Source organism: Rhinolophus sinicus, linkage group LG12 (assembly GCF_036562045.2).
Source record: "Rhinolophus sinicus isolate RSC01 linkage group LG12, ASM3656204v1, whole genome shotgun sequence".
NCBI lineage: Eukaryota > Metazoa > Chordata > Mammalia > Chiroptera > Rhinolophidae > Rhinolophus > Rhinolophus sinicus.
The window spans coordinates 52,882,503-53,820,341 of record NC_133761.1 but is presented as its reverse complement, the minus strand read 5'-3'; the positions used below and the strand labels follow the sequence as shown (position 1 = coordinate 53,820,341).

The 937,839-nt window shown below is 40.2% G+C and overlaps 6 protein-coding genes and 1 non-coding gene across 13 annotated transcripts; 4 read left to right on the top strand and 3 right to left on the bottom strand.

Moving 5' to 3' along the window:
* The first annotated feature begins 92,551 nt into the window (after nt 1-92,551).
* AHCTF1 (AT-hook containing transcription factor 1) lies at nt 92,552-152,558 on the top strand. Its single transcript, XM_074316326.1, has 30 exons — nt 92,552-92,684; nt 103,001-103,128; nt 106,496-106,749; nt 110,033-110,213; nt 112,369-112,576; nt 114,121-114,237; nt 122,026-122,110; nt 123,094-123,244; nt 124,539-124,671; nt 124,845-125,026; nt 125,465-125,526; nt 126,357-126,485; nt 129,436-129,526; nt 130,960-131,049; nt 132,767-132,907; nt 133,558-133,662; nt 134,463-134,556; nt 136,215-136,338; nt 136,501-136,557; nt 137,392-137,538; nt 138,096-138,283; nt 142,206-142,350; nt 142,430-142,558; nt 143,292-143,442; nt 143,887-144,037; nt 144,355-144,459; nt 146,385-146,577; nt 148,135-148,338; nt 148,994-149,440; nt 150,670-152,558. The coding sequence occupies exons 2-30, from the start codon at nt 103,008-103,010 to the stop codon at nt 152,533-152,535; spliced, it is 6,051 nt and encodes a 2,016-aa protein (XP_074172427.1). The 5' UTR covers nt 92,552-92,684; nt 103,001-103,007; the 3' UTR covers nt 152,536-152,558.
* A 6,962-nt stretch (nt 152,559-159,520) lies between these two features.
* On the top strand, nt 159,521-209,990 carry LOC109446977 (kinesin-like protein KIF28P). Of its 4 annotated transcripts, none has more exons than XM_074316896.1 (23): nt 159,522-160,013; nt 160,722-160,916; nt 173,789-173,992; nt 178,519-178,554; nt 180,263-180,487; nt 182,277-182,431; nt 184,086-184,197; nt 186,431-186,498; nt 188,407-188,516; nt 190,399-190,628; nt 191,917-192,007; nt 192,996-193,050; nt 194,546-194,669; nt 195,636-195,780; nt 197,605-197,723; nt 198,323-198,430; nt 201,305-201,579; nt 203,041-203,175; nt 203,873-204,039; nt 204,279-204,385; nt 204,646-204,793; nt 205,058-205,236; nt 209,179-209,990. In XM_074316896.1, exons 2-23 carry the CDS (start codon nt 160,758-160,760, stop codon nt 209,329-209,331), a joined length of 3,105 nt encoding a protein of 1,034 aa, XP_074172997.1. In that variant the 5' UTR covers nt 159,522-160,013; nt 160,722-160,757; the 3' UTR covers nt 209,332-209,990. The 4 variants fall into 4 exon arrangements, with proteins under 4 accessions (XP_074172999.1, XP_074172997.1, XP_074172996.1 ...); XM_074316895.1 differs by having other exon boundaries at nt 159,522-160,101; XM_074316897.1 differs by having other exon boundaries at nt 159,525-160,101; nt 190,399-190,520.
* Nucleotides 209,991-211,786: 1,796 nt separating this feature from the next.
* Nucleotides 211,787-237,167, bottom strand: SCCPDH (saccharopine dehydrogenase (putative)). Its single transcript, XM_019730892.2, has 12 exons — nt 236,840-237,167; nt 235,195-235,307; nt 230,381-230,461; nt 228,152-228,281; nt 225,959-226,008; nt 219,872-220,002; nt 219,110-219,227; nt 218,201-218,320; nt 218,043-218,099; nt 214,758-214,869; nt 213,447-213,528; nt 211,787-212,398 (listed from the first exon to the last, which is right to left on the bottom strand). Exons 1-12 carry the CDS (start codon nt 237,027-237,029, stop codon nt 212,293-212,295), a joined length of 1,290 nt encoding a protein of 429 aa, XP_019586451.1. The 5' UTR covers nt 237,030-237,167; the 3' UTR covers nt 211,787-212,292.
* Nucleotides 237,168-260,257: 23,090 nt separating this feature from the next.
* On the bottom strand, nt 260,258-336,141 carry CNST (consortin, connexin sorting protein). Of its 3 annotated transcripts, none has more exons than XM_019730890.2 (11): nt 336,002-336,141; nt 307,505-307,933; nt 294,368-294,573; nt 288,016-288,046; nt 285,812-285,898; nt 285,237-285,351; nt 283,117-283,138; nt 282,836-282,932; nt 275,659-276,554; nt 265,764-265,899; nt 260,258-262,901 (listed from the first exon to the last, which is right to left on the bottom strand). In XM_019730890.2, the coding sequence occupies exons 2-11, from the start codon at nt 307,881-307,883 to the stop codon at nt 262,696-262,698; spliced, it is 2,175 nt and encodes a 724-aa protein (XP_019586449.2). In that variant the 5' UTR covers nt 307,884-307,933; nt 336,002-336,141; the 3' UTR covers nt 260,258-262,695. The 3 variants fall into 3 exon arrangements, with proteins under 3 accessions (XP_019586449.2, XP_019586450.2, XP_074172995.1); XM_019730891.2 differs by having other exon boundaries at nt 307,634-307,933; XM_074316894.1 differs by lacking the exon at nt 307,505-307,933 and having other exon boundaries at nt 336,002-336,139.
* Nucleotides 336,142-336,361: 220 nt separating this feature from the next.
* On the top strand, nt 336,362-351,167 carry TFB2M (transcription factor B2, mitochondrial). The gene is made up of 8 exons (XM_019730894.2): nt 336,362-336,802; nt 337,551-337,639; nt 339,932-340,085; nt 340,423-340,571; nt 343,442-343,531; nt 346,338-346,400; nt 348,828-348,988; nt 350,433-351,167. Exons 1-8 carry the CDS (start codon nt 336,493-336,495, stop codon nt 350,608-350,610), a joined length of 1,194 nt encoding a protein of 397 aa, XP_019586453.2. The 5' UTR covers nt 336,362-336,492; the 3' UTR covers nt 350,611-351,167.
* Nucleotides 351,168-357,760: 6,593 nt separating this feature from the next.
* SMYD3 (SET and MYND domain containing 3) lies at nt 357,761-913,450 on the top strand. Of its 2 annotated transcripts, XM_019730893.2 has the most exons (12): nt 357,761-358,023; nt 465,983-466,046; nt 478,179-478,286; nt 479,877-479,934; nt 482,401-482,537; nt 780,882-780,949; nt 782,417-782,519; nt 790,657-790,767; nt 820,512-820,599; nt 825,926-826,100; nt 898,723-898,831; nt 913,147-913,450. In XM_019730893.2, exons 1-12 carry the CDS (start codon nt 357,860-357,862, stop codon nt 913,246-913,248), a joined length of 1,287 nt encoding a protein of 428 aa, XP_019586452.1. In that variant the 5' UTR covers nt 357,761-357,859; the 3' UTR covers nt 913,249-913,450. The 2 variants fall into 2 exon arrangements, with proteins under 2 accessions (XP_019586452.1, XP_074172994.1); XM_074316893.1 differs by lacking the exons at nt 357,761-358,023; nt 465,983-466,046; nt 478,179-478,286; nt 479,877-479,934; nt 482,401-482,537 and adding an exon at nt 582,736-582,812.
* Nucleotides 765,421-765,527, bottom strand: LOC141567998 (U6 spliceosomal RNA). Its single transcript, XR_012491017.1, has one exon. It is a non-coding gene; the product is annotated as a U6 spliceosomal RNA (small nuclear RNA).
* Nucleotides 913,451-937,839: the final 24,389 nt, after the last annotated feature.

Genomic DNA, 937,839 nt, shown 5'->3' with positions numbered 1-937,839 from the left:
GGAGTCCCAGAAGAGCAAGTTCAGCACAGGGCCTCTAAAAGCCTAGGGCTGGAATTGGCACACATTATATTGGCCAAAGGGGAAAAAAAAAACCACAAGTTTAGCCTAGATTCAGGGAGCGGGAGCATGGACTTTGCCTCCGCATGGAAGAACACACATTTTAAAGGGTGTGGAATAGAGAAGTATGAAAAATTGTGACCATTTTGCCACCTATCACGTATGTCATAAAAAATGTTTAGGAGGTTATACTATTCTGGCATAAGAAAAGATGAAATAGTGCCATTTGCGACAACATGGATGGATCTTGAGATTATTGTGCTAAGTGAAATAAGTCAGACAGAAAAAGTCAAGAACCATATGATTTCACTGACATGTGGGATATAAAACTGAAAGCAACAAAGGAACAAGACAAACAAACAAAGATACAAAAACAGATAGACGTAGACAATAGTTTACTGGTCACTAGAGGGTAAGGGGGGAGGGGGGTGGTAGATGAGGGTAAAGGGGATCAAATATATGCTGATGGAAGGAGAACTGACCCTGGGTGGTGAACACACAATGTGATATATAGATGATATATTACAGAAGTGTACACTTGAAACCTATGTGATTTTACTAACCATTGTCAGCCCAATAAACTTTAATTTAAAAAAAATGTTTAGGAGGCATTGGGTATGATGTTAAGCATATAAGAGGTGATATTCAAAAAGGCAAAAGGACAACCAGGAAGGCATGAACGCTAACCATCTGAAACGGATGACAGCTGTAAACAATAGATAAGGCCACATTAATATGTACTGTCTGACATGAAGAAGGTGATATTAAGGATGATATTTGGAGAGAAAGCTAGGAATACCAAATTCTATACTTATTCATGAGATTCCAAAGATAAAATACATGCTCAAAAGATGCAAGACGCCTTACCGTTGGCTGGAGTTTTGGTCCCAATTTCCAGCAAAGAACTCAAGTTAAATCGGAATAGCCTCAGACCAAAGTGGGCCCAAAAACTTACTTTGTGTTTTTCCACAGGAACCCTCAACTTGAGTCTCCGATCATTTCACTCCTCTGCATGGACAGGTCACATCCACCCAGTGTGAGACAAAAGATCCAAAGGGACAGACAGCAAAAGAGATAGTTTGCCTCAAAGCTAAACTTGTCTACCTCAGGCCTTGTTGGATCAGGTCAGAAGCACAGGACCGCTCAGATTAGTCACAGAATGGGGTGGGGGAAAGGCATCTAAAGAAACAATGATGGTGTCACATTGGTGAGTGATGAGAGCGCCCTGGGGGAGTTTCTACTCTGAGGGAAGAAAGTCAGGCTTTACCTCACTTCTCCAGCTTTCTAGAAAGAAGAGTCTAAAAGGGAAACCATCCTTGTACACCAAACATTTCAGCTCACCACACTGATTCCATCTACGGGAATACATAGTAGCCGATAAATTGTCCTTCAACCTACATGTCTTTGGTGTAGAGTAGAGGGTGGGGTGAGGAAGAAGAGCAGAGAGAAGACTACAGGTCAATGCTATGTACCAATTAATATTTTACGAAATACTTTCATGCGCAAACTCTCTTAACACATTCTGAACTTCCAGAAACTCCAGTGAGTTTACTTCACAGTCAAGTTTGCATAAAGCGTCTCCAGTCACCATATTCATGAGTACGGGTTCTGCCAGGAAAGGCAGAACGACCAGGACAGCTGTAGGATCGAGGCATCAAGAACTAATAGTCCTTCACTTATTCTTCTCTTTAGATTCCGCATATAAGTGAGATCATATGGTATTTGTCTTTCTCTTTCTGACTTATTTCACTTAACATAATGTTCTCTAGGTCCATCCATGTTGTTGCAAATGGTAAGATTTCTTTCTTCTTTATGGCTGCGTAATACTCCATTGTATAAGTGAAGGAACTAATCAGAAACAGTTTTGGAAACATGGAGGAAAAAACAGAGGGTTGCTAGAGGGGCGGGGGGGTGGGGATAAGGGGAAGGTGAGAGGTTTTGGGAACGTACAGAGGGATAGTGGATGGGGGGAGGGGGGTTCACACAGTGTGAGGGATATAAATGATAAATGTCTAAGTTTTGCTTTGTCTTGTGCACCTGAAACTAATTAATAAAAAAAAAAAAAAAAAAGAACTAATAGTCATTTCTTCCAGGTTCCAATGACAGGATAAACCAGTGCCAACATTTTTGATCCTTTTATCAGATGATGCCAAAAGCAAATTGCAGGGAAACAATGCCTAACTGACCTAGTTTGATTGCATGCTCATCCACTGGACAGAGAAAGGCATGGTACCTAACAAAGGACTAGTTTGGGGAAGGAGAACTAATTTCTCAATTTTCAAAGGAATAGGAAAGGTTGTGGGCCATCCAGAAGTCTACTGTAATATCACAGTCACAGCATCACTGAAGTTCTGAGTGAAGATATGCAGGGAGGATAAGAGACCTAACTACTATAATGGCCTGGGAAGTATGGTTTGCATTTCAAAGGGATGTTTGCAGGCAAGTTTTTTGTTATCTCTAGGAATTAGTTAACCCTGGGAGCGGGAGGGGAGCAGCTCCCCAGGTCTTTAAGATATCCAATCTTATGCCAGAACATCAAGGATACAGAAAATAAGAAAACATCGTTAATACAACTATATTCTTTGGATGGATATAAAGATGGTAGGTAAGTGCTATAAAGTGTGGAAGGAAGCCTACAGAGTCCCATTCCAAGTTCCATTTTACCGACCATCCAATATGCTACAGGCACAGTCTGTTGAATCTCCTTCCACCTCTGCGATTCCTTTTCCTTTCCTCTAGCCTTGTTTGTCATGCCCAAACTCTAGGGTTTATAGAAACAGTTGCTATAGCTACAATTACTGTATGAATCTGTTTCTAAACATGGCAATATGTTATATCCAAGCATATTTTAATAATCTATTTTAAGATTTATAGGAGACTCTGGGTTATATTATAGATTTATGGATGTATGATCTTCCAAATTAATGCCAACATATAATAAATTCCCAGTCACTTAAAATGTTTAGTACATGAAACTCGTCTAATTTTTTTTCTTTGATGTTCTTCCATCTTCACATTTGTTTCAATTTCTCCACGAGAATCATATTCTTATTTATTTTCCCTCTGCGCATTCTTGGGATATTTCTGCTCAGTAGAAATGCAATATCAAGCTTCATTGTTTTATTAAATATATCAAACAGCAGACTCTCTGGATGGCGAGCCAAAAGTTGCCAAAGGATGTATTTCTTTTGTCTGCTGTGAATTATGCCAGCAGGCTCAACAGAGCGATAAAGATGCTGTGTTTTATATTATGAACTAAATATGTGAGAACTGATCCTTGCAAGGACTTGTTTGTCCTGTAGCCTTATGCCATCATCAGGAGAAAGTTAAGCATTTTCTATTTTCTCCACAGATAAAGTGTGTATTATCTTTGGCTTTTCTTCTATTGAGTTTGGTTAATCCCTTTCAAACCAGGAAATTCTAATTTAATATATAGAGACTCTCCTTTGCACAAAACCTTTAATATCTTGCATTTACTGACACACAGTCCATTCCTCATTTGAATTGTGCTCACACAAATTGTGCTGACATATACTGACCAATACCAAATATCACTTGCGATTCTGAGTTTGTTTCTTGGTTTTCAACAGCAGTTGAAAAGGAGTTGGCATAGTACTTTGGATGGTTCCTTTCGTAAATAGTGATGATGAAGTGTGACCTTTAAAGTTATTTAGTTTTCATGTTGAGGGAAAACAAAACTCGGCTAACGTTGACTCTGTACACTTTAAATCCGTAATACAGTATCTTCATCTGACCATCTCCCCCCTAAATCTCAAGCTTTTAAATCTGATTTTTACCCTTACTCCTTGCATAAGCCTGGAAACAATTACTCTCTTCCTTGATTTCCATTTCCCTATGTGTAACAGAATTAATGCAGCTACCACAGAGCATATTGTGAAATTCACTGAGAAATCCCAATGACATGCTGCTTTGGGGGAGGGGAGAACGTCTGTGAGTAATGGGTTATACCAGTCTGCCTCCTAACACTTCCACATGCCAACAATTCTGATACAGAGATTGCCTAGTTCCAGAGTTTCAAGTTTTCTCCTTTTATGAAATAACCTTTCCTTGTGAAGTTTAGTCATGGACTGCTCATTTTCTCAGTGTCGCTAGTTCCTAGATAAAGGCATGCAATGATTCAACTCCTGAATTCTAGGAACTTCAAAAAACTGTGATGTTTAAAGAAAACTGTTAATGAGTCATTATGCTACCCCACCACCATAAGACTACAATGTTATCTTTGAAAGGAATATAGAGAATATCCAAGCCCAATCTCCACATTTCACAGATGAGAAAACTGAGCTTTTGGGAGCTTGAGGAATCTTGAGATTTGCCCAAAGTGACAAGTCCCACAAGTGGCAGACAGACATAGTATGTGTTTGTTTGTATAATTTCAAAAGCATGCAATATTGATATTTATTTCATTTTCATTAGTTTCTTTTCTTTTTTTTTTTTAAGTACCTTAAGACCAATACAGCCTGGTTAAACTTTTGAAATCTCAAGACACAACTAAAATAACCTGTATTGTCTCATATCTTTATGAAAGAATTACTACGGAGGTTTGTGCCTTTAAGAATGGTTTCTAAAAAATGGTTACTCAGAGATGATATGCAACATATTTAACAATAGTACAGCACAGGCATTGCAACAATTGGTGTGTCTGTCCTGTTCTAACAACTGCATATGAATGTGGGTGTATTACTCAAACATAGACAATGGAAAATGCTATAGAAATCTTGGGAGGTAGTTGCAACAAAATGAAAATATAACAATACCCAGTAAAGCAAAACTATTTTCATTATCATGTTTGTTCAACACCATATTTTCTTTTTCAAAAATTAAAAGAGAAAACTAAGGTGTTTTTTTTTTCCTATGTGGTATTTCAATAGTGAACTAACCACTAGTTAGAGCTGTTGGCAATAGTATCAGAACTGAAATTCCAGAGCTGATAAAACTGATTGCCTCCTCAAGTTAAAATTGTTAGTATATTATGAAATAAACTCTGGCTATAGTCATCTACGTATATAATTTGTAGAGTTGTTGCATTGGATTTGGGGAGGACATAAAATATGCTTTAGTAGCAACCTTGAATAGGGTTAGTGTTTGCCGATTTACTATAAAACTTCATAAACAACGGCAATGTATTTTTCCGGAAATCAATATGGAAATGCACTATGGTGCTTGCTTTACCATACAAGTCTGAATTTGTGACAGGAATACATTCAGTTTTCTGTGTCTTTCTGTTATTTGGAAGAGTTCCTTTGTTGTCTTGCTCCCACCGGAAGAAATTAGGAAGAATCACAAAAGATTTCTATTAGAAGGGAACTTAGAAGTTTAATATAACTTTCCACACAATGCAAAATCTCTTCTGTAGCATCCCTGAAAATCTTCACCCAGCTGCTTCTTGAATATTTTCATTGCTTAATGAGGCAGGCTGTTCCTTACCCAAGAGTTGCGATTGTATAAACGTCTCATCAGTGTTTCTAAAAGTGGGGTCCCTGGGAACTTGTTAGAAATGCAAATTCTCAGGCCTCCACTCCCGATGGCCTGAATCAGAATATATAACCCCATACAGTAGATTTAACAAGAACACTGTATTATGACTCTTGGGGTTGCAGATATCAGAAATCTATAAATTTCGCTTTGCATAAAAGGGAATACCCTACTTCATGAGGCTCAAGATAATGGGGTACCTCATAGGACCAAAGGAATTGATCTGAACCTACAGGACCTGGGCTTCTGGGACTGGGAAGAAGACACGGAATGTCTCACTCTCTGTGCTCACTCACTAGTGCTCATGCTGGCTCCTCCCTGTCCCCCCCCCCTCCCCGCCAACCCCCTCAGCCCATGTGTTGCTTGTTTCTCTCAGTCTCTGCTTGATTTTCTCCTCTTCTACAGAAGACAGGTTTTGCTCATGGTGGAGGAGATGGCCACCTAGCCCACCCTCACATACACCTTCTTATCTCTTCAGCATGTCACCTTAGGGGCACGACTGTTCCTCCCCAGAAATCCCAAAGAAGGACTCCCAGGGCATGAAATGCTCACCAAAGAAAAGCATTGGGAAATCCTGGTAGGCAAACAAATAAGTTACTGTAGTCTATTTCACAAACTGTAGTCAATTTTACTTTGAAAATAGGAAGTTTAGAAAGACCAGTCACCTTGCCCAAATCATTCAAGTCAGTGAAAATCGAAACCAAAAAAGGTAATTATATTTAAGTAATTATATTAAAAGTAATATTTAAGACTATACTATAGTCACTCATTTACTAAAGACCTTCCTAGGAAAATTTAGTTTGGATTTTAACTCAACATATTTGTATTGAACTTTCTCCCCCCCGTGGAAAAAAAATAATATATAGCTTTATAAAAATAGCTTCATGAGCCTGCAGTAAAACAATGGTGAAAGAAATATAATTTTTCCTATTGCAGACAGACGGTTGAGATTTTTTTGCATTTATGTCATTCAAAAATGATTGTTAGAAACTTCCAACTTGGCAGGAATATACTCCCAACGGAGGAAGGGAAAAAAATCAAGCCAATCTAAAGTCATGAAGATTTAAATAATGTATTTAAGAACAAGCACAAAATAGAACATTTTATGGAGTTTTGCAAGAACTTTGACATAAGGCTTCCTGATTCAAAAAAACGTAATTTAGGGATTTGGCTTTAGCAAAATGATTACTTTTTCTTTTGATATACCTTCTACCCAAACCCTGAAAAAATATATAGTAATGAAGCATATGCATTAGGAACATATGTGATTAAAGCATAAGGAATTCCAAAGATTTGCATAGTGATATTAATTTGATCTTTTCAGCTATAAGTTGGTTCTTCCCATTTTCCCTTCGAATGTTTTACAGTATCATAACACATTATGGTTTATATTTTAAGGGCATATATTAACCATTTAAACATGCTATATAGCTATATAAACATAAGAACTTTAACTTTGGAATTTCCTGGTTCTTAAATGTCTAAATTCATAACACTGTTGGGTTACACCATTTATAGACAGTTTCATTAAAAAAAGCACCATTCTAGGCTCTGTCTTTTCAACTTTATGCTTCCTTCCACCAACTGGACCATGCTCGCTCTCCAAGACAGCCTGGGACAAGGGTTTATGTCTGTCAAAGCCGAGTCGAGCTAATGTGTCACTCAGTGGATTCTGAGATTCAAGCTTTTATTAATAGTCAAAGAAGATTCTATATGAAGTGATTGTTCTTTAATTCTTAAAATCATTATTTCCTCTTCCCACAGATTTCTGTCAAACAATGAAGGAGGACAGAAGGATGTTACAAAAGCAGAGAAACATTAGTGGCTCTTACACAAAGGTCAAATCTTGGGGAAACATGAACTCTTTTTCCACGACCTTTCGCGATAAATGTTAAACGTGAAGCTTTGTACTGCAGAGCGATTAGACTTGCGTTACTCTTAGTCACAATTCCATTGTAGAAGATAATTGTTAAAAATAAAATCAGGAGAGCCTCATTCTGTTCTCCATATGGACACTAAAGAAGCCCACCAATACCATTTTGCCGTAAGGAGATGACCCAGGAAGTGGTAAATTCCAAATCTCCACGTGGATATCCCCAAAGCCATCTGGTTTCACTCTCACTTGTTACTACCAACTGGAACTCAAAACTGCCGATATCCTAGAACCAGTTCTTGTTTTAGCAGGAATACACACATGCCTCTAGCTCAGATCAGAATCTTTAGTATCTTTGCTGTAGAATGAGTTTCCTCATGATCCCTTGAATGCTGGTTCGGTTTATTAACTTTGATGTTTACACGCTCACAAAACCTTTGGACAGTCAACATCAAAATACAAACGGCATTAATCTCTAAGTGGTAGAATTATAGGGTGTGTTTTTTTTTAACGAATTTATATTTTACAAAATGAACAAGTATAATTTTTCTAATTTGCATGAAATACATGAACTCTCTATTCTGAATTCCTGAGCAGTGATCATTTTGATGATAAGTATGATGATGATAATAATGATGCAGATGATTTCCCAATCATTTAAGAGCATTTACTGTGAGCCAACCACCACGCTAGGTACAGTCTGTTTTGCTACAGCGTCTCGGTATGTAATGCAAAGTTCATATATGGATGGCAAATCGGGGGCTATCAATAGAATCGATTGCTTTGATTCACATATGATTTCCCCCAGCATGTCAATATTTTGCAGCTCGATGCACACTAAATATTTTACTGCTCAATGCACACTGTTTAATAAGACTAAAACAAAAACAAAAAGCCACAGGAAGTCATGAAATAATCCGGTACTAAACATGGAGTCCCTTCCCCCCACTTCCTTTCTCTTGGACGTGCTCGCTGGAAAGTTGTCCTGGATGTCAGTGCATTTTACCCTCATCTTCATCACTGGGCAACATCTTCCCTTCCTCATACCCTCTTCCATCAAGTAGCCATCACATTTCTTAAGGTGGGTCTTACATTTATGTAGTATAATATTTCCTTTTTTAGGAGAAGTTGAACTGCGATAACGTGTTATTAGGATGGGTCCTCGTGTCATCGGTGCTTTGATTGCAAAGTTGCACAGGTTCTGAGCAACCTGCCCCAACCCTGTTTTTTCCACAAACCCTCTGACTTTCAGTGCGCAAGTTTGCAGAATGAGTGGTTTGTCGTTTCTGCACACAGTACAGAAATACCTGTTCTTTGCCTATTTAGTCTTATCCAGCCTTGCCACTATTTTCTGGCAAAGGTATTATTCCCATTAGCTGTGGAAAGGAAACCAAGGCGCAGAGAACTTAAGTAACTTGCCCCAAACCTTATGGTGAATGAGAAGGCAAGATGACTTCGAATCATTGTGCACACCCCATCTATCACCTGGCCTCATAAACTTCTATTCCGATCTTAAACAGGGCCAAAGTGAAGGTACAGGCAGTAAGTAAGACACAGACCCCACTGTGGGAGGGTCCTGGTGTGTGGGAGCAGTGATCTCCCATTCTTCGAGGCGAATAGCATTCATTTCTTGTGGAAGACATCCCAGAACACTTTTTTTTTTTATTGTTCCAGAAAAAGGCTCCATAAAAATAAATTAAATATGTGGGTCAGCTAGCTGTAGCAATCTACTTAGATGAGGGAAGCTGTGGAGTTTTGCAGAGGAAAAAACAAAAACCCAGGCTGAGCCCAACCTGGCCCTGGCTTCGTGGTACAGTGATATGGCACATTCCAGAAGACGAAAATAAGATGTTGAGGATTCAAATAAAAAAATAATCCCAGAAGAGATTTTCTATCGTGCATTGCATTCTTTTTAGAAATTGAACATGATTTGAGGGAAGCACTAGTATATTTCTTCTCACAGATTAAAATAATGCATTTTTTTCAAAGGAATTATCTTATGCAGCAAGATCCTATTTTTATCAAAATAAAATACACACTCACAAAACCTTTGGACAGTAAACATAAAAAATTAATGGTGTTAATTTCTGACTGGTAGAATTATGGGTGTGTTTTTTAAAACTAATTTATATTTTACAAAATGTCTAAAATAAAAAAGCATAATTTTTCCCAAAGGAAGTAATAAGTTACTTTTGACGACAATTTTTAGGAGAGCTTTGTGATTTTTCTTTCCTAAAAACGGTTGATTTTGTATTGGGGAAAGGCCTTAATAATTTTTTTTTTTTTTTTTTAAATAAGAAGGGCACTACTTACAGTGGCCCATGCAGGAATCGAACCAGCAACCTTGGTGTTATTAGCACCGCCCTCTAACCAACTGAGCTAATCGGCCACCTCAATAATTTTTTTGAGGTAGATCAGTCTTTTGGTATCACTCAGTTTTGCTGGCCTTCCTATAAATATCACAGATTCATTGATTTTTTCCCCCTATTTTTTCTTTTCAGGACTCTGTTTCTCCGTCTTTTCCATGCCTCTTATCTCATCCCCCCACACTCACTCGCTCCTGGTGTGCACCGGCACTGCCTTACTTTGTGTGGCTGCTTCTCCCTCCCTCAGGCATCACTGCTTCCTGGGATGCCCACGGCCCCTGTGCTGACTCAAGCATTCTCTTCCATCCTATGCTGCCAGTGGTCACACCGGATTACACTCCTAATGCATCTTTTTCTTTTTCTTTTTTTGCTTGTTTTCCCCAACAATCGCAGTGGCTATTTGTCTACTTCTAAGGAACCCGTCATTTGGATTTTCCTGGCAGTGCCAACAAGAAGACAAGATTCTTCTGAGAAAATTTTGCAGAAAAGAAAAACAATGACTCTCTATTCCTCAGGCTTTTCTGTTGCCTCTCACTCTTGTTCCTGAGTTGCAGCAACGATATGGTTTTTGCCTAAAAACCAGGAGGCACCTCAGTGAACACACAAAAGAGTGTAGACTACTCCTCAGAACCTTTTCCTTTTATTGTCTGTTAGGAGGGAATCACAATAATATCAGGACCTAACTTCTGTGGAAGATGGCTGCAAATTGTCAGAGCTTGTCTGCAACTATGTCTACTTCCACCCACGAATCCTTGTGGGTTTATCTCCCAACCCTTGACACACATGTTTTACTAGGGCATCTAGAGTACGCATCCATTCCTGCTCTCCGAATCAAAACGAGCATGATGTCATTAAGTCAATAGGTCTGCGTGATGTTCTGCTTCCACAGATGATGGAAATGGTCGAGATGCCCGTGGGCTCTGTTGTCACAGAAAGGCATGAACACAGCCCTGTGGCAAGACGGTGAGTGCACCCTGCTGCCTTGTAAAAGCAAACGGGTTTTTTATTTCCTTCACTGATGGCAATTAGAAAGATCACATTCACCACATCAATAGTTCCGCCCCAAGTGCCACAGACTGTGTTGATATATTCCAGCAAAGATGCAACATCTGGTACAACAGCTGTAGCTGGGTAGCCCAGGCACGACCAGACTGGATCCTTCTGGTTTTCACAAGGGCCATACAAGTGGATCAAATGGGGATAGGACGAAGCCACTACCCTTGCATCCCACTGCGTGTCTGTCTCCACAGCCCTTCTGGAGACACACTGTTGCTTCTGATTTACTATCTTGGCTGGAAGAGGGGAGTTTTAAGGACATCCACTGGGCCCTTCCTACCATCACAGCTCTTGCCCCATAAATCAGGTATCCCATGGAAGGCTTCTGCTTGCAGTTAAGTATATTCAGCCCCTGTAGGCACTTGGGGACCGAGACGATAACCACAGATGGGTTTGCAGACTCACTGGACCCACCATCAGATGGACTTGGGCAGGAATCCGTTTATCACCTTGCTTTCGTAAGTTTCTACTTTAACTGGGGGATAGTTATGGTGAGTCCCCTATATCCAATAGCCCTGGTCATTCCATTTTTCCCTTTATATATTTATTGTGGTACATGACCACAGATCCCTTTAGAAAAGGAATGGAGGAAATAATAACCGTAAATTCCTACAGTGACATTGTACAGTCCTTTCTCAAGTTGGCATTGCTTCCCTATTCTTCACCAATGGCCCCTGGGAGGAAGAACTGGCTCAGATCTGGAAACTAGGTGAGGGGCCATGATTTTCCACTTCTTCGGTAGATGTTTGCCTTGTGCTTACCAAGCTCTTGAGTTTTCTCTGGTTATGTAAGTGAAGTACCATCTGAGTTAGCTGCCCATCTAGCTTGCCTCCCTAGGATCACTATGGCCTATTTGTTCGCCATTGTCACAAAACTTTGTTGAAGAAGTCATCCTGTTTGAGATTCTTGCTGCCTGTTTCTGTTACATCGACCTGGCCCTTGTCTGTTAAGTGCTACCACTTGGGCTCTGCTATTCCAGAATTCTCGCACCCTCACTGATACTAGAGAGCCCAGTGCCATGGCAGAATCTCCTACCATTACCTCTGCTCTATGGAAGATAACCACAATTGGGCTTCTCCACCACCCCGGTGCCCCTCCTTAGTGCATCCTTATTCCTTCAATGGAGGGTATGTTCCTTGGACCGCAAGGTTGGGAATGGGTTCTCTGTATCGCATAATAAATCCATTCTTATATTTCTATCTCCTTCAGCCTTCTAACCTCCCCTCTCCCCTGCCCAATACTCTGAAAGACAGTTCTAGCATCTCTACCTCACTTACTGAAGTTCATCATGTTCAATTTTTATGGAGCAATCCCAGCACACATTAAGACTGATTCTGATGTCCTTGCCAGAACATGAAACTCCTATACATGGCACACTCTCATATCAATGAATTCTCATCCAGCCAGCCTTAGTTCCTGCCCCCACCCACTCAGCCCAACTCCCTCAAGATTTTGGCTGGATACGCCTTCCCATTTCCTGCCAGTACATATTAGCCAGGTCTGGCAGCAATAAAGGGAAGCAGGAGCAGATCTGGAAGAGGGCATTGCCTCAATCAAGAGCTTTGAAGGGCCTCTGGGAAAGCAGAGGCGCCTTTCCTCCAGCATGGGATAGTGAGCTACTACTGCAGCCCGCAGAGTTCAGGGGGGTTGGGGGCTCAAGATTCTCAGCTCAGCCATCCTGATTTCCCCTTTCCTTGTGCCAGGGTCTCACCCATTCCCAATCCGGGCTCTGAGTTTGGCACAGGAAACTGGTCAAGGCCAGGTACTCACTCTCTGCTGTAGCCCTTTATCCTTATAATTAAATCCTGGCCCTGAGGTACAAAAGATAAGAGGCTTTTAAAACGCTGCCATGAAGGTTTTCTGACATGCACAGCACGTCCTCAGTGATTTGATTAATCTGCCTGTCATTTTCTTTTTCACGACTTCTCATGCTGTTAACAAGACCCAGCCATCTCCACATCCATACAATACACACTGTTCCCTTACCACTCAGGTGTCATTACTGTGGCCTGAGACAATGTTCCACTGTTTACCTGCTTCCCACCCCCGCCCATCACTGGTGAGAATCTTCATGATAGGGATGCTGCTGGGGCCCAGAGGTTAGTACACCTCACTCAACAGTCACGGTCCCTGGCTGGTGAGAGACCAAGACTCCTCTCTGAAGGTTTCTTCTCTAGGGCACTCCTGGTTCCAACGGTCTTAGCCTGGATAGAGCCTAAGTAGAACCTAAGATAAGGGTTTGCACGCAGGTGATGTATTTGAGGAAGTGATCCCAGGGGACAGGAATGAGGCTAGGAAGAGAAAAACAGAGAAGGAGGAAAACAATCAAAGATGTCCTGCTAAGCTGGCCATTGGACTCCATCCCGCTGGGAGCTTTCTATGGGGCCATGTAAAATGTGTCTCAGAATCATCCACCTGAGTGTCTCCCATTGGTCAAGCGCTGCCCCAGGAAATGAAACTCTCTGCCTGGTCTGCACAGCCATTGTGTCACAGACATCCCACAGGGCAGAAAGTGAGAGAAATTGAGAGAAATGTGATATGGCAGAGGTCAGGTGCTGTCAGGTTCCCCCCCACAACCACATTGCTGGTAAAATTCTTACTGTTAGGACGCAAGCCTGCCCCATGGAACACCAGTCACATCTACGGCGAGAATGAAAAGATAGGCAAAAAGGATGTCAGGCGTGATACAAGACGTCTCTGACATGTCTCTGCTCCCAGAACATTGCCTCATATTACTCTCTTTGCCCAAACCTTCTATTTCATTTATCATCACTCGCATTCTCTTCTGGAAACAATCTCAATAGGGAGTCTTTCCCCACCTGTAAAGCTGAACACGACAATACTCTTATTCTCTAATAGCACTATTCCTCCAGTACCTCTTGTAATTTCCTTTGTGAATGATCAGATAATGACTCTTCTCAGGTTGTTTCTCATATTATTGACCTCTCCCTGGTCAAATATTATAATACATTTATGACAAAGGTTTCTTAGGTCATGTCCCCTAAGGCACAGGCTTTGAGACAGATTTGTGTGCAGGAAGTTTATGGGGGAGTGTCTTAGCGATCACCAGCCATTGCGAGGGCAGGAAGCAGGACTGGGCAGAGGGAGGAGGTGTACTGGGAGCCACAAAAGCCAGGCTGCTGTCAGAGGAGCTGAGCATAGCCTGTCTTGTCCCACCTTGACGCAAAGGCAGGTAGATCTTTGTATCCAGCACCCATCAGTCTTTAGTTGGAAACTGGCCCCAGGGAGGGTATGTTTTTGGGTGAGGGACAGAGAGCATTTCCTGGAGAGTGACTCAGCTGAAAGCCTGCAGCTGCCAACACTCCCAACAGCTGGGAAAATGGTATCTCCGTTCTGAAGGGAAGATCTGGGCAGCGTAGCAGCGCGTCAACTCCAGCCCACCCTCTCGGCTTGGATTATTTTCTTTGTAAGTTCAGTTCTGGAAACAGTTCCTCCAGGATTCTGGTTGGTGCTTTTTCTGGGAAATTTAAAAGAGGAAATTTGGCAGGAAAACCACAACTCAGTCACTGCATGGATCCTGAAGCTTCAACAGACCATCTTCCTCGTCTACTGTCTGTTCTCTATACTCTTCACACTTGCCAGTATCTCTGGTGGTCGTGAAGGCTTACTTGGAGTGGGGGACATAGATTCTCATCCCTGACAGGTCTGACACCCTGGTTGCCATGTTCTTCTCAGGCTGTGACTGTGGCAACTTGTCCATTTACCATCACAATTGAGAAAGGGCGTACCAGGAGACTCCCCTGGGGACACCTGTGTACCAAACCTATTTTTCTCTGGCACCATTGTGTATTAGTAGCCTCCCTTCCTCCTGGTGATATGAGTCAATTATACCTGCTGTGTCCCCAATATGATTCATCTCCAAGATAATGATTCATCTTCTTGTCTCTTAAACAAGGACCCTGACGTGACTGGGCAGCAGCTACAGCTGATCATTTAATGGAACGATTGCTGTGTCTCCTAGTAGGAATGGTTGCCCTCTAGGATACAAAATCTCTAAGGGTCCAGAGTTGCAAGGAGAGAAAGCACAAATTCCCAGCAGTCCCTGACAGTGATGACAAGCAAAGCCACTCCTAACCTACTTTCACCTCGTTTCCCGGACCCATGTAATCTTTCTACTGGGGACACGTACCACATAGTGGTGTCTGATTTAGGGTATATTCTGCGATCTGGATAGTGATGCCCCATCCTTGCAGGTTATCATCTCTAAGCTTGAGCCTCAGTGGTCCCTTCAAAGGCCATTCCAGCCCTTTAGTGGGCTGGCAGGTCCAGGCGATCCCATGATCACGTGTCTGCTTTTACTTTGCTGTAGAGTGGGTGTCTTGGACTGAAACAGCATCATATGGGATTCCATGTTTGTGTGTCAGACACTCTGTAATCCCTCAGAAGGTGGTGCTGGCTGAGACCCCACGGGCAGAAAAGGCAAATTCACATCTGTATGTGTTGATTCCTGTCAAGATTAATCACTGCCTCTTTCATTGTAGAAAGGGTCCAGTGTAATTAACTTGCCACCAAATGGTCAATGCGTCTCCTTGAGAGATGTTACCATATTAGGGACACTGATCACTATTGGTTTGTGTTGCTGGCAGGTTGGACATTTGGCAGGTGCAGTAGCTAGACGAGTCTTGGTAAGTGGGAGTCCATCCTCTAGCCCATGTACAGCCTCCATCCCTGCCACCATGACTACTCTGTTCATGTGCCAACACCAGGTGGGCTGATGACAGGGGCTGGCTGATGACTACCAGTTAAATCATTCTGTCTACTTCGTTCTAGTGCGCCTTCCATGGTGGATGTTCTCAGATGGGAATTAACAATGGGATTCGTGATCCTTTACACTTTGGGACATGCCCATAGGTTCATCAACATGACTCTTCCCAAATGTCTTTGTCCCCAGTCTTCTAATCTTTCACTCATAGCCTTCTGAGCACTCAGCAAAGCTAATCACCAAGGGTAGATGACGAGGTGCACTGCCCAGAAATCTGACAATTGGTAGGACTTCCTTTGCTGTCTCTCAGGGTCTCCACTGTGGGGCTAGAATGGAGCAGGACTGCAGACGCACTCCACTTTCATCTCGCGTCCACACACCAAACTAGATAACATGAATTCAATCTCTCCTGGAGCTCTCTTGCTCTGACAATTAAACCCTGGGCATGATCCTCAGCTTTTTCTGTGTTCCAGCTGTAGGAGAAGAGTATTTTTATATAATGCCAAAAAGAACTGGTTCTCTGATTGTTAATTAATCATCCTCAGCCTTTTTTTGTCTTTCTCCAGTGCATCAAATGTCCACAGCAACAGCCATCCACTTCCATAGGTCTTATAATTACTACTCCTAAACTTCTCGAATGCCTGAGATATTGCCCCTGCATTGCCTTCCACCAATTCACCACCAATAAAACTGTTAACAGCAGCACAACTATAGCATGCCAAGCACTATCCATGCTCTACCAACTACACTGTTGGTGTCACCACCAGTGACCTGTGGGTAATCAAGCTTCAAAAGCCATTTTGGAGTTGGCTATCCTAGACTATTCCTGGAACCAACTATCTTAGGTCAAGTTCCCTAAGAAGCAGACTCGGAGATGGGGATTAGCATAGATTAAATGTATGGGGGGAGGGATATCATCAGATCAATATGAATAGGAGATGAAGGAAGAGGGACTAAGCACAGGGAGAAGATGAACTATATTGTTAGAACATAAATCAATGCCATCAAGAAGAATGAAGTGAGGACCAAGGGGAAAGGGAGTGCTGGGGCTGCAGGCAAGGCAGTGCTGTTTTCTAAGGTTCTTGCTGATTAGGTGAAATTTGAGCAGAGACATCAAAGAAGTGAGAAAGCAGGTCATAAGATTTTTGGGGGGTGGGGGGTTATACATTCCAGCCAGGCACAGTGAACCCCAAATAACCCAAAGTCTAGAGGTGGAGACATACTTGGCTTCTTTGAGGGATAGCAAGGAGGCCAGTGTGGTTGGAGCACAATGCGCCAGAGGAGCTGCTAGGAAATGAGGCCAAAGGGGTGGGGGTGGGGCAGACTATTTCCAGCCTTTCCGCCATTGTGAGAGCTTTGGCATTTACTCTGGAGAGATGGAGCAGACACTTAACAGGAGCTCACATTTCAGACAGAGCAAATGTGCATTTAATAAATATTTGTTAAATAAATAGCTTCTACCGTATGTTGAGAATTGACTCTTCTTGTTGGGACAGGGAGGCAGGACAGAAACAAGAGGGTCAGTAATGAGGCCAATACAATGGTCCAGGAGAGAATTTGGACCACGCCTGCAGCAGTAGAGACGGTAAGTGGTGGGATTCTGAACATATTGTGCGGGTACATCTGCTAGGATTTGCTGATGGATTAGATGTGAGGTGTGAATAAAAGAGGAGAGTCAAGACTGAGGCTTGCATCTCTAGAGAGATGGAGTTGCCATTAACGGGGGTTCGGAACCCCACAGTGGGGGCAGTTTTGAGAGTACGCCGTGGAGGCAGATGTGGAAATCAGGACTTTAGCTTCAGACTTGTGAATTTTGATTTGCTTATTAGAAATCCAAGTGGAAACGTTGAGGCAGCAATTAGATGTTAAAGTCTAGAGTCCAAAAGGGAGAGCTGAGCTGTCTGGACATATAAATTTGGGAACAGTCAGCGTACCTAAAGCCACAGGTCTGGATGAGATCCCTGGGGAGTGGGTGTAGATAGAGAAGAGAGTTCCAAGGACTGAGTGAGCCCTGGGGTCTCTACTGTTTACGGGTTGGGGAGACAGGTGGAAACAGAACAAGCCAGACAGGAGGAGAGGCAAGAAAGTACACCCTGGAAGCCGAAGTGAAAAAAGTGTTTGAAGAAAGCAGGTGTGATCATTGTGTCAAATGTTTCTGAGAGGTGAAGTTAGGTGGGGCCTGACCACTGCGTTCAGCAACCTGGAATTAGTGACTCCTTGATAAGAGTTATTTCACAAAGATGGTGGGAAAGAAAACTTGACTGGAGTAGGCTCACGAGAGAATGGAAGGAGAGAAAGAAAACAGAAATAGCAAAAACAGGCAAGTCTTTCAAGGAGCTTTGCTGTAACAGGAGGATGAGTGAAATTCTGAAGGGAAAAATCATGACAGTGGGGATGAGAAAAACAATGCCAGGAGCAGTGTCGTTGAGCCGGGGAGAGAGAATGGGAACCAGTACAGAAACGCAGAAGCTAGTTTGAGACAGGAGCACAGGCAGTGTATCTAGAATCCAGAAGGGGAGTGAAAGAGCGTGTGTGGGGTTGAGGGGTAGAAATGCAGGGAGGTGGGTGGAAGAGGTGGGAGGACCATGTGGGAGGACCATGTGGGAGTCTCAGTGAAATCAGCAGCAAGGTGGGAGTGAAAGAGGCGAGGATATGTTGTTAGTTTGGGAGAGAGGGGGAGGTGGGAGTGCAGGAGTCACACAGGCCGGGCAGCACCAGGGCTCCTTGAGATTGGTAGTTGTGAGTTTCAGTTATGACCAACAGCATGGCTGGGTGTTTTTCTTCAGTCACATTCAGCTGTCCAATGGGGGCCAGGAGTAGGCAGAAAACTGGATGTAAACAGGGGTGGAATTTTGGCAAGCAGATACGTCAAAGTGAGCGAGAGGCAAGGAAGTCTAGAGTGTGGGCCAGGGAATGTTTAGAATGATTGTCCAAGAAATCTAAATCGGGTTAGGAGGGAAATAAGGACATCAGAGTACAAGGACAGTGAACAGGTGGTAGGGTCAGGGGACTGGAGGATCCAGTGGGGTTGAAGGATTGCTGGAATTAGGGCAATAAGAGAGCACTGGAGAAATAGGAAGTGGTGGTCAGAGTGAGATCCTTGAAAGTGAAAGTGACAAGAGGGCTTGCAGCTATTAGTAATATTAAGTCCAGGCTATGACCAAGACAGTGGAAGACCGAAGTAGGACAGAGATCCCTGAAAGAAGGAACATTGAGGGAAGGAGAGGCCTGAGAACTGGCTGAGTGCTCTACATGCACATTGAAATCACCAAGAGTTCCAAACCAGAGACAGTGACCATGAACCAGTGCATTCCTTTCCTAATGCTACTGTAACAAATTACCACAAACATAGTGACTTAAAACAATACAAATGTATTATCTTAGAGTTATGGAGCTCAGAAGTCTAAAATCAGCTTCATTAGTCTACAGACAAGGTGTCGGCAGGGCCAGTTCTTTCTAGAGGCTGCGTCGCCTAGCCTTTCCCAGCCCCTGGAGACCGCCCGCATCCCTCCAACCTCTGCTTCTCTCACATCTTCTGACTCGGATCCCCCTGCCTCTGTCATGTGGACCCTGTGATTACACTGGACCCATAGGGGTGATGTCCTCATCTCAAGATCTGTAACTTCATCCCATCTGCAATGTCCCTTTAACAGACTCACAGGTTCTGGCGATGAGGACATGGACATCTTTGGGGACATTATTCATCGTACCACACCAGCAATATATCTTTTCCTCTATGAAGACTTCTGATTCTGGCCTTCCCACCCCAGGCTGAGTTGATAAACATTACTTTTGGATCACCATTGTACCTTCTGAGGACATTCCTGTACTGGAGGACATGCCTTCTTCATTTGAGTATTTACTCTGTTAGGTTCCAGGTTAATCTGTTGATACAAATAGGACACAACATCTTAAACGTTCTTACCCCAACTGCCAATGTTTGCTCCTATGTCTGTCTCCCAGGTAGACTGTGGCTCACACGAGGACAGGAACTTCTCACAGTCACCTCCGGGTCTTTGGTGACCACCATGGCACCTGACATATAATATGCACTCAGAGGACCTTTTGAAATGAATAAGTGAACTCTGGTGGCATTTAATAACAGAAGCATCTTCCCTCAGTGATCACGTGCATATGAAAAGAAACTATTTTCATGATCCCAATCCAGCTTCCTGACAACACTAAATTAATATGCCTTAATGTACCCAGGTATCATTTTACTAATGTGCATACTAATCCCTCAGGTGTCTGGTCTTCTGAATATTCTGGATGTCTAAATATCTACCAGCTAAGGTCTTAATTTAGGAGCACTTGGACATCAAAGTTTGCAATGGTTCTGCCAAGGCAGCAGATTTTTGAGAAATTATTTAGGGAATTTAGATTGGGTCATATCTCCAGGGAAACTGCCTGAATTAAAAAGGAACATATTATCTATCTCTTGTTCAGTCACAATTAGAGACGGATAAAAACACATCAGAAATTATACAAAAAAAAAAACACACACAAAAAAAACTGAATCCCTCAAAAGCAACCTAGCAAAGTGATAAACATTGTCATGGCAAAGTAATAAATATTGGCATATACAAAAATTAACTGCTGACACATTAAATTCATGTTTTTATAATTACAACCTCAAGTAATTAGATGATAGACTGCCATGAAGATTTTGATACCAGAGTTACAGATAATGGGGAAATTAGGTTCTGGGACATTGAGTCTGTTATAAACCTTTTGTAAATAGAATTACCAAAGCATGAATCATGTTTTAACCAGAATAATATGTTTTAACCAGATAATCATGTCGCTGTCTTCAGCTGTGGCACCCTGCAACTGTGGGTACATCTTCTGTAGATTACCTAGAGACCGTCATTATAACGCTCTCCTAATAGCTGACCAGCTACCCAATTGGAAAAGTCCCGGAAGAGCTCTAGCTTCAGAATTACTTAGACTCTATCCTGGTTTTGAACCCCATTCCTGACCAAATTATTATCCCTAATTAACAGTAGGGGTATTTCCCCTCAGAATGTAGACAGAAGTCTGTCCATCCCATCTTCAGAAAATACTCCTCAGGTTATAAACTAGTATAGTGGAGATTTCTTCAAAACTCCAGGGTCTATTTCTTTTCAACAAATTACAGGGTCACAGTTTGTAAATGTAGACTTTATGTAAAGAACAACGATACTTCAGGCATGGGAGGGGCACTGATCACAGTTTTCTATTTTTGCGCAACAAGAAAGCAATGCAAAACAACCTAAGGCTATTAGCAGCATTTATCAATCATTCATCAGTCTTTGATTCCTTAGACAAAAGCCATCCAAAGACCAAACTGTACTGTCCTAATATAGACACATGGCACTCATGTTTCTATGGGGCACCATGCTACCATTAAAACCAGAATGGGGCTATGTATCTCCCCTAGTGAAATACATGCACACATGAATAAAGGGACGCGTGCAAGTGTGTTTATTGGAGTATTGTGGGTAACAGCTAAAGTGAAAGAGATCAGATTCCTTTTGGGGAAAAGTAGTGACTGGATGGGACACGAGGAGGGCTCCTAGGGTGCTTGGTAATGTTCTAATTTTTGATCTGGGGGCTAATTGATTACACACGTGTGTTCACTTTTTGGAAATACACTGAACTGTGCTGATTTGTTCACATTTCTGAACGTATGCCACACTTCAACAGCAAGTTTAAAAAAAAAAAAATGATCAAAAGATCTTTACCCAGCTATCAAGGAGTAGATAGTGCATTCCACAGGACCAGCAGCCTTAACTTCCCAGGAGCATTCCAGAAATATACTCGCAGGCCCCACCCCAAAGCTACTGAACCAGAATCTGGATTTTAACAAGATCCCCAGGTGATCTGAACGCACACTGAAGTTTGAGAAGCACTGATCTAAAGCATAAACGTATACACGGACAAGCACAATAGGAAAGGGTAATAGATGACGTGGTAAAGGGAAGCCCAAGACACTGTAGAGGCCAGAAGAGGCAGCCCTCCCTCGCCCAAACCAGCTCCACTGGGCCCATCGACTCCTCTCTCAAACTCACTGATACTGGGCGTATCCGATTGCCAGAAATATTGGCTGAGAACCTCAGCTTTGCTACCTCCTTTATTTATGGTTTAGCACTTTAGTGAGGAGCCGTAATTGGCTAGAATCACTACAAAAGAAGCCTGAATTTCAGGCCAAGAAAGTGCTGCTGTGATTCTGCAGTTGTTTAAAAAAAGATAAATGTCTCCACAGCTAGGGACGTAGAAAAGTAGGGCAAGCACGAGGGGAACCTGACAGAGGAGTGCTTCGCAAATAATTAGTGCCTAATTTTAGCCCATCAGCTTACCTATTTTTTCATTGTTCAGTAAAAGTGAGTTCCAAAGTTGTAAAATGTGGCCCTGCAAAGGAGACCCCAAAATAACACGGACGATGTAACCTCATGTAATGGACACTGAAAGCAGTATCTTAAATCTGAGTAGCTATTAGTTTCCTCTTTCTTCTGTTTGTCATTCTGTCATCACCACTATTGTATTTCTCTAGATTATTTGCTCTTTCTAAAGTGGTATTACAAACAAACAAACAAAAACAAAAAACAAAACAAAACAACAAAAAACTCCAAGGACTAATAAAGCTGAACACCACGCAGAAAGGATGTCTTGTCTTTGTATGGCGTGCTCCTTTTAATTTATCCTTGAGTCACAATAAGTTGTTGCAGTTACAAGAGGACATCGCTAACTCATTTAGTTGGTGATCCGCTCTGACATGGAAGCAGACCTTCCTGCATTTGTGACTCTAAAGAGTCACAAATGTCCCCTCCAGTCTATATGTCTGACTCCTAAAGATTTCCATATGCATCGGTCTCTGCTGAGATTGAAAGCCAATTTTGTTTTTTAATACACAAATGTTCTGATTTTTTTAAGTCATGTGGCATTCTATTCCTAATATTCAAGTTGGTAGCCTCCCCTCCCTGAAAACGGGGCCCCCGCTCCAAATTTAATAAGCACTTTCAATATCTTCATCTAAATTTCTGATAAAGAACTAACCCCTGAGGATGTCCTTGAGGAGTCACTGATAATCACTGTTCAGGAATTTTCAGTGGGGTAATAATATCACCAGTATCTCAGCTTCCGGCTTAGAATCAGATGTGACATAGGCTCAACTACCTTATTTACATAGTATGCTTCCTTCCACCACCGCCAGCTGCCACCATATATCCTGTCCCTTTAGCACAGAACAAAATAACAGTGGTCTGGCATAATCCTCTTTTACCAACCCGTGTCTTGGCATTAAAAATATAAGGAAATAAGACCGTTTTCTCTGCAGCAAACCCAGTGTGGTTTCTGAACAGCATTCAATACGTGGAACAGAGAACAGGCTGGATAGCCTGATGCCTGGAAGCACAATAGGGTCAGATATTTATTAGTAAAAGTGGCAGGAATCATCCAAGTTCTGAGGTCACCGAGGTCTAAGAACAACCGATCAGGGGGACAGGTAGCCACCCCGGATAAAATCTGACCTCCTGCCACAATCCCACTCAGCAGGCGGCTGCCTCTGAACAGGCTACAGCAGCAGGGAAGGTTCCCAATATTTTATCTAAAACAGAAATGCGGACAATCATGAAGCAAAGTCAACTAGATACTCTGTAACAAGAAAACATACGTTGTTCTGTGTTAAATTATATTTTAACCACGCACAGGCAGGCCCCACAGAGGTTCGATAATTCTTCTAGTCTGCTTTAACTTGTCCCGATAATTGACTTTTTGGATAAAAATCCCTACCATAAAAAAAAAAAAAAATCCCTGCCATTTTCATAGGACTCCCTGCAGAATTATTTTTACTCACTGGAACCACTTCCTTTTCAAGACGTAAACCTCATTCTTCTTTCTCCGGTTCTGACTTGATCATAACATACACAGAGTTTATTCAGGGTCAAATATCTGCTCTTTGCATATTGGGTTTCTTTTCAGGGTCAAAATCATTGTTTCAACTGTAAGCAGCTAGACAGCAGAGACTCTGTGTGTGTGTGTGTGTGTGTGTGTGTGTGTGTGCACACGCGCGTGTGTGTGTGTGTGTGTGTGTGTGTAGTCATGTAGTCTTTAATACAAGAACTCTGCATCCGATGGCAAAAGGAAAAAGTCTGCCAAATTTCAGCATTAGAAAATAAATAAAGCAGGGAATTAAATCCCTAATAATTGCCTGGAGATTCTCAATTTCAGGTTTAGAAATTCCTTTCTCATTAAATTCAGTGGATTGAAATTGCTGTGTTCAGTGTGGCAGGTGATGGCCGCCACTTGTCCTCCTCCTGGCTGCAAGAGCTACAGAGTGGCTGTAGCTCTGCACTACCTGGTGACAGCTGTGACAGTCCCCACGGGCACCAGTGCAAGTGCTTCCAGGCTACTTCCAGCGGTCCCTTAAACACTACTTCTTTTCCAATGACCTGACAAATGCCTGGGAACCATAAATCTCCAATCCAGAAGGCTCCCAGACCCCCTTCCCTCTGTCTTACCCTGCCTCCCATATTGCTTCCAAAGGCCTCAGACCCACTCTCTCAACCCCAGGTCTCAACCCCACTGGGTCAGAGACACAGTGTCCTCCCTGCTCTACCTGACACCCCTCTATTTGATGTCCTAACCCATCTTCCCGTCACTACACTTTCTCCAGAACTCATCTTCCCAAAATAGGATTCATGACACAGAATCTCACTTTATAACCAACTTAGCTGGTACGTCTATATTTCAAATTGAGTATCACATGCAATATAGGATCTAAATCACTTTCAACGCACACCCACAGCTGATAATTGGTTGCCCCTAGAGAGCGGAATTTTTAGCACCAAAACAGAACCACTAAAATCCACTGTATCTGGTGATGTATTTATCCTTGCATGATTCATTCATTCATTCATGTATTCAATCACTTATTTAAAAAGCATTCGTTGAACATTTGCCATGTGCCAAGCAAGAAAGAGATAAACAATAGAACATTGCTACCTTCAAGAAGCTCACAATCTAGTACTGAAGTCAGATGAATAAAGATAATTATGGTTATAAAACAATAAGGAAAAAGCAGTAGTAGTGAAATGCAAAAGGTATCTTGGGAGCTCTGAGAAGAGGTATCTTACCAGCTTGGAGGGGTTAGGGGAAGACTTTGGACAAGGCTGGGGTAAGACCCAACTTATTGCTTGCTGGGAGGCAAATCTAGAATTAAAGCAGCAAGTGAAACCAAATTACATCTCAGAAAATCAAATTATAGGCCCATAAAGGTTCAGCCAACATATGGAAAAAATTTATATTATGTCCTCGGCCAAATACAGCCAATCTTCAGTAGGCAGCTTCTTGCCATGAGCACAGTTAGATGGTATAAAGATGTTGGTTTGTGGTAGCTGTTATGTCCTTGGGGGATGTCTGCAGGATTCCAGGTCTACTTTCTCTGCCCCTGGCTCATTAACTATTTTCATAACAGGTCTTCTAAGAGACCAATAAGCGGGAGACTCAGCTGTTCCTAACGGATGACCTCTAAAGTCAGAAAAGTTGAACACAGACGCAGGGCAGGTTTGCATTTGTGCCCGCTGACAGAATTGCGTCCAGAATCTTTCATATCTAAACATGCCTTAGAAACATCAGCTATCCATATGTACCCATGCCGCAGTGCTGATCTACTTAGGCCTGCAGCTTCCTACAAATACAAAGAGAAGGAAAGAACAGCGTCTAGTCAAAATGAGATCAACTCATCTGACCCAAAAAAAAAAAAAAAAAAAAAAAGAAAAGAAAAAATCCAATTAATTTACAGTAAGACAATTATGGCAATTCCCATGGAATAAGCTAGCTTGGGCTTTTAACTAATCCTGGGTAAAAGTTTGGAGGCCACACTGATTTTAAATAGTGTCTAAACGTTTGTATGCTTCTTGGGAGTTTGGTTCTTTCAATTTCATAAGAAAGGTCCCCAATAGTTTCTTAGTGAAAAGTTCTTCTTGCATTTTCCCAAGTTTTTTCATTGCCAAGCCCTGCAAAGGCAAGGAGGTGTCTTATTTTGTGTGTCCCCAGTGTGTACCTCCTAGAAAATAGAAGAAACTTAATAAGGGTTTATGAATACATTTGAAATCCCAAATTTGGAGACAGGGAAATGGATAGCGAAGAAATAATCCAATCTCTGTTGGCACAGAGTAGTGAATCCTGTACCCCTGGACGGGCTCCAACCCTCTTAAGCCAGAACATAAGAACAAGTACCAACCCTTGTTCAGAATGTCAATATTTCCAATTATGTTAATTTGCTGGGCAGGGTCTCTGTTTATGTTTCTCCTGATGTTCTGTAGCTCTGTTTGTCTGCCCTTTGACATGTTTGATGGAAAGCTGAGACAGAGTGGAAATGATGCCTATTTTAATGGCTTCATGGCACTCAAGCGGGGACTTAAAGACGCTATTCTGAGTGGAGCCTTTGGGAGGCCCTAATGAGTGACACCATTCTAAATGAACTGAAATACCAAAAGAACAGCCTCTCTCTTTGGGAGAATACTGAATGACATCACTGGGTTTTCAAAGCACAACACCGTCATTTAGAATACATTGCTCATTCCTTCAGCAGTCTCTCCCCCCAGGCCACGGTGCCCATTTCCCCAAAGGGGCACGTCTGGGGTTAGCAAAGGAAGTGGAGATAAAAATGGAGGAGACACTGTTTTGTCACTTCTTCCTTAAGTCGAAGTGTCCTACATGCATATACATGGCCAGTATATGAATGGCACCCTTACCCATATTTCTACCCACCACCTCCCACAAACCTCCCAGCTGCGATGCGCAGGACAGTCTCAAGGTGAAACCCCAGTTCACTCAGGCTCCTCCCCCGATGTAAACCAGCATCACAGAAAGATAAAATCACAGAGCTGGGAGGGACTTTAGAGGGTGCTTATTAAACATACAGCTTCCTGGCTCGTCTCCCAAAGACTGAGCCAAGTGGGTCTGCGGTGGCGCCTAGAATTTATAGGTTTAAAAAGAACCTTTGGAGATGATTGTCATCAGGTAAGTTCCAGAAGCACTGATTCTTATCCAACCACTGAATTTGATAGATAAGGAGACGGAGACTAGAAAAGTTGCAACGACTCCGCCAAGGTCACACAGCCAATCTGTGTTTAAGCCTAAGGGAGGCCACAAAGAGCCACTTCTTCTACTCCATCCCCCAAAGAAGGCTACATTAATCCTGTAATTAATTAGTCTTCTGGAAATGAAGCTTTCTCATAAGCAAGTTGGTCACGTGGATCTTCAGGAAGCACATGAAGCAGTGTTGACACGTGTCATCTGGTGCGGTTTAGCCCCACATGTGTGGTTGCACAAGACAAAATACCTCCATGGGGAGCATCTGCTTCCGGGCTGCACACAATGAAAGGTAATAAAAGCCAGCCCCCCAAGTGCGGAGGGATCTGCAGGAAGAAAAAGACAGCAGAAAACGGAGTAAAGAAACAACTACATGAACGTTACCAACAAGAGAAAGGCTACTTGAACGTATTTCCATGTCTGCGTTAGAATTCTTAACCTAAATGAACTTTTTGGTTTGTACGTGGGCGACGTTCTATAAATGTTCAAAGGCATTTTTTTTTCTACAACCTTTGAAACACTTTTCAAAAGGTGACTGCTTGTTTATTATTAAGGATTCTTGTAACAAAAATTTCAAACCATGATTTTAGAAAGAGCAACGCGAGGCAAGGTGGTAGAGACAGCAGATGTGCTCTGATTTCTAGAGTCTGCGCTGGATACCCTTTTATCCCATCCTGGCAATGGCTCAGCCCCCCTATGGCTGGTGCCCTCCTGCTCCCAATCCCCGCCCCCATCCTGATCGATTCAATACCCATTTTTATGTATGTTTTCAGCTTCCTTCGTTTCTTCCTCCTTTCTCTCCTTAGGGATGGCTCCAAACCCTACTCATCACCCCTCCTCCTGTCTCAGACAGTTCCTCCTCTGTCTCTTTCACCAGCTCTTCTCAGCAACCTGCATTTTAAATGGGTCCCACACATGGGCCTCTCTTGTTTTGACTTTAAATATTTTCCCGGATGATTCAGCCACTTCAAGGCTTCAGTGTCCATCTAGAGGCTTAAGATCCTCAAATCTGTGTCTTAGGCCCAGATATCTCTCCTGAGATCCAGACACAGATTTCCAACCACCTGGACCCTCCATCTGGATTTCCAGCAGGGATCTGAAGCACAGCATGTTCAAAATCGAACATGTTATTCCCCCCCCCCACCCCCGCCAAACCTGCTCTCCCACCTACACATCATTCCAGAGTGAATTGTGTCTCCAGCCATTCTGCCTCTAGGGTTAGAAACTCCAGGGTCTTCTCAGACTCCTCCCTCTCTTCCAAATAAACCCACTGCACACATTCTGTAATCATGGCCAAGTCACCATGCCTGGTGGTACTGTCCTTGTCATCTCCTGCAAGAGCCTCTGAACTGGTTTCCCGCCCCCGGCCTCTCCTTGCTCAGCTCCATACTGCACTGTTTGCAGAGTTACCTTCCTTCAGAGAGGCTGATTATGTATCTCTTTTGCTTGGTTCTCCTTTGCCTGTAAGGTAAAGTTGGGATTTCAAGGTTTGCTCAACCTCGGTTTGCTTATCATTCTGATTAAACTCTCACCACCCCCAGTCAACGCACCCCCTTGACAAATGAATTTGCTATTCCCTGAATACTCCAAGCTCTCCTGTGACTCTGCGTCTTCACATACACTGTTGACTGAGCCTAGAATCCCCCATCCCCAATTCCTCTTTCATTGTCTAGCAAACTCCTACTTATCCATCCTATCTCAGTTTCAACATCACCTCCACTGAGAAGTCTTCCCCAAGACCTTGGGCATAGTACCCTGTCCTGCCTTCCTGTAGCACTTGGTTTGAATTTCAATTTCTCTGTTTAAGTGCTTGGGTGTTTTACTTAACTGTGAGTTAAGGTCTTCAAGGACAGCATTAGGTTTTCTCTCTCTTGGCATTTGTAGTGTGTAACACAGAGAAGTTGATCGGTAAATGGTGGAGGAATGTGATACCGAAACCAGGTATTTCTAATTAAAAACATTTTTTAAAATTAAAGTTTATTGGGGTGACAATGGTTAGCAAAGTTACATAGATTTCATGTATTCAGTTCTGTAATACATTATCTATATATCACATTGTGTGTTCACCACCCAGAGTCAGTTCTCTTTCTATCACCCTATGTTTGATCCCCTTCACCCTCATCTACCACCCACTTCCCCCCTTACCCTCTGGTAACCACTAAACTATTGTCTGTGTCTATGAGAGAAACATTTTTTAACAGCTTTACTGAGATATCATTCACATAACGTACAATTTGTCCACGTAAAGTATAAAATTCAATCGCTTTTAGTAAGTTCACAGGGTTGTGCTATCATCACCACAAACTAGTTTCAGACATTTTTTTGTCACCTCAGAAATAAACCCTATACCCTTTAGCTATCACCTCCCGAGCCCCCTCTTAACCCTTTCCTTGCCCTAGGCAACCACTAATCTGCTTTCTTGCTATACAAATTTGCCAATCCTGGACATTTCATATATATAGAATGATACAATGTATGGTCCTTTGTGACTGGCTTCTTTCACTTAGCATAATGTTTTCGAGACTCATCCATGTTGTAGTAGGTTATCAATATTTCATTCCTTTTTAATGGCTAAATAATATTCCATTGCTCACAAACAAAATATACCACATTTTGTTTACTCATTCATCAGTTGATGATTAACCAATGAATAAACAACTGATGAATGAATAAACCACTTTTCGGCTATTATGAAAAATGCTACTTTATTTTTTTATATTACAATTTTTTCTTTTCCTTTTTTTCTTATTAGTTTCAGGTGTACAAAACAACATAACGTTTAGACATTTACACACCTCACAAAGTGATAACACCACCAAGTCTACTACCCCCTGACACTGTACATAGCTATTACAATACCATTGACCATATTCCCTGTGCTGTACTTTATATCCCATTACTATATAGTTTTTTAAATTATAGTTGACATTCAATATTATTTTATATTAGTTTCAGGTGTACAGCACAGGGAAAATGCTACTTTAAATATTCACCTACAAGATTTTGTGTGGACATGTGTTTTCCTTTTCCTTGGGCACATATCTAGAAGTCAGATTGCTGGGTCATATGGTAACTCTATGTTTAACCTTTTAAGGTACTGTGAAACTGTTTTCCAGAGTATCTGCACTATTTTACATTCTCACAAGAAATGTATGAGGGTTCCAATTTCTCCCCATCTTCACTGACATTTGTATTGTCCTTCTTTTTTATTATAGCCATCCTGGGGGTGATTTGTATTTCCCTAATAACTAATCATTTTTAACATCTTGCTTGTTGGCCACTTGTTCTTTAGAGAAATCTCTGTTCAAATCCTCTGCCCATTTTCAAATTGAATTTTTTTTATTGTTAAGTTGTAAGAATTCCTTATGTATTCTAGATATAAGTTTCTTATCAGATATAAGGTTTATAAAAAATTTTTCCCACCTATGGGTTATCTTCTCACTTTCTGGATGGTGTCCCTTGAAGCACAAGGGTTTTCCATTTTGATGAAGTCTGATTTATATATATTTTCTTTTGTCACTTGTGCTTCGGTATAATATCAAGAAACCCAAGGTCATAAAGATTTACCACTATGCTTTTTTCTAAGAGTTGTACAGTATTAGATCTTACAGTTAGGTCTATGATCCATTTTAAATTCATTTTTTTGCATGGCTTGAGGTAGGGGTCCAACTTCATTTTTTTACATGTCAATATGCAGTTGTCCCAGCACCATTTGTTGAAAAAACTCTTCTTTCCCCCATTGAATTGTCTTGGTGCTCTTGTGAAATCAACTGACCATTAAGTGTAAGGGTTTATTTGTGGAGTCTCAATTTTATCTATTGAACTATATGTATATTCTTATGCCAATACTACTTAAAAACTTTTTACCTTTCATTGTGGATTGAAAGATGTTGTCCCTGTCAATAATTAAATTGGAGGCAATACAACTTGAAGTTCAGAAGGGCTCCTGAAATTACACTCAGCTCAAGGTCCTGAAAGAAATCTTGCCCTAGAAGAAAGCTATGGGCTTCAACTACAGAAGCTCTATTCCTGGATTCTGTTTAGGCGACGGAATCATGCACATGGAATCATGCACGGGTCACCATTCTTTGGAACTGGCTGTACCCCCGCTCAGCAGGCTCCCTCTCATCTAAATAATCCCACTGAAACCTTTCATTCTGCTTTTGCTTCAAAACAAGCCCTACCCTGTCCCAGTCTCACTCTCACCCTTATCCCAAGGTTCCTATTTTGAGCTTCCCAGTATATTAAATGTGGTTTTCAGTAATGTGTAATTCATTTTTTTCAACATATATTTATTGAGCATCTGCTCTGTGCCAAATATTGTCTTTGACTCGGGGAATACAGTAGTAAACAAAACAGAAAACCCCTTGCTTTTGAAGAACTTACATTTTAAAGGTGCAAATAAGCCCCCCCCCAAAAAAAATAAGGGGGGGCAGGGGGTGTCAAATAAATACCTAAAATAATCCAGATAGGATCACAAGTGCATGAGGGGTCCTATTTTAAATAGCTTGGCCAAATGGAGCCTCCTCAAGGAGGTAGTATTTGAACAGTGTCCTAAGGGTTGAGAAGCGAGTCGTGATCTAAGAGGGGAGTAATCCAGGCAGGGTAACAGCAAGTACAAGGCCTCCAGGGAAAGTGTAGGGAACAGCCGAGAAAGCAAATGTGCCTGGAAGCAGAGTGAATGAGGGAGAAAGGGGCAAGAGGTTCAGATCAAAGAAGCAGTAGAAGGCGAGATCGTGCAGGGCTTTGTAGACAAGGATTAGGAGTTTAGATTTTATTTTAAATGTGAGGGAAAACCCTTGGAGAGCTTTAAGCCAGGGAGTGATGTGGTTTGATTTACACATTAAAAAGATCACTCTGCTAGGGGAAAACAGATGAATATCTTTGTGACCTTGAGTTAGGCAAAGATTTCTTAGATACAACACACAAAAGCTTGATCCATAAAAGAAAACATTGAAAAATTGGACTTCATAAAAATTAAGAATTTCAGCTCGCTGAGAAACACTGCTTTGAGGATTAAAAGACAGCCCAACCAGGTCCCCACGTAAGGAGTGTGGAAGTCGCCCCTCCATCCCAGCCACAAGTAGAAAGCTGAGCCAACTGAAAAATCAACTAGTCTTCTTCGATCCATAAGAGAAGTGAGGTCACAGGGCAAACTGCTGCCCACAAAATCGGAGAGACAGAATGCCGAGAATCACCTCCGTGGGAACCAGTGCCCGGTAGAGACACCTGAACTGTAATTGTCAAATTACTGGAGGCTCAGTGTGAACAAGTCTGAGAGACAAAAACTCCAAGGCAACCCAATCATAGGGAGGCCCCCACATTTTCATGAATTTTGCCTTCAGGAGCTCAACAAGGTGCTCAGAGTGAATATCAGAGAAAAATTCCCTCGTGCTTCTGGCAGGGGGACGGGGAAAAGGAACCATTTTGTAATAGAACCAGAGCATTCAGTTCTTCTTAACAAGGTTTTTCCTCAGGAGAAACACTTGAATGAGAGCCTAACCTGCTGGGGTCCTATCAGAGCCTAACTCATCTTGGGGAAGGGAAATGCCCACCTCCAGCCCCTGCTAGGGGTCCTGTGTCACCTAAGGAGGGAGGAGGAAACTGACATGCCCTTATCAGCTCACAGTCCAGAGGCAGAAGCTCACCAAAAGCCTAAGGCCTAATCATGGGACTTCAGGAAGCTTCCCCTCCTCCGCCCCTCCCCAATACTTTAACACCATATTATTAAAGGACTATTTACAGCACTTTATTTTACTCAGTACATCATGACCAGCTATCAAGAAAAAAAAATTATAAGGCATAATACAAAGCAAAAAACCACAATTTGAAGAGACAGAGCAAGCATTGGAACCAAACTCTGGTATGGCAGGGATGTTGGAATCCCAGATTGGGAATTATAGCAACTATCATTAATATACTAAAGGATCCAATGATAAAGTAGACAGAATCCAGGAATAGGTGAGCAAAGGAAGCAGAGAAATGGAAATTCTAAGGAGGAGCCAAAAAGAAATACTAGAGATTTTAAAAAACAACAACACTGTAACAGAAAGGAAGAATGCCTTTGATAAGCTTATTAGTAGAGTGGACAGGCTGCGGAAAGTATCTCTGAACTTGAGGATATCTCAATAGAAAGAAATGCATGATGGGAAATTTATAGCAGTGAATGCATGTATTAGAAAAGAAGATCTAAAATCACAATGTAAGCTGCTTCCACCTTAGGAAAATAGAAAAAGAAGAGCCTATTAAATCCAAAGTAAGCAGATCTCACGGACATTAAAAGGATATCAAAGGAATACTAAGAATAATTCTATGCCCACAAATTTCATAATGTAGATAAAATGGACCAATTCCTTGAAGGACATAATGTGTCAAAACTCACACAAACACAAATAAATAATCCAAATAGATCTATATCGTTTAAAGAACTTGAGTCAATAATTAATAACTTTCCAAAGCGCCAGTTCCAGATGGGTTCACTGGTGAATTCTACTGAACAGTTAATGAAGAAATTTTATAAATTCTCTATAATCTCTGTCAAAAGAAAGAAGCAGAGGGAATACCCAATCCATAATACCAAAACCAGACAAAGACATTACCAAAAAAAGAGAGTTATAGACCAGTATCTCTCATGAACATAGATGTGAAAATCTTTAATGAAATATTAGCAAATCACATTCCACAATGTATAGAAAAAATTATACCCCAAGTGGGATTTATCCCAGGTATTCAAGGGTGATTCAACATTTGAAAATCAATTAAGGTAATGCATTACATCAACAAGACTAAAGAAGAAAAATCACATGATCACATCAATAGAGGCAGAAAAAGAATTTGACAAAATCCAGTACCCATTCATGATAAAAACTCTCAGTAAAGTATAATAGATTTGGAAGGGAACTTCTTCAACTTGATAAAAAAAAAAATCTACATAAAACCTACACATAACAAATACTTAAAATAGTGAGAAGTTCAAAGCTTTTCCATTAAGACCAGGAACAAGACAGGGATGTCATTATACCTTTGTCCAAACCCATGAATCCTAAAGTAAACTATGAACTTTCAGTGATCATGTTGTGTCTGGGTCGGTTCATCAATTTTAACAAACGTTCCACTCTGGTAGGAGGTATTGATAATGAGGTAGCCTACACATATGCTGGGGCTGGGAGTATATGGAAAATCTCTGTTCCTTCAGCTCAATTCTGCTATGAACCTAAAACTACTCTAAGAAATAAGATTTATTTAAATTAAAAAAAAGACAAGGCGTAGACTGGGAGAAAATATTTGCATATTACATATCCAACAAGGGACTTATACCCAGACTATGTAAAAGAAAAAAAACCTTTCTAAACTCAACAGTTAAAAAACAAACAATCCAATTAGAAAATAGCAAAAAGACTTGGACTCTTTGCTAAAGAAGTATATGGATGGAAAATAAAGATGTTTAACATCTTTAGCCATTAAGGAAATGCAAATTAAAACCACAACAGATATGATTACACATCAACTAGACCAACGAAAATTAAAAACGTCAATACAAATGCTGGTGAGATTAGAAAGAAACTGGATCTTTCATACACTGCTGGTGGGAATGTAAAATAATACAACCATGCTGGAAAAGTTTGGCAGCGTCTCATAAAGTTACACATATACTTACGATACAGCTTAGCAATGCCACTGCTGAGTATTACCCAAAGAGAAATGAAAATCTGTTCACTCAAAAGTACATAGATGAATACTTATCGCAGCTCTGTTTATAATCTCCCAAAACTGGAAACAACCTAAATGTCCTTCAGTGGGTGAATGGATACACAGACTACGGTACATCCATACCCTGGAATACTACTCAGCAATAAAGAGGAATGAAGTACTGAAATACACAGCAACATGAACGAATCTCAAATGCACTATAAGTGAAAGAACCAGAAAGACAACATATTGTGTGATTTTGTTTATATCACATGCTGGAAAAGACAAAACTATAGGGACAGAAAATAGACCAGTGATTGCCAGGGACTAGAGGTAGAAAGAAGGATTCACTACAGAGAAGTGCAGGGATATGTTTTAGGGTAATAGAACGACTCTATAACTTAATTGTGCCAGTTAGTGTTTACAGGGCGATAGACATTTGTCAAAACGTGCAGAATGACCAACCACTGAATGAGGATGCCATTAATTGAAATGGGGTGACTGAGGGAAGAACAAATTTCAGTGGTGCGGAGTCATGAATTCTTTTTCAGAGAGGTCAAGTTTGAGAAGACTATTAGATACTCAAGTAGAAATGATATGCATGACCTTGGAGTTAAGAGAAGTCAGACATGGAAGTATAATTTGAGTTTCATCAGCATTTTGATGGTATTTTTATACCATAACCACAAAGCCAACAGAGTCACCTTTGTTGTTTTATACAGGGCAGTGTAGGTCCAGACTACCAAGTGCCTTTTCATTATTAGTCCTGATATAAATGGGGCTGAGACAGAAGTTATTTTCTCCGTGTTACTCAGGACTAAATCTAGATATATCTGGTCGAGAGCCTGTAAACAGTACCTGGACCTTTGATCCACCTATTTTCTGAGCATGAAGTTGCAGCTTAAAACTGGGCTGAGGCCTTGAAAATTTGAACCCTAGTGCGAGCTACAAAAGAATGCGATGTGATTGGTCCCATAAAAGTGATTTATTGTACATATGCATGTGTGCATATGATTCATAAGTATTTTCAGCAAATTGAAAACATATTTTAAACGTATGGAAATTAATAGAAATAAAAACGAACAATAGATAGTAAGGGGGATAACATACTAGACTTGCAGCTTGAAGGGAAGTAAAAAAAAAAAAAAATTGCTCTAACAAATCCATCCTACAAAACTAAGAGGTTAAAAGGAAAAGTCAGATCTAATTTACTCTATGTTTGCACTTCAGTAGTCAGAAGCATTTTATTTTATTTTACTTTTTTTTTGTCTTGGAATTGGGCCCCTTATATAACACATGTCAAAATAGCTGGAAAAAATGGGATTAACATTTGCCAGCTAAAATTCTTGTCCCGTAAGGACAACTCCCTCTGGCGCCTTATTTTCTTTTCACAATTTGGGCACCGTGAGCTAGTGGTTGGAGTCTAGGCGGGCAGGCAATATGGCTCAGCAGGAGAAAGAATTCCAGGGCTGGGCCTTCTAACTTTGCAGCTATCATTAATTTACTCAGTCCTCTTGCCAGAACCCCTTAAAGACTCACTGTGGTCTCACACAGGGTGTGGTCAGCAGGAATTTTGCCATAAGCGAGATTCCTGCAGGAGCCCAGTCTTGCTGAAGTTGTAATTTGGGTACTTAGGGAAGAAGGAAAGGTGAAGCAAAGTACTTTCCTTGACTTGGGCACAGCACTAAGGCGTTGCCTTCATGCCCTCCATCAAAGAGGGATCACATTGTACACATTCCAGAGTCTACCTTCTAGAGGAGGTTTGAAACAAACCTACAGCCAAATTCTAACCCTGGCTCCACCAAATGTGCTGTTTTGGGCATCTAGCAACCTATCAACATTTCCCAGTAAATTCTCTACAATAAAGCTCATCAATGTGTTCAGCCAGTTCTTTTGATAGAAGACTCTATTAGGAAGGAAAGCATTCAAAATGGATAACGTAGTTTTTGCCACATAGGTACTCAAAAAAAGGTCTTGAATTGAGTTCCCTAGATGACTGGAAAATAATACTAAGGGGTATATGCAAAACCATTATGGGAAATAAGAGAAATAATTTCCAAAAGTCCTTTCGTTTTTAGGGTGCTAAATAAATCTTAAGATACTGACATGCCTCCTTCCCTATGTCTCAGATAACTGTCCTAGTTTGCTCATACTAGGTTCCTTTTCTCCACCCTCAATCAATCAACTGATCAGTATTTATGGAACATTTACAATGAAGCTGGCACCACATGTGGCTAGTGGTACTACATTGGGCAGTGCAAATATGAAACATTTTCATCATTACAGAATGTTTTCTTAAACAGTGCAGCCTAGAACCATGGAAGCGTAAAGAAAGAGGCAGGTGAGCCAAGCATGAAAGAATTTCCAAGCCAGTTGGTTTCTATAGTCTTTCTGTGGCCACAAGGTGTCCAAAATCCAAAAGGGGTTTAATTAATGTAATAAATACACATTGAGTTAATATACAAGTCTAGGTGATATGAGAGACACAAGAGTGAATAAAGCAGATTCCAGTACTCAGGGAGCTTAATACCTAGAGGGGAAAAAAGATGTGTACACAAATAACCACAGTACAAAATAAAAAGTGGTGAGCATCCTAACAAACAAGGCTACAATTAAAGCAGGTAGGAGTTCAAATAAGGGACAGATTATGTCTATTTGGAGATTTCAAGAAAGCTTCTGAAATCAGGCATTGAGTTGAACCTTGGAAAGGCAGTGCAGCATGACGGAAAAATCCCTGGGAACCAAGAATCCGGAGATAATCTTGTAGGCTCAATTATGTTGTAACTAACTGTGACCTTGAGTAAGTCAGACTCCCGGCCTCAGTTTATCAACTGAGTAAGAGGACCAAAGGAGAAATCAATTTCCAGATGGAGTGACCAATGCAAACAAAAGTACGGGGATAGACGGGTGTGTTTGTGTGTGCAGGAAATTGGATAGTCTAGTTAGTACAGAAGTGCAACCGCAACACAGCTATCTCATAACTTGTTCCTGGACCTTACATAATTTTACGACATCTCCAAAAATTTTGTTTTCAAAAATGAAAAGCCACCATCGCAGAAACAAAAGCTAAATTTTGGTAATGTCCTCCCCTCCCCACCCCACCCCAGCTTTTATTAACATACACCATTGTGTCAATTCAAGGTATACAATGTGTTGATGTAATACACTTCTATATTGTAAAATGATTACCACCACAGCATTAGCTAACACCTCCATCGCGTCACATGATTACCATTTCTTTTTTGTGGTGAGAGTACTTAAGATCTACTTTCTTAGCAACTTTCAAGTATACTGTATAGTGTCATTAACTATACTCACCATGCTGTCTATTATATCACCAGAACTTATTAATCTTATAACTGGAAGTATGGACCCTTTGACCAACATCTCCCCATTTCCCCACTACCCAGTGCCTGGTAGCCACCATTCTAGTCTCTGCTTTTGTGATTTCTTTGTTTCTCATGGCTGAATAATCTACATACACTGCATCTTCTTTATCCAGTCATCTGTTGACGGACACTTATGTTGTTTCCATGTCTTGCCTATTGTGACTAACGCTACAATGAACATGGGGGTGTGGATATCTCTTCGAGATTCTGTTTTCTTTTCCTTTGGATATACATCCAGAAGTGGAAATTGCCAGATCATATGGTAGTTCTATTTTTAATTTTTTAAGAAACCTCCAGTTTTCCATAGTGTCTGTACCAATTTACATTCCAATCAACAGTGGATAAGTTTCCCCTTTTCCCCACATTCTTGCCAACACTTGTTATTTCTTTTCTTTTTGAGGACAGCCATTCTAACAGGTGTGAGGTGATAGATCATTGTGGTTTTGACTTGCATTTCCCTGGTAATTAGTGATGATAACCATCTTTTCCTGTACCTGTTGGCCATCTGTATGTCTTCCTTGGGAAAAGGTCCATTCAGTTCCTCTGTCCATTTATTAATAGGATAATTTTTTTCTCTTGAGTTGTATGAGATCTCTATAAATTTTTTATATTAACCCTTTATCAGATACATAATTTGCAAATATTTTCTCCCATTTTATAGGTTATCTTTTCATGTTATTGCTTGTTTCTTTCACTGTGCAGAAGCTTTTAACCTTGATGTCTCACTTATTAATTTTTGCTTTTGTTGCTTGTGCTTTTGGTGTCATATTCAAAAAACATCATTGCCAAGACCAATGCCAAGGAGATTTTTCCCTATGTTTTCTTCTAGGAGTTTTATGGTTTATCCATTTGGAGTTCATTTTTGTGAATGGTATAAGATAGGGCTCCAGTTTCATTCTTCTGCATGTGGTTATCCAGTTTTCCCAACACCATTTATTGAAGAGACTCAGACCTTTCCCCACTGAGTATTCTTTGCTCCTTTGTCAAATGTTAGTTGACCATGTACACAAAGATTTATTTCTGAGCTTTCAATTCTGTTCCATTGGTCTATGAATTGTTTTTATGCCAGTACCATACTGTTTTGATTACTATAGCTTTGTAGGATATTTTGAAATCAGGAAGTGTGATGCCCCCTGCTTTGTTCTTTCTCTGGATTGCTTTGGCTATTCAGTTTTTTGTGGTTTCATTTGGTAACATCTTGCTAGATCAAATATGAGAAGCAAAGCAGAAAGAATGAAAGCAATTATATTTGCATTTAAATATGTTTTTTAAGTGGAGCTGGAGAATGACTCTACTAATTTGGTCCCCTATGGGGAAAGGCTATCATTCATGGAACATATGAATGAGAGCCACCCTTCAGGAAACAATAAATAAAATTACAGGACATCTCTGAGGGGGAAGAAAAGCAACTCAAAGTCTTAAGCTGAGAAATCACTATTAAACAGGCTGTTAAAAGCTAAAGCTGACAAGGAAAGAGCAAAGCCAAGAACATGGTAGTTAAAATGTAGATCATATGTGGAATGTGGAATCTCTTGTTAAGAAGCAGATAGAAAATAGTGCATAAGTGAAATACCAGCTCAGCAGGTTTGTAGATCTCTCTCTGGAGTGAATATGAACACATAGAGAGAAATATTTCCATTTTGCAGCTGCACCAAAGCATCTGTCAATAGTTCATTATCATTTTCATATAGATAGATATAGATATATAGACATATATTTCCACACAGAAAAATTAGAGTAGGTAAAAATATATGCTCTGTGTGTACAAATATCCTAAAGTATTTATTTAATGGTTAAAATTTAAAATCCCTAGAAATTGTTTTTCTAACCCCACAGTTCCCTACTGGCTAAGGACACATTTCTCAATCCCTCACTCTTCATCTAACAACCTGAAAATAGAGTTCAATATAAGCCAAGGGAAGAGACATAGCCATTATAAAAAGATATTATGTGATCATCTACCCATCCAAGTTTTTTAAATAGACTGAAGTGCTACTCTCTCCAAGATTTGTAGAATTTGCTTTAAAAATAAATGTGTATTAAATATATGGCTGAAATCCATGCCCATATTTGTACAGGAGCCCTGAAATCCAGACTGATGACACTCTTTCTATGCTGATTTATGGCTATAGACGACGGTCATTACTATATGAAATTAACCAGCTAAGGTTAATTGTTAGGTACCAAAATTGAGTGAGTGGAACTAGCTTTTGTTTGACAAAATTCAACTGCATGTTCAACTTTTGCTTTATTTTCTTTTTCTAAAACATGAACTCTAGAAGATAGAGTTTAACGTCTAGTCGGGATCAATTCAAAGTGAAAGACTGCTATAAGAACTCACATGTCAAATGGGGCTCTCAATTTTTGCATTAAATTATGTACTAATGTATATTTTAAAGAAAAATTATCCATGTTATCTAAGTTTTCCAACTGGTTGGCCTAAAGTTACTCACAGTCCTCTTTTTCGTAGTACAATGATGTATGATTCTGAAACTCACTTCTCTATTGTGGTTGTGTCCTCTTTACGATTCCAAATATTATTTGTGCTTTTTTGTTTCTTGATCAGCCTTGTTAAAGACTGCTATTCACATTCGATTTTTTTCCTAAGCACTAAAACTTTTGGTTCTATTTATTTACTCTATTATGACTTTGTTTCCTATTTCAGCCTTTTGTGCTCTTATTTTTATTAATGCTTTCTGTTAAGTGTCCAATGGTGGCCCCCTTCTCCCCCAAAAAAGATATTGAAGTCCTAACCCCCAGTACCTTAGAATGTGACTTTATTTGAAAATAGAGTCATTGCAGATGTAATTAGTTAAGTTGTTGTGAGATCATACTGGAGTAGGATGGTCCCCTCATCCAACACGACTAGTGTCCCTGTAAGAGTGAAATTTGGACACAAAGGGAAGGTGATGTGATGACACACTGGGAGAACGCCAGGTGAAGGCAGGACTCAAGTGATGCCTCTCCAAGGCAAGGAATGAATGCCTAAGGCTACCAGAAGCCAGGAGAGAGATCTGGAAGAGTTCCTTCCACTGCCTCTTCAGAGGGAGCTCGGCCCTGCCTACACTTTGATTTCCAGAACTATGAAACAATAAATTTCTATTGTTTTAAGTCAATAGAAATTGACTTTTGTTATGGCTACTCTAGAAAACAAATAACCCACCTTTCTCCACTTTTTAATGTAGTACTCTATTGCTTTTTCTCATTTCTTCCCCCCCCCCCCCTTTCTTCCGCTTCCCTGCCTCCCCCACTCTGGTTTAAGCCATTGTTTCTCAGTCTAGCTGTGTGGTCAGTGAACGGGCGACCTCTGAGTTAGGAGCATAGTGCTCCCACCACCTGAGCCACCGGGCCAGCCCCATTTAACCCTCTTATTTTTTCATTTTATATTTATCATCCTTTTACTTTTTCCACTTTTCTTGCCGTCTTTTGCATTAAAAATATTTTCTATGTTCCCTTTTTCCTCTTCCTGCTGGTTTAGACATAGTTTTTTAGTTATTATCTTAAAACTTTTAACATAATACTTAACTATTCCATTTTCTAAGAACATCTGAAGTTATTCAGTATTTTTATCCTTTTTCCTGACATGACACTGATCTTAGCACTTCCCATTGAATAATCCTCATTTTTTTTCTTAGCCTTTACCCCTTGCCGCTTTTTTTTGAAAGTCATTTTTAAAATTTGTTTATTTATATATTATTTTTTAAGGAGGGCGCAGCTCCCAGTAGCCCATGCGGGGATCGAACCGGCAACCTTGGTGTTATTAGCACCACGCTTTAACCAACTGAGCTAACCAGCCACCCTATCCCTTGCTTTTTTATTTTTGTCTAAAATTTTGTCTAGAGTTCATCCTTTTAATAAATGTCTTGGGTTTTGTAAGAAAATTAAATTTACTAATCTAGTGTATCAATTTCTGTGTTATTTTCAACCTGTTTCCTTTTGTTTTTCCAGAAACATATTCCTGCTGAGGGTCTATGAGTTGAAATACTTTAATCACTGTATTTTTTAAAATGTCTTTAACTGGCTCTCACTGTTGAATAATACTTGAAAGCGGTATAAGACTTTTAGGTTCTCAGCTATTTTCTCTCAGCCCTATAAAGACTTTACTTCATTGTCTTCTGGCATCAGTTTCTGCCCATGAGAAGTCAGCTTTCAGTCAAATTTTTGTTCCTTTGATGGTGATATGTCTTCTTTCTAATAACTTTTGTTTTCTATTTATCTCTGATGTTGTACAGTTGCACTAAGGTATGTGAATTTATGTTTATCCTGCTTGGAGCTCTATACGACCCATCAATCTCAGATCTCAGATCTTCCTTTAACTGTGGAAAATTCTTAGCTATTACCTCTTCCAAATTGCTTCTCCTGCATTCCTTTCATTCTCATTTTCTGCAACTCCTTGTAGATGTATGTTGAAGCTCTCTCACATTTCTTGTTATCTCTTGTCTCTCTCTGTTCTGTACCTGGGTGAAATCCTCAGTGTCCTTTTCAATTCTCTAATTTTCTCTTTAACTATTACCAATCTAGAGCTTATTTCAACTACTGGATTTTTACTTACTTGGGATTTTTCATTTCCAAGATTTCTAGTTGTTGTTTTTCAGTATCCATACATGCTGATTTCATTTATGCTGGCATTTCTCTCATAATGTCTTGCTCTTTTTACTTTCATGGAAGTTATTGCCTTTGTTTATCTCTTGGAGCATTCTACACACAGATCTTTTCTAAGAGGGTTCCATAAAATTAGTTTCAACAGGAAGAAATTTATGTTCTTATTTTGGTGGTTGTTATTTTGTTGGCTGTCTTTCCAGCCTTGGATTTTGGTTGAGAAGCTCATTTTGAGACTAGGCTTTCATTCCCTCTGTCTCTCTTTCTCTTCTTCCCACTACACCCAGCGTGCCTTCCCCTCCCCATCTGGTGGTTTTGTGATTGCCTTCACTCTGCACTTGGCTCCCTGGGCCCCTGAGAGCTTCAGAGATCCAGCCCACAGTAATATTGAGGACAACACAGATGCAGGCACCAACCCAGGCAATGGACTGCTCAAGGTGGACCTAGTCCCAAGGTTATGTCTGGGTCCTCCATCTCCCGTAAGTCCCCTAAGCTGTAGCCCCAGGCAGGAATAGGTTCTATTTCAGCTTCCTTTCAGGAGTAGGAGGAGTCTGTCTCTGACTCTGGCTTCAAGCAGTGAGCCTGGCTTCAGTCTCCCATCTCAGCACGGAACTCTTTTATTTTAATTTACCCTGGAAGAGCCAGGCTCTAGCTCATGTTGCCTGGTTCCAGACCTAGAGCCCAGTAAGCTTGCGGCTTCCACTTAGCTCTCAGCTTTGTATTTCTGTCCCAATTCTGGGCCACAGAAGTATTTATTTAGTTTTTAAGCTTGATAAGTTTCATTTATTAATGTTACGTGTTTGGAAGAAAGATATGTAAAAGAACAAACTTTTAGAACTATCTGAACTAAGTTCTTATGCCAACTTCTTTAGTGAATTGAAGGCTGCAATGCATTCAGTCCAATCTTTAGTTCACTTTTAGAGAAAAACAGGATTTAGTCTATGACTACATGTCACAACCAAAATAATAATAAAAGCATAGTTCTTTAAACGATTTTATCTTAACACCTGATAATCTAATAATTAGCTTTATTATCAAATGATTTAATTCAGTTGTCATGATGTTGAAAATTGCAAGCTTTTCACTTACTTTTCTTATCTACATTTTCATAGAATAACAAGGTTTTTTTGTTTTCGTTTTCTTTTTAATGAAAAAGGAAGATGGGGTAAATGTCATCTCTTAACCCCTGAATTCTGGAATCTTCTAATGATTTTTTTTTTTTAACCAAGTAAATAAACCCAGGAGTAAATGAAATGTGGTTTACTGCTTATGCTTCTTGGAATTTCTTGCAGCCAACTCAGAATTATAGCATCTCAGAGTTGGAAGAAATTATTCATATGACCACACTGAATATTTTTCCTGTTGGTCTGCATTAAATTGGGGAAGGTTGGTGACTAAAAGGCTAAGACGTTAGAAAGTCCTATGGCAAAGGTAGAAGCCCACTTCAAAGGAAGTTCAGAAACTCAGTTGCTTTCTTTGAAGATAATTCATTTCCATGAAAAAATGTTCTGAAAACTTTCTGATGGGACCACAGCGAGCAGAGAAGGCCATTTTCTCCTTCATCTTATTACAAATGGAGTCACAATGCCAGTGGCATGCTGGTTGGTACCTGTTTAACAATCAGCTCACCAAGAAAAGAAAAACAAATTCATAGTGTTTGCCAGCTTCCATGGTATAAATACTCCCACTGGCTGATTTCACACTGCCAACGTGTCAATCACTAAACACAGAATTGGGAGGAAATGCCCACAATAGGTTTTTATTGGGTGGATAGGAGTAAGCTTCAGCACACTACTGCAATAATGCAAAATCCAATAGATACTTAACAGACCTCAACTTGACCTCTCAGCAGCGTTCAGCACAGTTGCTTGCACTGTAATTGAAACAGTCTCCTCTCGGCCTCCCGGTCAGCCATGCTGTCCTCTCCTCTCTCCCAAGCTCAGGCTGATCTAAGTGTCACCGCCAGCTCTTCGTTCTCTCCTCTGCCTCTATTATTAGAGACTCTCAGCACTCTTTCTAGAGCCTGTTGCTTTTTTCTCTCTACATTTCCCCCCATGGTGATCTCATCCAGTCCCATCGCTTTAAATATCACCAAAAGGCTGTTAACTCCCATATTTTTATCTCCGGCCCAGACCTTTTTCCTGAGCTCCAGACTTGTATATCCAACTGCTTACTCAGATACCTCAGATGTAACTCAAACTTAACTTGTCTGAAACTGAACTCTTGATCCTCCTCCTCCCATCTTCCTTATCTAAATAAATGCAAGTACCATCTGTTCATTTGCCAAAGCCACAAACCTAGAGTCATTTTTGCAAACGAACCCGTCCCTTTGCTTATAACAGCCAACCCATTACCAAATACTACTGATTCCTCTTGCAAAATATTTCTCAAATCTGTCCATCGCTCTGCAGCCAGCTGAACTCCTAAACACCATCCCCGCCTCTCCTCTTGCCCCTTGCTCTTCTGCTCCCCACAGTGGCCAGAATACACTTTACAACTTTCATTGGCTTCCCGTTGCATTTAATAGAAAATAAAACATCTTTCCATGGCCCGCAACGGCTTACATGATCAACTTTCAGTTGAATTCTCCAACCTCATTTCTAAGCACTGTCTTCCTCATTTACTATACCCTCTGGCCACACAAGTTGTTTTAGGTTCTTAACACACAAACCCTCTTATTTCAGAATATTGTAATTCTAAGTATTGTTCTGTTTGCTTATTTGATGTCTATCTTCCCCCATTAGATGCTGAACTCCATGAGGGCAAGGACCATGTCTGTTATGTTCGTTGTATACCCAAGGCCTAGCCCATAGTAAGTGCTTAATGAATATTTGTTGAAAGAAATAATAAATGAATGAATGAACAAAACATCCAATTTTCATCCTCTTTAGGTTATACATTTTGGATGTGTACACAGGGAAGACACGAACGGCTGTTGACACTGAAACTTTTAGGATGCTGTGACAAAAAGAAAAAATTCACTTTTCTTTTGATGACAGTACTCTTAGAGCAATATAAAGTTGGGATATTTTATCCTGAACAGGAAGCCTAGAAATCCAAGGAAAAGGATGAACTTCCTTTTTATTGATTTAAGTTATTAATTATGATGAAAATTCAAAATAAAGGATCAAATAATACTACCACCAAATAAATTTATTTTCATGAAGTCAAGTGCTAAAGGAGGAAGTCTAGTATAGAGATTAGACCACATGCTCTGGAGTTGAGTTGATTCTGCCATTTAACTTGCTGTAGGAACCTGAGCAAATTTCTTAGCGTCTCATTTTCTTCAACTGCAAAGCAGGAAACTTAATATCACATTCTTCTTAAGGCATTTTGAGATGATACATTGCGAATGCATTCTATCACTAAACTCACTCTACCTTTAATTTCTTGAATTTCTCAGAGCCCCAGTATTTTCATTTGTAAAACAATGGGTTTATACTTAACTTCTTTTAAGACCATGCTGGTGCAAAGATGGTGTCGTTTTGTGTTTTGTTTTGTTTTTATAATTTTAATGCTCTCAAAGCCATCCCTAGTTATTTGATTTGAGGATCAAGGGTACTGCATTGTGAGAGCCCTGTCTGGTACACCTGGGCAGGGGTGGCTGTAGGTGGGCACCGTTCTGTAAGGAGATGCCTGTCTCGTCTTCCCACACCAAGCACAGCAAGTTTTAGAAACAACTTTAAAAAAAAGTTGTAAAAATAGTTATGGATTGTCCTCCTGCTTTTTAAGAGTAATGAATGCTAGTAAGTGTACTCCATTAGGGCAGGAGTTTTATCCATCTCTCTTTTCTTATTTCTTTTTAAGATGGACTTTAATTTTTAGATCAGTTTTAGGTTCACGACAAATTGAGCAGAAGGTAGAGAGCGTTCCCATATACTTCCCGAGCCCACACACGCACAGCCGACCCCACTATCAACACCCCCACCAGAATGGAATACTTGTTACAACAGATGAACCTACATGGACACATCATCATCACCCAAAGCCCACAGTTTATGTCAGTGTTCATTCTTGATGTTGTACACTCTTTGGGTTTTGACAAATGTATAATGACATGTGTCCATCACTGTAATATCATACAGAATAATTTTACTGCCCTAAAAATCCTTTGTGCTCCACCTATTCATCCCTCCCTCCTCCAACCTCTGGCAACCACTGGTCTTTTTCTTTTCTCCATAGTTTTGCCTTTTCCAGAACTGTCATATAGTTGGAGTCATACACCATGTATCCTTTTCAGATTGGCTTCTTTCACTTAGCAATGTGCATTTAATGTTCCTCCACATCTTTTCATGGCTTGATAGCTCATTTCTTTTTAGCGCCAAATAACATTCTATTGTCTGGCTGTACCACAGTTTATATAGCCATCCCTACTGAAGGACGTCTTGGTTGCTTTTGAGTTTTAACAATTATGAATAAAGGGACTAGAAACCTCCATGTGCAGGTTTTTGTGTGGACATAAGTTTTCAAGTCCTTCCGGTAAATACCAAGGAGCATGATTGCTGGATCCTATGGTAAGAGTATGTTTACTTTTGTAAGGAACCACCAAACTGTCTTCCAGAGCGGCTGCACCATTTTGCATCCCCACCAGCACTGAATGAGAGTTCCTGTTGCTCCACATCTTCATCAGCATTGGTGGTGTCAGTGTTCTGGATTTTGGTCCTTCGAATAGGTGCGTAGTGGTGTGTCATTGATGCTTTCATTTGCATTTCTCTGATGACATGATGGGGAGCATCTTTTCATGTGCTGATTTGCCACTTGCATACCTTCTCTGGTGAGGTCTCTGTTAAGGTCATTGGCCCATTTATTAACCCACTTTGTCACCTACTGATTCTTTGTCATCTAGTGATCCTTTATTGTATGCCACACTGACCCACGTCCCATGGCCTCCTCTACCGGTACATCTTCCTGGTATCAGAAACTTTCTGTACTAATTTCAGAGAATTCTCAGCCTCTCAGCTCCCATAAGTAGACTCTTCAACATATTCTCTGGTTCTAGCGAGCACATTCACAATTTCCTCCTGAATGGTTCTACGTGCCACTGACTCACAAGGAGATCAGCTTACCTCTAAGTTCCAGAAAAAATGAATTCTGCATGCGCCCTGGGAACAGCTTTTTCAGTAGCAACAGCTGCTATGTGACCTATATCTCTACAATGAGACTTCTACTACGTCTCATTCATATATCATATGTCACCTACTAAAAAACAAGACATGGAAAACAACAGGTTCAATGGTTTTTGTATAGTAGTGCTTCCTGAAAACATAGTTCCCCATGATACAATAATCACTGATTCTGTTATTTCCTGTGTCTTATTCTTAAGTAGGTGACATATGATACATGATATGAGACGTAGCCCCTGTAATATATTTTGTGTCTGGGATTAGGCTGAATAGTACCCTAGTCCTACTGGAATTATAATATGTTATACATTAGAATAATCCGTGGTAAAACAATTCTAAGTTATTACTCTGTCCCAGCAGGGGATAATTATTTTATTACAGTATTCCATATCTAGTCACTCTGCATAGTGCTGACTCCCACTTTGGAGTCTCACCGTATGTCTGTGGATCAACGTGCATCTGTGGGCCTCAACGTCTCAGAAAAACTTAGCTTGGTGGACCTGGTTTACAGACCTGGGGAGGACATGGAAATTCCAAGTTCCAATCCAGAATCTTCTTCCAACTTGCTGTGTGGCCTTTCACGAGTCATTTCATACTCACTTAGTCATTTCTTCATTTCAGTATGGAAACAGGGCTTATTAGCTTCTCAGGGGCATGGTGAGGAAGGGCAAAGTGGTGGTCAGAAAGAAAATGAACTGATAATATCAAGATCCACTCAGTACTTCTGACTTGTAGCAAGAAAAGAAACAAGGCGGTACTGGAAAACCCAGCACATGTATAGCCAAAACCAAAGACTTGTTGTTGTTAGAAAGAAAAGAGAACAATGTCTGATTTTAACATTCACACATTCCAAACCAGTCTTCCAAGCCGTTCTCCTGCAGCCAACCCTGCTGGTAGGAGCCAGGTCTAGAGGAAAGATTCCAGAAAGCAGATTTTGGCAAAGCTTGCCTTTAAACCTGCAGAGAATAAAGTTCGTTTTCTTTTTCTTTTTTTTTTTTTTTTAAGAACATTTTCATTCCTTTTTGCCACAGAATTTCATGGACTATGTTTATTTTTCCTTTTCAGGTTACAGTATATGGATTTTTCATAGTCAGATGGGAGGAACAGACACATTTCTTTCCTCTGCTTTCTTTCTTTACAAAATTCTTTCAACTTGTAGGTGGAGCCGAAGTGTAAGATTATATTTTAGAGGATTGATTGTCTTACATTATCACTACATTACTTCAGAGAATGAATGAGGTACTACAGTCCAGTTTCTGACTGCTTTGAGGACAGGCTAACACATGCCGAGTGAAAAGAATGATTATTGATTTCAGTTACAGTCCTTGGACAAATGGCTTATGTGCCCTCAGAGTCCTGGCACCCAGAGAGGGCAGTGGACCCTGGGTCTGTTTTGGATAGTTTTGTAAACGAAAACCAACCACTACAAGTACACTGGTTGTAGAGGAATATCCAAGAAAATTGCCCTCTTTCTCCTCACAATGTATCATTGCAGAAAAATAGAAGCATGTACATTCCAATCTGATGGTCATTTAATTCTGGAAGCCTATACATTTTGCCATGAGGTAAGGGTCTGATACAGAGGCCCAGAATCCTTTTGGGGCCACACACACTATTTAAAATGGATATTCCTTTGAGTTTCTCAATGTTACCCTGCCAGGGCCATGGAATCAATGGGGCTCTGTCTGATGAGAACTCCCAGTACTGGTAAACAAGAACTGGGATGCCTGGTGGCCAAAGTAGCTGCCTTGTATTTTAAAGGTTAGGAGTTCAAATCTTGTGGGTTTGCACTTGGGTTAAAGTATGCGTGTATCTTGGTTGGAGAAGCAATAACATTGCATGATGGCATCTGGCCTACCCACAGCTAAGTTCTGGCCACAATTAATTAAACAAATACTTCCTATGGAATTCTTTACCTCCTAGATCCTGAACAAAAGAGCCACATTCCAGAAGGCATAGGAAAGCTTTATTTTCCAAGTTTCCTGCCCCCTACCATGTATATATACTTGAATTCCACTATATAGACTAGAGTTCACACTTGACACATTCTTTAAGTTTTGATATATCTATAGCTCCGGGCCTCCTTTCCCCTCTTCATTTTCTTTTCTCCTGATTTTTCAGGGAGATAATAATTTACAGATTTAAAGCCATGCTCCTTGCACTGATGACCCATTGGAAATAGATCCCATTGGAAGAAAATATAACCTGTATTAGGACCTATAATTTTAGTGGTCCAATCTTCATAATACCTTGTTTTTCTACAGCATTTTACTATTTATAAAGCACTTTACATATATGATCTCTTTCATTCTCATAGCTACAGATTGAGGTAAATACTGTGCCAATTTTGCAGAGAGAGAGAGAGAGCCAGAGATATTAGGATTAGGAGACTGGCTCAAAAATCACTCAGCAAGTTAATGTCAGAACCAGTACTCCCATTCAGACCTAAGTGTTTACAACTCTAAATGTTTTCATCACTATAATAGAATTATCTCCAATAGCAAAAAACTGCTATAGAATCATATTTGTGTGCCAGATTTTGTTGCTGGCCCTACTTTATTGAGCTATGCTTGATGCCACTGCCATCATGGAAAGAAAATATATATGAATGTCCCTATAGATGCTGAACCCTTAAAAGCATCAACAGCTGAATTCATTTAATTAAATTATCTGCTATCCCATCCTTTCCTATATACCCCCAAATAAAGGGAAATAACACTTTATGTCCCTGAGCTCCAAGAATGCCTGAAATTAGAAATATCCCAGTATTGTGACCTGAAGTTGCCTCAACAGGAAGTTCTGTTTTTTAAATTAAGACTCCAGTCACTTTCTTCCCAGTTGCTCTTATTGCCAGTGGAGTTTTGGGCAAATAATTCTGAGAAAAGCTGTATACACACACACACACACACACACACACACACACACACACACAGAGGGTTCCAAAAAATGTTTACACATTTTAAGAAAGGAAAAAAACTGTATTAAAATTGTAACACTCAATATATACCAATAACAAAAGATGAATACAAGTCATGTGCATATATTTTACATTTTTGGCACCCCCGGTATATATATATATATGTATATATGTATAATGAAGACAATAACGAGTCCTGCTCCTTATCTACCTGACAAAATTGTTGGGGAAAACAGCCAGATAATGTCTATTGTGTGCTTTGAATGCCAAGAAGGAAAGATAAGTAAGGTTTACGTGCAAGGGTGTAATTATATTGGGTCTACAGTGATATCATCGTCTGTATTTTACACGTATGGTTGTTGCCTAAGACACTGCTGTATATAATTTGGCTCTCGTGTTTGATGTTTTAAGGACATGATGATGTTACAATAAATTAGCAGAAGAGGCTAAGTTGGGAAGGTAAGGCATCCTCTACTTGTAAAAATGCTTCTGCATGACCGAAATTTATTTTCGGCTATCTTCTCCATCTGGGACTGCCTCCAAGGTTCACAAAGCACTTCTTGTATTTCTTTATCAGTCCAGTGATTCCTACTCCAGAATGGGTCAGGATTGTGGCAAAGGATGACCTGAAGAGGAGGGAAATGTGTCCAATTCTACTGAGGAGCTACCAAAATGCGAAAGCCCAAATGGAGGACTGCCATGCTTCTAGAAAGTCTCTGCTTGTCAGGCCTGTCCCCACGGAGCAACGTCCTGTCCCAAGCCCAGCAGCACCACACCAGATGACGTTCCCCCAACCACCATTTGAATTTGTTTAAAAGACTAATTCTAAAAACTAAAACCATAGTTCATCATAGTATTGAGTGCCTTTTAGAGGGCCTGGCAACGAGCAAGGTACTGGACATACAGAGTTAAAACACTATTCCTCAGAGAAACGGCTGTCCAGTGAGGAGACTAGGATAGGACCAGCGCCCAGCACGGGGCCTGACACACAGTAGGACTCGCAACCTACTGGTTGAACAAATGAGCCATATGTGCTGCCAGGTGATGAGGACTAAACCAAAGGAAAGCACTTAGCACCATGGGAACACGGAAGAGGGCCCCTAAGCAAGATGGCAACAGATGGAAAGAGACTATAAGAAAGACCATGGCTGCACACAGGAAGGGTGGGAAAGCATGTGGTTTATAATGACAAGGGCATTAAGTGTCAGACTTTTTATTTTATCCTAAGTCATTAAAAAAAAAATGCTGTTCACAGCCCACTAAGGTCTCAACCCACAGTGTGAAAATGAATAATAGAAGAATTTTCTCTTCTCCGTATCTGGTGGCCTTGATGTCAAGGACTAGACAAGAGAATTGAAATGCTTGTTTGGGAGCTCTTACATGTCTGCCATGAGTACAACTCATTTCCAATCCATCTCCATATTACTCTGTCTTTACAGAGCCATGCCAACCATCTGTATTAGTTTCCTACTGCGGCTGTAACAAATCACCACAAACTTGGTGGCTCAAAGCAACAGAAATCTATTCTTTCACAGTTCCGGAGACAGGAAATATGAAATCAAGGTGTTGGCAGGGCGGCACTCCCTCCTGAGGCTCCAACAGAGAACCCATTCCTTCCTTCTTCCAGCTTCCGGTGGCGGCTGGTATTCACTAGCTTGTGGCAACATCACTCCAATCTCTGCTTCCCTAGTCCCACTGCCTTCTCCTCTTCTGCCTAGTCTCGAATCTCCCTCTGCCTCCGTCTTATGAGGAGCTCATAACTGCATTTAGGACCCACCTGGATAATCCGGGATAACCTGCCTGTCTCAACATCCGTACCTTAATCGCATCCGTAAAGCCCTTTTTTGTCATATGAGGTAATACTCACAGGTTCCAGGGATTAGGACATAGCTATCTTTTTTTGAAGGCAGGGATGACACACATATTCAGCCTGCCACACCATCACTGTCTGAATCACTGCGTCTCCAGTACAAAACCTGTTCAATATCTCAATGCAGTTTCTCCTTACTTTCCTTCAAGAAGGCAGAATAACTACTCTCTTTTTTCTTTAGGGAGAAGAAAAATGGGCAAAAGGATGGGAGGTAACTTTACAGAGCCTCCACTATGTATTGAATAATCTACATGCACTCTTCTTAACCAGGTGGTGGGTAGCTATTGTCACCATTTTACAGATGAGGCAAAGTGAGGCTCAGAGAGGCCAAGGAACTCGTCCAAGGTCTCCCAGCAAGAAATAGTAAAGACAGAATTTTCCATGGACCTATTTGATTTCAAAGCCCATGTCCTCTCCACTACACCAACATTCCTCAAATTTCATTAATACTCTGATACCTCAGGAAAAGAAAAAATTCTCACAGACCCTACTTTGAGAAACAACTGAATTAACAAACTAAAGTTATATTCCATGAAAATTGAATTAAAAAATTATTAAGTTCTCCCCAAATCCTGGGGACCTCTGTGTGAGAAACACTACAAGAAACAACAGCATTCCCCGTCTTGAGAAGTGCATTTTCCTTGAGAAGGATCTTAATAGAAAGACCCAGGATGGCTGCATTTCAACCACAATGTGCTGCTTAGAACAAGCTTTCATGAAACAAAGCATTTGCGGTGATTTTAACACTAACAATCTGTTAATATTATAGATGTAGGTTAATTATTTCCACCACAGAGATGCTTGATGAACTTCAGTCACATTAAAGGAAATGGCTGTGGCATTTCCTGAGCTTAATCTAAGTGAAAGTTTTACCTGGATGTCACACACAAGCCCTGTAGATTAAGAATTGTCACCTTCATTCTGGCGCACGCTGACCATCAATGATAATATGGAAGCCTAACGCGTACCTCACAATTGCCTGCTTACAGTTACTATGTGCCAGGCACTCTTCTAAGCACTTTATGTGCATTAACATATTTAATACTCGTGAGAATCCTGTGAGGCAGGTCATATTCCTTTCGCCCTTTTACAAACAATAAAACTGAGGCACCGATAGGGGAGGTAATTCCTCCAAAGTCACAGAGCTAGTAAAAGGTGCAGAGCTAGGATTAAACACAAATTGTCTGGTTACAGACACCACCTTCCAACGCAACTGAGAACAAAGAAATTCCTCGGGGTCTCCACTCATTTCTTGGGCCCAAGCCTGAGATCTGAAGTGCTGCACAGAGCATGAGCGCAGTCTCTGCCTCCAGCCTCTCTGGTCTCTAGCAGTTTTGCCCTATCAGGCCCTTCCTTGAGATCTTAGGCTCACTGTTCAATGTCTAGTCACCCAAGGACACAGTCAAATGTGAAATGACACTGTCCCTACATTGGATACTTAGAAATTCCAGTCTACTCCACCTACTACCCATTCCCAACGGTCTCTCCTATGAAGGGAAAGTGGGGCATCCCTCCACCATCCCTCACGGTCTCCACTCAAATCCCTCCATGTATCCTCTTTTGACCATTGTCCTCCAGAGAGTTCCTTGGCAAAATGCTGCAGTTACAGAAGGGGCACGATGGGGTTCATCTCAACATTCCTAGGAATGGATGTGACTCCAGTGCCAAGAGAGCCCTTGAGTTCTTAACCATGTCTTCAGTTTTCAGGACCCATTCGATGTTCTTGTATACTGACCATTAAATCTCCCCTGTATCAGTGAAATTCAGTTCTATGGGGGATTCAGTTCCAGGTGGCTGACTACCTGCATGCAGCTACCCTGTCTAAGGTGGAGCAGTTTCCCACTTTCCTAGAAATCTGCTCTTCTCCTAGCATGCACGCCTAGGGAGATTAAAACCCCAGTGTCAACATGCAAGAACGCAGTCTACCTCAAGAAATGAACTTGGCTGGTGTTCTTGTTTGCTGCATTTTTGGGAGGCATATTCCTGGTCCCTCTCTGAATGAAGAGTCTGATTATCTGAGCTTGGAAACTCCTTCCCTATGAACATACTGACAATCCTCAAAAGGACCCCGTCAACAACGGAAGCTGTTCAAGTGTCCTGACAATTGAGAAGCAAAAGAGGAGCAACTCGCTGTAGAAAATTATACTAACATATAGACCTTACATACGGTCAGCTCCTGAGGTTCTCAAAGTATACCTCACTTACTCTGAGGTGAGCATATTCGTATTAGTTCCAAACCAAAGGGTGCTCCTCAAGGTTTAATCACTGATTTCTAGTTCCTCTCCTAAAACTCTGCACTCTAAGGAGGTCAACCCCACCAATTTTCTCCTACACAGTCCAGTTCTGGGTCTGGCATCTAAGACAGCAGCCGCAGCAGCACTGACTCTCTCCTTGGATCTCACCTTTTGGTCTCTGGACTCAACCCCAACATTTGGACATTTGCAAGCAGAAAACTATGTTCCCGAATAAGAAAGTCAATAAAAGATCCATGTTTACACACGGGTCTTTCTCTGAGGTAACAGCAATCTATTTAATCATCTTCCTTAAACTGTAAGTTCTTCACAGAAAAAAATCTTTCTAATGTTTTGTTATTCTTTCATTTCTCTTGGTCAGTGCCCTACAGACAACCCAGGTGGCTGCCAGAGTAAGAAACAAACTCTAGCCTCACAGTCAGATGGGCATTCTGGTTCCTCTGAAAAATGGTAATTCTTATTTTATTATTTAGCGTGGTTTTCATTAGGAGAGATCAGTTATTCTGAGGGGAAGATTTTCTACAAATAGATCAAGAAATCTGGTAAAAGCCTTCCCATCTTAGGAGTCCAGGTGGAAGGAAAACCACGCATTATGCAGCTCCGACAGGGTGAGTTCACCCCTGAACATGGCTGCCCCCAATTCGCCCCTGACTCTCCAAGGTCCTAGCAGCCCTTTGACAGAATATCAAAATGTTGTGCATATTTGTCGTTTTGGCTACTGAGATTTTAAACATCTTTCCCATCTGGGGAGAACCCCAGAGCAGAGGGAAGGCAGGACTCCACTTCCAACGTTAGAAGCCAAAGAAGGCACAGTGTTTCTATCTTTGTCGCAGCAACGAGGAAACTAGCACATCAACTGGGTTCAGTCTATCAGAAGCCCCACCTGAGACCCGAGGCCTCTGGGGAGGCAGAAGTTGTTTGCAGCGGCTGTGGTGGACTTGGGTGGCCCGCAGCATGGCAATGAATGTTCAGGGGCGGCAGAGCCCAGCAGCCTTATGACAAGTGTCCAGCAGTGACAGCACCAGTGGCAGCATCCACAGCAGACAATCCTGGTGGCAAGATCTTGGCCCTGCCTTGTCTCCCTGGATTTGTATTCATTTCCATCGCCTGGTTCCCCAGTCTTCCCACTGATTCTGTGAGCTGCACAATACTCGTCCAATCAATTCATCTTCCGTTCAAGTCAACTAGAAGGAATTTTCATTGGTTGCAACCAAGGTTTCCATCAGGTATGCCCACCTTTCCTTTGTGGACAAGTGATCCAGTAACAACTTGGTGGGCTTGGTTGAGCCATTTCTTTCCCTCTGGATGACCCTCCCGTCAGGTGTGAATTGCTTTACTTTCTCTTAAATCTGAAGGAGTTGCATACTTCCAGGACAGACACAGAGGACCTTAGAACACAAGTGCCCCAGAACCCCAAGCAAATTAGGATAAATGACTGGAAGGAGGAGGATGCATCTGATGTCTTCTCTGTAGGGAGATGGATATGTTCACTTAAAAACAAATGGGGGCGGCCGGTTAGCTCAGTTGGTTAGAGCACGGTGCTCTTAACAACAAGGTTCCCGGTTCGATCCCCAAGTGGGCCACTGTGAGCTGTGCCCTCTTTAAAAAAAAAAAAAAAACTCTCCCTCAAAAACAAATAAAAAGATCCTTGTATACTGATTCTTTTTTAAAGATAAAGTTTATTTTGTTTCTTAACCCAAATATAGAAATAATTTATGTTTCTTGTGGAAAATATGTGGGAAAACAAAAGTAGAAAGAAGAAAAAAAATTGTCATTCTACCAGCCATCAATAGCCACAATTGAAATTTTGGTGTGCCTTTTCTAATATTTTTCTATAAAAAATTTTCATAGCTATGCTATTAAAATTCTGAAAAGAACAGAAACATTTCCATTACATGTGACAGATAGATAGATAGATAGATAGATAGATAGATAGATAGATAGATAGATAGATAAGAGTAGAGGTGTAGCTATAGCTATAGATAGATATAGGTATAGAGATAGAGAGGGAGATATACATAGATATAGATATATACTCAGCTGCTAAATATAGAATGGTGAACTCTTTCTGGCTGAAAGAAGAATTTCTCGAAATGTGTCCCACGGAACACTTAGTCCTCTATTTGTTAACAGCTGCTATAGATACAATATAAAAAGAGATTTTCTTAGATAAGTTTGGGAAATGCTGAGTTAAAGTTGAACGTGTTTCTTTACTGCATAAATTTTCAGCGCTTTTAACACATTAGAGGGCAATGTAACTCTCAAAGATGGCAGCGTTTCCAAACACATCTGACCATAGACTCCCCTTTGAAAACACATTTTCCAAGACCAGTGTCCTAAGGAAGCCTGACCCAGAAAACTTAGAACGTCACATGGTTTAATCTTCCCACTTCATTCTTGAGGAACCAGCTCAGGATCAGTTTGGGGGGTGGGGGGAGAATGTATTTAAGAAATATAAAAGCAAAATTTGGAAAATAAATAACAGAATGGGACCTGGCAAGTACTTTTTCCCTTCGCTGATTTATTTCCCTGTAAGAACATGTTTGAGGGAGTGAAGTTCCTAGACAAACTTCCCAATTCATACCTGAGAGAACTGAGAACTGAGCGATGCTGGATTCATAAGGGAGTAATCTTGTCTTGAGAAATGTTGCTGCATAAATGGGTTCATCCACATTCAAGTAGAAAATCCAATTAACCGACTAGAACAGACTAAGGAGATTAACTTCATGTTACTCAATATTCCTTTAGTACTTCCCCTGTAAAAAGGACAGTTCTACACGAAAAAAAAATTTTTAATGATGCAGACAAGGACAAATGAGAAAGTAGAAGAACACAGGAAGTATAGTTTAAGACAATGAGAATGTCCTCACTGGAACAAAGCATGGCTGACCAAGAAACTTTGGTAAGAAACCCTGTTCTTGCCCCATCACTTTCCCAGCTGCCCTGATGTCTGGTTAAACTCCAAGTGAAATCTGCCACAGAACTTTTGGGTCCAGTCACAGAACAAGTACGAAAACATGGCTTCTTCCATCAAGCCAACAAGTCAGAATGTCTATTTGATCATTCCTGGGTGATGGATTTTAGATAATTTTTATCCTTTATACTTTTCTGTTTTTTTCTCCCAATATTTCCATCATAAATAGATATTTTTTATAACCCAAAACGTTTTTTTTTCAGTAAAGTAACAAGGTTGTTGGGCCAAAATAGATAATTGAAGGAAACAGGAAGTAAAAAACAATCCGACGTGGGTGATGTCTCCTAACACACACTGCATTTACCACGTTGGGGTCAGCTCTGTGAATTTGCTTTGTGCCAAAAACCCAGCCACAAGACTCCCGCAATACTCCTGAGCCTGGTATCTGTCCTATTCGGAATAAACTACAGGTTTAGGAAAGTCTGGGAATTACCAGAGTTCAAAAGTACCTTCTTTCTATGAAGGAGCCGAAAAGACATTCTAGGGCAACTTCCTGTTTTTTGTCTGAAACTTTCCTCTTGCTTCTGTTTGGCGAGCTGCTCAGCAAACCCCCATCACTGAGCTGGACAGCACAAGCTCTGGGGGACCCTTGAGAGGGAAATGGAATCTGAGAACGTCAAAGCTGGAAGGGACCGTAATGATCATCTCCTCTCACCCAACCCCCTCTATTTACAGATCCAAAACCAGGAGGCCTGAAACCTACCCAGAATTCTGAGAGTGAATGCGCGCTCCTCCCTTCTTCTATTTTTGTGCAGTTTTCCCATGGCGTCCCGCCAGAGCATCTACATCAGTAGTGTCTAGAGGATTTATGAGGCCAAGCGAGCCTTTGGGTTTCTACGCAGACCTAAACAGGAAACCCACACAAGGAATTGCCCTTTCTATTTGCAGGCCGAATTCCCAGGATGCTTTCACCAGAGGACCCTGGTTGGAACAAAACAAAGGCCTGGCACAACAAACGCCCTTAGGTCCGAAGGCAGAGGTGCCGTCCCCACCCTTCCCTCCCCCTCCCCAGGCCTGTGCTAATTTAATGAGAACAGGACTTGTTTCACTCCGACCTGGACTTCAGATTGCTCCATTGGTCCAGAGACACCATTCCTCAGATCTCTGATTCGGTTCAACGCTTTGCTTCTCCTCACCTGTGTGAAATCAATTTACCTGGGGAAGCCAGGCACCCCATTCACCCCTCCCCTATTCTTTCTGCATGTTGCATTTGGCCTCCAGGGGATGTCTTAGGGCTGAAAAGATACGTGCATTTCCCAGCCAAGGGGCAGGCGGACACTACGTATTAAGCCACCATTGCATATTGTGACAGCCACTCAACCAACACAGCTCGACTTTGCTACGACCTCAACACACGGTGCTCTGCCAAATCTCTTCTCCCCATGTCATCAGTCCATCTGCCACAGTGTCGAGCCATTCCGGCCTGTGATGGCATTTTGAAATCAATTCGGCTCTCCATGACAGATCTGAAACTTAAGAATCCAGGGCTGGACAGGAAGGAAGCTGCGTTCCCGGCTCAAGAACAGCTTGCTGGTGACCCTTCTCCCCCTCCTCAAGGTGGCCCCTCGGGCTGACACCAAAAATAGACTCTGTCCTCCTTGGTTCAGCCCCCCTCCCTCGGGAAAGAAGACTCGGGCTTCTAGAGAGTCAACAGTATTATCAGGGCCTGACTCTTTCAGGAATTACCAGATGTTGGGAAGAGGATAATGTGTCATTTCCTTTAACAAACAGTCTGGGCATCTGGGCATTTCCTTTTGAGCCAGCTCTTTAGGAGAATGTGATGGGGTGACAGTGAGGACAGATCATTCTGGCTTCTACTCTCAGGGGTTCTGGGGGGCTTCTTCAAACCCTTTAATTCCAATCCTCCATTAAGAAAGCATTTCTGTCCTTTGTAGTGACACCAGGAGGACATATCATAAGTTGAAAACAAGGCTTTGGAGACGAGATAAGTGCCCTAAGGGAAAAGGACAAGGAGCCAAAGAATGCTAGGAAAGGGCTTAATCAAATTATATCCATTCCCCCGTATCAGTGGTCCCAGTAGTGAACCAACACAGGCCACATGAGCCGGGAACTTGCCCCGCCACCCAGCCATCCCCACTGAATCGAAAGAGGGTGCTGGGCTCCATCCCCACCCAGGGTTTCAACCTGAAAAGTACTAGGCTAACCTGAAACGAACCTGAGGTACTAACCTGAAACCCTGGGTGGGGATGGAGCCCAGCACCCTCTTTTGAGCCTTACAGCTGATTCCCATGCACCCTCAGCTTTGAGAACCCCTGACACAGATAGATGCACGTTGAGGATTCTCAGAAGGCAAACAAAGAAGAGATGGTGTGGGATGGGAGAAAATGCTTTACAGAACCTTGCAGAAGTGGGAGGAAGGGATGGGACCTGTGGATGAGGCTATCTGTGCAAGAGAAAGATCCTAGAAATCGAAAAGAAGTGACAGTAAATAAAATATATAGCCCTATCTGCTCACACTGTACTAATTTGTAGCACTTCTAGAATATTGTTTGGTGACCTAACGGTATATTCACAGAATATTCTTCAGTTTAAATAAAATGTAAAAACACATGCACATATCAATTGATACATAAAAATACTGGAAAAGTGTACATCAAAATGTTAACAGTGATCATTCCCGAGTGATGGATTATGGATAATTTTTATTTCCTTTAACAAACAGTCTGGGCATCTGGGCATTTCATTTTGAGCCAGCTCTTATTTTATCCTTTATGCTTTTCTGTTTTTTTCCCCCCAATTTTTCCATAATAATAGGTATTTTTATAACCAAAACCTTTTTTTTTCTCAATAAAATGACAAGCTTGTTGGGTCAGAATCATCATTTAAACAAATTTGCATGGCACTCTCCAAGAATGTATGTAACACAGATAATTAGCACCACCTGTTACATTTGGGCTAAAATGGGGCATGAAGAAGGTTGGATTCAGAATGTATAAAGAGATTGTTAAACTCCAGCTCCAGTTCAAACTAGCACAGCAGGGAGAGCTGCAGAAAAATGAGCCAGGGTCCACCCTGCAGCACCCTGGTCACCTCCTCTGTGTGCTGGGTGGGCGCCTCCCCAATGAGAATCTGAGGGGGCTGGGCGTTCTCAGCAGGGATGGTTGTCCCTCTGGAGAGCTTTGTTCAGACACCCCAGTGCCTCTTAGTTTTTATACCCCAATTTCCCAATGAGGAGAGGCCCGAGGGAAAAACAAAACAAAACAAAAACAATGAAAGAGTCCTTAAAAGCCTAGAAAGGAAGAAAGGACAATGGAACGTGATGTAAGGGCCACTGAACAGCCAGAGTGACTCAGCGCTTCTACACCATCAACACCAGCTGCAGCCCGTGGTGACAGCGGCCACACAGACACACACACACACACACACACACACACACACACACACAAGCACATACGCACGCACAAGTTCGCATGTGCAAACACTGTACCCCCTGGAGAGTGGCAAAAATTCTGGCTCTTGGACTGTGCTGCAGAATCAAAGATTTCCGAACCTCTGAACCTGGCGGAACATATGAGAATGTTGCATGTTAATGCAGCTTTCCATTAACAGCTTTTATCAGACTCTCTACAGAGAACATGTATCTCTGGGGGCAAGTGCTCCAAACTGGAACCAGTAGCCACCTGCAAGCACAGCTATATCTCATTCTAACCCTCTGAAATATCACACCATAAAATTTGATTAGTGTGGTAAATTTTAGTGTTGGCTTCTCAAGGAGACTAGGGGTGGGGTGGGGAGGCAACCCTCAAACTTCTGAGTCATGGAAGGGGCTGGGAAGATTTTGAGTAGACTACACATGACAGTGGGACTCTGTCCCATGGAATTTTGACTCAGGCAATAACTCCATCTGTAAAAGTATTGTCCTATTAAAAGATGCATTTATAAATTCAGCCTTAATTACAATTCAGTCCTTGAAGTAACCCTGCCCCAGAGAACCCTGCAGATCAGGCTGGTCCCAGAGGACTGCCACTCACCATTAACCACCAAATCCACACGTTGGACCAGCACCACTCATGGGATGTGATCCAAATGCAGCTCTGTTTTTGTTGCCCGCTGTGCCTTCAAAATTTACTCCACGAGGAAAGCTCTTTTCCTGCCATGACATGAAATGCCATGGACTCCAGAATTTTTCTGCTCCCTCTGGGGTATTAGATCATTCTATGGGCAGACGTTTAAATCACAAAGCACAGTCTCGTTTCAGAAATTGGGTGTCTGGACCAAGGATCCAGAATATTAACACTGTCATATTCACTTCAGCAGAAGCCAAGGGATAATATAATATGGTTCGTACCAGGCGAAGGGCCTGGCAGATGGTTAAAGGGACTCTCTTTCCTGGGTCTGTTTTTTTTTGTTGTTGTTTTCATCTCATTTAGGCCCCCTAATGCCATCCATCCTCCTCCTGGCTGCTCCCCCCACACACATTCTTCCTCTGATGATCCCCTCCTTTCCTCACCTTCTCAGGCCAACTCTTGGGTCAAATTTAGGGTGTTTCCTCACCTGCTCCCTCCATCATGAGGCCCACATGAGGTCCCTCCTCTATGGGAGGGCAGTTCTTTCCTAAATGAAGCCCTATTTTCTCTTTCTCTGCCTATTTCCTCTGCTAAGGCTGCCATAGCTTTCTCAGTTCCCCAAAGGCAGGCTCTTCTCTTGCAAGACTTTATGCCAAGGAGGTAACATTCTCCCAGCCCCACCCCTCTCAGGGAGGGCAGTGCAATCACAACTTTCCTCACAAATCCCCTTCTTTGTTTTCTTCATCCTTCTATATCCTTTCACGGATGAAAGCTTTTAAGGGCTGTGAAAACCAGTTTTCAGCTCTTTCCTTTGAAAATCTGCACATGGCCGGTGTTTCGACTCACATGCCTCAAATGAATACATAGTGAATCCTCCCTTAACGTTGATGGGTTCTGTGACTTTAAGTGAAATGACATATCACGAAGTGTCCATTTTACCCCAAGCTGATGGATAGAAACAAGAGTTAAGTTCCCACGGCGTCTCATCAATGTTATCACGAAAGGATGTTGAGCAAAACTACATTGAACTAAAGGACGTTGTTCGAGGAACTGCCCTGCGGTCCTACTGAACCCAGCACCTGTGTGGGACACATAAGAGTGGTCATCTACAGGATGAAAGTAATATCTGCCCTCCCCACCTCACAGAAGTCGGTTCAGGATTTGGACCAGACGAGCTGAGAAGTTGTGATAAAGTGCGCCATCGGTGGTATGTAGAGTCGGCTCGTGTCTGGGTGGCAAAGTTCTTTGTGTCCAATGTTTCCCAACACCCAAGTTCCGTGATATCACATTGGAAGCTTGAAATCGGCCATGGTGAGAGTAGCTACACCAAGGACATGAGCAACTGTTACAAGTTAGAGTCTGCTCCTCCTTCCCCACCCAAAGCTGGTTATTAAACATTTACCCGCATACCCACCACATGCGATTGTAAAATGCAATAAATCTTAACTGTTATATAGTTTTCTGTATCTGGAGACTTCATGTGACAGCGGACAGATAAGGCCGGCAGTTAGGGCCACAATAAAGAAGAGGGCAGAAGAGTGAAGCCTGCCCTTCACGTAGGAATATCCCTGGGAGTGGCCAGCAAAGATGTGCTGAAGGGCAGGACAATAGAGTTCTCAGGGCCTGAGGAAACACCTGTTTTCTAGGAAAAGTAATTTACCAACAGACGGGGGCGAGGAGTGGCCTGTAGTCCTTCCAGTGGGAACATAGTTGGGGTGGCTGGACAGTGGCCCTTCCAGGCAGGGATCCCCCACACTCCGGCCTAGAGAAGTCTCAGCTCCCACAGGTCTTCCCCAGGGACCAGAGCATGGAGGTGCACTCCAGCCCCACAGTGAGTGGCCTCGGTGGCACCACCGCTGTGCTCTACCCTCTGGCTTTGAAGGCTGCAGAATTTTGGACAGTGACGGCCACTACACGGGGAGGAAAGAGAGGGGGCTTCAGTATCCCCTGGGGACAGTGGAAACCTTCTTAGTAGGTGTTCGCTAGGTTTGGCTCATCTGGCTGGACAGCTTTCCCCCCACCCAGTTGCGAGGATGGGCCAAACTCAGAGGACATGCCAGGATTGGTGAGCACCCCAGGCTCAGGGTGTGGGGGGCCAGTTCTTGACTGTGACAATTGCGATGTTCCCCGGAGAAGGTAGGGGAACAGAGGGAAGCCTGTAACTAAACAGCGAAACAGCCCGTGGCCATGACCCACGAATTCCAGGTTCCTAAAGGAGTACTGACAGGATGGGGGCGCGAAACCCCCACACAGGTGAACTGCTGCAGGAGTCTACCACTCCTCAGGGCCGTTCGAGAATCCAGCACCTTGATTCGCAACGTAGGAACACTTACACATCAATTCCACTTTGTTTTCCCTTTCTCCAGGTTTGTTTTCTTCTTGGACTCATTACCTTCACTGAAACTAGGTCTAATTGTGTGTTTTTTTTTTCTCTTTTTCTACCCACCATGGATGGGTCCATTAACTTTTATAATACTGTTTGAGAGTCTTTCAATTATGTTAGAAATTAAGCCAAATGTGGCATTCTTAAAAATGTTTAAATTTCCATGCAAGTCCCCTTGACCTGATTTTCTTTTGTCCTCTGGGGCATAAAATCCCTGATAATGACACCGTATGACTCACTGCAGAAGACAGAAGGACACCAGTGTCAGAGGGCAGTGGACTCTTGAAACTGAAGAGGGACAGAACCCGAGAAGAGTCATTTCTTTCTTTCCCAGGTAACAAATGATGTGGGAGAGAAGTTGCCAAACAGCTTGCTTTTTAAATATCAACTTAGGAGAGTAGAAACACGAGGAAAGGTAAATTAAATTCTAATTTAAAGAAATGAATCTGATTTAAATGTTGGAAAAACAGCTGTTCTATTAGAGAGGAACGATGAATTACATATTCCAACATCCAAATTTAGAAAAGTAGTGAAACCAAAAGCTGTGCTGAGGAGTCTCAGAATAACACTTCCAACCCCATCCAAGCATTGTTAGGTTGAAATGATAATTATCCCAGATCTGGAGGTAGCAGGGCTTCCTGTAATCAAAAGTAAATTCTGTTTACAGCACTGCCCCCCCCTCCCCACCGCCCCAGCTCACTTTCCTTGGAGTCTCTCACTTAGGACAGAGGTCTCGGGCCTAATTCCACCCTGTGGGGCCTGAGAAGGGCCTGATGGTTGTACTAGATCAACTTAGATCTGAGTTTATTTAAATGAGTGAAGAAAGAGACCCTGTCTCTGCCCCCAAATTGTTATGTCTATTACTATACTACCATCTAATGGCAAGGTGCATTAAAACACAAATGTAACCCAGTCTGGGGACCACTCACTACTCTCAATTTTTTTTCACGGCAAATGTTATAATGTATCTGTTTCTCTAGATAAGTTACCAAATGGTCCCCATAGTTCAGAAGAAAAAAAAAATGGCCCCAGATCTAAGATCCCTGGTAGGGAGAAAGTAATGAAGTGTCTAATTGGACTACCTGAAAAAAGCACAAGGGAGGACAAAAAGGTTTCTAAAACACTCCCAAAGTGTGCAAATTAAGAGAAAACTATTTTTTAAGATAGATGCTGTTTGAACTTTCCAATATATGAGAATTTGGTAACCCCAGAAGTATTAGTAAAATACAGTACATATACAGCGAATTATACAGAGAGAATAAAAATTAAACCATAACTCTATGTAGAAACTAACTACTGCTCTAAAAATAAAGTCCCATAGCAAACACTAAATTTTATTGCTATATAAGAAAACTGTAGTATAGTAACAACCCTTTTGCCCTCTGCTCCTGCTGCTCAAGCTTTTAGATTATTAAAATGTACTTGGGGATTTTCCTCCCAGTGCTAAACGTTGGAAGTGGAGATTGTTTTGGGAATTTACTGAGCAATGAAAACAAAAACTGCCCCTTCCCACCCCCACGTTCTCCCCTTTCTCCAAACACACAGGACACACATATTAGGGATTTTTCCACTTCCTGGTTCCATTAGTGTCACCAATAACTCAACTCTAATCACAGCAGAAAACAGTCAGAACTCCAAGAATTCCCGGGACGCAGCTAGCTGGTCCACAGTGCATCGAGGCTTACTGCAGAACCCCAAGAAAGGGGTTCTCCATGGCAGTGGATGGCTGACATAGATAGATGACAACCAGATACTCAACCAATTTGTGGCGGACAAAAATGCCATGGGAACAGGAAGAGGGAACAGGAGGTAGAATCAGGATACCCTGAAACATGGCTTCAAACACCAGTTATGCTATGAAACATTTTGAGAAACATCTTGGTAAACTTGCAACACCCTGGAAATGCAAACTGCAAGTTCACTTCCAACGTGAGCAGGCGTCACCATAAGACCAGAGAAAATATCTTCTGGGTGGAGATCCACATGTAGCCCCTCTCAACCAGCCCCGCTCCCCAATGTTTGGAGCACAGAGAAGTGGAAATGGTGAGCTGCTAAGTTATAACCACACCGAGAAGCACAGACCTGTACCAAAGCACCACTTCCTTTGCTCACCTGACCTTTTTTTTCACCCCAGCACACAGATAAAACCACCAGCCGTCTCTTCTAAATCAGTAGTTCTCTAAGTGTTATCCCCAAACAGTGACATCAGCATCTGCTAGGGACCTCTTAGAAACGCAAATTCTCAGGCCCCGCTCCAATCCTACCGAATCAGGAACTCTGGGGGTGAGTACAGAAATCTGTATTTTCACAAATTCTCGGGTAATTCTGATGCATATATAAGTCAGCTTGAGAACCCCTGTTCTAAATGAAGACACAGAGATCCAGTCTGCCAGTTAACAGATGGCAAAGGAGGGTGTGACCAAGGTGAGTGAACCCTTGAAGCTCTGGAATCAAACACTTGTGTCATCCTGCACCCTCAGCTCCCTCAAGTGTGAAGCCCATGTCATCTTGGTCTGAACCATGCCAGTGGCATTAGTGGGTCTGTCCCCCTCCTGAGCCTGGGAACTGGAGCAAAGCTGGTAATCCACAGTAGAGTGAAGCAAAGCGGTCCCTGGGGACGCTATATCTCCCTATTTTGTTTTTTAATCTTTAGGATCAGTGGTTCACTTCCAGGTCCAGCAAGAATGGTTGGCAAGTGGCGGTTGTTAGGTGGGAGAAACACTGGCCTGGAACACTGAGATCTCCTTGTGCTCAAAGGAAACAGTGCGGCCCTGCTCACAGCTTGGGAACTGAGATAGCAACAGAACCACCAACCGCCACGGGAAAGAGCATGGAATGCAATTTATTGCAGGGGGTTTCTTTTTTTCTGGTAAATATAAAAGTTACTGAAAAGTCTAAATATTACTTGAAAAGCCATAGTTCCACCACCTAAAATTAATAACTGGTCACATTGTGTCCAATTACAAGGTAGGTGTTTTATGTTTAATGCTGGGAAATGATTACATATGGCAATGAGCTGGGAGAGGGTAGGAGAACAGAGGGGAGCAGTTAGCACAGAGAGAAGCAAGTATTTCTGAAACACTTTTTTTTTTTTAAACAAATAATGCCCTCGTTCTTTTATCAGAAAACATTGTGACTATGAGGTTTCCATGTAGCTACTAAGAATAACTTTGCCTAGCTGGAGGCTGGAGAGTTGGAACTTACAAATAACAAAGAGCAGAAAACTAGCTGAAGAGGAAGCCAGCTCCTTTCCTTGGGAATAAACACAACATGCTTTGGGACAACCCTCCTGAAGAGAGCAGGAAAGAAATCGAGTTAGTCCAAGAGAAATCAGGCTCTAGAGCATTCAAGCACAAGGCTTTCCCATCCCTGTTTATGGAATTGGAGCCAAAGGCAGGAAGTCCTAGAAGAGACAACCATCACCAAGGGCACTCCCCTCCCCCGATGACCTTGGACTGTACTTGGTGTGACCCATCAAAGCTGGGAGGCCTAAGGACACGTGCTGAAGTAAGGCTCAGGAGCCACTAGTGCTTGTTCCTAGGGTCGGGAAACCATGGAGGTGTCAAGGCTGTCATGGTGACAACGCCACGTGGTGGTGAGCTGGTCACGGAGCAGGCAGGAGGGGCGGACATCTTTGCTCTGATCCAGCCCCTGGGGCAACATTTAGATACTCCAAAATGAGATCACCTGTGGCACTGAAGACCTGCCTTCTCTTTTTGATAAGCTCCATCCATCAGTAAAGGAAAAATATAAAATACTCCCCTTTTAAGCCCACCTGAGAACCTCGTCTTTGCTGAGACAAACCCATTTCCCCTGCGGGCGGGACAAAGATGGAGGGGCACAGGGGAGCTCTTTGGGCTGCAGAAGAGGACCAGAAGAGGGGAATCTAGACTGGATACCCACTGGGCACCCTTTTGTGGACCTACTGGAGAATTTCATACACGTAAGCATGCAGCTTGGCTGGGCAGCCTCAGCTTACCTTCCTGCACCCCCACCTCCAGACGCAGAGCTGTGATGCAATATGGCGCCCACCCGCCACCACAGGCAGGTCTGTCTCAATACCGTAGGTGCCCCACCTCTCAGAGAAACGCTCACACACAAGCTTTATGAGGAGCAGGTGCACTAACTCCCCACCCACCACACTCACCCGTGCTGCTTCTTCCCAGATTCTCTATCGCAATGGAAGCCTGTCAGTTGCCGCCAACGCCAACTGCCAAGGAAACCTGCAGAAGCATTCAAGCCCATTAAAAACCAATAACAAGAAATGGATTTCTCACCTGTTTTCCTATGGAAAAACATAACATTGGGGACGGGAAAAACAGAGTGTCAAATACATGTGTGTGTGGGTGTGTGTGCCTCGCTCATATCTCGATTAGAAATCCTTTTAGCCAATAAACATGGTGATACCTACTATATGCAAAGCTCTGTGCTACATTCAGTTAACAAACAGGAGTGAGACACAGTCCATGACTTCCAGGAGCTCACAGTCTAGAGGAGGAAATCGCACATAAAAACTAGAAAGTCGTATTAGAAGTCCTGTAATAAAGGCTCATTCATCTACTCCACAAAGATTTATTGTGCACGATGTGCCACCCTCAAGTATGAACAAATAATTTGGAGAGCACAGAGGCCAAATATAACTACCATTCCTGTTTCGAACATGAAAGATATGCTTGTTACAAGGGCTCCCAGGCACACGCTTTGTAAGGATAAGGTCCCTACCTTGTCGTCTACCCATCATACCTGCCGTGCGCCCGGCAAACATTCAGTATGCACTGCTTTCTCAGAACGGGTTTCCTGTCCTGTTGCTCACCAGGCAACATCCACCTAGTCTTTCATTGCCATTTATCCATTCATTCTATAAACACTTGTTGTGTACCTACAATAAGCAGAGGCTACAAAAACAAGAAGCTCTCTGGCTGCTCACAGCTCGGTGCGGGGAACGAGCATATAGAACCACCATACAACGTGGCAAACACTCTTTCATGAGACGGGATCCCTGTGGCGGGTGCACAGATGAGGGGCCCGGCACCCACCACGGGCCAGAGAGGAAAGGCCTGGGGAGGCTTTCTGCAGTGAAACCCAAACTGCGTCTCAGAGAAGGATGCGTGAGACTGAAACCAAGTTGTGTGTGTCAGCGGGGACCACATTTCAGGCAGAGAGGACAATTTAAGGAAGACCCAGAGGGGCGATGTAGCATGGACACGTGGAGACCGCCATGCAGTCCAGTCTCCTGAGCTGGGCCCTCCTGAACACTTGATCTGGTCAGAGTTGTTTTGGAGACCAGCAAGCATCCTTCAGCTAAACAAATTCTGGAGAGGATGGCAGGCGTAGCAACTAGAGTGCCAATCTCTTACGTCAGAGTGACTCTGGCTGGTGGGCCAAGTGTTCCTGTGGGCATTGGAATCCGGATATATGCAGAGGGATGGTGCATGAGCATGAAATTAGAGCAAGGTGCAAAGCCAATGGTCTCGTTCTCGACTTACCGCATCCAAAGCCTGACCACCTTCTTTCCTCCTTCTGTAGCCAAGCTTCCAGGACGCTAAGCTCCTCTCTGCTTCCTCAGCCCACGTACTCCACACCCCACACCCACTGTCATCTGGATTCTCCTCCCACGTCTCCCCTGCAGCTGCCTTCACCTAGGTCACAAACACTCTTTGTTGTTGAACACAGGATTCCTTTCCATCCTTCTCATTCTTGGCAGGTCTGCGGCTTCTGACCCGGAGACCTGCTCCCCTCCCTCCACTTCCACATACCTCTCCTTCCTGTTGTCCCACCCGTGTTCTGGCTGCTACTTCTCAGGCCCCTTTGCATCTTCCTTTTTCTCTGCCAATCCCACAACGGATAGTTTTCCTCTCTATGAGAGTTTCGCCTCAGTGAGGTCATGGCTTCAATTGCCATCTATGTAGTCTAAAGATTCCCCAACCACTATCTGCGGCTCAAATGCCCTTTTAAAAAATGGTGGTAAAACACACATGACATAAATCTACCAGCATAACCATTTTTGGGTTCTTTTTTTATCACAACTGTTTTTAAGTGTACAGTTCAGTGGCATTAAGTACATTCACATTGTGCAACCATCACCGCTGCCCAGCTCCAGAACTCTTATTTATCTTGTGAAACTGAAACTGTCCCCGTTAAATAATAACTCCCCATTCCCTCTCCCCCCAGCCCCTGCAACACTATTCTATTTTCTGTCTCTATGAGTTTGACCACTCCGGGTACCTCATATAATTGGAAACATGTGGTATCTATCCTTTTGTGACTCGCTTATTTCACTTAGCATAAGGTCCTCAAGCTGCATCCATGATGTAGCGTGTATTAAAATTTCCTTCCTTCTTAAGGCTGAATTATATTGCACTGTGTGTATAGACCACATTGTGTTTTTTCATCCATCTGTCAAGGACGGTTGTGTTGCTTCCACCTCTTGGCTATTGTGAATAATGCTGCTATGGACATGGGCAGATAAGCAATCTCCTCAAGACCCTGCTTTCAATTCTTTGGGAAATATACCCAGAAGTGGGATTGCTGGATTGCATGATAGTCCTATTTTTAATTTTTTGAGGAACTGCCATACTGTTTTCCATAATGGCTGCACCATTTAATATTCCCACCAATGGTGCACAAGGGACCCAATTTCTCCACATCCTCCCCAACATACGTGTTAGCTTCTTGTGTTTCGATATTAGCCATCTTAATGGGTGTGAGATTCAAATGGATTTTCTCAGCTCTAGTCTTGCATAACCAACTGCCTACTGGACATCTCACTGTGACTATCCCAGAGAACCTTGATCTCAACTTGCCCCAAACAAATCTTTGCCCCCAGACCTGATCCCCTGGCGTTCCCTATCCCGGCAAATACCACCACCATCCATCCAATGGGAGACCTGCATGGCCTTATCAGTTCCAGCTTGACAATTCTAGCTCCTTCTGCTGTTTAAAATCCTTCAGGGGGCTCCCCAAGGCCTTCAGGATAAAGTCCAAAGTCTTCAGAGTAACAAATTCTTTGCCTGGCCCTTTATGATTTGGTCACAAGATCTTTCGGTTCAAGCCTTATCTCTTACCACTTCCTGGCTTTGTCTTTTGAGCTCATACGGAATGACTAGCAGTTGTCCAAATGTGTTAGCATTACAATTCCTCTCACCAGAAATTCTTGATCTGGTATATCCTCCCCCTACCCTGCGTCCTTGCTTGCCTAACTCTGTTGAAGTGTCATCTTCTCTAGGTCCCTTCCTCCCAAGCCTCCCATAGCAAACTGTGTTTTCCTCTACCATCGCACTCAGCACACTGCCCTCTCCCCTAGACTGTGCGCACTTTTAGGCTCCGGACTATGATTTACTTATCTTTGGATTCCCAGTGTCTAGCATAGAGCTTGGCCCATACTAGGTGGCTGGAGCACATGACATACCAATGACCAGATACAAGGCTGGGGACACATTTGCCAACAGACATGGAGGAGAGTCTAGCAGGCAGTTCTGGTCAGGGTACCCAAGTATGGAACTTATGCAAGACCAGTTAGGGGTGACCCGTAAGCACAAGCATTCAAAATGAAGGAACAAATGACTGATTACAGATACATATACTATCCTCTTAAAGTATGTATGTTTGAATTAAGTGATGGATGGGCCATTCACTGAGCAGATTCTGATCACTTATTTGTTGATTTGAACTGACTAAAGCATTAAGATAAAAATGATATTAATCATAATCACCAAATATATAATATACACTAAAATATAATACGATAATATTAATAAAGCTATGAAATGAAAGTCTGACACTTTAGGAAATGAGCCAGAGGTTGAGGGAGATAGGATGAAGTCAGGAGAGACTGGGGTTCCTGAAACTGGGAACCACTAGTTCTTTCTACGCTCTAAAGGTCAAGAAGTCAGAAGCGATAGGGAGCAGAAGTAGGAGGGTGGGGAACAAAAGGGGTTTAAAGCGGTCAGATTTTGAGCAGAGGAGAGTGCTAACGTGAATGGGGGTTCCTGTGATTTATCGTACAGAGTAAAACCCTTCACACGGTGTTCTGTCAGTGACCAAGAATCTGAGCAATGGAGACAAAGTCCTGAGCGTGTTGTCACATGTGGCCACAGACCTTTACACCGGTCTACAGAAACCAGACCCCGCCATTGGGGAGAAGGTTCTGGATTCTGCCTTGTGTTCCTCCTGGTAATGTGTCCCCTAAATTGACCTTCAGTTTGCTGTGTCCCTCACTGGGTTTTTGTTCTTGATACTTCATCTGAGTCGACACCCTTTGTCACCTGGCACTTAGGCCCTGTCTTTCTCTTGCCTTACCCAGACGGTTATATTTACTTGATAAATCAGTGCTTTCACTGGCGTATTTTCAACCTGTTTCCTTTCAGAAGGAGTCTTCCCCTCTCTGACCAGGCTCATCTTAACCCCCCTTTCCTAGATCCAAACCCACCTTCTAACTCTGGGGAGGGACATTCCCTGGGCTTTTCCCACCGTCCCCTGACATAACTGAGACGGGCTAGCTTAGATGACCTCGGTCGTTGCTGCCCAGGCTGGAGCAACAGGAAGAAAGAAGAAATGTCCTGCTTGGCCCTGACAGCTTTGCCTGAGTGCTCTGTGAAAGGCGGAGAGTGGTGACGACAGAAGCCTGTGTGCCCAACCACCGCAGCTGAAAATAAAGAGGCCCTAGCCACAGAATGACTGAGTCAATTCAGGCCTTGGCTCCCACATGAAAAGTTCCCTGGTTAAGTCACACCCTCCACTGAGGCAGCTTCAGAATGGCTGGAGAAAGAGCTCTTTTCTGGGAATTTGGAATGCGGGGAAAAACTCCCAAAGGGAGTCAAAAATCGCAGGCTGCGGGGAAACAAAGTTCAGGTCACAGAAAAAGTGCCCGGCTCGTTGTCACGTGCTGCCACCTTCTGGGTGACTTAGGAACTGCAGAACTGCCAGTCATGGGAGAGAGCTGATTCATCCATTTATTGTGTACCTAGATGTGGGAGGCCGGAGACCACGTCCCCGAACTTGATGAGGTTTGGGATGGAAGATGACAATGACAGGTAATTTGTTGTAAATGCAATAGAGAGAAGTGTGCAAGCCAGAATCCTGGGAGTACTCTCCACCTCCAATCCATTATCAAGTTCTCCCAAATCCAAAATACTCTTTCAATCCACCCACTTCTCTCCATCTCCACTTCCTTCTCCCCTAATCCAAACCACCCTTTCGCCTAGTTTCCTTCCTAACGATGTTTGTTTCCCTCCTGGCCTTTCCCTCAATCCATAGCAGCCTGCTTACGATCACGCAGGATTTTATGATTGCTCTTGGGATTAAGACCCCGCTCCCTACATCTCATCTGGGGTCCTCTCCACCTCATGCTCTCACACCCACACACGGGTCTTCTTTCAATCCCCCAAATAAGACAAGCTCTTTCTTGCATGCGGGACTTTGCTTCTCTGTGAATCACAGTCTTCCTGACCAAACCCCTTCAGAGGGCAGCTCAAACGTCACTTCTTCAGGGAAAGTTTCCCTGACCTCCTTCTGCTATTTACTCTAAAAATTTCTTGTGCTTTTCCCTCATGGCAAACATCACATATGTGCGCATATGAGAGACGAAAACAAGGCCAGTGAGATTGGAGCAGAGAAACCAAAGGCTTGCGGCACTAACTCGGGCTGTAGGAACAGAAGGAGCCCAGAGCGGGCTGTTTTTCAGTCTGGTTTTTGAAGGAACATGGCCTTCATCTTAACACAAAAGAAGCCCTGAAAGGTTTTCCCCTCATGGGAAAGGGGTGAAGTGACAGGATCCATCTGCATTTTGAAAGAGTCCTCTGGCTGGAATGTAGGGAATGGGTTTGCAAAGGGCCTACTCGGGAAGCCAGTGAGGGCCCATTGTAGAATGCAGAGAAAAAGAAGGGAGAGCTTGACGGGGGGACTTGAGGGATGGTGAACACAGGTGTAAAGAAGTCACACGGCCTCACCATTTTCCTATTACTGGACAACCAGGCCCCAGGGATGACGGGCACAGAGCCCAAGCCATTCATGTGCATTCACCGTATGTGTAAGCCCAGCTGGTGCAGGAAGTCTGACCTGAGCACCATTAGTCAGCTGCCTCCCTTCTGTCATGAAGACCAAGCCTATAATATAAGTGTTGCTTTAATTTGTAGACAGGGCTTTGTGGCTTCTTGCCCCACACTGATTGCCCTATGAAGTAAATGGAGAAGGAACTTAGGAAGGTCGGACAATTAAGTTCGCGAACTTTCCACCCTGCACTTACACGGTGGAAAGTTCACGAAATTAATTGTCTGACCTCGTATGCTTGAGTATCCCTAAAGAGAAGCCACTAAGGAAAACAGTATGGAGGAGCCTCAAAAAATTGAGAATATGACCTAGCCATCCCTCTTCTTTAAATCTACCCAAAAAATTTAAAAACATTTATTCATAAAGATATATGTACCCCAATGTCCACTGCAGCATTATTCACAGTGGCCAAGACATAGAAAGAACCAAAGTGTCTTTTGATGGATTATTGGATAAAAATGTGGTACATATACACAATGGAATATTACACAGCCATAAAAAAGATGAAATACTGCCATTTGCAACAACATAAATGGATCTTGAGACTATCATGCTAAGCAAAATAAGTCAGATGGTAAAAGTTAAGAACCATATGATTTCACTCATATGTGGGATATAAAACTGAAAGCAACAAACAAACAAGACAAACAAACAAAAATTCACCAGAGGGAAAGGGGGTTGGGGGAGAAGTAGAAAAGGGTGAAAGGGGTTGAATATATGAAAGGAGAACTGACTCTGGGTGGTGAGCACACACACAATACAATATACAGAGGATGTATTACAGATTTGTACACTTGAAACCTATATGATTATATTAACCAATACCACCCCAAAAATTTTAATAAAATTAGAGAGAAATTTAGCTTTGCCTGAGGTTACAAAGGTACAGGTATCAGGGATCCTCAATTCCACCATCTACCATGACAACCAATATTTATGCAAAGCAAAGTGCTAGAGACTAAACTAACCTCATGCGCCTTGAGGTGTTACTTTGTGCCTCTGCCTTCCTGAGAAGTTCTTTCCTCTTGAGTGGCAAGGGGAGTGGTGAGGTAGACACTTTGCTAACCAGGCTGGTCCACCTTGGTGTCTGTGGTCACAGTAGTCAGAGCCTTTACCACTAAATCCAAGCTGTCTGAAGTTCCCTCCCAACCTGGGACTGCACAGAGAAATGGGGCAGGCTGCAGGGTGTGGCACCCGGGGACAGTAGCCAAGAAGAGAGTCTGAGGCATCTTTCAACCTATCAGAGGAACCAGGACGATGGATGAAAATTGGGTCTGAAGCAAAGGGACCATAAGCAGAGTTACCAAGGGGGAATAAGTCCATTAGTAGAAGGGAAACATCTTGGAAAGATTCCCTCAGGGTCTGGAACAGAGAAGCAGAACCTGCCTGTGAGTATGGAGAGAGCTGTTAAAGCAACTCACTTGAACATAAATAGCTTATGCAACAATGGCCCTACATTTTATGGAATGGAAGTGGTAGAGAGCAGCAAAAATGTGGGTTGGGATTTAAAGGCATGCACACTATAGGAAGGTAGAATATTTGTACTCATTTATTTAAAGAGCTTTTATTAAGTACCTCCGTGCACATAAAACAATAGGTAGCAACACAAGATTGCCACATAAATGGACTAAAAAGATTATAGGCTGGCACAGTTGGAGGTGGCTTTTGACACATACATAACTTGTAATGTAGTGTTATGCCTAATTAGAAGAATGACATGTACATCATTTCTTTTTTAATGATACTACTAAAGATGGCAATTTTGAGTTAAGTATATACTCTTAAGAGTTTTCTTCCATGGTTTTGAAGTAGATCATTTTCTTGGCCATCAACTGACCCTACTATGAGTTTCAATAAGTGAATCAAGTCAGGAGACTCACCTTCATAATGAACATTTTGAAAACGATAAATGAAATAAAAATATTTGAGCCCAAAAGATCTTCATAGATCTTTTTTCTTTTGCAACTATTCATACTGTTCTTTGGAGGATAGATAGCTTTCTTGAACTATTGAAAATTGACCTGAACTAGTGGGCAGAAATGAAGAAACTAACTTGTCTTGCAATGGCCAAGCAGATGTTGTATAGATTTATCATTGAAAGGAAGTAAATTGTTCTCTGGGGCTTTTATAAACCCTTCATGAGTTGAGCAGAATGTATTTGGGTCACGGAGAAATTTTAGGGTGGCATTGTTGTTCACTCTCTAAATGTATTAGTGTTTCAGATAAAATCATGGTTCTTTTTTTGCTCATATGTTTACAATTTCTTTGTCTGAACAGAAAGGAGGAAGTATTACAATGTAATGATGTTTCCTTCAATAATGACATGGCAAAATGTGTGAAGTCTGACAGGAAAAGCAAACAATTACCAATGCTTCATGAAACTTCTTAAAGAAAGACTTCTGGGAAGAAAGGTGAAGACTGTTCAAAACTGGGCTTTTCGGTGCAGTTTGGTTGGTTCCATAGAGCCCATCTGTGAAATATATAATATACACTCATTAACAGGGATTGACTTGAGGTGAAATTGTTTATTTCATGAGGACAACAGCCTACCAAAACATCTAACCATAGCTGTAAAAACTGATTCAGTTGCCATGGAGCTAATGAATCAGAAACAACGGAGTATTTTTACTGCCCTGGAAAACACTGTACTTCTACGGCCTGTCTTCAGAACCATCCCTGAGAGGGAGAACTAAGAAAATCTACCATCTACCTTCCTGTGTTATTGGCACAGAGATGTGACAAAAAGGACAACCTCAGTAGTCTGAGTTCTAAAAATGTCCTTTTTAGGCTTCTCTGTTATTGGCACAGAGATGTGACAAAAAGGACAACCTCAGTAGTCTGAGTTCTAAAAATGTCCTTTTTAGGCTTCTCTGCAGTAACCAGACATTCATTTTCAACATTTAAATGATTTTTTCCTGAAGAGAGACTACATCTGATTAGGTGATGGCCAGGAAGATTAATGCAAGTACAAGGCATTTTGATCATTCTCCCGCAGAAGACATACTCAATTTTCTAAATCAATAACAAACACACTTCTACCTCAGAAGATTTCACAGTCCCTATGTGTTATTATGGCTGCATAACAATCATGCATTATATCATGCATCATATCCTGTGTTATTGCTTACTGTTTCCATGGTCAAAAATTCAAACCAGGCATGGAACAGATGGCTGATTTCGGATCCACAATGTCCAGAGCATCAACTGGAAGACTCAGAGGCTGGGGTCATTTGAAGGATCATCCACTCACATGATATGATAGCAATTGATGCTTGCTCATGGCGGGGCGCTGGCTGGGGCTGTCAGCAAGAATGTCCTCACTAGACCCCACTATGTGGCCTGGGTTTCCCCACAATGTGGTAGCTGAGTTCTAAGGCCAAGTATCCCGAGAGAGGGGGAAAGAGATAAAGGTTGCATCTCTTTTATGACCTAACCTTCAAAGTCGCATACTTTATGACTTACTCCCAAATTCTAGTGCTTGGGGCAGTCACAAGCCTGCCCAGAGTCAAAGGAAGGGAACATAGAGCTCACCCTTCTGCGGGAGAAGTGTCAGTCTCATTGTAAGAAAATCAACTGGATGGGATAAATATAGAGGGGCAGGTATCTTGGGAAAATATAGCCTGCCACACTGCGCTTCTAGAAAGGTATTGGAGATTCATCTCGAGATTTAAGTTTTAATATATTTTATTATAAATATAGTATCTGCTCATGTGGAAAGTACAGAAAACTATAAAGATAGTCCAAATTAACCACAGCTAAAGAGGATTAAAGTTTTCTTATAGTCATATATACTATTTTCCCCTGTGGCTTCTTCCATTGCTTTCCCTCCCCAACTTTAAATGAAAAACTTGAAAGAGTACGTCAAAGAACACCCAACTACTCTCCACATAGATTCAGTAAATATTAACATTTTGCAATATTTGCTTTACCTTTTTTCTTACTGAATCAATAGAAAGTTATTTTCAGATATCATGATACTGCCTCGAAATATTGCTATGGCAAGGTACATTTCCTAAGAATAAAGACATTGTCCTAAATAATCACACCACCATTATCGTCTGAGAAAAATAATAGTTTCATAATATTATGTAATACTCATTCTATATTAAAATGTCTCCAATTGTTTCAGGACCATCTTTTATAGCTTTTTCTTCTTTTGTTAAATCAGGATCTAATCAAGGTTAACGTTTGGCACCTGGGGGACTTTGAATAGTTTCCTGACCTGGCTTCTGTGCCTCAGTATCCAAGTCTGTCAAATAGGGCCTTAGTGACAAGATCCCTGTCTACCCACGGAGCTGTTCTGAGCATCACATTCATTCACTTCAGCTGATACTTATTGAACACCTACTACGTGCTGGACACTGCTCCAGAAGACAGTAGTGTCCTCATGAAACTTATACTCTAGAGAGATCATAGAAAAGAATGGGCACTGAAAGTTAACAGTGCTATGCAAATATAGGGAGTTATCATTTCAGATTAAAGGACTCAAGCAAATCATGAAAAAACACTCCTTTATACAAAATAAAATGGATCTGGATCAAAACGAAATTATTTCTGTTTTGTATAGGTGTTTGGCAAACTCAATGAAGAGATCAGTAGCACTGAACAGAATGACATTTTTGGAGTGTAGAGTCTATCAAAACATTGTATAAAGAGGATCTTCTGCTTCTAATTAAATTAAATTATGCATGTGCATTTTGTCACATAATACAGGCAGGCCTTGGAGATCCTGTGGGTTTGGTTCCAGACCCACCACAAGAAAGCAAGTGGTAATCTGTTTGCTGATAGAGAGTCTTGCCTTCAATTTGTAAAATATGCAACATCAGCGAAGCACAATGAAACAAGGTGTGCCTACTTTGGCTCATTTTGACTCTCAGTTATTATTTTTCTAAACATCTAATAAGCAGGAACCCATATTAGAATACAGAGATGATGAGACTTGCAGAGGTTAGAGCAGGAAGGGACGTTAGAGGTCATCCAATCCAAATTCCACGTTTTTACAGATGACCTCATCAGTGACCATCTCAGAGGCATTTTCATGAAACTTGAGACTCTAGACACACGTAGTTTCCTTATGGAGAAGCCCACTCTTGAAATCCTGCACATTAGCTAAGAACCTCATGTTAACTTGATCTTTATCCCTCATCTTGACTTTCTTGACCTGACTTTTTTGACTGTCCTGTGAGAGCTGAAGTAGTAAGATAACCTTTGTTGTAACAGTGATCGCCAGTCTGGGGGTCAATCTCTCGCCCGACATCTAAGAAGGGTAATGAATCTTCTCCAGCAATAGGGCTGAATACAGCAAAGCTAAAACTTAGATGGTTTTGGAGCATTTCCCCTGGAACAGCTGACAGGCCTTGCCCATTCCTGTCCTTGGCTTTACGCTGCTGGGCGGTGTGGTGGAGGAATGTGTGCCAACACGTGGGGGTTTTATTCTCCCAGTTGAACAGAGCTGTTGGCTCTCAGGGAAATTCAGGACAATCTCCTTCTGTGACTTTAGGGCTAGCCTGAGTGGCAAGGGGGTTTGGCCAGCTGAGGACAAATTGAAGTCATTTGTTCACTCATGTGCTAGTGTCCCTGTATTCAGAAACAGTTGTTCTAAGGATGGCAAATGGAAGACCATGATTTAGGATAATACTGAATGGCTATCTTCTTGGGACTGCTGACGGTCTTAGCAGAGCCCCGTGTGCTACACTTACCCTGAGCTAAAGGTTTCTTTGTTTTTATAACTGAGGATAGTCTGTAGGCTGCCTTAAAATAAGTAAGCAGCACCTAGGTCCAAATGCACCATTTTGATGAAGTTCTAGAACTCATCAATGAATGAAACAATAGCTAGGAATGTCACATTAACCCATTTGAAAATACTGGAATCTGCCAATGTTCCCTTTGCCTCTCTCTAAAGGAGGCCTGAGATTTGAGTATATGAGAAGGAAACATTTAGTGCAGTAGAGCAAACTCAGTATTGAACCAAGACTCTAGGAATGTGATAAAACCTGGCTATCAGGAACCCTTAGAGAATGGTGGTGGGGACAAACAACCCCTTGTAAAGTGTGGCCTGGACATGGTCAAATCCTCTTCCTAGATTTTCTTCAGCAGGGCTGAGAAACATAATAATTTCCCAAAAGAAGTTACTGAATACTGTGGGAAGACAAATGTGAATTGGACATAGAGAATAAAAGAAACATAACATCACTTATTCAATCATTCATTCAACAAGTATTCATTGAGTACCTAATATATGCCAGAGACACGAAAGAACAGCGAACAAAACTTTAGAAAAAGCTTGTTCTTTTTAGTACCCTTTGTCTGATTAAAAGGGCAAAAATGACTTGCACTATATACAGGGAAACACAAAAGAAGATTTTTTTTTTTTAAATCGCCTGTGCAAAAATAGAGGCGATGAAAAGAAAATCTGTATAATTTTACCTGTGGTCCTGGTTCTCACGAAGCTTCCGTTCTAGCGGTGCTTGGGGTAGCACTTGGGGAGCTAGACAATAAACAAACAAAGATAAAATATGTCAGCTGGTGCTGTGCGGAAAAAGCAGGTAAGAGGATAAAGAGTGACGGAAGGAAGGGTGCACTTTAGGTGGGTGCTCAGGGAAAGCCTCTCTGATGAGGCCCGTGGACCTCCTTCCATCCCTTTCTAGTCCCAAAGGGCCGGCTCAACTTTGCAGGCCCCTGGCTGATCAGATCCCACCATCCCCACATGAAGGACCCTCCACAGAGAAGCTGATTTTGCGGACAACTTGGATCCTTGCCGTTAAGGACCAGAGCTTCTCTGTGGTTGACCTGTGACTTGCCTCTCAGTTCTAGTTTCTGGTCTTGGAGCCTATCAGTTTCTTGGGCTGCGGTAACAAATGACCATCAACCGGGTGGCTTAAAACACTAGGAACATATCCTCCCACTGTCCTGGAGGCTCGATGTCTGAAATCAAGGTGTTAACAGGGCCATGCTTCTCCCAAATCCTCTTAACAGAAGATCCTTCCTGGTCTCTTATAGCTTCTGGTTTTCCTTGGCTAGTGGAAGCATAACTCCAATTTCTGCCTCTGTCTTCACATGGCAGCTTCCTTCTTTGTCTCTGTCTCTGTGACTCTTTGTACAAGGACTTCTTATTAAGAGCCCTCTCTACTCCAGTATGAAAATTTAATTACATCTGCGTGACCTTATTTCCAAATAAGGTCACATTCTAAAGTACTGGGCTTAGGACCTTTAGGGAGGACACAGAGCGACCCAGAACAAATACCAACAGTCCAGCCAATTGTTTCCAAAACAAGTGACTGGGCTGGGGCGACTGGTATCATGAATGAGCACATACACTGAGGAAGTTTTAGTGCCTCCATATGAGGCCAAATGTGTGAGAAGACTTTGTGTGAAAAACACAATGTTCCTACAATGAATTGCATCCATTCTGTAACAGGAGGATGATTAGGTCCAACTCGGTTTATTACGAACTACAAGTATATATTGTTTGGTAGTAAGCACGGGGATGTGGATTTGAGAAACTAGGGGCATCTTCTTAAATTTGAAGTGATCATAAGACTAATACTTTTTGAGCACTTGCTAGATGCCACTTGCTCTTCTAAAGTGTTTTATACATGTTAAGTCATTTAATTTTCATAATAACCCTACAAGATAAAACTGTTGTCTTCTTGCATTGTGGAAGTGAGGAAACTGAGGCATGGAGTAGGTAAGTCACTTACCCAAAGCTGCTCAAATGGAAGGGACAGAGCCATTTGAGCAATCAAATGTTGACAACCTTTGCAAATCCCTGTAACTTTTACCAGTTTCCGTATTGGAAGCATTATTTTTAAAGGATTATGTGTAATTGCAAAGGGTAGCAAATCTGACTCTCTTCAGTAATTATTTTTAAACCATTCAAGGGTCCATCTTAGTTACATATTCAAACACTGTCTTTGATTGGAAGCAAACACCAGTTTTGTCTTTCTCCTGAAAGATCACAATGAGGAAATTATGCAAAAGCAGGAGGCGACTGGATAAACGTGGTGAGTCATACTGAGCTCTTAACATAAAGAGCTTTTCATGTTGAGTCATGCCAACAGCTTCTTCGCTCATTTGGCTTCCAGTAACTGAAATCTAATCTAGAACTTTAGTACAATACGATTTTTTTTTTTTTTTTTTGTAAAATAGGGAATGCAGCCACTTAAAAAATAAACAGAAATGCCATCTCTTCTTGTGTCATGAGTTAAAGAAATATTAGTTAAGCAATAAATTCTGAAGCTGAATTGCTTAGCTTCCATATACATTTAACTGTTGTGAAATGTACCTTTTATACACTTACATTAATAGACATATACACAACTGTTAATATGTAATTGATGATTACATTATATAATAGAGTAGTAATTAGTCTTTTCCATGTGTCTGCAATGTGGAAAAGATACCCAAAGTCACACTGACCACGAACTCAATAGCCAGAAGGCCAGGGGAGGTGAGGGACTTTTGAGGAGGTGGGAAGGGTCAGTCACTTTGGGGAACATGACAGAATAAGAACATTCAGTCAAGAAGGAAGGAAAGCCCAAAGTTACTGTATCAGACCTTCAAGCGAGAACTCTTGAAGAGACACTAGTCCCTACTTCCAATATGACTGGATTGAGCCAAAGCTCAAATTCGCTTGCTTCTCACAGAATTCATTTAAAGGAAATACCATTAGATGGTATTCCTACTTTCATTTTTACCAGCAGAGTACTTCTTTATGACTCTCATCTTTATTTCCTGGAATTCTGGAGTTGCAAACGTTTACATTTAGTTGCCGTTTCCCTAAACACTATGCTAACATTCTCTCAAGTGTCCTCAAACCTGGTGAAAAGAAAGGAAGAAAACGAATATTGATTGGCCACCTACTATGTGTTTGGCACTGTTTTAGGTTGTGTTACATAGGGTATATAATTTAGTTCTCATAACAGCTCTATGAGGTAAACACTATTATTACGACAATTTACAGATAAGGAAATAGATGCTTAGAAGAGGTAAGGCTGGGAGTCTTCAGAATAACAAGGTGAATGGCAGGGTAAGAAACCCTCAGCCTCTTGCCTGTCTTGTCTTCTGTGAGACTTTTGGTGGTTTTATTTTGCTGGAAAAGTTTGCTGCTCATGCTAAATTGTGGGATTCAGACAGACAAAAATAACAACCAACAACGGTTTGTTGTACACCTAGCTAGCTAGGTACGTTACGTGCATCACCGTGATTGCTATAGGAACAGCCCTGTGAAATTGTTTCCAATCTTATTGCTAAGGAGGCTGGGCCACAATGTGGGTCAATGCACTGCTTCCTTCATCGAGAAAGTTTTCCTTTGAAAGGAAAAGTCCATGTGCTCAGTGGCACAGATGATTTTACATTCGGGTACCAGCTCCTCATCTCCTTGAAGACCTGCCCGGACAGTTTCAAGGTTACATTTGGAGTAGCACTGACTTAGAAAGGTCAAGTAAGTTACTCGTGGTCTCACAGGTAGTGAGGGGTGGAGGAGGTAGGATTCCAACCCAGAACTCTGTGCGCTTCCCGATACCACACTGTCTTCCCAGTGTCCAAGGACTGAGGTGATGGCTTCAGCAAACAACTCTGTACAATGCGCTCCCTCCACCGTGCTCTCTCTCATTCCTTACCATCGTGTGACATTACATCTGTTATATTAGAAAACCAACGGCTGTTGTACATGTTCTATTAAATTATAGAAGAGTGTGATATTGGTACATGGAGGTTAAAGCAAAGTATCTAAAATAAGATCGCCTTCTGAAAATAAGTTGAATGAAATCCACACACCTCATGGAAGACTTGACCATCTCTGAAAGTGAATCAAGAGATTGTGTGAACAAACATTTCGTTCAGCAGTAGGGAAACACCCAATACGTCACTCACAGTGACCTAGAAACAATTTCAGGGAGCCAACTCTGATGAGAGTTTCACCAGCAAAAACCCTCTGTCTGCACTGACCTTGTACTCAGATTGGCAGTGATAAACCTCGTGTGGAAAAGGGAGTTGGGACCCAGACTTGGCCATGTTTATCCAGCACACACTGTCCTCTGCTGTGAGGCAGTTGTGAGTCATTAGGTTTCCCAGGCCTGAGTGAAATATCTCTCACAATTCTCCCTTTTTAACTTTGATTTCATGTTCACCAAGCAATCTTTTGCTTGTTCAGTTTCCCAGGTACCTCACTGTCAGCAGAAGGGGTGCTCTGGAGAGGAGTTACAGGGATCTTAGTTAAGGCAAGGAAATTCCACTGTTGTAAGTCAATAAACTATAATCTGGGCTTGTATATATAAACTTAGGAATATGGTTCCTACAAGTCAGTCTCCTTGAGATAGATGAGTTCTAGGAGGCCTGGCAGGGCCAAGTTTCGGGACCACCAGGGCCAAGACTATAGCCAGATTCACGGTGCTGTCACCCTGAGAGGGCCTGCAGGGGCTGCCAGCTAGATGCCATCTCTCTCTCCCCTCCTTTCACCCTTCAAAAAGAAGCACAACGGTTGGCTATATAAATGCCAGGGAATAAGTAAAAGTCCAAGGGGTGAGAAAACTTTGCAGAAGGCGAAGAGTGGAGAAGGAATCAGATGGCGTAAGAATTGAGAAAATAATAGGAACCACATAATTTGGAAAAGTGACAAAAGGAAAGAACAAGCGTTGACAGAAAATGAAAGTAAAACCATGTTGTAGAGAGACGGGGGAAAATTACACGGTGTAGCTGGGAGATGCTATCACACAGTGAGATAGGTGGGCCCAGAAAAAAATCAGAAAGCAATCAATGTGGTCAGTATGAAAAATCCTAGGCTGGGGAGAGGAGAGCAGGAAAATCAAAAGGTAGAAATGCAGTCACATGGAGATGACGGCCTGGGCTGTCATCAGGTGGGAAGGGTTTAGCATTTTCATTGCTCAGTGTTTTAGGGGAAAGACAATGAGATGCAAAAAAACCAAACAAACAAACAAAAAAAAAACAGCGAAATACACTCATATTTATGGAACTATTGCATAGCTTTAGATTGTCATCTTTTTTGTTGTCTAAAACTTCTCAGGGCACTAAAAATTTGAAATGGCAACAGACAGGAAGGCTTCTCTAATTGAAACAAATCTATTAGAAAGTGTCAAGCACCCCGGCACCAACCATACCTGGGGAATTAGAACTGTGAGCTGCTTTGAAGAGAGTCTGGCAGAGGTTCTGGCTCTGCTTGAGAATGGCGTTCAGATTGCCTGTTTGGAGGTGGATCTCTACCAGGTCCAATGCAGCTGCATCAACGTGAGTTGTAAATTAAAACACATCCCTCACAGAATCTATTTCTAATTGATATTAAAGGGAGAATCCCCATGTTTGTTTTTATTGACAGATACCTCTATCTTTTTTTTTTTTCTGTTTTGGTTTCCTATCTCCATGAATAGAAAATACTGTATTCATTCATTCATTCAAAAAATAAAAGTGAATACCGTGTTTCCCCGAAAATAAGACCTAGCCGGACAATCAGCTCTAATGCGTCTTTTGGAACAAAAAATTAATACAAGACCTCATATTATGTTAGATAAGACCGGGTCTTATATTAATTTTTGCTCCAAAAGACGTATTAGAGCTGATTGTCCAGCTAGGTCTTCTTTTCGGGGAAACACGGTACCTACTAGATGCTAAGTACTTTGCTGAGCGTTATGGAAAAAAGATGACAAAGAAACTGTGTCTGCCTTAACAAAGTTCACAATGTAGTCAGGAAGGGAACTTATAAAAAGTAATCAGACCACAGTGTAATAGCCGCTGTAATAGATCCTTCAACCCTTTCCTATTTCAAAGCAGCAGGCTTCTCAACTGTGTGCAAATAGCAACATCGTCATTAACTTCCTTTGTCTGAAGTGCCCCTTCTACTAACTTGTTGCCAACACATCAGATAACAGCAGCAATTATGACACAATTTTTTTTTCTGGTTCATTAAGCTGGAAATGTTTTGTTTCTCTTTCATATCTCAACTGTGTATTGTTTCCTGTCTAATTATCTATGTTGATGTCTTAAAGTGGGAAGGAGAATAGATTTTATTTATTTTGTTTGCCGTTGTGTCATAAAGGGTAATTTATTTTCTTCCAGTTGAAAAAAAAGGGAGACAGGGACTTAGAAACCCTAGGGGTTTGTCTATCTAGGTTTGTTGAAACTATAACTTTGAGCGAACATCTTATTGAAACAAACTGGATTAGGTGATTTCTAAGGGCCCTCTGACTGCGATCATCTAGGACTTACACACAAAATTATATATTAGATGGGTTAACATTAAAAATCGATGACCAGCAACTTAAAAGAAAAATCTTAATACTGATGAAATATAGTCTGATATTTATGTAGAACTATTCATCCAAAAGAAGAAATATATTCCATACTATCACATATTGTGCTTATTTATATAGTTTAAATCAACCGTCTGATGTCCCACAAAGTGTTGGCAATAGTAAATATTTGGTAGAAGTTTGAAGTTTCCTAGGAATTTTCACACATAATCCTCATGACAGATGAGAAACTGAGGCTTGGACTGTTTTAAATCTTTACCCACGGATACTGCACAGAGGAAAGGGTCACAGCAGAATCGCATTTATGTCTTCTCGCTCTGAATTCACTACTTTTTATGTTTCAACACCCTGCTTCCCAAAATGTTTCACATACCGCAGGAAATTCTTAGGAGAATTTCCTTCTGCTTTAAACCACATGCTGGAGGGACGGCGGGGCGGGGGAGGGAGGGTGTAGGTTAGGGGGCTGGGGTGTGTGTGAGACCCTACTGTTGTGTGTTAAAGCTGATCTGGAAGGGGATGTGTCTCACTCAGGCCGTTCCTGGCCTGTGGGTCCCTGATGGTCTGGGGGAGGTCAAGGGTTACTTGAAGATGGCAGTTACTGTATCAGACCTTCTCTCCCCCAGGAAGTTGACAAAATGCAGGTTTGAAGTGTTCAGGCAAGAATGGCAAAGGAAAGCAATGATTCTAATTGAATTATGTTAACAAAAGCACTTGGTTCTTCAGGACTCGGCCTACAACTTGTTATTAAGTGGCTTGTTGAGACTTCTTCTATACAACAAGTGGTTTTCAAATCAGCTGGAATTAAACCCAAGTGTGCCAAAGCTGTTTCTCACACATCACTTTTTCTTTAATGTTTGTGCAACATACTCCATCTAAGTCTTATAGAATTAGTGGAACTGTACTTTACTCTCTGAAATCTTCTTGATCTACAAACTGAAAGATTCTGGATCATGTTTTCTAATGTTTGAACACTATAACTTCAAAAGACGGCAATTCTTACACTATATAGGTTCTGGTGTGTCACTTCCCACTCTTTTTTGGGAGGTTAAGGTTTTCTACTGCCCACCCCTCTGACAAGATACCTCCCCAGCCTTATTTACTAAAGATTTATCAAGTGTCTCCTTTCCAAAAGCTGCTCCACTGATGAGGCAATGTGTGTTTGTCTGAGATAAGATTAAAAGATTGCATAATTAATTACAGTGTCGATCACCAGAGAAAGTAAAAACCTCCCTAAGGAGACAAAAATTTAAGTGCTATGCAGAACATGTATAGCAAAGGTGTGCTTTGTTACCACTCTTTTAACCAAAACACTGTATTATATTTAATATCTGAAAGTTGCCAAGTGTATTCAACTTTCATACCCATTATCTGTGACAAAGGTGATGAAGAGTAGTCATCTAACTTTAAAATTAGACCCTTTAAAATAGGAGAACGCAGAATCAGAAGACCAAAAGAAATCGGAGAGATTATAGAGCTGTCATTCAAAACCACTCCAAACATAAAAGTGGCAGGCCCTCTTTAAAAGTGCCTTTGTCCAACTGGTGGGAAATAAGTCTGTGACTCAACCAATTGTAGTGAATAAATGTCTTGATCAAAACCAGAATGTGAAACGAGAATATTCCTATGACTGATTAGGACACTGAGTGTTATTACAATTACCGATAAGATACTTAAGAAAGAGCTGCAGCTCTCTTTGATTTTAAAGGAGCTTTTATAAAAACATTTCAAAAGAAAGTAATTTTTCATTTAATTATGATGACCTGAGTGTGTTGCTGAGGCACATATATTGGTCTTACTATCAAACTGTGTATCCCCAACGCCTTGAATAGTAAGTAGCTCATTAAAACCATTCAATAAATATTTAATGGATGAACAAACAGGTGAATAGGGAACTGAAACAAAATAAAACTGTACTGAAAAATACTACCTGAGAATTATGACTTAGAGTCTTAAGGATATGATTTTAGTTTCATTAAAGTTCTATATTGTTCTCATCACCAAATGGGAATTATGTGGTCTGCTAATAAATAATTCACTTGTAAACTCTAAAAAGCTTCTACATTTAAATTTATTTTCCGGAGAAGAATGTTCTAGGGTGTGCTAAACTTTATTCTGGACATTCTACTTAGGGCATCCTAGATAACATCTTATTTCAATTTTCAGACATTTCATGGTGAAAAATTGATACCACGTCACCTACGCTTTTCTCTAATCAAATTCAACAAATCTACCTGAAGTTTATTGAAAAATCATAAAGAGGACCCAAGAAAGAGTAAGGATCAGAAAAGGAAAAAGGAAAACATTCCCAGTTTATAATTTAAACCATGTAGAGATATTGTTTTGACTAATAATTTACGATGCTTTGAAAACTTAAAGCAGCATGCAAACCTCACAGCTAATACAGGTCGTGCAAACTCAATGGGATTAAAATATATTCACACACAAAAAAATAAGGCTGATAATCCATCTAACAGACTAGGCACAAAACGTTTATTGAAATGGTGACCTATTCCTTCACTGAAATATCAGACTTGACTGTTCTCATTTCTGTCACTTTCCAATTCTGCACAGACAACTTTTCTTATCTGGTTTCCTTAGAGGCAAGGCGCTTCAATTAAGGGAGAGATTTGTGACTCATGAGCAATAATACTTGCAACACCATAGATTAAAAGTAGCAAACTATTATTGGAGGCCTCTAGAAACTAGCATAACGATGTTCCAAGGCAAGCACGAATTTTGAGGAACTAAAGGTTCAAAATAAAAAATGCTATGATATGTGAGTATCATAGCCTAGCAGAATTTCAAGATCCATCATTAATGGTATTCTTTGGGGTGAAGGAACAGAGAAATCATAACTGACAGTTTTAGTTAAAATATGCAGATTTTTAAAAAATAACTTTGGAAGAGGAAGATGTAAAAGAAAGGGAGAGGCAGAAAGGGAAACAATTTTTAAGAAGAGATTAATTGTGGTACCATGTTTATGACAAGTATCACCAGTGTTCAGAGAAAGAAAGGATATCTATGGCTTTGTTTTTCTGTACCATTCATGAAAAACAATTTTTCAAGTGTATAAAGACTACTTTTAATGACAGAAAAATACTTACTTATACTACTTTTCTTTAAAAACTATAGATTTGATTTAATATCTATTTTTTAAAATCAAAACAAATAAAATCTATCTCAAAATATTTGTGGCAAATCATTTATTTGCCAATCTGTTTCCTCATCTATAAAATGAGGTGTGTAGCCTAGACTATCTCTAGGGTCCCTTTTAATATAATATTGTATATTTTGCTTTGGCTGGTGAAATCGATAAATATATACTTACTCACTGAACAATTATTTTAGCACTTGTTTTTATGTTGGCCACTATACCATCACTGGAAATGTAATGACTCTTCACTCACCAAATTTATTGTCAAGTGGAAAAATCAAGGGTGGGGCACTGCTAGCTATAACCAATAATTTCTACAGAAATGATGAAAATGTAGCTGTTAGGACAGAGGCATTGACTCCCTGAGACATATAAGCCCCATTTTGTTGTCGTTAAAATATCAAGTTTCCACCCCCCCCCATTATTTTGCAAAACAAATGAGATCTAATTCGGAACACTTCAATGAGGCTGTAAATTCTCTGTAATCAGATGGCTGTCCCTCACTCACAGGATGCTGGATTGATACTGAAATATTGCCCTTTGAATAAAACATTCCAGCTGGAAGCATGAGGGTCCACACTAATCATTCTTTTCTAGGCCTTTTACCAAAATACCTAGCGACCATATAGGTAGAAAAGGAATGAAGTTCTGAGCTGGGCACATACTTCCCTTTAATTTTTGCAACAGCTCTGTAAAAAAAATAAATAGTAGTGTCCTTTCTTATTCGATGAGAAAACAGGCTCAGAGAGTGAAATAATTTGATTAAAGTCCTGTTGCTACGTAGAAAGTAGTGAAAAGGATTAAAAGCCAAGTTTGTCTGGTTCCAAATGACCAAGTTTGTCTGGGTCTTTCCACTACACAATGCTTCTTCTAGTAAGGGAAAGCTTTGAAGCCGTGTTTACCAAGGTCCATTCTGTGGAACACTAATGAGGTAAGATGTTCCACAAGCCTAAATGGATTCATTCTGTGGTCAAGTAACTTTGGGAAATGCCAAGCATGTTAAATGCATTGAAGTATTACATAAAAGACATTTTTAATTTTATTTAATCAGCTTTCCCCCAAAGTTGTTTGACAACCAAACTCAGATTTTTTTTCATTTAACACTTATTAACCTCTCTTGAGACTAAAATAATTTGGCATAAGCTTAGTTAAATGAAAAGGAGAAAAAGAGCTGAACAAGAGCTTAAAAGTGGAAATTCAGCTTACAAAGCAATTAAAATGAAAAAACTACAAATTATGAAACAAGCATTTAAAAAAGTATAAGATACAGTCTGTGCTCTCAGTGTAGCTGGGAGATGGTGCTGGTAGGTGGATGGAGTCAGAGGCAAAAAGGAAAACAGACATAAAATAACAGACAGCATATTTTCGGTGCAAGTTCTTAGTGATTCATGTGGGCTGGAGCTGAAGGGAAGATTTGGGAGAGAAAAGAGGCTTGAGCTGGACCATGAGGGATACTAAGATTTAGATAAGCGGAGAAGAGACTGGGAGACACTGAAAGGCAAAAACACATTTGGAAGAGAGTGGAGAAATGATTCTCAGAAACTGCGTATGTAGGGAAATAAAATAGGACAGAGACAGGCAGTGCTCATCCGGATTATAGACGATCATAAGAAACCATTGTTGGTAATGATGGAGGAACAATTAAAATCTGTAAGATCATTTAGAAAGTCGATTAATCTGGATATTATGATGACATAGATTTTTTAATTTTACAACTGACAAGGCCCTTAGAGCAAAGTTAACAAATGTCTGTGTAATGAATCAGTAGATCCTCTAATCCAGTTACCCTTGCTCTACAGATCTGATAACTTTAGCCCAGAGAGGTCACTTAATTATCCTAACATCACACAGCTCATTAGCAGCCCACCTGAGTTGAAAACTCCGTATCTTTGGACTACCAAATACATACTCATGAATCGAACATAAAATGTTGCCAAAGAAAGTTTAGAATGGGAACCAAAGACATAGATCGGCTCATCTGATAGAGGAGTGGCTTCTATTTTAAGAGGTCTATTTAAAATAAGACAAACAACCTAAACCTCTTTTAACTACTCTCTGCCTCAATTTAGTCCAGTACCTTTTGCAAACAAATATGTTATGTTTAGAGGTTGTTGCCAATAAAGAAACAAAAATTAAAGAAAAAAAAGGAAATTACATTTCTAAAAGGCAGCATATCTCAAAAAACATATGGAAAGGATAACAGAAAAGGATAAACTTTCTTGATAAAAAGAAAAGGGGGGTGGGGTGCCTTCTACATTCCTCCCTCTACTTGACGTTATAATCCTTTTATTTGGTGTTTACTATTACGGACATATTCCACATCTATTTGTTTGAAACCAGTTTGGTACTGAGACTAGCTTCAAAGATACTACCTAACAACAAATAAAAGAAATTCTACAATGAAACCTCAGGGTGACCAAAAGGTAACAATGATTTGGGATAAAATTTTAACGAAAAAGACGACCAGTAACCAAAAGTAGGAGCACAGAAAACGAAAACCACCGAAAGCAAACGGGGTTGCCATGAGGACAAAGATTATCACTTGCCGCCAGCAAGCAGGGCCAGATGATAAAGTGGCGACTCTCTCCACAGGCGTCACCCCAAGGGATCCGGAGGCGGGAGGGGCCAGCCTGGCACGACCTCAGACAAAGACTACCATTCCCGACACCGCACCGGGCCCACGGGTCGGGGCGCCAGAGCAATTTAAGGCGCAAGGCACTGTGGGATTCGTAGTCTTTCTCCCATTCAGCGCGTTGGAAGAGGGGAGATCCCATTTTCTGTGAATGAAGGAGCCCGCTTCCCTTTCCTCCCTTTTCTTCCGCCACCTTCCTTCACGCGGAGTTTGAAAATTCCCGCGGCGCCAGCAGCCGAGGCCGGAACACTCGCGAGAACTGAGGTCCTCGCGCAGCCATCTCTTTTCCATCTCCCCTCCCTGTCCGCTTTCCCCCTTCCCTCCCCACCCCTCCCCAGCGCGTGGGACTCGGTCTGTCTGCCCAGGGTAATGCGCAAAGCAGGGCCGGCGCTGTCCGAGCGGCGGAGACGGAATCGCAGAGGGGAGGACCCGGAACCGCGGCGCGGGCAGCGTCTGCGTTTTAGTCGCTGAGCGGTCAGCCGGCCTGAAGCCGGCGTAGGCACTCTCGGGGGGTGTGGATTGGAGGTGGCCAGGGAGGTCGCGGGCGGAGGCCCGTAAGGCGTGAAACAGCTTCTGCGCGGCGGAGGTGTGTGCATTCCACCTCTGGCGACCGTGTCTCCCGGGAGATGCTGTGACGGACCTGTGCGGGAGGAGTTCGCGTTTGCCTAGCGCCCTACTGGACTCGGCGGTCGCGGCGGCTCGGGCACGCGCCCTGCTCCGGTAGGTCGGTTCGGGCAGGGAAGGAGGGGGTTGGGCCCGCACGGCCTGGGCCCCGAGCGGCGGCCCGGCTTCTCCCGCCGCGCTTCGCTCGCGGGGCCCTCGTGCCGGGCCTAAGCCGGCCTTATACCCGCCGGGTTAGCGGCGGTGCCCCGGCCCGCAGATCGGGCCGGAGGGGGCGAACGCGAGCGTTAGCGGTTACAGCATGCTCCAGGGCTCCGGGGAGAGTTATATAACCATTTCTGTGGAGCGGCGGCACATGGCGGCGGAGAAGCGCTTGGGGTCCACCCCCCGCCACTTCCGCGCTGGCAGTCGAGTCCTCTCCCTCCCGGGGCCGGCCTCGACCGCGGCGCCTCTTCCCTACTCCAGTATGGTTGAGAGCTTGGCGGGCCTTCCTCGGGAACCTGATGGTATTTTGAGTCGGTCTTAACGTTGTGGAGAGTGCTGCACATGCTCCTGGGCTTGGCTCGAGTGAGTCCAGGGCGGGGAAGAAGTTGGACTCGTGATTTGAAAGGTGCAGTGAATTGGTCGGAAAAAGGAGATTTAAAATAACCGTACATCTTGGAGTCGGTGTTAATTTGCCTTACTTTTCCCACCGGGAAACAGGAGGACGATTACGTTTGTTACTGGTTGACTTTTGGGGGGGGGGGGATTAGGGGTTAATTTGCTCTAAAAGATTGAGATAATTTGAAAGAACCTGGGTCTGGGTCCTTTGGGATAAAGTATAAGTCTTCTCGGAAACTCTAAACTTCATTTTATCCTCAAAATAGTCTAAGGAGCCAGGAGATTTTAAGAACCTTTTGTGAACTTTCACTGATTGGGTCTGTGAGGAGAGAAGAAATTAGGGTAGGTTTACTTATTTTGGAGGATTTGACCAGGAATGACAAGTCCAGCTCACGTGAATGCTTGAGAGATGCTCTGTGTTAAGCGCTAGGAGAAAAATCTACGTTCTCTCCGTACTGTAGTTTTTGATACTGATTTTTTAAATAACCTAGTACCAAAGTGTCACCAATTTGCAAAACAGCAAAAATTATTTTTAAGTTATGTTCTAGGATTGTTATACAGCAATTTTGCGATGGACACAAAACACTGTTTCTTTCTCTCCTAACCAAGAAAACGTTCAGGAACTCATTCTTTCTTCAGAATGAAGTCTCATTGCCCCAGATTAGATCAACAGTCTCTACAATAAGGCTGTTCTACTTTCCAGCCTTAACCACGTAGTCACAGATTTATGCTTCATCTAATCCAGAATTGTCCCCAGTCCTGGGCCCATTTTCTTGAAGACATACTTAGATGTTCCTTTGCTCATGTCCTTTCACCTGGAGTGCCTACTCTGCCTTTTTTTAAGTTCTCAAATTTCAAATCCTACTTTGCTTAAATGCCATCTTTTCTATGCAGCCTTTCATTTCCCTTTATCCCACTTCCCCGGGATCTCACAGGATACACGTCTGTTGTAGCATTTATTTGTGTGTGACAGCTATGTATCATCTCCAAAGAATGTAAACTCCTTGAGGTCAGGAAGTAAGTCATCTTTCTGCCTCTGCATTCCCTTCCCAATACAATGTTTTAAAAGTGGTTGGCGATTAATAAGTGTTTGAATTAAGATTGAAAGAACTGCTAAAAGGTTGAAAGTTTCTGGGTCCGCTGGTAGTTTACATGCTGGTAGTTTACATTTAAATCGTAATTCTTAGGTTTTTTGAGTCAAAAAGAAAAAGTAAAATGCGAACAAAATGTTTCGTAGAAATGTTTGCCTGGTATATGTTGCAGTATAATTATTGAACAACTAGATGAGAGCTTTATTTTCTGTAGTGGAATGCAGCTGCTTTTGAGGATGTGTGTATATCACACAACTGATTTATAATATTCTATGTTAGTATCTTTCCTAGTACTCTCGTGAATTTTGTTTGCTTCTTAATACTGAATCAGTGTAGTGCACTTAAAAATACGCTGAGCTCAATATTTTTTTCCTTTTCAATAGACTTTATTTTTTAGAGCAGTTTTAGGTTCACAGCAAAGTTGAGTGGAAGATACCAACATTTCCAGTACACACTTTCCCTACTTCCACTCGTGCATAGATAGCTTCCCCCATTATCACCATCCACCACCAGAGCAGAACAATTAATTGATGTACCTACATTATTATCATCCAAAGTCCATAGTATACATTACAGTTCACTCTTGGTAGTGTACCTTCTATGGGTTTGGACAAATGTATAATGGCATGTATCCACCTTTGGTGTCACTCAGAGCAGTTTCATTGCCCTAGAAATCCTCTGTGTTCTGCCTGTTCATCCCTGCCTCTCTGCTAACCTCTGGCAACCACTGATCTTTTTACTGTCTCCACAGTTTTGCCTTTTCCAGAATTGTCATATAGTTGGAATCATGCAGCATGTAGCCTTTTCAGATTGGCTTCTTTCACTTAGTCATATGCATTTGAGTTTCCTCCATGTCTTTTCATAGCTTGATAACTTTTTGTAAAGCACCCAATAATTGTCCATTATATGGATATATCACTGTTTATTTACCCATATACCTACTGAAGGATATCTTGGTTGTTTCCAGGTTTTGACAAATATGAGTAAAGCTGTTATATACATTCATGTGCAGGTTTTGGTGGAGACGTAAGTTTTCAGCTCCTTTGGATAAATGCCAAGGAGTGTGAGTCCTGGATTCTATGGTAAGAGTATGTTTAGTTTTGTAACAAATCGCTAAACCGTCTTCCAAAACGGCTGCGCCATTTTGCATCCCCACCAGCACTAAACGAGAGTTCCTGTTGCTCCACATCTGTATCAGCGTTGGGTCTTGTCAGTTTCTGGATTTGGGCCCTTTGAATCCGTGTGTAATTGATGTTTTCATTTGCATTTCCCTGAGGACATGATGGGGAGCATCTTTTCATGTGCTGATTTGCTATTTGTATGTCTTGTTTATTGAGGTATCTATTAAGGTCTTTGGCCATCTTTTTAATTTGGTTGTTTTGTTGGGTTTTAAGAATACTGATTTTTTTTTTAAAAAATGATTTTATTGTTTAACATGTCTGTCTCTGCCCCTGCTAGTATCTTGCTATCCTAATTTACCACATGTTGCAAGGCATTTTGATCCTCTAGAATTCACAGGAATAAGATACGAGTTTTGCCTGTTAGGAATTCATAGTATAGTGAGGAAGTCAGGCAACCCCAATTAAGGAGTTTCACAAACTTCATTTAGGGTTGCTAACACAAAGGTGGAAAGGAGTGAGGTCAGAGATGAAATGAAAATAGGAAAGGATGGATCTGCCGAGACCACACTGGGAATCTAGTCCTTGAATGATGGGCTTTGGTTATATGGAGATGGAACAAAGGAACAGCATAAAAGAATGAAAGTGCTAGGCAATAGCAAACTGATGAAGGAAGTGGTTTTGGGAGAAAACACTGTAAAGGTAGTCTGGGACTACCACATTGCCTGTGACTGAGGGTGATGATTTTAATATGCAGTAGGGAGTCATTGAAGGGTTTTTTATGAAGGAGAGTGACATAATCCATGTGCTTTATTAAGAAAATGAACAGTATATTCATTGACAGCCAGCACAGCGTTTTTGCTTGGCCTATCTCAAACTTGAGAAGGAGTTGAAACTTTGTAAATTACTTTTTACAGGTTGCCAATGGTGGCATGTCATAAAAGCTTAATTTCTTTCAGAACTTAAAGTATGTTGTTCCACTCTCTTATGGCTTGCATGGTTTTCAAATTTCCTGTCATTGTTATCTTTGTTCCTCTTTGCAGGGTGTTACTTTATGATTTTCTCTTTGTCCTTTGATTTTGATGTATTTTGGTGGAGTTTCTTCATGTTTCTTGTCCTTTGAGTTTTACTGCCATTTTTGGATTTGTCGGCTTATAGTTGTTATCAAATTTGAAACAATTTGGCCATTCGTTTTTCAAATATTTCTGTTTTCTCCTTTTGGAGATTTGTATTATAAATATTAGGGTATGAGAGGTTCTCCCATAGCTGCATCCTTCCCACCCCCACCCCCAGTCTCAGTCTTTTTTCTCTCTGCTTCATTTTAGATAGTTTCTATTGTGGGTGTTTACATTTACTAATATTTTCTGTATCTAATCTGTTTATCCCATTTAATGTATTTGTCATCTCTGAAAGTTCAATTTAGTCTTGTATCTTCTAAATCTCCTTAACATGCTCATGCTTTCCTCTATCTTCTTGGACATAGGGATTATAGCTAGAATAACTGATTTAATTTCTTCATCTAGTAATTCTAATGTCTGTGTCATTTGTAGGTCTGTTCCTTTCCCCCATATTATGGGTCATACCACCCTGCTGCTTTGTGTGCCTGACAATTTTTGATTGGGTGCCAGACATTGTGAATTTTACTTTCTTGAGGAGTGAATATTTTTGCATTTCTTTACATATTCTTGAGCTTTGTTTTGGGATGCAGTTAAGTTACTTGGAAACACTTTGATTCTTTGAGACTTGCTTTTTGAGCCTTTGTAGACTAGACCAGAGCAGTCTTTAGAGGAGGGCTATTTTTTCCTCGATACTACTGAAACAGTCAGTACCTTTCTGAGTACTCTACTCTGCGCCCCATGTATTATGAGGTTTTTCCACTATGGAGCTATTCCTGGCCCTGTGTATGCTCCGGGGATTTTCTCCTTCAATTTTCCAGTGATTCATTCCTTGGCCTCTTGGTAGTTTCCTTACATGCTTAGGCTGATCAGATGAAGATTCCGGGGAACCCACTGCCCATCTCTGGAGCCCCTTTGTAGGGCCTGTTGTACTGCAGTTCTCTGCCGGTGAATTCTAGCTGCCTTTGGCTGTGTGATCTCCTCAGCTCAGGGAGATCCTCGGGCTCCATTTGGGTTCCCCCTCTCTGCTCTGTGTCCTGGCCATTCTAGGTACAGTAAACTGGGACAGTCCTAGAAGTCATTTTGTTTTTACTTCCCTCAGGGACCACTGTCCTGTGCTACCTGTTGTCCATTGTCTGAACTCCTTGTTTCATATATTTTGTCCTGTTTTTAAAATGGTGGGTATATCTGGAGTGGAAATCACAATTCTCTTTTAAAATACTGTGACGGTTTGAGTTGGTATTTCCACAACATAATCTCTGTTTTATATTAAAAATAACAGAAAATACATCCAGCCTAAGAAATAGAACATTTATATTTCATATTCAAAAAGTTGATTATTGTGCATTATTCTTTCAGGTAAACTTTAGAATCACCTTATGAAAATCTTTAAAATTCTGTTGGGGTGATTGATCTTGATTGAATTGCAGTGATTGTGGAACTTTTTTGCTGAATGTCTCTGAACAATACACTGAGAAAAGCTACCACGTGGAATTCTGAAGGGTTTAGCTCTAGAGAAATTACTTTAGTTTTAAGTTAATACGAAAATGTATTAACTTCAGTTTACCATCACACTGGTCTTATCAAGACCACAGATAGGTATCAGAGAGGAAAATAACATAATATCAATGTGATTGAGGCTCTTCCTAAATTTGTCTAACATTTTCTTTAGTACTAAGATACTTAGGAGGAGACAAATGTGATCATTATGTGCAAATATAATGCTTTCAGGAGCTAAGAGTTTAGCCTCGGGCCATCATATAAATATAGAGGTTTTTGTATTGGAGCCAATAGTCATTACTTTCTATTGACCATATAGCAGAGTAATTACAATCTACTGTCTTTATAGTGTACTTTGGGATTTGTTTTGGATAATAAAAAGCAAACCTCCACTTTTAATGAGTAGGAAATCTCAAACATACCTTCCAAGTTTTTTGAGTTCATGGTGACCTATATCGTTTTTGAGTTGATCAGAATTTTATGTAGAAAATAGCCTTTGTAGACTTAACAGAAAATTAAAACTCATCTTTTGTTAACTTTTTGAGTGACCCTTTCGAGTTTATTATTTTTTTACATACATTTTTTTGGCAAGGATGGCCTAAGTCCTTGCCATTTATAGCTTTGGGTAAAGAATACGAATGGCAAGAACAAGTAACGATGTAAAAAGACCATCGGCAGTCTAGTTAGAGATCAGGCATTTGACAAAGGCAGAATCATTAGGAATAGAAATGACGGACTGGGATGCAGAATTTTTTTTTTTTTTTTAAGTGGGCTGTTTTTGGTTACTACTTATATTGCATGATAAGGGGAGGAAAAGGAAAGGGACACCATTTATTCATGTATTTAACCAATATTTTGTTCCACAGTATGGAATTAAAATGATAAAGTAAGGTATATATTTGTTCTCTAAGAACTTTCAGTCGAGTTGGGGATACAAAGAAGCAGTTACACAGTGTGATTAAGTGCCATACGTGATAGGAGAAGTACCAGGTTCATTAGGAACAAACAGGATAGTTATAACGTAACCCAGACAAGGGGATTGAGGGGAGGGGTAGTCGTCAGGGAAAGTTTCTTGAAGAATCATTGTTTTAGCTCAGTTCTTAAAGTTTCTGGGTAGGTAATGGAATCATTAACTGAAAGACAAAATAAAAGAAAGGGGATAAATTTCTAAGGAGGAGGGAGAAAGATCATTTCATTTTGGAAATACTGATTTGAAGTGCCTTGGTAGTATCCAAACAGAGAATGGTGAGTGCTGTCTGTCGCTTTGGAAGGAGTTGTGGTGTTGTGTCATGCAATATTTGAAGTTATGGAGTGACAGGGATTTCTTTCCCCGTGATCTTGCTGCAGGTGAGTGAGATAGAGGATATAAGTCTTTTGCCTATGGGAGATAAAAGTTCTAGAATTGCCAGGTCAAAAGATTTTTCCATGTACAATTATGAGGTGGCAAATTATCCTCCGAAAAGGCTGTTGGGGTTTATGCTCCCACAATAGTATATATGCACGTGTGTTTCCCTGTACCTTCCAACAGTAATTGGCAAAAATGGTATCATGACTTGGCATTTTCTTGATTGTTAGTGAATATTAATGTTGACTTGCACCTTCTTCCCATCCTAAGATTACATAAATACCTCCTGTATTTTCAAAGTTTTATTTTAATTTTGTTTGTTTTTTTTAAATTCTGTCATTGTTACTGATTTTATAAAAATGAAAAACGTTTTTAAAATCCAAGCCATACTGAAAAGCATAAAGAAACAAATCACCCCAAATTTGGATCACACAATAGTAAACAGTACTAACATTTTGAGAATATTTCACATATCTCTGTGTGCAGATATATAGAAGAATTCATACAGAGACTAATTTTATGAACTAGAATAAACTGTAAAATGCTAAAATGTTACAGTTGAGTGTAATCACTTGGGAAACCTTATACCTGGTGAAAACTTGTACCTGGGATCACTCTCCTGCCTGGTAGACTCCTTTGGATTTTCATGCCTTTCCCCCAAAAACGCATCACAGCACCCTGGAAGATGGCCCTCTGCTGAGGTCTGTGCTGTGTGTAATGAGAAGCTTCTAGAACTGAAGTTTTCCTGGAGTTTTCTTAGGAAAACTAGGGTTATCTATTCACTCCTTTAGTTTACTTCTCTCTGAAACATTTTATTCAATTTCTAGATATTAAGGAAGGGATGTGTAGTATGTGTATCGGTAATGTGTGTAACTTCTTTGCTGCACCAGTGTGTAACTTTGCTGAAAATGAGTAGCGAATTGTTCCAATAATGTCAATTGAATAGTCCATATTTCCTCTCTGATTTGAAATATCAAAATGTGTTTTTTATCATCTACTGGATTTTTGTGGCTCTATGTCTAGATTATCTGTTTGATCTGTTTGTCCATTATTAGTCTGTCTCAAATTGTTTTAATTATAATAGTGTGTTTTTACTATCTGATAAAGCAAATTCCACTTCATTCTCTTATTTGGATAGTTTTAGTATTTTACTATTAAGAAAACTACTGATAGGTACATTCTTGTGTATGTATCTCTTCCTGTACAGTTGACCCTTGAACAACATGAAGGAGTAGGGGCAAATTAAGCTAAAGAAAATGTTATTAAGAACACCATAAGGAGGAAGAAATACATTTACAGTATTTGGTGAAAAAAAATCCACATGTAAGTGGACCCTTGCAGTTCAAACTGTTGTTATTCAAGGGTTAACTGTATATATTTTCAACATGGATATGTAAAAAAGTGTAAATTGAACCACTGTGTCTTTATTCTCTCAGATGATAAAAGGACTATGGATGCTTTATTTAAATCCCATACATTAATCATTATCATTGTTAAGTGGTCTGTAGTTCGGATTTTTCCATTTATTTACAAGTACTTTCACATACAATTCTTTTTGTATCTCAGACCTCCTCTCTAATCACTATTCTACCTGAAGTCTTCTACCTTACAATCCTTTAGAATTCCCTTAAAGGGAAGGGTCTGTTTGTAGTAAACTCAATTTTTGTCTAAAAATGTGCTTCATATTTGTTCTTAAGGATAATTTCAGTGATACATAATTATGTGTTGACTGCTATTTTTGCTTCGAGTTTTGAAGATATTTCAGACTTCTGGCTTCCACTGTTGTTGAACTCATTTCCTTTTATTTATTCTACCTAGGATTCACTGGCCTTCCTGATTACCAAGAATTGGTGTGTCTATAAATATGGGAAATAATCTTTTAGAATATTGCCTCTCTTCCTGTTAGTGTTACATTTGGGGGGGTATTCTGAATAAACATGTTAGGTCTTCTCCCTCTGTTGTCTGTTATTTGTTGAGTGGGCACAAAAGAATATTTGTAAGTTATAAAGAATCATGATGCAGTGAATACCTATGTACTCACCACCAAAGTTTAGAAGAACTTTACCGTTACCGGAATCCTGTGTGTATTCTTTTCCATTCTAATCCCTTTTCCCTCCTCAAAGGTAACTACTATTGGGAATTTTGTGTTCATTATTTCCTTGTTTTGTTCATGGTTTTGCTACATATGTTTGTATCTTTAGGCAATATTTTGTTTAATTTTAGTCTTTTTAGCTTTATATAAATGTAATCGTTCTACATGTATTTTTTGCTACTTTTATTGTTTAATATTATATTCTGAACTTTGCCCATAATGTTGCATGTAGCTGCAATGTTCTCATGGCCCCATTATTTCCCATTGAGTTCTAAATTTTACTTATTTCATTTTTCAGTATAGAAGTTCTATTTTTTCAAATCTGCTTGACCATTTTTCATTTTAATTTTTAAAGTTTCTTCCTCATTAGCAAGCTAAATCTTGTTTTCTATTTTCTGATCATTTCGATATCTGAAGTCTTTGATAGACTGATTCTGCTGTCTGTTGATCATGATATCCTTGTTACATTTTGTTATTTTGACTGAGCTCATTTTCTTTGAACTTCCATCTTTTAGAACTCTGAGATTCCCAAGAATATATGGTGGTTTCTGTGGGTTGCTTAGAGCATTACCAACTTGAGAATACTTACTAATTAATTCTTCACCTGAGTATTTTCAGGTAACATAGTTTAGATTCCAGCCATTCATTTTGTGTGAAGGAAAATTTTCTTTTTTCGAGTAGAGTCTTACAGCCAAGGTCAAAACAGGCAGCTTTACTGCTCCCTTTCCTGCACAGTGGGTTTTTCTCTCATCTACCTTTATGCTGATGACACAGCCTTGTGGAGTTCAGTGGGTTGGTGGGGTGGGGAGGCTCTTCTTAGCTTTCATTGGCTCTGTTAGTACTAAGCTTTATCTTCTGTCTCTGGAGACTTCAGAGTACTGAAAACAAGATCAGGGTCACCAGGACTGGATTTGTTCACTAGCCCTCAGGGCCCAAGCCCGTTTGTCTAAATTCCTGCTGTTTCTTCACTTTTGGCTTTGCCAACTCAGTATCATTCAAAAAAATACATTTATGTTTTAACAATCATTTTTAATTGATTATAATGAGAGGGTCATTCAGGGAGTCTAGTCTTCTATATGTTGGAAATGAAAGGTAATTTTAGATTTTCTTCTACCTAGTTAAAGATTTGTGCCACACTTAATTCCTGAGGTTGCTGTGGATTTGGACATTTTTCATGGACTTTCTCCCTTTTTACTGTAGCAATAATTTTTCTACACTATATCATTTTTTTGTTTGTTTGTGAAGTGGAACTGTTGTTTGAGAGTTTGTGAGGCAGTAAGATTAACTGCATCGAACCAGTTTTCAAAGAATCTAGGTAATCATGTATATCCTTACAATATCTAGTTTAGTGAAACTTTCCTAAGGCTGTTTGGAAAATGTTTTCCTAGGAGAAAATATCTCCGGTCCAGAAGCACATAATATGTATTTTTTATAATCAGATTTTAGTTTATTTTTACGTGGTGGCTTTTTCTTTTTTTCTTCTGGTTAGAGATAATCAAGTTCACTATAGTAGAAATCTATCATAATAATGTTGTCTTTTAAAAATATTTTCAGGGGAAGTATGCACGACTTAACAGCCCAAGTGACTAGTGGTCTCCTGCAGTTCCCAGAGGTAACTGTGGAAGCCCTCGGAGAAGACGAAATATCAATAGAGTCTGTGCTTCGTGGAAAGTTTGCTGCAGGTAAAATCATGTTGCTGGAAATTTACTAATTTGATTGATTTGTAAGGTAAATAATAACATCTATTGCAATTTCTTTAATGTGAATGGGAAATAACGCAGAACCTGGTTAGAGTGGTCATATGTATATCCTGGGGGTGCCAAAAGAATGTATACACATTTTAAGAGCTGTTATCTATGTATTACTTTTCAAAGTTGAATTGAATTATGGTAGCAATGTGTAGTATGATGTTCGCTCAAAAGATGGCGTTAATCAAATGAATGCTAGTGTCACCATGCGACAGGCAGGACAAAGAAAATGGTGGAAGCATGGATGTCGTTTGAGGAATGTAACACCATTTTAAAGTGGTATTTGAAATTCGAGAACGTTCTCCTGACTTAACACCCGTTGACTTCTACCTATGGGGACCTTAAAGGACGCGGTGTACCGTAGAACACCGGCTACACTGGGGTAGTGCAGAAAGAAATTGACACAGCATGTGCAGCAGTACAAGCGGACACTTTGGTCAACGTTGCTCAAGCAGCAGTTCGCCATAATCAGAAGTGTCTGGACGCTGATGGGAACCACTTGGAGCACCTCTTGTAACTACAGAAGTCAATTGTGACTTGTATTCATCTTTTGTTGTTGGTATATATTGAGTATTACAATTTTAATACAGTTCCTTTTCTTAAAATATGTATACATTTTTTGGCATTGTGTGTGTGTGTGTGTACACATATATATATATATATATATATATACACACACACACAGACACATATATATATACACATATACATACACTTTAGAACACATTTTCACTGACTCTTTGAGAGGTATAGTTCATTTTTCCTTATTAAAAATACCATATGTTTTATATATTTTAGTATTGAGTACATTTAGAAAGTAGAAATCATACACAGCTGGTTTTTCTTTATAATCAGTAAGTTTTGGTCAGTTTGGATTAGAACCTAAACAGTCTTACGAGTAGAAAAATTCTGACATTAGGGCCTTGGGCAATACAAAATATTCAGAAAGTCTTACCTCTTTAATTCCATTAATCTGAACAAGATCTCAATATATAGTTTAAATTATATAATACAGTAGAAAACCATACCAAAGAAGCCGTTTGATTATGGTTTTCAGTCTAGTGAAAGATGTTGCAGAAGATTTTCCCGAAAGTGAATTTTACAGCCATCCATACTAGCAGAAAGATAGCAAAACATATATATATACGTATATATATATCAGTCATTTATCTATTTACAGTGTTATTCTCTTGAATATTAAAAGTAGTGGGGCCGGCGTGGTGGCTCAAGTGGTTAGAGCTCCGTGCTCCTAACTCCGAAGGCTGCCAGTTTGATTCCCACATAGGCCAGTGGGCTCTCAACCACAAGGTTGCCAGTTCGACTCCTGCAAGGCCCCTGCAGCTAAGATTGAACACGGCACCTTGAGCTGAGCTGCCACTGAGCTCCCAGATGGCTCAGTTTGTTGGAGCACATCCTCTCAACCACAAGGTTGCTTGTTCGACTCCCTCAAGGGATGGTGGGCAACTAACAACGGCAACTGGATCTGGAGCTGAACTGCGCCCTCTACAATTACGATTGAAAGGATAGCAACTTAACTTGGAAAAAATCCTGGAAGTAAACACTGTTCCCCAATAAAGTCCTGTTCCCCTTCCCCGATTAAAAAAAAAAATCTTAAAAAAAAAAATAGTAATAAAGTAGTAACTTACCGTATATGCCAGGCGCAGTAACAATTTTTCATTGGATAAGTATTAGACTTTTTTCAGTAGTCACTGTTGTATCTGAGAATCAAATAGGTAATTTCATCTTAGTTACACAGATAGCAAGTTACAAAAATGAGCTTTGAACCCATGCATTCTGGGTACCCACTGTGCCATGCTGTTTCTTTATATAGCCTTCTCTCAGCTATAATCTCATATTCAGCTGTCTACTTAGATGTGTGAGAGACATCACAAATTTAATAGTAAAAGTTAAACCACCATCCATCTACTCCTCAAGGGAAAATTCAGGGTCTCTTTTTGATTTTTCTGTTTTACTCACCTCCCTGTATGTCGTTCATCAGCAAACAGATCCTTTGAGTTCTGCCTCTAAGATGAATCTCGAGTCAATCCACTTTTCCCTATTAATGGCCACCAAGCTTAAGTGTCATCTCCCTACGTCTCCTCTGTGCTTTCCCCTTATTGTCCATTCTCTGCTTAGCAGCTGGAGTGACATTTAAAAACATAAATCAGATTGTCACTGTCCTGCTTGATACCCTCCAATTACTTTACATTGCATGCGGACTAAAACCCAAACACAACTAGTACGGGGCCAAAAAGCTTCTGAAATTTCTTACTGTTATGCTAGTTATGCCTTGTCTTCTCAGGTAGTTTTTGAACTCTTCAGGGATAGAATCATATGTTACTTTTTTTTTTTTAATTTATTGGGGTGACAATTGTTAGTAAAATTACATAGATTTCAGGTGCACAATTCTGTATTACATCATCTATAAATCCCATTGTTTGTTCACCACCCAGAGTCAGTTCTCCTTCCATCACCATATATTTGATCCCCCTTACCCTCATCGCCCACCCCCCACCCCCCATGTGTTACATTTTCTAATTCCCATATCACCCATGGGTATAGGTATAGTTAAAGGTATAATGACATATGGGTGTATATATATGTATAGGTGTAGTTTAAGGTATAATGTAGTTAAAGTATAAGCTTTGGAGTTAGATTTGAGATCCACTTCTGGCTCTGATACCCTGTTTCCCCGAAAATAAGACCTTGCGGAACAATCAGCTCTAATGCGTCTTTTGGAGCAAAAGTTAATATAAGACCCGGTATTATTATATTTTATTTTTATATTATATAATATTATATTATACTATACTTATATTATATTGTATTGATTATATTACATTATATTATTTAAGACCCGATCTTATAGTACAATAAGACCGGGTCTTATATTACCTTTTGCTCCAAAAGACGCGTTAGAGCTGACTGCCAGTCTAGGTCTTATTTTCGGGGAAACATGGTATTTGTAGCTGTGCGGCTTTGGGTGAGTTGTTTAGCTGTATGAAAGGTTAGCTGCCTTAGCTCAGTGTTGAGGTATGACAACGAGTAAATGAGATAATGTATTTAATCACATAGCAAGGTACCTTTATGGAATGGTCACTTTATTATTAGTTGTTCAACTTATTTGACTAATTTGAGGACCACTCTGTTTTATAAAATGGTTAGATTTCAATTTGGAGATAATATGTGAAGTTTTATATAATGAGCTATATAGTATATATGTAAAAGCTACCTGCTATTTAGTTTTGTGTATACATACAATGTTAAAATAAGCAACATTTTTGCTTTTTTTTTCTTCCAGGGAAAAATGGACTTGCTTGCTTGGCTTGTGGTCCACAACTTGAAGTAGTAAACTCTCTAACAGGAGAGCGGTTGTCAGCATATAGATTCAGTGGAGTGAATGGGCAGCCACCTGTAGTCCTAGCTGTGAAAGAATTCTCTTGGCAGAAGAGAACTGGATTGTTAATTGGATTGGAAGAAGCAGAAGGGAGCGTTCTCTGTCTTTATGACCTTGGTATATCAAGAGTGGTTAAAGCAGTTGTTCTTCCTGGAAGGGTAGGTACTGCTTAAGATAAGTGGACATTCTGCTGTCAAAACTGAATCCCTACTGGTTATACAAGTGTGTTCACTTTGTGAAAAATCATTGAGCTATACACTTATAATTAGATCATTTTTATGGAAATGTATTATTTTTCATTAAAAAGTTCAAAGTAAAAAAGGTTAAAAATGTTATATTATGAAAGGAACTTAAAATTTGAAATATAACTTTCTTATTCTTGGTTAGAAAATTACAAACTAAATTATAGTGATGACATGTTGTATTCTAATATCCTTTTGTATGAAAAGCACCATCTGAATCTTGTTCTTACCTCTAGTTGTGTTTTATGAGGACGCTGAAAGTATTAAACTATTCATTGCTATGGCATATTTTTCTCTCTTCTCTGTTTTTTCTCTTTTACTTTGAGACTATCATTGACCCTTGAACAATATGGGGGTTGGGGGTGCTGACACCCTTCCCACCCCTGTGCATTTGGAAATCTGCAGATAATTTTTTGGGGGGCATGTAATTTTTGACTTCTCAAAAGTTTAACTGCTAACAGCTTACTGTTGATGAAAGCCTTACCGATAATACAAACAGTTGATTAACACATATTTTGTGTGTTTTATGTATTACATACTGTATTCTTACAATAAAGTGAGCTAGAGGAAAAAAATGTTACTAAGAAAATCCTAAGGAAGACAATACATTTACAATACGGTATGTATTTATTGAAAAAAATCCACACATAAGCAGATCTATGCAGTTCAAACCCACGTTGTTCAAGGGTCAACTTATATAGCCTTGGAGCAATATGGAAAACATGTCTTCATTATTGTTTAAGATTTGAATAATATGTTTAAATAGCAGATGCATTTGTAATCACTATCTATTCTAATATATGTATGCCTTCCATATGCCAGACATGTTATCCAGTAGTAAATATAGAAGTACTTTGAATTCGGTTGTTTCTTCAGCAGGTTTATTGCTGTTCTTCCATGCTTGGTGAGAAAAAGTATACACTTACAAATACATATATGCACGTTCACACACACACAAATATAAAATCATGGAAGAGTAGGATTTTTTCTATATATGGTATGAAAAAGTATGCACTTAGATATACATAAAAATGTATGTATGTATGTATGTATAAAATGTATATAGTTCTAGAATAGAATTTTAAAATTAAAAGGGAGCTTAATGACAAAATAATATATTTTTACAGTTGAGGAAACTGACCCAGTGGGTTAATGTGGGGATCTGAAGTAATTTATAGCTTGCTCTCTTAATATGTACTCGCCAGTGGCAATGACTTTAAAGGCAGAATTAATTTAGCAATATATTGAGTGCTTACTATAAATCCAGCTATGTGCTAGAGTTTGAGAATTGTTTAATTGAACTTGGTCCATGCTATCAAAAAGCTTGTAGTCTAGTAGGAGAAGACAGGTAACAAGATTACAGCATAAGTATAGTAAGTACTTTCATAAGTTGAAGCATTTTAATTTGGCAAACACCTGGATAATTTTTACTCAAAAAGGTTGCACATTTCAGGCAAAGGGACTGGCATGTAAAAAGTTACAGTGTATGGAACATTTGGAAAACTAGGCTTATTTAGAACAGTTGTGGGGGGCAGGGGGAGTAGGAAGTGGGAGCCAGAAATGGTGAGGATTGAGATTGTGAATGGCCTTGTTTGCAATTAAAAGCCTTTAATTGCATGGTGAAGACTTTTTAGGTTTAGAGTGTAAAAAGCTAGATTAAGGTAGTTAGATAAATAATGATGATCTAAACCAAGGAAATGACAGTAGAAACTGAGAGGGGGGGGACAGCTTCAATATGTATTCAGGAGGTGCCATGGACAGGACTTGTTGATCAGTTAGGTAAGAGTACTTGAGAAGGGACTTCTCTGTGTTCTGATTGCCCACTTGGGTGGATGGCTGGTATCACACGGAAGAGGGAATATAGGAGAAGAAAAAGATGGGGAGGGTAGTGATAGATCACTTTAAAAGGAGTTCAGTTAACTAGTTGTTTTTTGACTAAGACACAATATATCCTCTTAAATTTGTTTGCTTTTAACTGTCTTATTTTAAAATTAAGGTAGCATTATCATTTACTTCACATAGTGTTAGTATGAGGAATGTAAGCTGTGACATTCATTACCCCTCACAGAGGAAACTGAGAATATGCTTTAGTATTTATAGACATTATTACTGTAATTTAGAAAAGGAAAACAATCCGTGAAATTACAGCTTTCAGAATTAGAATCACTATGGAATGTTTTTGTGTACTAATGAAACATAGAAAAGCCAAGCTTTTTGTCTATGATAATAAATTCATAGCCTGAAACAAACTTTAATCTTATATTAATACATAAACCATTGACCATAAATTTCTTCTTTTCTTTTAGAACGTTTATCTCAGTAGTATAGTAGAAATCACCAAATACTTATATATCGTACTTAATTTTTGTGAATTAATAGGAAACAGAAGGACAGCTAAATATACAATAAAATACGGACTATTAGTTACAGACATTTAAAATTTGACTCGAGATGAAGGGGGAAAATAACTGTATAATCTAGCTACAGTATGATTAACTAATTTCAATCCTTGTTAAATGTTTGATCCAGTCAGTGCTAAAGCTTTGTGTGAAGTCCATTATAATATAAGCCTTTTAAAGAAATGTTAGTTAGACCTCTTAAGGCTTTAAGACATAAATAAGACTCTTTTTTTTTTTTTTTTTTTTTTTTTAAGAATAAACTACATTTTTCTGGAATGATTTATTTTTACTGTTTCTTAAGGGAAGAGGCTATATAATCAGAGTAGCTGGTTAAGAGCTTTAAAGTGAGAAAAATCTAGGTTTGAGTTTTGTGCCTAATGATTATGTGACTTGAATAATTCAGCTAAACTTTCTAAGCCTCTGGGTATTTCATCTTTAAACAAGAATAATTACATAAAGTCCAATATCAAAAGATTATTGTTAACATTAAATGAACCAATTAGCACAATGCCTGGCTTACATTAAACTCTCAATAAACATCAATTATTATTCCAACTGCATGATTTTTTATATATTGAAATAATGCTGTAATTCCTATATTGGACGAATTTTATTATGTAATTCAGATTCACAAGTGTCAAATATGGATTTAGGATTTATATTAGAAAATGTTTAAATCTGTTATACCTAATAACCTGCTTTAACCTCAAAATTTATGTTTTTAATTGTTTTAATGTTAAAATTTATGTTTTTAATTTTCTCATTTGTATAAGAAGCAAATCATATATTTTACTTTCTAGGTAACAGCTGTTGAACCTATAATTAATCATGGAGGAGCCAGTGCAAGCACTCAGCATTTACACCCGAGTCTGAGATGGCTTTTTGGTGTGGCGGCTGTGGTAACTGATGTTGGACAGATCCTGCTTATTGACCTGTGTCTGGATGACTTGTCGTGCAGTCAGAATGAAGTAGAAGCATCAGGTAGTTTAGTCATTCTCTGCTCGAAACCAAAACTTGAGCACCTGAATATTCTGATGCAAGGGATTGCTTTTTAAAAATGGTACAAAAATTTTACATAGAAACTTCTTTCTGTTTCTTTGTTTCTTTTATTGTTTGGGTTTATTGCTTTATTGTTTTGGGCACTGTGGATATTTTTGCATGTTAGCCTATTTTATTAAGTGTTCATATACTAAAGTAGGCCTTGAAAGAGATAGGAATATTGATTTATTTGTTTTCAGATATATATTTGCATAATATCTATTATGTAAGTGCCAGAAGAAGGGCTAACGGTATAAAATTTTGATCGTTATCCGACAATATGAAATTACCCATCTGTGTAGGATCTGCCCTTCTGTTTTGGCATGTTATGTTCCTATGGTAAGAACCAAACAGAAATAAAGTAATTTATTAGGAAATAGCAGAGTAATTGAAAGTTTTTCCTTATAAAATAACATTCCAAAATAGAACTAATGCTACTCAAATTCAAAAAAAAGTGAAGACAATTTTTCCCATTTAATACTACTAATGCTTATGTTTATAAATTTATTGTTTATCAAGAGCTTTCAGTTTTTTGTTTTTTAATTTATGGGACTCGTATTTGATTGGCTTATATAGGGAGAGCTAACTTAAAAACTTTTTAAAAATGTATGTATTACTTACAAAGTTTCAGGAAAGAAACATTTCTCTTTGAGGACCTTCTTGATTTTTAAAGCAGTCCTGTAATATTGCATATCTGCTCAATTATGGATCAACTAAGGAATAGATATTGTCAGTAAATAACAAAACTGATTAAAGCTACAGTGGTGAACATTATATTGGACCAGAAATTGATTGAGGATCAATTTCTATAAATACTGTTTTGCAATTTTTCCAAACTTAATTGTATTTCTTATACATCCTGCCATATCAGTACATATGGAAACTACCTATTCTCTTGAATAAGTTTACAATATTCCATTGTATGAACTGTTTATTTTGGCAAAATTTAATCACTTACTATTCTCTGAAAAAATAATCAGAAGCAGAAAGATAACTGTTCAGGTACAATGTGATACGATTTTTTTCCCCTTCATAACATAATAGCATTGAATCTGCCTTTCACGAAGTTGTATCAATATACAGGCCTGAAAATTTTTCTTTGTTATTGAAGATTTTTGACATCTTCAAGTAGATAAAAGAAGATAAGAATTCCCACATACCCATTGCCTAAATTCAATTAGTTCTCAGGTTTTACCTTATGTGCACCTATTTTCTTTCATTTCCTTTTTCCCCCTTTCCCTCTTCATTAATTTAAAGCAATTAATGGTTATTTTTACTACAGAATCATTATGTCATTACCACTCCTAACAACATTAATACTAATTCCTTGGTATAGTTTAATAATCAAATTGCTGTGATTGTCTCTAAAGCACCTTTTTGCTATAGAGGTTTTATATACTTAATGTGTTTCATTCATTTATTTTCATTATTGTTTTTTGATGCTTAAAATGTTCTGTTTTTGCTAATAAGAGCTCCTTCATGTAGTCTGACAAATTCCCTTTAAATTTTGACAGCTTCCTAGAGTTCTGACACAAGATGTGTCTGGCTCATCTTACATATTTTCTGCCCCAAAGCTAAAGCCAGGCATTTCTCCAAGGGGAATATTTAGGTTGTTAATTCTAAATTTGAATGAAGAAACCATCAGCTTTATATATGATTGTTAAGGAATTGTTTAATTCTTTTTAAAAGAGTCTACTTTAAATAAAAATTTAAAAAAGTCTACTTTAGATATTTGATATATACTAAGATTTTTTTTTTTTTTTTAATTACATAAGGTTTTTTTTTGTTTTGTTTTGGTTTTGGTTTTTTTTTAAGGAAAGCACAGCTCACAGTGGCCCATGCTAGGATCGAACCGGCAACCTTGGTGTTATTAGCACCATGGTCTAACTGAGCTAAGCAGCTACCCCTACATAACGTATTTTGAAAATTAAGCATTTAATTACATAAGGGTGGCTATTTTTATACTTTAGCATACTTTATCACTAATCTTATTTTGATTGACCCCAGTAGTCTTCAGTTATGGCTTGAATAATGGGTGAAACATTTGCTTTTATGTGGTTCTTAGTTTGTTAATGCCCACCCCCCTCTTTTTTTAAAGACCTTGAAGTCATCACTGGCATCCCAGCTGAAGTACCACACATCAGAGAAAGTGTGATGGAAAAAGGGCGCCATCTGTGTTTCCAATTAATAAGCCCATCTGGAATAGCTGTTTCAACCCTTAGTTACATAAACAGGACAAATCAGCTTGCTGTAGGTTTTTCTGATGGCTATCTAGCACTGTGGAATATGAAAAGCATGAAAAGAGAGTAAGTATAACTTTTTTCTCTTGTTTGAATATTGGTAGTTTCTTTCTGAATATAACTTGTACTCAATTATTAATATTTAAAAATTAGCTTGAGGAGAAAAGGGTAGGATAGATTAATGATTGAATGAATGACTGAGTATGAATAATTTTTCATTGCATTAAATCATGACTTGATATAATAAGGAATGACAACACATGAATTTAGGTTGATTGTTTAGTGTATTTCTAGAAGGCATTTCAGTTATTGCATTCAGTTTGCTACTAAAGCATGACTAAAGATAAACCACATATTTGTATAGTATGAATTCTTTCAGAAATACTTTTCTTCATAACCATATGTGTCAATATATATGAAGTAGTACTCAGTTGACAGAAAAATAAAGGCTTTTTAAAAATCAAAGTTTATAAAATACTGTTTTGAAGTTTTTATGCTGTGAAAACCTTCCCTTAACTATAATTACATTGATACTTTTTATTAATATCTATGGTGTTAAAATTGCTGAGGAATTAACCCTTTATTGAGGAATTAACCCTGTTTTTGAGGGAGGTAGCAAATAGGCATTCTAGATTATTAATTTAATCTCTATTAAGACTTAAGTAGATTCCTATTTGTCTCTATTAAGGTGTCATATTTCTTTATTTTTTTCATGGTATATTAGATTTGTATCTTCAGTGATTTATCTTGCAGATGAGTCAACAAAATAGTCACTCTTCCAACTTTCTACTCAGTCTCGCCAACAAATTGGTACATACTTGTTTGAGTTTAGTAATAAGTGTTTGCCAAGTTTAAAGTGAAGGAAAAAGAGACATGGAAAATAACAAGAAGAGTCCCTCCTCTCAAACCAGGCCGATTCTTACTGTTGGTTTGTTTGATAATATTAGAGTATTATAAGCCCCTTAGGTAAACTCTGAATATCCTTGCACTTTCTCAGAGTCAAATTTTTCTGCAAAGTACCAGTGATGAAGGGTCAGTAGCTAGTCGCTCCCTATGGGAAGTCCATCTCAACTCTCTTTGCTGAAACCCGTTTACGCGCTCTTATCTTTGAATTTCTTCTAAGGGGGTACCTGGAAAACCTGACTTCTACAGTGTTTTTTCCTAGCACTATCATCTTTTCACTAATTATGCTTTTTAAGAGGTTTATGGGAACTCTTTGGATTCTAAATCATTCTGTCATAGTAATGAGGAAACTGACTTTCTAAAACCCAAGCAGCTAAAATGTAGTATTGGCACTATTTTATCTCTAGGGTACCTCTTACTGGGGAGTAGTACAGAGTGGTGTCAATATATTACTGGAAGGACTAGTTCACACATACGTATATACCTGTACATTAGTTATTTCAGCCCTTCCCACTTCTCCCTGGAGGATGGGTGCCATGCATATAGTCTTGATGTTTTATATCTTGTATCCAGTGTATTTTTGAAGGTAAGACTATTGTGTGAACAGTAGTTTGCTCTAACTCAGATTCTTACATTGATGCGTCTTCCTTTTTCGTGAAGTTTTAACTTAAAAGTATAAAGTGTACTAATTTTTATGCCTGTTTTAGATACTTCACACAATTGGAAGGTGGAAGAGTTCCTGTATATGCTGTTACTTTTCAAGAACCTGAAAATGACCCTCGTAATTGCTGTTATTTGTGGGCTGTTCAATCTACACAAGATAGGTAAGTGTGATACATGTGGTTTTAAAAAATATTTGTCAAAAATGGAGCAGCAGTTAATTTCTTTTGGAAAGCTTTATACTATGTTGTCTTTTTTAGTGAAAACAACATAATTCAGTGAATTAAGTTAAATATCAGTGAGACGAAATTGTGCTTTCTTGACTTGTTTCAAAGTTATTTCAAAGAATAAGCCAATACAGATGAGTAGGCAATCTCTTACTACCTTAGGCAATTTTTATGACCTTCTATGTTCTCTTATAAGAACATCTTTTCTCTTTTATAATCTTATTCCTTTTTTTTCCTATTTGTTTTGTATGCCTCTTTTATTTTTATTTATCCCCACTCTGTTTTTTAGTCCTTCTGCTTGCCTTTGGCAGTATATTTTTAGGATTAATTTGGTTACTTTTTCCCTGTGTCATAAGCTCTAATTTTGTTCCAACTACAACTAGTGAGAAATCTTTCTTTTCAGTTTAGTTTCTAACTGATTAGGCTTGTTCGTTTCTAGTGTGAGAACAGTGTAACAATTGATTTTCTTTTATTTTTCTGTGGTATTTAGTTATTTCTTTGATGATCAATGAAATAGTTAAAGTTGTGCTATAAATGTCATGATCTTGATAACTCATTGCTCCCAGTACTTTCTCTTCCCAAGTCCCATCCTACCTTAGATTTTAAGTACGTGAATTTTGGTCAGTTTGGGTTTTTGTGTTAGACGTTCCCACTTTGAATCTTTGTCTTAGCTCACACTAATAAATCAATGAACAAATAAATAATTTGCTACTTTTGATATTTGTCAATCCTGGAGAAAAAATGAAATAAAAATATAGAGACAGCTATTGGGATACCCCTCATTGAGTCAAATCCATATTTCCATCCATTTGAGTGTAATGTGGGCCAGCAGCATTGAAGAATGTGCCTTGTGAAGGCTGTGTGTGGTAGGGAATGACGGGGCATTTTTTATCTAAACAATTTTTGTATTGCACTTATTTTTCCTTCCAATACTGTAACTTGTGATGACAGATTCAATACATTTATTATTCTCTGTGTGGATATTTTTTCTTTCGCTTTTTCTAATGTCTAGAGGGGGTTCCCTTTTAAAACTGTTTTATAAGTGATGCTCACTCTGTCCTTATAATCGTAAAGCTATCTGAACTTTCTCTGCTCCTGATTTTTTCTAAAATCTTTGTGAACTATACACACTTACCTTGTTTTATTTATTTATTTTTAAAGTAGTTTTCAAAGCTACATACGCATTCTAAGCACAAATGAATCACAGTTTAAAATAAGGGCAGATTGCCAGTCAAGATGGCGGAGTAGGTAAACGCTGTGCTTACCTCCTCCCAGGACCACATCAAAATTACAAGTAAACTATAGAACAATCATTACTGAGAATTGCCTGAAGTCTAGCTGACTTGAAGCCCTACAACTAAGGACGTAAGAAGAAGCCACCTGGAGACTTTTAGGAGGGGCAGAAACGAAAAATAGGCTTGTCCAACACTCATGCTTGACCATTAAAAATCAGGAGGGCTATCTCAGCTGCAGAGGTCCCTCCTGGAGGAGTGAGGGGTCCCAGCCCCACACTAGGCTCCCCAACCCAGGGTTCCATTGCTGGGGAGAAAAGTCCCCCATAACTTCAGGCTGTGAAAACCAGCAGAGATTGTGGCTGAGAGAATAGGGCAGCTGCAATCCCAGGCACTCCCCTTAAAGGGCCCGCATACAGAGTCACTCACTGATGGACTCACTCGCTCTGAGCACTGGGGCAGCAGCTCGAAAGGCACCAGGGACATACAGGGAGGAATTGAATTGTCTGGCTTCAGGACAAGGGCTGGAGGAGCAGCTCTCTCTTGTAAGGAGGAGCTGGCAGAAGCCATTGTTCCTTTGTTGAGCCCTCCCCGTTCCTGGCAAGCAGATGCAGGTGGCCACCATATCTGAGTCTCCATCAACCTGGCTAACACCATTCCTTTGGCTTGCCCTGGTGATTCCCTGAGACCCCGCCCATCCAACCTTCAGGCCCACCCAAGCCACTTCCAGCGGTTTTTCCATACGAATAGTTAGTTGGTCTTGGGTCATGCATCAGACTTTTCTAAAAATCTTTCAAAGGTTCACAAAACCCAAACAAGCAACATCTGGCTTCGGCGTGTCCCATACATCTGGCTGAGCAAGCCTAAGCCCAGCACTAGTGATAGCCGGTCTCAGTTCACGGCTTGGTTTCTTCAGGTACCTCCAAGCCCAACACAGGTGGCAGCCATCTATGGGTTGCTTTGCAGTGGATCCCCTCCCAGGAAGCCCTGGGGCTGGCACTCCTAGTGGCCAGCTTCAGACTAAGCTGGAGTATCTCCCAGCCGCCTCCAAGGAGGACACACCCAAAGGGCAGACTAGGTAGGCACCAGAATCCTGCTAAAGTGAATCCTGCTCTATAGACTCAGCCCCTGCACAACAGTTCCCCCATGGCCAGTCCTCATAACCAATCAGCCCAAGGATGAATCCCTCCCATTAACGTGCAAACAGCAACCAAGACTACAGCACGGGGACACAATCTACACAGCTGGAACATTTGGCTCAGGTGAACAAGGGAGACTGCACCACTGAGTCCCACAGCACACCTACTACATAAGGCCACTCTACTAAGACCAGGAGACATAGTAGCTCTACCTAATACTTAGAAACAAACACAGGGAGGCAGCCAAAATGAGGAGACGAAGAACTATGTCCCAAATGAAAGAACAGAACAAAGCTTCAGAAAAAAAAACAACAGAAAATGGAGACAAGCAATCTACCAGATGCAGAATTCAAAACACTGCTTATAAGCACGCTCAGTGATCTCAGTGAGAACTCAACAAAGAGATAGGAAACATAAAAATGGAGATAGAAAACAAAAACAACCAGTCAGAAGTAAAGAATACAATAACTGAAATGAAGAATACGTTAGAGGGAATCAGCAGTACATGAGATGAAGCAGAGAATTGAATCAGGGATTTAAAAGATGAGGTAGCAGAAAACACCCAATCAGAACAGCAAAAAGAAAAAATAATCCAAAATAATGAGGATAGTTGAAGGGGCCTCTGGGACAACATCAAGTGTACCAACATTTGCATCAGGGGTACCAGAAGAAGAAAGATAGCAAGGGATTGAAAACCTATTTGAAGAAATAATAGCAGAAACTTCCCTAACCTGGCGAAGGAAATAAATATGCAAGCCCAGGAAATAGAGAATCCCAAACAGGATGAGCCCAGAGGCCCCATACCAAGACACATCATATCTTAAAAGTATTATGTTGGTGTAAAGGTAATTGCGGTTTAAAAAGTTAAATCAATTGCAAAAACCACAATTATTTTTGCACCAACCTAATAGCAAAAGAAAGGCAGTTAGTTACCTACAAGGGAGCTCCCACAAGACTGCCCGCTGATTTCTCAACAGAAACTTTGCAGGTCAGAAGGGATTGGCAGGAAATATTAAAAGTTATGAAAAGCAAGGACCTACAACCAAGATTACTCTACCCAGCAAAGCTATCATTTAGAATGGAAGGAAAGATAAAGGGCTTCTCAGACAAGAAAAAGCTAAAGGAGTTTATCACCATCAAAGCAGTATTACAAGAAATGTTAGAGAGACTTCTGTAAGATTTGGGAAAACAAGATAAAAATATGAATAATAAAATGGCAATAACTACATATCAATAATTAAATGGATTAAACGCTCTGATCAAAATAGGGTGGCTGAATTAATAAGAAAACAAGACCCTTATATATGCTGCCTACAAGAGACCAGATCAAATGAAACTAAAGGGATGGAAAAAGATACTTCATGAAAAAAAAAAAGCTCGGGTAGCAATGCTTATACCAGACAAAATAGAGTGCCAAAAAAAGTATACACATTTTAAGGAAGGAAGAAAACTATTAAAATTATAATATCCAATATGTACTGATAACAAAAGATGAATACAAGTCACATTTGAGCAATTACAAGAGTTGCTCAAAGTGGTTAACCGTCAGTGTCCAGACACTTCTGATTATGACAAACTACTAAGTAATACATAGATAAAATCTCGTAAAATGTGTATACATTTTTTTGGCACCCCTGGTAGACTTTAAAACGAAGGCTATAACAAGAAACAAAGAAGGACCGAGTAATCCCACTTAGTATTTATCAGAAGAAATCCAAAACACTACTCAAGGGGACATGTGCATCTGTATGTTCATTGCCGCATTATTTACAATGGCCAAGATGTGGAGGCAACCTGGGTGTCCGTCGATGGATGAATGGGTAAAGAGAATATGGTACACACTATATATATAATGGCATATTGCTTGGCTGTGGAAGGGAATGGGTTCTTGCCATCTGTGGTGGCATGGATGGACCTGGAGGGTATTGTGCTGAGTGGAGTATGTCAGACAGAAAAAGACAGATGCCATGTGATTTTGCTTTTATATGTGGAATCTAAAGAACAAAATAAACAAAACAGAGAACATTTTGATGGTTGCCAGATAGATGGGAGGGAGGTTCGGGGTGGGTGAAAAAGAGGAAGGGATTAAGTACAAATTGGTAGTTACACAGTAGTCATGGAGACGTAGGGTATAGTATAAGGACTGTAGTCAGTAATAGTGTAATGATTATGTATGGTGTCAGATGGGTACTAGATTTATCTGGGTGATAGGTGGTGGGGGGTGTTGAGGACAGGGTGAAAAAGATGAAGGGATTAAGTACAAATTGGTAGTTACGAAACCGTCATGGGGTAGTTACAAAATAGTAAAGTAAAACATATAGTCAATAATATGGTAATAACTATGTATAGTTGCCAGGTAGGTGCTAAACTAGTCAGGGAGGTCACTTCTTAAATTATAGAAATGTCTCACCACTATGCTGTACACCTGAAATTAATACAAAATAATACTGAATGTCAACTGTAATTGAAAATTAAAGCAGGGAAAAAGATAAAGGGGAATAAGAGGTTCAAATTTCCAGGTATAAAACAAGTCATGGGGATGTAATGTACAGCATGGGGAATATAGTCAGTAATATTGTGACAGCGTGGTATGTATGGTGTCAGATGGTTGCTGGACTTACGGTGATCACTTCTTTAGGTATATGAATGTTGAATACCTATGGTGTACATCTGAAACTAATACGGAATTATATGTTAGCTGTATTTTAATAAAAATATTTTTAAAAAGAAAAAAATAAAATATGGGCAGAATAGTGTTTTCTGTTTTTCTTATACTGAGACCCTATATTTAGTTATCTTTATTATCCACAAAACATTGAGTTAGTAACACATGGGAACATTTCTCTAATGATTTTTAAATCACTTTTTAGAACTCTATTCTTCTAATAGGACGAGTTTAATTTTTAATGTAGATTATTTATTCCTAAATAATTTTGCATTGCATTGTTGTATGATGTGAGATGTTTTTTTGCCAGTGGTATTTTTGTGGACTCTCGTCTTTGGTGAGTGGTAAGGACAATTAAATTAGGTTAGGCACCTCTCTGAGAATCTGATGAAGGCTATAGAGTATACTGGTATGTGTTTGTATGTAGTGATTTAAAGCAGGATTCCTGACATAGGGCATTCTGTGAGCTCCTGCACATTGTGTACAAGATTATTTACATTTGTTTATATATGTGTATAAATAACACATTCAAAACACATACATGTAATACACGTATGCATGTCAGGAACGGTGTTTTAAATCATCCTTAAATCAATCTCTTATCTTACAAAGGTGTGCAGTAAAACGGTCTCTTCTTCCAGCCCCCGGTCATTGAATCTCCCAGCACTTTAGTGTCATTATAAATAGATTCAAGTTACATAAATTTAGATTATAAGTCTTAATCAGAAAGATGGGTGATGTAGTCTTTTCCTCCATCCCCATCAGAGCAAGCGTTTGGGAAAAAGAATCACTGTAGAGTGACTGTGCCATTACAGAATTATATGGGTATAAATCTTAAATTGTTGCCATAGTACCCATCAATTAAAATTAAAGCCACATTTAGTTTTGTAATAATGGAAAAGTGGATGAAAAAACTCATTGCTATTCCCTTTAATATTGGTTGTATGCATTTTATCATGTTTAGTATTTGGTCGTTGAGAGGCTGTCTTTGCTTCATGTCCATATATTTATTCATTCAACAAAATTGTTCAGCATTTACCTGTGCTAGTAACTAACTGTTCTGGAGACTGTAGCAATGCATAAGACAGAGTTCTGTTCTAGATTTTATATTAGAGTGAGGAAGACAGGTGGTAAATAAATATACTAGAACATATAGCTAATATAATTTCAAATAGTGACACAGGAATAAAGCTGGGAAAGGAGATAAAGAGTGTGTATACTGTGTTTCCCCCAAAATAAGACCTAGTCGACCATCAGCTCTAATGTGTCTTTTGGAGCAAAAATTAATATAAGACCTGGTATTATGTTATGTTACATTATACCAGGTATTATATTATACCCAGTCTTATATTAAAATAAGACTGCGTATAATATATTAATTTTTGCTCCAAAAGATGCATTAGAGCTGATGGTCCAGCTAGGTCCTATTTTCAGGGAAACACAGTAGTAGGGAACTGCTATTTTAGATAGTATAGTTAGTTGAGATTTGATTGAATGAAGTTGGACTGGGCAGGTTGCAGGGAGAGTCATGGGAAGATCTGGGGCAAAGAATGCAAAAACCATAGTAAAATGTTTCAAGGAAGAGCAAGGCCAGCCAGGGTAGAGTGCAGAGTAATCATAGATGAAGCCAGAAAGTTTATGTAGGCCTGCGTAGGCCAGCATACGGTAGGTGTTTAAATTTGGTCTGGCTACTCTAGACCAATTAAGTCAATTTCTAGTGGTAGGACCTAAGCATTAGTAGTTTTTCAAAGCTCCTATGGTGATTTAAATAATAAGCAATCACAATTGAAAAACACTGGCCTCAGAGAGAATGAGACTAACTAGAGAAAAGAAGAGGGCAGAGAACTGAGCCTCGGAATTATGTCTATACTTAGACATAATTGGAGATTGAGAACAAGAGGGCAGAACATCCAGCCAAGGACTAAGGATAGTGTAGTATGAGGAATATTAGGAAGTGTGGCATCCTGGAAGCCAAGTAAAACAAATGTTTTAAGAAAGAGCAGCTAGAATAAGAATGCAAATTCAGACAATATGGCTTTGAAATCTGTGTTCTTAATACTTCCTGCACTCTGTGCTAGAGGAGTACAGAGTTGGTTTGGTATCTTTGCTTTATATCCCCATCCCTGTTGTATCCCCCTCATCTTCATGGTATGTGGCGACATGGTCATTTTAGGTAGAAGCCTCACAGTCTAGAGGAAGAGACCGGAAGAATGAGCTCAGGACAAGGAGCAAAGCAAAAAACCTTAAGGACCATTTTCTATAGTTGCCATGGGATAATTCTGTTTACATTCTAGTATTTCCCAGAACGTGGGCCCGCTGCACCTAGCTGCAAAGGAAGCTGGGAAATGTAGTATATTTTAGGCAGCCGTGTACCTACCTAATTAAAGCATACCTATTGAAGAAGGGGAAAAAGAATACTGGGCAAACAGTTATAGTCTCTGCTACATAAGGTATTACCTAATGTATGCAGACCCTATTAGCCTAATTAAAATCAATAAAAAATTAACAATCAGTTTTTGTTTCAAAGGACTGCATTTTGTGAAAACAGCCAAATAAAACAGAATTCTTAAACTGAGCTTAATTTCGTCAATATTGCATGGATACTAAATTTATTTGGACAGGAAAGAGATGCTTAATATATTAATATGATATTTAGTGTTTCTCCTCAGCTAATTTCTGCTTCTTTCAGTGAAGGGGATGTTTTGAGTTTGCATCTGCTTCAGCTGGCTTTTGGTGACAGAAAGTGTTTGGCATCGGGACAAATCTTATATGAGGTAAATGGTAATGGTAATACAGCTTATTACCATTTTGTTCATTGTTTATTTTAATTTCTGTTTTAGGATATTAAGATATTGAAAAGTTATTGTTATGTTTAAGTTAATGCTGTATGCATAATATAATGGAAAAAGTATTAGATTAGGGATTAGGAGTCTAACTCTTTTACCAAGGCAGCATTATTAACTTCTCCAGGTATTACTTTCCTCTAAAATGAGGGGATTGGACAGTACTGAAGCTTATGGCCTAATTGGTACCCAGGAAAAATAAACCCACTTTGTTGCTGTAATATATCAAGCAGTAAACCATGGGGTGACTTTATAAACAGTCTTGCCATTTAAAATTAATTGTAAAAGAGGGTAAATGCATCCAGCCTTTCAGATTATTATTTTTCTGGCTGAGTTCTTGAGGAAATAGTGGGGTGCTGCTGCTAATACCTATATTTGATGAACCCTCAGATTCCATTTTGTAGAACAGACTTTCTTAACCTAGTGTTTAAGGTGACAGGGATGGGAATCCATGAGTCCCTGAATTATTATGCCTTTTTGTGGGGAAAGTTTTCATATCTTTTGTCAGATTCTTAAAGGGATCAATGAGCAAAAATAATTTAAGAACTATTGTAGAGCAAGAATTTCAGTGAGAACACAGGAGTAGGTTTGCTGGCAGAGAAAGAGAGAGAATTTTGATGGTTAGTCCACTTTATAGTACAACTGGTAGTACATGAAGGTTCCCATGTTTGATATCAGCTTTGGAAGATTTAATAGTAATATTTTTGAGATACTAAATCTAACGTTTTATTTGTTTTATTCTGTGTAAAATTTTAGAGCCCTTTTCAGTGATATGTTCTCTTCAGGGTTTAACTTTTTTTTGTTTTCTTTGTATTGTGTGAAAAATCTTTAAACTTAGAGAACATTTAATTTTAGAATGACTTTTCCCTTAGAATCCTATTAAGATAAAGATTTTTGTACATCTTGTGTTTCAGGGGTTAGAGTACTGTGAAGAAAGATACACACTGGACCTCACAGATGGCATGTTTCCTTTGAGGGAACAGACTAGTAATACCAAACTGTTGGGATGCCAGAGTATAGAGAAATTTCGATCTCATGGTGACAGGGAAGAAGGCATGAATGAAGGTTAGTTGAAAGTACTCACATCACGTGAATGCTTGATTTAAGATTTATGACAGGTATTGGTTTCTAGAGTTTTCACACTCCTGGCAGTTAAAAACTTGAAATACGGAATATGGAAGTTATCCAGGTCTGTATGAGATAGTGGGTATTTCTTGTTTTTCAGATTACTGTGTAGAACTCAAGAATTGAACAGGTTAAGGAAATGAGAGATCCTTGTATTTTAATCCAGCTCTTAAAACAGACAAAAATAATTACTCGTTTTGACTAGTATAAATAGTCTCTGAATGTTTCTCTGTGTAGTTTTTGAGACACATATGGCAGACATGCCTTGGTTGCCGTGATCTTTTTCCGTCTCCTTTAGTATGATCCCTTCTTCCTGGTAAATATCCTGGCATAGTAAAAATTGCATAGATTTTAGAATCCAACATGGATTCAAATCCCAGCTGTCACTAGTTGTGACCTTTGACAAATTAGTTTATATTTTTGAGCCTCTGTTTCCCCATCTGGGGTGACATAATGCAGTTACATCTTTAGCAAAGTGTGGGTGTGAGGATTAAATGTGCTAATGTCATACGTTCATTCAGTTCTGGGAATGCTCACTAGAGCCTTGGTTGTGTTTGTGTTCTTACCGGGATTGATTCTCATGGTTAGCTCATTCACGCCAGAGATGTCTCTGTCCGAGTCCCCACACCTGTGTTAGTTTTCACACCCAGACATGTCAAAACCTCATCAAGTTCTTTTTATTCCCCACTTGCATCTTCCTTTTTCTATTTCCTGTCAGTTGTGTCTCTTATTTTTACTTTTCCTCTTTCCTTCTATTGATGTCTGTTACTTTGTTCCTATCTTTCAATTCCATATCCACTACCCAGGTTCTTGTCTTTTTTCCCCCTTTACCATATCTTGGTAGATCAGTCTTTCTCAACCACAGACCTTTAAAGAATTAAGCCTTAAGGCCTAAAGGCATACGTTTTAAGTATTGATATTCTCTGGTACTAGCTATGAGCCATTCTTGGGAGAATATTCATTCACTTTCTACTTCCTCCTTCCAGTACCTAAAAGTTGCCAAAATATTAACTGAAAACGAGCCAGGATAACTTTTCTGATGAGTGTTTTTTAATAAAGTCTTCTTGAAATAGAAATAGTCAAGATACAAGTGAATGAATCTTTTCTTATAGAATAAATAATAGAAATGTGTTTTGACAAATCAAATATGACTATGAGAAAATCTTGCTACAATTTTATTTAGCAGATTTTACTTTGAGATTATTCTATTTTTAAAATTACCGTTTCTCTTTAGTTCAGTCACCTGACACCAGTGTTTCAGTCTTTACCTGGCAAGTGAATATATATGGACAAGGAACGCCTTCTGTATATTTGGGGCTTTTTGACATAAATCGTTGGTATCATGCACAGATGCCTGATTCATTAAGGTATGATATATACTTCGTTTTCTCTCTCTCTCTCTCTCTCTCTCTGTCTCTCTCTCTCTCTCTCTCTCTCTCTCTCTCTCTCTCTCTCTCTCTCTCTCTCTCTCTCTCTCTCTCTCTTTCTCTGTATGTGTAGCAGTTCAGTGACTTAAAATTTTTGTAAAATTTTCTTTTAGATCAGGAGAGTATCTGCATAATTGCTCTTATTTTGCATTGTGGTCACTGGATCCTGTTGTAAGTACAACTTCTCCACATTACATCTTGGATGTATTGGTTCATGAGAGAAGTTTAAGTAGAGGAATTCCGCCTTCATATCCCCCTCCTGAGCAGTTTTTTAACCCAAGTACTTATAATTTTGGTATGTATTTTCTTAACGTTACTTTTTGAGAAAAATAACATGCAAGAGATTATGTACATGTGTGTATTGATGTGTAGTATATGTGTATATGAATGTACTGTTACCTTATCTCTTTGTCAGTTAATATATGGATAACTTAGGAAATTAATTTGATACACTGGTATATATGTGAGAAATTTAATACTGCTATGTTTTATAAAGAAATTACCACTATTTTGAATTTGCTAGGAAAGATTAAATATTTCACATTTAATGCATTTGTGATCAGGTTTCGTATCTTGTTAGGATAGAAATACCTAGAAAAATTATTTTAAAATGTATTATATGTAATAATTTGATACCTTGGCTAGCAATCTGTAATATGTAAATTTTGTTGTATTAATGCCATCTCAAATATAATATGTAAGTGGATTTGTTAAATTTTTTTGTTTTCTTTAGATGCCACTTGTTTGTTAAACTCAGGAGTTGTTCATATAACTTGTACTGGCTTTCAGAAGGAGGTAGGTAACGACCGACAATGTGAACAGCATTTCTTATTGAACTCAAGTCAGATCGTGGATTTAAACTTTATTTAATGTAATTATGTAAGCTATTGTTGCAGCTAAAATGGTAGCTTGTGCCAGGTTAATAGGAGGTATTGGGATGTTTTTCGCAGCTTTCTGTAGACGTTAGTTAGTTACTTGAAGAAAAAGAGGAAAAGAGCAAAGTAGGTCAGTGCTTTACCACATCCCTTTTTTATCTTTCCTCTTAATTCTCCTCTTTCTTCTCAGAAAGCTTATAAATAAATGAAGTAATGCAAAGAAGGTACCTACTAGCACAGTGGTACAGTGCCTGGCATAGAGTGGATTATATATTGAAAAGTACTTTTCCAGGAAAACGTGAAGTGACAAACTTTTTAATTGATAATCAACTAGATGTAGATGAATGCCATATTTATACTTCATATCAGATCTCTTTTATACTAGACCAAGAGGAATAAACTGCAGCGTTGTGTGTGTGTGTCAAGTTCATTAAGATCTGTCACCAAATCTATCAGCTTTAGAGAAGGTCACATGGTTACCTTTCATAAAAACAAGCTCCCTAATACTCTTTTATCAGTCCTACTACTGCTGCTAGTAGTGTTTATAACTAACAAACATTGTTTAGCTCAAGAACCTATAAACCCACTTCCTTGCAAGAAGTACAAAAATGTAGTCTTCCCCAGTTTCCATTTTAGTGTTTTTAGTTTTATTCAAAATGTTAAGTGTAAAGTAGGGTAGTTTGTTAAGCATTCTTAAATGTGGTTATTTGAACTGAGTAGTGATTGATATCTGTAATTGATCTGTTACAGACTTTGACTTTTTTAAAGAAATCAGGACCATCTCTCAATGAAGTCATCCCTGATGGTTATAATCGCTGTCTTGTGGCTGGCCTTCTCTCACCAAGACTTATTGATATTCAACCTTCTAGTTTAAGTCAGGTTAGACGAGTTTTAACTCCACTGTTTCTTTTGCATCGTGTGTTATCTTTCTGTTATAATAGAAATATCTTAGATCTGCAAAAGTAGGGTAAGTAGTATAATGCCCAGTCTGCATGATAGTAGCTATGGTCTTAGATTTGGCTTAAAATTCATACTCAAAGGACCCAATAGGCCATAACTTGGCACCAGCACCAGGCTCACTTAGCTGTGAAGAATGACATAGGACAGGAAAAATATGGCTGCATCAGGCATGTCATGAGTAGAAGTCGTTATAACAGTCTTGGGGCCGTTTTCCAGCCCCCAGAGAGAACAGCATAGATGCAAGAGAACAAGATCTCATGAGTGGAAACCATACTGACTTAGGTGAATTTCATGGTCTGTAGCAGCAAAGTGTGGTCCTTGGTATCGGCTTCGCTGGGAAATTGTTAGAAATGCAAGTTCTTGCATCCTATCCTAGAGCTACTGAACCGGAAACTCCAGGTATGGAGCCCAACAATCTGTGTTTTAATAAGCCCTGGATGTAATTCTGATGCAGTGTTTTGAAGAACATTGCTCTAAAGAAACAGGTATCTTATAAAAGCCTATTGTGATATTTCCAATTTCCTGCAAAACAAGAGTTATAGGACTCAGACTCAGTCATGGAAGCCAAAATCTTAACTTCCCAATGGATAGTTATAGTCCATTCACAATTTTCCTAGTCCTAATACATTATAACAATCAGGAGACATTCTCACAATAAATAGTGTTGCCTGGTGACAGCTCATAATTCACATTTATTTTAAATCAGTATTTGCTAGTAAAATATGCTGGAAGAAAGTAAATCAATGCTAGGGCATTTTCCCATGGATAAAGAAAAAATGTTTCTGCCCAAGTAGTATTTGAATTGAGTGATTTAAATAATTATAGATACAAAACATAATAAATTGAAGAAAGCCTTTTAAATATTAGATGAAATGTAAATATTGTTGCTCATGGTTTAACACCTACATTTGGCATTTAATACTTAATTTAATGGAAACAAAAAGAAACACTCCATACTATTATCATCAGGAGATTTTTTGCTGTTCCCTTTCCTCTCCTCTGTTTATATTATTGTATCTGTAAATATTACTTACTACATAGTCATGTTAACATTTTTTCCCTATATAACTTTTGTTTTTTCCTGGCTTTTTCAAGTGGCCTTTTTAAAAAAAACAAACAAACCTTGCCTAAGCTATCATTTACTCAACCTTAACTTTTTCTTCTTAGTTTTTGCTCTTTGTGGAATTCCATCAGGCAAATGTTGACTATCATTTGATCTTCTGTTAGCTTATCTTTACTTTCCCACTGTTTGTCTCTTTTGCCTCTGGTTCTACTTTCTCTGGGAGATTTCTTCTTCCCTTTTATTTTTTTCTATTAGATTTTTTAAAAATTTGGATCTAATTTCAAATTTCGATGAGCTATTATTCTTTGATCATTCTTTTTTCATAGTAATCTGTGCTGTTTTATGGATGAAATATCCTCTATATATATGTTTAAAGTTTCATTTTAGGTTCCTGCATTATTTCTGTTTTCTCTGAAGTCGTTTTTTATTACTTCAGTCTTTCTGATGCCAGTGGTTATCCTCAGATGTTTGGTGGTCCTTAGTCATCTGTTTATATATAAAGTGAGTTAGTAACAGATTTTATAAACTCTCTTTTGTGTGGGTAGAGTTCCTTCAGAAGCATCTTTTAGGATGATAGATTGGATGTGCACCATTTCTGTAGGGAAACCCCATATATTTTCCGGGGCCATTCAGTTTTTCCAAAGATCTGTCAGGCTGGCCTCCACAGTTCTTTGCTGCAGGGTAACAGACGGGTGGGACTCTCTGTTCCATATACCAAGTTTTAACCCCGTTGCCTGTTTGCAATCCCATGTTTGACCACCCTTTCCCCCAACTTTGCTCTGAACCTGGTTTCTCCAAGAATTCAGTCTAATCGGATTCTGAGAGCCAAACTGACTCTATTCTCATCTGTAGTTCCCCTCTGTGGGGACTTGAGGACATGGTTCCCTTCATACTGCTAAATAAGCCACCTTTTCTCTGTTCCTTAACTGCTTTTCAAAAATTCTGTTGAGCTATCTTATTTCATAATGCCTTCTCTTTTTCTTGTCTTTGTTGACTTATACCTTTTTTACTAATGATTTTTAAAATAACAGCTTTATTGATATAGTATAACTCATATATTATACAATTCACCTATTTAAGTGTAAAGTTCACTGGTATTTAGTGCACTCATGGAGTTGTGTACCTATAACCACATTTTCATCACCTCCCAAAAAACCCTGTACCCATTAGCAGTCACCCCTTTCCTTCCCTCCTCTCCCCAAGCCTTTCATAACCACTAATCTGCTTTGTCTTTATAGATTTACTGGTTCTAGACATTTCATATAAATGGAATCAAATAATATATGGCCTTTCTTTGACTTAGCTTAAGGTTTTTAAGGTTCATTCATGTTGTAGCGTATATCAGTACTTCATTCCATTTTATGGCTATATGATACTCCACTATATCAGTATACCACATTTTATTTATCCATTCTTCATTTGATGAGCAGTTTTGGGTTATTATGAATAATGCTGCTTCATAGAAGTTTTGTGTGGACGTGTGTTTTCATTTCTCTTAGATGTGTACCTGGGTGTAGAATTGCTGGGTCGTATGGTAATTTTGATTTTGAGGAACTACCAGACTGTTTTCCAAAGTGGGCTTTAACGTGTTACGTTCCCACCAGCACTGTATGAGGGTTCCAGTTTTTTCACATCGTCACCAATGCTCATTGTCTGTCTGCTTGTACATAGCCATCCTAACGAGTCAGTGATTTTTAAGCCTTTAAATTTTTGTATTCTGAACTAGAACTTGCTACCTCTGTGTCTGTGATCACATATCCTTTCTTATTTCATTTTTTTCCTTTTTTTTTTTCATACATGGATTAGGAAGAACAGTTAGAAGCTATATTGTCAGCAGCAATCCATACAAGTTCTCTGGGAGTTTTGACTGGATGTATCAGAAGGTGGATAACAGAAGGTAAGATTATGAGTTTTAACAAAAATTACTTTCGTATTTTTTAAATCATCAGTTCACTGTTTTAGGGTGTTTTTTAAGTTAAACTTCATTTGGAGATAGTACGTATTTGTAAATTCACATGCAGTTACAACACAGTTGTAAAGCATAATATACAGAATGATCCTGTGTACCCTTCACCCCATACCACCACCTTCACCCCGATGGTAAGATCTGGCCACTTTCTAATATAATAGCACATAACACAGCATCACAATCAGGGTCCCCCATGGTGCCCTTTTACAGCCACATCCTTAACCCTGGGCAGTCACCACCTCCTCCCCTTCCCCACCCCTAACCCATGCAATCACAACTCTATTCTGTATTTCTATGATTTTGTCATTTCAAAAATGTTCATAAATGGAATTGTACAGTATATAACCTTTTGGGATTGGCTCTTTTTCCTCAGCAAAATTCTCTAGGATTCATCCAAGTTGTGTATATCACTCTTGTTTTTTTACAAACACTACACACACACATTTTTGTTCTGAACCATTTGAGAAGAAGCTCAAGTGATCATGCTTCTTTACCCATAAATGTTTCAATATTATATCTGTCTAAAAACAAGAACATTCACTTATAAAACCACTTTGCAGGGGTGGCCGGATGGCTTAATTGGTTAGAGCTCAAGCTCTGAACAACAGGGTTGCCGGTTCGATTCCCACATGGGCCAGTGAGCTGCGTCCTTCACAACTAGATTGAAGACAAAGAGCTGCCATTCAGCTGACCCGCTGGAGGGGTGACTGGATGGCTCATTGGTTAGAGTGCATGCTCTCAACTCTCAACAAGGTTACCTTGAAGGACAGTGACTTGAAGCTGATGGACCCTGGAGAAACACACTGTTCCCCAATATTCCCCAATTAAAAAAAAACAAAAAACACTTTATACCTATAAAAATTAAGAAAATTAACATTGATAACATGCATGCAATTATCTAATCTGCAGACGTTACTGGAATCTCACTAATTGTCCTAATAATGTCCTTTGTGGTATTTTTAGGGAGGGGAAAGGGGAATCCAGAATTTAATCCAGGATATATATTCTATTTAGTTGTCATGTCTTTAATCTCTCTTAATTTGGTATAATTCCTAAGTCTTTGTCTTGCAAAAAATTGACATTTTAAAAGAATATAACCCTGTTATTTTGTAGACTGCCTTTCAATTTGTGTTTGCTGTTCTTTCCTCCTGGTTAGATTCAGATTCTGTGGTTTCATAGCAGTACAACGTGTGCTGCACTCAGGATACATGATGCCAATTTGTCTACATTGATACTGGTTTTTATGTTGCTCACTTGGTTAGGGTGGTTTCTGTCAGGTTTCTCCACAGAAAAGTTACTCATTTTTTTGTTTGTAATTAATAATCATTCTTTATTTTTTTTCTTTCATATTTACAAATAAGAACAACCAAATTCTGCTGCTAATTTGCGCTTTGTTCTTGAATGGACATGGAATAAAGTGATTCTCACAAAAGAGGAATTTGACAGACTGTGTAAGTATTGTATTAAACAACTAATCTTGATTTATTTTTTAAAGTAGATAACAATAATTTTTGATCATTTTGAAGTTGTAAACTCTTTAAAGAAGTCCCAGAAGAAAATTTTTTTTACATTACAGTGACAAAATTATTTTTGACCACGATTTTGCAGTAGATTATTAAATTGGCAACATGTCAGTATGTCCACAATAGCAAGTTTCAGAATTATACTTTACGTATCTTTTGATCTTAGGGGTTTAATTTACAAAAAATGCTAGTGATTGAGTAAGGGGACTATGCCAGTTAACGTCAGCAGCTCCTCTTCTTACTTATTTTTTATTTAAAATACTTATAAGCATAAAGAAGTTTAATAGCAGGGTAAAAACTCATCATCTCTGCCATCTAAGAGATGTCATTATCAGTCATTTTTCTTCTTGACAGTCTTGTTTATTAGTCTGTTGCACACTTTGAGTTTTGAGGTATCTAGTGAATATTAAAAACCCATTATGCCCAATTAGTGAAAAAATAATGTTAAAGGTAATACATAGTTGCCCTGTACATGAAAGTAAAATCTAAGTTTATTTAGAAGTATGTTTTTATTTTTATTATTGTGTCATTATGAATAAACAAATGGAGTTTTTCAAAGATTTATTCTTCATAGAGGATTTTTAAACCAACAAAATTGTATAGGAAGACATGGGATTCTACAGTATTTTTAGGGTATGCTTAATAAAATTACAAACATGAAGTAAATAATTTTAAATATTTCAATAATCAGAACTGTTGGAAGTCTGGAACACTTGCTAATTCAGAATCAGTAAAAACTGTATTTTTTTTTAAAGGAAAACGTTTTCAGGGCCAATTATATAAATTGTATAAAAAAGACAATTCAACTCAGTTTATAAAATTATATGCCTTTATTATTCTTTAAGCATAATAATGTGGTCTTTCAGGGTTGAACTTGGTAATAACTCAGCCATTATTACTGCCTTGAGATTTATTGGTTAATGGAGATTTTTTTTTTTAATGAGAAATAATTAAAATACAATATAAGTATTTTAAATGCATTGGAGGTAAAGCAAATAATTTGATTTGAGAAAGGATTTAGAAGATATTTGTTTTCAATTATACATTCAATATTAATGTAATTATACATTAAATATTAATGTAATCAATTCTTATCAAAAAACATGTAACCAATACCAACTTAAATACCCTTTCCCACATTTGTAAACTCAACCTTGAATTGGAAATGAAAGGACAACTGAGTCTACAGTGAATTATAACATGCCTATAATTCTATTGTAATAAGTCTTTATCTGAGTCTTGATTTTAATGTTTCACTTTTGAAGACTGGAAGTGTAAAAAAAAATTCTTAGAAAATATTAATTGCAAAACAACATGGTACATAAAAGATCTAATATAAAAGATTTATTTGAAAGAGAAGCATTTAATGACTATAACTGATTTCTAGTGAATCTGAAGTTGTATCTCTTATCACCTTCCTCTGTGCTCACACACTACTTACCTCAATCTACATTTTTTAAAAATAGTTATTTGTATCAGCGCTTTTAGTTTCCTTGAGGGTATTTGCTATTTCAATTTTGTCTTTGTAAATCTCATAATGTATGGAAGAATTTCTCAAATAGGAATTTGAGAAATTTTGCATTTGTGAATTTAATTAACTCAATTTTACTGTGTTGAAACTAATCATGTATTTTATCCTTGAAAGGTACGCCATTATTTGATGGTTCGTGTCGTTTCATTGATCCACAAACTATGCAGTCTGTCCAGCAGTGCCATTTGCTTCTCAGCAATCTTAATACAGTCTTAAGCTGTTTTGTAGCTATGGCCGAAGAGATCACTGAAAGAGGTGTGTGTACTGTTTGTCTTGTATAAATGATTGTTTTATTAAATTTCACTTCTTCAAGAAAGAAGAAATTGCCTATATCTTAGATGGATCGTTGTGCAAAGAGGCCATTATTTCTCAAATGCTGGGGTTTTTTTTATGAAAAGCCACAGAATGTTATTACATGTACTATGAGCCCATGCTCAAATAAGCTTGGGAAATTTGGAAGTTAAACTTAATGACTGTTAAAATAGTGTATTTCCAGCAGAATTTCAAATTTTAAATTACAAGTTTTTATTCACAGAGGTCATTGTAATTTTTTCCCTCTGTTTTACCATTTAAACAAAACCGTTAATTTCATTTAAAGACCTGGTGTGGAACAACCTATATTAATGATACTATGTAGTTTGTATAAATTTGACTTCTGAAATTAACTAAATGGAAGTGTAGCTAAGATAGAGCATGTTTACCTAAATTGTCTACTTTAATCAGTGAATTATTTATTTTTGCATTTTGAAGATTACTTGTTCAAGCAAAGTTTGTTAAAAAAATAACACACTCATAAAAAAATCACCAAGTGATTAGTTTTTTGAAAACTTTTGAGTGTCTTGATTTTTCATTTGTGGTTGATAAATTGAAAGTTAAACTACTGATGTTTAACTCTTTTTTTACAGATGTTATGGACTTAACCAATAAGTATATGGTTTCCCAGCTCATCTGTCAATATGCGCAAGTGGTTCTTTGGTTCTCTCATTCTGGGCTTTTACCAGAGGGCTTAGGTAAAATATTTATTTAATCTGTAAATATTAATTGAAACATTCTTGAATCTTTATAATTTTGTTGTTCTAATGTTTCGGGTTTCCTTTCTTCCACCACCTCACTTATGTTTTCTTCTTATCTTCTTTTCTTACATTCTTCCTTACTTTGTATCTTCAGTGCCTCACCCCCTACCTGATACACAGGTGTTCCATACATGTTTATTGGATTGACTAACATTTAGAAGGAAAGAATATTTGACAAAACATGGCTTCTGACAGTTCATTCAGTGATATCACCAGCTAAAATTTAGGTCCATGGAACGATGGGTTTTATAATCTAATTTTCCAGTCCTTTTTATCTGTATGGGTTCTTTTAGTATGGTTATTAACTAATTTTATTTGCCATCATTTAAATACCTCCTTTTATCTAATAATTCATGCCAATACCAAGAATTAGAGAATTTCACATTTACTGTATTTATTTAAGCACACTTTTAAAGCCTCTAACTTCTTGCATCTCCAGGAAATACATTAGATTTTATTTAAATGTGCTTCTGCCACTGTGCGTAATTTCTTTTAACCTTATTCTTTCATAATTCTCTTAGTAACCTTTTTACAGACATTCATGAGAGACTCGATTTCTCATGTGTGCATCTATTAATAAAGGGGTGTGTAGTACTCTTTTATTACTTAAATTTAGGAAGCCTGTAAATTAAACAAAAATATAAAATTAGTAAAATATCAGTATGTATAACCTAACTATTGTTGGGATATTTTGGAAACATTACTAGCTTTTTTTCCAACTCTTAAAATAAATCTAGATGATGCTGTGATGTTGTCACGGTTATGCTACAACTACCCTGTAATTCAGAACTACTACACCAGTCGTCGACAGAAGTGTGAGCATTTATCAAGGTATAGTACATCCCGAATCTTCAAAAAACATTGTAAAAATTTCTTCTGTAAGAAGTCAAAGCTTTCCGAGATACAACAGAATTCATCATGTTACAAAATGATTAAATGGTGGGGTTCTCAGAAAGTATCAGAATTTGTTACCAGCTTTACTATTTATAGTTGTAATGTTTGCCTTGACCTGATGGTTACACTTTTATTACAGAACTTGAGCATAGCTATTCATTATTTCCTATATAAAACTATTCATCTTGATTGATTTATTAGATTCTATAATTTAAGCATGTATTTTTTCTGAGAATTCTTATTCAAAAAGACTAGAAGGTACTATTTATCAAAAAAGCTTAAAACGGGCGGCCCAATGCCTCAGTTGGTTAGAGTGCGAACTCTCAACAAGGTTGCCGGTTCGATTCCTGCATGGGATGGTGGGCTGCGCCCTCCACAACTAGATTGAAGGACAACGACTTGGAGCTGATGGGCCCTGGAGAAACTCAGTGTTCCCCAATATTCCCCAATAAAAATTTAAAAAGAAAAAAAGCATAAAACATATCACTAGTTATTTTATATTCTTTCCATTAACGGTTGGATTTCAGCACTTGGACCACTTTCTACTGTTTTTTTTGTTGTTTTTTTCTCATTTCTTTTATCTGTCTCTCTTTTTTTAAATACATGAATGTTAGCCTAAGTTAGCTCCTTTGAAATAAAAAAATAGAAGAAGAAAAAGTAGTGTTTGGAGCCTTGGCCCTACCTCTGGTGTATATAGTCTTCTTCAAGTTGGAATGAAAGAATTGTAGAGCAACATACAACATTTAGAGCCATGAATCACAAACATTGATTGATTTCAGGATGCTTGTGTCAGAATCACCTAAAGACCGTATTGAAAATGCTGTGCCAGCTGTACTTTTGGTGCATGACAAGTTTTGGGATCCAGTGCTTTAGAATAACTAATTAGGATAGTGAGCATGGACCTTATTAAGTGTATGTCATTGAGCGGGTTTGCTAAACTTTCTAATCCTATTTGTCACAAATTATAAAGTCAGTATAAAGACTAAATAATAATATATGCAGAGCACCTCTTACAGTACTTGACTCATAGGAAAAGCTCAGTAAGTAATAACTGCTGTTGCTGTTAACACGTTGCGTACGGCGGGGTTTAAATCCTTCATGAAGATTCTCGTGATCCATATGCAACGTGTTAATATTAGACATTGAAATGGGGACAATATCTGCTTGGCACCTTGTAGTGCTCAGTAATATATTTTTGAAGGAATCACCGAGGTTAAGAGACTAACCAGGTGATGAAAATGAAACTATAGCTCTTTGACTTGAGCTGCAGTATTAACTATACTGGGCTTCCATGCCCTTTGGTAGTTTGCTCAAGATAGTAAAAAAATAGAATAACCTCAGGCATTTGGCTAGCTCGACCACATTCTTCCCTGGGACCTGACCTTCACTGACTGGCTTGCTGATAACCGAACTTGAGGCTTCAGGCTTTGTCTAACTAACTCCCCTTGATGTCTGGGGTTCTCATAATGCTAAATGCAGTCCTAGTCTCTTCTCCCTTTAATAGTTGGGATCATTACTTTAAGAGTTTAATGCTTATTGTTTTGATAATAATCACCACTAATATTAAATAATCCTTAATTTTGCTCTTATTGCAGAGGGAAGTGGAACCCTGATTGCTTGATGATTGATGAGATGGTTTCTCGGTTAGGAGATAGAGTTGAGAAATTGTGGAAACGGGAAGAAGGAAGCACAGGAAAATATCCTCCCACTAGTCTACATGTAGGTTTGCAATAGCATGATATCACTTAAGGACTCCACAAAGTTGGGGGAGAGGGGAGGTATGCTTAGCTATATTTTTAATACCTGGCACAGGCTTGGGAAAAACAAGGAGCATGAATGAATTGAGTATATAAAACACTGAATTTTTAATCTCTTTTATAGGCACTACTTGACATATATCTACTAGACAACATTACTGAAGCGGACAAACATGCTATTGTATCCTTCAATATTTTACCAAATAATTCATGTATTACCAAAATTTTTGAATTTCATAGTAAGAACCTTATACATCTAATCTAATCTTGATTTCACATTTGAATTCTTTTTAAAGGAAGGGTTCTTAACCTTGGATCTGTTGATTGTGTTTTGATGATCTATGCTTAACCAGAAACTATGCAAAGTTTTGTTTTATTTTTCTAGGACAGGGTCCATAGCTTTCATTAAATTTTCAGATGTGTCTGAGATACTCCCAAAGTTAAGAATAACTGTTCTAAAACATCGTTGGCAAGTAGTCATTCTCAATGAGGTTAACTTATGTGCTAAATCTGAATACATTATATTGCCTTAGACATTGTATTGAGCCCTGAGGTCTTTGCAGTAAGATTTTTTTTTTTACTAATGTCAGTTATTAATCTAAATGTGTATAGTTCCATTCATAATTTATAATATGCATGACATGTTTGCTTAAGATACCAGGTTTTGCTGAATAACTGGAATTTTGTCTGTAGCTTTGTTTATAAAATTTGCTGAGCTACTGAATTCATGAAGAAAGTGTGCTTTAGTTCACCTCCTTTGTGGTGGTACTTACTGCTGAGAATACATGAGGTTGGTTGTAGGGTTGGCAGTACCACAGGCAATAAAACTACTTCTATAGCTGGATAGTCATAATGATTTTCTGCACGCTAAAGTCTCTCAAGCCTCTTTTCTGCTATGTTCTGTTATAAAATATATATGTAGAAGTTTTATATATAAATATATGTATTTATATGTATAAATACATATGTAGAAGTTTTTCTTTTTGTTTATTGTCCTTAATCCTCTTTTTTAAAGACCATTTATTTGCTACTTGATATTATATATTCCTTCCCAAACAAAACAGATACTTGCATTGAATCATTTTCAACTGCCTTTGCCATTTCTTGGGACCAGGTTAAACTTACTCAAGGGTTTTGGCTGATAGATCATAATGACTCTGAGGTAAGTCTGCCCTTAGAATGTGAACTTTCATAAACTAGTAGGATTTGAGAAAACAGTACAGAATTGGATTACATTTCATATTAAAGATGACACAGTCTACATCTAGAGACACTTGAAGGAGTCAGGTTAATCAGTACTTTCACGAAGCACTATCTTAGGCAGTAAGAATACAAATATAAAACAACTCAGCACCTCAGGTTTCTTTTTTCTCAAGAAGAAAACAAACGGCAAACAGTTACTAATAGTACAAGTACGGTAACTGTTATGTGAGAGATAGGTTTGGTGTGTTGGGCCCATAGAAGGCAGGATTTGACATTGATAATTGATGATGGAAAGATTTTATATAATAGCTTAACAAGGTCTCAAAAGTATGAGGCTTTTGGTAAGGCTTGCATTTAAAATATACCACAGAATAAAGTAGATCTTTTCAGTTTATACTTAAACTGGTTTTAGTCTTGATTTTTGTGGCTTTATTATTCCCTGACTTAAAGGTTAGCTACTTGGTCTAAATGCAGAGCATTATATTTGTATTCACCAATTTTCTGTCAATTTTGCAGAGCGGTTTGGATATTCTGTTTCACCCAGCTACTGCAAAACCTGTGCTATGGCAACATTCAAAGATTATTCAAGCCTTCATGAGTCAGGGTGAGCACAGACAAGCCCTCAGATACATTCAGACCATGAAGCCAGCAGTGTCCAGTGATAGTGATATTATCCTTCACCTCACTGTTTTGCTTTTTAATAGGTAAGTACATATTTTGCAAGTACAAACTCTTAATCATATGTTAATAAGGTGGAATTGATGAAATAGACAGTAGTAATATATAATATTTTGCTTTTGTCGCGTTACATAATAGTCTTGGGATTCCTTATCTTTCAACCTTAAGAAAAAACGTAGAATAAACATTCATCTTATCTAGAATAAGATGAATAAGAAGCACCTTGAGTGAAAGGAAACCAAACTGAGGTTTGAAATTATATCTGTTGCTAATTGGTAGTATCAGTAGTCTCCTGCATAGATAATTGATGTTTGAGGATGCTGAAAAGGGGCCAGAAATATAGAGGAAGAATGAAGCTGTGTTGAGTTGATAATTATATTCTTTGAGGGTATATTCCAATGATGGTACGCTGATATTTTTTTAAATTTTTGTTGCTTGGGTTTTGCAATTCTTTGCATTTGATGGAGATTCAGAAAGAAATCTTGAAGCATCTGTTTAAATTAAGAAAATACCAGGTTTCATATCTTAATAATTTAACAAGATTTGAGCACGTGATATCTTTATATTGCTTCTTTCTTCCCTTTGCAATATTTTAGTATTCTCTAATCATATATTTGCCATTTATATTATAGCAATACATATATTGCTGTAATTATTATATTTGGCATCTATATTATCTGTGACAAGTTAAATGGCATGATTTAAAATGTAATGGTCTAGTTATTGGTCTCACTATAATAAGAGAATGCATCCTTCTTAAAGAGCTATTTCTTCTTTGTGACCTGCCCATAGTTTTTCTGTGTTGTTGGAATTATTCTTACTGATTTGTAAGTGTACTTTATATATTATGGATATTAACCCTTTGAAATATTTTTGTTTTAATTTGTCATTTGACTTTGCTTTATAATGTATTTTGATATGCTTAAAATTCTTTTTATGAAGTCAGAATTATCAATATTTTTATGATTTTTTGTCTTTTCACTTGAATATATATTTTTTTAATACTCAAGTTTTTTACTGTCACTTTTATGGTTTTTGCTTTACCATTTTTGATACATCTGAAATTTTGTCATAGCATTTTTAAAAGTAGATTTCTGTATATAAAAATAAAAGAACGTAATGAAGGTTCCATACACCCATCCTGAATCAAATTCACATACAAGATTTTGTTATACCTGCTTCATCTGTTCCTTTATATGGTTTTTATAATTAATGGTGAGGTAATCATTTATCCTGATTATTTATTTTTCTTTCTACAAAACATGCTCATTTTAATATGCCCAGATTTTTGACTTAGTTAAAAAATTACCCCCCGAGACACTTGGACTATAATTACCACACTGTCATGCCTTTTCCTGGTAGAAAAAAAAGTGCAAAGTAATTCAGATACAAATTTTTTAGGGAATACCACTGAATATTTTACTTATTTAGGTTCTTGGTCTGAGTCTATGCAATATAACAGATGGCCCCGACCTGCCCACAGTGGGTGCCATTTGCTTCCATGAGGAACTTTTTATCTACAGGAACTCTGGGACAGTGCTGCCAAAATTTCCTCAGATGCATTTCATTACACTAATTGTTGTAATTTTGTTCACATATTCTGTTTATTATACATGTCATTTATTTACCAGTCTTTATTTCAGTATTATTATTTAAAAAAAACACAAAACTATAGCTAAAGCTTTTTTACTAAGATTCCCATAAAAGCAAAATTACGTATTGACTTAGAATTAGGAATTTTTTTTTTTTTTTTTTTAAGAAAATTCATTCCCTGATATTCCTACCTACTTGCTATTTTTTAAAATATTGTTTTCATTTTTCACTTACAGTTAACATATTATATTAGTTTCAGGTGTACAACATAATGATTAGACATATGTAACTTAGGAAGTGATCACCCCAATAAATCTAGTACCCATCTGACACAATACATAGTTATTACAATATTATTGACTATATTCCCTATGCTATAGCGTATATCCCCATGACTATTTTATAACTACCAATTTGTACTTCTTAATTCCTTCCATCCTTTCACCCATCCCCCCAAACCTCCTAGTGTCTGGCAATCATCAAAATGTTCTTTGTAGCTATAAGTTTGTTTCTGTTTTGTTTGTTCATTTTGTTCTTTAAGATTCCACACATAAGTGAAATTGTGTGGCATTTTTCTTTCTGATTTATTCTACTCAGTTCTAGGTCCATCCATGTTGTTCCAGATGGCAAGCTTTCATTCTTTTTCATGGCTGAGTAATATTCCATTGTATGTACCACCTCTTCTTTATCCTTTATCCATTCATCCATATGTACACCCAGCTTGGCTCCACACCTTGACCGTTGTAAATAATGCAGCAGTGAACATATGGATGCACATGTTCCTTCCAAGTAGTGTTTTGGGTTTCTTCAGATACATACCCAGAGGTGGGATTACTGGGTCCTTTGTCTCTTGTTATATAGCCTTTGTTTTGAAGTCTATCCCAGCTTTTTTATTTTTTGTTTCCAATTTCATGAAATATCTTTTTCCATCCCTTTTTTATCTGTGTGTCTTTTGCTCTGAAGTGAGTCTCTTGTAGGCAGCATATGTAAAGGTCTTGTTTTCTTATCCATTCAGCCATCCTATGTCTATTGATTACATTTAACCCATTTACATTAAAAGTAATTGTTGATAGATACATAGTTATTGCCATTTTATTCATATTTTTCATATTTTTTTCACCTTAAAGAATTTCCTCTAAGATTCCTTGTACTATATTTCCCCGAAAATAAGACCTAGCTGGATAATCAGCTCTAATGCGTCTTTTGGAGCAAAAATTAGTGTAAGACCAGGTCTTATAGTAAAATAAGACCGGGTATCATATATCATATCATATCATATCATATCATATCATATCATATTATCCCAGTCTTATAGTAAAATAAGACCAGGTCTTATATTAATTTTTGCTCCAAAAGTTGCGTTAGAGCTGATTGTCTGGCTAAGTCTTATTTTCGGGGAAACACGGTAATACTGATTTGGTGGTGATGATCTCCTTTAGCCTTTTCTTGTCTGGGAAGCTCTTTATCTGTCCTTCGATTCTAAACGATAGCTTTGCTGGGTAGAGTAGTCCTGGTTGTAGGTCGTTCCTTTTCGTCACTTTGAATATTTGGTGCTAGTCCCTTCTGGCCTGCGTAGTTTCTGTTGAGAAATCAGCTGACAGTCTTATGGAAGCTCCCTTGTAGGTAACTAACTGCTTTTTCTTACTGCTTTGAAGATTCTTTCATTGTCTTTAAACTTTGACATTTTAATTATGATGTGTATTGGTGTGGGCCTGTTTGGGTTCATCTTAGTTTGGACTCTGCACTTCCTGAGATGTATGTCTTATTTCTTTCCTTCACTGGTTAGGGAAGTTTTCTGTTGTTATTTCTTCAAATAGGTTTTCAGTTTCTTGCTCTCCTCATTCTGGTACCCGAGTGATGCAAATGTTGGTACTTGATGTTATTCCAGAGTTCCTTTAAACTATCCTTATTTTTTGTTTTTTGGATTCTTTTTGCTGTTCTGATTGGGTGTTTTCTGCTACCATATCTTCTAAATAGCTGATTGCATCTTTGCATCATCTACTCTACCATTGATCTAATCTGCTGTCATTTCCTTAGGAGCCTGACTTTGTCACACCATACTAATCTTTCAGTTCTATCCAGACCACATTCATTTTTGTCTTCTTGAACTTTTGTGCACTCATTTTGATTGCCTGTTTTACACTTAAATAATGATAACAGAACAGCATAAAATCAAGTCTTTAAAGATGCCTAGTCTTCTTGTTGACATTAGCAAACTTCATTATGCAGTGATTAGTAGTCAATAAAAATTTAAATAATATTACATGTACAAAGTGTCTTTGAGATTTTTCAGATGGATTACTTGTTTTGAACATTTTAAATAGTTTTTCTAAAACTGATAAATATTGATTTCAGGTGCATTATTGAGGCCTGGTGTTTACTGCGACAACATTCTAATAGGTTGAATATAGAGGACTTACTAAAACACACGTATGAAGTCTGTCAGGAAATGGGCTTAATGGAGGATTTACTAAAGTTACCATTTACAGACACTGAGCAGGTAATAACTGATCCATGTGTAAACTTGTCAGAAATTCAGGATACGTTAGTAGCTTACAAATCTATTATGTTCTTCCTAGGAGTGTTTGGTGAGATTTTTGCAGTCCAGTACCAGTGTTCAGAATCACGAATTCCTTTTAGTTCACCATTTGCAGCGTGCCAATTACATCCCTGCCTTGAAGCTGAACCAAACACTGAAGACTGTTATGGTATAAACTCATTTCATCAAGGCGGGAGGAGGGTCAAGTGGCTAAGGAAAACTGATGACTTTGTTATGTTAGAGCTTGTAGTTTGGTAAACACTGGGCTTTATATAAATTTTAGCTAGGAGAATCCTCTTACCTTCTATAGCAGAATTAGAAACAGGATATTATTGCCTATCTAATTTTTCTATATATGCCATTTTTCTTTAGATATCTGCCTACAATCTTGCCAGACTAACCACTTTTCTCGGGTAAAATGAGAGGCAGAGGTAGCGGACAGCAGTAGAAATTATGTAATGCAAAGAGCATGGACTTCAGGGGTCAGACTGCTTCTTAATTTGCTCTGTGTGCTTGGGACATACTCTCAGAGCCCTTGTTTCCTCATGTGTGAAATGACAGTATGTCTTTGTGGGGATGCATAGAGCTGTGTGTGATGTCTCACGTAGGTGTTAAACTGACATACTTACATGTAGAACCATAGTACATGATAACCGTTGTTTTTATTAGTTGTGAAGAATCGAGGCTGGATAGGAGAGACTTGGAGTTTATTGATGGGTAAGGATTGAGTGGTAAGGCAATTAGGTGTGTGTATGAGGTCCTTGGTTTGGAAGAATGGATGGGTAGAGAGGAAGAAGATATTTTTGGCGTATTAATAATTATATTTTAAATGGTAAATATATAAACATAGTACCTAACATTTTTGAAGATTAAATTTTTACCAGTTATGATATGTTCAATAGAATAATTGTGATCCTCGTTTACGGGAGAGAGCAGTGGCTCGAAATTCTATATTAGACCAATATGGGAAAATCCTTCCTAGAGTCCAGCGAAAATTAGCCATTGAGCGAGCTAAGCCTTACCGTCTGCCAGCATCATCAGTTCTTCGAGAAGGTAAGATTTCATTGAAAAACATGTCATAAATTATTAGCTAGAGAAGAGATTGAATGATTACCTTCTGCAACCGTCGTTGTCTTATATTTTAGCTCACTTTTGCTTTGATTCATCACAGTAGTACTTTTTTTACTGGCCTCTCTACCCCAAGAAATGTAAGGCTTTCTTGGAAGTTTTTAGTTTAGTTAGTAATTTACTACAGAATGGAAGAACTTTTTTATTTCATTTGAAGACTCCTGTCCAACTTCTAGAGAAGATGTAGAATAATTTTTCATCATCTTCTAAAAGCCCAAATTGTTACATTTCTACATAGGTGGTGTTAAACCACGTATGATTTTAACTACTCTTATCTTGTGATGTGTGTTCCAGTCACTCTTATATTAATGTTCTATTAAAATCCTGGTGTTAGAGATGAAATTAAATCCTACATTTTTCATTTTATAGTTCCTCGGCCCAAACCATTATCAGCAGTTCCAAAGCAAGCTGTGATAGGGACTGTGTTAACAAGATCTACTTTCATCAGTAATGTGTTGTCTAAAATTGGAGAGGTTTGGTCAAGCAGTGAACCTAAAAATAGCATCTTAGCCTACAATAGGTACGTTTTCTTCTCCCTTTTATACTCCTACTACTTGTTCATCTCCTGGGTATTGGCAGCATTCAATAAACAGGACAGCCTTAGAGTATATTGGTGTCTGTAAAAAGGAAAAACTCTATGTTGGCTGCTTTTCTTACAAGAAGAATGTTTTGTTGTCTTTAAAAGTAAATGTGTTCATTGTTATTTGTAAATAAACAGAAATGTACAAAGTAAGAAAAGCCTGTCCTTTCCCATCTAAACCCATCTTTTTAAAGCAGTTTTAATTTAATGTTCCTTGTGACATATAATCAAAAGTTTCATTTTTATTTTCTTTGTAGTCCTAAAATAGAACCATCTTCTGTAGTATATTCTCTCCCTGATCCGGAGCTGCCTGGAGCATTTGTTGGAACACCAATTTCAAAAGCAGCACAAAAAGTTTCAAGGTAATAATTTATTACATCATTTTTTAAAGACACAATGATGGATATTACACTATAATTTTTAATTTATCTTTAAAATTTTACAAATACTGTTTTAACTTCTTAAATGAGTTTTTAATGCTTGCTTTTTAAAAATGTAGCAGTAGTAATTTTAGTAAATTTTACATTGGCTGGTAGACTACTTAGAATTTTTGCTTAATGATTTCAGACTGCTTAAAGAAAAAAACTTTGTTTTAAAATCATTAGCAAAATTAACTATTAAATTGAATTTAATGGATTGTGACTAGCATTTCTTTCAATGAAATAGAAGAGGATAATATCAGTCAGCACTTAACATAGTAAGGTTAAGTGCTGTTTTATGTAATTCATGTTTTGTGTATGATCTAAAACGCATCCTTATTTGGGTCATGGTCAAAAAGTTGATGAGGAAATCCTAAGACCTAATGCCATAATTAACATTTTCTTTAGAAAATGTCATAACTAGAAATTTTTTTCTTGATAGATTTTTTTTTTTTTTTAGTATAACTCTAACATATCAAGTTTTGTTAGTGTAAGAATTTGGCTTTTACTCCGTAAGTACCAGTGCCATTTGTTGCACAGGCCCTGCTTTTGAGAAACAATCATTCATAAATAGGCACCTTAATCATAAACGTTGGTACAATGCAAGGCATTTAACAAACTATCTATTTGGGATAGCTCGATATAAAAGTGAGCAAACAGTTTACATATACAAAATTTAAATACAAATGAGACAGAGAAGGAACAGAAGAATTAGCACAGACAAAAGAGAAAAAAATGTGTAGCAGCCTGATTGAATAACCTTGGTTTAATGAAAATCTCAAAGCTTTGCTTAGTACAGAATAACAAGTAAGGAAGACCCTGTATTAAGAAAATACTTCCTATAAATATGTCCCCAGTGGGTCACAGATTAGTTCTTAAAGCACCTATTGTCTCTGTTGGTCTCCCACCTCTAATTTCAAAAATCTCATCTGAACATAAAGGTCAGAATGACAGGGAAGGCACGGCAACTGGAAGTTTTTATTTCTGGGCACCAAAACACGCTGCACTTTTCTGGTTATTCTCACTTTGGGGTGGTAAAAAGGTGGTGTTTTTATCAGTAGACCATATAACCATAAAATAGACTATTTGTTAGGAAATTGGGAAAAGAGGAGTGACCCTGTGGTCCACGACAAACGTAACCTGAAATTTTCACTTTCAAGTTTAAATTATTTATTTGTAAATTAAGTTTTTATGCTATTTGGACTATGCCTGCTTAATGCAAGTCATCAGTGAGATCCTCTTATCATTTGATATGAACTTGGTCTAGGATATTACAGAAAACCATTTCGTAGAATCTTGAGATTCCATTTTTGTCACTAACCTCATTAATTTGAAAAAAAAACTTTTTTTTTTGTTGGTCAATCTAGTCTTTATTGTGATGAGAACCGTAAAGGTAAAATAAACCAGTATTCATTATGTACATCACATGTATTTGAAAGGAATTTTTACATGTTGATGAAAATAAATGGTAGCAAATGGATTACTGGGGAAATATTGCCATTTTTTTCTTTGTATTTTAGATCGTTAGCAGTTTATCTTTGAAAATAAATGCCTGGCACTTATTGGGGCTCAGTAAATATTGGTAAAAGGGAAGGAGGAAGACCAAAGCTCTTTATATACATACATATATAGTTATCTAGAATTCCTAATTCTTTTCTGCTACTGAATTAATTTTGACATTTTAAACGAATGCATTTCATTAATATACTTGACTGCATTCATATTTATATTCCATGTATTTATCATACTTACCAGTGAATATAGAAATCTGAGTAATTAAATGGGTATTAAATTCTTTTGTTTCTTTAGTATAATAACTCAAATAAGTTACCATCATTTTTCTATTCATATATATATTCTGATTACAGACTGCTGGATTTGGTTGTTCATCCTGTTCCCCAGCTTTCTCAGTGTTTGGGGTTTATTCAGCAAACCCCCACAAGTTCTCCTTCATACTTAACCTCCAGTTCATTGCCAGTAAGTTCACAATTAAAAGGATCACATCAAAACGCCTCCAGAGCTTCAGAATTACATTTACTTGAAACTCCTCTTGTGGTTAAGGTGAGTATTACGTAGCATTCATGTGAAGCTAGGAAGTTCTTATTTTTCCAGTAGCAGAGAGAAATAAGCTATTTATAATTGATACCTTAAATAGACTTGACTAAATTTACTCTTTATGGTTAACTGCCATTATTCTTAAAGTTCACAATTATATTGTCCTGAAAGTAATGCAAGACTCTGTGTGGTCATTATAAATTGGCCTGTATCCTGCTTTTATTTTTTAAATTCCATTTCTGATACCATTTCACTGTTACTGCTTCCATCAAATGCTTTTTAATTCTTAGGTTTGTTTATTTTAATTTTCTGACTCGTGTGATGGAACTATAAACTGATACTCCTTCCTACTATCAGCTATCTATCTGTCTTTAAATAGCCTCCACCATCTCTGATAAATTATCCTCTGAGAAACCACAAAACATGACTGGTGACAGTGGTCTTTTATCTTCCCATTGTCAAAATGTTTTTTACACATGTTATTCCCTAGCTCCTTGTCCAGTGTTCTAGCTTTAATCCTAGAGCTCTCTTCCCTTTTTTTTTGTTTGTGGATATCCAGCATTTATAGTGAGCCAAGGAATTTCTTTTTCCTTTCTTTTTGCATTTTATTTTATTTACTAAATTTTTTTTTTTTTTAAGGAGGGCGCAGCTCACACTGGTCCATGTGGGGATCGAACCGGCAACCTTGGTGTTATTAGCACCACACTCTAACCAACTGAGCTAACCAGCCACCCCCTCTTTTTTTCTTTTTCAAGTTGAATGAAAGATACTTCAGTAAATGCTAGTCCCAAAATAGTTATTAAAAGAAGTTTAAAAGAAGGTTGATAAGATTAAGTTCCTAACATTTAATATCAGTAATTTTAACTTTTTTCATCAAAAAACAATCAAATTTTATATTCTCTACAGCTAGATTCATGTGAAATTAAATCGGAATAATTTTATACCTGCTACCAAAAATAATCTGGTAAATAAATTTCATAACAGATTTAATGGAATTCTATAATTTAATGGGATAATTTGTTTACTAGTTCTTTAGAGAAGAAGTGAAAGGATTATTTCTAATAAATAGTTCCTATGCTATTTTTTATTCATTATAATAAATTTTCAGAGGATTCTTATAGGTAATGCAGTTACTATTGGATTCATGTGATGAAATTACATTTTTTCTAAAATATTGTTAAACTCAATGTCATTTAGATTAATTTGCTGTTATTAAGCTAGGTACTACTGTTTATCACACACTTATCTCTTTCACCTGACTGAAGTTTGCTAAGCAATAGTTAAATAATTTATCTCTGCAGTTTCTTTTTTAAGTTGAATATAAATTTGGAATATAAGGCCTTTAGAATGACTATGGATGCAATTTTGTTTTGTAGTTTTACATATAGAATGCTCAGAGTAGAATTTTGTATTTTCCAGTAATCGGTAGAACTTTTTATTGATGTGTTTAATTATTAGAGATAAGAATATAGCGACCATTGTGACTCAGTTGATCCTGTCTGTCCTTATGTATGTGCCTTTTACAAACACTAACAGTGGAATTCCCTTCACTCTTTGTCATAGAAAGCTAAAACTTTGGCCATGTCAGTTACTTCCTCTGGATTTGCCGAGTTCACTCCTCAATCCATCCTAAGGTCTGGTCTTCGATCAACACCTTTAGCATCTCCCTCTGTGTCACCTGGAACGTCTCTTACTCCTCCTTTACGACTTAAAGAAACTAGAATTTCATTCATGGAAGAAGGCATGACCACAAAATGGATTGCTGGAGTAAGTTTAATAATATTGGAATAAAAAAGACTTAATAAGAATATATTAGGTCCTATAAGTAAAACGATGTATCAATTTAAATATTATAGATTTTTATATACAATCTTGCAGATAATCGTGAAATCAGAAATTAGTTCAGAAGGGAAGTATAGGGTATTGGCTAAGCCAAACCCATCATTTACAGGTGAAGAAAGTTGGGCGCAGAAGCACCAAGTAAATTGCCTACAATTAAAGAGCTTTTTGGTGGCAGAAATGGAACTAGACAAGAGCTCTTAGTTTTTATTTTTAGTCCACGTCTTTTTTGTTTGTTTTTTAACCTATATTGATTTGCCTCTGTTACTAAATTCCTAATTGATTGTCTATTTATGAGGGTGCATGTTTCCAGAGGTCCACTGTAGGTTATTAAGAACCCATTTGGTTCTTGGTCATCTTGCCTATTCAGAGTCTTGGAAATACTGATTTATTAATTAGGAAAACGTTAACAATCATTAACTTTTAATCATGTATCTGAAGAGAATGGATTTAGAATGTGAATTTTGAGAAGAGAATTTGGAGAAATACTGAAAATGGATGGACAGTGTATATGAGTGGGATGATAGCTTAGACTTGACCAATATTTTACTCGTAATTTTTTTCAAAACCTTTTATTTAACAGTCTGCAGATGATAGCAAAACAAAAGAATTTGTTACCACACCTTTTTACAAATGTGGAGTTCCAGGAGAAACCGAATGGCTGAAGAACAGAGATAAGACATCTTTTTACCTGAATAGCCCTAAAATGGACCATCAAGAAATGAATGTGAGATCACAAGATACACCTTCACGAAGTTTGGAGAAACTGGATATGGGCAAAGATACTAGCACTGCTTCATCCAGATCGGACCAGACTACCTCTGAGTATCAGGATGCTCTATCGCCAGGAGACTTTGAAGATCCTTTCGTGGCTTCTAAGCCAGCAAGCTCTACCACGGAACTGATTACTAATTTAACTAAACAAACTCAGAAGGGCAGTGATAAAGGTGTGCTTGAATTAGAAGTAACTCCTCTAGACCTGGAGAAACAAATGGGTAAGAACTCATTCCCAGATTCTGAAAATGGCCATTGATGTCTCTCAAATTTATAATAGAATTTTTTCTACCATAAGAAAAGCATCAGGGTTAAATAAGTACATAACACAATACACATATCTTATTCTTTCCACTTACAAGTATGGCTTGCATTGTTCCATTCCTTATAAGTAGGTATAAGTTGTGAGGGGAGAAATTATGTGTTTTTAAAATTTGGAAATGAAATTTGGAAAAGAACAGTAGTGTTTAAGGAAGAAATGTCAGATGTCAGTGTGACTAAGACGTTCCTAGAACTGTGAGAAATAATACTATACAGACAAGAGTGAGATTATAATTTTTAACTTACCCAGCAGCCTCTACTTTCTAGAAAGCTGCTCTGAAACCAGGAAGTTTAACTCATAAAAATGTCATGATTGTCCATATTCATTTTCATGAGTATTCTCATTGTGAAATAGATGAATCAAGTCCCTATTCCTTCAGCTAGGAAGCTGAAACAATTGTGGGCATGTTGTAAGGGGGTGTCCTCATTGCTGGGTATCTCCTGTCTTTTCATCTCACTACATGCTTGGGGAGTGGGAAAATGTCATTGTCTAGGTTGGTGGTAATGTTCTACCTTCTTGGTCAGGAGATCTCTCTGTTACTTTCTACCTCCTCCTTTTTCTCCCCTTCCCTTACCAAAAGGTAAATGCAAGGACCATTCCTTCCTCCACCAAACCCTTGCAAGAGAGGTACTGAACTTGAAAGCCTTAGGAATTTCATGGTTTATGCAGCCCCAGCAAAGGGAAGAGGATTGAGTCTAGCCCAAGGGAGCTTATGTAGGTGAATTCTTCTTCATCCTTACGGGGATCGTGCTGTTTAGAAAAGTGTGGATAGTTAGGTGATTTGGGGGTTGTTTCTTTTTCTCTAGTTAATTTTTTTTTCTTGGGTGAGACTAAAGTCCTTAATTCTTCTCACAACTGTTAGCATCATAGTAATTTTCTTTTGTTAAGACTGTCTTTTTTAGCCAGGGAAATGTGGAATGTCTAATTCCATTCAGAATCTCAAAATCTTTTTCTGTCTAGTTATTTTGACTTGAGAAAGTCTAATTGCTTAAATGGATGTTTTATAAAGTAAACCCATAAGTATATGCCATATCAAATGTAGTTTATGTTTAACAATTCATATACCAAGGGTGAGATGGTCATTTGAAAACGTGATGCTTATGCTTTAGGTTTAAATAATATTAAAATTCTTTAACCAGACTCTTATCTTCAATTCATTTTAGGTGATTGAACATGAAAAGCTCGAAGTTGAAGATTCAGAACAAGAGGCTAGGAATCTTTCATTTAATGAGTATCCCTCAGGAACTCTTAAGCTTCAATATAATTTTGAGACCATAGAGCAGCAGTTCTGTGACTTGCCTGATACTAAAGACACTGCTGAGTGTGACGTTGCTGAAGTAGATGGAGAACTTTTTGTGGCTCAGAGCAACTTCACCTTGATATTGGAGGGTGAAGAAGGAGAAGTTGAGACGGGTGATTCTGCAGCGTCTAACGTGTTAGCTAAAGCAGCTTACATAGCACCTGAGGAAAAACACGTGTACACTGGGGAAAATGGAAATCATGGACATGTTACAAAATTGCCATCTATCATAACTAGTGATCAGGAGTCCCAAAAGGTCGAGACGTTACCATATGTGCCTGAACCAATCAAAGTAGCAATTGCAGAAAATTTACTAGATGTAATTAAAGACACAAGAAGTAAAGAAATTACTTCAGATACAATGGAACAGCCCATTCATGAAAACATACCTTTAATAAGCCAGAAGGTAATGTGTTCCACCAAGTCAGTCAAATCTAGGTTTAAGACTGTTGAGGAAACAAGTACAGTGACTCTCAATGTCAGCCAGGTTGGTGACACGATTTCATCCAGAACTCGCACAAGAGGACGTGTCCAAAACCTGGCTGTCAAATCAGTGCATCAGGAAGAGCCAGCACATGTTGCTGCTCCTGAGATGCTGCTGGGGCTGTCAGTTACAAAGAAAACTAGGAAAACGAAAGACATTTCGGAGGCTTCTACAGATACCTTTCCTGATGCCAAAGGAATACCTCCGAATCAGCAAGTAACTCAAAATGCTGTTACTCCTAGGAGAGGAAGGAGAAAGAAAGAAACTAATCAAGACACACTAGAAAGTATGAATTCTGTGGAACAAGAAGCACAGCTTACTCCAGGTAGGGAATTAAGAAGGTTGAGATCATCTCAGCTGTCGGAACCATCGCCTAAAGAAACTTCTTTTAGAAAAGAAGAAAAGCTTTCATCTGTTCGAAAAAGGACTCCCAAAAGAATTAAAAAATCTGTAGAAAATCAAGAATGTGTTGAAATTGTAAATGATCTAAAAGTTAATAAAGTAACAAATTCTAGCAGAAGTACCAGAAAATTGAGACGTGCTGATTTAGAAGCTTCTGAAGATACAGGACGAGAACAAGATGGGAAGCCCAGTGAACAGCAGCTGCCCATTCAGCGTAGGACAAGAGTTAAAAGGGGAGACGTTACTGCATCAGATGTTACAGAAGACTTGAAACTTGATTCATCCCAGTTGGCTCTCCAAGCAGAATCTGACATGCCTGCTACACCTAGGAAACGTGGTAGACCAAGAAAAATTCATCCATCACCAGATGTAGGATCTGAGGCTGTTAAGGAAGTGAGAAGTCCCAAGAAGAGCATAGTCCTGGACGTTGTCCAAAGGAGAGCTACAAGAAACACCCCAGCTCAACGTGGAAGTACTGGTGTTAGAAAACCAGCTTTAGAAACATCAGTTTTCGTGCCAAATGAGGAACTTGTTACAGTGGTGAGCTCTAAAAAAAAGCTTACAAAAAGGACTGAAAATCAAAGCCAAAAACGTTCATTACGCCCGGTGTCAGAAAAATCAGGAAAAGGCATAGATGAAGAAACGACAAACAAAGAACCAGGTGACCAGAAGGAAGCACTACTCGCCAAGGCCACTCTGACTTCATCGTCCCATAGCACGAGGACTAGATCTCGAAAGGCCGTCCTGTTGCCTGACCTTTCTGAACCAAAAAATGAGTCTGTGTTTTCTCCTCCTGTGTCAAAGGTTTCAAGGAAACAGAAAGGTACTTTTATTTCTATTTAAAACACAATTTTCATTTTATTCAGTCTTCAGTTTCAACATTGTTTTAAAATAAAGCATTATTTGATTTGATTTAAGGCACTATTTCTTTTAAAGATGATCTGTAGTTACAGGGCATTTCTCCCCCTCCAAAAAAGAAAGAACCAGCTTTGATCTTTTAATAGTAAAATCTGAAGAGTTTATATTTTAAAATTTATTTTGAGATTCAAGAATTTTCTGGTTCAGTATAACCTTTTAAATCCTATAATTCACTTGACTTAGGTTTAATTTTTTTACAACAGTATCATTTCTCTTCATTCTGCCCTTATATCCTAATGACTTAATTTTGGTTTCTCCCCAAATAGAACCAGCATTTTAAATCTAAGTACCACTGTGTTTTGCTCTTGCCCCAGGTGCTGTCCATAAATTCAGATTGTTTGAGGGAAAACAGAATTTTATTGATTAGGATATAGAAATTACTTAAATCCTTATTGCCCCAAAACTGGCCTGGCTACATGCCCAGCCTCCCTTAGAGCCACTGAGGAGCTAATGATTGTATTGTGTTGGTTGGCATAGCTCAGACCTTCTCGGCAGGAGAGCTGCCTCTCCCAAAAGGGTGACAATAACTCCGTTTGTGTTTAAAGCACAGATACACATAAAGCAGATATACATAAGAACACACACACACACACACACATATGCATGCTATTAAGATTTCTGGGAGGAGGGAATTTCACTGAGGGAGGCAATTTAAAAAGGCGATAATGCAGAAAACGCTAAACTGGTGTAGCTGAATGGATCCATCCTATTAGGGTAGTTCTTTGTAAAGGTGATGAAAATGGTTAGGTAAATAAAATGTAGTTGTTTATCTAAGTTACAGTTTAAGATGTAAATTTCAGCAGAGCAGCTGGAGGATTTGTAAGTAAAATAGGTGACTTTGTTGTTTTAAACTTTTAAAAACTGTTGCATATATTTTTTAATACATCCTACATAGTTATCTTCTGACTTGAGGAAGGCCAAGAGAAGATAAGCCATTTAAAAATCTTCAAATTGATATTTTCTCTCTTCAACATTCACTGTGCAAAAACCTCTTTAAATATTTGTTTTTGATAAATGATACTGCTTCCCATGCCACTTATTTCATGAGCATTTTCAGATACCTTTAAATAGTCTCAGAACCCTGGGTGTGCATGGTTTTTGTATTGTTTTTGTTTTAATAGAGTCCATATGTGGTATTTCATTTCACAGATGTGCCACAGACTGCTTTAACATGCTCCTGTTAGATACTTGATTTGTTTTCAGATTTTCTAATATTATAAATAGGCACCTTCTACAGTAAGAGATGAAATTAGAGATGAGAAATTTGGGGCTGGGATCTCTTGTTTGTGCCACCCACCCGGAAAGTTATTTAGCCTTTCTGAATCTTGTTTTCTCATCTTTTCAATGAAGGTAATAATTAATGCCTACCTTACAGGATTCTTGAGAGTATTCATTACTTTAACGAAGCAGTTACCACCATAGGATGCAGTTTCCTTTCTCCTTTTTCCCTGAGATTATAGTTTCTTCATTCTCCTTGGTGCCTATTTAAATTGTATTTTTATTTTATTTATATATATATATATATATACACACACACACATATATATATATATATATATATATATATATATATATATATATATATATATATATATATATGTTGTTTTTTTAAATTGGGGAATATTGGGGGAACAGAGTATTTTTCCAGGATGCCAAGTCGTTGTTTTTCAATACAATTGTGGAGGGCGCACCTCAGCTCCAAGTCAAGTCGTTGTTTTCAATCTGGTTGTGGAGGGCGCAGCTCACTGGGCCATGTGGGACTCGAACTGGCGAGCTTGGTGTTATGTGTACCATGCTCTAACCACTGAACCATCCGGCCACCTTTTAAAGCTCCTTTAAGGAGGTGTTGGCAGTACAGAGATGAGTGGATACAGAGAGATTAGAAATTAATGTAGATTACATTAGAAAGCTAGAGACTGTCCTTTAACTGAAACTTGTTAAAGGAATAGCTATCTTAGAATTTTATTTAGATGTGTTTTATAGCTAAAAAGAATGTGAAACTCGACCTCCCCCCCCCCTTCTTCTGCTCTTCTGCCTCCCCCTCCCCACTCTGGTTCAAGCCATTGTTTCTCAGTCTAGTTGTGTAGGACACAGCTCCGTGTCCCATACTGGTATTTATGAGCCTTGCGGGGGGGGGGTGGGGGGAGCAGCTGTTCACCATCGGCTGTCGCCGGCTGCCAGCCGCTCCTGGCAGCACACTGTAACCGTAACCCGCGGCAGCACACAGCAACCCACAGCAGCGCAGCTCCAGGGAGAGCCGTTGTTCACAATCTTAGCTGTAGAGGGCGCAGCTCACTGGCCCATGTGGGAATCGAACCGGCAACCTGGCAGCGTTAGGAGCACAGCACTCAGAGCACGGCGCTCCAACCACCTGAGCCACCAGGCTGGCCCAAAACTTGACATTTTAATAGATTTCTCTCATTTCCATTCCTCATCAGCAGATAATTAAAGGCCTGTAATGCCGGAGGCTATACATTTATCAATTCATTTGATTCTCACTGCAACCCAGTTAAGTATAGGTACTATTACTTCCTTCTTTCCACATTGAGGAAATTGAAGGTCAGTGAGACTGAGCAGCTCTGTCACCTGGGTAATAAGTAGTGGTGTCCTGGAGCCAACTCCTGCTGGCTGGTGAGAGCCAGTTTTTAAAATGTTCAGGAATTTGTCGAGCCTGCCATGGTGGGAGCATTTATACCACAGAGATCAGCAAATGCTATATAAATCAGAGCTCCTCTTTGTTTTTCCCAGAAAGCTGTTTACCAGTGCATTACTGGGTTTGAACCTGGGTCTTTCGAACTCCTTAGCTCTTAAGTCACAAGGCCATCAAAACTTAGACTCAGGAAAGTTACAAGAGATGGGTGAGGAACTTAACATACAAAGAAATATAATAAAGTCTTGTGTGGCTTGTAGAAGCATATGGAAGGAATGGCGGGTGCTGAACATGTTTGCCCTTGATAGTATATTTTTATATTTCCTTACTTACTCCTTTGAAGTTGAGGGGGAAATCACAGGTGAACAATATGAGGTAGTCTGAAAAGCCGAAGAAGCTGTTACTCCAGCTAGCCTCAAGAGAGAAAAATAGGATGTATCATCTTCATAGCTAGAATATTGATGTTTCGTTCTGACACCAAAAGTGGGAAGTTACCACCAGTAACCCCAACCATTTCTGCCACTTATCATCTGGGAGTAGAGATGACTTACTTCTGACCTCGTGCCTGTTTTTTCTTTTGTTAATAATCATATGCTTTACAAGCAGAATTTGACATCTTGATTGTCCCATTAGGCAAAGTAAAACTGAACTATAATTTGATCATTTCAAAGATTTGTTAATTCTTGAAATATAACAAAGGCAAACATCTAAAGCACTTACCGTATGCCACACATTGTTCTTGATCTTCACAATAACTTTATAATGCTATTATTAATCTCATTTTATAGAAACTGAGGCACCCAAAGGAAGATCAGATCTAGTTCTGCCTGGACAGATCTTGACAACTTCCTGGAGATAGAAGCATCTGAGGTGACCATAAAGGATAGTAAAGTTTGGATAAGGGTATGCTAGACCAAACACCACGCCCAGGCTTTTTTGACAGTAACTGATCCTGAATGGGATACAATGAAATGACCTGATAAGATGTCTTTCCCACTTGTACAACCTGCTGCCTTTTCTCTTATCCATCAATATTCAGTATTCGCACATTTTCAGTTCATATCAGTTCTGCCCTTTCCCTTAACATTCATTGATAGTGCACAAAATATTTCAGCAACCTAGCAGATATATAATTAGATAATTATATAAATGTCAAAGAATTAATTTGTGATCAGTAAATTAAATGTGGCCAAAAAAAGGAAAGACAACCTTTTTTATAACTTAGCCCTTCAACACACAAAGTAGCTATTCTGGGGATTATTTTTCATTGGCCTTAATATTGCTACAGTAACTAACTGCAAGTTTTAAACAGTAAGGATGTAGAAGTAGTTGCTAAAACAGTTACATATTTACACAACCTTTAGGCCCTTCTGCAAACATTGCCTTTGTCTGTCACCAAAGTTGATTAGCTTTTACCAGAACAGTAGCAAGGAGGAAAGAGGATGAACTTAAGCGCTGATCTGAGGATAGATGATTATGCCTCACACCTGAAGAACTAGAATAGCTCCTAGGTGACCTGGATTCTGCCGACTTTCTAACTTCATAGCCAGTTTTCAGTGTGGAATCAGAGAACCAACTTTAAGACTATCTTTGTTATAAGAGGCAGTGCATTCTCAGAAGCCTTTGAAGTCAGATGAATTGGGGTTCAAACTTGACTATTTCACTTACCCACTGTAGACTTGAGCAAGGGAAGTTTTAAGCTGAGCCTTGGTTTCCTTTGTAAAATGAAGAGACCAATACCCCACAGGGTTGCTGTTACGAGATGAATATATAAATCAGAGCACAATGCCTGACAAATACTCTTAATGCTGTTACAGTTTATTTTTTCATTATCTTCTAAATGGTTTGAGATAAAATCTACATTTTATACAATTCCCTCAAAGTGTACAATTCAGTGATTTTTAGTGTATTCACAGATAAATGCAGCCACTAAGTTTTAGGATGTTATTATCACTTAAAAAATAATCTGTGCCCTTCAGCTATCATCCTTATCCCGAGTCCTAGGCAACCATTGATCTCATCCCTGTTTCTGCGTATTTCCCTGCTCTGTGCATTTCATATAACGAACCATAAAGTATGTAGTCTAGTGACTGGCTTCTTTCACTCAGCATCATGTTTTCAAGGTCCATCCTTGTTGAAGCGTATGTCAAAACTTTATGGCTGGATAATACTCGCACTGTATTTAACTCTCGGTGAGGGGATGTTATGAATAATGCTGTTGGAAACATTCGTGTACAAGTTTTTGTCCGGACACGTTTTCATCTCTTGGTTATATACTTAGGCATAGAATTGCTTATTCATAGGGTAACTTGCTCTTCAACTGTCTGAGGAACTGCCAGACTTTCCAAGCAGCTGCGGCCTTATAGTCACTCCCACCAGCAGTATGTGAGGGGTCGAATGTCTCCAACCCTAGCAAACACTGGACTTCACTGTAGCAATTCTGGTGTGAAGTATCTCAAGGCTTTGGTTTGCATCTCCCTGATGACTAATGATGCCACCCATCTTCTCATGTGTATATCTTCCTTGGAGAAACATCTATTCAGATCCTTTGCGAATTTTTTAATTGAATTATCTTTATATATTGAGCTGTTCTTTACATATTCTGGATACAATCCCTTATTAGATGTAAGATTTGCAAAATTTCTCCCATTTCTTTGGGTTGTTTTTTCACTTTATTGATGGTGTCCTGTGAAGCACAAAAGTTTTTAATTTTACTACTTGCTTTTGGAGTCATATCAAAGAATCCTGTGCCCAATCCAAGGTCATGAAGATGTATTTACTCCTCTGCTTTCTTTTACACGTTAGCTCTTATATCTATGTCTTTCATCCACTCTGAGTTAATTTTTATGTATCTGTATGAGGTAAGGGTCCAAGTTTCCTCTTTTGCAAGTAGCTATCGAGTTTCCCCAGCACTATTTCTTGCAAAGACTGTTCTTCCCCCATTTGGCAGTCTTGTTGGAAAGCAGTTGACCATAGATGTCTGGGTTTATTTCCGGACTCTCAATTCCATTACGTTAATCTGTGTGTGTGTCATGCCAGTACCAAACTCTTGGTCACTGTTGGTTTGTATTAAAGGTTGTGAAATCTGGAACTGCATCCTCTTTTTTTTCAAGATTGTTTTGGCTATTCTAGGTACATTGCAATTACATATAGATTTTACAAATAGCTTGTCGATTTCAACAAAGAAGTCAAGTGGGGTTCTGATAGAAATAGCATTGAATTTATACATCAGTTTAGGGAGTATTACCATCTTAATGCAAAGTATTCTGATCTATGAACATGGGATATTTTTCCAATTTTTAGATCTTTAGTTTCAACAATGTTTTAGAGTAGTCAGAGTATGTTTTGCACTTTATTCTTAAGTATTTCTTTTTGATGCTATTAGAGATGGAATAATTTTCTTCAGTTTCAGATTGTTCATTTGGAGTGAATAGAAATACAATTGATTTTTGTGTATCAATCTTGTATCCTGCAACCTTACTGAACTCATTTATTCTAATAGGTTTTAGTGCATTCCTTAGGACTTTCTGTATTCCAGATCATGGCATCTGCAAATAGAGATCATTTTACTTCTTCCTTCTCTATCTGGATGCCTTTTACTTATTTTTCCAGTCTAATTGCCCTGGCTAGAACTTCCAATACCATATCGAATAGAATTGTCAAGAGTGAAAATCTTTGTCTTTTTCCTGATCTTAGACATTTAGTCTTGACCATTAAATATGATATTAGTTCTGGGTTTTTCATAGATGCCCTTTATCAGATTAAGTTTCATTCTAGTCCTAATTTGTTGAGTGCTTTTATCATGAAAGGATGTCAGATTTTGTCAAATACATTTTCTGCATCTATTGAGATGACAGGTAGTTTTTGGTTTTCAGTCTATTGATATGTTACAGTAAATCATTTTAACGCATACCCAAGATGCATTTTAATCAGATGTAGTAAGGTGACAGACACAGAGACAACTGCCTTACAATTCTCAAGAGAATGGAACTTGCCACACAGCCATCGGCGGAAATAACCACCGTCAGTCAGAGGCATAAGGAGCCAAGAATCCCCGGTCCACTGTCTTATTTTGGTTTCTGCAGGAGGGAATGGACAAGGCACGCGAGGCAAGTTTGAGCTGGGTTGTTTTACTGAAGTCTGTCCCTCCACCCCACCCCCCACCCGTTACTCCTCAGGAAGGCACAGCTTTCTTCCTCTCTCAGCCACACCCAAGCTGTTACACTGTGCTGACTGCCGGCTGGAAGCTGTTTTCGAAAATGTCCCGGGGGCATAAATTGCTCTACAAATACATTCAGTCAAACTGGTTCCTCTGAAAAGAACAGTTTCTGAGACCCGCGTTTGACATTGTTTCTGACCGCAGTGGGTTCCTGCCAGCCATCTTTTCCCCCCCAGTCCTTGCCCCACTGGACGCCAGAGGGCCTGTAATTTCACCTGTATCTCGAGTCTCTTCTGAGTTGCTTTTCATCACAGACTCCTCTCTTCTTGAGACTGCCATTCGGACTGAATTTCTCTAAGGGGGCAAATGAGTCAATTCCATGGGAAGAGATGAGGTACTGCTCCCTCAGGCAAGATCTGTAAACCAGGGCTCAGGATTTGGGGGTGGGGACAATGGCAAGCTGCTCCGAGTGACATCCCTGCTCCGGAAGCTCCGCACTTGGTGAATACAGCACAGCAGCCCGAGGTCCTCTCAGCCCGTCCCTCCTGGCACGGAACCTCAGGAGCAGGGACGGGAGCACCCAAGGATGCTGCGGTATGCCTCTTCCACGAGTGGGAACTGGGTAGCAGAAGAAACCGCCATTTCCCATCCACACGCTCCCAGGACTTAGCCTCAGCAACAGGTAGATGGGGGCAGGATGAAAAACGCTGACGTCCTGCGCCTCCCGGGAAGAAAGCCCTCTAGCTGGGATCTGGGGAGAGGGGAGCCCTGTGTTCTTGGCTCTGAGTCTGGAGTAGATTCCACTTTGCTGAGCTGGTAGGAGAGGGACAAAATGGCCTTGCTTCAAATACTACAAACTCTAGCTTCTTACTGAATTTTGATCGATTTTCTTGAATAGATGTTTCTTTATTGGCTGTTTGCCCTTACGACAATTTCCAGAGGCTTTAAATGGTTGCTTTTCATGAATTTTCACAGGTTCACTGGGGAGTGGGACAGGAGCTCCTTACATTGTCATACTAGAAGTGGATTTCTCCGCTGCTATAGTTATTGCTGTTAATATAGTTGGGCGTTAGATGGGCTGTTTCAGAAAGTTATGAGTAGAGACAAGCCTTTCAAAAATTCTGAGGGAACAGAAGAGCAACTGCTTTTCATAACAGCTGCTAGAATTATGTAAGTAGAGAATAGAAAGAATGAATGGTACATTCCTGGCTTAATTTCTTGCTAGGTATAAAGACTTGCAAAACAATTAGATGACAAAGAAAAGCTATAAAAATTGATCCTGATTTTGTAATTTGACTATAGAGAGAGAAGAATTCTGGGAGCAAATGTGTGATTTCCATGCATTCAAGGACCACCACCACTATACAAGACCCTAAGAATCCAGAACATATGAAGACATTTACATTTGACCTGGCATATTGGTCTCACAATGGATTTCAAGTGGATCAAGATGGTGTGTTTATTTCCGCTGATCCTAATAGTATATTTGCAAGCCAGGTAAATTGCTTTAAAACACAACTTGAGGTTTTTGGGTTTTTTTTAATGAAGTATTAACGGTATAACAGAACAATAATTTTTTATGCAAGTATGCTACAATATATGCTTCCATTTTGAGAGTTTGATTTTAAATTTATTCATACTAAACATGAGATCCAAAAGTGCAGCTGTTGCCTACATAATTTGCGGGCACTCAAAATGGTTGATTTCCCAATATATTGACATATTTTGAAAAAGGAATGTCAGTCAAGTCAATTATATTTTGCCTGTCTGAGATATGCAAAATAAGCAAAACTTGTAAGGCCCTCAGCGTTTGAAAACTTTTATCAAATATTTATCATGTGCCATGCACTCTTCCACCTTAAAGTTGCTATTTCACATGGGGAGACAGGCACATAAATGCATTCAAATGTTACAGGTTCTGTGATTAAGAATATAGATGGAATACAATGGGGTGTAAATGAGATGTCATTTCAATCTGGACGGAGCTCATTAAGCTTCTTGGATCTGTGTGTTTATAGTTTCTATCCAATCTGGAGACATTTCAGCCATCATTTCTTCAAGTCTTTTTTTGTCCTCCTCATTCCTCTGTGACTCTAGTTATATGTATGTGTGAGACTGTCCCATAGGTCACTGAGGCCCGTTCACTTCAACCCAGACTTTTCTCTGTTCTGTCCGCCTGCTCATCTTCCACAACTCGGCCCAAAGATTATAACCTTTATTAAACCACCCCTAAAAATACCCTCTGTCAAATAGTTTTTACTTCACAAACTCACGGAAAGGATTCTATGGACCCTGGAATGCACCATCGCACTAGAGCAATTAATAATAATAATAATAATGATAAAATCAAACAGAAGCAGAACTAATGAGTCAATTGTGGGGAGATGGAATTATGAAACAATCCAAAACATGGCAGGAAACTAGCAAGATGGTAGACTTAATGCCAGCCATATTGATTACTATACAAATGTAAATAAACATGCCAACTAAAAGGCAGAGATGATCAGATTTGATAGGAAAAGTAAGATCCAACTCTATCTGTTGTCAGAAACCCAATTTAAATAGATACCTAGCATGTAAGCATTAAGAAAAAGAAAATTAGAGGCTATATTTACATCATACAAAGTAGGCTTCAGAACAAGGAATATTTCATAAAGCTAAAGTAATTAATTCATTAAGAAGACATGCCATCCTAAATGGGCATGTACCCAATCACAGAACTTCAAAGTACATGAAGCAGAAACTGCTAGAGATTGAATGAGAAATAGACCAATCTACAATTATTTCATCACTCCTCTCTGAGTAGAACAAATAACAACAACAACAACAACAAAAATCAGTAATATAGAAGACGAGTACTACACTAGCAACCTAACTGACAATTCTAAAACACCTCTGCTACCCCCACCCAACCACAGCACTACACATCCTTTTTCAAGTGAACAGGGAACTTTCATTATGATTGCCTATATTCCGGATCATAAAACTAGTCTCAACAAATGTAAGATAACTGAAACCATACAAAGTATGTTCTCTGACCACATGGAATTAAACTAGAAAGAAATGAAAGATATTAGGAAAATCCACAAATATTTAGAAAATAACAGACTTCTAAATAATCCATAGATGAAGGAATAAATCATAAAGGGAAATTAGTAAATATTTTTAACTGAATGAAAATCAAAAGCATCTACCAAAATTTAGCAATGCAGCTAAAGCACGGCTTAGAGAAGTTTTGTAGCATTAACTGATTATATTAGAAAAGAACAATCTCAAATCAACATTCTAGGCTTCTGTCTAACAATTTAGAAAATGAAGAGCCAATTAAATACAAAATGAGCAGAGGAAGATATAAGAAAGATTAGAGCAGTAATTAATGTAAAACAGTAAAACTGAAAAAAAAAAAAAGAGAAAAAAAATTAATGAACCCAGAAGCTGGTTCTTTGAAAAGATCGATGAAATTGATAAACCTGTAGCCAAATGGATCAAGGAAAAAGACATAAATTACCAAGATGAGAAATGAAGGCGATATTACTGCAACTCTTAAACACATTTAAAAAGTAAAAGAGAATATTATGAACAACGTAATGCCAATAAATTCACCAAGACATAAAATGGACACAAACTACTTAAGTTCACACAAAAAGGGGTAACTCAAGTAGCTCTATACCCATTAAAGAAATTGAATTTAGAGTTAAAAACCTCACAGAGAAATCTCTAGGTCCAGATGCCTTTGCTATGAATTCTACCAGAGAAAGAAATAATGAGAACTCTCCAAAAATATAAAAAGAAAAGAAAAAAAAAGAAGGAAATCTTACAAATAATAGAAAAAGGAACATTCATTTTCTGAGGCCAGCACAAGAAAACTAGCCAAAGATATCACAAAAACACTACAGGCCAATTATCCTTCATGAACATAGACACAAAAATTATTAACAAAATTTTAGCAAATAGAATTGAATAATATACTTAAAAAGTAATACATCACTATTAAGTGGGCCTTTTCCTGGGTATGTAAGATTGGCTTAACATTTGAATAATAATGTAATTCATTATATGAATAGAATACAGGAGGAAAGAATACATGATCAGATGCCAAAAAAAAAAAAAATTTGACAAAATTCAACATCCAATCATAATTAAAACTCTAAGCAAACTGGAAATGGGAGGGAGCTTCCTAGAAATAGAACTTCCCTGAAATACATAGGTAACATCACATTTGATGGTGAAACACTGAATGCTTCCTCCTAAGATTGGGGATAGGGCAAGGAAGTCCAATCTCATCATTTCTACACATTTACTGCAGGTCCTAGCCAGGGCAATAAGGCAATTAATAGGAAATAAGTGACATAAGTGTAGATAAAAAAAGTCAAGCTATGTGCACATTACACGATTACCTATGCAAAAACTAAGGAATTGACAATGATGCAGAATAACATTTGACAAAACTCAACATCCATTTATGACAAACACTCTCAACAAAATGGGTCTAGGAAAGTACCTCAACATAATAAAGTCCATATATGACAAACCCTTAGCTAGTATCATAGTTAACAGTGAAAAACTGAAATCTTTTCCTATGAGGTCAGGAACAAGAGAAGAGTGCCCACACTTATTCAACTTAGTAGTGGAGCAATCAAGCAAGAAAAAGAAATGAAAGGCATTCAAATTGGAAAGAAGTAAAGCTGTAACTATTTGCAGATGCATGATTGTATATATAGAAAACCCTAAAGTTTCCACCAAAAAAAATATTAGAAATAATAAACACAGTAAAGTTGCAGAGTACAAAATCAATATACAAGTATCTGCTGTGTTTCTATACACTAACAATGAAAAACCAAAAGAGTGAAATTAGGAAAACAATCACATTTACAACTGTAACAACTACAACAAAAAAATACCTAGTAATAGATTTAACCAAGGAGGTAAAAGACCTATACACTGAAAACTGTAAGCATTGTTAAAAAAAAAAATTGAAGGGCAGCCAGTTAGTTCAGTTGGTTAGAGTGCAGTGCTCTTAACAACAAGGTTGCCGGTTCAATCCCCACATGGGCCACTGTGAGCTGCACCCTCCACAACTAGACCGAAATAACTACTTGACTTGGAGCTGACAGGTCCTGGAAAAACACACTTAAAATAAATAAAAGTTAAAAAAAAAAATACATTGAAGACGACACAAAGAAATAGAAAGATACTCAGTGCTCATGAATTGGAAGAATTAACATTTTTTAAATATCCAGATTACCAAAAGCAATCTACAGACTTAATGCAATCCCTATCAAAATCTCAACAGCATTTTTCACAGAAATAGAACAATCAAAACCCTAAAATTTTTTGGAACTACCGTGTTTCCCCGAAAATAAGACTGGGTCATATATTAATTTTTGCTCCACTAGGGCTTATTTTCAGGGAATGTCTTATTTTTTCATGTACAACAATCTACATTTATTCAGTTACAGTCATGTCATCTTCTGGAACATCATCATAAAGAACTAAATGTGTCCGTCTGGCTGAGGTCTTAACTGGGGCTTATTTTCAGGGAAACACGGTACAAAAGACCCCCACTAGCCAAAGCACCCTGAGAAAAAAAGAACAAAGCCAGAGGGATCACATTCCCTGAATTCAAATTATATTTCAAAGCTATAGTAACCAAAACAGTATGGTACCGACAGAAAGACACACGGAACAGAATCAAGAGCTGGAAATAAATGTATATGGACAACTAATTTATGACAAGGGAGCCAAGAACATACAATGGAGAAAGAAAATCTCTTCAATAAATGGTGCTGGGAAAATTGAACCACCACATGCAAAAGAATGAAACTAGACTAATATCTTATACCGTACAGAAAAATTATTTCAAAACAGATTAAAGACTTGAATGTGAGACCTGAAATCATGAAATACATAGAAGAAAATGTAGGTGGTAAGCTACTTGACATCCTTTTTAGTGATGTTTTTGTGGATTCAACTCCAATGGTAAGGGAAACAAAATAAAGAAAGAAATGGGACAACCTAAACTAAAAGGTTTCTGCACAGCAAAGGAAACTATCAACAAAGTGAAAAGGCAACCTACTGAATGGGAATAGATTTCTGTAAATCATACATTTGATACAGGTTTGATACACAAAATATATAAAGAACCCATCCATCTCAATAACAACAATAACAAAAAATGATTGAAAAATGGGCAGAGGATCTGAGTAGACATTTTTCCAAAGAAGACATAAAGATGGCCAGCAGGCACTTGAAAAGGAGTTCAAACATCACTAATTATTAGGGAAATGCAAATCGAGCCCACATGAGCTATCATGTCGCACCTGTTAGAATGGGTGTCATTAAAAAGACAAGAAACAACAAGTGTTGGAGAGAATGGGAAGAAAAGGAAACCCCTGAGCACTGGTGGTTGGCATGTAAATTAGTACAGCGACTATGGAAAACAGTATGGAGATTTCTCAAAAAAAAAATTAAGAATAGAACTACCATATGATCTAGCTACTGCTCTTATGGGTATCTATCTCAGAAATACAAAAAACACTAGTTCAAAAAGATATATGCACCCTTATGTTCATTGCCGCATTACTTACAATAGCCAAGAAATGGAAACGACCTAAGTGTCTAGCAACAGATGAATGGATAAATGTGAGACACATACACACACACACACAGAGGAATACTATTCAGTCATAAAAAGGTGAAATCCTGCCATTTGTGACAACATGGATCAACCTTGTGGGTATTACACTAAGTGAAATAAGTCAGGTGAAAAAAGACATACTGTATGATGCTGCTCATATGTGGAATGTAAAACAAAAACAATAAAACAAATGAACAAACAAAACAAACTTACAGGCAGACAACAGATTGGTGGTTACCAGAGTGGGGTCAACTGCATGGTGATGGGTAGAAACTAGACTTTTTGGTGAACATGATATAGTACATACTGATGACAATTTATGCACATGAGACATAAATGTTCTAGACCAGGGGTGTCCAAATTGCGGCCTGCGGGCCAACTGCAGCCTGCAATCCATTTTTAATTGGCCCACAGCAAATTCCAAAAATATATTTAGTTTACTTAAATAAACCAGGTGAGGCAATACGTACTTCACCTCAAGTGAGTGGCCCAGTTGTTTGTGTATTTTACTGCATATGGCCCTTGGTAAAAAACATTGAAAAAAGTTTGGATACCCCTGTTCTAGACCAATGCTACCTCAATAAAAAGTAAATGTTTTAAAAAGCTACTACAGTTAATAATTGTGTTTAGCAAGGTCAACACTCAAAAATCAATAGTCCTTCTCTATGCTAGCAGTGAAAAACTTAAAATTGAAATTTTAAAATATTTACAATATCAAAAGCATAACATACTTTAAGGATAAAATTTTAAAAATATGTGCACAAGCTGTACACTATAAAACATTACTGAAAGGAAAACTTAAATGAATCAGACGACAGTATTATTAAGAAGTCAAATTGATCAATAGATTTAAAGGAATCTCAATCACAATCCCAGCAGTAATTTTTTTGTAGAAATTGATATATTATTTCAGTAACTTACATGGAATTGTAAAGGACTTTGAAGAGCCAAAATTATTTAAAAGAGAATAAAGTTGAGTAACTGAAAACCCACAATAGAGCTGCAGTAATCAAGACAGCCTGGCATTGCCTTAAAAAAAAAAAAAAAAAAAAGATATACGAGTAGATCAAAGGAACAGAATATAGCGTCCAAAAATAGATCCTCATATATCTTCAATTGTTTTTTCTTTAAAAAAAAAAAAAAAAAAGATGCTATATGGGGTTGAATCGTGTTCCCCCCAAATTTATATCCACCCAGAACCTAAGAATGTGACCTCATTTAGAAACTGGATATTTGCAGATATCATTAGGTGAGATGAGGTCTTACTGGATTAGAGTGGGCCCCAAATCCAGTTCTTGTAAGATGGGGGAGATCTGGACATCCGGACCCACAGGGGAAGGCCATGTGGCAATGGAGGCTGAGATCGACGTGATGCAGCTATAAGCCAAGGACTGCTGGGAGCCAGACGTTAGGAAGAGGCAAGAAAGGATTTTTCCCTGGAAACTTAAAAAAGACTGTGGCCTCGCCCACACCTTGATTTTGGACTTCTAGCCCCAGATCTGTGAAAGAAAAAATTTCTGTTGTTTTTAGTAACCTAGTTTGTGTAATTTGTTATGGCAGTCCTAGGAAACTAGGTGACAAGATTCTTCAAAATCAAACAGATGTCAAAATTAAACATTTGTCGGGGTGGCCGGATGGCTCAGTTGGTTAGAGCGTGAGCTCTTAACAACAAGGTTGCCGGTTCAATTCCCGCATGGGATGGGGGGCTGCGCTCCCTGCAACTAAGATTGAACACGGTGACTGGACTTGGAGCTGAGCTGTGCCCTCCGCAACTAGATTGAAGGACAATAACTGATGGGTCCTGGAAAAGCACACTGTTCCCCAATATCCCCCAATTTAAAAAAAAAAAAAAAAAAGACAAGACCATGCCATAATAGCATTTGAACACAAATGTGAGCATTAAAAAAAAATTTAAACATTTGTCTTTCAACAAATGATGCTGGAGATATTACTGTTTCCCTGGAAATAAGACCTAGCCAATCAGCTCTAATGCGTCCTTTGGAGCAAAAATTAATGTATAGTAAGACCGGGTCTTAATTTTTGCTCCAAAAGACGCATTAGAGCTGATTGTCCAGCTAGGTCTTATTTTCGGGGAAACACGGTTATATCCATGTGGGAAAATATAAGCTTCAATTCTTTCCTCACACCATATACAAAATGAACGCAAAATTAATCATAGACCTAAAATTATAAAGCCTCTGAAAGAAGAAAAATGTCATGATCTCAGATTTGGCAAAGATGTGTGATAGGACACAGACCATAAACAAAAAATATTTGATAAATGAGACACATTAAAAAACAAACAAAAATCTTTGCTCTTTGAGAGCTACCAGAAAGAACATGAAAAGGCAAGCCACAAAGAAAAAAATATATATCTGATAAAGTATACAAAATATATAATGCATCCTTACAACTTAATATTTTTTAAAAAGTGTGTTTTTTAAATGGCAGAAGATTTGATCAGGTCTTCACCAAAGAAGACATATAAATTACCTAAAACCAATGAAAAAGTACCCAATTTCATTAGGGAAATGCAAATTAGTACCATCATTAGGTGATACTACAGATCGCTGAGAATGACAAAAATTAAAACCTGACGATACCAAGTGCTGACATGCATGTGAAACAACTGGAACCCGCACACAGTCCTCATGGCGATGCAAAAAGTCTCAATAATTTTGGAAAACTGGCAGTTTCTTTAAAATTTAAGCACATGCTTAACCATACAATCCAACAATACCTAGAGAAATAAAAATATGTATCCTCAAAACACCTGTAGGCAAACATCCATAGCAAATTTATACATATTATAGTCCTAAACTAGAAACGCAAATGTCCATCAGACTTGTGAAGGGATAAGAAAGCTGTGCTATATTTACAAAGCAGAATACAATTCAGCATAAAAGGAATTAATGAGTACATGCAACAACATGGATGAATCTCAAAGCGTTGTACTAAGTGCAAGAAGGCTCATACAAAAGACTACAAACTGTAATTTAATTCCACTTAAATGACAACTCTAGAGAACACAAAACTGTAGTTACACAAAGTAAATCATTGGTGGGGAGGGGCTGAAGTGGGGAGGCAGAGACTGAGGGCAAAGCAGCTGAAGGGGGAACTTGATGAAATGATTAAAAACTTTAAAAATCTTCATTGTAATGGTCATCACAGGGCCAAATACACATGTCAAAACTCATATACATACATGAAACTTGACACTTTAATGAAGTTAAGGAATATTAATTTTACTTCAATAAAGATAGCATTTTTCAAAAAGAATAAGATATCAAGGAATTAACTTAACCAAGGAGGTGAAAGACTTATACTCTGAAAACTATGACACTGATGAAAGAAACTGAAGAAAACACAAATAAATGGAAAGATATTTTATGCTCATGGATTGGAAGAATATTGTTAAAATGTCCATACTACCCAAAGAAATACAGTAAGTGTTCACTTAACATTGTTGTAGGTGCTTGGAAACTGGAATTTTATCTGAAGCAATGTATACCGAAACCAATTTTTCCTAAGGCTAATTCGTACAAACAAGGGTTAAGTTCCTACAGCATATTTCTAGTCACAAAAACAGCACCAAACTTTTAAACAGTCAAAACACTTCTAACATTAAACATTGAAATAAATGTGAGCCACACATACATTTAAGAAAGATTAATAAAAACAAATCACATAATTATTTTCCAACCGGCTGACTCTCATTTAGGGTGACAGGTGGCTGCAGCCTCTCCAGGCAGCTCAGGGTACCAGGCGGGACCCACCCTGGACATCACACCCTCCCATGGCAGGGCCACTCACACCCACACACATACTCACACTGGGGCAATGTAGACATGCCGATTCACTCAACTGCACATCGTTGGGGTGTGGGAGGAACCTGGAGTCCCCAGAGAAAACCCACGCAGACGTGGGAAGAATGTGAAAACCCACGCAGACAGTGGCCCCAATGGGAATCAATTTTTGTTTTTCTCATTAACATAATAACAAAACTACATTGAATGAAACAACAGTGCTCGAGGACCTGTTGTATACAGATTCAATGCAATTGCTATCAAAAATTCAAATGACGTTTTTCACAAAAGTAGAATCAACAATCCTAAAATTTGTTTGGAACCATAAAAGATCCTAAATAGCCAAAGCAACCTTGACAAAGAAAAACAAAGCTGGGGGCATCACACTTTCTGATTTCGAACTATATTACAAAGCTAAAGTAATCAAAACAGTATGATACTGGCATACAAATGGGCACATAATTCAATGGAACAGAATAGAGCGCCCAGAAATAAACCCACGCATATATGGTCAATTAATTTACAACAAAGAAGCCAAAAATATACAATGGGGAAAGTACAGTCTTTTCAATAAATGGTGTTGGAAAAACTAGACAGCCACATACAAGAGAATGAAAATGGACCCTTACCTTACATCACTCACAAAAATTAACTCAAAATGGATTAAATACTTGAACATAAGACCTGAAACCATAAGACTCCTAGAAGAAAACATAGACAGTAAATTACTAGCCAACAGTCTTGACGAATCATTTGGGTTTCACACCAAAAGCAAAAATAAATAAGTGGGACTACATCAAATAAAAAAATCTGTACATAAAGGAAACCGTCAACAAAATGAAAATGCAGTATATGGAATGGGAGAAAATATTTGCACGTCATATATCTGACAGCAGTTACTATCCAAAATTTATAAAGAACTCATACAACTCAATAGCAAAATCCCAAATACTCCAATTTAAAAGTGAGCAGAGGAACTGAATAGGCATTTTTCCAAAGACGACACACAAATAGCCAACAATTTGACATGAAAAGGTGCTCAACATCACTAATTATTAGGGAAATGAACATCAAAGCCACAATGAGGTATCATCTCATACTTCACATGGTTATCATCAAAAAGACAAGAAGTGAGTGTCGGCGAGAAGGGGGAGAAAAGGGGAACCTGGTGCACTGTTGGTGGGAATGAAAATTGGTGCAGGGTCCTCAAAAAATTAAAAATAGAACTACCATGTGATCCAGCAATTCCAGTTCTGGAAATATATTCAAAGGAAATGAAATCACTATCTTGAGAAAGATATCTGCACTCCCATGTTCATTATAACATTCTTTATAATAGCCAAGACATGAAAACAATCTAAATGTCCATCCACGGAGGAACGGATAAAGAAGATGTGACACTGACACACACACCCCCACACACCCATATATAATGGAATATTATTCAGTCATAAAAAGAAGGAAATCCTGCCATTTGTGTCAACATGGATGGACCTTGGGGGCATTCGACTAAGTGAAATAAGTCAGACAGAAAAGACAAATACTATATGTACTCATCTAAATATAAAATAAAAAAGCACTGAACTCATGAATACAGAGAATAGATTGATGGTTGTCAGAGGTGGAGGTTTGGGGGTGGGGAAAATGGATGAAGAGGGTCAAAAAGTACAAACTAACTTCTAGTTATAAGATAAATAATTCCTGGAGATTTAAAGTACAGCACGGTGACTGTAATTAATAACACTGTACTGTATATTTGAAAGTTATCAAGGGAGTAGATTTTAGAAGTTATCACAAGAAAAGAATTATAACTATGTGAGGTGAGGGATGTTAACTAAACTTATTCTGGTAATAATGATTTGATATATGTATATATTGTGAAATTCTGTTGTACACCTAAAACTAATCTAATGTTGTAGGTCAATTAGATCTCAATTTTTAAAAAGATAGTTTTAAAGATTGCAAGAACTGTGCTGTAAAGAAACCTGACTAACTTTGTCAACAGCTTTTCCTCATCCCCAAATGAGGGCGACTGTATTTTTTGTTAATCTCCTATTAAGATACAGCAGAATTATTGTTTCATGTGCTATAGTGGAGGAAAATGTCTCATCTAGTTGATTATGGGATGGTGAGTAGGAAGAAATTAGAACTGCAGAGCTATGACTTCTTGGCATATGTTAACATAAGCCAAATATATAAATAGCTGATACGCAAAATACAGAGGGTGCCAAAAAATGCATACACATTTTAAAAAATGAAAAAATGTATTAAAATTATGCTGATGGTAACCACTTTGAGCACCTGTTGTAATTGCAGAAGTCAAACATGACTTGTGTTCATCTTTTGTTATCGGTATATATTGAGCATTACAATTTAACACAGATTTTTTCCTTTCTTAAAATGTGTATACATTTTTTTGGCAGCCTCTGTATATTTCAATGGGAAACTATACAGCTAACAAAATTGATAGAATGATTTTGTTCTCTAAGATTTTTATTTCGTAAAACTCTGTATTACTTGGTTGAAGTTTTGAATCTATAAAAAGTGACAATAAAAACGTTTTTCCCAATCTCCACAGAGGGCAGAAGAGACAGAAACACTGGTTACTTTAGTAAGCTTACTCAGTCAGCACTCCTTAGGTTTAACTAATAGCTCCAAAAGTAGCCTAGATACCTACTACATAAATACATTTTCCCCCCCTGGTAAATGTATGGTCCCCCTGTTCTGAGAAACCACTGGTCAATTTCCACGTTTTAGGCCTGGAGCTTCCATAACCCTTCACTATAATAATGACCCTTCCATAACCCTTCACTACTCATTTCTCATGAGAAATGAATAGTATAAGAAAATTAGGTATGGTCTATTTTCCTTCTATAAAGCATGCTATGTTGCTATGTGCATCTTTCCCAGAAATAAAAATTATATAAATTAGACAAGGGTACACATTGGAACAAATGGAGCATATAATGCTTACTTTCTATTTCATTGATAGGAGAAAGCAGAGAGAATGTACTCTTTGAAGCAGTCTCAAGTTAGAGAATTAATCCAGGTGATGGGTATGGCCCAGAGAATAAGGGTCAGACCACGTCCTCTTTCAGGCAACCATGGGCATAGGACCTGTGTCTCCTACTTTTTAAAAAAGGGTGCACATGTAAATGTGTGTGTGCTGGAGAAATGCTTCAGAACCGCTAGGTCTTGAGAAAAAAGAACAGAGTTCATCAGCAGAGGGCTAAGATTAATGTGGGAATTTTGTGATGTTATTGTTTGGATGACACAATGAAGAGAAAGTAGAAAATGCTTCCACAGGCCTCAGTCCCTTGGGGCCTTGACATTTTTGTCTAATTGCTGAAAGTTGAAGACCCAGCCCAGGTACTGGCAAGGCTGTAGAATACACACATTTATTATTGATGGATACCAGCTACCCTGTTTCCCAGAAAATAAGAACTAGCCGGACAATTAGCTCTAATGCATCTTTTGGAGCAAAAACTAATATAAGACCCTGTCTTTTGTTATATTATATAAGATCGGGTCTTATGTTATAGTAAAATAAGACTGGCTCTTCTATTAATTTTTGCTCCAAAAGATGCATTAGAGCTGATTGTACAGCTAGGTCTTATTTTCGGGGAAACAGTATTAGGTTGGTGCAAAAGGTTATTTTTGCTTAAAAGGTTATTTTCAACCTTTTAAGCCGCAATTACTTTTACACCAACCTCCTAGTTGGAGATCCGTGGTGATCAGTGTTTTCCAAACTGACAGATCCTGGATTTTGGTTTCCAGCTTTCTTCCGTTGGTTCTAAGATAACATACAGTTCAAGCAGGTCCTAGGATGCTAAGTAAGGCGGAAGTCATCAAGACCAGAATATTCAGGTTTTAAGGCTATTGTGAAAAGCCTGTGTTGAGTGTGATGCCTGCCATCTTCTTTCCAGAGAGATGTTTTCCACGACCTTGGCCGGGGGATTCTGGACAGTGCCTGGCAAGGCTACAATGCCACGCTCCTGGCCTACGGCCAAACTGGCTCTGGAAAAAGCTACTCCATGATCGGGTTTGGTGCAAACAAGGGGATCATTCCCAATGTGTGCGAAGAGCTCTTTCAAGCAGTTGAGAACCGGGAGAGAAATCAAGAATGCCAGGTAGTATTCTGAAAGCCCTTCTTTACGAGTTTCTTTCGTTTCTTTTTTTTTTTTTTTTTTTTTTTCTGTTTTGGAAATCCTCCGCCCCAAATGGAAGTTATCAGCATCTCTAATTTAGGCTAATGCTAATTTTTCATGCCAAAATCCTTATGACATGATTACAAAATCAAGTAGCAGCTAAACAAAATGTTGAATTTTTCTGGTTCTAGGGAGACAAACCCAAGGAAATACAGAGAGTGCCAAACAAATGTATACACATTTTAAGAAAGGAAAAACACTATTAAAATTGTAATACTCATTATATACCGATAATAAAAGATAAATACAAATCACATTTGGCTTCTGCAATTACAAGAGGTGCTTACAGTGGTTACCATCAGTGTCCAGACACTTCTGATTACGGCGAACTACTGCTTGAGCAACGTTGACCAAAGTGTCCACTTGTATACATTTATTTGGCACCCCCAGTATTTTTAAGAAGTGTTCTGAGCATCATGGAAGCAGACAGCTTCAATATTAGCACTAATGAGGTATTATTGTTGAAACTTATATAACAAAACCTCAGCTGACTCAAATCAGTGTTTTCCTTTGCTCCCCTTCTTCTACCAAGGTTGTGTTCTCATCTGAATTTATTGATTTATTTCTAAGTAAAGACGTTATTTTGTTTCCTAGTTGTCACAGCATAGTTTCTTACTTGCCCTAGCACAGAAGGCCCAAGACTGAATTTTAGATTCACCTGACGGTTGGTGACATTTTCAAGGGGAAGCGTCACCATTAACGTAAACAGCTTTAAACCATGACAGTACAATGTCAGCAAATCCGTGTAAGCATAGTCTATGTTTCTGCTTCTTCTAAATGGCAAAAGAGATTAAATTTGTTTTTTGAAAATTCAATAATGCATCATTTTTTATCTTAATTTTTTCCCCGATTTTCAAAGTAATGTGTCTAACTTAGTAGAAAAATTACTCATAATCTTATCACCCAATCAAATACTCTTAGCATTTCAGTATATTTCTAATTTTTCAATTGAAATGTTTTCAAAGAAGTACATGTATAGTTTAAAAACTCAAATGCCCAACAGAAAGGAAAGCCTATGTCCACACAAAAACTTATACATGAATATTGCAGAGCAACATATTCACAATGGCCCAAACTGGAAACAACCCAAATGTCCATCGATTGATAAATGGATGAATAAAACATGGCATATCTGGGGGCCGGCCCGGTGGCTCAGGCGGTTAGAGCTCCGTGCTCCTAACTCCGAAGGCTGCCGGTTCGATTCCCACATGGGCCAGTGGGCTCTCAACCACAAGGTTGCCAGTTCAATTCCTCGAGTCCCGCAAGGGATGGTGGGCTCTGCCCCCTGCAACTAAGATTGAACACGGCACCTTGAGCTGAGCTGCCTCCCGGATGGCTCAGTTGTTGGTTGAACCACAAGGTTGCCAGTTCAATTCCTTGAGTAACTAAAATTGAACACGGCACCTTGAGCTGAGCTGCCGCTGAGCTCCCGGATGGCTCAGTTGGTTGGAGCCTGTCCTCTCAACCACAAGGTTGCTGCAACTAGCAACGGTAACTGGACCTGGAGCTGAGCTGCGCCCTCCACAACTAAGACTGAAAGAACAACAACTTGAAGCTGAACAGAACCCCCCACAACTAAGACTGAAAGGACAACAATTTGACCATTGTTCCCCAATAAAGTCCTGTTCCCCTTCCCCCAATAAAATCTTTAAAAAAAAAAAAACAAAAAACAAAAAAAAAACATGGCATATCTGTACAATGGAACATTATTCAGCAATAAAAAGGGACAGAACATCTGGTACATACTACAACATGGATGAACTTTGAAAACATCATGCTAAGTGGAAGAAGCCAGACACAAAAGATCATATATTGTTGGATTCTGTTTATATAAAATGGCCAGAACAGGAAATCTACAGAGGCAGAAAGTAAATTGGTTATTGCCAAGGGCTGGCGGACAGAGGAAGGGAGAAGGTAGAGATTGGGGAGTGACTGCTAATAGGGGTGACTGCGGAATTGCAGGGACACAATTTGCTAAATAAAAGTTGTGGAGATGGTTGCACTGTTCTGTAATGCACTAAAGACCACTAAATTGTATACTTCAAATGAGTGAACTGTATGGTATATGAGTGATCTCTCAATAAAGCTGTTTTAAAATGGTACCACAAGGCCTGTAATGGAAGCCACCTGTCTTCTGCTTAGCCCTCTTCCCCTCCCCTATGACTTCCCACAGGTTACCATCTTCAGCTCTTCAGCAGATTTCCCTAGGATCTATTCCATATTTTCAAATAATGTGTTTCTCTTCTTAAGCAATTTTAGACATTGTCTACTATCTTCCCACCATGGTAGAAGACAATTTATCTGTCACACTCACAACCCCCTCACATTACTTTATCCCCACATACCCCCTACAGTATTATAAAATTTGTTTTAATCAATAGTGTTTAACATTTTAGCTGTGGAAATACTGTTCACTACTGAACCGCTGTTTTTGCACTTTGTTTTCCTTTGAGTTTTGAATTGCTTTTCGTGTGTATCTAGTTTTCTATAAATCTCTGTGTTTTTCTAAATGCTCCAAATCACTCTCACCTGCCTATTAATAATACTTTCCATATACTCAAACTTATCAGTTCCACTATTTTTCTTGGGTCACCTTCAGCAAGAGTCTTCTATTCTCCTGCTACTATTTGGAGCAGTGTTTTTCCACGGCTGCTGCAAAACTGTCCTTGCGGAACTTTAGTTCAACATTCTTTGTTGGCTCCTTGGGTTACAAGAGCCAATATATTCCTCACAGTAGTTGGTTAACTCTCTCCTTTTCTGCACCTTCCTCAGAAAAGGTACATGAAGGGTACATTACTGTGTCCTTGCATACCTGACAATATCTTTTCTAACTTTCTCACTTGAAGTTTTTCTGGAATAGAATTCTAGGTCACTGCAACTACTGAAGACACTATTCCATTATCTTTTAACTTCAATATTGCAGTTGAGAAGTCTGGTACCATTCTGGTTCCCGATTCCTGGTACGTGAACTTCTTTACTGTAAGTTCCTCTTTCAGAGCTTTTAGAATCTTTTATCATTGATGCTCTGATGTGCCTTAGTATGAGCCATTTTTTCATGCATCAAGCTGGACACTCAGTGGACATTTTTTTTTTAATTGGGGATATTGGGGAACAGTGTGTTTTTCCAGGACCCATCAGCTCCAAGTCAAGTCATTGTTTTCACTCTGGTTGTGGAGGGCGCAGCTCACTGGCTGGCCCATGTGGGAATCAAACCGGTGACCTGGGTGTTATGGGCACTGCGCTCTAACCAACTGAGCCAACTGGCCACCCTCAGTGGACATTTTTCAATCTGGAGGTTCCTGTTCTTCAAATCTGGAAAACATTTCTTATATTATTTCTTTTTATCATTTTCTCCCCTCGGTTTCCCCTTTTTGTAACTAGTATTAATTGGATTTAAGACCTCTAGTACTAATGTTCTAATTTTATTATTTTTTACTTTCTATTTTCTATTTCTCAGTCTTTTTTCTGCATTCTAGAACATTCCCTCAACTATATTTTATAACCCCTCTAGTACAATTTTTTTTTTTTTGGCTATCATTCATAAGTTTAATTTATACTTCTATTCTCCGATTGTTCCTTTTTAATATCATCCTGCTTTTTCATGGATATGATTCCTCCTCTCTCTGAAGCAATTAGTTATAGGGCTTTATAAAGTGTTTTCTTCTACTCTATGTATTTGTTTTCTCTGAGCTCTTTTTTTCTATTGTTTGTTTTGATCTCTCTTTCATATTGGAGGCTTTGTCTGCTAAGCCTTGGCCCTTTGTTCATTTTAAAATGTAAGATACTCTGACGCTGGTTGGAAGCTCTGTGGATGCGAGGTTTCACTGGCAGGACTCACCAAAGGGTGTCTGACACACAAGCCAGCTTTTCATGGGTGGGAGGTGATGTTGGCAAAATGTCAGTATCTCAGGGCCTTTTCTCGAGGTCAGAGCCACTCAGATTCCTCCAATATTTTGTTTAAGATGTGTAAGCTTGGTTAGTAATATTCCAAGACCATGGTAGGGTAAAGACCAGTCTTTTTCTCTACCTGTGCTCAGATTGGAGGGTGAGCCATAAAAAAAAACCACACCTTTTTCTGTTACCAGTTGAGACACACACACACACACACACACACACACACACACGCACACAACGGTTTTGCATCTATATATATATATATATATTATTAGTTTCAGGTGCACAAGACAAAGTAGTTTATCATTTATGTCCCTCACACTGTGTGAGCCCCCCTCCCCCCATTGCATCTGTTTTTAATTTATATTAAGAACTTCTTCCATATATCATTAAAAGTATTTGCAAATCTCATATTGCATGTGAAATGGAGCTTTACTGCATTCAATCTTGGTTTTTCTCTCTACTGAACATTTATATTGTTTCCATATTACTGTTTTTCAAAGATGACAGTTTCAAGAGAATCTTAAATTTACTTTATGGTCTTTTCTATGCAGGTTACATTCAGTATGCTGGAAATTTACAACGAACAGGTAACAGTGATTCTACTTTCTGACACACATCTGAGAGACTCTGCAGCTTAATAAACGTCATCTGTCGTAGAAATAGTCAAACCTCTGTAGCCGGCCTTTGACTTCCCGGCCCTAACTCGCTCTCCAGCTTCATTTCATGCCCTTTATCTCCACGCACTCTGTGCTTCAGCCACATAGGACTCTGCTTCCTTTACAGAACTGTCCTTTTTCCTACATCGGTTCTTTCTGTGCCTGGAATACCTTCCCTGCTGTCTCTGCCCGTAAAGAAACCCCTCAACTGTCCAGATCCAGCTCAAGTGTCAGCTCCTCTATTCATCCTGAGACAGTTGACCTCAGCTGGCATGGTGTTGTACAGGGGGGGCCACATTTTATCGCCAAAGCACCAGATGCTCAATATTTTAGGCTTTGAGGGCTATACCGTCTCTGCTGCAACTCCTCACCTCTGCCCTTGCAGCACAAAAGTAGCCACAGACAATATGAAAATGAATGGGCGTGGCTGGGTACCCATGCAACTTTCTTTATGGACACGGGAGCTTGACTTTCACAAAACTTTCATGTCACCATATATTTTTCTTTTAATTTTTCTTCAGTCATTTAAAAATGTGGAATGACATTCGTACCTCAAGGGTCATACACAAACAGGCATGGGTTGAATTTGGCCTGTAGGCCACAGATTGCATAGTCCTCCAGTAGTTAGAAAGATTGCGTGGTTTCAAATCCCAGCTTCCTCATTTACTACTATTGTGTTTCCCCGAAAATAAGACCTAGCCTGGACCATGAGCTCTAATACATCTTTTGGAGCAAAACTTAATATAAGCACCAGTATGGTATGGTATGATATAAGATGATATGATATGATAAAGACCCAGTCTTATATTAAAATAAGACCAGGTCTTATATTAATTTTTGCTCCAAAAAACGCATTAGAGCGGATGGTCCAGCTTGGTCTTATTTTCAGGGAAACACGATAGCTTGTGACTTTGGCAAATCACTATCTCAGAGCTCAGTCTGTTCATTTATAAAGTAGAGAATTTAAAATAAGACACTACACATTGAAATGTACTAAATTTCACACTTCTAACACAGTAACTCGCAAATATTAGATACTTAGCAAGTGTTTTTTCATTCTACGCCCTCCCTTTGTACTTATTACATTATCATGTCAAATGTTACGTACATATTTGTATCTCCAAAACAGATAATGTTTTCCTTGTGATTACCTTTCTGTTTGCAGCACTTGGTACAGCATTTGGTTTAAAATGGGTGCTCCCTAGTGTTTGCCAAATGGATGAATTGACGCAGGGATGTAGAATTGTAAGCTTCGTGTGGGCAGAGACTATATCCCAATAATTTTGGTGAACCACAAGCACCATGCAAAGCCTTGCAGTTAATCATCACTAAATAAATATTATCGATGAAATAAATGTCAGTGTTTTTCTCTTTACATTAAGAAATTATCCATTTTGATTCTGACTTCATTAATTACCACTGGTTTCCTTATTTTCTTGATTGCCATTTCCCTGTTTCTTATTTAGCTATATGATGAGGTTTTCTGGTACTGCCAGAAAATTTAACATTCATTTATTCGTCCAATAAATGTTCGTTGAGCACCTAATATAGTCTAGGCAGAGCTCTAACTGAAATAGACAAAAATCTCTGCCTTCCTGAAGTGTACAATTTTTATTCTTCCCCCTCGCCCCCCACCCAGGTAAGAGATTTGCTCTCTAGAACCAAGAAGCCTGGAGGGCTAAAAGTAAGGGAAGATCAACAGCTGGGCTTTTATGTGGAGGGTCTGAAGTCAGTGCCTTGTGAGAACTATGCACAGATTGAAAGGCTGATGGAACAAGGGACAAAAATAAGGACCACAGCTTCAACCAACATGAACGTCAGCAGCAGCCGATCTCATATGGTCATCACCATTCAGTTCAAGCAGGTGAGTTGAGTGAATGCCGTTGTTCCCCTCTCCCACCAAGGGTGACCTTTGGGAAGGATTTCCAGTAGCACAGTGAGCTGGTGACTATTACAGAACCCTTTCAGATTGGACCTCTGGATTCGGTGCCTACCTCCAACCACAGACTGTAGGGTCAGAAGCAAGAGAAAGGGAGACACTTGCTCTTTTCCTACCTCCTCCCACATCCACGCTCCCCGCTGGCTCCCAGCTTTCAGATCCATGAGCCTAGGGGACCATCAGAGCCCATCGACATTCGGAAGTACCAAAATACAGTCTTTGAAGCCAGATAATCCATGCAACTCTTTACTAATTTGAATCTTTGATCAACTAGAACATACTTATCTCTTTCAAACTCCTTGGTGGATATCAGAGAGTGACCTCTACAATGTCACCAGTTTGATTCAGAAATGGTTACAGTTGGCCCTCCATATCCACAGGTTCTGTATCCATGGATTCAACCAACCACGGATCAAAAATTCAAAAATAAAATGCTACGTCATTGCTGATGTGTGCCTACCATGACTGTATCTGTGCTAGACATGTACAGATTTTTTTTCATGTCATCATTCCCTAAACAATACAGGATAACAACTACTTACATAGCATGTACATTGTATTAACTGTTATAAGTAATCTAGAGACGTTTTAAAGTATATGTGAGGATATGTGAAGGTTATATGCAAATACTGCACCACTTTATATCAGAGGCTCGAACATCCACAGATATTGGTATCCATGGGGGGTCCTGGAACCAATCCCCCATGGTTCCTGAGGGATAACTGAATTCCCAAAGCCTGGGCAAACATTACAGTTCATACGATTTACCACCTCTGTCCTGTAAGCCACAGCACTAGCCAACAGACTATAGTAAATGAAGGTTGTCCTACTCTGGCCAAGAACAGTGGAAAAACACTGGGCCGTGTCTGACTGTCTACCAGCTCTGAAACTTTGGGAGATAGCTTATGCTTCTGATGTCTGTTTCCTGTTCTGCAGAATGAGATAAATAGCTCTCCTTACAGGAATGCTGGGGGACTTAAACAAGATACTGCATTTTAAAGAACTTTGTAACTTTTAAGCACCAGTCACTTGATACAATGGTATTAAAATTCACAGACTTTATATATGGTTTGCCCTATTTTTTTAACTTGATACTTTAAAGGCAAGAGAAGAAAGAAGGTGAAAAAAAAGATGAGTATGGAGGTCTAACAGCATACTCTATTGGCGTCAGTAAGAACACCTATTATCATATGCCAGGCCTGGTTAGAACCATTCATTACATCTATCATTTACCCTCATAACATCCCAGGAGTGGGCTAGTATCCCTGGCATTAAATACAACTGAGAAAGCTGAAACTCTGAAGTCATTTGCTCACAGTTATATAACCAGCGAGGGAAGCTGCCACGTTGTAAAATCCATGTTCTTCCCACTACCTGACCACGCCACCCTGAATTGTCACTCATTTTGCAGATTTCTCGGTATTTTATATTTACAGTGTCTACTGTCCATAGAAATACTAGAGCAATGACCAGTATCGAATATATCATTGGAAATAACCTTGCAGAATTGGGAAGGGGCAACTGACATTGGGGCCTGGTAATGGAATACTGTAAAATGTCATGGAAAAGAAAACACTTTAATTTGTGAATTTCATTACATCTTTTTTTAAGTGTGAAATACAATTAGAAAATGCATTTTAAAATGTAAACTAGATTGACTTCACGTGCACCCTGCTACCACTCTAAGAGCATGACCTGTGGTGCTTTCCTACAGGTTTTCCTAGACAGAGACCTCACCAAACAATCCAGTATTAATCTGGTGGATTTAGCAGGAAGTGAAAGGCAGAAATCTTCAGGATCCGAAGGAGACAGACTTAAGGAAGGATCGCGAGTTAACTTAAGTTTGACCAATTTAGGAAATGTTATCAGGTAAATAATCAGTAGACAGGTATTTATTTGTACCATAAAACTGACTTCTGATATCAAAAATTAGATTAATCCTGACTCTTGGTTCATGACTCTCTGTCATCATTGGCTCATGCTTGGTCCTTTTATTACTTTATTTTAAACTAATTAATTGCTTTTTAATGAGATGAACACTAAGAAAACCACCACCCAACCCAACAAATAGTTGGTCTTCCTTTCCTGTATTTTCCTTGCACGTAACTAGCATCTTGAATTTTAGGTTTTTCTGATCTCGTTCTCTCCCCTTCTCATCTTTCTCTCATCCTTTCTTGTTTTATCACATGTGAATATTATTATTTAGTGGCACTCATTTTTGAACTTTATAAAAAGGGTAAAGTATTATATTTTCTTCTGGATCTTACTTTTTGAAGTTATTAAGGTATAAATTACATACGGCAAAGTACAAAAATTTTAAGTGTTCAGCTTAATGAATTGTTACGTATGTATGTATTGATGTAATTAACATCCATACCAAGATATAGAACATTTCCCAAACTCAGAAAGCTCCCTTACACCCCCGCCTAGCTTTCACTCCCACCAAAAAAAAAAAAAAAAAAAAAGACCTTTGTCACCAAAGATTAGTTTTGCCTAACTGATATTATGCTTATGGTTTACATTTTGCATTTTTTGTGTCTTGTTTTAAGAAAATTAGAGTCAGAATGAGATCTGCCTATATTATACTTAAGTTCCTATCCATCTAGAGTTGATTTCAGTGTGTAGTGTTAGGTAAGCATCTTTACATTATTTTTTCCTGACAGAATACCAATTTTTCCAGTTACATTTGTTGAATAATAGTCCCTCCTTTCCCCACTGATCTGATATGCTATCTATCATACAGTAAAGTTCAATGTATGCTTAACTGTTTCTTGGCTCTTTAATCTGCTCAGTTGGTTAAAGTCTAAATATAATAAATACTTTATCTTCTTCCTGGATAATACACAGATCCTCGTCCTACATATTCAATTAATATGTAATTTAATTACATTATTTTTTAACCCCAAAAGACATTATTATTACTATTTTGTAGTGTTCATTCACATTTACCCCCCACACACACACTTTTTAAAAACTACTCATTCCTTATTAAAGCTCAGCTACTATCTGAGATCAATTTCCTTCTGGGTGAGTATACTCTTCCGAATTTCCGTTAGTGATCGTCTGATGGCAAACTCCCAGTTTGGTTTCTGTTCCAAATCTGTGAGATTAATTCCTTTTCTCTGTGATTACGATTTCTCACAGGCGGGACTGCCTCCTCCTGTCCCCCACTCTCTTCATCCCAGCACTGCTTTCTCTGTAGTCCCCCAGGGCGGGTGGGGGCTGAGGCGTTCAGTGTCATTCACTCTTCCTCTGGTTTTTCCAGGTTGATCTGGGAGAGAGAGCCAGTGGCCTTGCTGGTTAACTAACTTGCTTCAGCAACTTTGCACACAAGGTGTCTCAATGATCAGATATGATTCAGGGTCCCCTCTCAGATCTATGGGGTCACACAGGGGCTGTGAGCCGTGCTGCTGACACACGCCCAGGGAGGCAGAGCTCTTCCTGATACATTCTAATTTTAATTTGTTGTTCTGTATTTTTATTTATTTATTTATTTATTTATTTATTTATTTATTGCTTTCAGTGCTCTGGCTGATGCAGCCGTGGGGAAGAAAGTCTTGCACATTCCCTACAGAGATTCTGTTCTGACCAAACTGCTCCAGTCAGCTCTGGGCGGGAACAGCAGAACCGCTTTGGTAAAATGACTTTCTTGCAACCTGTTACACCAGCTCAGCCATTGTTAAAATTATTCTCCGTGTGCCACTAATCTAGATAGCACTCTGCACTGACATAGCACATTCTTACAGATTATCACATGACTCCTGGAGCGCTTTCTACTACGGTGTTCAAAGAAATTTTCTACATTGCTAATTATCATTTATTTATTTTTTTCTGTAGTTTGCAGGTTCTCTACAAGGAACATATATTCCTTTTATTATCAGGAAAAAAAACTAATACAATTTAAAAACTAACACGGTCGTGTTATTCTAATCAGCAGTCATTTCATGGCAAGACTGGAAATCAATTTGACCATGTTAGACACAGGCAGACATCCACCGTGGAGAGTATCTGCATCACGGCATCTCACAAAGACTCCAGACTCTCATTACTAAATGTTGGCCAAGTGGGTACAATGTGGCATGTTAAAATTAGAACTCTCTGTTCTTCAGCTTTGGGTACAGGAAGGGACAAAACTGGGCAAACTCTGCCTCCAGCCTCGTCTGGGCCTGCTGTCCTGGAGAGACCTGTTCTATATGCTCCTCTCTCTAGACGGCACTGGAAAACACATCCCTACTCTTGACTGTTTAACGATGCCTATTTAAAAATATTTCATGTTCGAGTTTTTCCGGTTGTCAGTACCTGTGGGCCTCAATGGGACATTCCCTAAGCATCTGGGCTAAAAGGTGACCGTAAGATGCCCTCTGAACTGTAGACTGCAAAAGTGAATCTAACGGGTCTCGGCAGATGTGTGCAAAGTCACCTGGGAGAGAGGATGACTTCTAGACCTGAGACACAGCTCTGACTGAGGCATCACTGTGCTTAACATGTTGCGTACGGATCACGAGAATCTTCACGAGGGATTTAAACCCCGCAGTACGCAACGTGTTAACAAAAAATGTGTGCTGGGTAGGAGGTTGGGCGTGGTCACTGGTCATCTCAGGAGGCAAATAAAAAAGAGAATTTGCAAAACCAATGTGCAAGCTCTAGAATCTCTGTGGCTCCCATCGAAAAGTTCATGTTCTTTATCACCAAAGTGGAGGTAATAGCATTCAGTTGAAAATACAGATGGTCCCTGACTTAACAATAGTTCAACTTAGAATTTTTTGACTTTAGGACGGTGCAAACGCCTTACGCATTCAGTAGAAACCGTACTTCACATTAGGAATTGTGACCTTTTCCTGCACTAGCCATATGCCCTCTGATCCTCTCTCGTGATGCTGGGCAGTGAGCCACCGCTCCCGGTCAGCTCGGCCCTCACCAGAGTAAATGACCGGCCCTCTGCAGTGTATTGTGTGCCAGTGTTGTTTTTGGATATTGTGCTTTGTGTGTTCGCATCCCCTCATGTCTACGAAACACCCATGTGTGTCTCCTGCTTCTGGTGAGAAGAGGAGGAAGGAAGGCAATTGCTCTTGAGATGAAACTCAAGGTCACTGGCCAACCGCAGGCTGATGGAAGCGTCTGAGCACGTTTAAGGTGGGCTAGGCTGAGCTATGGTGTTGGGAAAGTTAGGTGTATTAAATGCACTTTCAACTTAAGATGTGTTCAACTTATGACAGTGTATCGGGATGTGACCCCATCCTAAGTGGAAGAGCATCTGTATTGCTGTGGTGATTAAATGAGGTGATATAAATGAACGAGCTTTAAAAGCTGCAAAGCTAAATGAAGGTTAATGATGATTCGCCAGGCTCCTGAGCTCTGGATCACAGTCGGGGCTATTGGTTACACACAGCTACATGGGCCGTCACATTCCCTCCTGCCCAGACTCAGGGACCCTGCCCATCTCCACTGCACCCAAAAGCGTGTTTTCTCATTTGAATTCTAGGACAATTAATTCGAAGCTGATAGAGAGACTTGAAACCATGCAAGTGGCTAGTCATGAGCAGCTTTCATTTGGTCTCTGCGATGCTAACATTCAACTGTCATAAAACCCTGAGTAAATCTGCTGGGGACTCAATGATGATGGCAGTGGAGTGAGGGGTCCACAGCACAGGAGTTTGAATGACTCAGGGCTGGTCCCAGTCCCAGCTCCGCCCCCTATCTGGGTGGCCTTGGGCATATTAGTTTTCTCTAAGCCTCAGTTTTCAGAGTTGCAAAGTTTGAACAATACTGTAAATTACAAGATGGTCTCTGAATGATAGCTGTAGAAGATCAACAGTAGCAACAAACTCGCACGTAAAAAACCAAATCTGAAAGAGATATTTCTTACAGATAGCAGCCATAAGCCCAGCTGACATCTGCTATGAGGAGACATTATCAACATTAAGATATGCTGAAAGGTACGTTTATGAATATTTGTTACCCATATGGTTCTAAGTTCTACATCTGGCAAACTCCCCTAGCGCCCTTGAGGGGGACAGTTCCAGGAGAAGGCACAACAAAATGATTCGTGAGAGAAGAGTGGGAGGAAATAAAGAGGAGAGAGAAGTGGGACTCAGGGCTCCGGTGAGCCTGGCAGTTCTGGATGGGGGAGGAGCCGTGGGCGCAAATCAATGGGAGGGGCACTGATGCTATTCCTAAAGAGGGTAGATCTGTCTCCCTATAGTTTCCTGCCACACAGCATGGCCATTCACAGGTTTGTCCTTTTGTCACATGGGACACATAGAGAATGGCTGGCAGGGCATTTTTTTTGCTAATACTAGACGAGTGTGTAAGAGGCAAACTCCCAAGGTTGGCAACCAGCCACCAAGTCTGCAGCTTTCCCTGTATTGGTTCTCACGTCTCCAGGCCCCAAACACACACTGTAATCAGTATCCCTTCCCAGGGCAGGGCTACCATTGCCAGGTCCCTTCCCAGCTGACTGACTGGCCTGGGAAACAAGTCCACACAGTCAGTCCTGGCAGGAGGCTGTGACTGAACCATGTTCCTACTTTCCAAGGCAGGCACCTGGATCCTGCTTCTCCTGACCCTTTTGAGAAAGGGGAGGGTGTGGGGGAGGGAGCCTCTAGCCCGAGGTTGAAACCACTTGCAGCCACCACTCCTCCTTCCCATTTGCACAGCGGACATTGACAATCCACCACTGGGAGTCTCAGGCCCGCGTGCCACGCTGCTGGAGCTGGCCTGTGAAATAAGAAACCTATTTGTCTGCTCTAATGCCACTGTCAGGTCTCCAGGCTTGCACGTCAGACAGACTCTGGCGCCACCAGCTATGGGACCTGAACCTCCCGACCCATTTCCTCACACATTGAAGCGGGGAGAGACCACATGTGAACCATTGCTGGCAAACATCTAACTGCCGTGAGGTTGCTGCTCAAACATTATAGTTATTGTGCCTCCAAGTAATCGCCTCTCCTGGTTTTCCCTCTGGCCCTCTCTCCGGGAAGGAGCCCCTTGCATTTTAATGATAAATACTTGCATTCTCATTCTTTACTGTGCAGCTTCACTAGTGTTTTCCACTAATTCTTCCCGCATCTACACCACAAACTTCAAATTTTTAGCTCAAATTTTGTCTTTAGTAATATCTAGAAATTTCATTTTTTCTCTGCTTATCAGATGCAAATCTGTGGCTGGCAGTTTTTATGGGATTGTGTGATGTCAAGAGACAATGGTACACAGGGGTCCTGAGCTCTGGTCCCGGATCTGTCACGAACTATGTAACTTGGGGCAAACCATGTAAACCCTCTGTTCCTCAGTGAAAGGAGTAAGGCTGCCAGATTTGCAAGTAAATATACAGGATCCCCAGTTAAACTTGAATTTCAGATAAGGAGCAAGGAATGTCTGAGCATAGGTATGGCCCATGCAATATTTGGGGGCATCCCCTATTTTCTCTGGCTACACTAGACAGGAGTAAGTGAACCTGATAACCTCTAAGACCCCTCCTAACCTGGGGCACCAGGCAGAACAGTTGCTGACAGCTCCAGGGGTTGAGTTATTACAGTAGCAACAGTGTTTGAACAGATTTTTTCATTAACTGAATCAGCCCAACTGGCTGAGTGTGTTGAGGGTCCTGGCTGAGCTGCTTGTGTTTATTTGAACCATGGAAGGCACTCAAGTCCCTTTTGGTCTTAATGGTTTACTGGAACCTGACAGGGTGGAATCTGGAATCACCTGGGGGGGAGGGTGAAAAGCCCCCACTTTGACCGTTTGCGATCAAAGCATGGCCAGCTTCTGGCCAGAGCTCTGGAGGAGCTGCCCCAGCTGCAAAGGGGTCCGTGGCCTGAGAGTGTGCTCCTCTTTGCACATGACAGGGCTAAAAAGATCCGGAACAAAGCCGTGGTCAACACCTCGACGCTGATGAGAGAGTCGAGGGCAGAGAACAGTAAACTGCTGCTCAGATGTGGAAACTCCAGAATTACAGGTAAACTGAGTCAGGAGTCAAGGCTGAGTCCAAGCCAGCAGCCAGAGAGCGGGGAGTGAGAAGACGGGCCAGCACAGGCTTAGCCTGGATAGTCTGAGCAGAGCCCACCTAGGGGCTCTTTGTCCAGGACATTTTGGCCCTGACCTCAGGGGAAAAAAAACATCACTTCATTTTGAGATAAATATATTCACATGCAGTTGTAAGAAATGATGTCCCTGCCCTTTTAAAATGGTCACTGTAGTCTCATTTTATTGCTATTTTATTATTGATTTATTTTTGCCCTTAATCACTTTTAATACTTTAGTGTTTTTTTCTGATGTGTATTATCTCATGTTTTCAGTTTGCTTATACTGTTATTTCTTGATTTTTTCCCATTTTTAGATATTATCTAGTGAATTTCTACTATGAAAGACGACGTTTGCATTCTTATACTTGTACCCACCCTCAACCCTTCCTGCTATCCACACGCCTAACACAGAAATATCACAATCTTGATTAAATATTTTGTATGTTTTTATATCATAGATCAGGATTCAATGAGAAAACAAACTATTCTTGATATTTCAAAAGAGGATATTAGATGTTTACAAAACCATCGACAGGCCATGGGAGGACGGGTCAGGGAAAGTCATGTTACAGGGATTTGTGAAAAACCGCTACCATTAACAACTTTGGCTGCCTTAATGCCATTTTTATTTTGAGGCCACTATTTCTACTGGAATTACTGTTTCCTCACCAGAGTTTGATGGTGACCATTTGACGTTGATTCTGCTGATGGCCTCATACAGTTAAGTGATGTTTGAAGCTCAAGAAGCGTTAGTAGCAGCTCCTGTTGCTAAGACCACGCAGCCCTGGCTGCACATTAGCGCCATCTGCTGACCGGGCACCACTGAGACCCATGAATCAATCGCTGGGGGCAACAGTGGTTTGGAAAGTCCTCCAGGAGACCTCACTCTGCAATTAGTGAGAACCATGGCTTCCAGTTAAGGCCTCAGATTTCAGTTTGTCAGCATGAGGTAGATGTAATCTTATGCCCATTAATAAGTTAGAATGAGATGGATTTTAAAAGGCAAAATATAAAACAAAGTAAAATTGGTAAAAATGTTCAGCATCAAAACAGCGATACCAGAAGGTCCAAAACCTCTCGTGTCCAGCGCTCAGGCTCCACAGCCAGCATCCTGCCCTTGTGTACCGTTCCCCTCCCCCAGTGGAGCTCCCTCGATCCATGGGGACCCTGGTAGTGTCAGCACCCCCGAGCCGAACGCTGTCCTGCACCCACACACACAGGCTGCCTCCATGTCCAGCTCAGAGGGCAGGTCGCCCCCCGCCCCGGCACACCTCTGGGTCCCCACGTCCTGACTCCCTAAGATTTCAGCTTCAAATAAGCACTGCCTACATTAGAGTCCGTGCCTAGCCTGGTCCAGGAGTGGCTCTGCCTGGTCACAGATCTCTGTACCATCAAAAACTGGACATGCTTGACCTAAGGGCAGCATCTAATTCCCATCGTTCACAAAAGCACAGACACAGAACACGAGAAAAACAATGCAGGAGAATTCTCCCTGAATCCCCGGCCTCAGAGGAATCCCCTGTAACCACCGTATAAAGCAAATCACTCTCACCTGCCCACAGGAATAAAAACATCGAGCGTGGAGCTTCACGCCTCCTCCTGGGAGGACCTCCTCGCTCTAGTGTCCTAGTTACTAAAAGGAGAGCGTGTCTCCGTGGAGCTCACCGAGTGACTCCGTCCCACGTCAGTGCTGCTCAATCCTCCTCCTCCCCTGCTGGGTGTCCCGTGTTTTCACCGAGAACGGAGTCAACCGCCCACCCGTAGCCTCGCCTCTGACACGGCCAACCTGTTGCTTAAATACCTCCCTCCTTCCAGAGCAGCCAGCCTATTCGCTGGCAGAACACGGGCTCGGGCCGCGTGCTCGTCAGCTGACCTGGGCGCACCTGCGCGCGCAGGCCCGGAAGGAATGGCGGCGGCTCTACGCGGCCGTTGCCCAGGTGAGCGGCGCCGCCTGCACGTGCGGAGGCCCCGGCGGGGGAGGGCGCGCACCACGGCCCCGGCGCCGCTCTCTGGGCTGCTGTCGGGCAGGTGGATGGACGATGGGGGTGAGGCTTTTGTCAGCAAATGTGTGCAATGTGACATAGGACACAAGAATACTCTTGGCAGAATTAGGGGAGAGAGGGCAGGGCGGGAAAGTGAAGGAAACGGAGAGGCCTTGGTGCACAGGGATAATGAGGCTGAGGATAAAGTTCAAGGCTGTTGATAGAGTTTGGGGAGAATATGAGGGGTCTGAGTTGTCTTGTGGGGACCGTATGTTGTGCCCCGGAACCATGGTGGCATTTACTACGGGTGCCAGATTATAAGTGGGCTGGGATGTGAATTTCATACATGGGTCGGGAGATTCCCTCTCTGCCTCCCATCAACACCACACCCCCACCATGACCTTACCCCCCAGAGCCACTCGGCTCGGGGCAAACCCCAAAATCACGAACACTTTGGGAGTGGTGGGACGGGTCCAGTCTGGCTTCGAAAGGCTCGTGAACCCTAGAACAGATGTGAGCCTCAGGAGAGGGGTGGGGTGGGCCGTGCTGCATCGGGAGGCCAGGTCAAGTTAGGGTCCAAGGATTGTAGAGGTACTGGCGCAATGTGGGGGGCACGGAGTGCTATTAAAGTAACAGTCTGCCTAAGGGGTAGCTGGGCTAAGTACGATTCCGAGTTCGGGTACACAAGAGTTGGTGTTCTGGGTGGACAGTAAAATGGGAAGGATTTTTATCTTCTTTATTCTTTACCAGAATGTCAAGATTTAAAAGCTTTCCTTGTGCTTGGATAGTTTATTCCAGTTCTGTTTGACATCTGTCCTCCTTGACTGCAATACCAATCGATGCTTAGGTTACTAGGAGAGGACAGTGACACCTGCATTTCCATCAACACTGGCTCATCAGGGGGCTAGCCAGCAGGATGGAGGAAATGGGAATCCCGCAGAAGTTACCTGGAAACCTGGGGAGGAATCACCCAGGGAGGACAGCAGAGTGGGGACTCCTGCTGGGGACACCAGGGGCCTAAAGAAAACAGTGGGGTTAGCAGTCAACGTCAAGGGGCCAAGGTGAGGGCTGCTGGGAATGGGGACAGAGTTAGACGCCAGCTATGCTTGGGAACAGCCCTGTCCCGGTGAACTCAGGCCACTGGCCACTGACCTGCCGAGGGTCTCACCTGCTGTCCTGTCAGCAAAGCCTGGAGCCCCACTCGGCTTTCCTCTCTGGGTTTGCTTTACCAGTTGATTTGGCAGGATGCCCACACAAGTGGTTTTGATGAGAACCGATATGAAAAGAACACAGTTCTCCTGAGTGTGCTGGTCCTGTTTGGTGACAGGAACCCTCTCTGTTTCTCCTCCAGGAGCGACAGATGGTGAAGACCTTCCCTCACCTCCTCAACGTCAATGAGGACCCACAGCTCACTGGGGTCCTCAAGTACTTCATTCAGGCTGGTACTCACCTCTTTGATTTACTCTGCTCCTGCTCAAGCTTCTTGCCCCAGGAGCATGTTTTATTATCATCATTATTATTATTATAAAATATATGTAACATAAAATTCACCATCTTAACCATTTTTAAGTGTACAGGTCAGTGGCATTATGTGCATTCACCTTGTTGTGGAACCATCACCCCCATCCATCTCCAGAACTTTCTCATCTTCCCAAACTGAAAGTCCTGTATCCATTAAATAATAACAATCCATTTCCCCTCCTCCCAGCCCCTGGAAACCACCATTTCTCTTCCTGTCTTTATGATTTTGACTATTCCAGGTACCTCACATAAGTGGAGGCATACAGTATTTGTCCTTTTGTGACTGGCATATTTTACTTAGCACATGTTCTCAAGGTTCTTCCATGTGGTGGCCTGTGTCAGAATTTCCTTCCTTTTTAAGGCTGAATCATATTCCCTCGTGTGTGTATACCATCATCCACTGGAAAATGGCACCAGTATTGTACTAACATCTAACCTTCCCTGCCCTAGCCCTGTGGGCACCCAGGACAGGAGAGGGCTCATGCAGGGTGGCACCGGGCACCGGGCACCGGGAGGAGGGGCCGGCCCTCAGGAGGTGCGGGGGTGGGGGTGCTCTGGGCACTGTCCTCCGGGTCAGTTACTGACAGAAACAGAGCTTCCCAGACCAGGACCTTCCTGTGGGCCGGCTTCAGTGAGCGCATCACCTAAGGCGCAGACTCCACAGCTTCCTCCAGAATTCCTACGGGGAAGGTGAAACTTTAAAAAGGTTAAGAATTCCACACAAAAAGGGTTGAAAGGTAAACAATAATCCATAAAGCAAAGTGGTATCCAAGTACATTTGATTTAAAATTCCCGTGGGAAAATCCCTTTATTTGATCCTATTGGAGAGAAAATGGCACTTCCCAAACATCAGACACATTCAAGTCAAATCCTGAAAACTTTGGAAAATGTTATCCTAATTCTTTTCAGGTTCATGTGACGCTGGTCAATCTGCTTCAAATGCCATCACTCTTCAAGGTCTGGGGTAAGTTTACACGAACCATCTTTGTCCAGTGGTAGAGAACTGTGACCACTCAGTCCAGAGAGAGTCTCAAAATTCATCTCTCCCTCGTCAGGCCAGGCCACAAGTGCTGGGCAGCCCAGAACAAGAAGCGACCCCCTCTAGTGCTCATAGAAGCAAGCTTCGGGAAGGCGTCCTTTCTCTGAAATGCCTCCTGCCCCGCTCACTTTATTTTTTGGCTCTGATCTTGGGAGAAAAGGGAAAGTCAGTTGCTAGACTCTGTAATTTTTCACAAATAGACAACAGTAGGTCTGGTCAGGAAATGAGGAAAGTTAAAAGGACAGGCCTACTACAGGTCTCTCAGGGTCACTGCCAAAAGCAAAAGCATCCTCAGATCTCCATGCTTGGAGCTCTCAACTGGACTAATGGAAAGTCCAGACTTTGAGGTGATCTTTTCCCCAGGGACTCCCTCAGGACCCTGTCGGAGCCCCTGGGGAGCTCTGTGGTGGGTTTTATAAGCTCAGAGCTGTCTCCCACTTTTGTGGCCTCTCTCCCTGGGGGGCCTCCCCTCTAGGGCTCCCTTCCAGGACCACTGTGTCCTGACTGCCTGCAGATTTTCAGCCAATAGGCTTGATCAGCTCTTACTGACCATTCCCCCACCCTCAGCCCTCCCCTCCCTCCAGAGCCAAAGAACATGGGCCCTGGGGGAGGTGGGATCAGGTGGGGTACAGTGCTGACTGAGGGGCCAGTTGGCACCACCTCACCCTGCACAGCTGGCTCCCAGCCCCTTCTCCTGATTCTTCCTGAGGACTGCCCTCACCTCCCTTTTCAGACCACTTCCTGTGGGGACCCCTCGTCCAACACACAGGTCTGCAAGTAGCTAAACTCCTTTCCCACAGGATCCCCGGGACCCAAGCAAACAGGGATATGGATGAACAAGTGTCCCAGCATCCAGAACATTCCATGACAGCCAAGGAGTCCAGGGACATTCTAGAACAGTTAGGAAGCTGGTCATTCAGGGCACACAAATAATATCTAAAGGCACCAATCTGACACCTCTGATAGCCAGCCCCAAATCTTGTAACATGTAGTCTGGATTTGTATAAGACCCAGAAACAGATCTAAACTTCCCAGTAATAGGTAAGGCTCATTATTAGTCACCTTCCCCAGCGTCTCTTCTGGAACATCTTGGATTTCTTTGCATTTCTGCTCCACTCAATCTCACCGGCTGGGGAGTTTTTGTGGACTCTGGCTATGTATGACCCCCTGCCTCTGTCTCCTGTCTCCTTGCACCCATCAGCACTCAGCTGGTGTTGGTCCTATTAATAAAAGGATCGTTTTGCTATCTGCCAACCCCGTGTTCAAGGCCCCTCTGCACCCAGTTCCCCATCTCCTCCCACTGTGAACCCCACAAATGCTTCATGCCAGGGAACTTAAGTACAAAGGCGAAGGAACGACCTAAACTGGTCACTAAAATCATAATTCTCACTGTCACTTAGACAAGCTCTTTTCTTTCTAGAATTTCCGATAAACACGCTTCCTTCACTAATTTGGATGGTCAGGTGGCAGTCACGCCACACAGCAAGTGCAAGGTTGTGGTTAACGGCGTGCCCATCACCACCAAGACGAGGCTGCAGCATTTGGTAAACTTCTGTGCCAGGCCACAGATTTTCCTAAGTCCCAAGAGCGTGCCGGAGGGGGGGCTGGGCGCTAACCAGCTCGCCTCCCTCTGCTGTGGGATCACGATGATGAGTGACAGCTGTGGAGCTGGGCGATGTGAGAGGAACTCCCTGGACTTTATCTACAAAACAGGGAAGGGTGAACTAGTTGATAACCCAGCGCTAACATTTTGTGACATCTCAGATTTTTTTAGAAACCTGCCATCCTCTCCCCACCAGCCCACCCCAAGCGACCCGCACCACAGGGGCTGGGACCGGCTTCCCTGCAGCCCAGTCCGCTCTCCATGCATTTTCCACAGTGGAGCCACAGAGAGCCTTTTAGACAAGCAAATTGGATTAGGCCACCCGCTTCTGGAAGTCCTCTGGTGACCTCCCTTTTAGGAGACTCGTGTGAGCTGCCCCATCTCCCCACTGCATCCGGCCTCACTGAGCTGCATGCGCTTGCCCTGGTCACACTGACCTTTCGGGTGCTCCAAACAGCCCAGGCTCCATCCCTCCCTCGCTGCAACTTCCCACCCTTGAAGTCCCACCTTAAACTGTACACCTCGGAAGAGGACTTCTCTGATCCCCACGGTGAATCGGGCCTCCTTGCGCACTCTGTGGAGGCACCGCCCTTTTTCAAGGGCCTCTCACAGGATATTACATCCGTAGCCTATACAGTCCTGCAGCCGCTGGGCCTGTTTGGTCCCCACTGATTCCCAGAGCCTGAAGGAGAGTCGACGCTCTGTGTGGAGTCAAGGAAGAAATAAATGAAAGTGCGCACACAAAAGCAACATGCCACCCCTTACCTCCTCACTTATGGGCCTCTTCCCACCGCGGGCTGGGCGCGGGGCCTTGACCCTCCGGGAGTGAGCGGACCTCACCCCCTCTGGCCCCTGGAGGGTTGTGTGAGGTCAGCACCCTCCCTCTGAGCCCACGTCTCCTCCCTAGGACCGCATTATTTTGGGATCCAACAGCGCCTACCTCTACATCGGGTTTCCTTCAGAGCGAGGCAATGAGGACTTGGGCAGGTTTGACTATGACTTTTTCCAGCTGGAGAGAGCAGCTGCGGAGGGAGTGAGTGTGGACAAGCTCGGTGAGCAGCCCCGGCCCCGATTTCTGGCATTTTCCATGGGCTGATCTGAAAGCAACTGCTTTCACTGTGTGCTCTCCTGTTTTCCTTAAGAAAACATCTTTTACTGTGTCAAGGTACGATGTTTAGAAAGTTAAAATATGATTTATGTCTCAAAGATTTAATTCATTGAATTGTCTCCCACATCAGTGGAGTAGAGAAGAAAGAATGCTGAAAATGAAACTGCTGTTAGACAAAGCTAATTAATAGCCTTCAGGGTGATGACCTACTGCAGAAAAATCATTTTAATTTGCTAATCTGCTACAAATTAACATCTAATGGCTCAGAATCTGGTCCCTGGTCAATAGTAAGTACAGCAGCCCCCACTTTATCCACATTCCAAGACCCCCAGTGGCTGCCTGAAACTTTTGTTAGTACCCAACCTTAGATACACTATGTTTTTTCCTACACATACATACCTATGGTACCGTTTCATTGATAAATTAGGTATAGTAAGAGATTAACAAAAATAACTAATAAAATAGAATTATAACAATGTATTGTAATAAAAGTTATGTGAATATGGTCTCACTCTTAAAATATTGTACTCACCCTTTTCTTGTGATGATGTGAGATGACAGAATGTCTACGTGATGAGATGTGGTAAAGTGAGTCATGTAGGCATTGTGACGTAGCTACTGTCAGGTGACTTGAGCACAAACACTGTGATACTATGACCGTCGATCTGATCACCAAAATGGCTACTAAGTGACTAAGGGGCAGGTAGTGTATACAGTGTCCTGTGCCAGCTGTGCTTTTTCTCAAGGACACGACCTCTGCCTGAACTTGCCTTACAACCCCCTGGGTGGAGAGCAGTGCGATGCTCCCACATATGTCATAAACAGTTCCTCCCTTTCCCTACACCAGAGGTTTTGTTCTCACAGTTTTAGCAAAATAAATTGATTTGAACTTCACCTCCCTAAGAACAAAGAGAGAGAGAGAGAGAGAGAGAGAGAGAGAGAGAGAGAGAGAGAGAGAGAAATTCACCTCCGTACTGTCCTCTAATACTCTTGACCAAAAACAAGTAAAGTTGCACAGTGTTGAGCCTGGATCCTCCATCTACTCATTTACTGATTCCCAGGGCTGACTGCACACCTGCCTCCCAGCCCACAGCTGGCGGCACATGGAGGCTGAACAAGCCCCAGACTCTGGGCTGAAGGTGCTCAGCGCCTAGTGGAGACTGGGTCCTGAACACGGCAGCTGGTGGGCAGCCCTGGGGAGTGAGACCTCAGGGCCAAGGGCATGATGTGAACCCACAGGCAGGGAATCCCTCAAGAGCCGAGAGTCCCAGAAAAAGGCAGCACCAAGCTAGGTCTGGCAGGGCGTCTGCTTCTCCCATAATCTCCACGATCACCTCCGCCAAGCCTCCCCGCATCCAGTAGAAGTGAGAACAGGTTGTTTGCGGGGCCAGCCGCAGCTTCAGGATGTGTCCCCAGACCTTCCTTCCAGGCAACCTCCCCCACCCTGCTCCCTGGACAGTCTGGAGCCACCTTGGGTCAAGGACCCTGAGACGGAGAATGGCAACCAGGGTTCAGAGAGCCTCCTGTCACGAGGCTGCCAACATGCATGGGCTGAGATGAGCAACTATTTGAGTAAAAGCCAGGCAGCTTATTTACGTTTCTTTCTTTTTTTAAATTACATGCTTGTCATTTTAAAATGTAGACATTTGATGAACAACTGAATGAGTGACTATATGAATGAATCAATGGATATATCAATTTCTTCAAGGCTGAAAAGTATCCCGGAACAAAATGGCTGCCTTTCACTTCCATGCTGACTTTTTCCTAGGTGCTGGAAACAGCGGAGATGGAAAAGCAGACCCCAGTGTCCTGGCTGTGTTCCAGGACTACATCAAACTGATGCCACTGGTGGCAGAAGCAAATCAAATGAGTGAAGAGCTGAAGAAGGTAAGAGCTAGAAAATGGTCTGATGTCAGGTCTGGAAAGGACCTTGAAGAACAGGGTCAACCCCACTCACTCCCACTGCCCCAAGCTGGCTTCATGGTACAGATGGAGGCACAGAGGCCTGGAAAGGGGAGGTGCTTTGCCTGAGACCCCCCAGTGAGCCTGTGACAGAATCTAGGCCAACATGCAGGCCTTCCCAGGATGCCATTCCTGCTGCTTCTGGCCCACAACAGCCACCAGTACCACAGACCAACACCCCACCCCAGACTGTCCCCCCAGGGGGACCTCTCTGGGTGCAGGCACCTCAATGGCTTCTATACCCCAGAGAAGACCTGGGTTGGGGTTAGTTCCCTGGTGACACAGGACCCCCATCACCAGGAAACTCGTAAGAGACTTCATCGCTTTGGTAAGGCCTGCAAGTGTGAGTTCCAGGATATTGGTGAGGAATTCTAGTGCTTCATCATTTCTCTTGGTGGGAATTCCAAGAGTTGCCCCACCCTCTTTTAGAAAGCCTGAGCGTGGAGAGAATGAAAAAGAAATGGCAAAGATAGTATTGGCTGATAAATGTAGGATTATTTCATGAGAAGTGTTTCTCTTACCAGGAGCTTAAAATGGAATTGAAAGTGAAGAATTTAGCATCGTCAGACTCCAGGGGCTATGACCTCCAAAAAGAGGTCATGGTGAAGGTGACCAACCAAAGGACTCACGAGGTGAGGCGGCTTTTGGGGGCGGGCGTGAGCCTCCACAGGGGTTTCTGAGGAGCGTTCCTGGGGACAAGGTTAGTTTTACCAGCTACAGCCTGTGCAGACCCAGTGAAGGGGTGAGATGTGTTCCAAGGATGAGCTGGCGTTTGGGGGACAGACTTGGGAAAGGAGGACCCTCCTCCATGTTTCCCCTCCTGGGTCCCTCTGTCACACGGCACCACGTCTGGGGATCTAACCAGCAGCATCGAGCATTGTCTGCTATTGTTAACAAGACTCAAAGGCTTTAGTACGAGAAGAGAGCCTGAATGTGTACGTGCACGCGCAACAGAGAAATCTGCCATTCTGAAGCAATCAGCAAGTCCACACTTCCATTAAGAATCCAGAAAAGGCCGTCGCACAACTCTGCTGGCTGGTCCTTTCCCATGTTTCCTATTACCCACAGTCAGGAAGGTCCTTTTTAGGAACTTAAGATCGTTTTCCTCTCCCTCTGCCTGTCTTTTGCTGTCCCTTACATCCCGTATGTCTGAATACTCACTCCTTAGCCCATCTTCAGAGGATGTGCCCCCAATTCCCAGGTGACCTTTGGGCGTTGCCCCCTCCCAAATTCTCAGTGCACACGCCCCTCCTTAGCGGCAGGTCTTGTAGCAAAGGTGCCACTGGAGAGGGGCTGGCCATGGCTGGGACTCCCTGGTCACTGGATGATGTGCTGTACTGAGCAACTCACTGAGGTTTCTCTGGGTTCAACTTTTCTGCTCATTGCCCTAAAGTTGCTAAAATTTTCTGGGTCAAGATCAATTTTTAAAAAGCTTTTAAAACAGGAATTTGGGGGACACAGACATTCAGCCTGTAGCAGCATGCTTGATGCTGGCTCACCTCACACTCCCAGTGTAGTTCTCAGGGGTCTCAGTGTGATGTGGGAAGGTCTCCTGTAAGACCCCCGCCCTGGGGAGTCAGCCTTGACTTCTATGCCATGTCCCCTGAGGTCTTCAGAGCTGAACCGTCAGTGTATGTGGTTTTTGTGCTTTTTCCGGCAAATGCCATCAGGGCAAAGAAGCTTTGGTGATCCAATAGTCCACGTCTCTCTGGAACAAGGTGTTCCCCCAGAATTTGGTTTGGCGGTTTCCTACTGTCTTGTCACATCTTGTTTTAAGGAGATTTTTCATTTTTAAAAACTTTTCTCCATGTTATTATTTTTTACTGTTTCTTTCCTATTACAGTTTAAGGTGATTTAAAAAACATTTTATTCAGCCCTTTATATTGTTAGCAGGAGGGTTACCTGAAGAACACAAGCTGCCATTCCCAGAAATAGAATGCAAGACAGTGTTTTCACATTTTAGTGTTAAGCGTGTCAAGTGGCAAAGCTGAGGGCTGGGGAGGTTTTCTCAACAGGAAATGCCGCCAGCTTGCAGTTGCTTTTCGGCAGTACCTGTGGTCTCAGGCGCAAAGCACTTCCAGCCAGGGAGTCCCTGTGCCAGGCCTGCAGGCCCGCAGATACCCCAGCCTGTCCCCGAGCCTCGCTGGCTTACCGTTATCTTAGTTCCCAGCCTACAGGTCTTAACACACCTCAGACTAGAACCCCTGTTGTAGTCTGCCCCCCATAGCATGTGCCACAGCCTGATTCTCATTTAGTCTTTTTTTGAAATATGCTCCATTTCTTTTCTCATTTAGTCTTTCCAATGCCTCTGCGAGAGGGGTACTATGTTCTTCTTCACTTTGAGGCAAACAGAGAATGATGAAGTTTTTTACCACGTTTTCCCGAAAATAAGACCTACCCGGAAAAATAAGCCCTAGCGTGATTTTTCAGGATGACATCCCCTGAACATAAGCCCTAATGCGTCTTTTGGAGCAAAAATGAATGTAAAACCCAGTCTTATTTTCAAGGAAACATGGTAGCATCTGGAGGAGGTCCTTTTTATGAAGATGCATAGTACCTGAAAGAATGACTTATCTGTTCGTTTTTTGGATTATTTCCCCGGTTGCTCAGAGAAGGGGTTGCTGGTTGTACCTGGTAACCACTTCTGACATGACATTTATGGTCAACAAATCTTCTATTGAAGTAGAACCCCTTTTACTGTGGCTTATGGTCTCGTCCTCTCAGTAGCCAGTGTTGGGAATAGTGCCCCTCACCTAGTGAAGGGACAGTGGCAGGTTCTTGTCTCGGACTTTCTGCTCAGTGGGTGTGAGTACACACTCATTACTCATAGTTCATAGGTTAGAGGTGCAACATGGATCTCACTGGGCTAAAAGCAAGGGGTTGGCTGGGTGGTTTTGCTTTCTGGAGGCTCGAGGGAGAATCTGTTTCCTTGCCTTTCCGAGCTTCTAGAGGCCGCCTGTACTGCTCGGCTCACGGACACCTTCCTCCATCTTCAATCAGCCACCTAGCTCTCTCGGACCCTGCTTCTGTCACCTTTCTCGGAGCCTCTTTTCTCCCTCCCTCTTCCCCATTTAAGGCCCATGTGATTACACTGGACCCATCTGGAGAATCCAAGCTCATCTGTCAAGGCAGCTGATAAGCAACCTCTAGTCCCCTTTACCACGTAACATATTCACGGGTTCTGGAGACTGGGACATGGACGTCTTTGAGGACCATTATTCTGTATACCACAAGCCCTAAACCTTCATTTGTCCTGGGAGAGTTCTAACTCCTCCATCATTCCCTCTGAGTCATCTCCGGGGCGCCAGCAATTCAGGCAGGGGGTCAGGGATGGATTACGGTGCTCTCGAAGGACCTCACCACAGCTAAGTTTGAGGAGAGTGTTCTGTGGTCGTGGGTACCCAAAACCCAGCCCTTGGAGGGAGCAGGCTGGGAAAAATAATAGAAATGAATGGTTGGGGCGGCCGATGAAATAAAATATCGGCGACCGACCTTTGTGTTTCCAGGTGTGGATGTGGTCAAAAGCCAAGTTTATCAATAGGAAATTCCTCATGGAGGAACTTTACCAGCGCTTCCTAGATGGAGAGGACAGGCACGTGGCTCAGGAAGACGACCCCTTCTGGGATCCCGCTGAGGCCGTCCACCTGGGCTCTGCTCACATCTGGCTGCAGTCGCTTGCTTACTGCATGGAGTTGGAGGAACAGGTGGAGTTTCTGAACTGCGATGGGCTGGAGGAGGCACTGCTGCACGTGCACGTGACGCCCTGCTCCCCGGCAGGACAGTGGGTATCTCCTTGCCTCCCTTGCCTAGTTCTGGGTCTGTCACACACAGAAAACAGAGCTGGCCTGAGTCCTCCCAGAAGGGGAGGTCAAGTTGGTACCCTGAAGAGGTCACTCATGAGACAAATGAATGAGCTCATTCGTTCATGATTTGGCCTCATCAAATCTGATTTTTACCATGGCAACCAAATTAGCTGACCTGAATATTTAAAATCCAGTCCCAGCAGCATCCAAGCAGCTCAGCACTGCCCTGGGGAACCAGAGGCATGAGGAGGGCATCCTGAAAGAGGCAGGAGTAGGAACCTTGGACAAGAAGCAAAGACCTAGGTAGATAACAGGCCCTGAGCAGAGTAGCCAAGTGTGCTGTAGGACCTTCCGCCCACAGCCCTCCCTGGCACCCATGGGGTCTGGCAACCACGACAGGCGGTCTGCTCGTTCCCACGCTGAGGAGAGCGCTCACCCCTTCATCCCTGGCACAGGCTCGGATCATTTCTTTGTTTCTTTTCTCAAGGTAGGGACTGAGGTGTCTTTGTTTCCTTCTGTGGCCTCATTCTATGCTGTTATCTAACCTTTCTGTGGGTACAGGTTTTGTTTTAACTCTACTCCATTACATTTACCCTCCATTCAGCATATCTAACCTGTTTTCTCTTTAGGCTGTAAGCAGTTTTTATAAAAGCTAAAGTCTTCTTAGCAATTCTAAGCAGAGGCTGACGGGGGTGGGGGTCTAGTCTGGGTGCCAGGCTCCTCATACATCTAATGAAATCTTACTTTGTGAAGAGGAAATGGGCTCGAGAGGGGAGCAAGAGAACTGCCAGGTCCTGTGGCTGAGAAACCACGGTGACCACTGACTCACTGTCTTTACTGGGACTCGAAGCAACTTTCCGGTCATTTGGATTCCTCAAGCCTCTGGGCTGCCTGATGGTTTTCTTTCCCATTGCAAACTGATACGGTGACATTTGAGATTACAGGTGTCAGTCTTTGTGAGCTTGGTTGTGAGAGAGAGGTCCCCTGTTGGGAAGCTGTCTGAATTGGTTTCTGAGCTTGTGGGCTTGGAGTCGACTCTGGACTGTGAAGAGTTCCCCAAGGAAAACGATACCTTGAGAGGCTGTATCTGGGCCCCGTTGGCCTCCCCTGGGGAGCAGCCCCTCTGTCCCACGGGGAACCTACCTAGATCTTCACTCTGAGTGCAGCTCCCACATCTGGGCACATACCGCATGAAGCTGCTATAGTCCTGTCTCCTCCTCGAGAAGGTCCATATCCTACCATCAAGTACCGGCGTAGAGTGGGCTCCTGTTAAGTGTCTCTGGAATGAACGAGTTCTACAGCTGGTAATTTTACCTGTTCTTCCTTCAGTGAACTTGGCCATCTCTTAAGGAGCCTATATAATTCCCTTTGACATCATAATCCTGAATTGCTTGGGTCCCGGCTACGCTGTGACCAATGTTCACCTCTTCTGTTTCTAGAGCATGTGGTGAGGAACACGTGGTTACTGACCCCTGGGAGCTGCTCGGCAAGAGGATGGATTTCCAGATTCACATTGTGCGGTGCCTCGGCGCCCAGTGGCTAAAGGAAGACGCAGAGCGGGGCATCCAGATGGGGTACCAGCCTGCCCCGCAGAGCTGCACGGCACAAACCGCCCACCTTGTGGGCCCTGTGAGAGGGAGTCTTTCCTCAAGTTTATTGTGAAATTTTCTTAAGTTTCTCTGCTTGCTCAACCCCAAAATGACTACTTCCCCCTTCTGCTTAATAGAAAGAGAAGCCACATGTCCCTCCAGGTCGTTGACTGTGATCAATGTGTACTGATCCTTCTAAGTGACTGAAGCAGGAATTTTAATTATCAGAAAGAATATCCAGGAACACTATATTATCTGAGTAGCATGGTTGTTTTGTTTTTTACTTGGAAACAAAAGTACTGTATTACAGTATGTCAGAAGCACCAGGTATGCTTAAATTAATTAGGCTAAAAGGATATTATTAAAAGATAAAGCAATAAAAAAAGGGAGACTGATGGACAAAAACCCAACAACCTCAAATGGAAAATGAATTTCAATTTTAGATTAGCTAAGTAGAATCAAAATCCTTTTCCGTTTTCTTGTTAGACATGTAATATTATCCCTGTAGTGATGATATTCATGTTGAATAGCTGAGACATTGGAGGCGGCAATCACAAGAATCAATTATAGGTCATCTTTTATCAACTCCTCAATGCAAGCTGTAATTCTTTGGCTCATCTGATCCTTTTCTTTACAAATGTGCCCCTTCTGGTTTTATACTATGTTTATGTTCTTTCCTCAGGTACAGAATTTACGATCTTCCACACACTTTATATACCAAGCCTGTATGGAAAGTCATGAATCCCCAAATCGAAGAGTCTGTTCAATTTACAGCCCTAAATGCGTCTCAGGACTTTCTGAATTATTTACAGACAAACGCTCTCATTGTTGACTTATGGGGTCTTCAAGGTACCATGTTAACTTCCTCTTCTGCACGGCACATCCTTCATTCAGGGTCATGTCAGTGTACCAGGGCTGCAGAGGAGAGCGAGGGAGATGGGCAGGGTCTTGCCTCAACAGCCAAGAGCCATCGTCCCCTGGGTCCCTGGGGTCTAGTCCACAGGGGATTATGTGGTTTAACATCTCACACAACTCCGGGGCTGGAAAACTGAGGCGCTTCTTTCCTGGATGGTGTCTCCCCACTACAGAAGGCTGTACCGCCCTGAGCTGCTCTCAGCCGGGCCTCATGGTCACAGGTGAAGGCCACATCCTGGTGGACACCAAGAAAACTGCCACTGTGATGGATATGGGCCAGGTGTGTATGTGTATGTGACACTGACATGGATGTCACGAATGACTAGGACATCTCAGACGACAATTACTTGGGGAGCATCACTCAATGTTCCCTTCCCGTAACAAACATGTTCTTGATTTACTCCTGTGTACCTTGAGGGGTTTAAATCCTGCTCACCACACCCCCCACCCCACTCCATCGAGCTGTCACGTGGTAGTAAAAATTGCCAGCTTCAAAGGACATGCAAATATCCAAAGGCTAAAGTGACATGTGTTTTGTAGACGACACCAACACAGACATCAGAGCTTTACCTGAAGCTGCTCAAGTTAGAGCGGGAGACGGAGCTGCTCAGAAACATTAACCGAGCCCTCAGAGAGGAAAATGTGTTGCTCAGAGAATCACTTGAGAAAACTGGTCCTAGTCAACAAGGTGAGAGGCCGCTCAAGAGTTGCTTATTTAGCTTCTCTCTAAATGCCTACATTTGGGGTGTGTATTTGTCTAAGAAATGAGCTTTTTAATGAGTTAATCCATTATCTTGTTTCATAAAAAAACTAAAAAAACAACAAAAAGCAGTCCAAATCAGTGCCTGAAAAATGCTGATGTACTAGAATGCCACCCAGGTAAAGAAACATCTAAGTACCTGGATAAACAAATACATGAGTAAATAAATGTCATCTTTTCTTTCTCCCTCAGCACACATGCCTCCTGATACCCTGAAGATAAGTGGGATGAGCACAGACAGAGAGATGAATCAGATATGCCCTCAGCGAGCCAGCTATGACGGAGAATTTGCCAAAGCTCTGAAAGTGTTCTACCAAAGCATGAACGTGGCCAGAGGGCAGTTCCTCAAACTGAGACACCATAAGCCTCCTGTAAGTAAGCAGAGGCCGGGGAAGAAAAGGAATCTCTTTGCATGACATCTACGTATTTGACAGAACTGCGTTTCCTGAGCTTGGGGATGGGTGTGTGTTTAAGCAGAATAGCAAGAGGAAGCCGGAAACAAATAGAATGAGGGTACTGTACCACCCATCTTTGCTCCTGCTTCTTTGATTTCGTGTACGTGGCTGGTTCCAGGCAGCCATGGCTACTGCAGGATTGATGTTCATTCCCTTCATGAAATACAGAATATCCCAGAGAAGCAAGTTTGGTTCATCGTTATAAAACCAAATAAATCACAAATAAACCAAATAATTAATCACATTAAGATGTTATAGGAGAAAAATCATGATTACTTCAATAGACGCAGAAAAAACACATGATAAAATCCAGCCTCCTGCCACAAAAAAACTCTAAGCAAACCAGGAATAAAATGGACATTCCTTAATAGGATAAAACCAATCTTAAATGAACACACTTAGCAGGCATCACACTTAATGGTGAATCCTTGAAAGCCTTCCTTTTCACATCAAGAAGTCAGGGACACCAGCTATCATCACTTCTGTTGAATGCTGTCCTTGAGGTTCTAGCCAGTGCAGCAAGGCAAGAAATACAAGATAGGAAGATTGGAAAAGGCAAAAAAGACAGCAGCAGTAATCACATATATTTGTATAATTCTCTCTAAGAGCTTTACAGCCACTGACTCAATTCTCACAACCACACTGAGGTAGGTAGGTACTGTTATTAGCCGTATTTTCCAGTCAATGGGTCCATGGTACAGCAGCTTAAGCAACCTGTGTAGCGATATCCAACCAGAAGTAGCAGGGCCAACCTCCAAACTCAGACAGGGTTGCTCTACAGTCTATACTCTTTTCCACTACACTGGGCTGCCTGTTATTATCCCCAGATGACATATTTATGTGAATAGAAAATCCAGAAGAAATTACAAGTAAATAGAATTACAAAGTTGCTGGATACAAAATCAATGTGTAAAAAATTAACTGCAGTTGAAAATAACAGCACCAAGTAGAAAACATGTTAATAAAAGCAAGCATTTATAATTGCCTCAAATCTATGAAGTACAGTAAGTCCTCACTTAATGTTGTCACTAGGTTCTGTGACTTGAAGCGAAACAACGTATGTAACAAAACCAATTTTACCCCAGGCTGATTGATATAAACAAGAGTTAAGTTTCTACAGCAGCTCATCAATGTTATAATGAAGTGACAGTAAATGAAAATGACATTTTTTGAGGACCTGCTGTACTGAGGCCTATAACTAACATAAAACTATGTATTTCTATGGAGAAAAAATTTAAACTTGTTTGAGAGATGTTAAAGATCTAAATAAATGGAGAAACATGCCATGTCTCCATAGTTTGGAAGGCTTGCTATTGTAAGTCTGTCAAGTCTCCCCAAGATTCAACATAATCCCGATCAAATGTAATGGAACTTGACAAGATGATTCCGTAATTTCGATGGAATTGCAAAAAGCAAAGACAAGACAAGCCAATACCAAGACTCAAAAACAAGGTCGGAAGACTTGGCTGAATTGATATCAAGGCTTATTTTAATGCTATTATAGACAGTAAGGTGTTGGCCCAAATATAGAACAGAAGGCCGAGAAACAGATTCACTCAGGAACAGAGATTTGATATATGACAGAGGTGGAACTGCAGATGAGTGTGGCAAGAATGGATTTTTCAATAATTGGTACTAGGAGAATTAAGAATACAATATGAGGAAAAATGAAATAGGAATCTTATCTAAAACTATTCCCAGAAATCAATTTTAGCAAGAATTAAAGACTTAAATGTGAAAGGTAAAAACCCTAATGGTGTTAGAAGTTACTTTAGGAGACTGTCCTCATGACCTCACAGTGGAAAAAGATTTCATAAACATGACACAAGAAATACCTAACTTTAAAGAAAAGATTGATAAATTCACCTACATTAAAATTGTCAGCTTTGGTTCAGATACCAAAATGAAGTCAAAATGGATGGGGATAGTCAGTTATCTACAACACATTTAACATATAATGAACTAATATCCAAAATAAAGAACTACACACCAAAAAAAAAAAAAAAAGATACTCCTCACCCCACCCCCCCACCCCCCCGCCACTAAAATGGTCAAAAGACTTGAACAGGAACTTCACAAAAGGGGAAATCAAAAAGGTCAATAAATATATGAAAAAGTGCTTAACCATTAACAGTTTGGGAAACACTCATTGAAACCACAATGAAATAATATTATAAACCCACCATACTGGCAAAAATTAAAAAGTCTGAAAATGTCATGTTTGGGTGGAAATGAAAAGAAACTCTCACGCACTGTGGAAAGGAGTATAAATTGGTACAACCATGTAAAAAATGGTTTGCCGTTTACCTAACATGAGTTGAGGACGCGTCAGGTCTGGAAGGTGCAATTCATTCTTCACTAGAGTGAACTAGTTCTGCAGAGGATTTAGCCATAACGCCCTGACACACAGGTTCTCAAAGTGTGGTTCCCCTACTAGCTGCTTATAAATGCAAATTCCGGGGCTCATCCCAGCCCTCCAGAGGATTCTACTCCAAACTGAATCTTGCAAACCACCTCACTAAGGCACCCAATGTATACGTAATGCATTCATTTCTTCCTTATGTATCTAGAATGGTGCTAGTTATTCACCATTTTTGAGAGAGTTGAGAAGACGGTCACTCAAATCATTTTCTGTCCTGAGGTTCAGATGAGGGAGCAGCTGAAAAACTGCAAAAGCCTTTGCCTATCTCTGTGCACCAGTTGTTCTTACCACCACCTTCCATAATAGCCCCAACCTGGACACATCCTAATGTCCATCCACAGAAGCCAGGTCAATTGCGGCGCCTGCTATGCTGTGAAACTCGGCACTGCCGTGCGGACTACAGCCACAGGCAACGGGGAATCTCACCACCAATACTGCTGACTGAAACCTGCCAATCACAAAGATGCCAGCCAGTATGATGCCACAAACAGTCAAAAGATAGGCAAAACATACTGTTTCAGGCTGCATTCTAGGTGGCAAGAAAATGATTGTCCCACAAGTCAGGCTAGTGGTTGCTTCCGGGGGAAGGGGAGAGGGGGAGGCAGTGAGTGGGAGGAGCTCAAGGGCAGAGTTCTTTCTTGACCAGGTGTGTTCACTGTAACACACGAATGTCGCTTGGCATACGTTTCGGGTACTCTTCTGTATGCATGTCTCACAATAGAAAAGAAAGAAAACCTGGTTTGATAAGACCCTCTAAACAAAGTTAAAAATAAGCCATAGCCTGGGAAAATCTATTTGTATTATTTATCATCAAAAATTAGTATCCAGAATCTATAAACAACCACTTTTAAAATAAGAAAAAGACATGTTGGAAAATACTTTGGAAAAAATGGCCAAAGTTCCTGAGCAGGCATTTCACCAATAATCAGGGAAAAAGAAACCCAAACAAGACCCCATGACCCACGATCTGCCCTCTGCCTGTTCCCACGTCGGTGAACACTTGTCACCATCTCCTCCACCCTTGGTCCCAGGCACTCTGGCCCCCAGGTGTCCCTGCAATCCCTTCTCAGGGAGCTTCCGTGAGGCAGGAGGTGCATCAGCCACGCCTACTAATGGGGGAGCCCCCACCCCACACGGTCCTCTGCAAACCCCAGGACTTCTGCAGGATTACAGGAACATAACCATTTCAAGCAGAAATGTTTGGATTATTCCCAGTCTTCCCCACTGGCAGCAACTCAAGGGCTGGCCATGTACACAGCCCTCCTGAAACCAAACACGCTCCCAGGTGACTTACTCCTTTGCTGGCAGCTTTCAAATGCAGCCTTCTAGCCCAAAGGAAAAACTTACTGGGCACCCACCTCAGGCACACACAGTGTTTTTACTCTAACAATGTGAGTCTACTACTACTGTGTTTTTTTCTTTCATTTATTTTTTAGGAAGACGATCGCATGCTTCGACCGTTTGTACACCAACAGTCACAAATGTTAAGGGACTTTGGAGACCTACTGGAATCCAGCTTGTGGAAACTGAAAAATGATGTAGCTCTTATAGTGAAGAAGAAGAGAGAATGTTTATTGCATAGCGAATAATGAGGGTATACAACTGAAAACACTGAGCTTGGAGCCATGACGATTACCTGGGCCGCTAATGAGAGTAACGAATTTGGCTGTCAGAACTGAGCTGTGGACTCAGCCCATTTCTCAATTACTCAGTCTATTTCCTCTACCATTTTTAAGCAAATGTAAAAATGAATCCATATCCAGGATGAAGGTGACGTGGGAGGTATGTGAGGTGAACGGCTAGCACTCTGAGCTCTGGGTTCAGACTGCCTGGGGTTAAACCCTGATTAAATCCATCACTTCTGAACTGTGCAGTTTGAAACAAATGACTTTCCCTCTCTAAGCTTCTCTTTCCTTGTCTGTTATCTGGGAATGGGAACAGTACTTACTGCAGATGGATAAGGAATATAAAGTAATATAAAGCCCTCAGAACAGTGCTTGGCACACAGAAGCAACTGATAAGCATTTGCCATTAATATTTGCATGGTAAACTGCTTGAAATACAGCTCTCTCAATAACTTGTTTGCTGTCAGACCTAGAGACAGTGGTTGTTTCATGCCCTCATTTTGTATCCTTGCTGGGTACAAATTTGATCTTCTTCCTTCACTGATTTCCCGTCTTCGTAGGTTTATGTGAGATGTGTTCAGTTCGCTAGGCAGCGTTACCACCTGTGCTGTGGGACCTGTTGGGTGCAGGGTCTGGCGTGGCAGAGGTTCAGATGGGGGTGAGGTCTGCTCGGAGTGAGTCGTCTCCAAGTGAGCTTGATTCCACACAGAGCTGACTGATGGGACTTAGTTATGGACTGACAGGCGCTTAGTGCTCTGGGAGAGGCTGTCAAATGAACCTTTTGTGGCCGAACCCTGACTCCTAATGACCGCACAGCAGCCATCACAGGGAGATGCAGAGTGCTTCCTGTGTGCCAGGCTCTGATCTAAGTGCTAACTATGTGACAGCTCATTTAAGTCTCACCATGATTCTAAGCCTGGCACTATTACTCCCCCCATTTTGAGGCTTTAAAGGTTAAATGAACGAGGTTTGTCCAGGCCACTGAGAGTAAGTAGTGGGCTGAGTCTAGACCCTGCATCCTAACCACATGGCCTGCTGCCTTGAAATGCAGGACTGTCCCAGGGACTGGTTACACTGATTTGCAAAAGAAACCAGTAAAGAGGAAATAGAGGTGACAACCCCAATCCTTATTCCCTAAAAGATAGTTAGGGAAATCAAATGGGATGACACTGAAACTCTCCTGGCAGGAGAGCTCTCAAGCGCTCCAAAAAGGAGTCTCCCTGGAAGGCAGGGAGATCTGGGCTGCTGACTTCTGCTTCATACCAGGGGCCCAGGGCTTCTGGGAAAGGCTAGGGTTTTCCTGCAGCTTAACTCCTGACTGAATATACACACGAGGCAAAAACTAACATGTACCCTTGGAGCCCAAGTACGGAGCTCCTAGTGGTGATGGCAGGGCCAGGGGTGAGCAAAGCGTCACGGAATCGTGTGGCCAAACAGCAGTGAGGCTATGAGAAGGAAGCAGGAAGACCTTCTCTTCTCCCTCTTGGATGGAGCCTCAAAGTTCTTGGACTATTTGCAGAAAGTATACTGCTGGCTTCAAGTGAGTAATACACTGCCTGCAAATGAGAGCAGGTGAAACCTTGAGGGGGGCAGTTAAAAAGGAAATTAGGATCAGCTACACTTGTATCTCAAGCTGAAGTACGGGGTCACACAGGTCGTCGTACATCTGTGTCAATGCAAAGAAGGCTTGCGCACATGCAGTCTCACCCAGTAGTTCCCAAATGCAGAGCTCAAGTACACATTCCTCGGCCCCCAACCCCCAGACCTCCGAATGCAAACTGCTGGGGTCCGCTGGGGAACCCACTTTGTACTGTGATTGGGATATGCAGCTCGGCAGCAGATCTGTGGCTCTGGCACATCTTCCTGATTTTGGAGGTGATAAAAACTTTTCTAAGGCCCCACAAATAGGGCACAGCTGAGACAAGATCCCAACGAGCCCGGGCAGAGGGAGCAAAGTTAGGACGAACAGGACTACCGCCAAGAACCTCCCTCTACAAGTTAGGGACGCTCTCGCTTCTGTACAGGCAGTGCAGGAGGCTCTCCCAACACGAATGCTATTCCTATCTGCAGTGCTTCTCACTGCAGGGTAGAAATTCTGTAGAGGTAGTGGCGTCCTCTATGCAATGAAAAGCACCAAACACTATGTATGTGTTTATTAGACGCTTATTACAAAAGGAAAAGTCCTTTGCCTTATTTGGGGGCTTTAGTGGCAAACCTAGTTAAAATAAAATAAATAAATTAGAAAAAAATTCTGCTTCGGCAGTGAAAACCAATAGAAGCTTAGCAGCTGTCTCCTTAAAACTAATCACGGATACAGAACCAGGGAAAGTAAGTGGCAAGCCCAATTACTGGCAGTACCCAGAAAGCACATCTCTACCACGATTCAAATACCTAGCTAGGTCCAAACACAAAACCACCATTCAATTGACAATCCTTTAATGTTCAACATAGGTAAGTTCCGCATCAGTATAGATAGGTGAAAAACGAAGCTAAAATAGCAAACAGTGTAGTTTTATTTGGCGAATACCCACATATCTGTAGAGCAACTCATTGGAAAGTAAGATCCCATTTAACAGCAGAACAGGGAAAGCAGCAGTTATGAGCTGATACGAACACCAGCCTGGTGCCTCATCAAGGAATCTGTCAGCAGCCCGAATAGAGACACCCACCCATCCTCTGAGCCCTGACCATGAGTTCTTCAATGAAAAAGTCAATCAAATATTAGTTCTCTCTCACAAGCAATAAAATCACAAAAGCAGCTAAGATTTGAAAGGGCAAGCTAGTATAATTTCCTGCTTTTAATGTGTACATATTTAAGGTTTGGTAATGTTTTCTACATAGTCAGGCTTAGAGAAGAATTTCAAATATCAAATAAAAAAGCTGTTAATTCATGTATTGCATGACTTCAGTTAATTCTTCAACTGTTTAGACTTCAGAGCTGCTAATGACACTAAACTCAATGCCACGACGGTTGAGTCTGTCAATCAACTTTGTTCTGGAGAAAGCTGCTCCAGGTGTGAAGACCCCGCCCCTGTAAGACAATAAGAAGATAAAACTGCGAAAAGCTGATCTCTCACCCTTTCCTCTGCTAGTGTGATTTGCTGGAGGACTAGCTATCAAATCACTACAGAGCTCATGAAAACCTGATCCCTTGATTCTATCATGCACTAGTTTTGGTTCCATTCCTAAAATCAGCCAAATGAGCAAGCAGCTAATATTCAGGGGAAACTAGTGCCCCTGCAAACCCGTCTAGATTGGTTCAGTGACTTGTGCGACTGTCCCTACAATATGGCTGTTCAACGGGCACGCCATGGGTCACCAACTCGAGTCAGTGCTGCTCTTTATAAACAGAGCCCTCAGGATCAGGAGGATTAAATAACGACCTGAGTGAAATAAATTTAAGTCATCAATTATTAATAAAGCATAAATTAAGATTTAAATTGGATGGAAAAAAGTTTCTTTAAATGTAATGGCTGACATTTATAAACTGCTATTTTCAAAGGGTATACAAAATTTGAAAAAATTTAAGGTTCACTTTATACAACTTTTATGTTTATTACCTAATATTGTTTCAGTGCATACACACATTTATTTATTTCTAAGCCTGAGGGCCTATGCTCATTTGTGGAGTTGGCCTACTTTTAGGGTAACAGACAAAAGCCCCAGTAAGCCAGTCCCCTTGATAATAATCTAGCCAGGATGCCATGAGTCACTTACGCTGCTGTCAGGCTTCCCACTGCCAGCTGGGAATCACTCAGCACTATCAGACCCGCCTGCTAATCCTGTTTAACAACAGGGACCTTTTTTGAGTAGCTGACTATGGACTCTGACTATTTTTACAAGGAACTGAAGCCAACTTACAGGGCTCTCAAGTTTTTCTGTCTCCTCTCATTTACCTCTGCACTGTTTCCAGAGGCCAATAAGGAATTGTCCTCACAATTTTAATTTACCTCTATCTTTGTATCAAAGGAAGTGTAAATGCTGATGTGCAGACCCAATGCCTGAAAATCCAATCAAAATAAGCTAAACATAACACAGATGAAAAAGAGATCTTCAAATTACAAGAAAGTCAGACTTACGCCTTAGGAAGATCAGAAGCATCATTTAGAAGAGTCATGGCTGCCTGGACCATGGCTATGGGGGTAGCTACATAGCCAGGCTCTGCAGAAAACATTGATCAAAGAACAAGGAAGTATTCATGAAGTATGCATTCAACAACACCCAAAAATCAAATGGTAAATTTTATATCTAACGCTAGGTATACAGAATATTCTTATAAACAATCTGTTCACTTAATAACAAAAATAACAGTCAACATTTATATGGTATTTATGAAGTGTTAGGAACTGTATTAAGCGCTTTGAATTTACTAACCTCATTTAATTCTTCTAACAATTACATGAGGTTAACACTATTTTTATCTCCACTTTACAGAGGAGGAGACTGAGGCATAGGGAGGTTAAGCGACTAGTCAAACTCACAGTTAGGCAGTGGCTGCGTCAGAATCATACCTAGGCAGCTGGCTCGAATCCAAGCTCTTACCCACTACACTGCTCTGCCTCTTTACAATAATCAAAGCCAATGATCCTAGGTTTCTTGCTGCTCTATTAATACACTAAATTTCACTTTTTAAAAAAGATTCAACTTTTTAAAAACAACTGAGTAACTTTAAAAGAAGTCTAACTTTAAGAAGTAACTTTAAAAGAACTCTGTAAGCAAGTGGGACATTAGTGTTTATATTTCTGTCAAATAATAACCCAGGTGGGAATTTGAAAAGAAGGCATAATGCAAAGATATCTTTGCCATCTTGCTCGATTAAAACTGCAAGACAGACCCCCTGTGACCTATCAGGGATGACGGTGACTAAAGTTATACTATAATTCACAAGTGGATTGTCTCTGTATAGTTCTCTATAATTTACAGAAGTTTTTGAACTTTTCTGGGTGACAGTTCCCCTTAATCACCTATATCTAAGACTTTTATCCTGCCCAGAAAAATGCACATGTACACACTCATTTTATAAACAATGTCAGGGTGAGCAGACTCCAAAGCAACCTTGGATCAGAGCTCTGATTTATGCTATAATTATACTGCTTTAAAGTGACCCCTGAATATGAGAGTAAAACAGATAAATATCAACCAACTCCCTGTCTTATTAATATCAAAATTCACGATTCAGAATTTTTGAATCACATTGAAAAAGAAAAATGGGGAGGGCCACTCATAAAACTGCATTATACTAATAACCTCAGTCCTCCTTTTGACTTAATTTACGCAAATGTATTTCTACAACAATTAAGCTTTAAAAAGAATGCATTGTATTAGCACACCACTTTATAGCTTAAAACAATGTAAAACGCCCAAGCATTCTTAAGTCATATGTAAAATACCTGGTCCTTTTACTTGGGTACAAATTCTGATATTTGGTTTGTTCTTATCGGGACAAAAGTCTGGGCTGTATCCTTGACCAAAGAATGTCATTGTAAATGATGATGCATCCATCTGAGAAAAAGAAAGCAAAAGACTTATTTAAGAAATATGTCATTTCCTCCCTGAATAATCTAACGTACTATTCTACTTCATCTGAAACATTTTCAATAGATAAAAACATCAATCTTCCATCTGCCAGAAAATCCTGTTATCCTTTAAGCATGGAGCAGAAATGAATTCTGTGAAGACACCAGTTTTATGACTGGCGTGATGTGGGGGGAGGGAGATGGTGAGGAACGGGGAGGAAATAAGGAGGATTTTCACATTGTGGCTTAAAGAGGGGCAGCACCATTAAAATAGTGTTTCAGGGGAAAAGCTGGAGGTAGTTTGTATTTTAGGGTGACAAAATGTGATACTCTGATTTTAGGTATCTGTTTGAGGTGACAAGACAAAAATAGTCAGCAAGTAATGACAATATGGGATCAAGGAAAAGATATGTAATTGCTCCACGTGTAGGTGTAAAAATTCAATTCAAAATATTAAATTTTAGAAGGACTCATCCAAGCATCTCTCACAATCACTAAATAGAGAAATGAGGTAACAAAGAATTTAGTCCTGGTCAATAAATTTTTATTAACTATTAACTAAGGGTCAGACACTATGTTAGGCCCTTAGACATAAATAAAATATGGTCTCTGCCTTTCCTGGAGCTTACATACACACACACACTCTCTCTCTCTGTCTCTCTCTAATAGAAATTTATTGCACAGAAAAGTAGGGCAGGTACCAGAAAAAAGAAAACGTTATTTAAAGGTGAAACCAAAAAATATGTCTGGTTATCAGTTTTGGCTTCTCTCTCTCTGGCTGCACTCTACACCTACTAAACCAGATACACAGTCAGGAGATACCTTTGAAAAAAGCTCTCTGGGTGATTCTGATATAGAAAGTCTCGGGTAAGAATCACAGCCATAGCAGTAAATCAGGGAAGCATTTGAAAAAAGGTGGTAACAGGGCCAGATTTGTGTCATAGGTCTCTTGGAGAGCAGTGGGAAGACGGATTAGAAAAAAATCATAGGAAGGCTATGAACAGTTCAGTCAAGAGATAAGGGTCTGCACTACCTACAGAGTGAAAAAAGATGACCCACAGAATGGGAGAAAATATCTGCACATCACACATCTGATTAATATCCAGAATATATAAAGAACTCATAAAACTCAACAGCAAAAATGGGCAAAGGACTTGAATAGACATTTCTCTAAAGAAGCTATACAAATGGTCAATGAGCACATGAAAAGATGTTCAATGTCACTAGTCATGAGCAAAATGCAAATCAAAATCATAATGAGATACCAACTCACATCTATTAGCATGGCTCTTATAAAAACTTGAAAAAAAAAAAAAAGGATGTTGGCAAGGATTTGGAGAAACTGGAATCCTTTTGCACAGTTGATGGAAATGTAAAACGGTGCAGCCAGAGTGGAAAATAGTGTAATGGTTCCTCAAAAAATTAAAAATAGAATTACTATGAAATCCAATAATTGCACTTCTGGGTTTATACCTAAAAGAACTGAAAGTAGGGACTTAAAGAGATATTTGCACACCAATGTTCACAGCAGCCTTTTTCACAACAGCCAAAACGTGAAAGTGACCTGTGTCCATGGACAGCTGAATGGACAAGCAAAATATTAAGAGCACTGCTGAGATCACTTAGCGGGGTGGGTGAGAAGTGGGCCAAGGACAGAGCCCTGGGAATGATCAACATTCAAGGAGGAGAAAAAAGTGAAGATACTGCAAAAGAAGAGAAGAAGCAGAGCAGAAAGTTGGAGAGCAATGATCTCAGAATCCAAGGGAAGTGAGAGTTTCAAGGACAATACCGTCAAAGATAAAAGAGAAAATAAAGACTCAAAGCATTCAATGCAATTATAGCAGTTACCAGGCCACTGGTGACTTTAGCAGGCAGACAAGGGAGGGTGAAGGAAGGGGTGAGGACTCTTTTAGGTGGGGAAGGACACTGGCATGTTTACAGGATGAGGAGAAAGAATCTGTAGAGAGGCAGGAGGAGAATTCACAGGCGAGAAAAGGGATGATCAGCTGCCAAAGTCAGGAGGGAATCTAATCACAAGCAGCAGTCGCCGTAAAGACTCAGGCTGGTGTGACTTTTGGAACCACCAGACGCTACTTATGTGAATTGAGACAACACCCTCTCTTTTTACAATTTAGAGAATAAGCTCATTCTTTAAATTGTAAAAAGTGGATAGTAATAATACTTTTACCTAAGTGGTTGTTGGAGGACTAAATGTAAAGCACTTAGCCCTGTGCCTGCAACACAAGAAATGCTGTGCTTTAAAGAGCAGAGGTGGCGGGATTAGTCTTATACAGGAGAAGACTTCTTTGAGTCAGAAGAAGGTGAAGATGGGAGCAATGATGACAGGTCTGAGAACAGGAATGTGAGGGGGCGCATAAAACATGTTCTCAATTCCATTAGCGAAGGAAGAGTTGTGATAACTGCAAGTAGGGAAGAGAGTGGGGTTGGGCTGATTTTGAAAAATGCCCCTGAGAGGAGATGGAAAGATGACTAATGAAAATAAAATGATCACCAAACGATGCTAAAAGTTCTACTGAGAGGGGAAGCATGAAATTTGGGGTGCTACCATCCTCTCAGCGGTGGAATTTCCCCCCCAGCAGTGCTTGTTGTAAAGGAGATGAAGGATAAATGACCCAAGGCCTGACTCAGGATTTGTATGTAAAGTGAGCGGTTGAAAATGAAGTCCTATTGTTGAGGATACTAGATAGATGGTAATTCAATCTACAGTGGAGATCCAGGGTATATGGAGGAGGGAGGGGAAGGGAAGCTTGGTGGAGGAGCAGAGGGGAGGTGAAAAGGAGGAAATAACGGAGGGGAAAAATGAAAGAGTGAAAATATTTGTACTCTGTGAAGTAAAGAGAATACAATTTCTGGAGCCAGGTGGCTGGGTTCTCATTCCAACCTGGCCATTTACTTGCTATAGGATCTTGGACAAGTTTCTTAACCTCGCAGTGCCTTTGTAACAGGGAGATAAGACCTACCATGAGGGGTGTTTGAAAAGATTAAATAACCTTATTTATGTAAAGAATGTAAGAGGGTCTGAAACATAGTAAGTGTTCCATCCAGTCTTAGCTGTTACTGTCTCTGCACTCAGGAAAAGTAAAAACCAAATACAGAAAAACATTATTTTAGAGACCTAGGTACAAAAGAAAGGGTTACCTGTTTTTGTGTTGGACCTTGTTTTGAAAAATAACCAAAGGAGAAGAGCCATGGGAACTACAGGGAAAAAACAAACAAACAAACAAACCCTCAGTGATATTTTGTAAAACACATGGAAAATACTTGTAAAGCTCTACTTTCACTAAAACATTACTCACTTTGATGAGAAGCTGCCTTCCAATGCCGAACCTCACAAAGAAGAGAAAGAAAAGTCCTGCGAACATCAGCTTAATGACAGACGTGATGCCTCCCACAGCGACGTAAGCAGCATACTGCACCTGGATGAGGAATCAGAGTCAGGATGCGGCTCCCTGCTCTTCCAGGCCAGGCAGCACAAGAACGGCAGCTACTTATAACTTATTCTGCAGTCGTCAGCATCAAACAAAAGCAGTTTCCACTTTATGAGTATGTTCTGAAAGCTTGTTCACAAACCAGATATTGGGAGCACATTTTTAAAAGAAATTGTGGCAAATGGTAATCAGCTTCCCCTACTTGAACACAAAAGTCCATATAATCCTACATGGATTAGAAAGTCCAATAATACACCTGATTTAGGAATTAATTACACAGCACAGAATGTAGACTCCACTCACAGCCTCTTCTATGAGAAAATACTCTCTTATCTTTTAACTTGAGATAGTTTCCTTTTCAAGTCTCAGCAAGTGGAGCAATGATGTACTTCCCTCAGGATGACAGTCCAGAGGTAGCAAGGAGAGGAGAGAAGAACCCAGACATCTCCACAAGCAATAGAAAGAGTATTCCAGCAGCTAAACAGGGATTGTCGAGTGTTTATGAACCAGGATTTTCTGTACTGAACTTGCTGCTGTTGTGTTATATTACAAAGGTATTCATCAGACCAGATTTGAATTATGGGGAGAGGTTATCACCATCCCATAAAATGCTCTGCACTACTAATTCTGTATACTTCCCAAAACTGAAACATGCATTATTTAGCTACCTTTTTTGTTGTTGTTTTGTTTTTGCTTTACAAACACAAACATCCTACACTAAACTGTAGGGGAACTGTAACAAACAGAACACTCTTTATTAAAAAATAATATACTTACAGGTGATTGCTCTAAATTTTCATACAAATAACGCTGAGTCCGCTTCACAACAGACACATCCGATCCCAAGAAAGGAATAGAGTAACTGCTGAGTTCTCTGCAGTAAGAAACTGGCCACCTGCCAAGACAGACCCAGGTTGCAGTTTCTCCCTCCATTTACAGTGGCCACACTTTAACTGGTAAATTTCTGAATAAAAATTCTAACTTTTGTTGAGGAAGTAAGATCTGTTCTTAACTAAAATCTATTTCAGTATTTGTCTTTTGTTCTTTACACCTACACCCAAACAAGTGATAAATGAACACAGTATTCTTCACATCCCGGGCACTTACTACATGTAGTTTAACTGTTTTACCCCATCAATTTCACTGGACAATGATGAAAAGAACACTCATTCAATAGTCAAACTCTGAGGTTAGAGTTCTCACATATTGAGGCTATTAACATATTGGTTGATTAATCTACATAAGATCATTACACTTTAAGATGGTGGTTTTACTAAATAAAATTTAATTGATGTTTAATTTTGATACTGATAGTGAAAAGCCATAAAATTCATTTTTTTCAGGATCCAAATATATTATTACCAATGAGGTACTAAGCTTGGGGTAACATTAAGTTATATTTTATTTACCTTTGAAAACAATCCTGAACTTAACTACAAAATAGTCTCCAGGCTTCTCTTAGTAGCATACTTTATTAATAGATCAGCAACAACATATGTAGATTAGATATACTAAAGGATAGATTTGGAGTCAATATACCTTCTTTTCAACTTTGGACCAACAATTGGGATAGGTTTCAGATTTGACTCTTTTCTTAGTTTTTTCAAATTACTCTGATCTCCAAAACCACAAACTGCTGACTTCCAGGTACCATCATGAATGCACATCCCCTAATAAAATAATTCAAGAGTTAAAGAAACATGTGTTAAGGGATAACTACTAAAATGTAAAACCAAGTAAGTTTTAATGGATACAAAGATCATTTTATCTCTATTTAAGCAAGGCATAATCCCTTAAATCATCTTGTTTATTAAATGTATTGGTGTGACATTGGTTAGTAAAATGATATAGGTTTCAAGTGTACATTTCTATAATACATCATCTATATGTCGCATTGTGTGTTCACCACCCAGAGTCAGCTCTCCTTCCATCATCATATATTTGACCCCCTTTACCCTCTTATACCACCTCCAAACGCCCGGCCTCCTTACCCTCTGGAAACCACTAAACTGTTGTCTGTGTCTATGAGTTTTTGTTTCTTTGTTTGTTTGTCTTGTTCCTTTGTTGCTTTCAGTTTTATATCCCACATATCAGTGAAGTCATATGGTTCTCGACTTTTTCTATCTGACTCATTTTGCTTAGCAGTATTTAATCTTTTCTTATGGTCAAGTAGTGTTCGACTGTGACCTTATTTAATAATCTTGAGATGAATTTCCATGAACATTCAGGCAGCAATAACACTCATCAGTTTGGTCATACTACTCACACCAACACATGCCCTTTCTTCTTCCCTCCCACCATTACTTTTGCTCTTTTTGGTAAGCCACTGAATTTCATCATTTTCACTCACCCAACTGACCACATTCCTTCAAAATCAGCCTCTCTAATCCCTAGCCCTATGTTGATTTCTCAAAATTTCCAGGTATGTTCACCAGCACATTCAAGCATAAACACACAACGTACTGTCCATTCGTTCCTTCCCTGTAGTATTCAGTGCCCACTGCCCTCAACATAGCTTATTCTAGCCCCAAGTTATATAAATGTCTTCCATAGAAGTGTGCTAATTTTTAACAAATTTTTAAGTCTCATTAACCTGATTTATATTTTAATTTTTCCCCCCAATTCCTCAATTTTTTTCTCATACTGTACCCAACACAGAATTCTTGGTTGGTCTCACATTCTTGCTTATTAGTGCACTTACTTTTTATCTCTTTCATGAGACTCTGAGCTCTCAGTGCCTTCCATTCTTCCAACATAATTATACCTTCCACACCCCTTGCCTCTGACTCCCATTAGAAATGAGTGGCAGAAAGGAGAGCACAGGTGAGGACGCAACCCTAGTAGTTACTATCTTAGTGCCAACCCTTCTTTATCTGACTACTAGGTAGGCCTTTTAATTCTCTATTATGTAAATATTTTAAACTTCATTTATAATTTTGATTGCACATAAGTGTATTATGCCATGCCTTATATGTTGTTTACCCTGTTTGAATGAACAAAGTCATTTAGAAAGATTCAAACCAAGTCTTTTGAACGAGGAATATCATAAAGCAAAAAATATTGTGGATTGATAATAAGCAGAATAAGAGAAAACAAAATCAGAAGATTCTGGTTTTTATGTCATAGCTTTGATGACACTGAACAGCAGAGAGAGAGACCAAACTTAATTTCTATTTTGGAACAGATTAATCTCGCCTCTTCTGTTAAAACTAAAACAGAGCTAAAAGTCTTAAGGATTTGATTTGTGAAACGATGCCAAATCTGGTCCAAGCCAATTTGACCTATTTGCAAATGTAAAGATTTCCAAACACAGGAGAAAACAGCTTTTTAAAAATCTAAGAATATTTTCTATAAAAACAAGCCATCAAAAAGGAAAAATTACATTCCATTTAAAAAATCTTTTACCTTGTTTCATTGAAAACATATAACATAAAGAAGGTGAACAAAACATAAACATACAATTTAATGAAACTGTAAAGCAAACGTCCACATAGCCCAGAAGGTCCTCCTTCTGTCCTGTCTTTACGGTAATCAAGTGAAATCCTTGCTTTTCTTTAGAATCTTACCACCTAAGTATTCACTCCTAAACAGTACAGTGGTTTTGCCTATTTCTAAGCTTTATAGAAATGGAATCATCCAGTATATAAACCTTTAAGTTCAGCTTCTTTTGTTCAAAACTGTAATGCTAGGCTTCATCATGTGTTAGGAGTAACTGCTACTCTGCAGACCTTCCCATTTTCTTAATGGTGTCTTTCAATCAACAGACATTCTCGATAGTAAATGTACACAGATGTATATCCCTCTTTATATTTAACGCCGCCCATGTCTCCTTTAAGAAGTCATTCCCTGTGCAGCATGCTGACTGCACTGCCCTAGTTAATGCTGTACTGCACATCTGAAGTTCTTCAAAGGTCTCATCACAAGAAAACAACCCTAACTATGTATGGTGACTGATGTTAACTAGACTTATTATGGTGATCATTTTGCAATATATACATTATGTTGTACACCGGAAACTAATATATCAATTATACTTTAATAAAAATAAACAAATTTCTGGAGGAAAAAGAAGTCATTACTGACTTGAAGCCATGAAATATGTCACCTTCTAAAAACTTTATTGTTTTGCCTTTGGTATTTGGGTCTATCATCCACCTAAACTTGGTTTTCATACACAGCAAAGTGTGAGTCCAATTTCATGTTTTTCCATATACATATCCAATTGTCCCAGCATCATCTCCTGAAAAGCCCCTGTACCATAAATCAAGTGTCTGTATATGCACAAACTACTCTGAGCTTTTTATCATTCCACTAGCCTCCTGATATCCCTCTGCCAATGTAATAATACACTGACTAAGTAACAAATCTTGATATCCGAGAGCATCTTTCTCTCTCATTTTCCTTTAAGAATGGCTTGGCTATTTTCAGCTCTCTGCATTTCCATGTATGTTTTAGAATTCACTTGTCAAGTTGCACACCAAAACAAAACAAATCAACAAACAAAAACCTGTTTGAGATTTTGATTGGAATTCTGTGGGATTATAAGTCAATTTAATGGAAACTGACATCTTAACAAAATTAAGTCTTCCAATCCATGAATGTGGTGAATTCCTCCATTTCTTTGATTTCTTTAAGGTCTCGCAATAACGTTTTATAATTTTCTTCATAGAAATCTTGCATATGTTCTATTACTTATTCTTAGGTGCTTAATTTTTAAATGCCATTCTAAATGGTGTTTTTTTAAAATTCATTTTCTAACTGTAGGTAGTATACAGAAATGTAACTAATTTTTATATTAATTGTATTCAGCAACAATGACGACTAGAGTAGAAATAAGTGAAACAGAGAATAGAAAAATAGAGAAAAACCAACAAAACCAAAAATTGATTCTTTGAAGATATCAAGCAAATTGACAAACTAGACGAGAGAGCGAGAAAGAGAGAAAATTCAAATTACTAAAATCAGGAATGAAAAAAGGGACCTTAGTACCAATCTTACAGAAATAAAAAGGAATATGATGCAATACTATGAACAGACGTATGCCAACAAATTAGATAACCTTGATGAAATGGAAAAATGCCCAGAAAAACACAGTTATGGCCTGGACTGTGTCACCCATAACTTATGTGCTGATGGCATAACCCTCAGTACCTCTGAATGTGATCCTTGGCAATTGGGTGGCTGTTTTTGTGGTAGGTCCTGCACTAATTCCTTGCAACCTCCAAGCCCATACTCAGCGTATAAACTCTCTTTTGTATGTGGAACTTGTGCCCTGTTGTTTAGGTGGGCCTGACCCTGTGATCCCCCCTTCAGCGGCCCATGATGCAGACCTGGGCAATCTGATTATTCCATTATTCTGGGTCACAATGATTGGCTCAAGAATGGCCAAATGACCCAATACTTGACTACTATCCCCTATCATTTGATCTATAAACTGGTAGCTGTTCACGGGAAATCAGGAATTTTAAGGACAACGTACACCTGGGGCTGCCAGCACCTTCCCTGCCATGTTGAGCCTACACAGAGGAATGCAGAAGAAATGCAAGAAACAGAAAAGGTGACGAGAAAGGAAAGAGCTCTGATACCATTTGACCTCTGGGTCCAGCCACACTATTCACTTGCAGATGTTTGGGTATATGTATCAATGAATTCTTTTCAATTTTGTTGGGTGAAACCAAGTTGAGTTGGGTTTCTAACACATGCTACCCAGAGTTCCAAGCACGTCTTTCATTCTTGTTTCGGAGCCTTTCTAAGCCTTTGTTCAGGTTGCTGCCTCTGACCTTCCAAAGGCTACACTTAGAAAGGCCTTATGAGGCTTTCCCAGGACCCTCAGGTCCACTACCACTTCCCATCATCCAGACTCTAGTGGGTACTCTGGAACCACACATTTCAGCATGTTTTATACAGTTCTTTGTGTTACTAATCGGAATCTATAATCCAGGCGAACAGAGCCATTACTCTTCCTTAAACATGCTCCACACCATCCCAGTGACGTCTTTATCACACTGTTTCCTCTCCCTTACCCACATCTCTGCAGCACCAACCTATAAAGTTCAACCCATATCCCAGCTCTCCAAAACGTTCCTGATTGCTGGCCTCCCAGCCACAGGGACTCCATCCTCAGGATCCTACAGTATTTCATCTGACCTCTTCATAACAAACACTGTCTATCTCCTGCCACCCTAAATTATTTCTTCAAGGGCACGGTTTACATCTTAATCCATTTATGTTGCACAACTATATATACTTGCACTGCTACAAAATATTTGTTGAACGAATATTTTTCTCAATTAGTTTTTTCACTTACAGTTGACATTCAATATTATTTTATATGAGTTTCAGATGTACAGCATAGTGGTTAGACACTTATATAATTTATGCAGTGATTCCTTCTGATTAGTTTAGTATGCCCCTGGGACTTAAATGAATATTTTTCCCCCCTTCTTCCACCTCGCCCCCCACTCCAACTCCGCTTCAAGCTATTATTTCTCAATCTAGTTGTGCAGGACACAGCTCACTGGCCCATGTTGGTATTATGAGCCTTGTGTTCCCCCCCTGGCTGAGGCAGCCAGTCGGCCGCTCACAGCAGCTCTCGCCGGCTGCCAGCTGATTGTGATGGCTGCTGGCCACCGGCCGCTGCTGGCAGCACACGGCAGCCATGCCGATCACCGGCTGCTCACCGCAGCCCAGCTCCAGGGAGAGCTGTTGTCCACAATCTTAGCTGTAGAGCGCGCAGCTCACTGGCCCATGTGGGGATTGAACTAGCGACCTTGGCATTAGGAGCACGATGCTCCAACCATCTGAGCCACCAAGCCAGCCCATGAATATTTTTTTAAAGAGAACAAATACTTGGGGCGGCCGGATGACTCAGTTGGTTAGAGCGCGAGCTCTGAACAACAGGGTTGCTGGTTTGATTCCAACATGGGATGGTGGGCTGCGCCCCCTGCAACTAAGATTGAAAATGGCATCTGGACTTGGAGCTGAGCTGCACCCTCCACAACTAGATTGAAGGAAAACGACTTGATTTGGAGCTGATGGGCCCTGGAAAAACACACCCCTGGAATGTTCCCCAACATTCCCCAATGAAAAAACAAATAGAGAGAACACTTACGAAGCCTCAAGTATAAACACAGAATTGGGTTAGACACTACCAGCAATAAAAGTACTATCATAAACATGGTCCTTTCTTATGTTCTCAAATAGAATATAAATGCAATAAGAGTATACTTACATCATATACTTCTTCTCTGGCCAGCCATGACGGCATCTAACTCCAAGTTAGGCACATAATAAAAATGCACTTACTTTGCACTAAGGTGATAACTGTCTTGGCCGGCAACATTTATTACATAACAATGATGGAAACTTTACTGTTAGGATCATCGTCATTCATTCTAATACAATGAACTGTGCAGTTGTTTTAAAATAAATTCTATTCTTAAGTCAAAATAATTCTGGGCAATCTAGTATCTTTACTTTCTAAAATTAAACACAGGGACTTTCATACACTAAAAATTACAAATACATAAATTTTAATCAATCTAAATCTTTTTTAAGAGGCATGTATAATTTCCAAAATGTTTTTAATATTAACTTAGAAAACACTTGACAAACAGAAAAACCAACCTCAGATCCTGAATGTACAGTTAGGTAACTTTCCACGGCAGTCAAAGTACCTAAAAGAGTAGGAAAAAGTAAAATCAAATAAAATCTATTTATCTAGGACAAGTAATAATAAACTATTCCTATCAATTTAGGGACTGCTTTTATTAAGCCTACAGCTGATACAGTCAGAAGATCTGTTGTTATATTATTGTAAGCAGATTTAAGGAGCAGCAGAATCCAGGCAAATTGTCAGAAAGAGTAGTTTAGCATAAACTCTAACTGCTAGTACTGACACTAAATCTTTTCTAGTATTCAAACTGACAACGCTAAAAATCTCTTCCAATAAGGCAACAATTTAGCTCACTCATTCTGGAAGGCCAGCAGGACACAGTTCTCAAAATTACATCACTGGGGGGCGGCCGGATAGTTCAGTTGGTTAGAGCACGAGCTCTCAACAACAAGGTTGCCGGTTCAATTCCTGCATGGGATGGTGGGCTGCGCCCCTTGCAACCAAAGACTGAAAACTGCGACTGGACTTGGAGCTGAGCTGCACTGTCCACAACTAGATTGAAGGACAACTACTGTGAGCTGATGGGCCCTGGAGAAACACACTATTCCCCAATAAAACTTATTAAAAAAAAAAAGTTACATCTATGGGAATTATTCTGTTTTCCAATACCGCAGCTTTCAAGAAGACTTATTAATAGTGACTTACAAAAAATGTACAGAAATCCTATCAAAATGGCCTTTGTGATGGCTTGTAAAATACGTAAAATAAGGCTGTTAAATTGAAATAAAAATATAATAAGTATAAAATTAAAAACCAAAGCCAAAAAAAGGGGGAGAGATCAAGTATATTAACCACGAGGACTAATAAATATAATAGGCTTAGCGGTTAAGTTTTAATTAATCTTTGTCTTTTTCCAGAGCAGTAAAACAAAAGAAAAACATAATGGGCTGGCTAATTCTCAAAATCTGATGAATGAAATATATCACTTTCATAAGAGACAGTATTCCTAGTTTTAATTCCAAAAGAAAATTAAAACATGGCTGCTCAGAAAGTTGACATCAAGCAAAACAATGAGTAATTATGTCACCAACAATGATGCTACAGCCTAAGAGAACCATAGCCACACAAATGTTGCTAGTCTGACCACTGACAAAAACCACAAATAGATCATTCAAGTGTATCTCACTGGAAATAATTCAGAGGTTGTTAAGAGAATGTGGCCTGGATACATGGCTCTGTGCTCTCTCTAACCCTTTCCACAGAAAGAACATGGACTACTAAAGTAGTGTGTAGTAAAATATGGACCACTTGCATCAAAAATCAGCTAGGATAATTGTTAAATGTTCACTCCTAAATTTCAGTATCTGAAAAAAAATTTTTAAACAAATTTTAAAGTAATATTTCTCCCAAAAAAGAAAAAAAAGACATTCAAAATAACAAAAACTATTAAATACCGGGGTGCCAAAAAAAATGTATAACATGACTTGTTATTGGCATATATTGTTATATATTGTTATATATTGTTATCTTTTGTTATTGGTATATATTGAGTATTACAATTTTAATGCAGTTCTTTTCCTTTCTTAAAATATGTATACATTTTTTTGGCACCCTCTGTAGTTAGGAATAATCTCACTAAGAAATATGTAGGACTATCATGAAGAAAACGTCTATACTTTACAAACTTAAAAGAATTTTAAAAAAATAAATGGAGACATACCAGATCTATGGATTAAAAGACTAAATATTTTAAAGATGTTCAATTCATGTTTTTTTTAATTGGGAATAGTTCCAGTTTCATCATTAAGTATGATATTGGCTATGCTTTCTGTCATTTATTATGTTTAGAAAGTATTCTATTCCTCAATTTCTAAAAATCTGAAACCAGTAAATGACATGAATTTTCAAATAATTTACTGAGATGGGCATACAGTTTTTTGCCTTTGATATTTTGATGTGATTATGTAACTTCCTAATAAACCATAATTGAATTGAGACAATAAATAATTTTTTACTTTAGAACACTTACTGTACTATCCGTATCTCAAAAAATAGTGTCAATAGCATTTTATAACAAGTGTAGCTATATTAAAAGCAAAGCATATGTTTTAACATTACCTTTACAGATTTTAATTCATTACAATTACAAACATGAAGCCTTTCTAACTGCTAAATTCAATCATTGCTTACTGGCCAATAATTACCTTTCATTTTATTTCTGGTATATATTACTCCCAGATCTGCTGGAATGGAGTCAAAGCCACTACTTCCAATGATATAAACCCCTTTTTCTGCGGCTTTCTCATGATACTTCCAATACATTAGTTCCAGAAACTACAAAATTCAGGAAAAAGATCTGAATCAGAACTATATAGAAATATCACGACTGATATTAAATGATTTACCTTTAAAGACAAAGCAATGAAACTTGAATATGCTAATCAATACGGCTCTGCAGCAAAACATTAACTGGCGAAATGTTTTTCACTTATTCAGCAAACATTTCCCACCTGTGCCAGGTGGTGTAGGAGGCATGCTGATCTGACTTAATGATACTATTAATGCTTTAGAATGACTTTTAAAGGCAAAAGTAATACCACTTTTCTCTATTACCTATTGATACAGAAAAATACAAAGAAAGCAAAAAAAGTTACTCCCAATCACATTAATCCGGATGAACATCATTAGACATATAGCTATGCATTTATATAAATAGAAAAATAGGAGTCATAGGAAACGAAGGGTTATGAGAGGGGAATAATGTCTATTCAAATCCTTCATCTGTTTTTGAAAATTACTTAACTTCTTTAGAATAGTTTTAGATGTACAGAAAATTTAGTAGGGTTCTCAAGTATACCCCACCCAGTTTCCCCTATTATCACATCTTTTACATTAATGTGTTGTAATTAATAAAACAATACTGATACATTATCATTAACTAAAGTCCACACTTTATTCAGGTTTCCTTAGCTTTTACCTAATGTCCTTTTTCTGTTCCAGGACCCCATCCATGATAACATATTACATTTAGTTGTCATGTGTCCTTAGGCTCCTTTTAACTGTGACAGTTTCTCAGACTCTCCTTTTTTTTGATGACCTTGACAGTTTTGAGGAGTACTGGTCAGGTATTTTGTAGAAGGCCCCTCTATTAGAATTTACCTCCAATTTTTCTCATGACAAGACTGGGGTTATAGGATTGGGGGAGGAAGACCACAGGCCTATAAAGTGCCAATTCATGATATCATATCAAGAGTACATGCTATCAACATGATCTATCACTGTTGATGTTGACCTTGAATACCCGGCTGAGGAAGCGTTTGTCAAGTTTCTCCACTGTAAAGTTATTCTTTTTCCCTCTCCTTCCTATACTGTACTCTTTGGAAGGAAGTGACCATGTGGAGCCCACACATAGGAGTGGGGAGTTATGTTCCCAATCCTTGAGGGCAGAATAGCTACATACATTATTGGACTTCTTCACAGGAGATTTGTCTCTTCTCATCCCTTTGCGCATTTTTTAATTGGGTAATTTGAATTTGTATTATTGACTTATATAAGAGTTCTTTATACATTTTGGATCTTTATTAGGTTTTGATATCACTTTTATGGCAGTTTATAAGATAACTTAGAAGTTTTTCACCATTTTCTCTGCTCTGAAATATTTTAAATAAGATTGGAATTGGTTTTAATTTCATTCATGTTACCTACCTCTTCTTGAACTAATTTTGGTAATTTATACTTTCCCAGTATTTTCCAATATACATTACCAATTAATAAACTCTAAGTACATACTGTATTGCCAGACTGATGATGGCAAGCAGCAGAGACCATGGAGACATATGAGATTACAGTTTCAAAGGAGGTAGTGTAACTTAGTGCTATTAATACACCACTTCCTGCAGTCAGGAAAACCTCAATTCAAGTCCTATAAAATAGGGGAAAAAAATGGTATCTATTTTATAGGAATGTTGAAAAAGTTACACAAAATATTTACATGGCACACTGTCAGGCATGTGGTAAGCATTCAATAAATGTGAACACTTAAAATTTTTAGGTTAAAGGGATTTTACATTTATTTTTCTGTAATGTAAAGGTGTCTGATTTTAAAAATGGAATTCATAATGAACGTTACAAAAATGAGATTGTGAGAATTACTCAGACCACACTATTTTAATTAATTCAGTTTACAGCATGCCGTAGCTGTAAATATCAGCATATCCTATACACAAAGGACTTGAAGGAAAAAATTCAAGAAAACTGAAGCTAAGACCTTACCATTACACTCTCCTTCAAGCTATCAATGGAATTCCATCTCTAAACATGAGGGAGAACTCATCACCTTCTAAAATGTGTCTGCAAACTTGTACTAAATATTTTCAGCTTCAACAGAAAATTGTGCTGTTAATTTTCTGTTCTCTCTTTTTCATTTTACATACCTGAGGTTCTCCAGAGATGTCAATACAGCTAGTGCCATTTTCAACACATGCTTTTACTACAGGTTCTCCATAAAATCGATACTGGGGGAATAAAGAAAACCAATCGTTTACCCTTACTTAGCAAGCTCACATGAGTAAAATACCATTCCGTTTTGAAAGTCAAGTTTTGGTTATTAACAAATCAAATATTAATAAAGTGCCTAAAAATAAATTGAGGAAATAATATAACTGTAATATACCAACTCTTACAGGATGGAATTACAGAGGAATGTGTGCTTACCTCCAACTGAAGACAAAATGGGAAGTTTTATAGAAGTGATTCATTTGAGTTGAACTCTGAAGAGTAAGGATTTGTCAGGAAAAAAAAAATCCAGATGAGGGACAAAGTATATGTAAAGGTGTGAGCAGCACACCTTTACCTGAAGCACAGAGTGGTAAGCGATAAGTCTAAAAAGAAACACTTGGGTCAATCAGGGAGGACCCTGAGTACCATACTGTCAGCACTGAACTTAATCTTTTCTGGATTACTAGGCTCTCTTGGAAGATTTTAAACAGGACGATGGTGTAAGACTTATAGTAAAGACATATCACTCTGCCTGTGGTATTGGAAGACAAATCTTGTGGCAGGTAGGACATGATGAAGGACAAAAACTAAGAAAAGGAAAAGATGTACTAAGAATGAGATATATTATACTAAAAAGGCAGCAATGACTGGACTTCCTAGTTAGCTGAATATAGGGGCCAACAGCTATGGTACTATTAGCCAAAATAAAAACAGGAAGAAAACGTTTAGGGGCAGTAAGTTTAAAATTAGACAGAGAAGATATTCTGAGCCTACATGATTTTGGATCGCCCAAATTATTTGTTGCTCAAACTCAAGGAATTAAAATTTAATAATTTTAATACATTAGAATTAGTCCCATTTCAAAGGAAGTATGACAAATGTTTCCTTTCGTGAGGGTAGGGTGGGGAGAAGCACAAACTCTTCTGCTTTTCTCATTCCTAGCAGCAAGAAAATGGAGAATAGAGACTGTCTTTTTCTTTCAGCCTTCAAGAAAGAGGGGAAGGGACACTTAAAAGAAAAGACAGGGGCCAGCCCGGTGGCTCAGGCAGTTAGAGCTCCATGCTCCTAACTCCGAAGGCTGCCGGTTCGATTCCCACATGGGCCAGTAGGCTCTCAACCACAGGGTTGCCAGTTCAATGCTTCGAGTCCCACAAGAGATGGTGGGCAGCGCCCCCTGCAACTAAGATTGAACACGGCACCTTGAGCTGAGCTGCCACTGAGCTCCTGAATGGCTCAGTTGGTTGGAGCCTCTCAACCACAAGGTTGCCGGTTCGACTCCCACAAGGGATGGTGGGCTGCACCCCCTGCAACTAGCAACTAGCAACTAGCAAGGCAACTGGACCTGGAGCTGAGCTGTGCCCTCCACAACTAAGACTGAAAGGACAACAACTTGAAGCTGAACGGCACCCTCCACACTAAGATTGAAAGGACAACAACTTGACTTGGAAAAAAGTCCTGTTCCCCAATAAAGTCCTGAAAAAAAAAAAAAAGTAAAATAAAATAATACAGCTAGTCACTAAAAAATAAACATGAAAATAACAATAACAAGCCCAGATGGGGAGGGGGAAGAAATACCCAGAGTTGCTGCAATACAGTATCGAAAATGTCCAGTTTCCAATACAAATTTATGATGTGGAAAAAAAAAAAAACCAACAAAGAAAAACTAACAAACAAAAAAAAACCAGGAAAGTATAACCTATACATCAGAAAAAAAAGCAGGCAACAAAACCTGCCTGAGAGAGTAACCAGATGTCAGATTTAACAAAGACTTCAAACTAGCCACTATAAATGTGATCACAGAAATAAAGGAAACCATGATTAAAGAAGTAAAGGTAGATGTGACAACAATGTGAAATCAAATACAGACTATCAATAAAGACAAATTATTAAAAAAAAAAGAAAGAAAAGGCAGGGCGATGCAAGAACTTTTCAAGTAGGACAAATCAGCTGTCCTGTTTATCTAACTCCATAGCCTCATCTCCACAGCCTCCTTAAGATTAGCAAGTGACACTGGAATTACAGGACTGGGAAAGTATTAAGTTCCAGTTCCTCCTCTGCCATTAACCAACCACTTAAAATTACTGAAGCACTTAATTTCTGAAGCAACATAGTATAATCACACAAACAAGGGCTTTCAAGGCAAGATCCAACTTCACACCCTATATCTATCATCTACTAGCTACATGAATTTATTTACAAATCACTCCCATGGACTACTCCTATACTAATAGTGTAGTTTTTATACATAAAATAGAAATAATGGTGAGATGAAAATGAATAGAAGTCAAAGCTCTATTTTCTTTCTGCACCTAATGGATCATCTTGGGGAACTTTTAAAATTTACACATATACACTTTGAAACTCATTGAGAGATGTCTTTGGCCTTTCTCTTGGTTATTTTACCTCAAAGTTTTTCAAGTTGGCCAGTAGTCCACCTGCGTTAGAATCAGCTGGGCCACTTGTTAAACATGCTGCTGACTCAGTTCCACCCCAGACCACCCCAGCCTCTCGAATCAGGTTTTCTGGGGTAGACTCCAGTAATCAGCATTTTAGATCAGCCTCCCAGTAGAGGTGGAGAATCACCTCCTTAGACATTCTCCCTGGAAAATCTCATCTATTCCCGACTTGAACTACAAGTTCAAGTATGCTAACGACTTCATGTATGCTGATGACTTTTTAAAATAACAGCTCCTTTTAGAAAGAGGATGCATTCTCCTATCTGCCACAGTCCCCCCACTCCTTACAATGCATTCTGTCATGCCTGGCCCACTTCTCCTTCGGGTAATCTGAGGTTGAGACTTCTGCACTAATATCCCCAAATTACTGAGTTGCTTTACTGCAGCTCACCAATACTTACTTGTAGATAAACCAAAAACTGAAAGGCTGTAGGCGTGAGAAATGAACCCGAGGCTTGGAATCTGAGAGTGGAGGAGTTGGGAGTTAGGCAAGTGGGGGGAGGATGTTACAGACAGCGGAAGCCAAAACACGTTGGTGTGAAGAAGCAGCATGTCCTTACAGAAATTACATGGAATTTAGGACTGCTGGAGCATGTGGTGGGGTGTGACATGCTAAGAAGCTGGGATTTTAAACTGTACTATGTTATATGGGCACTGAGAGCTATTGAAGGATTTTAAGAGTGTATGAAACACAGTAATTTGGGGATATTAGTGCAGAAGTCTCAACCTCAGATTACCCAAAGGAGAAGTGGGCCAGGCGTGACAGAATCGCTTGTAAGGAGTGGGGGGACTGTGGCACATAGGAAAATGCATCCTCTTTCTGACGGGAGCTGTTATTTAAAAAATGCTGTGTTTTCAGATTTTTTTCTACTTAATACCTTTGTGCTTTTATGGGATAAGTGGACAGGGTCAGGGTAGCAATCCTTGGTCTCAGAGGTGACATTTCTCCCCATTGTAGCCTATTAGCTTACAGGTCAAAATTGCAATCCTATTCTCAACGCTCAATGTTCTAACTGAGTGGTCTCCCAAGTGGTTGTGCTTACCTCAAGGGATACACAAAACAATCCCTTGAGTGTAAAAGTAAGTATTAGCACTTTTATTTGTGCTCATTTTTGTAGGAAACACAAAGAAAAAAAAAAGGACTACATTATGTCCCCAGGCCATGTTAAGTGGTCATGTGTTGAATACAGGATACCAACGGTATTCTGAGGGCAGCCATGGAGAATCCCACAATACAGAGAAGGCCACAGTGACACACACACTCACTCATTTGGTCACTCTCAGAAGCCAAAGAATTTCAAAACTGTAAATCAGATCATGCCTTTGTTTTCAACCATCCAATGACTGTCATATTTAGAAGAAAATCCAAACCATGACCTTGACCTGTCAGACCCTATGACCCCTGGATACTTCTCTAACTTCCTACCTCTCTGACCTCTCTGCCCCTCCTGACCCAACCAGACACACTCGCCTCTCTCACATTCCTCAGTCTTGCCAAGCAAATGCTTGTCCCAGGACCTTTGTATTTGCTCTCTTCCCTGGAATGCCCTTCTGCTCAAATACTCACATGGTTTACTCCCTCGATTCATTCAGGTCTCCAGGCAAACGTCAATTCCTCAGAGACCTTCCCTGACCATTCATCTAATAGAGACAGATGTGTCCATCTCTTTATTTTCTTTCTCTGCTTTATTTGTCTTCAAAGCATTTATCATTACCTACTATTATAACCTTGCTTTTCTGTCTCTCCCACTAGACTGTAAGCACCATGTGGGACTTTGTTTTGTTCACCATTATGTCCCAGGTGCCTAGACTAATGCAGTTTACATAAAACAGATATTCAATAAACACTGAATAAATGAATGAGTCATTTTAAAATCTCTACTTTTGTACATGTTTTTAACATATATTTGTACAACAATACAGAAATCTAATTTATAAATAAATAAAAAGTATACTAGGGGTACATGCTCAAACATTTTTTCACCTAAGGGGCATACAATTAAAAAAAAAAAAAAAGCCTGGCAATTACAGCTATAAATAATAAATAAACCAAACAAACCAGCACACATTCCTGGAGTAGGTGTTACAGAGAGTCTCGGGCTCTCTCTCTCAGGAGATTTTGTTCATATTCATTTGCTAGTCACAAGAAGTGAAAACTCCCCATGTGGGGTTAAGGCCATGAACCAACTCTTCTGTCTCCTGCCCTTATGTTTCCTTCTGGAATATAAAATACCAGATTTTGCAAGAAATGAATAGTTTGTTTGTTCTGATACAAAGAAGGGCTGATTACTTACGGGTCCTACACAATTGAGGACAAGTGTTGCCTGTTTAGCCATTTCATCAAGCGAGGCTGGATTAGCGATATCACAAATTATTATTCCAACTTCAGATGGTAATGTAGGTCTTCCTGAAATAAGAAATATATTGTTTTAAGTGAAATCTGATACGGTATTAGATCTTCCAGATCTTTTTATAGTAATCAGTGACGGCAAATTTACTAAATATACTGAAAGCTAACTTTTATCCAAAAAATAACTGTTTTTAACCAAGTAATAAAAAAAAGGCTAGGAGGAAAATGAAGTTAATACTAAGGGTGACGAATAACACTAATAACCTTTAAAAAAAAATCTGACAATAAGCAATGTGTAAATAACATTCCTGTGTAAAATGACAATATTACAATCACTTTGATACGAAGTAGATGATTGTCCTGACTTCCTCTTTGACAAGAATTATATTATAAAAATAGTTTCTTATCAATTGCTAAACAATTACATGATAGAATTATTGGGATAGAGGGGAATCCTTAATATCAACATAATGAGAACAAAAGAGGACTCAGGTGAAAAGCACAGTCTAGGTAAGAACACTCAGGCTCATAATAAGGAAATACTGTGTTTCCCCCAAAATAAGACCTAACTGGAAAATAAGTCCCAGCATGAGTTTTCAGGATGACATCCCCTGCACATAAGCCTTAATGCATCTTTTGGAGCAAAAATTAATATAAGACCCGGTCTTATTTTCAGGGAAACATGGTAATTGGAATTAACTGAATCAATAGAACAAGGCAGGTTTTGATAGGTCAAGATGTATTCCCCACAATAACTTAATCTGTGGGCACTACAAATGGTAGGCAACGAGGCCGTACTTGTAGTCTTATTGAGCAGGAAAAAGAAATGGAAGAATATATTTTAATCGTAAAATTATTTCTTTTGGGAAAGTAAAGAAAGACCAAAAAGCTCTTCAATCAAGATCCTGCATTGGGTAGTGGCAGCAGGAAGAGTTGTACTTCAGTCCAGGTTACATGGTATCTTCTGTACATCACCGCAAACAAAATAGATGCTATATTCCCACCATAAACCGGGTTCTGGGTGGAATTATAAGCAAGTGAGATGGGAGACTGAACAGAAGAATAATTCTAACAAGCGAAAAATAAATTGAAAATTGAAAGCCACTACAACGTTACCAGTAAAACTCTTAAGCTTTCTCTCCCACCTCCAAAACACAAGGCGAGGGGAGAGTACAATCTTGAGGAAACCAATGCTCTACTTTTTTCCCCGGACCAAATATCGGGAAATCTCCTGCCCCACGAAGTACCCCTGATACAGAGGCGGACGGACCAGATAAACGCACAACTAAAGTTCTTGACTATTTCGTCAGGGGGTCTCCCCAAACTAAAGGAGACATTCAAAAGAGGAGAAATAAATTATTGTTTTTAATGTAGGGAGAACAAATCCATGACACTATTGGAAGCACTGCTCCCCGCCTCCTGTCCTCAAGCAAGACATGGGGAACGCTAGGGGGGCACGCAGGGAGGAACGCTCCTTTCGGGCGTCCTGAACCCTCAGCCAGGAGAAGGGGCCGGAGCTCTGGGGTGAGAGCAGCGGCGACGGGCCGAGCCCGGGGTCCTGGAGCGCAGTCCCACCCCGCCCCCTTTACCCAGCTTCAGGGCAGCCCTCTCCAGCACTCCCTGCAGCTTCTCCCGGGAACGGCCTGCCACGGCCCAGGGCAGGCGGCAGTTCCCCTCCGGGTCCACCTGCTCCCGGGCCACCTCCTCGGTCACAAACTGGCCCGTAAAGCCAGACGCGCCGAACACCACCAGGTGGAAAGGCCTCTGCGCGGTAGCCATGACGAGCCCACAGCGAGCAGAGGCCCGGCGGGGGTGAAGTCCACGGCGCCTGCGCCTCACGCAGCGACCCTAGTACCCGGCGCAGCAACCGCCTCCGTCTCGGCCGCAGCCTGCGCGCCGCGCTCCCGAAACTCCGCGCGCGCGGCCGCGCACAGGCCACGCCCACGCCCACGCCCACCGCCCGCTCCGCAGGGTCTGCTCCTTCCCTGGCGGCAGCGGTGGCGCGGCTGCTCTGAGCTGTGGCTCGGGCGGCGGACCCGCTTTCGGGGCTGGCAGGCGTGGGCTGCGGCCCGTCCTCCGTCCCGCCGTTGGTCCCGCACAGCTCTGACCGCCCAGGGCCTTGCATCTTCGCGCCCTCCCCGAGGCTGGAGGCGGCGGCTGTGGCGACCAGTCATTCTTGTTGCAGCAGTGGGATGCGCAAAGGAGGAGTTCGCGAAAACCTTCTGATGACTGGAGGGGACGGCCCACCCCAAGGCCTCCTTTAGTTTTCGAAGCACGTTTGCCAGGTGATCTCTGCGAAGCCGGGTGTAGGTGCAGAGTGAACGCGGGTTCTGGGGTCTCCACGGATCATCTCAGCCCTGCCCACGGAGCAACTCTGTCCCCAACTCCACCGCCTTGGTACCCGACCCCTCGGGGACGCCGCTTCACGGTCGGTGACACAGTTGTTACGGTTGAAGATCCGTGGGGGAAAAACTCCCAGAGTTATCCTGCCGTTTGAGCTGTGAATTAAAGTGTTGGTTTAGGAAATCCTCGAAATGCAAATCAAAAGTTTCTTGAACAGTGTTATTCATATATTCAAAAATATTGATGTAAATAAATGACTGAATACTAAATGCATAAATAAATGGGGAGCAGAGAAAAATCTTCCAGTACAGAGGCATTCCAAATAATTTGTGGACTTACTACCTCTATATCTGAATCATTTGCAAGTTGCATAGTGAAATTCACCCCTAAATTTTCCAGCATTTCAGCATTTATTTCCTGAGAACAAAGCCATTCTCCTACATAACCATAACACCATTACCACAGTCAAGAAACTTAACATTGTTACAGTAGCTAGTATTTGGGACATATTCAAACTTCAAATTGTCTCCAAAATGTCACATAAGACTTTTAAAACTCCAGGATCTAATTGAGGACCATGCATTGTATTTGGCTGTCATATCTCTTTAACCTCCCTGAGTCTAGAAGAGCCACTTAAGCCTTTTTTTTTTTTTAATTCTTTCATGAGATTCACATTTTTGAAGAGTTCAGGCCTTTTGTCATGTAGAATGCCACACAATTTGGATTTGTCTGATTATATTCTCAAGATTGGATTCAGATTAAACAAGTCTACTACCCCTGTGATTTGGGTAGGCAGGATTCTAGGATGACCCTTGCCCTTGTATACTCTCCTCCCCTTGAGTGTAAACAGAGCCTGTGAATATGATGAGCTACCAGTCCTGTGACTATGTTACCCTGTGTGGTAGGAGGGATTTTGCAGATGGAATTAAGATCCAAGTCGACTTTCAGACAGAGATCATCCAAGTGGGCCTGACCTAATCACAGGAGACCTTTATATCAGAGGTGGGAGAAGCCAAAGATTCAAATCACGAAAAGATCCAATGTGTGGGTGCTGGCTGGAAGACAGAGGAGCTAAAAGCAGTCCCCAGCTGACAGCCAAGGAAACAGGGAGACCTCAGTACTACAACCGTTAAGAACTGAATGCTGCCAACAGGAAAAATGAATGTCCCCAGAGCCTCCAGACAAAAATTCAGCCTGGTCCACAGATTGATTTCAGCTATGTGATGTCCTGAGCAGAGCACCCAGGCACACCCTGCCAGACTTCTGACCTATCATCTTAAATTGTTTTGTCTTGGTGTGAAACAGGGTGTCAAGATTCGTTTTTGGGAGGTGGGGGGTTATCATTTTGTGAGGGGGGTAAATGTCTAACTAGTATGTTGTTTTGTACACCTGAAACTAATTAAAAAAATCATTTAAAAATATCCAATGATTCCATCAACATTTATTGAAATAGATATATTTTAAAATTTATTTTAAAAAGTGACATCTCAAAAAAATTGACGAGCCAATTGTGGAAATTTGAACACTGAATATTTGGTGCTGTTAAAGTGTCAATGTTATTTTTCTTAGGTGTGATATGGTATTTGGTTAAATTTTTTAAATTCTTATCTTAGAGATACACAGTTAAGTTTTTACAGATAAAGTGATATGATGTGTGGGATGGTTTCAAAACCATCCAGGATACATATTGACATCAAAAGTTAAAACATCTTTGCACCCCAACTATAATAGTTATTTCTTCGAATCGGGATAAATTGCTTATGGAAATTAAAATATTCCCAAACCGAGTAAGGAGGATCAATATGTTACATCTAATAACATACTTATTTTGCCATGTATTGACTCACTAATTACACACCCACATCTAGCTGCCAGACACACTCTTTCTGGTGTTGCCATCTGTTTTCTGCACGTGTGGATTGCCTATTTCCATACAGGAGGTGACTCAGAGTCATCAGGGAGACTTGTTTTGGTTGCTTGATGATGACTCTCATCTCTGTTTTCCAAAAATATAAGCAGACATATGAGGAATCCAGGTTTGGTCCCATCCAGAGCCAGGTTTGCCATTGTCCCCGGGACATACTTTTAGACTAACATTTATGAATATTTCAGGAAATGGTGGATTTTGCTAATATTTAGGCCTTGCTTTGTCCTATTTCTTGTATCTTTGATCTCTCTCTCTCTCTCTCTCTGACACACACACACACACACACACACACACACACAGGTGTACATGCACAAATGTAAAGTTCACTTCCAAAATAGTTTTTATTAGGTTGGTGCAAAAGTAATTGAGGTTTAAAAGGTTAAAAATTATTGCAAAACCTGCAATTACTTTTGCACCAACCAATATTAATTTGTTCTATAGTTTACATTTCCTCTGAACCCAATAACACTGTTTTCTACAGGATCTTTCTAGTAAAAAAAAACTCTACTATTACTGTAAACTGGAACATTTCAAATAATAAACATTCTATGTATAGTCACAAATAAAGATGATACAACTTATCACACAAAGTGATAAATACATTTGCACATAATATGCCTATAACAAGGTCTGGGATTCCTAAATTAGTGACAATGATGTAGTTGCCACTTGTTTTATGAACACAAAACATTTCCTATAAAAAGGAAATACCTCATTTAATTATCAAACAACCTTCTGGGATGCATACTTTGTCCTCTCTTTACACACATCTAAGCCCCATTCACTGTCCTTTGGCACTTGGTATTTTATTTCCAAGGCTTTGGGCCTCCTTCTGGCTCTTGCCTTCTGTGAGAACTGGGTCTCGATTCCTCATTACAGTGCAGTTTCCTCAAAAACAACCCGTGGGGAGCCGCTAGGTGGTGCTCTTTGTTTCCTCTTGCCCAAAGTCTCCATGTTTTGATTGGCATGTGTGCTCCCTGGATGAGAGCTCTCTGTGCATTCTCCTAACGCTTCCCACTGTTGAGACTATAAATAGTGTTTCAGCACACCACAGCCTTAGCCTAAGCCATGTTGGAATCCTATGGGAGCCACTCAGGAGATAGACCCAATGTGTGTTTCACTCTCTTCCTGAAAGCATTCTCATAAACATAAAAATAAGTATTTTTATACCAGCAGAAACATTTACCAAATATAAGAGTTCTCTCTTGTCTTTCCCTTGTCTTTAAATGTCTACCGGGTAAAGGACATGTATGGCACATAGGAATATAGCGAAAACACTGGCGCCACAGTTGTCATTTTTTGTTACAGTTGCTTCTCCCTTGTTTGTCCACATATAATTTTAGGTGTGTAAGTGGCAGAAGGAGCATAGGTGGCCTGCCCTGTCCTCACTCCAGTGGGAACAGGGTCTCCTCACATTGTAAAACCTTGTAAAAACACTTATTCATATATAGCCATCAATGCTAACACAAAAGAGCTTTGTTTGTCCTTTTGGTGCTCCTGTCTGAAGTACCGAGGGCAGGGAAGTGTCTGGAATGTAGAAGGCCGCAGGCCGTGAAGCTGGAAGGGTGGCGAGGAGACAGTACGAAAGGAAGAGGGGGCTTCAAGGCGCCCACCATGGTGGCCTGAGCACAGGGTGGAAGGTTATATAAAAGGAAGAGTTGAGAAATATTTGCACCATCATCTAGCCCTTGAGCGTGCCCTTGGTCATCAGTGGGTACGAATGAGTTCTGACTGCCTTGCCAGGAGCATACGGGCTTAATAATGAGGAGTAACTGCCATTGTCCTTGGCTGACACAATCCCACAAGCCCTGTGTCCTGCAAATTGTCCAGCCACACTCTTCAGAATCAAGGCAGAGAAACTGATGTTATTGACAAGATCCAGGTGAGTCACCATCAAACACATTTACTAGTTATCTTGAGACCCAAGTCATCCACATTAGACTGAAAACATCTATTTGTATATAGGAACTAAGGAAGGATAAGAATAAACATGAGGAGGAGTGACGTCAGCAAGACAGAGACATAGTTTGTTCACCAATTCAGACGTCCCCCTCGCAAGAATAACTAACATCCATCCCATTTTTCCAAGACACCATTGTGAAAATCCCAGAACACGGGCGTGAGGCTGAGGCACCCCCTGGACCCCAGAGACCGAGAAGGACCATATGAGAAGAGGAAGAGGAGCAGCTACACTTGCCCCTCCGCAAGGCCAGCACAACGCTGCACCCAGAGGGACCCTGGGCCTATGGTTTCTCCCGTGGGAAAAAAAGAGATCAAGGTGAACATCTAGCCCTCCCAGTGTCGTGGGACACTTCCTTTCACTCAGGCCTGACTTCGTGGGGAGTCACTGGGGGAACCTGTGCAGCTCAACCAGCAGGGATCAGACAGAGATAGAGAAAGAATGCAGGGCTTGCAGTGTCTCTCTGCAGAAGCACCTAAGCAGAGATCGCAGCCAGCAGCTCTGCCCACTTGCAGAGCCAAGCCAGTGGCCCCTCTGGTCAGGGAGTTTGGTTGGAAGTTCTGCCTGGTTTGGGTCCCCTACCAACAGGCCATACCAGCTCTGGAGTATGTTCCAGGGCCTTACTCAGACAGGGAAGCGAATTCCTAGCCCCCCTCCAACTGCTCAGCATAGCCCCCATTCGCGCCCCTCTGGGAAGTATGGCCACCAACACCCATCAGCCACAGAGCCCCACCATCCACCGCCCTTGCAGGATGCCCAGCCAGCAGCCCTGACCAGCTGTCGAGGGCAGCCTCTGGTCCCACCTGACCAGGGAGCCCAGGTAGTGACCTGTCTGACCGCTGAGTACAGTCTCCAGCCCCACCCAATTGTGGGATACAGGTAGAGGCCCCGCCGGACTCCAAAGCCCAGCCAGAAACCTTGCCCAGCAGGAGAGCAGGCCAATCTGATTGCAAAGCCCAGCCTGTGGCCCCACCCGATTTGGGGGCACAGTCTGTGCACCAGCACCATCACCCTGTCAGGCCGCGCAGTTTGAGACCCTACCTATCTAGGTGCGATCGCGGAACATGGCCCACAGCCCTGCCCTATGGTGGAGTCCAGCCAGAGCCACTGCCATGCCTGTGACGTCACTGCCCTACCAGAGGTGATTGCAGAGCTCAGGCAGTGGGTCCACGTGACCCCAGAGCCCAGCCAACACCCCACCCAGTCAGGGAGCCTACCTAGTAGTCCCACCTGAACACTGAGCCCAGCCAGCAGCACTCAGAGCACAGGCAATGGCCTTGCCCAAGTAGATACCCCTATAATAAGCCCCACCCACCTGTGGACGCTACCAGCTGACCCATCCAGTACACCAAGCTGAAGGTCTTCCATCTGGAAGAGGAGATTATGTATTCAAACCTACAGGTACAGTGCAAAGCTACAAGGATCATGAAGAGTCAGGTAAACATGACAGCATCAAAAGAAACTAACCAAGCTCCCATAACTGACCCTAAAGAAATGGAGACCTATGAACTGTCTGACAAAGAGATCAAAATAATTCTCTTAAAGAAGGCCAGCAAACTACAAGAACACACAGACAGCTAAACAAACTTAGGAAAACAAGATATGAACAAAATGAGATGTTCAACAAAGAAATAGAAACCATTGGAAAAAAATCCCCAAACCAAAAATCCTAGAGTTGAAGAATACAGTGACCAAAGGAAGAATTCAATAGAGAGAAGGACTCTGGGGTGGGGTCAGAAACGGACGTCTCCGTGAAACATCTACGTTCCTCAGTGTCCCCGGTACAAGGTGGCTTATTTCTGCTCAGCCGAGTCCTCACCTCTTATTTCCAGGGTCATGTTCTGCCTGTACTTGAGCCCTTAGTCCTCACCCTGGCCTGCCTCCTCCGAATTCCTGAAGCAAGTGGAGCAGGTGAGGTGGGCAGGTTCATGGGTCAGGGGACCATCCCTGTGGATGTGTCTGGATCCACCTTTACTCATCTCAGGTGACAAACGTGGGGGTTCTGTCTCGGTTTCATAGGATCTGCTAATGAAACGGGGTCCAAAGGATCTCATCTGTTTCTCTAATGGCAGTAAGATTTCCTGGTTCTATGGCTTCCGTGTGATTTGTCACAGGATTCTCCACATCCCAGGTAGGCAGGCGGAAATCCTTTTTATTCGCTCATCCACTGGGAGGCAGGGCACCTCCATAAAGTAGATGGGAAAACAGACCAGATGCTAAGACCGGAGGAGAGGTTTGCAAAGCCTCTGGCTCTGCTGCTCTCTCCTCTTTCCCCGCCCTCCCCAGTCACTCTAGGACTAGCACTCCTGAGCCCAGCCTGATGAACTTCCTTTGGAACCCACCAGGTGGCGCTTCTGAGAGGCGACCCACCTCATCTAAGTACCCAGCACATCGTCACTCAGCTGGTTGGTAGTTGCTCTGGTTTATTCATCGATTTTCCTATCTCTTCTAAACAAACATTTGCCAAGTGTTACCAGGAGCCAAGAAATGGAAGCTGATAATAGTTAATAATATAGCCTGACCACTTACAAATGCTTTCTCAGTAACCACCAGGCCCACAAGTGGAGCTGGGAGGTTGGGAAGGTCTTGAGGAATGAGTAGGTTTTACAGGCAGGAGGGAATACAGGGATGCTTGTGGGTGGGGAGCAGCCAAACCAAGGCAAAAGAGTGGGACTGGCAGTGAGGAGAGTGACCTGGAATGAACTGCTCCGGGCCTCACTTTCCTCATCTGTAAAATGAGGGCCTGGCTCTCCTAAGAGGCCCAGCAGGTACCTCTGTGTAGACCCCACAACCTTCACCAAACTGAGGGCAACAGCCAAGAGGCCCAGTTCTTCAGCTGCGTCATGGGTGCTGGCCCTCCTGTGGGGTGTGGAAGGTGCCCAGGACAGGGTGTAAGGTGTGAAGGGAATGCCTGAGGTGAGGAGATGGACAGACTCCCATTTACATCCACACTCAGCCATCTGCTACTCCAGTGACCTTGGACAAGTCACTTACCTTCTCTGACCTCGTTTCCCCTTCTAGATGATGGAGTTGAGGATATTTGCTCTTATTTGGGAGGAGGTATTCTATAGCGTTTAGAAGCCAGGAGGCCTGGATTCAAGTCTGGCTCAGTCACTTACTAATTGTGTATCCTTGGATGTCAGCGAGTCTCACTGAGTCAGAGTTTCTTCATCTCTAATGTGGAGATATAAGATCTATCTCACTGGATGAATGAAAACCTAAGGTGATGTTTTTAACTCTGGGCCTAGACAGAGTAGGTGCTCAATTAATGTTACTTTCCCCCTCTTAACACACTTTTGCAGCACTTCTGCTAGACATGCAGTTTAACAATGCATCCTGTCTTGTACTGCTCACAGGTGTTCTATTAATATTGGTTGGTCTTGTCTCCACAACAACTTCATAATTCATGGATCACACTGCCTGGCACATGGATCTGTGCCCATCACACAGTAAGCACAGAATAAACAAGTCTCTGGGCCAATTACCAAGCTGGTACTTTCATCAATCCAGCCAATATCCGAGGAGCTCCTAGGTTCAGGCTTATAAATTCTGGAATTTTTCTTTCCAGGACTTAAACTTTCTCTCTAACAACGTTCTACCCTAGAAGATATTCCCAGGATCACAGAGTAATTCTGTAGCTACTATTACTATGACTACTAACAAAAACAACAACAATAATAATAGCTAACCTTTACTGAATGTCTCCCGAGTACCAGACAATGGGTTTTATGTGGATTACCTTATTTAATCCTCATAACAACCTTCGGAGGGGATTTGTTATTATTCCCATTGTATAGGTAAGGAAACTGAGGCTCAGGGAAACCCCACAGCTAATAAGTGGGAAAACTGGGATTTATGCCCAGGTCTGGAGCTCTTGCCCATGGCTACTCTGCCATCCTGCCTCCCAAGTCGTTTGACACGCACGCAAGTATGCCCAGAGTGCTTGGCACATGATAGGTACTCAATAAAGGTTGGCACTCTTCCTTCAATCAAAAAGTGTATACATTGAGTCCAGGACGAAACAGGTCCTGTGGTGTATAGGGTGGATATAAACCTTATCCCTGCCCTCAGTCACAGTTCTAACGTGCTGTACAAGAACCTCAGGTACTTGGGAATTTTCCAGCTGAGCCTCTAGAAGGCTTGTTTCAGGCAAGATGTGAGAAGGGGACACTGCAGGTCCTCATCTAAGTGTGCATCCTGTCTTGTGCTTCGTGCGATGATGCCATCATTAAGTACAACGTTCTCAGATGGTCTTCCCAGGAAGCAGATAGGAAAGCAAGGAGAAGGCAGAAGGGTCACCCAAGGATTTGGGAGCTAAACGTGGTATTCCTGAGAGACAGATGCCTCTGTGTCCTGTGTTCCAACCCTGAAACCGACAGCCTGTTACCCATATGCTGGTTTTAGGAACCAGTTCTTTGGGAAAAAAGAATGTGAGCCTGCCACAGAGCTTATTTACAAAACAAATACACAGAGCTATTTTGAGTGACTATCCCCAGGAACCACTATAGCCCAATTTGTGTCAGTGGAACTGAGTTACCAAGTAATCTCAGCAGTCAGAAGGAATGCATCTGGGAGGGCAAAGGCAAACTCAAACTTTGCCTCTTGTTAATCCATCCACGTCATTAGGGAAAACTGAAGACCTAAGAGAAACAGGAATTAAGTGGACTAAACATTGTATTCTAAAATTGGCGATAATGTGGCCACAAAATAAAAGTAAATCACCACGTCCTCTGGCTTTTGTTTTGGTATTATCATAGCTGCTGAGGGTAGTCATGGAAACTAGCCTGAGAGTGCTCAAAGCTAGCACTCCCAGCTTTGAGAACAGAACCTGAAGTTACTCTGATGTGAGCTTTTTAAAAATAGAAACTATCTTGAACTTGGATGAACAGGCCTCAAAGTTTTGCCTTTGCCTAGTTTGAAAATGTTGCTGTTTCTCTTCTCTGGCTTCATAGAGTCTAATAATGCTTCAAGAATTGGTTCCGGTCTATAAAATGTTACATTTGGGCTCTTTTCTGTTGTCAGAGACAGAAACCTAAGCCAGTGGAGGTCAGGTACGAAAAAAAGTGGGGGATTCATTAGCTTATAGAGGGGGAAAGGATTAAAGCTGTCCTGAAATATCCACAGACTTAAAGATGGCATTAGGAGTCTCTCTGTTTTGTCACCTCTCATCTTGGTGACCATCTGTGGACAGATCTCACACTCTAAGGCTCCTTCTTGGCAAGAGATGTGACAAGTAACAGTTCTGAAGTCACACCCTTACATTCTTTCTATTTCAGTTCAAGGGAGAGATATTGCTTCTGGTAAACACATCCCAGTTGCTTTGGCTGGCTCAATTGCCATGAGGGAAACATGTGAGGAGGGACCACTTGTGTCCTGACATGAGAAAAAGGGACAGACCTGCAAAACTATGCAAGTGGAGTGGGAAAGGGCTACTCCCTGCTCATGGCTCATCAACAATTTCATCAATATTTGCTCTCAGGCAACCAGGTGTTATACTTGTAAAGATCCACTAATTCTGTTTAAGGTGTGGGATACAGGTGATAGGTATATATGCTCTTCCTTCTAAAGAAGCATCCTTATATCCTGCAGTAATGAGGGATTGGCTAGTAAGAAATAAAGAGAACTCTAACGGATATGGAAACAGCAGATTAAATACCAGCCACGCCGCGTAGGAAGAGAGAGGGCACCCAAGGAAGAGCCCCCAGCCCCACGGGGCTGAGCTCCAGATCTGCGCAGTGGTGACTCACTGAATAGTGAAGTCATTGTGGTCCCATGCGTGGAAGTTTCTGGAAATCTGCCCTCTGAGGTGTGGAGGAAAGCTGTTCAGGGGTAGTTGTCACTAGAGTCACTCTGCTGTAAAGCTGCACCGGGTTCTATATAACATACCTGGGACAGGGCAGGAGAGGTGCCCTCTGCTGGGTGCTGCTGGCTGCCATGCATGGCAGGTGCCAGGCTCCGGAGAAGCTGTGAGCGCTGGAGGAGCCTTCACAACAGGATCCCCACTCGCTGCGGGACCCTCAGAGCCAGCACACTGGAACCCAGAAGCAAAAAACCTCTTGTCCTTCAGCAATGTCCCTCTGACGCCCTCTATTGGCAAAACTTCAGTGCCCGCTCCATAAGCAAAAATAATTCAAAGGCCCAGATCCATTTTCACGCAGTAGTACAGAAGGGTAAATAAATCCATTAGGGGCACAATAGCTAAGATAATGACTCTCTATTGGAGAAATATTTACTTAGATTTAGATCTAGAAGCCATAAAGCAGCCAATTGCTACTTAACATCTATTACGTGCTATGTTTAGATTTGAATCAAATGGAATTAAGGCTCTGGAAGCCATCTTTGAGCGGTAGTGTGAGATGCTGAAGGCAGTTCTACCACCTGAAGACACTTCTTAGCTACTTAAAATCATTGTGTAGGAAAGTTTTCTTCCTCCTTAGTAATTAAAAGAATGAAATGTAAAACTACATTGTTGTACCACTTTACACCTGCTGGTGAAAATAAATAAAATGATGAAACTCAGTGCTGCTCAGGTATTGAATATAGACACATGCAAACATTGTTGGCGTCTTCAGTTTATTTCAGGGGTTCAGTCTTTTTGGAGGAAAATAATAAAAGAAACTTCAAATCATCACATCCCTCTATTTAGTAACCAAAAACCTCTGAATATGATATACTCCTAAGGAAATTATTCGAAATAAAGATTTATCCGTACAATGTTTATGGTAGTATTAATTATTATAATTAATATGACATACAAAATATGTCATATTTAATCATTGATGTTTTAATTGAATAATTTATAGTAGATTATAAATGATTTATATACATTATGTTTAATAATTTAATAATAATTTTAATAACATAGTCATAAATTAATTCATATTATAATTATTGCTATACTCATGTTATCTTAATAATTGTTATATGTATTACAAATTAATATGATTAATAATTATAATAATTTTAAAAGTAGAAAGTCCAAATGCCTAATGAATAGAGAATGCTTATATAGCAAAGGCATATTTACATAATAGACTATTACCTCCCTGATTTAAAATGATAAATGTGATAACTATAGGGAAATAGAAACATGAGGATGAGATTAGGCAAAATAAAGAAAATAGAGCAGAAAAATGTTTACGTACCATGATAAGAACTATGGGTGAAAATTTTAAACACAAGACTAAATAAATGTACTAAAAACACTGAATGGTACACTTGAAAATGGTGAATTTTATGATATGTGAATTATATATCAGTATTAAAAAATATGCTGAATGAGGCTGCAGAGATATGTAAAACATTTCTGTGGCAAGGTAAGGAGATATTTTTGCTTATGTTTTTCTTCACAGTTGTTTAAACATGGATGTTTTTAAAGTCAGGCTGCGAACATTGAGCCCAGATCCCAGCTGGTGAGAAGTGTTGCCTGAGCCTGAGTCAGGCACTCAGATGGGCAGTGGCCCTTTGAACCTCTAAGGGTTCATTTCATTCCTGGGTCTGTCCATTGGGTGCATGCAGTGAGGAGCCTGGAACACACATACATGCAGTACTAGTCGCTACACTCAGAGAAGTCAGCAGGCAGAACCCCAACCCACTCAGAATGTCCCAGCCCTCATGAGCACACACCATACCTACAAACATGTTTACATGGACCTCTCCTGGAGACTGGACACCTTTTGCTGGGTTGTACCGTTCCCCAGAAGAGCTCCAGGGTTTCCATCTGCACAATCGGACACCCTGAAAACCCCTAACTGCAATGCCCTTGCTTCCCAGCCAGGGACGGCATGAGCAGATGAGATGGTAAACATGAAGAGCTGTGAATTCCTCTGAGAAAAGCTACAGCACACATTCAATATTTACAGACAACATCCTTCCTCTTATTTCAGGCCCCCAGGCAATTGTGAGCTATTCGCAAGGCCTTCAGAAGTCACTCTTGGGCAAATGAACTGTCCTAATCACAGATGTACAAGGTTTCCACCTCCCTCCAACACATCCCTTTTCTCTCTTCCAGACTCTTGGACTCATTCGTAGGGTGAGCATATGTCCCACTTTTCCTGGGACAACCCCGTTTGCATCTGTCCTGGCATAATTATACCAGCTGCGAAGTGTCCTTGTTTGTAAGATAAATAGATCATGCGATCCATTAGTTGTATCTGTTTCAAGCTAAGCACACTCTCTTGTGGTTAGAGAGGCACATTACATGTATCTCAGCTACAGATGGCCCTGGAGGAGGACTATCTAGGGCCCCCAAGCTTTGGGGGGTGCTGATGGAAATTACAGAAGAGCAGAAGCTTCTCCAACCCATCACGTGTGGATGGGAACCGGTAAGGCAGGTATTATTATTATTCTCCATTGCATGAATGAGGGACAGATACTCAGAGAGGTTGAGTGACTTGCCCCAGATCACACAGCTGGCACAGGATACAGCTGGGCTGGAGCCCAATCCTTGTGATGACAAAGCCCGTGCTTTGTGGTGTCATTACTGCAGCACAGCTTAGTCTTACCAACGTGTTCCTTCTTTGAGGGTGAGATTTTGAGTTATTACAAGGTTGTTTTTCCCAGATCAATGGTCACAATGCTTTCCATGTAATTGGAACCCCCTGACAATTGTTTGAATGGATGAATAAAGGAACACCGAGTGTATATAAGAGGCAAAACCATCATAGTAGGCTTTTGCTTTCAGTACTCAGATACTATCCCCAGAAAATCCAGTTCTCCTGTTATCTCTAGAAAGTCCCCTTGTCCCTTCTTGGGTATAGAGTCTGTGTTGGTGTGTGAACACACATTGGTATAAATGTGTGTGTGTGTGTGTGTGTGTGTATGTGTGTGTACGTGCGCTCTGGCTATCCTAACCAGTGTTATGATGACCTGAATTAAGTAGAGTGGATTTGACAGTCATACAGTATCTAATACACTTAGGAAGACAGCATTAAGATGCTACTAACAGACCAATTATTTAGCAGTTAACTTTCTCTAATTGTATAAATGCTCCTTCAAATATCACCCTGGCCAGCCCTGTCTTGTGTCATTAAATACTGAATTTAATCTTTTATAATTATAGTGGGCTGGATGTGTGTTAACAGGTGCTGGATATCTGGGATACATGAAAACCTTGGGATACGATTATGGGCTGAATTGTGGCTCCCTTCAAATTTATATACTGATGTCCTAACCACCCTCCCCTTCCTCGGAATGTAACTGTATTTGGAAAGAGGACCTTTAAAGAGGTAATTAAGGTAAAATGAGGTTATGTGGGAGAGCTCTCATCTATTATGACTGGATTACGACACTGACACAGAGGGATGGCTATCTAAAGACAGGGAGGTGTGGCCATCTGCAAGGAGAGAGGCCTTAGAAGAAACCAAACTGCATGACACCTGGAACTTGGACTTCTAGCCTTCAAAACGGTGAGAAAAAAAAAAAAGTCTATTGTCTAAGCCACCCAGTGTGTGGCATTTTGTTATGGAAGCTCTAGCAAACTGATACAGATATTGATGTAGGAAGGGACCCCGGAGGACCTCCACTCCATCCACCCTTAAGATTCTTGACTTCATCCATTCGTAGGTGAACAGCCTTCATCTTTCCAATAGACTGTTTTTCTGTGAACATTTCCTCTTTGAAGATCACCTCCCCTTTACAGGATGCCTATTTCATTTCCGGCAGCTTTGACTCATAGAAAGCTTTGTAGATTGAACAAAATCTTTGTCCAAATTCTGAAGGCAGCTCTGTGAGTGTGATATAACTTGCCCGAATCAGAGAACTGGCATGATTTCTCTGCAGGCTGGGTTCCCTGGACAGCAGACCCTGAAGAGGAGTTTGGCATACAGGATATTTACAAAGGAGAATCTTTGAGATCAATACCGGTAGAAAACAGGCGTGGGCAGAGGGAGACGTGGAGCTGCAGTCCAGGCAGCCTGGGCCAACCCCCAGGGGTCACTGGAGCTAGAATGCTTTCCAGAGTTGTCCTGATTTGGGCTGAGATGGCCAGGTCTTCATCCCCTGGGTTTGATCCTTAGATGGATGTGGGCTGCACTGGGTAGGAGTGAGAGGCAGCTCTCAGAAGCTGAGACAACTCCTGAAGCCGATAACCAGTACGCAGAAGAGCAAGCTCTCGGTCAGAGGCTAGTGTGTGGAATCTCTTATTTGAGGAAAAACAATGCGAGCCAGCCATGGAGCTTATTTATGAAGCAAACTCACAGAGCTATCTTGAGTGACTGTCCCCAGGAATCACTATGCCCAACTGGAACTGGAGCTAGGTCACCAAGTAATGTCCCCGGAGTCAGCATGCCCAGCAGTTGAGGCAACAAGACTTTCCTTGAAGGAGGTTCTGATAGCACCTTTCTGTGTTCACTTATAACCCTGGTTTTATAAAGTATATTTTTACTAATGCAGCCACATATCACTACTGGCTTTTGATGACCATCCTCTAAGCCACTTTATTCTTCACATAGTATTCCTGAGCAGGGGTCCTGGAAGCCAAACAGCTACAAGACTGATTTTCTTAGAATAAAAATTTTTGTTTGTTTGTTACCTGTGCATGATTCTCCTTTTGTCCTCACCAAGGGCCCCCCCCCCCCCATAACAGTCTATTTGCACAAGAATATTATTAGGCAATGACTTGGGGCCTTTGCATGGGGGACTGCAGTAGATTGATTTTTTTTAAATAAGAGATTTGTATTTGAAATAAATTTATTTATTTGAAATAAATTCCACTCGTGGAATGGGATTAGAAAGAATTTTCTTTCCCTGCAACATCAGGAGCCCTGTAAACATCTGCGTGAAAGTGGCACGTTTTCAATGTATTCTGATGATGGTCTAAACCCTTCCTGACAGGTGAAGTGGTTAGCTGTCTGGAGGGCCCCCCATTAATCTGGTTTTATGGGAGCAAAAGGGACTGTGAAAGACAACATTCCTGCAGAAGTACCGTGTTTCCCCGAAAATAAGACCTAGCCGGACCATCAGCTCTAATGCATCTTTTGGAGCAAAAATTAATATAAGAGCCGGTCTTATATTATGTTAGGTAAGACCCAATCTTACAGTAAAATTAGACTGGGTCTACATTAATTTTTGCTCCAAAAGACGCATTAGAGCTGATGGTCTGGCTAGGTCTTATTTTCGGGGAAACAGTGTGGCATTGGAGCCAAACCAAAGGCTCCTAAACAGCATCAACCAACGGGATGGAAGGAGAACACAGAAGGAATAAGACCGTGGACCTGGCGGCCCAGTGCCAGGGAGGCAAAGCCAAGGGAATCTGGGCCTTCTGATGCTGTGAGCTCCAAGCCTCATTCACCAGAGGGGGGCGTGGGGTCCCACCTGCCTCTGTCCTCTACCCTGCACTTGGAGTTCAAGATACAGGGGTCTTTAAAAAACAAAACAACCCTATTCTAAATTTAAATCCTAAAGATTGCCCTACCTTGCCTCCCCCTGCCCTCTTTTTCTTCTTTAAACAATAAGATGAAATGAATCTAAGTGGGCTTCGACGCTAAGATCATTTTCTCCTTGTCTGCAACCTTGATTGGTGGATAGGAGTGCAAACCACAGGTGAGTGTTTGGCAGTGCCCCTGCAGGGTGGGGCAGGACTGCCACCTAGGCAGCTTCCCAGGTGGACCCCAGGCTGGAGGGAGAGGGAGCCAGAGAGACGAGGCTAGGAATAGAAAACGAGAATTCTCACTCAAGAGGCACAGAGGTGAACCTGGCTTACACAATTGGAATAAGCAATCTTTTCCTTTTGACCCTAGTATTCCACAGAAGAACTGAAAAATCCTGTTGAAAATAATGTAGGGAACGGCAATACCATTAGAAGTGGGACCTGGAAGAGTTAAGGAGGGAAGGTCTGTGTTCCATAGCAACAGGGGAGGGTCTGTGTTCCATAGCAACCCCAGAACGCACATGGGGGCGGACTGCAGTCAACTCCTGCAGCTAAGACGACGCTCAGCGCAGTGAGGTCACAGAAAGGCTGCTGCGGAAGGGTCCCCAGGAGCGCCACCTCTGGGCCTCTGGGGAAAGGAAATACAGGTGCTGACCAAAGGCCTGCATGAAGTTTCTGCAGACAGGTATTCCACCCCCTCACCGCCGCCCCCACCATACTGTCGCTCAGGCCTGCATTTTGTGATTTTTGTTCTTTTACCATTTCAATGTTTTCCATTAGCATTTACTGTTATTTAAATTATTGATCCCTGAAGTGTTTATGCCTTCCCATGCTAGACTGAGTTGCAACTAGCTAGATGGGGGAAAAAAAATGTACACATGCACCGTCATCCACATGCATGATTTCTAAAATTCCATTATCTTGGAGTGCTGTTCCCTCTATTCTTACTTGCATTTTCCTCTGACAGATTCAGGACGCTTTGCAGACGTGTAGGCAAACATGGCATTTCCGGTGCCCTGTATTTGGGTGTGCAGTGGCCAAGGGAGCTCTGGGGAGGGCACTTCCCAGCACATAGACACTCACCATCCACAAGGAGTCTGACATCTGTGCACACAGGCTGTGGCTCTGCAGGGACCGGCCTCATCTGCTCCCTGACCCTCCTCTTCCCGCCCTTTTGCCAATTTATCACTCTACACAGACAGGAAGACACCAGATGGATTTGGCCCACAGCTAATACTAATGCACTTCTATTTACGAGGAATCATTTTTAACAGAAAATAGGGTTTGCTGTCCTGAAGAGAAGGTCAGACCAAGAAGACGAAAGCTCTCATCACGAGACACTGGTCTCACGGATTGAAAACACAAAGGCGGAGGGGCTACCAGTTGTTGGTGAAAAGCAGTGGCAATCGAGAGCTAAGCCTAGCAACACACCAAACTAAAAAGCCATCTTTTTATCACAAGAGGAGGAAATGAATAATTTAGTTTCCGCTAGGTGCAGCCAGCAATCTACTATCTGGAACAAGGCCTGAATAAAAACAAGATGACGTCAGAGCTAATGCAAAATGGATCTTATAGGCCAGATTTCCTATTTGAGTTATGAGCTGGTGTGATCTGAAAACCATGAGTGAAATACAGGTCTGTGACTTTGAGTGTGATGGGAGCTATAGGTCATACAGCACACAGGTGAAGTAATCAATTAATTTTTTGTATGACATGCTCAGCTCTCATTCAAGTCTCACTTTTGTAAAAGATTAAAACTAAGTTTAAATTCTAGAGATGCAGAGGTTTGAGCACCACAAAGGCCAACAAATTCTGGCCCCATTCTGCCCCTTTGCAGACGCATGGCTCTCACAGCCGTGCTGATGCCGTGTCTTCTGTTCACAGACCCAAAGCAGTGCATGTGCTTAGGAAATCCGGAAAGGGGAGCCAAAAGCTGCTCCCCAGAGCTCCTCGTCTCTAATCTTTGCTTCTCTCCCCCTGATGAGCCTCTCCCTTTGGTCCTCAGCATCTGTGCCACAAGACTGCCAGGTTTAGCAAGGAAAATAGAGGATATCCAATTAAATTCCAATTACATTTGAATTTCAGGTAGAGAAGTTCTTTTTTAGTATTAGTATGTCTCATGCAATAACTGGGCAGGGTGCACGTGATCTGCTCTCCCTAGGCACGGAGTGTGTACATAGGGTCTGCCAGGGAGTCCCTCTGCCCTCTTACTGGGATCCCGCAGAATCCCTCACACAAGTACAGGTGCCTACACACCAACTGCCCCCGTACCTGTGGCTGACTGATCCAGGGTACTAAGCTGTAGGTAACAAAAGATCAGTAGGAGGAGGATGCAACGGCAACCCCAGGAGAAACAGATATTTCCAGCTTCTTGTTTGAAGTGGAAAATCTTTCACTAGCTCTGTTTATCTTGACCTTAAGGAAACTACTGAAACGCCTTGGATCCCAGCTTCATTTCTGCCACACAGAGCCAACTAGACAGTGCCTACACCGCCTCCTGGTAATTCTAAAAGCACATGATTTTAAACAGCCAGGAAATGCTTACACACATCTGTTGTGTGGCTGGTCTCTCTTGATTTGCAGGGAATAGTACCTTCCCCAGTGGCAGAAGTGGCAGTACACAGTGGCAGTCTCTTCCTTTAAAAAGGGGCTTTGGGCACAGTGGGCACGTCAAAGTCTATGGATCCATCAGTCGATTCCACCTCTTACTTCCATGTACAGCTTCAAAGAAACCGCATCCAACATAATCCAACTCTTACATGGACCCGCCAAGCACAGTCATGCACGTCGTCTTTTCTCAGTGATGGAAAGTAGAATACTTTTGGATAGTCAAAGAATCAGAGGATTCTAAAGTTATCTTAGAAATTACATGGACGAGGATACTGAAGTCTGAGAAGGGGGTGGGCAGCTAGTTAGTGTGATCTCATTCACCATCGGGATTCCCACTCCAGGGACTGCCTCCCGTCTTTGGCTTTACGTACCTCCAAACTAACCTATATCCCGAGTCTTCTCTCCAGGGTTGACCACACTATTTCTATCCCAGTAACTTTGTTTTTCCAATCAACAAAAAATGTGTGTGTGTGTGTGTGTGTGTGAAAAAAGCAGACTGGCTAGATTTACAGTCCCTATTGGACCGAATCTTATCCAGACCAAAAGCTTAGGCAAAGATTTTTTTCTTCTTTGGTTTGTACTGATATTATCAACCCCCTTGGAAAATAAGAAGCAACCATTTATGGGCTGTCGTCATTCCAGGGAATGATGTGAGCCTTCTCTGCTCCCTAAGTGCATATCTCCTTCCTGACCCTTGATCCAAGGCAATTAAGAAAAGCAATCAAATCACAAAACCTCACTTTTGATCAATGCATTCTGGCCAGAGAGAGATCGGGTTGTCCGTACAGAATATCTATAATTAGATTTGGTTTGGATTTTGGAGTGCTGCATCGTTTTAAATCACCATCTCAATTTTTCACAAGGAACTAGAGGGCATCAAAAAGCTGTGAACAGAACTAGGACTGCAATCAAGGCATTTTGAATGAATGACCTTATTACAACACTTATTACAAGTAGCTAGTTGAGTACTTAGATCTTGTACAAATGAGAAGTGGTAGTTGGAGGTTACCACACTTTTTTTTCTGGACCAATTAAACCACCACAGTGAAATAAGGTATTCTGATACACATCAGGAATGTGTATCATATCATGAGATAATACCTTGAGATGCCATGAAGCTATGATTTTTAAAAGAACAATTTATTGAGGTGTAATTTATGTACATAACTGCATCTATGTAAAGTGTACGACTCAATGCATTTTGAATGACGTACATAGCCATGAAATTATGACTACAATCAAGATACATAATACTTCTATTAATCCCAAAAGTGGCCCCATGACTTTTGCATACCATCCTCTCACCATCCTTTGCCCCTCGGGGAGCTGATCTGTTTCTGTCACTAGGAATGAGTTTGCATTTTCTAACGTTTTATAGAAATGGAAATATACACTATGTACTCTTTTGTTTCTGGCTTCTTCCCCTCAGAATAATTATTTTGAGATTCATTCATGTCACTGTGTATCCATAGTTGTTTTTTTATCACTGAATAGGATTCTATTGTAATAGTGAGGGGCCCTGGGGTGTTTCCCAGGGATCAATCTGGGAGAACTGACAATATTAACAATACTAAATCTTCCAATCCCTGAACAAATTACATCTCTCTATTTAGTTTTTTTTTTTTTTTTAGCAATGTTTTATAGATTTCATTGTACAGGTTTTGCACATATTTTGCTAAATTTGTATTTTATGTTTTTGATGCTATTGTAAGTGAAATGAATTTTTATTCATTTATTCATGAATTTTTAATTTCATGTTTCAACTATTCATTACTAGTTTACAGGAAAACAGATTTTTCTGTATATTTTTTCAGTTTTATTGGGGAAGGGGAACAAGACTTTATTGGGGAACAGTGTGTACTTTCAGATATTTTTCCAAGTCAAGTTGTCCTTTCAATCTTCGTTGGGGAGGGCGCAGCTCAGATCCAGGTCCAGTTGCCGTTGTTAGTTGCAGGGGGTACAGCCCACCATCCCTTGAGGGAGTTGAGGAGTCGAACCAGCAACCTTGTGGTTGAGAGCCAACTGGCCCATGTGGGAATCGAACCAGTAGCTTTCGGCATTAGGGGCACGGAGCTCCAACCACCTGAGCCACCGGGCCAGTCCGATTTTTCTGTATATTGACCTTGCATCTTGTGACCTTGCTAAACTCACGTCTAATAGCATTTTATATAGATTCCCTAGGATTTTCTTTATACACAATCCTGTCATTTGCAGAAAGGTTTATTTCTTCCTTTCTATTCTGTATATCTCCATTTGTTTTCCTTCTTATACGACATCCAGTATTGAGTAGAAGTGATTAGAGTGGACATTCTTGCCTTTTTCCTGACCTCAGGAAGTAGTATTGGGTCTTTCTCCATTAAGTATTTGATATTAGCTGTGGGTTTTCCAGAAATGCCCTTGATCAAGGTGAGGATGTTCACATCTAGTCCTGGTTTGCTTTGCTTTTAAAATGAATGGTGTATGAATTTTACGCATTCATTGGTATAATGTTTTTTGTTTGTTAAAATGGTGAATTACAGTGAGTGATTTTTGAGTGTTAAACTAACGTTGTATTCCTGGGAATAAATCTCACTGAGGGTTTATTATCCTGTGTGCACATTGTTTGGTTGGACCTACTAATATTTGTTAAGGATTTTTGTGGCTAAGTTCATGAGTGATATGGGTCATTTGTTATCTTTTCTTATTGTCTTTGTCTGGTTTTGGTATGAGTAATATTGGTTTCATGAAATGAATTGGCAGGTATACTCTCCTTTCTGAAAGCGTGTTTTGTAGGATGGGAATTATTTCTTACTTAAATGATTGATAGCATTTACTGGGGAAGCATCTAGACCTGGAGAGTTGAGATGGGTTTTCAATTGTGCTATTCAGACTTTCAATTTTGAAGAAGGTTCTTGCTGAGCTCACCCCTGCTGGAAAGCCCACAAACTATTAACGCCACAAATGCTAACTAGACGTGAAAAGCAATAATTACTAGAATTTTAGCTGTGAGAAAAGATTGCTGTCTATCACGTTGCTATGCAGGTGGCCTAGATAGAATTTTACTTGTATTTGTAATAGTGCGTGACACCTCGTAGGAAAGGATGCGCTCAAGCTCCCACCCCACAAGGATCATGAGCCTCGATTTCTTCACTTTTATTTCCCTTCACAGACACATTTACCTCGCCAGACGCTAACTTCTTTAAGCCAGTACCATTTCTTGTTTTTGGGGCCCTGGAACCCAGCTCAGTGCTATGAACGCTGCAGGGATTCAAACATTTGTCAAAGTGCTGACAGTGACAAACCCTGATCATTGTTCTGAATGGACCTCAGGGCAGCAGACAAAAAGTTGAATTCTGGAGTAACTCTTAGAACCAGGGAGAAAAGATGCGCTTTGGTTAGCATACCTTTTCTCGCACAGCCTAAATTCAGGAAGATTTAAATTGTACTAGAAGTCCTGAAGGAAAGTTTTACCTCACTGTAACTTTGACAGGGTTAGTACATGAGGCTCAATAACATGTATCTTTGAGGTCGTTAAAATAGCAGACAGCGGGCCGGCCCGGTGGCTCAGGCGGTTAGAGCTCCATGCTCCTAACTCTGAAGGCTGCCGGTTCGATTCCCACATGGGCCAGTGGGCTCTCAACCACAAGGTTGCCAGTTCAATTCCTCGAGTCCCGCAAGGGATGGTGGGCAGCGCCCCCTGCAACTAAGATTGAACACAGCACCTTTAGCTGAGCTGCCGCTGAGCTCCCGGATGGCTCAGTTTGTTGGAGTGCGTCCTCTCAACCACAAGGTTGCTGGTTCAACTCCCACAAGCGATGGTGGTCTGTGCCCCCTGCAACTAGCAACAGCAACTGGACCTGGAGCTGAGTTGCGCCCTCCACAACTAAGACTGAAAGGACAACACCTTGAAGGTGAACAGCACCCTCCACAACTAAGATTGAAAGGACAACAACTTGATTTGGACAAAAGGCCTGGAAGTACACACTGTTCCCCAATAAAGTCCTGTTCCCCTTCCCCAATAAAATTTAAAAAAAAAAAAAAAATAGCGGACAGCACTAGAATTTGTGCCATGAACACTAGATCACTTCTACTCTTTTTGAGGATGGAGGCCACATGTGAGACTGGAAAGTATACTACCGTATTTGGGAGCTAAAAGATCCGGACTTGAGGGACTGTGTGTTTACTGATTTAAGCATCAAATAAATAAATGTGAAAACACTATTACACTGCAGAAAGAAGTATACAAGGAAGGACTAATATTAGTATTCATTGAGCCCACAGAAATGAGCAGTTATATGGGTCATGTCAGTAGGAACACAAAAAATTCACTGTCCCTGGATTTGGAGTAAATGCCACAAAGCCAGCTTCGGCAAAACAGGTTAATAGCTAAAGGATTTCTTTGTTTTCTTCTCACTTTCCTTCTCATTTCTCAGTTTCTACCGCTTCTCCATCCTCCCATCTCCCATCCTCCTACCACTCCAGCAAGACCCAATCTACGCCTGTCCTTTCAAAATAAGGCCTACCTTCAAATTTCCAATCCTCTCGGCAGAATACATAAATTCACAGTTCAATAAACCTCCCAGAGGATTCTGATTTTTAAATCTAAAGGAATTTTTAGAGCAAATGCCAGTTCCTGTGTCAGGCAGGTAGGGGAGGTGTTTTAGGAACAGAGGGAGCCTTTACCAAGGTACCTATTAGACGTCCCCAAATAGAGAGCCATCTGCTTGTGGGGCCAGACCAGCTTCTGAAGGTATTTTACTTTCACTGTAAAGCAATTTTTTTTCACAGCACCCTAGGTTCAAATAAACTCTCTGAGACACTTTGTTGGTGTAGACTTTAAATTACAAGCTTGGTCTGTTACCCTCAAATACAGTTCTTATGGAAGATTAGTTACAAACAGTTGTCAGTACTTTCAAATGACAGAAAGAATTACAGTATAGTAAAACTGGACGAATTTTTATGCGTGAGATAACAATTCTTTCATTACCAGATGTAATTACTCCAATTCATGCAATAAACGACGATTACATTTTTTTTAAGTTGCCCTAATTTTTCTAGTTGAGATTTTCATGCCTATTTTAAGTCAAGACATCAGTATGCTCCTGAATTCCCCTCACCCTCCCTGGGAAGTGGTGAGAACACACATGATTCTCCTGAGACTCAACTGGGCCCTTGAAGACCCAGGTATTATTTCACCCCTTTCATCTCAGTGTGAAGTTCCCTAGGAAATCTTCAGTTTCAGAAATAATGGCCCTGGTGGCCTTTAGAGAAATGTGACACTACAGATTATTTAGGGCTTCGAAAGTGACCTAAAAGAGAACAGGAGGGAAGTTTTGACTTATCTTGACCATAAAACTGGCAAAAATCAGCATCACCAAATCAAGAGGGTAAAACAGAAGAGGGTTACCTGTGGTGGGGATGCCCTCACAGTAGTTTGTGAATGTCTTTTATAGAACCACATAAGATAGTACGGTCGACATTTTACATATTTTACATACAATTTGAATACAAATTCTTAAAATTTATAATAGAACATTAAAATAATCTTCTAATAAAATCAGCCTTAAGTATAAGGAATCTAAATTTCAGTATTTGTACACTTCTAAATAAATAGCTTTGATCTATAATCCTTGAAAATATTAGTTTATGGTGACATGATAGAGACAAGTCAAACAGTATTATAAGTGAAAATAAAACATCAATTTAAAAATAAACAAATCTAAAAACACAAGAACTGAAATTATAGACAAATCAATAGAATACTAAGTACATGGTAATTAAATATCTACATTGGGATAACCGAATGCATGCTCAACGACACCTTTCAACTTATATAAAAGCCCTTTAAAATTCATATAATCTAAATAAATAAGCAGCAACACAAAGAGGCACTGTACCAGCAGTAACAACAGAAAGTAATTTCTCCCTTTTTCTTTAAAATGATCCTAACAGAAAAACATGAAATAATGATCACTTGCTAAAAAAACTGTAATTCATATGTTTTTTTTCTTTTTTCTTTTTTAAATGCTGCCTATGATATAAAAAGTGAAAGCAAGGCTTCCTAAATGTTAGGCCTTAGAAGAGGAAATGCCATCTAACTGACAGATTTAAACAAAAACAGACATTTGCCTATTTAAGACATGAATGAATTTTCGCTCAATGACCCATAATAGGTCTAAATCAGTCCATGATATGAACACACCTTCAAACATCTGAATGCATGATCTGTTAATACTGAACCATATATGATGATTTAATTTTATTCGCCAAAGTATTTTTTTTTTCTTTTTTACATAAGACCAAAATTAAAACATCTAGAGCAGGAACTGATATTTATGTGTGTTCTTAGATTCTCAGAACATAATAGGTGCTCAACGAGTGTTCGCTGAATTGTGTTGAGTCCAGTGTTCATCATGCTTCAGGAAGCACTGAATCCACGATGAAACTGGTTGCCTGAGACTCAGAGGGAGCTCTTTAATTTTACCTCTAGTCAGGACTATGATTAATTTCTGGCTAGTTAATCAAGTTATTTGTCACAGATCTGTCATAGTTTCTCACTTCAGGGCCAAGGTTTCTATCATTCACCTGTTCCACAGTTAAGCCTTCTTTGAAGATTTGTGCCTGCACATCTATAGTCAAGTTAAAAGAATAAAAATAATTTTTGTTATTCTGCGTTGGGTATTTGCTTATGATTAACTGTCTAAAAACACAGGTGCAGTCACACACACACACACAACCGTTTCACAAACGGAGAACAGAATCTGGAAATAACGCACAAAGTCTGAATCATGTATTCCCAAGGTTAACTAAAAAAAGACACTGAAACCATAGGTAACTCCTTTTGGTTTACACACAAACTTATTGCGTGATGGCTGGAAGCAACGTCTTTGGACAAACAAGTGTGAACCGAAAGTGACCTTTAACCGTCAGCTTGCCAAGGAAGCTAAAATGGTGCTGCTCCGACACTGCCCTGTTTAATTCTGCTCAGTGTAAGAGGCAGCGAGGAGGCTATGGACCCGCTCCCCAAAGACCATTCCTTCCATCTACAATGTTCAGCTCAACATCTGCTTCATGGCATGGATTATTCTAAGAGTTCCTCTGGACTGCCATTTAAAGTTGCTGTGTTCGATGTCCATGGTTCCTCACTGGGGCTGTCCCTTTTGGGACACAACCATTACACAACTCCTAAAATAAAAGCTGTTTATGAGTTTCACTCTTTGATTCTCACTGCCAGCAGACCTGTCCCTCTTGAATGCTGCTAGGAGAGGTAGATCCAGTGTTTAAGTTCTGCCATTCCCTGCAGTAACTTGGAGTAATAGAAGTCCACGTTGTCTGCAAAGTCCATACAAACAGGGGACTCCATGTCACCAAAAGTGCAGTATAATGCAGTTCCTCCAACACTAAGGAAAACCGTAGCTATGCACAGCAAGACCAATAAAATACAGGAACCACCTCCAACTTCATCTGCAAACATGAGAACAGAGGAAAGTTATATTGACACAAAAGGGAAATCCTAGAATCCGCAGTCTTCCCATTGATGATAACTAGGCGTTTCTATGTTAGTCCTCTAGGAACAGGAGTCATTGACAGAAAGTTAGTGCACTGACCGAATGGTTCTACAAGGACCTACTTTTTAGAGTCACAAAGATACACGCTTGGAGACTCTGTCAGTGCTCAATTTAAAACAATCTCATTTAGACAACAAATATGACCACTTTCATAAGAAAAGAGGATGAAAGGCAGTACTTGTTTGATGTGCTCATGGCATTGTTTTAGAATATAAGTTATAACCTCACTGTTACAATATCTTTGGAGTTCACATCATGGGACCACCTTAGATCAAAGTCAATTTGATATTAAACTAAAATTTGATATTAAAATAAAAAAAATGACTGTAGGATCACGCTCGTATCTTAATAATTCTCCTTTTTATTCTCATTTTCTTAGTGGAATAGTGAAGTTGTAGCTGGAACAGTAATTTCTTATTTTGCTTAATAACTCTGGCAGGTTTGTTTTCAATACAAATGTCTACATCGGTCTTTTATATTGAAAAAATATAGAAAGTCTTGATCATTCACAGTTAAATAAGAAATATTTGGGAAAGACTAAAAAGTTTTAGCATCAGCATGATGAGGGTATATCAAAACCTTCATGGAAGGTAATTTAGCAGTATCTATCAAAATTTTAAATTAATTTATCCTGCAGACTGGCACACTTTTGAGAATGAAAGTGTTAACTAAATAGAATGCTAGGACAACAGGTGTAAACCAGCGCTGCCTCAGGCCAGACTGGTCCCTATCATTTAGCCCAGCAAATCCACTTTTAGGAATGAGCCCACAGATTCACACAACACACGATATCATATTTATAAGCATGTTCACTGCAGCAAAGCTTGCTATAACAAAAAGTTGTGAATAACTCAGTTATTGCAGTTACAATGGAATAGTTAAATAATGATGGAACATTCATATAATGGAATACCATGCAACTGTTTAACAGAATGAAGTAAATTTATTATGTTCTCTCATAGGAAAATGTCCACGATTGACGGTTAAATGAAAAAGAAGTGACACTAACAGTATGTAATGAACCCATTTGTGTAAAAAAAAAGACATGTGTATGTGTCAGAGTGTATACACACACATATACATACATACTCGTATATACAGACTGTGTCTTGAAAGGATATTAAGAAAGACCCTTCAATCAGTACTTGGGGGAAACCCTCAAGGAAGGTTGAAGAACCTACACTTTTTCATTTGATTATTGTTTGAGTTTTCTCATGACTAGCATATATTACTTTGATGATAAAAAAAATTTTTATATAACCTAATATAAGCCAAATAGACTTTAGTTGGAAGATTTTACAGTAATGTGAATATATTCTTCCTGTGAAAATTCAAACACAAAAGTATCTAAAAGATTCTCCCTTTTTCTTCTACCCAATCATATTCCCCTCCCACCCCAGAGAGACACTATTAAATTTGGTGTTTCTGTCCTTATTAAACACATATGGTTTCAGGATTTTTATATAAAAATGGTTATGTAATCCTATTGTTCTGTGATTTGTAAATTCATAGTTTAATAGATTTTAATAGTTTATATGTATATATGCAAATCTATTTTTATACAAATGAATAAATACGATCATATTCATGTTGTGTCTTTTGGGGTTTTTTACGTCAGTTTAGTATTTTCACCATCTTTCCTTTTCTTTGGCACTGATTCCCTACCACCCCCTTATCTATGTTAACAATCTAGTTTATGTAGCTTTCCATACTTTTCTTCATAATCACATACTTATATACAAAAATTTAAATACAGTTTATTTAAAAACATCAAGTTTGTTTGTCTCATCTGTATGTGTTGAAACGGCTTAGAGCTGCGCTGTTCGATGCGGAAGCCACGAGGCATGTGTGTCTATTGAGCACACGTTAAGTGATTGGTTTAAGATGAGATGGCTACTAAGTGAAATAGGATTGTCAGTTCTAAATCCAGGGCTCCCCCTGGCAAGCACGATCCAGCGCCTATTAGTGCAAACAAAGAATTAAGCTCTTTATCCAGAGAAGACTGTGATAGTTCCAAGCAAGGAGCAGAGGTAACAGGAGGAGTGGGAAAAGATTATTTCCAAGGCTCCTATCAGCTTTGTAATTGTGACAATTTGGAAACCTCTACACTTTATGTCATACTTAGAAAGCATATCTACATGTTTACACTGTTACTTGAACAATGCAGTTCTATAAGCATGGGAAGCATCCTGATAGGTTCTTGGCTCTATTTCCACTCACCCTTATTTACCTAGGCCTTAGGTAAACCTAGCAACCGCTTTAATTAAACAGAGGCCCAGGAGGAAAAAGTCAAACCACAGCAAGAGTGTCAAATTGCTGCTCTTAAGAGACACTTCTTACTACAGAGTCAAAAAGAAATCACTGAAGAGGATACACTTGTAATTCATAATTATTTTCCACGCTTATAAAACAGGAGTATGAACTACCGCTGAAAAGACTAAAATAGCAGACTCACTAAAAACACCCTAAAAACAAACAAAACAAAACAACTCAAAAGGAAACTGAAATGAGCTCTGAACACTGAGGACTTATCTGTGGGAAAGGAGGTCAAAAGCTGTGTTGTTTTGCAACTTGCTCACTTATTTGAGCAAACAAAATGCTTAGGAAATATGTAAGAACCAATGATAGTTCAATTCTCTGTTTCTTTATAGAAGATAAAACAAGTAAATGCACATATTCTTTTACAAATCCTGCGTTGTTATACATTCATTCATTCATTCAGCAAATACTGAGAGTCAGTCACGAGCAGTTTCTTTACCTTGATCTAAGGTATCGTCTATTTCTTGGAATCGTACTCTTCGCTTAGATGGTTTCTGTTGCATCTGGGCAGGGTGATCTCCTCCAGTATCGTTCCTCTTCTTTAATATAGAGACCAACCCTTCAGCAGGAGCAACCTGTCAGAGGTGATAAGAACCATTTTTAAAATTATGGTGGGAAACATCAATGATACTTTACACACAATAGTAATAAGGTGAATTCAACTCAACGGGGAATTGAATTTCTATTATAGGTTTGTTCAATTCCTGTTAAAAAAAAATCACAGTCATCAGTATTTAACAGAATAATTCTTTCACTTCTGTGCAGATGACTGCCAAATACACACGTCTAAAACTCTGAGTTTCTAAAACCCTGACTTGACTCCACGGCCACAGACGTTGACACAGCGTGACGCAGCGTGCCATGAACCGGAAACCAGGCCTCCCGTAATTATTCTTCTTTTAGCCCCACTTCCCTGTTAAGTAATCTGCGAGAGGCTTAATTATTAGTGCTGAGTTTTGCTTTATAACAGAGGCTGATAATCTACGACTGCTTTTTTCATTCACCAAGAATTTTAAAGAAATGAACATGTCAGACTGAAAATACATTTGATACCAACTTGTAACATCAAAATGAGTGTTGTCCGCAGTTTCTCTGAGAAACTATGCATTTATTAAAGAATGTTCTACTGCTCAGAATATTTTCAGGACTTCTCCTCTAGAATCTCTCTCAGAGCCAGTCTAGTAGGGTCATATTCCTTGGTGGTTTGCAGAGGTTGGCAGACCATGGTCAGTAGAACGAAGGTCCTCTGCCTATTTTTGTAAATAAAATTTAATTGGAACACAGCCAATTGTGTATATGGCTGCTTTGGGGCTACAATGGCAGAACTGAATAGTTGCAACAGACCATAAAGTCTAAAATACTATTTGGCCCTTCCTAGAAAAAATTTGCTGTCTAGTATCTCTTCAGTCCCCCACCTCCTGCCCTTCCTATGCTACCCTCTGGTTCTCACTTAGGACCCCTCTCTCTTGCCTTTGCCCCACCCCTTATTTAGGAACAAAGACAAAACCAAAAGCCCTTGCCATTTCGGAGTTAAGATTCCCAAGTATAGGGACAAAGTGAAGAGGATCTGTTGTTAGAGCCAGGCTGGGAAGCAGGAGGCCTGTTAAAGCGCCCCCTATGCAGCTGATTCATAGAAGTTAACCTGTGTGTTGCCGGCCTGGGCAAGCTGTAGGTGATGACACAGGTGGGCATTGTGGGCCTAACACTGCAGGTGTCAGTGGCTTGCTGCTATCAGATCACTGTCAGCTGAGGACTGCTTGTAAGGTCATTTAGCTAATCAATGGCAGAAAATACTTAATATAATTTCCAGTTCCAGCCAGTTAGCTTATCTCTGATAATGTGCTATGTATAAATATTACAGACGCTATTAGTTCCTTTTATAACTCAAGGCTTTTAGGGCCAAATAACTCCATAGAGTCTTCTACTGGTCTTCCTTAATCATAGAAACCATTATCTCAGGGAAAAAAAAATCAATATGGTAGCAATTTATTCTTTTTATAGAAAAAATGTATTTCAGATGAGGTCCTTCTGAGAAAACTAAAGTACTTTAGTGACATTAAAATGGAAAGTACAAATATGCAAAGGGACAGCCTTTCAAATCTTGCTTTAGAAAGCAACATTAAAAATCCCCTTCACACAATAAACAGAAATGATTTTACAAGCATTCTGCTGAAACTGAGAAGGAAAGAATTCCTAATAACTTCCTTAAGAGCAAGAGATGGAAAATCCAACTTAATTTACTGAATATACTATTACTATAGATATTTTTTATTTTTAGCAAATGTAAAAAAATGAGGTTTTCATAAACTATTTCTCCATAAAATAAAGTTGTACATTTACTAACAGTGAATTCACATACCACAGCTATTTTCAAATTGCTTTAACTACTTAGAATAAACAATCCTATTAAGAATAGCTCCAAGGATAAGCTCCAGAGTGGCGTTACTGTCAACTATGTATCTTGGTGATATGAACTTTGAATCTACACAGACAGACCCAAGTCTTAAATCAAAAGACATTGCAAACATGAATAAATGGATGTCGAAAGACTGAGAACCGCTTTGGAAATCATCTAGTAAGATACAGAATGTGCTTCCAAGACCTAAAGCCAGTTCTAGCGCAGCAGCTGTGAGGCCCCTACCTTAGCTCCTGGGGTGTTTGGCTCTCAGTGTTATGCAGTTAAGGGATACAGGTTTTCCCAAGTGGCCCCACTTTATTTGCTGTGGGTGGCAATAAACTTTGGCAACTTTTTGAAAGAGGGACAAAGAATACGAGAAATTACAGTTAGGTGGGATGGGCCAACATTCTGATATCCTCTCCCACCAACCCTTAATGGTTGGCTAATAATCTAACCATGCCCTCTATTTTCTTCTTTATCTCCCACCAAAAACCTTTTGTTTCATCAGGTCCTGCCCCAGCGTCTGAAGTAAAGTATGCTCCTTTCCATTATTTCCTTTCAGTCTTGCTCAGGGATCTTTTCCTGGTTTCTCAGTTTCTTTTCTAACTGCCCTGCTCCTATAGTCTACAGATGGAGAAGAGGGATGCTTTGACCAAGCTTACGCATAGGAGATGCAAGCCAAGGCAGAAACTCTTAGAAGACAAGTGGAAAGGGGCCTTTTTGTTCTGGCAAGGGTTTTGGACAGAGGCCTTAGCACCTACTCCCAGGACAGAAATTCCTCTTTACCACACCAAGGCAGTCAAACAGAAAGTTTAAGAAATGACTTTGGTAGAGTTTTCCTTGATTCTACAGTAGAAGGGGAGTAAGCCCAAACAAGGTCACAGTCTTAGTTTGGGATTTCACTCAAAAGACTGAGTGTTTCAGAGTAGGTTGGGGAGTTAATTTAGGGAACACAGAAACGTGTCTCCTCCAAATTACTCTAAAAAAACATTTCTATTCCCCCCCTTTTAACCGTAATGTTGATGTTAAATGGTTAAGAATGTTAAAATCTCAAAAGCAAAATAGATTTAAAAACTGAATTTGGTTTCCCATGTCAATTACCGAATTCCTTTGCTACCCAAACAAAATATACCAAGCCCTTGTATCATAAACTAAATAAAAGAATGTCTAAGCTGTAATTAATGTAATTGTTACTGGTGGCACTCTATGAAAAGGGCAGAATTCAACAACAACAAAACATCCATCTGGCCTAGTCCTCTATGTTTGCAAATAATCAGTTCTTCTGCCCTTTCTCTCAAACAACAACAATCATCTTAAATAGCAATTTAAGAATGAACTAGTTGTAACAACAAAATTATTTTGCAATTCTACAGTAAATCCTATTGTGACAAGGAAAACATTCAGAGGTCTTATTGTTAGAACTGCCTCCTCACGAAATTAAAGAAAATAGATACCAAATAATATTCTTTGAAAGATGTAGGCTTTGCTCAATCCAGAACCTCAAGGCTGGTACATTTTGAACACGAACACATGCTTGGTTTCCAATTAACTTGAGAATTAACATTCATAAATCATAGTAGCATATTACAGACGGTGTAAGAGCCAGCAATCTCATTCTGGAAAAGCACATGTCAAATTCACCACTACTATTCTTCACTGAAAAACCAGCTGATGTTCGCTGCCTACTCCTTTAGATTTGGGTTCCATAATAAAAACCATAACGTAGTGAATCTATACACTTTCGGTAAAGACATTTACATAATGTCATATTTAACCTTGACGACTCTCTTACAGAGGCATTATCCATTTTACAGATGAAGAAGGCAAGCTTAGCGAGCTTAAATAACATGCTTAAACTTGCAGCCCCAGTTACTGGCAGAGCTTGAATATGAACTCAAGATTAAACCTCCTGCCATTTCCCTAATGTGAAAAGATCTTATTTTCTATGACTATTAATATTTTGCTTATTCTGTCTGACTTATTTTGCTCAGCATGATACTCTCAAGATCCATCCATGTGGTCGCAAATGGCAGTATTTCATCTGTGATGGAAAAGGACAGAATCATATGACTTCACCCATATGTGGGATACAAAACAGAAAGCAACAACTGAAAGCAAAACAAACAAACAAACAAACAAACAAAAAAACCTCACTGACATAGACAACAGGATAGTGGGTACCAGAGGGGAATGGGGTTGGGGGAGGGACACGAGGGTAAAATGGGGTCAAATATATGGAGATGGAAGGAGACTAAACTTTAGGTGATGAGCACAATGCAATATTCAGATGATGTATTATAATATTGTATACTTGAAACTTACATAATCTTATTCACCAATGTCACCCCAATAAATTTAATAAAAAATTTTTGCTTAGTGTCATGTTATACTATATTAAACCTAATAAGTTTCTTTTGTCTTTCCAAAGTAGTATATACCTCTAGCAACAAATCCTTATCTTACACATCACCTCAACTAAAAGACACTTAAACTAATGGCTAAATCTGTCAATAGAGAGTCATGGGGGAGGAGATGGTTAGAGGAAATATCTTTCGTGTCATTCACTTAATCTGGAAGGGGATTAATGTCATGGCTGCCAGTACAGCAAATTAATAGAACAAGTCACAGCTGGAGCAGGCGGAGGCATATAAGGAGGAAAGCCATCTTCCAGAAAGAAGATGACGGTGGATCTCCACAGTGCTGCCTCTTAGAACGCTGCGATATGGAGAGAGTGAAAAAGAAAAGAAAAGAAAACAAAACAAATGATGATGAAGTACGTTAATGCTGACATTTTATAAGATTCATTTAAAAAGCAAAAAGGATATTTTAAACATAAAAATAGGACTTTTATAACGTATTGAAGTTTCTCGATTAGGCACTACCTCGTGGTTTTGTAATTTGTTTTGGTTTGCTTGAAAGGACAAGCTAATAAGTATAAAATAGGAAAAGAAATGGTAAGAATGTGAAGATACTGTTCCACTTTTCAACCCCCAGTAAAGTGTGTAAATAGGAAGATTTACTACTACCTGAATGCTTTCCTTCAGTACTTCTCACCCGAATAACTGCAATACCCTGATTGGCCTCCTCTCTTTGGCCCCTTCCTGCCTACATTTCTGTCTCCACAGAGCAGCCAGGAAGCGAATCAGGTCCCATCTGCTCAGCCTCCACCACCGTGTGAATATCATTCCAGTTCCTTAGCCTGGTCTAACGAGGCCCTATTGGAAGTAGCTCCAGCTTGCCTTTTCCACCTGGACCTCCCCCCGTTGTCCCCCTTCTTCACTGTGGAACGTTCCCTCTGTGCTGGGCATCCCGCTGGCCCTCCCACTGTCGTCCCCGACACCCTGGTGAAAGGAGCCTGTTCCTCCACCCCACCCACCCGTTCAGTCTCTCTACATCCCCTCCCTGAGAGGTCTTCATAGCTTTGCCAATCTCTGAACCGTTCTGCTTGTTTTCACGTGGCTTGTTCATTATGTGCCTCTCCCACTAGAGCACGAGCCTCACGAGAACAGAGACTGGATCTGGGTTCACTAGTGTCTCCCCAGTTTCCAGACTATAGCAGGTGCTCAGTAAACACGCCAAAGAGTACGGATGAGCGATGTGCATATAGACAGCACCTAACCTATACTTATTTGAGTGACACAGCTTTTCCCCTTAAATAATAAACACTAAATCTGTCTTTAAAGGTAATTTATTTTTCAAAGTCAACTCAGTAAAAAGAAAAAAAGTCTTACTGTGTAGAGGTGGCTGTATAGCTTGTGTTGGCTTTATAGAGACTACAAAACTGCATTCAACCGGATCCCTACGCGTAAGGAGTTTGCAATTTAGTGCAGAAAGCATGTGTGTGTGCTCGTGCGCGTCCTGTAATAACAAGGGAAGGTTACAGCTAGAGGACTGTGGGAGGCATGATGCTCAACCCCTCCCTCATTTGCAGTTCAGAGGAGCAGTCTGAAAGGAATAAACATTACAGACTTCAGCGACCAAAGAATAATGGCAGCAGTTAGCATTTACTAGATATTGACCAGGAGCCAGGCACTGCATTTGGCACTCTACATGCTGAAAAGGCACGACCTACATCTGCAGGATTGGGAGAAATAAATGTGTGCAAAGGAGGTTCCTCACTCCAGAGCGGAGTAACAGAGATGCTAAAGATCAGAAGAGATAATATGCAAGGTGTCTTTGGGGGACAGCGAGGAAGCCAGTCTGACTACAGTACAGGCTGAGAACAAAGGAAGGCAGGAGACGAGGTTGGAACGGCGAGTGGGCCAGATTACCAAGTGTCCTGAATACCAAGCCATGATACAGCCTTTACCCTGGAGCCAAAAAGAGTCATGGGAAGAGATTGAGAAGGCAAGAAGTATTTTATAGCAGAAGTTTAAACTAACAGTCTATGTGTTAGCCCTAGGTCTGCAGGTGGGTTTGCTTTCATCTGTAGTGTAAAATGCTGGGTCCCTCTAGACATGGCAATGGGGACCTTCTCCTTATCACTCTATAGCAAGGTCATCTCATTTACTTTTATTACCTGACTGGCCCCTTTGGCTATCAGTTTGAGATCCCAAGTTTACCCAGGGCTAATGGAAGACCATTTGGAGGGGGAGAGGATTATATGACGATAGGAAAACTTATTAGGCAGCTGTTGCAAAAGTCCAGGAAGAGGCAGTAAAGGTGTAAATTAATAGAATAATTAAAATGGAAAAGGAACTGGGTGCAAGAGACATGACAGTACAGAGAAGATTTAATTAATTAGGAAATTGAGAGGGAAGGATAAAGAAAGGCAAAGATGAGACCATTTGGCACAAAGAAAAGATAGCTAATCCGTGGATTATCCTATGGGGCTCTTTAGACACTTACGTAAATCTCGGGTCAACTGTTTTCCATGAACCCTCTTGTGTTACTGGAAGACTGCATTTCCTCTATTGGAAAATGGACTTCGGCTCCCCACCAAAGAGCCATTCTGGGCAGAACAGTCATGACTGCTGTTTCTACGACCATCCTTTGTCTGACATTCCTAGAACAGCTACTTACATGATGCTATAAAACACTACTGTTTATTCCTAGCCTGCCATCTTGGTAAGGGCATCCCATGGCGGCAGGTCTTAACGTAACTTAACTTCCCCGATCTCAGAGATCTAGCTAAGAGATAGAGACGAAGACTCCACAGAAGTCACTTCGAATTAGACAGCTTCTGTGAAGACAAACCGAACAGTGATTCTGGGTTGTCATCTTTCTCCATCAGAAAGTTCTGGGTTATGTCCACCCCTATTTTGTTTCCTGTGAAAGAGGGAGACCTGAAGATATATCCAAGTAAATGTTGCCAATTTAGACTGATGGCAGGGAACATATTTTGCCCTCTTTTAGATTAAAAGCTTTCTAAAGACCCAAGCAGTAATAAAGTCAGCTATTACTCTATAAATTATTTCTAAAAATGGAAAAATTACTTGAACCTGAAGCATATAATATAGTTTTCTGAACATGACATGTCTGCAAATAGATTACACGTGTGCACATTAATGAAGAAAATGAGTGGTTTATCTCCATATGGCATATCATGTGTCCAGAATCTGCTCACAAGGGCTCTCTGAATTACATGATTGACACTTTGAATTTGTATAGCATATTTCTTCTCTCAGGTTTTGAAGCTAGGAACAGCTAAAGAGTTTAAAAAGAAGACAGTTCAACCCATCCAGGTTCTAGAACCCAGCAAGTCAATGATTTATCAGCATTACCAGGTTCCTGGGTAAAAGGGGGTTGGGTTCTGACATCAAAAACAATTCCAGTAAAACGAGTGGTGTGGCAGCAGAGCGCCCCCAGAGGCCAGGAACTTATTCAGCTCCCTCCCTGTGTCCTCAGCACCTGACACAGGGAGGGTCTCTCCAGGAAGGAAACAATGTTTGCATTAAAAAAAAAAAAAAGGTTCACACTTACAAGCAAGCCTATGATTACATGGACATTTTCCTTAGCCCCACACCTCATTCGTAAGGTATAAATATATTTCTCAGGATGGAGAGGGAAGTATTCAGAAACAGTCTGTTTAGCATTATTATAGGAAAGTAAATTAATTTCGTAAATCATATGTAGCTTTTGGAGGTTCTTAAAACAGCACATCTTAACAGACTAACAGAATTATAGGAAAGGGGACTATCACGTATAAAAAGTACCTTCACAGAAAAGACAACTTTAAAATGCAAATACGCATGGTTTCCACCACGAGGTGTTATCTAGTATGAAAAAGTGAAATTATGAGTTTGAGGAAGGGCTATTCCATTTAGTTGTCGTACAGCGTTAGTTCAACAGTAATGCCTCCCCATGAAATGTTCTGTAAGACAAGGAGACTCAACAGCAGCACTGATGCATCTTCACAGTTTACATTTAAAAAGCTAAATCTAGACCATGGTTTTTTTCCAGAAGGTCAAGTGAATTACTGGTGTGAAAAGAAGCAGTCAGATAATGGTAATCCTTTTAGTAATACAGCTAGATTTGAATACGACTGTGGCCCTGGTTTCGATAACTTCCTGCACCAGAGGTCTGGTAAAAATGAACAAGAGGAGGCACACTGGGTGCAGTGCTGTACCATTAGCTTTATTTATTTTAATTTTTTACTATTTTTAAAAGTTGTGGTAAAATATATATAACATAAAATTGCCACTTCAACCATTCTTAAATGTACCATTCAGTGGCATTAATTACCTTCAGAGGGCTGTACTATCATTACCCATATCTATTTCTAGAACGTTCATTACCCAAACAGAAACTCTGCACTTATTAAGCACTATTAAATAATCTTAAGAAAAATTAAGAAGAAAAGTCATGGGTGATGGACAGTTGACTATAAGTCAATTCCTTCAATAAAGGAAACTAGTAATCCAACAGTTACAATTATCTTAGAAAGCTTTCACAGGGTTCTATTTTTATGTTTATTTTTTTGTCTACTTTGGCTTTGTTACTTTTCCACTTGAAGTTTTTTTCAGTGATTTTACAGAATCTGAAAACATTGGGTATAAATAGGACTTAAAAGCTAACTTGGAAAAAAGTAAGATAAAGAAGAAAGGTAGGTGGTATCCTCAATTTCAGAGGAGAACACAGGAAACAGACTGAGAGGTAAATAGTAACTCCATAAGGCTGGCAACTGGTGGGGTCCGTCTTTGAACTAAGGCTCCCAGACGCTGCTCCTTCTACTATATCAGGCTGCCTCCCTGAGGGGCTATCGTTTTGGTACGGCTTTTATCTTTTCTTAAGGAACTTTAAAAAATTGTATTATCAAACAAAGGAGAGTGGTCATCTTGATCCTCTCCTCCTCACTTTTTTCTTTTTTTGGTTTTTGTTAGCCTCATTACTGATTACAGAAACTTTGAAACTTTGAATTATTTATGTTTGCTTTAGTGAAGTAGTTAAGTATTGTTTGTTCAAATCTAGAGCTTATAAATTAATACTGTAAGAAAGAGAATCCCCCCATACACAATTTAATGGCTTAAAAATCCACCCAGTATCTCCTAGTCTTATTGTGTTTTAAAATGTTTCCTTCTTTCTGTTATACTGTTTTAAAGAATTAAAAACATATTAAGAGGAAGAAACAGAGAGTATATATTATATTTTATCTTCTAGATGGATGAGAAGAAAAATGAGATTTCCTTATAAGAATGTGACTAATCTTGTCTTGATCGTAACCCCTAAGACTTCCAAATGAAAGTCACAGGAATATAAAAACTGGTGTTCACAACGCAAACTGTACCTGGAGGCATGCAATATAACTTTTGGAAGCATAAACATAATGATAAAAATAAATACAACTACTACTGATTAAAAGTATACATTAAAATTTTCCCTCATGTTTGAGACCAGGGAAAATTTATAAAAACAAGGCGATACTTAACATACTTGTACATGTACTTTTTTCCCCCATTTTACTCTTAATAGTACTTATATCAAATCTCAAATTTACCTCTGCAATCTCTATCCTTTTTGCAAGATCATCGAGAGAGAGACAGCTGTCATCGGAAGGCAGGTTCTCCTGGAGAGTATAGGATGCTTCATCAGGAGAAAGATCCTGAAGGAGATCTGAGTCTTCCTCTTCACATGAAAGGGACTCTTCAGTATCTTTTAAGCATCCTTCTAAAAGGCTGTGCAAATAGTCTTCTGTTTCTTTATTGACGCGTTCCTCCTTACCTCCCTTTTCCTCTGGGGCCATAGACACTTCGGGAAGCGCTGTACTTAAGTCAGAGACTTTATTATTTTCACAAAGTACACTCGCAGAGCCCTTGGGGTCAGCCTGCCCCTGCGGTGATTTTCCATCAGTGCCCGTGAGATCAGGTTGCTGCAGCTCATCTAATTCATTGTTCTCACGTTGGTATGTGGGCAACGCCTCAGCAGCATCCTGAAGTGGCAGCTGGAGTTCCTTTCTTTGAGTCTGTGAACATTTACCCTCAGAAATCAAGGCAGGAGGTATATGATCGGGGCCCGGTAAAATCAATGGCTCAGTCGTTGACTCGCTGGAAAATAACACCTCAGGGTCCTGTGCAGCGCCCTCTAACTCGGTCACACCTTGGCAGACCCCTGTGTGAGCCAGCTGCAGGCAGCCGCCACCCTCACAAGCATTCTCTGAAGAGTGTGGCTCCCCAGACCTGCTGCTCCCCGCAGCCTCGGAGGGCTGGGCGTGGAGCTCCCTGGTGGCTTCAGCGCTGCCGAGTGGCTCCGCCGTGTGGCCCCTCCCTGCAGTTACCAGAAGGCTCGGGGGGTCGGCCTGGCCGGCCATCTGATGACAGCAGGGATTGCTCTCCGGAGTCTCCTCTTTACGTTGGCTCTCTTTACTTGGTTCCAGGCCAAGACAAGTTTCGCTCTCTGAAGACAAAGAAAAACAAGTTGTTTTAAGATTCAGAACAACACTTTGTACAGGAGGGAATGGAAAGGACACAAGAATGATGTGTGTGACACAATAACCTAACCCTCTGAAATGATGTATTATTTCTCCTCCTCTAGCTGCCAATTACAATGCAACACACTTCTGGGGCAATTCAATATGCAAATGTTTACCTTACTCTGGCTTTGTAAATATTATTCACACTGACCTACACTATTACTGAGACATTTTCCTTTCTCACTTACACTTTATTGTCCTTAGTACTAACAGTTCACTTATTACTTCATTAAAAAATATCTCTGCTTATGTATCTCTAAACTCTGACCGATGTACAAGTATGGCATATGCACCAACAGATAATTTATCCATTTGAAACCATACCCTTCTTGAGCTCTCCAGGCTTGCCACACAGATACTGTCCTAGAATGTTCCTTTCTGATGAGCCTAGGAATTCCCTTTGCCTATGTTTGGAAACCTTGTTTTCTGAATCCCAGGTTTCCTCTTTGGTTATTCTCTCTTGGTGGAACATTTTTAAAGAGAAGGTACATGGAAAGTGAACTTTTTAAGATTGTTCACATCTGAAAGTCTTTATTCTTTCACCCCTAAAAATCAAGTATGGTTTTCTAGGTTAGAAATCCTTTTTCTCTCACAATTTTGAAGGAACTGCTGTATTGTGTCCTAACTCCCAGTAGGGATGTAAAGTCTCTTACCATTCTGAATACCAACTCCTTGTAACCTACAGTTTCTTCCTGGAAGAGTTACATTCTTTTCTTTTCATCTGGTGTCCAGAAACTTCAAGTTTCTCATTCTTTGTGTTGGGTACTTGGTGGGACTTTCAATCTGGAAACTCAGGACCATCAATTCTGGGGAATTTTCTTAGGGCTCATGGACTGACCATCTATACCTTTTCATCTTGTTAGAGATAGACTCTATTTTATCTTTCAATTATTCTATTTTTTTTTATTTTGGCCATCACATTTTTTAATTTCTATGAACTTTTTCTTTAATTCTCTGAATGTGCCTTTATCAGCATCTTAGTCTTCTTTTCATACATATGATATTTTCTCTAAGCTCTGTGATAATATTCATTAATTTCTAAACAGTTTTCATCTGTCCTCTGCACTGTTTCCTTTGAATTTCTTCTGGTTTGTGTGTCTGATCTGGTCTACATCTTTTTTACCTGAGGTTTTCTTAAATGAGGAAACAAGCAGCTCTGTGGTGAAAAGCAAGCCTTCTCCAGGAGTAATTCTCAGTGTGGGTCAAAGAGGGGCTGGGCCTTTTGTTGAAAGGCCTTTAATGTGGTATCTGGAGGTTTGAGACCGGTAGCTGGTTTCCCAAAGAGGAAGAAAGAGATGTAGCTGCCACAGTTCTAGATGCTAAATGCAGAGCAGGCTCAGGTCTCACCATTCAGTCGATAATATTTTCATTTAATCCTCATTTTCTATATAATACTTCTTTCTTCAGTTGTGCCAGATCCCTGAGTCCACAATTCCTCTAGCTCATGTTCTCTAAAAAATAAACCTTCAGCCTCCTGCTTGGTAGAGAGGGAATATAAAGCCCTCTTGAATACTATTCCAATCTCCTTTCTAGTCCAACCTTATGTCCTTGACTTTAGACATACCCTCTGGGCCTCCAATTCCCAAACCTTTCCAGTGCAGGAGCCAACATTTTCCCTGTAGACACTAGATTTCAGCTTTCTCCGGTGTGCTAAGCCAGTTGCCACCTATCCATCTGCTTTCCAGCTTCCAAATTTTTCTGGATGTCACATCTGTTGCTGTTTCCTTGCCAGGTCTGTCCTTGTGGGTTTCTGCCTTTTAAGAATCCCTTTCTGATGTTTTAATGGTGTTTCAGGAAAAAGTGGAGGTAAATGTTTGGTCTACTATGTTTAACCAAAAATATTTTCTGAATTTTCGACAACTATGTATTATAATATAAAACTTATTCTTGTTAAGGCTTCTGTTAATAGTAACAAAAATTTCTGTTAATTGGCTCTCCTGGATCCCAAAATCTAGTGATGTGTGTTACTTTCTATTGCATTAACTTCACACATACTAAAAATAACACTCCTCTGATGAAATAAAAATGGAATAAGAGCCAAGTGCATAACAGATACTTGGTAAACACTGAATTAAAGAAGTAGTTCTAAAATGAGAAGCTAGATTTAACCTTAGTTATAACACATACTCTTCAGAAATGTACATGCCTTTGAGTTATTTTTTCTTCTCTATCCCCCCATGTTCTATTTAGGGGAAAATCCCCTGCACAATTCATGATATGGGACTAAAGAATTCATGAATTAACACTTATTTCTTATAATTTCTGAATATCTCATAAATTAACATTAAGTACAAACATATGAGTAGTATCAAGCTTCAAAAGGAAATTTTCACAATAAATATTTATTTTAGCAGACTAAAAACCATACTCAAACTTTAAGTCTGAAATGTTGATAATGGTATAAATTAGTACATCTTCTACAGAAGTTAATTCAAAACTTAAAATTTACATACCCAGTCATCAGGAAAAAGCAAGTTAAAAGCACAATGGACATACCATTTCATAAGTGCTAAAATAACTAAAAGAGACTGACAACATTAAATGTCAGCAAAGATCTGAAGCAACTGGAATTCTCATATATTGCTGATGGGGCATAAAATGGTACAACCACAGTAAAGAACTGTTTGGCAATTTCTTATAAAGTTAGATATGAATATTCCCTATGACACAGCAATTCCACCCTCAATTATTTACCCAAGAGAAATGAAAACATACATCCAAAAACTGCCTTTCTACTTTGTTTCCTTGAAAATAAGACCTAGCCAATCGGCTCTAATGCGACTTTTGGAGCAAAAATTAATATACCATGTTTTCCCCCAAAATAAGACCTAGCCGGATCATCAGCTCTAATGCGTCTTTTGGAGCAAAAGTTAATATAAGACCCGGTATTGTATTATATATTATATATTATAACCGGTTCTATATTAAAATAAGACCCGGTCTTATATTAATTTTTGCTCCCAAAGACACCTTAGAGCTGATGGTTGGGGTAAGTCTTATTTTCAGGGAAACATGGTAAGACCCAGTCATTATATTATTATATTATATTATATTATATTATATTATATTATATTATATTATATTATATTATATTAATTATATTATATTATATTATATTATATTATATTATATTATATTATATTAATTATATTATATTATATTATATTATATTATATTATATTATATTATATTATATTAATTATAAGACCCTGTCTTATATTATAACAAAATGAGATCAGATCTTATATTAATATTTGCTCCAAAAGACGCCTTAGAGCTGATTGTCCCGCTAGGTCTGACTTTCAGGGAAACAGTAGCAGATTTATTCATGATATCCCCAAACTGGAACCAATCCAAATGTCTATCAAAAGGCGAATGGATAAACAAAGTGTGGTATGGTAAAAAAATGGAATCGAACTCAGCAACGAAAAGGAATGAACTAATGATACACACAATCATATGGATGCCTCTCAAAAACATATGCTGAGCAATCCTATTTACATTAAATTCTAAAACAGGGAAAACTCATCTATGACAGAAAAGCACTGGGTGGCCTGGGGCTGGACGTGGGAAGGATTGGCTGTAAATGGGATTGGGAGGAAGATTATGGAGTGATGAATATGTTCTCTATCTTGACTGGGGTAGTGGTTACATGAGTGTATACATTTGTCAAAACTCATCTAATTACACACTTAAAATGGGTACATTTTACTGTATGGAAATTGTATGTCAATAAAGTTGATAAAAAATGGGAAGGGAATGATAAATATAACACTCAGGATAATGGTTACTGCATGTTGGAGTGAAAGCAAGGGACAGAATTGACAATAATTTAATCCTTAGTTGGGTCTTAGGTTCATAGGTCTTCATTTTGTTATCATTTGTTATAATGTATGTGTATAACATTATTTTTACATATTAAATATTACTTATGAATAAATAAAAATACAAATTAATAAAAATGCGTGAACTTCAGGATCAGAAAACTAAAGTTTGGCTTTGAGTTCTAACTAGTTCTGTTCCTGGATAAGTCACTTAGCTTCCTTGAATTACTTCAAATGATTCATACTTCCTTACACTGGTTGTTAAGAGGAACATATGAAATAATATACATAAAAGTATTTTGAAAATATAAAATACTATGTAAATTACTTGAAGACTTTAATAATGGGAGCTTAATTAGAAAAGTGGAAATGAATTATATGTAGAGAACACTGATAGAACGCTAGTATTACGGGGTCATGATAACATGGGCAGAAGAAGAGAAGTAATGAGAGCAGTGAACATATATTGCGTATCTTACCTAGGGCCAGGTACTGTTCTAAACTTTTAACATGAAATTACTAATATAATCCCCACAAGAATCCTACTAATTTTGGAGCTGTGGAAGGGAGGCTCAGAGAAGTTAGGTAACTTGCCTCAGGTCATACAGCTTTAAGTGGTAGAGACAGAATTTAAACCAGATTAATTTTGGCTCCAGAAACAATGTCTTTAACCATCACACAAAAAATAGCAAGTAACATATTATAGAAGGAGCTTAGGATCAAAGAATGTAGAGAGAGAAAGAAAAGGAAAGGAAAGTCTTGCTTGTACTACATGTCATACATTATTAGAAATGAGGAATACGAGGGAAAACATGAACAATGTATTAAACACAAATCATTTAAAGTAATATTTTCATATCTCTTTTTCTCATATTTTTACATTTCTAAGTACGTATTTATTCACAGAATAACCACTCTGAGGAGACTAATTCTGGGAGATTTGAAATTTTCTTTAAAAGATACTGTTTTATCAGACTTGGGCAAGATTTCTTGCCCTAGGATTTAGTCCACACCCTCCCCATAAGACAGTTATTAGTGAGATGTCAGCACTGTGGAAATCTTTGATAATCCATACAATTTACTTAGGAGAAGCGTGCTGCATTCAATTAGAAACCAGAAGACCCAGATTCTAGTTGTGAATCAAAGGATCAATCAAGTGACGTAAATGAGGTGTTTCAGTTTCCTCACCTGTACCACATATTTTGTAGCAGAGGCCAAGGCAGAAGTAGAGCCAAGCTCATGCTAGACAGCAGCCAATGCTAAGCACCAAATGTAATCAATCAGCCCACAGCCCTCTTCTCAATGTGCGAATGTAACGTGGAGTCACACCCATGCCCAAGCTAGGTGGTCATTTTGTGACTTTTTCCCTCCCTTAAGATTTTTATGAGGCTCATTTTACTCTGATTTCCAATATAAAAATGACCAGAAAAGGAGAGATGGGAAGAATAGAATATAGTAGGATTGACCTACGGCAACATCTTAAATTTGCCTCATAAGAATACAGGGGATAAAGTGAGAGTTAGTGGGGAAAAAAGGACTTTATGAAGAGAAAAAAGAAAATTAAATTGCAGGCATGCTCATCATCATCTTATGTTATGGGCAACTCAGTAAAAACACTGGATGCTGCCTGTTTAATATCAGGAACATAAAGCCCAGGAATGCAAATTAGTACTAAAACAATACATGAGGAAAAATAAACACCTTAAAATATATTTATTTATCTTTATTTTCTAAAATTTTTATAATGAACACACATTACTAATATAAAAAAAAGTTTCTAAAAATCTTTAACTTTTGACATGATACAAAGTGGTATAAAATATATCATTAATGCTTTAGAAACGTATACACGCAAATTAAAGTACACCATATGTTAGGCAACAGAAAAGCGAAGAAAATAAATTGCTATACATAAATTATCAAGATATAGAGCTTCTAGATATCTAGATAGAACAAATTTCTGGTAAAGTCCATACAATAATTGTTGGTTTTTAAACAGGAAAGGATGTCTGAAGATACCGAAACCAAGCCTATTTCACAGTATTTTTGTACAGTCTTGTCATTTTGTGTTAGATACATACAACCATCTACTGAAAACAATGAAACAACTTTATGTTTTTGTAAGAATTTAGATTTACATTTGGTCTTAGCCAAAAGGCCGAGAAGCAATAGAATTTAGATTTTATAATGTCTACTACTAGATAGCTAAAAATAGTTATGCAATATAAAAAAAAATGTTGCTTTGCTATTTGTCTAGGAAAGGTATATGCCCAAACAAAAAGTAAATACAAAAAAAATTCCTTCGCAGCAATTCAAATGTAACACTTAAACAGTACAAGAAGCAGGTATCGCTTACATTCCTCTCTAACTTCAAAACATACCCAGATCTTTGTCTGTAACTCCACTTTCCTTCAGCTCTTCAGATGCTATTAACTGCGTAAAACATTTCCTCCCCAGGGATTTTTCTACAGCAGCTATCTAAAAAGTTAAAAACAAACAAACAACAACAAAAAAACACTTTTGGGGAAACTATTGTATTAAAGTAGAAAATTGAAAATAATTTGAGAAAGGTTTCTTTTATTTTCTAAAAGATCCCATGCTATAGACATATGACATTTAACATTTTTTTCTGTAAATAACTTTCAAAGATACAATCTCTTACCTTATGTTTAGATAAAAGAGGACTGTGGAAAAAAAGAGAAAAAAAGAATTAAAAATAAAAATTACAGCAGCAATATGCTTCCAAACAAATGTCACTGAAAAAAGACTGTAAAAAAATATTACAGCTTCCCTGGACTCTAATATTAGCACACATTTCCACTGTTGGAACATTACCACTGGTTCACATAGTTCAAAGTGCAGCTATATCATGTGTTAATCTCCTTAGATAGCCAGTTACTATTGAAAACCCCCAAGTAAACTTACAAATGCTGCGATCCAGAAAAAAAATGTTAACCTTTTGCTAATAATGTATTTGAAGAATATTTCACACGCATATATATTGAAAATTTTAGTTTGTTGTTATAATCTAAAATAGATTATGGCAGAAGACAATTTCATTGGCATTATCCATGGAAACAGACAACAAAAAAATTATTTTTAAATATTATATTTTAGGAAATACCCACTTTTAACAGAATGCATATATCCACCAAAAGGCATGCACAAAAATGTTCACAGCCATTTTATTTATAATATTCAAAAACCAGAAACAATCCAAATGTCTATTCACAATAGAATGAATAAATAAATTGCTACACAGTCACATGAGGACTCCACAGAAGAATAAAACAGAGCATATTACCATTACACACAACGGCATTTAACAGACATAATGATGGGCAAGAGAAGTTAGATACAGAAATCTACATTCTGTGTGATTACATTGATATGAAATTACAGAACAGAGGAATACATACTGTTACAGAACTCAGATAGTGGTTACTGTGGGGTGAGTGGGTACTGACGTGGCACATGCACGAGGGAGCTTTCGGAGGGGCTGGACTGTTGTATATGTTGGTCAGAGTGGTAGTTACACAGACATATATGTTTATGTAAACATTCATCAAGCTTGTGCATTTCACTGTATGTATAACTCAAACACATTTTTATATTACAATTTTAAGAGTAATGATTTGGGAGTAATTATCCAAATTCAAAGCATAAAAATGCCAAGCTCAGGTTATGTTCAATAAATATTTGTTTTTAAATAATAAAACATTTGTATCACATTAAAAAATTATTAGTTCCACGGGAAGGGCAGAGAAAAGTATCTATACTGAATATTCTGAAAGTAAAACAATTCCCTTTACTTATTTTAAAAGATCCCATTATTTTAAAACTCTATGAAGTTGAAAGTGAACCTATTTCACAGGCTAAGAAATTAGGTTATCATGTGGAATCCCTAAAAGTACTGTTTAAAAGGTTCTAAATGTCTAACACAAGAAAACCGTCATCACAAAAATTGAACGAGCATCACTTCTGAATCTAGAATCATTCAAAGGCTGGTTCTCCAAAACAATCGGATGCAAAAGCAATTCTCTACTGCATCAGCTAAGCAACAATTACTTGTGCCTGTTCCATGATTAACAAATAGAGTTTTAGTTTAGTCATTGTGATTCTGAGCAAAAGGCAGACAAGGTTAGCAACAGAATGGCGTCTCAGCATTCCTGAGGGCTTAGGATGTTCACCTCGGATCTGCCCGTGTAATTATTCTCATGCCCCCTCACCTTCAGAATTCTAAGTTTTCAAACAATGACTTAAAAGAAAAAACATTTAAGTGTTTTATTATTACTGTAATTTAGTTTTAAAGACCTAGCTCTTTGATATACATAAAGCAATTTAAAATTATTTGGTAAATGAGGTTCATTTTGGTTAATTACTGTGCTGCATGCATTTGTTTTCTATTATTAGGCACACTTAAAGATGTGTTTTTACTACAACATACAAACATTAACAAACAAGTGCAACAAAAAATCCTAATACACAATTTTTTCCATTTGAATCATCTAATTTCTTCACCACAAAGAGTCACTATTAGGAGTTATATTTAAAATTTTCTAATTAGAAGGTACTTTGAACCTATACAAAGTTGACCTTTTACTGAGTTTAGTTTAAGAAACAGATAAAAGCTGAGAAAGGAACCTAATCATTTTATCTGATTTAATTTCTTCAGTTGAAAACATTAACAAAACAAATGAAATGGATTGTGTATTTTATTCAATGCCACAATGCTTCAATATTCTATTGCAACTCATTCAAACAAAATACTGAAATACTTACTCTTGATGTGTTGTGCAAAATTTAGTAAGCTGTTCAAAATCTTCACCATTAAATCCTTTTTCTGAATTCCTTACAGACGTAACTGTATGTGGTTGTACAGTTTTCCATTTTGTTTCTAAATTTAAAATATTTGTTACTCACTGAATATTGCAAATCATATTTAGGAGTGAAAAATAGTTAACTGGCACCACTGATTAAGATTAGCATGTAAAATTACCTTCTCAAACAACCCAGAAGTTAACAGTTAGAAATAGCTAAGTGATGACTTTTCAGTGTTAAGTAAATATTACCCCCGAGACTAAATTAGCCAGTAGGGCAGGCAAAGGGATCAGAAGAAATGCAAATAGTTGCAAGAGTTCTCTTCTTGGCATTGATATGAAGAACAAAATACAAAGAGAAAGATTTTCTCACAATGACACGGACTTGTGGTAGAAATGCTACTTTCTTTGCAACATTAACTTAGCTGTAGAAACATTTAGTTTCTGATTTACAAAATCCAGGCAAATATGTTAACTGTTTAGATAGCAACCTGTTAATTTCTGATAATTCCACATTCTCTGTTAGTCTGTACTCACCCCACTGTTCTTGAATGGAAGAAAGATTTGCGAGCAATTGCTCGTGATACAGTCGTTCAAGCTGAATGAACTTCATTGCTTTCTCATCTGAATAGAAAATTTGAGGAAAATAGAAATCCAGGCTATTTACACTTAGCCCCATATTTGAAGAATAATGTCCTATATAAATTGAGAAATTTGAAGCTTACCAAAAAATGAGAGGACTCTAAACATTTTTAAGTTTAAACAAATCTTAAGTAAGGTTTCTTGATTTTGAAGTAGGTACATTTTAATACAGCATATTATGCAGTAGCTATCTGGGTTCCATTCTATAAGCAAACAGTAGAAACTAAAAGAAAGTTTTAACATTCAAGGAATGCCTGCTTGCTAATACTGTTTCCCCGAAAATAAAACCTAGCCGGACCATCAGCTGTAATGTGTCTTTTGGAACAAAAATTAACGTGAGGCCGGGTCTTATTTTTAATATAAGACCCGGTTTTATATTATGGTAAAATAAAATAAGACCGGGTCTTATATTAATTTTTGCTCCAAAAGACGCATTAGAGCTGATGGTCCGGCTAGGTCTTATTTTTGGGGAAACATGGTAATATGTCTCTAGCAGCCAATTAATCGTAATTTAATTGGAAATAGGACCGACATAAAATCCTGGAATCTAAGTGTTTCCCCTTTTTTCTTCTTTCCTTAAATTACTTTCTGTGAAGCAACTATGCTACCCTCTTGTCAAACTGTTTCTGATTTCAACTTACCTTGATCCTTTACTTATTTCTCACTGAATGCTTTTCTCCCACAAAACCAAAGGATTACATGCCTAAACAAGGACAGAGCAAAACATTATATGGATCTTTTGTAAAAAATTTAATTAACTTGCCACAGTAATCTTCATAATTATGTGATTCTCCCTTTGTGTAGATTTTCTTATAAACTTCTGTGTTCTCCATCTGTTGCACACACTTAGCACCATATGAGGTTGGGATAAATTGTCCAACTGTCTACCTTCCTTTGGGCCATGTTCTAAATGTTGACCCAGAAAGAAGGGAGAGGAAAACTCACTGTTTAGCTTTTTTTCCTTCCCAAGGTCACCCAGACGTTCAGTTCTCTCTCTCATTTGTCGTCTTAAAGGTATACCAGGAATCATAAAATTGTCCAGGGAGAAGCAGGGACAATCAATTCCGCTTTCCTCTGCCCATTACTTAAAGTATACCAATGTTTCTCACTTGATTGAACATAAAAATTATCTAAAAAACTTGCTAACATGCAGATTCACGGGTCTGATCTCCAGAAGCTCTGATTCTAGGGCCCATGAATTCGCATTTCTAAGAAGCGCCCAGGGATGTTGATGGCTGGTCTGCACGGTACTACGCCATACTGATAATTTGGTTTAAAAAATAAATAAATAAATAAATACATAAAGAGAGTTCTAGCTTCATTTCCACCAGAATTAGATTTTCCACATACTTAGTAATAAACTGCCATTGTCTGAGGTTGTTACCAGTGTGCTCGGTTGGGTTCATGTCGGTAACTGCTTATCCCTCAATCTGCGTAGAGGTGTGTGAAAGTTAACAAGGTAGAAGGAAAAGAAATCACACGAATGGGGAAAAACAGATGCTTCTGTAGAGAGCATATAGTGGGCCATCCCTCAAAAAGAGAAGCAAGTTTTTAAAAGGGGAAACTGAAAAACTGAGGGAAGAAATCTTTCCTACACAAGAGTTTGCAGACAGTCTCATTGGACAACATTTATTTTGTTTATTACGAGTCAAGAATTCAATCTCCTTTGAAGATGTATATACAACTGGAATAAGACAGTCCTAGATCTGCTATGTGCAATATGCTTGGCAGCCCTTACCATACGAATACTACTTGACTTGCACTTCTGTTAAGAAAAAAAACAAAGAAACTCCAATGGATTTTTTAATTGTAATTTTCAGTAACATGATATCCCCCCTCCTAAACACACAAATATTTAGATTTTGGTAAAATTGGGGCTTATTTATGGAAGGTCGAATTAGGGTGGTTCCAGAGAATTTTTGGAGTGCTAGAAATGCCCTACATCTTGCTTTCTGAGGTGATTACATCGGTGCACAAAACTGTTAAAACCCGTTGAAAACGACAGATCTATACATTTCATGTAAATCTCAATTTTCGAAATGGGCAGTTTTTTCCTTAAGAGGTCTAAGAATTTCTTCCTGTAATTCAGAAAAGGATACAGTCCTCCTCCTGGAAATAGGACTCTGCTATCTGTTGAAAACAAACAAACAAAAAACCCCAGGAAATTAACATTTGGATAAGAAGTCAAATTTGGGAGAAATCAAGACCTTGACACTCTGAAAGTCTCTAATACCAAACTAAGAAAACTCTTTATTTAACTACATTTACCAGTTCAGAAGAAATCTGACTATAGGCACAGGACACATTTGTGAAGTCACTTTTATTAAGTAAAGCAAACAGAGACATTCTTTGGTCTTAATACAACCTCATTCTGCCTATTCTCTTCCAAGTCAAAGCAAACTTCACGGATGCATTAGAGTTTAGAAGTAAAAACTCTAAAGAATGAGGAAAATACTACAGAGACTTATAAAAGTACAACACAGGTAAGAGAATGACTTTGTTTATAGTCAATTAAAAAGTTGAACTATGTCACATGACAGGAGACCTTAAAACACTACTCATTTCATTTCTGTTTCACAAACTACCTCATGGGACTCTGACTTTTGGTTCTGTTTTGATATTACAGAAAAGGCTGGGTCAAGTGCTAAACGTTGAGCAATGATGCTTGGAATATACCAAAGTGCTGCAGAGTCTAAAGGGCACTGGCCGGGGTGAGACGGGGCACAGTGTCGGGATCTGGTCCCAGTTGCGGCTTATCACTTACCAGATTCATTCTAGGGCACCTTCAAATTTAAAAAAATTCTTTGGTTCTAAAAACTTTGGGATCTTTTATTTAGGTCTTTATTTAATGCAGCATTTATAAATAGAACCATAAAACAGAAATTATCTTTTTTGAGAGATATCTGCATAAACTGACCATATTTACAATATTTCATATACGTTCTTGACACCCTTAAAACAGTTTCCACTGACTCTTACTAAATTTCTAGTTAAAAAAAACAACAAAAAGAAAACCCAGGTGTTCCACTTATAGATTAGTGTCTCCGTTTTCTAGGTAGCTGCCAATGCAAAAAGCAGTAAGTTCTTTGTCAAAGCTATAAACGAGCAATAAAAGAGGAATAGCTTTTCCAAATCCCAAAGTGGAAACAGCATATGTTTAAAGGAAAATATAATGCCTAGTTTAAATTTATTGTACAGATATAACACTCTTCCATGAGCAAGATAGACAACTGGACTCAATCACCTTTCTTGTACATTTTTAAAGTTTGATTCCGTACTTGTCTTCTACTGTGAGGACTTTACAAAGGATAAATTGCTTTTCAAGACTCTGTTTGTCTTTTATCAGCTCTTTGTTCTAATATCACAGCACTAGTTTGAACCAAATCAAAATGTCACTATTCAACCTTTTTTTTTTTAACCTACAAAATGAGAATTCCATATACTACAGTAACCAGTAGTGTGCTGATACATGTTTAACAATCAGCTCTAGAGTGTTGGGGAGAGCCTTGATTTGTAGCATTTGCTCATTTTTGTGGTGTCAATACCACCATCATGGCTGATTTCAAGCTATTAATAACATGGACATCACTGAAAATGGTTCTCACGCGCTGGTATACTCGCAGGCTAGAGCACACCACTGGGTTACATCTAATAGACATCAGTGATCACATTTCACCCACAAACTTCCAGTGAAAAATCTATGGCATGGCATAGATTTCTCTGCCATACATGATACATAGTTTTACATTGCCCATCACGACAATTGCCTAGCTCTTCAAAGCCACTGTCCTTTCCCTTTTGTGTTCGTGCATCACAGACACAAAGTTATTAATAAGTAGCTCTCACTTAAGAAGTTATTTTTGGGGGTCCATACCTATTCGGAACCAGATTATCTGGCACTACAGAAATATAAATTTCAATTAGAATTCAGTTCTGTGGCAGTTCCAATACCATAAAAGAACGGGTCGTGAAACCCAATGCCTCAAAAGCAAAAGGCATTTCCAGGTGAAAGGACAGCTTGAAAAATAAACATACAGGGCATTTCCCCTAAAAAAACCTAACCCTGGGAAGTCGTGCAGGACGAGAGAAGATGTGATTTTCTTTGATGTCTCATGTGTCTAAATCTGGAGGTAGCCTGGTAGAGCAGAAAGAAGGTGGGTTTGAAGGTCAATAACCTGAAACCACGTTCTAGTCCAAGCTCTGACATTACCAGCTGTGTGATCTTGGATGTGTCATTTCATGACTCAAAACAGGGACAATAATACCTACAGCCCCATGAGACAAAGCTGCTGTAAGGATTAAGTGAGAATATGTACTCAACATAGTGCCCAGAACATAGCAGTAGGTGCCAGAAATGGTTTTTGTATCTGAACCGAAAGTGCAAGATGCAAAGTTAGAACTCATCCCTCTCCATTTCCACTGTCACCACCTTAACCTGGATGCTTTCTCACCTGATGCTTGAATTATAAATGTCTTCTTTTAGTTCTTATTTTTATCAAAATTATGAATATATATGGTTTAAGGAGTCAAATAGTTCTCTAAGGTGAGTATAGGGCCCCTCTTGTCCTATACCTCTTTCTTCAGGAGCAAGCACTTAGATTTATTCACCTGTTGTTGTTTTTTTAACCTTCTACATCTCTAAACATTATGCACATATTTGCTATTTCTTGATTTTTTTTCAGTTTTAGTAGACGATGAAGATTGAGTCCTTTGATTCTTCTCTACCCCAATCCTACAAACACAAACACCTTCTCTCAGATACTTACCCATTCCACAGTGTTACATTGTAGTCATGGGTAGATAAATATTTAATGTTTACTTTACTATGAGCCAAACATTTTTTTCCTTTTGTGAAAACTCTGTGTGTTCCCTGGAGTTACTTTTTCCCTTTTTTTTTTTTTTTTGCAGTTTTCCGTGCATTTCTCACTTGTATAATTCCAAACACTCCATCAAGAGCCTAAATCTCTCAATATATTCAGACACATCAAGTATTCAGTAACAGAAAAAGGATAGAATAGTCTCTCTTCAGACTCTCTGGTCTGCTCTAAACAGGACTGTCTACACTCTTTTTGGTGCACAGCTGTCATCTTAGACTCTCCCTTTACCTGGGAATTCCCTTCACCTCTCTCCTGGGTAACAGTCCCAGTTTCCTGTATCGCATATCTTCCTATTTCTTGGTTTACTCCCTTGTTTGGATGGACTGTATCCTCTAGTAGTTTTATGAGAAAGAGTAGAAGGGAGATACCAAAGTCCCTGAATGTCCTGGGCATATCTGAGGAAGTGACAGGAGGCCAGCATACCTGGGAAGGAAGGAATGAATAAGGAGAGTTGTAGGAATTAAGGTCTAAGAGGTAACAGCCAGATCACGTAGAGCTCATAGGCCACGGTGAGGATTTTGGTTTCTATTATGAATGACAAGAGAAGCCACTAGAGAGATTTGAGCAGAGAAATGACATGACCTGAGTTCAATTTCATTTGGATCCCAGAGACTGCTGTGTAGAAGGAAAAAATGCAATGGAAGTCAGAGTGAAGGCAGGGAGGTGTCCATAATGAGGACTTTACTGCAAGAACCCAGGCGAGATTCGATGGTGCCTTGTACTGAGATGGTAGCAATGAAGGAGGGAGAAGAGAGCAGATTCTGGACATATTTTGAAGTGGATCTGCAGGACTTGCTGATCGGATTTGGATGTGGGGGAAGTGAGTAAAGGATGACTTCCAGGTATCCGGTCTCAGCAACCGGACGGATGGAGCTGCCATTTAACAAAGGGAAGGCTAGGAAAGCTGCCGTTTTAGGAGAAAAAGAAAAGTTTAATTTTAAACGTCGTAAATTTCAAATCCCCGTTAGACATTTGAGGAAGCTGCATATTTAATTCAGAACTGAATTTGGAAGCACTCCAATGTTTAAATATTACTAACATTTGGAGGACTCAACAAATAAGCCAGAGAAGGCATGGCCAGTGAGTTAAGAGGTAAAAACCAAGAATGCGGGGTCCCAAAAGGCCAATAAAGAAAAAGCTTCAAAATGGAGTAGGTGATCAACTGGTCAATGCTTCTAATGGCTCCGGTAAGATGAAAATTCAGGACTGAATTTTCATCTTACCGGAGCCATTAGAAGCACTGGATTTGACAACACTGTGGTCTCTCGTGGCCTTTACAGTACAATTTTGGTGGAGCACTGGGGACAAAAGCCAGACTACAACGAGTTCAAGAAAGAACTGGGTATGGAATATTACTTAAATAGAATTCTTTCCCCAAATGTTTTAACGTGAATCAAATCATGGAGAAATAACCAGACAAATCCTAATTATAGGACATTCTACTAGAATTCCTGGGCTCTTCGTAAGTGTCAATGATATGAAAGTAAAAAAAAAAAAAAATTTTTTTTTTTAAATTTAAAAAGCTTCAGGATTGCTCTGGATTATGAAAGACTAAAGAATCTTGACAACCAAAGGCAGTATGTGCTCCTTCACTGGATCCTGGATTGGGGGAAAACTAGTTACAATGAACATTTGTGGAACAACTTGAGGTTAACCTAACTGTAGGCTGTATATTAAATAATACTGTATGGATGTCAAATTTCTTGGGGTTGATAATGGCATTGCAGGCTATGTTCTTGGGAAATACACATGCAAGTATTTAGGGATGAAGTGACACAATGCCTGAAAATTACTTAAAAATGTTTCCGGAGAAAATATGTGTGCATACGTGTTGGTGGGGGTGTGTGTGTGCAAATTTGTGGCAAAACTTCAACAACTGGAGAATCCAGGTGGAAGACACAGTGTGAGGTGCTACGAATTACTGAAATGAATAAAACATCATTGCATTTCTCCCTGATTTGTCTCCCTTGGGAGGTGAGAGAATATTTTGTATTCCTGGGCCGAGGGGGAAAGCCATGAGCTGGCTCTGCGGCCCCGATGCCTCAGTTTACTGCAGGCTTCACCATGTTTTTGCTGAGCCCCCCGCCTTCATGTCTAACAAGCAATCTCTGACTTAGTGACAGTGAGAGTATAGTGATAATGTGTAACATTTATTTGGTTTTTCCTGTGTACCCAGCACTATGTTAAATGTTGTTACCTGCATTTATCTCATTTAATCCTCTGCAACTTTACAGAAGAAGAAACTGAAAGCCACTTAGCTTGTCAGTGGTAGAACCAAAGCACATACTTTTAAACCACCGCTATACTCTCTAGATTGTTTGGAGGCTGAAATAACAATAAGTGTGAATACACTTTGCAAAGTCAAGCCACTAAACAAATACAAGGAGGGTTGAAAGATTAGAAAGCTGCCTTCGTGTTGGTGCTTCTCAACTCTGGCAAGTTAGGAACACGTTAGATAGAGGTCAAAAAGCAGCACCTATTTTCTCAAAGGCATCCTTCAAGTTCACAAAGGAGGTAAATATAAATCTGTAAGAATCTACATTTTCCTGCCTTGCCACAAGTTATTTTACTTTCTAAAAATTAAAAATTACTCACTACTCATTGCAAAAGTTAAAATGAAACAGAAGTAAGTGAAATAAAAAGTAAAGCTTTTTCCATTCCCATATGCCAGTTATTTTCATTTTTAGGAAAAGCAAAACACAGCTCATAAATATCTTCATTTTTCCTGACTTGGCTCTTGTACAAAAAAGCTTCCTTGTCACTGTCCTAAGGGCCTCCCACTCTCTCCATCTTCTAAGTTACCCGCCCAATGATCAGAAGAGCTATTTTTCTAAAATTCAAATTTGAGTGTGCACTCCCATAATTAAAAACTCTCAGCCCTTGAAAGGAAGGCCTTAATATCCCCAGCTATCCGATCTCATTTCCAAAATCTTTTCCATCGTAATCTCCACCAATATCCCAGCCAGGCCTTCGCACAGGCTGATCTCTCTTCCGGTGCCAGCTCGCTGTGTTCATCTAACGAGTGCAGGCACCTCCTGCAGGATCCCAGCCCGAGAGTCGTCCTCTTTGGACCTACTACAGACAGGACCAAATTGAGGAAGCATTTTGTTCTTCTGCTGCACCTTAAACATGCCTACTGTTACACTTAATACAGACTTCTACAATCATTAATCTATGTAACTGTTTCTCCCATTCCATAGGGGCTCTTAAGGACAGATCCTGCTACGTAATTGTTGCTTCCCTCGCGTTCAGCATTGTTTTTAGCACCTAGGTGGTGCTTACTAAGCACGTGCTACACTGACTCTTATTTGCACACAGCTTATTCACTAAATAAAAGAAGTCAGCAACAATTTGAATGAGAGAGTACGATCCAAGGCCAGAGTGTGGCCAGTGAGTACAGTGCTGACTGTACTCCGCACATTTCCCATCAGCCACTGATCCAGGGGCATCGTCTCCTGGGCTCATCAGTGACAGATGGGGTAGAATCAATGACAGAGAATTGGGATTTCGGGTTATTGCCAACTCTGGTCCCAGAATGTGAGTGAGGCTGGAAGTGAAAGATTTCATGTCCTACCTGATGCAGGCAAAGGGGAAGGGCTGTTGAGTCCAACTCCTCCACTTCACCTCGGATCAGTGAGAACAGCGACTGCAGAGCCAGCTTCGGGGCTCCTGGAGGGTCGTTGGCGTTCACTTCGGCAGACGCTCCATCACCAACAGCACGTGCGGCTGCACTTACTACATTTTCTTGCATTGAAGGTGGGGAATCTCCTGAAGAAAGCCCTTTAAGAAGTAAACAAAATGTCTATGTTAGAACAAATTTCCATCATGGTGAATACCTTAAAACAATTATTCCTGATAATCATAAAATTTTCAAATAAAACTAGTTATACAAAAAACAAAACAAAACAAAAAACAAAGCAGAAACCACAAGTTATTGTCCTGCTTAACATTATGATGATACCTGAATGCTCCTATTAGCACACACATAAACCATTTTTGTGTGTGTGCAGAATTAAGAATATTAAAAAAGATCTAAAGAAAAGTAGACAGGTTAAAACCTGACCAAAAACTTGATTCTCCCCAAGGAAAAAAGGATTAGCTACAATTTGAAGTCCTGGCTTGCCCCAAATGCGAACTGAATAGGAAGATAAATGTGTTTATCATATGAAATGGCTAAAGAAGTTAAACGTTCCTCTTTAAACTCTGGTCTGATAACTTTAGAACTACTTCTGGGTCCCAGAAGAGCAGGAATTCAGATGCCAGACTGAAAATTTTTTTCCTAATAAAAAGTTAAGTAACACAAACTTCTGAAAAAAGAAAATATCCCAAATGAATAACTGCTTGGCCCACAGCTCCTGAAATGATGCACAAAATTTAAAACATTTAATCATTATATATTATAACTTCACCCTTCACTGAAACCTCAGTATCAGTTCTAATTTTCATATCTGAAGTGAATAGACTGCCTGTGTGCGTGTGTACGTCCCTTCAGCTGGTCTGCCTCTGAGGCTCTTTCTCAGTAGTGTGTGTGCACCGTGACTGAGGCTGCCTTCCCAGCCCTTTAGAGTGTGTCCGGAAGCCTGTCTTCTACCGCCTTCCAAATAAACCCACTGCTCTGGCCACACCGGTCAATTCTTCATCTCTCTAATACACACTCTGTGCCTTTCTGGGCAATTACAGATTCTAACAGTTGGAATATGTTCCTCTCATCTATGCCTATTTATGTTCTACCCTAACGAAATCCATGTATTTCCCTATAACATGGGCCTGAAGTAAATTTATTTCCCTCCAATTATGGCCTTACATTATGTTGTGTTGCACTATAGTAATTGGTGTAATGTCTCATCTTTATTAGATCATAACTCCTGAAGCAGAGGGATTAATTTATCTACCATGTATCCCAATTATATCCAGCAGTGTCTTCAGCATTAAAATTCCAAGTCCTGTGCTTTAAAAAAAAAAAAGAAAAGAAAAAGAAAAATCACCTATCGTGATTCCTTACATTTTCCTACTAAATCCATTTTCTAAGTTATTTTAATAATTAATGTTATGCATAAGCACAATTTATAAACAAGCAATGTGCTAGTAAATATAATTATGTAGCCAACAAAAAATTTCAATATAAAACATAACCAACAGAAGTTCCAAAACCCTACACAGAAGCCTAAGGATTCCAAAAGCAACAGAAGGCTAATGCAACAATCAGAAAGAATATAGTACTTTAACCACCAAGGGTGGGGAGGGGATGGAAAATATGAACTAGGCTCAGATGGGTCATTCCAGATGGGTTAAGGGGTCAGGGAAACTTGCAAGACTCATACTACAAAAGGATTATCTCTTGGGGCTTGTAGATCATGAGCTTCAGAGACAACTTAAATAAAAAAACTGGCTTACCTCTCGAGATAACATTCCTTGCTAGGACAAGCAGTATGAAACAAAGAGCACTGGAATAGGAGCAAGAGAGTTCAGTTCTGTCATTTTCTAAATGACCTTGGATTAGACATTTTATTCTCTGTACTAGAGTTTCCTCACCTTTAAGATGAAGGGATTGGCTAGATCTCAAGTCCCTCCCAGATCTGATCACCTCAAACATTCAAAATCTCCAGAGCAATTCTGGTATTTAAGAAATGTAGACAGGATGGCCCCAGCCTCCAGGGCAGTTCTGATGGACGCAGGCTCCTGGCCTTCCCCAGAGCCAGGCCAAACCTTGCAGACCCAGCCTCCAGATCGGTGGCACTCATGGCCCCAGGCTCCAAGTTCACTCCAGCTCAGGCCACCCCTGCTGACCCAGGCTCCAGGCTCATGGGTTCATCAGGTCCACCCCAGTGGTTCCAAAAACCTGGCTGGCCCCCAAGGACCCAAGCACCACACTGGCCCCTGTGGACCAAAGCACCAGGCCGAACCACCTACTGACCCAGGCTCTAGACTTACCTGTCTAAGGAGTCCAGCACCAAGCCTGTCCACGTACACCACCAGATAAAACACTCAGATAGGCAGACTGGTGAAACTTTCCCTTTCCATGCCATTCTGTAAACACTACCTCAAATACGCAAACACCAATGCAAGGCCACGTGGATCACAAATGATCAAGGAAACATAACACCTCTAAAGGAAACTAATGAAACTCTAAAAACGACCCTAAAGACATGGAGCTCTATGAACTCTTTAAAAAAGATTTCAGAATAATCCTCTTTAAAAAATTCAGTGAACTAAGAAAACAAATAAATGAAATTAGGAAAACAATACATGAACAAAGTGAAAAGTTCAACAAAGAAATTAAACTGCTAAAAAAAAAAAAAAAAAAAAAAGAACGAACAGAAATCCTAGACTTGCAGAATATACTGACTGAACTGAAGAATTCAATAGTCAACAGCAGACTCAATCAAGCAAAAGAAAGAATCAGTGAACTCAAAGACAGATCATTTGAAATTATCCAATCAGAAGGCCAAAAAGAAAAAAAGAATGAAAAGGTGCAGAGAAAGCTCATGGAACTATGGGGTTCAATTAAGAGAAACAACTTACATATTACTGGAGTCCCAGAAGGAGAAAAGAGAAAGGGGCAGAAAGCAAACTTACAAAAATAAAAACTGAGAAATATCTAGATCTGGAGAGAGATTTTGACATCCAAGTTCATGAAGCTTATAGTTCCCCCAAAGCTTCAACCTAAAAGATACATTATAATAAAGCTGTTTAAAATCAAAGAAATAGAGAAAATTTTAAAAGTAGCAAGAGGGAAAGAATTCCTCCCATACAAGAAAACTCCCATAAAGCTACCAATGGATTTCTCAGCAGAAATTTTGCAGGCAGGAGAGAGTGGGATAATGTGTTCAAAGTGCTAGAAGGAAAAAACTGCCAACCAAGAACACTTTACCCAGCAAAGTTGTCCAAAAAACAAAAACAAAACAAAACAAAACAAAAAAACCCCAAAATACCCCACAGCACTACAAAGGTAAGAATATAATCAAATTCAGAAAACTCTAATACAGTAATGGTAGTATGTAAATAACTTTTAACTCTGGCATAAAAATTAAAAGACAAAAGTATTAAAAATAAGTATGGCTACAATAAAGTACACCCTGATAGCAGAGCCAAAGACACTATTAAAGAAGAAAACTGTAGACCAATATTTCTTATAAATATAAATGCAAAAATGCTCACCAAAATACTAGCAAACCACATTCAGCAGCATATTAAAATGATCATACACTACGACCAAGTTGGATTTATCCCAGGAACTCAAGGGTGGTTCAACATAAGAAAATCAATCAATATAATACACTGCATTAACAGAATGAAGAAAAATCTTACACCATCACCTCAGTTAATACATAAAAAACATTTGATAAAATCCAACACCCTAGATAACTGACCCTTTGATTGTTTGCCTTTCCCTTACCAAGCTTTAATTCCCACTCTAATGTTCTAAATTCACCAATAAACAGTGAACCTGTAAAACCTAAGGCACTCTACCCTCGACCCCAATAAAGGCAGAACCACCCCCCTCCTCAAGACCTTGCCGTGTGGTCCCAGGTATGTCGTGTATCCTCCAAGACCTGTGAGTAATAAACCTTTTTATTTCAAAGATCACTGATGGTTACTGCTGAGATGTGCTTTGCCGTCTTAACAAGAACCACAAGGGCTGGCCCATCACACCTGCTGGCTGTGGTCCAAGAAACATCCGTGTGGGCTCGCCTCAAGCAGTACGGGCCCAGGTGAGAGCCCCCAGTCACTTCTAGCCCATAGCATCACCATAGGCTGAAACTGACCCCAAACAATGGCGATTATCAAAAAAACAGAAAATAAGTGGCAGTGAGGATGTGGAGAAGTTGGAACCCTTGTGCATTGCTCATGGGAATATTACAGCTGCTAATGCAAAACAGTTTGGTGGTTCCTCAAGAAATTAAACACTGAATCACGACAGTGATCCAGCAACTCCATTTCTGGGTATATACACAAAATATGTGTATTTCTAGGTATACAGACACTTAAGTAGATACATGTATGCCAATGTTCACAGCAGAATTATTCACAATAGCTGAAAGGTGGAGACAACCCAAATGGCCATCAACAGATGAACGGATACACAGGAGGTGGTACATACATAAGGAATGCATGCCGTAACACGGATGAACCTTGAAGACACTATGCTAAGTGAAAAAAGCCAGTCACAGAAGGAAAAATCTCATGTGATTCCACTTATATGAAGTCCCTAGAACAGGCAAATTCAGAGAGACAGAAAGTAGAACAGAGGTTCCTAGGGCCTGGGGGAGGAAGGATGGGGAGTTATTGCTTAATGCTGAGTCTCTGGGGTGATAAAAATTTTGAAAAGTGTGGTGATGGTTACACAACATGTGATTAATATCACTAAATTGTACACTCAAAATGGCAAATTGATGTTATAAGTATGTGTCTTACTGCAATAAAAAAAATAGAAGAAAATGCCTTCATGTCTGTGATTTCATGTTACGATTCTTTGAGCGACGGCATAACTGAGTTCCTTAAACTGTCTTACTCGTTTATGCTGACGCATATCTTGGCCATAATTGTGGAAGATGGACCAGAACTAAATTTGAATACATGGTTATGCAGTTCCTCTGCTAGACTCTCTGTGCTTTGCTCCTTTCTTTCCTCCCACATTTCATCATGTTAAGGTTCTAATTAGTACCATGAAAACAGAGAGGCGAGTACTCACCATTTAAATATTTTCAATCCGTGGCTAAACATATTTAAGTGGTAAAAAGGAAATAGTCCTTCCTTTTTCAACCAGTATTATGAGTGAGATAAATCTGAAAATGAGCCAACTGCCTTCTGAACTGACCCGGGATCAAAGGTGTCTGATGTAATTATGGCCCAATTACCATTTGCTCCACGTGGCACGTTGTTCTTCTGTGCCCTTGGGCAGAACAGGGCTGTGGGCAGGAGTGCTGGCTGCAGTCAAGCTTCTCTGTGACCTGACTTCTCTCAATCTGGTCCCTCAGAAATCAATGGCTAAAAACTAAATTAAGTGACATACAAAGAGCACTCAGCACTCAAAAGTGGTAACACTGTTCTCTCGACTGAGTGTTGGGTAAGTGACTTCAATGTCAACACAGGGATGGAAAGAATTAAAAACAGCCCCTGGATTTTATTTTAGGCGGCATCCTGAAAATGGCTTTTAATACTTCAGGGCTGATTGAAGGGAAAGGACTCAAACGAGGCTGAAAGACCACTCCTTCACCAGCTAAATCACTTGTTTCAAGTGTTTTCGTAGGAATGTGCCATCACAGCAGACTCCGAAAGACAGCAACATATAAACCTACAAAAAATAGTCTTATTTTCTTCTCAAGTAGATGCCACAAAAGGTAGTTGTCTTGAGTGGAAGGAGCAGCCCTTTTTATAGCTTGTTTGCTTTGCTGAGCTCTTAAAGAAGCAGAGCTCTAATTATTCATTAAAATTGTAATGAGTCCCACATTTTAAATGGAGCAGTCTGTTGGAAAAAGCTAGAGGATGGCAGAGCACACAGCTCTCCCACTCCAGCTATGAGGTGAGTGTCGTCCAACGAAGTATGTGATGTGTTACTCCAATCTAGTAACTCCTAACTGAGCTTTCCGCTGCAGGTTTTGTTTTTTTTCCATTAGCAGTCAGAAAACGCAGGGGATTATACTTCAAGGTCATCTTCTACCGTCCTTCCAATTGCTCTCTCCATTCAACACATGTTGAACTTGTCCCGTCAGCGAGGAGTGCTCCCTGCTGCCCTAAGGCACAGCTCCCAGAATGGACTTTAAACACGATGCACTCGTGTAATAATTTTATTATTTAACACCCGCCTTCCTGCTAACTCCATGAGGAATCCAAGAGAGTAAGGGCAAGATCTGTCTTGTCAAGACTGCAGGCACTGCTAGCACAGGGCAAATATTTACACAGAAGAAAATCAATGAAAGGCGGTGAACTACCATTACTAGCATGAACCCTATCAAAAGGGCATCACTGTTTGGCAAGAGAAGTGAAACACCTTATCACTCGTTAGGAGCCCTGGAGTCACATACTAATTCTTACTTTCTCTCCTGTAAAGACGGACAAGGTACTTACTGGATTAAACCGTAACTTTCTCATTTGTAAAAATGAAAAGGTTATAGTAGGTCATTTTCAGGATCCTTTCTCGCTCTCCCAAATCTATATATCTCAGGTCTAGACCTCAGGGCCAAGATGATAGCCCTAAGGTCTAGACAAATGCCCACCTAGAGGTCTACAGAACCCCCATCACCATATCGCCTTTGCCCTCTTTTCCCCAGGCTGCTCCTTGGCTCCCTGTATCCCCACCCTCAGGAAGAGGCGTTTTCATGCACCTGGTGTCTAAGCCAGAAAACGGGGGATTAGCCTGGGCTCTTTTTTCATACTTAACCTGTGATCCAGTCAATTTCACTCCCTTAGGAACTTTGAATCCACTTACTTCTTTCCCACCCCACAGTGACTGGACAGGTCACCAGCACCCCTTGCGTAAGTTACTGCCAATGCCCCTGCATTGGTTGCACCACCTGTAATCTTACACAGGTCTAACCCATCCTCCACACTACAGACTGAGCATCTTTCTAAAAAATGCAACTTATATCACATCACTCTCTTGTTCAAACCTATGGGAAGGCCCAAACTGGTTATTATAACACAAAAAATCCTTTATCATCTGCACCTTGCTAATCTTTTGAAACTCAATCTATTTCCCCTAGATTCATTCTTCCCTTTTATTCTGCTTCAGCCAAACTGACACTGAAAGCTGCCAAGACACTGTCTTCCTGTCTTCTGGGCGTTGGTGCGCCCTGCTACGTCTGATGTCCTTCCTCTCTGCCTTCTCCCCATCTTCTTTACTTGGCCGGCACTTATTTGTCCTCACTCAGCTGAGGTACCAATTCCTCCCGGAAGCCTTCCATAACCCTCCTAGGACAGCGTATTTCCCCAGCCATGTGCTTACTTAGCACCAATCACGCCTCCTGTCTTGTTAGACTGCACTTGTTAGTTACTTGGCTCCTGCACTTGAACATAAAAAACTCAAAGGCAGGTTCACCAAGTTTTATAATGCCTGGCATATAACGCTTAGGAAGTATATGTTGACTAAGTAACCTTGTATGGTTCTACAAAATAATGTAAGAAACATTTTTATAAAGGGAATAATTCTTCTGTTATGTAAAATCCTGATCTAGTCTATCTTAATTAAAATCTTTTTGTGGTAGGCAGAATAACGGCCGCCAAGAAATCTATGTCCCAATCCCCAGAACCTATAAATATATTACATTACATTGCAAAGGGAACGTAAGGTAGTGGATGTGATTAAGGCTGCTAATCAGTTGACGTGAAAAAAGGGAGCTTATCCTGAATCTTCTCGGTGGTTCCAATATAATCACGTGGGTCCTTAAACGTGGACGAGGAAGACTGGACATCCCACATGTGTTGCTAGATTTGCAGATGGAGGAAAAGCACCACAAGCTGAGGAACACAGGAAGCTTCTAGCAGCTGGAAAAGGCAAGGAAGCTGATTCTTCCCTGGAGCTTCCGCAAAGGAACGCAGCCCTGTGACACCTTGATTTTAACCCAGCGAGACCTGTGTCCGATTCCTGACCTACAAACTGTAAGATAATAAAACTGTGTTGGTTTTAAGCCACTAAGTTTGTAGTCATTTGTTATAGCAGCAATAGGAAACCAATACATTTTTAATATCGGGGCTTTTTTTTTTAAATTAAGGGAAGTTTGGCTAGTAAGCTTAAAGTCCCTAAAATTATTTAAATCTTATAAATCAGGAACTCTTCTATTCTTACATAGGGAACAGCTACCTTTCAGAAGAGTTATGATCTGTCTTCACTGATCAACCCTTAATGAGGGAAGGGTAAAAACAGTTCTGCAGGTCACTTTTTAAAAAAATTTTAGTTTTAAAGAGCTGGAATATCTACTAGGAGCAGAGATAAGGTAAATCAGGACATCAGAATTATAGAAGTTCTGAGTATAGTCTGTAAGAGTTAAATTGCCCATTTGCCCACCTAATGATCAGAATGGGTTACGATCCCAAAATATCAATCCCAGCATCTATCACTCTTCTTATAGTAATTCAGCCAATTAAAACCTTTTAATTTGGATGCACAATCCTGTTCACCACAGTCCACATCAATCCCAGTGATCTCAATCCTGGCCAGAACGCCCGGCATATAGATTCTCTGACTGAGCTCATTGGATACTCGAGTTTGGAGGCCAGCTACTGTATAAAGGTTCTACTATGGTCGAAGGCAGGTAAGTACAATGCAAATATGCCCCGAGGATTCATACTTCATGGCATTACAAGTTATTACTTCAGTTATCAGTTAACAGGTTATATGTTAGGCATGTTATATCTGACATTAGTAGGCATGTTATATCTGACATTAAACTAGGATGTCACTGGAAATATGTTTTTAGGAACACACATTCAAGGAGAAAGGGGCAGGGATAGATAGGTAAAGCTAAAAAGAGAATTAAAAAGATCCTAGAAGATACTGACAAAAATAAGAGGGATTTAGCATCAAGTTAAACCAATTTTTTCATTTGGCTCAATGTTGCTCCTAGTCACGCCACTCAAAATTCATCTTGTGACATAAAGACAACAACTACCATTTAGAAGCACCTATTTTATGCTGGGTACTTGACGGAGTGCTTTACATTCAGGATTGCTCATTGCAAGGATAATCCTGTAAGGCACGTAGGATCAGCCCTCCCATAGCCAAGGAAAGAGGTTCAGAGAAAGAGTTAGTACTTTTCTAGGGTCATGGAAGTAGGAAGAGGCAGAGCCTATATTCAGATCCAAAGTCTTTGTTCTTCTCACTACACAAGCTTGACTTCAGGCCACAGATTCATTTCCAAGGGCTGTTTTCCTTCCTCCTTGTCACCTCGCAGCTGGCCACTTTGTGAGGGCCTCCAGTGGGACACGTCAGGGCACTGCATAGTGGCAAGTCAGTCTAGAAGGGTCTTCCTTTCTCAAGTTCCATCTGCTGACTATCTCTGGCTTCCTGCCATTTGCTCAACTGGTTTGTCAAATGTTTAGATACTATGGTGACAGAGTAAATAACTAAAGTATGTTGCTATGGCAACCATCAGGCACTTTATCTGAATTTGGATCTTACAACCATGCAAAATTTATGCCACCAGGGGCTGGGTTGGGGTGGGGGGGAGGGGAGGAATGGGAAGTGACTGTTAATGGGTACATGGTTTCTTTTGGGGGAGGGATAAAACATTCTAGAATTAGATGGTTGTACAATTTTGTGAATATACAACCACTACCCACTTTATAAAAGTGTTTTTTATGGCATGTAAATTACATCTCAATAAAAAACTGTGGCTATAACCAAAAGAGTCAGATATCACCAAATATTAGAGAAGATGTAGGGAAATTATAATCCTCATATATGGCTGGAGGGAATGTAAAATGGTACAGCCACTTTGGAAAACAGTTTGGCGGGTCCTAAAAACGTTAAAAAGAGTTACTTTATGATCCAGCAATTCTACTCCTATGCATACATAACCCCCCAAAATGAAAACATATGTCTACACAAAACTTGTATGCAAATGTTCACTGGAGCCTTATTTATAATAGCCAAAAGTAGAAATAGCCCCAAACACCGAGCAGCTGACAAATAAATGAAATGTGATGTATCCATACAATGGAATATTATTTGATCATTAGAAGGAATAAAGTACTGATACATGCTACAACCTGGGTGAATCTTGAAAACATTACGCTAAGTAGAAAGATGCCAGTCATAAAGACGATCTGTCGTATGATTCCCATTTATACGAAATGTCCAGAATAGGCAAATCTATAGGGACAGAAAGTAGATTAGTGGTTGCCTAGAATTGGGATGGCTAAGGGGGGAAATGGAGAGTGACTGCTAAAAGATATAGGGTTTCTATGTGTGGTGATGAAAATGTTCTAAAATTGACTGTGGTTATGGTTGCAAAGCTTTTTGACTATATTAAACGTCACTGAAATGTGCAGTTTCAGTGGGTGAATTACATGGTATGTGAATTCTAGCTCAATAAAGCTGTTGAAATTTATAGAACATTATTTACCTAATTTTTAGACTATTATTTGCCTAAAACAATGCTAGTGAAAACTTGATGCAGTGCAACTTGTAACCCTGCTTAGTTGACTATATTGAGGGGATTCAATTCTATTAAGGAAAGAATAAGCCCATAATATAATGACAACTGGACTTATGTGAGGCCAAGTTCAAGATTTTAGCAGGTCTATAGAAATGCTGCCTTCAGAAAACCTGTAAGTATTGACATGTCTTCTAATACTATTGCTCTGTCTCTTTTTTTCACAATAGTAGTTTTGGGATACATGAAAAATTACTATAAATTAACCTAGGTAAGAAAACAGAAGAGTGAATAAATTTACCTTAATGTATGTTTCCACAACAAGTGTTGAAAGAGCACCTAACTACAATAAACTTATTTCTGGTTTGGAATTGAATATTACATTTTATATATCATTTCACGTTTGAGAAGCTATTTTATTATGAGAAAAATACTCATTTGCAAAATTTTGAAACTTTATTTCCTTAGGATCTTAAAATTTCACAGTAAAAAGAACAGTCAATACACCCATGTCTAGCATAAACTGTCCGCATTCTTAGTTTTGACATAGAGAATGGATTATGGAGAAACAGGACAGGAGACATCTTTAGGGGGTTTCACAGCACTCGGGCTAAAAATCTTGATGCTGAACCAGGGCAGTGTAGATGGAGAGTAACAGACCAACTACAGAGACCACAGGGAGATACAATCACTTGGAATTGGTGATTGGATATGTACTGAGAGCGGACAGGCTTCCGTGATTTCTTAGGGTAAACTGAGGAAAGCTCCCAGGCAATCCTAAAGCTTCCCATTCTAGGTCCCTTCCAGGTTAGAAAGACATAATTCTATCCTCAAAAAAATCCTTCCATTCAGTTGAAAATTCTTTTGCCCACCCAAACTTATCTTCTTTTAGTTTAATAAAACTTACAAAGTACAAATAAAAATGTATCCCTTAATGTGCAAAAAAATCTAGAGGTACCCTAGAGGTGAATCACCAAGTTTTAATTAATTGAGCTTAGGCTCCACCATTTCTGTTCAGAAATCTAAGAAACTCCCTCAGGAAGGAATCTGATAGACACATGTAGATGAACATCATCATTATACAGACAAGGAAACTGAGGGGCAGGATGATTAAGTTCCATGAAGTAAGCTAGAACCAGAAGTAGGATTTGAACTTAGTTTTTACAACTCTTAATTCAGTTTTCTTATACTCTTAAACTTATCTTATATAAGATATAAAATAAATTTTAAAAATAATCTGTATAAAGACTATCCCTAAGTTTTATAAATCAGATTATTTCAAATGCATTAGGGGATAGTCATTCTACATATATCTGCTCACTGGGTCATAAGTACTAAAAAACTTTAAATTGCACAGTTACACTTAGGGGAACTGCACTGAAGTCATGGAAGGAAGGAGTAAAAGGAGCCGGGATTCTGAAGCTACGACTGACCTTTACACATATGCAACTAAGTCTCAGTTCTTAAAAATGTCACAAGATCAGATTTGAGAGACACAGTCAAATTGCCCTTGAATAATATATAGAATAAATCAATTTATATACAAATAGTATTGCATATCATCTGCTTATCCTTTCTTTTAAGAAAATGCTTTCATATCCCTTGTCAAAATTATTTTAACTTGCTTTAAGTCCACTAGGGAAAAGCAAAGACAACGGGCTCAGTCAACTGGAAAGCCAACTTAGGAGTTACATTTAAAAGTTACCAAATCACCTTACAGAATAAATAAGAATTTGTAGAAACTGGAAAGTCTCATCTTTTACTCCAAATAAAAAATACAAATAAAAAACAGGACATGGATAGACTGATGATGTTTGTAATCAGCCAAAGAAGCAGAAAAGAGCAGATGAGAGGAGACACTGCACTTCATCCACTGGAGCCTTATACAAATCTGGGTGAAGTGGTGCTAACCAGAGTCCCAGTCTGGGATGTACCAGAACTCTCCAGTCCCATGATTCTGATCAAAAATTTCCAGAAGCTGCCTTTTTCAAGGCTGCCCTGTGGTTCAGGCAAAAATTCCATAATTTCCAACTTTAAGGGCCAAACCACATACCCAATTACAAATGCCCTAAATTACTTTGTAACCAAAGTGATTATAGATAATTAAAGCTAGATGTCCCATTCAATACTGGTATACGATGTATATTAATATATGTTCATGTATATTATTTGCCTACTGAGTATAATGGAAAGATTCTATAAACAGGTTGCGTAAGACTGTAGCAGCACATAAGCTCATAGGTTAGAGATCAAAGCCACAGTGATGACAGAAGGCTGAAAATGGTAGAAAATGTTCTAATTTATAAAGAAAGGGCTATATGTACATTTAAAGTACCTAGTGTGAAAACATGTACAAAGAATACCAGGTTTAGCATTTCTGATAGCATAAATAAAGAGCCATAAAGAAGTGGGTAAATGATGGAACACCCGTACGCTGGAACACTGTGGAGACATGTGACATGCATAGCATTCCACACAGCTGAATCTGTACATGTGAGCGTAGAACTAGCTCCGGAACATATTAAGAGAAGAAAACCAAGATGTAGGACAGAATAAACAGTATGGGGTGGGAAGATGATTTATTTTCGAGGAACAGCAGAAATAATTTTTTAAAATACCTTGTGGTATCTTCTTAGCAGTGCCTCTTTTGCATCTAGAACTTCTTTTTCCAGGTATTCTTCTGTCCTTTCCCAAGAAGTCTTGTTCACCCCGGGGGTCTGCACAAGGAGTGTTTTCTAGGTTCTCACCTGCGGCCACCTCGCAGCTCAGCGTGCAGCTTTCATTATTGTTGAGACTGTCCTGCTCAGACACTTCAGGCTTGCCCATGGCACGGCCACTGCTGGTCAGATGCTCACGCCCATCCCCTTCAAGCTGGTTTTCATTTTCGTCGGAGGCAGAAGGCAAGCATGTTACCATACTTTCCACACAGTCGCCAGGATGACACCCATCTTGTGGTTCTATCTGCGGATGACATGTAGGAGTCTCACTGCCATCCATTAGAGCATCTTTTGTTGAACCATGTAAGTTTCATTAAAGTCCTTCCATGTCTGCAATGACAAAAAGAGAAAAGCTGCTTCGTTTTCTAAACTCGGGATTCTCAGTGATCGTTTATTTTCTGCTTCTCTTGGGTTGTCTGACTGGAACCAGGGAAGGAAAAGAAAGGACTGAAGCTCCTTCCTGCGACCTCTTCCTCACTCACAACCCCACCCCGTCTCACCTCATCTAGTTCTCACTTGACTACAATGGCTGCACGTATATTAGCTGAGAGCTTGTCAAATTCGGATGTAGGCCTATTAAATCAGAATCTCTGAGGATCTGAGCCCAGGGACTGATAGGTATTTTTAAGTTCTCTAGGTGATTCTAATGGGCATCGTGTAGGGATCACTGCCTTAATGAAAGAAATTACTGGTTAAACAACGTTGTCTGCTAAAATCAATCACTCATCTTATCGCCGGACACTTAACTATACAAGTAAAAGTTATTTGTATTCAGTTTTTGTCTGGCCAACAGCAGTATTTGCAAATGAAAACATTTAAACATGTTTTTAAAATAGATTGGAAAAAGGCAAGTGAGGGAAATTCAGGTAGCATATATTTACACCATATTCTCATTACATTGTTTACTTCCAGAAAATAAACCCTGGAAAAGTACCTTAGAATTGTTAGCAAATTCCTTTTATAAAATTAAAAAAAAAAAAAAAAAAGGACGTGATTAACTCTAGGCTATCTAGTTGAGACCTGGAAAAATCTAAATCTATTCCAAGGAGCCTGCTAACATTTTAAAGATCCAAAATGGATTATAAGTCCTTTATCAGTCATGTTTTATCCCTTCTAAAAGCACATTACATTTTAAGGAAAATGATGCTAGCTAGATTTAGATTTACTTTTATGTTGGCCAAGCATTATTTTGGGCTTGAATCAAATACAATATTCCAATAATTTTGGAAAAACCTCAACGATAGGACTTTTAAAAATTATTCTAATTAATAAACACATGCTTACTCTTTAGAAAAATGTAAAGTAAAATTCTTTACAAACATGAAAAGGAAATATAAAATATAACATTAACTCTACACTGATTGTATCATATGTTTTCAACATATTTTGTAACTGGAATACTTTATTTGATTCAGATATTAAAGTACTGCTTGGCAAAAATAATCTAAATCTGGCTGGTACCATTTCCCTTAAAATATATACTACATATCTCCACTGATAGGTACGCAATATAAAGAAGTGAAATGATTTAATCTGACTAGAATAACTTAGTGTAGACCTCAAAGAAATTCTAAACAGAGTATAATTTTTAATTTAAGAATAGTTATTATTTTAATGGAGTATCTTCAAGATCACACTATCATGAGAGAATTCAAACCCAAATGACTTTTAAAGCGTATGTGGCTCAAACAGTGGAAACAACTAAAAGTCTATTAATGAATGAACTGAAAAACAAAATGTGGTATAATCATACATATTACGTTATTAAGAAAATTATTCAGCCATTAAAAATAAATGAAGTTTTGATACATGCCACAACATGAATGAAGCTTGAAAACATTATGCTAAAGTGAAATAAGCCAAGACACACAAGGAAAAATATGGCCCAAGTCCATTTACCCAAAATACCTAAAACAGGCAAATTCATAGAAAGTGGATTAGAGGTTCCAGGGGCTGAGGGTAGGTGGAAAAGGGAGTTACTGCTTCATGGTTATAGAAATTTTGCTTAGGGTGATAGAAAAAACGTGGAAACAGTGATGATGGTTGCACGGTGAATGTAATTAATGTCACTGAATTGTACACTTAAAAGTGATTGAAATGGAATATTTCGTGTTATACATATTTTATTACAATGAAAATATTAAAGAAATTTATGGCTAGATAGGACAAACGTCAGCCCTTAAAACCGGTAACAGTCTCAGTTGTTTACTAATTTAAATAATCAAGTCACATTCTGACATGTATTTGCAGTTGAAAGTACAAAGGTTTTACTTTTACTTGAGAGACGCAGAGGTCACGTGCCAAGGGCGATGGTGGGAAGTAGAAAGCAGGCTGGAGAGCCCCAAACAATTACAACCATTTCTTGTTGAGTCTCTATCACGTGTTAGATACTGGGCCAGGTGCTTCCCATGCCTTATTTCTCATTTTCCAAACAAGCCTACGTGGACGTGTTCACTGTGTGTTTTAGATGGAGAATCGGAAGCTCAGAGACCAAAAACAATGTGTTTAAGATCATTTTCCTGGAAAGAGTGAAACTGCATCTGAAACCAGGTCTTCCTGGTTTGCGCCTTGTGCAGCGCAGCACAATGGCTGACAGCTGAGGCAGACCACGGCTCCAATTCTGGCTCGGCCACTCAACAACCTGCGTGACCCTGGGAAGTGACCTACCGCGTTTCCCCGACAATAAGACATCACCGGAAAAGAAGCCCTAGCAGGATTTCTCAGGATGACATCCTCTGAACATAAGCCCTAATGTGTCTTTTGGAGCAAAAATTAATATAAGACCCGGTCTTATTTTCAGAGAAACACGGTAGCATCTCCAAGCTTCAATTTTCTCATTTGTAAAACGGGAGACCTTTAAGACCTACCTTGAAAAGTCATTTTTGAGGCTTAGACAACATGGCCAGTAAAGCACTTAGCAGAATGCTTGGCCTGTGGTAAATGCTCAGTGAAAGTTAGCCATTGTTACATTCCAAGATATCTCCCAGGTCGGCATTAAATGCCGCTGGGTTTACTCTGCAGGTCCGTAGCCTCACTGCAGGTACAGAAACAGCGCTTTTCCAACCCCCCATGAATGATTAGGTTCTCGACAGACTAATGTTAGCCAGCGTCATTTGAGAATGCTGGGAAGTATTAATTTATGGTGGGGATATCTCATCTAGTTCCTGCAATGCTTCAGCATCTGTTCTGCACACCTGTTTCAGATGATTCCGATATCTAGATATTAGTGATTAAGGCTCCTTGGTGAGTATAAAATTACAGCTCACATTCGCAGCTTTGTTGAGTGCCATGTCCCAGACCCTGAGTAAAACTCTTCAGACCAATACTTTTATTCAATTCTCATGATTACCGTAGCAGACAGGTCATTTTAGTCCCATTATACTAATGAAGAGACCAAGTATCGTATCTTGTCAAGAGTCACTCAGCTAGCAAGTTTAGAAATGCGACTCGGATGGGTTATGATCGTGAGGCCATACTCTTAATCATGCTCTGTGGACAAGGGGAGAAAGTGGCTGATAGAATTTTTCGCTCCAGCTGAGGTATACCCCAGTGAAGAATCTCCACACTACAGCAGAGGACACATCCTTCATGACCAAGAAGTTCAAGTTCCTGGAAGTTCTCTCTTTTCCTGGAAAGTGCTGGATCCACACAATACACCATTTCCTATGTTAGACTACTTTTTGTTGAGAATTTTTCATTTTAAAGATGTACTAATACACTATTTAAGTAGCTATTACCAGCAAAGTAGGTACTCCTTCCTTTGGGCTTCAAGACATTTTGTCTCCTATTATTTTGTGATGATATAATTAGTTTAATTCTCAGAAGACAACTTTGTAAACTACTTTTCAGCAATAACTCTTATGGTCTTTCCAAGGTGTCAATGTCCTATAGTATTTCTTATAAGACACCTACCAATTCTTCAAGCCCTGGCTCAAGTCACCCCAATTTGCCTACCCTGACTTCTCTATTCCAAAAGACCCATACAGTAAGATAGTCCTCCCTAATAAGAAAAGTGCCCATCTGATACCCTACAAAATCTTTAAAACATTATTGATTTTATTCCCTAAACTGTCTTTCGTATCCCTGTGGAAATCTTGTGGTGGGTTATCACTTTGTGAGGGGTGTAAATGTCTAACTATTACATTGTTTTGTACAACTGAAACGAATAAAAAAAGATAATATAGTGGGATTTCTATAATAACATAATGGGACTTCCATAGCAGTCTATCACCTCACCGAGTCCTTCCCAAACACCGCCCTACACTGTGTATTTTTGCATATGTGTCCTACTAGATTTAAGCATTTGAATACCCAACGCATAGATAATTTTTATTCTTTACAACGTCTAGCCTTGTACTTACTAGATACATGAAGGAGGAAGGGAACAAATTTTCTACAGCCCCTCTCTGGAAAGGAGAAAGTCCGGCACATGGATTCCCATCCATTGCAGCCCCTACTGACAGGTAAAGGGACCTGTTACACAATATTTGGCTTCTGTCTGCATTCCTAACACATTCCAATTGGGATATTTTAATTCAAGTAATGTGATAACTTGTTAATGGGATTTCTAATCAATAGAGTCCTACGGCCTTGAAACTGATTGTGTCATTTTTATCTCATTTTCCTCCTCTTTCCTCTCCCTCGATGCTACACCACCAGCATTTTGATCAGCATTAAAAAAAGAAAAAAAGAAATAGTATGAAAACTATGGAATAGTCAAAAGGTTGCTGTTCCGGTAAGCCTGCATCTCACTATAAGAAAGCACATGGGGAAGGGAAAATCCCCAGGAGAAAGCGACCCCGCTGATGAGACACAATATTTTAAAATATGTGCTAACATTCACTGCATGGGACCTGGAGGTTAGGAGTACTCTTGAGTGGCATTCAAGGTTATTTGCTGTATCCAAACAGTATGTCTGTTCTGTAAGAGTCCCCATGTCTACAACCAATTCTCACAAAAGAACCAGCGACACACTACGCTGACTGCACAGCACTGACTCTGGCATATTTTGCCTTTAAAAGAACGACAGTGAGTGCTGCTCAAGTTTCCAGCCTCTTGTGGCCAAATAGCATTCCAAATATGTCCATTGTGTAAAAGTTATGTGACATGTTGACTGTACAGCTGAAGAATTTCAAGCAAACGTATTCAAGTGAAGCTTCTACAGAACTTGAAAAACCACAAAGCTTCGAAGAAGCGTTAAATAAACAAATGATATAGAATAACAGACTAATCAAAAAAAAAAATCTGCATTTTGTCAAAATTATAATCTTAATCCCAGGGATGATTTGGCTTCTTTTGATACATCTTAATGGATATCTGATGAGCTTAAACATCAGGTGTTACTAAAATGTAAAAATTATAGGAATAGTTAAATATGTAATATTTTTTATTTTACACTCAATCATTTTATTTAAATGCTTTAAGGAGATTACGAGTACCATTTTTTGGTAATCCACAACAAATTAAGCCTAAATACTGTTATTTTTACTTTTGAAAGAAGCCAAGATTCTTAAGAATCCACAACAAATTAAGTCTAAATACTGTATTTTTACTTTTGAAAGAAGCCAAGATTCTTAAGAATTAAGATGCAACCCCGAGTTTAAATTTGATGATTTCTAGTCAAACCAAAGTTTAGAGGAAGGAAGTTACCTAACACCAAATTCAAAATCGGCTCCTCATAGTCAACTCAGAATTGAGGAAGAAAGTCACCACACCCATACATAAGTGGGTTTATATTTATTGATACTGCATTTATTATGGTGATCACACATCACTTTACATTTTCCCATTTTACTCACTCGGCATGTTCCAGTTCCACTTCTCTCTCATTGATAAATAGTTTTCTGTGATTAATACTTTACTTGGTTTAGACATATGTACCGTATGTGAGAATATGCAATATTCAGTATACCGGTAATCAAAGTATGCCTCAGAGGAATGATTCTCCAAAATTTTGCGACCAACAATCAATTCATTTTTTCACTGAGATCTTATATACACAAAATAGGTACCTTGAAACCTAACACACATGAAGCACTCTGATACATTCTCCATTCTATTTAATACTAGTTCATATTTTAAAAAAAATGCTGGTCAAGATCCACTAGGTTGATTTCATATCCCACACTGACCACAACAATATAAGGCAATTTCAAGGAACTAGTACTAGTATCTAATATTAGATCCTAATACTGTGTTTCCCTGAAAATAAGACCTAAATGGACAATCAGCTCTAATGTGTCTTTTGGAGTAAAAATTAATATGACCTGGTCTTAGATTATATCACGTTAGCTAAGACCTGGTTTTATATTGTAGTAAAATAAGACCGGGTCTTATATTAATTTTTGCTCCAAAAGACACATTAGAGCCGATTGTCCAGCTAGGTCTTATTTTCGGGGAAACGCGGTAATAGTATCTCAACCTGAGCATCACCATCTGAGGACCAAAGGAGTCTGCAATTACCTCCAGATTGTTTAGTGAAAATGATGCAGACCATATGAAATTCAGATATAAACTTCACTTAAAATGTTGTCCCCATAATTCTAATAATTTTTACTAATTTACAACATTCCCCTTATACTAAAAATTAGCTAATCTATTAACCTGGATTCGAGGTCCCTTTGCTGACATATTCCACGCCTCCGATATCCATTATAGTAGCCACTAACCACATATGGCTACTGAATACTTGATATATGAACAGTCAGACTGGAGAACCAACTTGTTCCTTTTATTAAATTGTAATTAATAAATTTAAAAACAGGTATTGATTCAGTTATTGAAAAATAAATATGTTTGGAACAAATTGTGTGAACCTGTCTTTTTCATTTGTAAATTTTAGGAAATATAAATACAGACCAAGCATTTCCAGTGAAAAATGCATCCGAATGGAGATGTGCTATTTTTGTAAAATACACACCATATTTCAGATACTTACTATGAACACCAAGAATGTAAAATGGTTCATTAATAATTTCATATATTGATTACATATTGAAATTATAATAGTTTGATCTACTGGGTTAAGTAAACTCTTGTTAAAATTAATTCTACCTTCTAAAAAGCTTTTATAATGTGGTTACTAGAAAACAAAATTCTACAGATGGCTCCCATTATATTTCTATTGGGTAACGTTGTTCTCCATGATATTGCCTTGACGTTGCCACAGTAGCTAAAGTCATGGCTTATGGTGAATCACTTCATTCTGGATTCTTTCTTGCTAATACAAGTTATACTGTAAGCATTTCCTGGCTATAGACATTAGCATTCTTATAACTAAACATGGTAAATACCTACTGAAGGAAATAAATGCTACATGCTTTTACAATTAGTTTTAAGTACTTGTTTATATCTTCTTTTCAGGATGTAAACTCCAGGAGCATGGCAGCCCATTTTTTTGGTACTTCCCCATATTCAAAACATTCCTGGCACTTCATAAATACTGAATAGCAAGTATAAGTATTAAGAGTATAAGTATTAAGACAGCCTTAGACTAGTCTTTCTAACTACTTTAATTTCTATATAACAGTACAGTATAAAAATAAACCAGATTATTTTAATATTTAATAAGAATAAAAAACATAATTTTATAATAAGGAATTTGTTTTTAATATAGAAAAAAGAAAGGTCATAGGAAAGGTATGTCATGAGTGAGACAGAAGTGTGATAAAATATATTATTACAAAACTGCGAGACCCTAAAAGTCAAATGTGAAGGTAATGAATCTAAGGGGAAAAAATAACAAACATGAATTTTTATTTATGCAGAGAAGGCATTCTTAAAAATATGAAAAAATTAAGTGAAACTATGTGACTCATAAGCCCAAAACGACCTTGCGGTAGATAAGTTGAGTGAAAAGGAAGCATAATTTGTTTCGTTTCCCTCGGTCCTCCCTTTCATAATGGGGCTCAGTTCAAATAGCTGACATATCCACAGAGCTCTCGAGTTCAAAATCTATTATGTACATGGAAATAACAGGTGAAAAGCTTCACTGTGGGTACATCCAAGCAATGAAAAAATAGGGTCATTTCCCTGTCTCTTATACCTAGACATACACAAGGAACAAAATAGAAGCAACTCTCTAAAACAGTCAGATCATGGGCATCTTTGGACATCCAGAATCAAGTATTTTGGGCAATAATTTCTGACTGTTTTTTCATTTAACAACCATTGATTAGAAATTTTGCCTACTGTGGTAGGCAATTCATGATTCAAAATGTTCCTAGAAATTGACTTTTATATTTGTTGAAGATAAAAGGGTGGGTAGCAAATCAGAGCACATGAAATTGAGTTAGCAATACAAGCATTTTCTTTAGTTTGTTTCACAGAGCTAATACCACATGCATAGAAGGAATCACAGTTTAGAGGAAGGAGTCCCATCCCGAGTTTTACACATAAGTTGTGTTTAGTTTTAAATGCTTCTTTGCTGTAAAACATATTGCACCCACACTGAAGCCACAACCAACAGAATCTAAGAACTTGAAAATACTTTTTGGTTTAGAGCATAACCATGCCCTTTAAAACAAAAGTTATGTTTATTGCTTCATATCTATATATCTTCCTGAAAACTGTCTTACTAATTTTTAAACTTTGAGCACTTTGTTACACAACTAGTGATACAAAGCTGTATATCTACACTTTAATCATTAAGTACACATAAAACTACATATTTTGTTTTAAAACGGTAATTCTTGCTAAGACAGGCAAGAGCAAACAGTTCATTAGAACTTTACCTTAAGAGGCCTAACAAAATAGTTAGCATTGTCTGAATAAACCACTAATTATTAACAGCAATCTACAGTTATTGAATACTTTCTAAGTGTCCAGCAGCATTTGTATTTGTGTGTGTGTGTGTGTGTGTGTGTGTGTGTACACATATAAAATTTAATCCTCCCACAGGTCCTATAAAGTTGTTTTGTAACTATATCCGTGTTACAGAGAAGGAATTAGCAACGGAAAGATTAAATAAATAGACCAAGGTCACATAGCAAGTATGTGGCAAAGTCAGAATTCAAACTCAAAGAATCTGACTTCAGAGCCTATATATCCTTACCCACCATAATAATTTTTATATTAATTAAAAAATTCAACTATTCTCAAATGTGTATTTTGCAAACACCAAATTGCTAGCTTTCAGGAGACAGCAACACATACAATTTCTAGCATCCTGAAATGTCTTCAGATGTACAGAGTCTAGAAAATAGGTTGAGGCAAAATAAAATAAAATCCACCAATAAGACTATTTATTAGCTGTACTGCTTAAAAGTGAACTCTTTCTTTGGGCTTACACATTAATCGATATAATCTATATACCCTGTTATGTATCATCATCAAAAACTGCACATGTACCCTTATTCACACAGAATAATTTCTACTAAGTAGATCACAGGAATTTACTGAACCAACATCACAGCTACATAAAGGGAAATAAAGTGCAAGTCTGCAAACTTGGATAGTGTACCCCTAATGAGCAAAGAAATCGATCACACATATACCCATTGTATGGATATGTGTTCATAAATTAAAGGCACTTATACTTTACTAATATATGCGTATATGTCCATTTTTAAACATGCAAAAAATAAACGTTAAGAAAGGCTGAAAGAGTTCTCCCGGGAAACATGGACTACCTCATTTCAGGCAGACCTTCCTGATGATAACGACTAGAAAAGCTGGCGGGAAACTTCAATCTGGAGGCCAGAAAAGCAGAGCAGAGCTTTTAGGAGACTTAGAGTTGGCGGAAACACTAGAGTTCAGGGTCTGCCAGGAAGAGGGAAGCCTGAGGCTTTCAGGTGGGACCTGAAAGGGCTACTTACTCCCTAGAAGGAGCAGACCAGGCCTCGCAGGGACAAAAGCCCAGCAGAGTCATTTCAGCTGTGGCTGCCTGCTGGCAACGTAAATAAATTCTCTCTGGAAGAAGAAATCCAATATGGCTAATTATCCCCACAAGTTTTCATCTATAATGCCCACTATACAATACAAAATAACCAGGCATACAAGAAATCGAGATTTGACAAAAGAACCGGGAGGAAAAGCGGTTAGCAGAAACAGGCTCACAGGAGAGTCACATATTGGAGAACTTTAAAATAACTATTATTAAAATGTTTAAGGACTTAAATAGATAGGAGAGAAAATTTCAGAAGACAACTAGAATTGATAATACAGTGGCAAAAGCAAATAGCTTATTTTGCTCTTTAATCAAATCACTAGACTTTTAAAAAATCAAATGGATATTTTAGATCTAAAAAAGATACAATAACTGAAAGTACTCCAGATATGGAACCCAAGGGTGGCATTTATTAATTTCTAAAATATTTTAGAACGAAGAAATGAGTGCTTAACTTTTGAATTCATTCAAAATGGTGTCTAATAACTCTTTAATCCATTGCAGAAAACATCATTTAAATGAGTTGCTAAGGGAAAGACAAAAAGAGTTACTTTGCTCAATTTTGTTTTCTACTTTTTAAATCCAGTTACCGCTATGCAATAGGCCTGGCTGAGCACACTTTCTTATCATGACCAAGTCTTCACCTACAATGCCTACTTGTCTTACACTGATTTTTGAATGTTTTCTCTCTGTGATAGTTTTAGAATAAATATTAGACTGAATGAGAACCTATATTCCTAAACTTCTAAGCTATAACTAAATTAATGTGAGTGTCAGGTAATAATAAAATACTGTCTTATACACAAGCACACCAACAGAGGGTGTGCCAAAAAAAATGTACAGAGGGTGCCAAAAAAAATGTATACACATTTTAAGAAAGGAAAATTGCATTAAAATTGTAATACTCAATAGAGACCGATAACAAAAGATGAATACAAGTCACATTTGACTTCCGTAATGACAAGAGGTGCTCAAAGTGGTTCCCATCAGCGTCCAGACACTTCTGACGACGGTGAACTACAGTTGAGCAATGTTGACCGAAGTGTCCACTTGTATACATTCTTTTGGCACCCCCATCAACAGTTATGGGTAACTTAAGAACCGATATGTTACTAAAAGGACCAGCTGTTTACCTCTTGTTTGTCGCAAATCTCTTCGATGTTTAGTAAGTGCTATCGTTCATTGCCATATTTCATTTTGAAGACAAAAAACAGAGCTAACACTGAATCTGATGACAGCAATGGATCACATGGAATGATATTCAAAATATCTGAGAAAATTTTTCACTGCATAGCTCCAAGTCATTAATCAGCAGTGGGAATCATTAAATGTACCAGCTGGGATTCTCTGAAAGATTCTTAACCAGAGTGACACGATGAGGTTTACATATTAGAAAAATCACTTGTGTTGATCTCTAACAATATGACGAGAGACGGGATGCTGATAGGAAAGGAAAGGGCCAATGGAGCGGGAGAAGGTCAGGATAACAGGAGACAGAGTGCTAAACAAACGACACAAAGACGGAGGAAGTGGGGCGGTATTCAGGATACAGGCAGAGGGACCACCCTTAAACAAGGGAAGGGGCCTGTTTACGTTGTAACAGGATTGGGGGGAAGAGCATGACATTGGACTTGAGTTAGAGGCATGTCCACTTCCTGATGTATCTTTCTCAGGGAAACAGGGAGTAGGTATCTGCTGAAGGCGGGTGGAGGGTTGATGGGAGCCAGGAGCTTCGGAAGCATAGGTTTGAAATAGCCAGTGGACCGCTGCTGTGAGCCCACTGAAATTAGTTCCACTACAAATCCAGTCTCCATTCTACCTGGTTATATCCTCTAGTTCCAAATCATTCTCATGGTGCAGAAGGCCCAGCACAACAGCAGCTAAAAGGAGACTCTTTTACCCTAACCTTCTACATGAGTACAAAGCATCGATAGGAAAGCTGGAATTTTCTCATTGTAATGGAGAGAGAGTTCTTCATTCTGATAGGGAACGTAGAGAGACGAGCAGGAGAAGGAGAGACTTAGCCCTGGTTAGAAAGCCCCCTGCTGCAGCTCCTACCTGGGGCAAGACCTCTGGCAGCTGCCCTCCGTCAGGGCACCAATGCCCTACTAGCCCAGCAGGATTCCAGGCTCACACGAGCCCCTAAATCAAAGGGATGTGTTGTTAACAGCCAGATAAGGAAGGAAGACATCCTGGTTATGAAAGTCCACACATTTTAGTGAGCTGCTCAAACAAATCATAAAGAGAAAATTGACAGAAACAACATTGAGAACCAAAAGGGAGGACCAGGCATCTCAGGAGGAGAGAAAGCGATAAGGAGAAGGGAGAGGGGCAGGCATAACAGTCACCACACAATGTAAGGAAACGTCTTTCCCGTCGTGGGATTGGTCCACTCCACATCTCGGAGTGTATCTGCCTTTACTAATAAACTTCGGACTATCCTATATTTGCACAAAACTCTGTCTCTCACCTGAATTCTTTCCCTCGAGAAGATGAGCTGAGGAAAATCATCAGGACCCAGTAACAACTCCAGGCACCTGCAGTCTGCCTGGCCCATCCTCAACTCTGATGCACACCCTCAGGTGGGAGGGCTGAGAGCAGAGGACGGGACATACGAACGTTGTCACCTAGCTCTCAGGTGGTGTGGCCCTTCTACTCTACTTGCACCCTATCTTAAGTGCTTACAGAAGCAATTTCATGAGGCCAAATTTATTAATATTATTGTGTGAAGGCTAATATGAACAAAATAACAAGGGGAGCACACACAGGGTGTGTTTTCAGAGCAGCAAATGGCTGGACTTTAGAACAGGAGTGTTGTGGGAAAGGAGTGAGTGGTGAGGCAGACACATTGAGGCGGGGTTATCTCCTGATGACAAAGGAATTTAAACCGGTGCTTCTCACACTACCTGTTGTGGAGACCGACTCCCTTTCTTCTAGTAGGCCATGAATCATTTACTAGAAAAAAGGAGAGGAAGGGAACAACATTCAACACAAAACCCATTCTTAAAATTATTGCAGAAAAAATGGACCCTGTTGAAATGCCCTGGAAGTTCCTGAATGCTCTGCATTTCTGGAGTGCTCTCACGGCAGACTGGCAACCCATGACCTGATGGCCAGTCACCAGACCAAAGACCACCATCTGAGCAGCACTGGTGTAGACTGTGGACGGGACTGAGAAGCCATTGAAGGCTTCTGAGAAAGGGGGCCAAGGCATCAGGACTGTGCTTTATGCAGACTGATCTAACAGTGATACCTATGGTGGGTCTGAGAAGGAGACGCTGGGTTGCACATGAGAAATGAGATACTGTGTTGGGATGACAGTAGGTGGAATATGAACAACACAGACTCTGGAAGTAGAATGAACAGTGTGGACGACTGTCTCGACGTGGAAGGTAAGACACGGTCAGGAATCCAGGATTCCTCTCCAACGTGGGTCCCAGAAGCCTGAGAGACAGCAGTGTACTAAAGAGAGAAGAGCGGAAGAGGAACGGTTCCATTTAGCAGGCACCTTCCTCCCCGTCACAGCTTCTCTAGCTGCCCAGCCCATCGCCTCTTGATACAGGTCTTCCTTTCCACAAGTGGTCAGTAGTAGATGGTGAAAGACAAACAGCAACAGAAAAGTTGTACTAACTTAAGCTTTTGATTTTCTCTGTGGAAAGTCAGTAAGTTTAATAATTCTTAGCACATGTATCTAAAAGTTTTATCTCACTAAAAATAAGGAGTGCTTATGAGATATACATACTTGACTGATATGTATAAGAATTTACAATCATCAATTAAATTTTAACCAAAAAACACCTCTACAAATTCAAAAGGTATACTGGGTGCCATTAAAATTATGAGAAATAATACACATCGAAAAAATGCTTTTGCTTATATTAACTGACATCTCATAACATTTTACCTGCAAAATATTTCTCTTTTATCCCTAAAGAACTGGTTCAGACACATGAAGGAAAGTAACATAAAGTGGGCTGCTATTAAAAGGAACCAGCTAATAGCTAAGGAACTCACAAAGAAAAGCTTATCATCTAACAGAACTAAAGGCCAAATTTATTAATATTATTTTGTGAAGGCTAATAAGAAATGTAAACCTGTAAAATACAATGTTCTCTTGGGACGGCCACAGAAAAACAGCTCTTGAAAACTGAAGCAATTTGTAAACGGTGAAATGCTGTTTTATGAGGCTTTCCGTGGATAATCCAAATTAGGTCAGTTTTCTTGCATTGCTATTTTTTATTTAGCCCTCACATATTTCTGCCTTTAGGCCCTTTTGCACTTTATGTGCTTTTTTTTTTTTTTTTTTCCTGGATAGGTTTTTTACTATTTTACACTTTTACCATAATGCAAAAATAGTATTTAACATTTGCTTCATAATCTGCCCCCAACGAAATCTAAAATGAGTTTATTCACGTTAATTATACTATCTCTTGTTTGATAACAAATTTCGATCAAAATGAAATCATCACGATTCTTGATTATTTTTATTATCCTTCATCCTATTCCTCTATTATGTCTTTTCTCTCCCATTATCTTTATTATTCTATTAGTTGGTAAGTTAAGAATTTTCTAACTTCTAAAAGGTTAGAGAAAAACATATTATAAAATATTAAACTATAATTTACACCTAAGACCCAAAGCCTCCATCTTAATATGAAATGCTATTTATAACTGACATGGTGTCTACAATTAACCTCTAAGGGGAACAAATCTGTGTTTATTATGGACTGTGAAGCAGAAAGATATTTTGTTGTGAAAAGAGTATTCAACAAAAAGGAAAGAAAAGGGTGTGCTACAGCTATTTCACACTTAGTATCTTTACACGCTGAGCTGTACCACTTAGCTAAATACTAACAGCTAATACTTACCAGGCAATTAGATGTGCCAGGAACTGTAGTTTATATGCTTAGCACTGTACTTTTTATCTTTAGCTCCTTTAATCCTCAGAATTGCTCTATGAAGAACATAAAATTATTCTCATGTTGCAGATGCAGCAACAGGCAAACAAGCATAAGTAACTCGATGAAGCCCACAGAGCTAGCAAGTGGCTAAGCCAGGGTTCAAACCCAGGTTTCAGAGCTCATGTTCAATCTCTACCCTACAGCTTCCAAACAGGAGAAATTGTGCAGGGACAGTATATTGTACAGGGTTGTGTGTTCTGGTTAAATAAAAAATTCTTTACCTTATAAATTAAGCAAAGTAGTAAAGGAATTCATTAACTATTACCACTGATAAGTGATAGAATTACCTTGGCTTTTTTGGCTCTGATTTCTATTTAAGGATAGCCCTGATGTCTACCTAAGGATAGAGTGAAAAGTTAGTAATAATCTTCAACTGTATCCGTATACCATCTGTACGCATTAACTACCCATTGACAAGCTCAATGCATAGATTTTCATTTTATAATAATTTCAATTTGCATTAAAGAAATCATTCAACTATTAAGATTCTAAAAAATTCAAGTATATTTTATTAACAATAATTATTAAAAAGCTATCTTTATAAGTAGCCTTCAATGAGTTAAATAAAGTCACAGCTATAATTAATATAGGAAAAAAAACAACCCCTCCATATTAAGGGTGGAGACTAGAATAAATCCTGTGATCTTAGATTGGAATTCGAGGTGTCAGTGTGAACTCATGGTTTTTAAGATAAATAGGTTTAGAAATAGATATATGTGTCTATCATATGCACCTGTATATTTCCTAGCTCTGTACACTGAGAAAATCTAGGAGCAATGACATAGTACCATTGGGCATATCTAACACCTAGATCTTGGTTTCTAATGAGAATCCTCCATGAAAAGGAACTGTTGGTCCTTTGAGAAGTGGCTGATTCCACGACTGGGAGGAAACCAAAGTTCCAGATGGACTTACAGAAAGTGAAGAAGGGTGCAAAGATGTGGAAAGGTCTAAAGGACGGAGGAAATAGCCTGAAGGGGCTCCCACTGGGAAAATACGCAACAATTTGAGCATCGAGATAGTAACAGATGCTAACCCACTGATAAAATAGGAATCCATGAGTTTATGATATAAATAAAAAAGATTAAATAAGGGAGAAGGGAAAATTCTTCCTTCACTAGAATGTCAACTAATAAAAGTAGAAAGAATAATGGTTATAGAAAAATTGCCAGTTTGCCACCGTCACAGAAATAACTGGTTCAGGCAAGAATCCGTAATGGGTATCAAAACTAGTGGGTACAGATTTAATCTGACAAGCTCCACCTTAAGCAAGTGATTAAAGGCCTGCTCCACCAATAACAGGACAGACTGACATGTGCCTCCTGATGTGATTCACTAACGAGAATGTAATTCCACTTCTTTGGTGTTCCTGCCAAAGATGCGTAACCTAAATCTAACCTTTGGGGGACATTCTTCAAAATTACTGCCCTGTCTTCAAACATACCAAGATCAATAAAAAAGAAAGACTGAGGAATGTCCTAAGTTAAAGAAGGCTAGGAAAACATGACATCTAAATGCAATATGCGATCTTGTACTGGATGGTTGACTGAGTAAAATAGAGCTATAAAGGATAGTATTAAGACAATTGTCAAAATTTGAATATGAACTACAGGGTAACAGTATTATATCAACATTCAATTTCCTGATTTTTATAACTGCACTGTGGTTATGTAAGAGAATGTCCTCATTCTTAGAAAATTCACCTTCTGATAGATTTAAAAGACACATCTGCAATGTACTCTGAAATGGTTCAGAAAAAAAGTCCACGCGTATGTGTGCAACAGATGACTTAATAAAATGTGTAAGTTTGTCGTTAGGAATAACTGTAATAACAGGCTATGAGAATAACAACAAATATTTGTTCAACGCTTACTCTGTGCCATGCATACATTAACTCATTTATCCTCACAACAATCCTATTAGGTAGCTATTATTAGCACCTTCATTTTATGGGTAAGCAAACTGAGGCACTGAGAGGTGAAGCAACTCATCCACAGTCAAACAGCTGTTGGATTGGGTCTCCAGCCTAGGCCAGCTGGCTCCAGAGGCTGTGCTGTCTCTGATGGCCAAACACAAGGTGGAATTTGAGCTAGTAATGAAGATGAAGAGTCTGGACAAGTTGGGAGGAGGAGGAAAGGAAATTGGCAAGAATCTTTATTATTTGGCCGAAGAAAAGTCCCATCCAAGTTTGAGGCAATGGCTAATACAGAAGTGACACTAAAACATTTCAAAGACTTGTTTTTTAAAATGAAATAAGCACTGTAATTTTTAAGGTATCTAGTGGACACTGCCTCGAGCTTGCTTGCTTATTTATTGCTGTAGTCTTTCTCACAAGTTATTTCATGTGTGCAAATTATTTGCCATCTAGAATTCAAGTGCCTGAAGCAAAAGAACGTGTTATTTCTTTTGCAACCCTTACCACAACAGAGCCCTAAGCACATAACAGCGCTTAATAAATCCATGTTCAATTCAACTAAAGCCTATTTTTCACTACCTAAGGGAATAGATTTCGAAAAATGGTTACGTGACTTAAGATGATATTTAAAATTTACTTAACAACAAAACCCCACAAATATTATCTGGTAGGAAACAGAAATAGAGGGGAAACTCCAAAGCAGAGAGTATTTTTGTCATTGAAAGATTAAATATAAGGACAAGTCAGCAAATTCCAAAAAAGAAGCATGAATGCGTAAAAAAAAGTGAAAAAAAAAAAAAGCAAACGAATTAAATGAAATGGGTCCATGGCCCACTCTACTTTCTGATCTAGAAAATTTTGAGTCTGTAATTACAAATCCTTATTGTTCATGCTACGAAAATTAAAGGATAAAGTTTAAGTACACAAAGAAAATATAGAACTGTTTTAAGTTCTTTTGGAAAAGAGATGAGACAAAAGGAATTAGACCAAGGTCAAATTTATTTTAATCTAGCCATTCTGTTTTCTGTTTTCTTCAAGTACAATTTTACTTGAATAGCTCACCTTCTCACTCTCTGGGCTGGATTTCTCCACTGTAGAAAAACATGAACGATAATTCCATGACCATTTAAAAGGCAAAATAAAAACCTATGAAAGAAATGGAATAAAACTGGTTCCAATGACTTCTGTGATCACTCTTAACTGAAATTAAGAAAATACTTCTTATTTTGTAAAGTATCTTACAAATAATTTGTAAATTATTTTACAAATAGGATCTCCTGAAACATGAAGGGTAAAAGACGAAAACTTAATAGTAGAGCCACCTCAGGGGTCCAAGTGAAAGCAGAGATGCACTTGGAGAATTTGAATAGTGGGCATAAAATAGTGGCTGGAGTACAGGATATCACCGGATTGCTGAGTTTCAAGGTAACCTCTTAGCCCAAAGTTCAATGCAAAAACAGACCCAGAGGATGCTTATTGGGTCTAGAAAGAGAATTGGAATAAAGAAGTAAAAGTAGGAGAGGGAAGAGCTTATAAAGGGAGTAACATGGGTGGAGAGGGGTATAAGGGTTGTGTTGAACAGCCAAGTCTAGTAAGAGTATGACAGGATTTAATTGTACTACTTGAACTTCTATTTTGTAAGAATTACCAATTTTGAAGCTGTTTTAACCACAAAAACACTTGCATCCAAATGATTTCCTTACGAAAAGAAAGCTGTCCACCTCAGCAATCTTCAGAAACGCTATAGCCTGGCATGTCCCATCAAAAAAACAGGTCAGGATAGTTTCTAAAAAGGTAAAAACATAAATCACTATTTAAAACTTTTTAAAGTAAAGATGTTGCCTGTTCCATGTTAGAACAAGACTTGTAAATGTTTCCTCTCTGGGGCTTGCCTGATATTTGAAGGTCAAGTCTCCATGGTTAAATAAAGGCAAAATCAATGTCCTTCATTAGCATTTACGGAGAACCTACTAAGCGCCTATCTCCAGACTCAGTACAGTGTATATCGGGAGGCAAGAGGGGGAAGCGGAATAGGATACAAAGTACTAAGAGGTGTGATCAGTGTCCAAGAGTACTCTATCTGAGGAGACAAAGCAAATGTACAATGAATAAATAAAGTAAAAGGAAAGCTATTAGCAATGATTGAGAATTAGTGAAATGAAAAAAATAGATAAGCATAAGAGAAAAAAACATTGGGCTGCAAAAACTGAAATCTGCATTCTAATATAAGCCCACTAACAACTTGTCTGAAAAGCTTGGGCAAGACACCCCTGTGAGCCTTAACTCCTTCACCAATAAAATCATGGGATTGGATCGATATCTTTATTTCAATTCTAACCACTTATGCCACGATTTCTCTTGAATGGCTGTACTAAAATTATGATAGTCCTTAAGTGTGACACATTATTTTCACTTTTAATCTCACTTAACGATATAAAAACAGAACTTTTAATGTGCTTATAACTCCTACACAACTATTAAACTGAAATAAATTTAAAAATTAATACAATAAAACACCAATAAGGATTAAAATAATATTAATGTAATATGATGCATGCTGTTGCTCTATAAAAATTAAATTTCTGTTCATAATTATGGTATCAATTATGATGACACAGGTTCTTTCAAGTTTAGCACCTCTCCTAATCATGGGCACCTAAGGACTCAACTGTCCCACCACTTTTCTCTGCTAACTGCCAAGAACCTTTGTTCTTACAAGACAGGAGGTTGCCCCAAAGGCATACTGGTTAATTTTACCCCCATGGTTATAAACAGAAATGCAAATCTGGGCATTGAAATCCCATATTAGAATGCTGTTTTAAGGTGTTGGTCATGATGACCTTGAATAAGCTTATATTATTTTCTTTTAATTTATTAGCAAAATGAAAATAGGGAATTTAAAAATCCTAATTCATTACTTATTTTCCTTTTTGCACTTCTTTGTAGTTTATACATCTTCTATGCTAAACATGCATTTGTAATTGAGTGTTAAATGATAGTTTTATTGAGATGTAATTACGTCTATATATTTGGGACTTGTAGTTTTCATCGAATGTTTTGATGAAAGGGCTCATTTCCCAGCGTTCTTAGTACCACGCTGACCACCTATGAGCTCAAACAACCATTCAGCTGACAGGAACTATTGCTCGGTTCAGAGTCATTCACAAGCCACCATTATTTCAAAAGAGTCCCCAAAATGTATATGGATATAGTAATATGTAGAGATACACATATACTGCAATCTGGAGGTTTATATGGCTTCTCAGTAAATTAAAATTACGAATTCAACTAGGACAAAGAACATAATGATCCACATGGCATCAAACCCAACTTTATTTTTAAATTATAAAACTGAGGCCCAAAGCTCTCTCTAGCTGACTCTCTACTCTTCTTTTGAATGAGGAGCAAAAACTCATTAATTCTATCATTTCAGAAGTTATGAAATTTCAAAATGAGTTTAGGCTGATGTTCACTTTTAATTAAGGCTCTCATCTCACATAGCCCTTTAATCCATCTTGAATAGCAGAGGCAGATTACTCTTCGGAAAACACTACCTTTGTGTTTTACAGAAAAACAGTGACTTGATATACTTGTTGAATAAATATTTCTTCATGTCTCCAAGCTCAGTGGTGACAGCTCACTGTCTGGTCAATTTAGCTAGTACCACCCCAATCTTATGTTACTACTGGGCACCAAAACAATCTACTCATCTCAGGTGAGTATCAATATCTCTAATATCCCACTACCAACATCCCATGACCTAAATTCCTTTTTTTTTCTTTCTTTACTTTCAGTTCCTTACTGTTATTCCTCTGCTGCTATTACCCAGTTCAACCACATCAAGAGCTCCAGACGCCTGCCTTTTTTCCCTCCATCAGTCAGCCTCCTCCTGGTATTACTTTCTTTCCTATCTTGCACTGAATCGATGCATTATCTTTAGCTACCTCCTTAGTCCTCTTACACTTCTACTGCACCCAGCCTATAAAACCCCAGGGCTGAACAACCCAACCGCTTTCTCCGCGCTTAAACCCAAATGGCTTTCTATTCTATTACTAAAGAAAATCACAACTACACAGATTGGTAACTCTATAAAAGCGGTAGCCATCCATCCTCACTGCTGGGCAGACAGCCTTCCTCATAGAGCGTCCAGGGACACACCCTCCACAGCCACACAAAACCTTTCCCACCAGCCTCCAGTCCTCTCCCCATCCCTAGCTCAGCAGACAGTCTCACCTGGACCACAGGTAAACCTAGATTACCAGATGTTAGTTGGTACCCGGTGTTTCCCCTTATTTCAGTAGACAAATGTCTCTATCTGCTGTTCAAGGCTAATCTTTCTACTTGTACCCACTTTCTCACCCTCTTCTACTTCGTCAGGGAGCGCGTATACGATATTATCAACCTAACTATGGAGCCACCCCTTTCACTGGGTACGGAATCCTTATAAAACGCAGGTCTCCTTTACCCTAATCCCAAACTGTGAACAACTCTTTGGACTTTCAGGGAAAATTCAACCGTAAGAATTAATCATCTTTCTGTAAAACACAAAAAGGGCAAACAAATGATAAAAAACAAAGCATTCTGCAAGATACTAGAGAAGTATGAAGAGTAATTTCTAAAGGTATTAATGGTATAAAGTAACATATTTGAGGAAAATTTATTTTTTAAAAGAATGACTATGCCTTTTATTATCAAATAATTTATTAAATTATGTTGGTTTTAAGTAAAACATTACTAAAAACGAAGCTTATATATAGGAATCTTTACAAAAGTACAACTGCTTATCATAGGTAGAGATTTATAACTAACTAAATCCAAATTAATTCTGTGATTCCTATCCTTTTTTGGGTCATGGACCCTTTGAAGAATCTGATGAGAACTAAAAATTCCCTCCCCAGAAAAATACACATATACTACCACTGTGCTATAAATTTTTTTTCAGGAGGATTCAGATCCCTTGAAGCGTATTCTTGAGTCCCAGATTAAAAACTCTGATTGTTCCCAAGAAATTATATTTTATCCACGTCAAATAGGTAGCTACTATTCTCCATCCCTATGATAACTATCTAAATGAATATATGACATTAATCCTTCTTCTGATATTTGAAAAAACAGTGACATACTGATTTATATCTCTACCACACAGAAAAACAGGAAAGGAGATAGGTGTAAAAGTGAATATGCTTTCTTGTAATGAGTCATTCAAGAAATGAATTTTGATGGGGCTTGGGGAAAAGAAAAAAATTCCCGAGTAAGGCAGTTTATGTTAGGTTAGAAATTCTAACAAAAGCATAAACCAATAAAGAAAAAAAATTGTCCCAGAGGAGACTAACTTCCCATGCTTTGGAAGATTGCTGGCAGATGACTTTTCCCCAAAGATGTTTTATTTCAGTGGAGAATATTCCCTAAAGAAAACATATATGCGAAAAAGACACGCTACTAACTATGGGCTCGTATAGTCTAGCACCTGTGCATTCAGAGGTTCTGTGTAAAGTTTGTTCCCAGCCAATTCATCAGACAGCTAAGTGGGCAGGGAGAGATCATGAATTCTGACTGTTACATTAAAGTTTCTGTTCAACTTTCATTATTCAAAAAACACTAATCAGGAATAAACACATTTTCCTTAAGCCAAAATTTATTTACCTTTTTTTCTCTTTGGAGCAGTTTACTTTTGTAACAGAAAAGGAAGGAAAGAGGGAAGGAATAAGAGTGGTACTTGTACTGCTCGCTCCTTCAAGTTGATAATAAACCATGACCTGTTCTGACTTTTTAGCTTTTCGTGGAAGACAGAACAGGGGAAAAAAAGAAGGTTGGTGGAAAGCAGAACAAGAGATAGGGACATTCTGGATATCCTTTCACATACTATGATGAACTAGGGCAAAACGGACACTCCAGCAAAGGTTCTACAAAACATACGGTTCTATACAAAGTATTATACAAAAGTACACGGACGCTGTAGTTACAGGTACTATGTAACTGACATATGAAACAGACAGGTTTCTATGAGACTGTCTGTTTCTTCAGCCTAGATACATGTGCCCGGAGCAGAGTTTTTGTTCATGAGTTTTCTGCACACACAGGTAAACTCTGAGGCTGTCAGTAAAGGCAAACCATATACACACGGGTGAGAGCCCTGTGGGGTTCACTGGGAAATCCCGAGGTTTTCCCCAGGTACATGCCAAAAAAGGACAAAGAGCCTGTAGGCATCAAAGTCCATAAAATTATAATTAACCAAGAGGCCACTTAATATAATCAAAACTACCTCCTGAATGATTTTTTTTTTTTTTTTTTAATACTTTAGGTTCATTTAAATAGCTTTTTCTCTGGCTGGTAAAAGTATGAGCTCTGGTGAATATAAGACCTATCAGATCAATTGTAAAACTAAAGTTCAAAGGTAAGACTAATAAGACAAACCATATTGTCTCTCCTTAGTCACAAAACATTTATCATATGATTAAAATAAGGAAGTCCAATAACATTGTCTCCAATTGTGGCTCTTCCCCGTACTTACCCAACACTAGAGGTAGAACACTAATTAGCATGGCAAAGAACTCCACAACAAATTTATTAAAAACTACTGGGGCAAAAGGAACCTAGAGATCATTTTGTAAATTGTTGAAGAAAATAAAGCCTGATGACTAAATTTGGCTTAAGAAATCATAATGGGTATAAATAAAATCTTTTCCAGGAAACTAAATTTCACAAATTTCTAATTAGCAGTTTCTACAGACTTCCACTTCTCTTTTCATCGGAATTGAACCTGAGGGAGGAAATCATGTCATTTACTTGGTATGAATCCTTTTCAGAACTGAATTAGGTGAAACTTTTTCATTTTCCACAAATGGAAAAAACAAACAAACAAAAGAAACCCTAAGGTAATCTTTGGTGCTTTGTAAGGTAAAAATAACTCCTCTAGGCTTCAATAAATTAAACACATTTTCAAAAATATGTATTCATTGAAAAATCTTAAGTAATTTTTTTTCAGTTCATCCAATAATTCTTTAGATTTAGTTATAAAGTGCCATACATACAGAAAATAGTGAACAAGAAAAACAATGCACGCATAAATCAAAATATAAGTGATATGCTCTCAGCTACTCAGGAACAACAGCATTCTTTATCTTACTATAAAGCTCACATATTTTAAAGAAATCATTTCAAAATCTGTAATATAAAAAGTGTTTAAAAATGTTAGTTTGTCTTCATTCAAATTAGGAAACCACAGCCACCTACTACACTGGGTTTTCAAAAGACAGCTAACATAGTAAAAAAATGTAATTATTTAATTAGGTAGTAGTTTTCCAGGAAAAACAGGCTAAGTATTCTCATGAAAGAATTTAATAGATATGACAATTACAAAATATTGTTAATTCCTAAAATCTTCTAGGTACCATCAATTAAAATGTCAAATGCCCAAATGTCACATTTGTCATTCACTGCTTCAGAATTCTTCCTACAGATAAAAGGGAAAAATAATCATGATTTGTCAGTATTTTGACAGACACACACTATGTTTCCTTTTCACATGGCTAATGATGATGAAAAACTGGAAATCCTAAGGGATGGCAGGGAGGAGTGGGATAATGGCAAGAAGTTTCCATCTCCAAATATGTTAAAGAGCGGAATCTCAAAACTGTAACAAAACAATTTAAGAAATCTCAAGCTCTTATAGGACTCAGAATTTTTAAATGATGTATTTAGTTTTAGATTGGTCAGACATGATTTTTATTTTTCATTTTCACTTTTTATTGAGGTATAATTGACTAATGATGTATCCCTATACTTGATCTTAGCCAAAAGGCCGAGAAGTGATAATGATGTATTTCTAAAAGAATATTACAAGTGAATTATTTCAAATGCATGAAAAACAAAAGTATCCCTTGGGTAAAAGGAAATATAATTTCCCCCAAGGGATGATTCCTAAATGAAAAGCCTATATTCATGTGAGTCTTAAAGGCCCTGAACTGGAGAGAAAGTTTCATAATAGAATCAAGACATACACATATTGAGTGTACAATTTCTCAAGAAAAATATCCTTGTAGAGGCCATTTAAGTCGTATTGGTGCTCTTTTTAAAAATCGAAAAATTGCCCGACTATCAATTATTCTTCCTCAAATAACAAAAAAAAATTGCCAAGACTAATTTGTAGGAAGAAAACAATGCACTCGCTTTTTCATCCAACTAGAATGGTATCAATGAATAGCCATTTAGATTTAAATACAAATAAAAACACCATATTCTTCTACATAACATGCATGTATCTCTTGTGGAACAAGAAACATCCAGTAACTAGCCCCTTCCCCAATTCTATCTTTGATCCTTGATTCTCCAACACACTGTGCGAGGTGTATAACGACTAGATTTTACAGAGGGAGTCTGTTTACTGACCAGGTAATTTAAGATTCCTTTATGCCATAAAGGTGTATTAACTTACACTGAATACTAATTAGGCCTTCAGATGAATTTTGACATTAAATGTAGATGTAAAGCAGTGTAGCTAAAGCAATATTCAGGGAAGTTTATTAAAGAGGTCAAGGTACGCATAAGAACGATTTTATTAATCCCCATCATCAGGGTTACCTTTCCAACAGGCTATCTTTCAGTTGTAACAGCTCTGAACAAGAGAAGGTTCCATGCAAATCACCTCTGTTGCAAAAACAACTTAAGGCACATACCTTGACAATATGTCAGTCGCTTTCTATAAAGAGTGCCATATTTCCTTTAAAATTTATTGACAACACCAAACACGTGTTATTCTTTTGCTACTACTCAGGCTCCCATTGTTTTAAAGCCCCAAATATACCCTCTTCCTAAGTTGCGCTAAAAAGATTTTCTTTCGATATGAAACACCATCATCGAGAGTAGAGAAGCACATTAAAACTCTTAGCTACACCTGAAACTGATTCAGAAAATAAGTCTATTCTTCCTGTTCACAGTGAGGTTCAATCTTTCCGTAGGTCCTTAAGTTCTTCTACTTAGTAATACCAAGAGCCAGTGGTAGCCTAAGACTCATTCACCGCCTTGATACATTGTTGACATGCAGAGTAAATAACTGTAGCAATGACACCTCAGGAAATGACTGCGCACTCTATCATCTTATGACCCTCACTAAACCAGCACTGGATACCTGTTTACCCTCCTCAGTGCTAACACAGACAACACCAACAGGAAGAAGACTTCTTGGAACCTTCTTACTGCATAAAAATGTCTCAGTTTGAATGTGGTAGCACTTTAGGAAAAGAATTTTTTTAAATGTACCTGGTAACATAGACTTTACTCCAGACTCTGAGGGTAAGAAGACTTCTTAGGATTCACACAGCAATTCTAGTCAACACGCAATCATCATCCAATGAGTTCCTAGCCATTAGCTAGCTACATGTAGCTACTGAGCACTCGAAATGTGGCTAGCCTGGATTCAGAAGTACTCTAAGTGTAAAATACACAGATTTTGAGGATTCAGTATGAAAGAATGTAAAATATCTCATTATTAACTCTTAAAATTGATTACCTGTTGAAATGATATAGAGGATTAAATAAATTAGTAAAAATTCATTTCACTTGTTTCTTTTTTTTACTTCGTTAATGTAACTGGAAAACTTTAAATTGCTTATGTTGCATGCATTATCTTTCCATTAATTAAGACAGTATGCCTGCAGACCTACTGCCTTAGTTATAACAGCAAACAAGAATTATCACTTGGCATTCCCCATTATAACTGCCTTTTAAAAGCCAAAAGAAAAAGTGGTAGTTTCCCTTCTCTACCAATTTGATTAAGATAGTAATAAAAATAACTTAAGAAGAGTGTAAAAATAATCACCAGAATCACTTTGCCCCGACACCATTTTAAAGAAAGATTACCTCAAAAAGGCAAAAATAGCAGAGGATGTAAAAACCACACCTCTTAAAGAAAGTAAGATGGAAATACACAAACCAAGTTTTTCTAATAGAATAGGCCTAAAAGCTAATTATCAGGTTCATCTTTAAAGTGACAAGGACATGTCTTTCATTTCTAGCACCTGGGGCCTTAGAAACAAAACATATAAGATTCTGTCTCTATTATTCAAGCACCTCAACCACAAACAAGTCATTGACACTATAAAAAGGGAAATAATTGTGACAAGTAGTTCTCTTTTCCAAAACCCAAAGAAAATAACACCACTCAAAAGCAAAACAAAAAAACTATATCAGTTTCTCTGAGGCTTAGTACGCTACCTTTGGTCCACAAATATTATGAACTAAGAAAGCATATTTTAAAATAAGTATTTTTAAGCCACCAGCTTGTAAAGTATATTTTTAAAGTGAGAAATTCAACAACACATCATTATGAGTGAATCCTCTTTTCCTCTACCATAAGAAATCATTCTGCTTTATGTGATTTAAAAATATTTAGGCCTTCCAGGGCTTTTGGGGGAAACAAATGCACGTATTTCTGAATCTATGAAAATATTTTCTTTTAAGGGGAGAGGGGGGAACAGCTCAGTAAAAGATGGGGATTTAAGCTTTTTCAGGTGTTTAGAGGATGCAAAAGTTACTTCTAGAAACTTGTCAGTAGGGATAATGTATTAAAAAAAAAATTCAAGGAAATTTATATCAATGAGTCCCCAGGGCTTGCACAACAGTTTATTAGATACTTTCCATGGTATCCTAACAAATTTATAGTCCAAAAAAGACCATCTTTGACTGTCAATTCTTTATGCATTTGAGATTCATCAGCTGAGTATAATCTTCAGACTTCTATATGCTAGATGATACATTCCTTAGATACCTTTTCCTTGTGCATTTACATGCTAGCTCAATTACACCCTCAACAGAGAGTAAGCAGAAAGGATCGTACATATTTTTAAATAGGGAGTAGACCAGGCTGCAGTTTCCTGCCTTGGTGGAGAGGGTAATGGCTAAAGCTCTTTCTGAGTGTAATCCTTAAACACTGAAATCACTCGCAGAGAATCAAGTCTTCTAACATTGCCCAGGAGGTAAAAAGACTGCCAAAATTTCCATTAGAGCATCCTATTTTTAGTCTTTGGAACTGGCCTTTTAAATTGCATTCCACAGTACTAAGTTTATACAGGGGACAGAACAAGCTTCCTAAGGTCTTAATCTTTTTAAGCTTAGAAAGGAATTTTAAGCTTTTAAATCTTAATTTTTTTTAAAAAAAATCTTAACTTTAAGTCTCTTAAACACACAGATTAAAAATTATTGGCCCGGAGGGAGGAACGGAGGAGAGATACCAGTTGGTTCTTGACAATCTAAGTGGTGGGGGGATAAAACAGGTAGGAGGAAAATAGAAACCCTCCACCAGGGTGGAGAGCCAGGGCTGTGGGCAGCAGGATGGAAAGGAATAGAGGCACAGTGCAAGCCGCAGGCTCCTGGGGGAGCTGGGAGAGGAACGACTTCTGGCGACGGTCCCTTAAGGGAGAAATTGGCGCGATACGCAGGAACAGACCACACAGAGGCTAGAAAACACAGAGGAAAACAGGGGTGCGGAGACGGGGGAACCGGGATGCACCTCACCCAAAGGGCAGAGGCGGCGCAGGCGGAGGAGGACAGCGCAGGGGGAGGAGCGAGGGGTTCCAAGACGCTTTGCACCCCAGCCGCAAGCCGGCGGGTCCCCTGCATCCCGCTCTTCCTCTCCTCACCTGGGAATTGCAGGCGAAAGGAGGGCTACCGCTGGGCGCCGAGGCTGTTCCCAGCCCCACTCGCTGACATGGCGGCCGACGAGCTGTCACGGAGCTTGCTCGGGTCTCCCGCGGCTCGTGTGGAGCAGACACCTCTGCCTTCCCGCCCCGCCTCTCTCTGCGCACCCCTCCCGGCTGGACAGCCCGCGACCGCGGAGCATAGAGCGAGAGCGGCTAGAGAGGAAGCGCAGAGGGCGGACAACCATAGAGTACGCAGCCTGGATGATCTATCTCCTCATCAAGCCACTCACAGTCCTCCAGCGTCAGCACCGGGCCGGAAGCGGAAGTGAGGGAGAAGCAAAGGGCGGTTGTTCGCATGCGCAGTGTGTAGTGTTTACTTCCGCCCGGCCTAGTCGGGTGTTAGGGTTATGTTGCACGTGGGGTTCCCAGTGTGGAGTTCGCTGAAGATGTAATGACTCGGGGTGACATTGGGACAGACCCTAAGGGTGAGGATGTGGGTTCCAGTGGCGGGGGTTCCTCGGCGGCTGACGCTGTCAGCCTTTTCCGGTGCAGGTTGCTTTTGCGTTTTGAGGTACGGAGCGGCGAGGTGGAAGGACGTCCCAGCGAGGAACAGCCGCGGTTTGTCTGACTTCCAACCGCAGCTGTTGCCCAGTCAGGGTTTCGGAGAATCGCCCTCTTGGCTGTCCAAATGCCGTCTAGAGTCCAGGCATTACATAACCAACCCGAGACTAGCTGAGACCGTGGTGCGGATCCTGTGGGCAAAACAAGACGCTTGCAAACTATTCCTGGAATGCAATCCAGGTGAGTCCGTCGGGAACTGCATTTTCTTGGATGTTCATCACTTCTGCAGACTCTTACTGACCACCCGTGGGTTGCTGCATAAGACATGACCCCGTCCTTTAAGCAGCTTTTACGGTCTGTGTTAATTATGACACCACAAAATACTTCTATAGCAGTTTGTACTTGACACAACATTGTGATAGAACGTGCTCTTAGAGTTCACCGTCTCCCCAAGAGAGCTGCAACTCACCCCCCCACCCCTAAAAGAACTTTTTGTCTTAACCCTTCCGTGCATCTCCTATAGACCATTAGCAGGATGCTGAGAACACAAGAATTTACAGACTTTTCGAAAAATAACTTTTTAAAGCACCCTTTACTATCATGAGTCATTTCTGTTTAGCTTAGACAATATCTTTGATGGTAAAAGTATCCGGATATCCACGAGTAAATGGTAGGCTAGAGGCAACCTTTCTGTTTGCTTTTTTTCTTGAGATGTAGTGAAGCATTGTGATTCAGAGTGCAGGTTTTGCAGTCTTCCACACGATGGATTCAATGCCAAGCAGAACCAGTTACCAGTTGTGGAGTTAGAGTCAAGTGGCTGTAACTAATCCCCCAGTTTCCTTTTATGTAAATAAAGAGTGTAATATCTACTTTGGGTATATTGTAAGAATTAAAATTAGGTAATACAGGTGAAATATCTAATTTATTTGATATTAAAAGAAATGTTGTTTCTTTTCTAAATAATCTTTTCGTTCTGTTACTGTACTAGGTCCTGGAATCCTGACTCAAGCATTACTTGAAAGAGGTGCCAGAGTGATTGCCCTTGAAAGTGACAGAACTTTTATTCCACACTTGGAGGTATATTTTTAGTTTCTAAAAATAACTTATTGTTGAGTCAGCTCTCTGCAGGGGTTTAGTGAAGTAAAATTAAGCACACGATTTAATTTGTAGAATTACTTTTAGGGGCCATGCCTTAAATGTCTATCATCCCCAACAGCTAGAGCATAGTAAGTATCAATACTTGATGAATGACTAAAAGATTGGAGTTCTGAGATTTGTTTTTTGCTTCTAGCTCTACTACAGACTAGTTGGATGACTTTGAACAAAGTATATAGATGGTATTTCTAGGCTTATTTCTTTGTCTCTAGTAGGCTATGTTGTGCCCTTGCTTTCTGTGAGCTTAGAAGCTAATTGGAGTATAAGATCAGGTTATTGACCTATATTAACTCTGGACTTAGGGTTCTGGGGGCAAGAAAGGTTTGGTATGATCAGATACAGTGGCATGGAGTGAAGGCATTATCCAAATGGATTTTTCAGTGAATTCTGCTTCTATGTAGCAGACACGTTCACATAACCATGAAGTGGAAATTCCTTCTATTGTTGACAGCCTCTTCCTCTTCCTCTTTCCCTCCTTTATAAATCTCTAGATTCGGTTCAGGAATCTTATACTTCTCAATTATACCAACTTGCTGGAACCATGTAAAAGTGTATTATCTAAAAGTGCAGGATGGCAACATAAAATTGTGGAAAAGTCTACGAAATTCAGCTGTTTGTTTGCTTATTAATAAAACTATGTGCATTAGATTGTTATGTTCTACAACTGACTGCTTTGAAAAGAATTCAAGGTTTTAGCCAGGTTATTTAATTGATGCAAAAATCTGCTGGAATGCCAGAATCATGAAGAGAAAAAGAACACACATTGTTCAGAGATTCAAGGTCATGAAATGTCATTTAGTAAACATAGCCATCTGTAATTTCAACTTGGAATTAAAAATAAGATAGCTTTCATCTTGATCTTTTTAAAAAAGGCCTACTTTTGAAAATTAATCTTCATGTTCACAAAATAATTAAGATGGCATTACAATGTCTTTCTGTTTACAGTTTGTTGTCCTGTAACACAATAGTTGCTTTTCTATACTGTCAAGGTAACAGTTTAATTTTAAAATAATTGATTCAATGAAAAAAGGAGGGTTAGGGGCTAGAGAATTCTTGACACACAGTGTTTCTTACAGGAATATAAGTCATAAAATGCTTCTGGAGCTATAATTGTAAGCACAAAATCTAAACATCATTGATTAGAACCAATTTTTGTTCCAGTTAAGGTTTTAATTTTTTTTTCTAGCTCCCCATTCCCACCTCCCTTTAGCACTAACTTGAGCTTAGTCTTTAGTACATGTTCATTCACTTACTAACTGTCTTATGACGAAGTGAAAAGCCATTCAAATTATGTTTTGTATGAATTCATGTATTTGCCAGAATAAAAGAGAAGAAACCATTTAAATAGAACCTTTGCAGCCCTGAATTTGGGTCTTAAAGTGTTGCTCTTAGCAGACAATGCTTCTAGCCTCCCGAAAGCTCTCAAGTTTGCTCCTAAAAACTGCAAGGATTTTCAGGGGTGATGCTTGACTCTGGATGTTTGTCTGACTTTTGAGCCCCCTCCACCCCATTTTCCCTGATACAATTTTTGGGACTCCACATTAATAGTGTTTCAAGCAGGAACAGTTTGTATCTGGATGTACTAGAGAGACAAGTTACAAATTGTGTTCTATAGTAGTAAATCATGGAATTGTGAAACATTGTTGCAGAAATACTTAAATGTTATATGTTCAGTTGAAGAGACATCAGCATTTGTGGTAAACTGCATCTTACTTCAGCAAGGAAAAAGCAATGTTTTCAAATCAGGCTGAATCTCAGCCCTAGCACTTACCACCTTTAAGACCCTTGGCCAAGTAAGTAATTTGACCTGTGTGAGCCTTGGTTTTTCCGAGCCTAGATGTGGCCTCAGAATCTTTGCCCAGGGCTCCAGGCAGCCATTGCTAAGGAATTAGAGATTAGTGTGCAGAAGCTTTTCGAACAACTGAGGGATGCCAATGACAAAGAAAGTAAAAGAATAAGTGAAAATTTGTTGAAGGTTTTTTGTTCTGGGGGCTTTTTCTTGGTCAGATTGTTTGTTCTTTCATTATTTTTCAGACATTAATTGATTTGTATTAACTCTGTTACATTTTAGGGTATATCAGTAATGTTTTGTTTACATCTTTATTGAGGTACTAACAGTTTTTATAAGAAGTCATTTTTGAAGTAAATGTTTGAATTGCTACAAAGTCTGCATAACACTAAAATTTCTTAACGTGTTATCTTCCCTCTCTTTAGTCCCTAGGAAAAAATCTGGGTGGAAAACTAGACGTGGTCCACTGTGACTTCTTCAAACTGGATCCTAGAAATCATGGCATAGTAAAACCTCCTAGTCTGACTTCACAAGTACTTTTCCAGAATTTGGGAATAGAAGCACTTCCTTGGACAAAAGGTAATTTTTGTCATTCACTAAAGCAAATACTTTATAATTTGCCAGTTTTCTGTATCAGTGTGCCTGGTTTGTGGAAGAGATTTGTGTACAATTTATATTATATAATTTATGGGAAGATGCTCTTAAGTTGAATATTGCTTTCCCTCCACCTAGACACAAATAATCAGAGCAGTTGTGCGGAGACCAAGTTCCATATCAAGGAAACATGCTGAGGCTTAGTTTTAATTGAAATAAAATTAATATAGTTCATTAACGTCATTTGACTCAATAAAATGTGGTCACAGGAAAAAGTGGCAAGAATTTATTCAAATATATTTTTTGCTTGTATTCTTAACAGGTATCCCTTTAAAAGTAGTTGGAATCTTCCCAACTAAAAATGAGAGAAAGACACTTTGGAAACTTTTACATGACATATATTCCTGTACTTCTATATATAGATATGGACGAGTAGAATTAAATTTGTTTGTTAATGAAAAGGAATGCAAGGTAGGTTATTAACAAGTACTTGATTAATATTTTGTTTTGAAAGAGATCTTCAGTTTTTCTCTGAGTAGTCTTAATCTATGTAATTTTAATTTGGGCTCATGGCATTTGAAAGTGCTAAGATTGTCTTTACATTTCTGTAGAGCAATCTTTCGTTTCAAAGTTTTTCAGTTTTTTTTTCTTTTTAATTGTGGCATATTATCCACTACATAACGTTTGCCATTTTAACTATTTTTCAGTATACAGTTCAGTGGCTTTTTCTTGGTCAGATTGTTCGTTCTTTCATTAATTTTCAGACATTAATTGATTTACTTTGTGGTACAACTGTTACTACCACCTGTCTCTTCTCAGAACTTGTTCATCATTCCATACTGAAACTGTACCCATTAAACACTGACTCCCCACTTTCCTCTCCCATGAGCCGCTGGTAACTATTGTTCTACTTTCTGTCTCTATGAATTTGGCTATTCTAGGTACTTCTTATGAATGGAATTATACAATATTTCACTTTGTTTCTGGCTTATTTCACTTAGCATAATGACTTTAGCATTCATCTAAGTTGCAGCATGTTTCAGAATTTTATTCCTTTTTAAAGCTGAATAATATTCCATCGTATATATACACTACCTTTTATCTGTTCATCTGTCAGTGGACACTTGAGTTGCTTCCACCTTTCGGCTGTTGTGAATAATGCTATGAACTTGGGTGTGCAAATATCTCTTTGAGTCCCTGCTTTCAATTCTGTTGGGTATATACCCAGAAGTGGAATTACTGGGTCATGTGGTAATCCTATTTTTTAATTTTTTGAGGAACCACTGTACTGTTTTTCATAGTGGCTGTGCCAATTTACATTCCCACCAGCAATGCTCCAGATTTCCATGTTCTCCAGCACTTGTTTTGTGTTTTTTTGATAATATCCATCCTCATGGTGTGAAGTGATATCTCACTGTCATTTTGAATTTCATTTTCCTAATGATTAGTGATGTTGAGCATCTTTTTATGTGGCTATAGACATAAAAAGATACATTTGTGTATCTTCTTTGGAGGAATTAATCTGGTTGTCTGTTCTTTTGTTGTTGAGTTTTAGGAGTTGTTACATGTTGTCCATATTAATCCCTTCTCAGGTATGCGATTTGCAAGTGTTTTCTCCCCTTTTGTGGGTTGCCTTTTTACATTGTTGATGGTGTTCTTTGATTCCCAGAGTTTTTAATTTTGATGATGTCCAGTTTGTCTTTTCTTTTTATTGCCTGTGCCTTGGTGTCATATGTCCCCTATATTTTCTTCTAGGAGTTCTATAGTTTCAGCTCTTATGTTCAAGTCTTTGATCCATCTGATCCATCTTCAGTTACTTTTTTATGTGGTGTTAGGTAAGGGTCCAACTTAATTTTTTTTGTGTGGGTATGCAGTTTTCCCAACACCTTTGTTGAAACACTGTCCTTTCCCCATTGGCACCTTTGTCAAAAAAATCACTTGACCATATACATGAGGGTCTGTTTTTGGGCTCTCTGTTTTGTTTTGTACATTTGTTTTTATGCTAGTACCACACTATTTTGATTACTGTAACTTTGTAGTCAATTTTGAAAACAGGAATTGTGAGTTCTTCAGTTTTGTTCTTTTTGAAGATTATTTAGGCTATTTGGTATCTCTTGAGATTCCAAAGGAATTTTAGGGTGAATGTTTTTATTTCTGAAAAAAAACAAAATTTGGATTTTGATAGGAATTGCATTGAATTTGTTGATCACTTGGGCAATATTGACATCTTAACAATATTAAGTCTTTCAATTCATGAACATAGTATATGTTTTCATTTATTTGTGTTTAATTTCTTTCAGCAGTGTTTCATAGTTTTCAGTGTACAAGTCTTTCACTTTGGTTAAGTTGATTCCTAATATTTTATTATTTTTGATGCTGTTGTAAATGGAATTGTTTTCTTAATTTCCTTTTCAGATTTTCATTGTTAGTATATAGAAATAGAACTGATTTCTGTGTATGTTGATTTTTGTATCCTGCAACTTTGCTGAATTCCTTTGTTCTAACAGTTTTTGTGTGGAACCTTTGTAGTTTCAGACTCTACTTTTAATTCCCTGATATGGAGGGCCCTCCTGACTCCCTGATGCTGCCCTGAGTGTAATGTTTCTTTTCTGCCCAGAATGCCCCATGTATTAATCTTTTACTCCAATATAACAGGGGAAGCTTATTTGTATATAATAGGGTGATGGGTCAGATAGTGGGGCAAGAAAAGAAGGGATGATTTGGTCACCAGGACCCAGATAGTAAGTAAATAGTGACTATCTGGGGAAGGAGAGCTGGGGGCTCAGAACCCTGAGACTGCACATACCGTAAATACATGAAAGACAAACAGGAAATGCTGTATCAAGTTTCATCTTGCTCCTAGGAAAGTGTCTAATGCTTCTTTGCACCACAGATCTTTTCACATATGGTTTCTTCTGTCCGTACTGCCCTCTCATTCACAAAGTTAAAGAGGTAAACCTCTTGTCTTTCACGGGTCAGCCTAAATAATCCTCAACTCAAAACTTAACAGCCCACCTGGCACATATTTCTAACCTGTCATTCTCCACAGCAATTACACATTTTTGTGTCATTTTTTCTTAATGAGATTTTCGCCCTGATAGGTTACATATGGTTAAAGGAAATCAATGTTAAGTACATTCTATTTTAAATGTACATAATGATATATTTCAATCTAAAAGTTTAAAAGGCCTCTCTTCTTTGAAATGCTTACAGTTAGATTTTTCATTTAATTTTATTTATTTTTTTACTTTCTAAATACTAAGATATTACTGTTAAGATCCAACATTCAATTTTGATTGATTATAGTTTTGTATAACATAGACCTATTTTCATTTTACCAGAAGCTAATGGCAAATCCTCAGAATCCACACCTGTACCAAGCATTAAGTGTGCTCTGGCAAGTAGCTTGTGAGATTGAACTTCTGCATATGGTGAGTAAAACCCTTCTAAATTTCAGCAGAGAACTTGATTGTTTCAGAGAGGCTGCCTTTCTGTGACCAATAAAGGGAGAAACATTCAAAATTAATTTTACTGTTTTTCCCAACTATTGAAGATGATAGAGCCAGGTAACTTTGTGCTGCTGTTTTTATCCCAAATATTTATGTTTTTCTCTGATTATAAAACTAGCATATGCTCATTGTAAAAATGTACGACATGTTAGAGAAAGAAAAGAATGAAAAAAAAAAAATCAACACTACAATTCTTCTACTCAGAAGTCACTTGACATTTGTGGCGTATTTTCAGTCCTATTTTTCCTATGCTTTTTTTTTCTTTATATAGTGAAGACTATATTCTTTTGTATCTTATTTTTTTCACTTGATAGCTAATAGTTAATTATAAGCCTTCCTTGGTCACTGAACATTTTTCTTAAGTTTTTAATGGCTACTTAATACTTCATTATAGAACATTTCCCATTTTAAGTTTATTTCCTTAGGTAAGATCAGAGTTGTCTGATAGAAATACAATGCAAGCCACATAGGCAAATTTACATTATTTTTAGTAGCCACCTTATAAAAAATAAAAAAAAAACAGGTGAAATTGATTTTAATGTTTTATTTAACTATCTCAATTGAAAATACGGCCATTTCAGTGTATAATTAATATTTTAGAACCAGTTATTACATAATTTACATTCTGTTTTTGTGTACTATGCCTTTGAAATCCACTGTGTATATTGCAACCTATATCAGTTTAGACTGGACATATTTCAAGTATCAATAGCCATTTGTGATTAGTGGCTGCTGTGTTTAATAGCAGTAGGCCAGAGTGTAAGAAAAAAATGATAGATACCATTTTCTTCAGATCATAATTGGCACTTTCTTTTTTTTAATTTTAGTAGGTAGAGTGTATATCTAGTTTTTATAGGGAATGTGTTTATCTATTTTATGAGCCCTTGTTCTTCCAAGGATGTATTGGTTTAATTTTTAAATTTTGCGATGTATCTTTGTGGAGTCTTTTTATTGCTTTTGTCCAGGAACCCATTAAGCCCTGTAATGTGTATATTTAATTGTTAGAATATTGTCTAATGTGATTTTAGCTTTGGTTCCAATTGTTTTTTTTTCCTCCAGCACATACGAGGTTCTTAGGTTGGGTCTCATGCTTGTCTTTCATATCTGCATGCTCTCATCGTTTTCCTGTATTCTTAGAAATCTTTTCACACGTAACCTTCGCAGCACTGACCCTGCTTTCTTCCTGCACTGCATGTTGTCATCTTGGTATATAGTTCTCGATGTCCCTAAAATCCTTTCTTACTCTACGGATCTCCTTTCATTCTGTAGGCTTTTCATCTCAGCCTCTTCTGTCCTCGTGGCTTTCATCTAGTTTCATAGAGGCCCCCCGAGGACTTCAGCTTTCAGGATCGTTTTCTTGTTCTACAGTATTTGTTTTCAAAGGCCCTGTGTTGAGTTTTGCCATTTTTAACCTACAGAAAGGAGAGGTCTCTGTGGACCCAACACTTTTAACGTTTGTCTGTTCTGTATCTTCAGCTGGAAGGTCAGTGTGGAACTCAATTCCCAGGCTCTTACAGGCTCTCCTCTTCTGTGATTTTGGTAGACGGGAGTGAGGTCTCCTCTGTACCCACTGCTGTGCCCTCACTGCTCTGAACAGACCCGCGTGCGGGGAGCTGCAGGGCCCACTGCAGGCTGCCGCTGCTGTTGCTGCTGCTTTGCCTTCCCCCACTTAGTGACTTCCTGGGACTGCTAGGAATTTCACAGATGGGCAACAGTTGCATTTCTCATGCCACTTTAATTGCTACTATAGTAATAAATTACAATTTTTGACCATTCAAGCCTACATTCAGTATTGTAGGTTTTAGTCTTTTAAGTCTGTGTCAGATACTGTTTTAACCACTCATATTTTGGAATTTGTGTGTGTGTGTGTGTGTGTGTGTGTGTGTGTGTGTATACTTTTTTATATTTTTCAGTTGGGTCATCTTTTCAAATTGCTTCACATAAAATTGTACTGGCAAAAGTTAGATACAAATTGACACAGGTGTATTTTTGTGTATCTCCTTACATGTCCTAACATAGTCAAATCTGTTTGACTACTAGTCTTTTCCACTAAAATAAGGCAAAAATATCCTCAGTAGTGAATGACAGCCCCTAAACTCATTGTGATTCTATTATGGAAATGTTGGCTGTTAAACATTGTAACTTGAGAATCTGTTTGTGTTAATAGTATTAAAGGTAATTTTTTTTACATTTTGCCAGATGGGAGGGGGTTTAGGGGATAGGTGGAAGAGGGGAAGGGATTAAGAAGTACAAATCGGTAGTTACAGAGTAGTCATGGGGATGTAAGGTACTGCCTAGGAAATATAGTAAGTAATATTGTAATAACTATGTATGGTGCCAGGTGAGCACTTCGTATGTTATATAAATGTCTAACCACTATGCTGTACACCTGAAACTAATATAATATTGTATGTCACCTGTAATTGAAAAATAAAAAAATAGTTTAAAAAAAGGGTAACTTTCTTTTATCTAAGTAAGTAAGAGTTACCAGTATTGGGATAGACCTTTGATTCTCCTGTCCTTTATCCAACAACAATAAGAACAACAAAACAAGAAGAGAGGAGAGATGTGTATAATTTATCACATATTGTTTTTCTTTAATCTAATTAGACTGGTGACTTGGGTTCATTCTGTTGTTTAGGCAAGTTATTTTCCAAGGCAGCACTAATTTCGGGGCACTTTGACCAAGGAGAACTAAAAGAAATGTTTCTGTTTATCTTCCCTCAAGGAGCCTTGGTCGTCATTTGACATATACACGCAAAATGGGCAACTGGAAAAGCCAAAGTGTAGGGTAAGAATGAATGAATACCTTTATACCTTTCCCTTTTCCTCTAAGTAGAACATCCTTTTGTTTTTTTTAGGATTATCTGGTACTCATTATTTATTTAAATTTTTTAATTTTAAAATACCGAGAAATGTTCTTTAAATACAGCTTACTGCTATTAATAAATTCATATTATTTTGGAAATAATTGTGTTTTTCAGCTATTTATACAGTAGATGCTAGCATAATAATAGGCTTAAACATAGAATTTTACTTCTATTTTTATTTCTTTTGAAATGAAGATAAATCTCAAATTTGTAAAATGTAATCATTTTGAATATTCATCTAATTTGGTAAACTAAAAACAAAATTTTATACCTTATTAATAAATCAGAAATTTGTAATATTACTATGGTTGCATTCACCAACAGGGGCATCTGTTGCTTTCTCAGGGCGTGGGGTTTGTTTTTTTCCCCTCCCTTTCTAAAGAACCAAAGTGATGATGTTATAAAGTTTATATCAGGGTACTCGCAGAGGTTATAATAAAGTAGTTGAAGTTTCAAAAATAATTTTTGAACTGAACTCAGAAGTTCCCCTTCAGGATCAAATGCTCATGATACCCTAGTCCCATCATATCAGCTTAATCTGAAGTTCCCATTTGCTTACTTGTTTTTTTGGTCACTTTGCCACTAAAGGAAAAAGAAGAAAATTATCAATTTAGAAATGTCTTGATTTTAGAGTGATCAGTCATCATTGTGATCATTTTGACTTTAGTTCTCTTTCACTCTTCATAAGCATAATTTTACAGCCTCACAAACTAGAATAGGAGTAATGCGTTTTGGCTGGATACCATTAGGAACTTAACCAAGCGTACCCAAAATGAACAACTCTGTATATAAGACACTTTCTCCTTTTCTCTATGACAAGATCAAACACTACAAATATTTTTTGGCCAACTTAAATATATAAACTCTTAGGGATGATGATGCAATAACCAAATACAATGTTTCATGAGAAAATTTTATTCAGCTATTTCACATGTATCTTCACATGGTATCAGTGTGTTCATAATTGCTACAGAAGCACTTTGAGATATTTAATGGCTTTTTAGAACACATCATCTTTATTTCCATCCAAGTTGTTTGAGATTCACACTTTTTTGAAGCCATGTTTTTATGTTGTCATTGGAACTTTTTCTAAGTTACAAATAACCACGCATTTAACATCAGGAAAGTTTTTTTCTTCCTCTTTTATCAAGTAAATGTGTATCTGTAACTCCAAAGCTATTTACCAGGTTGTTTTTCAAAGTCACCTTCAAAAGACTTGTTAACAACAAACATAATATTTTGAACTGTGAGTTATCCCTCTTTGTAATGAATAATTACTATTTTTTAATTTAATTGTCTTCCTTTTTACCAATTCCTTAAGCTATAGCCATCTAAAACTAGAAACTAGAATTGATTATAATTTTTTTTCAGGCTAATATGTCTTCCAGAAATAGTATTTTCCATTTATGTATGTTTAAAAATAAAGTAAATAAGGGATCACTACCTAATATGTGAGATTTCCTAAGGAAACATAAGGCTCCCTCTTTTATGAGGAATAATTTTAGGGGAAAAATAACATCTTAACCTTACATCAAGTAATATACAGTTTCTGTTTTAATCTGTATAGTATTATATACTGGAGCAGGTTGGCAAATATTTTCTGTAAAGGGTCAGATAGTAAATATTTTATGTTTTGCAGGCTGCATACACTCTATCATGTAGTCTTTGGTTTTTGCGCTCTCTCTTTTTAAACAGTCCTTTACAAATGTGAAAAGCATTCTTAGCTCTATACTACAAAAACAGGCAAGCAATGGACCATAGCTTTCTAACCCCATATTTTAAAAAATTATCCAATTAAAAATTTTAAGTCTCTTTTATCATCCTTGGGATCTGCTGTTGTGCCTCAAATAGAGAAGAGGCTCAGTACATGTTAGTGTCGTGTTTGGGGTTTGATTTTACCCTGATTACAAGTTGATAAGCTGTTACTCTTTCACGGGTGGTGGTCAGAGACACAGCCTCCTGGATCAGACAAAGTGTCTCGTTTGCCTCCACGTCCCCCGGAGTGACATGACGTGGCTCAGGTGGATGGAGTGCATGCAGTGGGTTTGCAGTGCTGCTGAGGAACAGACAGAGCTGGAGGGTCCACTCCTTTCATAGCAAACATTGAGCAAGCCTTCTTTTTATCCTAGAGAGAGACATTACCTCATCCCTCCAGGTGGCTCACAGCAAATACCCCTGAGAGGGCCCAGGTAAAAAGCAGTTAGGGGCCTGCCTTCTTGGCACACCCGCCAAGGACGGACAGGACGTTCAGGCTCTATGGTGATTGCTGCTTCCAACATGGAGCTGGAATGAGCAAGTGAACTGAAAATATCTTAGGACTAACACCATTTATTTTCCCTTCTTTACAGGAGTCATTGGGAGAAATACAACAAAAACTGTGTTTTATTCGACTGACTCCCCGTAGAAATTTATTTACAGAAAACTTAACTCCTGTTAACTATGATGTATTTTTTCACATGTTAAAGCAGTGTTTTATGAAGCGCAATGCCAAGCTAATAGACCACTTACAGTAAGTAAGACGAATAAAAGCCAAGTATAAAAGTAGCAATTCAATATGAGAATTATACTTTCATGTTAAAGGTCAGTTTTTTCTATATTGTCTATCTTAATTAACAGAGTGAGGTACCATGTTTTCACTCATCAATTTCTTCAAAATACTTCCTTCTCGCTGTTGCACACTTTGACACAAATATAATTGTTTTTTCCACATAATACCCTGAGCTTAATTTTTTGTTTCCTTTGATAAAACCAGTTGTTTTATCTTTGTCAGAGTACATGCCCACGATTAACCTTCCTGAAGAACGAGCTGCTTACCATTGGCCAGACTGGAAAAAGTCAGCATAAGTGGTGTCATACCTACCATCTACCTCTTGTCATTGCCTGTCCTCACTGGTTCATTTTCTTCCTGAACAAAGTAGGGATGGATCATTACACCACCCTAGTTTTCCTGCCCTGGGCCAGACTTTTTGTTTTTACCTAAAGCTTTATAAGATTTAGAGCTGTTACTACCTACTTCGTGCTGTGAATTCTGCATCGCACCTTGTAGTTAGTCCACAGTCATTCATAGTGTTGTCAGACAAGGGCAAAATATTAAAGTAATCATTGTAATTAATTTGATCATCATTAAATATATTAACTGAATGAGTGGTTGGTTGGACAATGTTTATTTAAAAATAAATGTTAAAAGTGACAATAGACTAGTAAAAGAAATCCATTATTTTTTATCTCGTCCCATTGTGGTAGTGGCTATTTGTAATGAAAATATCAAGAATATAGGAAATTAAGGGATAAATATGGTAAACTGTGGTACAAAATGTTAAAAATTCCCTTTGAAATGTCTGTGAATTGAAAGCATGTTTACACTTGTGACCAGGATTCCATTCAGAATCAGTGTTGGAAGTCTTTTCTACCAAAATATTTTGTTGCAGTTGTTCACTTGTTATTGTCAGAGACTTGCTGATGGTTTCTTGCTAGGCTAATATATAAGGCAGTTTTCTGTTTTATAATTTATTCACCAGTAATTGTTACAAATAAAGTGCAAGATTATTCCCTCTTTGAAAACTGCCAGACCGCAGTTTCTGCATTTTGAACTTACTGAACTTTTGCATGAACCTAAATGGAGTTAAGAATATTTTTGCAAAGTGAGTTAAAAGAAGAAAGAAGTAGGCAGAAGGATATTTTTAAAGAGCAATGTTAAACTAAAATTTTGTGTAGACATTGATTAGAACACATTAAAGTCTAAGTCTGCTCTTTTCATTATAGGTAAGCCACAAAAGTGTAGGAATAATTATAGTTAAAGCCGTATGTTATATGCAAGCTCTTAAACTAAATAAGATAATTATATATAATAAGTTAGACATTTTCAATTGGGCTTAGAAGCCATCTCTATCAGTATTAACTGACAGCTGTTACAAAAAAAAATTAAACAAATTTGCTTTGTATTTCTTTTGCAGTTCATTGAGTCCAGTTGATGCAATGGATATATTGAAGCAAACAAGAAAAAAGGAAAAAACAAAAATAACAAATATGTATCCTCGAGACTTTAAACGACTTTTTGAAACTATAGAGTGTTCCAAAGGTTATACCTGTAAATGGCTATATGATGACTTCATGGAAGACATAGTCATATAGGGAACTGGACTGCTGAGACAGTAGCTGGCGCCGTTTATTTTATGTGGAAATTATGACACACATGAAAAAGAACGAAGCTTGAAAAGCTCACATCCATCCAACAAAAGGTAATGTTCTTGTTTTGCATGAACTAGACCTTTTCTTCTGAAGTTTGTACCATGAGTACATTGGATAAAACAGCCGCTATTTTATTCACAACTGAAGAAAATGAAAATTTCAGTTAATTGTGGATTTGATCAGATTGGATTCGTTTTGTTTTAAATCCCTATCTACTGTCAACATACTGGTCGTTGTAGGGTATTACCAGATGAAATTCAGTTTTAAAAATCCTTTTGGCTGAATACAGTGTATTAATTTAAATATTCCACTTCTACTGTTCATTTTTGCAGCCTCCTGGGGGGCAAACGTTTGTACATTTTTAAGTTTAGAAAGTAAACTGATATAAGTGGTTTGTTTCACTTGTCAGTTTGTTGAAATGTATTTATTCTGTGCAATGAAATTATTCAAATTTTAATATGGTTTAAACCATTTTAGAAATTAAAATATTTTAAATAAAATTTTGTGGGTTTTTTTTGGGGTGGTCTCCATCTAATGAAACAAAAAATGGACCTTCACTTGCATACTTTAAATTCTGTCATGTATGGTCAATATACTTTCAATAGACTTTCAATATACTTTGAATAATTCAGTCTGTTATTCAAGTCTCTTCCATTTTTGTTCCATCAAGAAAGTTTTCTGAAGTTAGACCTTTACATGAACCTAAGTGAAAATAAGGATATTTTCTTAGATTATTGAAGAAGCTAGTGGAGTTTAGCTGAGACTTATCTCCTCGATAGATTTGTTTGCTGTTAAACTTCTTAATACCTAAGGCATATTATTAGTAACTTTGTAGGGCGTGTTCTTAATAACGCTTAGTCCAACCAGTTCTTTGCCATTTCCCTACATTGGTTTATAAGTCAGTCTGGCTAGAAACTCTGAATCCTCATCTTTCTCTTGTAATTCCTCTCCTGCTGGGACACAATCCACCTAATAATAACGCCATTCAGTTTTCCTCCTCCTGTTTCTTTCCCAGTCCTAGGCCTTCAGCCTAAGTTTCTCCTGGAGCTTCTTAAATAGCTCTCTTTTACCTGGAGTCCGTCGTGTTTATTATTGTCATCTTTCTAAAATATCTACTTTACCATAAACTTTTCTAAGGCCTTGGTTTCCGAATGGGTAATGGTGACATCTAACTCTAAGGGTTATTGTCAGGAATAAATGAGTTAAGAAAGGGCTCAGCAGAGAAGCTGACAGAATGGTGGCTATAAAAGTTAGTATAATTATCTTCCCCCATTCCCTCCTGTGCAGGTAGCCAGAGGCCTCTGTGCCCTCTTCATTCTGCATTCAAAAAACTAGAATTAGAAAAGAATTGTCTATTCAGTAGAAGATGTAAATAATTAATGAAGCTTAATATGCGGAGGTGGCTGCTCACAGTAGCACTAAGGTGTCCCAAGAATTTGGAATTAAGATTAGCCTTCTCGTTACCAGGAAAAACCCAGAGGAGTCAGTAGTGTCCAAAGCCTCTGGAGAGATCAGCCAAGTTCACTAAAAGCTGACAGTCCCTTAGAGGTAGTAGCAATTAGGAGATCAGGCCAGTTTCAGAGATGTGCTGGAGACAGAACCCCGATGGCTGTGTGCGACTTCTCTCATGATAGGTAACCTTGGCTGTGCAGGAAAAGAACAAGGAGACTGCAGGGTTTGAGGTGGGTTCCTGTGTTTCTTAGTTTAACTTCTTACAGATAAGACATTTAAGCATGTTACTAGGTTACAAGAATGTCAGCTGAGAAACATTTTAAATATAGCTCAGAGAGAACTGATGGTTTTTAGGGAAGGGAATGGGGTTGAAAGAGCAGAGAAGCACCTTTTGCTCTTAGCTTAGATAAAAGGAGTATGGATGCTAATATAAATATATGTAGGGGTCAAAAGATGAATGAATGCCTTACAAGTGGATATGCTCTGAGAAATAGCAGGCAGTGTCACTTCAGACAAAATGGAAGCAGGGACTTGAGAAACACAAAGATTATTAACGGCTGTGGGCGATCAGAAAGGGAGGTAAAGAGGGACAGTAAATAATACAGAGGTTCTAGCTGAGGATGGAAACCAAATTTATAGTGGTATCATTCTGTACTAGTGTGCCATTTTAGGACTGGAGCAATGGAGAATGTGGGCGATTAGATGAATGAAAGTTGTGTATTGAGATTAGCCTTTAGGTCTGTGCGTGAGTGATTTCTATTACGTGTAGAGTGATAAATTAGTCTGATACTCAGTGTCTTTGTGGTGGGATGATGCTTCTGAAAGGCAGGGTGGGTATGGCCAGATCTCCTTTTGGGGAGAACAGTTGACTGATATCCCGAGCTTCTTCCCCCCTGAATCCATCACTGTGTTTATGCCAACGCTGCACTTCCTGCATGCTGTTCCCAGGCAGTGCCTGAGCAGGGTGGAGGTATGAAGGCAGGCCCCTCTAGTGACACAACTCAAGCGGGCAGGTGTGGCTCAATGACTCCTTGGTGGCCTGGCTGAACTGGTCTTGGAATTCTGCTGTGGTCCAGGAGTGGGGACCCAGTCTGCCTTCTCTGTCTCGTTCCACAGTCGGCCCTGCAGTCACAGCCTGAAGCAGGTGATGCCTTCTGCTCCCTTCTCTAGAAACCTTTTACATGTCTAATCTTGTCTTACCATCTGCTTCTCTGCAGACCCAAACTAACACAGGAGTCAAGGGATATGAAAGTGACAGGAAGAAAGTGGCTGAAATAATGAGGCATGTGTTAGAAAGCCAGTTTTGTCATTTGAATTCTGATCTTAAGATACCAGAGATGATGTTGATTCCTGGTGATGACAGGTCCGTTGATTCCTGGTGATGACAGGTCCTGTTGTCATAGAGAAAGCAGAGTTAACATCTGGAATGAGGGAGACATCATTCTGATAACATTTGAGCCCCTGGCTCCAACCATACCTGCAGCCATATACATGTCCAAAGCCAAACAAATGCCTGAAGCCAGTCAGTTTCCTTTTTTGTTTAAACTAGTTTGGGATGGAATTCTATCACTTTCAACCAAGAGTCCTTATATAAATACTATCAGGTCAGGTACAAGCAAATCAGGATTAAGCACTTACAAAGACATTTTGCCAAAGGAGCTTTTATTGTTGCTAGTGGCTGATGATCAACGATGGTCGTTTAGTCTGTTGGAATCCCCCAAAGCTGATGAGTTTAGCAGCATGTTCAAATGGGAGGACATGACTAGGTATCTCTGGAGAAAAGTTTTCACTAGAAGAGTGAAGTCGCTGCCCATAAAATTAGCTCTAGATAAGATCACGGTGACTAAAGATGGCCAGGACAACTAAGAGCTGGAGTTCTTGCAATAGGAGACTCAATGGTATTTAAGGGTTTTTTTTTTTTGTGTGTGTGTGTGTGTTTGGACTATTGATAATTTTCCAATAAGAAAATATTGTAGATGTTTTTCTCTAGAATTTATAAGAATGTAGTCAGTATAAATTCAGGAGGTGATTGGGACCACACAGTCATGTTCTATATTGGAAGGGTGAAAAAAAAGTTGGGTGTTTTTGTGGAATATTACCATTTGTTCTCTCATCACTAAATTGTAGAGGGCCATTTAGCGGGTTATTTATCTGGGTCTTGGTGTTGCAAGTGCAAAATGAAAAGGGTTTAACTGGGGCCTTATCTGTGATATTCTATAATTATCTGAAAATACATTATCAAAAGTGTATCTCCTGTAGGGGGCAAATTTTCTCCTTTGCTCATCACATATGGAAAATCTTCTGGAGAATGAAGGCAATATAGAGAAAGCAGAGTTAACATCTGGAATGAGGGAGACATCATTCTGATAACATTTGAGCCCCTGGCTCCAACCATACCTGCAGCCATGTACATGTCCAAAGCCAAACAAATGCCTGAAATCAGTCAATTTCCTTTTTTGTTTAAACTAGTTTGGGATGGAATTCTATCACTTTCAACCAAGAGTCCTAATATAAATACTATCTTAATGGCACTTACCAGTAGCATCCCATTCCTACTTTATTACGGGGACTCCTCTTGAGTCTTAAGTATTAAAAGTTAGCACATTCCTGAAGGATGACTATGGTAGGTGACCTCCAAGCCACAAGCCTGGACCTCTGCATGAATAAAGAAGGAAGCATTGTTTTAGTTCCATACCCTGTCGGTATATTATTTGTATCATTCTAAGGCTGGAAATAGGAATTCTAGTTACCTGAGAAAACTTGTAATAATAGACTTATAAAATAATCCATTAATTCTTGGTTAAATGTTCATTTGGTTTATTAATAAAACTGCTGGGTAATTCTGTATTAAAATATTTATAGCTAGTAATTTATCTCTTGCTAATAAAATAGTGTGTTAAACTTACAATTAGAGTTTATGGGGAATTAAGGTACAACATTCTGTGCTCTTGGTTTTTATCTGCTCATTAAAAGCAAGAATGTAAAAATGATTGAACAAATAGGGTGAGAAAGCACTGATTTGTATGTTTTTAAAATTCAATTTAGATTTTGGTGAAAGCTACTTGTAAAGCCAGTTAGTAAGGATGTTCATTGGAAACATTAACTCTCCAAGACTCGGAGAAAGATGGTCAGTTTCAGGATCTTTCCCAGGATTTCCTTATTATTTATGGTACAGAAAACCTCTACTCAGTACATCATGAACTCTCTTAACATCCTCCAGTTCTCTTTAAAATAAACTTTTTTTACTGTTTTCATACAAAAGAAGCCTCCATGAAATTTTGTTAAGTGCACGACAGGACTGAGAACCTAGGGATTCTGGGCTTCTGTTTCTGTAAAACATCTAAACCATAACGTGGTCCCTCCCAGGCAACTTCAAAAAATTTAAGTAAGAGTAAGCCATTTTTACAGTTTCTGAGTGGTTTTTGTATAGGAAATCTGGAACCTGATGCTTGTGATTTGTCACTTAAGAATTCTGGAAAGCAGAACCAACCATTTTACAATAGTTAAAGGAATCTCTTTTATTAAGGAAAAAACAACCCTTCTGATTCTCATGATAGGGTATTATGAACATTGTATTATTATGTGATTGTTTATTCCATTGGTAGGAGCAGATCCAAGCTTGTGGGCCTAAGGCTAATACAACTTTAGGGAACCCCCTTTTAAAACTGTGGAAACACACACACACACACACACACACACAGTTGACCTTTGAAGAATGCGGGGATTAGGGGTGCCGACACCTCCCCACCCTTCATTAAAAATCTGAATATAACTCTTTTGACTCTATAGTTGGCCCTTCGCATCCGTGGGTTGCCACCAACTGCAGATTGAAAACCGTATTTCTGATCTGCAGTTTGGAATCTGAAAATATTATTTTTTATCTATTTATGTGGTTGGTTGAATCCATGAACACAAAACCTACAGATACAAAGAGCTAACTATTTATTTTTAAAAATCTACATAGAAACATCTTATTTTTTGGTACGTTTCAAAATAGCTGCTAGCAACCAGAACTGCCAGAGCTCAAGGCCTCCACAACTCTGCAATGGGTGGGTCTGGCGGGCAGAGCCCAGGTCTGGTACCCTAACTGCAAAAGAGGCTGGAAAATGACGACATTGGTTCTGTCTCTTTAACACGTTGCGTATGGCGGGGTTTAAATCCCTCATAAAAACCCGCTCAGAAAAAACAAAGATTCTCGTGATCCGTACGCAACTTAACACAGACTAAAATAGGGTGATTTAAACAAGATGTCTTTCGTGGAAATATCCAACCAAGTGAACAATCAGAGGTGTCGGGCTCTTCCTTTCTAATTTTCTGGAATATTGCTTTTTTCTTCATTATGGGAGATGGCACACCAGCCCTCCAAGTTCCAACTGGTGGAAGATGAAAAGCATGTATATATAGGCTAAGAGAAAGTTAGACTCAAGGAATGGGACATCCTCTAAGATTTGGGGCAGTTGGCTTTCTGGATTGGGGAGGAGGTACAAGACATACATTAGGGAACTGGATCGTGTCTGGGTAGCTGGAACCACAGCCTAGAATAGGAAAGACTGGATCATCCTATCTCAGTATGGAGTGCAGCTTATTCTCTGCGAACTCTTCTCACCCTCTTTAGTAATTGGGAATATGTATTCTATTGGAGAATTAGCCCCTGGTTCTCTGAAGTCTTTTTGACATGCTATTTTGTTCAGTAAACAATTTTTGAGCTCCTTGTATGTAATATGCTTAATGCTAAGCACTAGTATGAAATGATTATACTAATAGTGCTGATAGAATGCTGTCTGAAGGCGTTATCCTATACTTAACAGATTTAAAAGTTTAAAAACATAATATCGATTTCTTACATTTCTATGGTGCTTTAAAGATTTTTCAAAATACTTTTGAATAGGACTTATTCTCATCACTCTTCATTGTAAAGTCTGGCCTTAGGCTTGGAAAAATTACCTAAGGTCACATGGCAGAACTGGGCCTCAAATCCATATCTTTGAAATTCTCATCCACTGCTCATTTCAGTACACCACAGCCACTTCTAGACTACTTCAGGAAGTGTGGAGAGTCTGCCTCTCCAGGTTATGGGAGTCATGCTATTACAATACTAGCGTATGCCCCCATCGATTACTTACTGATTGCAAAGGTAAAAATGTACCTTTATAATGAGCTCCAGCAGCCACCAGTTTAACTAATGAATGAAATTTAATTTTATTAATAGTGGGATCACCTGACATTATGCACATTCAAATGTGATGTGATGCAATGTGAAATGGTGAACAACATAATTTGTAGTGTTTTTGCAAAAAAAAAAAAAAAATCAAGCCTCTAGACCAGTGTCTACTCGTACATGCACACGTACGGAGAGAATGAGCAGAAATGGCAAAATGCTACGAATTGTTTTATCTAGGTTTAGGATATACAGGTGTTCACTGCGTTGTTTTCTCAACTTTCCATTTGCATTGAATCATAATACAATATTGGAGGGGAAAATTACCGCCTCTCCCCGCGCAGTCCCCCTGGACGTCAGCGGCCCAGCGATCCAGGAGGTGTAGGTACCGTCCCACACGCTCCACTCCCGCCCCGCTCGCCTCCGGACCGGGCCTGGGCATGCGCAGAGGGCCCACCGCGTCCGCCCCGCCCCTCGGCGACGTGCGCGCGCGGGGCGCAGGCGCGCGGCTCCTGCTGCCCGCAAGAAGCCAGCCAGCTGCGGGACGCGGTTGGCGTCTGACGTGCGGAGACTGTGAAAAGGATGGAGCCGCTGAAGGTGGAAAAGTTCAGCACCGCCGACCGGGGAAACGGGCTGCGCGCGTTGGCGCCCCTGCGCCCTGGAGAGCTGCTCTTCCGCTCCGATCCCTTGGCGTACACGGTGTGCAAGGGGAGTCGTGGCGTTGTCTGCGACCGCTGCCTTCTCGGGTACGTACGGAGCGCGCTCGCCCACCGGAGTCCTGTCAGCGCGGGGTCCGCGGTACTGGGGGTGTGTGTGTGGGGCGGCCGCCCCGGGACTCCGTCTGGCCGGGGCTGCCCAGGTGCCCAGCCCCGCGCTCTCCTCACGTGCGGCTCCCCGGGGCTCGCGGCGGCTGACAGACTCCGCGCGGCCGCCCCGGGGCTGCCGTGCCGGGGGTCGGGGGTGTCCCAGGCTCAGCCCCTGCAGTTGTGTAGGGCTCTGCTGGACCTGCTAACTCCTGCCCCCCTTGGGCTCCGGTAGGAACTGGGGGCAGCCGGTGGGGAAGGCAGAAGGGGAAGCGTTGGGCCGGGGGTAATCTCGCTGGGGAGCAAAAAGTCCGTGCCCCGTGCGATGATTAGCTTCACCGGTGCGGAAATCACAGCTGGCGGAGGTGGGGGCAGGTGGGAGCAGGGATGGTATAAATCAGGCTCACAGCTTCTGCTCCGTGAGGAAAGGACTGAGCTTGCAGGAGGCGGAAGGATCTGGGTGTGTAGGAGACACTTTCTGTGGTCCAGGTGACACTGTCTGTGTCCGGGTGACACGTTCTGTGTCCAGGTTCCGTTTGACCAGGGGATACGAAGCTGAACGGGACATCCTTGGGATTTCTTAAGGAGCAGTAAGTGAGAAAGATACGAGTAATTGCAAGGTATAGCAGTGCTGAAATAGACATGAAACTCTGTGTGTGGAAGCTTAAGTTACTGAGGTTCCATGGCGTGCTCTGCATTTAATGTCTGTGCAGGCAAGTCTGACTCTTAACCACCTATCTCGAACTGAGAATTCGGGTGAATGTGTTATAAGCCTGAAAGCACTGGGCTAACGCAAAGTGCTATGCAAAAGCAATTTATGGAAAAATGTAATATATATGCACAGTCATAGGATTTGTATTCAAGCAAGAAACGTTATTGAGCTCCTGTTTTTTTTCCGTGACTGCTCTTCCAGACCTATTAGCCTGGGATTTGGGCGAGTGGAGGTGAGGTGGTAAGTTCAAAACTCAAACCAGTAGCTTGACCGTTAATTGTAATACATCCTTATTAGATTCATAATTGAGGAATTTATTTAATTTTGTATTTTAAAGTTACCAAATAATAATTGTATCTGTTATTTACTGAAGCAACCATAACAGCAAGAATGGCAGTAAAAAAATCTGTTGAGAACGCCTTGAAGTTTTTGTAAACTGTGTGGTTGAAAACCATTCAAGACTTGACTTTTTGCTGAAGGCCCCACATTGAAAGCCATAGAACTTTGAGTCTCATTCAAGTAAATTAGAGAAAGCTGGGCTCTTCATCCTGTTAAATCCTTTGGGGGTGTATCTAGAGTTTGAATGTAGTCCAAAGTAGAGATCTTGCTGTTTCTTAAGTCCTGTAATATTAATTGATGGAGAAGATGTGGGTCATCTTGCAGATAAAATCTGACTGCCAAGTGATTTAACAGTTGGAAAAGTTTTGGAATGACTACACAATGACAAATTATTCATTGAATTATCAGAACTGGACTTGAGTCATATGACGCATGGAATTGTCCAGTTTCCAAAATTGACTACGCAAACCCAGCCCTTTGTGGATGGGATGCTTCTTGATTTACCATGTTATTTCATGACTGCTTTTTAATCATTCATTTTTCTTAGTATCAAGAACTACAGTGATTTAAGGAGAAAAAAATATCATGAAAGACTATTGGGGCATTGTCAGCATTGCTTTAAACTAAAGTATGAAGGAAACCCAACTCTGAAAATGGGTAGGAACCAAGGACAGTTCCACGTCTGGTGCTGCACTTTTGCTGAGGTTGGGACCTGGAGAGGACGTCATTTCTCATGCTGCCCGGTAATACTGGGTACAGCGTGTATCACCAGCACTGTGACGTTGGGCCCTGCCGCTGCTACTCTTGCTGTCACTGCCACCACTTGGGAAACTAGTTATTGCTGGAAAGTTGCTGTCTTACGTGTGCGTCTTTGTAACATTAGCTGGTGATTCAAAGTCCTCAGTAGTGCCCTGGTTTGGTTGAGCTTAGGTAACTGCCTGTACCCTAGCTGCAGGGGGAGTGAGTATTTGGCCTTTTTGGCTTGTAAGAGAGGAGGCAGGTTCTAATTCCCACCGATATTCACATAGTGGGGAAATCAGCAAACATAAACACAGGGAAAGGGACAGAAGGAAATGCCAAACATCCAAACAAAACAAACTCAAACTACTAAATGGATTTTTCATACTGATTAACACGTGTTTATTAGTACTTTACACAAAAAATATATTTGTACTTCTTTTGCGTTGCTAGGCTATGGCTCCCTTGTGTTGCAGTCATAGATGTTCTGTTGAATACGTCCACTCCATTGGTTGTAGTGTGTCTGAAGTGCCCTGTTGGGAATCACTGCAGTCTGAAAATCGTGTTAGAGAAATCAAGGTTTGGTGCATTGTTTTATGCAGTTTTTTCTACTGCTATTGAAGTCTGTCATTATGGGATACAGTTTCTGTATTCCTTATCACCTTGTAAGTAAAATTTGTGTTTTTTTATCCATCATCAATTGTGAAATCCTTGAGAGGAGATACTACATGTTTCAATTTTTGTAGCCGTGGCACCTCGTAAGCGAGTAGTCTGTAGTGTCAACGTGGCAGAATTGCCCTTTAGCTGTCCTTGCCTTCTGCTGTCTTGCCTTCTGCTGCCTTCCGTTTGAATTAAGAAATGGAATGAAAATATTAGTTTGTAACAAACATAGCGGGGAAGCGGGGAACCAAGTACATACTATTTAAGAACAGGTATTTATTATAATTACTTTATCAGTCTCCAAGTGATTTATTGTCATAAGATTCTACCTGATCTCCTTTGGCTTTGGGCTGGTTTGATTTCTGCTTTAGTTCTTGCATGTTTATTTTTATTAAGGAGAAACTTGAACCTGCTTCGTGGCTTTTTTTGCTTTTTTCCTGTCGTTAAGGATTAGCTTCTTGTTTTTCATGTTGTGAGTGGAGAAGAAAATGAAATATGTAAGTTGGAGAAAGATTACATGACAGTTAAATTATTACCTAAAATAATTTATATTATCCTTTTTCTGCTCTTGCACACATTTTTAGTTTGAAGGAGCTGAAAAGATTGACCGAGGGGTTGTGTTATCTGTTTGCGTTGGTAAGTGTAGCACATACTATTCCATTGAAATGGTTCTGTTTATAGGTGTCCCTACTCCCCGAGGTAGTGACCTAAGTCTGATTCTCTTCTGTCCCTGCCTGGGGCCGAGCAGACAGGAGACACTAACTGTTGAAGTTGTAAGAGGATAATATTTTGGGGAATTTTAAGTTGCTGTATATTATGTTTGTTCTTGGTTTTCTAAACTTCTAAATTGCCTGTAGCTCCCATATCAAGAGCTTCCCCTGGAAAACTCAAATTATAGCTTCTTCTGTAGGGTAAAGAGGACACGTCTTCCATCCTTAAAGCTGCGATTGAGGCTTAGTGCCTCCCTGGAGGAAGGAGGAGGATTTGGAAGTGGAAAGCCCACCTTTTTCAGCTCTGGTGGGTTGTGGGAAGAAGGGGGGCAGAAGTAGGGAAAACAGACTGGGAAATATATGATCTGACCTACCCTGTCTGGGCCAAACTTCTGGGATTGGGGTGAGTGTGTTAAATGGGTTGAGGGGACAGCAAAAGTAGAAGGCCTTCGGTTCTGCTTCTTATTTGGAATCTTGGGCGGTCAGTGCTGGACCAACGTTGGGGTCTGTAGCACAGCAGTAGTAGAAGGAAATGGTAGAAGGATAGATGAGCCTCTGGTAGCAGGGGATTCCGAAATGCTGTCACACCACTGTGAAGCACGTGGAGGAGCTCAGCGGCATGGTGGGACAGCAGGCGTCAGGGCAACAGACTGTGTGACTCCAGACTAAAGGTCAGGGTCATGGATACTAGAGAGAGGAGGCAGCATGCCATCCCAGAAGGTGGGATGGCACCAGTCCAGCCATGGGACCTCATCACCTCCTTGCAGCAAAGACCGGTGAGGATCCATGGACACTCCAAGATCCAAGGTCTTCTTGCCACTGTAAGGGAGAAGGAAGTTGAAGTTGTAGGCAAGGGAGGGTGTAATCATGGACCGTGAGTTCTAGGCTAAGACAGATCATGAAGAGGTGATGGACAGGGAAATGGGGTAGAATCAATGGATTAGAGGACCTGAGGTGGTCAAAGAAATGGTGGCATGATCTAGAATGGGATGGCTTGACATATATATACTTTAGAAGTGTGTATGTTGGTACAACAAGGTTTAGGGTATGGCAGAAAGTGGCGGAGGTAGGGAATAAGAAAGACTGTTGAAATGATCAGGAAACTGAGGGGCCGAGGTGTTAGATGGATTTTTCTGGATAAGTGACGTGACCAAGAATGTTAGGCATTGGAATGGATGGTTTCAACAAAGGCAGAATTCTCACGTTGGCTTCCCAACCCAAGGTTTAAGGACTGAGTAGAAAGAGCCAACTGGAGACAGGACTCTCTATGGATATGACTTCCATTTTTCTTTTTTAAGCCAGAGTGATAATGCCTGTTCTTTTTGCTTCTCCTTTTTCTTCTGCAAAGAGGTTTGGGAAAGGGTTGTATAGAAAGAGAACTGATCCTGAAAACATTCGGACCATGTCAACACCACAGCAGAGGATGTTGTTCGAGAGGATGGCCTGCTTTGTATGGATCGCATGAGTCGTTCTTTAGAAACCTGGTGCTTATTCAAAGGGCTCAAGAACAGAGCACGCAGGGGACAGGGATGGAGGCTGGCGCCTGGAACTCCTAGGACGGGAGGCTGGGTCACAGGGACTACCTCTGTGGGGCTGGCAATGTGTCAGAGTGCTTGTTTCCCTCAGCTTTGCACACTGACTGTATCGCCAGGCTTTTGAATATTTGCCAATCTGATGATGAGGAGTGGTATGTCAGCTTAGTTTTCATTTGTATTTCAGTTGCTTGATGAATAAAGTTAAACATCTTTTCATATGTTTAAAGGCCATATTCATTTCTTTTTGTGAACTGTCTGTATCTATTTTTGCCCTTTTTTTTTTTCTAAAAGATTTTGGCCTTCCCCCCCTCGCCAAATTTTAAACATTTTGTTGTATATTAGAGACATTAGCCATTTGCATTTGATAAATATTGCAAATATTTTCTCTCAGGTTGTCATTTGTCTTTTTTTTTTTTTTGATGGGCGCAGCTCACACTGGCCCATGTGGGGCTCGAACCGGCAGTCTTGGTGGTGTTAGCACCAAGCTCTCACCAACTGAGTCTTTTAACTTTGCATATGATGGAGTAATTCCTCCATGTTTTCTTCGAGAATTTGAATTCTTTAAATCTGTATGTTTGGCACTCTGATTCGTTTAGAGTATATTCTAATGCATGGCATAAGGAATGGATCTAATTTTATCTATTGTCCCATCACCATTTGTTAAAAAGATTATTTCTGTCCTACTGGTTTGCTCCTGTGATCGTATTCTAGGTCACACACTAGCTGGGTCTAACTGGACTTGCTATTCTATTCCATTGGCCTGTCTATTCGAGCGCCAGTACCACACTGTTTTAATGACAGAGAAATAGAGAATTTAATTACTAGGAATACTCTTACGTCATCTTCAAATATGTAGTTTTGTTTTTTTCTTTTTCCATTTTTATGCCTCTAAGTGGTTTTTTGTAGGCTGATGACTTGGAGGAATGCCTCCAGAACAACGCTAAATAGTAGTGGAGATAGTAGATATTCTTGTCTTGTTCCTGGTCTCTAGGGTTTCCTTATTAAGATGTTAATTTGGAGAGTCATAGGATTGTTTTCCTGGTAGGCTTTTTTTTTTTTTTTTTAAAGATTTTATTGGGGAAGGGGAACAGGACTTTATTGGGGAACAGTGTGTACTTCCAGGACTTTTTTCCAAGTCAAGTTGTCCTTTCAATCTTAGTTGTGGAGGGTGCTGTTCAGCTTCAAGTTGTCCTTTTAGTCTTAGTTGTGGAGGGCGCAGCTCAGCTCCAGGTCCAGTTGCCGTTGCTAGTTGCAGGGGGCACAGCCCACCATCCCTTGTGGGAATTGAAACCGGCAACCTTGTGGTTGAGAGCCCGCGCTCCAACCAACTGAGCCATCCGGGAGCTCAGCGGCAGCTCAGCTCAAGGTGCTGTGTTCAATCTTAGTTGCAGGGGGCGGAGCCCACCATCCCTTGCGGGACTCGAGGAATTGAACTGGCACCCTTGTGGTTGAGAGCCCATTGGCCCATGTGGGAATAGAACTGGCAGCCTTTGGAGTTAGGAGCACGGAGCTCTAACTGCCTGAGCCACCGGGCCGGCCCTCCCGCTAGGCTTTTTAATATCCCATCATAAATTTACAAGAGACTATAGAACCAAGTTTATACGTCTTATATTTCAGGTTGCTTGCTTAGGTAAAGAAAATCGTTAAAACAAATGTGTTTCCATGTTGTGAAATGTTCATCCGTGCGACTGGATGAGTTAGGGTTTGCTCAGAGAAGCAGAATCACTGAGTGACAAAGGATAAGGACTCCAGAGATGAGACCTTGCTTAATCATGGGATTTGGTGAAGATGCTGTTGGCTCTGCATCGTGTGGGGGCCTGAAGATACTGCAAGTCAGCAGAGCTGCCAGAACGATAAGCTGACTGTCAAGTGGGGCAAGCGAGAACAAGCTGGAATCCAGCTGGAATCAATAAGGACAATTTGGAACCTGCGTCTGTCTCCCGTCTCGATGGCACTCTTGTCCCCTTTGCCACAGAACTGTTCATGTAATGTGCTCTACAACTTGGAGGAACTTCAGGAAGATACAGCAGGAGCTGGAAGAACAGAGCCTGGCTGCTGCTGCAGGCCAACCGTGACGGTGTCCACAGACCTTCAGAACATAATTGTGGTTGCCTCACCTCTGCCTTCCAAATCTCACAGGTATCATTTGTGGCCAACCTTAACCTAGCATCATACGGAGAGGGAATTCTGGGAAATGTAGTTCCAGCCTGATATGTTGCTCTACTACATAAGCCACCACAGTTCGTCCCTTGTCAACTACATGCAACACATTCAACCATATGTAACTATACATAAGAACAATAGCAAACTCATTCTCCCACCGAGCCTTACAACCAAAAACACACTGACCCTTTCCCGAAAGTGTATACAAAATCTCTTTGTCCATCTTTGGGTGATTTCATTCTAACAGCTGAATCACATGCTCCCTTTCATGTTCCATACCTTTGATATAATCCACTGTCATTGTCCAAGAGCCACCTGTCTTCTGTGTTGGCCAAATAGGCAAGTTAAAAGGGGATATAGGAGGGATAACTACCCCTGCATCAAATCATTGATTGTGGCATGAAGGCCTTCAGAAATGTAGGGTTAGTTTTGGTTTGCTGTTTAGGCGGGTAAAGGCAGTTCTAGTGGCTTCACTTGGACTTTTATACCATAATAGCCATTACTCTGTGGGTAAGGGAACAAGAGAGGGGATTCTGACAGCTGCTGAGCAGGATTTGGGGTGGGTGTGGGGACCTACTGGACCCACGATGAGATGAATCTGAACCCAGACCCCCTCGATCTCCTGACTTCCATAAGCTCCTGTTCCTGAGAGTTTGGAAGACAATGCTATTTTGGTCTTTAGGAATTAACGTCGGTTCAGCACCGATATCCAGTAATTGCCCCCCAAAGTTTGGTTATGTCCTTTATCTACCCCAGTGCAAAGTCATCCGTGTAAATGGCTGTAGGTCTCTTTTGGGAAGCTAGGAGGAAGGTTTATAGTCACATTTGGCTCTGTGGTTTTTCCTCCAGGGGACCTGACTTTCCCTTCATTCAGTAGGCTCTGGATCTGTGAAGTGGCCTAAATGTGGGAATTGGTAGAGAGGCCACAACTCTTGATTTTTTGGTGATTTAAATCATACTTCTGTTTGCCATACTGAGAGCTTTCCCACCAATACTTATCAGGTAAGACTTTAGTAGACGCTCCCCCATTTCAGTTCTAGTGGCACTGTGGTTCATTAGCCACTGTCAGCAATCTCTGCTATTCACACCTGGGTACTATTTGGGCTGCCATTAGGGTCTGCTTCCACCTTGTCTTTGGTGATTAAGTGCTACCACCCGGTCCCTGCATCGTGGGAATCCTTCACCCCCTCACTATATTCATCCCCCACTAAAGGAAAGTCACCACTTTCCTTTGTGGTCTGTGGAGAACAGCCACCACAGAGCACTCAAGAGGGCCGGGGCCCTCTCGTGAATGTCCTTCTCAGCTCGGGGAACAGACGTTTTCTGGATCTTCCCAGGGATGTGGTTAAGGGCGGGTAAACAGTCTTACATATGAAATCCACTCAGCATGCTGACCTCACTGAGCCATCAGATACCTTCTTCCTCAGTATACCCAAGAAGTTCTGATGTTTCAACTTCCTTGAGTGTAGGTCCCCTTTAGGTCCAGCTATCAGTCCACTAACCAAGCAAACTGTTAGGGCTGTTCCCAGCTGCTTGAGCCAACCTGTTGAAACCATAATCCCTGCTTAGTGCACCGATATCAATACATTCAGCTCAATCCAGCATTATCCTCCACCCTAATCCAACACTCCAACACTCTTAGGGTCCTTTTCCATATGTGTTCCCCAAGTTTTGTTTTACTATAAATTGGCGAAATCTTGCAGTTCTTTTGGTGTGTAATGTACCTCCTCATTGGTAGTACTTTTTAGCTTTATCCTTTGGGGCCGCCCAGGACTTGAGTTTGATCACAGATCTAGAAACACTGAGAGGGGGTGAGGGTAGTTCCCAAGAAGGCTCAGTAGTCCTCCATGTATAGGGGAGCCCATTGCAGCTTCTTCAGGCACAGGGAGACCAACCTTTTCAGTGCTTTTACTGGGAAAGGCAGTTCAACAGAATTGAGGAGTTCAGGGTACCCCGTTTCATGAACATCTGCCTAAATGCTGGCACCCCTAATTTAGGGTGCTTCTCCTTACCAGTTTCCTAACTGATGTACGAGTTCCACGTGTGAGTTTGGGAATTCGGCGAATGTCATTCAGTTCTTGTTCCTCTTAAGTGTGGTCTGGGGATCAGCAGTGTCACTTTCAACTGGGAGCTTGTTAGTAATGCAGAGTTTTCTGTTGCACCCCAGACTTACTGAATCAGAATGTACATTTCCTGTGTATGGTTTCAAGATAGTTGCATAACTTGTGTTTATGTTAAACCAATTTCTGTAAGAACTTTTAAACTTCAAGTTCTCAGTAGCCCAGTTATTTGATAAGTTTCCTTTGAGATTCTTCTGGGGGACTCTATGATTTTATTTTACATTTAATTCTATATATGCGACATCTACAGTTTTTGCAGATCAGATTTTACATGATTTCCCGTTTGCAGTGTGGGAGTTCCCCATGAAGTCTTAATTATTAATATGGTAGATATGAAGCTCCCTCTGGTGGGCAATGGGGTGAAAAGCTCTTTCAGAATAGTCACTTGGTTTTTAGCTATTAAAACTTAATACCCTTGGGTGAACCTCCTTCCCAAACATTTATCACAACTTTTGCTTTGAATGCCACCAATAAAGACAAACTAGCCAAATTTTTTCATAAACATCTATATAAAACTCACCGTAATGAAAGAATACTGTTTACATTGATATGGTAACAGTGCCTTATTAATAATGACTGTGTTATTCATACTAAGAATCAAAACTCATGTCTGAAACTGGTAGTCACATTGGAATTTGTGACGATCTGGGGGAGAAATTGTGCCTGTTCATCTACTTATCATGGTATTTATTATTGTGGAAGATTTTGTGCAAATGATTCCCCCCCTTCTCCCCTAGTTTTTGCTATAATAATTGGTAGGATGGAAATGATAAATGTGACTGTGTGGAGTAATCTTATTTTTTTTATCTCATTCTAATCTTAGAATTCATATGGTTGCTCTCCAGCAACACAGTTATATTTCTGAACAGTTCCTGAAAAGGCTCATAACCTATGTGATAAAAACCTTAGTGGTTTTATTTTGAAAGTAAAAATCAACAACTAAAGCCATTATTTTACTTGTTTAAACATAGTAAAGTCAAGAAACTTTCCTTTTTACACTTAACTTGTTGCCAGAGTACTGTTTTAACATGGCCTATTCATGTTTAATTTTAAGCATTTAAGAGATTTATAATTCTAAGTTGATACTGATTTTTTTAATTCATTATTTGCTTGAGAATTAATGTCAGGAAGTCCTCTGTTCTTGTTGTTAGACTTTGAGGCAAAAATAAAAAGAGAAACCACATAAGGAGGAAAAGATAGATTGATAAATTGGCAGTTTTAACTTCATAAAAGTTAAAAACATCTGTGTGTCAGAGAACTGTGTTATAAGGGAAAAGCCATGAAACTGAGGAAAATATTTGCAACATAAAGCACATATCTTTAATATACACAAATCATTCATAAATTAATAAGAGAAAGCAACTTACCTGTTTCCTGGGGCATTTTTTTTCTCTTTGTCTCTGCTTCTGAACAGTCCTGATCTTTAGATTTCTCGGTGAGAAATTCTCTCTTGATTCGTTGGTTCTCAGCATTGGCTACACATTGGAAGCATCTGGGCAGCTTTAAAAAATACTCATGGGTCCCACCCCAGAGATTCTTATTTAATTGGTTTAGAGTGTGGCTCGAGCATGGAAATTTTAAAAGCTCCCCAGGTTATTGCAACGTGCAGTCTGGCTTTACAACTACTGTCTCTCTTTTTCATTGTAAGTGACTCCCCTCTTTGCATATTTATATTCAAGGATTAAGGTGAAATTGCCACAGTTGGGTTCAGTCAAGCTACTTATGAGAGCCATAAATAATTCTGCAAGTTGAATTTCAAACTGGGCATTTATATTAGCATGTTCTGTTCACATTTTAATTTTTGTCATACATAGGACAAGCATGTATTAAACTGAATTATTAATTTGAACGTTGTGATGTTTCGCACAAATGAATTTGATGAGTATATTAAAATTTAATTGTTAGCATTTTTCCGCTACTGTGTTTACTTCTTGTTCGGAAGATGTTAATTAGAAAGATTTATGTTGTACAGGTGATCAGGGAAAGAGTGCTTGGTTATTTAGGTAACAGTTTCTCCAGGCAGTTTATTTTTTTATTTTTTGACTGTATAATATTAGATACTCAGTTTAAATGCTGAAAACTTAAGCCTCTTATGAAAGGCTTTCTTAAAGTCTATGAATCATTGGTTTTTATTCGTATAAATTTGCCTGTAGAATTTTGAAAATATTCTGATGTCTGGGTCACATCCTTAAAGATCCTTTTAAAGCTCCACGGTTAATACTGATACATAGCTTGAGTTGAGAATCTTTTGGGGCGGGGGAAGACAAAACAGGATACTAGTAAAAAGAAGTGGCATAGATAATAACTATGGAGGAATAACTAACAGGGAAATGCATGTAGACCATTTTGACTGCATCAGAGTGTTGTTTGTGTAGGAGGTTACGGGGGGGGATAAGATTGGAATAGATTCTGGAATACAGAAGGCCTTGGCAGTCAGGCTCAAGAATTTGAACTAGACTTTGTGGGTATTGAGGAGCCCATAAATAATTTTGACTACCAGTATGAAATGCAAACATTTTCTGATGCACAAAAATACTGATTTAGGTGAATTTTGTCATTGGGGAGAGATGTGGGAAAACGAGAAGAGGATTCCACTTAAGAGAAAATTTGCTTTACTCTGAGTGTGAAGTAATGAAGGCCTGAGTTGGGAGGTGGTGGAGGGCCTAGATGTAAAACAAGTCCTTTTGAGAGAAGAATTGACCTTGTCATTTGCTGACTTGATTATACGGCGAGGAAGGAGTGAAGGGTGAGTGCAGTTTGTTGGGATAATGGTAATAGGACTGCTCATTGAAGTCGGTGGGGGTGAGATCACCAGCTAATAACTTATGCAGCAAAAGACAGTGCAGCTAAGGACCGAGCTTAAGAAAAACTACTTCTCAGGATTGGGAGACAAGAGAAGGCTTTTAAATAACTTAGTAATTCCCCCTTTTTTTGGCCTACGTTTCACTGTCGAGGTGAATAGGTAAGTAATTCAGACCCTGAGCCTCAATTTTACCTTTTTTGAAGTGAAGACATGGAATGATTTCTGATATCCTTTTGAAACTTTCTACAAATCTTGAAATCATTTTTGTATTTTCTGCCACTCTTTTCTTGTAATGGTTTTATTGACATAGAATTTGTATATAGTCAGTGCCGCGTAACGCCAGTTTGGAGTTTTGGTCAGCGATGGGCCACACACAGCGGTGGTCCCATAAGGTTATAATAGAGCGGAAAGATTCTACTGCCTCATGTCCTCGTAGCCGGCAGAATGTCACGCATTAGTCACGTGTCTGTGGTGAGGCTGCTGTAAACAGACCCACTGAGCTGCCAGTCGTGTAAATGGACACCACATGCGATTTTGTACAGTCCATATACTTGATCATGATACTAAATGGCTACGTAACTGGTTTATGGATTTACCATACTTTTTGTTGTTGTTTTAGCATATACTCTTTCTGCTTATAAAATAAAAAAGTTTGCTGTAAACAGTCCGCCGTGTGATGCTGACAGCAGCCTCATATACCTCGTGTTTACTGTGTCTCTTGATGGCATCATTTTCTCTTGTGCTTGGTTTAATCTCGTGCTGTTCTGCAGTAACATGCTGTACAGGCTTGTCGCCTAGAGTTAATAGACTAGGTGTGGGTGGCTGTATCACCTAGGCTTGTGTAAGTGCACACTGGGATGTTTGCACAACAATGAAATCGCCTGTTGATGCATTTCTCTGTCACGTGCCACATGACTGTACTGTACCATTCATCTATTTAAAGTGATACGAAGTAACAACATTTATCATTTTATCCATTTTGAAGTGTCTAATTCAGTGGCATTAAATACACTGAAAATGTTATGCAAATAGTACCACAACCAATTTTAGAACATTTTCATCATCCCTCAGAAAACCCCTGTACCTTAAACGTATCTTCTACTCTAACTAGAAGAAAACCTTAGGGTTAAACCCTTGAATTTAGGCTCTTTATCACCTGCTGTGTAACCAAATGACTTCACACCCACCTAGAAATCACTTCCAGTTCAAATCAGCTCCTTGCCACCCTGACCCACTAGATGGCAGTGTGGGAACACCAGGTAGGAAAGTGACTTGGAGGAATCCACCTCTATTTGTGCTCAATTCCAGCAGGCTGTACACCATGACATCTACTTGTAGCAGTAAATGTAGTGGTTATGAAGGCAGCCTCTGAGGACTGAGAGTCTCCTCTTGAAGATTTTGCTAACGCAGAATATTGTATTTACAATGGTCAACTCCTGGGCTTGTTTCCTTATTCATAAAATAAGGGTACTGGGTACCTCACGTGGTCTTCGTGAGGATTCAATGAAAGAACACACATGAGAGTGGCTAGTCTAGTGCCTGAAATATTGCATTGTTTCTCAAAGCATGATCACCCTGTTAAAATTAGCTGGGGGTGGGGCTTACACATCTGTTGGCCTGGGCCTCTCAGAATATCTACTATTTTAAGCACAGGAATCTACATTCTTACCAAACTATCTGAGTGGTGCTGGCACCTACCAAATTTTGACACCTGCTTACCTATAGGACAGAGGCATATTCCATTTGGAATCTAGTCTTTGCCTACTTTTTGGTGTTATTGGCAATACAGTTTGAGACCACTAGGGCCAAATAATTACAACTTGAATGTGAATAGTATAGCAGTTCTCAGTAGCAGGCTAGTTAAAGCTTTACTATTTTTTTCTGAACTTAGCTCATTCTTTTTCTTAGCCACCTTCACTTTCTTCTGTCTTGACTTTGCTTTTTGACTGATTTTCCTGAAGTTGACCTTTTTATATCAAAGATCTATAATAAGATCTTTCCTTTGTTGGGTTTAGTTAAGATGTACAGCTCAAGCTGGCAGATGATTTTAGAAGTCTATCTTAAAATGCCCAGACTTATTTTGAATGAAGTTATTCATGTAATAACTGTCTTTAATCATTAATTATAAGTCACAGGTCAAATAAATTGATTTAATTATAATTTGGAGCCCAACCCTTCATGAGCAGGATTTAATGAGCAGTGCACTTGTGGAAGATTGATTTATTGAGAGGTCAAATAATTCTTGTAGCTACTGTGCATAGGAAATGGTAAAAAATGAGTAAATGGAGCCTAAGTTAGAAACTGATCATGATTTTCTAACAGCAGCCTGCTATCTCCTGTAACTGCTTTTTTGTATTTGGATCCATCTCCTGTTTTTTCCTTTTTCTGTCTATAGATGAACAAATTATTCTGTTATTTCTGTTTAGAGTGGTGCTCTCTCCTCCATGCGCTCATAACATATATCATTTATCCCTTGTACTACATCATATTTTAATTAATTATTTGAACCAATATTAAATAATTTTCCATCTCCACAGGAGGCTCTGGGTGCAGGAACGGTGTCTTGTAGGGTATAAACCAATATACACCCATTTTGAGTTTTCTTCCTTATGTCATTTAAATCCCTCAGTATAGTTTTTAGCCATATTTTCTTCATTTTTCTTTTGGTACAGGTAGATGATTTAATTTATTTTGTTATCTTGGAGACCGATTCTCTGCCTTCCTACACGTCTAGTAGCCCTTCTTTGAAAACAGTATTACACTCCTCTAAATCTAGTCTCCTTTCTCTAAATGTTATAGTTTGGGGAACTGCAACATTGCTTTGTCTCTAAGGCTTTGATCACTGATAAGAATGAGGATTGTGTGCCATTACATTTTTTTGTGGTGGGAGATTACTTTTTAAAGATTCCTTTTACTTCGTATATATCTAGTCATCTGTTTGTCTGCATGGTGTAGTGGAAAAATAGCTCTGTCCTTGGACAAGAAGAGTTAGGTTTGTGTCCTTGTTGCATTATTTGCCAGATTTGTGACCTTTCATTTTCCTCATCTATAAAATGGGGATGACAATTGCTACATGTATCCATGGGATTGTAGTGAAGAACAAATTAGTCAATATGCTGAAGCCTTACATGAATGGGATGTATTATCATAATCATCAACCTCATCCCTGAAATAAAATATTTAGAAATGAAAGACCAATTAATGAAAGTTGGAGTTGGGTTTTGATTTTTCTCTTTTTGGCTGAAATATTTAGAAGTTAGTATCGTTACCTGTAGATGAATATCACCCATAATATCTTCTGGGTAATGAATCTGCTATTCCCTATTCTAGAGGAATTTCAACCCATTAAAACTTATGTCATATCTGTTAAGGAGCTTTGTTGTCTGGTTATGCCATTTACTATTTGTATGAACCTGGAAAATTACTAGCTGAACCTAGTTTCTTCATTGATAAGATGTGGATAATAATAATAATAATAATAATACACCTACCTTCCTGGGTTCTGAAAGGAATAAACGAGAACATGTATGACACAGTCTCCAGCAGCCAGTCCAATGCCTGGAGTAGTGTTTGTTGCTATAAGTAAGCAGTAATGATAATAGTGGTCAGTACGGGAGGCGAGAGTTAACACTTATGGAATACTCGCTATGTGTCAGGAACAATGGAAAGGGCTTGAATGTGCAGTATTTCATATCATCTTCCAAAACCTCGTGAAGTCTCTACAGGTATTCTTATTCTTCCCATTTTATAGTTAATGAAACTGAAATTCAGATAAGTTATAACTTGCCCAAGCTTTATTATAGTTAATGCTACCTGAATTCAGAGCCCACTGTCTTTATTACTAATTAACTCTTTCTTACTAATTAATTTTTCATTCCTGTTGGAAACTTATCAGATGTTAACAGTAATTATACATATTGTGCTACAGTAAAGTTGATAATAAAATGACATCTCTTTCAGATTAGAAAATATGTTGAGACAAGATTAAATAGATATAACCCTCTGGTAATATGTAGCTAGTCCAATAATTGAGAGATTTGGGTTAAAGTTATATATATTTTTGTTCTTCAGTATCTTTAAAACATTTTTGTGAATGGGCATCTGTTAAAGGTGTGAAAAAACAATGGTAGACTTACTAAAATATGACACATTTGGAATTAACCATAAAACTACTTGGGCTGTGTTGAGATTTTCTTTCCTTTAATGAGAAAGGCCCAAAACAGCAGAGAGGAAGAAAGGCGGAGAGAGACAGAGAGAGAGGTACCGATTGCTAAGTTTTCTGTGAATGCTCATTGCCTTCCCCCCCCTACTTGGTGCCATCTTAGTTGCTCCATGCCCTGGTAAGAAGCTGATGTGAGAGTCCCAGTTGTATGAGAGAACACAATTACAGAATTACGCAACCTCCTTTCTCCTAAATGGTCCCGTAAGCCTTTGGGTCAGCAGTAGAGGTGACTTAGTGACTGCTCTTCCAAAGAAGTTCTCTGGTTTCATTTTTAGAGAAAGAATTCTTTGTATTTGCATACAACGGTGCTTTGGTAAATGTGTATTTAAGAAGAAGAATAGGGTACCTTTGGGGGCTCTGGTAAGTATTTTGATGTGAGTCTGAAAACGTATTTTCATGCTGTGAATGATAACTTGGGATACACGGGTTCTCTGGGTGTCTTAATGGCTGTTCTTTCATTGCCATTTTAGTATGAGTCATTAGGTAATGTTCTGTAATGTTTTGCTTGAATTAATGTGAATGTTTTATGAGAATACCAGATTTCAAGGACTTATCAACAGCTTAATTCTTAGTTTAATGTTAAAGCACATCAACTGAGGTACACATATCATCAAGAGGGAAATCCACCCTTAATTGCCTTAACTTTGGTAACTTAAAAAGGAACATTTAAAAAAAAGTCATTTGGATGCAGTCGAAAATCAGTTCTGTTGCTCTGGACAGTAAATCCTTTCTAAGTGTGCAACTGGGTTGTGTTTAGGTTCAAGAGCGGGGCAATGAGATCAACCTGGTAGTAGTAATAGAAGAACATGTGGCCTAAGTCAGAAGAAACCTGAAATTTGGGATGACGGGTTCATCCCTTGGGGAAATCTACTTATAACCATAAACTCTTGGGAATCTTAGAAGTTCCCTGGTCCATCCCTGCTTGTGGTGCACTGTGCTCTTCTCTTTGTCCCTGTCCCTGGCTATTTCCCCTACTGGGACATAGATAGCTCTAATTTCCCTGCACTTGAATTTGGATCAATACTTGTTTCTCACTGTATCCTAAGTTGTTGTGTTTATAAAATATATGGGACGTGTTACTTTAATTTTATTGGCTAAAGTTATGTGTCCATTAGTGCAGAGTTGGCCACTTCTTTGGAGAAAAGTGCTGTACTTAGACTGAGTAGCTGTTTATCCCCTGATTTGCGAGAGGATGGGCTCTTGTGCCTCTGAGTGAGAGTTGTGGAGAGCCCATCGTGGCTGCTAATCTGAGGGTGGGGAGACGGCTTGTACTTGGCCTGCTCTGGGCCAGATAAGGGGATGGGGTGGCTTCCATTGGCCATTGTAGCTGTGAAAAAAATCTGAGGGATAAAATACCAGCTTGTACCACTTCAATGCTCATGTATGTGATGGATATAGGAGGTCAGACAATGAAGTTTGTGAACTTGTTGCAATGATGTCACTAACCTTTTTTGATATCTGTGGGATTATTCATTGTGAATTTGTCTCAACTGGACAAACAGTTAACCAAGTTTACTATTTGGAAATGCTGAAAAGGCTGCATGAAAAAGTTAGACGACCTGAACTTTTCACCAATAACTCATCACGATAATGCACCAGTTCACACTTCCTGTCTGTGAGGGAGTTTTTAGCCAGTAAACAAAGAACTGTATTGGAACACCCTCCCTACTCACCTGATCTGGCCCCCAGTGACTTCTTTCTTTACCCGAAGACAAAGGAAATATTGAAGACATTTTGATGACATTCAGGACATCTAGGGTAATATGATGACAGCTCTGATGGCCATTCCAGAAAAAGAGTTCCAAAATTGCTTTAAAGCGTGGACTAGGCACTGGCATTGCTGCACAGCTTCCTAGGGGAGTACTTGGAAGGTGACCATAGTGATACTCAGAAAGGAGGTATGTAGCACTTTTTCTCGGATGAGCTCACGAACTTAATTGTCAGACCTCGTAGATATAGGATGAGTCCATTTATAAAGTGTGATAAGAAGCATCTAATATGCATCTGTAACATTAAGGATTGGATCAGTGAGGAGACTGCCATGGCTTTACACACAACACCCTCGAATGGGCCCATCAGTGTAAAGAGTAAATGCCCTGGCCTGACCCAGAACGTCATAGCACCTCTCATGGCAAACTGAGAATCACTGTGACGATAGAAGTTTTGGAAGTTTTTGAGCTCCTCAGAAAGAGCATAGTATATTGACCTGAAGGCATTTGGAAGAGATTTATTAAATCCGTAATCTATCTGTAGCACTATTTTTCTGTTGGTTATTTAAAAAATTGAGATCTAAAGAGATCTTAAAAAAAAGATTACATGGATTGCATTAGGATTTGCTTTCATTTTATCAGAAAGGCCTAAGTTAGCCGAGTGGAAGGGGACAGTGGAAGATTACTACATATGTTTTCTGTGAATGCTCATGCTAGTAAAATTGAATTTTGCTGTGCAGTGCCACCCTGTAAGAGCTGATGTGAGAACCACAGTTGTGTCAGAGAACATAAATACCTGCATCCCCGCCCGCCTTTTTCCTCTTAGACTAGGAACTAATAGGTACGTGTGATTAGTTTTAACTTGCTAAGGTTTTTGAAACATTTTAATACAGTAAAAGATGTGTTGATAATTGTTGAAGCTGGGTGATGTGTACATGAGGGTGCATTATGCTCCTTTGTATGTTATAATGTTTTATTGTACAGAATGTTCAACTAAAAATACTTTAAACACATGTGACAGAAAATCTAACATGGAGTCCCAGGAGCTAGACTTTTCTTGTTAAAAATAAGAGACTTGAACTTTCAGCCATGCTTACAAATGTATATGCTGAAGAAAGCCGAATCCAAACAAGGGTCGTGGGGGAGGGGATAGTTTCTGACCCACCTGACACTAAACAATTTATTCAACATTTATTGCAGACCTTCTACATGCCACGTACTGAGGACATAGCAGGAAACCAAACGCAAAATCCCTGCTTTGTTCTTGACACATGCCGAGCATGTGCCATGCATTTTTATACCTAACCCACTGTGCCGACCACAGTGTCAGATGGAAAGGTGCTCCTTCAGTAAAAGTGTGTTAAATGAATAATAGCCTTGTAAAGTAAGTGCTGTTTTTATCTCCATATGACAGTTGAGGTGATGGAGGCTTGAAGAGGTTTCTTGACCAAAGTCACACAGCTGTAAGTGACAGAGCTGGACATTTGCGTTCAGGTTGTTGTGGTCTCAAGCCCCAGGTAGGAACCATGACCCTGGACCGCCTTCAGGATAGGGGACAGGTGTGTACTTGCACGTGCATGGACACGTACACTGACACTTGTGTACACAGTATTCTTTGTATTTAGCTATGTTTTTCTCGTAGTCGGTCTTCGATAGATGTTTGTTAGAATGAACAACGGAGTGAAAAACTGGGACGGTCAGTAGCTAATTTTCTCAATTGTCCTTAGCTACACGTATATGTATTAAGATACTTGAGATTGAGCTGTACATTCTTTTCTGCAACTACTCGATATTTAATAATTGGGTTGTCTTAGTACCAGTAGTGTAGATGTAGGTGGCTTTTGTGCTACAGTGCAGGTATAGGCTTTTTAAAATTAAAGATCCATTCTTAGTGTGTGAGAAATACTTATCTCGGTTAAGCAATCAATAACTCCACATTAGAAATGCAATACTCTGTGGGTCAGAGGAGAAATCCTGGGCTTTGGAGTCAAACAGAGCCGGACATATTGTAGCTTTTTCAGTTATTATGCGTCCTTCAACAAGCTGCATACATTCCAGGAGCTTGAATTTTCTCTTTTATATAAAGACTGCTGTAATAGCCATTGTGATAATAACTATGCAGTTGAGCATTCAGTATACGCGCAACGAAGAATCGTAAGTTCAGAGAAACTTGCCTGTCGGTTATTCAGTCTCTAAGGTTGAATGTAAACCCAGAATGTAAACCCACGTCTGCCTTATTGCCATGCTTGGGCTTACTTTTTGGTAGGTATGCCATAAATAAATAGTTCCCATCTACCCTGTTTTCAAGTAGTTTGTACAGGTTTCAAAAAGAGAAGGTATTCTTTTTCAAATATATTCACGTTAAGGGGTGATTTTAGAATATGGGATTTTTAAAAAGTATGGTACCTGTTGGATAAAGCTATTACAATTAATTTGGCCAATAAGACCAAATTTTAATTTCCAAATCTAATAAATTCCTTGATTGCATTTATTCAGCGATCACATAAGGAGGAAAAATAGACTGCATGAACAAACAAAACTGACTAGTCCTTAAAAGAGACTCTATAAGATCACTTTTACAAATAGATGGATTTTGAGAAAGAGAATGAGATTTAAGTACATTAGGAAGTAACCATATTTTAATGTTGCTCTAGATTCAAACAAGCAAATGGATTTCAGCTCACGTCAGAGATGTCTTTAAATGCAAGGGCCCAAAGCATGTTGTTTTTTAATAGAGAAGCATAACTAGTTGGAACAATTTCTTTGTGTAATCCCTCCTTTAAAAACTCGCTGAGCTGGAGTAATCCAGAGACAAGCTTTCTTTTGTAGCTTTTTGTGGCATATTTGAGAATTGAATAGTCAAAGAGTTTTGTGTCTTAATGATGTGTCTGTTTTTACATGTAATGTTCAGTCAGATGCCAAGTTGAAAAGCCTGTCTGCTCCCCCCACCCCCAAGAAAAAGGAGTTGTTTTTTTTCTGTATATTTGCATGGGTATAGGGAGAAATAGGTCCTGAGAGTAGAAGAAAGGACGATGCACAAATCAGGTTTATTTTAGGTGGATCTTGAATTTCATTGCAAATTGACAGTCTAAACATAGAATGAAAACAGCACCTTGGTCCTACAGTACGTGAATTTAGACTTGAATTTGGGACATAAATGCCTTTTCGCTTTGGTCACTAGGTCCTTAGTTAAATACCACCCTCTTTTAGTGCTAGTTGGGCAGCATTGGTGTAACTACGTGCTTTTTGGAAATATAAAACCTCAGGCTCAACCCTAGGCCAATGCATTGTGTACGAAAACAAGATCTCCAGGTGATTTGTCTGCATATTAAAGTCTGAAAAGCACTGATTGAACATGAGCTATGGAGCCAGACTACCTGAGTTTAAATCCTGAATCTGACACCTTCTAACTTTGTGTCATTGGGGAAATAATGTAATCCCCTGTGACTCAGTTTCCTTATCTGTAAAACAGAGATAATAATAGTATATGTAGAATGCTTAGAGCAGTATAGTTCATAGGAAGTGCTCCATTAGAATTAGCAAGATATTTTTTTTTTTCAGGTTTCATTGCCAAATAACTTTATTCCAAACTTTACAAGATCCTTTGGTTTTCAGAATTTTGTGGATTTTAAATTGGTGGTTAAGGGATTGTAGACTTGAAAGTTTACATAAACTTTTGTTATCAGTGCACTTGCTGTGAGTAAATCAGTGGTCTTTTTACTATTAGTAGCTCTATTTTTATTTATTTATTTATTTATTAGTTTCAGGTGCACAAGACAAAGCAAAACTTAGACGTTTATCATTTATATCCCTCACACTGTGTGAACCCCCCTCCCCCCATCCACTATCCCTCTGTACGTTCCCCAAATTAATTTTCAAACCCCCATGACCATCTTGTGGTTACCGACTATTTTCTAAACCTCTTACCTTCCCCTTATCCCCACCTCCCTGCCCATCTAGCAACCCTCTGTTTTTCCTCCATGTTTCCAAAACTGTCTCTGATTAGTTCATTCACTTATTCTTTTCTTTAGATTCCGCATATAAGTGAGATCATATGGTATTTGTCTTTCTCTTTCTGACTTATTTCACTTAACATAATGTTCTCTAGGTCCATCAATGTTGTTGCAAATGGTAAGATTTCTTTCTTTATGGCTGCGTAATACTCCATTGTATAAATGTACCACAGTTTCTTAATCCAGTCATCTACCGATGGGCATTTCGGTTGTTTCCATGTGTTGGCTATTGTGTATAGTAGCAAGATATTTTTAAAATGTAGGGTATACTGTATACAGTGGGTCTATAATTACAGAATAAAATGCCCACATTCAGCTTTAGGATCATGTAGTAGTATTATATTTCTGTATCACACTTCTTTATTACTTGTCATAGAATAACAGAGTGAAATCTAGATAACTTACAACTTTTGAGCATGAATGAAATCAATTTAAGCTATTGCTTCAAAGTAAAAACTTTTAGTGCACCATAAATTACTGTAAGGTTGATAGTTGAGGATTTGACTATCTGATATTGCCCCAAACACCAAAGGTAGCACCTTAATTCTTCTGATAGCACAGACAGGACCAGTTTTCTGTTCCCGTACCAGTCCTAGCTCCAAGGCTCATTCAGCACCTTGGAGACACTTCACTGAATTGCCTCACACAGCAGCACCTTCTTGGGAAGGGAATGGGGGCAGGGAGCAGGGAGGGACAGCGGGAAGGGAGGGGGAGAATGACCTGCAGACAACACCCCCCCACCTGTCACCTCTCCCTGTCTCTCCTTTTCCCTCCATTAACCTTGAAGGGTTCCGGGCCTCTGCTCTAAATGTTGGCATTCTGTATACATATTAGAGATTTAAAAACACCCAGTGCCTACGTTTTATAATTCTATACATACAATTAAGTTTTGCTGTTAGTAAATGTTTAGTATTCGTTTTTAAAGAGTAATCAAACCTCATTACTCCTGAGTTTCTATAGGAACTGTATAAAACCAAATATCTTTCTTATTTGTGGGGGAAAACTACAGACTTCATAGTTTGGGTAAAAGCTGAAAACACCCTAATGTAGAGTTAGATATTTTGTATTCTATTCCAGTTAGTTTATGTAGGTGTTAATTACAATTAACTATATATAGGATTAGGTTAAAAATAAGTCTTTGGTAACTTTCGGTAGGCTTAAGGTTTAGTGAGTTTGAGTGGCCATATGGATTTGTTTTGTTTTATTTTAAAGATCAAAATTTCAGCTTTGTTAGTGATAGAGCGTTTGGCCAACATGGCTTTGATGGATGACAACAATTGGCCTCCACGGGATTGGGCAACTAAAGCAGACTTACTCAGTCTCTAGCCAGTGCTGGACAACCACAGGCTTTCTGCTGAGAGGCAGAACCTACCTCTCAAACTGATGACATGGAGGAGTTGCCCCAAACAGAACTGTGAAGGGATCGAGCCATGTGTGTCCAGCTTCCCAAAGTCACCCGTCATGTAAGTCATAAATAACTTGTGCATTGCCAATGCGTAGTGTCTGCCTGTGATGGGAGGGGGTGATTGTAGTACATAACAAATGCTTTTCAAACCCTATAAGGCCTGTTAGAAAGTCAGTAATATTCCTAGCTAGAAGCAACTGAACTGGTGAAACAATGTTCCTAGAAAAATGGTTCTGAAATAGCCTAGAGCGGTAATTTATAGGGCTAGTCATAAAAGACATTTCTCTCTGAGACGAACAGAATGCCCATCAGCAAAAGTAATAAGGAGCCAAGGTACTTTTCCCAGTTTAAAACATTACATATACATAATATATATATATAAATAATAATGCCATAATAAATCAGATTTGCTCTAAATATATTCTGGACCTAAACTGCTAAATTACTATTTATCTCCAAGATATAAAACAAGTTAGACTTAGTTTACTGGTTTTCCTTATTATCAGAACCTAAGCCGTGTAAAAAGATTAAAAAAATAAGATACATACTAAATAAGGGAATGAAAAAGATTCATCAGAGAACACCAGATTGACCAGAAAGCCTTGTATAAATCTTTAAAAATAATGAAGCTGTTGAAAGCATGAAAAATCTTTAAAGGGAACTGTCTCACTCTCTATATTCAATTAAACATCAAATCTTGTCTGCTATTCCTTTAACTATAACTTGAATTTATACATTTCTCTCTATTTTCACTGTGGCTAATCTCATCCAAGCAGATACATGAACATGCATATAGTCATATAAGAGGTGTGATCAAACAATATGGTGAATGTTTAAATAAACATTATTACAGTAAAAGACACATCACCATTAATCCCTCTCAAATACTCCCCCTCGCTTCTAACACACTTATCCCATTGTTCTGGCCACTTTCTGAAGCAGTTCTGGAAGTCCTCTTCCATGAGTTGCACTGTCCTGGCTGCCTCAATGTCCTGAATCATTTTGACTTTGGGGAAGAGCCAGAAGTCACATGGTGCCAGATCCAGTGAATAAGGTGGATGAGGACACACTGTGATGGTTTTATTTGACAGAAATTGCCATATACCGGAAGCGATGTGTGACACGGAACATTGTCATGATGGAGGATGATTTATAGCACGCTTGAAAACACCTCTCATCCGTAGTTCACATCCGACTGACTGCACTGAACAAGTTGAAACTTGTCACACACTGTTACTAAGGTTCATAGTGCCGCTTCCTGTATTGAAGACCCCTGCCTTTCTGTTGGATGGCACTCGGCAGCAGCGTTCACCATATTTTTGATCACAACGAAAAAGCTGCATGTCACGCATTGCTTCTGGTCCAGCAATTTCTGTATATGCACACACACCAATGTATCCACATGCGGCGCGCACGTGCATGTGTGCATACAGGTATTTTAAGAGAAGAAATGGTCCAACAAAACTACATGCACTATATTTGAGAACTTGTTAGAAATGCAAAGTCTCAGGCCATACCCCAGCACTACTGAGTCAGAAACTCGCTGGGGAGGCCCACTAGTCTGTGCTTGAACAAGTTCCCCAGGTGATTCTGATACGTATTGCAATTCAAGAACCACTGCTACAGACAATGCACGGAAGACTTATTTAATCATGGCTATATCATGGAATGTGAATCTTAAATCTTGACAATGTGGAAAAAAAGTACAGCTGACAGAAATTGGGAGGAGATGTAGGAGAATGAGTACAGGTTCTGATAGCCTTATTTTGTGAAGGAGGAATCAAGGTATTTTGTAGTTGATAGGAAAAAAAAATTAAATTGGAAGTATGTCCTAAAAGTAACCAACAGAAGAACTAAAGTTAGTGATAACATTGAGAGGAAGGGACAGGGGTATACATGGGAAGTGTGCGTTAGCTAAAGCATCATGTCCTGACAGGTAATGGCTCATAGATATCTATAGGTGATAAACGAAAAACGAGTGGAAAAAGTTGTAGAAAATGGAGAGTAACCGTCAGATGAAATGGTTAAATATGATTGCCTTTGGGGGAGCTGGACAAGGGGTCCCTTTTGTACTCTTTGACTTTTTAACCATATGTTATATATTACTTTGATTAAAAGTTGAAAAACAAAATAAAATGTGCTTCAATGTACTGTTGAGGAATATTTACTTATTAAATTGCAGAAAGAGCTGCCTGTCACTTTTCTGGGTTCTTTTTTATAAGATTATTGGAATTACATGTGGCGCTTTCCGTATGAGTTCTAGGTGAGTGGATTTGTAGAAATGTGGTTTTTGGAGTCTCTTTGTGGCTTATTCTGGGTAATTAACCTTTAGTTTGTATTCTTCCCATATTTTTATTGCTTAACATTGGAAAACTAAAATCAAGTATGTTGGTTGAATGCTTACCATATTTTTTTGTAGAATCATTCATGGGTTAAGACATCATAACTAACACCTTCTTTAGATTTTTGTTTCCCAAGATTGGTCTGAATATCCTCCATTTCTTTTATTTGAATTGTACTTCTGGCTAATTAGCTTTTAAAAGCTAATGAAATTAGGAACCAAATTTGGTACCTGTGCAGTTCTTAACCAAGTTGACCATAGGAGCAGTCTTCCTTCATTTTTATAGAACTTTTTAAATTCAAATGTAATAATCTATTTATAGATAAGAGATAAAGTGTTTTAATCTTACTCAGGGGATCCCTGATGAGCCCAAAATGAAATCCAAGTGGAACAATAAGCTGAGCACCAGTCTGTAATTGCTGTGCTAGCTAATGTTTTAATCTTCTCATGAAATATTTATCTTTGCTTCATATCACGTTTTTAGATCTTTTCCATTGGAAAGTATATTTTGTTGGCTTGCTAATTATTGTTAAAATTAAAGATGAAGTGTAAATGCATTCTTATTTTTAAATATGTTTTAAAATTGGTCAAACCACTTAAAATGCTTTATTTTGGAATAATTTCAAATTATAGAAAAGTTGAAGGAATAGTACAGAGAACTCATATATGCCTTTTACCCAAATTCAGCAAACTTTAACATTCTGCCATATTAGCTTTATCATATTTATTTTTTTCTTCCTACACACACACACACACACACACACACACACACACTTTATTTTTTCTAAACCATTTGAGAGCAGACTGTGTACATACGAGTCATGTCCCTTTACTTAATACCATAGTGGGTGTTTGCTAAGAACAAGGATATTTTCCGCATAACCATTGTACACCAACTCAAATCCAGGAAATCAAATAGTCACATAATACTTACATCTATCGTCCATATTTCCAGTTTTGTCAATTGTTCCAATAATGTCCTTTGTTGCCTTTTTAAATTTCCAGTCCAGCATCCAGTGTAGGGTCACATGTTACTTGTCGTTGTCATGACTCAGTCTCCTTTAATCTGGAATAGTTCCTCCACCTGTCTTAGTCTTTTATGACATTGATACTTTTATGATGTTAGTATTTTGGAAGAATGCAAGCCGGTTACTTTAGAGGATGTTCCCGATGAGGGTTTCTCTGATGTTTCCTCATGAGGAGAGTTGGATTACTCATCCTCGCTAGAGCATAAGTGATGCTGTGTCCTCCTCAGGGCGTCACATCAGGAGGCACGCGATGTCCGTCAGCTGCTCGCTGGTGAAATTGTGTTCACCTGGTGAAGGTGCCGCCTAGGCTGAGGAATTAATCTGTTTTCCCTTGTAACTAATAAGCCAGTCTGTGGAGAGACACTTGGAGACCGTGCCAATATCTATTCCTCATCATTTTCTCTCTGTAGTGAGCATCTATTCATGATTGGTTTGTGCCTGAATTCATATTTACTGTGATAGTTGTAAAATAGTACTTTTCTCACTCCTCCAAATTTATAAATGTTGATTCTCTTCAAAGGAAGAGTTCCCCCCGCCCCCCACCTTTCACTTGTTTGTCTGTTTTTATCAGTAGGGACTCATACTGATAGGTTTAAAGAATAAAAACCTATTTTATTCATTGGGTTACAATCCATTATTGTTTGATTTATTTTGATGCTGAAATTGTCACAGATTTGACTCATTGGAGCCCCTTCAAGCTGGCTCCTATAATTTTTGATCTGCCTCCATAGTTTTTTGGAACACTTTATTACTCTCTGGCGCAATAAAATGTTCCAGGTTTACCGTGTTTCTGCGAAAATAAGACCTAGCTGGGCCATCAGCTCTAATGCGTCTTTTGAAGCAAAAATTAATATAAGACCCGGTCTTATTTTAATTTCTTATAAGACCGGGTATAATATAATATAATGTAATATAATACTGGGTCTTATATTAATTTTTGCTGCAAATGATGCATTAGAGCTGCTGGTCCGGCTAGGTCTTATTTTGGGGGAAACACGGTATCTTGTATCTTCCCTCCCCAGCTGTGACATCAGCCATTTTTCTAAATTCCTTTAGCATCTGTTGATATACTGACACCCAAGCTTGGACTACGAGACAGTGAAATTTACAATAATTTAGGGCTTTTTCCAACCAAGGGAAACTGTGGGAAGAGGAAAAAGACCTGGATTAAAGAAGTAGTTGGTGAGACGTCATGTGTTTGGGGGGTGTGTTAGATACCTCGGGGGTGGTGGTGATGGTGGAGAGCAGAGGGCCAGCGGCAGAGGCCACTCCAGTGAGTGGCCAAGGAAATCGGCACGTATGACACACTCCTGGTCCTTCATAGCATGTTCTTGTCAGGCTGGGATTCCCAAAGTCCCCGTCTGCTGTAGTGACGGACGGTGGGGAGGCCGGAGCTGAGGTTTAGGATGAAAAGGCTACTGTGTAAGAGACTTAATGACCAAAGGCAAATGACTGTGGTTGGGACCCCAGTAATGTGTGCTAGCATGTGGCCATGTGGCAGGGATGAGGGTGGAGAGAGACTGACTACAAAGCAGTACCACCAGGGAACTTGGGGGATGACGGCACAGTGCTGTATCTGTGCATTTATGAAAAATGATAGAATTGTGTATCAAAAATGTGAATTTAACTGTAAGTAAATTTAAAAATGAGGCATATTGTATTGTTTTTGACAGGGCAAAGAAGAGCCATCCTCTAGTGTATGGAAACGCAGTCTTATCAAGGGTTGTGTCACTCTTGTCCTAAATAATGGAATGATACCAATTTCCCATTGTTTTAGTGACAGATGTTATTTCAGTACTTCTTCCAAACTTTTGAACTTCCTTCATTAATTTATGTTTTATTATTAGCATTGATTCCCTATGCCATAGGAGGAGTTATTAGCATGTATTTGTCACAGTTCCTAAGGTAGATGCTGTCACGATTTGGTAGTCTACAGAGTGATGGCGGTTTATAGTTCCTCCTATAAGTGCATCACTACCAGGTTTGTGAGGTAGTCCATTTTTCCTGAAACAGCCCAAGTAGTTAGAGAATCCAAATTATTTGGTAGAATACCATCCTGTCATATCCATTGATTTGATGACACAGATTTTGACAAGAAACCATCAGTTGGTGTTTGGGCATTTTTCCCTCCCAGATTTATTGATATGTAATTGACATATTGTGACGTAATCATTTACTTAGTATTGCAAAATGTTTACCACAATACGGTTAGTTAACGTGTCATTCACTTCCTATAATTACCATTTTTTGGTGGTTGTTGAGGGTATATTTCCATCTTCTCCTTATTACTGTCTTAGAAGATAGTAGAATCTGGACAACAAAATAAGAGGTTTAGCAGAGAGGCTTTTGTTTATATTTTGTCCCTGTATTTTGTGTTCCTCAGTGTCGAGGAATTTATTTTCTAAAGCAAGATGTACCAAATGACAATCTCAGATCCCTCAAATCAAGCTAAAAAAAGATTATATAACAAAATTATTGTCTGTCTTTTTTTTTGCTTTAACATACAGGACTAAGTAAGATATTACTAATAATAAACATTTACAGTTCCCTAAATAAAAAAGTTCACACAGGACCATTTATATCACATTGTGACCATTTATATCACAATTTAGTGATAAGTCCAGATTGGCCTCAATACAATGGGGTGGAAAAACTGAGAATCTAGAGGACACTGTGTGACTCTAAGACTGCTTCCTCACCCACTGCCTGAAGTCACACAACTGTTATTTAACCAGATGCCATCTTGGAGAGGAGGGGCTAATCCCACCACGTGGATGCTGGATCCCAGAGTTTTCAGCCTTCTTGGAATTCATGCTATTGAGTATCATATCTCTCTCATACCTGTAACCTTTCTTTCTATACTGACTCATTCCTATCAGCATTTAAACATGTTATATTGTCTTCCATCAAAAATAAATAAAACAGCACCTTAGCCTCACGTTTCCTCTTACGGCTGCTTACTGTATTAGCCCCTCTGCTTCACAACCAAATTTCTCAAAAGCTTTGTTTACAATTGAAGACTCCCCTTCAGTTTCCTTAGGCTCATCCTCCCTTAAACGAAGTGTAGATTTTCAGTGCCTGTTCCCAGGCCATCTTCTCAGTCCATATTGTTTCTCTTCCTCTGGTGATCTCATGCATAGTTACGATGAACTATATACTAGTGATTCCCCAAATTATATTTTCAGTGTAAACAGGCCTCTCTTTTTTCAAGCACCTCTCAGAGGTGCTTGAAATACATGTTTAAACACTATATTCTCAATCTTGCTTCTTAAATGTGCTTCTCCCACTTTCTTTATTTCAGTAATCGGTACCAGCATTTTGCCCTTGTGAGAAATCTCGGAGGCATCCTTGACATCTTCTCTCCCTCTCTCTACCCGCTCAGCCTGAGAATCAGCAGATCCTATTGATGTTAGCAATGAAATGTTTCTCAAGTAAATGCATAGTTCAGTGTCTCCGCCATCATAACCTTAGTCAAACCATCATACCATTGTGCCGTAACCTCTTGCCTCAATTTCTGTAACCTTGTACCTCGTCATCTGGCACCCATTCTCATTCCCCTCCTAGCTGCTGTTCTTAGTTTAGGGCTTAAAATTTTTATCTACATGTCCCTCCGTGCCTGATTGTGAACCACTTCTTTTGACCATTTCCTTTTCTCTCCTCTCATTCCGATCAGTCAACAAGTCCAGCAAACTTGACTTTGTATGTTACTGAATTTTTCTTGAAGTCTCCTTCTTTCCATGCCTACCAACACTGTCACAGTTCAGGCTTCCTGGATGTCACCTGGATGTCATCCCTACCCCAGCCTCTTAAAAGTGGTGTTGCTGCCTTCTGATGTCTCATTCACCAGCCCCGCCTCCGTTAGCTGCCGGAACGAGCTATCAGAAATTTCTATGGATCCCGATTTCTTACAACATCAAATCCAAACTCCTTAGTGTTTGTATAGCCTGCAGTTCTGACCTTTCCCTCAACTCCGGGCGGATCTCTGCCCTGAACTTGTTTCAGCTACACCGGCTTGTCTGAAGGTGATTCCCCTGCCCTCCTCCATGCCAGCAGGCTGGTTCTTCTCTCCGTGGCTGTACTCAATGCCAGGCTTCTGACGTCTCCGTACGCACCTTTACCTGGATACCTCCTACCCTCTGTGTTAGATTCACATCTGTCATGGAAGCTTCCTTGCTCTCCCTGCTTTACCATATTGTATCAGGTCCCCTGCTCTGTCACAACTTCCAAATTAAATTGCGGTTAGGTTTATATGTTTGCTCCTTTTTCTGAATTGTGCATACTGTCATCTTTATGTGCCTTCAATGAGGGAGACACGCAATTAATTTAGAACAGATGAGAATGAGTGAATGAACACGGGTGTTCTGTGAGCTAGGAGTATGTGCCACGCCACTCTGAAACTCAAATAAAGGCAGTACTTATCTTGTGTCATAAAAAAATATGTTTATAAATACATTTTCTCAATTTTAATTTTTTTTACACATGTTGTTTTTAACCTTCAGTTACAAACGTCTCCCTAACAAAATGAATGAAGCTATAGCAGATGATCAAGTGTGGTTTTGAAAAAACATGGACATAGACTGCCGTGCTTTGTTTGATAAGTTTTTGTTTTTCTACAGAAACATGCTTGTAACATGTCATTTTTTGCCACTAAAATTGTCCTAAGTTTTTGTGATTTTCACACATCATCCTTTCACGACAGTCCACATTATTTATGGTGCTCTGTATAATCCTGGGAGCGGCATGTACTAATGGGTGTTCCGTAAACATTTTTGTTCACTAAGCAAGGGTATTGTAACTTCTGCTATCTGATGAAGATTGGCACCCTTTAAACTAGAGAATAAATAGGTTTGAATTCATTTTCCTTGAAATGAAATCAGATTCTTAGCCATGAGAAATACCAGAAAATGCCCAAGGCTTATATTCTCTTCAGTTAATGTTTTTCAGAAGTTACCTTAAACAATTTAGAGTCATTGTATGCCTTTGATAGATTTGAACACAGCTGTTTTCTGCCTCATGGTCTTCTTTTCTCTAGGCTAACTTGTAATCTCTTGTGCTTGATAGCTACCCTGGTGATGAGTGGGGTTTCGCCTGGTCAGCATTCATTTTAAGTATGGCAGAAACTTACTAAATTTATACTTGGCTAATTAAGAGTTTATAATAAGTCTGACATGCTGATTTGGACTTTTTTTTGTACTGTTTAAGGCAAAGAGAAAAGGATTTGCTTAGCTAATTAAAACTAAACAAGAAAGAATGTTTAATCTACTTGAGACAAACCAGTAACTGTTTTCAAGCGCTTGTAAAATCAACACAAACTGAGGATATGCCAATTAAAATTATTTTTTATTAATTAAAGGGCTAATGAGTTCTCTAGGCATAACTTTTGACCATCCTCTTCCTTGGCATTTGTTGAGATTTTTAGGAACTAGGGACTCACTGGTATTTTTCAAACTCTGTTCATGTCTCACAGTAAGAAACACATACTTTATAGCTATATAATACGAACACACATGTAACTGAAACAAAAGTTATAGGAAACAATATTTAACCTTATCTCTTCTATTTCAAATTTTAGAAAGTACTTCTTGGGACGAACTGCATTGATTTTCCAAATTGACGAAGGTTCCGATTTTGAAAAAACTAGATTTTGAACTTGAGTATAGAGACCACGGCTTCATTGTCTTTCTGTTGCCAGGTGCTAGCCGTGCCTGGCACCTAGTAGGTGCTCAGTAGATGTTACTGAATGAATTGGTGATTGGAAAGAGGAGTGAGACATGAAATGGTTATCAGAGGGGTAGACGCTTTTGGTAATGAGGTTCTTGGATGTCAAGGCAGCAGAGGCCCAGCACTCCTAGTGTTTATGTTTGGTATAAGATTTTTGTTTTCTGGTAACAGAAACCAGCCTGAGCTAGCGTAAGCCAAGAAGAATATACTAAGAGGATTCAGAGTGTCTCACAGAACTGAAGGGCAGGGCTGCATCTTAGAACTTGGGAAGGGGTTGAAACCAGGGACTGGAAAGCCTTCAAGAGCCCAGGCATGTTGTCCTGTGTTTTTTCCATCTCTGCTTCCCTCTGCTTGGCTGCTTTTCCCCTTCTCCTGCAGAATGGTTTCCTTTCTTGCTCAGTCCACATGACAGACAATTTATGTCCAAAGTTCAGTCCAGCCTTTAGTATTGCTCGTGACTTGTACATGGTAGAATAAATTAGTCTTTTGGTATGTACTGTATGGTGGGCGTTATCTCAACTCACTAGTTTTAGATGAGATCTCCTTTAATATCCTTCTCTAAAATTTAGAGTTTCCAATGGCTTTGTTTTACGTTCTGGGTCATATGAACACACATTGTACACGTGCATGTATGTATCATTGCTTGAAAAAACGTTAACTAATTCAGCACACTTTCACAGCATTCATTCCCAGTAGTAGGGTAGGCCGTGGGATTGTTGTGAAGATAAATGTAATGCATTTAGAATGGTTTTACCCCTTGAAGATTATGGCCCTGTTCCAGCAAAGGGTATCAAGTCACACACAGATGAGCTGTGTTCGTGATATTCTTCCAAAATTAGTCTTCAATTTTTCCACACCTCAAATACATCGCTGCCTCTCCTGGTTGTTACTTTTACCTCTGTCTTCCTCAATTGGCATGAAGACTTGTTTTGACCCTTTTTCACTTTTCGGTTTGCTAGTTGTGCTCTCCATGTGGGCTCAGGCCTTTATTCCAGTATCAGCCCTTGTAGCCTGATGCAGGGGCACCCACAGCTTGACCTGCCCTCAAGGGAGTCTCTACCAGGCACAGGCTGGCATCCTGTGCCCCTTTTGGACTCAAATCAGAAAAATGAGAGAGCTGGACCAGAAAATGTGGTTCAAGAAATAGACAGATGAAGAAGATACATTCACAAATGGTTTTAAATACGTTATAACTGTCACAACTAAAGTTTGAACAAAGCACTATAGGAGTGATTATGCCAATTGCTGTCCCATAGTAGGGCTTCCAGAGAAGCTTTTGGAAAGAACAGTAAATGAATGGGGGGGGGGGGGGGTCCATCTGCTCTTGCCTCACTGAAGAGGTAACATCCTAGTTGATTTTTATAGGATCTGTAACATTTGCATAATGGGCGTTTTTACTGTAAGACCAGTGTTTGTATAGCACCTAATTTGTGGACTGATGGAGAAGTTGAGTGTGACTGTGGTATTGGGTGAATAGCAGATGGAATTGGTTAGGATGAGGTGGAGGCCTCAGCGGCCATGGTAGAGAATTTAGACTTCCTTTTCTAAGAGCTACGTGAGAATTTCCAATGAAGGGATAAAGGGGAGAGGTTTGTTCTTTCCGAGGTAACCCTATGGTCTGTCCTAGCCTGGAGTGGCAAGAAACGGGCAGTAGGGACATGAATCGAGAAGCTGTTTTACAAGTGTGGCCAAAGGATGGTGAAGGCTGCACTCCAAAGCCTTAGCAATGAGGGTAGAAAGAACTTACGTTTGATATACTTGGGGGCGATAGACTTTTCTGGACTGTTTGCTCCAATGCAAGGTCAGATTTAGTCAGTGAGCTTTTTCAGTGTACAGGGTGGAGCCCACTAGGGCTGGGCCTCCAGGACACGATCCTCTCCCCGTCCTCCGTCATGACTGAGCCTGTGTCTGCCTGGTTCATCCTCCCTTAGCCCTGTCTCCAGCTTTGCAGTCTTCTTAGACCCGCCTGTGGAAATGTGCTTCGTCTCCTTGGCTGTTGGCTGTCACTCATGCTGTGGAGCCACCCACTTGTGGATGCTTTGGATACTAAATGAAAAAACAAACAAACCCCGTCTTATGGGGGAGATAGACATATACACATCAGTTACAATAAGTGGTAACAAATACTTTTGTGGAGGCATGGACAGAATACTGTGGGAGCTGGGAGGAAGGACTCCTAACGGGGCTGGGTCAGGTAAGGAAGAGGCGAGAAGATGCTGGGAGGTGAGTCTGTCAGGTAGGAGAGGTGCCTGGGGAATGCTCGGGGAGATGAGCGGGAGAGGCTCGGAGACGTGGGCCTAGAAGAGCAGCAGGCTGGACCTTGACTGCTTGTCAGGAAACCTAACCATCAGCAAGACCATGCCCTGGGGCTCCTCGTGGAGATTCTGATGCAATGAATCGGGGAGAGATTGGCATGTTTTAAAGCGGCTGAGGTGACGTTGATATACAGCAATGGTTGACAATCACTAATTCAAGAGAGGCGTTTTCTGAGAGACAGTGGAGTATAGGTGACAGCTGAAGCCTTATACAGATCAATTGGGGAACTGGGAGAATTAGAGGAAACCAGAGCCAGACAAAAACGCTAGTTAGGGAACACCAACTTTGTGGTAGAGGGCAAGAAGGTGTCAGCCAAGGAGAACCTGCAAACACAGCCCCTAAGTCTTCATTGCACCCTGTTTTTATTTTGGTTTTTAATGTATATTTTGCATAATTCTTCCTTCCTATGACCTAGAGTGGATTGTATATCAGGATATACCTTAAATGCCTGATTCGCATATATATTGTTGATTGACAGATGCAATGGATAAACATTAATCCTTTTATCACTGATGTGGAAAGTCATGGCCTTTTAATTCTTATCAGCAGCAAATACCTATATCTGCCTTGAAGTTTATTTAAAAGAATGTATGAAAGTAACAGTTTCCAAGAATCCATTTTATTTTCTGAATTCAAAGTCACCTGTCATTATTGCCATAAATTCTTTGAGGCATGAAATAGCCTGCCAGTTGTCTATTGCTCTCAAAGTTAATGAATGGTTATCAATTTATCATGGGTAATAACCTAGCTGCAAATTGTAAAGAAGGCATTCTGTCAGTTCCTGGCATTTTTGCCTCAAGGCTGTATCTGCCTTTCTACCTATATGCTTTACCATATATGTTTTAGGACTAAGAATCTGCCTTTTCTACAGGATTTGGAGGCTCAGTGTCCCTAAAGCTTTTAACAGAGCACATTTCTTGGAACCCTTATTATATTTCGTAATAGCTCAATGAAATATTAGCTGGTTATATCTTGCTTTGTGTAACAGATTTTGTATAAATAACATTTCTTGATGTAGGATGTCATAGTTTTACATTGAACCAGTTCTACATATAATTTTAGAGACATTTAATTTTTATTTTCAATTCATATTCCATTCTGTTCTCACAAGTAAAGTGTAGTGGTTTTCCAGCTCTCTAGCCTCATGGTTAGGTAGTTAATGATGGGAAAAACAGGACTATTTCAAGGAACCTTACTTTTTAAAGGTATATACCTTTCCCCCCCAACTAAGTGAAGAACTCTGTAACATCAGCTTTCAGATCAAGGAGTTGGACTTGATTCTATCTATATTTGAAAACAGCAACCACAACAAACAGGGTCCACGACTTGTACAACTTCACATTTCTGGCACTGTGCGTAGTATTATAACTCAGTAAATATTTGTTGAATTAATATGAACTACCACCTGCACTCCCTCAGTTACAAGTGTGTGGGATTGTAAAGTGGGTTGTCTTAGGGATGGGAGGACCTCGGCTTAACCCCACGTGTGGCCTTTATTTTAGCATCACAGAGGTGACTACACAGCTAAATGTGCTCGTTTTAAGTCACAAACAAGAATTTCAGTCCCAGTTCTTTCATTGTTAAAGAGCTCCCCTAGAAGTTGTTTCCAGTCCTGTTTTATGGAGAATTTTTTGAGTATTTTTGTGTTTCATTTTGTTTTTCACCCAATAGATGCCTACCTAGCACAGCGTATAGCAGTGGTCAGTCAACTTAGTGAATGTGCCTTAGTGAAGTAGGAGAATAAACATGCCTGAGATTTCTTTGAGGTTTTAGTGTGTTTTCAATAATCTCTGATGGGTTATTTCCATTGCTCTAGATTATTTACCTGTGTCTACTTAAAAAGCTTCAAATCCTTTCAGCTTCTAAAAGTTGGAGGAAATAGAATTCTGTTCTGATTGACTGCTTCTTGTTCTTACTCCTAATGTACATATGACAAAGCAGAGAAAGAAATTTCTTCCATTATTAATTTGCCTTATTTATTTAATGTATTGCTTTGTGTTCTCATGTGCTTGTTCTGTTTCCTCAACCATATAATAAATATTTCTCTCAATGGAACCATATCTTACATTTTATTATAACTGCTGCAGTGTTGTGCACATAGTAGGAACTTTATAAATTGTTGATTGGTTGCTTGGCTGACTGATTAGCTATGGGGCTAACCTTGACAATGGAAGCATTTCCCCCTTTCAATGCATAACAGTTCTTTATGGATGCATATCTGTCCCATACAAATATGTCCTAGAGAGAATTCCAGTTTCCCTCCTTTCCTTATTTCATACTTGAATGATCATTACTTTTCAGGAGGCATATCTCTGTATTTCCAGGATTTCTCTTTTTGCAATGTGAGCAATTTCCTCATGAGGAATAGAGTGAAGGAATAAAATGGAATTGCTCTAGTTAAGCTCTAAATTACCAAAAACAAGTAGGTTGGGACATGAGGAAACGATTGTATTCTTGTTTTAACTAGCCTGGGAACTTCAACTTTTGAACTTTCCAGTCTTGCGTTGATGCCTGGATGTACATCAAACCTCCAGATAAGCCTCTGATGACTCACGAAGCACTAAGGAAAGAATGTTCATCTATGTAGACCACCTGCCTTCCATCATCCAGACCACTGGTCATCTAGAGGATTACCGTCTCAGACCCATCCAGAGGCGAATCAAAGTGCAGGATGGCTTCTTCGCAAGCATGTACATTTTACTATAAGAAGTCTTAGCTTTTCTTTTTTCTTCGGGACACTCTCGGTATTGCCTAGTTGTGTTTCCAGTTTGCAAGCCCTAGGACCCTTGAAGAAATCTGTATCATTTATTTCCAGCCAAAGCCTCCAGACTCTTTTGGAGTTCGTGGACACTCACACATGACCTAATAGCCCTGACAGCACACAGGTACCCACCACCTACCTTGCTTCTTGTGGTTCTGGGAAAGCAAGGTACTGGTTCTGTGTTGTCCATGTTCCTGACTGACACAGTCAAAACAAATTCTTGTTAAGCCTATATGTTTTGCCTACTTGCTTCCCTCCATTGTGTTGGTGTGACACCAAATTTAACATTGACCTTCAAGTGGGAAAAAAAAAGGGTCTAAAGCTTTAGTTATATGCTCACTGTCAGTCAGTCAAGGCTTTTAACTGGAATAGGGGCCAATGAGAAGAGCCACTTATTCTATCAGATTCCCTCCTCCTTCTAGTTCAGAAAGTTGGTGCTTGTTTAGATCATAAAATCGTGGAGTGTTGTACCAGCACAGTTGAGGTTTTCTAATACTTTGCTGAAAAGCTACTCTGTAACCTGTTTACGCTCTTGGGAAGGTAACGTGGGATTACATTTGTTGACAATTGGCCTAAGAGTTTGGGCATCAGTAGGTTACTTGACAAAGCTCACTTGCTCACCTGATCCAGGTAGGTAGGGGAGGTCTGGGCCTTTTTCAGAGTTTGTTTTCTTCCTACTCTGACAACTTGACTTAGGTGCTTGAAGAGCCCTTTGAGGTGGTCCTTTGAATACCTCACTTCCTATAAATTTAGAGTTCTTATTCACTGATAAACTAGCAGAGTTGTCAATTTTCATTCAAATAGGAATTGTAGTCTATTCACTGATAACCCAACAGAGTTGTAGATTTTTATTCAGGTTTACTCTTTTTATTTCCAGTTAGCTTTTTTTGGGTCACTAATATAAATGGCATCTTGGTTAAAAAATATATTTTCTACGTTTTTATCATTAACATGTAGAAATACTACTGATTTTTTTTATAATCAACCACTGGTTTTATAATCAACCACTCCACTAAATTCTCATGTCTAATAGCATTTCAGCTTTTTCAAAACCCTTGGGTTTTCTAGCTACAGTCATATCTATATGGATACTTTTACCTTCTTTCCAATGTGGAGTTTTTTTTTTAAAGATTTTATTGGGGAAGGGGAATAGGACTTTATTGGGGAACAGTGTGTACTTCCAGGACTTTTTTCCAAGTCAAGTTGTTGTCCTTTCAATCTTAGTTGTGGCAGCTCCAGGTCCAGTTGCCGTTGCCGTTGCTAGTTGCAGTGGGCGCAGCCCACCATCCCTTGCAGGACTCAAGGAATTGAACCGGCAACCTTGTGGTTGAGAGCCCACTGGCCCATGTGGGAATCAAACAGCAGCCTTTGGAGTACACGGAGCTCTAACCGCCTGAGCCACCGGGCCAGCCCCCAACCCGGAGTTTTATATAGCATAGTGGTGAAGGGCATAGGCTCTGGAAACACTACTTTTTGGGTTTCATCCCGTCTCCACTAACTTGCTAGCTGTGTGAGTTTGGGCAAGTTACTTATGTTCTCTGTGCCTCAATCTCCCCATTTATAAAGTGGGATAATAACAGTGCTACTTCATTGGATTGTTATGAAGATTGTATGAATTAAAAATTTAATATTTATAAAGTCCTAAACCAGTGTCTGACACATAGTAAACACCATATAAATGTTTGATAAGTAAAACACATAACTTTTTTTTCCTTGTATCGGCTAGTACTTCCAGATTAATCTTAAAAAATAATGGTGAGCTTTCTTTATTATGCCTTCTAGATTTTAACAGAAATGCTTCTAGTATTTCATTGTTTTAGTGTTTCACTAATGTTTCTAACAGAACATTAGAAGTTATGGACTGACATAAAATTTTGCATTTTTTTCAATTAAGGAAATAGTTATCTGTTGCTATTTTGCTAAGGTTTAAAGATCCGGCATGGTTTTAAAATTTTGTTATATCTTTTTTGGCGTATACTCAGATGGTCATTAGCCTTTCTTTTTTGACCTATTTGTATGGTTATTTATATGAACACATTTCCTAATATTTACCCTTGCACCACTGGAATGAACACTTTGCTCACAGCTTATGAAAGCATTTAGAGCACGCCTGAGTTCTGGTATAACTTAAAGTTTTTGCATTAATATTCGTTAGTGAGATCTGGCAGTAATTTTTAGTGTGTTCTTTGTCAGGTTTTGGTGGCAGTGTGATGCTGCAAATATCTGACAGTTTTCCTTTTTTCTTGATACCCTAGAAAAGTTTAAATTGTATTATTTCTTTTAAAATTAAAAGAATGTTAAATTAGGAAGGGAACTGAGAGGTTTAGTCTAGCTGTCTTAATTTTACAGATGAAGAAAGAATGGCTTGTTTATAGCTATTTAATGGTAGCTACCCAGATTGGGGTTGTGCCGTGGAAGTGAGGAAAAAACATTTATTGAGCATTTACATATGGTAGGTGTTTTTTGACAACAGTATCAGACTTTTGAAGTACTCGTTAGGTGTGGGTTTGCTATTTGAATACCTAAAGTCAGAATAAAAAATTCTATTGATTTTTTAAAAAAACAGACTTTAAAGAGCAGTTTCAGATTCATAGCAAAATTGAGTGGAGAGTACAGAATTCCCATATGCCCCCCGGCACGTGAACAGGTTCACCACTAACCATCCCCCACCACAGGGGTACTTGTGTTTCAATTGGTGAACCTACCTTGACACCTCACTGTCACCCAGAGTCTATAATTTCCATTAGGATTAATCATGGTGCTGCACAGTCTATAGGTTTTGACAAATGTACAATGACAAGTACCTACCAATATAGTATCTTAGAGCATGGTTTCACGGCCCTAAAAGTTCTGTGCTCTGCCTGTTCATCTGTTCCTTCCCCCAACCCCTGGCAACCACTGATCTTTTTACAGTCTCCATAGCTGCCTTTTCTATAATGTCTTAGAGTTGGAATCATATGGTATGTACCTTTTCAGATTGGCTTCTTTCGCTTAGTAATATGCATTTAAGGTTCCTCCATGTCTTTTTATGTCTTGATAGCTCATTTTCTTTAAGTGCCGAATAATATTCCATCGTCTGAATGAAATTCTGTTGGCTTTGGATGGCTGAATGTCTTTCCTGAAGGTCACGTCTCGGTCTCCTTTAACCCCAGAATCTAGCATTCATTAATCAGCTAACACCTATTTATTGAAAGCCAACAAAGTGCTATGTCACTCTAGTGATACAGCGGTGATCAAAACAGACATGAACGATGCCTGTCTTCATGGCACCTGGCATGATTTCTAGAACCTAACAGGTGCCTGGTGAATGTATTTGAAATGGGTTTGCTCAGGGTCCGTTTGGAGACTCTTTGTCTTAAGGAGTTTCCGAACATGGTAATATGCATTTATTTCCACTAGGTGGCGGTAGAATCACGTACCCAGAACAGTTTGCACCATAATTAAGACAATTTTTTTGCTTGTATAGTTCTCTTTATAAGTAAAATTTAAATGTTTATATTAATTATAGAATGTGATCACTAATTAAAATGAGAACTTTTAACACATCTTTCAGAGTGAATCTTAAGTAAAATTGCCCAAATTCTTAAGTTTGTCTCCCTTTGTTTAATACTGTGTTTCCCTGAAAAATAAGACCGGGTCTTATTTTAAGGTTGGCTCCAAAAGACGCATTAGGGCTTATGTTCAGGGGATGTCATCCTGAGAAATCATACTAGGGCTTATTTTTCAGTTAGGTCTTATTTTCGGGGAAACACGGTAATGAAACATTTATTGATATTTGGCTACATGCTAGGCATTGTGCTAGCATTGGGGATTCACAGTTGAATATGATTCCTTTTTTTGTCTTTAATCTGTCACAATTGAATGAGAGAGACAGACGTGATAAGAGATCCGATACATACAGTGAAATGTATATGTCTTAAGACTTAAGTGTATCATTGGATGAGTTTTGAAAAATGTATACACCTCTGTAACCTAAATCTCCATCAAATTATAGATCATTGCCCTCTTGGGTGGCTGTTTTTAGGGGTCATGTGCAGGCTGAGTAAGCAGAGGAAGCCAGTTGAGGAGAGAAAAAAGCAGATGATCAAACCAAGCGTTTCCTGAGAGAATAATCTGGTATCTTGAGCTACATTTATCAGTTCAGATTTAGACCTTGTGAGTCCTGGATGCACTTCGGTTCTGTTCCTGAGATTTTACATGAATTGGTTTTGGTGGTTTTCTGTCACTTGTACATCTATGCTGGAATGCCCATCCTAAGATGAGGGACTTGGCTCTGAATTCCTAGTAACGTATCTTAAAAACAAGCAAGACAAAAAAATAACTCCCAAACCTAAAAGCAATAGGTTATTGAATTGTAGGATTGAATATTTCAAGGCCAGATCAAAGTAGCTCACTTCAATAAGCACCTTCTCTGTGCCAGGCCCTGTGCGCCTGTGTGTTCATCATGTTTTTAGGGCAGCCCTGAGCAGTAGGTGGTGGTGGTTCCCTTGGAGAGAACAACAAAGAGATTATAGGATGTGCATAAGATCACAGCTCGAGGAATCGGATTTTGAAGCCCAGGTCTCTGGTTCCAAAGCAGTCTTGCTACCCCACAGTATTCAAGCTGTTTTAGAAGAAGGAATTTTTAAGTTCCATAACAAAAAACACTACAAAAATAAAGTGAGGATTTTAACTTACTGTATGGGGAAGTAAATGAAGACCACCCAAATGAGACTAGCCAATGGCTATTTATTCAGAGCTGACCTATAGGGTAAGGGAGTCAGCCATCATCACTTGCATTTGGCAGAGATGGAAAGGCAGGCAGTAGAGTGGGAAGCTTTATGGTAGCAAACAGGGAAGGCTCAGGTGTGCCTGTTTGGTGGCTGTTTGTGTGGGGAAGCTGTAGGCAGGCTACTCAAAAGCAGGACATGCTATGAGATTGGTTAGGAGTGCATTGGTTTTCTCTGTTGGTTCTAAGTTGAAGTAGAGGCAAAATAAGGAAAGCTGTCTGTTATTAATCAGATCCTGGCCATTTGGGGCCAATTGTTACAGAAGTTATTTAATTTCCGGGATTGGTTGTTAGAGATTGCAGTTGGACTTCCTGGACTGGTTATTGTGGATAATGGGCTGATTTTCTAGGCTTATTGTTGCAGGTTGTGGGTCAGAGTTATATGTTTATGTATGGCCTGGCCATTGTCTATTTATGTTTATTTTCTCATAGTAGTTGTGTTGGGGATGAGTATTTCTTTCTAAAGGATTAACTGTTTAATATACAACAATTAAGTTCTGACAATTAAGTTTGCGAACTCGTTCTAGAAAAAGTGCTACATACCTCATTGCTGAATATCACTATGGTCACCTTCGAAGTACTCCCTTTGGGAAGCTGTGCACCAACGCCAGCGCCTAGTCCACCCTTCAAAGTAATTTTGGAACTCTTTTTCTAGAATGGCCATTAGAGTTGTAGTAGTATTACCCTTGATGTCCTGAATGTCATCAAAATGTTTTCCTTTCAATATTTCCTTTATCTTTGGGTAAAGAAAGAAGTCATTGGGGGCCAGATCAGGTGAGTAGGGAGGGTATTCCAATATAGTTATTTGTTTACGGGCTAAAAACTCCCTCACAGACAGGACGTATGAGCTGGTGCATTGTCGTGATGCAAGAGCCATGAATTGTTGGTGAAAAGTTCAGGTTGTTTTCGTCTAACTTTTTCACGCAGCCTTTTCAGCACTTTCAAATAGTAAACTTGGTTAACTGTCCAGTTGGTACAAATTCATAATGAATAATCCCTCTGATATCAAAAAAGGTTAGTGACATCACTGCAACAAGTTCATGAACTTAATTGTGCGACCTCATATGTATGATGTATGATCCAGGTTGAAGGGAGAAGTTATAACAAACATTCTTTCACCAGTTGGAGAAATTTGAACACAGACTGCATACTAGATAATAGTATGTACTTATTGTTTATTTTCTTGGGTGGGATAATAGTATGTGATCATATAAGAGATGTTACTCTTAGGAATGACATGCTGAAGATTTTAGGGATGAGTTATGATTTCTGCAACTTTCAAAAGGGTGAGCAAACAAACACACACATTTATTCATATCTAGAGAGAGACAGCAGACATGGCAGATTGGTAACAAATATAGAATCTGGGGAAAAAGGTATTTGAAAAGGGTATTTTTATTGGGAAAAAATGGGAGGAAAACAAGGAAAACAGTTCTCTTAAAAAGTTGGGTGTGAAAGAGTAGAGCTCAATAATCAAGTGATGATTACATGTCAATTAATTCCCTAGAGGAGATGAGGCGGCCTCGAACTGGGAAAGGATGTTGAATGAAGAATCGACTAAGCATGAAGTTAACCTGCCCACGGTGATTTATGATGTATGCACGTCCTCCTGGTCCTCCTTCGGGGGGGATTTCTGTAGACTGTGAGGTTGGAAAAGAAATATTGGGAAGAATCATCTTTGTATTGAGAGAATCAATCTTAAAGGACAGGTGAAATAACTTTAGGTATGTGGCCTGGGAGTCTCAGTCTCTCTCTCTCTCTCTCTCTCTCTCTCTCTCTCTCTCTCTCTTTCTCTCTATCTTCCTCCCCTATTTTTGAGAGAAACTACAGGGGGTTAGTTTTGTTTTGAAATAGCAAATATTTTTCGGATTTTCCTCTTGTCATAAGACTGAAATTTTCCTCTGGCTTTTATAGCCAATAATCAATTTTTCTGTCTTGAAGCAGTCAATGTTTGTGTTACAGTATTGATTTTATAAGTATTTTTTTTCATACTGCATTTTGTTACTGGACATTAAGAAGGTTGATGGGACCAAAAAAGCATAGTGCACACTCTTATTCACGTATTTAGTCACGCACTCAATTTCTCAGAAAAAGGCAAAACATCACAGATTACCTTACAATTAAATCTAGTTTCCAAGGGAAACGTTATAATGATAACAATGCATTTAATACTTTAATTTTCATTTATAGGATTTGGAATTGCGTCTTGAAAGCTACATAGCTTAAAATATAGACCTTGTTTTAAGTTATGGTGTAATGAAATTAGCGAGGATGCTATGTCTAAATTACTGTTACTGCAGAAATAGAAAATTCCTTTTAATAATGCAGTGTCATCAGATGCCTCAACTTATTGAGGTTCATAAAATTTATCCCCATATGGTACCAATATAAATCATAGATAAGTTTTAATTGAGTTTTTAGAAATGAAGCCTCTCACAGCCAGAGATCCTGTTACAAGCTCAAAGAGCTAACTTGATTGGGTTGAGAAGATCAACACCTCATAGATAGAATCTCTCATGCGAAAGTTCCATTTACTAAAGATTAGGACATGTTATCTCCCAGTTCACAGAATTTATTGGATAATATAGCCTTTTTATTTTTGATATTCTTTGAAGGATTATGTTGTTTATATATAATAAATTGTCACAGTTTTTTTTATTTGATAAATGGAATTAATTCTAGAGTTTTCTTTTGGACAAATGAGATAACACATCTTACGGGTGTAGTGGCGTTGCGATGCCTTGGTTCTCTGCTTACTTACTATTTGTAGCGATCAACTCTGTGTCATAGTTTGTTCAAAGCTGTGGTTTTGGGCACTGCTTCCACAAAAGCATTGGGAGACTATGCAGTATCCTCTTCACTGTTTCAATATTTGGTCTTTGCTTGTAGAGGCAATTGATACAATTATATCCTGGATCTTCTGATTTACCTTAGTAGTTAGGGAGGTAAAGATAAATAAGTAAACTGGTTCTAGCCATGTTTTAAAAGTATGAAATGGGATGAACTGCTTATGACCTTGAATGAACTTGATCTGTGGGACAATTCATTGGCTATGTGTTCATATGTTGTTCCATCTTAACAGATGGCTAGTAATGCCTTACTTTTTATGATTCACTAAGTTAATTCCTTCATCTCCAAAGTCTTTTTTTTTTTTTTGGCTGTCCACTCAAAGGCAAAGCTCCAGGCCCATTTCAAAAGTGAGAATGTTTGTGGAATTAAGTCTAGGTCATTCCGGCATATTAAGTTCTTATCTGCACTAAGCTCTTCCAGACAAATGACTGCAAGTCCCCGCCATACTTGCACAAATTAAATTCCTAATCTCCTGGTTTGCAAAAGTCTATGTCTTAACACCTGTAGGGCTTTTCTAACTAAGCTCTCTTCAGTTCATTTTCTTTGTTGTTAACTGTGTCATATGCTCTGAGACTCGGGGCACCTTAAACACAATTTGAAATTCAGATAAAAATTTGAGAGTGGCTTAAAAAACAGCAGAATCATATTAGTGCTGTTTATCCCTTAGGTCAATAGTAAGAAGGGAAATTTCTTTTGTTCTCCCTAAACTGTTCTCTGACTGAGGTTAGATTCATGGAAGGTAGTTTCAGACACACAGGACAGGCCTGTAATTGGAAATAATGTCTCCATTTTGTCTGAGTTGACTCGATGCTGTCAACAGCCCTCTTACCCATAGCCTGAACCACTAGCTGTTAGCATGTATTCAGTGTTAACTGCAGGCTAGGCTTTGGGCTCAGTGCCGGATGTTGTGTCATGTCATCCGCACAACAATTCAGTGAAGGACAGTTACTTATAACATCGTTACCATCGTCACCACCATCATCCTCATGACATCATCGCCATCACTCCTGTTTTATAGACGAGGACACTGAGCCTTACGGAGATAAAGGACTTGTCATATATGCGCACTCCCCCCCCCTGCTTTTTTTATCTTGAGGAACCTTCCTTCTTTACCCAATTGTTGAGAGTTTTTATCTTGAGTCTTGATGTTGAATCTTGTCGAATGCTTTTTCTGTATCTATTGAGGTGATCATATGATTTTTATCTTTTATTCTGTTAATGTGATGCATCACATTTATTGATATGTGTATGTTGAATATCATACTCAATGATGAAATGTTGAAAGCTTTTCCTCTTAGGTCAGGAACAAGACAAGTGTGTCCCCTCTCACCACTGCTTTACAACATAGGATTGCAAGTCCTAGCCAGAGCAATCAGGCACGAAAAGAAAGAAACAGCGTATGAACCAGAAAGAAGGAAGTACAATTGTCTCTGTTTGCAGATGATCTTATCTACATAAAACCCTAAAGACTCCACTGAAAAACTGTTAGAATAAACAAATTCGGTACTGATTTGCCGGACACAAAATCTAATCTATTGTACAGCAGGGCGACTATAGTTAATAATGCTCTATTGTATATTTGAAAGTTGCTAAGAGGGTAGATCTTAAAAGTTCTTACCACACACCCAAAATTATAACTATGTGAGACTTATTGTGGTGATGATTTCACAATATCTACATGTTAAATCATTATGTTGCACACCTGAAACTATGAGTTATATGAGTATGTCAGTTGTATCTCAATAAAGCTGACAAAAAGGAGATAAAGGACTTGTTTTCAAAGTCACATGGCTCGTAAGTGGTAGAGCCCGAATCTAAACCCTGGGCTTCATGATTCCAGAGTCCGAGCTCTGCACCCCCATGTTGAGCTTCCATATCCTAGAGCTTTCACCACGTTGCCCTGTATGTTGATTCTGCTTCTATGCTTAGGACGTTACGATTAACAGGTTTTGCATTTTGTGTGCCTGGCTTTCAGTTTTGAGTTCAGCTCTAGAGATGTTTCTTAGATTAGTAGTCTTCATCCTGGAGTATATGTATGACTGGGGTTTCATGGAAACTTTCCAGGGGTTTTGCAGGCAAAAATAGTTTTATTGGTGTTCAGATGGTTAATGTCGTATTTGCTTGCCAGAAATTGGTTGTCTGAGAGCACTTGTGGCTGACTGATTCTCCTTTCCTACCTTTCCATTCACAGATTGCTTTTCTCCCCCTTGACAAAGACAGTCAGTCATGGTTCTTTGAATAGTTGATTGAATAGAAAGATTCAATAGCATGAATCTTTCAATAGTTGATTGCTTCAGGGAGTAAAAACCTCTGGTTCGCCACTGAAGAATTCTTAGCTCCTGAGTGAGAATTTGTAAATAGCAAAGCACAGAGAGCTTTGGTCAGAATCATAGATGGGGCAGAGCCTTTTTTAATCTTGGTAACAAATGCATGGCAAGATTCTATGCCTTATTTCTTTTAGAATTGGACTTGATTGTTGTGTGTGTAGTGGGAGTTATAGGGAAGGCAGATTAGCACATTGATTTGAATTGAAAAATGAAATCAGACTTTTTTGACAGAAACTAAGTTTGATTTGGTTTATTGATTTGATGATGAGGACAGGCTTAGCAATTACATTGTTTGGTGGATATATTTCATTAAGTAAATGAGTGAAATCTACAGCTCCCAGGTTGCAACAATATTATTATGTAAAATACATATAGAGTGTGGTATTTATATGTGTGTGTGTGTGTGTGTGTGTGTGTGTACACTAAAATATTATTCAACCATAAAAAAGTAAGGAAAGCCTACCTTTTGGGACAATGTTGATAAACCTAGAGGACATTATGCTAAGTGAAATAAGCCAGACACAGAAAGACAAATACTGTATGGTGTTATTCATATAGGAAATCTGAAACAGTCCAACTCATAGAACAAGGGAGTAAAATGGTGGTTTCCAAGGGTTGAGGTATAGGGGAAGTGGGGAGATGTTGCTCAAAGGGTACCAGTCATAAGGTGAATTAGTTCTGGGTACCTAATGGACAGTATGGTGACTTTGGTTAATAATATTGTATTGTATACTTGGTATTTGCTAAGAAAAAAAAGATAACTATGTGAGGTGCCATTTTAATTAGCTTGATTGTGGTAATCGTTTCACAGTGCATACAGCTATTAAATTATGTTGTATATCCTGCATATGTAATTTTTATTTGTCAATTATACCTTGATAAAGCTGAAAAAATACATATATACTATGCTGAAACTATATCCTCTGCCTCCAATAAAATTTATGATAAAAATTTAAAATGTCAACCTAAAAGTGTCAGAGGAGTACCAGATTCTTTCAGGAGGTGCAAAAGCAGTGTTAAATCACTGTGTCCACCTTACAGTCCCCCACACCAGCCTAACCTCCCCTTACCCAAGGCTGGCTGGAACCCCTGTTTGAGAAAGGAGTCAGGACTTACTTCTCCCAAGTGTTTCAAAATTAGATTATCTGCTTGAAGCACTGTAATTCCATTAATCTTAGTTGCCGAGTCTCTTTCCTTAGAGGCTGGCTCTTAATGTTACATGTGTGCTGATTCTGTAGGAGACTTGCAGTTTGAGGAGTTACGTTCTGGAGCTTTCTGAATAGACTCTGAGCCAATAACCTTTGTCAATGTCCAACTATGTGTTCTGTTAGAGCAGCTGGTGAGCATCATGCTGTCCTTGTAGTAGATGGAGAAATGTCCAATTTGAGGAGCAAACTCAAGGGTATTCAAAAGAGCTTAGCATTTATTATCATCTTATTCCTTGATGAAACCACTAGGACTGATGGGTAGGAGGAAGTTGAGCAAATTGGCAAGAAGAATTTATGCCAAACTATGTGTAGGCGAACCAAAATGTTAATGCAAGGAGTAAGAGAGTGAAAAGCAGAAACAACTACAAGGAAAACACAAACCCCAACGCAGACAGAGCTACCACAGAGTTTTCATTTAAATAAGAACATTGTGAACGCATTAGAGCTTCAAGTCTGAATCGGGTACTTGGAGCACTTTGTATGGGAAGGGGGTAGGCAAGCTTCCTGGAAGGTAGAGAAGGTAGGCTGAGGTGAGGGGGGCGCAGCGGTCAGGTGCAGAGCGTGGGGAGCTTCCCCAGGGGCCGGATTCCCACCTGAGTTTCCCTCTCACGGTCATCTATCCATTCCCTTTCAGCCGCGCTTCATCTCACAAGAGCTTTGACGGAGTTGAACCAGTGTTTGCCTTAATGGTTCTACTTCACCAGTGAGCTATAACATGTATTCATTTGGAAGCTATAAATCTTTGGCTTAGTTCAAGACCCAGGCCAAAAAAAACACACAAAACACTTTTTTTTTTTTAACTTAACCTCCCGCTGGTCTCCAGTTCCACATCAGTGCATTTCTTTATCATAAGATTTCCTTTTCTCATTTTCTATTTGACTACTTTTACTCTTTTTATATCTTCTCACTAAACCTTTTCAGTCTTTTAAGGAGAAATTTTCCTTGAGGGTCCATTATTTTTGTTCCCTTTGCTCTAGCTCTAATGGATTACTCCTTCCTTGCCTGAAAGTCATGCTATGACTCAAATACCACCTCCACTGTGCTCCCATAGCACTTATATATTATAGTCCTTATAACATAGTACATGGTGGTGTAGAAATTGGATTCCTCAGCTAAGTTGTGAGAACTTGTGTTACCTGGGCTTTTTCAGTGTTTTCCCTAGAGCCTGACACATGGTAGGCTTATTGACTGAATGAATGGATATATGAACATGAAAGACATTAAAAGAAGTGAAAAAAGACTAGTTGTAGTATTAGCCCGCATTTATAGTGTGTTTATTATGTGCTACAATAAGTGCTTTGTGTGTGCTACCTCATGGAATCCTCCCAACCACTCGAATTATTTTTCATTTTTATTTCATGGGTTAAAATCAAGTGACAGTGGTTTGGAACCTCAGCTTTAATTCATTCATAAGTGAAAATGTGAAGTAAGCTTTTGTAGTCTATTTGACCCACTCTAGGCGACATTGGCACAGTGGTTAAGATTGGGCTCCAGAATCAGACTAGCTGGATTCAAATTCTGGCTCTGACTTGAATTAGCTGTGCAAGTTATTGGGCAAGTGTGCCTTAATTTTCTCATCTGCAAAAAGGGGATAACAATAAAATGTACCTTATATGACTTTTGTGGACACTTAATAAATTAGCTGTGCAACATGCTTAGGGAGTACCTAGTGCAGGTAAACCACTGCACATTAAGTATTATTAGTTCCTAAATGACTATATTAACACTTAACACAATTAGATGTCTTGAGTGGCAGACTTTAGGCTATCTTCTTCATTTGCTTTTTCAGATGAGAGAGTTTTAGGGGAGTATATTCTCTGTACGATTTAAAAATTACTTAGACCCTAAGACGTCAGTGTTGTGAATTTAGGGAAAATGAGAACCCATTCTTTGTCCTCATCTCAGTGCTTCTCCTGAGCCATTAAAATGCTTTCCAGTTTCTTGAAGATTTTAAAGTTCTAATGATACTGGAAAAGGAGTGACCGGGTCAACTCTTGCATAAAGATCATTAGTAGGCAGCAGTATCAGCTTACTGAGTTTAAATTAGCTTCTGTTGCTCGTCGGTGTTGTGGACTGGTAGTGCTTTTCTCACAGGATTCTTTGGAGGGTGAAATGACATAAGTTGGAGCCACCGTAATCATAAATTCTGTTGCATCGTTACAACCACGACTTCGCCCTGTAGGTGAAGTGACCTTGAAACAAAGGTATTTTGGTACTTTAAGAAGCACCATTTAAGAAAGAACCATCTTAGAATGAACCACTGTGGGGATCTTCCTGTGAGCTTCTTAGTCAGCTCTTGCAAAGTCTTGGGGAAAAGTTTCTCCTCATGTAGATGGAATATGGACATGGTTATGAATGGCAGGCCAAGGAGAGAGGCACAAAACTGTTACCTGTAATTTGCTTCTGCATAATGTGACCAGATTGGTGGACCAGGTTGCTCCCCACTAACGGGTGTGCGTAATTCCCAAAGGCCTTAAACCAGGCAACAGTCGTAGATAGCCTTACAACACATGGCACCAAGTATTGTTCCATTCCCAGAGGGATTTCTTCCTCTCTCGGGAAAATACAAAGGAAAGGGGCTACCAGGACAGTCCAATAGATGGTCACACCTGAGAAAGCTCCAACCCTGTAATGATGAAAGGGATTTTGTGAACTCTTTCTCTGACAGCTCGTGAAGCTGCTGTGGCTTGTTTGAACTACCCTTCTCCTATACAGTAGTCAGTCACGAGGCTTTCCATTTTAGTCACATCAAAGTCAAGAGTTTTGACTTCACATTAAATATGTTTGTGCACTAATTTAGATTTTTGTACCCCCAAACTCTTTTTTTTCCAGAGACATGTACTTGTTGATTTGAGGAGGAAGTTCCCACATCACTAGGTTCTGCCTGAAAAGACTTCTATAAATTTGATTTTGTAATTGGCTGTGACCCTAAATATCATTAAATAGTAACACTAGTTTGTTCACTGGTATAATGAGCATGAGGATACTTTCCTCACAGGTGTTTTGTGAGCATGAAAGAACTTACGGTAAATATTAAGTCTAGTGTTTGGTAAAGGGAAGTACTCAGTATGCAGTAGGTGTCTTATTGTTCATTTTTAATGACATTTGGTGACATGGGGCAAACAGTCCTATTGAGAGATAAAAGTATATTGCGAAATGGTATCCCAGGTCTTGAAAAATGAAATTGTATCTATATTTTGTGTGTGTATTGATTGTCTTTTTTTGTGATGGCATAATTTTCTTCTGTTTTCCTCATTATTTTACAATTAAAATACCCCTCACAATAGGACGGTTTATCTGAGTGAAACTCTTTTTTTTTTTTTAAAGAATGTTGTTTGAAACTGTCATAACTGGCTGGAGAAAAAAATGTTTAACTTTTTTCAGCCAGAGAATAGCGAGGATACTCATTCGCCTTCCTTTTGGGGTAGGATCTTTTGTAGGACATATGGGGGACATTCGGTGTGTGGGGCACTGATGGTTTTGGTGGAGAAAAAAATGCAAAATTATAAGATCATAAACCTCTCCCAAAATCTGTTTGAGTTTTTGAGAATTTTTTAAATTAGATTTTTACCTGTCTGAGGTAATATTAGATGATATGCCAATCAAATTTTTATTTCTTATGTTATTACATTTGGGTTAAAGGAAGATAAAACCCTGACTGTGATCCTATGGTGATAAAATTTCTATCAGAGTTTAATACAAAAAGCAGAAAGTAGTAACACCATCTTCATGTAAAGATATTAAACATATTAGAATATATACATAGCCACTTCATTTTCAGCATTTGTTAGTGTATCTTCAATAAAATGCAAATTGGACTCAATAGTAACAGTGGGAAACTGCCTTGTTGCTAGAATAACTTAAAAAATGTGTGGAGATACTAAATTTAAGATAAAGGTCAGCCTATTCTTTTTACTTCCGTAATATAATGCAACAAATGGTAGTGTAGACTCTGAGACAAACATAAATAATGTGCTGGAAGTATTTAAGAAGTTTGATTTTTTTAACTAGGTGATATATATTCTCTGTGTTCTGAGTAAACACTTTCTTCATAGTTAGATAATTTGGACAGACTGAAGTTTTTCCTTGAGTTATTATAAATTGTACATGAGCAGAACTGGAGAACATGAAATCTTAGACCTAGGATATGTGCTGGACCTGTGACTTTATATTCAGACTCTGACCTGGCTGTCTCTCCTTCGTGGCAGGGTGTGGTGTGAGGACAAAGGCCAGGCCATCAGGAAGCCCTACGCTGCCTCTACTACTGGTCTCAGCTGTAATGTCTTTTATAATTGTGGTAAAACACACATAACATCAAATTTATTATCTTAACCATTTTAAGCATATAGTTTGGTGACATTAGTACATTCACATTGTTGTGCAACAATTACTACCATCTATTTCTAGAATTATTTTCCTATTGGAAATCTGAGACTGTATCCATTAACAGTAACTCTCCCCACCCCCACCTCTCTGTCTCTGAATGACTATTTTAGGTACCTCATGTAAGTGGAATCATGGAATTTGTCCTTTTGTGACTGGCTTATTTCACTTAGCATAATGTCCTCAAGTTAGTAGGTTGGTGCAAAAGTAATTGCGGTTTAAAAAGTTAAAAATAATTGCAAAAACTACAATTACTTTTGCACCAACCTAATATATCTATGATGTACCATGTGTCAGAATTTCCTTCCTTCTTAAGGCTGAATTATATTGCACTGTGTATATAGATCACATTGTGTTTTTTCATCCATCTGTTGAGGACGGTTGTGTTGCTTCCACCTCTTGGCTATTGTGAATAATGCTGCTATGGACATGGGCAGATAAGCAATCTCCTCAAGACCCTGCTTTCAATTCTTTGGGAAATATACCCAGAAGTGGGATTGCTGGATTGCATGATAGTCCTATTTTTAATTTTTTGAGGAACTGCCATACTGTTTTCCATAATGGCTGCACCATTTAACATTCCCACCAATGGTGCACAAGGGACCCAATTTCTACACATCCTCACCAACATATGTGTTAACTTCTAGTGTTTCGATATTAGCCATCTTAATGGGTGTGAGATTCAAATGGATTTTCTCAACTCTAGTCTTGCATAGTCAACTGCCTACTGGACATCTCCTCCTGAATATCTCAGAGAATCTTGAACTCAACTTGCCCCAAACAAATCTTTCCCCCAGACCTGATCCCCCTGACATTCCATACCTCGGCAAATACCACCACCATCCATCCAATTGGAGACCTGCATGGCCTTCTTGCCAGTTCCAGCTTGACGATTCTAGCTCAAATAATCTTTCCCATTTTATGGGTTGTCCTTTCACTTTCTTGATAGTGTCCTTTGATGCATAAAAGTTTTCAATTTTGATGAAGTACAGCTTATCTTTTTTTCTTTTGGTATTTGTGTGTTTGGTGTCATAGTTAAGAAACTGTTGACTAATGCAGGGTTGCTAAGATTTATATCTACATTCCTTCTAAGAGTTTTATCTCTTCCATTTAGTTCTTTGATCCATTTTGAGTTAATTTTCATATACGGGTTGAGGTAGTGGTTCAAACTGATTGTTTTGCATGTGGATATCCAGTTGTCCCAGTACCATCTGTTTAAAAGACTATTCTCCCCTTTTCTCCATATTTTTTGAGGCCTATCTATATCTTTGTATATAGGAAGGAGAATAGGCATTACTTGTAGATTATTTATTGATTAATTATTTGTGGATTACTTGTTGATTCAACACAGGATCCAGTAATATTTCTTTTCTTTTTTCTTAAACATCTTTATTAAAGTATCATTTAAATATCACAGCATCCACCCGTTTTCGGTGTACAATTTAATGCTTGTGAGAGGAGAGAGCGATAAAGGCAAACTAAGGAAAGAGTCAGACCCCATGCTAGAACGCTTTGATGAATGTTAAAGGCCATAATTGTTGGTATGCCTATGAACATTTGTCTCAGGAGATAAAAAGTGCTTCTGTTCTAAAAAATGTGTCATATCATTTGTCTTCTGGGAACTTCTTGATTGTTTCCAAGGTGAAGATATAGGACAGGGCTTCTAGGTTTTTACGTAAAGGAAAGTGTGGGGAAATTTGCTAATTGTTGGCCCGTACCGGGAAGGTAATTTCTCTGGGCCCGAGTTAACTGCATTTTTCCGTGTCTTGCTCCAGCTGTCTCTCATCATTCACTCATAAGCATGTGCTTATAAAGTTCTCTTGATGGTTGAAAATTCATTTACCATGTGTGGTTTTATAATAGAAATCTGATCATGTGATATACTTACGGGAAGAAAGATATAAATAAAAGACAGCATTTTACTGACTCAATTTTATTTTCCTGTTGTTGACATTGTTTATATTTTGGCAAAAGGGAGTTGGGTCTCATATGAAAAATTCCCTCTGGATGTTTGCCAGAATCAGTGTACTGTCATTTTTAGTTAAAAAGGTTTTCTTTTTTCAAACTTAACATACACCTCCTTTTTGCATAGCAGATGGGAAAGATCAATGAGCTGCTATAGAGAATTACAGGATTTTTTTCTCTGTTTGATCTTTGATCTTAAGACAGCTTTTAACTCTATGGTAATCGCCCAAGAGATTTGAGGAAATATTTTGTAAAACAAAATTATGGGGACTATGAACACGTAATTGATGTTCTCAAAGCATTCTGTCAAATGTAAATGCTTTTAAGAAATCATTATCAGCTGTTATGTGTTTTTATTAGGCTGAATTCTCAATGTAGTTTATGTCTAAATGCATTATTGCAATTTAGTTTTGAATTCATTTTATTGTTAGGAAATAATGAGACTTTTCTTGATATATCAACAGCTGCAAAATATCACGTCAACGAACAGCCAAAACTCTCTAATTAGGTTTTAAGACTGAAAATTATATTAGAGTCTTTTAATTTGGAATTTGGAATGTTGCTTTTAAGTTGACTTTTCAAAAAGTTTTAAATTTGTTTTCATAGTCTTACCTTTTAGTGAACTATTTCAGGCATTGATAACAACAAAATCATGGCACAGAGAGACCATTGCTTCTACCCTTAAAACATGGCAAAACAAACAAACTAAAATAAATGGAAAACTGCAAATTTATGACTTTGTTTTGAACTCATCTGAGAGCTTAGGTTATAGGACAGCCAACTAGTTTGAGGAGTAAGGAGAAACAGGTGCCTGCAGAGAGAGACATGAGCACTTGCTTACATGGGGCAGACGCTGCTGGGTACAGGTGAGACTGGAGCTAGAAAAGTTACATAAATTGATGGATGTGGAATGTGGCTGGCAGGAGAATATAAAATCCCTGGAGGCCACATATATAAAGGGAGTTTATATCTACTTGCAGCCTTTTTCTCCACAAACTCTACAAGGTATTCCCCAAAAAGGCAGATGAGATTCCTGAGAAAGTGTCCTTCGGTGGTGTAAGATTTGGGAGAAGAGCAACTGCTATAGATGGAGCAAGAAATTCTGCCGGGACCCGTCTTTATTTTTTCCTCTCCTGACTGCAAGCCGGGGAAGGGCAGAAAGATCACTGTTGCCTTTAGGGCGCTGGTAAGAACCCATCACCCCTGGGGCTGGGGAACAGGAACGCAGCCTTGGGTGGCATGTGAGTCCAGAACCACAGTTGGATGAGGGGCAGGAGCACTGAGAAGGTCACGTCCCTGAGACCCAGGGATACAGTGACTGTCTAAGATGATGCTTAATCACAACAACAGAAAATCCCAATTCTTGTCTCCTCCCCCCAGGGTGGTAGGCATCATAACACAAGTAACCGTAAAATACTGCAGGGAGAGCGGCCAGACCATGCCGACACACCTTCTCTGAGGGGCAGCCCAGTGGGAAGACCTAAAGCTGAGAGTACAGCAGACATTGAGAAGAAACCTTGGTAAACCAGTCCCACTCTAAACACAACTTACAGTAGAAGAATTTGAAGACTGATGCGCTGAGGGTCACCATATCCATAGTAAACATCAAGCCCAGCCTGACTTCTGACTAGATGAATTTAAACCCCTGCTCTAAAGGCATAACAAAAGAAAAAAGGCATGCTCATTTCTAGATATAAAAACTTACCTGTTTCTGCTGTCCTTCACATGATGTTCAACTTTCAGCAAAAAATTAGGCATACAAAAAGGCAACAAAAAACCCACTCATTGCTAAGAGACAAAACAATCAACAGCAGATTAAGAAGTGATACAGACGTTGGAACTATCTGATAGAGAATTTAAAGTAACTCTGATTACTCTATTGAAAGCTCTAATGAAAAAGGTTAACGGTATGATAAATTAGATGGGTAGTTTTAGTGGAAGGATAGAAGCTACAAGAAAGAGTTAAATAGAAATACTAGACGTGAGAAAAAGAGGCCAAAATGAAGCATACCTTTGGTGGGCTTATCAGTAGTTCTGACACAGCCAAGGAAAGAATCAGTGACCTTGAGAATAGGTCAGCAGAAATTACTGACAGAGAAAAAAATTGCAAAAGAGAAAAAAGAGTAGGGGAAGAAACAGAACAGAGCATGCTGTGGAACATTATCAACAGATCTAACACAAGCACAATTGGAATACTGTAAACCACTAAAATATTAACATGGAAAAGGCAAAATTATAGAGAAGGAAAACAGGTCGGGGGTTGCCAGGGTTGCCAGGGCTTGGGGATGGAGAAGGGATTGATTCCAAGGGGCAACCTGAGGGAATCTGAGGAGTAAGGAAGCTATTTATTCTGTATCATGAATGTGATGGTGAACGCATGACTCTGCATTTATCAAAACCCGTGGAACTATATATCTCAAAGAGTGAAATTCACTCTATGTAAATTAAAAAACAAAAACAAAGCAAAACTAGGATGTGAGGGGAAACCAAAATGGAATACAAACTGTTACTAGTGAACCTAACCGTATTACAAATGAATAACATAGCTTCACCAAGGGGAGTGGGGACACATAGAACTGGCCCAATTAATGTTAGAAAATGGTATTTTGACTAGATACTGTGAGGCTAAAGACAAAAAAGAGCTGCACGTAAATACTGTACTCTAGTTAGCATATTTGGTTTTCACAGAAGTATGGATTCTTCTGAAACTATATGTATACTCTGTGGAAAAAATAGGTACAGTAGATAATGAGAGCCAGGTTTCTGACTGTGAGAGAAATTCCAAATAAGGAAAGATGGCAGGTTAGAATGAACCCTGGGATGTTGGATAGCAATCAGAAATATCAGTACCAATTCCTACTGCGTATTTTAGCTATGTATGTAAATAGATACAGAAATAAATACAGATGTATATATATTCCTGGTTAGTATACGTACACATATTTCCTATTTCTGTCCTCTCAGAGGGTCTGGAAGCAGAGATACCCCAGTGTCAATGAGCACACCTGGTTTCCATGTCTTGTTTTCTAAATACAGTTCTCCAGTAAAAGGAACCAGGATTCCTTGGAGAAGTGGTTGATTCCAGGACTGGGTTAGAGAAAACATAAGATGTGCCTGGAACACATTGTGGTCCCAGAACTGAGGAAGTTCTTAACAATTTTATTTAAAACAAAAAGTTAAAGGGAAATGATGGTAGGCTTTTTTTTGTGTTTTTTTTTTTAACCGCTGCTGCCTGATGCCTGAGATAGTCTATAAAAACAAAGCCCCTGCCCCCAATTACTGGAGATTTAAATCTGTGAATTTTAGTTTATTTTAGGAAGATTAGTTATTTTTCAGTCTCTACTATTGTTATGTAGTTTTATTAAAACTAGGGAGGAGGTTTCATAAATACATTTTCTCCTGAAATATTTTAGGGCCTTTATGTTTTCTCCCTCAAGCGGGTGTGAAGGAAATTTGAACATGTAGCTATTACTAAAAGCTTCAGGCTTAAACTTTTTAAAAACTTGGCACCTACTTCCAACTTTTAATTGATTCATGAAATGTTGAGTAACAACTCTGTGACAGGTGCCGAGCTGGGATCCATGGTACAAAGACTGTTAAGGTAGGTCTCTCCCCTTTATGAACTTGCAGTTATTTGGAGAATGTAGAAAAAAAATGGTAGTAAAAGGAAAATTCAGTGTCGTCTGGGACTTCCCAATTGATGTGCTTTTATTGGGCACGTTTTCTCCACTTTCCTTGTACCGTCTGCTTGGAAATCTTCTGTCATTTAGGAGGAGCTCAACATTATTACTCTTCCTCTTCCCTCAGCCCCCCATTAAAGCCATTTGGGAATTCTCACCGGTTCCTGATGGTTTTCCTAATTTAGAGAAGAAGAGTGATAATTCTGTCCTGGCTGGACCTTATCTAGCATTGCAGTTACTCAGAATACCTCTTTGCTTAACTCATTACTCAAAGAAACTTTGGAATATAAATAAAACACCTTCCTTTAAAATCCTTTATTTTATTTATTCCATGGTCTATTCATGGGGTCAGAAAATATTAAATGTGTGGCCTCTATTTGTAGAAAAAGTTATGTACACATTTTGCAATAATTTCAGATAATCAAATTTCACCAAAGCTTATCCATGTGACCCTATGTAAAGAACCATGTTTTGGGGCAAAAATGAGCTATCAATTTATTTTGATACTCGTTTGGTTCTTACACATTAGTTAGTAATTTTTTTTTTGGGGGGGGTGATTATGATAACTCAGTGAAAAATTAATCTCCCCCCCAAAAAAAAAGACTGGAATGTTTTGTAATGAAGACTGAGGCATACAGTAGGACCATGTAAAACAGCAGGCTTCCTTCAGAGCAGGAATATGATTTAGAAAAGAGTCTGCCATCATTTAGGCAGCCAAGACCACGCAAGTGAGTACCCTTCTCGTTTTCCTTCGGTGGAACGAGCAAGGAATATAGAGCTGGGAACCTTTCATTACTCTTGTGTCTCACCTGCAGTTGTGCAGTGAGGTCCAATTCTTTTGCTGCTTCCTTCTCTGCATTCTTGACGCGTTCCATTTGCCCTTATGCTGTTGCTATGACATTGGTCTAATTCGATTTTAAATACGAACCTTCTAGTTCTTAATGTTTTGTTGTCAGAGAGGTTGTGCTGCATTCAGATTCCAAGTGTGTATCAAATGTCTACTAGGTGGCAGAGAGCAAAATCCACTTTCATAAATCCTCCTTCATTTGATCTAATTAATGAGGCTTTGAAATATAGCTGAGACATAATACCATTTTATTGTGTGGGCTGCATTGTCTTGAGAGAAATATGTGGGAAACCCTAAATTGGTATTTTAAGAGTTACTAATGGGATTATGGAAGGTAGTGGAAGAATGGCACAACATTTGTATAAAGTAACGTAATAGAGTCAGGCCAGTAAGACTATGGAAGGTAAAATTGTGTGTGTGTGTGTGTGTTTTGAAAGTCACCTCTAATACTAAATGCTAGTGATAATGCATTTGCCTACATAAAACTATAATGAGTTTACATTTTAAGATGGAGTAGTCATTCACAGAAATAAATTGCTTTATTATTAATGCATTGAGGAGGAGGGAAATGTGTGCTACAGCTGTACACATGATTTACTTACTGATTGGTAATAGCGTGTATTCTATTATATGAAACTTTCTTATTTACAGCTTAATTTGTAACGTACTTGTGCTAATTTTGAGCTTTGTTAGTCATAGATTTTGATTTTATTTACCTTTTGTCTCTTAGAAATAGTCTAAGAAGAATTCTAGAGTAGTCATTTTATCATGTAAGTGAAGTCTCACAGCCTTGGGAAAACTCACCCTGACACAGTGAAGGGTAGTTTTTCTTCTCAAGTGAACATGAATAAACTCATTAAAGAGAATCTCTTGCTGTTTCTTGACTCTATGCAGATGACATATTTTGAGTTTTTGATAAACTTTATTTCCTGGATGATCTGTCTTACTGAGTGCCCTCTAATTAACTGTTTTAGAAAGCACCAAACACTACCAGCTCCCCACCTTTAAAATCTTTTTGTGAGAACGAGAATGATTAACTTTCTAATTGATGTATGGTGGCATAGGTATCTAAAATACTTCCATTAAAGCAACTTAATTTTTTAAAGATAGCCAAGTTAAATATGTAATCCCTCTCCAGAGTAATTAAAACGAATGAATCGATGTAATTAGAAATTGTATCTGTCTTTTATAGGGTGTCACATAACTGATGGTTCTCCTGTATACATGCAACTGATAATAAATGGTCTGACAGTTTCTGTGGAGAAAGTGCTCCAGGACGTAGTACTTTCACACTTATAGTTCAGTCTGAGTTTGTCATAACTTTTGCCTTATTCTTGTGCTACATCTGCAATTATGCAGTAAGGGAAAAAACCATACACTTCTGTTGTACTGTGTTTTCTTCTCCCATAGTATAGCCCAAAATGTGCATCTTTAGGAACTGACTGACTTGTTTTCAGTTCCATTAAGTAAAGGACATTTTTAAATGGCTTATTCTGTTATAAAATATGAAGTCCTTTTTTAAGATAAGAGGAACTGAGTAAAAATTAAGTTTAAGATTGAAGTTTGGTTGCCTAGAGTCAGCTGGCACAGATTGTGGTAAAACTGGGAGTCATTTATGTAGCAGATATACATAAATTGGCTTCTTTTAGAAAGCAGTCATACAAAAGGTGTGGCCTCATTTACATCACATCCAATTTTGCTGAGCGTGTATTTGCCACATTTTTGATTGGTTTCTTTTTCTCAAAAAGTTATCATTGTAATTAAAAGATTAGTTTGCTCAAAATAATCAGTTAGTTATGCTTGTTAAACTTGAAAATCCCTTTTATGTGTGCTTTATAGCTTTTTTGTTTAGGATAAACATCTTGGAATTGGATCCAGCCCATCCTTTGCAGGTAGTATTTCCTTTCCTTCCACCTGATGACTTTCCCTGTCCATCTGGGTAACTTCAGCTCGGCTCAAGGGCAATCTCTTCCGACCTTCCTGTGTGTACTCCCTGTGCTGTATTCCTGCCACTCCACTGACACGGCTCTCAGCCTTGCCAGCAACTACCTAAATCCCAGGGGATATGTTTTGGTTCTTATTCCATCTTGCTGTGAAATTTGTCAGAACTGAGTTTTCTCCTTTTCTTAAACACTGTGTTTCTATCTCCTGATTTTCTTTCCGCTTACATGGTTGCTGCTGCTTATTCTTTTCGAGTCCCTCTTCTACCCATTCCACTAGTATGATATTCCTTGGGTTATTTCTCTGGGTTTCTTACCTATGTGTCAGATCCTCTCACCGAAATGTCTTTTATTTCATGGCTTCAGCTATCATCTGGTTCTGATGACTCTCAAATAAAAATCCCAAGCTAGATCTTTCTTCTGGATTCCTGACTAGCTGGCTTCTGGGTAGTTCCAATAAGTGAGAAAAATCACTTAAGATGTCTCATAAGTCCCAGTTAGACCCAGTGTCTCCAAACAACTCTTTAGGGATTCCCAGCCCCCTTCCCTTACTCCCCCACCTCTTTCTGGTGATGTCATTTTTCCTGCTTGAAAATGTTCAGTGCCTCTTCTTGCCTACCAAATGCTCTGACCCCAAACTATATGTCTAGCTTCATTTTCCATTGTGGCACAAATATTTGCTTTAGTGAAACTATTAATAAAATATTTGGCTTTTACTGTTATGCTTCAAACCTGCCCATATCCCTGTTTTGTTCTCGTTTCATGTCTCCCTTTCTTAAATGGATTCTCATTTCTTACAGATGCTCAGACAGTCTGATGCCAGCTTAATACAGAAACTTTCCCTGATCCAGTTACTCTTATGTTAGTCTTTCCTTTTTGTGAACTCCTATATTTTGTTGACATCCATTTAATGACATTACCTTATGCAGCTAGTTATATAATTACTTAGTACGTACTTGCCTTTTCCCTCCAACTAGTCTGTCATCTCCTTCAGGCTGGAATTAAGACATCTTCCCTTATAGGACCCAAACATTGGGCCTGGAATATGGTGAGCTTGTCCTGGCTTGACGTGGTATTTGATTGAGGAGTTGAAGAGTGATATTTCTGACAACTCCTTTAGTTATTATTCATGTTAAGTTTTGGGCACACAGCAGGATTTATTTCTGTCTGTTTCTCAGCCTGTGGAGAGTCAGACTGGACTCATGCTAGATATCCGTGGGAAAGCAGTTGTGGATTTCAGCACCCTGGCTGGTGGCATTTTATTTGACTCTTAGATGAACTCCACCCCCCCACCCCCCATTTTAACATCTCTGAAATTAGGGTACATTTACAGTTGATGTACAGATGACAATGATAATTGGCAATGTTACACTGTAGTTAATATTATTAAAGATAGTGGGATGTCATACAATCCATAGCATCTTAGAGTTGATGAATTTTAGTAAATTATAGTGTGAGGTTGTATCACCCAGGGGTGTTATGGGTTGCAGTGGACATTGTAGTTTGTACTCAATATTCTTTACAGCTGAGCCACAGTACTTAGCAGTTGTGCAGTTAGGCAGGGTGGACTCCCGCTGCCAGTGGTGAGTTCTGACTGGTGTAGATAACTCAGGGCAACCTCATCCTCTGTCTGCAGAGGTTAGTTCTGTGGTGGGAGCAACACCGAGACATGTGCAATTAAAGTGAGACTCAGGGCTTTTGTTTGGTGGGGAGAAGTACTTGCTCATTCTCCTTTTACACGAGAACAAGGAGCTGTTGGCAGCCATAATACCACCGAGGGGAGCCAGTCTGAGCTTCAAGCCAGCTGTGGAAGAGGGCAGAGCCAAGAGAATGGGAGAGAAAGAGCTGCAGCCTGAGATACTGTGAAGAGGCAGCAGCGCCCCAGTAGTTCAGGGGCCACTCGAGACTATTCTAAATAGGCTCGAATGCCACCTCTGCCACTCACTAACTGTGGTACTCCAAGCACGTATAGTATCTGTTGTATCACGGCCTCTCTGTACCTCAGTTTCTTTGTCTGTTCAATGGACATAACAACTCTCAGAGGGTTGTGGCAAGGATTAGATGGGTTACTACATGAAAAAGGGAGAGAGCAGTACCAGGCACACGTGTTTGCCATCGCTACTGTTATTGTTACTAACCAGCTCAGAAACCTACCCTCTCTCCGGCCTTTCATTTAGTGTTCATTTAGGTTTGATTGGGGCTTTTTGTTATTTGCAACTGACAGATACTCTAACTGGTGTATAGTGGTTAAGCTCAGAATTCTGAGAGTAATTTAAATTTAGCTTAAATGTCAATGTTTAGTAAGTAGTTTGACTTCTTTACCACTCACTAAATACTGTACATAATAGGGTAAAGGAACAATAAAAATGTGAGAATTCTTATTTTATAGACTAATTTTGTCTAGGACTGAAAAAATCAGTCTTAGGGCTTTTAGAAGAGCTAACTGAAGTAGTTCTTTCTCTTCCTCACTTGAACAAATAAGTTAATAATGATACTGGCTTTAATACCTAGGCCATAAAGAGGTTGAATTCATATATATAAAACGTTTCCTTGCGTAGAAAAGCAGGTATTTTCAATTACTTCCTGTGTCATACTGTTACACCCATCTCCATGTTTGTATTGGGAATCCCTATATAATAAGGACTGAAGAATCTTTTAACCTTTCAGATACATCTCTAAATTTTAACTCCTTGAAAATGGGAACTTCTTTTCTTTTAAACTATATTTGGTTGTAATAATGTTCAACACATTATAGGTACTAAATATAACCCTTGCTATGCTTATGATGTAGTCACATCTCATATGTCAAGCTCTCTCATGACATGGCGATTGATTTACTTTTCTCCTGGGTTTTATTGGAATATAATTGACGTATGTGGTATTAGTTTTAGGTATACAACATGATTGACTTACTTTTGAAAACATTCCTTTGAAAAACAACCTTCCCTATTGCATTTTTAAAAATTTCATTTTAGAAAAATTTGATCTAAAGGTATGTTTTGGGGAAAACATACCTATTATAAGTTGTCTTTTATTTTGTTCTTTGGTTTAGATAAGAATGCAAGGAAAAGAGACTCTACTGAGGAAGACTTAGAAAAGCTAACGTATTCCGATGTGCCATTTGCTGTCTGTAGCTAGCTTCCTTCTTACACAGAATCGCAAGGCTGAAGAATCTAGTTTCCTTGTTTCTTGTTCTACTAACCTCTCTCTCTGTCCTTGGCAAGTTGCTAAAAACATACTTTCAAAGGACTTCAGTCATTTCTAAAATTATTTTTTTATGGCTGTTATAAAACAGGCTCTTAATGTATACCGTGTTTCCCCGAAAATAAGACCTAGCCGGACCATCAGCTCTAATGCGACTTTTGGAGCAAAAATTAATATAAGACCCGGTCTCATTTTGCAAGGTCTTATATAATATAATGTAATATAATATAATACCAGGTCTTATATTAATTTTTGCTCCAAAAGTCGCATTAGAGCTGATGGTGTGGCTGGGTCTTATTTTCAGGGAAACAGGGTAGAAAGTTTTACTGTTTGCAAAGCATTTCATATCAATTTTATTTTTAGGATCTCTGAGGCATAGATGGGGAGATGTTATCTTACCCTGTTGTAGGTGAAGAAACAGTGGCTTCTAGTTAACAGAAGTGTGCATGTGACATCCATAGAAATATGTATGCATAGAGTTAAACTATCAAATAATCAGCATTTTACTTTAATATGAAGATACTAGAGGTATTCCTGCCATTGTGCTGGAGGTATTAACATATCAGTTGAGGAGAGAAAATAATTAGAGGCATCATAATTGGAAAACTGTTTCTATTTGCAGTTGATGGCATTTTACTTGGGAAATCATAGTTTCCATAAATTGAATTAAAAGTAAACAGTCAAAAGCTTTCATTTACATAAGCAATAACCAATTAGAAGATATAATGGAATAAGAAAACCCCATTTACAATAGCAGCAAAAAATATAAAATACTCAGGAATCAAACTTTAAAAACGTGCAAAACTTGTATGAAGAAAACTTTAAAACGCTCCTGAAAGGCTTCAGGTAGAACCGAATCTAATTAAAGTGATGCCATGTTCTAGGATAGGATGACAGCACTGTCAAAGTTGTAATCAGGGATTTGAGTGCAAGTGGTTTATTTGGGAGACGATCCCAGGAAGCACCTGTGAGGGGATGGGAGTGGGGAAGTAATATGGGATGGAACGAAAGCAGTATAGGGTGTGTTGTGAACAGGCCACCACCTTTGGGAGCGAAGCTCCACCCTGCTGGGGACTTTTGTGAAGCTGTTTAGAACCCACCCAAGAGTTATCTCACCTGAGGGCAAAGAAGCCAAGTATTTATTCACCAAGTCCTGTCCAGCGTGGTGGCTGGTTTCTCCCTGATATTGTGGCCTGCAGTAGGAAGCCATGTAAGCATGTAAGTGCTGAGTAGATCAGCAGCTTATGCTGCAGCGGTGTTCCGTGTCTGTGCGGCTGAGATGTACCAGTTTCAAACCAAACTGAGGAGATGGATGTACTCTCGGTCTTTGTTGTCTGTTTGGCGTCGTATCTCTCTAGTACCCGGAGAGCTCTGATCTCTGAATGAGATCATTCATGCGTCAGGGCGCAGTTTTGCATTTTGTGTTGAAATGAATTAGTGGGCTCTGAACTTTCTTCCATGTGCTTACACTGTGGAAAATTTGTGAACTTGATTGACCTTTCATATGCTCTGTCCACGCCCGCTCAGAAGTCTGGACTGGCTCTTGGAAGGGATGCTGAGCTATTCCTGCTATATCCAATTTTACATCGAAAACAGGTTTTCTGCCGATTAAATTTAATCAAATAGAATAAATTGTAACATTAACAAGGCAATTATTTATTTTTGAAAAGCAAACGAATTTTTTTTGCTCCATTAAACTCTGCCAATATGAATTCTAATATATTTGGTACTTGATCCCTATTTTCACAGTATGAAATAACAAAAGCATAATTGCTTTCTTTGCAAACAGATGTTGATGTGGCAACTTTTCGAATGTTGATCAAGAAACCAGTGTATAAGTTAACATAATGGTTCGATGAATCAAAGAGTCAGGATTTTACAAATAACTATCTCAATTCTGTAATTTACTTGATTTTTTTTCTTACAAATCCTCAACTGCAATTTTTATTTGTTGATGCCTAGTATTTCAAAAAGCTCATTTGAATGAAAAGCTCTCAGTTGGCTAATTTGAAATATTCTTACCATGCACAGATATTTTGTGACTGATTGAAAGGGAAGCAGTGCAAAATGACTATATTATTGTAAGTTATCTGTGAAACCTACAGGCAGACATTTATACCCATCAGTAAAGATGTTGGTTTTCAGCTTTATTCCCAACACATACACCAAGTCACATGAGCCTAAATATGTTGCTTGGTAGGCATGTTCTTGCCAAATTTCATTATGTATACTAATTTTCTGTTTGTTGTCTCTCTTTTTCCACCTATCTTTGAATTGAGTATTTTTTAATATTTCCTTTTATCTCTTCTATTGGCCTATTAGGTATACATTATTTTTTGTTGTTATTGCTGTAGGATTTAAAATATTTATCTCTAACATATCATATCTACTGTTAAAATAATATTATACACTTAACACATAATGTAAGGACCTTATCGTAGTATACTTCCATTTTTCTCCTCCCATTTTTGGTGCTATTCAGTAAATTTTACTTGTACGTATTCTAAACACCACAGTATATTGTCATTTTTCCTTTAAACAGTAAATTATCTTTAGAGTAAAAATTTTAAATGTGAAACAAAGTTTTTTACATTTGCCCACGTATGTGACATTTTTAGTGCTCTTCACTTCTGGGTGTTTATCTGAAATTTTATCTGGTATTCTTTTCCTTCAGCTTCCTTGAAAATTTTTAGTGTCAGGTCTACTGGTACCAAAATCTCTTTGCATTTGTCTGACATTTTTATTTTGCCTTCATTTTTAATGATATATTTTCTAGTTATGGAATTTCTAGTTACGGAGTTATGGGCTTGACATTTTTTTGCCCTTTCAGCACTTTAAAGATGTTCCATTGTCTTCTGGTTTGCATTGTTTCTGGGGCAGTTTCAGTGGCAAAGCCTTTACAGTGGCCTGTCAGGTCTACATGATCTGAAATTTGGTGACTTTTTGACCTCATTTCCTCCTCCTTTCTTCCTCCCTCATTCAAACAGGCTAAGTGCTTACTTGGTCTAGGTTTTTGCATTTATTGTTTTATCTTTGGGGACCACTCTTCTCTCAGATATTCTTATAATTCAGGCTCTCACCTCATGCAGGTCATCTTATGAAAAGGGCATTCTGTGTTTACACATGCTACTGTGTTTCCCCGAAAATAATGGACCATCAGCTGTAATGCATCTTTTGGAGCAAAAATTAATATAAGACCCTGTTTTATTTTAATATAATATTAGACTGGGTCTTATATAATATAATATAATGTAATGTAATATAAGACCGGGTCTTATATTAATTTTTGCTCCAAAAGATGCATTAGAGCTGATGGTCCGGCTAGGTCTTATTTTCGGGGAAACATGGTAGTAATACCTTCCAGTCTGTACTTGTTTTTCCTCTGACCCTTCTTTATTTTACCCCATAATGTTTACCATTGTGTGACATTTTATGTGTTGATTTATTGTCTTGTTTCTTCTATTGAATTTTAGATAAAACCAGGGAGCTTATTAATTTTGTTTTTATCTTCTAAAACAGTTCCTGACACATAGTAAGGATTCAGTAAAAATTTATAGACAGAGTGAATGAATGAATGAATGAATGAATGAAAGACTTCAGTTCATTAAGTAAGTGATGGTATAAATTTGGGGATTTAAAAAAGCTGTCTTTATTCTTAAAATCATATTAAACATAAGGTGCTATGAGTTCATCGTGTGGAAACCTTGGAGCCTCTGTTACTAATTCTCCAGCAGACCATGAGCAGATTATATTCTGATATAATCCGAACCTGATAAATGAAGGAATAAGGTCAGGCGATGTCTAAAGTCTCTTCCAGTGACTATATATATAATTTTTTGAATTTTTAAATTATTTTATTCTAAACAAGTTCCTAATGAGTTCTCCCTCTTAGACTTCTCTGCAAAAGTCTATTGCAATTAGGTTAAATATACAGAAGGGAGATGATGTCATTTTCCTGTGCAGAAAACCTTAGTTGGTTTTCCATCGCGGTAGAATTCTCTGATCTTTGGTCCATGATGAAATGGCCTTCGCAGTGTCGTTCTGTCTTACCTCTACTATTCTGTATCACCACCCCTTACTGTATTTCCTACTCTAGATCCCATACATATTCTACATTTGCTTTTAGTTGTTTCTTTTATTTCCACTAGGAATTCCTGCCTCCCATTCCTATTTGGCAATATTTTGTATTGTCTTTCATGTCTAACATAAAATGCTATCGTCTTCATGATAGCTTTCCCAGTACTCAGAATTAAGTGTGATTGTTACTTAATCTAAACTTCTTTTATACTTGGTTGAAATGAAATACTACATTGGAATGTGCCTAAAAGATAACAGGACTTGAAAAACCTTCTTACTGAATTTAAAACATTAAATAATCTCCTTGTTCTTGACATAGGTGAGTATACTGGTATAGTGCAATCACACTGACGCTAGGAAAAATTGTGACGCCTGCGAAGTTTATTTTTTAAGCTCCTCCCCCCGCCCCCATTTACTTTGGAGGAGCCTTGACTTCTCCCCAGTGTTGTGTTCTGTTTCTCATTGGACTTGATGGTTGTTGGGGCTTTTCATTCTAGCTTTCCTCTCCCTAAGTGGTGGCCTCAGCTGTAGGCCTTTTCTGACTCCTTTCTAGACTTAAAAATCCCTTTTCTATATTATTGGTTTTAATCATTCTCTGTTATTTTCAGGTAACTCTAAATTTTTTTTATAGTTGTTTTTAGTATTTTTTACTTAGTATTTTAAGTCCTATAAGATTTCCCATAATATAGACCCTGGAGCTCTATGACTTTCAGTAAAGTAAATGAACATTAGAACTTTAGTTTAAGGTCATCTAACTTTTTCCCCCCCATTTCTCTCCTGGATTTGAAGGTTGCCTTTTTGATTTTATCATTTTATTACACTTTATTGCCTTTAGTGTTTTTATACAAAGGACCTCTCGTGATATCCTTTTATTCGAGGTCTTTTGATATCTTTTACTGGTTTTCAGATATCAGTAAAGGAATCTTTAAAATAGAAAAGGAATTTATCAAGCCATTTACTATTCTTTATTGTAAGGTAAATAAAAATGTACATCTAGATTGGCCTTATTAGTTTTATTTTTTCAATACAGTGAAATATTGAATATAATCTTGATATAAATTAAAGACGCTTCTTCCTATAGTTAATAATTTAGACTACTCCTTGTCAGTTAATGATGCAAACAGAGGTGACCCTTACCTATAAGATATAACCATGTAACATTGAAGAGTTTATAGAGTTTATTTCAACATATGGTATCATACTTTTAGAAGACTATGTGTTAATAAGTAATAACTGGACTGTCTGAAAATATCTACCATGTAAAAAATGGGCATATTTTAGAACCTAGGCAAAGACAATTGTAAAGTTCATCAATTAATTCATTCCCCCCAAATTTAGCTGGTTGTTTTTCCAAAGTTAACCAGTTTTGGTGTTCTCCATGACAGCTTCTCTTCCCTAATCTATGCTAAAATTTTAGTGGGCACTACCCTTCCCGTTAGCATTGTGTTTCCCTGAAAATAAGACCTAGCTGGACAATCAGCTCTAACGCGTCTTTTGGAGCAAAAATTAATATAAGACTGGGTCGTATAATATAATATGATAATATAAAATATAATATAAGACTGGGTCTTATATTAATTTTTACTCCAAAAGATGTGTTAGAGCTGATTGTCTGGCTAGGTCTTATTTTTGGTGAAACATGACATTTCCATTTTAATATACTTTCTGAAGACTTATTGTCTTGAAAGCTTTCTGTTAGTGGGAATTTGATATATTAGAGCAAGCCAATGGATCAGGTATTTTTGGGCAGCTGAATCTTTTAGCTCCCTGGGAAATCATGCCAAGTACGTGAGTACCTTCTCTGCCTGTTCATAAAGACCAGCTCTGGATAGGGTCATGGATTCCTGGAAATAAAACTATCCTTCCAACTTGTTAAAATACATTATTTAGGAATGAAGCTTATATGATGGTTACTCCAAATTGACTATAGTCTGAATCATCACAGACCACAGTGCAGTGTAGGCAGTAGGTGCTTAATACATGTTTTGATTGACTGTGAGGTCCCTGTGCCATATGGGTCTGTTTCCTTTTAGTCCCAAGCTATAGGAGCAGCCTCTTGCATTCTGGAGTCAGAGGTCCTTTTGTTGGACTTTCTGAGAAACTTTTTCAACTTAATCTTCTAACCTTTTTATTGAGTTGTTCATATGTTGGTTTCTTAGTGCTGTTATCACAAATTACCACAAGTTTATTAATTTTAAGCACCACACATTTATTATTTGGCTCTCAGTGAGCAGATGCCTTCATTCTGGAGGCTCCAGGGGAGAATCTGCTTCTCCCCCTTTTTTTTTAGCTCATACAGGCTGCCTGCATTGCTTGGCTTGTAGCCCCTTCCCTCATCTTCAAATCTAATGGTACAGCATCTTCAAATCTCTGATTCTGACCATCTGCCTCCCTCTTCTATCTTTAAAGGACTCTTCTGATTACACTGGGCACACAGGAATAATCCAGGAATAATCTCCTTATTTTAAGATCAAATAATCATCAACCTTAATTTCCTCTGCATTCTTCATTGCCTTTTGCCACATGAGGTTAACATATTCACAGGTTGTAGGATTAGGACCTGGGCCTCTGGAGGGGTGTTATTCTGCCTTTTACTGTTCATTTCTGCTTTTGTGTTTTAGTTTCCAAGAATGTTTGTATTCTCAGTGGTTTAAGAACAAGGTTGCAGTAATTTCTCCCTAAGGATAACAGGATAGTTTTTTGTTGTTATGTTTTCAGTTTTCTTCCTCTTGCAACACAGAGCCTGTTGAATGGAAGTCTTCACTTTGTAGCAGCAGTGTCCGAGAGTAATATTAAGTTTTCTGGTAGCAACACTAAAAAGAGATGGTTACATGAATTTTAATAAGAGTTTATTTAACCTAATATATGAAAATGTTATTTCAGCATGTATTCAGTATAACAGTTATTGAGATGTTTTATATTTTTTTCTTGCTAAGTTTTAACAATATAGAGTGAATTTCATACTTACTGAATTTTATACTCAATTCAGATTCTCTATATTTCAATACTGAGTAGCCACATGATGCTAAGTGGCTACCATATTGGACAATGCAAGCCTGGAGTGATTTGGGGAAAGCCTTACTGTTGGTTTGGGGCAGAGAAGTACCTTCCCATCTTATGCTGTGGGAGTGTAAACCTGTCTGCCTTTGTTCCGGATTCAAGTGTGGGGGGCTGGGGCCCAGGATAGACTCTCCCTTACGCTACCTGTTTTCAGCATGGTGTCCTTATCTGCAGCAATGGCTGATGACTACTCCCTCACCCCCGCTTCCCATATCTGCTCTGTTCTCAGGCTATGGAGCTTCAAGGATTGCTCTGGCAGTCCAATTGAGTCTTTGTTATTCTTTCAACAGATGGATGGTTAGCATTCTTTCAAGGTTCTTTTAACATTCCTTTTTTTCTCACGTTCATAGGTTCAGGATGCTACTAACTGTACATTTTCGTTTCTGTAGTCTCAGTTTAGGTTTCACCTTTTTTTTTCTCCTTCAGAGTTTTGGCTTTTTAAGCCGACTTCTACAATTCTGTTATCTTCTTTCCTATTTTTTAAGTTGCTGTCTGTTTATGCACATTCTCCCCTTTCCTTTTAAAAAATATTTTATTTATTATTTTAGAGGAATTTTTTTGGGAGAGAGCTGAAGTAGAGGCAGGTGTTTACTTGACCATTTTAAATTGTAAATCCTTTTCACTGCAATTTCAAATGTCTCTTGGTGGTCATTGGGATGGCTGAGTCTGTGCCAGCCAGAACTCTGTGGTATCAACCAGAACTGCCTGATTAACCTTTCCTTGCTTAGCCCTGGACAATTAACCCTTATTTACTCGTATACTGGATCTCTTTTATGTTCCAACCTCTGAGAAAACAGAGATGGATAGGACCCAGTGTTTGTCTTTCAAGGGTTTCTAGGTCTAGCAGAAAAAAAGTTTTACAAAGACAAAAAGGAATCCACAGCTGTAGGTGCTTTCAGAGCACAGAGGAGAAAGCAACAGGTCAAGCTTTCCAAGGCAAGTTGTCTTCCATTGCACACCTACTCTATTTATTTTTTTTTTAGCATTGCTTGTCTCATTTTCTTTTTCTTCCCTCTTTTCATCCTTGTAGTACTTTACGTTTTCAAATTTTTATCTCAAATCTCCTACTAGGGGTCAGCTTTATCCTTTCCTGACACACAGTGTCTGAGAAGCTCTTCACTTTTAGATTCCTCTGCCCAGTTGATCCACCTCACAAATCTCCAGTATCATGCATACCCTGAGGTGTTCCCTGCAAGGTTTACTCATGGACGAAGAGCATGCCCTGGACTAGTGATGTGACCTTTCCACTGTCTGTGAAATCAGTACTTTCTTAATTCAAAAACACTGAAAAAAAGTTTAAATTTTCATCCCAATTTATGCTTTTTTTAAATTGAGGTAAGATACATATAATGTAAAAATTTGCCATTTCAACCATTTTTAAGTATAAATCAGTGTTTTTAATTATAGTCACAATGTTGTGCAATCATCACTACTGTCTATTTTTAAAATTTTTTCATCACCCCAAACAAAAATTCTATTACCGGTAAGCAATAAGTTCCCATTGTCTCTTCCCTTCTGACCCTAGTAACCTCTAATGGACTTTTCTGTGTCTGAACATGCCTATTCCAGATACTTCATGTAAGGGGAATCATACCATGTTCTCCTTTTGTGTCTCGCTTATTTTACTTAGCCTAAAGTTTTCAAGGTTCATCCATGTTGTGATATAATCAGAACTTCATCTATTGGTGTTTGATCTTGGATCATCATACTAATTTTCTCTTGAAACATTTGTTGATTTTCAATGCACAGATGAATCCCGAATTCTTTAGTTTCCTCCTTTTTCTTTCGTATTATATGACCTCAGTAACAGCTTTTTTTTTTTTTTTTTTTTTTTTTTACTTTTCCCAGTGGATATTATTATAATGTGGGCTTGTTGATTCATGCTGATGAATAGTAATTTCTTTTAAGTTATACTGGAATGTGAGGTTCATTTTCATGTGATCTGCATAAAAATAGTGGTAGTGAATGTTAATCAAGTAAGAATGCAGATTTGAACGCTAAGTCAAAAAATCAATTGGAATATACAAGTCATAATTAATGAAACAAAGAGCTGGTTCTTTGAAAAGATTAATGAAATTGACAAACCTCGGCAAGACTTGCTAAGGAAAAGAAAGAAAAGATGCAAATACGAAATCAGAAATGAAAGAGAAGTTATGATGGACACCACAGAAATACAAAGGATCATACAAGAATACTATGAAAGACTGTATGCCACCTAATTCAATAATAGAATAAATGGACAAGTTCTTAGAAATATATAACTTTCATAGACTGAATCACGAAGAACTGGAAAATTTAAACAGACTGATCAACAGTAAAGAAACTGAAACAATCATCAATAACCTCCCAAAAGTGAAAGTCCAGGACCAGGTGGCTTCACTAGTGAATTCTACCAGACATTCGAAGGAGATTATTTAATACCTATCCTTCTCAAGCTCTTCTAAAAAACTGAAGAAGAAGCAATACTTCCTAACTCATTTTATGAGGCCAACATTACCCTGATACCAAAACCTGGCAAGGATAACACACAAAAATTGAAAGCTATAGATCAGTATCTTTGATAAACACAAATTCAAAAAACCCTTAATAAAATACTAGCAAATTGAATACAATAATACATTAAAAAGATTATACATCATGATAAATCAAGTGGGGTTCATTCCAGGGGCACAAAGATGGTTTAGTGTAAGCAAATCGATCAATGTGATATACCACATTAACAAAATAAAGGGTAAAAATTATACAATGATATAAATAGGTGCAGAAAAAGCATTTGACAAGGCACAACATCTATTTATGATTAAAACACTTAATAAAATGGGTATAGAAAGAAATCTAATCTATTTAATAAAGTCCATATATGACATACCCTCAGCTAATGTCACACTCAGTGGTGAAAAACAAAGCTTTTCCTCTAAGATCAGGAACAAAGCCAGGAGGCCCCCTCTCACCACTGTTACTCAACATAGTATTGGAAGTCCTCACCGGAGCAGTCAGGCAAGGGAAAGAAAAGGCATCCATATTAGGAATGAAGAAATAAAACTGTCACTTTTTGCAGATGACATGATTCTTTATATAGAAAATCCCAAGACTCCACAAAATACTATTAGAAAAAATAAACAAATACAATAAAGTTACAAAATACAAAAATCAATGTACAAAAATCCATTGGTTTCCTTTATACTAACAATGACACTTCAGAAAAAATGAAAAACAATTCTTTTTGTAATTGCAACAAAATATAATGCCTAGAAATAAACTTAACAAAGGATGTGGACGACCTATACACTGAAAATTACACTAGTAAAAGAAATTGAAGAAGACACACAAAGAAATAGAAAGATATTCTGTGTTCAGGGATTGGAAGAATCAACATAGTTAAAATGGCCATATTACCCAAAGCAATATATAGATTTAATGCAATCCCATCAAAATCCCAATGATATTTTTAAAAGAAATAGAACAAAAAATCATCAGGTTTGTATGGAAACACACACACACACACAAAACCTGAATAGCCAAAGCAATCCCGAGAAAAAGAATAAAGCCAGAGGTATCACACGCCCTGACTTCAAATTATACTACAAAGCAACAATAATCAAAACAATATGTTATTATCAGAGAACAGACACCAATGGAACAGAATTGAGAACCCAGAAATAAACCCACATATATGTGGACAATTTTCAACAAAGGAGCCAAAACCATACAATGGAAAAAAGAAAGCCTCTTCAATAAATGGCGCTGGGAGAATTGGAAAGCCACATGCAAAAGAGTGAAACTATACCATACACAAAAATTAACTCAAAATGGATCAAAGACCTAAATATAAGACTTGAAACAATAAAATACATAGAAGAAAAGATATGTACTAAACTTATGGACCTTGGCCTTAGAGAGGATCTTATGGATTTGACCCCAAAGACAGGGAAGTAAAAGCACAAATAAATGAATGGGACCATATCAAACTAAAGAACTTCTGCATAGCAAAAGAAACCATGAACAAAAAAAGGGCAACCAACTGAATGGGAGAAGGTATTTGCAAACAACTCCAATAAGGGGTTAATAACCAAAAAAGATAAAGAACTCATACAACTCAACAATAAAAAACAGTTCAATTAAAAAATGGGCAGAAGACCTGAACAGACACTTCTCCCAAGAAGACATACAGACAGCCAGCAGATATATGAAAAGATGCTCAACTTCACTAGCTATTAGGGAACTGCAAATCAAAACCACAGTGAGATATCACCTCACACCTGTTAACAATGGCTATTATCAACAAAACAAGTCATAACAAGTGTTGGAGAGGTTGTGGGGAAAAAGGAACTCTCATACACTGCTGGTGGGAATGTAAATTGGTACAGCCACTATGGAAAATAGTATGGAGGTTCCTCAGAAAATTAAGAATAGAATTACCCTGTGACCCAGCAATCCCTATTCTGTGTATCTACCTGAAAAATTTGAAAACAGTCATTTGTAAAGATATATGTACCCCTATGTTCATTGTAGCACCATTCATGGTGCCCAAGACGTGGAAACAACTAAAGTGTCCTTCGATAGGTGATTGGATACAGAAGATGTGGTATATATATACAATGGAATATTACTTGTCCATAAGAAAAGATGAAATAGTACCATTTGCAACAACATGGATAGATCTTGAGATTATCATCTACAAAATAAGTCAGAAGGAAAAAGTTGAGAACCATATGATTTCACTCACATGTGGAATTTACATGATATCACACATGAATCTTTTGGGTCTTCTCTTAGCAAACTTGTGCTAAAACCTTAACCTCGGTGGAGAAGAGAATGGATCTCTTCTTCTTTTTAACAACAATTACCAATATGTTTTTATTTTTTATATTTATTTCTAAATTATAGTTGACATGGCTCTATTCTTGTCTGGATTCTTCTCTGTCCTACCTGGCGGAGTTGGGATATCTGCTCCTTGCTTCATGGCTTTGGTAACTTATCAGATAATGTTGTCAGTTTTCATTTATATATTCTCCGAGAGTGATCTTTCAATGTCATTATAAAACCTGACTTATTTAGAACTTTTGCTTTCCTCTAATGTATCGATATATCCTTCATGTATCTCATTGCTGGCTTTATTTGTAAATAAGTATGTGATACCTCGGCCTTGGTGTTCTCTCTCAAAAGACTGTCTACTCTGTTTTTCATTTGGTAGCCACTTCTCACTGAGTATTCTAGAGGTAGGCGCGGCCCGGAAGTCCAAGGAGAAAAATGGATTTCCAACTGGGCAGATATAGGGAGAAATTTTTTTTTTGCACTATTAAATATCCCTCCTCCTTTTCCACCCATAAGTAGCAATTATAGGGAATTATTCTTTAATTGTTCAATGTTCAGTGTTTACACTAACACATCAAAAGAGGATATTTAATTCTTAAGGTTAATGGTTATGTATTTTATGAGTTTTCATAATTGTGGACTAAAAAATCCCACTTTGATTTGTAACGCATCTTTATGAAAGTAGCTCTGTTGGGAACAGAACTGTTGTAATTTCATCAGTAATCTTTACTGATGAAAATTAGCATTTTACTCAGTTTTTGCCCAGTGCATAGTGGTCCTGGCAGAGAGGATGGCCCAGTGATCATGAGCATGGGTTCTGGAGTCCGACTGCCTGGGTCTGAATATAAACGACAGTATTTACTATGCAACTTTGGGAAACCTAACTTATTTTCTCTAGCCTCCGTTTTCTTATTTGTAAGATGGGGCTAAATTTGTTCCCTACCTCAGAGTGTTATTATGAAGATTAAGTGAGATAATTGGCACAGTTTTTGGTATGTTAGCATTTGCTGTAATAATTATAATAATATAATTATTGTCGGGGGCAACATGGTATAATGGAATTAGACATGGTTTATAATCCTAGCGCTGGGGTGGGGGTGGGGGTGAAGGTATATTTATACATGATCTTGAACAAACTGTCTAACCTCTCTGTATCGATTTCTTCAACTATGAATTGTGGGTAACCTTCCTTATCAGGTAATTGGGAAGATATGGTACAAAGCGAAAATTTAAGACTGCCACTGTATTAGTCTCTTCTCCCTTTCTTTCTAGTTCTTAGATTAGTTTAGGAATGCTGCAAATTCAGAAAACCTATTAGTTCCCCCCCTAAAAAAAATCAGCTAATATTCTTTCTATAACGCATGGTAAGTAGCTATTATTCAGTATGTTTTGTTTAGTTTTATTGGAATCTGATTTTTTAATCTGCCCGATTTTCTGGCTGAAATAGAAGGCATTAAAAAGAGATTAAGTATTAAAGAGCTTTAAAGTTTTATATCTAAAGAATAATTAGAAAGTGAAAGAATTGGCAATGCAGTTTTGTTTTCATTGAAGCTATAAGGGTAAGAAACTAGAGCTATGCCACCGAGGTCAGGGAGATTTGATGATGGAAATATCAGCAACATTAGAAAACTATATTCAAACTGGAAGAGCTGTAGGAACTACGCAAGGGATTATGAAAGTCATTCTTATTTACTGGTGGGTAAAGATGCTGAGAGGTTGGAGATGACCTGAGATCATGGGCTTTTTCTGTAGCCTCTTGGGGGATGTGATGAGAATGGTAGTTAACACAAACCAGTTGACTCAGAAGGGGGCTGGGGAGTGGGGGGGACAGTAATAATAGAAAGAAGAGGGAGAATGGCTTCTGTTCCTCAAAGACTAGCTTCAGGGTGAGGAATTAGGATTGGGAAAGCCTGGGACTCTGCGAAGAACTCACAAGTTTCATTTTCCCCTGTGTGTATCAATTCCGGGCACTCAGAAAGCTGGTGCTGGAATATTGAGCTCTGATTTCCATGTATAGCAAAATGTTGATAAGAAACAGCAAGGTGGTATCACGTGAGTTCATGCTGTGGGCCACCAGTTTTGTTGTTTTCACAGATCATCATCACTATAAGGCACAGTGTCCCCTTTTTATAAACATGTAATTTGCAACACACACACACACACACACACACACGCACACACACACACACACACACACACACACTTATCCTGAAGAAAAAATCTTAGCTGATATAGCTACTTATGCACACAGTTTCAAAATACCAATATAATCCCTTAGTGGTAACATAAAGAAGAAATACATGGAAAGCTATCATAAAAGAGTGCATGTTGCCATATATAAATGTTTAGGTGCTAATACAATTCATGGTGAAGATTTATTATAAGTGTGCAGCTCTAATGGAGACTGATGGACGTGTGTGGTGTTGATGATTCAAATAGCGTGATATTATCATCTGAAATGATGAACAACTCCGGTCAACTTTTGATGAAAAGAGTACCATTTCCTTCGATTTACTTGCAATCCTGGAAAATCCAGCCTGTGTTAAATATACTAAAACAACCCAAGCGTTAGTTCTGCTTATATGTACAAAGGGATCTGGTTCCAGACCTCCACGCCCTAGTTGGACTGGAAAGCTGGGTGGGATTGTGACATGTATTGTAGGATGTGAGCCTCCTGGTCTCCTTCAGAGTGAATGCCTGTGGTAACCCCCTCCCTGAAGCCCTGCAAAACCCAAAGCACCCTCACAACTTGCTACCAAACCTCCCAGGAGTCAACACCAACCCTTCTGAGAAACAGAGCTTGGTTCTGTCCACATTTGCCAGGGGATTTAGAAGACAGTCCCCCTTCCCTGTCTTGCCAGGCCCACTCAATAAACTGTTTCTGATACTATTAACGAACAGATAGCTTGGGGATGTTTTGTTTGTTTTGGAAGGGAGACATCAACATCAGCATGGTGTAATGGCTGTGAGCAGGAACTCTGGATCCAGACTGCCTGCATTGCAATGCAGTCACTGCCACTTCCTGCGTGCCTTTCCACACGCACTGCATGCGTGACTGAACCCTCTCAGTGTCTGTTGTCTCGTCGAGAATGGCTGGGGCACGCTGAGTTACTACCTCCCGAGTGGGATGGTGAGGATTCTTGGCACACCACCACTGTGCGGAAGGGACTTGTGAGAACAGTGAACAGGCGAGAACAGGCTTTGCAAAGGTGAGGAAGGAAGTTACTAAATTATAAATATACAGTGCAGAAAATTAAAAAGATCATGTATTTTGATTTCCTCTCATAGCAGATCTTCACCAGGGCTCTAAATAGATTTTAATGGATGCAATTCATCATCATTGTTTCCTTTACCTCGCTCTTGACAGGGATAAAAATAGTTAATAGCTGACAATTATAGACCTCTTCACAGGTGCCAAGCTCAGTACTAACAGGTTTACCAGTATTGGATCATTTAATTTAAACAAACCTTTGAAGTTGTTAACTATTATTCTCCCCATTTTTACATATAGAAAAATGAGCCAGGTTGAACAATTAACTTAAGAGTATCACAGGTTAGAGTCACACTCAAATCACCTAACTCCAGGGTCCATTCTTTTCATCACTGGGCAACACTAAACAATGAAATGGGCAAGTCAAGACACCACTTGTGAGAAGCCTCAACCATCCTATGACAAATCTCAGATTAATTGTGCTGGTCCCTTATCCTTAGCATTTTTTTGTTGACTCTAGGATTTTTATGTTGAGCATGCTGGTGGAGGATTTGGTTTTTGTGTTAAAAGTGGGTTGATGTCTAGATCAGGACGGTCCAAAAGTATTTCCTGTAATGATGGAACTCTTACATGTTTGCCCTGTCCCATGCTGTACCCACCCACTAGCCGTATGTCACTGTGGAGCATTTGACATGTGGCTACTGTGACTGAGGAAGTTAATTTAAAAATTTTATTGACATTTAATTAGTTTAAATCTAAATAGCCACGTGTGGCTATTGGATAGCACAGGTCTAAATAAGTAAAGGGGATGCAAAAAGCAAATGCTTGCAGGGGCATTTGAAATGCCACTGTGCATTTGAACAGGAGCCAGAGTCCGCTCTAAGGTATAGAAATAATACACGTAGGTAGTGGGACTTAGCTCTGCCTCTTTGGAGGTGGAGACCTCAGCGCCGTTTCTTCAGAAGCATTCTTGGTCTAGCAGGTGGGTGCCCTTGTGAAGTCCTCTGGTGTGCTCACAGGTCACCGGCTGCAGCAGTCCTGGCACTGCGGAACTGGCTCAGGAAAACCTTTCATTATTGCAGCATATGTTTCAGGTTTCAGGCTGGAGGCAAACTGAGTCCCTCCCGCCTGAAGTCAGCACAGATGGGAGCTGGAGCTGAGGCCGCAACACTAGAGAACTAAATTGCTACCTCTTCGCAGCTGCCGTGCTGCTGCTGCCTTCAACAGCTGCGGTTGCCACGGTGTGTGGAAAACTTTTATCATAAAAAGCAAAAAATTTCCATTTGTAGCCATCACCGTGATTTGAATTTAAGGTAGAGAAATGAGGGTAGCATATGTTTCTGGCTTTATTTATTTTAAAAAAATCAACAGCATTAGGACAGAAGCAGATTGATTGTGTTTGGTGTGTCCATGTATATAGCAGTATACATTCCAGGTCAGGTGTGTGTCCAAACATGAATGAATTTCTGTGAAAATGTTGACGTTGCATCAGGGCATCTGAGATGTGTCAGCGCTTCGTTTTATCACAAATGTATATATGCTTAAACATAGATATTTATTTCTTACATTTTGAGCTTTATAAAATGGTATCGTTGCTGAATATGGTCTTGTGAGATTTTTTTAAACTCAACATTACATTTTGAAGATGCACCTGTGTTATTGCACATAGCGATAGTTCCTCACATTCACGGCTATATTCTATACAGTGGAGTAGAACTCACCATACCTCATTTATTCATTCTCCTCTCGGTGGGCTTCTGGGTTGTTTCCTAGTTAAATTTAAATGTTTTTTTTTTTTTTTTTCAGTTGATTATACTTTCTGTTGCATGATTGTTTGAAGGTAGTGAGAATAGGGCATAGATTATCCACATCTCAGAAGGAGGGACCAGTAGGGAGAGGGATCAGGAATATAGGATACATTTAAAATAGGGAGAAGAGAAGGAACTGGCAAATTGTTTTCTGGGTACGTGGAACTGTCACATGTGCCCTCTCATGTAGTTCTCAGAACAGTCATGTGAGAGCTTTTATGATCCCCATTTACTAGTGAAGAAATGGACCCATCGAGAGGAAAGGTACCTTTTCTAAGATCCTGCACCTAGCAAGAGATGGAGCTAACTGTTCAACCTGAGTTTTTCTGACCCAGGTCCTTGGTGCTTGCTCTACATGGGGCTGACCAGGACAGTCAGGGTTATGTGACCATCAGGGGAGACAAAGCATAAATGGAAAGAGGTTACAGTTGGGCTCTGTCACTTAAAACCACAAGGTAAACATAGCAGCAGGGTAATTTGAGTTCAAGATAAACCAGTGCAGGAAATCAAACAAAAGGTGCTGTACGTTCAAGGCCTCGGCATATTGCTTCTCCGACACAACTCATTCTGGTCACACGTTCCGACTTGGACTGTGCCTTACCAACTCGCTCTGTAGTCCTTAGTCTTCTAGTAATTTTCCTTCTGTCAGGGATACATTAAAAACCATAAATACAATAAGTTTACCCCGATTTATCAGAAGTTTGTGATTTTTTTTTAATAATGGTGAATCTTTTTGGAGAATTAGGATAGAATGGGGTGCCAGCCTAGCAAATGAGGGAACTTCATTGTTGTTTTTTTTTCAGTCTATAACACTTTTGACTGCTATACTCCATAATAGACTGTAAGCATATATTCAAAATATATTTCCATGATTTTAAATTATTGACTGCTACCGCTAGCCCAGAGCTCATAAAGCCTGAGTAATTGTGCAGCCAAATAGACAAAAAAAAATCTCTTTAGCATAGGTACTAAACTTATGGACCTTGGGTTCAAAGAGCGTTTTATGAATTTGACTCCAAAGACAAGGGAAGTAAAAGCTAAAATAAATGAATGGGACTATATCAAACTTAGAAGCTTCTGCACAGCAAAAGAAACCATTGACAAAATAAAGAGGCAACCAACTGAATGGGAGAAGATTTTTGTAAACAGTGCCTCCGATAAGGGCTAATATCCAAAATATACAAGGAACTCATGCAACTCAACAACAAAAAAAACAAACGACCCAATTGAAAAATGGGCAGAGGACCTGAAGAGACATTTCTCCAAAGAGGACGTACAAATGGCAAATAGACATATGAAAAAAATGCTCAACATCACTAATCATCAGAGAAATGCAAATCAAAACCACAATGAGATATCATCTTACCCCAGTCAGAATGGCTATCATCAACAAGACAAATAGTAACAAGTGTTGGAGAGGCTGTGGAGAAAAAGGAACCCTCATACACTGTTGGTGGGAATGCAGACTGGTGCAGCCGTTATGGAAGGCAGTGTGGAGGTCCCTCAAAAAATTACGAATAGAATTACCATATGACCCAGCAATCCCTCTCCTGGGTATCGACCCAAAAAATCTGAAAACATTTATCCATAAAGACACATGTGCTCCAATGTTCATTGCAGCTTTGTTTACGGTGGCCAAGACATGGAAACAACCACAATGTCCTTCGATAGATGAATGGATAAAGAAGTTGTGGTGTATATACACAATGGAATACTATTCGGCGGTTAGAAATGATTAAATAGGACCATTTGTGACAACATGGGTGGATCTTGGGATTATCATGCTAAGCTAAATAAGTCAGACAGAAAAAGCAGAGAACCATATGATTTCACTGATATGTGGTATATAAACCAAAAACAACAAAAGAACAAGACAAACAAATGAGAAACAAAAACTCATAGACACAGACAATAGTTTAGTGGTTGCCAGAGGGTAAGGGAGGTGGGGGGTGGGGGGTGGGAGCTGAGGGTAAGGGGGATCAAATATATGGTGATGGAAGGAGAACTGACTCTGGGTGGTGAACACACAATGGGATTTATAGATGATATATTACAGAATTGTACACCTGAAATCTATGTAACTTTACTAATAATTGTCACCCCAATAAACTTTAATTTTAAAAAAAAATCTCTTTTGGTCCACAGGGGCTGGAAATTGGAATTGCTCTTTGCAGGTGGTTATTGCACTTGTTCATGGTTTATTTAGGTGTGTAGCAGTGCCGTTTGAGTTTCTAATTAAAGTTGTGCCTGCACTTTAATTGTTTCTGAAGCCTCACATAGACTTACTCATCAGATCGGCTTGATGAGGATTCGCAGAGGTAAGCTTTATTGCTTCCTACAGTGGCTTCTCCCCTCTCTCCTGAATGTGAAGGCAGCATTGATTCATAAGAACATTACAAACAGCTCAGCGATCATTGGAGTATATTGAGTAGAGAATGAAATGCAGAAGTCTATTACAGATACTCTGTCTCTATTAACCTCCCTAACCTTTCCATTTAGTTTGATGGATAGAGGGACTTGCGTCCTGAAATCACAGAGGTATCACGTGCTCAGGTGTGGGATCAGCTTTAAGATGGTGTTCTTAATCATTTTAGCAAATCAAGACTCAGTTTAACTGGTTTTGAACACTTTTGCCTTTAATTTTATTATAGTATTTAATAAATCTGGAAAATAAATAATCAGCAAATCAAATCTTGAATTTACCCATTAGGATAAATAAATATCTGTATTTTGATATATGTATATATCTCTGTAAAATTAATGTTCCTATGATTATAATAAAAATATTGCAATTCTGGTTTTTGACATTCTGTTGGAAAAAGGAATGATGAAGGTAGTATGTGCTGTTTAGAGGGGGTTATTCTTAGGCTAGAATATATTATAAGAGTAATCTTAAAATAGCATTTGAATTACTGGGCTTGAAAAACATCATTACTGTGATGTTTTAAAACTTTACTTGATTATCACATACCTTTTTTTAGAGTTTAATGTTTGCAGTGTTTTCCTGATTTTAATTACTCTTCTTGGTTACTTCAAAATAATTCTTTTAGCTTTCAAAGAAAGCTTCACTTGGAAAATGATTAAATTACTAAGGAAGTGGGAGTCTTAAGATGCTGTGATGATGTTTAGTTGCCCCACTTTTTAAAATGTTAATATTGTATCCACGCACCAATTTATTTTGATTTATCAATTTCAGATTTTGTGAAATTTGTGAATTTCAAGTGTTTTTGAAAAAAAGACAGTGGAAGAAATAAATTTCTTCCGATGTGAATGATTTTTGTTTTCAGTGTTTTCCAAAGAATACATGCTCAGATGCCATGTATTCACAGTCTTTGTTTTGGGGGGGAGGCCTAGGATAATTAAAGAAAGTGCATTGGGTCTCTTATCACATGGCTAACTAATACTGTTTTCTGCGGCTGTTTTTTCTTTGTTTTAAAACTATCTTAAGTTTTCAATCTCAACTGCAGTAGCCTGAGAGGGGCAAGAATTAATTTTTTGAAAATGGCTAGGAAACTATACTGTATCCAACGATTAGAAGTCACGAAATAGCACAATTAATGACTGATGCCAACCGTGTTATTGTTTCTTAAGTTGTCTGAATACCTCAAGTATCTGAACTGAAATGTTGAAATACAAGTGGCTGCTGGTGTAGCTACAAGGATTGTTTGTAGAAAGCTCTTAACATACTATGTTGTAGTTTCTTGTTAAATTATTTTCCTGCTAGACTAAGCTTTGTGAAGGCAGGTACTATTGTTCTGTTTATTCCCTACTGCCTGTTGTGGGATCTGGCTTAATAAATAATTGTTAGATGAATAAATGAACGAATGACTTCTTAAACTGTAATGGTATCTTAAAATTAGTCACCAAGCAATTGAACATTTTTTTTAGGATTATGTATCTTAAATATATAGCTTTTGATCTTAGAGGGTTTTTTCCCTTTTATTTTCTTTTTGAAAAGCAGTCTAAGGAAAAATAAGGGAAAGATAAAAATTTAGCATAAAATACGATTATAATCTTAGTGGTCTGTTCAGTGGCTTCATGTCAGAGTTTTGAATACTTGGATGGATGCCATACATTCGTAAATACAGTGTACTGATGTTTAGATCAGAATCATTTCTATATTTGACTTTTATGTTTGTTTACACAAGTAGTTGTAAAGTTGATGTTAATGCATCTTATTTATGGACATTGAATGTCTCATGTATAGCCACTGTAATAACGTTTATAGGATGACATCTTACTATAAATCCATAAATGACTTTATAACCTGGTAGGGTATAGGTCCTTGGGGGTAGGCATGTGTCTTTCGCATCTTTGTTTCTCTTTTGCAGTACCATTTTTATAGTAGTTGAAAATATTGAAAATATATTAAAAATGTATGTATAATGGAAATCCAAGAGAAAATCTACAACTAACTCAAGATTACCCTTTATGGTGTGACTGGCTATATGAGGCAGTTGGCCATGGATGAGTCCGTTTTTTCACTAATAGTAGGAAGAAAGCTGGTATCAGATCTAGTTTGATTCCGTCTATTTTATACAGCTGTGTCCAGACTGGATTCCCTGTTTCCTTGGCCTCCATGAGGGATCGTCCCTGTTCTTCTTCCTCCCTGTGCATATCTCATTCTCGATTGTTCTTGCCTGTTCTCCTCCTTTTGGCTTCTGCCTATCTAACCGTCCTCAGCACCCAGCGTTTCCCTGTTCATGCTCTGTTGCAGTCGCTCTAGACTGCTTACAGTTCCCTGAATGGACTGTGCTCTTGTGTGCCTCAGCACCTTTGCACATGCTTTTCCTTCCGCCTGGAATAAACTTCCTTTCTCTTCAACCTGGTGGAGAACTCATACATACTGTTTAAGAACCACCCCAAGTATTTCATGTGTGAAGATTTTCTTAAGTAGAGTTAGTTCATCACCACTGCATCTTGTACGTATCTCTTATAGCTTTACCACACCTTATTATAGTTGTTTATGTATAGGTATGTTTTTCTTACTAGATCATGAACTCCTTGAGGACCTGGCAATAATAAACATTTTTGATACTGCATCAGTGAAGGAATTAAGGCTTGTTTTAGAATAGCTGCTATCATCTGAGACCGTTTTTCCACCCCAGACCACAAAAAATACCACCGTCTCCAGTAGTTACGAAGACCACAAAGCTAGTATATGCTGTGGACTGTGTCCACAGAGATCAAACAGTTTTCCCAACACAGCAGAAATTCTAAGGATTCCTAATGAATGTCTGGAAGATTGTGATCACAGCAACGCACATCTCACCTCGTCTTCATCCACGCTTTGTAAAGCAGTGTTGTTGCTATATCTACCCGCTTGGCTAAGCATGGTTTTTATACTACTTGCTGAATATATGGAAAGCTCTGGTTATCTTATAAGTATCAGAATAGACTAAGATTGCATAATAGTTTGTTCTTTTTTAATGAAACTTATCCTGAACTAGTCCAATATGCAGAAAATGGGGTGCTCGTATGTGTTATGAGATTTATCCCTCAGATGGGGTGGTAAGGAGAAGCAGAAGCTCAGAGAGCTTTGTGTTCAGATGTAATTCGAGATGTAAGTGAGCCGGTGGGAACAATGACCTTTGGACAGTGGATAATTAGCTAGCTGAGACGGTGAAACTAAAAGTCCTGAGAAGTATAGGATCGAGAAAGATGGAGGCATGTTGTCACAGTGATGCATGGATGTCGAGATGCCTATACAGCCTGATCTGCAGAAGCCAGTATGTCTATCAATTAGGTACACGTTCATCCCAATCCTAAGTAGTATTTTCCCAAAGATTCTCTTATATTTTGGGGGTATTCCTCAGGCCCCTACATGGTGAGATACAGTAATCCTCCCACACAGGCTCTTCACCAAGTTCTTCCTTGCTCCCAGTGTCTTCCTTTTTCCTGGTAGACTACCTCATAGCTTTTACTTTTATTTTTACAATCAGGTTTTAAAAGCTACCTCTCCCCTATCATGTACCTGACATCCGTGTCTTGACATCTGTAGGCCCTTGACGTTTGCCATCCTTGCTCATATTCTTCAGGTGGTGGCAGAACGTAGAGCCAGTGACTTGGGTCCCCATTGTCCATTTGTGAAAATGGGGGAATTTTTCAGAGGCACACTGACAGCCCGTGTTTGGCCCTGTCTACTTTTAGAGAACTCCTTAGGGCAATTCAAATGACTCTTTGAAAAGGCTCTTTGTCTCAGGGTAACGGGAAATAGAAAAGAATATTTCCCCAAAGGACTGCACATGTACTGTTGGTATTGAGATAGCTATTGGGCCGACGTTGAACATTTCAGGGATGGGGCAAAATGACGTATTTCTCTGATCGTACTTCGCCCATATGTATGGATTTGTTTTTGATAACTTGTCTGAATTGAAACTGTCAAATTTATCTCCTCTGTGGTCTTTTGCTGCCAATGTCTCTCATTCCTTTTGTTTTCATTTTTAGTGTTTAGACTGGCTTCTTAGGGGTCAACCCTGTGTCTGCATAGCTCAGTGATCAACCAGGGATGTGGATAGAGGTGCTGTGTGTCCCCGAAAATAAGACCTAACTGGAAAATAAGGCGTAGCATGATTTTTCAGGATGCTCTTAATATAAAATAAGCCCTACCATATTTCCCTGAAAGTAAGACCGGGTCTTGTATTCACTTGTATTCAAAAGACGCATTAGGGCTTATTTTACGAGCATCCTGAAAAATCATGCTAGGGCTTATTTTCCAGTTAGGTCTTATTTTGAGAGAAACGCAGTATTTTGAGCCTCTGCACCTTCTACCCTCTGCTACTGGATCTCTGTGTGGGTTAGGGAGCACATTTGAGACTTACAGCCAGTTCTCAAGTCTCCCTGGGGTTTTATTTTATGTGGGGCTCTCTTGGGTTTTCCCATTACACAGACACAATTTCCTAGTCAGCCAGGGATGTGTGATGAGCTATCTCAGCCCTTTTGTGAGTCTCTGATATCTAGGATCTCTTCATTAAATTTCTTGCAGGTGTCCACTTGTCCTAGATGGGACCACAGCCGTCCGCTAGCAAACGTGTAGATTTTCCCTCAAACCGTGTTTGCTGCGTTAGCCTGCAAAGACCTCGAGTTCCACCCTCCTTCCCAAATCAAGTCTGCCCTTTCTGATAGCATAGCTGTTGGTTTCTGCAGGCAGCCTCACGCTCGTCAGACATGGTTCTCATCGTGCCAGCTGAGGTGGTGAGGGTGGCAGTCGCCCAAGGCAAGAAGGCCAGACTTCTGCTCTTCTTCCTTAAGAGTTTTAAGAAGAAATGCTTTTCAGTGTGTTTTCTGCTTTTGATCTAGTTCTAGTCCTCTAAAATGTTGCTGTTGATATTATTAATATAATTTTGTCCAATCTTATACTTGTTTTATGCAGCGGTGAATTACTGACTTCTTTATGTAGCCGTTACTAGAAGTTTCTCCAGAAATGATACTTTTCCTTCAGGTTTTTATTCTCCAAGGTGCCTCCCCTATCCTGTACCTCTTCTCTGCTTTGGGTCTCTCTGCATCTGTGGTCTGGTAACGTCCACGACTTCTTTTTATGGTGAGATTCATTGTTTGGCTTTATTCTAGACTGTAAACTCCAGGAAGGCAGGTATTTCTTTTGTAAACAGTGCCTGGCACATAGTGACAAATATTTGTTGAATGGATGTATGTGAAATTGGCATTTTGAATGTTTTGATACCATGTTAACTTTAAATGCTATTAAAAGTAACTTGGAAGATACTAAGAACTACCCTATGTGGAGGGCCAGCTCTGGGGCTACTTGCTCCTTTAAGGGTTTGCCTCTATTATTTAATTGGCTCCTTCACATAATGTTAGCAGTACTGCCTCCGTGTTACAGGGAAGGAGTCTGAAGCCTGAAAAGTTAACTCCCTTGTCCTGAATCGTATTGATATTAAGTGTGGATCAGAATTTTAATCGTGAGTCTAAAGCCCTTGCTATGTACTGTGTACGACAATACATTGCCGGACACAGTGTTTACAAGAGATACTTACCCAGAGTTCTTTGCATTTAAAGACAGCCTCTAAATGCTGTTGGTATTTCTTGATCAGGCTGTTTCTGAGCCCTGTTCTGTAGCCATATGGCAGTCAGCTTGCTTGCTGTGCGGTGCACCTGCCTTTCTAATGGCGCCTTCAGGAGAGTCATGTGCGTAGGGGTCCCCTCTCCTCCTAAAAGATAGTAATTTGCTAGCCGGTACCTCAAAAACTCTTGCTCAGGGTTGGTACTGCTATCCATGTCCTGCCCACAAAAGGCTGATCTTTCTGATACCAGACCGTTCCAGTACATCGGATTCACATCCTACACCGGGGGAAGGGGAATTAGGTAGTAATATGGCCAATTCTTCCTACCGTTTCTCTCATTGAGCCTCGTGTACATCCTCACTAGTGCCTATCACTCCTTTTTCAACTCTAGCCCCTTTGTTTCTTCTGCTTCCCAGAAAAAATTATGAAGATGTTCAGCCAACAAATTATTTTTGATCCTTAACAACATCCAGAACAGACTTCCATTTTCTTAACCCTCTCCCAGTCACCCAGCACAAGCCTAAGTCCCACAGCTAGTTCATTGTCATTCTCACGTACAGAGACGGCCAGGCTCCCATGGTGTGCACTCCCCCTTGTGGCAGCAAGCCAGGCAACGAACTGGGGGTCTTTGGGCGTGATTTCGCACCCTGGAATGAGATGTGGATATTTTCCTCCCTTGCTGCTCAAAGAGTGGTCCACAGATAGGAGACAGCAGCATCGCTTAGAACCCTGTGAGAAGTACGGAAAAGCCCCCAACTAATCTAGACATAACTAAATTAGAACCTGCATTTCTCATCCGGTTCCCAAGTGATTTGTTTGAAAAGTCTGCTCTGCTGGATTCCCATTTCTACTGGTCCATGTCTGTTTCATTACTTGTGTATGGACAATATTGTACAGAGTTTGGAAGGGGACTGCTGCTCGTACAGGGCTTTTCATCGACGTTTTCCACCCAGGTTATTCTTTTTCTTTCCTTTTTTTGGGGAGCAACATTTCTAGTGTTTAAGTGACTTAAACATATTCTTGAACAGTTATCTTTTTTAAGTCCGATCTTTCTCTTGCTGTTTTTTCACTGAGGAAGTCTTTTTACCTTCTCTACTGACGGGGAAGTATTCACTTTGTGGCACACATTCTAAAGCATTTCTGATTTGATCATTTTTGTACATTTTTTAAAATTAATTATTGAACATTCCCTTCTAGCATGGAAAAAAAGCCTGGCTCCTTTCTTTTTTAGGAACATGACTTAATTCATTATGTCAGGATTTGAGGTCTAAGCAGAAACGTAATAAGTTGTTTGCTCTTAATATATATAAGATACTTTACAGCTTATAAAACCATCTGGGTTTTAAGTACTAAGGATAAATGGACATATTTAGGAAATATGCATATTTTGTTTCTCTGTCTCAAATGTTTTATGCTTATCATTTACTCAGAATTTGCAGTTCTAAGCTCTTCTATTATGCACATAGAGTTTAAATAGTTTAGCTATTTAAGTTCAGTTTGAAAGAATTTTGGAGACTAAAGATAAATTTTCAATATTTGAGCACATAAGAAAAATTAGTCTTGTAAGATTTTGTTCAATAAAATGCCCATACAGAAAATAATTAAGCTTTGCCCTCCAGGATCTTAACAAACACCTTTCTTTTTTTTTAAATGAGTGAATGAAAGGTTTCTTTATTAGAAATTTGGTTAGGTTTTCATCACCTTGTAAGTCTTGGGCAATATTATGTAATGTCCCATGGGTGAAATATTTCTAAGGTAGAAAAAAAATCAGCCAAATTCAGTTACTACACATAATGTCTTTTGGCAGATAGTAAATAGGAAGATCAATTAACACCCTTAGTTTTCTATTACTGAGCTGTCCAAGTGTGCTTTTCATTATAATTTCTTTTCCAAACCACGGCTTTTTAAGGACAGTGACTGGTGATAATTTTGTTAATATACACACAGACACGTATGTTATACATATAATTTCTGTCTTTCAGTATGTCCTTATCTTGTTCATTGGTTATATTTTCTTCCTTTTATATCAACTCTGCTTAGAACATTATGGGAATGAATTATTCTATACTTAGTCTCAACTATAAATAGAATGGGAAGTTGAAAGGTGTAGGAGACCTGACGTTAGAGAAAGATGAAAAAACACATTATACTTTCGGTTTCTAGTTCTGCATGTACGGAGCTTGGAAGTCCTCACTCCATCCTAACAGAAAGTAAAAAGCTAAACAGACTGAAAAAAATCAATAACTCTCCGTAGATCCATAAGAGCAGTGAGGATACAGGGCAAACTAGTGACCCTAAAATTGAAAAGACAGACAAGTGAATATAGGGAGTCATGGCTTACTAGAGCGGATACTCATGAGTGGCATCCAGTGTTGGAGCAGGAAAACCTGAACTGTAAGTGATGAATGCTGGAGGCTCAGTGTGGACAAATCTGAGTGTTAAAAACTCTGGGAGGACCCAATTATAGGGGGTCCCCCACTTTTGTGAGTTTTACCTCCAGAAACTTGGCCAGGTTCACACAGTAAACACTGGGAAAAATCCCCTCATGCTTCTGGCAGGGGAGGGGAAAACGAACCATTTTTTAATGTGCCAGAACATTCTGTACTTCTTAACAAGGCCTGCCCTTAGGAGCAACTCGTTCAACATATCCCAACCTGCTGGGGTATTACTGGAGCCTAACTGAGCCGAGGGAAGGGAAATACCAACTCTAGTCAGCTCTAGCTTCCCGTATGGGAGAAGGGACATAACCTTCATACTAAATGGAGAGATAGTCTATGTCCATGAATAGGAAGACTCAATATTGTGAAGATGTCAGTTCTTCCCAACTTGACTTATGGATTCAATGCAATCCCAGGCAAAATCCCAGCAAGTTATTTTGTGGATATTGACAAACTGATTCTGAAGTTTATATAGAGAGGCAAAAGACCCATAATGCATAGTCAATGCATTATGGAAGAAAACCAAAGCTAGAGGACTGACATTATCCATCTTCAAGACTTACTATAAAGCTATAGTGATTGAGGCAGTGTGCTGTTGGCAAAATAACAGAGAAATGGATCACATGAACAGAGTAGAGAGCCCAGAAATAGACTCAGATAAATATAGTTAACTGATCTTTGACAAAGGAGCAAAGGCAATACAATGGGGCAAAACCATAGGTTTCAACATGGTATTGGAACAGGCAAAGTAAAAAAAAAAAAAAAAAGGTCTAGATACAGACCTTACACCCTCCATAAAAATTAACTCAAAATGGGCAATAGACTTAAATATAAAATGCAAAACAATATAAAACTCCTAGAAGACAAAATAGGAGTAAACTTACAACACTAAAGGTATCCATGTATCCATGAAAGATACACTTGATAAGTTGGACTTTATTAAAAATTAAAAACTTCTACTTTGCAAAAGATGATGTCAGGAGAATGAGAAGGTAAACCACAGATTGGGAGAAAATATTTGCAAAAGATACTTGTGATAAAGGACTGTTATCCAAAATATACAAATAATTCTTTTTTTAAAAATGATTTTTTATTTTTTAATTAGAGTTGACATACAACATTATATTAGTTTCAGGTGTTCAACATAGTGATCAGACATTTATATAGCTTATGAGGTGATCACCCCGATAAACTAGTACCCTTTTGACACCATACAAAGTTATTATAATATTGTTGACTGTATTCCATATACTGTAATTACATCCCTATGACTATTTTGTAACTACCAATTTGTACTTCTTAATCCCTTCCCCTTTTTTACCATTTCCCGAAACACCCATCCCATCTGGCAACCATCAGAATGTTCTCTGTATTTATGAGTGTGTTTCTGTTTTGTTTGTTCATGTATTTTGTTCTTTAGATTCTACATATATGTGAAATCATACTGCATTTGTCTTTCTCTGATGTACTCAGTACAACATGCTCTAGGTCCCTCCATGTTGGTGCAGATGGCAAGATTTCATTCCTTTTTAATGGCTGAGTAATATTGCATTGTACATATGAACCACCTCTTTTTTATCCATTCATCCACTGATGGACACCCAGGTTGCTTCCATATTTTGGTTGTTGTAAATAATGCTGCAATGAGCACATGGAATGCACATGTCCATTCGAAGTACCAAGTGTTTTGGGTTTCTCCGGATAAATATCTAGAAGTGGGATTATTGGTCCCTTCTTTCTCTCTTGTTATATTTAAAGTGTATTTTGTCTGGTGTAAGTATTGGTACCCCATTTTTTGTTGTTGTTTGTTTCCATTTTCATGAAATATGTTTTTCTTTACTTTCAGTTTGTTTGTGTGTTTTGATGTGAAGTGCGTCCCTTGTAGACAGCATATGTAAGGGTCTTGTTTTATTATCCATTCAGCCACCCTGTGTCTTTAGTTAGGAGCATTTAGTCCATTTACATTTAAAGTAATTGTATATAGATATGTAGTTATTGCCATTTTATTGTTCATATTTTTGATCTTTTAAAATAATTTTCTTCTTAAATAAGCCCCTTTAACCCTTCTTGTAATACTGGTTTGGTGGTGATGAACCCCTTTAGCTTTTTCTTCTTTGGGAAATTCATTATCTGTACTTTGATTCTAAATGATAGCTTTGCTGGGTAATCTTGGTTGTCAGTCCTTGCTTTTTATTCTTTGACTATTTCATGCCAGTCCATTCTGGCCTGTGAAGTTTCTGTTGAGAAATCAGCTGATAGTCTTATGGAAGCTCCCTTGTAGGTAACTAACTGCTTTTCTCTTACTGCTTTTACGATTCTCTCTTTGTCTTTAACCTTTGGCATTTTAATTATTATGTGTCTTGATGTGGGCCTGTTTGGGTTCATCTTGTTTGGGACTCTGTACTTTCTGGACTTGTATGTCTTATTTCTTCACCAGGTTAGGGAAATTTTCCATCATTATTTCTTCAAATAGGTTCTAAATTCCTTGCTGTCTCTCTTGTTTTGGTACCCCTGTGATGTGAATGATGTCCCAGAGACCCCTTAAACTATCCTCATTTTCTGGATTTATTGTTCTTTTTGCTGTTCTGATTGGGTATTTTCTGCTACCTATTTTCCAAATTGCTGATTTGATCTTCTGCTTCATCTGTTGATTCCCTCTAATATATTATTTATTTCATTATTGTAGTCTTCATTTCTGACTGGTTGTTTTGTATGTTTTCTATTTCCATATTTATGTTTCCTATCTCTTTGTTGAAGTTCTCATTGAGATCACTGAGCATCCTTATAAACAGTGTTTTGAACTTTGCATCTGTTAGATTGCTTGTCTCCATTTTATTTAGTTCTTTTTTTCTGGATCTTTGTTCTTTTATTTGGGACAAGTTTCTTTGTCTCCCCATTTTGGCTGTCTCTCTGTTTTTGTTTCTATGTGTTAGGTAGGGCTGCTATGTCTCCTGGTCTTATTAGAGTGGCCTTATGTAGTCGGTGTGCTATGGGGCCCAGGGGCACAGTCTCCCTGGTCACCTGAGCCGGGTGCTCCAGGTGTGTCCCTTATGTGGGTTGTGTGTGCCCTCCTGTTGTAGTTGAGCCTGATTGCTGTTTTCACATCAGTGGGAGGGATAGACCCTTGGGCCAATAGGTTGTGAGGACCGGCTGTGACTACAGTGGAGGAGCTGTTGTGCAGGGCTGACCCTACAGAGCAGGATTTGCTTTAGGAGGTTGGTGGTGCCTTCCCAGTCTGCCTTTTAGGTATGTCATTTGTAAAGGTGGTTGGGTGGTGCTCCAGTGTGGTCTGAAGCTGGCCATCAGGCTCTGCTGCAGGCCAAGGCCAGCTGCTTCCTGTGCCCTGCCCAGGGCCACTTGATATGAGTTACAAAGTGATCTGCTGCTGGTTGCTTCTTGTGCTGGGCTTGGAGGTGCTTGTAGAGGCTAAGCTGCTAAGTGGGGCTGGCTGCCTCTAGTGCCAGGCTTGGGGCTGCTTAGCAAGAGGTATGGGGCACGCCAAGGTCAGATGCTGCTTGTTTGGGGCTTGTGAACCTTTGAGAGGTTTTAGGAAAGTCCACAGCATGAGCCCAGGCAGGCCATTTGTATGCAGAAGCCACTGGAAGTGGCTTAGGTGGGCCATCAAGTTGGGTTGGGTGGGGTGCCAAGGAATCACCGGGGCTAGTGTTAGCCAGGTTGATGGAGACTCAGATATGGCAGCCACCTGCATGTGCAGGATGGGTGGTGGTGGTGGTGGTGGGGGCTCAACAAAGGAACAATGGCTTCTGCCAGCACTTCTGTGCGGGAGGAAGCTGCCCTAAAATTCTCTGTTCGAGACTATAATGATTGTTGATACCATTATACATTTGTCCAAATCCATTGAATGTGTACCACCAAGAGTGAACTCTAATGTAAATGATGGACTTTGGGTGATTATGATGTTTAAATGTTGGTTCATCGATTGTAACAAATATACCACTCTGGTGGTGGGGGCATGTTGATAATGGGGGAGACTATGTATGTGCAGGGGCAGGGAGTATATGGGCAGTCTCTGTACCTTTCTCTCAACTTTGCTGTGAACCTAAAACTGCTCTAAAGAAAGATTATAAAAAATAAAATCAAAATCAAAACAAGACAGTATATATAGCCTGGGAGAAAAAAAATCTGAAAGATAATAATCTCTCAGGATATTTTTCCTGAATATTTCCATATTATAATATTGCTCTAGAGTACAGTAGATATATTTTATTTTCCATTTTACCCAGAAGAATATATGTTACATGAGATACATGTATAGTGAGAGCAAGCCATACATTTTCCATTCTCCATCATCAACTTTTGACCCCACCTTCTTCATCAGATTCTCCTATTAAACGCCTGAAGACACCTCCAGGTGTTTACTTTCAGACAGTAATCACACCCACTTTTCCAGATAATTTATTTTGTTTAATGCCTTCATCATGTCCTTAACCTAGTTTTTTTCCCCCTGCCATAACTTTCACATGTCTCTTTGTGTACTGTGAATATCTAGAGTGGAACAAAAGGTAACATATTTGTAATGCGTAGGACAGGGCAGTAGAAGCAAAGGTGTTGGGATTTGCTGTGGCCTAAGAAGAAGAGCAGGGTTTTGCTGAAAGGAGTTACTTGTCAATTTGGGTGTATTAACCAAGCAGGGATACATGGGCAGGGGGGCAGGAAGAAAGATGAGGGGAATGAGATGCTTATCCATAATGGGTGTGGAGCGGCAACTGGTGTGCATGTGTAAGGGCCTTTTCTTGGATTGAACGGAACAGTGATCTCTCAGGTACCCCTGAACTTGAATGATTTGTCCTGTGAGGAGGCAAAAATGCACTGGGATAGTGTCATTTTACATATTAAGATAATATGCCTCAAGTTTGGCAACTGTTTCTTATAGTCACTCTCTCCTGTGTCTAGTGATACGTGTTTGCAAGATACTCAGTGCTGAATGAAGGTTGGCTGTGTGTGGGCTGGCAGTTTTTTCTATTTACAAATTTTTTTTCCATAAATGTTAGAATAAGCTGTATGAATCATTCATCCATTTACTAAATATTCATCGAGCACTTATTATGTGTTTAGCCCTGTGCTGATGAAATAAACACACGGAGGGGGATGAGATAAAGAACACACAAGTAAGCCACAAAATATAACTGAGTGCAGTAGTCACCCAGTGAGTGGAGGATTTCATAATGACTGACTTTAGTGTAGTATATAAGTTTAAATATTCAGGGATGCCAGACTTTACGGCAGCCATGTGTTGGGAAAGACAGATGTGCTTTGGAAAGTTCACTGTAAAACACAGTTTAAAAGCATTTTCTATTTGTACTTGTCACTTTCATTTCAAAACTGCTCCATTGAAGGAAAAATGTCACCTTAAAAACCATTTTAAAGTTTTTAGGAGTAGCAAGGTATTAAGAAAATCATAATCATTTTGCATGCTGTCTGTAGTCTTGGGAGCACTGTTGTACTATTTTCAAAACTTTTTAACTCATTTTCGCTTTTATACTTGCTTGTTTTTGCCCTGGTCATGAATCTTTCTTTTATACTTGGTAGCATCTTTCTACCTCTCTTCTTTAAGTCTGGGTACCTTTAATAGCTACTATTTCTGGGCTGACTTTACTATCACCTTTTACGAGCGATTATTTTCCCATATTGCATGCTTCATGAAAACCTTAGATATTTTAAATTTGAAGCTTAATCTTGGTGAAATTAATTAGATCTTTTTTTTTTACCACCGGTTTTTTTCAAACAAATTTATGTAAAATGATGGAAGAAAAACTGACTCTGGGTGGTGAGCACACAATGTGATATATAGATGATGTATTATAGAAATGCACACTTGAAACCTATGTAATTTTACTAACCATTGTGGTAATTTGTCGGGGTAACCGTTGTCACCCCATTAACTTTAATTTAAAAAATGACTATGAATTAAAATTTTTCAATTGGTGAGCAATTGGATTGATTACAGTTGTGTATTTCTTGTGATTAGCTTCTTTGTGATTCAGTTTGATGTAACATAATATTGTATGTATATGTGTGTGTATTTGTGTGTGTGTGGTATTCTGTCCTAAATTTTACAGACCAGGGCTAAATCATCTTGATATTTTGATCATCTTCTAAAAAGCAGCTTCTATTTCATGTGATTTGTTAGATTTTGCTGCCTACTGTTTCAAGGATAATACATATTTAAACCAAAGAGGCTTCATATACAAAGTAATTGTCTATAATTTTATTTATAGACAGGCTCAATAGTTTTCTACCTTTAATGCAACATGAATTAGCTAGAGATCTTATTCAGATGTATATTCTGGGTTCAATAGGTCTGGGGTGTTGTCAGACTCCTAAATGAAACCAGGCTGCTGGTAGCAGTAGTTGTTGCCTTCTGTCATTTTGGGGGAGGATATTCTCAGGAACTCTCCTTTCAGTAACTGAAGAGATTTCCTGTCTCAAATGCCCTCCCAGCTGGTAGGTCTTGCGGTGAAGTCAGAGCAGGTTGGTGATTCCTTTGGCATTTTTCATGCCTGTAAGGTACTTGGTTTATTTTATTTGTATTTGTTAGGTTGTTAGAATAATTTAAATGAATTATTTAGTATCTCCTCTGTTGCATGTAAGAATATCCTGGGTTCACTAACTCTTCCAATATTTTCATCCCTAACAAATTTAAGAAATTGACAAATTCAGTTTACTTTTAAACCCTTTATTTTGAGAGCCTTTCCTGGGACTCCCTAAACTGGTATCTATTTTATGAATGTCCATTATGTCAGATAAAGTCCACAGTAGCTGTGGAGGGAGAAGGTGAGAGAAATGTCTCGGGGAATGTGAAGGGTAGAACAGGCTTTACCTCCATTTCTAAAACAAGGTGAGCCTGGGGTATGGGAAGGTTAGAATCTGTCCAGGCTCGATTTAGCCATTGTGTGAGGTTCTACTGCTCTCCCTTTGTAAAGGAAGCAAAGGGCTACATTGACCTTAGAAGCAGAGTTTTCTTTGCCCCCAAACTCTCTTTCCTTCTCAGACATAGAATAAAATTGAACTAAGTAGAGGAATCTAGCTAATTATGTCATCTCTTTATTGTCATTTTTTTTTCTTTTTTGGTAACAGCTTTCTTGAGATGTAATTCACATACTGTACCATTTACCCATTTAAAGTATAGTTTATGGACTTCTGGCAGCTGGTTCTGCTCTTGAGTTTTTCTGGTTCTTCATTACATATTTTGACTAAAATGTTTGTCATGTTGCATTAAGGATGTTTTAGGAGCAGCACTGAGTGGAATGAGCATGGCTTCTGAAGTCTGAAAATGTCCTAAGTTATCCATCAATACGAGACTCGTAACTCCATATGGCTCGGTGTCTACCTAATCTGACTCATTTCCTTACCCTTTCTCAACACCGCCACCCCCCATCCTTTCTCCTACATCACCCGGAACATGCTCTATCTTGTTCAGAACCTCTGTATCCTGAAGATCTCTGAATGTTTCCTTCATCTTCTTGCTCTAACTCATATCTGACTGCCCCCTGAGGACAATGCTTCCTATTCTCCCAAGGAGTGACTGTTTTTTCTCGTATCTTAAGTATCTTAGGGTCTGGAGAAACAGAGTGTATCTTTTTTTCTTGCTCCCCTTGCTCCTTTAGACCGTTTCTCCTCTCAAAATTGCCAGCTCCTTTGAAGCATTTGTCATTACACCTCCCATTACCTTACTTTCCAGTTGTTCCTTTATATTCATGGCTCACTTTTTCTTTCTTCATCATTACTCCTGATGTCATTCTTGGTGAAGGAACATCCTTCTGCCCAACACCTGGCCTCTTCAATCCTGCTTCTAATTACCTTTATTTTTACCTCAATTTAGCTAGCTCTTCCCCTGGCCATATCCTTGAACGTGTAATGACCAGTAACTAACATTTCTGATATCTCAATTTTAGGGTTCCCACTCTCCACCTGCTATAATCTTATGGGTATGGAACACAGTACCTGACAACACATAATAGGTGCTTAGTAAGCATTCTTGCTTCTGTTGTAGCATCAACAATCCTGGAAAGCACAAACTATGTCTTATTGATCCCTATTTCTCCAGAACCTATTACAGTTCATGGTACAAAAAGGTCTTTAGTGATTTTATGGGCCCAAGTAAAATAAAGAGCAGCAATAGGGAGGATGTGGCATTCAAAAGATCTTTATATTAGAAAAAAGATAATTAAAATTTACTGTTTAAAATATCATGTAATTAAAAAAAAAACCATTTGAGTAATGACATTTCAAAAATGTTTCCTTTCTCATTTTCTCTGGAGGAAAATAGATGTTATAATTTATTGCCACTGGGATTCTTTTAGTTTAGTCAAGGTTGATCAGTTACAAATTTTCATCTTCTAAAGATTATTGTAAATGAGCTATAAACAGGAAGATTGCTTTTTAGTAAAATGGGTTAGCTTACCTGGAAAGAGTTAATTATCTTTTCTTTTCTGTGTTGAAAAACTTCACTACCAGCCTGATGATTAGAGGGGAGTAGGAAGTTGATGCATTAAGATTTTCTCAGCCTTTCCTAGGATCTACATAGAAAAATAAACTATTCAATGCCAGTGTATTAGCTCTGATTCTTTTTTTCTTTTGAGATAAGAGAAAACATAGGAAAGTTCCCTATTTAGTTGGGTGGGAGTGGTAACTTTCTAAGAACATTTAAAACTCATGTTGACCAACCAATAGTGTTTTCCAAAGTACTAGTTTCATTGTTATTGTATTCATGTTTGCTTACTTTTAAGCTAAGAAGTAATTACCATGTAATTATATCCATGAATATTTCAGTAAATAATTTGTATTGTTACTGTACTTTTGATCCAATAATTTTTCATAGTTATATATATGAAGAACTTGAAAATAACTGGGAAAAATTAATAAAATTCTGAATTTCTAGAATATTTCTACCCAGCACTGAAGTATTTCAAATGATATCTAGAAACATTTTTTCAGAGTTTACCATTAAAAAAATCTCAGAAAGGAATGACAATCAACTGATGGTAATAAGAGTAATATTTACTGAGCACTTCTTATGAACTAAGCACGATGTTAAGTGTTTTACATGTTTTATTCTCATTACAGCCAAATAATGTTAGTACTATTATTATTTTCACTTTAGTTCAGTGGCTTGGAGAGATTAAATTGCTTTAGTATTATATAGCTTCTAAGTGATAAACTAGAATTCAGTTCCAGGCCATATGGCTCCAGGGTTAATGGTTTAACAACTGTATTATATTCTCTTATAGCGCCTAGTTGAGGAACACATATAGACACAGTCTGTGAGAATTAAATTTACAAAGCACACTTCCAACAAGAGATTAAATGATAAGTGCAATCTCTTAAAAAGACAACCCAGTAGAAAAGGGACAAATGATATGAACAGGTAATTCATATAAGAGAAACCATGAATAGTCAATGAACTTGAAAAGACGCTCAAACTCTATTAGAAGAATGCCCAATAAAAGCACAGTAAGATAGCATTTCACACACATCAGATGGGCAGAAAGTAAAATGACTGACAATGTCAAAGGTTACAAGAATGGATTTAAGGGAATTCTCATTATACTGCTGTGGAAGTGTATATTTCCACGTTTCCACCCACTTTGGAGAGCCATTTGTCAATACGCAAAATAGTTCACGATGCACATTCTTATAACTCAGCCATTTCACTTGTAGGAATTTGTGCTCTATAGCAGTGGAAGTAAAAGTGGGGGTCCCCAAGGTCCTTTCAGGCGATTTACAATGTGAAAGCTTTTTAAATAACAATATTAAGACATTGTTTTTAGACTCTAATTCCCTCACTAGTATTCAATGGAGTTTTCCAGAAGCTACATGATATCTGATTATTAAGCAGATTGAAATTGGAAACATAAATGAGAATCTAGCTGCCTTCTATTAAGCCAGACATTAAAGAGATTTGAAAGAATGTAAAACAGTGCCATTCTCCTCACTAACTTATTTTTGTTTCAGAAAATATAGTTATTGTTTATAAAAACATATTATATATGTCAACATGTAATGGATTATGATTTTAAATGAATGAATAGATGGTCAAAAAAATTATTGGTTTTAATCTCTAATACAGTAAATATTGATAGCTATAACCCACATAAATAAAAACCTCTTTGGGGTCTTTCTGTGATTTTTAAGTTCTGACTGAAACCAAATAGTTTTGCAAATCACTATACAATGCAAGCATTCACTGTAGCAGTGTTTATAATATATAGTAAAACATTGTAATCAACCCAAATGCTCATCAATATGGACGTAATGTCAGTTCTATCAATATGGAATGATAAAGTAGAAGTAGTGATCTCTTTATGTACACATCGATACATAATTATGTGTGAAGCAGATGGTATATATGTGTCAGATGTTCCTTACCTCCTACTTGTATATCAAATAAAATGATTTTTTGGAGAATGTATATTCCTCTTCATAAGTACATAATAAAATTAAGTGTGAACTTCATTAAGAATTAGATGTTAGTTCATATTATTGCAGATCGGTTGACCTTACCCATGGAAGCGACTCTGTTTGGCCAGAATGCCTACTTAGCAGCAGTCATAGGACTTGGTATGCTAGAGTGCAGAGCACCGTCAGTGTTTTGTTTCATTGAGAACTCTCCTGTGTGTTTGTTGAGAAGGAGGAAACACCATTCTGTTATATCTTCGTATATACACTTCCACTGTCCTGGCTCAAACAAATAGGAACTTATTTTTCTCATCCCCAAACTGGACGTTGGTAGCTGCTGGCTATTGGATGTTCGCAGGGTCTTTCAATATGGTGGCATTTATTCTCATGTTGCCTCTTGTGACGAGAAAGTTGAAACAGGCAAAAAGCCTTATTAGAAATACAGTTGATTTTTGTTATTCACCGTAGTTATGTTTATAAAGGTGTCATGAATGCTGCATTAGCCAATGGTGAACCGTTGCTCTTGGGGACATTGGGACATGCAGGGTTATGTTCCTGGGAGCCTCCGGTCACAACATTTTTGTCACCCAATCAATACATAACCTGGTCTATGTGTGTTTCTGTTTCAAGCCACCTAATTTAATCAGCATTGTTGCTTCATGGACACTGAACTCAAGGCCAGCAGCACTGTATCTCACGCCTGAACGAAGCTTAGCTAACACACTTGCTTCCTCTGTAAAGCACAGCACAGCCTTTTGTGCTCAGGAACCCTCGATAGCACTGCAGCATGCCACTTGCGGGATATTTCAAAGAGCGTAATCACCAGTGAAAAAGCACAAAAAGGAGAAAAACACAGCACTAAATAGATCATGAAAGGGACACTTGTTTACAGTATGAGAGCTGAGACAAGAAAGCAAGTGTCACTTTCTTTGACCTCAGCTGGCAACATGTCCTTTGGATGACAAATTTTTCCCTCTCCACACGTATCCGTGAATGACTGCAGAAATGCTCAGGGTATTGACTTGGGCTTACAAATAAATTTTAGTGGGTAGACAAATTTGCAAGTAAGGAATCCATGAATTATGAGGATGAACTGTATCTCTTTGTAAGTCCTTAGCCAGAACTGGGTTCCATGGCTTGTTCTTAGAGCAATCAGTGGCCATGGGGCATGAGATTTAGACCAGTTTAGACTAGTCATGATTTGTGCTTCTGGAATCGGCAAACTATCCTCCCTGAAACCAAGGGCTCTCTGCTATCTCCCCAAGTACTAGGTCTCCTCGCAGGGAGGAGGGAAGTGGCTGTTGGGTGAGTAATGGACAGTGCCTGCCATATGCCCAGACGTTCAGCATTTGGAAGGTGACCAGTACATGGCGTGTTGAAAGACTGAATCAGTGAAGGAATGACAGGGTCATTTCTTGAACCGGCTTTTGATTTTTCTCATATCTCACTTAAAGATGTTTCCATCTCCACCTGAATTTTTAAAGTAATGTTTTGACTGGCTAACTCCAAATCCAAGTAAAAATTAATGTAAAAGAATAAAGAAATTTTACTTTATCTGGGTGAACTTAAGTTAAATAAATCAAAATGATAAAAAAGGAAACCACGGATGAAGTTGAAACCTGTGCAGAAAGAGGTTGAGTAACCCATGTTCCATGTGGCACAAGGTTTTCTTTTAATATCAGTTCCTTTTCTGAAGTGATTGATTTATGTATTTCGGAAGATAATTAACTCTAGAATTTTTTTGTGTGTGATATGATAGTGATTTCATTATTTTAAGTTGTCATGTTCTCATATCATATCAAAAAGTGAGAAATATTTCATAGTACCACCATTTGTAGTGAATGCCAGTTAAAATAATTTAAATTAAGAAGAATAATTTCATTTAAAGTTTGTTTAAACAAAGCACATATTTGTGTGTGCTGTTCCAAACATTGGAATCAATTGGCATTAACCTTTATTTGTCTGTCTGAGTCTCTTACCCTGTGCCCTATCTTAGACCAAAAACAATTTAGGCTATTATAATAATATACGTATTGCCTTTTCGTTAAAGTTTATGTTTATTTGATTATGGAAATAAAATAATCTTATTATATAAAATTGGAAAAGAGAAAAAAGGGGGAAATCATCCCAATTCATATCACTCAAAGAAAAATTTCAACATTTTGGTCTATTTCTTTTCAGTCTTCACACATTCAAAAAGCTTAATTTTGAAAAGTATGTGTAAGATGAAAAACTCATTCAACATTCTACGTAGTTTTTATTATTATTTCAGATTAGAATAATTTTAGGGACAGCGAAGTATATTTTCTCTCTTTAGTTGCAGAGCAATAAAGGAAGGAGTCAGGATTATAGTGCCGTTCTCTTACTGGTAGTTCTCTTACTGGTAGTCTTAAACAGTTTCGTCAACAGCCTAGGCAACTGAAATATGGAAAGAAAATAACAACAGAGCAAAATTACTTGTTCTTCCAGTACGTAATTTTAGAGATTATAGATGGCTTAGGGGGAACCACTGTCTCTAAGAAATGAAAGAGGAAAAAAGATTAATTGGCTGCCTCAAATCCCAGCAATTGGTGTGCTATTTCAGGGAATCTCTCTCTGTCCTTCTTGTGGCGTGGGGGTAGTAGCCTACTGTTTCAAACTCTGCCCTAAAATAATATGGCTAGTTAACAGGCAGAGGAAAAGGAGTTCTCTAGAAAGGATACAGAAAACGAACAAATCCCAGTGACTCAAATTTCCCCCAGCTCTGGCACCTGCAGAATCCATTTTAAATTTTCTATAGAGAAAAAAATGCATCTACAACACGTTCATATATAGTACACTTATTACACAGGGCTCTTTCCTAGTCCTGTGTCCTGACCCCGCTAGAAGTCTCCCCGTGTGCCTCGCAGTAGAGTCTCGCCTTCGACAGCCATCCACACACTCACTGTTCACCAATTAGGCCCAGGCCAAGGCTCAGACACCACAGGGAAACCCAGCAGCCCTCCCACCCTCTGAAGCCCATTTTTCCGAATAGAGCAGGACCCTCCGTGTACAACAGAAGGAACCCCGGGGCCCCACATGTGTCTTTGCATCGTCCTCCTTCAAGCTGAAAATCTCTGCTTGCGCACTCTGTCCTTTTCTCCAGGACTGAAATTTAGTTTCTGGCTGATCACAGTGATGTTTTGGAAAGAAACTTGAGCTGAGAAAAAGACCAGACTACATCAGGTAGAGCCTGCACCACTTACACTCAGTCTTATATTAATTTTTGCTCTAAAAGATGCATTAGAGCTGATGGTCCGGCTAGGTCTTATTTTCGGTGAAACATGGTAGACAGATTCTCCTCGAACATGGCACATGACTGACTGGGAGCGCCATGCTTCTTAGAGCTTGTCACTTGATTTTTGAACTGTGGCTGTCACCAGAAAGATCTTTACTGTTAGACACAATCCGCCCCTCTCTAACTTCCATTCAACATTTGTTGTTTTAGCCTCTGGAGCTACCTAAAATACGTGGTCCTTTTTCTGTAAGAACGCTGACTAAGTCTGCTTTTTATTTGGCAGGTACATTTCTGATGGTTTTTATTTTTTTATTTTAAAGAAAAATGTGGGGTTGTCTTTCAATTGGAAATGATGTGCTGATTTTTCTTTTTTTTTTTTTTTTTTTTTTTTTTAAGAGAAAAAAGGAAGGATGTTTTCACTGTCTGGTAGCTCTGTTTCTGCTACTTCCTTTCTTCTCTCCCTGCTGCTGCCCAAGTTTTTTTTTCACTTCAGGGAAACCTTACCAAGATGCGATTACCCCAAAGAGAAAAACAGTCAAGTTCCGAATACTCAGTGGTTGGTCTCATCAAATACACACAATTTTTCTCCTGGATTCAGTTCACCATATATACATATGTGTGTGTGTATGTATATGTCTATATATATGTACACATATGTATATTTGAAACTAGAGAACTTCAGTTTATTTGCCCAGTTATTTGATATGTAAAAATAACCCCAAACATTTAAATAACTCATGTTAAGGGATTTCGTTCACTTAATAGCAACTAAATTACTCAAGCACTTAGAATTATTTCTCTATTTACTTTGCCAGAATTCAGTGTTAGAATTCATTAAAGCCTGTGGTTAGTAACTTTGGTTTATTTATATGTTTAACCTCTCCCTCTGTTTTATGCCTCATATCTTACCCCTCCTCTCCCAGGGGTGAGGTACCTGGTGTATTTAAGTTTTGATTCTCCCTCTATAGGATTCTGTTTGTACCCTTTCAGTATCACCTGCCATGTGTACTTTCTGGTGTGTTTCCTTAGTCAGTTTGCTCCATCTACTTTTTGTCTCTTGAACCTGTATTGAAGTATCTCCAAAGTGGGTATAATAAAACTGCTTACTTATAGGACTGTTTGAAGTTAAACGTGAGTCAATATATGTAAAGAACTTTGAACAGTAACTGGGACATCAGAGGTGCTTCGAAAGATTCGTTCTTGTTTTGTCATTGATGTTAATGTTATAGTTTGACTTGCAATGCTCTTCACCAGCCTAAAAGTATCCACAATCCTGTTTGTGGTCACGATTCATTTTGTCATCAGATGTAGTTTTATAACTCAAGTTTTTCTTTATTTCTGCATTTTTCTCACTTGGGTGATTTGGGGAGATATAACTATGGAGCATCTCAATTCAGCATGTCTGAAGAAGTATATGAATGTACTGGAATTTAAAAATCATTTCCCAGAAGTATATTCATAATTAAATTATACGTTTTTTATATGACAATTTTTATATTTGAAAGCTATAGAATACTTTCAACTAGTTGATGGATTGGATTCTGAATTTCATGTGGAGAGATTTAAATCCCAGTGAAGTGAAAGTTTTTGTCTAAATGGGAATTTCTGTATTTTAATTAAATTTACGTGAAAAAGAACCTTAGTGGCAATAACGATTGCATGATAATCTGAATGTTACTTAATTCACTTGAAAACAAAATTCAACTGAATAAAATATAAAGATCTCACTGGCTTTATTTAGCAACTCATGAACTGGGCAGCATCCAATCTAATAGATAGAAAAGAGTTACAAGGAATTGTAAAATCAAAGGCTTCTATAGGCAGAAGGGAGCAGGAACAGGAAGGTATCCCAGGTGGAAAAGCGGGCTGGTTATTTCAGGGTCCCTTTCCTTTTGGCGATGGCAGGCAGAGGACCTAACAAGTGCCGATCAGGCAATTTCTGATTGACTGGTTTAAGAATCCATTTCTGGGAGAGCCGTGACTGTAACTAAGTTTTCGTTTGATGGTGTGGGGCTTAGCTTAAATGATTGCATTTTAGCCCTGGAATTGTGTTTTTAACACCCTGAACTATACACTTAAAAATGGTTAAAGTGGTAAATTTTATGTTATGTATACTTTATTACAATTTAAAAAAGAACATTAGTTATTGTGTACATGTCTCATATGGAAGGTGCAAGAAGATATTCATCAATGTGAAAATCTAAATCTCCAGCGACCCTGCAGATACAGCGGGCAGCGCATGATGGTGTCAACATATTGATCTATGTTTCTTTCTTCAACCATATATGGTTCTCATTTCCTAATGCAAAATTTATTTATTTTTTAATAGGAAGGAAAAGCTGATGCGATGCTCTCAATGTCGAGTTGCCAAATACTGTAGCGCTAAGTGTCAGGTAAGAATGTGCAGCGATCTGTAAGCGAAACCTTCAAGTTCTCTAACTCTTAAGCTTCATGCCTGTTGGCCTATTTCTGTTTCTTCGCAATCTTTGATTTATTTTAACTTGTTACTTTCCTTCAGTTTTAAAATAATGTATGTATATGGTAAAATTTATATATAATACATATGAAAAATTATATGTAATATATATATATATATCACAAAAGAAAAGTAAATGTTTGCTCCTCTCCAACTTCCTGTCCTGCTGACCTCAATCCTATTTCCCAGAGATAACCACTGTTAAATTTCTTGAGCCGTCTTCACAGCATTTTCTATTTTCTTGTGCAAACATATTCATACATCTATATTCTTTATTTTAAGAAAACAGATAAAAGTTATTCTGGCACAAATTCTTGTATACTTGATTTTGTTTTTCATGTACTAATCTATTGAGAGGAACTTCTTTGTATCATCTCACTTATTCCATTATTTGACTGCACCACAAACATACTTTCCCCATTACTGAATGCTTCAATATTTTCTCATGTTTTGTATTGCCATTAATGCACTAACCATCCTTTTGTGCATGTTTTTGCATACTTTTGGAAATTAATTGTATGATAATTTCTTTCCTGTTGTATCGATTACTAAAAGGATATACACATTTTGAATTTTTAAAGATAATGCCAAGTTGCCTTCTAGAGTTTGAGTTAATTTACAACTGATAGTCTGTGAGAGTACTGCTGTTAACAGGCTTGAAATTCTTTAAAAGATGTATAATTAACATTCAACATGACCTTTTCTTCTAACCTTCTGATTAATCATCTAATAAATGTAATTATGTTCTAATGAATTGTGTCATAATAAAAAGTCTAATTGGAGGTTTTCTGTCTCTGTCACTTGCCCCCACCCTCCTTCCTTTCTGTTTCTAATGCTGGTGTGTGTGTGTGTGTGTGTGTGTGTGTGTGTGTGTGTATGTATGTGTATGTTCACCCAGAGTCGTTTTCCTTCTTTGCGATCTAGACCATGCTTATCTGAGGGATTTTGTGCTGTCTCACTTTCTCTCTCAAAAGTAATTTCTCCAGGCTACAAATAAAGTGATCTTAATAGAAAAGAAACCAAAACATACCAAACAGTCAGAGGACGCAAGTTTTAATGACATTTCTGCCATTAGCTAAATTGTCCCAGAGAAAACCCTTAAACTCTCTGGGCTTCGGTTTTCTAATCTGTATTACTAGTAAGAGCTAATATTTATTAGACATCTACTGTGTACCAGGCACTGTTTTATTCTATTCACTCTTACAGAAATCTTGAGAGGGTTAGGCACTATTATGCTCATTTTGCTAACGAGGGAACTGAAGTATAGAATGACAAGCAACTTGCCAAACATCCTATAGTTACTAGGCACTGCAGTTTGGAAATGAACCCAGGTAGTCAGAATTAAGACTTTTAATTTCTTTTCTAACCCTAGATTTTATTCTTGCTCCAACATTCTGATTAGGTGTAGTTTTCCTTTTTGTATTGCATTCTCCTTTTTTCCCATCTGGATTTTTTTTTTTTTTTAATAAGGATGCACTCTATTCCCGAGGAACACAAAACAAAAAATACGAAAATAGAAGGTTAGAAATAACACTTTCCTAATAAAATGGGGAATGTGAAAAATAATTTAATTATTTTTTACCTCATTTTTTAAAACAAAAATTCAGTCAAAGTTAGAAAGATACCAGATTTATGTAAGATCGTTAGCAATAATAACAAAAAGAAAACAATGAAAACAAACCTATACTTTTGCTACAAGAGACATTCTAGAAAGACTGTTTTATGGTGATGTTTTAGCTGTTTTATTCATATGAAACAGAGCTGTGTGTTCCAGGGAATGTTAAGTTAAGAAGACTACATATAGAGTCAACAAATTAGCATGTTACTTGACACAAAGCTTTTAGATGGACGTCATTTCTATTCTCAGTGACCTGAACGTATACTTTGATTTTCCCCTGTTGGTATGATTTTTCCCCCCATGTTACTTCCTCCTTTGGCAGTACAAGGGGAAAAAACCCTCCATTATCTGATTAGAAGGAGCAGAGGGAGTGTGGTGAGTGGATATGTCATTTTGATTCATTATAGTGCATGTGTTTTTACCACTTATATTAGCTGTTTATTGTAGCATCAATAATAATGTCACCGTCAGATATTTTGTAGAAGGTAATGGGAAAATACCTGGTACAATGAAAGGTACCATAACACCAGCTAGTGCATTTGCTTATGTGTGTGTAGGGGTTGGGGCTGTGTGTAGAGGTGGGCTGGGCGTCACAGACTGGCCAGAACATATGCATTTAAACTGCTCTGTTTAACTCGACCTTAAGTTATACCATTAAATATTGTAATTATTGTGGATACCTACAAAGCAGCACAAAATGAAACTGACAGACTGAACTATGAACAGTAATGAACAGGAGGCAAAAGCACTTGGAATGGAAATTGATATAGAGGATGTGAATTTGTAGCATAAAATCTATAATATGTTTACCCTCGGGGGTCCTAACTTTGGTTCACCAGCTTGACATTTGACGTGTGGTGCCCTGCCATCAACGAGTTGTTTATGAGAGGCTACTGAAGTGTTACAGGGAGTAATGTCGCTTTTGCCCCGAAGGATGGCATCAGTGCCATCGGTTTTCACATTTCATTTTTAAACATAAGCAATGCAAGGATCCGTTTTCATTATAAATATCAGCACAACATACACTAATACAGAGGAAAAAGTAAAAGTCTTCCTCCAGCTTCCTTCCCCCATCCCTGCTGTTGTTTTCCATAGGTAATCTCTGTGTGTTGGTTTTGTGAGTGGAGGATACACACCAAACTGTCAGTCTGTGCTTCGTATATGGTGTACACTTATGTGGATGCTTTTCTTGCCATGTACACTATTGTTTCTGATATTGGCCAAAATATTTTCTCATCAGTGGCTTTGTAGTCCTCTGTGTATACCTGATTATGAGGTGTCATATACTGTAATAGAGGGGGTTATATGTGGGGACCAGTCTTATTTCTATAATGGCATAATCAGCTCGCCACAGATAATTATGAGATCAAAGGGGAGGAATAAGCTAAGATTCCTTATTAAAAAAAAGCATTCTTAAAGTTTCCAGTATTGATAGCAAGGAAATTAATTTCAAGTAAATTCACCAGTTATTAATTCACCTCTGTTTGATTTAATGTGATTTATAATGTGCACATTTCTAATTGAATTAATTGCTGAGCAAAATCAGCAGCTGGATATTGCATCAAGTTGCAGTTTATATACTTTTAAAAAGTACTGTATTATCAGAGAGAGGCTCTTTCATGTTGATAATTATAGGCCTGTTTAAAAATGTGAATCATGTTTTTGGGTTTGTATATTACGCTTAGTTGATTTGATTCACTTTTGATGAATCCCACACTAGTAAGCACTTCACAGGGTGATTTAATAAGATGGTTTCTAGAATATCGTACCCAAAGTGATGACCCTGAAAATGCCGAGCCCTTTGTTTATTTTATAAACAGCTCTGTGCCAGGCTTCAGACTGAGGCCATGCAGAGTGTTCTGTGGCGAAGATGGTTTCCTATCTACCAGGTTGGTGCACAAGTAATTGTGGTTTAAAAGGTTAAAAATAACTGCAAAAACCGCAATTACTTGTGCACCAAACTAATCTTTGTAAACAAAAAGGGAATACTATATAAAGGTTAAAATTATTTGATCATCTTTAAAATTTTGACTTCTAAAAATGTCTGGGGGCCTGAGATTTTGTTTTCTCACTTTCCGTTTGCCTGGTGAGTGATCCCATCTACTCCCACGTGTTCAGTTGGCACCTGTATATTTCTCATTCCGGAGACTCCATCGCCAGCCTCCTCCTTCCTGAGCACCAGACTCCTGTCTTGCAGGGCACCTCCACCTGGGTGGTCACAGGTATCTCAAATGTTTAAACCTGAGTGCATTATCGCCTCCCCCCCCAACCCCACACACTTGTTTTCCTTCATGTTTTTCAACCTCATTGAATAATTTCACCAACCTCTCAGCACTCTGAGTTGCCAGGCTGTCGTTATTTCTGATTTACATCCTTTTTTGGCTCCACATGCAGTTGGTCACTGTGTCTTACTGATTTTACCACCTAAAGATCTGAACTGGGTCACTGCTTTCTAGCTTCCTCCATCACTACTCTTGTGCATGTTACCGTGATGTCTTTCCTAGATTAACTGCAGTCTTCGCACTCTGGCCAGCTTCTGTTCAGTTTTCTACACAGGAGCCAGAGTGATTATTTTATTTTAGGATGTAAGCATGCTCTGTCACTCACCAGGTAAACACTCTGGCCCACTTTTCCATCAGGATGAAATTCAACAAATTCAACTCCATGGTGTTTGCCAGGTTTTTACTTCTGGGCCATTGGCTGTGTAAATCCTTGGGCCTGGACCCAGACTTCTCCCCTTAATTTCTGAACTCCTCCGTATCCTTCAGAACTCAGATTAAGTGTCACTTCCTTTTTTCCTAAGCCCCTGAGACTAGTTTGTGTTCCTCCTTTATCATACAGAAATTTAACTATTTTAACTGTTGGTTAATTGCCTGTTTCTGCAGTTCGATGGTCAACCTCCTTGAGGGTTGCTCTGTGCATTGTTCGCTGCTGCAGCCGGAGCATAATTTGTTGCATGAATGAATGTATTCATTAGTGATACTTGCTGGTTTGAATTAGATTGTAAAAAATTACACTGTCTCTAAGTAATATGTCCTTAGTAATAGTCATTTTTATTTTTTTTAATTGAAATATAATTGACATGCAACATTGTATTAGTTTTAGGAGTACAACATAATAATTTCATGTATGTATACCATATTACAACATCATTGCCACAATAAGTTAACATCCATCACCACAAATAATCACATTTTTTTTTCTTGTAATGAGAACTTATAAAAACTGCTCTTTTAGCAACTTACAAATGTAAATACAGTATTGTCAACTATAATCATGATCCTGTACATTACATTCCCAGGACTTATTTGTCTTATAACTGGAAGTTTGTACCTTTTGACCATTGCACAGTTTGCCCCACCACTTATCCCCTGCCTCTGGCAACAACTAGTCTGTTCTCTGTATCTATGAGTTTGGTTTTTTTTTCGTTTTTTTTTTTTCAGGTTTCGCATATAAGTGAGACATAGTAGTATTTCATGATGCATCAGTGTAGGCATTATCTACTGACTTCCTGCTCTGATAGATAGGGTATTTTAGCTCACTTACATCAGCCTCTAGTATCTTTCCCTCTTCTTAACATACTTATACGTGAATCCTCTGTTTATCCCAAGTTTATCCAACAGATATTGAGTACCTTCTAGCTAGTCACTATTCTAAGCTATTCTGTGGATTGGGATGGTGGGTAGTTAGCAGTAAACAAGGAAACAAGATCCTGACTTCCATAAAACTTATAGAGTGGGGAGACAGACAATGAGAAATGTCTATGATTATATGAATGAATGTGATTTGCGTGAGTACAAGCTCGCCTTTGAATAGGAGGAGACAGAAAGCCTTCCCATCAAGGTGACATTTGACCTGGGATCTAAGTGACAAAAATGGACAGCCATGGAAAGATCTGAGAACACATTGTTTACACAAATGGAACAGCAAATGTAAAGGCACTGAAGTAGGAGCAAGTTTGTCATGTTAGAGGAATAAAAAGGAGTTGGAGAATGGTGGGTACATGTAATTCATTACACATTTGTCCAAACCCATAGACTATTCAACACCAAGAGTGAACCCTGGTGGTAACTACAGACTTCTGGTGATGGTGATGTGTCCATGGAGGTTCATCAGTTGTTACAAGTGTCCCACTCTGCTGGGGAATGTTGATAATAGACGAGGCTGTGTCTTTGTGGGGGCCGGAGGTGTATTTCCCCTATATCTGTGTTCCTTCCTCTCAATTCTCTGTGAACTTAAAACTGACCTAAAAAATTAAAATCTTAAAAGAATAAATACAAGAAATAAAAGGAGTTGGGTGAGGCCATTGAGTTAAGACCGGAAGGACTTAATTTCAGATTCAACCATCCGTTAATTTACTCTGCAAATATAATATTAGTTCCAATTCCAGGACTTCCCTAAGTTCTCGCACGGTATTAGTGAACAAGACACAGAAAGCCCTTGCCCTTATGGAGCTTACATTTTCCAGGTTAGCAGATAATAGACAAAAAACAAACAAACAAGCAAAAACAATATATGATGCTATCTTATTTTTATGCCTAAAATAAAGGGGGCAAGAGAAAATGGAGGGATGGAGGGCTTCACTGTAACAGAGCACAAAGGAACTTTTGGGAGGAATGACATTCTGTATCTTAATTTTGGTGTTGGTTACAAGTGTATATATACATTTGTCAGAACTCATCAAACTATGCTCTTAAATGGGTCCATTTTATTACAGTGTAAATTATATCTCGATAAATTGTGTAAAAATCTTGCTCACTGTGGAGCCATTGAGTGTGCATAGCTTGCATTTCTTTCTCTGTTCTAAAGTGATCACAGTAGTTAAGCCACTGAAAGAATGAGAGAGATGATTGTGGAAACCATTATAGGAGGGTAAGAACAAGGGCAGGAAGACCAAATTGAAGGCTAAAGTAGTGGTCTAAATCAGAACTATTCTTAGCATCAAATTAAACTAGATTGTCCATTTTAACGCTCCACCGCTTACTCCAAATTATGCCAAAGTAAGGAGGTGTTTTGAGACTCTTTGCGCTATAGACTTTTGGCTAATTCTCTCTTTCAGCCATTTTTCAATCCCATTCTCTGTCTGACATGTAGTCTTCGATTCTAGATCCTTGGAGTTCTGCTTGGCAAGTTGGTTCCCTTCTCAGGAAAGACTTTGAAGGGACTGGCCTTAGAGATGGCCACCTCTGTTCTGTGTCCGTAGTCCGTCCTCTTGCCCAAACTTCCTGATTTACAGAAATGAGGTTAAACTCCTCATCCATTGATGGCCCTTCTAGCTTACTTTAGAAGTTAAAACCTTGATAATTACTTGTGTTGGGGAGATTATGTGTCTCACCTGCCATGTGTCTCACTTGCCATGTTCAACTAGAACCTGACGTTGATACTTTGACTAACTTAGTGTGGAAATTGCTTTCAAAGAAGATTGGAAGTCTGTAGAGGTGAAGGATTTATTTTGCCTTTCCAGCTAAAATATATCAGTTACATCATTTCCTCTTGATATGATCTTTCATAGATCAGAGAGATTGGCAAACTTTCTGTAGGGGGCTGGATAATAAATATTTTAGGCTTTGTGGACCATAGGATTCATTGTCATAACTTCTCAACTGTGTTGTCAGAGAATGAAATGAGTGAGTGCACACTGTGAATGTGGCTGTGTTTGGATAAAACTTGGCAAAAACAAGTGGCAGAATGGGTTTGACCTGCTCCCTCCACTGGGTGATGATTGACTGACTTTGGGGCACTAACGTTATTTCTTATATGGTTCCTCAATGAACAGGAGACTCTAGTTCCCATTTTCCTAAGAGGCAATCCTTTAGTCTTGTTCCTTCTGTTAACTTCATTTCTGTGACTGTCCTCCTGCTTCCCTCCGGCTTTATATTTGGCTCTATTGTCTAATTTGATGAGGCGAGTGGGAAGGCGCTCTTGTTCTCCATGTGATACAGCATTCGGGAAGCTTTTAAAGTGATACGTCTAACGTGTATCGCTAGGTTTCTAGCATGCTCGAAGGGGAGTTTATGCAAGATTTTAATCAACACCTGTCAGTCACCTGCAGCTTGTTAGACAACCCGCTTAGCTTTCCAGTTTTCTTTTCTCAGATTCCAACTTTTCAGATCTTCATCTGTCAACCTGTAATTCAATACTGGGTTACAGTTGAAGCATAAGAAGGAGATATGTATTTGCTATTCAGTAGCCTGTGATTGGATGGGAAACTGTGGGGTCTCTTTTCTTTCCTGCAAGTTGCATGGCAACTCAGCTCTCCTAACTTTTGCCCATAGGAAACCTCTACAGATGATTGATTGTGGTTAGAGTGAGTCATGCATATGTGGTAAAAATAAATCATGACAGTATTTCACATAGAAGATGTTCAGTTAATGGTAATTATTAATCACAAATGCAATTGTTGAACAAGCTGGCTTAACAGAATTCTTGTTTCTTTATTATTATTTTTTTTAACATTTCAAGTCAATTTCTTCATCCTTAGTCACCCAAAATCTGAGGAAAATACTGTTCCAAATTTTCAGTTCTATGAAAGCCTGACATGGGCAGTTTTCAAACCTATTTTGACATAATTCAGATATTTGTTGGGAATGGATATTACAAAATCATAGATTTTGTCATTGAGAGAGGCTGCCTTAGAGATCACTGAATCCACTTCTCTTACTGAATAAATGTCTTCTGAGCCCAGGTCACGTTTGTAGAATGTCTGATTGGACATTTAAAAGCCATGATGGATTTGGGGCAACTCTTCATTGCATGGAACTATCCTACACAAGATGTTCGGTCAGAGTACCCATAGTGCTCTCCAAATATTGTGACAAGCAAAAATGCCATCGTAAATGTACTAAAAAACACTCCAGATTGGAAACCATTGGTTTAGGTAATTAGTTTATGCTCTGAATCAATATTAATAAACATAGGAAAACTTATAGATTGTGAAGTTGTTTTTTGAGTCATGCATGTACTGAGAATGGAATTGAGTCGTCGACATCTTCATTTTATTTTTTTCCATCTAAACTCTTGTCTCCCATTGTCTTTGTTTCGTAACACAATATTTTAATCTCCTCTGTCTTTCTTGCTAATTTGTGCTTATTGTACATCATTGTTAATTTTCAACTATGAGAACAGAAAACATTACAGCCAGTATTGTGAACAAAATCTTAATTACATCCTGTATTTGCAGTAATGGAAGAAAATAGGAAGAAGTAAATCAAGACAGTTTGTGTTTGAGAAATTGGCAGATACACAGAGGGTGCCAAAAATGTATGCACATTTTAAGAAAGGAAACAACTGTATTAATTGTAATACTCAATATATACCGATAACAAAAGATGAATACAAGTCACGTCTGACTTCTGCAATGACAAGTGGTTCTCAAAGTGGTTCCCATTGGCGTCCAGACACTTCTGATTACGGCGAACTACTGCTTGAGCATAGATAACATCTCTTAAAATGTGTACACATGTTTTTGGCACCCCTGGTATAATGTGCCGTTGAGGTCTAGTCCAAGGTTCAAGTTTGTAGAGTGAAGATAATGCGTAATGTTTTTGTATGATTGTGGGGTTTTACGTTAAAGGCAAATGCAGTTACTGATGCAGTGATCTAGGAAGAGCCTTAAGAAACATATTGTCTGGTTTCTAATTACTGTCAAGAAATGAGAGCTTATTATTATGTTCAAGTCCTAAAATCGTTTTTGGCACGAATTCTCTAAAATTCAGTTGTTTAAATAATATCATCTAACAGATCAATTGGTTCATTACCTAGGGGTACATTTGGTGGTTGCTTCACCCTGGTAATCTACCAGGAGGCTGAGCTGCTCAATATGGAGGTTTGAACAAAGGAATAATAGATGTTCTTTTGTAGTTGAGATAAGTATTAAAATCTGCTCTTAATACCTTTTGGCCCAAATGATCTCAGCCTTATTTTACTAGGTGCAACGGTTTTTCAGCCGGACACTTACTCAGGCTTTGAAAAGAGCCTCAGAAGCTTTCTCAGCGACCCACTGGCACTGGGAGTTGCATTCCTGCTCACACCGCCCGTCCATTGAGGGCACCTATGGGGCTTCTCAACTTCTAATACCCAGTGAACACTCTTCTACCACAGTTAGGGTTCTCCCTTCAATCAGTAATCAAAAGTATCAGCACTCTAGTTTCCCGTCAGTATGAATGACTATGAATTTGTCTGCTTAACCCATTCTCATTCAAAGACCAGAGGAAGGAAGGAGAGTGTACTGGCATATCTGAGTCAGCATATACCACCCTAACTTCCCAAAGGATGGCAGGTACCGTCATGTGTAGCTCTGTGTTAAATAATCTATACATGTTTCTTTAATGCAGAGCTTCTTAGAACTTCCAGTGAAGCTAAATATATTTCGAATTGCTAAGCAGGGTCCATGTTAGGTAGTGTTTTTCAAACTTATTTGACAATGGAACCATATTTTTTTAGGGATCTTACACATGTTGCTAATTGCTAATTGCTATTCCAAGACTGGTCCCTGAACAATAGAAACATTTTTCCCCACTGTGTTATTTTTAATATTATGCCTTTTAGTGAGTACTGCAGTGGCCGTATGAAAGGCAGTCGTAGTTGTAAACTGTTGTCGAGACATTGTCCAGCATGTTGATTAACATTCTCAGAAGAATTTCCTCCTGTGATTTAATGCTTGGTAAAGCTATGTGTTTTTCTTTTCTGTCAGATGAGAATTATGTAAGCCATTATGCCTTTTTTTTTTTTTTTTGCCTTGCCTGTAAGGCAACTCAAATAAATGTTGCGCAGAACATAGTAATTATTTAGCTCTCATAGTTAGCATACTAAATATTTCCACTCTCCCTTTTATATTTATGTAGCTTAGTAGTTAGATCTCAGCTCTCTAACCTTACTTTCTTAATCTTTAAGGACAATGTCTACCTTTTGGATTATTGTGAAAATCAAATGAAATATCCTTTTTAAATTGCTTAGTCCATCTGACACACTGTAGAATAGCATGTTAAGTAAATGCTAGAGGACTTCGTTTTTCATAATTTTAGCATTTTCTCATGTTTCTAATTTTACAACCTTATTTCATGCACACTTCGACTTTGAAGCAGCTCAGACTTGTTCAGAAGGGAGTGAAGTAGAAGTACTAAAAAACAAAAACAATTGCAAACATCATATTAAGAACATTGCCATAGTGGATAGGAAGTTATGAAGTGAGGTAACCATGAGTAGAGTTGATAAAAGAAGTGATGTTGTTACCCCTTGTAAACAATGTCTCTAGGATTTGGGTTATTAGAAATTATCAGCAAATAAACCACGCCTTCTCCCAACAGCTCCATACAGGCACGTCTTTCTGAACAAAATGCTGGCTTGAACTTAAATCTCCAGTCATGGTTTCAAAAGTCACTGTAGCTCTTTGGAAATGTTTGCTTGTGCAGCATGTTGGTATTTTTCCACGACAAAGTTCTTCCTATAGGCCCAGAAGGTGGGGAGCAGATTTACAGTTTTTGGAATAAGAAGTGGTGGAACTTCCACCTCCCAGTTGGACTAGAACATATTAGACATTTGCTCTAGTGGTCTCCCACTCACCAGGGCTAAATATTAGCTACTCTGGGTTTTATCTTTATGTAGAAGTAATCCCATATGAAGGGAGCCATAGTGTTTCTGACCCAAGACTCAGGGAGAGAATGTCTTTCCCTTTAGTCCTCTTATCCCTCGTGTTGCAAAATTGGTGACTGGCTCACGGGTCTCTTCAGCCACACCTGCACATGGCTGGGCTCGTGGGTTTAGTGACCATATATTTTATCATCCAAACTACACTTTCTGAATGGAAAGGAGCACTATTGGTAATTAGGCCAGGACAATATAAATAATAAGACACTCTTGGGCAAACTGGACATTTGGTCCTTTTAGCTCAGTAACCCCTTTCTGTGTTATCTTCAAAAAGAAAACAATTTATATTTTTTGCTATGTTAGCTCTTCTGATATTTCTGTGTTCACTACAGCAGCAGAGACGTTCAGGAGTCTACCTGCCTTGTTTTGATTTTCCTGAACCATGTGTTTTATTTTCTAATTTGGAGCATATTTTCTTTTTGATATTCAAAATCATTGTCTATTATTGAATCCTATTGAATCAGCTAAAAGACTATCTTACAAGATATTACATAAGCATCATGATTCTTTCTGAGGACTCCACCCACCAGCTAATAACTAGGGGGCAAATTAAAGGACAGAGGTGAAGCGAAGCTCTTAATGTCCACACCTGGTAATTGCATCCTTGGCAAAGCCTGAATCCTGGGTCTTTAATGGTATTAGAGTATTGCTTTCATTTTCTGTTTTTCAGCTATATTTGGGCTGTTGAATTAAGTTAGTGTTGATAGCTCTCAACATTCACAGCCTGTGTAAATGAAAGTTAAAGCTTTTTTGTCTTGCATGCCTTCCCCACTCCTGTCTTCACAGAAAAAAGGTTGGCCGGACCACAAGCGGGAATGCAAATGCCTGAAAAGCTGCAAACCCAGATATCCTCCGGATTCTGTCCGACTTCTTGGCAGAGTTGTTGTCAAACTTGTGAGTATAAAACTCGTGACATAAGCTTGGGTTTTAATTTAACAAAAGCACATGCAGTTGCATGTAGTATTCTTCTTTAAGGTTGAAATTAAACTCGCGTTAAGGCAGAAGGTGGACTATTCCAGGGAGTATCTTAAGACAAAAACGTGCCGTTTTCCTGCTAATCATGGCATCAGAGGCAGCGATGAAGCACAAGGCCCCTTTTTGAAGGCTCTGTATGTGACTTCCTGGGAATAGAGACATAAGGGCCTGTGTTTGGGGCATGAGATGTTAATGATGTCGATACCTTACCTTTATTACTTTTCTACTGTGAACTAATGCACAGGGCAAGTATATCCTTTTTTTGGTTGCTTCTCCAACTGAGATTTTAATTAGATGATTATTAATCTTATATTGAAGAGTGCTTATCTTTTTTTAAAATTTATTTACAGCCAGAATTCGGTGAAATTATTTCTCCAGTTCTTTTTCTTACCCTGCCAAAACAGCTAGTAGATTCTGTGAAACTCCCATCTAGTGACATCTTCCAGAGTCTTTTGTGTCAGGCTTTATTTGGCCTGCATATCTCTCAAATTATTGCAGGGTCCAGCTGTGTTCCGTCCCGTCGTTTATTGACTTTGTTGGCTATAAAATTTTATCCATACTTTTACATTTAAGAATGTAAAATATCTAAAACTAAGATATTGTTATATTTTAATTCCATCTAAATTTTAAACAATGGATTTGGAATACCAAATGGGTATTGTCTTTGGACTGAATATACAACAAGGTACACTATTTTCAAACATGTGCGTTGTGTTGAACTAAAAAGTGCACATTCATTTCAAAGCATTAATAAATTCAGAGCAACTTTGTCATTATGCATTTCTGTAATCAGTGGATATTTAAAGTATAATCACTATTATATGTGAGTCTGAACTTTCTTTGTACTTTCTTAATATTGAAAAGATAGAGAACCACTGTTAGAGCAGAATCACCCACAGTACCAGGTCTCAGTGTCCACCCCTGATCTACGGAATCAAAATCTAATAGAAAGCAATTCTAGCAGTCGTTACCTTATATTGAACACTTACTATTTCCAGGCCCAGTGGTAATTGCTTTACATGGTTACCTAATTTCGTCCCCACAACAACCCAGTGAATCAGATGCTAATATTACTCTTATTTCAAATAAGGAAATTGATTCCTCTTAGCTCAGTGTCAAGTAACTTACCTAAGGTTGTGCAGTTTGTAATAAAGTATTATTTTTATTCATCCATCTGCTTTTTAAATGATAATTAGTACTAAAATCCATACAATATTACAAGTGTGTGGTTAGAGCTGGGGGAAAAAATAAACGTATTAAAACTTGTAAAAGAGATTTGCATTTGGATATTAAATGGGTGGTTAAGTCACAACTTTTATTTTAACATTGTTATTGATTGAACAATATAACTCTAAGAAAAGTGATGAAGAGAAGGAATATACTGTATAGAAAATTGCCTTTGTAATAAAAAGACTGTCATTTAAATATCTAAAGATACTCAACCATATTCATTTATATATTGGAGCACTTGAACTTGTTTTTGGTGTTTTTCCCCCCTTTCCTTTATAGATGGAAGAAACCCCCTCTGAATCGGAGAAACTTTACTCATTTTATGATCTGGAGTCAAGTAAGTGATTGCCTATCAGCATTTAAAAAAATAAATTCCTATTATTTACATGCTGAGCTGCTGAATGGCTGAATGGCTTCATTTTTTAACTTTTTTTTTTTTTTTTTAATCTCTTTGTTATATGAGGAAATCTAACATTACTTATTTAATTTATTCTAGGGTAGCTCTGGCCATACAGGAATTTGTGAAGTGCCAGGTTAGGCAGCCAGGGGAGTGTAACCCTTAGTCCTGTAGACAAAATAATTTTTCTTTTGTTTCTCCCTCCCTCATTCTCTTCTTCCCACTCTTGGTTTCTTTTTGATGTCAGGAAACACTGATATGAATAGGAGTGGTGGGGGGTATGGGGAGTGTGTTCCAGGGAACATTTGGGCTCACGGGTCCTTAGGATGGTCAGGAAAGTAAAAGGTACCGATGACTTAGGCTCTCGAGAGGACAGCAGAGAGCATTGTTCTTCTCCTGAACCACCATGGCAGTGGCCAAACTACTTGGGAATAATGAACGGCTTTCCAATCTGAGTGTTAAGTCAATGAAGGGTTTATTTTCCTTGCATTTGGCTCCGATCCTCTTCACTGAGGCTTGAATGACTTCTGCCCCAAAGTAGCCAGAGCTCAGAGGATATTTGCTACACAGTTTAATATTTCTGGATGGAGACAAAGAATAAGCTCTAGTGCAGGGTTTCTGGTTGTGTCACCGGTAAGTTATTGTTTAAGAGTCACCAGTCATTAGAGAAATGCAAATCACAGCTACAGTGAGATACCACCTCACATCCATTAGGAGGGCAACCATCAAAATAAAAAAACACCAGGTGTTGGTGGGAATGTGGAGAAATTGGAACCCTTGTGCACTGTTGGTAGGAATGTAAAATGGTGCGGCTGCTATGGAAAATGGTATGGGGATGTCTCAAAATATTAAAAATAGATTTGCGATGTGACCCTGGATTCTGGTTACATACTCAAAAGAATTGAAAGCAAGATCTTAAAGAGATATTTATTCATCCATAGTCATAGCAGTATTACTCACAATAGCTAAAACATGGAAGCAACCCAAGTGTTCATCCATGGGTGAATGGATAAGCAAAATGTGGTGTGTATATATGTACATATACATATACATGTACACACATACATATATATATTATTCAGCTTTAAAATGGAAGGAAATTCTGACACATGCTACAACATGGATGAACCTTGAGGCCATTATGCTAAGTGAAATAAGCCAGTCACAAAGACAAATTACCGTATAATTCCACTTATATGAGGTACCTAGAGTGGTGAAAATCATAGAGACAGAAAGTAAAATGGTGGTTGGGTGAGGCATGAATGGAAAGTTGTTGTTTAATGGGCATACAGTTTCAATTCTACATGATGAAAAGAGCTGTGGAGATGGATGATGGTGATGATTGCGTAACAGTGTGAGTGTATTTAATACCACTGAACTGTACCATTAAAAATGGTTAAGACGGTAAATTTTGTGTTATGTGTATTGTACTGCAATTTAAAAAACAAACAGATAAGAAAAAAACAATTGGGTTAATTGTTCTGTTGAACAAGTAATTTAAAGAAAATGTGTAGACGTGACCTGAGCAACAGAGTTATGCTGTAGTTCAACTTGAGGTATTATTTCAAGTTTTAATAGAGAACTAATTATGTTTTCTTGTTCTATTCCTGCTCAGTAATTAGCATCTCTTGCAGTGAGAGTCACTATTAATGTTAGCCCTGCTCAGCAGTGGTGTCTGTCAGACACTTTGCCTTAAGTGCTCGCAAACGTTATTAATTGAATTGTGTACTCTTAGCTTTAATGCCCCTTTATGGTGAAAATTTTAAACTGAGTTTTTCAAAAGGTGATACGTCTTTGGAACTTTTCTCCTTCTGTTTGGGTTGAAGCAGCACCATAGCTTGTTTATTCAACCAGGAAACAAGTTGAAGTTGAGCTTTCTTTGGTTGATCCATGTTTTATCCCTGATGTACTGTCTAAATGACAAATTTCACCCATTTGAATGTTAGCAAAACTTTTTAGTTATCACTTTTTTTTTTTGCTTTTGAGATGATTCTGTTTATCAGTTAATCATGACCTGATTGTAAATTGTTTCATGAAAAAGTCTGCTTATATTCATTGATTTAATAATAATAAGCATTTATTATGGTTTGAACACGTGTACAGGATGATGTAGAATGTCTGGTAACACACGTCTTTACTGATTTTATTTTTAATGTTATTTCATCTGTATGTGTATTTTGTTGGCAGGTGTTTGATCTTACATTGTAGATAAACTTTTGCAGAATTTAATTGATAATGTACGTATGCTTTGTAGCTGTCAAAAAATAAAAAGGTATGTATTTACTCTCTGTCAGAATGAAATCTAGGGCAGGAAATATCTAGTTTAATAGCTATCATTGAACACCTGAAAATTATCCATTAAAAATTCACTGTGTGATTGTGCTATTTATTTTCTCTTTAAAAAAGATATTAACAAGCTGACTGAAGATAAGAAAGAGGGCCTCAGGCAACTGGCAATGACATTTCAACATTTCATGAGAGAAGAAATACAGGATGCTTCTCAGCTGCCACCTTCCTTTGACATTTTTGAAGCGTTTGCAAAAGTAAGTGTTAAGTTTGGTATCTTTACTAATGCCGTAAATCAATCCTTTACTTTTGTTTTGTTGTCAATCCATGAAAATCCAGGACACTTCATGTCTTCTATCATTCCTCTGCCTTAATGAGAATGAGAGAATATATTGCTCATATTGGAAAATGTATTACTTTTTCTGTTTTATCAGTATTCATTGGGGTGACATTGGTTAATACAATTATATAGTTTTCAAGTGTACAATTCTATAATATATCTTCTGTATATTGCATTACGTGTTCACTACCCAAAGTCAAATCTCCTTCCATCTCCATGTATTTGACCCCCTTTACCCTTTTCAATCCCCACCCCCCACCTTTTCCCTCTGGTAACTCTTGTCTGTCTATGCGTATTTGTTTGTTTGTCCTGTTCATTTGTTACTTTCAATTTTATATCCCATATATGAGAGAAATCATATGGTTCCCGACTTTTTCCGTCTAACTTATTTCATTTAGCACGATATTCTCAAGATCCATCCATGTTGTCGCAAATGGCGGACATAAGAAAAAGATGAAATACTACCATTTGCAATTGCAGTATTCTTATTAAAGGACCAAGTATATTCATTGTCAGTTCTTAAAGCATACTCAGAAAGAGTCTGTTTTATTTTCTGAAAAGAAAAAAAAGCACATTCCATTATTTCTTACTAATGGAGTTAAATTTGCCTTTGATTCATTTAGTTTTGTGGTGGTGTTTCCACCATAGAGCCTGTCTTTTTGAAGTGAAAAATTTACTGGAATGCGTTTCTTGATTAAGTGAATTCTAAATAATATGAAAATTTAACCATTTCTGATTTAAAGATAACTACCTAAAAATCTGTGTAAATGTGCCAGGTCACTGAAATCCTAGATTAGGGGTGGAACATAGGTTTACTTTAATATTTGATTTGTGGTCTCTTGATAGTGATTACTGGAAGTGCTCATTTTGGAAATGATTCTGAGGGTTTTTTGGGGATCAGGGAGAAGAATGCACCAACTGACTCTCAATCTATATCTTGATGTCCCTGGGATAGGGACAAAGGATCAGATATGCCCGCGTGACTACTGTTTGCTGTCCTTGCTTTCTTACGTATTGTGTGTTTGGATTTAAGTATCGATCACATTTTAATAAGAAGGAAAATTGTATATTTGAGGTTGATTTTGGCCCTTCTGTTAGAGTTTGTAAGGGCACATTTAATGACATATCTATCCCAGGAATATTTTTAAGGTATGTTTTGTAATCTACCTATTTTCTAAGAATTACAATGTGATTTGTGTGGTTGCTGAAAATTTATTTTTGTTTTTTCCAAATATACTTTTTATTCTGTAGGGTATGTTTTTATGATTTTCTGATAATATCATCTTAGCATTAAATTCTGATTTGACTACAATTTAAAACTGACTTTAAAATATAATCGTTACTTATAACGCATCTGAGAAATTTCTCATGTTTATTTCATATTCTTCTGGAAATTATAACCTGTAGTGGTACCATGTGTACAGTGCACACAGGCTCTTTTGATGTTAAATACTATACAAAGTAACACCTACGGAAAGTTAAAAATATACTTTATGATAACTGTAATTTCATTCGTAGTGTTAAGTCTATGGCTCTTCTGTGATAGCTGTTTCTATTGTTGGAAAATTTTCAAGTGCTAATTACTGCTGTTATTAGTATTCATGAAAAATATTGAAAAATGCTTTCTATTGCTCAGTGTCAAATGTGAATTACTCTCTTATTTCTCGTTTTTTTAAAATAATTTTACTTTCACGTATCTTACCCTGAAATTCTCTCCATGTTGTGTAGGGGGAACATTCCTTAGTATGATTAAGTGGACACATTTTTAGTAATATGCTATTCTTCTCCCCACATACTTGTGTTTGTTATTGCTACAAAAGGAGAACATATACATCTTTGGGATGTTTGGGGGTATTAGACTCATGTTTGTGATTTCTGCTTTAAAGTATAGGTTAATCCTCAGAGGAAAGCAACATTAACCTATGGCTCCTGTGCTTCCTTGTAAACGTTTCCTTAAGCTCTTATGTAAATTGTAGTTACTTTCCTGCTTATAAATTTGTCTTGAAAAGAGATCACTCCCTTCTCCTCCTTCTTGCCCCTACCTCCTTCCCTTCCTCCTTCTCCTCCTTCTCTTTCTTTTCTTTTTTCTCTTTTTTCCTCCTTCCTTCCCTCCTCTTTTTCTTTCTTTCAGAATAGAATAGTCTTAAATTAAGCTAATTGGTGTCCTGCAAACCTCAGGGAAGAGCCACTGAACTCATAACATCGCAAGTGTGTGATGATGCAGCTCATGACAAATGCGTTGGAATTGGGTGGAGAACACGGGGCAGAAAATGGCACCCTTATCTCTCCCCGTCTTCCTGGCATAGGGTTGATTAATCAGAGAGGAGAAGTGGGCATCGAAGAGTGTACCTTTTTTAAGTGCAAATTGTCAGGAGGAGTTCCATGCTGACCTGCCTTTCTCAACCTAATGAACTAACTTTTGAATTTATGGTTTGAAGAAGGTTGGCTTTCCCTGGTCTCGATAAAGAAAATCCTGTTTTATGTTTTGATTGTGGTCCTACTCAGTTATATTCATTCAGGTTCCATGAAGGTATTCGACGTGCTAAGCTTGTGTTTTAGCTTCTCTCATTGTCATTTAAGGCACAAGGAATTCTAAGAGCTTTAGTAAATTTATTTATGTCTTAATTTTAATTTTTATTTTTTGATTATGAACTTTTCAAACATACACAGAAATATAGTATAACGAACCATCATTTCACCATCACCTGGTTTCAGTGATTTTCACACTTGTTTTATATCTGCTATTTTTAATATTTAGATTTCACACAGATATTCTTTTCTTTATTTGGATTTCAAAATCTTCCTTACAATTAGTCTTTTACTCTCAAGTGTCTCTTTTGGCCATCTGAGAGGTGTTTGTTACTGAATTCCCTTTTTGAATTAAGCAGACCTATTTTTTATTTTTTTTTCAGGCTTATTGTGTGCAAAGCACTCATGATACAGGGTTATACAAATATGTGGCTAATTCTAAATCTGAAAAGTATCTGCCAAGGGAGAAAACCTTAGTGAGTCAAAAGTTCTTACTTGAGGATATCCGTATATTTATCAAACTTGCACCTGCCTGGAAAGGAAAGGGGTCAGTGGAAGATGAGAAGGTTCTTAATCCTGAGAGCATATTTCATTCCCTGCTGAGCCGATGGCTTCTTTTTTTTTCAATAGAAGGCAATGATTAATTCCTCAAAAATGGCAGTTTATATTTTGAACACTCTGGGATTTTCTATTGAAAAATAGTGTGTATCTCCTGTTGAAGTAGGTTTTCAGCACCAACCATGCTTCTGCAGCTTAAGACTTGGTTTTACTTGGAAAACTTTTCTCCCATTCCTCCAAAGACGTTAGTGTGTAGTCATGTTTTGGGGTCATAATTCCAAGTGTTCCTCTTTTCCCCCCACTTATCATCAGTATTAATCTCCCACTCCCCCCACTCCCACACGAATAGCTATTGGCAATTGGGGATTAGATTATAGGAGTTTGCTGTATAAATATATCCTATCCACTTATGAATTTGTTGCCTGGCTGTAAAAATTAAGTAGCATGAGATATGAGAAAGAGACATTTTTTCTAGAGGAGGGTATCGAAGGAGACTTCACATAGGAAGTAGAAATGAATGTCGTGCTTTTAAGAAGAGAGGATGGCGCTGAGGCACAGTTATAGACAGTGGTCTAGACATGTGGCTGGGGAATCAGGGGTGCCGACACCTCTAACCCCTGAGCTGAGGAAAATGTATTGACCTCCTCTGAAGATGTGAAAAGGTAGTTTTTACCTGTGGGCTACATATCTTAGTTACATTTAGTGATTACAATACGAGTTTGAATAAAAGGTTGATGTTTAAAATGTTTGTTGTGCATTTGGGTCATAGAAAATTTATGAGGGTAATAGCACCTCCAAGTTTTCTATAGAAGAGGGCTGCAGAGTCATGATGTGGTTGGATGGAGAGGTTGGAGGGATTTGCTTGAAGGTTTATTTGCATAGCACTTTGTTTGGTGTTGTAGCACTTAGACAGTAGTGTGTTGCTTGGGAGTATGTGGCTGTATGGAAATAAAAGTATGAGGTATGAGGAAAATGATGGCTGCCACTGACAGCAGTGAAGGTGGCCAAAGGGCGGGCGGTGCATTGGGTGTATCAGTGAGAACACAAGAGACGTGCAATTATTTATATGTTCATGAAAAAACAGAGGCCAAATTCATCTCTGCTGGCTCTTTGTCAGATTGTTTAGAGAAGACATGTGTCTCCATCTCCTACAATCCCCTCCTCCTTCCCATCCCCCACTTTTTTCCTTCTACTTCTATCTTCAAACAAAATTTCCAGATAGGTTTTGAAATGGATTTATCTTGTCATGTCAACTGCAGTAGTTTGATTGGTTTCTAAACACTTACTACACATATGAAAGGTGTATATATGAAAAATAATAAGTTTTAAAAGCTGAGAAAATTACAATTAGGAAAAATTTAAATGGGGCACTATATTTAAATACCCCTTTTCCCTGAAAATAAGACCTAGACGGACAATCAGGTCTAATGAGTCTTTTGTATCAAAATTTAATATAAGACCCAGTATTATATTATTATATTATGTTATATTATATTATATATATTTTTTTATTTTTATTTTTTATTTATTTTTTATATTATATTATTTTATAAAGATCTGGTCTTATAGTAAAACAAGATCGGATCTTATATTAATTTTTGCTCCAAAAGACGCATTAGGGCTGATTGTCGGCTAGGTCTTATTTTCGGGGAAACACGGTAGTATGATGGTTAAATGACTTTCTCAGACAAGTCAATGAAGTTCTCCCAACCTCAATTTCCTCATCTGGAGGAATAGGAATAATAATAATAATGTTAACTTCACAGATAAACGTGAGGATTACCTTTAAAGTACTTAGAGTGTCTGACACATACTATTTCTACCACTGCTGGCCTCACCTCCCAGCTTTAGTCCTATCCGAATATAAGGCTTCAGTGTTTGATGTCTCCTTGTGCTGTCATGTAGCCAAAAGTGCAGTCGACTGCTGATTGTAAACCAGAGTCTCCCATGATTGCTCTCAGTTGTGCCCTGCGCTGGTGTCTCTTGAGATGCTGAGAATTATCTGTCATGTTGAAAAGAAGTTTTGCAAATAGGAAATAGTACCTTTCCCCTAGTAACTGATTTGGTTTCAACTCATAACTTAAGTGACTTGATTTCAGCCAGTAATGATTGTGGACAGAAATAAGATACTATTTCCTGTATTCATAAGAACTGCATGATTTGAGTACTTCCTTGGGATATCACGTAGGATATGTAAAAGTAAGCTTCCTGTGACGACTGAAATGCATCTTGAAAGGATGAAATTATAAGAGTTCTTCACTTGTTATAATTCACTGAAATGGGATGGAATGTGTAGTATTTCTCTAATCCATCCCTCCAAACATACACTGATAATTATTGGTAATGGTTATTAATACTCTAAACTTAATGTCCATAGACATGGTTTTGAGCTTATTTTCTATGCACACAATAGATTTTGAAGAGATTATTATAGAAGGTTCTAGGAAAAATATATTCGTTTTTTTCCTGAACTTATATCTTCCATTTATGCATTTGGTAGACTGGACTGAGTAGAACAATGAAGTAGAAAATGGAGTAGTTGCATAAAATGTTTTAAAAAACAGACAGTAAATTGGAAGCAGCAAGAAAAAGTGACCTTGCTGACCACAAAACATATGTTACTGTTCGTGTTTCCAGAGCTCTGCAAAGTATTTTTTGACTTCATAAAATTGTACAGCTGCTACAGAATTTTTTGATTAGAAATTCCACATCTGTTTGAGATGTTCCCTCCCTTTTCCTTTCAAACAAAATAATAACTCTTCTGGTAGCATGTCATTTTTATTCTTTAGGGCACATGTGTGACCTCCAGAACTTGCCTTTCCAAACTCTAATTTTTAATGCTATTAGTGGCAGCTGGTTTTGCAATATACACTATGATTCTATAGATTTGAAAGTGAGGATTTTAGAAGGCATTTTTTTTGAACTATGATCAATTTTACATTCAGTATCATTCTTAGTAAATTCTTTTTTATTGGAGAATTCATTTTTATTAGAAAAACAACAGAGAATGTGTTAAAAGAAGACTCTTCCTAATTCATAATATGGAAAGAAATAGTAATTTAATAGTTTTGATTGAGATATGTTAGAAATAAGACAAATAAAAACAATAGTGATAGTATATTCAAGATTACATACTTGCATTTGGCTGGTATATGCCATTAGACTTAAGAGTATTAACAAATAATCTGTTTGATATTCGGCCATAACCTCATAATTTTAGTTGAGTGTATAAATCAACATGGAGAAAAAAATTACTAAATAACTGTTTTTTGGCCTTTTATTTGCTGAAGAATGGCATACCTCAGTAAAAAGCAAGAACTAAGTTGTTCATGCTATATTCAGTTTTCAATTGTAAATTTTCAGTTCTGTTGGCCCTCTCTTTCTGCATGTGCTGGTGCTTTATTACTTCAGTGTTACTGGTAGGCTAATTTGCAGGAAGGATATTACCTCCATTGTTTTGAAAGGTCAGGGGTGTATGTGTCTTTGCCACTTGGGGGTTTGAAGTTCATATAGGACCGAATTTTAGAGCTCTTTTTGTTGATCAGCACAGTAGGGTTTCAGCACCATAGCATGCTATAAAGTAGTAAAGGAAGCAATCTTTTGAATTAATAAAATGATGAATTATCTAATTACAAATTTGATGTGAAATGGCAGTATGATGACTTTCACTGCATTACTAAATGATCCCAGTGACTGATCAGACGTGCCTGGGTTCCATTAAGGAAAAATATGCCATTAAATATTTAGAGCTAAAAGCAAGCAGACACACCAGGATTGCTAACCTCCAATCACTGGGGTGCATATAGCTATATATTTTGAGGTCGTTGCTAGATGAGCATTTCTCTTGTCTGCTTGGAGTAGCTGCTGGAAGACTTAGTTATTGGGATCTGGTGTTAGTAAAACAGGAAAATAGCAAAGATGCTTAACTAACTGCATGCAGACCCTGGCATTCTAATTATGAAATGCTGATGTGTTTATGATTTATATGTTTTTTCTTTATTACAATAGATTGAATCTCCGAGTAGATTCAAGAGACAATTATTCTCACAGATATTCTTCTAAGTAAAGTGACATTTGTAGGGCACTTGGGCTTTCTAAACAAAACTAGTCATGTGTTTTTAATGATGATATTTATTTATCATGTTCTTCATTTTTAGCCATTCAGTTAGTATTTCTCTTCATTTGTGTATAAATAACCTATGCTGGGGTGTAGTATATGTTTATTGTAGTTAAAGACCAGATGCCAGCTAACTTCTGAAGTAGAGAAGGATAATTAGTAAATTCTTCATCAGCATTTTTATTTATACCTGTGTTGGTCAAGGTTAATCACTTACATAAGGCTAATGCTTCGATTAAAACTATTGATGGGTAAACATCATAGTTTGGCCACGCCTTGTTGCCTTATCTATTTGAGTGTATAACTTGTCTTTAATTCAGATAGAGGTGATAGTTTTAAAATGACAGTATGTCATTGTGAAATGGTAGAGATTCCTTTCATTGCTTTGGCCTGCCCTTTAGTGACAAAAATCCCTACTAGAGTACTGGTTCTCCCTACTAGACTGTGACTTTCTTAGAGTCAGGAATTACATTTTATTTATTTTGAATCCCGAGCAGTCTTCACGGTACTCAGTAGGTGTTTAATTGTTACCTGCATGAAAGAATGAATGAAAACTCTTTTCAGTTTTATGGAGTATGCTTTGTTAAATACATTTAAAAATCAACACATTACTGTAACTATACATTACTGTAAATAAAAAGAAATCTTTATCATGGTAAAATTCAAGAACTTCAGTAATTGGTTGATAGACTCACAGAAGCTGCCATTATCCTAAATTCTTAGGAAGCGATGAATCATTCCATTAATCATTCCAGAGTTCAGCCAACCTTTTCTGTAAAAGCCCGCATAGTCAATATTTTAGGCTTTGTGAGTCAAGAGGCAAAAGTGAATTATTACTGCATCAGGGTGATTTGTAGCGCACAATGAGAGGGCAAGTCAGGCTGTGTGTGCCATCTCCTTAACTCTGCCATTGTAGCCGAAAGCTTCCATGGAGAATATATAAGTGAGCCGGGATGGCTGTGTTCCAATAAAACTGTGTGTATGGACACTGAACATTGATGTTCATACAATTTTCACTAATCCTTAAATATTCTTCCTTTCATTTTCCCCTGTTTAAAAATGTAAGAAGACATTCTTAGCTTGCAGGCAAAAACAGGTGGTCGATAAGGCTGTAAGCCAGAAGCTTTCTTATGCTCGGTAGGAAATAGAATATGGTAGCAGAAAATTCTCTAATTAAAAAAAAGGATAGGAAATATTTATCTGTTATCTTTTAACCATTAGTTCTACAGTTTTACTTTGCCAAGCACATTTGTAAGCACACTATGGGTACAGTAATTGTTTTTTGAGTATTCTTTTTACCCCAAGAAAATTTAATTCAATAACTATAAAAAAGTTTTTATTCAGTAATATAGTAGAAGACATATGTTATAGTATTTCATTAAGGCTTAGGAAGAAATAAAATAGCTAAATGGAAGAAAATGTGTACTTTATTAATAGCTTACAGAAATTCTCATTCTTTGTTTTTTCGTTTTGTTTTAACTACAGATGTTATTTATTATTATTTTGCCGTGAAATAAAATGTAAAGATAAAATGTTTTAGTAGAATTATTTTGACTATATAACTCAGGTTCAGAAAGTTTTTGTTTGATTCTTCAAATCTTTTTCTTAGATTATGGATATTGCCCTCAAACTTTACATTGTAGTTTGACTATTTCTATTATGAATGAAAAGAACCTCTCATGGGAGAAAAAAGTATTTTAGGGGTATAATATTAATAGTACTAAAAAATTGTGATCTGCTCTGTTAAATTTTGTAGCAGGCAGAAACAGTGATATTTTTGATGGTAGAAATTGAACATTGCTACTTGATGTTGAAAATAGGGTGACTTGGTATAATATAAAGGTAAACAGTTGAGTTTGAAGATGGCTTCCCTAAGCCAGATAAAAAAGTGTCCTGATCAAGAGAGAAAATAGTCTCACTACTGTCAGCAAGGGTCAATTTTCATTTTTCAATTTTCAGTACCGAGTGTTACATGTTTTAAAAGGCATATTCTGATAATTGTTCATTTATAAAGCATGATGAAGAAAGGACAGAAAGCCTTGTCATATTAGGCAAATTGATTATGGCTCAGTATTGGGAAGAACTTTATCATTACAGTGTTTCAATGATGGATTAGGCTGCCCTGGAACAGTTTGGAGCTACCTGTTCCTGCGAGTTTCATTCAGAGGTAGAATCCCATGCCAGGAGGAGTTAGCCCCATGAGTGTAAGGTCGGGCTAGATGATACGTAAAGTGCACTTTGAGTTTGTGGTGTTCACTGTACATCATGGAAGTCTGTAGTGTATTCTCCCCCATCCTGTCTATCCAAGTCCTGCTTATTCTTAAAGTTTTAGCATAAATCTTTGGTGAAATCCTCCTAACGAGGATTCATCTTTCCCTGTTGTAAAATCAGTAGTGACTGGTATTTTTCATGCCAATCATTTGGCAATTGTGAACATTCTCTGTTTTTATTACCGGGTTTCCCTGAAAATAATACCAGGTCTTATACCATATTTCCCCGAAAACAAGACCGGGTCTTATATTGATTTTTGCTCCAAAAGACGCATTAGGGCATATTTTCAGGGGATGTCATGTACAACAATCTACATTTATTCAAATTACAGTCATGTCATCTTCTTCTGGAATATCGTCATAATGTACTAAATGCGTCCGTCTGGCTGACGATTTTAATTGGGGCTTATTTTTGGGGTAGGTCTTATTTTCGGGGAAACATGGTAGTTATGTCTTCATTTCCTATGCGCCCACTTAGATTGTAAACTTTGTGAGAACAGGAGTCCTGTTGTCCAATTCCTTCCTTAAGCATTGTAGAACCATACGATTTTAGGGCTGAAAAGATCACAGAAACTATCCACTTCCATAGCCTGCCCACTCCTGCTCCTCTTCCTCTTCCCATGATGCATCAGTTGTGGCTCAGAGAAGCCACAACTAAGTTATGTAGTCACCTAGTGACAAGACAGACACTAAAATTTAGGTCTTTAGAGCTCATTCTAATGCTCTGTCTTCCAATTCATGCCCAGCTATTGAAGACCTATCTTCTAAGTTGAAGTAAAAATGTGATACAGCAAACAGAACTTAACATTATAGATGACTTTCAGCAATATCTGTGTACGTTAAAGGTGTACAGTGGTTGATTTAATATACTTACATATTGCAAAATGATTCTGATTGTAGGCTTAGCTAACACCTCCAACAGTCATACAATTATCGTTTCTTTTTTTTGTGGTGAGAGCATTTAAGATCTATTTACTTAGCAACATTTAACTATATAATACAGTATTATTAGCTGTAATCACCGTGCTGTCCAATGGATTCCCAGAACTTCCTCACATTGTAGCTGGAAGTATGTACCCTTTAACCAATACCTCCTCATGTCTCAAGCCCCCTCTATTTCTTATATTGAAGGTTATCGGTATAAAGCCAGAACATTAAGAGTGGGTTACACCATAGGATTACTCTTATCAGCATTTCAAGCTATAAATTACATTGTCTCTATAGTGATGAGTTTAAATCTCGAAGATTCTGTATGGTTGTGTTTAAATCATTGTGGCTTTCCAAACCGGCTGTATACCCTCCCTTCAGATAACTCAGTTATAAACAGAACTGCTGTAGTGTATATTTGACAGTAAGTAGATTTGTCTTGTATTCCTCATTTTTTTGGTTCCATACTCATCCAGGAAGCCAATGGGAATTAGACACTGGCATTTGTCTTCTAGCATGAGATCAAGGGACAATTGAGGGATTTATCACAAGTTTCCTGGTGCGGCATGACCCCAATTTTATTTTTTACTTTAATTTTTTTCACTCTACAAAATACTTGAACAAACATAACCGCATTTATGTCCTGCAGTAGCCCTCTGAGTTATTATTCCTTCTGCGGTTGAGGAAATCACACTCTTTGTAAATAAAGGCACCAGAGCTTTAACTTGGCTGTCTCGATTTCAGATTGTCCCTCGTCCCATTCTACTGCATTCTGTCAGTTCTGCATTGGAGCTCTAATTATGAACGATTATAAGCCGTAGGAGGAAAATCCAGAGTGAGAGTAATGAGAATATTTGCTAAGATTTCTATCACTAATACTAAAGTATAGCTAGAGGCAAGCTTTAACTTACTTAATTAGGATTCCTGTTATTTTTCAAATAGGTGGTGCGTCACGTCTTAACACAACTCGCTCCCTTATGTATTCAAATCTAAATACGTGCTGCTAGGGTGGTTGGGAGGAGGTTTTTCAGATCAAATGATTCTGAACTGATGCTGCAAAATTGTATGTGAAAATAAAAGTGATTGAAATGGAATTTGCATGGAGCCAACTACTTTTTGAAATCTGGATTCCACAACCTTGAAGTACGGAGTATTAAAACAGTAATTATTCTGGAGACTTCAGCTTGGGTCTGTCTTATTTTTAAGCCATTATTGGACATGTTTTTTCCCCTATGATTCTATAAATATTGTATTTACAGATTAAGACGTTTTATAATGTAATAGAATATATATGCAATATAGAAGAAAATCCTCTTTGGCCTCATACCGTTTTTTCTTTTAGGGGTATTTATTTGACCTTAAAATTTATACCCAATATTAATGGCTTAGGCAAATAATTTAGAAAAGTTATTTTAGAACAAATACTTGTCAAGTAACAGAAAAGAGTATTTGAACTTCATGTGACCGAACTTGGCAATTGTGGGCCCTATTTCAAGTTTTAGTAAATATTTGGTTTTACTTTTGATGCTTATAAGAAAAAAATTATCAAGACACTATTAATGCAGAACTGTTGCATTAGGATCAGCTGACTTAGGATCAGGATTAAAAATACCCATTATTGCACTTTGTTTCCTACCCTCTTATCCCCATGGGTGGCAGGCAGCATTTTGTTGAAAGAGCTGAGCCAACTCAGCATCTTTGCAGGCCCATGTGACCTGCTGGTTGATGTTCTGGCACCTGTTGTATCCTTTACAGCCTTTCAGGGGCTCTTGGTGTTTCAGGTTTAGAGCAGAAACTGGTACATTGTCTCGGTGCCTCAGAAGTCCCTCATAATAGTGGGTGACTGAGGGTTTTCTTGTTTTCCATTTGTCCAAGTTTCCATAGAGCAGTACCCACTTACACCTCAAGTATACAGATTTGCAGGGCTGAAATTGCCCAACTTTAAGAAATCTTTTAATTGGTTTTGGTGGCATGACCTGTCCCTGATTCTCCTTCTACCTTTATTACCATTTTGTTTAAAAATGATCCTTTGCTGGCTCTTTTCTTTTACCTGCCACTGCCATGGCTTGACCTGCCTGCCTGTGCTGAGAGTACTCAGAGCTTCATCTCCAGCCTTGCCCTTTCTTCTCATCCCCAATCCCATTCTTCTGCTTACTAATAAAAATCGCCACTGGCATGACCTGTGTTAACTTCAGGTTCATCATGACCAATACTTAAAGTCTACGTTTTCCTCAATAAGACGTGTTGCTTCTCCATGTTTCTCTCCCTTCTCTTGGCATCGCGGACTCCTGCGTCAGCCACACCAGAAACCTCAGGCTGCCTCTGACGCTCCCTCTCTCTTTCCTTCTCTGCCCTGCTTCTGCTGCTTTTGCAACATTTCTTAACTCTGTTCTTTTCTTTTTATATTTTTTTGCCACTGACCTAATGCAGGCCCTTTTTATCTTGCCGAAGTGGCTTTAACTAATCTCTTTGCCTCTCATTCTTTCCCTGGATCACAACCCATTTTCATATATCACCAGTAGCGATGTCTACATTTAAAAAGCATATCTGATCATGTGAATCCCCTGACTAAAAATGTCTGTTGACTCCCACTGCCTGTTGGATAAAATCAAGATTTTAAAATACGGCATTTGAGGACTCTGCAAGCCTTGTCCCATGCCACTTTCCTGGAGCTGGATGATTGCCTGGATAGACTGTAAGTAACTTGAGGGGTGTGACAGTTTTCCCAGCACCTGGCATAGTGACCAGTAAGTTGCAGGGACTCAATCAAATGTGTGCTTTTACTGTGTCACATTGTTGCATTGTCGCTTGTGTTACGTTTTTACTGCTTCACATTATTGCATTGTCAATGTGTTTTTCTTCCAACTACCAAAGCTTCATGGTACCTGAAGCGCCTTTGCTATGGCAGTAGTCATAAATGTAGGCAGCCAAGTACATTTGCTGGATGGGGAATAATTTTTGACAGGGCGAGGTATTTTTTTAGTCAATTTGTAAAATTGACCATGTACATGGAACACACAAGAAGAGTGAGAAGTCAGCAAGGCCTGGTTATGGCTGCTGCTGCTCCAAGAGTGTGTGTGTGTAAGCAACGAGGTGGAAATCATGGTGTTCCTTTGTCTCCTAAGATAGTGAGCTTCTGTGTGTCATTCTGATTTGACAGAAGTTTAGCTTCAGATAATAATCCTCAGCAGTGATTGAGTGGGCTTCTGCTTTGTCAACACTGCTGGGTTTGATAAGCAAACAGTTACAAGGATGTGATCAGATTTTGGAAATCCATTCCTGGAAGATATCCATGTGTGTTTGCTCATGGTTGTCAGGCAGGCGTCTAGCCGTTCTTTAGAGCAATGATGATTGCTACCAAGATAATATTTTTTTGTGCTGACAATGTTTTTCTCACATCAGTGAGATTTGGATGATCTTTGTCACTTCTTACCTCCTCAAAGGCAGCAAAGAGAAGCTTGCAAAGTTCTTTGCATTTTGTGGAATAAGGCCTTCTGCTTTATAGTTAAAAATGATCATTTAGTTTGTTGGAGTAGAAGGGTATTTTCCACATGACAAAGAATGTTTAGACTTGAATGATTTTGGTGTTTAAAAATTCTTTTGAAAACGACTTCATGTTTTCAGTTACAAAATAGTGTCTCAGGGAGTGTGATCTTTCATGTATTTACTGGTAGTTATCAGCATTAGTTTGGGTAGGATTCAAAGTACTCTCGCTACAGACTTGCCATTTGTCATTTCCCCTGGTGGTCAAAATGCCTTTCCTGATTCCGACTTTTGCATAAATAGTTCTTCCAGTCTTCCTGGCAAATTTTTTTTTTAAATCTTTTAAAAGATTTTATTATTGCTCTTTTTAAATTTTTCAGCTACACCTGACATTCAATATTATTTTAGGTGTACAATGTAGTGGTTAGACATTTAGAAATTTAGAAAGTGATCCCCCCGAGAGGTCTAGTACCCACGTGACACCACACATAGTTATTACAATATTGCTGACTATATTCCCTGTGCTGTACTTTGCATCCCCATGACTGTTGTATGGCAAATTCTTTTTCATCAAGATTCACTTCAAATGTCCCCTTTTCTAGGAAGCCTTTGTCAACTCCCTTAGATGTGTTCCATTATGACAGCCATGGGAAAGCAGTAGTATAAAATATAGGCAGTTAAAAAAAAAAAAAACCACGAGAGCAGGCACTTCTATTAGTTTATCCCTCCAGCCAGGTGCTGGTATCATGAGCTGGCCAGTTATGACAAAGGGAATATCTGAGAGCTCCAACCCATCAGAATTGAGCAGCTGCCGGGGGTGAATGCCAGCATCTTGCATCTAGATATTTTGGAAATCTTTCCTTGCAGTCCATTCATGTCATTCTCTGTTGTTCAGTACTTTTGTCTCCGATCATTATAGTCCTCTGTGAAGAATCAAAGGATTCACGGTTTTTGAAAAAGCAGTCCTGAAAAAGCTGCCAAGTTACTAATTACTTCTAATTATCTGTATAGCAAAATAATAGACATAGGGATTAAATGGTGTTTTCTACTGTATATAGTTTTTCCTAAAAGTCTTGCTTGTGAATTGAACTTGTATAAATAATATGTCAGGTTGCATGAACTAGGAAAATTTGGAGATTAGCAGGGTCCTATTATGAATCTTTTTCTGGAGGAGGATTTATTTTGTAAGCTCATTGCTTTGTGTTTTAAAAACCTGAATTTCCACCTATCATGTCTAGTTTTTCCCAAAACTCGTATACTCGTATTTGTGATGAGTTAAGGTGAGTTAAATCTGCCTTTTTTTTCTCTCTCTCTTTTGCGGAGCCAATCATTTCTTTAATGGACTTCACCAAGTTCTTGGGGCCCACTGGCACCTACACTTCTAGAATTGGGTGGGCTCTGCCTCGCTAAATTGCAATTCATGGCAAGAGCGCTATGTGGTTGCTTTAAAGCCTCTTGGCCATGAAGCCACTCAGCAAATGGCTCCCTCTTTTCCAAAACCTAATTAGTGCCCATTTCTATGGGAAATACCTATTCCACAGTCCAGCTTGCTCTTTTCTAAGTGGAATTTAAAAGCCCAATGACGTCAGCAGATTTTTAAATTGTCCACAGTAGACACAGATTGTGAGAAACAAAGTAGTATCCTGAAAATTTCTCCCTGGTAGGTTGAGGAAGTACAGATGTTATTCACACTGCGCTTTATCTCCAGGCAGCCATGCCGTTCAATTCTGCTGTATTTGACCTACTAGAGCTTTGGGCTGTTTTATTTCCTTTTGTGATAAACTGGCCAGTTCACTGCACTGATGCCTCACTGTAGCAGTATAACAATCCAAGCACCAGTTCTTGTGTTTTTATCTGCATATATTTTGTACCTTTTCATTCATGTCATGATGTGATAACATGTTTTGATAAGTACATTCTTTTACTAGAACGTGAGCTTATTCTGTGAAATGGGAAGCCCAGATGAAGAGTTTAGGCCAATATACTTGTTAACATTAAATATTTTTGAACAATTTAAAAATATTTACTGATTTCAGAAACAGCTTTGATTTTATACTAATTATATAAATAAGAATGAATGCTTTAAAAACTTTGTAGTGAAATTAAGCTTTGAAAATCGTAGTCAAATAAGTAAGTTTTCTAGAGGACTACTAGTTTGGGTGCTCATTTTTATCTTGCTTTTTAGAATGTTGACATTATTATAGTCCTTTCCATTTTTATTTTATTTTTCAAGTGACAGAATCCCAAGTATAAGAAAATGTGATTAATTCTGTCATACTGAAGTCATTTAATTGTTGTTTGCCTAACAGCTGCTTTCTGTTCAGTACATTGAACATAAAATTCTAGAGTGCCTTTCTGCTATCATAAATTTTAAATGTGAACCATTCTGCCTTTTCAGTGTCATATGCTGTTGTTTTGAATTTGTCAGTTTGGTGAGCAGGTTTTCTAGAACTTGCTCTTGTATTTGGCTAGGAGGGCATTCTTTCTCCAGCTCTGTATGTCACTATGATATTTAGTATTATGTACTGGCAATAAAGAAGTGAGGGAAAAATGGATCTGAGTTGTCATTCCTAAGCTCCCTTTAGTCCTAGACCATGTTAGAGACGTGGGGAAATTGGGTCAAAACAAAGCAGTGAGACTCTTACTTGGATATTTTAGGTCAGAAAGAACCAGCTAAATAAATTGCAGCTCAACAAATTTGTATTGACGCTAGCCACAGCACTACGTGGAAAAAGAAGGGTGGCTTCTACCCTGTCTGGTAGGAGACATAACAGAAATACATAATTCACTTAAATATAGCTACAGTGACAGTTCCTTGAAAGCAGCCTGTGCTTCTTTTTCTTTTAATTTTGCATGCCACACTCAATACATTATAGGTGCCCAGGACATTCTCCAGCAGAATATGATAACTATGATAATAGTCTCGTGATGGAGGTTTGGGGTGGGGACCTCATTTGATTTGGGCCTTTAACGAAAGGCCTTCTAGGTAGAAGGAAGAGTCAGTGCTCACTTCCTAGAATTGAGCAGCCGCTGTTCCAAATAGGCCACCGGGGACCCTAGAACTAAGAAGCAGGTCATTATGACTCTGGATGCCAAAGGAAGAAGCAATCTTCCTTTTTTTGTTCCTGGTTTATGCTTAATGAATGTGACTGTTTCCGCTTAGGAGCAGTTGATTAACGATTTTCCGTGAAGCCTATGCTTGAGGCCGTTCCAGCGAGTCTCCCTTCCCTCTGTGGGCCCTCCACGTGCCGCTTTCTCCTGATCCTGCTGGGAATCCCCTAACTCACGAGAGAAAGGTTTTCAAGAGGGAAACTGGACTCTAGGCTTTGTTTCTTTATTTCACTTTTTGTATTCTGTTTTTCAAAATAAAACTGAGAAGGATTTATAAAAAGACATGAAGAGAAAAAGTCAGAGCTGTGGCCTCAGGTGGTTTGGGATCCATGAAAGAAGAGAGTTTCAAAAAGGAGATGGCCAACATCACAAAAGTTCAGAAATGTTAAGGGGAAGCAAATTTAGCTGAGAATTTTAGCAGTTAGGGATTCATTGGTGCTATTTTCATGTTTAATGTAGACTAAAAGTGTGAGCTCTTTTTTCACCTTCTGAATAGAAATTGAGTTATTAGGCTTTTGGTGTTTTTACCAAAATGATAAGTTGTTTCTCAGAATGTATTGCTTCTAATGAAAAGCTCAGTTATTCTGTTTCATTCTTAGGATATGTCCCCTGCCCCCGTATTTGAACTTGAAATTACTTCTGTCTGAATTGGTATGTTAGTCCACTGGTATGCAAATCAGCCAGTACAATGTGAAGTATTTTGTGAGAAGCTACAAAGTCATGGTGATTTAGGATTTAGCAAACTTGGTGACTGTGTTGTGTTCTATAATGAAAACATTCAGAATGATGTAGACACATAGTCAAAATGGTCTTATCTTAGTAATCATTTGCTTCAAGCAATCCTTTGTAAAGCCCAGTTTTACAATATTGACCTTAAAAGTGCTGTACAAATTTAACTTGGGGATTACTTATCCCTTAATAAATTGGAAGTATACGTTTATTTTCAGGTATGTTGTGTGATCTTTTAAATATTGTACTTAAGTGTTGGATAATCAAGTGATTATCCAATAAGAAGACCTATCTGTTAGTGGTTCCATCATGCTGTTAAAACATTCCCTCATCAGCAGGTGATGTGTAGGGGATAGAAATGAAATTGTGCTATTTTGAATAGACAGCTGCTTGAATGACCAGAAATGTTCATATTTGTACATAGGGAATATAGTTATGTTTATGAGCATTAAACCAGTAAAATGTGTCTGTCTCAGTTGAAGATTTAAAAAAAAATGTTTTAAAGGAAAATAATGGCACAGGTAAAGTAAAGCTTGAAGATATGTTCTGTTGAATGTTTTTAACTCAACTCAGAAATGTGTATGGACCTTCAATTTTGATCTGTAATGAAGGCAGGAGCAGAAATATGTTTTGTGATGCCACTAGGAGGGTTCCCCAAATTAGTCGTTTGAGTACCTGGCTCTCCCCTCATATCTAGCTCTTTACAAGCTTGAAGGGAAAGAGAACTTCAGTAATTTGGTTTGTCATGATAACCATCTAATTGAACGATGCCATTAGATGTCAGGAGCACACTAAGGAGGAGAGCTGGGCTGTTGAATATCCTACTCATTTACTAAGACAAGGTCATGCAGATATTCCTTGGCTTACGATGGGGTTACATCCTGATAAACGCATCATAAGTTGAAAATATCAGAAGTTGAAAATGTGGTCGATACACCTAACCTACCGAACATCATACTTTAGCCTAGCGTACGGTAAGTGTGTTTAGAACACTTACATTAGCCTACATTTGGGCAAAATCATCTTATTGCCACTGCTCAGCATCATAAGAGAATATAGAACCACGTATCGCTAGCTTCGGAAAAGATCAAAATTCAAAGTAGGGTTTCTACTGAATGCATACTGATTTCACACCACTGTGAAGTCAAAAATTGTAAACTGACCATGGTAAGCTGGGGACTATCTGTACTTGAAAAATGATAGGACAAGCTAACTTCATATACTTTCTAAAGAAAGAGACCTTAAAATAGTGGTGATCCTTCATGTAAGATTTTCTAATCAGAAATTCTGTGGTAATTAATAAAAGGTCAAACTTCAGTCAGAATTTTTCTTCTTAATAGCTTATCTGTTGTTTTCAAGTTATCTTCTTCAAATGGCTTTATTTCCTTTATCTTCCTCTTTAATATTCATTTCCTAACATATTTATGAGAAAGTAGTCCTTATCTGCATATTATAAAATGGGAGCAGTCTGACTTGACCATTAAATTTTTTTCTAATGTAATAAAGCTGTGAAATTACCGTGACCCATAATATTTTATGTTAAAAATATAATTTGTGTCATATTGAAGATAACAAGCTCCTATGCTGAGATGGGTGCTGAAATGAAATTTTCTATAATTCTGTTAAATTGTTTGAGTTTAACGTTTTTTTTGAGGCAGTTTTGTATCTTGTAAGATTTTGGAATCAAATGGGAAACAGAATCCTTAATCATTGTTTCACTAAATGAAGTCTGCACTCCTCAAAATGTGAATTTGGAACCCTTTTAGACTCAGCAATTATTGTGAGAGATTTAAGATACCTTCTCTTATAAGCTGGAGGCAACCTCAGGAAAAGAGAGTTACTATGTCGGCAATAGCTATTTCTGTAAAGTTGCGCATGTTTTTTACCCCAAATAATTGTATCAAAATCCATCCTGCATCTTATGTGCCTGTTGTAGGGATTCCAGACCAAGTAGATCTATGCTAGCAGTTCTGGGGGGAGTAGAAACAGGGCTGCTTGCTGCACGTGGTGGAGCCCAGCAGTATAATCATTTTCAACGAAGACGAAAGTTTCATATCTCATTGGTAGTTTTGAAACAAACAAGCCTCAACTCACAGGGCTGTTCATCTGTTACTTCAGATATAAACTTATTAACGTGTAGCCTATGGCTTAAAAGCAACAGAGGTATGCGCTGAACATTGAGGTTGAGCTTAACGTCACAGATTTTTCTACAGTAACCATGCTGTAAAGTAGTATAGGCATCCCCCACTTTTCGAAAGTGCATTACACCACTTTGCTTTTACAAAAGACCTACTCGTACATTAGTACTTGTTTTCGCTTCCTGAAAGAAATCCAAAGATTTTCGCTTTTATGGGGACAAGAAGGTGAAAAGCAAAATAGCATTCAGCATTTGTTTTGCAGTGAGCCGTTGGTTATTCCTGCAGCAGCCACCCTGAGCAGGGACAGTGGCAGCAGTGACAGTGGCCCTGCCAAGCTCCTTCCCTGAGAATTATGCTCAGCGTCTCAGCATGAAGCTCCCATAACTCTGAATTGTGTCTGTGAGCGTCTGTGCTTCTTCTCATTTTATTTTGTGCATCCGTTAGTAGGATGCGTCCTCAGGTATCAGATAAGCCTGAGAGAGCTAAGGGTTCTATGCTTAGGATAACACTGGGCACAGTGAAGGGTTTCGAGCGTGGTGAATAAAATAAAGACTTTGTGCATGCATTGAATTTGGGTCTGAGAACACTCAAAACATTTTCCATATAAATTCATGGTAATTGCATCTTTGTTTTACTCCATTTCGGCTTATGAAAGGTTTCATGAGAATGCTCTAATTTCAGATAGTGGGGAAAACCTGTATTTTCCAGGTAATGATGATTATTGCTGGGGATGAAGAGAATACTATCAGTACCAGCAGTGTAGGTGAGTGAGTTTTCAGGCGTTGGGCCGTGATTTATTTTGTTTTGAGGGTGATGATAAAAAATCTTTATGGTACTTTTTTTCTCACTTTTTTTTCTGCTTCTGTGTTCATCGAAATCGGTTTTTATCATGTTTTCAGGTACTTGTCAATGCTAATATTCAGAAAAATATGTGTTTTTATGGCATGTATACATATTACAGTGGAATTTTTTTCAAATTCATTATTTTTCGGTATGCTTTGAACTAGTTTTTTTTTTTTTAAGACAAATATATTTCTACACGTATTATGGCTACCTCCATAGGAATATTTTCAAATTTATTTTGTTGTCTGCTTAGTACAGATTTTTACTATAGTGTTTTTTTTTTTTTATACTCTAGGAATTTATTCAAACGTATTTTATCTTATGGCTTTTCTTAGTTACTAATAATATCATCTGAAATATAGCAGTACCATTATTTAATACTATGTGTGTGATATGGGATTTCATTTACCAGTAAAATTATTATGCTTTGTTCCATACTACGTATTTGTTGATCCAATATGCTATAAAATATTTGTGGTGTGACATATTTAGATAAGTAGACAGCCATTACGTGTCCTGAACTTGTTATTTCCAACTGGATTCCAGTCTATAGTACATGAACATAATAATTAGTTTCCTTGTACAAAGTCACTTAAAAATCACTATTAATAGCTGTATTATATAAAAAAAAGTATTTTTATAAATTGCCCTAGTTCCTTATATCATTGGGATGTGTATTAGTCAGGGTTCTCCAGAAAAAAGAGAACCAATAGGATATATAGATACAGATACATAGGAAGAGATTTATTATAAGAATTGGCTTATGCAATTATAGAAGCTGAGAATTCCTGCCATGTATAAGCTGGAGAACCAGGAAAGCCAGTGCTGTAATTCAGTCTGAGTCTGAAGGCCTGAGAAACAGGGGAGCTGATGGTGTAAGTCCAAGCTCAGAGGCCTGAAAATGGGGGGGTCAATTGCATAAGTCCTGGTCTGAGTCCGCAGACCCAAGAACTAGGAGCACAGACAGCTGGGGGTAGAAGTGGATGACTGAACTCCAGCAGAGAGCAAATTCGCCCTTCCTCTGCCTTCCTTTTCCTACTCAGGCCCCCGACCCTTTGGATGATGCCCACCCGTCCCCATGAGGGTGATCTTTACTCAACCTACTGATTCAAATGTGAATTTCTTCTGCAGACACCTTCACAGATACACCCAGATATACTGTTTGATTGGCTCTCCGGGCATCCCTTAGCCCAGCCAAGTTTACACATAAAATTAACCGTTCCTGGATGCATCTTATATACCTGTGTATCTTCTGTACCAGCAAATGTGGTATAGGCAAACTGAATTGTTACAATCAAAATGTCCTTTTTTAAATATGCCAGACAATATAGTTTCATAAAATCCTGTAATAATAAGAGCTAATATTTATTGCGGAGTTCCTCTGTGTCTGGCTGTGTTCTGAGTGTATTAGTTTTCTATTGCTGCATAACAAATTACTATAAACTTAGTGGCTTAAAACAGCAGTGTGTGTTTATTAAACGGCAGTGTGTATCCCAGTGGGCAGGAATCTTAGAATTCTGCCGGTCATAACAAGTATCCACTCACTCACTCCTCACAACAACCCTACAAAGTAGGCACTGTTATTGCTGGTATCTTATAGATGAGGAGACACTTGGTCCAGAGTCACAGAGGAAGAATGTAGGCGACCCTGGATAGCAACTTGGGTCCCTGACATGACAGCACAGACACTTAATTATTTTCATCTACTCAACAACTATTTCCGTGCTAGGAGCTCAGCATCATAGCAATTCATTCTGTCACTTCTGCGTATCCACAATTCTCGCTTCCATTCTTTTTCGTACAGCAGTCCTTAGAAGACACACATACTTGTGTTGTTTAGAAAACTTTTACCTGGGTCCAGTGCCTTTGATATGGATTTGAATGTACTTTCTTGGCCATTTGAGTAACCTCTGAGTCACAAACACAACCAACTGCTGGATCCTTTCCACAGATTGGTTTATTTGGTCTCTAAATTGCTATCAATTCATTTTTTGATATTCTTGCCAGCACTTTAAAAATCTAGATTGAGCTTTTTGTTGAAAAATTGGGAGATGTGGCTCCACTGGGTTTGTTCCCCCATGGCAATAATTTATGTGAGCAGCGGCTACTCCTTTTAGTGAGGTAGGTGTGAGCAGTCCAGTTTGCTATACCCAGTCCATTTAGCTAACCCTAACCCATACTTTCAGACTCAATCTAAACTTAAACTTGAGCTACAGATTTTTTTTTAATCATTATAACTGAAGTAGCTTCTGCTTCTTTACTCCACCTTATTGTTATGCAATTCTTTTTACCTGGAATCTCCTCCCTATTGAAAACCTACCACATTCTTTCTTTCTTTCTTTCTTTATTTATTTATTTATTTATTTTATTTTTATTTATTTACTTTTTTCCCCCAAGTCAAGTTGTTGTCCTTTCGATCTTAGTTGTGGAGGATGCTGTTCAGCTTCAAGTTGTTGAACTTTCAGTCTTAGTTGTGGAGGGCGCAGCTCAGCTCCAGATCCAGTTGCCGTTTCTAGTTGCATGGGGCGCAGCCCACCATCCCTTGTGGGAGTCGAACCGGCAACCTTGTGGTTGAGAGGATGTGCTCCAACCAACTGAGCCATCCGGGAGCTCAGCAGCAGCTCAGCTCAAGGTGCCATGTTCAATCTTAGTTGCAGGGGCGCTGCCCACCATCCCTTGCAGGACTCGAGGAATTGAACTGGCAACCTTGTGGTTGAGAGCCCGCGCTCCAACCAACTGAGCCATCTGGGAGGCAGCTCAGCTCAAGGTGCTGTGTTCAATCTTAGTTGCAGGGGACAGAGCCCACCATCCCTTGCGGGACTCGAGGAATTGAACTGGCAACCTTGTGGTTGAGAGCCCACTGGCCCATGTGGGAATTGAACCAGCAACCTTCGGAATTAGGAGCACGGAGCTCTAACCCCCTGAGCCATCGGGCCGGCCCCCTTACCACATTCTTTAGTGATTAATTCTAGTTCCATCTTTGCATGAAAACTTGTAGAATTTCACACGCCAGAAAATCTAGCTTGATACTGAATGAGCAAAAAAGAGATTTATTGCTATGAACTAAATAATGACTCCTTTTAGCATTGCTAGATCCAATGGGTCAGACGATGTCATTAGGACGTGATATTTCTCCATTGCTAGACTCTTTCAATGAGGTGTCTTCATTCCCAGACAAGCTCTCCCCATATGGTGGCAAGATGAAAGACAGTGGTCAGAATCTCTGTTTTCATCCTTTCAGTTCCAAATTGAGCATGAAAAAAAAAAAGAAAAAATGAAAATAAGAAAGAACTTGTCTTTTTGGTTGCTTATGCAAAATTCTCAAGAGTAGCTGTGATTGTATCTAATTAGCATGTCTTAGGTCTGGTATGCACATTTGAACCATTTGCTGTAACCAGAGGGATACAGTATTTCTATTTGCTCAGCCTCGGTCACATGTCCACCCTCCATGGGAGCTGGAAGACAGATAATGGGGAAGAGATGGTTACAGGCTGGATGACCAACATAGCATATACCTCCATCTTCCTTTCTTACCCTGTTGGAAATGCTGTGTTCCTCTGCTAAACTTCTCTAGTACTGATTATCAGGGGCACATCTAATCTTCTACTTTGTATTATAGTCATTTGTTTACTCCCTTCTTTGCCAGACCTTGTTTTAGTGCCAGTGGTCTTGCAGCATTGTGCACGGGGATGGGAACTCAGAGATAAAAATGGCACATCAGTTGCCCTCGGGGAATTCACAATACAGTATGTATGATTTGCTCCCCCAACTGGATTGTGCAGCTTAGGAGATGTCAGAGATATTGTTGTGTTCCCTTACAGCACATAACAATATTTTCCACAAAGTAGGGTCTTGATACATAGTATAAAGTTTGTACACACAGCTTATTAAAACATAGGTTTTCTTTACTTTAAACTTGCTAGATGAATGAATGTCAGTTTATGACCGTCTTGTTTGTTTTCGTACCTGAAAAGCAGGAAGTTGACTATCTTTTTGTCAGGCTCCTGTGGTGCTTGGCAATTCTTCTCTCACAGTTATCTGTTGGTTTACCTTGGCACCTGTAGTAGAATTGGATATTCTGGAGGGCAATGAATTGCTTAATACATATTTGTTGGCTTGAATCTGTTGAATGGTGGAAATGTATGTGCTTTGATCAAGGGGAGCAGTTTCAGTTCTTTTTTCACTATCTCTTTGTAGTTCATTTGTTCATAAGACTCTGTTTAGATTTTCCAGGCTCTCATTTAGGTTCAATAGGCAGGTTTAGGTTTTGTTCTTCATTAAGTTTTCCATGTGTACGTTTTGGAACTGGTATTATTTTAATACCTATCGCAAAGTCGGGATTGGTTGATAATCAGAGAGGACTTATGTCTCTGGAAAGCTAAAACTATCCTTAGAATGGATAGCATTGTTATAGAAAGAAAATGAACTCCACTGACAAGCGGGGTGTTTTCTATTATCCAATCTGAAGTTAATATCCCTTGTTCCTATTTGTTTGCAATAAAATTCAGGCTTTGATTTCCTGAGGTCTTTGTAATCACTAATGAAAAAAACAACTCGGTGTGCTTTGAGAAGGACGAGAGCCAGCATCAAATACTGGCCATGTGCCACACACTGTGCTTTGCATGTATTATCTTTTAAATCTTCTCAACAATTCTATGGGATACGTACTACTATTTTCCCTGTATTGCAGGAGATAAAACTGAGGCGTTGGAAGGTGAAGGAACCTGCCCAAGGTCGCATAACTAGTCAGTAGCAGAAATGGGCCCCTAACCCAGGTATCTATGACTCCAGAGCCCAGGGTCTTAACACCTAGAAGCACAGAGACGTTAGAAAGTCCTAAATTCATACCTTCCCACCCACACCCCACCTCAGTGCTCTCCTCCAAACAGCGTCATCGTTCTGACAATTTCTTAACATTTGCTGGACTAATTTCCTCACCCAGATTCCCAAGAAGACACTTTTGTTTATTGTTTTCATCTCTTCTGTAATAACAACAATAGACTATATGTAGATAGCCGACCTATTACTTTTCATATGTCTAATTAATCTTCAATCCCTTAATACAAACAAAAACTATTGTTTATAATATATGCAAATCTCTATTTTTAAACTGTGCTAATACATTCCATCACTTATTTTAAACATGTATTCAGGTGTTTAAAAATTTATGTGCATTATAAGACATTAAAAAAATGGGCTTACACAGCAGAAATTCAAGTACCGCAGAAACTCCACCTCTTAAGAAGAGACCACCACTATTCACGGGTGGGTCTCCACCCATATCTATATTTAATATACATGCTCCCACATGCACATCACATATATCAAAAGCATAATTTCCTTTTAATGGTTGTATACTATTCCATTGTATGAAACATGTTAACATGTAATTAACCAGTGCCCTATTGGATTATTCCCAGTTTTTTTCCATTGTTGGGAACATCAATATACATATATTTTTACGTAATAAGTATTTGTTTACATTGGATAAATTAATAGAAATGAAATTGCTGTGGCAGATTTTGAATTTTTATATATGTTGCTCTAATTGTGCTCTAATATATATTAATTTACACTCCACCACCGCCGTCTGAGTGCAGTTATCTTACAGCCTTGTTAGCATGAGATGTTATTCTTCTTTTTAATTCTCATCAATCTTATAAGTGCTATTAGTAATGTCTCTTGGTAATTTTAATTTCTTCAGTTGTTATTTTCTGGTTTTAAATAACACATGTACACATGTTATTTTCTGGTTTTAAAAGTAGTTGTTTTTCTGGGTTTTAAATCTTGAAATTTTGCCTGATCAAACCTTGAGACTTTGACTCTTTTTCCATGTGAAATTTTGGAGGCTATGACAATTCTAAGCAGGCCTAGACATTTTCTCTGGTCTTTTAAAAGTAGAGCGGTTTCTGCCTTCTTTCTATGACTGAGTATAACATACAGGGAATATTGTATACTCTTGATGGTCTAGTCATCATAACTCCATAACGATAACTTTTTGTACAGCCGTGTTTTTAAAGCCATTAGGTCTAGAAAGTTTTAACCTTGTGGAGATGTGTATCTTTTACTTTTAGAGCAAAGCCATGTGGAATACCTGGAACCACAGGTGGCAGCTCCTGTAAATCTGAAATTGTATTGCAAACTCAGGATAGGCCCCTATACTGTAAACTGCTTTCTTTTTCACATTCAAATACTTGGAATTTGTTAGCCCATTAGGCATTAGTTGAGTTTGTAAGCTTGACTATGCTCTTTTGGTTATAGAAAAAATATTAATATTCAATGGTTAGATTTGTTTCAGCTGACTACCTTTGTGTAGTGCTTGATATTACTATGCAGTTATATTTTATTCTCCACCCCACTTTTTTTTTGCCCATTGTAATAGCTGCTAATTATATTTTTACCTCAGTAAGCATGTTCTGGCTTTTTATGAGTACTTCTCCTCCCAGCAGTGCCTTTCTGTCCCTTTTTGGCTGTTGACTAAACTCTCCGAACCTGCAAGTTTAAATAGACAAAGGAAAAAGCCCATGTTGTTTATTGTCTTTGCAGGAGAGGGAAAAGCAAGAGAGAAAAAGAGCTACTATGCTGTCCCATCCCTCTTCATGTTAAACATCTGTTAAAAATGAAAGATGATGGAGTATTCATCATACTGAAAAACATGCCTACAGTTGTAATTCATAAATAATACTGGCAATTAAATTCAAGATGTCCTGTTACCAGGAACCAAAAAGTAAAGCTGTGTACCTCTAAAATATGGAGATCATTGTCCTGTGAGACAAGGATGAATGGAGACAAGATGTAGTTAGGACTGAAATGGAAGCCTTGGAAGGAAAAATCTTTTAATTTAATTAAAAAGCATTTCTGATTCACTGTAGATTCATAGCATCCTCTGATCGATGCAGTGGATCTATGGTATTTACACATCAGAAAAAAATGAATGACTTTTTCGCATTTAATGCATGAGAAAATATTTTTGCCAAGAAAGTTATTTATGCTGCTAGTAAAAAAAAAAAGAAAAAGATGTATCACTGCTTCTCAGTGCAAGTCAGTAATTTCAAGCTCTGACTTTGAAAACAAATGCTGCTATTGTTTCTTTCACATAAGAAGGGTTTTTATGTAAGTTAAATGTAAAATGTTTGATTTTATGACATTTGCTGTCATCTTAACTGTGATTAAAAAAAAAAAGTCTTCAGCCAATCCTTTTCAGGGGTTGGGGGACATTTCTATAATTTTTATATTGAAAATAGAAGGAAAGCTTTATTGTTATATAGAAAATTTGGTTAAATATAGTTTTCAGGAATGTATTTCAGAAAATAAACTATATATATAAATTTGTAAAATAATATACATTATAATATATTGACATATGTGTATATTACATATCATATAAATATATATTATCAAAACAAAGTTATTTGCACATAAATCTGCGCTGACTGTGTAAGTTAAAGAAAGAGCTGGCCAGTGAGGAAAAAGGTTTCTTCTCTCATGAATGTTGCTATTTTATTACAAAGGCAATTTATTGTTTAAGTAGAGGGAGTGCAACTTTTATTCTGGTTGCCTGAGGACTTGGAGCATGCATCTGATGTTATGTAAAATCATTACAAATAGAATTGATTTGTTCACAGCTAAAATTATGGGGAAAATGTTGACAAGTCCAGGAGAGAAAATCTGCATGATTTTCATCGTCACGACTGAGGCTTTGTTGGTTGTGTGGAAATTGTATCTGTCAACATGAGCAGTCTGCGGTCCGGTTTCCAGAATGGTCTAATTAATAACAATAACTTCCTTTTTTTATTTAGAATTAGTTTATATTAAATATGTACTTCTGAAATTTTCTAGGTAAAAGCACAAGGTCAAGTCATCCAAGGATGTCCTAGAGGTTAACCCTCCACCCCCGCACATACACACAGAACAAAACACTGAAACAAAACCTTTGAGCTTTCTGTGGGAAATTTAGTCTTTATAATTCATTCTTCCTTTGAGGATTGATTTTGTTCTCCTTTTGATGAATTCTGACTTTCTTGTTCCATGGCTGTCATCCTAGTTGTTTAACAATTTATTTTTCTTGCTCAGAGAATTGAGTTTTCCAGATCATATGGCTATACCTTGTATTGGTGTCAAGGTCAGAATGTTTTAATTTTATTGATGGAACTGGTATCATAACCGGAGGGTCTCCTGCTGTATATTTAAATCCTGTCATATTGTCTAAAAGTGGTCATATCTTGGCTTTTGGTCCAGCAGATACTTTTATTAAATTCCTTGGCTACATCTAGTTTACTTTTCCTTGAGAGAAATAGAACACCACCAGTATCGTGATCACAAATAGATTGTTACCGTGGCAACCCAACAGTTTTTTTAATATTAGAAATTTCTTGTTCAAGCAAAACTTATGACACTGGGGATCTTTCCCTGACTGTGAAAACTTAATCTGTCTCTTACAGTTGGCATCACCCTGTGTCCAGTGGCAAAACTGTTATTCTTTAGTAAGAAAACAATTAATGTGAATACTTTGCTCATCAACCCTTCATCTACTATGTTACAAAGACTTATGCTTTCTCAACTGTAGTCCCTCTCTTCGGTGTAGGGTCTTTTACAGTTAGGTGCCAGCGAGATTTGTAACAGACACTAAGAGAATCACCATTGTATTTGACCCCAAAGAAGCTTGCCATCTACCAACTCATGAGTGGTCTTAGGAAAATTGTTTAGGTTCCCCTCGGCTGGTTTCAAAAATTGTAAGTGGAAGTATCAGTCCTGGTCTTGGATATGCAAATGAGAAAAAGTCTCTGCAGCCAATGGCTAGTGGACACATTGGGTAGTCAGGTCCTTTTGAAGCCACAGGAATTCCTTCAAGTGTATATAATATTTTATTAAACATTTACGTCCTTAAGACAACTTTGTTATTAAGGCCTAGAGAATATTCCATTCTTTGACCCTTTATTAGTATTTAAAACCAGCAAGAAATATATTATCCTGAAGTTCTGAATAAGTACAGTTCGACATAGACACTTTCAGTGCTACAGGCATTATGCCAGATGCAAACCTCAAGTCAGATTATTATCTGTTCATCTTATATTCTTTGATTGCAAGTTGTTGAGTGCCTGTTCTGCTATCCACTTGTATTTGGTTACAATCTTCATAGAAAGATTATTAACTATTGGTTCATTTCCTCAAATGTGGCAGGCAGTCATGGTACATTAGTCATGGGGGGAGGGGCTCCTGCCTGTAGAGCACATGAGGAAGACGTCACACTCAAACTGGGGGTATCTGGGAAGGCTCCAGGCAGGACCCACCTCTCAGCCAAGTCTCAAGCCTTTGCATCTGGACAGAGTTGGGAGAAGGGTCGTCAGGCGGAGGCGGCAGCATGTGCCAAGGCACAGACAGAGAAGGTGCTGCTTCGGGGAAATTGCGAAGCAATTCGGTATGGCCAGACCATTGCTAGTGGGCAGAAAGTTAGTCAGAAATAAGACTCCAGCTAAGCAGGAGCCAAGGAATTGGACCGTATCTTGAAGGAGACAGATTTTTAATTGTACAAAGAGACATGGGATTCGGTGAGTGAGATGTGTACTTTAGAAACCTCTTTCTAAAAGGTGGTTGGGAGGAGAGTAAAACCTAGGCCAGGTTACTACTGCAGCAATCAACTCAGGAGATGTCGTGGTCCTGTACTGTGGCAGTGGTGTACGTGGACAGCAGGAAGGGAGGAAGGAAGGAATGAGAAAATATGTTCTAAGGTGGAATTGCTAGGCTTGGAGCCTGCCCACCGTAGGTGGAGGTGGTGGAAAGAAAGGAGTTCTAAGAGGACACCTGTGGTTCTAACTTGGCAAACTTGGCAAGTGATTGGTAGTACCTTTCAGAAAGACAGTGAAGAGGATACAGGAGGGTTGACAGTAGGGGGAAGAGAGGAAAGAGAGAGTTGCATGTATACATCATGGATTCTCTTTTGTTGAGATACTTGTGGGATGTTCAAGGGAATGTATTTAGAAGGGAGCTGGGTACATAGGACTGAATCTCAAGTTAGATTTGGATAGGAAGCGGAGACTTGAGAATTCAAAAGTATGTAGGTGATAGCTGATTCTGTAGGGGTAGAAATAATTTAGGGAGAGGGTGGAAATGAAGACAGCAGATGGAACCTTGTGGAACAGAAATATTTAAGAGGCTAGCCGAGAAAAAGAGAAGCCAGCAAAGGTGATTGAGAGCAAGAGGAGTCAGAGGAAATGAAAGATGTCATAGAAACCAAGGGAGAAAAACACATTTCAAGAAGGAAGTCAACAGTTTTAATCTATAAATGGGTCGATTAAGATGTGGACTGAAAAGTGTTCATTGATTTCAGTAATAAAGAATTCTTGAGTGAGCTTTCCTAAAGCACCTTAGTTAGAGGGATGAGTGCTGGATCTTTCAAGAAATTTGCCACGAATAGGAGGAGAAGACAAGCATGGCAGTTAGAAGGGGAATGGACTTTTTTGGTTGGTTGATTGTGTTAAAGAGATTTCAGCTTGGGGCTAGTAAAGATTCAAATTTAAAGCTAAGTGGGGAGAGAGTGTTATTAATAATGAAGTGAGATTTCTGAGAAGGTGAGAGCAAAGGAATTAACCTTGAGTCCTGGAGTAGGCACTTCCCCTCTGACACCATTGTGGGTTGTTAGAAATGTCCCTGGAGAGGTATCACCAATAGGAGGGCTTCAACGAGCCCCATACCCTCAAAAATGGAAGCACATGAGTGTGTGCCAGTGTGTGCGTTGTACTACTTTGAGATCACAGTCCCCTGATTTTTAAACTTACCTTCTGTTAATGGCTTGAAATAAATCACAGTATAGTGAAAAGTATGCATTGGCCACACTTATATTAAGGCAGCTTTCTGTAAGTTCCAGGGGCTTCAGGGTGGGTACATAAGTACACATAGATGAGGCAGAAGAAGTGAGTGATTTGTTGTGAAAGCTGCACAACCAACCCAGCTCAGAAGTAGCCTGCCAGCGCTGGGCCCTTCTGATGAGGCCTGTGACATCATGGACCCATCATGAACCCGTGACATCGTGAAAGGGTGATATGCTATAACGGTCATCTGCTGACCTTGTTCCTTAGGTTTTGCCAACAGCCATGGTACTCCTGGGCTGCTTTCCCTCTGCCATTTGCTCAGCAGCTTATGTTGCTTTGTGTTACAAAGACTTCTGTTTCAGCAGGACCTTTGTACCCGGAATCCTGTCAAGTCATAGTTGACAATACCTGCTCATAGTCCTTTGTTTATGGAAAACTTGTTGTCTGTCATGCCTCTTACTGTGTCACATGGTTTACTATAGCATATACCTATAATTATGCAGGGCTATGCTGGAGTGACTAGCATGTTAGAATGGATTTTTATTAGCAGTGTCGTTGCCCATTCAGTGATCGTGTCTGCTTTCGGACGTGACAGTTATATATAGTAAGGTGAAGATACAGACACACTGGATTGGTCGTGGGGTGTAGTATTGACTCCTTTACTGCCTACCTCGCTGTATGATGATCAAATTCATTTTCCCCAAGACCAATATCTTCTTCTTTCTATTGTAATTAGGTTTCTCATTCTGCAAGTGAACTATGATAATAAATACTGCATGTTTGGCATGTTTTCTCAAGTATGAAAATAAAAGCCGATACTTAATGTGTAAATTACAGCTGAACATAGGTCCAGACATATGGTTATTAGTGTTGTTTAAATCACTGGGACTTCTTGTCACCACTGTTACAAATGTCCTCAAAGGGCCTTCAAATTGCTTCCTTGTCTGTCCCCTGGATAAAAAGAAATGTGGTTTTAAATGCATGGATTTCAAATTTATTTGGCCCTTTACTTGGTGGTCCACATAAAACAGCAACAGTCAGAACTGAGAAGTCCAGATGCACTGGGCTTGCTCAGACGCCTCGTGGTCTCTAAACATTTGGTCTAGTGTTTCTGGCTGAAAGCCAGCCATGAATTATACTTTCCATGCAACTGTTAGCTCGCTGCCTTCTCAGAGCGTGATCTGCAAGATGTACTCATAAGACACCGAATTTGAATTGCAAATTTGTGTGTGAATATTATTTTACAAGTAGTCAGAAAAGAAACCAAAGGGGAATATTTCCCTAATTGTTAGCAAGCTGTACACATAATTTGTAGCTGACGCTCATCTTGACCATCTCGTCGTCGGGGTTGCAATGGAAATGCCAACATTCTCGAATCTTTTTCTTTTTTAACCTTATTAACCTTTGTATTTTCTGTTGTGCTTAAAGTAAAAGCTTGTTGAATCACCATGTGTAACAAATAGTCTTAGTTTTTAAACAGGGGACATTATGTATTATTTTAACATGTGGAAAATTGCCCCTTTTAAATTGCCGGAGGAATGTCCTCAGAAATGTGTTTATTAATGATTACTTTTCCTTCAACCACTTTGTATTTGGTGACAGAGTCATTGATGATGACGATATTAGTGTGGTAAATGATGAAGGTTGTATGTCTCATTTTGTGTGTTTGCTTCAGAGTCAAGCTAGATTTGCTTTCCTCGCCTGGGCAAGGGAAAAAGAGAGAAAGTGAGAACAAAGAATCTGGAGTTTCTTCTTCTCATTTTGTGAGGCTTATGTGCTTTTGTTCTTCTGTCTCGCCAGTATTGCTTATTGATATTAGGACAACTAAACTCTAGGTACTTGAAAGGAAAGCAGCGAAATGAAAGATCACCAAATGGCTGCGGCCTTGACAGTGTGTTGATGTGGCCAAAACTCTCACCCTGTAAGTTGCAGTCCGGGTCAAGCCTTGAAGTTTCTTCAAAGCCTGATTTTAAGTGTAGACAAGTTATTGTTTTCGCAGGTGCACTTCACTGGTGAAAAAAACTTCCTCTAGAGAAATGACACCTACGGAATTTATAATTTCAGAAATTAGAGTCTGAATTAGAGCCGTAGAGTCTCTTTCTTGATAGCTTTTGCTCCGTTCCTTGACCGGTTTCCTCTCTGTTCACACGCTAATATAGGTAAGTTTACTCTATCACTTTTTCTCCTTTAGCCAGAGCAATAACATAGTTTGGAATATCATCCAAACATCCCTTGTAAGTATGGCATAGCCCACTCGGTCACCAAGGGGATGGCTTCTTTCAGATCAGTGTACTTGCTTTGGCTCGGTTCTGGTTGTTTTCTCCTCATAGGCCCACAGAGGTACTGTGAAAAATATACAAGGGATTTTCACCATCTGCACTGATAGTTTGGAAATTATTTTAAGCAGGGTAGCTCCCTATATTCAAAGCATTTGCAAATGGCTCCTACCGAGGGAGCCTCCATGTTACTCCTGACCTGGGTTGAGCTCCATCACGTCTGTGGTGCTCTGTTGGTAAGTCCATGACCACTGCTGGGGGGCCAGGTAAAACCCCCTCCAGCGCTAACAGCGATGAATAATCACAAGCTTACTGAGCATTTGCTGTGTATATGCACTGTGCTGAGCACTTTGTTTGAATTATCTTGTAAAACAGCCACTCTTGGTAGTAGATTTACATACACCATTAGATCTGCAAAGAAAATATGGTATCAAAGGATACTTTTCAAACTGTTAGTACCTGACCCTCATAGAAATACAGAATGAGATGTGTTGGTGATTTTATTCACTTACGAATGAGGGAACCATTGAGAGTTAGTGCTGGTTCCAAGAGGCTTTAGGCATTAAAAACAAACAAGTTAGAATGCGATGGCTCGGTGGGAGACAAAAGTGATGACGTTCTGCGGTAACAGCACCACTTTCAGGACCATCGTTTCTCTTACACAGACATCTGCACGTTAACATGTGATTCCACAGTGTCTGCACGCTAACGGCATGATGAAGTCAAACGAGGGCATTCTCCTCGCGAATTCAATAAGCCCTGGGCAGGCCTGCTAAATGGTACCCCAGTTTGACACTGACCGGGCCCGTGGTTCTCTCACCTTTTCCTTTGTTCATGTTTTGGATCATTTTAATAACAACTTCTTTATATTCTATAACTTTACATTCTCGAGCTACTTTTCCTCACAAGCCTCCACCCCCAGGGTAAGGTGAGGAACAACGTGACTAGGACACACTTGCCGTTTTAGGTGCCTCTGCTTCTTCTAGTTGAAGCAGTTTTTCTTGGGCAGCTCAGCTTCTTTCAGGTCAATGCCCAACCCTTTGCATTTTCTCCTTCATTTGGTTTCTGTGGCAGTGGGAGCAAGGCTGGCCCCAGGTCCGTTCTCGTCTCTGCCCCAGGTGGTTTATCTAGTCCGCTCCCTGGGCTGGCCTTCGCCTCTGCTCTTGTGATCTGTCCGCCCTGGCCTGTCTTCTCCTTCCCCATCCTGTCGGTGTCTCCCCATCACCCTGCTGGGTTACAGGGAAGTTCAGGACCCCCTGCACACCATACACACCCGGCTATGGGGTCCCAGAGGCCATGGCTGGGTTTTGCTTCCTATTCTGTGTTGGTTATAGTTTTTGAATCAAATGGAGGCTTCTCTTAAAAGCTGTTGTTCTAAATCCATGCTACACATTAGAATCAGCACTTTAGAAAATTACCAATGCCCGAGTACCTCACCCCAGACCAATGAAAATGTCCGGGGGTTCAGTCAGGCACTAGAATGTTCCAGAGGCTTCCAGGTGATTCTAATGTGCCACTGTGCCCTGGCAAGCAGGTCACCACCAGTGAGGTTCTCAAGTCTTCCTCATCCCTAATTGTTAAAACTGATGTTTACGGGATTTAGAAAACATGTTTTCTCCTGACAAGACATGGGTTTCAAAAATGTTTTCTTGCTGTTGACTTAAAATAATGATTTCCAGGTGTCAGAACTGAACATTGAACCTTTCTCTTTGTAGTCCTGTTTCCAGAAACTTAAATATCCCTTAGGCAAATGGATGCCTCTGGCGAAATCACAGGCAGGGTCAGGGAGAAGGAAACACAAAAAGCAAAGCTAATTAATACGTATATTTCAGGAATAATACTCCCATAAGTTAGTGTTATCTCCAGAGGTATGAAACTGCGGTTAGAGGTGTGAAAACTGCGGCAAAGAAAGTTCAGTAAGACTTGCCCAAGATCACTTAGCAAATGATGAAACTGGACTTTAAACCAAATCTGTTTCACTTCAGCCCTGCGTGAACTTGGAGGTAAGTTCTTCCGGTGTCCTAACTTAACAGATAAAGTATGCCAAATACATTTTTAGAAAAGATCAGCTATGAAGTAGTGACTAGATTCACGAGCTTCTACTACAAAAGCTTTTAAACGTGTAATGAAACTGTAAGTTGACATCTTTAGCTCATCTGACCTAGTCATTATTCAAAACACCATTTATAGGAGAAAATATATTCTCCTAAGCTCAGAACCGCTTTGGACTTGAAACGTCAGACCTTTGGGACTTTTCTTTATTAATGTTTTCTTATCAATTAATATTCAGGAAGTTCTCAAATGATTGTTGGTTTTTAAAATGTGATTTTATTATATCTTGGGGTCAAATATTTTCCCAAGATACACAACTCCACTTTTATAATGAAAATCAATGGGAGAAAAGTTTTCCATTTGAATTTGGAATTCAAAAAATCTGATAATCAAACATTTGTGAGGCAACAACAGACCTATTCTTTAGTCAACACCTATTGAGTGTCGGGTATGTTCCAGGCCTTGTGCCAGGCGCTGAATATACAAAGATGAACAAAAACAATGTCTTTTGTATTCACAGTTATATTGTAAATTATTACTACATACCAACCTCTAAGATCAAGATTTTTTTCCAGGTATTCAGGGAGTTGGTAGAAAACAAGCGCTCATTTTCTCAGGATCTGAGTACAAAACCTATGTCCGTCTTGTGTCATTCTCAAAAGTGTACATTGAGTGAAAAGTTGGGGAAATAATTTGTATGGCAAATTTCAAATAAATATGGACTTCCCAAGGCTGTGGAAAATGTTTGCTTATAAGAGGCAACGATGGGGGGCAAGTTTTTGATTACTAGATTAAGGAACAAGTGCTGGGACCAGAAGGCAAGGTTTTGTTAATTATCCTTCGTGACGCTTTTTGTGGGGTGAATGAAGGCTTTGCTTCAGAGTCAAGAACCTCAGAGGATGGAAATTTTGCTCATGTTTGCCCAGGTGACCCTGGGAAGCTAAGTGCGGGAGTCCTGCAGAGAGTGAAAGGACAGCTGACAGGCGTCCCAGTCAGCTGGGGTCTTTGTTATGTGCATGCCACATGATTCCAGATGCTGGAGGCAGAAGTGCTACAGCCATGTCTGTGGGGAAATCTTAATCTAACAGCTCATGTCGCCTGATACGCAGCCTCTGACAGCCTGTATGTCAGATAACACTCTCGATATTGGCTTAAGACTGCAGGTGGCCTGGAATGCACCTCTCGTGCAAGATTTCATTTCTAAGAATTGTTTGTAGAGAGCAATTTACTTTCATTTGTCTCCTGGCTGGTGTGCTATTTTACTTACATATTGATGTGTAAAATGTAAACACTTAAGAATAATCTGATGCAAACATCTCTTACGATTTCTTTATCAATTATTGGAAGCTGGACTGAGCTGAATGGTGTATGTGAAGGTTGTGTGAAGGTCATTGTTGACATGGGGTCTGAAATCTGGACTGTTCTATGGTCTTTGATTATGACTGAATAGAGTGATGCATGGGAGATATAAATTCTAAAGACACAGTAAGCAGGGATCCGGGTAGATTTCTGTGAGTTCTATAAGTTCTGTGCACAAATGGTCCTGTGCTTTCAATGTTATAGTTGTGGCAATTATATTTTTTCTGGTCTCACAGAAGCAAGTGCCAATGAGGGATTCATGGAGCAGAAAATTTGAAATTTGGGCCATATTGGTTGATTTGAGACCTCTAGTTACAAAAATAACACACACACAAGTACACAAGTGCATATAAATGGGAGTTTCATTTATATATGAGCAAAGGAAGCTTTCCTGTGGGGCCAAATACTGACAGGAAAGGGAAAGGGTGGAAGGAAGGCAGGATGGACTCATGTAACACATTTACAACCCACTTTATCCGGGTAAGGATGCTGAGGTCCTATCTCTGCTCAGATTGAGAGTCCAGGGCAAGACTTCGGGGAGAAGTCATGGAGAGGTTATAATAATGGTGGTCGCTCATGTTTATTGGGCACTTATGTCCCACGTAGTACACTAAGCTCGTTGCGTTCAATAGCTCGCTTTTATAATCGAGGTAATCTTACTCTATTTGATTTGCAAGGTGACTTGCCCAAGATTACAGGTGCTCAACTTCATTCTGAACCCAGAGACCAGATGCCTGACCACTGCTTTGTTCTTTGTGGGCCCCACATGTCCTCAGTGAACTTGAGATTTTTAAGGTGGCTATTGCTGAGCAGCAGACCCTACTTCCCCCGCCTCCTACCTTTCCTCTAGCAGGGAAGGTGCGGGAAGGGGAGGGTCAAGTCCAGTCCCTCTGAAGGCATGGTTTTGTAGCTGTGGTGTGGCGTAGGGTGGGACCACATGGAAAGTACTGGGCTTATTCATTCCTGTTTGGCGAGAGAGGGCGGATCTCAGTGTTACCATAGGTAGTTAGCGACCACAGCAAACCAGTTTCATTTATACTCTTCGCTCGGCAGTTTTTGTTGACTGTTTAGTTATTTTAGTCATGAATACATTTTAATCATTTTTTTCCATAACATATGTTGAAGCAGAAGTCTCATCTGTTAGAAGCGATATTAAAAATGCTTACATAACAATAATGTTGACACCACAGATCATTTGTATCCAAACAAAGAAGTTTAACTACTGTACTTCATTTATCTTCATCTGTCTGAAGTGTCAAGAAAAGAGATGTTGAAAAATAAGGGGAAGTAAGGAAAAAGAAAAATACATTAGCTTTTTCGGAATGTAACAGAAATTATGGATCTCTACATTGTACGTGTTTTCACTATTTTCTTTTTTCTTTCCATGATTTCTTTTCATGAGTCCTTCTTCCTTTTCATAAATTTCTTTTTCTTTTTTCTTTCCCTCCCTTAATAGCTTCCTGGTTCCAATAAAGTCCATCTTCTGATGTAGGACCTGACTAGTGTTTCGCTGGAGCGTTCTGCTTACTCATGTTCAGGGACACCTTTTCTTGCATAGTTAAGTATGGATATCTGTGTTCAGGAATCAAACTTTTCCTCTTGTTTCTTCCACTACTTACTCAGTACTTAGGCACAGGTCATGCATATAGCATACATTTTATAAGGCACATTTGTTCAATAATATATTCATTTATATATTCTGCAGCCAGTTTTTGAGTGCCTCCTACTATGTGCCAGGTTATTGGGGATGTACTAGGTTCTGGGGCTACAAAGACGACAATGACATCATCTCCTATGTTTAAGATGCCCACTCTTGTAGTGTGGTGTGATCAGTATTAGAACAGATCTTTCCTCATCCATAAAATAAGCATAAAAATACATATCTCACAAAGTTACAAGTCAGGTAAACATGACAGTATCTGGAAATCACCAAACTACAGTCCCTGACACATAATAGATCATCAGTAAATGGCAGCCATTATTGTTCATGAAGTACCGTGGTTTCGTAAGGAAGGGAGAGATCAGTGTTTCCTGGGTTGGTTCAGTGAAGAATCTCAAGTGAACCGAGGTCCATGAGGCAGGATATCCCACTAACTTTATGGTAGCCTTGCTTCCTTCTCACCTTTGCAATAGCCAATCATATGCTATTTTAATTCTCCAATGTGTCTTTTTCAGTGACTTGTCAGTGTCTGGAGGGCAGGTGCTATAATTCTGAGCATCTTTGCTTCTCTGTGGCCTTTTAGAAATCTGTAAATGTTTGTTGAATGAATTAACTTGTAGAATAAAAGGCTAGGTTCCAGGAAATACTTCAGTGGAATACAGAATGTAATTGCTAGGTCTTTGCAAGTATTAATAGCCAACGTTCTGAGGCTGGAAGGCATCTTTCCTCTTGCAGTGGTGGGGCTAACCATCTTTTTCCTGCGTCATGTTTTTGATATGGCAGACTGATCAAATGCAAGTTCCAACTGTAGGATGCAGTTAGGTATTGTAGCATCTGATAAACGCAGAAACAGAAAGGAGGAGACCAGCAGGGGTCAGCTGGATACCAGCTTAGGTTCCAAGGACAGTAGTTTTCACTTCTCTGTAAAGTGGAGTGAGAATAGAAGCTGAATGATAGCCAAATATAAGCTTTTCAATTTCAAGCTATAGCAGGGAATTGCCAAAAATTTAGGTAGAAATCTTGAACCCTTTTTAAAGGATGATAAAGACTATCAGTGACAGAAGATAAATTGTGACAGTAGGTGATTTAGCTTTCTGTTCTCTGACGTGGAAGCAGAGGAATTTCAGCTGAACTTCCTTTCCTCACTGACTACTTTGCGTTGACAGATGCTAAGAGGGGCCTGGAAATATGATTGATGTGCATTTCTTTGATCTGATTTGCTTGATAAGCTTTATAACATAATACTTTAATTTATACCTATATTTCTGTTAGCTGGCTATACCGATAAACTAGGGTTTGTCATAGCTTACATATGACATGTCAATCTTTCAGAGTTATAATAAGAAACTGGACGTGAAATGATATAGTTCTGGGCACTAAACTTCAAGTAAAATAGCATACATATTTATTAGGTTGGTACAAAAGTAATTGTGGTTTTTGCAATTGTTTTTAACCACTGCAATTACTTTTGCACCAACCTAATATATATTTATATATTTTATACATGTTATTTTATGTTTTATATATAAACATATATTTTTATGTAAACATTTTATATATAAACATATGTAATATATATAAAGCATATAAATACATAAATACACACACACACATACACACACATACATACAGGGTACGAAAAAAAGTATGCATATTTTAAGAAAGGAAAAAAACCCATTAAAATTGTAATACTCAATATATACTGATAACAAAGGATGAACACAAGTCACATTTGACTCCTGCAATGACAAGAGGTGCTCAACGTGGTTCCCATCAGCGTCCAGAAACTTCTGATTACGGCGAACTACTGCTCCATAGATAACATCTCTTAAAATGCATGTACATGTTTTTGGCACCCTCAGTGTTAGCTGGATGTTATCTTAGAGGATTTGAATGGCCTTTTCTTTGCAACCTAGATGTATGGGGTTGACATTTATAAGACCAGCTCCCAAATGCTAAGAGTACAATGTGTGCTAAAACTTGGTTCCTGCATGCTTATCTTAGCAACTGAAAATAAGTATGTACTCTTAGCAGGTAGAATAATTGTTTTCTTAATGCCTTAGTTTACCTTTTTTTTCAAGATAGTAGCTCCTTGTTACTTACTATAGTTATTGAACTAAAGGTTCTTACGTTAAGATTGGAGGATGATAGACTCTTAGACCTGGAAGATACCCCAAGGGTCATAAGGCCCTTGTTTTGTAGGAGGCGGTGCGATGTGTCATGGGTGGCAGAGTACTTTAGATTTCTTTATCGTTCTTTTTCCATGACACCACATTATTTTATTCTTTCCATACTGTTCACTATTCTGCATATTCGACTTTAATGCTAAATGTGTTACGGAAGCTGAAACCCTGCCTTTGTTTTGCACCCCACTTCTTTAGTTATAGACTAGACCCCCAGGCACCTGAGGATTGGGGACAGCAGTCTCCCCTCCTTGTGTTAGGGGCTCTTTGGGGTTGTGTGAGCCTTGTCCACGGGGGCCACTTGGAGCCAAGGGAGTGTGTCTCCCCAGAAGGGAACAGGGTGCGGGCCAGAAAAGGCACAGGGTAACATGCTTCCTGCAGCACGCTTAGGGGTGCTTGGGAGGTCTGAGATCCACGTGTGGTAACACTGTAGGTCCTGGAGATGATCGGCTAACGTGATATCGGGAAGGAACATAGGGCGACATTGCTTACTCAACTAAGTGACGACATGGTCCGGACAGCAGGTAGGCAGCCCGGCCTAGCACTTGTGTTCTGAAAAAGCCCGCTTTATTGGGTATGTTTTTTTCTTTTTAACCATTTAACTATCTCCTTCTCTGTCTATATCAGTTTTCTGTTGTGAGTGACAAATTTACATTTAAGTATCTCCTTCTCTGTCTATATCAGTTTTCTGTTGTGAGTGACAAATTTGCTACAAACTGCGTGGCTTAAAACAATATATATTTATTTTATTTTATAGTTTCTCTGATTCCAATAGTTACTTCTGTATCATCTAAATTTTACAATCCTCTGATACATTCTTCCTTCAGTTTTGTTATTCTATGTTTCACATCTGGGCTTCTTCAATGCCTGACTTCTCTAGAAAGAAGGTAGTCATATAATAAAAATAATCTGATGTGAACCCATCGACATTCAGCCTCATGTTTCATCTGGGGCTCTTGCTTCAAGCCACTGTTGCTGCTTTCTCTGGACTCCATTCTCCAAAGGTGCATGTTTAAAAGAGCTAAGTTGCTATACATAATTGAAAGCATTATAGTGACTTTTAAAGCATTCTTTCTTGAACTCAGGGTTTTCACTAATTCAGGCTGAGAGTCCTTCGAAACAATCCAAATCCATCCAAGTTTTACTGACTAGCTCATAAACCCTGTGAAATAAAGTGTGTTACCACAGATATAGGCAGTCAGAGAGCCAATCAGATCCCACGGGAACACGACATACGGCATCTCTCTCTCAGAGTACAAAGAGCCAGTAGCTACCGTCCCAGCCTTGCTCTCCTGCTGTCCGCTATATCAGAATTCAGTTTTACAAGTAATGTACTCGAAATGTTAAGCCAGCACTATTAAGGTTATTCAAGACTACTTGGTAGAATAAATTCAAGAGGCATACTGGAGTATGCGAAAAAGATACGAGTTTTAAATTAGCCAGATCTAGATTCTTATTCTGGCTCCATCACTTATTACCAAGTATTTAACTTCTGAGCTTGTTTCCTCATCTAGAAAATGAGAATATAACATCAACATCACAATGTTAAGTGGATTAAATTCTTATGGTGATAACATAGAAGTCATTCAATTTAGTATTTATTGAGTTGTTAGTATAGGCTGTTATATTATGAAGTATATCTACTGAGTTAGTGTTTAGTGGGATACAGTGGAATTACTGGCGTTTAGTGTGGTGGACAAAAGGAACATTTTATTTATTAATTCGGTTCAGACACAGATGCTTGTTGGTCTTCACTGATCCTAATTTAGTAAAGAAAACTTGTACATTTTTATTCTTCAGCTACTTCAGATTAACCAAGTTATCAGGTTAACGGTGATGTTAATTCGAGTTTGGACCATTTTATTAACAGTGATATGATTCCCAACTGATACTTGATAAATTATGTGAGAAATGATAGAGAAACAGAAGCTTCCTAAATCCAAAAGTTACCTGGAGAGAAATCTGAGTGTGTACCATGCCACACAGCCCCACACCTGGGAATGGTGACATGCGTGAGGCCCGCCCACTGATACTCATAGAGCAAGACAAAGGGCCTTGCTGCTTTAGCGACCAACAGAATAAAGATGAAGGACCTTAGGCGTGGTCTGAGAACAGAAGTCTGCTGAAACGAGGAGCTGGAAGTGAAGTGGACTAAAAGCCATCTTTCAATTCAGCAAGTATTGTTGAGCTGGCAATTCTGCCCAGATCCCTAAGGTGCAGTCTCTGCCTTTGGGTTACATTCCAGGAAGAATATGTCAAGAGTCGTAAGAGAAATACAGAAAAAGTGGTCTGAGGGTTTACCAGCATGTCCAGCTGGATAGTGAGGAGAATTATGGATGGCTTCAAAGCCTGTGACATTGGATCTGGGTCTTCAAAATAAGTGAGATTTCAACAGACCGCGGAGGAGGAGACGACATTCTCACGTAAACAGTGAGTTGTCTGATAAGGTCTCTCTGCTGCTATACACACACCAGGCACAGTTTGCTGGCATTTGAGAAGTATAAGTACTATGTTCCAATGACAATTTGAAAATGTTTCCCCAAAGCGTAATTCATATGAAATTTTTGGGACTTGCCTGTGGACTGGGAATAATCAAATAACATACACCATGTTTTCAATTTTTTAAAAGTGAACCCAGAATATAGATTTACAGGTGTTTTATCAGCTTATAAAACTTCAATTGTTCAACTTCAATTCATATGTTAACACATGATTATCAGCTTCATAGATCATCTAGGCTGGTTTGTATTTGGGCTATGCAGATTTGTTTGAATATTGCTCTAGTCTGCCTTTAAAAGGCAGGCAAGTATTCTGATAAAAACTTGCAAAGTGAATTTTATATTATTTAGTATTCTGTAACTTTGGGGCAAGACATTTGTAAGATTCATAAAACTAGATATTACTATTCATAAATAAAACTGCCCCAAGAGACGTTGATGGAAGAGAATTAAGAAACCATGGAAAATGAATGAGAAAAGAAAAATGTTTTTGGCAATTTATATTTTTTACTTGGGATTATATTGCCTTTTGAGTTTTTACTTCAAAAGAGAATTTATTTTTCCCATTACCCTTTTAAAGACTAACAATATAGTATTTTCCCTAAATAAAGTAAAATTATTACTAAAGATTTTGAGTTGCATTAATAAAATTATTGAACAAAAACTTATCGACTTTCTACTCTGTGTCAGGTTCTTTTTGGACATATAAAGATGAATAAGTGATCTCTGTCTTCATAGACTTTATTATATGGCATATGAACAACTTACTGTAATAAATGTACTAGCACTCTAATAGTATGAACAAAACAGTGTGGGAATGCAGAGAAACTGTTGATTCTTTTAGGGCGGTCTGGAAATGACATTTGGACTGGTCCTTGCAGAAAGAAGATAAAGTTGCCCAGTGAAAAAAAGAAGGCGGGGTAGGAAGGTGAAACCATGGCATTTCTGGTAGTTCTCTTCCTGCCCTTTGAAAGAGTGCTGAGCTTTTTAAGGATCATAAGCGTTGCTATATGGTGAGCAAAAATGTTTATTAGCTGACTATTAAGGATGGACTAAAAGAGAACGGTTGTGAAAGAGGATTTGTGTGATTCTCTTTGGAAATCAGATTTTCAGCACACAGAAGAACTGAAAAAGTTAGTGGTCTCTTGAACAAGCTGAAAATTCTAAGAAGGTGAGTCAGCTGCATCTGCTTTTTTTTTTTTTTTTTTTTTAATAAAGAGGAAATATGTGGACCTTAAGTGTTGAAAACATTTGTGAAAGATTAGCTAATGAAGAACAGAAGATTCTCAAACCCAGTACCTTGGGGGGAAAAATCCATTATTTCATTAAGCTGAAGATTGTCCATGTCAGGGGATGGAAGTAATTCTCACTTCCTTTCACATAATCCTACTTTAAAAAGCAAACACTGGGGGAGTATTTTCCGTTGATCCTTTGCTTCATCAAGATGCCCCCACAGGAGGAGGCTTATAAGTGCTGGACAGTGATCTCATTTATTTATTAAGATATGTGATGGGCACTGAATGCCACCATGTTTCTGACATATTTAGTCCTCCTGCTGATTTGCTGGCTTTTCATCGTTGGTTCATGTTTATATTGAGACTAGCTGACATGCAAATATCCTAAGACCTATCATCTCTGAAAGATGTGTTCTTTAACTGAGAAATGCAGGCTCTCTGGAGTCTCTCTGGTGTTTCTTTCTGCTGGCTCACATTCATGAAACGAGTTCATTCTAAAAAAAGAAAAATATGTCAGTACTATATGCTGACCAGAAGGCTCAGTGTGATCTATTGTCAATAAAGAAGAACTATATGAAAGAAATTAGCTGGTGTTGTGTTAATGTTTCACAAAATCCAGAAAAACAAAATCCAGCAGGATTATTTCCTAGCCGTATTTCCCATCACAGGCACCTTTGATTTGAAAGTCACTCTCCTCTAGGATTTTACTTCTTCAAAATTGTCAGCCGGAAACTGACTTCCTCCATCCAGTAGTAAGATTGCTGGTACTTTATTCTCCCATCACAGAATTGTGAGAATTAAGCAAAAAACTCCATGTAAGGTGTTGAGAACACAGTAAACACTCAGTAAATACTAGTTATCATTTATTTTTTGGTAAATGCTTACTTTCACTTTTGCTTTGACAGCAGAATCACTAACAGGTAAGTAGAAGAATAGTCAGGTCTCAGATCTCAGGAATTGCAGGATTCCTTCAAGTTTCAGACAGGGAAAGCTTTGGTCCAGACTGTCTGCTCTCCGCCTGTGAAGATGGTGCATGCGGGCCTCACAGAATGGTCATGTGTGAACCACTGCATTGTATCAGAGGTCTTGGCATCAATAAACGACTCCTTGAAAGACGTGGTCTAAGAACCTTGTTGAGGTGTGAGAATAAAATCATATTGAAAAAATATAGAAAAGTCACTGTACTTCATCAATTCTAAGATGCAGATTTTTTTCCACATTTTTTTTAATGTCTGAAATCAATATGCATTTTAAAGTCAGTGACATAAGTTAATTGACAGCATGTTTTCTTTCCTACTGGTACATAGATAAGAATGCATCTTAAAATCAATGGCATTTTAGATTTGATGAAGTCTGGTGCTTAACCATGTGGCGCTCACAGGAAGGGTAGCGAGAGTCTAGACAAAGAAGGGGCAGGACAAGATTTCTGAGGAAGTAATGAGAGTTGCATAAAATTTGTCTATTGAGTCGGGTCAAACCCTCTGGTGTCATTTCTACCATGTGGCTCATGTTCACATTCACCTCTGCTTCTGCTTTATTTCAGGTCCAGACTTCTTATCTGGATTACTTTGGTAACCTGCTGTCTTTCTTCTCTCACCCATCCTTTGTAATGCTCTAAGAGTCCCTTTTAAAAATAGTTCATATCTTGTTAGTGCTCTCCTCAAAAACTTCTAAAAATTGCTGCCCCTCTTTATTCCCCCCCCACAATAAAATGGACACTGTTTTGTCATAGCACAGAATGATTTGGGAGCATGATCTGGTCCCAGTCCGGAATCTACCACCTACTAGTCACAAGTCTAAAAAAGGTTCTCAACCTATTATGAGACTGAGATGATAATAATTCTTCACCTCGGAAGGTTATAATGTTTGCCAGTCACCTTGCAAAGGGCTAGGCACATAGTGGATGTTTGATAAATATTAATGTTCCTGCCTACCTCAATTTTCTCATCTGTAAAATGGGGTTGATAATTATTGCCCTACTAGCTTGGTAGTGTTACTCTGATTATCAATGGAAATAATTTACGTGAAAGCATAAATTACTTATTATGATTTAAAATGATTATATTTTTATGCTTTATATTACTACTGAGTAAACTCTGAAGTGCTCTGTCCAATTAGAGCTTATTTTTATTGAAGTATCATAGGGCTTTAATGAACTGATTCCAAGGTATCTTACAATTCTTCACTGTACTTCAGGCATATACCTGCCTCTGTGTCGCCAGAATATGTCAGGTACTTTGACATTTGTTTACTTTTATATGTTTATGGTATAAACATATAAAAGGGAGTTTACGATTCACTATATTTTGTATTCATGTTCATGAAGATCTGGTTCTGGTATTCTTGCCTGTTGTGATTTCACTACAAAAATTTGTATTCTGATTTATATTGTGTTAATTGTTTTGTCTGTTTTCTTATGCACCTGACTGAAAGTGACTGAAAGGTAGGGACATGTCTAATTTAACAAAGCACTTTGTCCCCAGAAGTTGTATAGAACAAGTACATGAGGGCAAGCAAAATGGCCTTCTTGACAGTGGGGGTAATGGCTGAAAAGGTAATGCACATGGAATGTGTACAGCCTAGCTATATTGACCAGCATGGCCAGAGTATTTGGGAAAGCTTTCAGGAGTAAGTATTAAATGGTAGAGTTACTGATTATGGAAATCCCTGTCACCAGCCAGAGAAATTGGGACCCATTATATCAGGACAGCCATTTTTAATTCTTACCCGCAGAATTTTCTTCTCACGTTTTCTTACCAAAACCGCCATGTGTAAGAAAGATAAACATGGAGTTGCTTTGGGTGATAAAGATGTTGGATTCCCAGTCTTCCTGGATGCTCGCTCTCCCCCCATTAATGTCATCTTGGCACCTCAGCAGAATAATTGGGGTTTCATGAAGCAAGTTTTAAAAACCAGTGTATTACAAACTAGGTGTGACCTTCTGGTACAGGAGAATAGCATGATGGGGATTGTGCTTCTCATCTGGTAGCAATGGGAGAGGTCAGTAGGAGAAGGGAGTGTTTGATTTCTTGTTTAATTGCCTCGTGTTCTTTCTGTACCACCTCGGGCCAATGGCCAGTCTTCAGGATGATCCTGTTGAACAGTTTTTGTGGGCAACAATATTAGTTTTCAGCCTGCTGTAAGTTATACTTTGTTCCAGTCTACTGATGATTCAAAGAGATACTTAAAATAGGCCCTTGGGAAGGTGGTTGTATTGAATTATTATACCCAGAACAACTGATAAATAGGAAATGAATACCCAAGTGATAGAATACAACAAGAACTATTGATTAAGATACAATTGGTTTTGCTTCTAAAAGGCAATGTTTTTATTGCTTTGGCTTCCCTCAGAAGCCTGTTTTCTACACCTCAGTTTCCTTGTACCTATAGGAAGGCCGTAAATTTATAAAACAAAACAAAACATTTATTTGTTTTCTACTGTGGTAATATGGTCTTTTGGCTAAGAATCAGAAATTAAAAGTTTGATAGATCTGTTGGTTATATAGGCATCTTACATCTAAGTAATTAAGTTGGCTTAAAGAAATTTGGAGATAAAAGATTAATTGTATACCACCTAATGAGGAGGAATATAATTATTTAAGCCAGTTACAGTCTTATACACTTTTCATTTAAGATATAAATAAGTGATTAATATAATTTCTTTTTTTCTGAGATACATTCTTTTAAGTGTTGAGATTTATCACTATTCTTTGAGTTAGATCATGCCTTTGGAAAGAATGGCTTTTTTTTTTAAGAATGAAAAAGCAAAATTTATTGAGAGAGGATGACTCATACAGAAGGAAATCAGTAGTTTTCCCATTTTTACTATTAAGTTATGTCATAAGCAGTTATTTTGAACGGTAGTATGGAGACGTGTGTGTGTTTTAAGCAGGATGTTGTTAAATAAAGAAAAACAAATAAGGTGATTTTTCTGGAATCTTACACTATGAAGATCCGCTGGTTCAGAAGCAGACATTTTCTGTATACTAGGAAGGTTTAAAGGTTAGAGAGTAGAAGGAAGGTGATCAGTGTCTAGTATGCTCAGCCCCAATGCCTGCCAGAGAATTTATTTCTCAGCCTCCTTGATTTCTATGCCAATATAAAGCCAACGTTTATGAGCCTTGGGCATGTACTAAATGGAATGACCTGGGCAGGTGCTAAAAGTTTTACGTATGTCATGTCCTCACAATAATCTCTGGAGTGGAGGCCAGGTGTGATTATAATCATCTGCATTTGACAACATAGAAACTGAGGCTCAGAGAAGTGAAGTCACTTGCTCAAGATGAGGTAGCTTGTAGATGGCATGGGTGCGTCCAAACTCATCCGCATGTGGTTGCAAAGTAGTCCAAGCACTGATCTTTACATCGCATGGCTTTCTTAGGTCGCTTTTTTGGCCAACACTATGCATTGTGCCTTGAGTCTATGAAGATGCTTTAGGAGACCATGCCCATGCGATGTTTGTCATTGAATCTGGTAATCAAATCACAGACTCCTGAAATAACTAGATACCGTGTAGCGGTTTATCTACATACTGGGTTGAGGGAATGTGCACTAGACTTCTTCTCTCTGATTGTGTTAATTTGATGTGCAGGTATTTGCCACTTGGCATAGGCTTTCTGGATGCTCAGTGAAATAATTTCCATTTCTAAATACGTATTTTACTGTTGAATTGTGAGATGCTTTAAGATAACATAAACCTAGAAACAGATATCTATTTAAATGTTTATTTTGTAGAGACGAGTAACTTAACCTGCTAGTTCAAGGAACCTTGATGGAGAACCTAATATGATCAAGGCCCTGGTGCTGGGTGTCGGGTATCGGCTCTGTGGGGCAGTAAGAGAAATGGACTCGTTGGCAAGATGCTGTGCTGAGCATATGGCCTGGGCCATACAGAAAGGACTTCAGAAACATTTACTGCTGAAAGGCAGAGGCCAGAGTTGAAGTGGTCTGTCTGGACTGGGAAAATTAGTTAATGTCTCTAAGTTTGTTTCTTCATCTGAAATAAAGGGTAATAAAATCCACATCAGAGGGATTGTTGTCAAGATTAAATGAGTTAGAATACGAGAATAAGCCCAGGATCGTGCCTGGCACATGTTAGATGGTGAATAATTGTTAGTCAAATAGTGAAAAATAAAGAACACATGATCCCTATTCTCTAGGAGTGTCAAGGTTTAGAACCGGGGATTCTCATGCCCTGTGAAGTTGGACTTTTGTTGTGAAATCTCTGTATTTGCTTTAAAATTCTGTCTGAGCTTCACTAATAATCCAAAGGGCTTTTAAGTCTAAGAAGAAAACACACATACACAAACATGCACATGCTCCCCTGCTCCTGCACTCACATTTAATTCTTTTCTTCTTGTTCTATGAGAAGACAATCTTCACAAAGTTACTGCTTAATACCAGCAAATATTTTTACATGTTGCCATCCTCTGTAATAACGAGATCCTGGGAAATGAGCAGAAGCAGCAGAATGATCTTACTGGGTAAAACTTTGGACACAGGGATGTGTAGGTATTGAAATTTCAACAGCTTATTTCTTCAGTCACTTTTTCTACACACACTATGGTTCTTATAAACAGATTTATTGCATTTTTTTTCTCCTAATTGAAAATCGACTGAGCTTCAGAAATAGAGATGAGCGACACCACAGGGATGAGATGTACATGTGACACAGGCTGCTGCTTTTGCCCATCTGTACAGAATGCCACTCATGTTAAAGAGCGTTTTCCTCTCTTTCCAAACAGGAAGACAAAATGATCTGCTTTTCCTGCCAGACAGAGGTGAACTGATTTGTTATAGTCCCCGTTGCTCTTTTTGTGAAAAATTGCAAGTGTGAAATATCTTAGATACAAAGCTGGGTTTTTGCTTGTTAGGGTTAATTCACATTTTAATAATGTGGTTTGTGCTTTGTCTACCGTTAGCCATTTTAAAAAATTTGAGCTCTAAACCGATTGTTTCATATATAATTGTCTAAATCCCATAGGTCATAATGATGACCTTTCTGTATTTTTGAATGTCTTTGTTTGAAGGTTATCGTATCTTTAATGCGAAAACCTCCCATATTTTCTGAAATTGTATCATCATTAAAGGGTTGAATAATATGACTACAAGGTGGTCTTAAAAAGCCAGAACATTTGTTAAATTTAAACTACTACTTTCAGGCACACATTTTCAACCCTTTTGTGTTAAAATTGAAATGTCAAATAACATGAAATTTAAAATACACATTAGATTTAGTATTGCCGTCACACAGTATTAAATATTAAACATTAATGTATTTCGTGCTGCTGGCAGGTTACAATGATTCAGTGTTTAATGAAAAAAACATTGTCTGCTTGATGACTTCTACGTATCGTAATAGAACTGTGTGTGTTTATTTACTATAGATTAATAGGCTTTGTTCTGCTAGTGCATACTTAAATATGATTTATGTTGTGTCTGAATATACCTGTTTCAGACACAGTCTATAACTGAAATCCACAAATTCTGTAACTTTTGGGAAATATGTCTTTGTTTCTGCTGTGAAGGGAATATTTATGAAAAGTTGCCTATGTCTCTTACACTGCACTCCTTGCAGTAACCAAGGCAGGCCTCGTTAGATCCAGGTGCTTTGTACCTAGTGATACGCTTAATATATGTCGTAAAATCTTGCTCTCAGCATAAAGCTGCTCTAAGTAAAGGGAATGAATCTAAAACAATAGAATGTACTGCTTGGAGCAGAATGAAAGAGAAATCTCTCATAGAGAATACATTTACTTCATTATATTTTAGATGCAGTTATATGTATGATTTGATCATGTCACTAGTTGTGTGACCTTTGGCAAGTTACTAATCTCTTTGCTTCAGTTTCTTTATCTGAAATTTCAAATGGGTATAATAATAGTTCCTACCTGATATCATAGTATACCTGGAATTGGGCCTGGTGCTTTGCAAATACTATATGTAGGTTATTTTTTGTTACCATTTTATGAGTATATGATATGTGTGAGCAATACCACAGTAGTGCAGAGACACAGAAACAGAAGGATGAACCATTCCGGATCAACTGAACTAGCACATTGTTTGACGGACCTGCTAGGATGCAGACTGGATGTTGTTACACTTGAGATGAAACCCAGTCACAAAAGGATACCATTCTGTGGAAGTATTTTATACCTACAACTTACTCGTAAACATCCCAAGGAAGACGCTACCATTTGACGTCAGCTCAGTTCCTTTCCATTATGAGAGAAAATTGTTAGCCTGGGAAGCCCCCTACCCTACCCCTAAAACCCAAATCCAGTAACACAGTTCCCACCTCCAGCTCAAATAGGCTACTGGCCCAAATCCCACTCCAGTTTCTGTTGGTTCTACAACAGAAATCAGATCTGAAACCAATTTCCAAACCTCTACGTAGGGTGTATTTTTACAAGCGCTAAAGGTAGTTGGCTTTCAGTTTTCATTTTAGTTTATTGATCTCTTAAAGCTATTAACTTGAAAAACTGCTGCTTTTTAAAAAGTGGAGGTATAACTGACATATAACATTGTATTAGTTTCAGGTGTACAACATAACGATTTGATATTTCTATATATTGTGAAATGAGCACCATAATAAGTCTAGGTAACATCCATCACCACACATAGTTAAAAAATTTTTTTCTTGTGATGAGAACTTTTAAGATTTACTCTCTTAGCAACTTTCAAATATGCAATACAGTATTATTAACTATAGTCACTATGCTGTACATTACATCCTTTTGGCTTATCTTATAACTGGAAGTTTGTACGTTTTGACCCCTCCTTTATCCATTTGCCTTCCCCCAACCCCCTCCTCTGGCAGCCACCAATGTCTTCTCTTTTTATCCATGAGCTTTTTTTTTTTTTTTTAATTTCACATATAAGTGAGATCATACAGTATTTGCCTTTCTCTGAATTATTTCACTTAGTGTGATGCCCTCAGAGTTCATCCATGTTGTTACACATGACGAGAGTTCCTTCTTTTTATGGCTGAATAATATTCCATTGTATGTGAGCATAGGGTCTGGTGCATCCGGAATGTACTTAAGAAATATTTCTTAATGGGAGGGAAGGCCAGAGTGGAAATTGTGGTCTATTTAACCTGGGAACATTAGTTAATGTGTCTGCCACATTTTTGTTACCCATTCATCAGTCAGAGGACAGTGGGGTTGCTTCTTCCTCTGGGCTGTGGTGACTCATGCTGCCGTGCGCACGCAGGTACAGATAACTTGTCAAATGAGTGTTTTTGTTGTCTTCAGATAAATGCCTAGAAGTGGAATTGCTGGATCGTATGGTAATTTTATTTTTAATGTTTAGGAACCTTTATGCTGTTTTCCATAATGGCAGCACCAGTTTACATTCCCAATGACAGTGCACAAAGGTTCCCTTTTCTCTACATCCTCGCCAACACTTATGTCTTGTCTTTTTGATAACAGCCATTGTAACAGGTGTGAAGTGATGTCTCCTTGTGGGTCTGATTTGCCTTTCCCTGATGACGGGTGATGTGAGCACCTTTTTATGTACATCTTGGCCATCTCTATGTCTTCTTTGGTAGAGCGTCTATTCAGATCCTCTGCCCATTTTTAAAATCAGATTGTTTTTTGGTATTGAGTTGTATGTGTTCTTTGTATATTTTGGATGTTAACCCCTTACAGATACATGATTTGCATATATTTTTCCATTCAGCAGGTTGTCTTTTCATTTTCTTGATAGTTTACTGTACAGAAGTTTTTAAGTTTGATGTTGTTCCACTTACTTATTTTCGCTTCTGTTACCTTTGCTTTTGGTATTAGATGGCTGCCTTTTTAAAGTTTGATTTAGGAGAATTGTATTTACAGTCTGAAGTTTTGTAGTCATCTTTAAAAATGTACATTAAGCTTAGTTTTTTTCTTGTTTTGTTTAGGAGAATTCTAAACACATGAAAATAGCTTTAAGAAATGGAACTTGAATTATAATTTAATTTCCATGTATTAATAGACACATCATTCTTTGCTGTCATTTTGGCAGTGTTATAAGCCGATGGACTATTTCTGATGTTTTTAGTGGGCTACTTTTGGATTATTCAAGGTGCTATATAATATAATGATGTCTAGTTTTGTGTGAACGTATGTGTTTGGTCTGGTGAAGATTTCCATTTTGAAATAAAATATTCTCTTATGAAGTGTGAATATTATCTGTCTTTGTACCTAGCTTATGTGAAAAACTGTCTGCGTTGTGTGCTATAGTTTTGTATTCACTAAAAATAGTGTTTTGAGCTTGGTTGTTTTTCTTTAAATAGATATACCATGACAACCAAATTTGTCAAGAAACAGTTGAAGATGTGAGTATTGCACTATGAAAATGAGATTTCAGAAGAGTTGCAGGAGACACAGGGTGAGAATAGATTAGATAATTTTGCCAAATTTGTAGAGAAGAGAGTGTTACGTGTAGACTGGAGAATCAGCAAGGAAGAACATCTGAATACAGAGAAGTAATTTTTTAAATTTTTATATTTTTCTTTTCAAAAAATGACTTTTGAGATAATTTTGCAGGTATGTATGAAGAGAGAAATGGGAAAGTGGAGTTGGGGGGACGATGAAGAAAAAGAGGAGGGAAAGGATTACACTTGAATTTACCCTATAAGCTCTTGAACTTACTAATGGGCTCAATAATGGTATCATGCCAAAGATGACTCAGTTTAAAGCAAGCTCGCATAGAACAGACTTGATGACCTGAGGGAATGCTCTCAGCAGAAAAGAGGCAAAACTTCATCTAAAAAGGACAAGATCAGTTATCCGAGGGGAAATAACTTGAGAGTTCATAGAACATCGAATCTAAGAAACAGTTGCCAAAGCAGATATTACAATGAAAGGTAAGGGTAATAGACTTAATGTGACCTTATCTTATTAACTGATATGAAAAACTAGTTTTGGAAATACATAAATACACATCATAAAATTTTTTTAAAGGGGAAAGAGAAGCTGTGTTTTTGATGTTGCTTTAGGTAAAACTTTTATTATACAGCACCATGATGTTCAAATGTGACTTTTAAATGAAGACTTTTATATAACTTATTTTTTCAGAAATATTTTCCCCAGTGCATTGAGAAGATTAAAAAATAAAACAGTAATTATGTAAGGTTCGTGCGGGCACTTTTTAATAAATTAAAACCTAGAAAAAGTTCATGTTAATTTTATGTCTTCTCTACGTTTTGTGTGGAATATGGAATAACAAGAATACCATTATCATCCTATGTTTTTATTGTACTTTATCATTTTCACATCTTGTTCGTGATCTCAGTGGATCCTCTGCACAGCACTGTGAACCAGGTGGGTGGTTTCCCCATTCTTTTGATGAGGAAATTGAGGCCAGATTGGTTACATGATGTGCCCAGAGGAAGTAGTAGATGTGGGTCTACAATCCAGGCTTTCAGAGCCCGACTGCAAAGCAGTAATGTATGTACGAGAACATAAGCACAAGGGAACTCGGGAGTGTCTTAGGTTCAGGAAAAGAAGTATTTAAATACTGAGCAGTAATGGATGGTGGGACAGACGGCTCAGGCGAAGCCTTATCAGGAAAACTGTGCAGTCTTTGTGAACTAGAGAAAGCATGCACTTAGATCTGAATTGAAGTGTCCAGACTTAGATAAATTCGTTTATGTATACTGATTTGGCCAAAGTTACTTTCCAATACAACATCATGTCTGTGTTTGAAAAAGTTTCTTGTTGGAAAGAAGAGCAATTTTGGGATGAGACAGGAAGATTTTGAAATCTTTTCAAAATCCAAAGATCAGTGTTTCAGAGCCCAGCATCTGTTTTGTGACCAGACTTTTCCTGTATATATTGCATTGGTTAGAGGGCATGATTTGATTATGCGGTCAGAAACAATCTGGGTAAAAGTGTTAAATCATCAATTTTTGTCTTATTGGGCCCCGCCTCACTTTCTTGTGGTTGTTTTTCAGTTCTGTGAAACAGCTTACCGCCGAACACCTCATCAGTGACGCAGTGTCTTAATCTTTTACTTCATTATCTATTCTCAGAAGAAATACCCCTGCTCCCCATTAACTATTTCAATTGAGACCTAAACCTTATGTCAACAGAATGACTCTCTTCCTGCAACTTAGGGTTTCAGCAAGTTAGTGGGAGGGATTTTGGGGATGAGGGACAGGAAAAGCAAGAAAGGGTATATTCCCGTTCGTCATGAAAACAGTGTAGTTCTGAGGTAGCTACCCAATCCTGGCAATAGTTATCTAGATTCTAGTACTGCCTAGATTCTTTTAGGAGGAAAAGACTAAAATTTTCAAAGCAAACATTGTTAAACCAGTAGGAGAATTTATTTTTGTGAAGAAAATAGGTGACAGCTAGAAAATAAAAAGTGGTACTATAGTTTTTTGTTGGGTTTAAGAACATTTTGTTAAACAAAAGGTGTGTTTAATCAAAAGAAATGAACCTGGAGTTTCTAGCAGTTGTGCTGGTAACACGTGAAGTTTGTGATCTGGGGCTGGCGATATTTCCTCCCAAGTTGCACTTGTACCTTGAAATGCCATTAGCTGCTCGCATCCAGTGTCTGGCAATTTGTTACACTGAGCAGCTAATTTTTCAGTGAGGTTCCTCTGGGGCTCGGTGCAAAGTCATACAACACAACTGACAACGGAGTAGCAGCCTGAATTCAGATCAGAGGCCAAGTGAGTTTACAGCTCTGTAACCTTCAGGCCTAATAAGGAAGTTGTCTACAAAATAGCATTTGGTCTATTAATTATTTAATCTGAGTATTTTACCATCTGTAACCAACCAACACGTATGCTGAATATTACTTTCCCCTTAGAAACATTTTAATTCTCTGAAGAATTGGAATTTAGATGTCTTTACCCTTGTTTGAGATAATGGAATCATATTTAACAGTGTAAATGTTGGAATCAGGCAAATTCGGTTTGAATTTTGGCAGAAACACTGTGTCATTTGGGCATTTTCTCTGTGCCTCAGTTTCTACATCTGTGAAATGAGGATGCTAAAAATAGAAACTTCCTAGGGATGGTATGGGGATTAAATAAAATAATAAATATTCTATTAAGGCACATTATAAAGTGCCTGATTCGTACTGTATTTCATATAATTCAATTATGAATATGAAGCTTCCAGCTTCCTTGGTCAAAACAAATGCATACCTAACACATACACGAGCATTTCACTCTTCATAAGTTATAGTTGCTCTGAAAGAATATGGAACGTCTCCACTTAGAATAATGACTCCCCTTTAGAAACCTCGGTCCTTGGGATCGGAACCCTTTCTGCTGTGACAGGAACCCAAGCTACTCAAATAGATTCAATTGGACTGTCCAGTAGAAAAATGAGGTAGAATCTCATTTGAATAACTAGAGCAATGTCCAGTTGAATATCATAAGCTCGTTTCCATGGCTACAGTGTATATTAATAAGCTGTGTTCAATGTAAGGAATACCACTGAACAAGAAATTCTATAGAACATGCTTTAAATTCTCTATTTCCCTTTATTTGTATATTGTATATGATACGTGCAATTGACCCTTGAACAACATGAGTTTCAACTGTGTGGGCCCACTTATACACGGATTTGTTTTTCAGTAAATGGGTAGTCAGCTCTCCGTATCTTTGGGTTCTGCTTCCTTAGATTCAACCAACTGCGTATGGAAAACAGTATTTTTGATCCCTGGTTGGAAATCTGTGTTTGCAGAGGGCTGGCTTCAGTTATGCACAGATTTCCCACTGCATCGGGGTCCGTATCTGTAACCCCTACATTGTGCAAGGGTCACCTGTCTGCATATCTTTATGATGTTAAGTATTTTTTTATATAGAAAGGGCTGCTAATCATAATTGTAGGCTGGGGAATGTGAACTGGAGATGCACCTTTTTGGACTAAGTGCCATGTGATCAAGGAATCAGCTTTTCCTTAATCAATGGGGCTCCTTCAAGTTCCACCCCCCTAGCTAATCATAGTCTTGGACTTTGCCCCCTCTCCTCCTTTGTGGTGGCTACTGGCCGTTGGCATGTTTCTTGTGGTTATACTACTCTGAGCCTGATCACCCTGGGTGCCAACATCAAGAAGGTAATTTTATCAGAAAGAATTAAAAGTATCTATTTACCCAATCTCGTCCCCACCCAAACTCCATCTCAGGTATCGCACCCTGATCCGTTGTCTTTAAAAAAAAAAAAAATTAATATTTTTATGCTATTGGGAAATGCGTTAGTTACTTTGATGTCATGTCACATTTCTCTTTTGGGTCAGAACATCTCATCAATATTACTGCTCCAACTCGCCTGAGATTGCTGGGCTAGTGTGTAATTCATACTGGGCATAGGTGATGACACACTCTTAGGAAGGTGAAGGCCCTGAATCCCTTAGGTTATTAAACCTAAACCCTCCCCTTCTCTAACTATTTAGCTGTTTGTTACCTATGTAGTGAAAAGATTGTTCTTCAATTCAGTCTGGTCCCTAACGTTTGATCAAAAGCTCATCACCCAGTTATCTTGTCATGGATGAAGCTGCCCCTTGGCTCTTTTCTCATTTGGGTACTAAATTAGTAAGTGAAGCATAGCAACGTGGCTGTCACCTCCCACTCCCCGATTTCAGTTTTTGAATTGCTTGTTCTTTTTCTGTGCCTTATCCGTGGTTGGTTCCCATGTGACCTGGGTCAGCCAGGCTTCATGGCCACAGACGTCCCTGGAGTAAACTTCTGTTACAAATTATAGAGTTTATGATCACCAAACATAATTAGAGGGAGAGAGGGCCATTATTCCTCTCTTTTTACAATGCGGTCCCAATACTGAGTTCATTAGGTAGGACCTTGGTGTCTATAAATTTCCATATGTATGTCTGGCTAGAGAAGAGTCTCATTTACAAAAATCCTTGGCTTAGAACATAAATTAAGGAAGTGACTATTTGTGCTAGAGGAGGCTGCAGCATAGTATTCCTTTAAATCAGAAACCCTACTGAAACTTTGGAGATGTTTCAAGCCCTGAACAGATCTAGCCCACAGCGCTCTGACCTGGACCATCCCAGGGCTGCGAAGCTCTCGTCTCACACACTTGAATTTCACTTAAGCAGAGATGCAAGGCAGATGCCCGAGGCTTAGCGAAACCAAATGCCCTGCGTCTGTGGATCCATCGTACATGAACACTCAGCTCATAAAGCCCGAGCCCTGTTCTGCCCGTTGGGCTGTGATGGCTCATCTTGACCTCACATTCAAGGCCTCAGGCAGTTCTGCATGGCTTCACTCGCCTTCCAATCCAGCCACCAACACTTCTCCAACGTAGTACGTTACTGAAGACACTTTGTGTTGAAAGTGATAGAAACCAACTCAGCACAGCTTAAGTAGACGGGGAAGAGCTGGCTGGACCCTGACTATTTTATAAGGTCAAAGAAATTCCTTGGTAGCCAAGCCAGGGCTGGTGGACCCACACATTCTCTAGAACGCTCGCTGCCTTGGATGTGACTGCGCCACCGTTTCCTGTCTCCAAGTGTCTCCGCTTCAGTGTTTGTCCCCTAGAGTGGGATGCGTGTGGACCAGTTTGGGTTAGGCATCTGTCAGCAGGCCCACGGAGCTCAGAAATCAGCCCTGCTAAGCATCTCCAGAAACAGGGAAGTAGTGAAGCTACGGCAGTTGTCTCATGTCCCGGCTGCTCCGTGGGCCAGGCGCGCCCAGCCTGCATCCCTGTCATCTTCCTTCTGCTGTGGCCCATCAGACTCTTCTGGAATCAGCTCCTCGCCTCCTCCTGGTGCCTTTCCTGACCATCCAGTCAGACCTGCAGCGTTCTGCTGCTTTCCTGCAGCACATCAGTCCTTCAGTCAGCATTCTCTATTCTGCCTTCTGTACTGAGCCTCATCCATTGGTGTTTTCTCTTCACTCCAGCCTACCTACCCCACCCGACCTATATAATGCGCTGCTCGGAAGAGATGACAATGAATGGGGGGTTGAACTAAGAATTGAATTATTCTGTCAATGACCAGTTATTGATTTGGTTGTGCCCTAGCATTCTCAAGGGCTACATGTGGGCTGCCCATATGCTTGCTGTAAGACAACTCTCAGATGACTTTAAAACTGCGAGCGCTGTAAAAGTGAAAAGAGTAATACCAGTGTGGGGGCGTTTGCGTTACTTGTTTCAGGATAAGGGAGCTATCGAGAGGCGGGTCCCTGGAGTGGGATTAGGGATGAAGGCATTGATTGGCACCTGGGTTTAGGAGCTTTTCATTGTCTCAGCCGCTGCCGGCCTCTGTCAGATACTGAGCATCTCCCACCAGGCTGTGCACCAGAGATGTGCAGCAGCTCACAGCTACGGTGTGACCCTGGAATCGCGAGTGCTGAGTTCAGACCCTCCTTTCTAACCTACAGTAAAGCTGCAGGTACGGTAAGGTTAAGGATCGGACCACAAAGACAAAAGCCAGGTAGTAAAGGAGAAGGGAAGAGAAAAGCTTGGTGAAACATTATTATTATTATTTTTTTTTTTGACTAAGGGAAGTCATAATAATTGAATGTGTAAGCCTTAGCCTTGATTTTCCTAATAGCCAGAAAGGATGTGGAATCATTGTCTGGTACCAGTCAACATCGCGGTTTATCAGAACAAAACACTTGATGAGCTTAAGATCCGAAGTCTTTGAGATTTGGGTTTTCTTCTGGTCTTGGTTTCCTATGTAAATTCTATTTTCTTGTCTTGGATATTTTTAATGCATCACATGTGATTTTATATATGTAAGCTTTCTAAAACCCTTGATGGAACTAACTGGAGCACAAATACGATTACGTAAGCAAATGAAAAACAAATAAATGAATAAATAAAAAACAACTTCATTATTACCATCACCCCAAATGAATGCATGTCCCGGAAAACATGGCTAAATTAGCAGTTGACTGAGAACTTGGCCTTCTCGGTTATGTATGGTTGCATTCTTATTATATTTGCACTTACAAAGTTGAAAAAAAATGTAGCTGTAACTTTTCATACAGTTTGGAATATTCATAGCAAAGAATGAGCATGAAAAACTCACCTTTGCAGTCCTGAGGGTCAGTGGCTCGTTGGTGTGGAATGAATGTTAATTTAGGGAAATAAGCCCAGAGTGATGCAAAAATATCATAGCCTTCTTCAGAATCAACATTTCCAAACACTTTCTACTTTAAATCTGAAGTTTTAATTTTTTATATAAAAGTCTACATTATTTGGATGAGGTATTTTAACTTTCCTTTTTATTTGTTTAATGTCCGCTCCTTTCTTAATATAGTAGAAAGTATACATTCCAGCACGTTCCAAAATATTTTTCTTCCCACTTTTTCTTCTTTAAACCTCACTTGGTTGGGAGATGAAAGTAAAAGGTAAAATAAAAGCTAGTCGCTGCTTCATTCCATCAGGACCTCTACAGAGTCCAGGTTCTTTGTCTGTTTGGCCATAGCAGAATTTATGAAAAATCGGAAACATTAGTGGTGCCTGACAGGCAGCCTGTCACACAGAGAACGCATTGCCTGTCCTAATGGCAAAATTATAGAAACTTGAAACCTCAGCATTTTGAAGATCACTGAGATATCATTTTTGTATGTGTACAGAATATTTCATGAATTATGTTTAGATGGAGTCCATACAAACTCACTTCGTATCAAAACTGAAATATTGTTTTCTGGACAGAAAACTTGTCATTAGACAATAAAAGAAGACACATTTAAGTGTTGATAGTAGGCAACAGAAAACACTGTGGAAAACTCCAGTAAAAGCAGAATTACAGGTGCTTTCTGCCCCTTTTCATAGTACCGAAAAATGTGCAGCAACAAGAATTTTGATGATACATGCAGAAGTTCTGCTCTTATGGTGTATATTTTACATCTGCCACCATAGCCCAACATAGCATCTCTCACTGTCAAATTGAGTTAGCTGTGGTACATATCATGGATGTCTTTAAAGCTATTTTGTCATTAATAATGAGGCATTCAAAAATATGAAAATAGATGATTATCGTACATACACCACTGGTGCTTTCGGTTTGCTGTTTTGCATGAATTTAATCCTAGTTATAAGGTGGCATTATCCAAAATGAATGGGGGAGAATGATCCAGAAAGTCAGGACTTCTTTCACATTCACAAGTACCAGCTTCATTCTCTCCCATGAAGTGAGTCAGCACCTCAAAATTAAAAATTCTAACATGTAGATAGACAGTCTCAAGACGTATTTTAAAATGAGGTTACTCAAGAAAGTGAAAAGTGCAACGAATTTGCATACAAGTGTCCTTGGACCCTTTCAGATATTGAACATGAGTGATAAGTAGCTGGTTCATGAACTGTAGCCTTCATAGTATGTTTTAGAGTCCAATAAAAAAAAAGAGGAAAGTGTTTTGTGTTAGTGTTTCTCATGTGTAAGAGATGAAATTGAAATAAGATTTTTTTTAACATGGAAATTAAGTTAGCAAGGACTCGTTTAATGTGTATTTTTCTGTTTTATTTTTTTCTCTATTTATCCTTCTCCTAAACCACAGGGCTAGGCAAAATTTGTCACAGTGGTTGGTTGGATATATGGTTGCTTGGATGCGCATTTAAATTTGACTATTCAAAAGTATGCATGTACGGAGTATGGAGTTTTTATTGATGATAGGCTACATTTTAGGTTATATTTCACATTAGATGGGGAGATGGGTTGGCTTCATACTTTAAAAAAATAGTCTTTTACCTCCAAATAAAAGGAATAAAAGTATTCAAAAACCTCTAAAATGTTATTTCTTTCTGATATAACTCTCAATCTGTTGTGTTCTCTTTCCATGAACTAAGAATTTTTTTCTTCACCAACCTTTTAAAGTAGGAATCCAGATAATATTGAAATAGTTTTAAAAAATTGTTCCAAGAATTGCAGTATGATTTCAAAAATAAAAAATAAAAAACGAATGCATAGATCAACTAATGCAATAAATATAGCCAAAGACTGATTTTGAAAGTAAACTTCAGGAGAACTCCCAGAATAAGTAGGGGAAAAAAAAAAAAGACTAAGTAATAGACAATTTGGGAAATAAAAGGTTAATATCTAAGAAGATCAACATCTTTAGGATTTTCATAAGCAAATAATTGTCAAAACAGAGGGGAGGAAATATTCAATGAAACCATAGAATAATTCTTCAAAAAGCTGAAAAAGCCATATCAGCTTCAGATTGAAAAGACTCACTATGTGTTGAGGCAGATAAAAAGAAATCTAATACTTAGTTTTCCCTGGTCTCAGAACTTCATGAATTAAAAATACATTTATACCTACATACTTCATAGAGAAAAAATAAGTTACAAAAGTTACAAGAACTAGACTGAAATCATATTTCTCATAAACTGCATTGGATTCTAATAGATAATTGAGCAATACTTTCAAAGTTTGGAGACAAAATAACTTTGAATAAAAATCTCATGCAGTCAAAATTATTTGTTAAGTAAGAAGGCAACGATAAAAATATATTCAAATATGCATGGATATAAGGTATTTATTATCCAAGCTTCCTATATGAAAAATAAATATTTTGGAAGTTACTTCAGTGAAATGATAAGGGAATCCAATAAAAAAAATAACCTCTGGTGTAAGATAGTTGCTGGTAAAATGAAGCAACACAGCAACAACAAGAAGAAATTGAATCCATTTGACCTTGGTTCTTGGGACATTTTCCTTCAAACAGGAAGGGCTTAATGACACAGGATTGCATTTCCTCTTTGGTGGGTCTATCCACAATACTTAGTTCTATGGTTAATAATATTTATATAATTATAATATTGTAAATGCTGTTGGTTTTTAGTCTCCTAAAATCAATTATTGAGAAAGAACAGAGGACTGAGACCTAATAATGATAAAGAATTTAATGGTTTACAAATAAACCCTGACAAAGTAAAGTTATACTATAACAAAAATCAAGAAATCTTAGAATATGTTATTTAAAACTAGTGGTATCCATCAGAAGAACAACAACAAAAAAACATACTCTTTAGACGTTTTTTCTTTCAGAGAGAGTTATTGGAAAAAGGAAACTTTTCATCAATAGAAGGTTGTTAAATTGCAGTTTTTTTTCTCATAATGCAGCAGAAGAAACTAATGAAGGACATTTATATCTGTACTGAAATCAAGCTTTGCAGTGAATAAAACTAAGTCGCACTATGGGATCGATGGCATCATGTAATTTAGGTTAAAATGCTGTTATGTTTAGGTGTATACCTTTATTCATGTGAGAAAACGTCTAGAAGGCTACATAATTACTACGTCTTAAAGGTTTAAAAGTTTACAGGGGCTTTTAAAAATCGCTTTTGCAGTTGTAACACTCAGTAAAGATATTTCGAAGAATGAGATTGTTGGAAGCCCAGAGAAGGGGACCGCTTTCCCAGGGTCAGCCGGGAAGCACATGGCAGCGTCAGGACTGGAGTCCAGGCAGTCACGGTGTGGCCACGGCTCGGGGGGTTTTAGCCCCCCCTCCACATTTCTGTCAGCCCTCCTAAGCCACACCTAATAATAATAGTAACAACAGCGATAATAACGGCAAACATATGTGTCAAATTTTATGTAAAGTGTGAATAAAAAGGTCTTTGGGGGAAGAGCCTGTGTGGCTGACGTCTCTGTCGGGGGCGGGATGATCAAGAGGGGTTTTGACAGAGAAGAGGGTGATCGAGCCAGGCCTTGAGCAGTGAGCATGGTTTCTGCCAAACCACGTGTGAATGGCACTATGGCCACATACCCCAGCCAGTGCAGGGGCACCAAGAAGGAACTTGGATGACAAATGCAGTCTCTTCTGTTACTATTCGTGTTTCTACCACAAGAATTAATTCATACACACTTGATAAATAGGGAAATGATACTGAATGGATGGGACAGTCTCTGGTTTATAAGTGATTTTTCTTGGCCGGTTAGTGATTTTTGTCACCAAATTAGTAGCCAAAAAATAACCTCTGATCATAGCCCAGCCTGCATGGAGGAGGAACTCAGTCGTGAGCCTGAGGCCTCGAACCCGTCACCTCCTGGCTTCCTGCCCTGGTTTTGGTCACAGTTCTGTCCACTCTTCGTGCATTTCCATTACTATCTCCGTCTCACAAGCTACTTGCTTGCAAGCTACCTTAACCTTTCCTTTGAAAGTTCTGTTTGTGTATTTACTGTCTTATTTCTCTATTCACAATTTCATGTCTTGTTTTACCAGTGCTAGCATGTTTTCTTCGGTGTTTTTAGAGCCCAGTTACAATATTATATAGGCTTTGAGTGTTCTGCCTGATGTTTCCTCATAGAGCAAGATTTTACACACCTTGAGATTTCTCAGGACTGCATCTATCCACGTACCATAAACCTCTAGTTTAGCTTATAGAGCAGGGCTGTCCAATAAAACTTTCTGTGATGATGGAAATGTTTTATGTCTTGCTTGTAATATTGTAGTCACTAGCCACATGTGGCTATTTAATTTGAATTTCATTAAATTAGATACAAAGTTCAGTCCCTCGGTGGTACCAGCCGTACTTCAAATGCTCAGCAGCCACTCAGCGGCTTCCAGCTCCCACGATGGACAGTGTAGCTGTATTATATGGAGAGAGTTTGGAGCACCTAAGAATATTCGAACCCCTTGTCATGACTCCAAACACTCTTCCCTCAGCATTTCCCTGCCTAGAGGTTAGGGATTTGCTCTAGGAGAGAAATTCAAGTAGAGGTTCTATGATAATAGTGTGAGGAACCTGGAACCCTTGGGAAGGGAAGCTCTGATACGCGTGGCGCTGCCATGAGCCGGATGTTGTCCCTGGGCTGGAGATGGCTGCCTCTCCCTGTCTGTCTCCCGCGGAGCCTGGCTGTTGCCCAGCTGGGGACCACAACTGTATTGAATTGGCCTGTAGAGTTATGTATGGTTTTGTATCCCTCACCAGATCATAAGTAACTAGAGAGTAGGGATTGTAGTTTTTCATTCTGTATCCTCCTCAGTGAGTAACACTTCTTAGTAACATGTATTGGAATGGCATCATTATCTAGCTTGAAGACAATGTATTATGCATATTCCAGGAGCAATTGAGTATATTCTTCAATTTTAGTGAGCTGAAAAGGACTTAAATACGGGTTGATTAGGACAGAAACTAGTGAAGGGCTTATGACACTTTCCAGTTACAATGCAGAAAACAGTGTTAAGTCCTATTTTTTCTTCTGGGATTGTGTATTTTCGGCCTCAGCCTTATACTGAAGAGCTGGTCTGTTAAGGAGATGTGTGACTTAATGTATTTCCAAGTTAGCAGTTCAAAAGACCCACTATTTTTGGAACTAGGAGAATAGGAACCTAATGCAGAGTGAAATATGTCTGGGTTGTAAGATCACGTTTTATGTCACATTTCACTTTGTAGTACTCTGCATCTCTGTAGCACCCTACTTTTCTCTTTTGGAACCGAAATAGTCTCATAGGGAATGTAACCTGTTTTTCTTTCCATTGTATGAGTTTTAGTCATTCATTATGTTACTTTTGCATCTGTTTAAATAGACACATAACTTCAACAGAATTCTAACTCCACACTGTGTCCTTACAAAGGTTTCTTGCCCAAATTTTAACTGATGTACAGAATTCTGTCATTTTAAATGGACATTTGCAGTGCAGCATCGTTCACTGTGGCAGCTACTTAGCATTTATCAGCTTGCAAGTTCAATGCAATATGCTGTTAGGTGAGCTCTTTTTAAGGCACTAACATTTAAAACACACAGTGGTGTGGAGACCAGTAAGCGTCCCCATGTCAGTTGAGGGAGGGCGTCCCCTCTGTGTAGTGTGTGCTCTTTAAAAGGAGCAGCCATGGCTCTCTGCCTCATTGTAATTCACACTGCATCCAGCGCGACTGGAGAACTAATGAAAATACTGGGACTACACGGCTTTATTTTACTGTTGAGAATTCAGAGTGGTTACAGTGTTAGGTAGTGCCTCATTCTCTTGGTGCTGCGTTTTTTAAATGGTGATTTTTATTTTCAGTCCAGTGGTCCATTTCATTCATTAACCCTATAACCACTGTGTAAGCTTTATGGCACAAAAGAGCTTCCAAAGGAGAAGGCATGGGTTGGGTTTATTATAAATGCAATTGTCCGAATCATTCCTAAATCTCAATGTGTGTATTCTCATTGGCATTGAAACTATGGATCTTAAGTCAGACTGCGAGAAGATCAAAGTGCTGGAAATAGAGTAAATACTGTGTTTCTCCTAGAGTATGATCTCAAGTGATACAACTGTTGCCATAGCAAAATTGGGTTAAATTTAATAAAATCTGCTCATTGCTTCCAAGGAAAAACTAAACGAGGGCATAAGAATTTTAATGTCACTTGTTCCCCTTTCATTTGATTTTCCATCCTTAACACAAACTAAACATTGAGTGTACCCTTCATTTTGAAAAATTGATTTGCTATGGCAAGTTGACTGGTATTGAATTTTGTGTGTGATCTGTACAGATTTGTACCCAAAACAGTAATTGTCATTCATGCCATGCTTTTGTGTGTCAAGTGCTGTATCTGATGAATAACTGGCACCTCAGATGACTAAGGCGGTTTTGAAATGTAAGGGATATTATCTCTAGGATATTCTGAAATGTCTTATGATCTTATTTTGATGTCCTACCCTTGCAATTTAAAGCTGTGCTCTCTTAAAGCAGTACTGTATATCAATGTAAGTGTGTGTGTGTGTGTGTGTGTGTGTGTGTGCACGCACGCCTGTGTATTTTAGAACACCAAAATCCAGTGATTTTTTTTTTTTTTTATAAGATGGGCACAGCTCACAGTGGCCCATGCGGGGATTGAACTGGCAACCTTGGTGTTATCAGCACCATGCTCTAACCAACTGAGCTAAGCGGCCACCCCCAAAATCTAGTTTTTAATGTAGAACTTAGAATATTATATTGATGCTTGTCTGAGCACTGTAAAAATACTACAGCTACATTTTGAGTGTTACACTGTTTCCTGTAATAGAGATATGTATTTACTTATTAAATCTTTGTATTGTTGATGACGCTGATGTCACCTGCCCAATGACTTCAGAAGCATCTTTGTTGCATTCTGCATGTGTTTACAAGCCGTATCACAAAAGCAGGAGAGAAAACATACCTCTTTGGAAGTGGAATGTCAGCTGGAGTGAGAAAAGGCTAAGAATGACTGCCAGCTTCAGAGAATGAAAGACCACTTTGAGGAAAGAATGAAAACCAGACTCCGAGTACATCGGGTATCGTGCTTAGCAGCAGCCCAGGGAACTCACGGGGCGAGAGAAGACCCTGAATTCGTAACCTGAAAAATTACTTTGAATAAAACACGTAAGTTAGAAACTTAACTAAATTAAATTATTTAAGTGAAACTATATCTCATGAAAAATAGTTCTGTCTGAGTTAGGAAGCTGAGTAACTGAGAAAGATACCGCTGTGAGAAATTTGTATGTACACACGTATGCATCAGAACTACGTAAATGTAATTAAAATCAAATCAAATCCCAAGCTAGTTTTGCCAGTTGTACTAGTCATGTTTCAAGTGTTCAGTAGCCACGTGTGGCCGTGGCTGCTGTATTTAATGGTGCAGATAGAAAACATTGCTGTCATTGCAGGGAGTTATATAGGCGAGTGCTGCTCTGGAAGAATTCCTTCTTAATCGAGTGGTCCAAGGATTTTGATACTATAGTTTAATGATAAAAATAAACCGAATAGTGTAATAGTGAGGGAAGATTGTGCAGCTTGATTTGCGTGGAGACATCATGGTAACCTGAGAGCCATAAACGCTGACGCAATCCCCAGCTTTGCTGTAAACCTTCCCTGTGCCATCTTGGACCTGTGGTCGGATCTCTCCAAACATGTTTTATAAACCAGCCTTCCTCCTGGTTCCCTGCTCCCGTTCTGATGTTCCTTAGGTCATGATTTCTTTACGTACCTTTGTAAAAATTGTTCGCTTATTGTGTTGAGTGTGTTTATGCAAACTAAACCTTTCTGGGAGGGTGTGTGTGTGTGTGTGTGTGTGTGTTTGTGTATATTAGAAACCTTGGTTTTCCTACTTGTAAAAAGAAAAAAAAAAGATTGCTATTACGAACCCACAGATCATAGGCAGTGTGAGAATTAATGATCATTGGGAACAATTGGAAAAATGTAAAACATTATATACAGAGTGGCATAATATGTGGGTAAGACCATGTAGGAAAAGCAGTGGTTCTGAAAGGCTTGGTGAATTATCAAATCCTAAGGATTCTTTAAATTAGTATTTAAATACTATTATATTAAATTTTTAAAAAATGTGTTTGGACAATGATTGAATTTAATGCCTCATTTTTGGCATTTATCTGTTTGAACACCTGGAAAAACTTACAAGGCCCATATTTTTAAGGCTGAAGAAATACATATATATATTATATATGTATATATATATACACATACATATATACATATATATATATACACATATGTAATAACATATGTAACATATTCCAATTATATATATTTCTTGTTAGGTAGTCATAGATGTTGAAAAAAATTGCAATAATATGTCATTTTCTGAAAAGCTGAAACTTGAAAGCTGTGTTATTTAACTTTGCAACATTTCAACGAAAGGGATAAGGGGCAATTATAATAATTTCCCTTCTATAAAGACAGTTAAAATTTCAAAAAAATTGTCTTAGGCTTAAGTAAATTACTGGTATTTTTTTGTTCTGTGTCAGGTAGACTGAAGCACCCATTATTAACACCAAATGCCTTATTCAACAGGTCATTGCTAATTATTTTATTTAAATTGACATTAATCCCTTTTATTTTTAATTAGCAAGACAAATTGATGTCAAAGAATTTTAGCAGGATGATAAGACGAAGAACAAAAACCAAATGTAGAGTTTCTCAGGAGAAAGATAGTGAAGAATTTTTGTATATAATTTGTTAGAAGATGCTCTAACATCATTTGATTCCTATAATGAATTTAACTTTTAAATTAATGAACTACTAATTGAAGATCTAGAATAATAGTCATTATTAATAGATGTAAAGAGAATATGGAGCTTTAGTTGTGGAAATTGTTTCAGGCCACTAAATTGCTATTCTTGGTCTAAATGATATTAACATCATTTCTAAAGTTATCTGAAAAAATTTAAAAATCTGGCTCAGAAATCCCACTTCAATAATTCATCCATTTTAGGTTTTATTATGGATATTTCCAAGGAAAGTATCCAAAATAAATATACATGGTTAAAAAGAGGCCTTATTTCTTTTAGAAGGAACATTGAATCTAGATGATAGAGTTTTAATTTGTTTTATAAAAAAAGGTGAGTGACTGTGCTGCTAGAAAACACACATCGTGTTTCTCTCTCTCTGAGAAAGTCCTACATACAGGACTGTCAGCAGAATAGAGGCTTGTGAACACTGTGACCACTGGATCCGAAATGGCCACTTCAGCTACTATTTAAAAATGTGATCTGATGCTAAGATTTATTGCCATTTGGGATTTTTTTGCTGTCATTCAGCTGGAACTGCAGGGAGGCCGTACGGATGAGCGCAGGTCAAATATCACCAGCTAATACTAAATATGCAAGAAAAGATGTGCAGACTCGGAACAAGAGCTGATTTTCATGTGCCTCACAATGGTGCAAGTTAGGGTGGAAAGAGTACCTCCCAGTCCAGTATTCTATGAACTTTGCCTTCCGTTCAAAATGATATAAACCTGAGAGTTCTATAAGACAAACTATTTAATGGTAGTTAAACCTGGAAACCAGTCGAATTGCCCTGCTTTAGGATCTTCTGAAATAAACTTTGAAATAGGAAACATATTATGTAAATCACAGCATATGATGCCAAATCTAGTTTATCAAGATGTTTATCATAGATTTTTAGAGGTAGATAGGACCTTAGAAAATTATTTGAATGATTATGTGTAAATTAGTATTATTTTCATTTTATGCATGGCAGTAAATGGGCTAGGGATGTTATCTTCTTAAGTACAAACTTTTTCCCCCCCCGGGGATTGAACCAGCAACCTTGGTGCTACCAGCACCAGGCTCTAACCGACTGAGCTAACCGGCCACCCCAGTTCAAACTTTTAATAACGTGCCAGAGGGTACCAGTTCTTCAGCCTGGCATCTTAGCGCAGAGTTTTCTCTACCACCAAAGTTGTTTTATTTAGTCTTTTCAAGGGCTCTTGAGTATATGAGCTGAAAAGGAAGCAGAGAAGGGTAAAAATCAACATTTCCTAAAAGAGAAACTTTGTCCTTCAGTAATAGAAAAAGTGAAAAGTGCATTTAGTCATGCATTGTGATGTGTTCCAATGAAAGTGTTACCCCGTTTTTCCTGAGGGGCTACAATTTAACAAGAGGTGTATGGGAAATAGGACTTGGTTAATATTCCCCACAAGCTAGGATTAATTGAATTGTTGGGGTATGGAATGTAATATGTCAATCATCATCATGAGCAGTTATTAAGTATTAATGGTTCATATTAAAGAAAATTAGAGACAACACATAACTTCACCTAATCATTTGCCAAACAAATTCAAGAATGCATTTTGAAACCAAGAAAGACTGAATTATATGGTTTATAAGGTCTTCTTGAGCTATAAAATTCAGCGATGATGGTTACTAGACATTTTTGTTTTGCTATTTTTCATATAAAGTGTATTAATTTTGTTGCCTTTGTAATATTTACATGTGTCCAGTTTAAAAAGTTTAGTTTGACATTCTTATAACAGTGTTTCTATTTTTTATTCCAAATGTGGGTTAAAAATTCAGAATGGTGGTGTTGTAGGACTAGAAATCACTCTGCTTCCCAACTCCGCTCTAAATAACTCATAGTTGAAAGCAATTGGACACATCAAAGGTATCAATGTGATACGAATGGGGACTGGTAGGTGCTGAAGCCTATGACTGGAGTAAAAAACTTCTAGTAGGTGAGTGAGATGTACAATCAGCATCAAAAGATGGAATCGAAGCAATCTGTACTACCCACTGAATGTTTTATTTTCATATAATTTATAATATTCCTTGCAACAATTATTGATGAAAATATACCCGAAGTCCCTTGTAGACTAAATAAATCTGTGGCACATGGAGCCATCATTAAGTTGTCTTTATGTAAGTTTAAATTTTTTTAAAAAAAATTTATGCAAAGTATGCTTGGTAGAAAAGAAGGTCCTCCAGCAAATTAACAGAAAGGCTATGAAATTGCCTTTATGAAACATTTAGGAGTCAGTATGAGACAAATAACAGGGGCTTTCACAGTCATTTAGTTTCTCTACTTTCTCTGTGAGGACCCCATTATGGATATACAAATGCAGCACTTCCAGTTCAGTTTAATAGGGCAGACATATGAAAGCTCATTTCAGGTAACTTTTCTAGAACAAAGTGGGATCCAGAGAGAGTAAAAAAGAGTAAATATATTGTGGATATTTATCTTGTTGTGAAAGGTAACTGGAACATAGATTGGCTTTCATTTTTGGAAACAGAAAATCCGATTGATAATGAAATTTCTCCCATTTCCAGGTAGAAGAGAATCTTAAAATTTTTTTATTGTGTCCTATGAGATGTTTGTTTATCCTGCATCCTTACAATATTTTAATACAAAATGCTGTTGATTTGCACATGTTTATGAAAATGAAGATTGTAGTTTATCCTAATCCATCCTCAAAGCTCCTGATTAGATTTGGAAGAAAAAAAATTGGACAATAGAGCAAATAGATTTGGAATGAATATATTATGGATAGAGAGATTATATAAAAGAGATATTGGGCCCGACAGGTGTATGTGTTCTGGGTCCACATAGTTTATGCATGAAAGATTTATTTTAGAATTCAACTTCAGCAGGTTATTTGAATAGGAAAACAAAGGGAGAGGATTACATATGTTTCATTTCTTCCAGTAACTTTTATTGTTACCTGTTTTGAGCACGCACACACATATATATCTACACACACACACACACACACACACACACACACACACACACGTCTTTTGACTTACGTTCTTTGGAGTTACTGCTGTGTTTTTATGTACAGTGGAAAAAAATTGGTTTTCTGATGTGGTTAGAGTTTACCGAGTGGTTTGCACTGGCCCCTTTTTCTAGCACCTGCCACTGGTTCTGTTTTCTCCAAGCACATCTTTAGGCAGGTGCAGCTTTAGGTGCAGTGAGAAAACATGTTTCAGGAAACAAAAGCTAGTATTCATTAGTTCAATCACTTCGAAAAATAAATAATTCGAACAATATCTGATTTTTAAAAAGGGACTAAAAGTAACATTGTGTCTAGGTGGAATTCTCTGCATGGACCCTGCTTTGGCTAATGTTTTCAGTGGAGAATGTCCCAGCTCTGAAATCGCGCATTAATCCTTTATTGCTCCTAACAAGGTAACAACGAAGTGTGTGTATAAAGATGGTGAGAGCAGCCTCCCATCGCACTGATGTTGGTGCAAAGAAAGATATATTTTGCTGCAACAGACCTTGCCTTTGAAAAGAGCCACAAATGCCTTTATTTCATCATGTTTCTTCCCCGATTTTCAGAGTAGCTAGGTCTCTTTTTTCTCTCTGCCTTCTTCTGTCAAAAGCATGACGTGAAGATTCATGGAGCCCTAAAGCTAGCTCTTTTGTTTTCAGATCACTCTTTTGGAGAAACTTAGGATGAATAAATTCAAATATCTCAACAACTTACTCAAAGAGAGAGAGAGAGAGCTGCTCTAAACTTGGTCTGAAGTGAACAATATTTGGGGCCAATATAGTGAAACTTTTCAAAAGGCTTGTATATAATTACTGTCCTTCCTTCTCACCTCTTCCTCCTCGACTTCCATTCTCTTATTTGCCCATCCTAATGGACTTTCTTCACCCGTATTTCATTGAAACTGTATGAATAAGATCGCCAAAGACCTTTGATCTTGCCAAGTCCAGTGTCTTATGTTTGTCCTCTTGACCTTTCAGCAGCCTTCCTTTAATAGACTCTCCTGTCTTGGCTCCCAGCACCCTACACTCGCGTTGATTTTCTGTTACTGGACAGCCATTTCTGTCCTTCTTTTGATGGCTTTTGCTTCTTTTATTAACCTTTAAATATCGGAATTGCCAAAGGCTCAATCATAGGCATTCTTCTCTTGTCTTGTAATTAAACTGTCTCCTTAAAGGATTTTTATTTAGTTCCATGGCTTTAAATACCCTCTTTTATGCCTATTTACTCCAAAATTTTTACCTCCAGTCCTGAGCTCCCCACTGAACTCGAGTTGGGTGTCCAGCTTCCTACTGGCTATCTGGAAGCATCTCAGACTCAACATAGCCAGAGCTGGTTCCCAACCTCGTCTCCCACCTACCTGTCCTTGCCTCTGTCTTTCTCACCTCAGTACTTAGCATTACCTAGTCGTCACTTTTGATTAATTGTTTCTACCACTACGCTCCACCCCCAATCTATCAATCAGGCCTGTTAGCACGTCCTCCAGATATGTCTAAAATCTGTTTTCCTCCCTTTCTCTGCTACCACTGTAGTCCAAAGTAGCACTGTATCTTGCCTGAACAATTATGGTATCTTCCCCACCCATCTTCCTCCTTCCTTTCCCTGCTCCTCAGTAAACTCTCCACACAGCAACCAGAGTGATCTTTTAAAAATGTAAATTAGTCCTCCCCCACCCCCCAACCAGCCTTTCACTGATTCCCATTATACTTAGAATGAAACGTGAATTCCTTATGGTGTTTCAGTACTAACACATCCACCCTCTTGTGCTGGTTTCTCTGCTGTACTGAGGCTTGAGAGTTTCAGTACAGATGTCACCCCCTCAGAAAGGCCTTCCTTGAGTCTGCAGGCTAAACGGGCTTCCCATTAAATCCACTGTAGTATATTCTCTTCGGAGCATTTAGCATTGTCTGAAATGTTGTTCACATATCTGTTTACGTGTTATTGTCTCTTTACTGCATGAGGACATTCCTTGCCGCTCTTGTTCGCTACAGTAGCAGTATAACAACAAAACAAAACAAACAAACCCTCCTGTGTTAAGTGAAAGATGCTTGAATGAATGCTCTGGAAATAAAAGGATTAAAATCCTCTTATAAACGAGAGGCCTTTACAGCCAAAATTAAATTTCAGTTCTATTCAGGTTAGAATCAAAACTGATTTTTGGAACCGAGTCAAACTGAATGTTTTGATGTGATTAAGTTCATGGGAAGGAAATTATAGAATTTAGCGATTCCAGTGTATAATAATTACTGAAGTTTTCTATATCCTAAAGTGCCATTCAAAATGCACGATTCCAACCAACTGTGCTTCTCAGATAAGAGGAAGCTGTATGCTGTATGGAGAAGGAGAGCATAGAAGGGACAGTCTTCCCAAAGTGACCAAAGTGACACTAAGTGTTGGTCGGATCTCCAAGTGCTTTCAATCGTTGCAGCATAATGAGAAGTAAGGAGTACTGGTCGTCCATGGAGGAATCTACAAATCACCAATATCAGAAATCGGGGATCTGGGAACGAATGTCAAGGGCTGTCTAACTGCATAGAAAAGATACGCGTGCATTAGATGTCAAATAGCAACATTGTCACCTGAGACTTCATTAATTATGGAAAGATAACATTTATTGGGAACCTACTCTCTGGCAGGTACTCTTGCCAGGAACTTTTACAAATTGCGTGTAATTCTCATAGGAACTTGGTGAGTCCGGCGTTATTGTGCCTGTTTACAAATGAGGAGATGGAGGCTCTGAGAAATTAAGTTACTTCCTCAAGGTTTAGCAGCTGATAAGGCCCAGAGGAACTCAAATCCCTGGTGTGATTTCTGAGATCAGCCCGTTTTCTGTGATAACATGGGTGTGTCTCTGTGCTCTATTCCTTGTCTTATAAAGTCAGAGTAATAATACGCAATGTCTGTCTCGTACACAATACCGATACCAATTGCAAGCTCTAATGTGATTATCAGTAGCATTAATTTAACATTACAAGTGTGTTCTTTTAATTCGCTGTCATTTTACACCAAGATTTCTGAGTCTATGTTATGATTCTGTGAAGACTTCTATCCGCAACAGTGGATATTTTAGTTATTTGTTAGGCTCCTCGTGGTGATGTTTGGGTTTCTTTGAGAATGAGTTTTACACCCTTCCAATTGTTGGCAAATATTCATACTGGAGAAAAACTATCCATCTGTTCAGCTGGTAGCCAAAACATCAGAGTCAAAACAGCAGATTCGCTGTAACATGAGTCAGGATGAGCCAGTGGAACAGAATAGAAGTCAGGTCCTCGTAACAGATGTGGGAAGAGGTGGTATGAGTCTGGGAAAACTTACGATTTGTCATTATATAAAGTTAAGGCTGCGTTTAGAAGAATATAAGAAATGCCCCAAATTGCACTTAACAGATATTAGAACTGGAATCGAATGAACAGAAATGGGAGGAAAAAAAAATCACTGATTAGTTAGCTGAAGCCCAGCCTGTTTTGCAGACAGGCTTGGCAGCGCTGTCCGCACTCAGGGAAGGCTGTTGGCACTCCGCGGGGTGGAGGTCTACTTGAGAAGATTTGTCACGAATGCTTTGTCACGAATCCTGAATGTCACTAGTTTCCTTCTTTCCTAAAGCATGTTTCTTGCTTGCAGAACTAGTATCCCCTCTGTGCTTTGGGCTGGGATACCCATGCATATTACTGCTTTTCCGTTTTGCTGAATAATTTTTATCATTGAACACATAGGAAAATCGTTTGTAATGTAAGTACAAGGCACAGATAACAGTAAACAAAGACTTGTGTAGCAGTCTGTCAGCCTAAGGAAGAGAACAGTGCGTTGCTATGACCTTTGAGGATCCCTTTATCTTACCTCCCTCTCTACCCCATGAAATCCACACCGTCTCGAATCTTGTGTCATCATTCACTGGCTTTTGCTTATACTTTTTCACATCCGTGTTGCAATCAAGATTTGGTTTAGTTTTTCTGTGTTTTTAACTTTATTTAAATGAAGTCAGATTATGCTTATTCTTTTTCTACTTCCTTTTTTGGCCCAGCATTCTGAGATTTAGCCATGATAATTTGTGTAGCTGTTAGCTCTTTCAGTTTCACTGCTTCATAGGTGTCTAGTATGTGAAAGAATCAGAGTTTATTTGCTTTCCGTTTTTAACTATGACACACTTCATTAACATGAACATTTTTGAAATTATCTCCTGTTGAACATGCACAGGAGTTTTCCTAGGGTATATAACTTGTAATGGAATTATTGGGCCGTGACTATGCTTATCTCAGCTTCACTAGATAATGTCAAATTGTTTTCCAAGGGGACTGTATATTCATACTGAACCATTTGTGTGTCAGAGTTTGCATTGTTTCAAACCTTGGCCAACATTTGACACTGCAGGATTTAAGGATTGTTGCCAATTTTTAAATTAGCATTTTTAATTATAATTATATTCTACAGTTCCAGAAATTTTTTTTGCCTTAGACTTTAAAAAATTTTTCAGTATTTTTCTCATATTTACAATCTCTTATTACTTTAAACCTATTAAACATTTACTTTAAATTCTGACAGTCTTGATTTTGAGATCTATGTGAGTTTGATTCAGCTCTATGCTATTTCTGCCAAGTATTGCTCACTCGTCTTTGTTTCCTAGTTTTATTTATGATATTTTAAAAAAAGTGTCAGCTCCTGCTCTTTTGACATTCTTTGAGGTGTGAATTGAAGGTCTTTTTATCCAGAGTGAATTTGCTTTTTGTTCTGGTGACTAACTAGTGCTGCATCAACCACCCCGGGTGCCTCTAGGGTTAATTTCTGTGCCTGAGGCTTCTTGGACCAGAAAGGTAGTGTGAATTTAGATAGTAAGCTGGTTAATTGCCAAGTTTTGCTTATGAGTTCTCGGGAAAAAAAGGATCCCACTCTATCAGTGCTGGGGTCTAGATTGGCAACTTTTCTTTGCTGTCCGTCCTGTGGAATAGGCTTATTCCAATTCACTCTAAGGGTATAAGCCTTTGGAATTCATGTATATTCAGGAGTTTGGTTTGGTTTTAGATTTCCCACTCTGGGCACAGCTCAGGCCCAGGTAGCTGTGAAAATGCAAGTTCAGGGTCCCCAGGTAAGCTAGCTTGAGAGTTTACTCACCTCTTTGGTTTGCTGCTTTTGCTTCAGTGTAACCATCTAAGGATATTTTTCTTTCTTGTTATCCAAATGATAAATTTTATTTTATTTTTCATTTTTTCTCTTTTTAAATAGAACTTCTTATATGCCTTAATTTTTCTTAGCATCTTTTTATTATAAAAATTTCCAAATCATGCAGAAAAGATGGAGGGATAGGATAGGAAGTGTATCACCTAGATTCCTTAATTGTTAGTACTTTGCAATATTTGCTCTCTCTCTCTCTCTCTCTCTCTCTCTCTCTCTCTCTCTCTGTATCTGTATCTGTATCTGTATCTGTGTGTTTCTTGAACCATTTGGAAGTCACTTGCTGATATCATGACACTTGACCATGGAGGTTTTGTTGTTCATCTTCTAAAAATAAGGACATTCTCCTTTATAACAATACCATATCACACCTTGGACAATGAATAAGAATTCTCTAATATTTTATCTATTACCTCGTCAATATTCAAATTTGCTAGTTGTCCCTAAATATCTTTAATATGTCCTCCCCCAAATGAGAAAACAAACTATGTAGTGATGCATTTTAAAAGATATTTGTCAGGAGGGCTGTTTGGCTTATTAGGTTCACCATACTTTCGCCTTTTGCTCTCAATTCACTTTCCTTGTGAGTTGCCGATTATTTTGGTATGCAATTAAAAGACGATACAACAGTTCCTGTAAAAGATGAAACAATGTTATTGTTTTGTTATAATGTTGATAAGATGCCTTAGGAACTTAACTCTTGTTTATATCCATGAGCCTGTGGGAAAATTGATTTCATTAGATGTGGTTTCTCTTCAAGTCGCAGAATCTGTCGGCTGCGTTAAGTGAGGACTGACTGTAATTTAGTTGAAAAAATATTTTATGTTCTTTTTAAAGAATTGTACCTCTCAAGTGGAAGATCCAAAGGTGTTTAGCTCATTGAGTTTCATCCAGACAGTTACACATTTTAAGTTTTGTCAGGTGAGTGGACTGACCTCCCCCAGGCTTCCACCCCTGGGTATTCTTTTTTAAAAAAAAGTTTGGCTTTTACAGAACAAAACCAGGTCATCCTTCGACACTACTTGGGGCTGCTGAAGTCTGCGCACCCCTGCTGTGTTCTGCTATTGGTCACCCCGACTGCAGGGAGCTAGGAAAGAGGATGAGGAAGAAAAACTAAAAGGGATCCTAGTTGCTTTATGGGGAGAAGACAAATGGATAAGGATTTCTTCTTCAATGCACAGCTCACCTAACATTGCTGCTCATTACCCGTAACTTTCTTTAGGGCTTAGGACTTGATAAAGTTAGTGTTGTTGGATGTATTTTTAAAATGGCTCCGGATTACAAAAGTGCATTGGTGTTGACTAATAGTAAGCACCAAGGACGAAATATGGATGTGCTGCTGCTTTTCGACGATTTCATAGTTATTTATCTATTTAACTACACACGTGAAGCCCCCATGTTTGTAGTTTTCTTTGTCACGGACCGCACAGCAGCTCAGTAGGCTTTTAAATATTTATCTGTTATATTTTCCTGCACCTGCCCCATGACAGTACACATAGAACATGCAAACAAAGATGAATGTAGTAAAGAGATTGTGAAACTATTTTATTGCTGTCCTGATCTCCAGCGGAAATGAAGCTGCTTTCTCAAACATTGTTTAGGCAGCTATCTATCCGTCAGTAATTGTGCAGATTATAATCAAGAGCTTCTCTTCAACATGTGTATGGCTATTGTACTAACTGATGAAACATTGCATTTTAATTTGAATGAGTGAAAAATAGAAAGCTCAGCAGGAGCATTCTTTAGAGGGTAAAGTCTCAAAACAAGAGAAAGAAAATAAGTTATAGCTGTGAATTTTAACTTACTAGATAATAGAATATATATATGCTTTTATAGTACTGCTAACACAAACATAGGCATATAATTTTGGGGCTTTAGCTAGTTTAGCTGCAAAATGACTTTTTTCCATCTCTCTTTGTTTTTTTAATTTCATTTCTCAGTCAACTGAAGGTTCTATTTCTTGATTTTTTGACCAAAATCTCCCAGTAGCTGTCTTTGGGGGGTTTCCGAAACATTTTCAATGACCATTATGGAAAATGTTGGCTAGAATGGGACCTTCTCTTTGCATGTCAGGACCCAATGATCTAAAACAGTTTCTATCTTAGCCCACTTACTGGGGCAAGTTTTTGTATGTATATTTATATTTATTTATTTCAGCATGCTAATTTTTAAAATTTCTTCATGTTTATCCTCAACAACTTCTTAATGTATTTCAACCATTTTATAATAAATAAGTGGATATTATGAACTTTAACATAGTGGTTTCAAACCTCATCTGTTTGTCTTTTCCCTTTGTTTTCCCCCATATACAATGAATTGAGAGCTCTGCCTGTTTTCCCTTTGAGATATCTTGCCATGCTTGGTTTAATGTTCTATCTAGCACAGAATGGATATTTTCTAGCTAGATTGCTATGACATTTGACACGTGTCTCTTTCTTCTTCAGTCCATTTTGCATGCTAGTGCGGACGAAATCTTTTAAAAATACATCACCTCTATACTGAGCAGTGACCTAGGATGCGACATGTAATCTCTGACTGGGTTTCAGGACCCCTCCCTCATTTTTCCCAATGCTGTTATTCACAACGTGGAATTACGAAGACCGCGTTCCCAGTTTTGCCCATGTTGTTCCGTTGAATCGAATACCTTCCCGGATATCTTCCTCCTGTCCGTTTACCCAAATGCCACATGTGCTGTAATGGAAGGAGCATGGACTTAGGAGGTAAACTTACCGAAGCTTGAGTTTTATCTTTTTGCTGATTAGCTGGGAACCCTAGCAAGTTTCTCCATCACTCAAACTCCACTTTCGTCCTTTGATAATATGTTCTCTGTTGGTGTAAGGGCTGAAGAGTCTGCCCTTCTGTACTGGGGCGTAGAAAACGGCTTTGGTCAGCTCCCTCAGTCACTGAGAAAAAGGATTTATGAAATCTTGTGTATCTGGATATACATATAATAGGAAATGTAGAGGAAGACTTAAAGAAATACTAATTTCCATTGATAAGGATCTCTTAATTTTATTTATTCTCTTTATCCTCGACCCTTCAGCGTCTCCAGTGGGGGAGGGTAAGCACTTGTAGATAGCCTGATCACCTGCCCAGGTGGTACTGGAAACTCCTTTTGTGGACAGTACATTCCAATACAAGAGAAACACTATACCTGGAGGCCCTATAACTTCTGGAAGATTATCAAAGGAAAGCAAGTTACTGAAATCTATCCCTAACATTCCAAGAGTATCCTGTCCACATTTGTATGCCCTGTGATTGATGCATATTTGTTGAGTTGTTACATAAAGAATAATTTTCTTTAGATTACATTAAATTATATGGTTTTATAATAACTGTCCTTTGTGAAAATATTGACTAAATTTATCAGTTATTTATGGAAATGCAAAACTGTTGATCTAAAAAGACTTGTGAAACTTAGCTGCTTTATCTTTCAACTTGTTAGTACTTAGGTAACCAGTGAGGGCCGAAATTCTGAGTTGAAATGTAAAAATCTGTTTATAGAGGTTCACATAAGATTCTGATACACTTTATTTGTTAGGACATTTATTTTTCTGATTAAAAAATATGTAATAGTCAATATGAAAAAACTAGGAAGGTGTAGAAAAAGTAAAGAAAGGAAATAAAAATCACCCTAATTACTAATATTTTGATGTTTTCTATACATTTATTATTGGTTGTTTTGTTTCATTGTTTTTCCTCTCAGCATTGTAAGACCTATAAAATATTCTTCAAAAATACTTAAGCATTACTCATCATATAGTTATATCATTATTCATTTCATCATTTTTCTAATATTGGTTATTTAAGCATTTATTATTTTAATATAGCTGAACTAAATCTTCGATTATTTCCTTAAAATAGTTTCTAGATATAAATTACTATATCAGAATTTCAAATATGTGTATCTTAAAATTTTTTGTTGCGTATTGCCAGTGTTCTTCAGAAAGGTTGATTCAGTTTACCCGCCCTCTGACTTTTGTAGTGCATGATTGTTGCGTCCTGCACAACAAGATATGTGGGAAGCAAGAAGGGCGGCGCAGGGTTAAGAAAGACCGTAGCCAAGAGTAAAATGCAAGCGGAGCCAAGGGACTCAAGCCTCAAGGACAGAGCCCCGAATAGGGCCAACGCATAGCTTTTATTAGTAAACATATGAGGAAGTAAAGCTTGTTTTTTCCAACATCTATGAGTTTTGTTCCTGCTGGCTGTTTTCCCGAAAGCCCCCATTGTGCTCCAGCGCGTACTGTGCCTCCACACACACGCACAGCCCCAGTATGGCGTCATTGTTCTGAAACCATCCATTAAGGGGGAGTGACCGATGTCGTCCCATAGGGTCTCAGTTTGCCAAGACACTTCCTTGTGATATCATGGGAAAGGCGCAGGGAACAGACGGTTCAACCGGCAGCTGTAAGGCAACACATGATGGTATTTTTACCTCATTACCGATCCTTCCCATCACTGAGTGTTGTAATAAAAAATAAAGGCTTTGGGCTCGGACTTACTCCTCTAGTCTGTGTTGCAGATATAATCCATATTAACTGGGACGTTTGTTGTAACTAAACAAATTCCTAAGGTAGTATCTGTATTCTTCTATTTTACTTATTGGTGTGACTGTTTCTACCACAAAGTTGTACAGGGATCACATTTTACTCACCTTTATGCTGTTCACAGAGATTTGTACGTAGTAGGTGCTTAATAAATGTGGAAAATAATCATCACATAATATCCACCCAGTTGTATTCCACCACTTACTCAAATAATCTGTGTATATCATTTAAGCAAATATCAACTCTCTTTATTGGAAAGCATCACATAAAGTTCCTGGGTCTCATTCTTGTTTTTGTATGAAGATTCTGTGCACTGGTAGGACGTGTTGCTGTATTTAAAACAAGAATTTTTATCCCCTCCCCCCAAATGTTATCATGGTGTGTATGTACTTTACCTTGTAAAATACATCAGCATCACTAACTAATTTAGTTTGTGAGTCTTGCCCATCTGGAAGAATCCTACCTTGTACTATTAGTGGAGAGATGCTGGCAAATGTTGCTAGTGGTTAGTAAGAATGTAACGAAGACATGAGCTTTAGCAGAGATGTGAGATGTGTCAAACCAGTTTCTGAAGATCATTTGCTTTTTGTGTTTTATGGCAGTACCTTGTGGATTTGCATTTAGAATGATAATTCATGCTAATGGCTTTCATCTCCCATGAGGTAGCAGAAATCAATTCTAAAATGGCAGAATGAAAGGGTATAGCAAATAAAGTCAATGAACTGTCAAAAAAATTTTTCTTCATCAAATAAGTCCCAAAGCACCCTGTTCTACTGACCTTCTCTCACTCTTCTGTCTTGGATTCTTATGTTGATATGGTTCATGGCATTTATGTTTTTCTTCATCATAGAAAAATTAACAAACAAATGTGATCAGGGAAACAGAAGGTATTTTAAAATAATATGTCGGAGCAGTGTCTCAATCTTCAGGAAAATGGGGAAGAGGAAATACAGCATTGATTGCTGTTGCTAAGCAACAGCTTTCACAGCAGATGTGCATGGGGCAGTGGTGGCGTTTGCCAGCACACTGCAGGGTAGGGAGCCATGCAGCCTGGTGTTTCCAAGAAATCAGAGTCAGAGCCCTGCATGGCCCTCTGTCCTCCCAGTGTCCTGCGATCAGTAGTGGAGAAGTTAAGTTCACCTCGTCACCTATATCAACTGAAAAATTGGGAGTACTTTGGGGATTTTCAGAGCCATGCATGGCTTTGTAGAGCCAACTCTAAAGGCATCAGAATTCCTATTTTGTTTCAGAAATACTGTCCATTTCCCATTCATGCATTTACCCATCCATTCATGCATGTGTTCACACGTTTATGTAGCCAATATTCAATGCATCGCGCTGCTCTTAGCGTCTGCGACCTCCCGTTGTTGCTGACGTGTGCGCTGTAGGCGCGAGTGTAGGAAGTTAGAGGTGCCATCCCTGCAGGGCAGGTGTGGTGTCATGAAGAGCCTGTTGGGCCTTTCTCCCAGGACTGGGGCGCTCCGGCTTTAGGGCCCCCGAGAATCTCCTGGGCAGCTTGTTAAGACTTGTTGGCTTCACTGCTGATGATCCCCTTCCAGAGGTCTGGATGGGAATTTAGGAAAATTCATTACACACAAGCTCCCTTGGTGATTCTGAGGCTGGTGGTAGGAGGGCCACTCTTGGAAAATACTGAAGTAGACGGATAGTGAAGATTTCATCCCCGTTACCAGGCAAGGTGTCACTTGCCGGTTTTCATTCAGTGAGAGGGAAGCCGCTCGTTGTGGTTTTGTTTGTTCAGTCTGTGCCTCTTCGAGCTTGATCCTTAAGTTTCTCTACATTAGAATGGCTTTTGATTCAGTGCAGTTAGACTGGTTTGGGTTCCTTCCAGAATTTGCTTTATGGATATCCTTCAGGAGGATTTTGAGGGACAGTCCCCCATCATTGCTTGTGCCTCACCCAAGAGCAAGAAATGGGTGTGCACACATAAAGCACACAAGCACTGACCCCAATACTCTGCAGCACAGACCCCGAACACTACATTCTAAAGCCGCCTGTCCTTGAAAGCATAAACAATTGAACAAGCACATTCCTGAGCCCACTGGAAGCGGGCCACCTGTCAGTGTTCTGTCAGTCGTGAACCTGGCCAATCCTTTATAAAACCTGTTGTGCTTATAACTTGTTTGCATAAATCAATGAGTAATTATTGCTTATGGGGTCTTTTAATCAGATAATTATTTTTCTTTCTCCAGTTCTATAGGCTCCAAATCCTAGTTTCAGTCTTACTTAGACCATGTTTGAAATCTTGCCCTCATGCCATGTAGTAGTACAAACTAACACGTAGTTCTTATTAGTTGATGTTCGTTACCTGTCCATCTGTCAAGCTAAATGACTTGTAGATGACTTGGCCATTTAAAACTGTTCAAAAGTTGTTAAGGTCTGTAATTGATCATCACTAACACTTCTGACCTCATTCTCGGTCCCTCAGCAGAACGATTCTCATTGACTGTGTGTGACACAATAGGAAGAAAATTCAGTTGCGGTAAAGGCGTTACCGGTGTGAGCAGGGAGGTTTAAAATGTTGGCAATAATCAGTAGTAGAACTTAATTTATATACTTTATAATGGAGACATTTTTCATTACATTCATATTTTCTAAATTGCTTCCATTGTTAAATTAGTTGCCCTCATTTCCAGACCATACTCCGCAATGAAAAATATATTTTCCGAATCTAAACCATCATATATGGTTTGACCTTTAGCTGAATCAAGTGGTAGAGATCAAAATGAATTATGCTTGAGTGGAAAGGTATTTTAATGTTGCCGTGCACTGTGTTTTCCCTCATCCCACATGCTGTTTAATAGTATTAATTCAGCTTGAATGATGATGAGTCAAAAAAAAAAAAAAAAAACCGCGACTTTAGTTGGTTTAGGCTAATGCATTCTTGGATGTTACAGAAGTGCCTGTACCACCTGAATGGTTTCACATAAATAGCAATGCATTTTTATTTTGTCCACCAGAGAAACATGCAGTATGATTGCCTGTAAGCAGCAGAGAACAGGTTTCTAGACGTATGCTCTTTACTGGTGCAAATATACAACTTCCATTAGCAGTAATAGGGCATGCGTCTTTGCATCCAGGGATTCAGTATTTCAAAGATGACAAGCAACAAATATTTGAGGAGTTATTACTAAACCTTTCAAATGAGTTGAGAGACATAAACAACTCTGAGTACTAGGGAAGTGTGTAGTAATCCCTGGGAAATGAACTAGTGAGAATATTTCACTCTATTATCAATGAAGTGTTAGTAAACAGGGAACTGTCCATGAGTTTAGGTTCATTTCAGCTTAATAGTCTCTGTACATTGTATAGTTATATCAGCTCCTTGGTAATGCACTTATCACCTGAAGTCCGAGGAATAGTCTCAGCCTCATTCCCAGTGCCTGATCCTCTCCAACTCCCCTTGTCTCATTTACTGGTATTATAATGGCTCTTGCAGCAGCTCTGTTGCAGAAACAAAAAGTGCACACAGGGAGATAGCTGTGTTTTCTTTCGATTAGCCGATGAGGTAACGATAACCATCATTCTAGAATTTATGTCATAGTGATACAAAGCAAAAAATGTGTAATCTTACTTTATAGAGTAGATGCTTGTAAAAAGTTCCTCGTCACTTGAATTTTTGTGTACTGAATTGATTTTCCTTTATATTTTCTTGCTGGAGAGATATTCTTCTAGATAAAAAGCCATTATACCAAGATATTGGTATTATTACATTTAAGAATGTTTTAAGTCTCTTAGGACTTTAGAAGTCACAGATTTATAGGGAAATAGTAATTTTTCTAATAAAATGCGACAGCTCCCAAATAGCTGGGCTTATTTTTACACTTGGCATCCTGAAGGAAAAAACGACTCAATGAGCTGCATTGGAGACTCACCTGGGAAGTCTTGACTGCATATCTCTTTGTGAGAGCCTATGTCACGGAGGGATGTACAGGCTTAACTGGGCTTAAGTGAGACAGTGGCTTGAAATGTAGCATTGACTTCACAAATAGGTGCAGGACAGTTATCAATCACTCATCTCAGGAAACTTGAAAATGACATGTTTCTTGTTCGGTAAATTATTCAATTTCAGTTTTCTGTTTTTAATACTGTGCTTGTGTAATTTAAAAAACATGCCTCAATTTTCCCATAAATGTACAAGCATAATTAATAGTACTCAAAACAGAAATTTGAACTTGGATGCAGTTAATATGAAATGTGACAGCTGCATGCTAGTACTGGGCACTGAATCAGTTTAAAAATATTGTGATTTTTCTCCTTGATTATAAAAGTAATGTGCACCTATTTTAGAAAATGGGTAAGAGTCTAGAAAAATGTTTAAAAATGTTATCAATGTTTTATCCTCTAGAAATAACTGCAGTTGTTTTCTATGTTTATGCATTTTTCTTTTTGTTATTACATAGTTGGTATCACATCATTTGTAAAAATTTTATATGCTGCCTTTTCATTTATCATTGTCTTAAAGATATTGTCACATGTTATTAAAATTTTTTATATATGTGGTTTTTAATAGCAAAAGAAATCTTATTGAAAATATATGCTAAAATTAATATAGTTCTCTCTGTGGTTTAGGTTATATCTGCATTTTTGCTAATATAATTACCATTGCAATAGTAATTTTTTTTTATGCCTCCGGTTCCATTCTTTAATGAACATTTTTTTTCCTTACTCATGGTTTCCTTATGGCGCCCTCCTCTTGATAACTTGAATGTTTAGGATATTTCTTTTCTTCTTTTTTTTTATTTAAATAATGAAAGTCTCTAAGAGTATGAATTTAGATATAAGCACAGTGTTGATGGCAAACTATACTATGAGTTCTTTTTCTTATTTTCTAGGAAATATGTTATTGTAGATCTACTTTTTGAGTTTTCAGATGGGTGGAATTTTATGTTTACATTCAGTAATTTCTAGTGTTCAGAGTATGTTCAATATATTTCTGCTGTTTTGTTTTATAGATGATCAGTTCAGACTCTTTCATGGACATTTTTTAAAAGAACGCAATATTGTTTGGCGGATATAGAATTGGTGTAGTTATAATAATCCAACCTTGGAGGTGAAATCTTCCATAGCCATGTTTGTGGAAGATTGCTTGTCATGTTTCAGTCTTCCCCTACAATTTTCTGTTTAGTCTTACTCATTTCTAAAAGCTTTTGCTTTTCATATTTTGTTGTTATATTACTGATTGATGAACGATTCACTATTGTTACATTATAGGGTTGGTATCAATATAAATTGACCTATGGTCTTGGTTTTTGCAAATTTTCTGGTAGATATTAATGTTTTTAGATTTTAATGTTTTATGTTTAATGTCCTAGATTTTATGTTTAATTTTAATTTGTTAATCCTGCTTTTTTTCTGATTATGTTTGCATGCCTTGGTCTGCTGTTTAATTTTTAAGCTTTCTGTTTCATTTTGTTTTCTTGATCCCATTTTAAGTTTTTTTGTCCTGGTCAAGGAGAGTTAAAAAAAATTAATTTATTTTAGCAACTGATAGGTGTTCTTTATTTTCTGTAGTCAATGTTTCCTTGCTATTTTGCATCATGAACTTTGTTTTCTTTGCTTTTATCTTCTTCTGTGATTGGAAGTGAAATCTAATTTTGAAATCTAAGATCTAAATTTATATGTTCAATTTATATTTAAAAACAATGTATTTTGACTTTTCTGCCCCCAGTTTCTAAACTCTAGTCATCTAAAACTAGATCATTAGTGAATTTTAATTTTTTGTTATATATTTTTTCCTTCAGAAATCGGTTTTTACTTTACCACATTTATGATCATTCTCTAGATTTAAGTGTTTAACTATCTTGTTGATCATCAGTGCTATACTACTTAAAATTCCCAATTTTTTTGTTTCTTAATTTCTTTTCATCTGGCAGTCAGCAGGACAGTAAGAGCAACAACAGCCGCCAACATTTTTCAAGTATTTACTAAGTACCATAAGCACTGTGCTCAGCCTGTGATATGGGCTAACTTACATTCAATCTTCTTCATGTTGTCCTGCGGTAGATTCCATTAATATCTCCACTGTCCAGATGAAGAAATGGCGGCACCAAGAGCTGTAATAGTTTGTCCATGGTCACAAATCTTCTGAGGCCAGGACTCCGGATAAATTCATGTCTCTCCAGAGTCCATACTGTGAAACACTGCACTCCTACCTCGTCACCTTGGTTGCCTGGAAAATATACACCCTCACACATACTTAAGAAACTTTGGGGTGGATGGTAAATTTTCTGAACGTTTGCATGTCTGAGAGAGTATCTTTATGGCTTCTAGACATAAAACGTCAAGTTAGTTCAATATGAAATTCTTGAGTCACAACTTTTTTTCTTTAAGAGAAAAGTGAGGCTGTCTCCATTGTGTCATTATTTTACTGTTGTGGAGGGAACATCTAGGCCAGCCTGACTTCTGTTTCTTCACAGGTATCCTGTACCCTCCTCTCCACCCCAACCCTGCTTGTAGGTTTAGAATTTTTGTTTTTTCACCTTAAATTTTAAAAATTTTGCTAAGGTTTGTCCAGGTGTGAGTCACTTTGAATTACTTTTGCCTAAAATTCTGAAATCCCCTGTGATGTCACATTTAGATATTCCTTTAGATCGGACAAGGTTCTTGAATTATCTCTTTGCTTTTATGACTTCCATTCGCTTTGTTTCTTTTTTGGAAATACCCATCATTCATTAATTGGAGATCTTCTCCCAGACCCATAGCTGTTCTCTTTTTCCTAGCCTATAGATCTTTCTCTCCTCTAAAGCAGAAGTCGTAAAACTTTCTGTAAGGAGCCAGATAGTAAAGCTTTTATGCTTTGTGAACCAAGAGGCAAAATGGAGGCTAGTAGTTAGCTACTTATGTATAAGAGGGAAAGCAAATTCCTACAAATTTTTTATTAATGAAATTCAAAATATAATACTACTAATTGAGTAGAAGTTTTTTTTTATAATATAGATTTATTAATGGGAACATTACACTTCTTTTTGGGAGAGAGAACTTTTTGCTTAATTTGGTCCAAAGTTCCTTATTATTAATTAATTGCAAATGTTCCTCTGTAAAAACCATTATTACCTTGCAGACATAAAAACAAAACAAAACAAACACACCCCAAACAACAGGTAGCAGGCCAAATCTGGCTTTCTTATTGACAATAGCCTGTAATTTGCTGACCTCTGTTCTAATATCTTAGAGAATTTCTCAGATTAGTCTTCTGTTCTTCAGAATTGATTTTCTATACTCGCTATTTTGCTTTTTATTGCCTTGGATGTGATTTTAAATTTACATTTATTCTTTTTAAAATCTTAGCCCTCTTCCTTTATATCTCAACCTCTTGACTTTCTTATATTGTATTCATCCCTGTTTTGTGCTGTTTTCAGAGCCATGTTTTTTATGTTTCATTGAGAATACAAAGCAGAAGTCTTCTTAAAATAGTCACTATAAGTCATTTTCAGATCATTTCCTATGTACCTCCAGAGGAATGTGCATCTTCCTCTAAAGCTTTTCATAGGTCATGGGATGCTTTCTGCTTTATCTTCATCTTTCCATAAGGACAAATTGAAGCACCGTCTCTCTCAAAATTTAAACAAACAGATATGCGACTTGCCATTTATCCCCTCACTGTTGACATATCCTTCTCATATTTTAAGCCGGGAATGTTGTTGCACCCAGCTTCTCACTCATTTTCCCAGCTCTTTCGCTTAGTATGACTTCGTGAGAATGAGGCATATGCTTTCCTGTCACTCCTCATTTTCACAATTTTGTGAATGCAAATGTACTTCTTTATCATCAGAGGTTGTTTGCATGTCCTACTTAACTTGAGCAGTTGGTACAAAACAGTCACTGCCCAAGTATACTACTTCCTAGGCAATTCGCTGTCCAATCCTTGTTTCTGTCTTCTTCATATAATGCCTGTGAGACCTCAAGATCGAATAATAGATATAGTCAAAAAGTGCCTGCCAACCCCACAGAGCAAATCTCAAATGAGAAGCTTTCTTAAGTGCGTCCTCCCCACCGGAGCCACGTGATGTATTTTTCTTTCTTCCACTTAGAAATGAAAAGCATTTTTCATATCCCATAGTTTTCAATTTGTAGACTTCAGAGTTTCTTCCTTTTTTCCTTTCTTTTTAAATTTTTTATAGTCTTCAACCTTTCTTTGGATGTTCTCTCAACTTTTACTCTTCAACAAGTGTCCTTGATAAAGATGACCATCATGGGTCACAGTCCTATGATGGGGTTTGTTTTACCGTCAGCTTTATATACCAGCACCCAATCCAGCATCCTGTTCCATTCCTCATTCTGTATCTCAGATGGAAATGAGAGGACACATGCTTAGGTTTTCCGTCTTCGAGCTCTAGGCGATCTTAAGGTTTACAAAATGAGATTAACATACCAACATGCGCCAAAGAGAAACATGAAAGCATGAAAGAAGGTACAATGTAAATTAGAAAGAGAAACATGCATCCAGATGATAGGTAATGAGAAGTGGATGGTGGTGAAGAATAATTTAAAAGAGAGGAATAAATATACAAATGGCTTAAACCCAGGAATTCAGATTTTGTGATGTTTCACATAAAACATTTATTCATATAGCCTAGGTATGGCAAATAATTTCCATCTAATTTTTATGTTAAGTGTCCATTATCTGTATAGAAGTGACTTCTCGTTATGCTCATTTTAGGTAGCCTGAAGTCTTAATACCTGCCTTACGGGTGTGGCATCAAATAGCATTTCCTGCTGATGACCAGAATGAAATGTTTGGGAAACTCAATCTGATTTCTTTAGAAAGTTTCTGTGTCTGCCAGCACTTTTGGCAAATCACGGTTTCTGAAAATTGAATTGAAAAATTTATATGGATTGTATTACTATGATTTTGGCTTTTTATAGTTGTTAAAGTCAGCTGAACGATACAGTTTCTCAAACTATATTAAAACTTAACATGCTTTTTTTGAAGCAACTATTGTTTTAAGATTTTCCCAACTTTTTCTGAGTTTTAGTAAAGCATTAAATAGAAAGTGCTCCCTTAGCTGCTGTATGAATAGTTATGTATTGATCAGAATGACAAATTTACTTGTCTGTGAAGATGCTGAGTTAGGAGGTCTGTTCAGGTGGTGCCGAAATTACCTTTTTGCACTACAGTGGATAAAAATCTAGAAATAAAATTGGTTATTGATTTTGTTTGTTTTGCATTTGTAGCAAGAGAAAAATAATACTTGCAATCTTTCTTTTAAGTGTGTAAGTTCTGTGCAGAGTTTTTCTCTGTTGATTTTGTGTGGCTTTTTGTACCACTGGAACTTTCTGTATGATGCTAACTCAATTTGTTTCTTGTATGTGGCATTCAGCATGCCCAAATACCTATTTAATTTATTCAGCTACTTCATTTACCCACAGAATTCATGTGCTTTTACTTAAGAGATAATTCAGAATTCTTATTTTATTTTTACAAGAAAATTTCATGTTGGTTTATGATGGAATATTGACTTCAATATAGATCCCCCCATTTTGATGTTTAGTTATGTATCATCTGACCTAATTTTTTGTTTTTTAATTTAAGATAGTTGTTTTATAATAGTTTTGGTCAACAATAGTTTTCTGAATTTTTTGAGTGTATCTAAACATTAGAGGACAACATAATTTTAGGTTTAAATTGTTCCCATTTTTTTATAAAATATATTTTCAAAGTGTTCTATTTTCCCCCCTATTATTTCCACACGTAGCTGGAATTATCCTAAGAATTGCTCATTGAAATTGCTTTAAGAAGAGTTAAAGAATATTATTTCATGCAGAATTTTCAGTAGCTAATCTGATTTTTACCATGAATGTCACACCAGGGATTAATGGGGGCAATTTTCTGAGTCTGATGTGAAAACCAGAGCTGAAACGGTATTTCTAATATGTCAGAGCCTTGGTTATTCTTCTGACATTCAAGTGAGGATAAGAAGTTAGGTGATTTATCATATCACTTCAATTGAATATTGTCTCAACCTTTATAGGTCTTAATTTAACATTATGATCCCCATTTTATAGTTGAGGAAACTGAGACAGAAACATTAAGTAATTTAGCTCAGCACAGTAGTGGAGCTGCGGGTATTTTATTCCATTTTTGTCGGATTTCTGTTATGCCCGAAATGATCAAAAGCAGAGCTGTATGCAAATATATAGTATCATTCACAGTCTTCTTTTCCTACAGGCTGGACAATAGTGGACAATGTCCGTTAATGTCACCGTCTCCTTTGAAGTACAGAACCCTCCTTATTGTAATCTTCATAGGTCCCTGGAGTACGTAGACAGTTCACAAGCAAAGAGGCAGATGAGAGGGGGGTAAGGTCAGTCTAATTCAGAGGAGGCTCAAAAGATACCCCCCAGAACAACAAGCTGATATCGGAGGAATTAAGTCTGGCTTTCAGGCTAATCTAGTAGAAGATAGTTCTGGCCAGATATGGTTCTCCTCCAAATAAAATTATGTTTGAAAATTAAAAGCCAGTAGATTCTGATGAAGGCCCAAAGGGTTCGCTTACGAGTGAAATTAGTGAACGTTAACCACCTATTTTGAAACTCATTAAATTTTTTAACTCCTGATGCTTGACTGTGTCCTGAAAAGTTAAGCATGTAGTAGATAAACCTTTTGAATAAACAAGATAGAATTATATCATAACTTCCCTTTTAAGAGACTAAATGTTGCCATTTGGAAGAAAAGTGGGGGTTTAAGTTCTGGGGCCGTGGAAGAGCATATCCATGACAGGAATCTTGCTGAAACAGTGAAGCAGATAAGGAAATTAGAGAAGCGGGAGCCTTTACAGAATTACTGAAGGGAGGATTCTTGGATGTACAGCTCCTCCCATGCCTTTGGGTCCTTCTAAAGAGAGAAGCCCGTTATTTATTCGGCCCTCATTCATTGAGTCCAGGCTCAGTGCTGGACACAGTATGTTATATCCAGATATAACACACGCTCTCTGTCCTCAAGCAGTTTGTATTTCAGATGGGGAGGGTGGCAGGTAAGCCGTGGGGACTAGCCATAGCTGACTCATTGGGGTGTGGGGAAAGGAAGTGGTGCAGAGAAACCCAATTTCAAAAGCATAAGAAATGAATGACATGTAGGAAATGGGCAAAGTGAGAGATTGTAGGAAAAGAAATAGAAAAAATTAGGAGGAAAAAAGAGATGATAGGCCTATGTTATTTGACCCACTTAAAGTTTTTTGTTTGTTTTTGTCACTGGCATATAAAACTTGGGACATTTTACATAAATATATTTCCAGGTTCTGTCGAAAGTCAGAAGAGCAGATACCCTAGGCTCTGTTTTCACACATGACTGACACGAGCTGGTGGCAGGGCCTGGTTTCCACGTTGAGATGGGATTGGCGCTCTGTGGTTTTCTACCTGGCCCACCAATGATGTGCCATCTAATTTGGGTCGGAGACTCCTAATTCAGGGTGTTTTCACACCTTGATAGTTCAGGGAAGCAGCTGGATGCAACAGGGGGAAGATGTGGGCGAGGAGGCAGCTTGTCGGTGTGTAACTGTGAAACGTCGATTTGAGAATGTAATTGACTGAGGGAGAAGAACCAAGACTACATGAGAGCCTGGAGGGGGTGGGGTGAGAGGGGTCCTGCATGGGCTAGACTGTGTGTCTCCAACATTCCTATGCTGAAGTCTCGAGCCCCAGTTACCCCAGAATGAAAACTTATTTGGAGATAAGGTCTTTAAAGAGACGATTGAGTTAAAATGAGGTCTTTAGGGGGGATCCCAGTCCAGTATGACTGGTGTCCTTATAAACGATGGAGGGCACCAGGATGGGCCCATGCGCAGGGACGGCCATGGGAGGCCACCGCGAGAAGACAGCATCTATTAGCCAAGAAGAGAGGGGCCTCAGGGGAAACCAACCCTGCAAACACCTTGGTCTCAGGCTTCCAGCCTCTAGCACTGAGAGAAAACAAATTTCTGCTGTTGAACCCACCCCGTCGGTGGTACTTTGTTATGGCAGCCTGGGCTGATTCATACAGGGCGTCCCAAGCGGGGGAAGGACGGGATAACAGATAGCAGAGACGGTCGGGTCTGGGCGGGTAGGCACCTCTGACTGTTGTCTAGGAAACTCCCCAGTACTTTGTACACATCTGGCTCAAAGCTCAATGAAGGTTTGTTGAATTATTTTAACTGAATTATAAGTAACAGGGAAATAGCCCCAGGCTCAGAGGATTCTCTCTGGAAAAGGGAAGGAAAATTGAGGGAGTTCTCAGTTTCCGCTCTTTATTTTCTTGGCAAAGAGATTGAGAAGCAAATGGATTGGATTTGTTACCTGGTATCAACATATCGTGTCGTTGGCCACGGAGGCTTTAGGTTTATGTATAAGTAAGTATCATACATTTATTGGATGGAAAAGGCTTTGGACTATATTTTGTTAGATATCTGAGGGCAAGAAGTTCTTGTTATCAAGGTTGTTTTCCAGGAGGACTTGCATTTCTGAGACTATACATGGGTTTAATGCTTCCCATCTTGATAATTTGATTGAAGAGAGATGATGGGTTAGAGGAATTGAGAAAAGGGGGACGTTTTCAGAAAAGCCTCAGAGGGAAAGGGGGAGGAGTTGAGTTGGTTCCAGCAGAACTCTTGCAGGCAGGGCCAAGGCCAGCCTGGGATTTACAACAATGGGTGTCTTCTGACTGGGCTGGCAGAAGAACTTAGCACTGAGATACTAGAAGGCTTCACAGGCCAATCAGGGAGGTCAGATACGAAAAAAGAAAAAAAGAAAAATTGCTTAAATTTTGTAAAAGGATAGAATTTTTTAATTTATAAGAAAAAATGCATTTAAAAAGCAGCATTTCAGGAACTCAGATACTATACAAAAAGACTTATATGTGCCTAAATCATTGGGGTTTTTTTTTTTTTTAATTAAAATTCTTCAAATCAGAAATACATTGTAGAAAATACTGGTAAGAAAATAAAAATTACTCTTAAGCTCACCATCTAGAAGTAACAATTAATGAATGTTTTGAAGTATATATTTTCAGAGGTTTTCCTTTGTATATATCAATATAAATCGTTTAAAAATAGTTTTTAATAAACCCAGAGTGCTTGAAGGTGAGTGACATGAGCCAGCTTACTATGCTTAGGCTGACGTTTCTTAGCTTGCAGTGTGGCAAAGTTACAGCTGCCGATATTTCCCTAAACAGGGTCCATTTCTGGGTTTCGTCTGAACACTGTCGTTATCGTTTTGCTGATCTCTCCTCCTTTCCCAAGGTCAGCAGGCCACAACAGCTGGTGCCGCCACATTCCTGGTGGCCTAATTAAATATTTCACGTAAATCGGGTATACCGTCTGCTTAGGTTACAGGTATAGTGACCCAAATAATAAACTGAATTGCATGTGTGAGCTGAAGTTGATCTAGAGAGGAACCCACATTTTCCAATAGTGGAAAAACTCTGGGCTTGCACCGGTTTAAAAAATGCTCCTGCTTCTGACCCACTGTTAATAGGGCTGGTTGTGTGCCTCTCGGGATTAGTGATGTTTGTTTATGCGTGTATGTTCTCACCTGGTATCCCTCTGCCAGCAGCATATATAAGACCTGATAGAATTAGTTAGAAGGGCATTCTGAGCTCGTAGAGGTGAGCAAATTCATTAACTTGTTTCTAAGAATTGTATTTGTTACCTTGGTTTCGCCATATTCTGTCATTAACCATGGAAACTGCAGGTTTATATATATAAGTAAGTAACATTTTTTTGAATGAAGAGAATTCTGTATATATTTATGTGGGAAAAAACCCCACAAAAAACCCGAACAATAAGAGGGCAAGAAGTCCTTATCCTCAGGAACTGTTGTTTCCAAGAAGGACTTGCATTTCTGAGACTGTAAATAAATGTAATGCTTCACATCTTGACATCTTGATAAGAAACTTCCATTTCCTTTGGGAGATAGAAGAGAATGGAAATACCTTAGTTTGAAGTCACGTGACTTTAGCTAAATAACTTAAACTGCCAACTTCAGTTTCAACCCGAGTGAAATGGGGTTGATAATACCCACCTCACAAGGCTGTTTGGAGAAGTGAATCAGGTGTGTGAATAGCAAAATGCCTACGCACTTCCCGGAGACTGGTCGGTTAGTCCCACCCCCCTCCCGGCTCCTCTTCCATCATCATGGACGGCTGCGCTCCCAGCAGCCATACTCCCTCTACTGGAGGAGCATGTCCAGGTTTGCTTTGAATAACCTTCTCCCCCTTTGGATAAAGGCTTGTCAATCAAGAGCCCCTGGTGAGCATATAACCTGGCCAGCCCATCAGATATGCTCTTCTGAATCTCTAGCTTTGTGACGTACTGCTAATGTGTAGACTAGTCTCCTGCAACTAGAGCCGTGCCACTGCTGTGGTCCCTTAGAATACATTAAAACAAAACAAAAAAACTTGAATTAGCTGTATAGATTGTATTGCTTACACCCCAAGTCCCCTGACTCAGACACTTGATGGGGAATAATTTCACAAGCAGATACATTTATTTGTTTACTGATAACCTTCCTCTTTGCACATCCAGTGCCAGGTGCTGGAGTGCATTCAGAGAAGAGATGGAAGGGTTTCCTGCCCCCTCCATGCTGTGCTGTCAGCATCACAGTGGGTATGTGGTCCCAGCACAAGAAGCACAGCCTGAGGCATAATCCCAAATTAAACTTGGTGTCAGGCGTCATGATGGTTAATCTAACTCTAAAAACGTTAAGATGTTTTAAGTTACAAAGAAACCTCCTCTGCCCACTAGGTAATTATAGTCTTTTAAAAGAGTAGCTATTGCTCAGAGCCTTTTCATTTTGTTTCATTTGTTTCACTTAATATCATCTTTTTATTTTTTCAGGCTGGTCAAGGAAAAAAGTCTTAATAGTTTTATATTAAAAAGTAGGTGACACTAGAAAATTTTGAGCTTTTGCTGAAAACTGTGACCTTTGATTATTCATACTGGTAATTTATTTCTCTACTTTATGTTGCTATTACAGCGTTCAAAGCTATAGAGTAAGATCTAATAATTTAGAAGTGCCAGAGGTATTGTTGGATGAAGATGACAAGCCTTTAATGACTATCTCAGATGGCAAAAGCCACGGCAATTGCTGCATGAATATTCATTTGCGATGCATTCATTGGTAGGAGAGAAGTTGTAAATCTTATAGACTTTACATGTAAGCTTTAAAAAAAAAATAACACTAGACACTCTGGCCATTTGTTATTAAAGTAGCTTCAGATATTTTCGTCAAATTCTTTTTGTTCCTTTTTCTTACAATACGCTTTGCTTGTGGAAAGAAAATAGGACTTCATTAGTCTCATCTGAATATTAGAGGTAAACAGGTAGTGTTCACATCATGTGAAACTGCTGACAGCTCTTAAATTTGGTCCTGCACTTCGCTCAGAGGCATTAATCACATTGCTGGTTACATCTGTTCTGGGGCCAGAGAACCCTCCTCGACTGTGAATGGGGACCAGGTTGCCAAAGGCTTATTCCCAGTTTTATTCATAGCAACACGTTGGCCAGTGCATTGCTAGACATGGCTACCCTGTGGGAAGAAGGCCTTTGCTGATTGGGCCTTATTTGTCTTCTTTTCTCTTGTGGGAAAAGCAGGGGTTGTGCCGAACATAACTGAAGTCATGTTGTGCCCCCGTCAGCTGAATTCTGCGTGTAGGGCAAGCACGTAGCTGGTAAAATCAACGTAGATAGTTGAGCTGGATTCACCTCCAAGCAGTTTGATCCCAGTCCACAAGCTTCTATGTTAAACAAATATTTTAAAAACAAATGAAAAATGGCATGCAATAGGATTTAGTGTTAGAAAGATTGTATACATTTTTAAAATAAACTTTTAATTTTAGAACAGTTTAGGTTTACAATAAAATTGTGAAGATAGCACAGAATTGCCCCATATATCTTGAACAGAGTTTCGCCTGGTCAGTTTTCCTCAGTATGGTACCCTTGTTACAATCAGTGAACCAGTACTGACGCACTGTTGTTAACTGAGATCCACACTTTATTCAGATCTCCGTACTTTGTATCTATTGTGCTTTCTCTGTACCAGAATCCCAGCCAGGGAACCACATTCCCTTACTCCTCGTGTTGCCTTAGGCTCCTCTGTGACAGTTTCTCAAGCTTTGTTTTTGAGGATCTTGATAGTTTTCAGGAGTACTGATCAGGTGTCTTACAGAATGTCCCTTACGTGGGAGGAAAAAAAGATTTGTGTGATGTTTTCTCATGATTAGTGAGTGTGGAGTTTTGGGCTCTGGAGAAGAAGACCACAGAGGTGAAGTGGCATTTTCATCACATCATATGAAGGACACGTGCTAACAGGTCTTATTGTTGATGTGGACCTTGCTCACCTGGCTGAAGCAATGTTCGTGAAGTTTCTCTGCTGCATCCTTATTCGTTTCCCTTCCTACTCCTGGCCCCCTTTGAAAGGGGGTTGCTGTGTGCAGCCTGCACTTACAGCGAGCAGTTAGGGTCCATCTCCTTGGAGTAGGAGTATTTATGTAAACTGTTGGGGATTCTTCTGCATAGAGGACTTGTCTCCTCTCCCTAACATGAATAATTGTTTAATTTGGTCATTTATTTATATCAGTATGACTCTTGGCTATTGATTTTACACTTTGGGTTATAATCCAATGATGCTTTCTTTATGTTGCTCAAAGTGCTCTAGCTTTGGCCATTGGGAGCTCCTTCGGTGGGCTTTTGTGTCCCTTTGACATATCCCCATCTTTGTGGGGTGTTTTTTGTTTGTTTTTAGCACATCCTTGCCATGTTTGCTCGAAAATAAGACTTAGCCAGACAATCAGCTTTAATGCGTGTTTTGGAGCAAAAATTAATATAAGACCTGGTCTTATTTTACTAAAATAAGACCGGGTAATATAATATAATATAATTTAATGTAATATAATATAATATATAATAAATGTAATATAATATACATATAAAATATACTGGGTCTTCTATTAATTTTTGCTCCAAAAGACGCGTTAGAGCTGATTGTCCGGCTAGGTCTTATTTCCGGGGAAACATGGTATAACTTCTGGCAGTACAAAATGCTCCAGGCTTATCTGGGTATTTCCTGCTCCAGTCTGAGAATCAGCCATTTCTGCAATGAGCCCTGGTTTCTTTCATTAGACAGTGATACAGGAACCAAGAGCTGGGTGCTGGTTGTGCTTGCGGCTAGTTGGGTGTCTTTGCTGCTCAGCCTTGTATAAAAGTTTTAACTCTAATTTTTCAAGCTGCCTGAGCTTTTATGAGAAATGGTACTGAGCAGTACCATTTCTTTTAAAGATTGGTCACCAAAGTGTTAAATAAATAGTTTTTAATTTGTTTTTCCTTGGAGAAAGAATAGTCAACTGTAGCTATAGTTAGGAATGGCCAAAAATAAAATTTAAAAACAGCACATACTTTATAAGAACTTGCAGCCTTGTCTTAGAATTGCTTTATTGTCTTTGTAAATTTGCCTTTATAATTTTTCGAGATAACTTCTAATGATCTTGCACAAAGCAACGAGTCCCAGGGTAGTAACTGTAAAGAGCACCATTGTGCTTTTTCTCTTACAGTGGACTTTCCATTTACTTAACTTGGATTAGAATTAGAAATGCAAACAGGTTAGTAATAGAATTGAGCCCTTGGATGCTGGACATCTACTCTCTTCATTACACAACGGAAAAAAAATAGACAAATTCAGTATGGGTGCCCAGGAGTGATTTTGAGAATCGTTACTACGGAGCTGGCGCTGCTCAAGCGTTTATCAGCGGAGCAGGTTGCCAGGTCACGTCAGCATTCAGGCCACGCCTCACGCCAGCCCAGGCCTAAGGAACTGCAGAGACCTGAGACCTTGGAGCTTATAAACAATAGGAAGTAAGTATCTTTTTTGTGATAAAGTGACATTTCAGGGAAGTTTCTTATTTTTTTTAAATACAGAAGTGACCATAAAATTTATTTTTGCTAGTTTTTAAGACTGTGTTGTCCTATGTATGGTAGTTTATTATTTTGAGAAAACCTTCCCCGTTCTTTCCAGGTAAAAAGCAGCCGATTGTCGCAGGCAGCCAACCCCTGCCACAGCTGGTATCAACAAAGGCTCTGAGTGCTTGGGTTAAATTTTCCTAGAGCTTCCCGACCTGCTGTTGAGCTACACAGGAGAACCATTCCCCCATCGTAATAATCCAGGCATGTGATGACGTAGCCCTGTGACCTGCAGGGTAATAATTTAGTGAGAGGCATTCTTTGTCAGAATAGGAAGAGTCTGAAGCACAGAAGGTAAAATTTAGAAGAAAGGAGAACTATTATAATACTGTTATAGTTTTGATTTCTGTGTGTGTGTTTTCTTGAGTTATGTGTCTTGGAATCTAGGAATTTCAGGGCCATGTTGGGATTTGGAGGGTAGGATGTAAATATGCCTGTGCAACTGACAGAATGATGTATTACCTTGTAAGTCACTGGAATAGAGTCCAGATGTGCTTAAACGTTCATGAAAATTTACCTATTGTCACAGAACCCCTTGTGGGCAAGTGCTATAGCACTGCTGTTGGACTTGAAAGGAAATCTAACTAAAATTGAACTCTATTTCTGATATCGCTTTTTTTGTTTGATAATAATACTCATTTTGTACATTCATTTTTAAAACCATTAAATTATTTCCTGTTTTCTTACTTCACAGTCACACAAGTCCTTCCTATCTCCTGGGCTGAAGCAAAGCTTCAGTAGCATAAACTTTACTTCTGCCACTGCCCTGGGACTCACACTTCATACAGGCCAACAAATTTACAGGAAACTACAGTATTAGTTCATATGTGCAACAATTTTATGTCTCTTTTGATCCAAACCTTTGCCAGACATTCAGGAGAGGTAAGGATATAGTCAGAGGTGAAAGATTTGAGTCCCCTGCAGGCAGGATATAGTGTAGAAAATTGCAGTGGTGAAAATGAGATAGCTGCAAGAGAGCTCATGCAAAAGGCTGCAGGGTTCTAGCTTCAGCTTTAGTACGAGAATTCATCTTCATTGTGCCAGAGGGACCAAGTGTAATTCTACAGATATTTTTGTGGAAAATCTTCAATGAGGAGAAAGGACAATGGTTTTGTCTAACAGAACTTTCTGTGGTGATGAAGGTGTGGTAGTCACCAGCTACATGCATCTATTGAGCCCTTGAAATTGGAATGAATGTGATTGATGAACTACCTTTTTCATTTAATTTTACATTTAAATAGAACAGCTCTAGACATCTGTGTTCGCCACATCTATTCATGAGGTAATGTCTGAAAAACTGTGGCATAGTAGATGCTCAAAGAATGTTTATTTTTCCCTTCAGGAAATGTGTAGACCCACATGATACTTTGTTGAAATACCAGTCTAGAGGAGAATAAATCTTTTGTTTTAACTCTCGCATTCTAGCACCATTGCACACACATCTCTTACATTTCCAGATGGAATCAGGAACCCTTAGCACTCTAAGAAGTACGGAAACAATACACCTCTCTTAATCATGTGTGCCCCAAAGTGAGAAGGAACACAGATGATAAATTTGTACCCATTTTTTCCTCCAGCACAGGATTTGGTGAGCATGATTTATAATGCTCTGCTCCTTTTGCCATTTTGGTATATATTTCCCTCCTTGAATATAAGGGTAAGCTTGAAAGGGTGCACAGGGAAGAAAAGAAGTCCTAGCGTTAAGGAAGGAGAAGCATAAAGAGAAGCCCATAGAGCCAAGTTGGGAAGAACTGGTTGGGGACCTGGCAGGACATTTGCTGCCCTGCTGCTGGTGGCTCCTTCTGGAGGCTCTTTGTGAAATAGAGACGGCGACCAGGGATGTGTCTAATGTCAGTGTAGGTCCTCCCTGCTTTTTTTGTTGACTGTGATTAGGAGTCTTGGGTCCAAACCAGTCTTGGATCTGGTTTGTACTTTGGGAAGGAAGCCTGGAGAGAAATGTGGAGAGGACAAATGTGACAGTGATGGGCTGGTGTGTGGGGTGGCTTTGCTGTCTCTATACATCCGGTCAGTTCACAAGGTCATGCCCTCCTTTCCAGGCACCTGATCCAGTACATTGCATAGCCCAGATTTTTCCCTGAAGGAGCATTAAAATTATCTTATGTTCTGAAGTTATGTAAATCAGTATGGTCCCATTTTAAGCTCCAAATAGTCGGTAATTTAACTTTTTAGGACAAATCTTCTCATTAGATACTCCTATTCCTATGTGATCTTATTGTTTTAAATGTTCATTTATTCTCCATGTCTAGCCTTCCTCACCTTTCTGTTCCATATTGTGAACAATGTGACTTCCAAGTCGTCTTCAATTTGTTAGGGGTGGCAGTGGTGGATTCCCTCAACAAGAGGTAATAAATAAGATATGAAGATCAATATATGGTAAGAATATTCCTAATAAGGGAAACTTTTGTTTAACATCTTTTATTGGGCTTAACTAGAATGTAGAATGAAAAAATAATCTTAATACCACCTTAGTTTTCTTAGCATATTTTGTTCTTAACTTACTTCTTCTGATTCGAACTCCTCGAAGACACCCTATAATTATTACATTAAAAGTCTCCACTGTCAGTTGAAAAGCACCCTTTGTAACCACGTTCTTTTTGACTTCACATTTCACTTTTTAAAAAGCAATGAATGCATTACTCTTGCCAATAAAATGTAAAGATCCCAATAAGATTTATTTTCCTCCTTTCCCCCGAGAGATCTCATCTCAAATTCGTTCCTTAATATATTAATAACTGGATTTAAATCAGTTTAATCTAATATTTACTCTTTTAAAGAATGTGCCATGATTATTAATCTGATTTATTTTCCCCCAGTCCTTTTGAAATTATGAATAAATGATAGTACACCTTAACATTGATAGATGATAAAATTTCAGATTTCATTTTATTGTATCGTAACATTTACTAAAGAAACTGATGGAATGTGAAGCTAGTCATTAAATACACATACAGACTTAGATATATTCAATTGTGTGTAAATGAAAATTCTTAAAATCTTCAAAAATTGTAATGTTCTTAATTTTTTCATAATAACAATAACAATTTTATATTTAACATTTTGAGATTTAAAAAAGATTATATATGTTTTTGCAGTAGTTCTCAAACTTTGGGGTGCATCAGAATTATGGATGGTTGGAGTTTTTGATTTAGTAGGTCCAGGGGTGGAGCTGGAGACTTTCCATTTCCAAGTTCCCAGGTTGCTGACGCTGCTGGTATGGGGACCAAACTTCAGGAATGACTGTGTTATTATATTAGATCCTCACAAGAACCCAGTGTGGTCTTGAGCAGATAGAAGTGAGGAAACCGAGGCTTGAAGAAATTCATGATTTTCCCAGCGGCACATAATGAATTAATGTTTGAACAGAGTCTAGAATCCGTGAAAGATCTTTCAGGTTTTTTCCTGCTCAGGGCAAGAGTTCATTTCCCCAAAAAAGTCTCTCTTGATTTCAAATGATTGATATTTTTGTCTCATTCTTTGCATAATCATTTTTGTATTTAGATACACCCTCCTCCGTTATTCACATTTAATAAACATGTGTTTAAAATTTTCTTCCCTTTTAAAGATACATCTGATTTTTGTGCTGCATGATGTTCTAAAAATCCTTCTGTAGAAACCAAAAAGCTTGCACAACTTGTTAAGACCACCCAAGGTTAATCATGAGGAAAGATGTTGATTTTTTTCTTTTTTCCCCCACTAGCCTAGTGCCCTGGCATTTTTTCACACTAACTTGTGATGGTTTTAGGCAGAACCGTTATTTGTGGGTTCAGCAAATGAGGATGGATCGTGAATGATCCAGACCAAGGAATCTGAAAACCACAACAGCAGACCATGCAGAGGTCCTGCCCTGATTTCAAGGATATTATCTGTTGCAGCTTCCAAGGGAGATGGATGGTTTGTCTCTCTTTAGTTGGTACCAAGCCACTGAAACTCTTGTGTGCAAAACAGTGGCATCCAGAATGAACGATGACGTGTGCTTTCTCCCCCTTCTCCACAATTTCTACCACCCGTTCAGGGTATTATACAATGTGTCAGGTGTGTGTGGGTATCTCAAACCCAGCGTCACCCAGTACTCAGAGCTTACCTTTTTTGACTATTGAATACGATCTTTGCTAACATTCTGAGGAAAATGTTGCCCTTCTCTGAGATTGTTTTTCCTAGCTCCCACCTTCTGTTTTCTCTTGCCTTCTTCCTTCACTTCTGCTTTGACCTTGGACCTTTGAAATACCTTAATCTCAAAAAATAGTAGTTAGAGACAAATAATGGCTGCAGAACAAGTTGAAAATTATGACCTTGACTATGTTCTATTATTCTTTATTTATTTTTGTTGTCTTTCTTTTTTTTGGGGGGGGGGTTGGGGGGGGACAAAAAGCCTTGACAGGTTTTAAGTAACCTTTTTGAGTTAATTAAATTTAATCAATGTGTTTCCACACTTGAAACGAATTCTGTGCTTCAACTACTCCTCCCTTCTTCCCACCCTTTTAAATGTTTATATTAAGCGTTTAATAACTGTGCTAGGCTCTGTGTGGTGCTTTACGTGCACTATTTAATTTAGTCCTCACATCAGCCTTCTGACGTGTTATTTTGAGGAAACCAATTCAGAGAGGTTATGTAAGTTGGTCAAGGCCTCACATTTAGTACGGGGTGGCAGTGGGACTTGCATTCAAGGTCTTTTGGACTCCAAAACTCATGCATTTAAGAACTAGTCTGTATTACCTCTTTTCTGAGGCGTTTACTCAGATGGGAGTTGTATTTCATGTAGCTTTCTTGAAATAAATGAGGCTCCGCGGAAAACCAGATTCTAACTTTAAACTTGGCTCCACATTTCCGTTGTCTGTCACCTTGTCAGTTCTGTTAAAATCATTGTAAAGAGAAGAAGGAAAGAATTCTACTGTTTTCAGAGCTATGTGCCGCTGCCGAGCACACACAACTGTCAGTGTGTTGCCTTTGCTGTTAGTTGCTGCCTGGGAGTTTCGATCCTAGCCATTTGGTCTTTTTTTTTTTTTTTAATTTATCGGGGTGACAATTGTTAGTAAAATTACATAGATTTCAGGTGTCTTTAAAAAACAGCGTGTGAGGGAGTTTCAATTTGTCTCAAAACCACAAAGTGCCGCCCTGGTACAAACACCCATAACCTGCTGGGTGTACGTCAGGTTCCTTCTCTTCGTTTTGCTCTTGAGATACACTGGCAGCTTTCAGAAAAAGGCAGCCACCCAAAGTGACCGAGGTGACCCGTTTGTAGAGAGGTAATTGAGAATACCTCCCAAAGCACATCCATTTAAAATCACTTCCTTAGCCTCGCCTGTGTCTGTAAAATTTTCCTCTCCTGTTTTTTTCTTGTGTCTCTTCTTGTTGTATGAATATGTATTTTAAAACAGTTAATGCAGTACTTTGAGATTCATTTTACCTTTAAAAGTTATTCCTTAACATTACGGTAGAAAAACACAATTCTGGGAATTAAGAGATCTTATTTGTTGTACCTCAAGTAGGGCACTCGTATTACTGAGCTATGCTTTCCTCATTTAAAATAAAAGTGAGGTTGACTCAGTGATCTCACTTGTAGTTTTTCCGCCTAACTGCCTTTGCTGGTTTGATGCAGTGGAGACTCTCCATGTTAGGGAATAATAAAACATGATCTTTCATGGATCTTGGGGTGGCTTACATGGTTTAAAATAATTTAGTGTGTGCATAGATGGAGTTATTTCAAGTCCTCTGGCTTTACTTCTACACCCCTAATACCTTCTCTCATCATTTTTTAAAACTAGCCTTTTTGACTTTGATATATGTCATGTTGGCACCTTGTAAATCCCTCTAGTGATACCTTTCAATTACTAAGGTGTAAACAATGTTTCTACCCTATTCTCTCTCTCTCTCTCTCTCTCTCTCTCTCTCTCTCTCTCTCTCTCTCTCTCTCTCTCTCTCTCTCTCTCTCTCTCTCTCTCTCTCTCATGTTTGTAGGGCTCTTTAACCTGCTAATGTTCCAGGTTATTACTTTAAAACAGCCAGCAAGATAATACAAGCTTCCTCCTTGCCTGTGATGAGCTGACCTCTTTTTACCTGTTTCCTTTTCAAAGTCAGTTTGGAAAGCTCATTTTTCATAATCTCTTGAGCTAATACTTCACTTCCCTGATGCTTGAAATTTAGCAGCCTTATTATTTTCAGGACTTTGTACCAAGAGCACACATCCAACTACTATTGTTGTGTTTTTTTTTCCTGAACATATTCCTCTAGCTCAGTCAGGATTTTAATTTTTTTTTACCTTGTAGGAAATGGAATTCCTATTTGCATTTTTCCTTATTCACGTACCTTGCTTCTGAAGTTTGTTCTGTCAGTATTTAAGGGATTTAGCCTGGCTATTTCTGGCTTTTATCTCTCATGTATACTTTAGGCCAGTCTTTTCTTGTTTATCTACATGGTTAGGGTCTAGAGCTGCCAAATTAAATGATGTCTAGTGAACTCTACTTCAGTTTGTGCTTCAAACTTTTAAAGACCTTCCTGATGTTTTCTCCGTAGTTTCTGGTTATTCCTCAAGTTTCCAAGTTCGTCTGTCTGAAAAGTATTGTTGTATTGAATGTGGCCTCTTTTGCACAGAGGTTTCATCGACTGCCTTGGACTTATATTGACTTTCTAATACTTTGTTTGGTGGTGTTTCTTTTATTTTAGGGGCTTCATCTATCTGTCCTTGGTTCTAGACTCTGGCTTTCAAACAGCAATATGGACAATTTAAAGGGGTTGAGATTTGTACAAAAGCCCAAAATATAATTGGAAGATTAATGAGAATAGAGGGGCAAAGATTATTTAACCAGCTAAAGGTCAGGCTGTGGACGAAGTGAGCCATGTGCTTCTATAAAAGCACCTTGCACACTCTGTGTGAGTCATGCCCTCTGACACACTCAGGGGCCACCAACCAGAGCTCAGAAACCTTGTATTGTGTTTGTGCTTCAATCGCAATTAGGAATCCAGGGCTGTTTCTTCCGTTAGGAAGGATTTAGGTTTGACCCATTTAGATTTTTCTCCAGTGATGTTGAATGCTGGAGTGAACGACTGGGAGAGGGGCATTATGGAACCGGCCTCTTGAATCTTCCTCCCTGAATGATGTGGATTAAGGGTGAAGGAAGTTGAACTTGGGAGGCCTCTTCCAGGTACTGGATCCCAATTTGATTGCTGTGTTTACTTTTATCTCTTCTAATTGTGACTTGCAAGCACTTCATATGGCGGGAGAATGATGACATACATCCACTCGCCCCCCAAACCCAGGTCTGGGGTCAGATTGGTGAAGAGGCCCAGGGGGAAGGTGGTGTGGTGCAGTGGGAAGAGCACTGTACTGGGAGTCAGAGGTCTGGATGGGGACCCAGTTTTGCAAATGCTGTCCTTGGCTACGTGACCCCTAGCCTGTTACTTCATCACCTCAGGTCTCAGCTTTCCCTTTTTACTATGCAGCAGCTGGATTAGAAACATTCTAAGGTCCCGCTTCAGATCAGTCTTACTGGTGACAGTGGGAGGGAGGTTATCACGGTACAGGGGAGAGAGACTACAATAAGGAGGTGAAAATGATCCCAGAGCCGAGAGGTCGGAGGTGTACGTGGGAGAAGGCTGTGGTGATGGGAGAAAGGGGGAGGGAGGAAATGCAAGGGAGAGGTGCGGAGGGTTTAATTTCAGTGAGAACTGCTAAGAAAGACATGTTTGTGGCATCCATAGTGGATGCTCCCCAGTCTTCCAGAGAAGTTCATCTCCTCCTCGCTTTTTCAAAATTGAATTATTGGCCAGGATTTGCGGCAGTTTGCTCAAGTTTCTCTTTCTGGTTTCTTTCTAATTAGGTTAAAATTGTGCTCTTTTCTTGGAAGATTGCAGAGAATTCTTTTTGTTATTTAAAAAAGACCCTGCAAAATAAGCAGAGGTAATTCTCTCTACCTTGTAAAGTGAAGAAATGAAGATTCAAGGTAGTTAAACAGTTTATTCAGGAAATCAGTATGCTGGTGTTGGATTCTAGTTTTTCAAGTCTTTCTATTAGGCTTCTCTGCTTTCAGGTATGTGTGGGTATCTGGTGGGTATATTATTTAGACCACTGGAGCGTGGCACACAGGTAGCAGAAGCAGTCATATATCTCAGAGGCAGGTGTCTTCCAGCCTTTTGAACTGAGGTAGGCAAATGGATCCTAAATCAGACTATCCTAATCTGTGCGCCTGTTGCAGAATTCAGTAACTTGAATTCTGTCTCCTAGAAATAAAATGATAGAAAGTAGGAAAATAGCCATACCTCTGGGGAACAGAAATTCTGAGATGTCCTATGTTTGTGTGTAGAGGGGGTCTTTGGTGGCCCAAAGTGCCATTCAGGCAGTGACATAATTCATAATATATTCTTTGAATTTCCTGAGTTCTGTATGTGACAAACAGGAAGTCAGATGCATTGCTATTACTGAGCAGTCTTAGCTTTGGGGTGTGGAGAGCATGTCAATTGATAGTCTGAAATGCTTTTTATTACTTTTGTAAGGAGACAGATTTCTTACATCGCTGCTGCATGTAATTTCAGGGATACCTCTCCTTTTCACTGAAGTGGAGGCTGCAGTATCTGTTTGCAGGAGGCGTGTAGGGAGAGGACAGGAGAAACTTCTTCCTCCACTGCCTTGTATTATAATCTTGTATAGTACACCGTGGCGAGGCATTCATTCGCCTTGCTCTCTTGACGCGTTGTTTTGCATACCGTTCCTCTCAGTGGAATAAAACCTCTAGGAACTCTAGTGCCTTTGTTCATAAGTTCATTTGTTTGCACACCATGTAGGCCCATAGTTCCTACCGCTTTTGAAGGATGGGAACGCATGTGGAGAGATGGATGATAGTAATTTTCATAGCGTAGGTGATCATTTTATCTCTAGGAAAAAATAGAACCCACATGATGTACATACCACAGTAGACATGTTCCTTGCATGGTGTGCGGTTGCTTTTAAAGCCTGTCACATCTCTTTATGGCTCCTTCCATCTCATGCTCTGTTCATGTCACTTCTGGGAATGCAAAGGGAAGCGTCTAGTGCTGGACATGAGTTATAGTGGTTGCTGCCCATTCTCTTCTGCTCCCTGGGGTTCTAAAATCAGTTGACGTTCATCTGTAGTGTGTCTTTGAGAGGAAGGTGCTAGACATTTAGTAATATTCTTAAATAAAGACACAGCATTTTTTGTTTATTGAACTGTCCCTAATGAGAGAGAAGGAATGGTTCTAAAGTACATTATATCTACTTACTTCCGACCCCAAACATGTTTGGACAATGGACAGTTTTGAATTTCTGACACAGATTTAGGAATGTTTTCCTCAAGGAAATTTCAGAGTTAAAAATAAAACCCTCATCGGTCATTTTTTAAGATGATATGAGAATATCAGCTCATTATTTTGAAAACTGGTACACAGAGGGAAAGAATCAAGTATTTAACTTGCTTTCCTTTATGAATTATACCTCAGATTAACCAAATAGTTGATGAGGGTGTCTCTCATTAGAGAAATAGTCTAGGATTCAGAAAGTCAGAATTCATTACTTCACAGCCCCTGAGGAGTTAATGGATCCAAGTGGTGAGCCTCACTGGCTGCCGACGTCACACATTCAAACCCCGAGCTGGTGTCTCCTGATGATGTGCACAACCTATGACGTATTCTTGCCAAAATGTCAAACTATTATCTGTTCTGGCCTCTTTCTCTGATGACCAGATAACAGGAAGTACAGAAGATAGGAACAGCGTGAATGAAACATCGTAGAGATACAATAGAAAAATCTAGCCTGGGCAACTCTCTGGAACAAATGACTTTGTTACATGAACAACAACAACAAAAATGCAACTGAAGGAAAAAGAGATGGAGCAAGAAATCCACAGACTAAAAGGATTTAAGAGATATGTCAATTAATCCTAATGTCTGAACATTTTTTGGATACTAATTTACACAAAGTGTAAAAAATTAGAATGCGATTGGGGGAAAGATTTATTACCAGAATATTTGATGATATTAAGGAATTCTTGTTAATATGCTTAAGGAATTAGAACAGTGAGGTTTTACAAAATGAGTCCTGTAAGTATTGATGGATACAATAATGTGGCATCTGGGATTTGCTTCAAGATAATGCAGGAAGGCTAATAACACAGGTGCGAGTGAAGAAAGATTGGCCACATCGTCACTGAAGCTGGAAGATGAAGACCTGGGGCTATTCTCTCTACTTGTGTAATTTTTGAAATAATCTGTCATAGAATGTTTTCAAGAGAATTTTAGGTAAAGCTATGTAATAAGATTTTTGGTGCAATGAAGTGGAATTGGGAGAGGAGGAAAAATGATATAAAGTAGTTAGTACCATAGCTAATGTGTTCTATATATTGACTACTTATTGGCTATATGTATTGCCAAGCAATGCATATACCCATTCATTTATTCATTTACTCATTTTAGTAAATGTTTATTGGGCACATATGAGGTGGCAAGCACCGAAATACGTCCATAAATCAACCAACACAAATAGAGCCCATCACACCCAGTGATATTTTTGGCCTGTACTCTTTCTGTAGAGTCTCTGAACTGTGTGTGAGTAGCTCCCAGACTGGGGTGGGGGTGGGGGCTTAAAATGTCACTTTGTCGTATCATCCCTGGACCCATTCAAGTTTAGTCTTTAATATTCTTCTCAGAGTAGCTCTAATCATCTACTGGGGCTCTACCTTCCTTTTGAATCATCCAACTCTAAACGGTCATGGGTGTCACTTATCTGGTTTCAGAAGGACTATCTCTGGTCCCTGGCATGGTTCATCCAAGTGACCACCAGCTCAACAGCCACCCCAACCATCACCATTTCACCTTCAGAACTGTTGTTACACTCTGGAAGATTTTCCAATTACTACACCTAATTACAAGGAAGAATAAATTACTGAAGCAAGTTAAATTATCTTGTGTGTCATAACAGTAATTAACATTCAAATAGGAAACTGCTGCCATTTTTATAAACATCACTAAGTGGAGGCAGCATCCCTTTCGAAAGCAGGAAGCAAGAGGGTATTCTCTTCCTGAGGCCTGATATATAAGGATGGTCTGAGTGTTTTGAAAATCGGTCTGGGTGAGATTGATGCCATTGGAGAGATTGATTTTTACATTGTCTCATTTTAATATAAATCTATATAAATAGCTACTTTTCTGTGCATTTATCATCATCTACTTTCTCTTCCTGGCCCTACATGATTTTCTTACCTTTCCTCCCTATTTTAAGTAGGTATGGGCACCGATCTGGTCACAAGACATTTTGTGGACTAGACTTTACTTGGAAAGCAGCTCACAGTTTTTTCAGATCCCATTTTTCAAGAATTGCACGCTCATTGCTTGCCCATTCAATGCTCTTCTGCCATGAAAATGTTTCTTCCTCGCCCATGTGTCTCTTGATTTTATGCTGTGCCTTTGAGATCCTTTATAGACTGAGCACGCTTTTCTTGCTCCCTATAGCTCCTAGCCTAGCACTAGCACATATGGTATTTAGTAATTTCTAATGGCAGTACTGAAGCAATAAACACAAAGCGTATAGTAGAAAGACCTTAAAAATATACAGTAATGACATACAGAACTGATAAACCATGGTAGGTAGCTACTTTTATCCTCATTTGGTGAGTAGCGTGTGGGCAGTTAAAACTCAGCTAGGTTTGGGAAGATCATTTTAGTCTACCATTGGTAGTTGGGATTATGAATTGTTTTTATTTATTTAGTAGACTACTACTATGTCTAGAATTTATTTAGACAGTTGACGTGGTTACTCTGGATACAACTCTGCCTTTGATAATAATGAGTTATGATTTTTGTTCTTGTACTTCTTTGAAATTTACAAACTCAAGTGTTGTAAGTATTGTGAGTGATGGGATCTAATTTAAGAAAGCAATGAAGTTGTAAATTTGCTCAGAACCTGGAAGCTCCCCTTAATATGTCCTTACACTTTTCTGTTGAAGAGAACAGCACATTAGCAAAGTGTGTAAGGTTTCAATCACCTTTCTTCTTAGTGTCGTATGTAGGTGGCTCTGGTGTTATGAAAAGATTTGGCCAAGTCATGAATATAAGCATAGATCTTTGTACCCTCAGGCCAAATATGAGTAGCAGCAGTTCCTATAATATTCAAATCACAATCCTAAAAAAAAATTATCTTCTTTTTACTTTCCATTTAAATAGAAACATATGGCCACCAATTTGGTTAAATTTGGGAGATTCATAAATTATGTTTGTCCGATATGTTTGTGTTCTTTTAGCTCAAGAGTGGCTAACCTCACCCTCTAAGGGGAAGAGCCAGCATTTACAGCGTCGATGACAAAAGGCCAGTATAAGTGTTGTTCTCCTTGCTGGATGTGCATATCATTTCTGTATTGAACAAAATATTTCATTATAGTCACAGTATCAGGTTAATTTTAAATGGTGCTTTTTTTTTTTTTTTTTTTTTTTTTTTACTTTTTCTGCCAAGGACTCTAAAGAGCCAAAGTTGGCCCCCAAATTTGGTCCCCTTTTGAGATCTGGACAGCAATGGGGAGAAATAGGAATGGCCTTCATACGCTGGTACTCACCACTATCATTGAGGGAGGCTAATTTTGTTTACTATCTCCCATTTTGCAACTCCACACTTTGTATCTGAGACTTAGTATCATGTGAACAATAGAATTATATTGCGGTCACATGTGACAGGCTTGTGTTGGGGTCTGGAGGAGGCAATGCAAGGAAAGGAGGAAACTGGAATGGAATAAAAGATTACACCCTTAGCGATGTTGTGTAACATTAGCTTAGACTAGAAGACTTGTTTCCCGTCACTTGCTGCTTTGGCATAAATATCTATTCTGAAAGAACTGGGCAATGTGTAGGAACTTGGGTCAATACAAATTGCTTTTCATGGAGAATGAATTTAAGCTAGGAAGCTCTTTTGAATAAATTACATTGTTTTGAAAAAGGGTTTATTCTGTGTTTTATAAAGTACACTGCATTTGTAATTCATGGCTAATTTACACGTTTCATTTACAATGTATTTAAAAGCCCTCCTCAATGAGTAGTTGGTAATTAGGTGATTGATATATTCTCCCACTTCACAATTACACACACCAATAAATTGCCTTCTATTTTCCAAGAGTGTCTCCAATAAATATTTGAAACTTTCCCTACAAATGTTGTTCAGCAAAATTGTCAGTGACTGAAGGATACTTTTATTTCCCCAAATTGAGTAAATGCTCACATTAGAATGCCCTTGTCTTCCGGGATGGTTTATGATGGAAAGTGTGGTTCACCTTAAGTAGTTAGATATGAATTTTTAAAGAGTTTTAACCCTCAGGTAGTGAAAGAATTTTAAAGTTTAGGGTACCTGTACCCTGCAAAGATTACTTACGTAGAAACGTAACCATTTTTGGTTTGTTTATTACGTGGGTAATTATTATTCTAAATCTCAAAGACTAAAGCAATTATTTTACTTGAATGGTAAACTTCTCTCAGGTATACATTTTGTTTCGTTTTATCTCACATATCAGTAGGAAAATACTAACTTTATTATCATAATTTATGTAAGCCTCATCTTGAAACCTAACTTCAATTTTTGGTTCAATAAAGGGGTAGTTACCATGTCACAAAATACTATAACATAGTATAACATACTATAACAAATATGTTTTTATAAGTAAAATTAACATTTATATCTATATCACTAGTATCCCTTCTACATGGGCCATAGGTAAAGCTATTCTTTGAGCCATACTTATACTTACATTTTTCCCTGTAACACTCTTTTTTTTTTCAATTGAGTTATAATTTATACGCAATAAAATGTATACGAGTAGATTTAGGTATAATCTGACAAGATTTGAATGTTGGTAGATATTCATGTAACACACAGTTCCACAGTACATAAAATAGTTCCATGACCTTAGAAAGTACTACAGTATTTAAAATTTTTAATTTTAAAAATAGCAGAGATACATGGTGTAGTGATCAGAGAAAACCTCATTTTGGTTTATCAGGTGCTTACAAAATGAAAGTATGGAGAAAGGCAGATATAATTACCAATTTGATAATTGTTGAGAATATGTTTCGTTCCACGTACTATTTTAGCCCTTAGAATAGATGCACTATTAGGAAACAAATACTCTAAAATAAGCTACTTACAAGTTCCAATACCCTCTCTTCACCAAAAAAGAAAGTGATTCAAAGATTGTGATTAAAGTAAAATGACAGGCAAAGTGAATCAGGCAAATTAAAAGTCAAAAAAAGGGATTGCAGTATCAGTGTCCGATAAATAGAATTCAAGATAAAAGCATTAAATGGAATAAACTTTGTATCTTTCACAAAGGAAATATACCTTTGTTTCAGTTATTCTTGAAACATTTACCAAGACTGATTCTTGATTGGACACAAGGAATGTTAATTCAGCTCCACCGATGGCTTGGGAACTAAGAAGCTGTAAATACTGGACCAATGTGGAAATCAAAACTTTTTAGAAAATAAGAATAGAGAAGCACAAAACTTATAGAAAGCAAGCACAATTGCACTTAAACATTTATAATTTTAAAACAATGAGTCCTATGCCATGACCTTAGAAATTTTTCTGGTTTAAAAAAAAGGATTGGAAGTTGATTTGGAAAATACCATGTATTTTGCATATAAAAAATTCTGAGCTGTCTTATAAAGTGGAGGCCACCAGTACCACAAAGAAATCTACAAACTTTAAGAAATATAGAAGATCATTTGGTGAGCTATACTATGTTTCTAGATGATAAGACTAAGCATTAAAAAGATGGTAGTCTTTCCAAACTAAATGTTTTTGAGGCATTTTTCCAGATAATTCTTTAGTGTTTATTTGGAACAATGGATAAACAAGATATTGTACCACAAAATAGCACAGAGGAGCCACAAAAAAATTACAGTTTGCCTACACATATATGAAAAAATTAATAGTCAAAGAAAGGCAAATTGGCAGAAATTAACAAGAAATGTTAATGCTCAGTGTTAACAAGAATTTAGTAAGGCAGGCACCCTCATACTATAATGGTTGTTGTGTAAAGAGACATATTTGGGGACAGAGAAAATTTAGAAATATTGATCAAGTAAAATTACTAATTCATAATGATCCTTGTTTGGTGAAACTAGTAAATGTACTTTTGTTTAGTAGCCAAAAAAAAAAAAAAAGTCCAGAAATATGGAAGTGGTTAAATAAATTACGAATAAAAGTGAAGTTACAAAGAACCATTAAGCATATTTAATAATATGGGAAATAACTATGGTGAAATATTAGTTGAACAATACATGTGCAACATAATTCAGATATTATTCAATTGCACATATTTCTGTGAGGGAGGAAATCACAGTGTGTTAAATTCTTAATTTTAGAGTAATGCAAAATATTTAATTCTTGCCATTGATAATTAGGAAATATATACCAAAAATATTTCTTTTCTCAAGTCCCTTTTTTTGTCCTTTGTATAATCCTGCAATTTCTGTATTTTCTATAATAATCAGAAAACAAAAAAAGGGTGCAGTACTTGAGAAGCAAACTGCAACAAATTCTCGTTGTCGCCAAAGTTGAAAATCAAAATCATTTCCATAAGCTGTGAAAAATGAATTTGTAGGTACATTTTAAACCTAACATTTCTTGCCATATCTTTAGAGCTGAACGTGCTGTGTATTATAGTATTCTTTCTCTTAAATGTTCTTCTTTAACTGTGATCTGGAACAAGTAAGAGCATTTTGATGACAAATCCGAGACTTATTTCTATGTATTTGCTTTTCCAGGAACATGATTGTTTTTAGAGCAAGTTCATCTGTTAAGCTTGCCCATTTCATATATAATATTACTGGAGGTTTTTCAGAGCAAAAAAGTGGTTTTGCTTCGTACAGACATTTCACTAATTTTCCCTCTCTCTGCTTGGTAAATTAACTGTGGCATTTTCCCTTTAGATTTGTTCATTTCTGACCACCTCTTTCATCCTGTCCATTTGTTCCAGTATTGAGAATAAACATGAACTTATCCATGACTCCAGTTCCTTGGCAGCTGTCCTCCGCAGAGCTCAAGGACTGCTCTCCATGTCAATTAGTATGTCAAGGTTTAAATTTGCTGGGTGGAGGGGGTGTGGAGAAGGACACATCGCTTTTAGAAAACCCAAGCTCCCTAAGGAATATGAGTGAAGAGAGGACTTCATTCTTTATTAAAGCAGTGCATGATGACAGGGTAAATTACAGGTATTAAATGGTGTATTACCAATTGAATTACAGGTATGAAATTATATATTACCAATTGGACCAGAGTATGCAGTAGGTGATATTGACCCTCCTCCCCCCCCCCCCCACGAGCCTTTATCAACTAGAGGACAGAATTGGAGCACAGAGGACTTTGTACATTGACGCTGGATTGGTGTCACGTTATACCGCACACTCCTTTCTAAAGACTGTGTGAAGTGTAATGGCAGCAACGTAGACTTGGAAGGACAATGTGTGTGACTTTTGGATCTGAGCAGGGGAATTGCTTGACATTTTTCTTCCAGGTGCAATGAAATTTTTCTGTGTATAGAAAGGAGACCATAGACTGTGGTTTATTGTCCTTACCTTAATAGATAGGCTTTTCAAAGAAATCACAATTATAAAATATAACAGCCTGCAACCGTTCTCCATCCTTTTTCATGGCCAAGAATATGTGATGGGGCGGTAGTTTTGCTCCCTATTTAGCGTTTGTATCACCAAACTTTCTTCACAAATGTGGGCTCGACCTTCTGTGCCACAGTGTAAGATTGCTTTTCATATGTTGTTAAAAAGATATAAAGAACAGTATTTTGTGTAGTGCTTTTCATTATTTTGAGACCATCTTGGTCTTCACACGGAGGCAAGATACTGGGACTTGTTCCCTGAAGTTCTTCCTCTTACGTGGCTGATTCTGGCAGAGATCCATGCATTCCCCCATCTCTATGGGGGTACTTATGGAATTACATGGAGGTGCTGTATCTACAAACTTGACTGATTTGTGAAACATGCTGTACCTCTCACTTTGTGTCAGACACTATTGTAAGCGTATTAGGTTGATTAAGTTGTTTAATACCCCACATTCATGAAGTTCACTATTACAGATGAAGATCTTGGTGCAGAGGAAGCTTTGTCAAGGTCACATCGCTATTAAGTTACAGAATGAACCCAAGCAGTCTGTGTGGTGTCAGAGCATAACCTCTTAAGCACTACTGCTGTTTTCCTTTGCTTTGCATCTTGTCTCCCTGAAGTGGTGTGTTTAGAAAGGAGTGTTGGAATGCCTTGCTCAAAAGTGACTAGAAGGCAAACAGTCCAACTTAAAAGATGGGCAAAGGGCTTGAATAGACATTTTTTCCAGAGAAGATAAATGGCCCACAAACACGTGGAAAGATGCTCAATATCATTAGTCATCAAGGAAATGAAAATGAAAACCACAGGGAGGTACCACTTAACATTCACCAGGATGATTATAATAAAAAAGAAAAAAAGAAAAAAAGAAAAGTAACAAGTGTTGGCAAGAATGTGGAGAAATTAGAATCCTTGTACATTGCTGGTGGGAATGGAAAATGGTGCAGCCACTGTGGAAAACAGTTCCTTAAAAAATTAAACATAGAATTACCATATGACTCAGTAATTTCAGTCTTAGGTAGACACCCAAAAGAATTGAAAACCTGTACATAACAAATACACATACACATAATAAGTTCATAGCCCTATTCACAGTAGTCAAAGGGTAGAAACAGCTCAAATGTTCATTAATGGATACATGGATAAGCTAACTGTGTTATATCCATGCAATGGAATCTCATCCAGCCACAAAAAGGAATGAAGGACTGATAAATGCCACAACATGGCAGAATCTCAAAATCATTATGCTGAGTGAAAGAAGCCAGACACGGAAGCTGTTACAATTTGTATGGTTCCATTTATATGAAATATTCAAAATAGATAAATCCATGAAGACAGGACTCAAATTGGAGGTTGCCAGGGGTGTGGGAAGGGGGAATGAGGAGCAAATGCTTAATGGCTACAGGGTTTCCTTCTGGGGCGATGAAAAGGTTTTAGAACCAGATGGAGGTGGTGGGTGTACGAGGTTACGAAGACAGTGATACTGAATTGTTCATTTTAAAATGGTGAATTTGTTTGTAGTGTGGATTTCCCCTCATTAAAAAATAAAATAACCAAGAGATCCTATGTCACCTAGGCTACAGTTATTGCCTCAGTCGCCGCATAACAGAGTCAGGTGTCACGTGGCAGAGAGCAAGCCAGGTGAGCGCTGTCACAGCCTAGCTGGGTACGTCACATGTGCAGGGCGCAACGACTGACGCGGTTCCCAGACTCGAGCAACCCACTGCCTCCGGGAACTAACAAAGGGACAGACAACATCTGAAGGCTCTGTGTTGACTGAGCAGACTCTCAGTAAATAAAGGGCTTGCATTTGGGGTAAGCACAGGGATAATATGCCTTTTCACACAGTGAACAGTGAGAAGGGAGTTCCCCGACTTCCACGCATGTTCGGGCAGCATGGTGTTGTCTTTCTTCTGATTTGGATGGGTTTCAGTCATGCATACTGGAACGTGATTCAGGGGAGAGACGTGCTGGTGGAGGCACCCGACAAAATTCCGTGCCTTTCTTTCTTCATGAATGTGAAGGGACCATACCAGCGTGTAGCCCTGTGCAGCTGGTTTCTAGAAGCTTCCTCCAGTTAAGTATGGCCCTTTGATGTTTTCAGGCTCTTTTCTGAGTTGGCCAGATGCTTTAAATACACACTGCGTTCATCTCCACAGTATCCCCGAGGAGTTGAAAGAAAAGAGTTCTTTTCTTTAAAACAAATTAATAAAGGAAGCCTTGGCATGGTGTGAGGTGAAGCGGTTTGCCTGAGGTTAGGTAGCTGGCGTGGGTCGCAGAGGCTGAGCCGTGATGCCCGGAATCCTTGACCTCAGACGTCCAGGTGGAGATAGGTGTGCTTCTCTGCAGGCCTCTGAGGTTACTGAACTAGTCGTTGGCTGAGTATTACCTACATTCCAGATTTTCCCCCCCAGACTCAGAGTCATGCATGGAAACGATTACTTAAAAATATGGGAATCATCGTGTTACCCAAGTATTTCTTTATTGTGTAGTTTGACACATTTTCTGTATTTCTTTGTGAAGTAAATTTAATAACCAAACATAACCCACTTCTCCCCTCCCAAGCCCCTCTTTGACTTTTACCAACTGTCAACTAAAATATGTAAAATACCAGGGCCCTCTTCCATTTACACTGACTCTTGCCTGAGAACTTTCCTGGCCCGAGGTCATTACATAGGAGAGTCTTCAACTTTTAACCCTCCCCTTCTCCTCACCCCACCCCTGTCCTCATCAGCATCTTTCCTCCAGCGGAGAGGACATCTCCTCCTGCTTTCTAGATCCCATGCTTGTTCCTTCAGGGACCTCACTCCACCACTTATCTAGTCTCCATTATTTTCTCTTTTCCAGTCTTTAAATGTGGTTAAGTCTCTTCTATTTTAGGAAGGGAGGAAAAAAGGAAGGAAGGAAGGAAGGAAAGGAGGGAAAAAATGTAAAAACGTCTCTGCCCCCCGCCCCCCTTCCTCTTCCTCTGCTTATCTTGAACGGATTTCTTCTTTCACAGTCCAAACTGTGAAATTGTCTGCATTCTCAGTCTTCACTTCTTTGCTTCTCATTGGCTCACCTGCCCAATGTGGTCTGGTGTTCAGGTCCATACTCGATGGAAACTGCTCTGGTTGAAGTCGCCTTCATTTCTAAATCCAGTGAGTCCGGGGCCCTCTCTGTACTTGACTGTATAGCTGCATGTGTCCTCTGGGTGACCCTCTTCTCCAAACACTTTCCTTGGCTTCAGCGACACCACCGTCTCCTGGGCTCCTTCCTACATCACCACATTTATGGGCTCCACATTTTTGGGCTCCTTTCGCCTCTTCCGTTGTTCTCTACACACTCTCTCTGGGCGACCTCATTAATTCCTGTAGATTCACTTAGAGGCTACGTGGGGCTGATCCCCACATTTAGCCTGTGTCTTCATTACCAGTGTGTCCTCCCAGCAGCTAGCGTAGAGCCTGGCATGGCGTGCATTCAGTCTCTGTTGAGTGAATGGAGGGACCAATGGGCAGATGTCCTGATAGCACTCAACCCTCCCCCAAAGACCTTTAAAAATCATTGTTAATATTATTGTTATTAGTCACCCATTACTGTAAACTCTGTGTGAGCAGAGACGTGGTCAGTCTTGCTCCCTGTGAGGACAGAATGCCTGGTGCCGGGTAGGCACTCATTCCATATGAACAACTGAATGAGTGGGTCCCCAGGAAGATTTCCGTGCTGGGACCACCTCCTCTGTGAGCCCGGCTTCCTCAGTTACTAACTTGCTCCCCACTCTTGTGCGCTCCTCTTGAAATCACTGAGAACCATAGGTTTTGAACTCTTTTTTTCATACCAGTCCCATGAATGCTGCTGCTGCCTATGTTAAGTAGAAAGTTAGAATATTTCGGAAGAAATGTTCCACGCTTCTCCTCTCCTTTTCTCTCCCCTCCCCTTCCCTCCCTTCCCCTCGCTTCCCCTTCTCTTTAGGCATAGAAAGAAGAAAGGATTAAGCGTAAAGAATTCCGCTCACTGAGGCTGGGCTGGGTGGACCTTGGAGACTTCAGATCTCTAGAGCGTTCCTTCACCTCATGAGAGCAGCCTTGTTTTTATACCAACCTCCTTCAAGCCCTTTGCAAAGGGACCTGTTGAGAGAAACCATCTCAATACTTGGTGCCCATGTAAACTTGGTGATATGAATGGACTCTGCTAGGGTGGGAGTAGGAGACTCAGCAGAGAACTTGAACTAAATTCTGATTAGTGCCTTCTTCCCTAAGTATTCTTTTATTAGGGGGGACTCTCTTCTTTAGATCGCTGAATATTTGCTCTTCCATTCTTGGAGATTCTGATTTTTGGAGGCCCTTTGATGGTATTCTGCCCTGAGGTCCTAAGGGGTATCTGAAGTGACTTCCCTGAGCCCTTGCCAACACGCAGGGACCACACTCAGGTGTACCCCATGGGCCGAAGAGCATCCAGGTTTAATAAGTATTTTCTTTCCATCTCATTTTCTACTTTTTTTTTTAGTTGCCATTGCTCTGTTTATAAAATGACAACAGCGAAATTTATTTACCAAGATGCTTACACGTTCCCTTTTAAAGAGCATCTAAATTAAAAAACATTGAGCAGAGACAGCTAATCTACATTTGTGTTTTTACTGAGAGCACTCGAATTAAACACAGGTTGAAAAAAAGAGTCAGCTGGACCCTTATACCTCTTGCGAAATCTGATCTTTTTCTCTGTCTGGTAGGCTGAGACTTGATGCCTCTAATTCCATGTTCAGAGGGATAGAGGTAAACAAAGATTAGAATGGCCTTGTAGTGAATATGCTATATTCATAGTGAATAAGCCTGTAAAATACAAATTGGTTAAAGAGCAATAACATTTTTCTCTTTCATGAATGCTTAGCAGTGTTATAAAGCCATAAACATATTGCCATATTTCAGTGAGCTGCAGCCTTACCACTTGATATGCTTAAGTATTGTCAAGGTCATTTCTTTTTATAAAATCAGGGCAAGCTGGAAAATGTCAAGCAGCCTGCAAGTATAGAATGAAATCCTATTTTCATTGTCATTTATAGTCACATATGGTTGTGGTTTTGAGTTTCTAAGTTACAACCAGTCATTGAATGTAAAAGTCACATTGATTTATACTATTAGGAACATGGCACCCATAATCTCTCTAACCATTAATGTTCCAAGGATCTTTCCAAATGAAAGAATGGCAAAAAAATAATTAATGCGTTGTGGGCGTATGAATATTTAAAGCATCGGGTTAACAATACAGATGAAGGTGATTACCTGTGCAATAGGTAGCTACACTAAGATAAATGTAATTGAGGCATCCAGCTGAAGGGATTATGCACTTAGCCCGTAAGCCTCTTAGGATATATCTTAAGTAAGCTGCTTGCACCCTACCATTTCAGCTAAAACTATTTTTTCCTCGCATAAAACAAATACTAGTAACATAGATCTTCAGTATTGTAATTATACACTTAACGAGCTAGTCTAAGTAGTTCATTATGGAAGTATATGGTATAGTTCAGACCCTCTTATGGGAATCCTGACATGCCAATAATCTCTGTACACCTGGAATAACCCTCATATTTTACTGTGCTGAGCGTTGGAGGAGATTCTTAGCCAGGCGTCATAACTAAGAAATCTGATCTCAAGATTCTGATTTTTGCTGCCACCAGCTGTTAGGAAATGCTAGTTATTTTTTAATGCTGCCTGAAAACCAGGGACTCCTTGGCATTGTGTAAATTTGGATTCATAGGTAACGCAAACTAAAATTCCACGTCCTTATAAGCAGGAGATAAGAATTAAAAATGACCCAACTGCATTCACACCCATTCTATTAGTTTAAAAAGAATTAATGTGCCTTGTGTGGCAGCAGCGTTCAGATCAGTTGGGTACGATCTCCAGAAATACTTCTGTGTGGCTTCAGCCCAGGCTCTTTCTCAGGCACATTCCAGCTGTCACTTGTGCCAGGCTCTGACCGACTTCTTTTACCAGCCCCCCCACCCCATATGCCTATTCTTATTAGCTTAACCTAGTTCTGGAATGTTCTCTCGCAGTAAGAATCTCTCTTCATTTAGCCAACTTGGAGATGTCGCCTTTTCAATTGAAGATAATTTCTGTCTAATGTTATCGTCTATAATGCGTCTTCCTTCACTTTAGAGACATCGTTCCAGCGGATGTGGCCTGTACAGTTAGTCCGTCCTTCTCTAACAGATTCACCAAGGAAAACTAACTTAGCTTAGCTCGCCGGATGCAAGGCAGCTGGGTTCACCCTCACTCACTGGTGCTGGGAACTCACAGCGCCGGCCACACTCTCCTGTTACCTGCTCCTGAAACTCTCCAGGCTCCTTCCGGCTGCACACAGGCTTTTATCTCTGTAATACTCATCTTGTCACACTCCCCTAACCAACACAGACTCCCTCTCTCTCTCACTCGCTCGCTTGCTCCCTGGCAAACTCCTGCTTCCAAAAGGAAGCACCCTAATCTGCATGCACTCATCCTGGCAAACCTCCCATTCCTGACCCAGACTGCCTTAGGCCCCCATTAACTATTAGTCTCCATAATACTCAGCCCTTTTTCATCATCAGCGCTTACCACAATGATAACATAATAACTTAGATACTTGTTCACTGGTTTAATTCCCCTACTGTAGCTGTAATGTCACTTTAGTCCCTTTAGTGTATCCCCACAGCTTAGCACACACTTCATGTCTGAAACCCATGGTGCATATTTGGTGAATGAAAGAATATTAGCATTTCACAATCAGCGTTCAGATTTTTGGTCTGAAGGCTGCTGTTGGCCTCACTGGGGAGGAGCAATGTGAGGGTCTGGATAGAGGCCAGAGGACCACAGCTATGTGCTGAAGGGAAAATCAGGGTTTGGGACGACAGATTCCTCCCTGACAGTCATTTGAAATATACTCTTCTTGGGCAGATCTGTATTTGATTATCTTCCCAGGCTTTGGAATAAAAGCTTTCAGGTCATGCACTTACTGTCAAGAGTTTGTTGAACAATTACTGTGTTACAGGCTCAGTGCTCGGCTCTGTGGAGGCACCATGGTACTGGGATGCCATAGAAATAAGTGAATGGTTCCAACAGAGGATGGGTGCGGGGGCGGGCTACGTCAGGGTGACAGGGGGCCATGCAGGAGGCTAGGGAAGGCTCGCTGGAGGCAGTGCTGCCTGAATTGCTGTTGGAAGTCCTCAGAGAAGATAGTTTTATGAAAACAGGTGCAACGTAAAATGGCTGGAACAGCACGTGTGCAGGCGGGGACGATCTGACAGCATGGCACCGGGAGGAAACCCGCTCAGTCTCACTGGTGCGCAGAGGGCACAAGGTGAGACTGGAGCACAGGCAGGGGCCAGTCAGGAGCACTGCACCACGTGATTAGATGAACTTGAAGTTTACACTGGAAGCCCCTGGGCCCCAGAGAAGAAGAGGCTGTTTTAACCACAGTGAAAGCCGTCTGTCACGCTTGGCAGCCTGCAGTGAACTGTGCCAGGTGTGCCCTGCCAGCTGCATTTGCATTCGCACAGCTGAGTCTGCTTTGAGGTGCTGGGGAATGAGGGCAGGGAATGGGGTTCCCCTAAAGCAACTGCTGGAACACCAGGCTTGTCTGATGTTACCGTCTTGGGTCTCGGCACGCCTGGCAGTACCTTTCAGGGTGAGAGGAGTAAGCAAACAGTCCCACCTTTCGTCTGTCTCTGTCCTGGAGAATACCAGGGGGGATTTGCCTGCCTCCTGGGTCCTTTTAGACTCACCCTCTCCCTTTAATCTTCCTAGATTTCTAAATACTGCCTTGTCTTGGGCGTGATCTGAAGTACTTCCCCAGAGCCTGCCCGTAGGAGTCACCCGCAGAATCCCTCAGGTGGGGACGTGTGCCCTGCTGGGGCACAGGCGAGATGGGATGTGAGCATCATCAACAGCCGCTTTCCAAGCTCCCTGCTCTCTCCATTTTCCTAGACCCCTCTATTCTCTGACTCCTCGGGAAACTCAATTACCTTTACTTCATTATGCAGAGCAGTTGAACTCTCAAACATCCTTCGGCTCTGGGCCCACCTTGCAAATCCAGGAGCTCATGAATGTTTCACAGTGCCCAAGAGCTGGCAGGAGCTTGGAAATTTCAGTCTTCTCTTTCTCCCTCCCCAGGTAGCTCAGAGCAGTACAGGATTTATTTTCCCACTAATACGAGTTTCACACCCCGAAATTTCAACGGCAGAAAGAGATACATCAGTTTTGATTGTAAGAATTATTTTTCTTTCCGTACATATCAGATAGGTAAAAAAATCACGTGGAAATCTCTCTCTCTCTCTCTCTGGAATTCCAAATAAATGAAAAAATTAGAACAAATAAGGAAGGACTTCTCATAAATGTGAGGGAATAGGACAGTAGGTAATAACCAGAATGGATGTGGAAGAACGAGCTCTGTCAGTTCAATGTTCAGAGACATATAGTTAGAGCAGGGGAAGGAGGCCGCAGAGAGGACAGAGGTTATGAGCGTAGATCTAGGAGTCAGACCAGCCTAGGCTGTAACTGGCTCTCCTCTCCTTCCTTCCTTGGTGAGCTGAGGTGAGTTGCTTAATCTAAGTTTGCTCCCTTATTTGTAAAATAAAGGTAATTCCCACCTCATGGAGTTGTGGGGAGATTTAAATGACGTGATATAGGAAAAACGCTTCTCCAGCTGAACAGCTCTGGACCTGGGCGCCCCCACTGCCGGTGGCTCTCATTCCATGAACTGTGTTTCTGGGCTGTGCCCTCTGTGTCCCCACACTCCCACGTCTTTCTCTTTCAGAAGCCAAGCCTGTGGTATGTCAGGGACTTCGCACTTGCCATTGCCCTGCCTGGAATGCTTGTCAGAGGCCAACAGCCACTCACCCTTTCTTCTCACTTGCGGAGTTCTGGGTTTGGGGGCTACAAAAGGCCCAGGCCCGTTAAACGTATGCAGCTTCCCAAGCTGTTTCACAGTAGCTGTGGGACAGTGCTCAGAGCAGGTGTCACTTGAGGTTTATGGGCAGGAGGTTTGGGAAAGCGCTGATATGATTTGATCGGATATGAAGGGACCGGCGAGGCCGGCAGGGCCTTTGCCGTCTTCCTTGCCGTCCTCCATATTTTACCAGGATTCTCATTTGCTGCTCAGCAGTAGAATAGCCCGTTGGGGGAGCAGAATGAAGGAAGCTACACACCAGGGGTGGCAAATGGAACATTCTAAGGAGCTCGTGCCTCCAATGGGAAACCGACCCCCTTTGGGTAAGCCATTTTATTTGGTATTCTGTTGTAAGCAGCTGAATTTACTCTGACTGTTATATGTGTTCTTCCCCACCCTTAAAATGAAAACAAAAAAACTGTATGGTTGGCTCCGTCTCATCATTTGGGATTCAGTTGAAAATGTCCCCCACGAAGAGGTCTTCCCTGGCCATCCATCTAAAGCAGCTCTTCGTTTCACGTTCCCGGGACATCACTGTTTCACTGCCATCATCACATCAGTACCATTACCTGAAATTACCTTGTTCATTTATTTACTTCTTGGTACTGTCCGTCTCACTTTCTACAGAATTAAGCTCCCTTAGAATAAGCACCTAGTGTGTTTTGTTCACTGTTCTGTGTTCACGGAGAACTGTGTCTGACACAAAGTAGGTAGCTGCTCAGTAAATATTTCCTCAGTGAATTATGAAGTGTATTATCTGGATTAAAGAGAAACTTTTTTGATTTAGTCAGTCATTTGTTGGGGAGAGGGAAAATAAACTGGAATTAATGGTATTGGACTGATTTTATGTCTATGTATTTACATAGACTGTGCTTGTATATATATTTATATAATTCAGATCAGTAAATGGAGTGCCTGTGTGCTAGGAATTCTAAGTGCCTTCTCGTTTTTCATATTTTTCAATAAGTTTGTATGTATATATATATATATATATATATATATATATATATATATATATATATATATGAATATATATAAATGTATACCTTACCCTGCCTTTACTGGGTATTTGTAAAAAAACAAAGGTAAAGCCAATTTCCTCTTTTAACCATCGTATATTTGTTTATCGTAAAGGGTTTGCTCAATGTGAAATTTGAAATGTGTGGTAAACTTTCAAACAGAACTGCCTTTCTGTTTCAGCGGAAAATGCTCTTTCACACCTATCTCAATAGCTGTGTGGCAGAACGTGCTACTTTGCATGTCAAGACTCTTCTTCCTTTACTGTGCATTTCAAAAGACGGCAGTACATGCAGTAGGATGAAATTTTGGTGTCAGATGCATCAGTTACAAACCAACAGAGCTCTTTCATTTTCCACCAATGATGGAGAAAGAAAGTCGGGGGAATACCGAGTGTATTTTTACCTTTAAAGTGGCAGCATTCAGGATAAGATGTCTTAGCTTACAAACCAGTCCTACCCGCAACTGCAGACCAGTGCAGTCTTTAATAATTTACTCTGGAAGCGGTGCCTGCCTGGGCAGTCCTCCCTGGCTCTTTACTTATTTAGAGGTCTGTCTACCTCTCGGTTTGCACCTGCAGCTGACCGTTCAGCACAGCCTTTGGAGAGTGAGCCGCTTAACTAGAATCACTTAAGCATCTCGGTTTTCTGCACTCTTCAGTCTGTCGGGATCTCACTGGCAACGCCTTTCTTTGTAAGGCTCATCTTCATCTGAACCATGGGCCCCGGTCCTTAATGCAGTGATCAAAGCATGTGGCTCTGTGACACTTGAGAAGTTAGAAGCCCCATAATATATGGCCTGGTTTACAGGTTCTCCAAGCAGTTTCACTGGGATTGATATAGTCACCCTAGCCTCCTGTGTAATTAACCACAAGGACAGATTGTAGCGCAATACACGGAAAGGAAACAAGACCTGTGAAAAGAAGGCAAAGCTTACTGCTGTGGCAAGGGGAGACTCCACCTCTTTAGGATGAGCTAGCCAGGTGACCCTATAACAGCGACAGAGGAATCCCAGGATAGTAAATCTCAATGTAAATATTGCATGCCTTTTGCATGTAACAAAGAATGTGACTGAAAGGCACAACTTGAGATGGAATGCCTCTTAGCATCTGTTTCCTGGATGAGCTGCACATGACATCTTAATGACTGAGAGCCTGCCTTCAGAACGCACGAGTTTGTGAGAAAAGGCATTGCTGCTGTTTCTGAAACCAGGCTGTATTGTGCTGTGGGGAAGAGTGTGGGCCCTGGGGCAAGATGGCCGTTTGCCTGTTGTCTGTTGTTGGGCAAGGTATTGACTGCCTCTCTGCCTCAGTTTTCTCATCTGTATACCGTGGCTAAGCAGAGCTTCCTGAGGTGCACTTCGCTGATGAGGCTGAAGCACAAGCTGCAAACAGAGGCAAAAATGAGGAGACAGGGATTCTGTAGGGTGGGGGGCGGATGAGCTCTATAGGTACAACACCTGTGCGGTGTTACTGCAGGGGTGCCTGGGCGGCATTGGTCCTGTCTCACACCGTGTGGCTCCTCAGGTTTGCTGACATAAGCCCTGAGTAGAAACCCGTGACCATTCCAAATAGATATAGGCTAAGGTTTAGACTGTGCGTGGTCTACATGTGCACATTTCATCTTTGCCCTCATGTTACCTCTGATTCCTTTCTCTGTGAATGGTGCCCACATTGAATCAGTTACCCAAACCAGATAGATGCCTGAGTGGTTCTAGGCTCTTTCGTGCCACACACTTCCATCATCCAAGCAGCCATCAAATCTGGTTTGTTCTGCCTTGTTACCTTTTTAGCGTAGCCACTTCCTACTGGACCTCCAAATTCAGCTCAAAATGACCCCCTACTCATATGTGGAGGTGTCCTGTACCTCCCCCTTTATCTGTCTGATTCAGGTGCCCCTTTGCTCCCCCAAACACCTCATGAATATTCTAGAAAACTCTTAAAGCACTATGTTGTAAATTATTTTCTCCACTAGACTCTAAGCTACTTACGGCAGAGATTGGGTCTTATTTGACTTTAGATCCTTAACTCTTTGCACAGTGCCTCATGGGTGTGTGCTGTTTATTGAAGGGATCAAAGAAATAGGTCTTTATGAGTTAACCTTGGGTCTTAACCATGATATATAGACCCTATTTTCATGGGAAAATATGTTCTCAACTTCCAAATAACTTAGAGTTATAAGATATCCAAAACTTGTCATTCCAAAAGTTCCTTTGTTAAGTTTAGAGCCTAAACTTTTTAAACAATTGAATTCCGTGTTGTGGTAAATTGCTTTTCCTCTGTCCTCAACAACGTCCCAGTGGCCAGCTTTTCTAAGTCCTTTTCATGTCGTTATTTTATTTCCTTTCACTATTTTATTGCCTATTTCTCAGATTTCTGGGACGAGAGGCTGTCTGATGAAAGGGTATTAGCTAAGTTTACTTGAAATGACGAGCAGGCCTAAGAAAGTCTTTTTGCATGTAGTAAACACATAATAATCAAATTTGGTATTTGAAGTTAAAAGCCATGGCAACCCTCCCAGACCTTAGCAGTAATTTAAAAAATTCTGCCCTTAGAACAGCCAAAGCTGAGGATAGTTAAGTTTTTGTTATATTGTAATTTGGGTTCTGCCTCTCCTGCTGACTCTGAAAATCTTGATAGCAGGAAGTGGATCTTATTTACTACTATAGAATCTGGCACAGTAATTGTTTGGTGAGATGGATCAGTGAATGAATGACTATATTTCTTATCTTTGATGTGAAATTATTTCATCAAATTTTTGGTTGTATAACTTTTTTCTTTATAGTGAGCATAGTTTTTAATTACTGTATACAAGAGCTTATTGATGGTTTTGAGCTTTATATTTTTATTTAATCAAAGTTTATAGAAACAATCAGTGGACTATTTCTACTGGGTTGCTGTTGTGAAACAAGACAACTATGGAATGAGAGGAATGAAAATTATCTTCATCTTTTTATGTCCTAAATGAATTGGAATTTGCAGTGGAGGGAAAGCTAAAGAGCAAACAATAATCTTTTCCTTTTAAAAATAATACCAGACTAATTGCCAGAATTATTATTGAATTTCTCAGTTCTTTTCAATCTCTTAATTGGGTGCATGGCTTGTTTGGAGTAAAGGAGTTTGGGCGTGCAGAAAACTAATTCATTAATTCATCATCGTCATAAATCAATTATGTGTAGCAACAATAAAGCAAGAGGTCTTTCTGTGTTGTGCTTCTTGTTGCAAAATTTGTGGAGCTTTCAGATTCAGGAAATCTTCTTGCATAACCACTTTGATTATTATAAAATGTTCCATACATTTCTATTGTTAAAAGAAAGGAGAGGAGAAAACTTTGGGTCCTAGACTGTATTAATAGAAAGATTAAGTAGGAGGGCTGTTGGCTTTAGCTTCCAAGACCATTGTAACACCACCGATGACGCTATCTAGCCTTGACGTGTGTACTGGACGTCCTGCTGTGAGCTGGGGTTGAGTAAGCCCTGAGTCACTTTACCAATATAAACAGATTCCCCTCTGGAGCAACACCTGGAGCTGAACGGAGTGGCATCGGGTAGAACCTTAGTTCCTTGACATCTCATTTTGCCAAAGAATTTGTTTACTGAGTAACTTTGAAGTTGTTGGTGGGTATGGAATTAGAGTGGATATGGAACCAGGCTAAATCTCAATAATTACAGTGCAAAAACCCAGAAGTGAATAGCAAAATGATAGCTCCTCCCCACATCTAAATACTTGTTAATTTTGAAAATGCTTTCTATATAACTCCAAAAGAAACACAACTTGGTTGGGAAGAGCAAAAGAAGAGACTTGAGTTCCTTGATTTTTGTAGAAAATTGGATTTCAAATCATCCCAGGCAAGGTCTCCATGACTTTGACTTGAGTCGTACCATTTCTTGGTGTCCTTCCTGCAGTCAGGACTGGGGGAAGAAAGATAAACTATGCTTTATACTAATGGTTCTCCCGCTTTTTTGTTTCAAGATCTCTTTATACTCTTCAAAATTATTGGCGACCCCAAAAATACATTTTTATATAGATTCTATCAGTCATTTACCATGTTACCATTAAAACTGAGAATCGTAAAGTATTTATTTAAAATAATAAATCCACCATAATTTAATATAAATATGTTTATGAGAAAACTTTTCAAAAACAATAAAAATGAGTGAGAAAAGTGGCATTGTTTTATAGTTTGGCAAGTCTCTTTAAAGTCTGGCTAATAGTCAACTGAGGTCTGTTATGTACTTGTGCATTCAGTCTCTTGTGATGTCACATAACATGTAGCCTCTGGAAAAATCCTCTGTCCACTCATGAGAAGATGAGAGTGAAAACGACAAAAAATACATCTATGTTATTATGAGAATAGGTTTGACTTCTCAGTTCCCCTGAATGGGTCTTTGAGAACCCCTGGTGTACACAGTAATCTTTTCCAAATAAATCAATGGAAATACTTGCTGTGAATCAATACTTGAGGTGAGGGTAATTTATCTCTTGAATATAGCCTGATCACCAAAATTAAATCTGCCTTCATTCAGAACCCTTTATTGAGGAAGTACATCTAATCACATAAAATTCTTAATCTGTTCTTTAGAATGAAATTACATGGAATCCAACGAGGAAAAGCCTCACTCGTTGCCTAAAACATAGTACATGCACATAACACATTGGCTCTCTTCCTCATCTCCCTCCTTCCCTCTTAATGATCATCCAGTCAGGGGTGACGTTAGTCTGAAGGCACGTCACTCTTGCTTCACCGGGTTACACTAGTTTAGTGTGAAAATAGAAACAAAACGGTACTCCCCATGCTGTGTCCACACACCCAGTTGTAAGCTCCTCCAGGTCAGCTCTGAATCCTGTGGCTGTCCTGTCACGTGCACCACTGTCCACAGACACCCTTCCCTCCACTTCTCTAGCATCATTGTCCTGCTGTCCAGGGGCAAGGCAGCCATAGCTGCCTTTTCTCTGTTCCAGCTGTGACGTGCATGCTGGGAGTTCCTCCCATTCCATCGCCCTGGTTCTCTCTCTCCTTTTCTTGTCTGATCCAGTAGGCATTAGGCTGATCCTTCACGTCAGGCGAGTGTATTTTGCTTCCTAAACTCCAGAGGAAGTAGTGCTGCCTTATGCTTCCAGAAGCAGCAGTTGTAGAAAAGCAGCTCTTCAGTTATTGTCGTTTTAGCCCTGCACGCAGGGATGCTGACCTCAGACCTGGGAGTCAGGGCGACCTGCTTGAATCGCACCTCTTTACTCCTCCAGTGTCCCGTGACCAGCTTTGCAAGCACCCACTCCTTCCCTTAGGGTCACTGCTTTCTCTGGATGACTCTTGGTTCCTCCCACAGGAGGATTGTCACTGGGCACATCCCCTAGAATACCAGACATGCTTAGATGTGTCTCAGGCCCTGGGTGTACACGACCTACTGTCTTCCCATGCCTCCGTGTGGTACTGAAAATAATCCCGGGGTTGAAATGAACCTTCAAGATAATTGTTCTTAAGTAACCAAGTGTTTGCTGACCTAATCAAGTGACGTTTGAACCCATCTACTGGTGGAATAGGGGGGATTGTAGGAAAAAGATGAGCAAATTATTTGTTGAGTGTCTACTGAATGCTAGGCCCTAGTCTAGGTCCTTTTTAAGTCTTACATTTTCATTCTTCCAATAGTTGTTCAAGGTGGTTTTTTAATCTCTGTTTCACAGATGGGAAAACCAAAAGTCAAAAGTTAAAGTTACTTGTCCATTGTACTATGTTTAATAAGTAGCAGAGCCAGGATTTTAAACTGCTTGGCCACAAACCCCACACTTCTGCGGTGTCAGAAAGACTCACTGCCCAGTAGAAACCCCATCCTGCGTGTAGGAGGACATTTGGAATGTGGGGGTCATGGGGCTGTTTTTTCTCCTCAATGCATATTTTATAAATATTAACTTCTGTAGAATATCGTTTCAACCTGGAGCCACGCTTTTGCATAAGACTTCTCCCTCCAGTATGTCTCAGGATGGTAAACGGGGGCATGATTTTTTAAAAGTCTTTGTTTACTTGGCAGGGCTCTAGGTGGGGAAGTAAGACATTGGGGTATTACCATGGTAACGTGGATAGGTTGTTTTGGTTCTGTCTCTCTGTGGCCTCTTCCCGTGTCTCCACCTCTGCTATCTTTCATGGTTGGGTGAGGTCTTTACCTTCTTGGACAAAGAGACTCAGTCTGCCCCTTCCATGGCTGCAGAGGGGAAATCTTTGGTTTGGGTCCTGGTTTTTCCACATGGGTCATTCCTGTACTTTATGCTGACAGAAACATTAGTATGTCCAGAATTAGCAATAAAGTAGTAAATGATTTTCATCCATAGATGCAAAGCAGGTTTCATCAGACCTTCTTACTAGAGCCACTTACAGGATGAGGATGATGTGTTTCCTGTATTCCAGGGGCAACTTGACGAGACAGTCAGCTGCTAACGGGAGGATCTAGGAAAGGACACACCGGGTAGTCGATGCCTAATTACAAAAGGCTTCGTTGCCAGTTCACTCATTCATTTCATAGTCATATTAATTTTGAAATTTATGCTGTATTCTGTTACAGGTTTAGGGTATAAAAAATTTTGACTAACTGACGTTCTGTATTCTATACTGGATTTTTGGTGCAATTTTGGGGGTTGTTAAGCTTGGCATAATCATTTTATGATAGTAGGAGCAAGAGTTTAGAATAATTCGGAATGAGTGGTCTTAATCACAAATCTGTAGGAGGATGAATTGAACTCTTCTTCCAAGTTTAATTGTAACTAGTGCTGTTCTCTCGCTGAAATTAAAGCTGAACCTGAGATTGGTGACTTACTTTTCTTGTTGAAATGATGTGTTCAGCGTGAGTGAGCTATAGGAACGTGTGTATGTATAGATAGATATATATATCTAAAGATATCTACATATATATATAAAACGTCAAAGTAAATGAAATGCAATTAACTTCACTTTATCAAAGTATTACTACTAGTATTTAAGCTTGATGTGTCAAGATTATAGCAAAATGGTGATGAGAACCTAATTGCCAAGAAATGTGATATATTTTGAGAAAGAAGGGAGTGTTATTATAGGTGTCTTACGTGTTATGCTTTTCTTTGGGTAGCATTCACGTTTGGGAAATATTTTATTTTTTTGGAAAGAAAAGATTTTGATGTTTTCTTCTGAGACTTAAAAGATTTAACATTTGTGTAGCAAACTTATGTTTATGCTAAAAGTTACTCTGGGGTTTTCTTCTTTAGAATCAACCCCAGTGAAGTGAGTCAGAAACGGAATTTCTTTTTCTATAGCTGTGGGTACAAAAGAACAGACAGGTTAAATGGGCTTCCTTATACACAGAAGTAAATGGTTGATTCAGATTAAAAAATGCAGAGAATCATAAATTTGGTAGGCCAGAGAAATCCTTGGGTTAAATTATAGCCAGAAGGACCATCAACTTTGCATGTCAGGAAGCTTCCTGTGTTAGAAATGCTGCTGTCAAAGGTGCTCTTAGAATATTGATCTCTGTTTTGAAGGCACTCGGGATTTGAAGTTAATTTTAATATTCTATCTACTTGGCACATTTTGGATTTTGTCTGATGTAGCAGAAAAATTCCTAAACAGGATAATTTTAAAAACATGATTACATTGGATTAAGGCAGGGAACACATTGCTCATCTCAATAATGCTTCCAGCTCTGGAATTCATTAAAATAATAAAAGCTTTTCTTTATCTGCCTCATTATTTTTAATGCAGTTCTGTCATAAAACAGCCTTAATCCCTTTGTTGGTGAAAGTAGTTAAAATTTCCCTCTGAAATTAAAAAAAAACACAACGAATTCCCTCCTTCTAGTTAATCTGATACGTTCATCTTTAAGTCACATCTTAGTGAAAACAGTAGTGAAGCTGAAATTGCCTACAGGGGGCGAGGGGCGTGGCTTGGTGTGGCGGCAGCTGGAAGGGGGCTCAGCGGTGTTGCCATGACTCCTGAATCCGAAATCCAGCCCTGCTCTTCATTAACTCTGTGTTTTGGACAAGAAGTCTCCTAACCTCTCCAAGTCTCAGTTTCTTCATATAGCGGGTTCCGATTCATATCGCGGGTTCCGATTCATATCGCGGGTTCCGATTCATATCGCGGGTTCCGATTCATATCGCGGGTTCCGATTCGTGTCGCGGGTTCCGATTCGTGTCGCGGGTTCCGATTCATGTAGCGGGTTCCGATTCATGTAGCGGGTTCCGATTTAGATGTCCAGGGTTCTTTTCAGTGCTGATTGTTTTTATCATTTAATCAAAATGCAGCAGGAGGCAATTTTTCAATCAGATGTTGCTTATTTTTCATACCTCTCTCCGACCCCATCTCCTCGTCCAGCTACTGCCCCATCTCTCTAGTTTCTTTTACAGAAACACTTCTCAACGGAGGTGTTTGCCCTCCTTGACTCTACTTCTTGTCTTCCCGTTTTTTCTTAAACTCATTCCCTGACCCTTTAGTCCCCACCACTCTACTCAGACTCGCTGTCAAGGTAACCACGTTGCTAAACCCATGCGTTTTCCCCAGGAGCTGCCACGGGGCGCAGAGTTGCTTCGCTACCCACCCGAGAGCACTAGACGAGGCTGTCCTGTGTCCTTGGCGGGAGAGGTGGTGCAGGGACTCTACTGTAGCTTCATCCTGATGGCACCGCGGTGACAGCTGCCTTCTCCCCTCACTTATTACACAAGTAAAGGGCTGATCCCTCGAGGTTGTTGGGGTGGGTTTGGAGCGCTAGGAATGGGAATTGTGCTTTTAGTTTCAGATGTCACTAAGTAACCCGATTTTTCAGGAACCTGAATAACCTGCCCAGTGCGTGCGTGTTAAGTGGCACGCACTCCGCACCTGTAAGATTTTTCTCCATCTTTTCTGCCTCCTTCCATCTTTCCTCCACCCTTCGTCTTGGCCTCTAAAATCTTAGCCCGGAATTATAACCACAGAGCACGTCCCGATTCACCTTGTTTTCAACATGTGATAAAGGCATATTCTTCGCGGAGGCTGTTTCCCAGGTCTCTCTCCTTTCTCACTCGGTGGGGGCTGCTCCCCTGGCTGTACCTGCAGCTCATGGTATGAATCCTCTGAGGCATGGCCTTTCTCCAGCAATAAATCATCGGAGCTGCTGCTATATCTGAAAGCGAGCCTTTCCTCGGCCTGGGAAATTAAGAGAGCAGGATCCGCCTCCCCCCCATTCCCTTAGGGTTTGCCAAGCAGAGTTTGTTTACTGTGAAAAATGTGCCATGCAGCTCGGGCTTTAACCTGATCAGCAAGTATATGGATTCGGATGGAAGTCAAATGGAATATTGCAAATACATTGGGCACTTCTGCCACCAAGGAAGAAGTGAGGGAGAATCTAATTATTCTTGAACTGATTGTCCTCTGCCACGCACCATCATCCCTGTTTGCAGCTTAACAAGGAAACGGCCTGAGTCTAACTCCAGAAACCACCCAGAACCATCGGTGGGCTCTTTGTCAGTTTCCTTCAGCGAGTAGATGGACAGCTGTCAGGCTTCATTAGGTCAGGAGCAGTTTGGAGGATGCTTGGAATTTTAAGCTGCTTCTTTCTTTTTCCTCTCCCACCCCCAGTCCTTCTCCCGCCTCCTCTCAGAATGAGTTTTTCTGTCTTGCTAATTACAGGTTGATTATATATAGACAGAGGGTGCCAAAAAATGTATACACATTTTAAGAAAGGAAAACTGTGTTAAAACTGTAATAATATCTACCGATAACAAAAGATGAATACAAGTCACGTTTGACTTCTGCAGTTACAAGAGGTGCTCGAAGTGGTTACCGTCAGCGTCCAGATACTTCTGATGACGGCGAACTACTGCTTGAGCAACGCTGGCCAAAGTGTCCACTTGTATATGTGTTTTTGGCACCCTCGCTATATGTGGCTCTGGACAGTCGGGGTGTATAGGCCCCATTATCTAGATTCCTCAGCTAGTTTACCTTCTTTCTATTCACCCTGCTTCCTAGTCCAGTTCTCCATGCCCCTGTTATTCTGTTCCCCTCAGGAAAGTCTGTCAGTCATTCACGCCTTAACTTGCCTCAAGTCCACGTGCTTGCAGAAGAAAAAGTTTTGACCCTTGTTTGAAAAAGTTGGCACCTGGTGGGGAAGATGAGGGTTTGTTTGGACAGGGGTCTTTTTCCCAAACTCTTGATATGACGACACTGCATAGACTTGCTCTACTGAGTTCAATCCATAAGCACTTTCTTCCTTTTTGGTGCATTTATACTCCTACCACTTGAATCCTTGATACTCAAAAGTCCTGAGCTGCTTACTGGACATTTCTAGAAACTTTAATTTTAGGAAAAGATCAAGTGTGAGCTAATGTAAGCAGTTTTGTTACCTGTGTTCTAAAAAGTCCCGTGTTTCTTCCCTTCCCTGGTCCTCCTGCGTGAGGCTTCCTTGCCCTAAGTGTTTTTCTGGTCGGATCCCACGGTATCCTACCTTGTAATGTCCTGCCGCTTGTCTGTTTCTCCCAGCTATGGAAGCTCCCAGAGGCCAGGGGCCCCCTCTATCTTGTATATTATTATATCCTCAACACCTAGCACTTTGCTTAATACGTTGTAAATACTCAGTGACTATAGTTAACAAATGATTGAGCCTCGTTTATGAGTACTTTATGAACTTCGAAGTCAGTCAGACCTGGGATAAAATTCCCACCACCTCTATTCCTGAATAGCAGCAAGACTTCAACATTTCTGAGCCTCAGTTTCTCATGTGTGACAGATACGATCCTGTAGCGTCCCTAACTAGATAATAACAGTTAACATATACTGAGTACTAACTATGTGCCAGGCATTGTGCTAAGAAGTCTACATGAATTATTTCATTTAACCCTCACGATTTCTTTGAGGTGAGTACTATTATTATTACCTGCTTTTTTCAGATAAAAATCCAGCCTTTAAAAAGTTTAAACTGCTTACTCAAGGTTACAGCTGGGAAATGGCTGAGCTAGGAGTTAACAGTCAGTCATCTGACTCAAGAACCTGTGCTTTTTAGCTGTGGGTTCCCTGAAGGTGGGAACATTTGGCGGCAGCATAGCAGTTGTTTAGTGACCACACTTTGATAATCAGAACAAACGAAGGGCAGGAACTGCACTTTGAAAATTGTCTTTAATCCAGTGGACTACACTGTCTTTTAACTGCGTTAGCTCTTGGTCACATTGGTTTAACCGATCCCAACGACTCAGTGAGTGTTAACCCAAGTTAAAGTGTAATAATTGTGAAAAATAAAAGTTGCTATTTATTGAGCAGTTACTCACTGCTGAGCACTTTACATACTTTATAACTATTCCACGACAGCCTTGTGAGTTAGGTATTAATATCCTGCCTTCATTTTACCAATAAGAACCTGAAGCTCTGAGAAGTTCATGAATTTGGTGAAGGTCAGCTTGTCGTGACAGTTGCGGAGCTCAGATTGAAACTCAGATCCGATTCTCAAGCCCATGTTCAGAGAACCCAGGCTGTTTGGCTGTTTGATGCTTTGTCTGTGAAACCGCCATGATGCTGGTATCCCATGAAGCAAAACAAACCTGCTGCTCAGAGTAAGTCCATTTTAACTGCATCCAGTTCCTAAAAGTTGTGCATGGATGAAAATGTTGTGACTTGAGAATGAAGTCACATTTCAAATAATTATTTTATTGTGATTTCTATTTAAAAACTTGACTTCCAAGGAGCCTGAACTTCTATGAAAGGAGTGAGCCTACCTAAAAATTATTTTGTAATTTTTTTCAGTTCCATGGGCTTTGTTTCCTAAAAGACAATACGTACTTGTGCAATTTTCAAGCATCACACATCCACATACATACCATACACACACAGTTTCCTATCTCCATTTACGAGAATAATTGTGTTCTAGAGACTGACTCCAGACTATTTTCAGGCAGATTAAGTATTTATTTTATCTTAAAGCCGTGAAAATAAAATTTGGCTATAACCACACTTCCCATCATGTTTTTAAGAAGCACTTGTTCCCTCTTTAAATAGATTTGATGTGTTGGTGAAGTTTCAGTCCCTGCAACTACAGTGGTACCTCGGTTTTCGAACGTAATTGTTCCGGAAGACCGTTTGAGTTCTGAAACGTTTGAAAACAGCTGACAGCTAGGTCTCAGGGTCTTGCACTCAGCGGAAGTCACATGACATATTCGACTTCCGAGGCATGTTTGAAAACCGAAGCATTTACTTCCAGGTTTATGGCATTCGTAAACCAAAATGTCCGTCAATAGAGACGTTCGAAAACTGAGGTGGTATTGTACAATTCATGTCATTCACACACAGGGCCCCACCTCTGAGTCACTATATACCACTGAGCGATGCTTGCGTGAGGTGGTGGCCGAGTTGACTTTTTGGCAGTTTTGTGCTACGTAGGGCACCTGTTTCACGCTTTCAGAGTGAGCCATATATGTATACTGCAGGGTACAGTCTGTGTCCGAGTCTTCAGTGGAATGGGAACTTAGTGACTTTGTCTAACGTTTTACATCTTTCTAGAAGTTTTCCAAGGGTCTTATTTAGGAAGGTTATTAGTTATGCAAAGTCTGCCTTTCTGGGTGGTTCTATGAAATGGTCCCAATTAAAAAGAAGTGGATAGATTGATTGGCAGTTGGTCTCACCTAAGTAAATTATGATCTGCTCCTTAGCAGCAACTCTGGAGAAAAGAAAAAGATAAAAGCAGATTCTTGAAATTTGCTCGGCTAGCCCTAAGGTTGGTCCATTCTTATATAATCGGAAGAATAAAACAGCAGCTTCCCATTATGTATTTGAAAGAGGGAAGTCTGTTTTTACTTTCTTCTAGGGTATAATTAATCAATTTCAGACACAGTATTTTAGATGTTATGGTGAAATAGAGTTTCATTAAAACCTGTAGTTTACTAATAGTGGGTCAATCAAGCTGACACTGTTGCAAATCTAAAAATGAGCTTCACATACTAAGAACACATGGTTTCTTTAATGTTGCCCAGAGAAGAAATTGAATTGAGAAGGGGTTAGGCTAGAATTTTAAGGCTGGTTCCATCTCAGGGTTTTGCTGCATCTGAGGGGACACTTGCAGGTCAGGGCTTGCACCGAGGAATGGCCAGGATGTGGGAGCTGCATGCAGCCTCTCAAACCTTCAGTAGTGCTCTGGTACGTGTATCCATCACCCCTTGTCAGCTCTGCGGGGAGGCCGTGGAGCCGGGCGAGGAAGAGAGCCCTGCTGGGCTCTGGGAAGAAGCTCAGAAGGACAATCAGGGAATGGAAAAGAAAAGCACCAGTTTTTCTTCCAGTTGAAGTTATAAATCGTTCAGGAGCTTCTAGAACCATGCTCCTGCTCTGTGAGGAAGGTAATACCTGACTGGAAAGTGCAAAAAAACCTTTGGCAAAGTTACCTTTGCTGCATTCAATCAACATTGCGATACCTTGATCCGTGCCCTTCTGTGGAGTTGTTTGTCGGACGTTCCTCCAGACACGTAGATAAATGATGTTGACTCACTCACCAGATTTGGGGGGATGGGGTCCAGGCAACTTTGAGAACTATAGTTGGCCAAGGTTTCTTATGGGGTCCCAACCATAAACGAGCAAAATCTTGAGAATTTAGACCTGACTCATTTGACATTTATGACGATGCACGTAGGGCTGCTGTGACTTTTTCTCTTTGAAAATGTATTATAGAGGGATCTTACTTGTTGGAATGCCGTCATATAACCAAGACTGCAAAGAGACTGTTTAAACATACTAAGACAGGCAACTATTTTTAAGCCTTTTGGGAGGATGTAGTTCATGCAATTACTTACAAATAGTCTCTGTCCTTTAAGCAGGTCCCAAGTCCCTCTACACTGTTAGTCTAATTTAAGGGTATGTGTGTGTGTACACGCGTGCACGCGTATGCATGTGTGTGTATTAAACCTACTACCACTATATTTCCTTTAAAAAGTACACTATAGCCCAGGCTTACTTTTTGCCTGTTAATACACATTAGTGAGATATTTTTATACTTTGCAGTGGCAATTATTCCTTATATGACGATTCCATGTGGGTCTTATATGATTGAGAGAAGCTAGTTGCACAGCCTGTGTTAGTTGCTCAGAACGTCCTGTCCTCCTGTTTATTTCCATGAAGGAGCCACCAAAGATTAGAACTAAGATCACTAAACTCCTCTTACTTTGTCTTCACTTTCAACAGTCTTCCTGATGTTCTGGCCAATGTGTGTTTGCAGATGTTCAGAAAAGAAGAAAATATTTACAAGGACTCTCTACTGAGGGTAGATTTCTGCTGATTGCTCACTGAATCCTAGGCGTGCAGGCCTTGACAGAAGTGTGAATAGATTTGGTCTGAGTGTTGAGAATAGTGAGGGCTATGCTTCTGGTGCCAAAAGAAAGAAGGAAAAAGAATATGGCTGCACTTAGGTCTGATGGTAGCAATACCTGGGCACTCCCAGCTACTACCTTCCAAGCATTTCTTTCTTTGCTTAAAAGTAAATTCTTGCCAACTATAATTTTTATATATATATGTATATATATATATATATATATATATATATATATATATATATACACACACACACACACACACACACACGTATATATATGTATGTATATACTTACAAGAAGTGGAGTACAGCATTAGGAATAGAGACAGCGGAAATGTAATGGCTCTGTGCGATGTCAGAGGGATAGTGGATGGGGGGAAGGGGGTTCACACAGTGTGAGGGATATAAATGATAAAGGTCTATTACTTTGTTTTGTGCACCTGAAACTAATAAAAAAAAAGGTATACAAAAAAAAAGTAAATTCTTTAATGAGAGAGTAAGGAGGAAAGAAAACTTTGAAAAAGAGAAAGAATAGACATAAGCATAATTTTTATTCTTATAAGAAACTTAACTTTGTTCCAAAATAAGTCCTCCATGGCTTCCATCTAAACCGCCTCCACTGAATGTAGGATTCGATAAGCAGGATTTAAACAGAAACCAGTACTGGATTCTTTGCCACTGAACCCAGGCGGTATATTTACTAAACGTAAATGAAAATTTTGAATATTTTAAAATTGGTTCACAAATTCTGAATCGTTTAATAAATTTAAGCAAGACTTTTAAAAAACCATATATTGATGTTGGCATGTGAATCATTCACTTTGTAAATTCTGGGTACATTCAGGAGCGCTGTAATCGTCTAAAGGACTTTCCACAGCTTCTAGCAAACTGCATGTGCTTAATAAACATAAGCCTCTGTCGCTGTTAGCTCCCTCACTATGAACGAGAACTGAGGACAGTAAAATGACAGCAAGTGGTTACAGAAGTAGCCCAGCTGGTAGGCTCCTTTCTGATGTACAGCAGGCTTCCAGGGTGCCTCTGTCAAGGTGCTTAAGAGATTCCAATTCCTCTGAATATCAAGTACGAACAAGATTGGATAAATAAGTATTTGTCTTCATTTTAATATTAGGCTTTTTTATAGCTGTGGCCTGTGACCTTGTCACACATTGAGTCAAATGGAATTCAAATCCCAGTAGCTGTTTTGCAGAGTTTCCAGGGCTGTAGTCTGAACACAGCAACAAGTGAGCGCAGAGTGGAGTACACGAGCGAGCACTGAGTCCCAGGCCAGACTCTTCCGGGTTCCAGTCACTGTTCCCTGATGTATTAGCTACATGTGACCCGGGAGATTGAGCTTCCTGTGAACGTTTCTGAGACTGAGATTTCCTTCACACGCAAAAAGCCTCGCAGTTGTAGGGATAGGCCACCTGAAGCCTTCTCGCTTTGGTAGTCCCCAGCAGTACCTCCCTAGTGTCACACGTCACACACAGGGCGGCGCTGTGGATCTTAAAGGTGGTCGTGAATTGCCACCGAAGGTACTCTCCACCCTGTGACATCCAGCCGCCATGACGCAGATTTAAAAAGCATTTTCTTCCAAATGGTTGGGATTTTTAAAAATTGACGCATACAGGCATGAACTTTAGCTAACACAGCCTGTGTAGGTTGCACAGAACTTCCTGTCCTCGTGTTCATCTCTGGGAAGGAGCCACCAAAATTAGAAGACCACTAAGCTCCTCTTAGGAAAAGAATCCACCGGGGAGCAGCGTGTCCATTGAAGGCCATGGATCCCTGCGGGGTCCTCTTCCCACTTCTCAGTTCTCTGTTGCAGGAGCTGCTCGTGGTACGACTACTGTGGGTACAGCACTAATAACAGCAGCTAACATTTGTTGAACTTATACTGTTTGCTAGAAAATGTGGTAAGTCTTTTTCACGGGTTATATTCTTTCTTAGTCTCACAGAACAATTGTATAAGACGAGTCCCATAAATACTTTTCCAGATGAGGTAACCGAAGCTTAGAGAACAGTTTCTTGCCCAAGATGATACATATCAAAAGCAGTGGAGCTGGGATTTTAAACAGGTAAGGGGTGGGTTCTGGGGACCAAGAGCCTGGTCTCCAGAACCCACCCCTTACCTGTTTTACTGAGCATTTTAGGAAGAATCTGATTCTTGTATCTCATGAGCCCTTGTTCGCATATCGTCTTATTTGGTACCTATGTGCATTCTTCATTCAGCCTCTTGAAAAGAGAGGCTTTAGATCTTGGCTTTAGATATTATTCTTCTGTGATTAAAGAATGATTTATCTATTCTTATATTTTATTTGTTTTCTGACCAACCAATAAATAATGAAAAAGTTGTCAGGGCTTAATGAAAGGGAGAGTTGCTTCACTGAGTAATGAATACAGGTAATTCTTCCATATTTTTGTGAGAATTATTCCCCGTGGCATCTTTAAAAGGCTTGATCAGCTCATCTTCACTTTCCAGCGAGATGCCTGCCTGCTTCTCCCCTCAGGAATTTGGATAATTCCAATTCGCTTGACCATAAGCTTGAACAAAACGAAACTGGGGAAATAAACCTGTTTTTGCGGTCTTCTGTAATCCACCATTGTCAACCATTTCAGATTTTCCATGCCGCCACTGGTACACAGCAAGAATTTTGAATTTGAAGTCATAGATGGGTGATCATAAAATCAGAATTTATTACTTTTGTTTGGCAAATATGTTTCAAGTTCTTACGGCATGCAGCTTGATTGTTTTGCTGTTAATGAACAAGAGAATTACTAGAAAAGGAGAAAAAGGGTGCAGAGTACTCCCAATTAATTTTCTTGAATATAGAGAATTGGCAGTTTAAAAATAAGAATATGTTTCAAAGGCCCTCTAACACAGTCTTGAAAATAATCATTAAAGGTGTGAGAAATAATCTAATTAAGAATGTTTTAGGTAAGTGTGAGGTAAACTGAGTTCTAATTCTGTTTTTCTGATCTTGAGCCAATCTCCTAGGTGTTGAAATAGTCCTTTAAATCTCCTTGCTTTCATTAAAAATGTTTTTCAGACATTTTTTGTTCCCTTGGAAAAGGTCCTTCATAAACATTAGGTTAAAGGGTTAATTTTAGGTCTGTGGTCTGTGAAAAAGTAAATTGTCCCGGGAAGTTTAATCAGATATGAATGTAATACCCAGTCAGTCCTCTGGAACCCACTGTGAGTTTTGACAGTACTCCTTCCTTATTGATTAGAGCATGTGCTTTTTGCTGCTCGGGAAATGTTGATGGCAGAGCCCCTCAGGGTATTCAGGCATTGTAAGGGGAGAAGAAAATACCTCTTCCTCTGAAGGGCGCAGGCTGGAGGCTCCTAGCTGCTGAGCCCCAGAAAGCCACGTCCCCTGGGTCCCTCTTGTCTCCCCCCACCCACCCTCCCGCAGCCCTGCAAAGCCCTGGGTTGCTGAGAGGAGATACAAAGGGATGAGTGTGTGCCCAGCAAACTGGATGGGCCCGAACACATGAGAAAAGATGTCTGTAGAGAGCCCTTCAAAGAAATGGAGGCACTATAGGAGGTATTTGAGCTCTTACAAAAGAAAGTAGATTTTTAATAGTTGTTGGCATAAGGGAAACTGCCCAAAACACATTCTTTATATTTTTTTTAGTTTGGGCTTCATTTTTTGAATCCCAGAAGCTGAATATCATTAAAACAATTGTTTTAATACTAATGTCTTCTGTAAGTGGTGTGTGAATATGTGTTGGTCTTCAGAGAGCAGCTGTTGGGGGCGGAATGGGGATGGGACAGATGAGAACTGTGTACAACATGTGTCCTAATTGTAAATTCAGTCTCTTGGGCCTTATTCATAGAATGGGGAAAGTAAGTAAGACTCCCATGTCATTTTTGTTCCACCTGATTTCGTTAATTTGATAAATATCTTTTTAAAACAAAGGTATTTTTGCATTTTTTAAAGAACACAGAAAAAGAATGAATACGTGCGGGGGTGGGGTTAGGAAGAGGCATATAAAACCAAATATGATTTTTTTCCCCTAAAATTTATGTTAATAATCATTTATGAGAGAAATTTGGAGATTCACTTATTTTAAAATGTGCTGCCAGATACCAAAGAACAATCCTCAAACCCAACAGTAGAATTATATACAAAATTTAATGGAGGTGCATTCTTAGTTGACCTTAAAATTGTAAAAAAAAAATCAACTAAACTTACAACCACTGCTTTCATCTCAAGACTTAACAGAGAAATTCTGTAAATAAATGTGCTTTCTTGGACAGACTTCAGTTTCATTCTGTGGCTTGGAGGAAAAGTCAATTATGATCTAAGGCTGTGGTTGCTGAAGTAAGTGAATAATTATGCCCCATGTACTTTAACCATCTTTTGATCTGGCCACTATATTTAGGTTGTTATGATATCCAAGGGTGGGGCTTAAATTTTTGCAATTGGGAAACCAAGTGATACTTTAAAAAACTTAATGAACCTTGAAAATTGCTACTTACCTAATGAAAGTAAAAACACTACATCAGGGTAGAAAAATTGTCTTCTTTGATACTTCCTGAGTTTGGCAGTATTTCTGTAGTAAATCATCATTTATCTTCTACTGGGACTCTGCTGTGTTCAAATCTCCATATATGCGCTTTGAGGAGACAAAAAACCCAGAAATTCATATTAAGATTAAAGCGTGTTAATTTCATGCGTGGGAGGGAGGGAGAATGAGGAGTGACGGCTAATATGGCACACGGGTTTCTTTTGGGGTGATGAAAATGTTCTGTAATTAAATAGTAGTGATGGTCATACAACTTTGTGACTATTACTAAAAACCACTGAATCATACACTTTAACAGCCTGCATGTCATGGTATGTGAATTAATTATATCTCAATTTTTAAAAAGATCATTAATTCCCAAATTTTAGTTATTGTGCATATCTCTGTTGGTGTTCTGTACTAAAAAATAATGGCTTGTCTTGTAACATCTGTTGTAAAGCTTCAAAAATATAATTTCTTATATTAGATTGGTGCATAAGTAATTGCGGTTTAAAAGGTTAAAAAATAATTGCAAAAACCGCAATTACTTTTGCACCGACCTAATATTTTAGCTACTACTCTGCCTCAATCACTTACTTCATAACGATAAAACCTTTGAGGCAACCTTGATGGCTTTGAGGCAAGTCTGTGCGTACGGTTGGGCAGACTGTGCACTGCACAGCTCTAAGGAATGCTTTCCTCCTAGTGCTGTTCAGGGGTGGATTCAAACTCATTGTTTGGCTTTTAGGACTGTCTGCGTCTGAGCTCCAACCTGCCATTACTCAACCTTTCATTTACAGGCTTATTCATGCACATACTTTAGTATTTTATTTGTTTATTTGTTCTTTTGTCGGTTCATCCACTCACTCAATCACTCACCCTCTCACTCACACATTCACTCACTGAACCACATTCCTTATCTTGAAATTGCGCACGGGTTGCTCTATTCAGTATGCCCCAATCTGCAAAGCCTGTGCTCTTCTTCCCATCTTCTTCATCTAACTCTTAGATGTTCTCAAGCCCTCTTGAAACATCCCCCCTCTTCCTCTCTGCGTGCCCAACAAACACAAGAGGAATTTACTGAGAGCAACAGGAGATTCATTCTTTGTGACTGTCTCTGGGCTCCTCCATGAGGTGTCTCAAGGGTCTGTCATTCTTTCAACTTCCAGATCTGAGCACGAGGGACCTATGCTTTTGGAACTGATAATGGATATCAAACTGAAAAATGAAGAGCAACTCCTCACGTGGATAGCTAGATTTTATGCTGTTGCAGGAAAGTAACTACAGATCCAGGAAGATCTACATACTAGAGTTGGCCTGAGCTTAAACTCTATGGAGCGTGCTGTGTATGGTTGTTAACTCCAGTCTGTTGGGACTGTTGAAGTGGTAACTTGGGAACATGTGCAACTCCTCACACGTCTGAGAGGAGTTCACGGTGTGAATGAGAGAGAAACTGTCCCGGTGACTCGTACCTGACAATCTCAAGTGCTGTTTTTTGTGGTCACAGCTGGATTTGAGAACTATTTTCTTTCCTCTCATCCAGGTCTCCTTCCTGTTAGCATAAGTGAACAAAGGGTGATTTGGGAAAGCTTTATATGTAATAATACAATTCTAGAGGCCTTTAAAAACATGACAAAAAACCTTCCTTTGAATGATAAATGGCCGCATTGGAATTGGGACTGGATGACTCCTAGCAATTCCTTCTACTTGTATGATCTCATATGCTTCTCTTTTATTTAAAGTGTTATTTTGGTTTGAACATGAAAAGAATTTCAACTGTGTATTTCTACTCTGTTTCCACACAATATGTGACAATCGCCATATTCACTTTAATCAAGAAGCTTTAGGGTGATTGATGTCGGGATCACTTATTGTCTGTATTTTAGGCAAGTTGATGCTCTTTGCCCAGTTACTTCTCTGTTGATTAGCATTGTCTCGCCATGGAATGACACAAGGCATGTTGCTGGAAGTTCTGTGGGAGTGTTTGACACGTGTCTCCTAAGATGGCTTATTTTATTTATGACCCTCTATTGTTTTAGAGCATACGGAAACTGTCCAAATTGGAATAGCTGTCCTATAATATGAACTTCCAATAGTTCATATTAGGATTTAGTCAGGTCATGCAGTATTAATTAATCAAAAACTATATGAATGGCCACGTGTTAGCAGGTACTGTGTCTGATACTAGATATGGAAGGAAGAATGGAACAAAGGTTCCTACTGGAAGCAGCAGACAGAGGAGTTGGGTAGACAGACCTATTTAAAAAGTTTGAATTGAGAAACTTTCAGATAGATGACCAACCCATTGTTGTTCTTCAAATCATAAGGCAGAAGGAAGATTTCCGTTCTGAGTTTCTATGAATGCAATAAAGTTTTAAATGATAGTAATTTTCCTGCACTAAAATATTGGTGTAGTTTTAAGTCAGAAAAGCTCTTTTCTGTTTCTAGCTTTTACTGCCTACTGTAACAGTAACCAAGGGATCCTCCAGCAGCCCTTCCAGCATGTGTGCCCAATTTTCTTTGTGGTTTTACTATGAACATTTTCTAGGGGACATGGTTTTTAATTGGCATAACGTGCAAACAAACATCCTTTGAAAGTAGCTATTATTTAGTCTTTGAGTGGGAATTAGAAATGTGTCATTGAGAGTAGGAAAAAAGAAGATTTGAGAAACCTATTTTGATTGCATATATGTGTAGAAGTAAATGGAAAGCAACATGGTGGTTACTTAAACCCTCTAAAAATCAGAGTGTTTCCTGTTCTGAGATGCTACTTATCAGTAAATAAAATAATGGCCATTTGGGAATAAACCAGTGGTTCTTAACTTTTTTGGTTCACAGATTCTTCTGAGAAACTGTTAAAAGCTAAGCACATATACATACACATACAGAATTTGCATATAATTTTAAAGGGTTCATGGATCCTGAAGCACCTTAGCACGTAGACCTACTAGGATCCATCATTTTTATAAATAGTATGTGTTAATTTATCTTATGAAAATTATATAGATAAATAATTTAAATGTTGCCTATAAAATTTATAAATTAGCTAGGTTATTTATAAATTCTATAAATGATGCAGTTAAGCTGACCACATATATGTTTATTAAAAGCTTTATATGAAAAGCCCCAATTTAAATTATGTGTTAATAGAATTTAGGTTGGAATTTATTTTTGGAGTACTATTTCTAAAAGAAAACATTTCCAAGTGAAGGCTATTCCTCTTGAGATGTCAGTCATAGCCACTTCTAGAAGGAAAGGTGAGAAAATAAAAACATTTTTCTTAATGTAACACGGCAAGTGACAAAGTGAGCTGACATGCTTAAGAAACTAGACAGGAGATGGGGTTTGTAAAGGAAGATTAAAATGTCATTTTATCTGAAAATTTTAGTCATTTCCCCAGGCTGTCTTTGCCTGTGTATGGAAATGGGTTCTTCCAGTCCAAATATCATGCATTTAAATGGTTTATCATAACAATAATACCTTCCTTTTGAAGTACTTTCAGTGGATGGATGGCACAGGTTTAATTACAGAGTTTCAAAGGAAAACTTAAGTTAGGGCATAATTTTAATTATAGTAATAACCACATCCGTGTCAAGTGCTAACTTAGCTGTGGCTGTTGTTACAATAGTGAAATATTTTCAAGCATTATTTTGATAGTAGTTGAGTTTTTTGAAAATGTTTGAAAGAAAGTTTTAATTCCCTAAAGAGGTGGTTGCTCCTGCTGCTTTCAGTAGACAGCACACTCCTCTCCCCATTCGTAGTTGCCAATAGTGATGACGTGAATCAAGAATCATGGTTTTTAGGTGAAGTAAACAATTGTAGGTGATGGGCTTTAAGAGGCCCTTCTTTTCATATGAATTCTCAACTAAGCAAAACAAAACTAAAACTATGGAAGCGCCAATGAGATATTCTCATTAGATAGCAAGTTTAATAACATCCAGTCCACTTGAAGGTATTTATTTTGCTTTTTTAAAAAAATACACTTTCTGTCTTCTTCCTTTATAAAAGTACAGTAGCCCCCCCCCCCCCCACGGTTTTAGTTTCCATAGTTTCAGTTACCCGCGGTCCAAAAATATTAAATGGAAAATTCAGGAAATAAATAATTCATAAGTTTTAAATTGTGTGTTGTTCTGAGTAGTGTGATGAAATGCCATGCCGTGTCCTCCTTCGTCACACCAGGGACAAGAATCAGGCCTTTGTTCAGTGTCTCCAAGCTCCGTGTAGCCATCCACTGTCATAATACCACGGTGCTGGTGTTCAGGTCACCCTTATTTTACTTTATAATGGCCCCAAAGTGCAAGAGTAGAGATGCTGGTAATTCAGATAAACCAAAGAGAAGCTGGAAAGTGCTAAGTGAAAAGGCATGTACAGGAAAAGCCATAGTATATAGAGGTGCAGTACCTTCTGAGGTTTTAGGCATCTACTAGGGGTCTTGGAGTGTATCTCCCGTGGATAAAGGAGAACTGTATGGAGGTTTGCTGTGGAAAACATTCTCACCCTTCCTGACTTGGTGGGAATTGGACCAATTAACATTTTCAACAACTCCAAGTGTCTAGGATTACAATGGTCGTGATGTTCTGTTTTTCCCTCAGTCATGACACATGCGTAGGTTTAAATGACATGCTTTCGGAAAGTCACCTTTGTGCGCTAAATCAGTGTTCAGTTGTTCATACTGTTGAGTTTTGAGAGTTCTTTATGCATTCTAGATTCTAGTCCTTTATCAGATGTATGGATGGTTTGCAAATAGTTTTTCCTGGTCTGTAATTTGTCTTTACATCCTCTTAACAAGTTTTTGCAGAGCAAAAGTGTTTAATTTTGAAGAGGTCCAGTTTATCGATATTTTCTTTTGTTGGATAGTGCTTTCAGTTGTGAGTCGAAGGGCTCTTTACCTCGTCCCAGATTCCGAAGATTTTATCATTATTTCTGGACTGTCTAGTCTATTTCATTGATCTATATCCCTTTACTAATATCACAAAGTCTTGAGCACTGTAGCTTAAAATCAGGGAGACTGATAATTCTTTTATTCTTTTTCATAATCGCTTTAGTTATTCTAGTTCCTTTGCCTTTCCAAATAAATTTTCGAATAATCTTGTGTATATCTACAAAAATTCTTGCTGGGAATTTGATGGTAATTACATTAAATTTGTATATGAATCTGGGGAGAATTTACATTTTCACTATGTTGAGTCTTCCAATCCATGAACATGATATGTCTTTTCATTTCTTTAGATCTTCTATGATTTCCGTCATCAGCGTTTTGTAGTTTGTATCACACAAGTCCCATCCATGTTTTGTTAGATTTGTGACTAAGTGTTTCATTTTTGAGCAATTATAAGTAATATTAAATGTAAACTTTGATGTGTCCATGTGTTCTTGCACACACACGCACACACTTACTTGAGTTTGGTATGCTTATCTCGTGTCCTGAGAAACCTTCCGATAATGGTATGTGTGAGAGCAGGTGTCCAGAGCCCCAGCTTCGATTCAAAGCTTCATCGTTTTCCCTTCTTACTGATTGAGAGATTGGGTAATGGCATGATTTATTTATTCTGTTATCCAGCAAACGTTCACTGTACATAGTTGTTGTCTGTTAGCTATTTCTGGTAACCTGGAGCTAAAGAAGACAGGATCTTTGCTCTCGTACGGTAGCAGGCAAGCAAGTAGGACAGGCAGCCAGCCTCCTGTACTACCCATCATGATGAAATCAGCATCATTCTAGAGATAAAACCTGTATGTGCGGGAATGCAAAGGAAGGAACAAGGAATTAGGACTACGAGGATCAGGAACATCTTCATGGAAACAGTAGGGTATGTGGGGCGTAAGGTTGATGTTAACTTTCAGTGGCTGACGAGCAGAGAAACTGAGGACGTCCTACAAGTAAAGTTCCAAATGCACGGAAGGAACTCGGCGAGCTCCCTGTGCTCGGAGCCCAGGGCTTGGTGAGGGGACTGGAAAGGTGAGATGAGCTCTGATTGCGGGGCGTCTTGAATGCTCTGGTAGGAAGTTTGGGCTTTATTCTGTAGTAAATAGGGAGCCATTTGAAGTTTCTAAGCAGGGGAAAACTGTGACTATGATGATTTGGGAAGAGAAATCTGCTAACAGTCTCAAACCTAGATTAGAAAGTCATGGGACTCAAGGGAAGGAGTCCAGCTCTCAGGCCATTGCAATAAGTTAGGCGGGAGCTCTGGAAATGCAAAATCAGTCTCTTTAAAAAGGTCAGAACCATCTGAAGTGCAGTGAGTGGCAGGTAACTGTGGCTTTTAATCCAAAGAGCATTTTCTTTCTGTGATTAGGATGAGATTAAAAGTCTCAGTTATATAGGAGAGTAACAACTGGATTTTTAAAAACAAAAATGCACTGTTTGCACTTAAGGTTCCTAGCCTCTTTTTAAATAATAAATGTAGGTTGGAATTATCTTTGAGTGATGCACTTTTGAATTTTAAAAGGGCAGTCACTCTATAAGAGTCAGTACAATTTAGCATAAATGGGTTTATCTACAGGAGGCGGTCATTCTGAATAATCTGTTTTGTAATTTAAAATTTTCAGATTTGGGGGGGTATCGAATGAGCACAGTCCTTGTGAAGGGGAGCTCAATTTGAGAAAATTCTGCCTCTGTTCATAACCCTGAAGATGTGGAGGTGTGGGCACTAAGTACATGAAAGGGCAGAGAAGCCTAAGTACTTTCGGTGACAATTTGTGTATCAAGCAGCAAAGCCTCAATCCTACATCGTGGCCTCCCAAGGTGATGAGCTCCATCCATTCATAAGTATGAGGAATGCTACGGCGCCAGGGAAACCAAAGGACACACAACTCACTCTGCAGGTGACTTGCTGTGGTCACCTGTTTCTGCAGAACTTATTTTCCTGGGGACACTCTTCGTTTTTTGCACTTTAACTTGTACTGGAATTATGGCATCGCTTCATGTTCTTAGTTTTCTAGTCTCTGTGCCTTTAAATAGGAAGTAGACAGAGCTACAATTGTACACTTGACTTACCAGAACTTTAAGTTTTAAAAATACTTGCGATAACTCAGTGAAGGGCATGCCAAAGAAGTATTTTCTGCTATGGGATCATGATTATTTATATGTCAAGAATTTAATTAGTACATTCTTTGCCTTCCCAGTTAACATGTGCTGTGAAATTATCTCCATTTTCAGTCTTAAAAAAAGAAAGAAATGTGTTCAGAACTTGCTCAACTCTGGTGGAGAAATTACTCATGTGAACAGATGAGCCCTTTCCTGGCAGCCTCTTCTCGTCACCTCCAGTGAGTCCCTTGACACGTTTCCCTTTCTTTATGTGCACAGACCCTCCATTCAGGTTTGATTAAACAGCAAAATCATAGCTGCAGACTGTCGTTCCCTTTGGTCTAGTTTGAATAGTGAACAAGCAGCAGAAGACTCTGTGGGTTGAAAGGTAATAGCACTGCCTGTCCAAAGGTTAGTCGCTCAAAGATAGTTACGAGAAAATATTAAACGTCACCTTTGGAAGTTGACATCATCCGTGCTCTACTTTCATCTTAATTTCCAATTTTACTGCATTTGATGCATACATTTCCTTTTGTCTCAAAGAATGTCTATGTGCCAGTCTTCCTTTGTTTTAATGATGTTAAGTCAGCAGTTTCCTACTAACGCTTTCATGACCGCTTAATTGAGGTGTATAGAAACACAGGTGCATTAAGACATTAGTTTTCACCTTGCGTATTGTGCAGAGGGTCCCAGGGAGCAAAAATGTGATCAAGTTTGGGGCTGACTAATCTAGACATCTTTTTCATAGCCTGAGGGGAGAAGGATCGTGTGTGAGCCCTATTAAGCTTCCCTGTGATGATTATGGGATGGGAAAGGCTTTCAAGTCAGACCTGGACTGGACTTCAGGGCTGGCTCCACTGCTCACTGGACCGTATTGAACGACTTTCTTCATTTCTCTAAATTCCGGTTTGCTCATCTGTAAAATGGAGATTAATAATATTTGCCTCACAGCCTTTTTTTTCTAAGTATGGAGCAAATAAGATCTTCGATGTAAAGCACTTAACAATGTGTCTGGCACATAGAAAACGTTGAGTATTAATAAATGGTAATAGGTGCTAGTATTCATTCTGTCCACAGATCTGGGTTGCCCACCTGCTGTGCTCCAGATGCTGTGCTCTAGATGCTGGGATAGAAAGGGAACCAAGCCCCTCATGGGACTTATATGCAAGTAACAAGGGGCACCAATAACAATAATAAATAAACAAATTATGCAGCATGCCAGAAGTTGACCACAGTTAGGAGACAAAAGTGAGCATCATTGTAAGGATTGTGAGTGCAGGATTCTGGAGTAAATTACAGTTTCAAATAGGGCGTCACTTTAGGCCTCACTGAGAAGATGATATCTAAACAAAGACTGAAAGGTATTTAATTGCTAAAATTAATTCTACCAAAAAGGATGTTGCTTTGTGTCTACATTTCTGCCCTTACCACATGTGGTACAACTTGATAATACTAACAGATTAATACTTAATCGTAATAAAATTTAACCTTAATAATGTAAAGTATAATAAACTATATATTCACCCACTTTATCTACCTCTTCTCCCCCGTTGCGTGTTGCCCCTCTTCATGTCTCTGACCCACTGTAGTCAATTTACAGATTAGACTAGTTTAGAAATTACTTCTGTAGAAACAAAATAAAGCAGTAAATAGGGAATTGTTCGGTAGATTCAGGATTTCCCTGCTGTCTTTTGTCAAATGCTTTCCGGTAAAGTCAGATGGCGCTGAAACAGCAGTATTTCTGAAAATACTTGGGCTCATCTCACTTGCAGTTGTCGGTGGCAAAGCTCACGCCTTTTCTGTGAATGAATGAGAAGCAGTCAGCTCTTCATTCGGACAGACTGGTTCCCTCTGTGCCTCAGAGGACAGGAAAGCTGCCCTTTCAGATCCTGGTAGCTCCCCTACCTGTTAGGATCTCCCTGTTCTAGTCGCGATCAGGTGATGTTTTCTTTTTCAGTGACAGCGTCAATTTTTGGTGCTTTTTCCCCTTGCCTTTCTCTGTGGGAATATCAAAACCCACTCTGCAGCTCTCTCTGAGGTAGTGAAGTAGCAGTTACCAGCCCTGTCGGATTTAGGACCTCCATCTTCATAACGTATTTTGGGATGTCCCTCTTTATTTCTGAACTTAAATGTATCGATATTATAACCATGTGTACATGTAATTTTAAAGTGAAAATAACACTAGGGGTGGCTGGTTAGCTCAGTTGGTTAGAGTGTGGTGCTAATAACACCAAGGTTGCCGGTTCAATCCCCACATGGGCCACTGTGAGCTGTGCCCTCCTAAATAAATAACTAAATAGATAAATCGATAAATAGATAAATAGATAAATAAATAAATAAGAAAAGAACACTATCGTAATATAAATAAAAAAGAAAGATAATGTTTAATGCATTTTATTATGTGAGTCCTTGCTTGTGACTGTTCTGGGAGATGTAATGAAGTCGTCAGTTACTTGAACTTTCTTGTAATGAGTAAATATGGATTGAAGAAAAGTAGAACAACATTCCACTGAGTATTGGCAAAAATTCTTCTTTATGTTTGAAACTTTGAAATGAAGACTAAATAAGTACACACAAACACAGAATCACCATAAATATGACATCTACAAATGTTGTTTGATGCAGGTATGCTATATCAGTAACTTAAACACCATGAGTCGGTGACATGATTTCCAAACTGGCGAACCATTCTTGGTACACTTCCAAACGAAGCTAAGGAGAATGCTTCCTCAATTTACATTCAACGAAGTTGCGAACTTTGAAAATTCAGTACATATTAAAATGTGCAAGAACTATTTTGTGTCTTTAAGTGGAGTTGGGCCCTAAATTTAGATAATTAGAAAATTTTCATCTATAAGAAAGTACGATGGTGCATTCGAAAGTCTTGCAGGATGCAGAATAATTGTTTGTTATCCACGATTTTCCTGTCTGGCATGCCCGGCCCCATACTACTGAGGGCCACTGAGACGATGTAAAACACCCCACGTGGCCCCTGGGAGGAGTGCCACTCCCACTGAGAACGTCTGGTCCGCAGCTCCTGTGCTGCTCACGCCCACAGGGGTCCTGCCCAAGCTGCAGGGCTCTGTTGCTCAGTGGCTTCGCTTGGCACCTCACTGCCCCACTTGTGAGTGCCCCTTTGTGCTCTGGATTGTTCTGCTTCAAGCACTTCCCAGATGGGTGGCTGAGAGCTTCTGGGGATACTGCAGTGTTTCCTGGTGGCTTCTAATTCTCCAAATTCCCAGTCCCTTTCTTCAGATACGTCTTATATTCTTCAAAGGTTATTGTGTGTAAAAGGGGTCTCATGGATAGTAGCTATCACTCATTTTTTATGTCTTTTGTGATTACAGAACTGTTTTTTTGTTGTTGGGGATTTATTGATTGATTGGCTGTTTTCCTTTCTTTTATCATCTAAGTTTCATGGCCAGATAGGACATGTGTCTATTCTTCAAGATCCCTGTCACTCACCACTTCTGATCATGATCATTGTCGCCGTTGCTGTTCTCTTTCTTTTATTCCTCTTACCTTTGCCAAAGTATCTTTTTATGGTAGATCCCCACTCCATCAGAATATGTGTCCTTCTAACTCATCAGTCAATCGTCGTCTTCAGCTGTACTTTTAAAATTGTTGTGTACTCAGTGATTGCTTCCTTAATATTAGTTTTTAAATAAAGCTGTTTTGTTTTTCGTTTACTCCTTCTTTGGTCTATCTGTACCGAAGCAAAAGATATCTGAAAGGTTCTGGAGAGCCCTAGTTTCTTTGTCACACAAACCTATCATATATAGTGTGGTTAGCACATTTACCACATAGGAGCGTTGGGACTTTGTCTCTAATTTGATATGAAGAGTCAGTACATATTCTTAAGGTAAGAATGAATAAATGATTAAAGTTGTAATTTGATGGCTTAAATTGTATTTATTATACAAGGATTTTTTTTGAGAGGAATTCGATGCGGATTCTACTTAAATATATGGAGTACTAAGGGAAATTATCAAAGATTTTAAATATTTTTGTCATCAGTATATTTACCAACTAGAATATAATTCCATAATTATTGACACATCAGCAAACCATTAAGGGAAATATGATCAGATTTTGTTGTAAGTAGCTCACATTCCATTGCAATACCACGGGTGGCCTGGGGAGAGGCCTATCTAGTCTCTGTGCATGACCATAAGGTATATTGTAGCCTGAGACATCACATCCAATTGTTTTCTTTTTAAAATTATGCTATCTCCATCTCTCTCTAGCACTTATGTCATCTGCCTTATATTATAGGTAGTCTTTTACGCATCCATCTACCCCATTAGATTGAAAGCCTTAGGGATCGTCTTACGCATTTTTGTGCACTTACATGGCCTTGCAGAGTGTAGTACACTTAATAGGGAATCAATACATGTTAGGAACTTGGCTCTACTCAAACTTGACATTCTGGTTTGTGCACAGCATTTTTGAATTTTATGCCATGTCTTTAATTACCTTCAAAAACTTTTAGACACTGATTCAGTTGACATAATAGCCTTTTTAAAACACTCAGAGAAAAAAAATATTTAAAAACTTTTTAAAAATAAAAAAGAAGGCAAGGAAAAAAGTTATAGAATTACAGATAGAAGGTGGGAAGAATGTTTTTTTAAAGTCACCTTTGCCAATCTCACAGTTAACAGATGGGGAAGCAGAAACCGAGGGATGTTAGTGACTTGCCCCAAATCAATAGCTAGTCCGTGACAGTACTAAGACAAGAATACAGGTGAAAGTACCTTAGAAAAAGATTATTTTTTGTTTATGAAAACTGCTTTCACAATGATAGTAGTAGGATAATTGGTCATTAATTCAACACATGTTTATTGACTATTTGTTATGCAGAAAGTATGATAATATCAAGGCTTAGCAGTGAGGTATATACAAAGGCAAATAAAAATTTTATTCTGAAAAGGATCTTAAATGGAAAGAATTTAAAAAGTAAAGAAAAGGTAACATTTGTAGACATACAGAGGGCCAGAGGATAGTGATGTGTGGCCGAGCTGACTGAATGAAGCCTTGCTAGGAAGAAAGGCTGACGGCAGCGTGGAAAACTACTTACAGGCTTCCGTGCTGAGGTTGCTATTACTTTGATAGTTCCTTTGATACTTGATAGTTCCTATATATAAAATTAAACATTTCTCAGAAAAAAAAAAGGGAAAACTTGACAGCATGCATTTCAGTATGATGGTTTCATTAGGTCTTTTGGACTTAGTATACTACCTATATAAAACAAAAAAAACGTAATAACATTTTAATAGCTTCAGTTTTTTTTTAAACAGGCTTAATTCACTTTATTTTTCTTGTGTAAAATTATGTAGCTTCAGTTTAATTAGGAACAAAAATATAAAGATGCAAACCAAGCATTGCCACCATAAGGAAAAGTATAATTTTATAACACAGAAGGACTTGGGCTACTGCATCAGATGGTTCTTCCTCTGTTCGGGCCCTCAAATGCCTGCATCATGAAATTCTCTTTAATTTGGGATTGCTTTGAACATATTCAGCTCCAATTATCCTCTGACAGGTGTTCTGGTACTTCAAAATTTTAGATTTCTCTGGTTCTGATCTCCATCGTTGACTAAAGTTACTCATTCAGTTTTTGGTGAGAGAACAGGGCCAGAAAGGAGAATTCATTGTAAAGGACAGCCTCTTACCTCCCCTTTCATCTTTCTCTTTAACTGCACTTTACTGAGTTTTATAGAGATGACGTTCCCTAGAAATCAAAGTAAAAGCCCCAAAACGCAAAATATGTTTTTCCTTACCAGGAACTTCCTGTGAATAAATTCCACGGTGTATAGATGTTAAATTAAGCCTCCTTACAGAACCATAGGATTTGCCTAAAATTAATAATTGCTATCCTCCACATTGTGTTTTTTTTCGGTACAGATATAAAAATGGTCCTGTATAGCAAGGGGCATGTTTGCTTGATTTCCTTGGTTGGGGTTTCAGCTGAGTTTGGCCTCATCCCCACACATACTGGTATCTTGCATTTGATGACTCAGCTCCAGCTGTGTTATCAAGTTGGACTTGTAAGACTAACAACCTCAAGTTCAATGAAAAGTTTCAGCTGAGAGTTAAATGAAACATGCCCTCTAGCCAAGTATGTGATTTTTTTTAATGAGTTGGTGCATTTTTGAAAATTACTTGGCAACTGGGGATATTTCATTAACATGTAATAGGATTAATATTTAGTGAATCATTTTTTGAAATAGGTGACAGATGTTTGGAGCCTTAGCAATTTATCATTTGGCAGGCAGAAAGGAGTAGTTTTCAAAATTCTTAGTGCCATCATGTATGAATATACCTCCATCAGGATGTATAGATACGTGGGGTTGAGGTGTACCTGTCTGTAGTAGTCATATTGTGTCTGCTTGGTTCAATAAAATATTGGAAATTCTTTTTCTTCCTTTCAATCTTTCCTTCCTTAACATTCCACAAAGTAGGTTTTATTTTTTGAAATTTGAGAAAATAAAAGGGGATTTTTCCCTTGAAATTGGAAATATTTTTGAATATCACCGTAGCTCATTGGAGGTGGTACATGTTCCTATTAAAAAGGATTTGGAGTTTTATTCCGAACATGGAAAATTTTAATTAGCTTGTGATATTTTGTCTCTTTAGAAATCTTTGAGCTCTTGCCCCGGGTGATATTCCCAGATACTGTCATTAACACTGTTTTCTTTATCCCAGAATGACATCATTGGTTACTCACTTTAGAGCCAGTTTCCAGAGTACGTTCTTCGTACTTCCTATAGCACTCACTTTGTAGTTACTGCCCCAAAGGCAAGTTTTTATCCTTTATTAAAAGAGTCTGGGGTTCGCTGCTGTTAATTTTAAGACAAAAATAATCAACCATGTCATTTGTTTGGGAATAAACTGAAAATTAAACATTGCGACCCAAAAGTACATTGTATCTCAAGTCAACCTCTATTTATTTTAACAGACATATCTTGATGAATTCTATGCTCTTCCGTTTTTTAATAGATTGCAATTAATATGAACAATACTTTGGCAAACAATTGTCCTTGGCAAAGTGGAGGGGGTTCAGAATTCATGGTAATCTGCCATGTGGATGTCACAGGAGACAAATGTGTAAACAGCTCCCCCAGTACATTATTCAGTGGGATGTACAGAGTTCTGCAGGCATACAGAGGGAGAGGCTGGGTTGAGGATAGCGATTTCACAGGAGTCACATTCAAGCTTGGCTGGCCCGTGACCCATTATTTATAAATCAAAATATTGGCCATCTAGTCAAGGTCATGAGCCAGGCACTATGCCAAATGCTAAGGAAATAGAGATGAACATGACATACTCCCTGCTCCTAAGACAGTCTCATATACAGACATTTAAAATCCAACAAGTAGAGCTGCAAAGGGCATACTGGTGGAGGAAGAGAGAGTAAGAAGAGAAGACCCTCGCTTAGGCTGGGAAGAAGGGCTAGCAAAGACCACGCAAGATTGACCTTTGAGTTTAGGATGTGGGACTGGGAATTTAGTGAGCCAGTGGTGGGTGGGTTGGGGTCTGGTTTCAGGCTGTGGAACATGATCTGTAAAAGTTTAGGGCATGCTAGGACTAACATTCAGGAAAAAGTGGTGTCGTATGTGACAGGAGATGCCGCTGGAAAGGCAGCCGTGTTTGGAACATCCGATGGGTGAGGGAGAGTCATCAAGCGTGAGTGTCTTGGTTAGAATTATTATTTAGCTGCAAGAAACAGAGACCCAACTACATTGGTGTACGATACAGGAGTTTATACTCATATAAAAGAAGCCTGGAGGTAAGTGATTCGAGGCTGGATTAGCAGTTTCAGAAAGTCCTTACAGGTCCCGGCTCGGCTTGGTTTTTGGCTGTGCTGCACATGGCTTTCATCTTTAAGGTCCTTATGGTTCAAGGCGGCTGTTGGAGCATCAGCCATTATTTCGACATTGAGGAAGGAGGGAGAAGGTAGAAAAGCCAAAGAGGCCTTATGCTTCATGACTTTTAAGTAAGATCCCCTAAAGTTTCACACAGCACTTCTCATTAACACACATTAAAAGAAAATAATGTCTCTTCTTAAAAGAAAAAGGGAGAATGGGTGTGGAGCGTAACTGGCGTTCTCTGTCCCCCGGAGGAGGGTCATTAGATTTGGATTTATAAGGATTTCTTTGGCAGAAGATGGAAGATTTGTTGGAGGGGGTGTGAAACCAGCCTGAAATGAACAGAAACGCGTGCTCCACATTTAGTTTGATGTTTTCCGTCACCGACGTCATTGGCTCGGCGTCGGGGATCGTTCTCGCCTGATTCACGTGATCAGCAGGTGAAGCAGGTCTTTACTCCCTGTGATACCTGCACGTATAGCTCCCCAGTGGGGTCTAATGTGGGCGTGAGGGTGGCTCTGAGTCTCCAGTGCATTTGAGATGAAGGATGGAGTTGAATAGCACCTCCTGTGATTTCATTTTTTGGAAGATCATCTTGGGAAAAAAATCTCATCATTTACTTTTAAGGTAATTTTTTCCCTTTGAATGGCCTTCAAGGTAGCACTTATGATGTCTTCTGCTTTTTTTTTTTTTTTTGTCTAACATTTGAATTTTGGAAAAACAAACTAGAAGGAAGAGCTCTGTTCAGCTACTCCCCCCCCCCCTTAAATTTCTCCTCTATTGAATATTTAAAATATTTGTAAACTTTTGTAGTGCTTTGGATTTATATACTTGGTTACTGATCATATATAAGCATTTTCAGAACCACTTACTGTTCTTGTACTCCCTTTTCTTTAAAAGTTCATTATTAGAATGACACAGTTCTTTACCTCCTAGGAATTTATATTGTTTGTAATACTTTGTGATGATAGTGAGATGTATATGTCAGCAATCATACCATTATCACTACTGTATTAGCTTATAAATTCTTAGCAGAAAGTAATCTTGTCAGGGAGAGAATATGCACATTTATTTGACCAGTGGTGAGAAATATTATTATTCCTTTTTTTTAGGAATAAAGGAACTCAGTATTTAAAGTAGTAATGTCTTGCCTATAAATGTGAATGCAGCTGCATACATGACAAAATGGATTCCTAAGTTGCTTCCCACTTAGCTGCATAAGTATGAGGGTGGGGGAGCCTTCCCTTGTCATCACGGGATTTGCATAGCCTGACACATGGATCAGATTTCAGGATGCACATGAAATGATTTCTGTTGCAAAATGAAAAAGTCCTTTAAAAAAAACACGAGGTAATCAAGTCTCGATGCCAGTCTGGATTTTGCAGTCTGTTAACCTGGTTTTGAAATATTTTTTGACATCTGGAGAACCTGCCTCCTATGTCCTGTTTAAGCAGAAGGGGGCAGCAGAGAAATCAGTTGGAAAGCCAGCATCCTGGTTTACTTCCTTCTGGTAGAAGCAGCGGTGCAATATAAACACAGTAAAAGGAAATGAAAATCGAAAATAATGACTTTTATTTAAACCTAAAATTATTAGAAAAAATAAAATAACATGATTTGGTAAAGTAAAATAACTAGTCAGTTTTAGCTTAATTTTACAGATGTTGCAAAGATGTTCAATTATAATATTTGTGGGTGTTTTTTTTTCTAAGATCTGACAAGCAAATGTACAGTGGATTATTTAATATAGTTCAATGGGGTAGTTCTCCCCAAGACGTCTTGTGTGTTTATGGAAAAGCAGATTCTCCAATTGGTTTTTGCAGCTTATTTTAATGTTTATCCATTGGAGTTAGAGTTTCTAAGGAAAACCATTTCCTTTCCTGTTAAAACAAAGGGATCTTAATGCCTTTTGACTGAATTTTGGGTTTGGAATCAATTAGTGGCCTGATTTTTTATTTTTTATTTTATTTTTTAAATATTGCCTATGTAATTTTTTTTTTCTTTATTTGTTGAAAGGAATGAGGTCGGAGCAGGCTGATTGGTTTTATGCTTTTGACCTTTGAAAAAGTATTACCTAATTAATTGAAGCAGTATTATTTTGCTGTAAAGGATTTCTAAAATCATGTTGATGGGACTGGCTAACTAGTTTTATTTACTAAGGCTATGCTGTTTCTTACTGGTATTCTACATTCCTCTATGATTAAGGATAGCAAAATAACATAGGTAAGGGCTTCTCTCTGAAAACCAGTCTGGTGTTTAAGATAAAGAACAATGTTAGTGCTTAACAGGTAACTAGTACTTCTTTTCACTGGTTTACAAGGGGAAAAAAGGAATCATAAAGTTACAAGGTGTCTTTCTCTGCAAGGGAACCCACGAAGCTAAAGCTAAGCTGCAGTTCTGTTCTAAACCCGTTATGTGTGTTATTTTTATATGTGGTAAAATTAACCTATTGATTTCTTTGTTGTAGCCCTATTTTCTAAGATATACTGGGAAATGAATGACCTCAATGTGATTCAGAGTGAGATGTGAAGTGTTAGTTGTACTCTATTGGTAAGGATAATGGTAGCAGAAAGAGTGTGTATCTGTGTGTGTGTGTGTGTGTGTGTGTGTGTGTGTGTTAATATCAAGGTGCTTTACACACAGGATTACAGTTATTCTTACTTAAACGAGCACGTAATGGCTCATCTCGCCCATTGCTTCTTTCTCCTGGTCCTTTTCCTCCTCTCCCTGTCTGGTAGGTGTTATTTGATAAGCACTAATTGTGCGGAAGCAATGGGTTTGATGTCATCTGTGACTCCAGACCACATCCCTGCCCACGTGATGGGACAACTATCCATTGACAGTGTGCTAAAACCATACTGCTCTTTCTCCTCAGGTGGATCTTGCCTCTAGAAGTTGTGCCGCAGATCACTGAGGCTCTCTCTTTTTTATAATTGTTTTTCTGTTTTATTTTGGACATTTTCCATTGCTATGTCTTCAAGTTCACTAATCTTCTTCTACACCATTTTATTTGCCATGAATCCCATCCAGTGCATTTTTCATCTTAGATATTGTGGTTTTCATGTCTAGAAGTTTGATTTGTGTCTTTTTAATATCTTCCATGCCTCTAACTTTTAAACATATGGAATACTTTTATCATAACTTTTAATGTCCTTGTTGGTTCATTTTAGCATCTACGTCAGTTCTAGGTCAGTTTCAGTTGATTGATTTTTCTCTTCATCATGTATTGTATTTTTCTGCTTTTTGTTTATGCCTAATAATATTTGATTGAATGCTAGACATTGTTATTTTATCTTTTTGGGTGCTGGATATTTTCGTATTGCCTAAAATTATTCTTGAGCCTTTTTAGTTTCCTGAAACATAATTAAGTTATTCGGAAACAGTTTGATTGTAGGGACTCTTGCTTTTCAGAATTGCTAGGTGGGACCAGAGCAGTATTTAGTCTAGAGTAAGTTACTGAGGCAAGACTCTCTGAGTCCTCCATCCACTGCCCTATGAATCTTGAGGTTTTCTACTCTGGCTGATGGGGAACAGGCACGACTCCTGTCCTTGTTTGAGCATCTGGCACTGTTACCTCAAATCCTTCCCGTTGGTTCTGTCCTCAGGCTCCGGTAGTGTCCTCATGTGTGTGCTGATCAGGTGCTTGGTGAATACTTAAGGATGACCATTGGCAGGTTTTTAGAGTTCTCTGTGCAGTTCTTTCCTCTCTGGCATTCTCACCCATGAACTCTACCTTCTTGGTCTTCCTGTACTCTCAACTTCATCTGCTTAACTCCATCCGGTTTTACTTGGTTTCCTCCTCCCTGTGTCGTGATTTGGAAACTCTCCTGAGTCAGTCACTGGGACAGTCTTTTTGTCCATTTTCCATCTCTCAGTTATCACTGGTTTTTGTTTCCTGATATTCGGTGGCATGAAAATGGGTTTTTTATATATTTTGTCCAGGTTTTTTATTGTTTCATGTGGAAGGGTAAATCTAATGCCATTACTCCACCTTGGGTGGTAACTGAAGTGTCTCTGTCTGAGCTCTCAAAGCTGGCCTTGTCAGAGCCCACCTAAACCTAGTGCTTTCCCTCCTCTCCATGTTGGAGTTCTGCTGTAATGGTGTGAGTTTAGGCTGTAGGTCCCACCATGAGAAACCACCCAGCATCCCCAAGAAAAACCATCACTGTACTGCCGAGTGGACTTCTCCCTTTTATAGATTCCTGAACAGTTTACAGGGAGTGCTAAGAGGACGTCCACGTCAATGCCTGTTGATGGTGACTCAGCAGAGTGGGCAGTCTAAAAAGAGGAGAAGGAGGGGCTCATGTCTAAGCAAATAGTGTATTGTTCCCCACACCCTCCTTTTAAAAAAGGTTCAAGTATGAACAGTCTCTGTGTGCCGGTCGTGTCCATATAAATGTTGAAGATACAAGACGAGTCAGAAGCAGTGGTTCCCTGTCCATAGGAAGCTCCCCACCTATGGGGCTAACAAATGTGCAATAGGAAATTGTAATGCTACGTGATAAGCTATGGCTTTCCTATTTAAAAACTTCTAGGCACCAGAGACATTCTCTTTCACTCCTTGTACCATTTTAACAGAAGCAGAACAATATCATTCTGGTGCTTTTTTGTACTTTGAATTGTTTGGTGAAAGCAAAGTTATGGATTGTATCATCTATCAACAAACCATCAAAGAGAAAAAAACACACACAAAAAACTTTAAACATTTTTTTTTACCGAGACTGACTCTATCTCCCTAGTGACACTTTTTATTAATTTATCTAGGTTATAGCCGCCTAAATAGAATTTGCTGTTTGTTTATATAATTTTTCAGATTTGTGATGGCCTTTATTTTGTTTAACATGTGGGGAGCAATTCCAAGCCTTGAATTTTAAGATACATATTCCCTTTAGCAGCAATTCTAATGGAAAATAGGATTGTCTCTTTTTATTAAATTTCTTCTATTATAAAAAACAAACTGAAAATGTTTGGTCTTCAGTAGCACTTTTACCTATGCTTTAAAAAGTAGAATTGTTTCTGTAAAAATTTATTATTGAGGCATTGCTTCAATAATGCTTCTCCAAGATAGCATTAAATGAAATCGTTTCTTTTATAAGTATATTTGAAAAAGTGCATTAGTATACCCAGTTTTTAATTTTCTTTGTTTTGTCTTTTAGTATCAAAGCAAAATATTCCCAGTGCTTGAGTGTTCAAATCACACATAATTCACAGTATAAAATTTTCAGTAGCTCTCTCTTCTGTAGCATGTGAAGGAAGAAAAACTTGACCCGTCTGGCTCTCATCCCTGTTTTGGCAGCAGTCTATGTGTATTATTTTTGCCTTCTTTTAAAGAGACCTAATTATTAAACTAACTTAGGAGACTGTAGTAAAGAATTGGTTTGAGGGAAATCAAAGTAATCCAAATACAATCATAATAGCACCAGAATTTAACATAGATTTGTTAGAACATTTGGCCACTTCTAATTTCTTCCAAAATTGACAAATATTGATTTTTTTTTTATAATAGTCAATAGAAATCTTAGAGAAAAGAGCTCAAATTTTGGCAACAACAAGAAACTGAGAGTTGGCTCCTCTTGTTTCCTGGTAATTTGTCTTATCTTTTGAAGAATTAACTCCTAAGTATAAATTTGGGGTGCAGTCTCGATTCTACAATGACTTAGCAGTGAGCAATTTTAAGTGTGCAGACCCCTCAATCCAGAGTAAACACCCCTTGTTGAGAACAGAATCCTTTGCAAGTTTAAGCATAGTGTAATACAGGTGATATTCCCCCCAAACTAATTGGTGTGCAGTTTGTATAAATGAACTGATCAACACGAGCTGGTTAATAAGCAGCTCCTGAAGGCCTTTCATAAGCAGGTCTTGTATAACCAGACACCTGAGCAGACCTATTGCTAATCTAACTCTACTGTTCACCCCACCTGGTAAAGTAATGTGGGAAAAAGTGCCGTCATTGGTCCACTCCAGATAGATGGCAGTGACTGTGGTTTTGCATAAGGAGCAGAAAGCTGTGGGCTGCAAAGAGGTTGCCCACTGTTTGGGTGAATATTGGGCACTCCTTGTCAAGAAGAGCCCAGAAGGAAGGATCAGACAATTTGGTCATGAGCTCTGTAGAGACATTACCACATGAGTGATACCAATCCTCTCGATGGAGAGGGGCTTCTATCGAGGAACGATAGATATGCACCTTGATGAAACTTCTTTTTGAGCAAAGATATCCAGAAGAAGAGTGCTTGGCAAAGCAAAAGATTCTTGAGGCTGCACTGAATTCTGTTACCATAGTCATTTCTTGGTTGTGTAGCTTAGAAAGGACCCCTGCCTGCCCAGGGTGGCTTTTTTCAGCCACTCTGGCCCATGTGGGTTGCCTCTAAGATAATTTGATCCTGAGTCAAACCAAGAGGGCATTCAATTTAGTAGACCTTGCTATAGGGTTAAGACTGGTAGAACTGGGGTCCCTTACAGGGCATCCGTGGTCAAACACCTGGCTTCCCTTCACTAAGGAAAACATAAGTACGTGAGTTGTCTTCTTTAGAGGATGAGGTATTAAGGGGAGAATTGAAAGCCTCAGGCATATTGCCATCATATGAATACCGTGCTGTGCGTGGGTCAGGGTCCTTGCTAAGGCTTAAATGTCGTTTCTCTTATATTTTCTGTATGTTTCTCTTTGTGAGAGGATTAGTGATTTATTTCATGGGAAGTGAAAGAGGAAACAACCTAATGAAGGGTTCTTCTTACATTTATATTTGAAAAATATCTAAAACCCTAACAACTTGATTTTCACAATTTAAACCCTTATGTGGAATTATAGTAGGTTAGAACTAGAAGGGACCTAAGAGATGATCTGATTGCATCTTACCTTTCAGATGAAGAGAGTGAGTCCCAAAATGGTTAACTGACTGGTCCGAGGCCACACATCTAACTAGAGACTAAGCTGGGACAGAACCTGGCCTTGTGATTTCTAGACCCGCGGCCCTTACTCCTGGCATGTAATTTGTAGTTTCCATTCACTTGTTGCCAAGGTCTGCCACTTCGGAGAGTTCGTCTACCCTGGAGTTGGTGAACGTTGCTGAATGAGAAATAGCTTGGATGTGTGGCCTGTTGTGGCTGCAGCTAAAGCTCCAACTGTATTAACCAGCTCCTTCTCCAGTGCGAAGAATTCTGCTTTCCTGAAGCATGGGGTCGGGAGTCCTGGGCAAGAAAAGCACGCACTCCTGAGCCCTTGCTCGAGCCTCTGCTCCTTTCTCCATTCTCCCAGATGGCACATTGACATCCTCAGTAAGGCCAGGCCTCTGCTTTCCACCCGAACAGCCCTCGCTGTGCGCCTGCAGCCTCAGGAGGCGGTTATTTTAGTGAAACCAACAAACTTGTAGACCAGGAGCTCTACAATCAGGACTTTGGTAGTGAGAGCTCAGTGAGGGGCTTCTGTGTATTTTCTGATCAGCTGGATGTGGGAGGCTGTTGGTGAAAACTGAATTCTTCAATGTAGGTTGATAACTTTCCTGAAGCAAACCAGCAAGTAAGGTTTTCTTGACCATACAGAGATTTCAGCAGCAGAGAGATTAAAAAAAAAAAAAAAATTCTCTGATTCTTAGGACACATTGTGTTTCTTTTTTTCTAATAAAATCTGACCTTAATGTTAAAAATAAGTTTGTGAGGTACCAGTCTTATTTTCCTGTGAGCTAACTTTGAACCTCAAATAAATTGTACACTGTAGAGTGACTGTTGTGTGTGTCCCCCTTACAAGACCGGTACAGTTGACTGGAAAATAATCCATTTATAAAAAGCTTTCCATTCAGGCTGTTTCCAGGACTCTAACAGTATTTCTTTATCAGGCTCAGAATAATTTTATCTTTGTAGTAATGTACAATCCCAGCCTAATAGGCAATACTTTCCTTTATTAGACTTGTATTTAGGATAGATTGGTAATTCTCCTAGTTCATTCATCAGATTTTTATTGAATATATTTTTTGTGTCATGCACTATATATTAGGTTCTGGGAGATGATTAAGAAATGGTCCTTTTCTAGGAAGAGAAAGACAACTAAAATTACATCAATACAGTGAACACAGTTTTATGACATGTGCAGAGTGTTACAGCCACACAAGACCAACATGTAAATCTTCCTGGAGCCAAAGAAAACTACACAGAAGACAGTACATTAGAAGAAAGAGAAAGAACTGACTGGGCTAGGCCTAGAGGAAAGGGCCTTCTAAGGTGGGGGGAGAGCGAAAACAGATACCGTGTCTGTCAGCAGACAATAACGTTCCCAGTCCTTTCTGTTCATGCTGCTTTCTTGATTCTTTTCTCCACGTCATCAAGAGGTTGGGTGACTTATTTCTAAGGTCCAACTTCAACATGGTGGCATCTTAATGTTTTCAACACAGACCTCACACAGTTGCCCCTGAGTAAGTGGCATGATCCTAAAGGAGTTGCTGGCATCAGGCAGTCGCATCAGTTTGGTTTCTGAAGAGCCAGTCTTCACACGTCTCTATTCCCAGCACTCGCCTGAACTGAACAGATGGGGAGTGGTCTTGACTGACAAAAGATAAACTGGTAAGGAAAGCTAAAGGCTGAGACTGAACAGCAATTGTTGTGTTTAAGCTTAGCTGGGTCCTTTCGAGTTTGTTTTACAGCTTACCAAATATAGTCGTTTGCACTGTTTTTGCAATAAATTCATAGAAAACCTAACAGTTATTTGTTTTGTTTCTTACTGTGTGTATATAAATTAGTACTAAAAGTTTGGCATAGTGTTTTTTCACCTCCTTACATAACCCCTTTAACATGCACAGAATGCTGGAAATCTGATAAAATATGATGTGAATGATATTTTATAAAGTTATTTTGTATGGTGTCAATTTTGTCTTGCCCCATAGTATGTCAACAAAAAGTAAAATAAAATTCCTAGTGTTAAAAAAAAAAAGAGAAGAAGCAGGCAGTGACTGGTGTCGGAGCCAATTGGGGTGAAATTTTAGAGGTTGGTCGAGAACTCAGTAAAGCAGGGATTTTACAAGAGGGTGAACATTAGAGAGTGGTGAGTGTTGTTAGCATTAGTTATGTGAGGGCACAATCTCTCCTTCAGATTGTTGACTGGGGTTATTTTCCTGGATACATGCGTTCATAGCTAACCTGTGTCCTCTCTAGCATAGCTCTTATACTTTTTTATTGTAATTGTCAGTTGCTTTTCTGAACTATAAGCTACTTGAGGTCAGGGACTAATTTATTTTGTTATTATTCTAGCACCTGGCACAGTGTTTGTAGTAGGTACTACCGCGTTTCCCTGAAAATAAGACCTAGCCGGACCATCAGCTCTCATGCGTCTTTTGGAGCAAAAATTAATATAAAACCCAGTATTATATTATATCATATCATATCATGTATCATATCATATCATATTATGACCCAATCTTATAGTAAAATAAGACCAGGTCTTATATTAATTTTTTCTCCAAAAGACGCATAAGAGCTGATGGTCCAGTTAGGTCTTATTTTCGGGGAAACACGGTACCTGGTATAATAAATACTTGGATGTTTGGATGGATACATACACAAGGATTTTCTTTATTGAATCTTTTTTTGCCCAAGAAGGTTTTTGTTTCTTGTCAGAAACAAGACTAGCTAGTTCTAAAAGTCAATTACAATTTTCGTTGGATGGGCAAGTTTCTCTGGACTTTCGTTTTTCCAGAAACTAACTACCCAGGTTTTGATGTGACTGTTTCCTCGGTGACAGCTCTTTCAAGTTCTTATTGTGTAGAGATTACACGATGAAGTGGATACATTCTTTTTTTCTTCTTTAACTTTGGCTCTTTGAATCTATGGCTCTGTGATATAAATAGTAATTCCTTCCTAGATGTATTTATTTGGGAGATTTTTATTTTTATTTTTTTATTTTTATTTATTTATTTATTTATTTTATTTTTATTTTTTTTATTTTTTTTAAATTAAATTTATTGGGGTGACAATTGTTAGTAAAATTACATAGATTTCAGGTGTACAATTCTGTATTACATCATCTATAAATCCCATTGTATGTTCATCACCCAGAGTCAGTTCTTCCATCACCATATATTCGATCCCCCTTACCCTCACCTCCCCCCCCACCCCCCTAGATTTTTAAAAATACTCTTGGGTTTCTAGTCTTGAGTTAAATACACTGAAAATTGCCATAGGGGGTTCCCTGGGCCGGGTCACAGCTGGAGGTCTGGTGGGCTTTTGTGAATGGCATTTGGAAGTATGGTTTGTTTGCCAAAGCATTAGCAATCTTTTGTATTGTTTCCATCTGCTTTTTGTCTAACAAGACAAGTGTTGGGATTTTATTTATTTAATGGACTTTGTGTGAATGAGCTAATTTTCCCCCTGTCCTGTCCAAAAGTACTGAGGGAAGAGATGCGTTTGTATTGTAAGGATTTACGCTACCCGTTTCTTGCTTGGTGGGGCAGCGGCAGGGGGATCATGTTTGTGACCAGCAAACACCTGGCATTCTGATCGTTGCTGTGATTAAGTTATAAAAAGAATCTCTTGGTGACCTTGCTTGGTTCTGGTAAGAGGCCATATATTTAAAGAGCAAGCAGCAGGGGATATGTTGACTCTATTTTATGGTTTGTTTTCTAAACAAGGGAAAGATGGCTATCTTCACATTTCCAAAGTTGTTTCACTGAGGTGCCCAGCTCTTGCCGTACTTTCTTCTATTTCCCATTCACATCCATGCGCCTTTGATGTCCTCACTCCACTGCTGTGAACACTGTTTCAGAGAGTTTAAGAAACCTAACAAGCTCCCTCAGCAGTTAGTAAGAGAGGTTGTTTCAAACCCAGGTCTTCTGAGACAAGCCTCTGCCCTCACATCTCCAGACCAGCTAGAGGGCGTCCACATGCTGATAAAACGCATAGACTTGACCTCATTTGAAAAGGGGGGCAGTTGTGCTGTGAAAACCAGCCAGAGAGGGGACATTTCAGTTCTTCCTGGTGGCCATGGATCTCATCAATGAATCATGACATCTGAATATATTAGGACTTCTCACTTTGAAAGATTGTTACCGTAGTCTTGTTTTCTCTCAGTGTGATGTTGGGTCATGTGACCACTGATTAGCTGACTCACTTGGTACAGTTGACAGATGTGGGAGCAATCAGTTTGACTCCCCTTGCTGTTTCAGAAATCATGCTTATTTTTACTCTCTCATTGTGAAATGGATGAGTTCAGAAAACTGTTTTGGGAATATCTGTACTAAACCAAAGCATAAGCAATTTCACCTTCAGTAAATTTAATTCCTGGCTCTGGCTTTAGACCACAGAAATCTTAAATGAGGTATTTTGTTGCATGCGAGTAACCTCAGGGATTGTATCTGCTGCTGTTGTGTTCTTTTGTGGAGGCTTCTCCCATTGCAGAGGGTGCCTAAGTATAATGAATGGCACGAATTAGCAGGGATATTTCTGAGTGCTGAAACCCACCTGCGGTTTATTAATTTTCCAGATATGGGTGAACGCAGTGCCATGAATAGGCACAGGGCCGAGAGAGTAGGATTAGGAAGGTTTCCAGGGGTTCTGAACTCACGTCAGGCAAAACTGGTGCGCTAGGCAGCTTAGTCAACTGCACAGGGAAAAGATTTTGAAAGTGCTTTATCTCTCTGCATAATGTTTGCAAATTTTATTCAATTAATTTACAGCTGCAGGGCTCATGAGGCTGAAATTAAAGTTTTGTAAAGTTTCAATAGGGAGGCAGCCAAACACGTTTGATTAGCGGTGGGTATTTTGGAAGTGAGTTGGCATTAATGCAAGAATAGGTTTGAATTTCAGGGGGCATGTTGGCGTTGCAGTGCCCATTTGATTAATCAGGAAAGCCCATATTTTCCACCTGTCATTTCGGACATTTTCTCTCTCTCTCTCTCTCTCTCTCTCTCTCTGTGTGTCCTCGAAGCTAACCTCTAACATGGAAATAATCATTTTTTATAGTTTAAGTCCCATCAGCCCAGGGTTCTTAGAAAGCTTGTTTTATTAGCAGAGGTCAGTGGAAATCTTTGTCTACACCTTTACAACACGCTCTTTAATTTTTCTTTTCAAGTTGTGGGCGTTTTAAGGTTGAGGTAGCAGATGTCCCTTTACTTATAGTTCAGGTCTGTCAGTCCTGACAGAAAGGTCACAGATAGGGCCCACAACACAGGTTTTCACATCATATTAAATAGACAGGAGTCTTCTAAATAGCATCAAATTTATCACTGTTAAATTTTACTACCTTTTGGTGATAGGAGACATTGCCCTTAACCTCAGCAGGAAAATTTCACACTACTGAACAGGATTTAGTAGCCTATTTAAAAAGCCATATTGGAGGCTGTCTCTGCAGAGGGGAGGAGGACCCAAAGATTGGGGAAAGACACAGAGGTGGCTTCAATTGTGTCTGTAATGTTTCATGTCATGGGGTAAAATGTCTCAAGCAAATATGGAAGGTAAATATGGAGTAATTGGTTGTGTACGTGGGAGTTTGTTATATTATTCTCTTTGCTAGTGTTTTTCAGACTGTCTCTGGTGAAAGACACTTTTTTCCTTTCATTTCCAACCCATCACAGACTGATATGTGGTCCTGTTGAGCAACAACTGGCCTGCAGCTCTGACCCCATGTGTCACTTACCACATACATTCAGTGAGACCCAAACCAGCCAGTATGTTCTTCAGTGAGACCAGCCCATCGATGGTGCATTTGGATGTCTAAGTCTTGTCAAGTTGCTTTAAAAGTTCCTAAATTCTTTGAGTTCTTATCTGACCATGGACCCGTAACAGAATTCCTGGGCAATGATATACTGTGAGGAATCTTGCTTTAGTCTTTGTATGCCAGGAATAATGAAAGGGTTTAAATCGTTTTGGAAATATTTATATTTTTAGACTGTTTCACATTAGCTCATTTACCCATTCAGCATTTTTACTCCCGAAGTAGGTCATTCTTTTATGCCATTGATACGTCTTGATCTTAGTGCTGTGCTACGTACTCCAAAAAAACACAGCCGTGAATAAGGTATTGTTTCTTCCTTTCAGAGTTTGTTACATAATGAAGACAGCTCAAGCCAGGAAACTTTTTTTTTTTTTTTTTGGCACTGGTTTTGCCTTAGGCTTTATCTTAGAGAGTGAATATTCAAAGATGTGCAATTTACAGACTTCTTTCAAGGAATTTCTATTTCATAGAGGAGATAGAGCCAATATTTTGTGTGCCAGACCAGAAAATAAACTAAATGCTATGGAAACCCTTGAAAATAGACATGATTTGTAATTGGTCAGGTTCAAAGGTTTTGTAGAGGAGAAGCTTATTTGAACTGGGTCTTCTTGAAGGATGAAGGGGTTTTTCAGATTGACAAAGGGATAAAGTCAAAGGAACAGCATGAGCAGAACTGGAGAGATTTGGCAGACTATAGCTTGATAAGACCTGATCAGTGACGGCATTGATTGGTGTGATTCTTGAATGCACGAAAGAAGGTGAGGTTAGAAAGATAGGATGGGGCAAGATATTATAGGGCCTTGAATTTCAGGCTAAGAAGCTTGAAGTTTTTCTTGTTCACATGAGAAGATTTTAAGGCATGATCAGATTTGTGGTTAGGACTCAGGTACTATAAAGAGTGGATTATTAAGGAGAGAGGCTGGAGGAGGGCAGACTAGTAAGTAGGCTGTTAAAATAGTCTGAGTGAGAGGATATAGATCTGGCTCTGGGAATTTAGAGGAGGGAATAACTCTAAGGAACATTACTGAGGTGAGTGAAGGAGACCAATGCAGGAAGAGAGAGAGGCTACATGAGGGTCAGATGCTCGTCATCATGGATGAGCTGAATCACAGAGGGACATGCTTTCCTGTGGATGAAGATACAAATAATTTTTATATCAAGGAGGAGAGCAGATAGAAGGATCACTTTCATGGTCTTGATATTCTCAAAATCATCAAAGTTATTTCAGGAATGTTAGAAATACATTCAGTGTCAAAATTGATATTGAAGACAATGAAAAAATAAATTTGCCTTGGGGAGTGCAGTAGGCTTTCTTTGTTTGAGCAGCTAGGATCTTTGACTTACCATTTTCTGATACAGACCTTTAGCTCTCACTTTTGAACCCCACATAGTCGTTCTTTCTTCAGTATTTATTGAAGGCTTACCATGTGAGAAGAATTGGATTATGAACTGGGATAGAAATGTAAGGTAAGTCTTGCCCTCAGGGAGCTCACAGATTAAATATGGAGGACAGACAATTTGACACAGCAACATGGTCTGGTCGTGGTTAGGTGGGCGCACAGGAGAACTGGCTCGACTGTGGAGCCGTGAAAGGTATTGGAGAAGACAAGTTCTGAGAGTAGTCTTAAGAGATGAGTACATGCTAAGTGAAAAGAAGTAAGAGAGACCTTCCAAGACGGAGGGAGTGTAGAGGTTAGAGGGAGAGGTAAGCTGGGGCTAGATTCTTGAAGTTGCAATATTACATGTGAGAATTTATGGTTGGCAGAGGAAGGACTTTTGAAAAGTTTAAGTGAAGAATTAAACCAATTAAATTAGATTTAGGTCGATGGCCCTGCCCACCATGTGGAGAATGGGTGTAAGTTCTACCCTGAAAGGGCAGCGTTAGGGAGACCAGCTGGGAGACACTTGAGTGGTTCAAGTTAGAATTGATTGGGATCTGAACTAGATACTTAATATTGAGGATATACTGAGGAGTTAATGCTACACATAATTAGAAAGAAAATGGACAGGATATGGAGATGGATTCAGGTCAGAAAGTGAGAGAGAGGGAAGGAGTATGAGATGACATAGGTTGGAACTTGAGCTGCTTAAATGGTGGGACCACCACCATGGTTGCTTGGGGCAACCACGTTGGGGAGAAAGATGATGAGTTCAGCTTTAGACACCATACGAGGCACCTGGAGATATCTGACAGGTTGTTATATGTATGTATGTATGTATGTATGTATGTATGTATGTATGTAGTTCAGTATTCGTGTGCAAAGACCATGGAGAAGTTGAAGCCAGAGAGGACGTTTGGAAGTCATCACCATGTAGGAATAGATAGTTTAAACTGACAATTGAGAAGTTTTCACAGGCTGAGCTAAGAGAATTGCAAACAACTTCATTCCTGTTTCGTTCTGTACTTAAAATTTACTAGCAACCATAAAATGTAGGAAGTAGGGCTGACTTTAGGGAATTGACCTCAAAAGACAAAGGAAGCCAGTTTAAGTGTCAGTGGTTGGTTGGTGTTTATCTTTTGCTTCTCTTCTAGGAAGAGTAAAAATATACTAAAGGAGAAAAAGGGGACACCTTTCCTTTCCTTGAACAGTTTAGTTGAAGAAATTTTTAAAACTGTGAACATGAAATAATTTAAGCACAGGAACAATATGTTAACATCATTTGCACATAAAATACCATTTTAATTGTACAATTAAATACTTTATAAAAAGTTTATATAAGCCATATTTTTTTAAAGTATGAAAACATATGATTATAAACTAAACTTTTAAGTACTGTGATGATTTAGAGAAAGGTGAAAATCCTGCATGTAGCATTTAATCAAGGAATTCCCTGCTGGTTTGAAGGATGTGTGGATGGGGATTGGCCGAGATTTAAGGAGCGCCATTTTGTTCCATTTGTGCTGGAAGAGGTGGAGAGATAGAGTCTGGTAACATGTTTAAGTTTATAAAGGATAATACCCTGTCTTCACTAAACCGTTGATGTGAATGTGATACTTAGCCTTTAAGGGGAAGATAGAGTTATACTAACATTGGAAGTATTTTTGTTTCACAAATATTTCAGTTGGCTTCCTCTGACTAGAGGTATAATTCTAATCAGAACCAACCCTAGCATCTCAAGAAATAGTTAACAGTACTTCATATATTATTACATAATAATATTACATAATATGTGATACATACTACATAATACAAGCTTCTTAATCCATAAAAAACATCAAAATATTACTAGTAAGTTATTCATTGAAATACGTTTTAACAGTTTATCTGGTTTCTGGAAGAGATTGAAATGTAATCATTCTTTTGGTTCAGCATAATGATGTATAGTACAAGTGAAATGGTAGCTTGCATTGATCTGGTTTTATTTTATTTTGTTTTCTATGCTCAAAGCCTGTTTCCCCCCTTGGTAATACCTATACGACTGCATGAAAAGAAAAAGGTGTATGGGGACTATTCATTTTCACGGAAGTCCCTGTCAGCAGAGAAGGTGTGACATGCATTGTGGATCTTCCTCGGAGGGTTCCTGTTCACTTCCTCAGAGGGTCCATCTGAGGATACTCACGAATGCAGGGAAAAAAATCCAGAGAAAGGATGTGGCAGAGCTGACCTGTTCCCAGCTCAGTGGGTGGGTGTCCTCTGTCTTGGCGAGGTGGGGACAACCCCGAACTTTGAACCAGACCCCCGGGGATGCTTATCGGTCTCTTGAGACAGGCTTGTCCAGTCCCTGAGGGCGGCAAGCAGCCTGGGAGGTGGGAGAGCGAAGGTAACAGGCTGACCTGTGAAACTGTTAGTGTGGGACTGACATGGGCGGCGCCAGTTCATGTGGTACATGCTGCACGGAGAAGTCGGCATGCATTTATCTGAGTGACTTGTGAGTGGGCTGATTTCACTCATCACACTGGCAGGCAGTGGCAGCTCACGGTTGATGCTTCCTGATTTCTTCAGCAGCAACTTGGCTTTTTCACGTAAATGAACTCTCTTGTAATCAACATTTCTACCATATCATACTATTGAGGGTCTACAAAAAGGTTATGCTAATCTAAATATTAAACCCGGTTAAACAATTAGGAAGGGTGATGTGTTAGGTAAACATAACCTAATGCATCCCCCCAGATGAATAGAATTTATTATTATTATTTTTAATTACCCACTGCACTTTTTCTTTTCTATTGGCATGGAGAATAGCGAGCTGCTTACCGGTGCTGGACTGTCCATAAATACTTACTAGGCATTGTGCTGTTAATGGTTAGTTAATGATTTAATCAGAAAAGGCTGGCTATAGATTGCTGATGAGGTAATGAGAATTGGCATCGAACAAGTTAATTGGAATTGGAAAGAGCTATTAAAAGGCCATGAAAAGGTCTTTCATGAAACTCTTGAACATGCTTCAGTCTGAAGATCTTATTAAATTATGCTAAGGGTGTTTTTTCCTTTCACTTTAAATCACCCATTAGGATCATCTAATCAACTTCCTGAATGTTGCTGCAGATGAAATTATTATTAACATCATAATTGTTGGAATTTGTTCTTTTCCCTCCAATTGTCAGTGATTCAGTGTTTAATAGACAGTAGTTTTTCTTAGCCCCACTGGGACCAAACCAGAATCAGTTTTAGATTTTGTTTACATCTTTTTGAGTTTAAAACTTTATTATTCTGGATATTGGTGATGGTTTTCAGTGCTCAGTTTCAGTAATTGGTCTATTGCCTCTTGAAGGCATGGTTGCCCATAAATCAGTTTATTGCCACAGAGAAGCAGATGGGTAGATGATGACGTGGTCAAATTTTGCTGTCTCTTGACTAATAACTTAGAGAAAGCTGTATTTCATGACTAGCCATGGGACAGAATATGTGTTTGTGTCAAAATATCAAATTGAATATTATTTTGAGGAAATAGTTTGCCTGTTAGGTCCAAGGATGTTAATTATAAGACCTACTTTTTGTTGAAGTCTTAAGTATTTGTGTTTTTCGTTTTTTGGTTTTTTTTGGTTAAGTATTTGTTTTGGACCTAGATTCACAATTTAAGGCTCCGTCAACACTTTTCCAAGACTCTTTACCAAGCATGGTAAATATGGATTCTCTTGCAAATCAAAGAAGAGTTTGAAAAGTAGTTGATCAGACATTTTGGTAAGCACAGACTTGGTGCCACCATGTTTAATTCAAGGATTGTTGGCCAATGAAGGTTTGACAACAGTCTCCAATAGCATTAAATCATGTGCACTGTTTGGCTTTTGTTCTCAACCAGTCCCACAAAACCAAATAGATTAAATCTATTAGGTGAAAATTGTTGTAGAGCTCTCATAGTATTTAAAGATTGAGAATGATCGGAAGAGGTTGGCTGAAATTCCACTTTTCTTTGTTCAGAGACAGACTGAAAATAGTTTGTCAGGTGCTATTTTAATTATTTTGGGAACTTCTTTTAAATATTTTAACATGTGTGTATGTGTGAGGTTTATGTGTATGTATATGTTTTAATCAAAGGATTAAAGTGTGTGAGTGTGTGTACAGCCATATAAACACACCTATATTTATATAATAATGTTTCTGAAAGGTTGAACATAATTAGATTTTTACAAGTTACAAACCAGTTTAAAAGGACAAGGGGACTTGACTATCTATGGTTGGTGCTTTTGGACCTTCATGAACTCTCATAATGTGTTGGGTTCTTGAATATGCAGGATGCCTACTAAAGTCATTCATACAGGACTTTTAACTTAGGACTTTCTTAGGATGACGTTGACCAAATATTTGAGATATTCTTTTGGCCTGGCAGATGAATGTGAAGATCAGTAGTTTGAGAACTAATTCCATCCTCTTCTTGTTCTTGATTTACACCTTCACAATGAGTTACACCTTCACAATGAGTTACACCTTCACAATGAATTACAGTGTCTTCTTGGGTGCATGTGTAGATATAGTTTTCTCCCAGTTGCTTATTATTTTTGAGGGCATGTATTTGTATCTTATTCATATTTTTGGTGAAAATGAAATATAAAAACAAGTCTAATGGTAATTTAGAAATAAGTAGACACAGGCAGGAAAAAAAAAAAGATTGCAATGAAAAAGAAAAGTGCTACAACAAAACTATAAGGATGATGGAAAAGCAAATAGGTACAATTTAGTGCCAGCTGGTACCTGTAAAATGCAATAGAAACTGAATGTCTGACTTCACCTAATTTATTTTTTCCCCCCATGATCCCGGTTTTTTAAGCCATTGTTTCTCAGCTTCACCTAATTTCAATCACAGAAGCATACTTGAAAAAGGAATAAATTCTTGAAGAAAACAAACTAGACTTAGGCTTTTCACTAGGAAGCTCAATGCAGGTGGCTGACAAGTGATCTAGGTCTCGGATACCACATATTTGCCTAAATCACATTGATACGATAGGTCAGGAGGTAGATGGTCCCGTCTGACTTGGAAGTAGGAGGGACGTGTAACTGCCGAGAGTGTGGTACAGCCCTCCTGGCGGGAAGTACTGTCTGGGAAGTGGAGCAGAGGTGTGGAGCTAGAATTGATGGTTGGAACAAAGGAATGGGGGTTTGGGGACATGTCTGTCTGAGAACACAAAAGACCTGTTGCTCTTCCAGTTAACTCCGGTCAGGCTAGTGTAGTTTGCATCTGCACATTGGCAGCCCTGGGGACCCTGTGTTACATGGAGAGAACCCTTTGCTACATGGCCTGAGGAAAGTGGAGAGATGGCCTGCGCTTGCCGTACGCACGTTCTGCTTTTACCACCCCTTTAGACGCTGGCCTCACCCAGTGAGGCTGCAATAGGGAAGCCACCTCATTTATAACCCACCCCTACTTGTGCTCAGTGCTTTGCACAAATTAGGAAAACGGCACATTTAAAGGAAATGGGCTGAAGTGAATTCTGTTCCTGGGGAGAAAATATAAGGAGATTTAAGTGATGTTTTCTTTGTTTGAAAAACTATCTTTTGCGTATGGTTTATATACTTCCCAAATATTTAAGAACTCCAGCAACGAATACTTTGTAATGGAAGAACATTTAACTGGCCCTTGGGGCAACTTTAAATTATATAAATCTGCCTAGTATTTATGAAACTCCTCAGATTCCTGGATCATGTATGAGAAAATGGATTGAACACACACAAGTGAAAGACTCGGACAGAGAGTGTTCATGCACCAGCACAGAGCCCATTGTTTCCTTGCCTTTGATAAGATGGACGGATCATTTGGCAGTTATTATAAGTGTCCCTTCTCATAAACTACTTGTCATATCATTGGAAGTAGAATTAAAATGATAAACACTTGCAAGAGCCGTGAATCATTTTGTTCAACAAAAGCTGGTTCTCGTATCTTTTTCATATATGTTGTTTACTTAGGCCCGTCGACTCTTATTAAGTCATTTGGAGATGGAGGTTCATGATTGCAGTGTATTCTGGTTGGGTCTTTCTGGTCCTGCTCCAGAGTACTTGAATTAATCAAAGCAGCTAAAAAGCATACTCATAAAAACAGTGGACTGAGGCTGCCAGATTTCTCATGTGGAGCAAAGGTTATTGCTGTGTAAAGGATACAGACTCAGATCATCACTCTTCCCACTGTCGTCATTTTCTAAGTGCTGAGGCATTGCAGATCTTGTCTCTCAGTTTATTCAGTTACACTTTTTGCCAGCAAAACGGCCTGGTCAAGGGGATAGATAATAAGAGTCTGTCTACACAGGGCTTCTGCTAAGCCTTCAGGTGCCCCCGGCCAGGGCAGTGAAGGGTCTTGTTTCTGATTGTCCATTGTGCTTGCTCAGAGTTTGCTGATTAAAGAAAGCAAGCTCTGGACACTGGAGCTAAGAGAAATAAGTGAGAATGCATATGCAGAGGGTGACAAAAAAAACACGTGTACACATTTTAAGAAAGGAAACAACTGGATTAAAGTTATAATACTCAATATATACCGATAACGAAAGATGTATACAAGTCACGTTTGACTTCTGCAATGACAAGAGGTACTCAAAGTGGTTACCATCAGTGTCATTTTAATACGCTTTTTTCCTTTCTTAAAATGCATATGCATTTCTTGGGCACCCTTTATATATACGCATACACTCAGCAGCAAGCTATTCTATGTTCTTTCTAAACTTTTTTTGCATTATGTTTAAGTTTACATTCTTCCATATAAGAATTTTGAAGCTATTTCAGCATTTCTCTTTGGGGAAAAATAAGTATTCAAAATGACCTCAACCCCCTCTCCCCCCAAAAGTAAGATTAATCCCACAGCTGCACATTTTAATTAATCACATTTTATCATAAGGGTAGAACCACACATGGCCTGTAATCGAAATTGACTTTTTATGCTTAAAGTAATACTTGATTGAATAACATGCATAATTAGGACAGAATTTTCTATAACAGATGAGTAAAAGCTATGTAGGCTTTAAGACAATTTTTTTATTAAGTGTCCTGTAATTTTTAATAAATTAGAGTTCTGTGATTTTTACCAGCTTTGCAGGTGATGAACAGTGATAGCTTGGTTAAGACACCTGTTTTCTGCTCTGTTTTATCTTCCACGCCCAATAGGACAGTTACAGGAATTATGAAGATTAATGTTTATATAAATATCTTTTGAGATTAAAGATGAAAGTAACATTTGAAGCACCAAATTAATATTCCTGATGCCGTTGCAGAGTTACCACGAAGCTAATTATTCATGCCTGTGGGCGCTATATCTTACGCAGTGAGCACATGCTTTTCCAAGAACTATGAGGGCTTCTCGTGAAGCTACAGTCATTACAGAACTTTGTTGAAACCACTCAAGTATGTGTTTAAAAGGAGCTGCCTGTCATGTGCACTGGAGATGCCAAAGCACCAATCAGCACCATAGTCCCCTGACCATTGGGGAAACAACCGCAGCCAAAATTTAAAGCACATTTTCCCTGTGTGAGACCAGAACTGATTTTAGCTCTTGGCTGATGTCAGGGTTTTGTTCAGAAAGAGCACACCATTCTCTCTGTTTCCCCAATGTCCACTTAATGACCAACTTTTAGCTGTCACTGAGGGACTAGAAGAGAACTCTTGTATGTGATTATATGCACTTTTTTCCCCTAGACCTAGTTTCTCTCCCTTTTAGAACACAGCGAGTGCTCATGCAAAAGCTTGTATGTTGGTCAGTTTTGCCATTCATATACATCTGTGTAGAATTTTTCTACGTTTTTTTTTTTTTTTTTTTTTTTACTGAAATATTTTATTAGTCTGCAGTTTATGCTTGGATTTGAAACAGTTTCACTTTTTATTTGATGGGAAAATAATTTCTTATTCAATGATAGTAGATTGAAAAATGGACTCTATGAAGGCAACTCCTACAGGATTGAGGGAGAAAAAGAGCAGGAAAAAAACTGATTAGATTTCTAAAGTCTCGGCCCCTGGGAATTGGACAGACATTCTCTCCCCAGTCGCATCTCCACTCATCTCCTTCTACAAACACCCTCTACTCACCCCACCCTCAGACGTGCTGGTTCCATAATAGGGTCATGGAAACCGAGCAATTTAGAGGATGAGACAGTGTCTGCCTGTGTGGCTGGCATGTGGAGTGGGAGCAGGTGGTACAGGTCTGTCATTGTGTCTGCTCATCTCCTTCATTACTCATAACACTATACGATGAAGGGGCAATTTTCTCCCCCAGGCCCTGGTTCAATAGTCAGAAACTTGTTTTGGTGAGTGTATAAAAGATATGTAAGATAAAAATCGTGATCAGGTGAAATGGAAATACTTTAGGAAGCTGATAACTTCAACGAGCTTCTGTGAAGGTTTTATGAAGATTGGAAATGTTCCTAAAGGAACAGTGTATGTGCCTTGGGGCAGTTTAAGTGATTCTGGCTAGAAATATGGATGAGCTGGATGCACATCCTTTCTAAAATAGTAATTCTCTGCATCTGAAATTTATAATTAAATAGATATTAGGAAATATAGGATCATAAGCTATTATTGTGGACACGGAGAATGTAACTGAGTTCCGATGCCTAATGTTTTAGCTGTAGGAGAAACAATGTATGAGGGAAATGTAACCTTTATGCAATGAAATTTCAAATCAGGTCAAGTATAAGCACATAGTTTTCAAAGGATTTAAAGCCACTAAAAACGTGGTTAAAACCCTTCCGGATAGAGCATATATGTGTATACACACACACGTAAAATAAGCAAACATGTGACTTCATGTAGAAGTTACAAGCTTTTCTGAAATTATTAAAGGGAAACTCAATGTAGGAAGTGTATTATGGCCTAAACAAAGCTAATTTTTCAAAACATTTTGTGATGCACTGAAAACAAAAATGAGCAATTTTCCATCTCCTCAGACTTACTTCTTGGATAAAATATAATTTTAATTAGACAACTTTGTGGAACGTCTCTCATTCCTCTCAATCTGAGCAAGAAGGAACAAGAAGTTGAGAACTCCTGAAGAGCGTGTGTGCGTATATGTGCTTTATACAAACATCACATTTCTGTGGCAATTCTGGACTCTGTCAGCTGTGTATTCCCTGCTGAGAATTTGCATGTCCCCTCCCTTAGATAGGGACAATCTATATTGATGTTTTCGGAAATTAAGTAAACTCATGTGTCAAAGGGATCCCTATAGGAACAAGAGCATGGAATTTATTGTTTTAAACCATTAGTTGTCCTAACTTTTAAAAATTTTTTTCATTAAAAGCTTAGTTAGAAAGTTGGTGTACAAAACAGATTAGAAATGATACTTTACTTTCTAAGTTCAAATTTTAAACATTTACTTGCTCTAAGTCTAGTTAGAATTGGGAGACTGTTTTGATTGACACTTGGCGAGTGCTGAGCAATAGGCTTCAGTTTAAATCTTCGTGTGGACCTTATCATTGGCACTTCATCTAATCTTGTAATTGCAGCACGGTTGGAGCCCTGCTTGGCCAAATTGAGGTGTTAACATTTTTCATGTGTTAAAAATTAAAACCAAAACGCACAAACAGATGCAGCCCTGTTATAATGGTAGGTAGAGTTGCTCTGTCACTGAGTAAACGTATTTCATGTAAAACGCATTGCTCGTTTAGACAAAAGTGTCATGGATGCCACAGAAAACAGATACTTAAACTTTTTCCCCTGTAGCTTTTATGAAAGCCTTTACTTCTGAAATTTTTTTCTTGCCATTTTCCCCATTGTTTCAAGAGGAGAAAAGCAGCTGTTGAAATCCAGAGGAGAAACCAGGAACTCTTTCTTTTCTTTACTCATTCAGCAAGTGCTGACTGGCCAACTAGTATGTGCCCGATGTACGAGACACCAGGAATACAGAGAAAATTAAGAAAGACAGTGTTCCCGACATCATGGAGCTTATAGTGTTGGAAGAAAGATACTGGGCGAGTAATAAAAAGTAGCAAGCGATACTTTTTCCCTTCTAACCAGAGTGACAGGAGGGGTTTGGAAATAGGCACATGGACTTGTAGGTTTGATGGCAAGAATCTGAGGGCACTTCTGGCTCAAAGCTCTACTTGCTCTAAGATTCAGGAAGAGCCTTCCCCAGCTGGGAACTGTAGGGTAAGCGGGAAATTTTGATGTGAGGAGAGGCAGGGATGCCTGAATAGTCATTAGAGAATGAGGAGGCTAGAACTGCAAGACAGTGTTTAGGGCTAGTTGAGAGTGGCGTCCATGAAGGTATGGTGTAGGCTTCTCAGTCACGTGGGTTTTCCCTCGCATCACTCAGCAGTCTGGTCGTAGGCAGAGATGGCACATATTCTGAGAAATTCTTGCTCTTCAATCATATGAGGGTATTGATATTGAGTATCTCTCCATTTTCCTTCAGTTACTATTTATTCTGACAAATATGCAGAGGATGTAGTCCTTTGTTAAAGATTTTTGAGTCACAAGAAATTTTAAGGGCCTATATGATCAAGTAAGTTGGCAAAAATAGTTCAAATTAACATTATGTGTAATATAGAAAGTACTCAGTGTGAAGAAAAAGACACCTTTTTGAGGAATATTGGATAATGATCCCTTCTTTGGGAGCTGGAGACAATGATATTTGCTTGTTTGAGAAAGTAGTTATAAAAATAGATAATTTAAAAAATGAGATTAAATGAAAAAAGACATTTTAAAGATACGTGTACATGCTCAATAACGTTTTCTTTCTTCCCTTCCTTTGCTTTTCTTGATCCTTCTTTCCCTGTCACATATGAGCTATTTAATATAAAGTGTGTTAGGTTAAGCTGTGCTATTTTGTACTGAGCAGGTATTCCTAAGCGAGAGCTTGAAAATGTTCAATTTTTCTTTTCAAACAGGAGAATGTATAGGAAGTATTTTGCCACTGAGGACCTTATACATGACCTCACCCCAGTCCCCTTTAGTTTTAGTTCCACATGATTTATTAGTTTTGTCTGGGTGCACACAGACCCTCGATCCCTTGGGGGCTGCTCCCAGGCTCGGGGGGGAGGTGGCACGCAGCTCTGGTATGCTACGCTTGGGGTTCTGACCAGAAAGAGGTTGTCAACGCTTGTCGGAACTTGTCATTATTGCCTAAGCCCCTCATAAATGAATGCAAAATTCACCTGTAGACATCGGTATGTCAAAAGGAATTTTAAGTTGTGTTTAGTTGTTCCTATAGGTTGACATCTACTTACAAGAAAAATCAGCGATAATGCCTCTTAGACTGTATCTATGATAATATTTTATATTTTTAAAAAGTAAGTTACATTTATATCACTCCTCTTTTTGTATTCTCCGATCGCCATACCGATTTTATACACACACATGCATATGTATTTATGTAAAATTAAACCTTGTATCAACACACAGATTAATATACCTGCCATAATGAAATATGATTTTAAAAAGTTGATGACACTGAGGAATGTTTGGATGCATTTTTATTTTCGACGTATTGTTGCAAAGGCATCACAGTATTGAATTACCTTTGCCTTTCAAACACATCCATGCAAACTGCCTGATGTATGTAGGGCATAACAATAAAGAGGGGAAAAGAGGTGAGCCAGCGTGCTGTTGGCACTGCCAGTGTCACGTTCCTCAGCTGTACGGGGTGGGGAGGTGGGAGGGGCCGAAAACCTCAGCATCTGTATGGACGAAAACCACATTTCCTCTGAAGAGCTTTTATAAACATTCTTCCCACTTCTGCTCCATTTCATTTTCGCTATATTTGAGTTTGTTATTATCCAGCTCAAGATTTCCAACTCAGAGGTTGATTTGCTTCCCAGAGCTGGAGTTCTCTAAGATATTTCATTCGTTTTGGTTGTGCCTGTCTTATAGCTGTCTCAGACAGAAGCATTTTACTGTCTTCCTCACTGTGCTTTGTTGTAAATGTACAGTCTCCTTGTGTCACTATTTCTGACGTTCAGTGCTGTTTCCGTGGCTTTCAGATGTATGTGCATAATGACAAACTTCATGATGTCCTTAAAGTGTATCCTGTCATGAAGTGATGTAGCCAATTTGTTATTGATTATTTGGAAATATGTCTGTAGCCTCTAATAGTTAGAGGTAAATGAGAATGGAAGATCTTGTCACCTGCAAGTTCAGTTCCAGACAGAGTGTTACAATGAAAACAAGTCTCAGACTGGCTCATGGACAAATAACAGACATTTGTTATCAAGCAGGTACAAAGCTGTCACACAACCCGTTCTGTAAACTTTTGAAGCCCCCAGCTCTTTGTCCTTTTAGGTCCTCTAACAAGCGTCTCACAAGGACTCATTCCCTTGAAGCAGATGCGATGGTATTTTAGCTGCAGGATTCAGCTATAACTTAGTTGCAGTTGGTTGACAAAAATCCATACAGGGTTCCATCATACTAATAAATATAGGGGCCTTTAAGAAGGACATATTATTGTAGGGTGTTCATATAATTTACTGTCCAAAGAATTCTTTTGAAAACCAAAGAGGTAGCTATTATATTATTAAGTATGTTGGGACAAGTGGTGTAAACTGGAACTATACCAGATAAACCATGACCTATGGTGATCCTAGCACTGGCCATGGTAGATTTTCATACCCAGTTCATGCAAACCAAAGATATCCATGTACTCTCTTTATCCCGTATCTTAAACACTCATTGTTTCACCAGGGAATAAAAACCATTTTTATCATCCGTAATGCAAATTGTGATTTAAATTTGACTAGAGACAAAGATATTTGAAGTATTTTTGTAGCTACTTCTGGCTTGATGGCATGTGATTAGAGCATTTCAGATAATAACTAACCACTCCTGGAATAATTCCTTGTTAGGAGGAATTAATACTTGAGATGTTAACTAATGCCATTGGGATGTGCACTGAAATTCACTAAAACACATAGATTACCCTGTAGTACTTTTATACTGAAGTATTTAAAAGTTACTCCAGACAGTATAATAGTAACCTTTGCTGGAGGATAAAATCCAGTGGTTTTTTTTTTAAAGAGAAAATGCAGTATTCTTTAGTATGCACAGATTTAAAGCAACATTAAGAGGAGAACACAGGTAGATGCAGCATTTAGCAACAATTTGTACTCTTTTATGTATTCTGCTGGGTACTCTAATCATAAAATATTAATGTACATCATTACGGGTAAAATAATATGCTCTAACGAATACATGTAGTCACTGATAATTTGTAATTAATTACTAGATTTTTTAAGGATTTAAATAATTCAACAGTTGCAGTATAGGATCGATAATCAGCCTGCTGAATAAATAATGTAGTCGATTAACATTCTTTTGTTGCCACTGACAGAGCAATGACAATGTAGCTTTCCCATATTCTGTAAGCACCTAAGAAGAAAATATATCAAAACGTTAACGTACCAAATGACATTTTTTCAAAAATATATATATATAAAAATATACAAATGCAAAGTGAGCGCTTGTCAAAATTTCTTTTGCCTGGTGACTGTCGGAATCCACAGGATGGCAAAGCTGATTCCCCCCAAATTGCAGAGATCAAGTATACATAGGCGCTTACAGAATGCTGGAATAAGGATGTAAGATTAGTAAATGGCTTATTATCTTAAAACCCTGCAATCCTTGAGGTTATCTTTCTACCACAGAAAAATCATTTGCATCTGTATGGCAGAAATCTACAAGTTGACAAGTAATTTAACAGTCTGGACCCTGATAGATAATAAATAGTAAGCTAAACAACGGTACATCATCCTAAACTGTTAAACAGGCCTTGGCTGGGTCTATTAGACGGTGATCCAGTCTGACATTGAAAGGATGTGAAGTTATCCTTTTGACTTATTTCCAAGTTTTTCATAATTTTTCCCAATGTAGGTTTTAGTTAGTTTGGCTTTGGTTTATATTGAATTATATCATTCTTAAGCAGATACCAAATTGTGACCTGTATATACTGTGTTTCCCTGAAAATAAGACCTAGCCGGAAAATAAGCCCTAGCATGATTTTTCAGGATGATATCCCCTGAACATAAGCCCTAATGCGTCTTTTGGAGCGGAAATTAATGTAAGACCCCTTCTTATTTTTGGGGAAACATGGTATTTTGTGAGAGGGGTGTGTGTGTGTGTGTGTGTGTGTGTGTATGTGTTTGGATCAAGGAGTGGTACTCAGGACCCAGCAAGGAAAGAGGCTAATAGTTTTAACGTACCTGAAATGTAAGTAAGTCTAGCTGTGTTATGGGTTTGGAGCTTTTACTCTGTGTGAGAAGGGAGCTCTTCAAAAACCCAGGAGTCCAATTTGGCCCTTAGGCCAACTTGAGAGAATTATATCTATTTTAAAGTTTTTCTGGCAAAGGGAAAGATTTTTCAATTCTGACTTGGCACAGTAGTAATTAAAAGATAGAAGGTAGGAACAAAAGAAAATTGTCCTATATTCAGCTGTGCTTATAGCTTATGAGTAATATGATCTTATTTTGTGGCTCAAGTAGATACCCACAGAGTGGGGGGTGGGGGGAAGCCTGCTTAAATGCAGAAAGGTCCTTAAGATCTTAGGTTTTAGATTTTGACTTCAGATTCTAAGGATAATCACACTCTTCCCAGGTGGAAACCGATTTAGAATACTTAGATAGCATTTTTTCCTTCATCAGAGCTAGGGGAGTTAAATGTCTCACATTTTCCTTTCAGCGGACTCCATTGTTTTATAGTGGTTCTAATCAAACAAATTGTCAACTTATTTGCATTGGTGATGGACTTCTTTCAGAGTGATTTTGTTTCTGATTGACACAAACTAATTAGCTTTCTGAAGATAGAAATGCGGTACACTAATGGGCTGTTTAGCCCTCCAAGCTTTGATTCTTTTATCCATTCAGCAGCTACTGTTGACCATCTATTATTTGTCTGGCATTATTCTAGATATTGGGGAGATCGCAGTGAACAACACAGAAAAAAAAAAAAAGTCCTGCTCTTATAGAATTCGCATTCTAGTTGGGGAGATAAACAACAAATAAAGTTTCCCTAGGGCATTGACTTTAAGAGTTGATGAAAAAAGTAAAAGATCAATTTAGGGATCATGGCAATTGAGTTTTTATGTGCAACACTAATTTCAAATTGCCTCAAAGGGTCTGAAATGAAGGCCTTTCCCCCCCTACAGACTGTGTATTTCCGTACTTGACCTTCTCTCTCCTCGTTCTACCTCTCCCATTCTTTCATAATCATTTGGGCCCCTCAGTGAGTCATTACATTCATTCTATGGCTGACAAAGGTCATTTACAATTAATTACATTGTCTGTGGTTTTGTGTGAATGTTTATTAAATTCTGGTCTTTTATGAGATAGACTTAATCTGACTGCTTTATTGCTAACATCTCCTAGTTTGTTTTTGGTTGTGGGTTTTTGTTTATTTGGCACCGGAGAACAGAATTTGCAGTAAGGTTATACACTGAACCTCATCGGTTTCCACTCAGCCATTCCTATGTGCCTGGAACTCTGCCAGTGGCCATGGTGAGGGTGAAACATGCAAGGCACAGTTTTTGTCTTCCATGAGTCTAAAACTACTTGGAAACTTCCGTAGTGGTTTTGCAGACTTAGCCTTATGAAACAAATAGAGAAACGTAACAAAGAATACAGTGTAGTCTACTTGGGAAGTGGGGATGGGAAATAAATGCTGTTTTAAATTTATCACATAATGGGAAGAAAAAAAAAGTGCTATCAAAATTCTCTTGAAAACTCCTTAAATTGTCCAAAAAGTACAAACAATATTTTTACTTCTTGGCCAGAAGCCAGAAAAGTTCTTAAAATCATTCAGACATTCTTTCCACACAAACGGCCTCTTTCCGACTTGCTCAGCACCATTGTCGCTTTTAATGTAAGTATCACAGGATTCCCAGCCGAGCTCAGTAATCGTCAGTGTGTCTGTGATGTGAGTTCTCGGTGTGGTGTCCTCGCGCACGCCTAAGAAGACAGAAACCATTGTTGTCCAGAACGATCAAGATGGTTTGTGGAGGGCTTTATGTCTTTATTGTCTGTTTTCTCTTGCTAGATTATAACCTCCATGATCCCATGATACTGTTTGCTCATGGGTGTATCTCTGGTACCTAGAACCATGTTACATACTAGGTGCTTAGAAAACAATTGAGTGACTGAATAGAGGAAACCTGAAAGTTGTCACTGGTTCTTCCCTCTTGCTTATCTTCAGATCCAGTCAGCCAACGCGTCGTGTCGTTTCTACCTACTTATTCTCGTTGAATCTGTGTGCTTCTCTCCATCCCTACTCCCAGCACCTTAGTTCAGGCCACGATTATATGGGTCATGAAATCAGCCTCCTAACTGGTTCCCATGCTTCCAGTTTTGCCTTTCTTCCTTCAGCTAAGGCTCCTTCTAAAGCAAGTGGATTAAAAAACTACCCTTCTTTTAACCTTTGATGACTCCCCATTGGCTTCTAAAGCCAAACTCCTTAACTTGGCATAAATATAAAACCCTTTATAATCTGTCCCCCGCTTACCTCTCCAGTCTTTTTTACTATATCTCTTCACATTGCATTCTGTGCTCCTGCCATACTGAAGTTCTCCAATCCTGCCATGTTTCCTGTCCTCAGGGTACAGTAGTCCCTGCTTATATGTGGGGAATATGTTCCAAGACCCCCAGTGGAGGCCTGAAACCATGGATAGTACCATACCCTGTATACACTATGTTTTCCCTGTACATACACACCTATGCTAAAGTTTCATTTATATATTAGTCACAGTAAGAGAATAACAGCAATAACTAATAATAAAATAGAAGAATTGTAAAAATATAGTGTAGTAAAAGGTTTGAGTTACTTGCGCATAAGCCCTGCGGTGTTGACAGTTGATCTTATAACCGAGACAGCTACTAAGTAACCAGTGGGCTGGTAGCGTTTACATTGTAGAGACGCTGGACAAAGGATGATTCACTCCCTGATGGGACAGGGCGAGATTTCATCATGCTCCTCAGAAGCAATTAGTGTGCAATTTAAGAAACTTATGAATTGTTTGTTTCTGGAATTTTCCATTTAATATTTTTGAACCAGAGTTGACTGTGAATAATTGAAACTGCTGAAAGCAAAACCATGGATGAGGGGGGACTACCGTAAACCTTGTAAGCCCTGCACCATGTCTGCACCGTCTTCCTTTCATCCTCCAGCCTCCTCCTTGTTTGCGCAGCTTTCTGTGGACTCCCTAGTCTAGATAAGGTGCCACACCTTTATGCTCCTGATTCTCCGTCCCCGTAATTAGGTTCCTTATCCCATGGTGTTCAAATTGCTTTTTTACTTATCTGCCTTCTCTGGTGTTCTGTTATCTTTTTGAGGCCAGGAACTCACATGAATTTTTTGTAACTCTAGAAACTAACTGACGTAGGTCTGACATATAGGCTACGTGTGCAGTTAATACTGAATGAATGAGTGAGGGGCTAATTCAGTGGGACTTGAAAGTGACCTTGAAAGATAGATGGACTTCACATACTCTCAACACTACAGTGAACTGAATATTATTAAAGGCAAGAGAGCCTATTTGCAGGGTAGAGGGGAACCAGGTAAGAAAGAGTTCATTTTGTTGTTAGAAATGAACTATGGTGGTCGGACAATTAAATTCGCGAACTCATCCTAGAAAAAGTGCTACATACTTCATTGCTGAATATCACTACTATCACCTTCAAAGTACTCCCCTTGGGAAGCTATGCACTGATACCAGTACCTAGTCCACCCTTCAAAGCATTTTTGGGACTCTTTCTGGAATGGCCATCAGAGCTGTCGTCGTACTACCCTTGATGTCCTAAACGTCATCAAAATGTCTTCCCTTTATCTTTGGGTAAAGAAAGAAGTCACTGGGGGCCAGATCAGGTGAGTAGGGAAGGTGTTCCAATAGTTATTTGTTTACTGGCTAAAAACCCCCTCACAGACAATGCCGTGTGAGCTGGTGCCTTGTCGTGATGCAAGAGCCATGAATTGTTGGTGAAAAGTTCAGGTCGTCTAACTTTTTCACGCAGCCTTTTCAGCGCTTCCAAATAGTAAACTTGGTTAACTGTTTGTTGGTACAAATACGTAATAAATAATCCCTCCGATATAAAAAAAAAGGTTAGCAACATCATTGCAAAAATTCACGAGCTTAATTGTCCGACCGCTAATGACTGTCTTAGGGAACAACGGCAACTGCAGGCATCTAGGACTTAGGTGGTAAGGGAGTCATTGAGTCACTTCATTCCTTCTTTTCTTATGTCTTCTAAGAGTGATATTGGGATAATGACAGTCCAATAAGGAGTATTTTGGGGGAAGGATGTTTGAATGGCTCAGATAAATGTCACCCAATTGTTTTACAGTAAGAAAATGTACATTATCTCAAAGCTTAAAAGAAAAATGTATGTGTGTGTTTGTGTGTGTATCTCCTGCTTGTTTTATGGAGGACACTTGAAAAGAAACTTGCTGAGATGTACTTTTATTGAAGATTGGCTGTAATAGAGGTTTATTTGAGCTAATTTTAAAAATTTAAAGGAAGATATTAATTTTTGCTTTCATTTGACAAATCATTATTTTATTTTTAAAAAATGAGATTATCACCATATCAGGAAAGGGATACAACAGCACTTGCAAAAGAGGTTCTGCATTAATTTTTGCCACACATACACACACACACACACACACACACACACACACACACACAAATCTCTTTGTTTCTTCAGACCATGGTGTTATATTGTATTGCTTTATGATCTTACTAGATGATGGGTATTCTGATTACAGCAAAAACTGATTTCTCCATTCTCTCTCTTTTATTATTTTAAATTATTTATTCTTCCATCCATGTATGTGTCACATGTAGATTGAGAGTTAGGATTTTGTAAGACAGTGTAGTTTGGATGTCTTTGCTAGACACCACAGTATAATCTGCTGTCCACACTGCTGCTTTGGAAATTTATCTCTACACAGGTATTTCCCATACTAGATTCCAGGCTCCTTGAGGTGGGATTCTGTGGGATTGACTTTTGTATCCCTACCTGTAGCACAGTTTTTGGTACTCACACCAAAGATTCTCAAAGAATACTGTTGGTAAATAATAAAGCATGTTGATTCAGAGTTTAAAAAAAAAAAATCTTCAGTGAACACTGCTGCCTATTAAATAAGATCCAAGCTCTTTAGCTGGGCATTAAGACCCAAAACTAGATATTTAGCATTTTCTCTCACCTACGTCACCTGTGTGCTCCACCCGTACTGGGCTACCCACCCACCTTTCCCCCAAATGTCCTACACTTCCCTGGTCTCCTAGGTCTACTTTTGGTCCCCACTCTCCTCACCTCTGAAATACTCACCCTTCAAAGACCAACTGCTCCTGATTTCTCCAACTGAAAAAGCGTTTCCTTCTTTTTTTCCAGTATGACAGTCAGCCTTGTTTTCTATTTGTGTATGTAGCTTATATGTTTTACTTAAGTCTTAAAGGGTAAGGGCTATCTTATTCATCTTTATATTCATTTATATCTGCTAAATTAGTCTTTCAGTAAATAGTGTGTTTCAATAAATGCAGACTTATGCAGCCAAGCATTTTTCTTTTTTTTCACCTTATCCAAAGGGAAGACAATCGAATAATTATCTAGCTTGACCATGGCAAAATTATAGGATACTAGTGGAAGCAGTGCAAATAAATGAGCCAAAAAGGGCAAGTGACTGACATAACTTCAACTTATTTTTAATGTTTTTGACCAACATCATTAATGTTCTTAAATTATTGGTTTTTATGTTAGTTAATCAACCATACAATAAAGTATAATGGCCCCATTTGAATTTTTTTTTTTAAGACCCGGAAGAGTTACTTACACTGAATCAAATTTGATTCTGCCCTGAATAAAATGGAGTGTATTAGAAAGACACTGAAACCTAACGGAGCATTTCTCTGCCGTGGGTGTTTCCATTGGCAGCACGTTGCCATGTGGGTGAATGGGTGGGTAACACTGAGCGTCATTGCTTGGCTGAATCTGTCGGAAATGAAGTCCCACCTCTGTTGTTTCTTTTCTCTGGCTTTTTCTTTCCTCAGTGGGAATTGTGAATGGAGCAGACAGCAGAACCAGAGATACATTTGTTAGTTTGCTTTTGGGCGTCTTTTTTCTGTGGTGGCATTCTTCTTTCATTGAATGAAAAGTAGAAAACTAAAACATTATAATCAATGTGTGTGTTTGTGTTCATGTTTAAATCTGCCAGTGTATCTCCTACCACTTCTTCTGCAAATGATCATATTGGTCAATAGATGGGATGATTGCTGGCTGAGACTCTATTTATAGCAGCATTTCCAAAAGTAGTTTCCATGAAAACCTAATGCTGCGTGTGATGGTAGGAAGTAAAGGGTTTGGGACGTGCTGTGTGGTGTAAGCTTTGGAGTGTCCCAGTGCACATTTGTGTATTAAAGGATGAGAAGTTCTGCTCTACAAAACTTGTTTAACTCCTTTCATCCCAATGTTTCTTAAACTTACATAATTGGAGAATACTTTTTTCACTTAGTCAGCTTGGGCTACTATAATGAATTACCCAAGCCTAGGTGGCTTAAACAACAAATATTAATTTCTCATAGTTCTGGAGACTGAAAGGTCCAAAATCTAGGTGCTGGTAGATTCAGTGTCAGGTGAGGGCTCTCTTCCTGGGTTGCAGATGGCGGCCTTCTTGCTATGTGCTCACAAGGTGGAGACAGAGATCGTCTTTGTCCTGTGTCTTATAAGGGCACTAATCTCATTCATGAAGGCTTCACCCTCATGACCTAATCACCGCCCCAAAGTCCCACCTCCTAGCACCTTGCGAATTAGGTCTTTGACAGATTTTCCAGAGTCACAGACATGTAGTCCATGGAAACTGACTTTAGGAAATGTTGCTTTATTCTAATTTTTAGGTCTAACATTTTACTATTTATTTTCTGTTTGTCCTGTCTTATTTTTTGTTCCTCTGTTCCTCCTTTCTTGCCTTTTTTGGGTTAAGTGAAAATATTTCTTATTGGGTGTTATCTTTTGGCTCTCTGGCTATACCTCTTTGTATTCATTTTACGTGGTTTCTCAGGGGATTACAATACACATACTTCAAGAGTTACAGTTTACTTAAGAGTTAATATTTTACCATTTTATATAAAATACATAGTATCATATGTAGTCATTTACATACTTCAAAAACCTCACAATGCAATGTTTTACTTTTTTGTTTAAATAGTCATATGTGTTTTTGAAGAAATGCGGAGGAGAAATAAGTCTTATATTTACACACACAGTTACCATTTCCATTTCCAATGCTCTTCATTCTTTCATGAAATTCCAGGTTTCCATCTGGTCTCATTCTCCTTCAGCCTGAGGAACTTTCTTCAGCACTTTTTGGAGTGTGCAGGTCTACTGGCACTGAATTTTCTTAGTTCTCTTTTAGTAATTTTAAGTATGAAAATGTGTATTTTGCTTTCATTCATGATGAATATTCTTGCTAGATATACTTATGTATGGGTTGACAGGTTTTATTTTCCCCCCTTTTCAGCATGTTTTAGTTTTCTGTTGTTGCTGTACCAAATTTAATGGCACAAACACAAACTTAATGGCATAAAACTATAGATGTTTTATGTCCAGTTCTGGAAGTCACAGTTCAAAATTGATCTCAGCAGGCTAAAATCAAGGTGCCAGCAGGGCTGTGTTTCTTCTGGAGTTTCTAGGGGAGAATCTGCTTTCTTGCTTCTCGAGCTTCTAGAGGCCACATGCATTTCTTGACTCATGGCTTCATCAGCAAAGCCAGCAGTGTGAGGCTGAGTCTTTATCATGACATTTCTCTTGTTTTTACTCTTCTGCCATCTTTTTCCACGTGTAAAGACCCTTGTGGTGATATTGGGACCAGCTGGATAATCCATGACAGTCTCCCTCACTCAAAGTCAGCTATTAGCACCCTTAATTTTATCTGCAACCTTAATTCCCTTTTGCCAGATAATATAGTGGTTTTGGAGATTAAGACTTGACATCTTTGGGGGACCATTATTTATTGTTCCAGTGTCTGCCTACACAGTTTCTGAGAACTCAAAAATAATTTTTGTCAGTATTTCCTTGTGTGTAGGTAATATGATAATATTCTCTGGCTGCTTTTAAGATTTTCTCGGTGTATTTGTTTTTTACCGCCTTATGATACCTAAATGTGGTTTTCTTTGGATTTACCCTATTTGTGGTTTGTTGAACTTCTTGAATGTGTATGTTTTTGTCTTTTGCCAAATTTATAAAAGTGTTGGTCATTACATTTTCAAGTAATTATTTTCTTTCTTTTTGCTCTTTTCCCCCCAACTACACATATGTTGGACCTTTTGATATTTTCTTATAAGGCTCTGAGGCTAAACTTTTTAAAATCTTAATGTCTGTGTTCTATAGATTGGATGATTTCACTGACTTTTTTCTGTTGTTTTTTTCAATCTGCTGTTAAACCATCCAATGAATATTTTATTGCAGATATTGCAATTTTTTAATTTCCATTTGATTCTCGTTTTTTTTCTTTAAGTAATTTTTTTGGTGATATTTCCTATTTGTTTATTTATTACAAGCATATTATAATAGATTTCCCTTTCTTAGGGGCATAGTTATGAAACCTGACTAAAAACACCCTTATGTAGTTATTGTAACATCTGGAGCATTGTAGGTTGGTCTCTATTGATTGCATTTTTTCTTGAGAATAGATCACCTTTGTCTTTCTTCATATGTCTAGTAATTGGATTTTATGTAACACATTTTAAGTATGTTATAGGATTCTGGATTCTGTTATATTCCTCTGAAGAATATTGAGTTTTGTTTGTTTTGTTTTAGGAAGCTATCAGCATGGCTGAACTCATGCTCCAAAGTTTGTTAAACCTGTGAAGGGCAGCCTTTTAATTCCTTTAGCCTTAGCTGGGCTGCTCGGCATCTGCCTGATACATGTGCCCCAACTGGCACAGAACATTCTTCAGCCAAAAAGCCTTACCAACAAGAAATTCATCTAATGGTGTTCAGTTATTTCAAGTGTGATTTCCCTCCAATTTCTGTCTACTTTTTACCACTCTCCTATGCCTTCAGATAGTTGTTTTTTATGTTTTATCCAGAGTTTATACTTGTTATATGTGGCTGTGTTGGTATGGTAGGTGCTACTTCACCATTACCAGAAGCCTTATTACAATCTTTAATAACTTTTGTTTCTAGTATATGTATACAGCTTTTTTTGGTAAGCCAATAAAAAAAGGATGATTTTTTTCTTTCTGTTTTTGTTTTTAAAAAGTATTTTACTCAAAATTAACCTGACTCTCAGAAGTATCAAAGTAAATTTTTTGGAACTGCAGACCACTTCTTAATTTAGTGTGATCCTATCTAGATATCCCTCTGGTATTAATGACCTAGGCCACGATCTATTTGCCAATATTACACTTGATTTCTTCTTGGGAAATTGTGCCTGAGACATGGATCTGTAAGGTTGAACACTAATGGAGTCTTATGCTTTAGGAATTTCTACAGCATCTATCATAGTGCTTTCCTGGAACCTTTAGGTACCAGGCTTCTTCGATGCTAAGTACTAACTACTTGTGATTGGTTACAGTGGGTTATAAATAATCAGAAATTTTAAATTTAACTTTTTGTGTGAAAAATGATGTATTGACACAATCACTTTTTAAAGAAAAACATTCCATTTGAAGCTAAAATTTCTCTTCATCATGGTCCTCAGTCCCCATTTCCTCTCCCCTAACTGCCCTGCCCCCCTTCCCAGTGGTAACCATTGCTAACATTTTTCATAACATAATTAAAGCTTACACACACACACACACATACAGACACACACACAAACAACATAAGAAAAATAATCGTTTTGTGCAGCTTTGATAAGTAGCGTTATATTGTCAGTAGCATCCTGTTGTATGTGTATCTATAACATTCTTATTTTTATTTACTAATATGCCTTAGGTATCTTTCCATGTTTACTTCTTTTAGATCAACTACATTTGATATTCTCTATTCCAGTGTTTCTGCAGATAGAGTTAATTTGTCCAATTGTAATCTCCTAGGAAACCCTTCAACTAATATTCTTCATTTAAGCAATAAAACCTCATTGTTTTGGAGTGTACTTACTTGAAGTCTGTGATAATTAGACCAAGAATAAAATTAAAATTTATGGTTGCCGATTAATGACTTAAAAGACTATTTTTTCTAACTAAAAGATAAATAGCGTTTAAACACTAGTTTAAAATGTACCAATCACACATAAATTTTTATCTATTTTTCATTATCTAACAAAGCAGTCGCTTCTTCTGCTCACTGTATGCATTTGAAGGCAATAAAAGGTACATGCCATGAAAATAATTCCACAGTCAGCTTTGTCACTAATTAAGACTCTGCCTTCGTAAATTTAAACACAGTCATTATCGTCCCATTTCATCCCGTCCCTTCGCTTGGTTCTGTTACTTTCTGGTTAGAGTTCTGACAGATCCCTGGGAAGGACTTTGCCTCTTGGTGAGAAGGTATCCCCTTGGCGCCCATCCCTGGGCAGTTAGGCAAAGGGAATACAGAGACTTGCTCTTCTGGTGCTCTAATAGCCTGAAGCTTTTTGTCATTTTAGATGTCGTTTGCAAAAGATAAAGTGGGAATGGATAAAGGGTGTGTCAGAGAACCTACAACTTAAAACCCATTATTTTGAGATGGATGCCTTTGTAAAGTCTGTTACAGACTGGTACAGCAATGCCCAGATGTATTTCCGGTTAAACACCAAGAAAGTATAATGGGACCTAATAAATATTAAATACTGCTTTCTCTTTCTTCCTTGAGAATTGAACTCACTTATGGCATCTTTCGTTATCTTACACAAAGAGGTAAGCTAAATGTGATCAATTCAGCCCTCAGGACAGAAGGGGAAGCAAAGGACGAGCACCTGAGAGATTCCCTGTTACCATGGCCTTAGGAATTGCCAGCTCCCATTTCGCTAGTTTTCTGTGCCTGTTTGGGTATCTTTATGACTCTAAGTCCCTCTTGACTTGCAGGCTTAGAAATAGGTTAGGAAGGAAGGGTGAGTATCTCTCAAAGCATCTCCCTCTGAGCACAGATACAGGCGGCCACATCCATGGGCATGCTTCACTGACAGAGGGGAGCAGGGGTGTTGAGATTCCCGTGTCCTCACAACGGAGGCTGTGTGGTGAGGATGGATGGTGCCCACAGCGGGACCACAGCCCACTGCCCTCCTGCACATCCTTGGGAAGAATTATACTGGTTCCTGCCCAGCGCTGACTCCAAGTGGCGTTCAGCCTTCACAGGTGGCTGGAGTAGAGAGAGTATTGCCATCTCTGACTGGGAATGAGCTTGTGGAGAAGGTTAATTCTTGTTCAGAAGAAGCAAGCAAGCATATCCTTTGGGGTTGGGTAGATATGAGTTTGAAAGCAGCCTGAAGAAGAGCTTGAGGTGTTGTCTTTGGGGATTAAAATTGGCATCTTTCTCTTTTAGGTTGACTTTGTTTCTTGATTTGAGATTGTATTTGTTTGGCTTATTAACAATGAAATAATTATGAAAATAATACATGCATTTAGGAACTTGCCTTATGTTGAATTTCTGGCAACATTTTTGTTCTTAAATGCTTTGCATGGTTTATTTGCAAAAACAAATACTGTGCATCATTATAGTTTAGCAGATTAACATCTGTAGATACACCTGCTTTCAAGGTTTTTATCTAATTTTAGGAACATAATTACTGTGACAGCGTGCTTTTATTTTATGTGAAAGGTGGTAGACATTAATGTTGAGTGGAAGGTATCTATCTGGCATGACACTTGCCTTAAACAGAAGAAAATTTTCACAACTCTGGCAAATTCTCATAGGTTGTTTTCTTTTGTTACAAATTAAAACATTTTGATTTTGACTTTTCTGTTTCATAACTTTTCCTTTCATGGCAGAACGAGAGTAAGAACCCAGGTCCAGAGCCAGACTGGCTTGTTGTGTGACTTTGGGCAAGTTACTTACCATCTCTGTGCCTCAGCTGCAGTATCTAAAAACATGGGCATAGGAATCCCAATGTGTTCTGCGTAGTTGATTGCCGCCATTTTATTTTCAGGAGGTAACTTGTTTCCTGTTCAAACATATCGCAGTCAGTGATTCTTCTTCTTCCCATGTTGGTTTTGTTTTTGATCACCTTTCCATTGGCTTTTTAGGCAGATGCAGTGGGAGCAACCAGAGATGTCAGGCATTGGCCCCCTGCCCTGCTGGCGTGATATGTGGCAATTCTGGATGGATGACTGCAAATGTATGGCTTTATGCCAGCAACACCTGCTCCCCAGCAAGAGCCATTTACACTGATTCCATATAAGAATTTCTTTGACTTGTTGCTATTAAGAGTGGCATTTATTATTGTGGTTTTTATCAGTGTACCAGTAACAAATCCTTGTGTAGTTCATTACTATTGGTGAAGTCCTTACACACATTATTACACTTTGGGTAGAGATAGGAAACTGTGGCTTGGGATTTGATTGACTGAAGGGTACTCAGGGAACAAGTAGCTGACACACTGGGCTCTGTCTCTTCCATCACCTTTCAGCTCCCTTCCCAGTCATCTCCTCCTCCTGAGCGTTGCAATGATCAGCAAGCATTTCACGCTGTGTTATTATTACGTTTGACATTTCTTTTTCAATTGTTTGTATCGTCAGAATAGATCTTATTATGAAAAAAATAATTATAAAACAAATGTGAAGGAAGCAAATTGTATCCCTTTAATAAAGGCGAGGTGACACGAGTTTTTACCACTTGGGTGTTCTTTTTCTGCTGACCTGTAGTTTCAGTTCCAGTGTCTAGACTTAATAGTCTGGATTTAAGCACAAGACATATAAACAGAATCATCTGGAACTGATTTTTTCACACTAAACACTCTGTGATTCTGGTTTCCAGGAGGCTCCTTCCTCCAACCACACCTCCAGATGAAAATCACTTAATTAACCAAGAAAGATTGGACTGTCCTTAATTGGCTTTCTAAACAGTCACCCATATTGGATTCACTTATGTTGAAAATTGACTAGCCAGTGGCAAACCACAAATTCCTTCTCACAGACCCTCCACACCAGCTCTTGTTCCCCACAAATAGGGTCTTGTTAAGGACCATTTGCTCCTCTTCCAGCAGCACCAGCTCAGTTGCCACCGGAGTGTGTGGCCGTTAGAATTTTTGTGGTTTTCTGACACACAAGATGCTGACTAAGCTTGATCTCTCTTGGGCGCAGTGCGCATAGAATAGCACGCATCTCAAAGCTCCAGTTTCTCTTCCAGGCTGTCTTACGCATATGCTTTTCATTCAGACGAAATAATAGAACAGATTGAAATCAAATTATTTATACAATGATGTGTCTAATGCAAATTATGCCTCTTACTAGATTCATGTCCTGGAGCAATTTGGCCTTAGTTATGGTACTGAGCTCTGCTTTCTTTAGAGACCCCCAAGGCTGGGGGCCACGGGAGGGCACTAGGAGTGAGGAGTAGCTACTCTTTGTACCAGGAAGCACAAGTCTGCAGAGCAACATTAGGATTTAGAATGTGAAGAAACTGCAAATCCTGATAAGCCAGGTGATAAGGCCCACATGTTCCCCTCTGCCCATACCCTTCCCTCCCCAGCCTCCACTCCGACTAAACTTTTTACTTTTAGTCCAGGACACAGGGGAAGCGAAGCATGGTAGGAGGAGTGGGGGGGAGGGAATGCTTGGCTTATGTGCCAGTCAGATAATTCCAGCTCAAAGTCGTGTGCTAATTAAGAACAAAACCGTCCACCCCACCGGCTGTCTGGTACATACACAGATATGGAGGTATAGAAATACAGTTGCTGGGTTGGAGCTCAGTGTATTTTCGCAGGGATGATAGGGTTTAGTTCATTTTATCACTGATGATAATCGTGACCTTCGTGACATACACAGTTGCCCTCATTCTTCTAGCTTTAGCTTAACTGAACGATGCTGTCTTCAGGTGGCTGTTATAGTGATTTCAGAAGGACTCTGCCAGCTCTTATTCACCAGAACTTTTACTCTTATTGACTCTCTCTCTCTCTCTCCAAAAGTTTACCAATTCAAAGAAAGATTACTCCTACTAAAGCACGAAATGCTTCCATTCTACCCTCCCATCTCAGACTTTAATTATAAAACCACTATCACACCAGATAGTAAACCTTAAATATTTTAACATTCTTTCCCAGCAGGGAGACAACAGCACAAAAAGCAACATGTAATTATACTAAAAGATTTATTTGTCTCTGACCCAGGAAGCCATGCATCAGTGCTTTGAGATGATACAATCTGCCCTTCCCACCCTGTGGGAGCTAATGAATTAGCATAAATACCTGTAAGGAGGTTAAATACACATAGTGTGACAGATAACAAAGCAAGGGAAACTTTAAACAATTAACAAGGATTTTAAAACTTGGATCTGTCAGATGTTCTAGAAAATTTTTGCTTGTGAATTTGGAGTTCACCTCACATTTTATTGAGCAGCTTTAGCAGAACCGTATTTTTCCTTTATGTCAATGGCATGTTGTCAAAATCATTGATAAGGCAGTTTCAATCTGATCATGCTTATTTACAAGTTGTGATAATTTTGGACATACATTGGCTAAAATTGACCTTTTTACTGTTTGTAAAAAAAAACGATTTTAAAGAAAAAAATAGTAATGTAAAACAGACTGCATGACTATCTCTTAACCTGCATGAGAGAAAAGTTTTCAGATGCTTTCCAAACTGTTCTGTTTATATCCAAGTTGTTGAGAATCAAATTACAAATCAATTAATTCATTAAAATTAAATCTCCTAGGATGTCCACAAAACCACCTTTGATTAGCCCAGTTTCCCTTACCGTCTTTGTAGTTGAGATAAACTGAATTGCTTTAAAAATACAAATCCAGTTTTGATCCAGTAATTCAAATTAATAATAATTATCATGAAATTTAGATATTTATGTGATGATGAGCTTTATCTTCGTCAGGGTTTTTTCCATCTCTGCATATACTATCTTCCCTCTTTATTCCCTTTTCTTTGTTGTTATTAGGAATTTTATTAAGCAAATTAATGAAAATTATCTCCTGTCCAGGAGTTTATAAAACAAAAGCAGATAGAAAGGAGAAACAAATAATACAAAAACTTGGATTAAACAAGGAAAAAAAAGTAATAGGAGTATATATTCTTGGAGAAAGGGAAACGGAACAGAAGGAAGTTGCTCACGAAAGAAGCAGTCAGTTCCTTGAGGTCAAGAACTGCTTTAATTAAGTACATTGAATCCCGTTTGACACCTAGCACAGTGTTTTACTTATGATGTTGTCAAGGAAAGTTTGTCAGAAGTGGGGAACAGGCTTTGAGAATATTCTCACATTTGAGGTGCTAATAATTTCTGGTGTGAATTTAGTGATAACAGTGTTTCAGTATTTAACATTAATTTGATTTTCTTGGCTGATTTTGAACTTGAGTTCCGTTCCGAGGTGATGAAACAAATGAAGAGGAACGTGTGTTTATAACAGTAGAATCTGAGAAGGGTTTTCTAACAGTACCCGTTTAAATAGCCTCAGTATATAAATCTGGGATTACAAAGTATATAAATTTGGGGGTGATTAGTCCCCCCAAATTACTTCTTACCCAAATTACTTCTTCCCCAAATTACTTCATTTATTTGCCACAGCATTCTTTTAAATAGTGAGCATCTCAAGTAAATGTAAGGTTTGGTTCTTTTTACCTAACTCATTTTACACATACCGTGTTTCCCTGAAAATAAGACCGAGCCGGACAATCAGCTCTAATGCATCTTTTGGAGCAAAAATTAATTTAAGACTGGGTCTTATATTATAGTAAAATAAGACCCGGTCTTATGTTATATAACATAAGACCGGGTCTTATAGTAAAATAAGCCGGGTCTTATATTAATTTTTGCTCCAAAAGATGCATTAGAGCTGATTGTCTGGCTCTCCAGGTAGAGGGGGCACATAGCCTGTAGAAAGTGACAAAGGCAAGAAAGTGTGATGCCTCCTGAGAATTGTATGTAATCGTCCCACATGGCTGGAATAGAGAGTACAGGAGGAGAACATGTGGAGAAATGAGACAGGGAGAGGACTTGGGCCCACGAGAAAAGTCTCCCTGATGTGCTCAGATTGAGGACAGCAGGATGAAGTCATTACCCTCTTCATCGAGGAAGAACCTGTGGAGAACGGGGTGGGGCACACGCCGGGCGGCTAGACGGGCGTTGCTGCAGTGACGCAAGTCAGAGATGGCAGAGGCCTGGACTAAGGTAGTGGGGGGATGGAGAGAAGAGGGTCCATGCGAGTGACAAGGAGCAAAATGACGGGTTTGGCCTTGAATAGATGGAGCACAGTGAGGAAGAAGTAGGAACTGAGATTACGCTTTGGGTTTGGCATGGCCACTCGCAGAACAGGTGACATAGCGGGTCTAACTGCTCTCCTGAAAAGGGCCCGCGGGCAAGGTTGGTCCTTGGCTGACAACATCCAGGAACTTAGATTTTGGGAGGTTTTCCCCCCGTATCTAATAATCGTGGCTCACTGTGCCCAAGCTGTTTGTACAAACGCTGTGGTTTGTGCTGAACACCTGCTGATTTCCTAGGAGTCGGAAATTAGACAGGCAGCCCGTGTGACCAGCCCCCAGTGAAAACCGTGGGCCCTGGAGCTCTCTAAGCTTCCCTGGTTGGTAACAGTTCACACATGTTCTCGCAACTCCTTGCTGGAGGAATGAAGCACCTCCGGCACCTTGCAGACTTGCCCTCGGTTGGTTTTCCCCAGACTATACCCCTTCGTCTTTCCCCTTGGTGGATTTTGCTTGGTATCTTTTCACTGTAATCCGTCATCGGTGGCCATGAGTACGACGGTACACTGAGGCCTGCAAATCCTTCCTGTGGATCATCAGAGGTGGGGGTGGTCTTGGGTTCCTGCTGACACCATCATTTCTTGATGTCATGGTACCTCGCAAAGAACGCAGGAGTAGCAGGTGTGGGGGTGGAAGTAGTGGGGGAAGGAAACACCGTACGTTTTCCAATTTAGTTCTTGTATTGCTTCATTAGAGTTATTTTGAGCTAGCGTTTAGTTATTGACTGTATGTTGCCTATTCCAAAATTAATTTACCAGGAAAATCTAATTTTTTTCAACATACCTTCATTAATTAACTCATCAAACACTTGTTGAAAACCTTGCTGAATGTTTGGAACTGGTTAAACCCTTCACAGGCCATAATAATGCTTAGGAATATAGGTCAGTGTTCATAGAGGTTATCATTTCACTGGGGGAAATAAGATACTCTCCTTTAAAAAATAAAATAGCAATCATTTCAGAAATGAAATAGTTCAATATGTATATATTTTTGTCATTGAGAAAAAACACGACCCTAAGTGTTTCTGTGTTAGTTCATGGGCAGGAGGGCTAGTGTATGAAACCGGGAAAATTGTATTTAATTCAAAATGGACACGCCACCTGTCGGGTTCACCATTGCTTGGGCAGGCTTTTCTCCTCTTCTGATGTCACAGTGTATTTAAAACTGAGACTCAGAGTTTTCACTGGTCTAGGAGTTATGTACTGGTCGTCACTTTGGAGAGCTGGCCTACATTCAGCACCATGTTTCCAAGCTTCTCCTGATGAATATTTTTTCTTGTAAAGGAGTCAAGTCACCCTAACATAGTGGACTAAAAGGACCCCTAAATCAGTGACCAACGTCTTTATTGTCTAGGGGAATATTCTTCAGATGGGTTTTTCCACGTTGACTGGTGAATGATGATTTAGGGATCCTGTTAGTCTTGTTATCACTAAATCAATGATGTGAAACACGCATATGTGAACGCAGAGTCTTTCCTGACTCTCAGCCCCAATGAGCACTTCCTGATTTCACCGACAGGATTCATCTTTGCTGCATTGAGAAAGCTAGGAGGCGTTTTAGCTTGTAGTTGTTGAAATCCTAAAGAAATATCAGCCACATAAGCCAATTTCCCAAATAGAAGAAAAGTCAACTCACTTTCCTCATTCAGATTTTTAGAGGTCTAATATTACGACCTTTTTCTTCCATCTATAAAGAAAAATAATTCAGTCTTTGGTTTAAAAACTGTGGGCAGCACGACCCCTCATTCAGGCAGGGCCCATCTTTCTGGCAGGCACTATGTCAGTCAGTTCGTTACATAGGGATCAAACGGTAATATTCAAACCACTATGTCGGGTTTTTATTAGTCTCGTTGGTTTTGTATATTTCACTACATTTGACTTTTTTTTACTACCTTCTTGACCTTGATGTGGACTATCATACCACAAATTTGATCCTAAAAGACAATGAATCAACATATTTTTTTTCCAATTGATACATATTTGCTTAAACACTCATAGGGCACCCAACCTCCCCCTTACATATCTTGTAGCAACTGTCTTTCCCTGTTATTTTATCATTAAGCATTTAAAAGAATTTAAAACATCTATTTCTAATGAGGGTAGATACCTGAATAAAATCAGGTCTATGTTAGGAATGAAAAAGAGGGAATGGATGCTGAGTAGGTGACCTGTAGTCAGTGGTGTGGATGTGTGACTGCCATCGCAGGCCTCTGATTGTCTAGTTTAGCAAAGTAACAAGAAGATAAAGTGGATCTCAGATGTCTTTCCTGGTGGGAGCTGACGGATTATGTCAGAGCTTAGGTCTAGGACTCATTCTCCACATGGAAACAACAACAAAACAACTAACAATTCGCCAATAGAAATGATGCCTAAAAGAGAAATTGTCATGTGCTCCAACCTAGGAAGGAGTGAGGGACCATAAAAATTTATTAAAAGTGAAGCAAGAGTCAGTTTGTTTCTTTTCTGCTTTCTCTTAGTTCTTACGTTGTTATCTCCAGAAACCAAGAAAGCTATTCTGCTCCTTTGGGAATGTCATGTCATTGTCATTGTGAAAGAAAAGTGTTGGGGCTCAAGATAAGATTGGGACAGGGTACAACTTTATGAGCTATTCTCTCACATAAATGTAAAGTACACTTTCACACGAAATATTTCCATTTGGCAGGTCACGCCAGGTATATGGTGTTCAAGAACTTTTTTAAAAATGCAATATATTTAGTGGTCTCTGGAGTAGCTCTATTTGTTAACACTGCCAAATTTGAAATGATAACTTTAGTATTCTGTACTGTCTTCTCTATTTTAACTTTCATATTAATGCTTAAATGCCTTCTGTTTCAAATTAATGGGTTTTGCTTAACAAACATTGCTAGTAATTAGGCTCTTGCCAGTTTAAGTGGCTTTTGCAAGCAAGGGACACATTTCTTCTCCATTAGTTCTCCTAATTGAGTTATAGCAAATGAAATATTATGCCACAGAATAATTGTCTGATGTGCCTTTTTCTGCAAGCTTGTTATAAAAGTTTAAGACCTTTTAAAAGGATAGGAATAATTTTGTTTTTCTTAAATCCGTCTAGTCTGTGGCTTCAAGTCTAAAATTCTTAAAAACCTGTGGAAGATATTGCTTTTAGTTTTGGTTCTCAAGACTGCAACAGTCTGATGTGACAAAGGTCAGCTCCACATACCTGCCAATCAAATAGGAATAAAAGTGTCCTGATGCCAGTGAAGTAGCAGGAGATGAAACACCTCCAGTTAGTCAAATATCTCTTTACTTTTAAGAACAATGAATTTAATCACTTCTAATTTAAAAGTTCTATAATATTTATAATATTTTATAGTGACTGTCTTTTATTATCTCTGACTCTGCTAGTGTGGGAAACTAGCAACAGTATACTAGGTTTGGATAGGACATCAGACCCAAAAGAGCCGTCCCTTTCCTCGCTCTCTTTTACCACTAGTAAATTTGGAGTCCATTAGCGATGTGGAGTTGAGTAGGAAATGGCCACCTTTGTTAACTATAAGAAACATCTATACATTAATTTTATTACACTAAAAGTCCTTTTCTATACCATATGATGTTGAAAATGTCCAACAATTTTTTATTGTTTCCTCAATAAAGATGGTTTTGCTTTTGTGAGTTGCTGCAATTGAAGTTCTGTAGAATAGCAAAAATTTTTAAAGGGCCCTTCCGACAACCAACTGTTATACTATAAAAAGCTTCCTCATACTGGCTTTTCAAAAGTAATCTTCCAAGTTTTTGAGAAAGAGTAAAATTTTTATTTCCCTAGAAAGAGAAAGGCAGGGAAAAGACCTAATTCTGCCAAAGAGAGATGAATCATTTATTTTTTCATAAGATAATGTGTTACTTCAGGTTATTGACTGAGGTTTGCTTTTATCATTCCTTGTTTCCATCATACATTTTTAATGTAGAAATTCTATTTGAAGAGCAGTTGTGCATTAGACAGGATGGAGGAAAGAAAAGAGGAGGGACAGAGGGAGGGAAGGAGGAAGGAAGGAAGGAAGGAAGGAAGGAAGGAAGGAAGGAAGGAAGGAAGGAAGGAAGGAAGGAATGGAGGGAAGAAGGGAAAGAGGCAGGAAGACAATGAATCCAAACCACCGCCTGAGAAGCTACCTTGTTCTTTTTCATTTTTGCGTGCAACTCTATACTTTCTGTGCCTAGCTATTACCGTTGGGGTTCATGGAAGAAGAAGGCAGCTAATATTTATTGAGGATTTATTATGTTCCCAACATTATATTACGTTCATTACATCCAGTGTTTCATTTAATCATCACAAAAGCCCTGTGAGGTAGATATTATTATAATCTCCACTTTGTAGTTGAGAAAATCAAGGTGAGAAGAGAGGTGACTGCTTGTGTTCTTAACCTCCATGTACAACTGTTAAGTAAGGAGAAATTGCCAAAGATGGGAGTGTCGAACTCTTTACAAGAGGTCCTTAAATGTGAACGGGGGTACCTGTTATTCACACATTTTGTTTTGATCGATAATACACGGTTGTCATGGCTTTGCATCTTATCCCTTCCCCACCTGTATGTAGGATCTTGCCCATGTATCATTACCCCTCATGTATGTAGCCCTGGTGAGATCACAGATAAGGAGAATGTTTATGCAGCACACATCTGTGAAGACTTTGACAGTGGTTGCATATTGAGCTCTACCGTTTACTTTCTGTGTGACCTAGATAAATTACTTTACCATGCCAAACTTTAGTTTCCTCACCCATAAACGTGCAATACTCAGTGTTACTGCAGTAACAGATGAAATAGATGCTCCCAAAATATTTGTTGAAGAAATGAATTTTTTCCTCTTTACTCCCTTTTAAAAAAAAACAGCAACTATTTTCTGGGGAACTAAAAATGGGTTGTCTGGATCAGCATACTTCATTGCTCATCAAAACATCATTTGGACAAGAGACTTAAATTCTATACAGATTGTTTCTCTAATTGGTAGCACAAAAGCGCAGTGGACTCTTGAACAACAAGAGTTTGAAATGTGCGGGTTCACTTACATGTGGATTTTTTTCAGTAAATACCTGTACTGTTTTATCTGTGGTTGGAAGTCCCTGGACGTGAAGGGCTGACGGTATGAATTGACAAGGGCCTTCCGTATTGTAGCATCTATCAGAGAGCTTCACTCCTTTTTATGGCCAAATAATATTTCATTGTATGTATATATCACAGTTTGTTTATTCATTTATCTGTTGATGAATAATTTGAGTTATTTCCACTTTTTGGCTATTGTGAATAATGCTGCTATGAACTTTGGTGTACAAATAGCTCTTTGAGTCTCTGCTTTCAGTTCTTTTGGTTATATACCCAGAAATGGAATTCCTGGACCATATAGTAATTCTGTGTTTAATTTTTTGAGGAACCACCCTGCTCTTTTCCATAGCAGCTCCCCCATTTTACACTTTCACTAACAATACACAAGTATTCCAATTTCTCCACATCCTACCAACTCTTGTTATTATTTGTTTTATAATAGTTATCCTAATGGATGTGAAGTGGTATCTTGCTGTGGTTTTGATTTGCATTTCTATGGAATGATTAGTGACAGTGAGTGTCTTTTCATGTGCATAATAGTGGCCATCTGTGTATCTTCTTTATACCTGTAGGCTTTTTCAGTCCATCCCTGCTTTTCTCTTTCCCACCTCGAGGCAACCACCAATCTCCTTTATGTTACTATACACGAATTTGCATTTTGTACATGTGAAATCATTCAGTGTTGGTATGTACCCTTATGTCTGTCTTCTTTCACTTAGCATAATTGTCTTGAGATACACCCATTGTTGGGCTTATCAGTAATTTACTACTTTTAATTGCTAAATAGCACTCCATTGGGTAGATATACCACCTTTTGTTTACCCATTCACCTATTGATAGACATTTAGTTTGAATAAATCTATGAACATTCATGTACAAATCTTTGTATGGACATATGTTTTCATTTCTCTTAGGTAAATACCTAGGGGCATAGTGGGAAGGTTATATGGTAAGTGCTTATGTTTAACTGTACAAAAAACTGCCAAACCCCTTTCAGAAGTATTTATATCATTTTCGGTTCTTACTAACAGTATCTGAGAGTTCCAGTTGCTCTACTTCTTTGTCAACACTTGGTATTGCCAATCTTCTCAATTTTAATCATTATAATGGGTGTGGTGGTATCTCATTGTGGTTTTAATTTGCATTTCTTTCACTAGCTAATGATGTTAATTATCTTTTCATGAGCTTTTTCTCTTGTGATTTGTGTATTTTCTTTTGAGAAATATTTGCTCATATCTTTTGCCTATTTTATATTGTGTTATTTGTCTTCATATTATTGAATTATAAGAGTTCTTTATATAGCATATATACAAGTCTTTGTCAGATGTGCATTGCAAACATTTTCTTCCTGTGATTTGTCTTTTTGTTTGGGTGTCTTTGTAAGACCAAAATATTTTAATTTTGATAAAGTTCAATTTATCAATTTTTTTCTTTTATGGTTCATGTTTTTCATGTGTCTTATTTAAGAAATCTTTATCTATGGAAAGTCACAAAGATTTTCTTCTAGAAATTTTATAATTTAGCTTTGACATTTAGATTTATAATCCATTTTTAATCAGTTTTTGCATAAGGCATGAAATAAAATTTGTCAATTTCCATACAGATAGCCAGTTGTTCTAACATAATTTGTTGAAGAGACTCTCCTTTTCCCATTGAATTACTTTGTCATCTTTGTTGGAAAGCACTTGATCATATTTGTATGGCTCTATTTCTAGATTCTCTGTTCTGTCTATCTTCTCTCTAGTACCCCGCCATCTTGATTAGTGTAGTTTTTTAGTAAGTCTTGAAATCAGGTAGAGTATAGTGTCTACTATTTGTTTAAATTGATTTGGCTCTTCTAGGTTGTTTACCTTGCCATATAAATTTTAGAATCAGTTTGTAAAGATTTTTTAAGCCTGCTGCTATTTTAATTAAAATGGTATTAAATACAGATCATGTGGGGGAGATTTGACATTTTAATATTGAATTTTCCAATGTATGAACATGGCATATCTCTTCGTTTATTTAATGGTCTTCTTTAATTTCTCTCCAATGTGCTTTTCTCTTTTGGTTGTGATTTAATTTAGTGAACAGCTACTCTGGGCCAGGCAAAGTACAAAGTGGTTTATGCTTAATCCCCCATAGTTAGCTGCATGTGTTGTTCCCATCATGTTCAGTGGGTAACTGCAACTGAGAAAGGTTAAGTCACTTGCCCAGAGTCACGGGGCTAAAAAGTATTGAAACTGGGATTTAAAGAGGTCTGCTGACTCCTGGGGCCATGCTCTTCGATGTTAGTAGTCAAGATAACATATTTAGGGACGATAGATATTTATTTAAAGAAATTCTTAGCAATTGTTGCATGCCTGTTTCCCACCTCCTGTCTTCCCCAACCGGAAATAAATATACAAACCATATGAGAGGATAGATAGATCCATGGAAGGATCGATAGATCTTTAGTCCACCATCTCAAACTGAGCGTAGCCTTGCTTATCGTTAGCAAGTCATGTCAGGATTATTTCTGAAGTGCATTGTAGTTAGCCTGGATTTTTTTCTCTCTTGACTGTCTCATCTAGACACCATCAAGCATAAAGTCAGCCTTGTACTATCAGAATCACATAGGAAATCCTTAAAAGTCCCCGAAGTTGTCTATCCCAGGGCTGTGTTGGTCGCCTTACACCATTATCATACCCTGCGTGTGAGGTCTCAGAATATGGCAGATTAGGATTTCACTTGTTAAAAGTTGTCTGGAACTTTAGTTGTGCCTAATGGTTCTTTCTTCCCTCTTTAAAAAGACAAGAAAAATGATTGGGCTGTTTTATAGCTCCTTTTCAATCCTCTGATCTTGAGGAGAGGAAAATGTTGAAAGGCATGGTACAGCTGTTTTATGTTGCAGGTTATAATCTAATTAAATGTATTTTATCCAGATCATTATGGACTTCATTAGAGCTGGACTTCTTAAAAAGATGATGGGTTGGATTTATGCAGATTTATCTGGGTCTTTTAAATTTTGTGATCATGCCGGCAGTGCCTGATGAAAAAAAAATTCAAATCTGCCTATCTGATTTACTTGGTCATTTATTTTTGGAAAGTTCTTGCTTCTAATTTAGCTCGCTTTTTAGTGAGCATACAGTTTTCAGAATGATTAATAAGTGAAGTTTGTTGTTTCAGGGAGAGTACCATTTGGGAATGATGCATAGTCTTCTTAGAAGCCTATGTATCATTTGAACATCCTGGTACATGTGGGAAATAAAACATCTAAAGTAATTGGCATAATCTAGGTCAAAGAGAGATGAAATTACATTTTGCTTGCTGTGTTTTTTGTACTGGAGAAGAAATTAGTTTTATGGTCTTCAATTTAATTGCTAAATTTTTCCAGTGTCAGGGAGAAGTATGTAAGCTAGAAATTGATTTGAAAAGGGAAAGTGACTCATGTTTGTCTTAGTTACATAATTTTTACGTAAAGATTTGAGAGCATTTTTCCTCTCAGTTTGTTTTAGATTATGGTGCCCAACCTCTGTGTGACCACCTAATCTGTCCTATTAAAAAAGGACTTAATATTAAACTGTGCTTTTACAAAAATCTCATCTTTCCAAAGAATTGTACTTGGGATGTCTTCACCTTCATAACTTTATGTGTTCTGAGCCAACGTGTGTTTGTGGCCTTGAACTTGCCTATCCTTTTGGCTCTAATCATATGACCCTAATATCATTCATAGCCTTTCCCCACCAGGATAATTTATCAGTTTAACTGTGGGCGCTCCCACGCAATCCTGAATTGTTATTCAGTCAGGGACAGTATTAAAGTATAATTTGATGTTTAATATTCAGTCGGAACATTGACCTTTCCCAACATCGTTAAGCCATGAAACCTGCACTTCTCTCGCTGTCTCCCAGCGTGGTTGTACACATGTGTGGCCCTGCATGGTCAGGCAAACGCGCCACGCAGCTGGGACAGTATCACAGAAACCCTCCAGCAGCCTCTCAGTCTTCCCAGTTTCAGTTCTGAACGGCTTACAAAGACCCAACTTCCTTTCTCCGTGCCCTGTGACCCCTGATCCCACTCACACCTGGCCCGGGAATCCCTTTTGCTTGTTACGGCATCACCACGCACATGGGACTTGACCCCCAGAACCGCATCTTCATGTGTGTGCTTTGGCTTCCTTCCACAGCAGATGGTTCCTCCAGGCAGGCGCCCTTTGGCTATTCCAGGCGAATGTCATCCCCAGCCTGGCTCGGCCTTGAGACCCTCGTGGTTCGCGTAGCCTCTGTGTTCGCTGGTCTCCTCTTAGTTTATCTGGAAGCTGCCGCTTAACAAATGTGTCCATTGAGGCTCTTGGAATTTGTAGTTGGCTAAGATTATATCTATGAAATGCTGTGTGTGTGTTGGATTGGGCCTACCTGGCCAGAGACCAGCCTGGGGCTAGGACTTTTTGATAATCCTCTAAATTGGAGAAAGATGTAAAAATTCTGGACATACCTAACAATGGTCTAATGACAGCCTACAGCAAACCTCTAATGTTTCATTTTGAAGCGAAAAGAACATTGGCTTGTAGTTTCTGGCCCTAATCTCCATGCATTTTGTGCAAGGATGCCGATTGTTGTATTAATACACTCATTATTTCCTCTCTAATATGAAGTGTAGTCCTTATTGATATTTCTTCATATAGGTCTTATTTTTGTTGTTAAATGTATCCTTGTATCACATGATGTGTATTGCTACTTTTTGTATAATGTTTTTCATTAAATTTCTAGCTACTTATTTCTAGTGTAGTGAAAAATGAATGATTTTTTTTTTTGGTTTATTTATCTTGCATTCTTTTATGAGTTTAAGTATTTTTTTATTAGAGTTGGATTTTAAAGTATGTAATCTTATCGTCTGCAAGTAAAAAGACTATTTGCTTCATCATCAGCCAGAACCTTTAAAGCAATATTTTAAGAGTTAATGACAACCATCCTTGTCAGATTTCTCATTTTAATAAAAATGGCTATAACATTTCACCATTTAGCATTAAGCTTGCTATTGAATTTTGCTCAATTGTCTTTATCATGTTTAAGTAATTTTCATCTTTCTTGCCAAAGTATTTTGAACACACTTATTTGTTAACCTAATTTGCTGTATGCATACTGTATGTATACTCCATAACAGGTCTCATTACCTGTTCTGAACCCTCGATTAGAATAGAGAATTCTTCATCATAAAATTGTATGCCTGGTGAAGAGGGCTGGAAATCAGTTTACTTGATGTATTTTTCCAGCGACCTCTGATGTCTTGCCTGTCTGCCAAACGTGAGACAGAGCCTGCATCGTCTCTACATTAGTTCTATTTTTATGTAACGATGTAATGTTTACCGCAAATAATTCATTTATATGAGATTCTTTATCCTGACATAATCATGAACAGGTGTATGCACATTTCTCTAAAGGTAAAATGGACATCATGTAATATCTCCGTTTTATACAGAGTTCTAATTTTTACTGTGAAATGAATACTTAAGTATTCATTCAGAACATGTTGTTTTAGTGTGTGTGGACATGGACTTATTTAAGCTATTTCCTATAAATTGAGCCATGAATCATTATAATTTGTACTAAGAACTGAACCCAAGCAATGAATTTTTATTGCACAATGAACTCCCCCTAAATTAGAAAAATATACTGTGAATCAATTCAAGTTAGATCTGTGTTTAATTATTTACAAAACCATTGAATTAAAAGAACATTAGAATACATATTATTTTGTGGAATGATTTATTTCCGTTTTTTAAACACAAGGCATGGAGGGGAAAGGCTGCAGGAGAACTTCATTGAGATCTGTGAGGGAAAAAGAAAATGAACAAACACGAGAGTCTGCCCTTTCTCCCCGGGAACCACCCAAGGACACTGCAGCAGTTAATTAGCCCTGAATGCTCCTGAATGGAGTGTTCCAGCAGGTTTTCCTTTCCCTGGAGATCTCAGAAATCGTTGGTGAGAATCATCCCTCAGCCCACTCTCTGTGTTCGGGATTTTTGCCTTTGGCAGAGCTCTAACCCCAGCGTTTCTGAGAAAGGGAGAACCACACTGTGGTAGCTTTGGGAAGCTGCCAGGGAAAACGACCCTCTCAGACAATTATTTTATGTTATCCTTTGCTGTACATGTGATACATTATTCATCAATTTCTAAGCATGTTCATTATAAATGCTGTTTAATCACATTTTAAAGGTAAACAGTGTTTATCAAATTATCATCCGGTAACCCGCTCCAAGACAGCACTGATTCTCCACCACAAACCTATACCTCGCAGGTGAACATGTGTGTTTATTTTTTGTCCCATTACCACGTCCTATGGAGTTAGGCCTTGTGTTTCAGACCATCCTACATATTAAAATATTCCCCTTGGTTTGGTAGTGTTGGTTTTGTCCTAAGTTATATTTTAATTATACACAGTAGTTACTTTTGCTTTTCTGGACGTCGTTCAAGCCTTTTGTGTTCAGAATACGTGAGTGTCTTGACTGATTTGCATTTAGTGCTGTACATAGTCGTGTGTGCTCAGTGCATATTTGTTGAGTTGAATGCAGCAAAGCGTGGTGAGACTGGGTCATCATGTAATTTTGTGTGGATTATCGGAAATTCTTAGATGTCTTGATTCCTCTTGGCCTATTTTTGATATTGATGGCCGTGGGTGAGGCAGTTGGTCCGTGGGGAAGATAGAAGGGGTAGTGATGATGATGATGATGAGTATTTTTGCCAGTGTCTGTGTACCTGTGTGTATATGTTGGCATATATTTATTTATATATAGTAAGAGTGAGGATAAAGAAATAGTGAGAATGGCTGAAAAGATTGACTGAAAAAATTTCCACTGTGTTCTGGAAATTGTTTTAGGCCATTCGGGCCATTTGATTTTGTATTTATCCCTCAGGATACATTTTTGTATTCAGCATCTACTAAGAGCAGGTACTATACAGAGCCCCGAGATTGCCTGAAAGAATTTAGTCCAAGAAGAGACAATGGGGAACTATGTAGTCAAGGCTTGATAAAGGTAAATATAGGGTTTCTGGGTAGGGGGACAAAATAGGGCATCCATACTAAAATGGAGTTCTAGAAGGCTTTCGAGAAGTAAGTCTTGAGCTTAACCTTGAAGATTAAGAAGGAGGTAACTTGCTAGAGAAAAAAGGGAGGGATGCTCTATTGAAAGGAAACACGGGAATGAAGAATACAGCTTTAATTTTTCTTGAGGGGTGAGGGAGAGACTTTTCTGAACTTCAGACGGCACACCACATGCCTGTTTTAGTGTTGGTTCATTAATCAATGTTAAATCATTTCACATGGATAAATAATCAAACAATACCTGCAAAAAGCAAACTGTTGCCATTGGATGTTCTGTGGTTTGGAGTATGTGTCACCAGAAGCTGCCATGCTCCTCGTTGCTTAATTTGCAATTAGGAGTTTATAGACAGTCTGAATATATCGTTCTTGAATTATGATTATTTTTCAATAAATTTCCCATGGATCCTCCTCCAATATTTTCTTGTATTAATTTCTTATCTTAAACAGACTTGGGAACTACTGGTTTAAAACAACCCAGCTGAGAGCTTTGAGACCTGGGAGGACACAGCCCAATATGGCTAAACTCAGATTGTTTCTGTCTTTGGGAAGCTGCATTTGGAATATTTGGCAAATTCTCATAAGAAAGCAATGTTCAGAGGGCAGTATCGACTTTATTGGGGTGTTTCATCTGAAAGAAGCAAAACATTGTGTCAGAGCATTCCAGGCCAAAGTTCATGTTTGTGTAAGAGACAAGATAAGCAGCAACATTTCTTAGATCTGCGATCACAAAGCATGAGCAGTTGGCTTATGAATAAGCTGGGATGGTGGCTGTCAGTGCCAAGAAGTTTCAATGCTGGTGGGTTTGCTATTTAGCCTATCAACCGGACCTAAATAAATCCTCTTCCATTTTAATCTTTGCATGTTAATAATACTTAGATTGTATGTGTGATGCAGCGATGTCCAAAGCAGCCCCAAAGTAATTGTAAACCAAAAATATTAGACTGCTTCCATTTCCTGACCCGCTCCAAATGAATGTAACTTAAGTTTCCTAGTACTGGGAATGAATTGGGGCTCAACCACTCTCTTTTCTCCTCAAATCTCTTTTTCATCTTGTGGTAAGATGTTGAGAACTCTCAGGCCTGGTCTGTGCCTTTGAAATACAATAAAGGTAATTGGCAAAGAGAGGATAAACCCCGTGACCTTGCCTCCATTGTAGCACGACCTAATCAATGGAGAACGCTCCTGTCCACAGCCTTTCTTTTGATGATTTCTCCTCCCTTTGTTGCTCTATAACTGATGTTGGTCATCTTTGACTCAACTAAACTGTCACCAATTACTCTCACCATTTTAATCCCACATGGTGTTGCTGCACTTCGGGCGCTTAGTACAATGTATTGAGTCAATCAGTAAATGGAAATGCGAGGTTTCTAACCAGTTGCTAGGCGTCAGTTATTCCTCTGAGGAATATGACGATTTTATGGTCACATTTCAAAGGCTGCCTCAGCTCATCCTGGGTATCGCACTTCTAATTGAGTCGTATCTTTCCTGCTCCCCAAAGCCTGTATTTACCTTGGACACTTTGGTTTTTATATGTCGGCCTTTGTAAATAGACATTTTCTAATATATATTTTGTAGGCAATATAATGAGAGGTGGTGGGTATATGGCTGTATGTATCTATGTTTACATCGGGATGAGCATACACATAAAACATACTTCTGCATACATGCATGCATGTAGAGAAAAGCACCTAAATATGAAGAAAGTTGTTCTGCCACAGACAGAGCAACCGATTACAATTTCAAGGATTATATTTATAAGTCAACTCAGAAATTTTAAATTATTATTATGTGTGGCCAGTATTGTTATCCAGGATGCAAATCCGTGTTGAAATTTCCAAATTTCCACGGGCTGTATTTTGTTCTTTCACCTATAACTGTGCTTGTTTCTTCATGGTAAGAGAAAGTAAGCAAGGCTAATTGTGGCTTTAAAATATTAATAAACCCCAGTGGAGACTAAATGTCCAATATTTTTTCCTAAGAGAAAAACCTAGCTTAGTTTATGTAAATAACAAGCACTTAAATGGGCAATGTTTTACTTTCCCTCTGTTTCTACTTACAAAATTTCCCTAAAGATACTTGTTTTTTAATTTGTAGAACACAAAAACTAAATTCACCGCAAATTAAGGCTAAGAGCCTTTGTACCTAGAGCAGAATTGTCTAGGAACAAAAGTGTGGGTCTGAAATGGAAACACAGATCCCTTAATGATGAGACCTGTACAGCTGTCACCGTATCCCTGCTGATGGAAGGCTGTCGGGGAGGGCAAGTCGGTCTGGCTCTCTACCTGATGAAATGGAAAATTCTTGGAATTTTGACATAGATAAGATGTAGAAAAGTCTTTTCTGATTTCTAGAGTTTTTACGATTCATGTGGAGAAGTGGTTTGGAAGGTCTAAAATCCAGTGGCCTGGGAAGTACCTCAGGCACTTGGGGGAGGTACCTTTGCCCCCACCAGGATGCTCCCTCTGTTACATGTTTCAGTCTGCCATGACGATTTTATGTGAGAAATAGGTCCCACTACTTTAGATACGTTGGAAGCACCACTGGTCTCAGAAGGCTGGGTGCTGGTCTCATTAGTAAGACTCTTCTTGATAGCAGCGTAGGCTACCCAATTCAGCGTAGGGTACAGTCTTTCTGCCTTGCGTTTCTGTGGTTTTACTAACTCTTTGTTGTGTAAGTGTAACACAAACACCTGAAGCCATAAATAGCAGATAAATTCCACTACATTAAAATAAGATTTAAAAAAATTCTGAATGGTGAAACCCCTATAAGAAAAGTGAAAAACCAAACGGGGAGAAAGACAGTTGCAGCTCCTATCCCAGAGAAGGGCTAATTTCCCTAACACTGGGTCAGCAGCGACAGCCCCAGAGCCACTTCTGGCCTGCTGCCCTGTTTTTATAAATCAGATTCTATTAGAACACAACCACCCTCATTCGTCTGCATATTGTTTGTGGCTGCCTTCACCTTATGGTGACAGAATCCAGTAGGTGCAACAAAGACCCTAGGACTTGCAAAGCTGAAAAGATTTCCTGTCCGGCCCTCTACAGAAAAAGTTTGCTCTGATGACTAATGAGCTTCTATAGCTACAGTTCAACATGAAAAAGACCAACAACCCAACAGAAAAGGAGCAAGAGGTATGTATGTTTGTGTCTCAGCAAAACAAAACAGCAAACAGATTGCTCCCAAGTGGTTCAGATGAAGAGACATAAATGAAGGGACGGGGGCAATGAAGGAGACCAACAAGGGATGTGGATACACTCAGAAACCAGCCAGAGCAGGAAGCCTTTACCATCCGTGGGACTGAAGGCGTAAAGAGACAAAACAGTGTTACTGGAGCTGAGTGAGAGCTGGAGCCTGGGAGGACGCAGTGTCCAAAGGGAGCCATCATCCTGGAGGGATGGAACCTCTGTGAGAAATGTGACATTGGAACGAGGCAGAAATAGGAAAGAAATACCCTGATGTCTCTCTCCTGGCACCTGCCAATCTCCTGCTGGTGCCTCCCAGAGACTGGCCCTCACCAGAGGCTCCCAGGCAGGGAGAGCAGAGGATCTTGTCCCCGGTGGTCAGCCTCCTAGGACACAGATGGAAAGACCCTCAATCTCATTGATAAGAAAAGCAGTGCAAATGAAAACTATATCAAAGTGTCATTTTTACCAATCATATTGAAAAAGAACAACGTGTTTGATAGCACCTTGTATTAGCAAGAGTATAGGGAAGCAGTGTGTGTGTGTGTGTGTGTGTGTGTGTGTGTGCAAAAATCATAATGCATGTACCCTGTGACTTAGCAATTACACTTATAAGCATTTATCCTACAGATATTTTAGTAAATATGTGAAGTTACATATGAGTATGGCTAGTCACTGCAGCCTTATTTGTAATATGAAAAGAATAGGAATAATATAAATATCCATCAATAGGGGACTGATTATATAAATTATGTTACATCCAGTCAGTGGAATACTATGAGGGCATAAAAAAGAGGGAAGCTCTTTATGTCCTCATAGGAAATGAACTCTTAAGTTATATTGTTAAGAGTACAGAGAAAATAAAAATAAGTGTATAGTACACAGCCATTTGTGTAAAAACATAGGGAAAAGAATGTATAAACATATTTTCTTGTATATGCCTAAAATAGAAAACCCATGATGTGATAAAATTGGACATCTCTGGAGATGGGGGTTGGGGCAGGGAGAATTTTTTATCTTTTTGAATCTTTTAAATTTTAATTCATGTAGGTGGTTTACTCATTTAAAAATAAAGTAGGAATAGTTTTGTGGACCAGTTAGTTGTAGTCTTAAACAGACAGCTTTCATCTGAAAACTTAATTAGAAGAATCTCAAAATTCTAGTCCCTGCCTTCCAACTTCTAATAATTTTACAGACAAGGTGTGAGAGGCTGATTGGCAGGTCCAGTGTGACGTGTGGCTCTGATGGCTTCAGTGGGGTAGCTCTGTCTTCTCAACCCGGTTTCTCCTTAGCCAGTGGTGTTGGTCCCAGGTATCGGTCCCTCTTAAATCTGTTTTCCTCAACATACTTGAAATCAGTAACACCTTTTTTATATGTTCTCTTATCATTTGGGTTTTCAGCTAATTCAGCCTGCCCCCATCTATTGGTCTGACTGATTGAAACTTATCTATACGTGAGTCATTCTCCTTTTCACTTCAGGTAGATATATGCTGCAGTTATTTGGAGCTGTGTCTTTTGAATATTTATTTTGATATGGAGCAAATTGTGGATTATCAACAAGTAAACGATTGGATAATCAGAGGATCAAAATATAGGAACAAATCTGGATTTCTCAAGTCTGTCTCCTTTTATTTTTTTCTGGGCAATATCGGCCTGAAGTGGAAAGAACTGAATATGGATGAGCGCATGTTGCAAACTGATTTTTCAATCGTAATTGCTTTGCAGAACGGAAATAAGCAGCGAAAGTAGACTGGGAATATAGGCAATCAGAGATGAGATTCTTACACCTGCCAGATACCGTGTGTAGCACACATGCATCCACAGAGAAATTGAAATGCCTCTATCGGGTGACAAGAGGTGCCAATTAATGTGATTCGAATGCATCTGTCTGCCAATAGGTCACCTCATGAAATGACAATACTGTCCGGATGTGGGAGTCAGTCACAAGGTTGAGTGAGTGAGTGGCTCAGGAGTCATCCCGTGCCCTTCGCTGTGAGGCCGGGACCTTCATTTCCTTCCATTTCCTTCCACTCAGGAACGCAGCTGCCAGGGAACTCTCCGAGCTGGGAGGCTTGTCATAAGACGGCGTATAAGTGCCATCCCAAAAGCACGCGTTCCCTCAGATCCATCGCTGTGAAGGGGGGGTTTCTTGTAGCAAATTGCCAGGTTCTCATCACTGAAATAAAGATATATTTGCTTTCTTAATTTTGGCATGAAAACGATTTGGCTAGTGTGTGGACCATTTCAGGCCCTAATTTATAACTGAAGAGTTTCCATGGGGCCACTTGGTAATTGGTTCTGTGCCCTGAGGCCGTGACCTGGAGGAGAAGGATGTTAGTGTTTGCACTGCCAATGCCTTTGCTCCTAATTTTATTTTTGAGGCCAGAACGCTGTGATGCTTCATCCTCTGTGTGTGTGTGTGTGTGTGTGTGTGTGTGTGTGTGTGTGTGTGTATTTTCATTTGCTTGTGTTGTAACCAGGAACTGCACACAAGCTAATTTGTGCAGCAAGGATCAGGCAGCAGAGGATAGAGACCCCTGGGAACTATGGGATTAGTTTGCAGGATCGGCGGAGTACTAAGGATTGCTATAGTCCTTCAGGTCAAGGTCAGGTACCAGCCAACAGTACCAGGAGTGGTGCTACGTGAAGTCAGCACCTGCTTAGACACGCTCCCCTGCCCCCACCCCTATCTCATGCCCAGATCCACAGCCCACGTTCACCTCTGCAGGTTTGTGACACCGACAAGATTTTTCTCCTTTCTTAACTAGGTGTGAACTTTCGAGCACGTGACACCAGGCTTTATCCTTTTCATTTTCTTTCTTCAGTGTCTATCACAGAACATACTAACTCATTTTGTGGCCATGCTTTTCTCTTTGGATTATGGCTCTTGGCCACCTGAATCACCACTCACTACCGCCTGCCACCTATTCACATTTTTGCTGAAGAAATGGGGTGGCATCTGAATCGCACAGTTTTGCCATAAGAATTGGACTGATGCTATTTAGTATGAAATAATACAAATCTCCCCAAAAGTTCAGATTTACTTGGGGGAAAAAAAAGGCTACCTGGACCAAGACGTCTTTGTATTATCATCAAACGTTTCTCATGGAAATACATTTCCATTTGATCCACACACAAAAATCCAGCAGAACACATTCTATCTGTGTATGACTTCCTAGAGGAAAGAAATGAACATCTGGTGAGCCACTGTGATTGCCAAGAACTGACTGCTAGGTGATTTTCCACATACTATTTAATAATCATTTAATTATTGCTCAGTTCCATAGATTAACCCTTCTAGTGATCCTCTGAAATATGCATTATTTCTTCTTTATTTTAATTAAACCTTTTTTTTTGAGATAATTATAGATTCTCATGCATTTGGAATGAATCACAGAGATCTCTGTACCCTTTACCCAGTTTCCTCCGATAATGACATCTTGCAAAAACAGAGTACAGTGTCACATCCAGAACTTACATTGACACAGTCGAGAAACCAAGCATTTCCATCACAACAAACCCTCAGGTTGCCCTTTTATGGCTACATTCCACTTTCTTTCCACCCCACCTCCTCCTTACCCCATACAACCACTAATCTGTCCTCCGTTTCTTTAATTTTAGCATTTCAAGAATATTGTGTAAATAGAAGCATACAGTATGTAACCTTTTGCATTGGCTTTTTTCACTTAGCATAATTCGCTGGATATTCATCCAGGTTGCTGCATGTATCAATAGTTTTTTCCTTGTCTATTACTAAGTGCTGTTCAATGGTCCATGGGATATATCACAGGTTAACCTTTCCCCCATTGAAGGACGTCTGGGTTGCTTCCAGTTTTGGGCTATTCCAAATAAAGTTGCTAAGAACATTCATGTATAGGTGTTTTATGGGAACATACATTTTTGTTTTAAAGTGGTGAAAGAGTAGTTTATTATAAGAGATAGTACACTCTAAAGAAATAGGAGCGGCCCCAAGCAACAGAGAATGGCTCAAAGGCCATTATTAGAAGAGAAAGTACACTCCGAAGGGTTTGGAGCGGGCCCCAAGCAAAGGCAAGCTCAAGAGGCTCAAAAGGGCTGGGAACATATGTTTTCATTTCTCTGGGATAAATGCTCAGATGTGCAAGTGCTGGGTTGTGTGGTCGTTGCACATTTAACATGCAACTTGCAGTGATCTCTCAAGTCTGTATTATTAATAGTATCACTATTTATAGATGAGGAAACTGACGCTCAGAGTAGTGAGTTGACTTGCTCAAGGTTACATAGCTTGTATGTAGCAGAGCTACTACTTGGGCTCAGGTCTGTCTGACTCCCCACAGCCATAGCTTTTCTAGTCAAGGACTCTGATACAGCACATAGCCCATTCGTGTAACGGTGTTTGGAATGGAAAACCGAGGCCACTGTTTCCACCTGACCTTGGATCACTGAAAATGCGGTGGTGATTTCGTGATCATCTACTATATGTGTTTTTATCTCAGAGCAGAAAGCAATTATCAGTACAGAAGGCACCAGCGTCCATGATAGACATGATTAAAAGAGGACTCCTGGCAGCTTAATACCAAGGCAGCAAGTTGTAGGATCCCTCTTTGCTGAGATATGGAAGGACTAGCACTGTTTGCCCAGTGGTGAGTCACAGGCAGAGCCAGGACTACGTGCTTATAACGCTCCACCCCCTTCCATCTGGTTGCCATTTACCCTTCAGCTTGGACAGCCTTCAGTGGTGGGGCAGGCAGCTGGTGACTGACGCTCCTTAGAGCAGACACCATCAATTATTGCTGTGTTTCTGCAAAAGATGGTGGGGAGGGGGAGTCCCAGGTGTTGGATCATGGCAGGTACTGCAACTCTGCTGGTGTTTATGATTATTAGATGCACTGCGGGGAATTGTAGCCCCTTCCTGTAAGCTGCAGGGTTATTTCTGGGTGACATCTTGACAGGAAGCTGTCCTTTGGGACAAGAGTGCTCACTCAGTGTGCCTGACCAGCAGTTAATTATTGATACTTCATGCCCGGATAAGGAGAGTGATGTTACTTGGACGTCTATGATGGAGCTATTGGTTTTTTGCTTTTTTTTTTTTCCAATTAAAAGGAGGAGGTTTTATAAGCTGTTTGAGAAATTGCGCCCACAAAATTGTACATTGCTGCAAGAGCAAAAGGTTCTTTTCCACATAACTTTAGAGCCTGTGTAATTTATGCCATTACAGAAAATATCCATTCTGTTTCAGAGATTTTCAACAAAGGCAGAGTGGTTATCGCTGCTTTCTACAGCCTAAATATTGTTTCTGAATTAAAATGACTGATGTGAGTTTAGTCCCAGCAGACTGTGATAAAGCTAGAATGAAAATGACCTAATTTTATGCTCATAGCATTAAAGCCTTTTGAAATCAGCTTCTTCCATAACGTAACATCTTTTTAACCTGAAATAATGTTTATTTCCAGAGGTCAATATGATTTCTATTATAGTAACGGATTTTTCCAGTTAACGTATCACTCAGTTTCTGATCTCAGTATTTAATATATAATAAATACATAACGAAAAATATTCCAGAACTTGGTCTGGTGAAGTTTTCACTCCCTCTTTTCTTGGCAGATAGGCAATTTACAATCAGGATTGTTTAGTATGATCTATTGCAATGATTATCATCCCAAAGATCTTTTCCTTGTTTATGTGAATATATATATATATATATATATATATATATATATATATGTTATTCCATATATGAGGGCCCTAATAATAGAGCCATAAAATACTATTGCTAGAAGCATATAGGAAAACAAAGGTCAGTCCAAACCCCATATTTTATGTATAAGGACGTTCCTTACCTGATACCCTGTTTAGTTTTTTTCTGGGACTGAGGCACTTACTCTGCACCAGTGATTTTCAAGCAGCATCTGGGGAACAGCCCCATCCTCTCCCCACAATCCCAGACATGCTCACGTCCCCCCTTAAAACATAGACACATGTCTTGCTTCTGTCACATCAGATCACTTTTACTTAGGGATTCTATATTTTGGGGTTTATATAACATACTGTTTGATCTAAAGATTTCACTGCAAAAAAAGTTGGAAAACTAAGTCAAGGTGCTTAATACGGCTTCTGAGAGCTCTGTCATCAATGATGCAAGTAAATGATAAATAATTTGTGTGTGGGTTTGTAGTTCCTATGTTTCCCTGAAAATAAGACCTAGCCGGACAATCAGCTCTAATGTGTCTTTTGCAGCAAAAATTAATATAAGACTCGGCCTTATTTTACTATAATATAAAATTGGGTCTTATATAATGTAATGTAATGTAATATAATACCGGGTCTTTCACCCTCCTTCTCTCTCCTTTTCTCTCTCCCCCTAAATACCTACCTATAATTTAATTATAAATCTACTCCAGGCAAAATCTACTCACTGTCTTTATCAAGATGGTATGTTGCTAAGCTTAACACGTTGCGTACGGCGGGGTTTAAATCCCTCGTGAAGATTCTCGTGATCCATACGCAACGTGTTAAGGCCCAAGTCCCTCTCTCTCCGAATGCGCTGAGTCTTAGAAAGTCTGTGTCCTCTGTGTGGTTTAGGGTAGCAGGCGTAGGGTTAGGATTAGGGTTAGGGTCAGGGTGTACAGGCTACCTAGCCAGCTTGAGCCATCAGCACCTTGATCTAACTTATTCTCTTCATGATTCAATCAGTTAATTCCAGACACCTGACTTTCGCAATCACGGGTACCTCTTTTTTTGTTTTTTTTTCGTTTTGTTTTTAGAGGGACATTTGCTGTCTCTTTGTTTGGCAATATTTGTACAGAGGGGACAAATTCTTTATGGTGGTCACTGTTATAATCAGGGTGATCTTTTGTTATTTCTATTTTTGTTTTCCTCCTGGATCAGATATGTCATATTTCCTTTCTAGATGTTCTCCACCAATATAGTCTTTAACATTTTGTTGTTCAGAGATTATATTGGAGTTCTCCTTTTTCTGGAAAAAGATAAAATGTGAACTATATTGCATATCTGTGACTGTGTCCTAGAATTCCTCTCGTGTCTCCTCCATATCCTATTGCAGAAAGCAGGATCTGACGTAGGATGTTTGAAAAAATTACTGGACGGTGATATGAGACCTGATTTTTGTCCCTTTCTCTCCTACATGACCTGGCCCAGACATTTGACTGTAGATTTGCTGATCTCTGTAGTTGCTTATTTTATCCTTCCCCCTAATAGTGATAGTTATGTAATCTGTCATTATCCTCTGTTTATTTTCACTAAGTGGTCAGTATTTACCATCCACACAAGTCTGTCTGAAGAAATAGCTAACAGTTACTAGGTGTGTACTAAGAACCAGGCACTGTTTTTAAGCATTTTGTATGTATTAAATCACATGATCTTTAGCACCGTCCTATGAAGGGGAATTCTAGGTGTGTTCTCCTTTACATGATGAAATAACTTGCCCAACAGACTCATATGTAGCTAAAAAGTGGAGGGCCAGGATTTGAACTTATGAGTTTAGCTCCCGAGCACAGTCTCCCTTTCCTCCTGTATTATCTGCCTCTCTTTGTCAAAGCCAAAAGCCGTAGCTTCATTTTCTAAAAAGACCAGGAGCAAAAGTGAAGCAGCTCGTTCTCAGCATTGTCCTCAACACTGAAAAGAAAAAAACATGTATCCTTTTTTTCTTGACAATTCTAAAGTAGTAATGACTTCGGAAAATGACAAAGAATGACTTTTTTCTAGTGAAAACTGGGGGAAAATGATTCAGGCAGCTTCCATTGGTCCTTTTCAGACCTTTAGTTGTCTGTATCATACCTTTGAATTCCATAATCGAGTAACAAGACACGTCTGATTCATCAGCCAGAGCTTGCTGTAGCATCTGATCTTCTGTTTTCTAATTGCTCGTGTTAAATGACCACAGTTACCCATAGACAAACATTCCAACAAAACTTTCCATCAGTGCCTTCAGCATACCATTTCTTGATACTCTTCTCACTGATTAATAAGAGTTTGCTTTTTAAGCAGCTGCTCCTTTAATTCCCAGCACTTGTGCCTCTTAGCAGCTTTCAGTCACCAATGACACTCAAGCCAGGACAATTTCCCAGGGAGTCTGAGAGGAACAAAACCCCGTCTGGGTCCTAAACGGAGAAGCACCCGTGGTTGGGAGGGTTAGACAGGGGGCGAATGTATGCCAATAACAGTGGCATACGTTATTGCTACTCTAAAAATTCACAGGCTAACACGTGACTCCCCTCTTCCTAAATTATATCCTGCCATGCTGATGTGACAAAGGCAAACAGAAAGTTATTCACAGAATTAAAATTTAGATGAGACAATTTAAAGTTGTTCTTATTATTTACTGTTGGGGTGTGGGGTTGCCCTGGCACTGTGGAAAGTGTACAAGTGAACGCCTCTGGTCCTTCAGGCACTCACTACTCGTTTTCCAAGGGGATCCACTGTAACAATCCAGTATGTATGCCTGCAAACCTTCGACGTGTGTGTGTGCACATGTGTGCACGTGCACACACACACACAGGCGTGTGCGCACATGCAGAGTTATTTGCACTCATCTACAGCTTGCAGCTTACATTGTTTTCTTCAACAATGATTCAAGGTCATCTTTCTACACTAACAGGTACAGATCCTTCTTACCTTTTTTTGATTGTTGTGTACGTAGCATAAAAGTAACGTAGATAATAATATTGCTAAAATTTATTGAGCTCTTATTCTATGTCAGGCATTGTACTAAACCCCTTTCTACAGATGAAGAACCAAGGGTCAGAGAGGTTAAGTAACTTGCCCAAGGTCACACAGCCAGTATGTAGCAGAACCAGAATTTAAACTAGGGCCGTGCGACACCAGAGCCCACGTGTGCACTGTAAGTCATGTAACCGATCCCCTGCTAAAGGACACTGGCCTCTCGTTTTTCACCATAACAGATATTTCCATAATGAACATCTCTGTACACAGATGTTGTGGAAAATAATTCTCTTCGATATGTGCCTTTTAATATTTGAGAGCCAAACTATTTTTTAAAAATGATTTTACTTTGTGTTGACGCATGCACAGAGGTTACAGCCTTCCTATAAGAGGGGCTGGAGTCTTAAGCACAGCAATGTATCATCTTGGTAATGACTATGAATTTCAAATCTTTTGTCATTTTATTGGACTTTTATTTATTTAACATAAGACCTCTTTGTCTTTGGCTGCGTTCAGCAGTGACTTGCTCTCAGTTGCTGGAGTCCATGTTTTCAACTGTCAGTGTCGTTCAAGGCCCAGGAGAGGACACCCTAATTAGGTAACAATTTGGGATGGTCTCCAGGAGTCCTACCTTCCAAGAGGTCACAAACAATATCAAAGTAATCTGGCACTTACAAATTGAGGGGCTGTTATCTTACGCTCAGTATCACACTGAAATGTGCAGTTTCATTGTTCCATTTGAGTGAGTTTAGGTTTGCTAAAAAATGAATAAAACATGGACAAACAAAAACCTCAGTCTGTGAAATTTTTACCTGTATTGCTGAGGAAGCAACAGAACTGGAAAGCTGAGATGGCTTTTCATCAATAAAGTGATTAATTACTACATCAGAACGTGTGGAGGCTAATCAATAATATGATTGATGAGTGAATTATCTGCCTTCCAAGAAGCGTCTCCTGTCCCGCTTTGCTTCCTCATACCTACATGACAGATCCTTATACTAGGTTGGGTGGCTGGTTGTCCGGACAGGTGTCTCTGTGGTGGGAGGAACCCAAATCCATGGCCCTTCACTCTCCTGGGTACACAGCCAGCTCACACTCCCCCCGCCTCGTCTGACCACAGACTGCTCTTGTGGGGCATTGCGGGTGGAGGAGGAATCCGAATATTCCATTTCCAACACAGAAGATTAACTCTGAGCATCTCTCATCACAGAAAGACAGGGGAATTCTGCACCCATGTTGTGAGGCTTGAAAGCTCCTCTGTGTCCCCTGAACTCTGCTGGTGGCAGCAAGGAGAGCCACAGCATCCTCCCAACCTTCACCGGAGGTGAAGAGACAAGATGAGACAAGAAGAGAGAGGCGTTTTCATCTGAGGTTGGAGGGACACCCTCCAGTTTTTCTTTTTCCTCAGATAATCTGGTGATGACCTTTTGACAGTCACATGTGATTGCCATGGCATTAATGGTTACCCATCACCTTTAACACAGCAAAGGATGTAGTCTCTCATGGTCTCTTTTTGCAACCAAATTTGCCACTGACCGAGACAGACCTACAAGGATTTGTACTGACTACTGTATAAACGTGAGTCAGGTTAGGCCTTGTGCAGTTAGGCTTTGTAGAAACAGGGCTATAGGGATTTCATACTGTAATGAATGTTGATATTTGATTCAATCAGATATAAAAGTTGAAGTAAGTTTTTCCCCCCCTTAAAAAGTAACATTTCTGTTAGCATATAACTTAACCTGAAAGAGAAACTATTATACTTCGAGGAAGGTGGAAATGAGAGAGGATGTGTTAGGAACATGCGTTTTATAATCAGGCTTTATGATTGCAATCCAGATTCTGACCTAGAAAAAGTCACTTAAACCCCTGGGTTTCATTTTTCTTATCTATAAAATGGGGCTAATTACAATAATACTACAATTGTGATTAATTACAATATTTATTATATAACATTACCTGATATAATATAATGAAATTACAACAATAGTATCTGTTTTGTAGGTTGTCATAGGATTGAGTTAACACACGTAAAGCATTTAGAATAGTATGTAGCAAATAGTAAGCCCTAAGTTCAATAAATGTTCGCTACAATCATGATTATTGTTATTATTAATGTTCCTATTATTTAATAATTATTTTGTCAGGCTACTTTCTTGTAATGAGTCAGGAAAGATACAAAAGCATTTAAAATAGAATAGTTAAAAATTTGAATGCAAAGCTAGGTTTAGTGCTTACAGGAGGGGAAGCAAAATTGACAGAACGTGTCGGCTTTGGAAACCTAAGCAGTGCAGGAGCAGTTCTCTTCATTCTGTAAGTTCCTGTAGCTCATTAGGGACTCGAGACCCCAGACAGTCTGCCTAATGAGTTTAGTAGTTTCTCACTGAAAAAAAATCACAGTTCTGAGAATACTTTTTACCTACAGTGCTTTTTAACAGGTACTGTGCTGAAAACAAGGGAGCCAGCATGGAGTTTTTGTCTGGCCATTAGCCTCTAGATAAATCTCACTGGATTGAGTACTCTGCTCTATTCCTGTGCAGTGGTGACGGGAAGTAGATGTCAAAGCTGTCACTGGTATAGGATTATGTTCACATGGGTCTGGGGCAGGGACATCGCTCTGATTGGTGGAGAAGCCTCTGAAATCCCTTGGTTCTAAGAACTGAACACTTGTGAAAATGATCGTAAGCTATTCTGGCAGGCCAGTGACGATTCTATAAGCAAGAAGACGCAGGCAGTGTGTGTAAAGAGAAAAGTGTTCTAAAATCTCTTTTGTTTCTGATATGTCTTGTTAAACTTCTTTTTCTCCCCCAGCTTTCCTGAGGTATAATTGACCCTTGTTACATTTCTTCATGTTATTCTGCTATATAAATATTTTCTTTGAAAGATCTGAAAGCCAAGAAAGCCAAGATTTTATTTTTAATACTGTCCTTTCTTTTTTAAAATACATATTTATTAGTAGTTTAGTATTAAAATATGTTTGTTAATATTTTTAGTGCTAGTATATATTTGAAATCTATATACTTAAATATATATATTTATTTATTACTATTTTTTTTAGTCAGTACCTTGATACTAACATTATAGGACTTGAAAAAATTAAACCATTCATTGCCTTCCTCTTTTGTTGGCCTTTAAGATGTAGCAAATATGCCCAGGTAATCTAGATATGAATTCTTGACAACACAATTAAACATAGGTGGATGACTTTCTGAAACAGGTATCTTTATGTCAAGACCTCAGCTAAGAGAATCCTTTGTGGAAATAACAATGGCAGCTTTTTTTTTTTTCTCCAATAACTGGATTATAGAAGATTCTGTGACCAATATTTGTACATCAAACCTAGCATTTGGAGAAAGCCATCATTTCCATTAGGGATATTTTCCTGTTTAGCCTTTCTGCTCCAATATCTTGTTTTGGTGAAATCAAAAGACTACGTATAAGGCCGTGACAGAGCATACAGCAGGGTTTTTCAGCCTTGGCACTGCTGACAAAATTTTCTTGTTGTGGGGTCCGTGCTGTGCATTGTAGGATGTTTAGCAGCAGCTCTCGCTTCTACCCACTAGATGCCATTCGCATTCCGCCCACCTCCCCACACGTACAGTCACACAATCAAAAACCTCTCCAGACATTTCCAAATGTCTGCTGGGGCAAAATTACTCCTGACTGAGAACCACTGGAGTAGGGAATAACAGAGAAATACCAAAAGCTCAGAAAAAAGTGGAGCTCAGAGGCAGTAGAAAAGCAACATGGGGTTCAGATGTTCTAAGTCAACAAAATAAAAGTTTCTATTAAAAAATACAAGAAATTAAGAACCAAAGAGGACATTGGGAAATTATTTGTAACACTTAAGCCAAAGTATTAATACCTTGATTGTACAAAGATCATTAACTAATCAATAAGAAATGGACAGAGATCCATAGAGCTAAATAGGCAAAGCACATGAAGTAATTTTCACACAGAAATATAACGGCAAGCATAAAATGTTCAAACTCGTATATAAAATTGATAATGTCTCTTATTCTTATTTTTCTCTACAATTCAGTCCAAAAGTCATTAGATGAGGCCGAGCAGATTAGGTGCTCGGTTGGGAAGGGGATCTGGGAGAGAGGAGAGCCCCAGTGACCCAGAGCAGAGTGTCAGAACTCAGGGGTAGCGAATAGAAAATTCCTAATTTCATGTTGGAGCAGAGCAGAGGGAGAGCAGCAGAGACTTGGCTTGTTGTTTTGGAAAGGGAGGAAGGTAGAATGCACTCTTTTCATTGGAGATATTGGTGTGAGCTCTTGATAGGAGAGAGAGCGAGAGAGAGAGAGCGAGAGAGCGAGAGCGAGAGCGAGAGAGAGGTAGAATTAAACATAGATGTAAAGCTCTGTTATACCTCCTGACTTCGTCCACTGAGAGCCTGGGAGCAGTGATATCTATGCACACCTAGTCCTACACCTTGGTTTGTAGATACCGTATTACCTCCACTTAAACGCACTCCTTGGAGAAATGGCTGATTCTACAGCTGGGACAGAGAAAGCAGATGAACCTGGAATATCTCTTGTTGTTTCATAAAGTAAAGGAGTGCTCTAAGAAACATGGGGGATACAGCAAAAGGATATAGGAGCCAACTTTAACGGGGCTCCCACTAGCCAAATCTGGGGCAATTTGAGCATCAGAATAATAATAAAGATTATAACTCACTGACTAACAGAAATTCCCGAGTCCCTACTGATCCAAATAAATCACTGCTGGAAGTCTAAATTTGATGAGGAATGGGGTATTTGCATGGTCTCAAAGTAACTTCCCCCACGTCCACATACTTATTAATTACAAAGGGAAAATGAGTCACTTCATAGTGGAGAAGCCGGGCACACACCGACTTAGCCAGGTGATCAAAGTAAAGAGCATCAATAATATGACCGATTGAAATCATGTGCCACCTGATAGGACGTAATGAGAAGAACACAGCATCATCAGTATGATATTCCTGCCAAAGATGCATAATCTCCATCTAATTATAAGGAAACATCAAGGAAACCCAAATTGAGGGACATTATACAAAATAACTGGCCTCTAACCTTCAAAAGTGTCACAGTCATGAAAGTTAAGGAAACATAAGCTTTGAACTGGATCCATTGGCTGTGAAAGTGATTATGAAATGATTGGCAAACCTTAAATAGAGTCTGAGGATTAGATGGCAGTAATGTGTCAGTGTTAATTTCCGAATTTTCTTGGTTGTCTTGTAGGGCAATGTCATTGTGTATGGGAAATATACAATTTGGAGAAGATGGTTCCGAATGGTTCCGAAAAAACAAATTTTACTGTTCTTGCAACTTTTCTCTAAGTTTGAGATACTTTCCAAATTAAAAAAAAATAAGTAATTAATAACAGAAGTGCTGGTAGTCTTATACCTTGTTGATAAGACCTTTGGATAGAAGATGAAAGATAAGCATCAAAAACTTTAAAAATGTTCATATTCTGACTGACACCTGATAGTCTCTGTAAACAAAGAAAAAAACTGTGGAAAAATACTTGTATTATAGCGTTAATTGGAAAAGTCATATTAATAAAATGTGCATACAGTAGGTTCCTAACTATTTACAAAAATACCATGAAAAGACTGGACATCTTCCTCCCCCACCATCCCTCGTGTCAGCCTGTCAAGGTAGGATGGCCCTGGTCGGCCACTGGCTACAGTGTTTTCCCGAGCTTTCTTTTCAGGATATAGCTTATTTCTGTTAAGGTACTTTCAGTTCCCTGCATTGTTCATTCTTTTGCCTTCCGGGCTCACTGTACACCCTTGCTCCACCTCCATCTCAGCGGGTCCCCGCCCCACGTCCACAGAGGCTCCGCCTTCTCGCATCTCACCGAGGACAGGATTTCTTCCGTTTCCGGTGTTGAACTGTTTTCAAACGTGTGCTTCTGTTGTGACTTTAGCATTATGTTCCCTCTTCCTTATGCTGTATAGGCCCCGTCTTACTGCGTTTCTGTCTCCAATCTGTGTCTGCCAGCGGACAGACGGGGCAGCCTGGCGTAAGCTGCTCAGGATGCCCAGTTAGCAGGATGTGGGGCTTCTGGATCCTGCATTTCAGAGAGCTAGCCACTGGTTAGAAGCTACAACACTTCCTTCATCAGTGCTGCACCTGCAGGAAACTCTCCTCAGATTGTCACCTGTGGGATCTTCTCTGTAGTTTCTAGTAATGTGGCTAGATTCTGTATTTTAATGGGAAATTAGAAGCTATATCTGCTGGATGCTGAAGTCCACAAGGCCTGAAAGCAGCTTTTATTGAACATCCATTATAAGTAAATAATCCTCTTAAAATATTCACAGTAGCCTTCCGAAGGATTTGTTATGCTATCATTAACCAGTGAGTAAGTGATAGAGTCAGCAGTAAGCCCACTGCTCTTGATTTAAAGCTCATGCTGTTTCATGAAACCCCAGTTCCTCTAGGAAGCACAAAAGCAATGTTTTCTGATTGCCAAGAAGTCATCCTGGCTCTACTCCCTATTTTTTTTTGCTTAAGACACATACTTTCTCTTAATTATAAAAAGGCTAATGAAAGCCAAATTTATCCGATGTCTTTCTATTCTAGGTATTGTATTGATTTATTTTTCTGTTTTTCTCTCTTTTGTTTTTCTATTTATGATATAAATCAGATAGTATAAACTGTACACCCGAAGGCCTCTTGGGTAGAATTTTCCATCTCAGAAAGCAAGTGTGTGGTCATTTCATGCTATACAACAAACACGGACAGTGTAAGAAAAGCACCTCATCTCTTTGTAGTACAACCTATGATTTTCGGTGTAATTTTCCTCATACCCACTCATCCACTTTTACACAAATATTTTTTGAGGACTTCTGCAACTAAACAGACGCAACACCCAGCAGTCTCATGCCTGGCACGTCCCTCTAGCTTTGTGACTTGCCCCTCGTTCATTTTGATCTCAGCCTTGGTGCATTGCTGAGCTTTCCACTGTTAAATTGTCCTAGTGGAAAAAACAAAACAAAACAAAACACCCACAAATTCAAAGTGAAATAAGGTTAATATATCAAACCAATAACTGCTATATGGTAGTTTAGAAATCGTATAGTAACTACTGCTTCCTAATAAAATTACGTATTTGAATCAAAAGTTGAGCTCTAGGTGTTGAATGAGAGATTCTTGACATGGCAGTTTTCTTGTATTTAAAGCACACACTGGAAGTCTGAAATGTAATCTGTCTTCTTGGCACATTTGAAAATAGTCCTGAATTCTATGGTTTCCTTGTGGAAATGTAATTCCGGGACCTGTGTGTTCCTTCCAGATATTAAGCGTGCTCTTTTGGTGCAGAAGAGTGAAGGCAGTGCTTATGAGAAATGGACGGCAGAGTGTTTGTTCTTGATGTGAATGAAAACACGTAGGAGACAGCTCATGTTCTGAATCTCTCAGTCATGGACCTGAAATGGACCCCAGGACCTTGTGGTGGTGCCCTTCTGTCACACATGTCCTGGGTGGGTGGGGGACAATCCATGTGTATTGTGATCAAGGATGAGAACAAATGTGACAGAATCTATTTTCCTTCTGCATCTTCCCTGCTGTGGCGTTTTCTTGCAGGAAATAACTCCCGTGCATAGATGATTGTGTGGGGAGAGGCAGGGGTATAGGGAGGGTGGCAATTGGTAAAACTGTCTTTCCACAGATTCCAACGTTTCCCGACTGGAGTTTGCATTTACCACGTAGGAACATATGTGCGTGTTATGGAGAGAGACAGAGGTGATTACTAAAGCTGTTAATGCCTCCTGGAAGGTGGAATGACAAACTGCAAAGGTTTCTTGCCAGGGAAAATGTGGAAATGGCTGTGCCACCTATTGTTTAAACCAGAGAATAGCCTCAGGTTCTGTGGGACAAACCTGAGGAGTAAGTACCGGTGAGCTTTTGTCTTCTTCTCCCCTCACAGGCGAGCTCCAGCTCCTTGTTTATAATCTCATACACTTGTTATTAAGTGGGCTATCCAATGTGGGTTTTCGCAGTGTAGAGGAAGATAATTTACATGGAAAACACACAATGGGTCCTTGTTTACATTGCGTGTGATTTTCAATACTTTCTTACACACTGTGGGGCTTAGGACCCTCCATTTGGGTGCTTTCCCCCTCAACAAAACAAAACAAGAACAAAAGAGAGATTTGTCTTCCTTATAGCTGTTAATGCTGTATGAAAAAGTAGGCAAGTGCTTGCAACTAGTGTCATTGTCACGTTCTGTTACCCAGTAGGCAATTCATTCACTGTTGGCGACAGCCAACACCAGTTGTTTTTATTGCTGTCCCTACATGGACTCGTTTGAGGATCAGATGAGTTGCTCTGTTACTGGATGTTCAGTCCTTCAGCAGGGAGAGGGCTTGAAGAGCTGGTGTTAAGTTTATGTAGTGGAGCACACGTGAACTTGGCAGGAGGAGATTCTCACAGGTGATATGTGCTCGTGTAGGTTGCAGTGAGTCTTGGGAGTTGCCAAACCACTTTAATTGCTAGAGACCAATGCCCCTGAAGGAATTACCATGGCTTCATTCCATGGCTTTCACAGTTAAATCTGCATTTAGAAGGCAACATGGCGCCATGTGAAGGGCATAACTTTAGTGGGTTCCAGTCTTGGGAGCTGTTGCTGTTTTTCAGACCAGTTCTCAACAGTCTCAGTTCTAGGAAGCTTGCACTAGGGCCTCGCACCCACAGCACAGACAGTGGCCTAGGTGGCTTTCTCAGCCCTCCCCCTTCCTTACATTCCTTTTTAACATTTCCCTGGCTTTCAGACGTTTAACATACACCTGGGCCAAACCTGTGGCGCTCACTTTCTGACCCTGCTAAGCCAACTACAGGTAAGCTTTCAGTTGTCACATTGAGGATTGGCACCAACCAGTGGTTTTTTTACTGGCATTATCAAGTTCAAGAAATCCCAAGTTCAGGCAGAGCAGTACATGCAGAAATGGTGTGAAGTAATAGATTGGGGCCAGAAGACATATGAGGGCTGGTTCTCAGCCATGGGCAAGCTCTTAAGGTCTTTTCCCCTCATCTATAAAATGGGAAATTCAGGTCAGATCAGATCAAAAGGTTTTGAGGTTTCTTCTTCCTCTAAATATGTGTATGTATATGGAATTTATCTTGCTAATATGCCCTTCGATATCTAAATTTATAATCCTACTTAAATGCAGATTTCTAGTCCAAATGCAGTACTAGACTTTCTTTCCCCTGGGTCAAATGTGATGACGAGATGACTTCTCCAGTCTTCTTCTAGCCTCATGATTCTGGGAGAAAGTGACATGTTCTTTCCGTGACAGAAATTCTTCAAAGTTTTCCTAGAAGACTCACAGATAAACTAGGATAAACATATCTTTCCTTGGGGAAGCGCCATCTTTCCGGAACCCTCTCCAGCCTCGTATTTTTGATCGTCAAGACATAATATCTAAATAGATGACACAAATTTCATATCCATAAAGAACAATCATATCATAGTTAATATTGGGTGCCTTCTAACGGCTATGTTTTGGAACACTTATTTTTAGACCTCCAAACCTTCAGCGTGGATAAATTTTGTTTTTAATCTAAGAAAATTTTATGATAGGTATTTAAAGAGGGGGATATTATTAGCTTTCCTCTATCTCCCGTTCTCTTCCCTGTTTGGATTTTCTGTGTCATAACTACTACACCTATGAATCGACAGAAATAGTTCAGTTAAATGATTGCCAAAAACACACTCAGAGTTCTACAAGAACTAATTTTTAAGCAAATCAAAATATTAGGAAATAAAGAAAACAGAAAGGGAGTTTACTAATTATGTGTAGGCTCTCTTCCTGATGTTACTGGGTGCTCTCTCTGACTTCAGTGGACATTTCTATCCAGGGGCAAGAGCTAAGCACAACTCTTCTTGGTGAGAACCTCACGCTGGAGTTTCAGGTCCTCACTTCTCTGTATGGAAAAACTTCATCAGTGGTGTGAGTGATGGCAGTAAACTGGTGAAGGGGAGGAGAGAACAAGAGCAGGGTTCAATTTCTAAAAGTCCATTTTTATACATTTTACGCATTTTTACTACAACCGCGTTGTTGCTCCAAACGGAAAATAGGATTCTGTATTTTGTTTCCCATCAGAAATCCAGAAAAAAGACAGAAGCGTCTTATCATACCCACAGATACCACTTGCATTGTTATTTTAAAAATTCTTCTTGTTAGTTCAAGTTCTTATTTTTACTGGAGATGATACCAAGGGAGCTTTATAATATGCATGGTCTCAAATGAGACACCACCACCTCCCAATAGCTTCTGTCCCTTCGTTCTAGTTATTTTTCTTGGGGTCACAGCAATATTCTGAAGGTATTCTTAATGTTTCTTTCCTTTTTTAGATAATAAAAATACTAAGACCTGATCAGAGAGGTTGAGACTCCTGCTGTCTTCAGAATTGGCAGTAGTGATCTCACTTGGAATCTAATATTTTTTAATCCACTATATTATTATATACAAAGCAGTATGATTTTTCTGCTTTGTTACCCTTTCATATATGTGTGTGTTTGTTACTCTGTAACCCGTATACATGTTACCGAGTAATCAAGGTTCCAATTAAAAATATGTATTCATAAATATTTTTATGACTCAAAAAGTACGAAAACTTTTGAGTTTAGATGAAAATGCATCAAACTTCGGATTGTAGAATTTCCCCAGAAATGGAAAGGACACTTAAGAGTATGTTAATTAAATCCTTCAACTTCTACAGTCTGGAGCGTTGTGATCGTTATGACAATGCTCTGTTTAAGTGTGATATCACATTGCAGCCCAAAGTCACATTTCCCTGTAGATTTTGTTAGTTTTGCCACTGTTTTATATAGTTAATATTTATTCAGTGTTCAGTAGACTATGAAAGCTCAGGCATTTCACAGCAACCCTACTTGCCTTAGTTTTCGTTTCAGCTAAGAAGCAGGAACTAAATCACTTGCCCAAAATGGCAGTGGCATCAAGTGCCTTCACCGGTACTTGAACTTGGGTCTCTAACTTCAGAGTCTAAACGCTTGCCCACTGCTCCACCAGCTCAACTGGTAAAGGTGCTAGCGTGTCTCAGCGGACTTGCCCACGCTCTGCAGGTCCAAACAGAATCAGTCTTGTGGTTTAATTTCTTAACAGGGATGCTGAGGGCAAAGGAGAGTCTCTTATTTTCAAAACAAATGACTTTGGCATTCATAAGAAAAGAAACCTAGAAAATTGGCAGCACTTGGCTTTGTGTGCAAACACTGCTGCTTTGTTTCCCTGCGTCGCAGCTCCTCATTAAACAGCTCCCTCCCTGTGGTGCTGGAGAAAGGAAAGGAAAACTTCAGAGGTACAGCCACTCCCCAAGCTCCATCATTGCCAGAGCTGCTAGTATTTACTGTTCCAAATTTGAAAAATAGTGGTGGCATTCATACAGCCCTTACACCCTCCGGGATCCCAGTAGATTTCCCAGCACAGAAACATTAATGGGAGAGGAAGGGGGAGGCTGGGGGCAGCTCCTTCCCGGAAACTCAGGCCAGCCAGGTCCTCAGCTCAGAGGAGTGCAGGCGGGGGGTCACTGAGGCCCATCTTCACTTCTTATTTACGTGGTGTTCTAGAATGCGTGAAGGGCCCTTAGATATCACACAGGCAAGGGAACTGTTGTTTCCCCAGCACAGGCTCCCAGCGTATGTGGGTGACGGGTGGTTTCCGCTCTTCCGCTGACACTCACTCAGACAAGCTGCTAAGCAGACCCTGGGGTTCTTCTCTACCAGCAGCATTGAGAAGCTCTGAATATTTCCACCTTCCTCTCTTGTCCTATTTATACATAAGGAAAGACTGAGAGACGTGTGGGGACTCAATTACTGTCACAGCTGCAGTACCGTTGATACCCGCTCTGGGTTCCCGTCACCCCAGAACAGCAGTTATTCAGGGGCGTCACTTGGTTGTAAGCTCCTTTTCTCATGATGCTGTAAGAAGCTCTGCCGTCACTGTTATAACTCATGGCAGCGACCATGGCTTGCACTTTTTTTTTTTTTGCTATAAAATCACCCCCTTGTACATGGGGAATAACTTGTTAATTGACTGATTACTCATTTTTCAAAAATTTAGTTTATTTCTTTTCTAATGAATTTAATCCTAGTTCTCACTTCTGAGTACAAATTGCCCTGGAGTTTATTTCTTGTCTTACCCTTCTTCCATTCTTTCTTTAAAAATGTATTGTGCAGAAAACACTTGACGTGAGATTTATCTACCCTCCTAACAGAATTTTAAGCCACAATATAGCACTGTTATCTACAGGCACAATGTTGTGCAGCAGATTGCTAGAATCTTCTTTTTCATAACTGGAATTTTATATCCATTGATTAGCAAGCCCCCTTTTCCCCTTTCCCCAGTCTCTGACGGCCACCTTGCTGTCAGTTCTTTGCTGTGATGAGTTTGACTGCTTTAGACACCTCATGTAACTGCAGTCTTATTCTGCTTAGCATAATGTCCTCACAGGTCTTCTAGTTGTTGCATATTGCGTGATTTCCTTCCTTTTAAAGGCCAAATAATATTCCATTGTGTGTACATACCATATCTTTGTAATCCAGTCACCCTGCCATGGACATTTAGGTGGTTTCCACATCTTGGCTCCTGTCAGTAATGCCACAGTGAACATGGAAGGCGAGCTATTATCTCCTCAGGATCTAGATTTCAGTTCTTTGGGATAAATACCCGGAAGTGGAATCTTCCATTCTTTTCTTATCTCTTTTTCGTCCCCTAACTCTTCCACCTCTTCCCCCATGGAAATCCCAAAGTGCTAGATACATGTATCTGGTTTATGAAAGAGTTTCAGTTCCTTAAGGTATTTCTTTGTTTATTCAGGTGTTTATTGCTACCAGTTGTTCTGTGTTTAATCCCTCTTTTGTGAACCTTAATGAGATTTTGGACAGCCATCTGGTTTTCCCATCATAATTTGGTTATTAAAATTAGTCTAGTCCAGTTTAAAACTTCAATTTTATGTATGATACAAATCTCTTTCTCCCCATCACAGATAAGACTTAAAACTGAAGGCGCTTAGAGGGAGGGGATATGGTGTGTCTGTTCCATACTTCGTGCTCCCTCTAATTGTAGACTCTGGCACCTGTGTGATGGTGGACCAGTAGGATGGATGGTTCAGGGCAAATGACTTTTTCTTTCATGGGTAAGATGCTACTTTTCTGTGTTGCTTCTACCAAGGTCTTTGTGGGAGGTATCCAAATGCTGACTCTTACAACACGCACATGTGGGCAATTTGGAGGGCCCTGTTCCCCTTCTTCCGCCCACTATTGTGGAGGTGCTGGATGTGGCAGCTTTGGTCCTAGCTCCCTTTGCCACCTCTGCAGTGGCAAGATGGCGGAAGCGGAACCACCTTCTGTGGTGTCTACTGTCCCATGAGATCACATGTATTTATGACAGAACCATGATGGCAGATAGGCTATGCCACTGCATCCTTATCTGCTCCCCGATTCTCGTATTATTGTTGGCAGCTTCTCCAACAGTCTTTTCAGACTCTGGAGAATTTAACGCTCTGTCCTCAGCTATGGGCCTTAACCTCAGTTCTGGACCAGTAGGGAAAGCCCCTCACAGTCGCGCCTCAGCACGCAGCTGTGCTAGGAGGAAGGGAGGGGACAAAGGAAAGGCCTCGTGGTTCTGCTCTGGATCGGGAAAGAGTGATTCCGTTCTCCCTCAGCCCTTTTTTCCTCAAGCGTTTGGATGTTTCTGTTCTGGAATTTCATGATGTTCACGGCTTCTGTGTTCTAGAGGTTCTGGATGTCCTTCATCCTGCTCATTGTCAAGTCATCAGTAGCCCTGCCGTGTGTTAATTTTGCTCATGTGGGTCTGCATGGAGGGCTCCTTCCTCGGTAACTCGCGTCTGTATTCTCCGTGCTCCATCCGTGTTCTCAGGGGGCAGGAAAGACGGGTGCTTTGTTATGTGAGACAGGTCAGTGTTTGGCACCTGTTGCCTATTTTAGTGTCTCCTGAGTCACTTCGGGAAGGCTGTAGCTGAATTCAGTTTACTTTTGATTCTTTTTTTTTTTTTTTTTTTTTAAGATACTTTGAAAACAGATCTCAGTGACAACCTGTTGTCTTTTGGCAACGACCACACTTTCACAGCCCTCAAGAACGACAGAAACTAGTTAATTTTCCCTGGTTCTCTAACTCTTTTACTCACAGGAAATCCTTTAAGAGTAAATCAGAAGTATGAGTGGGTTGCTGCTCATGTTCCAGTTTTCCCACACAGTTCATAAAAATGTGGGGAAAAGCAGATGTGAGGGAAGGACTTTTTACATTATCTGGGAGTGGGGGAGCAGCCTTCAGCTCCCCTTGGCTGGAAGAGGCACAAAGGTGGGTCTGCGGGCACATCCCTGAGCTGCCCCTCTCCTGCCCAGCCCCACCCCCAGCAACACCCCCTCCGCCCTCCTCCCTTTCTAGTCACTTAGAAGGTAGACTGGCAAGGCTTGCTTGTCTTACAAGGTATATTTTTACTCCAACAACTTTAACATTTACCTCAGGAAACCACTGCCTGTACTGAGATTTATTTTTCCCAACCAGAGCATGTTTGTGCTTTTAATACAAACATCCAAAACGCAATCTTTATTTTTTAAGGTAGTGTTTAAACACTTAGAGAATCGATTCCCAAATGTACATTCAATATCCCCCTTTTCTCTTTTTCCTTCACCCTCTAAATAGCTAGCTGTCTTCAGAGCACACACTCCCTACTCAGAGAGCTTGGGAATAGTTAGGTTCTCAACTGCCACATCCAGCGTGGAGGCCAGCTCAGCATGGCGGCGAACTGAGAGAAACATCTTTAAACACCAAGAGACGTGTGCTCTGCTCTCTAACCAGGGCTGCGGCCTTGTGCTGTTTCTGACCGAAACCCCAAATTCAATGCCAACATCAGGAATGGTCAGGAACGACCCCTGATTGGAGTTTTGAAGGACTTGGCTTCCCCCACCTCTCCTTTCTTTGGAGTTTTCATAGGATTCTCTGTTTGTGTAAGAATTCTGTTGTAAGCAGATACTTATGTTATACTTTTGCAATATCATTTTAAACGTGCCTCTTTACATCTTTAAACCGTGGCCATATTAACCATTTGCAGAAAACTGGACCTGTTGCCCAAGCCCCACTTTATGCCATTGAGATGAGGAGCAGAGCCCACCAGGCCGTGTTCTCACGGCTTCTAACCTTCATCTTCAGGGCCCCTCAGAGAGATGGGTGACGACCCCTATTTTAGATGAGTAAACCAAAGTTGTCCAAGGCCAGACAGCTAGTTGGTTGAGAAACCTGGATTCACATCCAGTTCCAAGGGTAGCCTTCTCTCTACCATATATGATTGCTTCCCAGCTATAAACATTTGCTTCACTGCCGAAAGAACGATTTATACTTTATCAAGTCTCAGGGCAGTGGGACTATTCTGGGCCTGCCCGCTCCGGCTAATTAAGAAATGGTAAAAAGATAGGAAGAGCTTACATGTATGAAGCCTTTTTGCCTTTCTTTGCTCACATTCTTAATACATCTCTCCTCCCTTTGAATGTTTTAATTATTCTCCCCTTCTTTTATTTCTGTTAACATCTGTCACCATCTGAGTCTCCTCAGGGAATAGTGTTTACTTGCTCCTTATTTTATGGGTTGTCCCCACCTCAACTCAACTCTATGGTCCACCCTGTTCCAGGCCCCAAGCCCCTCAGAACCCTTTGTGTGCACGTGTATTCTTGCGCTCCCAAGGATAGAGTCTCCTGCATGAGAAAGCTGGATGAAAGCCTGGAAAGGTTATTTTGTTTAAATTCTTTCCTTGAAGTTCCTTTGGTGAAAGAGCCAGGCTGGAAATCATACTAGAACAGTTGTGTTTCATAGTTACAGTGTAATCGGGAGATTGTAATTCATGGCCGTTAAATTGCTTTCTTTGAAGTATAAGAAAAACCAGAACAACTTTTATGGCCCCTTAACCCGCAGGATTATAGTACACATGAATTAAAGGCAAGTGTATTGCGAACTCTCCCAGGTAACGTGGCTGGCAGAATTCCACCTTCATCCTCGTGCTCATTCATTGGTTGACTTTCAACTGAAAACTAGGCTGGGAAGGGTGGGTATGATAATCTCGGAAGGCTTTTTCTTTTCTCTCATCTTTGCATTTTTGTAAAACAGATCAGGGATAAAGAGACATTCTGGTGGCTGAACTAAGAACGAGAATCGTTCTTTCTCTGCGGGATCTCATCAGGAAAGGGCAGCAGAACAAGAATGACTAGCCACCTCGCACTTCCCACATGCCAGCGCTATGCTGGCCTCAGGCTTACCCGTATTCATAGAAGCTTCACAGCAATCCTGCGTAGTTAATATCAGCATTCCCACTTTACCCGTAGGAATGAGACGGGCTAGAGAAATTCAAGTAAGTCCCAGATCACTTGAGGTAGGTGGTAGTACCTGAATTCCATCCCAGATCTGAGCCAAGGCACGTGCTACTGTCCCCACCTTGTGTTGCCTCCAGAACTGATACCTAATGCTGTGGAAAAATCAGGAATCCTGCAGGAACCCCTTGGCCTTGGTCCTAATACCCCTGGGATAATCCATTGCTCAATAAGTCACTGAGATTTACACTGTTGTAACTGTTCTTAAGGGAATTTCATGGGAAAACTGTGGAGAACGAAAAGAAAAAATGTATGTTAGTATTTAGTGATTATATATGTGATATTTATATTATATAATAAACATATAAATGTTTCATATCTCTTTGTCTAATGTTAAGAGGTGCTTAAAAATAGATATCATCAGAAAAGCAGGAAAGTTTGTTTTTTGTTGCTAGAAAAGGTACTTTTCTTAAAGGGCAATGGTTTTTTCATTAAAAATTTTGTTGATAGCTGAGCTGATTTAAAAAATGGCAGGGGTCATGGATCTTTCAGAGTGGAATGTAAAGTTACGCTCCACTTGTTCTGAGAGGAGGTAACACATAGGAAATAAAAATTTGTGAACTTACATTGTACATATTTCTTAGTAATACATTCTGTCACCTGTATTTATTGCCTGGAATATTTTCAATATGGTCTTAGTCCTAGACAATTCTGGCGAGGTCATTGCAGGTTCCACCACTCCACTAGATGGCGCTGTTGTAGCATGGATATGCTTGATGCCCCCACCATGGGTTTGAGAAGCACGTAAGAACTTGGTGTTCTGTTGGGATACCCCAACGCCTAATGCAGTGTGAATTAGAGCCCCAGAATGTAATAGAGTTTGTTCATATTTCTGGTTCTGGCACCAGTTCTTCTTCTGTGTGTCTGCCCCTTCACCATCTTTCCCTCTGTCTCTTCCAGCATATCTCTTCCTAAGGCTTGTCCACCAACCCTTCTCACTATAACTCCACTCTTCTCTCCCTTACTCTTCACACATCTTCTCTCTTTGGTGAGTGTACAACACCCTTACGGTGTGTAATGGTAAACTGAGGTGTTTCTGTGTGAGCCATGCAATGGGAGCAACTATGGGGGGGCTTACTTTGCAAGAAGATGATCCTCTTGGTCTTCAGAGTGGATGGAGTCTTCCCTCACACCTGGCCTGGTCTCAGGGGGCTCACCTTGCTATTTCCCTCAGATTAATGTGGTGCTTTCTCAAAAATGATGAGTTTGGTCCTAGTAAATACAATCAGGAGAATAGGGACGCTGGCAGGGGTGTAGCACTGGGGAGGTGTACAAAATATCTGATCTTTTGGGCATCATCCAGAACCAGGGCTAAAGGGAGCTGCCAGAGCCTCTGTCGAAATCGCTCATGTTGAAGTGAGGCGAGAGAGATCCAGAGAATCCAGGTCTCCTCCTGGCCGATTTAGTCCTCTGTTCTGAATAGCTGCCAGCTCCAAAGAGGGAGAGCCTTGATACAAAGAAAGGAACCATCTGTGGATATTATTTATTGTAGGGTCTGCAATTCTGAAGATTACCAGTTCTGAGAAGTGACCTCTGTTTGACTATCATTTGTAGTTCAAAAGAGGATCATGAAAAACATTTAAAACATTTAAACTATTTTCAATCTTTCCCATAAAGTATTTGTCATTGCTATGTGGGATTATTAAGTATTGTTTCCGTCTTCAAGCCACATGTTTCAAACCAGGCGTGTTTCCTGGATTCTTGACAAGAGTGGTTAATGTGAAAACTCCACATCTTCAAAACATGACTTCCTCATATCCTTTGGTTTCTAGAGTGAAGTTAGACACTGCCCCTTCATTGTACCTAGAGCAAGTAGAAACTTTCAAAACATCTCCACCTGATAAGGTTGAAGATGGGTTGGCAAGAGGAGGAGGTGCTTATGGGAATCAAATTTGTAGGTGGGCAGACATGTTTGGATTTGCCTGGCATATTTTTCTCTGTGGTGTAATTCATCTTCTATTGTAATAAAACTTCCTCACCAGTCAGAAGCAACACTTTCCAAGATGTCATTTAATTCATGCTAACACTTTAAGTTGAAGTCAGGTGACTAGATTGGAAGGCAGTGTTTGGAACTGGCCAAGGACGATCCGACATGTGGTTCTGTGTTATGACTTCAGGAGTATCATTCGCATCAACCTTGCTCTCTGTCAAAGGTGCAGGACCGTGGCCTCGTTCCGTAAGACATGGGGGAAGCAGTGTAAATATTGTGTTTCTTGGTGGGCTTTTCCTTCATACCACACGACCTCAAAGGCTAAATAAAATCTTACTCAGGTGAAATAAATTACTCTCTAAATTTTCTAGACCTTTAATATGTATAGGATAGTTTTTCAAAGAAATGTGATCCTTTTGTTTTCTAACACTGCATAAACCAATTAGAAAATTAACAAATCCTCACTGATATTGTCCATCAGACATGTTGTCTGCCTTCCAGAATCTTCCAGTTTACTAGACGGGATGAAGTCAGTAAATGACCAAAGATCGATGTAAGGCCTGTAGGATTTGTTATCTTTATTAGTGAATACTCTAGAAATGAAACTCCTTAATAACTGTTTCAGCCATATCGCAAACTAAAGGATTGTAATTTAAATGTGTGCATGGTGGTGTCCAGGGGAGCGGGAAACAGGGAGGAGTCCTTGGGACCTAACCTGGGTCCAAAGTAGGTTTTGAGAAGTTTTCTGTCATTTTCAGCTTGGGAGCATGGTTGATGCTATGGGACATTCTAGAGAGAAATGGAACGTGGGAGCCCCCTACAGACCACAGCCTCTCCTGCCCCGCAGGGAGGGAGGGAAAAGAAGTAATATCCCATCTCTAGCTTCACGTCCAGGTTCCTTTACTTCTTCCAGGTTCTTTTTACTCCACTCCCTTATTTCTCCTTTCACTCGTCTTGTCTTCCCACCTCTTCTGGGAAGAATAGGAAAGAACTGACACTTATCAGTGCCCCACCAAGTGTCACCATCTGGCTGGCTCGAGGGTAGGAAACAGGGAGGGGCAGAAGAGACAAGGTATCTGTTTGTGTATTTGTCTACAGCCCGGCAGGCACAATGTCTTCATTAGGAAAACAAGCACCGAGATTTATGTATCTGATCGTTATCAAGAATCTTTATTCTGAAGAATTAAGCAAGAGAAAATGTCTTCAGTCAACTATTACAGAGTAAATGGAAGTCAAGGACAGTCACAGCTTATCTTAGGAGTATTTAACTTTCTTAACAGCCTTATGAGGTAGGTGTAATTATTTCCATTTTAGAGCAGAGGAGCTAGGATTCAAAACATGAAGTGAACTAGTGTGCACTTTCCCTGGTGCCTCCCGTGTTTCCCCAAAAATAAGCCCCAGTTAAGATCGTCAGCCAGACGGATGCATTTAGTATGTTATAACGACGTTCCAGAAGAAGATGACATGACTGTATTTGAATAAATGTAGATTGTTGTTCGTGAAAAAATAAGACTTCCCCTGAAAATACACCCTAATGTGCCTTTTGGAGCAAAAATTAATATAAGACCTGGTCTTAGTTTCCAGGAAATGCGGTATAAGGCCTGGTCTTATTTTCGGGCGAACACAGTAGCAGATAGTGGACAAATACTTGCTAAATGAAAAGTAAGGGACATATGTGACAGAGCCAGGATTTAAATCCAGGTTGTATAACCTCAACTCCAGGGCTCTTCCTGCTTTGTGGTTCCTGTTCTTCTTGGAAGGAACTTCAGTGAACCTGAGCTATCAGTGGTATCACCTCTGCTCCTTAATAGTTAACGTCTGATTATGAAAGAAGAAAAGTATGTCAGTTTCATGACCCTTTATCTGTCTTTTTTACTTTAGTTAGCTTGTAATTGTTTATGCATCCCTCTCTTTACCCTCTTGTCTCTTATCTGGCAAGGGGCTTAGTTGTTAAAAATGTAGATTCTGGGTCCAGATTTCCTGAGTGTAAATCTAGGCTCTGCCACTTATTAGCTGTGTGACCTTGGGCAAGTTATTTAACCTCTAGATGTCTCGGAATCATTAACTTGAAAAAAATGGCGATAATAAGAGAGCCTACATCAAAGGGTTATTATGAAGATCATATGAGCATGTATGTGTAACACGTAAAGCAATTCCTGGTGGAGAGGAAGTGCTCCGTACATGTAGCCAACACAGCACGGCTGTGTATGTTGTCTTCAACCCATGTTTTCCTACCTTTAGAAAGAAACTTTCTGACAACAGAGTGTGTCATTATCATGGTCTCTCTCTCTCTCTCTCTCTTTTAGATTTCTTGAGTAAGCTCTGTATATTGTTATTTTTTAAAATTTTCATACTGTTTTCTCCCGTTTGTTTTGGTTTCATGTTTGATTGCTTATTTGTTTTTATTGTGGTAAAATATACATTACATGAAATGTACCATTTTGACTATTTTTAAATGTACATTCAGTGGCATTAATTACATTCATAATGTAGTGTAACCATCACCACTGTTTATTTCCCAAACTTTTTCATTGTCCTCAGGAGAGCTACCCCATTAAGCAATAATCCTTCATTCCCGTCTCCTCTCAGCCCTGGTAACCTCTAATCTACTTTCTGTCTCTGAATTTCACTATTCTAAGGACCTCAGATAAGTGGAATCCAAGTATTTATTTTTTTGTGTCTGGCTTTTGCACTTGACATGTCTTCAAGGTTCATCCATATTGTAGCATATGTCAGAACGTCATTTCTTTTTATGGCTGAATAACAGTCCATCCTATGTATAGACCACGTTTTGTTTTTCCCTTTATTTATGCATAGCCTTTGGGTTGTTTCCCCAATAGAGATGCCCAGTAGACCTCTTGGCTGTTGTGAGTAATGCTGCTGTGAACAGGGGGGAACAAGCATGTGTTTGAGTCCCTGCTTTCAATCCCTTTAGGTGTACACCCAGGAGTGGAATTGTTGGATCATATGGTAATTGTATGTTTAGTTCTTTGAGGAACTGCTAAGCTGTTCCCACAGCAGCTGCGCCATTTTGCTTTCCTACCAGCAGTGCACAAGGTTCCAGTTGCTCCACGTCCTTGCCCACGCTTGGTATTTTTCATTTCTTTGGTGATAGCCATCCTAAAGGATGTGAAGTGCTATCACGTTGTGGTTGTCACGTAGTCCCTTACTAGAAACATAGCTATTCAATAAAATGAAGCAAATGTACAATAAAAATTGAAGACATCAAACTGTATTTCAGACATGAGTCCCTAGTTAGGTCACTGACTTAGAATCATTTATTCAAGAAGAATCATGTCTTGATAGGAGCTGTCAGGTTTCCAAACCCTGGGAGCTGGAAAATGAAGTTTCATTGTATTTTTTTTACCAAGGATTAATGATCTCCACGCCCTCCCAAATGGCGGCTAAGAGATGGGTGGGAGGTCACCCCAGCGGGCTGTTAGCAGGAAGATAGCTCCTTGTCTTCGTGTCTTTTTGGATGAAATGCTGGGAGCTGAGCCTGTGACTGTACATTTCGGAATTCACTTGCTCACAGGTGTTGGCAGCCCTGGCCCAGCTCCAGCACAACGTTTTCCCTGGAGGAACGCCACGCTTTGCATTTCCTTGTCTACACACTGTGTTATTGTCAAACCTTTCAGCCAGGATCAGAGAGAGGTTGGTTTGTCTGGGCATTGCCACAATGGTGCCTACGCATGACCTGTCATCTGAGCGCCTGCCAGAGAAAGCTGTCACCCCTTCAGGGCACTTGGGGCTGGAAGACGCACCTGATAGTGGCTGGTCCCACTCCCAGCCATTCTGATCACCCCCTGACTTCCAAGGCCTCCACCCCCACCTTACCTTGTACTTCCTCCTGTCCTCACATACTCCCAGCTGCCTTGAGTTGGGTCTTGTTTCCTCATGCTGCTGTATGGTCTGAGGTCAGAGGGCAGGTGGGGCCCACGACTGGGGGTCGCAGCCCTTGTTCCTGCAGTGCCATTTGCAGAGCCCGGCAACCTGGCTGGAGTCCCTTGCCACACAGCACGGCCTGCACCAGCCCACACCTCATTGTTTCTCAGGGAAAGTAATCCGGTCACTGCTGATTTCTCAGCCAAGGTTAAAGGCGATCACACGAGAGGGAAGTGCATTGCCAACCAAAAATATTAGTTGTTGATATCTATCCAAAGCTGCTTAAGGAGAGAGGGGGTCTTCTGTGTCTTACAGCACAAAGTGTGCTCAGAGAAGAGGCTCATTAAGTTCCAGCCAAAAGAAAGAGGCTCCGAGTCCTGATTTCACAGGAAGTCAGTTCTCCAGGGACCCATCCCCCCGCCACATTCCCTGCTGCCTTTGATTAGCACTCACGTGACTCAGTTGCCCAGAGCTGTCTGTTAACAAATCAGTCTGTCTTTCCCATTCTGTTCCTTTTGCTTCTCCATGTTTGGCATTGTTACATAAGTGCATTAAGTGTCTCATTATGTCGGGTCAATGTGTCATTTGTTTGATTAAAGTCTGTGCCCTGAACTGAGTTCAGAAGCCCTCAGAGAACCGTGTGCTGACCGTGACACACCCATGGAAAAGCACTCCATGTGCACGTCCCCCAGAAACAGACGCCGGTGTGGTCTCAGTGCCAATTCATAAACGAGAACTTCTCTGGAATGTAGGTCATGTCAGGCCTTCAGAATCCAGGGATAGACTCCTTCATCCAAAGCACAGAGGCGTCTTGCTAAACAGTAAGGAAGGAGTGGGAGGCAGTTTAAACCTGGGGCTGATACATCGCCCTTTTCTCTCCGCTCCGTCCCCCTCCCACAGGCTTGGAGCTTTTTGTGTCTCTGGAGGTACCCCAACTTGGATGAGGACACTGGAAAGCCAGCTAGCCCTAGTTCTGTGTGCTGTCTTCATTTGGTTGGGTTCTTGCATCCTGGGCGTGGCTGTATTTGTTGAAGCTACCCCTACTTTATATTTCATACTTGGAGGAGAGGTCTTGTGTCTTCTGATTGTCTGTCAGTATTTGTCAGACATGGACTGAATTCCTACTATGTGCCTAGCACTGTTCTCAGCTCTGAGAATGCATTAGGTAACCAGGTAGACAAGGCCCTGACCTCATGGGTGTGTCTGTTTGTTCCATTTTCTAGTGGTTAGATCACCGTGTTGAAAGTAATGCCCATATCATGAAATTCTATTCTATGCAAACGTGTTAATATTGCATATGGAAGAGGCCCATTCATCACAATACACTGCACCTCGAATCCCAGCCAGCTGGTTGGCAGGTGTGTGCCATTGATCGTGAGGGTCTGGGAAAGTTGGGAGCTGCTCTGAAGAGTTGGTTCTCAGTCAGCCACCAGGTTTCCCTGAGCATCCTCTCTCTGCAGAGCAGCATGTAGAACCTCACTTTGGGATTTAGGCGCGACCAGTGCTCTTTGTTAGGAGTCCACAATGCGTGTGTTCTGTTCCGTCAGAGAAGATGGCGTGTATGTATGTATTTGTAGAGTAAAACAAGAAAAGCGATGAAACATTCATTGCATTGAGCATTGTTAACTGCCAGAAAGATATTAGGTGTTGGAAAATTAGACATTGTAATGGGTACAAATCTCAGTCCAAAAACTACAGTGTGCAAGAAATAATACTTAAAACTTGTTCTATAAATCTGCCCAATTTCTGGCTCTGGTTCTTCTTTCCACCAGTGGGGGGGAGAATTTAATCTCTCTCTCGGGGTTCCGAGGCCATCCCCAGGACCAAGCTGGCTGGGACTTGGTCTCTCAGCCACTCACCTCTGGGAGCCTGGCTCTTCCCTGGCGCTTCCTTGCCACTCGGTGGACTCGGGAGTCCCACGTGAGGTTGCAAGGTTGCATGTGGCTCTGTCTACCCAGTTCCTCCGCCTGGGGACGTTGTCTGCCGGGGGGGGGGGGGGGGTGTCCTAGCAGGAATCAGGGGCCAGGCCCCTGCTCCTTCAGACCCCTAGGCCTCCCTGGTCTCCCTACCACCTCTCCTGAGACACAGCGGAGTCTGATCCATGTGAGAGAAACAAGGGGCAATGCAGAGAGAAGAATACAAATTAATGTCTCAAAATATCATCCACCCTACAGTTCGTATTTGTACAGTCTGTTAATATTTCCCACACCTATTGGCATAAGTGATCTATTTAGTCCTCATCACAGCCATGACTTCGTTACCATTCTCTCCATTGTTCAGGTTAAACGCGTGTCATACGTGCAGAAGCCTTAGAGACAATACATGAATTAATGGCAGAGTCAGAGTTTGGACCTTGTTGTTTTTACTCCATTGCAGTGACCACAGTGCTTTGCAGATTGTTCTGAGATTTATGAAGTCACCTCTGATATGTAGTATTAATAAGCGTAACAGTTTGTTTAGAAAGTGGGCGTTAGAAACGTCCAGGTAAATGTTGTGTCTTATTTTATTTATCTATTTGCATTTTAAAAGAATTTATTTTTTGTGAAGGACAGATTTTACCTGTGTCCATTTTACAGTATCTTTTTCCTTTTTTTAAAAAGTGTCTGCATCTTTTCTTAATCGCACTCCTCATCACCTAGTATTATGAGCTGCTTATGGATAAAAGGAAGTGACTGGTGAATTAAACAACATGTGTTCTTACCTGAGGGCATAACACCTACTTTATGACCACAACTCAGGTCTTCCCTGTTTCTGAAATGAGGCCAGAAGTATAACTTCTGTCCCAAATGAGGAAGTAGCTAAAGTCCTGGGCTGTGAGCCCCTGGCTCCAAGATGACAGAGAAAGAGCGTTCATCCACGGTGACCTTGAGAGAGCGTACCCTTCCCACACGCCTCTCTCATCAGCCACAACATTAGCTAAATGAGAAGCCCCACCTGCCAGGTGCCCATCCACTGCTGTGCACTGTACCCCCGAGTCCCAGCTCCCTCTCAGCAGTTTGTTGGGCCCATCTGTGACTCCTGAAATACCCAGGAGACATCTGGGGAAGGGTGTAAATAATGATAATCACAGAGCAATTCCGAAAGTATAGGCTTAGTGGGGGCAGATTGTCCCCGGGCTTAGGATTGGGCTGCAATTTCCACTTTCAAATTGCTACTTATGCAACTGGAGAGATATAAGTGTAAAGAAAACAATTCTAATAGTTTTATTTTTTGTAATGACAAGAACAGCCAGGAGAAGTTGAGAGAGGGAGATGATGGACCAACCAGAAGAGACAAATCCCTTTGGATTCCTTTCCACGCTTTAAAACTAAACTGTTTTTTAAGTATCTAAAGTGATTAAATATGTGGGATATTTTTTTCATTCTTAGTGAGCCTCTGGCAGGAATATCAGATACTGACTTTAATGTCTGTTCTTTTTTTGTTGTGGTAAAATATACATAACCTAGAATTTCCCATTTTAACAGTTTTTAAACATATAAATCCTGTGGCGTTAAGGACATTCACACTGTCGGGCAGCCATCACCCCCATCCATCTCCAGGACTGTTTCAATTTCCCGAACTGAAACTCTGTCCCCATGAAATAGGGACTCCCTACTTCCCGCGTCATCCCAGCCCTGGCAGCCACCATTCTTCTTTCTGTCTTTCTGAATTTGACTCCTCTAGGTCTCGCATATAAATGGAACTTACTGTTTTTGGACCAACTTTTAAAATGTGCTTTCTTCTTTTAAATGTTAGTATTGCTCATGCTTTTATAGTGTATTTACTTGCATTCTTTCTATATTGTCTGTGAGAGAGGCAGCAGAGCCCATGTTCTAAGGTAGCTTAGAACATGGAGTCAGGGGCTAACCCACCCAGGTTCAAAGCCTGACTGCCTCTTGCTGGGTGATGCAGCTTTGGGTAAGTGGTTGAACTTCTCTGTGCTTCAGTTTCCTCCGCTCTCATATGGGGGTGGAAGTTGTACCCATCTCATCAGGTTGTGGTGAGAAGAGAGTGAGTTAACAAGAGTGTGATGTGTCAGACACTGTGCGGCCTGGGATAAGCACTCAGAGGTGAAGTAGCAGTTGCAGCCAATGTTATTCATCACGACGTTACGGGAACTGCGGCCGCGATATATACAGATGAGAGAGTAGCTCATGACGACTCCAGACCTCACGGCCACCGTTCTAGAACCATGCTTAAATTACGCTACGTGGCTTCCCTTGTTGGAAGGTTTTGGAAGAACACGGCGTTAGCGCCAGCCAGTCGCCAACATGGCCGCCAGTGATTCCCACTTGGATCCTCACGTGCTTGTGTAGTCCTCTGCCTGCCGGGACCAGAGCTGGTGTGTGTGACCGTGGGATATGGCAGAAGTGATGGTATGTCATTTCTGAGATTATGCTATAAAAGACATTGGCTTCTCTTTTGGCTGCTCTCTCTCTTTCTTGGGTCACTCAATTGGAGGGAAGCCACCTACCTATTGTAGCAGAGCTCTGGTGAGGCCACATAGTGTGTGACTGACGCCTCTGGTTAACAGCCAGTGAGAAACTGAGGTTTGCCCACAACCACACCAGCGAGCTTGGGAAAAGATCTTCCAGCCCTCGCCATCCTTGAATTGACTGTGGCCCCTGCTGATGGTTTGACTGCAACCTCACGGGGCACCCTGGGCCAGCACCAACCAGCTAAGTCAATTGCAGATTCCACAGCCTCAAAACTGTGTGAAATAACATTGGTTGCTTTAAGCAGCTAATGTGTCAGTAGATAACAGATATACATGACTTACCTCTTAATCTATCTGTAGATCTATCATGACATAACTTAGCACTCCTACTTCCTCTTTTGCTGTTGATGAGCTAAGATGTGAAGAAGTCATTTTGGTGCTTGCCCTTTCTCACGTAGATTGTAAGCGTCTTGAAGGCAGGGTCATCCTCAGAACTCTTCACAATGCCTGGCATGTGCATGGAAGGGACTCTAAATTATGTGAGGAGTGAATACATTTATCCACATAAAGAAAAGACAAGAAGCCATTTTCATTAAAGCATCTACATATTCAGGTCTGTTTTGTGAGTGTGAGAGGAATGTTTGGTACTCATATATGGCTTGTTATCTGAATTTTTCTCTTGTTTGGCTCTTTGATAAATATTTAAATAATATTTGATTTTTCCTACCTGGACATTGACTTATGATCATGACTTATTGTACTTCATGTTCAATCAGCCTAATAATTTCTTTTAAATAGCACTATTCAATTTGGAAAGGGGCTGCTGTCAATACCAAAGAGTTAGCAGTCACCTGTAAAGGAAAGTCAGTATGTTAGTTTTCTATTACTGTCATAACAGGTTACCGCAAACTCAGTGGTTTTAAAAACCACAACATTATTTTCTCATGGTTCTGGAACTCAGAAATTCGATACAAATCCTAGTGGGCTGAAAATCAGGGTGTTAGCAGGGTTGTGTTTCTCTGTGATGACTTCAGAGAAGAATCTGTTTTCTTGCCTTTTCCAGCTTCTAAAGGCCACTCTCATTCCTTGGTTTATGGCCCCATTCCTCCATATCAATGAAGAATGTGAGTTTCAGGAAGTATTCTACTTACTGAGAATGTGATGTAGTGTTGGAATGTGAATAACAAATCTACTCCCAGCTTGTGTTGCATATTTTCTTAGAGGAAAGGTTTCATTTGAAACCATGACAGATCCAGAAATTTCATTTACAATCCAGGTAGCTAGATGACCAAATCAAATTAGGACTGGGAAAGAGTTCTTCTTTCTTACTACTTTCCTTACTAAAATAAAATAAAATAATTTTTTTTTAAAATGGCAAAATACAACAAATATAGGGAAAACACCTCCCAACACAGGTCATAATTTAAAGTTGTGATGTATTACAGAAGAGGGGATGTTTCCTTACCTCTTTTCAGAGATCACTGAATAGATGTCTTTTATTTGGCATGTATAATTTTTTTAATTTGAGTCTACCTTGAGGCAGAGTATCTGTAGAACTTGAGTTTTCTACCTTTATTGTACATGTTCAGCTCCGAGTAAGTTTAATAAGGTAGGGAAAGAAGACTATAAACCACTTGCATCACCACAAACTCTATCACACCAAAATTGACCTATAAGGATCGAGAGGGAAAAAAGAAAACACTTGTAATTGGAAATCAGCCATGCAAGATGGAGAATATGTTTCTCCTCGATCTCTTCAAGGCACGAGTCAAGACATCCAGGAGGCTAAGGCAGTGTTATTTTCCTCCCAGTCATCTGGAATTTCAGGAGTCAGTAGTAGTTCCCGGCATGTCTATTGCACATCCAGCCCCATATTAGCCATTGGGTGTGCTCAATAAGCTAGATTTGTGCTATTTGCTGTACAGTTTGCCTGTAAGCAAATAATGCATTGAGATCAGGATGGTGTCCTCAAGGCGTGAGAAAAATTCACGGTGAAATTAGGGATGAAAGAGGAGCAGTCAAGTGCTTGCGGAAGTGCAGAGAAGGACGGATTAAACGGTTCTCCTGAAAGGCCTTGCAGCAGTGACGGCATTTAACTTGGGTCCTAAAAGGTGAAAAGAATTTTGTTTTTTTTTAAGGAGATGGGGAACAGGACATTTCAGGCTGAAGAAACCAGTCATCGTAAGTGTTTTGTGAATTTTAAGACAGGTACTAATTACATAAATTGTCTAAGAAGTCATGGAATCCTAAAGTTAGAAATGATCTAAGTGGTTATAATTCACCACTCCCATCCAGGCTGTTCTACATAAGTTAGAATGTTTTCAGGCCTCAGTAAGAGAAAAACAAACTCAAAACAGTTTAAATTGTAAAATAAAGGGAATTTATTAGTGCACAAATCTCAAAAATATAGAGTTAGTTCAGGCTTCAGATATAGTTGGATAAAGGCTGTTGGTAGCAAAATGGTTGCTGAGTTGTCAGTCTCACGTTGACATACCCCTCAATCTGGAGAAGGAAGTGCTTCCTACCCCACCCCCCCAACTCTCAAATAAAAGTCTGAGTTCATTCTGATCGGCCCAACTTAGGGCACATACCCAGCCTCCCTTCCCAAGTGGCCAGAGGAACACCATTTGCTGCTTGGTTCAGGCTCTGGTTATTGCCTATCTCTGTGGCAAGGGGGGCAGGTATTGGCTGGTTGGATTAGGCCAGTCAGGGCCCATTGCTAAATTGGGGCTTAAAACCTATTTTTCATATCACATGAGCACTTCTGTGGGAAGCGTGATGGTGGGTGTAAGGGGAAATGGATGCTACAGCGGCAGCCCACACCATCCACTTACAGAATCCTGGGTGGATGGTTACATTTCAAGTGGGCGGGTACCACTTGCTCATGAGAGGGTCCCTATTGCACCTCCCTCATGCCAACCACAGTGCTTTGGAATTTTACTTAATTGTCTGTAAGTATAAACAAGAGTTTTTTTGAGGTAAGTAAGCTTTCGTGATTTATAGTTGGAAAAAACAGGGACTCGGGGAGCAAATGACTAGACCAAGGCCCCATGCCTAGAAAATGGCCGAACCAGGGGTGGAACCAGCAACCTCTGTTTCTAGAGGCTGAGCTCTTTCCTGTTATATCATGATACTGTATTTGGGAGGAAGTGATTGTTAGGGCTGGTGTGTGTGTGCGTGTGTGTAATTTGGTTTAGTATATTATGTCTATTTAATAATGTAAAGCCAAACCTACCTGCTAGTAACCCCTCTGCATTATTCTAGCTTTGGAGCAGTGGTTGTCAGACCCAGCTGAGCACTAGAGTGCGTGGAGGACCATTATAAAAATACAGTCTGACCTCCTGGCCAGCTCGACTGAGTCAGAATCTGCTGGGGGCATCTTGGAAATTGTATATATATATTTGAAAGTTCCAGAAGTGATTCTCTAGCACAAATGTGTTTGGGCACCTCTATATTAGAACATAACCAATCTCTTCTTTCTTCCCTATTTCAAGTCTGCACATATTTATGATGACGGTTATATTTCCCTTGGCCATTTTCTCCTTTAGGTTTGTGTATGGTGGTTAAGAGCTGGGGTTTTGGAATCAGAAAAACTGACTTTAGATTCCCTCTCCATTGTTTATAAGTCACACACCTTGGGCAAGTTTCTTAATAAGTCTAAGGCTTAGTTTCCTCATTTGTAAAGTGAGAATAATAATGCAATCTATGTTTTAAAAAAACTGTCGTGAGGCATGAGTTAAGAAAATATACGGGACGTTCTTCACATGATGCTGACACACACAGAGGATTCAGTAGATACTATTTATTATTAATAATTGTTAAACTTCCCTGATTCCTTCAGCTCTTTTTAATAATGTGTTTTCTGGATTCCTGCCTTTTGCCCCTAATTTTTGGTGCATCGTAATTTTTTTAAAAAAGTGTGATTCCCTCCACTTCTGACAGGGTGGCAGGGTGGGAGGGTGTACGGTATAAGTGCATGGTGGAAAGTTCATGAACTTAATTGTCTGACTTTCGGATGTCAGCATGGAAATCTAGATGTCCGACCACATCGGTGCGCAGCAGGACTGTCACCTCCTGTGGTCTGCGTGCAAAGTTTCTCTGGATATTAAACTTCTTAGAATTCCTCCTCCTTGTTTTGAGTTCTTTTCTCTTGGGAAATGTATCAGTGGATGATTCCGGGAACATCTGGATTCTTCAAGATTTTGTTGGACATTCTTCAACTTGGTTTCAGGCCCATGCTGTGTTTGGAGGCATGGATACGAGAGTTGGTTTCCTCCTAAAAGTGGGCTGTTTCCAAGACTGCGGCGCTCCGTGTTACCTAGCCTGGATCTGTCAGCATGTCCCTGTTCAGCTCCAAGTGATGACTGATTTGAAACGAGGCATACATTCCAGCAGGATCAACTTGCCCCACAACGTGTGCCCTGACATTTACATAAAAGGCAAACGTGTTCATTTATTTCTGTTTGTTTTTGTTTCCTGATCCCCACATACATGTTTATTGGCTGGGTCCATCTGAGCCAGTTGTCTTTAAAATACCCGCAGACAAGGCCATGACTATTTTAAGCTCGATAAGGTAGTCGATGCTTGCAAGGCGTTTAGGTATTCTGTTTGATGGAGATGCTTTCCTGCCAGCCTCGCTGGTGGGTATGGGTGGGTCACCTTTATGCTGGAAGAACCGAGAGCGGAGAGTTTCTGATTTCCTTTGATAGTGTACAGGGTGGGCTTTTCAGGGGCAGTAAAGCTTTCACTGAAGACCATGAAAATGCCCAAATGCTAGCTGTTTCAGGCAGCTAATTGAGGCATTTACTGCTGGCCTTAACATTTCATGTAATTTTGTTTATGGTATCATAATAGTATAAAAGCAGTCGGGCTCACTAAGGGGCTGTGTAAGGAGTCTATAAAACTTGGCCCAGCTACAGGAATAATAGCACAGTTTCATGTAGCAGAAATGTATTTTGAGGTGGCCATCTTTGATTAAAATGCCCGAAAACAAACTGAGGTATTTACAGAAAATGGAACATTTCCAAGCTCCAGCTTCCCCTAGCTCCCTTCATTCCTTTAATGACTAGAGGAGAAAAACTATTATAATGAGAAAATTTCTTCACAATATCTGCTAACAGACTCCTAACCACCCCCAAATTCAGTTTCAAAGAAAATGATCAGTCCGACCTGAGATCTACGGAATTAGAAACTCTGGGTTTAATAAACCTTCCAGGTGGTTCTGATACACACTCAGGTTTGAGAACTTCTGTCCTTGAGGGGCGGAGGGGTGGGACCCAGAGCGCAGGTGGGTGAACACACCTTGCATGGTGGTGGGGGGCACTTCTGCAGGGTCCAAGCACAAATAGGTTCATGGTGGATGGTTGTGAACTTGATGGAGTTTGTTCCTGATTGCATAATTTTTCTTTTAGAAATTGGAAGCAGCTTTGTCTACTGAAAGACCCTAGGGGTTAAGAGTCGGATAGATTGATTCCTTTCGAAATTAATACACATTTGGATTTTGGAAACGTTGCTTTCTAGTTGAACTAAATGTGATGAGTTTGAAGCTGAAATATACCTTTATTCTTTCTCATTCCGTTCTTTTCTTCTTCTGACCCTTCTCACCAGGAGCAAGCAGTTTTACTTACTGGTCTCTGATTGCTTCGAACCCAAACTGTCCCATCATCCCATGTGTGTGTGTTTTGGGCTTTTGGTTTGTGATTCCAGTGGGGCTTTTATGTCATTGTCTTAGTCACTGGATACTTTGGGGAGGTTGCTGAAATCACATCGTTCAAAACCAGAACAAAGAAGAAAATTAGAGCAAGGATCCACCATACCCATATGAGAGATTTACAGATGATAGATTTTATTAACACTCCCACACAGAAGGTTTGAAACCAATAAGAAAGGCGGCACATATATTTTAAGAAGAAAAATTAAACAATCTAAAAATCTGCTGTACGCATCTGGTCCTGGGTCCCAGCGGCCCATTTTTGCTGGACTTTTGGTCTCTTCAGATGTGTTTCTTAGCTGGTCCTGAAAAGGTGGTTGTCATTTCATTGTATGATTTCAGTATCGTGAAGGGTTCTGATCCAGGAGCAGCTTTGTGTCACGTCTGGTTCTTATAGAAAAATAATGCATCTGCTGTAATTAGCCGTGGATTTTCTTTTCCTGTTTTCTTTCCTTTTGATGAAAATGCATTTATATTCATTCTAAATATAGGCACACAATCCCCTGAGGGTGAAAGAGTCTGAAAAATTACAACTGGGGACAGTGTCCTGTGGGCTGTGGCAACATAATAAGTAACGGAGGAGGGACAGGTCGTGCCTGTTAGTCCCTCAGTGTTGCCATTCTCTGCTGGTAGCAGGGCAACGAGGCTGAGCTCGGACATCGTCTGCCATCCAGCAGAGCCCCAGCGCTTTAAAGATCCTTCTAAAAAATGCTTGACCACTTCTGTCACGGCAGAAGGGAGATCCTGCTTCTAAATCCTGTAACACTCCTCAGAGCAAGTCCGCTGAGTCGATCCTCGTCTGAGCTTCGGCTCATCCTTTGGAATAAATATATTTTCTTAATATTGTGACAGCAGTTTATATGGACCATGCACATTTTTCTGTAGTACCTGGAGTTTTTTGTTACAGGGGATATGAATGAAATATGAATTCAGTGGGCTTAGGAGGGAATTAATTTTAAAAAGTTGTTATATTGAGGTTTCTGTGATACCGTATTTAGCTTCTAACATGACAGTGAAAGTATTTATGTCAGCCTTCAGACTGCCACTTTGTTTCATATTTGATCAGAAACTGAGACAACAAATGCCACTTTTATTTAAATCTAAATGTGATCTTATCATAACTGTAATTAAAACTCCCACTGCCTTTAAAGATGGTAATTCAGTATTACCCCCCGGCCCCCAAGCAAATGTTAAGGGAGAATATGCCTGGATTCTGAAGGAGAGTCCCAGCTCTGCAAACCTCCCACAAAGAAGACACCTCAGTGCTCAGGGTCCCAGCGACCATGGATGTGTCCAAAGCCAGAGCCGAGGGAGACCGCCTGCCTGGAAGACATGTGCATGGAAGCAATAGATCTTTTCAGTGGGAGGAACAAATAAAGAGAGAAAATTAATATCAAATTCTTTCTTGATGCAACACGTTCTATGTGATCATTTTCCGTGTTAAAGGACCCATTCTTACTTTCAATCGAGCCCTAAACAATTTTATTAGAGCCAATATGTGCACATGCTTTTAATATTAACGCTAAAGGGTATTTCTCAGAAATGTCTGGCTTTTCCATTTCTTTCTTTGCTTTTGTTATGGCAGGATAGATTGGGCTTTTCCTTTCAGATCTGAAAATCTTTTTTTTATCTTTTTCTTTTTTTTTGCTCAGTACCTTGAGCATTTGTGTTTATAAATGTTTGGCTTCTGACAGCTGTTTGAGGTTGAACTGTGTAAGAAAACCCTTAAATTAGAGCTGCCTTGCAAGTGTTTATTCCCTTAAAACATTTCTAATGTAAATGTATATATATAGAAAAAGGATTTTGAAAGGTTCTTCTTGTTGAGGTTTAATCTGTCCTGACAGATGACTGAATTCTTGTGATGATTATGTCCTGCTTGTTTGTCCAGCTCTGTGCTCCTAGGGCACCTAGGTGGGTAGTTAACCAAGGGACATCTGGTGGTAACACCAGGACATGGGTGGTTTGGCTTCCAGAGCAGGCAGTGCCTCTGGACCCTGGCCCGGCGCAGTGGGCATCCCATCCCCTACCACCGTGTGTGCCGTTGGTACTACCTGTCATAGAATCTCAACATTTATTTGGCTACATATTCATTCTGTACTCAAAGGTTTATCGAGCACCTGCTATAAACCAGGTAGTGTAGGTGTCAGAGATGGAGGTATGAGCCAGACAGATAAGATTGTTGCCCGCTTAGAGCTTAATTTTTAGTGTAATCACAATGGGATGGTTCTGATTAGACTTTTCGGCTTGTCAGACTTTTTGCTGAAGGACTAGACGGTAAATATCTTAGGCTTTCTGGGCCTTTCTGGTCGTTGTCATAACTATTCTACTCTACCCTTGAGCACAAAAGCAGCCATAGACAATATGTAATTGAATGGGCAGGGCTGAGTGTTAATAAAACTTTATTTACAAAGCAGGTGGCTGATGTACCACGGGCTGTAGTTTGGCCAGGTAATGCCAGCAGTCCTGTAGGGCAGCGTGCATGTCACACAGTCTGGACTGAGATTTTGTTTTCCAGACTGTAAGGCTTCTGTCCAGTGAGCATCTGGCAGCCATAGAGAAGAAGTGCATTTCTCAGCATTTGCTGCGTGTTGCAAAATTATTGGCTGCTGCATTTGTCATGTTCTTGGAATTGTTTTCTCTGCCTTGGGTTTAGTGGGTTTTCCCAGAATCCTCAGTGAGGAAATATCACCCTTTAAAACATGTCATGTCTGTATGATAAACAGAAAGGAAACGGACAAACCAGGTCTAAATCCTGAACTTGGAATGAAGCATTTCATTTCTGCTCCCCTTCCAGCTTGGTAGAGTGGAACAACATAGCCACAGATATTCCTCCCGTGGAAAGACTTGAATTTACTCCGTGCGTAACATTTTAGCAAATGCTGGACAGTGTGGGTGATACGAGACTTGGGCCTTGCCCAAGTTCACAATCATAGGAGTCAAATAGATGAAGTAAACTCCTGCCTTCTCCCCCAGCTGTGTCTGCCTACCTGTCACGTGTCTGCAGGGGCGGTGAGAATGACCGAGACCCAGGCCCTATCCTGGAGGAGTTCACAAAAAAGCAAATAGAAAACAATGCACAGTCAAAAGCAATCAAACGATACAGCTGCTTGGACCGCTGAGTTCTCCTTCCTCTGTGGAATTCACAAGGCTCTCCAGCAGGCCGTGTGTATTCATCTGTGAGGCCAGTTATATTAGCATTCCCATTTACAGATGAGGAAACTGAGGCACAGGGAGCCCACCCCCACAGCTGATGAGCGCGACAGGGTTCGCCTACGAACCCAGGCAGCCCAAGGCCTGCTAACCTCCAGGCTCTGGGAGGTCATTCTGCCCTTTATAAGTGTGTGTGCTGATACATAACATCCGGGAGGTAGCATTTTTTGGCCAAAAAAAACAAAACAATTTTGTAACAGCATTTTCGTTTTCAAGCAAAAACGTGACTACCCTCTGGGTAGTGAGCATTGCTGAATGCAGCCCGCAGATGTGTTGTTTGGCCAACACACGTTTTTCAGATCCCAGAATTTGGACACTATTAGTTTCCTAGGCTTGCTGTCACAACGTACCACAGACTGGGTGGCTTAACATAACAAATGTATTGCCTCAGAGTTCTGGAGAAAAGAAGTCTGAAATCGGGGTGTCAGCAGGGTTCGCTCCTTCTGAGGGGCATGAGGGAGTCTTCCATCCTCTCTCTTGCTACTTACTGGTCATGGCTGGCAGTCAGGGGGCACCTTGGCTTGTAGCTGCCTCACTCTAATCTCTGCGTCCACCTTCGCATGGAGTTCTCTTTGTGTCTCTTTTCACACTTCGCTCTTATGGGCCCCCCAGTCCTGTTGCATGAGGGGCCCACACTACTCCAGGGTGATCTCATCTTAACTCATCACATCTGCGATGAGCCAATTTCCAAGTCAGGGCGCATTCTGAGGTCGGGTACTGGGGGGTTGGAATGTCAACATGTCTTTTTGGAGGGGGACATCGTTCCACATCTAACGGACACCTTTAGACAGGACAGAATTTCCCTGTTCACCCCTCCCCCAATCCCATTATTTTAACCTAGAACAGACTCAGCAATCTCTGTTTGCTGCTGGCCTCCGTGGACCTGCAGGAGTCGAATGTTCCTGTTTGGTGGTGTGGCGGTGCCTGACTTTTCTGTAAAGCACCAGACGGTAAATATTTTAGGCTTTCTAGCCTTTCTGGTCTCTGTTATAACTAGTCTACTCTGCCCTTAGAGCACAGACACAACCAGGGACAATATATGATTGAATGGTCAGGGCTGGTATTATCAATAAAATGTTGTTCACAACATAGGTGACTGATGTACCAGGGGCTATAGTTTGTCCAGCTAATGCCAGCAGCCGGGTGGGGCAGCAGAGAGAGAGGGATTGAATGACAAATCTCCAGTCATCTAGAGTTCCTTCAGTATGAAGCTGAGCTGATTGTTTCCACTAAAGACAATCTCTACCCACCCACGGAGCAGAAAGCCACATTCCAAAGAGGCTGCTCTGGTTTATTACAACAGTCACATACTTTAAAAAATACAAACCCTTTGTGAGAGGATGGCAACTTCAGACTAAGCTGCACTGCCCTGAATTTTGAGTCCCTTTTTCAAGTGTTGCCCAGGAAAGGAGTTCTTATGAATGTGGGCGAAAGGGCTTTTCCACCCTGTGCCCTATCCTGTGGTTTAGCAAAGGCTGGGGGTAACAAGAGGAAGTGGCAGAAGAAAGGCAGCATGGGCGGGAATGGGCTGAGATGAGGCTCTGACTGCTCCCAAAAGCTTGCGGTGGACCAGCCACGCTCTGAAATGCTGGACGACACTCACTCCTGCCCAGAGGATTTACAATAGACAGAAAAAAAGTTTCTGAACTAGTTCCCCATCCCCTCCCCACCACTTAATGTCTTCTAACAAAGATGATTCCTGGTTACTCAGGGAGTAGAAAGCACCACTCCATAAAATGTCTCTTTAATTTTAGAAACTCAGAAAACCTGTAGGATTAAATCAACTCTATAAGCCACTGACTTGATAAATGGTAACTGTTGTACGAATGTGCTATAGAACCATTTAGTCAACTTTTAGTTTATTGCAATTCTGCTTAATTTCTAGTAACTTTTAAATGCCAGCACACATTAGGCCAACTTTTTTGAACACCTACCGTTACATCGGCTATCATGAGAGACACGAAGATGGATAATTAGTAAGGGAGAGAAAATGCATGCTGACATAAATAATGAAACTGGAAATGGGTAAGGGAACATATAAAGGTACCAAATTTCTCCGGATGTTCGGACTTACAAGAGTTCACTTCATTGTTCACTGAACCAGTGTGTTTGAGCTCCGGCCGTGAGCCAGTCCCTCTGCCGTCTGATGGGTCTAAATGGTTTGGTGATAAAGAGCACAGACGCTGGGGCAGGACTGCCTGGGCTTGGACTTGCTCTGCTTCTTACTGGCTGTGTGACACGAGGGAGGTGCTTGACAGCTCTGCCTCAGATTTCCTCATCTGTACAATGGGGATAATATTAGTATGTGCCTCATAGGGTTTTGGTGAGGATTAAATGAACATCTATAAAGAGAGAGTGTGAGAACGAGCCCACACTATAAAAGTGGTGTGATCTCTGAGCTTCCCTTCAGAAATGGTCATAACAAGGGAACAAAGAAATAAAGGAATCAATACAAATGATTCTAAGTGGAGGGCAAATGAAAGAAAATGTTATTCAATGGGGAGAAAATTGGAAAGGGAACTACTGTACATTTGGGGGTTAGGGATGGACTCCCTACAAGGTGGCGTTTCAGTTGCTGTGAGGGAGTGAGCCTGCAGAAGGGGTGGGGCGGCCATGAGCCCTGGGTGGCAGATGGGGTGGGTCAAGCAGAGCCTCCTGGGCCCTTTGAAGAAGTTTGGATTGTATTCCAAAGCAGTGGGAAGCCATTGAGGGGTTTGAAATATGAACGTGGCCAAATCTAATTCGTGTTTTTAAAAAGACGACTCTGATCCTATGTAGAGAATGGATCCAAGTGGTCAGGAGAATAAACTGAGTACAGGCTGTCAGAACAGCACAGGAGATAGACAGCGGCTCTAAGTAGGAGGTTAGAAGGAAGCTGGAAGGAAGTGAGTAGATTCAAGATACTTTCTGGAGGCAGAACCATCAAGACTGATGGACTGGATGTCACGGGTGAGAAAGAGAAAGAGGAAGGTTTGAGGGCTCAGGTTTCTGGCCTGGGCATTTGGTTGATAGGATGGAAATGAGCGAGGGAAGAATAGGTTTGGGGGCAGAACTTTGTCATGTTAAATTTGAAAAATGTCATCTAAAGGGAGGTCTATGCTCACTGAGAAACAATTCTAGAGTAATTCTAGTGTGGAGCCACTCAACCTGTGTGGGCAGTGAGGTGCTTTGCGTGACGGTTGTGGTGGCAGTGGTGTCATCATTTATTTATCGAGTGCCTACTATGTGCCAGGCATTATGACAGGTGGGAATACACTCCGTTGGTTAAGGTAAGGCCAGGCTCTTGTAACAAATGGACGTAACCATAAGTCAACGGCTTGAAGGAGATAGATGTTTCTTTCTCACCAGTGGTCCAGTGTGAGTGTTTCGGGTTGTCAGGTGGTTCTCCATGCTGTTATCAGGGCCAGATTCCTGCCTCAGTGTTTCTCCATCACCTCTTAGGGGCTTGTCATCTTAGACTCTATCTAAGGAGAAGGGGAACAGAGCCCAGGGGCCCAGCCCACAGTCTCACAGCCCAGAAGTAGCTCCCCATGCTTTCCCTTACATCCCATGGGTGAGAACTCAGTCATGTAGCCAAGACTGATCCAAGGGTGGGGAGGTGCCTGGATATTTAGTTCCGATGTTGGTGAACAACCAGCAATCTCCAGCACATCTGTGAGCGGAGGTAGTATTCCGTACATTCGCAAGTGAGGAAATTGAACTTTGAGAGGTTAATTAACTGGATTTGCCCACGATCACCAGGTTGTCAGCGCGAGGTCTCACATTCTAACTCTGTTGTATCTGATTCCAAAATCTGTGCTCTTTTCACCACCATGGCCAAGGATGAAGTCATTCTTGGCGTAGAACCCTTTGGTGTTGATGGTGGGGCTTCATGGACGTTAACTTGCTTATGGCTTCAGAAGCTCTTTTCCAACCACCAGACTTACCTCGCCAGCTCAGTGTCTTCATGACCTGGTGTCAGAATGAAAATATAGCATCATCCCAATGAACCAAAATCTGATCTCCTTGACCACTGCTTGGCAGAGATGGGGGGGGGGACAATAAAACAATCTGGTGTCTGGTACTGATTAAAACCTTTGCGGACACAGCCCAAGGTCCGACCTGAGGCCCTTGCTCACTTGGTACAATGGAAGTGAGGGGTCAGTGCAACCTTGAGGCATCTGGAGATCCGCAGTTGTGAAGGAGAAGGGAGGTCAGTGACTGCAGGCAACTACGCTGAGAGAGAGAGCAGCGTGTTCACTCAGACGTTCCTGCAGCTGGCCTTTGGAGTTCGAATCGCTTTTAATCACATACTGGCTATGGCACCGTGGCTAAGTTTCTTAATCTTCCTAAGCTTGAGATTTCTCACCTGTAAAGTGGGTTTCATTAAACCTGCTTCACAGCATTGTTTGAAGTGGTGGTGGTCGTGTAACAACGGGCCTAGCACAACAGAGGGGCAGGTTGTCGTCCCTCCGGAAGAGTAATGCGGGCTCATCGAACTAGGCAGAGTGTGTGCCCTGTTACTCGACTGTGTAAACTAAAATTGTACCAGAGTCAGTTTGGGCGCAGCTAGGCGTCCAAATGGAACGTTGGCATTTTCGTGTGTTGTTTTAACAGTCCTTATGATCAATGCCAACAAAATAATGCTTTTTAGAGACACTTGGTTTTCACACGCCCTTTGAGAGGTACCATGTTTCCCCAAAAATAAGACCGGGTCATGTATTAATTTTGGCTCCAGAAGACGCAGTAGGGCTTATGTTCAGGGGATGTCATCCTGAAAAATCATGCTAGGGCTTATTTTCCAGTTAGGTCTAATTTTCGGTGGGAACATGGTAGTAAAATCTCCCCTTAATGCTAACAGCATTCTGATGGAGTGGGGACTTAGAGGGGTGACAAAAAGTAAGTCACCTTGCTCTTTCCTTCAACTAATCTGAATTTTAGAAAAAAACAACACAAACACAAAGGAATGCTGTTGGTATGTATTCAGGGGTTTCTGTGTGCATCAGTTTGTCTCCAAGAGAGGAAGCAATCCATACTGCTGGCCGCCCCTCCACTCACTTAGTTTGGATTTCCTCGAAACCCTTTGCCCTTTGAAGGGTTGTGTGTTATTAGGTAAATGAATGTGGTAGGTTTCTGGGTTCACGCTGACTGATATACAACAAGAAGGCAAATTCAGCATGAAAAACAGGGTCCGACAAATACCCTGGCTGAGCGACTCAGCTGAGTCAGACAAGAGAGCATTTGCTTAGTGTTTTCTCCCCCCACAGGACAGAGGGGCCTTGGCCGAGGCCTGCAAAGCACTGTCCCCTCAGCGCTGGCAGACTCGGTCATCATCACTGCTATTGCAGGAAAAAGTGGCTGCAGTCTTTATACTGTTAATGATGATCGCATTAATACTGGCTACCTTTTGTTATGTTCCGTCCACTAGGTAGTCATTAATTTTATTTGTGATTCATTCTCACCGTGACTCTATGTTCATTTTAATTCAACTAAGAAATTCACCGATTTCTCAGTTTAAAGAAGATGTCTGCCAGCATTATTTTTATGTTATTTTGCCTCCCCTTCTGACTTAGCAAAGAGAATTCACAAGTACTTATCTTTTGGACAACATAGAGTGATCAGTTTCAATAGTATTCCCAGGGTAATACCTTATTCACTGAGAAAACAATCAGAATTGTACACATTTTAGAGGTTGCTTTCCCAGACACAGTAGTGATCCCTGAAGCCTGGAAGTCTCACAGTTTGACGATACAGAGTATTGTCAGCTTCTCGCGTGATCAGGGATAGGAAGAGGGAATATGTCCTCCACAGTCTGGAGGCATCTTCCTCCCGCACTGGGAACTAAGCCTCCATTCGTGAATAGTGGGAGAAAGCGACAGACCTGAGAAGGCCAGAATTTACAACCCAGGAAGGACATGGGCCGTACAGAATTATTCATTGGCATATAAGAAATGTGTGTTTTGTGTCCACCATCTACACTTGTGACATAGGTATTGTCATGTCTGTTTCAGGGGAGAAAACCCAGTTTCAAAAGGGTTGAATAACTTGAATAAGGTTACAAGATTAAAAGATGTCAGAGCCAGGATGTAAACCCACACGTGTCCGACTTCAAAGCCCATGCCCTCTGCTTTGCCTCCCAGTGGTTTATATAACACGTATTGGTAACAAAATTTATTGGGCCGTGAACGTCTTTAACTTCCTGCTTTGGATAGTGTCCTTTTTCAATGTAATGCAAATTCTGAATCATTTCGTTGAAATGAAAATTTCTAACCACTCCTTCTTAAAGGAAGGAGCTTGGGCCTGGAAAGATGATTGCCATTTCAACTGTCCGATAGAGGGCCTTTTAGGCAGAAGACACAGGCTGGGCAAAGGCACAGAGGACAGAAAGTTGCAGGTTTAGTCACGGAATGAAGAGTAGTTCAATTTGACCAGACCTGAGCATATCAGAAGGTGAGGGTTTTATCATGACAAGACTGTGAAAACCTAGACCAAGAGCTGGTAAGCAGAGGGAGGCCATTTTTGAAGAGGGGAATTAAAGTGCTCAGAGCTGTTTTCTAAGATTGTTCTGACAGTAGATTGAAGTCGTGTTGAGATAAACTGAGGGAGAGATAGGTAACGTCATCCATGTAAGCTGTCAGGGAGCCAGCGCAATCTGGGTTTTCATTTATTCGGTTCAGGAGCCATTAACTTTGTCACAGGTATTACTCAGAGCTATAAACACTGCCCTAGAGCGGTCAGGGAGGCAAGGCTTGGGGAAGTGAAGGAAAACCTGTAAGCCACAGGTAGTAATAAATGCTCAAAAATCAAATATTCCCTCCAAGTGGTGAGTAAGCCGTGGAAATGTGACAACATTAATTGATGCCACTCTCCTGCCTGTTGTCTTACACCAACCATTCCACTGAAACTTAATTTCTCTGACGCTATTTGGGTCAATTAGTCACAAATGGAATTATTCAAGGAATGATGAATTTACTTTGCATTCCCCGCTCTGTTTAGGCCTTTGATCTCTGTTGCTTTAATTAAGAAGAAATCCTTAAGTCATGCCTGCCCCCGCTCTGAGGGCCCCAGGAAGTCTGTCACACAGTACGCAGCCCAGTCTTGAGCCCTCCAGATGAACCAAGTGTGTGTTCCAGATGCTTCCTTTTTTATGGCCCAACACACATTGCATTCTGTATAGAGACACCAGATGTGGTCACGGACCAACCTCCCTTGCTTCTCAGAATGAAACAAATCCACAGTACAACAGGTACTCAGGGGCAACTCCAGGTTTCCAGAAATGCCCGGGCTATTGACGTTTCCCAGGCAGCTTGTTCCTAATCACTCAACAGGTATTGGTCACCCGGATGTGCCTGGCATTACCTCAGGAGTTGCTGGAGAAAGTTCTGCTTGTACAAATGGTGTTTGGAATATGGAACTTCTTTCTAGTTTATTTATCTGGTAACTTGTTCATAATTTTAAAGACAAACAAACAAATAAAAAAAGACTTTCAGAAACAGTCGTATTTGAGATGGATATATTCCAACCAGGTGGTGAAATACATTAAAAAAAAACAACCAAAAAACAAACTATAATAATACAAATAATATAGTAGTAGAATACTGAATAAGAATTATGGTGGGATAGAGACCTTTCAGCCTCTTTCTTCTCTCAAAAAATCAGCCGTCACCCTACACTGACTAGGAGAATGAGCACTAGAAACACAAATTCTCCTTTTGATGGGACCAGGAGTCACCTGCCACATTGGTCCAACCATGAAGACAGACAGCCACTGGGGGTCTGATGGCTGTGTGACCAGGGCAGAGCTAGGTGAGATCTCTGTGCCGATAGCAGTGGCTGTGGAGAAGCAAGCAAATTTCCTGCAGAACTCTGGAAGAGCTCAGAAAGGAAAGAAGCCAGGAGGATGGGTTGGTGTGGGGACCACATAAGGTCCTCCCCTCTCCTTCCGGAGGCTGGGGGGGGGGGTGCTCCCTCGTAGTCACCGTTAGTTTCTGGAACAAGGCCCCAGACCTCAGGCGTAGCAGAGGCTGAGGGTGAGGAGGAAAAAGAGGCTATAGATTTTCTGAAAGTCTGTCTCCCCCAGGGCCCAATCTCTAGCAGCCAGGTTCACACTCTCATTGATTAAAACAGAATTTAAAAAGAAATCTATGCCTAGAAAAAAGATTGGAAGGAAATACTCCCAGCATTTTGGTCCCAATTGGAGATCTCTTGGTGATTTGTTTCTCTTTTTTCCCCTCTGTTTCACATTTGATTTAATGTGTGCATATTATTTTGATGCTAAAAATGGCAAAATAATGCAGAAAAATAATCATAGTGATGACGAAAGAAGAGGAGAAAAGTGGTTGGTTATGAAGGGTTAGTTAATATGCTCCTGAAAATCATTTTTGTTTACAATGAATAAACTTTCTTCTTTGGAGCACTTTTAGGTTCACAGCAAAATTGCATGGAAAGTACAGAGAGTTCCCATGTATCCCCCGTCCCCACACAAGCACAGCCTCTCCCCCACGACTGACGTCCCACGCCACACTCATACACTTGCTACAATCAGTGAACACGCTCAGGGGTCACTCGGGGTGGGGTGCATTCTGTGGGTTTGGACAGATGTATAATGACACGTATCCATCATAATGGCACCATTCAGAGTAGGCTCACTGTCCTAAACATCCTCTGTGCTCTGCCTACCCATCCTTCCCTCCCCGCTCACCCTAGCTAATCACTGATGTTTTTGCTGTCTCCATAGTTTTATCATACAGTTGAAATCATAAAGTATGTAGCCTTTTCAAATTGGTCTCTTCACTTTGTAAATAATATGCATTTAAGCCTCCTCCATGTCTTTTCATGGCTTGATAGCTCATTTCTTTTTAGCGCTGATTAATATTTTATTGTCTGATGAACCACAGCTTATTTATCCATTCACCTACAGAGTGACATCTTGGTTGTTTCCAGGTTTGGGCAGTTATGAATAAAGCTGCATTTTATGATTCCATTTTCTCTTTTTTCGTAGCATATCGATTATACTTCTTTTAAAACTTTTTTCTGGTGGGTGCCCTAGCGTTTGCAATATACATTTGCAACTAATAATTTTCAAATAACTCTATACTACTTCATGGGTAGTGCAAGTATCTTATAATAACAAAATAATCCTAATTTCTTTGTCTTGTTCCTTTTATAATTGCTGTCTTTCACTTATATGTAAGCATACATTATTGAATACATTGTTGCTATTTTTATTTTGAACAAACTTTTGTCTGTTTGATCAAATAAAAATAAGAAAAGTGAAAGTTTTTCTTTTACTTTCACTTGTTCCTTCTCTGATACTCTTCCTTTCTTTATGTTGATCCAAGTTTTTGACCCATATCATTTTCCTTTTCTCTGAAGACCTTCTTTTAGCATTTCTTGTGAGACAGATCTAACAGGCAATAAATTTCCCCAAGTTTTGTCTGAGAGTCTTTATTTTTCCTTCACTTTTGAAGGACAGTTTCACAGGGTACAGAATTCCACATTGGTGATATTTTTTCTCACAACACTTTAAATATTTCACTCTATGCTCTTCCTCCTTACATGGTTTTAGAAGAAGTTGGATGTAATTCTTATCCTTGCTCCTTTATAGATAAGAAAGCTTCCACCCCCCACCCCCCACCCCCGGCTTTGCTTATGATTTTTATTTATCTTTGATTTTTTGAAGTTTAAATCTGATATGTCTAGGTGTAGTTTTGAGGTTTTTTTGTAGTTTTTTTGTGGGGTTTTGTTTTCTTTCGCATTTATCCTGTTGAATGTTCTCTGTGTTTCCTGGAGCTGTGATTTAGTGTCTGGCATTAATTTGGGGGAAATTCTCAATCATGATTGCTTCAAATTTTGATTCTGTTTCTTTTTTTTCCTTCTGATATTCCAGTTACACATGTGCTGTATCTTTTATAGTTGTCAACAGTTTTTGGATATTCTGTTTTTTTCCAGTCTTTTTTCTCTTTCCTTTTTCATTTTGGAAATATCAACTATCATATTCTCAAGGTCAGAGACTTTTTTTCCTCAGCTGTGTTCAGTCTATTAATGAGTCCATCAAAGTCATTCTTCATTTCTGCTACATTGTTTTTCCATCATTAGCATTTCTGTTTGATTCTTTCTTAGAATTTTCATCTCTCTGCTTATATTATATGTCTCTTCTTGCATGTTGTCTACTTTTGTTACATTAAAGCCCTTACCATATTAATCAGTATTTTTAAGTTCCTGGTCTGGTAATTCCAATGTTGCTGCTATATCTGACTCTCATTCTGATGCTTGTTCAATCTTTTTTGTCTTTTTGTATGCCTTGTTCTTTTTTGTTGAAAAGTGGACATGATGTAGTAGGTAAAAGGAACTGCCATAAATAGGCCTTTAATAACACACTGGTAAGGTGTGAGTACTGAGAAGTGTTCAGTATTCCTACGCTTAGGCCTCAGTCTTTTGGTGAGCATGTGCCTGGACTGTGGACTTCACCCGTGCTTCTCAGTACTTTCCTCCTCTTAGAGGGGACAAGATGGCTGAAGAGGGCTGGAGTTGGGTATTTCCCTTCCCCCAGGTCACTTAGGCTGTGGTAAAACCCCAGCAGGGTAGGTTCTGGTAAAATAGTTTCTCCTAGGAGCAGGCCTTGTTAGGAAGAATAAATTCTCTGACATTTTTTTGAAATGGTTCTTTTTGCTCTCCCTTTGCTGAAAGCATGAGAGGATTTTTCTCTAGTATTTATTGTGAGGGTCTGGTAGAGCTCTTAGAGGTAAAGCTCACAGAGGGGGAGAGGGGATTGACCCGGTCCCCTGGAGTTTTTAACTCTCAGATTTGCCCACACTGAGTCTCCAGCAAGTCTTAAATTACAGTTCAGGTTTTCCTCGCTGTTCCTGTAAGTTGTGATTCTCAGTATTTCTCTCTCTAACTGGGGAGCAGCAGTCTGCCCTGTGATGTCACTTCTCTGATGGTTCTAAGAAAAATTGTTGGCTTTTCAGTTTGTTCAGCTTCTTACTTGTTGTTAGGTCGGAGCTACATCTTCTAAACTCCTTACATGCTGGACTAGAAACTGGGCATCTCATCCTGTTTTAAAAACAGGGCTTTGGACATTTTTCTTTTTCTGAACATAATGCCAGCAGCAGAAACTGCATGGCAGTCCAGTGGTTTCTAGTTTCATAAGAATTTATAAAGAGGGACCTCACATTTTACCTGGTAAACTCGCCTTGACTTTGCATAGTTCAAGTAAAATCCAATTCCAACAATGTCTGAAACTGTAGCTTTTGGGGTTTTGTCACATATTTAAAATATTGTACCAGAAGTAAGCTCATGAGAGGCATTATCATGTATTAAGGGCTACTGTGAGTTTTCCTCTATGGATGTTTCTAGAAACACAGAGATGATTGGTTTTGCAGCTGTTGAGGTCACGATTCCGTGTCCTTGTTTTCTCTTTACTGCTCAGCACCAGCAGTGTGCAGGGCTCTGTTTCTCCTCCCCTCCACCTCATCTGCTTGACATGTTGATAGGAGCTTGGCCAGGCTGCCTGGCAACTGAACTGAAAGCCATATGGCTTGTTCAATCAGAAAGGATATTCAGGAATAAAATAACCATGTGGACAGCCCTACACAAGGTCTTCAATCATAGAGGCATTGAACTTTAGAAAAAGTGTAGTGATCACCTAGCCCTTCCCCTCGTTTCGCAGTTCTGGAATCAACGTTAGCAAAATTGTGTCTCTGACAACGTCAGGATTCTCTAATCATTTCATGTATAGGAATCTTGCAAGATAAGTGGGAAAATGAGATGGAGAACCCGAAGCGGCAAAAAAATTAAGCCACTTGCTTAAAGTCCCAAGGGCAGTGGTACAAATAAAGCAAGAGTAAGATTTGTTACCTGCAGCCTTTGGATCTCACCACGAAGTCAATTGTTTTTAAACATATGTTTTTCTCTACCGCCAACCCTTTCTTTAGTCAAGTGTTGGGAAATCTCGTATGCGAAGCAGATGAAAGAATGCTGGCCCGTGTGGGAGGCTGTGTGGTGTGATGTAGTATTTAGGAGTGAGACTGAAACCAGGCTTCCGGGAGGGGGGGCGTTGTCTATACAGGGAGGGTAACCACTGGAACTACCTCAAAGGGCCGCTCTGCAGATCAACCAGAACCATGCCCAGCTGTAGCAAACGTAAGATGCATCCCTTCTTTCGTTTGGTCATTCAAAAATTCTACAAATTTCCTAGAATCCTTTACCATTTGCTAGGCCCTGTTTTCAGCATGGAGTTATGTCAGTGAACAAAACAGAAATCCTTGCTTTCACGGAGCTTACATTCTCATAATAAATATTAATTATAGGAAAATGGGTTTAGGAGACCAGGGACCTCTCCTAAGGATACCTACTCACTCTACTGGACTCCAAGGGTGCCAGAGAGCACAGTGTGAAAACCACTGCAGCATGCCACGCTTCCAGACCACTGTTCAGAGCTGGAGTGGAAAAAGTGGGAATTATATGACAGCATTGAAATTTTCCATTACTGACATAAACTCTTCCAGAAATATCAGGTAGGAGAGAAGGATGACTCCTATGGTTGAGGGTCCAGTTTGGAGAGCTAATGAGAGACTTGTCTGCTTTTCCTTCCTTCGCCATCTTGAATGCTTGCAACTGTGTGTCTTACTTTGTGTCTTATGCAAGCAGATACTTTGAAGTGAAACGGTGAGAAGGAAATTTAGATCCTAAATGCTGACAAGATAAAATGCATTGTCGAAAGACGCACTTCCATTAAAAAAATGAAGTTATAACTCAGATGTCTTCTCATAGCCCGTGGATGTGGGGAACGTGGAAAACTTAAGAAAATTGGTTGAAATTTGTGTTCCTAGATCAGGGTTGATTCAGTTTATATCAGAAGAATGAGCATGTGCAGCTCTGCTGAGAGGGCTGCAGAAGAAACTTCTTTGTTACGGTGCCCGAGAGAGAATTAAGAGAAGACAATGAACCCCGTTTTCTGATTATCTTCAATTCTTTTCAGATACCTACAAACATTTAAACCTTATCTAACTCTGCCTTCCCTTAGTAATTTTCAAAGACATCTGATAGAATTTCAACAAACTGAGTTGATTTGGGGGTGAAAGAGGGTTAGATTTCATGTTTTGAATGTTGCCATTTTAAAGGGCTAAATACCACATGGGCTCTTTGGCATCGTGCGGAGTATGTCCCAAGACAGTCACCCATTTCCAAATATAAAAATGTCATATCACATATCGTTTTCCCTTTCTCTCTCCCTGAAAAAAAATGTAAAGTGTAGTTGAAAAAGTTAAGTCATCCCGGTATGTAGTGATTCTATAAATTCAGGATTAAAGTAATTTATCAAGCTAATTTCTGGCTTTTCTTTAGACTGATTCATTCACTTCTATCACCAGCACTATCAGTTGGTTTTCATGTCAGGTTCATTTTCAGGCAGAAAAAAAAAAAAAGCTTGCCACTTTACCCAAGTTTCTGCTTTCATTGCCAAGAGCCAAGAATAACAAAGCCTATGAATCGCGGTCATTAGTTAATGGACCTTTTCCTGTGGACACGAACCTTGCAACAGGGAGGATTCAAATATCTTTTTCAATAAAATTACAGATGATTGCACATCTTCCACCTTTGGCATCAAGCATCATCAAATATGCAAGTGTTAAATCCATGAGTGCTGTGCAGCTCATTCAGTTTTCTAAGTCAGTACCGATTTCCCTTTGGACTCAGATTTTCACCTGCATTCATTTGTTTTAAATTTTTTCCAAAAGTTATTTCCAGTACACTCAAATAAATGTATAGATTTTACTCATTTTTTTTCCTGCGCATAGTATACTTTATTGTTCCAAGAAAGGAGCCATCAGACAGAGAAGAAAGTGGTACATCTTGGTACAAGATGGACAGGCAGAAGACTTTAGACGTTGGTGTTTCGTATAAGAGCGTAGTAAAAGATGGGAAATCAAACAGGAAACCTTTCTTAGATGTAGAGCAGCAAGGCATTTTTAACGGCCATCTAGTTGGTCACCTCTACCTCTTTGACCTTTCATTTTATAATTGGGGAAACTGAGATGAAATGACTTATCTCCCTAAAGTCACACAATGGAGTTAGGACTAGAACCCAGGTTTTCTGATTCCTATTTCGGTATTCTGCCTACCATGTCACACTAGTTTCTGAGATGCTGGCTCATCTTCATCAGAAAACTTGGGGCAGGAGCAGCCTGGAAGCATAGAATATCAGAGGTAGCATGGATGTTTTAGCTCATCTAGCATCACTCCTCACTCAGTGTCAGGAGCTCTTTGCCACTCCAGGTAGGTTATTACCTGGCTCCTTCTGACATACTGGTTCATGAGAGAGACCAGTTTCTAAAGACTTTCTGTATCAGGATCCCAGATATGCTACCCTGTGATTTCTGTCCATTTGTCCCAGTGTTCAGCCTTGGTGTATTAGTCACTGTACTATATGATAGAGACACAAAGTGAAATAAAATGTGCTTCCTGCCCACTGGGAGTCACTTTATAGCTTACTAGGGGAAACCGAGAAGCAAGTGAGTGATTATGGTCCAGAGGACAAGTACTGTGGAGGGTGTGTACTTTGCTATGGAGGAGAATCTACATTAGACTGTAAGGTGAGGACAGACTTCCTGGAGGAGCTGAATGTTGGCATAGGAGATGATGAAGCAAAGGGAGAGGGCTTTTCAGACAAAGGCAAGAGCCTATGGAAAGGCACAGAGTCATTCGTCAACATGGCACTTGAGAGAACAGTACGATGTATGGCTGAGGTGAGGGAGATTATAGCACGACAGGAGAGGGGGAGGAAAGAAGGCAGGAGCCAGGTTGTGAAGGGCCTTACTTGATGAGCAGTCTGCATCATGTGTGGTTGTGTCGTCACAGTTGTATTTTAGGGCCTTCAGCCCTTTACAGATGCCTTCAAATTTTGTTTGTCCTGCTTTGGAGCCCGAGGATCAGAAAAATCTGGATTCAAGTTCTAACACCACTCTTAGGTCTGTCTGAGTCCTATGTCCTCATCTGTAAAATCAGGATGATAGTAACTTCTCCCAACTTTGTGGAGATAAAAGAATGTGTGAAAGCACCTCATATAGTTCCTGGCTCACTGTGGCTATTAAAAGATGTTGGCTTCCCTTCTTTTCTCGCAAGGATCCTGTTATTTTTACCTAACCCCACAAGTCTACCTTTTGGAGTGAAATTACGTCCCAAGTAAAGACTTTCCCCACTACTTCCTAAGGCTTGAGTCATTACTTCCCTATGACTTTTCCAGATATCCTGCTCTTAGCTGGCTAACTAAGAGAGTTAGAAGATGAGGACCTCTGGAAGAGAAAGACATAGGCCTTTCCCCAAGGTCGGGGGAGCTTGTGGATTTGATTGACGTATGTGGAGGAGACAGTATCAATAGGTCATCTGTATTTTATTTGAAGAAGAGTTTTGAGTCATCTCAGATTAGTAGCAATATATCTGGAGCAGAGGGCGTGCATTAGCTAAAGCACATGCGAGAAATATGGCAGCCCTAGGAAAGATCCAGAGTGCAAAAGAAAGAGTTGAATTATTTGCAGTGAAATGGTAGCTCACGTTTGATCGGAAAAGATATGTCCAGAGAAAAGTTGGAGAGTGAGGACTGGTCACTCTTGGATCCCTTCCAAGGATCTTTATCAAGAGCAGCAGGAGAAATGCAGAAGAGGAAGTGAGTCTGTTGAAGCGATGGGAAAAGGAAAGGAGGAAGATTTAATTACGGAAACAAATGAAGGACAGGGTGATATGTAGGCTTTATTTGTGTGTGTGTTATGTCTATTGTGTCAGAATGATGGCATCCTTTATTCTTTCCTTCTTTTTTTTTTTGGAGGGTGGGGCGAGGGGGGAGTGCTAAATAGTGTGGTTTAAATTATGACCATGGGAAAACGATGAGGTCGAGTCACAGTGAGATGAACTTCTGTGAATAATACTCAATGTCATGAAAGAACTTGTTGTAATTGGCAGTCTTTCCTTTATCTTTCCATTTAATACCTTTTCATTATTTTCGATACCAATTCTTTTGAAAGTAATTGGCTAGGGCTGCAGATCAACACATCCTCATTTGCTTTGGTGTGCTTCGTCTTCCCCTGCGTCTTCATCCACAGCATTAACCTTGAGCATTAGTTCCTGTTTCATTAAGATGAGAAGTAAACTAATAGCATGTATGCCAGGATGGCGATCATTTTTCTAGGGAGTTGGTTCTGCTGAAAAGGTGACATCAAATATGTGAAAAAGGCAGTAAGGAGGGTGGCTGCATTGCCTTCAAAGGGGTATGCAGTGTTCAAATGGTGACAAAGTGAGACAAAGCATTGCTCAACAGAATGGAATTATCTATCAGTGGACTAAGCTTGAGATGGGTCGGCAGAGAAGGGAAATCAAAATTCAGTTCTTACCACCATCCGTGGCCTTCCCAGTCATACCAGAGCAGACTCATGTCCAGAAGACGGGGAGTAGCAAAGAAGAAAAGGGGGAGAGAGGGAGAACGGTGCAGAGAGAGGGATACTCGTGAACCACAGGATTTGTACCGACTTGGAAGTAAGCACGTAGAATGAATACCATCAGAAATAACACTGTCTGCCTAGCTTGTGGTAGGCACTCCCACATCACAGCTTCCATTTTATTCTCTCACTTGCCTCAACTCAGATCAGCTGAATTGTCAGTTTATCTGAGGATCTGTCCATTGCTAGCCTTAGGGGCTACCCTGGTTTTTACCGATGAACTTCTCAGATGTTTACTGAGCATCTGGGTATGTGCTGGGCCCAGAGAAGGAGGCAGTGATGAAGCAGTTATATTTTTTCTTCAAGTCCATTTATCTGTTCAGAAAATATTTATGGAGAGCCTACTATGTATCAGATACATTAGTAGATGCAAGTGGAGGAAATATCATGATTTATTTATGTAACCTTCTGATAATGAACAGTTGGCTCATTTGCAGTTTTTTTGCATTTACAGTGTTAGTATGGACATTCTTCTGTTACGTGCCTCCTGTAGCTCATTTGCAAGAGGGTGTCTTAGGGAGTGAAACTGAATGAACTATAGCTACATGCATCCACATATGTGAATCTTAAGAACGTAATGTTGCGCCAAAAACAAAAAATGAACAATTTGCAAAATAGTAAATGCAGTTTGATTCCATGTATAAGAAACTGAAACCATGCACAACTAAACAATATGTTGTTTAGGGCTACATACATATGGGATAAGAAAAACAAGGGAGTAAGAAAAACAAAATTAAGATAGTAATCACCTCTGAAAGATGAAGAGGGAATGAGAAGGGAGAGAGTACAAAGTATATTGTACTGTTCTACCAATACCGAAAGGTAAGGGTAATTTCTGTTTATTTAGTGGGTGATAGGTAAATGGAACCTTGACATATGTTATAAATATTATCATATGTAATATATTTATATTAAGTATTATATTTCTGTTATAAATTATATTTAATTTTTCACTTAAAATATTATTGAAGGGAGATATGGATGATGACCTCAAGGAATTTATGGTTTGTTTTAAAAAAAGAAGAGACATATAAGCAAGAGATGTGACCCAGTGAGGTTCAGTTGCTCACAGTCTAGAGGTAGAGATTGAGTTTTACATAATTAGCTTCCATTCAAAATAGAAAGTGGTAAATGCTATAGTTAATATATAAATAAAGTGCTCTGAGAGCATATAAAAATAACATGAATAGGATATAGGAAAGCTTCTAGAAGCTGGTGTCATTTTAGCTGGATCTTGAAGGATTAATAAAATTATGAGCCACATAGATAGTGGCCAAAGTATTTTTTTTAAGAGGAAGTGCTACGAACAAAGATATAAAGCCCCATGAGTATAGGACGTGACTGATGAATGACAAAGAGGCCAGTGGAACTGGAATGTACAAAGGATGCTGGGTACAGTGGAAGGTGGGAATGAAGACAGGTTATGGGAACATCTTTAATGTCATGCTAAAGAATTTTGTCCTTATTCTGCAACCACTGGGTAGATCTCACATTTCTCTTTATCTGGTGGCAATATAAAGAATGAATTGGAAAAAGATGGGGAAGGGGGCAGGCGAGGGGCAGAGAACCTACCTTGGAAAGTTACAAGCAAGACAGGTAACACCAGTAGAAATGAAAGGGATGAATGTGAGAGGCGACACTGATTGAAAATTGAATTTGGAATGATCTACCAATTTCTTTTTCGTTTTCTTTCTTTCTTTCTTTTCTTTCTTTCTTTCTTTCTTTCTTTCTTTCTTTCTTTCTTTCTTTCTTTCTTTAAATTAAAGTTTATTGGAGTAATAATTGTTAGTAGAGTTACCTAGATTTCAGGTGTACAGTTCTGTAACACATCATCTGTATATCACATTGTGTGTTCACCACCCAGAGTCAGTTCTCTTTCCATTACAATACATTTGATCCCTTTTACCCTCATCTATCACCCACCTTACCCTCTGGTAACCACTAAACTATTGTCTGTGTCTATGAGTTTTTGAAAAATATGGACCACTTCACGAATTTGCATGTCCTCCTTGCGCAGAGGCCATGCTAATCTCCTCTGTATCCTTCCAATTTTAGTATATGTGCTGCCGAAGCAAGCACATCTACCACTTTCTTTAATTTACCTTTTTGCCTTGGTTCTACACGGACTCCTATATCTGTCTCACCTTGATACACACCTTTGATCTATAATTGCCACCTAATAAGCCAAACTCTGTAAAGGAGTTACCAAATGCATTTTAGCTAGCATCTTTAAAACGTTTGTCTGGGAAAGATGAGCAGTGTTTGGCCACTACAAATATTTATATCAGGGCATATGATGTAAAGACTAAGGAGAAATATACTTTTTCTAATTACAGAGTTGATCCATCAGCACACTGACCACTTACAGGGGTTTGATTACATCAGTGAGTATGGTGTATCCATGTTAGTTTCTTTCCATTTACAAGTATTACATGCATTAGCCATTTTATTTTCTTTTATTCAGGGTAAAGAGGATTATTGTGTTCAAAAAAAAAGTTAAACAGAAAATCCCTTTTTCATTTCAACAAAAAAACATTGTTGAAAATCTGTTGTGCTTTAGTAGGTACAATTTATGAACCTACTAAATCTTACTTAGTGAACCAACACCAATCTTACTTGGTGTTGAACTTCCAGGCTTCATTTATGATAAGTCATTCTGTGTTTGAAGAGTAGGCAAAGACTAATCACAGAACACACTTTGGAAAGTATAAGCAGTGTTTTGTGCTTTTTTTTTTTTTTTCCTTTATTGCTGCTGTTCATTTTTTTAAATTGAACCCTACTTGTAAGCTAGTTTTTTGTTTTGTTTTGAGATTTGCTTTCCCCACATTCTCTCTTCCGAGTTACATCCTAGAAAATATTTTTAGTTAATTAAAATTTTTATCTAGTTGACGTCCAGTATATCAATGTGCAGACATGTTTTTGAAGGTGGTAAATTTAAGTATGGAAGAAGAGAAAAAAGAGAATCTCATCTTGCTTTGTTTCTTTTTCCTGATACATTGATAATAGTTTATATCATGACTGAAGATGTCTAGCTATCTTGAATTCTTCCTTGATGAAATAACACTTTACCCAAAGGGCTTTGTTTTTAAATCACTTTCTGGGGTGTTTGGGGATTTCATGATTACATGCCTACCAAGCTCCTTTGTTTTGGGACGTACAGCCTCCTGCTTGGCCTCTAATTGCTACCTCCTCTATCTGATAACTACCTTTCTGTTCGGAATCTAGTGCCTGCCTAAAACTGAAGACCTCTAGTCTTCACTTTGATACACGATGTAGGTACACACCGATCCTTGCATAAGTAAAGGTAAATGGATATGTTCAGAGGCTTTTTTGCGGACACAACACTGTCTGTGGTTGAGGACATTTGGGAAGTTCAGGCTCGTCATTTTGGAAAGCGTTTTTACAGCTCTCTGCTGCAGTGCATGGCCAGTGCTTTATCTGCCTTTAGCTTAGCGAAAACCTGGCATGTCTACACTATATTATAAACATGTTAGTGCATGTCCGCATTCAGTGGGTGCAAGGGGGTACCTTTCATTGATCCTTAACAGGAGCCTCTGGGGAGCGGGTGTCACAACTTTCTCAAGTTAGTTTGATTAGAAGAATGGTACCCAGTACTCCCCATTTACCCATCAGCTGCCTCTTCGTTCGTTTGTTTCTGAAGATCATCTTTCTGATTTATTGGACTGTCATCAGGCAGCCACGTAGACATCGTATCTTTTTTTTCATTCTTGTCAATCTCTTATCTTTCTTCAGAGAAATTAAGATACACACAGACAGTCAGTAATTCTCACACTTCTGTTTCCTGTGGGTCTTTGTAACATTTTTGTTGTTTTCCCTTAATCCTCTTCTTTTTATGCCTTATTTTCTTCTGTTTCATTTTTGCTCCATTTCCCAAAGTGATCCTTGCATTTTGGTTTTTTTCAGACATCTGTTTTATTGACAATGTTTTGGTTTATTTTTCCCGTTCAGGTAGGCTTTACAATAATAATCTTTACTTAGGGGTTCTTTTCTTGAAGCCAACATTTCTTTTGCTGCCATTGATAACTTACAATTTTTTTTTTTTTTAAGTAACGGATTAATTCTTATTTGGACTATGGTACTTTTCCTTGCCTCTCAATTCAAAGCTGGAAACCTCACATATGCAAATTCAATTATGCTTGCTGTAATTATCAAACTCTGATTCCTTTAGCAAGTATGTTCTGTTTTGCATTTAGATGTTGGGGGAAATGAGAGTATGAGCAAAGTAAGGCTGGAGGGAAAGAGAATCATTTTATTTTTTTAGTAAAAGTAACTAATTAAATCTGTGTGTAAACCAAGAGGAGGAGAACCTTCCTGACTCTTTTATTTGTGATACTGAGCAGTAGGGTGGCTGTTTAATCGCACAAACTAGGGTGTTCAGATGTTTCTTCTTCACAAAGGCACTAAGAGGGATCATTAGAGACAGTGCAAAGGAAGTAAGGAGTTTTAATAGCCAAACCACAGGCAACATAATCTGACCTTTAATAGTTTGGGTTTGTCTTTAGTCATGAAAAATATTTTTAAAAAGGTATCTGAAGAATATATGTGCATCATGATAAATTGACCGTTGAGTGGATAACTCACTGTAAGATATTAGTATAACCGAGGAATATAATGAGCTCCTGGCCACCGAGGACCCTGGCTGATGTTCTGGAAGGTCACCCCGTCCTTGTCATTGCAGGTTAGAAGTGTGATGCAGAAACCATGTGACCCTCTGCATTTCTTCAGTTCCTGTCTAGTTTCTGTATATGTTTTTAATATCTTTCTTTAGTTCCTGCATGTTAAGTAGTCTTGAAGGGCAGTGCTCTCAATGAAAAATATCCAACTAAGATTCCAGAGCATTCAGTACCTGTCTGTACGATTTGTCAAGCTAATGATGAATGACTTTGAAATCCATTTGTAGCTTCTCTACCCAAACTATTCGCATAAGTGCTTTCACTTGGCTATTTAGAGTGAGCCTTGTGGTAGGTGGGGGGGCCTGCGGGGCAGGGAGGGAATGTGAACTTAGATTTTCAAATAACTGATTTAAATTCAGTTCCAATGGAAATTGCACTGCTTAACTTAGTATTGAAAGAAGATGTTGGGAACATATATGTGTAGTAAGTCACCTCCAGGAATAGCCAGAGTTGGCAAGACCATCGACTTGGCACAAGCAGTGTATTTCTCATTCAATCTGGATTGTCTTTGGGGTTTTGAGTGACTTATGATAGTCTGTTCTTATGATGATTGATTCAGAGCGTGGGGAAAATGAGTGTGGTGGTGAATGCTAAGCGTCGAGGACAACCACCCACTCTGTTTAGCGGACGAGATTCTCCGAGACAGAGGCGTGGTCAGAAAGTCAGGGCCTCATGTTGCTATGGTGACACAAACGTCCTGGACTCCGATACCAGTTATGGACATCGTGACTTTCTGTTCTTCCAGGAACCTGGAGGTATCCATAGTGATGTTGTATTTCATTCATTTCAAGGTGCATGTTTTTCCCCCAGTTTTACGTCTCTGAAATTGGAATCTGTTTTACAACTGATAGCCTGGTATAGTTTGTTAGTGGTTTTTCTTAGTGGTACGTAACATAAGAGTACGTCTTATTATTTACTGAGTGTCTTATACTTGGTGGACTACAGTGATAATAATGATTTTACTGCTGTTTCCTAAGCTTCCCATGTGCCAGGATCCATTCCAAGGTCTACATGGATTATTTAATCCTTACAATTCCTGGTTGATGGCTTTCTGATAAATGCTGGTCCTCTATTTCTGGACTCTGCCTAATCAAAATGAATTGGCTAATGGTGTAGAAATTCAGGAACATACACAAGTATATACCAGCTAGTACAATTCACCTCACATAAAAGTATGAATTCCCTGATATTTTTAAATGCAATTAGGTGGGAACACAGAAGGTTTTCATGAAACAAGAGAAAACACTCACGTTTATTTTATGTGGAGATATGGGGAGGGTCGGGGTGCTAGGGGAGAGTTCTTTTTAATTCCATCTCTGATTGTTCCATGTATGAGTGCCTACAAATACTGTGACATTCACAGGACACGTGTCAAGGCTTCATTTTCTCTTTCTTCCTTTAGCCACTTGCTCTTTTGCAGCTGATTGATCTTTCCAGCCTGCACTGGGGAGAGAATATCCCTCTCTTTGTGGCACCGATTTGGTAATGGTGGCTGGCTGCAAATAGACACTGAGAGAGTGGAAAATTCAAAGCCCATCTATTGTACTTTCCATCTCCCAGCTGGTCTCCAGGAATCCCCAGCAGCCTTTCTCGTGGATGATGAGAGAGGATGGGGAGGCCAGCGGCCTCCCAGGCCGTGGAAGAGCAGCGGCCTCCTGTGTCCCTAAACTGATCTGACAGATGAGAGTGCTGCCCTGCATTACTGCAGCTTGTATTTTGACAGAGTGACTTACAAAGAAATATGGCCGATGGGAAAATAATCTTTGGCTGAGGAAGGCTAAAATTTGTCAGAATTAGGGAGAAACGTGACATTTTTTTGTGTTCTTATTTCAGGTAGATCACTAGGAAAAATGGTGAAAGAGGCAGTGTTTTCTCCTTCCTTCCTGGTGCCTGGTATATAATGGGCCCTTATAAATGAATGAGCAAATCTCCATTTCTACAGGCCACGGAGTACACCAGTGTGTTCGAGACCTTTCCATTCACTTAACCCCCTCCCCCAGTGTGTCCTGTGTGTCATTCATTCAGGACCAAGTTCTCTGCTCAGAAGGCTACTCTAACAAACTAAATGTTGTTGATGTGGGAGAGTAAGTGAACATGTGGCCTTGGAATCATGTATCGATTTCTCTTAGCCTTCCTTCCAACTTAAAATGAAGATACGGTCCTAATAGCTCCCTTGGGAGGGGGCTGGAGATCTAGAAGAGAAAAATGAATGAGAATGTTTCCCAACATAGCACCGTAGAAATGCCAGGCAATACATGTGGGTTGTAGCGAGGGATTTGCTTTGTGGGAAAACAGTGGGTTTCGTGGTGGGATTTGTTCAGGTGGCCTCAGCAAGTGGTGGAGGCAAGCTTGGGGGACAGGGCCTTACAGAGTCTTGAGGTCATCCCCACACAGGCAGCTGTCCTCTTCCAGTTCCCCATCGCGTGCACATGGCCCTTCTTGTATCTCGCCTTTCTGGTTCTTCAGAGAAACAAATTAAATTGTGGGATTGTAGTCACTTCTGTCTTGAACTTCACTATGTGTTTTTTCTCCTCTCCACTTCCAACAACATGGAGTGAGAACAGGACACATTTGTGGGGTTTCTAAGGCATTTTTAAACCAAGGAAGAAATGTGGTGGGTATTTTGTTCCACGTGCTGTGGAAAATCCCCGTGTCCCTGTTCCTTTTTCTTCTCAGTGTTTAGTTTTATAATGTCTGCTACTATTAGATGTCACCACCTTCAACTTTTGAAAGTTAGAGTAGCCTGTGTAGGTATTAAGTTTATGCCAGTTTTCTTCAACCTAAGGAAAAAAAGTTTTTAATATTTGTAATTAAGTTGACATTTTCCCACTATGTCACATACGAAATAAGAAGTTTGAGTTAAACTTGCGACTCCTTTGGCATCCCCTCTGAAGGGGTCCTTCCCTGACCTGCCCCAGCTGAGCTAATGACCCCTCTGCCGGCCACTAGTACATCTGCATGTGGTTTACTGGCTAATATGGCTGCTTCCCTTGCTGGTCTCAGGGTCAGTAAGGACAGGGTTCTTATACCTTCTTCCAGCTCCAGAACCTGGTCTGTGAGTCTTTGTTGTAGGAGGGAGTAGTGGGGGGAGAGAGAGAAAGAAGGGAAATAGAAAGGGACATTAAGGTTTTTTTGGGGGGATTGGGAGGCTGCATAATGACCACTGCCGTGGTTTATTAACAATTCTGTACAGAAGTCACAAAGGCTAACAAAGGCACTGATATTACTTGTACTCAGTCCATATTCATTCATTCAGGAATTATTTTTTGAGCAGTGTGTCAGACTAGCCTGAGTCAGGAGGGGAAATAAAGAATAAAATGGAATTTCTCTGCCCTCGGAACTGAAATGTAACGACACACTTGTAATAAACATCCTGTGCCAGACGTGGCAGTGGCTGTGTGGGCAGGAACTCCACTTAGGAGCACACACCGAAGGGTCTCCCTCCCCGGACTGGGCAGGTTGAAGGCCTGGCACAGTACAAGGCTTCTGAGCTGGACCTCAAAAAGGTGGGCATTCGGTAGTTGGAAAAGGGAGGGGGGGTATTCCAGGCTGAGAGACGGGCCTGCCCACGCTGCAGAGACATGAAGGTGTGAACAGTGGGAATTCAGAGGGCAGCCTGAGACGGAAGAGACTGGAAGATGAGGTCAGGACCAGAGCCAAACTCAGCAGGCAGCCGCTCTCCTAGGGCGTGTCTGTCTTTTTAAACCCCTGGTCCTCCATTGCCTTCTTACTCAGGGGTCCCACTAGCTGGCCAAGAAGAGTTGGTCAGACTTTACTTTCAGCAACACACATTAGAAAAGAAAAGATATGTTTAATCTTGCTTTCCCACGTTTCCTCCTCTCTGCACATCTGGTGAGCTCTGAGCCGGGCGAGGGGACCGCCCTTAGGAATCTCTGTGGGTCACCATAGTGCAGGGTCCCTATTCTTGTGTGGATTGTCGTCAGCTCTGGAGTCTGGTCAGGAGAGAGGCTGGGAACAGTAACCATTTCTGGATCTATTATAGGGACTCATGGAAAATGGTAGCAGAAGAAAGGACAAATGATCTAATTGCGTCCTTTCACTGACATCCCACCAGCCTGGTTTGAGTACCTGGCTCCCTGTGAGGGTGGCGGGAGGAAGCTGGGAAGGGCCACTTGTGAGCCAGCTCCAGAGAAAGGTGGGCTGGGCGTGAGAATGCAGCCATGTTTGTCTTCTCTGTTACTTCCTTCTGTGTTTCTGCAAGTAAAGGAGCACACCTTGAGAGATCACAGGAGCTCGGAGCCCAGCTTTTTGGCGTCTGGACTGTATAGTCAGCGTCGGGACTGTCTCTGGTCTGACTGGTGTTCTTTCTTCCCTGACTCCTGCCCACGGGGTCATCGGGCAGTATCCAGGGGTTTTGGTAGGCATGGCCAACCACAGAAGGATCTCCCACGGACGACTCCCTCGTCTACCACCAGCGCCTGCCAGACATAGCCCGGGTCTGGCCCAGAAACACCCCCGCGCAGGCCCGTGCAGCTTGCGTGTGAGTCAGGCACACTTCACATGCGATAATGTGAAATATGGGCTTCTGGGGTTTCACTCCCTGAGATGTCAAGTGTGATCAGTATGACAAACCCTTGCCTGCCAAGACTCCTCCTGGAAAGACTATATTCACCTTCATTTTTACACAGCGAGAGTAACCTCAGCTCACACTTGAATTTCTCTTTCATTTGGGGATTCCATTAAGCAGTTGGTTAGTGTTCATTTTTATCTTTCACCTGGAACGTTTTCCTGTAGTTTTCTTTTCTCCATTAACTTGATGGAAAAACACAGATGATTGGAACCACATTCTGCTATATCCTACCCGGCCTCAGCCAGGCCATGCACACTACCTAGCATACTTTTTGTAGGAATTTAGTATGGAACTAAGAGAAAATACAGCTAAGATGACCGGGGTGGATATTTGCTCCAATTATGCAGAAAGAGAATAATGAAAGTAGATTATCCTGTAAGAGAACGTTTTTGGAGATTCAAGCTGAGCAAAAGAAGCTTTAAGTATGATCTATGGGAGAAAGTTAAGTTCATTGTGATAATAACTTCTTGGATAGGAGCACGACTAAATGAAATTTTTAACAGAAAGGACTCTTACAGCAGAGCTATGGAAATCTCCAACAATATCCTGTAATAAATTATTTAAGAGTATCATAGCCGTTCTGAGCCTGAGGATGGGGGAGGCAAAATAAACAATGGAAATCATGTTACAGAGCTCTACACTTTTATACATATTTGACAGACATCTGTAGTAAGTGCTTTTTTCATCAGATGACTTATAAGGAGGTGAAATGCCCGGTAATATCCTCAGGGAAAGAACAATGGACAGATTTGTGACTATCGTTCCTGTTTTGCTTTCTATTATCAAGGACAATTGTTTAAGATAGAATAAGCTCAGCTGTGAGTAAAGCCCTTAGAAAAATGAAAATGTGGGTGGGTTTTAGAAAGCAAACATGTGCTCTAAAAGGGTTTCATCCTGTGAATCCTCATTTACTAACATTTGGTTGTTTGACCTTGGAAATATATAAAATACACCCGATTTTATGATCGCTATCCCCTCGCTTATGATATCAGTTTTGATGTTGATTTTAGCCTTGGCAAATTGTTGAGTATTTTGCATGTTTAGTGTGTACTATTTGTGACCACAGCTTGAAATGTGATGGAGACTGTTGCAGTTCTGGAAACAGACAGTCCTGGGATGTACACATTTCCAAGGATGTTGTGATACGGGATGTGATAAAATTTTCTTAAGTAAGATTATCTCATTTTTTACTTGGCTTGTATTTTAAAGTATATTGCAAAATCTTTAATAATATTCATATAATAGAAAGGAGACATTTTAATTTTCCTATTCAACAAACAATGTACATGGTTTAATTTGCTTTAAATTAGTTTTGTGTTAAAAGGCATTATTTAGCAACCCAAGTTTTGAAATGAATACTTTTGGTTTGGGCCTTAGACCTTTGGTTTGGGCATTATACCTTCACGATCTGATATTGACCATTCTTATAACTTACTCTCTAAGAGTTAGATTTTATAATTTTCACGTTCTGTTTCTAAGCAGAGATTTTAGGTGGCTAGGTGCAAGTATGTTTCAAATAACACAATGGAGACTTTAATAGTTTTCATGCCATCTGCTAAAAATAAGATTACACGCTCATTAGATGATCTCTTTCTAACATTTTCTAAATACTAGAGACGTTTTGTGGTGCTATGTAAGAGTTTCAACCAGATGAAAGTCATTATGTGGATGGAGCATCTTGAGTCAGATTTATAGAATTATCATTCTTTTATGCTCCTCTATAACTTATTTTCCAACATCCTTGCTTGCTGCCTTCAACCAGTGGTCCATTAGGTTTGCAAAGAAAGAGCATATGACTGAGCAGCTTTGGAAAACTATAATATCACACTGCTGGGAGGCTGGCAGGGGGCAGAAGTGTCTCGGTGACAGGAGCGTTTGCATTTGGTCCACCACTTTTAAGCCTAGTCACTGGTATGTCATGGAGGCTCTCCAGCTACTTCCTGATAAAGGGGAAATATATTGTAGTAATTGTTTGTTTGTTTGTTTGGTTTTTTTTTAATAGAAATTTAAACAGATGCCATAACCATCCTTACTGTTGTAAACCTTCTAGAAACACTTTTGCAAATCCTGGGTCTTGTAATTTTGTCATTGGAGAATGCTGCTTCTTCGCTCCTGAGCTGACCTCCCTCCCATTTTCCTTGGGGTTTGGAGACTGCACCCCCTTTGTCTCCAGGGCTACGAAAGGATTATAAATGTGTGAGCAGAGGAGGGAGTGAGATATTTGGAGAGGCCTGATTTGAGTCATGAAAGATGGATGAAAGTTTGCCACGCAGATAGGAGAGACCAGGAGGTAAAATTTCGAATCTTTTAAGGTTTATGGGAAGATTCTGAAAAAATAATTCTGTATTTAATAAAATGTCATATTCCATGGGAGGTAATATACCCTGACTAAAATACTTACTGTGCTTTTAATGTTAGAGAATTATTAGTTCTTGGAGTGGGGTGGGGGAGCAATTATTTTGTATGAAAACCTCTGCTTTGGGTTTTCATGCTTGTCCACTCTTCCTGCTGCCTTTTCTTCTATCCATAGAGCTTAATAAAACTACATGCAGTAAGCTCCTTTGGGAAATGTACTTTCAATCCCTCGAATTAACAAACTCTATGTCAAAAGTTCTGTGTCCTGAACATTCTACTTACTCTTTAAATAGAGAAGTTATGAACGGAGAGGCAGATGGTCTTTGAGGAAACTTTGTATTTCTGTTGAGAAACTGAGTTCCTTTTTGTTTAAATGTGTTTTTAAATTTATATATTTTTTGAAATTGAAAGCATTCTTTGAAGTAGGGTAGAAGCCAGCTAAAGCTACTTACACAGAGACCAAATTCTTTGTGAAAAAATACCAGTAATTAGGGGAGGAGGTGGGAAGTGGGTGGCTTCTTCTGTGATGGTGTAGAATTACTCTCCTGAATGGGTTGTAAGTTTTCTTATGGCTATTCACCTTTACCATTAAAAGGTAATGGTATGTTAGTAATTTTCCCTTGTGTCTCAAATAATTTATCTAGTGCTACAATAAAAGACTTCTAGCTCAGAAAATTTGAGGGCAAAAATTGTGAAATCTAAACACATATATAAAATAAGTCTCTGAGGTATTCCCTTTGTGTTTTGATTCCTACAGGAGAATTTTGAATCTCAGAACACATGTGTTAGGTTCCAGACCTAGAACCTGAACAAGATGACATAGGAATTTAGCTCATAGAATATTTTTAATTTCACTTTAGTTGTGTTTATAAAATAGAGAGGTTTACTTGTACTAACTAGCTCACTAGGTTTTTATCATCTAGAAAGCCTACACTATTATAAAGGCTTTTGATTATTTCAAAAGAAAAAATTACAAAGAGTAAACCTAACTTTGCATTCAATAATTATAAAATAATTTAAATGTATGTTTTAATTTGATGTCATGGGAAATATTTTTAAAGTAATACTCAAGCTTAGTTTCTAGAATGAATTTTTTAACCTAATTGGTTTTTTTATTGAAATACAGTAGTCCCTCCTTACCTGAAGTGGGTACGTTCCAAGACCTCAGTGGATGCCTGAAACTGCAGAGAATAGCTAACCCTATACAGACTGTTTTTCCCTGTACACACACACCTATGATAAAATTTAATGCCTTTCCCATCCTATGAACTTACCACTCACTGTGGCTGTAACTTTTGCAGTTTGAGGGGTGACAGCAAAACTAGCACAGATTCTTTTTCCTTCTTCACAATTTCAGGGATAGAAGATTCATTCTTACCATAGATCTTAGCCATCTCAGCGTACGATTTTTTTTTCTTTATTAAGAACATTTTCATTTAAAGGAAGCACTTTATGGCTTCTCTTGAGCAGATCCAAATTGCCGGCATCGCTACTCTTGCCCTTTGGGGCCATTAGTAAGTAAATAAGGGTGACTAGAACACCCTTCCCTGCGGTACCTCGGCAATCGATCTGATCACCAGGATGGCTCCTAAGTGACTAACGGTGGGTAGCGTGTGCAGCGTGGAGATTCTGGGCAAGGAATGATTCACGTCCTGGGTGGGACAGAGCAGGACTTCGTCACACTACCCAGAGCAGTATGAAATTTAAAACGTAAAATGCTTATTTCTGGAATTTTCCATTTAATATTGTTGGGCTGCAGTTGACCACGGGTGACTGAAAACACGGGAAGTGAAACCTCGGATAAGGGAGACTACTATAATCTCATTAAGATACTTTTCTTAATATGTCTTGATGTGAAGTATTCATTCATTAATTGTTGAACCTGTGAAATATTCTAAGAAAACTGTTTATACAAAGACAATACTTTGAAAAATGTTTAAACATTTAATTCTGGGCTGTATTTCCTTTCTTTCATTAATTGGCATAAAGAGAAACAAACGCCTTTCACATTTTCACTTGAGTACATATGGATATATTACTACCTATTCTTTCATTTAAAAAAGGAAAAAACCCAAGAGCTACCTCATACTCACCGTCTCTATCAGTTATATATGTCAAAAATATTTCCTATGACAGTTTTCTTAATTCCGATAGTGCTGAATGGAACCAGTATTTTAAATAAAAGTGGGAGTAGACAAAAAGTTAAATTTTTAATTCACTACCTTGGGAACACTAACACATAACTCTTCTCAGAGTAATACAAGTGAGGGACTTGTCTAGCATTTGTTAAATAAAACTTGAAAACATCCTACTCATGTAGAGTGGGGCAGAATGAGAGATGAGGGTGACAGACGGATAATAGTGAAAACAGGGAAAGGAAAACAAGGAAAGAAAGTGAAGAATGAAAGGAAAAGATGCAAGAGAAGTGAAAGGGAAAGAGAAACATGGAGACTACTACCATTCATTCATTCATTCATTTTACAAATATTTATTTTGTGCCCAATGTATCAGGCCCCAGGGATTTTAAGCAGAGAATCACACAAATCCTTCTGCTCTTCTGATAGATAAGTCTGTCATCCCATCCACTGGGCTAATTGAAAAGAGGATGGAACAAAATGAACTAGCATGGAGAGAAAGAATGGACAGATATTAGCAGGGACATATGAAGATTAGATGCCTAAGGACAAGAGAGGTGGAAACTTTACTTCTCACTCCTGTTCATGGCACAGAACTACATCCATCTCTCCCCTTCCACACCTACAGAGTACCTATGATTTGTTTCTGGCATCTTCTCTGATCCTGTTCTGGATAATGACCCTCTGGGCATGCTGAGGGCCACACCGTGCAACCATCCATCTCTCGGAAAACATGCTCATTCGTGTTCCGTGTGCCAGGCAACGCAGTGGTAAATGAAAACTACCGTTGCTTTCTGAGTATTTCACAATCTAGTCAGCTAAGCCTGAGGATTAGGTCAAGTGTCCTGAGGAAAGAGATGGCCACGTTGACATTTCCCTTGTTCACTCTTCCTTTTGAAAAATTCCACCAGAATAAACCTATTGTAGAAAAACCTTTACTTTGTTTCACAGTTCATAAAATGTTTCCATTTGCATTTGATTCAAAAGTTCACAAGTTAGTTAGATCTGTTGGGCCTGGTTTTTCACTGGTGGATTGCTTCAGGTAGAGTCCTGACTACACTTTAAAAATACATGTTAAAGTTCATCTCCACCCCACCCCCACCCCGAAATTCATACCCATTTTTCAAAGTTTCCAAAAGAAAACACAGGATTTTTTGTCCTGCGTTTTTACCATCCATTTTATACATAAATATGTATAGGCAATACACTGTTTCAACTTAATATAAAACAGATGCCCTTAAAGCAATTTAACTAGTATGTGTTTAAAATATGTGTACATACACCAATTTATTTCCTGATTTGAAAGTGCAGTTTTATCAGACTTTTAGAGGAAAAATGCCAAATCGTGATCAGTTGTAGTAGATTTCATGTAAAAGCTCTTTAGAGCAGCGGAATAGTCTCGGAGGACTGAGCGCTTTCTTGTACTTCATGTTCTTTCACATAAACCTGATTTAGAAAAGTTTGTTGTTGCTGCTTTTTCCTTTGGAGAAACTTTATAACAACAAACAAGTCAGCCTCCGTTTGCAGTCACTGATTCATCTCAAGTCTGTAGCGGCCTCTTCTGCTTTCTCCTTGATGGATTTTGTTCTGTTTTGTCCTAAGTTTCCATGCCCAGCCCAACTGCTCCCCAAACTCCAGCTGCTCATTCCATCTTGGCTTGGGTATGTCTAACAAGCTATTTCAGATTTAACATAACAAAAACTGAACCATTGGACTTCCTCCCGAGTACATGCAACAAACCCGTTCCTATCAAGGTGTTCTTTTGAAAAAATGTGTACACCAGCTTAATGAACAGTTTCCTTTGATGTATGCAAGGATGGTAGAGGGGTGCCCATGGGATGTTTTCTGGTCAGAGATTGATGTCTGTGCCGTGAGCGCCTGAAGCTGCCATCGGGGCCTCTGTCCGGCCTTGGCCCAGGGCATCAGCTTCTGGTTTTGACCCCCGAGAACCGTCATGCTGTGTCGTGCCCACCTGTGCCCTCTTGAGCTCCTCTCTGGACCTGTTGAACTGGCTGCAATGGGCAGAGGCCATCCAGCCTCCTGCTGCCTCTCTGTCCTGTGTTGTGATTCGGGCCCCAAGGAGTTTGTCTCCTTGGCCACAGACCAGGGTGGTGTGGTTTCTCTTTCTCTGCAAATCGTGCAAAACCGCATGGCGCAGCAGGCTTCATGATCTTAGCAAACGGCAGCCGTAATTTTCTTGTTCAGGCCTTCGCTCCAGCATTTTCCTTGACTCTTTTCATTCCCCGGAAGCAGCCCTTCGAGCAAGCTGGGAGCCCATCAGTAAATCTGTTCGCACTGCCTCCCCTTTTCCCCACTGCTGCTCCCAGCATCTGAGCCACCATCGTCGCTTGCCTGGGCTGTTGCACTGGCCTCCTGACTGTCTCCTCTCCTTCCCCCCTTGTCTTTCTACAACCTGTTCTCTACACAACAGCCAGAGTGACCCTTTCAAAATAGAAATCAGATCCATTCACTCCTTGGCTCAGAATCAACGCAATGGCTTTCCATCTCATTCGGAATAAAATGCAAACATGGCTACACGTTCCTGTATGATCTAGCTACCTCTCTGATCGTATATCTCACCCTTCTTCTCACCGACTCTGCTTTGGCCACACTTGCCTTCCTTCCTGCTGTCACTCGGTACCCAAGGACGTCCCCACCTCAGTGCCTTTGACTTGCTCTTTCTCCTGACTTGAGTCTTCATCACCTCACTGTGCACATGTTCATTCACACCGTGCCTTCGGGTGTCCCCTGAAATGTCACCTCCTTCTAAGGAGCTTTCCCGAGCGCTTTGGCCTCTGTCTCTTTACCTTATTTCTTGCTTAGCATTTATCCACATGTGACATTTTCTATCATTGAGTTTTATCTGTCTCTCCCACAAGAATGTAAGTGCCATTAAGGCAGGAATTTTGTCTTTTTCTTCACCGCTCTGTATCCAACACCTGCCTGAGGCAGTGATGTGTGGCCAGGACCTAGATGTTCTGATTGGAAGTCCAGTGCTCCTTCCATGGTTCCGTATGGCCTCTTTCCTAGGTTTTAGGTTCCTGAGCACAGTAACTGCCTCTTTTATTTCTTTTGCCCCATCCCCCCGTAGGATGCATGGCCACGCCATCTCCTTGGTGAGGGGTTCCAGGCGCCGAGTAAATGCTCTGGCCTGACTGAATGACTTCCTGTGCTCGCGGTGGTCTGTCAGCACTTGCGTCACAAACACACTCAGGGTGCATTTCACTCTTTGTAGGACGAAAAGACACGTTGCTGTTACTCATCAGATACACAGTGGCATTTGGAAATTGCAAACAGTCTGAGTGAAACGTCTGCCATGGCAGGAATCTGGTTCTCAATAAACAGATTATTTGTGTCCGGAATTTTGAACACTTTATGTAACCGCGTAACTTTGGGGGAGAGGATTAGGAGTGAAACTCACAGGCCCTGTGTAAGCCTGACATGTTTTACAGGATGTTGGTATTTCTGTACTTAACCACCCAACATGCTTAAGGAAAGTGGGTCCCAGGTATGTCGTTTTGCAAATGACAGAGCATCCATAGTTGGCTTGGGTCTTTCCAAAGCAAATACTAGATTTTGTTCTGAAAAGTTTTGTTCTCTTGCCTGTGAAGTTCCTTAGGTGACTCTGGTAACCCTGATTGTCCCCTCATTTTCACAGGTGATCTGCAATTCGTTCACCATCTGTAATGCTGAGATGCAGGAAGTCGGTGTCGGCCTGTATCCTAGGTATGGCGGATGGTGTTTTGTTTACCGAATAAACAACCTTAATTCTCACCCAGCTCCCCAGCCTTTTGGAGGTGGTTAGAAAGGCCATTGCAGCAGTTCGTTCAAGAGCCAGGCTTGAAACCTAATGATGAATTACAAGAAAATTGGAAAATGTTAAGTGTAAAGAAAACAATTGTAGAACCCCACATTATAGGCTGTGGTATCCACAAAGCGGCAGACCTCAGACCTAAATTCTTGTTCTCATAAAGTCAGGATGAGATTTGGTTATTCCCCCACCCTTGCCCTGAGCCGAGTGAAGCACATGATTATTTCACCAGACTCTCTGGGCTGTACCATAGGGTTCATTTTGTCCTTTGCCTTAGCGTTCTCTGAGGCAAGCAAACTGTCAGGGTTGGGCCTTCTGAAGTGGCCTCTCTGGCTGTCACACAAGTGACCTTTACCATCGAGTGACTCCACAGTCACTCCTAGTTTCATTTTGTTTTCATGCCATTAAGGTCCAAATACAACTAACATCTTTCTTATAATTAATTGTGAATCTGAGAATTCAGTTTCTTTTCTTACTCCTCACAAGTATCATACACTGCAGGTCTGTTGGTATTAATCCCCCAAAAGCAGTAACAGAATGAATGGTTCAGCACATGAGCTCTGACTTCAGATCAGTTGGTTCAAATTCAGTCACCACTCAACTAGTCGTGTGTCCTTGGGCAAGTCACTTAACTGCCGTGTGTCAGTTTCTTCATCTGTAAATGATCCTCATAAGATTATCATGATGATTCAATTTGATAAACACACTCAGGTGCTAAGAAAGCACTTCATACGTAGTCACTGCTCAGTTACGGTGATTCTAACATCAAATATGGTGGCAGCTTAAATCCATTGCCTTTTATCCCATGGTAATAACGGGACTGGGCCACAGCCCAGAATTCATCAGGATCTAGTTAGCAAGGCCACCTGAGCTTTCTATTTAAGAGGAAGTACCCCTAATTATTCTGCATTGTAGCCGTGGATGTTCGAACAGAGGCGGCAGCTCCCCCGAAGGAGCTGAGCAAATGAGATCCTGTGTGCGAAAGGTCAGTGGTGTCTCTGCCGCAGCGATTGCTCAGAGATGATTTCTTCACAACTGAGTGAGATTTTTTTTCCCCTAGCTTCATGTTGGGTTGCCTTACTGCCTGGCATCTAATAAGATAACTACCTTCCCACACCGACCCTCAAAATGGACTCAGAAAATTTTTTATGAACAACGTCCCCAATTAGCCTCCATCTTGGGGAACATTTCAGTTCATCTGAAGTGGGCTAGTGACATTTGTGTGAATACCCCCAGCGGACTCAATCCCTGGTGCGTTGTAAACCTGAGCAGTGCCCCTCCCCGCAAGCTGAAGTGTCTTTTGCCCATTGTATTCATTAAATTTAGATGTTTGACTGTGTCTACTGAGCCATGATGCTCTCTCTTCTTGTTCTTTCCTCCAGCATGTCTTTGCTCAATCACAGCTGTGATCCCAACTGTTCGATTGTGTTCAACGGGCCCCACCTCTTACTGCGTGCAGTCCGAGACATCGAGGCCGGGGAGGAGGTAAGGAACCCATGTTTCCCAGTCCTTTTCCATCAAACACCCTCTCAGCATGGGCCTTCCCTAAAGTTAGTTGTTCCCCAGGGACAGCTTTTCGCTGTCCTTGTGCCAAGGAGAATATACATAAAACCTCTACGCAGTGACTGATTTACCCATCATTGCTTCTCCCAGATTATCGATGGGCTTTTTCTTTTAATCACCATTTTTCTGGCTGATAACAGTTCCTATTGTATGTGTATGAGAGAGGTGTGTGTGTGTGACAGAATGTATGTGTTTTGTGGACATGACAGTTCAGTGACCTCTCACATTTCTGCAAGTGGTCACCCTTCTCTTGGCAGGAAGGGCAAGCCAGCTTGTGAATGAGATCCCAAGGCTACTGATCACATTTTGAAGGTGACTCGTATTTACCTTTGTATTAAGAAAGCAAACAAGCTTTATTTTTTGGGGGGTTGTCAGTGCACCTTTACAAACCTGTCAGCATTTCTGGGTGATTATTCAAGCAAACATGTACAGGGAATAGAGGACAGAGAGCATGACCTCCAGCAGTGATTTGGCCTTGACCTTTCCAGGTTTGCATACTGCCAAGCCAGCCTCATTTGATGAGGAACCTTCTCAGAAGTCCAAGGTCTCACAGGGCAGCTGCAGGTGGGCTGCTCCAAAGCTGCTGACCCCAAGCCTGTACAGCGTTTGCACAATTACTACCCTGAGTTCTGGGTTACAGATTTTACACTTCTTAGAACCCAGTTGCCTTCTACCTTCCACTTTGCTAAAGTGGATATTTTGTGCAGTGAAACAGAGTATCATAAGCTTTTATTGCATTTATGTGGCACTCAGTCAATAAAACCTAAACTCAGAGCTACCATATTTTATGTAGAGAAGGATTTGGCATTGATAAGACTCTCTCCAAACTGATTTTCAACTGAATAAGCTATCACTTGTACAGCCACTTACTGAATTTCCAGTTTTCAGGACTAGGTACACGGGATATCTGTCAACAATATTGGGGAACTTCGATCTTTTTTTCTGGGGGCATATGTGATTTCAAGGCCTATGTGACTTCAAAGGGAGCCACTATCCACCTTCAGTAGCATTGTTTGGGAGCTGAGGGTTGGCTGCTGCTGTCGTGAATGATCGTGATGATGGTGATGCTGATGACAATATTTTATTAAATTAAAAAAACAACAACAAGTAACTTGATCAGCCAACAGAAAAGCTATTAGAAACAACTGGAGTTTTCAGAAACAACAAAGAAATTGTCTTAAGTCTTGTGTTCTAGGTTTGGCTAGATGCGATTCTCCTTGGTGATTTTCATTTAGTTGAAAACACACCTTGTCTTTTGGGGCTTATTTCACTTTTTCACATCCTTCTCTTTCCATCTCTGGAGCAACAAACAAACCCTTCCTCTCACCTGACACAAAATAGTTCACCCGGCAACAGGCCCTACATATGCTGGCGTTTTCCCCGACGGTACTTGTCAAAGCAACTTCTCGGCAAAGAGAGGATTCTCCCCCTCAGACCTTCTCCTACAAGCTTGTTCAGAAAATAGTTTTTTCCTACCATTACATGTGTCTTGGTGCGTGACGCTTTCTCTGCTCCATTGTCCCCGCTCCCTCTGCCCACTGTTTTTCCCTGTCTTAATGTTATCCACCCCTCAGGGCCTCTCAAACACCATCTCTTCTGTAAAGCTTTTCCTGGTTTTCCAGAGTTAAGGAATCTCTTTCTCTCTGAGCGCTCCCTGCTCGTGATAGTTCATATTCCGATGGCATTTATCCGGGCTCTTTTGCTGACTTCTCTGTTGAGCTACAAGCTTCCTGAGGTCAGGCAGGTGTGTCTGACTTCTGAGTCTCCTTTAGCACCAAGCACTGTACTTGCACCCAGGAGGCATTCAATAACCATTTGCTGAACTGACTTCCTCTTAAATGGAGTGTACTGGCCAGCAATGATTCTCCTTGGGGGCGCTGCTGGCATTCGGGATGGAACAGCTGTTCCTCGTGTAGGACTGTCACTTCACTGGTCATCCTAGTTCCTGCTCATTCAATGTGTGCAGCCACTCACAACACCTAAAATGATCCTGCACTGTCCAAACCAGCCCCTCGGGGCAGAGGGACTGGAGAAGGGGAGCCAGGACCAAAGGCTTTTGAGGTTGAATAAGGGGCTAATTCCTTCGTATCATGTAAACATTTGCTTTAGTTCAATTGGATAAAAAAGTAAGTTTAGAAATTTGGGTTATTTCACAACATCAACTTTGCATTTTAGCTTTATTGCTCATGAGGGCACGTCCAGTTTTAATATGTGCTATTTGGGATGGAAGTACCAGAATGCAGGCTCCGTGGGGGAAGACTCCACCGTGCCTGTAATACCGCAGATCTGCAGTCTGTATTTGTTGGGTGAATGAGGCTTGCTCAGGACAAAACCAGAGGTGGAATAGACTCTGCCTCCAATTTGAAACTACCAACGGTCCTCAGGTGTGTCCTATGGGCCCTGGAAAGAAAGTCACATGAAAGCCAGCCCATTGCCAGGGTAAGATGGGGACATTTCAAACCTTAGACAATGGGAGCTGGAAAAATTGCATGGGGTTCCACGATAACAGAAGTCACCATGGAAATTTCCTACCCTTTGTTTCTCTTCACGAGCCCCCTTTGGACCACTTTTGGACCATTTCCCTTTAAAACAGCACCATTTATAATACTTTGCTATTTACGGATTTTCATTGTAATGCTGAGTTGTTGCATATGTTGTGAGTTTGTTTTGCTTTGTTGTTGGTGGTGGTTTTTTGGGTGTGTTTTTTTCTTCCTTTTTTTGGTTTTGGGTTTCTTGTCTGCTCCTACAGAGATGTTCATATTATGGTTTAAGTCATGGCTCACAGGCTGGGTTGCTGATGGCTGCCTCTTCAGAGTTTTGCTAAGCTACAAAATATATATTGTCATCTCACAGTCTCCAAAAACATAAATCAAGAAAGAAAGCTGGACAGTCCAGGCCACCCTCATGAGAATTCCTGGGAGGAAGAGGTCGTAGCAGTTACAAACAATGCCACTGGCTGCCAGCGTTCTGTGGAGCCATATCAGTTGGGAGAAATGTGATTTGCATAAATTGAGCTTATCGGTAGCCCTAATGTCAGCTTTAATCTAAAGTGTTTAGGGATTAGGGCAGTCTGTTTCTCTTCTCAGCCATCTTCACTGATTTGCTAAGTCATTTAACAAACTCACCGCACCCGCACTGCAGTCCTGTACTGAGGTGGACATTGGGAATACAACGGTGAGTAAGACTCAGCCTTGCCTTCCTGAGTTCAGGGTATCACTGAGGAAACGGACACAGAACAGAAAACGGTAATAGAATATGAGAAGTACAGTATATGAATGTGCACGGGCTTTATAGAAGCTCAGAGCAGGGACAGCAGGCGGCGGGAAGGGGTGAAGGTGAGGGGGGCTGGGAAGGTGCTCAAACAAGGTTCCAGAGAAGTGACTCCCAGACTCTTAAATCATCCATAGAGGTAGCGTTGGCGAGGATGGGGAAGGCATGCTAGACATAGACACCGAGGCCAGAGATGGAATGGTGGCTGCAAGGAGCAGGAAGCAGTTGACATCAGTAGACTGAAGAATTCAGATGTGGCCAGCAGATGCGGGAATGTGCAGAGACCTGACCCAGAACCCATGGGGCCTTAGTAAGGAACTCGGTTCCTCTGAAGTTTCTGTAACAGTGCCTGCTGCATAGGGGCACTCAGTAAAGACGTATGGAAAGGGAGGGGGTCAGGCCTGGGGAATGTCAGGGAAGGGTTTAATCAGAGGAACTGCGTGATCAGACTGTCTGTGTGTAGGCAAGGCTGGGAGGAGGGTCAGGCTGATGCAGTAATCCAGGCTAGAAGTGATGATGGCAGAATTCAGGGGGGAATTCAGGTAGTGGCTTGTGAGGGGGGATCTGAAGGGTCTAGTATTTCGAAGCTGAAATTAGCAGGATTTGATAATTGACTGGCTGTGAGGATGTAACAGAGAAAAGAAACAAGAATAACACTAGGGTTTGACTTTTAAAAGAAGTGAGATTTTTTTCAAAGTCTTTTTTCAGTTCAGAGCCAGTATTAGTATAAAAAATTCATAATTGTGACAAGTAATTCCAGAAATGAAAACAAAATCTATCTTTAATTTGGTCTTATTAGCCACTCAGTTGTACATAATTAAAAGATGGGCTTCATGGAGAAGGGGTTCATTTTGTCTTGAGATTTTCAAGTAAGCAATATATTCAATATCCAGCAAATATCTTTCATGATATTACTCTTATGTTGGAAATGATTTATTGCATTTTCCATAAGAGCTGTACTGAAATGGCAAAGCAGTGGTCAGTGGCATTAATATTTTAATGCGATTTTGTTCTATTCCATTAAAGCATCCACTGATCAATGGCAGAGTTTCATATATATGTTCCCGCTAAATGAGCCCTACATTTAGTGAGCAGATTCTCTATTAAAGTTGGTGAATCAGTGAGTCTTTAATAAAGGTTTTCATCTTTGGATGATAAAATGATTTAGCTGCCATTACCAGTTAGTAATCTGGCTATGCGTTTTTTTTCCCCCAAGTAATATGAATAAAGATGTTTTTGCTACTGAGAGCTTCAGCTTTTGATACATTGTATTTTGGGAACTTCAGTGTCATGAAACAAAAAGGACGATGGGGCAGTCCTCATTGGAAGGGGTGTAGCTGAGCCAAGCTTGAAAGATGAGAGAGTTCTGAATAAGCCAAGAGTGGAGGAAGGGCACTGGCTAGTTAAGGCAGAGATGCATGGTACACATGGCATCGTGTGCGTTGTTTTGGGGGTGAAGCAATGTGAATAATTGTGACAGAGCATAGGGTGGACAGAGGGCTGTTGGGACCAAAAAGGCAGGCAGAAAAGCCGATGGAGATCCTTCTGCCTTTATCTCATAGGCAGTGAGAACCCATCAGAATCTTCATGTGGAGAAATGACACAATGATATGTGAGCTGTAGCAAGAGCTCTCTCAAAGCAGTTTGGAAGATGAAAGGTGGACTGAAGGCAGCAGGGAGGCCCGTTAGAAAGCCATTGCGTAGTTCAGGTAATGGTGACAAAGCAGTTACAGGACGGCGAGGGAGGCTGCAAGAGTCTGTTTATTGGGGTTAAATGAAATCACTAGTCTCCTGTTTCCCATTCACTGCCTGGCATGATCACTCATGAGTTAAGTCTTGGGTTAGTCAGGCGTGTTTCTCTAGTGTGGCAGGCCCCAGATTCATTGGCTTCACATTACGTTGGCAGTAATCACCCAATAATTACTGCCAATGGATCTGATCTGCTAGCTGGGGCTGGGTTGAGAATTAGGGTCCTAGAGTTCACCCAAGAGGGAACATAGATCAGCTCATTTTACCATGAAGGCCCCCAGAGCCTGATAATAGAAAATCAGTGTATATACTGCCCCAAGCTTACTAGTAGGCTGTTATAAAAAGTGTGCCTAGATATTGGTTGTTTGCAATTTGGGGTGTAGTGTTCTCTGTACACAAGAGGAACTTGCCTGATAGGGTGGCCCTTTGCACCTCAGACGCAGCCCTGGCTGCAGATCCTGAAGCAAAAGAAAGACTTAGGGTGTTAAAAAGTAGCTGTGGTCTCAGCTGAAGGAGCCCATTTGTCACAGAACGTTGCTTAGCACGGGCTTGAGTATCTCAGGTTTGGTGGTGCCGCGGCAGCTCCTTTAGAAGCTAGTCTCCCCTACAGCCCCTCAGAAATATGAGAAAAGCTGTGTTGTTATAAGAAGAGTCTTAGCCTTTATCAGAGGTGTGGGTGCAAACCAGAGATGGATCTAAGGCCTCGGCTGGTTTTCACCGTCTCGTGCCGCCTCTCTAGGTGAGTGCCCGGCACATAGCAATGTCATTGTCAGCATTTCTTAAGGGCAGGTCGTCTTGTGCCTGTGTGTGGAGCAGCATGTACGGTTGCCTAACGTGAAGGATCTGGGGAGCCCCCGAGCGAGATGAGGCGGTGCCTCCCGTTGCCCTGGTAATGGCCGTGCTGGATGTGACAGCTCTGGCCAGGCCAAGCCTTCTTCCCCACTGACTGCTTTCGTGAAGCTCTCCCGAAGCTGCATTTTCTGTCAAGGAGGATGGCTTCCTGTGCCTGGCCATGCCTTCAAACAAGTAAAGTCACACTGTGTGGCCCTGAGATGCTTTTTTTTAAGCCTAAGAAAAAACACATGGAGTTTTTCGCTCTAGGGAGATTTTGTCATCTCCCTCGGTGGGTAAAATCCTGCTTTCTTCCTCCCCTATAATATCCCCTTCTCCTACTGCCTAGACCCCCATAATTACTTCCTACATGTAAAAGCAAATAGAGAAGTCATTTATACAGTACATCACAACCGATATATGTTACAGAATGAGGAAAACTAGAGAAGGGTAAGGGAGTGAGGGCTGGGGTGGAAAAAAGGTTATTTTAAATAGGGTCGTCAGATTAGACCTCAGTGAGAAAGTGAGATTTGATGGAAACTCCGAGGAAATGAGGGAGACCACCTTAGCAGATCCGGGGGAAAGACCGAGGAAGCATCCAGTGCACAGACCTTGAGGTGGGATGTGGGCAAACGCAGGAGGAAGCCAGGCTGGCTGGAGCGCAGAGAGGGGGTGAGCTCAGAGAGGGAGCTGGGCTGGGCGACGTGAAGCCGCTGCTGCTCTTACTCCCGTTATGAAGGACAATTTCTTTTCCTAATCCACTGCAGACTAATATTTTTGTGAAATGTAATGAATGGATTACTAGAAAAATGGCATTTAAAAAAATGACAAAAGTGAAATCCCACTGTTTTATTATTACAGTCGCAGAAAGTTTGTCATATCAAGTTACTATAAAGTTTCTAAATGTCAACTTTTCATTTCTTTACTTATTTCCTAGTAGACTGGTAGCCTGAGGGGCTAGCAGCTGCCGGGACCCCACTTTGAGTCGTGGGAATCCGTGGTAAGGACGTGACCGTCACTCTAAGCAATGGGGAGCTGTGGGAGCATCCCAAACAGAGGGAAGGTCTGCTCCAGCTTCCATGTTCTGAGCATCCTCCAGAGGATGGAGAGCAAGGGCCCAGGGAGAAGCAGGGAGACCCATTGTGACACTTGCATTTTACAGGCAACAGATGATAGTGGCTGAGAGCAGGATGGTAGCAACAGAAAAGGTAGCAAGCACTTGGTTCGGGATGTGTTTCTAAGGTTGAGTGCACAGAATTTCCTGGTGGATTGGATGGGGGATGTGAAAGAGAGAGAAGTCAAAGACCACTCTGAGGTTTCAGGTTGGGTAACAGAAGATGAATCACTATCAACTGAGATTGGGAAGGCTCCAACTGAGGTGGAGTAGGCTGGGAGGAAATCAGGAAGTTGATTTTGTGCATTTTCAATTAGACTTTTAGTACTAGGACACCTAGTCAAGTGAGAAATGTGTAAACCTCGTGATGTTACCCAAAGACAGGTATCTTGAAGTGGAAACAGAGCTGGAGAGAAACCTGAGGGGTCCCTGAAGTGTGCCCTCCGACCTATGACCTTTCACCATCCAAGGCAGGCTGTAGTTACTGTATTTGAAAGGGTCCAAGGAAGTCAATTTAAGAGCCTCCATTCATGATTGCATTCTGACATGAAATTCTCCATCTTTGGAAATTATTTCCCCCCCTTTTTTCTGTTGTAATCAAGTCGCAAGTAAGAGAACAGTCTCCTAATTATAAAGATACCGAATCTGGTTGACCCTAAATTCTATGAGACATCTATAAAATCGATAAGGATTTAAGAGCAATCTGGCCATATCATCTGCCACCCATTTGGTTGCCAGGATTATTTTGGCTTCTCTGATTACCAGTGGTTATAGATTTTATTACCAAACCTTAGTAACACCAAACCTATAACAGCTCTCGATACTTTACCGTCTAGTGACTAAAAGGTAAGGTGTAAGTGTCTAGAGCTAATGAGCCCAGTCCTTTAAATATACTATACATATGTGCTCACCAAGTAACAAAAACTGGAAGGTCATGGATGAAAAATTTTACATGTGATTATTTGGGTGAAGACCCTGTGCGCAGTGTCTTCTCTCTCATGGGTTTTGGTGTGTATAAAACATGTTTTACTTTAATCATTAGCAATAGTAATAGCCATTTGTTACACGTGGCCGTGCTTCTCTCTGGCCCCACAGCTCACCATCTGCTACCTGGACATGCTGATGACAAGCGAGGAGCGCCGGAAGCAGCTGCGGGACCAGTACTGCTTTGAATGTGACTGTTTCCGATGCCAAACCCAGGACAAGGTACGTTGTGTGGAACCAGCGTGAACCGCCTCCCAGGTGCTATCCCAATGATCTTTCAGAGAACTGTTTTTATTTTATCCGTCCAAAAGTAGGTGACTCTCAGTGCACGGCAGGAAGCAGAAGTAATTCAATAATGCGTAGGGCTGCAGGTATTTTTTTGGCTGGAACTTCTATCACCAACCAAGCACTAAAAGGTTTAGTCTCAGGTGAGGTTTCATGGAGCTTGGAGTCTAGAGGGGCTGTTGGCATTAAACATAATTCAAAGGACGTGGAAGGCCAGAGTGCTGTCAGAGCACGTAATAAGGGGGTTAAGTGACATTGTCATTGGTGACAGCTATTGCTCAGTGATAAACATACCAAGTTGTATCTAGTTTTTTCATTTCCTTAAAATTTTTTCTGTAAGCCTTTGGGCTTCAACGCTTTTATCAGATAGCGATCACTTCTCTAGCAACTTTTATTCTCCGAGAAAGAAAGGAAAGAAAGAAGAGCCAAAGTAAATGTCATAAAGATAATGAATGAGCTTTTCTCATATGACTCACGCTTTCCTCACACCGAACCTGTTTACTTTCAGTGCGCGCACAGGTTATCTGATGGAGTCTTACTTTTGTAGAGTGTTTTACATTTGTTGGAATTCTTTTGTGATCATTATCTCATTGGAACGTAATAATTATCAATGAGAAAACAACTTAGGTTCAGAGAGACACTTCAGGGATAGGAAGAAGGAAAAAGTGGCAGAACCAAGTCCCACACCCAGACCTTTTGACTAAATCTAGTGCTTCTTCCACTATATGGCAGCTACCTGTGACCTCTGGTGCCAACATTGTAGAGAGAGGTTATTAATTTCACTGCATGAGGAAGGACCACGAGCTCATTCCAATGGTGTAGGAATCAGTGAACATTAGTTTTGCATTAAAGTAACTTTTAGAAATAGGTGAATTAAATGGGAACAGTTAGATCCACTGCTAACAGCTTTGCAAGATTCAGTCAGTCTACTTTAGTGTTAGCCTTTTGCCACTCACAAGCATAACAGGAATGAAAGGGGATCCCCTGGGATTTTTCCTCAGACTCTAATCTGGAATGGCAGGCAGCAAGCTAGCTTCCCACCCACGTCCTTGGTTGGGACTTGGAAGGCTTTTGGATGTAGTGCCTCTTACATGACATCATTATGGCAGAGCCTCAAAAATTTTGTGAATAAGTGCTTATATTTTATTAAAATTGGGGTCATGTCCACTTTTGCTTTATTGTTATAGCTGAAATCTGGCTAGCATATCTATTAACAAATAACAGATAACCCTACTAAAACTGACTCTAGTAGGTGCAGTGTGTTTCTCATGAATCCTGGAGAAGCAGTCCAAGGCGGGAGCTATTTCTCATAGATCTCATAGCATAGCCAGAATCCTTCTGTCTTCTCTCTGACCCTTCCCTGGCATGTGCTTTTGTCCTCATGGTCCCAGGATGATGGCTGCCCACCCCACTCGGTGTGTCCAAGCTCTAGACATGACAAGAAGAGGTAATAAAAAGCAAAGAGCAGAGGGAAACCCTCCTAGGCATGTCCACCTACATCTTGTTGTTCCGCACTGTGTCACGTGACCCCCTTGGGCTGTGAAAGAGGTGAGGAAACTGCAGTTTAGCTTTTCAGCCTTTGTATTGGAGGAAGGCGAGGGAGAAGAAGGTTGGGAATGGCCTTTGGTTAGGTGAGCTGGTGTCCACCATATCCATTGAAACCATTATTTTCCTCCTTTGAGCTAAAAGTTTGTTTAATATTTTATTAGGATTCTTCAGAAAAAGAGAACCAACAGGATGTGTGACGTGTGTGTGTATACAGCCTTATTACTATATATATATACATATATACATACATACATATATATGTATATGGAGAGAGAGAGAGACAGAGAGAGACAGAGAGAGAGAGAGACAGAGAGACAGACAGAGAGAGAGAAACTGATTTATTATAAGGATTTGGTTCATGTGATTGTGGGGGCCAAGAAGTCCCAAATCTGCGGTCAATAAAGAGGGGACCCAGGAGAGTTAATGGTGCAGTTCCAGTCTGACCCGGGAAAAGCCAGTGTTTCAATCTGAGTCTGAAGGCGGGAAAACAGCGATGTCCCAGCTGGAAGGCAGTTAGGCAGGAGGAGTTCCCTGTCACTTGTGGGAATGTCAGCCTTTTGTTCTGTTCAGGCCTTTCACTGACTGGGTGAGGCCCACCACTAGGGAGGGTAATCAGCTTTACTCCGTCTACTGAGTCGACTGTTAGTCTCGGCCAGAAGCACCTTCACACACATACCCAGAATAATGTGGAAGCAAGTATTTGGGCTCCCTGTGTCCCAGTCAAGTCGACACATAACATTAATCACAAGTACCGTGTTAGAGATAGGCCAAATGGTATAAACAAAAAAGACTTGATTACTCTGATAGGTTCTAGTCATTCAGTACCTAACAAACTGAGTGGTCTTGGGCAAGTCATTCAGCCTTTTAGATTTGTTACGTCATCTGTAATACAAGGGACTCATACAACTCAGTAGCAAAAAAAAAATAAAATCTGATTAAAACCTGGGCAGAAGATCTGAGTAGATATTTTACCAAAGAAGACATACAGATGGCCAACAGGTACATGAAAAGATGCTCAACATCACTAATTATCACAGAAATGCAAATCACAACTACGATGAGGTATCACCTCACACCTGGTAACAGAGCTATTATCAAAAAGATAAGAAGTAACAAGAGTTGGTGAGAATGTGGATAAAAGGGAACCTCATACACTGTTGGTGGGATTGCAAATTGGTGCAGCCACTATGGAAAATGTATGGAGGCTCCTCAAAAAATGAAAAATAGAACTACCATATGATCCAGCAATTCCACTTGTGGCTATTTATTGGAAGAAAATGACAACACTAACTCAAAAAGATATCTGCATTCCCATGTTCATTGCAGCATCATTTACAATAGCGAAGACATGGAAGCAACCTAAATGCTCATCGATGAATAAATGGATGAAGAAGATGTGACATACAGTTGACCCTCGAACAACATGGGGCGTTAGGGCTGCCAACCCCCTGCGCAGTCAAAAATCCCCGTATAACTTTTGACTCCCCCAAAATTTACCTACTAATAACCTCCTGTTGACCCGCAGCAGTGCTGATAAGCAGTTGATTAACACATATTTTGTATGTTATATGTAGCATATATGATATTCTTACAATAAAGTAAGCTAGAGTAAAGAAAATGTTAAGAAAATCATAAGGAAAAGACAATACCTTTACAGTATTTATTGAAAAACATCTGCGTATAAGTGGAACCCACATAGATCAAACCCATGTTGTTCAGTGGTCAGCAGAGTGTGTGTGTGTGTGTGTGTGTGTGTGTGTGTGATATTATTCAGCCATTAAAAAAAAGGAAATCTTGCCATTTGCAATAATATGGATGGACCTTGAGTGCATTATGCTAGTTGAGCCAGACAGGAAAGAGAAATACTGTATGTGATACAAAGGACTTAGGTGAGATGGTCTGAAGGCCACTGAAAAGCTCTACTCTCATGTTTCTCCGAAATGTTTCCTAGGGGAAGTGAGTAGGGTATTTACTTCTATGAGAATGTAGACTTGGTTTCAATTAGTTCACCAGTTAGATTTTCAAGTTTCTAGTTATATGAAAATTTTATTCTGTGTGGTAATATAAACATCTCTTCTGAAATCTCTATGCTGTTGATTTGCTCTGAAAATATAATAGAGGTAAATTCAATTTAGCGCATTCCCAAAAGATCATAAATTCAAAATTAGTTCAGTCAAAATTGAATTTACTTCAATTCCTAGATTTCAAGTTTTCAGGCTTATTTTTATGCTTTTCTTGGAGCCTAGAAAAATCATCTTAACAGGTTTCAGCATCAAGCAATGTTTATTACCAGCCTACATCTGCATGTTACTGGACTCCCATGCTGTCATGTTTCAGGAAGGCAAGAGGCCTTTAATAGTGGGTGTAATTTGCATGCATGGAGTTAGTTGTCATTTGTAATCAACAGCAGCTTAATTTGGGGAAGAAATAAAATTTATGTTTTAAAGGAGGTTTTGTGATGATTTGGCTTCTCCTGTGGCTTTCCCAAGTCGAAAGCCAAGGAAATAGAAGCAGAACAGACCAAGAGGAATTGGTTGTTGTCATAAATTTGTGGATAGTACATAGCGTGTTTCCTTAGATTTCACATGTTTTGTTACAAAAAAACAAAACAAAGCTGTATTTACTTGCCAAGACACTTTTTCTTTCCTACAGCCTTTTACCTTTGATCCTTCTTTTAAAACACAGGGTCTGAAGTATTTAGCATTATCTTTAGTCTTCAGGGTAAATTTCAAACTCTTAGCATTCAGTGTCCTCCAAAATCATGACCCCACAATCCAACTACCTTTCTTTTCTCTTTTTTCTTTTCTTTTTTTTCTTTTTCTTTGCTCTTCTCTACTTTTTCAACTTGTGTTAATCTCCCACCCAAACGATTCTGAAGTGGCTTACAGTTGCACATGCACACATACTCACATGTATATTGTACAATAGCAATCAATTTCATATTTATTTGTGAATTAAGAGTGACAAGAAATAAGATGAAAGCAGGTTAGTATCCAGAATGCATACCAGATGATCCTATACAGTGACAAGAAATAAAGCACAAAGTTACTCTAAATTTCCCAGCAGCCAAAGCTAACAGACTGATTTTTTACACACATGTTCCTGAGCTGAAGTATAGTTTTTCCTGGCACTGACGCCTGAGGCACTCACGAGGGTCCCATTGAGAATGAATGGTCAGCATTCTTATCGGAACTCCACAATAATTTAAATACCTGATTTTTATAATATTCCTCAACGTGGCTGCTTGACATAATTTCAAGTTATAACTTAATGAAAGAAGTAATGAGAAGGGTGAAAAATTATGTAATTGAGGTTCTTGTCTCTTTGATGGTTTACTTCTTTCCAAGAATAGCATGTGGACTATATAGAAGAAAGCCAGGGCCGCATAGCCTTCAGGTAACCTTTCGTTATTTCAATATTTTATTTTAATTCTTATTAAAGTGATACATGTATACACTTTGAAAAGTCAAAGTACTGGGACCCAATTGAAAACATTAGCACATTTTCCTTCTGCTCCCGCCCAAGGCCCACTCCTCAAAAGCCAAACCCTTTCAGCCCTCGGCATTTATTCCATGTTTCCAGAAACTAAAGCTCCCTTAAGTCATGTCCCACGGATGTTTCTTGCTATCCGGTTGGTTTAGTAACTGTTTTTTTTTCCAGGATCTCAAATTCGCTTTTTTCCCCATATCACCTGGTTTCTGTTTTATTTCTAACTATTTCTGTTTCATACCTTCTTACTCACTTCTGATACATGCCACTCTGTTATTTACCTGTTTTTCAGCATCCTAATCATACTTGTTTGAAGTCTGGGTATGTCAGTGCCATAGGTTATTTTACTGGAGTGAAATCATGTGCCAGTTGTTGATTTTTGTTCGTTATCTTTCTTAGTGTTACATCTCACTCAGTGTTTTGGAATTTTGTATGGCAGGCTTATGTTTTCGGTCATTTTGGTGTTGGGCCTTTCTCTCCTCATGTGCTCATCCCCTCTGCCTGGTAGCTTTGTACTTGCCTCTCCCAGACCCGTTAGGCCCCAGTTCAGAACCAGAACTCAATGGCCTTTGGAGCTGTTGTACCACAAGATGGAGAGGCGACTGCTCGTCCAGTTACTTAGGTGATGGGCACATTGGCTCTGTACCTGGTCCACCACCCCCTAGAAATAGTTCGCTCACAGGAACAGGTCATGAACCCTGTATTTTTAGCCTGTTTTTATAAACAAGAGAGCCTCACCTCATCCTCTGGCTTTCAGCTTTAAAGTTGACTCTACTCACCTTTCTTATGTGAAACATTTTTAGTCCCTCGTAACCATTGGAACTGAACTCATTCCTGCTTCCAGACCTGAGGCCCTAGCTTCCGCTTCACTTATAGCCTTGCATTTCTGTTCTATTTTTGGTCCAGGGAGATGTTTATCTTGTTCTTGACTTAGTAAAGCTATTTTTGGTTTCTTTTTCTATTTTACTTGTCATTACTGTGGATTTGGAGTGGAGGGGAGCAGTTCAAAGTCTGAACTTCCAACATCTTGATTGGAAGTCTGTCATTCGTTTGCCAAGTCCACAGGTAGGAATTCACATCTTTGGAGGCAAAGGAAAATGTGAGGACAAACAATGATCTAATTCTCCTGAGCGCTTCCAGGCATGTGCACACCTTCTACCCAGCCCCCGCCTGTCTGTGGCGCAGGGAATCCATGTCTTTTATCATCGGGCCTTCTGTGGAGAGAGAGTTGAGTAGACTCATTCTGAAAGCAGTTTAAGAAGTGGCTCTGTAGGTGTGTGTTGGGGGGTAGGTGGGAGCCCTAATAAGCTTCTCATTCCCTGATGCTACAATTGTAAGACCACTTCCTCTCCTTTTCTTCTGTTGAAACAAAGCAATGTTACTTCTTTGGTGATTATTCCCATTTCTTTTCAGAGACCCTCGTTTGGAACATGGAATTTCCTGGCTTTGGGCCCTTTGGATGCCCTCTGTGAGCTAGGGAGTGCTGAGGCAGCCCCGCGTCCTAAGAGGAAAGGGCTCGGGCTGGGTCTGTGTGACAGCTGCCCGGGTTGCCGCGTGTGCTGCTCCTCAGCTAGACTATTCCGAGACCTATGCGCTGTGGGGGAAGGAGGCAGGGCTGAGCCGAAGGACGAAAGGCAAGCCAGAGTTAGAGCTGTGTGTAGTATGCAAAGGAAATGAGTTCTCTGCCCAAGAAAAACTTTTTATGGTAACCCGAGTCTGTTTGAAATGTGAGCAATTACTTAAAGGTCGTTAGTGAACCAAGAGTTTTTCTGCTGCCTTCCCGTTTTGCTAGATTAATTGTAAGCAGAAATGCCTGGTGGTGGGATGATGAGCCCAACCCACCCTATCGAAGGAGAAGGTTTTTCCTGTTTCGAGAGCTTTTGTCGTAACCGAATTACCTTATCTTCAGGAAGATTAGGGAGATTTGGCAGAGGATTGAAGAACTGTAGTGTGTGGTGTGTGGTGTGTATGGTGTATGTGTGATGTGTGTGTGTGTGTGTGTGTGTGTGTGTGTGGTGTGTATACTGTGTGTGGTGTGTGCGTGTGGTGTGTGTGCGTGTGTGGTGTGTGTGCGTGTGTGGTGTGTGTGTGTGGTGTGTGTGTGTGGTGTGTGTGGTGTGTGTGTGATAGTTTCTAAGCAGTCCAAACGGAACATCACTGCGTGTTACCTATGTCTTCTCCAAACAGCCAGAGGATGGTTTCACTGGAGTGAATGCAGAGCTGGCTGTCATTAACGTTAAAGTGAGGGGAGGAACTTGTTCGCTTCATAAGCACATAATCCCGTTGGCAGAGTTACCATGAAATGCCAGAGAGGCTTCCGGGCACGGTGCTCTGGGCCACAGAGTTGGCTGGGAAATAAACAATGAATCTGCGGTGCTTCCACACTCCTACCCCCAGAGAACAGCCAGCTGTGCTCCCCAAACCTCCTCATGGCGCTCTGGTTTGTCCAAAAGTCCACCCCAGGGGTACGAAGCGGACCTTTCGTTTGTGGTGATGTGAATTCCATCTCACAACCTTCCCCGTTCTTGCACTATAATTCTTTTCTTCTGGCTTTTGGTCTATGAGAAGCTCTAACTCAGGGAACCGCTTCCATGGTGGCAGCTACTGTGAAGCAGAAGTATGTCTTCCTTTGGATGAGGCACAGGCCCAATACGTGGCACAGTGTTTGAGAAGCATTGTGGACGTAGGCGCTCTTCCTCAGGGAACATTAGAGATGACGGTGCCCTCACTATGGCGTGGTGCTCTGCTTGGTGTTTGTACACCTCATCTCATTTCATCTCCATGACCTTATGAAAGTGGGGGCTTGCTCTTATCCCCATTTTGCAGATGAGGTAGCTGGAGTTTTCAACTTCAGAGGCTGTATTTGTAACCACTCCACTGTGCTGTCTCTGTGTTTACAAGTAATAGATATCCTTTCCCTAGCTTTTAAATGTTGAAGTGTAATTTGCATTCAGTAAAATTTGATATTTTTAGTGTGCAATCTGCAGCCACCACCACTCCCGAGATATAGAACAGACCCCTCACCCCCCATTCCCTCATAACGCTTTGTCATCAACCCCTAACCCCCACTTCTAGGCCCCACTAAGCCCTGATCTGCTTTCTCTCACTATAGCTTTACCTTTTCCAGAAAGTCATATAAATTGATTTAAACAGCCATTTGATTCTGTCTTCTTTTGCTTAGCATAACGCACTTGACATTCAGCCATGTTATTTTTACGTGCATGTACAAATACATAATCTCAGTATTCGGTTCCCTTTTGTTGCCAAACAGTATTCTATTATGTGGCTGTCCCATAGTTTGTTTAGCCATTCATCAACTGAAAGACATCTGGATTCTTTTCCAGTTTGGGGTGGTTATCAATAAAGCCACTGTAAACATTCCCATACAGGTTTTTGTGAGAATATAAATTTTCATTTGGGTAAATACCTAGGAGTAGGATTGCTGGGTTGTATGGTAAATGTATGTTTAACTTTATAAGCCAGACTCTTTCCCAGGGAGCTGTACCATTTTCAGTCCCCACCAATAATGAATAAGAGTTTCAGCTTACTCGCATCCTTGCCACCACTTGATTTTGTCAGTTTTGCTTTTGTTTTCATTTTTAATCATTCCAGTAGATGTGTAGTGATATCACATTGGTGTTTTAATTTGCATTCCCTTAATGGCTAATGAAGTATTTTTTTCATGTGCTTATTTGCTATCTGTATCTTATTTTAGTGATGTATTTACTCAAATATTTTGCCTATTTTGAAAATGAGCAGTTTTTTTCATATTGAGTTTTGAGAGTTCTTTATTCTATATACGTACAAGTCTTTTATCAGGTATGTATTTCATAAATATTTTTTCTCAGTCTGCAACTTGTCTTTTTATTCTCTTGACAGAGTCTTTTGAAGAGCAGAAGTTTTCAATTTTGGTGTAGTACACTTTTTAATATTTTTCTTTTATGGAGCAGTCGTTTGATGCCCTATCTAAGAAATCTTTGCCTAATCCAAGAGAATAAAGATTTTTCTTCTATGTTTTCTGTTAGAAGTTTTATAGTTTTAGGTTTTACATTTAGGTCTTTGATCCATTTTGAGTTAATTTTTTTGTATGGTACAAGATTCATTTTTTTTACATGTGGGTGTCCCATTATGCTAGTACCACTTGTTGAATCCACATCTTACTTAAGGCAGTAGGATATAGTAGAAAGAGTACAGAATTAGATACAGAAGTTGGATTCTAGTCCTGGAGCATCTACTTGTAACAGCGGTGACCCAGCCAGAGATCCAGTCTGAGTGATGGGTAACAGGGCAGCTGATACAGGGGACAGAGCACATGCGTCTGCGTCAGACATCCCTGGGTTCTGCCGGTTACTGCCCATTTCACACTGGCAAGTTTCCCCCATCTTAGTCTAGTTTTCTCTTCTGTAAAATGAGAATACTCTATAGCTGGCACTGCTGCTTTGAGGTTCAATTAGATGATGTAAGTGTAGCTTCGGAGATGGTAGACACTCAGTAATGGCAGCCATTATTGTTATTGAATGACTTGAGGAAATGATCTATATGGAAAGTTCCAGGAATTTTAGTCTCCTCGGTTCCCATCATTTGCTGACCAGGGGCCCTGAATTGCTCACATAATCTTCTTTGTAGCTTTTTAAGTTTTCCTGCTCCAACTTTTGGTCATCTCTGCGTTCCTCCCCTTTTGTGTCCTTGGTGCCCATGATGTGGTTCCAGTAGTCATTGTGTTGGGGTGGTTGGTGCTTTTCACTCTTGTGTTCTCCTTGGCACAACCCCCTCCCTGGCCTGGACCCTCCCTCCTGAGAAGTGAGCTACCCTTTGTCCAGATTGGGGGTTCTATCACTGCCCTTTATCACTGCTCGTGTTGTCCTGTTCGCACCCATTGTTCTGACGTTGCTCACGCCGAGGGGTGTATGTAGGGGGGGAGGGCATACTAGGGAAGGGGCTTTCAGGCTCAGTAAGAAGACAGCATGAGTGGCATTGCACAAACATGCCAGGTCACTTCTCCTCTTCTCCCCAGATGCCTGGACAAAACACATGTCATCGCAGACTCTCTCTTTCCTCAAGTTCTCTGCCAAATGAGGTGATGCCTCTTTTGGGGTTTGCCACTTTGGAACTATTTTCCTTTTCTGCCCAAGACCACACTTGGAATCTTTTGCTCACAACAAAACACAGACAGTGAAACACCATGGCTTCCCTTGCCATTTATTCCTTGTTCATTACAGTGCGGGGAGTGCCACCCATACGGCCTCAGCCCGAAGCCTAACAAATGCTTCTTCCGTGGTCATGACAATTTCGGGCTCCAAGCTGGCTGGAGACCAGCTCACCCTGCAGTGAGAGTGGGCAGCAGAGAGCTCTGCTGAAAGCCTTTGCTGACAAGAGGAAGGATGTCCAGAAGTCAGGACTAGGAAGATGGGGTATTCTAATCCCCTTAATTATCTTACTTGGTGTAAAAAATAAGGATACACGGTGCCATTCTTAAATAACTTTTGTTTATTTTACTTGCAAAACACATGTCCCCCTTATCTATTTGCTGGGCTCAACAGTGAACTTGAAGGCTGCCATTTTCAGGCCACAATATCTGCTCCAACCCCTTAAAATATGGCATGCTTGATTTCACAGACTTTGGATTCCTACAGCTCTCTGCCCCACAAACTTCCACTAACACCTCACTGTTGGAATATGGGAAGCAGCCATCTTGATAGTGAATTTCATGGTAACTTTTTGGGGGTTACTAGTCGCCCAGTCATAGGCAGCCCCCTGCAGGGGCATTGTCTCCTTAGAGGCATGAAGCTAGGGAACTGGTGCCATTGGAGAGAGCCCAGAGAATCTATCGTGCAGCTCCTTGAATGGGGTATGGTGTCTATAACATGTGTTTCCACATTTCATAGTCTCTGTGCTGAAAAGTAGCTGTTGGGCTCCAGGAGAATATGGCAGATGAGTGATGCATTTGTTCACACGCTCTCCCCAGAGCCTGTTGAATGCTGGTCGGATTGGGCTCTACCTGTGTGCTGTTGCTTGCACACCTGCAGAGCCTGAAAGCTGGACCCGAGAGAGCGTACTTTTTACTTAGATCCATGAACAGATACCACAGAGGCTAAGTGTTTTGTCAGAAGGAGCCAGTTACATTTGAAAAGCTGGAGGAAACATTAGGCATTGAAAACAGTAGGCATCGGGTTCAATACAGAGACGAGAAGTGACTTGGACCACTCGCTAATGGAGTGACATTGGAATGTCAGGCCCAGAAAATCCAGGTTTCCGAATTCCGGGGCAGTGCTCTTTTGATGAGGCACCATGAGCACTGTGCCTGGCTGTGGAGGCAAAGGTGCAAAGGTAAAGCTAAAAGAGGAAATTGGTCTGGAGGTTCCCCTTTGACTATTGTTCCCAAAAAAGCACTTCTGTTTGTTTCTTCCTCATTTTCAAGTGCTAAATATATTGTCTTCATCCAATTTCTCTAGCCCTTTGGATAATAAGACTATAGCAGTAAAATCAGAGGATGTGTATACATTTTAGATTGGTTTTACCACTGGGTCATTTAGCACATTTCAATGATAATGTTTGTCCAAGCCCCTGGACCGATCTTTGCTAATGCTTCCACCTGGGACGATGAGACTAGTCCATCTAGTAAGAAGAGACTAAACCGTAAACTATTGGGGGCATCCAAGAGCCCTGACTCACACCGCCCAACAAGCACTGCGATCGGAGCAAGTGTTTCTAGTTTCTGGCCTGAGCATTCACCCTCAGGATGCAGGCTCCTGCTGGCGCCCAGAACATACGTGGACCCCAAGTCTCCCTTTTGGCTTATTACTCATCCACAATTCCCGCTTGCCTCCAGTTTTTCAGCAAACCTGCTTGAATGTTTCCTTCCCTTCCTCTTTTTTCACCCTTCTTCCTTCCTTCCTCAAGTATTTAACTATGGGAATCCTTCCTGCACATGGCTTAGATTCTAGCGTGGAGACAGCCACCAGCTACACAGTTCAGTTCTGTGTGACGGTTCCCTTCATGTTGAAATGCAGTGGGAACAGAGGAAGAAAATTATCCCCCTAGTCAGTCAGGGAAGAGCTCACAGAGGAGACCTTAGGCCTGAGATATAAAGGCTATAGACGAGTATGGACAGGCGTTCTCAGTGAGACAGGTTCAGAGGTTGTGTTTCCGAGTGGGGAACACACCCTGTGAAATATTCCAGGGGCTTGGAGAGTATAGTGTATCAGGGAACTGCATATGTTTCAGTGTTCCTGGAGGATAGAGGCTGGTAGGGTTAGTGATGGGGGCAAGAGGTGAGGTGTGCCAGGCAAAGAGTTTGGATTTTCATCATGGACGGATGAGAAACCAGGGAAGAAAGGGAGGGTTGGCTTTTGAACAACAGCAGCCTGAAGAATAAAATGGCATGTGTAGAAACAAAAGTCAGAAAGTATTCCACAAGGAAGGAGAGTCAAAAATTCTAAAACAAGACAGGAAATTGGCATGGTTTTCACACCATTACATCCAGAAGAAGGGTTTGATGGGAGCTGCTTTTGTGTATCTGTGATGGCAGCCTTTCTCCCTCCCCCACAAAGAATGAGATGTTATTGGGTCCAATTAATACCTGGGGATATGGCAAATGGCTTGTTTCAAATACTCATCTGTTTACAGACTGTTTCTGGGTGCTTCAATTAAAGATTAGAATGTTTACCATTCGTACTGAGTATTAATTGCTGAGGAGAGGGTGTGCTGGTTCTCTGAACTAACTATACTTCTCAGTAATTAGGATAAGTTACTGCTTCTGTTGCAGTCATCAGCAAATATTCTGTTTTCTTTCCTTTCAACCTTTATTGCGAAGTCATTTTCAGACCCTGGGAACTCTAAAACCGTAAAGAGAGACATGGGCTTTCTCTGTCTCTCGTTTTGATATGTAAATTGAATCCTGGAATTATTAAAGCATTGATAATGCTTTCCTGTCTATAAAGTTAAATTTGAAAGCTGCAGCGAAAAGCCCATAAAAACAGCTGTCTCTGCATTTGTCATTAAACCCCCTCTATGCAATAAATTTACTTATCCTTAATTTAGAATCGTCTTGCTAGTTTCAGAATTTAGTCAATCTTGGCGTTTTTTCAGTACCTTCTTATGCTAATTTCTTTATTTATTGTGTCTCTTAAAATGGAACACATAAAGCAGCAGCCAATTAATAAATTACGTTTTCTACAACTGGAATAAAAACATGTTAATTATTTCTAAACAATTAGGCAGCATTCAACATGGGGGAGTTCCTTCCTCCATGGAGATCACAAACAGCCTCCACAGATGAGAAGGATTACCCAAATCTGATATGTCAGTGAATATCTACTTTTCACGACTGCTTCCTGTTATGAATCAGGTCAATTCAAATAACTGTAAAAATGTTGAATACTAGCCTCCGCAGTTTCCTACCATTGCCTTTCCTCTCAGCAAAAACCCAGAGCTGTGGGCTTCTGAAGGTGCAGTTCACTATGTCCGGCAGCCCCATGACTTAAAAAGGGTCCGGAAAAACCTCTCAAGTGCTCAGAGAAGCACCAGAGAACAATAAGACTCAGAAGGAAAGATGAAGGGAGTAGGGACGTCAGCCTGCAAGAGACCAGGGGTACCTTTCAGTCTTCACTGAAGTGGGGTAAATAGACTTAAGCTGCAGGTATGTGGATTAGCTGTACTGACCTTCAGAACGTTTTCTGTTAAGGACTTGGAGCATTTCCTCTGTGAGTCTTTCCCATCTGTCTGAATTCCCAAGAGGCTTCCTCGTCGTTTGTCCTCAGGTTCTGGAATCCTTCAACTCGGATAAATCCCTGGATTAAGTTAGATACTTTGGGATGAAAAGAAAATCACACATTCTACCATTAAAAATTTTTTTACCCTATAAGGTTAGATTTTTTTTTTTAATTACCCACTCTGGGTTTGGGCCATTTTTACCTTTATCTGTTGATTCCTGACAGAGGTTCAGCAAGCATTTGCTGAGTACCTGCTTTGTACGCAAAGGACTAAAAGAAGACCCTGTTTACGGAAGCTCCCAGAAAAGCAAGCCCAAAACAGGGAAATGCGAGAAAAGGGTTTAGCCTACTAAGTTTGTGCCTAAATTCTCAACAATATTGGGCCCATCTACATGGCATGATATTCTGTTAGTCTCCATGGAGATAGAGGCTGCTTTCCACTGAAGGACAGGGAAGTACAGAGATGGTGAATGGTCAGAAAGACGTAAGGCTTCTCCCCGGGTCCTTTAGCATGATACCGCCAAAAGAAACACGTTATTATACAGGAAATAAAGTTTACTTCTTGACTTCAGTCCTAATATTTGTTTGTTTTGTATTCTGTTCTGTGTTTTAAGCAACATCAAGTGGCAAAGAGAGAAGTGAGGAGGGGCATAAAAATGAAAGACGTGGCAGACTGTTTTGCTCTTTACCCCCAAATAAGTGGAAAATAGCAACATCATTACAGGGTGTCTTGGGTTGCAGACTTTTCTTGGGTGGTTTCAAGGCTTGAACAAGATACTCCTATCACGTTTATTTAGTGTGCCCCGCCCTCTTAGTGCTAGGAGCCGACTGTAGATGGTATCTGGACTTTTCCAAGGTAATCTAATACCACTATATAGTTTGGAAAAAATAAACTGTTTCCATAACGCTATTGGTTTAGTATCTGGTTACCAAGGGTACACTCAGGGAAGAGCAGAAGGATTTCTAATATGAATAGCGGAGCTTCAAGGGATTGTTTATACCCTTTTCGCATTTGTCATTTCAGACCATAAAGATGGAATAGACAGGTTGAAATGTAAAATCACTAATATCATCAATTAGGGGCAATTACTGGATATGTCTCGGTTTCTTTCTTCTAACAATGAGAGTGCTGCTGCCGTCGCAATTAGAGAAGCACAGCCTACCCTTTCTACACAGTGTGTACTCTTGAAAACAGTTTGTCCCTTTATTGATTGAGCTTTTCATGCTACCATAAGCTCATCTCAATAATTTTTACCCAGGAAAATTACTACTCCTGCCATCCCGCCTTTCAATTAAGGAGGCTTTGCTATGAGATGTAACATTTAGATTTTTATTAATTTAAACATTCTGTGTCAACAGAAGGTAGATCATTATTAACTGGTGCAATGCGGTGTCTCACAAAATACATACGTGTCATAGAAAAGTAATTAACTTCCTCATTCTATTGCCAAACAGATGTCTGACTAAGTAAGAACTGGGACTGGATGGGACTCGCGTGCATTTTATTTATTTGTTTATTTATTTATTTACTTATTTACTTATTTATTTAAAGTCATTAAATTGTTGACTCAGAGGCCTCACTGCACATTTCCCAAACTTCTTTCTCTTTTTCATTTCTAGGTTTCCCCCTCTCCTACCTCTGGTTGAAAATATGTTTAGAACCATCTCCCAAAATTATAAATCCCTTTTTGGCGTATTGTGGTCACTGCAAGGTGTGGATGGGCTCTCTTTCAGACGAGAGAAAGGTTTGATGACTAAGAGAGCTGAGAATACATAAGATATGGACGGATTTTTGCTGTTGAAAACCCGGTGAAGGTTTAGAGCAGCTGTTCGGGGCGGCAGGGGCTGGGTTAATAATAAACCAAACCAGTGTTTGCCGTCCAGCACTCCAGCATGAGTTTAACTCAAGATCCCATGGCTGACACCAGACTGTTATCAGTTTTTTTATTTCCTTCCAGTCAAACCATAATTCTCTAAGGTATTTCTTCAGCACCATTCTCTCTTGCCTAGACTGCTGCAAGAGTGTCCTAGGTGGTCTGGCAGTGTCTACTCTGGAGTTGAGTTTTTACACAGAAGCCAGAATGATGTCTTCAGAAGGGACATCTTCAGCATGTTCCCCGTGAGGGGAGACCCAGCATCACTGACAAGGCCATCAGCCCCTGTGTGGCCTGGCTCCCGCTCAGCTTTCTAGTCTGAGCTCAGCCTATTGGCTGGAACACGCATGCTCTTTCCTGCCCTGGGGCCTTTCAGCTTCCCTCTGGCAGAAACGTCCCCCTATAGCTCTGTGCCGTCCTGGCTCTCCATCCTCCTCCAGCTCTCGGCTTCAGCGTCACCTCCTCAGACATCCTTGACTGCCCTGTAACATCAGTGCCTCCTCTCCTTGTTTCTTTCTGTTCCGTCTTTATCTCCATTATAACAAAGCGATTATTACCTGTTATTGTTTGTATTTGTCTGCTTGCTTACTTGTTAAGCAGGTAAGAATGACCTTATCAGTTCTGTTTTCTGTTGTCTTCAGTGCCCAACACAATACTTAGATAATTATTACACGTAACACATTTGTGTTGCATGAATGAATAAGTCAATACATAGTTATTTGTCTAGCGTTGAGTTAACTTCTACAGGAGCTGCCAAGTAACTGTATTACTTGAAGCTTCGAAATAACTTTTCCTCATAAAACAGTTTCGTAATAGTCTAAACAGTGGGCTATCAGGAAGGATTAACCTTGCCCTTCTGTTTTCCACAAGTTTTCAGCTTTGAACATGACCCAGCTCCCCACACCCAGACTTACAAACCCACATGTAAACCACCCAGTGGAAAGAGGATGTATAGTTCCACTGATCACCTTGGCAGGGTCCCTCCCATGTGAAGCTCATGCCCCCTGGCATTCTTTCCTCTTCCAAGAAAGTGCACATATCCAGACTTCACCAACACAGGGCTGGTATATACCTAGATATGTGAGTTTTCTAATCTGATCAGGAGCATAATTATTATTCACCTTATCTTCTTGAGTAGCTGTGTGTTTTTACAGTTAATACAGTGTAAGAAGGTCATTTCATAGGGGCCAGAACCCAGGATTGGCAGAGACCATTGAGACCCACTGCCAGGGCAACCTCCTCTATAGTGTCCCTGCTGGGTGGGTCTCCCAACTCCACAGGAACATTTTCAGTGGAGATCTCAGCACACCCCCTTGGATGGAGTAGACCATTCCACTCTTGGGCAATGGTGATTGTGAAGTTCATTAATCTCATGAACTAAAAACTGTCTCTTTTAACTTAAATCCGAGTCAGAGTTCTGTCCCAAGGAGCGACAGAGAGTAAATAGGTTTTTCATGCCACTTACCAGTCCTCAAAGGCTTGACTATTTGAGGCAGCGTGGTGTAGCAAACAGCACTCAGACTTTCAAATTCTACAACTGGGAGCTCAAATTCACCTCCACTTTCCAGCCCCTTCAACTTGAGGATGTTACTTTACCTTTCTCAGCTGCAATCTTGTCATCTATAAATTAGGGACTGAAGTAGTTTTTACCTTATCCTTTGTTGAAATGATTACATGAGATAAAACACTTAAAGTAATTAGTACAATAAACCCTCCATGAATGTTGTTGGTGTTCAACCTACAGCTAGCCAGCTCTCTGAAACTCAGCCTTACCTGGAAAATGAGGAAAATGAGGTTGACATCCTGCCATGCTTGAGTGACCTAGTAATATGACCCAACGCTCTGCCGCCTCCCGTCCCCTGTGCCCTTGTTTTCTCCTCTGTCACCTCCTGCAGTTCCCCTCCTGCTTATCTGCTCTTGGCTGATACTTCCGTAGGCTTCAAGTTCAGGCGTCATCTCCTCCAGGACACTTTCCCTAAACCCTGGTTGGGCCAAGGGCCCTGCCTCCATGCTCCCATAACCCCAGGGTTTATCTCCCTCTTATCACATGCAATATTTAGAAATGAAATGTTTCTGTGGTTCTTTCAGCCATTGCACTGTAAGCCCCTCAAGGCTAAGGCCACGTCTTATCTGTGTCTTTGCAGTTGCAATGTTCAGCCCTAGTGTACCTTTGGGAAATGTTGGCATGTATTGAACTAAAAACAGTCTGAAGGGCACACTGTTACTTACCGTGCGGTGAACTTGGTCACTTTGTGTCTATTATAAGGAAAAAGCAGAGAACACAGGAGATGCCATTGTAGATTGAGGAGACAAGGAAGAAAATCCTACACTACTGAGCGCTTGCAGCAGATCTTAACGGTGCTGGCACGAGAAGTGACAGTGTGATCACAGAGATTAGCAGCGACGTTGGCGAAGGCAGCGAAGACCAGGCAGGTGTCCGCGGTCCTGACTGTGCATTAGAATAACCTGGGTGCTTATGGATACCTGCCCACCTGTCAGAGATCCAGCTCTCATTTGCCTACATGGGACCTGGGCGTTTGTATTTTTAAAAGCACTCCAGGTAATTCTAAACACATACTCACGGCCTCAGACTCTGCCAGCACAGAGGAGAACCAGCCCAAGAGGAGCAACAGGTCTGAGTTCGAAGGACAGTCAGAGACCTCAGTATCCCTTAAAGCACATTCCCGGGTGGATGTGGGTGGAGGGGACATGTCTGGGGTATCTGTGTGTCTGTGCATTTTTGATCGGGTTGGGGAGGGAATCAGCACTCTAGCCTCCTAGAGTGAATTAAAGCCTCTGATGTGTAAAAAGTCGGCATATCCGTAATAGTTCTGCTCCCATTGGGGATAAAAACAGGTTTTCTCTGAAGTTAAGCAACCTGAAGGTCTGTCCACTCCTGCACAGACTAAGAGGGATTTTCATATTTGTCTACTTCCAGAAAAGAAATCCTTGCATATTCTAATTGATAATGGACATTAACTAATATTGGAATCTTACTTCCAAGTAACCCAGAAAGTTACATAGTAAAACAGAAATGGTAAAGGACCACAGCCGCGGCTGCACACTTTTGAGCCACTGAGTGTGACTCAAAGAAAATGAAAACCGATCAAGAGGAAATGCTGTCATAAATGATGTGGCTGGCGTCATAGCATCTCCTGGGGCAAGAAGTATGAGAAGAGAGAATTATGCCATCTCGTACACCCTAAAATTTCATAAGGACCTCCTTAGACTTCAATACAGAGATTATATCAATACGTGTGCTATTTGGGGCAGATTTGGGATTTGATGTCACCACCATGCCATATCCCAATGTGAGGTGCCCATGACTCAGGCAACCTAGTGAGCAGCTCTTCATGAGCGGTCTTCTTTATATAGACTTGAGTCTATAGTTCCAGTTCTCCCCACTGTTTCCAGCATGCCCTGTCCCTCCTTCTCTTCCTGTGAAGTGGGGACACCTCTGATCGTCATCTGGGAATGTTTACGAAGCTCCAACAGACCTTTGTCTGGAAGGCTCTGTTAACAGTAATGCATACTTGGTTTATGAGATGGTTACAAGCGAATGGAGGTGGGGGCAGGGTGCCAAGCACGGCCAGGGCTTTTATCTCTGACATTATAAAGAGGTCCCCTGGCTGAGGGCCAGATTGGAGCTTACTGGAATATAAAATGCAGACGTGTGCTTTCTGCTGGTGGGGCGCCAGGGGTAAGCTCAGCATGCGTTCAGCCAGCACTTCACTTCCACGGGTGCAGAATTGCCAGGAAGAGCATCCAAGTCCTGGGCATAAAGTGGGGCCAAAAAGAGCAGAAGCATGGAATTTGGTCACCTCTTCTCCCAATCCCCCTCCCAGACCTTAGCAGGAGTGGTCTCCCTGCCGGGCCCTCAGCCCATGAGTGTATTCCTCCCTGGAAAGACCCACCCCCAGAACGGAGCCCTGTCTGCATGGACCGATTTACCGACTACAGAACTATTTCAGAATAATTGGAGACAAATGCAATTCTGGGCTCTCTCTGTTTGAAAATCTGACTGAGCTATTAAAGATCATTCTTCTCAAACTGGGACATACTCCTTTTGAACTTCTTGCTTGCTTGGCACATGGTCAGAGGATCTCAGTGCTGCTTTGCCCAGTGTTAGTAAGAACTGGTGAATTTGTGCAAGCCAGCTCTGAGAAGTTAGGGGAAGCTATTAGAAACTGCATTAACTAATGTTAAGGGACAGATTCTGTTGTCACATTAAATGACTTCTTTTGGTTATACTTATGACTACCTCCTAAAAAAGCACGTCTACACTTCTGTCCTGGGACACATTATGGGAATTTGTTAGTGTGGACCCCAACTAAACTATTCCCCTGGTTTGGGACCACAGATGAAATAATCGGATGTGCTTGCTTTAGCAGATAAGCAAATAGCACGTTCGCTGAGTTTGGAATGTTGCCCACCACAGTCATTATACATACAAATGTTAGAGGGAATGTGTGAATTAAATAATCATCGTCAGATTCTTGGGTTGGCAGAGTGCAGTCCTGGGTTGAATGTAGTCTTTGTTCCGTCCTCTGCATACTCTGTGTGCTCTGACTGGTGTATTTTATATGTGAGAAAACTCGGCTTGACATGGAATGAAAGTATTTGCAATTTGTTGCATAGCCACCAATTTCAAAGTCTCTCCTATGGGAATTTCAGGTCTGTCTTCATGCACAGCAGGTACCATATACGTAGGTGACTAATGGGTTGGAATGATTAGTTTCCATCTCCATGGTAACCTTAATCAAGTTCCCACCTGGAGAAGCTGAACCAGAAGGCACAGGAGGCCTCCAGGTGTCGCAGCCGGCCAGTGGCAGAGCTGGAACTGGGCTCCAGCCGATTGCCATGTCCGCGATGCTGCCTGTCACACACCTCCCGTGTGCCAGGAGCACGGCACCCACATCATGCCGTTGTTCACCCCATATGTAAGTGTCTCTGGAGAAACCACATCCAGGTTATCCTAAAACCTTCACTGTCAGAACGTTGTCCCTTAGACCTCACTCGATCTGTTCTGCTGCCGTTTCAAGCATTTTCCTCTGTTTGCAGAGGAGAGTGAAAGCAGCTGCTCCTAAAGAAGGAAATATGAGATAATGGAGGTGTGGCAGGTTGGAGAGAAGGGCTGTGGTTTGGGTCTCCATGAAAACAAAAACCTGCCCTGAAACTTGGGGGGAATGCTTTATCTTCATGACTGTTGCCATTAGAAAAATTTCTCCTGTGAAACCTTTGCATTTTGCCCCGTCTTAAACCTCCCACCTTGTGGTGTTTACACAACGGGATTGGCAGGACTCTGCCAGGAGTTGGGAATATGAGTTTACAGCCACATAAACCATCCATTTGATAGTCTGTGTACAAATGTGAAGAGAATTTGCTTGAATGTGGTTTTGCAAGCTGAGCCAGCAGCCTTCTGCTTCGTAACTCCCCATTATGGGTTCTCAGTACGGGAGGAGGGCGCAAGGAAGCGTCTTCTTAAATGTCTTCATGTAATGTTCAGCTTCCTTTCTGTATCAGCCAGTCGTGCTGGTTTCTCACAAAATGCTGCATCAAAAGGATATTTTCAGTATGTACCACGGGCCCGGTAGGCTCTCAACTGCCCCAAGTGTGTGGCTGCCAGCCATTTTTTATTTCCTTTACACTGACCTGATTTTATATAAGCAAATGAGCTTATTTCTCCAAGAAGGAGTTTAGGGATAGGAATACCCAGCAAGAGGAAGGGAAGGTGTTGAGGTTGCAGCTGGAAGAGGCCTTTGGTGGTTCTAGATGTTCAGACTTCACACACCTGAGACTGTTGTCAGTTTCCTGGAGGCCGTGAAGAGGGTATTTTCCTTTCTTCTGGCCGTTCCGCGTACATGGACATTCAACCTTGAGCTTGCACTTGGTTGCAGTGTGTGGCCTTGTGGGAATTTGTGGTTGCAGTAGAGCCCTGTTTCTACCTGAGAAACGCAGCTCTATGGGCCTTGGCGAGTGCTGCCAGCGGCAGTGGGAATATCAGGGTAAGTGGCAGTTCAGTGGGGCACACTGCTAGGGGCCCTGGGGGCTTCACGGGGCCTTCATTCAACGTTGGCGTTTCCTTGGACTGGGCTTGGTGCGCTCGGTTGCCCAGCTGTTCCTCAGCTGGATTCAAGGTGGCAACATGGCTGACTGGTTGGAGAAGGCTTGCCAACCTGAGAAGAGGACATCTATTGTGGGGTCAGCCGGCTCAGGGTGGGGGAGGGGAAGAGGCCGGCGCTTCCGGTTCCCAAGAGGGCACACGGTTCGGAACCCTCCCTGCTGCATCTTACTTGTGTATGTCACGTGTGGGCACTGAGAGCTCAACATGTTATGAAGGTGATTAAATAAATCACCTCGCAAAGGTCAGGGTTTTCATGGATGCACTGGGAACAGCACCCAGGTGACATCCCTTTCACCCGCATGACAGTTATACCCACTGCTGCGCTCACCAGGGAACCCACCGGAAAGTGCACGAAGGACTGCGCCTGTGGAAGTCGGGCATTTGGTCTGGGTCTTGGTGGGTGGAGAGGAGTTTGTCTGGGTGACTAAGTGTGTCTATGCCTTCCAGGCATAGATGGGGGGCTTGGCATAGTCGGTTCTTGATTAGCTTGTGATTCGCTCCTTAATCCATTAGGATAACATCATTTTCCTCCCTTCCACCAACCCAAGCAAACTACAGTCAGGCCCCTGGTGGCTCCATTTCCTAGGGAGGGCACTAAAAACTCAGGCCACCATGCCATTCATGACATCAGTGCTTTTAGAAGCTGCAAAGAAAAGAGAAGGTGTACCTACTCAGAGAATTATTATCACTGAAGAAACTTGGCTTAAGGGAGGTTAAATATCTTGGGGGGGTCACACAGCTATTGGAGCAGGGATGCAAATCCACATTTTCTGATTCTGAATCCAGTGGTCTTTTCACTAAGTTCTAATTATCGTGCACAGTTGCTTGTTAATTACTAATTAGAACATTCTGCAAGTTGAGTGTGCTTCAAGTTGAGACCATTCCTTCTTTTTTCTTCTCTCCCCAGTCCATAATGCCCGTCGGCTGGTTCGTGGTTGATATGATAATGGTGAATGCACTATTTTTAACCACTATTCTTTCACGTTATGAAAGAGCCTCTTTTCCCCTCAGGTTATATCTGAACTGCTTTCAGTTGTTTTTGCCAAAGGAGGTGGAAATTGGTTCCAGAAGAGATGTTTCCTGTGAATCATAAAGATTTTGAATGATGTTATATAGTAATCTAGTAGTCCCAGTATATTTTTCCATGCACCAGAGTACCTCATTCAAAGGCACTGCAAATTAAACTTTGTTTCCCTCCTGATTTTGAATTTCAGAACTTCCCAATCTGTCTCCTAAAGTGCACACACTGAATTTGAACCTCATGCTGCTTTACAAACAAAACAAAACAGGAAAAAAAAAAAACCTTCTCCTTCTTTTAAAACCCTAGAATTATTGAATTACTGGAAAAGTTTCTAAGTGTTCAGTAATTTTATTTCCCATCCCGTACTCATCTCTCTGCAGCGCAATCTAATTACAGTGCATAAGGATTAGATAACAGGAAGTCCTGGAAAGCAGATTGCAATGCTCCTTTTCCTTTTAATGCGAACCATCTGAAATTAGCCAGTGCAAGAGTTTCAACATCAAACACTTGTGAGCCAAGTGAACACATCTGTTTCAGTGTTCCAGATGCAAAGTACATCTGGACAGCTGCGTCTGATATCCGAACCTGGTAGAGAGAGTGGTCACTCCTCCAAGGACATGCTCCACCATTCCTGCTGGATTCCAACCTTACCCTATTGAAGAAACTCAGATTTCTAATTCTCTGTAACCACTGGCCCCTGGCAGGTATACTTCCTACCCTGAAACCCAAAGGAAGCATTTTGGGCCAATTGAATGTAATTGTGTTGAGTGGCACCCTTTTATGTAGTGGTGAGATTATCTCATATCATCTGGTACCGATTTTTTACAGTTACGGGAATGATGCTGGAGTACTGATTTATCAGCTACGTATGAGGGAACTTAGATGGCCTCACTGATTCGTTCTGGCTTAGATGAGGGCAGGCAACTGTGGGCCAAGCGAGCAGCAGGAAGCTCGGTGTGATGCTGGAGGTAGAAGCCGGGAGAGTGAACAGAGTGCACTCCCAGACAGCCGGATGCTGTGGTCAGAGAGCATGGGTCCTGAGCTAAGGCGGCGCTCTTGTGCTGGGGGACATCACATCGAGGGTCTAGACCAATATCTGGGCATTTGGCTTCCTGACACTACAGTGAGAACATACCCTTTTCCAACATACTCATCATGTGGTGATATTAGATACAAGTCAAGGCAGAGTATGGTGTGAAAAGAGTAATCTTCTATTTCCTTAGTTGACATTCTCCTTCTTGTGGAATTACAATATTTTATTCTTCTTATACTGTTACCCATGGATTATAGAAGACCACTCCTCTCTCTTTATTCATTTATTCTGTCACCAAACATTTACTGAATAACTTGCCATGCTGGCACGGATCCGGTCATGGTCCCTCAAGAAGTTCTGAGGCCAGTTGGGGAGACAGTAAAATAACTCACTGATGACAGCTGGTGCTAAGAGAGAGGTAGGCGGAGTGGTTATGGCGGCCGAGGAGGGTCAGCCTACCTCAGAGGGCAGAATCTGGGAAGATTTCCTGGTGGAGTACATTGGAAGTTGGGTCCAAAAGAGACAAATGGGAAGAAAGGCAAAGAAGTGAATGGAAGGTGGTTTCCCAGGAAAGAGCAGGAAACTGCAGGTCCTGGCAGAATCCAAGGGGAAAGAATTCCAGTGGGAAGAGTAGGTGCAGAGGCAGCAAGAATGAGCCAGGATGGGTCAGTGAGAGGAAAGGATGGGTGAGAATGAGAAGGAAAGACTGTTGAGAGCAATGAGTTTGCACCTGGCCACGGGTGGGGAAAGGGGGAAGAGGAACTTGAGTGTCAAAGAGAGGAAAGAACTAGGAGACTCATTCTCACTGCAATCCTGAGAACAACTGGCACAGTTCTTCCTTAAATTCACTATTTCCATGTGTTTATATTTAAAATGAGGATAAGCTTTTGAAGGACTTTTCTGGAGCTGTGCACATGTGTGGTCACCAGAGTTAGAGCTAAACGGGCCCTGTGCTGCTTCAGCCTCTAGAGTGGTCAAGTGCAGGGAATGTTATGGTCATCCAGACCCACGTCTCCTTTTACAGGTGAGGGAGCTAAGGCCCAGGGCCATTAAGCAAGTCAGGCCAGAGGCGCTATTGGTGTGGGATCCAGCATGTTCTTTATTCTCTCCCTCACCCCTCAGCAAAGTGAGCTTCCTCAGGAATCTTTCTGCTCATAGTCTAAATTCTTTTGACCACTTGTAGAACACTCAGCAATAGTACATTCAAATTTTAAAATACAGAGGGTGCCAAAAAAATGTATACACATATTAAGATATGTGTATTAATGTATTAAATGTGTTAAAATTGTAGTACTCAATATATACCAATCACAAAAGATGAATACAAGTCACGTGTGACTTCTGCAATGACAAGAGGTGCTCAAAGTGGTTGCCATCAGCGTCCAGAAACTTCTGATTACGGCAAACTACTGCTTGAGCAACATTGACCATTGTGTCCACTTGTATATTTTTTTTGGCACCCTCGGTATGTATATGAATGTTTTCCACCTACTGAGAATAAATTTCAGGAATCACCTTCTCAAGCCCCTTTTACATAGTAAAGCTGAAATTCAAAAAGGAAAAAATTTTCCCTAAGTAACTTTGTCTTAAATGATAGCAAGTGTCTTTGATATATTTGATTAAGAAATAATGAAATAAGGACATAAAAGATGAATTTCATGCCTCAGGGACTATGCAAAAGGACACACTAATTTACACTTGCAAACTGAAAAAATTGATTTAAATTATGTTTCCCTAAGTAGTTTCTGTTTACGTGCATATATTCTCTATATATGTATATATGTGTATGTGTATATAAAATGTTAGTTTTCTTCTTCCAGATACACACACACACACACACACACACACACACACACACACACGTGCATGCCTGAATCATCTGAATGGTCTCCGCCTGCCTGGTGTGGGGAGAAAGGAGACAGACCTCATTGTAGGGACCACTAGAAGAAGCCACGGAATGAAATAGGGAGGGTGGGGAGATAGGAGTAGAAGCGAGGTGAATTGGGCACATGAGAGAGGAAACTACCACCATGGCGGAACCCCCCAGGGAGTTGATAGTTAGCTGTTAGGGAATGGGGCTTCATGTGGCTCCAACATAAAGTGCTCTCAAGAGCTATTGTTTCTGAATGTCTGGAAGCAATTTCAAAGCCTGCCTGCTCTTCTGGTAAGTAAAGTCTTTGGCTCAACCTAAAGAATAGCTAATCAGATTATGGTGGGGATTTAGTTGTGAATATAATTCCCATTTGAAATGGTTCTGTCTGGGACCATGGTCTCACCCTGCGTGATGGAAGAGTCTAAGATCCGCTGTGGATTCCACATTGGAGGATTTTGCTGTCCTTTTCCAAGAGCTGGTGCTAGGAAGATGGTAGGAGCCGTGGGTTGAAGGTATTTTGAACTTACTCTCTCACAGACATGAGTTTCACCTCAAAGCAAGCCTAGGAGAAAAACAAATTTAGATTAAACTTGAAGACAGTGGAAAGAGCCTGGGCTCTGGAGCCAGACCAACTTGGAACCTTACCTCCAACAGGTAGGGGCACAGGGACATTCGCAGCAGTTACTTATGCTTTAAGCCAGTCCCGTGCTTCATTTGTAAATTGTAGGTATTGACGCCTACGAGGATTATTGTGTGGGATCATTGAAATGCATACTGGAGACATGTAGAACATCACCAAGTAAGTGGTAGGTGTCTTCTTCAGATCCTCCTATGGATGTGTAACCGAGTGTTTGTTCCTGGGCTTGGTGTGTGGGAGGCAGGATCACAGAATGAGAAAATAACCTACATTTAGCTCTGCAATGGGGAAGATACGACGTGCGTGCCAGCTACAACCCAGGAACTCTATCCACACTGGTCTCCTTGCTATTATTTCTGGAACGTTCAGGCACACTCCTGCCTCAGCACTGTGACACTTGCTGTCCCCTATCCCAGAACTCTTATCTCTTTCACCTGCTTCCGATCTTTACACTTAGATCACCTTCTCAGGGAGGCCTTCCCTGATTACCTGTTTAAAATGGAACTCCCCAAGGCCAGTGCCCCCATCCCCTGAGCTGTTGATTTGTTTTTCCCTCTGAAAAATATGTATTTTACACCCATGTGTTCTCTGCCATCCCATACTCCTCTGACTGCTTCACTGTAAACACTGATTGTCAAGTTTCTTTACTGCTCTATTCTCAGTGCCTAGAACGGTGCCTAGTGGGCCCTCAGTGGTCAGATGAATTACTTTTAGGCACGGGAGGGGCACGTGCCAAGTTCCAATGGCCAGAAGAACCGAAGGTGTGCTAGGCAGTGTATTAGTGTCCTGTGGCTGCTGTAACAAGTTATCACAAACTTGGTGGCTTCAAACAATGCAAACTTATTATCGTACAGTTCTGTAGATCAGGAATCTGACACACATCTCACTAGGCTAACATCCAGGTCTTGGCAGGGCTGTGTTCCTCTCTGGAGGCTCCAGGAAGAATCCATTTCCTTGCCCTTTCCAGCTTTTGGAGGCTGCCTGTATCCCGTGGTCCATGGGTTCCGTCCTCTCTTCAGAGCGAACAATGGCAGGTTAGGTCCTTCTCGTGTCACGTCACTCTGACTTCTTCTACTTCTCTATTCCACCTTGAAGGACCCTTGTGATTCCACTGGGGCCACTTGGGTCGTCCGGGACAGTCTCCTTAATCCCACTTGCAACTTTAGTTCCCCTTTGCCACGGAACCTCACGTAGTCATGGGTTCTAGGAGTCGCAGGATTGGGATGTGGACATCTTTGGGGGCGTCCATTTTTCTGCCCACCATAGAGTCTAACAATATGTGAGACACTTGCCTAGAGCCTCAGGCTTGAGCTGCCAGTAGAGAACTATAGAACGGGAAAATGTGATCATGAATGGCCATGGTTGTCAAGATTTAAGATGTGGACTTGTCTGGGAGGCACTGGGAAGTTGCTAAAGGCTTTGGAGTGTGGAGATAGAACTGAGGCTGTAGGACGTGCACGTGGCCTTGGAGCTGGGATTTGGTGGGAGATTGATATTCACCTGTTCAAAGCACTTGATTTTTATTTCCCTCTTGTAAGTACAGACAGCTGTGTGCTTATTTCAAATTTCCTAAGAGAAGTAGGGTGCACTTACGGTGTCTTTTTAAAAACCACACTGATATATTACACATACGCACAACACATTTACACAGAGACCCAGAAAGCCCTGTTACACAGACACACTCACACCAGCACACACATTACCTCATACACGTACCCTCTGAGTCACCCTGTTCTTGGGGGTCTCTTTTCTATGCATCCCCATATTTTTTTCTGCCCTGACACACCTGAGTGATATGTATTGTCCCACCAATACCATAGGCTTTACTCTGTCAGTGATTCTCACAGGCTCATTCTCCAAACCTCCCCTCATAGGCATGGAAGAATCTCCAGGGAGATGTATGTAGTTTGAAAAAGCCTGCCCTCCTCTCCTTTATTTTCACCCAGCACCCATCACCTCATTGGCCATGATTTGATGTAACTTCCTAGCGTGGTTCTTCTCTGACCCCCATGGAGAAGCTCATGGATATTCAACACCTGGTTTTGAGTAGTGTCTGATGAGAGTTTCTTACCCTTTGATTCGCCACTTTATGCAGCTGTCCAGTGGAACTTTCTGTGATTACAGAACTATATCGAATGCTTTCCAGTATGGTAGCCACAGCCACATATGGCTATTGACTTTTGTAGTGTGGACATGTAGGAAAAATAGAGGACCTGTTTACTAAACAGGAGGACAGACATTTAATAAATGGTAACTTGTTCTTTCATTTTGTTTTGAATTGCTGTTTAAATTATTGGGAACGTCTATTGATTGATTGACGTTTTGTTTTTGCAGGAATCAAAGTTGGTTCCCATGTATGAGTATAACTACCCATCTTTCTGTTTCCTGGCCTCATTTTGACTGATAGCTCCATATTGATGAAGGCGTATCTGTAGGTCTGCTAACAAATGATTCTTACTCCTGCCCCTTCCCCTTCCTGTCTTTTAGATATAGAGATATATCTATATTTATATATCAGCTTTATTAAAACATAATTCATATACCATACAATTCAGTCAAAGTGTACAATTTAATAGCTTTTAGTGTATTCACAGAGTTGTGGAACCATCACCACAGTCAATTTGAGAACATTTTCAGCACCCCAGAAAGAAACCACATACTCATTAGCAGTCGTTCCCCTATTCTCTCCAACCTCCCCGTGCCGCCAGCCTTAGCCAGTTACTAATCTACTTTCTGTCTCTGTGGCTTTGCCTGTTGTGAGCATTTCATATCAGTGGGGTGTTTCCGAAGTGCAGCCATGTTTTTAGCATCAGCGCTTCGTTTCTTTCCATTGCCCACTGCTATTCTATTGTATGGATATGCCACGTTTCAGTCATTCATCAGTTGATGGACATTTGGGTTGTAGCCACTTTTTTGCTATTATAAATAAAGCTGCTGTGAACATTTATGCACAAGTTTGTATGTGAACATATATTTTCATTTCTCTTCGTTATCTATCTAAAGAACAGCATTGTTAAATGATGTGGTAAATCTATGTTTAACCTTTTGAGAAACTGCCAGACTCTTTTTCAAAGTGGCTGCACCATTTTATATTCCTGTCAGTAGTGTGTGAGCGTTCCAATTTTTCCACATCCTCACCAACACTTGTTATTGTCTATATTTTTGATTCTAGCCATCCTAGTGGGTGTGAAGTGATACCTCATTGTGGTTTTGATTTGCATTTCCCTAATGGATAATGATGTTGGGAATCCTCCATGTGCTTGTTGGACACTTGTGTATCTTCTTTGGAGGAATGTCTACTCAGATCCTGTGCCCATTTTTCAATCGAGTAATTTGTTTTCCTTTCTGTTCCTTTAATTTGGCCTCGTCAGGATGCTGACATGCTAACTGGTGATGAGCAAGTGTGGAAGGAAGTTCAAGAATCCTTGAAAAAAATTGAAGAACTGAAGGCACATTGGAGTATCCTTTTTACCTGCAGATTGAGTTCTTTTGGGACATTGGTCGGAGCCTGGTGTTAATGAAGCCAAGACCAAGGTTTGACCTCCCCAGTGAGGTTCATAGTCACAGGTTGGGTTCCTGGTCCCAGTAACAGCTTGGGTACTGGCTAGGGAAGGTGAGGCAAGGTCACCGTGACTACCTTGCCACCTTCGTGTGCAAATCAAGTGCATGGCCCAGTAGTAGTAGGACAGTGAGTAGTAGTCTCTTCATAGGTAAAGGGCAACACATTCTGGTTCTTCCCACAGCCTACATCTCTAGCAAAGAATAGCTTAGAATCCTTGCAAGTTAATTGACTCAGATCTAGAAACTTCATATTAAACCAGCCCTGACTACAGTGGCTACGGGAGTTGCTGCACCGTCCATTTTCTTGGCATAAATTCACTTGATCCTTGCCCAACATGGGTGTTAGAGGCGCAGGCCTGCCACACGGTCAAAAATCCACGTGTAGTTTAGGTCGGCCCTCTGCATACATGGATTCCCAGCCGTGGATGGAAAATACTGGTAAGGACCCCGAGTGGGTCAAAGTTCAGCGTAAGGAGAGATCACTGTGACGGAGGTCATCTGGGAAGGCCCAGCTGATGTACGTGGGAGAGGTATCCCCAGTCACGGACAGGATTTGCACAGGCAGAGGCCGACGGGGGGGTCACATCTAGTAGAGGAGTTTACATGAGCAAAAGTGTGACAGAGGGAGACCACCGGTAAGAAGAAAGAGACCAAGACTGATAAAAAGATTGCCAAAGGTCATTCAGATGCCTTGAGTAAATGATATCCCGGGCATGGAGAAAATCTGCCAATATTCCTTGTCAAATCTACAATATTCCTGAAAAAATTATAAAGGATAGGAGAGGTAGTTAGACAAGTGTTCCTATTTTTAAAGGTGAAATAATTAATTTCTGAAATGGATAGCCCGGTGAGGTTTTGTTTGATTGTTTTGTGTTGTTTTTAGTAGTTTGGGTAAAGAATCTAGAATTGGTTGCTAAAGGAACGGAAGAGGAAAGTGTGGCCACCAGGGTGCTGCCTGAGTTCACTGAGAATAAGCGACTCTATAGAGCTGTGACTTTCTTTGGGGAGGTTTGTAGGTTTCAGAGAGATTGGATAAAAAGTAGTCAAGAAATGTACGCTACATGCTACTCGCACGACCAGGTATCATACTCAAACGTTGAATACCTACACTGAAAAAATGATGCTAATTGGATCACCGCCACTCCAAGTGCTTTGATTCTGTATCTTAAGTGAAAATGTAGAGCACAGGCTCATCAGATTCCTGAAGGTGTATAGAGGGGGAGTAGGCAGACGTCGGATGATAGGATCAAGAGTTCAAAGGATCCCTGAAGGCTTGAAAGGTTCCTGAGTCTAAAAACAGCAAATTCAACAAGAGTGTTTAGAAACACCTTCTATTTGGGTTCAAAAGTTTAAGTGTATAAATATGCATAAAGGTTAGCAGCAGAACACGTGAAAGAATTTAAGGGTTCTAGTAAACAGAAAAATTGACTAAAATTTAAGAGTATGCTATACCCCTCCTCCCCAGAAGACCACTATGATCTTGCAGAATAGTAGAAATAGAGAATAGAAAATGAGAAAGGTGGTAGTATTAGTCTGATCATATCTGGAATTTTCTATCCAGTTTGGGGTAGGACATTTTAAGAGGTATATAGAAAAACCAAAATAAGTTTTGAGAAGTGGAACCAGGATCAACATGGAATGTGACACCTGTCTAGAGACAGGATGGGGGTATCAGGAAAATAGTCAAATGTGGGAGCAAGAGAGCGATTCTCGGGCCCAAAGAGCTGTTACACTGCAGACGAGTAGATTTGTTCTGTGTAGTCCCAGCAGTGGAATTCGGGCCCGTGGAGGACCTGGCTACATTCACTCTCCATTGGACAAGGCTTTACTGAAAACGGGCTCTGTCACGTGTCTTACTGGTTGTAACCCACCGTAGGTCCAGGCAGGACTAAGAAGACAGAGCCTTGCCCTCACACCTCTCACACATATGTCATAAACACATCAATTAATATGTATTTTGTTAAAATACAGGCATAGCCTGTCTTACTGCACTTCGCTTTATTGCACAGATGTTGCATTTTGTACAAGTTGAAGGCAGGACCCTCCACCAGCACAGAGATTCCGCTACGCTTCGTTCCGGTGGTCTGGCACCGAAGCCACAATACCCCCGAGACCTGCGTGTGTGTATCTGAGGGGCATCGAGGGCACGGCAGTCAGCTTTGGGAGGTTAAAGAAGGTGTCACAGGGGAGGTGACAACTGAGTTCTCACTGGGAGGATTAGTAGGAGGTCACCAGGCAAACCCAGTGAAGGAGGGGAAGAAGGTCATCGGAGGGAGGGGCCAGGTGAGACGCACGTGATGGGGAACAGCGTGCTGCTCAGAAATTCCCTGTTGTTCAGAATGAGGGGAAGGGGACATGGAAAGGCCTTAAATCCCATGCACAGGAGATGAATTTTATAGGCCAGAGGAGACTGTGGGCGGATTTTAAGCAGGAGAGTAATGTGATGAGGTGAGGAAAAGCCCCTCGGTCTGACAGTCTGAGTCTCAAGGAGCTGATTATTTCCCAGGTGAATTCACTTTGTTCCCCTTCTCTTTTCCCCTAATCCTCTCATGGTCATTTGAAAGTTTTCAGGAAAAAAGGTATCTGTTCTGTCTATTGACAATCTCTTCTCTTCAGGTGGGCTCTGCTTAGGTCCGGAGCTCACGTCCTCACTGGAGCAGAATGCCTGGTAATGAACACCAGGCCAGTGCCAGTGACTGAATTTGTGAGCAAATACCTGACGGCATCGGCTTGGGGAAAAGCCTCTTAGTTAAAATTATTCATCTTTTTGCTCACTGGGGTGTTTTACAGGAAAGGTTTGCCTTGTTTGCCAGGAGACAGTTGCCAACATTGCAAAGGGAAATTGGCATGCAGTCCCTTCCAGCTTGCTGGGGTGGATAAAGCAGGTGTATTCCTATCGGGGCCGGAGCGTATCTCATCTGGCTTTTGCTTCTAAGGCTTGTCACTTCAAACCTCTTTAAAATGAGTTGGAGCGTATCTAACTGAATAGGCAAATCATAATGGAGGTCAAACAACACGATGTTAGAATAAGGTGCAAAGTCTTCCCACAGAAATGTCTAGTGTTGTGCAAGAGACAGTCATTCTTCCTGACAGTGCATCAAATATCTAATCCTGGAATGAAAAGCCACAGAGGTTAGCCCTGCAGACTGTTACAAAATCAGCATGTTGCCTAAGGTACCACCTCCCCCAACCTCTGGGGGATGCATTCAGCAGACTTTAAACATACATGTCAGATGAATACAAAAGAAAGTTGCCAACTCCCTTTTCTTCCATAATTGCACCTCTTCTGAGACCAGAGTCGGCTCCTCTGACACAGGACTCATCCTAAAATTAGAGAGTGCAACGTATGGGGAGTGTGATGCACAGGCCCTCAGACACACGTGGTGGTGCTTGAAATTCTAACCAGGGAAGTCATGCCTTTGGCGTAAGGTGTTGTGCCTCCAGGAGGCCCCCACTGAAAGAAAAATACATTTCCTGGGAGGGTTAATAAAGATATTAGCCCCCACTCACATAAGGGGCTTGATTGGTTTATCAAGCGTTTGCTAATGTTTTGGAAAGCAGTGTCCCGAGAGGGTGGATGCTAGAGGGGGTAGATTTTGCTGGAGGAAGGGATTAGGAGCCTTGAAACATACTCTCTGTTCAGGGCGGGGCTCACACGTGAGCACCCGGATGAAGAGGGCTTTGAGTTGGGAAGTTGGGGGGGCAGGAAAGCACTGGATAGTGAAGAGACTGGATTGTGTGGGAGTGGGGAGGGATGTGGGGGGATGGAAGAAATTTGATCAAACTTGGTCCACTGAACCATTTTCCTTAAGCCCAGTCACGCTCAGGGTCATGACACAGTAAAGGAAGGAGAAAGGCACTAGTGTTTGTGTCCTGTGTATTTTGTGTGTGACACTAAAGTTTTCTCCCTATGTCCCTGGCACCCGGAACTCCGCCTGGCTCACGAGAGAGCACAAAAATAATGGTTTACATAGGGTATCTTATTTAATTCTTACAGTGACATTAGGCATCTTTATTTCTGGCCTACCTCAAAGCACTTAGGTGACTTAATTGCTTAGAACCTCAAATCAGACAAATGGCAGGACTAGCTTAGATTTAAGTCCAGCTTTATCTACAAAGGCGATGCCATTTCTGCTACATCTGAAATCTGCCAATCTTCCTCCCTAGAGGAATTCCAACATATGAAAGCAGGTGAATTTGAAGCTGCGCAGGTCGAAGGTGGGGGAGGGGTGGGAGAAGGGCCAGCCCCTCCAGCATCCTCCTCGGCTGCCACCTCACCGAACACAGCAGCACAGGAAAGAAACCATGTGATGTCCCCCGCACTCCCGCTTCCACTGTGCTCCCGAGGGCATTCACCTCAAAGGGATTCGAGGTGCACCCCATACCCCGTGTCCTCCGTCTTCGAGCTGCCTCTAGAAGAGGGCAGGTAATAACAGTGAGCTCACACCAAGGTTCCTCGCGTGTCAGTTATGGACAAATGATTAATGAGAAAGTCACAGGTTCTCAGAGTGGATGTTGGGTCTTCTCACCATCCTTTCGAAAGCATCATTTCCCCCTGCCCACAATTTATGTGCATAAGCCATGTGCTTAAAATAGCTTCTATTTTGGGGGGTTTGAAATAAGCTTACCTTTTTTCAGTTAAATATAGGCTTGGGTCACTTGTACTGCATAATCAAAAACCTTAAATGTGAGATCCAGTGGAAATGAATTTCAGATTGCTTCCCTTAGTGTGTGCCCGTCGATTGTGTGTTGGCTTGCACGTATGCCCAAGCTTCAAATGGCACAGAAGCAGCAACGAGCTCTTCCTTTTTAAAAAGGAATCTTGTTTCAGATCAGGTTTGCAGCAGAAGCTAACAAGGGAAACAGTTGGAGACTGAACTAACTTCCTCTTTAGTTCGGTTTAGTAAAGAGCAGCATTCATTTCGTGACCGGGAGCAGAGAAAACAGGAGTGGGAAGAAAGAATAGTTCTTTGGCCTCTTAATTCCCCAAAGCGCAGGCTTGGCTAGAAGGTGGTTTGTTGATGTAAATAGAATTTACTTCTCCGAGGTGCCACTTACGCGTTTCTGTCTCTCAAGTGTGTTTTCAGGCAGCTCTTCTGCGCAAAACAACAGGTTCCTCCTTCCGTCCTGTGCCTGGGAGCTCTCCAGCCTCTTAGAGAATCCCGTTTTCCATTTGTGTTCTTCTTGGTGAAGACAATGAATCCTTAACTAGGGCGAATAACAGAGTGGGAACAGGTCCTGGCCATGTGCCAGAAGATCATAAACCGCAATTCTGCTCGGCTCCCTGACATGAACATCTATCAGCTGCGGGTGCTGGACTGCGCCATGGACGCCTGCATCAACCTCGGGCTGTTGGAGGAGGCGCTGTTCTACGGCATTCGGACCATGGAGCCATACAGGTAAGGAGAGGGCTGAGCCAGGGCGCCGGCGACGGGCGGCCCTCGGGAAGTCCTCTGGTTAGGACTTTTTAGCGAGTGTTCCCACCTGCTCCTCAGTCAGTGTGTGTGTGAAGCCAAACCTTGCTGTGTTCACTCCTTTGCACGTTCATGGATGCATTCATTCGCCGTTGGCAAAGCTCCTTCCGTGTGCCAGGCACTGTGGGTATGCATAAACTAATGAGAGGCTGTCTTTATGTGGAGACGATGGTTGCAAGACGGGGTGCCGCAGGCAGTGACAGAAACAAGCACAGAGTTCTGGGGGAGACCGGAGAGGCACACAAGTCAGACCTAGCTTGGGGAGGCTGTGTCATTAGCCTCTGCTGGTCCAGGTGAGGGTGGCTGGTGTGGCGCCCCAATCTGGCTGACAGGAGTGATGGTCGCTGCCATTTATCGGGGTTTTATGGGTAAAACACTCGAATCATTTGATCTCATGCCACCTTCTGACCCAAGCAGGAGAGCGGAGAGACAGCCCTGCTCAAACATGTCATTGAGGCAGGTGAAGGAGCTGTTGGTAATTAATTCTTTCTTGTATGGCCTCAGAACCTCTAGACCAGTGGCTGTTTTGTCCCTATATCTTCTTGTAACTAAGCAGAGCTTAGGCGAAGTCTGGTGCTGAGGGTTTGATGCTGGTGGGTGTGGGGCCCTGGTTTGCAGGGGCTAACAACCTAAGTTTGGTGGTGAAGACAGATGAGTCCAAGGGAAAGGGCACAGAGACATATGTCCCATCATCTGAGGTTGGAATAACCATTTCCAGCACAGAACAAGGTCACTCACTGCTGGGAAGATTCCCAAAAGCATCTGGGACCCGGGGAAGGTAGAGGAAGTCCCTGGAGCACAGGGGCATTGTGGGTGGCTCTGAAGACCATACAGACATGATGTCAGCCCTTCGGGGCTAAGCAGAGGGAAAATCCAGGTCTAAACCTATGCATTGTGGGACAGTAGGCGGGGGTGGTTCTACGTGAAGGAGGGGAGGGAGGCAGAGCCCAGCGCACTACCTGTTCACTGTTGAGGAAGAGCCTCAGGAGACAACTGAGAGTGGCGGGGGGGTGGGGGAGGGTTAGCAGGATCAACATCTTAAGAACAGAAGCACATCTAGAGTCCAGGATATCAGTTCAGGCAAAGGTAGGAAGCTGGAAGTGAGATACTTGGCCAGGAAGCCAGGCGTGTGCCAGGAGCGTAGAGCAGGCAGAGGAGGCACAAGCTCGCAGAGACCCCACCAGCCAGGCGGACGACACAGGTTTGTAGGGCAGGATGGCACCAGGATGACCCCAAGGGAGTTTTCAAAACTTCCAGAGGTGGTTTCTTCCACTGCCTTGTGGTTGAACAGCTTTGGAACCCAGACTGTGAGTCAGCTTTAATCAAACTTGTAAGAGATTGCCTTGAGGGCTGAGACTGAAGACTTTCCCATGAGCGTGAAACGTGTTTTCAGTATGATGAATCTGTGGCTTCTCAGAAAATATGAACGGAACACAAAGAGATAAGGCTTCGTTCTCTGAGGCTCAGTGTTGCAATGAGAGGCACGGCGGGGGTTACCTCTCTGAACTCCAGGGCTTGGTCTCGGGAAGCCAAAGCACAGGCTGCTGGGTGAGTGACGGACTCCAGCCAGGAGATGCAGACCGAGAAAGGGCTCCTGTCCCCAGGCCTCCCCAGCGCCCCCAGCCCAACTGCTGGATAGTGCTGGGCACGGGCGACCCTCCCTGCCCCGTCCTCCCCTTCCATTAACATCCAGGCAGCCTTCTGAGCACAGAAACTTTATGTTGGGCCACACGCCTTCGAGGCTGCTGCTTCTGCACAGATTTTTGAATCCTCTTTTCCCCACATCTACCGTGTTTCCCCGAATATAAGACCTAGCCGGGCCGTCAGATCTAATGCCTCTTTTGGAGCAAAAATTAATATAAGACACAGTCTTATTTTAATATAAGACCCTATCTTATGTAATATAATATAAGACTGGGTCTTATATAATATATAATATAATAATACAACACAATACAATACAATACTGGGTATAATATAATATAAGACCAGGTCTTATATTAATTTTTGCTCCAAAAGACGCATTAGAGCTGATGGTCTGGCCGGGTCTTATTTTCGGGGAAACACGGTACCAAGCACAGCTTCTTTGAAGGCCTAACTTACCTACCTCTTAATTAAATGGACGTTTTACTGACTTAAACCTCAGTCGAACAAAGAGGACTTTCTTGTGAGCATGGCCATGTCCACCAGAATATACTCCACGTTGCTTGGAATACATTTTCCCGGCGTTTGGCAGGTCACAATCTCTCTATAAATGAACACTCTATTCTGACACTTGGTGACAAATTTGCAAGCCTCCCTCGTTGCTCTTCCCTGGAGCTTGTTAAGGGGTTGCTCTGCAGTGTTCTATAGTTCAGGAAATCCAGTCTGCATTGATCCACTTCAATTGAGTGAGATCTGAACCGTTCACTTTCAAAGGTGCAGTAGAGGAAAGGGCTATCCATAATCCAGAACCAACAAAGAGAAATGAAAGGGGCGGATGCTGTCATACTTTGCTTTTTTGCCCCTGTATCTCAGACAAAAGTAAAAATAAGGAACAACTGGGTCAGATGCCCTGCAAGCCCTTTAGTAATCTAGAATGTGAGGCAGGAATCTGGAAGTTGGCAGTGTTTTTTGCCCCCCAAGTATGCATGAGGGAATTCTCACGGTGGGCACTTAGCCGTCTACACGGTCTCCCTGCAAAATGTACTGGGTGGGCTTCTTGCTCATCGTTAGCCAAGGACATGGGCAGTTAACTAGGCCGAGTTACCAAGAGTTGACTGGATTGCCATCTGCTGTAACAGTTTCACAATGTTAATATACTGTTTGCAATAGTCAGGTTGAGGTCAAGTCTCTAGTGGTGATTTTGTCCCTCCTGACCTTGGCTAAATTTGAACTGCTGACCTTGGAGGAAAAAGTGTCTACGTTCCATTTTTATCCAAATTGCTGCATTGCCCTCAGCTCCCCTCTTGCTACTCTGTCATTCATTTTTATTTAGTAGAAGTTCTTTTTATGATGTAACACAAAATTAAGTTCCTTGTGTTTCATAAAGTGAGTTGGAATTAATTCTCATACGACAAATTTATCTTAGCTCATAATATTTCTTCTGAGAGTGTCTGTGTATATTTCTGTGATTATATACATAGTCACTCTCCCTTAGCGTTATAAACATTAAACAGAATGAGAATAATTTGAAAGTATTTCATAAATTTTATTTAAATATGTAATTCCATCAAATGTTAACCTTAAGATGAACTGGGTTCCAAAAGTTGGTTTTGGTTTTTATAAATTTTATTGAGGAATATTGGGGAACAGTGTGTTTCTCCAGGGCCCATCAGCTCCAAGTCGTTGTCCTTCAATCTAGTTGTGGAGGGCGCAGCTCAGCTCCAAGTCCAGTCACTGTTTTCAATCTTTGGTTGCTGGGGACACAGCCCACCATCCCACGTGGGAATTGAACCAGCAACGTTGTTGAGAGCTCAGGCTCTAACCAACTCAGCCATCCGGCTGCCCCTCTGGAAGCTCAGCGGCAGCTCGTTGCCTTCATTCTTGTTGTGGAGGGTGCAGCTCACTGGCCCATGTGGGGATCGAACCGGCAGCCCTGTTGTTCAGAGCTCGTGCTGTAACCAACTAAGCTGTCCCCCAAAAGTTAGTCTTGCCAGTGGTAGTTTAGAACCTGGAAAGCATCTTCCTGTTGAAGAATGTGTTACAGATTATGGTGAGGTTGCCAGCTAGCCATAGTATCAGTAATGTATGCTATAAATTTGAAAAGAAAAAATAAAGAGAAAGAAATACATAAACACAATTGAACATAGTTTTAAAATTGATTTAAATTATGTTGAATACAAATTAAACTCGATCTTCCCTAGAAACCAGAGACTGATATGGAGAAACAGAGTCTTTTTAAGCCTTGAAGGGGACTTGCAGTAGATTCACACATGTTCTGTTAACTTAATTTTTGTTGTAAGAATAGTACTTCCAGGAAAAGCCATCTTCAAAAGAACACAAAGATAAAAACCACCCTTATTGCCCCAACTCTTGTCCCACTCCCTAAAACTAACCTTGGTGGTAACTTTCTTTGCTGAAATTTTCAGTGTATGTCCTTACAATTCCATTCAGAATACACTTCCATAATCCTTTACAGCCCCCATTCTTTTTTTATTCTCTGTTTTCCCAGCTATCCTCACACTGTCGAAGACTCTCCTTGACCCTCAAAACGGTTCACATGGGCTCTCCCCTTTTTCCTCCTTTTCTTTCTTTCTGTTTCTCCTTCTATTTTGTTTGTCTTGAGGACAGACTCATTTCCAACCTTCATCTGTTAAATATGCCTGGTCAGGTGGTGGGAGGGGAAGCAGGAGATGAGATGGATAAAAGGGAAGGAGAAGCCAAGATTTCAGAGACAAGAGAAAAACAGGATCACTCTCTAGCCCGCATTCTGTAACTTGCTTACTCACTTTACAACAAAGCGTGGACCTCTGTCCAGATCAGCTCCTGAATATCTGCCTCATTCTTTGTGACAGATGCATGGTATGTCCTCTCATGAATACACCAGCATTTGTAGATCAGTCCTCGTTGTTTCCCTTTACCTTTAAGACAATGTTCTGGTTAACACCCACCCGCTGGTGTCTCTGTGTACTGATGTGACTGAATCCAGAGGGGAAATCCATATGATAAATTTCTAATTGCTAACTTGCCACATCAAAAGTTCATTTTAAATGTAGATAACTATCACCAAATTGTGTGCGCCGTCCACCAAAATGTCGGTTTTCTCAGGAGGATTGGGAATGGATGGCATGATGTTTATCATATCTGATCTCAATCCTTTCACAATATGCAGGGCCTTCTTCTTGTCTTTGAGCAAAGCCTGCTCTTACAGGGTGAGAGTTGCTGGTATTGATTTTGTGGTCTACAAATAGCATATCTGTGGTGACGGGGATGACATTTTTGTGACTTACCTGGGTAAGAGACAGAAGAACAAGAACGAGGAAGGGCCCTAAACTGGTGTGTGTGTGACGGCACCATGATCAGAGCGAGAGGAGAGTTTTCTGTGCTTTGTTGTTAGAGAAAAAAAAAAATGGTCGAAAGGGTGGAAGTAAAACGCAGCTGGTCGTTTGTGTACATGACATGTTTACAACTCCGGTGTCTGTAACTCAGAGATTGCCAGTAATTACATAGCAGCCATATCAGTTTTCATTTTGTCAGTAATTTTTCAGCTTTTCCCTCAGAAGCTTTGGCAGATGCGTTGATAAAATGTAAGGTTTCATCGCAGCAGTACCTTCCACTGCTGTGTTCAAGCTGGCTTTTCCTCTGAAGACGTACAGTTGCTCCTATGTCATCCATCCATGTGACTACGCAGTGCAGGAGCCAGCAGAGCTTCCAGTGGGGATGCCTGGGAGAATGTGGGGTGCAATCATTCACCCAACACCTCCCTGGGCTTGCCTCCAGCCGGTCCCTCATCTGTCTGTGTCACACAGGTGTTAGGTTGCTGGGGGCAGTTTCCCTGTCAATGGAGCTCATCCCTGGAGGTAAGGCTCCTGGGCTGTTGTATCTAGTGTAGAACTTTCCTCCGTCACCCTCACAGAGTAGGACCTAGAGAATAAATCAGAGCCACTCCTCCCCCCAGGAGGGGAACTGAGTACGTGCACTTTTTCATTCAGTGTTCTGCTTACCTTCCCTGTTGTTCTGCCACCTTCCATGGTGAGCTTTACGGAATCATTTCACTAGGGGATGAACAAATGTTCCATCTCTGCTTACTGATGTGGACAATAATCCCATGGACACATAATCATTTTTTTTCCACATTGTAAATTTTCAATTAAAGGATCTGATGGCCGAACCCCTGTACAAGATGTTGAGCTCTGTGTATGTCTGCGGAAAATTACCTGGTATATCGAATCAAGGCCCCTTTTGCCTTGCCGCCTCTTCTGTGTGATTGATTTCTTAGCCGCAGCCCCGCCAGTTGACATTGGGGCAGCGACCACCTGCCCAGCAGTGGGGGGGAGGGGCCCATCAAGGCCCAGACACTTTTAATTTAACCTTTTTATTACCAGGCCATTTAATTTAATTCCAAAGGGCCCTCTTCATTCTGAATCTAGAAATATAACAAAATGACATATGAAGAAGAAGGCGAAGGAGAGAAAGGGGAAACGGAGGAAGAGGAAGCAAGAGAGGGAGGAGATGAGCCCAGTGACAGCGACCACAGATCAGGTGCCTGTTTATGAAACACTGACGTGAGCTCACAGCTAATCACGTCGCACAGGCAGGATCACCCAGAGCTCAGACGAGGCTTTTGCTCGGAGGGTAATGGGAGTAGATGAACCATTTCTCTGACTGCACTTTGCTGGGAAGCAGAGAAATGAAACAGCCCCTGCTTCTGTGATCTGCTCCTCCAAAAGTACCCTGACTTTCCTTTCGCCCCCACCACCTTCCTGGAGATGCCACCTCACCTGTATGTTTGGGGAAAGACATATTTACTGGCCAGCTATGCTGGGGGGTTCCAGCCCTGAGCCCACTAGTTGCACGAGAATGACCCAGCCTGTGGCCTCAGTTCCGGAACAGAAACCAAGGCCAGTGTGCATGGAACTCACCAAAGGCTCTGAGAGAGGAGGCAGGCGGCCATGGCCTCCCCGTCCTTCCGAGTACAGCAGCTCTCCTGCCCATTGCTGCCACCTCAGGCCTCTGGCACTTGATTCAGGTTCCCACAGAGCTTTGGCTGCCAGCAGGCTTCACAGGCCAAGCTTCAGTTCAAGTTGGCCATTTCCCATGGGACACAAGAAGATTGGGTGCTTCTACTGGGAAGAAGAGGGGGACCCACGCCTCGCCTTGCCTCGCCTCCAACATGCTGCAACATGTGTGAAGCCTGTGCTTTCTGTCATGGCCTGGGCACACAACACTGTGGTGTGGTCTCCCCTGGCTTCTGGACGGCTCCTACCCAACCATGTTTCAGAGGACACCACCTTCGGCTTCACTCTGGCTCACGTTGTTGAAATGTTCTCCTGAACTATCTTTCACCAAGCCCCTCTGTGCCAGGAGTACGAGATAAAGATATAGCCACTTTCTCCTCAGGCAAAAAATTAAACTGCTTGCTCCTTCTCCTGACCCGTGATGGGGACACCTGCTGTGCAGCTGTCCCCCTACCCCCGGTCTGTGGGTGCTTCTATGTGAACCCCGGTGGGTATGAGTCTTTAGGAAATCAGAGAGCTGCAGAAACCTCGATCCCCAGTGTCCTTAAACACTTAGCTACCTTAATTATAAGATAATACCTAGAATAGAGGGTCAGCCCTGAGAGATAATCTGGGCACTTTCAGGTCCTTCATCCCCATCTATAACTGACCAGGTGGTGAAGCATCAACAAAAATTGTATAAATATATGCAGTGACATTTCTGAGTGCCCCAGGACCATGGGGGTGGTGCTGACAAAGCCTGCAGCTGGACAGTCTGGCTAGAGTGACCTGTGACACGTGACACCACTTCTGTTTCACGTTTCAGATCTACCCGGACCTCCCATCCTCTCTTGGGGCAAGGATGCCAGTTCCTCTTTTCCCCAAACCCCCCAGCCATGGGTCACTGTGTCCATTCCCACATCTTCCTTGCCTCTTGAGCCCCCAGGCGAGGCCAGCACCCAGGAAGCACACACCTTTTCTCTGTCATCATCAGACAGTGAATATCAGAGCTTCTAACTTCAAATCAGGACTACTAATCCTGCATGACTGCCGCCTTCCAGGGAACTTGAACACAGACTAAGAACTAGAGCAGAGTCCACACGCCTGGAGGCATCCCCTTTGGCCCATGGCACATTCATGGGATGTAGTTACCCTTGCACGTAAGTGATACTATCTTTAGGGTGGAAAGAACATCTCTGAACAGAGCCCCATGTACACACCTCTGGCATAAAGATCTTTGGACCAAAAGAAGGGTCTGTCTCCATGGACTGCCTCGCCATCCAGCTGCCAGCTTGGGCTACCTACTCGATTATATTGGCATTTGTATTAAAAAGCATTGTTAAAGGCCTGTCCAGGTTCATATTCACATATCTACTAGGAAGAACCTGCGCAGACAGAGGTCCAAGGTCTGGTACCCGCATCAGCTTATTGCCCGTGGCCTGGCCGTCTGACTCACCTGGTCTGTACACACTACTGACCTCTGCTGGAAGCCGGAGGACCCACCCCCTGAGCGCCTTCAAACTAATCAGGAGTCCTCAAACCTTTATTTTAAAGCATGTGTAAAATATCTATCTGACACCACTTTTCTCCATTTGTCTTTCACCAAATCCTGCTCCCTCTCACCCTCCAAGCCCCTCCTTTAACACTCAAGCTTTCAGTGAAGGACCATTTCTCTGAGAGGTGCCAGACTGCCGTGGCCACACTCAGTCCGCTGGAAAAGGTTTAGACCAGGAGAAAGGCCACTAGCGTCTGCCTTCCACCTTTGGATAACTCCCTAGTTAAGCTTTTCCTCCAAGAAAACCTGAAGGGACCTGATCCCTGTGCCTCTCTCCATGGCAGTGTCCAAGGAAACCGAAAGTTCCCACCTATAGCTTTCACCCACTTCACAGATGCTCACGCTCCATCAACTCTTCCTTTTCCTCAGCTCTGATGCTTCTGGTGCTGATGGGAGGAGCTGCCTTCAAAACCCACCTGTTTCCGGTCTGGGCCTAGGAAAGCTTTCATCCTGGCTCCTAGACTTTCTCTCTGCCCATTGCAAACCCTCTGTTGCTTCCTGTCTTTACCTGGGACAAGAATACCAATACCCTTTGCCCCCAAATCCCACAGCCATTGGACCAAGCCCATCTGTTCTGACACCCACACCCACCTTAACTCTTGAGATGCCAGGCCACAGGAAATGACCTTTCTTCCGCCACGTCTGCCTGGTTCCCATTAAACAACCTCCCTGTGAGCAAGATGAAAGCCACACGCCTCCCTGGGATGAGGTCACCCGCCCAGGATACCACTTAGTCTTCTGTGTTCACCAGTGCACGTATGAGCAACGCACGTGCTCTGAGAGATGGTTGTCCATCTCCCTGTTTTGTGAAAGCATTTCCAAAACAAAATCATGCCCGTTGTAGCTTACTTTTTTTCTTTTAAACTTTCACAAGCCATCTCTTGAACACTTTGACTTTACCGATAGACAACCTTTAGTTGCTTATTACAACAAATTATACCCTAAGCAGCTGGATATCAAATCCTAGGGAATGTTTTGGGATGCAGTGACTTCCTCCTGTTGAGGCCATCTCTTGCTTGGTTGGCTCTGCAGCTCCATTTTCCCCTGTAGGGAGCCACCAGAAGATCAGGCAGGCCTGGGAAATGAGAAATGATGGAAGTAAGTTTGGAAGGCTCAAAAAGGACTGATTAAAATCAATTTTAATTTCTTAGATGTTTTGTGATTAAAAAAAATTTTTTTTGACCAACCCACTCACATGCTATTTATCTGTGTATTTTGAGTAAAGTCCATACTGAGTTTTCAGAAGTTCTCCAAGGATAGATGAATGGGCCTTCAATTAAATTGCACAGGTAAAATTGATTTGTCAAACCTCGTCAATTTGATCACTTATGGAGAAGAGTGGTAGGATTTGTAAAGAACAGTAAGAGGTCCTTGAAAGAAATGAAAGATGGGGCATCGATGACCCCCAAAATGATAGTTCCCAGTTTTTGAGATAGCTAAGTTATTGTGAGCACAAAAACAATATCCTTTGGGCTAGAGAGTACGAAGCTCATGAAAGCATACTGGCTGGAAAAAGAAAAAGTAATATCCTTATTGTTAGATGTGTCCAAGGGAAGTGGCCCACTGGTGCTAGGATCCTGGAGCCAGAGAGCAGTGGCTGCAGCCCTAGAGCACGGCAGAGGGTAGGAACTCAGCGAGCAGGGAGGGGGCAGAGGCACTGCCCATTTCGCAGAGTGAACGGAAGATAGAAATCACTCTTACCGCACAAAGGACGCCCATCAGACTATCACACTGCCCTTCAGAATTAAAGAGGAACAAATATGCTCTCACTTGTAATGGCAAGTGTCACTGTAATACCCTCCCGGAGTGAGATAAATCAGGTGCAACAATCGTAAAAGCGTCCTCCAGCTACTTGTTGGCATGGCCTCTATAGAGGACTAGATGGAAGGATTTGAAGAACTCCCCTCCACCTTTCAACTTGCTGTTATTTATGAAGAGCCTCCTGTGGACCAAGCAGCTTGCTCACCGGGCCAGTCTTCACAGCGGTAATGAGACGGGAGCCTGTCCTGTCTCTGTGTGAGGAGGCTGAGGACAAGACACCTCACTTGCCCATCGGCAGAAGAGCTGGGGTTCACACTCAGACCTCAGGTTTCCTTTTTTATTGTTGTTATCATTTACCAGAAAGAAAGCATTTGAGTCATCTTGAACCCAGATTTCCTTGGTTAAAAAGGTCTCAACAGTTACTACACTAAAGGGCGAAGGAAGGGGTGATAACCTTCCTTCCTGCTACATGAATCTATCCATTTAGAATTTAAATTAGATTTAAATTAATTTAAAAGTTTGATATCTTTGGGATATTTTTAAACTTATATTTAATTTAAATGTTTAATTGCTAGAAATACTAAATTAAGGTTGACAGGCCACTAGAGGAATTGTGGAAAAGAAAACCTAAAACGCTTGGCATTTTAAACAAAGTTTAAAAAAGCACCTTCAGAAACATCCACAAGAAACCAGAGGCAGCCTAAACAATCTCATATGTGGAAAATTATCCAGTTATATTAATTTATGTTTTACTAGCTTTTTTCACATTTAATTTTTTTTTTTTTTTTTTTTTTTTTTTTTTTTTGCCACTTTCACATTCCTCTCAGAGTTTTGGAAACATTTCCATTACAAATAATATATCTTCAACAACAACAAAAGATGATGGTAAATTAATTAAAATCAAATAATTTGTCAAACTGATCTCTCAATGAATTGACTTGCTTTCAAATGAAGTTAAGCTGGTTTCTTTCCTGCAGGATTTCTCAGAGTTTTTAGCAAACTCATATACATTTTGAATCTCCAAAAGCAGCATTTAGAGTAAGATGACATTTCCCAAACTCAAGTAACTTTAAAAGCCACAAACCATGAAGGAGTTAGTTTCACTTTGGGGGGGCAGCTACTCAGGTGTCACTGGCTGGGCCATCCATATGTTTCTGGGCTGTATATTTAAAAGTCCCATTAATTAGATTTAAAAGCTTTTTAAAAACCTATATATCATTTTTAAAACAAAAAGCACCCTCCCCAACTTTCAGGCCTGCTTCTTAGCAGCAACTTTTTAAAAACTGTTTTTAAATTAAAAAAAAAAAAATTTGTTTTCAGTACTTCCAATAGTTATTTTTATACCTCTAAATAATATTTTTAGATTTATGTTTCTTATATATCAACTAGCAAAATTATCCACTCCTAACTATAAAAAAATAAAGATTTAGCTTATATATCCTCTTTTCTCTCTCCCTCATCTCCCTTTCCATTAAAAAAATAGTAATGATCGTTTAATTCTTTTAATGGCTACTGGTGAAACTTCAGACAATATACTGAAATTTTTGTATCTTGTTCCATCAACTTTAGACAGTGTCCCTACATTTTTCACTGTATTAGATGGAATTTAGTACTCTCCTCCTTGATGGAAAAGTAGAACATAAAATTCTCAATTCAAAATCATCTTCAATGACAATTTTAAAAGCCTGTTAAACTGTCTTCTAAGATCTATTCTTTCTGATGCCAGTTGGGTTTGGATTCCTTTGTTGATCACCCATTTTATCTTTCTTTAAGTTTTTAGTCTCTGCTCTTCTCTTTGATATTTTGGAAGTTCACGTTGATGTGTCTAGACAGAAGTATTGTTTTATTCATGCCAGACCCTTTCACTATAAAGACTCTTGTCTTCCTTTAGCTCTGGGAAAATTTTTCTTTACTTTTCCCTTTTTAATTCCGCATCCCCTATTTTCTCTGTTCTTTAATTCTTACAATCCTGGTCATCAGATGCTAAACTTGTATGTGTCCAGTGTCTTGGGCCTTTTGCTTTATGTTCTGAGACTTATGCTTGACTTTATTTACCAAACTTTTAATAGAATTTTTATATCTCAGCAAATATCTGGTTTTTACATTTACAAGAACTCTTTCTTGTTTTTAAATGGTCACTTTCTCACAGCTCCCGAGGCTTGGAGTCTTTTTTTTTTTTTTTGGATACAACATCTTCTCTAATTTCTCTAAGGATAATTGGTCTTTTTAAAAATTCTCTTCCATTTTCTGAATGATCTCTATTTCTTTCAAGTTCTTTTTTTTCTTATTTATTCTGATCTTTATCATGCTGTAAACTTTTATTGAATTTTAGATGACTTTTGGTTGTCCATTTATTTTTTTAAACAACTTTATGGAGGTATAATTCACAGATCACATCATTTACCTATTTAACGTTTACAATTCAGTGGCTTTCAATATAGTCCCAGAGTTGTGCATCTATCACCACAATCAATTTTAGAACATTTTTATTATCTCCCCGTAAGAGGGCCCCTAAGGGAACAGCCCCTTAGCTGTCGTCCCTAATCTTTTCATCCACCCCACTGTCCCCCTGCCCCAGGCAACCACTATCCATTTGAAAATGAGGGATTAGAAAGGCCGGCTTTCTGCTCTGGGGGTTTCCAAATGTAAGTATGTAAGAAGACAATGGTTGGGAAGGAGGAAAAGACAGAGGCTGAGACTGAGTGGAACCCAGTCCCGAAAAGCCAGGTGTGGAAGTCAGGCCCCGGAGAGCCCTGAGAGGGGCTGACGTTGCAGGTGGGCAGTCGGGCTAATCCCTGCTGATCAGCTTCGCTTCTGTATCCAGCGTTCGGAGGACATTCCACCCTAGATGGTGACGCAGTGCCACTAGACTTCAGGTTTCATAAGAAGGGGAACATGTCATGTATGTCTCGTTCTCGGCTGCACCTAGATGCTGTTTGACCCACAGTAGGTACTATCGGCTTGTAGAATAATTCGGTGTCATGCATTTATATAATGCCTTACAATTCGCAAAGCACTTGTATATACTTTTATCTCATTTGAGATAGGCGGGTGTGCAAAAGTGGATTCATTATGGAGCGAATGAGGCTTAAACTGTAGGGCCCTCCACTGCGTGAGCCCCTTCCAAAACCCTGCTCGCAAGTTTGTATTTGTCAACTTTGCACTTTTTTCCTTAAAGAAGGCCTACAAAATTATGTTTTGTTATGTCAGGCAGGCATCAGAAAAACCTGAACTTACGAGTAGATCTACCTTTCTAGATAGCAGCAGACGTTATTAGCCTCAGTTTGGAGCTTTCAAAGCTGTGGCTTGGAGAATTGAGTCACACATCTGAGTGGCAGAACATTTCGTACCTGAATTAAATGATTTCTCCCACTGCTTGTCCTACTTAACCCGCACTCCCATACAGAAGGACAGTATGACTTCTGGTAATGACTGTCGGTGGGAGGTTTCTGTCCCCCAGTAAACTCACAGGCTGCCTCTCTGTCCAACACAAACCAAACAAGGAAAGACATACACCCCACCTCCTCCACCTGCACATTGACGGTTCAGTTATGAAATACCTTCGGAAGTATTTTGTCTGAAGAAAGAGAAACACTGAATCTTCTTTTCCACTCCTGTTTCTGAATGAGACTTTGAATCTCTTGTTGTTTCATGGTCCTAAAATGGAAGATCTAAGGGGAATGAAAACATCGAAGATCATATTTTCAATTGCCAACTAATTTGGTGACTCTCCCAGGTGGGAGACTCTCCCAGGTGGGCAAATCAGCGACTGCTCAGCAGAGGTGAATCGAGGGCTCCGCTGTGCTGTGCTGCTGCCTTCCTTCTTGGAAAATCAACTCACCCTCCATACTTTTCAGTGAAGTATATTTCATGCTTGCCTTTCCCCAGACACACGTCTATGTGGTTTGAGTAGGGATCTGCGTTGGTGGTGCCTGGAGGAGACAGTCTCAGTGTATTGGAGGATTGCACTGAATTTACCAGAGAGACCAGAAATCTCCTGGTATCTCAAGTCTGAGCGTCTGAAGGCCTGCCAGCCCCTAGGCTCATGTGGAACTGGGCTCTGGGAGTTTTGTTCTTCCTACGGCTTCTTTATCCTGAAGCTATCGATCCAGTAGCAATTTAAGAGGACCAAATTCTCTTGGGTATTACCATGGCATGATCACAAAAAGCAAAGGTTACAGAGGCATCCTTTCTCCTGTACTTCTTCCCTCCATGACCACGTCCTCCTGCACCCACCACAGGACTGAGTCACCTAGACTGGCTGCTGACTACAGCTCATTACCGGGTTAGAACACTTGCTTCCCAGCTGGTAAACAGCCACTGCCCCAAACCTCTGTCAGCCACTGAGGTTCCGCTCCTAGGACTCACCCACCCTCTAGGAGCTGAAAGGGGTGGGTGCACTACAGGAGACGTCTGGGGTCCTGCTCTATTGCTATGGCTGGTATCTCTTCTGCTGGGTCAGTGACTGGCCATATTGCAGGTTATTAAATAATCTGAAAAGTCACGCCTACTCCTAACAGAGTCTGATCACTTGGGGGAGTTGGAATGGATGACAGGCTCCTGTTTGACACCCCAGTTCCTGGGCAAATCAAAAGCAAAGTTGTCCATTTCAAGGTGGGCTTCACCAGGATCCTCTCGGGGCACACTTGTCTTTGGCTTTGCTTTGTCAAGTTTTGTCAACATGGTGACAGTAAAGACATGAAAATGAAGCCTGGGAGCCATCCCTGAGTCCACGCTGGGACACCCTGCGAGCACCGCACAAGTGCCCCAGCTGTGAGTGAGGGAATGCTCTCTGAGCACCACTTCCTTATAAGAACATGTGCACAAAGCAAGGAATGTACGCCACAGCGAGGCCAGCTCTCATCTGTCAGCAGCTTACAATGTTTAGGACAGGCCACTGACTGGAAATGCACAGCAGGGCGAGGTACTCAGCAACAGATGGAACATGTAAAACCCGCTGACTCAGTGCGTTTGCGCCTTCGGTGGCCTTTGCTTGAGCCTGGAATTAACCTTCGTAAACACAGACTCCTTTCTCAAGAGGATACTCTGCATGTAAAGCCCGTGCCCCCTCGCCATCCCTGAGCACAAGTGTGTGCGTGGCCATTCGGGGGCCGGGCCAAGCGTGGGCAGCCCGGTGGCCATGAGCAGGGAGCCCCAGGAATACAGGCACAGCCTCGCTTTGTCCTCAGCTCAGCTTACGCCGGGCTATCAGCTTTGGCTTCCTCCCGTCATCCCCTTTGAGGTCCTGCTCCTGTTTGTATGTAACCCAGGCCCTTGGCCACAGCAGTATTGAAAACTAACCAAGCTGGCCAGAATTTGGTTTTTGCCAAAAGGTATTTTCCCAGTGGCTTTAGAGACTCCTGCGAGGGTCACACCCTGCAGGGTGGTTTCTGGTGGCAGGAGCTGGGAGCTGCTGGTTCAGGCAGGAAGGGGCCTGACCACAGAGGCTCGGGTGCTGTGCTACCAAGGCACCTCCTGGATGACATGTGGAGGACCCAAACCACTGCAAACGGGGAGCTGTCTGTGCTAACAAAAATCCACCTACAGCTATGGTCAGGGATGGGAAAGAAAGGAACAGGATGAAAAATTGTGGTCTGCCACTTCCCCCAAAGGTAAATGTAGGAATTGGTTTCACTGATCCTAGCGCTGGGCAAGTCTGTGGAACAGATTACTTGGTTCCTCCCTCTTATTTGGTCCCTCCCTCTTATTTGGTCCCATTCCTCTCGCACCCTTCCCCAGCTCCCACCTGTGGCAGCTCCTCCAGCCTCTCAGGGGTTCAGCAGCTCACTGTGGTCTCCCTACAGCCCTTTCCAAACCCACTCTTCGATCCTTCTGTCCCACTGAGGCTCTTGATTGACAAGCTGGCTTTCGCAGGGGCATCTGTATTTCAACAGCGATGAAAGCCTTAAACTAAAATGGTGACGCTCTGATGATCACCACATAGTGCCCAGGCCCCAACCAGAGCCGTGATCATGGACCGTCTTGGACCTTAAAATCTGTGCATGTTAATCTACCCGCTTGTGTTTAAAACCCACCTGGGTTCTGACTTTTTTCCCTCCCAAACTTTCAGAGAAGGCTGGACATGACTCCAATGGAAAGGCAAGTGTTAGCTGCCCTCTTGATTCCTGCCCGAAAGCAACATAAATGCCGGCAAGCCGAGTGGGCAAAAAGGGAACAGGAGAATGAGGGAGGAAAACCATCCTGATGATGTTGAGAGAGAGGAGACACCTGAGCCTGAGTGACGGTGGCTTGCTCAGACGGTCTCGCTTCGGGGCACGGACATCTGTATTTTTTCTGACGATGCCATATAGTTCAGAGCCTGCTTTGAAAGGCTTCTTACCTCTCCATATGGCTCTTGAGGCCATCCCAAGGCTGGGTGTTAGAGTACCAGCTTGTATAGAAGTAAGGCCCTGCCATATGGTAGCAACCATGCAAAAAGCTACAGTGAAAAGGAAGCTTGTCGGGAAAAGGAATTCCGTATTTATCAGTCGTCTTCTCTGTGCCAGGCACTGACTAAAAGGCTTTAGTCGTATCTCATTTGATCCTTACAATCTCCTTGTCAATCAGAGAAGTACTAGATTTACCGGGGTGATCACTTCGTAACGTATATAAATGTCTAATCACTATGTTGTACCCTCGAAACTACTATGATATTGTATGTCAACTGTCATTGAAAACTAGATTTTTAAAAATTGGGATTATTATCCCTGTTTTACTGATGAGAGTACTGAAGCTCAGAGAAGTTAAGAAGCTTGCCCCAGGAGCCTGGATTTGAGCCCTAGACAGACCAGCTCCAAGTCTCCTTCGTTTCCCACCCTGTCGCTCTTCTTTTGATAAAATGCATAGCTGTCCTCATGGACCTCTGAGTTCACCTTGTCATATGGTTGAAAAGGCCCCGTTCTTAGAAGGTGAGACTCTCCCCCAGAGACTCCCCGTGTGATGGATGGATGCTCACTGATGTTCATGTGCTGGCTGGCCCGTCTACACCTGTGTATGCTGCTACCCAACAAATGCCACTGTCATGTAGTAGGAAAAAATATAACCCCGTGTCCTGAAAGACCTGGTCAGTAGCCAAGACAGAGCCTGGCTGTCCCCCTTTGGTCTCCTCCTCATGGGCTGAAATGGTGATGACTCAGCCTGTGCTTAGATCTCCTGAGCTGGAAGATTGCTCCTTCGGGGCTACTCAAAGCTGAAATGAGGTTGGCTAGCATGTCGATGGTAATTTGCTTCCTAAATCTGCAGCTTCCCAGCCTGCCAGTACGGTGTTCCTCAGAGGACATAAAAGATCCTGTATCTTTAACGGAAGTCCATTCTATTAAGGCCACGTATGAATCGTGGACAGAAAAGTTAGTGGAAGGCCAGGGCTCAGAAGCAGGGTTCGGCTGCAGTGGTCCTTCTTCCCTGTGATGCAGTGAGCAGTTCTGCCACAGTTCCAACAGGGGGCAGTGTTTGAGTGCTTCGCTGCCGGGCTAGACAGTTTGTACTCCTCAATGTGGTGACAAAGGTCAGCCTCTCCCAGAGGACTGTCAGCACGTCCATCCACAGCTCACAGAAGTGCAAGCACAGCTCTCCATGCGGTGTGCGAGAGGTCAAAAAAATCCATTTAAATGCATCTGAAATGTGGCTGATGATGTGAGAGTCTCCACAGAGCGTTCCTTGATGAGGAAACTTAGCCTAAGTCAGGCAGCCGGGACTAAAGGCAGATTCAGGACCAGACCCCAGTGACCGAACCCCATCTACTGCCTTTCCTTCTATTCTCATTTCCCTAAAGAGCATTAATAAGTTTAGGTGAAGAAAGGGCTCTTCTGTGAAAGAAGGGCTCTGTGATCGAATTCACAGAGCAATAGTGGGTTAAATAAGCTCCCGCAGGACCTCCCGGAGCCTTTGCCGTACCCTTCAGTGTAAGATGACGAACACATCCTTTACATGTCAGTGTTTCTAAAACTGGGATAACTCTTAGAACCGGTGTCAGAAGCAGGGCTGGGCCTACGGAGAGGCAGGTGAGGTATGTAAGGTACAAGGAGCGCTCACCTTAAGGGTCACGCAAGTGGGTCCCTGGGAATGTGTGCCCGGTGCCTCCCTTGCTTCTCCCTGCCTGGCACTCGGCCGGGCGTACAGCTGAGGTGTACCCTCCTGCATAAGGTGCAGGGACGCCCACCATCTCCGTAGCCACCTGTTCATCTCAGGGGCCCTCGGGTGAGAGCTTAGAATAAAGAGCCCACCAAGATTAAAGTTTAATTTAGATCCTTTCATTGCCTCTTAAAACGCCTTTTAAAAGAGGAAGGAAGGAAGGAAAGAAGGAAGGGAGAAGGGAGGGGAGGGGAGGGGAGGAGAGAGGAGAGGAGAGGAGAGGAGAGGAGAGGAGAGGAGAGGAAAAAAGAAAAAAGAGAAGAGAGAAAAGAAAAGAAATGAAACGAAAAGAAAAGAGAAAAGAAAAGGAAAAAGATGATTGATTGCCGCGGGGAAACCTGATAAACACCACTTTGACCAAATAGTCGAGTTAGCATCGTCAGTGATGTCACGGGCTATCATGTCCCCTCTGACATTTTTTACGGAAACCTATAACCCCTATTGAGTCATGAAAAAGACAGGAGGAAAACCCAGGTCGGGGTCCTGGACAGAGTACTTGACGAGTGCTCTTCAAGGCTGCCAAGGAAGGATGGAGAAATTGCCACAGACCAGAGGAGCAGGCAGGACAGCTGAATGCAGTGTTGTCCCTGAACTGGATTCTAGGGAACACACTGGGAAAAGCCACATAATCTAGAACTGAATTAATAGTAATATGCCAGCATTGGTTTCTTAGTTTTGACAAATGTTCCTTGGTAACGTAAGAGCATAACATCAGGGCAAACTGGTCCAAGTTTTATGAGAACCCTCTGTACTCTCTTTGCAGCTTTTCTGAAAATCTAAAATAATCCCCAAACACAATGTATATTTAAAAAGTAAAGACTGTTATGAAGTAGCATTGTAAAAGCTAATTTACTGTTACACCCCAGCCAGGGTAGTCAAAGGTAATAGAAATGCTAGGGACGGGTCCTAGAAGCTTCTAAGTGAGAAGATGGTAGGACCGTTCTTAGACTGATGACTCCATCACTGGGAAGAACCTTGTCTCTGGCTCCAAGCATCTATCCCAAACTTCCAGCTGCCATTTCCATGGCATACCTTCCCCGTGACATGTTATTCAATTAAGGAAATTAATTATTTCAATTAAACAAAAGGCACATGAAACTCTAAAATTCCTTTATAGGATTCAAAATTGTGTTGTGTATCCTAACGATGCAAAAGAGATCAAGATCATGAAAAGTTTCTAACGGCAACTTCTTACTATGATATTTACTGTAACTGCCAGAGGTCAAAAGTAACACAGAAACCTCTAGATGCTGAAGGCAAGGAATGATTAGATACCAACTGTAACTGAGATACTGAAGAAGAAAGTCTTAAGTACCTATCTCGGTAGATATGGGCTCTTTCATAATATAAACACAACTGGATGCCTGTCATCAGGTGTTTCTCCCCATCCCATCCCCAAACGGCTATTAAATCAATGTGAAGCTTGCAATTGGTGATGTCTTAGCATCATCCCAGAATACGGCAGGGTGGAAACTTAACTGCCCTGGAATCCTGGGGTTCCATGGGGCACACTTGGGTAATAGCGCTGGACCCTGTTTACCGCCTATCCTTTCAGTACAGGACAAGTTCTCAGCCTGAAGGCTGTCAAGGTTGTAGCTATTAAATCTGGGGATGCGTGTGCTACACACACATAGATTTTACTGAGAGTTTTTGAACCCACAAGTTCTCCCCCTATCAACGAACCCTGAAGAGTGAGACCCACCCTCTTGGCTGGTGATTAGGCCAGGCCTTGGGTTAGGTGACATATAGATCCTTTTCAGAGTCTTTCAGTGCGTAAGGATGCCTCAGACCTGCCCATTCATTAGAGAGTAAGCCTGGAAAGCATGACCATCACTGTCATTGGCAAAAGCCTTTCTCCCTCCTGCAAGAAAAGCAGTGAGCCCTGGGAAACTCACATCGTCACTGAAAGAAGGACACACTGTTCCTGTAACACTGGCATGGGCTATGTCTGGCAAGGTTTCCGAGTCAGAGCTCCCTACTTGTGAGCCAAGGTCTTCCTCCTTCAGACACACACATTTATAAACCTGACCTTTTCCAGAACAGCACCATTGCATCGAGGGCCAGTTTGAAGGTTGCTTGCCCACAAAGCCTTGCTTGGCAGTATTTTCTCTGATCAGGGAGGGGTTAAAGTGTCATTTCAGCCGTTCCCCTCACAAGGACTTTATTATTAATAATACAATCCCCTGCCCCAGACTTGACCTTCCATCACTGGAAAACAGGAAAACATTAAAAACAACTTCAACCCAATGAAAAATACTCTGCGAGACTGGGTCCAAACGTTGGCAGCCTCTGTGTGAATGATACAGTAATGTGGAGCTGTGTGACAGGTGTGTTTCCAGTTGATGGAAGCTTCAGGTTGTTAATGGCTCTCCTGGGAGAAGGCTGTAAGGGCCGAGTTGGCCCCAGCTGTGGCAGAATAACAAATGAGAGAAAGCCACAGAGGCACGTGCTTTGCCCCAAAATAACCATGGATGGAGGGTCTGAGGGGACCTAGAGCCCTTGTAAGATAGATGCCTTCACAATGTTAGCATAACTCCCCCCTGGAAAAGATGAGGGACAGTTTCTTGTTCAGTGTGTGTCACGGCACGGGTTCCATCCCTGTGTACAAAGCGGCTGCATTTTAGCCAATTCATCATTTGAGGTCCTATGTGTAGCTCTCTGGTGAACGACAGTCATTTATTAGCACAATACAAGAACTGTCATTATAGGAAAACAATAACCGAGGGTGGGCTCAGGCTGAATGTTGAGAAGTGTGTCATTCACACAAACATATGGACCCAGGCTTCTGAAGTTCAAGTACTGTTTACTCGGGATTAGCTACAGTTTGGTTAAGAAGAGTGTGGAATTCGGATGGGGTTGTTGAAGCTGCTGTTTGTGGTGAGAGAAACCAGGCCAAAGCCTATGATGCAAAGTGGGACGTGGGGCAGGGGCTGTGCTGGGAGGCCACCCACCGAGCACCTGGGTCTTAACTCTAAGTGCCAAGTCTGAAACTCAGTAAGGCATAGGGTATGTGGGGAAGGGGGACACTTGGAGAGGAAGAAGAAGGAAACCTGTGTCTTCTCATTTACAGACAGGTATTGCCTGTCCCTCTCAAACGAGAGATGAGTGAATCACTGTAGTAAACTGTGAATCTGATCAGTGGCTGGATGTTGCCAGCAAATCAGTCATCTCTCATCTTTCTAGTGTCTTTCTACTTTCTATGGTAGTCTGAGCAATATTTGCTGATTTCTCGCTCACCAATGTTTTGGCCCAGAAAGTTCCCCAGAGGAGCATTCACTAGAGGTTTGCAGAAGATAAAAGACAAGTTGGTACCAAGGTCAAATGGGCAGAGCTCACTTACACACACAGCTATTGGGGTGGTTGTTCACTAGCTCTCAGTTTATCATCCTGCTAAGTTATGCATCCTCCTTTTCTTTTTTAAACAGTTTTAGTGAGATGCAACTCATATACTACACAATTCACCCATTTAAAGTGTACAGCTCAATGGCTTTCAGTATATATACAAAATTATGCAACCATCTTTTTTATACAATCAATTTTATCATCACCCTAAAAGAATCCCCGTACCCACTAGCAATCACACCCTCCCATCCCTAGGCAACTAGTAATCTGCTTTCTGCCTCTCTAGCTTTGCCTATTCTGGACATTTTGTATACATGGAATCTACACTACATGGCCTTTTGTGACTGACTTCTTTCACGCAGCCTGTTTTCAAGGTTCCCCCATGTTGTAGTGTATGCTAGGACTTCATTTCTTTCAGTTGAAGAACAATATTCCATTCTGTGGATACACCAGATTTTCTTCATCCACTCAGCAGTTGATGGGCCTTTGCGCTCTTTCCACTTTTTGAATAAGACTAAGTGCGCACATGTTTTTGTATAGACACATGTTTTCATTTCTCTCAGGCGTATACCTAGGAGTGGAATTGCTAGATCATACGGGAACTCTGTGTTTCACATTTTGAAGAGCTGCTAATCTGTTTTCCAAAGCAGGTGTGTAGTGTTACGTTCTCACCAGCAGTGTGTGAGGATTCCGATTGCTCCATGTCCTTGCCACTAGTTGTTACGTGATTCTAGTCGTTCCAGGGAGGGTGCAGTGGTATCGCACTCTGCTTCTGATTTGCCTTATTGGCCATTTGTATTTCTTCTCTAGCGTAATGTCTATTCAGATCCTTTGCCTGTACTTTAATTGGGTTATTTGTCTTTATTATACATTATTGAGTTGTAATTGTTCTTGATACTCTATTCTAGAGACAGGTCCCTTAGCACATCTATGATTTGTGAGTATTTTCCTCCATTCTGTGCATTGTCTTTTCACTTTTTTTTGAAGCACAAAGTCTTTCATTTTAATGATGTCCAACTTATTTATGTTTTCTTTGTTGCTTGTGCTTTTTGTGTCACGTCTAAGAAACCATTACCTAATACAAAGCCATGAAGATGTATGCCTATGTTTTCTTCGAAGAGTTTTATGCTGTTAGCTCTGACATGTAGGTCTCCAATCCATTTTGAGTTAGTGTTCGTATATGGCATGAGGTAGGGGTCCAGCCCTACCTCATGTGGATACCCAGTTGTATATCATCTTTGAAGAGAGGGAAAAACAGAAGCCTTTTCTGGGCAGTCACTCTGGGTTGTGTTAGGGACCAACTACTTTGAACAACGATGTCCCACAGCTAAGGGACAGGTGTCAGAGGACATAGAGACGCTTGACTTCAGAGAAATAAAACACCCACTCACATAAGCAGGAGGATGATGGAGTGGAAGCTGTAGCTGGTACCTTAGGCCCTGCTCCGAGCCTCAGCCCTCTTGCTTGCTAACAGGCAACCTTGACCAAATCACTTAACCCGTATCTAAGGCTCCGTTGTCCCATCCTTGAAAGGGGAGCTCATTGGAATATAAACTCAGGAGAGTAGGAACTTCCTCTAATTCATTTAATCTCGTATCCCAAGGGCCTAGATCAGTGCCCAGCACACAGTAGGCTCTCAATAAACATTTGTTGATTGAGTAACTAATACCTCATTATATAATCTCCCAGGATTATGGTAAGGATAGGCATTTTTAAAAAATGTGTTCAAGTATTTTTTAAACTATAAAATGCTACAGAAGTGTATGATTTCCTTTCTTTTTAGTGGAAAGAGAGATGGGAGTAGCTGTAACAATGGAGCAAACCTGCAGTGACGTGAATATATATTATATTTTCTGGAAGGTGTAATTTCATTTTCAAGGTACTAAAGAACCAGTGATCCTTTAATAAAGTTAATTTATATAAGAATTTTGAGGTCATAAAGTGTTACCGCGCACCTCTAGATTGTCACACTTTACCCTGGAGAGAATTGCATCCCTCCTGGCCGTCCTTAAGAGCAAGAAATATTGGGGTGGGAGGGGGCAGAGGAAGAAGGACAGAGAGAGACTGTCTTGTCTTTCAGCTCTTTAATATCTGGAGAGAACTGGGAATTTGCGGTACTTTATTCATTTCTTTCTGTTCCATATTCCTTTTCATCGTTTTTTTCCCTGTAGAAATAAAGTGGTACTTTCATATCCCTGAAAATGACTGAATGTAGGATTTCACCTCTTTTTCCTTGTGGCTGCCCACTGAGGGTCTTAGGGCGCTGTCCTGATGCAGAGCCACCCTGACGCCTCCTGGTTAGAAGGGACCCAGCAGCCACAGAAGCAGGAGAGGACCAACCACGAGACAGAAGCCTGGGTTCCCGACCTGAGGTCTTCACTAATTAGCTCTGTAACCAGACAAGTCACTTCACGTCTCTGGGTCCCAGTTTCTCATCTGGTAAATGAGAGCGTTAAGCCAGGTGCACTCTGAGGACCCGTGCAGCTCTCACATTGCACAGTTCCATGGTGCGTCCATTCAGGACTGGCACTTACCAAATGCCAGCCACGTCCCCAGGATGCTCTTAGGTGGTGTGGTGGGGAACACAGCGGGCCTCCCTCCTTGGAGGAGACTATCCAAGTGTATCACGCTACCTGTGAGAGAGTATATACACCTGGATTCACCATGCAAAGCAAGGTACAGGGAATGTCAGTGGGAGCGTTTGACGGATTGGGAAGAAGTGAGTCTTGATCTGGTCCTTGAGGAAAGCATGGGGTTTGGGTTGAGTGAGAAGTCAAACACGCAGTCCCCCAGATTGGGAATGGCCTGGTGAGGCAGAAGGCAAGCAAGCAGGGCAGTGAGTTCAGAGCTCCTATTACAGTGTGTCGTCACGTGTCCCCTCACGTGTCAGATCCCCAGTGTCCCTCTCGCTTATGTCGCCCACAGGGAGGAAGTAAAGATGACTGACAGGCAGCAGGCTGCAGAATCTGAGGGGCCTGGGAGAGCATCAGAGGGCCAGCGTGCTGCCCTGTGAAGCTGCGTGACCCTGAATGTGTTACTTAATTCCCTGGCCTCAGTGTTCTCATCTGCAGGTCCCAATAATAACCTTCAAAGGTCCCTGTGAGGACATCGTGAGAGGATCGATTTGCACAAGTGTGAGAGCTCAGCAGACGACGGTGGTGGTGGTCATTTTATTAAAGCTCTTTTGTGAGTGAAGCTGAATTAAAAGAAGAGGTTTTAAGGAAGTAACTTGATGAAATAGGACATTTAAAAACCTAGTGGAACAGACAATGCAATATTATTCAGCCTTAACAGAGAAGGAAATCCTGTCACACGCTACAACTTGGAGGGACCTTGAGGATATTATGCTGAGTGAAATAAGACACCCACAAAAAGACAAATACTCAGATGAGGTATCTAAGGTAGTCAGACTCATAGAAAGAAAAAGTGGAATGCTAGTTGCTGGGGACTGGGGGCGGGGACATGGGGAGTTGCTCGGTGGGTACTGAGTATGAGTGTTGTGAAATGAAAAAGTTCTGGAAATCTTTTGCACAGCAGTGGGCATATACTTAACATGACTGAGCTGTCTACAGGAGCAAATACAGGATGCATTTTCTTTCATTTTTATTTAACAAATAATTAAGTATAATAACTACAATATATAAACACAGTGCTAGGTGCTGGAGGTAGGAGCAGAGATGCGAAGATTTCTAAGACAAAGGAGGAGGTTCCCACTTTCAGGGGAGAGTAGTTTCGGTGAAAAATATGAAAAGAAAAATAGCAGTGAGTGTTGTAGAGACCTCAGTGCTAGTCCCAGATATGTCATTGCTGGGGCAGTGACCTTGGGCAACTTACTTCCTCCAAACTTCAAATTTCTGTAGATGTAGAATAGCAGTAGTTCGTGTCTGTCTCACAGGTTGTCAAAGGAATTCAATGAAAATGTGTTTCAAGCAACGGGCACACGTCCAGCGTGTTCCCTCCGTGCTCTTGTCATTCTTGCTCTTCTCGTCGGCTCCTCTCTCAGAGCGGCTTCCAGTCTCATGGGAGAGGAGAGAGAGACATATCCATAGTGGAAGCCATGAAGACGTCAAGAAAAGTGGACAGAGAGCCAAGTACGGCCCCACCCCGCCTTATTAGCCCTTCCTAGTCTGGAGATTAGGGGAGCAGGCCAGGTGAAGGGGCCACTGTTACGGACTGAATGTGTGTCCCCCCAAATTTCATATGTGGAATCCCTAACCCCCACTGTGATGGTGTTTGGAGGTGGAGCCTTGGGAGGTGACTAGGTTTAGATGAGGTCACGAGGCCCAGGTCCTCACATTGGGATTGTGAGAAGAGACCAGAAAATGCGCTCGCTTTCTGCCTCGTGAGGACATAGTAAGAGTAGGCCTGTCTGCAAGGCAGGCAGAGGGTTCTCCCCAGGAACTGAACCAGCTGGCACCTTCCTCTTGGACTTCCCAGCCTCCAGAACCGTGAGAGACAACTGTCGTTTAAGCCACCCAGTTTCTAGTATTCTGTGACGGCAGCCCAAGCAGACTAACGCAGCCCCTTATAAATCTCATCCCAGTGGCTTACCTGTGGGACAGCTCCTTCTAGATGTGGGACTGGCAGAGGCAGGGCCTGCTGAGAAAGGACTTAAAGCCCAAGCAGAAGGCGTGACGCCTTCTGGAAGAGGTTGCTGGGAGCTGCTGTGGGTTCCCAAGTCTAGGAAAAGTAGGGAAATGGACACAGCTCCCACGCGTGACAGCTAACAGCGCTGGCACAGATTACTGGGAGACAGGAATTTCTTACTTTAATGTCTGTCTTAAGGCAAAGCTGTATTCTCACATGTCTGGGGAGGTTTTGATGGGATCTTCCCTAAGAGCCACCTATCCAGGTCCCTGCTGGTCACTTGGTGAGTCTTCATTTTCACAAATTACTCAGTTAATCCTCGCCTTGCTTCAAAGGGTGACACCTTCCTTTTGTGTGCCCTTTCTTCCGCTCATCTACCCATTTGTTTGTACAGCGGACCTTTAGTGGGTGCCCAGTATGGAAGAGACGCTCTGCCGTGAAGCCTCTCGTCTTTCAGGCCATTTGCCTAAATGGTGACTCATATGTTGATCGGCTGCCAACTGCGTGAAGCGTGAGGTAACTGAGGAAGCGCCTTAGTGCCAAGCGTGTGCCAGGCCGTGCTGTCTGTCTGCACTTCCTTCGAGGAGCGTGGCTTAATGGCCTGGGCCCTGGTGCTGTCAGACCCCACTCATAGTGGCTGTGATTACAGGGGAAGAGCCCACACGTCCTTGTAATCACGAGTGGGAGAAGTTGACGCGTAACAAAAATGTCACCCTGGGCCTTTGGGTCCCTAAGTGCGGAGAGCTGATGGCTTGCTGTCATTTTGGCCATACCACGGCCTGGCACCAGGCTTTTCTGGCAGCGCACTGCTCTGCCTCACAGTCAGCTGGGAGGAGCTGAATCTGGGCAGCTCGCCTCCCCCACAGGGCTCGGTGCCCCGCCACAGGTTTTGATACCGTGAGTTTCATCCTGGAGCAAGACTGGTACTAGATCCAGGAAGTTCCTCCAATTTTCCTTCCTCATTTGGCATCTTGCCACTTTGCCTGTCCCCTCTTCAGTGGGATGAGAGAACAGAAGTTTCTGTCTCATAGGCTGCTCTGAAAGGTCACCCAACAACTGAAGTGAATGACTGGTAGAAAAAATAGTCAACAAAGTAGGAGAGACAGTAAGAGCTTCTTGAATGAACATCTATGAAAACTGTCCATATGGTGGAATTTGATAAATCCCGCTGAGACTGTTGACATGAGTGGGAGTTTTGCCTGGACAAAGCAGGTGGCCCAGGAAATTGCAGTCGTGTGTGCCGCACCGAGTTTAGATGTCTGAGTTTTAAAGGGATCCTGCTCCTGTTCCCCTTACTTCATTGCCTTTCTAAGCTGTGCTTCTCCAGACACAGATGCCTGCAGCCTGAGAAAAAGTGTGCGCGTGCATGCGTGTGTGTATGCATGTGTGAGAGAGTATGTGTGTGAGTGTGTGTGCGCATGTGTGAGAGAGCATGTGTATGTACCTGTATGCATGTATGTGTGAGAGTGTGTGTGAGTGTGTGTGTGTGTGAGAGAGAGACAGAGAGAGCCCTTGTGAGCAAGGGAGGGGGAGTGCTAGCACATAAAAGCTTAGAGAAGGGGCAGAGAGGGAGGGAGAAAGAAAACAATGGGTTTTAACATTGTCCTCAAGTAGATGGAAAAGAACAAAGATATGAGTCAGGTCCTGTAAGTGCCACGCCTTTATCTCGCATGTTCCCTCCTGCACTTACTTATCCAGCCCATTCTTCTAAAGCCAATGGCCTCTGTCACTGTGTTCACGGCAGACAGAGAATGTGATTAGGAGGCCGAGAAGGAAACCCCTTGCCCTCAGTGTCTGCGCACTTTGCATCGCCCACCCTGGACGGACAGGGTCCGGGACAGGGAACACGTCTCCCTCAGTGTCCCGTTCTGTTTCTCAGGCACTCACTGTGACTCAGCTCTGTTCTGGTAGCGATTTGAAGACAGTCTTTCACTGGAGGATTGTTTTTGTTAATGGGCTTGATGGCCCATGTGTAAAAATGTCTTTCGGTTGAAGAGGAAAAGAGTCAAGGGCGAGTGGGCGGTGGGGGAGCCACGCTGTTGGGGCCCTGGGTGGCAGGGCACGAGCAGTCAGCAGGTCACCCTAGAAAACGATCAGTGAGGCCTTGTCTCCAGCTGGGAAAGTGAGCGTCGTGCAGAGGATGTCACAGCAATATGGTGTCAGCAGCCAACCGGCTGAGCCCTGGGACTGGAGCTGCAGCTGGCAGCATCTGCTGTGGCTTTTTCTACACAGATGAAGGGGACCTCTCGTAGTAGAGGTCGCCTTGGATTGGGTTGTGCTGGCCTCACAGTGAGTGTGGCACAGCTGAGTGTTGCATGGCGTCAATCTTGCCCTGGCGGGGTGTCTGGCTCCGTGACAGCCAACCACGTGCGAGCCCACTCCCCTTGGTCTGTCCTGAGAGAGGCCCGGAGTTGTGCCCCAGGAGTGCTGTCTGTGGGGAGTTTGCCAGGGCTCTGTGCACTAAAACCCACACTTTTCTCTTCTTCCGAATAGATGCTCCGTTGTCATCCATTTGCAGAAAATTCTTGATTTCTTGGGACAGATGTATTTAGGAGAGGCTGACTGCAGAGAGGAGCCCCCACAACTACTGTTCTGCCTCTTGCAGCTTCACTGGCCTCACTGACTCCCCACTGCCCAGGGCTTTGACTGGAATACGTGTGAGGAGCCCTGGCCCACCTTCTCTCACAAAGCCGCGCTGCTCTTTTAAAGGAAGGGTGGCCCACAACTTACCACTCACCCAGAGAAGGTAAACGCTGGGGGGCAGCCAGTGTAGACACGTGGAGGGCAGTCAGGTGAATGGGATGGTCACAGGATGGGAATTCCCAAGCCCAGGTACGTCCAAGGCCTCCACTCTGCTGTTTACTGGAAGGTTGTGCGGCATCGTTAGGGCACGAAACGTCTGAGTGTGTGACAATAGGGATTCTAGTTCCTGCCTCAGAGGGGTTGATGTGATAGGACAGTGGCTGTGGGAGAACTTTGTAGATGGTCACATGCTGAAGAAGTGACCTTTTGTCATGGTCTTTATCGCTGGAGGGCGTTCTCCTGCCATCGAGCAGGACAGCAGCTGCACAGAAGCAGCTGTAGGCACAGAGTAGCTTGTGCCAGCACGAGTGATGCTGGCCTCTGAGTACTTCCTTGGGTGCGATGCGCAAAGTCTAATATGCATCAGACCCCCTAGGCCTCTGCCTCTAGTTACCTCAGTCGGTCCAGGATCCACGTGTAATTGGCTCCCCAGCGATTCTGACGCAGATTATCCCTAAACTACACAGCAAGAAAAATTAGAATGCACTGCTGAGAATGGGTGACCGTGGAGCCTGGGTGCATGGGGTGGGAGGACAACACAGTCATGGGATGTCCACACGTACCCCTGGGTGGGAGACGGGGTGCTCATGACGAGGTAACCGGCACCTCTTCTGCCTCTGCTACCGTGGTGTCGCATCATTAACCAGAGCGTCCTACGTGTATCCCTGCTTTGTTTCTGGTGGGGATGCTGGCTTCTTGGACTTGTGGGGAAGAAGCAATGCTGGGCCCTCAGGTTTCTGTTGCCAACTTTGAATCTCTTTGTAACCTTAGAGGGAAGGCTGGAGCACATCCCAAAGCAGAGCTTCCACCCCTGGCGAGTCCGTGGGACTACATAGCTGCGCACACAGAATGTGGGTCCCTGCGCACCTTGCAGGGGGCCATAGGAGTACAGTGGGGGTCACGGGCGTGAAGTGTCTTCTGTGTCTTACACTGAAGAGCCCACTATTTGGTAGCAGCAGTTGCCTGGCTTGCCTTGAAGTCATTTTCCTTGGAGGTTATACCCGGAGATGGGAAGTAGGGATCCAGACCGCTGTCCTGTTCTGGCCCCTCCAACCTGGGGACCTCGTGGGCTTAGCTTACACTGCATTCCTCCCAAGCTCTACCCGAAGACCCTTTGGTGAGGAGGATGCCTCAGGAGCCTTGGTGAGGAGTGTGTGTGCGGGTCATGGAATCTGTAGTGTAAGGTCTTCCCTGAGGATCTGGAAGCTGAGGGACGCATACCTGCTAGGAATTCCAGAATTCTGTCAGCGAGAAGGTTCGAAGTCTTCCTCCTTGGAGCTCCTAGCAGGGCTGGCACAAGCCTAGAGACCTCCAATCCTTTAGAAAGAGCAGCTCCTCAGCAATGCCAGGCGCCCAGCACAGGGGCTCAAACCTGTCGTTTAAATGAAGTCCTGCGGCCGCATCCCTATCACGGGTCCGCGGGGTGGCCCGTGCTCAGAAGGACAAGGCTTTAAAACAAGTTTGTGGGGAAACGACTTCTCTCTTTTTGCCGCCAATTAAATGAGAGGATCAAGAAAGAAGGAATTTTCTTTCAAACAACTGAGCTGTATCCGTCCTTACACTTGGAGCTGCCACACCAATTTTCCACCTTCATTTTCTATTATTTCTATGAAGACAGTGGCTTGGATAATTGGACGCAGCTATAAATGACATTATTAAATTGCTTCCACTCAAAGCAGGGGGATACCAGAAATGTGAGTACTTTCCCTCAGCGCTGCAGTTCAAGCTGCATTTAACAGTTCACTTAATGGTCGTGTTTTGCTGCTTTGTTAGACGGTGAGTGCACAGACGTTGACTTGTGTGCGTTTTTTGTAGCTCCTACGGTATGAAGGACAGCTGTTGGCCTTCTGGTTATCTTCCTTTTTCTCTAATCATAAAATGTTATGTTGTCATACTGCTTTTTTTAATGTACAAGGTGAACCAATGAGGAAACCACAATCTGATCACCTAAGAGCAACCACAACCAATATTTTAGCCCATTTCACACCAGTGATACATCCACGCATAGGCAGGCTCCAGGAAGAAACCCAAATGAAGGAGAAATCCCACTGCTTCACCTCCTGGTGACACCTAGACTCTGAATGCGGCCTTTGTCATGAGGGCAGCCCCTCCACTGGTCCTACTTCATGGTTTCTAGAGCCTTCCCCAGCTTCCTGGTCTTACCTGGAAGCCTTCTGAGGAGCCACTAGAAATCACACTAAACTCCTTGACAAGCGGGGCCATCACGCTCTGAGTCTTCAGGCTTCCTGTAAAGGTCAAGTAAATTAGTTAGACTTGGTCTTGCCCTTCTAACTCTTAGTTGGTTATCTCTTTTCAGATAATTATTATTTGTGTACTTCTCCCAAATGCCTTTCGGCTAGGGAATCGCTTCCTTTCTATAAGGTGTGATTCTTCTGCCTGGGCAACCTCTCTTTTTCAAAGGTTGGATTCCTTTAACTTTTACCTGAAGGCCGCGGGCTGAGTTTGCGCTTGGAGGAGGGAGGCTTGCTACTCAGGCTGTGTTGACCCTTATCTAAGGGAACCTTTCCCCATGAGAAGCAGTCACCTTCCTCTTCCTCCTTCCCCAGCTGCATCTCCATCCCTCCCCCACATCAGACTCTCTGGCTTGCCCACTGAATGGGATTCACTCACAGTGGTTTTTACCAAAAAGAAAAAGAGATGCTCATTATTATATCCTGATAAATTATATGGTGCTTCTCTTTCTTTCACTCGCCTCTTTGGGTGAGCACCTCTTTCTTTGTTATTTCTACTACTGGGTGAGTTTCTCATTCATGTCAGATGAGTTCTGGGAATGTTTTTGGTCGGTCAGGTTACTCCACCCAGGGGAAGGTTTCCAGACCTGATTCCAAGCATGTTTTCCCAGAAAGCACACCTCCCTCACTCATGATTGAGTTGGGCTGTAGGTGTTGTTGACCTAAGAACATCCAAACCTGTAGAGAACTTTTATAACAATTTATTTGAGCCAAACAAGGGATATGCCTGGAAGCAAGATCTCAACAGACTGAAAAAACGCTTCAAAGATAGGACAGTTTACAGCTTCCTTTATGCCTTTGGAATTAAGCAAGGAATGAAGGTTACATGAAGGTGAGAGAAAGCAAGGTGGGAATGGATAGTTAAGATTATGTGCTCCTTTGAGGGTGGTCATGCTTTCGAAGGAGGGGTCTGAAAAGAGGCATTTCAAAGGTGTGTTCACCTAGATGCACAGAAACAGTGGACAGGGCTTGCTTGAGGCAAAGATAAACCTTTTACTAACGAAATTACATGCCTAAGGTGGGACTACGCATCATGACCTGCCCAGTAGGAATTTGTGGTCAGATTACCCTGTGACGTTACTTTCCGTAGAGCCCTTTTTTGTCCACAGTATTATGTTGGTTATAAAAGACGGTGATGGTTCAACACCCCCCCACACACACACACACACACTCACAGAGCAAAGTGAAAATGTATGCAGGAGTGTGTTTACACACTGCCTCATCCATTCACCAAACAGCAACCCAGTACCTGGAGTGGGGAAGGGGCGGGTTTTACAAACTGGGGGAACAGCTGCAACACATTCAGAGAACGGAAATAGTACAGGCCCCTCTGGGCGCAAGCCTACCCTCACTGCAGAGGCCAAAGCCATCACAAACTCAGAAATACAGAGAATTTTAGAATTCAGAGGAACTATAAAAGTCCCCTAATCCATTCTTAGGATTCTCTGGAGGAGAAGAAAGATCCACTGGGGAAAATGACTCGCCCACACATGTGTCTGACTGACGTGGTCTGCAGCCAGACCCTGTCCGTGGGCTGACTCACGTCCCAAAGTTCAAGCCAACCTCAAGCCACTGAAAACAGCCATCACCTACTTCCAGAAGACATTCCATTTCCCTGGAAATGCAACCTGTGCAAAGAAGAGGGGCATTTTCTAAGGTCGTATAATGTCATAGAAAGAACAAGGGCTTTGGGGTCGGGCCAACCCACATTCAGATTCTTCCATTCACTAGCTGTGTGATCTCGGGCAGTGTTCTTAACCACTCAGAACCTCAACTTTCCTCATTTTAAAAATGAAGATAGTAACACTGACCTTCAGGAGTTCGTCAGAAGTATTAATGCAGTAATATCCATAGAGCACCTGTACCACATGTCACCTAACTTGTAACATTCAAGAAATGATAGCAATTAGTCATTTGTGATTCGAGAGGTGTTTACTCCTCACCGATTTGTGTTTCGGAAGAGAGTTTTCTCCAAACATTGTTTGCTATGTGTCTCGTGGAGAGACAGTCTGGAAATACAACTGTGGCTGAAAAGTCAAAATGATAGGAATAGCCAAATTGTTCCGAAAACCTCTGATCAGACAGTTTTCCAAATTCTGAAGATCCTAAGCCCTGGTCCTTTAAAGAAATGATGTTAAAAGTATAGTGTTAAGAAACCCAAGACTTTCAACATTTCAAATCTGTCTGGGAGTACAGATACTAAAAGCATAACACATATTTAATGGAATCTGTCTTTTTGATGATAATTACAGCATTCTGAAGTAGGCTTTAAACACATCTGCCTACACGAACTGCTGCTTCAAAATTACTTGCTTCAAGGGGGCATTCAGTCTCTTGCTCAACTTTCAAGTTAGATAACTACTGTTTAAATTGATGGCAGGTGTGTGATCTATAAATAAGAGTTGTGCTTTGCACCTTAGCGCTCTGTTTACCTGTCGCACAGTGTCCGTTTGCATCCCACCAGGAAACTGGAAAGGCCTAGGAGCATGCATCAGTGATATGCCTGAATGTGACACTGACATGCACCCTCCTCACTTCTCAATTCTGAGAGGGACCAGTTCTCTTTTCAGAGACGGGGGCCCCGTTCTATTGGAAGATGCACTCGTGAGCCTGGCGGGAGGTAAGAAAATAAGATCAGAAGGATAATGAGCACTAGGGACATGGGCCAGAATATGTGATAACCCCGATCGCTGCTAAAACAGCTTCCCTTGTTGGTTTTCTCGTTTCTTTGTTTTTTTCGGTCCGCCTCGATGTGGCAGCTGCGTTTTCACAAGCTCCCTCTACAGCATCATGCTGCCATCATAATTTCAGTTATCCACTGAGGAATTCTTTGGAAATTGGTCCTTCCTCCAGGTCCCAGTTCAGTTCAGTCATTCAAATTTTAGCCCTGAGACGCGGCTCCCAGAGCTTATGCCAGCTCGATGCGTCAGCTGTAAAAGTGTCTCTCCCTTTTCCGACCTCCTCACACCTAAAACTGCTGCTCGGGCCCATCAGCGCGCACCACCGCCGTCCTCCCACACACAGCAGGTCGTCAGCGCAGTTCACAGGGCTGAGCAGGTCTGGAGTCAGGCCCTGCCCCCCAGCCCCCGCCTGGCAAGAGTGGGGACACAACGTCTGGTGAATCACAGGGAGACGTGCTGCGGGCTTGGGCTTCCTGGCCACGCTCAGATCGCAGTCTTGTCAGCTCCGGGCCTATCTGTACAGACCCTTTACAGCTCTGGAAATGGAGTAAGGAGGGTGGGGGGTGGGGGTGGAGTTGCTGAATGGCTCCCCCACCTTAGAGCACCACAGCCGTGCGGGAGGGGAGGGTGTCCCCCAGGGGTGGGGTCATTGGTACAGGCTGCTGTACAGTCAGCGCCTCTCTCACTTAAGCTCCAGAAGGGGTTCTAGATGGTTCCGAGTTCTCGCAAGACAAGTTCATGACAAGCCTCTCCCAGCCTGTTGGATGAGAGGGTTCTACTTGGTATCCAGCAGGGAGAGGTGTTGGCTCAGAAGAGCTGCTCTAACGCTGGGGCTGTGCTGTCCTGGCATAAACCCATAGGGCATGACTCAAGAGACTCAAAGCCACCTTCTGCCCAGGCAGGAGGAACAATAGTTAAACTGGTGAAATCGGTTTCTGCTGCTGACATGGATAGCGCCCAGAGATTGCTGCTCCCCTAGGTTTGCCCCCTCTGAGACCAGAATCGTGGCTCCATTTGTAAGTTGGGCGCCCCCATAACAGCTGCCGAGAGAGTCTCGAGTCTCTTTATCTTGGGGTCTTATGAAGATGACAGTGAGAGAGACTTCACCCTCTATAATGAAGACTCGCTACGGCTTGCTCCAAATGCTTATAAATAATAAATGGTCAAGTGGATAGAGGATGTACAGTCAAGAATATACGGTGCTCAGCTCCTTCTCACTGAGGGCTTATCCCTGAGTGCTGTGGCTCTGCGAGCAGCCTCTGCTGGCCTGGGGGGTCCTCTCCTCCGCGTGCTGTTGTCCTGTCAGTCAGCATTTCCTGAGCTGACGTCTGCTGTGTCTCGCTTCCTCACCACCACGTGAGTTTGTGGACTTTCCTTGGTAATCCGATGAATGGCGTCCTGATGTTAGCCCCACCCCCTTTCTCCCTAACATGAGTATTTAGTGTCTGGGACTAGCTGCCACCCCAAGGATGTCAACAGCAGGTGCGCAGAGAAGGGGGACCTGTAAGTATGGTGCACAAATTTAGGAGAACTCTATTCCCTCCTCCTTTGGAACCCACGGGGCTCAGGAAGGAAGGGCCTGTGCTGCCTCCTCTGTAAGTTGGGACTCACAGAGCTGGGGTGGGAGCAGCTCAGCCCAGCTACTGGGTCCCTGAGAGACGCATGCAGACCCCTCAAAAGCCGCATGCGGCGCTGTGTGTCGGTGCAGGTTTGATGAGAAGGTTGGAGAAGGAAAAGAATAGCGAAGGGAAAAGTGGCAGATGGTTCTGCACAGTTTGTTTGTTCCTTCTCCTGTTTGCCTGGCAGACGACATCATAATCCAGTCACCAACACCGAGATGCTCCCTTGTGGTGAATCTAGTAACGAACAGCCACAGCCAGTGGCAGTACGGAGTCCTCAGTTGTTTGGAGACCTCATGGAAAGTCTTATTTGACCCCAGCCTGACTTTTTTAAAGCACAGCCTGATTTCTTTCCCTATGAAAAGCTCCGTACTGGGGTGGGACAGCATCCCCATTAGAGGCTGAGGCATGCTGCAGTCTTGATGGACGGACACACACACACACACACACACACACACACACACACACTACTTCAAGAACCTTGGGTTGTCCAAAGGCCAACATGTGCTTGAGGAAGGTAGAGAAGTGGTCAGCCTCACCTTCCTCCCCAGCTTCACGCCCTCCCCTTCGGCACCAACTCTCGGCAGTGAGTCACGTGGTTCTCTGATAACGTGAAAGTGCTCCAAGGCTAACCTGGTACCCTTTCGAATTCTCACCAAGACCTTCTAGTTTCCATCTTTGCTGGACACTTGTATGATGGTGTTACCTCGTTCCCCTTTTCCTGTGGAACAGGTGAGGGTTGTGTGTGTGTCTGTGCATGTGGACGCCCATCCTGGTGCCCAGCTTTGAGAAACAAAGAAACAAGTACAGCACCCTTGGGATCTGATTTGTAAAAAGAAAAGAACCACCCCAGCCAAGAGACTTTATCTATTTAATGTACCAGAACTCAACTGCAGGAAACCCGTTTCTGAATTAGCATAGCAGGAAAATGTGCAGTGCAGCTGCCGGGGAATGGCCAGTGTATTATCACTGGGGGCCGTCCTGGGTTATGATCTGGAAGAATCTGAATCACCCTTTCCCTTTTTTCTGTTCTCATTTTGAATTTAGCAGTGGCGGACGAAGAGAATACTCCCAAGAGATTCAATTATTTCCCTTCAAAATTCTCTTGGAATCATAACGACTATTAAAAATGGAAGGTACCCGTATCTCATGGTAGTCTGCCTAACTGGTAATTAAAGTGCAATTAAATTTTTCACAGTCTAGATTGTGTCTGTGTTTTTCAGGGAAATTACAAACTCCAGGCCCTCGAGAGTTATGGGATTAATCTATAGACATTTAATAATTCAGCTTTGATCAGATGCAGTCACTGATGGGTCTCTGAGACGGAAGGGTGGATTGCAAAGTACTCTTTTGTTATTAATGGTGCATTTTAATTTTATTTGGTTTCTTAGGGACCAGAGCGTTACTGCCAGTCCATGAACGAAAGGCCATTTCTGAGCTGGCTGTTACTGCGCTCACTACCATGTGCCAGTAATTGAACCTCGGCTGCCAGGCTTGCGTCCCTCACGTAGCCTCGGGCAATTTAGGGTACGGTCCTGAGTTGTCGTCAGTGAACACGGTATCAGCATTTGGCTAGAAGTTGGGAAGCTTAATTGGTTGGACCTTTCTGGCCTTTGTCAAATGTTTTCTCTCTCTCCTCCTCTCTTCATGCTCTTCTACCTTTTTATTTTTCTTTGTTGCTAAAATGTCTTTGCATTGCAGAGCTGTGCTAATAGGTAATTTCTTGACTTTTTGATCGGAGGCCAGTGGCCCCACAGAGACCTGGTCAGCTCCTAGGTCTCTGTGCTGAGGAGATGACCCTGGCCAGAGCGGAGGTGAGAGCTGCCCACGGCAGTATACCCGGAGCAGAGAGTTGCCAACTTCCCAGCGGTCCTGAAGCCTGTGCCACAGGGCGCCAGGTGGGACCGGGGACCTGACGTGGGCGGCGACAGTGTGACTGCACCTCACTCTTGATTGGCAGCAGAGGTCCTGACCTCAACCAGATCCGTTTCTAACTTTCGGGAAGTTGTGCCTTAGTTTTTTTGTTTGTTTGTTTGTTTGTTTGTTTGTTTGAACCCATTTTGAAAATTTATCTAGAGAAAAACCACATGTCCCAAATTGTCAGGGTATATACGGGGACTGACAATTAAGTTCGTGAACTTGCTGCACCGATGTTGCTAAACTTTTTTGATATCAGAGGGATTATTCATTATGAATTTTACCAACTGGACAAACATTTAACTAAGTTTACTATTTGGAAGTACTGAAAAGGCTGCGTGAAAAAGTTAGATGACCTGAACTTTTCGCCAACAATTCATGGCTCTTGCATCACGACAAGGCACCAGCTCACACGGCACTGTCTGTGAGGGAGTTTTCAGCCAGTAAACAAATAACTGTATTGGAACACCCTCACTACTCACCTGATCTGGCTCCCAATGACTTCTGTCTTTACCTAAAGATAAAGGAAATATTGAAAGGAAGATATTTTGATGACATTCAGGACATCAAGGGTAATATGAAAATGGCTCTGAGGCCATTCCAGAAAGAGTTCCAAAATTGCTTTGAAGGGTGGATTAGGCGCTGGTGTCGGTGCATAGCTTCCCAAGGGGAGTACTTCAAAGGAGACTGTAGTGATATTCAGCAATGAGGTGTGTAGCACTTTTTCTAGAATGAGTTTGCAAACTTAATTATAAGACCTCACATTTAGGGCTGCATTAGCGCCATATAGCATAGCAATTAAGAATTTAGGTATGGGAGTCACATAAGGCTGTGCTACAGCTACATTGCTTTCAGGTCTCTTATTGTAGACGTGGTATTTTTAACTTCTCTGAGCCTCAGTTTTCCCATCTCTAAAGTGGGTTTGTACCTGCCTCATAGGGTTGTAATAAGAATTAAAGGAGATAAGTCTTAGCAAAATACAGGGCACAAAATAAGCACTTAACACGAGCTGCTACTGTTTATATTACTGATCTGTGGGATGGAGCATCGACATGCTTTCTTCTGGTAGTTTATAACGGTACCGCCCCACTTGGAGTAATTTTACGATATTTCCTAATACTGCTGTGGACTAGAATTCTTCCTCTTCTCTTTCCCTTCCTTTGATCTTTTTTATGAATAGCAAAGAAGTTGAACAACTTAAAAGACTGTCTTATTCATCACCATCTTCCCAGCAGCTAATCTGTTCTGGGGAATGTAGTAGGCACTCAGTATCTAATAGACGGCTGCAGGGAGGGTGGGCATGTCCAAAACCAGTTGGACGAGGGGATAGGAAAGAAGTGAACCATTCTCGTTTCTTTATCTTCCTATCTCAAGTCCTGTGCTGCATACACAGAAGTGGAAGTGAGGGATTTGGGAGTATAAATTGTGTTCAAGTCCTCATTGCAGATTCTTCAAGTAATATGCCCGAGCCTGGGTTCTGAAGGCATATTTGTCAGGGAAGACGGCAGCTCCTAAATCTCATACTAGCTCACAGGATAATGACACAGTGCATCGTCACTCTGAATTGGGAACAGTACACAATTTTCCTTTGGTTGCCTGGAGCCACCAACGGGGGTGAACACTGAATATTGATTTTCAGACGGTGACTAATAGATGGTAAAAGGCGACATATTTTCCAGTTCTGACTTATCCTTTGTCCATGCCACAAATTTTGGCAGTAAATGAAAATCAATCTTTGTTTGCCCAAAACAGATACATCATAAGAGCAGAACGTAAGCAGGAAAACTTAGGACACCGATGAGCAGATGGCTACGAATTACTTTATGCCTTGCATGTCAGCAGATGTTTCACCAGCTCAGAAAAGAGACAACACTGATTTGGAGCATTGAGTATTGAGTATTCTAATGCTTTTATTATTAATGTAATATGGGAATATTCTAATAATTTTAATATGATAACAGCTTGATCATTTTCATCCAGCCTTAGTTCTTGGCTTCTGCAATTTTACCTCGTTCACCTGCAGTCCTGCTTCTTGCCTGGAATGAAGGCGTAATCAGCTTGCTTCTGTCTCATATCATGGAGTAGCCCAAGTCCTCCCTCTCAGCTCTGCGTTTGACACTAGCACAGTGGAGGAGGCTACAGGGACAAGAGGCTTCTCTTCCACTTCTCCTGTCTTGACAGGAAACGTATTCTTTTCTTTTTTTTTTAACCCAGCATCTTAGATAAACAGTTCGTCTCTGCAGCAACCTGGGCCTCAAGCCCATGGATTTGTGAATCAGACTAGAAGCCTAAACTTTTTTGAATGTTTGCTATAAAATGTGTCCTGCCTGTTGGGATTCAGTTCAACATTTGAAGACAGTTTGGTCTAGCATTATAAGCTTTTATGTGTATCATAAGTGTTATTGTGTGAGTGTGGGTGTGTGTGTGTTTTAATAGGTGTGAGTGTGTGTTTTAATAGGAAGAACTGTATCACCTCATGTAACTGAAAAGTCCAGGAGTGCCTGGCTTCAGCATAGCTGGATCCAGGCTCAAAGGACACAGTGGGACCTTGTCTCTCCATTTCTTCTCCTGTTTCCCTGTGTTGCCTTCATAATCAGGCACAGCACATTTTAACACCTTTTTCAACTGATGGGTTTGTGTGACTTTGTCATTTTTCTATCAGTCTTTGTTAACTCTAGAAATAATGCATTAGTTCTTTTCCTTAAGAATCCTCACCTATTTCTAGTACTTCTGGAAGATATCTCCATAATTGTCCTTTGGTTATATAAGAACCATTTAACCTCCACGTGTCCAGGCTTTGTGTTTGTGTCATCGTCTTTCTGTTGTCACCACACTCTGAGCAAGACCTGTAGAAGTCCACTCTTCCTAGCCATTAGGGAGCTTTGTGCAGATTGAACCACATGGCACGACTGATTGAGCGTCAGCCATTTTTGATCCACGAAATTGGCAAGTTCACCTCATCCAACCTAGACGTCAGGTTTGAAGTGGTATTTTGCAGCGGCCCCAGCAATTGTGTCTTGAAAACCTTTGCATAAATTGGTGTTGTTTTGTTGTTTGATGGTTTGTTACTGGCATCTCTGCTGCGCCTCAGCGTGATGTATAAACAGCGGGAGGCAAATGACAGAGTGCGTGAGTGTATGACAAGTCCTTCATAACTCAGTCCTGTGCCCAAGATGACCATCTTTCATGTCACAGTTGGAGATTCTGACATGCCGTTCCGGAATTGCACCATTAAATTAGGTTCTGTGAATCAGATAATGAGCAAAGCTAGGTGACATTTGTATAAGCTATGAAGCTTTTCTGCCAGAGCTTTTCTGCCAGCCCTGTGAGTCTTGAACATTCATGTTTTTAAACTCATTTCTGCCACTATTGGGGGTGGGGACAGTGGAGGGTCCATAAATCCCAGGAAAGCCAATCTTCCTGTGTGCCAAAGCAGTCACAGATTATAGAATTTCCAAGCTAGAGAGGCCCTTAAAGATGATCTAGCTGCAGCCTCTCGCTTTCCAGATGAGAATGTCAAGTCTCAGTGAGTGACAAAGTTTGCCCAGAGTCACAGCTAGGACAGGGATCACGGCCCCCATGCCCTGGTCCTGTCTTGGTCCGCATTCCATCATTTCAGAGAGCGGTGCTCTCCTGGCTCAGTCCCCGCCCTCTTCAGAGCTTGACTTTTGTTGTTTTAAAGGAAATCACAGAATTTTAGGTCACAGACAGACCCACGAGGGAATGTTGGAAACTGAAACCACTTTAGAAGTCAGACTACACCTAATGTCACTGACCTGAGATAGCGGAAGCTTGACTGAATTCCATCTCTAGGGTAGCCTCCTTCTGGTTTGGGACGCAGAGGAAGGGAAAGAAGGGAGGGAGGGAAGGAGAAAGGGAGGAAGAAAGGAACGGAGGGAGGAAGGGAGGTAAAAAGTCTTAAAAACAACAACTAATAATTTTTCTAGAGATTGGTTATATAAAATCAAGTCAGTTTTGATCTTAATAGCAAGTAGCTATTTCATAATTTATAGGAAAAGAAGGAGCAGCGTCGCCGTGTGATTTGGGGAGAAAAGGAGGTTCGCATTCCGCTCCTAGGCTCTGGGACTTCTACCAAGCACTGCAGTGGCCTTGTGGTGGCTGGGTCCTGCTAAGCTTGTGGCCAATGGAAACTTCTAGAATCCTATCTCAGGAACTCTGTCAACAGTCCCATTCTGTGAGTTTTCAGTAATTTTTTGCTCATATGCAGGTTTACTCTGAAAGTAAATCAAATTATTTTAAATAAATCAAATGGTTATAAGATATAACATAATGGAATACATTTGCAGCAATGTTTATACATTCCTGAAGTTAGGAATCATTGTACTGAAGTTGTAAAACATGCAACCTTCCTTTAACCAGTAGGATTAACTGACTGGCATGGCAAAGCCTTAAGATTCTGCAAATGGCGTTGTTGTATTTTGGACCATGATTTGGTGACATTATTCCAAGGTTTCGTTGTTCTTTTTTCCTTATGTTTTATTTTAGTTTTGGTTTTTTGCCACTCATTGGTTTTCTTCCTGTGTCATTGTGTTTGTGTGGATTCTTTTCTAGCATCTTTTAGTCTTTTTTTTCCAACTTGAGACTTTTTAAAAATTCTGATTCGATCACTGCGTGGAATCAGACGGAGGATAACTAACTGTACTGTTCACTTTCCATGCTTGTAGTTCATTAAATCTTCACCACAATCGTATAAGATAGGAATCATTATCCCCATTTTATAGATGAGGAAATGCAGAGTCCAGTGGATTAGGTAACCTGGGCACAATTATAGAGCTCTTAGCCCTTCCTCTGGGTTTCGTAGCAGCTGCAGGTTTGATAAACATGTCTAAAATATCTTCATCCAGATCATGGCTAAAGATGTTGAATGAGTCCAGGCCAAGGATGGCCTGTTTCCAGTGCCCTCCAGGCAGGAGAGAAACGTTAATCAACTTCCTCTGGGAATAGTTTTCAATCTCCTAGTAATCCATCTTGTCAGATCTGATACCCTGTTTATTGACATTATTATTGTTTTTGAAAATGCTTTTACATGTCAGAGCATCAAACACATTTTTTAAAGTTTAGCTATTTTAAACAATTGTAATTGGTTCTGGTATAATATGTAGCACACCCAGACAAAAATAAACTTCTGTAAGATCGAATTCTCTAAGTGGGGCCGTTTATTTGGTTTGTCCACCAGAAACTTGACTTTAAAAGCCAAATTGGACCCAGTGAGTTCTGGCACCCCTCCATGAGAGGGCTTTTTTCAACTCAGGATTTGATACGATGAACAAAGAATTTGCTGAGAATCACTAAACCCCATGTTCTGTAATGAGAACTGTGTAAAATTCATTCTACACAATATGTACAACTAACCACAAATATGTCCTGCTCTATTAGCTATCTCAGTTTCTGTTTCTTCCCCATCGGGCAGGTAGCACTAACCCTTAGCCACAGGGTCCAAGAAAAGCGTCTCTATCATCAGCCAGCCCGAACCCCTCCTCAGGTCCTGGGCACCTCCCTGGGTGTCTCTCATTTTCCCAGGGGTGGTACCGGGTGGTCCACTACTTGTGTTAGGGTCCTTATCACTAATTACCAAAAAGTCCTAGTTTTTTCTTATGTCTTTGTACAAACATCGTCTTTAGAACGCAGCTTTCATCAGTTGTTCTCCATAGATTTCATTTTCTCAGCTAGCATGCTCTACTCAAGATCATTGCTCGTTTACGTGGGCACGTCTGCACGAGAGGGCAGTACGCTCTATCTCACCTGAGGCCTCTGAGCCTGCACTCTTACTACCATTCACTCATTAACTTCTCCAATCTTTACACATTTCTCGAGTGTCTCCATGTGCCCAGCATGATTAGATGTAGTATTGTTTTATTTAAAAAGCATCTATGAGTTCTGCCCCAAGTAGCTTCCACCCTAGCATGAGAGGCATACCTTAAAGCCATAATGATAACAATGGAGCATATAGTTATGAACTGTGTTACGAGTTATGAAGGAAAGATGCACTATTCTGAGCACTGAAGATGGAAGGACTTGACATGGCCTGAGGTGGAGAAAGGGTGGTGTTTGGGAAGGGAACACTGTTCTGAGAGAATGGTGTGAATGAGCCGAGGACCTGGGCCAGCCTCAGGGCCGAGCTTGCACGCAGGCAGTGCAGTCAGGGCAGGGGGTGAGGAGCAGTGGGACAGTGGCCCCGAATGAGGCTGGTAACGTGGGCACATGCCTTAGGCCACCTGCCGCCTGGTGGGCTTCTCGGGGTTTTTGTTATTAAGTGCAGATGCTGCCTTGGGGTGTCGGGGAAGTGATGCCACCTGCTTACAGAGTTGGTGTGAATTCTTGTGTGGCAGCACAAGGTGGGCAGATGGCCAGGTGCCTCCCGGGGCTGGAGATGCCACAGGAAGCCTCTCCGGCTCACTGGTTCATTAGCAGACATCACAGAGAACTTAATAATCCAGGCCGGATGGATGCCTCCTCTGCCAGCGCTGCAGCCAAAATGTCAGGACAACACTGTGCCACGCGGTTCACTCCCACCGTTCACGTCTTCTCCGCTTTACAGCCAAACATAAGCGTGTTCACTTCATAAACTCACTCATCACTGAGTCTGTTTCAGGGCAACTAAATCGACTTCTTGTTGTAAATATCCCAGACTCCATGCATCCAAACCCATAAAGTTTTCATTTGATTAGAAAGGACAGGAGAGGGACTTCTAGAGTAGAAGATAGTCCTTCCCTCCTGTGATGACATTCACTGGCGATTCTGGGGAATGAGCTGTTTGCAGACCCTTCGAGGAACTAGTTCGGGGTCCCAAACAGTGGAGGGTGGGTCTGGGCGTAGGAATCAGGGCTGAAAGGCCCGAGTCTTCAGACACGTTTGGCATGGTGGGCCCTCCTGCTGAGCCATGGGGGGGGGCCTCCCCTTCTGCTCCTCCCTGTCTGTGGTCCCCTCCCTGCTGCGCGCCTTGCACACCTGTGGCAGAGGAGCACAGCCTGTCGCACGCTCAGTCCCCTCCTGTCACGCTCTCTGCACCTGACCTAATTGAGAAGCTTTCTCGTAGAGCTCTCTGCCCCCCTCCCACCTCTGGGAAACTTGCTGATTCTCAGAGCAGAAGCAGGTTCTCTGATTGTGGAAGGGGCTGCTCTGTGAAGAGTGTGGCGGGTACGAGGAGGGACGAAGGAGGGGAAGAATGTGTTCAGGCGGGTGGCGTAGGCTGTGAAAACGTAACAGTAGCCAGGACACGGAAACAACCTAAGTGGCCATGGACAGGTAAACAGATAAAGAAAATGTGGTGTATCTATGCAATGGAAGACTATTCGGCCATAAAAAATAAGGAAACCCTGCCCTTTGTGACAACATGGATGAACCCTGAGGGCATTATATTAAGTGAAATATGTCAGAGAAAGACAAATATTATAGGATTTCACTTCTTTGGGGGATCTTTAAAAAAGAAAGAAAGAAACTCGTAGGAGAAAAGATCAGCTCTGTATCAGGACATGATGGGGACATGAGGACACAGTCTGAGGGAGTGAGAGAACAACAGGACTGTGTTCTCCAGGAAGGGATGAAAGAGAAGTCGGAGGAGAAAGAAAATAGGGACCAAGGCAGGAATGATGATCCGAAGAGATTCAGACAATGTGAGTGAGGACTGAAGCTTGAGGGGTCATCTGACGAAGGAAAACAGAAGATACGGGAAATACAGCCGTGGTCGACTAAGGGTGCCTGTCTTATTCAGCCTCAGATGGGACAAGCCCAGCCTGGAGAACACATCTGGGGATCAGGAAGAGCTCAGCCAAAGACCCCTGCGACTGCCCTCTCTCTTCATTGCTCTGGAGTGGGCAGACTGAGAAGCTGGGTGACTTATGCCTGGAGAAGGGGTGTGTGTGTGTATTTTGGGGTGCGTGCTGAATAGTTAAGGCTCTTTACTGCTGGCTGGGGCCTCTCTGGCTTACACTGGAAACTGTCTCCGCTGTGGAGAAGGCAGTGGGACTGAGGGACGGCCACCAAGCACAACATGGGCTCTACTCAGTGATGTACCAGGCGGGCTGCTGAGTGTTGGGGCAGGGACGGGGGAACTGGGGGCTGCCATGCTCACCTGTAGCAGCTTGATGTGAGATCGTCTATGGTTCCTTGGAATTCCAAATAGGCAGTAACAGCTGAGAGTTGTACATGTTTTTAAAAGTAGGTGTGTTTCTACTTTCTAGACTATGGTTCACTTATATTGGGAAACACTGGACATTTATGCCTAATCTGTGTCTGGTTTCTGTGCCCCAAGCTACTAATTTCAGATACTGAGCATCTTTGAACCTATATTATGAAAAACTTTACAGCTTTTGAAAATAGAATTCCCTGTAACACATAGGCTACAAATCACGGGTAATGAGCCTTGACAAGCTCTTGGTCCAGCTCTCTTTGGGAAACCAGAGCAATTGAGGGCACACATGTTGGCACAGTTTTGAAAACCTGCCAGTAGGGGGCATTTGCAGTGGACCAGAAATCTCTTTAGAGTTGGTCATTTCCTATGCTGACACTAGCAGCCATTTGAAGGAAAGCCCTGTTCAAAGAAAAAACATGTGCCAAATTCCTTCATATTCTGTATCCTGCAATTTGGTGCTTGAATAGAAAGTTCCTTGTAGTGACTTTTGAAAACTTTTCACTCATACAACCAAAGAAGCAATTTCCTCCATCGTCCGATTCCTGAGTACACTAGCTGGTACAGCTGTGTCTCCTGTCCTTCCAAATTCAGCATTATTTCCTAGGGGCTTTGCACCTTAAATTATGACCTTTCATTTTTGACAGACAAATCAGAATAGTGATGCCTTGTGTAGAGAGAGTAAGAGAGAAAGAAGAGAAGCACCACTGAGACTCCTTACTTCCCCAGATACTTGCTGCGTGTTTGAAACCGATAGAAGGGAGCAGTGATCTCACTGGAGTAACAGAGCGTTCTGCCCATGTGGAGACTGTTGTGGGAGGTGATTGTCACTACGCTGTGCTCCCTTCCAATTCAGATGCAGGAGTTTTGTCCCCATCAAATCCCGTTGATCTGGCCTCACTGGTTTTGAATTTACGGTAATTTAGCGAAGGCGTGGACAGATATTCACATTTCCAGTATCTATAGAAGGGAAAAAATGTTTCCTAAGCAAATGAGGAATACATAGGAAACTTTAAGGGGAAGTACTAACTTATTCATGCTGCCTTTACATCATGCTATTCCAAATAAACATTGTTAATCATAGACAATTCCTCACTGTTTGTTAAAGGTTTTGGCAGAATCTCTGTTTGGCAATTTACTGTAAGCCATTGCTCTGTGTTATTGTACAGGCTTATAAAAAAAAATCAATCTCTGTTTTACTAAAGGAATCCAGGATTTCCATTAAATACAATGTTTCACCATCCCAATTAGTCCTGACTAAAAGGTTTTACTATATTTTCTTCTTGGTAAAATGTTGAAACGAGAGCATCTTTGCTTATTGGCCATAATACCAACTTCTAAATAATTCCCTCATCTAAGTCCTGAAAAGAAAATCGGACTTTCCAACCCAAAAAGTATGCTTGTGTCCCATCAAAGCGTTCCTATATATACTCTTGACCTTTATATTGTAGACAGCACAACAGGCAGTGCGTGCTGTGTAGGTAAGTTTTGCCAGAAAGATGGAAGTGTGGCTCGTGGCTGCTGTTTTGGAGACCTCGTGGCCGTTTGCAACTTCGCTCTGAAGAAATAATTAACTGAATGTCCTAATAAATCCTTGCGGTGGGGGCTGCTGAGATAGGGTGGTCAGAAAAGGACTCTCTCTGAGATGTAGTCAAGCTGAAAGGCGAAGGCTGAGAATGGCATTTGGGGAGGGGAGGAGCATGGAGGTTTCAGTGCTTGGCTGTTCCTCTCCATGCATGTGCCTGGTCCTGAGATGGGAGAAGCCTTGGTTGACCAGATAACTGAGGAGATGCCACACTAGGTGACTGGAGCGCAGGGGCCAGTGACGAGATGAGGTTATGAACGTGGCTGGGGAATTGCTTGGTAAGATGGCATTGTTAGATCACGCCTTCAGCTGCAGGAGGCAAAATATAACAAGGAGAAATTTAAAAGATAAAGCCAGGCTCAAAGCCAGATGAACATCTCTGTGGATCAGAGAAAAGAAGTGAAATGCAAAGCAGGACACAGCTGAAGAATTGTTTGCTAACAGAATTGTTAAACAAGGCTTGTTACAAGAGGAAGAGTAATCCCAGAGGGAGGCTGGAGAATGCATGGAACAATGGTGAATATAGAAATAATTGAAATGTCAGTAAATATAATTAATAATGACTACAAAAGTAATTGTTTTTCCCAGGTTTAGATCAAAAAGTGAAACTGAAATTCTAGATAACAATGAGAAGGAGGTTATAAATCCGCATATATCCCCATAAATATAAATGGATTAAGATTAAATTTAAATATTAAAAGATAGAGATTATCTCCCATGCTTCATTGCTTATGACAAAGACCAAATTACTGAAGTCTGCCTGCAGATAATTTCAATAGACTCGTTCTGCTCCCCATTAGCTTGGTATCCCCAAAAAGGAAAAACACGCAATGTCAAAATCTGTGCTTACTGAGAAGTGAAGAGGGATGAAAATTCATTCTCTCCCAAAATGATCAGGATATTGCCCATTTGTTGGCATGATTAACAAGTCAGTTTTGGCAGTCTATGTGGCAGGAAGAATTAGGCGTGTTAATTTACCAGATCTGACGACAAAGAGAATCCCTGTCTGCTCACAGCACATAGCAGCATAAAAAGATGATGAGTTAGAGGCAGACCGGTTTTGTACTTCACTAGTTGTGTGACTTGGGGCAGTTATTTAACCTCTGTGAACTGTAGTTTTCTCATGTGTAAAATGGGATAATAATGTTTATCCCACATTGTTATAAGGATTAACTGAGGTAACACTTATCCAGAACAGCACCAAACTCCGAGAACAGCGCTTGGCTAATCGTAGGTAATCAGTAAGTATTGCTGGAAGGGAGGGAGGGAGGGAGGAAAGGGGAAAAGGGATGGATCATTGTGAAGCCTCTAGGCACATAGCACTCCTTTACCCATATTTGAGAGCAAGCTAAGAACATGGCAAAAACAGAATTCCATAGAGCAGCCCAAAGGGAAGACATTTACATAAACCACTAAAACACACGTGTATAGGTGTTTACGATTAGAATGTTTAAAAAACATCTAATCAGGTGGTTCTGTGTCATTGGGCCTCACAATGAGAACTAATCAGGCAGAATGAGAGAGGAGCTGATGATGGGAGATGGAGTGGCTCAGAAAGAAAGGGAGGCATACGGTATTCTGGAGAGAAATAAGGAGGGAGGGGAGGGGAGGGGAGGGGAGGGAGGGGAGGGGAGGGGAGGGGAGGGGAGGGGAGGGAGACTGACCAAGGGAAGGGAAGGAAGCTGGCTGTCCAATACAAGCTGCTCAGCGTCGCTTCTTCAATGGATTTCAGGCACATGTGACCTCTGGGTATCAAGCAATCTGGCTGGAGGTTAAAAAAAGACCAGAATTTCTATTTATTAAATTTACTTTCTCCAGAGCAAATGTCCACTGACGCTCATGGGAGCAGGGCGTTCTGTTTCTCTTTCTCCTTTCCTCCCTCCCGCTCCCTCTCCCTTTCTTTCCTAAAAGACCGATAAACTCATTAACTAAGAAAATGATAACCCATCTGGCAGAGCCGGCTCCACAGCCCTACTCAAGAAAAACCCAGGCCGCAGTCAGCACTAAACCTTGGTTACCACAGAGACTCGGTGTCACAGTGCCCCAGAGTTTGGGACTCCTGCCGTTGCCATATGCTATTCCCAGCCGATCCATTGCATTAAGAAGTGCTGCAAGTGGTACTTTGGTGCCTGAAAGGGAGTGCGGACGACTCTCGCTGTGCTGGCAGCCCTCTTTGACTGGGTGAAATAACCAGTTCTCTTATTCCCAACCGATTTCATTCCCCACAAGCAAAATGCTCAAAGCGGTTTAATAAAGACAGGCTTATGGGTAAAGAAGAAAGTGGCCAGTTGGAGGAAAATGGCTGAGCTCTTAGATGCTGGGTGGGGAGGAATTGCTTGTCTGATAGGGACATGGCTTTTTAGTTTAGTTTCAGGTGACAACACAATGTAATAATAGACATTTACACCCCTCACAAAAGGATAACCCCCTCCCCCAATCTGCTACTCCTCTGACATCGCATATAACTGTTACAGTTCCACGGACTCTATTCCTTATGTTGTAGTCCACATCCTGTGACTAAATACATATTAAATCATCATTGACATTCTATATTATTCAGCTTCTGCTTAATAACAGAAGTGATCAGGCATCTACACCGGCCATGAAGTGGTCTCCCTAATAAGATAAGTGTTCATTGGACACCCTACAAAATCTTTACATTATTGATTATATTCCCCAAACTGTCTTTTGTATCCCGGTAGCAATCTTGTGGTTACCAATTTGGGACATGGTTTTTTTAATGGCACCACTTACTAAAGACACAGCCTGGCTGATCAGCCCCACTGCAGCCTCCTCCATGTGTCCCAGCTCCCGTGCTTTCTTTCTGATGGCAATGGCCAAATTCACATCCATAATTACAGCAAGGGTTCATTTGTGTCACCCGTCTTTATTTTCCCTGGGTTTTTAATGTAATACTTTTTCAACTGAAAAAAAAAATTTACTCAGGAATAAAGAGTGAATTAAGCAAAAAAATCATTATTTCATAGTGGAATCGAATGGGCCTGATAGTTAAATAGAACAGAGAGCCACCAGAGTCTTGGATTCAAATTCAGCCCTGTCGCTAAGTTTCACATTTTGGTTGATCCATAAAGATGCTCAGCTGTCTTTCCCAAATTAGCCGTGTCAGTGCAAACAATTCCAGGGATGGTGCCAGAGAATCACGAAGTACACTCATCTTTCATTGTGGCTCATCTGTGGCAATTCCGGCTTCAAACATTTGGCTGCCGCCCTGCCTAGCGTGACTTTCTTTACTTATGTGCTTGTGGGTGGCTGTCGCTCCCTTTTTTGAAAGCATTTCCATCTATTGGGTTCTGGCCTGGTTGGAACTAGGTGTGAAAGGTGCAGTCACCCGGAAGTCCCTGCCCGGAAGATTTTGCTGACCCTGACATTGGCAACTGTCCCTTGCTTGGACCTGAGACATGCATGGATAAGGTGGATAGGGGGGCCTGTCCTGTGCTGCCCCATTTGTCGCCAGGGTTGCTTCAGCTCATCCGGTGGGTTGGGTGGTGCTCTTCCTTCCTCACTGCAAATCAGTATTATCAGTATTATCTGTGTAACCCTCGTCCATACCCAGGACATTCTGCACTTTTGATCAGTTCCTTCAATACTTAGTGTTGTTTTGTGCCCAAGGACCTTTGCATCTACCATTTCCTCTGCCTAGAATATTCTTTATCAGTCTCATCTTGACTCATCTAGCAGCCCCTAACTAAAATGTCTCCTCTTCTGGGATCTTTTTCCTGACGTTCCAGTTTAGAGTAAATCCTCCTGTTATAGACCCCCATAGACCCTTCTAGAAGCCTACCCATACTCACCAGACTGGTTAATACTTCTCTGTTGTCTAGCAGCCTCCACAGTGACGTATGTTTCCTGAGGACAGGAACCATTGTTTGCCTTACTTCCTACTTTATAGTGCCTGGCCCATAGTGGGTGCTCAGTAAATGCTGAATGTATATGTGAATGAATGAATGAATGAATGAATGAATGAATGAATGAATGAACATGTAAATGGATTCTCCTGTGTGTCTTCTCCAAGGGTGAATGCCACATTAAAGATGAAGATTTTCCTTTAATTAGAATACAAGGAGCTTTGCTTTCCAGCTAGAAAGTTCAAACCCCTGAACAGAGAAACCCATTAACCCACAGATAATCATTGTGCCGTGCCAGCAATGTTTTGAGAGCAACTAAGAGAAATCAGCTACCAGTGTTGAATGGAGTTAGAAAATATTGGAAGTAGATAAAATGGAGAGCTTGTGAAATTCTCTTTATTTTAGACCCCACTTGTCTGGTACCAGTATTTAGTTTGAAGGAAATTTCCAGAACACAGACCATACAGTTCTACTCAAATAGAAATAGTATTCTATAGCAGCCAACACAAAGGCTTTGGGATCCCTCCCTGTTTGTATTACCCCAGTCGTTTGTTCTCTCTCCATTGAATTCAATAACCAAATATTGACTACAGCTTTTTCATTGGTCTACACTTTATTTTTATTGGATTCTTGCATGCCCATATCTTGCAATGTCTAATAATTCCAGGTCTGTGCTAAATCGCCATACCTGCCCTGCCAGGTTGGTTTGAAAGGCCCCCATCACCTCTGCAACAGCTTTCCATGTATAGGTGAGTGGTGATGGGGACATTTGCCTCATTAGGTAGCTGCCTGTGAAGATACCTCTAACAGGAGTTATGTCCTAATAGGTATTCAGTTCCCAAAAGATGGTACATGACCATGCTGCATGACACCGAGTAAGCCAGTGGACCTAGAGCAACTTTTCTAGGCTATTACATCGTCTTTAAATTAAAAGTCTTGAAGTAGGTGATCTCTGATGCCTTCTGCTCTAAACAGGCTATTAATCATTTTAACAACTGTAGGGAAAGCACCTCCCACCCCTTCAATCTAATAGGCATGTGCCAAGAATGTCATCTGGCCATCTCAGTTATGTGAAAGATTGGCAGAAGGAGAGGAATGCAGATGACAGAGCTCATAGTATTAAATCTTTCCCAATACCAATAGCTGAGAAAGTAGAAGAAACCCCTCAAGGGTGCTCTGGACCCCTTCCCCTCTTCCTATTCATTGTAGTGGAGTCTGGTCAGGTGGTGGGTGGTTTCAAGCCCTTCCAGGCATCTTGCATTTGCTTCCCAGGACTAAGCAATGGCCATTTCAGTAGCGAGGTTGAAGGTGTGACCAGCCCATTGCTCACCTCTGACTGTTCCGTGCCTCGTTGTCAGCTCCCACACACGTGCACCTCAACACACCACGGTTTTTAAAATCCTAGGAGATACTTGTGCCAAAAAATACTTTTCCAGCCCACTGCTGAAAATTCAGCACTTTGTTACATTGTTTTGAATTCTATCCATTAGAAATTCTTCTGAATCAATAAGAATTTCTCCTTCAAAATGGAAATGCCTCTATAAAATTATCAATCATTAACAAGTATAATTTAATCCAATAAGTGCTTTCTTTTAACCCCTTGATGAGATCAGTCTCTTCTAAAGGAAGTTTGGGCGTTTTGATTGGGCAAAGTTGGATCTTTTTGTGTGTGTGTGGGGGGGGGTGTGCACTGGAGAGGCAGCATTTGTGAAGCACCCCGAGAAGACCATTGGCAGGTCCTTCAGCCAGGATGAAAGAGAAAAGTTTTTAAGGAAAGAGGAGAGATGAAAAGAGAGTGAAGACAAACGGTGCTTACTTCAAAACTTTGATGTGTGCTGGTCCAGCCCTAGAACTGGGCTTGATTAATTGATTGTGGAACACATGGCCCCCCCAGGAACTCAGGAGTCTAGAGTAATGGTAGCCACACGTCAACAAAGGCCCCGTAGCCAGAGACCTTTTCCCTTTCTAGCAAAATTAGCTGTAATTTGCAGAAGTGTTAAAAATCCACATCCAACTGTAAAAATACTGAAATATCCAGCACATAGCAAGGCAACCACTCTTCCCTGTGATACGATGTGTGATCTTGAAAAGTATTGAAAATGGAATAAGGCATTGTAAAGATATTGCTCTAATGAACACAATTCTGTTTGCCGGCCTTTTTTTCCTGCTAGCAAATTGTATTACTTTATCAACTTGGTGGAACATCAATAATGTCTTCAGAGAATAGCTGGTGAGAGCTGAGTTACTCTATGACAGCATTTTTGAAGACAATATAATTTGGCACTTCTCAGTTTCCTTTGATTTTGCACAGAGAAAATGGAAGACTGTGATAAATATTTCCCACAAATGGCATCTTAAATGGAAACACAGCTGGTAACAATAGTATTCTGCTATTTATTTGGATGCTGGATTCCATGTTTCCTATATGAAAGGACTATGCTGGCAGATTCATTGGTTTCATATTTTTCTAACACTTTTTTTTTTCAGTGAAGTGATGAATTTGGTTTCACCTGTAGGCTTCTGGTGAGAGCTGGCATGTTTGCACTCAGTGGAGTCAGAGTTGTGTATTATTAGGGGCTACTGGAAATGTTTTAGTTGCACTATAAGAAGTTAACAAAGTGCACAGAGCTAATCTAAGGCAAAACTGTTCAGAATAGTAAGGGTCAGTGAGGCAGTGAGGTAGACTGGAAAGAATAGATTCAGGAAGCAGTTTCTGGGTTGTGAATTCAGCTCCTCCATTTACTGGTTGTACCACTTTGGGCAAATTACACAGCCTCTTAGAAGCTTGGGGTATACATTCACACTTATGTGTAATCAAGATAATAAACCACACAATTTTAATTAGTTATCAGTGAAATAGTGGAGATACAGTTGCTTTGTTGTATGTAAGAAGTTCTTAGTATGATCTTTGTTGCGTTGGTACCCCGCCCATCTTTTTATAACCTTCTTGACATTCTCAATGCTCCATCACCACCATTGGCCCCACCAGCACCACCAGTCTTAACTCAATGCTTATTCTTACAGAGCTTCGTTCTCTGTAATAAGATGAGGCCTTGCAACCTCTCCCTGGGTCCCTTGGAACACTTACTCTCTAGATGCTCATTCTTGGGACACTCCGTCTCAGAAGCCAGCTGCCATGTTTTGAGAAGCTACATGGAAAAACCACATAAGTCTTCTGGTCAACAGTCCTTGCTTGAGCTTATTTTTCAGCCACCCCAGCTCAGGTGCCAGAAAGAGAATGAAGAAACCATCTTAGTATCTTGGTATAATCTAGTAGGTTCTCCAGCCCCAGTTGTTCTAGCCTCCAGCTATTTTGAGATGCTTCTAACCATTCAAGTCATCCAGCTGAAGCCCCACATATCAGAAAGCAGAGATCTCCCCACTGCACCCTTTCTTAATGTCTGATGCACAAAATATGCGAGCAGAAGAAAATGGCTATTGTTTTATACCATTGAATTTGGAATGGTTTATTACATAGCCATAGATAACTGGAATGACCATTTGCCATCACAGACACTTAGATACCCTTCCTATATTACTTCCATGCTTGCTTTGCCAGGGTACAGTAGAAACCTGGGAACGGGGGAATTGTGGTAAGTGAACATGCTAAGAGCTAGGAAGAGAACTAGGCTTTACTACTTCTGGTCTTGACTACTACTTGTGATTGTACTTCTATAGAAATGCTTGAAATCACATAATATGAATCCTCCAACTTTCTTCTTCTTTTTCAAAATTGTGTTAGCTATTCCAGATCCTTTGCCTTTCCATATAAGTTTTATAGTAATCTTGTCTATATCTACAAAAACTTTTGCTAGGATTCTTGTAGGAATTGTGTTTAACTTACAAATCAATTTGAGAAGAATTGACAACTTTACTATGTTGGGTCTTCGAATTCACAAACACAGTATCTCTCTCTATTTAGATCTTTGATTTCTTTCATCAGTGTTTTGTAATTTTCAGCATGTAGCTACTGGTATTTTTAGACTTATAGCTAAGTATTTAATTTTTTATAGTGATTGTTAAGTGATACTATATCTTTAATTTTGGTTTTCATGTGTTCATTGCTAGTATCTAGATATATGATTTATTTCTGTGTGCTGAATTTGTATCCTGTCACTTTACTGAATTTATTTATTAGTTCCAGAAATGCTTTTGTAGATTCCTTGGGATTTTTCCACACAGGCAACCATGTCATCTGCAAATAGGGACAGTTTATTTCTTCCTTTTTAATCTCTTCTTGTCTTATTGCACTAACTAGTACTTCCACTACTATATTGAGGAAGAATAGTGACAGCGAACATCCTTGCCTTTTAACCCATTTAGTGAGAAAACTTTTAGTCTTAGTGTTTGTCAGTGGACATAGTATATAAATTGCCCTTGACCCATTGCTTTTTGAGTCTTCTCATCAGATAGCTCTATAATTGAATAGCAGGGTGATGTGCTCAGCTTATAGCCAGTTCTCATAATCTAGTGGACTTCCATCACGTGAGTACTGGGAGACCTAAATCTTCTCTTGTCCCAGCTGTCTAAAACACGAAACAGATAAAGTCCATTGAAAACTAAACACCCCACAATGTACTCCTGTCAAGGCTCCTCCTGTCTAACCTCCACTTATCATTAGGGCACCTGCTCTTGTCAGTATCACTGTGACACACCTCGTCTTCTGCGCTTGCCTCTTGCCCCCACCTTGTTCCCTAATTCCCCCCACACATACCAGGAGCTACAGTCTGAACATGGATAAAGGTCTGAATTCGTTAAGGAAAGAGAGAGGGATCCAGGATGACTGCCTGTGGCTACTACAGAAACCAGCCCCTCCCAGTACATGGACAGCTGCACACATTTCTGCTCGGTCCAGACTTGCATCTCTGGCCCGTGGTCCCAACAGTGGGCAGGGATCTTCCCATCGCCTTCAAGCAGAGAGGCTTATCCAGATAGTGTGTCAGTGTGCATCACACTCAGCAAAGTGGTGGGTAAGAAGACTTTCTGGACTCGAGCATCAGGTTGGCTATTAGTCGTAGTTTTAAGACGTATGGTGATTTTTAAAATCTATATTTGTGTTGGTAGGCATTGTAAAAATAAATTGGGAGTGTTGTATCAGAGGTAAATTTTCAGATGCCATTTAATTATGAGTACCCTGACTGATTACTGATTTTTCACAGGCAGTCATACTCTCTTCTTTAAATGGGCAAAATTGAAAACAGATAATTAATTGTTCTCTCAGAAGAAGGGTAGGGGGGAAGAGTGGTAGAGGAGGGTAAAAGGGATCACATATATGGTGATGGAAGGAGAACTGACTCTGGGTGGTGAACACACAATGTGATATATAGATGATGTAATACAGAATTGTACACCTGAAACCTATGTAACTTTACTAATCATTGTCACCCCAATAAACTTTAATTTAAAAAAAAAATGTTTGCTAGAGGTTTCTTGGAGACATCAAGTTAAATCCAAATGATTTTGCTACTTCTGCACTGTGTTTGAATTCTTGATTCACTTCCTTTTTGACAGTGGAAAAATAAACAAAATATTTTCTGAAGTGCTTGTGCCATTTTATATTCCCACTAGTAGTAATGTGGGCGTTCCAGTTCCTCCACATCCTTGCCAAATAAAAACACACTGTTGTCAGTCCCTTCCATTTTAGCCATTCTGGTGGCTTTATAGTGGTATTTATTGTAAAACATATCCCTAATGACTAATTATTTTGAGTCTCTTTTCATGTACTGACTTGCCATCCATATATCAACTAGTCGAGTGTTGTTGTTTTTGTCTTACTGAGTTGTAAGTGTTCTTTATATATGTTGGATAGAATTCTTTTTTTGTAATTTATTGGGGTGACAATTGTTAGTAATATTACATAGATTCCAGGTGTACAGTTCTGTATTACATCATCTATAAATCCCATTGTGTGTTCACCACCCAGAGTCAGTTCTCCTTCCATCACCATATATTCGATCCCCCTGGAAAGAATTCTTAAACGTATATTTTATAAATAATTTCACCCAGTCTGTAGCTTGTTTCTCATTATCCTGATCGTATCTCTTATACTATTAGCAAATGCTTTTAATTTTTTGTGAAATCCAGTTTGTCAATTTTTACTTTTATGGATCATGCTTTTGGTATCATACATAAGAAATCTTTGTCTAACAAAATCATGAAGATTTTCTCCTATGTCTTTTTCTAAAAGTTTAATTCTTTTACATTTTATATGTAGATTGATAATCCATTTTGAGTTAATGGGCTCAGTGGGTCTTTATACAAGGTGTGAAGTTCAAGTCGAGGTTCATGTTTTCTTTCTATGAATGGTTGAAAAAACTACCCTTACTCCATTTCATTGTTTTTGTGTCTTTGTCCAAAACAAAGTGGCCATATTTATGTAGTTCTATTTTTGGAATGTCTATTGTGTTCCATTTATCTATGTGTCTATCTCTTTGTTAATGCTACACTGTCTCAATTACAGTGGTTCTTAGTAAATCTTAAAATTGGGTTGAGTCCTGCAATTTTATTCTTTTTCAGAATTGTTTAGACTATTCTAGTGTCTCTGAATTTCCATATACATTTTAAAACCAGCTTATCTGTCTGCAAATATGTTGGGATTTTTATTGCACTTTAGATCAATCCGAGGAGAACTGACATCTTTACTACATTCACCTTCACTTTTGAAGAATAGTTTCTCTAAATATAGATTTTTTTTTGGTTGACTGTTTGTTTCTTTCAGCATTGTTATTCTCCTGTCTTCTGTCTCCATTGTTTGTGGTAAGAAACTAGCTGTTTCCCTGCATGTGACGAGTTATTTTTCTCTTGCTGTTTTCAAGATTTTCTTTCGGACTTTGAGCCGATTGACCGTGATGCATCTAGGTGAGATTTTCTTTGCATTTATCCTACTTAGAGATATTTGAGCATTTGGATCTACAGGCTAATGTTTTGTTTTGATGTTAAATAAATGTAGGACAGTTTTGGACATTATTTCTTCAACTATTTTTCCTGTCTCTTTCTCTTTCCACTCTCATTCTGGGATAGCCATTACCTATACATTGAAACATCTGACTTTGTCCATAAGTACTTGAGGGTTCTGTTCATTTATCTTCAATTGTTTTTCTACCTGTTCTCAAGATTTGATATTTCTATTGATCTGTCTCCCACTTTACTGATTATTTCTCCTGTCATAATTAATCTGTTGCTGAATCCTTCTAGTGAATTTTTATTTCAACTGTAGAACTCACATTTGGTTCTTTTTTCTAGTTTTTATTCCTCCATTAAGAAGCCCCCCTCTTTTTTTAAAACTATTTTTCTTTAATTCTTTGAACATAATTTACTTTTACTTTAATTCCTTGAAAATATTTATAATAGCTGCTCTAATGATTTTGTCTTGTAAACCTAACATCTGGGCCCACTTAGAGTCAGTTTCTTTTGACAGCTTTGTTCCTAAGTATGGTTTCTACTTTCTGGTTTTTTTACATATGTTTTCTTTTGCTGCTATAACAGATTATCACAAACTTAGTAGCTGAAAACAATACAAATTTATCTTACAGCTCTGTTGGTCAGAAGCGTAATACAAGTCTCACTGGGCTAAAAATCAAGGTGCCGTTAGGGCTACACTCCTTCCTGGAGGCTTTGTGGGAGAACGTGCTTCCTTACCTTTCCCAGATTTTAGAGGCTGCTCACATTCCTTGGTTCATGGTTCCCTTCCTGATTCTTCAAAGCCAACAACATAAAATCTCTCTGACCTTGCTTCCGTCATCACATAACTTTCTCCTACCACAGCTGGAAATGGCTCTGCTTTTAAGGATTCACGTGATTAGATTGGTCCCAACTGGATAATCCAGCCTGCTCTCCCCATCTCAAGGTTTTTAACCTTCATCATATGTGCAAAGTTCTTTCTTCTGTGTCAGGTAGCATATTCATAGGCTCTGGAGATTGAGTTCTGGGTTTCTTTGGGGGCCATTTTTCTCCCTGCCACAGCATGTCTAATGATTTTTTTTTTTTATTGAAAACTGAACATTTAAAATAATATATTAGCTCTGGATTCTGTTTTATTGTCTGAAGATTGTTGGGGGCTATTTTGCTGTGTGTTGTTTTTGTAACTTGCCTGGATGTAAACTGTGGAGTGTGCAGTGCAGCTTATTAATAATATCTTTGCTCAGTTTTCTTTTTTTTTCTTTTTCTTTTTCCTAGCCTAGCTTCCTACGGTCTTCCCTGTATCTGCATAGCTTCTGGTCAGCCTATGATGTGGGCAGAGGTGTTGCTCCAACACCATGAACCGCTAAGGCTACCAGTTTCCACTGTGTGTGGGAAGCTGACTCCATTCAAAGTGGTAGCCAGTTCTCAAATCTCCCTCGGCTTTGACATTTTGCCAGACTCTCTTGTATCTCCCTTAAGTCCCTGCCATTTCCCAGTTTCCCAGGTGAGTTAGAGAGATTGTCTCGGCCCTTCTATGGCTCATTCAGGTAGGGGTGGTGTGGGGACAGGGCCAGGAGTGCAGTTTCCAGGCTCTCGGCCTCACGTGGAAAGGTGCTGGCTCAGGTAGTAAATGGCCATCAACTGTGACTGGATGGCCATCAGCTGTGGCTAGTTGGCCGTCAGCTGTAACCAGTGAGCCATTGGCCACTAATATAACTGCCGTGGTTACGCTAGCAGCAACTGGGGGCTGGCAAGGGCAGAGTGTGGATTGCGGATTGCAGAGAGGCGGATGCCACCAGCGAGAATATAGTGGTATGACTCCCCTATCTATGGCTCCGTGGGTGTTCCTTTTTGGCCTCACCATATCCTGCGCTCTTATGTGGGGAGCGGGAGCAGAGATCCCGCCTGCCATCCCACGTGCCACCCCACATGACAGATGGTGTATGGGAACAGCACCAGGCCAGTAGGTGATAGACTCCTACTTTACCTCCCCTGAGCTCTGGCTGATTTTCAAGAATAAACACTTCTCAATTTGTTGTCTACCTTTGGTCAATTTCTCATGCCCTGAAGTGGCTGCTTTTGGTAATTTTGTCGAGTTTTATACTTGTGTTTTTCAGAGAAGACTTTCTGATCACTTCACATCATCATTACCAGTGTTTACTTGCATAAGGTTGTTTTAGAATAAATTGAGCTAAAACAAATACAGTCCTTAGTGCCTGATATGTAACAAGAGCTCTATTTATTATAATTATCATTATTCTTGTTAGTTACAGAGACAACTAGACCGTCCCATTTCCAATACATATTCATAGCTTTCCACTATAGAGCATTGTTCGTATGAGTTTCTCTCTCCAGCCTCTTACTTCTAAAAATTCCTTTACTATAGACCAGCTGTCAGCAAACTTTTTCTGTAAATATTTTATGCTTTGCAAAGCCATACAGTCAACTACTCACTTCTGCTGATGTCGCATGAAAGCAGCCATAGACAATATGTAAGGAAGAGGTGTGGCTGTGTCGATAAAACTTTACGAAATCATGCTGTAGGTGTAATTAGGCCGTTGAGCCAGTTTGCCAACCCCTGCTTTAGACTCACTTGTCCACGATTCTGCATGTAAGCAGTGCCAGCTACTCTTTCCTACCAGGCTGAATTTGTCTTTGCAAATCACCAGAGAAGAGAACATCTCTGCTTCCCAGCACCACGTCCCAGCACCTGTGCTCTGAGAGCAAAGCCTTCGTCAAGGTCTGTGGGCTCTTGAGTGGTTGGCACCAGTATCAACTGATTTCAGTAAAAGTACCAGTTACACTTCTGGAATATATGTCAACAACAGCACCGTATTAGGTGCAGACACACTGTATTGTAGCCGGAGACACACAACTTGGTGAGCTTATTGACGGAAAACTATTTCGTCTTCTATTTAAAACTAGATTATGCAGCTTTTTATTGGTTTTTAATTTTTGTAAATCTCATTTTTTCCCCTTCCAAACAAGGGAAAGTTATGTACATTTTTAAAACCACAGTGTTCCCTTCTTGATGTAACACTTTTTTGAAATCATTAAATCCCTAAATTATCTATTAACTTAATTGTTCTTTACACACTGGCTTGGTACCTAGAAATTGAAACAGAACGTTAAATCAATTGTAAGACTATTTTACTATTAAAATATATTATACATTCTGAAAGGTATGTAAATCATACATGAACTGTTAAAAGAATTGTAAATATGCATGTAACCATTTTCTGTTCTTCCTCAATATAGGACCTTAGAATACTTGGATCATATTTTCCTCCCTCCTGAAGTGTGTGCTATGATTATTGTATATTTTAACCATACTTTTAACCTAAAAATTATTATTGAATTTGTCAGTACTCGTAGATTTGCCCATATTAAGCATTTTCTTTTCTCTTCATTCCTTCTTATACCGTAGACCTTCCATCTTGGCTCACTTTCCTTCTACTAAAACTGCATCCTTTAGAAACTCCTTTTGTGACGATCTGGTGACAGAGTCTCAGTTTTTCTTGATGCCAAAATGTCTTCATTTGGTCCTCATTTTTTTAAATTAAGACTTTTTTTTTTTAGAGCAGTTTTAGGTCCACAGCAAAATTAAGTGGAATACACAGAGATTTCCCATATACTCCCCACACATGCATATAGCTTCCCCCATTATCAACACCTTTCCCCAGAGTGGTACATTTGTTAAAATTGATGAAGCTACATTGACACATCACAGTCACCCAAAGTCCATAGTTTACATTAGGGTTCACTCTTGGTGTTGAATATTTCATGGGTTTGGACAAATATATAATGACACGTATCCCTCATTATGGCATCAGAGTATTTTCACTGCCCTAAACATCCTCTGTGCTCCATGTATTCATCCCTCCCCAACTCTCTAAACCCTGGCAACCACTCATCACTTTGTTGTTTCCACTTTCTGCCTTTTTCAGAATGTCTTATAGTTTGAATGTAGCCTTTTCAGATTGGCTTTCTCCATACCTTTTTATGGCTTGACAGGTCATCTCTTTTAAGCGCTGAATAATATTCTATTGTGTGGAGGTACCACAGTTTATTTATCCATCACTTACCGAAGGACATCTTGGTTACTTCCAAGTTTTGGCGATTGTAGATAAAGCTGCTTACGTATCAGTGTGCAGGTTTTTGTGTGGATCTTACCAAGGAGCACGGTTCCTGGATCCTATGGTTTAGTTTGTTCAGTATGTTTAGTTTTATGAGAAACCAACAAATTGTTTTCCAAAGTGACTGTACCATTTTGCATTCCCACCAGCAATGAATGAGAATTCTTGTTCCACATCCTCGCCCAGCATTTGGTTTTGTCAGTGTTCTGGATCTTGGCTATTTAATAGGTATGTAATGGTGTTTCAATGTTATTTTAATTTGCATTTCACATGTGATGTGGAGCATCTTTTCATGTGCTTATTTGCCACCTGCATATTTTCTTTGGTGAGGTGTCTATTAGGCTTTTTAGCCCATTTTTAAAATTGGTGTTGTTGTTTTTTTTATTGTTGAGTTTGAAGAGTTCTTTGTATATTTAGAATAATAACCCTTTACAGATTTGTCTTTTGTAAATTCTTTCTCCCATTCTGTGGCTTATCTTCCCATTTTCTTGACATTGTCCTTTGCAGACCAGAAGTTTTTCATGAAGTCTAGCTTATCAGTTATTTCTTTCATGGTCATGTCTTTGATGTTGTATCTGAAAAAGTATCACCATACCCAAGATCATCTAGGTTTTCTCCTATGTTATCTTCTAGGAGTTTTATAGTTTGCATTTTACATTCAGGTCTGTGATCCATTTTTAGTTCATTGTTTTGAAGGGTATAAGATCTGTGTCTAGATTCATTTTTTTGCATGAGGATGTCCAGTTGTTCTAGAACCACTTGTTGAAAAAACTGCCTTTACTCCATTGTATTGTTTTTGCTTCTTTGTCAAAGAACAGTTGACTATATTTATGTGGGTCTTTCAGAGCTCTCTATTCTGTTCCATTGATCTATTTGTCTGTTCTTTCACCAGTACCACACTGTCTTGATTACTATAACTGTATAGTAAATCTTGAAGTCAGGTAGTGTCCGTCTTCCAACTTTGTTAGTCACCTTCAGTATTATGTTGGCTCTTTGGGGTCTTTTGATGCTCCACATAAACTTTAGGATCAATTTGTTGACATCCACAGAATAACTTGTTAGGCTTTTGATTGGTATTGCCTTGAATCTATAGATCAGGTTGGGAAGAACTGACATCTTGTCAATATTGAGACTTCTTATCCACGGACATAGATATTTCTCTCTCTATTTATTTAGTTCTTCTTTGAGTTCATTTATCAGAGTTTTATAGTTTTTCTTATAAAGATCTTTTATATATCTTGTTAGATTTATACCTCAGTATTTTTTTGGAGGGGGGGCTAATATCTTATTTTTTAACAGCTTGATTGAGATGTAATTCACATGCCATACAATTTACCCATTTAAAGCGTACAATTCATAGGGTTAGGGTTAGGTTTAAAAGAAAAAAATAATAATAAATAAAGAAAGAAAGAAAGAAAGAAAGTGTACAATTCAGTGGTGTTTTGTATATTTGAAGCTATATTGACCACAGTCAATTTTAGCATATTTTCATCACCTCTAAAAGTAACCCTGAACCCTTCAGTTATCCATCCTGATTCTTTTCATTTTAATTTTTCAATTTTTTTATTTATTGGGGAATATTGGGGAACAGTGTGTTTTCCCAGGACCCATCAGCTCCAAGTGAAGTCGTTTTTTTTCAATCTAGTTGTGGAAGGCACAGCTCACTGGCCCATGTGGGAATTGAACCGGCAACCTGGGTGTTACGAGCACTGCACTCTAACCAACTGAGCCAACCTGCCGCCCCATCCTGATTCATGCAAGTTAATTTGGAGGATATGGAATACTAGACTAAGAATTATTTTTCCTAGGCATATTGAAGATACCGTTCTACTGGCTGGCTTCTGGCTTCCACTGTGACTGGCAGCCTTACTGTGACCCTTTGGAATGTAATCTGTCTCCTATAAATGGCAAGAAGGGAGGATTTCCTTTTAGACCACATAATGTTGGGTCGACACCGGGTTTGCTTTTCTGCCCTCCCCCCACCCCCAGCTCCAAAAAGCAGGGAAAGCCAGAGTCTATAGAATACTGGCATATAGCAATTTTACCGTCCTACTTATTTTTCAGGGGCCCCTCTTCACTTAGATTTTGGCCTGACAATTATTTACTGTCTTGCCAGCGGTTTATTACTTTTTAAAATATTTTATCTAGCATTCTACATTGTTTTCAGTAAGAGGATCGGTGTGGCTACCAAGCCTGCCATATTACCAGAAACAGCATGCAAATCAATTTTCGTGAATTTGAACTAACAGGCTCAAATAGGTAACACAATTTATCCAAATCAATTTTATGATTTCTGCTCACATGTTTCGTCCTGGAACATGATTCCCGAATGATATGACTGTGTGTATCAGACACTTAGGGGCTTTTTAGTGTATATCCAGACCTTCAGAAGTGTCTTTTATTACCCATGTAAGTGGATAAGTAGACCTTATGCCGGACAATTGCAACTTTTGTAATGGAAATCTCATTGCCATTTTTTTGTCAAAGACATAATAACTGAGTTACAGTTACAGTATAATTCAGTCATGCTGGCTGGCCTTTCGGAAATCTTTCAAAATATTATTAAATATTTCACACCCTGACAAAAGAGTGCTGCAAGATGTGAGACTGGCAAAGACAGACAAAGGATGGCACTGTCACCGTAGGAGTAGAAAAGGAAGTTATGTGCAGACAATGGCGTATTGTCCTGCCTGCCTAGGAGATTCTGACCAGTTCTTCCCACCGTGGTATAGGCAGGGCCAGCTGTATGGACAGGCCCACGAGGTCCCCGTGCTGCCAGGCAAACTGCCAGTAGGCCAAGCAGGGCCTAAGCAGCTCTGGCAAGGGAGTGAGGAAATTCACGCCCAAGTCCAGCATTCAATGAAAGTAATTAAACACTTAATTTGAAAGTTACACGTATGATATGGGCAATGTCTTCTCAGTTCAGTTTTTAAAAAGAAAGATAAAAACCCAAACTTTTAGGTTCAAAATGGAACCCTTAACCCTATCTGCAACATAAGTCTTTTCTTAACAAGGCAAATCCTGACCGTTCATCCCTTATCTTCTGTCTCTGCCAGGCTTCTCTTTGGGTTGCTGTACATTCAACTTGCATTGGGTCTTTTGGCTGTTAGAAAATAACTATTTTGATGCTATTAGGCTATTTTTTTGTTAACTTTGCAACAAAATCAGGTGTCTTTTTTTTTTTTTTGCCATTGTTTATCTTAATATGGATATAATGGTGCATTGCAACTAATTACCATACTAGCCCTGGGAACTTAGCAATACTCGTTTGTGTTTACATGAACCTGGTCTTGAACCCACATGACCTGACTTCTCCATTCTAATGTATCTACTGTAAAACCGCTGCTTCTCAGCCTGAATCGTGTGAACTTTAAAATAAATGCAAAGCTCTTCTGTTCTTATTATCCAATTTAGAGATTCTTTCTAACAATGGGTCCTGCACAAATAAACTAAAAATTCTCAAAGTTCTGAGAGTGAGAAAGTCCTGCCTTTGGCACGAAAGATGTATTTGGTGGAAATTAAAAGAAGGAGAAATGTATTCTGTGTATAATGAAATGATCTTGCTTACTCATTTTATGGGATAAAATAAACCCAAGAAAAATCTCATTACAATAAGATAAAATCTCACTGTAACATTGTAAAACCCTGTTGTAACATGTGGGGGCGCTATAGAGGCACTGTGGATGTTATTTTCTTACACTCACGTGGCAGGAGATGGTGTGGGGGGTGGCAGATCCCATCTCTCTCAGTGAGGTGGGACCAATAACACATACGTAGAGAAAGCAGGAGTTGAGGTTCAGTCTAGGCTGGAACCCAGGATCTTTTCCTTTTGGAAATAAGTGAGAATTCATCACTCTGATCTTCCAGTCACCAAGAGAGCCTAGCAGTAGAGGCGATGGAGATGTTCAGCCTACTTGGGGAACAGCACTTCTCCAGACTAACTGTGTGAATTAAGTAAGGTCATGGTAAGAAGTAGTTCTCCTTGATCTGAAGTGGTTTCTTAAGCAGTATGTCTTTTCTTTTGTTGCTTTTGTTTCCTAGAGTTAGCATCTCTTTTTTTAAAAAAAGCTAAGAACAACAAAAATGGATCATATTTAAAGAAGATCTGGTATTGGGGTGGCCAGTTAGCTCAGTTGGTTAGAGTGTAGTTCTGATGACACCAACGTTGCCAGTTCGATCCTCACATGGGCCACTGTGAGCTGCACCTGCCTTAAAACAAAATAATTAATTAATTTAAAAAGTAAAGAATATCTGGTATATATACACAATGGAATACTACTATTCAGCCATGAGAAAAGATGAAATTAGTGCCATTTGCGACAGCGTGGATGGATCTTGAGATTACTATGCTAAGTGAAATAAGTCTGACAGAAAAAGTCGAGAACCATATGACTTCACTGATATGTGGGATATAAAACTGAAAACAACAAAGGAACAAGAGAAACAAAGAAACAAAAACTCATAGACACAGACAATAGTGGTTACGAGAGGGGAAGGGGGATGGGGGGTGGGAGATGAGGGTCAAGGGGGTCAGATACTTGGTGGTGGAAGGAGAACTGACTCTGGTTGGTGAACACACAATGTGATATACAGATGACGTATTACAGAATTGTACACCTGAAACCTATGTAATTTTACTAACCATTGTCACCCCAATAAACTTTAATTGAAAAAAAAAACCGGTTTAACTTAAACATACCCTGTGGAACATTAGCTGACTCTATCTGCCTTTTCTTGCTTCTCTGTCCCAGTCACCCCGGTGTATAACACTGATTTTCTACGCTTGATTTAAGACCTAAAACAAAGCTTCTTAATGTTGAATGTTAGCTTCTGCCACATCTGCTATTATTGTAACTATCAAGTGAGTGACTGTCTGACATCTTGAAATAGGGTGGAAGACCATTGCATACCGTAGTCCATTGTGTGTATCATTTTATTTCCATATAAGGCTTAGAATTCAGTAAAATGTTAAAATCTTCTGACACTTAAAGCAGTTATCCATCAGAGTCCATAATTTCTGAAGGTGAAAATGTAAAACCCAGTGTCCTACTTTTTTAATTATGAAAACTCTCAAACATACCCCAAAATAGAGAGAATATTATAAGGAACTTTCACATCCAGATTCAATAATTATCAAGATGTTACAACATTTTTTTTTTTGTATCTTAGCTTCCCCCTCCTTTTTCCTTTGTTGAATTCTTATTCTTTTTTGCAGTTTTTCACATTTCTGAATCTGTTATTGCTATCTTTTCATTAATTTTGAAAGTCCTTAGCTAGTATGGCTCATATATTGCTTCTGTCCCATTCTCTCCCTTCTCTCATTTGAAATTCTAGTGAACATATGTGAGCTCCATGTGCCTCTTTATTTTCCATTTCATTGTCGCTCCATGTTTTACAATTGATAATTCTTTTGCTATGCCTTCCAGCTCACGGATTCTTTCTTTGGCTGGGACAAATCTGATGTTAAACTATTGAGTTCTTCATTTCAGTTTTCTATTTTTCAGTTCTAGAATTTTCTTTGTTATTTTTTATATAATTTTTAATTTTCTGCTAAAATTCTTTTATTTCAGACTCAAACATACTTATTAGTTATTTTAAAGTCTATGTGTGAGAACCTTACTATTCGAGTACCTGTAGGTATATGTCATTGTGTTTTTGACACTTGTCTCTTGTGTGCCTACTTACAATTTTACTGAATGCAGGGCATCAGATAGAAAAATTGGAGAGATGATTTGAGGTTCAGGATGATATGCTCTTTTAGAGAGAATGTACTTTTGCTTAGTAGTCAAGGTTGGAACAGATCACTTTAATCCAACCAGAGTTCGAGCTGATCCAGTCGCTACGAGGGCTGCTCTGTTTCTGGCTTAACTTTCCTAGCTTGTAGCCCCCTGGGGGTCCAGACTGAGAGACAGGGTGTTGACTGGGGCTCCTTCTCCTTTTTGAGCCCTGAACTCCAATCTCTACGATTGTCTCCGTGTCTTTGAGACTGCCAAACCCTCTGCTCGGGTGTTTAGCCTATCTGCCTTTACTTTCAAACCAGCAAAGAGAAAAGTAGCAACAAATGTAAAGCTCACCTTCTTGAGCATCTGTTCTTTCTGTGATCCTGACTCTTCAAGACCTCTTGGCCTCAGTGGTCCTTCGATACCATCAAACAGATTTTAAAAAATATTTTGTCTAGCTCTTCTCATTCCTAGCAAGGAGTTTGGTCTGAAACAAGCTAATTCACCACTGCTGGAAGGAGAAATTCTGCTGAAGAAATGTCAATCAAATCTCAAACATTCCATCATTATATCCATGCACACTTCAGTCTGTATCTCTGAAAAAATGTGGACACTTTTTTACATACATACCCTCAATGCATTTCATATTCAGATTTCCTAGGTTGTTTCAGAAATATTTTTTTATAGTTGTTTTGTTTGAGTTAAGATGAGCAAGGTCTACATGTTACATTTAGTTGTTGTATCACTTAAGTCTCTTTCAACCTAGAGTGTTCTTCCCCGCAGTCATTTTCTTTTCATGTCATTGACTTATTGAGGCTCCTGCATCAAAGTCCTATAAAACTTCCCATATCTTGGATTTAACTGGTTGCTTTTATTTGTTCCTCTATCGCTTTTTTTTTTCCTGTAAAATGGAATTTAACTTTATGGGTTTAATTAAATTCCATTTCCCCAACCCCTGCTCCCCTCTTCCCCTTCCCCCACCTCCCCCAAGGATGCTTCTAGGTCATGCAAAATAATTCCTATTGCATCAAATCAGGTAGCATGTAATGTCTGATTGTCCCGCTTTAGTGATGTTAAGATTGATCATTGGGTTCAGAGGGTAACAACGTAATTCGTCCATTGTAAAATTCTCCATCATGCTTTGATCTACTGGTTTCATCTAGTGATACTTTTTTCCTGGATCAGTTACTTCTTCAGGAGTTACAAAATGATGATTTTCTAACTCTATCCCCATTTCGCATTTATCAGTTAAAATTCATACACTGGAGCTATTTACTATTTGGTTACAGTTTATACGGCATCTTAAGCTCCCCCTTTAAATTCAGTAATGTGTTTTACATCAGTTCTAAAACAACAGTCCTGAACAATAAATGATTTTCCTAAGCTATAAATGCCAAAACTGCTCCGCATAATGAAGCAATGGGATTAATCATTGCATCGTGCAGGAAAACCTCAGCGAGACCAACAGCACAGGTCCTGCCACTGGGTATTTTCTTCTCAGCATCCTTTTAACTTGAAACTGTCCAGTTCCCTGACTCTTGGCCTCCTTGTAAAATGTGGCAGCAAGATCGTGGTGCTTACAGGTCTGAGTGAAAGCTCGTATGTGTGCTGCTGCTTTTCTTTGCTTGTTTAAATACATTCTTTCCTATGCATTTATTTACCCCAGAAACACCAAAGGCAATTTTTGCACCCTAGCACTCTGGAGCATGTGGTTGCTAGCATTTGTACCTAGGAAAGGAAAATTTGTCACACCCAAACAAGTTGAATGCCTTGTCAAATGCCTTTGTTATTATATAGTTTGCTTGCACTTTTTGTGGCAGCAACGTTTCTATTTCTGAATCTTGGAGTCAACTCTGACGCTGCTGGACCACAGGAGGTCTCCATGTTCTGTGAACTGTATGACTTTTTTTTTTTTCACTTCTTTTCTGTTTTCATTACCGCCATCCTGCCTAGGTCTCTCTGCCCTAGGGTCTCTTTTCCAGTTTTCTTTGTTTCCTATCCTGATGAAATACTCGTGGCTCTCTTCAGCAGTTACCGGCTGCCCACAAGCAGAAGTCTCAACTTCCTAGCTTTGCGCTTATGTCTCTGCTCAGCCTGGCCTCAAACGCATCCCTTCTCCACTCTCCTCCTCTGCCGGCCAGTCCAGTGCACTCCCTGGCTCTTTGTATCCAGCTTCCTGTGCCGTCGGCAGAGGTGCCGGCCCTTCCTGTGTCCCAATGTTTGTCCCTTACCTCTTCCCTTCTGAGTCACCCCAAGCTGTGCCACTCCAAGAAACCTCGCGTATCACTGTGCTCTTGGCTGCTTCCGGAGCACCCATCTGTCGTGGTCTGGAAGCTCTCACTCTCCTGTCTGTCTTGTGATTTCATGTGCCTCACATCTGCAACTAAACTGTATCTAGCCAAGGGCAGGGACACACCTGGGACTTCCGAGTCCGCTGCAGCCCTGGGCCCAGAACCTGGCATCTCGTAGGTACACCTCCCCCTCCCCTTCTTCCTCACACTCCTGTTTTAGTCGTCAGGGACCCCCTCCCTGGTGCCTTCTCTGGTTCAGGTTCGCAGACTGGACTTGAGTTTTGTCAGCCATGTAGCTGAAGACGACTTACAGGCCCTCCTCTCTCCTCGTGACTGTCACACGTGGTCACGTGGATGAAAGCGCCTGCCCTCAGTGGGGAGCGTCTCCCAGCAGGAGTGAGCAGCTCCAGTTTTCCTTGGGGTGCTATTCCAGCAAGTAATCACGATTCACATTCCATATGTCGGCTGGAGGTCTCCGGGGACAGGCCAGGCACCCACCAGCTCCCCTGCCGGGCTGTGAGAGTGCTCCGTGAATATTTGTGTGGACGTCCCCCTCACACGCTTCCCCCTCACCTCTCTTTATTACACTCTGCTTCATCTTGCAATAGCTTAAAGCCACCAGCGCAGGGACCTGCCGTGGCACAGTTATGCACCACCTTCTCTGTCATCATAGAACCGAAGATCTTCTTTCCTTCTGCTGACTAACATGACAGACCTCCGCTTAGTGGAGTGATTACTAGTATAAAATTACTTTTTGGCCTTTGAATTTAATTATGCCACGTTTATAGCAATAAAATAAAATCTCAAATCCAGGTGTGCTTTTCATAGAAAGTGTCCAGGGCAATTACCTGCTGATAATGGTGTCCTGTACTTAAGCCTTTTGTCTAGAGATCTTAAAATCTTTTCCACACAAGTAGATAATGATGCTCGTTGTCTAGGGGTGAGGTGAACTGATTGATCTCTTGGCATACTGAGGCGATGGGGAGAAACCCAGGACCCAGGTGTCTCCTTTGTTCCCCCTCCCCTCCCTTTTCAGTTCTTTAAAAAGAATGGCCAACCCTCTGTTGATTTAAATACCTCGTTCTCAAATACTGCTTTCTACTTTTTTAAGAGCATGAATGAAAAGTTTCCATATCACATTTCACAGGGGGGGAAGAGCTGAGGTTCAAGGAGAGAGAACGATTTGTAGGTAAGTAGGTAAGTGCATTCTTACCAGAGAACGTAGGTGTCTCTCCAGTAGATCTGCCTCCTCGCTAGCACACAGCAGAGTGTAAATGTGGGTTCCAGGAGTTCATAAATGAAAGCCAGTCAGAAGAGTGCTTGGTCCCCAGCAAGCCCTACCTACGTCGTGACTCTTAGGGCCATCTGACTGATCTCCACGGGCAGACCCCTCTGCTCTCTGGAGCGAGCCCTTACTGGTGCTAATGGATGCCCTTCCTTCTCCCCACTCAGCCAAGCCTTCCCCAGTCCTTGGGAGCCAGTTGAAGTCCTATTTCTGTCCTCCAGGAAACCTTCACTGGTCCAACCAACCATCAGTCACCTCTCTCCCTTTATAACTCCTGCTGTATTTTCTTAGTTGAGTGCAACACATTCGAATTAAGCATTGCCGCGTACGAAGGTAGGCCTCATTGGGGCTCTAAATCATGCTCTATGTTGTAATATTTTTAAACTGCTGTATGAATGTTTGTCGTGTGTCTAATGAAAGTATTGGGCCTTGAAGGAAATGTTCATCTATATACAGTGTCGTGTGTCCCCAAGCTGCAGGAACCATCCCATATATACAGCAGGAGCTCAGTAGGCTCTAAGAATAGCGGATGTGGGAGGGCAAAAGAGGCCAAACCCTACACCTTTTGTTGAATCTAATATAATAAATTCTTGTTCCATCACACTGAAGTAATGCCAGGTCTGAAACATAGCCCTAAGTTTCCATTTCCGTTCTTTGGTCCACTACGCCACCCTGCTCTATTCTGTTACATGTGGGAAAGGTCACATATGTATCCAGTTCTTCCCACGTGCAGGACATCACGGCAGACACAGACAGGCTGTCTGAATAAAAAGCTCTAAAATTCAGTGAGGTGACACAATAAATACACGAGGGGCTGTAAGAAAGGTAAACTGTGAGAAACTCCACGGCTGAGATTCAAACGGCTTTGCAGTTTCAAGGAGGGTGTGGTGCTGTCTAGATGGGGAGCCATGAAAGCTTCCTCTCATTTACTGAACACATAGATATGGGGACGCCGCCTTCTGTTCCAAGGCTGCCCGAGGGCTGGAGCTTCGGAGGAGAGCTTGGAGTGTAAGAGGAACACCTGGGCTTTTCCCCGTTGTCAGCCCCCGAACGCAGAGGTCCGAACTTGGCTCTCTTCTTTAGTGTTCATTAGAGACTTTCCAGTACCGTCTATTTTTCTTATTTTCCCTAATGCAAAGGCCTTCTGGGGGCAGGAGGTGATACTGCGTCTTCTCCCTTCAGGACTGCACTCTCCCGGGTAGCGGAGCTCGTTTCCGCTCAGGAGCTCGCTCACGGTCACAGCCAGTGTTGGCTCCCACTTTCGTGATCTCCTGATGAAGGCCGACTGCACGTGAGAGCTCCTGACCCTGCCTGTGTTTGGTTTCTTCCAGGATCTTCTTCCCCGGAAGCCACCCCGTCAGGGGTGTACAGGTCATGAAGGTTGGCAAATTGCAGTTACATCAAGGCATGTTTCCCCAGGCCATGAAGAACTTGAGACTGGTGAGTGCCGCCTCTCATGTCACTCTGCCTGGGACACCTGTCTCTGGCTGTTACCAGGCCCCTTCCTTGTGATTTGTAGCAACTCTACACACACCTGTCTGCAGGTGCGCTGCACACACACGCGTGTATGCACACACACCTGCCCAGAAACGTTTACAGCCGTCTCTAGAAAAAAAGAACTGATTTGTGATGTTTGCCCACATCTGTGGTGTAAATACGCCTGCCATGGTTGATTTTCAAGTGCCGATGTGAAATCACCCAGCTCACAGAACTCCTGCCAGTGTCATCATCAGCTGTCACTAACAGTGGGCAGGTCCCCCTTCCCCGTGCCTCCCGCCCGCTGCCCACAGGGCACAGTCCGCATTCCCCGCTTGTCAGGCCAGCCCCTGGCGCCTTTGCAGCCTCCGCCCGCTGCAGCCTTCCGGCCCTCACACAGCCGCCTGTGTGCACTGGGCCCCTCCTCACGGCCCCGGACCTCCTGACTGCTCACACTGCGGTCTTTGCAAAGCTCTTTTCGCTGCCTTAGATGCCCCACCCCCATCCCCATCCCCTGGGCCTGGCAGAACTCCACTGGTCCTTAAAGGCCCAGCTCAAATATTGTTTTCTCTTTGTTCTCCTACCACTCTTTGTCCACTTTGCCACTAGCGCACTTATCACACAGTAAGGGGAATACCCGAAGCCCCCTCCTCCCCCAGCACACTGGGAGGTCTTTGCAGTTATCTTTGTAACCCGCTCAGCAGCACCATGCAAGGTGCCTAGAACTTAGCAAGTATTCATTGTTGGAGGAAGGAGGACGGAGGAAGGGTGGGGGGTCAATACCGTGCTAGCAGTAAGTGCAGAGAAACTAGATGGGAGAACTGGGTCAGTGTTGAACACATCATTCAATAGTGCCATTTATTTGCTGCCCTCTCCGTGAGTCTCCTCTGCCCCTGGGGCCCAGGGTTCTCTTTCCACCCCGGCAGAGCGCCCTCTCACCCAGACTATGGCTTCCAAAAGGAGAGCTCACGTGCTCCTCTGGTCCGGGCTCTGGCTTTTTGTGCAGAGACCTGGTGAATAAGGTTTCATAGGGTGCACCTGACGCTTTAATGGGGTCTTCTGGGCCATGATGCCCTTGTCTGCAAAAAACCTACAGTGGAGAGATCTGGTTCCTGTATCAGAATCTCTCAAGGGGTGTCCAGAGGCCAGCTGGTCCCATAACGTGTACTTACCCGTATTTAGATGAGAAAAATGACAAATGCCTAAGGGATTCTTAAAAATGAGATTCACTAATGCTAGTTTTTGTTGACTGCTAGCCATGTTGCCTTTTCCTGATCTCTAACAAATCAACTACAGGCAACAGGAAGAACACTAGGGTCCCGGAAGGCAGACGACTCGGTTGTTCTTTTCCCCTTGTCTGACATCTTTACCCAGACTGATGGGAGAACGCCTAGCCTTCTCTTCCAGTCTCAAGTAAAACTTTCCTTTCTCGTTGGGCAAATAGTTGTCAGCAAGTCAAATAAGATAGGCAGAAAATACTTACTGAGGGTCTCCTGTTGAAAGTCTTGACGGAAAAATAATATGGAGGAAATCTCCCAAGTATATGATGTACCGAACCCAGGGCCATCTGCCAGTAGGTGTTTCAGAAGTGATCAGATTAATCCTTTGTGATTACATGGGACTGGAAAGTATATTACTGCTCATCCATACATGACCTGATCTGGTCCTCATGGCAGATGACAGTCATATGAGGTCATAGGCCAGGCATTTTCATTTCTATTTGAAAATTAAAGAAGCTAAGGGCTTGGAAACATTCAAGAGTTTGTCTAAAGTTAAACCAAGGCCGAGCCAGGTTTAGTTTGTTCCTTTTCATTCAACATGTCTCGATAAAATGCTTTTATTAATCTGAATAAGACCCAGTGTTATCCTTATAGTTTAGTGGGGGAGACAGATGTGCACAAGTCATTAAATCCAGGCTGGAATACAAGGCTCTGTTCTTTCCCTCTAGACTGGCGCAGTTAAATAGATGAGGCTTTCTCGTAAGGCCCAGTGTGCAGAAATCCCTTCAGATCTCCTGAACTCTTGATGCCAACTCAGGGGAGAATCTGGGAGCAAAATCAGAAGAGCTGTGGCTCTCTTCCATTCTTCATGTGAGCCTTTATTATTGTCATTGCACACAGAACCCTTGAAGGAGGCATCTAATACCCTCAGCTGCAAAGACAAGCCCGAAAGAACGCAGACAGACATGTAGATATGCAATATGGGATGACATGGGTGGGGCAGATGGTGCTAGCCCTCACCAGCCCCTCTCATGACACTCTTAGTGCCCTTTTACACGCCTGCTGCTCAGTTCCGTGCTGACTTCCTCACGTCCTTCTTGTCACGTTGTCTCACCTCCGCCAGAAGCTTCCCTTGGCAATCGTCTTAGCATCTTTTGCTTTTGGTACCAAAGATAAGCCTGAACGTGGCCACTGATAGTTGCCAAATGAGAAATCTTGGAGCAGCATCAGAAAGTCTTCCATGAGGACTGACGTGAAGACATGGCCTTACCCCAGACTTCCTGTTTGGCTCTGGAAGAGTCACTGAGTCTCTTGCTGGGTTCTGACGATCAGCCAAAACGCAAATGTGCATCCCTGGCAATGTTACATAGTAGGAAAAGCACTCGGGTTTAGAAGCAGTAGATTCAGATTCCATTCCCGCCACTTACGAGTTTTGTGATTTGAGGCAAGTTGAAGATAATTTCCTTATTTTTAAGATGAGGATGATTCCTACCCAATAGAGTTGTTTTGAGAAGTAAGCTAGGTCATATGTGAGAGTATGTTTTGCCAAGTCCTAAGCATTTTGAGACTCTAAAGGGTTATTATTTTATAGGAACTCATGTTCTGACAACTCCCCAACTAACTGGTCCCTTTAACACTGTGTTTGTAGTTTGGGTTTATATGGTACAGTTATGTTATGTAACCACTTCCTAGCAGTTCACATGGGTATATTCTGTTTCCCCAAGGTGAGTGGGAATTCCTCAAGGGAACTTGACTTATGTACCTTTTGTAGCTCCTGGTGCCATCTAACATAGACACACATGTCCCAAATGCAGCAAATTCTGTCAAATCCATACTTGAATGAATGGATTTTTTTAATGAATAGAGGACTTTAAAAGTCCCACCCTGGCCCTGTTTTTTCAGCTGTGTTTGGTTAATGAGCCAGATCGTCTCAGGACCTTTGTTGACCATTTGCTGGCATCCCTGGGGACCCCCCAGGGATGCCAGCACACACTCATCTCTTCATAAATTCATATGACTTATAAGTCTAGAAGCAGATCAGTTTGGTTCTGCAGAAAGCCTTTCTTCCTGAGCTTTCTCAGAGCTCTGGTAACCCAGGAGGGGAGAGGGAAAATATACTCTTTGCCTTTTGAAATTAATATTCTCTTTAGACTGGCACCCCCTAGATATCTTTCTTGTCTTAGAAACTCTGGAAATAATGGGATGAAATAGCTTGAATCAGGATTTCAAAGGCCGAGTGTGGAACAGAAATCCGAAAAACTTCAGGATCAGAAATTTGTTGCAGATTCAATTAGGCCCCAGCCTCCTCCAGGAAAGGAATCCACTTAGCTCCACTGTGATTTGGTTTAGGCTTCCATCTCCACTGGGCTCAGCTGAAATTCTCGTGATTGCTGCCACAGAATTGGCAGCGAGGTTTGTTCGCAGCGCTTCCCACCTGCTTTGTCCTGTCTTTAATCGACTTTCATTTCTTTCCATTTATTTCTTGGAAGAATTTTATTAGCCATTAATTTGACTTCTTGGACCTCAAGGGGAACTGTCCTTATCAGGGCCATCTTGTCAGTGAGCGGGTTTCTCTTCTGTGAACTCCCTCACCCTGGGCCCAACTAGCAGCTTTGTTAGCAGTGCTTTATTAGCTGAAGTCAGGTTGGAAAACGTCAGACTTCTTTCCCTTCAATAACCATTTTTTATTAAGATGTAAATTGCTTACATTACACTGTAATGTTATTTCCCTTCTCATTGCTTTTGTTGAAGCATTTTACACGTTGAGGACCTTTTTATCTTTTCTGGGCCTGAACAGAAAATGCAGGCCACATGCCCCGGACAGCACTCCTCTCATTCCTGCAGTTATTAGCTAATCCAGCACATCCAGGGAAAGCTCAAAGCACAACCACACTCTGGAAATAATGGGATGAACTAGCTTGAATAAGGATTCCAGCCTCTGTCTACTCCAGCCTGCACTCCGATTTCCAGCCCCCCACAAATGGCTGGGGTGGAGCATGCCATTCTGTTGTTCCCGTTTCTTAATCTGTTACAGTGATTCTTAACCTCTTTGGTCATGTTCTTGTTTAGGAATCTGTTGAGAACCACTGACTCACCAAATGAAAATGCTCAAGCACTCAACATTTTGTATTTTCGGTGGGGAAGGGGACTTTGGGGACCACCTGCAGCTTCTCCAAGGACTCTCAAGTGCCCACTGCCTCTGGGTTAAAAAGCTCTCCACTTGGTGTGTGACATCACACCTTAGTATGGGGCAAGTGGGAGGGAGAGAGGGAGGCGGGCAAGAGGGCACGCTGAAGTGAAGTGCCGTAATCGTCCATAACGCCTTCAAAGAGCTGTTTGGCAGTCCCTGGCTCTGATACTTAGGAATGTTCCCCACTGACCCCCAAATAGAGAATATTAGTTTAAAGAGTATGTTTCTGAAGTGAAAAAAGGAGAAGATAATTAAGGGAATGGTCAGTAAAATGAAAATGTAGTGATTAAGTCATATTAAAAGAAATAAGCAGAAATTTACCCACCAATAAGTGTAAGCCCCGCAGTAAGAAGGAGACAAGTGGGAACCTGGACTTACACCTCCACCTGGCAGTAACGAGGTGTCATCCCCCCATTCTCCTGTTGGAGCAATGTCAGAGGAAGGTTTAAATAAAATTCAGAATCTCAACAGGATACTCAGAATGTTCAGGTTTCAGCTGAAAATCCCTGATCGTACCATGAACCAGGAAGATCTCAATTTTCATGAAAAAAAAAAAAAAAAGACGATACATGCCAAGTCCAAGATAACAGAGATGTTAGAAAAAGGTTTTAAAGCAGCCATCATGAAAATACTTCAATGAACAATTACAAACACCCTCAAAACAAATGAAAAAAATCAAAAGGCTTAGCAAAGAAATGGAAGATACAAAGGAGAAGCAAATAGAAATTTAAGAACTGATAAATACAATTACCAACATAACAGATTGGGGCTTAACAACAGAATGGAGAAGACAGAGGAATGATTAATGAACATGAAGATAGAACAATAGAAGCTACCTAACCTGAAAAACAGAGAAAATAACTTTTAAAAAAAGGCAAAATTGAACAGAGCCTCAGGGGCCTATGAGACCGAGAACAAAAGATATAACATTGGAGTCCCAGAAGGAGAAGAGAGAGGATGGAAGGAAGAATAATGGTGGAGGCATCCAAATTGGAAAGGATTGGAAGTACAATGATTTCTGTTCACAGATAATATAATTTTATATGTTGAAACCCCTAAAGATTCCACACAAAACAAATAAACAAAAAAACCTGTTAAAACTGATAAATCCAGCAAAGGAGCAGGATATAAAATCAACATGCGAAAGTCCGATACATTTCTATATACTGACAGTGAATAATCCAAAAAGCAAATTAAGGAAACAGTTCCATTTACAATAGCATCTAACAAATAAAATACTTAGGAATTAACTTAACCAAGGAGATGAAAGACTTATACACTGAAAACTATAAAACATTGATGAAAAATTAAAGAAGACATAAATAGAATAACATCCAGGTTCATGATTAGAAGGCTTAATATTGTTAAGCTGTTAATACTACCCAAAGCAGCCTACAGATTGAGTACAATCTCTATCAAAATCCCAAGGATTTTATTTCAGAAATAGAAAAATCCATCCTAAAATTTGTATGAAACCTCCAAGGATTCCAATAGCCAAAACAATCTTGAAAAAGAAGAAAAAAGTTGGAAGACTCACAATTCTTGATTTCAAAATTTACTACACAGTTACAGTAATCCAAACAGTATGGTAGTAGCATAAAGAAGGCCAGATAGACCAATGGAATCAAACAGAGAGCCCAGAAATAAATCTCACACAGATGATGAAATGCTTTTTGACAAGGGTACCAAGGCCATTCAGTGGGGAAATGACAGTCTCTTCAACAAATGGCATTGGGAAAACTGGATATCCAAATGCAAAGGAATGAAGATGGACTTTACCTAACATCATATTTAAAAAGTAACTCAAGATAGATCAAAGACCTAAATATGAGCTAAAACTATAAAATTTGAAGAAGAAAACTTAGAGCAGAAGCTTCATGGCATTGGATTTGGCAATTTATTGGCTATGTCACCAAGGCACAGGCAACAAGAACAAAAAATAGACAAGGTGGACTTCATTAAAATAAAAACTTTTGTGCATCAATGGACCTATCAACAATAAAAAGCCAACCCACAGAATGGGACAAAATATTTGCAGATCATGTATCTGATAAGGGATTAATATCCAGAATATATAGAGAACCCCTAAAACTCAACAACAAAAGCAACCAAATTCAAAAGTGGGCAAAGGACTTGAATAGACATTTCTCTGAAAAAGATATACAAGTGTCCAAAAAGCACATGAAAACATGCTTAACAGCACTAATCATGGAGGAAATGCAAATCAAAACAGCAATAAGATGGCATTTCTCATCTGTTAGAATGGCTATTATTCAAAAAAAAGGGTGTGGGGAGAGATAGAGACGAAAAACAGAAAACAGCAAGTGTTAGTGTGGATGTGGACAAACTGGAAACCTGTACGTTATCAGTAGAAATGCAAAACTGTACAGCTACTATGGAAAATAGTATGATAGTTCCTCAAAAAAAGTAAAGAAAAGAAAAAAAACAGAATTGCCATTTGATGAAGCAATTCCACTTCTGCTCAAATCCCTGCTTTCAATACACAAAAGTATTGAAAGCAGGGAGTTGAGCAGGTATTTGTACACCAGTGTTCACAGCACTATTTACCATTGCCAAAAGGTAGAAACAATTCAAATGTCCATGGATGGATGAGTAGATAAACAAAGTGTGGGAGATATATCTGTATGTCTATATTTATATCTCTCTATCTCTATATATCTATTATATATAATCTATATATAACATATATAGGAATATTATTCAGCCTTAAAAAGAAAAATGCTTATACATGCTACAACATGGATGAACATATGCGAAGTGAAATAAGCCAGACATAAAAGGACAAATATTGTATGACTCCACTTATATGAGGTATCTAGAGAAGTTGAAAATGTAGAGACAGAAAGTAGAATGGTGGTTATCGGGTCTGGCGGGACAGGGGTAAGAGGAGTTATTGTTCAGTAGCTGCAGCTTCAGTGTGAGACGATGCAGAAGTTCTGGAAATGGATGGTGGTGATGGCAGCACAACAACACGAATGTACTTCATGTGACTGAACTGTACACTTAAAAATGATTAAAATGGCAAGTTTCATGATCTTATGTCTATTTTATTACAATAAAATATTTTCATAAAAGAAATAATAGTAGAAAACTTCCAGAATTTGGCAAAAGACATAAACTACAAATTCAAATACATTGAGTGAAGCCTAAATAGGAAAAATCCAAAGAATCCACACTGAGATGCATCGTAGTCAAACTTCTGAAAACTAAAGACAAGGAGAATACCTTAAAAGTGGGGGTGGGGGGAAGTTTCCTTGCCTATAGGGAAAAACAGAATTAAATTACAATGATTTTTCTCATTAGAAACCATGGAAGCCAGACAAAAAATGACACATTTTTCAAGGACTACAAGAAAAAAACTGTTAACCCAAAAACCTATATTCAGCAAAAATATACTTCAGTACTGAAGGGGACGTCAGGACATCTCAGATGAAAGTAAACTAAGCGAACTTGTCACAGCAGACCTCTTCTAAAAGGATGGCTAAAAGAATTCTCTAAACAGAAAGGAAATGATTTATTTTTTTTAAATGGAATCTTGAAACATCAGGAAGGAAGAAAGAACATGGTAAACAAAAATATGGGCAAGTAAAATACTTTCTTCTCTTCTTGAGTTTTCTAGATTATGTTTGACAATTGAAGCAAAAATTATAACACTCTCTGACGTGGCTCTAAACGTACAGAGTGGAAATATTTAGGACAATTTTATTCCAAATAGGGGAGGGTGAAAGACATAAAGGGAAGTAGGGTTTGTTGAACTGGTAAAATGACAACACCACTAGAGTGTGATAAGTTATGTATAAATAATGTAACACCTAGAGCAACCACTAAAAGTTCTACAAAGGGCTGCACTCAAAAACGCTATAGGATGAAATTCTTAAAAAAAAAAAAAAAAAAAAAAATTTAAGTAACCCACAGGAAATGCAAGAAAAAAAAAATAAAAACAAAAAAAAAAAAATAGAGAACAAAAATACAATAGCAAACTTAAACCCTAATATATTAATAACTACATTAATTATATAATTGGTCTATATACAAAAGTAAATTGTCTAGTCAATTAAATGAAAGAGATTAATACAATAGATTTTTTTAAATGACCCAACTATATGCCAACTACAAGAAAGCCACTTAAAATAGAATGATGTAGGCAGGTTGAAAGTAAAAGGATGAAAAAAGGTGTATCCTGAAAACACAATCGAAAGCTGGAATGGTTATACTAATATCAGATAAAGTAGACCTAAGAGCAAAGAACATTTTACTAGAGACAGAAGAGGGACATTTTATAATGAAAAAAAGGTCAATCTACCAGGAAGACATAGCAATCTTAAATATGTATGCACCGAACAGCCCAGTTGCCAAATCTGGGAAACAAAAACTGATAGAACTGAAAGGAGAACTAGTCAGTAGACTTGTGGGTACAACTGTAGCTGGGGCATCACCACCCCTCTGTCAGCAACTGACAGAACAACTAGACAGAAAATCAACAAGGATACAGAAGAATGTAACAACCCCATCAACCAACAGCATCTAATTGACATTTATAAAACACTCCACCCAACAATAGCAGAATACATGTTCAAGTACCCACAGAACGTACACCAAAATAAGCCACATTCCGGGCTGTAAAGCAAGACTCAATAAATGTAAAAGGATTCAGGTTATGCAACGTAAATTTTCTGACCACAGTGGAATTAAATTACAAATCAATAACAATATTTTGAAACAAAACCAAATGGACACCTCCCAGCTCTGTGTCTGGGACTTGGTTTGGCCCTAGAACTTATCGAGTCCAATCTCATTATTCAGTTGAGGAAGCTGAGGCTCAGGGAGGAGACATACCTTCTTCAGGGCCTCTTAGGTGCTCAGTAAATATGCATTGGATTGATTAGTTAAACATAGCAACACAACAGCCACGCTTTCATGAGAGTAGCTGCTACCACAGGAAGAACACACATACCTGAGCTCACTGCATCTGTCACCCCTTCAGAAGTCCCCTGGGCTGCTCCGGGCCCTCCCACCTCTGGACACCCCAGCACCTTACATCTCCCTTTGTCACACACTGTCCGGCGGTGCCAGAGCTCTTCCCCGGACAAGGCCGAGTCTTACGCGTTATAGCTGCTTAGACAATATTTCGTGAATGAGTGGAGAGTTTTCTTGAAGGACATTTTGCCTTTCAGGATGACAGGTTCTTCCAGCAGATCCTTCTCTGAGAATTATTTATTCAAGGTGTAGAGCAGAACGGGGTCAGCAGGGGTGCTGCATTCAGAGGTTGCCATCAAAGGCTGTGGAATCTTCTGTAACCCACTGGGAAGGGCTTGTAGCGGCTCTGGGGCTGCTTAACATGTAGGCTTCTTACAGTTCCTTTTTTGGACCCCCTGCCCCCCTCCCCAACCCCCCCTCCACTCCCCTTTCATCCTGAGATAGGCAGAACGAGGAAGCTTGTTTGCTTTTTCCCTCCTGCTATCTGATTCCAGAGGGTCTCACCAGGCACACATTTCTTTTCCTTCTGACTTTATATCCATATTTAAATCATGCTTGGGGAAGTCATTTATTGGATCGCCTCAGGCTCATGGTAGAGTATATGAGATCCTTGATAAGCTTAATATATTTGTATTAAAAATTAATAAGAGAGCTATATTGTTTGCAACTTTAAATCACGATTTGATTTAATTCATTTTATTTAATATACAAGCACAATTCTAAAATTTAAAAAAAAAAAAAAAATAAGATGTGATGAGATTGAAATCAGTTCTGGGACCCTGTCTTGATTCCTGAGTGAACCATGCCTTTCATGCGGCAGACAAGCTGTATTGCCATTTCTCGTGTGACATTTAGCGTCAGTGCACGGGTGCAGCCACCCCCTCAGAGGCGTCAAATGAGTCCTCTGTGGAAGATTATGTGCAGGCTCCTTTTAAATGCTACCATTAAAAAAATAAAATTTAATGGAAAGAGATAAGCTTTTCCCAGCACACGCCGGCTCCGATTTTATATTTCCTTAATCTGTTTTATATACTGCTGCAGGAAATTAAACCAAAATTGTCCTCTCTGACGTGTGCACATGCGGCCGTTGGGAGGGGCTGAGAGAAGGGAGACAGAGCTCGGGAACAGTTGCTCCAGTTTGTCAGAAATTTATTGTAAATCCCTTTATTGGGGCGGGGTGGGTGGGGGCACCTTCCTCATCTTCCCGCTGGAGTAAAGAGCTGTGGCTGCCATGGAAAGACAGCCTGGGCCCAGGATCACATACGTCTCTCTTCTTACATCACTGAGAACAGTGGCCCCCGTGACGTCCAGGCCGTGTCCAGGACAAGGACGCAGCGTCCTCCACCACCCGCTCTGAGTTTCAGCTGACTGTCTCGTCACTGTGACCTACCACTCACTCTCACCCGTAAGACAATCACGGATGGATTTGGCACGTTACTGAATCCTACATCTTTCTCCCTTCTTTCTCTCCTTTTCTCTTTGACCCTGGCCATCACTCCGAGAAAATGACAATGTTTACTTGTCAGTCATACCTGCACTTACTTTTACCTTCCAGATAAATGATGTGGATTTCTTTTTTCACTCTCTCGCTCTTTTCAAATAGGTCCTCTGCCTCCCGCTGTGCTCACCTCCGCCCTGCTTCTGGCCAGCCGTATGGATAAGATCTTCTAGTCTTAGTATCTCAGATCCTACACACACACACACACACACACACACACACACACACACACACACACACACACACCAGACAAGACAGTACAGAGTGCCACCAGCCCCTTCTTACCTAGGAAGACCCCGTGCCCCTCAGGGTATCTCAGGAGGCCTCCAGTCCCTCCCCTGGGCCGCTGCAGGCTGTTCGCAGGTGGAGGCTGCACAGGGCTGACTCTGAACGAGTGGACTCTGGGTTGAGTGCTGAGACCTGGGTGCTCACCCTGGGCCAGCCGGCCTCTCAGGCCACACATGAGGCCATTGGACCAGAGGGCCTCACCATGGCCCTTCCATAGGAAGCAGGCTGGCAGGTGTGGAAGCGAGGCCGGGGAAGCCAGGCAGCCCCCTTCCTGGCAGTGGCTCTGAAGGACAGGAAGCCTCCTGCTCACGCTCAGGCACCTGTCCTGTGGGAGGACGGGCAGGCTTGTCCCTTTAATGACAAGGAGACTGTGCATCAGGCACAAGTAACTGTGACTCGAGTAAGATGGGAAGTGGGGAGAGAGTGAAACAGGACAGGAAGGAAGATGGGAACCTAGAATATGTTTGCAAACATGCAGACCAGCCAAAACTCTCTTTGTCGTGTAGTCCTGAGTCAAATCACTGAGAAGCACAGATCATTCCCCAGGTGAGGAACCTGGAGAAATATAACAGGAGGGCAGAAAGAAACTAGGTGGAGAGTTCTCCTGAGAAACGAGGCCAGACCCTCATCCAACACAGAGCATCTGTGAGGGGCAGGGCAGGCCTGGCTGCCTGTGGGGGCGCAGCGTGGGCAGCCACTGCTCTTTCTGCAAAGAGCTCCTCAGGCCGTGCTTCTGGCCTGCCATCTTCCTTGGCCACGTCACAAGTACATCTGGCCCTCTGTTGAGTAGTAGGGCAAGGAACATTTAAGACAGCTTTCAAGTAAGAGAATTCTCTGACGGACCAGAAGTATCTCTCTGACCTCTCTTTATAGTCGTGCTCCCGTGCGGGCAGGTCTCTGCCCCCAGACATCAGATGTCCAGATCCATGGAGGATCCAGGGCAGTGCCCCAGGGGAGAGGGCAGGGGAGAATAAAACATGGGACATTTGTTCCCCAAATGGCCTCAGACATGTGGTTTTCATCTTCAGCCCAAAGGGATCTCACAGAGCTTGGCTGCCTGCAAGGTGTGGGCCGCTCCTAACTCCTCCTCACTCCCGACGCCCCCACCCTGGGGTTTGCTTGCAGATACTGTGTACCCACAGGGCAGGCCCACTCCAGAAGGAACACATCCCCACCACCCAGAATCGCAGACCCAGCCCCACTCTGGGTTTTCCCGCTGGGATGTCGGGGTGATGGGCGTGACTCAGTGCAGGGTTCCAGCCAGAAGCCGTGAACATGTTAGGGGCCAGTGCCTGACATGGTGTCTCTTTCTTTTCTTCTCTTTTTTCTTTCTCTCTCAGAGCTAAATCTAGACCCCATCTGCCTGCCTGTTTCCCTGTATTCTAGCCTAAAGGGAACATTTTCAAACGGGCAAAAATGAAGACAGGAACCCAGGCTGAAAGCACCCGTAGATGAACACCTCGCTTCTCGGGGCCCCAGGTTTCTCCTGTGGAGAATGAAGGGGGCACAACCACCAAGGCGCTTCTCAGCTCAAAAGTCTCTGTGACTCGAGAAATGTCCAGACCCAGCAACCCCACCTGTAGGAATTTGTCTTCCGCAAATGTTCCGCAAACGCAAGAAAATCCTCTGCTGGAAGATCACATCACATCAACAAAACATTGGGAGGGAATCTGAGTTTCCGAGAGTAGCTTAGTGAACGATGGTCTATAGATGTGATGGAATTATTTGTACACAACCATCCAAATGGTAATCGTGGGCTATAAATCACCATTGACTACTAACTAGCTGTTGGGATTTGTTGAGAGCTCACTGTATCAGCTGTTCTCTGCCCTGAGGGCGCATTGGAATCTGCTGAGCTCAAGCCTCACCCCCAGAGAGCAGGTGTCGGGGGATCATGTGTGGGGTCTGGGCACTGGTGTCTCTTTTGAAGCTCCCTGGTTGATACGACCACAGAGCTGCACACCAGGTACTGTTCAGGGGCTTACTAGCCACCAGAGGGGTGTCTTTACTCATCTCCTGAAGGCACGTCTGCATCGAATACAGGGGGTCTGGTGCCCCTCCCTTCCCCCAGCCCCCCAGGAGCAGTGCAGGATGATACTGTTTGTCTCTATTAATTGCAAACATTTTTGAGAGTATCCTGGTTATTTATTACTGTATAACAAACCATCCCAAAGCTTACCTAGCAGAGTATAACCCCCACCATTTTATCATGCTCACAGATTTTTGGGGTCAGGAATTCCAACAGGTCACAGTAGGAATGGCTTTCATCGTTCCCACGCTATCTGGGGCTGCAGCTGGGCGCACTGGAATCTGGCTGGTGGCTGGAAGCATCTGGAGGCTTCTTTACGCACATTTCTGGTGTCTAGGCTCGGCCAACTTCAAAGACGGGCTCAGCTAGGATGTCAACCACAGAACTTACACGTGGCCTGTCCACGTGGTCTGGGCTTCCTCGCAGCATGAACCAGGCAGAGGCTGCTGGCCTGTTGAACCTGACCTTGGAAGTCAATAGCATGACGTCCATTGCACACTATGATCGAACTGGTCAGAAGCCCACCCACGTTTCAGAAACACGTTGCAGGTAGAATTGACAAGATTTAGTGATGGACTGAACATGGAGAATGAAGGCAGGGATTGTCAAAATACCGGTGCTATACCATCATATGACATAGAAAGGATATAAAAAAGTATATGTACATCATAATCACAGTAGATGAGAATTGAATGCAGCATGCAAACATGAAAATTTACTTTAAGGTGGTAGGAGCATGGTATTTCATCCTTAATATCACTTGATTATTTTAGTAATGCTTCTTAAACCTCTGTAACCGCCCACCAAACCTATGCACTAACAATCCCTGAAGATAGTTGTTGGACAGCAGGCCCAGCACGACTCGCATCTCGAGTCTGCTTTCCAAGCCCCACATTAAAAAACATCACCTTGTCACTTCACATTCTGGCTTGGAGAACCACAGGGCTGCCTCACTATAGACCTTTGGGGTTTTCCAGGTCCTGCTGTCACGGGAAAGGTAAAGAGTGGGCAGGGCCTATGCTGGGCTCTCATCTGTCTTCTTTCTTTCCCCTTTAGGCTTTTGACATTATGAGAGTGACACACGGCAGAGAGCACAGCCTCATCGAGGATTTGATCCTACTCTTAGAAGAATGTGACGCCAACATACGAGCAGCCTAACTGAGCCGAGTCAGGTGGAAAGACGGCTCATGCCTCGACTGAATGCCTTACCGAGATCACACCCTCAGTACTTAGTTTGCTGTGTGACCCTCCCCTGTTAGAAATGCTGTTCTGTGTTTAATGTAGGTTTGCCAACCACAAGAATCATTAGTTGTAGAGAAGCACGATTATAACAAATATTAAAAAGTTTGGTTGAAAATGCCATCCAGTAATTGTTTTCTTTGCTTACTCATTGGTAATCTTAATGTTTAAGATCTCCACATTACAGGTAGAAAATTCTATTAAAAGCACCGCAAAGTAAGTATTAATGTTCTCATTGGATATATGTAGGATAAATGGATAAAATCAATGTTTTCACATTTGTTTCCAAGCAAAAACTAAATGTCCATTTTGGCAAGAAGCAGAATTTTCAGATGCCGTCTTTATTATTTGTGTTAAATGATATCTATGTCCGTTATTCACTCCCAAATACGTCTCCAACACGAGAAGGTTTATCCTGAATCCTAGGAATAAGTTATTTTAGGGGTTATTAGAAAAGGAGAGGAAATCTAAATGGAAAAGAAAAAAAAATGTTTTTTCAAATGTCTCATGGCTTGTCATGTAACTCTCTCATTCTGAGCATTTTATAAGCCTTTGTGTATGTCGTGCTTTTTTGCCTTGACTTTTTTTCTAATTTCCTACATCTTGTGGTTTGACCGTGTGATATGCATAGCACGAAGCTCTATTACCCTGCAGAAAGCAGGGTTCTAGCATTCCAGCTCAAATCAGGCTTGCTTTCTTTCCTTTTTCCTCTCTATTATTCCAAATTCTATGGCCTGCTTTTCTGTCTTTCTGCTTTACAAATACTGAAAACCTTTCCTTTCCCTCCGCAAAAAAAAAAAAAAAAAGGTAAATTATTTTCTGGGTCAGTAATCCCATGAGCAGTTTCGTCCCTCCTGCTCAGATGACACTGGTCGTCACTGGAGCCCTTTGATTCCTGCAGCTGACAGGTTCTTAGAGAGCCTCTTGTCACCTGCAACTCATGTACCCTCTGTCCTGTTCAGGAGACCCCCATCCTCACAGAGGGTGGCAGGTGCCCTGGCCACGTGGGTGCCCTGCAGCAGCCGGCATTGTCAAAATGACACATGGACATCTGGTAGAGCAGAAGGAACCAGCCTCTTTGTGCAGCTGAGAAAGCTGACGACTGGAAATGGGGGTCCACTTGTATAGTAACACGTGGTGACCACTCTGATCACTGAAACAAGCATGACATCCCGCAGGCTGGTGAGTTTTTCATGAAAAGTCACGAGCTTGCTTCCGCTCCAGCCAGCGTCTCTCAAGCATCCAGTATACCTCCAAGGCTCACAGTATTTCAGATAACCGCAGTAGCACAGCAAGGTAGGCGTTCTAGAGCCCGTTTTATAAGTAAGGAAACGGAGGCCTGGAGTGAGGTGCTCTGGGGGTCTTCCTCATTTACTAAGTGACCTTAAGAAAGTGGCTTAACCTCGGTCTTTCTGAGAGACCAGTTCTACCCAGTTCAGCAAATATATATTGAGTGGTAACTGTGTTTTTAGGAAAAAAGGAATCAAAGACTGAATAAGACGTGCTCCTCGTCCTCAAAATATACACTATCTAGTATAGTATTTGTATCAGTGAGGTTTTACTGCATAGCAAAAACAACCCCAAACTAACATGAATGAATTCCGTTCGTGATTTGCTACGTCAGCAATTTGGGCTGGAGAGTTCTTCTGGTTTGGCCCAGGCTCCATATATCTATCCCTGCCCTTGCAAATCCCGTTGCGAGGGCATGGAAATGTGCAGAGGAAGAAAATGTGGCCATCTATGCAATTACCATAGCAACTCTTAAGCTATCGTGTTGTTAGGGAACATGGAGTGAATTTGATGAAATGCATAGACCTTGGCTTGGCTGATCTCAGCTGGGCTCACTCATGGTCTGCTGGTGGGTCAGCTGGGCACACAACGGTGCCTGGGCCATGGAGCTCATTGGGTAGGCCAGCCTTGTTCCCATGGCAGCGGGGCTCCAGAAACAGGAAGTAGACAAGCCCCTGTGTGCAAGCCTTTCTCAAAGCTGTTTGTGTCACATTTGCCAATATCCCGTGGGCCAAAGCCAATCGCAAGGCCAGCCCAGAAGAAGGGTGGATAAAGCCTCCTCCCAGTTGGAGGGGCTACAGAGTCCCATTGCAAGGACATGGATATGTGCAGAGAAAGATACTATGGCCATTTCTGCAATTCCCCATAGCAGCCCGTAAGCTCTTTTGGTGTTAGGGAACATTGAGTGAATTTGGTGAAAGCCATAGACCTTTTTTAGAAGAACATATACATATGAACAATTTGCTTTTAGAATCAAGGATTCTTGAACTCCCTATGTCCCACCAGTGAACTCCCCGGGGTCCTTCATCTAATGAAAACTAGACTTGCGCCCTTTCAGAAATACTGGTAAGAATTGTATTGGCTCCTCATTTTAAATTCAGTAGGAAAAGAGAAGTCACAACAGAAGGTGGAGGAAGTCTTACATGCCAAATGAGCAGAGTTCACTGATAGAAACCTGCGTTCGCCAATTTTCTGAATGAAATTTATCAGTCTCTGATGATCCTGGATTAAGAAATTTGCTGTCATGCCTCCTAGAGAAAGCATGATGGGCTTTTAAATCCCTCTCAGCCGGGTTCCCGTTTTCTGAGGAAAGGGCCCGTAGGAGGAACAGGGCCCTGCATGCATCAACTTTTAATAGAAAGCAAACATTTAAGCAATGGTAAATATTTACTGAACAACTTTACAGCAGAATAATTTTGGAGAAGAGTGAAGGGGATGGAGAACATAATTTAAAATTCATGTCACCAGTGGCTGACGATTTATGGCTACCCCAGCCTCCATGACTGCTATTTCATTAATCCACAGTCATTGTAGCGGCAGGCTTTTTTCACATCAGTAACTTGACGCCATTAGTTGCTCCTCTGGGATGAGAACACATTTAAACTGAAAATGAACATGCTGGGCATAATTTATAGCCATGCCATATGAATGCTAAGAGTGCAGGGGAGAGAGGCTGCTTGGGAAGCCTGCTCACTATGGGAGCTTAGGACAGGTTTCCTCCAGCCCAGCAAGAGTTCTGGGCTGACAGAGAGGGTGGCCATACCCTGCTGAAGCCAGCCAGACGGCCACAAACCACAGAGGCCCCTCCGTCCAGCTCGCTGCAGGGATGAAAGAGAAATTCCATACGTGGGAGGCCTCCCCTGAGTTATTTTCTGGCCCGGTCAGGAAGTGACGTTATACTCACTGACAGTAGCCCACTGGAATTCCTCAAGGAGAGTCTGGGCATTATCTATGGCGTGTCCGAACATCCAATGACAAGCAATCACTGGCGGAAGCTTCTGGAAAACTCTGGAGCCCTCCTTTGCCTGAGGTCTGTCAGAGATCAAACAGGTTGAGACCACCACCCCAAACTGGGCTGCTCCCTAAACCTTTGTCAAGTGCATAAGCATCTGGATGCTGTTGACGCACAGCCAACATATTCGAAACCAATATTCAAAACCAACATCAAAATCCAGTTCTCTGCCTTTCACATTTAGCTCAGCACCGCCATCATCTTTCCGGTTTTCAGCGCAGAAACTGTCACTGCCTGGCCTTTTTCCCTTTATCAAAGGAATGAGCTCTGTCTATTCCTCCTCTGAAGTGCTTTTTAAAATTTCAGCCATTTGTATTCGTCATCCATTCCTCAGCCACTGCAAAGACCTCCTCACTGCCCTTGCCTGCTGTCCCTCCCTTCCCCGTCCTCTGTCACGGATGCCAGTCATGTCCCCCAAATACCTATTTCCTCATTTCCTCTTTTAACTCCTCGCTCAAAAATTTACAGCGCCGCCCCGCCCCCCTCCCGCCCCTCCATTGCCACTGGAAGTTCAATCTTCAGACCAGCACTGCTGCTCTCAAACCACTGAATCTTGTACGTAAGCAACCCCCGCACCAGCCTGCCAGGCCAGAGGACCAGGCAGCCATCTGCTGCTTTGTCACTTCTTCTTATCAGGTCCTTGTTTGGTTCACACTGACTAAATTCCCTTTCTGCCCCACCTAGCTAAATCTTACCCGTTCTCAAAGGTCTAGCTCAAGGCTCTTTCTTCTTTTGCCGTTCTTTAAAAAAAAACCCAAATATGTTATAGTCTATAACCATAATTTTTCTTTTTGGTGTTCCAGTTGTATCAGCTTTGGCTGTCGGGATCTTTTTCAAGTTGGATCCTACGTCTTATGTGTTCTTACCATTTTGGAAATATTTTTTTTTTGCTTTGGGGCACCTTATACTTTCCCACTCTAGACCCAGAACTAGGTATTCTCCATGGAGCCCTGGTTTCTCTTAATCAGGAATGGTATTTAGAAACCCCAATCTTGTCATAATGTTTGCTTCTTGCTACTAGGGTGTCACTGCTTTCTAGGTCTTTTGAAAATCATGAGTTCATACTGATACCACCAATTAAAATGCAGCATCCCCGTTGTTTTCATCTCCCTCCCGCCATATCTGTACTTCCCTCATCCACACAAAATAGTTTCCAAATTACTACTACAACCACTACCAACAGCAAACCTAAGTAAAATTTAAGATTCTTTTCTAGAGGATTTTGTTCTTAGGCAAAAACAACAACAACAAAAAGCTTGTATTGTCAGAATACTATGTTTAAAAATTATTTGAATTATTTTCTGTGTGATTATGTAATCAATTTGACATCCAATGAGGTCTATTTGTTTCTATTTTTACTCAAATGTAGGTTTATTTGCCTCATTATTGATTTATGCTAATATACAAATATCAATATAAATTTTGCTATTACAAATAATGTCATAATGAAGAATCTTGTGTACATTTTTTGTATGTTGATGGAGATGTATGTCCAAGGTATTTCTGTGGAAGTGGTATTGCTGCGTCAATGCAATTACATAAATGCATATGTAATTTTATTAGGTATCATCAGAGTTACCTTGAGAAGGATTGTTTATGCCTATTTCCCTGCCGCCTTGCACATAGAGTGGGTTGTTCAGCTTCTGAATTTTTTGCTAAGTTAATAGAAGAGAAACAGTATCTCAATGTAGTTTAAATTTCCATTTTTCTTACTAGGGAAGTTGGATGTCTTTAAATACCTAAAAAACGTTTGTCTATTTTATTGTGTGCTAACTTACTTGTCATTTTTCTATCAGGTTTTTTTTTTTTCAGGTCTTTTTTTCCTTTATCTTTAGTTTTCTCTATATTAGGGAGATTTTCCCTTTGTAGTATTTAGTGTTCTCAGTTTGCCATTTGTTTTTTGACTTTGCTTTAATTTGTTGGCCTAAGTACCCTAGGATAGAGTTTTCAAAACATTTTCTAAGAACTCTATTCCATGAGAAACCAGGGCCTGGTTGTCAAGTTAAGCACTGCCAACCTTCCTCATGTGGTTCTTGATTCTTAACAGTTTATGAGTTGAGTTCACATTTAAAAATTCATTCTTGTACAACCATTCTGTGGTCCTCTCGTCTTTAGCCAGCACCTCGTCTGGTCAGGTTTCTTTACCTGGTGCGATGAATTTATTCTTGAACTGTCTGGAGCCTTAGTGTTCTTGCCTTTTTGGATTGCTTCAATCATCCATTAAACTAGATATACAATTACTAAGATGCATTTCAGAGAATCTCCTGGGTTCAGATATGGTCCTTCTTCGCCCCCTCGGATGACAGCAATTCAATATGGGGATCAATCAGTTCATCCACCTCAGAATCTGTTTCTTCTCAGGTTGTGTCAGAGGCATGAAGAGCCCAAGGCATGAGCTTCCCATAATAATGGAGCCATTGTTGGATTCCCTGCAGGAATCATTCCTCCCTTACAAACAAAATCATTTAAACCAGAAGATCTGGAGGTCACAGGGATAGTAAACAAAAATTCGGGCAAATTCATTATTAACTGGAAATGTATAATAAAGACTATAGTCTTCCAAATTGTGCTTCACATGAATACTTCCTTAGAAAGCTACTGGATGATGTTACTTCTCTAATTTTATCTTCTTTCTCCTATTTTCTATGTTTTATATTTTTGCTTTACTTTATGAAAGATTTCCTCCATTTTACCTCTCAAAATTTAATAGAACTTTTTCACTTCCACTAGCATCATTTTCAATATTCAAGATCTCTTGATTTATCTTTCAATGTTCTTTCTAAATTGCATCCTATCTTTGTTTTGTGGATTCAGTATCCTGTCTCTCTAAGGATGCTAAGATAGTGGTGAGAAGGTTTACTTTTTTCCTTCTGTGCGTAATTTGTTTCTACCAAATTACCCATTTTGGTTTGTATTTGTCTCTTTTATACTGTATTTTCCCTCATATATCTGGTGACTATTGGCTAACTGCTCATAATTTAGAGTAGGTTTATAAAAACTGGAGACTTTATGGCTTCTGATTATGGAATGCTGTTTTGTAATTCAACTCTCCCATCAAAAAAAAAAAATGGAAATACTGGGATGAAAAAATAACTTTTAAAACACCGAAGGGTTTAAAAGACACCAGGGAACTCCAGGCTAGTTTTTGGATGAAAACCTCTAACAGAGAGTTTAGTGAACTACTAGGTATCAGAACCAAAGCTTCTTGTTCACCAAAGACATTTGTCAGTGCCACATACTTGAACTTCAGAGGCTTTATGGGGAAAAAGGGACAGAAGTCAAGGCTCATGAAATCCCTAAGGTGCTAAGACTTAAAAGAGATTCTGTCCCATTGAACTGGGACAAAAGGCTAAACACTTATTGTAAGGGGAAATAGGCTCAGGGATGTCTTGGTGCTGAAAAGAGCAACAGATGAAAAATGAAAGGAAAGAAGGCAAAAAGAAGACCCTATAACACGAGTGACTAAAGAGCAGACCTTATGTGAGTTTTCAATTCAAGCAGGCCAAGTGCGAGTTGACCAAGGAGTCGTAAAGTTGTGAACTGACTTTAGGTGTTTCTCAGCTGGTAATACCCCCAAATCTCTGGCAGAAATAAATGAAATACCTCAATGGAAAAGAAGTCATTTTTCTAGGTCAATGAATGGCCATCAGGAATTCAAGAACAAAAGCAACATGAGCGTGTAGTAGGAAAATATAATAACAGCAACAACAAACTTACTCAAAGTCTAATACTGAAAATATTATATATATATATATATATATATATATATATATATATATATAATTAAAACAGTTAAGATTACTATTTAAATTAGTAAATTATAGTTTTTTAAAGCTAGTTAAGGAAGTATAAAAGTGAAATAATATATTTGAAAAAGAATCATATAGATTCTAGAGATGAAACCTGCAATAATTGACATGAAAACTAAAGAACTCAAAATACAAAGCAAGCACAAAATAGAGCAGATCAACAACAAGAATAAAAGAAGATATAAATATCAGGAATAAAAAGGGCACATGACTCCAGATGCTTCAATATTAAAGAACTGATAAAAGAGTATGAACAACTTTTATGCCAGAATTTTTGAAAAGATAGGTAGAATGAACAAATTTCTAGAAAAATATAATTTACCAATGTTGACTTAAGAAGAACATTTTTAAAAATCGTATAACCAACAACGCAAAACCACAGTTTGTGTGTACTCTTTAATATTCTTTCCACAAAGAAAATGACATGCTGAGTTGGTTTCACCTAGTGCATTCCATCAAAACATTTAAGGAAGATAAAATTTAACCCTTCACAATTTTTTCTAAGGAAGAGAATAGTGAGGAATACTTTCTTCCTCCCTTACTCTTTTACTTGTTTCACCTAAATACCCCAATCTAACAGTACAGAACAGGAAAGTGTAGACCCATTTCACTCAAGAACATAGGGTAAGCGTCCTAAACAAACGTTAGCAAACCGAAGTTCACAATACATCATATATTACTAAGCCAAAATTGGCAACATATTAAAGGGGATAATACATCTGGTAACCCACAACATTAGCACATTAAACAGATATCATGAACATCTTAGTATGTGCAGTAAAAGCATTTGAAAAAAATGAACATCTTTTCATGATTAAATAAAAGTTCAGCAAAAGAAGAGGAGAAGGAAACTTCTTCAAAGGTGAAGAATATCTACAAAACCCTACAGCAAGCTTCGTACTTAATAAAAAATGTTGAAAGTTTACCCGTACCACTTGGTAAGTCCTGGAGATCTAAAGCACAGTATAGTGAATATAGACAACAATATTGTGTTATAATCATCAAACTTGCTAAGAGATTAGATCTATTTTTTATTATTTAAGTATAGTTGTTATATAATATTATATTAGTTTCAGGTGTATACCTTTCGACATTTGTATACCTTACAATGTGATCACCACCCTAAGTCCAGTCATCACCTGTCACCGTGCAGACTTACCACAACCTTATTGACTATAGTCTCCGTCACTTTTTTTACCCATCCCCCCACACCTTACCCCTCTGGCAACCATTAGTTTGATGTCTGTTTCTATGAGTCTGTTTTTGTTTTGTTTTGTTTGTTCATTTGTTTTTTTTTTTAAATTCCACATGTAGGTGAAACCCTATGGTATTTGTCTTTCTCTGTCTGACTTATTTTATTTAGTACACTCTAGGTTCATCCCTTTTGTTTTAAACGTCACAAGTTCATTTCTTTTTATTGCTGAGAAGTGTATATATATACATATATATCTGAGTAATATATATATAGCTGAGTTATATATATATGTGTGTGTATATATATACATATGTATATGCATATATATGTATATGGATAAAGAAGAGGTGATATATATGTATATATCACCTATAGACACATATATATATCATAGACACCCCAGATTACGGAATATATATATATGACCTCTTCTTTATCCATTCATCTATCAATGGACACCTAGGTTGCTTCCATATTGTAAATAATGCTGCAATGAACATGGCTATGCAGATAGCTTTTCAAATTGGTGTTTCATTTTCTTCAGATAGATACTGAGAAGCTGAATTTCTGGGTTGTATGGCTGCTCTATTTTTAGTTTTTTGAGGAACCTCCATACTGTTTCCCACAGTGGCTGCACCAATTTACACCCCCACCAACAGTGCACAAGCATTCCCTGTTCTCCACATCCTCACCAACACTTATTATTTGTTGATTTGTTGATTTGTTTGATAATGGCCATTCTGACTGGAGTGAGGGGGTGTCTCATTGTGGTCTGGATTTGTATTTCCCTAACAATTAGCCACATTACCTTTTGTTTGACCAGACTTGACATCTAAACTGCCTTTTATATCTGGAATCAGAATAAAAAACCTTTGCTAGACCACGTAGGGATTTGGAGTTAAAAAGAAGGTAAGTACCATCCAAATCAACCTCAGGAGGTGGGCTGGGTTGAGCAGCTGAGACTGGGGCTATTTCTTGGGGAAGCTCTATTCTGGGGCCCCGCAGGCCCAGCTCAGGTGATGTGGGAGGGGCACCCTCACCTTGACCCCTCACTATCTCTGAAGCACAATAGAATTCGCTTCAGATACAATGGCCGGTACCTTTTTACTACTGAAGACAATTTTACATTAATTTCCAAGAGGTGCCATCGTTTAGTTCAATGTGTTTCATGGGTCACATGATCTCCGATTACTAAGGTGACACTTAGGACAATTTTATGGCAAATTGAGTCCCAAATTACAGCCCCTGAAGGCGCCCACGTTAAGAATGGCCTGTAAGAGCGCAGCAGGGGGCCTGAGCCCGGTTACATTGCAATCAAATACAGTTACTAATGTACCACTTCAGTAAAACCGAGAGCAATGCATTATTAAGACACATGCTCTGATCTTCTCCTTTCTGAAAAGGAGTGCTCAAATTACCATAGACACCCCAGATTACGGAATAATGAAGACAGAATTGTTTTTGCATGAACTGGAATTTCCCTGTAGCTGAGTTAAGAAGCATGACCCACTAGGAGTGATTTGGAATTATTTTTTTCCTTCCCTTTCTAAAAAAAAGGATCAGCCACTTGGATTGTTTTATTTCTTCTGTAGACATTTTACTTCTCAGCTGTGAGAAAACAGTGCCTCTAGTATAGCAGGGTCTGAGGAAGCCCGACTGGGTAATTACTAAGCAAAACGTGTAAAAATAACAAGCATCACCCACAGAATACTTCACATTCTGAGAGATTTCAGGGTTTGAATGCACCTGCGTGTAGCAATGTGCTGACTTTGGTAAGATGCTAGTGAGACAGGTGGTAGGTTTCCTACCTTTTGAGAATCTACTATAGAAACTAGATATTGACGTGCACGTGGCTAAACATGCATTTGCAATATTGAATGTGAAATAAAAACAAGAATTGGATAGGAAGTTGATTGCGTCCTGTCCAGCAACGTTACCCTGGGAGTGAGGTCGTTTTTTCATACATTAAATATTGGACTATTACTGGATTCCTGCGAGATATAGGGGAACATTGACTCATCACATTTTCAGTATGTAAAAACCATGCTCCGGGACTTCCCTCTCTGGGTTTGTACTTTCTGTATGTAGCGCATGCATTTGTAAATAATATAAAAGATTAACTATTATACACTTCTTTTTATTCTGGTTTTCTTTTAAAGACTTCAGATTCCCGGTTATGTGACTGTTGAAACCCGTTCACCATTGTGCACAGCCGAGCACTTACTATCTAGCATTGGTGAGTGCAAAATAATAATGTGTGCTCCATCACCAAGCACCCATCTCCTGGGTGCTCAAGACAAAGGACGGGCCTTCTAGAGACTTTCCGTTGCTAATCCCAGAAGATAGAGAGTATTTGACTTGCAAGAGAGAGAAGATGGGGAAATGAAGAAATTAATTGTTACGGGCTGAATTGTGTCACCCCCCAAAAAAAAAAAAATTTGTATGTTGAAGTTCTAACCCCCACACCTGGTACCTCAGAATGTGACTGTATTTGGAGACAGGGCCTTTAGAGCGGTGATTAAGGTAAACTGAGGTTATGTGGGTGGGCCCTCATCTAATCCAACTGGTGTTCTTATCAGAAGAGGAAATTGAGACACACAAAGACACACCAGGGACGTGCAATCACAGAAAAGACTATGTGAAAAGGCAGTGAGAAGGTGGCCGTCTGCAAGCCATGGAGAGAGGCCTCAAAGGAAACCAATCCTGTGGACACGTTGACCTTGGGCTTCCAGCCTCCAAAACTGTGAGAAAATACATTTCTGTTGTTTAAACCACCCAGTCTATGCCATTTTGTTATTGCATCTGAATATATTAACCATTATTTCTGGTAGGATTTTTAAAAGAACAATCTCAAAATTCCAGAAAAGTTGCAAGTACAGGATAAAAAATTTTTTCATTCCTTGCACTATTTGACAATAAGTTGCTGACATGCCAGAAAGTTCCTCAGAGTTTTCTATAAATGAGGCAAAGATTCTAAATGAGCTGGAGAGATTAGCATCTTAGAAAAAGAAGGGATTACTGAAAGCTCCTCCTGAGAAGATGAAAATGCAAGCATCGCCTGGGGGATGTGTGATGTAGTGAAAATGACAGGGAGACTTCTTGTGTCTCATTCACCATAAGCTTTGTGATCGTGGGGGAATCACCTCTGCACCCAGTGACAACTGGACTAAATAAATCAGTCACCTCTGAGTTGGCTGCCAACGCAAGCATTTTGTGGTTTTCTGTCTGAGAGACATTTTTCTCTACCATGAGGTCCAAAGGCAAAAACTGTGCAGTCCTGTCTACCAGTGCTGAGTGCCCTTGCCTACCATTTGCACCCCCAGGCTTGCCAACCCCAGCTCTTTAACAGGACGTCTGGCCTCCCCCCCCCCACCACCACCCCATTGGCCTCCTACACTCCAGCCAAGACAAGCTCCTGGCAGTCCTGTTTCTCTCAGGTCCCTGGGCTCACCTATTTCCTCTGTTTCAAATGCTCTCCTCTCTTTCCCCTGCAGACATCCCTGGAAGCTTTCGGGTCCTTCTTTTCCATCTTTCCAAACATTTTCCCCTCTGTGCTGCTTGAGCACATATTCACGCCCCTGAAAACTCGTCACATCAAGATAATTGCTTCTTTGCCTTTCTCCCACAAGACTCCAAGTCTCTGGAGGAAAGGGACTGGATTTCTTTCCCTCTCTGTACCCTCAGCTACTGACACGGTGCTTGGCTCATCGTAAGTCATCACTGGATAAATGTGCCTTAAGAACTGGGGCTAGATAGTAGGGTGGGCTGGGTGGTCCTGCCCTTGGGAGTTCCCGGGATAATACGGGGAGAAAGATAACAGCCAAATAGGCAATCACAGTGTAAGGGAGAGTGATCATTACTGTGGGAGAGATAAGCTTGAGATGGGCGCCTTTCAGAATTGGAAAGACTTCCATTCAGCTGGGGTTGATTTACACGAAGTGTTTGCTAGACTACACGCTCCATAAGGGTTTGGACTATGTCTGCCTCATTCACTGACGTCTCCCCAGCTTCTAGCATATCTGACACATTGTGGTAACCAATAAATATTTGTGCGATGAAGCATGAATGAACTGACAGCCAAATCCTTCCTGTTTTATTCAAACACCATCCTCACCTTCCCCCTCTCTTTCTGACTCGTCCTTGTCCAAAGGCGTGAGCTAATACTTACCTCAGTGGGGTGGTGCTGAAGATCAAAGACAATAATAAATATGAAAGCATTTAGTAGAGTATAAAGCGCTCTGTAAACCTGAGTTACTACTTACTGCTTCTTCCCTCCGAGGGGGGATGTTGGGTGAAGCTGGGCTGGGCTGACCTGGTTGGGGTTCAGGTGCCCTCAGGCCCTATTTATGGGTTTTTCAATGCAAAAAAAGACTCCCGCATTCCCAATTTATCATTCTTTAGACGTTTCATAGGTTTTAATAAGGACCGTAGAGATTCCTTCCTTTGCCACGAGAAAATTCAGGTACAGTAATTAGGGTTCCCACAGTCCCTGCTCCTGAGGGTTTTTCTTTTTTTTCTTGTTGGGCTGCCCCAGGGGGAGCTCTTATTAGAGGAAAAGGAGGCCCACATTTGTGGTGGGAGGAAGCCTGTACTAGTCAGGATTCTGCAGAGAAACGAAGCAGTAGGATGTGTGGAAAAAATATGGAAAGGAGGCTGATTTGCTGCACATGAACTGCGTCATGTAGGAGTATGGGGGGGGGCACGGAAAAATGCTTAAATACTGGGGGGAGAAGGGACTGTCGCTGGCCTGGAGGCTGACATGGCTCAGGAGGCTGCAGAGAGGTACATCCTGGGGCAAGTCCCTCATCTGGCCTGTGCTCGAGTGACTTACAATGTGCCTTCAGGGAAAGGGAGACAGTCCCTTCCCTTCAAGATTCCTCTAAGACGAAAAGTTCTGTCACTTGTCACCATGTGGGCGCACAGCTACCTGGACACAGGTGGGACCAGCTGACCTCATGAGGTGGTGTGAGAACCCCAGGGGCTCCCTTTTCTGAGCTGGTGCAGCACCAGTAATTGTCTAAAGTGCTTATTCAGGCTTTTTGCAACACACCCGCTGCCTTCCTAGTATTGGAAGACGCATAAAATCCTGTGTTGCTGAGTAAAATGGAAGAAGGAAAAGGGGAGGTGGATAAATGAAAATATTCTCTATCCTGGGATCCCCAAACAGGGAGAAAAGGGACCAGTTAAGAAATGGGAGTGTCGGTGAAGTCAGTTCAGGTTTTTGGAAAAACGCAGGGGCTGAGCGACTGAAGCGGGTGAACTGTGTCTCCTCTCAGCCTCTGACCCTTTCTCACCTCCTGCCTCCTCTCTATTTAGAAATCCGGGACCCTCAATGTGTCGGCCACTCCCTCAAGGCCGGTCTATCTTCTAGAACTCAATGTTGTCTTTCTCCTCTAGGGTTAAAACATTCTCAGAGAAGACAGTGGCCCTGGGCCGTGACCTCTGAGTCACCAGTGGTCCTGCCAAGTGCAGGCGACTTTGCACTTCCGAGGAGGTGTTCATGCTGTGTGTGAGGGGCTGGGCGTTTTAGGGGCCCCGTGGGCTGTAGGAAGACCTTTCTTGGGACGGTTACGTCCCGGGTCCTGGCTGCCCTTATGCCCTTTGGATACAGAGCAATGGCCCCTAGCTGAGCGTGAGCTCACTCACCATCCATCACCTCTCGCACCTTCCTCTCTTTTGCAAACCTCAGGGGTCACGTGACGTAAGCTCTGTGAAACACTAACCTCGACTTCCTCCGTGGGGCTGAGATGGGGACGGGACTGTGTACCTATGTCTTCTGTAAATATGGGCCTTGTCCCTCCGGTAGCCTGCACCTTCCTTGAGGGTAGGAATTGCCTTTCCTTCTGACAGGCATGTGTGAGTACAGATGTGGTCTAAATCCATAATTCACCGTTTCACAGAGAAATAGTATTAACCAAGACTATTATCATCTGTTTCATTTTTTCATGGAAAATGGTGGCTGCAGGCGAGGCTATGAAACATGACCTCGCAGCTTTGCCCCCCACCACCAGGGTGTGTACTGAGTAGGTCCTGGAGCAGCTGTAGAATAAAGACTGTTATATTATTTGGGTGGTGATTTACTTTAAAGTGTTCAATATAAACAGTGGAATGTGTGTGAGCTTCTAATGTAGCTTCTGCAGGAACAGTCTGGAATCCACCATTAAGGAGTAACCGGTTCGTAGCATGTGAAAGACTCTGATCAGGAATCCACACTCCAGAAGTCCCTCCAATAAACACTTTATTTTTATTTATTTATTTTTTTAAAGATTTTATTAGGGAAGGGGAACAGGACTTTGGCTTTTTCCAAGTCAAGCTGTTGTCCTTTCAATCTTAGTTGTAGAGTGTACAGCTCAGCTCCAAGCCCAGTTAGTTATAGGAGGCACAGTCCACCATCCCTTGCGGGAGTCGAGGAGTTGAACTGGCAACCTTGTGGTTGAGAGCCCACTGGCCCATGTGGGAATCGAACTGGCAGCCTTTGGAGTTAGGAGCACGGAGCTCCAACCACCTGAGCCACCAGGCCGGCCCCTCCAATAAACACTTTAAATCGCATTAAGTAACTCGAACCAGGAGGCTCATGAATTAACATATAAGGCATTTAGGAATGATTTTTTTTTTTCTTGATGAAGATTTGAAGACTTGAAAAATATTCTGAGCTCCACCCCCGTTGCCTGAGGCAGATACTGGAGACCCGCAGTCCAGGACCCTGTCCCTTTTGGAGCTGGTCCCTGGGTCTAGAGCTCCGTTTGGCCATGTGCCCCTATGCTTTCTGGCTGCTCCTGCCATCAGAGCCAGCGCCCTGTGAGCCCTTCATGTGAGGATCTCCTCAGAGTCCTGAGCACAGAGCAGGACTTCATGGAGTTCTCGGGAACAGTCTGCTTGACCCCTGCGAGCTTGTCGACTAACCATGTTGTCCGTGTGGCAGAAGCCCACCTGAGACGTCTTCTCATTAATCACACAACTGGGAACCAGGCTTAGGAAGTGGGGGAACATGCAGCCCCATCTACTTCTAATGGATGGAGGCCACTGCCATGTACAAACAAATGGACAAGTGCTGGATGAGGCAAGTTGTCCAGGAGTGGCCTGGGGGAGGGGTGCAGGCCCGCCGGAACCGGCTTTGCTCTAATTATTAAAACCAATGTCTGTCACTCTCCTGCCTTCCATCTGGTGAGCACTTGGCAGATTCTGACATTGTTCTGCGTACAGTCTTCTTTCATCCTCAGAACAAGCCTGGGGACCAGAAAGACAGATGAGGCTTCCCTTCTGCGGATGAGGAATCTGAGCCCAGAGATGCTTGGCGACTCTTTCAAAGTGAACTCCAAGGTGCAGTCATCCCACCAGCACCCAGGATCCGCGACTCCTTGGCCGGGAGTTGCGCTGCATGTCAGAATCCGCAGGGAAACTTTCTCCAAACAAATATAAAACTTCCTTTCTGAGCGTGATTGCCCAAACCCTCTGGATCATAACACTTATTCTGGGCTAGACACTGGGGGCCATAGAAAAATCTACCCTTGGAAGAGTTGCCGTATCTGCTGCACCAGAATAAGCCACTTCAGCCTAAGGATTATTTTGAGCTAAAGGCACTTGTAAAGCAGCAGAGTCAGGGAGAATGCTCTGACCTCCCCTTTTCTTCCTGAAAATAGGAGATAAAACTCCCATGGGAAAGACTCCCTCCCTGTTCCAGGAGGAAAGAACCATTCTTGTCACCAAGGACGGGGAGTGAGGCTGAGAGAAATGTGTACAAACAGACCTTGTTAAAATAACTCATGTTCCTTTCGCCTCCCCTAGACTTTAGTTACTTTCCCACAATTGCCTCTCTTTGTTCAACCTGGTATAAAAACACTTAGTTTTTGCCACTTCGTCGGGTCTTTATTTCCTTATGAAGTCTCCCATGGCATGTAATATTTACATTAAACAGATTTATATACTTTTCTCCTGTAAATCTGTCTTACGTCAATTCAATTCTCAACCCAGCCGAAGACCCTAAGAGAGCAGAGGTAACGCGTGCCTCCCCTCCACCTCCAGAAGCCTAGAATTTAGGCACAAATACACAAGTCCTACATTATGATACGAAGCTCATATACCACTAGGACCTTGGGGCATCTTACAGGGGGAGAGCCGTCCCACATTGGAACTCCTTAATACGTATTTTTGGAATACAAAAATAAGTGAATAAATGAAATGGAAGCTTAGAGAAGAAGAGGTGACTCTACCTGCGGCCAGGGAAGGCTTTATCATTCAGGGTGGACGATCTAAAACACGGTCATTCTCAGGGTGCACAAAATGCCTTATAATGGCTTTCTTTCCCCCTTGTTACAGCTGTTTTACTTCTAGGAATTTATCCAACGGGACTTATCAGAGAAGTCAAAAAGAGATTTATGTGCAATATGTTTGTCGTAGTGTAATTTATCATAGCAAAACAAGTGGAAACAATTGTAAGACCCAATAGCAGGGAATAAATAGTGCCTAAATGACGGTCCATCTACCTGGTGGAATATTCTGCAGCCATTAAAATCAGTTGTAGGAGCGCATTGTACTGAGTGGGGCCATAAATGTGCATGGTGGGATGAAGGGGAAGAAAGCCGACTCCAAAAGGTTTATGTCCAGGATGAGCCACGCTTAGTAAAATGTGTGTCTATAAAACGACAACTGTGGTTCTCTCTGGAATAAGATTAAAGGTCATTTTTATTTTCTATTTCCAGCTTTTCAAAAGTCTGGTTAACACACACAAAAAAGGCCTTTTTCTTGCCAGGTCTTGAGAGACCTTGGGGAGTTTGTGGATCTCCGTGGTCTGGCAGAAGGCTTTTATTTTGAGTTTTCTTCAGAGCACATGCAACGTGATGTAATGTACACGTCTGGACCCGGGAACACTGGGGGGAAGAGGGGAAAGGCCATGTGGGCTGAGCAAGGGCAATTTAACAATTTAACAATGAAAAACAAACAAACCACACACTGTTTACCCAGAGTGCTGGTGGACTCCAAGCACTAGTACCTTCCTTGGGTGGCCTCTGGGTCACCTCCCCTTCTGGGGAATTTGGGCGATGTGAGGCAGACAGTCCACTCCTCGCTCCCTAAGCCACCTGGATTCTTCTCGAACTCTTTTTTTTTTCTTCTACTTCTTTTCCCCCCACTTCTTCTGCTTCCCCACTGCACCCCCACTCCGGTTAAAGCTGTTGTTTCTCAGTCTAGTGCAGACACAGCTCCCTGGCCCATGCTGGTATTATGAGCCTTGCGCTCCCCCCAGCTGAGGCAGTCGGTCGCCAGTCGTCGGTTGGCTGCTCACAGCAGCTCAGGGCGCTCTTGTGGGCTGCTGCCAGCCACTCACGCTGGCCACGGGCCACTACTGGCAGCACACTGTAGCCCATGGCCCCTCACGCCGACCTCCAGCTGCTCACCGCAGCCCAGCTCCAGGAAGAGCTGTTGTTCACAAACTTAGCTGTAGAGGGCGCAGCTCATTCGCCCATGTGGGAGTCGAACCAGCGGCCTTGGCGTTAGGAGCACAGCGCTCCAACCACCTGAGCCACTGAGCCAGCCCCTCTTCTCGAGATCTTGGCAAATGCAGGGAAGAGACTGCTGAGCAAGGGCTGGAAGGCCCCGGGGTGAGTGGCATTGGGATGGTGCTGGGGGTGGCATATCCTGGGACCTCCCCTCTTCCCAACAGATGGGATGTAGGGCTAGGCCTGCCTGGGGCTCCACGGAAACAGAAATAAAGTGACTGCAGGATGACCTATGCTTGTCCTCTCTCCCTCCTGCCCTCCCAGCCTCTGGCCTAAGGAGACGCTTCTGGAGGAGAGGCCTGGCCACTGGCCCCAATCAGAGGAAAGGGGGCATAGGTTGGGGGTTGGTGGGGGAAGCTGTCACCCTACATCGAGGGGGTGTGTGCTTGCCTCTTTGTAATGCAGTCTCTGTTTGCCAGGCAGTCTCGCCAGCTGTACCGAGTTCTTAAAGTCTGGAGTCTGTTTTATTTAGCACAGCCAGTGGTATCTGGGATAAAGTGATTGCTCGGTAAAGGTTTGTTCAGTGATTGCTTTCTAAACGTTGACCAGGAATCTGAGGGCTTCATCACAACTTTTTTCCATCTTTTGGAGAGAAAAATGCTTTAGGAGGCTTGAAGGCCAAGCGTGGTGGTCAGTGGTTGGGAGGCCAAGGCCAATTGTATAATAAACCAAGGGCATAGGTTTGACCCAGGGTGGGCCAGGTGCCCCTACTCCACTGTGAATTAGGGCCTTAATCCCAACTGGGCATTTGGTTAACTGCAGACCATGGGTCCTTTTGGGAAGGGAACCTGAATTTTCTTCAGATTCTTGTGCAGGTTTTATCTATCCCCTCTTTTCCTCTCAAAGGTGATTCATTCATTCATTCATTCATTCAACTAATATTATTTAAGTAACCACTATGTTCCAGGCTGGGGCTATAGAAGAACAAGACACCCACGGGTGCTGGGAGCACAGCAGCCACTGACAGGCCAGTGTGTTTACACTCCAAGTCCTCTGTATGTTTATAAGGGTTTTCTAGAAACAATGGCTTCCACCGAAAGAGCAAGTGGAAACATCAGACACTGCAGGCACTAAATGAAACACGGAGGCGTTTCTCCACGGAGGTGTGGAGAGTGACTCTCCTGTCACCGGACACCATGTCACCTTGCTTTGTTTTTTAGGTCCCTCCAGTGCCCAGCGGTGTCTGGGAGTATGTTATGGTGCGATGGTGGACAGAATGTTAATACCCTCCTAGAGGCAAAAATACAGGATTGAAAGGATAAAGAATAAAAGTAATATTCATAACAATTTGAGAGTTTAATGGACAAATATAACCACAATTGTATATTTGGACAGTTTTTCCCTCAGGGAGGAGTGAGGGGATTAGAACCAATTCTAAATGCTGCCTTTATGTTCTCTCTTCTTCCAGGTAAATGGCTAGTTAGGGAGCATCTCCACTTGTTCTTCTGTTGATGGCATTATTTCTAGAAAGGCCTTATGGCATATGGCTTCTTAAGAACTTGTAGCTTCTGCTAGAGTGGCCCAAGGAGGTCTGGCCTAGGGTCTGGGGAGCAGACAAGTGGGAGGCCCGGGCGGTGTGCCTGTCCACACCAGCTCAGCAGCATAGGAGATGGATTCAGGGCAGGGCCAAGCCAGTGGGTTTGCTCTGAGCCGTCTGCTGCTCTCTCTGGGGAGTGTGAAGCGCTCAGTTGATTGGATGGGTGTGGTACCAACATCTTGGAAAGTGCCTTATTGCGGCTCAGAGGGAACTGTCTGCGGTGGAGGGGAAGAGATTATCCTTGAGGGTAAGAGACCTTTTGCCACTTTCTGATCTGTTTCTGCTTTCTTACCCAAGTGTACCCACTTACAGCAGAGACAAGCACCGTGGTACAAAGGTCCGTGTGTCCAGGCCCCAGCAACCTGCAGTGACTGAGAATGCCTGTAACCTGTGGGGGCCTGAGACAGCGGACTGAGGGAGACTCACTAGTCCAACAGAAATATCACCACATCAACACAAGCTTCTCCACACCTCTCACGTGTGACCACCACCCCCGCGCCTGACTCTCAGGGACACAGAACGAAGCCAGGGGCTCTGTGACTCCACCCGCGACTGCCACCCACCCCCGGCGGAGCTTCTGAACTTGTTGGAGGCCAGCCAGGCCTCATCTAGGAAATTCCTAGGGGCCTGGGAGGAACCCCTCAGCAAGGCGCTGCTCGAGTGAGAAGTACCCCCAGGCCTTGAATGTTCCGCTCCCACGCAGAAAGGTAAGTCGGAGAAAGAGGAATGCATGACTCTGAGTAGAATAAAAGTGAACATTTAATGCCACCATAGTTTGATTCTTTTTCAACACCAGATTCTTTTTTGACAACATATTACACCTTATATGCCAACAAACAATGTCTTCACACTGGAAATGGCACACAGCTTAATGGAGGCATGTCACCAGTTTGTGAGAACTATCACTTTCCTTTCCAGACTGTTCTCCAGGTAACCTGCTCATATCTATCATGACCAAGCCAACAGCTAACTTTTATATAAAGGCCCAGACACAAAATCCAGCCTGTTTGCAAACAGGCGGTCAGGAACTGCCCATGTACAGAAGAGTTGAATTTCTGACTTTAACAAATGAACTTTATTAAAAATTCTGAACAGCAAACACTTGTAAGCTAAGAACTTAATTTTCAAAATGGCACCAACGTTTTAGCCAGTTCAACAGTGAATTTCTAACAAGGACATTAAATACTACCATTGAAATTTAAAACAGGATTTCATGAATTTGTTTGTGAATTTTCTGTTTCTGACACAATAAATGCACTTGGGCAGGCCTCGTCTCCAATTTTCAAATGGGCCCGTTTCTACAGATAAGCATATTTATATATACATACGTACATGACGAGAGCTGAAGGAACCACAAACATCACTGAGCACGACGTCCTCATTTTACAGATTAGAAAACGGAGTTCTAGAGACATCAGGTAGGACTATTGTCAAACTGGAACTAGAACTCAGGTTTTCTGTCCTATGCCCGCCCACCACATCACAGACCTTCAGTGCACATACATCCGCCCTGTGCACACACACACACACACACACACACACACATACACGTCAGTACATAGGTGTGATGTGTGCTCACCTGTGCACACACCTGGTGCAACAGCATCTCGTGGGAGGAATCCGAGATGCTGGACTCGAGTCCCAATTCTGCTCTGAAACTACTCTGTGAACTTGGGTCACTGTGACTGCTGATTTCAGTTTCGTCATCTACAAACGATTACCCCCAGCTCCTTCCTATATGAGCTCTAAATTCTTCAAAGCACTTCCCATCAGTCATACCATTTTCTCTTTACACCATCCCAGAAGGGCAGCTATTATGACCCGCAATCTCCCACGGGGAGCCTGAGGTTCAGCAACGCGAAGCAACTTGCCCAGGTTTGCATAGCGAGTGAGGAAGCCAGGCCTGAAACCCATTTCCTCACTCCCAGCTCAAGGCTTTTTCTCCGAGGTTTAGCTGCCTCTCAAATGAGACTACTGACCCCAGCCCCTCCCTGCCCCTGGAGACCCAGTGAGGGGACAGATGCCTTAAGTATTATGGGTTGTAAGACTCACTAAAGTGCTTTGGTTTCTCCAGAAAACAAACAAACAGGTACTATAGCTATCCAACGTAAGGAACCCTAGTTGCTTTTCTAGACCCCCTTCAGGAGCTCCAGGGGGTGGGAGGGGGATCTTAGGGAAATGTGGGAACCTAATACTGGTCGCATTTTTTCTGATTTTAGCCTTGAACCAGCAGGCAGAGGCCACCGAGGCTGATGTCCAAGCCCATTGTCATCAAATTCAAAATGAAGGGACCTTTTCCCCTTTAGCTACTTACCATAGAAGGGCAAGTAGATTTTGAACTCAGCCCTATACCTTGAGGACTGGACCCTAAACCCTAGTCTCCTGATTGATTTATGTTTTCTCCCCCAGCCCATTTCTGCACTGACAGACTTCGCTAGCGTGAGGGAAAAGAACCACCACAGACAGACCCACCACACTTACACGTCGCTGCATGGCACTTGGCTAGCCTTCCAACCATGATGTACAAATAAATTATAAACCACAAGCAATGGTATAAAACAACATCCTGAGTTTACAACTAAGTTACAACTTCTTCATAAATTGAGTGTGACAATATGAGATGTTGGATAGTAGTATGGCAGATGAAAAAATGACCCTTTTTAGTTCTGAAGGTAAGTTCTGTGTCTACATAGAAGACATGGGTATTTCGGCTCTCACCCCAACGCTCATGGATACAGGGCACAGCTCTCTTTCAAGAATGTCCATTGTATGTAATGAAGGCTTGACCCTGTCCCAAGCACTACTCTATGTCCACTGTTGTGACATCGCTTCTGGTTCTGAGTAGGGCCACCCAAAAGCAGAATGTGTGTGTTTAGGGATGGATAGTCTAGCTCCCAAGAATTTTCAAGAAAACTTTTTTTGAGAAGATGACCTTGAGTTATGAGAATTTCTCCTGGATTAGAAGTATGCTTTTATCTGGAAACGATAAGCAGTTTGTAAGAGGACAAAAATACATAGTCTGTCGAGAAGATTGCTAAGTGGCACAGTTTTATGAGTTTTTACCCATTGATGTTGGTAGGTATTTGCTGGAGGAGGAGAAAAATATATTACAATCCAGAGGAACACTGTATTTCTACCACCTGTGTCCTGACCATCTCCCCCCCAAATTTCAGACCATGGATTGGCAGTGTCAGTGAAGCTGACTGTCTGCTTTTGCTTCTTTTGGCCCCGAGGGAAGTGGGCTGCACTGGCCTTTGTTGGCTCACATATGGCAGCTTTGAAGAGCGGCCCTCTGTCCTGGGCCGCACAGCATCAGCGAGTTGCCAATAGTACTTGAACCTGTTTCTTACTGGCATGGTTTCAGGATGTAAAACACACTGCCTTTATAAGGGAGGAAGTCTCTCAGTGTATGTTCCAAGAGTGGGCCTATCAATAGCCCAGCACAAAGAGCAAGGAGTAAACTCATGAATTCTTCTGGTTTCAATTTTGAAATCAACTCTTCTTTAGTCATTTCTCTTACAGTCTCAAATGCTTTTTAGAATAAGGAACTTAACAGGATTCACTGCATCGTTATTTTGAAAGCCTCGATTACAGGTCAGTCACGGCCGACGACGTAAGCAGCTGTGTGTAGAACCAGGTTAACTGTGTCGGCTCTTGCAGGCCTTTCCTTCTAACCCAAGGAACCCAGGTCGGATGTCTGCTTTCAAATACTAACACCTGATGAATGCTTGTGGGTGAAGCCAAATTCATGATTAGCATTAGAATCGAAGCCCCAAGAAGGGAAATCTGAGAACCAGCACAGGGGTCTGTGTGTGTGTGTGTGTGTGTGTGTGTGTGTGTGTGTGTGTGTGTGAGATATCTGGTATTTGTGGCTATGGTGAAGCCACTGCAACCTTCCGTGAACACAGACTTCAAGGTTAAAGCTAATTTATGACAAAATGGCTGCCGTGTCTCCCACTTGGGGCTGCGTGGCTTTTTAACCCCCCCCCCCCCCCGCTTCTGTACCCTCCCCAGCTTGCGGTCCCTTGTATGATCCCCACCTGTGTGGGACCGACCTCTGCATTTACACCTCAAGTTCCTCATGCTCAGAATAGCAATTAGAGATAAAACGGCAGGTGGGGTTCCAATTTCAAACCTGAAAGAGATGAAAGCTAGCAACAGCTTCCTCGTGACGTGGCGGGGAATTCAAGGACAAGAAGATCAAAGGGTGCAGCGCTCAGGTGCGGACCGGAAGTCCAGGAGAACACAAACTATCGCCGGCTGCAGCATGAAATGCCATCATGAAATGCAATATGGATTTACTCCAGCCAATAACATCACCGTGTCCCATTTTTGGGTGAGTTTTGTTCTGCTGCTAAGGCTTCCACCTCACGCTAAACAATTTGGAGAAGGGGGCAGATTTCAGACAAGGAATTAAGGCTTCTGTGTCTATATGTTAATTTCAAATCAACCTTTCTCTTGTCCCTTGCTTTGTGGATAACCAAACGGAAATGGGTTCTTTGACATTCTCTTTGCCTTCTTGGTTGTCTGTCACCAAAACCAAAAGGAGACCTGGGCCTGCCTCACACTGATCATGAGAGGAGGCTGAATTCTGCAGTTATGGGGATGGCTTCCGAAAGGTTGGCCGGACCTGCTTCTCTCGGTGCCTAAGGATCAACTCATAGGGAGAACCAGGAACAAGCATATCCTAGAATAAAATTCATGATTGTTTCACATGGTTAATCAGCAATTGGTACGTTAATATGTTTGCAGTTTACTTAGGTTTGAGAAATGGACCTGCACGCAGGCTGTCCTACACCACAGCCGACAGCTTGTGGCTTGGCGTCTTGGGGAAGCCGAGCTGACTTGGCAAGACAGTTCCTGGCTTCATTCAACCCTTTTACTGCCTCATAAACTTGCTACAAATGGATGGAAGCAGGTTTAGGAAGGAGGCCAGCCGAGGCCACTCCCCTAGGAAAGATTCTACTGATGAGATTTTAAATCTCTGCAGATGCTTCCACTTAGTCTCACTCCAGGGAAGGCTCCAGGGCCCCATGGCTCCCCTGCTATGAAGTCAGCTCTGCATGGTGGCCTCGGGCTAGGGAAGATGTGCCAGGGGCAAAAACTAAGTCTACTGATTGCTAATCAAGTGAATTGGTTTCCAACAAAGACTAGAATACTCACCTTTGACAACC

Bases quoted from the DNA above. Each gene is read 5' to 3' on its own strand.
- AHCTF1 (XM_074316326.1), top strand. From the start codon at position 103,008: ATGCACGACTTAACAGCCCAAGTGACTAGTGGTCTCCTGCAGTTCCCA. The intron at 136,339-136,500 runs GTAGGTTTGCAA...TCTCTTTTATAG, and splicing joins ATCCTCCCACTAGTCTACAT to GCACTACTTGACATATATCT. The intron at 148,339-148,993 runs GTAAGTTTAATA...TTTATTTAACAG, and splicing joins CCACAAAATGGATTGCTGGA to TCTGCAGATGATAGCAAAAC.
- LOC109446977 (XM_074316896.1), top strand. From the start codon at position 160,758: ATGCATTCAAGGACCACCACCACTATACAAGACCCTAAGAATCCAGAA. The intron at 193,051-194,545 runs GTAAGTTTACAC...TTTTCTTTCTAG, and splicing joins ATCACTCTTCAAGGTCTGGG to AATTTCCGATAAACACGCTT. The intron at 201,580-203,040 runs GTGGGTATCTCC...TTCTGTTTCTAG, and splicing joins CCCTGCTCCCCGGCAGGACA to AGCATGTGGTGAGGAACACG.
- SCCPDH (XM_019730892.2), bottom strand. From the start codon at position 237,029: ATGGCTACCGCGCAGAGGCCTTTCCACCTGGTGGTGTTCGGCGCGTCT. The intron at 235,308-236,839 runs GTAAAGGGGGCG...TTCTTATTTCAG, and splicing joins GAGGGCTGCCCTGAAGCTGG to GAAGACCTACATTACCATCT. The intron at 230,462-235,194 runs GTAAGTAATCAG...TTATTCCCCCAG, and splicing joins TCCTCAATTGTGTAGGACCC to TATCGATTTTATGGAGAACC.
- CNST (XM_019730890.2), bottom strand. From the start codon at position 307,883: ATGGATGGCAGTGAGACTCCTACATGTCATCCGCAGATAGAACCACAA. The intron at 294,574-307,504 runs GTATTTTAAAAA...TACTTCTTAAAG, and splicing joins TGCTAAGAAGATACCACAAG to GGCTTTCTTCAGGAGATTCC. The intron at 283,139-285,236 runs GTAAGTATTTCA...TTTTTTCCACAG, and splicing joins TTTTGCACAACACATCAAGA to TCCTCTTTTATCTAAACATA.
- TFB2M (XM_019730894.2), top strand. From the start codon at position 336,493: ATGTGGGTTCCAGTGGCGGGGGTTCCTCGGCGGCTGACGCTGTCAGCC. The intron at 336,803-337,550 runs GTGAGTCCGTCG...TTACTGTACTAG, and splicing joins ATTCCTGGAATGCAATCCAG to GTCCTGGAATCCTGACTCAA. The intron at 337,640-339,931 runs GTATATTTTTAG...CCCTCTCTTTAG, and splicing joins CTTTTATTCCACACTTGGAG to TCCCTAGGAAAAAATCTGGG.
- SMYD3 (XM_019730893.2), top strand. From the start codon at position 357,860: ATGGAGCCGCTGAAGGTGGAAAAGTTCAGCACCGCCGACCGGGGAAAC. The intron at 479,935-482,400 runs GTAAGTGATTGC...TCTTTAAAAAAG, and splicing joins ATTTTATGATCTGGAGTCAA to ATATTAACAAGCTGACTGAA. The intron at 898,832-913,146 runs GTGAGTGCCGCC...TTTCCCCTTTAG, and splicing joins CCATGAAGAACTTGAGACTG to GCTTTTGACATTATGAGAGT.